This window comes from Cetorhinus maximus, chromosome 5, assembly GCF_964194155.1.
Source record: "Cetorhinus maximus chromosome 5, sCetMax3.hap1.1, whole genome shotgun sequence".
In the NCBI taxonomy this organism is placed as follows: Eukaryota; Metazoa; Chordata; class Chondrichthyes; order Lamniformes; family Cetorhinidae; genus Cetorhinus; species Cetorhinus maximus.
The window spans coordinates 174,228,119-175,289,989 of NC_135883.1; the positions used below are offsets into that span (position 1 = coordinate 174,228,119).

The window sequence follows — 1,061,871 nt, forward strand, 5'->3', positions numbered from 1 at the left end:
AGTGTTTGTGTGTGAGTGTGTGGGAGAGAGAGTGTGAGAGAGTGTGTGTGTTTGAGAGTGCGTGTTCGTCTATGTGTGAGAGTGTGTGAAAGAGAAAGTGTGTGAGAGAAAGCATGTGTGAGAGTGTGTGGGAGAGAGTGCATGTGTGAGAGAATGTGTGTGTGAGAGGGAGTGTGTATGTGAGAGTGTGTGTGAGAGAGCATGTGCATGTGAGAGAGAGTGTGTCTGTGTGTGTGTGTGTATGAGAGTGTGTGAGTGTGTCTGTTCGAGGGAGCGTGTGTGTGTATGTGTGAGAGCGTGTGTGAGAGAGTGTGTGAGAGAGAGAGAGTGTGTGTGAGAGAATGTGTGTGTAAGAGAAAGCGTGTGCGTGTGAGAGAGAGTCTGTATGTGTGTGAGAGTGTGTGTGAGTGTGTGTGTGAAAAAGAGTGTGTGTGTGAGAGAGAGTGTGTGTGTGTGAGAGAGAGTGTGTGTGTGTGAGATAGAGTGTGTGAGATAGAGTGTGTGAGATAGAGTGTGTGAGATAGAGTGTGTGTGAGATAGAGTGTGTGTGAGATAGAGTGTGTGTGAGATAGAGTGTGTGTGAGATAGAGAGTGTGTGAGATAGAGAGTGTGTGAGATAGAGAGTGTGTGAGATAGAGAGTGTGTGAGATAGAGAGTGTGTGAGATAGAGAGTGTGTGAGATAGAGAGTGTGTGAGATAGAGAGTGTGTGAGATAGAGAGTGTGTGAGATAGAGAGTGTGTGAGATAGAGAGTGTGTGTGATAGAGAGTGTGTGTGATAGAGAGTGTGTGTGATAGAGAGTGTGTGTGATAGAGAGTGTGTGTGATAGAGAGTGTGTGTGATAGAGAGTGTGTGTGAGAAGGAGAATGTGTGAGAAGGAGAATGTGTGTGTGTGTGAGAGAGAGAGAGTGTGTGTGTGTGTGTGTGTGAGAGAGTGTGTGTGTGTGAGAGAGAGTGTGTGTGTGAGAGAGAGTGTGTGTGTGAGAGTGTGTGTGTATGTGTGAGTGTGTGTGAAAAAGAGAGTGTGTGTTTGAGAGAGTGTGTGAGAGTGTGTGTGTGTGTGTTTGAGAGAGTGTACGGAGTGTGTGAGTGTGTGAGAGAATGTGAGAGAGTGTGTGTGAGAGAGAGAGAGAGAGACAGAGTGTGTGTGAGAGAGTGTGTGAGAGTGTGTGAGAGAGAGAGTGTGCGAACTAGAGTCTACAAGAGAGAGTGTGAGAGAGTGTATGTGTGTGTGTGAGAGAGAGTGCGTTTGTGCGTTTGAGGGAAAGAAAGCAGGCCTACAGACAATTGAAGGCTGAGGACCAACAAAAAACCTGTTACCTTAAGAACAGATGGTGGGTCGAAAGAGCACAGGAAATGCAGCAACTCGCCAACAGCCACAACCTGTATAGATTTTTCAGTGTAGTCAAGGCCATTAATGGCTCAAGCACCCAAGGACTTACTCCATTGAGAGATAAGAATGGCATGGTGCTCATCAAGGACAGGGAGGCAGTTAGCGGTCATAGGAAGGAGCACTTTGAGGATCTCCTCAACCGAGACTCAGTCCTTACAATGACTCCTCAACCACATTCCACAGTATGCTACCCGCCACTAACTCAGCACAATCCCAGCCCTACATGAGGTTGAAATGGCCATCCGACAGCTAAGGATCAATAAGGCTGCTGGTGCAGATGGAATTCCCAGTGAAATACTAAAATATGGCGGAGAAGAACTCCTGGCATGATTATATGACCTCATCTCCCTCACCTCGAAGGAGGAGAGCACGCCAGGAGGTTCTCCAAGATGCCGTAATTATAACCATCTTCAAAAAAATGAGACAAGACCAACTGTGGTAACTACAGTGGGGTACCTCTGTTGTCCTCCACAGGGAAGGGCATTGCAAGAGTCCTTCTCAATCGCCTTCTCCCCATGGTTGAAGAGCTTCTACCGGATTCTCAATGCGGCTTCCATCCATCAAGAGGCACAGTGGACATGATCTTCACAACAAGACAAGTCCAAGAAAAATGCAGAGAGCAGCAGCAACCTCTATTCATGGCCTTCTTTCACCTCACAAAAGCCTTCGACTCTAGCAACCAGAAGGAATTGTGAAGCATCCTCCTCAAAATTTGGCTGCTCGCAGAAATTCGTCACCATCATCCACCTGCTGCACGATGACATGCAAGCTGTAATCCTTACTAACACATCTGCCACAGACCCAATATGTGTGCGAACTGGGGTCAAGCAAGGCTGCGCCATTGTACCATCTCTTTTCCATCTTCCTCACCACAACACTCCACCCTATCTCCATGAAGCTCCCTGTCGGAGTGGAGCTACTCTATGGGACAGGGAGGGAGCTTTTCAACCTACGTTGCCTCCAGTCCAGAACCAAGATCACTCCAACCTCTGTCATTGAGCTGCAGTATGCTGATGATGCTTGCATATGTTCACGCTCAGAGGCTGAGCTCCAAACTATAGTTGACGCATTCACATAGAAACATAGAAACTAGGAGCAGGAGTAGGCCATTTGGCCCTTTGAACCTGCTCCACCATTCATTATGATCACGGCTTATCATCCAACTCAATAGCCTTCATGGAGGCGTACAAAAGAATGGGCCTTAGGCTAAACATCTGGAAGACAAAGATCCACTACCAGCCTGCTCCCAATGCGCAACACTGCCCCCTGACTATCAAGATCCATGGCGAATCATTGGACAATGTAGATCATTTCTTTTAACTTGGGAGACTCCTCTCAGCGAGGGCAGACATTGCTGATGAAATTCAACATCGCCTCCAGTGTGCCAGCACAGCCTTTGGCCATCTGAGGAAAAGAGTGTTTGATAACAAAGACCTCAAACCTGGCACCAAGCTCATCTACAAAGCTACAGTGCTGCCTGTCTATTTGTATACATAGACATAGACGGCACACAGCAGACATCTTAAATCCCTGGAGAAATATCACCAGTGATGCCTCCACAAAATCCTGCAAATTCAATGGCAGGATAGGTGCTCTAAAACCAGTGTTCTGTCTCAGAGCAGCATCCCCAGTATCAAGGCACTAGTTATGGTTAATCAGCTATGCTGGGTAGGGCACATCGCTTGCATGCCTGACACAAGACTCCCAAAACAAGCTGTCTACTCCAAGCTTCATCACAACAAGTGGCTACCAGGAGGGCAGAGGAAGTGTTTCAGGGATGTCCTCAAAGTCTCCCTGAGAAATTGCAACATCCCACCAATCTGTGGGAATCTCTTGCTTGAGACCGTCCAAACTGGAGAAGAAGCATCCACGAAGGTGCCAACCATTTTGGGCGTCTTCGACAGGCCCAGGTGGAGGCCAAATGCAAACGGCGGAAGGAGTGTACCAAATTCCGAGCATCCCAGCCACCTGCTTCACCTGCAAAGGCTATGGGCCCTGACAATATTCCAGCAACAGGACTGAAGACTTGTGCTCCAGAACTTGCCGCGCCCCTAGCCAAGCTGTTCCAGTTCATCTACAACACTGGCATCTACCCGGCTATGTGGAAAATTGCCCAGGTACCTCCTGTACACAAAAAGCAGGACAAATCCAACCCAGCCATTTACCACCCCAGCAGTCTACTCTCGATCATCAGTAAAGTAATGGAAGGTGTCATCAACAGTGCTATCAAGGAGCACTTGCTTAACATAACCTGCTCACTGATGGCCAGTTTGGGTTCCGTCAGGGCCACTCAGCTCCTGACCTCATTTCAGCCTTGGTTCAAACATGGATAAAAGAGCTGAACTCCCGAGGAGAGTTGAGGGTGACTGCCCTTGGAATCAAGACTGCATTTAACTGAGTGTGGCATCAAGAGGCGCGAGCAAAACTGGAGTCAATGAGAATCAGGGGGAAAACTCTCTGCTGGTTGGAGTCATACCTAGCACACAGGAAGATGATTGTGGTTGTTGGAGTCTCAGCTCCAGGAGATCACTGCAGGAGTTCCTCAGGGTAGTGTCCTCAGCCCAACCATCTTCAGCTGCTTCATCAATGACCTTCCTTCCATCATAAGGTAAGAAGTTGGGATGGTCGCTGATGATTGTACAATGTTCAGTGCCATTCGCGACTCTTCAGATACTGGAGCAGTCCATACCCAAAGGTAACAAGACCTGGACAATATCCAGGCTTGGGCTGACAAGTGGCAAGAAACATTCGCACCACACAAGTGTCAGGCAATGACCATCTCAACAAGAGAGAATCCAACCATCACCCTGTAATGTTCAATGGCATTACCATCACTGAATCCCCCACTATCAACATCCTGGGGGTTACCATTGACCAGAAACTGAACTGGACTAGCCATATAAATACTGTGGCTACAAGGGCAGGTCAGAGGCTAGGAATCCTGCGAAGAGTAACTCACCTCCTGACTCCCCAAAGCCTGTCTACCATCTACAAGGCACAAGTCAGGAGTGTGATGGAATATTTACCAATTGCCTGGATGAGGGAAGCTCCCACAACACTCAAGAAGCTTGACACTGTCCAGGACAAAGCAGCCTACTTGATTGGCACCACATCGACAAACATTCACTCCCTCCACCACCGACGCACAGTAGTAGCAGTGTGTACCATCTACAAGATGCACTGCAGGAATTCATCAACAGTCCTTCAACAGCACCTTCCAAACCCACCACCACTACCATCTAGAAGAACAAGGGCAGCAGATAAATAGGAATACCACCACCTGGAAGTTTCCCTCCAAGTCACTCACTGTTCTGACTTGGAAATATATCGCCATTCCTTAACTGTCGCTGGGTCAAAATCCTGGAACTCCATCCCTGACAGCACTGTGGGTGTACCTACACCACATGGAATGCAGCAGTTTAAGAAGGCAGCTCACCACCACCTTCTCAAGGGCAACTAGGGATGGGCAATAAATGCTGGCCCAGCCAAAAAAGCCCACATCCCATAAATGTATGAAAAAGACACTACCTGCCCCACCTATGGCAGAGTGTGTGAATTCAGTATTGGACATTTAGGTCACCTCAGGATCCAGAATCTGGAGTGGAAGAAAGTCATCCCTGGTCCCGAGGGACTGACTAAGAAGAGGAAGAAGAAGGTTGCCAATATATTAATTCACACAAATATTGTTTATTCTCAAGAGCCAATTAAGATTTGGAATACATTTCAACACGTGCAAGTCCCCATTGAAATGATCATTTATGTAATTCCTACAATTTTCTGTAAAAAAAAATGAAAAAAGAACAATGAAGTGGATTGTCATTAAGCGAGCATGTCCAATCGTGAGAAGAGACATTATAAAATAAAGGTTCGGTGGGGGGGGGAGCAGGAGTGGGGAGTGTGGAGACTGGGGATGAAAGTTAACTGATAATGTTAAAATGTATAATAGATGACGAATTAATGCCCCTGTGCATATGTGAAAATTTGCCCAAATTTGGTTAATGCGCTGTTCCTCCAGATCCTCTCACTCCCACTGTAATAATCACTATAGTGACCCTATTTACACAATCTAGACACTGCATGCATACACTGCATCAGCTGGGATTTCAAAAAATCTAATGTCTGAAATTTAGTCAATTTAGCCTTTCTCACGAGCAAGTTCCTTGATTGCTTTCAATGTCAGCTGAATGCCTAATGAGCACTTATATAATGCTAAATGATTGCAAATGATGTTTTAGCTTTGTATGAATTAATTTCATGTTAGTTGATCTCCAGTGACGTCATTTGATGCCAAATGATGACGAAGTGATTGCTTTTGAATGCAGATGGTTGCAAATGAACACAGAATAATGTTAAGATTTTCTGCTAGGGACCTTTTGTTGTAATTATAACATCAGGCATGTTCAGTAAGATTGTCCTCACACTATAGATTCATACTCAAGTGCTTTGATTCCTTCCTTGAAGACACCCTGGAATTGCAAGCTTAAAACTTCAGCTTTTTCCTTGTCACATAGTAAAAACCCATCCCTTAGGTACAGAATTGGTATTCCAGTATTAGCCTTTCTTTTTGATTTAATATGCCTCCAAAGTTTCCTGGGGTTTTCTATCCTGGCCAAATCCATTTTGTATTTATGCATGACACGTCAAATCTCCTTCTTGACTACAGTATGGTACTATTCAAACTTAATCCAGAATTCCTCTTTCTTTGAAGGATCATTGTTCCAATAAGAATGTTTAGCATGGGCATATAGTTTCTTCTTCTTGCAGACTTTCTTTTTGAGATAACTTGTAACCATGATGTACTCTTTCCAGAGTAGATTTTGTGAGGAAGGTGTAGTTTTCCAAGATGATTTACACATTCAGTAAACACCTTCCAGTTTTTGTCCACTGAGTTGGTGTCAAGGAAGTTGTTGAAAAACTGGTTTGTCACCTGTGCAGAAGGATATCCTCCCACTGTGGCCCTTTCCTTGGTTGATTATGGTGCAGTGGTGCCTTGATGCAATGCTCACCAAAAACTGCTGAGTGGTTACTTATTCCAGAATGGGGCCTGAGAGCTCTCATCAAATCAGAATGTGTCATGAGAAGAGGATCCAATATCTTCTTAGTTTCATTGGTGTGCCTCCTAGTGATAAAGTTGACAATCTGCATTAACAAGTGGACATTTACTTTATATATTAACTTTTCCTGAAGTGGGTTTATTGCACATTGTGGTGTGTCATGATAGCAAGGAAGATCAGGGACGTTAATATCCCTGATGGAGGATGATGATGTTGTATTATAAAGTGTTGTTGGGCTAGCAGCTAGGTTATTTAGTGAATCATGAGAAATAAGACATCCTTGGCGTTGCTGGGTTTCTGATGGCAAGCTCCAACAAAAACATCTCAAAAATATCTCCGCCCCACCGACCCCATGGTGTATCAATTGGCAACACACTAACTCTGCATCAGTTGAGGACAAACTGTGTCTTGCAAAACTGGGAATTGAGTTCATTATTGGAACCAAGACTCCTCCAACTTTAATAGATCTCTCCTTTTGATATACTGTGAAACCTTCTGGAAATCTGGTACACGAATGTCCTTTAGGGAAGGAAATCTGCCATTCTTACCCAGTCTGGCTGACATGTGGCTCCAGATCCATAGCAATGCGGTTGACTCTTAACTGCCCTCTGGAATGGCCTAGCAAGCCATTCAGTTGTATCATACGGCTATAAAGTCAAAAAGGAATAAAACCGGACGGACCACCCAGCATCTAGGCACCGGAAACGACAACAGCAAATTCAGCACTGTCGACCCTGCAAAGTCCTCCTTATTAACAAATGGGGGCTTATGCCAAAATTGGGAGAGCTGTCTCACAGACTAGTCAAGCAACAGCCTGACATAGTCATACTCACGGAGTCATATCTGACAGATCATGTCCCAGATAGCACCATCACCATCCTTGGGGATGCCCTGTCCCACTGGCAGGAGAGACCCAGCAGAGGTGGCAGCACAGTGGTATACAGTCAGGAGGGAGTTCCCCCCCGGGAGCACTCAGCATTGACTCTGGACCCCATAAAGTCTTATGGCATCAGGTCAAACATGGGCAAGGAAATCTCCTGCTGATTACCATGTACCAGTGTTTCTGGCAGAGGAAGTGACACTTAAAAGTTTGAACTTCTGTTTTGGTAACAATAGGACTGTTGTTTGAAGGCTGAACTAGTTGTTGTTGATGTTGAAAGTGCTATTACTTCATCACAGAATCACAGAATCACACAGTGCAGAAGAGGCCCTTTGGCCCATCGAGAATGCACCGACACGTGAGAAACACCTGACCTACCTACCTAGTCCCATTTACCAACACTTGGCCCATAGCCTTGAATGTTATGACATGCCAGGTTCTCATCTAGGTACTTTTTAAAGGATGTGAGGCAACCCGCCTCCACCACCCTCCCAGGCAGCGCATTCCAGACCGTCATCACCCTCTGGGTAAAAATGTTTTTCCACACATTCCCCCTAAACCTCCTGCCCCTCACCTTGAACTTGTATCCCTTCGTGACTGACCCTTCAACTAAGGGGAACAGCTGCTCCCTATCCACCCTGTTCATGCCCCTCATAATCTTGTACACCTTGATCAGCTGTGGCTCAGTTCATAGCACCCTCGCCTTTGAATCAGAAGGTTGTGGGTTCATGTCCCACTCCCGGAAAACCAAGAACTGTGATTGTACTTGAAAGAGTTGCAATCTGTGACTGTTGATAACTCGAAAGAGTTTGATCAGGTCCCCCCTCAGTCTTCTCTGTTCCAACGAAAACAACCCAAGTCTATCCAACCTCTCTTTATAACTTAAATGTTTCATCCCAGGCAACATCCTGGTGAATCTCCTCTGCACCCCCTCCAGTGCAATCACATATTTCCTAAAATGTGGCGGCCAGAACTGCACACAGTACTCCAGCTGTGGCCTCACCAAGGTTCTATACAACTCCAACAAGACCTCCCTACTTTTGTAATCTATGCCTCGATTGATAAAGGCAAGTGGCCCAAATGCCTTTTTCACCACCCCACTAATGTGCTCCTCCGCCTTCAGAGATCTATGGACACACGCACCAAGGTCCCTTTGTTCCTCAGAACTTCCTAGTGTCATGCCATTCATTGAATACTTCCTTGCCAAATTACCCCTTCCAAAGTGTATCACCTCACACTTTTCAGGGTTAAATTCCAACTGCCACTTCTCTGCCCATTTAACCATCCCATCTATACCTTGCTGTAGTCCAAGACACTCAACCTCACTGTTAACCACCCGGCCAATCTTTGTGTCATCCGCAAACTTACTAATCCTACCCCCCTCATAGTCATCTATGTTGTTTATATAAATGACGAATAATAGGGGACCCAGCACAGATCCTTGTAGTATGCCACTGGACACTGGCTTCCAGTCACTAAAGCAGCCTTTTGGTATCACACTCTGTCTCCTACAACTAAGCCAATTTTGAATCCACCTTATCAAATTACCCTGTACCCCATGTGCATTTGTCTTCCTTATAAGTCTCCCATGTGGGACCTTGTCAAAGGCTTTGCTGAAATCCATACAGACAACATCAACTGCACTACCCCCATCTACATACCTGGTCACCTCCTCAAAAAATTCAATCAAATTTGTTAGGCATGACCTCCCTCTGACAAAGCCATGCTGACTATCCCTGATCAAACCTTGCCTCTCCAAATGGAGATAGATTCTCTCCTTCAGGATTTTCTTCAATAGTTTCCCTACCACTGATATGAGCCTCACTGGCCTGCAGTTCCCTGGCTTATCTCTACAACCCTTCTTAAATAGCGGAACCACATTAGCTGTTTTCCAGTCCTCTGGCACCTCCCTGTGGCCAGAGAGGAATTAAAAATTTGGGTCAGTGCCCCTGCGATCTCCTCCCTTGCCTCCCTCAGCTGCCTGGGACACAAATCATCCTGACCTGGAGATTTGTCCACTTTTAAGCCTGCCAACACCTCCAATACCTTGTCACTCCCTATATCAATTTGCTCAAGAACCTCGCAGTCTCTCTCCCCGAGTTTGATACCTTCATCCTCATTCTCTTGGGTGAAGACGGATGTGAAGTATTCGTTCAACACTCTACCGATGTCCTCTGGCTGCACCCATAGATTGCGCCTTTGGTCCCTAATGGGCCCTACTCTTTCCCTGGTTATCCTCTTCCCATTGATATACTTATAGAATATCTTGGGATTTTCCCTACTTTTACCAGCCAGAGCTTTCTCATATCCCCTCTTTGCTCTCCTAATTGCTTTCTTAAGTTCCACCCTGCACTTTCTGTACTCCGCTAATGCCTCCACTGATTTGCTTCCCTTGTACCTGCTAAAAGCTTCTCTTTTCCTTCTCATCGTATCCTGAATATCTCTGGTCATCCATGGTTCTCTGGGCTTGTTACTCCTTCCTATCACCCTAGAGGGAACATGTTGACCCTGTACCCTTCCCATTTCCTTTCTGAACACCCCCCACTGCTCTTCTGTAGATTTCCCCATAAGTAGCTGTTCCCAGTCTACCTTGGCCAGATCCTGCCTTATTTTACTAAAATCCACTCTCCTCCAATCCAAAACATTTTTTTGTAACTTGTCTAATTCTTTGTCCAGAACAAGCTTAAATTGTACCATGTTGTGTTCGCTATAAATAAACTTCTCCCCCACCACCGCCTCAGCCACCTGGCCGGCTTCATTCCCCAGTATTAGGTCCAGCACTGCGCTGTCCCTTGTTGGACCCTTTACGTATTAACCTAAAAAGTTCTCCTGCACACATTTCAAGAAGTCCACTCCATCCAAGCCCTTAACACTATGTCTATCCCAAATTATGTTGGGAAAGTTGAAATCACCTAATATAATTACCCTATTGTTATTGTTTCTACACACCTCCGCAAGTTGTGCACATATTTGCTCCTCAATTTCTCGCTGACTATCTGGGGGTCTATAATAAACACCTAACAATTTGGCTGCTCCTTTTTTATTCCTAAGCTCTACCCACAAAGCTTCATTTGATGCCCCCTCCAAGATATCATCCCTCCTTACTGCAGTAACTGACTCCTTAACTAATAATGCAATGCCTCCCCCTCTTTTACCGCCTCCCCTGTCTCGCCTGAAGATTCTATATCCCGGAATGTTGAGCTGCCAATCCTACCCCTCCCTCAACCACGTCTCAGTGATGGCTACTATACCACAATTCCACGTGTCAATCCTCACCCTTAACTCATCCGTTTTATCTGTCATACTCCTGGCATTAAAGTAGAGGCCATCCAGACTTGCCTTACTCCCCTGAAACTTAATGCAGCTGTACTCCCTCCGACTTGATTGTTTTACTGTATTATGATGTGTCCCTATTCTGCTAACACTCTGTGTCCCCTCCCCTGCTGAATTAGTTTTAACTTCTCCCAACAGCACTAGCAAACCCACCCGGAAGGATGTTAGTCCCGCTCTGGTTCAGATGTAGACCGTCCCGCTCGTACAGGTCCCACTTTCCCCAGAAACAGTCGCAGTGACCAAGGAATCTAAAACCCTCGTTCCGGCACCAACTCTTAAGACACGTATTCATCTGCGCTATTCTCCTATTTCTGTGCTCACTATCACGTGGCACTGGGAGTAATCCAGAGATTACAACCCGAGAGGTCCTGCTTTTCAGTCTACTGCCTAACTCCCTGAAGTCTTGATGCAAGACCTCATCCCTCTTTCTACCTATGTCATTGGTACCAACATGTACCATGACCTCTGCCTTATCATCCTCCCCCTTCAGGATGCCCTGCAGCCGTTCAGTGACATCCCGGACCCTGGCACCAGGGAGGCAACACACCATCCTGGAGTCACGTTGATGGCCACAGTAGCGCCTATCTGTTCCCCTGACTGTAGAATCCCCTATTACTATTGCTCTTCCTCTCTTCCTCCCCTTCTGTATAGACAGGCTGCTTGTGGTGCCAGAAGCTTGGCTGTGTCTGCACTCCCTGGAGGAACCAGCGCCCTCATCAGCCTCCAAAATGGAATACCGATTTGCGAGCGGGACCCCGGGGCTCTCCTGAACCATTTGCCTGTTTCTCTTGGACTGCCTGGTGGTCACCCATTCCCTTCCTTCCTCAAGTCCCTTCAGTTGCGGTGTGACCACCTATAAAACCGTGCTATCCACGATGCTCTCAGACTTGCGGATGCTCCGCAAGATCACCAGCCGCAGTTGCAGCTCTGAAACCCGAGTTTCCAGGAGCTGCAGGTGGACACAGTTCCTGCACACATGCTGGTCCCGGGCACTGGAAATGTTCCCGGCTTCCCACATGGAGCATGAGGAGCACACCACGGCTTTGAGTTCTCCTGCCACGACTTATCCCTTTAAATTAAACCTTTTAAATCAATTACTCCATGGCCCTTCTTTCCTGATCCTCGTTACTACAGAATATACAAACTATAAACCACAAAAAGGCCTTAAAATATAAGCGATAAAAGTAGTAAATACTTACCCGATCTTACTCACTACTTACCAGTCATTTCTCTCCCTTGTAGCCTCTACTGTTGCAGCAGGGCAAGACCACTCTCTGAAGATTTAAGAAGTTGGATAGCAAAGAAAAAATGCAAAGAACACCTCTTCCCCTCTGCATCGAATTCCCACTGTGCACCAAATTGCCAATACCCACACTCACTCTGGCTGTGTCTCACTCAGGATGAGGTCTCTCCCCTGCTCGTGTTAAGAGAGGGACTTGAGTTGATTAGAGATATTCAGAAGGGGGAAATCACAGGCAAAGTGAGAGTGAGTCAAGACAAGACAACAACACAGTACTCCTGAACATTCAACTCATGCTCCCTTTACAAGCATCTCCATGTTGGGAGAATGAGTTCACCAAATTTACCCTTTGGTGTTTTGGTGATACAAGATATGAAGTTATGAATATATGAACAAAGAGCAGGAGTAGGCCATTCAGCCCCTCGAGCCTGCTCCGCCATTTAATAAGATCTTGGCTGAGCTGATAGTAACCTCAAATCCGCATCCCACCTACCGCCGATAACTTATCACCCTATTGCTTACGAAAAATATATCCACCTCTGCCTTAAAAATATTCAAAGACTCTGCTTCCACCACCTTTTCAGGAAGAGAGTTCCAAAGACTCATGACCCTTTGAGTGAAAAAATTTTGCCTCATCTCTGTTTTAAATGGGCAACCCCTTATTTTTAAACAGTGACCCCTGATTCTGGATTTTTCCACAAGAGGAAACATCCTCTCCACATCCACCCTGTCAAGACCCCTCAGGATCTTAGGTGTTTCATTTTAGTCACCTCTTACTCTTCTAAACTGCAGAGGATACAAGTCTGTCCAACCTTTCCTCATAAGACATCCCGTCCATTCCAGGTATTAATCTGGCAAGTCTCTTCTGAACTGCTTCCAATGCATTTACATCTTGCCTTAAATAAAGTGATCAATACTGCACACAGTACTCCAAATGTGGTCTCACTAGTGCCCTGTACAACTGAAGCATAACCTCCCTTCTTTTGTATTCAATTCCCCTCGTAATAAATGATTACATTCTATTCATTTTCCTAACGACTTGTTGAACTTACATTCTAGCCTTTTCTGATTCATGCACTGAATCAATGCTTGAATCAGAAATCAGATCTCTCAGCACCTCAGAGCTCTGGGATACTTAAGAGTGGGTCTTGGAGTTTTGGTGATAAGGAGCTGGTATCTGAGAGTGGATCTTGCTGTTTTGGTGATGAGGAGCTGGTATTTGAGAGTTGGATGCGTGTTATGGTGATGAGGAGCTGGTATTTGAGAATTGGATGTGTGTTTTGGTGATGAGGAACTGGTATTTGAGAATTGACCTTGGTGTTTTGGTGATGAGGAGCTGGCATTTGAGAGTGGGCCTTGGTGTTTTGGTGATGAGGAGCTGGTATTTGAGAGTTGGTCTTGGTGTTTTGGTGATGAGGAGCTGGTATTTGAGAGCTGGATGTGTGTTTTGGCGATGAGCTGGTATTTGAGAGTTGGATGTGTGTTTTGGCGATGAGGAGCTGGTATTTGAGAGTAAGTCCTGGATTTAATGGGGCACTATGGTTTCACCCAGCACCCCCTCAGGCCCCCGGGAGAGCCTGCCTGCCCATGCTCCCGACAACTGCCCCCTTGAGATTTAATGGTCAATTTTCTGTTAATTATCTTGAGGGGGTCTTCTGCCCCTCAGGAATAGGAAGTACCATCTCAGAGAGCTGCTAATCAGAGGCCAGTTGCTCTCCAGTACCGACAGACCCAACAGTATCGATTGCCGCTGCTGGTGCTGCAGTGAGGGCTACAGGAATGCGTGCTGGGTCGGAGCCTGGACTGGAGCTAAGTCTGGGGGTCTCACTGGGGCCAGGCTGACAGACCTGGTGAGCTGGTATTTGAAAGTGGGTCTTAGTATTTTGGTGATGACGGGCTGGTATTTGAGAGTGGGCCTTGGTGTTGTGGTGATGAGGAGCTGGTATTTGAGAGTTGGATGTGTGTTTTGGTGTTGAGGAGCTGGTATTTGAGAGTGGGTCTTGGTGTTTTGGTGATGAGGGGCTGGTATTTGAGATTGGGTCTTGGTGTTTTGGTGATGAGGGGCTGGTATTTGAGAGTTGGTTTTGGTGTTTTGGTGATGAGGGGCTGGTATTTGAGAGTGGGTTTTGGTGTTTTGGTGATGAGGGGCTGGTATTTGAGAGTGGGTCTAGGTGTTTTGGTGAACAGGATCTGGTATTTGAGAGTGGGTTTTGGTGTTTTGGTGATGAGGGGCTGGTATTTGAGAGTGGGTTTTGGTGTTTTGGTGATGAGGGGCTGGTATTTGAGAGTGGGTCTAGGTGTTTTGGTGAACAGGAGCTGGTATTTGAGAGTGGGTCTAGGTGTTTTGGTGAACAGGATCTGGTATTTGGGAGTGTTCCCTACAAATGATTGTTGCTCATGCAAGCACAGTATAATCCTATTTATGTTCAGTCAGAAAGCTTCCTTTTAGAATGATATTATCATACAGCACAGAACGCAGCCATTTAGTCCAGTGTGTCTGTATCAGCTTTTTGGTAGAGCTATTCACTTCATTTAGCTCACTGATTAAAAGAAGTTCTCATCACCCCCCCTCTGGTTCCGATGTGCGTTTTGCTGGCAATGCTAGCATTGTTGCCAATCTCTAATTGCCCTTGAGAAGGTGGTGGTGAGTTGTCATGAACTAGTGCAGTCTATTTGGTGCAGGTACAACCATAGTACTGTTTAATTCCTTTCCTTTTGAATGTGGAATAATTAGGGTCTTTGGCTGGCTTAAGAAGTTCAACACTCTTTTCTGTTCAAATATCACAGCCATCTTAACAATTATGCTGTCATACAATTTACCCAATTTAGAATCAGTTATTGAAGCAACGTTCCCTTTTAAAGGTCAACTGAGAAGGTGTTTGCTTTTCCTGGTCATTTGTTGCCCATTTCTTATGTATTTATAATGTTTCTACAAATTCCACTAAATTATGTGATTAACTGCTTAACAGCTGATCCCTTGGTTTTATTTCAGTGAGGGTGGTACAGCCGAATGTTCTGCGAGCTACAAATAAATACAATTGTAACATCATTCTGATGCTTTACCCTGCTTCTATTCATCTTTGAGCATACATTTGTTCAGGAATGGGTATTGATGACGTCCACCAGAAAAATCCTTCAAGAGTACCTCCCAAACCTCCCAACTCTACATAGAAACATAGAAAATAGGAGAGTAGGTCATTCAGCCCTTTGAGCCTGCTCTGCCATTCAATATGATCATGACTGATCCTCTATCTCAACACCATTATCCCGCACTCTCCCCATACCCCTTAGCGCTTTTAGAGTCTAGAAATCTATCTTTTTCCTTCTTAAATATTTTTGGTGACTTGGCCTCCACAGCCTTCTGTAGTAGAGAATTCCACAGGCTCACCACCCTCTGAGTGGGGAAGTTTCTCCTCATCTCAGTCTTAAATGGCCTACCCCATATCCTTAGACTGTGACCCCTTGTTCTAGACCCTCCAGCCAGAGGAAACAACATCTCTACGTCTAGCCTGCCCAGCCCTGTCAGAATTTTATACATTTAAATGAGAGTCCCTCTCATTCTCATAAACTCCAGTGAATACATGCCTAGTCGACCCAATCTCTACTCATGCAACAATCCTGCCACCCCAGGAATCAGCCTGGTGAACCTTCGTTACACTCCCTCCATAGCAAGTATATCCTTTCTTAGGTAGGGAGACCAAAACTGCACTCCAGGTGTGGTCTCACCAAGGCCCTGTACAGCTGCAGTAAGACATCCTTGCTCCTGTACTCAAATCCTCTCGCAATGAAGGCCAACATACTATTTGCTTCCTAACTGCTTGCTTTTCACTGCATGTTTGCTTTCAGTGACTCGTGTACACGGGTCAACATTTCCCAATCCATCGTCATTTAAATAATGCTCTGCCATTCTGTTTTTCTGACCGAAGTGGATAACTTCACACTTATCCATGTTATATTGCATCTGCCATGTATTTACCTGCTCACTCAAATTGTGTAAATCGCCTTGAAGCCTCTTAATATCCTCCTCACCATTCCCATTCCCGCCTAGTTTTATGTCATCAGAAAACTAGGATATATTATATTTGGTTCCCTCATCCAAATCATTGATATCTATTGTGAATAGCTGGGGCCCAAGCACTGATCCCTGCAGTAACGCACTCGTCACTGCCTCCGAAAAAGACCCATTTATTCCCACTCTATGTTTCCTGTCTGTTAATCAATTCTCAATCTATGCCAAAATATTACCCCCAATCCCATGTGCTTTAATTTTACACACTAACTTCTTATGTGGGACTTTATCAAAAGCTTTATGAAAATCCAAATACACCTTATCCACCGTTCTGCCTTATCTATTCTGCTAGTTACGTCCTCAAAGAACTCCAGTAGGTTTGTCAGACATGATTTCCCTTTCATAAATTCATGTTGACTTTGTCAAATCCCATTGATATTTTCTAAGTGTCCTGTTATCACATCCTTTATAATAGACTCCAGTATTTTCCTTACAACTGATGTTAGGCTAACTGGCCTGTAATTCTCTGTTTCCTCCCTCCTTCCATTTTAAATAGTGGGGTTACATTTGCCACCCTCCATTCTGCTGGTACTGTTCCAGAATCTACAGAATTTTGGAAGATGACAACCAAAGCATCCACTACTTTACTGGCCACTTCCTTTAGTGCGCTGGGATGTAGATTATCAGGCCCTGGGGATTTATTGGCTTTCAGTCCCAATAATTTCTCCAGCGCTATTTTTTTACTAATACTACCTTCCTTTAATTCCTCCTGCTCACTAGACCCTTGGTTCCTTAGTATTTCTGGGAAGTTATTTGTGTCTTTCTCCATGAGACAGAGTAAAGTAGTTGTTTAATTGCCATTTCCTTGTTCTCCCGTTATAAATTCTCCCGTTTCAGACTGTAAGGGACCTACATTTGTTTTCACTAATCTTTTTCTTTTTACATACCTATAGAAGCTTTTCATCACCTAGAAGAATCTTATCACCTAGAAGAATAAGTGCAACATATGCACAGGATGGGACAATCACCACCATCTTTGAGTTATCATCCAAGTCACACACCATCCAGTTTAGGGCTTTATCGTTCCCTCACTGTTGCTGGGTCAAAAACCTGGAACTCACCACCTAACAACACTGTGGGTGTACTTACACCACATAGACTGCAGCAGTTTATGAAAGGGTTCACAACCACCTTCTCAAGGACAATTAGGGATGGGCAATAAATGCTGGCCTTCCATTTTCCAAGAGTTTTTTTTAACTTGATTCAGTGGAGAAGACTGCTTCTAGTATTGTTCTGAACTTGCTTGGTGTAAATAGCAGGCTGGATTTGGAACAGCAGTGGCACCCATGGAAGAATTTGGATATTTGAAAGTTACAGATTTTAACATCACCAAATGTACAGCACTGAATGACTTTAGCCCCTCCCTCAAGCACAGTCAGATCTGGGGAGGCAATGGCTTAGTGTCGCTGGACTAGTAACCCAGAGACCCAGGGTAATGCTCTGGGGACCTGGGTTTGAATCCTGCTATTTGAGATGGTGGAGTTTGAATTTGAATAAAAAATCTGGAATTAAAAAGTCTAATGATAACCATTGTTGATTGTTGTAAAAACCCATCTGGTTCACTAATCCCCTTTAGGGAAGGAAACCCTGCCGTCCTTACCTAGTCTGACTCTTAAATGCCCCTCTGAGCAAGGGCAATTAGGAATGGGTAATAAATGCTGGCTTAGCCAGTGACGCCCACATCCAATGAATATAAAATAAACAGCAGGTCCTTTTACATATTGAATTGCCTAAGGCTTCAGGAGGAGACAATTTTTTCTTTATTATTTCATGGGCATCACTGGCAAGGGCAGCATTTGATGCCCATCCCTAAATGCCCTTGAATTGACCTTTCTAAGTCATTTCAGAGGGCAGTTAAGAGTCAACCACATTGCTATGGGTCTGGAGTCACATATAGGATGACAGATTTCCTTCTTTAAAGGGCATTAGTGAACCGGATGGGTTTTTATGACGATTGATGATAGTTTCATGGCCACAGTTACTGAGACTCGGTTTATTTTCCAGATTAATTAATTGAATTTAAATTCCACCAGCTTCCATGGTGGGAATTGAACCCATGTCAACAGAGCATTAGTCTGGGTATCTGGATTATTCGTCCAGCGACATTACCACTATGCCAGTGTCACTCCTGGAGGTTGGCAAATGTACAATGTGTCTTGTGTCCAGTGTTGCCTAGGTATGGGTTGTAAAAGATCCAACAAGTTGCTGTAGATATCGGATGGCACCCAAGCTGAGCTGAGGAGAATGGCAGTAGCACTACAGTAAAAGGGTTCTCTGGTGTCATTTACTTATTGGGCAGGGCAGGCACTGATGCGGTTGCCAGTGCTGGGAGGCAGCAAGGTCTTTGTAATCAATTCTGCTTTTCGTCAATAAATTCACATGTCCTGTGCTACTAAGGCCAGTCTGTCTCTGAACAATCTTCCATTTTTCTCTATTCAGTTGAAATCTAGGCTCACGGCCCCATCTACTTCATTGGTCCCCTCTGCCTCTCTTCACCCTGCTCCCAAATCCCACTAAGATAAAAGCAAAATACTGTGGATGCCGGAAATCTGAAACAATAACAGAAAATGCCAGAAAATCTCAGCAGGCCTAACAACATCTGTGGAGAGAATAATGGAGTTTCGAGTCCGTTTCGAGTCAGAGTTCTGAAGAAGAGTCATACAGATTTGAAATGTTAACTCGTTTTCTCTCCACAGATGCTGTTATACCTGCTGAGTTTTTCCAGCATTTTCTGTTTTTGTCCAAAATCCCACTAGCCTGCAGACAGCTGTAGTACTGCAGACTTATGTTTCAGAACTAAAGAGAAATAGAAATATGATGGATTTTATACTGTTTAAGAAGGGGCGGAGCAAGTGGAACAAGAAAGAAGGTCATGGGTAGGTGACAGCTAAGGAGAGATTGACAAAGGTGTCATGGACATAAGACAAAGGGACTGTCAATCACAGAATCACACAGTGCAGAAGAGGCCTTTCGGCCCATCGAGTCTGCACCGACACGTGAGAAACACCTGACCTACCTACCTAATCCCATTTACCAGCATTTGGCCCATAGCCTTGAATGTTATGATGTGCCAAGTGCTCATCCAGGTACTTGTTAAAGAATGTGAGGCAACCCGCCTCCACCACCCTCCCAGGCAGTGCATTCCAGACCGTCACCACTCTCTGGGTAAAAATGTTTTTCCACACATTCCCCCTCAACCTCCTGCCCCTCACCTTGAACTTATGTCCCCTCGTGGCTGTCCCTTCAACTAAGGGGAACAGCTGCTCCCTATCCACCCTGTCCATGCCCCTCATAATCTTGTACACCTTGATCAGGTTGCCCCTCAGTCTTCCCTGCTCCAATGAAAACAACCCAATTCTATCCAACCTCTCTTCATAACTTAAATGTTTCATCCCAGGCAACATCCTGGTAACTCTCCTATGCACCCCCTCCAGTGCAATCACATCCTTCCTATAATGTGGCGACCAGAACTGCACACAGTACTCCAGCTGTGGCCTCACCAAACTTCTATACAACCCCAACATGATCTCCCTAGTTTTGTAATCTATGTCCTGATTGAGAAAGACAAGTGTACCATATGCCTTTTTCACCACCCCACTAACATGCCCCTCTGCCTTCAGAGACCTATGGACACACACACCAAGGTCCCTTTGTTCCTCAGAACTTCCTAGTGTCATGCCGTTCATTGAATACTTCCTTGTCAAATTACTCCCCACAAAGTGTATCACCTAACACCTTTCAGGGTTAAATTCCATCTGCCACTTATCTGCCCATTTGACCATCCTGTAGCCCAAGACACTCAACCTCATTGTTAACCACCTGGCCAATCTTCGTGTCATCTGCAAACTTACTAATTCTACCCCCAACATAGTCATCTATGTCATTTATATATAAATGACAAATAATAGGGGACCCAGCACAGATCCCTGTGGTACGCCACTGGATACTGGCTTCCAGTCACTAAAGCATCCTTCTGTCATCACCCTCTGCCTCCTACAACTAAGCCAATTTTGAATCCACCTTACCAAATTACCCTGTATCCCATGTGCATTTGCCTTCTTTATAAGTCTCCCATGTGGGACCTTGTCAAAGGCTTTGCTGAAATCCATATAAACTACATCAACTGCACCTTCTCTGAACTGCTTCTAACGCACTTACACGTTTCTTTAAATAAGGAGACCAGTACTGTACACAATACTTCAGATGTGGTCTCACCAATGCCCTGCACAACTAAAGCATAACCTCCCTAATTTTGTAATCAATTCCCCTCACAATAAATGATAACATTCGATTAGCTTTCCTAATTACCTATTGTGTGATAATTATCTATTATGTGAAAGGAAGGAGCAACAAACCCAGAGAACCGTGGATGACCAGAGACATTCAGGTTACGATGAGAAGGAAAAGAGAGGCTTTTAGCAGGTACAAGGGAAGCAAATCAGCGGAGGCATTAGTAGAGTACAGAAAGTACTGGGTGGAGCTTAAGAAAGCAATTAGGAGAGCAAAAAGGGGATATGAGAAAGCCCTGGCTGGTAAAAGTAGGGAAAATCCCAAGATATTCTATATGTATATCAATGAAAAGAGGATAACCAGGGAAAGAGTAGTGCCCATTAGGGACCAAGGGGGAAATCTATGGGTGGAGCTAGATGACATCACTAGAGTGTTGAATGAGTACTTCACTCCCATCTTCACCCAAGAGGATGAGGATGAAGGTATGGAATTCGGGGAGAGAGAGACTGCGAGGTTCTTAAGAAAATTGATATAGGGAGTGACAAGGTATTGGAGGTGTTGGCAGTCTTAAAAGTGGACAAATCTCCAGGTCCAGATGATTTGTGTCCTAGACTGCTGAGGGAGGCAAGGGAGGAGATCGCAGGGGCACTGACCCAAATTTTTAATTCCTTACTGGCCATGGGGGAGGTGCCAGAGGACTGGAGAACAGCTAATGTGATTCCGCTATTTAAGAAGAGTTGTAGAGATAAGCCAGGGAATTACAGGCCAGTGAGTCTCACATCAGTGGTGGGGAAACTATTGGAGAAAATTCTGAAGGAGAGAATTTATCTCCACTTGGAGAGGCAAGGTTTGATCAGCATGGCTTTGTCAGAGGGAGGTCATGCCTAACAAATTTGAATGAATTTTCTGAGGAGGTGACCAGGTGTGTAGATGAGGGTAGTGTAGTTGATGTAGTTTATATGGATTTCAGCAAAGCCTTTGACAAGGTCCCACATGGGAGACTTATAAAGAAGGCAAATGCACATGGGATACAGGGTAATTTGATAAGGTGGATTCAAAATTGGCTTAGTTGTAGGAGACAGAGGGTGATGACAGAAGGATGCTTTAGTGACTGGAAGCCAGTGTCCAGTGGCGTGCTGCAGGGATCTGTGCTGGGTCCCCTATTATTCGTCATTTATACAAACGACATAGATGACTATGTGGGGGGTAGGATTAGTAAGTTTACGGATAACACAAAGATTGGCCGGGTGGTTAACAATGAGTTTGAGTGTCTTGGGCTACAAGAAGATATAGATGGGATGGTCAAATGGGCAGATAAGTGGCAGATGGAATTTAACCCTGAAAAGTGTGAGGTGATACACTTTGGAAGGAGTAATTTGACAAGGAAATAGTCAATGAACAGCATGACACTAGGAAGTTCTGAGGAACAAAGGGACCTTGGTGTGTGAGTCCATACATCTCTGAAGGTGGAGGGGCATGTTAGTGGGGTGGTGAAAAAGGCATATGGTACACTTGTCTTTATCAATCAGGACGTAGATTACAAAACTAGGGAGATCATGTTGGGGTTGTATAGAACCTTGGTGAGGCCACAGCTGGAGTACTGTGTGCAGTCCTGGTTGCCACATTACAGAACAGATGCGATTGCACTGGAGGGGGTGCAGAGGAGAGTCACCAGGATGTTGCCTGGGATGAAACATTTAAGTTATGAAGAGAGGTTGGATAGACTTGGGGTTGTTTTCATTGGAGCAGGGAAGACTGAGGGGCGATCTGATCGAGGTGTACAAGATTATGAGTGGCATTGACAGGGTGGATAGGGAGCAGCTGTTCCCCTTAGTTGAAGGGTCAGCCACGAGGGGACGTAAGTTCAAGGTGAGGGGCAGGAGGTTGTTGGGGGATGTGTGGAAAAACATTTTTACCCAGAGAATGGTGACAGTCTGGAATACGCTGCCTGGGAGGGTGGTGGAGGCGGGTTGCCTCACATCCTTTAAAAAGTACCTGGGTGAGCACTTGGCACATCATAACATTCAAGGCTATGGGCCAAGTGCTGGTAAATGGGATCAGGTAGGTGTTTCTCACGTGTCGGTGCAGACTCGATGGGCTGAAGAGCCTCTTCTGCACTGTGTGATTCTGTGATTCTGTGATTGTATCTGCAAACTAACCTTTTGTGGTTCCTGCACTAGGACATCCGGATCCCTCTGAATCTCAGAGCTCTGCAATCTCTCACCATTTAGATAATAAGCTTCTTTTTTATTCTTCCTGCCAAAATGAACAATTTCACATTTGCCCACATTAAACTCCGTTTGCCAGATCTTTGTCCACTCACTTAGTCTATCTATGCCACTTTGTCGCCTCCTTACATCCTCTTCACAATTTACTTTCCTACCAATCTTTGTGTCGTCAGCAAATTTAGCCACACCATTGCTTCCGGCCCTTCATCCAAGTCTTTTATATAAATTGTAAAAAGTTGAGGCCCCAGCACTGATCCCTGTGGCACGGTACTCATCACACCCTGCCAATCAGAAAAAGACCCACTTCTGCCAACTCTCTGCTTCCTGTTAGTTAGCCAATCTTCTATCCATGCCAATATGTTACCCCCTACACCATGAGCTGTTATTTTCAGCAATAACCTTTGATGTGGCACTTTATCAAACACCTGGAAATCTAAGTATAGTACATCTACTGGCTCCCCTTTATCCACAGTGTGATGCAGATTTTTTTCCCATACTTGAACATTGTTCTATGGCTAAATGGAAATTTTCATTATCGTTATTTCTTATAAACCCCAGAATTTCACAGAAGAAAGCCAGGTGCTCTATTATTATTGAACTTTTTCTGTTATTTGTATTTCTAGCAGAATAAAACCACAGCATTTTTCTTATGCTATTTTTACTCTATTATTCTATGCAATCGATATTGGTGTACCAAAGCTGTAAGACCAAATGTTAACCTTACCAGCAATGCCATATCCTACGAATAGATAAAAAAAAGCATTCAAAATTGTGGAACTCTCTGATATGTTCCTACCTTCTTCTCTTCCTTCTGCCTACATCATATTCTAAATTCAGATTTACCAGCAGTGAGATGAGGAGAATTCTTTTTATGCTGCCAGTTGTTATGATCTGGAATGTACTACCTGAAAGGTTGTTGTAGCAGATTCAATGACTCTTTTGAAAGGAAATTGGATAAATACCCAAAGGGGAAAGAATTTCAGTGCTTTGGGAAAAGCACAGGGGAGTGTAACTAAATTGATAGTTCATTTAAGGAACTGGTACAGGAGGCTGAATAGCCTCCTTCTGTGTTGTATGATTTCTATAATAACCCTAAGTACCAATCCTGATCACTACTTTCTCGCTTACCTTGTCTTTTCTTTCACTCTTTCCAACCTTGAGTGGGTTGTGCCTTGACTCGTTATGTGGGTTTCACAATAAATTGTGCAGCACTGCAATTGTGCTTCTTCCATGGGCACTGTTATTTTTCTATGGATAAGTCTAGTTTGCTGTATGATCCTGATGCCAAACTGTTTCCGTCAGAACCAGAAGATGATTATGATGATGGTGCTCTGCGCCATATCATGAGGATGTGGAATGCACTTCACTGGCATACAGAGTTACCAAGCTACGGACCAAGATCAAAGAAATCTACAGATCAAAACATTAAGATAAGCCAAATTCAGGTACATCCCATGAGATTTTATTTATATCTCTGTTATGGAATTCCTCGTTTGTAATACAAACTAAAACCAAGTTCAGATAGCTCAAGATATCTTTTGTTCATGAGATCCGATAGTCCATCGAACATGAGCTTTAAAGTTGAGTTAGACATGGGGCAGGATTTTTACCTTGTCGGGCAGGCGTGGCGGGCGGGCCCGGAAGTGGAGCTGCCCGCAACCGGTCCCTGACCTCGATTTCACACTGGCTGGCTAATTAATGGCCAGTCAGCGTGAATCGTGTGCTCCAATGCTGAGCGCTGTCTGGGGGGCGGGTGAGAGGAGGGCGAGCGTGGAAGTTTGCGCATGTGAGCAGGTGCATGCACTGAAAGCTCCCTTAAGGCATAGAGCTGTCTCAGGGAGCTGAAGATTTTTAAAAACACAACTAAAGGTTTTAAAAATGTTAAAAACATGTCCCCTCACGTGACTCTGTCACATGAGCAGCGACATGTCATAAATGAGATTCAAACATTTTTATTTTATTTTTTATCCCTGTTGGAAACCTCATCCCGCCCGTGGATGAGGTTTCATAAAAAATTCAAAGGCCGCCTGGCCGATTCGCCTGCCCGCCAGCTATAAGGTTGGACGGGCAGCAAAACTTTCCATTTAATTATTACTTTAATGGCCTTAATAGTACTGTTAATTGTGCGCGTCTGCCAACCAAAATGTCGTGCGAGTGCGTGATGACAGGACGCTCGCCCGATGTCATCTCGCTTCATTTTACTCTCAAGCAAGTTGGGTGCGCGCCTGTCCGCTCAGCTAAAAATTCTAATAAGATCTGATATTCAGTTCAACATGAGATCTGATGTTGAGTTGGACATGAGATCTAATGTTGAGTTAGACATGAGATCTGATGTTGAGCTGGGCATGAGATCTGATGGTTGTATATGAGACCTGATAGTCAGTTGGACATGAGATCTGATGGTCAGTTGGGGCATTGGTGAGACCACACCTACAGTACTGTGTAGTTTTGGTATACTTACTTAAGGAAGGATAAGACCATAAGACGTAGGAGCAGAAGTAGGCCATTCGGCCCATCGAGTCTCCTCTGCCATTCAATGAGATCATGGCTGACCTGATAATCCTCAACTCCACTTTCCTGTCCATTCCCTATAACCCTTGATATACTTGCATTGGAAGCAGTTCAGAGCAAGTTCACAAGGCTGATTCGTGGGATGAAGAGGTTGTCTAATGAGGAAAGGTTGAACTGTACTCATGAGTTTAGAAGAATGAGAGGTGATCCTATTGAAACATAAGGTTCTAAGGGGGATTGACAGGGTAGATGCTGAAAGGATGTTTCCTCTTGTGGGGGAATCTAGAACTAGGGACACAGTTTAAAAATAAGGGGTCTCCCATTTAAGTTGGAGGTAAGGAGGAATTTCTTCTCTCACAGGGTGGTTGACCTTTGAAATTCCCTACTCCAGAGAGCAATAGAGGCTGGGTCATTGAATATATTCAAGGCTGAGCTAGACAGATTTTTGATCAACAAGGGATTCAAGGGCTATGGGGGTCAGGCAGGAAAGTGCAGTTAAATGGCAGCTTTCGGTAAGACGATGGTTTGCATCTTGGTGGTCAACTCTGTGGCTCAGCCCCACTCTGGCATGGCAGCTTCTTCTGCATTTGCTGCAGAGGAGACAGTGGGCTGAGAAGGTGCACAATTCGTTGGACTCTGTTTTCTCTGGGCCCTCTTCTCGGCCAGCTGAACCTTTCATTTCTGCTTGCCTCTTGCAATGCCTTTCCGAACAGTCAGCCTCTAGAGGTCAAGGCTTTCAGTGACTCAGTGACCCAGCTGTCAGTGTCAATGTCCACCACCTTTCATATCTTGCTTGCAGGTGTCCTTGTAGCAGAGGTAAGGACGCCCAGGAGGTTGTGACCCAATTTCCAGTTCACCGTATGAAAGGCTGTCATCCATCCAAGGAATGTGGCCAAGCCAGTGCAGATGTTGTTGGCTTAGCAATGAGTCTATGCTGATGGAAATAGGATGCTCAGGATCTCTGAGTGGGTGACTTTGTCCTGTCAAGAGCTGCCGAGGATATGTCTGAGATGGCAAAGCTGGAAACTTCAGCTGTTTCTCCTGTCTTGCATTCATTCAGGTCTCATCTCCCCTTTCTAAAAAACTTTCTAAAAGTGGCAACATTGTGCCTGGGGAACAGTGTCCCTGAGTGTTAAGTCAATCTCCCTGATTTTTCTATACAACTGTATGTTCTTTGCTCCGCCTCTAGTGTAACCTCTATTGTATACATAACACACTGACTGAACCCATAGTGACAGCAAATTGCCAAGGTTTGGAGTGCAAAAGGTGAAAGTCAGTGAACAGGTCTTAACAGAAAATAAAAAAAGAACAAGGTATTTGTACTGGAGCTCTTTGAACACTAGCCTTTGGATATCAAATGACGGGTTAAAAAAAGTAGACAATATAAAAATCTGTTTATACATATATAAAAAATAAGTAATGAGCTCTACTCTGTGTCCACTTTTTAAAACAGGCTGTATATAAATGTACAGACATTGGCTTATAATCTTTGACTGGATTGTGTTGAAGTGCTGAACTTTGTACACTGGGATAGGCCACTAGGCCACTATCAATATTCCGGGGGTTGCCATTAACCAAAAAGTGAACTGGACTAGCCAGATAAATACTGTGGCTACAAGAGCAGGCCTGAGGCTAGGAGTCCTGCAGTGAGTAACTCACCTCCTGACTCCCCAAAGCCTGTTCACCATCTACAAGGCACAAGTCAGGAGTGAGATGGAATACTCTACACTTGCTGGATAAGTGCAGCTCCCACAACACTCAAGAAGCTTGACACCATCCAGGACAAAGCAGCCCGCTTGATTGGCACCTCTTCCACAAACATTCACTCTCTCCATCACCAATGCACAATGGCAGCAGTGTGTAACATCTACAAGATGCACTGCAGGAATTCACCAAGACTCCTTAGGCAGCACATTCCAAACCCACGACCACTACCATCTAGAAGGGCAGCAGACACATGGGAACACCACCACCTGGAAGTTCCCATCCTAACAGCACTGTGGGTGTACCCACACCACATGGATTGCAGTGGTTCAAGAAGGCAGCTCACCACCACCTTCTCAAGGGCAACTAAGAATGGGTAATAAATTCTGGCCTAGCCAGTGACACCCAGATCCCTTAAATGGATAAAAAAAAGAGGAGTGCACTGAGGATGAAGGCCTGGTACACTTGCAGTTTGGTGTTCTATCAAGTTGCTGTTGCTCTGCACCTCTTACTCAGCTTGGACATAACAGCAATGTGCAATGCAGGTGTTGATTTCAGCATCAAGTGACAGATTGCTGGGCAACAATAAAATCAGTTATGATCTTGTTGAATGGGGGAGCAGACTTGATGTGCTGAATGGTTGGTCCTGCTCCTATTTCTTATGACCTTATCATCTGAAGATTAGTTGGACATGAGATTTGATGGTTAGTGGGACACAAGGTCTGATGATAGTTAGTCAGACATGAGATCTGCTGGTTAGCTGCACATGAGATCTGATGTTCAGTCAGTTATGAGATCTGTTGATGGTCAGATGAATATGAGATCTGATTTCAGTCGGATATGAGATCTGATGTTTAGTTTGAAATTAAATCTGATGGTCCATGTCTGCTGTTCTGGTGTATCTAATTCTCAAAAGTCTCTGCTGTTTTGTTGGGGAAAATATATTAACTTAACAAGACAATTTTATGCATCATTACCAGAACAATATTACCATGGCAACTGATCTTTAAGAAATACAGTTCACTTTGTTTACACAAAAAGGGTGGGTGCGGAGGAGGTTGATGAAAGCTACAGTATTGTTCCTGAAATGGCATAACCAAAAAACTGCACTGAAATTCACACTGATCTCCCTGTTAGTGAGTTGTGGCAAAAGGTTTTGAGAATCTCAATAGCTTGAATGTAAAAACTGGTGTAAAAATCTGGAAATCAATGTAAAGATTGAAAGCCTGAGGAATGTAATGATGAATTATGATGCGTACTTCTTCACCTCCTGCTTTATGCATGAAAATTAACATTTCAAATGTTACCATCCAAATCATACCATCTTTCATGTACGTTTGGCACAGCGGGGTAGAAATTGACATAAACTGGGCATAATAAGGTTCAATTTTGTGGACCAGCATCTGCACCCTAAGGAAGACTGAAAACGGCCAAACCAAAATTGGGTTGGCGCCTAAAGTGAGCATTATCAGCCTCTTTCATTTGCTAATGTCATCACAACATCTCAAGTCACCGATTCCCACTGCAGGTTTATCCCTGTTATATCCATTAAAAACTAAGATAAATATTAAAAAGTCTACAGGACATTACAAATATTTGTGCCTGATCTGAGATAATGGCCTTGATATTAACGGGAGGCTGAAACCAACCAAAGAACCAGGGACATGAAGGCCCTGTTGATGTTATCAACAGGGCATCATTGTCATGTAGTAAAGCCACTAGGCCTACCCCAGCAGATAGGCCACCTGGGGGAGATGGAACATCAACAGCCAGGGACCCAGGGGACCTGTTATTCAGGGGAGGGGCTGGAAATTGGGGAAGGGGCCGAGATTATGGGTGAGGCTTGATACAAAGAACTCGTTAAGCCTTGCCCTGCTCCTTTTAAGCATATATCATCCTCTTTGTCTCTAATAGGACCCACCCTGCCTCTTACTATCACTTTACTGTTTACATGTTGGTAGAAGATTTTTAGATTCCCTTTTATGTTAATTGCCATCCTAATCTCATGTTCTCTCTTTGCCAGAGTTATTTTCCTCCACTTCCCCTCTAAACTTCTTGCATTTGGCCTGTTCTCACTTGAAGAATTCACCTGTCATTTATCATATTCCCTCGTATTTTTATTTCAGCATACTCTCTATCTCCCTTGCCATCCAAGGAGCCCTGGGTTTGCTTCCCTGACCTTTCACCCTTGTTGGAATGTAGCAGCTTGTACTTGAAACATCTTCTCATTAAAGATCACCCATTGTTCTGTTACAGTTTTTCCTGTCAGTCTTTCATTTCATTTTACCCTGGTTAGATCCCTTCTCATCCCATTGAAGTTAGCCCTCTGTCAATTTAGAAATTCTACCTTAGACTGATCCTTGCTCTTCTCCATTACTGATTGAAACCTTATGAAACTCTTACCCAAGTGTTTCCCCTCAGGCACTTGGTCCAATTTGCTAACCTCATTCTGTAATATCATACCCAGCAATGCCTGCTTCCTATTTGGGCAAAAATATACTGGTGCAGGAAACTTACCTGAACACATTTCAGAAAGTCCCCCCTCCTCACCCTTTACTCAAGCATTATCCTAATTGATATTTGGGTAATTAAAATCCTCCAATATGAACTCTCTATAGTTATTTCACCTCTCTGTGATTTCCCTACAGATTTACTCCTCTTTCTCTCACTATTTGATGGCCTATACAGTACCCGCAGTAACCTGCTCATACCCTTTGTGCTTCTGAACTCTATCCAAGTGGATTCTGCCTTTGCCCCTGCAAGGATATCTAATCTTTCCCCAATCAGTACTGCTACTCCACCACCCCTTTTACCATTTCGTATCTTTTCTGTACACTTTGGGTGGAATTTTCCTTTTTTGAAACTAGGTGCCGTGGTGGGCGGGTTCTGTGGTGCGTTTCCTGCTGGTCGGAATGGTGGGAAGTTATGTCCAATTTTGTGCTCAGAAGCTAATTAATTATGCATAGACAAGTAGCCCTCTGAATCACATGGTGGGTCGGGAACTGATCCACCCAACCCCCCCACCCCCCCACCTCGTTACCTAATGGGGACGAAGGTCTGGGCGCTGTATTTAAATGCCACCTGAGCACATACATTTCACTGTCTTCAGCCCAGCTGTCTTTCAGGAGACCCGCAGAGATTTCTGCGCACCTGAAGAAGAAGAAGGTTGACCTGAGGTTTAGCCATGATTCCCTTGAGGCATTGATAAGACACTGGGATATGCTGTACCCAAGGGATGGCTCCAGGAAGCACACCAGCCTCACCTCTCCAGCTTAGGAGTCAATAGCAAGTCAGGTCAGCCCAGCTGGCAATCACCCCTGCAACGTCACCTTGAACAGGAAGAGAATGAATAATCTCACCGCTTACACCAGGGTAAATTACCCTTCAGCTCACTCCAATCTCACATTCTCATCATGGCATTATGCACTCAAAGGGCTACACACTTCAGGGATTGCACACAACATTAGCAGGGGACACACATCACTACTGAATCAGTTACTTTCACATCACCACCTTCTCATCTATCATGCTACACAAACTCCATCCTCAGCTCTTTCTGAGGAGGGATCACCACACACAGATGGCTTGCATGTTCCCCAACCTCTGCTCCATCTTTTCTCATCATATTCCTTCCTTTTGTCTTCAAGCAGTCCAAGCTTGCCCACAACAGAAGGGAGAGATCCCAAACGGGAGGAGGGATGGCCAACTTTAGAGAGCTATCCAAGATTGAGGAGGATGCTGAAGAGGAGAGGAATTGCTTCTGGTGGGAAGGCAAGATTGACTTCTCTCAGCAACCTAGAATGGATGAGGCCTCAATGTGTTGATCACCTCCTGACGTTCACAGTGAGTGACATCCAATGCATTTTGCCTGCTCATGAACTAAATCTGTCTTCTCTCTCTTACAGCCACCAGCAAGTCCAGGCAGAGGAGGTGGGGCCAACATAAGCCCCAGTCCCCAGCCACTTCAGAGGATGAAGCTGAGCAGCCATCAGAGGAAGATTCATCACTGCATTCACTTGCGTCCTCCACCAGCGCAGAGACACACACCTCGGCGGGTCATGGTTCTAGATTAGGCTCAGGGTCACTTTCTGGAGAATACCTCACTGACACATCTCCACAGCAGTTGGAGGCAGTGACAGACCTGGTCTCTGGAACTTGGAGGCCTGCTGGAGATCAGGTGTCTGCTGAGCCCAAGTCAGATGTTGAGCCTCTATGACCGGCCACGGACACAATGCTGGGGATGCAACGACAGACAGCGGAAAATCTGGCAGAGACTCACTCAGCAGACTAGAGAGAAGGATGGAGGAGTCCATCCACGTTCTGTCTGATGCCGTGGCTCCGATATGCGAGCGCCTTGGGGTTTCAATGGGAAGGGTGGTGACTGCCTTGGAGACCTTGGTCCAGCAGGTTTTGCCAGATTTGTCCTCAGATCTGCATCCCATGGCTATAGGTGTTGGTGGGATCCATCAGAGACTAGGGGAAGGAGGGGCCTTGACCTCCCTCCAGGTGCCCCTTCTCCCCAAGGAATCAAGGAGGGGCTCTTGAGCACTCATGGAGGATGATCATTAGCCAGCCATCCTCCACACAGGACACTCCAAGGGTGCCCAGTTGTTCAGAATCCCTTCTGCCTGTAACCCCCATCTACTCTAGCTGGTCAGACCGAGATTTGTGCATCTGCCTCTGAACAGCGAACCCTTATCAGGCCAATGGTCTCAAGGCCTTGGGCCACCAGAGGACGTCTGCCAACATCATCACAGACAACAGGGTATAGCAGTTAGCAGGCTGCCTCCACCTCTGCTGCGAATGTCAGGGCTGCACCCAGGCGTAGCGTTAGGGTGAGGAAAATTAAGAAATATTAAGATAAAAGCAAAAAACTGTGGATGCTGGAAATCCAAAACATAAACAAAAATACCTGGAAAAACTCAGCAGGTCTGGCAGCATCTGCGGAGAGGAGCACAGTTAACGTTTCGAGACCGCATGACTCTTCAACAGAACTAAGGAAAAATAGAAAAGGGGTGAAATATAAGCTGGTTTAAAGGGGGGGTGGTTGGGACAAGAAGAGCTGGATAGAGGGCCAGTGATAGGTGGTGTTAACCAAAAGATGTCACAGACAAAAGGACAAAGCGGTGTTGAAGGTGGTGATATTATCTAAAGAAATGTGCTAATTAAGGGTAGAAAGCAGGACGAGCAAGGTACAGATAGCCCTAGTGGGGGTGGGGTGGGGTGAAGGAATTGAAAAAGGCTAAAAGGTAGAGATAAAACAATGGATGGAAATACATTTAAAAATAATGGAAATAGGTGGGAAAAGAAAAATCTATATAAATTATTGGAAAAAACAAAAAGGAGGGCGAAAATCGGAAAGGGGGTGGGGATGGAGGAGAGAGTTCATGATCTAAAATTGTTGAACTCAATATTCAGTCCGGAAGGCTGCAAAGTGCCTAGTCGGAAGATGAGGTGCTGTTCCTCCAGTTTGCGTTGAGCTTCACTGGAACAATGCAGCAAGCCAAGGATGGACATGTGGGCATGAGAGCAGGGTGGAGTGTTGAAATGGCAAGTGACAGGGAGGTCTGGGTAATGCTTGCGGACAGACCGAAGGTGTTCTGCAAAGCGGTCACCCAGTCTGTGTTTGGTCTCTCCAATGTAAAGGAAACCGCATTGGGAGCAATGAATGCAGTAGACTAAGTTGAGGCAAGTGCAAGTGAAATGCTGCTTCACTTGAAAGGAGTGTTTGGGCCCTTGGACGGTGAGGAGAGGGGAAGTAAAGGGGCAGGTGTTGCACCTTTTGCGGTTGCATGGGAAGGTGCCATGGGAGGGGGTTGAGGTGTAGGGGGTGATGGAGGAGTGGACCAGGATGTCACGGAGGAAACAATCCCTACGGAATGCCGCCAGAGGGGGTGAAGGGAAGATGTGTTTGGTTGTGGCATCATGCTGGAGTTGGGGGAAAAGGAATGCCTACCCTGAAGAATATTCTCCCTCCACCTGGACCCCTCCCTCTGGATTCTTACCTTCTCTTGATCTTTTCATTGAGAACTGTCGGCATGACATTAGTCCTCTCAATTTCTCTGCTCCTCTCACCCATTCTAACCTGTCACTCTCTGAACTTGCTGCACTCCGTTCTCTCAGGTCCAACCCTGACATTGTCATCAAACCCGCTGACAAGGGTGGTGCTGTTGTTGTCTGGCGCACTGACCTCTACCTCGCCGAGGCCGAGCGTCAACTCGAAGATACTTCCTCCTAATTCTCCCAGGACCATGACCCCACCACTGAACATCAAGCCATTGTTTCCAGGACTGTTACTGACCTCATCTCCTCTGGAGATCTTCCTTCCACAGCTTCCAACCTGATAGTCTCCCAACCTCGGACGGCCGCTTCTACCTCCAACCCAAAATCCACAAACAGGACTGTCCCGGCAGACCAATCGTGTCAGCCTGTTCCTGCTATCTTGACTCCATTGTCTCTCCCCTTGTCCAGTCCCTTCCCACCTACATCTGTGATTCCTCTGACACCTTACATCATATCAACAATTTCCAGTTCCCTGGCCCCAACCGCCTCCTCTTCACCATGGACATCCAATCCCTCTATACCTCCATCCCCCACCGGGATGGTCTGATGGCTCTCCGCTTCTTCCTCGAACAGAGGCCCGAACAATCCCCATCCACGACTACTCTCCTCCGTCTGGCTGAACTTGTTCTCACACTGAACAATTTCTCCTTAAACTCCTCTCACTTCCTCCAAATAAAATGTGTGGCTATGGGTACCCACATGGGCCCCAGCTATGCCTGTCTCTTTATGGGGAATGTGGACCATTCCTTGTTCCAGTCCTACTCCGGCCCATTCCCACAACTCTTTCTCCGGTACATCGATGATTACTTCAGTGCTGCTTCATGCTCTCGTCTGGACCTGGAAAAATTTTATTAATTTTGCTTCCAATTTCCACCCCTGCATCATTTTCACATGGCCCATCTCTGACACTTCCCTTCCCTTCCTTGACCTCTCTGTCTCAATTTCTGGTGATAGACTGTCCACCAATATCCATTACAAGCCTACCGACTCCCACAGCTACCTCGACTACAGCTCCTCACACCCCGCTTCCTGTAAGGACTCCATCCCATTCTCTCAGTTCCTTTGCCTCCGTCGCATCTGTTCTGATGATGCCACTTTCAAAAACAGTTCCTCTGACATGTCCTCCTTCTTCCTTAACCGAGGTTTTCCACCCACGGTGGTTGACAGGGCCCTCAACCGTGTCCGGCCCATCTCCCGCGCATCCGCCCGCACACCTTCTTCTCCCTCCCAGAAACATGATAGGGTCCCCCTTGTCCTCACTTATCACCCCACCAGCCTTTGCATTCAAAGGATCATCCTCCGCCATTTCCGCCAACTCCAGCATGATGCCACCACCAAACACATCTTCCCTTCACCCCCTCTGGCGGCATTCCGCAGGGATCGTTCCCTCCGGGACACCCTGGTCCACTCCTCCATCATCCCCTACACCTCAACCCCCTCCCACGGCACCTTCCCATGCAACCGCAGAAGATGCAACACCTGCCCTTTCACTTCCCTTCTCCTCACCGTCCAAGGGCCCAAACACTCCTTTCAAGTGAAGCAGCATTTCACTTGCACTTTCCTCAATTTAGTTACTGCATTCGTTACTCCCAATGCGATTTCCTCTACATTGGAGAGACCAAACGCAGACTGGGTGACCGCTTTGCAGAACACCTTTGGTCTGTCCGCAAGCATTACCCAGACCTCCCTGTCGCTTGCCATTTCAACACTCTACCCTGCTCTCATGCCCACATGTCCATCCTTGGCTTGCTGCATTGTTCCAGTGAAGCTCAATGCAAACTGGAGGAAAAGCACCTCATCTTCCGACGAGGCACTTTGCAGCCTTCCGGACTGAATATTGAGTTCAACAATTTTAGATCATGAACTCTCTCCTTCATCCCCACCCCCTTTCCAATTTTCCCCCTCCTTTTTGTTTTTTCCAATAATTTATATAGATTCTTCTTTTCCCACCTATTTCCATTATTTTTAAATGTATTTCCATCCATTGTTTTATCTCTACCTTTTAGCCTTTTTCGATTCCTTCCCCCCACCCCACCCCCACTAGGGCTATCTGTACCTTGCTCGTCCTGCTTTCTACCCTTAATTAGCACATTCCTTTAGATAATATCACCACCTTCAACACCTCTTTGGCCTTTTGTCTGTGACATCTTTTGGTTATCTCCACCTATCACTGGCCCTCTATCTCTTCTTGTCCCAAGCTCCCCCCCTTAAACCAGCTTATATTTCACCCCTTTTCTATTTTTCCTTAGTTCTGTTGAAGAGTCATGCGGACTCAAAACGTTAACTGTGCTCCTCTCCGCACATGCTGCCAGACCTGCTGAGTTTTTGTTTTGGATTTCCAGCATCCACAGTTTTTTGCTTTTATCTTAGCTAGAAAGTGGGATTCAACTGGATAATTCTTTCTTGGCCAGCAGAGACACAATGGGCAGAAATGGGGGGACAGCTTTGGAGTCAGGGTGGGGATACTAGGAAATTTAGAGAAAAAGTTGTTAGGATGGCTTCCTGACATGTTCCTACGTCCTCATGAGTTTTCCAGAGGCGGCTTCAGGGAGATGACAGCTAACCACCCAGCAGCAGCGGGAAGCCAATGAACGTAACAATTGAGCAAATAGACAGCCATTTCAAAGAAGAGGTTTGAATTGTACGGGATCCTCACTTTGTTTGCAGTTTGCCTACTCATGGGAGGCGAGAGCAAAGTGGGTGATTGGAGTGCCATGAGATGCACATGCAGTGTTCACTTTGAAGGACCAAGTAGGTAGGCTTCAGACCATCCGCTTGCAGAAGCTTGCAAATCTATGGGCGGAATCGTCCCAGGTTTGCATTAAGTGCAGTAGCAGGAGGGAAAAGGACATTTTACTCGCTGGCCGCAATGGTGGGTTTTTGAGCCGTGTCATCCCATTCCCGCCTCATTAATTATGCATTCCCGGGAAACACGCCAGATCGCTGGTGGGGCATCCTCTGATTCACCCGCCCTGCCGTCACCTCAGGCTTTCAGTAAACTGGGGGCCATATTTAAGAGCTGGCACTCTTCAAGGGAAAGGAAGCTGCTGGGAACTGATGGCTGCCAAAGGGAGGAAACATGCTGCCCTCAGATTTAGCGACTCCTCCTTGAAGCGCCTACTGGATGGAGTGGAGGCCCGCCATGATGTCCTCTATTCCCTGCTCTTGGCGAAGGCCAACAGGCAACGTCACCAATCCAGCATTGGAGGCAGTGGCAACTGTGGTCAAGCCAACACTCTGCAAAAGAGGATGGGTGATCTCATCCATTGCACCAGGGTAAGTCACTTTTCTCCTCACTCTCAACTTACGCACTCACAAACCCATCACACATCCATGGGGATCTCACACCTCAAGGGACAACACAACTAACTCTCACACACACCCTCACATCTCAATCAGGCTCATATCCTCTGCAGCTTGCGCCCTCATCCTGTCCATGGCTCTGCTCACCACACAAGCATTCTGTGCTGTCCTGCGTCCTGCTCACTTTCTCAATCTGTTTTCATGGATGAGAAGCTGGCTCACAACAGCAGGGAGAGGTCCCAGACTAGGGGTGGAGTGGCCCATAGAAGATCCCCCACTCACTTTGAGGAGCATGTCATCGCACTGACTGGTAAGGACGTGGACTGTGCCTGCAGTGACGGTGAAGTTAGCGGCGAACACTCTCATAAGGATCCTGCACCATATCATCCCTCTCTCAACGCAACTGTGAGTGCTTTCTTGTTTTTGACTCTGCTGCCATGCACTAAGCATCTCTACTTGGATTAACAGGGAGCTCTGCCAAGCGACTGACACCCTCAGCCAGCCGATCCCTCAGCTCCATCCAAGTCGTCACCTCCAGTCAAGGGGACACCTCCTCCATTGAAGAGCTGGAAATAAGCAGCTTGGAAGACCCATCACAGCGCTTACCCTTACCCTCCACCACTGCAGAGACACACACCTCGGTGGGACCTAGACCTAGAGCAGGCTTAGGTTCACAATCTGGTGGCCACCGCTCAGACACGTGTCCGCAGCAGGAGGAAGCAGGTTCAGCCAAGTTCCCTGGTATTCGGAGTACTGCTGAGGAATAAGCATCCATGAGGCCCGAGTCAGATGACGAGCCTCTGGATTCAGCCTTTCAACTCATCGCGAGAGTCAGCAGAAGGCAGGGGAACGTCATGCAGTGTTGCTGGAAGCCTTCAACAGAGTGGCACATGAGACGGAGGAGTGCATCTGCCAGCCCTCTGATGAAGTGGTGCCCACGTGTGCGCATATGGAGGTCTCCATGAGAAGGATGGTGGACGCCATGGAACACGAAGATATGCGCAGACCTGCGGTGAGGGTGCAGTGAGGGTGAGTTCCTGCAGTGGCAACGCGAGAGGAAAACGGGTCACCTCGACGGCCCTCCAGGTTTTCCTTCCCTTCAAGGAGTCAGGCACCCGAAGGGAAAAGGAGCAGCAGCAAGACACCCCGGGTCATCCACTCAGGAGTTTCTGAGGCTGCCTGCTCCCTCCGAATCCCCTTTGCCTGTGATTCCCTCAACCTCTTCTTCTGTCACTGCAGAGGGTGCAGCTGGCCCACAGATGGACAGTCAAAGCAAGCCGGGGCCTTCAAGGCCACAGCTCTCCATAGGACACGCCAAAGTCATCAGAGGCAACAGGGTCAATCATTGCACAGGCTGTCTCCAATCCTGCTGCAGATGTCAGGCCAGCACCTAAAAGAAGTGGTAGGCCTAGAAAAGTTAAGAACTACTGATCACAAGTGGCTGCACGGGTGAACACATTTTGTTACTTTATAATCTGAAAATATATTCACTTTCACTGAAAAATGTGTAATGTTGTCTTTCAGCTTTATTTACAGACTTTGTGAGTCCTCCCCCTGTATTGCCCCCCTACCAACTAGCAGTACAGCTGCACACAGCTGGCCCACGAGTGATTCTGAAGAAGTGTGTTTGTGACAGGGCCTTTAGGAACCTTGTGCAAGCATTCTCCCGTGCACTCTCCCTTCCTCCATCACACTCATCTCACTGTCCCGAGCCTGCTGGGGTTCTCTTTCAGTTGTCCAGCTGAGTTGAACTGCATTTCTGCCCACCCACTGATCACACTCCCATGCAGCACCTGTACCTGCCCAACACGAGGCTCCTGTCACTTTCGATTTTAGACGCATGGTGGTATGTCTTCAGCTCCCCCGTTCTTTCCATCTTCCCCAGTCACCCATATCCTTTCCCCCATCACTGTGGACCCCCCCGGCATCACCTTCCACCTCCTATCTGCTCCTTTCTGGGATGTCCAGGTGAACGTGCACACTCCCTATCTTCCCAAGAACCCCACCCCCATCCACATTGTCCTCCCCAACCTTGTCCTTCCCAGCGCCAGGGTCTGTGTCTGCCTCCAAGGCCCCACCAACCACCCTCGCCGTCCCTTCTACTGCTACTGTCGCACCCTCACCCTCTCACCCTACCGGCTCAGTCTGCCCTCTCTCGTTCCCAGCATTTCCTCCTACCATGCCCACCTTCACTTTTCTCTCCAGGGGACAGTCTTCGACTCCCAGACCCCTGCATGTTCACCTGTACATCCCTCCCTTTACTCCTTCCTCCACCCTTACTCCTTACTTCACAGCTAACTCCTTCCTCCCTCTGGACTCCTTCGCCCTCCGAAATCCTTCCTCCCCTGGACTCCATCCCCTCCCTCCCCCCATGAACTCCTTCCCACCTCTGAACTCCTTCCTTTCCCTGGAATCTTTCTCCCTTCTAGGCTCCTTCCTCCCCTCAAAGTCCTGTTCCTCCCGCCTCACCACATGGACTGCAGCGGTTCAAGAAGGCAGCTCACCACCACCTTCTCAAGGGCAACTAGGGATGGGCAATAAATGCTGGCCCAGCCAGCCAAGCCCACATCCCGTGAATGAATAAAAAAAAGGAACTCCTTCCTCCCCCGAAGTCCTTCCCCCTTCCGAACTCCTTCCCTTACACCTTCCTCCCGCCTTACACCTACCTCCTCAATTTCCACATTGTCCCCCCGTTACACCCTCCTGTCCCCGTACTCCCTCCCCTTTTCCAACCTCATCCACCCGACACCATTGTTTCACCGCCCCCCGCAAACTTCAACCCTCCCGACACCATTGATCCCCCCTCCCAACCTCACCACCCCGGTACACCTTCCTACCCCAGTGGAACCTACACCTTCCTCTCCCATCCTCCCCCGCCAGACCCCCGGAACATCTTCCTCTCGCACTCACAGCTGGACCATCCTCTCCAACCTCTCGATGATCATCTGTAGCAGGAATCAAGGAGCCCTAGCAAAAACTAGAAATGGGAATCAGGGGAAAACTCTCCACTAGTTGCAGTCATACCTAGCACAAAGGAAGACAGTTGTGGTTGTTAGAGGTCAGTCATCTCAGTTCCAGGACATCGCTGCAGGAGTTCCACAGGGTAATGTCCTAGGCCCAACCATCTTCAGCTACTTCATCAATGACCTTCCTTCCATCATAAGGTCAGAAGTGGGAATGTTCGCTGATGATTGCACAATGTTCAGTACCTTTCGCGACTCCTCAGATGCTGAATCAGTCCATCTCCAAATGCAGCAAGACACAGAAAATATCCAGGCTTGGGCTGACAAGTGGCAAGTAACATTCACAGAATCACAGAATCACACAGTGCAGAAGAGGCCCTTCGGCCCATCGAGACTGCACCGACATGTAAGAAACACCTGACCTACCTACCTAATCCCATTTCCCAGCACTTGGCCCATAGCCTTGAATGTTATGACGTGCCAAGTGCTCATCCCGGTACTTTTTAAAGGATGTGAGGCAACCCGCCTACACCACCCTCCCAGGCAGTGCATTCCAGACCGTCACCACTCTCTGGGTAAAAATGTTTTTCCTCACATCCCCCCTAAACCTCCTGCCCCTCAACTTGAAATTATGTCCCCTTACGACTGACCCTTCAACTAAGGAGAACAGCTGCTCCCTATCCACCCTGTCTATGCCCTTCATAACCTCAATCAGGTCCCCCCTCAGCCTTCTCTGCTCCAACGAAAACAACCCAAGTCTATCCAACCTCTCTTCATAACTTAAATGTTTCATCCCAGGCAACATCCTGGTAACTCTCCTCTGCACCCCTTCCAGTGCAATCACATCCTTCCTATAATGTGGCGACCAGAACTGCACACAGTACTCCAGCTGTGGCCTCATCAAGGTTCTATACAACTCCAACATGACCTCCCTACTTTTGTAATCTATGCCTCAATTAATAAAGACAAGTGTACCATATGCCTTTTTCACCACCCCACTAACATGCCCCTCTGCCTTCAGAGATCTATGGACACACACGCCAAGGTCCCTTTCTTCCTCAGAATTTCCTAGTGTCATTGAATACTTCCTTGTCAAATTACTCCTTCCAAAGTGTATCACCTCACACTTTTCAGGGTTAAATTCCATCTGCCACTTATCTGCCCATTTGACCATCCCGTCCATATCTTCCTGTAGCCCAAGACACTCAACCTCATTGTTAACCACACAGCCAATCTTTGTGTCATCCGCAAACTTACTAATCCTACCACCCCACATAGTCATCTATGTCGTTTATATAAATGACAAATAATAGGGGACCCAGCACAGATCCCTGTGGTACGCCACTGGACACTGGCTTCCAGTCACTAAAGCATCCTTCTGTCATCACCCTCTGTCTTCTACAACTAAGCCAACTTTGAACCCACCTTATCAAATTACCCTGTACCCCATGTGCATTTGCCTTCTTTATAAGTCTCCCATGTGGGACCTTGTCAAAGGCTTTGCTGAAATCCATATAAACTACATCAACTACACTACCCTCATCTACACACCTGGTCACCTCCTCAAAAAATTCAATCAAATTTGTTAGGCATGACCTCCCTCTGACAAAGCCATGCTGACTATCCCTGATCAAACCTTGCCTCTCCAAATGGAGATAGATTCCCTCCTTCAGAATTTTCTCCAATAGTTTCCCTAACACTGATGTGAGACTCATTGGCCTGTAATTCCCTCACTTATCTCTACAATCTTTCTTAAATGGCGGAACCACATTAGCTGTTCTCCAGCCCTCAGGCACCTCCTCCGTGACCAGGGAGGAATTAAAAATTTGGGTCAGAGCCCCTGCGATCTCCTCCCTTGCCTCCCTCAGCAGTCTGGGACACAAATCATCTGGAACTGGATATTTGTCCACTTTTAAGCCTGCCAACACCTCCAATACCTTGTCACTCCCTATATCAATTTGCTTAAGAACCTCGCAGTCCCTCTCCCTGAGTTCCATACCTTCATCCTCATTCTCTTGGGTGAAGATGGATGTGAATTATTCGTTCAACACTCTAGCGATGTCCTCTGGCTGCACCCATAGATTGCCCCCTTGGTCCCTAAAGGGCCCTATTCTTTTCCCGGTTATCCTCTTCCCATTGATATACTTATAGAATATCTTGGGATTTTCCCTACTTTTACCAGCCAGAGATTTCTCATATCCCCTCTTTGCTCTCCTAATTGCTTTCTTAAGCTCCACCCTGCACTTTCTGTACTCCACTAATACCTCCGCTGATTTGCTTCCCTTGTACCTGCTAAAAGCCTCTCTTTTCCTTCTCATCGTATCCTGAATATCTCTGGCCATCCACGTTTCTCTGGGCTTGTTACTCCTTCCTATCACCCTAGAGGGAACATGTTGAGCCTGCACCCTCCCCATTTCCTTTCTGAACACCCCCATTGCCCTTCTGTAGATTTCCCCACAAGTAGCTGTTCCCAGTCTACCTTGGCCAGATCCTGCCTTATTTTGCTAAAATCCACTCTTCCCCCAATCCAAAACATTTTTTTGCAACTTGTCTTTTTCTTTGTCCAGAACAAGCTTAAACTGTACCATATTGTGATCGCTATCACTAAAATGCTCGCCCACCACCACCTCAGCCACCTGTCCGGCATCATTCCCCAGAATTAGGTCCAGCACTGCTCCGTCCCTTGTTGGACTCTCTACATATCGACCTAAAAAGTTCTCCTGGGGCAGAATTTTATGACAGCGGGATTTTAAGTTCCCGCTGTCGTCAACGGCATTTATGAAGGCCCGCCGCATTTTACGGTCCCGTCCCCGCCGAAACGGGGCTGTAAAACTTTGCCCCTGTACATATTTCAAGAAATCCACTCCATCCATGCCCTTAACACTACGTCTATCCCAATTATTTCGCGCCACATCAGTGCCAGGCCATCTCCAACAAGACAGAATCTAACCATCGCCCCTTGACATTCAATGGCAATACTATCGCTGAATCCCTCACTATGAACATCCTGGGGGTTACCATTGACCAGAAACTGAACTGGACTAGTCATATAAATACTGTGGCTACAAGAGCAAGCCAGAGGCTAGGAATCCTGCGATGAGTAACTCACCCCCTGACTCCCCAAAGCCTCTCCACCAACTACAATGCACAGGTCAGGAGTGTGATGGAATACAGTCTACTTGCCTGGATGAGTGCAGCTCCCACAACACTCAGAAGCTTGACACCTTCCAGGACAAAGCAGCTCGGTTGATTGGCACCACATCCACAAACATTCACTCCCTCCACCACCGATGCTCAGTCACAGCAGTGTGTACCATTTACAAGATGCACTGTAGGAATTCATCAAGGCTCCATCAATAGCGCCTTCCAAGCCCACCATCTAGGAGGACAAGAGCAGCAGATAGATGGGAACACCACCACCTGGAAGTTCCCCTCCAAGTCACTCACCATCCTGACTTGGAAATATATCGCCGTTCCTTCACTGTCACTGGGTCAAAATCCTGAAACTTCCTAACAGCACTGTGGGTGTACCTACACCACATGGACTACAGTGGTTCAAGAAAGTAGCCCACCACTACCTTCTCATGGGCAATAAATCCTGGCCCAGCTAGTGAAGCCCACATCCTGTGAATGAATTAAAAAATAGTCAAGGCATTGATGTCCCGAAGCAGACCCCAGACATCAATGGTCACCTTCCACCTTCCGTGAGCTGCTTTGCTGCAGAGCCATGTCCATTTAAATCCACCCAGCATGCGATGCACGTGTTCCTCCAATGGTCCCGTAGCTATTGGGCTCCAGCACCTTCTGCTCCTTGGGTGTTCACGATGTGAGCAAAGCCTTAAAAGTCCTGACTTCCGCACGTCACATTTGTCAAAATATGTTCTGGCCGGCATGTTTTCCCACCGACTTGGGCGGTAAATTCAGGACGTGGAGGGTGATTATGGCGAGCAAGTCTTACAATGATATGCAGAAGTATAAAAACGACTTTCCTGATGTCCAGAGGCAGGAAACGCGACCTGCCATTGTTGGGCAGAGCAGACGATCACAAACTGGTTTCACAAAGGCCTTCCTGCCATATTGTCCCACCGTAAGCAACGCCCTCCAGGACGTCCAATGCCAAGCGGGACAGAAAATTCTGGCCAATGTTTTTCATCTGCAGACAGATCTAGTGTAAGGGAATAGCTGCCCATTCCACCTTCCGTTTTGCGCTTCCATCTTGTGGTGTCCTCTTCTGCTTCGTGCAGCTTAGCATCATGCAGCTTTCCTAGTGGGCCTGCTGGCTGCCCCTGACTCATGGGCTTCAATTGGCTGTCCTGCTTCATTGGATGGCAAATGCAGAGACAACCTGCTTATTGACCACCTCCCATAAAATTAAGCCAACGGGCAGGCTGGGGCAGTGAGCGGGGTCAGAACTTGGAAGTGGTTCTGCCTCCCAAATGTTATCAAAATTAGGAAAATACAGATGGTTCAAATGTCCTACTCCTGTGCTGTAAACGTTTTTCTGTTTCTACTGTAGTCTGAGGCTAGACGCCTGTGTTAACATGCCCTGTTCCTTTCAGCTCTGCCATTTCATTTGCACAAAAGTCTGCATAATACAGTGATGTTTGCCTTTCTACTGCAGGATGCTACAACTCTGAAGGAGGACATGGGAGATTTTCTGTACTGTCTCGCAAGAACTCGGGATGACCCAAGAGCTCGCTACAATCCTTACGATCTGCAAATTGTTTCTGCAAGCAAAGCCAAATCCTACCAAGAGTACTGGACAATCAGTGCATCCTATGTTTCCAAGGTAACAGAAACTACTCGTTCCTTTCACTGCAGCGTTTGATCTGTCAATAGTCACACAGCTTATTTAGTAAATCTATACTTTACTGTTTGGACACTTTCCTCCTTTTGCACAAAACTGTTCTGTCTAGGAAGGAACAGGAATTTGCGGGAATAATTACAAGATATTAGAGAATTTTAAAAAATTCCACAAATGGCAGAAATTCAAAAATGTGCAAGAATGCAAGTTAAAAGCAGGGGAGTGGAACTAACTGGACAGTTCTTTGAAAGCATCAGCACAGTGTTACAATCCCCAGCAGGAACCCGTAAACCAAAATACCAAAATTTTCTGAATGACCCCTAAATGTAGAAATTACCAACAAGGTTCCAGTTTTGTAGCTTTTACTTTAACATGAATCAGAACCAAATGATACTTCAAATAAAAAGATAAATTTAACTTTAAATTGTCGATACAACAAAGATAGGTCTTATGCAACCACAAGCACCCACATCACTCCCTGCGGACATGTGGTGACCCCTGCAGTTCTAAAATTCTCTAACTTGGCCACGGTACGTCCACTGTCTCGCTTACCCACTCAATTGATTTAGCCCTTGAGTCATGTTCACTGGCAACCATATTCCATAGGAGGTTTCCAGAGCCGGTCATCACCCAAATGGCACACCCCTGCAGTACCTCCTCAGCAAGGTTCATGGCAGTCTTGATGGCCCAGATTCCCCAAAGACTCCTTTATCCCTTTAATAAATCTCATTAAATGGTTTGGTTGGCTCTGGTAAAGCTGAAGCAGCAGCAATAAAATTGTCCAATTCACAATCCATGCTCTAACCCTGTTTTCAGCATTCTGTTCTGTTTACCTGTTTTACATACACCCAACTCCTTGTATATGTGCCTTCTATGCTCTCCCCTCTGCTGCCACTTTCCTTTTTTCTTTACAGAAGTAGCTTCTTTGTGTGTTTGGCCACATGGCTTTTTGGTGTTAACTTCCTTTCTATTGCCACTGCTTCCATGTTAAGGTTTCCAAGTCACATGGACCAGTATTTCTTATTGTACAAGAAAATTATAATTGATCCCTTTACAATTGATACAGGTACTTAAAAGTTCTTTTCAGTCTTATAAACAATTACAGATTCCATAGGCAGTTGAATGAAGTTACAAATTTTCCCTACTGTACTTGCTTCTGGGTCAAAGGTCACAAAGGACACAATGGACCACGTGGCCTTCTACAGGGCTGTATCATTCTATGATTTTATAAAAGCAGAAAATGCCATCGGCCTCTGAAATGGAACAGGTAAGTCAATATTTGGGTTGGGCTTCTCTGTCACAACACTGTCACCAGAAAGCCTCTCATCAACCTTCCTGCCCAGTGAACCCACTGGGGGCTAACCTTGCCAACCTTCTTTCTGTCCAATCTTTCCTGGCACTGCTGACCCCGTGGACTTTGCCAGTGGATCACCTCTCACCACCCCTCTATGCATCTCCTTCCAGAAAACCCATTCACTTACAAACAAGGCCCTCGCCCTTCTTGAGCTTATTGTGGATGATGGAAACCTGGCTGAAGCGAACATGCCACATACCCCATCAACACCATTGCAGTGGAGGTGTGGCACTTATCATCAGAACACAAATTAGCCTGACCCCTTACTCTTCTGGCACTTTATTCTACTTCGAGCATCTCACCTTGTTCCATCCTTCTCACCTCTCAGTCAAACTCATCGTTTTCAACCATCCTCCCAAGTACGATATAAGTTTATCACTGAGATATCTTCACTGCTTTCCTCCCTCAGCGCCTGCACTGATGACTTCTATCCTCAATGATTTGAACCTCAATCTCAACTCATCATCTTTTCTCTCCTCTGCGTTCACTGCTCTTTTATCTTCCCTGAATCTCACCCTGCATGTAAACTACCCAACTCACATTCACAGCCACCCCCTTGAACTTGCCACCTCACATGGTTTTGCAAGTCCCTTTGTATCAATTTCAGATAAGGCCATCTCCAATCACCTCTTTGTATCATTCTCCACCCACATCCCACTTCCTTGCCCCAACACTTCTGTATCCATTCTCGGATTAAAATTATCCACCGATTCAGTTCCTTCACTGTCGCTGGGTAAAAATCCTGGAACTCCCTTCCTAACAGCACTGTGGGTGTAACTACACCACATGGACTGTAGTGGTTCAAGAAGGCAGCTCACCACCACCTTCTCAAGGGCAATTAGGAATGGGCAATAAATGCTGGTCTAGCAAGCGAAGCTCACATCCCTTGAATGAATAAAAAGTTCCAACTGCACTTTCAAAATCCGTTTGCTCTCTGTTAGCTGCAACATTTCTGCAGTTACTCATTTACCCAACCTCCATTTCCATCTTTGATGTCTTAGTCCCCAGCAAAACAATTACTGACTCTCACCCTGGCCGTTCTTCCTGGTATGGCCCTCATCTCTGCTTCTTTAAGTTTAAGTTACGCAGACTTGAAAGGATATGGTGGACAATTGGTTTAGCCACCCACTGCAAGATCTACCTGGACCACTTAAAATATTAGCGGGTTCTGATCTCATCTGGTCAAACTGCTCACCATTCCAGGATCATTCTGGTTTCTTCTCCCTACTGCAAACTGTCTTCTTAAACTCCTCTCCCCTGTCCCCTCCATCCTCATCTCCAACAGTAGGTGCAAGGAGCTCATGGACTTCTTTGCCACGAAGATTGAGACCATTCGATTGGCTGCCTCTGTCAAGTCCCTCTCTTCCACCAACCCACCTGGCCAAACTTCCTTTAATGCTCCCTCACCTTAGCCCTGAACTTGTTTTCTTCACTGGTTTATGTCCTATCTCTCCTTACGCCGTGTCTGAGCTCATCTTGTCCATGAGACCCACCTCCTGTACTCTCAATTCTCTTTCCTCTAAACTGCTGATCAGCAAACTTCCCCTCCTTACCTCCAAGTTATCTGATATTGTAACTGGTTCCCTCTGCTGTTATCACCCCTCTTCACAAAAAGCCAACCCTAGACCCCACCATCCTTGCAATCTACTGTCTCATGACCAACTTCCCATTGGTCTCCAATGTCCTTGAACTTGTTGTTGCCTGTCAAATCCATTCCCATCTTTCCCGGAACTTCATGTTTGAATCCCTCCAATTGAGTTCTGTCCTTGCCATAGTACTGAAACGGCTCTTATCAAAGTAACAAATGACACCTTATGCGATTGTGACAAAGGTAGGCTTTCCCTCCTCATCCTTCCTGACCTGCCTGCAGCCTTTGACACAGTTGGCCACATTATCATCCTTCAATGCCCCTCTGTTGTTGTCCAGCTGGGTGGGACTGCTCTCACCTTGTTCCATTCTTAAATTTCTAATCATAGCCAGAGAATCACTTGCAATGGTTTCTCTTGCTCTCTTGCACCGTTACCTCTGGTGTCCTCCAAGGGTCATTCCTTGGCCCACTTCTGCTTTTCATCTACATGCTGCCTCTTGGCGACATCATCTGAAGACACAGCATTGGTTTTCACATGTACACTGATGACACCCAAGTCTACCTCACCATCAACTCCCTAGACTCCTCCATTGTTGCTAAACTATCAGACTGCTTATCTGACATCTAATACTGGATGGGCAAAAATTTCCTCCAGTTAAATTTTGAGAATACTGAAGCCATTGTTTTTGATTCCCACTCCCAACTCTGTTCCCTGGCTACCAACTCCATCCCTCTCATTGGCAACAGCCTGAGATTAAGCCAATTTGTCCACAACCTTGGTGACACGTTTGATCGCAAGGTGAGCTTCCGACCTCATCTTCATTCCATCACTATGACCATCTGTTTCCACATCTGCAACACCACCGAACTTAGCCCCTGCCTCAGCTCAGCTGCTGATGAAATGATAAAGGAATGAAACTGGATGGACCATCTGGCATCGACCTAGGCACAGAAATGACAACGGCAATTGCAGCCCTGTCGACCCTGCAAAGTCCTCCTTACTAACATCTGGGGCCTAGTACCAAAATCATGAGAGCTATCTCACAGACTAGTCAAGCAACGGCCTGACATAGTCATCCTCACGGAATCATACCTTACAGATAATGTCCCAGACTCCACTAGCACCATCCCTGGGTATGGCCTGTCCCACCCGTAGGACAGACCCAGCGGAGGTGGCGGCACAGTGGCATACGATCAGGAGGGAGTTGCCTTGGGAGTCCTCAACATCGACTCCAAAGCCCATGAAGTCTCATGGCATCAGGTCAAACATGGGCAAGGAAACCTCCTGCTGATTACCACGTACCGCTCTCCCTCAGCCAATGAATCAGTGCCCCTCCATGTTGAACACCACTTGGAGGAAGCACCGAGGATGGCAAGGGCACAGAATGCACTCTGGGTGAGGGCTTCAATGTCCATCACCAAGAGTGGCTCAATAGCACCACCACTGACCGAATTGGAAGAGTCCTAAAGGACATAGTTGCTAGACTGGGTCTGCTGCAAGTGGTGAGGGAACCGACAAGAGGGAAAAACAGACTTGACTTCATCCTCACCAACCTGCGTGCCGCAAAAGCATCTGTCCATGACAATATCGGTAGGAGTGACCACCTCACAGTTGTTGTGGAGACGAAGTCCTGCCTTCACATTGAGGATACCCTCCATCATGTTGTGTGGCACTACCACCATGTGAAATGGGATAGATTTCGAACAGATCTAGCCAGTCAAGACTGGGCATCCATGAGGAGCTGTGAGCCATCAGCAGCAGCAGAATTGTACTCGAACACAATCTGTAACCTCATGGCCTGAAAGTTCCCCTGCTCCACGATTACCATCACGCCAGGAGATCAACTCTGGTTCAATGAAGAGTGCAGGAGGGCATGCCAGGAGCAGCGCTAGGCATACCTAAAAATGAGGTGTCAACCTGGTGAAGCTACAACACAGGACTGCTTGCATGCCAAACAGCAGAAGCAGCAAGTAATAGACGGAGCTAAGCGATCCCACAACCAACGGATCAGATCTAAGCTCTATAGTCCTGCCACATCCAGTTGTGGATGGTGGTGGACAATTAAACAACTCACTGGAGGAGGAGGCTCCACAAATATCTCCATCCACAATGATGGAGGATCCCAGCACATCAGTGCAAAAGATAAGGCAGAAGCATTTGCAGCAATTTTCAGCCAGATGTACCGAGTGGATGATCCATCTGGGCCTCCTCCAGAGGTCCCCAGCATCATAGATGCCAGTCTTGAGCCAATTCGATTCACTCCACGTGATATCAAGAAATGGCTTAAGGCCCTGAATACTGCAAAGGTTATGGGCCCTGACAATACTCCAGCAATGGTACTGAAGACTTGTGCTCCAGAACTTGCTGCGCCCCTAGCCAAGCTGTTCCAGTACAGCTACAACACTGGCATCTACCCGACTATGTGGGAAATTGCCCAGGTACGTCCTGTACACAAAATGCAAGACAAATCCAACCTGGCCAATTATGCCCCATCAGTCTGTTCTTCATCATCAGTAAAGTAATGGAAGGGGTTATCAACGGTGCTATCAAGCGGCACTTGCTTAACAATAATCTGCTCACTGATGCCCAGTTTGGGTTCCACCAGGGCCACTCAGCTTCTGACCTCGTTACAGCCTTTGTTCAAACATGGACAAAAGAGCTGAACTCCACAGGTGAGGTGACTGCCTTTGACATCAAGGCAACATTTGACCGAGTGTGGCATCAAGGAGCCCGAGCAAAACTGGAGTCAGTGGGGATCAGGGGGAAAACTCTCCATTGGTTGGAGTCATACCTAGCACAAAGGAAGATGTTTGTGGTTGTCAGAGGTCAGTCATCTCAGTTCCGGGACATCACTGCAGGAATTCCTTAGGGTAGTGTCCTTGGCCCAACCATCTTCAGCTGCTTCATCAATGACGTTCCTTCCATCATAAGGTCAGAAGTAGGGATGTTCACTGATGATTGCACAATGTTCAGCACCATTCGTGACTCCTCAGATGCTGCAGCTGTCCATGTCCAAATACAGCAAGACCTGGACAATATCCAGGCTTGAGCTGACAAGTGGCAAGTAACATTCTTGCCACACAAGTGTCAGGCTATGACCATCTCCAACAAGAGAGAATCCAAACATCGCCCTTGATATTTAATGGCATTACCATCACTGAATCCTCCACTATCAACATTCTGGGGGTTACCATTGACCAGAAACTGAACTGGACTAGCCATATAAATAAAAGCAGGTTAGAGACGAGGAAGCCACCTCCTGACTCCCCAAAACTTGTCCACCATCTACAAGGCACAAGTCAGGAATGTGATGGAATATTCCCCACTTGCCTGGATGAGTGCAGCTCCCACAACACTCAAGAAGCTTGACACCATCCAGGGCAAAGCAGCCCGCTTGATTGGCACCACATCCACTACTGACGCACTGCAGCAGCAGTGTGCACCATCAACAAAATGCACTGCAGGAATTCACCAAGGCTCCTTCGACAGCACCTTCCAAACCCACGATCACTACCATCTAGAAGGACAAGGGCAGCAGATAGGTGGGAATACCACCACCTGGAAGTTCCCCTCCAAGTCACTCACCATCCTGACTTGGAAATATATCACCGTTCCTTCGCTGTCACTGGGCCAAAATCCTAGAACTCCCTCGCAACAGCAGTATGGGTGTACCTACACCACATGGACTGCAGCGGTTCAAGAAGGCAGCTCAGCACCACCTTCTCAAGGGCAACTAGGGATGGGCAATAAATGCTGGCCCAGCCAGTGAAGCCCACATCCTGTGATTGAATTAAAAAAAAGAACCCTCAATCATGCCTTTGCTACCTATAGACTTGACTATTCCAATGCACTTCTGACTGATCTCTCACATTCTAGACTCTAAACTTGAGGTCATCCAAAACTCTGCTGTCCATATGTTAGGTCGCAGCAAGCCTGTTTCCCCTATGACCCTGTGGTCGCTGACCTACATTGGCTTCTGGCCAAGTAACATCCTTTTTCAAAATTTCCATCCTTGTTTTTAACTCCCTCCATGGCCTCATCCCTTCCTATCTGTGTAATCTCATACACCCCCACAATCTGCTGAGATAGCTGTGCTCCTTTAATTCATCAACTGATCTCAATCGCTCCAAAATTAGTGGCCGTGCCTTCAATTGCTTGGGCCCTAAGCTCTGGGATTCATTCGCTACACCTCTCTCTGCCTTTATAGCTCACTTTCCTCCTGTAAGCTGCTCATTGAAACCAACCTCCATTACCAAGCTCACCTAATATCTCTTTATGTGTCTCAGTATTATTCTTTGTTTTATGATGCCTCTATGAAGTGCCAAGGGAGATTTCATTATATTATAGCCATTATATAAATATAAGTTGTTGTTGTTGTTGAAACATTAGACAGTATTTTCCTTGGAGGTTTTGCCAGAAATTTCCTTCCCCAACCAACACCTGTAACATCAGCACAATAGTGGTGGAAAATACAGGCACATTGAAGTTATAGTGGACGGTCAGGAGGAAATTCCCAGTGGCTGTCCCTAATATTTTCTGCACTGAAGGGATCAGGTTAATTCATAAGGAATGGGAGCAAAGTGCAAGAGGCTTGTGTTCTCTGAAAGCTGAAATGTGCTTCTCGCCTTTCTCTTAGTGCTGTGTCTCCATTACTGTGAACCACGAAGCACCCAGAAAAATTGGTGACTATGTAGGTAGGATGGAGGTCGGGCTCTAATGATGAGTACAAATAGAGATGATGGAGTGCTGTGAGGAAGAAGATGATCATGAACTGCTGGTGTAATGTCATGCCAATAAAGATGGCAATGCCAAGACCATGTACCACTCTCCCTCAGCTGCTGAATCAATGCTCCCATATTGAACACCACTTGGAGGCAGCACTGAGGGCGCTGAAGCCCACATCCCGTGAATGAATAAAATAAATTTATCCCTGTATCAACATCAGCAACACCATCCAAAAAGTTAGCAATATTTGTGAAGTATATAAGATCCTGAACAGTCTTGACAAGGTAGACATGGAAAAAATGTTTCCTTTTTTGGCTGAGACCAGAACTAGGAGGCACTGTTTTCAAATTAGGTGTTACCCTTTTAGGACAGAAATGAGGCGAAATGTTTTCTCTCAGAGGGTTGTGCGACTTTGGAATTCTCTGCCTCAGAAGGCGGTGGAGGCAGGGCCATCAAATATTTTTAAGGCAGAGGAATAACTCACGAGTAACTCACATCCTGACTCCCCAAAGCCTGTCCACCATCTACAAGGCACAAGTCAGGAGTGTGAAGGAACACTCCCCACTTGCCTGGATGAGTGCAGCTCCCACAACACTCAAGAAGCTGGACACCATTCAAGACAAAGCAATCTGCTTCATTGGCACCGCATCAACAAACATTCAACCCCTCCACCACTGACGCACAGTAGCCGCAGTGTGTACCATCTACAAGATGCACTGCAGGAATTCACCAAGGCTCCTTAGACAGCACCTTCCAAACCCACAACCACTACCACCTAGAAGGACAAGGGCAGCAGATAGATGGGAACACCACCACCTGAAATTTCCCCTCCAAGTCACTCACCTTCCTGACTTCGAAATATATCGCCGTTCCTTCACTGTCACTGGGTCAAAATCCTGGAACTCCCTCCCTAACAGCACTGTGGGTGTACCTACACCACATGGACTGCAGCGGTTTAAGAAGGCAGCTCAGCATCACCTTCTCAAGGGCAACTAGGGATGGACAATAAATGCTGGCCCAGCCAGCCAAGCCCACATCCCGTGAATGAATAAAAAAAAGGTAGATAGATTCCTGTTTGGCAAGGGTAGCTGGGAATGTGGAATTCGAAACACAATGTGATCAGCTCTGATCTTATTGAGTGGTGGAGCAGGATCGAGGGGCCGAATGGCCTACTCCTGCTCTTATTTCTTATGCTCCTTTCTACTTATGTAACTTTAAATCCAGACTCGAATATATAATGCACAAAGAGCTGTGGGTCATCACTTAAGCTGCACATAATAACATCCCATCACCCAAGGCTCAAACAAATGGCTGAAATACACAATAGCTCAGTTTTGTGACAAAGGCAGTACTAAAGCTGGGAAATTTATTTTGACATGACATTTTGTATTTGTGACATTTTCTAGCATTTTGGAGTCTGCTGTAATCCTACTCTCAAAGCATAATTAATTCCCTGATGAAGCAACAGATGTTGTCAGTACGTAGAGTTCAATGTTTCCACAGACTTCAATGGAACTTGCTATCACAAACAGTAATTGAGACTAATGGCATAGATGCATTTATCATAGAATCATAGAATGGTTACAGCACCAAAGAGGCCATTCAACCAGTCAAGTCATGCTGGATTGCTGCAAGAGCAACATTGCTAGTCCTACTCCCCTTGCCCTTTCCCTATAGCTCTGAAAATATTCTTGCTTCAGGTACATATCCTTTTGAAAACCATGTCTGAATCTGCCTCCACCACAATCTCAGACAGTGCATTCCAGATCCTAAACATTCACTGCCTAAAAAAGCTTTTCCTCATGCAGGAATGAGAGTGGCTGACGAAGACTAAAAAGGTCTGAAAATTAGTGGCCGAAGACAAAAAAGGTCTGAAAGTTTTTTGTGACAAGGGATCATGTAATTGTAGCACATTTCATGATCTGTAGTGAAATATAAATACTTCTAGGCCATTTCAGATGGGTGGAATTATTAGACTTGAACTGGGTAGAAACTGCAGTTTTGCCTTTGTTTACCTTCTATTACTGTCAAGACTGTGGACCAGTGCATTTGTATTAAATCACCAAAGTGACCTCAGCGTTTATGTGTTAAATGCAGTTAGTGCATGTAATACAGAATGAATCCATCCTAACAACAGAACATGACCTTGCTGGGTTATGTACATGTGAAGCAAAGCAAAGGACTATGGCGGTGCTTCACAAACTATTTTCCAATGTGACCCCATTTTAACTCATCACCAAGGATGGGCAGCAAAGGCTCATATCCCAAGAATGAATATATATGACCCCAGATGCCAGCAAAAGATGTCAAATGATATGAAAAATTTCCGGTAGGGCCTCCACTCAGTCCCCCACTCACTCCCTCATGTCTACCATCCCACTCAGACCTGCACCCACTTATTCATAGCTCCCATCCTACAGCCTCCACTCACTCATGCCCTCCTTTCCCGCTCAGTCCCCCCACTCATTCACTCACTCATGCCCTCCTTTTTAAGATTTCTTGCATAGGTTTCAGATAAAGGTACAGCATATGTCCTGTTGCAGAATAATAAATATTTAACTTGTCATCAGGTATGATGAAGGGAAAGAATCATTTTAAAGTATGAATATTTTTGATTGCCATCTTAGTTTAACGTGAGTTTAGCTTAATCTGGTCTCATCAACCAAGTGCAAATAAACGCCGACTAATGGATTATTTTAGCAGATCTGCATTGTATTAATGGACTCTATGTGTAGATCCATGCCTTGAATTGTTTCACACACAGCCTGGTGAGGTCAGTGAAAGGTTGGTTGTTTCTTTTTAGATAATGTCTACATTGAAAATTCAACATGACGCTCCTATGATTAATATTCAGTGCTTTTCTCCTGCATAAGACCATTATTACCACCCCCTTGTGTGTGGTAAAGGTCGTGCTCTAAATTATCCAGTAGCGTTTGAAAATTATCTGGTGGCTGACTGCTTCTGTTTGGAACTCAGCTTTCAAAAAACTGCCTAATTAAATTCTATTAGTTTGGAGAAAGGTTATAGCATGAAGAGTGCTTTGCAGGAACCTGCAGTTATTGCTGATTTCAGCCAGTATGGAGAGTACACCGGGATAGTGTTATGCAACCTGTTCGGCTAGTAGTAGCTCCAGTATGTTCCATAATTGGTAGCTAACTATTGCATCTTTTTATTGGGTCTACAGGAAGCCTCCTCACCCTAGTGCCTGTTTGTCCATCAGTAACTGGATAGAATACAGGAACATGTTTGCCGCCTCATTGGTGATCCATGTTTCCTCTCGAGCTACCAACATCTACCTCTTTTCCTTGCAATCTTACTTGTTTCTATTTTGTCAACAGTACAATGCTCTGATCTCTCCTCACTCATTGCTCTTAAACTCCAAGTTCTTGGTCCCATGTGCTTTTCCTCCTTCCTTCAGCCTCACTGTGCTGAAAAGATTCAGTGCACTGTCTCCAGTTCCATTCTTTCCAAGGACCTCAAAACTGGATTTCTTTATTACCCGCAGTCTTTCTTTTCTCCCACAGTCTGTAGCTTTTAAAGCCTATTGGATTGTGCGACTTCACTGAGATTTTTCAATTTGAAAACAGCATAAATTGGTTAGACATTTTGAGGAGGTGTCTGCTACTGGATGTGAGGAACTCAGACATGTTTCAGTGTTTGACAAGCAGTCCCATTTTTGCAAAGATTCAATTACTGGTAGTTCTGATCACTAACCTTACCACGGTCTCGCTCTGTGTCCTTTTCAGTTACCATTACACGCTGATTATGTTAAACTATTAACCTTTTTTCCCCCTAAGTTCCAGTTTAATTCTAACAACAGAATTTGTCTAAATGCTTTCTTTTTCAGATTACCTCTGTATATGAAAAAGGTGGAATAGAAACCATCTCTGTAAGGGATTGGCTGGTCGAGCGACGCTATTTCTACAGGATCTATCGGCTGCCTGTCTTTGTAAAGTTCAGGTTGGATGCCACAGATTTCTCCTAAAACTGGGATTTATCTACTGAAACAAAGATTATTTCCAGGATGTTAAGAGTTTTACTATGCATCCCACCCTGCACCCACCACCACCACCCCATCCCCACCACCCCACCACTCCACCACCACCACACATGCTCTTTCAACCAAAATAATCTCTTGTCTTTATTTTCATAGAGGTTTGAGACACGGAAGGAGGCCATTCATTCCATTGGGGTAATTCATACCTTCGCTGCCTGGGCAGTAAACTGGCAGATTGAATCACATTCCCATTATAGAGCCAAACAATGTTTATTCTGTTGCTGTCTATGAATGACAATTGGACATGTTCTTGAAAGAATGTGTAATTGGTTCTGCCCAGGCAGAGATGTTGAGAATTACCTTTGTTGTGTCTGGGCTGGTTTTTGCTAGGACAATCGTAAAGCTAATTTCAACACCTTGTTTTCACCCCATTTGAAGTGCTTCTTCTGTTTCTAATATTTATTCAATTTTTCATTAATAGACCTAATAGTCTGCCTCAACTACTGCCTGCGGCAAAGTATTCCATGTTCCAACAACCCTCTGTGTAAAGAAACTTCTCCTAACATCACTTCTCAGTTTCAAAATGATGACCTTCCCTGCCAGAGGAAACAGTCACACATCCTTCTCGTACACCTAGTTTTCCAGTGTTATCGGTAGAAATGCAAACATTCTTTTTTGTTCATTCACGGGATGTGGGCTTGGCTGGTTGGGCCAGCATTTGTTGCCCATCCTATTTGCCCTTGAGAAGGTGGTGGTGAGCTGCCTTCTTGAATCACTGCAGTCCATTCGATGTAGGTACACCCACAGTGCTGTTAGGAAGGGAGTTCCAGGATTTTGACCCAGCGACAGTGAAGGAACGGTGATATATTTCCAAGTCAAGACAGTGAGTGATTTGGAGGGGAACCTCCAGGTGGTGGTGTTCCCATCTATCTGCTGCCCTTGTCTTTCTAGGTGGTAGTGGCTGTGGGTTTGCAAGGTGCTGTCTAAGGAGCCTTGGTGAATTCCTGCAGTGCATCTTGTAGATGGTACGCACTGCTGCTACTGTGTATCGGTGGTGGAGGGAGTGAATGTTTGTTGATGTAGTGCCAATGAAGCGGACTGCTTTGTCCTGGACAGTGTCTAGATTTTCAATGCTGCAGGAGCTGCACTCATCCAGGCAAGTGGAGAGTATTCCATCACATTCCTGACTTGTGCCTTGTAGATAGTGAACAGGCTTTGGGGAGTCAGGAGGCGAGTTACTCGTCGCACGATTCCTAGCCTCTGACCTGCTCTTGGAGTCACAGTATTTATTTGGCTAGTCCAGTTCATTTCTGGTCAATGGTAACCCCCAGGATGTTGATAGTGGGGGATTCAGTGATGGTAATGCCAATGAACATCAAGGGGCGATGGTTGGATTCTCTCTTGTTGGAGATGGTCATTGCCTGACACTTGTGTGGCACGAATGTTACTTGCCTGGATATTGTCCAGGTCTTGCTGCATTTGGACATGGACTGCTTCAGTATCTGAGGAGTCACGAATGGTGCTGAACGTTGTGCAATCATTAGTGAACATCCCCACTTCTGACCTTGTGATGGAGGGAAGGCCATTGATGAAGCAGCTGAGGATGGTTGGGTCGAGGACACTCCTGAGGAGCTCCTGCAGTGATGTCCTGGAGCTGAGATGATTGACCTACAACAACCACAACCATCTTTCTTTGTGCTAGGTATGACTCCAACCAGTGGAGTGTTTTCCCCCCGATTCCCATTGACTCCAGTTTTGCTAGGGCTCCTTGATGCCAAATGCTGCGTTGATGTCAAAGGCAGTCACTCTCACCTCACCTCTGGAGTTCAGCCCTTTTGTCCATGTTTGAACTAAGGCTGTAACGAGGTCAGGAGCTGAGTGGCCCTGGCCGAACCCAAACTGGGCATCAGTGAGCAGGTTATTGCTAAGCAAGTGCTGCTTGATAGCACTGTTGATGACCCCTTCCATTACTTTACCGATGATGGACAGTAGATTGATGGTGCACATGGAATTGGAATTGGAATGGGATTGGAACGGGGGCCGGGGAGTTCAACCTGATTCTCTGGTCAATATTTATCACTCCATCAATGTCACTAAAACAGATTATTTATTCATTGTGTCAACGTAGATTGTGGGGTGTTTCTGTGTGCAACTTGGCTCAATGGTACTTTAATGGTACTTCATTGTCTTCATTCATTGGTACATCACTCATCTGAGAGAAAGGCACTATATAAATGCAAATTCATTATTTTATTTATACTCCACTGTTTTCTCACAGGTTATTTAATGAAGTACAAATTGGTCATTGCTGGTCCCTATTGCCTTAATGAGGTCAAAAATCAATGCCTCGGGCTACACCCTGAACTCCCAATATCCATCCAAACTTCCAAACCATCTTGGACCAATTTTCAGTCACTTCAAACAAATGTTAGGCCCCTTGCTGTTGCAAATGAGGGGCCCAATGCCCACTTTAGGTTCCCTCTCGTGAGGAATTGGGCTGCCCTGAATGGGGCAAGCACTGGGCCATCACTCATGTGTCCCAGGCTTAGATATGGATTAACAAGCGGCTGCCACCAAAAGAGGTCAGTTGTTAGGTTTAGTTTACAGGCTAGGCTTTTCCTTTGCCCCACTTTTGCCTTTACTAATATACTGCTTGTAAATATTTTTTTCCAGATGCTGGAAGGCTTTCAATGTTTGGAAAGCCAATGTCCGCAACTTAAAAACCAGCAACAGCAGGTAAGTAGGAATACTAATAGTTTGAAGTGACTTTGAGAGAATCTATTACATTTCTAAAAGATGTGTGATGACCTTTGACCTGGAAGCAGTATAGTAAGGAATATTTGTAATTTCATTAAAAGATCACTTGAATCTCTATTTGTTCTTAGGAAAATTTGAAAAGGACTTCCACGAATGTTATGACTCAGCTGATGGTAAATGCTGAATTGTTCAAATCCCAGAGGGAAACTTGAGACAACTGCCACAACTACTTTTGCAATTTGTATGCTTCGAGATGCGGGCTTTGAATTCAGTAGTAATAAGACCACCAAGCCTTATAGGTTTTTACAAAACTAGATTAAACATTTATGAATAAGAGAAATGATTTTAAGCACATGCAGATGTCCACAAATTACTACTATAATAAGTTCTAAATCCCTTAATTAATCTGACTGCCAGTTACACCTCCGTTAAGGGAACAGTAAAACACATAGATTTTAAAAGACCCAGGCAAAGAAACATAACACCTTGAAAAATCCAATTCAAAGTGAGTTTCCTTAATTTCAGTTTGTTGTAGACAGCAGCTTGAGGCATAGATGCTGGAGGCTTTTCACACTTGTTATATCTTAAAATGCCTGCCTTTACACACAGCCTTCTCTCCTTTATACACATTTTCCGCTTTGAATGTAAATTCCCATTGTTTCACGATGTCTTTGGACTTCACCTTCTTGATCATAAAAATTTATCATAGTACTAATTTTACCAGTAATTTTTGGGGAAAATAAACACACTGGCCAGAATTTTGCCCTTGACGGGCGAGCAGGCCCGACCGACTCGGCGGCAGGCGGGCAGCCGATTGCCGCCGCTGAAATGGGCCGCACCGCTATTTTCTGTGGGTGGGCCAATTAAGGCCCACCCGGTGGGTTAGCGACTCCCGTGGAGAAGGGGAAAATAGTCGTGGGGGCAAGTGGCTTCAGACCGCCAGTTCCAATTGGGAACCAGCAGTCTGTATAAAGAGTGGCCAGGCAGCCTCCTTGAGGCAGTGCACCATGGCCACTCGGGGAGAGAGAGAGGCAGCTGTCACAGGACAGGAGCATGAGCAGGAGGAGGGGGGCAGGCTGCAGGAGAGGCCAGTGTGCCCCTCGCTTCTCCAATGCATGCCTTGCTGTCCTCCTCCAAGAGGTGTCCAGCCGTTGGGATATATTATATCCAGATGATAGGAGGAGGAGACCCCCATGTCACCAGGCAGGCATGGGAGGAGGTTGGTGACACTGTAAGTGCCCATGATGATGTGCGGCGCACAGGCACGCAGTGCCGCAAGAGATGCAATGATCTGTTGTGCTCTGGAAGGGTGGGTACCATGTTGGCCTTGGCCATTTGACCCAGCAGGTAGCCTTAGCCTTTGAGCCTCCCCTCCCCACCCCCGCACGTCTTGCTGTCATTACTGCATTGGGCATTTGGTGCACGCTGGGTGGGCAAACGGGTACTGACCATGCTTACACCAGCTTGAGTGGTTGAGGAGAAGATGGGTTCTCCCCGCAGCATATGTTGGTGTTTGTTGCATTTGAGTAGTCTGGGGGCAACCTGAAGGGGAGGCAGCTAGACACATACTCAGAACTCCAACACATGTCTTATTGATGGTGATGAGATGGTGGAAGGGGAGCCTCAAGGTGTCGTGGCCAAGAGCCATCTGCTGGCCTTGGCGCTGCACCTAGTTGCGCCTCCTTGCCATGGGCACTAAGACCCGTGTGTTATTCAAAGTGATGGACGCCGAATGTGTCCAAGGTGTTCGTTGGGGGAGGGGGTTGGGACCAGCAGTTCTATCTTCTGGGGACTGGTCGCCAGTAGTGTGGACAGGAGCCGCTGGAGGCCTCAGATGGGCCACTGTGGTTGGGGTGCGGTGTGCGGGTGCAGAGTACATGAGCGATCAGCCCCAATAAATCCTCTTCTCTGTTCAGCAGGCAAAATCAGAGCACAATCTGAGGGAGCGCCAGTGGGCTGGTGGTGAGCGCGCCCTGCTCCAGCGCCTCACCACCTACGAGGAGCAGGCCATGGAACTGGGGAGGAGGCAGGGGGCCAGGGCGGCAGGTGTCGGTGAGGCTGGGGTGCAGCAGCCAGGTATTTGAGGTCCACAGTCCCATCCACTCTGTCTCCCCACCATCCAAAGCACTGATGGTTGCTGCAATCGTTAATGCTGCAACACTGCTCATTCACAGACTGAGACACTCTGACGTGTGGGTATTAAACAAAGGTGCCTCGTTCCCTTGAGGAATCGCGTCTCCACCACCTTCCAAAGTCACCTTATCGCATTTGTGACCACTATCCCCATGGCTTAACATGCCATGGCATCGCTGCTGCACAGCCAAAGATGTTTTGCATTTTAGGGGGGTTGGAACCTCCACCACCCTTTCAGCCAGTGCGTCCCACATTACTCTGTCCAAAAGGTCCTCAGCAACTCAGCTGTGAACCTCATGGCACTCAACTTAAATAAATGCCACCATGTTACTCATCCCTGCGCCAAGGGGAAATGTTGCCTTCTGCCCACCTGGTCTATGCCCCTCCTAACGGTATGAAGGTCAATAATGTGACCTGTCAATCTCCTGTGATCCATGGCAAATATTGCAAGTATTTGCAATGTTTCCTCAGCACCGCAACTATCCAGGCCAGCCTGCATCCAGGTCTGCACTCTCCCCACTCCAATGGAACATAACATGCCATGTGGCATTCCTGAGGCCATCTGACCATCCTGTCTGTATGCGCGTCTAATGTTTGGGCCTCCTCTTGACTCTTTTCCACCCCACCAATGTTCGTCTCCTTAGGGTCTTGAAGGGTGAGCAACTTATGAGGCTGGGGGGAAAGGGATGAAAGGTTTAACTGACTCTACGCTAACTGGTGCACTGTCCTTGTTGTTAATTTCAGCATCACCACCACATGGCCGCGCCCAAAGACACTGCAGGCCCCCCTCCACACCTGAGGCCCAAGACGTGCAACTTGCGGCACATCATTTCAGCCAGCCAGGCACCAGCGCAGACACAAACACCTTGGTGGGAAATTTACTGTCGGCTAGTGTCCCAGGGCACAGTGGAGAGGGCACTTCACAATCGCTGTAGGAGATGGTAGGGACAGAGAGTGCCGATGGTGCCAGCAGCCGGAGGGCTGCAGGGGACCAGGCACATGCTGAGTCCGGCACTGATGACGTGCCTCTGGAGTTGTCACCAATGTAGCAGCTGCAGGACCAGCGGCAGGAATCGCGTTTGCATCTGGCAGGGTTGCATGAGGGTATGCTTCAGTTGGTCTCTGCGATGGAGGAGTCCAGGCAGAGTGCACGTGGAGGCATGAACCTCAGGGCAGAGCTTCACGCTTCCTCCACTGAGAGATTGGCGACTCTCATGGAGAGGGGTTTCGATCGGATGGAGAACCTTCTGATTGGGTTACGCTTTGACCTGCAAGCCCTCACAGTGGTAATGGCCACGGGTGGTCATTCCCAATGTGGGAGATGTTGTGGGCACCAAGCGTTGGCGCTCGGTGCCCATGCATCTGCGGTGAGCAGGGAGGTAGATTTAGGCCTCATGTCAGCGCAGCAGCTGTCTGTCGTCACTGTGAGCTCCTCTCAGGGCGCTCCAGATGAGGGCAGCAGCTCCTCCGCCCCTCTGCCAGTCAATGTTGCTTCCGTTGAGGCTGCGACAACTGGGGAGGTGCCAGTTCTGGAACTGGCCACTCCCTCCCAGGCAGGGCCATCACAGGCTCCATGGGCCAGAGGAGGCCCACCAAGGTTATCGACGCCAACAGGACAGCAGAGTCAGCAGGCTGTCTCACAAGACACTCCGACCGATGGGGCGACACCTAGACGTAGCACCCACAAACGAAAGCATAAGGCACGTTAGGCACTCAACGGGTATGTCACTGGTGATTTTGTGTTGGCCTTAGAATAGGGAAAAATATATTTATGTTTGCAATAGAGACGTTTCTGTTATATATTGGACATAATAAAGTCCACTTTTCTGACCATGGCTGAGCGTGTTTCCTTTGTGCTGCATTTGGCTTTTTCACAGACATCTCATGAGTGTTTGAGTGGACGTTGATGTTCCTGTACTAAGCCCTTAGTTGCAGCTGATAAGGTTGAAGATGTAGCACCTAAGTGCCACGTGTGCAAGCGCCAGACAATGCTGCTCCTGCTGATCCATGTGTATGGAGCTAGCTGAAGGTTCGTTGGATTAAATTGTCGCGGGTGTCCCTGCCTCCTTGGTGTAATAGCGGGTCGGCATGCTGCCCCTCATCATTGCCCTGTGCTTCCTCATCCTCTGAGCTACTGCTGGATTCATCATGTGCAGCCTCATCCAGTGCATCAAGGTTTTCATCGCCAACTGCATCCCCCCTTTCCAGCGCAAGATTGTGCAGAGCGCAGCATGCTACCACTATCAGAGAGACGCGAACTGGGGGGTACTGGAGTGCGACCCCTGAGCGATCCAGGCAATGGAAGCGCATCTTGAGAAGACCGATGGCTCTCTCCACCACAGCCCTTGTGGTGCCGTGGCTCCTATTGTACCGATGCTCAGCTTCTGTTCTTGGATGGCGGAGTGGTGTCATGAGCCACCTTCTGAGGGGATAGCCCTTGTCACCCACCAGCCAACCATCCAGCCGAGCCGGAGCACTGAAGAGCCCCGGCACCTGGGAGTGTCTGAGGATGTAGGCGTCGTGGGAGCTACCTGGGTACCTTGCACAGACTTGTAGAATCTGCATCCTGTGATCACACACAATCTGCACATTCATGGATTGGAAGCCCTTCCTGCTGACGAAGGCACCAGGCTCTCCTGCTGGCGCCTTGATGGCCACATGTGTACAGTCTATAGCACCCTGGATGCAGGGGAAGCCAGCAATGGCTGTGAAGCCTCTGGCTCGCTGTGCCTGACTTGCCTGGTCGCAGTGGAAGAGGATGAAGGTGGATACCTGTCTGAACAGAGCGTCTGTAACCTGCTTGACACAAGTGTGAACAGCTGATTGGGAGACACCACAAAGATCACCCACCGAGCCCTGGAAGGAGCCAGAGGCATAGAAGTGGAGGGCAACTGTGAGCTTCAGAGCTGCTGGCATGGGGTGTCCACCCACACAGCTAGGAGAGATCTCAGGGCCAATCATCTGACAGATATAGTCCACTGTCTCCCTTGAGAGTCGGAGCCTCCTTCGGCACTGCACCTCAGTCATATTGAGGTCGCTGCTTCACCACCTGTATATCCTGGCAGCAGGATAGTGGCGTCTTCTGCGGCCCCTTCCACCTTGGACTACCTCTTGGCCCTGCGCCCCTTGTGCCTGCGCCTGTACTCCCAAAGATGGCTCCCCTGGAGGCTGATTGTCCACTCCTGGCCTCCTCCTTATTCTATCCCTCCCTTCGTCCTCAGAGGAGCTGCCTCCAGTGGAGATGTCAGAACCCATACCCCCTGGCTAAATGGAGGCCTCCGGAAAGCTGCAGGCCCGAGAAAGATTACTGTCTGCAGACTGGTTTCAAAGTACACAAAAAGCTCTTGGAAATCGATGTGAACTGCTAACAATCACACAGGCAACTTTAAAACATTTTCTGCAATTAAAACTTCATGGAAAACATGAACAACCGCTCTGAGTCCACATATCCCGCCAGTGCATGAGTTTTATTAAAAAATCTCCTACCCGCCTGCCTGTTGGGCCCGTGCGCCAACCCGAAGTTCGCACGGGCCCCTCAAAATCCTCAACAATTGGCAAGTTAAGGGCCTTAACGAGGCCTTTAATTAATGGCGGGCGAGCATCCTGCTGCTGTGCGCGCCCGCTGACTGAAATATCGTGATGCCACGCGCTGACGTCAGGACACTTGCGCAACGTCAGCGCACGACATTTTAAACGCTGACATGCGGGCTCCGCCACCCACACGTCAGCCAGAAAATTCTGCCCACTGTTTCTGAACTTCACATGGCTAGGTGACAAATTTCACCCCTCCTTTAAAAACAATCGAGCTTGGTTTATTTAAAAATGCAAATGTACTCTTACACCTTACATTCTAAACTTCCCCATGTTTATGTTTGTGGATGTGGTGCCAATCAAGCGAGCTGCTTTGTCCTGGATGGTGTCAAGCTTCTTGAGTGTTGTGGGATTCAAGGAGGTTTTCGATAGCATCCGAATGGCAGTTACTCTGGTACATCGCAAGACAATATAGCATCCCGGAGTGGTATATTAACATCTTCAAAGCCTTTTACTGACTTATACCTACAGCTGCTGCATCAAGACCAGCACAGACACCATGGACTCCTTCAATATCAACACAGGAGGATGGCAAGGCTGCATGCTCTCCTCATTCCTTTTCCCCTTGGTTATTGATTTCATCACAAGGAAGGTGATGGTGGGTGCAGACTTTGGCATCCTGTGGCAGCACCACTGGTTGATGGACCTGAATTTTGCAGATGACAGTGCCTTGTTGGCCGAAGAATCATGCACATGTTCCAAGGCATGACACCAAGGTCAGTCTATGTATTAGCCATGTGAAGGCCATGACAATGTCAGCTGGACAGCAACAGGCCCTCCCATCACCGTCAGACAAAAGAACATCGAGGACATCTACCACCCCCCATATCTAGAAGCAACGTCTCCAGGGAGGGTAATGTGGAGATCAGCCTGCACATAAGAATAGGCAAAGGAACATTAGTCTTCCAGCAATTCCACATGGCCTGGGCATTCAACACCATCAGCATGGTCTGGGGGAGGTGGTGACGGTGGCGTAGTGGTATTGTCACTGGGCTAGTAATCCAGAGACCCAAGGTAAAACTCTGAGGACTTGGGTTTAAATCCCACCATGGCAGAAGGCAAATTTGAATTCAATAAAAATCTGGAATTAAAAGTCTAATGATAACCATGAAATGATTGCTGTAAAAACCAATCTGTTTCACTGATGCCCTTTAAGGAAGGAAATCTGCTGTCCTTACCTGGTCTGGCCTACATGTGACTCCAGACCCACAGCAATGTGGCTGACTCTTAAATGGTCTAGCAAGCCACTCAGCTGTATCAAGCTTATGTGGCTGGTAGGCACAAAAGGAGGGCTGCGGACACAATGGACAGCTACCAGCAGAGGAGCTGGAGGGTGAAGGCATTCAGTTGTATCAAGGTTATGCTGCTGGTAGTGAAACTGAAACTGGATAGACTACCCAGCATCGACCAACGCACCAGAAACAACAACGACAAACTCAGCCCCGTCAACCCTGCAAAATTCTCCTTACTAACATCTGGGGTTTAGTGCCAAAATTGAGACAATTGTCTCACAAACTAGTCAAGCAACAGCGTAATGTCATACACACAGAATCATATCTTACAGATAATGTCCCAGACACCACCATCACGCTACAAAAATAATAAAAGGACAAAACTAAAGGCTTTGTATCTAAATGCATGTAGCATTCGAAACAAAACAGATGAACTGATGGCACAAATAGAAATAAATCAGTCCGATCTGACAGCCATTACAGGGAACTGGCTACAGGATGACATAGATTGGAAACTGAATATTGAAGGGCATGTGACACTTAGGAAGGTCAGGAAATTAGGAAAAGATGGAGGGGTGGCTCTGTTAATTACTGTTGGTATTAGAGAGAAGGATGACCTAAGTTCAGGAAACCAGCATGTAGAAGCAGTTTGGGTTGAGATGAGGAATGATAAAGGCAAGGGTTACAGGCCCCCTAATTGTAAATACACAGTAGGACAGAGTATAAAGAAGAGATAATGGGAGACTTCCAGAAAGGTACAGCAATAATCATGGAGTCTACATATAGACTGGAAAAATCAGATGGGAAAGGGTAGCATAGATGAGGGGTTCATAAAATGTTTTCAGGATAATTTCTTAGAACAGCACGTTCTGGAAGCAACCAGAGAGCAGTCTATACTAGACCTGGTATTGTGCGACAAGATAGAATTAGTTGATAATATCCTAGTGAAGACACCCTTAGGTAGTAGCAATCATAATATGATTGAATTTTACATTCATTTTGAGAGAGAAATGAGTACATCCAAGACTAGTATTTTAAGTTAAAAAGGGGCAATTATTAGGGCATGAAAGCAGAGCTAGCTGAAGTGAACTGGCAAATGAGATTAAGATCAATAGAAGTTCAGTGGCTGACATTCAAAGGGATATTTCAGAATACACAGAATATATACATGAGAAAGAAAAATTCCATGGGAGGGCCCACCATCCGTGGTTAACTAAAAAAGTTAAAGACATAAAACTTGAAGGAAAAGCATATAATTATGCAAAGATGGGTGGCAGGTCAGAAGCTTGGAAAGAATATTAAAAACAGCAAAGAATGGCAAAAAGATTAATAAGGAGGGAAAAATTAGATTACGAGAGAAAGATAGCTAGTAACGTAAGGACGGATAGTAAGAGTTTCTATAGGTATTTAAATAAGAAAAGAGTTAACAAAGTGAGCATTGGTCCTATATAAAGTGCATCTGCGGAATTGATAATGGAAAGTAAGGAAATGGCGGATGAATGAAACAGGTAATTTGCTTCGGTTTTCACTATAGAAGACATAAGTAACATCCCAAAAATAGCTGTAAATCAGGAATTGGAAGGGAAGGAGGGACTCGGGAAAATTACAATCACCAGGTATTGAGCAAGTTGTTGGGGCTGCGGGCTGACAAATCCCCAGGTCCTGAAAGAAGTGGCTAGTGAGATAGTTGATGGACTGGTTTTAAATTTCCAAAATTCTCTAGATTCAGAAAAGGCTCCATTATATTGGAAAATAACACATATATTCTTTATTCAAAAAGGAAGGGAGACAGGAAGCAGGAAACTATAGGCCAGTTAGCCTAACGCCTCTCATTGGGAAAAGTTAGAAGCTATTATTAAAGATGTTATAGCAGGGCACTTAGAAAAATTCAAGGTAACCAGGCAGAGTCAACATGGTTTTGTAAAAGGAAAATCATGTTTAACCAATTTATTGGAGTTCTTTGAAGGATCACATGTGCTATGGATAAAGGGGAACCAATAGATATGCTGAGATTTCCAGGAGGCATTTGATAAAGTATCACATCAAAGGCTATTGCAGAAAATACAAGCTCATGGTGTAGTGGGTAACATGTTAGTATGGATAGAAGATTGGTTAGCTAACAGGAAACAGAGAGTTGGCATAAATGTGTCTTTTTCTGGTTGACAGGATGTGACAAGTAGCGAGCCACAGGGATCAGTGCTGGGGCTTTAGCTTTTTACTATTTATGTAATTGACTTGGATGAAGGGGCTGAAAGAATGGTGGCTAAATTTGCCGATGACACAAAGATAGGTAGGAAAATAAATTGTGAAGAGGACATAAGGAGCCTACAAAGTGACATAGATAAGCTAAGTAAGTGGGCAAAGATCTGGCAAATGGAGTATAATGTGGGCAAATGTGAAATTGTTCATTTTGGCAGGAAGAATAAAAAAGAAGCTTACTATCTAAATGGTGAATGATTGCAAAGCTCTGAGATTCAGAGGGATCTGGGTATCCTAGTGCATGAATCATAGAAGTTTAATGTGCAGTTACAGCAGGCAATTAGGGAAGCTAATCGAATGTTATCATTTATTCTGAGGGGAATTGATTACAAAAGTAGGGAGATAAAAGCAAAATACTGCGGATGCTGGAAATCTGAAACAAAAACAGAAAATGCTGGAAAAACTCAGCAGGTCTAACAACATCTGTGGAGAAAGAAAAAAACCTCTCCAGAGATGCTGCAAGACCTGCTGAGTTTTTCCAGCATTTTCTGTTTTTGTTGTAAAAGTAGGGAGCTTATGCTTCAGTTGTACAGGGCATTGGTGAGACAACATCTGGAGTATTGTGTACAGTTTTGGTCTCAATATTTAAAGAAAGGTGTAAATGCATTAGAAGCAGTTCAGAGAAGGTTTACTAGACTAATACCAGGAATGGATGGGTTGTCTTATGAAGAAACGCTGCACAGGTTAGGCTTGTATCCACTGGAATTTAGAAGAATAAGAGGCGACTTAACTAAAACCTTGAATATCCTGAGAGGTCTTGACAGGGTGGATGTGGAGAGGATATTTCCTCTTGTGGTAGAATCTGGAACTAGAGGTCATGGTTTAAAAATAAGGGATCGCTCATTTAAGACAGGGATGAGGAGAATTTTTCTCTCTCAGAGGATTGTGTGTCTTTGGAACTCTCTTCCTCAAAAGGTGGTGGAAGCAGAATATTTTTAAGGCAGAACTAGATAGATTTTTGATTAAAAAGAGGGTGAAAGGTTATCAGGATAGGCAGGAATGTGGGATTGAGGTTACATTCAGATCAGCCATGATCTTATTGAATGGTGGAGCAGGTTCGAGGGGCTGAGCGGCCAACTTCTACTCCTAATTTGTATGTATCACTATCCCTGGGTATGTCCTCTCCCACCAACAGGACAGACTCAGCAGGGGTGGTGGTGAGGTGAGAGTGACTGTCCTTGACATCAAGGCAGCATTTGACCGAGTATGGCATCAAGGAGCCCTAGCAAAACTGGAATCAATGGGAATTGGGGGAAAACTCTCCGCTGGTCGGAGTCATACCTAGCACAAAGGAAGGTGGTTGTGGTTGTTGCAGGTCAACAATCGTCTCAGTTCCAAGACATCATTTCAGGAGTTCCTCAGGGTCAGATAGGGTAAGATTCCTTCCATCATAAGGTCAGAAGTGGGAATGTTTGCTAATGTTTGCACAATGTTCAGCACCATTAATGATTGCTCAGATACTGAAGCAGTCCATGTCGAAATGCAGCAAAACCTGGACAATATCCAGGCTTGGGCTGACAAGTAGCAAGTAACATTCATGCCACACAAGTGCCAGGCAATGACTATCTCGAACAAGAGAGAATCTAACCATCGCCCATTGTCATTCATTGGCATTACCATTGCTGAATCCCCCACTGTCGACATCCTGGGTATTACCATTGACCAGAAACTGAACTGGACTAGCCATATAAATACTGTGGCTACAAGAGCAGGTCAGGGGCTAGGAATCCTGAGCTGAGTAACTCATCTCCTGACTCCCCAAAGCCTGTCCACCATTACAAGGCACAAGTCAGGAGTATGATGGAATATTCCCCACATGCCTGGATGAGTGCAGCTCCAACACACTCAGGCAGCTGGACACCATCTAGGAAAAAGCAGCTTGCTTCTTTGGAACCCCATCCACAAACATTCATTCCCTCCACCACCAACACACAGTGGCAGTCGTGTGTGCCATCTACAAGATACGCTGCAGGAACTCACCAAGGCTCCTTAGACGGCACCTTCCAATCCCACGACCACTACCATCTAGAAGGACAAGGGCAGCAGACACATGGGAACACCACTTCCTGCAAGTTCCCTTCCAAGCCACACACCACCCTGACTTGGAAATATATTGCCGTTCCTTCACTGTCGCTGGGTCAAACTCCTGGAACATCCTCCCTAACAGCACTTGTGGGTGTACCTACACCAAATGAACTTCAGGGGTTCAAGAAGACAGCTCACCACCAGCTTGTCAAGGGGCAATTAGGCATGGGCAATAAATGCTGGCCTAGCCAGTGACACTCACATCACATGGAACGTTAAAAAAATTATGCTAGCTACGGTTTAACATTTTCAGCATATCCACCCTGCTCTTATATTCTATGCCTTTCAGAATCCTACAATTGATTGTGTATTCCTTTGCCTTGTTTGCCCTCACCAAATGCATTACCTCACACTTCCATTTGCCAACTTTCTGACACTTGACCAGTCCATTGGTATCTCCCTGCAGCCTGAGATTTCCGCTTCACTATAAACCACACATTTAGCTGAAATCATAAAGCATGAAAAGAAGGAAGCTAGGAGGCCCAGGAGAATGCCGCTGAAAATAACCTTCCAAACACAACACTGTGCGTGTGGGTGGTGTGTGTGTGTGTGCAGGTGGGTGTACGGGTTGATGTTTAAGTGTCTGTGGGTGGTGGGTGTGTGCAGATGCGTGTGTGATGTGTGATTTGTGTGGTGTGTGTGCATTGGTACATATGGGTGCGTCAATCTTAGAATCACACAAAGCTTACAGCACAATGGAGATAAAGTCATGTCATTTTGCAAGGACAACTAAGCTAATGTCCTCCCCAGCGCTTTACATAGGAGCATATGATAGGAGCAAGAGTCGGCCATTCAGCCCCCTCAAACCTGCTCCACCATGCAATAAGATCATGGCAGTTCTAACTGTTATATTAACTCCACTTTCCTGCCTGCCCCCATAACTCTTGACTCCCTTGTAGGACAAAAATCTGTCTAACTAAGCCTTGAATGTATTCAATGACCCAGCCTCCACTGATCATTGGGGTAGGGAATTCCAAAGATTCCCTCTGAGATAAGAAATTTGTCCTCATTTCCATCTTAAATGGAAGACCCTTTTTTTTAACTGTGTCCCCAGTTCTAGGTTTCCCCATGAGACCTTTTGGTCACCTGACCTCATAACTCCTTAAGTGGATTGGTGTCATGTTTCATTTTCTAATGCTCCTGTAAAGTGTCTTGGGACATTTCATTACTTTAAAGATGCTATATAAATTTAGGATGTTGATGAGGAGATAGAGATGGGATTGTAGGGAGGGAATACCAGATGAAAACCGGGGATGGGCAAGAAACCACAGAAATACAGTAAGGCTGAGACCATGGAGGGATTGGGATACAAGGATGACAATTTTAGATTATAAGAAGAGCTCTCCTCACGGGTGAGATTGAAAGAAAAGCTTCCATTTTCTCTCAGCCCTGTCCTCTGAAAAGTCTTCTCTCTCTGAGCATTTTTCTCTGTTCTTTACTTTCCTACCCTCTTTCATGGATTCTGTTTTTGATTGCCAGGATGATTATGCTGAAGCAGCTGTTTTTTGCTGATGAGATCTTTCAAGGTTGTCTATATCATATCCGTGCTTTGTGTGAAGCTGCCAGCTCGAGCAATGGAGGGCTGGGAACTGGAGAGAATGTCATTGTTTTGGTGAAGGTACGTCTGCTAATTTTATATCACTCTTGCCTCTGAATTAAAAGGTCATGGGTTCAAGCCCCACTTCCAGACACTTAGGCACAAAATCCAGGCTGACACTCCGATCCCAGTGCAGCACTGAGAGTACTGCAGTGGCAGAGGTGCTGCCTTTCAGATGAGATGTTAAACTGAGGGCCTGTCTGCCCCCTCAGGTGGGCAAAAAAAGTCTTGCGGCACCATTTTGAAGATGAGCAGGGGAGTTAACCCCAGTGTCCTGGTCAATATTTATTTCTGAACCAACATCACTAAAACAGATTATCCGGTAATTATCATATTGCTGTTTGTGGGATCTTGCAATGCACAAATTGGCTGCATATTTCCTACATTATCACATTGACTGCATTTCAAAAGTGCTTAATTGGCTGTAAACTGCGTTGGTATGTCCTGAGGTCATGAAAGGTCATGGACTTGTTAAGAGGGTAGCTAATTGGGCCATGTTTCTTTCTGAGCTATGTCAGATTCACCCTAGGATTGCATTCTGGCATTGCTTGAAAGAGAGAGCTGCTGTTGTCTTGTCTGATTTGATGACTTGCCCTGCATTGGTCGTTTTCTGGACTGATGTTTAATTGCTTTCCCTCATCTCGCACCCATCATTTGTTGCTCTTCTGACATTGCCCCTCCTTCTCCTGCCCCCGAACTTCCTGAATTAAAGGAATTTGGATCCTTTTAAGGGTGAGTGGCGACACGCAGAGACCAGTACATTGGCTGTATGGGCCAAAACCACTACCTGGGGGCACAAAGCAATTTGTGAGTAAGCGATTCAGTGGCACAGCACCTAAACTTCTGCGAAAGGGAAGTTGCAGTTTGTGTTGTCCGGTTGGTGTTGTTGAAGGCAAGGAGGGTGAGGGTCAGGTCGCACAAAGCCACCATTCCCAGACAGGGTTAATGATGGCCTGAAATATAAACAAAAGATAGAAACTGTTGGGATACTGTAAAATGGGATGGAATCACAGTTCTGCCAGGATCACTCTCCATTGTTGCCCCATAAAGGCTCTCCCCTCAGGGTGGAGAGAGGCATGGAAAAATCTTCTCATGTTTCTCCCACCACCCTCAAGTCAAGGGAACGTGTTTGTTCTCAAAACTGCCCCAGGAATTACATCTAGTGTACACTTCACAGCCCTCAGCTAAACACTTGCCAGGAAAGTCCAGGGCCAGGATTTTCCCTTTGTTGGGTGGACGCGGTGGGCGAGCCCGGGAGTTCTGGGAAATGGACCGCAGCCCACGATCGGACCCTGACCGCAATTTCACGCTGACTGGCCAATTAACGGCAGCCAGTGTGAAACGCGCGCCGAGAACCTCAGTGCTGCTGGAATGGGGCGGGAGGAGTGTGAGCGCAGAAGTCTGTGCACGTGCGGGGAAGTGCTCACGAAGGCAGGGAGTTACCTCAGGGAGCTTAAGATTTGTAGAAACAAAAATGAAGATTTTAAAATCCCAGAAAAAATGTCCACACCTAGGACTCGCTCATCTGCACATATACATAATAAAAATTCTGCCTAAACATTTTACTTTATTCAAAATTAATCTTGGAACCCTCCCGCCCATGGATGAGGTTTCCTAAAAAATCCAAAGGCCACTTGACCGATTCGCCTGCCCGCCAACTGTAAGGCTGGATGGGCAGTGAAAAATACTGCTTAATTAATTGATTAATGGGCTTAATAACCCTCTTAATTGTCGGTGAGCGTGTTGCTGACTCTTGCGCATGCCCGCCGACTGAAATATTGCATGAGTGCGCGATGACATCAGGACACTTGCCTGGCGTCATCACACACTATTTTACACTGATTGGGTCGGGTGTGTGCCTGTAAAATCCCACCCTATTGTAGCAACAGGCAATGGACTCCAGAGGGGCTTGGTCAATGTGTGAATGATTCCAAAGGAGCTGCATTGAAGGAGCAAATTGGAGTTGAAACCTCTAATTGAACCCAATCTGGTAGGCCAGCAGCTCTCTACTTCCAGCACTGCCACTGGGAGTGGTGGTCGCTGCTGGGACTGGGTCCAGTCCCACAGAACAAAGAACTGGGAGTACTGGATGCAAGTAAGTCTGGGGTCTCATGACGGTGCCTGGAGTGGAGGCCCCAAGGGAATAGATGTGGCCAAGTGGGTTGGGGGCCATGTTGCAAAGGCCAGTGGGGGAAGGGTGTGGAGGGCTCACCCTGGTGGGGGGCAGACCTTGAGAGGGTCCTCCCAATCAGGAAAGAGAGCACGTGATGGAGATACACGATCTCCCTTCCTGCCCAAGGCCCAAGCAGGCTAACCTGCCGGGCTAAACTCCTGTCCCTGACCTCCTCCCAATTTCCGAAAAATTGCGGCCGGCGGGAAGAAGTGCTTAGTTAAGGGCTTAAATTGTTGTGTGGGTTGGCGAGTCAACCTAGGCCTTGCCCACACCCTGTAATATCAGTGCCAGGTTGGGGACTGGTGCGTAGGTGGTGGGAAGGACATCTGCAGAATTTTATGGGCCCTCCTGCCTGCAAAGCTGCTGGTGGGAATCCTAAAATTCTGCCTATAAAATCATTACAGAAACATCAAATCATACAGCTGGATGGATTTCATTTTGCTCATAATACCAGCTTTGAAGAAGCTGCCCAATTAGTCCCATTGTCCTGCTCTTTCCCCACAGCCCCTGCAAATTTTCCCCTTCAAGTATTTAACCAATTTCCTTTTGAAAGTTATATTGGATCTGCTTCCACCACTCACTTAATCATCAGTGAGTTCAGCTCATAACAACTCACTGCATGACGGTTATTTACTGACGCACAGGTTGAGCTCCAAACTGGTCTCAAGTCACTCTGCTCCCAAGGACTACTTCAGAAAATCGTAGTGAGGGGAGAATGAAAATTATGAAAATGCTTATAATCAAAGGAATTGCCATGGGTTTAAAATTCAGTGTGTACTCAAAATGATACACCAGAACAGCAGATTTCTGAATGACTGGTCTGGAGTATTCCTCCACCTCCATTTACAAACTGCCAGCAGTAGCACTAAGAGCAGGTTGGTGGCACACATGCCATTATGCCCCCTCCCCTCCCCAAATCTCTACTGCTTCCTGCACAGTCTGCCTGGAGCTGGAGATCCCAAATCTATGACTGTGACCTTGGCATCCTGTTTGATTCTGAGCTGAGCTTCTGACCTCATAGTCGGTAGTTAGGAAGGCAAATGCAATGTTGGCATTTATTTCGAGAGGACTAGAATATAAAAGCAGGGATGTGCTGCTGAGGCTTTATAAGGCTCTCGTCAGACCACATTTAGAATATTGTGAGCAATTCTGGGCCCCATATCTCAGGAAGGATGTTCTGGCCCTGGAGAGGGTCCAGAGGAGGTTCACGAGAACAATCCCAGGAATGAAAGGCTTAACATATGAGGAACGTTTGAGGACTCTGGGTCTATACTCGATAGAGTTTAGAAGGATGAGGGGGGATGTGATTGAAACTTACAGAATACTGAAAGGCCTGGATAGAGTGGATGTAGGGAAGATGTTTCCATTAGTAGGAGAGATTTGGACCCGAGGGCACAGCCTCAGAGTAAAGGGAAGACCTTTCAGAACAGAGATGAGGAGAAACTTTTTTAGCCAGAGAGTGGTGAATCTATGGAATTCATTGCCACAGAAGGCTGTGGAGGCCAGGTCATTGAGTGTATTTAAGACGGAGATAGATAGGTTCTTGATTGGTAAGGGGATCAAAGGTTATGGGGAGAAGGCGGGAGAATGGGGTTGAGAAACTTATCAGCCATGATTGAATGGCGGAGCAGACTCGATGGGCCGAATGGCCTAATTTCTGCTCCTATGTCTTATATCCTCACCATCACCATTATTGCCTACTTGTATCTCTGTAATATTGCCTATCTCCATTCTTATTCGACCCATCTGCTTTTGAAATGCTTAACCGTGCTCTTACCTCCAGACTTGACCATTCCAATATTCTCCCGGCCAGCCTCCCATTCTCCACCCTCTACAAACTTGGAGCTCGTCCAAAACTTTGCTGCCCATATCCTAAAGTCCTGTTCACCCATCACCCCTCTGCATACTGGCCTATACTGACTCAGTGTGAGTTAAGACCCGGGCAACAGAGTTTTGGATGGTGTAAGGAACTAGATATAGTTTCAGTAAGTTATATGTGTATTTGTGTGTTAGGAATAAGGTATATCTTTAAGGTTAAGTTTAATTTGTATTTCTGTAATTTGTGTGTTAAGAAAGGGGGGAACTTGAGTTTTGGTTTCACTTTAAAAGATGCCTGCATTCTAATGAGGTTTTATGATTCTTGAAGGGAAGTTAGAACAAACACAAGGTAGGAAAAAACAGTGCTGTTGCCTAGCAACAGGGGTACAGAGAAAGGGACCCACAGAGACAGAGAAAAACAAAGAAATAGTTTCAGTTCATTTGGAAGCAGGTGCCAGGAGAAACTGGACATGGGAGAGGGAACTGCAGGAAACAGATTCCAAAGAATGAAAACCAAAACCAGGGGGTGGAACAGGAGAAAAGTCCTGCGCAGACAATGAAGTCAAGGGAGAAGAACAAGAATCTAAACAAGAACCTGTTCAGTGGAAGTGAAATTAAGGAGCAGAGAGGGAAGGCTCCAAGCTTAAGGTTCAGAGAGAGAAAGCTGCAGGATGCAGACTTAAAGCAAAATAGGCTTGTGAGAAGCCATAAGATCCAAGGAGGCAGCCAAAGATTGGAAGCTCCTGACTATGTTCTGTTGGTACGGATGAATATTTGAGAGAGAGTGCATGGAAGAAAGCTTGAATGAATGTGGCAATCCAGGGGAGGGGAACATCAGAAAGAGAGATTGAAACTCTGGAGGTGGACCCTTGTGGAAGGAGTCCGAGAGGAAGTGTCATATGGGAGAAGATTCCAAAGTAGTTACTTTGAAAGTGGAGATTAGAAACCCTTGTGTGAAAGATGGAGTTCAATGAGACCATTTGGCTTACAGTGTGACAAGCGTCTGTGGGGAGTTGTTGAGAGATCCATAGCCTCTTTCTGGGGTGGCATCTGTCACTTAGCTTCAGAGTGTGGTGCCTGACTGCAGATTGCCTATTGGTTTACATGGACTGTGTACTCATGTGAACTTTAGAGCATAAGATAGCTTTTGTAACATGAGTTATCCTTATGATTCTCTATATATCTATAAAGATATAGTTGTGGGTGAAGGAGTATTTTAATATAGTTAATCTTTTCTTGTTTATTAAATGTTTTATTCTTTTGTTATAACTTCATCAGCTGACTCCTATGACTCTGTTCAGTAGTCACCCTCCACATTTCTAAACAAAAAATAAAAGTTAGGATCTAACAAGCCAGGTTCCGTGCTGGGATCTGACTTCTCCAGTAGTAACATCAGCTGGGATCATAACAAAGTTTTTGGAGAGTTTCCGGAGGATTTATGGGATAGTCAAGTCTGGTAGCAAAGCCATGAATGAGGGTTTCAGCAGAAGAGGAGCTGAGTCAGGGACATGTTACGGAAGAGGAAATAGGTGGTCAATGACAGCGTGGGTATGTGGTTGAAAGCTGATCTCAGGTTCAAATATGACACCAAGGTTGCAAACAGTCTGGCTCAGCCTCAGTCAGTTGCCAGGGGGAGGGATAGAGTCAGTACCTGGGAAGTGGGGTTTATGGTGGTAAACAAAAGCAATGGCTTCAGTCTTCCCTGAGACGTGGTTGAGGGAAGGGCAGGATTGGCAGCTCAACATTCCGGGATATAGAATCTTCAGGCGAGACAGGGGAGGGGGTAAAAGAGGAGGAGGCATTGCATTATTAGTTAAGGAGTCAGTTACTGCAGTAAGGAGAGATGATATTGTGGAGGGAGCATCGAATGAAGCTTTGTGGGTAGAACTTAGGAATAAAAAAGGGGCAACCACATTGTTAGGTGTTTATTATAGACCCCCAGATAGTCAGCGGGAAATTGAGGAGCAAATATGTGCACAATTTGTGGAGGTGTGTAAAAACAATAACAATAGGGTAATTATATTATATTAGGTGATTTCAACTTTCCCAACATTAATTTGAATAGACATAGTGTTAAGGGCTTGGATGGAGTGGATTTCTTGAAATGTGTAGAGGAGAACTTTTTAGGTCAATATGTAGAGGGTCCAACAAGGGACGGTGCAGTGCTGGACCGAATTCTTGGGAATGAAGCCGGACAAGTGGCTGAGGTGGTGGTGGGTGAGCATTTTAGTGATAGCGACCATAACATGGTACAGTTTAAACCAAAAACAAAAATACCTGGAAAAACTCAGCAGGTCTGGCAGCATCTGCGGAAAGGAGCACAGTTAACGTTTCGAGTCCGAATGACCCTTCAACAGAACTAAGTAAAAATAGAAGAGAGGTGAAATATAAGCTGGTTTGAGGGGGGTGGGGCAAGTAGAGCTGGATAGAGGGCCAGTGATAGGTGGAGATAACCAAAAGATGTCACAGACAAAAGGTCAAAGAGGTGTTGAAGGTGGTGATATTATCTAAGGAATGTGCTAATTAAGGGTATAAAGCAGGACAAGCAAGGTACAGATAGCCCTAGTGGGGGTGGGGTGGGGGGAAGGAATCGAAAAAGGCTAAAAGTTAGAGATAAAACAATGGACGGAAATACATTTAAAAAGAATGGAAATAGGTGGGAAAAGAAAAATCTATATAAATTATTGTAAAAAAAGGGGGGATCGGAAAGGGGGTGGGGTTGGAGGAGAGAGCTCATGATCTAAAATTGTTGAACTCAATATTCAGTCCGGAAGGCTGTAAAGTGCCTAGTCGGAAGATGAGGTGCTGTTCCTCCAGTTTGCGTTGAGCTTCACTGGAACAATGCAGCAGGCCAAGGACGGACATGTGGGCATGAGAGCAGGGTGGAGTGTTGAAATGGCGAGCAACAGAAAGGTCTGGGTAATGCTTGCGGACAGACCGAAGGTGTTCTGCAAAGCGGTCACCCAGTCTGCGTTTGGTCTCTCCAATGTAGAGGAAACCACATTGGGAGCAACGAATGCAGTAGACTAAATTGAAGGGAGTGCAAGTGAAATGCTGCTTCACTTGAAAGGAGTGTTTGGGCCCTTGGACGGTGAGGAGAGGGGAAGTAAAGGGGCAGGTGCTGCACCTTCTGTGGTTGCATGGGAAAGTGCCGTGGGAGGGGGGTGATGGAGGAGTGGACCAGGGTGTCCCGGAGGGAACGATCCCTGCGGAATGCCGCCGGGGGGGGTGAAGGGAAGATGTGTTTGGTGGTGGCATCATGCTGGAGTTGGCGGAAATGGCGGAGGATGATCCTTTGAATACGGAGGCTGGTGGGGTGATAAGTGAGGACAAGGGGGACCCTATCTTGTTTCTGGGAGGGAGAGTAAGGTGTGAGGGCGGATGCGCGGGAGATGGGCCGGACACGGTTGAGGGCCCTTCAACCACCGTGGGTGGAAAACCTCGGTTAAGGAAGAAGGAGGACATGTCAGAGGAACTGTTTTTGAAAGTGGCATCATCAGAACAGATGCGACGGAGGCGAAGGATCTAAGAGAATGGGATGGAGTCCTTACAGGAAGCGGGGTGTGAGGAACTGTAGTTGAAGTAGCTGTGGGAGTCGGTAGGCTTGTAATGGATATTGGTGGACAGCCTATCACCAGAAATTGAGACAGAGAGGTCAAGGAAGGGAAGGGAAGTGTCAGAGATGGACCATGTGAAAATGATGGAGGGGTGGAAATTGGAAGTAAAATTAATAAATTTTTCCAGGTCCAGATGAGAGCATGAAGCAGCACCGAAGTAATCATCGATGTACCGGAGAAAGAGTTGTGGGAGGAGGCCGGAGTAGGACTTGAACAAGGAATGTTCCACATACCCCATAAAGAGACAGGCATAGCTGGGGCCCATGCGGGTACCCATAGCCACACCATTTATTTGGAGGAAGTGGGAGGAGTTTAATGAGAAATTGCTCAGTGTGAGAACAAGTTCAGCCAGACGGAGGAGAGTATTGGTGGATGGGGATTGTTCGGGCCTCTGTTCGAGGAAGAAGCGGAGAGCCATCAGACCATCCCGGTGTGGGATGGAAGTGTAGAGGGATTAGGTGTTCATGGTGAAGAGGAGGTGGTTGGGGCCAGGGAACTGGAAATTGTTGATATGATGTAGGGTGTCAGAGGAATCGTGGATGTAGGTGGGAAGGGACTGGACAAGGGGAGAGAGAATGGAGTCAAGATAGCAAGAAATGAGTTCCATGGGCAGGAACAGGCTGACACGATCAGTCTGCCAGGACAGTCCTGTTTGTGGATTTTGGGTAGGAGTTTAAATATAAGGTATAGTTTAAGTTTGTTATGGACAAAGAATTCGACAAGTTGCAAAAAATGTTTTGGATTGGGGGAGAGTGGATTTTAGTAAAATAAGGCAGGATCTGGCCAAGGTAGGCTGGGAACAGTTACTTGTGGGGAGATCTACAGAGGAACAGTGGGGGGTGTGCAAAAAGGAAATGGGGAGGGTACAGGCTCAACATGTTCCCTCTAGGGCGATAGGAAGGAGTAACAAGCCCAGAGAACCATGGATGACCAGGAGTATTCAGGCTACGATGAGAAGGAAAAGAGAGGCTTTTAGCAGGTACAAGGGAAGCAAATCAGCAGAGGCATTAGTGGAGTACAGACAGTGCAGGGTGGAGCTTAAGAAAGCAATTAGGAGAGCAAAGAGGGGATATGAGAAAGCTCTGGCTGGTAAAAGTCGGGAAAATCCCAAGATATTCTATAAGTATATCAATGGGAAGAGGATAACCAGCGAAAGAGTAGGGCCCATAAGGGACCAAGGGGGCAATCTATGGGTGGAGTCAGAGGACATTACTAGAGTGTTGAATGAATACTTCATGTCCGTCTTCACCCAAGAGAATGAGGATGAAGGTATCGAACTCGGGGAAAGAGACTACGAGGTTCTTAAGCAAATTGATATAGGGAGTGACAAGGTATTGGAGGTGTTGGCAGGCTTAAAAGTGGACAAATCTCCAGGTCAGGATGGTTTGCGTCCCAGACTGCTGAGGGAGGCAAGGGAGGAGATCGCAGGGGTTCTGACCCAAATTTTTAATTCCTCCCTGGCCATGGGGGAGGTGCCAGAGGACTGGAGAACAGCTAATGTGGTTCCACTATTTAAGATGGGGTGTAGAGATAAGTGAGGGAATTACAGGCCAGTGAGTCTCACGTCAGTGGTGGGGAAACTATTGGAGAAAATTCTGAAGGAGAGAATCTATTTCCACTTGGAGAGGCAAGGTTTGACCAGGGATAGTCAGCATGGCTTTGCAGAGGGAGGTCATGCCTAACAAATTTGATTGAATTTTTTGAGGAGGTGATCAGGTGTGTAGATGAGGGTAGTGTAGTTGATGTAGTTTATATGGATTTCAGCAAAGCCTTTGACAAGGTCCCACATGGGAAACTTATAAAGAAGGCAAATGCACATGGGATACAGGGTAATTTGATAAGGTGGATTCAAAATTGGCTTAGTTGTAGGAGGCAGAGGGTGATGACAGAAGAATGCTTTAATGACTGGAAGCCAGTGTCCAGTGATGTACCACAGGGATCTGTGCTGGGTCCCCTATTATTTGTCATTTATATAAACGACATAGATGACTATGTGGGAGGTAGGATTAGTAAGTTTGCGGATGACAGAAATATTGGCTGGGTGGCTAACAGTGAGGTTGAGTGTCTTGGGCTACAGGAAGATATAGATGGGATGGTCAAATGGGCAGATAAGTGGCAGATGGAATTTAACCCTGAAAAGTGTGAGGTGATACACTTTGGAAGGTGCAATTAGACAAGGAAGTATTCAATGAACGGCATGACACTAGGAAGTTCTGCGGAACAAAGGGACCTTGGTGTGTGTGTCCATAGATCTCTGAAGGCGGAGGGGCATATTAGTGGGGTGGTGAAAAAGGCATATGGGACTCTTGCCTTTATCAATTGAGGCATAGATTACAAAAGTAGGGAGGTCATGTTGGAGTTGTATAGAACCTTGGTGAGGCCACAACTGGAGTACTGTGTGCAGTTCTGGTCGCCACATTATAGGAAGGATGTGATTGCACTGGAGGGGGTGCAGAGGAGATTCACCAGGATTTTGCCTGGGATGAAACATCTAAGTTATGAAGAGAGGTTGGATAGACTTGGGTTGTTTTCATTGGAGCAGAGAAGACTGAGGGGCAACCTGATCGAGGTGTACAAGATTATGAGAGGCATGGACAGGGTGGATAGGGAGCAGCTGTTCCCCTTAGTTGAAGGGTCAGTCACAAGGGGACACAATTTCAAGGTGAGGGTCAGGAGGTTTAGGGGGGGTGTGAGGAAAAGCTTTTTTACCCAGTGGGTCATGGCGGTCTGGAATGTACTGCCTGGGAGGGTGATGGAGGCGGGTTGCCTCACATCCTTTAAAAAGTACCTGGATGAGCACTTGGCACGTCATAACATTCAAGGCTATGGGCCAAGCACTGATAAATGGGATTAGGTAGGTAGGTCAGGTGTTTCTCATGTGTCGGTGCAGACTCGATGGGCCAAAGGGCTTCTTCTGCACTGTAATTCTGTGATTCCCCATATTTAATTGGAGGAAGTTTCAGTTCATGCTGTACTGGATGTAGTATTAACAGTCTGACAATTTAGAGACCATAGAGGGGTCCAGAGAGGTGGTGGTGAGTTAGAGCTGGGTGTCATCAGTGAAAAGTAACGCTGGGTCTTTGAATGATGTTGCCGAGGGGCAGCATGCAGATGTGAAATGAGAGGGGCCAAGGATAGACCCTTGAGGAACACCAGAGGTAATGGTGTGGGAACAGGAAGGATGGTGATACTCTGGCTGTGATTATGTTATTTTTGTATTCATTCATGGGATGTGGGCGTTACTGGCCAGGCCAGCATTTATTGTTGCCCATCCCTAGTTGCCCTAGTTCAGAGGGCACTTAAGAGTCAAACACATTTCTGTAGGTCTGGAGCCACACGTAGGCCAGACCAGGTAAGGACAGCAGATTTCCTTCCCTAAAGGACATTAGTGAACCAGATGGGTTTTTACAACAGTGAATGATGGTTCCATGGTCATCATTAGACTTTTAATTCCAGGTTTTTATTGAATTCAAATTCCACCATCTGCTTTCACAGGATTTGAACCCAGGTCCCCAGCCCATTACCCTGAGTCACTGGATTACTAGTCCAGCAACAATACCACTAAGCCATTGCCATCACCTCCTTGGATGGATCCAGGTAGTGTAGTGCCACGCACCTGGTGGAGCGGTGTTTGGAGGATGATGTGATGAACTGGGTCAAAGGCTGCAGACTGGTCAAAAAGGATGATGTTACATAGTATGTCATTTGTAACTTTGCTAAGAGCCGATTCAATACTATGACAGGGGTGAAAACCTGAATGGAGGGATTCGAACATTAAATTCTGGAAAAGATGGACACAAATTTGGGAGGCGACAGAAGATTTTAGGACTTTGGAGAGGAAAGGGAGGTTGGAGATGGGACAGTAGGTTGCAAGGATGATGGGGATAAGAGTTGGTTTTTTGAGCGGGAGTGACGATGGCAGATTTGCAGGAGAGAGGGACAGAACCTGGAGAGAACCATTAACAATGTCAGCTAATATAGGAGCCAGGAAGAAAGTCGGGTGGTCGGTAGTTTAGTGGGATTAGGGTCGAGAGAACACGTTCTGGGTCTCATGGAGAAGCTTTGTGAGGGCATGAGGTGAGATAGGAAAAAAACTAGAAAAGGAAACAAGTTCAGGGCTAGGGCAGGGGTAACTGGTGGGTAGGGGAAGGGAGGGAAGTGACAGAGGCAGCTGATTGGACGCTCTCAATCTTGATGACAAAGAAATCATGAATTCCTCTCATTTATTGTTGGAAGTGATAGTGGAGGAGAAAAGGGTTTAAGAAGGTGGCTTGCATTGGAGAAAAGATGTCGAAGGCTCCTTTGCATTCCAGGATAATCCTGGAATAATGACCAGTTTTCACAAATGAGAGCAGGATCCGCTGGAGCTTCAGGTGGTCCAGTCACATGTGGCGATGAATGGCTCGAACCAGTGGCTGCCATTTCCATTCATGTGTGGGGTCCCTTCAACTCTAGGGAGTGGAGATAGGGGGTGTACTGGGACAATTACCAGGCTGGGTGAGAGTAATTGTTTTGATGGGGAGTTGTTTGTCGAAGGTGGAGGCGAGGTGTGGTTGAGCAAGTCAGCAGTTAGAGAAATGTTGGGGTGAACAGAGGGCTGAAAGCCAGAAAATTGAGAATTTGAGAGTGCAGCTCTAAGTGAATTGAGGAAGATTTTTTTTCTAGGAACATGTCCAGATGATAGTAGGGCGAGATGAAGGAGGGTGAGATTACGCTGCTCTCCAGGCTGCACCTGTACCCTGATAGAGTGAACTCTACCTGAGGTGCTTCTGTGTAATTTTTATCATCAATTTTATCTTTTTCACTTTCAGTTGGACAGAATGAATTCCTATTCATGTGAGCAGTTTGCTGAAATCCAGTCTGAACAGCGTGAATATGCACTGAAGCAGCTTTGTGATCTCAGATACAAAATAATACAGTCTGTCAAAGAGTCCTGTCTCGAGGTAAATTCACACCACTAATCACCATCCAGCTCTGGCTTCATCTTGTAAACTGCAAATGGCTGAAAGGCCCTTTGGGAAATCTGTTGCAGTAGAAGTGTATAATGTCAGAGCTAGCTGTTAGACAGTAAATAGCTCCAGAGGCCCAGGATGGAACTTGCAATTGATAGTGACTTTGGCAGCTTTGTCAGAGCTAGTTAGTCTCAATAAAGAATATAGGAAAAGGCCACCTAGCCCCTACAGCCTGTTCTACCACTCATTCAGATCATACTGAGCTCTATTTGCTTCACTTTGCCGCATGCCCCTTACCCAACAGAAAGGATGAGTCCAAAACCAGAGACCATTAATAAACTCAACAAGGAATTTAGGAGAAAATTCTTTACCCAAAGAACGTGCAAGTCATGACTGCATGAAGTAATTGATGTGAATAGCATAGATGAATTTAAGGGGAAACGAGATAAGTACATGAGGGAGAAAAGAATACTAGTATATGGCAGGTGAAATAAAGGAAAATCCAAAGTTACTTTACAAGCACAATAAGAGTAAGAGGATAACTAGGGAAAGAGTAGGGCCCATTAAGGACCAGAATGGTAATTTGTGTGTGGAGCTAGAAGACGTAGGTAGGGTTCTAAATGCATACTTTGTGTCAGTGTTCACAAGTGAGAGGGAGGACATGGGTATGTAAATCAGGCAGAAGGACTGTGATATAATTCAAGAAATTAGCATAGAAAGGGAGGAGGTTCTAAGCGGTCTGGCAGGCTTAAAAGTAGATAAATCTCCAGGCCCGGAAAAAATATATCCCAGGCTGTTGATTGAGGCAAGGGAGGAGATAGCAGGGGTGCTGCCAATAATTTTTAATACCTCTCTGGCCACAGGAAAGGTGCCAGGGGACTGGAGGACAGCCAATGTGGTACCGTTATTCAAGAAGGGAGGAAGGAATAAACCAGGGAACTACAGGCCAGTCAGTCTAACCTCAGTGGTGAGGAAACTATTGGAAGCAATTCTGAGGGACAGAATTAATCTACACTTGGAGAGGCAGGGATTAATCAAGGACAGTCATTTTGGTTTTGTTAAGGGGAGGTCATGTCTGACCAATTTGACTGAATTTTTCGAAGAGGTGACCAGGTGTGTAGATGAGGGCAATGCATTTGGCGTAATCTACTTGGACTTCACCAAGGCTTTTGATAAGGTCCCGCATGGGGAACTGATAACGAAGGTAAGAGCCCATGGGATCTAAGGCAATTTTGCAAATTTGATCCAGAATTGGCTGAGTGACAGGAAGCAGAGGGTGATGGTCGAGAGGTGTTTTTGTGACTGGATGCCTGTGTCCAGTGAGGTTCCACAGGGATCGGCGTTGGGTCCCTTGCTGTTTGTGGCATATATAAATGATTTAGACTTAAATGTAGGAGGGTCGACCAGTAAATTCATGGAAGACACGAAAATTGGTGGGGCGGCATATGGGATACTTGCCTGTATTAGCCGAGGTATAGAATATAAAAGCAGGGAGGTTATGCTGGAACTGTATAAAATGCTGGTTAGGCCACAGCTAGAGTATTGTGTGCAGTTCTGGAATCCGCAGTATAGGAAGAATGTGATTGCACTCGAGAGAGTGCAGAGGGGATTTACCAAGATGTTGCCTGGGCTGGAGAGTTTTAGTTATGAGGAGAGATTGGATAGGCTGGGGTTATTTTCCCTGGAGCAGAGGCGATTGAGGACATGATTGAGGTGTATAAAATTATGAGGGACATAGATAGGGTAGACAGGAAGGAACCTTTCCCCTTGGTGGAGGGATCAATAACCAGGGGGCATAGATTTAAAGTAAGGGGCAGGAGGTTTAGAGGGGATGTGAGGAAGAATTTTGTCACTCTAAGGGTGGTGGGAATCTGGAACTCACTGCCTGAAAGGGTGGTAGAGGCACAAACCCTCATAACATTTAAGAAGTATTTGGATGTGCACTTGTGATGCCATGGCATACAAGGCTATGGGCCTAGTGCTAGAAAATGGGATTAGAATAGTTAGTTACTTGTTTGACCGGCGCAGACTTGATGGGCCGAAGGGCCTTTTTCTATGCTGTAGACCTGTATGAGTCTATTGATGGAGTGAGGTGAAGAGAGGTCGGAGGAAGCTCACATGAAGCGTCAACACTGGCATAGACCAATTGGGCCAGATCACCTGTTTTGGTGCTGTAAAATTCCACATAAAAAATTATCAAACTCTGTCTTGAAAATTTCAATTTCGACAAGGAGCCAAGAACTGGAAATGCTAAAAACCAGCAAAGAAACTTAGTGTGGCCAACAGTATCTGAGAGGGAAAAGACAATTGACCCTTATCAAAACCAAGCTCTGAAGAAGGGCCCCAGCTGTTCTGTACCTATTCCATGCTGTACCTGCTCAGGGAGTGTTTGATGGGACAGAGGGAGCTTTACTCTGTATCTAATCCCATGGTATAATGGCCGTAGTAGTGTTTGATGAGCTAGTGTAGATGGAGCTTTACTCTATCTAAACCCATTCTGTACCTGCCCAGGGGGTACTTGATGGGCACAGTCTAGAGACAAACACGTATCTATTTCACTAACCACATTAAAATAGATAATTCCTTAAAATCCTCTTAAAACTGTCACTGAAAATGTGAACACAGCCCCCTGCTGCAACAAGTGTTTCTGGACCTTTTGAAACTCAGCCAAGCATTCACAATGGGCTCAGCTAACAATGGACATAATTGAAACTGCAAAACCAGATGGCCTTTGTTTTTCTAAGCTACATCAGATGTCCTGTCAATCAAAGCAATCCAAGAGTAGGTGGGGGCTTTTTTTTCCCAAATGAGAGCTGCTAAAGTTTTTTTTGTCATTTTAAAAGTACTTATTTGAACCATTTAAGATTATTACACTAGCAATCCCAAGCAGTTTTTTCTTCAGTTTTGAATGCATAAGAACACTTTTCCCAAAAAATGATAGAAATGAAATTTTGGTTTATTCATGCTATTTCTTGCTGACTAACACTGCAGAAAGCCAAGGTGGAAGGATTTGGGAAGGTATTCACAGCAGAACCTGGCAAATCGAGTGAGAGGCCAGAACTTACTGAGATTGTGGAGTCGAGACCACTCTTTGCACGGTTTATCAAATTCCTGAAACTAGTGGACTACCTCTTCCAAGAACTGATTTGTCGCCTGGTTAAAACGGCGGTCCGACTATTACTGGATGCCTTCACTACCTCATATATGGTGACCTCAACAGAGGACAAAAGGAATGAAGAATTGCTGAGGTGAGGAATGAGACCTTGGATCTACTGGTCCAGACCATTGACCTTGTAAGTTAGTGGAACACAGGGAGTGGGATAATGGCTTTGTATGCAAATTGGAAGGAAGTGACTCCCACAGGAAGCTGAACTGGAGCTTCAGATATTCACTATTTTTCTTAACAATTAAGGGGGTGCTAACAGATTAGCTTAGTTGGCTAGATGACTAGAGAGTGATGCAGAATGAGATCAACAGTGTGGGTTCAATCCCCATAGTGGCTGCTGTTGTTTGTGGAGGCCTGCCTTATTGCCTTGCCCAATGTCTGATGTAGTGTGGATAATACAGTAGCGAGCTTTATATCCAATAATACAAAAGGAAGCTACTGAGAATAATGGAAATCTGAAATAAAAACCAAAAACTCTTGAAATACTCAGCATGTCAGGCAGCATCCATGGGGACAAAAACAGAGTTAATGGTCCAGATTTTTGTCTTTGAGGCAGGGATTGGGAGTTGGGAATTTTCTACAATCCTGCCTTGTTCCTGACATTGCCTTCCTGACTTATTTTTTTCCCAAGGAAGCAGGTGCAGACTAGAGACGGGCCCCTTCTGCCCAAAACAGGCCCGAGGCACGGGAGTGAGCAAATGTTGTGGTGGAAAGGCTAGAAGTCCATCTTCCAGGACATTGGTCCACTTTTCAACATGACTTTGGCCCTCTTAACCCTCGCCCTCTCACCCCACACACACACATCAACTCCTCTCCATAATCCCCATGCATCTTCCATACCACCTATGCTCATTCCATCCAACCCCTGCCCATGCTATTGACTCCATGTCCCCTTCATACTACCCATTTCCCATCTAGACCCTCCATATGCAGTTTTTCAGTATACACTCAGTACAGAACCAATGAGCCCTAAATTAAAACTGGCAAGTCTTTGAAATGTTAATAAAACAATCAAACGTCTATTCAAAAAACACTTCAAAGAAATATAATTCCCTCAGCAGCCCATAAAACTGTCAATCAAACAGATCAATTCATGCTCCCAGTAAAAGAAGCGTTAATCCTCTTAACCCTTAACTCCTAATCTTGTCCAAATACGCACACAGACATTGAAAAATGACTTCAAAGAAAGATAAAGTTATTACAAGCTCACAAAACTGCAAATCAAACATAGCTAAAAGTCAGTTCTGCCGAAGGGTCATGAAGACTCGAAACGTTAACTGATTTCTTCTCCACCGATGCTGCCAGACCTGCTGAGTTTTTCCAGGTAATTCTGTTTTTGTTTTGGATTTCCAGCATCCGCAGTAGCTTTTAGCTTTTTGTTTTTATAGTTAAAAGTCCTCTTCACAGCTGTGTAAACAACCCTCGCTGAGCTGAATCCATTATTAGCTTTGGAGCTCAGCCAAGCATTCATAGTAGGATTCCACTACACAGCAAAGACTCTAAAACTGAATGCATTGAAATCTTTTAAACAGGCTGAACAGATGGCTATCTGGCTTAAAAGATGGCTGCCTTCTTTGATTGACAGGTTGGTCATCTGTTCAGCCTGCTTTAAATGTTTCAATGCATTTGAACACTTTGACAATGATGGTCAATTTAATTATCACTTTCCTTTTTAGAACAAAATCCTATTTTTAGAACAAACTATCATCAATAATTGCAATGAAAAATGCTTAAATTATCATACAGAATTCATGTGAGGTTGACAATACCTTTTAAACTTACCTGTCAAAAGATTCCCAACTCCAGACTAGGCATCCCTGATGGTTCACAACTCCTCTGAGGAACTATGAGCCACGTCTCCTGCAAAAGCTTGCTCGACTCCATCAAAATTGTGGGGCGTCTTAAATGCCCACTCCTGCAATGGAGTAGGCAAGGGCGGGATTGCTGAGTATGGGCTCGCTACCTGCACCCTTATCCCAGGGCCATAAAAATCCCACAAGACAGAAATGGGGGCAGGAATCGAGTCCCAACTGCCGTTTTTAAAATCCCCCTCCTCCTTTCTCGATATTTCAAGTCTGTAACCTTCCATCAGAACTTACCAGCATTATATTCAAGTTTGCTGATGACACAAAGATTGGGTAGCATAAGTTGTTTAGATAGGAATATAAAATTACAAAGAGAAATTGGTAAATTCAGTGAGCGAGCTAAACAGTGGCAGATGGAATTTTTAACACAGGTAAGTATGTATGGCTACGCATTCTGGACTAAAAATGGATAGATCTGAGTAATTTTAAGAGGTGAAAAGCTAGGAACATTGGAGGTTCAAAGATATTCAGGTCCATATACATGGATCAATAAAATGTAGGAGTCAAGTACAAAAAGTAATCCAAAGGCCTGATGGCAAACCCGCCTTTATAACTAGAGGACTGGAATATATGTGGAGGAAGTTTTGCTACAGTTTCACAAAGCCTGGAATTAATGGCACAATTAAATCAGCCATGAACTTGCTGATTGGTGGAGCACGCTATAACCTTTGTTTGGCAGGGGCCAAATGGCCCACTCCTGCTGCTATTTCAGTAATAGGATTGCTGCTTTTCTTAAAATATGTCAATGAACTAGACTTGGGTGCACAGAACACAGTTTCAAAATTTGTGGATGACACAAAACTTGGAAGCTTAGTGGTAAACTTCAGCAGGATATAGACAGGCAGGTGGAATGGATGAACAAGCGGCAGATGAAATTTAAAGCAGAGAAGTGGGAAGTGATTTATTTTAGTAGGAAGAATGAGGAGAGGCAATATAAAATATAAAATAAAGGGTACAATTCTCAAGGGGGTGCAGGAGCAGGTTGAGAAAATAGTTAATAAAGCATACGGGATCCTGGGTTTTATAAATAGGGACATGGAGTACAAAAACAGAGAATTTTTTTTCATGGGATGTGGGCATCACTGGCTGGGCCAGCATTTATTGCCCATCTCTAATTGCCTTTGCTCCAAGGGCATTTTTTAAGAGTCAGCCACATTACTATGGGTCAGGAGTCACATGTAGGCCAGACCAGGTAAAGACAGAAGATTTCCAACAATCAGCATTAGACTTTTAATTCCAGATTTTTATTGAATTCAAATTTCACCATCTGCTGTGGTGAGATTCAAACCCAGGTCTGCAGAGCATTATCCTGGGTCACTGGAATACTGGTCCAGTGACAATACCACTATACCACTACCTCCCTGGTTCTGCCTCAACTGGACTGTTATGTCTAGTTCTGGGCAACACAGTTTACGAGGGTTTTAGAGAGAGTGCAGAAAAGAGTCATGAGAACGGTTCCAGGGATGAGGAAATACAGTTCCATAGATAGATTTGAAGAGCTGGGTTTGTTCTCCTTAGAGGATATTTGATTGAGGTATTCAAAATCATTTGAGATCTGGTCTCCCTCTGGGGAGTGTAGCCATGCTCATGACACTGTAAGTGGCTCAGCTGCACAGGGGGGGGAGGAAAAAGAGGGGAAGAGCAATAGTGGGAGGAGACTTGATAGTAAGAAACAGGTGTTTCTGCAGCTGTAGACGTGACAGCAGGATGGTATGTTGCCTCCCAGGTGCCAGGATCAAGGATGTCACTGAATGGCTGCAGGGCATTCTAAAGGGGGAGGGCAAACAGATAGAGATCTTGGTACTTATTGGTACCAACGACATAGGTAGAAAGAGGGATGAGGCCCTGCAAGCAGAATTTAGGGAGCTAGGAAACAGATTAAAAAACAGGACCTCAAAGGTAGTAATCTCTGGATTACTTTCGGTGCCATTCGCTAGTGAGTATAAAAATAGGAGGTTAGCCCAGATGAATGCGTGGCTGGAGAGATGGTGCAGGAGGGAGGGCTTTAGATCTCTGGGACATTGGGACCGTTCCTGGGAGCGGTGGGCCCTGTACAACCTGAACCGGAATGGGACCAACATCCTTGTGGGGAGGTTTGCTGGTGCTGTTGGGGAGGGTTTAAATGAACTTGGCAGGGGGATGGGATCCTGAGAGGAGGTTCAGCAGGGGGAAATGCACAGCCACAATTAGAAGAGAGAGCAAGTGAGCCTGTAAAGCATAGAAATTATAGGCCAGTTAAAGCACAAGGGAGCTTGGCAATGTTGGATGGTGTTTATTTTAATGCAAGGAGCCTGATGAATAAGGCAGATGAGTTGAGGGCACAAATTAACACATGGAAGTATGACATCATTGCTGTCACAGAGACATGGTTGAGAGAGGGGCAGGATTGGCAGCTCAATATTCCAGGATATAGGGTCTTCAGGCGAGACAGGGAAAGAGATAAAAGAGGAGGGGGTATTGCAAAATTGATCAAAGAATCAGTTACAGCAGTAAGGAGGGATGAGATCTTAGAAGGCTCCTCAAATGAAGCCATATGGGTAGACCTGAAAAACAAAAAAGGAGCAATCACATTGCTGGGAGTGTACTATAGGCCCCCAAACAGTCAGAGAGAAACAGAAGAGCAGATATGTAGGCAAATTTCAGAGAAGTGTAAAAAAAATAGGGTAGTAGTAGTGGGGGATTTCAACTTCCCCAACATTAACTTGGTTAGTCATAGTGTGACAGGTTTAGAGGGAGCAGAATTCTTAAAATGTATCCAGGAGAGCTTTTTAAGCCAGTACGTAGAAGGTCCTACAAGAGAGGAGGCGGTCCTGGACTTAATTTTAGGGAATGAAGCCAGGCAAGTGGTAGAGGTATCAGTGGGGGAGCATTTTGCAGATAGTGATCATAACTTCATAAGATGCAATGTTGTTATGGAAAAGGACAAGGATGGGCCAGAAATCAGAGTTCTAAATTGGGGTAAGGCTGATTTTAATAAGATCAGATATGATTTGGCCAGAGTGGACTGGGAGCAGCTACTTTTAGGTAAAGCTGCATCAGAGCAGTGGGACTCATTCAAGAAGGAAATAGGGAGAGTACCTTCCAGTAAAGACAAAGGGTGGGACCAATAAATCCAGGGAACCCTAGATGTCGAGAGATATACAGGATTGGTTAAAGAGAAAAGGGGAAACTTATGGCAGATACCGAAGGCTCAAAACATCGGAAGCCCTGGAGGAGTATAGAATGTATAGGGGGGAACTTAAAAAGGAAATTAGGAGAGCAAAAAGGGGGCATGAAAAATCCTTGGCAGGTAAAATAAAATATCGGGCCTGCAGCTTTCCGGAGGCCTCCATTTAGCCTGGATACGGGTTATGACATCTCCACTGGAGGCAGCTCCTCTGAGGAGGAAGGGAGGGATAGAATAAGGAGGAGGCCAGGAGTGGACAATCAGCCTCCAGGGGAGCCACCTTTGGGAGGCCAGGCGCAGGCACAAGGGGCGCAGGGCCAAGAGGTTGTCCAAGGTGGAAGGGGCCGCAGAAGACACCACTATCCTGCTGCCAGGATATACAGGCGGCGAAGCAGCTACCTCAATATGACTGAGGTGCAGTGCCGAAGGAGACTCTGTCTGTCAAGGGAAACAGTCAACTATATCTGTCAGATGATTGGCCCTGAGATCTCTCCTAGCTGTGTGGGTGGACACCCCATGCCAGTGGCTCTGACGTTCACAGTTGCCCTCCACTTCTATGCCTCTGGCTCCTTCCAGGGCTCGGTGGATGATCTTTGCAGTGTCTCCCAATCAGCTGTTCACACTTGTGTCAAGCAGGTTACAGATGCTCTGTTCAGACGGGCATTGACCTTCATCCATTTCCGTTACGACCAGACAAGCCAGGCACAGCGAGCCAGAGGCTTCGTGGCCATTGCTGGCTTCCCCCGTGTCCAGGGTGCTATAGACTGTACACATGTGGCCATCAAGGCACCAGCAGGAGAGCCTGGTGCCTTCGTCAGCAGGAAGGGATTCCACTCCATGAATGTGCAGATAGTGTGTGATCACAGAATGCTGATTCTACAAGTTTGTGCAAGGTACCCAGGCAGCTCCCACGACGCCTACATCCTCAGACACTCCCAGGTGCCGGGGCTCTTCAGTGCTCCAGCCCGGCTGGATGGTTGGCTGGTGGGTGACAAGGGTTATCCCCTCAGAAGGTGGCTCATGACACCACTCCGCCATCCAAGAACAGAAGCTGAGCATCGGTACAATAGGAGCCATGGCACCACAAGGGCTGTGGTGGAGAGAGCCATCGGTCTTCTCAAGATGCGCTTCCATTGCCTGGACCGCTCAGGGGGCGCACTCCAGTACCCCCCAGATCGCGTCTCTCTGATAGTGGTAGCATGCTGCACTCTGCACAATCATGTGCTGGAAAGGGGGGATGCAGTTGGCGATGAAAATCTTGATGCACTGGATTAGACTGTAGGAAAAGGGAGGTCATGTTGCAAGTGCAGAAAATGCTGTCGAGGCCACATCTACACTTCTGTGTCCAGTTGTGACCTGCGCTTCATGGGAGGGATGGCATTGGAGTGGGGAGAGTGCAGAGGTTCCTGACCTGGATGCATGCTGGCCTGGAGAGTTGTAGTGATGAGGAAACATTGCAGACAATTGCGACATTTGCCGTGGAGCACAGGAGATTGACAGGTCACATTATTGACCTTCATACCGTTAGATGGGGCATAGAACGGGTAGACAGAAGGCAACATTTCCCCTTGGCGCAGGGATGACTAACGTGGTGGCATTTATTTAAGTTGAGTGCCATGAGGTTGACAGCTGAGGTGCTGAGGACCTTTTGGACAGAGTAATGTGGGACGCACTGGCTGAAAGGGTGGTGGAGGGACAAACCCTCCTAAGATGCAAAATGGATGTGCAGCAGCGATGCCATGGCATGTTAGATCATGGGGATAGTGGTCACAAATGGGTTAAGGCGACTTTTGAAGGTGCTAGAGACGCGCATCCTCAAGGGGCTGAGGGATCTTTGTTTATGACCCACAAGTCAGAGTGTCTCAGTCTGTGAATGAGCAGTGTTGCAGCATTAACGATTGCAGCAACCATCAGTGCTTTGGATGGTGGGGAGACAGAGTGGATGGGACTGTGGATCTCAAATACCTGGCTGCTGCACCCCAGCCTCGCCGAGACCTGCCGCCCTGGCCGCCTGCCTCCTCCCCAGCTCCATGGCCTGCTCCTCGTAGTTAGTGAGGCGCTGGAGCAGGGCGCGCTCACCACCAGCCCACTGGCGCTCCCTCAGATTGTGCTCTGATTTTGCCTGTTGAACAGAGAAGAGGATTTATTGGGGCTGATTGCTCATGTACTCTGCATGCGCACACCGTACCCCAACCACAGTGGCCCATCTGAGGCCTCCAGCGGCTCCTGTCCACATTACTGGCGACCAGTCCCCAGAAGATAGTATGGCTGGTCCCAACCCCCTCCCCCAACGGACACCTTGGACACATTCGGCATCCATCACTTTGAATAACACACGGGTCTTAGCACCCATGGCAAGGAGGTGCAACTAGGTGCGGCGCTGAGGCCAGCAGATGGCTCTTGGCCACGACACCTTGAGGCTCCCCTTCCACCATCTCATCACCATCAATAAGACATGTGTTGGAGTTCTGAGTGTGTGTCTAGCAGCCTCCCCTGCAGGTTGCCCCCAGACTACTCAAATGCGACAAACACCAACATATGCTGCGGGGAGAACCCATCTTCTCCTCAACTACTCAGGCTGGTGTAAGCATGGTCAGTACCCGTTTGCCCACCCAGCGTGCGCCAGATGCCCAATGCAGTAACGACAGCAAGATTTGGGGGAGGGAGGCTCAAAGGCTAAGGCTACCTGCTGGGTCAAATAGCCAAGGCCGACGCGGTACCCACCCTTCCAGAGCGCAACAAATCATTGAATCTCTTGCGGCATTGCATCCCGGTGTGCCGCACATCGTCATGGGCACTTATAACCACTGCCACCTCCTGCCATGCCTGCCTGGTAACGTGGGGGGCCCTCCTCCTCCCATCATCCGGATACACCTCTTGGAGGAGGACAGCAAGGCAGGCATCTGAGAACCGAGGGGCACAGTGGCCCCCTGCTGGCCTATCCTGCAGCCTGCCCCCCTCCTCCTCCTCTGCCCTCAAACCAGCATGTCCTTCTCTATGAGTGGCCATGGTGCACTGCCTCAAGGAGGCTGCCTGGCCACTCTTCATATAGACTGCCGGTTCCCCATTGGAACCGTCGGTCTGTACACGCCTGCCGCCAATTCGATTTTCCCGTTGTACACGGGAGTCGCAAACCTGCTGGGTGGGCTTTAATTGGCCCGCCCGCGCAAAATGGTGGCACGGCCCGTTTCGGTGGCGGGGATTGGCTGCCCGCCTGCCACCGAGTTGGTAGGGCTCGCCCGCCCGTCCAAGGCAAAATTCTGCCCTATAACTCTGAAGTAGATCCATGAGAAGTCTGGAAAGAGTAGATTGGAGAAACTGTTTTTGTTGGCAGAAGGATCGAGAACCAGAGGATCCCAAGATGATCGGCTAAAGAAGCAAAGGCGATAGAAAGAAAAACCTTTTACGTAGCAACTGCACTGCCTGAGAGTAAGCTGGAGACAGATTCAATCAAGGCCATCAAAGGAGAATTGGATAATTATCCGATGAGAAAAAAAATGCAGAGCTACCGGGAAAATGCAGTGGAGTGGGGCTAGGTTAGTTGCTTATACAGAGAACTGGCATGGACATGATAGGCTGAATGACTTCCTTCAGTGCTGTAGCCATTTTATAATTCAAGAGTAAAGGGAAAGGAAGGGAAGGAATTTCTGAAATGTGTTTAGGAGAATTTCTTTGACCAGCATGTTTGCAATCTATCTAGGAAAGAGGCAATGCTGGATCTGGTGCCAGGGAATGAGGTGGGCCAAGTGGACCACTTGCCTGTGGGGGATCAATGGGGTGAGAGTGATCAACGTATCATAAGGTTTAGATTAGAAATAGAGAAGAGCAAAGAACAATCTGAACATAGGAACAAGAGTAGGCCATTTAGCCCGTTGAGCCTGCTCTGCCATTCAGTAAGATCATGGTTGATCATCTACTTCAACGCCATTTTCCTGTGCTACCTCTATATCTCTTGGTGTCATTGGTCTCCAAAAATCTACCAATTTTTGTTTTGAACATGCTCAATGATTGAGTTTCCACAGCTTTCTTGGGCAGAGAATTCCAAAGATTCACAACTCACTGAGTGAAGAAATTCCTCCTCTTCTCAGTTTAAATGGCTTACTGCTTACCCTGAGATTATGTCCTCTGGTTTTAGACTCACCAGCCAGGGGAAATATCTTATCTGCGTCCACTCTGTCACGCCCTGTAAGAATTTTATAAGTTTTAATGAGGCCATCCTTCAATCTTCAAAACTCTAGGGAATGCAGATCCAGTCTTCTTAATCTCTCCTCATAAAACAACCCTCCATCCCAGGGATTAATTTGATGAACCTCCATTGCACTCCCTCTATGGCAAGTATATCCCTTCTTAGGTAAGGGGACCAAAACTGTACACAATACTGCAGGTGAGATCTCACGAAGGCTCTATACAACTGCAGCAAAAAGTCTTTACTCCCTCGTGATGAAGGCCAACATACCATTTGCCTTCCTAATTGCATGCTGCATCTGCATGCTAACTTTTAGTGACTCATGAGCAAGAACATCCAGGCCCCTTTGGATACCCACACTCCCCAACCTCCCACTTTCTGCTTTTTTCTACCAAAGTGAATAATTTCACACTTATACATATTATATTCCATCTGCCATGTTCTAGCGCATTCACTTAGCCTGTCCAAGTCCTATAAAGCCTCTTTGCATCCACCTCACAACTTATGTTCCCACTCAGTTTGGTGTCATCAGCAAATTTGGAAATATTACAATTGGCCCCATTTTCCAAATAATTTATATAGATTGTGAACGGCTGTAGATTAGCACTGATCCTTGCAGTACCCCACTACTAACAACCTGCCCTCTTCAGAATGACCCGTTTATTCCTACTCTCTGTTTTCTGTCTGTTAACCAATTCTCAATCCATACTAATATATTTCCCCTAGTCCCAGGCGCTCTAATTTTATTTACTAACCTCCAGTGTGGGACCTTATCAAAAGCCTTCTGAAAATCCAAATACACCACATCCATTGGTTCTCTTTTATCTATACTACAAGCAATATCCTCATAAAACTCCAACAAGTTTGTCAAACATGATTTCCCTTTCATAAATACATGTTGACTCTGCCGAATTTTACCATTCTTTTCTAAATGTCCAGTTATCACATCCTTTATAATAGATTCTAACATTTTCTCTATTACTGAAGTCAGGCTAACAGGTCTGTGGTTCTCTATTCTCCATCTTCCTCCCTTCTTAAATAGTAGGATTACATTTGTTACTTTCTAGTCAGCAGGAACCTTTCTAGAATCTATAGAATTTTGAAAGATAACCAACAATACATCCACTATCTCCCTAGCCAGCTCCTTCAACACTCTGGGATGAAGCTTATCTGATCCAGGGGATTTATCAACCTTCAATCCAGTTCACTTTTCAAATATTACCTCTTTACTAATACTAATACTAGTATTTTTGGGAGATTTTCTGTACCTTCTTTCTGAAGACAGATGCAAAGTAACTGTTTAGTTTCTCTGCCATTTCCCCATTCCCCACTATAAATTCTCCTGTCCCCACATGTAATGGACCCACATTTGTCCTAGCTAATCTTTTCCTTTTCACATACCAAAATAAGCTTTTACAGTCCACCTTTATGTTCCTCACTAGTTTGCATTCATCTTTTCTTTTCCCATTCTTAGTCAGTTTCTTGGTCCTCCTTTGGTGGGTTCTAAATTGCACCTAATCCTCAGGCATACCACTTTTCCTGGTATCCTTATAAGCCACTTCCTTTGATCTAATGCAATTTTTAACTTCTTTTGTTAACCACGATTGATGTACCTTTCCCTTTGATGTTTGTCACTTAGAGGAATGTATATCTGTTGTAGACCACATAGTATTTCTTTAAATGCTAGCCATTGCCTGTCTCCTGTCAAATCTTTTAGTGCATTTTCCCAATCCACCAGTCAATCTGTTCTTCATATCTTCATAATTTCCATTTTTCAGATCTAAGACCCTCGTTTCAGAATGAACTATATCACATTCAAACTTAATGCAAAATTCTCTCTTAGTACGATCACTATTTCCCAAAGGCTACTTTACAGCAAGGATATTAATTAGCCCTTTCTCATTACACAACACTAAATCCAAAATAGCCCGATCCCTTGTTGGCTCCATAAACATACTGCTCCAGAAACCCATCACTCCAGGAATTCCTCTTCCAGAGCATTAATGCTGATTTGGTTCATCCAGTCTATGTGTAAATGGAAGTTGGCCATTACTGCAGTACCACCCACATTACATGCATCTCTAATTTCCTGATTTATACTGTGCCTAACATTACCACTACAGTTTGGTGGCCTATAAATAACTCCTACCAATGTTTCTGCCCCTTGCTGTTTCTTAGTTCCACCCAAACTGATTCTACATCTCGATCCTTCGATCTAAGACCCTCTTTTACTAATGTACTGATCTCATCCCTTATTAAGAGTGCTATCCCACCTCCTTTTCATTTTTGCTTATCCCTCCTAAATGCCGAATGTCATTGGATATTCAGTTCCCAATTTTGGTCACCCTGTAGCCACATCTTCGTATTGGCAATTAAATCATACCTATTTACCTCAATTGTGCATTTAAATCATCAACCATTTTGCAAATGCTATGTGCAATCAGATAGAGTGCTTTTAATTCTGCTTTTTAAAAATTATTCACTATTCTGATCCCATTTAATGCTTGCCTATGCTTCGTCTGTCTTCTACTTTTGCTTTTTACTTTTCTACTTCCCTCAAATCTAATCTCCCTCTCAGGTTCCCGCCAATCTAGTTAAACCCCTCCCAAACAGCACTAGTGAATCTCCCTGCAAGGATATTAGTCCCCGTTCTGCTAAAATGCAGCCTGTCTATCCTTTACAGGTCCCGCCTGCTCCAGAACCAGTTGCAATGCTTCAGAAATCTGATGCCTTCCCTCCTACACCAGTTCTCCAGCCATGTGATCAATTGCTCATTTCTCCTATTTGTATGCTCACTAGTACTTGGGACTGGGAGTAATCCTAGGGTTACTGCATTAGAGGTCCTGCTTTTCAATCTCCTTCCTAGCTCCCTGAAATCAGCTTTCAGGACCTCATCCCTCTTCTTACCCATGTCATTAATACCAACCTGGACCATGACCTCTGACTATTCACCCTCCCCAAGAAGGATGTCCTGCAGCTACTCCATGACATCCTTGACCCTGGCACCAGGGAGGCAACATACTATCCTGGAGTCATGCCTAGGGCTACAGAAATGCTTGCCTGTTCCTCTAACTAACGCTATCACTACAGCTCTTCCCCTCTTCTTCCTCCCCTCCTGTACAGCGGAGCCACTTGTGGTGCCACTAGCTTGGCTCTGGTTGCATTCCTTTGAGGAACCAACATTCTCACCAGTATCCAAAATGGAAAACTGATTAGTGAGTGGGACCGCAGGGGATCCTGTACTACCTGCCTGGGTCTTCTGGACTGCCTGGTGGTCACCCGTTCCTTTTCTGCCTCCGTGCTTCTAACCTGTGGTGTGACCATTTCTTTGATTACGCTATCCATATAGCTCTCAGCCTCTGCTAGTGCCACAGTGACTCCAGCCACTGGTCATGCTCCAAAACCTGGAGCTCAAATTCTGCAGCTGGTGACACTTCTTGGACATGTGTTCATCTAGGTCATGGCTACAGGGTGACCAAGATTAGGAACTAAATATCCAAGGACATTCGGCATTTAGGAGGGATAGGCAAAAACTAAAAGGAGGTGGGGTAGCACTCTTAATAAGGGACAAGATCAGTGTCTCCAACTTCCCACATTCTGCAGGACACGCATTCCACATGACCAAGCTGTCTTGCCATGTCTTCACTTCAGTTATGTTAACTTTATTTTACTTTGGTTTACTTATATTAATTTTTCTTGCCTTAACTTAATAAATCTTACAATTATTGATAAACCTTACTAGTATTGATGAATCCAACTAATACTTAACACACTTTACGAGTTGCAATAAGCCTTAGTTAAAACACCCCTTTCCACCGTGCACTAATTTCCCTCTAGCTATAGCTGGTGTCCCTGCCTCTGTTTCTCCTCCCACTCATCCTGCTCCTGTTGCTGCTCATGCTTCTCCTTCTGCTCCTCCTGCTGCTCTTCCTGCTGCTCCTCGTGCCCCTGCTGCTTCTTCTGCTCCTGCTTATCTTCTTGCTTCTGCTGCTGGTGCTGGTGCTCCTGCTGTAGCTGGTGTTCCTACTGCTGCTGTTCTTCCTGCTCCTCCTACTCCTGCTCCTCCTGCTTCTCCTCCTGCTGCTCCTACTCCTGCTCCTCCTGCTGCTCCTACTCCTGCTGCTCCTACTCCTGCTGCTCCTGCTGTTCCTCATGATGCTCCTCCTGCTCCTCCTACTGCTCCTGCTCCTTCTGCTCCTGCTCCTTTTGCTTCAGCTCCTCCTGCTGCTTCGCCATCTCCTGCTGCTGCTTCACCTGCTCCTGCTCTTCTGGCTTCAGCTCATCCTACTGACTCCTTCTGCCTGTCCTGCTGCTGCTTCCACTCCTCCTGCTCCTGGTGCTTCTCCTGATACTGCTTCTGCTGCTCTTTCCTGCTCCTCCTGCTGCTGCTCCTCCCACTCCTCCTGCTCCTGCTCCGGTTCTTCCTGCTGTTCCTGCTCTTCCTGCTGCTCCTGCTCCTGCTTCTACTCCTCCTGCTCCTGTCCCAATTGCCCCTGCTGCTCCTGTCCCTGTTCCCCCTGCTGCTCCTGCTCCTGCTTCAGCTCCTCCTGCTGCTCCTCCTGCCTCTCCTGCTCCTGCTTCAGCTCCACCTGCTGCTCCTTCTGCCTCTCCTGCTCCTGCTTCAGCTCCTCCTGCTGCTCCTCCTGCCTCTCCTGCTCCTGCTTCAGCTCCTCCTGCTGCTCCTCCTGCCTCTCCTGCTCCTGCTTCAGCTCCTCCTGCCTCTCCTGCTGCTGCTTCAGCTCTTCCTGCTGCTCCTTCTGCTTCAGCTCCTCCTGCTGCTCCTCCTGCTTCAGCTCCTCCTGCTGCTCCTCCTGCTGCTGCTCCTCCTGCTTCAGCTCCTCCTGCTGCTCCTCCTGCTTCAGCTCCTCCTGCTGCTCCTCCTGCTTCAGCTCCTCCTGCTGCTCCTCCTGCTTCAGCTCCTCTTGCTGCTCCTCCTGCCTCTCCTGCTGCTGCTTCAGCTCTTCCTGCTGCTCCTTCTGCTTCAGCTCCTCCTGCTTCAGCTCCTCCTGCTGCTCCTCCTGCTTCAGCTCCTCCTGCTGCTCCTCCTGCTTCAGCTCCTCCTGCTGCTCCTCCTGCTTCAGCTCCTCTTGCTGCTCCTCCTGCTGCTCCTGCTCCTTCTGCTGCTCCTCCTGCCTCTCCTGCTGCTGCTTCAGCTCTTCCTGCTGCTCCTTCTGCTTCAGCTCCTCCTGCTTCTCCTCCTGCTTCAGCTCCTCCTGCTGCTCCTCCTGCTTCAGCTCCTCCTGCTGCTCCTCCTGCCTCCTGCTGCTGCTTCAGCTCTTCCTGCTGCTCCTTCTGCTTCAGCTCCTCCTGCTGTTCCTCCTGCTTCAGCTCCTCCTGCTGCTCCTCCTGCTTCAGCTCCTCCTGCTGCTCCTCCTGCTTCAGCTCCTCCTGCTGCTTCTCCTGCTTCAGCTCCTCCTGCTGCTCCTCCTGCTTCAGCTCCTCCTGCTGCTCCTCCTGTTTCAGCTCCTCCTGCTGCTCCTTCTGCTTCAGCTCCTCCTGCTGCTCCTCCTGCTGCTCCTGCTACTTCTGCTGCTCCTCCTGCTTCAGCTCCTCCTGCTGCTCCTCCTGCCTCTCCTGCTGCTGCTTCAGCTCTTCCTGCTGCTCCTTCTGCTTCAGCTCCTCCTGCTGCTCCTTCTGCTTCAGCTCCTCCTGCTGCTCCTCCTGCTTCAGCTCCTCCTGCTGCTCCTCCTGCTTCAGCTCCTCCTGCTGCTCCTCCTGCTTCAGCTCCTCCTGCTGCTCCTCCTGCTTCAGCTCCTCCTGCTGCTCCTCCTGCTTCAGCTCCTCCTGCTGCTCCTCCTGCTTCAGCTCCTCCTGCTGCTCCTCCTGCCTCTCCTGCTGCTGCTTCAGCTCTTCCTGCTGCTCCTTCTGCTTCAGCTCCTCCTGCTGCTCCTCCTGCCTCTCCTGCTCCTGCTTCAGCTCCTCCTGCTGCTCCTCCTGCCTCTCCTGCTCCTGCTTCAGCTCCTCCTGCTGCTCCTCCTGCTTCAGCTCCTCCTGCTGCTCCTCCTGCCTCTCCTGCTGCTGCTTCCACTCCTCCTGCTCCTGGTGCTGCTCTTTCCTGCTCCTCCTGCTGCTCCTCCTGCCTCTCCTGCTCCTGCTTCAGCTCCTCCTGCTGCTCCTCCTGCTTCAGCTCCTCCTGCAGCTCCTCCTGCTTCAGCTCCTCCTGCTGCTCCTTCTGCCTCTCCTGCTGCTGCTTCCACTCCTCCTGCTGCTCCTCCTGCCTCTCCTGCTCCTGCTTCAGCTCCTCCTGCTGCTCCTCCTGCTTCAGCTCCTCCTGCTGCTCCTCCTGCCTCTCCTGCTCCTGCTTCAGCTCCTCCTGCTGCTCCTCCTGCCTCTCCTGCTCCTGCTTCAGCTCTTCCTGCTGCTCCTCCTGCTTCAGCTCCTCCTGCTGCTGCTCCCACTCCTCCCGCTGCCCCTGCTACTGCTCTTTCTGCTGCTGCTGTTCCTCTTACTGCTGCTGCTGCTCCCATTCCTTCTGCTCCCCCAGTTCCTAGTCCTCCTACTGCTCCTGCTCCTGCTGCTCCTCATCCTGCTGCTGCTCTTCCTGCTCCTGCTCCTCCTGCTGCTCATCCAGTTCCTCCAGCTGCTCCTCCTCCTGCACTTTCTCCTCCTGCTGCTCCTACTACTCCTGCTCCTCCTGCTGTTCCTGTTGCTTCTCCCTCTTGTTCTGCCTGGCCTGCAGCTCCAGGTCCTCTTGCTAGTTCTGCTCCTGCTGTTGCTTCTGCTCTTGCTTCTTCTGCTGCTCCTCCTGCTGCTCCTGTTCCTTCTGCTGCTCCTCCTGCTGCTCCTGCTGCTCCTCTAGTTGTTTCTGTTCCTCCTGCTGCTGCTCCTCCTCCTGCTGCCTCTGCTGCTCCTCCTGCTGCTCCTCCTGCTGCTCCTGCTCCTTCTGCTGCTCCTCCTGCTGCTCCTCCTGCTGCTCCTGCTCCTCCTGCTCCTCCTCCTGCTGCTCCTGCTCCTCCTGCTGCTCCTCCTGCTGCTCCTGCTCCTCCTGCTGCTCCTCCTGCTGCTCCTGCTCCTTCTGCTGCTCCTCCTGCTGCTCCTGCTCCTCCTGCTGCTCCTCCTGCTGCTCCTGCTCCTTCTGCTGCTCCTCCTGCTGCTCCTGCTCCTTCTGCTGCTCCTCCTGCTGCTCCTGCTCCTCCTGTTGCTACTCCTGCTGCTCCTGCTACTTCTGCTGCTCCTCCTGCTCCTCCTCCTGCTGCTCCTGCTGCTCCTCTAGTTGTTTCTGTTCCTCCTGCTGCTGCTCCTCCTCCTGCTGCCCCTGCTGCTCCTCCTGCTCCTCGACCTGCTCCTCCTGCTTCTCCAGCTCCTCCCGCTGCTCTCTGCTCCTCCCCTGACTGCTCCACACCTGGTCCTCCTGCTGCTCCTGCTCTTGCTGCTCCTGCTGCTGCTTCTGCTCTTGTTGCTCCTGCTGCTCCTCCTGCTGTTCCAGCACCTGCTGTCCTGCTTCTGCTGCTGCTTCTTATGCTCCTCCTGCTCCTGCTTCTGCACCTACTGCTCCTGTTCCTGCTGCTCCTGTTCCTGTTGCTCCTGCTCCTGCACATGCTCCTGCACCTCCCCCTGCTCCTGCACATGCTCCTGCACCTCTTCCTACTCCTGATGCGACTCCTGCTCCTGCACCTCCTGCTGAAGCTCCTGGTCCTCCTGCTGCTGCAGGTGCTGTAGTTCCTGCACCTTCTCCTGTTCCTGCTGCTCCTGCAACTCCAGCTCCTGCTGCTGCTCCTTCTCATGTTCCTGCTCCTGCTGCTTCTCCAGCTCCTCCTGAACCTGATCCTCCTGCTGCTCCTCTCCCTGTTGCTCCTGAACCTGCTCCTGCTCGTCCTGCTGCTCCTCTGCTCCTCCCCCTGCTGCTCCTGAACCTGCCCCTGCTCCTCCTGCTTCTCCTGTTCCTGCTGCTCCTCCTGCAGTTCCAGCACCTGCTGTCCTGCTTCTTCTGCTGCTTCTGTTGCTCCTCCTGCTCCTGTACCTGCTGCTCCTGCTCCTCCTGCTGGTGCTCCTGCACCTCCTGCTGCTCCTGCAGATGCTCCCACTCCTCCTGCTACTGCTGGTGCTGCTGCACCTGCACCTTCTCCTGTCCCTGCTGCTCCTGCACCTCCAGCACCTGCTCCTGCTCTTTCTCCTGCTCCTACTGCTGCTCCTAATGCTGCTCCTGCTCCTGCTGCTGATCCTGGTCCTGCTCCTGCTTCTCCTGCCCCTGCTCCTGCTCCTGCTGCTGCTCCTGCTCCTGCTGTTGATCCTGGTTCTGCTCCTGCTGTTGATCCTGCTCCTGTTCCTGGTTCTCCTGCCCCTGCTCCTGCTTCAGCTCCAGCTCCTGCTCCTGGTCCTGCTCCTGCTGCTGCTCCTGCTCCTGCTGTTGATCCTGGTTCTGCTCCTGCTGTTGATCCTGCTCCTGTTCCTGGTTCTCCTGCCCCTGCTCCTACTTCAGCTCCAGCTCCTGCTCCTGGTCCTGCTCCTGCTGCTGCTCCCGCTGCTCCTGGTCTTCCTTCTGCTCCTGGTCCTCCTGCTCCTGCATCTGCTCCTGCTCCTGTTACTGCTGCTCCTGCACCTCCAGCTGCTTCTGTTGCTGCTCCATCTGCCCCTAGTCACCATTGTCCTTATCCAAGGTCCAAACTTGCAACCATGCAGATCTTAGCGGTCAGAGCTCCAATGTGCAGATCAGATATACAGCCTCCTAATTTAACGCTATAACATCCAATATGGATTCACTGGATTTATACTTGAAATCTTGTTCCTGGCAGTGCTGAGCCATTTTTAAAAAAATCATTGCTCCCATTCTCCTTTCAGCATGCTCCCGCACCACACAAGGGTCTACCTGGACAAACGCCTGCGTATCATGCAGCTTGATTCAGAGGCTGCTACTGAAGACCTTAGCAGGCTCCAGAGCTCAGACACCAATGAAAGCCAGCCTAAGAAGCCCACCAATGATACTGGAATAGGTGTAGACCAGGTAAGGAAAATGCATGAGGGGAGAGAAACCTGCTTAAGAGTGTGGTTCTTTGACCGTACGAGTTGTCTTCTCAGGATACAGTTCATTATTTGAAGCAGGTTCTGACTAGGACAGAGCAGACTAGAACAAGTGAAACAGATTTTACTTTATGTTCTCAGAGAATAGCAGAGGTTATAAAGTACTTTCTTTCATATTTTTGATAAATGCGATCTCCCAATGTGAGTTATTGCTTCCCTTGGGGGATCCTCCCTAGGGTGCAATTCATTGCAGATAAATTATGATTGGAACTGTCATGTCTTATTGTGTTTGGCCATTACAGGAGACTAGAGACACCCATCGCAAAAAGGACATTGTTCCCACAGTTCCAACCGTGTGATATTACCCAGGCCTCCACTAGAAATCTTTCTATTTTTACCTTGATTTTCATGGAGTTGTACAAAGACAAAATGGATTTCCCTTGCATTCTCTGAGTTGGATTGTGTCTGATATTACCAGCCTGAATTCCTGTCACTGGAAGTGGGTTGTTGTGTATTGCACTAAGACTAACACATGCCTAACTACTGTTATGATCACAGCTGATGTTACTACTGGACAATCCAAATCCTGGGGCGGAACCCGGCTTGATAGATCCTAACTTGTAATTTGGTTTAGATACATGAGGAGTGGCTACTGAACAGAGTCACAGAAGTAAGCTGATGAACTTTTAACAAAAGAATAAAACATTTATTAAACAAGGAAAGATTAACTGTATTACTTCTTTACCCACAACTGTACCTTTACAGATATAGACAGATTCGTAAGGGTTACAAAAGCTATCTTATACTCTAATGTTCACAGCAAGTACACAGTCCATGTAAACCAATAGGCAACTTGTGATCAGGCACACCACACTCTGAAACCAAGTGACAGATTCCACCCCAAACAGACGCTATGGATCTCTCCTCAACTCCCCCCAGACGATGTGTGAGTCAACCAGTCTCACTAAACTCCGTCTTTCCAATCTTCACTCTTGAAGAACTTGCTTTAGAATCTTCTCCCAAATGATGCTTTCTCTCAGATGCCTTCCACAATGGTCCACCTCCAGGGTTTTGAACACTCCTTCCGATGTTCCTCTTCCTTGGATCGCCAAGTGCATTCAAACTTCCTTCCACGCACTGTCTCTCAAATGCTCAGCCGTGTCAACAGAACACCACTGCTTCGCATGCTCATAGTAAAGAGCTACGGACCTTCAGTTGTCCCCTTGGACCTTCATCTCTGCTCCTTACTTTCACTTCCACAGAACAGGACCTTTCTCAGATTCCTGTCCTTGTCCTTTGACTAGACTGTCCTCTTGGGACCTTTCCTGTTCCACTCCCCTGGATTTGGGAACTTTATCCTGTAGTTTCTGGAACCTGTTTCTGCATTTCCTTCTCCTGTCCACCTTCCCCTGGCAGCTGGCTTCAACTTCAGTTTGGGACTTGCTATCAGTCCCTCTGCTGTCCAGCCTCTCTAGAATCCTGGCTTCAACACCAGTTTTAGGTTGGGACTTGCTATCTGTCCCTCCTATACTGCAACTGCTTTCAACTGAACTGAAACTACCCTTCTATCTCTGTGGGGCCTCCTGTTGCTAGGCAACAGCAGTTTTTTTCTAATCTTGTTTTAACTTTCCTGAACCTTTCTGACTTAGAAATATATCACCGTTCCTTCACTGTCGCTGGGTCAAAATCCTGGGACTCCCTTCCTAACAGTACTGTGGGTGTACCTACACCACATGGACTGCAGCGGTTCAAGAAGGCAGCTCACCACCACCTTCTCAAGGGCAACTAGGGATGGACAATATATGCTGGCCCAGCTAGCGAAGCCCACATCCCATGAATGAATATAAAAAAACCTCACTAAACCCTACCCTTAAAAACACAGCTCTTCACTTCAAGGGTCATAAAACCCATTAGAAATGCAGGTATACAAACAGAACTTTAGACCTGCTGCCTCCACCCAAAAATGAAACGAGATCCCAGGTTTCACCTTTTTAACCAACAAATAGAAAACTATACATTAAACTTAAGCTTAAAGATATACCTTATTCCTGATACTCATTTAACTTACTTAAATTATCTCTATTTCCTAACACCTTTGCCTTGAAAGAAAGAAAGCTATACAACAGTGAAGGTTTGTTTACAATGGCCTTACTTCCACCTCACACAAACTTACATCATCAACTTCTAACAATAGCCTATTACCGACCAAACAGAAAACACTTTCACCTTGTTTCACAACGACACATTTTATATCGTATAATTACAAAAATGTACTTTAGCAAAGTCAATAAATGTAACAGGATTAGTAGAATTTGTACATCATAGCATTATCATAACTCAACTCTTAGGTTTCTTTTCCTCTTATTCCCAATCTTTAACTCAACAAAGAATCTTTCATTTAAGTCTACAGCCCAATTACCCTTTTAATTAACTGTAGGCGTAATTCCATCCTCAAGCTCCTTTTTCCAAACTGGAATGTGGTAAATTCTCATTTCGATTTAGCAAAGTCAAAACGGCATTTTTGTGAGTTACCATCTCATTTATTCTCTGGTCAAAATCTCTTTTTGCCATTTCAAGGATGTTATTGAGATTTTTTTATGTTCACACTAAAGGGCTTTGTATTGCTGCTTGGTTTGATCTTTGAATTTTTTATGATCTTTTTGTTTCTCCCAATCCCATTTTAAACGGATCTGTTCCACTTCTCTTTGAGCAGCATCAGTTATTTTCTCCCTGTGGAGTTTCAAAGTTTGTTCCAACTGTTCAACTCTTTTGCATAATCCACAAACTATATCATGCCTCTCCTCTATAGGTTTTGATTGGTCTTTTGCAAACTGTCCATTTGCCTGGATTCCAACTGCTCTATCTTGTGTATGAGCACCGGTAATCACTTGTAAATCAGTATCTCTGGTCATTGACCTAGAAAGGTCAAGAAAAAATACATTTTAATCCCACCTTCCAGCACCTAGTCCGCAGCCTTGCAGGTTACAGCACTTTAGGTGCAGATCCATGTGCCTTTTAAATGAGTTGAGGGTTTCTGCCTCCACCACCAAACCATATAGTGAATTCCAAACACCCACCACCCTCTGGGTGACAAAGTTTTTCCTCATGTCCTCTCTAATCTCCTACCAATCAGCTTAAATCTGTGCCCCCTGGTAATTGGCCTCTGCTGGTGGAAACAGGATATCCCTGTCTAGTCTATCTAATTCCCTCATAATCTTGTACTCCTCAATCAGGTCACCCTTCGGCCTCCTCAGATCCAAGGAAAACAACCCCAGCGTTTCCAATCTTTCTTCATAGCTTCAATTTTCGAGCCCTGGCAACATTCTTGTAAAACTCCTCTCTGCACTCTCCATCACAATTATATCCTTCCTGTAATATGGCGATCAGAACTATACACAAATTTCCAGCTGTGACTTAACCAGCATTTTATACAGTTCCATCATTACACCCCTGCTTTTGTATTCTATACCTCGTCCAGTGAAGCATTCCATATGCATTTTTTGCCACCTTACCCACCTGTCCTGACACCTTCAGGGACCTGTGGACATGTACAACAAGGTTTCTCACTTCCTCTACCCCTCCCAATATCATCCCATTTATTATGTATTTCTGAACTTTGTTTGCCCTCCCTAAATGCATTACCTCACACTTCTCTGGATTGAATTCCATCTACCACCTTACCGCCCACTCAACCAAGTCATTGATATCATTTTGGAGACAACAGCTATCCTTTTCACTATTAACTACACGGCCAATTTTTGTGTCATCTGCAAATTTCCCAATCATGCCACCCACATTTAAGTCCAAATCATTAGTATAATTAATCACAGACTGCTTCAGTATCTGAATGGCGCTGAACATTGTGCAATCATCAGCGAACATCCATACTTGTGATTTTATGATGGAGGGAAGGTCATTGATGAAGCAGCTGAAGATGGTTGGGCCTAGGACATTACCCTGAGGAACTCCTGCAGTGATGTCCTGTAATTGAGATGATTGACCTCCAGCAACCATAATCATCTTCCTTTGTGCTAGGTATGACTCCAACTAGTGGAGAGTTTTCCCCCTGATTCCTATTGATCCCAGTTTTGCTGGGGCTCCTTGATGCCACACTTGGTCAAATACTGCCTTGATGTCAAGGGCAGTCACTCTCCCTTTACCTGTTAAGTTCAGCTCTTTTGACCCTGTTTGAACTAAGGCTGTAATGAGGCCAGGAGCTGAGTGGCCCTAGTGGAACCCAAATTGAGTGTCAGTGAGCAAGTTATTGCTAAGCAAGTGCTTCTTGGTAGTACTGTTGACGATCCCTTCCATTACTTTGCTGGTGATTGAGAGTAGACTGATCAGGTGGTAATTTGGATTGGATTTGTCCTGCTCTTTCTGGACATGACATAGTGGGCAATTTTCCACATTGCCAAGTAGATGCCAGTGTTGTAGCTGCACTGGAACAGCATGGCTAAGGGTGTAGCTATTTCTGGAGCATAAGTCTTGAATACTATTGTTGGAATATTGTTAGGGCCAATAGCCTTTGCAGAATCCAGTGTCTTCAGCCGTTTCTTGATATCATGTGGAATGAATTGAATTGGCTGAAGAGTGGCATCTATGATTTTATAAAAATCATGAATGGGATGTGGGCATCGCTGGCCAGGCCAGCATTTATTGCCCATCCTCAATTGCCCTTGAGAAGATAGTGATCAGCTACCTTCTTGAACCGCTGCAGTCCATGTGGTGTAGTTAAACCCACAGTGCTATTGGGGAGGGAGTTCCAGGATTTTGACCCAGCGACAGTGAAGGAACGGTAATAGATTTCCAAGTCAGGATTGTGTATGGCTTGGAGGGGAACTTCCAGGTGGTGTATTCCCATGCATCTGATGCCCTTGTCCTTCTCAATGGTAGCGGTCATTTGTTTGGAAGGTGCGGTCTAATTGTTTATGAGCAAGACAGTCATTTCCCTGGCAAGACGTATTGCGAGACAGGGAGTGTTGCACTATTGGAGGTGCTGTCTTTCAGATAAGAGATTAAACCAAAGGACCTGTCTGCCCTCTCAGGTGGGCGTAAAAGATCCCGTGGCAATTATCCAAAGAAGAGCAGGGGAGTTCTACTACCTTAAATTCGCCCAGCGGTCAGGGACAGGAGGGTGTGACTATGAGTGAGGCAGGTAGAGGGATCCAGGAAGTAGCAATGCAGGAGCCTCAGCCCTTGCCCTTATCCAACAGGTTCGAGATTCTTGCTCCCTGTGTGGACAAGAGCGGGGGCTGTAGGGAGGACGAGCAAACTGACCATAGTACCGTGGTATAGGGAGCCATTCAAGTGGGGGGGAGAAAAGAGAAATGTAGTTATAATCGGGGATAGTATAGTTAGGGGAATAGATACTGTTCTCTGTAGCCAGGATCGAGAGTCCCGAAGGCTGTGTTGCCTACCTGGTGCCAAGGTTAAGGATATCTCATCTGGGCTGCAGAGGAACTTGGAGTGGGAAGGGAAAGATCCAGTTGTCGTGGTCCACATAGGTACCAACGATATAGGTAGAATGAGGAAAGAGGTTCTGCTGAGGGAATATGAGCAGCTAGGGGCTAAATTAAAAAGCAGAATCAAAAAGGTAATAATCTCCAGATTACTACCTGAGCCACGAGCTAATTGGCACAGGGTCAATAAGACTAAAGAGGTAAATGCGTGGCTCAAAGATTGGTGTGGGAGAAGTGGGTTCAAAATAATGGGATATTAGCTCCAGTACTAGGGAAAGAGGGAGCTATTCCGTTCGGACGGGCTCCACTTGAATCATGCTGGGACCAGTGTCCTGGAGAATCGCATAACTAGGGTTGTAGATAGGGCTTTAAACTAAATTTCGGGGGGGAGGGTTCAGTTGCATGGAAATATAGAAAATCAAAGTTTAAGGAGAGGGTAAGAGTGCAGATTAGTGACGAGGCTGATTGTTACCAAAAAGTGAAAAGAAGGGACAGTGTGTGAACACCATATTGCACCAAAGAATCATATAAGAGTAGGAAAAATCGAAAATAGGGAAACTTAAAGGCTTTGTATCTGAATGCGCGTAGCATTCAGAATAAAACTATTGAATTAGCAGCGCAAATAGAGATAAATAGGTATGATTTGGTAGCGATTACTGAGATGTGGTTACAGGGAGAACAGGTTTAGGAGTTAAATATCCAAGGTTACACAGTGTTTCAGAAGGATAGGCAGGAAGGAAAAGGAGGTGATGTAGCTTTGTTAGGAAAGAAAGAGATCAGTGGTATAGTGAGGAATGATATAGGCAATGGAGAGCAAGACGTAGAGTCAGTCTGGGTAGAAATAAGAAGTAGCAAGGGAAAGAAGTCCCTGGTGGGAGTAATCTATAGGTCCCCAAACAGTAGTTCAGCAGTAGGACACAGTATAAACCAGGAAATACTGGGAGCATGTAAGAAAGGCACGGAAATAATCATGGGTGATTTTAATAAGCATATAGACTGGACTAATCAAATTGGAAAGGGTAGCCTCGAGGCAGAGTTCATAGAATGTATTAGAGATTGTTTCTTGGAGCAAAATGTTGTGGAACCAACCAGGGAGCAGGCTATTCTGGATTTGGTTTTGTGTAATGAGGGATTAATTAATGATCTCATAGTAAAGGATCCTCTAGGGAAGAGTGATCATAACACGATAGAATTTCAAGTTCAGTTTGAGAGCGAGAAACTTGAGTCCCGCACTAGTGTTCTGGAGTTAAACAAAGGTAACTACATAGGCAAGAGGGCAGATTTGGCCCTAGTGGACTGGGCAGGAAGACTACAAGGTAGGACAGTTGATGAACAGTGGCAGATATTTAAGGAGATATTCAATTCCTCCCAAATAAAACATATTCCAAAGAGGAAGAAAGATGGTAAGAGGGGGGAAAAACATCCATGGCTAAGCAAGGAAGTTAAAGATAACATAGAGGCAAAAACTAAGGCATACCAAATTGCAAAGGTCAGTGGCAGGCTGGAAGGTTGGGAAACTTTTAAAGATCAACAAAGGGTTACTAAAAAAATAATAAAAAGAGCAAAGGTAAATTATGAAAGAAAACTAGTGCAAAATGTAAAAACTGATAGCAAAAGCTTCAACAAGTATATAAAAGGAAAGAGAGTAGCTAAAGTGAATGTTGGTCCCTTGGAGGATGAGACTGGGGAGTTAATAGTGGAGAACGCAGAAATGGCAGAGACGCTTAATCAATATTTTGCCTCAGTTTTCACGGTGGAGGGCACTAGTACCACCCCAGTAGTAACAGGGAGTGCAGAGGGAATAGAGAAGAAGGAACTTAGAACAATCACCATCACTAGAGAAAAGGTACTGAGCAAACTATTGGGATTAAAGGGTGACAAGTCCCCAGGTCCTGATGGCCTACATCCCAGGGTCTTAAAGGAAGTGGCAGCGGAGATAGTGGATGCATTGGCTATAATATTCCAAAATTCCCTGGATTCTGGAAAGGTTCCAGTGGATTGGAAAAATGCTAATATTTAAAAAGGGTGGGGGAGGCAGAAAGTAGGAAACTATAGACCAGTTAGTTTAACGTATGTTGTTGGGAAATTGTTGGAATCCATTATTAAAGAAATAGTAATGGGGCATTTGGAAAGTCAAAATGCAATCCATCAGAGTCAGCATAGTTTTATGAAGAGTAAATTGTGTTTGACTAATTTGCTAGAGTTCTTTGAAGATGTGACAAGCAAAGTGGATAATGGGGATCCTGTAGATGTAGTATATCTGGACTTCCAGAAGGCCTTTGATAAGGTGCCGCACAAAAGATTAATACACAAGATAAGATCACACGGAGTTAGGAGTAATATATTAGCTTGGATAGAGGATTGGCTAACCAACAGAAAGCAGAGAGTCGGGATAAATGGGTCTTTTTCTGGATGGCAAGCTGTAACTAGTGGGGTGCCACAGAGTTCTGTCCTTGGGCCCCAACTATTTACAATCTATATTAATGACTCGGATTCAGGGATAGAAGGTACTATAGCTAAATTTGCAGGTGACACAAAAATAGGGTGAATGAAGAAATAAGAAATTTACAAATGGATATGGACAGGTTAGGTGAATGGGCCAAAATTTGGCAGATGGAGTTTAACGTGGATAAGTGTGAGGTTATCCATTTTGGTCGGAAGAATAAAATGGCTACTTATTATTTAAATGGAGAGAAACTTCAGAATGCTTCAGTGCTGAGAGATCTGGGTGTCCTCGTGTAGGAATAGCTGAAAGCTAGTAAGCAGGTACAGTAGGTAGTAAGGAAGACAACTGGAATTTTGGCATTTATTGCTAAAGGAATAGAATATAAAAATAGGGAAGTGTTGTTGCAACTGTACAAGGCATTGGTGAGACCGCACCTGGAGTACTGAGTTTTGGTCCCCTTACTTGAGGAAGGATGTAGTTGCACTGGAGGCAGTTCACAGGAGGTTCACTAGATTGATTCCAGAGATGCGGGGCTTGTCTTATGAGGAGAGATTGAGCAGTTTAGGCCTATACTCGCTAGAGTTTAGAAGGATGAGAGGAGATCTAATTGAGGTATATAAGATGCTAAAGGGGACAGACAAAGTAGACGTGGAGTGGATGTTTCCCCTTGTGGGGAATTCTAGAATGATAGGCCATAGTTTTAGGCTAAGGGGTGGTAGATTTAAATCAGGGATGAGGAGGAATTACTTTTCTCAAAGGGTTGTGAATCTGTGGAATTCACTACCTCAGAGTGCAGTGGATGCCGGGACACTGAATAACTTTAAGGAGGGATAGACAGATTTTTAATTAGTAATGGGTTGAAAGGTTATGGGGAGAGGGTGTGAAATTGGAGTTGAGACCGAAATGACATCAGCCATGATCGTATTGAATGGCAGGCAGGCCCGAGGGGCTGAATTGCCTACTCCTGCTCCTAGTTCTTATGTTCTTATGTCTAAGGAGTCTTGGTGAGTTGCAGCAGTGCATCTTGTAGATGGTACACACTGCTGTCACTGTGTGTCGGTGGTGGAGGGAGTGAATATTTGTGGAAGAGGTGCTAATCAAGCGGGCTGCTTTGTCCTAGATAGTGTCAAGCTTTTTGATTGTTGTTGGAGCTGCACTCATCCAAGCAAGTGGAGAGTGTTGCATCACACTCCTGACCTGTGCTTTGTAGATGGTGGACAGGCTTTGGAGAGTTCAAAATTGATAAGGAGGAAGTGTTGGATAGACTGTCTGCACTTAAAGTTGACAAGGCACTCGGACCGGATGCGATACATTCAAGGATATTGAAGGAAGTGAGAGTAGAAATTGCAGGGGCGGTGGCCATAACCTTTCAGTCTTCCCTAGACTCAGGGGAGGTGCCAGAGGACTGTAGAATTGCAAACATTACACCCTCATTCAAAAAAGGTTGTAAGGATAAGCCCAGCAATTACAGACCAGTCAGTTTAACTTCAGTGATAAAAACAAACAGCTAAAAGCTACTGCGGATGCTGGAAATCCAAAACAAAAACAGAATTACCTGGAAAAACTCAGCAGGGTCATGAGGACTCGAAACGTTAACTGATTTCTTCTCCACCGATGCTGCCAGACCTGCTGAGTTTTTCCAGGTAATTCTGTTTTAGTTTAACTTCAGTGTTGGGCAAGATTCTAGAAACAATTAATCGGGATAGAATTAGTAGTCACATGGAAAAACATGGGTTGATAAGGAAGAGCCAGCATGGATTTCTAAAGGGGAAATCGTGTTTAACTAACTTGCTGGAATTTTTTGAAGAGGAACAGAAAAGGTCAATGAGTGTAATGCTGTTGATATGGTGTACATGGACTTTGAAAAGGCTTTTGACACTGTACCACACAACCGATTTGTGAGAAAAGCTATTGCTCATGGAATAAAAGGGATAGCAACTTGGATACAAAATTGGCTGAAAAATAGGGAGCAGGGAGGAGTGGCCAATGGATATTTTTCATGCTGGAGGAAGGTTTGTAGTGGAGCTCCCCCAGGGGTCGGTATTGGGACCCTTGCTGTTCCTGATGTATATTAATGATCTATGTCTTGGTGTGCGGGGACAATTCCAAAGTTTGCAGATGATACGAAGCTTGGGAGTGTTGTGAACTGTGAGGAAGAAGGTGTGGAACTTCAAGAGGACATAGACAAGGGCAGATAGATGGCAGATGAAGCTCAATGTGGAGAAGTGTGAGGTGATGCATTTTGGTAGGAAGAACATGGACAGACAATATAAAATAAGGGGTGAAATTTTGAAGGGGGTGAAGAAGCAGAAAGACCTGGGTGTATATGTGCATAGATCATTGAAGGTGGCAGGACAGGTGGAGAGAGCAATTAATAAAGCATATAGTATCCTGGGCTTTATTAATAGGGGTGTAGAATACAGGAGCAGGGAGGTTATGCTGAATTTGTTTAAGATGCTCGTTAGACCTCAGCTGGAATATTGTGTACAGTTCTGGGCACCACATTATAGGAAGGATGTGAACACATTGAAGAGAGTGCAGAAGAGGTTTACCAGAATGGTTCCAGGGATGAGAAACTTCAGCTATGAGGATAGATTGGAGAGGTTGGGACTCTTTACCTTGGAGAGAAGGAGGCTGAGAGGAGATTTGATAGAGATGTTCAAAATCATGAGGGGGCTGGACAGAGTAGATAGCTGTTCCCACTCGTAAAGAGGATCAAGAATGAGACGGCACAGATTTAAAGCGATTTGCAAAAGAAAGCACGTGTGCGTGAGAAAAATCTTTTTCACACAACGAGTAGTTCGGGTGTGGAATGCACTCTCTGGAAGTTTGGTGGCTGCAGGTTCAATCGAGGCATTGAAGAGGACTTTAGATAATTATTTGAATAGAAACAATGGACAGAATTTTGCCCTTGATGGGCAGGCGGGTGGGCCAGACCGACTTGGCGGCGGGTGGGCAGCCGATCACTGCCGCTGAAACGGGCCCCGCTGCCATGTTAAGTGGGGGGGCCAATTAAGGCCAGCCCAGCGTGTCGCCCGACAGGAAGAGCTATGCGCTTCCTGTGTAGGTGAGTGGGGGGGTGGAATTCCCCAACTGCATGCACGAGAAAGAGCGCACATCCCCCTGAGGCAAAGTGCTGCCTCAGGGAGATCGCTGAAAGTCTGTGAAACTCTAAAAATAGAAAAATAAAAAAATCATTAACATGTCCCCCTCATGTGAAAATGTCGCATGAGATGGGACATGTTAATGAAGTACACAAACACTTTATTAAACTTTTTTAATTCCGACATCAATCCTCATCCCGCCACTGGATGAGGTTTGTAAAAAAATCACTTACCCACCTGCCCATTGGGCCCATGCACTGAGCCGAAGTTCACACGGGCCCCTCAAAATCCTGGTCGATTGGTGAGTTAATGGCCTTAATAAGGCCTTTAATTAATGGCGGGCGCACATCCTGCTGCATAGCGCGCCTGCCGACTGAAACATCGCGATGCCGCGTGCTGACGTTGGGACACTCGCGCGATATTTTAAGCGATGGCGTGCGGGCTCCGCCACCCGCACACCAGCCAGAAGATTCAGCCTAATGTGCAAGGGTACGGGGAAAAGGCAGGGCAATGGCACTAGGTCATAATGTTCATTTGGAGAGTTGGTACAGACATGATGGGCCAATTGACCTCCTTCCGTGCTGTTAAGATTCTGTGATTATGTGAGTCAGGAGATGAATTACTCGCCGTAGGATTCCTAGCCTCTGAGTTGCTCTTGTAGAGATGGATAAATTCCCTCTTGTTGGAGATTGTCATTGCCTGGCACTTGGCATGAATGTTTTTTGCCACTTGTCAGCTCAAGCCTGGATATTGCCCAGCTCTTGCTGCATTTGGACATGGACTACTTCACTATCTGAGGAGTCACAAATGGTGCTGAACATTGTGCAATCATCAGCGAACATCCCCACTTCTGACCTTATAATGGAAGGAAGTTCATTGATAAAGCAGCTGAAGGGCCTAGGAAACTACCCTGAGGAACTCCTGCAGTGCTGTCCTAGAACTGAGATAATTGACTTCCAACAAACACAACCATCTTCCTTTGTGCAAGGTATGACTCCAACCAGCAGAGTTTTCCCCCTGATTTCCATTAACTCCAGATTTGCTTGGGCTCCTTGATGCTATACTTGCTCAAATGCTGCCTTGATGTCAAGGGCAGTCACGCTCACCTCACTGGGAACCTCAGGAGGAGGCCAAAATGGATCATTCACTAGGCACTCCTGGTTGAAGGTGTTTGCAAATGCTTCAGCCTTATCTTTTGCACTGATGTGCTGGACTCCCCAATCTTTGAGGATGGGGATATTTGTGGATCATCCTCTTTAACTGGCTGTTTAATTGTCCACCACCATTTACGAATGGATGTGACAGGACTGCAGAGCTTAAGTCTGATCCATTGGTTGTGGAATCGTATAGCTCTGTCTATCACATGCTGCTTCCGCTGTTTAGCTTGCAAATAGTCCTGTGTTGTCGCTTTACCTTGTTGAAGCCTCATTTTTAGGTATGCCTGGCACTGGTCCTGGCATACCCTCCTGCACTCTTCATTGAACCAGTGTTGATCACCTGGTTTGATGGTAATGGGTAGAATGGGGGATATAACTGGCCATGAGGTTACAGATTGTGATGAGGTTACAATTTCTGCTGCAGCCGATATCCCAAAGTGCCTCATGGATGCCCATTTTTGAGTTGCTAGATTGGTTCAAAACTTATTCCATTTAGCACGGTGGTAGTGCCACACAACACAACGGAGGGTATCCTCAATTTGAATGCGGGACTTCATCTCCACAAGGACTGTACGGCTTGTCACTCCTACCGATACTGTCATGGACAGATGCATCTGCAATAGGTACATTGTGAGGATGAGGTCAAGTAGGTTTTTCCCTCTTATTGGTTCTATCACCACCTGCTGCAGACCCAGTCTAGCAGTTATGTCCTGTAGGACTCGGCCAGCTCGGTCAGTAGTGGTGCTACCAAGCCACTCCTGGTAACGGACATTGAAGACCCAACCCAGAGTAAATTCTACAATCTTGCCGCCCTCAGTGCTTCCCCTGAGTAGTTTTCAACACGGAGGAACACTGAATCATCAGCTGAGGGAGGGTGGTAGGAGTTAATCAGCAGGAGGTTTCCTTGCCCATATTTGACCTGATGCCATGAGACTTCATGGGGTCCAGAGTCTATGTTGAGGATGCCCAGGGCAATTCCCTCCTCACTGTATACCACTGTGCTGCCACACCTGCTGGGTCTGTCCTGCCGGTGGGACAGGACATACCCATGGATTGTGCTGGTGGTGTCTGGGACATTATCTGCAAGGTATGATTCCGCATGTATAACAATGGCATGCTGTTACTTGATTAGTCTGTGAGACAGCTTTCTCAATTTTGGCACCAGCCCTCAGATGTTAGTATCATGGGCTTCACATGGTCCACATATTTGAGTTTGCTGTTGTCACTTCCGGTGCCGAGGTTGATCCCAGGTGATCCATCCGGCTTCATTGCTTTTTGTAGTCTTTGTAGCGATTTGGTACATCTGAGTGGCTTGCTCGGCCATTTCAGAGGGCAGTTAACAGTCAAGCACATTGTTGTGGTCTAGAGTCACATGTAGGCCCGTCATCAAATATCCTTCCCTGAAGGGCATTCATGAACCAGATGGGCTTTTATGACAATCAGCAATAGTTTCATGATCACTATTACCAATACTAGCTTTTAAATTCCAGATTCATTAACAATTTACATTTCATTAGCTACCATGGTGGGATTCGAACCTGAGTCCCCAGAGCATTAACCTGGGCCTCTGGGTTACTCGTTTAGTGACATTACCACTACACCACCACCACCTCCCTGCATTCTTTCCTATCAGCTACAATAGCTGTTTGTTGACATTTGCCCAAGGACTATCATTATGTCATTATTAATGTTAAGTTGCTTTCCACAACCTACAATTATCTCAGCAGGGAGGTTCTATGGTCACAGTTTGCTTGACAACTCAAAGAGTTTATTAAAAGACTAGCTGTTTTTGATTTGGGGTTATGAATATAAATCTGTTTGCTTTTATATGGGATTAAGTACTTGAGGGGATTTAGAAGTTTGAATCGGCTTTCATGAATGGGAGTTTTTTAATGTAGTCAAGGCTGTAATACATATTTAGACCTTTATTTTATTAATTCTCAACTGTTTGGAAATAGAGATAGTTTAAGTAAGTTACATTTGAATTTGGGTGTGTTAGGAATAAGGTATATCTTTAAGTTCAATTTGTATTTCTGTATTTGTGTGTTAAGAAATGGAGAAGTTGAGTTTCAGTTTCACTTTAAAAGGTGCTTTCATTTTAATGAAGACATTATGACTCTTGAAGGGGAATTAAAACAAAAAAGGAAGAAAGAACACTGTCTGTTGCCTAACAACAGGAAGCCCACAGAGACAGAAAAGTAGCTTCAGTTCAGTTGAAAGCAGTTTGAGTTCAGTTGGAAGCAGCATATCACAGGTACAGATAGCAAGTCCCAAACTGGAGTTGAAGCCAGGGTTCCAGAGAGACTGGACAGGAGAGGAAATTGTTGGAGCAGGTTCCAGAAACTAAAAAAGAAAGCCCCAAAATCTAGGGGAATGGAACAGATTCACAGAATCACAGAATCACACAGTGCAGAAGAGGCCCTTAAACCCATCGAGTCTGCACAAACAAGTGAGAAACACCTGACCTACCTACCTAATCCCATTTACCAGCACTTGGCCCGTAGCCTTGAATATTATGGCATGCCAAGTGCTCATCCAGGTACTTTTTAAAGGATGTGAGGCAACCCGCCTCCACCACCCTCCCAGGCAGCGCATTCCAGATCATTACCACCCTCTGGGTAAAAAAGTTTTACCTCACATCCCCCCTAAACCTCCTGTCCCCTCGTGACTGACCCTTCAACTAAGGGGAACAGCTGGTCCCTGTCCACCATGTCCATGCCCCTCATAATCTTGTACACCTTGATCAGATCTCCCCTCAGTCTTCTCTGCTCCAATGAAAACAACCCAAGTCTATCCAACCTCTCTTCATAACTTAAATGTTTCATCCCAGGCAACATCCTGGTGAATCTCCTCTGCACCCCCTCCAGTGCAAACACATCCTTCCTATACAGGAAAAGTTCCAAGAGGATAGCCTAGTCAGAGGACAAAGACAGGAATCTGGAAAAGTTCTTGTTTTGTGGAAGTGAAAGTAAGAAGCAAAGAGGAAGGCTCCAGGCTTAAAGGGAGAAAGCTGCAGGATGCAGACTTAAAGCCATAGGCTTGGGAGAAGCCGGATGATCCAAGGGAGGGGACAGCTGAAGGTCTGTAACTTTTTACTATGGGCCTGTGAAGCAGTGGTGTACTGTTGGCATGGTTGAGCATTTGTGAGAGAGTGCATGGAACGAAGTTTGAATGCACATGGCGATCCAGGGGAGAGGAACATTGGAACAAGAGTTTGAAACCCTGGAGGTGGACCCTTGTGGAAGACATCTTGTTTGGGAGAAGATTCCAGAGCGAGTTCTTCGAGAGTGATTATTGGAAAACCATTCATTTTAACAGGAAGAATAAAAAGAAAGCTTATTATCTAGATGGTGAGAGAATGCAGAGCTCTGAGGTTTAGAGGGATCTGGGTGCACTAGTACATGAAACACAAAAGGTTAGTATGCAGGTACAGCAGGTAATTAGGAAAGCTAATAGAATTTTATAGCTTATAGTGAGGGGAATTGATTACAACGGTTATGCTTCAGTTGTACAGGGCATTGGTGAGACCACATCTGGAGTATTGTTTACAGTACTGGCCTTATTTAAAGAAAGATGTAAATGTGTTAGAAGCAGTTCAGAGAAGGTTTACTAGACTAATACCAGGAATGGGTGGGTTGTCCTATGAGGAAACGCTGCACAGGTTAGGCTTGTATTCACTGGAATTTAGAAGAATAAGAGGCAACTTAATTAAAACCTTTAAGATCCTGAGGGATCTTGACAGTGTGGATGTGGAGAGAATGTTTCCTCTTGTACTAGGGTCACTGTTTAAAAATAAGGGGTTGCTCATTTAAGACAGGGATGAGGAGAAATTTTTTCTCTCAGAGGGTTGTGAGTCTTTGGAACTCTCTTCCTCAAAAGGCGGTGGAAGCAGTCTTCAAATTTTTTAAGGCAGAGTTAGATAGATTCTTGATTAACAAGAGGGTGAAAGGCTATTGGGGGTAGACAGGAATATGGGGTTGCGGTTACATTCAGATTAACCATGATCTTATTGAATGGCGGAGCAGGCTCAAGGGGCCGAGTGGCCTACTCCTGCTCCTAATTTGTATGTTCGTATGTTCATAAGAAACCCTCATGTAAAAGACAGAGCTCAGTGAGACCAATTGGCTCATGGTGTGACAAGAATCTGGGGGGGAGTTGATGAGGGATCCATAGCATCTGTTTGGGGTGGCATCCGTCACTTGGTTTCAGAGTGTGGTGCTCCGGACCACAGGTTGCCTATTGGTTTACATGGACTCTGTATTTACTGTGAACATTAGAGTATCAGGTAGCTGTTGTACCTTGTGTTATCCTTACAAATCTGCATATATCTGTGAAGGTATAGTTGTGGGTGAAGGAGTATTGTAATATAGTTAATCTTTTTTTGTTGAATAAATGTTTTATTCTTTCGTTAAAAGTTCATCAGCTGACTCTTGTGACACTGTTCAGTAGCCACTCTCCACGTTTCTAAACAAAAAGTAAAAGTTAGGATCTGTCAAGCTGGGTTCCACCTGGGATCTACTTGTCTAGTAATAACAGCAGTTGGGATCATAACACAACATAGCTCCTTAGGTCTGCCAAAGGTAGATACAGGGTGAGTTGGCATGGAGGGTGTAAGGGCAAAGAGTAATAATGGGTTGGAGGCATTGGGTGGCATGAGTTGGCAATAAGTTTGCCTGGGGGCCATGGAGGTGGATTGGTGGGCATAGGTTGGTATGATGTGTCATAGATGCATGGAAGTGGAATGGGGACTAGGTGGGGGGGTGATGGGGTGTGAGGGGTCAGGGATATAGGGCCTAAAATTTAAGGAAATAACAGGGATGAAGACCCAGAGAATCAAGGTGGGCCCCCTAAACAGCTTGCCTCGGCACTTGGCAACTCCTGTGGCTGCCTTCAATCTGCGTTTGGGCACTGCAGGCTGGACTCCATCTCAGAGCCATCAACTCTGCTCCCCCCACCCAAGCTCCCAAGCAGCAATCGGGTCTGACAGGACACTTTCTCCCAGGGTGGGTGGGCAAGCCGGGAAAATTCCCGACTCCTGCTACCCTCCTTGGGAGCAAAAATCCGGCCCTTTATATCTCTTTTTACACCATTTAAAAAAAATCTTTTCATTGTTCTTGCTGGTTTTAACATGATTAGGTATTTTATGACCGTAAGTTCACTGCACAGATTGCTGAACATACACCCCATCTGAGCCAATATCCTGGTAAATTGCCATGTCACCAACCTTCGCTGTTCCCAAGCTCTAGCTTCTGTTCTGGGGGGTCATTGCGATCCAAACACAAGATTGCTAGTACGTGCTGCATCATGTTATGTGGCACTTATCTGCTAAATGATATGTTATACATGTTCTGCAGAAAATCAAAGACATTGAAGAACAGACGCAGAAAATGGCACCATTGTTCATCGTAAATGTAATCCTTGACATTCCATCTAAACGTGAAATCCCTTATCGAGAGAGCAAAATGTCTCACTGCCGAGCCTTCAATCAAATGTGCACGTCTGATAAAAGTGGTATGACCTTACAGCAGTCACATATTTCTGGTGAATCGAGAGAAATGGATTCTGCATTTCCGGTCACTACAGGTACAATGGCTGACCTTTCTACAAAATCCTGTCGCTCCTTTCAAGAATAAGGGACTCACAGTTCAGTCTGAAGTTTGACAGCCAGGGGAGTGTGTGCTGTCGTCTCACAGTGACTGATTTACTCGGTCACACAATAAGTTAAAGAAGGAACAAGGAATGGTCATATTGCCTGATTGTCAGTAATTAACTGCAATTACCAGATAGCAGTCAGATATTTAACTGTGAGTGTATTATATCTGTCTCTGCCTGCCTGTTCAAGGTAAATTAACAACATGAGACTCTGGGTGGTGCAGTGTGATGTAAGGTTAGACTTTAGCTCCTGTGGGGAATTGGCATCAAAACATAGGGCAATCAATCTACAAACACCCACCAGCAGTGTGAGGCCTGTGAGATATTAACTCCTTATATGCTTATGGGAGGAGTTTAAACTAATTCGGCAGGGGGAGGGGACACAATGTTAACAGAATAGGGACACATCATAATACAGTAAAACAATCAAGTCAGAGGGAGTACAGCTGCATTAAGTTTCAAGGGAATAAGGCAAGGCTGGATGGCCTCTACTTTAATGCCAGGAGTATTGCAGGTAAAACAGATGAGTTAAGGGTGAGGATTGACACGTGGAATTGTGATATAGTAGCCATCACAGAGACATGGTTGAGGGAGGGGCAGGATTGGCAGCTCAACATTCCAGGATATAGAATCTTCAGGCAAGACAGGGGAGGGGGTAAAAGAGGAGGAGGCATTGCATTATTAGTTAAGGAGTCAGTTACTGCAGTAAGGAGAGATGATATCTTGGAGGGGGCATCGAATGAAGCTTTGTGGGTAGAGTTTAGGAATAAAAAAGGGGAAACCACATTATTAGGTGTTGATTATAGACCCCCAGATAGTCAGTGGGAAATTGAGGTGTGGGGGGAGTGGAGTTGGCGGTTCTGAGATGGAGTCCAGCTCGCAGTGCCCAAACGCAGGTTGAAGGCAGCCACAGGAGTTGCCGAGTGCCGAGGCAAGCTGTTTAGGGGGCCCACCTTGATTCTCTGGGTCTTCGTCCAAGTTATTTCCTTAAATTTTAGGCCCTATATCCCTGACCCCTCACACCCTATCACCCCCCCACCCATTCCACTCCCACTATATATGCACAATTTGCAGAGGTGTGTAAAAACAATAATAATAGAGTAATTATATTAGGTGATTACAACTTTCCCAACATTAATTGGGGTAGACATAGTGTTAAGGGCTTGGATGGAGTGGATTTCTTGAAATGTGTGCAGGAGAACTTTTTAGGTCAATACGTAGAGGGTCCAACAAGGGAAGGCGCAGTGTTGGATTTAATTCTGGGGAATGAAGCCGGCCAGGTGGCTGAGCTGGTGGTGGGGGAGCATTTTAGTAGTAGCGACCACAACATGGTACAATTTAAGCTTGTTATGGACAAAGAAATAGACAAGTTGCAAAAAAATATTTTAGATTGGGGGAGAGTGGATTTTAGTAAAATAAGGCAGGATCTGGCAAGGTAAACTGTGAACAGCTACTTGTGGGGAAATCTACAGAAGAGCAGTGGGGGGTGTTCAAAAAGGAAATGGGGAGGGTACAGGCTCAACATGTTCCCTCTAGGGTGATAGGAAGGAGTAACAAGCCCAGACAACCATGGATGACCAGAGATATTCAGAATATGATGAGAAGGAAGAGCAGGTAGAAGGGGAGGAAATCAGTGTAGGCATTCGTGGAGTACAGAAAGTGCAGGGTGGAGCTTAAGAAAGCAATTAGGAGAGCAAAGAGGGGATATGAGAAAGCTCTGGCTGGTAAAAGTAGGGAAAATCCCAAGATATTCTATAAGTATATCAATGGGAAGAAGATAACCAGGGAAAGAGTAGGGCCCATAAGGGACCAAGGGGGCAACCTATGGATGGATCCAGAGGACATCGGTAGAGTGTTGAACGAATACTTCACATCCGTCTTCACCCAAGAGAATGAGGATGAAGGTATAGAACTCGGGGAGAGAGACTGCGAGATTCTTGAGCAAATTGATAGAGGGAGTGACAAGGTATTGGAGGTGTTGGCAGTTGATGTAGTTTATATGGATTTCAGCAAAGCCTTTGACAAGGTCCCACATGGGAGACTTTTAAAGAAGCCAAATGCACATGGGATACAGGGTAATTTGATAAGGTGGATTCAAAATTATCTTAGATGTTGGAGACAGAGGGTGATGACAGAAGGCTGCTTTAGTGACTGGAAGCCAGTGTCCAGCGGCATACCACAGGGATCTGTGCTCGGTCCCCTATTATTCACCATTTATATAAACGACATATGCGGGGGGCAGGATTAGTAAGTTTGCGGATGGCACAAAGATTGGCCAGGTGTTTAACAGTGAGGTTGTGTGTCTTAGGAGACTGGAAGATATAGACGGGATGGTCAAATGTGCAAATAAGTGGCCGATGGAATTTAACCCTGAAAATTGTGAGGCGATACACTTTGGAAGGAGTAATTTGACAAGCAAGTATTCAATGAACGGCATGACACTTGGAAGCTCTGAGGAACAAAGGGACCTTGGCGTGTGTATCCATAGATCTCTGAAGGCAGAAGGACATGTTAGTGGGGTGGTGAAAAAGGCATATGGGACACTTGCCTTTATCAATTGAGGCATAAATTACAAAAGTAGGGAGGTCATGTTGGAGTTGTATAGAACCTTGATGAGGCCACAGCTGGAGTACTGTGTGCAGTTCTGGTCGCCACATTATAGGAAGGATGTGCTTGCACTGGAGAGGGTGCAGAGGAGATTCACCAGGATGTTGCCTGGGATGAAACATTTAAGTTATGAAGAGAGGTTGGAGAGACTTGGGTTGTTTTCGTTGGAGCAGAGAAGACTGAGGGGCGACCTGATCGAGGCGTACAAGATTATGAGGGGCATGGACAGGGTGGATAGGGAGCAGCTGTTCCCCTTAGTTGAAGTCACAAGGGGACATAAGTTCAAGGTGAGGGGCAGGAGGTTTAGGGGGGATGTGAGGAAAAGCTTTTTTACCCAGAGGGTGGTGACGGTCTGGAATGTGCTGCCTGGGAGGGTGGTGGAGGCGGATTGCCTCACATCCTTTAAAAAGTACCTGGATGAGCACTTGGCACGTCATAACATTCAAGGCTATGGGCCAAGTGCTGGTAAATGGGATTAGGTAGGTAGGTTAGGTGTTTCTCACGTGTCAGTGCAGACACGATGAGCCGAAGGGCCTCTTCTGCACTGTGTGATTCTGTGATTCTTTGCTGGCCCGCATGTTTCCCATCTGAACATGAGGTGCCCAGCAGATAGTCTTGGACTTCAGGTGACCAGAGGTTCACAATAGTCATTTCAGATATTAATTTGGGGCATGTGGGGAGTAGGAAGGGCCTTCTTAGAGGGGTGGGGATGGCGAAGAGGACATGATTTCCCTTCTTGGCCCACAGGGAAACAACGTTTTGATTTCATTGAAAAGAAAGCTGAGCAGGGGTAAAATGGATGGCATATTCCCTCTTGTCTGCTTTGTAAAATGACTCTGACTGTCATTGAGTTTGCAGAATAATTTCTGAAGACCAATTTCACCCGAAAGAAATTTCTGAAGATTAGTTTACATTATTGGAACCATATGTACAGAATGGCAATAAAAAACACTTCTGAAATCTTCTGTGATTCACCCACCCATTGCTCTGTGTGTTTGTATGGGTAGATGTACTTGTGTGGGTGTATGTGTGTGTGGATATGCGTGTGCGTATATGCGTGTGTGTAAATATATAGGTGTCTGTGTATATGTGTGGATGCGTGTATATATGTTTGTGTGTGTGGATGTGCGTGTGTGTATGTATTTTTATATGTGAGTGTATCTGTATGTGGGTATGTGTGTCTGTATGTGTATGTGTACATGTCTATGTGTGATCGTATGTGTGTCTGTATGTGTGCGTGTGTGTGTGTGTGTGTGTCTGTGTCTGTGTTAGGACTGCTAACCTTCCCGGGTAGGCCAGGAGACTCCTGGAATCGTCCCCAACCTCCCGAAAGCTATTAAAAGCAGTCCTGGAGATTTTAAAATAATAAAATTCCCCATTATTCAATTGGCCCCTGTCCCGACAGCTACAGAGTCCATTTCACTGAATGGCATTTCACAGGAAGACTAGGCAGAACTCCAGTGCAGGTGCAGCCAACATGATGGCATGGCACATTACATTGTGGCTGTGCACGTATACTGGTGTCATCGCTGCTTGCTGCCCTGCTTTTTTTCCCCCTTGGTGCTGAGGTGAGTGCGATGTGAACTGGCAGGGGAATCAGTGTTTCTGCAGGAAGCAGGCACAGGGCGTGAGGCCATGGACCCGAATTGGTGCACTTGAGTCTGTTAATGTAACCATCAGGACACCGGGTGTGAGCCCATCGTCCCGGGATTTGTGGAGGAAGCAGGCTGGAGAGCTGAACCCGATCCAGTTGTTTGTCAGCGCTCGGTGTCTAATGTCTAATGTTGGACTTTGGCCCTCCTCCCCGAATGGGCTCACTGGCTCATCCCACACTCTCAGGATTCTGTGATATCACTTCTGCTGATGTCTCCTGGAATATGCCCAGCTGGAGTTGGCAACCATTGTCTGTGTGTGCGGATGTCTCTGTGTATGTGTATGCAAGTGTAAGTGCATGTGAGTTGATGTGTTAGTGTGGGTGTGTATGTGAATGTTTTTAGTCCGTATGTGGCTGTGTTTGTTTATATGAATGGGTGTGAGTGTTTGGGGGGTGCATTTTATGGAGGAGACGGGGGTATTGGCTGCCGGCTGGCGACCTGGCAAGAGACTTGCTTTGCTTGGAGTAGGTCTGTCAAATTATGAGCCAATCAGGCTATTCACAGGCCATCAGCCGGCCTTCCACGGGATCAGGACCCCAAAGGTGGGAAGTCCCGCCCGCTGGTCGGCAGTTCTTTTGTTCTTTTGTTCAGCAGCACCACCAGGGAGGCAGTGGCTGCTGAAGGAAATACACCTACCTGAGGCCCAGGACCGTGGAGCCACACAGGCCAGAGGTAAGTGATGGCGGGAGGGTTTTCATGGGGTAGGAGTTGCTGGGAAGAAGGTTTCAGTGGGGTCACAGCAAGCGTGGGCTCTCATTCAGGCCTTTGAATGAGCAATTCATCAGTACTGTTCTCCCACCTTCTGCCTGTAATCCTATACATTCTTCCTTTCTAGATTTCTGTCTATTTCCCTATTGAATGCTTCAATTGAACCTGCCTTCACTAAACTCTCAGGCAGTGCATTCCAGAACTTAACCACTCACTGTGTGAAAAAGTTTTCCCTCATGTCGCTTTTGCTTCTTTTACCAATTGCTTTAAATCTGTGCCCTCTCACTTTCGAGGGTGATATTATACTTGTGTGTATGTGTGGCTCTTTGAGTGTTAATGTCTGATGGTGTGGGGATGTGGGAGATGTGTTTTTGTGGGTGTGTGGGCTTAAGGGCGCTCTTAACGCTTCACTTGGAGTTTCGACATCGACTTCGAGGCCTGGGAGAAACTCCCCCAGTATCGTTGCACCTAGTGCAACCAAATGATAAACAGTGCGGCCTCCTTTGAAAGCAAGTGTATATCAGAGGCAGAGAGAAAACAAGAAGAGGAAATACTGAGCCAGCAATTTGTCCAAAACTCAAGTGTCTGTGGAATCCTGCTCTATTTGCAGCAGAACCTATACTAAACACAATTCAGCCTTAGCAGTCACCTATGTACCCACCGGAACCTTACCAAATACCCTAGATGATGGACATGGTTATCTTCACCTCAAAAGACAAACAAGAAGAAAGGATGTTAATGTGTGTTGTTGTGGGTGTGTGTGTGTTGGTGTGAGTGGGTGGGTGTTACTGTGTGTGTTTGTGCTTGTGTGTTGGGTGTGTATTAGGGTGTGTGTAAGTTGGTGTGTTAGTGTTTAGTTGTTTGTGTGTGTGTCTTAGTTTGTATGTGGGTGGGTGGCTGGCTGAGATGCTGCTGCTGAGTCCAGCAGGTTATTTAGATTATGCTGTGTTTAGTGCAGTTGCCTCTACAGATCTTAAAAAATGTTGTTATTGTAATTTGTGTTTATTTTTATAGAAAGTGAAATTGAAATTGAAGGACATATGGATGACAGGTAAGTGACAAAAGCAACAACTTACATTTGTTCAATACCTTTATTGTAATCAACCATCTAAAAGCACTTCCCATGGATTAAGTGAAGGATTAGAATGCAATGTTGTTTGCAGGAATGTCAAGGAGCCTTTTACAGGTGAGGAGGAGGTAACAAGTCTGTAAAGGGATGTAGGCAGATTAAGTGAGTGGGCAAAAATTTAGCAGATGGAGTATAATGTGGGAAAATGTGAACTTGCTCACTTTGGCAGGATGAATGGAAAAGCAGTGTACAGTTTAAATGGAGAGTGTTATGACCACAGCCGATGTTAATTGCTGCGCAAACCAAATCCCAGAGGGAAACTTGGTTTATGGGCCATATCCCTTTTTCGTATTCTGAAAACAAGAAGGGAAAGTACTGATCTCAGCAGTAAGAAGTGCAGTAACACTTTTAGCATTTTAAGAATTAAACGTATTATTAACAAGAATAAAAGAAAACTTAAGCGCTCAAGATTACGAATACACAGTTAAACTTAGCCTTACAAAATTTCCCCCAAAAAGACTGTCTGCTTGGTCAGACCCACAAGTAAACACCTTCTAGGCTACACTCCCTTATAGATGTTTAACTTTAAAATAATCCAGTAATATTACCTAATGCAAACTGCTGTAGCATGAATAAAGGCATACCACATGACCTTTAACTCTCTTCCACTCTGCTGTGAAAATACAACCTTCAGAATAAAGCTGCTTTTTACAGCCCTTTCTGGCTTGCCTGGATGGTTGATTCAAACTACATCCTCTCAGCAACAGCTCTAGTTGCTACATCTCACACCTTCAGTTCAACAGCCCAACAGCTCAAGCAACTACAGCCCCCCTAAACTCTCCACAGCAACTCTAAAATACATTTTTTTCCCCTTTCATCTCAGGTTCCATTGTGCTCACACCTCTTTGAAACTCAAATCCTTCCAAACATAAGATCTTTCATGTTTCCACCTTGTCTTTGCTTTTGGGTCAATAAAATATAATATCTGCACTTTTATTCACCAATAGAACTCCTGTAAGATGCCAACATGTTTCTTGTTACCTCTGACTCCCCTTTGATATTCAAACAAACTCTCAACTTATGTAAAAATGCCATTGTTCAATCTAAGCTGTTCATTTGTATCTCAAACCCAACACCTCCAACCTATTCATGTTTAAAGCCCCCCCAGACAACCTGTCTCCTATTAATCTCTGTCCAGCTGAATTAAATCACACACACACACACACACACACACACACACCCAGCCTTTTCACAGAATAACATAATATTCCCCAAACATATTTTTTAAAATTCATTTGTCACAAGAGAGATTGTAGAACTTGGCGGTACAGAGGGATCTAGGTATCACAAAATGTTAGTATGCAGGTACAGCAGCTGATTAAGAAGGCAAATGGATTGTTGGCGTTTATTGTAAGGGGAACGGAATATAAAAGTAAGGACATTTTACTGCAGCTGTACAGGGCATTGGTGACACCACATCTGGAATACTGTATGGCGTTCTGGTTTCTTTATTTGAAAAGGATATAAATGCATTAGAAGTCTTTACCCATTGGAGTTCAGAAGAATGAGAGGTGATCTTATTGAAACATATAAGATCTTCTCAAGGGCAGTTAGGGATGGGCCATAAATGCTGGCCCAGCCAGCAATGGCCACAGCCTGTGAAAGAGTCAATAAAAAATAAGGTCCTGAGAAGACTTGATAAGGTAGATAGCCATGAAGATGCTTCCTTTTGTGGGGGAGACTAGAACTAGGGGACACTGTTTTAAAATAAGAGGTATCCCTTTTAAGACTGAGAAGAGGAGAATTTTTTTCTCTCAGAGGGTTGTCAGTGTGTGAAATTCTCTTCCCCAGAAGGTGGAGGCTGGGTCATTGAATTTATTCAAGGCAGAGTTAGATAGATTTTTTGATAGACAAGAGAGTCAAGGGTTATGGGGGGGCTGAAAGGAAAGTGGAGCTGAGACCACAACCAGATCAGCCATGATCTTATCGAATGGCAGAGCAGGCTCAAAGGGTCGAATGGTCCTGCTCCTAAGTCCTACGTTCCAATGGTCCTATGAGGAGAGAAATCAGGCAGAATAATGTAGGCAGGGAAATGCAGAAGGCTGAAAGACCTAGAACTGCTTCTGGGGTCCTTGAAGCAGATTTGTGTAGAAGGTCAAAGTGAGAATAACACAAGGCAAAGACTGGGATATAGGGCTTGAGAAGGGAAGGTAAGCCCATTAAAAAACAAGACCAAAAGGAGGGGGCTGTTTTAACCCTACCTACCCTGTGGAAGCTGGATGGATGAGCCAAAAGGACTCCTCAGGTTATTTATGCTCCTGAAGCTGCCAGGAGCTGACTGTTCCCCATTACAACCTGTTCTATTGAACAAGCGGTTTGGACAGCGGTGTCCATTACTACACATCCATGGTGGCTCCCAATGATGTCACCAGGACAGATTTAACTCGGTCGACTGAGTGGGGAAGTCATGATGACTTTCCCACCAAGAATAAATGGTGGAACAGCGGCATAGGAGACCCAAACGGGCAGCTGTTCATTAACTTTCCTTTTGAGGCAAGGAAGAGCAGGAGACCCACAAGAAACACTTTGACGTCCCCCTCTTTTAGACTCACAAGCCCACACACCCCCAGCATTGCCATCCCAATTGCAAGAGCTGGCCAGGCAGCCTTACCAGCTGATCCTGCTGTGTACCTCCTGGCAATAGGTGGCCTCCGGTCCAGGCATATTTTTCTTTTTCTTTCATGGGAAATTGTCTAGGCCAGCACTTATTGCCCATCCCTAATTGTCCTTGAGAAGGTGGTGTGAACCACCTTTTTGAATCACTCCAGTACATGTGGTGTAGGTACACCCACAGTGCTGTTAGGGAGGGTATTCCAGGATTTTGATGCAGCGACAGTTAAGGAATGGTGATATATTTCCAAGTCAGGATGGTGTGTGGCTTGGAGGGGAACTTGCATGTCCTGCCTTTGTCCTTCTAGGTGGTAGAGGTTACGGGTTGGAAGATGCTGTCGAAGGACCCTTGGTGAGGTGTTGCAGTGCATGTTATAGATTTGCACACTGCTACCACTGTGTGTTGGCAGTGGAGGGAATGAATGTTGGAGGTGGTGGATGGGGCGCCAATCAAATGAGCTGCTTTTCCCTAAATCATGTCGACCTTCATGAATGTTGTTAGAGCTGCATTCATCCTGGCAAATAGAGAGTGTTCCATCACACTCCTGACTTGTGCCTTGTACATGGTGGACAGGCTTTAGGGAGTCAGGAGGTGAGTTACTTGCCACAGAATTCCTAGCCTCTGACCTGCTCTTGTAGCCACAGTATTTATATGGTTAGTCCAGTTCAGTTTCTGGTCAATGGTAATCCCCAGGATGTTGTTAATGGGGGATTCAGCGATGGTTATGCCATTGAATGTCAAGGGGAGTTGGCTGAATTTTCTCTCCTTGGAGATGATTATTGCCTGGCACTTGTGTGGAGTGTGGTGTGAATGTAACTTAGCACTTGTCAGCCTGAGCTTGAATATTGTCCAGGTCTTGCTGCATTTGGGCATGGACTTCTTCAGTATCTGAGGAGTTGCGAATGGTGCTGAACATTGTGCAATCATCAGCGAACATCCCCACTCCTGACTTTATGATGGAGGGAAGATCATTGATGAAGCAGCGGAATATGGTTGGGCCTAGGACACTACCCTTGTAGTGATGTCCCGGGACTGAGGTGACTGACCTCCACAACCATCTTCCTTTGTGCTAGGTATCACTCCAACCAGTGGAGAGTTTTCCCGCTGATTCCTATTGACTCCAGTTTTGCTAGGGCACCTTGATGCCACACTTGGCCAAATGCAGTCTTGATGCCAAGGGCAGTTACTCTAGAGTTCAGCTCTTTTTACTATGTTTGGACTAAGGCCATATTGTAGTCAGGAGCTGAGTGGCCCTGGCGGAACTCAAACTGAGCGTCAGTGAGCAGGCTATTGCTAAACAAGTGCTGCTTGATAGTACTGTCTATGACCCCTTCTATCACTTTGTGGTTGATCAAGAGTAGACAATATCTGAGCTTGGGCTGACAAGTGGCAAGTAACATTCCCCTCAAAGTCATTCACCATCCTGACTTGGAAATATATCACCGTCCCTTCACTGTTGCTGGGTCAAAATCCTGAAATTCCCTCCCTAACAGCACTGTGGGTGTACCTACGCATGGACTGCAGTGGTTCAGGGAGGCAGCTCACCACCACCTTCTCAAGGGCAATTAAGGATGGGCAATAAATGCTGGCCCAGCCAGTGAAGCCCACATCCCACGAAAGAATGAAAAAAAAGACTGATGGGGCTGTAATTGGCTGGGTTGGATTTGTCCTGCCTTTTGTGGACAGGGCATGCCTGGGCAATTTTCCACATTGCTGGGTAGATGCCAGTGCCGTAGCTGTACTGGAACATCTTGGCTAATGTCACAGCAAGTTCTGTAGCACAAGTCTTCAGTACTATTGCTCAAATGTTGTCAAGTCCCATAGCATTTGAAGTATCGGGTGTCTCCAGCCATTTCTTGATATTACATGGGGTGAATCAAATTGCCTGAAGACTGACACCTATGGTGCTGGGGACCTCAAGCAGAGCCTGAGATGGATTATCCCACTTGGCACTTCTGGCTGAAGATTGTTGCGAATGCTTCAGCCTTATCTTTTGCACTGATATGCTGGGCTCCCTCATCATTGAGGATGGGGATATTTGTGGAGCCCCCTCCTCCTGTGAGTTGTTTAATTGTTCACCACCATTCACAACTGGATGTAACAGGACTGCAGAGCTTAGATCTGATCCGTTAGTTGTGGGCTTACTTAGCCATGTCTATCGCTTGCTGCCTTTGCTGTTTGGCACGCAAGTAGTCGTGTCTTGTAGACTCATCAGGTTGACACCTCATTTTTAGGTATGCCTGGTGCTGCTCCTGGCATGCCCTCCTGCACTCTTCATTGTACCAAAGTTGATCTCCACGCTTGATGGTAATAGTAGAGTGGGGATATGTCGGGCCATGAAGTTACAGATTGTGCTTGTATACAATTCTGCTGCTGCTGATGTTCCATAAAGCCTCATGGATGCCCAGTTTTGAGTTGCTGTATCTTTTTGAAATTTACTCCATTTAGCGCAGTGGTAGTGCCACACGACTCAATGGAGTTACCCTCAATGTGAAGACAGGACTTCATCTCCACAAGTTGCTGTGATGGTCACTCCTCCCGATACTGTCATGGACAGATGCATCTGTGACATGTAGTATTGGGGATTATTAGTGTTTTGGGGATTATAATTGCCCAGTCTAACTCACACAGTTACCCACCCACCAAAAACCCACCCAGGGTTAGAATAAACACTTAGGATTTTGAATTTGCAACTTCAAGCAATGGAGATTGGGGAAGGAAGGAAGCAAAGGGGTCCAGAGGGAGGAGGGGGAAATGGGGATAGGCTAAACTAAGCTAAACAAGCTTGGTGAGACATTTGCCAGAGTGGTGGGTGGTGAGCCTGTTGCCATTTCTGGCTGACAGAGAGAGCTATTGTAATGAAATTCCTAGATCAGAGAGGAGCTTCCACCATCTGGCTGAAAAGTGGGACAGGGTCCAAAACTGGAAGCAATTACTGAGAGGGAACTAATTCCATCTAATTTTAAAGCCGACAACAACTTATCTACAACAGTTTCCAGGCACAGATGGGACGTGATGGACCTCAATGTATCAACTTACCAAGTGGAGCAACTTTGTTTCAATCCGGAAAGGGTATCAGAGGCATCTCTCTGCAGGGTGTGATGGAACACAGGACTTAACCTGATGAGCTATCAGCTTGTCTGATTGTCCAGTTGAACTTGTGAGGGCTCCATTAAAGATAGTCACTGGATTTTTCCAAGTTCTGGTGAGACATCAGGAATGGCTTCAGTTTTATCGACGTAATGTGCCTGTCCATTTTTCACATTTTTTCAGGAAACCTGTACAACCTATCTTGTCCCCCACCTCAGAAGATTTGTTGACGCACGTACAAAACGTCACTGGAGTACTGGAAAATACTGTTGGTAAGGAGCAAATAATTGGCAAATATAGGGCTTCACATGTTAAATTCATTCACAGAATACACACACACACACACATATATCTATATATGCACACACATCACACATGCACATATATATATATAAATATATATATATATACACTCACAAATCCTTATGGTGACAGGGCAAGTTAAAAAGTCAGTTTTGGAATACTTAGCTTTGTAAGGAGGGCATTGAATACAAAAACAAGGAAGTTATGATAAAGCTTTATAAAGTTACGATAAACCTTTATGAATGACTGGCTAAGCTTCAGTTAGAAAATACAGTGGTGTTGTGATAATGTCATTGGGCTAGCGATCCCGAGGCCCAAGCTAATGTTATGCCCTTGTGGGTTCAAATCCTACTACTGCAGCTGGTGAAATTTAATTAATAAATCTGGAATTGAAAGCTGGCTTCAGTAATGGTGACCATGACAACTATCATTGATTGCTGCAAAAGCCCATCTGTTTCACTAATGTTCTTTAGGCCATCATTACCTAGTCTGGCCTGCATTGACTCCAGACCCACAGCAATGTGGTTGACTCTTAACTACCTCCTGAAATGTTCAGCTCAAGGGCAATTAGGGATGGGTAACAAATGCTAACCTTGCCAGTGATGCCCACATCCCATGAAAGAGTGAAAAACAAGATAATGAGATACAATTCTGAGCACCAGACTTTTGTCAAGATCCCAAGGCCTTGGAAAAGGGACAGGTACAGAGAAGTTTAATCAGTGACGAGAGACTTCAGTTGTGTGGAGAGATTGTAGAAGCTGGAACTTTTTACTTAGAGCAGAGAAGGTTAAGGGAAGACCTAAAAGCGGTTTTTGAAATTATTAGGGAGTTTTGATAGAGCAAGAAGGGAGAAAATGTTTCCTTTGGCAAGTAAGTCAGTAACTAGAAGTCATGAATTTATACTGAATTAGAGGGGAAATTAGGATTTTTTTCCCACAGTGTTGTTATGATCTGAAATGCACTCACTGAAAGGGTGATGGAATTAGTTTCGACAGGAATTTTAAAAAGGCAGTTAGAGTTTGCAATGACTCTTACTGGGAAGAGAGTGCATGTGAATGTTGGAGCAGTCTGCCAGTGATCACTGTCAGAGTTTGCATCTGAGGATTGACAACGTTGGTGAGAATACTGGGGGCTACCCAAACCTGTGGAAACACAACTCAGCAGGAAACTTCTAAAGGGAAGACTGAACAAATCAAAATCAACATTTATCCTTGTTATATATAAAGTATTGTGATTTTGACAAGACTGAGTTGAATATTTGTGATGAGAGAGTATTTAATCAAGGGATCATTTTGTTTGACAGTGTAATAACTCATTCTTTATAAAACCCAACTGTTCCCCTATCTATTTAGCCAAACTGGTTGCCTTTGTCGATGAGCCTCGCTTGTCCATGTTTAACTCCCGGCCTGTGTATGAACTGAAGCTCTCCGATGAACGAGAATGGGAAGCAAAGAGGTCAAAGAAGAAAAAACTGTTGCTCAACCGCGACATACTGTTTGGTCAAGATCCACTCTATCAGAACCAAGTAGGTTGGGCCTTTCTTCATCTCTGGAAACTTTCTGAGTGATTTTAGTTATTTGATTTTGTGGTATTTGTGTTTAATGAATAGCTTTTAAAAATTGGCTGATCTTTCACATAGGGTAGAATTTTCCCATTGGCGTGCGGGGATGGGCCCCGCATGCACGCGCGTAAAACGACGCGCGGTGATGTGGGCCGAGCGTCCCGACATCACCGCGCGCCATCGCGATATTTCACTGGGTGGGCGCACGATGATCTCCGATGCGTGCCTGCCATTAATTAACGGGCCACTTAAGGCCTTGAGGTGCCAATCGACCATGATTTTTCAGCGCCCGTGCAATCTTCAGTTCGGTGCACGGGCGCAACGGGCAGGCAGGTAGGACACATTTATATAAACCTCATCCACGGGCGGGATAAGAGGGCTCACTGGGGTCGCGAGTGTGCTCTGTCAAATAGTGAGGTTTCAGTGTTACTGATATTTGCCTGTGTGAGCTGCAATACTTCAAAATGCACACCAGCTGCTTGGTCTGGACTCACAACCTTCAGGTCAGCACTCTGCAGTGAGGAATCTTTTTTGGACCTGCAGATTTCAGGAAGCCTTAGCCTGGGAATGGGAGTTAAACTGTCCACTGGAGGCACCTCCTCTGAAGAGAGAGAGAGGGCTAGAAGGGGGAGGAGGCCAGGAATGCACATTCAGCTTCCGGGGGAACCACCTTTGGGATGACAGGCGCAGGCACAAGGCGTGCAGGGCCAAGAGGTTGTCCAAGGTGGAAGGGGCCGCAGAAGATGCCACTATCCTGCTGCCAGGGTATACAGGCGGTGAAGCAGCTACCTCGATATGTCTGAGGTGCAGTGCCGAAGGAGGATCTGTTTCTAAAGGGAGACGGTCAACGATATCTGTCAGATGATTGGCCCTGAGATCTCCCCTAACTGTGTGGGTGGACATCCCATGCCAGTGGCTCTAAAGGTCACAGTTGCCCTCCACTTCTATGCCTCTGGCTCCTTCCAGGACTCGGTGGGTGATCTTTGTGGTGTCTCCCAATCAGCTGTTCACACTTATGTCAAGCAGGTTACAGACGCTCTGTTCAGACGGGTATCCACTTTCATCCTCTTCCACTGTGACCAGGCAAGCCAGGCACAGCGAGCCAGAGGCTTCGCGGCCATTGCTGGCTTCCCCCATGTCCAGGGTGCAATAGACTGTACACGTATGGCCATCAAGGCGCCAGCAGGTGAGCCTGGTGCCTTCGTCAACAGGAAGGGCTTCCACTCCATGAACGTGCAGATAGTGTGTGATCACAGGATGCTGATTCTACAAGTCTGTGCAAGGTACCCAGGCAGCTCCCATGACGTTTACATCCTCAGACACTCCCAGGTGCCGGAGCTCTTCAGTGCTCTGGCTTGGCTGGATGGATGGCTGCTGGGTGACAAGGGCTATCCCCTCAGAAGGTGGCCCATGATGCCTCTCCGCCATCCAAGAACAGAAGCTGAGAAGCGCTCACCCACAAGAGGAAACATCCTTTCCACGTCCACCTTGTCAAGGCCGTTCAGGATCTTGTATACTTAATCAAAACACCCCTCACTCTTCTAAACTCCAGTGGAAACAAACCCAATCTGTCCAACCTTTCCTCATAAGACAGCCCACTCATTCCAGGTAGTAAACCTCTTTTGAACCGCCTCCAATGCATTTACACCAGGGGTAGGTGGTGGTGGCGGCATCGTGGTATTGTCACACGAACATTCTTGAGACTCAGGGTAATGCTCTGGGGAACTGGGTTCAAATCCCATCATAGCAGATGGTGAAATTTGAATTCAATAAAAATCTGGAATTAAAAGTCTGATGATGACCATGGAACCATTGCTGATTGCCATAAAAACCCATCTGTTTCACTCATGTCCTTTAGGGAAGGAAATCTGCTGCCCTTACCTGGTCTGGCCTTCATGTGACTCCAGACCCACAGCAATGTGGTTGACTCTTAAATACCCTATGAACATGGGCAATAAATGCTGGCCTAGCCAGTGACACCCACACCCCATGAACAAAAAAAAAAGCCCTTCCTTAAATAAGGAGACCAAAACAACACACAGTATTCGAGGTGAGGTCTCACCAATGCCCTGTATAACTGAAGCATAACATCCTTATTTTATGTTCAATCCCTCTCGTAATAAAGGATAGCATTCTATTAGCCGCCTTAATTACTTGCTGTAACTTTTTCACTAACTTTTTGTGACTGATATACTAGAACACCTGGACCCCTCTGCACCTCAGAAATATGCAGCCGTTCTCCATTTAATTAGTATTCTGCTTTTTCGTTCTTCCTGCCAAAGTGTCATAGAGGTCTACAAGCACAGAAAAAGGTCCTTTGGCCCATCGAGTCTGTGCCGGTCAAACAAGTGCCTAATTATTCTAATCCCATTTTCCAGCACTAGGCCCATAGCCTTGTATGCCATGGCATCGCAGGTGCACATCCAAATACTTCTTAAATGTTATAAGGGTTTCTGCCTCTACCACCCTTTCAGGCAGTGAGCTCCAGGTTCCCACCACACTCTGGATGAAAAAATTCTTCCTCACATCCCCTCTAAACCTCTTGCCCCTTACCTTAAATCTGTGCCCCCTGGTTATTGATCCCTCCACCAAGGGGAAAAGTTCCTTACTGTCTACCCTATATATGCCCCTCGTAATTTTATACACCTCAATCTCCTCTGCTCCAGAGAAAATAACCCCAGTCTATCCAATCTCTCCTCATAACTAAAACTCTCCAGCCCAGGCAACATCTTGGTAAATCCCCTCTGCACTCTCTCTAGTACAATCACATCCTTCCTATAATGCGGATTCCAGAACTGCACGCAATACGCTAGCTGTGGCCTAACCAGCATTTTATACAGTTCCAGCATAACCTCCCTTCTCTTATTCTAGGCCTCGGTTAATAAAGGCAAGTATCTCATATGCCTTCTTAACCACCTTATCTACCTGTCCCGCTACCTTAAGGGACCGGTGGACATGCACATTAAGGTCCCTCTGATCATCGGTATTTCCCAAGGTCCTACCATTCATCGTGTATTCCCATGTCTTGTTGGTCTCGCCCAAGTGCATCACCTCACACTTATCCGGATTAAATTCCATTTGCCACTGATCAGCCCATCTGACTCGCCCGTCTATATCCTCCTGTAATCTAAGGCCATCCTCCTCATTATTTACCAAAGTGAACAACTTCACATTTTCTTCACAACGCCCCAACAATCTCCTCCCTTGCCTCCCTCAGTACTCTGGGGTAGATCCCATCTGGCCCTGGGGACTTATCCACCTTAATATTCTTCAAGACGCCTAACACCTCCTCTTTTTTGATCTCAACACGATGCAGGCTGTCTACACACTCTTCCCTAGACAAATCGACCGCTAAGTCCTTCTCTTTGGTGAATACTGATGAGAAGTATTAATTTAGTATCTCTCCCATTTCTTCTGGCTCCACACACAGATTCCCACCTCTGTCCCTGAGTGGGCCTACCCTTTCCCTGGCTACCCTCTTGCTTTTTACATATGTAGAAAAGGCCTTGGGATTTTCCTTAATCCTGGTTGCCAGTAACTTTTCATGACCCCTTTTAGCCCTCCTGACTCCTTGCTTAAGTTTCTTCCTACTTTCTTTATATTCTCCACGGGCTTCATCTGTTCTCAGCCTTCTAGCCCTTACGAATGCTTCCCTTTTCTTTTTGACTAATCTCACAATATCCTTCGTTATTTGGCCATGAAATTAGTCTATATTTACCTGACTAGAGAATATACTCTCTATCTCTGTCTCTTTGTCTGCCTTTCTTTTCACCATGGATGTCCAGTTCCTCTATAACTCAGACTCTATGCTTTTTCCTTTAACAGAGGTCCAATCTGTCCCTAGACTTCATCACCCTACTCTGCTTGGATGAACTTGTTCTCACATTGCACAACTATTCCTTTAACTCCAATCACACCCTCCAAATAAATGGTGTTGCTTTGAGAACTTGCATGGGTCCTAGCTATGTCTGCCTTTTTTGTGGAAAATGTGAACATTCCTTGTTCCAGTTCTACTCAGGGTCTCTCCCTGATATCTTTTTCTAATACATTGATGACTGTTGTCCTGAACTAAAAATTTGCTTCAACTTAACTCCCGATTTCCACTCTTTCCTTACCTTCACATGGCCTGTCTCCCACCCTCCCTTCCCTTCCTCAACTTCTCTGTCTCCATTTCTGGCAATAGGTTATCCACAAATATTTGCTATAAGCCTACTGATTTCCAGTTACCTTTACTACCCTACCTCACATTTTTCTTCACCCCACTCCATTCGCCCAGTTTCTCCGGCTCCACCATTCCTGTTCTGATGATGAAACTTTCAGACTAGAGCTTCCGATATATCCTCCTTTCTGCTCAACTGAGGATACCCCTGATCAGGGTTGACAGCATCCTTGACTGTGTCCGTTCCATTTCCTACACTTCTGCTCTTTCCGATTCCCCTCAATCCCAGAACCTTGATAGAATTCCTCTTGTCCTCATCTTCCACCCCACCAGCCTCTGTGTTCAATAGATCATCTTCCACATTTCTGCCATTTCCAGTATGATGTCACTGCCAAACACATGTTCTCCTCCCTTCTCCTTTCAGCATTACAAAGGGACCATTCCCTGGTGCCCTTGTCCACTCCTGTGTCATCCCCAATACTCCCCCTCTTCTTTCCATGCAAGCGCAGAAGATGCCCTTTCACCTCCTTCCTTCTCATCGTCCAAGGTTCCAAATACTCCTACCAGATGAAACAGTGATTTACTTCTTTCAAGTTAGTATACTGCATTCACTGCTCATGATGCAGCCTCCTCTACACTGGGGAGACCAAACACAGATTGGGTGACAGCTTTGCACAATGCCTCAAATAGTCCGCAAGCATGATCCCAAATTTCCAGTTGCCCATTATTTTAATTCTCCAATTCTGATCTCCCTGTCCTCAGCCTCCATTGATTCCAATGAGGCTTAATGTAGCTTGAGGAAACCAACACATCTTTCAATACAGCAATTTACAGCCTTTTGGACTCAACATTGAATTCAACCGTTTTAGTTCAAAACTTCTGTCTCTATTTTGTTTCCTTTTTCTTTGCTGGATTTGTTTTTCTCTCTGTCTTTCTCTTCTTTTTGCTTTTGGATGACAACTGTTCATGATTCTGCCATTCACACCTCCTCTAGACACATCTTTTGCTTTCTTACTTGTCCTAATACCCTTCGGCCTTGCACCATCAGCTCTTCTTGTCAGTTAATCTTTCCTGCCTTCCACCCTATCATAGACCTTTCCTTTTGTTCTTTTTCTCACCTTCCCTCCTTTCTCTTGCTTAATACTTATTACACTCCCAACTTCTCCCAGTCCTGATGATAGGTCATCGACCTGAAATATTTCTCTCTTCATTGATGCTGCCTGACCTGCCTATCTCTCGCTGGGGTAAATTGAATGCCCTCCCCTCTGGTAGGCTTGGAGGCGGTGGGGGTGGGGGAGGAGACATTTGATTGGGTGGGAGGGTCTGCCCTAAGCCCTTAAGCCTTCTGTCCTATTCTTGGGTGGGCTTCCTGCCACAATACAATTGAGGCCCTTACGTGGGCAATTGATGCTGTTGGTTGGCAGTTCTTGGAGAGATACTGGAGCCCTTGTTCCCAGGGAAGATCTGCCACTGTCCACTTAATTGCCTAATCAGAACTTAGTATGGCAGGCCTCCCTGAAAGGAAGCGACGTGAGGCTTTTGCCGACTTTCCAGATGCTTAGTGAGACTCTCCGTTGCCTGCATTAAATACTGCCCATCTGTGTCTATGTCTCGCTCTCTCTCTCTATCTCTCTCTCTCTCTCCACTTGTCTCTGTCTCTCTTTCCTTCTCTTGCTTCTGTCTTTGTCTTGCTCTCTGTTTGTCTCTCCATCTCTCATTCTCTCTTGCTCTCTCACACACACCATCTGTTGTTTATTGCTGTAACTTATTTGTCCATGACCTCTAGCTTGCTGAGTTGCAGAACTTGATAAAGCTGTCCATGGTGCATGTAAGACAATACAGTCGAACATTCGAGCGTTTCTGTGCCATGGTGGACCAAGCCATGAAAGTGGACCTTGAGACATCTATGAAACAGCATGAGTGGACCCCACGGGAATTCAGGGCCATGTTGGAAGTGTACCGTGAGCACATAATGGACATGAGAAACATGACCGCGGAGAGACGTGTACGCATGATAAAGGTGCTAAGCCGACAGTTCCAGATGGACTGCTTGCCCTACTCGGAAGCAGTAGTCAATGCAATACATACCCATATGATAAGGGTTGCTCACAAGAAGAATCTTGGGCTGATGGCTGTGAGTATCTGCTTATTTCTCCCTCGTACTATTTATTTATGTTCCCACTGTTGCTGATTCTCGGTGGAATATGGTTTGATGATTCCCCAACTGCTCTCCCGAACCTCTAAAGCATTCTTTCCACGTGAGTTTAGGATGGAATTTAATGCTCACCTTGGGAGTCGGCTGGGAGGTGGAATTGCATGTGGGAAAACTGTTAGGTGAACCCTAGCGGGCATACCCATGGCCTGGCGTGGGTTTCCCCCTTAACAGGCATTCTCTGCCCAATGGAGGGAGCCGACAATGGTAAGGGATGAAGCTGGCAGGGGGAAGAAACCCCCTGCCCTCATAGGGATCTCCCTGGCTGGCTCTGACGATGCTTCCACACTCACCTGCACTTGGGGGCTTCAGCAATGACTTTCATCCTTGGACCTCCTGCAGTTCCAGCAGTGGCCACCACTCCTGGTGGTGTTGTCAGCACTGGAGAGCTGTTTGCCTCTGATTGTGGGGCAGGCTGGGGGGTGGCAACAGGAAAGGTAGTGAAGAGGTAGGACTAATGTAGTCAGCAGATATGAAGGAAATAAGAAGTAACAGGGAGGTGAGGAAGAGAATGAGATCCCTGTTGGAACTAGAGATAACATTGCAAAGGCTGGGTGAGAAGCCATTGATGGCGATGCCTATACTATGATTGGGTGGACAAAAGTGGAACTAAATGAAGGCAGTCCTGCCAAGGTGGGAAACAGAGCAAATATGCTAGAAAAAACTGCAGGGGGGTCAAGGAGGACATGGAGGGTTTGTGCATCAGAGTTGGAGAGGAGGTAATTTATAACCTTGATTAAAGCTGTGGCATGGACAGAAATCGGATTGAATCCAAATAATTAATTATGGGACAGATGGAATTGGGAGGTGATCACAGGGTGGTTGTTTGCAAGAACAGTGCAGTTAAGGGTGGGTGTTTTGAGTGGAGGATGATGGTTTGAAAGGGAGGGGACAGTGCTGTGAAGAGGGGACCATTTATAATGTCAGCTAACACGGGGACCAGGGAGAGTAGGTTGCTCAGCAATTTAATAGGAATTCCTGAAAAAAAGAGACATATTGTCAAAACTTTTCAGCTTGCACTCATTAGGATCTATTATCCTCACTCTTTTATTTAATTCAAAAAAGGTGCAATGCCCAGGCATGTTCCTTTTACCTGCAGGTCTCTACATATGAATATATGTAGCTTGTAGCAAGCATAAATGAGCCATATTACAAGGCCGACTGATAATCTTAAATTGGTTGCTAATGTCTTTTTTAGCACATTCGGGATTGTTCAGCAAATGCTGTCCAATTGCCAAACATTAAACACTATGTCCTGAATCTATAAGATTGGTCTTATTGGCACTCTCATAAATAGGGCCCCAGCCATTTGCTCACTGTGCAAGCTTGACCCAAAATAGGCCACATTGAAGCGGAATAATGACTACCATGATCAGATCATTGCTCACTGTGTATCGTGCATACTGCAAATAAGCCACCAGTTTCGGACTGAAATATGTCCAGTCTACTTCAAATTACTCTGGAAGGGTAACATATCTCAAAACTTTGAACAACAGGTGAAGCTAGCTGTTTTATGCTGCTAGTATGCAATAGCAACATGAGTGGTACTGTCCACTAACAGGATGCTGCCTTCAAGCCAAAAGACATACTGCCTACTGCACAAATGAGAAATGTGGTATATGAATTTCAGTGCCAGTACAATGCCAGGTATGTAGGCTGTACGTCCCAATGACTGGTGGATCATGTTAAACGGCACGTCCCTTTGGTTGTTCGCAATAGGCAGAGTACTGACCGTACTCAACCAACCCGTGCTTGTAAAACTCAGAACATAATGTCTAACATTAGATGTGATTCTGTGTTTGGTCAGCATTTGATGAACAACCCTTAGCGTGATAAGGATTACATTGACAACCAACTTAAGATTATCAGTCTGGCTCACAATGTGACTCACTTACGCTTGTTAGAAGCTACATATATTCATACACAGGGACCTGTCCTCTGCAGGCAAAAGGAACATGTACCGGCATTGTACTTTTTTGAATTAAGCAAAAGCTCCCGAGTGCATTCTCAGCTGACTTGGCAACCAGTCAGCACCCTTTTCTCAAGTATTATAGATTGCTGCTCCCTTTTAAATGGGCAAGGATACCTCCTGCTGATTACCATGTACCACCCTCCCTCAGCTGATGAACCAGTGCTCCTCCATGTTGAAATGACTTGGAGGAAGCACTGAGGGTAGCAAGGACGCAGACCTTACTCTGTGTGGGGGATTTCAATGCCCATCACCAAGAGTGGCTCAGTAGCACCACTACTGGCCGAGCTGACCGAGTCCTAAATGACATAGCTGCTACACTGGGTCTGCGGCAGATGGCGAGGGAACCAACAAGGGGAAAAAACATACTTGATCTCATCCTCACCAACCTGCCTGCCACAGATGCATCTGTCCATGACAGTATCAGTCGGAGTTACCACCGCATAGTCATCGTGGAGACAAAGTCCCGCCTTCACATTGAGGATAACCTCCATCATGTTGTGTGGCACTACCGCTGTGCTAAATGGGATAGATTTCGAACAGATCTAGCAACTCAAGACTGGGCATCCATGAAGTGCCGTGGGCCATCAACAGCAGCAGAATTGTACTTGAACACAATCTGTAATCTCATGGACTGGCATATCCCCCACTCTACCATTACCACCAAGCCAGGGGATCAACCCTGGTTCAATGAAGAGTGCAGGAAGTCATGCCAAGAACAGCACCAGGCATACCTAAAAATGAGGTGTCAACCTGGAGTTGTGTGCCAACCAGCATAAGCAGCAAGTGATAGACAGAGCTAAGCGATCCCACAACCAACGGATCAGAACTAAGCTCTGCAGTCCTGCCACATCCAGTCGTGACTGGTGGTGGACAATTAAACAGCTCATTGGAGGAGGAGGTTCCACAAATATCCCCATCCTCAATGTTGGAGGAGTCCAGAACATCACTGCAAAAGATAAGGCGCAAGCATTTGCTGCAATTTTCAACCAGAAGTGCCTAGTGGATGATCGACCTCGGCCTCCTCTGGTGGTCCCCAGCATCACAGATGCCAGTCTTCAGTCAATTCAATTCACTGCACGTGATATCAAGAAATGGCTGAAGGCACTGGATACTGCAAAGGCTATGAGGCCTGACAATATTCTGGCAATAGTACTGAAGACTTGTGCTCCAGAACTTGCCACGCCCCTCGACAAGCTGTTCCAGTACAACTGCAACACTGGCATCTACCCAGCTATGTGGAAAATTGCTCAGGTATGTCCCGTACACAAAAAGCAGGACAAATCCAACCTGGCCAATTACCGCCCTATCAGTCTACTCTCCATCATCAGTAAAGTAATGGAAAAGGGGCATCAACAGTGCTATCAAGTGGCACTTGCTTAGCAATAACCTGCTCACTGAAGCCCAGTTTGGGTTCCGCCAGGGCCACTCAGCTCCTGAGCTCACTATAGCCCTGGTTCAAACATAGACAAAAGAGCTGAACTTCCGAGGTCAGTTGAGGTGAGAGTGACTGCTCTTGACGTCAATGCCGCATTTGACCGAGTGTGGCACCAAGGAGCCCAAGCAAAACTGGAATCAATGGGAATCAGGAAGAGGTGAGGTGATGCACTTGGTTAGGACAAACAAGGAACAGGAATACACGATGAATGGTAGGACCCTGGGAAATACCGAGGATCAGGGGGACCTTGGTGTTTATGTCTACCGGTCCCTTGAAGGAGCGGGACAGGTAGTTAAGGTGGTTAAGAAGGCATATGGGATACTTGCCTTTATTAACCGAGGCATAGAATATAAGAGAAGGGAGGTTATGCTGGAACTGTATAAAACGCTGGTTAGGCCACAGCTAGAGTATTGCGTACAGTTCTGGAATCTGCATTATAAGAAGGATGTGATTGCAGTAGAGAGGAGATTTACCAGGATGTTGCCTGGGTTGGAGAGTTTTAGTTATGAGGAGAGATTGGATAGACTGGGGTTATTTTCCCTAGAGCAGAGGAGATTGAGGGGGGACATGATTGAGGTGTGTAAAATTATGAGGGACATAGATAGGGTAGACAGGAAGGAACTTTTCCCCTTGGTGGGGGGGATCAGTAACCAGGGGGCATAGATTTAAGGTAAGGGGCAGGAAGTTTAGAGGGGATGTGAGAAAGAATTTTTTCACCTAGAGGGTGGTGGGAATCTGGAACTCACTGCCTGAAAAAGTGGTAGAGGCAGAAACCCTCATAACATTTAAGAGGTATTTGGATGTGCACTTGCGATGCCAAGGCATACAAGGCTATGGGCCTAGTGCTGGAAAATGGGATTAGAATAGTTAGGTACTTGTTTGACTGGCGCAGACTCGATGGGCTGAAGTATCTTTTTCTGTGCTGTAGACCTCTATGAGTCTATGACTAAAACTCTCCACTGGCTGGAGTCATGGCTAGCACAAAAGAAGATGGTTGTGGTTGTTTGAGGTCAGTCATCTCAGCTCCAGGACATCACTGCAGGAGTTCCTCAGGGTAGTGTCCTCGGCCCAGCCATCTTCAGCTGCTTCATCAATGACCTTCCTTCCAACATAAGGTCAGAGGTGGGGATGTTCGTTGATGACTGCACAATGTTCAGCACCATTCGTGACTCCTCAGACAATGAAGCAGCCCATGTCCAAATGCAGCAAGACCTGGACAATATCCAGGCTTGGACTGACAAGTGGCAAGTAACATTTGCGCCACACAAGTGCCAGGCAATGACCCATCTCCAACAAGAGAGAATCTAACCATTGCCCTTTGAGGTTCAATGGCATTACCATCACTGAATCCCCCACAATCAACATCCTGGGGGTTATCGTTGACCAGAAACTGAACTGGACTAGCCATATAAATACGGTGGCTACAAGAGCAGGTCAGAGGCTAGGAATCCTGCGACGAGTAACCCACCTCCTGACTCCCCAAAGCCTGTCCACCATCTACAAGGCACAAGTCAAGAGTGAGATGGAATACTCCCCACTTGCCTGGATGAGTGCAGCTCCCACAACACTCGAGAAGCTTGACACCATCCAGGACAAAGCAGCCCACTTGATTGGCACCACATCCACAAACATTCACTCCCTCCCCCACCGACGCACAGTAGCAGCAGCGTGTACCATCTATAAGATACACTACAGGGATTCATCAAAGCTCCTTAGACAGCACTTTCCAAACCCATGACCACTACCATCTAGAAGGACAAGGGTAGCAGATACATGGGAACACCACCACCTGGAAGTTCCCTTCCAAGTCACTCACCATCCTGACTTGGAAATATATCGCCATTCCTTCACTGTCGCTGGGTTAAAATCCTGGAACTCCCTCCCTAACAGCACTGTGGATGTACCTACACCACATGACTGCAGTGGTTCAAGAAGGCAGCTCACCACCACCTTCTCAAGGGCAACAAAGGATGGGCAATAAATGCTGGCCCAGCCAGCGATTCCATGAATGGATAATTTTTTTAAAATTGGAAGAAGGTTTCCTTTATAGTTAAATGTGCTGTGCTGAGAATGCCTGACCCTGGCCCTGAAAAATATTGCATTTCCCCAAACTGACACTTTGTTCAGCACAATAAATTCACACAGAAGTCATAAAAAGAAAACATTTTGAGACAAGGGATCAAAATTGGGAATATGTGTTAAATGAAAGAGCAGGGGCAAGGCAAAAGAAAAAGGCATTATTACGGGAAATGAAAAATAGACCGTTACAGTAAGGGATAGAGGGTACAAATTTAACAGTAAATCAATAGGTGAAACTAGAGGTTATAAAAATGATAAAAGTATAAAACTAAAAGCTCCGTATCTGTATGCATGTAGCATTCGGAACAAAACAGGTGAACAGAGAGCGCACATAGAAATAAGTAATTATGATTTGATAGCAATTACGGAGACATGGCTGCAGGAGGACATTGATTGGGAAGTGAATATTGAAGGGTACAGGATATTTAGGAAGGACAGGAAGTGAGGAAAAGGTGGAGGGGTGGCTGTGGTAGTTGATGGTGATATTAGCACAATAGAGAGGGATAACCTAAGTTCAGGAAACCAGGATGTGGAAACAGTTTGGTTGGAGATGAGAAATGGTAAAAACAAGAAGTCACTTGTGGGAGTTGTTTGCAGGCCCCCTAACAGTAATCACATGATAGGATGGACACAAAGGAAGAAATAATTGGAGCTTGTCAGAAAGGCATGGTGATAATCATGGGTGATTTTAATTTACATGTAGACTGGAAAAGTCAGATGGGTAAAGATAGCCTAGATGAGGAGTACATTGAATGTTTTCAGGATGGTTTTCTTAAAACAGCATGCTCTGGTGGTATTGTACAATGAGGTGGGATTAATTGATGATCTCATAGTGAAGGTGCCCCTAGGTAGCAGCGACCACGATATGATTGAGATTTACATTCAGTTTGAGGAAGAGAGGAGTGAGTCCGAGGCTATGTTTTTAAACTTAAATAAGGGCAATTATGAGGGCATAAAAGCTGAGTTGGCTAAAATGAATTGGAAAATTGGGTTAAGGGATAGGTCAATGGAGATGCTATGGCCAATATTTAAGGGGATATTTCAGAAAACATGGATACATTCCAAAGAGTAAGAAAAAGTCCCAGGGATGGACACACCATCCAAGATTAACTAGAAAGGTTAAAGATAATATGAATCTTAAAGAAAAAGCTTATAATAGTGCAAAGACAGGTAGCAGGTCAGAAGATTGGACAGAATATAAGGTACAGCAAAGAATGACTAAAAGACTAATATGTAGGGAAAAATTAGAGTATGAAAGAAAGCTACCCAGAAATATAAAAACAGGTAGTAGGAGTTTTTATAAATATTTAAAAATAAATGAGTTAACAAAGTGGGTGTTGGTCCTATAGAAAGTGAGTCTGGAGAATTGATAATGGAAAACAAGGAGATGACAGATGAATTGAGCAGGTATTTTGCATCACTTTTCACTATAGAGGATACAATTAACGTCCCAGAAGCAGCTATAAACCAGGAAATGGAAGTGGGGGAGGAAGTCAGGAAAATTACAATCACCAGCGAAGTGATACTGAGTAAATTGTTGGAGCTGCGGGCTGACAAGAGGTCCTGATGGTCTTCATCCTAGGGTCTTAAAAAAAGTGTCTGGTGAGATAGTTGATGCATTAGTTTTAATTTTAAATTTAAAAAAAACTCTCTTGATTTGGGGAAGGTCCCATTGGATTGGAAGATAGCAAATGTAACTCCATTATTCGGGAACGGAGGGAGATACGAAGCAGGAAACTACAGGCCGTTAGCTTAATATCTGTTGTAGGGAAAATGTTCAAAGCTATTATTAAAGAAGTTATAGCAGGGCACTTGGATAAGCTCATGATCATCAGGCAGGGTCAACATGGTTTGGTGAAAGGGAAATTGCGTTTAATCAATTTATTGGAATTCTTTGAGGAAATAACATGTGCTTGGATAAAGGGGAACCGGTGGATGTACTGTACTTAGCTTTCCAGAAGGCATTTGATAAAATGCCACATCAAAGGTTATTGCAGAAAATAAAAGTTCATGGTATAGGGGGTAACATATTTGCATGGAAAGAAGATTGGCTGGCTAACAGGAAGCAGAGACTAGGCATAAATGGTCTTTTTCAGGTTGGCAAGATGTAACAAGTGGTGTGCCACAGGGATCAGTGCTGGGACCTCAACAGTTTACAATTTATATAAATGACTTGGATGAAGGGATGGATGGATGTTTGCCAAATTTGCTGATGACACAAATATAGGGAGGAAAGTAAGTTTTGAAGAGGACATAAGGAGGCTACAAAAAGATATAGATAGGTTGGTTAAGCAAGTGGGTAAAGACCTGACAAATGAAGTATAGTGTGAGAAAATGTGATATTGCCTATCTTGGCAGGAAGAATAAAAGAGAAGCATATTATCTAAATGGTGAATGATTGCAGAGCTCTGAGGTGCAGAGGAATCTGGGTGGCCTAGCGCATGAATCACAGAAGGCTTGTATGCAGAAACAGCATGTAATTAGGAAATCTAGTAGAATGTTATCATTTATTACGAGGGGAGTTGAATACAAAAGTAAGGAGGTTATGCTTCAGTTATACAGGGCACTAGTAAGACCACATTTGGAGTACTGTGTACAGTATTAGTCACCATATTTAAGGAAGGCAGTAAATGCATTGGCAGCAGTTCAGAGAAGGTTTACCAGGATAATACCTGGAATGGGTGGGTTGTCTTATGAGGAAAGGTTAGACAGACTAGGCCTATATCTGCTGGAGTTTAGAAGAGTAAGAGGCGACATGATTCAAAGATATAAGATCCTGAGGGATCTTAACAGGATGGATGTGGGAGGATGTTTCCTCTTGTTGGAGAATCTAGAACTCAGGGCCACTGTTTAAAAATAAGGGGTTGCCCATTTAAAACAGAGATGAGGTGAAATTTTTTTCACTTGGGGCCGTGAGTCTTTGGAACTCTCTTCTTGAAAAGGTGGTGGAAGCAAACTCTTTGAATATTTTTAAGGCAGAGGTGGATACATTCTTGGTAAGCAAGTGGGTGATAGGTCATTGGCAGTAGGTGGGATGTAGATTTCAAGTTACTCGAATGGCCTACTCCTGCTCCTTGTTCTTATGTTTGTATGTTTCTATTCCAGTAATGAGGGATTGGAGTATGATGCTGCCTTGCTGGTTATGAGCTAGAAGGCGACTCTAATGCCATTGTTCAAATACATGCCTTATTTTTAGTTGATTACAGAAGCTCTCCAGAGTCTCGAAAAGGAACCAGAAACTATCGACTTATTTGGGGAGCACCTAATATTCTTGTCTCGAATTAGTGCAGACATGCCCAGGTTGGAGACAGAGTTTGCAACTGTGACTCAGTTGTATGCCATTGCCAACGAGTATAGTGTTCTTGTCCCACCTGAAGACCTGGCTCTCTACCAAATCCTAGTACCCAGCTTCCAGAGCCTGAATTCCAGTATCCTCTACTCCGAGGCCATGAAAGACAGGAACGTCATCAAGTTCAGGGCTAACCTGGAGGATGATATCAATAATCTTTACTATGAACTACTGCAAGTTAAATATAAGGTAATTCAACAGGGAACTGTGTGTGCCGGGGGTGGGTGGTGGTGGGGGGCTGGTGGTGGGGGTGGGGGGGGGGCGGGGGGGTGGCGGTGTGTGCAGGGGGTGACGGAATGGAGGGAGTGGGGGAGGTTGGACAATCTTTAAGGGTTTAATTTGAAAAACTATTTTTGAGGGAAATGGAAGCTAAAACTAGTAAAAGCTAATAAAGAGATTCAGAGCTGCTGGCACTCTGGGATGGCCAGGAACAAATTAAAACCCCAAGACATGAATGCAAAAGAGAGTGCAGTGAGAAACAGACTTGTAACTTGAGTTGTATGTAGTGTAGTAGCTCAGTGGGTAGCAGGTTGTGGTTCAAGTTGCTATCCATGGACCTGAGCCCGGATCTAGGTTGACGCATCAGTGCAATACTAAGGAAGTGCAGCCCCATCAGAAGTATCATCCTTCAGATGTCCTCTCAGGTGGACGTAAAAGATCCCATGAAAGCATTTCAAGAAGTGTAGGGCAGTTCCTCCCAGACCCTGGCCAATATTTATCTGTCAATCAACATCAGAAAAACAGATTATCTGGTCATTATCACATTGCTGTTTGTGGGAGCTTGCTGTGTGATATAAAGACACTATATGGTATAATGAAATCACAGAGTGGTTATAGCACAGGAGGCCTTTTGACCCCTCCTGTCTATGCTCGCATTCTGCAAAAGCAACTCACCTAGTCCCACTCCTCTGTCATTTGCCCACAGCCCTGAACATTTCTCCTTTTCAGAAAATGATCCAATTTCCTCTTGAATGCCTTAATCGACCCTGCCTCCATCACACTCTCAGGCAGTGTATACCTAACCTAGTTAGGACATACAGTGTATATCCTAACCACTCGCCATGTAAAATATATTTTTCTCCTGTCACCTTTCTCCTATCACCTCTGATTCTTTTGCCAATCACCTTACTTCAGTGTCCTCTGGACCTCGATCCTTCTACCTATGGGAATAGTTTCTCCCTATCTACTCTGGATGGATGGATGTGGGGCTGGGGTAGTTTGGTGGAGGGGACGGTGTGCCGATCTCCGAGTCAAGAGCTAAACCTGGAAGTAACAAAGGACTCAGGTTGTGGCCTGCTTTAACAGAGGAGAACGGGGACCACAGACCCTGAATCAAGCACATACCTGGAAATAGTAGAGACCTTGGGACCCGGCAGGGAGGGGAATGATGTCCATGACCCCCAAATGGAACACCATACCTGGAAACAGAGAGTTCTGGGCCAGGCCTGGGGGCTTAAGGCCCAAGCCTGCTCTGCCATAACCCTTCACTCCCTTATAGATCAAAAATCTGTTTAACTCAGCCTTGAATATATTCAATGACCCAGCCTCCACTGCTTCCAAAGATTAACCACCCTCTGAAAGAAGAAATTCCTCATCTGGTGTCTCTCTGAATCATATGTTTCAATAAGGTCACCTCTCATTCTTCTAAACTCCAAAGAGCATAGATCCAGCCTGCTCAACCTTTCCTCAGAAGAAAACTCCTTCATCCCAGGAATCAACCAAGTGAACCTTCTCTGAACTGCCTCCAATTCAAGCATCTTCATTCTGAATCCTCTGCATGAAGGAAGGTCTTGGTGACTATTTGCCAAACCATGGCTATAATGGCTATATAACTGCCATGATTTTTACTTTGGATAGGACAAGGAGGCAGTCGCCGAGTCTACCTTAGCTGGAATGGGCCTCGAACCCTGTGCTGTTGGTGTTAATCTAAACCACACGTTAACCATCTGGCCAACAGAGTTAACCAGACCCCAGTACAAGTATATCCCTCCTTAAATAAGGAGACCAGAACTGTATGCAATTTAAATATAGTCTCAGCAATGCAATAGTTGTTGTGAGACTTCCATCCCCCTTGCAATAAAATACAACATTCCATTTACCTACCTAATTACTTGCTGAGCACAAGCTAACTTTTTGTGATTCATGTACAAGGATGCCCAGATCCCTCTGTACCACAGCATTCTGCCGTCCCTCTCCATTAAATAATATTCTGCTTTTCCATTCTTCCCAATAAAGTGAACAATCTCACATTTTCCCACACTATACTCTTATGTGCAAAATTTTTGCTTACTCACTTAACCTATCTATGTCCCTTTGCAGAGTCTTTGTATCCTCTCCACAACTTGCATTCCTACCTATCTTTGTACTATCATGTCAATAAGACATGAAAAGAAATCAAAACTGTGTGTATCAAAACTTTATTCTTTTTTGCTATTTTAAACTGAACCACAAGATGGTTGCTACAGGTCACATGACTCACAAGATTGGCCATCTATTCTGGAAGCTTCCAGCAGAGACCACATGAACAAAGGAGTTCTACTCCTATCCTTGTGGAATTTCACAATTCATCGTAAGACCACATTACAATCATGAAACTAGATGGCTAGCAGGTGAATTCCCCCCCGCCCCCCCCCCCCCCCACCCAGCAGGGACGATAGCAAAGACAGAGACATCAAAACTCATTATACCAAAAGAAATGTTAACAACCACCATTTCTCTCCTAAGGGAAACAATGGATTTTGGCCAGAAGCACAGAAACTGCTTGTGAGGCTGCAATTAACTCATTAATGGAACACATCACATGACCCCCATGCTTCTAGCCTTTTGGACCATATTAATATTACATTTCGAGCCTCACAACTCAGTCTGCTGATTTAACACCAACCGAAAGAACTCTAACAGATCTCCTGGCTGACCAAGCAGCTAGCCTCCATCTTTCAACTCCTCAGGCGGAATCGTCCCAGATTTGTACAAAGTACGGTAGTGGGCAGGATAAAGGACGTTTTACCTACCGGCTGCAATGGCGGCTTTTTGCGCTGTATCATCCCATTTCTGGCCTCAAGAATAAATCATTCCTGGGAAACACACCGGATCGCTGGTGGGGTGGTCTTTGATTCACCCGGCCCCCATCACCTCAAGCCTTCAGTAATTTGGACACCATAGTTAGAGGGCGCCCCTGCATAGAGTTAGCTCTCTCTAAGGCATCAGAAGCTGCTGAAAACTCATGGCTGCAAAAGGGAAGATGGATGCTGCCCCCAAATTTAGCGGGCAGCTGTGGAGGCCCACCATGAAGTCCTCTACACCCGCATGGGAGCCGGTGGCAGTAGTGGTCAGCGCCAATGCCCTGCAAAAGAGGACAGCCAACCAGTGCCGAAAGAGGATGAATGATCTCTGTTCCATCAAGGTAAGTCAGTCATCTTATCACTCTCGACTCACAAACTCACAAGCCCCTCACACATCCACAGGGATCTCACTCACTGCCAGTTCACCATTCACTCTCTCACACACACCTTCATCTCCCCTGCAGATCATGTCCTCATCCTGTCCATGGCACACATGGACACCCACACATGCCAGGCATCCTTATCATCTGGCCTGGCAGGCGTCCTGCTTACATGTATTGTAATACATCTCTCATGTATTCATGCAGAACAAGCTGGCACACAGAAAAAGGGAACAGTCACAGACTGGTGGAGGAATTCCTGACATCAAAATCCTCACAGACTTTGAAAATAGAGTCATCCAGCTGGCTGGCAATGCTCCTGTGTTGGCAGTGAGATCAGTGGTGCTCTACCAAGGGAGGATCCAGCAGTGCAGCATCCATCAGACCATGCTGTGAGTGAGTTCCCTTGTTCCACAATCCCCGGCCATGTACTAATTATCTCTCCTTGCTTTTGCAGACACATCTGGGAAGCAGCCGAGGGGGTCCATGACCCAGGTCCTCAACTCAAGCCCCGAAGACACCTCGGAAGAAGAATCTGATGACATCCTAATTGAAAACCTGTCACAGTGCTCACCCATACCCCCCACCAGCACAGAGACACATACCTCGGTGGGATCTAGTTCTAGGGTAGTCTTGGAGACACAATTTGGTGAACATATCACACTGTCTGAACAACAGCAGGTGGCGGCAGGGACTTCCCAGGTTTCCGGCACTAGGAGGACACCTGGAGGCCAGAAATCTGCTGAGTCCGAGTCAGATGAGGAGCCTCTGGACTCGTTCATACCTCAGCTGCTGGAGCTGCAAAGGCAAGCTCGGGAGTATCAGGGTCCGCTGCACTCCTCAGATTGCAAGGCACAATGGAGGAGTCTGTGCACCTTCAGTCTGAGGTGCTGGTGCTATCATGCCAATGCACTGAGGTCAACACTGGTAGGATGGTGACCACCATGGAGACCAGGTTCAGGACATCGGTCCTGCACTGCTGCACGGGCTGAACTCAATTGCTGATGGCACAGAAGGCCTCCAACAGCGTCAACGCGAGAGGGGTGCAGACAGCTCGTTCTCATTTCTGTTTTCCCTTCTTTTCAAGGAGTCAGCCAGGGGCCCCCGGGCACCCATAGGGAGGAGGATCAGCAGGTGCATGCTCCGGATCCATCCAGCCAGGTGACTCTGGGAGTGTCTGGCCCATCCGAATTCCCTCTTCCTGTGACCCCAGTAAATCCAGCTCCAAAGGCCGAGGAGGGTGCCACTGACACACACCAGGACCCTGAAAGCAGGCCAGGGCCCTCCAGGTCTCGGCCCTCCAGAGGACACCTGTCAAGGTCGTCACAGACAGGGTGTAACAGTCACACTCACTGGACACATAAGTGATGCCTGCACCTTGATTGTGCTTGTCATTGCTGCCAGGCTGCCAGGTGTCACAGAGTTCTGTCATTCTTTCTGTGTGCTTTCAGCATCTTTGAGTTGGAGCTGGCCGCCCATCTTTTCAGCATCTGTGACTGGTGACGCTGTGCTCTGGAAGGCGTCAGGTGATGAAGGCCAACAAATGATCAGGTGCATTTAAAGTTTCACGGCTACGTCTCCATGATCACAAGTAGAAGCGAGCTTCCCTCAGCTAAACAGGAGTAAGACATTCATAGAAGCAATGTGAAGATATGTGGAGTGTCCTCATTGCATGTCATCATCATCCTCCTGCAATCGGGCGACTATTAGGGCCTCCACTGAGCCTCCATGACATGACCCTGAGCACTGAGGGTATGTGCGTTGCCATCAGCCATACAGGAGTGAAACGTTCACAGATGCAAGGTGAGGATGTCAGGACTGTCCTCACTGCATCTCCTCACCATCCTCCATGAATCTTTTGGCTATGAGGGCTTCCTGAGTGCATCTGCCTTGTCCTAACGGCATGAAAGCCTCATCGCCGACATCCTCACCTTCAAGGACCTCATCACCATCATTCCCTTCGAAATCCTCATTACTGGAGGATACGTGCAGCTCCTCCACCTACTCCTCAGCCAGATCCTTCCGCCATTTCAGCTTCAGGTTGTGGAGTGCGCAGCAAGCAACGATAATGCAAGACACCCTCTGCGACTGTATTGCAGGCTCTACTGCACATGTCGAGGCACCGGAATGTAATTTTCGAAATACCTATGGTTTGTGCCACCAAAGTCTGGGTCGTGGCATGAACCTTGTTGTACTGTTGCTCTGCTGCAGTCTGAGGCCACCGCACAGGCATCATCAGCCACATCCTCTTTGGGTAGCCCTTGTCACTGACGAGCCAACCCTGCAGCTCTCTGGATCCTGGAAGATGTCAGGGATCTGAGAACTGCTAAGTATGTAGGAGTCCTGGATTCTCCCTGGGAATTGTGCGTAGAGCTGCAGGATGTATTTGTGGTGGTCGCACATCAGCTGAACATTCAGTGAGTGGAAGCCCTTGCATTTGATGTGGTTGACTGCTTGTTGCCACAGAGATCTAAGTGCCACGTGAGTACAGTTGATGGCATCCTGCACCTGTGGAAAACCTAAGATCTGCGCAAATCCCAGCATTCTTACATCCTGGCTTTCCTGATTCTGGGTGAAATGCACAAAGTTCTGTGGCTTTACGAAGGTGACGTCCGTGGCCTCCTGGATACACTCGTGCGTGGAGGCTTGCGAAATCCCACACAGGCCACCTGTGGAGCCCTGGAGGGAGCCACTGGCGTAAAAATTGAGTGCAGCAGTCACTTTCACAACCATTGGCAGTGGATGCCCTCTATGTCCCCATAGCTCCAAATACTGCAGCAAGTGGCATATGTGACGAACCAGTTCTCTAGATATGTACAGTCTTTGGCAACACTGCTTGTCAGTCATATGCAGGATTGACAGGCGCCGTCTATAGACCGTGGGTCTATCAAGGCACCTACAAGCGATGGCTTTCTGTGGATTTCCAGCTGTGTGCGCAGCAGCCCTTCTGCCCCTTCATCTTTAGCGAGATGCTGCTCCCTTTGCCACACCAGGCACCTCTGCCATGCTCTTCTTCTACTTCTCTGATCTCTGTTAGCCATGAGGCATACCGCTAAATCACCAGGCTCCATGATCCTGATGTTCTCCTCCTGCAGGATCAAAGAGAGAGACGTGTGGGTTAGCATATGTGTCCTAAGAACCTCTCTTGGTTAAGTCTGAATTCCCCTTCATGCGTGCAAGAAAGTGCTGGCCACCACTTGGATGGCCAGTGTGTAGTGTGCTCATTGGCTGTCCGAAACCCCACCCATCTCTGCCCCACTCCAGCTGACTGATTGGCAGCAGCTTTGCCCACTGGACTGCATGCTGTGCTCTCAGCTCAGGCACAGGCACTCTCCTAACCTGCACTGCAAGGTTGCGCTGTTAACTTGAACCATAATGGATACTAGTCCACACCCTAATAGATGCTGTGAATGCCTCCACCCGTGACTGTGCCATGGCCACCTTTCGCAAGGGGATTGTACTACTTGCCGAGTCAGCCAATTGACCTGCTGCTCCCTAAAACGCACATTAATTTTCAGTCTGCGCCCGAGGGGTGTAAAATTCTGGAGCATTTGGTGGCACTTTCATGCTTTTATGTAGCTTGAGTGGGAAGAAAAGCTTCAGAGGCACGACTCCAAGCATGTCAATGGAGCTGTTGCTGAACGGCCTCAGATGCAGAAGAGTGCTCACTTTTGACAAGCTATTCCAAGTGCGTGGCTGCTTCCCCCACCACCCCTGGCATGTGCTTGAGTCTTTCCTTCAGTCTGTCTTTGTTGCCTTGCCTCCCGACACCCCCCAACTCTCGGTCTGACCTGCACTGGAGCCCTTGCCCCGGCACCACACTGAAAGCCAGCTGGGAAAAAGCCTGTGCTACTCGTGAATGCGCAGAAAATTTAACAACAATGCACTCGGTCCTTTCATCATTAATATAGATGGTAAATATGTGAGGCTCCATCACTGTTCCCTGTGGCACGAGTTACAGTTTGCCAACCTGAAAATGACCCTTGATAATACACTCGGTCAAAGGCTGTCTCGTTGTGAGGGAAGTCACTCTCAGATCCCCTCTGGAATTTGGCTCTTCTGTCCATCTTTGCACATTTTACTATGTTAAAGACACTATATAAATGTGGAAAATGCAGGAAAAACTCAGCAGGTCTGACAACACCTGTGGAGAGAGAAACAGAGTTGACATTTCGAGTTTGTATGACTCTTTTTCAGAGCTACAGAGAAGTGGAAATGTGATGAAGTTTATATTGTTTAAGGGGGGATGGAGCATAAAAACATAGTAATCAGGAGCAGGAGTAGACCTTTCGGCCCTTCGATCAATATGATCATGGATGATCCTCAATCTCAATGCCAAATTCTCGCTTTCTCTCCATACCCCTTGATGCCCCTAATATCCAAAAAATTATCAATTTCTTTCTTGAATATACTCAGTCATCTGGCCGCCACAGCCTTCTGTGGTAGAGAGTTCCACAGGTTCACCACCCTCAGGGTGAAGAAGTTTTTCCTCATCTCAATCCTAAATGGCCTGCCCCATATCTTGAGACTGAAGCCCCTGGTTCTAGACTCCCCAGCCAGGGGAAACATCCTCCCTGCATGTAGTCTGCCTAGACCTGTTAGAATTTTATACGTTTCAATCAGATAACCTCTCATACTTCTAAACTCTAGTGAATACAGGCCCAGGTGAAGCTGGATAGAAGGCCAGCGATAGGTGAGGGAAAAGGAGAGATAGATAAAGATGTCATGAACAAAAGGACAACGGGGTCTTAATGGTAGTGGTAAGGGCTAAAAAAGGTGCTGATAGTGGCATTAAGGTAAGAAAGCAGAATAGCAGGACAAGGGTGAGTGCTCTGAAAAGAACAACATGAACAAATGATATATGGCCCTTGTGGGCATGGGGTAGGGGGAGGGGACAGCGGTGGGGAAAAAAGATCGAAAATGGGATAAAAGTTGGGAATTAAACAATGAATAAATGAATAAAACTGAAACTCCAGCATGATGCTACCACCAAACACATCTTCCCCTCACCACCCCTGTCAGCATTCTGTAGGGACTGTTCCATCTGGGACACCCTGGTCTACTCCTCCATTACCCCCAACACCTTATCCCCCTCCCACAACACCTTCCCATGCAATCGCACAAGGTGCACCACCTGCCCCTTTACCTCCTCCGTCCTCATCATACAAGGGCCCAAACACTCCTTTCAGGTGAAGCAGCGCTTCACTTACACCTCCTTCAGTTTGGTCCACTGTATTTGCTGCTCCCAATGCGGTTTCCTCTATAATGGAGAGACCAAATGCAGACTGGGTGACTGCTTTATGGAACACCATCGGCCTGTCCGCATGCATGACCCAGACCGCCCTGTCACTTGCCATTTCAACACCCCATCCCGCTCTCATGCCCACATGTCCGTCCTTGGCCTGCTGCAATGTTCCAGTGAAGCTCAACGCAAACTGGAGGAACAGCATCTCATCTTCCGACTAGGCACGTTACAGCCTTCTGGACTTAGCATTGAGTTCAACACCTTCAGACCATGAACTCTCTCCTCTATCCTCACCACTTTTTAATCATTTTTTTCGATATTCATTCTTATTTTTCCATTTTTATTTTTTATCCGCTTATTTTTATTTTTATTTTTATTTATTTTCATTTTTATTCATTTATTCATTGTTTTATCCCCACCTTTTATCCTATTTTCGACCTTTTTCCCCACCACCATCCCTTCCTCTCACCCCACCCCCATAAGGGCCACCTGTCACTTGTTCATGTTGTTCTTTCCAGAGTGCTTACCCTGGTCCTGCTATTATCACATTTTGCTTTCTTACCTTAATGCCACTATCAGCACCTCCTTTAGCCCTTACCACTACCATTAACACCCCCTTTGCCCTCTTGTTCATGACATCTTTGTCAATCTCTCCTTAGCCCCCACCTATCGCTGGCCTTCTACCCAGTTTCACCTGCTCCACCCCCCTTAAACGGTATATATTTCATCATATTTTTACTTCTCTTTAGCTCTGAAGAAGAGCCATACGGACTCTCCACAGTTGCTGTCAGACCTGCCGAGTTTTCCCAGCATTTTCTGTTTTTGTTTCAGATTTCCAACATCCGCAATATTTTGCTTTTATATTATATATATGTAATCTGTTTTATGAGGTGAGACTTGAAGATGAATTATGAAATATGTTGTGTTTTTTTCAGGTGATAAATCCTACACTTCTCCAGTCAGAGACAGCCCCACAAGAAGCTCTGGCCTACATTAATGCCCTGATGGTTGAAATCTCAACAATAGCCAACAAGGCGCGAAGCTACAGCAACTATCAAGATCGTTTCTGCGGCTCGGACGGCACAGGGAGCTCCAGTGCCAGCAATATTCAGCCGATACAGAAGTGCGGAGAGATGAGCACTCAGGCACTGAATACATTACTGTCCGAGACCGAATATGATTTGATGTTGAGGAAACTGCTTTGGGAGTCACAGGGCGAATGGGCGAAGTTGTACTCACATTGGACTGACACCTTGTTTGATGAACTGAATGTGGACGCAATCCAAAAGGACGTCAACAGATTCACACAGACGGTATACATGTTGGAAAAAGGTATGTGGTTCATGATTGTGCTCCTCATTCAGATGCTTTATTCTGGTTTTTGCTTCCACGGTTGGTTAATAAATACCAGTGGGAAGGAATAATGGCATCTCAATATTCTGATCCACATCACCACTCTGTTATTGGTACATGGCTCCATCGCGACCACTATCTCACCCATGTGGTCATTCTTCACTTTTTTTATTCGTTCATGGGATGTGGGCGTCGCTGACTAGGCCAGCATTTATTGCCCATCCCTAATTGCCCTTGAGAAGGTGGTGGTGAGCTGCCTCCTGTCCATGTAGAAACACCCACAGCGCTGTTAGGAAGGGGCAGTGACCCAATGACAGTGAAGGAACGGTGATGTAATTCCAAGTCAGGGTGGTGTGTGACTTGGAGGGTGTTCCCATGCATCCGTTGCCTTTGGCCTTCTAGGTGGTAGAGGTTATGGGTTTGGAATCCTACACTGAACGTGGCCAGGCTGTTTTACCATGGAGGCCACTACAACAGAGCTGGACTCAATATCCATCCACACTCGTGCACTTTTCAGCAGGGGTCACTGGAGCTCAGTCTCCTGGATGTTTTAATTTCCTAAGCCAACTCCAGCAGCTGTCATGTTCGTACCGTCAACTTTGCTGAGATTGGTTAACATGGCATAGACCAGCAGTCAGGCTGTGGGCACCCTGCTCTGTACACCTTGGTACTGACTGTACTACAGGAAAGTTTATAACTTGTATCCTTATGGTACTTATACACCCAGGGATGCCATATTAATTATGCTGGATTAAGTGGAAAGATGCATTTTTTACCATTAATTAAAGCATAACAGATGGTGAATCACCAGAGGACACAGATTGGCAATTGGCAAAAGGACCAGAGTGGAGATAAGGAGAATTCTGTTTACACAGCGAATTGTTATAATCTGGAATGTGCCCCTGAAGGAGTGGAGGAAGCAGATTCAATAGTGACTTTCGAAAGGGAATTGGATACATAGTTGAAGGGGAGAAAATGTGCAGGGCTATGGAGAAAGAGCAAAGGAGTGGGAATGATTGGAAAGCGCTATCAAAGAGCCGAAACATAAATGATGTGCGAATGGCTTTCTTCTGTGCTGTAAGATTCTATAATTTTGTACCAGAATTTGTGCACACAGTGTGCACTTTCTAAATGTAACGTTTGCAATGTTCCTGTATTGACAAGAATGCAGTGGCAATAGTGCTGGAAATATAAAGCAGATCCATTACTGTCTGAAGAAGACAGGCTCAGCTGCTAGGGACTGACCAATGATCAGAACTCAACTAACTAACTGGTTTATTATTGCACCTGTACTTGCTGTTGTGCTTCTTGTTTTGATGTAGTCCCCTTTCTTGTACTTTATATCAACTGCATTCTCATCATGTGCTGGGACTTTGGCCCGTGCTGATCACTGGTAGCTAGCTGTCCTTATCCAGCAAACATTGGCAACATTACCCAGCATCACAGGAGTCAATTACAAAGTGTCTAATATCGTAAGTTTGCTAGCTACTTGTGGATCCAACAGTGGTCTTGTGATATTGCAGGGTTGAATAAAATGTACCTGCTAATGAGCTTCATGGCCATTAGTCCAATTTAGTCTCTCAGACTTTTTGTAGCCACTTTCAGTTTTGATCTCTTTACAGCTAACAGCTCTAACTTTCAGACATATTGGCCCCAATTCTAATTCTGCAGCTTGCCGGGTGAGGGGAGGCATCTGACAGTGCGCGGGAAATCTGAAAGCAAAGGCAGTGTCCGTGTTATTTTTTAACCAGCTGCCGCTTAACCCGTTATTTCCAGGTTTCCCAGCCAATTTGCATAAGTGGGTGTGACATGATTATGAAATTGGCTGAGTGATAGGAAACAGAGAGTAGTGGTTAATGAATGTTTTTCAAACTAGAGGAAGGTTTGTGGTGGTGTAGTAACTGTAGCTTTAAGGAATGTAGTAACTTTAAGACTTATTGTACTGTGTAGTATGTTACGAAGTAGAGACAGTTTGGGTGGAATTATCCCAGATTTACACTAAGTGGTAGTGGGTGGGTAAAACGATGTTTTACCTGCCAACCGCGATGGTGGGTTTTCACACCGTATTGTCCCAAACCCACCGCATTACTTAGGCGTTCCTGGGAAATATGCCGTTTCCATGGTGGGTGGGCTCTCATTCGCCCTGCCATGCCATCACCTCGCCACTTCATCACGCCAGGCACCACATTTAAAATACAGTCACGCTCAGTGCTTCCAGCCCGGGATTGCAGCAAAGAAGACATGGCCTTGAAAGGCAAGAAGACTGCAGCCCTCGAGTGCCTTTTGGATGCTGTGGAGGCCCGCTGTGATGTCCTCTACCCCCGCTCTGGCTGCAAGAGAGGCAGCTACACTACCACTCTGGCTTGGTCGGCAATGGCAGCGGTGGTCAGTGCCAAAGCTGCACAGAAGAGGTTGGCCATCCAATACAGATAGAGAATGAATGATCTCATCTGTGCAGCCAGGGTATGGCAACCATCTCATCACTCTAAACATACACTCAAGCCCATCATGATCATACAAACATACGAACAAGGAGCAGGAGTAGGCCATTCAGCCCCTCGAGCCTGTTCCACCATTTAATAATATCATGGCTGATCTGATAGTAACCTGAAATCTGCATCCCACCTATCCCCGATAACCTATCACCCCCTTGATTACCAAGAATCCATCCATCCCTGCTTTAAAAATATTCAAAGACTCTGCTTCCACCACTTTTTCAGGAAGAGAGTTCCAAAGACTCACGACTCACTGTTTTAGATGGGTCACCCCTTATTTTTAAACAGTGACCCCTAGTTCTAGATTTTTCCACAAGAGGAAACATCCTCTCCATATTCACCCTGTCAAGACCCCTCAGGATCTTATATGTTTCAATCAAGTTGCCTCTTACTCTTCTGAACTCCAGTGGTATTCACTAGTTTGTGAAACCTTTCCTCATAAGACAACCCACCCATTCCAGGTATTAGTCTGGTAAACCTTCTCTGAACTCCTTCCTTAAATAAGGTGACCAATACTGTACTCAATACTCCAAATGTGGTCTCACTAGTGCCCTGTATAACTGAAGCATAACCTCCCTACTTTTGTATTGAATTCCCCTCACAATAAATGACAATTTTCTATTAGCTTTCCCAATTACCTGCTGTACCTGCTTACAAACCTTTTGTGATTCATGCACTAGGACACCCAGATTCCTCTGCACCTCAGAGCTCTGCAATCATTCACCATTTAGATAATATGCTTCTCTTTTATTCTTCCTGCCAAAATGGACAATTTCACATTTTCCCACATTATACTCCATTTAATAGATCTTTGCCCACTCACTTAACCTATCTATATCTTTTTGTAGACTCCTTATGTCCTCTTCACAACTTGCTTTCCTACCTGTCTTTGTGTCATCAGCAAATTTGGCAACCATCCCTTCAATCCCTTAATCCAAGTCATTTATATAAATTGTAAACAGTTGAGGCCCCAGCACTGATCCCTGTGGCACACCACTCATTACATCTTGCCAACCTGAAAAAGGCCCATTTATGCCTACTCTCTGCTTCCTGTTAGCCAGCCAATCTTCTATCCATGCAAATATGTTACCCCCTGTATGATGAGCTCTTATTTTCTGCAATAACTTTTGATGTGGCACTTTATCAAATGCCTTCTGGAAATCTAAGTACAGTATATCCACTGGTTCCGCTTTATCTCCTGCTTGGGTACCTCCTTGTTACCTCCTCAAAGAATTCCAATAAATTGGTTAAACACAATTTCCCTTTCACAAAACCATGTTGACTCTGCCTGATGACCGTAAACTTATCCTAGTGCCCTGCTATAACTTCTTTAATAATAGCTTCTAACACATTCACTGGTATCTCACTCACTGCCAGCTCAAGGGACATCACCACTCATTCTCACACACATATCCTCACATGTCCATCTGGCCTTATCTCTCTGGAGACTGCCTCCTCAGCCCTCACCATCTTGAGGCCACTTGCACAGATCAACATGTGCCCCCGAACACACGCTGGGATACCTTCCTTCCCCAGCACAGCTCTTGTCCTGCAGCCTTGCCTGAGGCCACTTCTCCCCCTTACCCAAGCAGGACCCTGCCCTGCAGCCATTGAAAAGCCACCCGCATATGGCTGATCTGGTAGGTAGAGACCTGCCTATGAGCCCCCCTAAATTGATGTGGTGCTGTCTGTGAAGCCCGGCACTGATGACTGTGAGTGCTGACCGAAGCAAGGTAGGCAAACAAAAGTTAAAGTCCTGAGTGGAGTGCAGCCCGCCAGGTGTACGTTTCTTCTGTGCTGATGTGAAACACGTCGTCGTATTTTCACGCCAACGTGGGTGGATGAACCAGCAGAAGGGGATGGGTCCGGCGGGCTGACCTTATAATGTTATGCTGATGTATTACAATGAGATTCCCAACATTCGATGCCAGGAAACACGGCCCACTATCGGTTGGCCGAGCGGACGATCGCGACAGATTGTCTGCTCATGCCACTGAACATGCCGGACGCTGGTGGGCACGGAAAATCCTGGCCTTTAAGTAAGTTTTATTTGTATTTGTGGGTGTTAGGAATGAGCTTTAGCTTTAAAGTTTAAGTTTGATTTGTGTATCTGTGTGTTAAGAAATGGTCAAGTTGAGTTTTAGCTTCACTTTAAAAGGTGCCTGCATTTCTAATGAGTTTCACAACTATGAGAGAAGTTAAGCAAACACAAGAATAGAGAAAAAAACAAAAAACTACTGCGGATGCTGGAAATCCAAAACAAAAACAGAATTACCTGGAAAATTACAGCCTTCCGGACTGAATATTGAGTTCAACAACTTTAGATCTTGAACTCCCTCCTCCATCCCCACCCCCTTCCGTTCCTTCCCCCTCCCTTTTGTTTTTTCCAATAATTTATATAGATTTTTCTTTTCCCACCTATTTCTATTATTTTTAAATCTATACCTTTAATGCCCTGTCAGTCTTTCCACCCCACCCCCACTAGAGCTGTACCTTGAGTGTCCTGCCATCCATTCTTAATTAGCACATTCGTTTAGATAACATCACCACCTTCAACACCTTTGTTCCTTTGTCTGTGACATCTTTTGATTATCTGCTCCTATCGCTGCTTGCATGTGCCTACAACCACCCCCACCACCCCCCGCAACTTCTCTCCCCCCCCCACCTTAAACCAGCTTATATTTCACCCCTCTCCTAATATTACTCAGTTCTGTTGAAGGGTCATGAGGACTTGAAACGTCAACTCTTTTCTTCTCCGCCGATGCTGCCAGACCTGCTGAGTTTTTCCAGGTAATTCTGTTTTTTTTTGACAAGAGTAGAGAAACCGGGCTGTTGCCTAGCAACAGGGGTCCAGAGAGGCAGGCCCCTCCCACAGACACACACAGAAGAAACAAGAAACAGCAGCTTAATTTGAAAACTGTTTGAGTTCAGTTGGTTTTGAAGACAGCTGCCAGGAGAGACTGGAGCAAAAGGGACAGATACCCAGTCCCAAGCTAAAGGGGAGTGGAATAGGAGAAAGTCCCAAGAAGACGTTCTTGTCAAAGGGAAGGACAGGAACCTGGAAAACATGCTATGGGCATGTGAAGCAATGGAGTACTGTTGATGGCTGAGTCGGTGAGAGAGAGTGTATGGAAGACAGCTTGAATGCATATGGTGACCTAGGGAAAAGGAACATTGGAAGGAGAGTTTGAAACCCTGGAGGTGAACACTTGCGGAAGGTATCTGAGAGAAAGTGTTGGTTTGCGAGAGGATTCCAAAACGAGTTCTTGGAGAGTGGAGATTGGAAACTCTCGTGTGAAAGACAGAGTTCAGTGAGACTGATTGGCTCATAGCGTGGCAAGTGTCGGGGAGAGTCAAGGAGAGATCCTTAGCATCTGGTTGAGGCGGCAATTATCACTTGGTTTCAGTATGTGGTGTGTCTGACTACAGGTTGCCAATTGGTTTACAAGGATTGTACTTACTGTAAACATTAGAGTATAAGATAGCTTTTGTAACTTGTGTTATCCTTACAAATCTGTATATATCTGTAAATGTATAGTTGGGGGGGTGAAGGAGCATTGTAATGTAGTTCATATTTTCTTGTTTAATAAATGTTTTGTGCTTTTGTTAAAAGTTCATTAGTTGATTCCGGTGACTCTGTGCAGTGGCCCCTCTCCACACATCTAAACAAACAAATAAATTTAGGATCTATCAAGCTGAGTTCCACCCTGGGATCAGGCTTGTCCAGTGGTAACCTCAGCTGGGGATCAAAACAAGTATCACGTGAGAGTGTGAACGAAAATCAAGTCTATAACAACTGGCGACGATGTTAAATTGGTTCCGGTGTTGCCCCTTACCCAGTGAATGTGAGTATCTTGTTTAAACAGAAGAAAGGGAAAATATACTCACCAGGTATACCGCTTTTTGGCAGGATTGACCCCTTCGACTCACCCATGGAGGATTGGAGTCAATATATAGAACGTTTCAGTTTCTTTTTCCAAGCAAACAAAATAATGGTGTAGGAAAAAAGGAAAGTAATTCTCCTAAGTGTCCGTGGGAATAAAACTTATAATTGAATCCGTCATTTGATGGCCCCAAACCCTCCCAATTCGAAGACCTTCAGCGAATTGGTAAACCTCGTAAAGGGTCATTTTCAACCCAAACCCTCCATAATCGTGCAGACGTTCAAATTTAATCTGAGAGTAGGAGCCCCGGGGGAGACCATAGCAACTTAGGCAATGAAGTTGAAACAGCTAACTGCACATTGTGACTTTGGGGAGACACTAAACAATATGTTAAGGGATCGTTTGGTCTGTGGTGTGCATGATGATGCCATTCAATGACAGTTATTAGCTGAAGTAAATATCGATTTTAAAAGAGCATTGGAAATAGTGCTTGCGATGGAAAGCGCCGAGCAGGATTCGCAGACCTTACAGGGTGTATAAAATGGTGCTGTTTTCCAGTGGGGACAGGAACAAACCACTGGGCGTGGTGTGAAAACCAGGGAGTCAGCTGCGAAGCGGGAGACAGTCCCTGCTACACGAAAATTTAAAAAATATACAGGAGACAGCTCAGCAGCAAATCTGAAAATAAATTGTTACCAATGTGGAAGTAACCATATCCCTGAAACTTGCCGTTTTAAGGAAGTGGAGTGCCATTATTGTCATTAAAAAGGGCACATAGTGAAGCAATGGAAAGCAAGATTGAGACAGACTCCCAGGCAGTAAGCTAAACTGATTGAAGTACATAATGTGGAAGGACTAGAAACCACCAATTCCAATGTTTATTCTCTATTTAATGTGAAAGTAGGGAAAACAGAGCCAATCTCTGTTACTCTGCAGGTTAATGGAAAACTTTTGGTTATGGTAGTGGATAGCGGTACGTCAACCACTGTAGTGGGGGAGCACACGTTCAAATATTTAAACAAGGGTACTCAACTGCATCAAACTCCTGGAACTCCCTTCCTAACAGCACTGTGGGTGTACCTACACCATATGGACTGCAGCAGTTCAAGAAGGCAGCTCACCACCACCTTCTCAAGGGCAACTAGGGATGGGCAATAAATGCTGGCCCAGCCAGTGAAGCCCACATCCCATGAATGAATAAAAAACAATTGAATATGGAGCAGGCTTCAGCCAAATTGAAAACGTATACTGATGAAGTTATACAAGTAAGAGGTATTACCATTGTACCTGTTTATTACAAGTGCCAGGCAGCACAGCTCCCTGTGATTGTAGTGGAAGGTGAAGGACCAAGCCTTCTAAGTCATGATTGGTTGAGGGAAATTAACCTTGATTGGCCAGTGAGATTTCAAAGGAATCTGGAAGAGTTCCTGAGTTGGAAAAGGGACAAGGCAAGGTTATTTTTTATTCATTCATGGGACGTGGGCTTCGTTGGCTGGGCCAGCATTTGTTGCCCATCCCTAGTTGCCCTTGAGAAGGTGGTGGTGAGCTGCCTTCTTGAACCGTTGCAGTCCATGTGGTGTAGATACACCTACAGTGCTGTTGGGGAGGGAGTTCCAGGATTTTGACTCAGCGACATTGAAGGAATGGCAATATATTTCCAAGTCAGGATAGTGAGTGACTTGGAGGGGAACTTCCAGGTGGTGGTGTCCCCACCTATCTGCTGCCTTTGTCCCTCTAGGTGATAGAGGTCGTGGGTTTGGAAGGTGCTGTCTAAGGAGCCTTGGTGAATTCCTGCAGTGCATCTTGTAGATGGTACACACTGCTGTTACAGTGTGTCAGTGGTGGAAGGAGTGAATGTTTGTGGATGTGGTGCCAATCAAGTGGGCTGTGTTGTCTTGATGGTGTCAAGCTTCTTCAGTGTTGCAGGAGCTGCACTCATCCAAGCAGGTGGGGAGTATTCCATCACACTCCTGACTTGTGCCTTGTAGATGGTGTGCTGGCTTTGGGGAGTCAGGAGGTGAGTTACTCGTTGCATGATTTCTAGCCTCTTACCTGCTCTTGTAGGTGTTATCCATTCCGACAGAGACATCTGGTATGTTTATCCTTGGTTGATCAATCACAACCAGGGACCACAGGTTCTACAATGGTTACAGGTTTTACATCAGGTTGTTGGGGTATCTCCCTTCTCAAATGATCCATGTGTTTTCGGGTGATCTGACCCTCCACTTCTACGTGGTATGACAACGGTCCGGTCACAGAAGCTATTACACCAGGTAACCAACTCAATCCACCACTAAAGTTTCGTACAAATACTGTTTCACCGACAGTAAATTCTCACTCTTGGCTATGCAAATCATAAGTCATTTTTTGATTCCCTTGACTGTTCTGTACTTTCCGCTCCAAATTGGGAAGTACCAGGCTTAATCTTGTATGATGGCAGCGCTTCATAAGTAATAAGTAATAAGAACCTGTACTAGTGTGGGGCGTCATTCATTGTCTTTTCTGAACCATCTACCATCTTGTCTTCTTCTGTCTACCACAGAGTTTAGTCTCGTCCTTCATTTTGACTTCACAGTTAGCCAGACTTCTCTCAGATGAAATCTCAACTTGGTTCAGTTCGGGGGTTGAGCTACCCATGGCTTTATCACCCACTTGCATTTTGGAAAGTTCCACCGCTTTTCTTTCTAATGCCTCTTTTGTTTCACTCAGCTGATTCTTCAGCTCTTGTGTTGTTTCCTTGTATTGTTTGGCTTCCTCCTGGAACCATGAACATTGTTGTGTCTTCTCTGCCAGCTGGTTCTTCAGTTTGTTCAGAGTGATGTTAAATTCATTTTACTTCTCTTCGTAATTTTCCAGAGGTACAAACTTTGACCTGAGTGATCCTTGTTGTGTGTGAAGGTCTTTCAACAGGTTTTCTTTTGTTTGCAAAGCTCACTTGCGTCATCTTGAATTCTGTAATTCAGCAGAGTTTCCTTGAGTTTCTTCTGCTGTTCTTTCATGCTGCTGTTTAAGACGGTCTTCATTTCCTCAGGTTGCTGAATGGCTACACACTCCATTTGCACTCTGTTAAGGTCCTTTGGCTCTCCAGGCTCATTGTCAAGTACCTTATCCTTTAGGGAAGGAAATCTGTTGCCCTTACCTGGTCTGGCCTACATGTGACTCATGACCCACAGCAATGTGGTTGACTCTTCAATGCCCTCTGAAATGTCTAGCAAGCCATTCGGTTGTATCAAACTGCTACAAAGTCACAAAAAAGAAATGAAATCGGACGGACCACCCGGCATCAACCTAGGCACCGGAAGCGACAACGGTAATCTCAGGCCTGTCGACCCTGCAAAGTCCTCCTTACTAACACCTGGGGGCTAGTGCCAAAATTGGGAGAGCTATCCCACAGACTAGTCAAGCAACAGTCTGAAACAAAAACAGAATTACCTGGAAAAACTCAGCAGGTCTGGCAGCATCGGTGGAGAAGAAAAGAGTTGACGTTTCGAGTCCTCACGACCCTTCAACAGAACTGAGTATAGTTAGGAGAGGGATGAAATATAAGCTGGTTTAAGGTGGGGGGGGTGGAGAGAGAAGTTGAGGGGGGGGGGGGGGGGGTGGTGGTTGTAGGGACAAGCAAGCAGTGATAGGAGCAGATAATCAAAAGATGTCACAGACAAAAGGATCAAAGAGGTGTTGAAGGTGGTGATATTATCTAAGAAAATGTACTAATTAAGAATGGATGGCAGGACACTCAAGGTACAGGTCTAGTGGGGGTGGGGTGGAAAGACTGACAAGGTATTAGTTGTAGATTTTAAAATAATGAAAATAGGTGGGAAAAGAAAAATCTATATAAATTATTGAAAAAAACAAAAGGGAAGGGGAAGAAACGGGGTGGGGATGGGGGGAGGGAGTTTAAGATCTAAAGTTGTTGAATTCAATATTCAGCCTGGAAGGCTGTAAAGTGCCTAGTCGGAAGATGAAGCAACAGTCTGACATAGTCGTACTCACGGAAGTCATACCTTACAGATAATGTCCGAGACACCACCATCACCAACCTTGGGTATGTCCTGTCCCACCGGAAGGACTGGCCAAACAGAGGTGGCGGCACAGTGGCATACAGTTAGGAGGGAGTTGCCCTGGGGTCCTCAACATTGACTCCGGACCCCATGATGTCTCAGGGCATCAAGTCGAACATGGGCAAGGAAACCTCCTGCTGATTACCACATTCTGCCCTCCCTCAGCTGATGAACCAGTGCTCCTCCAGGTTGAACATTGCTTTGAGGAAGCACTGAGGGTGGCAAGGGCACAGAATGTACCCTGATTGGGGGACTTCAATGTCCATCACCAAGAGTGGCTCAGTAGCACCACTACTGACTGAGCTGGCCAAGTCCTAAATGACATAGCTGCTAGACTGGGCTATGCGGCAGGTGGTGAGGGAACCAACAAGAGGGAAAAACATAGTTGACCTCATCCTCACCAACCTGCCTGCCGCAGATGCATCTGTCCATGACAGTATTGGTAGGAGTGACCACTGCACAGTCATTATGGAGACGAAGTCCCGCCTTCACATTGAGGATACCCTCCATCGTGTTGTGTGGCACGACCATCATACTTAATGGGATAGATTTTGAACAAATCTAGCAACTCAACACTGGGCATCCATGAGGCACAGTCGGCCATCAGCAGCAGCAGAATTGTACTTGAAACAATCTGTAATCTCCTGGACCAGCATATCCCCCACTCTATTATTACCATCAAGCCAATGGCCCAACTCTGGTTCAATGAAGAGTCCATGCCAGGAGCAGCACCAGACACACCTAAAAATGAGGTGTCAACCTTGTGGAGCCATAACACAGGATTACTTGCATGCCAAACAGCATACGCAGCAAGTGACAGACCGATCTAAGCTACTAACGGATAAGGTCTAAGTTCTTTAGTCCTGCCACATCCAGTCATGAATGGTGGTGGACAATTAAACAACTCAGTGGAAGAGGAGGTTCTACAAAGACCCCCATCCTCAACGATGGGGGAGCCCAGCACCTCAGTGCAAAAGATAAGGCTGAAGCATTTGCTATAATCTTCAGCCAGATGTACTGAGTGGATGATCCACCTTGGTCTCCTCTGGAGGTTCCCAGCATCACAGATGCCAGTCTTCAGCCAATTTGATTCACTCCACGTGATATCAAGAAATGGCTTAAAGCACTGGATACTGCAAACGCTATGGGCCCTGATAATATTCCGACAATAGTACCGAAGACTTGTGCTCCAGAACTTGCCGTGCCCCTAGCCATGCTGTTCCAGTACAGCTACAACACTGGCATCTACCCGGCAATGTGGAAAATTGCCCAGGTGTGTCCTGTACACAAAAATCAGGACAAATCCAACCCGGCCAATTACTGCCCCATCAGTCTACTCTGGATCAGTAAAGTAATGGTAGGGGTCATCAACAGTGCTATAAAGCGGCACTTGCTTAGTAATAACCTGCTCACTGAGGCCCAGTTTGGGTTCCGCCAGGGCCACTCAGCTCCTGACCTCATTACAGCCTTGGTTTAAACATGGACAAAAGAGCTGAACTCCTGAGGTGAGGTGAGAGTGACTGCCCTTGACATCAGGGCAGCATTTGACTGAGTGTGGCATCAAGGATCCCCAGCAAAACTGGAGTCAATGGGAATCAAGGGGAAAACTCTCTGCTGGTTGGAGTCATACCTAGCACAAAGAAAGATGGTTATGGTTGATGGAGGTCAGATTCTTCGGACATTGGAACTGACTCTGGGGGAGATGGGACCTGTACAGGCACAATGGATTACATCTGAATAGAGCCAGGACTGAGTTCCTTGTGGGACGTTTTGCTAGTGTTGTTGGGGAGGGTTTAAACTAGCTTGGCAGGGCGACAGGGACCTGAGGATAGATTCAGTTGGGAGAAAATCAGAAAGGAAAATGGAAGGCAGAACAGTGTTCAAGGGTATATACTTCAATGCAGGAAGTATATAGCAAATAAGCCGATAAGCTGAGGGCACAGATCGAAACGTGGTAGTATGATATCATAGTTGTTATAAAAACATGGCTTAAGGAATGGAAGTTCAACGGTTCCTGTTTACAGGGTTTTCAGATGAGATAGAGAAGGGGAGTGTACTATAAATCCCCAAGCAGTCAGAGGGAGATATAAGAGCAAATATAGAAGCAAACCTCTGAGAAGTGCAAAAACAATAGGGGATTTTATTTACCCCAATATTAACTGGGATAGTTTTAGTGTGAAAGGAATTGAGGGAGCAGAATCCTTAAGGTGCATTCAGGAGAACATTATTGGGCAGCGTGTAGCAAGTCCAACAAGAGAGGGTGCTGATCTGGACTTAGCCTTAGGAAATGAAGCTGGGCAGGTGGAAGGGGTGGCAGTAGGAAAGCATTTTTGTGGTACTGATCATAATTCAGTTAGTTTTAACATAATTATGGAAAAAGACAAAGATAGAATAGGAGTTAAAGTTCTAAATCAGGGCAAGGCCAATTTTACTAAGCTGAGGAGTAATTTAGCAAAGTGGACTGGAAACAGCTACTTGAAGATAAATCAGTGTCAGACCAGTCATAGGCATTCAAAGGGGAGATTCAAGGGGTTCAGAGTAAACATGTTCCCACAAACAAAAAGGGTGAGACGGCCAAATCTAGAGCCCCCTGGATGTCAAGGAGCTTACAAGGTAAGATAAGGCAAAAAAGGAAAGCTTATGTCCGACATCACAAACTCAATACTGCAGAAAGCTGAGAGGAGTATAGAAAGAGGAGGAATAAAATCAAAAAGGAAATTAGGAAAGCAGAGAGTGTGCATGAAACAATATTGGTAAGCAAAATCAAGGAGAACCCAAAGATGTTTTATCAATACATTAAAAGTAAAAGGATAACTTAAGAAAGAGTAGGGCCCATAAAAGACCAAAATGGTACCCTATGAGTAGAGACAGAAGATGTTGTTTTGATTCTTAATGAATACTTTCTGTCTTCATAAAAAATGAAAATATTCTAGTTAAGAAGGAGGACTGTGAAGTATCGGATGTGAGAAACATAGGGAGAGAGGAAGTATTAATGTGGTTAGCATCCTTGAAGTTGGATAAATCACCACGGCCAGATGAAATGTAGTCCAGGCTGTTAAAAGAAGCCAGGGAGGAAATAACAGAAGGCCTGACCATCATTTTCCAATCCTCACTGGATGCAAGTGTGGTGCCGGAGGATAGGAGGTCTGCTAATGTTGTACCTTTGTTTAAAATGCGAGCCGGGGGAGACCGAATAATTACAGGCCATTCAGTCCAATCTCAGCCTGGATGGATTTGTCCTTTTTGTGGACAGGACATACCTGAGCAATTTTCCACATTGCTGATTAGATGTTAGTGTTGTAGTTGTACTGGAACAGCTTGGCTAGGGGCGTGGCTAGTTCTGGAGCACAAGTCTTCAGCGCTGTTGCTGGATTTCTCTCAGGGCCTTCAGCTATTTCTTGATATTGTGTGGAGTGAATTGAATTGGCTGAAGACTGGCATCTGTATGCCAGGGACCACAGGAGGAGGCTGAGATCGATCATCCAACTGGCAATCTTGGTTGAAGATGCTTGCAAATGCTTCAGCCTTGTCTTTTGTACTGACGTGCTGGGCTTACCCACCATTGAGGATGGTGATTTTTGTGGAGCCTCCTCCTCTGGCTAGTTATTTAGTTGTCCACCACCATTCACGACCGAATGTGGCTGGGCTGCAGAGTTTTGATCCATTAGTTACAGGATTGCTAAGCTTCTCTCTTTCACAACCTCAGGAATCCCAAAGAACTTTATAGTCAATTAAATACCATGTGAAGTGTAGCTCCTGCGGTAATGTACAATCGGTACATTTTTTTAATTCATTCATGGGATGTGGGCATTGCTGGCTAGGCCAGTATTTATTTCCCACCCCTAATTGCCTTTGAGAAGGTGGTGCTGAGCTGCCTTCTTGAATCATAAAGTCATAGAGATCCACAGCACAGAAAAAGGCCTTCGGCACGTCGAGTCCGCACCGGCCAAACAAGCACCCAACCACTCCAGTCCCACTCTCCAGCACCAGGCCCACAGCCCTGCATGCCACAGCATCACAAGTGCACATCCAAACAATTCCTAAATGTTATGAGGGTTTCTGCCTCTACCACCCTTTCAGGCAGAGAGTTCCAGATTCCCACCGCCCTCTGGGTGAAAAAATTCTTCCTCACATCCCCTCTAAAACTCCTGCCCCTTACCTTAAATCTATGCCCCCTGGTTATTGATCCCTCCACCAAGGAGAAAAGTTCCTTCCTGTCTACCCTATCTATGCCCCTCATAATTTTATACACACTGAAGTCCATGTAGTGTACGTACACCCACAGTGCTGTTAGGGAGGGTGTTCCAGGATTTTGACCCAGCGACAGTGAAGGAACAGAGATATATTTCCAAGTCAGGAAGGCGAGTGGCTTGAGGGGGGCAGCTTCCAGGTGGTGGTGTTGGGTTCCATGAGAAACGTGTCTTCGATGAATTGACGCCTAACCTCCTACCCCTTGCATATTTCCGATATGTGGATGATACGTTTGCTTCATTTAAATCTGCAGCTGCATGTAATAATTCACTTACATGTCTTAATGGATTCCACCCTGTGCTCAAATTCGCCTTTGGAATGGAGCAGTCAAATGAACTCCTCTTCCTTGATGTACTGGTTGAGAAATCTGCCAAGGTGTTCTCTACCATAGCCTATCCCAAGCCTACCTTCACTGATCAATGTGCACGTTGGGATTCTTACACTTCCACATGCCATAAGATTGGTCTTATCAGCAACCTGGTAAACAGGGCTCGAGCCATTTGCTCACCGTACAAGCTTGATACTGAAATAGGGCACATCAAAGGCATCCTGCAGAACAATGGCTACCCTGATCAGATCATATACATTTTCAATTTGGCTGAAGACTGCTCCATATTCAATTGTTTTTTATTCATTCATGGGATGTAGGTTTCTTTGGCTGGACCAGCATTTATTGCTCATCCCTGGTTGCCCTTGAGAAGGTGGTGGTGACCTACCTTCTTGAACCATTGCAATCCATGTATTCAGCTGGTCAGCCATTTCTCTGTTCCCCATTATAAATTCCCCTGTTTCTGACTAAGGGACCTACACTTGTCTTCACCAATCTTTTTCTCATCACATACCTATAGAAACTTTTACAGTCAGTTTTTATGTTCCCCGCAAGTTTACTCTTGTACTCTATTTTCCCCTTCTTAATCAATCCCTTGGCCCTCCTTTGCTCCCAATCCTCAGGTCTGTTGTTTTTTCTGGCCAATTTGTTTGCCTCTTCCTTGGATCTAATACTATCTCTAATTTCCCTTGTAAGCCATGGTTTGGCCACTTTTCCTGTTTTACTTTTGCACTAGACAGGAATAAACAATTGTTCTTTGAATGTTTGCCATTGCCTATCCACCTTCATCCCTTTAATTAACGTTTCCCATTCCATCATAGCCAACTCACGCCTCATACCATCGTAGTTTCCTTTGTTAAGATTCACGACCCTAGTCTCAGAATCAACTACGTCACTCTCCACCTTGATGAAGAATTCTGTCATAGTATGGTCGCTCATCCCCAAGGGGCCTCGCATAACTAGATTGCCAATTATTCCTTTCTCATTACACAATACCCAGTCTAGGATGGCCTGTTCTCTAGTTGGTTCCTCAACATATTGGTCCAGAAAACCATCCCATATACACTCCAGGAATTCCTCCTCTACGGTATTGTTACTAATTTGATTTGCCCAATCTATATGCAGATTAAAGTCACCCATAATTAGATGTTCCTTTATTGCATGCATCTCTAATTTCCTTGTTTAATGTCATTCCCAACATCACCACTACAGTTTGGGGGTCTATACACAACCCCCACTAACGTTTTTTGCCCCTTAGTGTTTCTCGGCTCTACCCATACAGATTCCACATCGTGGGAGCTAATATCTTTCCTCACTATTGCGTTAATTTCCTCTTTAACCAGCAATGCAGCTCCAACATCTTTTCCTTTTTGTCTGTCCTTCCTAAATACTGAATACCCCTGGATGTTCAGTTCGCATCCCTGGTCACCCTGCAGCCATGTCTCCGTAATCCCGACTATATCATACCTGTTCATATCTATTTGCACGGTTAATTCATCCATTTTATTGTGAATGCTCCTCGCGTTAAGGCACAAAGCCTTAAGGCTTGACTTTTTAACATTACTTGTCCCGTTCCCACTATTTTTCACTGAGGCCCTGTTTGATTCTTGTCCTTGATCTCTCTGCCTATCACTTTTCTTGTTCCCCTTTCTGTCTTTTGTTCTTGTCTTCGATTCCTCTTCCTCTGACTCCTTGCATAGGTTCCCATCCCCCTGCCATTTTAGTTTAAACCCTCCCCAACCACTCTCGCAACTATTCCCTCTAGGACATCAGTCCCGGTCCTGCCCAGGTGTAACCCGTCCAGTTTGTACTGGTCCCACCTCCCCCAGAACTGGTCCCAATGTCCCAGGAATCTGAAACCCTCCCCCTCACACCATCTCTTCAGCCACATATTCATCCAATATATCCTGCTATTTCTACTCTGACTAGCACATGGCACTGGTAGTAATCCTGCGATCACTACCTTTGAGGTCCTACTTTTCAACTTACTTCCTAACTCCTTATATTCTGCTTTTAGGACCTCATCCCTTTTTTCACCTATGTCGTTTGTACCAATGTGTAACATGACCACTGGCTGTTCACCCCCTCCCTCCTTCAGAATTTCCTGTAGCCACTCTGAGACCTCCTTGACCCGAGCACCAGGGAGGCAACATACTGTCCAGGAGTCTCCTTTGCGGCCACAGAAACGCCTATCTATTCCCCTTACAATTGAATCCCCTATAACTATTGCATTCCCACACTTTTTACTCCTCCCCTGTGCAGCAGAGCCAACTGCAGTGCAACAAATTCGGCTGTTACTGCTTTCCCCTGAGAGGCCATTCCCCTCAACAGTGTCCAAAGCAGTCCATCTGTTTTGCAGGGGCATAGCCACTGGAGATTCCTGCATTGCCTGCCTAGTCCTCTTGCTCTGCCTGGTGGTCACACATTCCTTTCCTGCCTGTGGACTTTTAGCCTGCGGTGTGACCACCTCTCCATACGTGCTATCCACAATACTCTCCACCTCGCGGATGCTCCACAGTGTCCCCAGCCGCCGCTCCTGCTCCGAAACCCGGACTTCCAGGAGCTGCAGCTGGAGACACTTCCTGCACACATGCTGATGGACAGGCTTTAGGAAGTCAGGAGGTGAGTTGCTTGTCACAGGCTCCCTAGCCCCTGACCTGCTCTTGTAGCCACAGTATTTATATGGCTAGTCAAGTTCAGTTTCTGGTCAATGGTAACTCACAGGATGCTGATAGTGGGGGATTCAGTGATGGGAATGCCATTGAATGTCAAGGGGCGATGGTTAGATTCTCTCTTGTTGGATATGGTCATTGCCTGGCACTTGTCTGGCGCGAATGTTACTTAACACTTATCAGCCCAAACGTGAATATTGTCCAGGTTTTGCTGCATTTGGACACGGACTGCTTCAGTATCTGAGGAGTCGTGAATGGTGCTGAACATTGTGCAATCATCAGCGAACATCCCCACTTCTGACCTTATGATGGAAGGAAGGTCATTGATGAAGCAGCTGATGATGGTTGGTCCGAGGACACTACCCTGAGGAACTCCTGCAGTGATGTCCTGGAGCTGAGATGACTGACCTCTAACAACCACAACCATCTTCCTTTGTGCGGTATGACTCCAACCGGCCGAGAGTTTTCCCTCTGATTCCCATTGACTCCAGCTTTGCTAGGGCTCCTTGATGTCACATGCGGCCTTGATATCAAGGGCAGTCACTCTCACCTCACTCGGGAGGTCAGCTTTTTTGTCCATGTTTGAACCAAGGCTGTAATGAGGTCAGGAGCTGAGTGGCCCTGACGGAACCCAACTGCGTATCAGTGAATAGGTAATTGCTAAGCAAGTACTGCTAGACAGCACTGTTGATGACCCCTTCCAGTACTTTACTGATGATCGAGAGTAGATTGATGGGGTGGTAATTGGCCGGGTTGGATTTGTCCTGCTTTTTGTGTACAGGACATATCTGGGCAATTTTCCACACAGCCGGGTAGATGCCAGTGCTGTAGCTTTACTGGAACAGCTTGGCTAGGGGCACGGCAGGTTCTGGAGCACAGGTCTTCAGTACTACTCCTGGAATATTGTCAGGTCCAATAGTCTTTGCAGTATCCAGTGCCTTCAGCCGTTTCTTGATGTCACGTTCAGTGAATTGAATTGACTAAAGACTGGCATCTCTGATGCTGGGGACCTCTGGAGGAGTGTGAGGTGGATCATCCACTTGGCACGTCTGGCTGAAGATTGTTGCAAATGCTTCAGCCTTACCTTTTGCACTGATGTACTGGGCTCCCCCATCATTGAGGAGGGGGATATTTGTGTAGTCTCTCCTCCAGTGAGTTGTTTAATTATCCACCATCATTCACGACTGAATGTAGCAGGACTGCAGAGCTTAGATCTGATCCATTGATCGTCGGATCGCTTAGATCTGTCTATTACTTGCTGTTTATGCTGTTTGGCATGCAAGTAGTCCTGTGTTATAGCTTCACTGGGTTGACACCTCATTTTTAGGTATGCCTGGTGCTGTTCCTGGCATGCCCTCCTGCACACTTAATTGTACCATGGATGATCCCCTAGCTTGATGGTAACGTTGGAGTGGGGGATATGCCGGGCCATGAAGTTACAGACTGTGTTCGAGTACAATTCTGTTGCTGCTGATGGCCCACAGTGCCTCATGGATGCCCAGTCTTGAGTTGCTTGATCTGTTTGAAATCTATCCCATTTCGCATGGTGGTAGTGCTTCTGGCTGAAGATTGTTGCAAACGCTTCAGCTTTATCTTTTTCACTGATGTGCTGGCCTCCTCCATCATTGAGATTGGGGATATTTATGCAGCAAATTTGTCCATGACTCCTACATTCTCAGTAGGCCTCAGATCCCTGATGTCTTCCATGGTCTACAGAGGCTGCAGGGCTGGCTCCTCGGGGACAAGGGCTACCGGCAGGGGATGTGGCTGATGACGCCTGTGTGACAGTCTCAGACTGCAGCATGAGAAGTTACAACGAGGCTCATGCTGCAACTCGCACTCTGGTGGAGCAAACCATTGGGATGTTAAAAATGAGGTTCTGGCGCCTGGACTGGTCTGGTGGAGTCCTGCAATACAGTGCACAGAGGGTGTCACGCATTATCATCGCCTGCTGCGTGCTTCACAACCTGCTGCTGGCTGAGGATGAGATGGAGGAGCTGCACCCCTCCTCCAATTAGGAGGTTGTCGATCGGGGTGAGGGTGAGGAGGTCCTTGAAGGCGAGGATGATGGCGATGAAGCCCTCGCACTGGCCAAATGAGGCAGGCTGTCTCGATAGGCCCTCATAGCTGCTAGATTCATGGAGGATGATGACGACACGCAGTGAGGAGACACCACAGATCTTCACATTGCATCTGTGAATGTTTGACTCCTGTCAGGCTGATGGGAATGCACATACCCTCTGTGATAAGGCTTCTGCCATGGAGATGCAGCGGATACCCATATCCCTTACATTCCAGGAGGATGATGATGACATGCAGTGGGGACACTCCATTGATCCTCACATAGCTTATGTGAATGCCTGACTCCTGCCTGCCTGATGACACCTCGCTTGCACTCTGTGAGCAAGGACATATCATGGAGATAGAGTGGGGAAATTTTAACTTCTCCTAAATCTATGGCATCCTTAGTGAGATGAACCTTCAGGACCACACTGTCACCAGACTGGGAAGGCGCCCCGGCCTGTTTTCAGGCTCCTGCAGTGTGGCAATGGCATTCTCCTCAGCCCATGGAGCTGGATTTGGTGGGATCACAGGAAGAAGGGATTCGGATGGGCTAGATACTCCCAGAGTCACCTGGGTGGATGGCCCCAGGGTATGCACCTGCTGATCCTCCTCCATGTGGGTGTCCGAGGACCCCTGGCTGACACCTTGAGGAGAAGGGAAAGCTGGATTGAGATCGAGCTGCCCTGCACCCCTCTCGTGTTGACACTGCTGGAGGCCAACTATAGCATCAGTGATGGAGTTCAGCCCGCACAACCGTGCAGGTCAGATGTCCTGGACCAAGGTCTCCATGGCAGCCGCCATCCCGCCAACGTTGACTTCGGTGTGTTGGCCTGACGGCACGATCACCTCGGACTGACATCGTGCCTTGCAATCTGAGGAGTGCAGCGTTCATCCCTTCCTGCTCCTCCGTGATTGTCACTGCAACTCCAACAACTGATTGAGGATCGAGTCCAGAGCCTCATCATCTGATTCAGACTCAGCAGACCCCTTGCCTCCAGCAGTTCTCCGAGTGCCTGCGACCTTGGGGTCCCTGCCTCCGCCTACTCTGGAACAGTTTGTGTTCTGTACTCACCAGATAGTGACCTGAGCCTACTGCACAAGTTGGTCCCACTGAGGTGTGTATTGCTGCACTTGTGGAGGGTGTGAATGAGTGCTCTGATGGGTCTTCGAGGGTGCTATCCTCAGGGTCCTCATCCGAGGTTCTGTTGGCGTTAGAGTCGGGGCCAAGGTTGCCTGAGGTTGACGTGGCTGATGTGCCTGTGAGAGAAAGTGGATAATATTAGTGCATGGCTGCTGCGGTACATAGAACAGTGGACTCACAGTTGAGTTCCCAGAGGGATGATCTGATGCATGATCCTCACTTGGATGCACCAGACCTCACCTTCGCAGCAGGAATGGTCCATGCCTTCCCCGGCCAGCTCTAACGAGCGGTCTTCAAAGGGAGTGAGGACCTTGATGTGTGGCACTCCAACCCCAGTCTGGGACCTCTCCCTTTTATTGTGCGTGATCTTGTCCTGCATAAAGACAGATGGACAGAGTGTGAGGAAGGCGCATGCCCGGCCAAATGAGAAAGATGCCAGGTATGTGTGTGTGTTCTGAGTGGAGTCATGCATGGGATGAGGAGGCGCTCTCCAGGGGAGATGAGGCCAGATGGAGATGTGAGCGTGTGTGTGAGAGATTGAGTGATGGAGTCGCTTGAGCTGGCAGTGAGTGAGATGCCAGTGAATGTGCAATGAGCTTGTGAGTGTATGAAACTGACGAGGTGGTTAACTTACCCTGGCAGCACGGATGAGATCATTCATCCTCTTTCTGCACTGGATGGCCGACCTCTTGTGGGCAGCGTTGGCACTGATCACCGCTGCCACTGCCTCCCAAGGTAGATTGGTGATGTTGATGCCCCTCCTGCAGCCAGAACGGGGGCAGAGGCCATGGTGTCCAAAAGACATTCCAATGATGCATCACAGAATCGGGGGGCTGTATTCTTCTTGCCTTTTGGGGCCAGGTCTTCTGTGCAGCATTCCTGGGCTGGAAGCACTGAGAGGCATGTGTGTGGCTGCATTTTAAATGTGGCGCCTGATGTGAGGAAGTGGCTAGGTGACGACATGGTGGGCGAATCGGAGGCTGCCCACCAGTGAAACGCCATGTTTCCTGTGAATGCATAATTAATGAGGCGGGAGTGGGATGATATGGCTCGAAAACCCGCCATTGCGGCCAGCGGGTAAAACATCCTTTTTCCCGCCCGCCATTGTACTTCATGCAAACCTGGGATGATTCCACCCTAGAGTTGTATTAGGTGGAATTTAGTAAGATAAGCGATGATTTATCAAAATTTTCAAAAGAAATTAAGGGGAACAAATATGATAGAGAAAAACTATTTCTGCTGATTGGGGAATCTAGGACTAGGGAACAAAGCCTAAAAAATTCCAACCAGACCTCTCAGGAATGAATTAATAAAACATTTCTATATGCAAAGGATGGTAGAAGATTGGAACCCTCTTCCAAAAATGGCAATTGATGCTAGGTTTAACTCAGATTGATAAACTTTTTAAGCAGATGTGTTAAGGGATATGGGGCAAAGGGATATGGAGCTATGTCACAAATCAGCCATGATCTCCTTGAATGGCACAACAGGCTTGAGAGACTAAATGGCTTCCTCCTGCTCTTATGTTCCAGTAGTACCACAAGCCAATGCACCATGGCTGGGAGGGTAAGAAGGGCACAGGTTTCAGATAATTGGCAAAAGAATGAGAGGCCATGTTAACCCTAACCCTATTGCTTTACAAGTTAGGCTACAGCCAATCACCAAATGATCCTGATTTGAAAACTAATCTGAGGGCTTGGAAAGTAAGTTTATAGCACTGCTCATTGATGAATAACCCTTTCCTGCCATGATATTGTCCTGTTAATGGTAGCCAGTTTCTCTGTTGCCAGTGCTGCCTGAAGCAGTTTGTTGCACAGTGACTACTCATCTTTTTATTGCTCAGATCCCTTTTTATTATTGAGAAGGTTTTCTTTGTTCTTTTAGGATTGCCAGCGAATGATATCGTTCCTCTTCAGAAACAGGCTGTCTTTGACTTTAAAGAGACGCTGCCCATAATTGTGGCCTTGAGGAACCCCTGGCTGGAATCCCAGCACTGGGATACCATTGAGTACACCATTGGTCGATCAATCAGGGTTAAAAGCTTCACACTTGAAAGCCTCACCAAGCTGAGGGTAAGACATGCCCCACAAGGGCTGACAGATCTAATGGGTTCAGGAGATATGAGCATAAACATCTCTTGTAAATGTTTACTGTGTTCTGAGCAGAGTTTGAAAAACCAACACAGCATTCTCATTGCTCCTTGCTTCCTTTACAATATGTGTGCACTCCTTATAAACCATGGAGTGAATCCTTGTTTTCGTTATTTTGGTCTAATCCCTTATCCCTCCATCTTTACAGAGGTTCTGTCTTCGCCCTTCGATATCTCAAACAAGTAGACATTTTTTATGTGTGACTCTTGGTACACAACACGCACTCATCCCAGAAGTTCACACTCAAACACAACAACAACTTGTATTTATATAACAACTTAAATGTAAGGAAATATCCAAAGACACTTTGCAGGAGACAAAACAAAATTTGACATGGAGTCACATAGTGCAAAAATGGGGCAGATGATATATATATACAGCCAAACACACACACAAACACTGAATCACTGAATATATTCTCCTGAATGAGGCTTCAACCCACAATCTCCTTTTTCCAGGGAAGAGTTCAGTCCATGTAATCCCTTGTGTAAAAGGTTCAGTCCAAACAGCTTCCTGTGTAAAATGTTCATTCTACAACTCCCTGTGTAAGATGTTCAGTCTACAACTCAGTGTGTAATATGTTTAATCTACAACTCCCTATGTAATATGTTTATTCTACATCTTCCTGTGTAATATTCAGTCTACAACTTCCTGTGTAATATGTTCAGTTTGCACCTCCATATATTGATCCTATTTTGACTACCAGAGTCTTTACAAGTGCTTTACAATAGGAAAGCATTGAATTCAGGTAGTGAGTACCTGAATGAGTTTGAAAATTTGTTATTTCCAAACCTTCTTCCAGGTATTTCAACACAAGGAAGCGATTATTAACATCTCTGCCTTGGCCACCAGTGAAGCCACTCTGAAAAACATGCTGGGAAAGGTCACCAGCCTATGGAATCAAACTAGCTTCAAGCTGGTGGCTCATCAGGTAGATACCTACACTGTATTGATCATCGGGTCCACAGAAGAGATCATCGCTCAACTGGAAGATAGTTTAACCACCATTTCCACTATCAAGGGATCCCGTTATGTGGAACCCATCAAGGTATTGGTTTTATTTGAATGAGAGAATGTTAGCAATATACGTAAATGAGAGGCCATTTTTTAAAATGGCACTTCTTATTGTTCACAGCACATCCCAAGGAACACACTACTGATCCCCCAGTGTGGCCTAATGCCTAACCAGGGCAGTCAGTGTACTAATGGCTAGGGCGTTCTCTGGCTTGTCAAACAGTGGAAGCAGCTCTAGTCAATGGCATGATTTTAGCTGATTCACTGCTAGGAGTACTGCTTGGTCATCTCCAATTCTTGGCACTTGCCACTGCACATCGAATCTATCTGGGTAACCTGGGGAGAGAGTGCACTCTTCATATACTGGAAAGGTTGTAGGTGGGTGCAGATTGTTTTGTTGCAGGGCTCAGAGGTGTTTTCCTGTTCTTCCAAGCCCTACAAGGATAGTGAAAAACGACTTGTCTTTATTGTGTCTCTTGTGCGCCAACTCCTCTTGCTGTTGGGTGAAGCTGACAGTAAGGTCACAACCACTTCATCGCTCTCACTGTTAAAATGGTAATTCAGCCTCAAGGAAATCATCAGAACCTGATTTATACATTAGAAAGGATCCCACTCTCATACTCAGGTTAAACAGTAACTCGAGGGACGTGTGCAATGTTGGTAGGGGAGTCCCACTGCTGGTTTTAACTGTTCATTCATCTAGTCTTTGCCTGGTGGGCAGGATTACAATCACCTCTTATGTTTACACATAATGGTATGCACATATATATAAAACACATATTCTACTCACAACACACAGGTGTAGGTACGTACATGCAACCTGCTCACACATAATGAAACCTACAAACATACATGCAAGTTGTCTCCCGAGACCTGCCTGATTGCCTTCAAAGAGCGGAGAGGGAGTTTTGAGAGGTTCCTCAATTGTCTCAATGAGTCTGTGTTTCTATTTTGCCTCTCCTATGAGGTGGGGGAACAAAGAGTGCAGAGATATGGGCATGACTCCACTCCGAAGTGGGATGGGCAGGTATGGGCTTGATGGTCTGAGTGCACATGTGTACATTGTATGCCTATGTCAGAAAGGTATTTTAGTAATAAATGCAGGCTAGCCTGAGTTTAAAAAAAATCCCTTTTGTGCAGAAAGAGGTGATTGAGTGGGACCGTAAACTAAACCTTATGGCACAAACAATAGAAGAATGGATGATCTGTCAGCGGAACTGGCTCTACCTGAATCCCATTTTCCAAGCTCCTGACATTCAAAGGTAAGAATCAATCCCATCTCCTCTGCCAGACTTTTCATTTCTTTAAAACTTATTGTCATCCTCCGCCACTGTTTCTAACATTGTTGAGGTATCCACTTTGTGTCAATGTGTTTCCTGAATATAATTCAGGTCTTCATACACTATAGATTCTATAGAATGCATTATATACAAACCTGTCATGCTGCTTCTAGTTGCCAAGAAAAGGCAAAGTTGCCATCAACAATCTTAGCAGAGAATGTACAAACATGAAAAATCGGGAACAAATTCTGATTCAGTTCCATTCATATTTGGCAGTTGACCTGAATATTTCTGGTTTCTGATGAATCATACTTTTGCTTTGGGGCTGAAACTGAAAATCCAAGTTAGATTTTGATTGGGACAGATCTGTCTTTGCCTGATGAGCCCATATAGTGACTAAGAAAGACCTAAGACTATGCTGCATTGCTGGCCTGACTGTTTGTCCTTGACATGATGCTGTGTCATTTCATAATGCAGGCAACTTGCGACAGAAACCAAACTGTTTGCCCAGATTGACGCTACATGGAATGAGTTGATAATGAGAGTTCAAAACAACACGAATATTCTGAAGGCAACCACCGCATTGGGGGTCCTTGAGCTGCTACAGACCACCAATGCCACCCTGGAAAAGATACTGAAAAGTCTTGAGGTACATGAAAACATATGAACGAGGAGCGGGAGCAGGCCATTTGGCCCTTCAAGCTTACTACACTATTCAGTAAGATCATGGCAGATCTGATTGTGGCCTCAACACCACTACCCTGCCTACTCCCAAATCCTTTTGATTCCCTTGTTAGTCAAGAATCTGTCTATCTCCACCCTAAAAATATTCAATGACCTGCCTCCGTGGCTCTCTGGTAAAGAGAGGTCCAAAGACTCATGACTCTATCAGAGAAAAAAATTCTCATCATTACTATCTTAATCCACCTTATTTTTAAGCTGTGTCCCCTAGTTCTTCTCTCCCGCAGGGGAAACATCCTCTCAGCATCCAGCCTGTCAATTCCCCTCAGGATCTTATATGTTTCAATAAAATCACCTCTCATTCTTCTAAACTATGATGTATTCAGGCCCAACCTGTTCAATCGTTCCACATAATATAACCCCCTCATCCCAGGAATCAGTCGAGTGAACATTCTCTGAAGTGCTTCTAATGCAATTATGTCCTTTCTTAAATAAGGAGACCAAAACTGCACACAGTACTCCAGAAGGCCCCGTACAACTGTAGCAAAACATCCCTACTTTTATATCCCATTCCACATGCAATAAACAGCAACACACCATTTGCATTCCTAATCACTTGCTGTACCTGGATAGTAACTTTATGTGATTCATGTACCAGGACATCCAGTAAGATTCAATAAGATCACCTCTCATTCTTTGAAACTCTGGAGAATAAAGGCCCAGTTTCCTCAATCTCTCCTCATAAAACAATCCTGCCATTCCAGGGATTAGTCTGATGAACCTCCATTGTACTCTCTCTGTGGCAAGTTTGTCTCTCCTTAGATAAGGAGACTAAAACTGTACACAATACTCCGAGTACGGTCTCCCCAAGCCTCTATATAACTGCAACAACACTTGTTTACTCCTGTACTCAAATCTTCTTGTGATGAAAGCCAACATACCAATTGCCTTCCTAATTGCTTGCTGCACCTGTCTGCTAGCTTTTAGTGACTCATGAACCAGGATACCCAAGTCCCTTTGGACACCCACACTTCCCAATCTCTTACCATTTAAGAAATGCTCTGCCTTTCTGTTTCTTCTACCAAACTCACCTGGCGAACCTCTGTTGCACTCCCTCTATGACAAGTATATCTCTCCTTAGATAAGGAGACCAGAACTGTACATAATACTCCAGGTGCGGTCTCACCAAGGCACTATACAATTCTAGCAAGATATCTTTAATCCTGTACTCAAATCTTCTTGTGATGAAGGCTAACATACCATTTGCCTTCCTAAATTTTTGCTGCACCTGTATGCTAGCTTTTAGTGACTCATGAACAAAGACACCCAGGTCTCTTTGGACATCAATATTTCTTAAACTTTCACCATTTAAGAAATATTCTGCCTTTCTGTTTTTTCTATCAAGGTGGATAACTTCATACTTATTAACATTATATTCCATTTGCCATGGTCTTGCCTGTTCACTTAGCCTGTCCAAATCCCTTTGAAGCATCATTGCATCCTCCTCACAACTTACATTCCCACCTAGTTTTGTTTCATCAGCAAATTTGGAAATATTACATTTGGTCCCTACATCACAATCATTTATATAGATTGTGAACAGTTGTGGCCCCAGCACTGATCCTTGTGGCACCCCACTAGTAACAGTCTGCCATCCTGAGAATGATCCATTTATTCCTGCTCTCTGTTTTCTGTCTGTTAACCAATTCTCAATCCATACTAGTGTATTACCCGCAATCCCATGTGCTCTAACTTTATTTGCTAACCTCCTTGTGGGACCTGAGCAAAAGCCTTCTGAAAATCCAAGTACATCACATCCAATGGTTCTCCTTTATCTATGCTACAAGTAACATCTTCAAAATACTCCAACAGGTTTGTCAAACATGATTTCTCTTTCATAAATACATGTTGACTCTGTCCAACCATATAATTATTTTCTGTGTCCAATTATCACATCCTTTACAATAGATTCTAAAATTTTTCCTATGGCTGATGTCAAGGTAACAGGTTTGTAGTTCTCCATTTTCTCCCTCCTTCCCTTCTGAAATTGTGGGGTTACATTTGCTACTTGCAGTCTGCTGGAACCTTTGTCGAATCTACAGAATTTTGAAAGATAACCACCAATGCATCCATTTCTCTATAGCCGCCACCTTTAACACTTTGGGATGTAGCTCATCTGGCCTAGGGGATTTATCAACCCTCAATCCAAATCATTTTAAGTACCACCTCTTTAAAAATACTAATTGCCTTCAGCTCTGCATTTTCATAAGTCCCTTGGTTCCTTGGTATTTCTGGGAGATTTTCTGTATCTTCCCCTGAGGTCAGACACAAAGTAATTGTTTAGTTTCTCCTCCATTTCCCAATTCTCAATTATGAATTCTATTATTCGTTTGGCAGTATGGAACTTGACAATTGCTGAAAAAAGACACATGCTGTCGAAGTTGTTGGTCTTGCACTCATTGGACAATTTGCAAGAACAGGGAATAACAATTTATACTTCATGAGAGCGCTGATTGGTTGACAAATGGTCTCTGATTGGCAGAGGCATTGCCATACAGAATTCACCAGTTAACTGATGACTGACATTAGCTGCCAAGCTTTGTTTAAATTCAAACCAGGCGGGTTGGCTCTGATTATTCAAGGCATTGCACTGGGGAGTGAACCAGAGAATGGCTGTCACCCATTTTGTTTAGTTGAAACAGGTACAATGTGTGTACATGTTCTTTCTGCCTGCAAAGAACAGGGCCCAGTGTATTAATAAATGTAGCTTCTAGCATGTGTAAGGGAGCCACAGTGCGAGCCTCACTGACAATCTTAAATTGGTTTTCAGCATAATTCTTACCACACTCAGGATTGTTTAGCAAATGCTGCCCAATCACACCCAATGTTGGATGCTGTATTTTGAGTTTTGCAAGCATGGGCAGGTTGGGTATGGTCAGTTGCCTGTTGTGAACAGCTGAAGGAATAAGCTGTTTGATATGATCCGCCAATCTTTGGAAAGTATGGCTTACATACCTAGTATCACACTGGCATTGAAATTCACATACACATTACTTATTTGTGTGATAGGCAGAACGTCTCTTTGGTTTGATGGCAGCATCCTGTTAGTGGCGAACACCACTTGTGTTACTATTGCATAGTAGCAACGTGAAACGCTAGCTTCAGCTGTTGCTTCCAGGGTAATCTGAGGTAGATTGGGCACTTTTCAGGACAGAAAGTGGTGGCCTTCAGTCCATTCACTGGTTTGTGTGATATACAGCAAACTATGATCTGATCTGGGTAGACATTACCTCACAGGATGGCTTTGATGTGCCCTATTTCAGCATCAAGATTGCACAGTGAGCAAATGGAGGAGGCGGTTGCATAGTGGTATTATTACTTGACTGGTAATCCACTGGTAATGTTCTGGGTCAAATTCCACCACGGCCGATGGTGGAATTTGAATTCAATAAAAATTTGGAACTAATAGCCAAATGACGACCATAAAAACCATTGTCAATTGTCGGAAAAACCCATCTGGTTCATTAGTGCCCTGCAGGGGAAAAAAAAACCTGCTGTCCTTACCCTGTCTGGCCTACATGTGACTCCAGACCCAGAACAATGTGGTTGATTCTTAAAAGCCCTCTGAAATGGCCTAGCAAGCCACTCAGTTTTATCAAACTGCTAAAAAGTCAAAAGAAGTTAAACCGGACGGAACACCTGGCATTGACCTAGGCACCGGAAATGACAATGGAAAATTCAGCCCTGTTGACCCTGCAAAGTTGTCTTTACGAACATGTGGGGGTTTATGACCCCACAGACTAGTCAAGCAACAGCCTGACATAGTCATACTCATGGAATCATACCTTACAGATAATGTTCCAGCCACCACCATCACCATCCATGGGTATGGCCAGTCCCACCGGCATGACAGACCCTGCAGAGGTGGCGGCACTGTGGTATACAGTTGGGAGGGAGTTGCCCTAGGAGTCCTCAACATTCACTCTGGAGCACATGAAGTCTCAAGGCATCAGGTCAAACATGGGCAAGGAATACTGCTGATTACCATGTACCATCCCCCCTCAGCTGATGAATCAGTGCTGCTCCATGTTAGACACCTCAGGAAGCACTGAGGGTGGCAAAGGCGCAGAATGTACTCTAGGTGGGGGACTTCAATGTCCATCGCCAAGAGTAGCTCGGTAGCTCCATCTCAGACCGAGCTGGCTGAGTCCTAAAGGATATAACTGCTAAACTGGGTCTGCGGCAGGTGGTGAGGGAACCAATAAGAGGGAAAAACATATTTGACCTCATTCTCACCATTCTACCTGTCACAGATACTCTGCCCATGACTGTATTGGTAGAAGTGACTACCACAAAGTCCTTGTGGAGATGAAATCCTATCTTCAGATTGAGGATACCCTCAATTGAGTCCGCATGAAGAAGGGCCACATGGATTCGAAACGTTAACTCTGTCTTTCTCTCCACAGATGCTGTCAGACCTGCTGAGTTTTCCGGCATTTTTTGTTTTTGTTTTAGATTTCAAACAGATGCACCAACTCAAGACTGGGCAATCATGAAGCGCTGCAGGCCATCAACAGCAACAGAATTGTACTCGAACACAACCTGTAACCCCATGGCCCAGCATATTCCCCACTCTACCATTACCACCAAGCTAGGGGGTCAACCCTGGTTCAACGAAGAGTGCAGGAGGGCACGCCAGGAGCAGCACCAAGCATACCTAAAAATGAGGTGTCAACCTGGTGAAGCTACAACACAGGACTAAATGTGTGCCAAACGGCATAAACTGCAAGCGATAGAGCTAAGTGATCCCACAAACGATGGATCAGATCTAAGCTCTGTATTCCTGCCACATACTGTCATGCATGGTGGTGGACAATTAAACAACTTACAGAAGGAGGAGGTTCCACAAATATCCACATCCTCAACGATGGGGGAGCCCAGCACATCAGTGGAAAAGATAAGGCTGAAGCATTTGCAAAAATCTTCAGCCAAAAGTGCCGAATGGATGACCCATCTTGGCCTCCTCTGGAGGTCCCCAGCATCACAGATGCCAGTCTTCAGTCAATTCAATTCACTCTACATGATATCAAGAAACGGATGAAGGCACTGGATACTGCAAAGGCTGTGGGCCCTGACAATATTCTGTCAATAGTACTGAAGACTTGTGCCCCAGAACTTGCCACGCCCCTAGCCAAGCTGTTCCAGTACAGCTACAACACTGGCATCTACCCGGCTATGTGGAAAATTGCCCAGACACGTCCTGCACACAAAAAACGGGACAAATCCAACACGGCCAATTACCTCCCCATTCGTCTACTCTCCACGATCAGTAAAGTAATGGAAAGGGTCATCAACGGTGCTATCAAGTAGCACTTGCTTAGCAATAACCTGCTCATTGACACTCAGTCTGGGTTTCGTCAGGGTCACTCAGCTCCTGACCTCATTACAGCCTTGGTTCAAACATAGACAAGTTGAACACCCGAGGTGAAGTGAGAGTGGCTGCCCTTGAAATCAAGGCCGCATTTGACCAACTGTGGCATCAAGAATCCCTAGAAAAATTGAGGTCAATGGGAAACATGGGGAAAATTCTCAGCTCTTTGGAGTCATATCTAGCTGTGGTTGTTGGACGTTAATCATCTTAATTCCAGGACATCACTGCAGGAGTTCCTCAGGGTAGTGTCCTAGGCCCAACAATCTTCAGCTGCTTCATCGATGACCTTCCTTCCATCATATGGCCAGAAGTGGGTCGCTGATGATTGGACAATGTTCAGCACTATTCATGACTCCTCAGATACAGAAGCAGTCCATCTCCAAATGCAGCAAGACCTGGACAATATCCAGGCTTGGATTAACAAGTGGCAAGCAACATTTGCACCACACAAGTGCCAGGCAATGATCATCACCCCATGACATTTAAAGGCATTACCATCGCTGAATCTCCCACTATCAACATCTTTGGGGTTAACATTGACCAGAAATTGAACAGGACCACACATATAAATACTGTGGCTACAATAGCAGGTCACATGCTATGAATCCTGCAGTGAGTAACTCACCCCCTGACTCCCCAAAACCTGTTGACAAGCCACAAGTCAGGAGTGTGATGGAATACTCCCCACTTGCCTGGATGAGTGCAGCTCCCACAACATTCAAGAAGTTTGACACCATCCAGGACAAAGCAGCCGCTTGATTGGCACCACATCCACAAACATTCACTTCCTCCACCACCGACGCACAGTAGCAGCAGTGTGTACCATCTACAAGATGCACTGCAGGAACTCACTAAGCCTCCTGAGGCAGCACCTTCTAAACCCATGACCATGACCATCTAGAAAGACAAGGGCAGCAGACAGATGGGAACACCACCACCTGGAAGTTCCCCTCCAAGCCACTCACCATCCAGACTTGGAAATATATCATCATTCCTTCATTGTCACTGGGTCAAAATCCTGGAACTCCCTCCCTATCAGCACTGTGGTCATACCTACACCACATGGGCTGCAGCGGTTCAAGAAGGCAACTCACCACCACCTTCTCAAGGGCAACTAGGGATGTTCTACATCCTATGAATGAATGAAAAAAAGGCTTGCATCCTATTTACACAGTTGCTGATAAGGCCAATCCTACAGCGCTTGGAACTCTAGGAATCCCAACACATATATTGACCAGTGATGGTTGGCTTGCGGTAGACGTTAATAGAGAACCCGCTGGAAGATTTCTCAACTGTTAGGCCAAAGGAAGGGAGTTCATTTGACTGCTCCATTTCAAAGGTGAATTGAAGCGCAGGATGGAGCCCATTATGGTGTGTAAGGAAAGCATTACATGCAGCTGCGGATTTAAAAATAGCAACTGTATCATCTACATATTGGAAATATGCAAGGAATAGGAGGTTAGGTGTCATTCCATTCATTTCTCATGGAATCCAACAAAGATGTTTGCGAGAGCTGGGCCTAGAGGGGATCCCATGGCAATACCATCTATTTGGGCATACATAATATCGTTAAAACTGAACTCAACTGCTTGAGTTGCTGAGTTCATAAGTTCAATGAATACTGATTCACATAATGTCGTTGGGTATCGATTTCAAATGTCTAAGTCTTCCTTGGGAGGTATATTGGTGAATAGGCTAGCAATGCCAAACTAGCACATGGACAAGGCATTGCTATTGATATGCAAGTCCTGTATGGTCTTTGCAAATGTGAAGGAATACTTCACCGTATATGTGGAAAACTTGCCCAAAACTGGTTGTAGCTACTCGCCCCACCATGTGGCCAATCCATGTTTTGCAGAAGCAGTCATAGATAATATAGGGCGTAAAGGCACGTCACTTTTGTGTGTCTTGGACAGCCCATACATACGAGGACGCACCGAGCCGTGAAGTCGAATCCTATCGTTTATATCATCTGGCAGCTCGTTACTCTTACACAAGTCCAACAAGCGGTTTTTTTTAGCTTTCTTTCAAGCGAGACTGTCAGGTCATGTTGAGCAGCAGGTCCAATGGATACGAATTTGGACCTGTCATTAAGAATGGAGTGCATTTTGTTGATATAGTCACACTTGTTAAGGATGACTATTCAACTCCCTTTGTCAGGTTTACAGATATATATGTCTGGGTCTTGAGGCCACACAATGCTACTAGATATTCACGTTGCAAGTGAAAATCGGCCAAGTTGTTTGGAATCCCACAATATCTGTGCAATAGATCAGCCAGATGTGCTTTCAGGGATTCAGCATCTTCAGTAGATGTTGGTTTGTGGCAGTGAAAGGGAGTTCAAGCACCCTCCGATCCCACAGCGACCACACGAGACTCAAGCTTCTTGCACTGGTTTTATTCAAGCATGCAGGGGAGACTGTATCCATACAAGATGGATACATGCTCCCCGAATGGTTACATTTCCTTGCAGTTGTACTTTTCCTTTACCTTATCCTATTTGCATGCACCGATGATCAATGTCTACATCTCATTTACACACACAATTAGTTTTGTCTATCCTGTTCATTCACACACATAACTAGTTTTGTCTATCCTATTATCTTTGATGTATACATGTTTTAACCTCGTTGCAGGACCCAAGCATTTTCACACATATTTAGTTTGGTCTACGCTATTATCTTCGAGACAGTCGTACATGATCACATTATCCACTCCTATTCAACGTATACACACAGTCCTTGATTCTTATCTAGTCCAGACTATGACTTGTGGTTTATCAAAAGCCATCTCTTTGTCCATTGTATTTGGTTTTTTAGCCCTTTCACCACCCCCCACCCCCCTTCAGTGGGATAGTTGGGCATGGAGGAATTTGTACTCAGCAAATTCCTCTTCCTGTTTGATGTGAGACAAAGGCGTGCCAAAATTGAAACTGTGCACAAGAACAAACTCCTCGCTTTCAAAGAGTACGTGGTCAGAAAGATTTACTACATGTTTGGTAGCGTTGTTAATTGCATTGCCAAACTGCTTCCTCTTAAGTGAGTTTACAGTGCAGGCGTGTTTCAGACGGGTATTGTTTATATTGTGGTCAGCTATTGAGGCAATATAGTGGTTTAAACGGATCAAATCATAATTAAAGAAATTTGCACATCTCAGACCAAGTACAGTGTAGAGCATGGCGTAAAGTAGTAACCCGATTAGCAATCAGTTCAATCTCATCATGCATAAATGCTCACTGAATCATGGAACTGTGTCTCACTTTAGCAATATCAGTATGCTTGGAAATGAAAACTGGCACAACCTTGGGTTTAATACAATCTCGGAGATTTCAATAGATTGCTTAGCTCTTCTTAATTTACCTGTGAGTCGAACTATCTTGTTGATATCCCAATCTCTGTCAGGTGTACAAATAGTTGTTTGGTAGTACAGAACTTGAGTATTGATGAAAAAAGACACATGATTTCGAAGCTGTGATTCTGTGATTGGACAACATTTGCTAAACAATCCTGAGTGTGCTTAGAATTACGCTGATCAGTTTAAGATTATCAGTCAAGCTCGCAGTGTCGTGCACTTACTCAGGTTAGAAGCTACGTATATTAATACACAGGGCTACATATATTAATACACAGTTCTTTGCAGACAAAAAGAACATTTACACATTGAGCCTGTTTCAACTAAACAAAATAGGTGACAGCCATTCTCTGGTTCATTCCTCAGGGCAATGCCGTGACCAATCAGAGTCACCCAGCCTGGTTTGAATTTAAACAAAGCTTGGCAGTTAACTGTCTGTCACCAATTAACCTGGTGCATTCTCCATGGCAACATCTCTATCATAGTAACATAGGAGCAAGATTAGGCTATTGAACCCGTCGAGTCTGGTCCACCATTCAATTAGATCATCCCACTTCATTGCCTTTTTCCCACACTATCCCCATATCCCTTTACGTCATTGGTATTTAGAAATCTGTCACTCTCGGCTTTAAACATACTCAATGACTGAGCTTCCACAGTCCTCTGCGGTAGAGAATTCCAAAGATTCACAACCCTCTGAGTAAAGAAATTCTCCTCATCTCGGCCTAAGTGGCTTTCCCCTTATTTTGAAACCATGTCTCCTGGTTTTAGACACCCCAACCAGGGAAACACCTTAGCTGCATCTACCCTGCATATCCCTTTAAGTATTTGTAGGTTTCAATGAGATCACCTCTCATTCTTCAAAGCTCTAGAGAAAACAGGCCTAGTTTTCCCAGTCTCTCCTAATAGGATAGTCCCACCATCCCGGGAACAAGGCTGGCGAACCTTCGTTGCACTCCCTCTATGGCAATAATATCCTTTCTCAGGTAAGGGGACCAAAATTGCACACAGTACTCCAGTTGTGGTCTAACCAAAGTTCTGTACAGTTGAATCAACACTTTCCTACTTGTGACAAAGACTAACAGACCATTGGCCTTTCTAATTGCTTGCTGCACCTGCATGTTAGCTTTCATTGACTTATTGATGAGTACACTCAGGTACATTTGCATATATATATTTACTAAACTCTTACCATTTAAGGAATACCTGTTCCTCCTACCAAAGTGGATAACCTCACATTTTTCCACGTTATATTCCATCTACCATGTTCTTGCCCACTCACTAAGCCTGTCTAAATCCTCATGAAGCTGCTTTGCATCTTAATCACAACACACATTCCCAACTAGCTTTGTGTCATCTGTGAACTTAGAAATACTATAGAAACATAGAAACTAGGAGCAGGAATAGGCAATTCGACCATTCGAGCCTGCTCCACCATTCATTATGATCATGGCTGATCATCCAACTCAATAGCCTGCTCCTGCTTTCTCCCCATACCCCTTGATCCCTTTTGCCCCAAGAGCTACGTCTAACTCCTTCTTGAAAAACATACAATATTTTGGTCTCAACTACTTTCTGTGGTAATGAATTCCACAGGCTCACCACTCCCTAGGTGAAGAAATTTCTCCTCATCTCAGTCCTAAATGGTCTACCCCATACCTTCAGACTGTGACCCCTGGTTCTGGACTCCCCCACCATTGGGAACATCCTTCCTGCATCTACCCTGTCTAGTCCTGTTAGAATTTTATAGGTTTCTATGAGATCCCCCCTAATTCTTCTGAACTCCAGCGAATATAATCTGAATCGACTCAAACTCTCCTCTTATGTCAGTCCCGCCATCCCAGAAATCAGTCGGATGAACCTTCGCTGCATTCCCTCTATAGCAAGTACATCCTTCCTCAGATAAGGAGACAAAAACTGCACACAATATGCCAGGTGTGGTCTCACCAAGGCCCTGTACAATTGCAACAAGACATCACTGTTCCTGTACTCGAATCCTCTGGCTATGAAGGCCAACATGCCATTTGCCTTCTTTACCACCTGCTGCACCTGCGTGCTTACCTTCAGCGACTGGTGTGCAATGACACCCAGGTCTCGTTGTACATTCCCCTTTCTCAATTTATAACCATTCAGATAATAATCTGCCTTCCTGTTTTTGCTACCAAAATGGATAACCTCACATTTATCCACGTTATACTGCATCTGCCATGCATTTGCCCAGTCACTCAGCTTGTCCAAATCACACTGAAGCATCTCTGCATCCTCCTCACAGCTCACCCTCCCACCCAGCTTTGTGTCACCAGCAAATTTGGAGATATTACATTTAATTCTCTCATCTAAATCATTAATATATATTGTGAATAACTGGGGTCCCAGCACTGATCCCTGCAGTACCCCACTAGTCACTGCCTGCCATTCGGAAAAAGACACGTTTACTCCTACTCTTTGTTTCCTGTCTGCCAACCAGTTTTCTATCCATCTCAATACACTACCCCCAATCCCATGCGCTTTCATTTTACATGCCAATCTCTTATGTGGGACTTTGTCGAAAGCCTTCTGAAATTCCAAATAAACCACATCCACTGGCTCCCCCTCATCAACTCTACTAGTTACATCCTCAAAAAATTCCAGCAGATTTGTCAAGCATGATTTCCCTTTGAAAATCCATGCTGACTCTGTCCGATTCTGCCACTGTTTTCCATGTGCTCAGCTATTAAATCTTTTATATTGGACTCTAGAATTTTCCCCACTACCGACGTCAGGCTGACTGGTCTATAATTCCCTGTTTTCTCCCTGCCTCCCTTTTTAAATAGTGGGATTACATTAGCTACCCTCCAATGTGTAAGAACTATTCCAGAGCCTATAGAATCTCGGAAGATGACTACCAATGCATCCACTATTTCTAGGCCCACTTCCTTAAGTGCTCTGGGATGTAGACTATCAGGCCCTGGGGATTAATCGGCCTTCAATCCCATCAATTTCCCCAACACCATTTCCCTACTAATACTGATTTCTTTCAATTCCTCCCTCTCACTAAACCCTGTGTTCCCCAACATTTCTGGTATGTTATTTGTGTCCTCCTTTGTGAAGGCAGAACCAAAGTATGTATTTAGTTGGTCAGCCATTCCTTTGTTCCCCATTATAAATTCCCCTGTTTCTGACTGTAAGGGACCTACATTTGTCTTCAACAATCTTTTTCTCTTCACATACTGATAGAAACTTTTACAGTCAGTTTTTATGTTCCCTGCAAGCTTACTCTCGTACTCTATTTTCCCCTTCTTAATTAATCCCTTGGTCCTCCTTTGCTGAATTCTAAAGTGCTCCCAATCCTCAGGTCTGTTGTTTTTTCTGGCCAATTTGTATGCCTCTTCCTTGCATCTAATACTATCTCTAATTTCCCTTGTAAGCCATGGTTTGGCCACCTTTCCTGTTTTACTTTTGCGCCAGACAGGAATAAACAATTGTTGCAGTTCACCCATGCGCTTTTTGAATGTTTGCAATTGCCTATCCACCGTCATCCCTTTAAGTAACATTTCCCAATCCATTATCGCCAACTCACGCCTCATACCATCGTAGTTTCCTTTATGAAGATTCAGGACCCAAGTCTCAGAATCAACTATGTCACTCTCCATCTTGATGAAGAATTCTATCTTATTATGGTCGCTCACCCCCAAGGGGCCTCGCAAAACTAGATTGCCAATTATTCCTTTCTCATTACACAATACCCAGTCGAGGATGGCCTGTTCTCTTGTTGGTTCCTCAATGTATTGGCCCAGAAAAACATCCCATATACACTCCAGGAATACAGTATTGTTACTGATTTGATTTGCCCAATCTATAAGCATATTAAAGTCACCCACAATTACAGATGTTCCTTTATTACATGTGTCTCTAATTTCCTGTTTAATGCCATTCCCAACATCACCACTACAGTTTGGGGGTTTATTTACAACCCCCACTAACGTTTTGTGCCCCTTAGTGTTTCTCAGCTCTACCCATACAGATTCCACATTGTGGAAGCTAATATCTTTCCTCACTATTGCGTTAATTTCCTCTTTAACCAGCAATGCAACTCCACTGCCTTTTCCTTTTTGTCTGTCCTCCTAAATACTGAATACCCCTGGATGTCCCATCCCTGGTCACCCTGCAGCCATGTCTCCGTAATCCCGACTATATCATACCTGTTTACATCTATTTGCGCGGTTAATTCATCCACTTTATTGTGAATGCTCCTCGTGTTAAGGCACAAAGCCTTAAGGCTTGTATTTTTAACATTACTTGTCCCATTCCCACTATTTTTCTCTGAGGCCCTGTTTGATTCTTGTCCTTGATCTCTCTGCCTATCACTTTTCTTGTTCCCCTTTCTGTCTTTTGTTCTTGTCTTTGATTCCCCTTCCTCTGACTCCTTGCATAGGTTCCCATCCCCCTGCCATTTTAGTTTAAACCCTCCCCAACCACTCTCGCAAATATTCCCCCTAGGACATCAGTCCTGGTCCTGCCCTGGTGTAACCTGTCCAGTTTGTACTGGTCCCACTTCCCCCAGAACCGGTCCCAATGCCCCAGGAATCTGAAACCCTCCCCCTCACACCATCTCTTCAGCCACATATTCATCTGATATATCCTGCTATTTCTACTCTGACTAGCACATGGCACTGGTAGTAATCCTGCAATCACTACCTTTGAGGTCCTACTTTTCAACTTACTTCCAACTCCCTATATTCTACTTTTAGGCCTCACCCCTTTTTTTTAACCTATGTCGTTTGTGTACATCTATTTACACCAATGTGTACCATGACCACTGGCTGTTCACCCTCCCCCTTCAGAATGTCCTCTAGCCACTCTGAGACATCCTTGACCCTAGCACCAGGGAGGCAACGTACCATCCTGGAGTCTCCTTTGCGGCCACAGAAACGCCTATCTATTCCCCTTACAATTGAATCCCCTATAACTATTGCATTCCCACACTTTTTACTCCTCCCCTGTGCAGCAGAGCCAACTGCAGTGCAACAAATTCGGCTGTTACTGCTTTCCCCTGAGAGGCCATTCCCCTCAACAGTATCCAAAGCGGCATATTTGTTTTGCAGGGGAATAGCCACAGGAGATTCCTGCATTGCCTGCCTAGTCCTCTTTCTTTGCCTGGTGGTCACCCATTCCCTTTCTGCCTGTGGACTCTTAGCCTGCGGTGTGACCACCTCTCTATACGTGCCATCCACGATACTCTCCACATCGTGGATGCGCCACAGTGCCTCCAGCCGCTGCTCCAGCTCCAAAACCCAGGCGTCCAGGAGCTGCAACTGGAGACACTTCATGCACACATGCTGGCCCCAGGCACTGGAAATGTGCCCGGCTTCCCATGTAGAGCAGGAGGAGCACACTACGGCTTTGAGCTTTCCTGCCATGACTTACCCCTTTAAATTAAATTAAACCTTTTGGAAGACACTTAATATCAATTGCTCTCAGACCCTTCTTCCCTGTTCCTCGTTGTTAATGAATATAGCCCCTACAAACGATGAACCACATAATAAGATCTTAAAAACTATAAGCAATGAAAGTAGTAAATGCTTACCTGGCCGTACTCACGGTACTCAAAGGATCACCTCATTCCCTCCTCACCGAACTCCCTCAGTCACCCCCGCTCTCCCAGTTTCTCGTCAACTCCCGGCTCCTCTCGCGCTCCTCTTCTACTCCCGACTCCTCTCGTGCTCCTCTTCAACTCCCGACTCCTCTCGCGTTCCTCTTCTACTCCCGACTCCTCTTGCGCTCCTCTTCTACTCCCGACTCCTCTCACGCTTCTCTTCAACTCCTGACTCCTCTCACACTCCTTTTCAACTCCCGGCTCCTTTCGTGCTCCTTTTCAACTCCCGACTCCTCTAGGTACTCCTGACTGCCTGTCCCAGAGTCCTTCTCTCACTCTCTCCTCTAGGTGTTGCTGACTGCCTGTCCCAGAGTCCTTCTCTTGCACTCTCCTATATTTGGTCCCCGCATCTAAATCATTAATATATATTGTAAATAGCTGGGGCACAAGTACTTATCTTTGTGGTACCCGACTAGTCACAGTCTGCCAATGCAAGAATGACCCATTTAATCCTACTCTCTGTTTTTTTCCCGTTAGCCGATCCTTAAAGCATGTCAGTATAATACTTCCTAACCCATGTGCTTTAATTTTGCAACCAACCTCCTGTGGGGGAATTTATAAAAAGCCTTCAAGTACACTATGTCCACCAACTCCCCTTTATCAACTATGTTAGTAACATGCTCAAAAAACTCCAACAGGTTCGTCAAACATGATTTCCCATTCATAAATCCATGTTGACTATGTCCAATCAGATCATTATTATCCAAGAGTCCCTTTACCACATCCTTTTTTAATATATTCTAGCATTTTCCCTACTACTGGTGTAAGACTAACAGGTCTGTAGTTCCCTGTGTTTTCTCTCTCCCTCCTTTCTTGAATAGTGGGATGACATTTGCTACCTTCCAGTCTGTTGGAACTGTTCCAGAATCTATAGAATTTTGGAAGATGACTACCAATGAATCCACTATCTCCATAGTTACCTATTTCAACACTCTGGGATGCAGAATTTCAGGTACTGGGCATTCATCGACCTTCAGTCCCATTAACTTTTCCAATACAACCATCTTACCAAAAATAATTTCCTTCAATCCCTCATTCTCCCTAGCTCCTTGGATCTCTAATTCTGGGAGATTGATTGTATCTTCCTCAGTGAAGACAGATACAAAGTAATAATTTAGCTTCTCTGCCATTTCTCTATTCTGCATTATAAATTCTCCTGACTCTGCTTGTAATGGACCCACATTTGTCTTTTTACGTACCGATAGAAGCTTTTACAGTTCGTTGTTATGTTTTTTTGCTAGTTTACATTCATATTTGATTCTATGTAATAATTCTTTAAACACTATCCATTGCCTGTCATATCTTTTGATGTATTTTCCCAATCCACCTCAGCTAATTTGCCCTTCATTCTTCATAATTTCCTTTGTTCAAATTTCACATGCTGGCTTCAGAATGAACTACCTCACTTTAAAACACAATGTAAAATTCTATCATATTATAGTCACTCGTCCCTAAAGTCCCTTTTACAACAAGTCTATTGACTATCCCTTTTTTGTTAGATAGGGCGGAATTTCCCATGCCCGTTGGCATTGGGTGTCCTGGCGGGTGTGAGTGAACAATATGGCGAGAAGGCCAAAAATTGGTTTCATGTCATGAAACCAGTTTGCAATTGCCGCTCTGCCCATCAATGGCAGGCTGCTTTTCCTGCTGCCGGACATTGGGAACTTTATTGTAATACATCTGCATATCATTTTAAGCCCAGCTTGGCCGGAATCATCCCCCCAAGCTGGATCATCTGAGCGAAGGTGTGTTTTACTACAGCATTTATAAGGAGTGCACTTCGCGAGCTGCACTTTGAGGGGAATTCAGAGGTGAGTGCACAGTAATGTTGCGCAGTGCTCGTGAGGGTTGCCTGTTGCGCATCAAGATTGAGGTGCCACGCATTCAGGTGAGGGCACAGGCAAGTCACATTTTCCTGGCTGGCTGACAGTGCGTTGCTGGGGCAAGTGCTGCACTGCGGTTGGGGTGAGTTGGGAGGGGGATAAGTGCTGCACTGCGGTTGGGGTGAGTTGGGAGGGGGATAAGTGCTGCACTGCGGTTGGGGTGAGTTGGGAGGGGGATAAGTGCTGCACTGCGGTTGGGGTGAATTGGGAGGGGGATAAGTGCTGCACTGCGGTTGGGGTGAATTGGGAGGGGGATGAGTGCTGCACTGCGGTTGGGGTGAGTTGGGAGGAGGACAAGGGATGCACTGCGGTTGAGGCGAGTTGGGGGGTACAAGGGATGCACTGCAGTTGATGGTAGTGTGCAAGCCTGTGCGGGGGTAGGAGGGGGGAGGGAAGCAGCCATGCATAAGGGAAACCTTGTATAAAGGGACCGTTCCTCCACAGCTGAGATAGTTCAGGTGCAGACACATAGACATGTTTGGAGTCGGGCCTCTAGCTTATCTGCCCACTCAAGCAATGCAGAGGCCTGAAAGTGCCACCAAATGCTCCAGAGCTTTTCACCCCTTGGGTGCAGACTGCAAACGAATGAGCTTTTTTAGTGGACTGCGGAGCAATTGGATGACTGGGCACATTGTACAATCTCCTTGCGAAAGCTGGCCATGGAGCAATCTATGGTGGAGGCACTTACAGCAGTGTCATCATTCAGGTTTGGACCAGTCTCCCTATGGTTCAAGCTAACAGTGCAGCCTTGCACTGCAGGTTAGGAAAATGCCTACGCCTGAGCTGAGAGCACAGCATGCAGTCCAGTGGACGAAGCTGCTGCCAACCAGTCAGGTGGAGTGAGGCAGAGGAAGGTGGGGTTTCGGGCAGCCAGCTGCGCACTAAACTCTGACCATCCAAGTGGTGGTCAGCACTCTCTGGAATGTGTTAGGGGGCCTTCAGACTTAACCAAGGGAGGTTCTTAGTACACCCAAGCTAATCCACGTGTCTCTCTCTTTCATCCTGCGGGAAGAGTAAATCAGAGACATACAACTATGGTGACCTAGCTGTATGCCTCATGGTTTACAGAGAGCAGAGACAAAGGAGAAGAGAGCAATAGAGGCACCTGGCTTGGCAGAGGAAGCAGCAGAGCTCTCAGGAAGAAGGGGTGGCTGGGGCTCCCGCGCACACTGTTGAAGAGCCATGGCAAGGCATTGCTAATCGGTGCCTAGGGTCCTGGGTCTATAGATCCAGGGTTTATAGACGGCGCTTGTCATTCCTGCAGATGTCCAAGAACTAGTGTCACCAAAGACTGTGCATGTCCAGCGAACTGGTTGGCTGCATCTGCCACCTGCTTCAGGATTTGGCGTCACTGGGACATGGAGGGCACCCACTGCCAGTGGCCGTGAAAGTGACAGTGGTGCTCAATTTTTACGCAAGTAGCTCCTTTCAGGGCTCCACAGGTGACCTCTGTGGGATATCGCAAGCCTCCATGTACAAGCTCATCTATGAGGACACTATAGAAAGCACACAACTTTGTGTATTTTGCCCGGGATCAATAAAGCCAGGATGCAAGAGCCATGGGATTTGCCCAGATCTCAGGTTTCCCACAGGCGCAGGGTGCCAACGACTGGTCTTAGACCTCCGTGGCAACAAGCCGTCAACTGCATCAACCAGAAGGGCTTCCACTTGCTGAATGTTCAGCTGGTGTACGACCACCACAAACGCATCCTGCAGGTCTGTGCACAGTTCCCAGGGAGTGTCCACAACTCCTAAATTCTCAGTTGATGTCAGATCCCTGATGCCTTCCAGGGTCCACAGATACTGCAGGGTTGGATGCTCAGGGACAAGAGCTATTCATAGAGGACGTGGCTAATGAAGCCTGTGCGACAGCCTCAGAGTGCAGCAGAGAGAAGGTACAATGAGGCTCATGCTGTAACTCGCTCTTTGGTGGAGCAAACCATTGGAATATTGAAAATGAGGTTTTGGGTGCCTGGATCAGTCTGGTGGGGCCCTGCAATACAGTCCACAGAGGGTGTCACACATCGTTGTCACCTGCTGCACCCTTCACAACCTGGGAGAGGAGAGAACCTTGCAATGGGGAGAGAAGCTGGCTGAGGAGGAGATGAAGGAGCTGCACGTCTCCTCTGATGAGGAGGATGTCGAAGGAGATGATGGAGATGAGGCCATTGCACTGGTCAGACGAGGCAGGCGTGCTCGGGAGGCCCTCATAGCTGCTAGGTTTGTGGAGGATGATGACGACATGCAGCGGCGACACTCTATAGATCCTCACATAGTTTATGTGAATGTCTGCCTCCTGTCTGGCTGATGGTGCTTCACATGTGCTCTGTGAACAGGTCATCATGGAGATGCAGTGGGGAAACTTTAACTTCTCCTGATCCTATGGCATCATTCATCAACTGAACCCTTCAGGACCACACTGTCACCGGACACAGATGCTGATGAGAAGGGGGGCCAGCCACACCTCAAAGGTGCTGAGAACACACAGAGAGAATGACAGAACTCTGTGCCACCAGCCCAGGACATTCAGGCAGCGATGATAAGCCCCATTGAGGTGGAGGCATGACTGATGTGACCAGTGACAGTGAAGGCACAACATCAGTGTGTTGGGAAGGTTGTACAAAGCACAGATTGAGACACCTGTCTATATCTTGTACAGGGACCAAGGTTTCACATCTGAGCAACACAAACACTGCTCATCAGAATAAGGAGCTATAGGCAGGGAAACATTCTTGGGAGTTTATTAACAATAGTGGACATTTAGTACAAGTGATTAATACCCATGCTGTGCAATTACATCTTCTTCATCTTCCTAACCCTGCCGCTACATGTTGGTGCTTCCCCGACATCCACAGTGGAGGTGGAGGCAGCTTGCTGACTGTTATGCCCTATCTGTAATGACCTTGATGGGAGACCTCTGGAGGGCCGAGACATGGGTGGCCCAGGCCTGCTTTCATGGTCCTGCTGTGTGGCAGTGGCACCCTTCTCGGTCTGTGGAGCTGGAGCTGTTGGGGTCACAGGAAGAGGGCAATCAGGTGGGCTGGATGCTCCTGGGGTCACCTGGATGGATGGCCTGAGGTGTGCACCTGCTGATATTCCTCTCTATGGATGCCAGAGGGCCACAGGCTGGCTCCTTGAAGAGAAGGGGAAGCTGGAGTGAGATCGAGCTGCCCTACACCCCTTGCGCTGACATTGTTGGAGTTCAGCTGCGCAGCAGTGCAGGACCGATGTCCTGGACCAAGATCTCCATGGTGGCTGCCATCCTACCAGTGTTGACTCAGCAGTTTTCTGGTCTCCAGCAGTTCTCCGAGTGCTGGAAACCTAGGAAGTCCCTGCCTCCGCCTGCTGCAGATCAGACAGTGTGATGTGCTCACCAGATTGTGACCCTGAAGCTACCCTAAAGCTTGGTCCTATGGAGGTGTGTGTCTCTGCAATGGTGGAGGGTGTGGGTGAGCGCTGTGATAGGTCTTCAATGAGGTTTTCAGCAGATACCTCTTCTGAGGTATCTTCAGGGCTTGAGTTGAGGACTTGGGTCATGGACTCCCTCAGCTGTTTCCCATATGTGCCTCCAAAAGCAAGGAGAGATAATTACTGCATGGCAGTGGCCTGTGAAACAGGACACATCATTCACAGGATGGTTGTCTGATGGATGTTGCACTGTTGGGCCTTCACTTGGTTGAGCAGCGCTGACCTCACCGTCAGCACAGGAATGGCCCAGATCTTCACTGGTCAGATGGTTGACTCTATTTTCGAAGTCCGTGATGACCTTGATGACCTGGGATTCCTTCACCAGTCTGCGACCTCTCCCTTTTGTTGTGTGCCAGCTTGTCCTGCACAAAGACGGATGGAGAGAGTTGCCTGACAGGCTAGATGATAAGTATGCCTGGCATGTGTGAGTGGTGAATGGTGCCATGGACGGGATGTGGGCAATTAAGGTGTGTGCGAAAGAGTGAATGGTGATCCCTTGAACTGGCAGTGACTGAGGGCCCTGTGGATGTGTGATGGGTTTGTGAGTGTGTGAGTTGAGAGTGATGAGAAGACTGACTTACCCTGGCGGAACGGAGGAGATCATTCATCCCCTTGTGATACTGGGTGGCTGCCCTCTTTTGCAGGGTGTTGGCACTGGCTACCACTGTCACTGCCCCCCAAGCTGGATTGGTGATGTTGCTGCCCATCCTGCGGCCAGAGCGGGGATAGAGTACATTACAGCAGGTCTCCACGGCATCCAAGAGGCTTTCCAGGGACACATCACTGACTTGGGGGGGCTGCAGTCTTCTTGCCTTTCGGGACCATGTCTCCTGTGCAGCAGTCTGAGAGGTGTGCGCACGGTTGCACTTTAAATATGGCGCCCGGTGTGAGGGAGCAGCGAGGTGACGGCGTGGTGGGCAATTCGGAGTCTGCCTACTGGCGTGTTTCCCTGGAATCCATGATTAATGAGCTGGGATTGGGACGGTACGGTGTGAAAAGTCGCCATTGAGACCAACGGGTAAAATGTTCTTTATCCCGCCCGCTGCACTGAGATGGTTCCGCCCAGAATACTAGATCTACAATAGTCTGTTTTTTAGTCAGTTCCTGAACATACTGCTCTAGAAAACCATCCCTAACACACTCCAGAAACCCGTCCTCTACAGCATCAGTGCTCATTAGCTTTACCCAGTCTATATGTAAATTGAAGTTACCCATGATTACTGTATTTCCCATGTTACATGCTTCTCTCATTTCCTGATTAATACCATGCCCCACACTACCACTACTGTCTGGTGGCCCATAAACAATGTTTGCTGCCCCTTGCTGTTTCTTTGCTCCAACCAAATAAATTCCATGTTTTGTTCTTACAATCTGAGATCCTCCCTTGCTAATGTACTGATCCCACCCCTTATTATCAGCACAACACCATCTCCTTTTCCATTTGCCTGTCCATCCTAAATGTCAAATATCCTTGAATATTCAGTTTCCAGTCTAGGTTGCCCTGCAGTCATGTTTCCTTAATGGCAATGAGATCATACCCATTTATCTCTATTGGTGCCTTTAAATCATCTACCTTGTTGAGAATGCTGCATGCTTTCAAGTAGAGTGCTTATAACTCTGTCTTTTGACATTATTCCACATTCTTAGCTTAGTTGATGCTCGGCTTTGTTTCACCTGCCTTCTAATTTCATGTGTTACTTTTCTACCTCCTGTTACCAATTTTACTTCAAAAAAAAAGCAAAAAACTGCAGATGCTGGAAATCCAAAACAAAAACAAAAATACCTGGAAAAACTCAGCAGGTCTGGCAGCATCTGCGGAGAGGAGCACAGTTAACATTTCGAGTCTGAATGACCCTTCAACAAAACTAAGTAAAAATAGAAGAGAGGTGAAATATAAGGTGGTTTAAGGGGGGGTGGGACAAGTAGAGCTGGCTAGAGGGCCAGTGATAGGTGGAGATAACCAAAAGATGTCACAGACAAAAGGCCAAAGAGGTGTTGAAGGTGGTGATATTATCTAAGGAATGTGCTAATTAAGGGTAGAAAGCAGGACAAGCAAGGTACAGATAGCCCTAGTGGGGGTGGGGTGGAGTGAAAGAATCAAAAAAGGCTAAAAGGTAGAGATAAAACAATGGATGGAAATACATTTAAAAATAATGGATGTAGGTGGGAAAAGAAAAATTTATATAAATTATTGTAAAAAAAGGGGGGGATCGGAAAGGGGGTGGGGATGGAGGAGAGAGTTCATGATCTAAAATTGTTGAACTCAATATTCAGTCCGGAAGGCTGTAAAGTGCCTAGTCGGAAGATGAGGTGCTGTTCCTCCAGTTTGCGTTGAGCTTCACTGGAACAATGCAACAAGCCAAGGACGGACATGTGGGCATGAGAGCAGGGTGGAGTGTTGAAATGGCAAGCGACAGGGAGGTCTGGGTAATGCTTGTGGACAGACCGAAGGTGTTCTGCAAAGCGGTCACCCAGTCTGCGTTTGGTCTCTCCAATGTAGAGGAAACTACATTGGGAGCAGCGAATGCAGAAGACTAAATTGAGGGAAGTGCAAGTGAAATGCTGCTTCACTTGAAAGGAGTGTTTGGGCCCTTGGACGGTGAGGAGAGAGGAAGTAAAGGGACAGGTGTTGCACCTTCTGCGGTTGCATGGGAAGGTGCCGTGGGAGGGGGTTGAGGTGTAGGGGGTGATGGAGGAGTGGACCAGGGTGTCCCGGAGGGAACGATCCCTGCAAAATGCCACCCGGGGGGGGGTGAAGGGAAGATGTGTTTGGTGGTGGCATCATGCTGGAGTTGGTGGAAATGGCGGAGGATGATCCTTTGAATGCGGAGGCTGATGGGGTGATACGTGAGGACAAGGGGGACCCTATCATGTTTCTGGGAGGGAGAAGGTGGTGTGAGGGCGGATGCGCGGGAGATGGGCCGGACAGGGTTGAGGGCCCTGTCAACCAGCGTGGGTGGAAAACCTCGGTTAAGGAAGAAGGAGGACATGTCAGAGGAACTGTTTTTGAAAGTGGCATCATCGGAACAGATGTGACAGAGGAAGGGAAGGGAAGTGTCAGAGATGGACCATGTGAAAATGATGGAGGGGTGGAAAATGGAAGCAAAATTAATAAATTTTTCCAGGTCCCGACGAGAGCATGAAGCAGCACCGAAGCAATCATCGATGTACCGGAGAAAGAGTTGTGGGAGGGGGCCTGAGTAGGACTGGAACAAGGAATGTTCCACATACCCCATAAAGAGACAGGCATAGCTGGGGCCCATGCGGGTACCCATAGCCACACCTTTTATTTGGAGGAAGTGAGAGGAGTTAAAGGAGAAATTGTTCAGTGTGAGAACAAGTTCAGCCAGACGGAGGAGAGTAGTGGTGGATGGGATTGCTCGGGCCTCTGTTCGAGGAAGAAGCGGAGAGCCATCAGACCATCCTGGTGGGGGATGGAGGTGTAGAGGATTGGATGTCCATGGTGAAGAGGAGGCGGTTGGGGCCAGGGAACTGGAAATTGTTGATATGATGTAGGGCGTCAGAGGAATCACGGATGTAGGTGGGAAGGGACTGGACAAGGGGAGAGAGAATGGAGTCAAGATAGCAAGAAATGAGTTCCGTGGGGCAGGAACAGGTTGACACGATCGGTCTGCCGGGGCAGTCCTGTTTGTGGATTTTGGGTAGGAGGTAGAAGTGGGCCGTCCGAGGTTGGGAGACTATCAGGTTGGAAGCTGTGGAAGGAAGATCTCCAGAGGAGATGAGGTCAGTAACAGTCCTGGAAACAATGGCTTGATGTTCAGTGGTGGGGTCATGGTCCGGGGGAGGTAGGAGGAAGTGTCTGCGAGTTGATGCTCAGCCTCTGCGAGGTAGAGGTCAGTGCGCCAGACAACAACAGCACCGCCCTTGTCAGCAGGTTTGATGACAAAGTCAGGGTTGGACCTGAGAGAATGGAGTGCAGCAAGTTCAGAGAGAGACAGGTTAGAGTGGGTGAGAGGAGCAGAGAAATTGAGACGACTAATGTCACGCCGACAGTTCTCAATGAAAAGATCAAGAGAAGGTAAGAATCCAGAGGGAGGGGTCCTGGTGGAGGGAGAATATTGGAGGTGGGTAAAAGGATCCGTTGAACGGGGAGTGGACTCCTGCCCAAAGAAGTGAGTAGGGAGACGAAGGCGGCGGAAGAAGAGTTCAACATCGTGCTGAGCCTGAAATTCATTGAGATGAGGGCATAAGGGTATGAAACTAAGTCCTTTGCTGAGCTTATATTTCACCTCTCTTCTATTTTTACTTAGTTCTGTTGAAGGGTCATTCGGACTCGAAACGTTAACTATGCTCCTCTCCACAGATGCTGCCAGACCTGCTGAGTTTTTCCAGGTATTTTTGTTTTTGTTACCAATTTTACTTCCTTCCATTTGAGCTACCCTTCAGGTTCTCATCCCCCTGACAAGCTAGTTTAAACCCTCCACAACAGCGTTAGCAAATCTCCTTGCAAGAAATTAGTCCCGGTGCTGTATAAGGTGTAACCCGTCCATTCACTGAAAGCAAGCAAGCAGTTAAGAAGGCAAATGGTATGTTGTCTTCATTGAGAGAGGACTTGAGTACAGGAGCAAGGATGTCTTACTGCAGCTATTCAGGGCCTTGGTAAGACCACATCTGGAGTATTGTGTGCAGTTTTGGTCTCCTTACCTAAGAAAGGATATACATGCCCTAGAGGGAGTATAGAGAAGGTTCACCAGGCTGATTCCTGGGATGGCATGATTGTCGTATGAGGAGAGATTGGGTTGACTAGGCCTGTATTCACTGGAGTTTAGAAGAATGAGAGGGGATCTCATTGAAACATATAAAACTCTGACAGGGATGGACAGACTGGATGCAGGGATGATATTTCCTCTGGCTGGGGGACCTAGAACAAGGGGTCACAGACTCAGGATACAGGATAGACCATTTAGTACTGAGATGAGGAGAAACGTCTTCACTCAGAGGGTGGTGAACCGTGAACCTGTGGCATTCTCTACCACAGAAGGCTGTGGAGGCCAAGTCACTGAATATACTTAAGAAGGAAGTAGATTTCTAACTCTAAAGGAGTCGAGGGATATGGGGAGAGAGCGGGAGTATGGCGTTGAGATAGAGGATCAGCCATGATCATATTGAATGGCAGAGCAGGCTTGAAGGGCTGAATGACCTACTCCTGCTCCTATTTTCTATGTTTCGGCCCCACCTGCCCCAGAATCGGTCCCAATGCCTCTAAAATCTAATGCCCTCCCTCCTACACCAATACTCCAGCCAGGGGTTCAATCCTCCTATTCCTATGCTCACTAGCATATGGCACTGGGAGTAATCCTGAGATTATTGTTCTTGATGCCCTGCTTTTTAATTTCCTTCCTAACTCTCTAAAATCTGCCTTCAGGACCTCTTCCCTCTTCCTACCTATGTCATTTGTATCAATATGGACCATGACCTCTGACCGTTCATCCTCCCACAGAAGGTTGCCCTGCAGATGCTCCGTAACATCCTTGGTACCAGGGAGGCAACACACTATCCTGGAGTCATGTTTACCGCTGCAGAAATGCCTGCCCATTCCCCTGACTATGGAATCCCCATCACCATTGCACTTCCACACTTCTTCCTCTCCTCCTGTGCAGCTGAGTCACCCGTGGTGCCACGGAATTGGTTTCGCCTTCACCCCTCTGAGAAACCACCACGCTCACTAGTATCCAAAATGGAAAACCGATTAGCAAACAAGATTGACTCAGGGGACCCCTGCACTACTTGCCTGGTTCTCTTAGACTGCTTGGCAGTCACCCAGTCCCTCTCTGCCTGTGCACTCCTAACCTGTGATGTGATCAGCTCCCTAAATGTGCTCTCCATGTAATTCTCTGCCTCGTGATTCCACCTCCCCTTCGAACTCTGGAACCCATGGTTCAAGCTTGTGTAGCTGGTGATGCTTCCTGCAGATGTGGTTGTCTAGGACACATGGTGTGTCCATGACTTCCCACATACCTCAGGATGTTCATTCCACTGGGCCGAGCTGACCTGCCATACTGTAACTTTAAAAACTATTTGTTACAGTTGGAATAAGTAGAATATCTTACCAGTTACTCACCAATCAGCGTATTCCCCTGAACCAAAGTAAGAGCCAGCTGCTGGAGGCTGTAAAAAAGGAAAAAAAAAAAGAGGCATCTCTTTCTCCTCTTCACTGAACCCCTCACTCGCCAAACTCCCACTCTCCACTCTATGCACCCAGAGTCGCACTCCACTGCAGTACCAATCAGAGTACAGTTGCCATCCAATCAACATTCTCTTCTCATGAAGTATAATTGTTGTTCCCTTTACATTTGGTATTCTTGTGAATTATCCTGATGGGTGCAAGACAGAAAGTTTTGACAACAAATAATTTTTTTCAGCAATACTCAAAATATGAATTCTTCTGTCTCCATCTGTAATGGATCCCCATTTGTCCTTGCTAATCTTTCATTCGTATTCTCTTTTCCCTTTCATCAGTTTCTTGGTCCTCCTTTGCTGGATTCTAAATTGCCCCTAATCCCCAGGTTTACAACTTCTTTTTGGCATCCTTATAAGCCACTTCCTTTGATCTAATGTAATCTTTAACTTCTTTTGTTAACCATGGTTGATTCACCTCGCCGTTTAGGTTTTTGGTCACTGTTTCCTAAAGGCTCCTTTGCAGCAAGGTTGTTAATTAGTCTTTTCTCATTACATAATACTAAATCTAAAATAGCCCGATTGCTAGTTGGTTCTTAGACATATTGCTTCAGAAACCTATCTTGTACACGCTCCAGGAATTCAGCCTCCACAGCATTAGTGCTAGTTGGGGTTATCCAGTCTATATGTAAATTAAAGTCACCCATTATTACTGTTTGCCTCTGTTACATGCATCCTGATTTATACCATGCCCAACATTACTGCTACAGTTTGATGGCCTATAAACAACTCTCGCCAATGTTTGCTGCCCCTTGCTGTCTTTTAGCTCCGCCCAAACTGATTCTAGTTGATCCTTCAATTGAAGATCCTCCCTCAATGTATTGATCTTTTTGCCCATCCTTCCTAAATGGTGAATATCCTTGGATACTCAGTTCCCAGTTTTGGTCACCCTGTAACCATGTTTCTATAATGGCAATTTACCTCTATTTGTGCCTTCAGATCATCTACCTTGTAGTGAATGCTGCATGCATCCAGATAGAGTGCTCTTAAATTTGTCTTTTTAACATTATTTCACATTATGATCCTATTTGATGCCTGCCTTCACTTCGTCTGCCTTCTAATTTTGCTTACTACTTTTCTGCTTCCTGTCACCAGTTTTGCTTCCCTCCAGTCTGAGGTCCCTCTCAGGTTCCCAACCTCCTGCTAATCTAGTTTAAACTCTCCCCAACAGCACTAGCAACTCTCCCTGCCAGGCTGTTAGTCCCTGTCCTGCTAAGGTGTCTATCTTGTACAGGTCCCACCTGCCTCAGAACCAGTCCAAATGGCTCAGAAATGTGATGCCCTCCCTCCAAACCATGTGTTCAATCGCTCAGTTCTTCTATTCCTATGCACACTAGCAAATGGCACTGGGAGTAATCCTGAGATTACTGCTTTTGAAGTCCTACTTTTTAATTTTCCCCCCAATTTCCTAAAATCTGCTCTCAGAATCACAGAATCACAGAATTGTTATGATGCAGAAGGAGGCCTTTTGGCCCATCGTTTCTGCACTGGCGCTCCAAATAAGCATTATGACTTAGTGCCATTCTCCTGTCTTTTCCACGTAACCCTGTGCATTGTTTCTACTTAAATAATCATCTAATGCCCTCTTGAATGTCTCGATTGAACCTGCCTCCACCACACTTCCAGGCAATGCATTCCAGACCCAAACCACTTGCTGCATGAAAAAGGCTTCCTCACACCATATTTGCTTCTTTTGAAAATCACTTTAAATCCGTGCCCTCTCGTTCTCAATCCTTTTACGAGCGGAAACACTTTCTCTCTATCGACTCTATCCGGCCCCCTCATGATTCTGAACACCTCTATCAAATTTCCTCTTAGCTTGCTCCTCTCCAAGGAGAACAGTCCCAACCTCTCCAATCTATCTTTGGAACTCAAGTTTCTCATCCCTGGAACCCTTCTTGTAAACCTGTCCTGCACTCTCTCCAATGCGTTCACATCCTTCCTATAGTGTGGTGCCCAGAACTGTACATAATACTCCAGCTGAGGCCTAACTAGTGTCTTATATGAGCTCATCATAACCTTGTTCTTGCACTCTATGCCCCTATTAATAAAGCCCAGGATATTATATGCTTTAATAACTGCTCTCTCCACCTGTCCTGCTACCTTCAATGATCGATGCACATGTGGTTCCGCTATTTAAGAAGGGTTGTAGAGAGAAGCCACGGAACTACAGGCCAGTGAGTCTCATGTCAGTGGTCAGGAAACTATTGGAGAAAATTCTGAAGGAGAGAATCTATCTCTACTTGGAGAGGCAAGGTTTGATCAGGGATAGTCAGCATGGCTTTGTCAGAGGGAGGTCATGCCTAGCAAAGTTGATTGAATTTTTTGAGGAGGTGACCAGGTGTGTAGATGAGAGTAATGCAGTTGGTGTAGTTTATATGGATTTCAGCAAAGCCTTTGACAAGGTCCCACATGGGAGACTTATAAAGAAGGCAAATGCACATGGGATACAGGGCAATTTGATAAGATGGATTCAAAACTGGCTTAGTTGTAGGAGACAGAGGGTGATGACAGAAGGATGCTTTGGTGACTGGAAGCCAGTGTCCAGTGGCATACCACAGGGATCTGTGCTGGGTCCCCTGTTATTTGTTATTTATATAAACGACATAGATGACTATGTGGGGGATAGGATTAGTAAGTTTGCGGATGACACAAAGATTGGCCAGGTGGTTAATAGTGAAGTTGAGTGTCTTGAGCTACAGGAAGATATAGACGGGATGGTCAAATGGGCAGATAAGTGGCAGATGGAATTTAACTCTGAAAAGTGTGAGGTGATACACTTTGGAAGGAGTAATTTGACAAGGAAATATTCAATGAATGGCATGACACTAGGAAGTTCTGAGGAACAAAGGGGCCTTGGTGTCTGTGTCCATAGATCTCTGAAGGCGGAGGGGCATGTTATTGGGGCGGTGAAAAAGGCATATGGGACTCTTGCCTTTATCAATCGAGGCATAGATTACAAAAGTGGGGAGGTCATGTTGGAGTTGTATAGAACCTTGGTGAGGCCACAGCTGGAGTACTGTGTGCGGTTCTGGTCGCCACATTATAGGAAGGATGTGATTGCACTGGAGGGGTGCAGAGGAGATTCACCAGGATGTTGCCTGGGATGAAACATTTTAAGTTATGAAGAGAGGTTGGATAGACTTGGGTTGTTTTCGTTGGAGCAGAGAAGACTGAGGGGCGACCTGATCGAGGTGTACAAGAATATGAGGGGCATGGACAGGGTGGATAGGGAGCAGCTGTTCCCCTTAGTTGAAGGGTCAGTCACAAGGGGACATAAGTTCAAGGTGAGGGGCAGGAGGTTTAGGGGGGAATGTGAGGAAAAACTTTTTTACCCAGATGGTGGTGACGGTCTGGAATGCACTGCCTGGGAGGGTGGTGGAGGCAGGCTGCTTCACATCCTTTAAAAAATACCAGGATGAGCACTTGGCACGTTATTAACATTCAAGGCTATGGGCCAAGTGCTGGTAAATCGGATTAGGTAGGTAGGTCGGGTGCTTCTCACGTGTCAGTGCAGACTTGATGGGCCGAAGGTCCTCTTCTGCACTGTGTGATTCTGTGATTCACATATACACCCAGGTCCCTCTGCTCCTGCACACCATTAAGAGTTGTATCCCTTACTTTATATTTATATGCTTTATATATATCTCCATGTTCTTCCTACAAAAATGCGTCAGCCCTCGCCCTACCTATGTTGTTTGTAGTCATGGTGTGTCCATGACTTCCCACATTAAACAGGATGCACTTCCCACTTGGCTGAGCTGCCCTGTCATACCTTAACTTTGAAAAGCTATTTATTATAAGTAGAATAGCTTACTGCTTACTCACTAGTCAGCTTCTTCCCTGCGCTGAAGTTAGAACTAAATACTGTAGGCTGAAAAATGTAGATCTCGGTGCTATTGACTACCTCAGGGTCCTCTGTTCACCCACGCCATTTAAGGCTCAACCATATTGGAGTGGGTCTAGAGTTACATGTAGGCCATACTCAGGAAGGATGGCAGATTTCCTCCATTAGTCCTCACGGACTTTGAAAACAGCCAACCAGCTGGCCGGCGAGGACATTGCACTTTCTGATCCACAGCAGGTGGCAGCAGGGATTTTCCAGGTCCCAGGCACTCAGAGGATTGCTGGACGCCAGACATTTGCTGAATCAGATGACGAGCCTCTGGACTCGGTCATGTCACCGTTGCTGGAGCTGCAAAGGCAAGCTAGGGAACAACAGGAAGGCATGTCTGCTGCACTCCTCAGATTACAAGACATGACGGAGGATTCCGTCCACCTTCAGGCTGAGGTAATAGCACCGGCATGCCAATGCACTGAGGTCAACACTGGTGGCCGTCACTCCTGCACTGCTGCTTGAGCTGAAGTCCATCGCCAACGCCATAATTGGCCTCCAACAGTGTGTATGCGAGAGGGTTGCTGGGCAGCTCAATCTCACTCCAGCTACCCCTTGACTTCAAGGATTCAGCCAGGGGCCCTCGGGTGCCCATAGGGAGCAGGATCTGCAGTCTAGCCCTCGGGGCCATCCACCCAGGTGACTCCAAGAGTGTCCAGTCCATCCGAAACCCCTCTTCCTGTGACCTCAGCAACTCCAGCTCCAGAGGCTGAGGAGGGTGCCACCACCACACAGCAGGACCCCGAAAGTAGGCCGGTGCCCTCCAGGTCTCAGCCCTCCAGAGGGCTCATCACAGAAAGGGCATAGAAGTCAGCAGGCTGCCTCCACCTCCGCTGTGGACGTCCGACAGAAGTAGTGGCAGGGTTAGGAAGGTTAAGAAGATGTAGTTGCACAACCTGGACACAGGAATTAATCACTTCTACAGCATGTTCACTATTCTAAATAAACTCCCAAGAATGTCTCCCTGCCTATAGCTCCTTGTTCTGATGAGCAGTGTTTGTGTCGCTCAGATGTGAAACTTTTCTGCACAAGATAAAGGCAGGTACTCAACCCAGGGCGTCTTCCCTGTGCTTTTTGCAGCCTTTGTGCCAGAATGTCATAAGCAGGCAGGCGTCACCGAGTTCCATCATTCCCTCTGTGTGCTCTTAGCACCTTGAAGGTGGAGCTGGCCACCAACTCTTCAGCATCTGTGACCAGTGACGCTGTTCTCCTGAAGGCGGACAAAGGATCAGGTGCTTTTAAAGTTTCATGGCTGCATCTCCATGATATAATCTTGATCACAGAGCGCAAGTGCACTGCCATAAGCCAGACTGGAGTCAAATGTTCATAGATGCAACGTGAGGATCTATGGTGCCTCCTCACTGCTTGTCGTTATCATCCTCCTCAAATCTAGTAGCTTTGAGGGCCTCCCAAGCATACCTGCCTCATCTGGGCAGTGCGAGGGTCTCATCCCCGTCATCATCGCCTCCGTGGACCTCATCACCCTCATCACCATCAACGTCCTACTTATTGGAGGAGACCTCCAGCTCCCGCATCTCCTCATCAGCCAATTCTTAGAACCATAATTGAACCCCATATAGGAACTTATTGCAGTGCCAGGTTGTAAAGGGCACAGCAGGTGATGACAATGCGTAACACCCTTTGTGAACTATATTGCAGGGCTCCACCAGACTGGTCCTGGCACCGGAACCTCATTTTCAGCATCCCAATGGTTTGCTCCACCAAGTTACAAGTTGCAGCATAAGCTTCGGTATACCTTCACTCTGCTGCAGTCTGAGGCTGCTGCACAGGTGTCATTAGCCATGTCCTCTGCAGGTAGTCCTAGTACCCTAGGAGCCAACCCTGCTGCCTCTGTGGACCCTGAAAGATATCAGGGATCTGTGACCGATTGAGAATGTAGGGATCGTGGACACTGCCTGGAAACCGTGCGCAGACCTTCAGGATGCATTTCTGGTGTTCGCACACCAGCTGCACATTCAGCAAATGGAAGCTCTTGTGGTGGACATGGTTGACCCCTTGTTGTGACAGAGATCTGAGCACCATGTGATTGCAGTCGATAGCACCCTGCACCTGTGAGAAACCCAAGATCTGGGCAAATCCAATCGCTCTTGCATCCTGGTTCTCTTGGTCCCGGTGAAGTGCCCTCGTGAAGATGGCATCAGTGGCCTCATGGATGTATTTGTTGGTGGGGGCTTGTGATTCCCCACAGAGGTCACCAGTGGGGCCTTGAATGGAGCCAGTGGAGTAAAAATTGAGTATCATGGTCACTTTCATGGCCACTGGCAGTGGATGCCCTCCATGACCCTGTGGTATGAAATCCTGCAGTAGCTGGCAGATGTTATGGAACAATTCCCTAGACATGCAACACTGGTTGTCGGCCATCTGCCGAAATGAAAGAAGGTGTCTATAGACCCTGGGTCTAGGTAGACGTTGACCAATGACAGCTCAATGTGGCTCTTCAGTGGTGTGTGCGGGAGCCCCAGCCGCCCCTTCTTCCTGAGGGTGCTGCTCCTCCCTCTGCACAGCCAGGTGCCTCCATCACTCTCTTCTCCATCGTCTCTGCTCTCTGCACGCCATGAGGCATATAGCTGGTTCACCAGGCTCCATGTTCCTGATGTATTCTTCCTGTAGGATGAAAGAGGAAGACATGTGGTTAGCTTGGGTACACTAAGAACCTCTCTTGGTTATGTCTGAGGGGCACTTTCACGCACCCCATAGAGTGCTGGCCACCACTTGGATGGCCAGAGTTTACTGTGCTGCTGGCTGCTCTAAACCCCACCCACCTCTGCCCCACTCTACCTGACAGGAGCTGCAGCCTTGCCCACTGGACTGCATGCTGTGCTCTCAGCTCAGGCACTGGCATTCTCCTAACCTGCACTGCAAGGCTGGTCTGTTAGCTTGAGCCATTGGGGAGAATGGTCCAGACTGGGATGATGACATTGCAAGGGGATGTGAGCGCCTCCACCAGTGACTGCTCCACAGCCAGCTTTAGCAAGGAGACTGTACAATGTGCCCAGTTGTCCAACTATCCTGCAGTCCACTAAAATGCTCATTAGTTTGCAGTCTGTGCCCAAGAGGTGAAACACTGTGGAGCACTTGGCGGTACTTTCGTGCTTGCTTGAGTAGGCGGATAAGCTAGAGGCCCGATTCCACACATGTCAATGTGGCTGCACCTGAACTATCTCAGCAGTGGAGGAATGGTCCCTTTATACAAGGCTTCCATAATGTGTGGCCCCTTCCCTCCCCCGACCCTGCATCTGCTTGTGCACTACCTTCAACCGCAGGGCAGCTGTTATTCCACCCCCAAGTCACCTCAACCGCAGGGCAGCCCTTGCCCCACCCCTAAGTCACTTCAACCGCAGGGCAGCCCTTGCCCCAGCCCCCAATGTGCCCCAACCTTGAAGTCCAACAGGCAACCCAGGCGAGTACTGCGCAACGTTACTGTGCACTCACCTCCAAGTTCCCTTCAGAGTGGTGAGTGGACGATCCAGCAGGGGGGGGATGATTCTGACAGGCTGGCCTTATAATGATATGGAGATGTACTACAATGAGGCCTGCCATTGACTGGCTGAGCAGACGATCGCAAACTGGTTTCACAACATCTTGAAACCAATTTCTGGCCTATTCACCATGTTGTCTGCTCACGCCATGAGCACACCCGATGCCAGCAGGCACCAAAAATTCCACCCAGGGTCAACAGTAACTTTCAAAAGAGAATTGAATAAATGTTTGGCAGGGCTATGGGGAAAGAGCAGTGGGAGTGGGATTAATTAATGAGCTCTTTCAAAGAGCCGGCCCAGGCATAATGAGCAAAAAGGCCTCCTAGTATGCTGTATCATTCTATGATTCTGTCGGGTTCATTGCTGTGAATGTTCATGTTTAAATAAACTAAATGAAACTGTTACAGATTGTGAACAAAACTGATCTGCTGTTGTTGCCCTGCAGGATTACTTGGAAGCCAAGCGGATCGCCTTCCCACGTTTTTATTTCCTCAGCAACAATGAGCTGCTGGATATCCTGGCTCAAAGCAAAAACCCTGGTGCTATACGGGTGAGAAGAACCAAACCTGAGGCTATAAGGCTTCAATTATGAAGGACTGATTGCACTTCTGTTCCTTTGTGAACAGAAGATTAAGGGTTAACTAATCGGGTGTTAAAGATGATTGAAAGAGTTAATAGGTAGATAGAAACTATTTCCTCTGGTTTGGAATCCAGAGCAAAGAGGTATAATCTTAAAATTAGAGCGAGACTGGTCAGAGGTAACATCAGGAAACACAAAGAGACAATTGAAAAATTTAAAAGCTCAGAACAATAGATTTTTGTTAGTTTTGTTATTTAAGGGTTATGGAGCCAAGGCAGGTAAATGGACTTAAGATACAGATTAGCCATAATTTAATTGAATGACAGAGCAGGCACGTGAGGATGAATGGCTTCCTCCTGTTCCTATTACTCCCTGGATATTCATTGCATCAAAAAATCCAGTTATCATGTACGAACATACGAAGAAGGAGCAGGAGTAGGCCATTTGGCCCCTCGAGCTTGCTCCGCCATTTAATATATCATGGCTGACCTGATAGTAACCTCAAATCTGCATCCCGCCTACCCCTGATAGCCTATCACTCCTTTGCTTACCAAGAATCTATCTACCTCTGCTATCTCATATACAAAGGGTCCGCTTCCACTGCCTTTTCAGGAAGAGAATGTCAAAATAATCACAGCCCCTTGGGAGAAAGAATTTCGCCTCATCTCCGTTTTAAATGGGCGACCCCTTATTTTTAATTAGTGACCTCATGTTCTCGATTCTCCCACAAAAGGAAACATCCTCTCCACATCCACCCTCTCAAGACCCCTCAGGACTTTAAAGGCCTTAATCAAGTCGCTGCTTACTCTTCTAAACTCCAGTGGATACAAGCCTAGTTTGTCCAACCTTTCCTCATAAGACAACCTGTCCATTCCAGGTATTAGTTTGGTAAACCTTCTCTGCACTACTTCTAATGCATTTACATCCTTCCTTAAATAAGGTGACCAATACTGTACACAGTATTCCAGATGTGATCTCACTAATGCTCTGTATAACTGCAGTATAGACTTCCTACTTTTGTATTCAATTCCCCTCGTAATAAAAGATAACATCCTATTAGCTTTCCTACTTACTTGCTGTACCTGCATACTACCCTTTTGCGATTCATGCACTAGGACACCCAGATCCCTCTGAATCCCAGGGCTGCTCTGGTTCTTTTGTCAGTTATCATAAATAAAGCTGGTATATATGAAGGACCAATAACTGTTTCAGAATATAGATTTTATAAGTACTGTCCAACCATTCAGCTAATTGAATTCAAAAGCATCTGGGAAATAAATATAACTTGCCAGAAACCAGGTTGGTGAGACTACGGGTGGAATTTTCTCAGAATTGCACTAAGTGCGGTAGTGGGTGGGTAAAATGGAGTCCTACCCGGCAATGAAAATGGCGGGTTTTCACCCCGTATTTTCCCGAGCCCGCCTCATTATACATTCACTCCCGTGAAACACACCATTTCCGTGGTGGGCGGGCTCTCATTTGCCCGCTCGCCATCACCCGTGTTGCATCACACCAGCCGCCATCTTTAAAAGGCAGCCACCAGCAAAGCGCTCATCACCACCAGCTCACCGCCGCTGCCTGGGAGACATGGCCAGCAAAGGCAAAAAGACTGCAGGTCCCCCTGCTTCAACGACAGGTTCCTCGAGCGACTGCTGGAGGCCCACCAGGATGTGCACTACCCCCGCTCTGGCTGCAGGATGGGTAGCAATGTCACCAACCCGGCTCGGGAGGAGGTGGCAGCGGTGGTCAGTGCGAACACCCTGCAGAGGAGGACAGCCACCCAGTGCCGCAAAAGGATAAATGGTCTCCTCCGTTCCACCAGGGTAAGTCACTCTTTTCATCACTCCCAACTCACACACTCTCAAACCCATCAGAGACCCACAGTGCCCTCACTCACTGCCAGTGCAAGGGACATCACCATTCACTCTTTCACACACACCGTCATTGACCTCATCCCATCCATGGGACCACTCACCACCCAGACAGGCCAGGCATACTTATCATCTGTCCTGGCAGGAGTCCTGATACACTCTCCCCATCTCTATCCATGCAGGACAAACTGGCTCACAACAGGAGGGAAAGGTCACAGACAGGTGGAGGATGCTGGGATTTAAAGTTCTCACAGAATTCGAAAACAGCCACCCGGCTGGCCAGCGATGATCTGAATCGGTCCTGAGCTGATGGTGAGGTTGGCGCTGCTCTACCAAGTGAGGATCAGCAGTGCAACATCCATCAGACAACCATGCCTTGAGTGTTGTGTCCTATTTCACAGGCCACTGCCATGCACTAATTATCTCTCCTTGCTTTCACAGACACATCTGGGAAGTAGCTGACTGAGTCCACGACCCAGAGCTTCCAAGCAATCTGAAGGCACCCTCCCTGAAGTCCCGTCACAGCGCTCACCCACACCCTCCACCAGTGCAAAGGCGCACACCTCGGTGGGACCTAGTTTTAGAATAGCCTCGGGATCTCAATCTGGTGAGCACATCGCACTTTCTGACCCACAGCAGGCGGAGGCAGAGACTTCCCAGGTCCCCGGCGCTATGAGGACTGCTGGAGGCCAGAACGTTGCTGAGTCCGAGTCAGATGATGAGCCTCTGGACTCGGTCATGTCACAGTTGCTGGAGCTGCAAAGGCAAGCTAGGGAGCAACAGGAAGAGATGTCCGCTGCACTCCTCAGATTGCAAGGCATGATGGGGGATTCCGTCTGTCTTCAGTCTGAGGTGATAGCGCTGGCATGTTAATGCACCGAGGTCAACATTGGAAGGATGGCGGCCGCCATGGAGACCTTGGTCCAGGACATCATTCCTGCATTGCTGCACGGGCTTAACTCCATCGTTGATGCCATAGTTGGCCTCCAGCAGTCTGTACGTGAGAGGGATGCTGGGCAGCTTGATCTCACTCCAGCTACCCCTTGTCCTCAAGGAGTCAGCCAAGGGCCCTTGGGTACCCATAGGAGGGAGGATCAGCAGGTGCAAGCTCTGGGGCCATCCACCCAGGTGATTCTGGGAGTGACCGGCCCATCTGACTCCCCTCTTCCTGTGACCTCTGCAGATCCAGCTTCACAGGCTGGGGAGGGTGCCACTGCCACACAGCAGGACCCTGAAAGCAGGTCGGGGCTCTCCAAGTCTCGGCCCTCCAAAGAACACCCGCCACAGTCATCACAACCAGGGCGTCACAGTCAGCAGACTGCCTCCACCTCCGCTGTGGATGAGTGGGAATCACCAAGATGTAATGGCAGGGTTAGTACAGTTAAGGAGAATTAGCTGCACAGCCTGGGCACGGGTGTTAATCATTTGTACATAATGTTCACTATTGTCAATAAACTCCCAAAAACGTCTCCCTGCCTATGGCTCCTTGTTCTGATGAGCAGTGTTCTTGTCACTCTGATGTGAAACCTTTCTGCACAAGATAAATGGCAGGTGTCTCAATCCAGGGCCTCTTCCCTGTGCTCTGTGCAGCCATCAGACCACAGTGATGGTCCAGCCTCACACTCCCTGGAAACATTAATGATGCCTGCACCTCGGCAGTGCTGGTCATTGCTGCCAGAATGTAGTGGGCAGGCACCACAGAGTTCTCTTATTCTCTCTGTGTACTCTCAGCACCTTTAAGGTGGGGCTGGCCCCCATCACACCAGCATCTGTGACCAGTGATGCTGTGCACCAGCTCCTGAAGGATTGAGGTGCTGAAGGCGGACACAGCATCAGATGCGTCTAAAGTTTCATGGCTGCGTCTCTGAGATGGCCCTGATCATGGAGCGTAAGCGAGCTGCCCTCAGCCAGACAGGAGTCAGACATTCTCAGAGGCAATGTGAAGATCTTTGGAGTGTCCTCACTGCATGTTGTCATCATCCTCCTGCGATTAAGTGACCATTAGGGCCTCCACTGCATCTCCATGACAGGAGCATTCTCACAGAGGGTATTGAAGCTGAGATAAGCCAGACTGGAGTCAAGTGTTCACATCTGTGATGTGAGGATCTATGGGGACACCTCACTGCATGTCGTCATCATCCTGCACAAATCTGGCAGCTATGAGGGCCTCCCAAGTGCACCTGCCTCATCTAGACAGTGTGAGAGCCTCATCCCCATCGCCGTAACCACTGAGGACTACCTCACCCTCATCCCCGTCAGCATCCTCATCGGAGGAGTCGTGCAGCTCCTCCATCTCCCCGTTGCAGCGCCAGGCTGTAAAGGGTGCAGCAGACGACGACGATGCATGACACCCTCTGTAGACTGTATTGCAGGGCTCCACCAGACCGATCTGGCACCTTCAGCATCCTGATCGCCTGCTCCACCAAGTTGCAAGCTGCTGCATGAGCCTCATTATAGCATCAATCTGCTGCAGTCTGAGGCTGCTGCACAGGTGTCATCAGCCACAGCCTCTACGGGTAGCCCTTGTCCCCAGGAACCAACCCTGCAGCCTGTGTGGCCTCTGGAAGACTGCAGGGATCTGTGAGTGACTCAGGATGTAGGCGTCTTGCACAGTCCTTGGAAACTGTGCGCATACCTGCAGGATGCGTTTCTGATGGTCATAGACCAGCTGCATATTCAGTGAGTGGAAGCCCTTGCAGTTGATGAAGTCCACTGAGTGTAGTGATGGAGACCTGAGCACCACGTGAGTGCAGTCAATCGCACCCTGCACCTGTGGGAATCCCAAGATCAGGGCGAATCCAATGGGACCCTTGTATCCTGGCTGCTCCGGTCCTGGGCGAAATGCACCAAGTTGTGTGCCATGGAGAAAATGGCATCCGTGACCTCATGGATGCATTTGTGGGTGGTGGATTGTGAAATCCCACAGAGGTCACTTGTGGAGCCCTGAAAGGAGCCACTGGTATAGAAATTGAGCAACACGGTCACTTTCAGAGCCACTGGCATTGGATGCCCTCCATGTCCTCTTGGTGCAAAGTCCTGCAGTAAGTGGCAGATGTGAGCCACCAGTTCCCTAGTCATGCGCAGTCATCGGCGACACTGGTCCTCAGTCATCTGCTGGAATGGGAGGTGGCGCCTATAGACCCTGTCGCTAGGCACCGACCAGCCACGGCTCGCTGTCGCTCTTGGACAGCATGTGCGGGGGCCCCTGCTGCCCCTTCTTCATGAGGTTGCTGCTCCTGCCTCTGCGCGACCAGGTGCCTCAGTTGCTCTCTCCTCCATCTTCTCTGGTCTCTGTAGGCCATCAGGCATACAGCTAGGACACCAGGATCCATGAACATGACATGGTCCTCCTGCAGCATGAGAGAGAGAGACACATGGTTATCATGGCTGTACTTAGCACCTTTCCTGGCCGTGTGTGACCACCCCTTAATGCTTCCCGGAGAGTGCTGGGCACCCCCTCGGATGGCCAGAGATGAGTGCGCTGCATGGCTGCCCTGTCAACCTGCGACATGGGGGGACACTGGTCCAAACCAGGATGCTGAGATTGCAAGGGGCTGAATGGGCCTCCAGCAGTGACTGCTACATGGCCAACGTTGACCAGGAGATTGTACAACGTGTGCAGCCCAACTGCTCCGCGGTTCAATAAAGTGGTGGCGGACTCGAAGTCTGTGCCAGGGGTGGGTGTGGGGGGTGGGGTAAGGTATGGAGCGCTTGGTGGCCCTTTGGTGCCTCTGTGTTGATTGCATAGGTGGGCAGGCTAGGAGCCTGACCCCAATCATATCATTGTGGTTGCACTTAATCTGTCTTAGTTGCAGAGGCATGGTTAGTTTATATAGGTGTCCCTAATGCGTGGCCACTTCCCTCGCTTACCATGCCCCCTACCTCAATTGCCTGTGCATTAATTGCAGCGCCAGGGCAGCACTTGACCACCCCCCCACCCCGCCCCCGTTAGTCGCCTCTGAGGTTGGCCAGCACTTGCCATAAGACCATAAGACCATAAGACATAGGAGCAGAAATTAGGCCATTCGGCCCATCGAGTCTGCTCCGTCATTTAATCATGGCTGATAAGTTTCTCAACCCCATTCTCCCGCCTTCTCCCTGTAACCTTTGATCCCCTTACCAATCAAGAACCTATCTATCTCGATCTTAAATACACTCAATGACCTGACCTCCAAAGCCTTCTGTGGCAATGAATTCCATTGATTCACCACTCTCTGGCTAGAGAAGTTTCTCCTCATTTCTGTTCTAAAAGGTCTTCCCTTTACTCTGAGGCTATGCCCTCGGGTCCTAGTCTCTCCTACTAGTGGAAACATCTTCCCCACATCCACTATATCCAGGCCTTTCAGTATTCTGTAAGTTTCAATCAGATCCCCCTCATCCTTCTAAACTCCATTGAGTATAGACCCAGAGTCCTCAAACGTTCCTCATATGTTAAGCCTTTCATTCCTGGGATCGTTCTCGTGAATCTCCTCTGGACCCTCTCCAGGGCCAGAACATCCTTCCTGAGATGCGGGGCCCAAAATTGCTCACAATATTCTAATTGTGATCTGACCAGAGCCTTATAAAGCCTCAGCAGCACATCCCTGCTTTTATATTCTAGTCCTCTCGAAATAAATGCCAACATTGCATTTGCCTTCCTAACTACCGACTCAACCTGCAAGTTAACCTTAAGAGAATCCTGGACTAGGACTTCCAAATCCCTTTGCACTCCAGATTTCTGAATTCTCTCCCCATTTAGAAAATAGTCTATGCCTCTATTCTTCCTACCAAAGTGCATGACCTCACTTGCCCACGTTGTATTCCATCTGCCACTTCTTTGCCCATTCTCCTAACCTGTCCAAATCCTTCTGCAGCCTCCCCGCCTCCTCAATACTACCTGTCCCTCCACCTATCTTTGTATCATCTGCAAACTTAGCCAGGATGCCCTCAGTTCCTTCATCTAGATCATTAATGTATAAAGTGAAAAGTTGTGGTCCCAACACTGACCCCTGCGGAACTCCACTAGTCACCGGCCACCATCCTGAGAAGGACCCCCTTATCACCACTCTCTGCCTCCTGCCAGACAGCCAATCTTCTATCCATGCTAGTACCTTGCCTCTAACACCATGGGCTGTTATCTTACTGAGCAGCCTCCTGTGCGGCACCTTGTCAAAGGCCTTCTGGAAGTCCAAGTAGATAACATCCATTGGCTCTCCTTTGTCTAACCTACTTGTTACCTCCTCAAAGAATTCTAACAGATTTGTCAGGCATGACCTCCCCTTGATGAAACCATGCTGACTTTGCCCTATTTTTCCATGCACTTCCAAGTATTCTGAAATCTCATCCTTAATAATGGACTCTAAAATCTTAACAACGACCGAGGTCAGGCTAATCGGCCTGTAATTTCCCGTCTTTTGCCTCACTCCCTTCTTAAACAGCGGGGTTACATTAGCGATTTTCCAGTCCTCTGGGACCCTCCCTGACTCTAGTGCCCTCAGACAAGCCCACCCCCCAACAGTCGCCTGCAGGGCCAAGCATCAGTTTACCACCCCCCATGGCACCCTTGAGGCCTGTAAACAACAAGTGAGCTGTGGAGAACACTGCTGCTCATTCACTTCAGTTCCCCCAAAGTGCAGGCCGCCAAGTGCACATCGCCTGTGTGCTGTTGTGAAACATGTCAGCGTGCTTTCCTGCTGCCGTGGACAGTTGATACAGCGGGGTTCCAAGAGCCTGGCAGGGTGGCCTTTTAGTTATACACTAATGCATTACAATTAGCTCCCTGCCGACCGATGGCGGGAAACGCGGCCCGCTGTTGGCGGGCTGAGCAGAAGATCGCGACCTGCCTTCACGCCATCGTGAAGTTGTTCCCACCATATTTCCCGCACATGCCACACATCACACCTATTACCAGCGGGCTCGGAAAATTCTGCCCTACATCTGGAGAACTGTGTACAGTATTGGTCACCTTATTTAAATAAATACATTGGAAGCAGTTCAGAGAAGGTTTACTCGGCTAATACCTGGAATGGACGGGCTGTCTTATGAGGAAAGGTTGGGACAGTCTAGGCTTGTATCCACTGAAGTTTAGAAAAGTAAGAGGCAACTTAACTGAAACATATAAGATCCTGAGGGGTCTTGACAGGGTGGAGGTGAAAAGGATGTTTCCTCTTGTGGGAGAATCTAGAACTAGGGGTCACTGTTTAAAAATAAGGGGTCGCCCATTTAAGACAGAGATGAGGAGAAATTTTTTCTCTCAGGGGGTTGTGAGTCTTTGGAATTCTCTTCCTGAAAAGTCGGTGGAAGCAGAGCCTTTGAATATTTTTAAGGCAAAGGTAGATTGATTCTTGATAAGCAAGGGAGTGAAAGGTTATCTTGATCAATCAGATCAGCCATGAAAGTTGATAAGTACTCGAAGGGTTGAAATCCTTGAAAGTCGATAATTCGCCAGGGCCAGATAGATTGTTTCTGAGGCTGCTGAAGGAGGTCAGGAAGGAGATAACAGATGCTCTGAGGATGATTTTCCAATCTTCACCAGATACAGGGGAGGCACTGGAGGACTGGAGAAATGCAAACGTAGTTCCATTGTTTAAAAAGGGATCAAAGGAAATGCCAAACAATTATAGGCCTGTTGGTCTTACATTGGTGGTGAGCAAATTAGTAGAATCAATCCTGAGGGATAGGATTAACTGTAATGTGGACCATGTGGAAAGGCATGGACTAGTCAAGGATGGTCAGCATGGATTTGTTAAAGGAAGGTCTTGCCTCACAAATTTGATTGATTTCTTTGAGGAAGTGACAAGAAGGGTTGATGAAGGTAGTGCAGTGAATGTTGTGTACATGGATTTTAGCAAGGCATTTGACAAGGTCCCACATGGCAGATTGGTCCGGAAAGTAAAAGCCCATGGGATTCAGGGTAATGTGGCAAACTGGATAAAAGGAAACAGGAAACTGCTTTGTAACAGGAAACAAAGGGTAATGGTCGATGCATGCCCTTGCAAATGGAAAGTTGTCTCAAGTGGTGTTCCACAGGGCTCGGTGTTGGGACCCTTGCTGTTTGTGTTATATATTAACGATTTGGACATGAACATGGGGGGCACGATTGGGAAATTTGCAGATGACACAAAGATTGGCCGAGTAGTGGATAGTGTAGAGGATAGCCATAATATCCAAAACGATATAGATGGGTTGGTGGAGTGGGCGGTAAAGTGGCAGGTGGATTTTAAAGTAGAGAAGTGTGAGGTCATACATTTAGGGAGGTCAAACAGTTACAGGGATTACACAATAAATGGGAATATACTAAGAGGGGTAGATGAAGTGAGAGGTCTTGGCGTACAAGTACACAGGTCCCTGAAGGCAGCAGTTCAAGTGGACAAGGTTGCAAAGAAGGCATATGGAATGCTCTCCTTCATTGGCAGAGGTATAGAATATAAAAGTAAGGATATAATGTTGGAATTGTATAAAACACTAATGAGGCCACAACTGGAGTATTGTGTGCAGTTCTGGTCACCACATTACAGGAAGGACGTAATAGCTCTGGAGAGAGTGCAGAGGAGGTTTACAAGAATGTTGCCAGGGTTAGAAGGAGAGATTGGATAGGTTGGGGTTATTTTCCCTGGAACAAAGAAGGCTGAGAGGTGACTTGATTGAGGTGTACAAAATTATGAGGGGAATAGATAGAGTGGACAGGATAAAATTGTTTCCCTTGATAGAGAATTCTAGAACCAGGGGACATAGATTCAAGATAAGTGGCAGAAGGTGTAGGGGGGACATGAGGAAGAACTTTTTTACGCAGAGGGTAGTTGGTGTCTGGAATTCACTGCCCAAGTTGGTGGTATGGGCAGAAACTTTAAACTCTTTTAAAAAGTACCTGGATCTGCACCTAAAGTGCTGTAAGCTGCAGGGCTATGGGCCGGGTGCAGGAAGGTGGGATTAGAAAGGGCGCCTGGGTGTCCTCGGGCTGGCATGGACAAGATGGGCCGAATTGCCTCCTCCTGCCCTGTAACTTTTCTATGGTTCTATCTTATTGAATGGTGGAGCAGGCTCGAGAGACTGAGTAGCTTCCTCCTGCTTCTAATTCGTATGTGTGTATATTTGTAATAGCAGGGGAATGGGACTAATTGGATAGCTCTTTCAAAGAGCTGGCATGGACACAATACTCCAAATGATCTCATGTGGTGTATTATTCTATGATTTCCTTAATAGAAAGTTGGAAAATGTCATTACCATAGGAGCTACTAATTAGCGGGTTTGGCTGTATTGATTGTGGTATTGATTTGTTCATTGTTTCTGTAGCCTCATTTGGCCAAGTGCTTTGAGAACATTAGATCTCTGGAAATCTTCAAGCAAGCTACCAGACCTCCCATTGTGGTGATGATCAAGTCAGCAGAAAATGAGAATCTTCCCCTGCCAAGGTACCAGCTATGTTAACTAATACATTTATTTCTATTTGCATGAATTGCTTGATCTTTTCACCCCTTCCCCTCTATTTTGGGCTCGAATGGTCAAGAATTAAAGAATCAGAAAACGTTACAGCACAGAAAGAAGCTCCTTGGCTCATCACATCTGTGCAGAATCTGAAACAGACACCCATTTTAGGGCAAAAAAGGCACCTGACCCATGTTTGGGTGTATACTTCGAGATGGTCACTCCCAGCCAGTGAGTTTCATTAACAACAAATAATCTGGCCATTTATTTCCGTTTATTGAACCTTGCTGCACACAAATTAGCTGCTATGTTTCCTACACTATCTTACAATCCCTGTAGAGACCAAGAACTTTGAAAAAGAACTCAAGAATTAGGCGCAGGAGCAGGCCAATGGCCCCTCAAGCATGCTCTGTCGGTCAATAAAACCATGGCTGATATGATTGTGGCCTCAACTCTACTTTCCTTTTCCCTATAACTCTTAACTCGTTGATCAATAATCTATGTAACTCAGTCTTGAATATATTGTTATGACCCTAGATAACGTTTTGTTTAAAGTAGACAAAGTTTGAGCCTTAAGACATTAGAATAAAGCCACAAGATTCCACGTGTTTTGAACAAAAAATTTAAACTTTACTATACAAAATCAGAAAGATGAAACAATTTACAATATCCATCTTAAACTCTAACAATCAGGGTTAATATGAGATACATGTGAATTATCAGGCTGACTGTGGTCGAACACACCACACTGCACACTAAATATCAAATGCAACCAAGACAGAGTCCATGGATTACTCAACAATCCACTGTGACTCAACCAACCTTACTGAAACTCTGTCTCTTTCACGAAGGATTCCAGGCTTCACCTTCAAAGATCTTATCTTGGAATTCTCTCCAAAAGTCGCTCCAACTCAGGTGGCATCAACGACGGCCCACCTCACAGGGTTTCAATCTCATCTCCCAATGTTCCGCTGCACTGGAGTGTCGAGATTGCACTCAAGCACCACTCACAAGCACAGTTTCAGTTCCTTGGCTGTGCCAAGCAGAATGCTACTGCTTTAAAGAGATACCTTTGCCCCAATGGCATGCAGCATAGATTCACCAACCTGCTGCATAGAAACATTGAAAATAGGAGCAGGAGTAGGTCATTCAGCACTTCAAGCCTGCTCTGCCAATCAATATGATCATGGCTGATCCTCTATCTCAACGTCATACTCCTGTGCTCTCCCCATACTCCTTGATGCCTTTAGAGTCCAGAAATCCATCTATTTCCTACTTAAATATATTCAGTGACTTGGTCTCCGCAGCCTTCTGTGGTAGAGAATTGCACAGGTTCACCACCCTCTAAGCGAAGAAGTTTCTCCTCATTTCAGTCCTACATGGCCTACCCCGTATCCTGAGACTGTGACCCCTTGCTCTAGACCCCCCCGTCCAGAGGAAACAACATCTCTGCATCCCGTCTGTCCAGCCCTGTCAGAATTTTAAATGTTTCAATGAGATCCTCTCTCATTCTTCTAAACTCCAGTGTATACCAGGCCTAGTCAGCCTAATCTCTCCTCATACAACAATCAGCCTGGTGAACCTTCGCTGCACTCCCTCTATGGCAAGTATATCCTTTCTAAAGCAAGGAGACCAAAACTGCGCACAATATTCCAGGTGTAGTCTTACCAAGGCCTGTGTCAGTGTGCTTGCACACGAGCAGGGGAGAGACCTCATCCTGAGTGAGACACAGCCAGAGTGAGTGTGGGTATTGGCAATTTGGTGCACAATGGGAATTTGGTGCAGAGGAGAAGAGGTGCTCTTTGCATTTTTTCTTTGCTATCCAGCTTCTTAAATCTTCAGAGAGTGGTCTTCCTCTTCTGCAGCAGTAGAGACTACAAGAGAGAGGAATGACTGGTAAGTAGTGAGTAAAGTCGGGTAAGTATTTACTACTTGTATTGCTTATAGTTTAAGGTCTTTTTGTAGGTTATAGTTTATATATTCTGTTGTAATGAGGATCAGGAAAGAAGGGCCATGGAGTAATTGATTTAAAAGGTTTAATTTAAAGGGATAGGTCATGGCAGGAGAGCTCAAAGCCATGGTGTGCTCCTCGTGCTCCATGTGGGAATCCGGGAACATTTTCAGTGCCCGGGACCAGTATGTGTGCAGGAAGTGTGTCCAGCTGCAGCTCCTGGAAGCTCGGGTTTCAGAGCTGGAACGGCGGCTGGGACACTGGAGCATCCGCGAGTCTGAGGGCATTGTGGATAGCACGTTTAGAGAGGTGGTCACACTGCAGTTGAAGGGACTTGTGGAAGGAAGGGAATGGATGACCACCAGGCAGTCCAAAAGAAACAGGCAGGTAGTCGAGGAGTCCCCTGGGGTCCTGCTCGCAAATCGGTATTCCATTTTGGAGGTTGATGAGGGCGCTGGTTCCTCCAGGGAGTGCAGACGGAGCCAAGCTTCTGGTACCATAAGCAGCCTGTCTGTACAGGAGGGGAGGAAGAGAGGAAGAGCAATAGTAATGGGGGATTCCATAATCAGGGGAACAGATAGGCGCTACTGTGGCCATCAACATCGCTCCAGGATGGTGTGTTGCCTCCCTGGTGCCAGGGCCCGGGATGTCACTGAACGGCTGCAGGGCATCCTGAAGGGGGAGGGTGATAAGGCAGAGGTCATGGTACATGTTGATACCAATGACATTGGTAGAAAGAGGGATAAGACTTGCATCAAGAATTCAGGGAGTTAGGCAGTAGACTAAAAAGCAGGACCTCTCGGGTTGTAATCGCTAGATTACTCCCAGTGCCACATGCTCGCGAGCTCAGAAATAGGAGAATAGCACAGATGAATACGTGGCTTTAAGAGTTTGCACTAGCCCCCAGATGTTAGTAAGGAGTGTTTTACAGGCTTGACAGGGCTGAGATTGCCGTTGTCGTTTCCGGTGCCCAGATCGATGGCAGACTGTCCGTCTGTTTTCATTCCTTTTTTGTGACTCTGTAGCGGTTTGTTACAACTGAGTGGCTTGCTAGGCCATTTCAGAGGGCACTTAAGAGTCAACCACATTGCTGTGGGCCTGGAGTCACATGTAGGCCAGACCTGGTAAGGACGACAGATTTGTTGTGTGGCACTACCACCTTGCTAAATGGGATAGATTTCGAACAGTAGCTGAGCAACCATGAGGCGCTGTGTGCCATCAGCAGCACGATAATTGCACTCAACCACAATCTGTAACCTCATGGCCCGGCACAGCCCCCACTCTACCATTACCACCAAGCCAGGGGATCAACTCTGGTTCAAAGAAGAGTGCAAAGGGGCATGCCAGGAGCAGCATCAGGCATATCTAAAAAATGAGGTGTCAACCTGGTGAAGTTATAACACAGGACTATTTGCATGGAAAATAGCATAAGCAGCAAGTGATAGACAGAATTAAATGATTTCACAACCAATGGATCAGATTTAAGCTCTGCAGTCCTGCCACATCCAGTCGTGAATGTTGCTGGACAATTAAACAACTCACTGGAGGAGGAGGCTCCACAAATATCCCCATCCCCAATGATGAAGGAGCCCAGCATATTAGTGCAAAATACAAGGCTGAGGCATTCGCAACAATCTTCAGCCAGAAGTGCCAAATGGATGATCCATCTTGGCCTCCTCCAGAGGTCCCCAGCATCACAGATGCCAGTATTCAGCCAATTCGATTCACTCCATGTGAAATCAAGGAACGGCTGAAGGCACTGGACACTGCAAAGGCCCTGACAATATTCCGAGAATAGCACTCAAGAATTGTGCTCCAGAACTTGCCATGCTCCTAGCCAAGCTGTTCCAGCACAGCTACAACACTGACATCTACCCAGCTATGTGGAAAATTGCCCAGGTATGTCCTGTATACAAAAAGTAGGACAAATCCAAACTGGTCAATTACCGCCCCATCAGTCTACTCTCGATCATCAGTAAAGTGATGGAAGAAATCATCAGCAGTGCTATCAAGCAGCACTTGCTTAGCAATAACCTGCTCACTGACGCTCAGTTTAGGTTCCGGTAGGGTTACTCAGCTCCTGACCTCATTACAGCCTTGGTTCAAATATGGACAAAGGAGCTGAACTCCAGAGATTAGGTGAGAGTGACTGCCCTTGAAATCAAGGTAGCATTTGACTGAGTGTGGCATCAAGGAGCCCCAGCAAAACTGGAGACAATGGGAATCAGTGGGAAAACTTTCCACTGGTTGGGGTCATACCTAGCATAATGAAAGATTGTTGTGGTTGTTGGAGGTCAATCATCTCTGTTCCACGACATCACTGCAGGAGGTGTTCAGGGTAATGTCCTTGGCCCAACAATCTTCAGCTACTTTGTCAATGACATTCCTTCCATCTTAAGATCAGAAGTGGGGATGTTTTCTGATGATTGCACAATGTTTGGTAGCATTCACAACTCCTCAGATACTGATGCAGTCTATGTCCAAATGCAGCAAGACCTGGACAATATCCAGGCTTGGGCTAACAAGTGTCTAGTAACATTCGCGCCACACAAGTGTCAGACAATGATCATCTCCAACAAGAGAGAATCTTACCATCGACCTTTGACATCCAATGGCATTACCATCACACAATCCTTCACTATCAACATCTTGGGGGGCAACCATTGACCAGAAACTGAACTAGACTAGCCATATAAATACTGAGGTTATAAGAGCAGCTCAGAGGCTAGGCTTCCTGTGGCGAGTAATTCACCTCCTGACCTCCCAAAGCCTGTGCACCATCTACAAGGCACAAATCAGGAGTGTGATGGAATACTCTCTGCTGGATGAGTGCAGCTCCAACAACACTGAAAAAGCTTGACATCATCCAGGACAAAGCAGCCCGCTTGATTGGCATCCCCTCCACAAACATTCACTCCCTCCACCACTGATGAACCGTGGCAGCAGTGTGTACCATCTACAAGATGCACTGCAGAAACTCACTAAAGCTCCTTAGGCAGCACCTTCCAAACCCATGGTCGCTACCACCTAGAAGGACAAGGGCAGCAGATACATGAAAGCACCACCACCTGGAAGTTTCCCTCCAAGCCGCACACCATCCTGACTTGGAAATATGTCATAGTTCCTTCACTGTCGCTTAGTCGAATTCCTGGAACTCACTCCCTAATAGCACTGTGGGTGTACCTACGCCACATGGACTGCAATTGTTCAAGAAGGCTTCTTCACCAACTTCTCAAGGGCAATTAGGGATGCGTAATAAATGCTGGCCTAGCTAGCAATGTCCACATCCCGTTAAATTAATATATAAGAAAGTAATGAGATCAGGAGTGGAGTGGATCTGGCATAACCCAAATTGAGCATCAGTGGGCAGGTTATTGCTGAACAAGTGCCACTTGATAGCATTGTTGATGACCCCTTCCATCACTTTATGATTATCAAGAATATACTGATGGGCGATAATTGGCTGGGTTATATTTTTCTTGGTTTTTGCAGACAGGACATATCTGTGTAATTTTGCACATTGCCGGGGATATTCCAATGTTGTACTAGAATAGCTTGGCTAAGGGCACAGCTAGTTCTGGAGCACAAATCATACAAACATACGAATTAGAAGCAGGAGTCGGCCACCTGGCCCCTCGAGCCTGCGCCAGCATTCAACAAGACCATGGCACATCTGATTGTAACCTCAACTCCACATTCCTGCCTACTCCTGATAACCTTTCAGCCCCGTACTTATCAAGAATCTACCTCTGCCTTTAAAATATTGAAAGACTCTGCTTTTGAGGAAGAGAGTTCCAAAGACTTACAACTCTCTGAGAAAAAATAATTCTCCTCATCTCTGTCCTAAATGGGCAACCCCTTATTTTAAACAGTGGCCCCTCATACTGGATTCTACTAAAAGTGGAAAGATTCTCTCCACATCAACCGTGTCAAGACCCCTCAGGATCTTATATGTCTCAATCAGTCTTCAGTACTATTGCCAGAATGTTGTCATAGCCCATATCCTTTGGAGTATCCAATGCCTTCAGCCGTTTGTTGATATCATGCAAAGTGAATCGAATTGGCTGGAGACTGGCATCTGTGATGCTGGGGACCTCTGGAGGAGGGCGAGATGGATCATCCACTTGGCACTTCTGGCTGAAGATTGTAGCAAACGCTTCAGCCTTGTCGTTTGCACTGATGTGCTGGGCGCCCCATCAGCAAGGATGGGTGTGATTTTGGAGCCTCCTCCTTCAGCGAGTTCTTTAATTGACCACCACCATTCATGACTGTGTGTGGCAGGACTACAGAGTTTCAATCTGATCCATTGCTGTCAGATTGCTTAGCTCTATCACATGCTGGTTTTGCTGTTTGAAATGCACATGCCTGGATGAGTGCAGCTCCAACAATACTCAAGAAGCTTGACACCATCCAAGACAAATCAGCCCACTTGATTGGCACCCCATCCACAAACATTCACTCCCTCCACCACCGATGCACAGTAGCAGCAGTGTGCAGCATCCAAAGAAGCACCGCAGAAACTCACCATGACCCCTTAGGCAGCACCTTCCAAACCCACGACCGCTACCATCTAGAAAGACAAGGGCAGCAGATAGATGAGAACATGACCATCTGGAAATTACCCTCCAAACCACTCACCATCCTGGTCAAGAAATATATCACTGTTCCTTCACTGTTTCTGGGTCAAAATTCTAGAAACACCCTCCCTAACAATACTGTAGGTGTACCTACATTACAGGGACTGCAGCGGTTCAAGAAGACAGCTCACCACCACCTTTTCAAAGGCAATTAGGTATCGACAACAGAAGCTGACCGAGCCAGCAATGCCCACATCCCATAAATCAATAAAAAATAACATAGTCCTCTGTTGGATCTTCACCAGGTTGACACTTCATTTTCAGGTCTACCTGGTGCTGCTCCTGGCATGTCCTCCTGTACTCTTCATTGAACCAGAGTTGATCCCCAGTTTGATGATAATGGCAGAGTGGGGGAATATGCCAGGCTTTGAGATTACAGTTTGTGATTGTATACAATTCTGCTGCTGCTGCTTGGATGGAGTGGATTTCTTGAAATGTGTTCAGGAGAACTTATGAGGTCAATATGATAAAAGTAGGGAAAATCCCAAGCTATTCTATAAGTATATCAATGGGAAGAGGATAACCAGGGAAAGAGTAGGGCCCATAAGGGACCAAGGGGGCAATCTATGGGTGGAGCCAGATGACATTGCTAGAGTGTTGAATGAATACTTCACATCCATCTTCACCCAAGAGAATGAGGATGAAGGTATCAAATTCGGGGAGAGAGACTGCAAGGTTCTTAAGCAAATTGATAAAGGGAGTGACAAGGTATTGGAGGTGTTGGCAGGCTTAAAATTGGACAAATCTCCAGGTCCGGATGATTTGTGTTCTAGACTGCTGACGGAGGCAAGGGAGGAGATCGCAGGGGCTCTGACCCAAATTTTTAATTCCTCTCTGGCCACGGGGGAGGTGCCAGAGGACTGGAGAACAGCTAGTGTGGTTCCGCTATTTAAGAAGGGTTGTAGAGATAAGCCAGGGAACTACAGGCCAGTGAGTCTCATGTCAGTGGTAGGGAAACTATTGGAGAAAATTTTGAAGGAGAAAATCTATCTCCGCTTGGAGAGGCAAGCTTTGATCAGGGATAGTCAGCATGGCTTTGTCAGAGGGAGGTCATGCCTAACAAATTTGATTGAATTTTTTGAGGAGGTGACCAGGTGTGTAGATGAGGGTAGTGTAGTTGATGTAGTTTATATGGGTTTCAGCAAAGCCTTTGACAAGGTTCTACATGGGAGACTTATAAAGAAGGCAAATGCACATAGAATACAGGGTAATTTGATAAGGTGGATTCAAAATTGGCTTAGTTGTAGGAGACAGAGGGTGATGACAGAAGGCTGCTTTAATGACTGGAAGCCAGTGTCCAGTGGTGTACCTCAGGGATCTGTGCTGGGTCCCCTATTATTCATCATTTATATGAACGACACACATGACTATATGGGGGGAGGATTAGTAAGTTTGCGGATGACACAAAGATTGGCCGGGTGGTTTACAGTGAGGTTGAGTGTCTTGGGCTACAGGAAGATATAGACGGGATGGTCAAATGGGTAGTTAAGTGGCAGATGGAATTTAACCCTGAAAAGTGTGAGGTGATACACTTTGGAAGGAGTAATTTGACAAGGAAGTTGAAGTTCAATGAACGGCGTGACACTAGGAAGTTCTGAGGAACAAAGGGACCTTGGCGTGTGTGTCCATAGATCTCTGAAGGCGGAGGGGCATGTTATTGGGGTGGTGAAAAAGGCATATGGGATACTTACGAGGCATAGATTACAAAAGTAGGGAGGTCATGTTGGAGTTGTATAGAACCTTGGTGAGGCCACAGCTGGAGTAGTGTGTGCAGTTCTGGTCGCCACATTATAGGAAGGATGTGATTGCACTGGAGGGGGTGCAGAGGGGATTCACCAGGATGTTGTCTGGGATGAAACATTTAAGTTATGAAGAGAGGTTGGATAGACTTGGATTGTTTTCATTGGATCAGAGAAGACTGAGGGGCGACCTGATCGAGGTGTACAAGATTATGAGGGGCATGGACAGGGTGGATAGGGAGCAGCTGTTCCCCTTAGTTGAAGGGTCAGTCACAAGGGGGCATAAGTTCAAGGTGTGGGGCAGGAGGTTTAGGGGGGATGTGATGAAAAACCTTTTTACCCACATGTCGGTGCAGACTCAATGGGTCGAAGGGCCTCTTCTGCACTGTGTGATTCTGTGATTCTGCTGATAGTCCATAGCTCCTCATGAATGCCCAATTTTGAGTTGCTAGATCTTTTTGAAATCAATCCCATTTAGCATCCTCAAGATAAAGTTGGGACTTTGTCTCCACAAGGACTATGTGGTGGTCACTCCTACCAATAATACTGTCATGGACAGATACATCTGATTTTTGAGGATGAGGTCAAGCATATTTTTTCCTCTTATTTGTTCCTCACCACCTGCCATAGACCCAGTCTAGCAGCTATGTTCTTTAGGATTCGGCCAGCTTGGTCAGTAATGGTGCTACCGATCCACTCTTGGTGATGGACATTGAAGTGCTTCACACAGAGTACATTCTGTGCCCTTGCCACCCTCAGTTCTTCTTCCAAGTGTTTTTCAACATGGAGGAGCACTGATTCATCAGCAATGGGGGGTTGGGGGTGGGGGGCGTTGCAGTATGTGGTAGCCAGCAGGAAATTTCCTTGCCCTTGTTTGACCTGATGCCTGGAGGCTTCATGGGGTCCAGAGCCAATATTGAGAACTCCCAGGGCAACTCCTTCCCTGCTTCATCTGTTGGTGCAACCTTGCACCACGGTGCCATAGTCAATTTGCTCATCCATCCTGCAGCCCCCTTTCTTGTCCATGCAAGCTGCTAGAATTTTGAACATGTAGAACAATTGCAAGGGCTGAGACTCCTCCACATCTACCTTCTGGATCCCCACACCTACCTCAATTGCAGTCACACTCACCTGTCCCTGTTCATGAACCAATCAGAAGACCTAGCCTAAGGGGTGGTGATTGCCTTCAGGATTAAAGTGTCTAGGTAACTTTCCCCCTCCCTGATACACCACAATGTCTGAATCTCAGACTCCAGTTCATCAATTCTGAGCCAAATTTCCACAAGCTCCAGACACTTACTGCAGATATGTTTGCTGTGGATCACGCAGGTGTCCACCAGTACCCACATGCTACAGCTGCAACACACCACCTGCTCTGCCATCTTTATTCTGTTTAATTTAACAAATTAAGTTTAGAAATAACATTCAATGATTATCTGTAATTATAACAAGTGGTTTAACTAATTAAGTTGTCGATTTAACTCAATATTTATATCTTCCAGCACCAGTTTAGAGAGTTTGCCTCATATTTAGAGAGAAAAAAGAAACTTAAAACTCACCAATTACTCACCAATTACTTCCGGGCTTCAGCTCTCGAGTCCCATTGCTGGTCTCTGGCTCCCTCTCTTGGCCCAGTTCTTTTGTGTAAAAGGCTGGAACAGCACCTGCTCCCGCATTGTGCTGAATTCCCAAGTTCACATTCTGTGTCTAGCTATACTCAGTGATGAGCTGCTCTCTTTGTGCTTGCTTACTTTGTGCGCTTAGTAAGACCACCTGTTTCAAGTAGCTGAAATTCTACAGAGATGAGTCAGCACTGCTGGCTAGAGAAACCTGTTCAAACTAACTGCCTAATTAAATAACTGTGGCTGCCTCTCCAGTCAGGAGCTTGTTTATCCCTAAGACTGAAAGAAACTTAGCTTTAACAGTAAATTGTGGTTAAATGCCAAATGCAAACAGCACTAGATCTTAGAAAGAGATGAACACTTAAAATTGAGCTGTGCAATTCCCCCATTCTCCAAATTCTCAAGCTCACGCTGTACGTCTAGCTGCACTCAGTGACAAGCTGCTTTCTTCGTGCTTTGTTACTTTAAAAGGAAAAAATCCCCATGATGCCAACAGAAAGAAACTGGTGGACAAGATTTCTCTTTTAACACCTCTACTGTAACAAACTAACTAGAATCAACGCAGATAAACATTAATTAACAGGCAACTGATAATTCAATCTAAAGAAAAATTAACTAATTAACACCATCAAATATACCTTACAGAAGGCTTTTACCCCATGCCACACATCTAGCACCAAAGGAACAGTCTGAAAGTCGCTTTCAGCTCTCCAGCAGAGGTTCACCTCCTTCTGTCATGCTAGGTCAAAACTTCCAGTGTTCTTCGACATTTGTTCCACTTTGCCTGAGTTTTCCAGATCTAATTATCACCTGCAAGGCAGACCTCAACAGCTGCAAATGTTCTGTTCCCTTTCTTTTGGAATGAAGCCGAACCCTTAAAAACATCCTGTCCTGCTTGGTCTTTAACACAAGCAGCTTTTCCTTCTTCTCCACAGCAGCAGCTTTTGCCCCAGTGACTCAATTGTAGCTTTTCTTCTATTCTGGGAGCTCCTGTGAAAGGTGCTAAAAACTGCCACTCAACGCCTCAATGGCTTTCTATTTGAGATTTTCTCCCCCTGGTAACCTGAGATCACATGGACACATCTTAGAACTGAGGTGTTGTTCAGGAATTCATCATCCATTGTTTATGAACTTCCTGTTTTACTTTAAATTAAAGGGGACATTTTAAAACATGATTGTCTCGTTAAACTCAATGTTCATGACAATTACGATAGCATCTCACTTCAAGAATATTTCATCGACAAAGCAATATACTTTGGTACATCCCAAGATCATGAAAGGTGCTTTATAAATACAAGTGACCTGAAGAAAGAAAATAACTTGTACTTATAATGATAATATAAGCACTTGATGAAGTGCCTATAATGTTCTAACCCATATTGTTAACAGAGCCTTGAGATCTCCAGTTTGATTCCTCTGACTCCTGGGCATTTTTGTTGAATTTGTAGGGCTCCCTTATCCATGTCCTTCAGCCCGATGTGTTCTTAGTGTTTTCGTACATTGTATCCCTATTGTGCACCACTGTTAGTTTTTTTAAATTCATTCATCAGATGTAGGCATGACTGTCAAGGCCAGGATATATTGCCTATCCTAATTGTCCCTGTGAAGATGGTGGTGAGCCATCTTGAACCACTGCAGCTATGTGGTGTAGGGACACATATAAACATAGAAAATAGTAGCAGGAGTAGGCCATTCTGCCCTTCGAGCCTGCTCCGCCATTCATTATGATCATGGCTGATCATCCAACTCAATAGCTTGCTCCCGCTTTCTCCCCATATCCTTTGATCCCTTTCACCCCAAGAATCACAGAATCATAGAGTGCAGAAGAGGCCCTTCGGCCCATCGAGTCTGCACCGACATGACCTGACCTACCTACCTAATCACATTTACCAGCACTTGGCCCATAGCCTTGACTATTATGACATGCCAAGTGCTCATCCTGATACTTTTTAAAGGATGTGAGGCAACCCGCCTCCACCACCCTCCCAGGCAGCATATTCTAGACTGTCACCACCCTCTGGGTAAAAAAGTTTTTCCTCACATTCCCCCTAAACCTCCTGCCCCTCACCTTGAACTTGTGTCCCTTCGTGACTGACCCTTCAACTAAGGGAAACAGCTGCTCCCTAGCCACCCTGTCCATGCCCCTCATAACCTTGTACACCTCAATCAGGTCGCCCCTCAGTCTTCTCTGTTCCAACGAAAACAACCCAAGTCTATCCAACCTCTCTTCATAACTCAAATGTTTTGTCCCAGGCAACATCCTGGTGAAACAAAAACAAAAATACCTGGAAAAACTCAGCAGGTCTGACAGCATCTGCGGAGAGGAACACAGTTAACGTAGAGTCGAAACGTTAATTGTATTCCTCTCCACAGATGCTGTCAGACCTGCTGAGTTTTTCCAGGTATTTTTGTTTTTGTTTCAGATTTCAGGCATCCACAGTATTTTGCTTTTAACATCCTGGTGAATCTCCTCTGCACCCCCTCCAGTGCAATCACATCCTTCCTATAATGTGGCGATCAGAACTGCACACACCACTCCAGCTGTGGCCTCACCAAGGTTCTATACAACTCCAACATGACCTCCCTACTTTTGTAATCTGTGCCTCGATTGATAAAGGCAAGTGTCCCATGTGCCTTTTTCACCACCCCACTAACATGCCCCTCCACCTTCAGAGATCGATGGACACACACGCCAAGGTCCCTTTGTTCCTTATTGAACACTTCCTTGTCAAATTACTCCTTCTAAAGTGTATCACCTCACACTTTTCAGGGTTAAATTCCATCTGCCACTAACCGCCCATTTGACCATCCCGTCTATATCTTCCTGTAGCCCAAGACACTCAACCTCACAGTTAACCATCTGGCCATCCCTTGAGCTATATCTAACTCCTCCTTGAAAACATACAATGTTTTGCCCTCAACTACTTTCTGTGATAGCGAATTCCACTGGCTCAGCACTGTTTGGGTGAAGAAATTTCTCCTCATCTCAGCCCTAAATGGTCTACCCCATATCCTCAGACTGTGACCCCTGGTTCTGGACTCCCCCACCATCAGGAACATCCTTTCTGCATCTACCCTGTCTACTCCTGTTCGAATTTTATAGGTTTCTATGAGATCCCCCCTCATTCTTCTGAACTCCAGCGAATATAATCCTAAATGACTCAATCTCTCCTCATATGTCAGTCCCGCCATCCCAAGAATCAGTCTGGTAAACCTTTGCTGCACTCCCTCTATAGCAAGTACATCCTTCCTCAGATAAGGAGACCAAAACTGCACACAATATTCCAGGTGTGGTCTCACCAAGGCCCTGTATAATTGCAGCAAGACATTCCTGCCCCTGTACTCGAATCCTCTGGCTATGAAGGCCAACATACCATTTGCCTTCTTTACCACCTGCTGCACCTGCATGCTTACCTTCAGCGACTGGTGTACAAGGACACCCAGGTCTCGTTGCACATTCCTCTCTCTCAATTTATAGCCATTCAGATGATAATTCAGACTCTACATGTTACATTCTCGAAAAATTCCAGGAGATTTGTCAAGCATGATTTCCCTTTCGTAAATCCATGCTGACTGTCCGATTCTGCCACTGTTTTCAACGTGCTCAGCTATTAAATCTTTTATAATGGACTCTAGAATTTTCCCCACTACCGACGTCAGGCTGACTGGTCTATAATTCCCTGTTTTCTCCCTACGTCCCTTTTTAAATGGTGGGGTTACATTAGCTACCCTCCAATCTGTAGGAACTGTTCCAGAGTCTAAAGAATCTCGGAAGATGACCACCAATGCATCCACTATTTCTAGGGCCACTTCCTTAAGTACTCTGGGATGTAGATTATCAGTCCCTGGGGATTAATCGGCCTTCAATGCCATCAATTTCTCCAGCACCATTTCCCTGCTAATACTGATTTCTTTCAGTTCCTCCCTCTCACTAAATCCTGTGTTCCCCAACATTTCTGGTATGTTATTTGTGTCCTCCTTTGTGAAGACAGAGCCAAAGTATGTATTTAGTTGGTCAGCCATTCATTTGTTCCCCATTATAAATTCCCCTGTTTCTGCCTGTAAGGGACCTACATTTGTCTTCACCAATCTTTTTCTCATCACATTCGGATAGAAACTTTTAGTCAGTTTTTACGTTCCCTGCAAGCTTACTCTCATACTCTATTTTCCCCTTTGTAACCAATCCCTTGGCCCTCCTTTGCTGAATTCTAAACTGCTCCCAATCCTCAGGTCTGTTGTTTTTCCTGGCCAATTTGTATGCCTCTTCCTTGGATTTAATACTATCTCTAATTTCCCTTGTAAGGCATGGTTTGGCCACCTTTCCTGCTTTACTGTTGCTCCACACAGGAATAAACAATTGTTGCAGTTCACCCATGTGCTTTTTGCACGATTGCCATTGCCTATCTACCGTCATCCCTTTAAGTAACGTTTCCCAATCCATCATAGCCAACTTGCTTCATACCATCGTAGTTTCCTTTTTTTAGACTCAGGACCCTAGTATCAGAGTCAACTACTTCACTCTCCATTTTGATAAAGAATTCCATCATATTATGGTTGTTCATCCGCAAGGGGCCTCACACAACTAGACTGCCAATTATTCCTTTCTCATTACACAATACCCAGTCCAGGATGGCCTGTTCTCTAGTTGGTTCCTCAATGTATTGGTCCAGGAAACCATCCCACATACACTCCTGGAATTCCTCCTCTAAGGTATTGTTACTAATTTGATTTTCCCAATCTATATGCAGATTGAAGTCACCCATAATTACAGATGTTCCTTTATTGCATGTGTCTCTAATGTCCTGTTTAATTACACCACACCCACCTGCCACTTGTGTGAACACTAAAAAAAATTGAGGTGTAGACCATATGATCCCTTGAGCCTGCTGTACCATTCAACACGATCATCTGCCTCAATTCTACTTTCCCACCCACTCCCCACATTCCTTGATTCCTGGAAACATCAAAAATTTATTCATCCCAGCCTGGAATATATTCAGTGATGGAGCATCCACAACCCTCTGGAATAGAGAATTCCAAGGATTTTCAGCCCTCTGAGTGAAAAGATTTCTCTTCATCAGCAAACTTTCACAATATCCTTCCTTAGATATGGAGGCCACAAGTGCGCTCAGCACTCCAGGGGTGGTCTCACCAAAGTCCTGTACAATTGTAGCAAGACTTCTTTGCGCCTGTACTCCAGTCCCTTTGCAATAAAGGCCAACATGCCATTTGCCTTCCTAATTACTTACTGTACATGCATACTAACTTTCTGTGTTCCTTGTATGAATATGTACGAATGTGGCACAAACGTTACTTATCATTTATCAATCCAAGCTAAATTTTGTCCAGGTCTTTTGTCCTTCATGCAGGCACAAAATGCTTCATTATCTTACAAGTTATGAATGGGACTGAACACTGCAATCTTCAGCAAACGTCCCCACTTATAGTGGATGGAAGGTATTGATGAAGTAGCTGAGATGGTTGGGCCTCGTAGAGAACTTCTGCAGTGAAGCCCTGGACTGAGATGATTGACCTTCAGCAACCACAACCATCTTCCTTTGTGCTAAGTGCGACTCCAACCAGTGGAGAGCTTCCCCCAATTCCCTTTGACTTCAATTTTATTGGTGCTCCTTGATGCCACACTTGGTCAAATGTTGCCTTGATGTCAAGGGCAGTCACGCCCACCTCACCTCTGTAATTTAGCTCTTTTGTCCATGTTTGGATCAAGGCTATACTGAGGTCTGGAGCAGAGTCGCCCTGGCTTGATACCACTGTCGATGACATATTTCATCAGCTGGTTGAGAGTAGATTTATGGGTGCTAATCCAGATGTGGACAAGGCAAAACTGGAAAATTTTCCACATTGTTGAGCAGATGTCAATGTTATAGCTATACTGAAACAGCTTAACTAGAGGTATGACCAGTTCTGGAGCACTACAGGCAGGATGGTATCAGAATCCATAGTTTTTGCTGTACCTAATGCACTCAGCCACGTAATATCACGTGGAGTGAATCGAATTGGTTGGAGTCTGGCAGTCATGTGAAGTGATGGTGAGGACCTTAGGAGGAGGCTGAGAAGGATCATCCACTTGACACTGCTAGCAAAAGATGTTTGCAAAAGCCTCAGCCTTGCCTTTTGCACTGATGTGCAAAGGGAAATAACAACCAATTTGGTAGGGACAATTCATTTTAGATTTTACATTCAGTTTCAACATTCCCAAAGAAAAATCCCCAAAGTGCCAGATCCCAGCTAACGTACTTTGGTTGTTGTGCCTGCCATCATTAGGATGGGAATTTTCATGGCACCCCCTCCAGTTTGTTGTTTAATTGTCTACTACCATTGACAACTGAATGTGGCAAGCCTGCGGAACTATGATCCGACCCATTGGTTGTGGAATCGCTTAGCTCTGCCTGTAGCATGCTGCTTCTGTTGTTTAGCATGCTGGTAGTCCTGTGTTGTAGCTTTAACAGGTTAGATACCTCATTTTAGTTTTGCCTGATGCTGCTCCTGGCATAATCTCTTGCACTCCTCATTGAACCAGGACTGGCCCCTTGGCTTGATTGTAATGGTTGCATGAGGGGTATGCTGGGCCATATGGTCACAGATCATGACAGAGTAAAATTCCACTGCTGCTGATGTCCTACTGCACCTCACAGTCCTGTCACTTTGCATACACTTGTGCTGCCTTCCATCATGCCTTTGACTGTGCTGAGGATGCTGTGCCTCACATCCCTCTATCCCTCTCCTCCTTTAAGGCCTTCCTTGAAACCAATCTCTTTGGACCAAGGTTTCCATCACTTCTTATTTCCTCCTTTGGTTCAGCATCCATATTTGAAATTACACCTCAATGAAGTAACGAGGGATGTTTCTCTACAGTAAAAGCACAGTATAATACAGTATTCTAGAATAGTAAATAATTTAATGGCCCCTCCACCTTCCCATTATCCTAGTTTAAGTACACCTACACTGTCCTAATTGCCCTCTCAGCCAAGTTAGCTAAAGCCCAGCCTCCTTTCACAGGCCTAAGAAATTCAGGCGTCCCCATCTTACGCTATTTTTCAAGCTCTGTATTACATAGAGCATAAGAACATAAAAACTAGGAGCAGGAGTAGGCAATTCAGCCCCTCGAGCTTGCCCCGCCATTTATTACAATCATGGCTGATCTCATTTCAGCCACAACTCCAATTTCCCGCCCTCTCCCCATAACCTTTCAACCCATTACTAATTAAAAATCTGTCTATCTCCTCCTTAAATTTATTCAGTGTCCCGACATCCACTGCACTCTGAGGTAGTGAATTCCACAGATTCACGACCCTTTGAGAAAACTAATTCCTCCTCATCTCTGATTTAAATCTACCACCCCTTAGCCTAAAACTATGGCCTCTCGTTCTAGAATGCCCCACAAGGAAAAACATCCCCTCCACGTCTACTTTGCCTATCCCCTTTAGCATCTTATATACCTCAATTGGATCTCCTCTCATCCTTCTAAACTCTAGCGAGTATAGGCCTAAACTGCTCAATCTCTCCTCATAAAACAAGCCCCGCATCTCTGGAATCAATCTAGTGAACCTCCTCTGAACCGCCTCCAATGCAACTACATCCTTCCTCAAGTAAGGGGACCAAAACTTTGCACAGTACTCCAGGTGCCTTGGTTTGTTTTTTCTCCATCTGGAACTCTGCATGGCACTGGTAGCAATACTCAGATTATAATCCACCTTTATTCACCCCTTGGCTTCTGAAATTAACCTTGAAGGACCTCACCCATACATACTATTCCTATCTCATGTCAGCTGGTCACTTCTTCCAAGAGCCTCTCCAGCCACTGCGTTATGTCCTGTACACTTTCACCTGAAAGCTTACACGTCACATGGTCATGACTCCAAAAAGATTACCTAATCCTGAATTATCAAGACCCCTTTAACCAGTGCCTTCCTAGATCCCTCTCAGACAACCTTTTACTTTATGATGCCAGGAAATACTGTCAGAGGATACAACGTTTATGATTAAGTGTTTCCTTGATTCATCATAATCAGTAAGTTTCTTAAAACATTATGGTCCAGCACACTTTTTCTATTATCTTACATTTCTTTCCTGCAACATTTAATTGCCATTTAACCATGTGAACCTGTTGCTGAAGAAACTCTTCTTTGATTCTGTAGGGCCAATTCAATTTAGATTTTAAATTCAGTTTCAACATTCCCAGAGAAAAAGCCCCAAATTGCCAAAGCCCAGCTAATGTATTGTGTGGATGTTGTGTCCTTATGACACTGATTCTTGTTAAACTTGTTTTGTGCAGGAATATTCGGATCCGGGGTCCTATTGAGCAATGGCTGGGAAATGTGGAAACTGCCATGTTTGAGTCTGTGAAAAAGTAAGTGTTAGAAATTGGATCATAACCGAAACTGCAGCATGCGGCAAGGGCGTAGGTGAGCAGTTAGTATTCAGTGCAGACAGAATATAATATCCATAGTACCTTCTGATTGCAATACTGTGTTCTTACAGCCAGCACTATTCATTGGCTGGAAACCTATTTAGAGCTCAGCACAACACTTAAAGGTACCTAGCATCTTTTAAATGGGCAATGCATTCTGGCTACAAAGAATATGTAACAACTTGATTAAGGAATGGTCAGAGGGTTGAAGGAGGGTGTGACTGCGAATGAGGCAGGTAAGGGGACCGAGAAGTGAAGGATCCTCAGCTCTTGTAATTGTCCAACAGGTTCGAGGTTCTTGCAGTTTGTATAGACGAAAGTGGGACTTGCAAGGTGGATGAGTGGACTGACCATGGCATCATGGTACAAGAAGCCATTCAAGTGGGGGCAGTTCATAGGAATGTAATGGCAGTAGGAGACAGTATAGTCAGGGGCATAGGCACAGTTCTCTGCAGCCCAGAGCATGAGTCCACAAGGCTGTGTTGCCTGAGAGGAACTTATATTGGGAGGGGAAGGATCCAGTTGCCGTGGTCAACAAGGGTACCAATGACAGATACAACGAGGAAAGAGGTCCTGCTCAAGGATTATGAGCAGCTAGGGGTTAAATTAAAAAGCAGAAACTCAAAGATAATATACCTGAACCACGGGAAAATTAGCACACTGTAAATAAGATTAGAGAAATGAATGCGTGGCTCAAAGATTGGTGTGGGAGAAATGTGTTTTGATTTGTGGGCACTGGCAGTAGCACTGGGGAAAATGGGAGCTGTACCACTGGGGTGGTCTTCACCTGAACCGTGCTGGGACCAGTGATCTGGTGAGTTGAATAACTAACGTGGTAGAGAGGGCTTGAAACTGAATAGGGGAGGCAAGAGCATAATGGTACTGTCACCAGACTAGTAATCCAGAGGACCAGGCTAATTCTCTGGGAACACGAGTTCAATCCCAGCACAGCAGCTGGTGGAATTTAAATTCAGTTACTAAATCTGGAATTAAAAAGCTAGTCCTGGTAATACTGACCATGAAACCATTGTCGATTGTCATAAAAACTCATCTGATTCACTCGTGTCCTTTAAGGAAGGAAATCTGCCGTCCTTACCTGATCTGGCCTACATGTGACTCCAGACCCACAGCAATGTGGTTGAATCTCAAATACTCTCTGAAATGGCCAAGCAAGACATTCAGTTATATCAATCCACTATGAAGTCTACAAAAAGGAATGAAACCGAACGGACCACTCAGCATCGACCTAGGCACCAGAAACAACAACGGCAGTCTCAGGCCTGTCGACCCTGCAAAGTCCTCCTTACTAACACCTAGGGGCTAGTACCAAAATTGGGAGAGCTGTTGCACAGACTAGTCAAGCAACAGCCTGACATAGTCATCCTCACAGAATCATACCTTACAGACAATGTCCCAGACACCACCATCACCACCCCTGGGTATGTCCTGTCCTGTCCCCCTGACAGGACAGACCCACAAGAGGTGACGGCACAGTTGTATATAGTCAGTTGGGAGTTGTCAACATTGACTCTGGACCACATGGAGTCTCGAGGTATCAGGTCAAACATGGGCAAGTAAACCTCCTGCTGATGACTACCTACTATCCCCCCTCACCTGATGAATTAGTACTTCTTCATGTTGAACACCATTTGGAGGAGGCACTGAGGATGACAAGGGCACACTATATACTTTGGGTGGGGGACTTTTAATTCCAGATTTCCATTGAATTCAAATTTCTTCATCTGCCATGGTGGGATTCAAACCCAGATCTCCAGAACATTATCCTGGGTCTCTGGAATTCTAGTCCAGTGACAATACCAATATGCCACCACCTTCCACTTGTTCTCACCAATTTACCTATCGCATCTGCACCTAACAATGTTGGTAGGAGTGGCCACCTCACAGTCATTGTGGAGATGAAGTCCCATCTTCACATTGAGGATACCCGCCAGCGTGTTGTGTGGCACTACCACCGTGCTAAATGGCATAGATTTCAAACAGATCTAGCAATTCAAAACTGGGCATCCATGAGGTGCTGTGGGCCATCAGCAATATCAGAATTGATACAACCACAGTTTGTAACCTCATGGCCTAGCATATCCCCCCACCGTTACCATCAAGCCAGAAGATCAACCCTGATTCAATGAAGAGTGCAGGAGGGCATGCCAGGAGCAGCGCCAGGCATACTAAAAATGAGGTGTCAACCTCTTGAAGCTACAACACAGGACTACTTGCATGCCAAACAGCATAAGCAGCAAATGACAGACAGAGCTAAGCAATTCTACAACCAATGGATCAAATCTAAGCTCTGCAATACTGCCACATCCAGTTGTGAATGGTGGTGGACAATTAAACAACTCACTGGAGGAGGAGGCTCCACAAATATCCCCATCCTCAATGATGGAGGAGCCCAGCACATCAGTGCAAAAGACAAGGCTGAAGCGTTTGCAACAATCTGCAGCCAGAAGTGCCGAGTGCATAATCCATCACCTTCAGCATCTACCCCCATCACCACTGACGCACAGTGGCAGTGGTGTGTACCATCTACAAGATGCACTGCAGCAACTCACCAAGGCTCCTTCGACAGCACCTTCCAAAACCCATGACCTCTGCCACTTAGAAGGACAAGGGCAGCAGATAGATGGGAACACCAGACCTGCAATTTCTCCTCCAAGCCACACACCATCCTGACTTGGAAATATATTGCTGCTCTTTCACTGCTGTAGGGTCAAAATCCTGGAACTCCCTCCCTAACAGCACTGTGGGTGTACCTACACCACATGGCATGCAGCAGTTCAAATAGTCAGCTCACCACCACCTTCTCAAGGGCAATTAGGGATGGACAATAAAAATTCTGGCCCAGCCAGCGGTGCCCACATCTGGTGAAAGAATGAAACAAATAATGGGTGGAAGGGATCATGCAAGAGGAGATCTAGTAAATCAAAGGGAAATAATGAGGTAACAGAGCAGGGTAGTGATTTGGATAATGATAACCAAAGTATGGTAGGAAGGTACAGAGAGTACAAATTTAAGGCCAGAAATTGCAAAAAGACGGCACCTGGAATATTGTGTACAGTTTTGGTCTTCTTATCTGAGGAAGGATGTACTTGCCATAGAGGTAGTACAACGGAGGTTCACCAGGCTGATCCCTGCGATGGCAGGATTGCCTTATGAGGAGAGATTGAGGAGACTGGGCCTATATTCTCTAGAGTTTTGAAGGATGAGAGGTGATCTTATTGAAACTTACAAAATTCTTACATGGTGTGACAGGGTAGATATAGATAGGATGTTTGCCCTGGCTGTTGAGTCTGGACCCAGGGAGCATGGTATCAGAATAAGGGGTAGGCCATTTAAAACTGAGACGAGGAGGAATTTCTTCACTCGCAGGGTGGTGAATCGTTGGAATTCTCTACCCCAGAGGGCTGAGGAAGCTCAATCGTTGACCATGTTCAATACAGAAATTGATAGATTCTTGGAGACTGATGATATCAAGGGATTTGGGATAGTGTGGGATAGTGTCGCTGAGGTAGGTGATCAGCTATCGAATGGTGGAGCAGGCTTGACGGGCCAAATGGCCAACTTCTGTTCCTATGTTCCTTTGTTCCTAAAATGGTATAACATATGAGGAACGTTTGAGGACTCTGGGTCTATACTCGATGGAGTTTAGAAGGATGAGGATGGATGTGATTGAAACTTACAGAATACTGAAAGGCCTGGATAGAGTGGACGTGGGGAAGATGTTTCCATTAGTAGGAGAGACTAGGGCACAGCCTCAGAGTAAAGGGAAGACCTTTTAGAACAGAGATGAGAAGAAACTTCTTTAGCCAGAGACTGGTGAATCTATGGAATTCATTGCCACAGAAGGCTGTGGAGGCCAGGTCATTGAGTGAATTTAAGACCAAGATAGATAGGTTCGTGATTGGTATGGGGATCAAAGGTTACGGGGAGAAGGCGGGAGAATGGGGTTGAGAAACTTATCAGCCATGACTGAATGGCAGAGCAGACTCGATGGGCCGAATGGCCTAATTTCTGCTCCTATGTCTTATGGTCTTATGGTCTTATGGTATAAAAACAGAGTTCAAGGCTCTGTACCTGATTATGCACAGCATTTGTAACAAAATGGATGAATTGTTAGTACAGATAGAAATAAGTAAGAATGACATGATAGCCATCACAAAGACATGGTTGCAGGGCAACTAAGGCTAGGACCTGAATTTTTAAAGATATTTAACATTTCCAAAAGATAGGGAGCTAGGAAAGATGATGAGGTATCTCTGTTAAGGATGTAATTAGTACAGTAAAAACGACGTTCGCTCAGAAGAGCATGTTGTAGAATCAGTTTGGGTAGAGATAAGAAAGAGGAAAGGTAAGATGTCACTTATGGGAGTAGTTTGTAGTCCCCCTCTCAGTAGTTACATGGTAGGATGGAGTATTCAGGAAGAAATAAATGGGGGCGTAAGATAGGTACCACAATAATGATGGGCGACTTTAATCTACATGTAGATTGGGCGAATCAAATTGTCAAAGGCAGCCTGGAACATGAGATCATAGAGTGTATTTGGGACAATTTCTTAGGGCAGTATGTTCTAGTGCTAACCAGGGAGCAGGCTACTCTGGACCTGGCAGTGAGCAGTCAGACAAGATTAATTAATAACTTCATGATAAAGGAGCCTCTTGGTGATAGTGATCATAGCATGATAGAATTTCAAGTCCAGTTTGAAGGGGAGATATAGGTGTCAAAGACTAGTCTTTTTTTAAATTCATTCACGGGATGTGGGCTTTGCTGGCTCGGCCAGCATTTATTGCCTATCCATAGTTACACATGAGAAGGTGGTGGTGAGCTGCCTTCTTGAACCGCTGCAGTCCATGTGCTGTAGGTACACTCGCAGTGCTGTTAGGAAGGGAATTCCAAGATTTTGACCCAGTGACAGTGAAGGAACGGTGATATATTTCCAAGTCAGGATGGTGAGTGACTTGGAAGGGAACTTCCAGGTGGTGGTGTTCCCATTTTTCTGCTGCCCTTGTCCTTCTAGGTGGTAGTGGTCGTGGGTTTGGAAGATGCTATCCAAGGAGCCTTGGTGAATTCCCGCAGTACATCTTGTAGATGGTACGCACTGCTGCTACAGTGGAGGGAGTGAATGTTTGTGGATGAGCTGCCAATGAAACGGACTGCTTTGTCCTGGATGGTGCCCAGCTTCTTCAGTGTTGTAGGAGCTGCACTCATCCAGGCAGGTGGGGAATATTCCATCAGACTCCTGACTTGTGCCTTGTAGATGGTGGGCAGGCTTTGAGGAGTCAGGAAGTGAGTTACTCATCGCACTATTCCAAGCCTCTGACTGGCTCTTGTAGCCACAGTATTTATATTGACCAGTTCAGTTTCTGGTCAATGGTAACTCCCAGGATGTTGATAGTGGGGGATTCAGTGATGATAATGCCATTGAACATCAAGGGGCGATGGTTGGATTCTCTCTTGTTGGAGATGGTCATTTCCTGACACTTCTGTGGTGCGAATGTTACTTGCCACTTCTCAGCTCAAGCCTGGACATTGTTCAGGTCCTGCTGCATTTGGACATGGACTGCTTCAGTACCTGAGGAGTCGCGAATGGTGCTGAACATTGTGCAATCATCAGCGAACATCCCCACTTCTGACCTTATGATGGAAGGAAGGTCATTGATGAAGCAGCTGAAGATGGTTGGGCCGAGGACACTACCCTGAGGAACTCCTGCAGTGATGTCCTGGAGCTGAGATGACTGACCTCCAACAACCACAACCATCTTCCTGTGTGCTAGGTATGACTCCAACCGGTGAAGAGTTTTCCCCCTGATTCCCATTGACTCCAGTTTTGCTAGAGCTCCTTGATGCCACACTCGGTCGAATGCTGCCTTGATGTCAAGGGCAGTCACTGTCACCTCACCTTGGGAATTCAGCTCTTTTGTCCATGTTCAAACCAAGGCTGTAATGAGGTCAGGAGCTGAGTGGCCTTGGCGGACCCAAACCAGGCAACAGTGAGCAGGTTATTGCTAAGCAAGTGCCACTTGATAGCACTGTTGATGACCACTCCCATTACTTTACTGATGATGAGAGTAGACTGATGGGGTGGTAATTAGCTGGGTTGGATTTGTCCTGCTTTTTGTGTACAGGACATATCTGGGTAATTTTCCACATAACCGAATGGATGCCAGTGTTGTAGCTGTACTGGAACAGCTTAGCTAGGGCTGCGGCAAGTTCTGGAGCACAAGTCTTCAGTACTATTGCTGGAATATTGTCAGGGCCCACAGCCTTTGCAGTATCCAGTGCCTTCAGCCGTTTCTTGATATCACGTGGAGTGAATCAAATTGGCTGAAGACTGGCATCTGTGATGCTGGAGACCTCCAGAGGAGGCCAAGATGGGGCATCCACTCAGCAATTCTGGTGAAGATTGTTGCGAATGTTTCAGCCTTATCTTTTGCACTGCTGTACTGGGCTCCTCCATCATTGAGGATGGGGATATTTGTGGAGCCTCCTCCTCCAGTGAACTGTTTAATTGTCCACTACCATTCACGACTGGATGTGGCAGGACTGTAGAGCTTAAATCTGATCCGTTGGTGGTGGGATCGCTTTGATCTGTCTATCACTTGCTGCTTATGCTGTTTGGCACACACGTAGTCCTGTGTTATAGCTTCACCAGGTTGACACCTCATTTTTATGTATGCCTAGTTCTGCTCCTGGCATATCCTCCTGCACTCTTCATTGAACCAGGGTTGATCCCCTGGCTTGATGTAATGTTAGAGTGGGGGATATGCCGGGCCATGAGGTTACAGATTGTGTTCAAGTACAATTCTGCTGCTGCTGATGGCCCACAGTGCCTCATGGGTGCCCAGTCTTGATTTGCTAAATCTGTTTGAAATCTATCCCATTTAGCATGGTGGTAGTGCCACACAACACCAATGGAGGGTATCTTCAATGTGAAGGGGACTTCGTCTCCACAACAACTGTGCGGTGGTCACTCCTATCGAAACTGTCATGGACAGATGCATCTGCGGCAGGCAGCTTGGTGAGGATGAGATCAAGTATGTTTTTCCCTCTTGTTGGTTCCCTCACCACCTGCCGCAGACCCAGTCTAGCAGCTATATAATTTAGGACTCAGCCAGCTTGGTCAGTAATGGTGCTACCCAGCCACTCTTGGTGATCGACATGGAAGTACCCCACCCAGAGTACATTCTGTGCCCTTGCCACCCTCAGTGCTTCCGCCAAGTGGTGTTCAACATGGAGGAGCACTGATTCATCAGCTGAGGGAGGGCGGTACGTGGTAATCAGCAGGAGGTTTCCTTGCCCTTGTTTGACCTGATGCCATGAGACTTCATGGGATCCGGAGTCAATGTTGAGGACTCCCAGGGCAACTCCCTCCCGACTGTATACCACTGTGCCGTGGCCACCTCTACTGGGTCTGTCCTGCCAGTGGGACGGGACATACCTAGGGATGGTGATAGTGGAGTCTGGGACATTATCTGTAAGGTATGATTCTATGAGGATGACTATGTCAGGCTGTTGCTTGACTAGTCTGTCAGACAGCACTAGCCCCCAGATGTTAGTAAGGAGGACTTTGCAGGGTCAACAGGGCTGCGATTGTCATTTCCGGTGCCTAGGTCGATGTCGGATGGTCCGTCCAGTTTCATTCCTTTTTTGTGTCTTTAAAGCGGTTTGTTACAACTGAGTGGCTTGCTAGGCCATTTCAGAGGGCATTTCAGAATCAACCACATTGCTGTGGGTCTGGAGTCACATGTAGGCCAGACCAGATAAGGACGGCAGATTTCCTTCCCTAAAGGACATTAAATAAAGGTAATTATAAGGGTATGAAGGCAGAACTAGGAAAGTAGGTTAAAAGGTAGAGGAATAGAGATGCAGTAGCACCTCTATTTAAGGAGATTTTTAATAACTCTCAGCAAAGATTTATCCCAGTGAGAAAGAACGACTGTTTGAGAAGGATGTATCATCCATGGCTAAATAAGGAAGTTAAGGATTACATCAAATTGAAAGTAACACTATACAATTCTTAAAAATTACTGGGACGTCAGAAGATTGGTCAGACTTTAGCAACCAGCAAAGAATGACAAAAAAAAGAGGGAGAAAAGAGTATGAGAGAAAGCTAGCTAGTAATATAAAAGTAGATAGTAAGAGTTTCTACAAGCATTTAATTAGGAAAAAAAGTAATTCAAGCTAGTGTTGGTCCTCTAGAGCGTGAGTCTGTGGAATTGATAATGGAAAACAAGGAAATAGCAGAGGTGTTGAACAGGTACTTTGTGTCTGCCTTCACTGTGGAGGAACTTCCCAAATATACTTGAAACTCAAGAGGTGAAAGCAAGGAACTTAAAACAATCACCATCACTAGGGAAAGGGCGCTGGCAAAGCTATTAGACCAGGACCAGATGACCTGTATCTGAGGGTCTTAAAAGAAGATTTTTTTTTATTCATGCTCGGGATGTGGGCATAGCTAGCATTTCTTGCCCCTTCCTAATTGCCTATGTTCAGAGAGCATCTAACAGTCAACCACATTGCTATGGGTCTGGAGTTACATGTAGGCCAGGACATTAGTGAATCGGATGGGTTTTTACAACAATCAACAATGGTTTCTTGGTCATCATCAGACTTTTAATTCCAGATTTTTGTTGAATTCAAATTTCAGCATCTGGCAGGATTCGAACCCAGGTCCCCAGAGCATTACCCTGGGTCTCTGGATTACTAGTCCAGTGACAATACCACTTCGCCTCCCCAGTGGCTGCAGGGATGGTAGATGCATCGGTCATAATCTGCCAAAATCCCTTAGATTCTGGAGAGGTCACAGCCAATTAGAAAATAGCTAATGTAACACCTTTATTCAAGAGAGGAGGGAGGCGAAAAGTAGGAAACTACAGGCAGTTAGCCTAACACCTGTCATATAGGAATTGTGAGAATCCGTTATTAAGGAGGTTAACTTAGAAAATCATAATTTGATCAGGCAGAGTCAACATAGTTTATGAAAGAGAAACTGTATTAAACTAATTTATTAGAGTTTTTTTGAAGAAGTAACAAGCAAGATGGATAAAGGGAAACCTGTAGATGTGGTATACTTGGATTTCCAGAAGACATTTCATAAGGCCTGCCATGTGGGCAAAGCTTAGTGCTCTCTCATTCTGCTCAACTCCATCCGTGGGGAAGGAGATGCCGGAATTTCCCAGGTGTGAAGCTCACGGTATTGGGGGTAATATATTAGCATGGATTGAGGATTGGTTAACACAAAGAAGACAGAGAGTCAAGATTAATGGGTCTTTTTCAGGTTGGAAAGACGTAACTAGTGGAGCGCCACAAGGATCAGTCCTAGGGCCTCAATTATTTACCATCTATATCAATGACTTGGAGGAAGGGGCAGAGTGTAATGTATCCAAATTTGCTGATGATACAAAAATAAGTGGGAGTGCATGTTGTGATGAGGATAAGAGGAATCTGCAAGGGGATATAGATAGGTTGAGTAAGTGGGCAAAAACTTGGCAGATGGAGTTTAATGTAGGAAAGTGTGAAGTCATGCACTTTGGCAGGAAGAATCAAAAGGCAGACTATTAATTATATAGAGAGAGACTCCAAAAAAGTGCAGCACAGAGGGATCTGGGTGTTCTTGTGCATGAAACACAAAATGTTAGCATGCAGGTGCAACAAGTAATTCAGAAGGCAAATGGTATTTTGGCCTGTATTGCCAGGGGGTTGGAGTTTAAAAATAGGGAAGCCTTGTTACAACTGTACAGGGTGTTGGTGAGGCCGCACCCAGAGTACTGTGTACAGTTTTGGTCCCCGTATTTAAGAAAGGATATACTGGCATTGGAGGCAGTTCAAAAGAGATTCACTAGGCTGATTCCTGGGGTTGACTTATCAAGAATGGCTAAACAGGTTAGGCCTTTATTCATGAGAGTTTAGAAGAATGAGGGGTGATCTTATTGAAATGTACAAGATTCTGAGGGGACTTGACAGGATAGATGTTGAGAAGATGTTTCCACTAGTGGGGGAATCTCGAACTAGGGAACATAGTTACAGAACAAGGGGATACTCATTTAAAACTGAGATGCGATGGAATTTCTTCTCTCAGAGGGTAGTGAATGTCTGGAATTCTCTACCCCAAAGAGTTGTGGAGGCTAGATCACTGAAAATATTTAAAGAGGAGGTAAATAGATTTTTGAAATATCGGGGAATTGAGGGCTATGAGGAACTGGCATGAAAGAGGAGTTGAGGCCTGGGGCAGATCAGCCATGATCTTACTGAATGGCAGGGCAGGCTTGAGGGGCCGAATGGCCTCCTCCTGCTCCTATTTCTTATGTTCTTATCTTGATGCAGCGACGGAATGAACTAAAAGATATTGCTGATGTCACCTGTTAATGGCCTAATATCCGAGGACACTGAGGCAGCATTTTCAGGAGTAAAGTAATATTTTTTCTTTATTCGTTCATGGAATGTGGGCGCCATTGGCAAGGCCAGCATTTGTTGCCCATCCATGATGGCACTTGAACTGAGTGGCTTACTAGGCCATTTCTGAGGGGGGCTAAGAGTCCCCTACATTGCTGTGGATCTGGAGTCACATGTAGGCCAGACTGGGTAAGGATGGCAGATTCCCTTCCCAAAAGGGCAATCAATGATAGTTTCATGTTCACCATTACTGAGACTAACTTTATTTTCCAGATTCTGTAAACTGAATTCAAATTTCACCAGCTGCCATGGTGGGATTTGAACCCATGTCCCCAGAGCATTAGCCCGGGCCTCTGGATTACTAGTTCAGTGGCCACCATTTCACCTTCCCTTTGAATATTAATCCAGGCATCTCGGGATGGGAATAGTTAACTGGGAATCAGCATAATCCAGCTTCTCTCAACATAATTGAAGTCCCACAGGAGTCAGGTGGCCGTGGGCAGGAATGGGAACCCTTATAAAAGTTTTGCATAGCTTCCTGGCTATTGTACGCTACGCCTTTATTTATAAAGCCAAGGATCCTTTATGGCTTTTAAACAGCTATCTCAACCTGTCCTGCCATTTTCAGAAACGTTTGTATATAACTCCCAGGCCTCTGTTTCTGCATACCCCCCACACCTCAAAATTGTACAATTTTGTTTACATTGACTCTCCTCATTCCTTCCACCATTACAGTTCTTCAGTATCCATTCTTAGTAAACCATTCTCTGTGAAGGACAAAACACAGATTTTCCACTGAATTGGTTAATCGATTCATCTTCATCTCAGTCAAATCTCTCAGGGCAATTCACACAGCAGTAGTCCTGGTATTATACAATTAGTCTGTACTGTGACAGCATCCATGGTGAGCCCTGTCCATAAGACCATAAGACATAGGAGCAGAAATTAGGCCATTCGGCCCATCGAGGCTGCTCCGCCATTCAATCATGGCTGATAAGTTTCTCAACCCCATTCTCCCGCCTTCTCCCCGTAACCTTTGGTCCCCTTACCAATCAAGAACCTATCTATCTCGGTCTTAAATACACTCAATGACCTGGCCTCCACAGCCTTCTGTGGCAATAAATTCCATAGATTCACCACTTTCTGGCTAAAGAAGTTTCTCCTCATCTCTGTGGCTCCTGGGTCTGAGATATTGATATTTCTCTTTGAATGTTAATCTAGGCATCTCCAGATGGGAATAACCACCTGGAAATCAACACAATTCAAAGAGTGGGTGCTGAATCATCCAGGGCAGGTGGTCCTCACTGTGGTAAGCAGAGTCTTTATCTATTTTTTAAATTCATTTCTTTCCTGAACTACTGTCTTAGCCCTACACCCACCCTATGGGTCAGGTGGGGAGTGCACAGGCTCACATGTAACTGAGGCATACAGATTAAGAAAACTCTGAGTTCAATGTCATATTAGCTGCACTCAACCACTACAGGAGATGGAGAATGGCTGTAAACCTGAGCACCCTGGAGAAGCGATATTGGAGAATCCTGCTCCTTACCACTACCCAAATCACTTCTGCTAGAATGAGTACCTTTGAACTTACAGGTTCAGCCTTCAGTTATGCAGGGCTTTAATAGAGGGCTAAAACAGAGCAATACAAAGAACAAAGAACAAAGAAAAGTACAGCACAGGAACAGGCCCTTTGGCCCTCCGAGCCTGCGCCGATCATATTGCCTGTCAACTAAAACATTTTGCACTTCCGGGGTCCGTATCCCTCTATTCCCATCCTATTCATGTATTTGTCAAGCTGCCTCTTAAACACCACTATCGTACCTGCTTCCACCACCTCCTCTGGCAGCGCATTCCAGACACTTGGATACTTCTAATAATTGACAGGCAACAGCCATGGCTCAGTGTCAAAACTCTTTGCTTTTCATTGACCCTGGTAGAGTGCCCTGTGCTTCACTCATGCCATGTGTTGATTAATTCAATCAGGCTCATTCAACCTTTCCACTCGGCAGGGCCACATTCCCATTTCCATCTTACTCAAGACCGATGTGCAAATTTCAGAAAAATAAGGTTTGGCACAACATTAAATGTGAATTTCAAAATAAAGTTGTGGCATGAACAAAAGAAGCAACTTGCTGAGCAAAAATAAAGCAATGTCAAAACAATAAATTGATAATTAAAGAGCGATTAATAAAGATCGTCATTAGAGTGTGAGATGGACATAGTCTGTTTGTGTGGCTCACTCCCAATCTCTTGATGCTCAGTTACCCTCATTCACTGTGTGAGTGTGTATGAATGTGTGTTGGTGTGTGGAGTTGAGGGTGAGTGAGGATCCTGTGACTGCGAGTGAGCCATGGACACACACTCACCCCCAAACACAGACACACACTCTCCACCAAACACACACACACTCACTCTTCCCCAAACACAAACACACACTCACTCACCTCCAAATACAGACACACACTCTCCACCAAACACACACACACTCTTCCCCAAACACAAACTCACTCACCCCCAAACACACACACACACACACACACACACACACTCACCCCCAAACACACAGACGCACACACACAGACACACACACACACTCACGCACACACACACACACTCTTCCCCAAACACAAACACATACTCACTCTCCTCCAAAACACAGACTCATTCTCCCCAAAACACACACAGTCACTCACTCTCCCCCCAAACACATACACATATTCACTCACCCCCAAACATACAGACACACACACAGACACACAGACACACACACACACACACACACTCTTCCCCAAACACAAACACATACTCACTCTCCCCCAAACACACACACACTCACTCACCCCCAAAACACAGACTCATTCTCCCCAAAACACACGCTCACTCATTCTCCCCCCAAACACACATACTCACACACTCTCCCCCCAAACACACACACACAAAAACACGCAGACACACTCTCCCCCCAAAACACAAATACTCACTCTCTCCAGACACACACACACGCAAATTCACTCTCCCCCAAACACACTCACTCACTCTCCCCAAAACATACACACACTCACTCTCCCCCCAAACACAAACTCACTCATTCCCTCTCCCCCAAACACACACACACTCACTCTCCTCCAAACACACAGATACACACACACACAACCATCACTCTCCACCAAATGCACACACTCACTCTTCTCCAATTACGCATAAACACACTCTCACTCACTCTCCCCGAAAAACACACACACACACTCACTCATTCTCCGCCAAACAAACACACTCCACGTTCGCGCACGCATGCGCTCTCTCCCCCTGCTCACACTCTCTGCCCACCACGCACGCGCGCTCTCCCCCATGCATGCTCTCTCTCCCTTCCTGCATGCATGTGCTCTCTCTCATCCCTGGAACAATGCTCCTAAACCTCTTCTGCATCCCCTCCAATGTGTTCACATCCTTCCTACAGTGTGGCTCCCAGAACTGTACCCAATATTCCGGCTGAGGTCTAATCAATGTCTCATATAATTTTATCGTAACCTCCCTGCTCTTGTACTCTATGCCCCTATTAATGAAACATAGAAGCATAGAACAGAGAAACTAGGAGCAGGAGTAGGCCATTCGGCCCTTCAAGCCTGCTCTGCCATTCATTATGATCATGGCTGATCATCCAACTCAATAGCCTGCTCCCGCTTTCTCCCCATATCCTTTGATTCCTTTTACCCCCAAGAACTATATCTAACTCCTTGAAAACATAGAGTGTTTTGGCCTCAACTACTTTCTGTGGTAACGAATTCCACAGGCTCACCACTCTCTGGGTGAAGAAATTTCTCCTGAACTCAGTCCTAAATGGTCTACCCCATATCCTCAGACTGTGACCCCTGGTTCTAGAATCCCCCACCATCGAGAATTTCCTTTCTATATCTACCCTATCTAGTCTTGTTAGAATTATATAGGTTTCTATGAGATCCCCCCTCATTCTTCTGAACACCAGCAAATATAATCCTAACTGACTCAATCTCCTTGAGCGAGTCTCTCCATCCCCCAAACAGCCCGGCCCTGAGCGAGTGTCTCCCTCCCTCACCCAGTCCGGCCCTGAGCGGATCTCTCCCTCCCTCACCCAACCCGGCCCTGAGCGAGTCTCTCACTCCCCCACCCAGCCCGGCCCAGACCGAGTCTCTCCCTCCCCCACCAAAATCGGGTCTGAGCGAGTCCCTCCCTCCCTCACCCAACACTGCCCTGAGCAAGACTCTCCCTCCCTCCCCCACCCTGAGCGAGTCTCTCCCTCCCCCACCCAGTCCGGCTCTGAGCGAGTATCTCCCTCCCCCACCCAGTCCGGCCCTGAGCGAGTCTCTCCCTCCCACACCCAACCCGGCCCTGAGCAAGTCTCTCCCTGCCCCACCCTGAGCGAGTCTCTCGCTCCCCCACCCAACACGGCCCTGAGCGAGACTATCCCTCCCCCACCCTGAGCGAGTCTCTCCCTCCCCCACCCAACCCGGCCCTGAGCGAGTCTCTCCCTCCCCCACCCTGAGCGAGTCTCTCCCTCCGCCACCCAACACGACCCTGAGCGAGTCTCTCCCTCCTCCACCCAGCCCGGCTCTGAGCGAGTCTCTCCCTCCCCGACCCAGCCCGGCGCTGAGCGAGTCTCTCCATCCGCCACCCAGCCCGGCCCTGAGTGAGTCTCTCCCTCCACAACCCTGAGCGAATCTCTCCTTCCCCCACCCTGAGCGAATATCTCGCTCCCCCACCCTGAGCGAGTCTCTCCCTCCCCCACCCAGCCCGGCCTTGAGCGAGTCTCTCCCTCCCCCACCCAACCCGACCCTGAGAGAGTCTCTGCCTCCCTCACCCAGCCCGGCTCAGAGCGAGTCTCTCCCTCCCTCACCCAGCCCGGCACTGAGCGAGTCTCTCCCTCCCCCACCCAACCCGGCTCAGAGCGAATCTCTCCCTGCCCCACCCTGAGCGAATCTATCCCTCTTCCACCCTGAGCGAGTCTCGCCCTCCCTCACCCAACCGAGCCCTCAGCGAGACTCTCCCTCCCCCACGCAGCCCGGCCCTGAGTGGGTCTCTCCCACCCTAACCCAACCCGGCCCTGAGCAAGTCTCTCCCTCACCCTCCCAGTCCGGCCCTGAGCGAGTCTCTCCCTCCCCCACCCAACCCGGCCCTGAGGGAGCCTCTCCCCCACCCAACCCGGCCCTGAGAGAGTCTCTCCCTCCCCCACCCAACCCGTCTCTGAGCGAGTCTCTCCCTCACCCACACCAGCCTGGCCTTAAGCGAGTCTCTCCCTCACCCACCCAACCCGGCCCTGAGCGAGACTCTCCCTCCCCCACCCAACCCGGCTCAGAGCGAGTCTCTCCCTCCCTCACCCAGTCCTACCCTGAGCGAATCTCTCCCTCCCCCTCCCAGCCCGGCCCTGAGCGAGTTTCTCCCTCCCCCACCCTGCCTGGCCCTGAGCGAGTCTCTCCCTTCCCCACCCAGTCCGGCTCTGAGTGAGTCTCTCCCTCCCTCACCCAACCCGGCCCTGAGCGAGTCTCTCCCTCCCCCACCCTGAGCGAGTCTCTCCCTCCCCCAGCCAACCCGGCCCTGAGCGAGTCTCTCCCTCTCCCACACAGCCCGGCCCTGAGCGAGTCTATCCCTCACCCACACAGCCCGGCCCTGAGCGAGTCTCTCCCTCCCCCACCCAACCCATCCCTGAGCGAGACTCTCCCTCCCCCACCCAACCCGGCTCAGAGCCAGTCTCTCCCTCCCCCACCCAACCTGGCCCTGAGCGAGTCTCTCCCTCACCAACCCAACCCGGCCCTGAGTGAGACTCTCCCTCCCCCACCCAACCTGGCTCAGAGCGAGTCTCTCCCTTCCTCACCCAGTCCTACCCTGAGCGAATCACTCCCTCCACCATCCAGCCCGGCTTTGAGCGGGTTTCTCCCTCTCCCACCCAGCCCGGCCCTGAGCGAGTCTCTCCCTTCCCCACCCAGTCCGGCCCTTAGCGAGTCTCTCCCTCCCTCACCCAACCCGGCCCTGAGCGAGTCTCTCCCTCCCCCACCCTGAGCTAGTCTGTCCCTCCCCCACCCAGTCCGGCCCTGAGCGAGTCTCTCCCTCCCTCACCCAACCCGACCCTGAGCGAGTCTCTCCCACCCTCACCCAACCCAGCCCTGAGCGAGACTCTCCCTCCCCCACCCAACCCGGCCCTGAGGGAATCTCTCCCTACCTGACCCAACCCGGTCCTGAGCGAGTCTCTCCCTCCCTGACCCAGTCCGCCCCTGAACGAGTCTCTCCCTCCGCCACCCGGACCAGAGCGAGTCTTTCCCTCCCCCACAGAACCCGGCCCTGAGCGAGTCTCTCCCTCCCCCACCTAACCCGGCCCTGAGTGAGTCTCTCCCTCCCACTCCCGGACCGGCCCTGAGCGAGTCTCTCCCTCCCCCACCCTGAGCGAGTCTCTACCTCCCTCACCCAACCGAGCCCTCAGCGAGACTCTCCCTCCCCCACCCAGCCCGGCCTTGAGCGACTCTCTCCCTCCCGTACCCATCCCGGCCCTGAGAGAGTCTCTCCCACCCCCACCCAACCTGGCTCAGAGCGAGTTTCTCCCTTCCTCACCCAGTCCTACCCTGAGCGAATCACTCCCTCCACCATCCAGCCCGGCTCTGAGCGGGTTTCTCCCTCCACCATTCAGCCCGGCTCTGAGCGGGTTTCTCCCTCCCCCACCCAGCCCGGCCCTGAGCGAGTCTCTCCCTTCCCCACCCAGTCCGGCCCTTAGCGAGTCTCTCCCTCCCTCACCCAACCCGGCCCTGAGCGAGTCTCTCCCTCCCCCACCCTGAGCTAGTCTGTCCCTCCCCCACCCAGTCCGGCCCTGAGCGAGTCTCTCCCTCCCTCACCCAACCCGACCCTGAGCGAGTCTCTCCCACCCTCACCCAACGCAGCCCTGAGAGAGAATCTCCCTCCCCCACCCAACCCGGCCCTGAGAGAGTCTCTACCTCCCCCAGCAAACCTGGCCCTGAGCGCGTCTCTCCCTCACCCACGCCTCCGGCACTGAGCGAGTCTCTCCCTACCTCACCCAACCCGGCCCTGAGCGAGTCTCTCCCTCCCCCACCCAACCCGGCCCTGAGCGAGTCTCTCCCTCTCCCACACAGCCCAGCCTTAAGCGAGTCTCTTCCTCACCCACCCAACCCGGCCCTGAGCGAGTCTCTCCCTCTCTCACCCAGTCCTACCCTGAGCGAATCTCTCCCTCCCTCACCCAGCCCGGCCCTGAGCCAGTTTCTCACTCCCCCACCCAACCCGGCCCTGAGCGAGAATCTTCCTCCCCCACCCAACCCGGTCCTGAGCGAGTCTCTCCCTCCCTGACCCAGTCCGGCCCTGAGCGAGTCACTCCCTCCCCCACCCAACCCGGCCCTGAGAGAGTCTCTCCCTCCCCCACCCAATCCGGCCCTGAGAGAGTCTCTCCCTCCCCCACCCAACCCGGCCCTGAGAGAGTCTCTCCCTCAACCACCCAATCCGGCCCTGAGAGAGCCTCTCCCTCCCCCACCCAACCCGGCCCTGAGAGAGTCTCTCCCTCCCCCACCCAAACCGGGCCTGAGAGAGCCTCTCCCTCCCCCACCCAAACCGGGCCTGAGCGAGTCTCTCCCTCACCCACAGAGCCCGGCCTTAAGCGAGTCTCTCCCTCACCCACCCAAACCGGCCCAGACCGAGTCTCTCCCTCCCCAACCCAACCCGGCTCTGAGCGAGTCTCTCCCTCTCCCACACATCCCGGCCCTGAGTGAGTCTCTCCGTCCCACTCCCGGACCGGCCCTGAGCGAATCTCTCCCTCCCCCACCCTGAGCGAATCTCTCCCTCACCCACCCTGAGCGAGTCTCTCCCTCCCTCACCCAACCAAGCCCTCAGCGAGACTCACCCTCCTCCACCCAGCCCGGCCATGAGCCAGTCTCTCCCTCCCCCACCCGACCCGGCCCTGAGAGAGTCTCTCCCTCCCCAACCCAACCCGCCTCTGAGCGAGTCTCTCCCTCCCCAACCCAACCTGGCTCTGAGCGAGTCTCTCCCTCTCCCGCACATCCCGGCCCTGAGCGAGTCTCTCCCACCCCCAGCCAACCCGGCCCTGAGCGAGTCTCTCCCTCCCCAACCCAACCCGGCCCTGAGCGAGTCTCTCCCTCCCCCATCCAACCCGGCTCTGAGCAAGTCTCTCCCTCCCCAACCCAACCTGGCTCTGAGCGAGTCTCTCCCTCCACCACCCTAAGCGAGTCTCTCCCTCCCCCACCCAGTCCGGCCCTGAGCGAGTCACTCCCTCCCTCACCCAACCCGACCCTGAGCGAGTCTCTCCCACCCTCACCCAACCCAGCCCTGAGCGAGAATCTTCCTCCCCCACCCAACCCGACCCTGAGGGAATCTCTCCCTACCTGACCCAACCTGGTCCTGAGCGAGTCTCTCCCTCCCTGACCCAGTCCGGCCCTGAGCGAGTCTCTCCCTCCGCCACCCAGACCAGAGTGAGTCTTTCGCTCCCCCACCGAACCCGGCCCTGAGCGAGTCTCTCCCTCACCCACACAGCCCGGCCTCAAGCTATTCTCTGCCTCACCCACCCAACGTGGCCCTGAGCGAGTCTCTCCCTCGCCAACCCAACCCGGCCCTGAGTGAGTCTCTCCCTCCCCCACCCTGAGCGAGTCTCTCCCTCCCCCACCCAGTCCGGCCCTGAGCAAGTCTCTCCCTCCCTCACCCAACCCGGCCCTGAGCGAGTCTCTCCCTCCCCCAGCCAACCCGGCCCTGAGCGAGTCTCTCCTTCCCCCACCCAACCCCTCCCTGAGCTAGTCTCTCCCTCCCTCACCCAACCCGGCCCTGAGAGAGTCTCTCCATCCCCCATCCAACCCGGCCCTGAGCGAGTCTCTCCCTCACGCACACAGCCCGGCCTCAAGCTATTCTCTGCCTCACCCACCCAACGCGGCCCTGAGCGAGACTCTTCCTCCCCCACCCTGAGCGATTCTCTCCCTCCCCCAGCCTGAGCGAGTCTCTCCCTCCCCCACCCAGTCCGGCCCTGAGCTAGTCTCTCCCTCCCTCACCCAACCCGGCCCTGAGCGAGTCTCTCCCTCACCCACCCAACCCGGCACTGAGTGAGACTCTCCCTCCCCCACCCAAACCTGCTCAGAGCGAGTCTCTCCCTTCCCCACCCAACCCGGCCCTGAGCGAGTCTCTCCCTTCCCCACCCAACCCGGCCCTGAGCGAGTCTGTCCCTCCCCAACCCAGTCCGGCCCTGAGCGAGTCTCTCCCTCCCTCAACCAACCCGACCCTGAGCGAGTCTCTCCCACCCTCACCCAACCCGGCCCTGAGCGAGTCTCTCCCTCCCCCAACCTGAGCGAGTGTCGCCCTCCACCACCCTGAGCGAGTCTCTCCCTCCGCCAGCCAACCCGGCCCTGAGCGAGTCTCTCCCTCCCCAACCCAACCCGGCCCTGAGTGAGTCTCTCCCTCCCCCACCCTGAGCGAGTCTCTTCCTCCCCCACCCAACCTGGCCCTGACAGAGTCTCTCCCTCCCCCACCTAGTCCGGCCCTGAGCGAGTCTCTCCCTCCCTCACCCAACCTGGCCCTGAGCGAGTTTCTCCCTCCCCCACCGAACCCGGCCCTGAGCAAGTCTCTCCCTCCCCCACCCAACCCGGCCCTGAGCGAGTCTCTCCTTCCCCCACCCAACCCGGCCCTGAGAGAGTCTCTCCCTCCTCCACCCAACCCGGCCCTGAGAGAGTCTCTCCCTTCCCCACCCAACCCGGCCCTAAGCGAGTCTCTCCCTCACCCACACAGCTCGGCCTTACGCGAGTCTCTCCCTCACCCACCCAACCCGGCCCAGACCGAGTCTCTCCCTCCCCCACCCAGCCCGGCTCTGAGCGTGTTTCTCCCTCCCCCACCTAGCCCGGCCCTGACCGAGTCTCTCCCTTACCCACCAAGTCCGGCCCTGAGCGAGTCTCTCCCTCCCCAACCCAACCCGGCTCTGAGCGAGTCTCTCCCTCTCCCACACATCCCGGCCCTGAGCGAGTCTCTCCCACCCCCAGCTAACCCGGCCCTGAGCGAGTCTCTCCCTCCCCAACCCAACCCGGCCCTGAGCGAGTCTCTCCCTCCCCCATCCAACCCGGCTCTGGGCAAGTTTCTCCCTCCCCAACCCAACCCGGCTCTGAGCGAGTCTCTCCCTCCACCACCCTGAGCGAGTCTCTCCCTCCCCCACCCAGTCCGGCCCTGAGCGAGTCTCTCCCTCCCTCACCCAACCCGACCCTGAGGGAGTCTCTCCCACCCTCACCCAACCCGGCCTGAGCGAGAATCTTCCTCCCCCACCCAACCCGGCCCTGAGGGAATCTCTCCCTACCTGACCCAACCTGGTCCTGAGCGAGTCTCTCCCTCCCTGACCCAGTCCGGCCCTGAGCGAATCTCTCCCTCCGCCACCCAGACCAGAGTGAGTCTTTCGCTCCCCCACCGAACCCGGCCCTGAGCGAATCTCTCCCTCCCCACCCTGAGCGAATCTCTCCCTCCCTCACCCAACCAAGCCCTCAGCGAGACTCACCCTCCTCCACCCAGCCCGGCCTTGAGCGAGTCTCTCCCTCCCCAACCCAACCCGTCCGTGAGAGTGTCTCTCCCTCCCCCACCCAACCCGGCCCTGAGCGAGACTGTCCCTCACCCACCCAGTCCGGCCTTGAGCGAGTCTCTCCCTCCCTCACCCAACCCGGCCCTGAGAGAGTCTCTGCCTCCCTCACCCAACCCGGCCCTGAGCGAGTCTCTCCCTCCCCCACCCAACCCGCCCTGAGAGAGTCTCTCCCTACCCCACCCAACCCGGCCCTGAGCGAGTCTCTCCCTCACCCACCCAACCCGCCCCTGAGCGAGACTCTCCCTCTCCCACCCAGTCCGGCCCTGAGCGAGTCTCTCCATCCCCCACCCTGAGCGAGTGTCGCCCTCCCCCACCCTTAGCGAGTCTCTCCCTCCGCCAGCCAACCCGGCCCTGAGCGAGTCTCACCCTCTCCCACCCAACCCAGCCCTGAGCGAGTCTCTCCCTCACCCACACAGCCCGGCCTCAAGCTATTCTCTGCCTCACCCACCCAACCCGGCCCTGAGTGAGTCTCTCCCTCCCCCACCCTGAGCGGGTCTCTCCCTCCCCCACCCAGTCCGGCCCTGAGCTAGTCTCTCCCTCCCTCACCCAACCCGGCCCTGAGCGAGTCTCTCCCTCCCCCAGCCAACCCGGCCCTGAGCGAGTCTCTCCCTCCCCCACCCAACCCCTCCCTGAGCTAGTCTCTCCCTCCCTCACCCAACGCGGCCCTGAGCGAGACTCTCCCTCCCCCACCCTGAGCGATTCTCTCCCTCCCCCACCCTGAGCGAGTCTCGCCCTCCCCCACCCAACCGAGCCCTCAGCGAGACTCTCCCTCCCCCACGCAGCCCGGCCTTGAGTGAGTCTCTCCCTCCCCACCCAACCCGGCCCTGAGCGAGTCTCTCCCTTCCCCACCCAGTCTGGCCCTGAGTGAGTCTCTCCCTCCCCAACCCAACCCGGCCCTGAGCGAGTGTCTCCCTCTCCCACCCTGAGCGAGTCTGTCCCTCCCCAACCCAGTCCGGCCCTGAGCGAGTCTCTCCCTCCCTCACCCAACCCGACCCTGACCGAGTCTCTCCCACCCTCACCCAACCCAGCGCTGAGCGAGAATCTTCCTCCCGCACCCAACCCGGCCCTGAGGGAATCTCTCCCTACCTGACCCAACCCGGTCCTGAGCGAGTCTCTCCCTCCCTGACCCAACCCGGCCCTGAGGGAATCTCTCCCTACCTGACCCAACCCGGTCCTGAGCGAGTCTCTCCCTCCCTGACCCAATCCGGCCCTGAGTGAGTCTCTCCCTCCGCCACCCGGACCAGAGCGAGTCTTTCGCTCCCCACCGAACCCAGCCCTGAGCGAGTCTCTCCCTCCTCCACCCAACCCGGCCCTGAGCGAGTCTCTCCCTCCTCCACCCAACCCGGCCCTGAGCGAGTCTCTCCCTCCCACTCCCGGACCGGCCATGAGCGAATCTCTCTCTCCCCCACCCTGTTCGAATCTCTCCCTCCCCCACCCTGAGCGAGTCTCTCCCTCCCTCACCCAACCAAGCCCTCAGCGAGACTCACCCTCCTCCACCCAGCCTGGCCTTGAGCGTGTCTCTCCCTCCCCCACCCAACCCGTCCCTGAGAGAGTCTCTCCCTCCCCCCACCCAACCCGGCCCTGAGCGAGTCTCTCCCTCACCCACCCAACCCAGCCCTGAGCGAGTTCTCCCTCCCCCACCGAACCCGGCCCTGAGCGAGTCTCTCCCTCACCCACCCACCCGGCTCAGAGCGAATCTCTCCCTCCCCCACCCAGCCCGGCCCTGAGCAAGTTTCTCCCTCTCCCACCCAACCCGGCCCTGAGCGAGTCTCTCCCACCCCCACCCAACCCGGGCCTGAGCGAGTCTCCCCCTCCCCCACCCAACCCGGCCCTGAGAGAGTCTCTCCCTCCTCCACCCAACCCGGCCCTAAGCGAGTCTCTCCCTCACCCACACAGCTCGGCCCTGAGCGAGTCTCTCCCTCACCCACCCAACCCGGCCCTGACCGAGTCTCTCCCTCCCCCACCCAGCCCGGCTCTGAGCGTGTTTCTCCCTCCCCCACCTAGCCCGGCCCTGACCGAGTCTCTCCCTCCCCCACCTAGCCCGGCCCTGACCGAGTCTCTCCCTTACCCACCAAGTCCGGCCCTGAGCGAGTCTCTCCCTCCCCAACCCAACCCGGCTCTGAGCGAGTCTCTCCCTCTCCCACACATCCCGGCCCTGAGCGAGTCTCTCCCACCCCCACAGAACCCGGCCCTGAGCGAGTCTCTCCCTCCCCCACCCAACCCATCCCTGAGCCAGTCTCTCCCTCCCCCACCCAACCTGGCCCTGAGCGAGTCTCTCCCTCACCAACCCAACCCGGCCCTGAGTGAGACTCTCCCTCCCCCACCCAACCTGGCTCAGAGCGAGTCTCTCCCTTCCTCACCCAGTCCTACCCTGAGCGAATCACTCCCTCCACCATCCAGCCCGGCTTTGAGCGGGTTTCTCCCTCTCCCACCCAGCCCGGCCCTGAGCGAGTCTCTCCCTTCCCCACCCAGTCCGGCCCTTAGCGAGTCTCTCCCTCCCTCACCCAACCCGGCCCTGAGCGAGTCTCTCCCTCCCCCACCCTGAGCTAGTCTGTCCCTCCCCCACCCAGTCCGGCCCTGAGCGAGTCTCTCCCTCCCTCACCCAACCCGACCCTGAGCGAGTCTCTCCCACCCTCACCCAACCCAGCCCTGAGCGAGACTCTCCCTCCCCCACCCAACCCGGCCCTGAGGGAATCTCTCCCTACCTGACCCAACCCGGTCCTGAGCGAGTCTCTCCCTCCCTGACCCAGTCCGCCCCTGAACGAGTCTCTCCCTCCGCCACCCGGACCAGAGCGAGTCTTTCCCTCCCCCACAGAACCCGGCCCTGAGCGAGTCTCTCCCTCCCCCACCTAACCCGGCCCTGAGTGAGTCTCTCCCTCCCACTCCCGGACCGGCCCTGAGCGAGTCTCTCCCTCCCCCACCCTGAGCGAGTCTCTACCTCCCTCACCCAACCGAGCCCTCAGCGAGACTCTCCCTTCCCCACCCAGCCCGGCCTTGAGCGACTCTCTCCCTCCCGCACCCATCCCGGTCCTGAGAGAGTCTCTCCCACCCCCACCCAACCTGGCTCAGAGCGAGTCTCTCCCTTCCTCACCCAGTCCTACCCTGAGCGAATCACTCCCTCCACCATCCAGCCCGGCTCTGAGCGGGTTTCTCCCTTCCCCACCCAGCCCGGCCTTGAGCGACTCTCTCCCTCCCGCACCCATCCCGGCCCTGAGAGAGTCTCTCCCTCCCCCACCCAACCCGGCCCTGAGTGAGTCTCTCCCTCCCACTCCCGGACCGTTCATGAGCGAATCTCTCCCTCCACCACCCTGAGCGAATCTCTCCCTCACCCACCCTGAGCGAGTCTCTCCCTCCGTCACCCAACCAAGCCCTCAGCGAGACTCACCCTCCTCCACCCAGCCCGGCCTTGAGCGAGTCTCTCCCTCCCCCACCCAACCCGGCCCTGAGAGAGTCTCTCCCTCCCCCACCCAACCCGGCCCTGAGCGAGTCTCTCCCTCACCCATCCAGTCCGGCTCTGAGCGAGTCTCTCCCTCCCTCACCCAACCCGGCCCTGAGCGAGTCTCTCCCTCACCCACACAGCCCGGCCTTAAGCGCGTCTCTCCCTCACCCACCCAACCCGGCCCTGAGCAAGTCTCCCCCTCCCAAACCCTGAGCGAGTCTCTCCCTCCCCCACCCAGTCCGGCCCTGAGCGAGTCTCTCCCTCCCTCACCCAACCCGACCCTGAGGGAGTCTCTCCCACCCTCACCCAACCCAGCCCTGAGCGAGAATCTTCCTCCCCCACTCAGTCCGGCCCTGAGCGAGTCTCTCCCACCCCCAGCCAACCCGGCCCTGAGCGAGTCTCTCACTCCCCCTCCCAGCCCAGCCCTGAGCGAGTCTCTCACTCCCCCTCCCAGCCCGGCCCTGAGCGAGTCTCTCCCTCCCCCACCCAACCCGGCCCTGAGCGAGTCTCTCCCTCCCCCACCCAGCCCGGCCCTGAGCGAGTCTCTCACTCCCCCTCCGAGCCCGGCCCTGAGCGAGTCTCTCCCTCCCCCACCCAACCCAGCCCCGAGCGAGTCCCTCCTCCCCCACCCTGAGCGAGTCTCCCTCCCCCACCCTGAGCGAGTCTCTCCCTCCCCCACCCTGAGCGAGTCTCTCCCTCCCCCACCCTGAGCCAGTCTCTCCCTCCCCCGATCCAGAGCGAGTCTCTTCCTCCCCCACCCAGTGCTCCCCTGATCGAGTCTCTCCCTCTCCCAACCTGAGCGAGTCTCTCCCTCTCCCAACCTGAGCGAGTCTCCCCAACCCAACCCGGCCCTGAGCGAGTCTCCCCCTCTCCCACCCTGAGCGAGTCTCTCCCTCTCCCACCCAACCCGGCCCTGAGCGAGTCTCACCCTCCCCCACCCTGAGCGAGTCTCACCCTCCCCCACCCTGAGCGAGTCTCTCCCTCCCCCACCCAGCCCGGCCCTGAGCGAGTCTCTCCCTCCCCGACCCAACCCGTCCCTGAGCGAGTATCTCACTCCACAACCCAACCCGTTCCTGAGCAAGTCTCTCTGTCCCCCACCCTGTCCGGCCCTGAGCAAGTCTCTCCCTCTCCCACCCAACCCGGTCCTGAGTGAGTCTCTCCCTCCCCCACCCAGCCCGGCCCTGATGGAGTCTCTCCCACCCCCACCCTCAGCGAGTCTCTCCCTCCCCCATCCTGAGCGAGTCTCTTACTCCCCCACCCTGAGCGAGTCTCTTACTCCCCCACCCAGTGTTCCCCTGAGCGAGTCTGTCACTCCCCCACCCAGTGCTCCCCTGAGCGAGTCTCTCCCTCCCCCACCCTGACCGAGTCTCTCCCTCCCCCACGCTGAGCTAGTCTCTCCCTCTCCCTCCCACACCCTGCCTATTTTCCCAAAATAGGCAATGCGATGTAGGGTATTTATTGCAGTCACAAATGCACTAAATACCTCACAATGAAACCCAGCCCGGCCCTGATCGAGTCTCTCCCTTCCCCACCCAGCCCGGCCCTGAGCGAGTCTCTCCCTCCCTCACCCAACCCGGCCCTGAGCAAGTCTCTCCCTCCCCCACCCAGTCCGGGTCTGAGCGTGTCTCTCCGTCCCCCACCCAGCCCGGCCCTGAGCGAGTCTCTCCCTCCCCCACCCAACCCGGCCCTGAGTGAGTCTCTCCCTCTCCCAACCTGAGTGAGTCTCTCCCTCCCCCACCCTCAGCGCGTCTCCCCCTCCCCAACCCAGCCCGGCACTGAGCGAGTCTCTCTCTCCCCCACCCACCCCGGCCTTGAGCGAGTCTCTCCCTCCCCCACCCAGTCCGGCCCTGAGCGAGTCTCCCCCTCTCCCACCCTGAGCGAGTCTCTCCCTCTCCCACCCAACCCGGCCCTGAGCGAGTCTCACCCTCCCCCACCCTGAGCGAGTCTCTCCCTCCCCCACCCAGTCCGGCTCTGAGCGAGTCTCTCCCTCTCTCACCCAACCCGGCTCTGAGCGATTCTCTCCCTCCCCAACCCTGAGCGAGTCTCTCCCTCCCCCACCCAACCCGTCCCTGAGCGAGTCTCTCCCTCCCCCACCCAACCCGTCCCTGAGCGAGTCTCTTCCTCCCCCACCCAGCCCGGCCCTGAGCGAGTCTCTCCCTCCCCCACCCATGCCCGGCCCTGAGCGAGTCTCTCCCTCCCCCACCCAACCCGGCCAAGCGAGTCTCTACTTCCCCCACCCAACCCGTCCCTGAGCGAGTCTCTTCCTCCCCCACCCAGCCCGGCCCTGAGCGAGTCTCTCCCTCCCCCACCCATGCCCGGCCCTGAGCGAGTCTCTCCCTCCCCCACCCAACCCGGCCCTGAGCGAGTCTCTCCCTCCCCCACCCAACCCGGCCAAGCGAGTCTCTACTTCCCCCACCCAACCCAGCCCCGAGCGAGTCTCTCCCTCCCCCACCCTAAGCGAGTCTCCCTCCCCCACCCTGAGCGAGTCTCTCCCTCCCCCACCCTGAGCGAGTCTCTCCCTCCCCCGATTCAGAGCGAGTCTCTCCCTCCCCCACCCAGTGCTCCCCTGAGCGAGTCTATCCCTCCCCCACCCAACCCGGCCCTGAGCGAGTCTCTCCCTCCCCCACCCAGTCCGGCCCTGAGTGAGTTTCTCCCTCCCCCACCCAGTCCGGCCCTGAGTGAGTCTCTCCCTCTCCCAACCTGAGTGAGTCTCTCCCTCCCCCACCCTCAGCGCGTCTCCCCCTCCCCAACCCAGCCTGGCACTGAGCGAGTCTCTCTCTCCCCCACCCACCCCGGCTCTGAGCGAGTCTCTCCCTCCCCTACCCGCCCCGGCACTGAGCGAGTCTCTCTCTCACCCACCCACCCCGGCTCTGAGCGAGTCTCTCTCTCCCCCACCCAGCCCGGCCCTGAGCGAGTCTTTCCCTCCCCCACCCAGTCCGGCTCTGAGTGAGTCTCTCCCTCCCCCACCCAGTCAGGCCTTGAGTGAATCTATCCCTCCCCCATCCTGAGCGAGTCTCTCCCTCCCCCCACCCAGAGCGAGTCTCTTCCTCCCCCACCCAGTGCGCCCCTGAACGAGTCTCTCCCTCCCCCACCCAGCCCGACCCTGAGCGAGTCTCTCCCTCCCTCACCCAGTCCGGCCCTGAGCGAGTCTCTCCCTCCCCCACCCTGACCGAGTCTCTCCCTCCCCCACGCTGAGCTAGTCTCTCCCTCTCCCTCCCACACCCTGCCTATTTTCCCAAAATAGGCAATGCGATGTAGGGTATTTATTGCAGTCACAAATGCACTAAATACCTCACAATGAAACTGAGTAATGTTGATTTTTTTCCAAAATAGGCAATGCGATGTAGGGTATTTACAACATGGAAACAGATCCTACAGACAGGGGGTCAGCTTCCAATGTTTGACAAGCTACAATTTCCTCAAGTTAAGCATTGTGATGACCTCTCCAAACCTATTTTTAGTTCTGGGCCATTTTGATTAATTGATGTGTCGGTGATTGTATTTGTAAACAAATCCTATGAGATTTGCCAATTATCTTCGCCAGCATATTCTTTTGGTGTCATGATTATGGTTATTCGACAGAGGCAGGTGAAATTGTGCATTGATATTGTGCAGCTCCACCTGCCTGCCAACCTCTGTAGGCCCTCTTCTCATTGCAAGCAGTCAAATGTGACTTTGCCATTGGCACCAAAAGTGGCATTGGGGAAGAAAATAATCACAAAGCATTGACATGAATTGCCACTGTCACGGACAGGATATATTTGCTTTCTTACTGCCCATAATCAGTATGTTTTGTATTTTTTTATTCATTTACGGCATGTGAGCACCGCTGGCTGGGTCAGCATTTATTGCCCATCCCTAATTTCCCTTGAAAAGGTGGTGGTGAGCTGCCTTCTTGAACCACTGCAGTCCATGTGGTGTAGGTACACCCACGGTGCTGTTAGGGAGGGATTTTGACTCAGCGACAGTGAAGGAACGGTGATATATTTCCAAGTCAGGATGGTGAGCGGCTTGGAGTGTGTATTCAGCAGCAAGCTTCTGTGTGTTTAAAACAAATGCTATTTATTCTCACACACTTACCCAAAATTAACACAACATCACACACTCGGTTTCATGCAATGCACAGACACACATACACACACAAAGGTTGGATACAGATAAAGATAGTGTATTTTGATAGATTACAGTTAACTCAGTCTCTGATTTACAATTTCTGGTCTCCCACATTGCAGGCCTGTGGTTTCTTGAATGGATTTGATTTTTAAAGTTGAGGTGAGGGTCTTGTAAAGTGAAGGATTGACAGTAGGTTGCAAGGTTTCTTGTAGTCGAATATCTAGGAGATTGGATCTCAGGTGAACTTTGAAACTGGAACAGGTTAAATACTTTGGCTACTTGCAGCTAGCTTCCGAATCTGGTTCTCAGACTGGCTGACGACTAATGGTTCCTGAAACCAGCTTCAATTGGATGAAAGCTGGTTTAACACTTCTGAGGTCCACCCAGTCCAGTGTGGATGGGGGAACGGAAGATTGGAGAAACTTGGGATCTCTAGCCTTGAAAGGAGGTAACTGAGTGGGACCCTGATAGTGCTGAGTAATATGGTAAATGGGGCAAAAGGGATCAAAGGGTATGGGGAGAAAGCAGGAGCAGGCTATTGAGTTGGATGATCAGCCATGATCATAATGAATGGCGGAGCAGGCTCAAAGGGCCGAATGGCTTACTCCTGCTCCTATTTTCTATGTTTCTATGTGTCAGCTGTGGCTCAGTTGGAAGCATTCTTATCTCTGAGTAAGAATGTTTCAGATTCAACTCCCACTCCTGGACTGAGCACAAAAATCAAGGCTAACATTCCAGTGCAGTAGAGGGAATGTTGCATTACCAGAGGTGCTGTCTTTTAGATGAGATGTTAAACTGTGGCCCTCATTCCTCCTTCCATAAAAATCCCACAGCGCTATTTCAAAGAGCAGGGAAGTTATGCGCAAATAGGCCCTCACATTTTCTACATTACACCAGTGACTGCACTTCAAAAATACTTAATTGGCTGTACACAATGGGCCAAATGGCCTCCTTCTGCGCTGTAACAATTCTTTGATTTTGTAAAGCACTTTGAGTTGTCCACCACCTTCATTATCCAATCCCCCCACCACCGATGCACAGTAGCAGCAGTGTGTACCATCTACAAGATGTACTGCAGCAATCCACCAAAGCTTCTTCGACAGCACTTTCCAAACCCACGATCTCTACCACCTAGAAGGACAACAGCAGCAGATACATGGGAACACCACCGCCTACAAGTTCCCCTCCAAGCTATACACCATCCTAACTAAGAGCTATATTGCTGTTCCTTCAGTGTCGCTGGGTGAGAATCCTGGAACTCCCTCCCTAACAGCACTGTGGGTGTACCTACACCACACTGATTGCAGCAGTTCAAGAAGGTGGTTCTCCATCAACTCCTCAAGGGAAATTAGGGATGGGCAATAAAAATGCTGGCCTAGCCAGTGACACCCATATCCCATTAAAGAATGAAAAAAACAACCCCACTGCAGTAATGCTGGAATGGGCTATTTGGCCCCATCATGCCTGTTCTGGCTCTTTGGGAGAACTATGTAATTAGTCCCACTCCTCTGCTCTTTCTCTATAGTCCTGCAAAATTTTTTTCCCTTTTAGTGTTTAACCAATTCTCCTTTGAAATTCACGATGGAATCTGCTTACACTCTTTCAGACAATGCATTCCAAATGTTAAGAACTCACTGCATAAAGAAATTTGCCAATTATCTTCTATTTTATATCCTCTGGTGACTGCTACTGGAAACAGTTTCTAAAGGCTTCTTAGCGTCGACCAGTACCAAATGTTGTAGAACAACAGCTTCTGTTTCTGTTCCATTAAGTGGTGTAGAAAAAATAACACCAAAGGTCATTTCATGCAGTATTCTTTTCTGGCATCCATCTTCACCTTTCTCAACCTATTTGAGATGGATTCCGGAGGAGAAAGGATAGCTTTCTGATACTATCTAACCCATTTTCAATTGAAAAATCAATCTCATCCATGCTGCCAGGGTAAGGCAATCATCTCAGCACTCTAAACTCACACACTCACAAGCCCATTACACATTCACTGGCATCTCACTCACTGCCAGCTCAAGGGACATCACCACTCTCTCTCATGCACACCTTTGCATCTCCATCTGGCCTCATCTCCTCTGGAGACTGCCTCTGATGGATCTTGAGGCCACTTGCACAGATCAACATGTGCCCCCACACACACCCTGGGATACCCACCTTCCCAAGTACAGTCCTCACCCTGCAGCCTCTTCCCTTGCCTGAGGCCACTTCTCCCCCTTCCCCAAGCAAGCCCTTGCTCTGCAACTGTTGAAAGCCACCCCGACCTTACGGATGGCCTGGCCTTACGGTTAGCCTAGAGACCTGCCCATTACCCCCCCAAAAAGTGATGCGGTCCTGCCTGTGAAGCCTGGTGCTGACGACTGCGAGTGCTGCCCTAAGCAAGGTAGGCAAACAAATCTCGACCTTCTTCTGAGCGCAGTGCAGCTCGCCAGGTTCATGTCGCTTATGTACAGCTGTGAATCACGCCGACATGCTGGATGATCCAACGTGGGGGGATGATTCCGGTGAACAGGGCTTATAATACTATACAGATATACTAAAATTAAGTTGCCGATGTCCGATGGCGGGAAAGGCGGCCCGCCATTGACAGGCCAAGCAGATGATCTCAAACTGGTTTCACAATGTGGCCTTCCCACCATATTCTCTGCTCACGTCCGCCATGTTGCCCGATGCCAAGGGGCACGGAAAATTCCGCCCCGAGAAAAATATTTCAGTGATTGCTTAACTATCCTCAACAACCCAGAGAGCAAAAGAATTCCCACCAGGTTATGTGGAGCTCATTAAAGCTGCTTGGCAAATATAAATGATTTAAGCTGCTTTCTGGATTCTGGAGTTATCTGCTTCTGTAAAGGAAATCTTCAAAGTAAAATACATGTATTTCATGTGTGTATTATTGATACAGAGCAGATGGAAACAACATTACTGAAAAGTAGTCCACTGAATTACTCTAAACGTTCCAGGATTTTTGTTTTCCTGTATTCTTGCTGCACATTGGTGAGATTGTAGATTTTTAAGACCCCTTGCCAGTGGGAACGCTGTGGGTGGGGCTGACAGGGGTTAAGATGATAGGGTGGAGTCAGGCATTATTCCCAAAACATTTCCATTCCCCACCGTCGTAACACCAGATTTTCAAAGCACTCATGATCTCTTCAATTCTGCATACAAGAAACTCAGCCTGTCCTTGAATGTTGCCAAAAAAAGCCTCATATGTCAACCAAAACTCTAGAATATGCTGAGCACTTCTTATACCTTGGCAGCCTTCTCTCAAAAAGCCGCCATTGATGAGGAGATCCAACACTGAATGAGCTGTGCCAGCTTAGTCTTCTACAAACTACCACAGCAACTGACAACAAAGACCTCCACACATCAACAAAAGTCCTAGTGTACAGAGCAGTTGTTATCACCACACTCCTGTACTGCAGTGAGACCTGGACTGTGTATCAGTGACATGTAACGGTACCAGAGAAATTCTCCCAGAAATATCTCCGCCGCATCCTCCAGATTCAATGGGAGAACTGTCAAACAAACGCTTGTCTCTTAAAACCAACACCACAAGCATTCAGGCAAAATTCTTACAAAATCAACTTTGGTGTACTGGACACTATGGGTGGAATCGTCCCAGATTTGCACTAAGTGCGGTAGTGGGTGGGCAAAAGGACATTTTACCTGCTGGCTGCAATGGTAGCTTTTCACGCCATATTGCCCCAATCCCACCTCAATAATTGTGCATTCCCGGGAAACATGCCGGCTCGCTGGGGGGGACCATAACACCATAAGACGTCGGAGCAGAAATAGGCCATTTGGCCCATCGAGTCTGGGGTGCCCTCTCATTCGCCCGCCACACCGTCACATCAGGCCTTCAAGGGATAGGAAGCTGCTGCGACCTGATGGCTGCCAAAGGGAGGAAACATGCTGCCCCCAGATTTAGCGACGCCTCCCTCGATCACCTACTGGATGCAGAGGAGGCCTGCCGCAAAGTCCTCTACTCCCCGCTCTGAGCAAAGGCCAGCAAGCAAGGTAGTCAATCCAGCATGGGAGGCTGTGGCAGCGGTGGTCAGCGCCAATGCCCTGCAAAAGAGGACAGCCACCCAGTTCCGAAAGAGGATGGATGGTCTCCTCTGTTCCACCAGGGTAGTTCACACTTCTCATCACCCTCAACTCACACACTCACAAACCCATCACACATCCAAAGAGATCTCACACCTCAAGTGACAACACCACTAACTCACACACACACCCTCACATCTCCATCAGGCTCATACCCTCTGGAGCTTGTGTCCACATCCTGCCCATGGCTCCGCTCACCTCTTAAACATTCCATGCAATGCCATGTGTCCTGCTCACATTGTCTCCATCTTTATTCATGCAGGAGAAGCTGGATCACAGCAGCAGGGAGAGGTCCCAGACCAGGGGTGTAATGGCCAATATTAGGCCCCTCTCTCAATTTGAAGAGCGTGCCATTGCACTGACTGGTGAGGACGTGGGCCTTGCCTGCAGCAACAGTGAGGCTGGTGGCCAACACTCACGTGAGGATCCTGCACCACATCATCCCACTCTCAACACAACTGTGAGGGCTCGCTCTCCTGCTTTTGACTCTACTGCCATGCACTAATTATCTCTACTCTGGTTCACAGGGAGCTCTGCCAAGTGACTGACACCCTCAGCCAGCCAGTCCCTCAGCTCCATCCAGTTCCTTACCCCCAGCCAAGAGGACACCTCCTCCATTAAAAAGCTGGAAATAAGCAGCCTGGAAAATCCGTCACACCGCTTACCCACACCCTCCACCACCGCAGAGACACACGCCTAGATCTAGAGCATGCTCAAGTTCACAATCTGGAGGTCAGCGCAGTGACACGTGTCCACAGCAGGAGGAGGCAGGTTCAGCCAAGCTCCCCAGCACTTGGAGGACTGCTGGGGAAGAGGCATCTGTGAGGCCTGAGTTAATGATGAGCCTCTGGATTCAGCCTTCAAACTCATTGTGGAGATTCAGCAGAAGGTGGGAGAACATCACACGAGTTGGAGGAGTGCTTGCTCTCTGATGAAGTCATGCCCTATGGAGGTCTCCATGGGAAGGATGGCGAACGCCATGGAGACCCTGATCCAGCAGAACATGGAGATGTGCGCAGTTCTGCACTCCGTCGCCATAGCCATGGGTGAGTTCCTACAGTGGCAACGCGAGGTGGAAACGGGGCACCTCGGTGTCCCTCCAGGCACTACTTCCCCTCAAGGACTCAGGCTGGGACCCTCGGGCACCCGAAGGGAGGAATAGCAGCAGCTGGGTACCCCTGGGTCATCCACTCAGGAACCTCAGAGACTGTCCTCTCCCTCTGAGTCCCCTTTGCCTGTGACACCCTCAACCTCGTCCTCTGCCAGCACTGAAGGAGCAGCTGGCTCACAGGAGGGCAGCCAAAGCAAGATGGGGCCCTCAAAGCCTCAGCTCTCCAGTGGATGCAAACCAAAGTCATCAGAGGCAATAGGGCCAACCATTCCACAGGCTGTCTCCACCCCTGCTGTGTCAGGGCAGCACCTAGAAGTGTTAGGCCTAGAACAGTTACGAATTTTTGATCACCAGTGGTTGCACAGGTGAACACATTTGGTCACTTTATAATCTGAAAATATATTCACTTTCATTGAATAATGTGTAATGCTGTCTTTTAGCTTCATTGACAGGCTTCGCGAGTCCTCCCACTGTAGTCACCGTCCCCCACCATCCCCAGCAGCAGTTCAGCTGCATGCAGCTGGCCCATGAGTAATTCCGGAGGGAGAAATGTGTGCGTGTGGCAGGGCTTTTGGGAGCCTCATGCAAGCACTCTCCCACGCAAGCGGCCCCTTCCTCCATCACATTCATCTCAATGTTCTGAGCATTTTCAATGCTGCGGTTCTCTTTCAGTTGGCCATCTGAGCTGTCCTGCATCTCCGTCCACCCACAGATCACACTCCCATGCAGCACCTGTTCCCGCCCAACATGAGGCATTTTCACTTTCGATTTTAGAAGCATGGTACTGGTAACATTTGTCTTCAGTTACCCTGTCCTTTCCCCTCCCCCAGTCACCCATGTCCTTTGCCCCATCACTGTCGACCCCACTGGCATTGCTTTCCACCTCCCCACTGTCATCTACCAGCCAGAACCCTTTACTTTCCGGGATGCCCAGGTGGACGTGCACATTCCTTGACTTCCCAAGAATCCCACCCCTATCCACATTGACCTCCCTGACCTCCTTCCTACCCCCAGGGTCCGTGACCACCTCCGAGTCCCCACCAGCTACCCTTACTATCCCTTCCTCCGCTACCATTGCACCCTCACCTTCCCACCCTACCAACTCACTCTGGCCTCTCTCACTCTTACCATTCCCCCCTACCATGCTCACCTTTTTGGTCCCCAGGAGATAGCCATCAACTCTACAGACCCCTCCCTTGCATATTCACCTGGACACCTCCTCACCTTACTCCGTCCTTCACCCTTACTCCTTCCCCCACCCTCACTCCTTCCTCCTCCTAGACTCCTTCCTCCCCCGCACTCCTTCCCCCCTCTGGACTCCTTCCTCCCCCTGGACTCTTTCCACGCTCCAAACTCTTTCCTTCCCCCCTTACACCTACCTCCCCAGTTGCCGTATTCTCCCCAGTTACACCCTCCTTCCTCTGTATTCCCTCCCCCGCTTACACCACCGCCCCTGTCCCCGTGACCTCCCGAAGCAGACCCTCAATGGTGACCTTCCACCTTCCATGAGCAGCTTCACGGCGGAGCCATGTCCATGAGAACCCATCCAACATGCGATGCAAGCTCCTCCAGGGTCCGGTAGCTGTAGGGCTCCAGCATCTTCTGCTCCTGGGATGTCAGCGATGTGAACAAGGCCCTGATGTAAGCCCCGACTTCTGTACATCACACTTGTCAAGACGTGTTCTGCACTGGCATGCTTTCCCACTGACGTGTGCAGTAAATTTGATTTGGGGGGAGCAGGGTTTATAATGATATGCAGGTGTTTTAAAATGAAGTTCCTGGTGTGCAGCAGCGGGAAACGTGGCCCACCATTGACGGGTAGAGCGAACGATTTCAAACTGGTTTTCACAATGGCATGAAACTGATTTTTGGCCTCCCCACCATATTGTCCGCTCACGCCCACCCTGACGCCCGACGCCAACAGGCACAGAAAACTCCAGTCTATGGGTGGGAGTTTACACCCCTACTCCCAACCACTGGGACCGTCTGGCCTTTTGTCTGGCCTGTCACAATCCCGCAGTGGGTCCCACCACAGCAGAGCTGGAAAATCCTGGCCTATCTCTCGATGGCCAAAACTGTTACCGCCACCCGGTGCTGTTCTCAACTCTCAAATGGCCAACGCTGCAGGGAGGACAAAGAAAAACGCTACAAAGACACTCTGAAGCTCTCCTTGGAACGTGGCAGCATTGACCTTAATGACTGGGGGGTAGCTTGCTATCAGTTATTTTAGAATGGCGACATGTCCACTGAGCGGCATCACTCTTTTAAGTCACAGCATCTTAATGATGAGGCAGAGCAGTGACAGAGAAGGAAAGAAAAGGAAGCAAATCCTGCACCCTGGATCCCACTACCTCACGGGATGTCTTTCCCCGAGTACACAAAGATCTGCAATTCGAGAATTGGCCTGTTCAGCCACGTGGCACAAACCTTGAGTAGATGTCTTCCGGGAATCAAGGGACAGCTGACCATGATAAACTTAAAAGAAAAAACGAGTTGCATTTCTACAGCACTTTTCATGACCATACAATGTCACAAATTGCTTTCCAGCAAATGAAGCTACTGAAGTACTTTTGAAGTGTAATCACATGTAGCAAACATGACAGCTGATTTGCACGTAAGAAACTCCCGTAATAAAGTACCAGATCATTTGATTTACTTGTTGTTGGAGGGATAAATATTGGGGATAACTCCCCATCTCTTCTTCCATAGCGCTATGGAAACTTTCATGTCCATCTGAGAGGGCAGGCTCAGTTTATTGCCTCACCTGAAGGACGGCACCTATGACAGTGCAGCACTCCCTTAGTACTGCATTGGACTGTTGAAACTGAATTAATTGATCAAGTCTCTAGAGGCGACATGAATTCATGACCTTGTTGCAAGGGTAGAATAAGCCTGACAGTGTTTCCACACTTTACTTTGGGAAATCTGTGACCTGGGATGTCGTTTGAGCTTCTGGATTCAAGAAGCTTGCCTGAAGCCAATGCTGAGAACTGAACAACAGTAGAGTTGCCCAAAAGCTGGAGGCTAAGTTGAATTTAAAGATGTTCCTTTTCTGTGGAGTGTTGCCTTGGGACTCGGCATCCGAATTCGACCTTTGCTCCCACCCATTTGCCCTGACATCAATTCAAGTAGGAGACTGCCCTGTTTCATTAAATGAAGTCTGAGAGCTTGTTTCCCCAGAGCCCTATTGTCTAACACTGATGTGGTAAGTGAACCTCTTCATCCAATCCTGCTAGCACCTAAATTCTTGAAGGAATACTGATAAGTGTTCAAGTGAGATGAGGCTAACTGAAAACTAACAAGCGGATTTAATTTATACACGATGGCCAGGATTTTCCGGCCCTGTCACGGGCGGACCCTGCCGTGGGTGAGGCGATGCCCCAGCCAGAAGCCCATTGACCTGCCGTGGGTGAGGCGGTGCCCCAGCCAGAAGCCCATTGACCTGCCGTGGGTGAGGCGGTGCCCCAGCCAGAAGCCCATTGACCTGCCCTGGGTGAGGCGGTGCCCCTGCCAGAAGCCCATTGACCTGCCGTGGGTGAGGCGGTGCCCCAGCCAGAAGCCCATTGACCTGCCCTGGGTGAGGCGGTGCCCCAGCCAGAAGCCCATTGACCTGCCGTGGGCGAGGCGGTGCCCCAGCCAGAAGCCCATTGACCTGCCGTGGGCGAGGCGGTGCCCCAGCCAGAAGCCCATTGACCTGCCGTGGGCGAGGCGGTGCCCCAGCCAGAAGCCCATTGACCTGCCGTGGGCGAGGCGGTGCCCCAGCCAGAAGCCCATTGACCTGCCGTGGGCGAGGCGGTGCTCCAGCCAGAAGCCCATTGACCTGCCGTGGGCGAGGCAGTGCCCCAGCCAGAAGCCCTATGACCTGCCGTGGGCGAGGCGGTGCCCCAGCCAGAAGCCCATTGACCTGCCGTGGGCGAGGCGGTGCCCCAGCCAGAAGCCCATTGACCTGCCGTGGGCGAGGCGGTGCCCCAGCCAGAAGCCCATTGACCTGCCGTGGGCGAGGCGGTGCCCCAGCCAGAAGCCCATTGACCTGCCGTGGGTGAGGCGATGCCCCAGCCAGAAGCCCATTGACCTGCTGTGGGCGAGGCAGTGCCCCAGCCAGAAGCCCATTGACCTGCTGTGGGCGAGGCAGTGCCCCAGCCAGAAGCCCATTGACCTGCTGTGGGCGAGGCGGTGCCCCAGCCAGAAGCCCTATGACCTGCCGTGGGTGAGGCGATGCCCCAGCCAGAAGCCTATTGACCTGCTGTGGGCGAGGCAGTGTCCCTGCGGCAGGAGTGGATGATCCCAGCGGTGGGCGGGTGTGGAAAATCCTGCACATATTAACCTACAGAATAGCCTACAGCAAAATCTAATCTATATCGCTTTGCTCCTTATAACATCAAAAATAGTAAAATATGCCAGGGTATCCCCTGTTAACAGGTTAAAATTAACAATACACATGAAGAAGCTCCTAAAACTATTAGCTCCACTTTGAATGAGAATTCTGTCCCTACACACCAGGCTGTAGATCAGCACACACAGGGGAGTAGGACTTGGTGTGGGATATAGTGGATGTACTGAGGTCAGAGGACAGGATGCTGGCTGGGAGAGCTTTATAATAGTTGGATCTGGATGTGACAAGGGTATCAGCAGTAGATGGGTTGGGTAGGACAAAAACAGGTGACGTTACAAAGATGAATGTAGGATGGAGAGGATAGTGGTTTGAAAGCACAGCTCAGGGTTAAACAGTGACTGTAATGCTTTGAATGAGCTCTGTTGGATAAGGCACCATGTCAATGCAAATTCTTATTAGCACCTAAATTCGCTCAAACACAGGTCCAGAACTGATGTTCAAACCTGCTGACGAGGATGGTGCTGTTGTTGTCTGGTGCACTGACCGCTACCTCACAGAGGCTGAGCGCCAACTCTCAGACACTTCTTCCTACCTCCCCCAGACCATGACCCCACCACTGAACATCAAGCCAGGACTGTCACTGACCTCATCTCCCCTGGAGATCTTCCCTCCACAGCTTCCAACCTCATAGTCTCCCAACCCCTGACAGCCCGCTTCTACCTCCTTCTCCAAATCCACAAACAGGACTGTCCCGGTAGATCGATTGTGTCAGCCTGTTCCTGCTCCATGGAACTCATTTCTTCCAAACTTGACTCCATTCTCTCTCCCCTTGTCCAATCTCTTCCCACCTACATCCACGATTCCTCTGATTCCCTACGTCATATCAACAATTTCCAGTTCCCTGGCCCTAACCAACTCTTCTTCACCATGGACCTCCGATCCCTCTATACCTCCATCCCCCACCAGAATGGTCTGAGGGCTCTCTGCTTCTTCCTTGAACAGGGGCCCAAACAATCAACATCCACCACCACTCTCCTCTGTCTGGCTGAACTTGTTCTCTCGCTGAACAATTTCTTCTTAAACTTGTCTCACTTCCTCCAAATAAAAGGTGTGGCTATGGGTCCCCAGTTATGCCTGTCTCTTCATGCGGTATGTGGAATATTCCTTGTTCCAGTTCTAATCAGGCCCCCTCCCACAACTCTTTCTCTAGTACATCAATGACTGTTTCGGTGCCACTTCATGCTTTCGTTTGGACCTGGAAAAATTTTATCAATTTTGCATCCAATTTCCACCCCTCCATCACCTTCACATGGTCCATCGCCGACACTTCCCTTCCCTTCCTTGACCTCTCTGTCTCCATTTCTGGTGATAGACTTTCCACCAATATTCATTACAAGCCCACCGACTCCCACAGCTACCTTGACTACAGCTCCTCACACCCCGCTTCCTGTAAGGACTCCATCCCATTCTCTCAGTTCCTTCGCCTCCGTCGCATCTGTTCCGATGATGCCATTTTCCAAAATGGCGCTTCTGACATATCTTCCTTCTTCCTTAACCAAGGTTCCCCCCCCACTGAGGTTGACAGGGACCTCAGCCATGTCTGACCCATCTCCTGCCCCTCTGCCCTCACGCCTTCCCCTCCCTCCCAGAAACATGATAGGGTCCCCCTTGTCCTCACTTTTCACCTCACCAGCCTCCGCATTCAAAGGATCATCCTCCGCCATTTCCGCCAACCCCAGCATGATGCCACCACCAAACACATCTTCCCCTCACCCCACCGTCAGCATCATGTAGGGACCATTCCCTCTGGGACACCCTGGTCCACTCCTCCATCACCCCCAACACCTCATCCCCTTCCCACGGCACCTTCCCATGCAACCGCAGAAGGTGCAACACCTGCCCTTTTTCTCATCCCTCCTCACCATCCAAGGGCGCAAACACTTCTTTCAAGTGAAGCAGCACTTCACTTGCACTTCCCTCAATTCAGTCTGCTGCATCCGCTGCTCCCAATGTGGTCTCATCTACACTGGGGAGACCAAACGCAGACTGAGTGACCGCTTTGCAGAACACCTTCGGTCTGTCTGCAAGCATTACCCAGACCTCCCTGTCGCTTGCCATTTCAACACTCCACCCTGCTCTCTTGCCCACATGTCCGTCCTTAGCCTGCTGCAATGTTTTAGTGAAGCCCAACGCAAACTGGAGGAACAGCGCCTCATCTTCTGATTAGGCTCTTTACAGCCTTCCGGACTTAACATTGAGTTCAACAGCTTCAGACGATGAACTCTCTCCTCCATCCTCACCCCACTTTTTTTAATCCCCTTTTTTCTACATTCATTTTTATTTTTTTATCCATTTTAATTTTTATCGTTAGTCATTTATCTGTGGTTTTATCCCCCCTGCTATCCCATTTTCTATGCTTTTTTTCCCCCACCACCGTCCCCTCCCCCCACCCCATCCCCTACAGGACCATCTGTTACTTGCTCATGTTGTTCTTTCACACAGTGCTACCCTCGTTCTGCTATTATCACATTCTGCTTTCTTACCTTTATGCCACTATCAGCTCCTTTTTTTTTTAGCACTAACCACTACCATTAACACTCCCATTGTCCTTTAGTCCATGACATCTTTGTCAATCCCTCATTTGTTCCCACCTATCGCTGGCCTTCTATCCAGCTCCACCTGCCCCACCCCACTTTAACAGTATAAATTTCATCACATTTCCCCTTCTCTTCAGCTTTGAAGAAGGGTCATATGGACTCAAAATGTTAACTCTGTTTCTCTCTCCGCAGATGCTGCTGGGCCTGTTGAGTTTTTCCAGCATTTTCTGTTTTTGTTCCAGAATTGATAGATTGAGTTGAAATAGGCTACATCACTCATACTGCCACGTTTTGGGTGCTGAAAGATGCTTCACTGTCACCAATAACATGTCAAAGTGGTGCTGAAGGCTCACTGTCACTGCCCTCTGTAAAGATGGAGGCGCTCAGATTGTGCCCCTTAACAAGCACCCTGACAAAACCTAAAGGCTGCTACAGTATTTTTTTAAGCAGACCAGTAGATCAGTAATATTTGTATGACTTATTGGCTGTCAATTTCAAACAATGGGAAAACTTTAATATACACAATGATTAATGAGCCTCATACTTTGATTCAGACTTTACTGCTCTTCCGTGCATTGTGTAGAGTTTAAAAAACAATTTTGAAATAATTTTATTTCCATGTTTGATTCATTGTCATTCATATGACTTGGGTCTGCTGTTCTCTGCAGAGCCACACCTGTCAATCCTTGGTTCAGGAGGGTGGACTGGTCTCGATAGGACACCTTCTCAATGTGACTTACACCACACTGGGCCCTTTAAGAAGATGTGTTCAACTCTGTGAACTAGTGTCCCGATTTTTCATGTAGTTCATTTAGATCTTCCACCTGCCCTCAAATTGATTAATTCGATGGTAAAGGATCATAGAACCATACAGCATAGAAGGAGGTCATTCAGCCCATTGTATCTGTGAAAGAACTATCCTATGAGACCTATTCTCCTCCTCCTTCCCTATAACCCTGCAAAGTTTTCATCTTTGAATATTCACCAGGTTCCTTTTGAAAGTCATATTAAATCTGCTTCCACTGCCCTTCCAGAGTATAACAGGATAGCATCAGTAATAGAGTCCACGGAGTCATTAGGTTACTTTGGGGTTGGAATTTTTGTTTAACACAAGATAAAACAAGACCTTCCTGCTCTGACTGTATTTGTTCTTTGTGTTTCTTGATACAGAGTCAGATAATGTTCAGTTGGGACTGTGAGAAGTGTTTCAATGGATCCAGGCCGCGCAGCCAGTTGCAAGATGTCCGTATGGTGCTGATGAGTAGGCTTGGTGCATTGGCAGAGCTCATGTCCACGCCCCTGAGGGCTTTCCAGGAAACAGTGCTGGAGACTCTACTGACTATCAACGTGCACTGTCGTGATGTACTGACTGATCTAATTACCAAAAATATCTTCAAAGCGGATGACTTTGAATGGACCAGGTAACAACTAGCCTCAGATGATACCTGAAAGGTATTGTTCCAGGCAAATTCATTGGTGGCCAAGAATCTTTGACCCTGTTACCAGAGAGCCAGCCAGACATCTCAGATTCTATCTGGCATTCTGGTGAGATTCATATAGTTGCAAAAGTAGCTGGTGGGCTCCTGTGGCACATTAGGTGGATCTTGTGCACCTGGGGTGTAGGAGGGAGCAGGCAAAAGGCATTGACTGTTTAGTATTGTCAGCCAAGGAACTTTAACAAGATGCTATTCATGGAGCTTGGGGAGGGTGGATCAATGTCTGGTACCAACCTAGGGTTGCCAACTTAGGTAGGACTTATTCCTGGAGGTTTTAGCATATGACTTACACTTCCAATCGCCCATCCTCCAATCTCCTGTCAGTGGTCATCCAATATGTCCATCCTCAAAATGGACCAACCTTCCCCGCCTCCACCCTGCCTTGCTGTCACAGGAAGAACATAGGAACATAGGAGCAGGATTAGGACATTTGGCCCTTCGAGCCCGCTCCACCACCCAATAAGATCATGACTGATCTGGCTGTCTTCTCAGCTCCACTTTCCTGTCTGCCTCTCATAACCCTCGAATCCCTTGCCTACCAAAAATCTGTTGAACTCTGCCTTAAATAAATTCAAAGACCCAGCCTCCCGCACTTTCTGTGGAAGAGAATTCCACACATCAGCAACCCTTTGGGAGAAAAAGTTTCCACTCATCTTTGTCTTAAAAGGGAGACCTCTTATTTTTAAACTACGTCCCCTAGTTTTAGTCTCCCTCACAAAGGAAACATCGTCTGGGTATCCACCCTATCAAGTTCCCTTAGGATCTTAATGTTTCAATAAGATCACCTCTCGTTTTTCTAAACTCCACTGGATATAGGCCTAACCTCTTCAACCATTCTTCATAAGATAACACCTTCATCCCAGGACTGATTCTAGTGAACCTTCTTTGAACTGCTTCTACAGCAGCCATATCTTTCTTTTAACTTAGCAGACCAAAACTGTTGTTTAAAACTTCTTTATTTTTATATTCCATCCCTCTTGCAATAAACACCAACATTCCATTTGCCTTCCTAATCACTGCTGTACCTACATACTACCTCCATATGATTCATGTACCAGGACAGCTCGATCCCTCTGTACCAGCAAGTTATGCAATATTTCTCCACCTAAATAGTACACTGCTTTTTTATTCTTCTTGCCACATTTGCCCACATTACATTCTAGCTGTCAAATTTTTGCCCACTCACTCAACCTGTCTATATCACTTTGTAGACCCTCTACCTCCTCTTGACAACTTGCTTTCAGACGTATCTTGGTGTCATCAGCAAATTTAGCTACCATATGTTCGGTCCCTTCATCCAAGTCATTCACACAGATTGTACGTAGTTGAGGACCCAGCACTGATCCCTGTGGCACTCCTAGTTACAGCTTGCGAATCCAAAAAAGACCCATTTATGCCTACTCTCTGCTTCCTGTTAGTCAACCAATCCTTTGTCCATGTTACCACCTACATCATGTGTTTTTATCTTGTGTAGTTACCTTTGATATGGTACCTTATCAAATGCCTTTTGGAAACCCAAATGCACCACATATATCAGTTCCCCTTTATCCAGCTTGAATGTCACTTCATCAAAAATCTCTAATGGATTAGTTAAACATGATTTCCCTTTCACAAAGCCATGTTGGCTCTGCCTGATCAAATCATGATTAACTAAGTATCCTGTGATAAACTCTTAATCATGGATTCTGGCACTTTTCCTATGACAGATGTTAGACTAACTGGGCTATAGTTTCCAGCTTTCTTCCCCCCTCCTTTATTGAATAAAGATGTTACATTAGTTTTTTTCCAATCCAATGGAATCTTCCCAGAATCTAAGGAATTTTGGAAAATTATAATCAATGCATCTGTTATCTGTGGAGCCACTTCTTTTAAGATCCTAGGATGCAGGCCATCCAGTCCTAGGGATTTGTCAGCGTTTAGGTTTAATAGTTTTCCTAGTACCCCTTCCCTGGTGATGGTGATTGTATTAAGTTCATTCCTCCATATCACCTCTTGATTTTCAAGAATCTTTGGGAAGTTTTCTAACTCTTCTACTGCGAAGACATTCACAAAATACTTGTTCAATGCCTCTGCCATTTCTTTGTTTTCCATGATCAATTCCCCAGACTCTCTCTCTAACGGACAACACTAGCTTTAGTTACTCTTTACCTTTTCAAATACTTGTTGAAACTTTACTATCTGTTTTTATATTACTAGCTAGCTTTCTCTCATACTCTGCTTTCTGCCTCTTTATTATCTTTTTAGTCATTCTTTGCTGATTCTTAAAACCTGCCCAATCCTCTGACCTACCACTAATCTTTGCAGATTTGTACAGTGCTTCTTTCAATTTATACTCTCCTTAACTTCTTTTTTTAGCCATGGATGATGCATCCTTCTCAAAGAGCCTTTCTTTCTCACTGGGATAAATTCTTTCTGAGCATTATTAAGTATCTCCTTAAAAATCTGCCACTGCAACTCTACTGTGCTACATTTTAACCTAGTTTTCTAGTTCACCTTAGCCAACTCTACCTTCATGCTCTCATAGTTACCTTTATTTAGGTTTAAAACACAAGTCATGGACCCAGATTTCTCCATTTCAAACTGAACATTAAATTCTATACCAAAATAAAAACAGAATTACCTGGAAAAACTCAGCAAGTCTGGCAGCATCGGCGGAGAAGAAATCAGTCAACGTTTCGAGCCCTCATGGCTCTTCGGCAGAACTGAAGCATAGTTTCAACAAGGGAGAAATACATGAGGGCTCGAAACGTTGACTGATTTCTTCTCCGCCGATGCTGCCAGACTTGCTGAGTTTTTCCAGGTAATTCTGTTTTTATTTTGTTTTGGATTTCCAGCATCCGCAGTAGCTTTTAGCTTTTTGTTTTTATCTTTGCATTAAATTCTATTTTGTTCTGATCGCTGTCACCTAGAGGCTCCTTTGCCATGAGGTTATTGATTGTTCCTGTCTAATTGCAAATTACCAGGTCTGGGATAGCCTACTCTGTGGTTGGCTCTAGAACACACTGCTCTAAGAAATTGGCCCGAAAATACTCTATGGACTCATTTTACAGGCAACCTTTGCCAATCTGATTTTCTCAATCTACATGGGGAGGTGATGGCGTAGTGCTATTGTCGCTGGACTCATAATCCAGAGATGCAGGGTAATGCTCTGGGGACCTGTCGAATCCTGCCATGACAGATGATGGAACTTGAATTCAACGAAAATATGGAATTAAAAGTAATGACGACCATTGTTGTAAAAACCCATCTGGTTCACTAACGCCCTTTAGGGAAAGAAATTTGCTGTCCTTGTGGCTCCAGACCCAAAGCAATGTGGTTGACTCTTAAATGCCCTCTGGAATAGCTAGCAAGCCACTCAGTTGTACCAAACCACTACAAAGTCTCAAAAAAGGAATTAAACTTGATGGACCACAAGGCATCGACGTAGGCACTGGAAATGACAACAGCCAACTCAGTCCTGTTGATCCTGTAAAGTCCTCCTTACTAATGTCTGGGGACTAGTGCCAAAATTGGGAGAGCTGTCTCACAGATTAGTCAAGCAACAGCCTGACATAGTCATCCTCACGGGATTATATTTTACAGATAATGTCGCACTGACAGGACAGACCCAGCACAGTGGTATACAAAGGGAGCTGCCCTGGGAGTCCTCGGCATCAACTCCGGACCTCATGAAGTCTCACAGCATCAGGTCAAACATGGGCAAGGAAACCTCCTGCTGCTTCCCATGTACCGCCCTCCCTCAGCCCATGAATCAGTGCTCCTCCATGTTGAACACCACTTGGAAGAAGCACTGAGGGTGGCAAGAGTGCAGAATGTACTGTGGGTGGGGGACTTCAATGTCCATCACCGAGTGGCTCGATGGCACCACCACTGGCCAAGTCCTAAAGGACATAGCTGCTAGACTGGGTCTGTGGCAGGTGGTGAGGGAACCAACCAGAGGGAAAAACATACTTGACCTCATCCTCACCAACCTGCCTGCCGCAGATGCATCTGTCCATGACAGTATCAGTAGGAGTGACCACTGCACAATCATTGTGGAGATGAAGTCCCGTCTTCACATTGAGGATATCCTCCATTGTGTTGTGTGGCACTACCACAGTGCTAAATGGGATAGATTTTGAACAGATCTAGCAACTCAAGACTGGGCATCCATGAGGCGCTGTGGACCAGCAGCAGCAGAATTATACTCGAACACAATCTGTAACCTCATGGCCGGGCATATCCCCCGCTCTACCATTACCGTCAACCCTGGTTCAATGTAGAGTGCAGGAGGGTATTCCAGGAGCAGCACCAGGCATACCTAAAAATGAGGTGTCAACCTGGCGAAGCTATAACACAGGACTACCTGTGTGCCAAATAGAATAAGCAGCAAGTGATAGACAGATCTAAGTGATTCCACAACCAACGGATCAGACCTAAGCCCTGCAGTCCTGCCACATCCAGTCATGAATGGTGGTAGACAATTAAACAACTCACTGGAGGAGGAGGCTCCACAAATATCCCCATCCTCAATGATGAGGGAGCCCAGCTCATCAGTGCAAAAGATAAAGCTGAAGAATTTGCTATAATCTTCGGCCAGAGTTGCCAAGTGGATGATCCATCTCGGCCTCCTCTGGAGGTCCCCACCATCACAGATGCCAGTCTTCAGCCAATTTTATTCACCCACATGATATCAAGAAATTGCTGAAGGCACTGGATACTACAAAGGCAACGGACCCTGACAATATTCCGGCAATAGTACTGAAGACTTGTGCTCCAGAACTTGCCACACCCCTCGCCAAGCTGTTCCAGTACAGCTACAACACTGGCATCTACCCGGCTATGTGGAAAATTGCCCAGGTATGTCCAGTACACAAAAAGCAGGACAAATCCAACCCGGCCAATTACCACCCCATTAGTCTACTCTCGATCATCAGTAAAATAATGGTAGGGGTCATCAACAGTGCTATCAAGCAGCACTTGCTTAGCAATAACCTGCTCACTGACGCCCAGTTTGAGTTCTGCCAGGGCCACTCAGCTCCTGGCCTCATTACAGCTTTGGTTCAAACATGGACAAAAGAGCTAACTCCCGAATGAGGTGAGAGTGACTGACCTTGACATCAATGTAGTATTTGACCGAGTGTGGCATCAAGGAGCCTGAGCAAAACTGGAGTCAATAAGAATCAGGGGGAAAACTCTCTGCTGGTTGGGGTCATACCTAGCACAAAGGAAGATGGTTGTGGTTGTTGGAGGTCAGTCATCTCAGCTCCAGGACAACATTGCAGGAGTTCCGCAGGGTAGTGTCCTTGGCCCAACCATCTTCCACTGCTTCATCAATGACCTTCTTTCCATCATAAGGTCAGAAGTGGGGATGTTCGTTGATGATTGTACAATGTTCAGCATCATTCGCGACTCCTCAGATGCTGAAGCAGTCCATGTCCAAATGCAGCAAGACCTGGACAATATCCAGGCTTGGGCTGACAAGTGGCAAATAACATTTGTGCCGCACAAGCGCCAGGCAATGACCATCTCCAACAAGAGAGAATCTAACGATTGCCTCTTGATGTCAATGTGAGCCTCAGTAATGCTGTTGAAACCAGCTAGAAGGAGTCTAAGCCAGCATCCACATTGCTTGGTGGTGGGGCGGTCAAAATTCCCCAGAGTGGATCTTCTGCCCACTTCTGGCAAAGGAATGTCACTGGAGTGAGATTTCCCATCTATAATCACCAGTTGGGTTTGGGATACTGGAAACATCAAATTTCCCACGATGACAAGTGATTCAATGGATCTAGACCCACCACCATTGCGTGAATCAGTATTCATTTAACTTATGAACTCGGCAACTCGCTCAGTTGAATTCAGTTTTAATGACACCATGTATGCCCAAATAGATGGTGTAGCCATGGAATCCCCTCTAAATCCAGCTCTAGCAAACATCTTTGTTGGGTTCCATGAGAAACGTGTCTTCAATGGAATGACACCTAACTTCCTACCCCTCATATATTTCCAGTATGTGGATGATAAGTTTGCTATATTTAAATCAAGTAACAATTCCCTTACATATCTTAATGGATTCTATCCTGTGCTCAAATTTACCTTCAAAATGGACCAGTCAAATGAACTACCCTTCCTTGACATACTAGCTGAGAAACCTGCCTGGGGTTTCTCTACCACAGTCTACAGCAAGCCTACCTTCACAGGTCAAAAAAATGCATTGGGATTCTTACAGTTCCACATGCTATAAGATTGGTCTTGTAAATAGGTCCCAATCCATTTGCTCACCGTGCAAGCTTGATACTGAAATAGGGCACATCAAAGGCATCCTACAGGATAATGGCTACCCTGATCAGATCATTTCATGCTGTATATCACGCAAACTCATGAATAGGCCTAAGGCATCACTTTTGGCCCTGAAAAATGCCGTCTCTCTCAGATTCCCCTGGAAGGGCAAGGTATCTCAAAAATTTGAGCAACAGGTATAGTCAGCTGTTTCACGCTGCAGCTATGCAGAAGCAAGATGAGTGGTATTCGCCACTAACAGGATGCTGCCATCAAGCCAAAAAGAAGTTCTGCCTATCACACAAATGAGTAATGTGGTATATGAATTTCAGTGCCACTGTGATGCTAGGTATGTAGACTGTATGTCCCAAAGACTGGTGGATCATATCAAACAACACGTCCCAGCCACTATTCGCAATGGGCAAGATACCCAACAAGCTCGTGTTTGCAAAACTCAAAACACAATGTCCAACATTGGATGTGATTCTGTGACTGGAAGGCATTTGCTAAATAATCCTCAACCAATTTAAGATTGTCAGTTGGGCTCGCAGCGTGGTACGTTTGCATGTACTGGAAGCTACATATATTCATGCACAGGGCCCTGTTCTTTGCAGACAGAAAAAACATGTACACACATTGTGCCTGTTTTAATTAAAGAAAATAAGCGGCAGCCATTCACTGACTCATTCTTCAGGGCAACATCTTGACCAATCAGAGTCAAGTTGCCTGGTTTAAACTTCAAACAATGCTTAGCAGTTAACTGTCAGTCACCATCACTGGTGCATTCTCTATGACAACGCCTCTACCAAACAGAGTCCACTTTCAAAGCAATCAGCACTCTCCCCTCATACTGTATAAATTATTGTTTTCCCCTTATACTGGTATTCTTGCAAAGTGTCCTGATGAGTGCAAGACCAAAAGCTTTGACATGTCTCTTTTTTGAGCAATACTGAAGTCCTGTGCTACCAAATGACTATTCAATAGATGCAGTTTCTCTTGTGTATTTCTGGGTATTCGGGGGATCAGATTCTAACCCTTTATAAATTATGTTCCCTGGTCTACAATGAATTATTTAGTTGTATTTTTTATTACTGGGATCTTTTCTTAACATTTTATGGCAATTTCCCTTATGTTTTGGAGCTCATCTTCCATAATTCTGTTCCTTTTATTGGGAAAGTTGCATATTATGATGCTATTCATATTTTCGGTAGTGAATGTTGGCATTTAGAGTAATTTTAAATTGAAGCAGTGATGACACTGCCCTGCACAATGTTTTTTTTATTTTTTCAGGGGATGTGGGCGTCGCTGGCAAGGCCAGCATTTTATTGCCCATCCCTAAATGCTCTCGTGCAGAGTATTCGGCAGGATGTGATATTATTACTGCTAGAGAGAGAGAGAGAGAAAAAAAATCAAGCACAATGTGTTTATGCAAGTATAGATATATCTGTTATGTTTCTTTATTTGTATATGTGAATGGATGACATACAAAGGTAATCTGTCAGGCTGTAAACAGTATTATGAAGTAAAATTGAGCAGGGTTTGGTATCCATGCAAAACAGTACCAGACAGGGGTGAGGGGTATAGACAGAGTAAATGCGAGTAGGCTCTTTCCACTTAGATTAGGAGAAATAAACACGAGAGGACATGGCTTTAGGGTGAAAGGGGAAAGGTTTAGGGGGAACATTAGGGGGAACTTCTTCACTCAGAGAGTGGTGAGAGTGTGGAACGAGCTACCATCTGACGTGGTGAATGCGGGCTCACTCTTAAGTTTTAAGAATAAATTAGATAGATACATGGATGGGAGAGGTCTGGAGGGTTATGGACTAGGTGCAGATCAATGGGACTAGCGGAATAATATTTCGGCACAGACTAGAAGGGCCGAATGGCCTGTTTTCTGTGCTGTAGTGCTCTGTGGTTCTATGGTTCTACAGTCTAATGATGCACCAGACACACTTCTAAGATGAGTTGCAACTGCACATTGGTCTTGGGGTCAATGTCATCCTATCAAAATGTTTGTGCTTGAAACCCATGAAGGAGCGCTGACAGAAAATCTGTATTTCAGACAGTTGCGTTATAAGTGGAACATGCAGAACAACACTTGCTATGTGGTCCAGGCCAAAAGCTCCTTCACCTATGGCTATGAGTATCTTGGCTGCTCACCCCGATTAGTAATCACGCCACTCACTGACCGCTGCTGGCTGACTCTGACTGGAGCCCTGCACCTAAACCTCGGAGGATCACCAGCAGGACCAACAGGAACCGGCAAAACAGCAACAGTAAAAGACCTTGCAAAAGTAAGTGTCCAGTATGATACAGTGATTAGAATGTTATCTTTCCCAAAGTCCTGACTCCTTTGTCAATGCCTCGATCTTTAGTACCAATTCCATTGTCTGCTATTTTAGTGGAGGCTTTAACAAATTGAAACGAAACAGACCATAGTAAAAATAGAAAAACTGCATTATGCCCAATTAATCAGCTTATTTTCCAGAGATTAACCGCCTCTAGCTACTTCATCCAGGCTCGACTATTCCATTAGTCTCCTGGCCAGCCTCCCACCTTCCAACCTCCGTGAACGTGAGCTCATTCTAAACTCTGCTGCCTGTATCCTACGTCACACAAAGACTAGTTAGTCCAGGACCCCTGCACTCACTGATTTACATTGAGTCCTGGGTCAGTAATGCTTCGATTTTAAATTCTCATCCCTTATGTTCAAATCTCTCCTTGGGTTCAACCCTCCCTATCTCTGTAACCTCTTACAACTCTTCAACCCTCTGAGATATCTATTTTCCTCATTTCTGGCCTCTTTCATATCCCCGATTTTAACCATTCTACCATCGGTGACCGTACTCTGGAATTTCCTCCCTAAGCTTCTCCAACTCTTTACCTCTCTCTCTTGATTAAAGATGCTCCTGAGAACCTCCCTTTTTTTCCAAGCTTTAATATCTTCTTATGTGGCTCGGTGTCAAATTATATTTGATAATGCTCTGGTGAAGTGCCTTGGGATACTTACTACATTAAAGGTGCTATAAAAATACAAATCATTGTTGTTATCACCACCTCAATCTTTTCTTTCTACAGAAGTGCATCTAATTATCCCTTGTTCCTATTTATTCTGCCCATTCAATACACTTCCCTGATTGTCATCCACTACCTTAAACATTCACTCCCTCCACCACCAACGCACAGTGGCTGCAGTAGTAGTATTGTCATTGGACTAGTAATCCAGTGACCCAGGCTAATGGTCTGGGGACCCGGATTGATATTCCACCATGGCAAGGTGGTGAAATTTGAATTCAACAAAAAAATCTGGAATTAAAATGGGGGTTGGGATTAGTAAATTTGCGGATGACACAAAGATTGGATGGGTGGTTAACAGTGAGGTTGAGTGTCTTGGGCTGCAGGAAGATATAGACAGGATGGTCAAATGGGCAGATAAGTGGCAGATGGAATTTAACCCTGAAAAGTGTGAGGTGATACACTTTGGAAGGAGTAATTTGACAAGGAAGTATTCAATGAATGGCATGACACTAGGAAGTTTTGAGGAACAAAGGGACCTTGGCGTGTGTGTCCATAGATCTCTGAAGGCGGAGGGGCATGTTAGTGGGCTGGTGAAAAAGGCATATGGGACACTTGCCTTTATCAATCGAGGCATAGATTACAAAAGTAGGGAGGTCATGTTGGAGTTGTATGGAACCATGGTGAGGCCACAGCTGGAGTACTGTGTGCAGTTCTGGTCGCCACATTATAGGAAGGATGTGATTGCACTGGAGGGGGTGCAGAGGAGATTCACCAGGATGTTGCCTGGGATGAAACATTTAAGTTATGAAGAGAAATTGGATAGACTTGGGTTGTTTTCGTTGGAGCAGAGAAGGCTGAGGGGCGACCTGATCGAGGTGTAGAAGATTATGAGGGGCATGGACAGGGTGGATAGGGAGTAGCTGTTCCCCTTATTTGAAGGGTCAGTCACGAGGGGAAATAAGTCAAGGTGAGGGGCAGGAGGTTTAGGGGGGATGTGAGAAAAAACTTTTTTTACCCAGCGGGTGGTGACGGTCTGGAATGCGCTGCCTGGGTGGGTGGTAGAGGCGGGTTGCCTCACATCCTTTAAAAGGTGCCTGGATGAGCACTTGGCATGTCATAACATTCAAGGCTATAGGCCAAGTGCTGGTAAATGGGATTAGGTAGATAGGTCAGGTGTTTCTCACGTGTCGGTGCAGACTCGATGGGCTGAAGGTCCTCCTCTGCACTCTATGATTCTGTGATTCTGTAAATGCCTAATAATGAGCATGAAACCATTGTTGGATTGTAATAAAACCCCATCTGGTTCACTAATGCCATTTAGGGAAGGAAAACTGCTATTCTTACCTTGTCTGGCCTACATGTGACTGCAGACCCACAGCAATGTGGTTGACTCTTAAATGCCCTCTGAAATGGCCTAGCAAGCCATTCAGTTCTCATGGGCATTAAATGCTGACCTAGCCAGTGATGGCCCCATCCCATGAACAAATAAAAAAAACTACAGCATTTCACTAAGGCTCCTTCAACGGCACCTTCCAAACCTGTGACCTTTACCACCTAGAAGGACAATACCACCGGTAAGTTTCCCTCCGTCACATACATTATGACCTAGAAATATATCTCCATTACTTCACTGTCAATGGGTCAACATCCTGGAACTCCCTCCCAAACAGCACTGTAGGTGTCCCTACACCACATGGACCATGTTATAGAGTTGATTTTCCAGGCAACTTTTCTTGGTGGAAACATTGAACTTTATTTACAAGTCGGCAGCAGCAGCTACATGTGTGCATCAAACTCTATAATGAAAGAAGAACTCTCTCCTAGAAGTTCCTCGTGCTGCTAACTCATTGGTTTACCCAGATCATGTGACCTTACAACACAGGATTATTCCTAAAGCTACAGTCCTACGTTTATCAAAACTAGAATTATTCAGTGTGTACCGACTACAAGATGCACTGCAGGAATTCACCAAGGCTCCTTCATCAGCTACTATCTAGAAGGATAAGGGGAGCAGATAGATGGGAACACTACCACCTGGAAGTTACCCTCCAAGCCACTCACCATCCTGACTTGGAAACATATCGCCAGTCCTTCACTGTCGCTGGGTCAAAATCCTGGAACTCCCTTCCTAACAGCACTGTGGGTGTACCTGCACTACATGCACTGCAGCGGTTTAAGAAGGCAGCTCACCACCACCTTCTCAATTTAAAAAAAAATTCCTCCTCCTTTAATTATTCTGTACATTTTGCATTTACAAGGATATTTACCTCACGACATTACAATATTTACAAAGTTCATGAAATTACAAGTTCAGTCTTTCGGGTGGTTTCCTGATCCATGTGGAACATTGTAGCTGCACAACTTCTGATTCTTTTGCAGGAACCACATTCTCTGGAACCACATTAACATCTGGTACCCCATGAGGCACAGGCTGTTTAGTGTCCGCTCTGACAGAGACATCAGGCATGTCTATCCTTGGTTGAGCAACTTCAACAGGAACCGCAGGTTCAGCAATGGTTACAGGTGGAACATCGTTTTGATAGGTTATCTCCCTTCTTCTTAAATGATCTACATGCTTACGGGTGATCCGGCCCTGCACTTCCACGTGGTGCAACAATGGTCCGGTCACAGAGCTTACTTTACCAGGTAACCACTTCGGTCCTCCACTGAAATTCCTTACATATACTGCTTCTCCAACAGTAAAATGATGCTCACGACTATGCAAAACATGAGTCGCTTTTTGGCTCTCTTGACATTTCTCCACCTTCCCCTACAAATTGGGAAGTATTAGGCTTAGTCTTGTTCGAAGATGGCGCCTCATCAGTAATTCTGCAGGTGTTGCTCCTGTCATAGTGTGGGGGGGTTGTTCTGTAGTGAAATAGAAAATGAGCAAGTCTAGCTTCCAAGGATTCACCTGTTAACTTTTTCATTCCCACCTCAAAAGTTTGTACTGCTCTTTCCGCCAGTCCATTAGATGATGGATGGTATGGAGCAGTCTTCACATGGCTGATACCATTTAGGCTGACAAATCTTTGAAATTCAACCCTAGTAAACACAGTACCATTATCTGAGACGATTACTTCTGGCAATCCATGGATAGAAAAGCTTTGGCATAGTTTTTCTATAGTAGCGCCTGATGTTGGCGACTTAACCTCATCAACGTCTAACCCCTTGGAATGAGCATCTATAATCAGTAGAAACATGGTTCCAAGAAAAGGACCAAAGTAATCTATGTGCAATCTCACCCAGGGTCTACCAGGCTACTCCCATGGATGTAATGGGGCTGCCACCAGCAACCTTTGTAGCTGTTTGTATTGCACAGTGTTTAACCACCTTCTCAATATCATCTTCCATCCTTGGCCACCAAAGATAACTTTGCTCTATCGTCTTAATTCTTGAGATTCCCGGATGGGTACTGTGTAACCCTACTAAGAGTGGTTCCCTTCCTTGTGAGAGAACTACTCCTCATGCACCCCATAATATAATACCATCTTGACTGCTCATTTTGTGTCTTCAGTTGAAAAATGGTTCAATTCATCAGAGACTGGTTCCTGGGACCATCCATGTAACACTTGGTCTGTCACTTAAGACAAGACCGTTCTGTTGAAGGGTCATGTGGACTCGAAACATCGACTCTTTTCTTCTCCACCGATGCTGCCAGACCTGCTGAGTTTTTCCAGGTAATTCTGTTTTTGTTCTGGATCATGATTCATCCAGTTTCTTATCTGCCTGGCATAGACTGGTGAGGAATCCAGGAAATTCATCAGTAATGCGACCTCTTGGGGAATTGGCACTTGGTCATTGTCCTCTTGCAAAGGAAGGTGACTTAGGGCATCAGCATTGGTTGTATGAATCCCTGGTCAATGCACAAAAGTGTATTCATATGCCGCTAAAATTAGGGCCCATCTTTGAATTCATGCAGACGCTATGGGAGGGATAGCCTTTTTCTCGCTAAACAGACCCAAAAGTGTTTTGTGGTCTGATACTATCATGAAATGTCACCCATGCATGTATTGGTGGAATTTTATTACACCAAAAATAATCGACAGACCTTCCTTTTCAACCTGAGAATATCCTTTTTCAGCTGTGGCAAGTGTCCTAGATACATAGCCTATCGGCCCCTCTGCACTGTCGTCCATCTTGTGAGATAGTACCACTCCCACTCCATAGGCAGATGCATTGCAGTTTAGCACCAATTCCTTTGTCAGGTCGTGGTGCACCGACAAATTTGAAAAGTGCAAGAGCTGTTTTACTTTCATGAAGGCTCGTCTGGGGGTGACTTCCAAACCCAACACTGGTTTTTCTTTAGCAGTGAATGCAGAGGGGCGAGAACCGTTGATAAATTTGAAATTGGCCATAATGATTTACCATCCCTAAAAATGATTCAGAGACGTTCTTGGGTGCAGGTGCTTCTCTGATTGCTTTAACCTTCTCTTCAACAGGGTGTAATGCTTGGGCATCTACCCTGTGGCCCAGATAAATGACTTCATTTGCCTGAAAAGTGCATTTTCCCTTCTTTAGGCATACCCCTGCTTCTAAAAATTGCTTCAGGACTTCCTCAAGATTAGCCAAGTGTTCCGTTTCCATGAATCCAGTTATTGGTACGTCGTCCAGGTAGACCACAACTTGTAGCAAGCTCCCCATCGCCTTCTGAAAAATGGCACAGGCCAAAGAAACACCGAAGGGCAGGATAAGTATTGATATAACCCTTTGTGGGTGTTTATGGTCACAAATTCTTGGGAGGCATCATTCAGTTCCACTGCTGATATGCATGACTCATGTTAAGCTTTGTATACATTGTCCCTCCTGCTAGTTTGGCATAGAGGTTTTCAATCTTGGGAGTAGGATATACGTCCAGTTTGGCTGCTTTGTTGACCATTAGTTTATAGTCTCCACAGACCCGGATGGTCTGATCTGGTTTTAGGACAGGGACTATGGGTACTGCCCACTCTGAGAAGTGAACCGCTTGTATGACACCCAGCCTCTCTAGCCGGTTCCACTCAGCATCAACCTTCTCTCTCAGGGTGTATTGTACTGGTCCGTGCTTTCAAGAAACGAGGAGTTGCTTCTGGGTCTACGTAAATCCTGGCCTGCAGGCCTTGGATTTTTCCCAGTTCATCCTTGAAGATGGTGTCATATTTTTTTAGCAGCTCTGGTAGTCCTCCTGCTCGTAACTGGAAGATTTCGGACCAGTTTAATTTAATCTTTTTCATCCAATCACGCCCGAGAAGGCTTGGTCCTTCACCTTCAACCACAATCACCGGTAGCTGTGCTGTTTGATGTCTTTAATAAACAGGTACTCTGGTGATACCTTTTACCTTGATTTCTTCGTCTGTGTATGTTTTCAACTTGGCAGAAGTTTGTTCCAGATTTAATTGTTGAGGACATTTATTTAAATATCTGAAAGTGTTTTCTCCTACTATAGTGGTAGAAGCACCAGCATCTACTTCAATTTTTAAGGGTTTACCATTCACTTGCACTGTGACAGTCATTGGTCCTCTCTTCCCAGCTTTCATGTTGAATAAGGAATAAATGTCAGAATTGGTTGTCTCTGGCTCTTCCACACAATATACTTCATTGGACTTCGTTTGTGGCCTGGAAGAATTAATCTCGCTTTGCAACGTTTCAATATGTGCCCACCTTTGTGACAAAAATAACACTCCACCTTTTTAAATTGCCAATCGTTAGGAGTATTATTGTTTCCACGTTGATAAAAATTAGTTTTTGAATTTGCTGTTTCCTCTAATTTTTCGGTTAGCGGGGGCTGTTTCCTGCTCTGTGGCGGAGTCCCGGCATTTTGCACCACTGTTGGCTGACAGTTCCCACCAAACTAGGAGAACGGCACAATTTTGTGCACCTTGAATTGCTTTTGAATCCCTTACAGCACTTTCCATTGCAAGTGCTATTTCTAATGCTTTCATAAAATCAAGATCCACTTCAGCCAGCAATATTCGCTGAATAGCATCCACTTGCTCGCCACAGACCAAACAACCCCTGAGCACATCATTCAGGGTTTCACTGAAATCACCATATTCCATTAGTTGTTTTAATTTCGCCACGTAGGTAGCAATGGTCTCCTCCAGGGCTCTATCCTGTGAATTGAACCTGAACCTCTGCATTGTGACTGAGGGCTTGGGTTGAAAATGTTGCTTAATGAGGTTTACCAATTCACTGAAGGGCTTTGAATCAGGGGCACTGGGGGCCGTCAAGCTTCGAATTAAATTGTAGATCTCGCTCCCACAAATACTCAGAAGAATCGCTCTCCTCTTTTCCTCTCCCGTTATTTCGTTGGTTTGAAAGTGGAACTCAAGACATTCTATATATTGAGATGAGTCATCTGTGGCTGGTTCAAAGTGATTGATCCTGCCAAACTGTGGCATCTCGGATAAGTATATCTTCCTTTCTTTTTAATTATCCTAGACACTCACAATCACTGGGCAAGGGACAGCACTGGATCTAGTCTATCCTTGTCACCAGCTTGTTATAGAGTTGATTTTCCAGGCAACTTTTCTTGGTGGAAACATTGAACTTTATTTACAAGATAGCAGCAGCAGCTACATGTGTGCATCAAACTCAATAACTAAAGAAGAACTCCCTCCTAGAGGTTCCCCGTGCTGCTAACTAATTGGTTTATACAGTTCATGTGATCTTACAACACAGGATTATTCTTAAAGCTATGGTCCTATGTTTATCAAAACTGCAATTACTACAGACTGCAACAACTGCTGACCTAGCCAATGTAGCCCACATCCTGTGAAAGAATACACAAAAACAAACTCCTGGGTGTAAGTCTTCCCCCCCAGCTTCTCCCCTCTATCCTCACTCTGTTATTTTCTGTTGCCATCTCTCCACAGTAAAGGTGTGTTTGCATTCCCTCAACCGCTCCCCATCACTGTCTTGAAAATTTACATGAAATCACATTACTTTATGTCCAAAGCTGGTGACAATAATATTGTCATTAATTGCAGCATCATTTAAGTAGTTTGACAAGACTGTGACTGGCCTTCCTTATTAATTAGCAGTATGTATTCACTTAGTGAACAAATGGGTTGGGTGGATGGATGAGTACCTCTGGCAGAAGCCGAGAGACAATGGTGCTGCCTCAGCCTGTTGTAGAACTAATGACATGAGATGGAAACAGTGATGCTGACACTGTGGTTCATACATTAGACTGCTAATGCCATTAGCCTTTGCATGGAATGTGACAAGGCTGGAACAGACAGCTGCTGCCACCTCTAGCCACCAACTTCTCGAACCACACATTGTGCTTTTCCTGGGGCTGATTATTGTGTTGGGTATGCACTGATTCTGAACCTCTAACACTACTGGAAGCAGATGGATGGATATGTGGAAGGTGTGCAGGGAAAGAAGATGCTCCCCCTCTCAGCCTCTCAGTCGCCAAATCCCACTGGCCCATCCAAGAAGTCAGGTGGGAAGGAGGCATGGTGAAGTTCTTAAGATGGGAGGGCCTCTAAAATGCCTGTAGCTTGTCATGCATTATCCAAATAACTCAAACCCAGTACCATTCTAATAAATCTCCCCAGCAATTCCCCAGGCCTTCTAAAGCGTGGAACCCAGAATTGATCATCGTACTCCAGCCGAGGCCTAACCAGTGATTTATTTATAAAGGTTATAACAATTTGACACTCAGATGTGATTCTGTTTTTCAGGCTCTGGGAAAGCACTGTGTTGTCTTCAATTGCTCTGAAGCTCTGGATTATAAGGTAAAAATACTCGACTACATTTACTGTAACAAATAGCATAGGTTTTATCAGTGAATTAAACAACCTCATCTGAACAACTCAGTTGACCTTAACTTATCTCAGTCAGTAATCTGACTCAAGGGCATCTTAGTAGACTAAATCAAGTTGACACGTGACCTGGTGCACTGCCTGTCATCTCGAAAGCCAGGATTTGTTTGCAGCTCATAATGTTGGGATGAAAATTGCCTTTCTCAATCTGTCTCCCCTTCTCTCAGCTGGTTGTTATGATGGCTGGCATTGAAAGTGAATGGTGTGATGAGGGTTGTACCAAGGGAAGATTGGACAGCCTGGGCTTGTTTCCATTGGCGTTTAGATGAGTGAGGGGTGATTTCGTTGAAGTATACAAGATCCTGAATGGCCTTGACAAGGTGGATGTGGAAAGGGTGGGTGAGTCCAGAACTAGGGGGCATTGTTTTAAAATTAGGGGCCGCCCTTTTAGGACAGAGATGAGGATAATTTTTTTCTCTCAGAGGGTTGTGCGACTTTGGAACTCTTTGCCTCAGAAGACGGTGGAGGCGGGGTCACTGAACATTTTTCAGGCAGAGATGGATCCTTTCTCGGCAAGGGAATCAAATGTTATTGGGGTTAGATTGGAATGTGGAATTCAAATCAAAAACAGATCAGCCATGATCTTATTGAATGGTGGAGCAGGCTCGAAGGGCTGAATGGTCTACTCCTGTTCCTATTTGTTATGTTCTTATGTACCTGTCCTGGGAGTGTTTGATAGGGACAGTGTAGAGGGAGCTTTCCTCTGTATCTAACCCCGTGCTGTACCTGTCCTGGGAGTGTTTGATGGGGACAGTGTAGAGGGAGCTTTCCTCTGTATCTAACCCCGTGCTGTACCTGTCCTGGGAGCATTTGATGGGGACAGTGTAGAGGGAGCTTTACTCTGTATCTAATCCCGTGCTGTACCTGTCCTGGGAGTGTTTGATGGGGACAGTGTAGAGGGAGCTTTCCTCTGTATCTAACCCCGTGCTGTACCTGTCCTGGGAGTGTTTGATGGGGACGGTGTAGAGGGAGCTTTCCTCTGTATCTAACCCCGTGCTGTACCTGTCCTGGGAGTGTTTGATGGGGACAGTGTAGAGGGAGCTTTACTCGGTATCTAACTCATGCTGTACTTGCCCTAATGTGACTTTGCTTACCATGATGAATATGAGAGCTAGAGAAAATGAAAAATATGTGTGAGAGATGGTGCAGCCGAAAGCACCCAACGTATTTACAGCAACAGGATAAATTGTCAGATTGCACATAAAGGATTGAATTTTGTGCCAGCAGCAGTGACCCCGATGAAGGGCTGGAAAGCTGAGAGTAATCTACCCCAGCCATTTCCAGGAGCCCCAACACAATTCTATGCCCATCAGTCAGACCTAGGCAAGTGGAGTCGGGTTCATTGGGGCCAATCAGGCAGGTGCCGTTGAGGGTGGTTGGGGAGGGGAATCATTGGTGGGGGGAGGGGGGGTTGCTGTTTTAATGGGGGGTGGGTGCCTCCATGAACCACAGAGGACCAGGAGGACCCCCCCACCCCCACCACGTGAAGAGCTTGCGGGAAGGCCACCATATTTTATGGAACATTAGAATTACCAGCAGCGTTGGTATTATTATATCGCTTTAAGAGAGGTATGCTAATGAGAAGTAGTCAGCATGTAAACCAAGTGACCAGCAGACATTGTGCTGAGGAGTTTCAGTTTAACTAGCAGCATGTGGTGTGAAGTACTTGCAGCTACACTTTCCTATTAACAATAGCTGTTGAATCTTTATAGTAAGTCTGTCTGCTGAGCAATCCTGTACTACATCTTGGAATTGTATAAAACACTAGTTAGGCCACAGCTGGAGTACTGAGTGCAGTTCTAGTCACCACGCTATAGGAAGGATGTCATTGCAATGGAGAGGGTGCAGAGGAGATTCACCAGGATGTCGCCTGGGCTGGAGCATTTCAGCTATGAAGAGAGACTGGATAGACTAGGGTTGTTTCCCTTAGAGCAGAGAAGGGCTACAGGGGGACCTGATAGAGGTATACAAAATTGTGAGAGACATAGACAGGGTAGATAGAAACATAGAAAACATAGAAAATAGGAGCAGGAGTAGGCCATTCGGCCCTTCGAGCCTGGTCTGCCATTCATTATGATCATGGCTGATCATCCAACTCAATAGCCTGCTCCCGCTTTCTCCCCATATCCTTTGATTCCTTTTGCCCCAAGAGCTATATCTAACTCCTTCTTGAAAACATACAATGTTTTGGCCTCAACTACTTTCTGTGGTAGCAAATTCCACAGGCTCACCACTCTCTGGTTAGAGAAATTTCTCCTCATCTCAGTCCTAAATGGCCTACCCTGTATCCTCAGACTATGACCCCTGGTTCTGGACTCCCCCACCATCGGGAAATCCTTCCTGCATCTACCCTGTCTAGTCCTGTTAGAATTTTATAGGTTTCTATGAGACCCCACCTCATTCTCCTGAACTCCAGTGAATATAATCCTAATCGACTCAATCTCTCCTCATATGTCAGTCCCGCCATCCCAGGAATCAGTCTGGTAAACCTTCGCTGCACTCCCTCGATAGCAAGAACAATAGAGGAAGATACTTTTCCCCTTAGCGGAGGTGTCAATAACTAGGGGGCATAGATTTAAGGTAAGGGGCAGGAGGTTTAGAGAGGATTTGAGGAAAGATTTCTTCACCCAGAGGGTGGTTGGAATCTGGAACACACTGCCTGAGGGGGTGGTAGATGCAGGAACCCTCACAACGTTTAAGGAGTATTTAGATGAGCACTTGAAAAGCCATAGCATACAGGGCTATGGGCCAAGTGCTGGAAAATGGGATTAGAATAGATAGGTGCTGATGGCCGGCATGGACACAATGGGCCAAAGGCCCTGTTTCTGTGCTGTATAACTCTATGACTCTATGACTCTATATTCAAATAAACCGAATCTACATTTAGTGATCCAGCCCTGTGTGAGATTGGTAAACTTGTGTTAAGCAAACATAGAAATACCACAACGGGTCAGTCAAGTCCCTTAAGTGACCTTTTATTGTCCACTTAAGGGCCTCAGTTGGCCTCTGGGCAAAAAACAATCCTCGACCTTCCCACCCTTGATTGAATTGGACTTAGGAAGGGGACAGGCATTCCCACTTCCCTCCACCTTCCCTCATGATTCTATGCTCTTCCCCCTCCCCCAGCCCTTGCTACCTGTTCCCAAGGGCCGGATTAAATGCCCCCCAAATTATTTTTGTTTTCTGAATATGTGGGAATTATCTTGTGACAAATCAGGAATTCACTGGAGCATGCGATTCAATAATAACTAATTATTAATATTTGGCTGCTTTTCACAGTGTCAGTGAAGCGAGGCCATGACCTCTGGTCTTTTTAAAGATCCGCATTGAGGTGCTGCTGTTTGGGTAGGAGGTTTGAAAACATTACCTCAAACTGTTTGGATTTCTTAATAAATCTAGGTGAACAAAGATCATGTTTATCACTGTTCTGTGTTCTCAGCAAGAGGTGGGTGGGTGGATTCTCCCTCACATCTGCCAGAACTTCAATGGGACAACTGCAGAAACCTTAGCAAAGCTTCTGTTTCAATGGCCCTTCCAGCGCATATGTTGGAGAATTCACCCTGAGTATCGTCACCTCGATTCGGCCTGTCAGGGGCTTTTATATGGTGGTGCATGATGCACCTTGTTTGGGTAGATTGGAGGCAGCTTTGTTCAGCATCAAACTCATGTTGTACTTGCCTCCACACATTGACGTCTGGGAGTCCCATGCTGCTGACGCTGGCTAAAGCCATGAAAAATTAATCCATTCATGAAGTATTAGCTTCCCTAACCATGATTTGTCAAAACATTAATCTCATAGAGTCATAGAGGTCTACAGCACAGGAAAAGGCCCTTCGGCCCATTGAGTCTGTGCCAGTCAAACAAGTACCTAACTATTCTAATCCCGTTTTCCAGCACTAGGCCCATAGCCTTGTATGCCATCTCCACCACCTCCCCACAGCATCCATCCCTCCATCTAGGAAAAAAGAAGTGATGAACCAACCTAAAACATTGCTTAAGATGCTGAAATTGCAGTATCTTGCACAGCTGTTTCTGCTTACGTTCAGGTGCATCAAAGAGACTGAAATGCTGATGTTGTAAATGTTAAAAAAAGGAATTCCTGTCCCACTTTCATTGTTTTACTTTGCTTACTGTTGACACACTCTCTCCAAGTGCCTGACTGTTTCTCAAGCTCATATTTCTCAATCTGTGCTGCAATGAAAAATTTAATTGGAGTCATGATTTGGAATAAAGTGTGATTCCTGCAGGGTTGAGAGTCTGTCCCTGATACTGCTGCCTTTTCTCATAGTAGTTTTAAAATTTACATATGAGCATAAGAATTATGAGCAGGAATAGGCCACTCAGCCCTTTGAGCCAGCTCCGTCATTCAATAGGATCATGGATGATCTGATTGTAACCTCCTGTCTAACCCCGATAACCTTTCACCCCCTTGTTAATCAAGAATCTCGCTAGCTCTGCCTTAAAGATATTCAAAGACTCTACTTCCACAGTATTTTGAGGAAGAGAGGCAGTGGCATAGTGGTATTATCACTAAAGTATAGAGTACAATTATACTAGGATAATGCGCTGGAGTCCTGGGTTCAAATCCCACCTTTGAATTTAGTAAAAATCTGGAATTACAAGTCTACTGATGATATGAAACCATTGTTGATTGTTGTAAAAACCCATCTGGTCCACTAATACCCTTTAGAGAAAGAGATCCGATGATGACCTTACCTGGTCTGGCCCACACCTGACTCCATATCCACAGCAATGGAGTTGACTCTTAAAAATCTTGCTCAGTTGTATCAAACTGCTAAAAGGATTGAAACCAGACAGACCACCTGACATTGACTGAGGCAGCAGAAATGACAATGGCCGGCTCACAGACAAGTCTCATAGCCATGCATGTGGAATTATACATTATCTCTCATGTCCCAGACGCCACCATCATCATCCCTGGACATGTCCTGGCCCACCACCAAGACAAACCAAGCAAGAGATGGCATAGCGCACTGGTGTACAGTTGGGAGGGAGTTGCCCTGGGAGTGCTCAACATCGACGTGGGACCTCATGAAGTCTCAGCATCAGGTCAACCATGGGCAAAGGAACCTCCTACTGATTACCACGTACCGTCCTCCCTCAGCTGATGAATCAGTGCTCCTCCATGCTGAACATCACTTGGATGAAGCACTGAGGGTGGCACCGAATGTACTTTGTCCATCACGAACAGTGGCTCGATAGCACCACTACAGACCGAGCTACCTGAGTCCTAAAGGACATAGCTGCTAGACTGGGTCTGCAGCAGGTGGTGAGGGAACTAACAAGTGGAATAAACATACTTGACCTCATCGTCAACAACCTGCCGGTTACAGATGTGCCTGTCCATGACAGTTTCAGTAGGAGCGACCACTGCACGGTCCTTGTGAAAATGAAGCCCTGTCTTCACATTGAGGATACCATGTTGTGTGCCACTACCACCTTGTTAAGTGGGATTGATTTCAAACAGATCTAGCAACTCAAGACTGGGCAACCATGAGGTGCTGTGGGCCATCAGCAGCAGCAGAATTGTACTCGAACACAATCTGTAACCTCATGGCCTGTCATATCCCCCATTCTACCATTGCCACCAAGCCAGGGGATCAACCCTGGTTCAATGACTGAGTGTGGCATCAATCAGCCCTAGCAAAACTGGAATCAATGAGAGTCAAGGGGAAAACTCTCCCCTGGTTGGAGTCTTACCTAGCATGAGGGAAGATGGTGATGGTTTTGGAGGTCAATCACCTCAGCTCCAGGACATCACTGCAGGAGTTCCTCAGGGTAGTGTCCTAGGCCCAACTATCTTCAGCTGCTTGATCAATGACCTCCCTTCCATCATAAGCTCAGAAGTGGGGATGTTCGCTGATGATTGCACAGTATTCAGCACCATTCATGACTCCTCAGATGCTGAAGCAGTCCATGTCCAAATGCAGCAAGAGCTGGACAATATCCAGGCTTGGGCTAATAAGTGGCAAGTAACATTCACACCAGAAAAGTGCCAGGCAATGACCATCTCCAACAAGAAAGAATCTAACCATTTCCCCTTGACATTCAATGGCATTGCCATCACTGAATCCCCCATTATCAGCATCCTGGGATTTAATATTCACCAGAAACTGAACTGGACAAGCCATATAAATGCTGTGGCTACAAGAGCAGGTCAGAAGCTAGGGTTCCTGTGGCGAGTAACCCAAAATCTGCCCATCATCTATAAGGCAGAAGTCAGGAGTGTGATTGAAAACTCTCCACTTGCCTGGATGAGTGCAGCTCCAACAGCACTCAAGAAGGTTGACACTATCCAGGACAAGCAGCCCGCTTGGTTGCCCCATCAACAAACATTCACTCCCTCCACCAATGATGCACGTGTGTACCATCTAAAAGATGCAATACGGGAACGCACCAAGGCTCCTGAAAAAGCACCTTCCAAGCCTACGACAACTACCATCTAGAAGGACAAAGGCAGCAGATGCATGGAAACGCCACGGCCCACAAGTTCCCCTCTAAGTCATACACCATCCTTACTTGGAAATATATCGCTGTTCCTTCACTGTCGCTGCATCAAAATCCTGGAACTCCCTCCCTAACAGCACTGTGGGTATACCTACACCACATGGACTGCAGCAGTTCAAAAAGACAGCTCACCACAACCTTCTCAAGGGCAACTAGGGATGGGCAATAAATGCTAGCCCAGGCAGTGACACCCACATCCCATGAATAAATAAAAATGAGTTCCAAAGACTCACGACCCTCTGAAAGAAAAAAGTTCTCCTCATCTCTGCCTTAAATGAGCCACCCCTTATTTTTAAACAGTGACCCCTAGTTCCAGATTGTCCAACAAGAGGAGACATCCTCTCCACGTTCACCCTATCAAGTTTAGAAGAGTAAACTCCAGTGGATGCAAGCCTAACCCGTCCAACCTTTCCTCATATGACAAGCCGCCAAATCTTTGTACACATCTTTGCAGACTCATTTAACCTATCTATACCTTTTGTAGCTTTCTTATGCCCTCTTTACAACTTACTTTCCTACCTATCTTTGTGTCATCAGCAAATTTAGCAACCACACCTTTGGTCCCTTCACCCAAGTCAGTTCTATAAATTGTAAGAACTTAAGGCAACATCACTGATCTCTGTCGCACACCACTCGTCACATCTTGCCAACCTGAAAAAGACCCATTATTGCCATCTCCCCGTTTCCTGTTAGATAGGAAATCTTCTATCCATGCCAATATCTTACCCCCTACACCACGAGCTTTTATTTTCCGCAATGACCTTCGATGTGGCGCCTTATCAAATGCCTTCTGGAAATCTAAGTACAGAACATCCACCAGTTCCCCTTCATCCACAGCACACATGACTCCCTCAAAGAACTCTAATAAATTGGTTAAACATGATTTTCCTTTCACAAAACCATGTTGACTCTGCCTGATTGCCTTGAATTTTTCTCAGTGCCCAGCTATAATATCTTTAATAATAGCTTCTAACGTTTCCCCTATGACAGATGTTAAGTTGACTTGTCTGTAGTTTCCTGCTTTCTGTCTCCCTCCCTTTTTGAATAAAGGAATTACATTTGCTATTTTCCAATCTAATGGAGCCTTCCCAAATCTAGGGAATTTTGGAAAATTAAAACCAGCACATCAACTATCTCACTAGCCACTTCTTTGAAAACACTAGGATGAGGTCTATCAGGACCCAAGGACTTATCAGCCCGCAGCTTCAACAATTCACTCAATACCACTTCCCTGGTAATTATAATTTTCCTGAGTTCCTCCCTTCTTTCCATTTCCTGATTTGCAGCTATTCCTGGGGTGTTACTTGTGTCCTCTATAATGAAGACTGATGCAAAATAACTTGAATTAATTTGTCATCTCCTTACTTTCCACTATTAATTCTCCAGACTCACTTTCTATAGGACTGACGCTCACTTTGTTAATGCTTGTTTTTGCCACATCTCCCGGGTTCCACTGTTTGCTTGCTGGTCTGCTTGTGTTTTGTCAGTCCCTCTCCAAATCCAATGAACTTCATTTCCTTTTCCTTTTGTTTCTCTCCCCACTTTATCTGTACCTGCTCATTTTCCTCTTCCCAAAATGTCCCACCAAATTGAGATGTGCTCCAAATAATTGACAGCAGTCCCAGCCAGAATTCTGGACCTTTGGTCTGTAGTTCCTGGCATTGGAGGAATGCAGTTCATAGAATCTTGAATAGTCCAGCATGGAAAAAGGTCATTCCTTCCATTGGGTCTACGCTGTAACTTACGAAAAGCAATCCAGTTAGTTTCACTTCCTGCCCTTTCTCCATATCCCTGGCAATTTTTATTCCATTTTCTTTTGAAAGCGACTATTCAATCTGTATTTTCCACTTTATCAGGCAGTGTATTCCAGATACTAGCCACCCATGTGTAAAAAAAGTTTTCCTTATGTCTCCTCTGGGTTTTTTTCCAATCACCTTAAATCTGTCCCCTCTCGTTATCAACCAAAAAAAGTTTCCCTTTACTTATGAAAATAAGAGCAAAATACTGTGGATGCTGGCAATCTGAAACTGAGGATTTTGCCCACTGTAGTTGGCAGAGCCCTCAACCATGTACACCCCATTTCCTGTACTTCTTCCCTCACCCCCTCCCCGCTCTCCCAGAACTACAGTAAGGTTCCCCTTGTCCACTGGCCTCCACATTCGGTGGATCATCCTCCAGCATTTCCGCCACGTCCAGCATGATGCCACCACCAAACACGTCTTCCCCTCCCCGCCCCTCTGTCGCATTCCGAAAGGACAGTTCCTTCCGTGATATCCTGATCCAACTTTCAATTACCCCCAAAATCTCATCTTCTTCCCACAGCACCTTCCCATCCTATCACAGGACGTGTGACTGTTGTCCTATTACCTCCTCTCTCCCCACCATCCAAGACCCCTGACACTCCTTCCAGATGAAGCAGTGATTTATTGGTACTTCTCTCAATCTAGTATACTGTATTCGCTGCTCACAATGCAGTCTCCTATACATGCAGAAGATCAAACGCAGACTGGCTGACTGCTTTGCAGAACACCTCCATTCAGTCCACAAGCATAACCCAAGTTTCCGGTTATTTGCCATTTTAAATCACCACCTTACTCTCATGCTCATGTTTCTGTTCTTGGCCTGCTGCAGTGTTCCAGTGAAGCTCAACGCAAGCTTGAGGAACATCATCTCAGCAACTAATTAGGCACTTTACAACCTTCTGGACTCAACATTTTTTAAAAATTAATTCACAGGATGTGGGCTTCGCTGGCTGGGCCAGCATTTATTGCCCATCCCTAGTTGCCCTTGAGAAGGTGGTGAGCTAACAATTTCTGTAAGTCCTTGAGTTAACAATTTCAGACCATGAACTCTGTCCTCCATTTTGATTCTGTTTTTTGCCATGTGCTGGTCTTAATCTTGTTTTTCATATTTTTGCTTTCGGACAAAACTGTTCATTATTCTGGCATTTACACTCACTCTGGAAAAATGCTTTGTTTCTTTACTGCAACCATACCACCCCCTTTAGTTTTGTTCTATGGCATCTTCCTCATTTAATCTCTCCCGCCCTCTACCCTATCCCGGAACTTTCCTTTTGTTCTTCCTCTCCTATCCCCCCCTATCGATGGCATAAAACCCATCACATTTGTACCTTCCTGAAGAAGAGTCATATTGGACTCAAAATGTTAACTCTGTTTCTCTCTCCATAGAATCTGCCAGGCCTACTGAGTATTTACAATACTTTCTGTTTTTATTTCTCTTTGTTTACTCTGTCTAAACCCTTCATGGTTCTAAACACTTCCATGAGCTCTCCTCTTAGTCTTCTCTGCTCAAAGAAGAGCAACCACAGTTCCTCAAGCCTACCCATGCACTCACTTATTCCTGGAACCATTCGAGGAAATCTCTTCTATACGCTCTCCAAAACCTTCACATTCCTCCTAGTGTTGTGCCTAGTATTGAATACAATTCTCCAGATGAGGCTAAACTAGTGTTTTATAAAGGTTTAGCATAGTTTCTTGCTTTTGTACTCCATGCCTTTATTTATAAAGCCTAGAATCCCATGTGCTTTATTAAGTGCTTTGTGCACCTTCAAAGGTTTGTGCACAATCACCCACTGGTCTCTCTGTTCTTGCACTTCCTTTAGTTGTAAGAACGTTGGGAGTCTGCATATTAGATCCACCAAATGGAACAGGCTCAAGAAGCTAAATGATCCTCATCCCTTCCCAATGTCTACCCTATGTTGGCACATTCCTGAGACCACCAAACACATTTCATATAGACCATTTTGAGGTAGCAGTGAGAGAGGAGACTGTGGGGTAAATTCTGTGCTTCTAATGGGAAGAGCGTGGTCAGCAACAGAACTGTAAGAACGTTGAGCTTATTCTATGTGTCACTTTTCCTTTGAGCATGGATTATCAAATCGCTGAATCTTGGGCTTCTTGATCTTTCCACCAGCCTGAACTGGAGTCAAACTCAGGTGAAGGGATTAATCCTGCCAGAGACATCTAGATCAAGGGAAAAGGAACTGCAGCCCCTGAAAGTACCTTCAGCTGTTCGGCCATTATTGTTATTACTCTTATTTAATTCTGCTTAAGTTTTGGCCTCAATCCATTCCCTGCTGGGCTAGCTACTGATGAAAGGAATTACATTATTTAGTAATAGCTATGGAGACCAGAAGGTTCCAGGTTTAATCTCTGGTCGGTGATGAGCCAGCTGTTATCAACAAGCTGGAATGATATAATTGGTCTCAACATCCCAAACCTCAGAAGGGTTTAAGCAACCAGGACCTTAGATCCACCGGTCAGTCCTACTGGAAGCTTCGAATGTGGGCAGTGAGTTAGTCTGATTTTGAGCTTCAATAGTCCAGGAACCCACTGACACTCACCATCTAGGCTCAGTCATGATGCCTGGGTGAGGTATTGAAAGGTAATCAATGCCCCTGGGACTAAAACTAAACCCCAAGATTCAGTATATTCTGATTCCTCCTGATTAACTATCCTCACCAGGTCTTGTTTTCTGACCACCCTTGTTAGATTTGATTGTTCCAATTCCCAGTTTGTCAGCATATTACATCACTTAGGACATAAGCCCCAGCAGTACCCAGCACCCACCCCCCAACCTCACCTGCCTCCAGGTAAAAGCGAATTTACACAGCATAATGGAGCAAATTAGTTATTGGCACACACTAATACATTTCTTACATTTGAAAGCAGCAAAGCTGTCACTTTGATCATCCACAGCTGTGATGTACAGCCGGGCACTGCCATCTAGTTAATTAAAACCTCATTCCAGTAAAGGTAAGCAGATATTACCACACAGATGCTCCCCTCAATAGGCAGCTCTGGTAATGAAGACTGTCATTAACTTTGGCCTTTTCTTTATATTTCCCCTCCCCCACTGCCCACCTCCCCTCCCTTTAGATGATGGGGAAATTGTTCTCTGGAATAGCTCAGTCTGGAGCGTGGTTCTGCTTTGATGAGTTTAATCGGATTGACGTGGAGGTCTTGTCTGTAACTGCCTCACAGATCCTCACCATTAAGGCAGCCAAGGACAGTGAGGCTCTGAGGTGAGTGTTTTCACACTGAGCTGAGCATCATTCTGTCTATTTCTGGAAGTGGCTTAAATACATTCAGCAAAATGACAATAAAAACAATGTCCATTTTTATAGCATCTTTAACATTGTAAAACATCCCAAGGCACTTTACAAGAACGTTATCAAACAAAATGTGACATCAAACTGCATAAGGAGATATTAGGATAGGCTGCAGGATGCCATAGATTGGATCTGAATATTGAAAGGTATGTGGCTTTTGGGAAGGGTGGGAAGTTAGGAAAAGGTGGAGGGCTGGCTCTGTTAATTAAAAACGACATTAACAAAATAGAGAGGGATGGACTAAGTTCAGGAAAACAGGCTATAGAAGTAGTTTGGGTAGAGCTAAGGAATGATAAAGGCAAGAAGGCTCTTGTGGAAGTCGTGTACAGGCCCTCGAACAGTAATCACATGGTATGACAGGGTATCAAAGAAAAAATAATTGGAGCTTGTCAGAAAGGTACAGTGATTATCATGAGCGATTTTAATCTACATATATACTGGAACAATCAGATAGGCAAAGGTAGCGTAGATGACGAATTTATAGAGTGTTTTTGGGTTAATTTCTTAGATCAACATGTCCTACAGCCAACCAAGGAGTAGGCTATGCTAGACGTGGTATTGTGCAATGAGAAAGGATTAGTTAACCGCCTCATAGTGAAGGCGCCACTGGGGGCTGAATCTTCTGGTCTGCATGCGGGGGCGGGCGTGACATGCCGACGCATAAAATGACACGTGATGATATTGGGCGTGCGTCCCGATGTCATCGCGCATCATTTCAATATTTCGTTCGGCGGGCGTGCGCCGCAGGTGGCTGAACTGTCAACAGCCTATTAAGGACGTTAAAAAAGTAATTAAACTTGTTAAGAACCCTGCCCATCCAACCTTAAGGTTGGTGGGCAGGCAAAGAGCCCAAGCGGCCTTCGCATTTTTTAGGAAACTTCATCCACGGGCAGGATGAGGTTTCCTGAAGCTTTTATAAAATAAATAAATAAATGTTCCTAACTTCACAAACATGCCCCAGCTCCTGTGACACTGTCACATGCACGAAAGAACGCAGGCTCTGACTCTCCCTCCTCCCACTGCCCACGCAGGTAGCACTGAGTGCTACTGGCCACACGTTACACTGGGCGGGCCGTAATTAGCCCTCTGGTGTAAAATGGTGGTGCGCAGCCGATTGCAGGCAGCGATCAGATTCACGCCCACCCCCGCCCACCCCGCCTGCCATAGGAAAAATTCTATCCTAGGTATCAGCGATCATAATATGATTGAATTTTACATTCAGTTTGAGGGAGAGAAGAGTGGGTCTAAGACTAGTATGTTAAATTTAAATAAAGGCAATTATGAGGGCATGAAAATCAGAGCTAGCACAAGTGAAGTAGCAATTTACATTAAGGGGTAGGTCAATAGAGATGCAGTGGCAGACATTTCAGAGGATATTTCATAACACACGAAATAGATACATTCCAATGAGAAATAAAAATTCCAAGGGAAAGACCCACCATCTGTGGTTAACTAAAAAAGTTAAAGACATTATCAACTTTAAAGAAAAAGCATGTAATTGCGCAGGGATGGATGGTAGGTCGGACGATTGGACAGAATATAGAAAACAGCAAAGAATGACTAAAGATTGATAATGAAGAAAAAATGAGAGTACGAGAGAAAGTTAGCTGGAAATATAAAAACATATAGTAGGAGTTTCTTTGGATATTTAAAAAAGGAAAGAGTTAACAAAGTGAGCATTGATCCTATAGAAAGTGAGCCTGGGGAATTAATAATGGAAAATAAGGAGTTGGAAGATAAATCAAACAGGTATTTTGCATTCGTCTTCACTATAGAGCATACAAGAAACATCCCAGAAATAGCTGTAAATCAGGAATTGAAAGAGAGGGAGCAGCTCAAGAAAATTACAATCACCAGGGAAGTGGTACTGAGCAAATTGTTGGAACTCTAGGTTGACAAGTGCCCAGGTCCTGATGGATCTTATTCTAAGGTCTTAAAAGGAGTGGTGAGTGAGATGGTTGATGCGTTGGTATTGATTTTCCAAAATTCCCTGGATTCAGGGAAAGTTCCACTGGACTGGAAAATAGCAAATGTAACCCCTTTATTCAAAAAGGGAGGGAGACAGAAAGCAGGAAACTATAGGCCTGTTAGCTTAGCATCTGTCATAGGGAAAATGTTAGAAGCTATTATTAAAGAGATTATAACAGTGCACTTAGATAAATTCAAGGTAATTAGGCAGCGTCAACATGGTTTTGCGAGAGGGAAATCATGTTTAACCAATTTATTGGAGTTTTTTTGAAGCAGTAACAGGTGCTGTGGATAATGGGGAACCAGTGGATATAATGTACTTAGGTTTTGAGAAAGAATTTGATAAGGTGCCTCATAAAAGGTTATTGTGGAAAATAAAAGCTCATGGTGTAGGTGGTAACACATTAGCATGGATAGAAGATTGACTAGCTAACAGGAAACAGAGAGTAGGGTCATTTTCTGGTTGGCAGGATGTGACAAGTGGTGTGCCACAGGGATCAGTGCTGGGGCATCAACTCTTTGCAATTTATATAAATAATTTGGATGGAGGGACCAATGGTATGGTTGGTAAATTTGCTGATGACACAAAGATAGGTAGGAAAGTAAGTTGTGAAGAGGACATAAGGAGGTGACAAAGGGATATAGATAGGTTAGGTGAGCGGGAAAAGAAATGGCATATGGAATATAATGCGAGAAATGTGAGGTTGTCCATTTTGGCAGGACGAATGAAAAAGAGGCAGATTATCTAAATGGTGAGAGATTGCAGAGCTCTGAGATGCAGCGGGATATGGGTGTCTTAGTGCAAGAATCGCAAAAGTTTAGCGGTGGAGGAAGTGAATGTTTGTGTGCCAATCAATGGGGCACCAATCAAGCAGACTGCTTTGTCCTGAATTGTTTCAATCTTCTTGAGTGTTACACTCATCCAGGCAAGTGGAGAATATTCCATCATACTGACTTGTGCAACAAAAACAAAAATAGCTGGAAAAACTCAGCAGGTCTGACAGCATCTATGCAGAGGAAGACAGAGTTAATGTTTCGAGTCTGTATGACTCTTCATCAGAACATGACTTGTGCCCTGTGTCCATGTGCTCATTCGACATTGTAAGCCTATTCACTAATATACCATTCAAGGAAGTCATAGACATTGGAACCATGTCACTATATCATGATGATCTAGGCACACAACCATTGTCATTGTATTCATTGTATTCATTGAACTTATGAACTCAGCAACTCATGCAGTTGAATTTGGTTTTAACAACACTGTGTATGCTCAAGTAGATGGTGTTGTCATGGGATCCCCTCTGGGCCCAGTTCTTGCAAACATCTTTGTCAGTTTCCACGAGAAACACACTTTGATGGAATGACACCTGACCACCTACCCCTTGCATAATTGTGACACGTAGATGATACAGTTGCTATATTTGGATCTGCAGCTGCAGGTAAGGACTTCCTTACACACCTTATTGAGCTCCATCCTGGTTACCTTAGAAATGGAGCAATAAAATGAGGTCCCTTTCCTTGACATGCTAGCAATGGATTTTCTGTTACTGTCTACATCCACTTGTCAATATACATCTTGGGATTCCACAGTTGCAAGCACTATAAGATTGGCCATATCAGCAAACTCGTAAATAGGGCCCGAGCCATTTGCTTACCATGCAAGCTTGATGCTAAAATAGCGCGCATCAAAGCCATCCCTTTTTTAAAATTAATTCATGGGATGTGGGCTTCACTGGCAGGGCCATCATTTATTGCCCATCTCTAGTTACCCTTGAGAAGGTGGTGGTGAGCTGCCTTCTTGAACCGCTGCAGTCCATGTGGTATAGGTACACCCACAGTGCTGTTAGGAAGGGAGTTCCAGGATTTTGACCAAGCAACAGTGAAGGAATGTTGATATATTTCCAGGTCAGGATGGTGAGTGACTTGAAGGGGAACTTCCAGGTGGTGATGTTTCCATCAGTCTGCTGCCCTTGTGCTTCTAGATGGTAGTGGTCATGGGTTTGGAAGGTGGTGTCGAAGGAGCCTTGGTGAATTCCTGCAGTGCGCCTTGTAGATGGTACACACTGCTGTTACTGTGCGTCAGTGATGGAGGGAGTGAATGTTTGTGGATGTGATGCCAATCAAGTGGGCTGCTTTGTCCTGGACGGTGTCAAGCTTCTTGAGTGTTGTGGGAGCTGCACTCATCCAGACAAGTGGAGAGTATTCCATTACCCCCCTGACTTGTGCCTTGTAGATGGTGGACAAGCCTTGGGGAGTCAGGAGATGAGTTACTCATCGCAGGATTCCCAGCTTCTGACCTGCTGTTGTAACCACAGTATTTATATGGCTAGTCCAGTTCAGTTTCTGGTCAGTGGTAGCCCTGCAGGATAATGGCTATGCTAATCAGATTACTGCTCACTGTATATTAAGCAAACTCATGAATGGGCCTAAGGCCCCAACAGTTGTTCCTGAAAAGTGCCCAGTCTACCTCTAATTGCCTTGGAAGGGTAAGGTGTCTCAAAAATTTGAGCAAAACTGCAGGTCTGGCAGCATCTGCCGAGAGGAACACAGTTAACGTTTCGAATCCGTATGACTCTTCAACAGAACTAAGTAAAAATAGAAGAGAGGTGAAATATAAGCTGGTTTAAGGGGGGGTGGGACAAGAAGAGCTGGATAGAGGGCCAGTGATAGGTGGAGATAACCAAAAGATGTTACAGACAAAAGGTCAAAAAGGTGTTGAAGGTGGTGATATTATCTACAGGAATGTGCTAATTAAGGGTAGAAAGCAGGACGAGCAAGGTACAGATAGCCCCAGTGGGTGTGGGGTGGGGGGAAGGGATCGAAATAGGCTAAAAGGTAGGGATAAAACAATGGATGGAAATACATTTAAAAATAATGGAAATAGGTGGGAAAAGAAAAATCTATATAAATTATTGGAAAAAAGGGGGATCAGAAAGGGTAAAAGCAAAAAAAACTGCGGATGCTGGAAATCCAAAACAAAAATAAAATTACCTGGAAAAACTCAGCAGGTCTGGCAGCATCTGCAGAGAGGAACACAGTTAACGTTTCGAGTCCATATGACTCTTCAGCAGAAGGGATGGGAAAGGGATGGAGGAGAGAGTTCATGATCTAAAGTTGTTGAACTCGATATTCAGTCCGGAAGGCTGTAAAGTGCCTAGTCGGAAGATGAGGTGCTGTTCCTCCAGTTTGCGTTGAGCTTCACTGGAACATTGCAGCAGGCCAAGGACGGACATGTGGGCATGAGAGCAGGGTGGAGTGTTGAAATGGCAAGCAACAGAAAGGTCTGGGTAATGCTTGTGGATAGACTGAAGGTGTTCTGCAAAGTGGTCATCCAGTCTGTGTTTGGTCTCTCCAATGTAGAGGAAACCGCATTGGGAGCAGCGAATGCAGTAGACTAAATTGAGGGAGGTGCAAGTGAAATGCTGCTTCACTTGAAAGGAGTGTTTGGGCCCTTGGGCGGTGAGGAGAGGGGAGGTAAAGGGGCAGGTGTTGCACCTTCTGCGGTTGCATGGGAAGGTGCCGTGGGAGGGGTTTGAGGTGTAGGGGGTGATGGAGGAGTGGACCAGGGTGTCCTGGAGGGAACAATCCCTGCGGAATGCCGCCAGGGGCGGTGAAGGGAAGATGTGTTTGGTGGTGGCATCATGCTGAAATTGGCGGAAATGGCAGAGGATGATCCTTTGAATGCGGAGGCTGGTGGGGTATTAAGTGAGGACAAGGGGGACCCTATCATGGTTCTGGGAGGGAGAGGAAGGTGTGAGGCCGGATGCGTGGGAGATGGGCCGGACACGGTTGAGGGCCCTGTCAACCATTGTGGGTGGAAAACCTTGGTTAAGAAAGAAGGAAGACATGTCGGAGGAACTGTTTTTGAAAGTGGCATCATCAGAACAGATGCGACGGAGGCGAAGGAACTGAAAGAATGGGATGGAGTCCTTACAGGAAGCGGGGTGTGAGGAGCTGTAGTCAAGGTAGCTGTGGGAGTCGGTAGGCTTGTAATGAATATTGGTGGACAGTCTATCACCAGAGATTGAGACAGAGAGGTCAAGGAAGGGAAGGGAAGTGTCAGAGATGGACCATGTGTAAATGATGGAGGGGTGGAAATTGGAAGCAAATTTAATAAATTTTTCCAGGTCCAGACGAGAGCATGAAGCAGCACTGAAGCAATCATCGATGTACCGGGGAAAGAGTTGTGGGAAGGGACTGGAGTAGGAGTGGAACAAGGAATGTTCCACATACCCCATAAAGGGACAGGCATAACTGGGGCCCATGTGGGTACCCATAGCCACACCTTTTATTTGGAGGAAGTGAGAGGAGTTTAAGGAGAAATTGTTCAGAGAGAGAACAAGTTCAGCCAAACGGAGGAGAGTAGTGGTGGATGGGGATTGTTCGGGCCTCTGTTCGAGGAAGAAGCGGAGAGCCCTCATACCATCCCGGTGGGGGACGGAGGTATAGAGGGATTGGATGTCCATGGTGAAGAGGAGGCGGTTGGGGCCAGGGAACTGGAAATTGTTGATATGATGTAGGGTGTCAGAGGAATCGCGGATGGGAAGGGACTGGACAAGGGGAGAGAGAATGGAGTCAAGATAGCAAGAAATGAGTTCCGTGGGGCAGGAACAGGCTGACACGATCGGTTTGCTGGGACAGTCCTGTTTGTGGATTTTGGGTAAGAGGTAGAAGCAGGCTGTCCGAAGTTGGGAGACTATGAGGTTGGAAGCTGTGGAAGGAAGATCCCCAGAGGAGATGAGGTCAGTAACAGTCCTGGAAACAATGGCTTGATGTTCAGTGGTGGGGTCATGGTCCAGGGGGAGGTAGGAGGAAGCTCAGCCTCCGCGAGGTAGAGGTCAGTGCGCCAGACAAGAACAGTACCACCCTTGTCAGCAGGTTTTATGACAATATCAGGGTTGGACCTGAGAGAATGGAGTGCAGCAAGTTCAGAGAGAGACAGGTTAGAGTGGGTGAGAGGAGCAGAGAAATTGAGACGACTAATGTCACGCCGACAGTTCTCAATGAAAAGATCAAGAGAAGGTAAGAATCCAGAGGGAGGGGTCCTGGTGGAGGGAGAATATTGGAGGTGGGTAAAAGGATCCGTTGAACGGGGAGAGGATTCCTGCCCAAAGAAGTGAGCACGGAGACGAAGGTGGCGGAAGAAGAGTTCAGCATCGTGCCGAGTCCGAAATTCATTGAGATGAGGGCATAAGGGTATGAAACTGAGTCCTTTGCTGAGCATTGAACGTTCAGTATCAGAGAGGGGAAGGTCAGGGGGTATGGTGAATACACGGCCAGGGCTGAGATTGGAAGACGGGATGGGGACAGAGGGACGGGCAGTGGTGGTGGGTCCTGGATGGGCGTTGATGTCGGTGAGTTGTTGGAGCTTGCGTTCCTTTGCACCTGAAAGAAAGAGACAAAGTTTCTTGTTGAGGCGTTGGATGAGGCGAAGAATAAAATGAAACTGGGGGCACAGGCAGCTTAGAAATAGGGTGCGTCGGTGCCGCTGGAGGGAGAGGTCGAGTGTGTTCATATGGCGGTGCATGGCACTGAGTGTGGATCTCAGGATGCGATGAGAACAGCAGTCCGAGGAGCATTGTATGTCCCGGAGATACCTGTAATCCTGGGTGGGTTGGAAACATGAGGGATGGAATTTCAGTTGAAATCCACGTGGGGTAAGTCGGAGACGGAGACAGTCATTAAGGAAGGAAATATAGCTGTGAAAGCGAGTTTTAGTAAACACCTTGTCAAACACCAGGAGAGAAATGGAAAGCAATGAAGGTGAAGAAGGCAAAAGAGAGAGGCGGAAATCCTGTCGGAGAGAAGAGCAATACTTCTTCAAGGTAGGCATTCCTTGAAGAGAAGTGACAGTCAATTAAACACTAAGATAAAAGCAAAAAAACTGTGGATGCTGGAAATCCAAAACAAAAATTAAAATACCTGGAAAAACTCAGCAGGTCTGACATCATCTGCGGAGAGGAATGCAGTTAACGCTTCAAGTCCGTATGACTCTTCAGCAGAACTAAGGAATAAATCACCGACATTTCTTCTGTAAATGAAGCATATACCTCATGTGCTTTACCTAACAACTTATACTGTAATAATAATGTCCAGTTTTCCTGTGGCCATTTAATCTGTTTGGCTAGCTTCTCAATTGAAATAAAGAATACTTCAATATCTGTTTCCTCAAACTTTGGAAGAGCTTGTACAAATTTAAATACATCCCCACTGGGTTCTACTCTAGAGATAAATCCTCCCTGACATCTCTTTCCTAACTGCCAACATTTGCAGTTGGAATTCTCTCTCTCTTTCTTTTTCTCTTTCCTTCTTCTCTATCTTCACAATTTCTAATTCCCTTTTAAAAGCAATTTCTCTATCCTTTGCTTCAAATTCAAACCTTTTCAGTTCCTTTGCTTATTTAAACTCTAGCATCTTCATTTGTAACTGAAGTCTCACTACCTCCAGCTGTGACTCACTAGTGTCAGGTTTCACTTCCAACTGTAGATGGTGTGCTATACTTTTAACTATATCTGATTTCCTAGCTCCCGCAGGTAACCCCAATTTTAACTTATCCATCAACCCTGTTAACTTACTTTTAGTTATTCTCTCCAAACCAATCAGAGTTATCTCTTCTACTCCCAGACAAGTCTTAGCAATTACCAAAGCCATGTTCTAAAATACCTCATCAACTCCTGAATTCAAAGTGTCTCTTGTACTTGTAAGCTTAAGATTCACTAATTCCTAACCTGTCGAGGAAGTGGAGATATAATTAATTCCCGGCACAGCCTCCAATTATTATGACCGATGCAGTTGGTAAGACGAAGTTATTTAAAAATCCCAGAGGGAAATTTTAAAGAACTGTCATAACCTAAAATTTTAAGTGTTATTTTTGAGATGCGACTCTAAACTCAGGAATCAAATCACTAGTTCTCGAGGTTTTACATTAAACTAAATGAAACATTTTATTAATTTACACATTTTTAAAAAAGTACACATGGCTACAAATTACTACTATCATAACTTTTAACAAATTCCAAAATTAATCTCCATTAGGGCAACAGCAACCCATAGACTTAACCAAAACATCATGTAAAGCATTTTCACCTCACAAATTCAAAATGAGGTTCTTTTCACTGTGGAGCCAGATGGAGTCTTGCAGCTGCCTTTTGATCTTACATTGCCTCTCTCTGCACACCCGAACACTACTGAAGTTATACCTACCAGCCCATTGAATGTTAATTCTCATTGTATCAACAACCTCTTTGAACTTCACCTTTTAACAATGAAGCACCTTTCATAGTACCAATTTTATTAGTAATATAAACATATTGCTTGGTAGCTGCTAGAAAGGCATCAATTTTCACCCCACATCTTGAATGCTCTATTCAAAAAATGCAAATGCACGCTATCTCTCTGTTTACATCTCAAACTAGCACATCAAAGCACCCAGACTAGCTGGCTTTAATCAAATTAAGACATACTCACAGACTAAATCTCTATTTTAAAAGAAAAATATTTTCCAAAATATTATATACATTAATAGCTTCATGACACTTTACAAATTCAGAATGAGGCTCTTTTCACTGTGGAGCCAGTTGGAGGCTTGCAGCTGCCTTTTAACATCACATTGCCTCTGCTCTGCATATCTGAAAACTGCTGAAGTTATACCAACCACCACTGATTGAATTCAAATTCTCATTGTCTCACCAGCCTCTTTGAACTGTACCTTTTAACAATGAAACCCCTTTCATAGTACCAATTTTATTAGTAATATAAACATATGGCTTGGCATCTGCTAGATAGGCATCAAGTTTTCACCCCACTTCTTGAATGCTTTATTCAAAAAATGTAAATGCACGCTATCTCCCTTACATAGCAAAACTAGTACACATCAAAGCACCCAGACTCGCTGACTTTAATTAAATTAAGACATATCTGCAGACTAAACCTCTATTTTCCAAAATATTATATACATTAATAGCCTCATGACACTATATAGTCAAGCCCAGTGCTTATTTAACCATCTATTTACAATCAAGCCCAATGTCTGTCTAACCATCTATAAATAGTCAATGCCAATGTATGCTTGGCCATCTATATACAGTCAAGCCCAATGCCTATTTCACCATCTGTATACAGTCAAGCCCAATGCCTATTTCACCATCTATATACAGTCAAGCCCAATGCCTATTTCACCATCTGTATCCAGTCAAGCCCAATGCCTGTTTCACCATCTGTATACAGTCAAGCCCAATGTCTGTTTTACCAGACAATTATATTATATGCATTAATAGCTTCATGATAATATATAGTCAAGTCCAATGATTGTTTAACTATCTATTTACAATCAAGCCCAATGATTGTTTGCCCATTTATATACAGTCAAGACAATGTCTGTTTGGCCATCTATACACAGTTAAGCCCAATGCCTGTTTCACCATCAATATACATCCAAGCACAATGTCTGGAGGCAATGGCATAGTGGTATTGTCACTGGACTAGTAATCCAGAGACCCAGGGTAATGCTCTGGGGACCGAGGATCAAATCCTGCTACGGCAGATGGTGGAATTTGAATTCAATAAAAATCTGGAATTAAAACTGTAATGGTGACCATGAAACCACTGTCGATTGTTGTAAAAACCCATCAGGTTCACTATGCCTTTTAGGGAAGGAAATCTGTTGTCCTTACCTGGCCTTCATATGACTTCAGACCCACAGCAGTGTGGTTGACTCTGAAATGCTCTAGCAAGATACTCAGTTGTAACAAACTGCTACAAAGACACAAAAAAGGAATGAAGCCCGATGGACCACCTGGCATCGACCTAGGCACCGGAAATGACAATGGCAATCTCAGGCCTGTTGATCCTGCAAAGTCCTCCTTACTAACTGCTGGGGGCTAGTGCCAAAATTGGGAGAGCTTTCTCACAGACTAGTCAAGCAACAGCTTGACATAGTCATCTTAATGGAACCATACCTTACAGATAATGTCCCAGACCCCACCATCACCATCCCTGGGCATGTCCTGTCCCACCGCACAGAGGTGGCGGCACAGTGCTATACAGGTGGGAGGGAGTTGCCCTGGGAGTCCTCAACATTGACCTGGGGTCTCATGGCATTCAGGTCAAATGTGGGCACGGAAACCTCCTGCTGATTACCACGTCCTGCCCTTCCTTAGCTGATGAATCAGTGCTATTCCATGTTGAACATCACTTGGTGGAAACACTAAGGGTGCAGAATGGGTGGGGGACTTCAATGTCCATCACCAAGAAGTGGCTCGGTAGCACCACTACGGAGTGAGCAGGCCATGTTGTAAATGACATAGCTGCTAGACTGGATCTGTGGCAGGTGGTGAGGGAACCAACAAGAGGGAAAAACATATTTGACCTCATCCTCACCAACCTGCCTGCAGCAGATGCATCTGTCCATGGCAGTATTGGAAGGAGTGACCACTGCACAGTCATTGTGGAGATGAAGTCCTGCCCTCACATTGAGGATACCCTCCATCGTGTTGTGTGGCACTGCCACTGTGCTAAATGGGATAGATTTCAAACAGGTCTAGCAACTCAAGACTGGGCATCCATGAGGTGCTGTGGACCATCAGCAGCCAGCAGAATTGTTCTTGAACACAATCTGTAATCTCATGGCCCGGCATATCCTCCACTCTACCACTACTATCAAGTCAGGGGATCAACCCTGGTACAATGAAGAGTTCAGGAAGGCATGCCAGGAGCAGCACCAGGCATACCTAAACATGAGGTCTTAACCTGGTGAAGCTATAACACGGGACTATTTGCGTGCCAAACAGCATAAGCAGCAAGTGATAGACAGAGCTAAGCAATCCCACAGCCAACAGATCAGATCTAAGCTCTGCAGTCCTGCCACATCCAGTCATGAATGGTGGTGGACAATTAAACAGTTCACTGGAGGAGGAGGCTCCACAAGTATCCCCATCATCAATGATGGAGGAGCCCAGCACAGCAGTGCAAAAGACAAGGCTGAAGCATTTGCTACAATCTTCAGCCAGAGGTGCCGAGTGGATGATCCATCTCAGCCTCATCCAGAGGTCCCCAGCACACAGATGCCAGTCTTCAGCCAATTCGATTCACTCCATGCAATATCAAGAAACGGCTGAAGGCACTGGATACTGCAAAGGCTATGGGCCCTGTCAACATTCCGTCAATAATACTGAAGACTTGTGCTCCAAAACTTGCCGGCCCCTAGACAAGCTGTTCCAGTACAGCTACAACACTGGCATCTATCTGGCTATGTGGAAAATTGACCAGGTATGTCCTGTATACAAAAAGCAGGATTAATCCAACCCGGCCAATTACCGCACCATCAGTCTACTCTCCATCATCAGTAAAGTAATGGAAGGGGTCATCAACAGTGCTATCAAGCGGCACTTGCTTAGCAATAACCTGCTCACTGACGCCCAGTTTGGGTTCCGCCTAGGCCACTCAGCTCCTGGCCTCATTACAGCCTTGGTTCAAACATGGATGAAAAGAGCTGAACTCCTGAGGTGAGGTGAGAGTGACTGCCTTTGACATCAAGGCAATATTTGACCAAGTATAGCATCAAGGAGCCCGAGCAAAACTGGAGTCAATAGGAATCAGGGGGAAAACTCTCTGCTGGTCGGAGTCATACCTAGCACAAAGGAAGATGGTTGAGGTTGTTGGAGGTCAGTCATCTCAGCTCCAGGACATCACTGCAGGGCCTCCTCAGTGTAGTGTCCTAGGCACAACCATCTTCAGCTGCTTCATCAATGAACTTCCTTCCATCATAAGGTCAGATGTGGGGACGTTCGTTGATGATTGTACAATGTTCAGCATCATTCGCGACTCCTCAGATACTGAAGCAGTCCATGCCCAAGTGTACAAGACCTGGACAATATCCAGGCTTGGGCTGACAAGTGGCAAGTAACATTCGCGGTACACAAGTGTCAGGCAATGACCATCTCCAACAAGAGAGAATCGAACCATCGCCCCTTGATTTTCAATGGCATTACCATCACTGAATCCCCCACTGTCAACATCCTGGGGGTTACCATTGACCAGAATCTGACCTGAACTAGCGATGTAAACACTGTGGCTACAAGAGCAGGTCAGAGGCTAGGAATCGCGCGACGTGCAACTCACCTCCTGACTCCCCAAAGCCTGTCCACCATCTACAAGGCACAGGTCAGGACTGTGATGGAATACTCTCCACTTACCTGGATGAGTGCAGCTCCTACAACACTGAAGAAGCTGGACACTGTCCAGGACAAAGCAGTCCACTTGATTGGCACCACATTCACAAACATTCAATCCCTCCACCACCGATGCACAGTAGCAGCAGTGTGTACCATCTACAAGATGCACTGCAAGAATTCACCAAGGCTCCTTAGACAGCACCTTCCAAACCCATGACCACTACCACCAGAAGGACAAGGGCAGCAGATAGATGGGAACACCATCACTGGAAGTTCCCCTCCAAGTCACTCACCATCCTGACTTGGAAATATATCGCCGTTCCTTCACTGTCGCTGGGTCAAAATCCTGGAACTCCCTTCCTAACAGCACTGTGGATGTACCTACACCACATAGACTGCAGCACCTCAAGAATGCAGCCCACCACCACCTTCTCAAGGGCAACGAAGGATGGGCAATAAATGTTGGCCCAGCCAGTGAAGCCCACACACCGTGTATGAATAAAAAAAAAATACAGTCAAGTCCAATGTTTGTTTGGCCATCTGTAGACAGTCAAGGTCAATGCTTGTTTAGCAATCCAGATACATTCAAGGCCAATGTTTGTTTAATCATTTATCTATAGTCAAGCCCAATGCCTGTTTCACCATTTATATACTATCAAGACAATGTGTGTTTAACCACCTATAAACAGTCAAGCCCAATGTTTGTTTAACCAGATATAAATACAGTCAAGCCCAATGTTTTTTTAGTCATCTAAATACAGTCAAGCCCGATGTTTGTTTGGCCATCTATATACAGTCAAGCCCAGTGTCTGTTTCACCATCTGTATGCAGTCAAGCCTAATGTTTGTTTGGGAATCTATATACAGTCAAGACAATGTCTGTTTAACCATCTATCTATAGTCAAACCCAATGCTTGTTTGGCTATCAATAGGCAGTCAAGCCCAATGTCTGTTTAACCATCTATACACAGTCAAGCCCAGTGTTTGTTTGGCCAACTATATACAGTCAAGACAATGTCAGTTTAACTCTCTATGTACAGTCAAGCCCAATGCCTGGTTAACCATTCCCATAAATTCAAGCCCAATGTTTGTTTGGCCATCTATATACAATCAAGATAATGTCTGTTTAACCATCTCTATACTGTCAAGCCCAATGCTCGTTTTACCATCTTTGCACTGTCAAGTCAAATGTAACACCTTCATTCTTGAAAGGAGGGAAACTATAGGCCAGTTATTCTGTGGCCTTTCACAATGATTGACTGTACCACCCTCCTCCAACACCTCTCCACTGTCATCCAGCTGGGAGGGACTGTTCTCACATGATTCCATTATCTAATGGTAGTCAGAGAATCATTTGCAGGGCATGCACTGTCTGACTCTAGTTCCACTACTTCATGGGTCACAACATTTATTTAAATGATTTCTCCAGCTAGGTATACGATCAAATATGCACTTTACCTATGAATCTCAGAATGACCACTCAATGCCCTGGTTTCTTCAATAAACAACAATATTACTAATTTATTAGAAAACCAGGCTTGTCAACCAAAAGGCAAAGATTATTAGCACACAGCATGGAATATGAAAGTATAATAATTACTCTTCCTAAATACCCTAACTCACACACACGGATAAAACAATAAAGTAAAATAGATGAATCCTGCCAAAAGGTCTAAAGCCAGTGGTTTAAGCTTCTTTAAAACTGCTTAATTGCCTTTTCTTGTAAAATGCTATCTTTTCCAGGAACAGCAGGCAAATGCGATAGGAGGACCCTGGGGCAGGCAGTCAGCAGCACCTAGAGGATCTAGTCTATCTAGAGGATCCAACATCTAGCCTATACTCAAGATTGGAGGACTGCTACCTTTGTCCCATTAAAAAAAAGGGAGGAAGGGATAGACCAGGAAATTACAAGCCAAGTCGGTCTAACCTTGCTGGTGGGGAAGTTAATAGAAAGAATTCTGAGGGGCAGAATATTGGAGAGACATGCATTAATCAGGGATAATCAGCATGGATTTGTTAAGGGAAGATCGTGTTTGACAAATCTGACTGAATGTTTTGAGGAGGTAACCAGGAGTGTTGATGAGGGTAATACATTTGATGTGGTCTACATAGACTTTAGCAAGGCTTTTGATTAGGTCCCTCATGGCAGACTGGCCAAGAAAGTAAGAGCCCATGGGATCCAAGACAAAGAGTGGCACATTGGATCCAAAATTAGCTGAGAGGCAGGGAGCAGAGGGTGATGGTAGAGGGATGTTTCTGTGACTGGAAGTCTGTTTCCAGTGGGGTTCTGCAGGGCTCGGTGTTGGGGCCCTTGCTGTTTGTGGTACACATAAATGATTTGGACTTAAATGTAGGGGGTATGATCAAGAAGTTCGCGGATGACACTAAAATTGGTAGGGTGGTAAATGATGAGGAGGATAGCCGTAAACTGCAGAAGGATATCAATGGACTGGTCAAGTGGGCAGAGCAGTGGCAAATGGAATTCAACCTGGAAAAATCTGAGATAATGCACTTGGGGAGGGCTATCAAGGCAAGATATTACACTATGAATGGTAGGACCCTGGAAAGTACTGAATATCAGATACTGCAAAGGCCCTGACAATATTCCGGCAATAGTACTGAAGACTTGTGCTCCATATCTTGCTGTGCCCCTAGCCAAGCTGTTCCAGTACTGCTACACCACTGGCATCTACCCGGCTATGTGGAAAACTGCCCAGGTTTGTCCTGTACACAAAAAGCAGGACAAATCCAACCCGACCAATGACTGCCCCATCATAATCAGTAAAGTAAAATCAGCTCCAGGACATCACTACCTCAGGGTAGTGTCCAAGGCCCAACCATCTTCAGCTGCTTCATCCCATTATACCTTCCTTCCATGAAACGATCAGAAATGGGGATGTTCGCTGATGATTGCACAATGTTCAGCACTATTCGTGACTCCTCAGATACTGAAGCAGTCCAAGTCCAAATGCAGCAAGACCTGGACAATATCCAGGCCTGGGCTGACAAGTGGCAAGTGCACAAGTGTCAGGCAATGACCATCTCCAACAGAAAGAATCCAACCATCTTCCCTTGATGTTCAAAGGCATTACCATCACTGAATCTCCCACTATCAACATCCTGTGGGTTACCTTTGACCAGAAACTGAACTGGACCAGTCATATAAATACTGTGGCTACAGGGAGAAGAAAGGGATAAACCAGGGAACTGCAGGACAGTCAGTCTAACCTCAGTGGTGGGGAAACTATTGGAAACAATTCTGAGGGATAGAATTAATCTACACTTGGAGAGGCAGGGATTAATCAAGGACAGTCAGCATGGTTTTGTTAAGGGGAGGTCATGTCTGACCAATTTGATTGAACTTTTCGAAAAGGTGACCAGGTATGTAGATGAGGACAATGCATTTGACATAGTCTACTTGGACTTCAGCAAGGCTTTTGATAAGGTCCCGCATGGGAGACTGATACCGAAGGTAAAAGTCCATGGGATCCAAGGCAATTTGGCAAATTGGATCCAGAATTGGCTGAGTGGCAGGAAGCAGAGGGTGATGGTTGAGGGGTGTTTTTGTGACTGGATGCCTGTGTCCAGTGGGGTTCCACAGGGATTAGTGTTGGATCCCTTGCTGTTTGTGGTATATATAAACGATTTAGACTTGAATGTAGGAGGGTTGATCAGTAAGTTCGCGGATGGCACGAAAATTGGTGGGGTGGTAAATAGTGAGGAGGATAGCCTTAGGTTACAGGAGGATATAGACAGTCTGGTCAGATGGGTTGATCAGTGGCAAATGGAATTTAATCTGGATAAGTGTGAGGTGATACACTTGGGCAGGACAAACAAGGCACAGGAATACACGATGAATGGTCGGACCCTGGGAAGTACCGAGGATCAGAGGGAGCTTGGTGTACATGTCCACCGGTTCCTTAAGGTAGCAGGACAGGTAGACAAGGTGGTTAAGAAGGCATATGAGATACTTGCCTTTATTAGCCGAGGCATAGAATATAAGAGCAGGGAGCTTATGCTGGATCTGTATAAAATGCTGGTTAGGCCACAGCTAGCATGCAATTCTGGAATCCGCATTATAGGAAGGATGTGATTGCACTAGAGAAAGTGCAGAGGAGATTTACCAGGATGTTGCCTGGGCTGGAGAGTTTTAGTTATGAGGAGAGATTGGATAGACTGGGGTTATTTTCCTGGAGCAGAGGAGATTGAGGGGGGACATGATTGAGGTGTATAAAATTATGAGGGGCATAGATAGGGTAGACAGGAAGGAACTTTTCCCCTTGGTGGAGGGATGAATAACAAGGGGGCATAGGTTTAAGGTAAGGGGCAGTAGGTTTAGAGGGGATGTGAGGAAGAATTTTTTCACCCAAAGGGTGGTAGGAATCTGGAACTCAGTCTGAACGGGTGGTAGAGGCAGAAACCCTCATAACATTTAAGAAGTATTTGGATGCGCACTTGCGGTGCCCATGGCATACAAGGCTATGGGCCTAGTGCTGGAAAATGGGATTAGAGTAGTTAGGTACTTGTTTGACCAGTGCAGACTCGGTGGGCCAAAGGGACTTTTTCTGTGCTGTAGACCTCTATGACTATGATTCTATGACAAGAGCAGGTCAGAGGCTAGCAATCGTGCGACGAGTAACTCACCTCCTGACTCCCCAAAGCCTGTCCACCATCGACAAGGCACAAGTCAGGAGTGTGATGGAATACTCCCCACTTGCCTGGATGAGTGCAGCTCCCACAACACTCAAGAAACTGCCTAGTGTCCAGGACAAAGCAGTTTGCTTGATTGGCACCACATCCACAAACATTCACTCCCTCCACTGCCTACGAACAGTAGCAGCAGTGTGTACCATCTACAATATGCACTGCAGGAATTCACCAAGGCTCTTTAGGCAGCACCTTCAAATCCCATGACCACTACCGCCTAGAAGGACAAAGGCAGCAGATAGATGGGAACACTACCACTGGGAGGTTCCCCACCAAGTCACTCACCATCCTGACTTGGAAATATATTGCGTTCCTTTACGGTCGCTGGGTCAGAATCACAGAATCACACAGTGCAGAAGAGGCCTCTCGGCCCATTGAGTCTGCACCAACACATGAGAAACACCTGACCTACCTACCTAATCCCATTGATCAGCACTTGGCCCATACCCTTGAATGTTATGACATGCCAAGTGCTCATCCAAGTACTTTTTAAAGGATGTGAGGCAACCCGCCTCCACCGCCCTCCCAGGCAGCGCATTCCAGACCATCACCACCCTCTGGGTAAAAAGGTTTATCCTCACATTCCCCCCTAAACCTCCTGCCCCTCACCTTGAACTTGTGTCCCCTCGTGACTGACCCTTCAACTATGGGGAACAGCTGCTCCCTAACCACCCTGTCCATGCCCCTCATAATCTTGTACACCTCGATCAGGTCACCCCTCAGTCTTCTCTGCTCCAACGAAAACAACCCAAGTCTATCCAACATCTCTTCATAACTTAAATGTTTCACCCCAGGAAACATCCTGGTGAATCTCCTCTGCACCCCCTCCAGTGCAATCACATCCATCCTATAATGTGGCGACCAGAACTGCACACAGTACTCCAGCTGTGGCCTCACCAAGATTCAATACAACTCCAACATGACCTCCCTACTTTTGTAATCTATGCCTCAATTGATAAAGGCAAGTGTCCCGTATGCCTTTTTCACCACCCCACTAACATGCCCCTCCACCTTCAAAGATCTATGGACACACACGCCAAGGTCCCTTTGTTCCTCAGAACTTCCTAGTGTCATGCCATTCATTGAACACTTCCTTGTCAAATTACTCCTTCCAAAGTGTATCACCTCACATATTTCAGGGTTAAATTCCATCTGCCAACACCTCCAATACCTTGTCACTCCCTATATCAATTTGCTCAAGAACCTCACAGTCTCTCTCCCCGAGTTCCATACTTTCACCCTCATTCTCTTGGGTGAAGATGGATGTGAAGTATTCATTCAACACTCTACCGATGTCCTCTGGCTTCACCCATAGATTGCCCCCTTGGTCCCTAATGGGCCCTACTCTGTCCCTGGTTATCCTCTTCCCAAAGATAAACTTGTAGAATACCTTGGGATTTTCCCTACTCTTATCAACCAGAGCTTTCTCATATCCCCTCTTTGCTCTCCTAATTGCTTTCTTAAGCTCCACCCTGTACTTTCTGTACTCCACTAATGCCTCCGCTGATTTGCTCCCCTTGTACCTGCTAAAAGCCTCTCTTTTCCTTCTCATCGTATCCTGAATATTCCTGGTTATCCATGGTTCTCTGGGCTTGTTAATCCTTCCTATCACCCTAGAAGGAACATGTTGAGCCTGTACCCTCCCCATTTCCTTTTTGAATGCCCCCCACTGCTTCTCTGTAGATTTCCCCACAAGTAGCTGTTCCCAGTCTACCTTGGCCAGATCCTGCCTTATTTTACTAAAATCCACTCTCCCCCGATCCAAAACATTTTTTTGCAACTTTTCTATTTCCTTGTCCATAACACATCCTGGGACTCCCTTCCTAACAGCCCTATGGGTGTACCTACACCACATGGACTGCAGCGGTTCAAGAAGGCAGCTCACCACCACCTTCTCAAGGGCAATTAGGGATGGGCAATAAATGCTGGCCCAGCCAGTGAAGCCCACATCCCATGAATTAATTAAAAAAAACACAAATTCCTCCAGAAAGTTCTTAGGCCTTGAAAATGAACCATTTTCTGTGATTAAAATGTTTATGACAACAGTCTGCAATTAAGCCAGTCTGGTTTGCAATCTTAGTATTATATTGATTATGAGATAAGCTGCTGGTCTCATATTTGTACCATCATTAAGACGGGCTATTTCCACCTCCGTAACATTGCTCGACTTCACCCATGTTTCAGCTCACCTGTTGCTAAAACACTCATTCCTTACCTTCGTTACCTCTGCAGTTGGCTATTCCAATGCATTCCCACATTCTACCCTCCGTGCCTGAGATCATCGAAAACTCTGCTGCCCGTTTCTTAACTCACAGCAAGCCCCCTCTTCTCCTATCACCCCTGTAGTCACTGACCTAGGCTCTCGGTCAAGTAATGTCTTGATTTTAAAATTGATCCTTATTTTCCAATCCCTCCATTGCTTTGTCCCTCCCTATAACTGTAATCTCCTCCAACCCCATAACCCTCTGAGCTATTTGCACCCCTCTAATTCTCACCTTTTGAGCATTCACAATCATAATTGCCCCACTATTGGTGACTGTGCCTTCATTTGCTTAGGCTCCAAGCCCTGAAATTCCCTCCCTAGACCTCTGCATCTCTCTGGTTCACTTTCTTTCTTTTCTGTACATTTTTGACCTCGTGTCTTCCTATGTGGCTCGGTGTCAAACTTTGTTTTATACTGCTCTTTTGAAGCACCTCGGGATGTTTCATTATGTTAAAAGTGCTATATAAATATAAGTTGTTGTTGTTTAAAGAGTTTACTGAGATAGGGAGGGGTGAGGTGATAGAGGGATTTGAAAACAAGGGTGAGAATTTTAAAATGAAGACATTGCAAAACCGGGGCCAATGTAGGTCAGCACGCACAGGGTGACAGGTCAACGGGACTTATTGTGGAACAAAGTGCTTGCAGCCATCCAAACAGCTGCCTCAAAATGACACTCGCTGGATTATTTAACAATGGTGATAAATAATTGAATGTTGGCTACATTCATGCTCTATGAAATGTTGTACATTATGTCATTATCAATCGATTAGCAGTTTGCTTCTTTTCTTCCAGATTTGTGTTTGAAGGCAGAGAAATCCGACTGAATATGTCCTGTGGCTTCTTTGCAACGATGAACCCTGGGTAAGCAGTAATTTAATGAGAAATATTTATGTTCCTGCCATATGTTGATCTAAAGCTGAGTCTGTATTTTAAAACATTCAGATTGCATTCTTTTTTTGGAAAATTTATATTTTCAGAATTTTTGTAATTGCAATGATTAGAAATTACATTTCTTGAGAGTAGAACACTTTCCACATTAACCGCCCTGGCTTGGTAGTACTGGTAGAGTGGGGCATGTGCCGGGCCATGAAGTTACAGGTTGTGTTCGAGTACAATTCTGCTGCTGCTGATGGCCCACAGCCCTCCTGGATGCCCAGTCTTGAGTTGCACAATCTGTTTGAAATCTATCCCATTTAGCAGGGTGGTAGTGCCACACAACACAATGGAGGGTATCCTCAATGTGAAGATGGGACTTTGTCTCCACAAGGACTGTGCAGTGGCCACTCCTACCGATACTTTCATGGACAGATGAATTTGCAGCAGGCAGGTTGGTGAGGATGAGGCCAATTATGTTTTTCCCTCTTGTTGGTTGCCTCACCATCTGCCACAGGCTCAGTCTAGCAGCTCAGTCTGTGATGGTGCTACCAAGCCACTCTTGGTGATAGACATTGAAGCACTCCCACTCAGAGAACATTCTGCGCCCTTGCCACCCTCAGTGCCTCCTCCAAGTGGTGTTCAACATGGAGAAGAACTAATTCATCAGCTGGGGGGTGATCATGGGGCGCAGTACGTGGTAAGCAGCAGGAAATTTCCTTGCCCATGTTTGACCTGATGCCATGAGACTTCATGGGGGTCAGAGTCAACGTTGAAGACTCCCAGGGCAACTCCTTCCTGACTGTAAACTACTGTGCTGCCACCTCTGCTTGGTCCGACCTGAAAGTCGAACAGGACATACCTAGGGATGGCGTTGGTGGTGTCTGGGACAAGATCTGTAAGATATGATTCCGTGAGTATGACTACGTCAGGCTGTTGCTTGACTAGTCTGTGAGACAGCTGTCCCAATTTTGGCACAAGTCTTCAGATGTTAGTAAGGAGGACTTTACAGGGTCGACAGGGCTGGGATTGCTGTTGTCGTTTCCGATACCTAGGTGGATTCCGGGTGGTCCGTCCGGTTTCATTCCTTTTTATTGGCTTTTTAGCAGTTTGATCCAACTGAGTGGTTGCTAGGCCATTTCAGAGGGCATTTTCAGAGTCAACAACAGTACTGCAGATCTGGAGTCATATGTAGGCCAGACCAGGTGAGGATAGCAGATTTCCTTCTCTAAAGGACATTAGTGAACCAGACTGATTTTTACAACAATCAATGGTTTCACGGTCATTATTAGACTTTTAATTCCAGATTTAATTCAAATTGCACCATCAAACTCCACCATTTTCACAGCTCTGAAGAAGAGTCATATGGACTCGAAACGTTAACTCTTTCTCCAGAGATGCTGGCAGACCTGCTGAGTTTTTTCAGCATTTTCTGTTTTTATTTAGGACTGGAAACCTGATTGGAGGGATTCCAGCATGGAACCCTGGGAAAGATGGGCACAGATTTGGGAGGCAACAGCACATGCTCAAGGACTTAGAGGAGGAAAGGGAGGTTAGAGATACGGCAATAGTTTACAGGAAGGATAGGGGTCAAAGGTTTATTTTTTAGGGAAGGGGTGATGACGGATGATTAGAAGAAGAGGAAAGACACTGAAGAGAGAAAACTGTTAATAATATCGGCTAACATGGGGGACAGGAGGAGAAACAGGGTGGTCAGTACTTTAGTGGGAACAGAGTCAAGGGACCAAAAATTGGTGCTATGGATAGGAGGTGGTTTAATTTAAACAGCCTTGATTTCTCCTCTCACCACCCGTCCGTAAACAGAAAGGTATTTTGATTTTGATTTACCCCTTTTTATGTGGTGGCATATTTTCCAACCCATTAGTTTTGGTGTAATTTAATTTCTATTGATTACCCCGCAGCAAACTCAAGATAGGGTAAACTCAGAGGGATAGTTTATTTGCGCACACTCCAACACGAGAGGAGGGGCGCAACATAGCCTCCTCTTTCATTCATAGAATAAAAGAGGGAGGATAAAGAAAGAAAGGCTTACAGGGCAAAGACCACAGAACAAAGAATTATTTTGTCAGGTGAGTCCAGAGTCCAGAATCAAACGTCCAATGGTGAATTCCTTCACAGAAATCAACTGACGCTGGCTAATTCACTTTTCCAGTAGATTTGGCTTCCACGATGAGATAGGCACAAAGAGATCAATTAGTCTTGTAGGCGCTGGGACTGAAGTTCCAGAATAAAGAGTGTAGTTGGGGACCAGGCATTTACCTTGTCCTGAGCGATTGTTTGCTTGATGGAAGAAGGAAGATTGATTGGCAGTACAACAAGGTAGGGTAACTGGTTTTCCCAGCTAGGGTGGTCAGGTGGCATGACTCCCACTTCTCCACTTTGGCTTTCATAAAGGATGTATATTCCTTTGTCTGGATTCTTAAGACTGTTAATGTTCAATCATTTAGAATTTGGAAGGAAAGGTGCTGGGTCCTTTGTCCTAGCAGACTGGTAGTCTCCGCTGGCCTGGCCTGGCTTTTGGCCTTTGTATAATTCCTTTTGAGTTTGGTGTCTGTCATTCGCTGGGTCGCTTACGTCTCTTTAGAGATAAGGAGGCACAAATTTCTTCGACACTGCGAGATTGGCTCCTATTGTTCGAAGGTCACAGCATAAAATTCCTTTTGTTCAGGGTTACAGGCAGACATAGCTTCAGCCTTTTTAAAGCCCTTGTCCAGTTTTTAAAATTTTAGGAAGTAGCCATGTTGATATATTTATTTATATTTGATAAAATATAGTGTGAGATATTAGAGAGGCCACTAGCGGTGATTGGAGAGAATCTAGAGAAAAATTCAGGGCTGGGTCAGGAGGGGGATTAGAGGAAGAGGTGGGCTAGTGGAAGGGAAGGACGAAACAGAGGAAGCTAATCAAAGAATCTCAATCTTATTGAGAAAGAGGTCAATGAGCTCCATACACATTTTGTTGGAAGGGATGATAGAGGGGAAGTGGTAAGGGGTTATGAAGAGGGCTTGCATTAGAGAAATGAAGACAGTGGTTACCTTTGCATTCTAAGATGATCCTGGAATAGTGAGTTTTTCTAAATGAGACAAGAACGCAATAGTACTATGTGTGGTCCAGCCAAATAAGTACTCACCATGTGATCCAACATCAGACCAGTACTCCCCAATGCAATTCATTCCCAGACTGGTACTGCCCGTGCGATACAGCACCAACTCAGTCCTCCCCGTGTGATTCAATACCACACCAGCACTCCCGTGTGATACAATCCCAGACCAAAACTGCCCGTGCTATACAAAGTCAGTCCAGTAATCCTTGTGTGATCCAATACGAGACCAGTTCTCCCAGTGTGATCCAATATCAGACCAATATACCCCATGTGATCCAGTAGCAAACCAGTAGAAACTGTGTGATCCAGTATGAGACCAGCACTGTCTGTGTAACCCAGTACCAGACCAGTACTCCCTGTATGATCCAGTACCAGACCAGTACTCCCCGTGTGATCCAATACCAGACCAGCATTCCCTGTGTGATCCACTACAAGAATAGTACTCCCCGTGTGATCCAGTACCAGACCAGTACTCACTTTTTGATCCAATACCAGACCAGTAATCTCTGTGTGATCCAATACCAGACCGATACTCCCCTGTCATCCATTACTAGACCAGTATTTCCTGTGTGATCCAACACTTGACCAATACTCCCCCTGTGATTCAATACCAGACTAGTTATCCCCTTATGATCCAGTGCCAGAACTAGTGCTCCCTGTGTGATCCAGAACCATACCAGTACTCCCCGTGTGATCCAGTACCAGACCAGCACTCCCCGTGTGATCCAGTACCAAACCAGCACTCCCCATATGATCCAGTACCAGACCAGTATTCTCTGTGTGATCCAATACCAAACCAGTTATCTCCGTACGATGCAGGGCCCAGACTAGCAGACCCCATGTGATCCAATATGAGGCCAGTGATCTCCAGATCCAGAACAACGCTCCCTGTGTGATCCAATAATAGACCAGTAGTCCCCTTGTAATTCAGTCATCCGCAAACTTACTAATCCTAACCCCCAACATAGTCATTTGCGTTGTTTAAAAAATGACGAACAATAGGGGACCCAGCACAGATCCCACTGGTACGCCACTGGACACTGGCTTCCAGTCATCCTTCTGTCATCACCCTCTGTCTCCTACAACTAAGCCAATTTTGAATCCACCTTATCAAATTACCCTGTATCCCATGTGCATTTGCCTTCTTTATAAGTCTCCCATGTGGGACCTTGTCAAAGGCTTTGCTGAAATCCATATAAACTACATCAACTGCACTACCCTCATCTACACAACTGGTCACCTCCTCAAAAAATTTGATCAATTTTGTTAGGCATGGCCTCCCTCTGACAAAGCCATGCTGACTATCCCTGATCAAACCTTGCCTCTCCAAGTGGAGATAGATTCTCTCCTTCGGAATTTTCTCTAATAGTTTCCCTACCACTGACATGAGACTCACTGGCCTGTAGTTCCCTGGCTGATCTCTACCACGCGTCTTAAATAACGGAACCACATTAGCTGTTCTCCAGTCCTCTGGCACCTCCCCCGTGGCCAGAGAGGAATTAAAAAATTGGGTCAGAGCCCCTGCGATCTCCTCCCTTGCTTCCCTCAGTAGCCTGGGACACAAATCATCCGGACCTGGAGATTTGTCCACTTTTAAGCCTGCCAACACCTCCAATACCTTGTCACTCCCTATATAAATTTGCTCAAGAGCCTTACAGTCTCTCTCCCCGAGTTCCATACCTTCATCCTCATTCTCTTGGGTGAAGACGAATGTGAAGTATTCATTCAACACTCTACCGATGTCCTCTGGCATCGCCCATAGATTGCCCCCTTGGTCCCTAATGGGCCCTACTCTTTCCCTGGTTATCCTCTTCCCATTGATATACTTATAGAATATCTTGGGATATTCCCTACTTTTACCAAGTTTAATAATCCATCACCATTCACGACTGGATGTGGCAGGACTGCAGAGCTTAGATCTGATCCGTTGGTTGTGGGATCACTGAACTCTGTCTATCACTTGCTGCTTATGCTGTTTGGCACGCAAGTTGTCCTTTGTTATAGCTTTACATCTCATTTTTAGGTATGCCTGGTGCTGCTCCTGGCATGTCCTCCTGCACTCTTCATTGAACCAGGGTTGATCCCCTGGCTTGATGATAGTGGTAGAGTGGGGGACATGCTGGGCCATGAGGTTACAGATTGTGTTCAAGTACAATTCTGCTGCTGCTGATGGCCCACAGCCCTCCTGGATGCCCAGTCTTGAGTTGCACGATCTGTTCAAAATCTATCCCATTTAGCAAGGTGGTAGTACCATACAACATGATGGAAGGTATCCACAATATGAAGGCAGGACTTTGTCCCCACAATGACTGTGCGGTGGTCACTCCTGCTGATACAGTCATGGACAGATGCATCTGCGTCAGGCAGGTTGGTGAGGATGAGGTCAAGTATGTTTTTCCCACTTGTTGGTTCCATCACCAGCTGCCGCAGACCCATCCTAGCAGCTATGTCATTTAGGACTCGGTCAGTCATGAGCCACCCTTGGCGATGGACAGAGTACATGCTGTGCCCTTGCCACTCTCAGTGCTTCCTCCCAGTGATTCTCAACATGGAGGAGAACTGATTCATCAGCTGAGGGAGGGCGATACGTGGTAATCAGCAGGAGGTTTCCTTGCCCATGTTTGACCTGATGCCATGAGACTTCAAGGGGCCTGGAGTCGATGTTGAGGACTACTGTTCCGCCACCTCTGCTGGACATACTGAGGGATGGCAATGGTGGTGTCTGGGACATTTTCTGTATGGATGGCTATGTCAGGCTGTTGCTTCATTTGTCTCTCCCAATTTCGGCACTAAGAAATACTTTGCAGGGTCGACAGGGCTGTGATTGCTGTTGTTGTTTCTGGTGCCTAGGTTGATGCTGGGTGGTCCGTCCGGTTCGTCCGGTTTCATTCCTTTTTTGTGACTTTGTAGTAGTTTGTTACAACTGAGTATCTTGCTAGGCCATTTCAAAGTCAACCACGTTGCTGTGGGTCTGGACTCACATGAAGGCCAGACCAGGTAAGCTTCTTACTGTGCAATACCAGTACCAGGTAAGGGCAACAGATTTCCTTCGCTAAAGGGCATTAGTGAACCGGATGGATTTTTACAACAATCGACAATGGTTTCATGGTCATCATTAGACTTTTAATTCCAGATTTTTATTGAATTCAAATTCCACCATCTGCAGTGGCAGGATTTGAACAGTGCTCCCCGTGGTCCTGTACCAGACCAGTAATCTCCGTGTGATCCAATACCAGAACAGTACTCCCCGTCCAATCTAATACCAGACCAGAACTCTCTCTGTGATCCAATATGAGATGACTACTCCCTATGTGATCCAGTACCCAACCAGTAGCCTCTGTGTGATCCAATACCAGACCAGTTCTCCCCGTGTGATCTGATACCAGGCAAGCACCCCTGTGTGAACCACAACCAGACCTGTACTCTCCATATGATCCAGTACCAGACCAATGCTCCCCATGTGATCCAATACCAGACCAGTGCTTCATGTATGATCCAGTACTAGACCAGTACTCCTGTGTGATCCAACACCAGAGCAGAACTCCCTGTGTGATCAAGTACGATACCATTACCCCCATATGATCCAATACCAGACCAATACTTCCTGTTTGATCCAGCACCTGACCAATACACCCCCTGTGATTCAGTGCTGGACCAGTACTCCCCATGTGATTAAACACCAGACCAACACTCCCCGTGTGATCCAGTGCCAGGCCAGTGCTCCGCTTGTGATCCAATACCAGACCTGTACTCCCTTTGTGACCCAGTACCAGACTAGAGGTCCCTATTTGTTCTAATACCAATGTTATGACACAGCAGTTGGTGAAGCTGAGTTATTTAAAAATCCCAGAGGGAAACTCTGTCATAACCTATATTTTAAGTGGTATGTTTGAGATGCAGCTCTAAAGTCAGGAATCAGACCACCAGTTCTTGAGAGGTTTTTATATCAAAATACATAAGACATTTATTAATTTATACAAGTTAAATATATACATATGGCTACAAATTACTACTATGATAACTTTTAACAAATTCCCAAACTAATCTCCGCTAAAGCAACAGCAACTCATAGACTTTCAGCAGACACCAGGCAAAGCATTTTCACCTTACAAATTCAAAAGGAGGTTCCTTTCACTTTAGTTCCTGTGGAGACAGATGTAGGCTTACAGCTGCTTTGAATTTACATTGCCTCTGCCCTGCACACACAAAACTGCCCTCTGATATATCTAGCATATATCATTGAATGTAAATTCTCATTGTATCTCCAACCCCTTTGAACTCCATCTCTTCAAACAATGAGACCCCTTTTATAGTACCAATTTTATTAGTAATACAAACATTGCTTGGTCTCTGCTAGCTAGGTGCCAGAATTCACCCCCTTTCTTGAATGCCCTATTCAAAAAAATGCAAATGTACTCTCCCTCTCTTAAATCTCAAAACTAGTACACATCAAAGCGCACAGACTAGCTGGCTTTAAACCAATTACAACGCACCCACAGATTAAACCTCTATTTTAAAATAAAAATATTTTCCAATAATATTATATAGATTAATAGCTTCATGACATCCCCCTCCCTAATGTAAAATGAATTGTCATAATTCGAAAAGACGGCTTCATTTTTTTTAATTACCCATCTCACACTATCTCCTATACTTATTACACTATTACCTTATCAAGCGCATGCATTAACATTATATATATATATATACACACACAAGTTTTTGGTACCAACAGAAATCAGTCTAGTTCAGTGTTTAGGGTTTTAAAAATGTCCAATTTTTCTTTAAGCTTCAAACTCTTGATAATACATCCACGAATAGATTTTCTCTTCCAGCAATATGTATAAATGGTTGTAATAATAGACTCCATCTGAAAAGCTTTGCACTTTTGTCTCGAAATTTGTCCAAAAACTTCAAAGGATTATGGTCTGTATAAACAATTTTTTCTGATGAATTGTTTGCAACATAAACTTCAAAATGCTGCAATGCTAACACCAAACCCAAAGTCTCTTTTTCAATCATTGAATATCTTCTCTGTTGTACATTCAGCTTCTGTGAAAAATACCCTATTAGTTTTTCAATTCCAGTGTCATCTTCTTGTAACAGTACAGCCTCAATGCCTATATCGCTTGCATCAATGGCCAACTTGAATTACTTGGCATAATTGGGTACTGCCAACACTGGTGTCGTAGTTAATACAGTTTTCAAACTATTGAATGACTTCTGACACTCCAGTGTCCATTGAAACCTCTTGTTTTTTAATAGTTCAGTCAGTGGAACAACCACTCGGCTAAAATTGGGTACAAATTTCCGGTAAAACCCACTCATGGCCAGGAATCTCAAAACTTCTCATTTTGTTGTATTCACTGGGAAATCCACAATAGCCTTGACTTTTGCAACTCTCAGAGCCTCCTTACCATATTCAATGGTATGGCCTAGGTACATAATTTGCGCTTTTGCAAATTCACTTTTAGCCAGGTTCATTACCAAATTAGCTTCTTGTAGTAGTGTAAATAATTCCTCCAGATGTTGTAAACATTCCTCCCACCTCTGACTGAAAACGATTAGACCCGCAATTACTTTTTTTGTCAGTCTTTGAAATATCGCAGGTGCATTCTTCATACCAAATGGCATGACTTTAAACTGATATAGTCCACTTGGCATTACAAAAGCTGATATCTTCTTTGCTGTCTCCGGCAGCGGTAATTGCTAATATCCTTTTAGCAAGTCAATCTTTGTGATAAATTTTGATTGTCCCACTTTCTCAATGCAATCCTCCAACTGTGGTATGGGATATGAATCCGCTTTTGTCACCATATTCACCTTTCGATAGCCCACCCACAGCCTTTGTGTTCCATCTGGTTTTGGCATCAGTACAACAGGTGAACTCCAGTTACTGCAACTAGACTCAATGATATTATTTTAAAGCATGAAATCAATTTCTTTTTCTACTTGTGATAACTTTGCGGGATTTAATCTATAAGTTGTTGCCTCACTGAAGATGATATTTCTATACATACATCATGTGTCTGTATAAACATACATGCTCTGTTCATTCTTTCCCTGAAATTTGATACGTAATCCAGGAGAGTAGTTTCTGAATTTTGACCCACCAATTTCTCATGAATCAATTTCAGTGGTCCCCATGAGGTACATGGCCATAAACTAGTTCAAATGTGTCTTTCCCAACTTATTTCCACAAATAGGTTTGTGTGACTGCAATAGCTTTTCCAAATCACTTTGACACTTGCTTGAAAGGTAACTTGAAAGGTAATATTTCATTTAAATTTTCAAGCACCCCCTCATTATCCAATTTGATTAGAGGAAAATCAATTTCAGAATCCTGCACTTCTACCTCTTTCTTATCATCCACCATCACTAATACCTCTTTTCGTTCCTCTTCCCTGTCAAAGTGCTTTTTAAGCATATATACACGACATACCCGCTGCTTCTTTCTTCTATCTGGAGCATTTATTAAATAATTCACTTCACTCAATGTCTTTTCAGTCTTGTAAGGCCCACTAAATCTTGCATTTAAAGAATCCTCTAGTACTAGTAACAAAACTAGTACTTTCTCTCCAGGAACAAAACTGCGAATTTTAGCCTTCTTATCTGCCTTCACTTTCATCACTTGCTGTGATATCTTTAAATGTTCCCTAGCCAACTCACATGCTCTGTTCATTCTTGCCCTGAAATATGATATGTAATCCAGGAGAGTAGTTTCTGAATTTTGACACACCAATTTCTCATGAATCAATTTCAGTGGTCCCCTTACCTCATGGCCATAAACTAGTTCAAAAGGGCTAAAACCAGTCGATGCATTAGGATTGTCTCTAACAGCAAATAGTAAAAATCGAATTCCTGTATCCCAATCCTGTGCATATTTCTGACAGTATGTTCTTATCATAGTTTTTAAAGTTTGATGCTACCTTTCCAAAGCTCCTTGTGACTCCGGATGATAAGCTGTTGACTTAAACTATTTTATCCCCAAACTGTTCATTACTTCCTTAAACAGCTGTAACATGAAATTTGACCCCTGATCTGATTGTATTTCTTTAGGTAAACCATATCTTGAAAAAACTTTAATTAACTCCTCCACAATCTTCTTAGTTGTAATATTTCTTAAAGGTATCGCTTGAATAAACCTGGTAGATATGCCCATTATGTCATTAAATACTGATTTCCATTTTTAGTCTTAGGGAGGGGTCCTACACAATCAAAAATGACCCTGGTAAAAGGTTCTTCAAATGCTGGTATTGGGATTAAAGGCGCAGGCTTAATTGCTGCTTGTGGTTTTCCTGTTATTTGATATGTATAACAGCTTCTATGGAATTTGACTACATCCCTATGTAATCCTAGCCAAAAAAATGCCTCTGTATCTTTCCCTGCGTTTTCCCAACCCCATACATGTCCCCCCATTAGAATTTAATGAGCAATCCTCAGAATCTCATTTCTAAATCCTAATGGGATAACAACCTGATGCACCTCCTTTCAGCTTTAATTTGCTGAGACATGATCCGACTGCCACTTTCTCATCAAAATATCTCCTTGAAGATATTAAGATATTGGAGTACATTTTGCTTCTGTTTCTGAATAAGCTTTCTGAAATAACTGTTTGAATTGCAAATCATTTTTCTGTTACTCCACTGCCCTCTTTGAGTTAAACACACCAGCTGAACTTCCTGTATTCCTTCCTCCTGAACAATGTTATCACAGTGCCAGCTAATTGGATTTCGACACCTTCTTCTTGCCTTTGAACTGCCTGCTTATCTTGCTTTTCTTGTTCTTCCCCGGGAGCCTTTGATCTCGTTACAACACAGTCAGGAAGCAATCCAGGATGTTCTTTCTGGAATGCCTCTGTTGAAAACACTTCTAAAGGCTGCTGAACTACCACAGGCATCACCCACATTTGCAATCCAGCTATATCATTACCAAGAATAAATTGAACCCCTGCAATGGGCAATTTTTCCACCACTCCATCTATAACTTCACCCATCTTCCATTTATTCTTTAAATTTACCTTCCATAATGGAATAGATTTAGCGTTTCCATGAACCCCACTTATTAGTACTTGCTCCTGCAATACTCCCTTTGAACAGCAAATATCACTATCCCACAACATTAAAGATTGACTAGTCCTGGTGTCTCTTAATATTTTAACATTATTATCTACTCCACCCTGTACACATGGAAAGACTTTCCCTTCACACGCAAAACCTTTAAACATTTCTACAATCTGCTCCTCAGAATCCTCTTGAGTAAACTGTGAACGCATTCCCACTTCTTCACCTATCACTGATTCTCCCTGTTTCACCTGTACACAAACCACTGGCTTCTCCTGTGCCTGAACCTCAAAACCCACAGTACTTTTACTTCCAAAGCTTTTCTGTACCCCAACAATTCCTACAGATTTTCCCTGCAATCTCCAGCACACAGATTTTGTATGTCCCACTTTATTACAATGAAAGCATCTCAATTTTTGAATGTCACTTCTACCTTCAGTACCTTCCATTGTATTCTGAGAAAACACTTCCTGGGAACTTCCAGCTACTCCTTCTCTTCCTTGACTACCTACTTTCCTTACACCTTCCCACCTTTTAATTCTTTTCCAATTTGAAAGGGTGATGAAAGAAAGGCTTAGCTGTATGAACTAACTCATAATCATCAGCTATCTCCATTGCTTGTCTTACAGAATCAATCCTCTGTTCCTCCTCATGAGTTCTCAGTACCAAATTGATTGAATCTTTAAATTCTTCCAAAATAATTACTCCCCTAAGAGCTGCATAGGTTGGCTCTACTTTTAACACCCATATCCAACAGTCAAAATTGCTTTTTTTACTCTTTCAAACTGAATATAAGCTTGCCCAGGCTGTTTTCTCATATTCCTAAATTACTGCCTGTATTCTTCAGGAACCAACTCATATGTACTCAAAATAGCCTTTATCACCACATCATAATTCATCGACATTTCTTCTGATAGTGAAGCAAGTACCTCAGATCCCTGCCTAACAACTTAGACTGCAATAATAATGTCCAGTTTTCCTGTGGCTATTTCATTTGTTTAGATAGCTTCTCAAATGAAATAACAAATGCTTCAATATCTTTTTCCTCAAACATTGGAAGAGCTTGTACAAATTTAAATACCTCCCCACTGGGTTCTACACTGGAGATAAGTCCTTCCTGATCTACCGGCATCTCTTTTTTAACAGCCAACATTTTCAGTTGGAATTCTCCCTCTCTTTTTCTCTTTCCTCCTTCTCTATCTTTACAACTTCTAATTCCCTGTTAAAGGCTATTTCTCTGTCCTTTGCTTCTAATTGAAGTTTCTTCAGTTCCTTTGCTTGTTCAAATTAATTTGTAACTGAAGTCTCACTACCTCCAGCTGTGACTCACTTGTGTCAGGTTTCACCTCCAACTGTAGATGCTGTGCTATGCTCTTCATTATATCTGATTCCCTAGCACCCTCAGGTAACCCCAATTTTAACTTATCTGCCAACTCTGTTAACTTACTTTTGGTTATTTTTCCCAACCCAATCAGAGCTATCTCTTCTACTCCCAGACAAGTCTTAGCAATTGCCAAAGCCATCTTGCAGTGCCACCACTTCTAAACCACCTCACCAACTCCTGAATTCGAAGTGTTTCTCGTACTCACAACCTTAAGACTCACCAATTCCAAACCAATCAAGGAATTAGAAATATATTTATCCTGCCAGAGCCACCAATTGTTATGACACAGCAGTTGGTAAAGCTGAGTTATTTAAAAATTCCAAGGGGAAACTTTAAACAACTGTCATAACCTATATTTTAAGTGGTTTGTTTGAGATTCAGGAATCAGACCTACAGTTCTCAAGAGGTTTTTACATCAACTTACATGAGGAATTTATTATTTAATACAAGTTAAACATATACAGATGGCTACAAATTACTACTATCATAACTTTTAACAAATTCCCAAACTAACCTCCACCAAGGCAACAGCAACCCATAGACTTTAAGCAGATACCAGGCAAAATATTTTCACCTTACAAGTTCACTTTGATTCCTTTGCAGATACAGTGATAGGCTTACAGGCTTTGATGTTACATGCCTCTGCCCTGCACACATAAAACCGCTATCAGTTATACCCAGCACATCTCATTGAATGTAAATTCTCATTGTATCATAAGCCCCTTTGAACTCCACCTCTTCTAACAATAAACCCCTTTCATAGTACCAATTTGTATTAGTCATATAAACATTGTTTGGTCTCTGCTAGCTAGGTGCCAGATTTTACTCCCCTTCTTGAATGCTCTATTTAACAAAATGCAAATGTACCTCTACTTCCCTGTTTGCATTTCAAAATAAGTACACATCAAAGCACCCAGACTAGTTGGCTTTTACCCAATTAAAACATACCCACAGACTAAACCTCTATTTAAAAAAATAATTTCCAATAACATTATATACATTAATAGCTTCATGACAGACCAATACTCCTTATGTGATCCAATACCAGACCAATACTCCCACTGTGATCCAATACCAGACCAGTAATCCCCCTGTGATCCAATACCAGGCCAATACTCCCCCTGTGATCCAATATCAGACCAATACTGCCTGTGTGATCCAATTACCAGATCAGTACTCCCATTGAGGCCCAGTACCAGACCATGGCTCCCCATTTGTTCTAATACCAGACCAGTACCTGCCATGTGATCCAGTACCAGGCCAGTACTCTCTGTGTAATCGAATACAAGATCAGTACTCCCTGTGTGATCCAATACCAGGCCGGTGCTCACCGTGTGATTGAGTATCAGACCAGTGCATACCTTGTGATCCAGTACCAGACTTCTACTCCCCATGTGAACCAGTACCAGACTAGTACTCCCCGTGTGATCCAATACGAGACCAGCACTCCCCCGTGATCCAACACCAGACCAGTAATCACTGTGTGACCCAATACCAGACCACTACTCTCCAAGTGATCCAGTACCAGACCGGTCATCTCCGTGTGATCCAATACCAGAACAGTAATCCCTTTGTGATCCAGTACCAGACCAGAACTCCCCAAGTGATCCAATACCAGACCAGTACTCCCCCTGTACTCCAGTGTCAGAACAGTGCCCTCATGTGATCTAATACCAGATCAGAACTCCCCGTATGATCCAGTACTAGACACAGGGGGAGTACTCCCTGTGTCATCCAATACCTGACCAATACTCCCTGTGCGATCCAATACCATGTCGGTACAGACTCAATGAGCCGAAGGGCCTCTTCTGCACTATGATTCTGTGATTCATAACAATGCTCCCCATGTGATCCAGTAACAGACTCCCTGTGTGATCTAATCAGATCAATTCTGCTCCTGTGAGTTGCCAAGCAGAGTTTAAGTGAGAATGGTTATTCTGGACATGAAGAAGCATTAGTAGATCTGTATTTGATCAGAGACTGATATAGCAGCAGGTTGTAAGGAGGACACAATGAGTACGCAAAGTGATATTGATAGGTTAAATGAGTGGGAAATAAATTTGCAGGGGGAGTATAATGTGTGGAAATGTCATGTTGTTCACATGGGCAGGATGAATAGAAAAGCAGAATATTTTTAAAATGGAGAATGACTGCAGAATGCTGAAGAATTTGGGTGTCCTTTTACTTGTATCATATAAAGTTAGTATACAGGTACAGCAAGTAATTAGGAAGTGTCCCGCTGAGATGGCACAAAGAAGAAAAAAATCTAAAAGAAAGTTGTTTCTCTTCCATATTTTCTTGCTTATTTTTTTTTAAATGGACAGATGGCTGGACTGATAAAATGGCCACCATGGCCAACATGATGGTAATTCTGGAAGTTCCTGAGCAGTTTAAAAATGGACAAAGGCTCACATATCAAACCCCTGGAATGTAATACTTCTTGTATTGTATAAACATCCCAGCCAAGCCAACACAAAGGGCTAGTAGACAAGGTGTCTGCATTAGCCAGTACTGGACAAAGACTATTTATGTCTCCTCATCTCCAATGTTGTGCTAATGGTTCTGCAGCTACCTGCTCAATTTGAGTTTTAACAAGGGGGCCTCATTAGCTGAACAGCTCTACCCAAAACTACCTGTCATATGACAGAGATTTAAGCTTTTTGAGTTGCTTTAATTATACAGCTTTTGGGTTTTATCGTCAGTCACTGTTTAACCTCAGAAGAGAAACAAGACTCCAGGCTCTTTCTGCCATTTACCACCTAACAGAGCAGCAATGGAACCAAGGCTCTGCCCAGCTTTAAATTGCCTGGCCCTTGTCTACACTGTGTCCTACTGGAACATCTGAACTTTTGTATCTGTGCCTAGAAGACTAATTCAACCCTATATGCCTTCTTTCATCATGGAAGTCATCGCTTCTGGAAAAGCGAATCTGCAACAGCTTTAGCCTGCTAACCTCTGAAGGAATGCACTATTGAACTTTTTGATTCTGGACAATGGACTCATGTGAAACCATAACTCTAATTTTTATCACGGTCTTTGCCTTGTACCCCTTTCTTTCCCTTATCCCTCTTTTATTGTATGAATGCAAAAAGGGGCAGATGTTGCAAAACCCCTTTCGCATTTTGAGTGTGTGTGAAGTAAACTAATCCTCTGATTTTACCCGATCTCGAGTTTGCTGTAGGATTATTAATAGAGGATTGGATCACTCCAACATTGAAGGGTTGGGGAAAGTATGCCACCATTTATAAAGGGGGAAATCAAAAATCAAAACCACCTTTCTGTTTACCGATGGGTGTTGATGGAGAAATCAGGGCTGATCTAAATTAAACGCCCTTCCTGAAGGCAAATAGAATGTTGGCATTTATTGCAAGGGGGGTGGCATATAAAAGTAGGGAAGCCTTGCTACACTTGTACAGGGCATTTGTTAGACCACAACTGGAGTACTGGGTACAGTTTTGGTCTATTTATTTAAGGAAGAACAAACTTCCATTGACAACAGTTCGGAGAATGTTCACTAGGTTGATTCTTGTGATGAGGAGTTTGTCTTATGAGGAAAGGTTGTACAACTCACCAAGGCTCCTTCGACAGCACCTTCTAAACCTTCTAAAGGACAAGGGCTGCAGATGCATGGGAACATCATCACCTTCAGGTTCCCCTCCAAGCCACACACCACCCTAACTTGGAACTGTACCACCGTTCCTTCACTGTTGCTGGGTCAAAATCCTGGAACTCGCTCCCTAACAGCACTGTGGGCGTACCTACAAGACATGGACTGTAGCAGTTCAAGAAGGCAGCTAACTACCACCTTCTCAAGGGGAATTAGGGATGGGCAATAAATTCTGGTCGGGTCTGCGAGGCCCACATCCCAGGAGCGAATAAGTAAAAAATGGTTTGGGCCCGTATCCATTGAATTTAGGAGAATGAGAGGTGATTTTATTGAAACATATAAGATTCTGAGGGGGTTTGACAGGGTCGATGCTAATGTTAATAGGATCCATACCATTTGGTGAAGTCAAAACTAAGACACAGAGCCTTTCATTGTTGAGAGAGTTTATTGACTTTGTTCAATGTCAACACTCCTCACACACACCCAGTGTCCCAGCTATCCCCTATTTATATGTGTTCAAATACCCATCACCTGTTCCCCTTATCAATGTAATTGATATGAACAAACCTTAACAATATAATTGATCAGCCATTGACAGCTGAGAGGATGTTTCCTCTTGTGGGAGAATCTAGAACTCGGCACAGTTTAAAATAAGGGGTCTCCCATTTATGATGGAGATGAGGAAGAATTTGTTCTCTCAGAGGGCCATTAGTCTTTGGAATTCTGTTCCCCAGTGGAGGCTGGTTCATTGAATATGTTCAAGGCTGACCTGGATAAATTTTTGATAAACAAAGGATTAAAGCATTATGGGGACAGGCAGGACGGTGAAGTTAAGGCCACAATCAGATCAGCCATGATCTTATCGAGTGGCTAAGCAGGCTCGATGGGCTGAATGTCCTACGTCTGATCCTATTTCTTATGTTCTTATCTAGAAGTTCATTTTGTTCTTCATTCCTGTGTTGTTTCAAAGAGCTTCCTGGTTAATTCCACTTCCCTACTCTTTCTTCAAACTTTTCACCTCCAAGTATTTATCCAATTCCCTTCTTGAAGTTTCTGTTGAATCTGCTCCCACCAACCTATTAGACAGTGCATTCCAGGTCACAATATCTTGCTGCTTCCCTCATACCGACCCTAGTTCGTTTGTGTTTTTTTATTCAATTGCAGGATGTGGGCATCACTGGCAAGGCAATTTGTTGCCCATCCTTAATTGCCCATGAAATGAGTAACTTGCCAGGCCATTTTAAAGGGCAGTTAAGTGTCAACCATACTACTGAATCGCATGCAGGCCAGACTAGGTTAAGGATGACAGATTTCCTTCCCTAAAGGACATTAGTGAACCAGATGGGTTTTTCCAACAATTGATGATAGTTTCATGGTCATTTCAGGGGAGGTGGTGGCATAGTGGTGTTCATTTGTATTCCAGAGACCCAGGGTAATGCACTGGGGACCAGGGTTTGAATCCCATCACAGCAGATGGTGGAATTTGAATTCAATAGAAATCTGGAATTCAAAATCTGATGACGACCATGAGACCATTGCCGATTGTTATAAACACCCACCCCTGGCTCACTAATGTCCTTTAGGGAAGGAAATCTGTAATCCTTTCCAGTCTGGCCTATATGTGACTCCAGATCCACAGCAATATGGTTCACCCTTAAATGCCCTCTGAACAAGGGCAATTAGGGATGGGCAATGAATGCTGGCCTAGCCAGCAACACCCACATCCCATGAACGAATATTAAAAAAAACCATTACCGAGACTAGCTTCACATTTCAGATGTATTTTACTTAATTGAAGTTAAATTCCACCAGCTGCCATGGTGGAATTTGAACCCATGTCCCCAGAGCATTAGGCTGGGTCTCTGGATCAGGTGACATTACCACTACCATCTTCCCGCTAATATGTGATCTGTTTTCTGACATTCTGCCAGCGGAAACAGCTTTTCCTAGTTCCTCAATCAAAATACAAAAACACCAGCATACGAGTAAGGAGCAGGAGTAGGCCACTCGGCCCCTCAAACCTGCTCCGCCATATAATAAGATCATGGCTGATCTAATTGTAACCTCAACCCCACATTCCCACCTACCCTCTAACCTTTCACCCCTCGATTATCAAGAATCTATCTCTGCCTTAAAACTATTCAAAGACACTGCTGCTGCCACCTTTTGAGGAAGAGAATTCCAAAGACTCATGGCCCTCTGAGAGAAAAAAAATTCTCCTCATCTCTGTCTAAGTGGGCAACCCCTTATTTTTAAACAGTGACCCTGAGTTCTAGGCTCTCTGACAAGGGGAAACATCCTCTCCACATCCACCCTGTCAAGACCCCTCAGGATCTTAAAGGCATTAATCAAGTCACCTCTTACACTTCTAAACTCCAATGGATACCACCCTAGTCTGTCTAACCTTTCCTAGCCTAGTAAACCTTCTCTGAACTGCTTCCAATGCATTTACTACCTTCCTTAAATAAGGAGACCAGTAATCTGCACAGTAATCCAGATGTGGTCTCGCCAATCTCCACTTCTGACCTTATGATGGAAGGAAGGCCATTGTTGAAGCAGCTGAAGATGGCTGGGCCTAGGACACTACCCTGAGGGACTCATACACTGATGTCCTGAAACTGAGATCATTGACCGCTAACAACCACAACCATCTCCTTTGTGCTGAGTATGACTTCCAACCAGCAGAGAGTTTACTCCCCCGATTCCATTGACTCCAGTTTTGCTAGGGGTCCTTGATGACACGCTCGGTCAAATGCGGCGTTGATGTCAAGAGCAGTCACTCTCACCTCACCTCTGGAATTCAGCTCTTTGTCCATGTTTGAACCAAGGTTGTAATGAGGTCAGGAGCTGAGTGACCCTGGTAAAACCCAAACTGAGCATCAGTTAGCAGGTTATTGCTAAGCAAGTGCCACTTGACATCACTGTTGATGACCCCTTCCATTACTTTACTAATGATGGAGAGTAGACTGACGGGGTGGTAATTGGCCATGTTGGATTTGTCCTGCTTTTTGTGTATGGGCAATATGTGGGCAATTTTCCACAAAACCGGGTAGATGCCTGTGTTGTAGCTGTACTGGAACAGCTTGGCTAGGGGCACAAGCCGTCAGCACTATTGCCAGAATACTGTCAGGGCCAATAGCCTTTGCAATATCGAATGCCTTCAGCAATTTCTTGATATCAGGTGGAGTGAATTGAATTGGCTGAAGACTGGCATCTGTGATGCTGGGGACTTCTGGATGAGGCCGAGATGGATCATCCACTCGGCACTTCTGGCTGAAGATTGTTGCAAATGCTTCAGCCTTATCTTTTGCACTGATGTGCTGGGCTCTCCCATCATTGAGGATGGGGATATTTGTGTAGCCGACTCCTCAAGGAGTTGTTTAATTGTCCATCTTCATCCATGACTGGATGTGGCAGGACTACAGAGCTTAGACTTGATCCATTAGTTGTGGAATCTTTTAGCTCTATTCTATCACTTGCTGTTTGGCATACAAGTAGTCCTGTGTTGTAGTTTCACCAGGTTGACACCGCATTTTTAGGTAGCCGGGTGGTGCTTCTGACATGCCCTCATGCAGTCTTATTGAACCAGGATTGATCCCCTGGCTTGGTGGTAATGATAGAGTGGGGGGATATGCCGGATCATGAGGTTACAGATTGTGGTTGTATACAATTCTGCTGCTACTGATGGCCCACAGTGCCTCACGGATGCCCAGTCTTGAGTTTTTATATCTGTTTGAAATCTATCCCATTTAGCACAGTGGTGGTGCCACACAACATATTAGAGGGTATCCTCAATGTGAAGATGGGGCTTTGTCTCCACAAGGACTGCATGGTGGTCACTCCTACTGAGATTGCATGGGATGATGCACCTTGCTGCAATTATAGGGCCTTGGTGAGACCACACCTGGAATATTGTTTTTGTCTCTTTATCTGAGGAAGGATGTTCTTGCTATAGAGGGAGTGCAGCGAAGCTTTACCAGACTGATTCCTGGGATGGCAGGACTGACATATGAGGAGAGATTGAGTCAGTTGGATTATATTTGCTGGAGTTCAGAAGAATGCGGGGGGATCTCATAGAAACCTATAAAATTCTAACAGGACTAGACAGGGTAGATGCAGGAAGGATGTTCCAGATGGTGGGGGAGTCCAGAACCAGGGGTCACAGTCTGAGGATATGGGGTAGACCATTTAGGACTGAGATGAGAAATTTCTTCACCCAGAGAGTGGTGAGCCTGTGGAATTTGCTACCACAGAAAGTAGTTGAGGCCAAAACATTGTATGTTTTCAAGAAGAAGTTAGATATAGCTCTTGGGATGAAAGGGATCAAAGGATATGGGAAGAAAGCAGGAGCAGGCTATTGAGTTGAATGATCAGCCATGATCATAATGAATGGCGGAGCAGGCTCGAAGGGCCGAATGGCCTACTCCTGCTCCTAGTTTCTATGTTTCTATCTGCGGCAGGAAGTTGGTCAAGTAGTGGCACAGTACATGGCAATCAGCAGGATATTACCTTGCCCCTGTTTGCCATGAGACTTCATGAGGTCCAAAGTTGATGTTGAGGACTCCCAGGGCAATTCCCTCCTGACTGTATGTACTGTGCCACTACCTCTGCCGGTGGGTCAGGACATACCCAGGGATGGTGCTGGTGGTGTCTGGGACATTATCTGTGTGGTATGATTATGCCTGGAGGACTGCTCTCCCAATTTTGGCACAAGCCCCTTAATGTTAATAAGACCATGGACCATAAGATGTAGGAGCAGATGTAGCCACTCGGCGCCTCGAGTCTGCTCCGCCATTCAATGAGATCACGGTTGATCTGATAACCCTCAACTCCACTTTCACAGAATCACAGAAGCACACAGTGCAGAAGAGGCCCTTCGGCCCATCGAGTCTGCACTGACACGTGAGAAACACCTGCCTAATCCCAGTTCCCAGCACTTGGCCCAGAGCCTTGAATGTTATGACGTGCCAAGTGCTCATCCAGGTACTTTTTAAAGGATGTGAGGCAACCCGCCTCCACCACCCTCCCAGGCAGTGCATTCCAGACTGTCACCACCCACTGGGTAAAAAAGTTTCCCCTCACATCCCCCCTAAACCTCCTGCCTCTCACCTTGAACTTGTGTCCCCTTGTGACTGACCCTTCAACTAAGGGGAACAGCTGCTCCTTATCCACGCTGTCCATGCCCCTCATAATCTTGTACACCTCGATCAGGTCACCCCTCAGTCTTCTCTGCTCCAACGAAAACAACCCAAGTCTATCCAACCTCTCTTCATAACTTAAATGTTTCATCCCAGGCAACATCCTGGTGAATCTCCTCTGCACCCCCTCCAGTGCAATCACATCCATCCTATAATGTGGCAACCAGAACTGCGCACAGTACTCCAGCTGTGGTCTCACCAACATTCTCTACAACTCCAACATGACCTCCCTACTTTTGTAATCTATGCCTCGATTGATAAAGGCAAGTGTCCCACATGCCTTTTTCACCACCCCAGTAACATGCCCCTCCGCCTTCAGAGATCTATGGACACACACGCCAAGGTCCCTTTGTTCCTCAGAACTTCCTAGTGTCTTGCCGTTCATTGAATACTTCCTTGTCAAATTACTCCTTCCAAAGTGTATCGCCTCACACTTTTCAGGGTTAAATTCCATCTGCCACTTATCTGCCCATTTGACCATCCCGTCTATATCTTCCTGTAGCCCCAGACACTCAACCTCACTGTTAACCACCCGGCCAAATTTTGTGTCATCCACAAACTTACTAATCCTAACCCCCAAAATAGTCATCTATGTCGTTTACATAAATGACGAATAATAGGGGACCCAGCACAGATCCCTGTGGTACGCCACTGGACACGGGCTTCCAGTCACTAAAGCATCCTTCTATCATCACCCTCTGTCTCCTACAACTAAGGCAATTTTGAATCCAGCTTATCAAATTGTCCTGGATCCCATGTGCATTTGCATTCTTTATAAGTCTCCCATGTGGGACCTTGTCAAAGGCTTTGCTGAAATCCATATAAACTACATCAACTGCACTACCCTCATCTACACACCTGGTCACCTCCTCAAAAAATTCAATCAAATTTGTTAGGTATGACCTCCCTCTGTCAAAGCCATGCTGACTATCCCTGATCAAACCTTGCCTCTCCAAGTGGAGATAGATTCTCTCCTACATAATTTTCTCCAATAGTTTCCCTACCACTGACGTGATACTCACTGGCCTGTAATTCCCTGGCTTAGCTCTACAACCCTTCTTAAATAGTCGAACCACATTAGCTGTTCTCCAGTCCTCTGGCACCTCCCCTGTGGCCAGAGAGGAATTAAAAATTTGGGTCAGAGCCCCTGCGATCTCCTCCCTTGCCTCCCTCAGCAGTCTGGGACACAAATCATCCGGACCTGGAGATTTGTCCACTTTTAAGCCTGCCAACACCTCCAATACCTTGTCACTCCCTATATCAATTTTCTCAAGAACCTCGCAGTCCCTCTCCCCGAGATCGATACCTTCATCCTCATTCTCTTGGGTGAAGACGGATGTGAAGTATTCGTTCAACACTCTACCGATTTCCTCTGGCTCCACCCATAGATTGGCCCCTTGGTCCCTTATGGGCCCCACTCTTTCTCTGGTTATCCTCTTCCCATTGATATACTTATAGAATATCTTGGGATTTTCCCTACTTTTACCAGCCAGAGCTTTCTCATATCCCCTCTTTGCTCTCCTAATTGCTTTCTTAAGCTCCACCCTGCACTTTCTGTACTCCACAAATGCCTCCGCTGATTTGCTTCCATTGTACCTGCTAAAAGCCTCTCTTTTCCTTCTCATCGTAACCTGAATCTCTCTGGTCATCCATGGTTTTCTGGGCTGGTTACTCCTTCCTATCACCCTAGAGGGAACATGTTGAGCCTGTACCCTCCCCATTTCCTTTTTGAATGCCCCCCCACTGCTCCTCTGTAGATTTCCCTACAAGTAGCTGTTCCCAGTCTCCCTTGGCCAGATCCTGCCTTATTTTACTAAAATCCACTCTCCCCCGATCCAAAACATTTTTTTTGCAACTTGCCTATTTCTATGTCCTTAACAAGCTTAAATTGTACCACGTTGTGGTCCCTATCACTAAAATGCTCCCCCACCACTACTTCAGCCACCTGTCCAGCTTCATTCCCCAGAATTAGGTCCAGCACTGCGCCGTCCCTTGTTGGACCCTCTACATATTGACCTAAAAAGTTCTCCTGTACACATTTCAAGAAATCCACTCCATCCAAGCCCTTAACACTATGTCTATCCCAATTAATGTTGGGAAAGTTGAAATCACCTAATATAATTACCCTATTATTGTTTTTACACACCTCTGCAAATTGTGCACATATTTGCTCCTCAATTTCCCGCTGACTATCTGGGGGCCTATAATAAACACCTAACAATGTGGCTGCCCCTTTTTTATTCCTAAGCTCTACCCACAAAGTTTCATTCGATGCCCCCTCCAATATATCATTTCTCCTTACTGCAGTAACTGACTCCTTAACTAATAATGCAATGCCTCCTCCTCTTTTACCCCCTCCCCTGTCTCGCCTGAAGATTCTGTGTCCCGGAATGTTGAGCTGCCAATCCTGCCCCTCCCTCAACCACGTCTCTGTGATGGCTACTATATCAGAATTCTATGTGTCAATCCTCACCCTTAACTCATCCATTTTACCTGTAATACTCCTGGCATTAAAGTAGAGGCCATCCAGCTTGCCTTTCTTCCTTGAAACTTAATGCAGCTGTACTCCCTCAGACTTAATTGTTTTACTGTATTATGATGTGCCCCTATTCTGCTAACATTCTGTGTCCCCTCCCCCTGCCAAATTAGTTTAAACTCCTCCCAACAACACTAGCAAACACGCCCGCAAGGATGTTAGTCCCGCTCTGGTTCAGATGTAGACCGTCCTGCTTGTACAGGTCGCACCTTCCCCAAAAACAGTCCCAGTGATCCAGGAATCTAAAACCCTCCCTCTTGTACCAACTCTTAAGCCATGTATTCAACTGCGCTATTCTCCTACTTCAGTGCTCGCTCGCACGTGGCTCTGGGAGTAATTCAGAGATTACAACCTGAGAGGTCTTGCTTTTTAGTCTACTGCCTAACTCCCTGAATTCTTGATGCAAGACCTCATCCCTCTTTCTACCTATGTCATTGGTGCTAACATGTACCATGACCTCTGCCTTATCACCCTCCCCCTTCAGGATGCCCTGCAGCCGTTCAGTGACATCCCGGGCCCTGGCACCAGGGAGGCAACACACTATCCTGGGGTCATGTTGACGACCACAGTAGCCCCTGACTATAGAATCCCCGATTACTTTGCTCTTTCTCTCTTCCTCCCCTCCTGTACAGACAGGCCGCTTGTGGTGCCAGAAGCTTGGCTCTGTCTGCACTCCCTGGAGGAAACAGTGCCCTCATCAGCCTCCAAAACGGAGTACTGATTTGTGTGCGGGACCCCAGGGGACTCCTGAACTACCTGCCTGTTTCTCTTGGACTGCCTGGTGGTCACCCATTTCCTTCCTTCCACAAGTCCCTTCAGCTGTGCTGTGGCCACCTCTCTAAACGTGCTATCCACGATGCTGTCAGACTCACAGATGTTCCACAGTGTCCCCAGCCGCTGTACCAGCTCTGAAACCCGAGCTTCCATGAGCTGCAGCTGGACACACTTCCTGCACACATGCCGGTCCCGGGTACTGGAAATGTTCCCGGCTTCCCACATGGAGCACGAGGAGCACACCATGGCTTTGAGCTCTCCTGCCATGACTTATCCCTTTAAATTAAACCTTTTAAATCAATTACTCTAGGGCCCTTCTTTTCTGATTCTCGTTACTACAGAATATACAAACTATAAACCACAAAAAGACCTTAAACTATAAGCGATAAAAGTAGTAACTACTTACCCGACCTTACCCACTACTTACCATTTATTCCTTTCCCTTGTAGCCTCTACTGCTGCAGCAGGGAAAGACCACTCTGTAATGGTTTAAGAAGTTGGATAACAAAGAAAAAATGCAAAGAGCACCTCTTCCCCTATGCACCGAATTCCCACTGTGCACCAAATTGCCAATACCCACACTCACTCTGGCTGTGTCTCACTCAGGATGAGGTCTCTCCCCTGTTCGTGTGCATGCACACTTCCCTGCCTTTTCCCCATAACCCTTGGTTCCCTTACTGATTAAAAATCTGTCTATCTCAGCCTTGAATAATAAGGACGATTTTGTAGGGTCGATAGGGCTGATTGTGCCATTGCTGTTTCTGGTGCCTAATTCAATGCCGGGTGGTCCAGCCGGTTTCATTTCTTTTAGGCTTTCTATCGATTGTGATACTGAATGGCTTACAAGCCCATTCCAGAGAGCAGTTCAGAGTTAACTGCATGGCTGTGGGTCTGGACCCACACATAGGCCAGACCAGACCAGGTAAGGACAGAGGATTTCCCTTCCTTTGTTGAGATTTGAACCTGGGTCTTCAGAGTTTTACCCTGTGCCTCTGGATTACTAGTTCAGTGACAATATCATTACACCACCACCTCCCCTCTGTTGACTCCCTTTTAGATTTGTACTCTCTGTCCCTTCCTGGCACGATCTGTTTATCATTTCCCACATTAATACCTTCCTCTGTTGTCTTGTCTGTACTCTTTGATTTCGCACATCTTCCCAAATTTGATCCCTTCCCCCATTATTTAGTTTCAAGCCCCCTCTACTTCCTTAGTTATGCGGCTTGCTCGAACACTGGTCGAGGCACGGTTCAGCTCTAGGCCATCTCACTTTCCCCAGTATTGGTGCCAGAACCAGAACTCACTTCGACCACGCCAATCTTTGAGCCATGCATTCATCTCTCTAACTTTATTTACCCTATGGCAATTTGCACGTGGCTCAGGTAATAATCCAGGGATTATTGCCTTTGAGGTTCTGCTTTTTAATTTAGTGCTTAGCTCCTCATACTGGCTATGTAGAACCTCTTTCCTAGTTCTACCTTTGTCTTGGTACCCACATAGATCATGATAACTAGATCCTCCCCCTCCTACTGCAAGTTCTTTTCCAGCCCTGAGCAGGTGACCTGAACTCTGGCATCGGGCAGGCAACACAGCCGCCTGGGCTCTTGTTCTTTGCTGTAGAGAACAGTGTCAATCCCCCTCACTATACTCTCCCCTACTACCACTACATTCCTTTTTGCTCCCTCCACTTGAATGGCTTCCTGTACCACGGTCCCATAGTCAGTCAGCTCATCCACCCTCCAGCCCCCACTCTCATCCAAACAAGCTGAGAGAACCTCAAACCTGTTGAAAGGCTGAGACTCCTGCACTCCTTCCCCTCTGGCTCCCCTTACCTGCCTCACTCGCAGTCACACCTACCTGTCCCTGACCACAGACCAAATCAGGAGACCCTATCCTCTGGGGTGTGACTGCCTCCTGGCATAAAGCGTTCAGATAACTTTTCCCCCTCCCTGATGTGTTGCAGTGTCTGTAGTTCAGCCTCTAGCTCAGTGACCCTGTGCTGAAGCTCCTCAAGCCATAAACACTTACCTGCAGATGTGTTTGACCTGGATCACACCAGCATCCGGGAGCCCCCACATGCAGCAGCAGTGCCATATCACATGCCCTGCCATCCTTAACGAGTTTTAATTAACTACTTAATTATATTATTCAATTATTTATTTAACTTTTTTAATATATTCTATTCAACTTCCACCAGTTTTTGTACTATTTTAAGCCTTAGGAATGGAATAGACCTTAACCACACACCAGATCCTCACCAGACAGCTAGCTCCTTTCCCTATAGTAGAGTAAGAACCAATTCATACAGGGTGAAAAAGTTAGAAAAGAAGAGCAGAACTCAACTCCCAGTAGAGTGAGTTTTACCTGCCTAAGACTGGCAGAAACTTTACTCTACCTTACTTACTTACACAGTACTTACCAGTTCCTGCTAATTACAGACAAGACTAGAATTTTCAAGAACAAGGTTAACACTTTAAACTCCCCCACTCACCAAACTCCCACGTAGACACTCAGATCCAAACTGCACTAGTTTGCCTTCAAAATTCTTCATGATTTTGAACAGCTCCATCAAACCTCTCATATTCTCCTCCACTGTAAGGAGAACAATTTCAGCTTCGCGAGCCTCACCATGTCACTGAAATCCCTCATCACTGGCACCACTCTGGTAAATCTGTTTTCTACAAGGTATTGACATCCTTTCTAAAGTGTGGCAACCAGAATTGACCAAAATACTCCAGCTGGGGCCTAACCAGTGAATTTAACCAGTAACAATTCCATAAGAGTCAGATGGAAAATTCTTCAGGAGCTCGAATCATACCTAGCACAAAGGAAGATGATTGTGGTTGTTGGATGCCAATCATCTCAGCCCCAGGACATCGCTTGAAGAGTTCCTCAGGGCAGTGTTGTATGTTCAACTATTTTCAGCTGCTTCTATTTCACCATCCATCATAGGGTCAGTAGTGGAGATGTTCGCTCATAATTTCAGTGTTCAGCCTCATTTGCAATTCCTTGGTTAATGAAGCAGTCTGTGCTCATGTCTAACAAGACCTGAGCAACATTCAGGCTTGAGCTGATAAGTGTCAAGTAACATTTGTGCCATACAAGTGCCAGGCAAAGACCATCTCCAACAAGGGAGAATCTAACAATCTCCCATTGACATTCAATGGCATCACAATTGTCAAATGCCCCATCATCGTGGTGGTTACTATTGTCCAGAAATTTAATCGAAATAGCCTGATAAGTACACATCAATGTGGCACCAACTAAACAAAATAAAAATAGTAATTTGGTGATGTTTGGTACTGTATGACTGTGTAAAACTCTGCTTCAGAACATAATGTGGGAAAGCTGCCATTTCACCTGCCTCTGTAATGGACAACCCATTTGTGTCAATTTGTGCCTGTGTTTGTGTGCTCTACACAGCACGTCTGATTTTTGGGAATATTTCAGTGAGACTAGAGTCAGTACGTTGATGACACAAGTTATGCTTCAATTGGATACACCTATTGAAAGAAAAGATTTGACTCAAGACCTTTGTAAAGAGCCACTGAAGATCTGCCATCATTTTCATGGATACATTGATCTATTCTGTTCTCAAGCACAAAAATATTTTTCTTTTTGAGGTGTTGACTGACTTTCTTCCACCTTTTGGGATTTTTATTTCTTATTTCCTTCATTTTTGACATAATGGCAGTGCCTCTTTAAGGTCAGACTATCCAGCTCCAAAATCCTGGGTCAACGCCCAATCGCTAAACCAGTTCTTAATCTGTAGGTCAACTCCCAAACCATGAATATGCTCCCACTCCCTGGGTCAACTTTTAATCCCTTAGGTCCCAAAACTGTGGTCTAATTCCCAATCCCTGGGCCAGTTCCCAATCCCTGGGCCAGTTCCCAATCCCTGGGCCAGTTCCCAATCCCTGGGTCAGTTCCCAATCCCTGGGCCAGTTCCCAATCCCTGGGTCAGTTCCCAATCCCTGGGCCAGTTCCCAATCCCTGGGCCAGTTCCCAATCCCTGGGTCAGTCCCCAATCCCTGGGCCAGTTCCCAATCCCTGGGCCAGTTCCCAATCCCTGAGCCAGTTCCCAATCCCTGGGCCAGTTCCCAATCCCTGAGCCAGTTCCCAATCCCTGGGCCAGTTCCCAATCCCTGAGCCAGTTCCCAATCCCTGGGCCAGTTCCCAATCCCTGGGCCAGTTCCCAATCCCTGGATCAGTTCCCAATCCCTGAGCCAGTTCCCAATCCCTGGGCCAGTTCCCAATCCCTGAGCCAGTTCCCAATCCCTGGATCAGTTCCCACACCCTGGGCCAGTTCCCAATCCCTGGGCCAGTTCCCAATCCCTGGGTCAGTTCCCAATCCCTGGACCAGTTCCCAATCCCTGGATCAGTTCCCACACCCTGGGCCAGTTCCCAATCCCTGGGCCAGTTCCCAATCCCTGGGTCAGTTCCCAATCCCTGGGTCAGTTCCCAATCCCTGGACCAGTTCTCAATCCCTGGGTCATTTCCCAATCCCTGGGCCTGTTCCCAATCCCTGGGCCAGTTTCCAATCCCTGGATCAGTTCCCAATCCCTGGGCCAGTTCCCAATCCCTGGATCAGTTCCCAATCCCTGGGCCAGTTCCCAATCCCTGAGCCAGTTCCCAATCCCTGAGCCAGTTCCCAATCCCTGGGTCAGTTCCCAATCCCTGGGTCAGTTCCCAATCCCTGGGTCAGTTTCCAATCCCGAGGTCAGTTCCCAATCCCTGGGCCAGTTCCCAATCCCTGGGCCAGTTCCCAATCCCTGGGTCAGTTCCCAATCCCTGGGCCAGTTCCCAATCCCTGGGTCAGTTCCCAATCACTGGATCAGTTCCCAATCCCTGGGCCAGTTCCCAATCCCTGGGTCAGTTTCCAATCCCTGGGCTAGGTCCCAATCCCTGGATCAGTTCCCAATCCCTGGGCCAGTTCCCAATCCCTGGGTCAGTTCCCAATCTCTGGATCAGTTCCCACACCCTGGGCCAGTTCCCACACCCTGGGCCAGTTCCCAATCCCTGAGCCAGTTCCCAATCCCTGAACCAGTTCCCAATCCCTGGGTCAGTTCCCAATCCCTGGACCAGTTCCCAATCCCTGAGTCAGTTCCCAATCCCTGGGCCAGTTCCGAATCCCTGGGTCAGTTTCCAATCCCTGAACCAGTTCCCAATCCCTGGGCCAGTTCCGAATCCCTGGGTCAGTTTCCAATCCCTGAACCAGTTCCCAATCCCTGGGTCAGTTCCCAATCCCTGGACCAGTTCCCAATCCCTGGGTCAGTTCCCAATCCCTGGGTCAGTTCCCAATCCCTGGACCAGTTCCCAATCCCTGGGTCAGTTCCCAATCCCTGGGCCAGTTCTGAATCCCTGGGCCAGTTCCCAATCCCTGGGTCAGTTTCCAATCCCTGGACCAGTTCCCAATCCCTGGGCCAGTTCCCAATCCCTGGGCCAGTTCCCAATCCCTGGGCCAGTTCCCAATCCCTGGGCCAGTTCCCAATCCCTGGGCCACTTCTGAATTCCTGGGCCAGTTCCCAATCCCTGGGTCAGTTTCCAATCCCTGGGCCAGTTCCCAATCCCTGGGCCAGTTCCCAATCCCTGGGTCAGTTCCCAATCCCTGGGTCAGTTCCCAATCCCTGGGCCAGTTCCCAATCCCTGGGCTAGTTCCCAATCCCTGGGCCAGTTCCCAATCCCTGGGTCAGTTCCCAATCCCTGGGCCAGTTCCCAATCCCTGGGCCAGTTCCCAATCCCTGGGCCAGTTCCCAATCCCTGGACCAGTTCCCAATCCCTGGGCCAGTTCTGAATTCCTGGGCCAGTTCCCAATCCCTGGGCCAGTTCCCAATCCCTGGGCCAGTTCCCAATCCCTGGGCCAGTTCTGAATTCCTGGGCCGGTTCCCAACAATTGAGCTAGTTCCCAATCCCTGGACCAGTTTACAAGCTGGCTTGGTCCTGAACAAAAATGACTTGAACACTCGATCCTAAATAAATAAAACTGCTCTGAAAACAGAGGTGAACAAGGGTGAAAATAGTGAATATGTGGGGGAAACAGAGGAAAAGGGGAAGAGAGATACAGAAGGAAGAGAGAGAGAAACATAAATGGAGGAGGGAAGAGAAACAAGATGAAGGGAGAGAAAAACAAATGGAAGATGACAGAAACAAGTGAAAGAGGAGGAATCAGGAAAGAAACAGAAATGTAGCAAACAGGAATATGAGGGTTGGGAGAGAGAAATGCAAAAGGGGGTGAAAAGGGTAATAGTGAAGGAGGCAAGAGAGAGAACGAGAAACAGAAATGAAAGAGCAGAGAAACGGACTGCAGTAAAGGAGGTGAAAATGGTGATGTTCAAAGACTCCAAGAAACACAGGTAGATGGAATGTGGTGATAAATGATGATTCTGCTCAACTGAAAAGTGATTTCATGAGACATGACCCTTTGTTCTAAAAGGTTCAATATACCTGTTCAGTTTAAAGTATCAGGGCACTGATAAATCCCAGTGGCATATCCTGTCTGTCCTCTGTGGAGATCAGTCATCTTTGGGTCTCATACCAGCCTCTAGAAAAACACTATTTGCTCATCTCTCCATATATAAAGATCACACACTTTGTTTGAAGAAAGCCATGTGGCACTGTAAACGGGTCAGCTCACTCTCAGCTCTGCTTTGAAGAGCTGCAGAAATGCCACAAAATGCCAATGTTGTCAGTCTCGCTCCTCCTTCAGCCTCTTGGGTCAGCTGTGTGACTGACATTAAACTTTAATCCTCAAGTGCTGCTGAAGTAGGACGCCTTTGATGTTCCAGCCACACGTGTTAGTGCCTTTTAGTTTGAATCTGCCAGGATTAGTGTATTTATTCCTCACCCACTTTCCTTAAGCTTCAACATTTTTCTTCTCCTCAGCTGATGAATTCCAGGATTGATGTCAACTCCTGTCCTGGTAATAACCCCCTGCCATTTCTGCTCAGCTTACACCAAAGATCATCTCTTCATAGTGCATTTTTTCTAATTCCATCCTGATACTGTAAGGGTACAGCAGACAGTTTATTTATCCCACAATGTGACTTGTGCTAGATTAGAATTTAATGTACTATTAGTTGAAAGGTCCATGAGGTGATTTGTGTTACTAGGTAACGTCACTCAGAAATAAATGAAGCAAATCTTCCAGCAGCTGGATCATTGGAGGCTGGACATGTGGCTGAAGATGCAGGCAAGGACACTATGGAAATCCTGACATGCAGACCTACATTCCCCCCCTGGGAATTGCCTGGGAAGTTTAAACATCTGATGGGTAATTCCCCTGCTCCCCGGGACCCTCTGTGAATGTCTCTGTATCTGAGCTAGTTTCAGGGCGCTTACCCGAATCGTTACCCAGGGACAGGATTATCAGCTTGGAGCGCAGGCGCATGCCCGACACGCCCAAGCGTGAAATAGCTCGCGATGACGTCGGGCGAGTGTCCTGATGTCATCATTTACTTGTGTGATATTTCGTTCAGCGGGCATGCACGAGCATTGGCAGCACACCCGCCAACACTTAGACCTATTAAGGCTCCTTAGCTGGTAATTAAGTTGAATTTTTCACTGCCCGACCAACCTTATGATTGGCGGTGGGCGAATAGGCCAGGCAGCCTTTGCATTTTTAGCGAAACCTTATCCATGGGAGGGATGAGGTTTCTATAATTAAATTGTAAAAAATAAAAATGTTTGGGCAGAATTTTAATAATCACCATGGAAAGGTGCATGAGTCCGCTCTGTGGACATTTTTTCCAGATTTTTAACATCTCTGATTTGGTTTTTAAAAGCCTTCAGCTCTCTGAGGCAGCTCTGTGCCTTCTGGGAGCTTTCAGTGAACGCACCCCCACATATGCGCAAACTTCAGCGTTTGTGCTCCTCCCGCCCCATCCCCCGGCAGTGCTGAGGCTCTCAGCGCAGTTTCACGCTGGCTGGACATTAACTGACCAGCCAGAGTGAAATCGCAGTCGAGGCCCGATCGCAGGTGGTGGACCGTTTTGCAGCCGCTCCCGGGCCCACCCGATGAGGGGAAAATCCTTCCCTTGGAAATGTTAGACAGATTAAAACCTAGCCTTACACCTGGGTAACTACACAACTGAACCCCTCCAATCAACTACCCCGACAGCCCGACTACTCCTTCAACCAGACCTAACTACTCTACCTCTCACTCTGCCGACCTGACAACCACCCCACTCACTGAATTGACCAAACACCCCGCCACCCCCAAACTGCCCTAGCTGACCTTCAACGACTCGATTACCCCCCAACCTGACTATCCCTCCCCATTGGCCTGACCAACTACCCCCTGCCAACCCGACCTGACTACAACTTTCAACCACTCCACTACCCCTTGCCTTGACTACCCCCTCTGACCACCTGACTGCCTCCTAGACCACCAGACTAAACTCCCAGCCATACCTGACTACCCTTCTCAACCTGACCCACCTACCCACCCTACCCGCTTATCCATCCTACCCACTTATTCATCTACACTCCCACTTACTTCCCCCAACCAACCTGCCTACATGCCTACCCACTTACCCATCTATCAACCCTGTTCACCTACCCACTTACCCACCTGCCTGCCCAACTCACTTACCCACCTCGCTCACTACCCATCTCACCCAACCTACCCACCCTACCCAACTACCCACTCACCCATTCACTCATCTATTCACTAACATTTTAAAACTGGATCCTTAAACTTGCCAAACGGCAGCTAGTGCTGCAAAAAGGAGGCATACCCTGTCTTCCCCTGGCTGCACTCTGCTCCGACGGAGTTCCCTGAGGGACGCTGTGCTGTGCATTTCTGTGAAAGCCAGGATCGGAATGTCCTGGATGAAATCCACAGCAGCGTCAAGTCTGGGGAATTTACAAGCACAGCGGCAATCTAAGTATTGACCAGAAACTGAACTGGACCAGCCATACAAATATTGTGCCTACAAGAGCAGGTCAGAGGCTAGGAATCCTGTGACACCACCTTCTCAAGGGCAATTAGGGATAGGCAATAAGTGCTGGCACAGCCAGTGGCACCCATATCCCATGAATGAATTTTAAAAATTGCTGCTGCCGGGAAGTTCTGGGCCTCCCTGATGCCTTGGTTCAACTCTATTGGCAATGAAACTTCTAATTTTGTATGGAAAGTAAAGGATCAATGTACTACATGAGGAAGGGACAAGCTCTGTATCAATTTTTTTCATGAGAACTTAGGAGTGCAGCACATAGGGAGGCCATTTTGCCCATTGTACTTGTGCTGGCTCTTTGAAAGATGTTTCTAATTGTAGTAACTGAAGGTATAGCCCCTCCTGCTGTCTATCAGGCATCACGTGATGTTCTGGGAGGCTCCGACCAATCAGCCCTATGTGCGGGCAATCCGGGGAGTGGGGTTTCCTGGTGAGAGTCCTCATTGAGCATTGAGTACCTGAAAAGCTTTCTGTATTAACGTTTATCTGTTTCCTGTTGAAACCTGTCCGGTCCATCGAGTCATTACACTAATTAGCTCCACAATCCATAGCCTGTCAAATTCTCCCTTTTTAATTACAAATCCAATTGCATTTTAAAACTTATCACAGGGATTTGCTTCAACCATTCTTTCAGGCAACGCATTACAGATTAAAATATGCTAAATTAAAACAAAATCTGGCCATCTCCCCTCTGGTTCTTTTGCACAAACCTAGACATTTCCTTATGTTTTTTATGAAGTAGTTCCAACCATTTAAAAAGAACATTGCTCTCAGTAATTCAGCCAAAGTCACATTCAATGCCCATCCTAATTACCCTTGAGATAGTGGTGGTGCGCTTTCTACTTGTACTACTTTTGTCCATCAGGAACCCAATATAAGGACCATAGAGTGGTCCCTAGCCTGCACTTGGCACAAGGCCAGCCCAGCAATTGGCCATCTTGGCACTTGTTGTCCTATTAAGGGAAGGCTCCCAATTCTCCCAATTGGGATCCCAGCCTACTCATAGGACCAGCAACTCTGGAGCCTTGGCAGCTACACTGGGAGACATGGGGGCTACTGAGGAGGTCAAGGATGCCACAAAATGGAGGCACCCTCGGAGGTATGGATAGAAATGAAAAACTGTGAGGGCCAAAGCTGGTAGGCCCATTGTGTGTGTGTCTGTCTGCCATGTGTGGGTGCCTGTCTGCTGTGTGAGGGTGTCTTTCTGCCGTGTAAGGGCGTCTGTCTGCCGTGTGAGGTTTCCCGTCTACCGTGTGAGGGTGTCTGTCTGTGTGTGAGGGTGAGGGTCTGCCATGTGAAGGAGTCTGCCATGTGAGCCTGTCTGTCGGCCGTTTGAGGGTGTCTGTCTACCATGTGAGTGTTGGTCTGCTGTGTGAGGGTGTCTCTCTACCGTGTGAGGATATCTGCCATGTGAGGGTGCCTGTCGGCTGTTTGCGGGTGTCTGTCTACTGTTTGAAAAAGTCCGCCTGTCCATGTGAGGCTGCCTGTCTGCCATGTGAGGGTGTGTGTCCACCTTGTGAGGATGTCTGTCATGTGTCTGTCTACCATGTCTCTGACTACCATGTTGATGGAGTGTACAAGGACTTTCAGAAGGCATTTGATACAGTGCCACATTACAGACTTGTGAGAAAAGTTATTGCTCATGGAATAAAAGGGACAGTAGCAATGTGGATACAAAATTGGCTGAAAAATAAGAAGCAGAGAGTAATGGTCAATGGACATTTTTCAGGCTGGAGGAAGGTTTGTAGTGGAGTTCCCCAGGGGTCAGTATTGGGACCCTTACTTTTCCTGATATATATTAATGATCTAGATCTTGGTGTGCAGGGGACAATTTCAAAGTTTGTGGATGATACAAAGCTTGTGAGTGTTGTAAACTGTGAAGAGGATGGTGTAGAACTTCAAAAGGACATAGACAAGTTGGTGGAGTGGGCAGATAGGTGGCTGATGAAGTTCAATGCGGAGAAGTGTGAGGTGCTGCATTTTGCTAGGAAGAACATGGAGAGACAAGATAAAATAAGGGGCGAAAGTTTGAAAGGGGTGCAGGAACAGAAACACCTGGGTGTATATGTGCATAGATCATTGAAGGTGGCAGGAAAGGTGGAGAGAGCAGTTAATAAAGCGGACAGTATCCTGGGCTTTATTAATAGGGGCATAGAGTACAAAAGCGGGGAAGTTATGTTGAATTTATATAAGGCACTTGTCAGACCTCAGCTGGAGTATTCTGCACAGTTCTGGGCGCCACATTACAGGAATGATGTGAACACAATGGAGAGAGTGTAAAAGAGGTTTACAAGAATGGTTCCAGGGATAAGAAACCTCATATATGAGGATAGATTGGAGAGGTTGGGACTGTTCTCCTTGGAGAGAAGAAGGCTAAGAGAAGATTTGATAGAGTTGTTCAAAATCATGAGGGGGCTGTACAGAGTAGATAGGGAGAAGCTGTTCCTGCTTGTAAAAGGATCAAGAACAAGAGGGCACAGATTTAAAGTGGTTTGCAAAAGAAGCAAATGTAATGTGAGAAAAAGGTTTTTCACACAATGAGTGGTTCGGGTCTGGAACGCACTGACTGGAAGCGTGGGTGGAGGCAGGTTCAATCAAGGCATTCCAGAGGGGTTTAGATGATTATTTGAATAGAAACAGTGTGCAGGGGTTTGGGGGAAAGGCAGGGCAATGGCACTAGGTCATAATGCTCATTTGGAGAGCCAGTGCAGACACGATGGGCTGAATGGCCTCCTTTTGTGCTGTTAAAATTCTGTGATTCTGTGAGGGTGTCGATCTGCTGTGTGAGGGTGTCTGGCTGCTGTGTGAGAGTGTTGATCTGCTGTACGAGTGTCAGCCTGTGGTGTGAGTGTGTCAGTCTGCGGTGTGTGTGTCATTCTGCCGTGTGAGTGTGTCAGTCTGCGTTGTGTGTGTCAGTCTGCCATGTGAGTGTGTCAGTCTGCCATGTGAGTGTGTCAGTCTGCGATGTGTGTGTCAGTCTGCCATGTGTGTCAGTCTGCGTTGTGTGTGTCAGTCTGCCATGTGAGTGTGTCAGTCTGCGGTGTGTGTGTCACTGCCATGTGAGTGTGTCAGTCTGCAGTACGAGTGTCAGCCTGTGGTGTGAGTGTGTCAGTCTTCGGTGTGTGTGTCATTCTGCCATGTGAGAGTGTCAGTCTGCGGTGTGTGTGTCACTGCCATGTGAGTGTGTCAGTCTGCAGTACGAGTGTCAGCCTGTGGTGTGAGTGTGTCAGTCTTCGGTGTGTGTGTCATTCTGCCATGTGAGTGTGTCAGTCTGCTTTGTGTGTGTCAGTCTGCCATGTGAGTGTGTCAGTCTGCAGTGTGAGTCTATCTATCTATAGTGCAAATGTGTCAGTCTGCACTGTGTGAGCAGAATTTTGCCCTTGGTGTGCAGAATCAGCGGGGGCATTCGGGAAGCTGACCTCCGCCCGTGATCGGCAGCGCACTGTGATTTTACGCGGGCGGGCCAATTAAGGCTTGAACAGTGAGAGACGCGGCCTGTCAATGAGCATAAAGAGACGGGTGGGGGCGGGGGCTTAATGTCCGCCCGGTCCATTGCGTCCTCGGCAGCCCCTGGAAGGCTGCCACCGAAGGACGCAGAAGCCCTGTGAATGGAGACTGTAACGGGTCAATGCAGCAGGCGGGAGGGCAGGTCAGTGGGGCAGTCGGCCCCCCGAGTTTCTTAGATGAGTGCCTCGCTGCCCTCCTGGAATAGGTGGCAGTGAGGAGAGAAACACTTGACCCCAGGGGCGGGAGGAAGAGGACCCCCACCTCACCAAAAAGGCCTGTGAGGAGGTGATATCCAGGGTCAGCAGCCACGATGTGGTGAGCCGCACATGGGTGCAGTGTCGGAAGCGCTTTAACAATCTCCTGCGATCGGGAAAGGTGAGTACCATGTTGGCATGGGTCACTTTGCAGAACCGGTAAGAGCTGCCCACCCCCCCTGTGGGCCTCAGAGGTGTTACAGTGCGAGTGGCAAATGTCAATGAGACAGGATCTGGCCAAGGGGGTGAGCCCTGGCTACTTGGAATGAGTGCCTTGCAGCTCCAGGGTCATGAATCGGCTGAGCCCTGCCAGATGTTCCTCAGGTGGGGTTGGCCAGGCTGCAATGGCACTGCAGATAGAGGGTACACTAATCAATGCTCCTCTCTCCTTTCAGGGGAAAACATCCCATAACAATGCTGAGAGGTCGCGGACTGGCAGAGGACCCCACACCTCCTAATCCTCAGTCAATATAAGCAGGAGGCCTTGGAACTGGAGAAGCACCATGCAGCTCGGTCAAGCAGCCACAGTGAGGTTGGGAAGCCAGAGGGAGGTAAGAGTGCAGTGCACTGAGGTGAGAATGTGGGCTTTTGCAACCATTCCAGCATCATCTCTATATTGATGTGAGCCTTGAACTTGGAATCCCCTTTGATCATGGAAAGATGAGGGCACCATGATGCTTATCTCTGTCTCATCAGGGTGCCAGGCATAGACACTGACAGTCTAATGACTTGACTTTCTTCTCCCTTTTAGGCTCATCAGCAGCCCTTCATTATGAGGAGCCTGTAGGCCGACCTCTGATCCCTGAGGACCACCACGCTCAGCACACACCTCCGTCACACCCTCTCTGTCAAACAGGCACCAGCGCAGATACCAGCACCTCGGTGGGCATAAGATTGCTAGCTATTATCATGGTACACATTGGTGAGGGCACTTTACACTTGCTTGAGGTGCAGGCGGAGGTAGAGAGTGCCCAAGGCTCCAGCAGTCGTAGGACTGCTGGGGACCGGACAATGCGCAGTTGATGGAGGCAGAAAGTAGGAAACTATAGACCAGTTAGTTTAACATCTGTCATTGGGAAATTGTTGGAATCCATTATGAAGGAAGTAGTAATGGGGCATTTGGAAAGTCAAAATGCAGTCCATCAGAGTCAGCATAGTTTTATGAAGAGTAAATTGTGTTTGACTAATTTGCTAGAGTTCTTTGAAGATGTGACAAGCAAAGTGGATAATGGGGATCCTGTAGATGTAGTATATCTGGACTTTCAGAAGGCCTTTGATAAGGTGCCGCACAAAAGATTAAAACACAAGATAAGATCACATGGAGTTAAGGGTAATATATTAGCTTGGATAGAGGATTGGCTAACCAACAGAAAGCAGAGAGTTGGGATAAATGGGTCTTTTTCTGGATGGCAAGCTGTAACTAGTGGGGTGCCACAGGGTTCGGTCCTTGGGCCCCAACTATTTACAATCTATATTAATGACTTGGATTCAGGGATAGAAGGTACTATAGCTAAATTTGCAGGTGACACAAAAATAGGTGGAAAGGTAAGTTGCAATGAAGAAATAAGAAATTTACAAATGGATATGGACTGGTTAGGTGAATGGACCAAAATTTGGCAGATGGAGTTTAACGTGGATAAATGTGAGGTTATCCATTTTGGTCGGAAGAATAAAAAGGCGACTTATTATTTAAATGGAGAGAAACTTCAGAATGCTTCAGTGCAGAGGGATCTGGGTGTCCTCGTGCATGAATCACTGAAAGCTAGTATGCAGGTACAGCAGGTAATAAGGAAGGCAAATGGAATTTTGGCATTTATTGCTGAAGGAATAGAGTATAAAAATAAGGAAGTGTTGTTGCAACTGTACAAGGCATTGGTGAGACCGCACCTGGAGTACTGTGCACAGTTTTGGTCCCCTTACTTAAGGAAGGATGTTGTTGCACCGGAGGCGGTTCAGGGGAGGTTCACTAGATTGATTCCAGAGATGCAGGGCTTGTCTTATGAGGAGAGATTGAGCAGGTTAGGCCTATACTCGCTCGAGTTTAGAAGGATGAGAGATCTAATTGAAGTATATAAGATGCTAAAGGGGATAGACAAAGTAGACTAGGAGCGGATGTTTCTCCTTGTGGGGCATTCTAGAATGAGAGGGCATAGTTTTAGGCTAAGGGGTGGTAGATTTAAATCAGAGATGAGGAGGAATTACTTTTCTCAAAGGGACGTGAATCTGTGGAATTCACTACCTCAGAGTGCAGTGGATGCCGGGACGCTGAATAAATTTAAGGAGGAGATAGACAGATTTTTAATTAGTAATGGGTTGAAAGGTTATGGGGAGAGGGTGGGAAATTGGAGTTGAGGCCAAAATGAGATCAGTCATGATCGTATTGAATGGCGGGGCAGGCTCAAGGGGCTGAATTGCCTACTCCTGCTCCTAGTTCTTATGTTCTTATGTTATGATGGGCCTCTGTAGTTGTCCATGAAGCAGCAGATGCTAGATGTCCCGCAGGGTGTGCGGGAGGATCTGGCGGGGATACATGAGGGAATGCATGCCATAGTGTCCGTTGTGGAGGAGTTCCTGCAGAGCATAAGCACCCCATTGACCCTCATGGCTGAGCGCAATGCCTCCTCCATGGAGAGAGTGATAACTTGCATGGAGAGGCTCCTCAAGGGACTCAATCAGGGCTTCCTGGGGATGCGCTTGGACCTGCAAACCCTCACACTGGCAATGATCTCAGCTGCTCAGTGACAGTGTGGGAGATGGATTGGGCACCCAGTATCCCAGCTAGGTGCCCGTCCATCAATGGTGAGCAGGGAGGTCCAAAACGGCCTCATGTTGGTGCAAGAGCTGCCTATCGTCTCTGCGGGCTCCTCACAGGGCGTTCTGGATGATGGCAGCAGCTCCTCCGCCCATGACCGTGGCATCTGATGGGGCTGTGATGATGGGGAGATGCCAGTCATGGCACTGGCCGCTCTCTCCCAGACGGGGCCAGCACAAGCTCCATGGGCCAGAGGATGCCCGCCAAGGTCATCAAGGCCAACAAGACAGCTGAGTGAGCAGGCTGTCTCTAATGCCGGTGCCAGCGATGGGGGAGCACCTAGACATAGCGCCCACAAGCGAAAACGTAAAGCACCTTAAACACAGCACGGCCTGATCACGGGTGATATTTGTTTCCCCTGTTTTTCTCTTTTTTTAATGGTGTGATGTAAAACACCAGTCCTCAATGTTAATTTCTGCAATGTTTTTCAGTCACCAGTTAATGCAACTGGCCTCTGGATGCTTCATTTGTTCTGTAGGTGCAGGGTAAGCCATGATGTTATGATGGACGTGTGACTCCTTAAAACTTTATTGCAGTGGCACATAGTGTATGTTGTTGACCAAGGAACTGGTCCTGCCAGGGATCGAGTAGCAGCCCTGGCATGTGGTGGCGGTTCTTATTTGGTAGGCTAGCTGAATGAGCGTTGGATCAAAGCATCCCGGGTGTCCCTGCCTCCCTAGAGGTTACCCAGGTCAGCGTCTATGTCCTCAGCATTCTCCTGACCATGCTCGTCCTCAGACTAACTACTGAACTCATCGTCTGTTGCCTGTGCAGCTGTGTCAAGATCTTCTTCCTCCACTGCGTCCCCCCCTTTCCAGTGCCAGACTGTAGTGAGCACAGCATGCAACCCCTATCAGTGACACATGATCTGGGGAGTATTGCAGTGCACCCCCTGTCCAGGCATCGGAAGCGCACCTTGAGACGACTGATGGTTCTCTCCACCACCGCCCTTGTGGAGGCATGGCTCCTGTTGTGCCACTGCTTGGCGTCTGTTCTTGGGTGGTGGAGAGGCATTATGAAGCCCCCTTTTGAGCGGATAGACTTGTCACCCAGCAATCATCCACCCAGCTGAACTGCAGCCTCGGGACCTGGGAGTGTCTCAGGATGTAAGCGTCATGGGAGCGGCCAAGGCACCTTGCACAGACTTCCAGAATATACGTCTTGTGTTCACACACTATCTTCACGTTCGTGGAGTGGAATCCCTTTCTGTTGACAAAGGCACCCAGCTGACCCACTGCCGCCTTGATGGACACATATGTGCAGTCGGTTGCACCCTGGATGTGGGGGAACCCAGCAATCACTGCAAACCCTCTGGCTCGCTCAGCCTGGCTGGACTCATCCATACGGAAATGAATAAATGTCATGACTCGTCTGAACAGAGCTTCTGTCACCAGTTTGACGCAACTGTGGATAGCTGATTGGGAGATTCCACACAAATCCCCCACTGACCCTTGGAAAGAGCCGGAGGCATAGAATCTGAGGGCCACTGTGACCTTCAGAGCAACTGGCATGGGGTGTGCACCCACACAGTCGGAGGTGATCTTGGGCCCAATCATATGACAAATGGAGGTCACAGTCTCCTTGGAGAGGCGGAACCTCCTTTGGCATTCCACCTCGGGCATGTTGAGGTAGCTGCATTGCTGCCTGTAAACCCTGGCAGCAGGATAGTGACATCTTCTGCAGCCCCTTCCACCTTGGACTGCCTGCTGGCCCTGTGATCCTTGTGCCTGTGCCTCTCCTCCCATAGGTCACTCCTATGGAAACTGCATAGGGATACCTGACCTCCTCTCCCTTCTGCCCCCCTTTTCCTCCTCAGTGGAGGTGCCTCCAGCAGAGAGCACAACCCCCATTCCCAGGATTACAGAAGGCTGTCTGACACCTAGAAAGGTCCACGTGGTCAAAATCCTCCAGGGGCCTTGAAGACAACAATGAGTCATAAAAACATAAGAACATAAGAAATAGGAACAGTAGACCATTCGGCTCCTTGAGCCTGCTCCGACATTCAATAAGATCATGGCTGATCTTCTTGTATTTCGATTTCCACATTTCCATCTAACCCCGATAACCTTTGATTCCCTTGCCTAACAAGAATCTATCTAACCTCTGCCTTAAAAATATTCAATAACACGCCTCTATCACCTTCTGAGGCAGAGAATTCCAAAGTCGCACAACCCTCTGAGAGAAAACATTTCTTCTCATCTCTGTCCTAAAAGAGCGACCCCTAATTTTAAACAGTGCCCCCTAGTTCTGGACTCACCCACAAGAGGAAACATCCTTTCGACATCCAGCTTGTCAAGGCTGTTCAGGATCTTGTATAATTCAATCAAATCACCTCTCACTCTTCTGAACTCCAGTGGAAACAAGCCCAGTCTGTTCAACCTTTCCTCATAGACAACCCACTCATTCCAGGTATCAATCTAGTAAACCTCCTTTGAACCGCCTCCAATGCATTTACATCCTTCCTTAAATAAAGAGACCAAAACTACACACAGTATTTGAGGTGTGGTCTCACCAATGCCCTGTATAACTGAAGCATAACATCCTTACTTTATGTTCAATCCCTCCCATAATAAAGGTTAGCATTCCATTAGCCTTCTTAATTTTTTGCTGCACCTGCATACGAACTTTTTGTGACTCATGTACTAGAACACCTAGATCCCTCTGCACTTCAGAATTTAGCAGCCATTCTCCATTTAAGTAATACTCTGCTTTTTTGTTATTCCTGCCAAAGCGAACAACTTCACATTTTCCCACATTAAACTCCATTTGCCAGATCTTTGTGCACACTCAACCTATCTATATCCATCTGCAACCTCCTCATGTCCTCTTCACAACATACTTACCTACCTAACTTTGTGTCATCTGCAAATTTAGCTACCATGTCTTCACTCCTCTCATCTAAGTCATTGTTGTAAATTATAAAAAGTTGACGTCCCAGCACAGACCCCTGTGGGACTCCACTCGTCACATCCTGCCAATCAGATAAAGTCCCATTTATGCATACTCTATGCTTTCTGCCAGCCAGCCAATCTTCTATCAATGCTAATGTGTTACCCACTACACCATACGCTTTTATTTTCCGTAATAATCTTTGATGTGGCACCTTATCAAATGCCTTCTGGAAATCCAAGTACAGTCCATCGACAGGCTCCCCTTTCTCCACTGCGCATGTTACTCCTTCAAAAAGCTCCAATAAATTGGTTAAACATGATTTTCTTTTCACAAAACCATGCTGACTCTTCCCAATTGTCTTGAGCTCTTCTAAGTGCCCAGTTATAACCTCCTTAACGATCAATTCTAATAACTTCCCCACGACAGACATCAAGCTAACTGGCCTAAAGTTTCCTGTTTTCTGCCTCTCTCCCTTCTTGAATAGAGGGGTTATATTTGCTACTTTCCAGTCTGATGGAACCTTTCCAGAATCTGGAGAATTTTGGAAAATTAAAACCAGTGCACCAGCTACCTCATTAGCCACCTCTTTTAAGACCCTAGGATGTAGTCGATTGGGACCCGGAGACTTGCCAGCCTGCAGCTCCATCAATTTGCTCAGTACCATTTCCCTGGTGATTTCAATTTCACCAAGTTCCTTTCTCCCATTCACCTCCTGATTTGCAGCTATTACTGGAATGTTTTTTGTATCCACCATAGTGAACACAGAAGCAAAATACTTTTTCATCTCTTCTGCCATTTCCTTATTATCTACTATTAACTCCCCACTGTCGCTCCCTAGAGGACCAACACTCACTTTACTTACTCTTTTCCTTTTTAAATACATGTAGAACTCTTGCTATCCGCTTTACATTTCTCACTAGCTTCCTCTCATATTCTAATATCTTTCTCCTGATTAACCTTTTAGTCATTCACTGCCATTCTTTATATTCTGTCCAATCATCTGTCCTGCCACTCATCTTTGTGGAGTTGTATGCTTTTTCCTTAAGTTTAATGCTTTCCTTAACATCTCTAGTTAACCACAGATGATGGGTCCTCCCCTTCGAATTTTTCTTTATAGCGTAATGTACTTGTTCTGAATACTCTGAAATATCCCTTTAAATGTCTGCCACTGCTTCTCAATTGATCTATCCTCTAGCCTAGTTTCCCAGTTCACTTCAGCTAGCTCAGCTTTCATCTCCACATAGTTGCCCTTATTTAAGTTTAAGATACTAATCTTAGAGCCACTCTTCTCCCTTTTAAACTGGATGTAAAATTCAATCATATTAGGTTTACTAGGATGTTGCCGGGTCTTAAGGAGTTGAGTTACAGGGAAAGATTAAACAGGTTAGGACTTTATTCCTTGGAGCGTAGAAGAATGAGGGGAGATTTGATAGAAGTTTACAAAATTGTGAGGGGTATAGACAGAGTAAATGCGAGTAGGCTCTTTCCACTTAGATTAGGAGAAATAAACATGAGAGGACATGGCTTTCGGGTGAAAGGGGAAAGGTTTAGGGGGAACATTAGGGGGAACTTCTTCACTCAGAGAGTGGTGAGAGTGTGGAACGAGCTACCATCTGACGTGGTAAATGCGGGCTCACTCTTAAGTTTTAAGAATAAATTAGATAGATACATGGATGGGAGAAGTCTGGAGGGTTATGGACTAGGTGCAGGTCAATGGGACTAGCGGAATAATATTTCGGCACAGACTAGAAGGGCCGAATGGCCTGTTTTCTGTGCTGTAGTGTTCTATGGTTCTATGGTTCTATATGGTTGCTGCTACCTAGGGGTGCCTTTACTCTGAGGTCATTAATTAATCCTATCATGTTACACAATACCAAATCTAATATAATCTGTTCTCTGGTTGCTTCCAGAACAATGCTGCTCTAAGAAATTATCTCGAAAGCATTCTAAGAACTGCTCATCCAGGCTACTACTGCCAATCTGATTTTTCCTATGTTTATGTGTAGATTAAAATCAGCCATGATTATTGCCGTGCCTTCATCATAAGCACATAATATTTTCTCTTGAATACTTTGCTCTACACTGTGGCTAATGTTAGGGGGCCTGTAGACCACTCCCACTAAGTCCTAGGGGACTTTCTTCCCCTACTATTCCTCATCTCCACCCAAAGCGATTCTACATCCTGATCTCCCGAACCAAGGTCACCTCTAACTATTGCACCAATGCCCTCTTTGATTAACAGTGCTACCCCTCTACCTTTACCCAGCTTCCTATTCTTCTTCAATGTCATGTACCCTTCAATATTAAGGACCCAAACTTTGTCATCCTGCAGCCACATCTCCATTATTGCTATCAGATCATATTTATTACTTCAGTTAATTTACTTTGTTATGAATGCTACGTGCATTCAGATAGAGAGCCTCCAGTTTTGTCTTTTTGTTCCCTTTGTAACATCTAGCCTTGACTGTTGATGTATTCTTTGTTTTTTTTCCTCTCTGTCCCTTCCTGCTATTCTCTGACCCTCATTTCTCATATTACTATTTTGCTCTCCTGTCTTGACTCTACACCTTGAATTGCTACCTCTACTCAAGCTTGATCCCTCACCCCTCTTGTTTAGTTTAAAGCCCTCTCTACTTCCCTAGTTATGCTTTTTGTGAAGACACTCGTCCCAGCACGGTTCAGGTGTAAACTGTCCCAAGGGTACAGCCCCCATTTTCCCCAGTACTGATGCCAGTTCCCAAAAAACTGGATTATTACCTTTGAGGTTCTGTTTCTTAATTTGGTACCTAACTCCTCATACTGACTTTGCAGAACCTCTTTCCTAGTTCTATCTATGTCATTGCTACCCACATGGACCATGACAACTGGATCCAGCTCCTCCCAATGCAAGTTCCTCTCCAGCCCTGAGCAGATGTCCCAAACCCTGGCATCAGGCAGGCAACATAGCCACCTGGACTCTTGCTCTTTGCTGCAGGTAACAGTGTCAATCCCCCTCACTATACTATCCCCTACTACCACTACATTCCTTTTTGCTCCCCCCACTTGAATGGCTTCCTGTACCACAGTGCCATGACCAGCCAGCTCATCCACTTTGCAGACTTTGCTTTCATCCACACAGGTTGTGAGCACCTCAAACCTGTTTGACAATTGCAAAGCCTGAGGCTCCTTCCTTACTGTCTGCTCGGTCCCATTACCTGCCTCACTGACAGTCACATCCTCCTGTCCCTCATTGCTGACCAAAACAGATGACCCTCTTCTAATAGGTGTAACTGTCTTCTGGAACAAAGTATCCAGGTATTTCTCCTCCTCCTTTGTGTTGTGCAGTGTCTGCATTTCGGCTTCCAGACCAATAATCCTGATCTGGAATTCCTCAAGCTGCTTACACTTCCTGCAGACGTGTTTGTCATGGATCACCTTGGCATCCAAAAGCTCCCACATCTCACAGCTGCAACATAACACCTGTCCCGCCATTCTGACTTATGTTATTTAGTTAATTTACTTTAATTACTTTCTTCCTATGTATGCTACAATTTACTGTGTGTATTGAATGCTAGTACCACTGACAACTAAAGGTTATATGCTTCTTAACTACAAGGTATGTGTTTTAGATGTTTGTTTAAATTACTTTATTTTATGGCTTTTTTTTTACCTTTATCATTTGATTTTAATTCTAAAGTTTTCAAATTTTGTATTTTTTATTTTAAAGTTTTGGTTCTTTTTGTAGATTTACTTGAACTTGCCTGTCCCGAGCTGGTTTCTCACACAATGCCCCTTAGACTGAGCACTTACCGGCCAATCAACTTACTAGCTTCCTGTGATGTTACAGTTGCTTTTTAGCTTTTTTCCCGACCGTGGCCTTTTTAAACTGAAGTCCCCGCCACTCTCCACACCCTTTTCAAACTGAGGTCTCTGCTGCACTCCCTGCCCTTTTCAAACTGAGGTCTCTGCTGCTCTCCACGCCCTTTTCAAACTGAAGTCCCCGCCACTCTCCGCGTCCTTTTTAGACAGACTGAAAGACACACCGCAGACTAGAGTCCTCACATGCGGCCTGGAAATGCTGACAATGAAGCCCCGAACAGAGTATGAAGCTGCCACGTACCAATAAGCAACCAGCAGTAAACTATCTCTAAAACTCCTCACTATTCACAATGGTAATGATGCAGACACTTTTTATCCCACCCTTGGATGAGGTTTGGCAAAATGTTGGCTCCCGCCTGCTCGTTTTGCCCGTGCGATGAACGCGGAATTGCATGGGCAGCGTGAAATCTTGGTCACTTGCCTTTTCAATAGCCTTTTAATTGATGGCGGGTGTGGCTCCAAAACTCACTGACTGAAATGTTGCGCGAGTGCGGGATGACGTTGGGACGCTCGCCCGACGTCATCTTGCGCAATTTCAAGCCCAATCGGCTCGGTTGCATGCTCGCCCAATCAGCATAAAATTCAGCCCATGACAACCAAAGCATCCACTGTTTCAATGCCACCTTCTTTAGTATCCTGGGATGTAGATTATCATGCCCTGGGGATTTATCAGCTTTCAATTTATTAATTTCTTCAGCAATATTGTTCTATTGTTTTAATAATACTAATTTCTCCAATTTCTCCTTCTCATTGGACCCTTGGTTCCCTAGTATTTCTGGGAAGTTATTTGTGTCTTCGTCTGTGCAGACAGAACCAAAGTAGTTATTTAATTGCTCTGCCAGTTCCTTGTTCTCTATTGTAAATTCTCCTGTTTCGGACTGTAAGGGACCTACATTGGTCTTCACTAATCTTTTTCTTTATACATACTTATAGAAGCTATTAGAGTCCTCTTTTATGTTCCTTGAAGTTTCCTCTCATGCTCTATTTTTCCCCTCTGTCTGCAGTGTGAATGTGTCAGCCTGCGTGTGAGTGTGTCAGTCTGTGGTGTGGGTGTGTCAGTTTGCGGTGTGAGTCTGTCAGTCTGCGGTGTGTGTGTGTCAGTCAGTGGTGTGAATGTGTCTGTCTGTGGTATGTGACAGTCTGCAATGTGAATATATAAGTCTGCAGTGTGTGTGTCTGTTTTCAGTGCGAGTGTGTCAGCCTGTGGTGTGTGTGTCAACCTGCAGTATGAATGTGTCAATCTGTGTTGTTTGTGTCATTCTGCGGTGTGAGTGTGTCATTCTGCGGTGTGAGTGTGTCAGTCTGCGATGTGAGTGTGTCATTCTGCCGTGTGAGAGTGTCAGGTGCAGTGTGTGTGTGTTTGTGGTGTGAGTGTGTCATTCTGCGATGTTAATGTGTCAGCCTGCAGTATGAGTGTGTTAGTCTGCGGTGTGAGTCTGTCAGTATCCGGCGTGTGCGTCAGTCTACAGGGCAAGTGTGTCAGTCTGTGGTGTGAGTGGCTCAGCGTGTGGTGTGTGTTTCAATCTGCAGTGTAAGTGTGTCAGTCTGCAGTATGAGTTTCAGTCTACAGTATGAGTGTCAGTCTGCAGTTCGAGCATATCAGTCTGCGGTGTGTATGTCTGTTCGCAGCGTGAATGTCAGTCTACAGTGTAGTGCAGCGGTTCAAGAAGGCAGCTCACCACCACCTTCTCAAGGACAATTAGGGATGGACAATAAATGTTGGCCTAACCAGGGATGCCCACGTCCCCTAAATTAAATTGAAAAATGTGTTGTCCTGTGACTGATGGGTCTCCAACAACCATGACCACCTTTGTGTGTGTGACATGAGCATTGGGACCCCAATACTGGGAACAAGTAATGGTCCCGAGCCACACTTGCCAATAACGAGACCGGCTCAGCAATCTTCTGGGAGGTGGCCTCCTAATTGGCTGCCTCTGCATTGATTTTCCTTTTAAGGACAGCGGTATGGCTCCTGATGCTGCCAGCCCAACCTCTCTCAGATGCTGACTCATCTCCCAGCAGTTCCTGTTCCTAATGTCAAATTTGCATTTGTTTTCATTGCTTCAGGTATGAAGGACGAGTTGAACTCCCAGACAACCTGAAATCCTTGTTCCGACCAGTGGCAATGATGGAGCCTGATTCTGAGCTTATCGCAGAAATCATGCTGTTCTCTGAGGGCTTTAAATCAGCCAAGTCCCTCTCTGGAAAGATTGTTAATGTATATCAGCTGGCCAGCAAGCAGTTATCCCAACAGGTAAGAGCCCAATCTTCACCTCCAACTTCTGAAAGTAATCTCCAGAAAGATTATTGAAGCTGTTTCAGTTTAGGACTTGCCTGAACACAGACAAGACATATGTAATTGTGAAATTACAGAATTGACAACACATACGTATAGTCATTTGGTAGTGTAGAACTTGAGCATTGCTGAAATAAGAGACATTTATTTGTCAAAGCTTTTCGTCTTGCACTCAATTTGCAAGAATACCAAATGTAAAGGGAACAACTATTTATACTGTATGATAAGATAATGCTGATTGGTTGGCAAGTGGACTCTGATTGGTAGAGGCGCTGTCATGGAGAATGCTGCAGTTGACAGTGATAGACAATTAACTGTCAAGCATTGTTTGAATTTAAATTCCACATGCTATAAGATAGGCCTTATCGGCAATCTCATAAATAGCGCCCAAGCCATTTGCTTACCATGCAAGCTTGATGCTGAAACAGGTCACATCAAAGGCATCCTGCATACTAGGGCGGGATAGGGTGATATAGTGATAATGTCGCTGGAATAATAATCTAGAGACCCAGGCTAATAACCTGGGAACATGGGTTTAAATCCCATCATGACAGCTGGTAGAATTGTATTCAGTTAATAAATCTGGAATATAAAGCTAGTCTCAGTAATGGTCTATCATTGATTGTCATAAAAACCCATCTAGTTCACTCATGTCCTTTAGGGAAGGAAAATAGCCATCCTTACCTGATCTGGCCTACATGTGACTCCAGGCCCACAGTGGTCAATTCAAGGGCAGTTAAGGATGGGCAACAACAGTGATGTCCACATCCCATGAAAGAAAAAAAATAATGGCTACCCTGATCAGATCATTTTGTGCTGTATGTCACACATTCATGAATGGGCCTAAGGCCATCACTTTTGGCCCTGAAAAGTCTACCAGTCTACCTCAGATTACCCTGGAAGGGCAAGGTGAAGCTAACTGCTTCATTGTTACTATGCAGTAGCAACACGAGTGTATTTGTCACTAACAGGATGCAGCCATCAAACCACAAATGAGTAATGTGGTGTATGAATTTCAGTGCCAGTGTAATGCTATGTAGGCCGTACATCTCAAAGACTGGTGGAACGTATCAAACAGCCTGTCCCAGCCACTGTTCACAACAGGCAAGGTACAGACTGTACCCAGCCAGCCCATGCTTGCAAAACTCAAAACACAGTGTCCAACGTTAGATGTGATTCTGCGATTGGACGATATTAGCTAAGTAATCCTTAGTATGTTAAGAATTATGCTAGCAACCAATTTAAGATTGTCAGTTGGGCTTGCAGTGTGGCACATTTGCGTGTACTGAAGCTACATATATTAATACACAGGGCCCTGTTCTCTGCGGACAGAAGAAGCAAGTACACACATTGCGCCCATTTCAATTAAATAAAATACGTGAAAGCCATTTGCTGGTTCATCCCTCAGGGCAATGCCTTGACCAATCAGTGTCAAGCTGCCTGGTTTAAATCTCAAACAATGCTTAGCAGTTAACTGTCAGTCACCATCACTAGTGCATTCCCCGTGTCAACGCCTCTGCCAATCAGAGTCCACTTGTCAACCAATCAGCATCCTCTTCTCATACAGTATAAATTGTTTTTTTACAGGATGTGGGGGTCGCTGGCCGACTAGCATTTATTGCCCATCCCTAATTGTCCTCGAGAAGGTGGCGGTGAGCTGCCTTCTTGAACCGCTGCAGTCCACGTGGTGTTGTTCCCTTTACATTTGATATTCCTGCAAATTGTCCTGATGAGTGCAAGATGAAAAGCTTTGACAAAAACATCTCTTTTCTCAGCAATAACACAAACGCTGTTGATTAAATATTTTAGGTAACCCTGGCTTCTTCCCTTTATTGTAAACCATCTTCTAAAACACCTCTCCCATGTCTCCTCCACCCTCACCTCCAATAAGTGTGAGGAACTCTTTGTCACCAAGATTGATCAGCTGCATCTATCGCTTCCCTCCCTTCCACTAGCCCACACGGTCAAACTTCCTCTAAGATTCTCCCTGGTCCTATTCCTGAAAACCAATTGATGAAGATTAGAAATGGAGCACTCTTTAAACACTTTTATATTAATTTACAAAGTTTCACATTTCAAGCAAACGTTTGCTAACATAACAACCACAGTTTTAGTCTGTGTCTAAATGAGACCCAAATGAATCCCCAGTTAATGCCCCCCACCTGCAAACAATTAAATACATTTAGCATACCGTAACACCTAGCCCTGAGCAAATTTGTTTCCTTCTTTAATTTCTCTCCTATCTCTCCTCATGCCCTCTCTGAGCTCATCTTGTCCATGAGACCTTGCTCTTGCTCTCTCTACTTTATTCCTATTCAAAAACTGACCACCCAACTTTCTTCCTGGCTTCCATTTTAGCTGACATTGTTAATGGTTCGCTTTCTTCAGGCTCTGCTTCTCCATCCGATATCACCCCTCTCCTGCAAAAACCAACCCTTGACCCCTCCACCCCCTCTCCAATCGCCCTTTCCTCTCCAAGGTCCATAAACATGTTGCCACCTCCCAAATTCATGAGCATCTTTCCTGGAACTCCATGTTCTTGGCCTCTTCTGCCACAGTACTGATCAATTCTTCTCAAACTCATAAATAACATCCTATGTGCTCTCCTCACTGACCTATGATGTCTCCCAGTTAACACCACAATATTAAAATTCTCATCCTTGTTTTCAAATCCCTCCATGGGCTTGTACCTCTCTATCTCTGTAATCTCCTCCAGCCCTACAAGCCCCCCAGGATATCTGTACTTATCTAATTTTGTCCTCTTGAGCATCCCCAATTTTAATTTCTCCACCATTTGTGGCCCTGCCTTCAGCTGCCTAGGCCCTACACTCTGAAATACCCTCCCTAAACCTCTATGCCTTTCTACCTTGCTTTCCTCCTTTAAGACTGTCATTAAAACCTACTTCTCTGAACAAGGTATTGATATTCTGCCCTCATTTATCCTTATGTGGTTCAGTATTATATTCTGTTTTATAATCCAAGACAAAAAAGCCTACATGATCTGCACCCCGGCCACTACATTAAACATTTACTCCCCCACCACAAATGCACAGAGACGGCAGTGTGTGCCATTTACAAGATGTACTGCAGCAATTCAACAAGACTCCTTCAACAGCAATTTCCAAACCCGTGACCTCTACCACCTCGAAGGACAAGGGTAGCAGAAGTATTGTAACGGCATCATCTTCAAGTTCCTCTCCAAGCCACTCACCATCCTGAATTGGAAATACATCGCCGTCCCATCACTGTCGCTGAGTTAAAATCCTTGAAATCCTTCCCAAACAGCACTGTGGGCATACCTATACCACATGGACTCCAGCAGTTCAAGAAGCTCAAGGTCATTAGGCAAGTCAACATGGCTTTGTGAAAGGGAAATCATGTTTAACCAGCTTATTGGAGTTCTTTGAGGAAGTAATGTATGCTGTGGATAAAGGGGAACCGGAGGATGTACTGTACTTAGATTTCAAGAAGGCCTTTGCTAAAGTGCCACATCAAAGGTTATTGCGGAAAATAAAAGCTCATGGTGTAGGGGATAACATATTGGCATGGATAGAAGATTGGCTAGCTAACAGGAAACAGAGAGTAGCCATAATTGAGCCTTTTTCAGTTTAGCAAGATGGAACGAGTGGTGTGCCACAGGGATCAGTGCTGGGACCTCAACAGTTTACAATTTATATAAATGACTTGGATGAAGGGATTAAAGGGATGGTTGCCAAATTTGCTAATGACGCAAAGATAGGTAGGAAAGTAAGTTGTGAAGAGGACATAAGGATACTACAAACAGATATAGAAAGGTTAAGTGAGTGGGCAAAGATCTGGTAGATGGAGTATAATGTGGGAAAATGTGAAATTGTCCATTTTGGCAGAAAGAATAAAAGAGAAGCATATTATCTAAATGGTGAGAGATTGCAGAGCTCTGAGGTGCAGAGAGATCTGGGTGTCCTAGTGCATGAATCACAAAAGGTTAGTATGCAAGTACAGCAGGTAATTAAGAAAGCTAATAGAATGTTATCATTTTTTGAGGGGGATTGATTACAAGAGTAGGGAGGTTATGCTTCAGTTGTACAGGGCACTAGTGAGTCCACATCTGGAGTACTGTGTACAGTATTGATCACCTTATTTAAGGAAGGATATAAATGTATTGGAAGCAGTTCAGAGAAGGTTTACCAGACTAATAGCTGGAATGGATGGATTGCCTTATGAGGAAAGGCTGGACAGACTAGGTTTGTATCTGCTGGAGTTTAGAAGAGTAAGACGCAACCTGATCGAAACATATAAGATCCTGAGGGGGCTTGATAGGGTAGATGTGGAGAGGATGTTTCCTCTTGTGGGAGAATCTAGAACTAGGGGTCACTGTTTAAAAATTGCCATTTAAGGGCAACTGGGGATGGGCAATAAATGCTGGCCCAGCCAACGACACCCACATCCTGTGATGGAATAAAAAAATTCTTCTGTGAAGCCTCGTGGGATGTTTTATTACTTTAAAGGTGCTAAATATCTACAAGTTATTGTTGTTACTGAAGTGTCTATCTCTGAATTCTCAATCCGCTCTCCTTTCCTGTCTCCTTAGGACCATTATGACTTTGGAATGAGGTCCATAAAGTCTGTGCTAGTGATGGCAGGACAGAAGAAGAGAGCAGTGGAGATTGAGTAAGTGCACTAATGGGGAGCTGTTCAGTTTCTCCCTGATAGATGCCAAATGTACCGAGGGGATGGGCTGATCATGGGTCTATCAGAGATTTCCCCATGATGGAAGGTTCCAATCTCAACCGGAACCTTGAGGGTGAAGCAGTTAACAAGGGAGATAGATGAGAGGGACAGTCTGAGTTGCATTGCCCTGCTCACAGGCTCCCTTCCTGAGCCACAGACGGAGGTCGATATCTCTCTCCTGTTTGGAGCTGGGTGTCTGACTCAGTGAAGCCAATTCTTGAGATAATGCTGCTAAATATCTCAACAATGCTGATAACAGTAGTATCATTCCAATTATAAGTTTAGTTTAATTAGACTTTATGCTTCGAATTTGGCCCATTATGTCTGTGCCCCCTATTTGTAAATCCCTCCACCCTGCTCCTTCATAGACCTCCACCCTTCAAGAATTTATCAAATTCCCTTTTAAAAGTTGCCATTGAATCTGCTTCTACCTGGTTAATTGGGCTCTATAAATGGATGTTGTTGTTGTTGATGCACTCTAATAGGTTTATCTCTGACAGCTGAAAAACATCCTGCGGAAGCCAGGAACTTTGGTTCTGGAGCCCCTGTTTGTTTCTGCTCTCTGTTGATTGTTCAGCATCTCATGCCTGCTTGGAAGTGACCTGGGACCCTGCTGTCATGTCCCATGATAGCAGGTCTGTCAGTACCCTCAGCAGCATGAATGAGGCTTGGGCATTGCACTTCCTCGTGGGAGTGCTGCCAGCCTGAGAGACATATCAGTTATTATCTAATCCACAAGATTTAATCAACAGAACTCAGCCAGGGACTGTAAGTAACACAGCTAATTGTAACTGAGGAGGCTAATTTGCACCATAGTTCTGAGTGGTGGAGTGATGAAAGGTCGATGAATTATGTATCTGGGTGCTTTAATGAACACCGTCTGCTAAACATGCTTGTTTATCATCCTCAGTAACTGAAGCTGTGATGCGGTAAATGTAACGTTTTTACCAAGCATTCTGACAACCTAGGATCAGTTCTAGTTCCTGAGACACAGCAGCAGCAGAAGTTCTATGTACTATATCTCCTTGAGAGATATTTAACCAGAGTTTCCAGAGCTGCTAGCAGTGAAAAGCATCTGGGGTGTTAATGAAAATAAGCGGATCTGCATTTTTCTTAATATTCCTTTAACCGAGGATCCTTTTGTCCATTACCTTTCTCCTTCTCTTCTCCTGCAACCTCGTGATCAAAACCTTGTTTGAAAGTCCAAACTTGGTATGGAACAACCAAAACTTGTAATCATCTTATCTCATCCACTCTGCCAGTGACCTTAATGTGATACTGTACCCAGTAGATACTGTACACTCACTGTGAGACTGTACACCTCAGATACTGTACAGTGACCTTCCCGGGATAGTGTACTCAGCAAATACTGTACACTGACCTTCCCTTGGGACTGTATCTAGCAGATACTGTACACTGACCATCCTGTGATACTGTACCCAGCAGGTACTGTACAGCGACCTTCATGTGATGCTGTAATCAGTACACTGGGCTTCTTGTGGGACTGTACATTAACCTTCTTGTGAGAATGCACCCAGCAGATACTGTACACAGACCACCCTGTGAGACTGTACCCAGAAGATACAGTACAGTGAGCTTCATGTGACACTGTACCCAGCAGATACGGTACACTGACCATCCGGTGAGACTGTACCCAGCAGATGCTGTACAGTGAACTTCATGTGAGACGGTACCTAGCAGATACAGTACACTGACCTTCCTGTGACACTGTAACCAGCAGATACTGTACAGTGCCGTTTGTGTGGCACTTGTAACCAATACACTGAGCTTCCTGTGGGTCTGTACACTGACCTTGTTAGACAGCACCCAGACCATCCTATGAGACTGTACGCAGCAGATACTGAACACTGACATTTCTGTGATGAATACCATCAGATACTGTACCCTGACCTTCCTGTGATACTGTACTCAGCAGAAATTGCACACTGGCCTTCGTGTGAGTCTGCACATTGCAGATACTGAACAATGACCTTCCTGTGTGACTGTGCCCAGCAGATACTGTACATTGACCTTTGTGTGATACTGTACCCAGCAGATACTATACACTGACCTTCCTGTGAGACTGTACCCAGCAGATACTGTATACTGACCTTTCTGTGAAACTGCCCCCAACAGATACTGTACACTGACCTTCCTGTGGGATTGTAACCAGCACATATAGGGGGAGGTGACGGAATAGTGGTATTGTCGCTGGACTAGTAACCCAGAGACCCAGGGTAATGCTCTGGGGACCAGGGTTTGAATCCCACCACGGCAGATGGTGAAATTTGAATTGAATAAAAATCTGGAATTAAAAGTCTAATGATGAAACCATTGTTGTTAAAAACCTGTCTGGTTCACTAATGCCCTTTAGGGAAGGAAACCTGCTGGTCTGGCCTACATGTGACTTCAGAGGTTGACTCTTCACTGCCCTCTGAACAAGGTCAGGTACGGATGGGTAATAAATACTGGCCTAGCCAGTAGTGCCCACATCCCATGCATGAATTTAAAGAAGTATTGTACACTGACTTCCCTGTGAGACTGTTTCACGCAATGACTCCCTGTTAGACTGGTCTTTGTATCCGACAGCAACCACTGCCTTTCTATGATGAGTGGAACAGTATTGAAAGGATTAATATGGTGATCATGCATTTTAATGTTTTCCTGTCTGTCCTGTGAAATTCATCTCATTGTCACTTTCAGGGCTGCAATCGCAGCAACAACACAACTTCAATGCTCAGATTAACTTTTTTTCTAACACCATGTTTAAAAATACTTTCTCTGCAGACATCCCAAGATGCTCATGAGCCAGACTGATGAATCACACATTCTCATCCATGCACTAAAGGATGCAAATCTCCCCAAATTCCTGGCTGAAGATGTCCCCTTGTTTGAAAACATTCTGGAAGATCTCTTTCCAGGACTGACTTCGCCCAAAGAAGAAACTCTCCTGCTGCAGGTGATGTGGCGACAGTAATCCTTCCAGCCCTGACGTCTCACTGTTATCAAACTGCCTGAGAACTTCCCTAAAAACTCCATTTCACATACACTTAGAACAAAGCTGTTACCCGGCCTCAGTGTTTCCTCTTCTCTCCTCTCCTAAAGTTAATGACTCCCACCCTGGTTTCACCAGCAACCATCCAGTATTTAGGGCAATTGGTCACTCTTCATGTATTAGGATTGTTATTGTCAGTGAGTCCTTTACAATGGTGAACATCACCAACAATTCACTGCTGCCCTCATGTCACACTTCCAGCAAGATCACGGTATAGTGTTCAGGAGTAATGACCCTGCCTTCCCCTCCACTCCTCACACCTCCCCTCATTTCCCCTAGCCTACCCTTAATCATAATACCTGTCACAGAATCATAGAATTGTTACAGCACAGAAGGAGGCCATTCGACCCATCATGTCTGCACCAGCTCTCCAAATGAGCAATTCACCTAGTGTCATTCCCTCACCTTCTTCCTGTAATCCTGCACATTCTTCCTTTACAGATAACAGGCTAAATTCTTTTGAATGCTTCAGTTGAACCTGTCTCTACCACACACAGGCAATGCATTCCAGGCCTTAACCACTCACTGCATGAAAAAGCTTTTCTTACGTCATTTTTGCTTCTTTTGCCAATTACTTTAAGGCCTGAATTTTCAGCTCAGCAGACAGGCGTGATTGGCAGGCCCAGGATCGGCTGGGAAACGGATCATAAGACCATAAGACATAGGAGCAGAAATTAGGCCATTCAGCCCATCGAGTCTGCTCCGCCATTCAATCATGGCTGATAAGCTTCTCAACCCCATTCTCCTGCCTTCTCCCCGTAACCTTTGATCCCCTTACCAATCAAGAACCTATCTATCTCGGTCTTAAATACACTCAATGACCTGGCCTCCACGGCCTTCTGTGGCAATGAATTCCATAGATTCACCACTCTCTGGCTAAAGAAGTTTCTCCTCATCTCTGTTCTAAAAGGTCTTCCCTTTACCCAGAGGCTGTGCCGGCTGCGATCTGCCCCCGGCTGCAATTTTATGCTGGCTGGTCAATTAACGGCCAGCCAGTGTGAAATGTGCACTGCAAAGTTCAGCGCTGCTGGGATGGGAGCAGGAGGAGGGTGGGCGATAACGTCAACATGGGCGTGGGCCAGTGCTGACGGAAAGCTCCCGGAAGGCAGAGAGCTTCCTCAGGGCGCAGCTGCCTTCAGGGGGCTGAAGACCTGAAAAAGCAAAAGTAAAGGCTTCAAAAGCTGAAAAAAAGTGTCCATGCATCATAATCAATCACTGGAAAACTTAGCTAATGAAAATGCTGCCCACAGAAGTTTATTTATATTTTATTTCATCACGGAAATCTCATCCCGCCCGTGGATGAGGTTTGATGAAAAATGCAAAGGCCACCTGGCCAATTCGCCCGTCCGCCAACCATAAAGCTAGACGGGCAACGAAAAATCGAAGTGAATTGCACCGTTAATGGGCTGAATTGTCCTCTTAATTGTCGGCGGGCACGCTTCTGACTTTTGTGTGCACTCACTGACCAAAATATCGCGTGAGCGCAGGATCACACTGGGACGCTGCTCTCCCGACGTCATTTTGTGCTATTTTACGCATGATTAGGCCGGGCGCACGCCCGCCCACGAGATGTAAAATCGAGCCCTAAATCTGTGTCCTCTTGTTCTCAATCCTTTCATGAGTGGGAACAGTTTCTCCCTATCTACCCTGTCCAGATACCTCATTGTTTTGAATACCTCTATCAAAACTCCTCTCAGTCTTCTCTTCTCAAAGGGAAACAGTCATAACTTTTCCAATCTATCTTCATAACTGAAGTTCCTCATCCCTAGGACCACTCTCATGAATCTTTTCTGCACTCTCTCCAGTACCTTCACATCTTTCCTAAAGTGTGGCACCCAGAACTGGAGGCAGTACTCCAGCTGAGGCCGAACTAGCATCTTATACAAGTTCAACATGACCGCCTTGCTCTTGTACTCTGTACCTCTATCAATAAAGCCTAGAATACTGTATGCTTTATTAACCACTCTCTCAACCTGTCCTGCCACCTTCAATGATTTAAGACCATAAGACCAGGAGACATAGGAGCAGAAGTAGGCCATTTGGCCCATCAAGTCTGCTCCGCCATTCAATGAGATCATGGTTGATCTGATATTCCTCAACTCCACTTTCCTGCCTTTTCCCCATAACCCTTGATTCCCTTACTGATTAAAAATCTGTCCATCTCAGCCTTGAATATACTTAACGACCCAGCCTCTACAGTCCTCTGCGGTAAAGAATTCCACAGATTGACTACCCCCTGAGAGAAGAAATTCATCCTCATCTCTGTCTTAAATGGGTGACCCCTCACTCTCAGATTATGCCCTTTGGTCCTAGATTCTCCCACAATGGGAAGCAATCTCTCAGCACCTATGCTGTCAAGTCCCCTAAGAACCTTATATTAATCAATAAAGTCCCCTCTCATTCTTCTAAACCCCAATGAGTTCAGACCCAACCTTCTCAACCTCTCCTCATAAGAAAATCCCTCCATACCCAGGATCAACCTAGTGAACCTTCTCTGGACTGCCTCCAATGCCAGTATATCTTTCCTTAGATAAGGGGACCAAAACTGTTCACAGTATTCTAGGTGTGGCCTAACTAGCGCCTTATTTGGTTTTAGCAAGACTTACCTATATTTATACTCTATTCCCTTTGAAATAAAGGCCAACATTCCATATTACCTGTTGAACCTGTATGCTAGCTTTTTGGGATTCATGCATGAGGACCCTCAAATCCCTCTGTGCTGCAGCTTTCTCCAGTCTTTCTCCATTTAAATAATATTCAGCTCCTCTATTCTTCCTGCCAAAGTGCATAACCTCACATTTTCCCACATTATATTCCATCTGCCAAGTTTTTTGCCCACTCACTTAACCTGTCTACATCCCTCTGTAGACTCCTTGTGTCATCCTCACCACTTGCCTTCCCACCTATTTTTGTGTCATCCGCAAACTTGGCGATAGTACATTCATTTCCCTCATCCAAGTCATTAATATATATTGTAAATAATTGTGGCCCCAGTACTGGTCCCTGTGGCACTCCACTATTTACAGGTTGCCATCCTGAAAATGCCCCCCTTATCCCAGCTCTCTGTCCTCTATTAGTTAGCCAATCCTCTATCCATGCTAATATACTACCCACAACCCCATCGGCTCTTATATTATTAAGTAGCCTCATGTGCGGTACCTAATCGAACGCCTTTTGGAAATCCAAATATATTACATCTACTGGTTCCCCTTTATCCTTTATGCTTTATACTTTATGCTTGTTACCTACTCAAAGAATTCTAATAAATTTATTAGGCATGATTTCCCCTTCATGAAGCCATGTTGACTCTGCTTGATTATGCTATGCATTTCTAAATGCTTTGCTATTATATCCTTTATAATAGACTGTAACATTTTCCCAATGACGAATGTTAAGCTAACTGGCCTAAAGTTACCTGTTTCTTGTCTTCCTTTTTGAATAAGGGTGTTACATTGGCAGTTTTCCAATCCTCTGGGACTTTTCCAGAATCTAAGGATTCTTGGAAGATTACTACCAGTGCAACCACTATCCCTGTAGCTACTTCCTTTAATATCCTAGGATGTAACCCATCAGGTCCAGGGGACTTATTGGCCTTTAGGCCCATTAGTTTCCCTAGTACTTTGTCTCTAGTAATAATTATTGTATTTATTTCCTCCCCTCACCCCACCTTGCCCCTTGATTATTTAGTATTTTTGGAATGCTATTAGTGTCTTCTACCATGAAGACTGATGTAAAGTATTTATTCAACTTCTTTTTGCGCATATACACCCAGGTCCTTCTGCTCTTGCACCCCCTATACGATCGTACCCTTTATTTCATATTGTCTCTCCATGTTCTTCCTACCAAATGAATCACTTCACTCTTCTCTGCATTGAACTTCATCTGCCACCTGTCCGCCCATTACACCAACTTGTTTATGTCCTTTTGAAGTTCTACACCATCCTCTTCACAGTTCACAATGCTCCCAAGTTTCATATTATCCACAAATTTTGAAATTGTGTTCTGTCTGTGTTATTAATACATATCAGGAAGAGCAAGGATCCCAACACTGACCCCTGAGGAACTCCACTATAAACCTTCCTCCAACCTGAAAAACATCCATTAACCACTACTCTTGTTTCCTGTCACTCAGCCAATTCTGTATCCATGTTGCAATTGTCCTTTTCATTCCATGAGCTATAACCTTTCTCGCAAGTCTGCTGCGTGGGACTGTATCAAACGCCTTTTGGAAGTCCATGTACACCACATCAACTACATCGCCCTTATCAACCCTCTCAGTTGCCTCTTCAAAAAGCTCCAGCAAGTTAGTTAAACACCATTTTGCCCTAACAAATTTGTGCTGGCTTTCCTTAATTAACCTGCATTTGTCCACCATGTAAAAGGCACAAATCAGGAGTGTGATGGAATACTCTCCACTTGCCTGTATGAGTGCAGTTCCAACAACTGTCAAGAAGCTTGGCACCAACCAACACAAAGCATCCCGCATGATTGGCACCCGATCCACCAACTTAAACATTCACTTCCTCCACCACCGACGTACAGTTGCAGCAGTGTGTGCCATCTACAAGATGCACTGCAGCAACTCACCAAGCCTCCTTAGACAACACCTTCCAAAACTATGACCTGTACTATCTCGAAGGACAGAGGCAGCAGATGCATGTTTGTACACCACCTGCAAGTTCCCCTCCAACCACACACCATTCTGACTTAAAACTATATTGCTGTTCCTTCACTGTCACTGGGTCAAAATCCTGGAATGCCCTCCCTAACAGCACTGCGGGTGCTTCTACACCACATGGACTGCGTGGAGTTCAAGAAGGCAGCTCACCACCATCTTCTCAATGGCAATTAGGGATGGGCAATATTTTTTTTAAATTCATTCACAGGATATGGGCTTCGCTGGCTGGGCCAGCATTTATGCTGACTTAGCCAGTGATGCCCACATCCCATGAACAAATGAAATTAAAAAAACTCCCCACACCTTTGCTCCTTCCCCTTCCCTTCACTCCCCTCCCTTCACCCCTACTCCTCTCCCTTCTATTCCCCACACCTCCCCTCCACTCTACACTGCTCACCTCTCCTCTACTTCAGTCCAGTCACTCCGCTCCCTTCCACTGAATTCACCACCTCTTCCCTCCCCTTTCTGCACCTTCCCTCAGTCCTTTCATCTCAACTCCACCCAATTCCCCTCCCCTTCCCTCTGCTCCTCTCTCCTCCCCTCCCCACAATTCTCTTCCATTCCATTCACCTCCCCCACCTCCTTTCCACTCCACATAATTGCCCTCCACACATCTCTCCTCTACTGTCCTTGAATCCACTCCCTTCCCCTCCTCTTTCTACACCTCCTCTCCAATCACTCCCCTCCCCTCTCCACCATCTCCCTTCCTCTTGCCACCCTTCCTAGTGCTCCACTCTGCTACACCCTTCCCCTCCATTTCACATAACTCCACCACTTTACACTCCCCTACCCTCCATTTCCGTCTCCTTCTCTCCCATTTATTCGACTCCTCTCCAATGCCCTCTACTCTATTCCTCTCCAACTACACTCCAATCCCCTCTGTTCACTTCCTCTCTCCTGTCTTCCCTTTCTCTTTACTCACCTCTCCTTCACTCCCCTACATTTGTCTCACCTCTCCTTCCTGCACTCCCCTCTCCTATCCTTCTCTCGACATATGTATTGTTGCTAAGTTTGCCAATGATGCCAAGATAGGTAGGAAATTAAGTTGTCAAGAGGAGGTAGAGAGTCTGCAAAGGGTTATAGATAAGTTAAGTGACTGGGCAAAAATTTGACAGATGGAGCATAACGTACTCCTTGATAAGACCACATCTGAAATACTGTGTACAGATTTGGTATCCTTATTTGAAAAAGGATATAAATGTGTTAGAAGCAGTTCAGAGAAAGTTCACTTGATGTATTGCTGGGATGCAGGGATTATCTTATTCAGGAAGATTGAACAGGTTGCACCTATACCCATTGGCGTTTAGAAGAATGAGAAATGGTTGTATTGAAACATATCGGGTGGAATTTTACGACAGTGGGATTTTATATTCTGCCGAAGCCAATGAAGTTTTCGGAATGGTTTGCCACATTTTACGGCCACGATGGGGCCATAAAATTCCGGCCATAAGATCCTGAGAAAAGAGGAGCAGGAGGAGGTCATTTGGCCCTTCGAGCCTGCTCCAGCATTCAATATGATCATGGCTGATCCTCTATCTCACCGCCGTACTCCCACTCTCTCCCCTTACCCCTTGATGTCTTTAGCATCTAGAAATCTATCATTTCCTTCTTAAATATATTCATTGACTTGGTCTTCACAGCTTCTGTGGCAGAGAATTCTGTAGGTTCACCACCCTCTAAGTGAAGGAATTTCTCCTCATCTCAGTCCTAAATGGTCAACCCCATATCTTGAGACTGTGACCCCTTATTCTATACCCCTCCAGCCAGGGGAAACATCATCCCTGCATCCAGTCTGTCCATCCGTGTCAGAGTTTTATCTGTTTCAATTAGATCCCTTCTCATTCTTCTAAACTCCAGTGAGTACGGGGAGGATGCTTCCTCTTGTCGGGGGAGACTAGGACTAGGGGAAAAAGTTCAAAAATAAGAACTAGGGGATATCGTTTAAAAATAGGAGGTCTACCTTTTAAGACATAGTTGAGGAGAAATGTTTTCTCTCAGAGGTTTGTTAGTCTGTGGGATTCTCTTCCCCAGAGAGCAGTGGAGGCTGGGTCATTGAATTTATTTAAGGCAGAGTTAAATAGATTTTTGATAGACAAGGGAGTCAAGGTTTGTGGGGGACAGACAGAAAAATGGAGTTGAGTCCGCAATCAGATCAGCCATGATCTTATCAAATGGTGGAGAAGGCTGAAAGGGCCAAAAGGCCTACTCCTGCTCCTAAGTCCTATGTTCCTATGTTCTTGTCCACTCTCCCAACTTCCTTCTATTGTTCTCTGATGCCTTCCCTAGGTGGCCATTGGCACTGAGGCCAAGAGAGCTTGCCATTGCCTTGTATGAGCTCTGCTAACTTAGCATAGCTGTGGGCCACACTGCTCTGCATGTCACAGTAGTACAAAGAGGCACGTAATGTACCCATGGAGCTGAGAGCAACCACTGCCGATAGTCAGTGCTACAATTCACCCAGGCAACTGTTTAAACAGTCCTTCATTTGCACTGCCAGGGCTACCATTTCATTGAATTCTCTACCACAGAAGGCTGTGGAGTCCAAGCCACATGAATATATTTAAGAAGGCAATAGATAAATTTCTAGACACTAGTGGCATCAAGGGGTGTGGGGAGAGTGCGGGACTACGGCGTTGAGATAGAGGATCAGCCATGATCATATTGAATGGCAGAGTTGGCTCAAGGGGCTGAATAGCCTACTCCTGCTCCTCTTTTCTATGTTTCTATCATACATGCTGAGCTGAAACAATTGGCTAGGCCCAGCATTTATTGCCCATCCCTAATTGCCCTTGAGAAGATGGTGTTGAGCTGCCTTCTTCAGCCGCTGGAGATGCTGTGGTAAAAATGTATAGCCCCATTTTGCTGCCAAAGCCTGTCAGGATCAGAGATGAGATTGACAGCTTGGTATATAAAATAAAGGCTGTCACTGAGATGCTGTTTCGACACATTTACAGGGCCAGCAGATTGCAGAATAATTTTGATTCCTAATTCAGAAAAGTGGAAACTCACTTGTCACACTCAGTATCTTACTAAAAAAGGAACTCCAGGTTTTTTCAAACACACATGAGTCATTCACTAAATGATACATTCCGTTTTACTGCTTATAAATTAGAAACATTCCCCATTCTTATGACATCCAGAAACATTCCCCAGTGCTACCAAACCAGAATCATCCCCGGTTCTACCAACATCCAGAGCCATTCCCCAGTGTTACCAACATCTAGAACCCATTCCCCAGTGTTACTAACACCCAGAACCATTCCCAGTGTTACTAACACCCAGAACTATTCCCCGATGTTAGCAACATCTAGAACCATTCCCCAATGTTACTAACATCCAGAACCATTCCCAGTATTACTAACATCCAGAACCAGTCCCCAGTGTTACTAACACCCAGAACTATTCCACAATGTTAGCAACATCTGGAAAGTATCCCCAATATTACCAACATCCAGAACCATCACCCAGTGTTACTAACACCCAGAACGATTCCCCAGTGTTACCAACATCCAGAACCATCCCCCAGTGTTACTAACATCCAGAAACATTCCCCAGTGTTACCAACATCCAGAAACATTCCCCAGTGTTAGCAACATCCAGAAACATTCCCCAATGTTACCAACATCCAGAAACATTCCCCAGTGTTACCAACATCCAGAATCATTCCCCAGTGTTACCAACATCCAGAATCATTCCCCAGTGTTACCAACATCCAGAAACATTCCCCAGTGTTACTAACACCCAGAACGATTCCACAGTGTTACCAACATCCAGAATCATTTCCCAGTGTTACTAACACCGAGAACAATTCCACAGTGTTACCAACATCCAGAATCATTCCCCAGTGTTACTAACACCCAGAACGATTCCCCAGTGTTAGCAACATCCAGAACCATTCCCCAGTGTTACCAACATCCAGAAACATTCCCCAGTGTTACTAACACCCAGAACCATTCCCCAGTGTTACCAACATCTAGAACCATTTCCCAGTGTTACCAACATCCAGAACATTTCCCCAGTGTTACTAACATCCAGAACATTTCCCCACTGTTGCCAACATCCTGAAACATTCCCCAGTGTTAGCAACATCCAGAAACATTCCCCAGTGTTAGCAACATCCAGAAACATTCCCCAGTGTTAGCAATGTCCAGAAACATTCCCCAGTGTTAGCAACATCCAGAAACATTCCCCAGTGTTACTAACATCCAGAAACATTCCCTAGTGTTACCAACATCCAGAAACATTCCCCAGTGTTACCAACATCCAGAAACATTCCCCAGTGTTACCAACATCCAGAAACATTCCCCAGTGTTAGCAACATCCAGAAACATTCCCCAGTGTTAGCAACATCCAGAAACATTCCCCAGTGTTAGCAACATCCAGAACCATTCCCCAGTGTTACCAACATCCAGAACCATTCCCCAGTGTTAGCAACATCCAGAACCATTCCCCAGTGTTAGCAACATCCAGAACCATTCCCCAGTGTTACCAATGTCCAGAAGCAGTCCCCAGTGTTAGCAACATCCAGAATCATCCCCCGGTGTTATCAACATCCAGAACCATTCCACAGCGTTACCAAGATCCAGAACCATTGACCAGTGTTACCAACATCAGAAAACAGTCTCCAGTGTTTCCAACATCCAGAATATTTCCCCAGTGTTGCCAACATCCAGGACCATTCCTCAGAGTTGCCAACATCCAGAACCATTGCCCAGTTCTACCAAGATCCAGACCCATTTCCTAGTGTTAGCAACATACAGAGCCTTCACCCAGTGTTACCAACATCATGAACCATTCCCCAGTGTTGCCAAATCAGAATCATCCCAGTTGTACCAACATCCAGAACTATTCCCCAGTGTTCCTAACATCCCACCATTCCATAGTGTTAGCAACATCCAGAACTATTGCCCAGTTTTAACAACGCCAAAACCTTTCCCCAGTGTGACCAATATCCAGAACCATCCCCCAGGGTTATCAACATCTAAAACAATTCCCCAGTGTTAGCAATATCCAGAACTATTCCCCAGTGTTACCAAGATCCAGAGCATTTACCCAGTGTTGCCAACATCCAGGACCATTCCCCAGTTCAACCAACATCCAGACCCATTCCCCAGTGTAAGCAACATACAGAGCCTTGGCCCAGTGTTACCAACATCAAGAACCATCCCCCGGTGTTACCAACATCCAGAAACATTCCCCAGTGTTACCAACATCCAGAATCATTCCCCAGTGTTACCAACATCCAGAAACATTCCCCAGTGTTACTAACACCCAGAACGATTCCACAGTGTTACCAACATCCAGAATCATTTCCCAGTGTTACTAACACCGAGAACAATTCCACAGTGTTACCAACATCCAGAATCATTCCCCAGTGTTACTAACACCCAGAACGATTCCCCAGTGTTAGCAACATCCAGAACCATTCCCCAGTGTTACCAACATCCAGAAACATTCCCTAGTGTTACCAACATCCAGAACCATTCCCCAGTGTTACCAACATCCAGAAACATTCCCCAGTGTTACCAACATCCAGAAACATTCCCCAGTGTTAGCAACATCCAGAAACATTCCCCAGTGTTAGCAACATCCAGAAACATTCCCCAGTGTTAGCAACATCCAGAACCATTCCCCAGTGTTACCAACATCCAGAACCATTCCCCAGTGTTAGCAACATCCAGAACCATTCCCCAGTGTTAGCAACATCCAGAACCATTCCCCAGTGTTACCAATGTCCAGAAGCAGTCCCCAGTGTTAGCAACATCCAGAATCATCCCCCGGTGTTATCAACATCCAGAACCATTCCACAGCGTTACCAAGATCCAGAACCATTGACCAGTGTTACCAACATCAGAAAACAGTCTCCAGTGTTTCCAACATCCAGAATATTTCCCCAGTGTTGCCAACATCCAGGACCATTCCTCAGAGTTGCCAACATCCAGAACCATTGCCCAGTTCTACCAAGATCCAGACCCATTTCCTAGTGTTAGCAACATACAGAGCCTTCACCCAGTGTTACCAACATCATGAACCATTCCCCAGTGTTGCCAAATCAGAATCATCCCAGTTGTACCAACATCCAGAACTATTCCCCAGTGTTCCTAACATCCCACCATTCCATAGTGTTAGCAACATCCAGAACTATTGCCCAGTTTTAACAACGCCAAAACCTTTCCCCAGTGTGACCAATATCCAGAACCATCCCCCAGGGTTACCAACATCTAAAACAATTCCCCAGTGTTAGCAATATCCAGAACTATTCCCCAGTGTTACCAAGATCCAGAGCATTTACCCAGTGTTGCCAACATCCAGGACCATTCCCCAGTTCAACCAACATCCAGACCCATTCCCCAGTGTAAGCAACATACAGAGCCTTGGCCCAGTGTTACCAACATCAAGAACCATCCCCCGGTGTTACCAACATCCAGAAACATTCCCCAGTGTTACCAACATCCAGAATCATTCCCCAGTGTTACCAACATCCAGAAACATTCCCCAGTGTTACTAACACCCAGAACGATTCCACAGTGTTACCAACATCCAGAATCATTTCCCAGTGTTACTAACACCGAGAACAATTCCACAGTGTTACCAACATCCAGAATCATTCCCCAGTGTTACTAACACCCAGAACGATTCCCCAGTGTTAGCAACATCCAGAACCATTCCCCAGTGTTACCAACATCCAGAAACATTCCCCAGTGTTACTAACACCCAGAACCATTCCCCAGTGTTACCAACATCTAGAACCATTTCCCAGTGTTACCAACATCCAGAACATTTCCCCAGTGTTACTAACATCCAGAACATTTCCCAGTGTTACTAACATCCAGAACATTTCCCCACTGTTGCCAACATCCTGAAACATTCCCCAGTGTTAGCAACATCCAGAAACATTCCCCAGTGTTAGCAACATCCAGAAACATTCCCCAGTGTTAGCAATGTCCAGAAACATTCCCCAGTGTTAGCAACATCCAGAAACATTCCCCAGTGTTACTAACATCCAGAAACATTCCCTAGTGTTACCAACATCCAGAACCATTCCCCAGTGTTACCAACATCCAGAAACATTCCCCAGTGTTACCAACATCCAGAAACATTCCCCAGTGTTAGCAACATCCAGAAACATTCCCCAGTGTTAGCAACATCCAGAAACATTCCCCAGTGTTAGCAACATCCAGAACCATTCCCCAGTGTTACCAACATCCAGAACCATTCCCCAGTGTTAGCAACATCCAGAACCATTCCCCAGTGTTAGCAACATCCAGAACCATTCCCCAGTGTTAGCAACATCCAGAACCATTCCCCAGTGTTACCAATGTCCAGAAGCAGTCCCCAGTGTTAGCAACATCCAGAATCATCCCCCGGTGTTATCAACATCCAGAACCATTCCACAGCGTTACCAAGATCCAGAACCATTGACCAGTGTTACCAACATCAGAAAACAGTCTCCAGTGTTTCCAACATCCAGAATATTTCCCCAGTGTTGCCAACATCCAGGACCATTCCTCAGAGTTGCCAACATCCAGAACCATTGCCCAGTTCTACCAAGATCCAGACCCATTTCCTAGTGTTAGCAACATACAGAGCCTTCACCCAGTGTTACCAACATCATGAACCATTCCCCAGTGTTGCCAAATCAGAATCATCCCAGTTGTACCAACATCCAGAACTATTCCCCAGTGTTCCTAACATCCCACCATTCCATAGTGTTAGCAACATCCAGAACTATTGCCCAGTTTTAACAACGCCAAAACCTTTCCCCAGTGTGACCAATATCCAGAACCATCCCCCAGGGTTACCAACATCTAAAACAATTCCCCAGTGTTAGCAATATCCAGAACTATTCCCCAGTGTTACCAAGATCCAGAGCATTTACCCAGTGTTGCCAACATCCAGGACCATTCCCCAGTTCAACCAACATCCAGACCCATTCCCCAGTGTAAGCAACATACAGAGCCTTGGCCCAGTGTTACCAACATCAAGAACCATCCCCCGGTGTTACCAACATCCAGAAACATTTCCCAGTGTGGCCAACATTCAGAACCGTTCCCCAGTGTTATCAACATCCAGAACCATTGTCCAGTTCTATCAACATCTAAAACAATTCCCCAGTGTTACCAATATCCAGAACTATTCCCCAGTGTTACCAACATCCAGAGCTTTTACCCAGTGTTACGAAAATCCAGAACCATTCCACAGTGTTACCAACATCTAGAAACCTTCCCCAATGTTACCAACATCCAGAGCCATCCCCCAGTGTTACCAATATCTTGGTCAATTACCAGTGAACATAGATTTAAGGTGATTGGTAGAAGGATTGGAGGAGACATGAGGAAACATTTTTTCACCTAGAGGGCGGTGTGTGTCTGGAATTCACTGCCTAAATTGGTGGTTGAGGCTGATACACTCATCTGAAAGGTACCTGGATCTGCATCTGAAGTGCTGTAACCTGCAAGGCTACGGACCAGGGGCTGGAAAGTGGAATTAAAATGAGCGGCTAGTTTCTTTTTTCTCTTTTTGGCTGGCGCAGACATGATGGGCTGAATGGCCTCTTTCTGCACTGTAACTTTTCTATGGTTCTCTGGCTTCCAGTTGCTGTGTATTGCATACCATCTGGATGTGTATTTCATCTTTAAAAATGATAAAAATTAATTACATAGATAAAGAAATACAAGGGCACTCATTTACAAATTTAACAGAACACGGGACAGAGTTTTAGAATTTAATCCCCAAATCAGTACTAAGATACTAGAAATACAATTTAGTATTTGTGCGAATAATCAGTGAAACTGATGTGGTTCCCTGCATGACTGAAGCATTCACATTGCTAGGAAGAAAGAGAACTTGCATTTAAATGAATACTTCTGATTTTTAGTCACTGTTGTAATGTAGGAAATGCAGCAGCCAATTTGTGCATAGCTAGGTCCCACAAATAACAATGAGATAATGACCAAGTAATCTGTTTTAGTGATGTTTAACCCATTTTAGTGATGTTTAACCTTTTTAAATGATGTTTAACCTGTGTCAATGATGTTTAAACTGTTTTAGTGATATTGAATGAATATAACTATTGGCCAGGACACTGTGGAGAACTAATCTGCTCTTTGTGTCATGCATCTTTTATATCCATCTGAGAGGGCAGACAGAGCCCTTGTTTAATGTTTCATCTGAAGGATAGTACCTCCAACAGTGTAACTCTCCCCCAGTACCTCACTGGAGTGTGAGCCTGGATTATGGGCTTCAGTGCCCGAGGGGACCAGTATATAGTCAGACTCAGCTTGAGCAATGCCACAGGACACCTGCTGGTCAGCATGTGCCTGGAGATGTAGACCGCAGCACAGAGCAGGTGTTTTGACCGATTTCATTTTACTGTTGTATTTGATTGGTGCAAAGCATTTGTGTTGCCAAACAGACTTGGATGATCTGCTTCTCATGCCTTTTGAGATTTACATCAAATCGCAGAAAGCAAGTGACCTCCCAGTGCAGTGAAGTATTGAAGACATTGCCATGGGTTTGTGGAGTAACATTTACACTTCTATAACAAAAACAAAAATACCTGGAAAAACTCAGCAGGTCAGGCAGCATCTGCGGAGAGGAGCACAGTTAACGTTTCGAGTCCGCATGACTCTTCAACAGAACTAAGGAAAAATAGAAAAGGGGTGAAATATAAGCTGGTTTAAAGGGGTGGTGGGACAAGAAGAGCTGGATAGAGGGCCAGTGTTAGGTGGAGATAACCAAAAGATGTCACAAAAGATCTTTTGGTTATCTCCACCTATCACTGGCCCTCTATCCAGCTCTTCTTGTCCCACTACCCCCCCCCCTCCCCCCTTAAACCAGCTTATATTTCACCCTTTTCTGTTTTTCCTTAGTTCTGTTGAAGAGTCATGCGGACTCGAAACGTTAACTGTGTTCCTCTCCGCAGATGCTGCCAGACCTGCTGAGTTTTTCCAGGTATTTTTGTTTTTGTTTTGGATTTCCAGCATCCGCAGTTTTTTGCTTTTATTTACACTTCTGTGTTCTTCCTGAGTCAGCATTGTGTGTGCTACACACCAGGATCCTAATGGTGAGAGTGAGAAAAGCAGCTTGGACTCAAGAACTCCTGAGCAGCTTGTTCAGTGCTGTATATCTCAACATCCACTATGATTGCATTTAATGCTTCTGTTTTTGTCTGTTCACTCAGAAAGCAATAGCCATGGCAACATCAGAACTGGGGTTCCAGCACTGGCCAAGCCAAGAGGAGAAGATAATCCAGTTGTACAGCCAGATTTTGGTATGTTCCAATGAGGGTAAAGTAATTGATATTATTATTCATATATTTCAACAACCTTATTTCACTGAAATATATTTATATATTTCCTCTGAATGTTGTGAAAGAAAGAAAGACAGACAGACAGACGAACTGACTGAGGTACAGGTGTAGACCATTCAGCCCTTAGAGGCTGTTCTGACATTCAGTGAGATCACAGCTGATCCTTTTCCTGACTCCATCCACCTGGCTTGGCTCCATATCCTTAATACCTTTGACAAGCAAATATCCATTAATCTCAGATTTAAAATAATGAATTGAGCGAGCATCTACTGCTTTTTTGTTGAACAGAGTTGCACATTCCTACCATCCTTTGCATGAAGAGGTCATTCCGAACTTCTCTCTTCAGTGGCTTGGTCCTAATTTTAAGTTATGTCCCCTTCTCCTAGACTTCTACACCAGCAGAAAAAGTCGCTTTGTATCTCGCCTATTAATTCCTTTCAATGTCCTAAAAAATCAAGCAAATCGATCCTGAGCCTGCCACATTCCAGGACCATGCACAAACTCTAGCTGTGGCCTAACCAAGACTTAGTATAGCTGCAGAAAAACATCCTCCTCTTTATGTTCTAACCATCTAGTTATGAATACTAACATTTCATTAGCTTTTTAATTATCTTTTGTACCCGACTACTACATTTTAGTGATCTCTGCACATGGACCCCCTGAACAAGGGCAACAATGCTGGCCTAGCCAGCGACGCTCACATCCCATGAACGAACATAAAAAAATCTCTTTGAACCTTCATTGATCCTAGCTTTTCACCATTCATCACTCGACTCTATCCTTTCAGACATGAATCACAGAATTGTTATGGTGCAGAAGGAGGCCATTCTGCCCATCGTGTCTGCACTGGCTCTCTGAGCATTTTAACTTAGTGCCAATCTCTTGCCTTTTCCCCGTAACCCCGCACATTGTTTCTATTTAAATAATCATCAAATGCCCTCTTAAATGCCTCTATCAAACCTGCCTCCACCACACTTCCAGGCAGTGCATTCCAAAACCTAACTACTTGCTGTGCAAAGAAACTTTTTCTCACCTCATATTTGCTCCTTTTGCAAAACACTTTAAAACTGTGCCCTCTGGTTCATGCACTTATATAGCTCCTCCCTCAGCCTCAGGATGTCCCAAAAGGCTTTATGATATATTAAGTACATTTCAAGTATAGTGACTTTATAAATTTAGGAAACATGGGAACCAACTCCTCCATGTGATATCAAGAAATGGCTGAAGGCACTGGACACTGCAAAGGCTATGGGTCCTGAGAACATTCCAGCAACAGTACTGAAGATTTGTGCTCCAGAATTTGTCGCACCCCTAGACAAACTGTTCCAGTACAGCTGCATCACTGGTATCTGCCCGTCAATGTGGGAAAATTGCCCAGGTATGTCCTGTACACAAAAAGAAGGACAAATCCACCCCGGCCAATTACCGGCCCATCAGTCTACTCTTGATCATCAGTAAAGTGATGGAGGGGGTCATCAACAGTGCTATCAAGCGGCACTTGCTTAGCAATAAACTGCTCACTGACGCTCAGTTTGGGTTCCACCAGGGCCCCTCAGCTCCTGACCTCATTACAGCCTTGGTCCAAACATGGATACAAGAGCTCAACTCAAGAGGTGAGATGAGAGTGACTGCCCTTGACATCAAAGCCACATCTGACCAAATGTGGCATCAAGGAGTCCTAGCAAAATTGGAGTCAATGAGAATCAGGGGGGATAAATCATTGGAGTCATACCTTGCACAAAAGAGCATGGTTGTGGTTGTTGGAGATCAATCATCTCAGCTCCAGACATCACCGCAGGAGTTCCTCAGGGCAGTGCCATCGGCCCAATCATCTTCAGCTGCTTCATCAATGACCTTCCCACCGCTACAAGGTCAGAAGTGGGGATGTTCGCTGATGATTGTACTATGTTCAACACTATTCGCGACTCCTCAGCTGCTGAAGCAGTCTGTGCCCATATGCAGCAAGACCTGGACGATATCCAGGCTCGGGCTGATAAAAAGCAAGTAACATTCACGCCACACAAATGCCAGGCAATGACCATCTCTAACAAGAGAGAATCTAACTATCTCCTCTTGACATTCAATGGCATTACCATCACTGAATCCCCCACTAACAACATCCTGGGAGTTACCATTGACCAGAAACTGAACTGGATTAGCCATATAAATACGGTGGCTACAAGAGTAGGTCAGAGGCTAGGAATCGTGGGATGAGTAACTCACCTCATGACCCCCCAAAAGCCTGTCCACCATCTGTAAGGCACAAGTCAGGAATATAATGGAATACCCTCCATTTGCCTGGATGAGTGCAGCTCCCACAACACTCAAGCTTGACACCGTCCAGGAAAAAGTAGCCCACTTGATTGGCACCCCAGCCACCACCTCCAACATCGATCCCCTCCCTCCACCACCAGCGCACAGTAGCAGCAGTGTGTACCATCTACAAGATGCACTGCAGCAGCTCACCAATTCCCCTTAGACAGCACTTTCCAACCCGTAACCACTACCATCTAGAAGGACAAGGGCAGCAGATGCATGCGAACACCATCACCTGGAAGCTCCCCTCTAAGTCACTGATCATCCTGACTTGGAAATATATCGCCGTTCCTTCACCGTCGCTAGGTCAAAATTCTGGAACTCCCTTCCTAACAGCACTGTGGATGTACCTACATCACATGGACTGCAGCGGTTCAAGAAGGCAGCCCACCACCACCTTCTCAAGGGCAACTAGGGATGGGCAATAATAATGCTGCCCTAGCCAGCGACATCAACGTCCCATTAAAGAACTTGTTAAAAAAGCTCAGCAAGGTCCCAAACACCTTTTTGATAATGAGCAGATAATCTGTTTTACTGATGCTGATTGAGAGATAAATACTTGGCAAAATATCAGGGAGAGCCTCTCTGCTCTTTGAATATTGCCAAAGGATCATTAATGGCCCGAGTTTAACATTTCATTTGGAAGGCAGTTTTATCGGTTTGTTGATTATGTGGTTAAAGATACATAGGTGATGGACATTGTTTGATATAGGACTGGGATCATACATAAAGAGAGTCAGCTGGGACACTTGAGTAGTAGTTATGGGACAAATATTTTGTAAGGCTGCATCCTGTGAATAAGACGACTATCAAAGAAAATAATTATTGAGCTTTGTACTTCAACATCTGCCTTGGATCCATTTAATAATCAGCATCTCCAACATTACAGCACTTCCTTATCCAAAAATTATGTGTTCAGGTCTCTGAAGTTGTGCTTCAGTGAACGAAGACGAGTGTGCAACCCCAAGCCAAGGCAGAACCAATTCCCTCAAACATGAGGTAATTAAAGAGTTAAAATCAGAAGCTCTTTTTAAAAGAAAAGTTCTCTATTCAAGTATTGAAATAATACATTGAGAGAAGGAGATGTTTTTTACCCTATTTAACTTTGTGAGATGTGACATAAGTGAAAAGTGATTCAGTTGGAATAAATTCTCAGATTTATTTAATGCAGATTGGAGGAAAAAGATGTAGACTGCATTATGTACAGTGTTCAGTATGAGGCTCTGATCACTGTGAGCTCAGGGTTACTGTACAGTGTTCAGTATGAGGCTCTGATCACTGTGAGCTCAGGGTTACTGTACAGTGTTCAGTATGAGGCTCTGATCACTGTGAGCTCAGGGTTACTGTACAGTGTTCAGTATGAGGCTCTGATCACTGTGAGCTCAGGGTTACTGTACAGTGTTCAGTATGAGGCTCTGATCACTGTGAGCTCAGGGTTACTGTACAGTGTTCAGTATGAGGCCCTAATCACTCATTATGAGGCCCTGATCATTCACTTCAGTCCTCTCACTCTGACTTCCTTTGCATACCACCCCACTGCCCCTGCCTCTTTCCACTTACATTGCTTCAATTACTCCTTAGCTTCTCCTCCTCTCTGAAACACCTTAGGCTATTTCCTGCACTAAAGGTAAGATACCGTCTCTTGAGTTTGGTAGTGCCGACTGAGATTATCTTTAATTGAGACATTCACATGAACGGCCTAGATAGAGGACACAGCACCATCGAGGGTTGTACACCACCCGTGGGGTTTAATGGGCGATTTTCATCTGTTTGCAGGTCCATCCTGGAGTGATGCTGGTGGGTCCCTCCTGTGGGGGTAAGACAACGGCCAGAACTATCCTGCACAAAGCCCTGATCATTTTGCCAAGCCTTGCTGCAGAGGCTACAATTGATAGCAAATCATCCTTGGTTAGTAAGTGGTTTATTATAACAAGTTAACAGAAAATGCTGATGAAAATAAACCAAAACCTTTATTATTCTCCATAATTTATTTCCCAATATAGTAAGGCACAAAGTGGACTTTATGTGCAGTATTTCTCTTGGAGAAAGAGATGCAACAATGTCTGCTATAGACTCAGGACATCTCAAGTTGCTTTACAGCCAATGAAGCACTTTTGAGGTGTATGTCGCTGCAGTAATTAAGGTTGCAGCTAATTTGAATACAGCAAGCTCCCACAAAAATTAATGACATAATAATTAGATAATCTGTTGGTTATGCAATATTCATAACTCCAGGTATAACTCCCCTGCTCTTCAAATGATACCGTGGGATCTTTTGCATGCAACCTAGGATTTAGTTCAATATCTCATCAGAAAAACAGCCCCTCTGACAATATGGCACTCCCTGAGTACGACACTGACAGCTTCAGCCTAGTTTTTATGTTCAAATGTCTGGAGTGGGACTTGAACCACTAACATTCTGACTCAGACAAGAATGCTACTCACTGAATGTCATGAGAGATATTAATATATATATTAATATATATAATGTTATTGGAATTTTTTTTAAATAGAGCTTTAGCCTGGGTGTGTGTTAATTGGATTAAAGCCAACTAGTCAGGGCGCTTTGATGTATAGTAGTTTTGAGATATAAACAATGGGTAGAGGGTACATTTGGATCTTGTTAAATAGAGCATTCAAGAGTGGGAGTGAAATTTTGCGCCGAGCTAGGAGACAGTAAGCAATGTTACTAATAAATATATTACTAATAAAATTGGTACTATGGAAGGGGTTTTATTGTTAGAAAAGGTGGAGTTCAAAGGGCCTGGTGATACAATAAGAATTTGCATTCAAAGGAAAGGCTAGGAATAACCTGAGGGGAGTTTGTGTGTGCAGGTCAGAGGCATGTAAGATCTAAGCAGCTGTAAGTCTACAACTGTCTGCAAAGGAAACAAACTGAAAGGAACCTCATTTTGAACTGGTAAGGTGAAAATGCTTTGCCTGGGGTCTGTTTAAGTCCATTGGTTGTTGTTTGCTTTAGTGGAGGTTAATTTGGGAATTTGTTAAAATGTTATGATCGTAGTAATTGGTAGCCATGTGTATGTGTTTAATACCTTGTTGTAAATTAATAAATGTCTCACTTAGTTTGATATAAAAACCTCTCGAGGACTGGTGGTCTTATTCCAGAATTTAGAGCTGCAACTCAAAGCATATCAATTGAAAATATAGGTTATGACAATTGTTTAAGATTTCCCTCTGGGATAGTGAATAACTCAGCCTTTATCAACTGCTGTGTCATAACACTGAGCCTTGATTTGTCCCAGAGGCTGGGTAATCTGTGATGGGTGACTTTTCACATAACTGCTCAAAGACTGTCCACAATTGACACAAGGAGTATGATGCAGTACTCATTTATCTTTTCCTAGTTTGAACCTGCATTCCCTTAGATTGAATTTTTTCTGAATTTAGCGTGCTGTAATATTCTGGATTGCCATTTCCAGTCTAAAATCCTTCAGTGAAAAGTCTCCTTCTCAAGCTGAAGAACCCAGGTTTCTCCAGTCGTTCCCCCACTGCTAAGGGAGTGCTGCTGTATCAGCGGGGAAGTGCTGAGGGAGTGTTGAACTGTCGGAGTACCAGGGCTGAGGGAGTGCTTCACTGTAGAAGGGACAGAAGTCTGGGAGTGCAGCACTGTAGAAGGTGCAGGACTGAGGGAGTGCTGCACTGCAAGAGGGTCAGTACTGAGGGAGTGCTGCACTGTCAGAGGGTCAGTACTGAGGGAGCGCTGCACTGCAAGAGGGGCAGCACTGAGGGAGTGCTGCACTGTCAGACTGTCAGTACTGAGGGAGTGTTGCACTATAGGAAGGGCAGTGCTGAAGGAGTGCTGCACTGTAGGAGGGGCAGAACTGAGGGAGTGCTGCACTGTTACAGGTGCAGTACTGAGGGAGTGCTGCAATGTTGGAGGATCAGTAATGAGGGTGTGCTACACTGTAGGATGGGCAATAGTGAGAGAGTGCTGCACTGTTGGAGTGCCAGTACTGAGGGAGTGCTGCACTACAGGAGGGGCAGTCTGAGGGAGTGCTGCACTGTTGGAGTGTCAGTACTGAGGGAGTGCTGCACTGTTGGAGTGTCAGTACTGAGGGAGTGCTGCACTACAGGAGGGGCAGTCTGAGGGAGTGCTGCACAGTTGGAGGGGAAGAATGGAGGGAGTGCTGCACTATTGGAATGTCAGTACTGCGGGAGCGCTGCACTGTTGGAGGATCAGTAATGAGGGAGTGCTGTGACTTTGAGGGAACCGTAGTGAGGGAGAGCTACTCTCTCTGAGGGGCAGTACTTAGAGGAGTGTAGCACTGTGGAAAGGGATTTACTGAGGGACTGCTACGGTGTCAGAGGAGCAGTATTGAGGGAGTGCTGCACTGTGGGAGGGTCAGTATTGAGGGAGTGCTGCACTGTGGGAGGGTCAGTACTGAGGGAGTACTACGCGGTAGAAGGATCAGTACTGAGGGAGTGCTGCACTGTAGGGGGGGCAGAGCTGAGGGTGTGCTGCACTGTTGAGGTGCAGTACTGAGGGAGTACTACGCGGTAGAAGGATCAGGACTGAGGGTGTGCTGCACTGTTGGAGCGTCAGTATTGAGGCAGTGCTACACTGTAGGAGGGGCAATAATGAAGGAGTGCTTCACTTTAGGAGCGGCAGTATTGAGGCAGTGCTGCACAATAGGAGGGGCAGTGCTGAAGGGGTGCTGCACTCTAGGGGGGCAGAACTGAGGGAGTGCTGCACTATTAAGGTGCAGTACTAAAGGGAGTGCTGCACTGTTGGAGTGCCAGTACTGAGGGAGAGCTGTGGTTCTGAACCAGCAATAGTGAGGGAGTGCTACTCTATCTGAGGCGCAGTAAAGGGATTAACTGAGGGAGTGTTACAGTATCAAAGGAACAGTACTGAAGCAGTGCTGCAGTGTCAAAGGAGCTGTACTGAGGAAGTGCAGTACTGCCGGAGTACTGCACTGTCGGAGGGTGAGTACTGAGGGTGTGCTGCACTGTCAGAGGGTCAGTACTGAGGGAGTACTGCACTGTCGGAGGGTGAGTACTGAGGGTGTGCTGCACTGTCAGAGGGTCAGTACTGAGGGAGTGCTGCACTGTCAGAGAGTCAGTACTGAGGGAGTGCTGCACTGTCAGAGAGTCAGTACTGAGGGAGTGCTGCACTGTCTCAGGGTCAGTACTGAGGGAGTGCTGCACTGTCAGAGGGTCAGTACTGAGGGAGTGCTGCACTGTCAGAGGGTCAGTACTGAGGGAGTGCTGCACTGTCAGAGGGTCAGTACTGAGGGAGTGCTGCACTGTCAGAGGGTCAGTACTGAGGGAGTGCCGCACTGTCAGAGGGTCAGTACTGAGGGAGTGCCGCACTGTCAGAGGGTCAGTACTGAGGGAGTGCTGCACTGTCAGAGGGTCAGTACTGAGGGAGTGCTGCACTGTCAGAGGGTCAGTACTGAGGGAGTGCTGCACTGTCAGAGGGTCAGTACTGAGGGAGTGCTGCACTGTCAGAGGGTCAATACTGAGGGAGCGCTGCACTGTCCGAATGTAAGTACTGAGGGAGTGCTGCAGTGTCAAAGGAGTAGTACTGAGGAAGTGCTACACTGTCAAAGGAGCAGTACTGAGGGAGTGCTGCAGTGTCAAAGGAGTAGTACTGAGGGAGTGCTGCACTGTCGGACGGCCATACTGAGGGAGTGCTGCACTGTTGGAGGGTCAGTACTGAAGGAGTGCTGCACTTTAGGTGCAGCAGTACTGAGGGAGTGCTGCACTGCCAGAGAGTCAGTACTGAGGGAGTGCTGCATTGTCACAGAGTCAATACTGAGGGAGTGCTGCACTATCAGACGGTCCGTACTGTGGAGTTGCTGCACTGTCAGAGAGTGAGTACTCGGGGAGTGCTGTACTATCAGAGGCATTGTCATTTGTCTGAGACATTAAACTGAAGCATATGCTGGGAGAGACACAGCCTGATTCTACAGAGCGTCTCTCTCTGATACCAAGGCTGCATAACATATTTATAGGTTTTTGTTCCAATCTTCATTTGCATACATCACAAAACCTAATGATTGCTTAGGCTGCAGGTGTTCTCTGTACTCTCACTGAGAGGCTGTTAATGTCTGGATCTAATATTCCCCTGTCTGTGCTTTTATTGCCCTAACATTTGTTTACCCATCCAGTGAAAACCATTACGTTTTATGCCTAGGTTCCCACAGTACTAGCTACATATCCCATTATGCCCCTAGTATTGGCTTATTTTCCCATCATTCCTAGAAAAAATTCTCATGAAGTTTTGTCCATTCTAAAGCTGTTACTGTGTCTATTCTAAAACCTATAAATGCATATTTTAGTATCAACAAATATGAAATAATTTTGGTTATCCCACTCCACTAGCCAAGGCCAAGAAGAAATATAGAGCTAAAGTGAGTGAATGGAGTTTTTTTTTAGTCTTTCATGGGATTTGGGTGTTGCTGGCAAGGCCAAGATTTATTTGCCTGTCCTGAATTGCCCTTCAGAGGTAACCGCCTTCCTGAATAGAACTGAATGGTTTGCCGACCCTTTTCAGAATAAACAATCTACCACAATGCCTTGGGTCTGGAGTCACATGTAGACCAGATTGGGTGAGAACAGCAAATTTTAATCCCTAAAGATGATTCTTTTATGACAATCTGGTAGCTTCATGGTCCCCATTACTGACATTAGCTTTTTATTCGAGATTTATTTAATTAATTGAAGTTAAGTCCCCTAACGTTCATGGTGGACTTACGTCCCTGGATTACTAATCCAGTAACATATCTATTGTTACCATTAAGGATACAGGTCAGTACAATCTCAATGAATAGGCTAGAGGGGCTCAATGGCCAGATCATGTTCCAATCTTCCTAAATCTAGCTTCTCCATTCTCTCCACATAACTGAGGGAGTGCTGCATTGTAGGAGGGGCAATACTGAGGGAGTGCTTCACTGTAGGAGGGTCACTACTGAGGGAGTGCTGCACAGTAGGAGGGGCAGTGCTGCACCGTCAGAGTGTCAATACTGAGGAAGTGCTGCACTGTAGGACGGGCAGTACTAAGGGAGTGCTGCACTGTCGGACTGTTAGTACTGAGGGAGTGCTGCACTGTAGGAGAGGCAGTACTAAGGGAGTGCTGCACTGTCGGACTGTTAGTACTGAGGGAGTGCTGCACTGTAGGAGAGGCAGTATTGAGGGATTGCTGCACTGTTAGAGGTGCAATACTGATTGAGTGCTGCTCTGCCGGAATTCAGTACTAAGGGCGTGCTCCACTGTTGGAAGGTTGGTAATGAGGGAGTGCTGCATTGTAGGATGGGCAGTACTGAGGGAATGCTACACTGTCGGAGGATCAGTTCTTAGGGAGTGCTGCACTGTCAGATGGTCAGTACTGAGGGAGTGTTGCACTGACAGAGGTTCAGTACTGAGGGAGTGCTGCACTGTCAGACGGTCAGTACTGAGGGAGTGCTTACTGTCAGAGGATCAGTTCTTAGGGACTGCTGCACTGTCAGATGGTCAGTACTGAGGGAGTGTTGCAGTGCCAGAGGTTCAGTACTGAGGGCATGCTGCACTGTCAGAGGGTCGGTACTGAGCTGCACTGTCGGAGAGTTAGTACTCAGGGAGTGCTGTACTAGCAGAGGTGCTGACATTTGCATGAGACATTAAGCCGAAGCCCTGTCTTCAGTTTCAGATAGAGGTAAAGGATGCTATGGGACTATTTCGAAGAAGAGCAGAGGTGTTCTCCCTGGTGTCCTGGCCCATATTTATGCCTCAACTGCCAATAAAACGAATAATCTGGTCATAATCTCATTGTTGTTTGTGGGATCTTCCAGTCTGCAAATTGACACACCAGTGACTTCACTTCAGAAACACTTTGTTTGTTGTGAAGTGTTTTAGGACACCTTGAGTTTGCCAAAGGCACCATATAAATGCAAATCTTTCTTTTAACAAGGCAGCAAGTGAGCTCAACAGTGAATCAGAAACCAGGGTGTGGGGTTCAGAATTGTAGCTCTGACCTGTACTCCCTTCATGCTTGGCTTCCCCAGGATTGCAGATTTTACCCTGCCATTCCTGCACCCAGCAAACCTGACTCCTGGCTCCATTGTGGAGATAGGCATGTCCTGCTCCTCCACAATTTTCATAGAGTTGGTCCAGGTTTTTAAAGAATCATGGCCCATGGCCTCTCAGAGGAGTCATGAACCCTAGTCTGCACAAGGGGACTTTTTGATGGATAAGTTCATAAAGTCCTCCTCATGTCCCCAGTGCCAACTATGTTACCCCCCCCTACCCCACCCCCCCGCCACAATGGCCTCTCATGCCTTCTATGCCAAGTTCTGCCCTTCCACCCTGCTCTGTGGCCCCTCATGCCCCCGATGTCAAGCTGTGCTCTCCTGCCCACTCCTTATGGCCCCTCATGTTCTCTATGCCAAGCTCTGCCCTTCCACCCTGCTCTGTGGCTCCTTCATGCCCCCATGTCAAGCTGTGCTCTTCTGCCCACTCCCTATGGCTCCTCATGCCCCCATGCCAAGCTATGTCCTTCCACCCAGCCCTACGGCCCCTCATACCTCCAATGCCAAGTTATGCTCTTCCTCCGCCCCCATTGTCCCTCATGCCACAAATGCCAAAATATGGTACTTCCATGCCCATTGCCTCTGTATAGATCCAATGAACCCTAAGTGGCAGTAGGATATGTAAAAAAAACTTTAAAATAATAATTCATTCATACATTTCTACTATGTTAAAAAAAGAATTCACATAGAAGGCAACAAAAGTATCAATCATCCAGACTCTTTAAAGTGGCAATAATAAAAACTACGAGTCCTTGAAACCACTTAACCTTGTGTAAATAAATATTGTGAAATTGACTGCTGAGATTGGAGAGCCTGAGCTGTACAATATTTTCCCTGGGCTTCAGGTGTTTCAACAAGAGGAATTTGTTGTCTAGGATCTCAGCAAAGCCCTTGGCTGATAAAGAGGTTTCAAGGATTTATGGTTTTTGTGTTGATATTTTAAAGGGTCTGGATGGTTAACATATTTTTTGCCTTCTAAGTGAGATGACCTTTTAAGAAAATAGTAGAAAGTTATGAATGAGTTGCTTTTTTTACACATCCTACTGTCAGAATAGGGTTCATTGGTTCTATAAAGTGTATAGTAGGTCATTGGGCATGGAAGTGCCATAGCTTGGCATTGGGGTATGAGGGGCCATAGAGGGTGGGTGTAAGGACATAATTTAGCATAGGGATGATGATGGACCACAAGGGGGTGCTGGGTGGGGGCATGAGCTGGCATGGATAAGGGGTTGGAAGTGCTTGGAGGTTGAGGAGGTGTGTGGGGTGAGGGCTGGAAGGCCTTTGTGTTTTTATTTTAACTAGGATGAAGTGGGCAAATACATGGCAGATGCAATATAATGTGGATAAATGTGAGGTTATCCATTTTGGTAGCAAAAACAGGAAGGCAGATTATTATCTGAATGGCTATAAATTGAGAGAGGGGAATGTGCAACGAGACCTGGGTGTCCTTGTACACCAGTCGCTGAAGGTAAGCATGCAGGTGCAGCAGGCGGTAAAGAAGGCAAATGGTATGTTGGCCTTCATAGCCAGAGGATTCGAGTACAGGAACAGGGATGCCTTGCTGCAATTATACAGGGCCTTGGTGAGACCACACCTGGAATATTGTGTGCAGTTTTGGTCTCCTTATCTTAGGAAGGATGTACTTGCTGTAGAGGGAGAGCAGCGAAAATTTACCTGACTGATTCCTGGGATGGCGAGACTGACATATCAGGAGAGATTGATTCGGTTAGGATTATATTGGCTGGAGTTCAGACGAATGAAGGGGGATCTCATACAAACCCTTAAAATTCTAACAGGACTAGACAGGGTACATGCAGGAAGGATGTTCCCGATGGTGGGGGGGTCCAGAATCAGGGGTCACAGTCTGAGGATGTGGGATAGACCATTTAGGACTGAGGTGAGGAGAAATTTCTTCACCCAGAGAGTGGTGAGCCTGTGGAATTCGCTACCACAGAAAGTAGTTGAGACCAAAACATTGTATATTTTCAAGAAGGAGTTAGATATAGCTCTTGGGGTGAAAGGGATCAAAGGGTATGGGGAGAAAGCGGGAGCAGGCTATTGAGTTGGATGATCAGCCATGATCATAATGAATGGCGGAGCAGGCTCGAAGGGCCGAATGGCCTACTCCTGCTCCTAGTTTCTATGTTTCTATGTAAGTCTCACAGCACCGAAGTAGTCCTTTTAAACAGCCTGCCTTGGCACCCAGCAGCCCGTGTGCTGCCTCCAAACTTTTTCTGGGGTCTGCTGGCCTGACTCCAACCTGCACCTGCCTGCTGGCAATGAAGATCTGCCTTTGGGGGCACTTTCTTCCGAGGCAAATGGGCCGAGCTGGGAATTTTCCCGCCTCCTGCTACCTGCCTTGAGGATGAAAATTCAGGCCTATATTTCTTTACACCTTTCAGGACCTCAAGACATTCAAATTTACTTTGCAGCCAAGCAAGTGCTTTTGAAATGTAGTCACTGTTGTCACATGGGGCTTGCAGAACACTTGTGTTTTACTGGAGGATAATGACAGCTTCCTGATATTATATTGGTTTGAAATTTTCCCTGTTGATGTAAGTCTTGAAAATTAGAAAGGAAGGGTTGAGCTTTAATCCTAAAACATTCTGGCAGCAAATTCAAGAACAAAGACTGTTGAAATGGCTTTAGGGTAGTCTTAATTCAATCACTAATTAGCATATAGGTGTATCATAAAACTGGCCTGAATTCAGTGGAGGCTGGGTCATATTCAAGGCTGAGTTAGGCAGATTCTTGGTTGACAAGGGAGTCAAAGGGTATACGGGGTAGACAGGATAGTAGAGGTCACCATCAGACCAGCCATGGTCTTATCAAATGGCAGAGCAGGCTCAAAGGGCCAAATGGCCCACTCCTGCTCCTAATCCTTATCATTGCATCAATACCCTCGGGTGGCATTCTTAGATCACACTTACTTCACTTACATGGGATTGTGACCTATTGGGGTGGGTGGGAGAGTGATACTCAGAAATTCCCAGGGGAATGCAAAATGGGAAAAACAGCGGGAAATCAGCTCTCTAATATCCTTTAAACTGTTCTGCACCTGATGCAAACACTGAGAACATCTGAATGGGAAGATTTCCATTGTCCAGAATCAATATTCTCACACTGCGCATGTGAAAGGCTGTCTGGTGGACTGTGATGATGAGCAGGAGTGGAGGGCAAGGTTAAGTAGCAAATACATGATCGGTTCCTCATGTCTGAACTGCTCTCACCCACTGTGTTATTTTACTCCTAAACATCAGCTCGGAAACTTTAACCTAGGAGGCATCAGATAGCATAAGTGAGGATGTGGCAGCAGGTGATTCAGAGCCCCAGGGTGCCAGACAGGTGGGAGTGGATGAGAAAGTGATGAGGTTGCTGAGAAGGCTCCAATAACTTTGGAGCTGAGGGGCCCAGATCTCATGGGTATTCACCAGAGGAGAAGGATGTTCAGGAAACAGTACATCTCCCTGCAGCTTCTGAGTCTGACTCTCAGCACCCTTTAACCCACTTCCAATAGTTTTAGAACCAATGAAAAAATGAAAAATAAAAACACTGATGTTTTTACTGCTTCTGTGATTTTTCTCACTGCAGCATCTGAGATTAGTCTTTAATCCCTGGAGACTCCAGGACAGTCCTGTGAGGATTGGCAGCCCTAATTTAGGCTAAGAATCAGGATAATGGAGAGTGGGAGGCTTCGCCCCCAAGTGCCAGAAGCGGAGGGATACCTTTTAACCTATAGTTCACCCAGCTGCTCAAACCTTTCTTCCAAATGTTTTCAGTTCACTCTACAGAATCCTGCATCTAAGAGAGGCAAGATAGAAACCCTTACCATCAATCCCAAGTGCATCACTCTCGGGGAGCTCTATGGGTATGTGAACCAGAACACAATGGACTGGTCCGATGGCCTGTTGGCTCAAGCAATGCGGAAGTTCGCAAAGGATCTACAGAAAGAATATGACTACACTCCAGATATAAAGATACTTTCTTCCACTTTTGTTACTGTTGAGAGAAATTGGATTGATTTCCAAGATAATGAGAACCTGGAAATTGAAGGTGAGTGCGTGTGAGCAATGAGACTTTATTGCAGCTGTTTCCATGGTTTAAAGAGATTGACTGGATACTCTTTGTTCAACAGGTGTTAGAGAAGATGAATTGGGTGTCAGGGAGGTCATCAAACTCAATGAGATGGGCTAACACATATCTGGACATCCAAATATTTTGATTGCCTCTCATTATTCTAAATTCCAGAGAGTATAAACCCAATTTATTCAGCCTCTCATCATAGGACAACCTCCTCATCCCAGGGACCTATTTGGTGAACCTTCACTGTACCGTCTCCAATGCAAATATATCCTTTCTTAAATGTGGAGACCAAAACTGCACACAGTATTCCAGATGTGATCTAGCCAAAACACTGTACAATTGTAGCAAGGCTTCTTTATTCTTGTACTCCAATCCCTTTGCAATAGAGGCCTTCCTAATTGCTTGCTGCACCTGCATGCTAACTTTCTGCGTTTCTTATACGAGCACACCCAAGCCTCTTTGAACATCAACACCTACAAGTTTCACCTTATTTAAAAAGTATTCTTCTTTTCTATTCTTATGACCAAAGTGAATAACTTCACACTTCCCTACATTATACTCCATCTGCCATCTTGTCCACTCACTTAGCCTGTCTATGCTTCTTGGCAGTCTCTCTGTGTCCTCTGGACAGCTTACCACCCCACCTAGCTTGATATCATCAGAAACTGTAGATACATTACTCTCTGTCTCTTCATCTAATTCATTAATATAGATTGTAAATAGCTGAGGCCACAGCACTGATCCACTATTCATTACCTGCCAACGTGAAAAAAAAACATTTTTGCCCAGTTTCTGCTTCTAATTGCTAACAAATCCTCTACCCATGCTAATATATTACCCCCATCTCCAACTCCTTTGTCTTGCCTATTAACGTCTTGTGTGGCACCTTTTTTAATTTATTCATTCATGAGATGTGGGCGTCGCTGGCTAGGCCATCATTTATTGCCCATCCCTAATTTAAGAGTCAATTTAAGAGTTAACCACATTGCCGTGGGCCTGGAGTCACATGTAGGCTAGACCAGACCAGGTAAGGATGCCAGATTTCCTTCCTTAAAGGGCATTAGTGAGTCAGGTGGGTTTATACAACAATCGGCAATGGTTTCATGGTCATCATCAGACTTTAATTGGAGATGATTATCGAATTCAAATGTCACCATCTGCCATGGCGGGATTTGAACCTGGGTCCTCTGCGTTACCCTGGGAAACAATACAGGGTGGATGTGGAGAGGATGTTTCCTCTTGTGGGAGAATCTAGAACTAGGGGTCACTGGATTTCTGGAATACTAGTTCAGTGACAATACCACCGTGCCACCACCTCCTCCTTATCAAATGCCATTTGGAAGCCCAGATATACTACATCTACTTGTTCCTCTTTTTAAAAATTCTTTCACGGGATGTGGACATCACTGGCTAGGCCAGAATTTATTGACCATCGTTAAGGTGAGGAGGAGGCTCCACAAATATCCCCTTCCTCAATGATGGAGGAGCCCAGCAGATCAGTGCAAAAGTTAAGGCTGAAGCATTTGCTACAATCTTCAGCCAGAAGTGCCGAATCAAAGATCCACCTCAGGTTCCTCCAGAGGTCCCCAGCATCACAGATGTCAGTCTTGAGCCAATTCAATTCACTCCATGTGATATCAAGAAATGGCTGAAGGCACTGGATACTGCAAAGGCTATGGGCCCTGACAATATTCCAGCAATAGTACTGAAGACTTGCGCTCCAGAACTTGCCGCGCCCCTAGCCAAGCTGTTCTAGTACAGCTACAACACTGGCATCTACCCAGCTACTTGGAAAATTGCCCAGGTATGTCCTGCAGGACGAATCCAACCCAGCCAACTACTGCCACATCAGTCTACTCTTGATCATCAGTAAAGTAATGGAAGGGGTCATCAACAGTGCTATCAAACGGCACTTGCTTAACAATAACCTGCTCACTGATGCAGTTTGGGTTCTGCCAGAGCCACTCAGCTCCTGACCTCATTAAAGCCTTGGTTCAGACATAGACAAAAGAGCTGAACTCCCGTGGTGAGGTGAGAGTGACTGCCCTTGACATCAAGGCAGCATTTGACCGAGTGTGACATCAAGGAGCCCTAGTAAACCTGGAGTCAATGGGAATCGGAGGTAAACTCTCTGCTAGTTGGAGTCATAGCTAGCACAAAGGAAGATGTCAGCAGGTCTGGCAGCATCTGCGGAGAGGAGCACAGTTAACATTTCGAGTCGGTATGACTCTTCAACAGAACTAAGTAAAAATAGAAGAGAGGTGATATATAAGCTGGTTTAAGGGGGGTGGGACAAATAGAGCTGGATAGAGGGCCAGTGATAGGTGGAGATAGCCAAAAGATGTCATAGACAAAAGGACAAAGAGGTGTTGAAGGTGGTGATATTATCTAAGGAGTGTGCTAATTAAGGGTAGAAAGCAGGACAAGCAAGGTACAGGTAGCCCTAGTGGGGGTGGGGTGGGGGGGGAAGGAATCGAAATAGGCTAAAAGGTAGAGATAAAACAATGGATGGAAATACATTTAAAAATAATGGAAATAGGTGGGAAAAGAAAAATCTATATAAATTATTGGAAAAAAAAGGGGGGGATCGGAAAGGGGGTGGGGATGGAGGAGAGAGTTCCTGATCTAAAATTGTTGAACTCAATATTCAGTCTGGAAGGCTGTAAAGTGCCTAGTCGGAAGATGAGGTGCTGTTCCTCCAGTTTGCGTTGAGCTTCACTGGAACAATGCAGCAGGCCAAGGACGGACTTGTGGGCATGAGAGCAGGGTGGAGTGTTGCAATGGCAAGCGACAGGGAGGTCTGGGTCATGCTTGCGGACAGACTGAAGGTGATCTGCAAAGCGGTCACCCAGTCTGCGTTTGGTCTCTCCAATGTAGAGGAAACCGCATTGGGAGCAACGAATGCAGTAGACTAAATTGAGGGAAGTGCAAGTGAAATGCTGCTTCACTTGAAAGGAGTGTTTGGGCCCTTGGACGGTGAGGAGAGAGGAAGTAAAGGGGCAGGTGTTGCACCTTCTACTGTTGCATGGGAAGGTGCCGTGGGAGGGGGTTGAGGTGTAGGGGGTGATGGAGGAGTGGACCAGGGTGTCACGGAGGGAACGATCCCTGTGGAATGCCTCCAGTGGGGGTGAAGGGAAGACTTGTTTGGTGGAGGCATCATGCTGGAGTTGGCGGAAATGGTGGAGGATGATCCTTTGAATGTGGAGGCAGGTGGGGTGATAAGTGAGGACAAGAGGGACCCTATCATGTTTCTGGGAGGGAGAGGAAGGTGTGAGGGCGGATGCGTGGGAGATAGGCCAGACACGGTTGAGGGCCCTGTCAACCACCTCGGTTACGGTAGAAGGAAGACATGTCAGAGGAACTGTTTTTGAAAGTGGCATCATCAGAACAGATGCGACGGAGGTGAAGGAACTGAGAGAATGGGATGGAGTCCTTACAGGAAGCGGGGTGTGAGGAGCTGTAGTCGAGGTAGCTGTGGGGGTCGGTAGGCTTGTAATGGATATTGGTGGACAGTGGGCAGTTGACGATGAAGACCTTGACGCAGTGGATGAAGCTGCACATGATGAATCCAGCAGTGGCTCAGAGGATGAGGAAGCACAGGGCGATGATGAGGGGCAGCACTACGACCCATTACTACAGCAAGGACGCAGGGACATCCGGCACTCTCTGTCCGTGCCTTCTCCTCCAGCGATTGTGAAGTGTCCTCTCCACTGTGCCCCGGGACACTGGCCGACGTCATAATCCCCACCGATGTGGTAGTCGCTGCGCCGGTGCCTGGCTCACTGAAATGATGTGATGCAAATTACAAGTGATGCCCCTGAGGTGTGGAGGGGGTGCTCTGGACTTGTTCCTGGCGGCCATGCAGTGGTGATGCTGAAATTAACAACAAGGACAGTACATCAGTTAGCGTTCAGTCAGTAACATCATTCATCCCTTTTCCCCCCAGGATCATAATGTGCTCAACCTTCAAGAAACTAAGGAGACGAACATTGATGGGGTGGTAAATAGTCAAGAGGAGACCCAAACATTACACGCGTATACAGACAGGCTGGTCAGATGGCCTAAGGAATGCCACATGGAATGTTATGTGGATAAGTGTTTGGTTAAGCACTTGGGCAAGACAAACAAGGTACAGGAATACATGAGTAATGGTAGGACCGTGGAAAGTCACAATGATTACAGGGACCTTGCTGGGCAGACCCGTTAAAGTAGCAGAACAGGAACATAAGGCGTTTAAGAAGGTCAAAGCCAGACTTGCCTTTGTTAGCCGAGGAACAGAATGTAGGAAAATGGAGGTCATGTTGCAAGTGCAGAAAACGCTGTCGAGGCCACATCTCCACTTCTGTGTCCAGTTGTGACCTGTGTTTCAGGGGAGGAATGGAATTGGAGTGGGGAGAGTGCAGAGGTACCTGACCTGGATGCAGGCTGGCCTGGAGAGTTGTAGTGATGAGGAAACATTGCAAACACTTGCGACATTTGCCGTGGAGCACAGGAGATTGACAGGTCACATTATTGACCTTCATACCGTTAGGAGGGGCATAGAATGGGTAGACAGAAGGCAATATTTCCCCTTGGCGCAGGGATGACTAACGTGGTGGCATTTATTTAAGTTGAGTGCCATGAGGTTGACAGGTGAGGAGCTGAGGACATTTTGGACAGAGACACACTGGCTGAAAGGGTGGTGGAGGTACAAACCCGCCTAAGATGCAATAAGTCTTTGGATGTGCAGCAGCGATGCCATGGCATGTTAGGCCATGGGGATAGTGGTCACAAATGGGTTAAGGCGACTTTGGAAGGTGCTAGAGACACACATCCTCAAGGGAACGAGGCACCTTTGTTTATGACCCACACGTCTGAATGTATCAGTCTGCGAATGAGCAGTGTTGCAGCATTAACGATTGCAGCAACCATCAGTGCTTTGGATGGTGGGGAGACAGAGTGGATGGGACTGTGGACCTCAAATACCTGGCTGCTGCACCCCAGCCTCACCGACACCTGCCGCCCTGGCCGCCCTGGCTGCCTGCCTCCTCCCCAGCTCCATGGCCTGCTCCTCATAGATGGTGAGGTGCTGGAGCACGGTGTGCCCACCACCAGTCCGCAAACACTCCCAGCTATTGTGCTCTGTTTTTGTCTGCAGAACAGAGAAGAGGATTTATTGGGGCTGATCGCTCATGTACTCTGCATGCGCACACCGCACCCCAACCACAGTGGCCCATCTGAGGCCTCCAGCAGCTCCTGTCCACACTACTGGAGACCAGTCCCCAGAAGATAGTATGGCTGTTCCCAACCCCTCCCCCAACAGCCACCTTGGACTCATTCGGCATCCATCACTTTGAATAACACACGGGTCTTAGTGCCCATGGCAAGGAGGCGCAATTAGGTGCGGCGCCGAGGCCAGCAGATGGCTCTTGGCCACGACACCTTGAGGCTCCCCTTCCACCATCTCATCACCATCAATAAGACATGTGTTGGAGCTCTGAGTGTGTGTCTAGCGGCCTCCCCTGCAGGTTGCCCCCAGACTACTCAAATGCGACAAACACCAACATATGCTCCGGGGAGAATCCATCTTCTCCTCAACCACTCAGGCTGGTGTAAGCATGGTCAGTACCCGTTTGCCCACCCAGCATGCGCCAAATGTCCAATGCAGTAACGACAGCAAGATTTGGGGGGGGGAGGCTCAAAAGCTAAGGCTACCTGCTGGGTCAAATGGCCAAAGCTGACACGGTACCCACCCTTCCAGAGCGCAACAGATCATTGAAGCGTTTGTGGCACTGGGCTCCTGTGCGCCGCACAGGATCGTGAGAGCTTATAGCCTCCGCCACCTCCTGCCACGCCTGCCTGGTCATGTGGGGGGTCCTCCTCCTTCCATCCTCAGGAAACAACACCTCCCGACGATTTGACACCACTTCGAGGAGGGCAGCAAGGCAGGCATCGGAGAACCGAGGGGCACATTGGCCCCCCGCTGGCCTACCCTGCAGCCTGCCCCCCTCCTCCTCCTCTGCCCTGAACTCCTCTGGAGCCCAGTCGCTGGCCATTGTGAACAGCCTAAAGGAGGCTGCCTGGCCTTTCTTTATACAGACTGCCGGTTCCCCATTTGACTGAGTGTGGCATCAAACAGCCTGGGCAAAATACAAGTCAATGGGAATCTGGGGGAAAACTCTCCATTGCTTTGAGTCAAACCTATCGCAAAGGAAAATGGTTGAGGTTGTTGGAGGTCAATCATCTCGGCTCCAGGACATCACTGCAGGAGCTCCTCAGGGTAGTGTCCTAGGCCCAACCATCTTCAGCTGCTTAGCAATGATCTTCCTTCCATCATAAGGTCAGAAGTGGGAATGTTTGCTGATGACTGTACAACGTTCAGCACCATTCGTGACTCCTTAGATACTGAAGCAGTCCATTTCAAAAGCAGCAAGACCTGGACAATATCCAGGCTTGGGCTGACAAGTGGCAAGTAACATTCGTGCCACACAAGTGTTAGGCAATGACCATCTCCAACATGACAGAATCTAACCATCATCCCTTGACATTTAAAGGCATTCCATCACAGAATCTCCCACTGTCAACATCCTGGGGGTTACCAGAAACTGAACTGCATTAGCCATATAAATACCGTGGCTACAAGGGCAGGTCAGAGGTTAGGAATTCTGCAGTGAATAATTAACCTCCTGACTCCCCAAATCCTGTCCACCATCTACAAGTCACATGTCCAACAGTGTGGCCTAAATACGTAGCTTGTACTTTTGTGAATCCACTTTTAGCCAAATTTACAACCAAAATTGGCTTCCTGCAGTTGATAAAATAGTTCCTCTAAATGTTGTAAATGTTCCTCCCACATTTGACTGAGTACTATTAAGTCAACAATATACACGGCACAATTGCTCAGTCCCTCAGTCACTTTGTCTGTTGGACTCTGAAATGTTGCTCACACCAAAGGGCATTACTTTGCATTGATATAGACCATCTGGCATCACAAAAGCTGATACTTCTTTTGCCCTTTCCAACAAGGGTACTTGTCAATATTCTCATAGCAAGTTAATTTTTATGATAAAAGTTGACTGTCCCATTCTCTTGATACAATCTTCCAATCGTGGAATAGGATATGAAGCTGCCTTTGTTACTGCATTCACTTTTCGGTGATCAGCACATAGTCTTTGTGATCCATCTGGTTTCAGCACCATTACAATGGGTGAACTTCAATTACTGGGACTGAGCTCTATGATGTCATTTTGAAGCATAAATTCAATTTCTTTCTGCACCTGAGCTAATTTTATTGGATTTAATCTATATGGGTGTTGCCATATTGACTCTGAATTCCTCACATCAACATCATGTACAGGTAAATATGATTTCCCCAATTTATTTCCACAAATTGCTTTGCATGACTGCAATAGCTCTTTTAAATCACTCCGATACTTTTCTGGAAGGTAATCCAACATTACAATAAGATAAAAGCAAAATACTATGGATGCTGGAAATCTGAAATAAAAACAGAAAATGCTGGACAAACTCAGCAGGTCTGACAGCATCTGTGGAGGGAGAAACAGTTAATGCTTAGAGTCCGTATGACTCTTCTTCAGAGCGCTGAAAAAAAATCATACGGACTCGAAACGTTAACTATGTTTTTCCCTCCACAGATGCTATCAGGCCTGCTGAGATTTTCCAATGTTTTCTGTTTTTAATCCAACATTATATCTAGATTCTTAGGCACTTCCTCATTGTCCAATTTAATCAGAGGAAGATCAATTTCAGAATCCTTGAATTCTACCCCCGTTTCCTTACTTACAACTACCAGTACCTCCTCCTGTTTATTCTCTCTGTCAAAGTATTTTTGAGCATATTTAGATGACACACTCGCTGACTCTTCCTTTTATCTGGGGTATTTACTACGTATTTTGCCTCACTCATTCTCTTTTCAGTCTGGTAAGGCCCACTAAACCTCGCCTTCAATGGTTCACCTGACACTGGCATAATACTAACACTCTTTCCCCAGCCACAAAACTATCAGCCTTTGCCCTTTTATCTGCATTTGCCTTCATCACTTGTTGAGATATCTTTAAATGTTTTCTAGCTAGTTCACATGCCTTACTGAATCTCTCTCTGAATTTTGTCACATAATCCAGGAGAGCTGTTTCAGAACTTTGACTTTAATTTCTCATGAATCAGTTTGAGTGGTCCCCTTATTTCATAATCATAGATTAATTTGAAAAGACTGAACCCTGTTGACTCATTCAATCACTGTCTTTAAAGCCTGATGCGACCTTTCTAACACACCTTGTGATTCAAGGTGATAGACTGATGACCTAAATTGCTTTATTCCTAGGCTGTTCATTATTTCTTTAATTAGCTGTGACATGAAATTCGATCCCTGGTCTGACTGTATTTCTTTTAGTAATCCGTATCTTGTAAATATTTTGGTTAACTCCTCCATAATCACCTTTGCTGTAATTTTCCTTAAAGGTATTACTTCTGGGAATCTTGTGGACACATCCATGATTGTCAGTATGTACTGATTTCCACTTTTAGACTTAGTGAGGGATCCTACACAATCAATCAGGATCCTGTTAAAAGGTTCCTCAAATACTGGAATCTGAATTAAAGGCACAGGCTTAATCACTGCCTGAGGTTTTCCTATCACCTGACACATGTGACATGTTTGACAGAATTTAACTAAATATTTATGTAGTCCAGGCGAATAGAAATACTTTTGGATCTTTGCTTGTGTTTTCCTAATTCTCAAATGTCCAGCCATTGGGATTTTATGAGACACTCTCAAAATTTCATTCCCATACCCAGATGGTATCACTACTCGGTGCACTATCAGCCACCTCTCATCTAACGGAACATGAGGCGGTCTCCATTTCCTCGTTAACACATTGTTCATAATGTAATAACACTCTGGAATATATTCTGCTTCTGTTTTGGAATAAGCTGTCTGATATAATTGCTTCATGCATGAATCCTTTTGCTGCAAATCCACTAACTTCACTGAACTAAACACCTCAACCTCAACCTTTTTAATCTTCTTCTCCTAAGTAATTGATCCAGCCAACTGAATTTCAGTATCCTCCCCCAGGCTTTTTGATTCCTCCTCTTCCTGTTAAAACTTGTGCATTTGTGATCTTGTCACCACACAATCTGAAAACAATCCAGGATGTTCTTTCTGTAAAAGCTCTGTTGATTGTGGCTCAACAGGCTGTTGTACTACAGTAGGCATAGTCAATATCTGTGATCCAACTATCCCATTCCCTAAAATAAACTGAACCCCTGCAATGGGCAATTTCTCTACTACCCCAACAGTCACCTCTCCTGATTTCAAATAACTTTAAACTTACCTGACACATCAAAGTAGGTTCGATTTTGCCATGAATACCTTAATTAATATTTGTCTTGCAATAGCTCTTCTGGATAAAAGATAGCACTATCCCATAGCATTAAGGGCTGGCTAGCCCCAGTATCCCTTAAAATTTGACATTCTTTCCTGCTCTTCCCTGTACACAAGGATATATTTTCCCATTACATATAAAATCTTTAAACATCTCTGTAACCTGCCCTTCAGAGCTCCCTTGGGTATGTTGTGAACACATTCCCACTTCTCTAGCTGTCATTGATTCTTCCTGCTCCACCTGTACCCAAAATCAGTGGTTTATCTTGCCTTTGGATCTCAGAGTCCACAGTACTCTTACTTACAGAACTTTTCTGAGTTCCAATTACCGCAATCAATTTCCCATTTAACCTCCAACAACTTGATCTTGTATGTCCAGCCTTATTACAATGGTAACATATCAGTCTCCTCTCTTCAATTCTACTTCCTTCTTCCCATCTTTAATGAAGGACTGCCGCCCTTCAGCTTGATCCTTATTACTAACATTTTTACCATATCTATATCTCCACCTTCCCTGCTGATTTCCATATGATCCTTTTCCTACACTCAACTGTACGAAATATCATACGTATTAGCTAAAACAGCAGCTTTCCTGATCTTTTTGTTTTGTTTCTCATCTAATTATGTCTTAATGTTTACTGGAATGCTATTTGTAAATTCTTCCATAATCATAATCTCTCCTACATTTTCAAAAGTCTTATCTAATTTTAATGCCCTGAGCCATTGATCCAGATAATTTCTTTTTCTGTTGCAAACCCCACATAAGCCTCATGGAGTCTTTTCCTCAGAGTTCTAAACTTCAACTGATAAGCTCCAGGGACAAGTTCATAAGCATTTAATATTAACTTCTTTACTACCTCATAATCTGCAGACTGTTCCTCTAATAAGCTTGTACACACATTCATTGCTGTACCTGAAAAAACACTGCCCTGGTGGGATCTGAACCCATCTCACCAGAGAATTAGCCTGGGCCTCTGGATTATTAGGCCAGTGACATTACCACCACATCATCATTTCCACCACATATCATGTTTGCCTTTTTTTGCCAATTACTTTAAATCTGTGCCCTCTGGTTGTCAATCCCTTCACGAGTGGGAACAGTTTCTCCCTATCTACTCTGTCCAGACCTCTCATGGTGTTTGAACACCTCTATCAAATCTCCTCTCAGCCTTCTTAACCCCAAGGAGAACTAACCCAACTTCTCTAAACTATCTTCTTAACTGAAGTTCCTCATCTCTGGAATAATTCTCTTGAATCTTTTCCACACATTCTCCAATGCCTCACATCTTTCCTAAAGTGCAGTGCCCAGAATTGGATGCAATATGAAGACAGTCTTTAGAACTCTCTTCCTCAAAAGACAATGGAAATAGAGTCTTATCTAATGTTTTAAAGGCAGAGACAGATAGATTCCTGATTAACAAGGGGCTGAAAGGTTATTGGGGGTAGGCAGGAATGTGGGGCTGAGGCTACAGTCAGATCAGCCATGATCTTATTGAATGACGGAGCAGGCTCAAGGGGTCAAGTGGCCTCCTCCTGCTCCTAATTCGTGTGCTGATATACTCCAGCTGAGGCCAAACTACCGTCTTATACAATTTCAACATAACCTCCTAGCTCTTGTGCTCTATGCACCAATTAATAAAACCTAGAGTACTGTACACCGCTCTCTCAACCTATCCTGCCACCTTTAATGATTTATGGACATATACGCTCAGGTCCCTCTGTTCCTGCACCCCCTTTAGAGTTGTACCCTTTATTTTATATTGTATCTCCACGCTCTTCCAAAATGAATCACTTCACATTTCTCCGCTTTGAACTTCATCTGCCACTTATCCACCCATTCCAGAAACTTGTCTATGTCCTTTTGAAGTTCTATGTGACTATCCTCCTCACAGTTCACAATGCTCTCAAGTTTTGCATCATCCAAAAATTTTGAAATTGTGTTCTGTACACTAAAGTCTCGGTCATTAATACATATCAGGAAGTCCAAACACTGACCCCTGGGGAATTCCACTATAAACCTTCCTTCAGCCAAAAAATGATTCATTAACCGCTACTCTCTGTTTCCTGTCATTCAGGCAATTTCGTATCCAAATTGCTACTGTCTCTTTTATTCCATGAGCAATAATGCACCCTCTTTTTGTTCCTACAGATAGGACAGTAATCTCCAACTGGCGATGGATAATCATGGATGGTCCAGTAGATACAGTTTGGGTGGAAAACCTCAACACAGCACTGGATGACACCAGGACGCTCTGCTTGTCCAATGGGGAACGCATCAGTTTATCAGCAGGAATGAGACTCCTCTTTGAGGTGGACAGCCTTTCCCATGCTAGCCCTGCCACAATCAGCAGGTGTGCCATGGTTTACATGGTAAGATATCATCCCATACCAAAACAGGATCTGCCTAGACCTGGACAGGGCTCAGTTATTGAGAAGAGTACATGCAGAGTGTATGCATTTGTTGCCATTTAAGAAACTTCAACTCTTTATTGTACTTAGCGGATCCTTGAAAATGTTCTTTCTGAGTGATCTGTTTTCAATCACATAAAGTTTTAATGTACATATTGTGGAAAAGAGAGCCATGTTGCTGAACCTTTTCATCTTGCATTCATCAGGAAAAATGCGAGAATGCCAAGTGTCAAGTGATTATACAATTTATACAAATGAGAAAATGTGCTGATTGGTTGGCAAGTCAAATCTGATTGGCCAAGGCATTGTCACGGAGTAAGCAATGGGGCTCCTACAAGGAGGCTCCCCAAATTTCTCGAGTAATTCAGAAAAGGCAGACGGCTTTAACGCGTTCCTTTTGTTTGCAGACAATGGTTCCCAGCATGTTGTGGTCACTTTGACAAACGGACCACAGGAGTCTCAGGTACAGGTCACGATCGTTTATTCGAGCAATTGAAAAGAGAGAACCATCCCAATGCAGCTTGAGAAAGCACTCTGCTAAATTACAAGCGTTCAGTATATTTATACATTATTGGTCACGTACAGGAACAGTTTCCAGATTCCGATCTCATCAACATATAAGTTTACATTAAACAGACATCTCTGGTAACAAGTACATGCACCGGATGTCCCTATTTTTTCCACCCAGCCAGAGACCTTCCCTCCTACCTAAACTAGGACCATCTGTTCTTCCCCTATCTGTTGAAGAGCATACTTAATCTTAGTTGTTATTGCCATCCTCTGACTCCAGTCCAGCTCCCAAAGCCTTTCTGTTGTTTGCAGGCCCTAAGGCTGTGCAAGGTTCATCTGGTAGCCTTTGACTGTAAATGTGCTTGATAGCACTGGCTGCCTGGAAATTTTAAGTAATTCATTCCCTTTCAATAAATTCTTACTGTGCCCCTATATTCCCCCCACCTCCAACACAGCATATGAATGTATGTAGCTTCTAGAAAGTGTAAATGAGCCACGCTATAAGCTCAAGCGATTATCTTAAATTGTTTGTTAGTGTAGCTGTTAGCACACACAGGATTGTTCAGCAAGTGCTGCCCAATGATGGAACCACACCTAACAGTGGACGTTTGGTTTGGAACTTTTGAGTAACGGGAATCACAGATACAAACCTGTATCACATCATTGCGGGAATCTCAAATACAATCCAACAGCCCATCACTGTGGAGGAATCACAGATACAGACCTGTGTCAAATCACTGTGGGGGAATCACATATACAGACCCACATCCCATCACTGTGAGGGAATCACAGATACAGACCCACATCCCATCACTGTGAGGAATCACAGATACAGACTCAGATCCCAACTCTGTGGGGAATCACAGATACAGACCCACATCCCATCACTGTATGGGAATCACAGATACAGACCCACATCCCATCACTGTGAGGAGTCACAGATACAGGCCCACATCCCATCACTGTGAGGGAATCACAGATACAGACCCACATCCCATCAAAATGAGGGAATGGGTGATGGCGTAGTGGTATTGTCACTGGGCTAGTAATCCAGAGACCCAGGGTAATGCTCTGGAGACCTGGGTTTGAATCCCGCCAAGGCAGATGGTGGAATTAAAAGTCTAATGATGACCATGGAACCATTGCTGTAAAAACCCATCTGGTTCACTACTGCCCTTTAGGGAAGGAAATCTGTTGCCCTTACCTGGTCTGATGTGACTCCAGACCCACAGGAATGTGGTTGACTCTGAAGTCGTCTAGCAAGCCACTCAGTTGTGGCTGTTGCTATAAAGTGACAAAAAAAGGAATGAAACTGTTTGTACCACATGGCATCGACCGAGGCACTGGAAACGACAACAGCAATCTCAGCCCGGTCGACCCTGCAAAGCCCTTCGTAAAGTCTGGGGGCCAGTAACAAAACTGGGAGAGCTGACACAGACGAGTCAAGCAACAGCCTGAAATAGTCAGCCTCATGTAAGGTCCCAGACACCAACATCACCATCCCCGGGTATGTCCTGTCCCATGGCAGGACAGACCCTGCAGAGGTGGTAGCACAGTGGTGTACAGTTGGGAGGGAGTTGCCCTGGGAAGCCTCATGGCATCAGGTCAAACATAGGCAGGGGAACCTCCTGCTGATTACCATGTACCGCCCTCCCTTAGCTGATGAATCGGTGCTCCTCCATGTTGAACACCACTTGAAGGAAGCACTGAGGGTGGCAAGGGTGCAGAATGTACTCTGGGTGGGGGACTTCAATGCCCATCACCAAGAGTGGCCTGGTAGCACCACTACTGACTGAGCTGGCCAAGTCCTAAAGGACATAGCTGCATAGTCTGCGGCAGGTGGTGAGGGAACCAGCAAGAGGGAAAAACATACTTGACCTCATCCTCACCAACTTGTCTGCCGCAGATGCATCTGTCCATGACAGTATCAGTAGGAGTGACCACCGCACGGTCGTTGTGGAGACGAAGTCCTGCCTTCACATTGAGGATACCCTCCATCGTATTGTGTGGTACTACCATGGTGCTAAATAAGATAGATTTTGAACAGATCTAGCAACTCAAGACTGGGCAAACATGAGGCGCTGTGGGCCATCAGTAGCAGAATTGTACTCTCACACAATCTGTAGCCTCATTGCCCAGCATATCCCCACTCCACCATTACCACCAAGCCAGGGGATCAACCCTGGTCCCTGGTTCAAGGTAGATTGCAGGAGAGCATGTCAGGAGCAACACCAGGCACACCTAAAAATGAAGTGTTAATCTGGTGAAGCTGTAACACAGGACTACTTGTGTGCCAAACAGCATAAGCAGCAAGTGATAGACAGAGCTAATCAATCCCACAATCAACGGATCAGATTGAAGCTCTGCAGTCCTGCCACATCCAATCGTGAATGATGGTGGACAACAAATATCCCCATTCTCAATGATGGAAGAGGCCAGCACATCAGTAGAAAAGAAAAGGCTGAAGCATTTGCTACAATCTTCAGCCAGAAGTGCCGAGTGGATGATCCATCTCGGCCTTCTCTGGAGGACCTCATCATCACAGATGCCCAGGTACGTCCTGTCCACAAAAAGCAGGACAAATCCAACCCGGCCAATTACCACCCCATCAGTCTACTCTCAATCATCAGTAAAGTAATGGAAGGGATCATCAGCAGTGCTGTCAAATGGTACTTGCTTACCAATAACCTGCTCACTGACACCCAGTTTGTGTTCCGCCAGGGCCACTCAGCTCCTGACCTCATTATAGCCTTGGTTCAAGCATGGACTAAAGAGCTGAAATCCCAAGGTGAGGTGAGAATGACTGCCCTTGACATCAAGGCAGCATTTGACAGAGTGTGGCATCAAGGAGCCCTAGAAAACGAGTCAATGGGAATCAGGAGAGAAAACTCTGCTGGTTGGAGTCATACCTAGCACAAAGGAAGATGGTTGTGGTTGTTGGTGGTCAGTCATCTCAGCTCTAGGACATCACTGCAGGAGTTCCTCAGGATAGTGTCCTCGGCCCAACCATCTTCAGCTGCTTCATCAATGACCTTCCTTCCATCATAAGGTCAGAAGTGGGGATGTTCGCTGATGATTGCATAATGTTCAGCACCATTCGCGATTCCTCAGGTACTGAAGCAGTCCATGTCCAAATGCAGCAAGACCTGGACAATATCCAGGCTTGGGCTGACAAGTGACAAGTAACATTCACACCACAGAAGTGTCAGGCAATGACCATCTCCAACAAGAGAGAATCCAACCATCGCCCCTTGATGTTCAATGGCATTACCATCATTGAATCCCACACTATCAACATCCTTGGGGTTAACATTGACATGAAACTGAACTGGACTAGCCATATAAATACTGTGGCTACAAGAGCAGGTCAGAGACTAGAAATCGTGCAATGAGTAACTCACCTCCTGACTCCCCAAAGACTGTCCACCATCTACGAGGAACAAATCAGGAGTGTGATGGAATACTCCCCATTTGCCTGGATGAGTGCAGCTCCCACAACACTCAAGAAGCTCAACATCACCCAGGACAAAGCAGCTCACTTGAATAGCACCACATCTACAAACATTCACTCCCTTTACTGCCGACGCACAGTAGCAGCAGTGTGTACCATCTACAAGATGCACTGCAGGAATTCACCAAGACTTCTTAGATAGCACCCTCCTAACCCATGACCACTACCATCTGGAAGGGAAAGGGCACCAGATAGATGGGAAAACCACCCCCTAGAAGTTCTCCTTCAAGTCACTCACCATCCTGACTTGGAAATATATCGCTGTTCCTTCACTGTCATTGGGTCAAAATCCTGGAACTCCCTTCCTAACAGCACTGTGGGTGTACCTACACCACATAGACTGCAGCAGTTGAAGAAGGCAGCTCACCACCAACACCTTCTCAAGGGCAACTGGGACTGGGCAATAAATGCTAGCCCAGCCAGTGAAGTCCGCATCCCATGAATGAATTTTTAAAAATAATGGATACAGATCCACACCCCATCACTGCAGGTGAATCACAGATACAGACACACAGCCCATCACTGCAGGCGAATCACAGATACAGATCCACACCCCATCACTGCAGGTGAATCACAGATACAGACACACAGCCCATCACTGCAGGTGAATCACAGATACAGACACATAGCCCATCACTGCAGGTGAATCACAGATACAGATCCATACCCCATCACTGCAGGTGAATCACAGATACAGACACACAGCCCATCACTGCAGGTGAATCACAGATACAGACACACAGCCCATCACTGCAGGTGAATCACAGATACAGACACACAGCCCATCACTGCAGGTGAATCACAGATACAGACACGCAGCCCATCACTGCAGGTGAATCACAGATACAGACACACAGCCCATCACTGCAGGTGAATCACAGATACAGACACACAGCCCATCACTGCAGGTGAATCACAGATACAGACACACAGCCCATCACTGCAGGTGAATCACAGATACAGACACACAGCCCATCACTGTGAGAGAATTTTTTTTTTATTCATTCATGGGATGGGGGTGCCACTGGCTAGGCCAGCATTTGTTACCCATCCCTAATTCCCCTTGATCCATAGAACCATAGAACACTACAGCACAGAAAACAGGCCATTCGGCCCTTCTAGTCTGTGCCAAAATATTATTCCGCTAGTCCCATTGACCTGCACCTAGTCCATAACCCTCCAGACCTCAACCATCCAATTATCTATCTAATTTATTCTTAAAACTTAAGAGTGAGCCCGCATTTACCACGTCAGATGGTAGCTCGTTCCACACTCTCACCACTCTCTGAGTAAAGAAGTTCCCCCTAATGTTCCCCCTAAACCTTTCCCCTTTCACCCTATAGCCATGTCCTCTCGTGTTTATTTCTTCTAATCTAAGTGGAAAGAGCCTACTCGCATTTACTCTGTCTATACCCCTCACAATTTTGTAAACTTCTGTCAAATCTCCCCTCATTCTTCTACGCTCCAAGGAATAAAGGCCTAACCTGTTTAATCTTTCCCTGTAACCCCTGTAACTCAACTCCTTAAGACCCGGCAACATCCTAGTAAATCTTCTCTGCACTCTCTCAATCTTACTGATATCCTTCCTGTAGTTAGGCGACCAGAACTGCATGCAGTACTTCAAAGTTGGCCTCACCAATGTCTTATACAAACTCACCATAACATCCCAACTCCTATACTCAATACTTTGATTTATGAAGGCCAGTATGCCAAAAGCTTTCTTTACAACCTTGTCTACCCGTGACGCCACTTTCAGGGAATTATGTATCTGAACTCCCAGATCCCTTTGTTCCTCCGCACTCCTCAGTGCCCTACCATTTACTGTGTATGTCCTACCTTGGTTTGACCTTACAAAATGTAACACCTCACACTTTTCCGCATTAAATTCCATCTGCCATTTTCTGGCTCATTTTTCCAGTTGGTCCAGATCTCTCTGCAAGCTTTGAAAGCCTTCCTCGCTGTCCACAATGCCTCCAATCTTAGTGTCATCAGCAAACTTGCTGATCCAATTCACCACATTATCATCCAAATCATTGATATAGACAACAAACAACAATGGTCCCAGTACAGATCCCTGAGGCACACCACTAGTCACAGACCTCCAGTCTGAGAAGCAATCATCCACTACCACTCTCTGTCTTCTCCCACACAGCCAATTTCGAATCCAGTTTACAACCTCTCCATGGATACCAAGTGTCTGAACCTTCAGAACTAACCTCCCATGTGGGACCTTGTCAAAGGCCTTACTAAAGTCCATGTAGACAACATCCACAGCCTTTCCTTCATCTACTTTCTTGGTAACCTCCTCGAAAAACTCTACAAGGTTCGTTAAACACAACCTACCACGCACAAAGCCATGCTGACTATCCTTAATCAGCCCTTGGCTGTCCAAATAATTATATATCCGATCTCTCAGAACACCTTCCAATAATTTACCTACTACTGACGTCAGGCTCACTGGCTGGTAATTACCTGGTTTACTTTTGGAGCCTTTTTTAAATAACGGAACAACATGAGCTACCCTCCAATCGTCCGGCACCTCACACGTGGCTAAGGACATTTTAAATATTTCTGCCAGGGCCCCTGCAATTTCTACACTAAATTAGAGGGCATTTAAGTGCCAACCACATTGCTGTGGATCTCGAGTCACATATAGGCCAGACCAGACAAGGATGGCAGATTTCCTTCCCTAAAAGACATTCGTGAACCAGATGGGTTTTTCTGACGATTGGCAATGGTTTTGTGGACAGCATCAGACTTTTCATTCTACATTATTATTGAATTCAAATTTTGCCATGTGCCATGGTGGAATTCGAAGCCAGGTCTGCAGAGCATTACCCTGGGTCTCAAGAATACCAGTCCAGTTACATATCCAGACCCACTTCCCATCACTGTGAGGGAATCACAGATACAGACCCACATTACATCACTGTGAGGGAATCACAGATACAGACCCACATCCCATCACTGTGAGGAAATCACAGATACAGACCCACATCCCATCACTGTGAGGGAATCACAGATACAGACCCACTTCCCATCACTGTGAGGAATCACAGATACAGACACACATCCCAAAACTGTGAGGAATGACAGGTACAGACCCACATCACATCATGTGAGGGAATCACAGATACAGACCCACATCCCATCACTGTGAGGGAATCACAGACACAGACCCACATCCCATCACTGTGAGGGAATCACAGATAAAGGCCCACATCCCATCACTGTGAGGGAATCACAGATACAGACACACATCCCAACACTGTGAGGGAATCAGAGATACAGACCCACATCCCATCACTGTGAGGGAATCACAGATACAGACACACATCCCAACACTGTGAGGGAATCACAGATACAGACCCACATCCCATCACTGAGAGGGAATCACAGATACAGACACACATCCCAACACTGTGAGGAAATCACAGATACAGACACACATCCCATCACTGTGTGTGAATCACAGATACAGATCCACATCTCATCACTGTGAGGGAATCACAGATACAGACCCACATTACATCACATCACTGTGAGGAATCACAGATACAGACACATATCCCATCACTGCGAGGAATCACAGATACAGACCCACATCCCATCACTGAGGGAATCACAGATACAGACCCACATCCCATCACTGTGAGGGAATCACAGATACAGACCCACATCCCATCACTGTGAGGGAATCACAGATACAGACCCATATCCCATCACTGTGAGGAAGCACAGATCCAGACCCACATCCCATCACTGTGAGGGAATCACAGATACAGACCCACATCCCATCACTGTGAGGGAATCACAGATACAGGCCCACATCCCATCACTGTGAGTGAATCACAGATACAGACCCACATCACATCACTGTGTGGGAATCACAGATACAGACCCATATCCCATCACTGTGAGGGAATCACAGATACAGACCCACATCCCATCACTGTGAGGAAATCGCAGATACAGATCCATATCCCATCACTGTGAGGAAATCGCAGATACAGACCCATATCCCATCACTGTGAGGAATCACAGATACAGACCCACATTACATCACATCACTGTGAGGAATCACAGATACAGACCCATATCCCATCACTGTGAGGGAATGACAGATACAGACACACATCCCAACACTGTGAGGGAATGACATATACAGACCCACATCCCATCACTGTGAGGGAATCACAGATACAGACCCACATCCCATCACTGTGAGGGAATCACAAATACAGACCCACATCCCATCACTGTGAGGAATCGCAGATACAGACCCACATCCCATCACTGTGAGGAATCACAGATACAGACACACATCCCATCACTGTGAGGAATCACAGATACAGACCCACATTACATCCCATCACTGTGAGGGAATCACAGATACAGACCCATATCCCATCACTGTGAGGGAATCACAGATACAGACCCACATCCCATCACTGTGAGGAAATCGCAGATACAGACCCATATCCCATCACTGTGAGGAAATCGCAGATACAGACCCATATCCCATCACTGTGAGGAATCACAGATACAGGCCCACATTACATCACATCACTGTGAGGAATCACAGATACAGACCCATATCCCATCACTGTGAGGGAATCACAGATACAGACACACATCCCAACACTGCGAGGGAATCACATATACAGACCCACATCCCATCACTGTGAGGGAATCACAGATACAGACCCACATCCCATCACTGTAAGGGAATCACAGATACAGACCCACATCCCATCACTGTGAGGAATCACAGATACAGACACACATCCCATCACTGTGAGGAATCACAGATACAGACCCACATCCCATCACTGTGAGGGAATCACAGATACAGACCCACATCACATCATGTGAGGGAATCACAGATACAGACCCACATCCCATCACTGTGAGGGAATCACAGATACAGGTCCACATCCCATCACTGTGAGGGAATCACAGATACAGACACACATCCCATCACTGTGAGGGAATCACAGATACAGACACACATCCCAACACTGTGAGGAAATCGCAGATACAGACCCACACCCCATCACTGTGTGTGAATCACAGATACAGACCCACATCCCATCACTGTGAGGAATCACAGATACAGACCCATATCCCATCACTGCGAGGAATCACAGATACAGACCCACATCCCATCACTGAGGGAATCACAGATACAGACCCACATCCCATCACTGTGAGGGAATCACAGATACAGACCCACATCGCATCACTGTGAACGAATCACAGATACAGACCCATATCCCATCACTGTGAGGGAATCACAGATACAGACCCACATTACATCACATCACTGTGAGGAATCACAGATACAGACCCATATCCCATCACTGTGAGGGAATGACAGATACAGACACACATCCCAACACTGTGAGGGAATCACATATACAGACCCACATCCCATCACGGTGAGGGAATCACAGATACAGACCCACATCCCATCACTGTGAGGGAATAACAGATACAGACCCACAACCCATCACTGTGAGGGAATCACAGATACAGACACACATCCCAACACTGTGAGGGAATCACATATACAGACCCACATCCCATCACGGTGAGGGAATCACAGATACAGACCCACATCCCATCACTGTGAGGGAATCACAGATACAGACGCACATCCCATCACTGTGAGGAATCGCAGATACAGACCCACATCCCATCACTGTGCGAATCACAGATACAGACCCACATCCCGTCACTGTGGAGGAATCACAGATACAGGCCCACATCCCATCACTGTTAGTGAATCACAGATACAGACCCACACCCCATAACACTGTGGGAATCACAGATACAGACCCACATCCCATTACTGTGTGTGAATTCCAGATGCAGACCCACATCCCATCACTGTGAGGGAATCCCAGATACAGACACACATCCCATCACTGTGAGGGAATCACAGATACAGACACACATCCCAACACTGTGAGGAAATCGCAGATACAGACCCACACCCCATCACTGTGTGTGAATCACAGATACAGACACACATCCCATCACTGTGAGGAATCACAGATACAGACCCATATCCCATCACTGCGAGGAATCACAGATACAGACCCACATCCCATCACTGAGGGAATCACAGATACAGACCCACATCCCATCACTGTGAGGGAATCACAGATACAGACCCACATCGCATCACTGTGAGCGAATCACAGATACAGACCCATATCCCATCACTGTGAGGGAATCACAGATACAGACCCACATTACATCACATCACTGTGAGGAATCACAGATACAGACCCATATCCCATCACTGTGAGGGAATGACAGATACAGACACACATCCCAACACTGTGAGGGAATCACATATACAGACCCACATCCCATCACGGTGAGGGAATCACAAATACAGACCCACATCCCATCACTGTGAGGGAATAACAGATACAGACCCACATCCCATCACTGTGAGGGAATCACAGATACAGACACACATCCCAACACTGTGAGGGAATCACATATACAGACCCACATCCCATCACGGTGAGGGAATCACAGATACAGACCCACATCCCATCACTGTGAGGGAATCACTGATACAGACCCACATCCCATCACTGTGAGGAATCGCAGATACAGACCCACATCCCATCACTGTGCGAATCACAGATACAGACCCACATCCCGTCACTGTGGGGGAATCACAGATACAGGCCCACATCCCATCACTGTTAGTGAATCACAGATACAGACCCACACCCCATCACACTGTGGGAATCACAGATACAGACCCACATCCCATCACTGTGTGTGAATTCCAGATGCAGACCCACATCCCATCACTGTGAGGGAATCCCAGATGCAGACCCACATCCCATCATTGTGAGGGAATCACAGATACAGACCCCCATCCCATCACTGTGAGGGAATCACAGATACAGACCCACATCCCATCACTGTATGTGAAACCCAGATGCAGACCCACATCCCATCACTGTGAGGGAATCACAGATACAGACACACATCCCACCACTGTGAGAAAATCGCAGATACAGACCCATATCCCATCACTGTGAGGAAATCGCAGATACAGACCCATATCCCATCACTGTGAGGAATCACAGATACAGGCCCAAATTATATCACATCACTGTGAGGAATCACAGATACAGACCCATATCCCATCACTGTGAGGGAATCACAGATACAGACACACATCCCAACACTGTGAGGGAATCACATATACAGACCCACATCCCATCACTGTGAGGGAATCGCAGATACAGACCCACATCCCATCACTGTAAGGGAATCACAGATAAAGACCCACATCCCATCACTGTGAAGAATCGCAGATACAGACCCACATCACATCACTGTGAGGGAATCACAGATACAGACCCACATCCCATCACTGTGAGGAATCACAGATACAGACACACATCCCATCACTGTGAGGAATCACAGATACAGACCCACATCCAATCAATGTGAGGGAATCACAGATACAGACCCACATCCCATCACTGTGAGGGAATCACAGATACAAACCCACATCACATCATGTGAGGGAATCACAGATACAGACCCACATCCCATCACTGTGAGGGAATCACAGATACAGGCCCACATCCCATCACTGTGAGGGAATCAGAGATACAGGCCCATGTCCCATCACTGTGAGGGTATCACAGATACAGACACACATCCCATCACTGTGAGGGAATCACAAATACAGACACACATCCCAACACTTTGAGGAAATCGCAGATACAGACCCACACCCCATCACTGTGTGTGAGTCACAGATACAGACCCACATCCCATCACTGTGAGGAATCACAGATACAGACCCATATCCCATCACTGCGACGAATCACAGATACAGACCCACATCCCATCAATGAGGGAATCACAGATACAGACCCACATCCCATCACTGTGAGGGAATCACAGATACAGACCCACATCCCATCACTGTGAGCGAATCACAGATACAGACCCATATCCCATCACTGTGAGGGAATCACAGATACAGACCCACATTACATCACATCACTGTGAGGAATCACAGATACAGACCCATATCCCATCACTGTGAGGGAATGACAGATACAGACACACATTCCAACACTGTGAGGGAATCACATATACAGACCCACATCCCATCACGGTGAGGGAATCACAGATACAGATCCACACCCCATCACTGTGAGGGAATCACAGATACAGACCCATATCCCATCACTGTGAGGGCATCACAGATACAGACACACATCCCAACACTGTGAGGGAATCACATATACAGACCCACATCCCATCACTGTGAGAGAATCACAGATACAGACCCACATCCCATCACTGTGAGGGAATCACAGATACAGACCCACATCCCATCACTGTGAGGAATCGCAGATACAGACCCACATCCCATCACTGTGGGAATCACAGATACAGACCCACATCCCATCACTGTGGGGGAATCACAGATACAGGCCCACATCCCATCACTGTGAGTGAATCACAGATACAGACCCACACCCCATCACACTGTGGGAATCACAGATACAGACCAACATCCCATCACTGTGTGTGAATTCCAGATGCAGACCCACATCACATCACTGTGAGGGAATCCCAGATGCAGACCCACATCCCATCACTGTGAGGGAATCACAGATACAGACCCCCATCCCATCACTGTGAGGGAATCACAGATACAGACCCACATCCCATCACTGTATGTGAATCCCAGATGCAGACCCACATCCCATCACTGTGAGGGAATCACAGATACAGACACACATCCCATCACTGTGAGGAAATCACAGATACAGACCCACATCCCATCACCGTGAGGGAATCAGAGATACAGACCCACATCCCATCACTGTGAGGGAATCACAGATACAGACCCACATCCCATCACTGAGGGAATCACAGATACAGACCCACTTCCCATCCCTGTGAGGAATCACAGATACAGACCCACATTATATCACTCTGAGGATTCACAGATATAGACCCACATCCCATCACTGTGAGGAATCACAGATACAGACCCACATCACATCATGTGAGGTAATCACAGATACAGACACACATCGCATCACTGTGAGGCATCACAGATACAGACCCACATCACATCATGTGTGGAAATCACAGATACAGACCCACATCCCATCACTGTGATGAATCACAGATACAGACCAACATCACATCATGTGAGGGAATCACAGATACAGACCCACATCCCATCACTGTGAGGAATCACAGATACAGACCCACATCACATCATGTGAGGGAAGCACAGATACAGACCCACATCAAATCACTGTGAGGGAATCACAGATACAGGCCCACATCCCGTCACCTTGAGGGAATCACAGATACAGACACACATCCCAACACTGTGAGGGAATCACAGATACAGGCCCACATCCCATCACTGTGAGGGAATCACAGATACAGACACGCATCCCATCACTGTGTGTGAATCACAGATACAGACCCAAATCTCATCACTGTGAGGGAATCACAGATACAGACCCACATTACATCACATCACTGTGAGGGAATCACAGATACAGACCCACATCCCATCACTGTGAGGGAATCACAGATACAGACCCACATCCCATCACTGTGAGGGAATCACAGATACAGACCCATATCCCATCACTGTGAGGAATCACAGGTGCAGACCCACATCCCATCTCTGTGAGGAAATCGCAGATACAGACCCATATGCCATCACTGTGAGGAATCACAGATACAGACCCATATCCCATCACTGTGAGGAAATCACAGATAGAGACACACATCCCAACACTGTGAGGGAATCACAGATACAGACCCACATCCCATCACTGTGAGGGAATCACAGATACAGACCCACATCCCATCACTGTGAGGGAATCACAGATACAGACCCACATCCCATCACTGTGAGGAATCGCAGATACAGACCCACATCCCATCACTGTGAGGGAATCACAGATACAGACCCACATCCAATCACTGTGAGGAATCACAGATACAGACACACATCCCATCACTGTGAGGAATCACAGATACAGACCCACATCCCATCACTGTGAGGGAATCACAGATACCGACCCACATCCCATCACTGTGAGGGAATCACAGATACAGACCCACATCACATCACTGTGAGGAATCACAGATACAGACACACATCCCATCACTGTGAGGGAATCACAGATACAGGCCAACATTCCATCACTGTGAGGGAATCACAGATACAGGCCCACATCCCATCACTGTGAGGGAATCACTGATACAGACCCACATCCCATCACTGTGAGGGAATCACAGATACAGACCCACATCTCATCACTGTGAGGGAATCACAGATACAGACCCACATTACATCACATCACTGTGAGGAATCACATATACAGACCCATATCCCATCACTGCGAGGAATCACAGATACAGACCAACATCCCATCACTGAGGGAATAACAGAAACAGACCCACATACCATCACTGTGATGGAATCACAGATACAGACCCACATCCCATCACTGTGAGGGAATCACAGATACAGACCCATATCCCATCACTGTGAGGAAGCACAGATACAGACCCACATCCCATCACTGTGATGGAATCAGAGATACAGGCCCACATCCCATCACTGTGAGGAAATCGCAGATACAGACCCATATACCATCACTGTGAGGGAAAAACAGATACAGACCCACATTATATCACATCACTGTGAGGAATCACAGATACAGACCCATATCCCATCACTGTGAGGGAATCACAGATACAGACACACATCCCAACACTTTGAGGGAATCACAGATACAGACCCACATCCCATCACTGTGTGTGAATTCCAGATGCAGACCCACATCCCGTCCCTATGGGGGAATAACAGATACAGACCCACATCCCATCACTGTGAGTGAATCACAGATACAGACCCACATCACATCATGTGAGGGAATCACAGATACAGACCCACATTCCAGCACTGTGAGGAATCACAGATACAGACCCACATCACATCATGAGAGGGAATCACAGATAAAGACCCACATCCCATCACTGTGAGGGAATCACAGATACAGACACACATCCCAACACTGTGAGGAAATCGCAGATAGAGACCCACATCCCATCACTGTGTGTGTATCACAGATACAGACCCACATCTCATCACTGTGAGGGAATCACAGATACAGACCCACATTACATCACATCACTGTGAGGAATCACAGATACAGACCCATATCCCATCACTGAGGGAATCACAGATACAGACCCACATTACATCACATCACTGTGAGGAATCACAGATACAGACCCATATCCCATCACTGAGGGAATCACAGATACAGACCCACATCCCATCACTGTGAGGGAATCACAGATACAGACCCACATCCCATCACTGTGCGGAATCACAGATACAGACCCACATTACATCACATCACTCTGAGGAATCACAGATACAGACCCATATCCCATTACTGCGAGGAATCACAGATACAGACCCACATCCCATCACTGAGGGAATAACAGATACAGACCCACATCCCATCACTGTGAGGGAATCACAGATACAGACCCACATCCCATCACTGTGAGGGAATCACAGATACAGACCCATATCCCATCACTGTGAGGAAGCACAGATACAGACCCACATCCCATCACTGTGATGGTATCACAGATACAGACCCACATCCCATCACTGTGAGGGAATCACAGATACAGGCCCACATCCCATCACTGTGAGGAAATCGCAGATACAGACCCATATCCCATCACTGTGAGGAATCACAGATACAGACCCACATTATATCACATAACTGTGAGGAATCACAGATACAGACCCATATCCCATCACTGTGAGGGAATCACAGATACAGACACACATCCCAACACTGTGAGGGACTCACAGATACAGACCCATATCCCATCACTGTGAGGGCATCACAGATAAAGACACACATCCCAACAATGTGAGGGAATCACATATACAGACCCACATCCCATCACTGTGAGGGAATCACAGATACAGACCCACATCCCATCACTGTGAGGGAATCACAGATACAGACCCACATCCCAACACTGTGAGGAATCGCAGATACAGACCCACATCGCATCACTGTGGGAATCACAGATACAGACCCACATCCCATCACTGTGGGGCAATCACAGATACAGGCCCACATCCCATCACTGTGAGTGAATCACAGGTACAGACCCACACCCCATCACACTGTGGGAATCACAGATACAGACCAACATCCCATCACTGTGTGTGAATTCCAGATGCAGACCCACATCTCATCACTGTGAAGGAATCCCAGATGCAGACCCACATCCCATCACTGTGAGGGAATCACAGATACAGACCCCCATCCCATCACTGTGAGGGAATCACAGAGACAGACCCACATCCCATCACTGTATGTGAATCCCAGATGCAGACCCACATCCCATCACTGTGAGGGAATCACAGATACAGACACACATCACATCACTGTGAGGAAATCACAGATACAGACCCACATCCCATCACCGTGAGGGAATCACAGATACAGGCCCACATCCCATCACTGTGAGGGAATCACAGATACAGACCCACTTCCCATCACTGTGAGGAATCACAGATACAGACCCACATTATATCACTCTGAGGATTCACAGATATAGACCCACATCCCATCACTGTGAGGAATCACAGATACAGACCCACATCACATCATGTGAGGTAATCACAGATACAGACACACATCCCATCACTGTGAGGCATCACAGATACAGACCCACATCACATCATGTGTGGAAATCACAGATACAGACCCACATCCCATCACTGTGAGGAATCACAGAGACAGTCCAACATCAGATCATGTGAGGGAATCACAGATACAGACCCACATCCCATCACTGTGAGGAATCACAGATACAGACCCACATCACATCATGTGAGGGAAGCACAGATACAGACCCACATCAAATCACTGTGAGGGAATCACAGATACAGGCCCACATCCCGTCACCTTGAGGGAATCACAGATACAGACACACATCCCAACACTGTGAGGGAATCACAGATACAGGCCCACATCCCATCACTGTGAGGGAATCACAGATACAGACACACATCCCATCACTGTGTGTGAATCACAGATACAGACCCACATCTCATCACTGTGAGGGAATCACAGATACAGACCCACATTACATCACATCACTGTGAGGGAATCAGAGATACAGACCCACATCCCATCACTGTGAGGGAATCACAGATACAGACCCACATCCCATCACTGTGAGGGAATCACAGATACAGACCCATATCCCATCACTGTGAGGAATCACAGGTGCAGACCGACATCCCATCTCTGTGAGGAAATCGCAGATACAGACCCATATGCCATCACTGTGAGGAATCACAGATACAGACCCATATCCCATCACTGTGAGGAAATCACAGATACAGACACACATCCCAACACTGTGAGGGAATCACAGATACAGACCCACATCCCATCACTGTGAGGGAATCACAGATACAGACCCACATCCCATCACTGTGAGGGAATCACAGATACAGACCCACATCCCATCACTGTGAGGAATCGCAGATACAGACCCACATCCCATCACTGTGAGGGAATCACAGATACAGACCCACATCCAATCACTGTGAGGAATCACAGATACAGACACACATCCCATCACTGTGAGGAATCACAGATACAGACCCACATCCCATCACTGTGAGGGAATCACAGATACCGACCCACATCCCATCACTGTGAGGGAATCACAGATACAGACCCACATCACATCACTGTGAGGAATCACAGATACAGACACACATCCCATCACTGTGAGGGAATCACAGATACAGACCAACATTCCATCACTGTGAGGGAATCACAGATACAGGCCCACATCCCATCACTGTGAGGGAATCACAGATACAGACCCACATCCCATCACTGTGAGGGAATCACAGATACAGACCCACATCTCATCACTGTGAGGGAATCACAGATACAGACACACATTACATCCCATCACTGTGAGTGAATCACATATACAGACCCATATCCCATCACTGCGAGGAATCACAGATACAGACCAACATCCCATCACTGAGGGAATAACAGGTACAGACCCACATACCATCACTGTGAGGGAATCACAGATACAGACCCACATCCCATCAGTGTGAGGGAATCACAGATACAGACCCATATCCCATCACTGTGAGGAAGCACAGATACAGACCCACATCCCATCACTGTGATGGAATCAGAGATACAGACCCACATCCCATCACTGTGAGGGAATCACAGATACAGGCCCACATCCCATCACTGTGAGGGAATCGCAGATACAGACCCATATACCATCACTGTGAGGGAAACACAGATACAGACCCACATTATATCACATCACTGTGAGGAATCACAGATACAGACCCATATCCCATCACTGTGAGGGAATCACAGATACAGACACACATCCCAACACTTTGAGGGAATCACAGATACAGACCCACATCCCATCACTGTGTGTGAATTCCAGATGCAGACCCACATCCCGTCACTATGGGGGAATCACAGATACAGACCCACATCCCATCACTGTGAGTGAATCACAGATACAGACCCACATCACATCATGTGAGGGAATCACAGATACAGACCCACATTCCAGCACTGTGAGGAATCACAGATACAGACCCACATCACATCATGAGAGGGAATCACAGATACAGACCCACATCCCATCACTGTGAGGGAATCACAGATACAGACACACATCCCAACACTGTGAGGAAATCGCAGATAGAGACCCACATCCCATCACTGTGTGTGTATCACAGATACAGACCCACATCTCATCACTGTGAGGGAATCACAGATAGAGACCCACATCCCATCACTGTGAGGGAATCACAGATATAGGCCCATATCCCATCACTGTGAGGGAATCACAGATACAGACCCACATCCCATCACTGTGAGGGAATCACAGATATAGGCCCATATCCCATCACTGTCAGGAATCACAGATACAGACCCATATCCCATCACTGAGGGAATCACAGATACAGACCCACATCCCATCACTGTGAGGGAATCACAGATACAGACCCATATCCCATTACTGCGAGGAATCACAGATACAGACCCACATCCCATCACTGAGGGAATCACAGATACAGACCCACATCCCATCACTGTGAGGGAATCACAGATACAGACCACATCCCATCACTGTGAGGGAATCACAGATACAGACCCATATCCCATCACTGTGAGGAAGCACAGATACAGACCCACATCCCATCACTGTGATGGTATCACAGATACAGACCCACATCCCATCACTGTGAGGGAATCACAGATACAGGCCCACATCCCATCACTGTGAGGAAATCGCAGATACAGAACCATATCCCATCACTGTGAGGAATCACAGATACAGACCCACATTATATCACATAACTGTGAGGAATCACAGATACAGACCCATATCCCATCACTGTGAGGGAATCACAGATACAGACACACATCCCAACACTGTGAGGGAATCACAGATACAGACCCACACCCCATCACACTGTGGGAATCACAGATACAGACACACATCCCATCACTGTGTGTGAATTCCAGATGCAGACCCACATCCCGTCACTGTGAGGGAATCACAGATACAGACCCACATCCCATCACTGTGAGTGAATCACAAATACAGACCCACATCACATCATGTGAGGTAATCGCAGATACAGACCCACATCCCATCACTGTGAGGAATCACAGATACAGACCCACATCACATCATGTGAGGGAATCACAGATACAGACCCACATTCCATCACTGTGAGGGAATCACAGATACAGACACACATCCCAACACTGTGACGAAATTGCAGATAGAGACCCACATCCCATCACTGTGTGTGTATCACAGACACAGATCCACATCTCATCACTGTGAGGGAATCACAGATAGAGACCCACATCCCATCACTGTGAGGGAATCACAGATACAGACCCACATTACATCACATCACTGTGAGGAATCACAGATACAGGCCCATATCCCATCACTGAGGGAATCACAGATACAGACCCACATCCCATCACTGTGAGGGAATTACAGATAGAGACCCACATCCCATCACTGTGAGGGAATCACAGATACAGACTCACATCCCATCACTGTGTGGGAAACACAGGTACAGACACACATCCCATCACTGTGAGGAATCGCAGATACAGACCCACATCCCATCACTGTGAGGGAATCACAGATACAGACCCTCATCCCATCACTGTGAGGGAATCACAGATACAGACACACATCCCAACACTGTGAGGGAATCACAGATACAGACACACATCCCAACACTGTGAGGAAATCGCAGATAGAGACCCACATCCCATCACTGTGTGTGTATCACAGATACAGACCCACATCTCATCACTGTGAGGGAATCACAGATAGAGACCCACATCCCATCACTGTGAGGGAATCACAGATATAGGCCCATATCCCATCACTGTGAGGGAATCACAGATACAGACCCACATCCCATCACTGTGAGGGAATCACAGATATAGGCCCATATCCCATCACTGTCAGGAATCACAGATACAGACCCATATCCCATCACTGAGGGAATCACAGATACAGACCCACATCCCATCACTGTGAGGGAATCACAGATACAGACCCACATCCCATCACTGTGCGGAATCACAGATACAGACCCACATCCCATCACTGTGAGGGAATCACAGATACAGACCCACATCCCATCACTGTGAGGGAAAACCAGATACAGACCCACATCACATCACTGTGAGGAATCACAGATATAGACACACATCCCATCACTGTGAGGGAATCACAGATACAGACCAACATTCCATCACTGTGAGGGAATCACAGATATAGGCCCATATCCCATCACTGTGAGGGAATCACAGATACAGACCCACATCCCATCACTGTGAGGGAATCACAGATACAGACCCACATCCCATCACTGTGAGGGAATCACAGATACAGACCCACATTACATCACATCACTCTGAGGAATCACAGATACAGACCCATATCCCATTACTGCGAGGAATCACAGATACAGACCCACATCCCATCACTGAGGGAATCACAGATACAGACCCACATCCCATCACTGTGAGGGAATCACAGATACAGACCCACATCCCATCACTGTGAGGGAATCACAGATACAGACCCATATCCCATCACTGTGAGGAAGCACAGATACAGACCCACATCCCATCACTGTGATGGTATCACAGATACAGACCCACATCCCATCACTGTGAGGGAATCACAGATACAGGCCCACATCCCATCACTGTGAGGAAATCGCAGATACAGACTCATATCCCATCACTGTGAGGAATCACAGATACAGACCCACATTATATCACATAACTGTGAGGAATCACAGATACAGACCCATATCCCATCACTGTGAGGGAATCACAGATACAGACACACATCCCAACACTGTGAGGGAATCACAGATACAGACCCACACCCCATCACACTGTGGGAATCACAGATACAGACACACATCCCATCACTGTGTGTGAATTCCAGATGCAGACCCACATCCCGTCACTGTGAGGGAATCACAGATACAGACCCACATCCCATCACTGTGAGTGAATCACAAATACAGACCCACATCACATCATGTGAGGTAATCGCAGATACAGACCCACATCCCATCACTGTGAGGAATCACAGATACAGACCCACATCACATCATGTGAGGGAATCACAGATACAGACCCACATTCCATCACTGTGAGGGAATCACAGATACAGACACACATCCCAACACTGTGACGAAATTGCAGATAGAGACCCACATCCCATCACTGTGTGTGTATCACAGACACAGATCCACATCTCATCACTGTGAGGGAATCACAGATAGAGACCCACATCCCATCACTGTGAGGGAATCACAGATACAGACCCACATTACATCACATCACTGTGAGGAATCACAGATACAGGCCCATATCCCATCACTGAGGGAATCACAGATACAGACCCACATCCCATCACTGTGAGGGAATTACAGATAGAGACCCACATCCCATCACTGTGAGGGAATCACAGATACAGACCCACATCCCATCACTGTGTGGGAAACACAGGTACAGACACACATCCCATCACTGTGAGGAATCGCAGATACAGACCCACATCCCATCACTGTGAGGGAATCACAGATACAGACCCTCATCCCATCACTGTGAGGGAATCACAGATACAGGCCCACATCCCATCACTGTGAGGAAATCGCAGATAGAGACCCTTATCCCATCACTGTGAGGAATCACAGATACAGACCCTTATCCCAACACTGTGAGGAAGCAGAGAAACAGACACACATCCCATCACTGTGAGGGAATCACAGATACAGACCCACATCCCACCACTGTGAGGGAATCACAGATACAGACCCACATCCCATCACTGTGATGGAATCAGAGATACAGACACACATCCCAACACTGTGACGAAATTGCAGATAGAGACCCACATCCCATCACTGTGTGTGTATATCACAGACACAGATCCACATCTCATCACTGTGAGGGAATCACAGATAGAGACCCACATCCCATCACTGTGAGGGAATCACAGATACAGACCCACATTACATCACATCACTGTGAGGAATCACAGATACAGGCCCATATCCCATCACTGAGGGAATCACAGATACAGACCCACATCCCATCACTGTGAGGGAATTACAGATAGAGACCCACATCCCATCACTGTGAGGGAATCACAGATACAGACCCACATCCCATCACTGTGTGGGAAACACAGGTACAGACACACATCCCATCACTGTGAGGAATCGCAGATACAGACCCACATCCCATCACTGTGAGGGAATCACAGATACAGACCCTCATCCCATCACTGTGAGGGAATCACAGATACAGACACACATCCCAACACTGTGAGGGAATCACAGATACAGACACACATCCCAACACTGTGAGGAAATCGCAGATAGAGACCCACATCCCATCACTGTGTGTGTATCACAGATACAGACCCACATCTCATCACTGTGAGGGAATCACAGATAGAGACCCACATCCCATCACTGTGAGGGAATCACAGATATAGGCCCATATCCCATCACTGTGAGGGAATCACAGATACAGACCCACATCCCATCACTGTGAGGGAATCACAGATATAGGCCCATATCCCATCACTGTCAGGAATCACAGATACAGACCCATATCCCATCACTGAGGGAATCACAGATACAGACCCACATCCCATCACTGTGAGGGAATCACAGATACAGACCCACATCCCATCACTGTGCGGAATCACAGATACAGACCCACATCCCATCACTGTGAGGGAATCACAGATACAGACCCACATCCCATCACTGTGAGGGAAAACCAGATACAGACCCACATCACATCACTGTGAGGAATCACAGATATAGACACACATCCCATCACTGTGAGGGAATCACAGATACAGACCAACATTCCATCACTGTGAGGGAATCACAGATATAGGCCCATATCCCATCACTGTGAGGGAATCACAGATACAGACCCACATCCCATCACTGTGAGGGAATCACAGATACAGACCCACATCCCATCACTGTGAGGGAATCACAGATACAGACCCACATTACATCACATCACTCTGAGGAATCACAGATACAGACCCATATCCCATTACTGCGAGGAATCACAGATACAGACCCACATCCCATCACTGAGGGAATCACAGATACAGACCCACATCCCATCACTGTGAGGGAATCACTGATACAGACCCACATCCCATCACTGTGAGGGAATCACAGATACAGACCCATATCCCATCACTGTGAGGAAGCACAGATACAGACCCACATCCCATCACTGTGATGGTATCACAGATACAGGCCCACATCCCATCACTGTGAGGGAATCACAGATACAGGCCCACATCCCATCACTGTGAGGAAATCGCAGATACAGACCCATATCCCATCACTGTGAGGAATCACAGATACAGACCCACATTATATCACATAACTGTGAGGAATCACAGATACAGACCCATATCCCATCACTGTGAGGGAATCACAGATACAGACACACATCCCAACACTGTGAGGGAATCACAGATACAGACCCACACCCCATCACACTGTGGGAATCACAGATACAGACACACATCCCATCACTGTGTGTGAATTCCAGATGCAGACCCACATCCCGTCACTGTGAGGGAATCACAGATACAGACCCACATCCCATCACTGTGAGTGAATCACAAATACAGACCCACATCACATCATGTGAGGTAATCGCAGATACAGACCCACATCCCATCACTGTGAGGAATCAAAGATACAGACCCACATCACATCATGTGAGGGAATCACAGATACAGACCCACATTCCATCACTGTGAGGGAATCACAGATACAGACACACATCCCAACACTGTGACGAAATTGCAGATAGAGACCCACATCCCATCACTGTGTGTGTATCACAGACACAGATCCACATCTCATCACTGTGAGGGAATCACAGATAGAGACCCACATCCCATCACTGTGAGGGAATCACAGATACAGACCCACATTACATCACATCACTGTGAGGAATCACAGATACAGGCCCATATCCCATCACTGAGGGAATCACAGATACAGACCCACATCCCATCACTGTGAGGGAATTACAGATAGAGACCCACATCCCATCACTGTGAGGGAATCACAGATACAGACCCACATCCCATCACTGTGTGGGAAACACAGGTACAGACACACATCCCATCACTGTGAGGAATCGCAGATACAGACCCACATCCCATCACTGTGAGGGAATCACAGATACAGACCCTCATCCCATCACTGTGAGGGAATCACAGATACAGGCCCACATCCCATCACTGTGAGGAAATCGCAGATAGAGACCCTTATCCCATCACTGTGAGGAATCACAGATACAGACCCTTATCCCAACACTGTGAGGAAGCAGAGAAACAGACACACATCCCATCACTGTGAGGGAATCACAGATACAGACCCACATCCCACCACTGTGAGGGAATCACAGATACAGACCCACATCCCATCACTGTGATGGAATCAGAGATACAGACCCACATCCCATCACTGTGAGGGAATCACAGATACAGGCCCACATCCCATCACTGTGAGGAAATCGCAGATACAGACCCATATACCATCACTGTGAGGGAAACACAGATACAGACCCACATTATATCACATCACTGTGAGGAATCACAGATACAGACCCATATCCCATCACTGTGAGGGAATCACAGATACAGACACACATCCCAACACTTTGAGGGAATCACAGATACAGACCCACATCCCATCACTGTGAGGGAATCACAGATACAGACCCACATCCCATCACTGTGCGGAATCACAGATACAGACCGACATCCCATCACTGTGAGGGAATCACAGATACAGACCCACATCCCATCACTGTGAGGGAATCACAGATACAGACAAACATTCCATCACTGTGAGGGAATCACAGATACAGACCCACATTACATCACATCACTCTGAGGAATCACAGATACAGACCCATATCCCATTACTGCGAGGAATCACAGATACAGACCCACATCCCATCACTGAGGGAATAACAGATACAGACCCACATCCCATCACTGTGAGGGAATCACAGATACAGACCCACATCCCATCACTGTGAGGGAATCACAGATACAGACCCATATCCCATCACTGTGAGGAAGCACAGATACAGACCCACATCCCATCACTGTGATGGTATCACAGATACAGACCCACATCCCATCACTGTGAGGGAATCACAGATACAGGCCCACATCCCATCACTGTGAGGAAATCGCAGATACAGACCCATATCCCATCACTGTGAGGAATCACAGATACAGACCCACATTATATCACATAACTGTGAGGAATCACAGATACAGACCCATATCCCATCACTGTGAGGGAATCACAGATACAGGCACACATCCCAACACTGTGAGGGAATCACAGATACAGACCCACACCCCATCACACTGTGGGAATCACAGATACAGACACACATCCCATCACTGTGTGTGAATTCCGGATGCAGACCCACATCCCGTCACTGTGAGGGAATCACAGATACAGACCCACATCCCATCACTGTGAGGCATCACAGATTCAGACCCACATCACATCATGTGTGGAAATCACAGATACAGACCCACATCCCATCACTGTGAGGAATCACAGATACAGACCAACATCACATCATGTGAGGGAATCACAGATACAGACCCACATCCCATCACTGTGAGGAATCACAGATACAGACCCACATCACATCATGTGAGGGAAGCACAGATATAGACCCACATCAAATCACTGTGAGGGAATCACAGATACAGACCCACATCCCATCACTGTGAGGGAATCACAGATACAGACCCACATCCCATCACTGTGAGGGAATCACAGATACAGACCCACATCCCATCACTGTGAGGAATCGCAGATACAGACCCACATCCCATCACTGTGAGGGAATCACAGATACAGACCCACATCCAATCACTGTGAGGAATCACAGATACAGACACACATCCCATCACTGTGAGGAATCACAGATACAGACCCACATCCCATCACTGTGAGGGAATCACAGATACCGAACCACATCCCATCACTGTGAGGGAATCACAGATACAGGCCCACATCCCATCACTGTGAGGGAATCACAGATACAGACCCACATCCCATCACTGTGAGGGAATCACAGATACAGACCCACATCTCATCACTGTGAGGGAATCACAGATACAGACCCACATTACATCCCATCACTGTGAGTGAATCACATATACAGACCCATATCCCATCACTGCGAGGAATCACAGATACAGACCAACATCCCATCACTGAGGGAATAACAGGTACAGACCCACATACCATCACTGTGAGGGAATCACAGATACAGACCCACATCCCATCAGTGTGAGGGAATCACAGATACAGACCCATATCCCATCACTGTGAGGAAGCACAGATACAGACCCACATCCCATCACTGTGATGGAATCAGAGATACAGACCCACATCCCATCACTGTGAGGGAATCACAGATACAGGCCCACATCCCATCACTGTGAGGGAATCGCAGATACAGACCCATATACCATCACTGTGAGGGAAACACAGATACAGACCCACATTATATCACATCACTGTGAGGAATCACAGATACAGACCCATATCCCATCACTGTGAGGGAATCACAGATACAGACACACATCCCAACACTTTGAGGGAATCACAGATACAGACCCACATCCCATCACTGTGTGTGAATTCCAGATGCAGACCCACATCCCGTCACTATGGGGGAATCACAGATACAGACCCACATCCCATCACTGTGAGTGAATCACAGATACAGACCCACATCACATCATGTGAGGGAATCACAGATACAGACCCACATTCCAGCACTGTGAGGAATCACAGATACAGACCCACATCACATCATGAGAGGGAATCACAGATACAGACCCACATCCCATCACTGTGAGGGAATCACAGATACAGACACACATCCCAACACTGTGACGAAATTGCAGATAGAGACCCACATCCCATCACTGTGAGGGAATCACAGATATAGGCCCATATCCCATCACTGTGAGGGAATCACAGATACAGACCCACATCCCATCACTGTGAGGGAATCACAGATATAGGCCCATATCCCATCACTGTCAGGAATCACAGATACAGACCCATATCCCATCACTGAGGGAATCACAGTTACAGACCCACATCCCATCACTGTGTGTGTATCACAGATACAGACACACATCCCAACACTGTGACGAAATTGCAGATAGAGACCCACATCCCATCACTGTGAGGGAATCACAGATATAGGCCCATATCCCATCACTGTGAGGGAATCACAGATACAGACCCACATCCCATCACTGTGAGGGAATCACAGATATAGGCCCATATCCCATCACTGTCAGGAATCACAGATACAGACCCATATCCCATCACTGAGGGAATCACAGTTACAGACCCACATCCCATCACTGTGAGGGAATCACAGATACAGACCCACATCCCATCACTGTGCGGAATCACAGATACAGACCCACATCCCATCACTGTGAGGGAATCACAGATACAGACCCACATCCCATCACTGTGAGGGAAAACCAGATACAGACCCACATCACATCACTGTGAGGAATCACAGATATAGACACACATCCCATCACTGTGAGGGAATCACAGATACAGACCAACATTCCATCACTGTGAGGGAATCACAGATATAGGCCCATATCCCATCACTGTGAGGGAATCACAGATACAGACCCACATCCCATCACTGTGAGGGAATCACAGATACAGACCCACATCCCATCACTGTGAGGGAATCACAGATACAGACCCACATTACATCACATCACTCTGAGGAATCACAGATACAGACCCATATCCCATTACTGCGAGGAATCACAGATACAGACCCACATCCCATCACTGAGGGAATCACAGATACAGACCCACATCCCATCACTGTGAGGGAATCACAGATACAGACCCACATCCCATCACTGTGAGGGAATCACAGATACAGACCCATATCCCATCACTGTGAGGAAGCACAGATACAGACCCACATCCCATCACAGTGATGGTATCACAGATACAGACCCACATCCCATCACACTGTGGGAATCACAGATACAGACACACATCCCATCACTGTGTGTGAATTCCAGATGCAGACCCACATCCCGTCACTGTGAGGGAATCACAGATACAGACCCACATCCCATCACTGTGAGTGAATCACAAATACAGACCCACATCACATCATGTGAGGTAATCGCAGATACAGACCCACATCCCATCACTGTGAGGAATCACAGATACAGACCCACATCACATCATGTGAGGGAATCACAGATACAGACCCACATTCCATCACTGTGAGGGAATCACAGATACAGACACACATCCCAACACTGTGACGAAATTGCAGATAGAGACCCACATCCCATCACTGTGTGTGTATCACAGACACAGATCCACATCTCATCACTGTGAGGGAATCACAGATAGAGACCCACATCCCATCACTGTGAGGGAATCACAGATACAGACCCACATTACATCACATCACTGTGAGGAATCACAGATACAGGCCCATATCCCATCACTGAGGGAATCACAGATACAGACCCACATCCCATCACTGTGAGGGAATTACAGATAGAGACCCACATCCCATCACTGTGAGGGAATCACAGATACAGACCCACATCCCATCACTGTGTGGGAAACACAGGTACAGACACACATCCCATCACTGTGAGGAATCGCAGATACAGACCCACATCCCATCACTGTGAGGGAATCACAGATACAGACCCTCATTCCATCACTGTGAGGGAATCACAGATACAGGCCCACATCCCATCACTGTGAGGAAATCGCAGATAGAGACCCTTATCCCATCACTGTGAGGAATCACAGATACAGACCCTTATCCCAACACTGTGAGGAAGCAGAGAAACAGACACACATCCCATCACTGTGAGGGAATCACAGATACAGACCCACATCCCACCACTGTGAGGGAATCACAGATACAGACCCACATCCCATCACTGTGATGGAATCAGAGATACAGACCCACATCCCATCACTGTGAGGGAATCACAGATACAGGCCCACATCCCATCACTGTGAGGAAATCGCAGATACAGACCCATATACCATCACTGTGAGGGAAACACAGATACAGACCCACATTATATCACATCACTGTGAGGAATCACAGATACAGACCCATATCCCATCACTGTGAGGGAATCACAGATACAGACACACATCCCAACACTTTGAGGGAATCACAGATACAGACCCACATCCCATCACTGTGAGGGAATCACAGATACAGACCCACATCCCATCACTGTGCGGAATCACAGATACAGACCCACATCCCATCACTGTGAGGGAATCACAGATACAGACCCACATCCCATCACTGTGAGGGAATCACAGATACAGACAAACATTCCATCACTGTGAGGGAATCACAGATATAGGCCCATATCCCATCACTGTGAGGGAATCACAGATACAGACCCACATCCCATCACTGTGAGGGAATCACAGATACAGACCCACATCCCATCACTGTGAGGGAATCACAGATACAGACCCACATTACATCACATCACTCTGAGGAATCACAGATACAGACCCATATCCCATTACTGCGAGGAATCACAGATACAGACCCACATCCCATCACTGAGGGAATAACAGATACAGACCCACATCCCATCACTGTGAGGGAATCACAGATACAGACCCACATCCCATCACTGTGAGGGAATCACAGATACAGACCCATATCCCATCACTGTGAGGAAGCACAGATACAGACCCACATCCCATCACTGTGATGGTATCACAGATACAGACCCACATCCCATCACTGTGAGGGAATCACAGATACAGGCCCACATCCCATCACTGTGAGGAAATCGCAGATACAGACCCATATCCCATCACTGTGAGGAATCACAGATACAGACCCACATTATATCACATAACTGTGAGGAATCACAGATACAGACCCATATCCCATCACTGTGAGGGAATCACAGATACAGGCACACATCCCAACACTGTGAGGGAATCACAGATACAGACCCACACCCCATCACACTGTGGGAATCACAGATACAGACACACATCCCATCACTGTGTGTGAATTCCAGATGCAGACCCACATCCCGTCACTGTGAGGGAATCACAGATACAGACCCACATCCCATCACTGTGAGGCATCACAGATTCAGACCCACATCACATCATGTGTGGAAATCACAGATACAGACCCACATCCCATCACTGTGAGGAATCACAGATACAGACCAACATCACATCATGTGAGGGAATCACAGATACAGACCCACATCCCATCACTGTGAGGAATCACAGATACAGACCCACATCACATCATGTGAGGGAAGCACAGATATAGACCCACATCAAATCACTGTGAGGGAATCACAGATACAGACCCACATCCCATCACTGTGAGGGAATCACAGATACAGACCCACATCCCATCACTGTGAGGGAATCACAGATACAGACCCACATCCCATCACTGTGAGGAATCGCAGATACAGACCCACATCCCATCACTGTGAGGGAATCACAGATACAGACCCACATCCAATCACTGTGAGGAATCACAGATACAGACACACATCCCATCACTGTGAGGAATCACAGATACAGACCCACATCCCATCACTGTGAGGGAATCACAGATACCGAACCACATCCCATCACTGTGAGGGAATCACAGATACAGGCCCACATCCCATCACTGTGAGGGAATCACAGATACAGACCCACATCCCATCACTGTGAGGGAATCACAGATACAGACCCACATCCCATCACTGTGAGGGAATCACAGATACAGACCCACATCCCATCACTGTGAGGGAATCACAGATACAGACCCACATCCCATCACTGTGCGGAATCACAGATACAGACCCACATCCCATCACTGTGAGGGAATCACAGATACAGACCCACATCCCATCACTGTGAGGGAAAACCAGATACAGACCCACATCACATCACTGTGAGGAATCACAGATATAGACACACATCCCATCACTGTGAGGGAATCACAGATACAGACCAACATTCCATCACTGTGAGGGAATCACAGATATAGGCCCATATCCCATCACTGTGAGGGAATCACAGATACAGACCCACATCCCATCACTGTGAGGGAATCACAGATACAGACCCACATCCCATCACTGTGAGGGAATCACAGATACAGACCCACATTACATCACATCACTCTGAGGAATCACAGATACAGACCCATATCCCATTACTGCGAGGAATCACAGATACAGACCCACATCCCATCACTGAGGGAATCACAGATACAGACCCACATCCCATCACTGTGAGGGAATCACAGATACAGACCCACATCCCATCACTGTGAGGGAATCACAGATACAGACCCATATCCCATCACTGTGAGGAAGCACAGATACAGACCCACATCCCATCACTGTGATGGTATCACAGATACAGACCCACATCCCATCACTGTGAGGGAATCACAGATACAGGCCCACATCCCATCACTGTGAGGAAATCGCAGATACAGACCCATATCCCATCACTGTGAGGAATCACAGATACAGACCCACATTATATCACATAACTGTGAGGAATCACAGATACAGACCCATATCCCATCACTGTGAGGGAATCACAGATACAGACACACATCCCAACACTGTGAGGGAATCACAGATACAGACCCACACCCCATCACACTGTGGGAATCACAGATACAGACACACATCCCATCACTGTGTGTGAATTCCAGATGCAGACCCACATCCCGTCACTGTGAGGGAATCACAGATACAGACCCACATCCCATCACTGTGAGTGAATCACAAATACAGACCCACATCACATCATGTGAGGTAATCGCAGATACAGACCCACATCCCATCACTGTGAGGAATCACAGATACAGACCCACATCACATCATGTGAGGGAATCACAGATACAGACCCACATTCCATCACTGTGAGGGAATCACAGATACAGACACACATCCCAACACTGTGACGAAATTGCAGATAGAGACCCACATCCCATCACTGTGTGTGTATCACAGACACAGATCCACATCTCATCACTGTGAGGGAATCACAGATAGAGACCCACATCCCATCACTGTGAGGGAATCACAGATACAGACCCACATTACATCACATCACTGTGAGGAATCACAGATACAGGCCCATATCCCATCACTGAGGGAATCACAGATACAGACCCACATCCCATCACTGTGAGGGAATTACAGATAGAGACCCACATCCCATCACTGTGAGGGAATCACAGATACAGACCCACATCCCATCACTGTGTGGGAAACACAGGTACAGACACACATCCCATCACTGTGAGGAATCGCAGATACAGACCCACATCCCATCACTGTGAGGGAATCACAGATACAGACCCTCATTCCATCACTGTGAGGGAATCACAGATACAGGCCCACATCCCATCACTGTGAGGAAATCGCAGATAGAGACCCTTATCCCATCACTGTGAGGAATCACAGATACAGACCCTTATCCCAACACTGTGAGGAAGCAGAGAAACAGACACACATCCCATCACTGTGAGGGAATCACAGATACAGACCCACATCCCACCACTGTGAGGGAATCACAGATACAGACCCACATCCCATCACTGTGATGGAATCAGAGATACAGACCCACATCCCATCACTGTGAGGGAATCACAGATACAGGCCCACATTCCATCACTGTGAGGAAATCGCAGATACAGACCCATATACCATCACTGTGAGGGAAACACAGATACAGACCCACATTATATCACATCACTGTGAGGAATCACAGATACAGACCCATATCCCATCACTGTGAGGGAATCACAGATACAGACACACATCCCAACACTTTGAGGGAATCACAGATACAGACCCACATCCCATCACTGTGAGGGAATCACAGATACAGACCCACATCCCATCACTGTGCGGAATCACAGATACAGACCCACATCCCATCACTGTGAGGGAATCACAGATACAGACCCACATCCCATCACTGTGAGGGAATCACAGATACAGACAAACATTCCATCACTGTGAGGGAATCACAGATATAGGCCCATATCCCATCACTGTGAGGGAATCACAGATACAGACCCACATCCCATCACTGTGAGGGAATCACAGATACAGACCCACATCCCATCACTGTGAGGGAATCACAGATACAGACCCACATTACATCACATCACTCTGAGGAATCACAGATACAGACCCATATCCCATTACTGCGAGGAATCACAGATACAGACCCACATCCCATCACTGAGGGAATAACAGATACAGACCCACATCCCATCACTGTGAGGGAATCACAGATACAGACCCACATCCCATCACTGTGAGGGAATCACAGATACAGACCCATATCCCATCACTGTGAGGAAGCACAGATACAGACCCACATCCCATCACTGTGTGGGAAACACAGGTACAGACACACATCCCATCACTGTGAGGAATCGCAGATACAGACCCACATCCCATCACTGTGAGGGAATCACAGATACAGACCCTCATTCCATCACTGTGAGGGAATCACAGATACAGGCCCACATCCCATCACTGTGAGGAAATCGCAGATAGAGACCCTTATCCCATCACTGTGAGGAATCACAGATACAGACCCTTATCCCAACACTGTGAGGAAGCAGAGAAACAGACACACATCCCATCACTGTGAGGGAATCACAGATACAGACCCACATCCCACCACTGTGAGGGAATCACAGATACAGACCCACATCCCATCACTGTGATGGAATCAGAGATACAGACCCACATCCCATCACTGTGAGGGAATCACAGATACAGGCCCACATCCCATCACTGTGAGGAAATCGCAGATACAGACCCATATACCATCACTGTGAGGGAAACACAGATACAGACCCACATTATATCACATCACTGTGAGGAATCACAGATACAGACCCATATCCCATCACTGTGAGGGAATCACAGATACAGACACACATCCCAACACTTTGAGGGAATCACAGATACAGACCCACATCCCATCACTGTGAGGGAATCACAGATACAGACCCACATCCCATCACTGTGCGGAATCACAGATACAGACCCACATCCCATCACTGTGAGGGAATCACAGATACAGACCCACATCCCATCACTGTGAGGGAATCACAGATACAGACAAACATTCCATCACTGTGAGGGAATCACAGATATAGGCCCATATCCCATCACTGTGAGGGAATCACAGATACAGACCCACATCCCATCACTGTGAGGGAATCACAGATACAGACCCACATCCCATCACTGTGAGGGAATCACAGATACAGACCCACATTACATCACATCACTCTGAGGAATCACAGATACAGACCCATATCCCATTACTGCGAGGAATCACAGATACAGACCCACATCCCATCACTGAGGGAATAACAGATACAGACCCACATCCCATCACTGTGAGGGAATCACAGATACAGACCCACATCCCATCACTGTGAGGGAATCACAGATACAGACCCATATCCCATCACTGTGAGGAAGCACAGATACAGACCCACATCCCATCACTGTGATGGTATCACAGATACAGACCCACATCCCATCACTGTGAGGGAATCACAGATACAGGCCCACATCCCATCACTGTGAGGAAATCGCAGATACAGACCCATATCCCATCACTGTGAGGAATCACAGATACAGACCCACATTATATCACATAACTGTGAGGAATCACAGATACAGACCCATATCCCATCACTGTGAGGGAATCACAGATACAGGCACACATCCCAACACTGTGAGGGAATCACAGATACAGACCCACACCCCATCACACTGTGGGAATCACAGATACAGACACACATCCCATCACTGTGTGTGAATTCCAGATGCAGACCCACATCCCGTCACTGTGAGGGAATCACAGATACAGACCCACATCCCATCACTGTGAGGCATCACAGATTCAGACCCACATCACATCATGTGTGGAAATCACAGATACAGACCCACATCCCATCACTGTGAGGAATCACAGATACAGACCAACATCACATCATGTGAGGGAATCACAGATACAGACCCACATCCCATCACTGTGAGGAATCACAGATACAGACCCACATCACATCATGTGAGGGAAGCACAGATATAGACCCACATCAAATCACTGTGAGGGAATCACAGATACAGACCCACATCCCATCACTGTGAGGGAATCACAGATACAGACCCACATCCCATCACTGTGAGGGAATCACAGATACAGACCCACATCCCATCACTGTGAGGAATCGCAGATACAGACCCACATCCCATCACTGTGAGGGAATCACAGATACAGACCCACATCCAATCACTGTGAGGAATCACAGATACAGACACACATCCCATCACTGTGAGGAATCACAGATACAGACCCACATCCCATCACTGTGAGGGAATCACAGATACCGAACCACATCCCATCACTGTGAGGGAATCACAGATACAGGCCCACATCCCATCACTGTGAGGGAATCACAGATACAGACCCACATCCCATCACTGTGAGGGAATCACAGATACAGACCCACATCCCATCACTGTGAGGGAATCACAGATACAGACCCACATCCCATCACTGTGAGGGAATCACAGATACAGACCCACATCCCATCACTGTGCGGAATCACAGATACAGACCCACATCCCATCACTGTGAGGGAATCACAGATACAGACCCACATCCCATCACTGTGAGGGAAAACCAGATACAGACCCACATCACATCACTGTGAGGAATCACAGATATAGACACACATCCCATCACTGTGAGGGAATCACAGATACAGACCAACATTCCATCACTGTGAGGGAATCACAGATATAGGCCCATATCCCATCACTGTGAGGGAATCACAGATACAGACCCACATCCCATCACTGTGAGGGAATCACAGATACAGACCCACATCCCATCACTGTGAGGGAATCACAGATACAGACCCACATTACATCACATCACTCTGAGGAATCACAGATACAGACCCATATCCCATTACTGCGAGGAATCACAGATACAGACCCACATCCCATCACTGAGGGAATCACAGATACAGACCCACATCCCATCACTGTGAGGGAATCACAGATACAGACCCACATCCCATCACTGTGAGGGAATCACAGATACAGACCCATATCCCATCACTGTGAGGAAGCACAGATACAGACCCACATCCCATCACTGTGATGGTATCACAGATACAGACCCACATCCCATCACTGTGAGGGAATCACAGATACAGGCCCACATCCCATCACTGTGAGGAAATCGCAGATACAGACCCATATCCCATCACTGTGAGGAATCACAGATACAGACCCACATTATATCACATAACTGTGAGGAATCACAGATACAGACCCATATCCCATCACTGTGAGGGAATCACAGATACAGACACACATCCCAACACTGTGAGGGAATCACAGATACAGACCCACACCCCATCACACTGTGGGAATCACAGATACAGACACACATCCCATCACTGTGTGTGAATTCCAGATGCAGACCCACATCCCGTCACTGTGAGGGAATCACAGATACAGACCCACATCCCATCACTGTGAGTGAATCACAAATACAGACCCACATCACATCATGTGAGGTAATCGCAGATACAGACCCACATCCCATCACTGTGAGGAATCACAGATACAGACCCACATCACATCATGTGAGGGAATCACAGATACAGACCCACATTCCATCACTGTGAGGGAATCACAGATACAGACACACATCCCAACACTGTGACGAAATTGCAGATAGAGACCCACATCCCATCACTGTGTGTGTATCACAGACACAGATCCACATCTCATCACTGTGAGGGAATCACAGATAGAGACCCACATCCCATCACTGTGAGGGAATCACAGATACAGACCCACATTACATCACATCACTGTGAGGAATCACAGATACAGGCCCATATCCCATCACTGAGGGAATCACAGATACAGACCCACATCCCATCACTGTGAGGGAATTACAGATAGAGACCCACATCCCATCACTGTGAGGGAATCACAGATACAGACCCACATCCCATCACTGTGTGGGAAACACAGGTACAGACACACATCCCATCACTGTGAGGAATCGCAGATACAGACCCACATCCCATCACTGTGAGGGAATCACAGATACAGACCCTCATTCCATCACTGTGAGGGAATCACAGATACAGGCCCACATCCCATCACTGTGAGGAAATCGCAGATAGAGACCCTTATCCCATCACTGTGAGGAATCACAGATACAGACCCTTATCCCAACACTGTGAGGAAGCAGAGAAACAGACACACATCCCATCACTGTGAGGGAATCACAGATACAGACCCACATCCCACCACTGTGAGGGAATCACAGATACAGACCCACATCCCATCACTGTGATGGAATCAGAGATACAGACCCACATCCCATCACTGTGAGGGAATCACAGATACAGGCCCACATTCCATCACTGTGAGGAAATCGCAGATACAGACCCATATACCATCACTGTGAGGGAAACACAGATACAGACCCACATTATATCACATCACTGTGAGGAATCACAGATACAGACCCATATCCCATCACTGTGAGGGAATCACAGATACAGACACACATCCCAACACTTTGAGGGAATCACAGATACAGACCCACATCCCATCACTGTGAGGGAATCACAGATACAGACCCACATCCCATCACTGTGCGGAATCACAGATACAGACCCACATCCCATCACTGTGAGGGAATCACAGATACAGACCCACATCCCATCACTGTGAGGGAATCACAGATACAGACAAACATTCCATCACTGTGAGGGAATCACAGATATAGGCCCATATCCCATCACTGTGAGGGAATCACAGATACAGACCCACATCCCATCACTGTGAGGGAATCACAGATACAGACCCACATCCCATCACTGTGAGGGAATCACAGATACAGACCCACATTACATCACATCACTCTGAGGAATCACAGATACAGACCCATATCCCATTACTGCGAGGAATCACAGATACAGACCCACATCCCATCACTGAGGGAATAACAGATACAGACCCACATCCCATCACTGTGAGGGAATCACAGATACAGACCCACATCCCATCACTGTGAGGGAATCACAGATACAGACCCATATCCCATCACTGTGAGGAAGCACAGATACAGACCCACATCCCATCACTGTGATGGTATCACAGATACAGACCCACATCCCATCACTGTGAGGGAATCACAGATACAGGCCCACATCCCATCACTGTGAGGAAATCGCAGATACAGACCCATATCCCATCACTGTGAGGAATCACAGATACAGACCCACATTATATCACATAACTGTGAGGAATCACAGATACAGACCCATATCCCATCACTGTGAGGGAATCACAGATACAGGCACACATCCCAACACTGTGAGGGAATCACAGATACAGACCCACACCCCATCACACTGTGGGAATCACAGATACAGACACACATCCCATCACTGTGTGTGAATTCCAGATGCAGACCCACATCCCGTCACTGTGAGGGAATCACAGATACAGACCCACATCCCATCACTGTGAGGCATCACAGATTCAGACCCACATCACATCATGTGTGGAAATCACAGATACAGACCCACATCCCATCACTGTGAGGAATCACAGATACAGACCAACATCACATCATGTGAGGGAATCACAGATACAGACCCACATCCCATCACTGTGAGGAATCACAGATACAGACCCACATCACATCATGTGAGGGAAGCACAGATATAGACCCACATCAAATCACTGTGAGGGAATCACAGATACAGACCCACATCCCATCACTGTGAGGGAATCACAGATACAGACCCACATCCCATCACTGTGAGGGAATCACAGATACAGACCCACATCCCATCACTGTGAGGAATCGCAGATACAGACCCACATCCCATCACTGTGAGGGAATCACAGATACAGACCCACATCCAATCACTGTGAGGAATCACAGATACAGACACACATCCCATCACTGTGAGGAATCACAGATACAGACCCACATCCCATCACTGTGAGGGAATCACAGATACCGAACCACATCCCATCACTGTGAGGGAATCACAGATACAGGCCCACATCCCATCACTGTGAGGGAATCACAGATACAGACCCACATCCCATCACTGTGAGGGAATCACAGATACAGACCCACATCCCATCACTGTGAGGGAATCACAGATACAGACCCACATCCCATCACTGTGAGGGAATCACAGATACAGACCCACATCCCATCACTGTGCGGAATCACAGATACAGACCCACATCCCATCACTGTGAGGGAATCACAGATACAGACCCACATCCCATCACTGTGAGGGAAAACCAGATACAGACCCACATCACATCACTGTGAGGAATCACAGATATAGACACACATCCCATCACTGTGAGGGAATCACAGATACAGACCAACATTCCATCACTGTGAGGGAATCACAGATATAGGCCCATATCCCATCACTGTGAGGGAATCACAGATACAGACCCACATCCCATCACTGTGAGGGAATCACAGATACAGACCCACATCCCATCACTGTGAGGGAATCACAGATACAGACCCACATTACATCACATCACTCTGAGGAATCACAGATACAGACCCATATCCCATTACTGCGAGGAATCACAGATACAGACCCACATCCCATCACTGAGGGAATCACAGATACAGACCCACATCCCATCACTGTGAGGGAATCACAGATACAGACCCACATCCCATCACTGTGAGGGAATCACAGATACAGACCCATATCCCATCACTGTGAGGAAGCACAGATACAGACCCACATCCCATCACTGTGATGGTATCACAGATACAGACCCACATCCCATCACTGTGAGGGAATCACAGATACAGGCCCACATCCCATCACTGTGAGGAAATCGCAGATACAGACCCATATCCCATCACTGTGAGGAATCACAGATACAGACCCACATTATATCACATAACTGTGAGGAATCACAGATACAGACCCATATCCCATCACTGTGAGGGAATCACAGATACAGACACACATCCCAACACTGTGAGGGAATCACAGATACAGACCCACACCCCATCACACTGTGGGAATCACAGATACAGACACACATCCCATCACTGTGTGTGAATTCCAGATGCAGACCCACATCCCGTCACTGTGAGGGAATCACAGATACAGACCCACATCCCATCACTGTGAGTGAATCACAAATACAGACCCACATCACATCATGTGAGGTAATCGCAGATACAGACCCACATCCCATCACTGTGAGGAATCACAGATACAGACCCACATCACATCATGTGAGGGAATCACAGATACAGACCCACATTCCATCACTGTGAGGGAATCACAGATACAGACACACATCCCAACACTGTGACGAAATTGCAGATAGAGACCCACATCCCATCACTGTGTGTGTATCACAGACACAGATCCACATCTCATCACTGTGAGGGAATCACAGATAGAGACCCACATCCCATCACTGTGAGGGAATCACAGATACAGACCCACATTACATCACATCACTGTGAGGAATCACAGATACAGGCCCATATCCCATCACTGAGGGAATCACAGATACAGACCCACATCCCATCACTGTGAGGGAATTACAGATAGAGACCCACATCCCATCACTGTGAGGGAATCACAGATACAGACCCACATCCCATCACTGTGTGGGAAACACAGGTACAGACACACATCCCATCACTGTGAGGAATCGCAGATACAGACCCACATCCCATCACTGTGAGGGAATCACAGATACAGACCCTCATCCCATCACTGTGAGGGAATCACAGATACAGGCCCACATCCCATCACTGTGAGGAAATCGCAGATAGAGACCCTTATCCCATCACTGTGAGGAATCACAGATACAGACCCTTATCCCAACACTGTGAGGAAGCAGAGAAACAGACACACATCCCATCACTGTGAGGGAATCACAGATACAGACCCACATCCCACCACTGTGAGGGAATCACAGATACAGACCCACATCCCATCACTGTGATGGAATCAGAGATACAGACCCACATCCCATCACTGTGAGGGAATCACAGATACAGGCCCACATCCCATCACTGTGAGGAAATCGCAGATACAGACCCATATACCATCACTGTGAGGGAAACACAGATACAGACCCACATTATATCACATCACTGTGAGGAATCACAGATACAGACCCATATCCCATCACTGTGAGGGAATCACAGATACAGACACACATCCCAACACTTTGAGGGAATCACAGATACAGACCCACATCCCATCACTGTGAGGGAATCACAGATACAGACCCACATCCCATCACTGTGCGGAATCACAGATACAGACCCACATCCCATCACTGTGAGGGAATCACAGATACAGACCCACATCCCATCACTGTGAGGGAATCACAGATACAGACAAACATTCCATCACTGTGAGGGAATCACAGATATAGGCCCATATCCCATCACTGTGAGGGAATCACAGATACAGACCCACATCCCATCACTGTGAGGGAATCACAGATACAGACCCACATCCCATCACTGTGAGGGAATCACAGATACAGACCCACATTACATCACATCACTCTGAGGAATCACAGATACAGACCCATATCCCATTACTGCGAGGAATCACAGATACAGACCCACATCCCATCACTGAGGGAATAACAGATACAGACCCACATCCCATCACTGTGAGGGAATCACAGATACAGACCCACATCCCATCACTGTGAGGGAATCACAGATACAGACCCATATCCCATCACTGTGAGGAAGCACAGATACAGACCCACATCCCATCACTGTGATGGTATCACAGATACAGACCCACATCCCATCACTGTGAGGGAATCACAGATACAGGCCCACATCCCATCACTGTGAGGAAATCGCAGATACAGACCCATATCCCATCACTGTGAGGAATCACAGATACAGACCCACATTATATCACATAACTGTGAGGAATCACAGATACAGACCCATATCCCATCACTGTGAGGGAATCACAGATACAGGCACACATCCCAACACTGTGAGGGAATCACAGATACAGACCCACACCCCATCACACTGTGGGAATCACAGATACAGACACACATCCCATCACTGTGTGTGAATTCCAGATGCAGACCCACATCCCGTCACTGTGAGGGAATCACAGATACAGACCCACATCCCATCACTGTGAGGCATCACAGATTCAGACCCACATCACATCATGTGTGGAAATCACAGATACAGACCCACATCCCATCACTGTGAGGAATCACAGATACAGACCAACATCACATCATGTGAGGGAATCACAGATACAGACCCACATCCCATCACTGTGAGGAATCACAGATACAGACCCACATCACATCATGTGAGGGAAGCACAGATATAGACCCACATCAAATCACTGTGAGGGAATCACAGATACAGACCCACATCCCATCACTGTGAGGGAATCACAGATACAGACCCACATCCCATCACTGTGAGGGAATCACAGATACAGACCCACATCCCATCACTGTGAGGAATCGCAGATACAGACCCACATCCCATCACTGTGAGGGAATCACAGATACAGACCCACATCCAATCACTGTGAGGAATCACAGATACAGACACACATCCCATCACTGTGAGGAATCACAGATACAGACCCACATCCCATCACTGTGAGGGAATCACAGATACCGAACCACATCCCATCACTGTGAGGGAATCACAGATACAGGCCCACATCCCATCACTGTGAGGGAATCACAGATACAGACCCACATCCCATCACTGTGAGGGAATCACAGATACAGACCCACATCTCATCACTGTGAGGGAATCACAGATACAGACCCACATTACATCCCATCACTGTGAGTGAATCACATATACAGACCCATATCCCATCACTGCGAGGAATCACAGATACAGACCAACATCCCATCACTGAGGGAATAACAGGTACAGACCCACATACCATCACTGTGAGGGAATCACAGATACAGACCCACATCCCATCAGTGTGAGGGAATCACAGATACAGACCCATATCCCATCACTGTGAGGAAGCACAGATACAGACCCACATCCCATCACTGTGATGGAATCAGAGATACAGACCCACATCCCATCACTGTGAGGGAATCACAGATACAGGCCCACATCCCATCACTGTGAGGGATTCGCAGATACAGACCCATATACCATCACTGTGAGGGAAACACAGATACAGACCCACATTATATCACATCACTGTGAGGAATCACAGATACAGACCCATATCCCATCACTGTGAGGGAATCACAGATACAGACACACATCCCAACACTTTGAGGGAATCACAGATACAGACCCACATCCCATCACTGTGTGTGAATTCCAGATGCAGACCCACATCCCGTCACTATGGGGGAATCACAGATACAGACCCACATCCCATCACTGTGAGTGAATCACAGATACAGACCCACATCACATCACTGTGAGGAATCACAGATACAGACCCACATCACATCATGAGAGGGAATCACAGATACAGACCCACATCCCATCACTGTGAGGGAATCACAGATACAGACACACATCCCAACACTGTGAGGAAATCGCAGATAGAGACCCACATCCCATCACTGTGTGTGTATCACAGATACAGACCCACATCTCATCACTGTGAGGGAATCACAGATAGAGACCCACATCCCATCACTGTGAGGGAATCACAGATATAGGCCCATATCCCATCACTGTGAGGGAATCACAGATACAGACCCACATCCCATCACTGTGAGGGAATCACAGATATAGGCCCATATCCCATCACTGTGAGGAATCACAGATACAGACCCATATCCCATCACTGAGGGAATCACAGATACAGACCCACATCCCATCACTGTGAGGGAATCACAGATACAGACCCACATCCCATCACTGTGCGGAATCACAGATACAGACCCACATCCCATCACTGTGAGGGAATCACAGATACAGACCCACATCCCATCACTGTGAGGGAAAACCAGATACAGACCCACATCACATCACTGTGAGGAATCACAGATATAGACCCTTATCCCAACACTGTGAGGAAGCAGAGAAACAGACACACATCCCATCACTGTGAGGGAATCACAGATACAGACCCACATCCCACCACTGTGAGGGAATCACAGATACAGACCCACATCCCATCACTGTGATGGAATCAGAGATACAGACCCACATCCCATCACTGTGAGGGAATCACAGATACAGGCCCACATCCCATCACTGTGAGGAAATCGCAGATACAGACCCATATACCATCACTGTGAGGGAAACACAGATACAGACCCACATTATATCACATCACTGTGAGGAATCACAGATACAGACCCATATCCCATCACTGTGAGGGAATCACAGATACAGACACACATCCCAACACTTTGAGGGAATCACAGATACAGACCCACATCCCATCACTGTGAGGGAATCACAGATACAGACCCACATCCCATCACTGTGCGGAATCACAGATACAGACCCACATCCCATCACTGTGAGGGAATCACAGATACAGACCCACATCCCATCACTGTGAGGGAATCACAGATACAGACAAACATTCCATCACTGTGAGGGAATCACAGATATAGGCCCATATCCCATCACTGTGAGGGAATCACAGATACAGACCCACATCCCATCACTGTGAGGGAATCACAGATACAGACCCACATCCCATCACTGTGAGGGAATCACAGATACAGACCCACATTACATCACATCACTCTGAGGAATCACAGATACAGACCCATATCCCATTACTGCGAGGAATCACAGATACAGACCCACATCCCATCACTGAGGGAATAACAGATACAGACCCACATCCCATCACTGTGAGGGAATCACAGATACAGACCCACATCCCATCACTGTGAGGGAATCACAGATACAGACCCATATCCCATCACTGTGAGGAAGCACAGATACAGACCCACATCCCATCACTGTGATGGTATCACAGATACAGACCCACATCCCATCACTGTGAGGGAATCACAGATACAGGCCCACATCCCATCACTGTGAGGAAATCGCAGATACAGACCCATATCCCATCACTGTGAGGAATCACAGATACAGACCCACATTATATCACATAACTGTGAGGAATCACAGATACAGACCCATATCCCATCACTGTGAGGGAATCACAGATACAGGCACACATCCCAACACTGTGAGGGAATCACAGATACAGACCCACACCCCATCACACTGTGGGAATCACAGATACAGACACACATCCCATCACTGTGTGTGAATTCCAGATGCAGACCCACATCCCGTCACTGTGAGGGAATCACAGATACAGACCCACATCCCATCACTGTGAGGCATCACAGATTCAGACCCACATCACATCATGTGTGGAAATCACAGATACAGACCCACATCCCATCACTGTGAGGAATCACAGATACAGACCAACATCACATCATGTGAGGGAATCACAGATACAGACCCACATCCCATCACTGTGAGGAATCACAGATACAGACCCACATCACATCATGTGAGGGAAGCACAGATATAGACCCACATCAAATCACTGTGAGGGAATCACAGATACAGACCCACATCCCATCACTGTGAGGGAATCACAGATACAGACCCACATCCCATCACTGTGAGGGAATCACAGATACAGACCCACATCCCATCACTGTGAGGAATCGCAGATACAGACCCACATCCCATCACTGTGAGGGAATCACAGATACAGACCCACATCCAATCACTGTGAGGAATCACAGATACAGACACACATCCCATCACTGTGAGGAATCACAGATACAGACCCACATCCCATCACTGTGAGGGAATCACAGATACCGAACCACATCCCATCACTGTGAGGGAATCACAGATACAGGCCCACATCCCATCACTGTGAGGGAATCACAGATACAGACCCACATCCCATCACTGTGAGGGAATCACAGATACAGACCTTCATCTCATCACTGTGAGGGAATCACAGATACAGACCCACATTACATCCCATCACTGTGAGTGAATCACATATACAGACCCATATCCCATCACTGCGAGGAATCACAGATACAGACCAACATCCCATCACTGAGGGAATAACAGGTACAGACCCACATACCATCACTGTGAGGGAATCACAGATACAGACCCACATCCCATCAGTGTGAGGGAATCACAGATACAGACCCATATCCCATCACTGTGAGGAAGCACAGATACAGACCCACATCCCATCACTGTGATGGAATCAGAGATACAGACCCACATCCCATCACTGTGAGGGAATCACAGATACAGGCCCACATCCCATCACTGTGAGGGATTCGCAGATACAGACCCATATACCATCACTGTGAGGGAAACACAGATACAGACCCACATTATATCACATCACTGTGAGGAATCACAGATACAGACCCATATCCCATCACTGTGAGGGAATCACAGATACAGACACACATCCCAACACTTTGAGGGAATCACAGATACAGACCCACATCCCATCACTGTGTGTGAATTCCAGATGCAGACCCACATCCCGTCACTATGGGGGAATCACAGATACAGACCCACATCCCATCACTGTGAGTGAATCACAGATACAGACCCACATCACATCACTGTGAGGAATCACAGATACAGACCCACATCACATCATGAGAGGGAATCACAGATACAGACCCACATCCCATCACTGTGAGGGAATCACAGATACAGACACACATCCCAACACTGTGAGGAAATCGCAGATAGAGACCCACATCCCATCACTGTGTGTGTATCACAGATACAGACCCACATCTCATCACTGTGAGGGAATCACAGATAGAGACCCACATCCCATCACTGTGAGGGAATCACAGATATAGGCCCATATCCCATCACTGTGAGGGAATCACAGATACAGACCCACATCCCATCACTGTGAGGGAATCACAGATATAGGCCCATATCCCATCACTGTGAGGAATCACAGATACAGACCCATATCCCATCACTGAGGGAATCACAGATACAGACCCACATCCCATCACTGTGAGGGAATCACAGATACAGACCCACATCCCATCACTGTGCGGAATCACAGATACAGACCCACATCCCATCACTGTGAGGGAATCACAGATACAGACCCACATCCCATCACTGTGAGGGAAAACCAGATACAGACCCACATCACATCACTGTGAGGAATCACAGATATAGACACACATCCCATCACTGTGAGGGAATCACAGATACAGACCAACATTCCATCACTGTGAGGGAATCACAGATATAGGCCCATATCCCATCACTGTGAGGGAATCACAGATACAGACCCACATCCCATCACTGTGAGGGAATCACAGATACAGACCCACATCCCATCACTGTGAGGGAATCACAGATACAGACCCACATTACATCACATCACTCTGAGGAATCACAGATACAGACCCATATCCCATTACTGCGAGGAATCACCGATACAGACCCACATCCCATCACTGAGGGAATCACAGATACAGACCCACATCCCATCACTGTGAGGGAATCACAGATACAGACCCACATCCCATCACTGTGAGGGAATCACAGATACAGACCCATATCCCATCACAGTGAGGAAGCACAGATACAGACCCACATCCCATCACTGTGATGGTATCACAGATACCGACCCACATCCCATCACTGTGAGGGAATCACAGATACAGGCCCACATTCCATCACTGTGAGGAAATCGCAGATACAGACCCATATCCCATCACTGTGAGGAATCACAGATACAGACCCACATTATATCACATAACTGTGAGGAATCACAGATACAGACCCATATCCCATCACTGTGAGGGAATCACAGATACAGACACATATCCCAACACTGTGAGGGAATCACAGATACAGACCCACACCCCATCACATTGTGGTAATCACAGATACAGACACACATCCCATCACTGTGTGTGAATTCCAGATGCAGACCCACATCCCGTCACTGTGAGGGAATCACAGATACAGACCCACATCCCATCACTGTGAGTGAATCACAAATACAGACCCACATCACTTCATGTGAGGGAATCGCAGATACAGACCCACATCCCATCACTGTGAGGAATCACAGATACAGACCCACATCACATCATGAGAGGGAATGACAGGTACAGACCCACATCCCATCACTGTGAGGGAATCACAGATACAGACACACATCCCATCACTGTGACGTAATTGCAGATAGAGACCCACATCCCATCACTGTGTGTGTATCACAGACGCAGATCCACATCTCATCACTGTGAGGGAATCACAGATACAGACCCACATCCCATCACTGTGAGGGAATCACAGATACAGACCCACATTACATCACATCACTGTGAGGAATCACAGATACAGGCCCATATCCCATCACTGAGGGAATCACAGATACAGACCCACATCCCATCACTGTGAGGGAATCACAGATACAGACCCACATCCCATCACTGTGAGGGAATCACAGATACAGACCCACATCCCATCACTGTGTGGGAAACACAGGTACAGACACACATCCCATCACTGTGAGGAATCGCAGATACAGACTCACATCCCATCACTGTGAGGAAGCACAGATACAGACCCACATCCCATCACTGTGAGGGAATCACAGATACAGACCCTCATCCCATCACTGTGAGGGAATCACAGATACAGGCCCACATCCCATCACTGTGAGGAAATCGCAGATAGAGACCCTTATCCCACCACTGTGAGGAATCACAGATACAGACCCATAACCCATCACTGTGAGGGAATCACAGATACAGACACACATCCCAACACTCTGAGGGACTCATATATACAGACCCACATCCCATCACTGTGAGGGAATCACAGATACAGACCCCAGACCCACATTACATCACATCACTTTGAGGAATCGCAGATACAGACCCATATCCCATCACTGAGGGAATCACAGATACAGACACACATCCCATCACTGTGAGTGAATCACAGATACAGACCCCCATCACATCATGTGAGGGAATCACAGATACAGACCCACATCCCATCACTGTGAGGAATCACAGATACAGACCCACATCACATCATTTGAGGGAATCACAGATACAGACCCACATCCCATCACTGTGAGGGAATCACAGATACTGACACACATCACAACACTGTGAGGAAATCGCAGATAGAGACCCACATCCCATCACTGTGTGTGAATCACAGATACAGACCCACATCTCATCACTGTGAGGGAATCACAGATACAGACCCACATCCCATCACTGTGAGGGAATCACAGATACAGACCCACATTACATCACATCACTGTGAGGAATCACAGATACAGACCCATATCCCATCACTGAGGGAATCACAGATACAGACCCACATCCCATCACTGTGAGGGAATCACAGATACAGACCTACATGCCATCACTGTGAGGGAATCACAGATACAGACCCACATCCCATCACTGTGAGGGAATCACAGATACAGACCCACATCCCATCACTGTGAGGAATCGCAGATACAGACCCATATCCCATCACTGTGAGGAAGCACAGATACAGACCCACATCCCATCACTGTGAGGGAATCACAGATACAGACACACAGCCCATCACTGTGTGTGAATCACAGATACAGACCCACATCCCATCACTGTGAGGAATCACAGATACATACCCACATCACATCATGTGAGGGAATCACAGATACAGACCCACATCCCATCACTGTGAGGGAATCACAGATACTGACACACATCACAACACTGTGAGGAAATCGCAGAAATAGACCCACATCCCATCACTGTGTGTGAATCACAGATACAGACCCACATCTCATCACTGTGAGGGAATCACAGATACAGACCCACATCCCATCACTGTGAGGGAATCACAGATACAGACCCACATTACATCACTGTGAGGGAATCACAGATACAGGCCCACATCCCATCACTGTGAGGGAATCACAGATACAGGCCCACATCCCATCACTGTGAGGAAATCGCAGATACAGACACACAGCCCATCACTGTGTGTGAATCACAGATACAGACCCACATCTCATCACTGTGAGGGAATCACAGATACAGACCCACATCCCATCACTGTGAGGGAATCACAGATACAGACCCATATCCCATCACTGTGAGGGAATCACAGATACAGACCCACATCACATCACTGTGAGGAATCACAGATACAGACCCACATCCCATCACTGTGAGGGAATCACAGATACAGACCCATATCCCATCACTGTGAGGGAATCACAGATACAGACCCACATCACATCACTGTGAGGAATCACAGATACAGACCCACATCCCATCACTGTGAGGAATCACAGATGCAGACCCACATCCCATCTCTGTGAGGAAATCGCAGATACAGACCCATATCCCATCACTGTGAGGAATCACAGATACAGACCCATATCCCATCACTGTGAGGAAATCACAGATACAGACACACATCCCAACACTGTGAGGGAATCACAGATACAGACCCACATCCCATCACTTTGAGGGATTCACAGAAACAGACCAACATCCCATCACTGTGAGGGAATCACAGATACAGACCCACATCCCATCACTGTGAGGAATCGCAGATACAGACCCACATCCCATCACTGTGAGGGAATCACAGATACAGACCCACATCCCATCACTGTATGTGAATCCCAGATGCAGACCCACATCCCATCACTGTGAGGGAATCACAGATACAGACACACATCCCATCACTGTGAGGAAATCACAGATACAGACCCACATCCCATCACCGTGAGGGAATCACAGATACAGACCCACATCCCATCACTTTGAGGGAATCACAGATACAGACGCACATCCCATCACTGAGGGAATCACAGATACAGACCCACTTCCCATCACTGTGAGGAATCACAGATACAGACCCACATTATATCACTCTGATGATTCACAGATATAGACCCACATCCCATCACTGTGAGGAATCACAGATACAGACCCACATCACATCATGTGAGGTAATCACAGATACAGACACACATCCCATCACTGTGAGGCATCACAGATTCAGACCCACATCACATCATGTGTGGAAATCACAGATACAGACCCACATCCCATCACTGTGAGGAATCACAGATACAGACCAACATCACATCATGTGAGGGAATCACAGATACAGACCCACATCCCATCACTCTGAGGAATCACAGATACAGACCCACATCACATCATGTGAGGGAAGCACAGATACAGACCCACATCAAATCACTGTGAGGGAATCAAAGATACAGACCCACATCCCATCACTGTGAGGGAATCACAGATACAAACCCACATCCCATCACTGTGAGGGAATCACAGATACAGACCCACATCCCATCACTGTGAGGAATCGCAGATACAGACCCACATCCCATCACTGTGAGGGAATCACAGATACAGACCCACATCCAATCACTGTGAGGAATCACAGATACAGACACACATCCCATCACTGTGAGGAATCACAGATACAGACCCACATCCCATCACTGTGAGGGAATCACAGATACCGACCCACATCCCATCACTGTGAGGGAATCACAGATACAGACCCACATCACATCACTGTGAGGAATCACAGATACAGACACACATCCCATCACTGTGAGGGAATCACAGATACAGACCAACATTCCATCACTGTGAGGGAATCACAGATACAGGCCCACATCCCATCACTGTGAGGGAATCACAGATACAGACCCACATCCCATCACTGTGAGGGAATCACAGATACAGACCCACATCTCATCACTGTGAGGGAATCGCAGATACAGACCCACATTACATCACATCACTGTGAGGAATCACATTTACAGACCCATATCCCATCACTGCGAGGAATCACAGATACAGACCAAAATCCCATCACTGAGGGAATAACAGGTACAGACCCACATACCATCACTGTGAGGGAATCACAGATACAGACCCACATCCCATCACTGTGAGGGAATCACAGATACAGACCCATATCCCATCACTGTGAGGAAGCACAGATACAGACCCACATCACATCACTGTGATGGAATCAGAGATACAGACCCACATCCCATCACTGTGAGGGAATCACAGATACAGGACCACATCCCATCACTGTGAGGAAATCGCAGATACAGACCCATATACCATCACTTTGAGGGAAACACAGATACAGACCCACATTATATCACATCACTGTGAGGAATCACAGATACAGACCTATATCCCATCACTGTGAGGGAATCACAGATACAGACACACATCCCAACACTTTGAGGGAATCACAGATACAGACCCACATCCCATCACTGTGTGTGAATTCCAGATGCAGACCCACATCCCGTCACTATGGGGGAATCACAGATACAGACCCACATCCCATCACTGTGAGTGAATCACAGATACAGACCCACATCACATCATGTGAGGGAATCACAGATACAGACCCACATTCCAGCACTGTGAGGAATCACAGATACAGACCCACATCACATCATGAGAGGGAATCACAGATACAGACCCACATCCCATCACTGTGAGGGAATCACAGATACAGAAACACATCCCAACACTGTGAGGAAATCGCAGATAGAGACCCACATCCCATCACTGTATGTGTATCACAGATACAGACCCACATCTCATCACTGTGAGGGAATCACAGATAGAGACCCACATCCCATCACTGTGAGGGAATCACAGATACAGACCCACATTACATCACATCACTGTGAGGAATCACAGATACAGACCCATATCCCATCACTGAGGGAATCACAGATACAGACCCACATCCCATCACTGTGAGGGAATCACAGATACAGACCCACATCCCATCACTGTGCGGAATCACAGATACAGACCCACATCCCAACACTGTGAGGGAATCACAGATACAGACCCACATCCCATCACTGTGAGGGAAAACCAGATACAGACCCACATCACATCACTGTGAGGAATCACAGATATAGACACACATCCCATCACTGTGAGGGAATCACAGATACAGACCAACATTCCATCACTGTGAGGGAATCACAGATATAGGCCCATATCCCATCACTGTGAGGGAATCACAGATACAGACCCACATCCCATCACTGTGAGGGAATCACAGATACAGACCCACATCCCATCACTGTGTGTGAATCACAGATACAGACCCACATCCCATCACTGTGAGGAATCACAGATACAGACCCATATCCCATCACTGCGAGGAATCACAGATACAGACCCACATCCCATCACTGAGGGAATCACAGATACAGACAAACATTCCATCACTGTGAGGGAATCACAGATATAGGCCCATATCCCATCACTGTGAGGGAATCACAGATACAGACCCACATCCCATCACTGTGAGGGAATCACAGATACAGACCCACATCCCATCACTGTGAGGGAATCACAGATACAGACCCACATTACATCACATCACTCTGAGGAATCACAGATACAGACCCATATCCCATTACTGCGAGGAATCACAGATACAGACCCACATCCCATCACTGAGGGAATAACAGATACAGACCCACATCCCATCACTGTGAGGGAATCACAGATACAGACCCACATCCCATCACTGTGAGGGAATCACAGATACAGACCCATATCCCATCACTGTGAGGATTCACAGATACAGACCCACATCCCATCACTGTGAGGGAATCACAGATACAGACCCACATCCCATCACTCTGAGGATTCACAGATATAGACCCACATCCCATCACTGTGAGGAATCACAGATACAGACCCACATCACATCATGTGAGCTAATCACAGATACAGACACACATCGCATCACTGTGAGGCATCACAGATACAGACCCACATCACATCATGTGTGGAAATCACAGATACAGACCCACATCCCATCACTGTGATGAATCACAGATACAGACCAACATCACATCATGTGAGGGAATCACAGATACAGACCCACATCCCATCACTGTGAGGAATCACAGATACAGACCCACATCACATCATGTGAGGGAAGCACAGATACAGACCCACATCAAATCACTGTGAGGGAATCACAGATACAGGCCCACATCCCGTCACCTTGAGGGAATCACAGATACAGACACACATCCCAACACTGTGAGGGAATCACAGATACAGGCCCACATCCCATCACTGTGAGGGAATCACAGATACAGACACGCATCCCATCACTGTGTGTGAATCACAGATACAGACCCAAATCTCATCACTGTGAGGGAATCACAGATACAGACCCACATTACATCACATCACTGTGAGGGAATCACAGATACAGACCCACATCCCATCACTGTGAGGGAATCACAGATACAGACCCACATCCCATCACTGTGAGGGAATCACAGATACAGACCCATATCCCATCACTGTGAGGAATCACAGGTGCAGACCCACATCCCATCTCTGTGAGGAAATCGCAGATACAGACCCATATGCCATCACTGTGAGGAATCACAGATACAGACCCATATCCCATCACTGTGAGGAAATCACAGATAGAGACACACATCCCAACACTGTGAGGGAATCACAGATACAGACCCACATCCCATCACTGTGAGGGAATCACAGATACAGACCCACATCCCATCACTGTGAGGGAATCACAGATACAGACCCACATCCCATCACTGTGAGGAATCGCAGATACAGACCCACATCCCATCACTGTGAGGGAATCACAGATACAGACCCACATCCAATCACTGTGAGGAATCACAGATACAGACACACATCCCATCACTGTGAGGAATCACAGATACAGACCCACATCCCATCACTGTGAGGGAATCACAGATACCGACCCACATCCCATCACTGTGAGGGAATCACAGATACAGACCCACATCACATCACTGTGAGGAATCACAGATACAGACACACATCCCATCACTGTGAGGGAATCACAGATACAGGCCAACATTCCATCACTGTGAGGGAATCACAGATACAGGCCCACATCCCATCACTGTGAGGGAATCACTGATACAGACCCACATCCCATCACTGTGAGGGAATCACAGATACAGACCCACATCTCATCACTGTGAGGGAATCACAGATACAGACCCACATTACATCACATCACTGTGAGGAATCACATATACAGACCCATATCCCATCACTGCGAGGAATCACAGATACAGACCAACATCCCATCACTGAGGGAATAACAGAAACAGACCCACATACCATCACTGTGATGGAATCACAGATACAGACCCACATCCCATCACTGTGAGGGAATCACAGATACAGACCCATATCCCATCACTGTGAGGAAGCACAGATACAGACCCACATCCCATCACTGTGATGGAATCAGAGATATAGACCCACATCCCATCACTGTGAGGGAATCACAGATACAGGCCCACATCCCATCACTGTGAGGAAATCGCAGATACAGACCCATATACCATCACTGTGAGGGAAACACAGATACAGACCCACATTATATCACATCACTGTGAGGAATCACAGATACAGACCCATATCCCATCACTGTGAGGGAATCACAGATACAGACACACATCCCAACACTTTGAGGGAATCACAGATACAGACCCACATCCCATCACTGTGTGTGAATTCCAGATGCAGACCCACATCCCGTCCCTATGGGGGAATAACAGATACAGACCCACATCCCATCACTGTGAGTGAATCACAGATACAGACCCACATCACATCATGTGAGGGAATCACAGATACAGACCCACATTCCAGCACTGTGAGGAATCACAGATACAGACCCACATCACATCATGAGAGGGAATCACAGATACAGACCCACATCCCATCACTGTGAGGGAATCACAGATACAGACACACATCCCAACACTGTGAGGAAATCGCAGATAGAGACCCACATCCCATCACTGTGTGTGTATCACAGATACAGACCCACATCTCATCACTGTGAGGGAATCACAGATACAGACCCACATTACATCACATCACTGTGAGGAATCACAGATACAGACCCATATCCCATCACTGAGGGAATCACAGATACAGACCCACATTACATCACATCACTGTGAGGAATCACAGATACAGACCCATATCCCATCACTGAGGGAATCACAGATACAGACCCACATCCCATCACTGTGAGGGAATCACAGATACAGACCCACATCCCATCACTGTGCGGAATCACAGATACAGACCCACATTACATCACATCACTCTGAGGAATCACAGATACAGACCCATATCCCATTACTGCGAGGAATCACAGATACAGACCCACATCCCATCACTGAGGGAATAACAGATACAGACCCACATCCCATCACTGTGAGGGAATCACAGATACAGACCCACATCCCATCACTGTGAGGGAATCACAGATACAGACCCATATCCCATCACTGTGAGGAAGCACAGATACAGACCCACATCCCATCACTGTGATGATATCACAGATACAGACCCACATCCCATCACTGTGAGGGAATCACAGATACAGGCCCACATCCCATCACTGTGAGGAAATCGCAGATACAGACCCATATCCCATCACTGTGAGGAATCACAGATACAGACCCACATTATATCACATAACTGTGAGGAATCACAGATACAGACCCATATCCCATCACTGTGAGGGAATCACAGATACAGACACACATCCCAACACTGTGAGGGACTCACAGATACAGACCCATATCCCATCACTGTGAGGGCATCACAGATAAAGACACACATCCCAACAATGTGAGGGAATCACATATACAGACCCACATCCCATCACTGTGAGGGAATCACAGATACAGACCCACATCCCATCACTGTGAGGGAATCACAGATACAGACCCACATCCCAACACTGTGAGGAATCGCAGATACAGACCCACATCGCATCACTGTGGGAATCACAGATACAGACCCACATCCCATCACTGTGGGGCAATCACAGATACAGGCCCACATCCCATCACTGTGAGTGAATCACAGGTACAGACCCACACCCCATCACACTGTGGGAATCACAGATACAGACCAACATCCCATCACTGTGTGTGAATTCCAGATGCAGACCCACATCTCATCACTGTGAAGGAATCCCAGATGCAGACCCACATCCCATCACTGTGAGGGAATCACAGATACAGACCCCCATCCCATCACTGTGAGGGAATCACAGAGACAGACCCACATCCCATCACTGTATGTGAATCCCAGATGCAGACCCACATCCCATCACTGTGAGGGAATCACAGATACAGACACACATCACATCACTGTGAGGAAATCACAGATACAGACCCACATCCCATCACCGTGAGGGAATCACAGATACAGGCCCACATCCCATCACTGTGAGGGAATCACAGATACAGACCCACATCCCATCACTGAGGGAATCACAGATACAGACCCACTTCCCATCACTGTGAGGAATCACAGATACAGACCCACATTATATCACTCTGAGGATTCACAGATATAGACCCACATCCCATCACTGTGAGGAATCACAGATACAGACCCACATCACATCATGTGAGGTAATCACAGATACAGACACACATCCCATCACTGTGAGGCATCACAGATACAGACCCACATCACATCATGTGTGGAAATCACAGATACAGACCCACATCCCATCACTGTGAGGAATCACAGAGACAGTCCAACATCAGATCATGTGAGGGACTCACAGATACAGACCCACATCCCATCACTGTGAGGAATCACAGATACAGACCCACATCACATCATGTGAGGGAAGCACAGATACAGACCCACATCAAATCACTGTGAGGGAATCACAGATACAGGCCCACATCCCGTCACCTTGAGGGAATCACAGATACAGACACACATCCCAACACTGTGAGGGAATCACAGATACAGGCCCACATCCCATCACTGTGAGGGAATCACAGATACAGACACACATCCCATCACTGTGTGTGAATCACAGATACAGACCCACATCTCATCACTGTGAGGGAATCACAGATACAGACCCACATTACATCACATCACTGTGAGGGAATCAGAGATACAGACCCACATCCCATCACTGTGAGGGAATCACAGATACAGACCCACATCCCATCACTGTGAGGGAATCACAGATACAGACCCATATCCCATCACTGTGAGGAATCACAGGTGCAGACCGACATCCCATCTCTGTGAGGAAATCGCAGATACAGACCCATATGCCATCACTGTGAGGAATCACAGATACAGACCCATATCCCATCACTGTGAGGAAATCACAGATACAGACACACATCCCAACACTGTGAGGGAATCACAGATACAGACCCACATCCCATCACTGTGAGGGAATCACAGATACAGACCCACATCCCATCACTGTGAGGGAATCACAGATACAGACCCACATCCCATCACTGTGAGGAATCGCAGATACAGACCCACATCCCATCACTGTGAGGGAATCACAGATACAGACCCACATCCAATCACTGTGAGGAATCACAGATACAGACACACATCCCATCACTGTGAGGAATCACAGATACAGACCCACATCCCATCACTGTGAGGGAATCACAGATACCGACCCACATCCCATCACTGTGAGGGAATCACAGATACAGACCCACATCACATCACTGTGAGGAATCACAGATACAGACACACATCCCATCACTGTGAGGGAATCACAGATACAGACCAACATTCCATCACTGTGAGGGAATCACAGATACAGGCCCACATCCCATCACTGTGAGGGAATCACAGATACAGACCCACATCCCATCACTGTGAGGGAATCACAGATACAGACCCACATCTCATCACTGTGAGGGAATCACAGATACAGACCCACATTACATCCCATCACTGTGAGTGAATCACATATACAGACCCATATCCCATCACTGCGAGGAATCACAGATACAGACCAACATCCCATCACTGAGGGAATAACAGGTACAGACCCACATACCATCACTGTGAGGGAATCACAGATACAGACCCACATCCCATCAGTGTGAGGGAATCACAGATACAGACCCATATCCCATCACTGTGAGGAAGCACAGATACAGACCCACATCCCATCACTGTGATGGAATCAGAGATACAGACCCACATCCCATCACTGTGAGGGAATCACAGATACAGGCCCACATCCCATCACTGTGAGGGAATCGCAGATACAGACCCATATACCATCACTGTGAGGGAAACACAGATACAGACCCACATTATATCACATCACTGTGAGGAATCACAGATACAGACCCATATCCCATCACTGTGAGGGAATCACAGATACAGACACACATCCCAACACTTTGAGGGAATCACAGATACAGACCCACATCCCATCACTGTGTGTGAATTCCAGATGCAGACCCACATCCCGTCACTATGGGGGAATCACAGATACAGACCCACATCCCATCACTGTGAGTGAATCACAGATACAGACCCACATCACATCATGTGAGGGAATCACAGATACAGACCCACATTCCAGCACTGTGAGGAATCACAGATACAGACCCACATCACATCATGAGAGGGAATCACAGATACAGACCCACATCCCATCACTGTGAGGGAATCACAGATACAGACACACATCCCAACACTGTGAGGAAATCGCAGATAGAGACCCACATCCCATCACTGTGTGTGTATCACAGATACAGACCCACATCTCATCACTGTGAGGGAATCACAGATAGAGACCCACATCCCATCACTGTGAGGGAATCACAGATATAGGCCCATATCCCATCACTGTGAGGGAATCACAGATACAGACCCACATCCCATCACTGTGAGGGAATCACAGATATAGGCCCATATCCCATCACTGTCAGGAATCACAGATACAGACCCATATCCCATCACTGAGGGAATCACAGATACAGACCCACATCCCATCACTGTGAGGGAATCACAGATACAGACCCACATCCCATCACTGTGCGGAATCACAGATACAGACCCACATCCCATCACTGTGAGGGAATCACAGATACAGACCCACATCCCATCACTGTGAGGGAAAACCAGATACAGACCCACATCACATCACTGTGAGGAATCACAGATATAGACACACATCCCATCACTGTGAGGGAATCACAGATACAGACCAACATTCCATCACTGTGAGGGAATCACAGATATAGGCCCATATCCCATCACTGTGAGGGAATCACAGATACAGACCCACATCCCATCACTGTGAGGGAATCACAGATACAGACCCACATCCCATCACTGTGAGGGAATCACAGATACAGACCCACATTACATCACATCACTCTGAGGAATCACAGATACAGACCCATATCCCATTACTGCGAGGAATCACAGATACAGACCCACATCCCATCACTGAGGGAATCACAGATACAGACCCACATCCCATCACTGTGAGGGAATCACAGATACAGACCCACATCCCATCACTGTGAGGGAATCACAGATACAGACCCATATCCCATCACTGTGAGGAAGCACAGATACAGACCCACATCCCATCACTGTGATGGTATCACAGATACAGACCCACATCCCATCACTGTGAGGGAATCACAGATACAGGCCCACATCCCATCACTGTGAGGAAATCGCAGATACAGACCCATATCCCATCACTGTGAGGAATCACAGATACAGACCCACATTATATCACATAACTGTGAGGAATCACAGATACAGACCCATATCCCATCACTGTGAGGGAATCACAGATACAGACACACATCCCAACACTGTGAGGGAATCACAGATACAGACCCACACCCCATCACACTGTGGGAATCACAGATACAGACACACATCCCATCACTGTGTGTGAATTCCAGATGCAGACCCACATCCCGTCACTGTGAGGGAATCACAGATACAGACCCACATCCCATCACTGTGAGTGAATCACAAATACAGACCCACATCACATCATGTGAGGTAATCGCAGATACAGACCCACATCCCATCACTGTGAGGAATCACAGATACAGACCCACATCACATCATGTGAGGGAATCACAGATACAGACCCACATTCCATCACTGTGAGGGAATCACAGATACAGACACACATCCCAACACTGTGACGAAATTGCAGATAGAGACCCACATCCCATCACTGTGTGTGTATCACAGACACAGATCCACATCTCATCACTGTGAGGGAATCACAGATAGAGACCCACATCCCATCACTGTGAGGGAATCACAGATACAGACCCACATTACATCACATCACTGTGAGGAATCACAGATACAGGCCCATATCCCATCACTGAGGGAATCACAGATACAGACCCACATCCCATCACTGTGAGGGAATTACAGATAGAGACCCAAATCCCATCACTGTGAGGGAATCACAGATACAGACCCACATCCCATCACTGTGAGGGAATCACAGATACAGGCCCACATCCCGTCACCTTGAGGGAATCACAGATACAGACACACATCCCAACACTGTGAGGGAATCACAGATACAGGCCCACATCCCATCACTGTGAGGGAATCACAGATACAGACACGCATCCCATCACTGTGTGTGAATCACAGATACAGACCCAAATCTCATCACTGTGAGGGAATCACAGATACAGACCCACATTACATCACATCACTGTGAGGGAATCACAGATACAGACCCACATCCCATCACTGTGAGGGAATCACAGATACAGACCCACATCCCATCACTGTGAGGGAATCACAGATACAGACCCATATCCCATCACTGTGAGGAATCACAGGTGCAGACCCACATCCCATCTCTGTGAGGAAATCGCAGATACAGACCCATATGCCATCACTGTGAGGAATCACAGATACAGACCCATATCCCATCACTGTGAGGAAATCACAGATAGAGACACACATCCCAACACTGTGAGGGAATCACAGATACAGACCCACATCCCATCACTGTGAGGGAATCACAGATACAGACCCACATCCCATCACTGTGAGGGAATCACAGATACAGACCCACATCCCATCACTGTGAGGAATCGCAGATACAGACCCACATCCCATCACTGTGAGGGAATCACAGATACAGACCCACATCCAATCACTGTGAGGAATCACAGATACAGACACACATCCCATCACTGTGAGGAATCACAGATACAGACCCACATCCCATCACTGTGAGGGAATCACAGATACCGACCCACATCCCATCACTGTGAGGGAATCACAGATACAGACCCACATCACATCACTGTGAGGAATCACAGATACAGACACACATCCCATCACTGTGAGGGAATCACAGATACAGGCCAACATTCCATCACTGTGAGGGAATCACAGATACAGGCCCACATCCCATCACTGTGAGGGAATCACTGATACAGACCCACATCCCATCACTGTGAGGGAATCACAGATACAGACCCACATCTCATCACTGTGAGGGAATCACAGATACAGACCCACATTACATCACATCACTGTGAGGAATCACATATACAGACCCATATCCCATCACTGCGAGGAATCACAGATACAGACCAACATCCCATCACTGAGGGAATAACAGAAACAGACCCACATACCATCACTGTGATGGAATCACAGATACAGACCCACATCCCATCACTGTGAGGGAATCACAGATACAGACCCATATCCCATCACTGTGAGGAAGCACAGATACAGACCCACATCCCATCACTGTGATGGAATCAGAGATATAGACCCACATCCCATCACTGTGAGGGAATCACAGATACAGGCCCACATCCCATCACTGTGAGGAAATCGCAGATACAGACCCATATACCATCACTGTGAGGGAAACACAGATACAGACCCACATTATATCACATCACTGTGAGGAATCACAGATACAGACCCATATCCCATCACTGTGAGGGAATCACAGATACAGACACACATCCCAACACTTTGAGGGAATCACAGATACAGACCCACATCCCATCACTGTGTGTGAATTCCAGATGCAGACCCACATCCCGTCCCTATGGGGGAATAACAGATACAGACCCACATCCCATCACTGTGAGTGAATCACAGATACAGACCCACATCACATCATGTGAGGGAATCACAGATACAGACCCACATTCCAGCACTGTGAGGAATCACAGATACAGACCCACATCACATCATGAGAGGGAATCACAGATACAGACCCACATCCCATCACTGTGAGGGAATCACAGATACAGACACACATCCCAACACTGTGAGGAAATCGCAGATAGAGACCCACATCCCATCACTGTGTGTGTATCACAGATACAGACCCACATCTCATCACTGTGAGGGAATCACAGATACAGACCCACATTACATCACATCACTGTGAGGAATCACAGATACAGACCCATATCCCATCACTGAGGGAATCACAGATACAGACCCACATTACATCACATCACTGTGAGGAATCACAGATACAGACCCATATCCCATCACTGAGGGAATCACAGATACAGACCCACATCCCATCACTGTGAGGGAATCACAGATACAGACCCACATCCCATCACTGTGCGGAATCACAGATACAGACCCACATTACATCACATCACTCTGAGGAATCACAGATACAGACCCATATCCCATTACTGCGAGGAATCACAGATACAGACCCACATCCCATCACTGAGGGAATAACAGATACAGACCCACATCCCATCACTGTGAGGGAATCACAGATACAGACCCACATCCCATCACTGTGAGGGAATCACAGATACAGACCCATATCCCATCACTGTGAGGAAGCACAGATACAGACCCACATCCCATCACTGTGATGATATCACAGATACAGACCCACATCCCATCACTGTGAGGGAATCACAGATACAGGCCCACATCCCATCACTGTGAGGAAATCGCAGATACAGACCCATATCCCATCACTGTGAGGAATCACAGATACAGACCCACATTATATCACATAACTGTGAGGAATCACAGATACAGACCCATATCCCATCACTGTGAGGGAATCACAGATACAGACACACATCCCAACACTGTGAGGGACTCACAGATACAGACCCATATCCCATCACTGTGAGGGCATCACAGATAAAGACACACATCCCAACAATGTGAGGGAATCACATATACAGACCCACATCCCATCACTGTGAGGGAATCACAGATACAGACCCACATCCCATCACTGTGAGGGAATCACAGATACAGACCCACATCCCAACACTGTGAGGAATCGCAGATACAGACCCACATCGCATCACTGTGGGAATCACAGATACAGACCCACATCCCATCACTGTGGGGCAATCACAGATACAGGCCCACATCCCATCACTGTGAGTGAATCACAGGTACAGACCCACACCCCATCACACTGTGGGAATCACAGATACAGACCAACATCCCATCACTGTGTGTGAATTCCAGATGCAGACCCACATCTCATCACTGTGAAGGAATCCCAGATGCAGACCCACATCCCATCACTGTGAGGGAATCACAGATACAGACCCCCATCCCATCACTGTGAGGGAATCACAGAGACAGACCCACATCCCATCACTGTATGTGAATCCCAGATGCAGACCCACATCCCATCACTGTGAGGGAATCACAGATACAGACACACATCACATCACTGTGAGGAAATCACAGATACAGACCCACATCCCATCACCGTGAGGGAATCACAGATACAGGCCCACATCCCATCACTGTGAGGGAATCACAGATACAGACCCACATCCCATCACTGAGGGAATCACAGATACAGACCCACTTCCCATCACTGTGAGGAATCACAGATACAGACCCACATTATATCACTCTGAGGATTCACAGATATAGACCCACATCCCATCACTGTGAGGAATCACAGATACAGACCCACATCACATCATGTGAGGTAATCACAGATACAGACACACATCCCATCACTGTGAGGCATCACAGATACAGACCCACATCACATCATGTGTGGAAATCACAGATACAGACCCACATCCCATCACTGTGAGGAATCACAGAGACAGTCCAACATCAGATCATGTGAGGGACTCACAGATACAGACCCACATCCCATCACTGTGAGGAATCACAGATACAGACCCACATCACATCATGTGAGGGAAGCACAGATACAGACCCACATCAAATCACTGTGAGGGAATCACAGATACAGGCCCACATCCCGTCACCTTGAGGGAATCACAGATACAGACACACATCCCAACACTGTGAGGGAATCACAGATACAGGCCCACATCCCATCACTGTGAGGGAATCACAGATACAGACACACATCCCATCACTGTGTGTGAATCACAGATACAGACCCACATCTCATCACTGTGAGGGAATCACAGATACAGACCCACATTACATCACATCACTGTGAGGGAATCAGAGATACAGACCCACATCCCATCACTGTGAGGGAATCACAGATACAGACCCACATCCCATCACTGTGAGGGAATCACAGATACAGACCCATATCCCATCACTGTGAGGAATCACAGGTGCAGACCGACATCCCATCTCTGTGAGGAAATCGCAGATACAGACCCATATGCCATCACTGTGAGGAATCACAGATACAGACCCATATCCCATCACTGTGAGGAAATCACAGATACAGACACACATCCCAACACTGTGAGGGAATCACAGATACAGACCCACATCCCATCACTGTGAGGGAATCACAGATACAGACCCACATCCCATCACTGTGAGGGAATCACAGATACAGACCCACATCCCATCACTGTGAGGAATCGCAGATACAGACCCACATCCCATCACTGTGAGGGAATCACAGATACAGACCCACATCCAATCACTGTGAGGAATCACAGATACAGACACACATCCCATCACTGTGAGGAATCACAGATACAGACCCACATCCCATCACTGTGAGGGAATCACAGATACCGACCCACATCCCATCACTGTGAGGGAATCACAGATACAGACCCACATCACATCACTGTGAGGAATCACAGATACAGACACACATCCCATCACTGTGAGGGAATCACAGATACAGACCAACATTCCATCACTGTGAGGGAATCACAGATACAGGCCCACATCCCATCACTGTGAGGGAATCACAGATACAGACCCACATCCCATCACTGTGAGGGAATCACAGATACAGACCCACATCTCATCACTGTGAGGGAATCACAGATACAGACCCACATTACATCCCATCACTGTGAGTGAATCACATATACAGACCCATATCCCATCACTGCGAGGAATCACAGATACAGACCAACATCCCATCACTGAGGGAATAACAGGTACAGACCCACATACCATCACTGTGAGGGAATCACAGATACAGACCCACATCCCATCAGTGTGAGGGAATCACAGATACAGACCCATATCCCATCACTGTGAGGAAGCACAGATACAGACCCACATCCCATCACTGTGATGGAATCAGAGATACAGACCCACATCCCATCACTGTGAGGGAATCACAGATACAGGCCCACATCCCATCACTGTGAGGGAATCGCAGATACAGACCCATATACCATCACTGTGAGGGAAACACAGATACAGACCCACATTATATCACATCACTGTGAGGAATCACAGATACAGACCCATATCCCATCACTGTGAGGGAATCACAGATACAGACACACATCCCAACACTTTGAGGGAATCACAGATACAGACCCACATCCCATCACTGTGTGTGAATTCCAGATGCAGACCCACATCCCGTCACTATGGGGGAATCACAGATACAGACCCACATCCCATCACTGTGAGTGAATCACAGATACAGACCCACATCACATCATGTGAGGGAATCACAGATACAGACCCACATTCCAGCACTGTGAGGAATCACAGATACAGACCCACATCACATCATGAGAGGGAATCACAGATACAGACCCACATCCCATCACTGTGAGGGAATCACAGATACAGACACACATCCCAACACTGTGAGGAAATCGCAGATAGAGACCCACATCCCATCACTGTGTGTGTATCACAGATACAGACCCACATCTCATCACTGTGAGGGAATCACAGATAGAGACCCACATCCCATCACTGTGAGGGAATCACAGATATAGGCCCATATCCCATCACTGTGAGGGAATCACAGATACAGACCCACATCCCATCACTGTGAGGGAATCACAGATATAGGCCCATATCCCATCACTGTCAGGAATCACAGATACAGACCCATATCCCATCACTGAGGGAATCACAGATACAGACCCACATCCCATCACTGTGAGGGAATCACAGATACAGACCCACATCCCATCACTGTGCGGAATCACAGATACAGACCCACATCCCATCACTGTGAGGGAATCACAGATACAGACCCACATCCCATCACTGTGAGGGAAAACCAGATACAGACCCACATCACATCACTGTGAGGAATCACAGATATAGACACACATCCCATCACTGTGAGGGAATCACAGATACAGACCAACATTCCATCACTGTGAGGGAATCACAGATATAGGCCCATATCCCATCACTGTGAGGGAATCACAGATACAGACCCACATCCCATCACTGTGAGGGAATCACAGATACAGACCCACATCCCATCACTGTGAGGGAATCACAGATACAGACCCACATTACATCACATCACTCTGAGGAATCACAGATACAGACCCATATCCCATTACTGCGAGGAATCACAGATACAGACCCACATCCCATCACTGAGGGAATCACAGATACAGACCCACATCCCATCACTGTGAGGGAATCACAGATACAGACCCACATCCCATCACTGTGAGGGAATCACAGATACAGACCCATATCCCATCACTGTGAGGAAGCACAGATACAGACCCACATCCCATCACTGTGAGGGAAAACCAGATACAGACCCACATCACATCACTGTGAGGAATCACAGATATAGACACACATCCCATCACTGTGAGGGAATCACAGATACAGACCAACATTCCATCACTGTGAGGGAATCACAGATATAGGCCCATATCCCATCACTGTGAGGGAATCACAGATACAGACCCACATCCCATCACTGTGAGGGAATCACAGATACAGACCCACATCCCATCACTGTGAGGGAATCACAGATACAGACCCACATTACATCACATCACTCTGAGGAATCACAGATACAGACCCATATCCCATTACTGCGAGGAATCACAGATACAGACCCACATCCCATCACTGAGGGAATCACAGATACAGACCCACATCCCATCACTGTGAGGGAATCACAGATACAGACCCACATCCCATCACTGTGAGGGAATCACAGATACAGACCCATATCCCATCACTGTGAGGAAGCACAGATACAGACCCACATCCCATCACTGTGATGGTATCACAGATACAGACCCACATCCCATCACTGTGAGGGAATCACAGATACAGGCCCACATCCCATCACTGTGAGGAAATCGCAGATACAGACCCATATCCCATCACTGTGAGGAATCACAGATACAGACCCACATTATATCACATAACTGTGAGGAATCACAGATACAGACCCATATCCCATCACTGTGAGGGAATCACAGATACAGACACACATCCCAACACTGTGAGGGAATCACAGATACAGACCCACACCCCATCACACTGTGGGAATCACAGATACAGACACACATCCCATCACTGTGTGTGAATTCCAGATGCAGACCCACATCCCGTCACTGTGAGGGAATCACAGATACAGACCCACATCCCATCACTGTGAGTGAATCACAAATACAGACCCACATCACATCATGTGAGGTAATCGCAGATACAGACCCACATCCCATCACTGTGAGGAATCACAGATACAGACCCACATCACATCATGTGAGGGAATCACAGATACAGACCCACATTCCATCACTGTGAGGGAATCACAGATACAGACACACATCCCAACACTGTGACGAAATTGCAGATAGAGACCCACATCCCATCACTGTGTGTGTATCACAGACACAGATCCACATCTCATCACTGTGAGGGAATCACAGATAGAGACCCACATCCCATCACTGTGAGGGAATCACAGATACAGACCCACATTACATCACATCACTGTGAGGAATCACAGATACAGGCCCATATCCCATCACTGAGGGAATCACAGATACAGACCCACATCCCATCACTGTGAGGGAATTACAGATAGAGACCCAAATCCCATCACTGTGAGGGAATCACAGATACAGACCCACATCCCATCACTGTGTGGGAAACACAGGTACAGACACACATCCCATCACTGTGAGGAATCGCAGATACAGACCCACATCCCATCACTGTGAGGGAATCACAGATACAGACCCTCATCCCATCACTGTGAGGGAATCACAAATACAGGCCCACATCCCATCACTGTGAGGAAATCGCAGATAGAGACCCTTATCCCATCACTGTGAGGAATCACAGATACAGACCCTTATCCCAACACTGTGAGGAAGCAGAGAAACAGACACACATCCCATCACTGTGAGGGAATCACAGATACAGACCCACATCCCACCACTGTGAGGGAATCACAGATACAGACCCACATCCCATCACTGTGATGGAATCAGAGATACAGACCCACATCCCATCACTGTGAGGGAATCACAGATACAGGCCCACATCCCATCACTGTGAGGAAATCGCAGATACAGACCCATATACCATCACTGTGAGGGAAACACAGATACAGACCCACATTATATCACATCACTGTGAGGAATCACAGATACAGACCCATATCCCATCACTGTGAGGGAATCACAGATACAGACACACATCCCAACACTTTGAGGGAATCACAGATACAGACCCACATCCCATCACTGTGAGGGAATCACAGATACAGACCCACATCCCATCACTGTGCGGAATCACAGATACAGACCCACATCCCATCACTGTGAGGGAATCACAGATACAGACCCACATCCCATCACTGTGAGGGAATCACAGATACAGACAAACATTCCATCACTGTGAGGGAATCACAGATATAGGCCCATATCCCATCACTGTGAGGGAATCACAGATACAGACCCACATCCCATCACTGTGAGGGAATCACAGATACAGACCCACATCCCATCACTGTGAGGGAATCACAGATACAGACCCACATTACATCACATCACTCTGAGGAATCACAGATACAGACCCATATCCCATTACTGCGAGGAATCACAGATACAGACCCACATCCCATCACTGAGGGAATAACAGATACAGACCCACATCCCATCACTGTGAGGGAATCACAGATACAGACCCACATCCCATCACTGTGAGGGAATCACAGATACAGACCCATATCCCATCACTGTGAGGAAGCACAGATACAGACCCACATCCCATCACTGTGATGGTATCACAGATACAGACCCACATCCCATCACTGTGAGGGAATCACAGATACAGGCCCACATCCCATCACTGTGAGGAAATCGCAGATACAGACCCATATCCCATCACTGTGAGGAATCACAGATACAGACCCACATTATATCACATAACTGTGAGGAATCACAGATACAGACCCATATCCCATCACTGTGAGGGAATCACAGATACAGGCACACATCCCAACACTGTGAGGGAATCACAGATACAGACCCACACCCCATCACACTGTGGGAATCACAGATACAGACACACATCCCATCACTGTGTGTGAATTCCAGATGCAGACCCACATCCCGTCACTGTGAGGGAATCACAGATACAGACCCACATCCCATCACTGTGAGGCATCACAGATTCAGACCCACATCACATCATGTGTGGAAATCACAGATACAGACCCACATCCCATCACTGTGAGGAATCACAGATACAGACCAACATCACATCATGTGAGGGAATCACAGATACAGACCCACATCCCATCACTGTGAAGAATCACAGATACAGACCCACATCACATCATGTGAGGGAAGCACAGATATAGACCCACATCAAATCACTGTGAGGGAATCACAGATACAGACCCACATCCCATCACTGTGAGGGAATCACAGATACAGACCCACATCCCATCACTGTGAGGGAATGACAGATACAGACCCACATCCCATCACTGTGAGGAATCGCAGATACAGACCCACATCCCATCACTGTGAGGGAATCACAGATACAGACCCACATCCAATCACTGTGAGGAATCACAGATACAGACACACATCCCATCACTGTGAGGAATCACAGATACAGACCCACATCCCATCACTGTGAGGGAATCACAGATACCGAACCACATCCCATCACTGTGAGGGAATCACAGATACAGGCCCACATCCCATCACTGTGAGGGAATCACAGATACAGACCCACATCCCATCACTGTGAGGGAATCACAGATACAGACCCACATCTCATCACTGTGAGGGAATCACAGATACAGACCCACATTACATCCCATCACTGTGAGTGAATCACATATACAGACCCATATCCCATCACTGCGAGGAATCACAGATACAGACCAACATCCCATCACTGAGGGAATAACAGGTACAGACCCACATACCATCACTGTGAGGGAATCACAGATACAGACCCACATCCCATCAGTGTGAGGGAATCACAGATACAGACCCATATCCCATCACTGTGAGGAAGCACAGATACAGACCCACATCCCATCACTGTGATGGAATCAGAGATACAGACCCACATCCCATCACTGTGAGGGAATCACAGATACAGGCCCACATCCCATCACTGTGAGGGAATCGCAGATACAGACCCATATACCATCACTGTGAGGGAAACACAGATACAGACCCACATTATATCACATCACTGTGAGGAATCACAGATACAGACCCATATCCCATCACTGTGAGGGAATCACAGATACAGACACACATCCCAACACTTTGAGGGAATCACAGATACAGACCCACATCCCATCACTGTGTGTGAATTCCAGATGCAGACCCACATCCCGTCACTATGGGGGAATCACAGATACAGACCCACATCCCATCACTGTGAGTGAATCACAGATACAGACCCACATCACATCATGTGAGGGAATCACAGATACAGACCCACATTCCAGCACTGTGAGGAATCACAGATACAGACCCACATCACATCATGAGAGGGAATCACAGATACAGACCCACATCCCATCACTGTGAGGGAATCACAGATACAGACACACATCCCAACACTGTGAGGAAATCGCAGATAGAGACCCACATCCCATCACTGTGTGTGTATCACAGATACAGACACACATCCCAACACTGTGACGAAATTGCAGATAGAGACCCACATCCCATCACTGTGAGGGAATCACAGATATAGGCCCATATCCCATCACTGTGAGGGAATCACAGATACAGACCCACATCCCATCACTGTGAGGGAATCACAGATATAGGCCCATATCCCATCACTGTCAGGAATCACAGATACAGACCCATATCCCATCACTGAGGGAATCACAGATACAGACCCACATCCCATCACTGTGAGGGAATCACAGATACAGACCCACATCCCATCACTGTGCGGAATCACAGATACAGACCCACATCCCATCACTGTGAGGGAATCACAGATACAGACCCACATCCCATCACTGTGAGGGAAAACCAGATACAGACCCACATCACATCACTGTGAGGAATCACAGATATAGACACACATCCCATCACTGTGAGGGAATCACAGATACAGACCAACATTCCATCACTGTGAGGGAATCACAGATATAGGCCCATATCCCATCACTGTGAGGGAATCACAGATACAGACCCACATCCCATCACTGTGAGGGAATCACAGATACAGACCCACATCCCATCACTGTGAGGGAATCACAGATACAGACCCACATTACATCACATCACTCTGAGGAATCACAGATACAGACCCATATCCCATTACTGCGAGGAATCACAGATACAGACCCACATCCCATCACTGAGGGAATCACAGATACAGACCCACATCCCATCACTGTGAGGGAATCACAGATACAGACCCACATCCCATCACTGTGAGGGAATCACAGATACAGACCCATATCCCATCACTGTGAGGAAGCACAGATACAGACCCACATCCCATCACTGTGATGGTATCACAGATACAGACCCACATCCCATCACTGTGAGGGAATCACAGATACAGGCCCACATCCCATCACTGTGAGGAAATCGCAGATACAGACCCATATCCCATCACTGTGAGGAATCACAGATACAGACCCACATTATATCACATAACTGTGAGGAATCACAGATACAGACCCATATCCCATCACTGTGAGGGAATCACAGATACAGACACACATCCCAACACTGTGAGGGAATCACAGATACAGACCCACACCCCATCACACTGTGGGAATCACAGATACAGACACACATCCCATCACTGTGTGTGAATTCCAGATGCAGACCCACATCCCGTCACTGTGAGGGAATCACAGATACAGACCCACATCCCATCACTGTGAGTGAATCACAAATACAGACCCACATCACATCATGTGAGGTAATCGCAGATACAGACCCACATCCCATCACTGTGAGGAATCACAGATACAGACCCACATCACATCATGTGAGGGAATCACAGATACAGACCCACATTCCATCACTGTGAGGGAATCACAGATACAGACACACATCCCAACACTGTGACGAAATTGCAGATAGAGACCCACATCCCATCACTGTGTGTGTATCACAGACACAGATCCACATCTCATCACTGTGAGGGAATCACAGATAGAGACCCACATCCCATCACTGTGAGGGAATCACAGATACAGACCCACATTACATCACATCACTGTGAGGAATCACAGATACAGGCCCATATCCCATCACTGAGGGAATCACAGATACAGACCCACATCCCATCACTGTGAGGGAATTACAGATAGAGACCCACATCCCATCACTGTGAGGGAATCACAGATACAGACCCACATCCCATCACTGTGTGGGAAACACAGGTACAGACACACATCCCATCACTGTGAGGAATCGCAGATACAGACCCACATCCCATCACTGTGAGGGAATCACAGATACAGACCCTCATCCCATCACTGTGAGGGAATCACAGATACAGGCCCACATCCCATCACTGTGAGGAAATCGCAGATAGAGACCCTTATCCCATCACTGTGAGGAATCACAGATACAGACCCTTATCCCAACACTGTGAGGAAGCAGAGAAACAGACACACATCCCATCACTGTGAGGGAATCACAGATACAGACCCACATCCCACCACTGTGAGGGAATCACAGATACAGACCCACATCCCATCACTGTGATGGAATCAGAGATACAGACCCACATCCCATCACTGTGAGGGAATCACAGATACAGGCCCACATCCCATCACTGTGAGGAAATCGCAGATACAGACCCATATACCATCACTGTGAGGGAAACACAGATACAGACCCACATTATATCACATCACTGTGAGGAATCACAGATACAGACCCATATCCCATCACTGTGAGGGAATCACAGATACAGACACACATCCCAACACTTTGAGGGAATCACAGATACAGACCCACATCCCATCACTCTGAGGGAATCACAGATACAGACCCACATCCCATCACTGTGCGGAATCACAGATACAGACCCACATCCCATCACTGTGAGGGAATCACAGATACAGACCCACATCCCATCACTGTGAGGGAATCACAGATACAGACAAACATTCCATCACTGTGAGGGAATCACAGATATAGGCCCATATCCCATCACTGTGAGGGAATCACAGATACAGACCCACATCCCATCACTGTGAGGGAATCACAGATACAGACCCACATCCCATCACTGTGAGGGAATCACAGATACAGACCCACATTACATCACATCACTCTGAGGAATCACAGATACAGACCCATATCCCATTACTGCGAGGAATCACAGATACAGACCCACATCCCATCACTGAGGGAATAACAGATACAGACCCACATCCCATCACTGTGAGGGAATCACAGATACAGACCCACATCCCATCACTGTGAGGGAATCACAGATACAGACCCATATCCCATCACTGTGAGGAAGCACAGATACAGACCCACATCCCATCACTGTGATGGTATCACAGATACAGACCCACATCCCATCACTGTGAGGGAATCACAGATACAGGCCCACATCCCATCACTGTGAGGAAATCGCAGATACAGACCCATATCCCATCACTGTGAGGAATCACAGATACAGACCCACATTATATCACATAACTGTGAGGAATCACAGATACAGACCCATATCCCATCACTGTGAGGGAATCACAGATACAGGCACACATCCCAACACTGTGAGGGAATCACAGATACAGACCCACACCCCATCACACTGTGGGAATCACAGATACAGACACACATCCCATCACTGTGTGTGAATTCCAGATGCAGACCCACATCCCGTCACTGTGAGGGAATCACAGATACAGACCCACATCCCATCACTGTGAGGGAATCACAGATATAGGCCCATATCCCATCACTGTGAGGGAATCACAGATACAGACCCACATCCCATCACTGTGAGGGAATCACAGATATAGGCCCATATCCCATCACTGTCAGGAATCACAGATACAGACCCGTATCCCATCACTGAGGGAATCACAGATACAGACCCACATCCCATCACTGTGAGGGAATCACAGATACAGACCCACATCCCATCACTGTGCGGAATCACAGATACAGACCCACATCCCATCACTGTGAGGGAATCACAGATACAGACCCACATCCCATCACTGTGAGGGAAAACCAGATACAGACCCACATCACATCACTGTGAGGAATCACAGATATAGACACACATCCCATCACTGTGAGGGAATCACAGATACAGACCAACATTCCATCACTGTGAGGGAATCACAGATATAGGCCCATATCCCATCACTGTGAGGGAATCACAGATACAGACCCACATCCCATCACTGTGAGGGAATCACAGATACAGACCCACATCCCATCACTGTGAGGGAATCACAGATACAGACCCACATTACATCACATCACTCTGAGGAATCACAGATACAGACCCATATCCCATTACTGCGAGGAATCACAGATACAGACCCACATCCCATCACTGAGGGAATCACAGATACAGACCCACATCCCATCACTGTGAGGGAATCACAGATACAGACCCACATCCCATCACTGTGAGGGAATCACAGATACAGACCCATATCCCATCACTGTGAGGAAGCACAGATACAGACCCACATCCCATCACTGTGATGGTATCACAGATACAGACCCACATCCCATCACTGTGAGGGAATCACAGATACAGGCCCACATCCCATCACTGTGAGGAAATCGCAGATACAGACCCATATCCCATCACTGTGAGGAATCACAGATACAGACCCACATTATATCACATAACTGTGAGGAATCACAGATACAGACCCATATCCCATCACTGTGAGGGAATCACAGATACAGACACACATCCCAACACTGTGAGGGAATCACAGATACAGACCCACACCCCATCACACTGTGGGAATCACAGATACAGACACACATCCCATCACTGTGTGTGAATTCCAGATGCAGACCCACATCCCGTCACTGTGAGGAAATCACAGATACAGACCCACATCCCATCACTGTGAGTGAATCACAAATACAGACCCACATCACATCATGTGAGGTAATCGCAGATACAGACCCACATCCCATCACTGTGAGGAATCACAGATACAGACCCACATCACATCATGTGAGGGAATCACAGATACAGACCCACATTCCATCACTGTGAGGGAATCACAGATACAGACACACATCCCAACACTGTGACGAAATTGCAGATAGAGACCCACATCCCATCACTGTGTGTGTATCACAGACACAGATCCACATCTCATCACTGTGAGGGAATCACAGATAGAGACCCACATCCCATCACTGTGAGGGAATCACAGATACAGACCCACATTACATCACATCACTGTGAGGAATCACAGATACAGGCCCATATCCCATCACTGAGGGAATCACAGATACAGACCCACATCCCATCACTGTGAGGGAATTACAGATAGAGACCCAAATCCCATCACTGTGAGGGAATCACAGATACAGACCCACATCCCATCACTGTGTGGGAAACACAGGTACAGACACACATCCCATCACTGTGAGGAATCGCAGATACAGACCCACATCCCATCACTGTGAGGGAATCACAGATACAGACCCTCATCCCATCACTGTGAGGGAATCACAAATACAGGCCCACATCCCATCACTGTGAGGAAATCGCAGATAGAGACCCTTATCCCATCACTGTGAGGAATCACAGATACAGACCCTTATCCCAACACTGTGAGGAAGCAGAGAAACAGACACACATCCCATCACTGTGAGGGAATCACAGATACAGACCCACATCCCACCACTGTGAGGGAATCACAGATACAGACCCACATCCCATCACTGTGATGGAATCAGAGATACAGACCCACATCCCATCACTGTGAGGGAATCACAGATACAGGCCCACATCCCATCACTGTGAGGAAATCGCAGATACAGACCCATATACCATCACTGTGAGGGAAACACAGATACAGACCCACATTATATCACATCACTGTGAGGAATCACAGATACAGACCCATATCCCATCACTGTGAGGGAATCACAGATACAGACACACATCCCAACACTTTGAGGGAATCACAGATACAGACCCACATCCCATCACTGTGAGGGAATCACAGATACAGACCCACATCCCATCACTGTGCGGAATCACAGATACAGACCCACATCCCATCACTGTGAGGGAATCACAGATACAGACCCACATCCCATCACTGTGAGGGAATCACAGATACAGACAAACATTCCATCACTGTGAGGGAATCACAGATATAGGCCCATATCCCATCACTGTGAGGGAATCACAGATACAGACCCACATCCCATCACTGTGAGGGAATCACAGATACAGACCCACATCCCATCACTGTGAGGGAATCACAGATACAGACCCACATTACATCACATCACTCTGAGGAATCACAGATACAGACCCATATCCCATTACTGCGAGGAATCACAGATACAGACCCACATCCCATCACTGAGGGAATAACAGATACAGACCCACATCCCATCACTGTGAGGGAATCACAGATACAGACCCACATCCCATCACTGTGAGGGAATCACAGATACAGACCCATATCCCATCACTGTGAGGAAGCACAGATACAGACCCACATCCCATCACTGTGATGGTATCACAGATACAGACCCACATCCCATCACTGTGAGGGAATCACAGATACAGGCCCACATCCCATCACTGTGAGGAAATCGCAGATACAGACCCATATCCCATCACTGTGAGGAATCACAGATACAGACCCACATTATATCACATAACTGTGAGGAATCACAGATACAGACCCATATCCCATCACTGTGAGGGAATCACAGATACAGGCACACATCCCAACACTGTGAGGGAATCACAGATACAGACCCACACCCCATCACACTGTGGGAATCACAGATACAGACACACATCCCATCACTGTGTGTGAATTCCAGATGCAGACCCACATCCCGTCACTGTGAGGGAATCACAGATACAGACCCACATCCCATCACTGTGAGGCATCACAGATTCAGACCCACATCACATCATGTGTGGAAATCACAGATACAGACCCACATCCCATCACTGTGAGGAATCACAGATACAGACCAACATCACATCATGTGAGGGAATCACAGATACAGACCCACATCCCATCACTGTGAGGAATCACAGATACAGACCCACATCACATCATGTGAGGGAAGCACAGATATAGACCCACATCAAATCACTGTGAGGGAATCACAGATACAGACCCACATCCCATCACTGTGAGGGAATCACAGATACAGACCCACATCCCATCACTGTGAGGGAATGACAGATACAGACCCACATCCCATCACTGTGAGGAATCGCAGATACAGACCCACATCCCATCACTGTGAGGGAATCACAGATACAGACCCACATCCAATCACTGTGAGGAATCACAGATACAGACACACATCCCATCACTGTGAGGAATCACAGATACAGACCCACATCCCATCACTGTGAGGGAATCACAGATACCGAACCACATCCCATCACTGTGAGGGAATCACAGATACAGGCCCACATCCCATCACTGTGAGGGAATCACAGATACAGACCCACATCCCATCACTGTGAGGGAATCACAGATACAGACCCACATCTCATCACTGTGAGGGAATCACAGATACAGACCCACATTACATCCCATCACTGTGAGTGAATCACATATACAGACCCATATCCCATCACTGCGAGGAATCACAGATACAGACCAACATCCCATCACTGAGGGAATAACAGGTACAGACCCACATACCATCACTGTGAGGGAATCACAGATACAGACCCACATCCCATCAGTGTGAGGGAATCACAGATACAGACCCATATCCCATCACTGTGAGGAAGCACAGATACAGACCCACATCCCATCACTGTGATGGAATCAGAGATACAGACCCACATCCCATCACTGTGAGGGAATCACAGATACAGGCCCACATCCCATCACTGTGAGGGAATCGCAGATACAGACCCATATACCATCACTGTGAGGGAAACACAGATACAGACCCACATTATATCACATCACTGTGAGGAATCACAGATACAGACCCATATCCCATCACTGTGAGGGAATCACAGATACAGACACACATCCCAACACTTTGAGGGAATCACAGATACAGACCCACATCCCATCACTGTGTGTGAATTCCAGATGCAGACCCACATCCCGTCACTATGGGGGAATCACAGATACAGACCCACATCCCATCACTGTGAGTGAATCACAGATACAGACCCACATCACATCATGTGAGGGAATCACAGATACAGACCCACATTCCAGCACTGTGAGGAATCACAGATACAGACCCACATCACATCATGAGAGGGAATCACAGATACAGACCCACATCCCATCACTGTGAGGGAATCACAGATACAGACACACATCCCAACACTGTGAGGAAATCGCAGATAGAGACCCACATCCCATCACTGTGTGTGTATCACAGATACAGACACACATCCCAACACTGTGACGAAATTGCAGATAGAGACCCACATCCCATCACTGTGAGGGAATCACAGATATAGGCCCATATCCCATCACTGTGAGGGAATCACAGATACAGACCCACATCCCATCACTGTGAGGGAATCACAGATATAGGCCCATATCCCATCACTGTCAGGAATCACAGATACAGACCCATATCCCATCACTGAGGGAATCACAGATACAGACCCACATCCCATCACTGTGAGGGAATCACAGATACAGACCCACATCCCATCACTGTGCGGAATCACAGATACAGACCCACATCCCATCACTGTGAGGGAATCACAGATACAGACCCACATCCCATCACTGTGAGGGAAAACCAGATACAGACCCACATCACATCACTGTGAGGAATCACAGATATAGACACACATCCCATCACTGTGAGGGAATCACAGATACAGACCAACATTCCATCACTGTGAGGGAATCACAGATATAGGCCCATATCCCATCACTGTGAGGGAATCACAGATACAGACCCACATCCCATCACTGTGAGGGAATCACAGATACAGACCCACATCCCATCACTGTGAGGGAATCACAGATACAGACCCACATTACATCACATCACTCTGAGGAATCACAGATACAGACCCATATCCCATTACTGCGAGGAATCACAGATACAGACCCACATCCCATCACTGAGGGAATCACAGATACAGACCCACATCCCATCACTGTGAGGGAATCACAGATACAGACCCACATCCCATCACTGTGAGGGAATCACAGATACAGACCCATATCCCATCACTGTGAGGAAGCACAGATACAGACCCACATCCCATCACTGTGATGGTATCACAGATACAGACCCACATCCCATCACTGTGAGGGAATCACAGATACAGGCCCACATCCCATCACTGTGAGGAAATCGCAGATACAGACCCATATCCCATCACTGTGAGGAATCACAGATACAGACCCACATTATATCACATAACTGTGAGGAATCACAGATACAGACCCATATCCCATCACTGTGAGGGAATCACAGATACAGACACACATCCCAACACTGTGAGGGAATCACAGATACAGACCCACACCCCATCACACTGTGGGAATCACAGATACAGACACACATCCCATCACTGTGTGTGAATTCCAGATGCAGACCCACATCCCGTCACTGTGAGGGAATCACAGATACAGACCCACATCCCATCACTGTGAGTGAATCACAAATACAGACCCACATCACATCATGTGAGGTAATCGCAGATACAGACCCACATCCCATCACTGTGAGGAATCACAGATACAGACCCACATCACATCATGTGAGGGAATCACAGATACAGACCCACATTCCATCACTGTGAGGGAATCACAGATACAGACACACATCCCAACACTGTGACGAAATTGCAGATAGAGACCCACATCCCATCACTGTGTGTGTATCACAGACACAGATCCACATCTCATCACTGTGAGGGAATCACAGATAGAGACCCACATCCCATCACTGTGAGGGAATCACAGATACAGACCCACATTACATCACATCACTGTGAGGAATCACAGATACAGGCCCATATCCCATCACTGAGGGAATCACAGATACAGACCCACATCCCATCACTGTGAGGGAATTACAGATAGAGACCCACATCCCATCGCTGTGAGGGAATCACAGATACAGACCCACATCCCATCACTGTGTGGGAAACACAGGTACAGACACACATCCCATCACTGTGAGGAATCGCAGATACAGACCCACATCCCATCACTGTGAGGGAATCACAGATACAGACCCTCATCCCATCACTGTGAGGGAATCACAGATACAGGCCCACATCCCATCACTGTGAGGAAATCGCAGATAGAGACCCTTATCCCATCACTGTGAGGAATCACAGATACAGACCCTTATCCCAACACTGTGAGGAAGCAGAGAAACAGACACACATCCCATCACTGTGAGGGAATCACAGATACAGACCCACATCCCACCACTGTGAGGGAATCACAGATACAGACCCACATCCCATCACTGTGATGGAATCAGAGATACAGACCCACATCCCATCACTGTGAGGGAATCACAGATACAGGCCCACATCCCATCACTGTGAGGAAATCGCAGATACAGACCCATATACCATCACTGTGAGGGAAACACAGATACAGACCCACATTATATCACATCACTGTGAGGAATCACAGATACAGACCCATATCCCATCACTGTGAGGGAATCACAGATACAGACACACATCCCAACACTTTGAGGGAATCACAGATACAGACCCACATCCCATCACTGTGAGGGAATCACAGATACAGACCCACATCCCATCACTGTGCGGAATCACAGATACAGACCCACATCCCATCACTGTGAGGGAATCACAGATACAGACCCACATCCCATCACTGTGAGGGAATCACAGATACAGACAAACATTCCATCACTGTGAGGGAATCACAGATATAGGCCCATATCCCATCACTGTGAGGGAATCACAGATACAGACCCACATCCCATCACTGTGAGGGAATCACAGATACAGACCCACATCCCATCACTGTGAGGGAATCACAGATACAGACCCACATTACATCACATCACTCTGAGGAATCACAGATACAGACCCATATCCCATTACTGCGAGGAATCACAGATACAGACCCACATCCCATCACTGAGGGAATAACAGATACAGACCCACATCCCATCACTGTGAGGGAATCACAGATACAGACCCACATCCCATCACTGTGAGGGAATCACAGATACAGACCCATATCCCATCACTGTGAGGAAGCACAGATACAGACCCACATCCCATCACTGTGATGGTATCACAGATACAGACCCACATCCCATCACTGTGAGGGAATCACAGATACAGGCCCACATCCCATCACTGTGAGGAAATCGCAGATACAGACCCATATCCCATCACTGTGAGGAATCACAGATACAGACCCACATTATATCACATAACTGTGAGGAATCACAGATACAGACCCATATCCCATCACTGTGAGGGAATCACAGATACAGGCACACATCCCAACACTGTGAGGGAATCACAGATACAGACCCACACCCCATCACACTGTGGGAATCACAGATACAGACACACATCCCATCACTGTGTGTGAATTCCAGATGCAGACCCACATCCCGTCACTGTGAGGGAATCACAGATACAGACCCACATCCCATCACTGTGAGGCATCACAGATTCAGACCCACATCACATCATGTGTGGAAATCACAGATACAGACCCACATCCCATCACTGTGTGTGAATTCCAGATGCAGACCCACATCCCGTCACTATGGGGGAATCACAGATACAGACCCACATCCCATCACTGTGAGTGAATCACAGATACAGACCCACATCACATCATGTGAGGGAATCACAGATACAGACCCACATTCCAGCACTGTGAGGAATCACAGATACAGACCCACATCACATCATGAGAGGGAATCACAGATACAGACCCACATCCCATCACTGTGAGGGAATCACAGATACAGACACACATCCCAACACTGTGAGGAAATCGCAGATAGAGACCCACATCCCATCACTGTGTGTGTATCACAGATACAGACCCACATCTCATCACTGTGAGGGAATCACAGATAGAGACCCACATCCCATCACTGTGAGGGAATCACAGATATAGGCCCATATCCCATCACTGTGAGGGAATCACAGATACAAACCCACATCCCATCACTGTGAGGGAATCACAGATATAGGCCCATATCCCATCACTGTGAGGAATCACAGATACAGACCCATATCCCATCACTGAGGGAATCACAGATACAGACCCACATCCCATCACTGTGAGGGAATCACAGATACAGACCCACATCCCATCACTGTGCGGAATCACAGATACAGACCCACATCCCATCACTGTGAGGGAATCACAGATACAGACCCACATCCCATCACTGTGAGGGAAAACCAGATACAGACCCACATCACATCACTGTGAGGAATCACAGATATAGACACACATCCCATCACTGTGAGGGAATCACAGATACAGACCAACATTCCATCACTGTGAGGGAATCACAGATATAGGCCCATATCCCATCACTGTGAGGGAATCACAGATACAGACCCACATCCCATCACTGTGAGGGAATCACAGATACAGACCCACATCCCATCACTGTGAGGGAATCACAGATACAGACCCACATTACATCACATCACTCTGAGGAATCACAGATACAGACCCATATTCCATTACTGCGAGGAATCACAGATACAGACCCACATCCCATCACTGAGGGAATCACAGATACAGACCCACATCCCATCACTGTGAGGGAATCACAGATACAGACCCACATCCCATCACTGTGAGGGAATCACAGATACAGACCCATATCCCATCACAGTGAGGAAGCACAGATACAGACCCACATCCCATCACTGTGATGGTATCACAGATACCGACCCACATCCCATCACTGTGAGGGAATCACAGATACAGGCCCACATTCCATCACTGTGAGGAAATCGCAGATACAGACCCATATCCCATCACTGTGAGGAATCACAGATACAGACCCACATTATATCACATAACTGTAAGGAATCACAGATACAGACCCATATCCCATCACTGTGAGGGAATCACAGATACAGACACATATCCCAACACTGTGAGGGAATCACAGATACAGACCCACACCCCATCACATTGTGGTAATCACAGATACAGACACACATCCCATCACTGTGTGTGAATTCCAGATGCAGACCCACATCCCGTCACTGTGAGGGAATCACAGATACAGACCCACATCCCATCACTGTGAGTGAATCACAAATACAGACCCACATCACTTCATGTGAGGGAATCGCAGATACAGACCCACATCCCATCACTGTGAGGAATCACAGATACAGACCCACATCACATCATGAGAGGGAATGACAGGTACAGACCCACATCCCATCACTGTGAGGGAATCACAGATACAGACACACATCCCATCACTGTGACGTAATTGCAGATAGAGACCCACATCCCATCACTGTGTGTGTATCACAGACGCAGATCCACATCTCATCACTGTGAGGGAATCACAGATACAGACCCACATCCCATCACTGTGAGGGAATCACAGATACAGACCCACATTACATCACATCACTGTGAGGAATCACAGATACAGGCCCATATCCCATCACTGAGGGATTCACAGATACAGACCCACATCCCATCACTGTGAGGGAATCACAGATACAGACCCACATCCCATCACTGTGAGGGAATCACAGATACAGACCCACATCCCATCACTGTGTGGGAAACACAGGTACAGACACACATCCCATCACTGTGAGGAATCGCAGATACAGGCTCACATCCCATCACTGTGAGGAAGCACAGATACAGACCCACATCCCATCACTGTGAGGGAATCACAGATACAGACCCTCATCCCATCACTGTGAGGGAATCACAGATACAGGCCCACATCCCATCACTGTGAGGAAATCGCAGATAGAGACCCTTATCCCACCACTGTGAGGAATCACAGATACAGACCCATAACCCATCACTGTGAGGGAATCACAGATACAGACACACATCCCAACACTCTGAGGGACTCACATATACAGACCCACATCCCATCACTGTGAGGGAATCACAGATACAGACCCCAGACCCACATTACATCACATCACTGTGAGGAATCGCAGATACAGACCCATATCCCATCACTGAGGGAATCACAGATACAGACCCACATCCCATCACTGTGAGTGAATCACAGATACAGACCCCCATCACATCATGTGAGGGAATCACAGATACAGACCCACATCCCATCACTGTGAGGAATCACAGATACAGACCCACATCACATCATGTGAGGGAATCACAGATACAGACCCACATCCCATCACTGTGAGGGAATCACAGATACTGACACACATCACAACACTGTGAGGAAATCGCAGATAGAGACCCACATCCCATCACTGTGTGTGAATCACAGATACAGACCCACATCTCATCACTGTGAGGGAATCACAGATACAGACCCACATCCCATCACTGTGAGGGAATCACAGATACAGACCCACATTACATCACATCACTGTGAGGAATCACAGATACAGACCCATATCCCATCACTGAGGGAATCACAGATACAGACCCACATCCCATCACTGTGAGGGAATCACAGATACAGACCTACATGCCATCACTGTGAGGGAATCACAGATACAGACCCACATCCCATCACTGTGAGGGAATCACAGATACAGACCCACATCCCATCACTGTGAGGAATCGCAGATACAGACCCATATCCCATCACTGTGAGGAAGCACAGATACAGACCCACATCCCATCACTGTGAGGGAATCAGAGATACAGACCCACATCCCATCACTGTGAGGGAATCACAGATACAGGCCCACATCCCATCACTGTGAGGAAATCGCAGATACAGACACACAGCCCATCACTGTGTGTGAATCACAGATACAGACCCACATCCCATCACTGTGAGGAATCACAGATACAGACCCACATCACATCATGTGAGGGAATCACAGATACAGACCCACATCCCATCACTGTGAGGGAATCACAGATACTGACACACATCACAACACTGTGAGGAAATCGCAGAAATAGACCCACATCCCATCACTGTGTGTGAATCACAGATACAGACCCACATCTCATCACTGTGAGGGAATCACAGATACAGACCCACATCCCATCACTGTGAGGGAATCACAGATACAGACCCACATTACATCACATCACTGTGAGGAATCACAGATACAGACCCACATCCCATCACTGAGGGAATCACAGATACAGACCCACATCCCATCATTGTGAGGGAATCACAGATACAGACCCACATCCCATCACTGTGAGGGAATCACAGATACAGACACATATCCCAACACTGTGAGGGAATCACAGATACAGACCCACACCCCATCACATTGTGGTAATCACAGATACAGACACACATCCCATCACTGCGAGGAATCACAGATACAGACCCAGATGCCATCACTGAGGGAATCACAGATACAGACCCACATCCCATCACTGTGAGGGAATCACAGATACAGACCCATATCCCATCACTGTGAGGAATCACAGATGCAGACCCACATCCCATCTCTGTGAGGAAATCGCAGATACAGACCCATATCCCATCACTGTGAGGAATCACAGATACAGACCCATATCCCATCACTGTGAGGAAATCACAGATACAGACACACATCCCAACACTGTGAGGGAATCACAGATACAGACCCACATCCCATCACTTTGAGGGAATCACAGATACAGACCAACATCCCATCACTGTGAGGGAATCACAGATACAGACCCACATCCCATCACTGTGAGGAATCGCAGATACAGACCCACATCCCATCACTGTGAGGGAATCACAGATACAGACCCACATCCCATCACTGTATGTGAATCCCAGATGCAGACCCACATCCCATCACTGTGAGGGAATCACAGATACAGACACACATCCCATCACTGTGAGGAAATCACAGATACAGACCCACATCCCATCACCGTGAGGGAATCACAGATACAGACCCACATCCCATCACTTTGAGGGAATCACAGATACAGACCCACATCCCATCACTGAGGGAATCACAGATACAGACCCACTTCCCATCACTGTGAGGAATCACAGATACAGACCCACATTATATCACTCTGAGGATTCACAGATATAGACCCACATCCCATCACTGTGAGGAATCACAGATACAGACCCACATCACATCATGTGAGGTAATCACAGATACAGACACACATCCCATCACTGTGAGGCATCACAGATTCAGACCCACATCACATCATGTGTGGAAATCACAGATACAGACCCACATCCCATCACTGTGAGGAATCACAGATACAGACCAACATCACATCATGTGAGGGAATCACAGATACAGACCCACATCCCATCACTCTGAGGAATCACAGATACAGACCCACATCACATCATGTGAGGGAAGCACAGATACAGACCCACATCAAATCACTGTGAGGGAATCACAGATACAGACCCACATCCCATCACTGTGAGGGAATCACAGATACAAACCCACATCCCATCACTGTGAGGGAATCACAGATACAGACCCACATCCCATCACTGTGAGGAATCGCAGATACAGACCCACATCCCATCACTGTGAGGGAATCACAGATACAGACCCACATCCAATCACTGTGAGGAATCACAGATACAGACACACATCCCATCACTGTGAGGAATCACAGATACAGACCCACATCCCATCACTGTGAGGGAATCACAGATACCGACCCACATCCCATCACTGTGAGGGAATCACAGATACAGACCCACATCACATCACTGTGAGGAATCACAGATACAGACACACATCCCATCACTGTGAGGGAATCACAGATACAGACCAACATTCCATCACTGTGAGGGAATCACAGATACAGGCCCACATCCCATCACTGTGAGGGAATCACAGATACAGACCCACATCCCATCACTGTGAGGGAATCACAGATACAGACCCACATCTCATCACTGTGAGGGAATCACAGATACAGACCCACATTACATCACATCACTGTGAGGAATCACATATACAGACCCATATCCCATCACTGCGAGGAATCACAGATACAGACCAAAATCCCATCACTGAGGGAATAACAGGTACAGACCCACATACCATCACTGTGAGGGAATCACAGATACAGACCCACATCCCATCACTGTGAGGGAATCACAGATACAGACCCATATCCCATCACTGTGAGGAAGCACAGATACAGACCCACATCCCATCACTGTGATGGAATCAGAGATACAGACCCACATCCCATCACTGTGAGGGAATCACAGATACAGGACCACATCCCATCACTGTGAGGAAATCGCAGATACAGACCCATATACCATCACTTTGAGGGAAACACAGATACAGACCCACATTATATCACATCACTGTGAGGAATCACAGATACAGACCCATATCCCATCACTGTGAGGGAATCACAGATACAGACACACATCCCAACACTTTGAGGGAATCACAGATACAGACCCACATCCCATCACTGTGTGTGAATTCCAGATGCAGACCCACATCCCGTCACTATGGGGGAATCACAGATACAGACCCACATCCCATCACTGTGAGTGAATCACAGATACAGACCCACATCACATCATGTGAGGGAATCACAGATACAGACCCACATTCCAGCACTGTGAGGAATCACAGATACAGACCCACATCACATCATGAGAGGGAATCACAGATACAGACCCACATCCCATCACTGTGAGGGAATCACAGATACAGAAACACATCCCAACACTGTGAGGAAATCGCAGATAGAGACCCACATCCCATCACTGTATGTGTATCACAGATACAGACCCACATCTCATCACTGTGAGGGAATCACAGATAGAGACCCACATCCCATCACTGTGAGGGAATCACAGATACAGACCCACATTACATCACATCACTGTGAGGAATCACAGATACAGACCCATATCCCATCACTGAGGGAATCACAGATACAGACCCACATCCCATCACTGTGAGGGAATCACATATACAGACCCACATCCCATCACTGTGCGGAATCACAGATACAGACCCACATCCCATCACTGTGAGGGAATCACAGATACAGACCCACATCCCATCACTGTGAGGGAAAACCAGATACAGACCCACATCACATCACTGTGAGGAATCACAGATATAGACACACATCCCATCACTGTGAGGGAATCACAGATACAGACCAACATTCCATCACTGTGAGGGAATCACAGATATAGGCCCATATCTCATCACTGTGAGGGAATCACAGATACAGACCCACATCCCATCACTGTGAGGGAATCACAGATACAGACCCACATCCCATCACTGTGAGGGAATCACAGATACAGACCCACATTACATCACATCACTCTGAGGAATCACAGATACAGACCCATATCCCATTACTGCGAGGAATCACAGATACAGACCCACATCCCATCACTGAGGGAATCACAGATACAGACCCACATCCCATCACTGTGAGGGAATCACAGATACAGACCCACATCCCATCACTGTGAGGGAATCACAGATACAGACCCATATCCCATCACTGTGAGGAAGCACAGATACAGACCCACATCCCATCACTGTGATGGTATCACAGATACAGACCCACATCCCATCACTGTGAGGGAATCACAGATACAGGCCCACATCCCATCACTGTGAGGAAATCGCAGATACAGACCCATATCCCATCACTGTGAGGAATCACAGATACAGACCCACATTATATCACATAACTGTGAGGAATCACAGATACAGACCCATATCCCATCACTGTGAGGGAATCACAGATACAGACACACATCCCAACACTGTGAGGGAATCACAGATACAGACCCACACCCCATCACACTGTGGGAATCACAGATACAGACACACATCCCATCACTGTGTGTGAATTCCAGATGCAGACCCACATCCCGTCACTGTGAGGGAATCACAGATACAGACCCACATCCCATCACTGTGAGTGAATCACAAATACAGACCCACATCACATCATGTGAGGTAATCGCAGATACAGACCCACATCCCATCACTGTGAGGAATCACAGATACAGACCCACATCACATCATGTGAGGGAATCACAGATACAGACCCACATTCCATCACTGTGAGGGAATCACAGATACAGACACACATCCCAACACTGTGACGAAATTGCAGATAGAGACCCACATCCCATCACTGTGTGTGTATCACAGACACAGATCCACATCTCATCACTGTGAGGGAATCACAGATAGAGACCCACATCCCATCACTGTGAGGGAATCACAGATACAGACCCACATTACATCACATCACTGTGAGGAATCACAGATACAGGCCCATATCCCAACACTGAGGGAATCACAGATACAGACCCACATCCCATCACTGTGAGGGAATCACAGATAGAGACCCACATCCCATCACTGTGAGGGAATCACAGATACAGACCCACATCCCATCACTGTGTGGGAAACACAGGTACAGACACACATCCCATCACTGTGAGGAATCGCAGATACAGACCCACATCCCATCACTGTGAGGGAATCACAGATACAGACCCTCATCCCATCACTGTGAGGGAATCACAGATACAGGCCCACATCCCATCACTGTGAGGAAATCGCAGATAGAGACCCTTATCCCATCACTGTGAGGAATCACAGATACAGACCCTTATCCCAACACTGTGAGGAAGCAGAGAAACAGACACACATCCCATCACTGTGAGGGAATCACAGATACAGACCCACATCCCATCACTGTGATGGAATCAGAGATACAGACCCACATCCCATCACTGTGAGGTAATCACAGATACAGGCCCACATCCCATCACTGTGAGGAAATCGCAGATACAGACCCATATACCATCACTGTGAGGGAAACACAGATACAGACCCACATTATATCACATCACTGTGAGGGAATCACAGATACAGACACACATCCCAACACTTTGAGGGAATCACAGATACAGACCCACATCCCATCACTGTGAGGGAATCACAGATACAGACCCACATCCCATCACTGTGAGGGAATCACAGATACAGACCCATATCCCATCACTGTGAGGAAGCACAGATACAGACCCACATCCCATCACTGTGATGGTATCACAGATACAGACCCACATCCCATCACTGTGAGGGAATCACAGATACAGGCCCACATCCCATCACTGTGAGGAAATCGCAGATACAGACCCATATCCCATCACTGTGAGGAATCACAGATACAGACCCACATTATATCACATAACTGTGAGGAATCACAGATACAGACCCATATCCCATCACTGTGAGGGAATCACAGATACAGGCACACATCCCAACACTGTGAGGGAATCACAGATACAGACCCACACCCCATCACACTGTGGGAATCACAGATACAGACACACATCCCATCACTGTGTGTGAATTCCAGATGCAGACCCACATCCCGTCACTGTGAGGGAATCACAGATACAGACCCACATCCCATCACTGTGAGGCATCACAGATTCAGACCCACATCACATCATGTGTGGAAATCACAGATACAGACCCACATCCCATCACTGTGAGGAATCACAGATACAGACCAACATCACATCATGTGAGGGAATCACAGATACAGACCCACATCCCATCACTGTGAGGAATCACAGATACAGACCCACATCACATCATGTGAGGGAAGCACAGATATAGACCCACATCAAATCACTGTGAGGGAATCACAGATACAGACCCACATCCCATCAATGTGAGGGAATCACAGATACAGACCCACATTCCATCACTGTGAGGGAATCACAGATACAGACCCACATCCCATCACTGTGAGGAATCGCAGATACAGACCCACATCCCATCACTGTGAGGGAATCACAGATACAGACCCACATCCAATCACTGTGAGGAATCACAGATACAGACACACATCCCATCACTGTGAGGAATCACAGATACAGACCCACATCCCATCACTGTGAGGGAATCACAGATACCGACCCACATCCCATCACTGTGAGGGAATCACAGATACAGACCCACAGCACATCACTGTGAGGAATCACAGATACAGACACACATCCCATCACTGTGAGGGAATCACAGATACAGACCAACATTCCATCACTGTGAGGGAATCACAGATACAGGCCCACATCCCATCACTGTGAGGGAATCACAGATACAGACCCACATCCCATCACTGTGAGGGAATCACAGATACAGACCCACATCTCATCACTGTGAGGGAATCACAGATACAGACCCACATTACATCACATCACTGTGAGGAATCACATATACAGACCCATATCCCATCACTGCGAGGAATCACAGATACAGACCAACATCCCATCACTGAGGGAATAACAGGTACAGACCCACATACCATCACTGTGAGGGAATCACAGATACAGACCCACATCCCATCACTGTGAGGGAATCACAGATACAGACCCATATCCCATCACTGTGAGGAAGCACAGATACAGACCCACATCCCATCACTGTGATGGAATCAGAGATACAGACCCACATCCCATCACTGTGAGGGAATCACAGATACAGGACCACATCCCATCACTGTGAGGAAATCGCAGATACAGACCCATATACCATCACTTTGAGGGAAACACAGATACAGACCCACATTATATAACATCACTGTGAGGAATCACAGATACAGACCCATATCCCATCACTGTGAGGGAATCACAGATACAGACACACATCCCAACACTTTGAGGGAATCACAGATACAGACCCATATCCCATCACTGTGTGTGAATTCCAGATGCAGACCCACATCCCGTCACTATGGGGGAATCACAGATACAGACCCACATCCCATCACTGTGAGTGAATCACAGATACAGACCCACATCACATCATGTGAGGGAATCACAGATACAGACCCACATTCCAGCACTGTGAGGAATCACAGATACAGACCCACATCACATCATGAGAGGGAATCACAGATACAGACTCACATCCCATCACTGTGAGGGAATCACAGATACAGACACACATCCCAACACTGTGAGGAAATCGCAGATAGAGACCCACATCCCATCACTGTATGTGTATCAGAGATACAGACCCACATCTCATCACTGTGAGGGAATCACAGATAGAGACCCACATCCCATCACTGTGAGGAAATCACAGATACAGACCCACATTACATCACATCACTGTGAGGAATCACAGATACAGACCCATATCCCATCACTGAGGGAATCACAGATACAGACCCACATCCCATCACTGTGAGGGAATCACAGATACAGACCCACATCCCATCAATGTGCGGATTCACAGATACAGACCCACATCCCATCACTGTGAGGGAATCACAGATACAGACCCACATCCCATCACTGTGAGGGAATCACAGATACAGACCAACATTCCATCACTGTGAGGGAATCACAGATATAGGCCCATATCCCATCACTGTGAGGGAATCACAGATACAGACCCACATCCCATCACTGTGAGGGAATCACAGATACAGACCCACATCCCATCACTGTGAGGGAATCACAGATACAGACCCACATTACATCACATCACTCTGAGGAATCACAGATACAGACCCATATCCCATTACTGCGAGGAATCACAGATACAGACCCACATCCCATCACTGAGGGAATCACAGATACAGACCCACATCCCATCACTGTGAGGGAATCACAGATACAGACCCACATCCCATCACTGTGAGGGAATCACAGATACAGACCCATATCCCATCACTGTGAGGAAGCACAGATACAGACCCACATCCCATCACTGTGATGGTATCACAGATACAGACCCACAACCCATCACTGTGAGGGAATCACAGATACAGGCCCACATCCCATCACTGTGAGGAAATCGCAGATACAGACCCATATCCCATCACTGTGAGGAATCACAGATACAGACCCACATTATATCACATAACTGTGAGGAATCACAGATACAGACCCATATCCCATCACTGTGAGGGAATCACAGATACAGACACACATCCCAACACTGTGAGGGAATCACAGATACAGACCCACACCCCATCACACTGTGGGAATCACAGATACAGACACACATCCCATCACTGTGTGTGAATTCCAGATGCAGACACACATCCCGTCACTGTGAGGGAATCACAGATACAGAACCACATCCCATCACTGTGAGTGAATCACAAATACAGACCCACATCACATCATGTGAGGTAATCGCAGATACAGACCCACATCCCATCACTGTGAGGAATCACAGATACAGACCCACATCACATCATGCGAGGGAATCACAGATACAGACCCACATCCCATCACTGTGAGGGAATCACAGATACAGACACACATCCCAACACTGTGACGAAATTGCAGATAGAGACCCACATCCCATCACTGTGTGTGTATCACAGACACAGATCCACATCTCATCACTGTGAGGGAATCACAGATAGAGACCCACATCCCATCACTGTGAGGGAATCACAGATACAGACCCACATTACATCACATCACTGTGAGGAATCACAGATACAGGCCCATATCCCATCACTGAGGGAATCACAGATACAGACCCACATCCCATCACTGTGAGGGAATCACAGATACGGACCCACATCCCATCACTGTGAGGGAATCACAGATACAGACCCACATCCCATCACTGTGTGGGAAACACAGGTACAGACACACATCCCATCACTGTGAGGAATCGCAGATACAGACCCACATCCCATCACTGTGAGGGAATCACAGATACAGACCCTCATCCCATCACTGTGAGGGAATCACAGATACAGGCCCACATCCCATCACTGTGAGGAAATCGCAGATAGAGACCCTTATCCCATCACTGTGAGGAATCGCAGATACAGACCCTTATCCCAACACTGTGAGGAAGCACAGAAACAGACACACATCCCATCACTGTGAGGGAATCACAGATACAGACCCACATCCCACCACTGTGAGGGAATCACAGATACAGACCCACATCCCATCACTGTGATGGAATCAGAGATACAGACCCACATCCCATCACTGTGAGGGAATCACAGATACAGGCCCACATCCCATCACTGTGAGGAAATCGCAGATACAGACCCATATACCATCACTGTGAGGGAAACACAGATACAGACCCACATTATATCACATCACTGTGAGGAATCACAGATACAGACCCATATCCCATCACTGTGAGGGAATCACAGATACAGACACACATCCCAACACTTTGAGGGAATCACAGATAAAGACCCACATCCCATCACTGTGAGGGAATCACAGATACAGACCCACATCCCATCACTGTGCGGAATCACAGATACAGACCCACATCCCATCACTGTGAGGGAATCACAGATACAGACCCACATCCCATCACTGTGAGGGAAAACCAGATACAGACCCACATCACATCACTGTGAGGAATCACAGATATAGACACACATCCCATCACTGTGAGGGAATCACAGATACAGACAAACATTCCATCACTGTGAGGGAATCACAGATATAGGCCCATATCCCATCACTGTGAGGGAATCACAGATACAGACCCACATCCCATCACTGTGAGGGAATCACAGATACAGACCCACATCCCATCACTGTGAGGGAATCACAGATACAGACCCACATTACATCACATCACTCTGAGGAATCACAGATACAGACCCATATCCCATTACTGCGAGGAATCACAGATACAGACCCACATCCCATCACTGAGGGAATAACAGATACAGACCCACATCCCATCACTGTGAGGGAATCACAGATACAGACCCACATCCCATCACTGTGAGGGAATCACAGATACAGACCCATATCCCATCACTGTGAGGAAGCACAGATACAGACCCACATCCCATCACTGTGATGGTATCACAGATACAGACCCACATCCCATCACTGTGAGGGAATCACAGATACAGGCCCACATCCCATCACTGTGAGGAAATCGCAGATACAGACCCATATCCCATCACTGTGAGGAATCACAGATACAGACCCACATTATATCACATAACTGTGAGGAATCACAGATACAGACCCATATCCCATCACTGTGAGGGAATCACAGATACAGGCACACATCCCAACACTGTGAGGGAATCACAGATACAGACCCACACCCCATCACACTGTGGGAATCACAGATACAGACACACATCCCATCACTGTGTGTGAATTCCAGATGCAGACCCACATCCCGTCACTGTGAGGGAATCACAGATACAGACCCACATCCCATCACTGTGAGTGAATCACAAATACAGACCCACATCACATCATGTGAGGGAATCGCAGATACAGACCCACATCCCATCACTGTGAGGAATCACAGATACGGACCCACATCACATCATGTGAGGGAATCACAGATACAGACCCACATCCCATCACTGTGAGGGAATCACAGATACAGACACACATCCCGACACTGTGACGAACTTGCAGATAGAGACCCACATCCCATCACTGTGTGTGTATCACAGACACAGATCCACATCTCATCACTGTGAGGGAATCACAGATAGAGACCCACATCCCATCACTGTGAGGGAATCACAGATACAGACCCACATTACATCACATCACTGTGAGGAATCACAGATACAGGCCCATATCCCATCACTGAGGGAATCACAGATACAGACCCACATCCCATCACTGTGAGGGAATCACAGATACGGACCCACATCCCATCACTGTGAGGGAATCACAGATACAGACCCACATCCCATCACTGTGTGGGAAACACAGGTACAGACACACATCCCATCACTGTGAGGAATCGCAGATACAGACCCACATCCCATCACTATGAGGAAGCACAGATACAGACCCACATCCCATCACTGTGAGGGAATCACAGATACAGACCCTCATCCCATCACTGTGAGGGAATCACAGATACAGGCCCACATCCCATCACTGTGAGGAAATCGCAGATAGAGACACTTATCCCATCACTGTGAGGAATCACAGATACACACCCTTATCCCATCACTGTGAGGAAGCACAGAAACAGACACACATCCCATCACTGTGAGGGAATCACAGATACAGACCCACATCCCATCACTGTGAGGGAATCACAGATACAGACCCACATCCCATCACTGTGAGGGAATCACAGATACAGACCCATATCCCATCACTGTGAGGAAGCACAGATACAGACCCACATCCCATCACTGTGATGGTATCACAGATACAGACCCACATCCCATCACTGTGAGGGAATCACAGATACAGGCCCACATCCCATCACTGTGAGGAAATCGCAGATACAGACCCATATCCCATCACTGTGAGGAATCACAGATACAGACCCACATTATATCACATCACTGTGAGGAATCACAGATACAGACCCATATCCGATCACTGTGAGGGAATCACAGACACAGACACACATCCCAACACTGTGAGGGAATCACAGATACAGACCCACATCCCATCACTGTGAGGGAATCACAGATACAGGCCCACATCCCATCACTGTGAGGAAATCGCAGATACAGACCCATATCCCATCACTGTGAGGAATCACAGATACAGACCCACATTATATCACATAACTGTGAGGAATCACAGATACAGACCCATATCCCATCACTGTGAGGGAATCACAGATACAGACACACATCCCAACACTGTGAGGGAATCACAGATACAGACCCACACCCCATCACACTGTGGGAATCACAGATACAGACACACATCCCATCACTGTGTGTGAATTCCAGATGCAGACCCACATCCCGTCACTGTGAGGGAATCACAGATACAGACACACATCCCATCACTGTGAGTGAATCACAAATACAGACCCACATCACATCATGTGAGGTAATCGCAGATACAGACCCACATCCCATCACTGTGTGGAATCACAGATACAGACCCACATCACATCATGTGAGGGAATCACAGATACAGACCCACATCCCATCACTGTGAGGGAATCACAGATACAGACACACATCCCAACACTGTGACGAAATTGCAGATAGAGACCCACATCCCATCACTGTGTGTGTATCACAGACACAGATCCACATCTCATCACTGTGAGGGAATCACAGATAGAGACCCACATCCCATCACTGTGAGGGAATCACAGATACAGACCCACATTACATCACATCACTGTGAGGAATCACAGATACAGGCCCATATCCCATCACTGAGGGAATCACAGATACAGACCCACATCCCATCACTGTGAGGGAATCACAGATAGAGACCCACATCCCATCACTGTGAGGGAATCACAGATACAGACCCACATCCCATCACTGTGTGGGAAACACAGGTACAGACACACATCCCATCACTGTGAGGAATCGCAGATACAGACCCACATCCCATCACTGTGAGGGAATCACAGATACAGACCCTCATCCCATCACTGTGAGGGAATCACAGATACAGGCCCACATCCCATCACTGTGAGGAAATCGCAGATAGAGACCCTTATCCCATCACTGTGAGGAATCACAGATACAGACCCTTATCCCAACACTGTGAGGAAGCACAGAAACAGACACACATCCCATCACTGTGAGGGAATCACAGATACAGACCCACATCCCACCACTGTGAGGGAATCACAGATACAGACCCACATCCCATCACTGTGATGGAATCAGAGATACAGACCCACATCCCATCACTGTGAGGGAATCACAGATACAGGCCCACATCCCATCATGTGAGGAAATCGCAGATACAGACCCATATACCATCACTGTGAGGGAAACACAGATACAGACCCACATTATATCACATCACTGTGAGGAATCACAGATACAGACCCATATCCCATCACTGTGAGGGAATCACAGATACAGACACACATCCCAACACTTTGAGGGAATCACAGATACAGACCCACATCCCATCACTGTGAGGGAATCACAGATACAGACCCACATCCCATCACTGTGCGGAATCACAGATACAGACCCACATCCCATCACTGTGAGGGAATCACAGATACAGACCCACATCCCATCACTGTGAGGGAAAACCAGATACAGACCCACATCACATCACTGTGAGGAATCACAGATATAGACACACATCCCATCACTGTGAGGGAATCACAGATACAGACAAACATTCCATCACTGTGAGGGAATCACAGATATAGGCCCATATCCCATCACTGTGAGGGAATCACAGATACAGACCCACATCCCATCACTGTGAGGGAATCACAGATACAGACCCACATCCCATCACTGTGAGGGAATCACAGATACAGACCCACATTACATCACATCACTCTGAGGAATCACAGATACAGACCCATATCCCATTACTGCGAGGAATCACAGATACAGACCCACATCCCATCACTGAGGGAATTACAGATACAGACCCACATCCCATCACTGTGAGGGAATCACAGATACAGACCCACATCCCATCACTGTGAGGGAATCACAGATACAGACCCATATCCCATCACTGTGAGGAAGCACAGATACAGACCCACATCCCATCACTGTGATGGTATCACAGATACAGACCCACATCCCATCACTGTGAGGGAATCACAGATACAGGCCCACATCCCATCACTGTGAGGAAATCGCAGATACAGACCCATATCCCATCACTGTGAGGAATCACAGATACAGACCCACATTATATCACATAACTGTGAGGAATCACAGATACAGACCCATATCCCATCACTGTGAGGGAATCACAGATACAGGCACACATCCCAACACTGTGAGGGAATCACAGATACAGACCCACACCCCATCACACTGTGGGAATCACAGATACAGACACACATCCCATCACTGTGTATGAATTCCAGATGCAGACCCACATCCCGTCACTGTGAGGGAATCACAGATACAGACCCACATCCCATCACTGTGAGTGAATCACAAATACAGACCCACATCACATCATGTGAGGGAATCGCAGATACAGACCCACATCCCATCACTGTGAGGAATCACAGATACAGACCCACATCACATCATGTGAGGGAATCACAGATACAGACCCACATCCCATCACTGTGAGGGAATCACAGATACAGACACACATCCCGACACTGTGACGAACTTGCAGATAGAGACCCACATCCCATCACTGTGTGTGTATCACAGACACAGATCCACATCTCATCACTGTGAGGGAATCACAGATAGAGACCCACATCCCATCACTGTGAGGGAATCACAGATACAGACCCACATTACATCACATCACTGTGAGGAATCACAGATACAGGCCCATATCCCATCACTGAGGGAATCACAGATACAGACCCACATCCCATCACTGTGAGGGAATCACAGATACAGACCCACATCCCATCACTGTGAGGGAATCACAGATACAGACCCACATCCCATCACTGTGTGGGAAACACAGGTACAGACACACATCCCATCACTGTGAGGAATCGCAGATACAGACCCACATCCCATCACTATGAGGAAGCACAGATACAGACCCACATCCCATCACTGTGAGGGAATCACAGATACAGACCCTCATCCCATCACTGTGAGGGAATCACAGATACAGGCCCACATCCCATCACTGTGAGGAAATCGCAGATAGAGACACTTATCCCATCACTGTGAGGAATCACAGATACAGACCCTTATCCCATCACTGTGAGGAAGCACAGAAACAGACACACATCCCATCACTGTGAGGGAATCACAGATACAGACCCACATCCCACCACTGTGAGGGAATCACAGATAAAGACCCACATCCCATCACTGTGTGAATCGCAGATACAGACCCACATCCCATCACTGTGTGTGAATCACAGATACAGACCCACATCTCATCACTGTGAGGAATCACAGATACAGACCCATAACCGATCACTGTGAGGGAATCACAGATACAGATACACATCCCAACACTCTGAGGGACTCACATATACAGACCCACATCCCATCACTGTGAGGGAATCACAGATACAGACCCCAGACCCACATTACATCACATCACTGTGAGGAATCGCAGATACAGACCCATATCCCATCACTGAGGGAATCACAGATACAGACCCACATCCCATCGCTCTGAGTGAATCACAGATACAGACCCCCATCACATCATGTGAGGGAATCACAGATACAGACCCACATCCCATCACTGTGAGGAATCACAGATACAGACCCACATCACATCATGTGAGGGAATCACAGATACGGACCCACATCCCATCACTGTGAGGGAATCACAGATACTGACACACATCACAACACTGTGAGGAAATCGCAGATAGAGACCCACATCCCATCACTGTGTGTGAATCACAGATACAGACCCACATCTCATCACTGTGAGGGAATCACAGATACAGACCCACATCCCATCACTGTGAGGGAATCACAGATACAGACCCACATCCCATCACTGTGAGGGAATCACAGATACAGACCTACATGCCATCTCTGTGAGGGAATCACAGATACAGACCCACATCCCATCACTGTGAGGGAATCACAGATACAGACCCACATCCCATCACTGTGAGGAATCGCAGATACAGACCCACATCACATCACTGTGAGGAATCACAGATACAGACCCACATCCCATCACTCTGAGGGAATCACAGATACAGACCCACATCCCATCACTGTGAGGGAATCACAGATACAGGCCCACATCCCATCACTGTGAGGAAATCACAGATACAGACACACATCCCATCACTGTGTGTGAATCACAGATACAGACCCACATCTCATCACTGTGAGGGAATCACAGATACAGACCAATATCCCATCACTGCGAGGAATCACAGATACAGACCCACATCCCATCTCTGTGAGGAAATCGCAGATACAGACCCATATCCCATCACTGTGAGGAAATCACAGATACAGACACACATCCCAACACTGTGAGGGAATCACAGATACAGACCCACATCCCATCACTTTGAGGGAATCACAGATACAGACCCACATCCCATCACTGTGAGGGAATCACAGATACAGACCCACATCCCATCACTGTGAGGAATCGCAGATACAGACCCACATCCCATCACTGTGAGGGAATCACAGATACAGACCCACATCCCATCACTGTTAGGAATCACAGATACAGTCACACATCCCATCACTGTGAGGAATCACAGATACAGACCCACATCCCATCACTGTGAGGGAATCACAGATACCGACCCACATCCCATCACTGTGAGGGAATCACAGATACAGACCCTCATCACATCACTGTGAGGAATCACAGATACAGACACACATCCCATCACTGTGAGGGAATCACAGATACAGACCAACATTCCATCACTGTGAGGGAATCACAGATACAGGCCCACATCCCATCACTGTGAGGGAATCACAGATACAGACCCACATCCCATCACTGTGAGGGAATCACAGATACAGACCCACATCTCATCACTGTGAGGGAATCACAGATACAGAACCACATTACATCACATCAATGTGAGGAATCACAGATACAGACCCATATCCCATCACTGCGAGGAATCACAGATACAGACACACATCCCATCACTGTGAGGTAATCACAGATACAGACCAACATTCTATCACTGTGAGGGAATCACAGATACAGTCCCACATCCCATCACTGTGAGGAAATCGCAGATACAGACCCATATCCTATCACTGTGAGGAATCACAGATACTGACCCACATTATATCACATCACTGTGAGGAATCACAGATACAGACCCATATCCTATCACTGTGAGGGAATCACAGATACAGACACACATCCCAACACTGTGAGGGAATCACAGATACAGACCCACACCCCATCACACTGTTGGAATCACAGATACAGACCCACATCCCATCACTGTGTGTGAATTCCAGATGCAGACCCACATCGCGTCACTGTGGGGGAACCACAGATACCGACCCACATCCCATCACTGTGAGTGAATCACAGACACAGACCCACATCACATCATGTGAGGGAATCACAGATACAGACCCACATCCCATCACTGTGAGGAATCACAGATACAGACCCACATCACATCATGTGAGGGAATCACAGATACAGACCCACATCCCATCACTGTGAGGGAATCACAGATACAGACCCACATGCCATCACTGTGAGGGAATCACAGATACAGACCCACACCCCATCAATGTGAGGAAATCACAGATACAGACCCACATCCCATCACTGTGAGGGAATCACAGATATAGACACACATCCCATCACTGTGAGGGAATCACAGATACAGACACACATCCCATCACTGTGCATGAATCACAGATACAGACCCCCATCCTTTCACTGTGAGGGAATCACAGATACAGACCCACATCCCATCACTGTGAGTGAATCACAGATAAAGACCCACATCCCATCACTGTGAGGATTTACAGATACAGACCCACATCCCATCACCGTTAGGGAATCACAGATACAGACCCACATCCCATCACTATGAGGGAATCACAGATACAGACCCACATCCCATCACTGTGAGGGAATCACAGATACAGACCCACATCCCATCACTGTGAGGGAATCACAGATACAGACCCACATCCCATCACTGTGTGTGAATCACAGATACAGACCCACATCCCGTCACTGTGAGGGAATCACAGATTCAGATACACATCCCATCACTGTGTGTGAATCCCAGATGCAGACCCTCATCCCATGACCTTGAGGGAATCACAGATATAGACCCACATCCCCTCACACTGTGGGAATCACAGATACAGACCCACACCCCATCACTGTGAGGGAAACACAGATACAGACCCAAATCCCATCACTGTGAGGGAATCACAGATACAGACCCACATCCCATCACTGTGAGGGAATCACAGATACAGACCCACATCACATCATGTGAGGGAATCACAGATACAGACCCACATCCCATCACTGTGAGGAATCACAGATACAGACACACATCCCATCACTGTGAGGGAATCACAGATACAGACCCACATCCCATCACTGTGAGGGAATCACAGATACAGACCCACATCACATCATGTGAGGGAATCACAGATACAGACCCACATCCCATCACTGTGAGGGAATCACAGATACAGACCCACATCCCATCACTTTGAGGTAATCACAGATACAGACCCACATCACATCATGTGAGGGAATCACAGATACAGACCCAAATCCCATCACTGTGAGGGAATCACAGATACAGACCCACATCCCATCACTGTGAGGGAATCACAGATACAGACCCACATCACATCATGTGAGGGAATCACAGATACAGACCCACATCCCATCACTGTGAGGGAATCACAGATACAGGCCCACATCCCATCACTGTGAGGGAATCACAGATACAGACACACATCCCATCACTGTGTGTGAACCACAGATACAGACCCACATCTCATCACTGTGAGGGAATCACAGATAAAGACCCACATTACATCACATCACTGTGAGGGAATCACAGATACAGACCCACATCCCATCACTGAGGGAATCACAAATACAGACCCACATCCCATCACTGTGAGGGAATCACAGATACAGACCCGCATCCCATCACTGTGAGGAATCACTGATACAGACCCACATCCCATCACTGAGGGAATCACAGATACAGACCCACATCCCGTCACTGTGAGGGTATCACAGATACAGACCCACATCCCATCACTGTGAGAGAATCACAGATACAGACACACATCCCATCACTGTGAGGGAATCACAGATAGAGACCCACGTCCCATCACTGTGGGAATCACAGATACAGACCCACATCGCTTCACTGTGAGGGAATCACAGATACAGACCCACATCATATCAATGTGAGGAATCACAGACACAGACTCACATCCCATCACTGTGAGTGAATCACAGATACAGACCCACATCCCATCACCGTGAGGGAATCACAGATACAGACCCACATCCCATCAATGTGAGGGAATCACAGATATAGACCCACATCCCATCACTGTGAGGAATCGCAGATACAGACCCACATCCCATCACTGTGGGAATCACAGATACAGACCCACATCCCGTCACTGTGGGGGAATCACAGATACAGACCCACATACCATCACTCTGAGTGAATCACAGATACAGACCCACACCCCATCACACTGTGGGAATCACAGATACAGACCCACATCCCATCACTGTGTGTGAATTCCAGATGCAGACCCACATCCCATCACTGTGAGGGAATCCCAGATGCAGACCCACATCCCATCACTGTGAGGGAATCACAGATACCGACCCCCATCCCATCACTGTGAGGGAATCACAGATACAGACCCACATCGCATCACTGTATGTGAATCCCTGATGCAGAACCACATCCCAATCACTGTGAGGGAATCACAGATACAGACACACATCCCATCACTGTGAGGGAACCACAGATAGAGACCCACATCCCATCACTGTGGGAATCACAGATACAGACCCACAACCCTTCACTGTGAGGGAATCACAGATAGAGACCCACAGCCCATCACTGTGGGAATCACAGATACAGATTCACATCCCATCACTGTGAGGGAATCACAGATACAGACCCATATCCTATCACTGTGAGGAATCACAGATACAGACCCACATCCCATTACTGTGAGGGAATCACAGATACAGACCCACATCCCATCACTGTGTGTGAATCCCAGATGCAGACCCACATCCCATCACTCTCAGGGAATCACAGATACAGACACACATCCCATCACTGTGAGGGAATCACAGATACAGACCCACATCCCATCACTGTGTGTGAATCCCAGATGCAGACCCACATCCCATCACTGTGAGGGAATCACAGATACAGACCCACATCCCATCACTGGGAGGGAATCACAGATAGAGACCCACATCCCATCACTCTGTGAATCACAGATACAGACCCACATCCCTTCACTGTGAGGGAATCACAGATACAGACCCACATCTTACACTGTGAGGAATCACAGATACAGACCCACATCCCATCACTGTGAGGGAATCAAAGATACAGACCCACATCCCATGACTGTGTGTGAATCCCAGATGCAGACCCACATCCCATCACTGTGAGGGAATCACAGATACAGACACACATCCCATCACTGTGCGTGAATCACAGATACAGAGCCACAGCCCATCACTGTGAGGAATCACAGATACAGACCCACATCCCATCATGCGAGGAATAACAGATACAAACCCACCTCCCATCACAGTGTGTGAATCACAGATATAGACCCACATACCATCACTGTGAGGGAATCACAGATACAGACCCACATCCCATCACTGTGAGGGAATCACAGGTACAGACCCACATCCCATCACTGTGAGGGAATCACAGATACAGACCCACATCCCATCACTGTGAGTGAATCACGGATACAGATCCACATCCCATCACACTGTGGGGATCACACATACAGACCCACATCCCATCACAGTGAGGGAATCACAGATGCAGACCCACATCCCATCACTGTGTGTGAATCCCAGATGCTGACCCACATCCCATCACTGTGAGGGAATCACAGATACAGACACACATCCCATCACTGTGAGGAAATCACAGATACATACCCACATCCCATCACTGTGAGGGAATCATAGATACAGGCCCACATCCCATCACTGTGAGGAATCACAGATACAGACCCACATCCCATCACTGTGAGGAATCACAAATACAGACCCACATCCCATCATTGTGAGGGAATCACACATACAGACCCACATCCCATCACTATGAGGGAATCACAGATACAGACCCACATCCCATCACACTGAGGGAATCACAGATATAGACACACATCCCATCACACTGAGGGAATCACCGATACAGACCCACATTCCATCACTGTGAGGGAATCACAGATACAGATACACATCCCATCACTGTGTGTGAATCCCAGATGCAGACCCACATCCCATCACTGTGAGGGAATCACAGATACAGACCCACACCCCATCAATGTGAGAAAATCACAGATACAGACCCACATCCCATCACTGTGAGGGAATCACAGATACAGACACACATCCCATCACTGTGAGGGAATCACAGATACAGACACACATCCCATCACTGTGCATGAATCACAGATACAGACCCCCATCCTTTCACTGTGAGGGAATCACAGATACAGACCCACATCCCATCACTGTGAGTGAATCACAGATATAGACCCACATCCCATCACTGTGAGGATTTACAGATACAGACCCACATCCCATCACCGTTAGGGAATCACAGGTACAGACCCACATCCCATCACTATGAGGGAATCACAGATACAGACCCACATCCCATCACTGTGAGGGAATCACAGATACAGACCCACATCCCATCACTGTGAGGGAATCACAGATACAGACCCACATCCCATCACTGTGTGTGAATCACAGATACAGACCCACATCCCGTCACTGTGAGGGAATCACAGATTCAGATACACATCCCATCACTGTGTGTGAATCCCAGATGCAGACCCTCATCCCATGACCGTGACGGAATCACAGATACAGACCCACATCCCCTCACACTGTGGGAATCACAGATACAGATCCACACCCCATCACTGTGAGGGAAACACAGATACAGACCCAAATCCCATCACTGTGAGGGAATCACAGATACAGACCCACATCCCATCACTGTGAGGGAATCACAGATACAGACCCACATCACATCATGTGAGGGAATCACAGATACAGACCCACATCCCATCACTGTGAGGGAATCACAGATACAGTCACACATCCCATCACTGTGTGTGAACCACAGATACAGACCCACATCTCATCGCTGTGAGGGAATCGCAGATACAGACCCACATTACATCACATCACTGTGAGGGAATCACAGATACAGACCCACATCCCATCACTGTGAGGGAATCACAGATACAGACCCGCATCCCATCACTGTGAGGAATCACTGATACAGACCCACATCCCATCACTGAGGGAATCACAGATACAGACCCACATCCCATCACTGTGAGGGTATCACAGATACAGACCCACATCCCATCACTGTGAGGGAATCACAGATACAGACACACATCCCATCACTGTGAGGGAATCACAGATAGAGACCCACGTCCCATCACTGTGGGAATCACAGATACAGACCCACATCGCTTCACTGTGAGGGAATCACAGATACAGACCCACATCATATCAATGTGAGGAATCACAGACACAGACTCACATCCCATCACTGTGAGTGAATCACAGATACAGACCCACATCCCATCACCGTGAGGGAATCACAGATACAGACCCACATCCCATCAATGTGAGGGAATCACAGATATAGACCCACATCCCATCACTGTGAGGAATCGCAGATACAGACCCACATCCCATCACTGTGGGAATCACAGATACAGACCCACATCCCGTCACTGTGGGGGAATCACAGATAAAGACCCACATACCATCACTCTGAGTGAATCACAGATACAGACCCACACCCCATCACACTGTGGGAATCACAGATACAGACCCACATCCCATCACTGTGTGTGAATTCCAGATGCAGACCCACATCCCATCACTGTGAGGGAATCCCAGATGCAGACCCACATCCCATCACTGTGAGGGAATCACAGATACCGACCCCCATCCCATCACTGTGAGGGAATCACAGATACAGACCCACATCCCATCACTGTGAGGGAATCACAGATAGAGACCCACGTCCCATCACTGTGGGAATCACAGATACAGACCCACATCGCTTCACTGTGAGGGAATCACAGATACAGACCCACATCATATCAATGTGAGGAATCACAGACACAGACTCACATCCCATCACTGTGAGTGAATCACAGATACAGACCCACATCCCATCACCGTGAGGGAATCACAGATACAGACCCACATCCCATCACCGTTAGGGAATGACAGATACAGACCCACATCCCATCACTGTGAGGGAATCACAGATACAGACCCACATCCCATCACTGTGAGGAAATCACAGATACAGACCCACATCCCATCACTGTGTGTGAATCACAGATACAGACCCACATCCCGTCACTGTGAGGGAATCACAGATTCAGATACACATCCCATCACTGTGTGTGAATCCCAGATGCAGACCCTCATCCCATGACCGTGACGGAATCACAGATACAGACCCACATCCCCTCACACTGTGGGAATCACAGATACAGATCCACACCCCATCACTGTGAGGGAAACACAGATACAGACCCAAATCCCATCACTGTGAGGGAATCACAGATACAGACCCACATCCCATCACTGTGAGGGAATCACAGATACAGACCCACATCACATCATGTGATGGAATCACAGATACAGACCCACATCCCATCACTGTGAGGGAATCACAGATACAGACACACATCCCATCACCGTGAGGGAATCACAGATACAGACCCACATCTCATCGCTGTGAGGGAATCGCAGATACAGACCCACATTACATCACATCACTGTGAGGGAATCACAGATACAGACCCACATCCCATCACTGAGGGAATCACAAATACAGACCCACATCCCATCACTGTGAGGGAATCACAGATACAGACCCGCATCCCATCACTGTGAGGAATCACTGATACAGACCCACATCCCATCACTGAGGGAATCACAGATACAGACCCACATCCCATCACTGTGAGGGTATCACAGATACAGACCCACATCCCATCACTGTGAGGGAATCACAGATACAGACACACATCCCATCACTGTGAGGGAATCACAGATAGAGACCCACGTCCCATCACTGTGGGAATCACAGATACAGACCCACATCGCTTCACTGTGAGGGAATCACAGATACAGACCCACATCATATCAATGTGAGGAATCACAGACACAGACTCACATCCCATCACTGTGAGTGAATCACAGATACAGACCCACATCCCATCACCGTGAGGGAATCACAGATACAGACCCACATCCCATCAATGTGAGGGAATCACAGATATAGACCCACATCCCATCACTGTGAGGAATCGCAGATACAGACCCACATCCCATCACTGTGGGAATCACAGATACAGACCCACATCCCGTCACTGTGGGGGAATCACAGATACAGACCCACATACCATCACTCTGAGTGAATCACAGATACAGACCCACACCCCATCACACTGTGGGAATCACAGATACAGACCCACATCCCATCACTGTGTGTGAATTCCAGATGCAGACCCACATCCCATCACTGTGAGGGAATCCCAGATGCAGACCCACATCCCATCACTGTGAGGGAATCACAGATACCGACCCCCATCCCATCACTGTGAGGGAATCACAGATACAGACCCACATCCCATCACTGTATGTGAATCCCTGATGCAGAACCACATCCCAATCACTGTGAGGGAATCACAGATACAGACACACATCCCATCACTGTGAGGGAACCACAGATAGAGACCCACATCCCATCACTGTGGGAATCACAGATACAGACCCACAACCCTTCACTGTGAGGGAATCACAGATAGAGACCCACAGCCCATCACTGTGGGAATCACAGATACAGTTTCACATCCCATCACTGTGAGGGAATCACAGATACAGACCCATATCCTATCACTGTGAGGAATCACAGATACAGACCCACATCCCATCACTGTGAGGGAATCACAGATACAGACCCACATCCCATCACTGTGTGTGAATCCCAGATGCAGACCCACATCCCATCACTCTCAGGGAATCACAGATACAGACACACAACCCATCACTGTGAGGGAATCACAGATACAGACCCACATCCCATCACTGTGTGTGAATCCCAGATGCAGACCCACATCCCATCACTGTGATGGAATCACAGATACAGACCCACATCCCATCACTGGGAGGGAATCACAGATAGAGACCCACATCCCATCACTCTGTGAATCACAGATACAGACCCACATCCCTTCACTGTGAGGGAATCACAGATACAGACCCACATCTTACACTGTGAGGAATCACAGATACAGACCCACATCCCATCACTGTGAGGGAATCAAAGATACAGTCCCACATCCCATGACTGTGTGTGAATCCCAGATGCAGACCCACATCCCATCACTGTGAGGGAATCACAGATACAGACACACATCCCATCACTGTGCGTGAATCACAGATACAGAGCCACATCCCATCACTGTGAGGAATCACAGATACAGACCCACATCCCATCATGCGAGGAATAACAGATACAAACCCACATCCCATCACAGTGTGTGAATCACAGATATAGACCCACATACCATCACTGTGAGGGAATCACAGATACAGACCCACATCCCATCACTGTGAGGGAATCACAGGTACAGACCCACATCCCATCACTGTGAGGGAATCACAGATACAGACCCACATCCCATCACTGTGAGTGAATCACGGATACAGACCCACATCCCATCACACTGTGGGGATCATACATACAGACCCACATCCCATCACAGTGAGGGAATCACAGATGCAGACCCACATCCCATCACTGTGTGTGAATCCCAGATGCTGACCCACATCCCATCACTGTGAGGGAATCACAGATACAGACACACATCCCATCACTGTGAGGAAATCACAGATACATACCCACATCCCATCACTGTGAGGGAATCATAGATACAGGCCCACATCCCATCACTGTGATGAATCACAGATACAGACCCACATCCCATCACTGTGAGGAATCACAAATACAGACCCACATCCCATCATTGTGAGGGAATCACACATACAGACCCACATCCCATCACTATGAGGGAATCACAGATACAGACCCACATCCCATCACACTGAGGGAATCACAGATATAGACACACATCCCATCACACTGAGGGAATCACCGATACAGACCCACATCCCATCACTGTGAGGGAATCACAGATACAGATACACATCCCATCACTGTGTGTGAATCCCAGATGCAGACCCACATCCCATCACTGTGAGGGAATCACAGATACAGACCCACATCCCATCACTGTGAGGGTATCACAGATACAGACCCACATCCCATCACTGTGAGGGAATCACAGATACAGACACACATCCCATCACTGTGAGGGAATCACAGATACAGACACACATCCCATCACTGTGCATGAATCACAGATACAGACCCCCATCCTTTCACTGTGAGGGAATCACAGATACAGACCCACATCCCATCACTGTGAGTGAATCACAGATACAGACCCACATCCCATCACTGTGAGGATTTACAGATACAGACCCACATCCCATCACCGTTAGGGAATCACAGATACAGACCCACATCCCATCACTATGAGGGAATCACAGATACAGACCCACATCCCATCACTGTGAGGGAATCACAGATACAGACCCACATCCCATCACTGTGAGGGAATCACAGATACAGACCCACATCCCATCACTGTGTGTGAATCACAGATACAGACCCACATCCCGTCACTGTGAGGGAATCACAGGTTCAGATACACATCCCATCAGTGTGTGTGAATCCCAGATGCAGACCCTCATCCCATGACCATGAGGGAATCACAGATACAGACCCACATCCCCTCACACTGTGGGAATCACAGATACAGATCCACACCCCATCACTGTGAGGGAAACACAGATACAGACCCAAATCCCATCACTGTGAGGGAATCACAGATACAGACCCACATCCCATCACTGTGAGGGAATCACAGATACAGACCCACATCACATCATGTGAGGGAATCACAGATACAGACCCACATCCCATCACTGTGAGGAATCACAGATACAGACCCACATCACATCATGTGAGGAAATCACAGATACAGACTCACATCCCATCACTGTGAGGGAATCACAGATACAGGCCCACATCCCATCACTGTGAGGGAATCACAGATACAGACACACATCCCATCACTGTGTGTGAACCACAGATACAGACCCACATCTCATCACTGTGAGGGAATCACAGATACAGACCCACATTACATCACATCACTGTGAGGGAATCACAGATACAGACCCACATCCCATCACTGAGGGAATCACAAATACATACCCACATCCCATCACTGTGAGGGAATCACAGACACAGACCCGCATCCCATCACTGTGAGGAATCACTGATACAGACCCACATCCCATCACTGAGGGAATCACAGATACAGACCCACATCCCATCACTGTGAGGTTATCACAGATACAGACCCACATCCCATCACTGTGAGAGAATCACAGATACAGACACACATCCCATCACTGTGAGGGAATCACAGATAGAGACCCACGTCCCATCACTGTGGGAATCACAGATACAGACCCACATCGCTTCACTGTGAGGGAATCACAGATACAGACCCACATCATATCAATGTGAGGAATCACAGACACAGACTCACATCCCATCACTGTGAGTGAATCACAGATACAGACCCACATCCCATCACCGTGAGGGAATCACAGATACAGACCCACATCCCATCACTGTATTTGAATCCCAGATGCAGACCCACATCCCATCACTGTGAGGGAATCACAGATACAGACACACATCCCATCACTGTGAGGGAATCACAGATAGAGACCCACGTCCCATCACTGTGGGAATCACAGATACAGACCCACATCGCTTCACTGTGAGGGAATCACAGATACAGACCCACATCATATCAATGTGAGGAATCACAGACACAGACTCACATCCCATCACTGTGAGTGAATCACAGATACAGACCCACATCCCATCACCGTGAGGGAATCACAGATACAGACCAACATCCCATCACTGTGGGAATCACAGATACAGACACACATCCCATCACTGTGAGGGAATCACACATACATACCCACACCGCATCACTGTGAGGGAATCACAGATACAGACCCACATCCCATCTCTGTGAGTGAATCACGGATACAGACCCACATCGCATCACACTGAGGGAATGACAGATACCGACGCACATCGCACCACTGTGTGTGAATCCCAGATGCAGACCCACATCCCATCACTGTGAGGGAATCCCAGATACAGTCACACATCCCATCACTGTGAGGAAATCACAGATACAGACCCACATCCCATCACCGTGAGGGAATCACAGATACAGACCCACATCCCATCACTGGGAGGGAATCACAGATAGAGACCTACATCCCATCACTTAGGGAATCACAGATACAGACCCACATCCCTTCACTGTGGGGGAATCACTGATACAAACCCACATCCCATCACTCTGAGTGAATCACAGATAATGAGCCACACCCCATCACACTGTGGGAATCACAGATACAGACACACATCCCATCACTGTGTGTGAATTCCAGATGCAGACCCACATCCCATCACTGTAAGGGAATCCCAGATGCAGACCCACATCCCATCACTGTGAGGGAATCACAGATATAGACCCCCATCCCATCACTGTGAGGGAATCACAGATACAGACCCACATCCCATCACTGTATGTGAATCCCAGATGCAGACCCACATCCCATCACTGTGGGAATCACAGATACAGACCCACATCGCTTCACTGTGAGGGAATCACAGATACAGACCCACATCATATCAATGTGAGGAATCACAGACACAGACTCACATCCCATCACTGTGAGTGAATCACAGATACAGACCCACATCCCATCACCGTGAGGGAATCACAGATACAGACCCACATCCCATCAATGTGAGGGAATCACAGATATAGACCCACATCCCATCACTGTGAGGAATCGCAGATACAGACCCACATCCCATCACTGTGGGAATCACAGATACAGACCCACATCCCGTCACTGTGGGGGAATCACAGATACAGACCCACATACCATCACTCTGAGTGAATCACAGATACAGACCCACACCCCATCACACTGTGGGAATCACAGATACAGACCCACATCCCATCACTGTGTGTGAATTCCAGATGCAGACCCACATCCCATCACTGTGAGGGAATCCCAGATGCAGACCCACATCCCATCACTGTGAGGGAATCACAGATACCGACCCCCATCCCATCACTGTGAGGGAATCACAGATACAGACCCACATCCCATCACTGTATGTGAATCCCTGATGCAGAACCACATCCCAATCACTGTGAGGGAATCACAGATACAGACACACATCCCATCACTGTGAGGGAACCACAGATAGAGACCCACATCCCATCACTGTGGGAATCACAGATACAGACCCACAACCCTTCACTGTGAGGGAATCACAGATAGAGACCCACAGCCCATCACTGTGGGAATCACAGATACAGTTTCACATCCCATCACTGTGAGGGAATCACAGATACAGACCCATATCCTATCACTGTGAGGAATCACAGATACAGACCCACATCCCATCACTGTGAGGGAATCACAGATACAGACCCACATCCCATCACTGTGTGTGAATCCCAGATGCAGACCCACATCCCATCACTCTCAGGGAATCACAGATACAGACACACAACCCATCACTGTGAGGGAATCACAGATACAGACCCACATCCCATCACTGTGTGTGAATCCCAGATGCAGACCCACATCCCATCACTGTGATGGAATCACAGATACAGACCCACATCCCCTCACTGGGAGGGAATCACAGATAGAGACCCACATCCCATCACTCTGTGAATCACAGATACAGACCCACATCCCTTCACTGTGAGGGAATCACAGATACAGACCCACATCTTACACTGTGAGGAATCACAGATACAGACCCACATCCCATCACTGTGAGGGAATCAAAGATACAGACCCACATCCCATGACTGTGTGTGAATCCCAGATGCAGACCCACATCCCATCACTGTGAGGGAATCACAGATACAGACACACATCCCATCACTGTGCGTGAATCACAGATACAGAGCCACAGCCCATCACTGTGAGGAATCACAGATACAGACCCACATCCCATCATGCGAGGAATAACAGATACAAACCCACATCCCATCACAGTGTGTGAATCACAGATATAGACCCACATACCATCACTGTGAGGGAATCACAGATACAGACCCACATCCCATCACTGTGAGGGAATCACAGGTACAGACCCACATCCCATCACTGTGAGGGAATCACAGATACAGACCCACATCCCATCACTGTGAGTGAATCACGGATACAGACCCACATCCCATCACACTGTGGGGATCATACATACAGACCCACATCCCATCACAGTGAGGGAATCACAGATGCAGACCCACATCCCATCACTGTGTGTGAATCCCAGATGCTGACCCACATCCCATCACTGTGAGGGAATCACAGATACAGACACACATCCCATCACTGTGAGGAAATCACAGATACATACCCACATCCCATCACTGTGAGGGAATCATAGATACAGGCCCACATCCCATCACTGTGAGGAATCACAGATACAGACCCACATCCCATCACTGTGAGGAATCACAAATACAGACCCACATCCCATCATTGTGAGGGAATCACACATACAGACCCACATCCCATCACTATGAGGGAATCACAGATACAGACCCACATCCCATCACACTGAGGGAATCACAGATATAGACACACATCCCATCACACTGAGGGAATCACCGATACAGACCCACATCCCATCACTGTGAGGGAATCACAGATACAGATACACATCCCATCACTGTGTGTGAATCCCAGATGCAGACCCACATCCCATCACTGTGAGGGAATCACAGATACAGACCCACATCCCATCACTGTGAGGGTATCACAGATACAGACCCACATCCCATCACTGTGAGGGAATCACAGATACAGACACACATCCCATCACTGTGAGGGAATCACAGATACAGACACACATCCCATCACTGTGCATGAATCACAGATACAGACTCCCATCCTTTCACTGTGAGGGAATCACAGATACAGACCCACATCCCATCACTGTGAGTGAATCACAGATACAGACCCACATCCCATCACTGTGAGGATTTACAGATACAGACCCACATCCCATCACCGTTAGGGAATCACAGATACAGACCCACATCCCATCACTATGAGGGAATCACAGATACAGACCCACATCCCATCACTGTGAGGGAATCACAGATACAGACCCACATCCCATCACTGTGAGGGAATCACAGATACAGACCCACATCCCATCACTGTGTGTGAATCACAGATACAGACCCACATCCCGTCACTGTGAGGGAATCACAGGTTCAGATACACATCCCATCAGTGTGTGTGAATCCCAGATGCAGACCCTCATCCCATGACCATGAGGGAATCACAGATACAGACCCACATCCCCTCACACTGTGGGAATCACAGATACAGATCCACACCCCATCACTGTGAGGGAAACACAGATACAGACCCAAATCCCATCACTGTGAGGGAATCACAGATACAGACCCACATCCCATCACTGTGAGGGAATCACAGATACAGACCCACATCACATCATGTGAGGGAATCACAGATACAGACCCACATCCCATCACTGTGAGGAATCACAGATACAGACCCACATCACATCATGTGAGGAAATCACAGATACAGACTCACATCCCATCACTGTGAGGGAATCACAGATACAGGCCCACATCCCATCACTGTGAGGGAATCACAGATACAGACACACATCCCATCACTGTGTGTGAACCACAGATACAGACCCACATCTCATCACTGTGAGGGAATCACAGATACAGACCCACATTACATCACATCACTGTGAGGGAATCACAGATACAGACCCACATCCCATCACTGAGGGAATCACAAATACAGACCCACATCCCATCACTGTGAGGGAATCACAGGCACAGACCCGCATCCCATCACTGTGAGGAATCACTGATACAGACCCACATCCCATCACTGTGAGGTATCGCAGATACAGACCCACATCCCATCACTGTGGGAATCACAGATACAGACCCACATCCCGTCACTGTGGGGGAATCACAGATACAGACCCACATACCATCACTCTGAGTGAATCACAGATACAGACCCACACCCCATCACACTGTGGGAATCACACATACAGACCCACATCCCATCACTGTGTGTGAATTCCAGATGCAGACCCACATCCCATCACTGTGAGGGAATCCCAGATGCAGACCCACATCCCATCACTGTGAGGGAATCACAGATACAGACCCCCATCCCATCACTGTGAGGGAATCACAGATACAGACCCACATCCCATCACTGTATGTGAATCCCTGATGCAGAACCACATCCCAATCACTGTGAGGGAATCACAGATATAGACACACATCCCATCACTGTGAGGGAATCACAGATAGAGACCCACATCCCATCACTGTGGGAATCACAGATACAGACCCACAACCCTTCACTGTGAGGGAATCACAGATACAGACCCACATCCCATCACTGTGGGAATCACAGATACAGATTCACATCCCATCACTGTGAGGGAATCACAGATACAGACCCACATCCTATCACTGTGAGGAATCACAGATACAGACCCACTTCCCATCACTGTGAGGGAATCAGAGATACAGACCCACATCCCATCACTGTGTGTGAATCCCAGATGCAGACCCACATCCCATCACTCTGAGGGAATCACAGATACAGACACACATCCCATCACTGTGAGGGAATCACAGATACAGACCCACATCCCATCACTGTGTGTGAATCCCAGATGCAGACCCACATCCCATCACTGTGAGGGAATCACAGATACAGACCCACATCCCATCACTGGGAGGGAATCACAGATAGAAACCCACATCCCATCACTCTGTGAATCACAGATACAGACCCACATCCCTTCACTGTGAGGGAATCACAGATACAGACCCACATCCTAGCACTGTGAGGAATCACAGATACAGACCCACATCCCATCACTGTGAAGGAATCTCAGATACAGACCCACACCCCATCAATGTGAGGAAATCACAGATACAGACCCACATCCCATCACTGTGAGGGAATCACAGATACAGGCCCACATCCCATCACTGTGACGGAATCCCAGAGACTGACACACATCCCATCACTGTGAGTGAATCACAGATACAGACCCCCATCCCATCACTGTGAGGGATTCACATATACAGACCCACATCCCATCACTGTGAGTGAATCACAGATACAGACCCACATCCCATCACTGTGTGTGAATTCCAGATGCAGACCCACATCCCATCACTGTGAGGGAATCCCAGATGCAGACCCACATCCCATCACTGTGAGGGAATCACAGATACAGACCCCCATCCCATCACTGTGAGGGAATCATAGATACAGACCCACATCCCATCACTGTATGTGAATCCCTGATGCGGAACCACATCCCAATCACTGTGAGGGAATCACAGATACAGACACACATCCCATCACTGTGAGGGAATCACAGACAGAGACCCACATCCCATCACTGTGGGAATCACAGATACAGACCCACAACCCTTCACTGTGAGGGAATCACAGATAGAGACCCACATCCCATCACTGTGGGAATCACAGATACAGATTCACATCCCATCACTGTGAGGGAATCACAGATACAGACCCACATCCTATCACTGTGAGGAATCACAGATACAGACCCACATCCCATCACTGTGAGGGAATCACAGATACAGACCCACATCCCATCACTGTGTGTGAATCCCAGATGCAGACCCACATCCCATCACTCTGAGGGAATCACAGATACAGACACACATCCCATCACTGTGAGGGAATCACAGATACAGACCCACATCCCATCACTGTATTTGAATCCCAGATGCAGACCCACATCCCATCACTGTGAGGGAATCACAGATACAGACACACATCCCATCACTGTGAGGGAATCACAGATAGAGACCCACGTCCCATCACTGTGGGAATCACAGATACAGACCCACATCGCTTCACTGTGAGGGAATCACAGATACAGACCCACATCATATCAATGTGAGGAATCACAGACACAGACTCACATCCCATCACTGTGAGTGAATCACAGATACAGACCCACATCCCATCACCGTGAGGGAATCACAGATACAGACCAACGTCCCATCACTGTGGGAATCACAGATACAGACACACATCCCATCACTGTGAGGGAATCACACATACATACCCACACCACATCACTGTGAGGGAATCACAGATACAGACCCACATCCCATCTCTGTGAGTGAATCACGGATACAGACCCACATCGCATCACACTGAGGGAATGACAGATACCGACGCACATCGCACCACTGTGTGTGAATCCCAGATGCAGACCCACATCCCATCACTGTGAGGGAATCCCAGATACAGTCACACATCCCATCACTGTGAGGAAATCACAGATACAGACCCACATCCCATCACCGTGAGGGAATCACAGATACAGACCCACATCCCATCACTGGGAGGGAATCACAGATAGAGACCTACATCCCATCACTTAGGGAATCACAGATACAGACCCACATCCCTTCACTGTGGGGGAATCACTGATACAAACCCACATCCCATCACTCTGAGTGAATCACAGATAATGAGCCACACCCCATCACACTGTGGGAATCACAGATACAGACACACATCCCATCACTGTGTGTGAATTCCAGATGCAGACCCACATCCCATCACTGTAAGGGAATCCCAGATGCAGACCCACATCCCATCACTGTGAGGGAATCACAGATATAGACCCCCATCCCATCACTGTGAGGGAATCCCAGATGCAGACCCACATCCCATCACTGTGAGGGAATCACTGATACAGACACACATCCCATCAATGTGAGGGAATCAGAGATAGAGACCAAAATGCCATCACTGTGGGAATCACAGATGCAGACCCACATCCCTTCACTGTGAGGGAATCACAGATACAGACCCACATCATATCACAGTGAGGAATCACAGACATAGACTCACATCCCTTCACTGTGAGTGAATCACAGATACAGACCCACATCCCATCACAGTGAGGGAATCACAGATACAGACCCACATCCCATCACTGTGGGAATCACAGATACAGACACACATCCCATCACTGTGAGGGAATCACAGGTACAGATCCACTCCCCATCACTGTGAGGGAATCACAGATACAGACCCACATTCCATCACTGTGAGTGAATCACAGATACAGACCCACATCGCATCACACTGAGGGAATCACAGATACAGACCCACATCGCAACACTGTGTGTGAATCCCAGATGCAGACCCAAATCCCATCACTGTGAGGGAATCCCAGATACAGACACACATCCCATCACTGTGAGGAAATCACAGATACAGACCCACATCCCATCACTGTGAGGGAATCACAGATACAGACCCACACCCCATCACTGGGAGGGAATCACAGATAGAGACCCACATCCCATCACTGTGGGAATCACAGATACAGGCCCACATCCCTTCACTGTGAGGGAATCACAGATACAGGCCCACATCCTATCACTGTGTGGAATCACAGATAGAGACCCCCATCCCATCACTGTGAGTGAATCACAGATACAGACCCACATCCCATCACACTGAGGGAATCACAGATACAGACCCACATCGCATCACTGTGTGTGAATCCCAGATGCAGACCCACATCCTATCACTGTGAGGGAATCCCAGATACAGACACACATCCCATCACTGTGAGGAAATCACAGATACAGACCCACATCCCATCACCGTGAGGGAATCACAGATACAGACCCACATCCCATCACTGGGAGGGAATCACAGATAGCGACCCACATCCCATCACTGTGTGAATCACAGATACAGACCCACATCCCTTCACTGTGAGGGAATCTCAGATACAGACCCACATCCTATCACTGTGAGAAATCACAGATACAGACCCACATCCCATCACTGCGAGGGAATCACAGATACAGACCCACATCCCATCACTGTGCGTGAATCACAGATACAGACCCACATCCCATCACTGTGAGGAATCACAGATACAGACCCACATCCCATCATGCGAGGAATCACAGATACAAACCCACATCCCATCACAGTGTGTGAATCACAGATATAGACCCACATCCCATCACTGTGAGGGAATCACAGATACAGACCCACATCCCATCACTGTGAGGGAATCACAGGTACAGACCCACATCCCATCACTGTGAGGGAATCAGCGATACAGGCCCACATCACATCATGTGAGGGAATCACAGATACAGACCCACATCCCATCACTGTGAGGGAATCACAGATACAGACACACATCCCATCACTGTGAGGGAATCACAGATACAGACACACATCCCATCACTGTGAGGGAATCGCAGATACAGACCCACATCCCATCACTGTGAGGGAATCACAGATACAGACACACATCCCATCACTGTGAGGGAATCACAGATACAGACCCACATTACATCACATCACTGTGAGGGAATCACAGATACAGATACACATCCTAACACTGTGAGGGAATCACATATACAGACCCACATCCCATCACTGTGAGGGAATCACAGTTACAGACCCACATCCCATCACTGTGAGGGAATCACAGATACAGACCCATATCCCATCACTGAGAGGAAGTGCAGATACAGACCCACATCCCATCACTGTGAGGGAATCACAGATACAGACCCACATCCCATCACTGTGAGGGAATCACAGATACAGGCCCACATCCCAGCACTGTGAGGAAATCGCAGATACAGACCCATATCCCATCACTGTGAGGAATCACAGATACAGACCCTTATCCCATCACTGTGAGGAAGCATAGAAATAGACACACATCCCATCACTGTGAGGGAATCACAGATACAGACCCACATCCCATCACTGTGATGGAATCACAAATACAGACCCCCATCCCATCACTGTGAGGAATCACAGATACAGACCCTTATCCCATCACTGTGAGGAAGCACAGAAACAGACACACATCCCATCACTGTGAGGGAATCACAGATACAGACCCATAACCCATCACTCTGAGGGAATCACAGATACAGACACACATCCCAACACTCTGACGGAATCACATATACAGACCCACATCCCATCACTGTGAGGGAATCACAGATACAGACCCACATCCCATCACTGTGAGGGAATCACAGATATAGACCCACATCCCATCACTGTGAGGTATCGCAGATACAGACCCACATCCCATCACTGTGGGAATCACAGATACAGACCCACATCCCGTCACTGTGGGGGAATCACAGATACAGACCCACATACCATCACTCTGAGTGAATCACAGATACAGACCCACACCCCATCACACTGTGGGAATCACACATACAGACCCACATCCCATCACTGTGTGTGAATTCCAGATGCAGACCCACATCCCATCACTGTGAGGGAATCCCAGATGCAGACCCACATCCCATCACTGTGAGGGAATCACAGATACAGACCCCCATCCCATCACTGTGAGGGAATCACAGATACAGACCCACATCCCATCACTGTATGTGAATCCCTGATGCAGAACCACATCCCAATCACTGTGAGGGAATCACAGATATAGACACACATCCCATCACTGTGAGGGAATCACAGATAGAGACCCACATCCCATCACTGTGGGAATCACAGATACAGACCCACAACCCTTCACTGTGAGGGAATCACAGATACAGACCCACATCCCATCACTGTGGGAATCACAGATACAGATTCACATCCCATCACTGTGAGGGAATCACAGATACAGACCCACATCCTATCACTGTGAGGAATCACAGATACAGACCCACTTCCCATCACTGTGAGGGAATCACAGATACAGACCCACATCCCATCACTGTGTGTGAATCCCAGATGCAGACCCACATCCCATCACTCTGAGGGAATCACAGATACAGACACACATCCCATCACTGTGAGGGAATCACAGATACAGACCCACATCCCATCACTGTGTGTGAATCCCAGATGCAGACCCACATCCCATCACTGTGAGGGAATCACAGATACAGACCCACATCCCATCACTGGGAGGGAATCACAGATAGAAACCCACATCCCATCACTCTGTGAATCACAGATACAGACCCACATCCCTTCACTGTGAGGGAATCACAGATACAGACCCACATCCTAGCACTGTGAGGAATCACAGATACAGACCCACATCCCATCACTGTGAAGGAATCTCAGATACAGACCCACACCCCATCAATGTGAGGAAATCACAGATACAGACCCACATCCCATCACTGTGAGGGAATCACAGATACAGGCCCACATCCCATCACTGTGACGGAATCCCAGAGACTGACACACATCCCATCACTGTGAGTGAATCACAGATACAGACCCCCATCCCATCACTGTGAGGGATTCACATATACAGACCCACATCCCATCACTGTGAGTGAATCACAGATACAGACCCACATCCCATCACTGTGTGTGAATTCCAGATGCAGACCCACATCCCATCACTGTGAGGGAATCCCAGATGCAGACCCACATCCCATCACTGTGAGGGAATCACAGATACAGACCCCCATCCCATCACTGTGAGGGAATCATAGATACAGACCCACATCCCATCACTGTATGTGAATCCCTGATGCGGAACCACATCCCAATCACTGTGAGGGAATCACAGATACAGACACACATCCCATCACTGTGAGGGAATCACAGACAGAGACCCACATCCCATCACTGTGGGAATCACAGATACAGACCCACAACCCTTCACTGTGAGGGAATCACAGATAGAGACCCACATCCCATCACTGTGGGAATCACAGATACAGATTCACATCCCATCACTGTGAGGGAATCACAGATACAGACCCACATCCTATCACTGTGAGGAATCACAGATACAGACCCACATCCCATCACTGTGAGGGAATCACAGATACAGACCCACATCCCATCACTGTGTGTGAATCCCAGATGCAGACCCACATCCCATCACTCTGAGGGAATCACAGATACAGACACACATCCCATCACTGTGAGGGAATCACAGATACAGACCCACATCCCATCACTGTGTGTGAATCCCAGATGCAGACCCACATCCCATCACTGTGAGGGAATCACAGATACAGACCCACATCCCATCACTGGGAGGGAATCACAGATAGAGACCCACATCCCATCACTCTGTGAATCACAGATACAGACCCACATCCCTTCACTGTGAGGGAATCACTGATACAGACCCACATCCTATCACTGTGAGGAATCACAAATACAGACCCACATCCCATCACTGTGAAGGAATCTCAGATACAGACCCACACCCCATCAATGTGAGAAAATCACAGATACAGACCCACATCCCATCACTGTGAGGGAATCACAGATACAGACCCACATCCCATCACTGTGACGGAATCACAGAGACTGACACACATCCCATCACTGCGAGTGAATCACAGATACAGACCCCCATCCCATCACTGTGAGGGATTCACATATACAGACCCACATCCCATCACTGTGAGTGAATCACAGATACAGACCCACATCCCATCACTGTGTGTGAATTCCAGATGCAGACCCACATCCCATCACAGTGAGGGAATCCCAGATGCAGACCCACATCCCATCACTGTGAGGGAATCACAGATACAGACCCCCATCCCATCACTGTGAGGGAATCACAGATACAGACCCACATCCCATCACTGTATGTGAATCCCTGATGCAGAACCACATCCCAATCACTGTGAGGGAATCACAGATACAGACACACATCCCATCACTGTGAGGGAATCACAGATAGAGACCCACATCCCATCACTGTGGGAATCACAGATACAGACCCACAACCCTTCACTGTGAGGGAATCACAGATAGAGACCCACATCCCATCACTGTGGGAATCACAGATACAGATTCACATCCCATCACTGTGAGGGAATCACAGATACAGACCCACATCCTATCACTGTGAGGAATCACAGATACAGACCCACATCCCATCACTGTGAGGGAATCACAGATACAGACCCACATCCCATCACTGTGTGTGAATCCCAGATGCAGACCCACATCCCATCACTCTGAGGGAATCACAGATACAGACACACATCCCATCACTGTGAGGGAATCACAGATACAGACCCACATCCCATCACTGTGAGGGAATCACAGATACAGACCCACATCCCATCACTGGGAGGGAATCACAGATAGAGACCCACATCCCATCACTCTGTGAATCACAGATACAGACCCACATCCCTTCACTGTGAGGGAATCACAGATACAGACCCACATCCTAGCACTGTGAGGAATCACAGATACAGACCCACATCCCATCACTGTGAAGGAATCTCAGATACAGACCCACACCCCATCCATGTGAGGAAATCACAGATACAGACCCACATCCCATCACTGTGAGGGAATCACAGATACAGACCCACATCCCATCACTGTGACGGAATCACAGAGACTGACACACATCCCATCACTGTGAGTGAATCACAGATACAGACCCCCATCCCATCACTGTGAGGGATTCACATATACAGACCCACATCCCATCACTGTGAGTGAATCACAGATACAGACCCACATCCCATCACTGTGTGTGAATTCCAGATGCAGACCCACATCCCATCACTGTGAGGGAATCCCAGATGCAGACCCACATCCCATCTCTGTGAGGGAATCACAGATACAGACCCCCATCCCATCACTGTGAGGGAATCACAGATACAGACCCACATCCCATCACTGTATGTGAATCCCTGATGCAGAACCACATCCCAATCACTGTGAGGGAATCACAGATACAGACACACATCCCATCACTGTGAGGGAATCACAGATACAGACCCACATCCCATCACTGGGAGGGAATCACAGATAGAGACCCACATCCCATCACTCTGTGAATCACAGATACAGACCCACATCCCTTCACTGTGAGGGAATCACAGATACAGACCCACATCCTATCACTGTGAGGAATCACAGATACAGACCCACATCCCATCACTGTGAAGGAATCTCAGATACAGACCCACACCCCATCAATGTGAGGAAATCACAGATACAGACCCACATCCCATCACTGTGAGGGAATCACAGATACAGACCCACATCCCATCACTGTGACGGAATCACAGAGACTGACACACATCCCATCACTGTGAGTGAATCACAGATACAGACCCCCATCCCATCACTGTGAGGGATTCACATATATAGACCCACATCCCATCACTGTGTGTGAATTCCAGATGCAGACCCACATCCCATCACTGTGAGGGAATCCCAGATGCAGACCCACATCCCATCACTGTGAGGGAATCACAGATACAGACCCCCATCCCATCACTGTGAGGGAATCACAGATACAGACCCACATCCCATCACTGTATGTGAATCCCTGATGCAGAACCACATCCCAATCACTGTGAGGGAATCACAGATACAGACACACATCCCTTCACTGTGAGGGAATCACAGATAGAGACCCACATCCCATCACTGTGGGAATCACAGATACCGACCCACAACCCTTCACTGTGAGGGAATCACAGATAGAGACCCACATCCCATCTCTGTGGGAATCACAGATACAGATTCACATCCCATCACTGTGAGGGAATCACAGATACAGACCCACATCCTATCACTGTGAGGAATCACAGATACAGACCCACATCCCATCACTGTGAGGGAATCACAGATACAGACCCACATCCCATCACTGTGTGTGAATCCCAGATGCAGACCCACATCCCATCACTCTGAGGGAATCACAGATACAGACACACATCCCATCACTGTGAGGGAATCACAGATACAGACCCACATCCCATCACTGTGTGTGAATCCCAGATGCAGACCCACATCCCATCACTGTGATGGAATCACAGATACAGACCCACATCCCATCACTGGGAGGGAATCACAGATAGAGACCCACATCCCATCACTGTGAGGAAATCACAGATTGAGCCGGATTTCTCTCTTCGATGTTGGTCGTGTTGGGCATTCCTTATCTGCACAACTTGATTTTTCTTTTAAAATTTGGAAGGACATTGCAATATTTGGACCTTTGGATGCTGACCTGAAGTTTCTTAAAAATGATCATAGTTCACCTTGGAAGTGTTCAGAAGCATGCCTTTTTCCAAGAATCAACTGATCAGCATGGTCCTTGAGGGGGGAAGAGCTATGTGCTTGTTTGCATTGCAAAAAGCTCGTGAGTTACTGGAACTTACATGACAGGCATGACCTTTAAGTTTTGGACTTGTCCATTTGAGTTCAGTTGGGACTGAACTGAGAAAGTAAAAGCTGCCCAGCACGCCGTCTTGCCTTGCCTGAAATAAAGTTGTTGTCAGAATCACAGAATCACACAGTGCAGAAGAGGCCCTTCGGCCCAGCGAGTCTGCACTGACACGTGAGAAACACCTGACCTACCTCCCTAATCCCATTTACCAGCACTTGGCCCATTGCTTTGAATGTTATGATGTGCCAAGTGCTCACCGAGATACTTTTTAAAGGATGTGAGTTAACCTGCCTCCACCACCCTCCCAGGCAGCGCATTCCAGACCGTCACCACCCCCTGGGTAAAAATGTTTCTCCTCACATCCCCCCTAAACCTCCTGCCCCTTACCTTGAACTTGTGTCCCCTCGTGACTGACCCTTCAACTAAAGGGAACAGCTGCTCCCTATCCACCCTGTCCATGCCCCTCATAATCTTGTACACCTCGATCAGGTCACCCCTCAGTCTTCTCTGCTCCACCGAAAACAACCCAAGTCTATCCAACCTCTCTTCATAACTTAAATGTTTCATCCCAGGCAACTTCCTGGTGAATCTCCTCTGCACCCCCTCCAGTGCAATCACATCCTTCCTATAATGTGGCAACCAGAACTGCACACAGTACTCCAGCTGTGGCCTCACCAAGGTTCTATACCACTCCAACTTGACCACTTTTATAACCTATGCTTCATTTGATAAAGGCCATATGCCTTTGTCACCACCCCACTAACATGCCCCTCCGCCTTCCGAGATCTATGGACACACAGGCCAGAGTCCCTTTTTTCTTCAGAACTTCGTAGTGTCATGCCGTTCATTGAATACTTCCTTGTCAAATTACTCCTTCCCAAGTGTATCACCTCACACTTTTAGGGTTAAATTCCATCTGCCACTTATCTGCCCATTTGACCATCCTGTCTATATCTTCCTGTAGCCCAAGCTAAGTATCCAGCTAAGAATCTTCAGCTCAGTGAAGATTGTCCATTTTTTTTTTAAACTGAGACTCTGAGACAACAGGGATTGACCCAGTTATATTCTCTGCCTTGTCGAAGCTCCTTTGGTGAGAGCCTCCAGACTTCTGTCGGGACCCTCACAAGAGGGAGCTCAATATTGGTAGCGTCAAGACCCTGTGAAGTTTATCCTTTACTTAATAACGCCTATTCTCTAAAGACCCCCCCCATCTCTGTAGAGAGACCCTAGCTGTTTGTCCTTTTTTTGTGTGCTTGTGTATGTGTGTATGTTGGGGTATTTTTAAAAGGGATAGATAGTTATACTTCCAGAGTACAATTATTGTTGACCAGTCCTTGCAACTTGTTTTTTAATAAAATAAATTTTGTTTTATAATAAAACAATCATTCTGAATTTATTGAAAGATGCCTGGTTGAAGTCTCTTTTAATCTGGGTCTAACAGAAGTGAAGGTATATAATTGACCATTTTGTGAGTCAAGTAAATTTTTAAAGCAATAGTGCGACCCGCAGAGTAGTGGGGCTAGAGAAACTGTCCACTCCTCCCATCCCAGTCGTAACAGTAGCAGGAGTTCAAAAATTTCATGGCTCATCATGCCTGCCTCAGGAGAAAATGTCAGCAAAGATGGGATTTTTACACCAGGATTGGCAGGTGCAAATGGGAGTCAGGCCCGCTGCCCCTTGAAAGAGTTTGGAGGCAGCCCCAGGGGCTTTTGTGTACCAAGGTGGGCAGTTTAAAATGCACATTTTGGTGCTGTGGGACTCTGTACCAGTTGCAATAAAAACTCTAAGTCCCTCTACCCAAACTCTCAATAAACCCTCATACCCTCCACACATAATAGGTCTTAGCTGAGAGCCCAGACACCCAAAGGAGAGTGCAAACAGCTGCACCCCAGGGAAAACATTACAGCTGTAGATCTTGGGTCTATTCTGTCAATTGCACAATGTTTATTTGCACAAGATAAAGAGTTTTCAAGTACTTGCAGTTTCTGCTATTGATACTTTAAAGGGTCTGGATGATTGACAATTTTATTGGCCTATACAGATTCTATACAGTGCGTGTAATGTGCGATTGAGCATGAAAGTGCTATAGCTTGGCATGGAGTATAAGAGGGGCCATGGGTGGTGGAGCAGCATAGCTTTTCATGGAGGGTATGAGGGGCCATTGGGGGTGGGTGGGGAGCATAGGTTGGCATGGGGTGTATAGGCAAGACTTTTTGAACTTATCTTTCAAAGAGTCCCTCATCCAGACTATGCTTCCCGACACCTCTGAGGTGCCTTTAAAAACTGGCCCAATTTCATGAAACTTGTGGAGGACTAGGACATGCCTATCATCGCTATGGAGCCGGCCAGGTCAGGAATGCAGGATGTGTGTTCCTAACCTGCAGCAGTCTGCAGCCTTAACCCACACTGGAAAGCCCGGGAATGCGGTCGGGAATCCTGAAATTGGTTCCCGGCCACCATTTTCACACCTCCATGGAGCCTCCCTGACTATGTGAAAATCCAGCCCATAGACTCACTCCCATCACTGTAAGGAATCACAGATAAAGACCAACCCCATGTTAAAATGTTGGTTACAGCCACAGGAGCACTGACAAATGTCGACCAATGATGATGAAGATGCTGATATCATTTCATGATGTTGTCCAATGATCAGGCAGTTTGAAATGATTTCACTAACAATACTTCTTTGAATCACACAACAGGACCCAATTGATCTGGGATGGAAGCCTTATGTTAGTACCTGGCTAGAAAGACTCCCAGTGGAGCTGCCTCGGAAAGCAAGAGGATACTTACAGACGCTTTTTGACAAAAGCATTTCAGCAGGCCTGAACTTTGTGAGGAGTCACCAAAAATTACAGCAAGTTGCCGTCACAGATTTGGGGATAGTGATGACTCTTTGCCACCTGTTACAAGCTTTTCTGGGCTTCATGAGCAAGAATGGTGGTTTCGGAGTCGGTAAGTAGATCGGTGATTGTAATCCTCATTGTGACTTTTGAAATTAAACACACAAGAAAGCAGGAACAGAGAGACAATAACAAAAAGCTAAAAGCTACTGCAGATGCTGGAAATCCAAAACAAAAACAGAATTACCTGGAAAAACTCAGCAGGTCTGGCAGCATCGGTGGAGAAGAAATCAGTTAACGTTTCGAGTCCTCATGACCCTTCGGCAGAACTGAGTATAGTTAGGAGAACGGTGAAATATAAGCTGGTCTAAGGTTGGGGGGCGGGGGGAGAGAGAAGTTGAGGGTGGGGTGATTGTGGAGATAAGCAAGCAGTGATAGGAGCAGATAATCAAAAGATGTCACAGACAAAAGGATCAAAGAGGTGTTGAAGGTGGTGATATTATCTAAGAAAAGTGCTAATTAAGAATGGAAGGCAGGATACTCAAGGTACAGCTCTAGTGGGGGTGGGGTGGAAAGACTAACAAAGTTTTAGTTTTAGATTTAAAAATAATGGAAATAGGTGGGAAAAGAAGAATCTATATAAATTATTGAAAAAAAAGGGAGGGGGGGAGAAACGGGGTGGGGAAGAGGGGAGGGGGACTTTAAGATCTAAAGTTGTTGAATTCAATATTCAGCCCGGAAGGCTGTAAAGTGCCTAGTCGGAAGATGAGGTGCTGTTCCTCCAGTTTGCGTTGGGCTTCACTGGAACAATGCAGCAAGCCAAGGACAGACATGTGGGCAAGAGAACAGGGTGGAGTGTTAAAATGGCAAGCGACAGGGAGGTTTGGGTCTTTCTTGTGGACAGACCGCAGGTGTTCTGCAAAGCGGTCGCCCAGTTTGCGTTTGGTCTCTCCAATGTAGAGGAGACCGCACTGGGAGCAACGAATGCAGTAGACTAAGTTAGGGGAAATGCAAGTGAAATGCTGCTTCACTTGAAAGGAGTGTTTGGGCCCTTGGACGGTGAGGAGAGAGGAAGTGAAGGGGCAGGTGTTGCATCTTCTGCGTGGGCATGGGGAGGTGCCATAGGTGGGGGTTGAGGAGTAGGGGGTGATGGAGGAGTGGACCAGGGTGTCCCGGAGGGAACGATCCCTACGGAATGCCGCCAGGGGGGGTGAAGGGAAGATGTGTTTGGTGGTGGCATCATGCTGGAGTTGGCGGAAATGGCGGAGGATGATCCTTTGAATGCGGAGGCTGGTGGGGTGATAAGTGAGGACAAGGGGGACCCTATCATGTTTCTGGGAGGGAGGAGAAGGCATGAGGGCGGATGCGCGGGAGATGGGCCGGACACGGTTGAGGGCCCTGTCAACGACCGTGGGTGGAAAACCTCGGTTAAAGAAGAAGGAGGACATGTCAGAGGAACTGTTTTTGAAGGTAGCGTCATCAGAACAGATGCGACGGAGGCGAAGGAACTGAGAGAATGGGATGGAGTCCTTACAGGAAGCGGGGTGTGAGGAGCTGTAGTCGAGGTAGCTGTGGGAGTCGGTAGGCTTGTAATGGATATTGGTGGACAGTCTATCAACAGAAATTGAGACAGAGAGGTCAAGGAAGGGAAGAGAAGTGTCAGAGATGGACCATGTGAAAATGATGGAGGGGTGGAGATTGGAAGCAAAATTAATAAATTTTTCCAGGTCCCGACGAGAGCATGAAGCAGCACCAAAGTAATCATCGATGTACCGGAGAAAGAGTTGTGGGAGGGGGCCGGAGTAGGACTGGAACAAGGAATGTTCCACATACCCCATAAAGAGACAGGCATAGCTGGGGCCCATGCGAGTACCCATAGCCACACCTTTTATTTGGAGGAAGTGAGAGGAGTTAAAGGAGAAATTGTTCAGTGTGAGAACAAGTTCAGCCAGACGGAGGAGAGTAGTGGTGGATGGGGATTGTTCAGGCCTCTGTTCAAGGAAGAAGCTAAGGGCCCTCAGACCATCCTGGTGGGGGATGGAGGTGTAGAGGGATTGGACATCCATGGTGAAGAGGAAGCGGTTGGAGCCAGGGAACTGGAAATTGTTAATGTGACGTAAGGTGTCAGAGGAATCACAGATGTAGGTGGGAAGGGATGTAGGTCGTTGACAGGGCCCTCAACCGTGTCCGGCCCATATCCCGCGCATCCGCCCTCACGCCTTCTCCTCCCTCCCAGAAACATGATAGGGTCCCCCTTGTCCTCACTTATCACCCCACCAGCCTCCGCATTCAAAGGATCATCCTCCGCCATTTCCGCCAACTCCAGCATGATGCCACCACCAAACACATCTTCCCTTCACCCCCCCGGCGGCATTCCATAGGGATCGTTCCCTCCGGAACACTCTGGTCCACTCCTCCATCACCCCCTACTCCTCAACCCCCACCTATGGCACCTCCCCATGCCCACGCAGAAGATGCAACACCTGCCCCTTCACTTCCTCTCTCCTCACCGTCCAAGGGCCCAAACACTCCTTTCAAGTGAAGCAACATTTCACTTGCATTTCCCCTAACTTAGTCTACTGCATTCGTTGCTCCCAGTGCGGTCTCCTCTACATTGGAGAGACCAAACGCAAACTGGGCGACCGCTTTGCAGAACACCTGCGGTCTGTCCACAAGAAAGACCCAAACCCCCCTGTCGCTTGCCATTTTAACACTCCACCCTGTTCTCTTGCCCACATGTCTGTCCTTGGCTTGCTGCATTGTTCCAGTGAAGCCCAACGCAAACTGGAGGAACAGTACCTCATCTTCCGACTAGGCACTTTGCAGCCTTCCGGGCTGAATATTGAATTCAACAACTTTAGATCTTAAAGTCCCCCTCCCCCCATCCCCACCCCGTTTCTCCCCCCCTCCCTTTTCTTTCAATAATTTATATGGATTCTTCTTTTCCCACCTATTTCCATTATTTTTAAATCTAAAACTAAAACTTTGTTAGTCTTTCCACCCCACCCTCACTAGAGCTGTACCTTGAGTATCCTGCCTTCCATTCTTAATTAGCACTTTTCTTAGATAATATCACCACCTTCAACACCTCTTTGATCCTTTTGTCTGTGACATCTTTTGATTATCTGCTCCTATCACTGCTTGCTTATCTCCACAATCACCCCACCCTCAACTTCTCTCTCCCCCCGCCCCCCAACCTTAGACCAGCTTATATTTCACCTTTCTCCTAACTATACTCAGTTCTGCGGAAGGGTCATGAGGACTCGAAACGTTAACTGATTTCTTCTCCACCGATGCTGCCAGACCTGCTGAGTTTTTCCAGGTAATTCTGTTTTTGTTTTGTAACAGAGAGACAATGGTGTGTATGCACAAAACTCTTTGAAGTTGAAAAGACAATGGATAAAGAGAAATTGGGTGTTTTCAGTGTAGAGGGAGCTTTACTCTGTATCTAACCCTGTGCTGTACCTGTCCTGGGAGTGTCTGATGGGGACAGTGGAAAGTGTTCCATTTCCTAGCACTATTGCCTTAATGAAAAGCCTGAACCAATCGTGACTGACACCGAAAGGAGGTGAGAAAGATCTTACTTCACTGTGAAGAACACCTCGATTTACTGTGCGAAAGATCAACGCGCCTTTTATTTTTAACAGTTGACTCATTTTACTTACTGCTCTATAAATCTCCTAACTCTCCAGCGGGCATGTGTTTCTTCAGATTGACAGTCGAATCTTGCTGGGAATGGTAAGAACATCATGTTCTGCAGCAGTACAAGTGTTGCAGGCAGAAAAAGAGACAGTTTAATTGCTAATGTAGTGATTATTCTCCAAGGAAAATACTGACTTACTTTCCCACACAGGTCACTCAGTGAATAATCTAAATCCTCAGATCCCATGAGAGCTTTGCTGGTGTGTATTTACTGTTCCCCAGCAGCAGCGTCATTTAAATATATACACACATATAAATATTATATATTTATATACACATACATATAAATATTTTATTTGCAGTCTTTAGAATACATTGTACTGCATGCTTTCAGTTGCTGTTCTGTAAACTGCACAATAGGATGAATTACAGGTAACTCACAGTGACCTATATTGCAGAGCAGAAACTGGTGGAGGGACATATTGAAAAAATAGCAGATATTTAGGCATTTCATAAAGGAGGAAAGGTGCAGGAATGGGTGGATTTTCCATTCCGGGACTAAGTCCCGTAGCTGAGGAGGATACGGGGAATGTTTCCCACTGCGGAGGCTGCTGGGAATTCGCACCATATTGCGTGACACCAGCCTGATTAATTTTGTAATCGGGGGTTTCCTGAAGTATCGCGTGGTGGGGCGGACTGGATGGCGCGCGTCCTGCCGACATATCAGGGCGCCATATTTAAAAAGCACCCAGACAGTTAAGGGGGGAGATGACCCGAAGAGGATAGGGACCTCAGGCGTCCAAATTCAGCGAATCCTCCCTTGACGAAGTAGAGGACAGGAGGAACGTCCTCTATTGAGGATGGGAGGAGGAGGTCAAGCAGGGAGACGAACCTGGCATAGGAGGAGGTGCCCAAGGTGAGCACTGGAGGACTGCCCTGCAATGCAGGAAGTGGATGAATGGCCTCATCCGCTCCGCCAAGGTAAGCGAACCCTCAACTACTCACACTCACCTCACTGAGGGAACATGGGCCTCAGTGGAAATGTGATAAGGTGATGCCCCAGAGCCCCACTGCAATCCATCTAGTCTGTAGGAGGAGAGGCCACTGTTCTAGTCTGTAGGAGGAGAGGCCACTGTGGGTCCTTGACCCTTCCACAAAGAGAACTCACATGCTGTCTGGGAGCCGTTGTGGGTGGTGGTGGTGGGTGTTATGACGTAGCAGGTGATGCATGCCAGGTGGACCAAATCCAGGAGGGAAACCTGGTCACGCTATCACAACCGTTCTGCAATTTGTATTGATTTCGAGATGCGTGCACTGAATTCAGAAGTAATAAGTCCACCAAGACTTTTAGCGATTTTTAAAAAATTAAATATTTCTGAACAAAATAAAAGATGTCAAGCACATACACAAGACTACAATTACTACTATAATAATTCCTTATTAATCTACCCGGATATGTGGAAAATTGCCCAGGTATGTCCTGTACACAAAAAGCAGGACAAATCCAACTCGGCCAATTACCGCCCCATTCTACTCTCCATCAGTAAAGTAATGGAAGGGGTCATCAACAGTGCTATCAAGTGGCACTTGCTTAACAATAACCTGCTCACTGATGCCCAGTTTGGGTTCTGCCAGGGCCACTCAGCTCCTGACCTCATTACAGCCTTAGTTCAAACATGGACAAAAGAGCTGAACCCCCGAGGTGAGGTGAGAGTGATTGCCCTTGACATCAAGACCACATTTGACCAAGTGTGGCATCAAGGAGCCCTAGCAAAATTGGAGTCAATGGGAATCAGGGGGAAAACTCTCCACTGGTTGGAGTCATACCTAGCACAAAGGAAGATGGTTGTCGTTGTTGGAGGTCAGTCATCTCAGCCCCAGGACATCACTGCAGGTGTTCCTCAGGGTAGTGTCCTAGGCACAACCGTCTTCAGTTGCTTCATCAATGACTTTCCTTCCACCATAAAGTCAGAAGTGGGGATGTTCACTGATGATTGCACAATGTTCAGCACCATTCGCGACTCCTCAGATACTGAAGCAGTCCCTGTCTAAAAGCAGCAAGACCTGGACAACATCCAGGCTTGGGCTGACAAGTGGTAACATTGACGCCACACAAGTGTCAGGCAATGACCATCTCCAATAAGAGAGAATCTAACCATCGCCCCTTGATGTTCAATGGCATTACCATCACTGAATCCCCCACTATCAACACCCTCGGGGTTATCACTGACCAGAAACTGAACTGGACTAGCCATACAAATACTGTGGCTACAAGAGCAGGTCAAAGGTTAGGAATCATGTGACGAGAAACTCACCTCCTGACTCCCCAAAGCCTCTCCACCATCTATAAGGCACAAATCAGGAGTGTGATGGAATACTCCCCACTTGCCTGGATGAGTGCAGCTCCCACAACACTGAAGAAGCTGGACGCCATCCAGGACAAAGAAGTGCACTTGATTGGCACCACATCCACAAATATTCATTCCCTGCACCACCGACGCACGGTAGCAGCAGTGTGTACCATCTACATGATGCACTGCAGGAATTCGCCAAGGCTTCTTAGACAGCAGCTTCAAAACCCATGACCACTACCATCTAGAAGGACAAGGGCAGCAGATAGATGGGGACACCACCGCCTGGAAGTTCTGCTCCGAGCCACTTACCATTCCACTGTCACTGGATCAAAATCCTGGAACTCCCTTCCTAACAGCACTGTGGGTGTCCTGGACGGTGTCCAGCTTCTTCAATGTTGTAGGAGCTGCACTCATCCAGGCAATGGAGAGTATTCCATCACACTCCTGAAATTGCAGCAGTTCAAGAAGGCAGCTCAGCACCACCTTCTCAAGGGCAACTAGGGATGGGCAATAAATGCTGGCCCAGCCAACAAAGCCCACATCCCCTGAATGAAAAAAAAACCTGACTCCCAGTTACACCCCCTTTAAGGAATGATCCAAAAAAAGATTTTAGGATTTAAACAGATCCAGCAAATTAACACAATAACCTGGACAGATGAATTCCAAATGACTTTTCCCCAGCTTCAGTTTCGGTAGACAGCAGACTTAAATACAAATACTGGAGGCTTCATTCAGGCTATTTCACACACTTCTGTTCGATCTCACATGGCCTCCTCCTGACACATAGCCTCATTCTCCTTTATATATTTTACTCTCTTTTAATATGTAAATTCTATTGTCTCACATGTCTTTGAAACGGTATCTTCTTCACAATATTAAAATGTACATGTTGCCACTATTTATTGTCAGTAACCTTTGGGGAAAATAAACACACTCCTTAGCCTTGCTTATTTGGCTAGTTATAAACAGACTAAAATCCTTTTGAAATCCAAATCTTCCTTCATCTATCTAATAATGCAAATTCCCTTCACACCTTACATGCTAAGCCAGCATCCATGTTTGCTCCTTTTGATGGGTTAAAGCTTGGAATCTACTTGACTCCAAATGTAATTAAATCACACACAGATACACCCAACTATTCTTACCCCCACAAACCTACTTCACAATAATCCAGAAAAATATTTTGAAAATTATTATACTTTCATGACAGTGGGGGAAAGGGATTAGGTGTTGAGGGCATGAACAAGCATTGCTAATGACATGCCTCTGTGAGCCTTATCCTTTTACCTGCATGTTTAAACCTCTCTGGAAGGTGTTGCCCCAGAACCCTTGTGGACAACATGCACATGGCACACAATCCAGTAGATTATTTTTAAGACTGAAAACATGAGAAAGATACATGAAGCCCAATTGCTCTCAACCCCATCTTCTCTCTTTGTGCAGGATAAGTTAAGCTATAATAAGAGAGAGAGGGAGAAGACGGGAGGGGGCCAGCCACACTTCAGAGACCTCACTGAGTTCGAGGGGCGGGCAGCCTAGCTGGCAGGGGTGGAACGGGCCAAACCCTGCAGGGATGGAGCGTTAGCGGGTGGCCTCCATCCAGTAAAGATCTATGCATGTCACATTGAAACTTAAGGGTCATGCCTCCCTCCATGTTGGAGGCAGATCATGCAGTCACTCACTCAATCCTCTCTCACTTACAGATGCCAGCAGGAAGAGGGCAAGGCCTGAAATAGACAAAGGTCTGCTCACTAAGATAAGCCCGGAGAGGGCCGAGGACATTGCAGAAGAAGCAAGTACCTGTAGTGCTGTCACAGCAGACAGCTCCACCAGCCCACCTCTGTGGGTATTAGATCTAGCTTAGGCAGGTTCTCACATTCTGGTGATCACTGCACTGACACGTGTCTGCAGCAGGAGGCAGGGTCAGCTAAGCTCACCGGCACTCACAGGATTGTTGGGGAAGAGGCTTCTGCAACCTCTGAGTCGGATGAGCAGCCTCTGGAATCAGTCACCCACTAGCTGCTGGTGAACAGCAAGAGGCAGTGCAGGCCATGAAGCAGAGGTAGCGGAGGCCCTCAACAGAGTGGCACGCAAGGCAAAGGAGTCCATCTGCCTGCTCTCTGATGAAGTGGTGCTGACTTGTGCATGCATGGAGGTCTCCGTGGGGAGAGTGATGGACTCCATGGAGAATTTGGTCCAGCAGATTCTGCTGGAGATGCACACAGACCTATACTTCATCGCTGTAGCCACGGCTGTGCTTTTGCAGTGGCTATGCAAGAGGGGGTGGGGCACCTCAAACTCCCTCCAAGTGCCCCTTCCTCTCAAGAGTCAGGCAGGTGCCCTTGGGCACTCAAAGGGAGGAGCAGCGGTAGTTGCACACCCCTGGGACCTCCACTCAGTACTCTCTGAGTGTGACTGGCCCTTCTAAATCCACCTTTAGCCTCATCCTCTCTGGCCGTTGAGGGAACAGCTGCCCCACAGCAGGACAGCCAAAGTAAGATGGGGCCCTCCAAGCCTTGGGCCTCCAGAGAACGGCTGCCAAGGTCATCCAGGCAACAGGGCAACCTGGTCAGCAGGCTGATTCAGATGTCAGAGGAGCACTTAGAAGAAGTGGTAGGGAAAGAAACATTAAGAAATGTTGATTTCACACGTGGTTGCACGAGTGCACTGTGATTGTTAAACTTATAGACTCTTGGTAGTACAAAACTCGAGTACTTCTGAAAAAGAGAGGCATTTTTGTCAAAGCTTTTTGTCCTGCATTCATCCAGGAAATTCACAAGAATGCCAATATAAGGGAAACAGCAAATTTATACTGTATGAGAAGAGAGTGCTGATTGGTTGGCAAGTGGACTCTGATTGGTCGAGGCGTTGCCCTGGAGAATGCATTAGTGCCAGTGTGATGTTAGGTATGTAGGCCTTATACCCCAGGGACTGCTGGATCATATCAAATGACATGTCCTTTCCACTGTTCACAATGGGCAAGGTACACTTCGTACCCAACCAGCCTGTGCTTGCAAAACTCAAAACAAAGTATCCAACATTAGATGTGATTCCACAATTGGACAACATTTGCTAAATAATCCTGTGTGTTCAGAATTAGGCTGACAACTAATTAAAGATTGTCAGTCAGGCTGACGTGTAATGTGGTGCATTTGCATGTACTGGAAGCTACATATGTTAATATACAGGACCCTGCAGACAGAAAGAGCATGTACGCATATTGCGCCTGTTTCAACTAAACAAAATAAGTGACAGCCATTCTCTGGTTCATTCCTCAGAGCAACGCCTTGACCAATCAGAGTCAAGCTGCCTGGTTTAAATGTCAAACAATGATTGGCAGTGAACTGTCAGTCATCATCAACTGGTGCATTCTCCATGGCAATGCCTCTACCAATTAGAGTCCACTTGCCAACCAATCTCTTCTCATACAGTATAAATATGTTGTTTCCCTTACATTGGTATTCTTGTGAATCGCCCTAAGACAAAAAGCTATGACAAAAAAATCTCTTTTTTCACCTATGTTAAACTTATCACACTTTTGTGAATATAGTTCACTTGCACTTGAACCATGTCTGACTATTCTCCCCACCCCCAACCATCTTCCGAGGGACACCCCATGTCCCCCAGAATCATGCATATGCAGGGAGCAAAGGTCTTTGCCAGGGCCCTTGCGAGCCATGTGCAAGAATTCTCCCACGCACACTGAGCCTTCCCACTTCACAGTCTCATCTGTCCTGAGGCCCTAGCATTGTAAGCACTACATTCAGTTCCCCTTCAATCAGCTGAGCTGACTTGCATATCTCTCTCCACCCCCGATGACTTAACTCCCATGCAGCATCTCAAGACCTCCACCGTGAGGCTCTGCCTAGTTATGAGCAGCCAAGTTGAGCCATCTACCTTGTCCCCTCCCACCGTATGCGCTGCCCGCCAAAGGCGCTGCCGTGCTTCCCGCTGTCGGACGTCTGGAGCCTCATTTTAATAATCATTATAAATCCAACCTGCCGGAATCATCTCCCCAATGCTGGATTATCCGGGCATGTCGGATTGACTTCACATTGTCGTATTTCACAGCAGCACATATAAGGTGTGCACTTGCCAAGCTGCACTTTGAGGGGAACTTGGATGTGCGTGCACAGTAAGGTTGCGCAGTGCTCATCAAAGTCGCCTGTAGGACCTCAAAGTTGAGACTAGTTGGGGGGTGGTGGGGGGGTTGGTGGTGGCAAGAGCTGCACGAGCAAGTGTGGGGTTGAAGGGAGGGAAACAGCCGGCCACCTCGTTGGGCAGGCCCGGCAGGTGAGCCTGGGAGCAGCCGCAAAATTGACCAATTAAAGGCCAGCCAGCATGAATCGAGCGCTGAAACACTCGGTGCTGCCTAGGTAGTGGGGTTGGGGGGGGCGGGCGGGGGGGTGTGAGCATGGAGGAGGGTGAGCATGGAAGTCAGTGCATGCGTGTAACTCACTCCCAGGTATCTGTCATTCTAAATGTAAACCACCCCGAACCCCTCCATTAGATTTTAGTCTGCATCTCACTCCGGGTATCCGTTATTCCATATATAAAACCACCACCGAACCCGTCGATTAGATTCCAGTCTGTAACTCACTCCCAGGTATCTGTTATTCTATATATAAACTACCTGAGCACTTTGATTAGATTCCAGTCTGTAACTCATTCCCGGGTGTCTGTTATTCTATATATAAACTACCTGAGCACTTTGATTAGATTCCAGTCTGTAACTCATTCCCGGGTGTCTGTTATTCTATATATAAACCACCTGAACGCCTCGATTAGATTCCAGTCTGTAACTCATTCCTGGGTATCTGTTTTGCTATACATAAACACCCTGAACCCCTCAATTAGATTCCAGTCTGTAACTCATTCCTGGGTATCTGTTATGCTATACATAAACACCCTGAACCCCTCAATTAGATTCCAGTGTGTAACTCATTCCCGGGTGTCTGTTATCCTATATATAAACCACCCGGAACCCCTCGATTAGATTCCAGTCTGTAACTCATTCCCGGATATCTGTTATCCTATATATAAACACCCTGAACCCCTCAATTAGATTCCAGTCTGTAACTCATTCCCGGGTGTCTGTTATCCTATATATAAAGCTCCCGGAACCCCTCGATTAGGTTCCAGTCTGTAACTCATTCCCGGGTATCTGTTATCCTATATATAAACACCCTGAACCCCTCAATTAGATTCCAGTCTGTAACTCATTCCCGGGTATCTGTTATCCTATATATAAATCACCCGGAACCCCTTGATTAGATTCCAGTCTGTAACTCACTCCTGGGTATCTGTTATTCTATATATAAACCACCCGGAACCCCTCAGTTAGATTCCAGTCTGTAACTCATTCCTAGGTATCTGTTATTCTATATATAAATCACCCGAACTCCACGATTAGTTTCCAGCCTGTAACTCATTCCCGGGTATCTGTTATTCTATATATAAACCACCTGGAACCCCTCGATTAGATTCCAGTCTGTAACTCATTCCCGGTATCTGTTATCCTATACATAAGCCACAAGAACCCCGCAATTAGATTCCGGATTGCAACACAATCCTGAGAATCTGCTATTCCATATTTAAACCTCTTAATTAGATTCCGGCCTGTAACTCGCTGCCTGGTATCTGTTAGTGTGTATGGAAACCAGCCAAGCGCCTTCATTATAAATCAGGACAGATTTTCCTATTAATGCGCTGAGATGTAAAGGATCAAGTGAATGGAGTGCAGCAAGAAAAATTAGTGAAAGAGGATGCCCATAAGACCCATAATGGAATTCTCTGGATTCACATCTGTGCTTTGTCAACCACTCCACCCTGTGTTTACAAAAGACAAACTGTCCTTTATTCACTGCACTGAGATATATAGACACAGTTACCAGATTATCTGAGTACTGATCTTTTGCACCATTCTCTTGAAAGGTGATCCCATCGAACCTAATGAAGAAACCAAGATAACAGATGGGCTTCATAAACCCAAAGCAGTTTTCTCACCTGTCAGCTCCCTCAGTGAAGGCACAGGAGCACAGGATGGGGACGGCAGCTCTGGAACCAGGTGAGGTTTAACACAGGGGCAGTCACACGGCTTCAAACTGTTAACTCTGTTTGTCTTTCCACAGATGCTGTTAGACCTGCTGAGATTTTCCAGCATTTTCTGGTTTTGATTGAGGTTTAACACAGTCACGGCAGGTTTCCCATGTGATTGGTGTTTTGTGCAACTTGGAGCTGCATGTAAATCCCTCTCACAGCATCATTTATTGTCAGTCTAACTCTCATTCCACTGCCTTTGGTCCTGATCACGCTGTCTGATCTTGGCTAAAATTCACATACGATAAACATGTATCTGTCTACATGTGCAGCTCACATCAGCTTTACCAATTTCTGTTTTGTTTTTAATTGATTTTTGGGACATCGGCACCACTGGCAAGGCCAGCATTGTTTGCCCATTCCAAGTTTGATCCCAACTGAGCTAATTCACTGGGCAGTTAGGAGTCAGCTGTGAAGGATGGTATCACAGGCAGGCCCAGAGCAGGAAATGGCAGCAGGTTTCCTTCTCTCAAGGATATTAGCTGAATCCATTGGGTTTTTAATGACAATCTGACAACTTCATCGTCATTGTGTTGTGTGACCACAGTAGTAACGATTTTTTAAAAATCACCTCCCCAGGGTCATTACCAGAGTACGAACTAATTTAAATTAAAATCTTTCAGTTCAGTAACTGTCCGCCTACAGGGTCTGAGCGTTTAAACAGATCGAGGTGGCACAGACCGTCACTCGATCAGTGAGGCTTTACAAAGGCGTTATATAAACATTCTGGTCATTTATCTCATTGCTGTTTTTGGGAATTTGCCACACAGAGATTCCCTACATTCTCGCAAGTCAAATGTGATTGTTTAACTGTAAAGCGCTTTCGGATGTATTGAGGGTATGAAAGATATGAGGTCAATGTAAGTTCCGTCTTGATATGGATGGTAGCCGTGGGTAGTAGATGCTGGAGGCAGATGGCTGAGATCAGTAATGGTATACAATCCTGGATGGGAAATCAGGAGCATGCCAAAGGAGACAGCATGGAATCCAGCATGAGGGAAGATGATCGTCCTATCCGAGATATTGACAGATCAGCACGACATAGTTTGAGGTACAGCTGCCCCTCTGTTTCTCCTCCCGATCACTGTAACTGTCAAATCTCCAAGATATCTGCTCTCCTAGCCACTCCCTCCAGCCGCATGAACATCTCCTCTTTTAATTAATCCACCATTGGCATCATGCCTTCATCTAATGAGGCCCTAAATTCTTGAATTCCCTCCCTAAACCTCTCCACCTTTCTACCTCTCCATTATCCTTGAAGGCACTCTTTATAACTGACCTCCTTGGCCTGGTTGAGTATTGCTGTTGGCTTGGTATCAAATTTTTGTCTGACAATGCTCTTGTGAAGTGCCTTGGGATGTTATATTATGTTAAAGGTGCTGTACAAATGTTGATTGTTGCTAAAAGCAAAATACTGCGGATACTGGAAATATGAAATAAAAACAGAAAATGCTGGAAAGCCTCAGCAGGTCTGATAGTATCTGTGGAGAGAGAAACAGAGTTAACGTTTTGAGTCAGCACGACTCTTCTTTAGAGTCATACGGAGTCGGAACATTAACTCTGTTTCTCTCTCCACAGGTGCTGTCAGGCCTGCTGCGTTTTTCAGGCATTTTCTGTTTTTATGTTGATTGTTGCTGTCGTATTACATTAAGGAGGCTTGATGTGTTGTGTAACTGCAGGTCTGAAAAGTGGTTATTAGAGAAGCAGCCGGACAAGCTTCCTACACTTCTGGCAAAGCTCTACATGTTCTCCTTCACCTGGGCAGTGGGTGGCTGCTTGATACGCGAGGACGATTACGAGGAAGAAGCCCTGATAGGACTCAGTGACAGAAGCAAAGAGGAAGCAGTCATCAAGGTCACCATGGATTTCAACACTTTGGTTCTCAGCTTGTTCGAGGGAGAAACACCGCTTTGTGAGTCAGTAACTTTACTGGCATTCTGTCTGCCAACGTCTCCTCTCCAGGATAGGTGGCGACTTCTTCACCACTGAATATTGTTTCTCGTTTAACAATGAACCCCATGCCTTTAAACAGTTCCCTGTTTCAACCTAAAGGCATCTACTGATCAATGGGACTGTGACCAGCTACCCTCTTGCTCTCTCAACCAGCCCACCATCCTCTCCTATTTAGCGAAAAGTCAATCACAAAATGGGTCTTAATGTGACCCCACTGAGACAGGATTAAATGGGGCTTAATCTAACCCCGTTGAAACAGGATTAAATGGGGTTTAATTCGTCTACACTGAGACAGGATTAAATGGGGTTTAATCTGTCAACACTGAGACAGAATTAAATGGGGTTTAATCTGTCCAAACTGAGAGAGGATTAAATGGGGTTTAATCTGTCCACACTGAGACAGGATTAAATGGGGTTTAATCTGTCCAAACTGAGAGAGGATTAAATGGGGTTTAATCTGTCCACACTGAGACAGGATTAAATGGGGTTTAATCTGTCCACACTGAGACAGGATTAAATGGGGTTTAATCTGTCCACACTGAGACAGGATTAAATGGGGTTTAATCTGTCCAAATTGAGAGAGGATTAAATGGGGTTTAATCTGTCCACACTGAGACAGGATTAAATGGGGTTTAATCTGTCCACACTGAGTCAGGATTAAATGCGGTTTAATCTGTCCACACTGAGACAGGATTAAATGAGGCTTAATCTGTCTACACTGAGACAGGATTAAATCGGGTTTAATCTGTCCACACTGAGACAGGATTAAATGGGGTTTAATCTGTCCACACTGAGACAGGATTAAATGAGGCTTAATCTGTCCACATTGAGACAGGATTAAATGGGGTTTAATCTGTCCACACTGAGACAGGATTAAATGGGTTTTAATCTTTCCAGACTGAGAGGGTATTAAATGGGTTTTAATCTTTCCAGACTGAGAGGGTATTAAATGGGTTATAAACTGTTCACACTGCGACAGTATTAAATGGGGTTTAATCTGTCCTCACTGAGAGAGGATTAAATCGGGTTTAATCTGTCCACACTAAAACAGGATTAAATGGGGTTTAACCTGTCCACACTGAGACAGGATTAAATAGGATTTAATCTGCCTACACTGAGGCAGTATTAAATGGGGTTTAATCTGTTGCACACTGAAACAGTATTAAATGGGGTTTAATCTATCCACACTGAGACACAATTAAATGGGGTTTAATTTGTCCACACTGAGACAGGATTAAAAGGTGTTTAATCTGTCCACACTGAGAGAGGCCCTGTACAATTGCAGCAAGACATCCTCGTTCCTGTACTTGAATCCTCTGGCTATGAAGGCCAACATACCATTTGCCTTCTTTACCACCTGCTGCACCTGCGTTCTTACCTTCAGCGACTGGTGTACGAGGACACCCAGGTCTCATTGCACATTCCCCTCTCTCAATTTATGGCCATTCAGATAATAATCTGCCTTGCTGTTTTTGCTACCAAAGTGGATAACATCACATTAATCCACATTATACTGCATCTGCCTTGCATTTGCCCACTCACTTAGCTTGTCCAAATCACACTAAAGCATCTCTGCATCCCCCTCATAGCTCACCCTCCCACCCAGCTTTGTGTCATCTGCCAATCTGGAGGTATTACATTTAATTCCCTCATCTAAATCATTAATATATATTGTGAATAACTGGGGTCCCAGCACCGATCCCTGCGGTGCCCCACTAGTCACTGCCTGCCATTCGGAAAAAGACCTGTTTATTCCTCCTCTTTGTTCCCTGTCTGCCAACCAGTTTTCTATCCATCTCAATACACCACCCCCAATCCCATGCACTTTAATTTTACACGCAAATCTCTTATGTGGGACTTTGTCAAAAGCCTTCTGAAAGTCTAAATAAACCACATCCACTGGCTCCCCCTCATCAACTCTACTCGTTACATCCTCAAAAAATTCCAGCAGATTTGTCAAGCATGATTTCCCTTTCATAAATCCATGCTAACTCTGTCTGATTCTGCCACTGTTTTCCACGTGCTTAGCTATTCAATCTTTTATAATGGACTCTAGAATTTTCCCCACTACCGACGTCAGGCTGACTGGTCTATAATTCCCTGTTTTCTCTCTGCCTCCCTTTTTAAATGGTGGGGCTACATTAGCTACCCTCCAATCTGTAGGAACTGTTCCAGAGTCTATAGAATCTCGGAAGATGACCACCAATGTATCCACTATTTCTAGGGCCACTGAAGGTGTACTGAGTAATGGCATCAAACATCCGAAATGATGTGATTTCTGATCTTATCTTCCCAAGAAATTTAGATTTTATTAGGTTGAGTAACCCTTTGATTGCTTACGATGAAAGCAACTCAAAAAAGATAAGGTAAAAGATATAAGATAAAACATAAAAAATATAAGATATTCCTTGAATTATGTTTCTTGGGGTTTTGCAGATTTACTCCCTTGGAGTTCTATTCAACAATGTCAGGGGACATAAATATACTGGTCCCAGGCTCGGTGATAATAATCTGGCCTCGCAGTCAAAAGGACATGGATTCCAGCCCCACCCCAGAAATTTTAGCCCATAAATCAGTACTGAGAGAGTGCTGCTCTGTCAGAGGGTCAGTACTAAGGGAGTGCTGAACTGTCAGAGGGTCAGCACTGAGGGAGTGCTGCACTGTCAGAGGGTCAGTACTGAGGGAGTGCTGAACTGTCAGAGGGTCAGTACTGAAAGAGTGCTGATCTGTCAGAGGGTCAGTGCTGTGAGAGTGCTGCTCTGTCAGAGGGTCAATACTGAGGGAGTGCTGCACTGTCGGAGGGTCAGTACTGAGGGAGTGCTGCACTGTCGAAGGGTCAGTACTGAAGGAGTGCTGCACTGTTGGAGGGTCAGTATTGAGGGAGCACTGCAATCTCAGAGGGCCAGTACTGAGAGAGTGCTGCACTGTCAAAGGGTCAGTACTGAGGGAGTGCTGCACTGTCAGGGTGTCAGTACTGAGGGAGCGCTGCACTGTCAGAGGGGAAGTACTGAGGGAGTGCTGCACTGTCAGAGTGTCAGTACTGAGGGAGCACTGCACTGTTAGAGTGTCAGTACTGAGGGAGCACTGCACTGTCAGAGGGGAAGTACTGAGGGAGTGCTGCACTGTCAGAGGGTCAGTACTGAGGGAGTGCTGCACTGTCAGAGGGTCAGTACTGAGGGAGCGCTGCACTGTCAGAGGGTCAGTACTGAGGGAGTGCTGCACTGTCAGAGGGTCAGTACTGAGGGAGTGCTGCACTGTCAGAGTGTCAGTACTGAGGGAGCGCTGCACTGTCAGAGTGTCAGTACTGAGGGAGCACTGCACTGTCAGAGGGGAAGTACTGAGGGAGTGCTGCACTGTCAGAGGGTCAGTACTGAGGGAGTGCTGCACTGTCAGAGGGTCAGTACTGAGGGAGTGCTGCACTGTCAGAGTGTCAGTACTGAGGGAGCACTGCACTGTCAGAGTGTCAGTACTGAGGGAGCACTGCACTGTCAGAGGGGAAGTACTGAGGGAGCGCTGCACTGTCAGAGTGTCAGTACTGAGGGAGCACTGCACTGTCAGAGGGGAAGTACTGAGGGAGTGCTGCACTCTCAGAGGGGCAGCACTACAAACACACAAACAAGAAGTAGGAGTATGCTATTCAGCCCCTCGAGCCTGCTCTGCCCTTTAATAAGATCATGGCTGACCTAATCATAACCTCAAACCTGTATCCCGACTACCCCTGATAGCTTATAACCCCCTTGCTTACCCAAGAATCTAAACACCTCTGCCTTAAAAATATTCAAAGACTCTTCTTCCACCATCTTTTCAGGAAGAGAATTCCAAAGACTCACGACCCTCTGAGAGATCGAATTTTGCCTCATCTCTGTTTTAAATGGGCAACCCCTTATTTTTAAACAGTGATTCCTCGTTCTAGATTCTCCCACAAGTGGAAATATCCTCCCCACATCCACCCTGTCAAGACCTCTCAGGATTTTATATGTTTCAATCAAATCGTCTCTCACTCTTCTAAGCTCCAGTGGATACAAACCTAGCTGTCCAACCTTTCCTCATAAGACAACCCGCCCATTCCAGAAATTTGTCTGCTAAACCTTCCCTGAACTGCTTCCAATGCATTTACACCCTTCCTTAAATAAGGTGACACAGTACTCCAGATGTGCCTTACTAGTGCTCTATAAAACTGAAACATAACCTCCCTACTTTTGTGTTCAATTCCCCTTGCAATAAATGATCACATTCTATTAGTTTTCCTAATTACTTGCTGTAGCTGCATACTAGCCTGTTGTGATTCATGCACTAAGACACCCAGATCCCTCGGCATCTCAGAGCTCTGCAATCTCTCACCATTTAGATAATATGCTTCTCTTTTATTCTTCCTACCAAAATGGACAATTTCACATTTTTCCACGCTACACTCCATTTGCCAAATCCTTGCCCACTGACTTAACCTATCTATATCTTTTTGTAGCCTCCTTATGTCCTCTTCACAACTTACTTTCCTACTTATCTTTGTGTCATCAGCAAATTTGGCAACCATCCCATCCATCCCTTTATCTAAGTCATTTATACAAATTGTAAACAGTTGAGGTCCTAGCACTGATCCCTGTGGCAGACCACTTGTTACATCTTGCCAACCTGAAAAAGACCAATTTATGCCTACTCTCTACTTCCTGTTAGCCGACCAATCTTCTATCCATGCTAATATATATATTTTTTATTCATTCACGGGATGTGGGCTTCGCTGGCTAGGCCAACATTTGTTGCCCATCCCTAGTTGCCCTTGAGAAGGTGGTGGTGAGCTGCCTCCTTGAACTGTTGCAGTCCATGTGGTGTAGGTACACCCACAGTGCTATTAGGAAGGGAGTTCCAGGATTTTGACCCAGCGATAGGGAAGGAACGGCGATATACTTCTAAGTCAGGTTGATGTTGATGAGTGACTTGGAGGGGAGTTTCCAGGTGGTGGTGTTCCCATCTATCTGCTGCCCTTACCCTTCTAGATGGTAGCGATCGTGGGTTTGGAAGGTGCTGTCTAAGGAGCCTTGGTGAATTCCTGCAATGCATCTTGTAGATGGTACACACTGCTGCTACTGTGCATCAGTGGTTGAGGGAATGAATGTTTGTGGATATGGTGCCAAGGAAGCGGCTGCTATGTTACCCCCTATACCATGAGCTTTAATTTTCCACAATAACGTTTGATGTGGCACCTTATTTAATTAATGCCTTCTGGAACTCCAATAAGTTGTTTAAACATAATTTTCCTTGTAAACTCTGCCTGATGACCTTGAACTTATCCAAGTGACCTGCTATACCTTCTTTAATAATAGTTTCAAACATTTTCCCTATAACAGATGATAGGCTAACTGGCCAATAATTTTGTGCTTTCTGTCTCCTTCCATTTCTGAATAATGGAGTTATATTTGCTATCTTCCAATCTAATGGGACCTTCCCTGAATCTAGGAAGTTTTGGAAAATTAAAACCAATGCATCAACTATCTCACTAGCCATTTCTTTTAAGATCCTAGGGTGAAGTCCATCAGGACCCTGGCACTTGTCAGCCCGCAGCTCCAACAATTTACTCAGTACCCCTTCTCTGGTGATTGTAATTTTCCTGAGTTCCTCCCTACCTACCATTTCCCGATTTATAGCTGCTTCTGGGATGTTACATGTACCTTCTATCGTGAAAACTGATACAAAATACCTGTTCAATTCATCTGCCATTTGCTTGTTTTCCATTATCAATTCTCTAGACTCATTTCTATAGGACCAACACCCACTTTGTTAATTCTTTTCCTTTTTAAATATTTATGCTAACTCATACTGCCTGTTTTTTATATTTCTGGCTAGCTTTCTGTGTATTCTGAAATATCCTCTAAATATTAGCCACTGCATCTCTTTTGACTTATCCCTGAACCTAACTTGCCAACTCACTTTAGATAGCTCTACTTTCATGCCCTTATTTAAGTTTAAAAACAGCCTCGTACCCACTCCTCTCTCCCTCAAACTGAATGTAAAATTCAATTATATTATGGTTACTGCTACCTAGGGGCTCCTTCACTATGAGGTCATTAATTAATCCCATCTCGTTGCACAGTACCAGGTCTAGTATAACCTGCTCTCTGGTTGGCTCCAGAACATGCTGTTCTAAGAAACTATCCCGGACACATTCTACGAACTTCTCATCTAGGCTACCTTTGCCCATCTGACTTTTCCAGCCTATATATAGATTAAAACCTTCCATGATTAACGCCGTGCCTTTCTGACAGTCTGCAGCCATGTCTCTATAATGGCTGTATTGAGAGAGATTGATGCACTGTCAGAGGGTCAGTACTGAGGGAGTGCTGCACTCTCAGAGGGTCAGTGCTGAGGGAGTGTAGCACTGTCAGAGGGTCAGTACTGAGGGAATGCTGCACTGTAGGAACTTCAGTACTGAGGGAGCGCTGCACCATCAGAGGGTCACTAATGAGAGAGCACTGCCATGTCAGAGGATCAGTACTGAGGGAGTGCTGCACTGTCAGAGGATCAGTACTGAGGGAGTGCTGCAGTGTCAGAAGGTTGGTACTGAGGAAGTGCTGCACTGTCAGAGGAACAGTACTGAGGGAGTGCTGTATTGTCAGAGAGGCAGGACTGGGGGAGCACTGCACTGTCAGAGAGTCCGTATAAAGGGAGCATTGCAGTGTTGAGTGTCAGTACTGAGGAATGGCACACGCGGAGGGTCAGAACCTAGGGAGCGCTGTAATATCAGAAGGTCAGTACTGAAGGAGTGCCGCACTGTTGGAGGATCAGGACTGAGGGAGTGCTGCACTGTCATGGGTCAGTACTGAGGGAGCGCTGCACTGTCGAAGGGTCAGTACCTGGGGAGCGATGCACTGTTGGAGGGTCAGTACCTGGGGCATGATGCACTAAGAGAGGGGAGGTACTGAGGGAGGCCGCAGTGCCAAAGGTGCTGTATTTCAGACGAGATATTGAACCATGCCCCTGTCTGCCTATCCAAAATATTCAATTCTCTGGAGTACAGTAGGTTGGGTGGGATGAGGGGGCCTCAGGACATTCTGTTGTTGCATCAAGGAGTATGACCACCGCAGATTCAGCTCTATGAAATATTAGTATCCTTGAGCGATCGTATTGTTTTTAACTTTTTCAGCGGTTCAGTTTCCTTCTGGAAGTATGACTGTCTTTGGATATTTTGTGGACATGCAAACCGGGAATCTTGTATCCTGGGACAAATTGGTTCCATCAACTCAAAACCTTATTTCAAAAGGTAACATGGAATCCAGGTTTGCCAGTATATACATGTGTGTGTGTGTGTGTGTGTGTGTGTGTGGGTCTGTACCTATCTGTGTGGCTGTGCATGTGTTTCTATATGTGCGTCTGTGTGTGTAATAGTTGAGGACAACAGAGTATGTTTTTCGTTGCATTATTCATCATAACTTCACTGTAAGTGTGGAATTATCACTAAAATTCTCATACCATTTGATCATTTTTAACTTTGGTTTTTATGTAACTTTATAAAGCACTGAACCTCCCTCTTCTGATTTATCACTAACCTAATTTCTTTATTGTGTTATGGGTGCATAATTTCTTCATTTGCTCCTGTCTCACCCTGATTCTTCCTTCATTATGGCTACAAAGCTTTTGATCACTTTCCTTGTAGTTATTGAATGACAATCATCTTATTACTCAAAAGCTCATTAAACAATACCTGGATTTAACAAATGGTAATTATCACATTAATATGATTTGTCAAGACATAGGGGTTGTAGTAATCATAGTTCTGATAAACATAGGACTGTAGCTTTAAGAATAATCCTGTGTTGTAAGATCACATGATCTGTGTAAACCAATCAGTTTGTAGCGTGGGGCACCTCTCGGAGGGGAGTTCTCCTTTAGTTATAGAGTTAGAAGCTTACATGTAGTTGCTACTGCTGTCTTGTAAATAAAGTTCCGTGTTTCCACCAAGAAAAGGGGTCATTAAGGTCATGCTACAGCCACCCTATTAAATGCATAGACAATGATGCAGGGAGTTGGAGACTTTGGGATCTTGCTTCAAACTCAGCCTGGGCTACATCTGTTCTATCCTCTGGCTAGAATGGTCTTATGTTAAATGAGTTTGGCAGTCTCAACTCAGTTCTTAGTAGAACTGGGCCACCAGTGGAGAACTCTCTCTAATTTTGGCATTAATTGATATTAAGTCAGCTATCTCACTCTGTGATGCTATAGGGTGGAAGGTGTGGGAAATAGATAAAATGGTGTCATAGGCCGGGCTCTTCGAATGTCACCCATGTGCTAACTAAGCCACATTAGTTAGTACCTACATGGTCTTGCTCATCTCTAGCTCTGTAACCTCTTCCAGACTTTCTACCTTCTGAAATCTGTGTGCTCCTTTAATTCTGATCTCTTGCATATCCTCAGTTTTAATTGCTCCACATTGGCTGCCATGCCTTTAACTGCCTGGGCCCTAACCTCTGGAATTCCCTCCCTAAAACCCTCTGCCTCCCTTCCTTTAAGACACTCCTTAAAACTTGCCTCTTTGATCAAGCTAGTCATAAGTCACTCATGGTGTCAAATTATGTCTTAAAGTACTTTATGTTAAAGGTGCTATATAAATGCAAGTAGTTTTGTTGTAGTTACCAGGGTAGTGTAGAGGGAGCTTTACTCTGCACCTAACCAGCAGACTTTTGAAGCTGGCAGTAGGGGAGCGATGGGTTTGATATGCAGGTAGTGAGATGGCAGCTGTTCTGCTTTTCCCCTTCTTGCCAGCAAAGGGTACAGGGTTTCTAAGAATAAATCCTACCGCTTAATCTGTATATTCCTCTGCCTGCTCCCCACCACCCCCAAATCCTTAAGGGCACCTCTAAGCTGGGAGACCCACCAGCCAGGATTACATCTCTTGGCAATATTGGGCAGAATTTTGCCCTCGGATGGAGGGCGGGCCCCACCGGCTTGGTGGCGGGCGGGCAGCCAACCCCCGCCACTGAAACGGGGCTCGCCGCCATTTTGAGTGGGCAGACCAATTAAGGCCCACCCAGCGGCCTGCCCGACGGGAAGCGCTATGCCAGGGAGGGGGAGAGGGATTCCCCATCTGTCAAAGTGCGCTCTTTCACACATGCGCACGAAAGAACACACTGCTCCCTGAGGCAAAGTCCTGTCTCAGGGAGATTGGTAAGAGGTGAGTAAAGTCTAAAAATAGATAAATATTAAAATTATTAACATGTCCCCGTCATGTGACAATATCACACGAGATGGGACATGTTAATAATAAACACACAAAAGTTATTAAATTTTTAAAAAACAGACATGAAACTTCGTCCCGCCAGTGGATGAGGTTACATGAATAATCTGGAGCCCGCTGGGGCTCCTGGCCTGCCCAGCAGCCTAAAGCTTGGACAGGCAGGTCTTTAATTATCTTAACGAGCCTGTCAATAGCCTCAATTGGCCATTGACAGGTCAGCGGGCGGACAGCTGATTTCGCTGTCCGCCCGCCTTCCTAAAAATTTAAAGGGACCAGGATGACGTCGGGGTTTCCTCCCAACATCATCCCGTGTCATTTTCCCCACCCCCAAATCGCCGAGGGGAAAATCCTGGCCATTGACACTGGGCCTGAACCCTGTACATGTGCAGGCCAGTAATGCTGCCTCCCTCATCTCTCACCCCACCGTTAGTGCACCTTTTGTGAAGCACCTTGGGACATTTTACTACATTAAATACACTGCACTGCAAACTGTTACTGCTGTTGTTGTTGGGAAGAAAATTGACAAAAAAATGATCAGGTTAGTTAAGAGTTGGTTCTCCCTTCATAGACTGACTCTATCTTGTTGCTGTTTGTAGGGGCACAGTTATTGAGTTTCGCTGAAGCAGTAACGCCTGGAGCTCCCAAATCAAGACGAACCAACCAGGAAAATCTTGTCTGTACAGTAGACAGTGTGCGATATTCTTTTATAACCAGTCTGCTGCTTCTCAACAAATGCCCTGTGCTGCTTACAGGTAACAACATATTGGAAAAATGAATGTACCACATTACCTTCTCTCCTCTAGAGGAGAACAATCGCAACTTCTCCAATCTCTTCTCATAACTACTGCTACTTCCATATGGCAGGAAAATTTGATTGTGGGATGTTCAATTTGCCTATAAATTCAATGGCCTCCTAAGATGTGGAGTGGAGAAATGAGCTGCCTCCTGCAACAGATCTTAGTGGGCGGGTTGATGTGATGTGTTCCATGAAACTCACAGCCGCAATCGCATCTTAGCTCATCCCTCATCTTCCACTAATGGAACAAGTGGTCAAATTGTCCATGCCCTGTGTGGATTTGGTTGAGCATTGTCCACTGTCTTTGAGGGATGTCAGAATCAGGGACATCTGCTTTTTGAGGCAGTTATGATGTATTGGGTTTTTATGCTGCATGTGTCCCTCGATTCTGCCCATTGAGATCCACATAACTGTAGTCCTTTATCCTGGGTATGATAGATCTACATTAAACAGGCTATATAAATGCAAGTTGTTGTTGTTGATGAGGAAGAAAACTGACATCCCACACTGCTGGTTCTTCTTGGTCTGGATGGGTGTGCGTGTTGGCGCTTAGGGAGTAGGTGTTGGGATGGGGTAGGGGTCAGCGTCGGGGTGCCAGTGCTTTTCTGTTGATTTTAGATCCACTCTTCCATTGTGGTATTTCCTGGGAGTCACTTGTGGCCATTTCTCTTGGCAGGCTGCCATTCTTGGCCTTCCATGCTATGGCTATTAACTAAGCTGAATTTCAGTGCTATTCCATGTCCTTTCTTCACTCCAACAAAAGCCAAGGGAAATTTCTTCAGAGGCGGGGTTATCCCAGCCTCTTTACCACAACAGCAAAGGCCTTAACAAAAGAGAATTATTTAACCCAACTATTCGTACTGAACACTTCAATTTGTTCCCCTCTCTTCCTGCTGGAGAGTGCCTGACATTCTGCTTGGCATTTACCCACAGAGAAAACATTTCTGCTTGTGGGGGCATGCAAAACAAAGAAAGCATTGATAAATCCAATAGGGAACCTAAGAGAAACTTTGAGTGGTAAGAGTGTGAAACATGCTCCCACATGGAATGGCTGAAGTGAATTACATAGTTGCATTTAACAGGAACCTGGATAAGTACACAAGAGAGAAAGAAATAGAAGAATCTGCAGATAGGGTTTGATGAGGTAGGGTGGGCGGAAGCTCATGTGAGACACAAACTCTGGCATAGACGGATTGGGCCTAATAGCCTGTGCCTTTACTGTAAATGGCATACACCCCAGAGAGTGGTTCTTGAAGAACACTTTGACTGGGATTGTGAACAATAGTGCACATAACTGATCAGGCAGAGCAGCAACTGATTAAATCCATCACATCAGAGGGCTGAGTTTATGAATGAACCTTGTCCCATTATCTTCTTTTAGTTCAGAAGCCCTTGTTCTGTATGATCCAGATGCTGTAACCTTTCTGCCTTTACCTTGTTACATAACCCTAGTCTCTGTTTATTTACAGCATAAATACAGCAACCCAGCCCCTGTTTATTTACAGCATTCACTTCAGAAATGGCAAACTTGTGAACCAGTGTTTTGGGTTATAACAATTAAAACGTATTAGTTTATTTTACAAGAAACATTGAAAACATTTCCAAGTACTATAAATAGTTAATTACTCTTTTTAAAATCTTCAGAAATTCTTACTTTCTTTGAACAACAATTGTTAATAATGCACAATAATAGCAATCTCCTTTCTCTCCACTGTACAGATTCTGTGGTGAAATACCTCCAAATCACTGAATCTTTACAGTGCAGAAGGTGGCCATTTAGCCCATCGAGTCTGCACTGGCTCCCTGATCATTGACTTGAACATATTTGCAGTCTCCTGTTTTTAAACAAAATTTGCATGATAATGTTTCTATTCCCTGCTTTTGACTAGTGAGTTCATTTGAAGTTGTGTGATCACCAAAAAAAACGCATGTGATGACATCTCACAATATAATTAGCAGCACTCATACAGCAGTAACAAAATAAATACATATGTAAACAGGGTCAAGATGATTCAGTCAGCATATCATACAAACTGATCTGCAGCACTGACTCACTACCTTTCCCATCACTCACTCAAGCAATCGTGGAAATTATGTATTCTGAAGTTTACAACTAATCGACCTTTTGCTTCTGCAACCAAAAATTACTATCTGCATTTTTAATTGAGTAATTCACAAAGTATTTGTGATTCACAAATCTGATTGGAACTTACCAATGAGGTAACTCAGTTAATTTGAGGGCAATGCAATGGTTTGATTTATTTGATATTTCAGAAAACTTTTGATAAATTTCACATAAGGCTTTTCAAGAAGATTGAGGCTTAGGGATGGTTGCACCAGCAACAACAATTTATACTTACAGAGTAACTTTAATGTAGGGAAATGTCCCAAGGCGCTTCACAGGAGCATTATCAAGCAAAAGTTGATACTGAGCTATATGGGATATTAGGTCAAATGGCAAAAAGCTTGATCAAAGAGAGAGGTTCTGCAATATCTCAAAGGAGCAGAGAAATAAAGGGAGGTGGTGAGGTTTAGGGAAAGATATCCAGAGCTTAGATGGGAAACTCTGCAACCTATCAAGAATGAAAACCAGGACATGCTGCATTTTTGTCTTGATCAAAGTTTTGTATGCTGATGGTGTCGCACCAGTTGCCCAGGCAGAAGACCAGTTCCAAAGGCTCATGGATCGTCTGTCCCATGCTGTGTCATGTTCTCCCTCACCACCAGTGTCAAGAAAACAGTAACTATCGGACAGGGTGTTGTGCCTCTGCCTGTGATCAGACTCAACAATGCACCACTGGAAGCAGATCCAGCTACCTTGGATCTACAGTGACAGAAAACGTGTCTCTTTATGTACTGGAAAGGCAGCCACCAACTTTGGCCAACTAACAAAACAGGCGTGAAAAAAACAACAAACTGACTGACCAGGACTGAGAAGCTTATCTACAAGGTCTATATCCCCAGCTCATTGCTGTATGGCAGTCAAATCTGGACAATCAATTTCCGGGTCAAAATCCTGGAACTCCCTTCCTAACGTCACTGTGGGTGTACCTACACCACGTGGACTGTAGCAGTTCAAGAAGACAGCTCACCACCACCTTCTCAAGGGCAATTAGAGATGGGCAATAAATGCTGGTCTAGCCAACGACACCCACATCCCATGAACAAATACATTTTTAAAAAGCCACACTTACCAAGAAAAAAGGCTCGGTAACTTCCATCTCCAGTATCTACGATGCACGTTCGGTATCCTGTGGAAAGACTAATTCACCAATGTAGCAATCCTTTCCAGGGCAAACATGCCAAGCATATTAGAGCTAATCAAGCAAAGATGGCTTCTCTGGCTTGGGAATGGGCGCAGGATGGAAGATGACCACATCCCCAAGGATAAACTACATGGGGACATAGCCCAGAGACCACCAGGAAAGCTCCGATTTCAGGAGGCTGTCAAAAGAGACACCAGAGCTCGCAACATCAATCACGTCAAATGGGAAACTCTAACTGACAACTGATGCAAATGGCGACACCAGCTGAGGGCAGGAATTCGCTACCATGAAGACGTGGTTTCAGAAGCTCCAAAGCAGACATGAGTCCTGCAAACAAGGCATCAGCAGAGATCACCTCGCACCACTGGCAAGGGATAACCTCATGTGTAACATTTATGACAGATTTTGCCTTTCCAGAATTGGCTTGTTCAGCCATCAAAAGAAGTGCAGCAGATAATCTCATCTGACCTCACCAACACTCTGAGGCTACTTTCCCATCTTCTCTCTTAGATGTCAATGGCAGCTAAAGGCACAGCCACCAGTGGTGGACCAATTAAAATCCGAGATTCTCAAGAGACCAGAATTAGAGGACAGCAGATATCTCAGAGGGCTGTAGGGCTGCAGGAGATGACAGTGATGTCGGAAGTGAGACCACGGAGGGATTTGAAAGCAAGGGTGAGAACTTTAAAATTGAGACATTCCTTAACTGGGCCCCAATGTAGTGACGGAACTTGGTGTGAGTTAGGACACAAGCAGCAGAGTTTTGGATGACTTCAAGTTTGCAGCTGGTAGAATGTGGGAGGCCATTCAGAAGTGTGTTACAACAGTCAAGTTGAGGAAACAAAGGCATGGGTGAGGGTTTCAGCGGCAGATCAGCTGAGACAGGGTGAGGTCAGGTGATATAACAGACCTGAAAATAGATGACCGTAATGATCACAGAATCTCACCGTGCAGAAGAGGCCCTTTGGCCCATCGAGTCTGCACCGACATGTGAGAAACACCTGACCTACCTAGCTAATCCCATTTACCAGCAATTGGCCCATAGCCTTAAATGTTATGATGTGCCAAGTGCTCATCCAGGTACTTTTTAAAGGATGTGAGGCAACCCGCCTCCACCACCCTCCCAGGCAGCGCATTCCAGACCATCACCACCCTCTGAGTAAAAAAGTTTTTCCTCACATCCCCCCTAAACCTCCTGCCCCTCACCTTGAACTTGTGTCCCCTTGAAACTGATCCTTCAACTAAGGGGAACAGCTGCTCCCTATGCACCCTGTCCATGCCCCTCATAATCTTGTACACCTCGATCAGGTCGCCCCTCAGTCTTCTCTGCTCCAACGAAAGCAACCTAAGTCTATCCAACCTCTCTTCATAACTTAAATGTTTCATCCCAGGAAACATCCTGATGAATCTCCTCTGCACCCGCTCCAGTGCAATCACATCCTTCCTATAATGTGGCGACCAGAACTGCACACAGTACTCCAGCTGTGGCCTCACCAAGGTTCGATACAACTCCAACATGACCTCCCTACTTTTGTAATCTATGCCTCGATTGAGTAAGTCAGGTGTCCCATATGCCTTTTTCACCACCCCACTAACATGCCCCCTGCCTTCAGAGAGCTATGGACACATACGCCAAGGTCCCTTTGTTCCTCAGAACTTCCTAGTGTCATGCCGTTCATTGAATACTTCCTTGTCAAATTACTCCTTCCAAAGTGTATCACCTCACACTTTTCAGGGTTAAATTCCATCTGCCACTTATCTGCCCATTTGACCATCCTGTCTATATCGCCCTGTAGCCCAAGACACTCAACCTCACTGTTAACCACCCGGCCAATCATCCGCAAACTTACTAATCCTAACCCCCACATAGTCATCTATGTCGTTTATATAAATAACGAAAAATAGGAGACCCAGCACAGAACCCTGTGGTACGCCACTGGACACTGGCTTCCAGTCACTAAAGCATCCTTCTGTCATCACCCTCTGTCTCCTACAAATGAGCCAATTTTGAATCCACCTTATCAAATTACCCTGTATCCCACGTGCATTTGCATTCTTTATACGTCTCCCATGTGGGACTTGTCAAAGGCTTTGCTGAAACCCATATAAACTACGTCAACTGCACTACCCTCATCTACACACCTGGTCACCTCCTCAAAAAATTCAATCAAATTTGTTAGGCATGACCTCCCTCTGACAAAGCCATGCTGACTATCCTTGATCAAACTTTGCCTCTCCAAGTGGAGATAGATTCTCTCCTTCAGAATTTTCTCCAATAGTTTCCCTACCACTGACGTGAGACTCACTGGCCTATAGTTCCCTGGCTTATCTCTACGACTCTTCTTAAATAGCAGAACCACATTAGCTATTCTCCAGTCCTCTGGCACCTCCCCCGTGGCCAGAGAGGAATTAAAAATTTGGATCAGTACCCCTGCGATCTCCCCCCTTGCTTCCCTCAGCAGTCTGGGACACAAATCATCCAGACCTGGAGATTTGTCCACTTTCAAGCCTGCCAACACCTCCAAAACCTTGTCACTCCCTATATCAATTTTCTTAAGAACCTCGCAGTCTCTCTCCCCGAGTTCGATACCTTCATCATCATTCTCTTGGGTGAAGACGGATTTGAAGTATTTGCCCAACACTCTAGTGATGTCCTCTGGCTCCACCCATAGATTGCCCCCTTGGTCCCTTATGGGCCCTTCTCTTTCATTGGTTATCCTCTTCCCATTGATATACTTACAGAATATCTTGGGATTTTCCCTACTTTTACCAGCCAGAGCTTTCTCATATCCCCTCTTTGCTCTCCTAATTGCTTTCTTAAGTTCCACCCTGCACTTTCTGTACTCCACTAATGCCTCCGCTGATTTGCTTCCCATGTACCTGCTAAAAGCCTCTCTTTTCCTTCTCATCGTATCCTGAATATCTCTGGCCATCCATGGCTCTCTGGGCTTGTTGCTCCTTCCTATCACCCTAGAGGGAACATGTTGAGCCTGTACCCTCCCCATTTCCTCCTTGAACGCCCCCCACTGCTCTTCTGTAGATTTCCCCCAAAAGTAGCTGTTCCCAGTCTGCCTTGGCCAGATCCTGCCTTATTTTACTAAAATCCACTCTCCTCCAATCCAAAACATTTTTTTGCAACTTGTCTATTTCTTTGTCCATAACAAGCTTAAATTGTACCACTTTGTGGTCGCTATCACTAAAATGCTCCCCCACCACCACCTCAGCCACATGTCCAGCTTCATTCCCCAGAATTAGGTCTAGCACTGCGCTGTCCCCTGTTGGACCCTCTACATATTGACCTAAAAAGTTCTCCTGTGCACATTTCAAGAAATCCACTCCATCCAAACCCTTAACATTATGTCTATCCCAATTAATGTTGGGAAAGTTGAAATCACCTAATATAATTACCCTATTGTTATTGTTTTTACACACCTCCGCAAATTGTGCACATGTTTGCTCCTCAATATCCCGCTGACTATCTGGGGGTCTATAATAAACACCTAACAATGTGGCTGTCCCTTTTTTATTCCTAAGCTCTACCCACAAAGTTTCATTCGATGCCCCCTCCAAGATATCATCTCTCCTTACTGCAGTAACTGACTCCTTAACAGATAATCCAATGCCTCCTCCTCTTTTACCCCCTCCCCTGTCTCGCCTGAAGATTCTATATCCCGGAATGTTGAGCTGCCAATCCTGCCCCTCCCTCAACCACGTCTCAGTGATGGCTACTATATCACAACTCCATGTGAACTCATCCGTTTTACCTGTAATACTCCTGGCATTAAAGTAGAGGCCATCCAGCCTTGCCTTACTCCCTTGAAACTTAATGCAGCTGTACTCTGATTGTTTTACTGTATTATGATGTGTCCCTGTTCTGCTAACATTCTGTACCCCCTCCCCCTGCCAAATTTATTTAAACTCCTCCCAACAGCACTGACAAACCCACCTGCAAGGATGTTAGTCCCACTCTGGTTCAGATGTAGAACGTCTCACTTGTACAGGTCCTACCTTCCCCAGAAATGGTCCCAGTGATCCAGGAATCTAAAACCCTCCCTCATGCACCAACTCTTAAGCCACATATTCATCTACGCTATTCTCCTATTTCTGTGCTCGCTAGCACATGGCACCGCTGACAAGGGTGGTGCTGTTGTTGTCTGGCGCACTGACCTCTACCTCGCGGAGGCTGAGCGTCAACTCGCAGACACTTCCTCCTACTTCTCCCTGGATCATGACACCACCACGGAACATCAAGCCATTGTTTCCAGGACTGTCACTGACCTCATCTCCTCTGGAGATCTTCCTCCCACAGCTTCCAACCTGATAGTCGCCCAACCTCGGATGGCCCGCTTCTACCTCCTACCCAAAATCCACAAACAGAACTTTCCTGGCAGACCGATCGTGTCAGCCTGTTCCTGCCCCACGGAACTCATTTCTCGTTATCTTGACTCCCTTCTCTCTCCCCTTGTCCAGTCCCTTCCCACCTACATCCGTGATTCCTCTGACACCTTACGTCACATCAACAATTTCCAGTTCCCTGGCTCCAACCGCTTCCTCTTCACTATGGATGTCCAATCCCTCTACACCTCCATCCCCCACCAGGATGGTCTGAGGGCCCTTAGCTTCTTCCTTGAACAGAGGCCCGAACAATCCCCATCCACCACTACTCTCCTCCGTCTGGCTGAACTTGTTCTCACACTGAACAATTTCTCCTTTAACTCCTCTCACTTCCTCCAAATAAAAGGTGTGGCTATGGGTACCCGCATGGGCCCCAGCTATGCCTGTCTCTTTATGGGGTATGTGGAACATTCCTTGTTCCAGTCCTACTCCGGCCCCCTCCCACAACTCTTTCTCCGGTACATCGATGATTACTTCAGTGCTGCTTCATGCTCTCGTCGGGACCTAGAAAAGTTTATTAATTTTGCTTCCAATCTCCACCCCTCCATCATTTTCACATGGTCCATCTCTGACACTTCTCTTCCCTTCCTTGACCTCTCTGTCTCAATTTCTGTTGATAGACTGTCCACCAATATCCATTACAAGCCTACCGACTCCCACAGCTACCTCGACTACAGCTCCTCACACCCCGCTTCCTGTAAGGACTCCATCCCATTCTCTCAGTTCCTTCGCCTCCGTCGCATCTGTTCTGATGACGCTGCCTTCAAAAACAGTTCCTCTGACATGTCCTCCTCCTTCTTTAACCGAGGTTTTCCACCCACGGTCGTTGACAGGGCCCTCAACCGTGTCCGGCCCATATCCCGCGCATCCGCCCTCACGCCTTCTCCTCCCTCCCAGAAACATGATAGGGTCCCCCTTGTCCTCACTTATCACCCCACCAGCCTCCGCATTCAAAGGATCATCCTCCGCCATTTCCGCCAACTCCAGCATGATGCCACCACCAAACACATCTTCCCTTCACCCCCCCGGCGGCATTCCGTAGGGATCGTTCCCTCCGGGACACCCTGGTCCACTCCTCCATCACCCCCTACTCCTCAACCCCCACCTATGGCACCTCCCCATGCCCACGCAGAAGATGCAACACCTGCCCCTTCACTTCCTCTCTCCTCACCGTCCAAGGGCCCAAACACTCCTTTCAAGTGAAGCAGCATTTCACTTGCATTTCCCCTAACTTAGTCTACTGCATTCGTTGCTCCCAATGCAGTTTCCTCTACATTGGAGAGACCAAACGCAAACTGGGCGACCGCTTTGCAGAACACCTGCGGTCTGTCCGCAAGAAAGACCCAAACCTCCTTGTCGCTTGCCATTTTAACACTCCACCCTGTTCTCTTGCCCACATGTCTGTCCTTGGCTTGCTGCATTGTTCCAGTGAAGCCCAACGCAAACTGGAGGAACAGCACCTCGTCTTCTGACTAGGCACTTTACAGCCTTCCGGGCTGAATATTGAATTCAACAACTTTAGATCTTAAACTCCCTCCCCCCATCCCCACCCCGTTTCTTCCCCCTCCCTTTTGTTTTTTTCAATAATTTATATAGATTTTTCTTTTCCCACCTATTTCCATTATTTTTAAATCTACAACTAATACCTTGTCAATCTTTCCACCCCACCCCCACTAGAGCTGTACCTTGAGTATCCTGCCATCCATTCTTAATTAGCACATTCTCTTAGATAATATCATCACCTTCAACACCTCTTTGATCCTTTTATCTGTGACATCCTTTGATTATCTGCTCCTATCACTGCTTGCTTGTCCCTACAACCACCCCACCCTCAACTTCTCTCCCCCCACCCCACCCCCCACCTTAAACCAGCTTATATTTCACCCCTCTCCTAACTACACTCAGTTCTGTTGAAGGGTCATTGAACTCGAAACGTCAACTCTTTTCTTCTCCACCGATGCTGCCAGACCTGCTGAGTTTTTCCAGGTAATTCTGTTTTTGTTTTTGTTTTGGATTTCCAGCATCCGCAGTAGTTTTTTGTTTTTATTATTATTGCTTTTTAGTCTACTGCCTAACTCCCTGAATTCTTGCTGCAAGACCTCATCCTTCTTTCTACCTATGTCATTGGTACCAACATGTACCATGACCTCTGCCTTATCACCTTCCCCCTTCAGGATGCCCTGCAGCCGTTCAGTGACATCCCGGATCCTGACACTAGGGAGGCAACACACCATCCTGGAATCACACTGACGGCCACAGTAGCGCCTATCTGTTCCCTTGACGAGAGAATCCCCTATTACTATTGCTCTTCCTCTCTTCCTCCCCTCCCGTACAGACAGTCTGCTTGTGGTGCCAGAAGCTTGGCTCTGTCTGCACTCCCTGGAGGATTCAGTGCCCTCATCAGCCTCCAAAATGGAATACCAATTTGCGAGCAGGACCCCAGGGGACTCCTGAACTACCTGCCTGTTTCTCTTGAACTGCCTGGTGGTCACCCATTCCCTTCCTTCCTCAAGTCAGTTCAGCTGTGGTGTGACTACCTCTCTAAACGTGCTATCCACGATGCTCTGACTCGTGGATGCTCCACAGTGTGCCCAGCCGTCGTTCCAGCTCTGAAACCTGAGCTTCCAGGAGCTGCAGCTGGACACAGTTCCTGCACACATGCTGGTCCCGGGCACTGGAAATGTTCCCGGCTTCCCACATGGAGCACGAGGAGCACACCACGGGTTTAAGCTCTCCTGCCACGACTTATCCCTTTAAATTAAACTTTTTAAATCAATTACTCTAGGGCCCTTCTTTCCTGATCCTCGTTACCACAGAATATACAAACTATAAACCACAAAATTTATACTATAAGCGATAAAAGTAGTAAATACTTACCTGACCTTATCCACTACTTACCAGTTATTCATTTCCCTTGTAGCCTCTACTGTTGCAGTGGGGAAAGACCACTCTCTGAAGATTTGAGAAGTTGGATAACAAAGAAAAAATGCGAAGAGCACCTCTTCCCGTATGCACCGAATTCCCACTGTGCACCAAATTGCCAATACCCACACTCACTCTGGCTGTGTCTCACTCAGGATGAGGTCTCTGCCCTGTTCGTGTGCATGCACACTTCCCTGCCTTTTCCCCATAACTCTTGCTTCCCTTACTGATTAAAAATCTGTCTATCTCAGCCTTGAATAGTAAGGAGGATTTTGTAGGGTCGACAGGGCTGATTGTGCCATTGCTGTTTCTGGTGCCTAATTCGATGCCGGGTGGTCCAGCCGGTTTCATTTCTTTTAGGCTTTCTATCGATTGTGATACTGAATGGCTTACAAGCCCATTCCAGAGAGCAGCTAAGAGTCACTCTGGCTGTGTCTCACTCAGGATGAGGTCTCTCCTCTGTTCATGTGCAAGATGATGATGTAGATTTGTAGTTGGAAGTTCATCCCCAGGTCAAACATGACGTTAATGTAACAAAAAGTCTAGTTCAGCCATGGACAGTTGCCAAGGAGAGAGATGGAGGTGGTTACTGGAAAACATAGTTTGTGGCAGGGGCTGAAGACAATGGGTTCAATTTTCCCAATATTTAGTTGGAGGGAATTTGTGCTTATCCAGCACTGGATGTTGATGGAGGGGTCCAGAGAAGTTGTGGTGAGGAAGAGCTGAGTGCGGCTGCGTGAAATCTGAAATAAAAACAGAAACTGCTGAAAACACTCAGCAGGTCAGGCAGCATCTATGGGTAGAGGACAGAATTAAAGTTAAAGGACAATGACATTTTCTCAGAGTTAATGGTTAAGCAGTTTTCTCAATTGAAAATGACTTGGCCATAGATCATGTAAATACGGTAGTATAATCGAATAGCAACTCAGGGACTCTGGGGATGTTATTGGAAGACAGCCATCTGAAGGTGACAGCAAGTGTAATGCAGTTTGGCTTGGAAATCCATACAGACTGCAGTCGCAGACAGGTACTGCCGTCAAACCAAAATTCAACCTTCAACTGTCCTGAGAAGCTGGGTCCATTCATGAAACAGCAAAAACCAGGTATTCCTAAGGGGCAGGTCTAATATTAAGAGGCTCCAGCACAAATCTCTTGCTGGTCCATTCCCCATCTCCATGGTCCATTCGTCTCTTGTCGATCTATTGTTCCTCTCGCTGACCCATTCCCAGGGGAGGTGATGGTATAGTGGTGATGTCACTGAACTAGTAATTCAGAGACCCAGGGCAATGCTCTGGGGACCTGGGTTCAAATCCCAGCACAGCAGATGGTGAAATTTGAATTCAATAAAAATCTGGAATTAAATAAAAGTCTAATCAGCATGATTTTAGCTATGAGGAGAGGTTGGAGAAACTCGGATTGTTCTCACTAGAGCGATGGAGATTGAGGGGCGACTTGATAGAAGTTTACAAAATTATGAGTGGCATGGACAGAGTGGCTAGTCAGAAGCTTTTTCCCAGGGTGGAAGAGTCAATTACTAGGGGACATAGATTTAAGGTGAGAGGAGAAAACTATAGAGGAGATGTGCGGGGCAAGTTTTTTACGCAGAGGGTAGTGAGTGTCTGGAATTCGCTGCCAGAGGAGGTGGTGGAAGCAGGTACGATAGTAGTGTTTAAGAGGCAGCTTGACAAATACATGAATAGGATGGGAATAGAGGGATACGGACTCCGGAAGTGCAAAATGTTTTAGTTGACGGGCAATATGATCGACGCAGACTTGGAGGGCTGAAGGGCCTGTTCCTGTGCTGTACTTTTCTTTGTTCTTTGTTCTTTGAAACCATTGTAACGATTGTCGTAAAAACCCACCTGGTTCAATAATGCCCTTTAGGGAAGGAAATCTGCTGTGCTCACCTGGTCTGGCCTATGTGTGTTGACTCTTAAATGACCTACCAAGCCACCCAGTTGTATCAAACCACTAAAAAGCCTAAAAGGAATGAAACCAGACAGACCACTCAGCATCAACCTAGGCACTGGAAACAAAAATGGCCAACTCGGCCCTATCAACCCTGCAAAGTCCTCTTTACGAATATCTCGGGGCTTGTGCCAAAATTGGGAGAGCTGCCTCACACACCAGTCAAGCAACAGCCCAACATAGTCATCCTCACGGAATCGTATTTGACAGATAATATCCCAGACATCACCATCACCATCCTTGGGCATGTCCTGTCCCACAGGCAGGACAGAGGTGGTGAGACAGTGATATACAGTCAGGAGGGAGTTGACCTGGGAGTTCATAACATTCACTCCAGACCTATGAAGTGTCATGGAATCAGGTCAAACATGGGCAATGAAACCTCCTGCTGATTACCATGTGCCGTTGCCCTCCACTGCCCTCAGCTGATGAATCAGTGCTCCTACATGTTGAACACCACTTGGAGGAATCACTGAGGGTGGCAAGGGTGCAGAATGTACTCTGGCAGTCTTCAATGTCCATCACCAAGAATGGCCTGGTGGCACCACTACATACCAAGCTGGCTGAATCCTAAAGGACATAGCTGCTAGACTGGGTGTGTGGCAGGTGGTGAGGGAAAAACATACTTGATCTTATCCTCAACAACCTGCCTGCCGCAGATGCATCTGTCCATGACAGTATAGATAGGAGTGACCACCGCACAATCGTTAGGGAGACGAAGACCCTCCTTCACATTGAGGATGCCTTTTATCATGTTGTGTGGCACCACCACCATGCTAAATGGGATGGATTTCAAACAGATCTAGCCACTCAAGACTGGACAACCATGAGGTGCTATAGGCCATCAGCAGCAGCAGAATTGTACTCCACCGCAATCTGTAACCTCAAAGCCCGGCATATCCCACCTCTACCATTACCATCAAGCCAGGGGATGAAGAGTGCAGAAGGGCAAGCCTAAAAATGAGGTGTCAACCTGGTGAAGCTATAACACAGGATTGCTTGCATGCCAAATAGCATAAGCAGGAAGTGATAGACAGAGCTAAGCGATCCCACAACCAATGGATCAAGTCTAAGCTTTGCAGACCTGCCACACCCAGTCATGAATTGTGGTGGACAATTAAACAACACACAGGAGGAGGAGACTCCACAAAGATTCCCATTCTCAAGATGGGGAACCCAGCACATCAGTGCAAAATATAAGGCTGAAAGCATTTGCCACACTTTTTAGCTAGAAACGCTGAGTGGGTGATCCATCTCAGCCTCCTCCGGAGGTCCCCAGCATCACAGATACTAATCTTCAGCCCAATCGATTCACTCCACATGGTATCAAGAAATGGCTTAAGGCACTGAATACTGAAAAGGCTATGGGCCCTGACAATATTCCAGCAATAGTACTGAAGACTTGTGCTCCAGAACTTGCCGCGCCCCTAGCCTAGCTGTTCCAGTACAACTGCAACACTGGCATCCACCTGGCTATGTGGAAAATTGCCCAGGTATGTCCTGTACAGAAAAAGCAGGACAAATCCAACCCGGCCAATTACCCACCCATCAGTCTACTCTCCATCATCAGTAAAGTAATGGAAGGGGTATGACTAATGGGAAACAAAGCAGCAGGTTAGCGTGTGGGGGGCAGGGGTGGATTCAACTTCATGGAAAATTATGAAAAAACTGAAAAGAAAGGAGAGCCCAGGAGAGGCTATTAAAGTCTCCAGAACACAAAATAGGACAGAGTGTTTGGAAAGGGCTAGGAATCTAACTTCAAGCACATCAGATAAAGGGATGACAATGAGAAAGGGGACGGGAAATACAGGACTGAAGGTGTTGTATCTGAATGCATGCAGTATACGAAATAAGGTAAATGAGCTTGTGGCGCAGATTGAAATTGGCAGGTATGATGTGGTGGGCATTACGGAGACATGGCTGCAAGGGGATCAGGACTGGGAGCTAAATATCCAAGGATATACATCCTATCGAAAAGTTAGGCAGGTTGGCAGAGGGGGTGGGGTTGCTTTGTTAGTAAGAAATGAAATTAAATCGCTAGCAAGAAATGATGTAGGGTCAGATGATGTAGAATCTGTGTGGGTAGAGTTGAGGAACCGCAAAGGTAAAAAAACCATAATGGGAGTTATGTACAGGCCTCCGAACAGTAGTCAGGATGTGGGGCACAAGATACACCAGGAGAAAGAAAAGGTGTGTAAGAAAGGCAAGGTTACAGTGATCATGGGGGATTTCAATATGCAGGTAGACTGGGAAAATCAGGTTGGTAGTGGATCCCAAGAAAAGGAATTTGTGGAATGTCTACGAGGTGGCTTTTTGGAGCAGCTTGTGGTGGAGCCCACTAGGGAACAGGCAATTCTAGATTTAGTGATGTGTAATGAGGCAGATTTGATAAGGGAGCTTAAGGTGAAGGAACCCTTAGGAGGAAGTGACCATAATATGATAGAATTTACCCTGCAATTTGAGAGGAAAAAGCTGGAATCAGATGTAACGGTATTACAGTTAAATAAAGGCAACTACAGAGGCATGAGGGAGGAGCTGGCCAGAATTGACTGGGAGCTGAGCCTAGCAAGAAAGACAGTGGAACAGCAATGGCAGGAGTTTCTGGGAGTAATTTGGGAGACACAGCAAAAATTCATCCCTAGGAAGAAGAAGCATACTAAAGGGAGGACGAGGCAACCATGGCTGACAAGGGAAGTCAGGGACAGCATAAAAGCTAAAGAGAAAGCATACAATGCGGCGAAGAGCAGTGGGAAACCAAGGGATTGGGAAGCCTACAAAGACCAACAGAGGACAACTAAAAAAGAAATAAGGAGGGAGAAGATTAAATATGAGGGTAAACTAGCCAGTAATATAAAAGAAGATTACAAGAGTTTTTTTAGATATATAAAAGGTAAGAGAGGCAAAATTGGACATTGGGCCGCTGGAAAATGACGCTGGAGAAGTAGTAGTTGGGAACAAAGAAATGGCGGAGGAACTGAATAGGTACTTTGCATCAGTCTTCACAGTGGAAGACACGAGTGACATCCCCAAAGTTCAAGAGAGTCGGGGGGCAGAGGTGAGTATGGTGGCCATCACCAAGGAGAAGGTGCTAGGAAAACTGAAAGGTCTGAAGGTGGATAAATCACCTGGACCAGATGGATTACACCCCAGAGTTCTGAAGGAGATAGCTAAAGAGATAGTGGAGGCGTTAGTGGTGAAATCACTGGAGTCAGGGAGGGTCCCAGAGGACTGGAAAATCGCTAATGTAACCCCCCTGTTTAAGAAGGGAGTGAGGCAAAAGACGGGAAATTACAGGCCAATTAGCCTGACCTCGGTCGTTGGTAAGATTTTAGAGTCCATTATTAAGGATGAGATTTCAGAATACTTGGAAGTGCATGGTGAAATAGGGCAAAGTCAGCATGGTTTCATCAAGGGGCGGTCATGCCTGACAAATCTGTTAGAATTCTTTGAGGAGGTAACAAGTAGGTTAGACAAAGGAGAGCCAATGGATGTTATCTACTTGGACTTCCAGAAGGCCTTTGACAAGGTGCCGCACAGGAGGCTGCTCAGTAAGATAAGAGCCTATGGTGTTAGAGGCAAGGTATTAGCATGGATAGAAGATTGGCTGTCTGGCAGGAGGCAGAGAGTGGGGACTAAGGGGGTCCTTCTCAGGATGGCAGCCGGTGACTAGTGGAGTTCCGCAGGGGTCAGTGTTGGGACCACAACTTTTCATTTTATACATTAATGATCTAGATGAAGGAACTGAGGGCATCCTGGCTAAGTTTGCAGATGATACAAAGATAGGTGGAGGGGACAGTGTGGAACGAGCTACCATCTGACGTGGTAAATGCGGGCTCACTCTTAAGTTTTAAGAATAAATTGGATAGATACATGGATGGGAGAGGTCTGGAGGGTAATGGACTAGGTGCAGGTCAATGGGACTAGCGGAATAATATTTCGGCACAGACTAGAAGGGCCGAATGGCCTGTTTACTGTGCTGTAGTGTTCTATGGTTCTATGGTTCTAAGGACAGGTAGTATTGAGGAGGCGGGGAGACTGCAGAAGGATTTGGACAGGTTAGGAGAATGGGCAAAGAAGTGGCAGATGGAATACAACGTGGGCAAGTGTGAGGTCATGCACTTTGGTAGGAAGAATAGAGGCATGGACTATTTTCTAAATGGGGAGAGAATTCAGAAATCTGGAGTGCAAAGGGACTTGGGAGTCCTAGTCCAGGATTCTCTTAAGGTTAGCTTGCAGGTTGTGTCGGTAGTTAGGAAGGCAAATGCAATGTTGGAATTTATTTCGAGAGGACTAGAATATAAAAGCAGGGCTGTGCTGCTGAGGCTTTATAAGGCTCTTGTCAGACCACATTTAGAATATTGTGAGCAATTTTGGGCCCCGTATCTCAGGAAGGATGTGCTGGCCCTGGAGAGGGTCCAGAGGAGGTTCACGAGAATGATCCCAGGAATGAAAGGCTTAACATATAAGGAACGTATGAGGTCTCTGGGTCTATACTCGATGGAGTTTAGAAGGATGAGGGGTGATCTGATTGAAACTTACAGAATACTGAAAGGCCTGGATAGAATGGATGTGGGGAAGATGTTTCCATTAGTAGGAGAGACCAGGACCCGAGGGCACAGCCTCAGAGTAAAGGGAAGACCTTTTACAACAGAGATGAGGAGAAACTTCTTTAGCCAGAGAGTGGTGAATCTATGGAATTCATTGCCACAGAAGGCTGTGGAGGCCAGGTCATTGAGTGTATTTAAGACCGAGATAGATAGGGTCTTGATTGGTAAGGGGATCAAAGGTTACGGGGAGAAGGCGGGAGAATGGGGTTGAGAAACTTATCAGCAATGATTGAATGGCGGAGCAGACTCGATGGGCCGATTGGCCTAATTTCTGTTCCTATGTCTTATGGTCTTATGGTCATCAAAAGTGCTATCAAGCGGCACTTGCTCAGCAATAATCTGTTCACTGATGCCCAGTTTGGGTTCCATCAGGGCCAGTGAGCTGCTGACCTCATTACAGGCTTGGTGCAAACATGGACAATAGAGCTGAACTCAAGAGGTGACGTGAGAGTGACTGCCCTTGACCAAGTGTGGCATCAAGGTGCCCTAGCAAAACTGGAATTAATGGGAATCTGGGGAAAACATTCCACTGCTTGGAGTCATACCTAGCACAAAGGAAGACGGTTGTGGTTGTTGGAGGTCAGTCATCTCAGCTCCAGGACATCACTGCAGGAGTTCCTCAGGATAGTGTCCTCGGCCCAACCATCTTCAGCTGCTTCATCAATGACCTTCCTTCAATCATAAGGTCAGAAGTGAGCATGTTCGCTGATGATTGCACAATGTTCAGCACCATTCACGACTTCTCAGATACTGAAGCAGTCCATTCCAAATGCAGCAAGACCTGAACAATATCCAGCCTTGGGCTGATAAATGGCAAGTAACATTCACACCACACAAGTGCCAGGCAATGACCATCTCCAACAAGAGAGAATCGAACCATCGCCCCTTGATGTTCAATGGCATTACCATTGCTGAATCCCCCACTATTAACATCCTGGGGGTTACCACTGACCAGAAACTGAATTGAATGAGCCAGTTAAATACTGTGGCTACAAGAGCAGCTCAGAGGAATCCTGCAGCCAGTAATGTACCTTATCATTCCCAAAAGCCTGTCCACCATCTACAAGGCACATGTCTGGAGTGTGATGGAATACTCCCCACTTGCCTGGATGAGTGCAGCACCAACAACACTCAAGAAGCTTGAAACCATCCAGGAGAAAGTAGATCGCTTGATTGGCACCACATCCACAAACATTCACTTCCTCCACCACCGACACACAGTAGCAGCAGTCTGTACCATCTACAAGATGCACTGCAGGAATTTACCAAGGCTCCTTAGGAAGCACCTTCCAAACACACGACCATCTAGAAGGACAAGTGGAGCAGATATATGGGAGCACCACCACCTGCAAGTTTCCCTCCAAACTGCTCACCATCCTGACTTGGAAATATATTGCCATTCCTTCACAGTCGCTGGGTAAAAATCCTGGAACTCCCTCCCTAACAGCCCTGTGGGTGTACCCACACCACATGGACTGCAGCGGTTGAAGAAAGCAGCTCACCACCACCTTCTCAAGGGCAATTAGGGATGCGCAATATATGCCGAATGAGGAAGCCCACATTCCATGGATGAGTGTAAAAAAAATTCCCCAGTCGCTGATTGATTGTTTCTCTCGCTGATCCATCCCCATCTCATTGACCCAATACACACTCACTGATCCAATCCCCACCTCATTGATCCAATCACCATCTCATTGATCCATCCCCATCTTGCTGATCCATTCCCCTCTCACTGATCCAATCCCCTCACACTGATCCAATCCCCTCTCACTGATCCAATCCCCTCTCGCTGATCCATTCCCCTCTCGCTGATCCATTCACCTTTCACTGATCCAGTTCCATCTCACTGATTCAATCCCCTCTCACTTATCCATTTCCCTGTCACTGATCCATTCCCCCTCGCTGATCCATTCCCCTCTCACTGATCCATTCCCCTCTCACTGATCCATTCCCCCTCGCTGATCCATTCCCCTCTCACTGATCCATTCCCCTCTCACTGATCCATTTCCCTCTCACTGATCCATTCCCCTCTCACTGATCCATTCCCCTCTCACTGATTCGTTCCCCTCTCACTGATTCGTTCCCCTCTCACTGATTCGTTCCCCTCTCACTGATCCGTTCCCCTCTCACTGATCCGTTCCCCTCTCACTGATCCATTCCCCTCTCACTGATCCATTCACCTCTCACTGATCCATTCCCCTCTCACTGATCCATTCCCCTCTCACTGATCCATTCCCCTCTCACTGATCCATTCCCCTCTCACTGATCCATTCCCCTCTCACTGATCCATTCCCCTCTCACTGATCCATTCCCCTCTCACTGATCCATTTCCCTCTCACTGATCAATTCACCTCTCACTGATTCATTCCCCTCTCACTGATCCATTCCCCTCTCACTGGTTCAATCCCCTCTCACTGATTCATTCCCCCCTCGCTGATCCATTCACCTTTCACTGATTCATTCCCCTCTCGCTGATCCATTCACCTCTCACTGATGCATTCCCCTCTCACTGATTCGTTCCCCTCTCACTGACCCATTGTTCCTCTCACTTATCCATTCCCCTCTCGCTGATCCTTGTTGCTCTCACTGATCCATTCCCCTCTCGCTGATCCATTCCCCTCTCACTAATTCATTCCGCTCTCACTGATCCATTCCCCTCTCACTGATCCATTCCCCTCTCACTGATCCATTCCCCTCTCAATGATCCATTCCCCTCTCACTGATCCATTCCCCTCTCACTGATCCATTCCCCTCTTGCTGATCCATTCCCCTCTCGCTGATCCATTCCCCTCTCGCTGATCCATTCCCCTCTCACTGATCCATTCCCCTCTCACTGATCCATTCCCCTCTCACTGATCCATTCCCCTCTCACTGATCCATTCCCCTCTCACTGATCCATTCCCCTCTCACTGATCCATTCCCCTCTCACTGATCCATTCCCCTCTCACTGATCCATTCCCCTCTCTCTGATCCATTCCCCTCTCTCTGATCCATTCCCCTCTCTCTGATCCATTGTTTCTCTCACTTATCCATTCCCCTCTCTCTGATCCATTCCCCTCTCTCTGATCCATTCCCCTCTCTCTGATCCATTTCCCTCTCTCTGATCCATTCCCCTCTCTCTGATCCATTCCCCTCTCTCTGATCCATTCCCCTCTCTCTGATCCATTCCCCTCTCTCTGATCCATTCCCCTCTCTCTGATCCATTTCCCTCTCTCTGATCCATTCCCCTCTCTCTGATCCATTCCCCTCTCGCTGATCCATTGTTTCTCTCACTTATCCATTCCCCTCTCACTTATTCATTCGCATCTCTCTGATCCATTCCCCTCTCACTGATCCTTTCCCCTCTCACTGATTCTTCCCATTTCGCTGATCCATTCCCCTCTCACTGATCCATTCCCCTCTCACTGATCCATTGCTCCTTTCACTGATCCACTCCCCTCTTGCTGATCCATTCCCCTCTCGCTGGTCCATTCCTCTCTCGCTGATCCATTCCCCACTCGCTAATGCATTCACCTTTCACTGATAAATTTCCCTCTCACTGATTCATTCCTATTTTGCTGATCCTTTCCCCTCTCACTGATCCATTCCCCTCTCGCTGATCCATTGTTCCTCTCACTTATCCATCCCCCTCTCACTGATCCAAACCCATCTCACTGATCCTTTCCCCTCTTGCTGATCCATTGTTCCTCTCACTTATCCATTCCCCTCTCACTGATCCATTCCCCTCTCACTGATCCATTCCCCTCTCGCTGATTCATTCCCCTCTCGGTGATCCATTGTTCCTCTCACTTATCCATTCCTCTCTCGCTGATCCTTTCCGCTCTCACTGATCCATTCCCCTTTCAATGATCCATTCCCCTCTCACTGATCCATTCCCCTCTCACTGATCCATTCCCCTCTCACTGATCCATTCCCCTCTCACTGATCCATTCCCCTCTCGCTGAACCATTCCCCTCTCGCTGATCCATTCCCCTCTCACTGATCCATTCCCCTCTCGCTGATCCATTCCCCTCTCACTGATCCATTCCCCTCTCACTGATCCATTCCCCTCTCGCTGATCCATTCCCCTCTCACTGATCCATTCCCCTCTCACTGATTCAATCCCCTCTCATTGTTCCATTCCCCTCTCACTGATCCATTCCCCTCTCACTGATCCATTCCCCTCTCACTGATTCAATCCCCTCTCACTGATTCAATCCCCTCTCACTGATTCATTCCCCTCTCACTGATCCATTCCCCTCTCACTGATCCATTCCCCTCTCACTGATCCATTCCCCTCTCACTGATCCATTCCCCTCTCACTGATCTATTCCCCTCTCACTGATTCAATCCCCTCTCACTGAATCAATCCCCTCTCACTGATTCATTCCCCTCTCGCTGATCCATTCCCCCTCGCTGATCCATTCACCTCTCACTGATTCATTCCCCTCTCACTGATTCATTCCCCTCTCACTGATCCATTCCCCTCTCACTGATCCATTCCCCTCTCACTGATCCATTGCCCTCTCACTGATCCATTCCCCTCTCGCTGATCCATTGCCCTCTCACTGATCCATTCCCCTCTCACTGATCCATTCCCCTCTCACTGATCCATTGCCCTCTCACTGATCCATTCCCCTCTCACTGATCCATTCCCCTCTCACTGATCCATTCCCCTCTCACTGATCGATTCTCCTCTCGCTGATCCATTCCCCTCTCACTGATTCAATCCCCTCTCACTGATTCAATCCCCTCTCACTGATTCAATCCCCTCTCACTGATTCATTCCCCTCTCACTGATTCAATCCCCTCTCACTGATTCAATCCCCTCTCACTGATCCATTCCCCCTCGCTGATCCATTCCCCTCTCAGTGATTCAATCCCCTCTCACTGATCCATTCCCCTCTCACTGATCCATTCCCCCTCGCTGATCCATTCACCTTTCACTGATCCATTTCCCTCTCACTGATTCATTCCCCTCTCACTGATCCATTCCCCTCTCGCTGATCCATTCCCCTCTCACTGATCGATTCCCCTCTCGCTGATCCATTCCCCTCTCAATGATTCATTCCCCTCTCACTGATCCATTCCCCTCTCACTGATCCATTCCCCTCTCGCTGATCCATTCCCCTCTCACTGATTCGTTCCCCTCTCACTGACCCATTGTTCCTCTCACTTATCCATTCCTCTCTTGCTGTTCCTTGTTGCTCTCACTGATTCATTCCCCTCTCGCTGATGCATTCCCCTCTCACTGATCCATTCCCCTCTCACTGATCCATTCCCCTCTCACTGATCCATTCCCCTCTCACTGATCCATTCCCCTCTCACTGATCCATTCCCCTCTCACTGATCCATTCCCCTCTCACTGATTCATTCCCCTATCGCTGATCCATTCCCTCTCGCTGATCAATTCACATTTCACTGATTCATTCCCCTCTCGCTGATCCATTCTCCTCACTGATTCATTCCGCTCTCACTGATCCATTCCCCTCTCACTGATCCTTTCCCCTCTCACTGATTCTTCCCATTTCGCTGATCCATTCCCCTCTCACTGATCCATTCCCCTCTCACTGATCCATTGCTCCTTTCACTGATGCACTCCCCTCTTGCTGATCCATTCCCCTCTCGCTGGTCCATTCCTCTCTCGCTGATCCATTCCCCACTCGCTAATGCATTCACCTTTCACTGATAAATTTCCCTCTCACTGATTCATTCCTATTTTGCTGATCCTTTCCCCTCTCACTGATCCATTCCCCTCTCGCTGATCCATTGTTCCTCTCACTTATCCATCCCCCTCTCACTGATCCAAACCCATCTCACTGATCCTACCCCTCTTGCTGATCCATTGTTCCTCTCACTTATCCATTCCCCTCTCGCTGATCCATTCCCCTCTCACTGATCCATTCCCCTCTCGCTGATTCATTCCCCTCTCGGTGATCCATTGTTGCTCTCACTTATCCATTCCTCTCTCGCTGATCCTTTCCGCTCTCACTGATCCATTCCCCTTTCAATGATCCATTCCCCTCTCACTGATCCATTCCCCTCTCACTGATCCATTCCCCTCTCGCTGATCCATTCCCCTCTCACTGATCCATTCCCCTCTCACTGATCCATTCCCCTCTCATTGATCCATTCCCCTCTCACTGATCCATTCCCCTCTCACTGATCCATTCCCCTCTCACTGATCCATTCCCCTCTCGCTGATCCATTCCCCTCTAACTGATCCATTCCCCTCTCACTGATTCAATCCCCTCTCACTGATTCATTCCCCTCTAACTGATTCATTCCGCTCTCACTGATCCATTCCCCTCTAACTGATCCATTCCCCTCTCACTGATTCAATCCCCTCTCACTGATCCATTCCCCCTCGCTGATCCATTCCCCTCTCACTGATTCAATCCCCTCTCACTGATTCATTCCCCTCTCGCTGATCCATTCCCCTCTCACTGATCCATTCCCCTCTCACTGATCCATTCCCCTCTCACTGATTCATTCCCCTCTCACTGATCCATTCCCCCTCGCTGATCCATTCCCCTCTCACTGATTCATTCCCCTCTCACTGATCCATTCCCCTCTCACTGATCCATTCCCCTCTCACTGATCGATTCTCCTCTCACTGATCGATTCTCCTCTCGCTGATCCATTCCCCTCTCACTGATTCAATCCCCTCTCACTGATCCATTCCCCCTCGCTGATCCATTCACCTTTCACTGATCCATTTCCCTCTCACTGATTCAATCCCCTCTCGCTGATCCATTCCCCCTCGCTGATCCATTCACCTTTCACTGATCCATTTCCCTCTCACTGATTCATTCCCCTCTCACTGATCCATTCCCCTCTCGCTGATCCATTCCCCTCTCACTGATCGATTCCCCTCTCGCTGATCCATTCCCCTCTCAATGATTCATTCCCCTCTCACTGATCCATTCCCCTCTCACTGATCCATTCCCCTCTCACTGATCCATTTCCCTCTCACTGATCAATTCACCTCTCACTGATTCATTCCCCTCTCACTGATCCATTCCCCTCTCACTGGTTCAATCCCCTCTCACTGATTCATTCCCCCCTCGCTGATCCATTCACCTTTCACTGATTCATTCCCCTCTCGCTGATCCATTCACCTCTCACTGATGCATTCCCCTCTCGCTGATTCATTCCCCTCTCGTTGATCCATTCCCCTCTCACTGATTCGTTCCCCTCTCACTGACCCATTGTTCCTCTCACTTATCCATTCCTCTCTTGCTGATCCTTGTTGCTCTCACTGATCCATTCCCCTCTCGCTGATCCATTCCCCTCTCACTAATTCATTCCGCTCTCACTGATCCATTCCCCTCTCACTGATCCATTCCCCTCTCACTGATCCATTCCCCTCTCAATGATCCATTCCCCTCTCACTGATCCATTCCCCTCTCACTGATCCATTCCCCTCTTGCTGATCCATTCCCCTCTCGCTGATCCATTCCCCTCTCGCTGATCCATTCCCCTCTCGCTGATCCATTCCCCTCTCACTGATCCATTCCCCTCTCACTGATCCATTCCCCTCTCACTGATCCATTCCCCTCTCACTGATCCATTCCCCTCTCACTGATCCATTCCCCTCTCACTGATCCATTCCCCTCTCACTGATCCATTCCCCTCTCTCTGATCCATTCCCCTCTCTCTGATCCATTCCCCTCTCTCTGATCCATTGTTTCTCTCACTTATCCATTCCCCTCTCTCTGATCCATTCCCCTCTCTCTGATCCATTCCCCTCTCTCTGATCCATTTCCCTCTCTCTGATCCATTCCCCTCTCTCTGATCCATTCCCCTCTCTCTGATCCATTCCCCTCTCTCTGATCCATTCCCCTCTCTCTGATCCATTCCCCTCTCTCTGATCCATTTCCCTCTCTCTGATCCATTCCCCTCTCTCTGATCCATTCCCCTCTCGCTGATCCATTGTTTCTCTCACTTATCCATTCCCCTCTCACTTATTCATTCGCATCTCTCTGATCCATTCCCCTCTAACTGATCCTTTCCCCTCTCACTGATTCTTCCCATTTCGCTGATCCATTCCCCTCTCACTGATCCATTCCCCTCTCACTGATCCATTGCTCCTTTCACTGATCCACTCCCCTCTTGCTGATCCATTCCCCTCTCGCTGGTCCATTCCTCTCTCGCTGATCCATTCCCCACTCGCTAATGCATTCACCTTTCACTGATAAATTTCCCTCTCACTGATTCATTCCTATTTTGCTGATCCTTTCCCCTCTCACTGATCCATTCCCCTCTCGCTGATCCATTCCCCTCTCGCTGATCCATTGTTCCTCTCACTTATCCATTCCCCTCTCACTGATCCATTCCCCTCTCACTGATCCATTCCCCTCTCGCTGATTCATTCCCCTCTCGGTGATCCATTGTTCCTCTCACTTATCCATTCCTCTCTCGCTGATCCTTTCCGCTCTCACTGATCCATTCCCCTTTCAATGATCCATTCCCCTCTCACTGATCCATTCCCCTCTCACTGATCCATTCCCCTCTCACTGATCCATTCCCCTCTCACTGATCCATTCCCCTCTCGCTGAACCATTCCCCTCTCGCTGATCCATTCCCCTCTCACTGATCCATTCCCCTCTCGCTGATCCATTCCCCTCTCACTGATCCATTCCCCTCTCACTGATCCATTCCCCTCTCGCTGATCCATTCCCCTCTCACTGATCCATTCCCCTCTCACTGATTCAATCCCCTCTCATTGTTCCATTCCCCTCTCACTGATCCATTCCCCTCTCACTGATCCATTCCCCTCTCACTGATTCAATCCCCTCTCACTGATTCAATCCCCTCTCACTGATTCATTCCCCTCTCACTGATCCATTCCCCTCTCACTGATCCATTCCCCTCTCACTGATCCATTCCCCTCTCACTGATCCATTCCCCTCTCACTGATCTATTCCCCTCTCACTGATTCAATCCCCTCTCACTGAATCAATCCCCTCTCACTGATCCATTCCCCTCTCACTGATTCATTCCCCTCTCGCTGATCCATTCCCCCTCGCTGATCCATTCACCTCTCACTGATTCATTCCCCTCTCACTGATTCATTCCCCTCTCACTGATCCATTCCCCTCTCACTGATCCATTCCCCTCTCACTGATCCATTGCCCTCTCACTGATCCATTCCCCTCTCACTGATCCATTCCCCTCTCACTGATCCATTCCCCTCTCACTGATCGATTCTCCTCTCGCTGATCCATTCCCCTCTCACTGATTCAATCCCCTCTCACTGATTCAATCCCCTCTCACTGATTCAATCCCCTCTCACTGATTCATTCCCCTATCACTGATCCATTCCCCCTCGCTGATCCATTCCCCTCTCAGTGATTCAATCCCCTCTCACTGATCCATTCCCCTCTCACTGATCCATTCCCCCTCGCTGATCCATTCACCTTTCACTGATCCATTTCCCTCTCACTGATTCATTCCCCTCTCACTGATCCATTCCCCTCTCGCTGATCCATTCCCCTCTCACTGATCGATTCCCCTCTCGCTGATCCATTCCCCTCTCAATGATTCATTCCCCTCTCACTGATCCATTCCCCTCTCACTGATCCATTCACCTCTCACTAATCCATTCCCCTCTCACTGATTCGTTCCCCTCTCACTGACCCATTGTTCCTCTCACTTATCCATTCCTCTCTTGCTGTTCCTTGTTGCTCTCACTGATTCATTCCCCTCTCGCTGATGCATTCCCCTCTCACTGATCCATTCCCCTCTCACTGATCCATTCCCCTCTCACTGATCCATTCCCCTCTCACTGATCCATTCCCCTCTCACTGATCCATTCCCCTCTCACTGATCCATTCCCCTCTCACTGATTCATTCCCCTATCGCTGATCCATTCCCTCTCGCTGATCAATTCACATTTCACTGATTCATTCCCCTCTCGCTGATCCATTCTCCTCACTGATTCATTCCGCTCTCACTGATCCATTCCCCTCTCACTGATCCTTTCCCCTCTCACTGATTCTTCCCATTTCGCTGATCCATTCCCCTCTCACTGATCCATTCCCCTCTCACTGATCCATTGCTCCTTTCACTGATGCACTCCCCTCTTGCTGATCCATTCCCCTCTCGCTGGTCCATTCCTCTCTCGCTGATCCATTCCCCACTCGCTAATGCATTCACCTTTCACTGATAAATTTCCCTCTCACTGATTCATTCCTATTTTGCTGATCCTTTCCCCTCTCACTGATCCATTCCCCTCTCGCTGATCCATTGTTCCTCTCACTTATCCATCCCCCTCTCACTGATCCAAACCCATCTCACTGATCCTACCCCTCTTGCTGATCCATTGTTCCTCTCACTTATCCATTCCCCTCTCGCTGATCCATTCCCCTCTCACTGATCCATTCCCCTCTCGCTGATTCATTCCCCTCTCGGTGATCCATTGTTGCTCTCACTTATCCATTCCTCTCTCGCTGATCCTTTCCGCTCTCACTGATCCATTCCCCTTTCAATGATCCATTCCCCTCTCACTGATCCATTCCCCTCTCACTGATCCATTCCCCTCTCGCTGATCCATTCCCCTCTCGCTGATCCATTCCCCTCTCACTGATCCATTCCCCTCTCACTGATCCATTCCCCTCTCATTGATCCATTCCCCTCTAACTGATCCATTCCCCTCTCACTGATCCATTCCCCTCTCACTGATCCATTCCCCTCTCACTGATTCATTCCCCTCTCACTGATCCATTCCCCCTCGCTGATCCATTCCCCTCTCACTGATTCATTCCCCTCTCGCTGATCCATTCCCCTCTCACTGATCCATTCCCCCTCGCTGATCCATTCCCCTCTCACTGATTCAATCCCCTCTCACTGATTCATTCCCCTCTCGCTGATCCATTCCCCTCTCACTGATCCATTCCCCTCTCACTGATCCATTCCCCTCTCACTGATTCATTCCCCTCTCACTGATCCATTCCCCCTCGCTGATCCATTCCCCTCTCACTGATTCATTCCCCTCTCACTGATCCATTCCCCTCTCACTGATCCATTCCCCTCTCACTGATCGATTCTCCTCTCACTGATCGATTCTCCTCTCGCTGATCCATTCCCCTCTCACTGATTCAATCCCCTCTCACTGATCCATTCCCCCTCGCTGATCCATTCACCTTTCACTGATCCATTTCCCTCTCACTGATTCAATCCCCTCTCGCTGATCCATTCCCCCTCGCTGATCCATTCACCTTTCACTGATCCATTTCCCTCTCACTGATTCATTCCCCTCTCACTGATCCATTCCCCTCTCGCTGATCCATTCCCCTCTCACTGATCGATTCCCCTCTCGCTGATCCATTCCCCTCTCAATGATTCATTCCCCTCTCACTGATCCATTCCCCTCTCACTTATCCATTCCCCTCTCGTGCTGATTCATTCCCCTCTCGCTGATCCATCCCCCTCTCACTGCTCCTTTCCCCTCTCGGTGATCCATTGTTCCTCTCACTTATCCATTCCTGTCTCGCTGATCCTTTCCGCTCTTACTGATCTTTTCCCATCTCGCTGATCCATTCCCCTCTCGCTGATCGATTCCCATCTCGCTGATCCATTCCCCTCTCGCTGATCCATTCCCCTCTCGCTGATCCATTCCCCTCTCGCTGATCCATTCCCCTCTCGCTGATCCATTCCCCTCTCGCTGATCCATTCCCCTCTCGCTGATCCATTCCCCTCTCGCTTATCCATTCCTCTCTCGCTGAACCATTCCCCTCTCGCTGATCCATTCCCCTCTCGCTGATCCATTCCTCTCTCGCTGATCCATTCCCCTCTCGCTGATCCATTCCCCTCTCGCTGATCCATTCCCCTCTCGCTGATCCATTCCCCTCTCGCTGATCCATTCCCCTCTCGCTGATCCATTTCCCTCTCGCTGATCCATTCCCCTCTCGCTGATCCATTCAGCTTTCCCTGATCCATTCCCCTCTCACTGATTCAATCCCCTCTCACTGATTCAATCCCCTCTCACTGATTCATTCCCCTCTCACTGATTCATTCCCCTCTCACTGATTCAATCCCCTCTCACTGATTCATTCCCCTCTCACTGATCCAATCCCCTCTCGCTGATCCATTCCCCTCTCACTGATCCATTCTCCTCTCACTGATCCATTCCCCTCTCACTGATTCGTTCCCCTCTCACTGACCCATTGTTCCTCTCACTTATCCATTCCTCTCTTGCTGTTCCTTGTTGCTCTCACTGATTCATTCCCCTCTCGCTGATCCATTCCCCTCTCACTGATTCATTCCCCTCTCGCAGATGCATTCCCCTCTCACTGATCCATTCCCCTCTCGCTGATCCATTCCCCTCTCACTGATCCATTCCCCTCTCACTGATCCATTCCCCTCTCACTGATCCATTCCCCTCTCACTGATTCAATCCCCTCTCACTGATTCATTCCCTTATCGCTGATCCATTCCCCTCTCGCTGATCCATTCCCCTCTCACTGATTCGTTCCCCTCTCACTGACCCATTGTTCCTCTCACTTATCCATTCCTCTCTTGCTGTTCCTTGTTGCTCTCACTGATTCATTCCCCTCTCGCTGATGCATTCCCCTCTCACTGATCCATTCCCCTCTCACTGATCCATTCCCCTCTCACTGATCCATTCCCCTCTCACTGATTCGTTCCCCTCTCACTGACCCATTGTTCCTCTCACTTATCCATTCCTCTCTTGCTGTTCCTTGTTGCTCTCACTGATTCATTCCCCTCTCGCTGATGCATTCCCCTCTCACTGATCCATTCCCCTCTCACTGATCCATTCCCCTCTCACTGATCCATTCCCCTCTCACTGATCCATTCCCCTCTCACTGATCCATTCCCCTCTCACTGATCCATTCTCCTCTCACTGATTCATTCCCCTATCGCTGATCCATTCCCTCTCGCTGATCAATTCACCTTTCACAGATTCAATCCCCTCTCACTGATTCATTCCCCTCTCGCTGATCCATTCTCCTCACTGATTCATTCCGCTCTCACTGATCCATTCCCCTCTCACTGATCCTTTCCCCTCTTGCTGATCCATTGTTCCTCTCACTTATCCATTCCCCTCTCGCTGATTCATTCCCCTCTCGCTGATCCATCCCCCTCTCACTGCTCCTTTCCCCTCTCGGTGATCCATTGTTCCTCTCACTTATCCATTCCTGTCTCGCTGATCCTTTCCGCTCTTACTGATCTTTTCCCATCTCGCTGATCCATTCCCCTCTCGCTGATCCATTCCCCTCTCGCTGATCCATTCCCCTCTCGCTGATCCATTCCCCTCTCGCTGATCCATTCCCCTCTCGCTGATCCATTCCCCTCTCGCTGATCCATTCCCCTCTCGCTGATCCATTCCCCTCTCGCTGATCCATTCCCCTCTCGCTGATCCATTGTTCCTCTCACTTATCCATCCCCCTCTCACTGATCCAAACCCATCTCACTGATCCTTTCCCCTCTTGCTGATCCATTGTTCCTCTCACTTATCCATTCCCCTCTCGCTGATTCATTCCCCTCTCGGTGATCCATTGTTCCTCTCACTTATCCATTCCTCTCTCGCTGATCATTTCCGCTCTCACTGATCCATTCCCCTTTCAATGATCCATTCCCCTCTCACTGATCCATTCCCCTCTCACTGATCCATTCCCCTCTCACTGATTCAATCCCCTCTCACTGATTCATTCCCCTCTCACTGATTCATTCCCCTCTTACTGATCCATTCCCCTCTCGCTGATCCATTCCCCTCTCACTGATCCATTCCCCTCTCACTGATCCATTCCCCTCTCACTGATCCATTCCCCTCTCACTGATCCATTCCCCTCTCACTGATCCTTTCCCCTCTCACTGATTCTTCCCATTTCGCTGATCCATTCCCCTCTCACTGATCCATTCCCCTCTCACTGATCCATTGCTCCTTTCACTGATCCACTCCCCTCTTGCTGATCCATTCCCCTCTCGCTGGTCCATTCCTCTCTCGCTGATCCATTCCCCACTCGCTAATGCATTCACCTTTCACTGATAAATTTCCCTCTCACTGATTCATTCCTATTTTGCTGATCCTTTCCCCTCTCACTGATCCATTCCCCTCTCGCTGATCCATTGTTCCTCTCACTTATCCATCCCCCTCTCACTGATCCATTCCCCTCTCACTGATCCATTTCCCTCTCACTGATTCTATCCCCTCTCACTGATCCATTCCCCTCTCGCTGATCCATTCCCCTCTCACTGATCCATTCCCCTCTGATCCTTTCCCCTCTCGCTGATTCATTCCCCTCTCGGTGATCCATTCCCCTCTCTCTGATCCATTCCCCTCTCGCTGATCCATTGTTTCTCTCACTTATCCATTCCCCTCTCACTTATTATTTCGCATCTCTCTGATCCATTCCCCTCTAACTGATCCTTTCCCCTCTCACTGATTCTTCCCATTTCGCTGATCCATTCCCCTCTCACTGAACCATTCCCCTCTCACTGATCCATTGCTCCTTTCACTGATGCACTCCCCTCTTGCTGATCCATTCCCCTCTCGCTGGTCCATTCCTCTCTCGCTGATCCATTCCCCACTCGCTAATGCATTCACCTTTCACTGATAAATTTCCCTCTCACTGATTCATTCCTATTTTGCTGATCCTTTCCCCTCTCACTGATCCATTCCCCTCTCGCTGATCCATTGTTCCTCTCACTTATCCATCCCCCTCTCACTGATCCAAACCCATCTCACTGATCCTTTCCCCTCTTGCTGATCCATTGTTCCTCTCACTTATCCATTCCCCTCTCACTGATCCATTCCCCTCTCGCTGATTCATTCCCCTCTCGGTGATCCATTGTTGCTCTCACTTATCCATTCCTCTCTCGCTGATCCTTTCCGCTCTCACTGATCCATTCCCCTTTCAATGATCCATTCCCCTCTCACTGATCCATTCCCCTCTCACTGATCCATTCCCCTCTCGCTGATCCATTCCCCTCTCACTGATCCATTCCCCTCTCACTGATCCATTCCCCTCTCACTAATTCAATCCCCTCTCACTGATTCAATCCCCTCTCACTGATTCATTCCCCTCTCACTGATCCATTGCTCCTTTCACTGATCCACTCCCCTCTTGCTGATCCATTCCCCTCTCGCTGGTCCATTCCTCTCTCGCTGATCCATTCCCCACTCGCTAATGCATTCACCTTTCACTGATAAATTTCCCTCTCACTGATTCATTCCTATTTTGCTGATCCTTTCCCCTCTCACTGATCCATTCCCCTCTCGCTGATCCATTGTTCCTCTCACTTATCCATCCCCCTCTCACTGATCCAAACCCATCTCACTGATCCTTTCCCCTCTTGCTGATCCATTGTTCCTCTCACTTATCCATTCCCCTCTCACTGATCCATTCCCCTCTCACTGATCCATTCCCCTCTCGCTGATTCATTCCCCTCTCGGTGATCCATTGTTCCTCTCACTTATCCATTCCTCTCTCGCTGATCCTTTCCGCTCTCACTGATCCATTCCCCTTTCAATGATCCATTCCCCTCTCACTGATCCATTCCCCTCTCACTGATCCATTCCCCTCTCACTGATCCATTCCCCTCTCACTGATCCATTCCCCTCTCGCTGAACCATTCCCCTCTCGCTGATCCATTCCCCTCTCACTGATCCATTCCCCTCTCGCTGATCCATTCCCCTCTCACTGATCCATTCCCCACTCGCTAATGCATTCACCTTTCACTGATAAATTTCCCTCTCGCTGATCCATTCCCCTCTCGCTGATCCATTCAGCTTTCCCTGATCCATTCCCCTCTCACTGATTCAATCCCCTCTCACTGATTCAATCCCCTCTCACTGATTCATTCCCCTCTCACTGATTCATTCCCCTCTCACTGATTCAATCCCCTCTCACTGATTCATTCCCCTCTCACTGATCCAATCCCCTCTCGCTGATCCATTCCCCTCTCACTGATCCATTCTCCTCTCACTGATCCATTCCCCTCTCACTGATTCGTTCCCCTCTCACTGACCCATTGTTCCTCTCACTTATCCATTCCTCTCTTGCTGTTCCTTGTTGCTCTCACTGATTCATTCCCCTCTCGCTGATCCATTCCCCTCTCACTGATTCATTCCCCTCTCGCAGATGCATTCCCCTCTCACTGATCCATTCCCCTCTCGCTGATCCATTCCCCTCTCACTGATCCATTCCCCTCTCACTGATCCATTCCCCTCTCACTGATCCATTCCCCTCTCACTGATTCAATCCCCTCTCACTGATTCATTCCCTTATCGCTGATCCATTCCCCTCTCGCTGATCCATTCCCCTCTCACTGATTCGTTCCCCTCTCACTGACCCATTGTTCCTCTCACTTATCCATTCCTCTCTTGCTGTTCCTTGTTGCTCTCACTGATTCATTCCCCTCTCGCTGATGCATTCCCCTCTCACTGATCCATTCCCCTCTCACTGATCCATTCCCCTCTCACTGATCCATTCCCCTCTCACTGATTCGTTCCCCTCTCACTGACCCATTGTTCCTCTCACTTATCCATTCCTCTCTTGCTGTTCCTTGTTGCTCTCACTGATTCATTCCCCTCTCGCTGATGCATTCCCCTCTCACTGATCCATTCCCCTCTCACTGATCCATTCCCCTCTCACTGATCCATTCCCCTCTCACTGATCCATTCCCCTCTCACTGATCCATTCCCCTCTCACTGATCCATTCTCCTCTCACTGATTCATTCCCCTATCGCTGATCCATTCCCTCTCGCTGATCAATTCACCTTTCACAGATTCAATCCCCTCTCACTGATTCATTCCCCTCTCGCTGATCCATTCTCCTCACTGATTCATTCCGCTCTCACTGATCCATTCCCCTCTCACTGATCCTTTCCCCTCTTGCTGATCCATTGTTCCTCTCACTTATCCATTCCCCTCTCGCTGATTCATTCCCCTCTCGCTGATCCATCCCCCTCTCACTGCTCCTTTCCCCTCTCGGTGATCCATTGTTCCTCTCACTTATCCATTCCTGTCTCGCTGATCCTTTCCGCTCTTACTGATCTTTTCCCATCTCGCTGATCCATTCCCCTCTCGCTGATCCATTCCCCTCTCGCTGATCCATTCCCCTCTCGCTGATCCATTCCCCTCTCGCTGATCCATTCCCCTCTCGCTGATCCATTCCCCTCTCGCTGATCCATTCCCCTCTCGCTGATCCATTCCCCTCTCGCTGATCCATTCCCCTCTCGCTGATCCATTGTTCCTCTCACTTATCCATCCCCCTCTCACTGATCCAAACCCATCTCACTGATCCTTTCCCCTCTTGCTGATCCATTGTTCCTCTCACTTATCCATTCCCCTCTCGCTGATTCATTCCCCTCTCGGTGATCCATTGTTCCTCTCACTTATCCATTCCTCTCTCGCTGATCATTTCCGCTCTCACTGATCCATTCCCCTTTCAATGATCCATTCCCCTCTCACTGATCCATTCCCCTCTCACTGATCCATTCCCCTCTCACTGATTCAATCCCCTCTCACTGATTCATTCCCCTCTCACTGATTCATTCCCCTCTTACTGATCCATTCCCCTCTCGCTGATCCATTCCCCACTCGCTAATGCATTCACCTTTCACTGATAAATTTCCCTCTCACTGATTCATTCCTATTTTGCTGATCCTTTCCCCTCTCACTGATCCATTCCCCTCTCGCTGATCCATTGTTCCTCTCACTTATCCATCCCCCTCTCACTGATCCATTCCCCTCTCACTGATCCATTTCCCTCTCACTGATTCTATCCCCTCTCACTGATCCATTCCCCTCTCGCTGATCCATTCCCCTCTCACTGATCCATTCCCCTCTGATCCTTTCCCCTCTCGCTGATTCATTCCCCTCTCGGTGATCCATTCCCCTCTCTCTGATCCATTCCCCTCTCGCTGATCCATTGTTTCTCTCACTTATCCATTCCCCTCTCACTTATTATTTCGCATCTCTCTGATCCATTCCCCTCTAACTGATCCTTTCCCCTCTCACTGATTCTTCCCATTTCGCTGATCCATTCCCCTCTCACTGAACCATTCCCCTCTCACTGATCCATTGCTCCTTTCACTGATGCACTCCCCTCTTGCTGATCCATTCCCCTCTCGCTGGTCCATTCCTCTCTCGCTGATCCATTCCCCACTCGCTAATGCATTCACCTTTCACTGATAAATTTCCCTCTCACTGATTCATTCCTATTTTGCTGATCCTTTCCCCTCTCACTGATCCATTCCCCTCTCGCTGATCCATTGTTCCTCTCACTTATCCATCCCCCTCTCACTGATCCAAACCCATCTCACTGATCCTTTCCCCTCTTGCTGATCCATTGTTCCTCTCACTTATCCATTCCCCTCTCACTGATCCATTCCCCTCTCGCTGATTCATTCCCCTCTCGGTGATCCATTGTTGCTCTCACTTATCCATTCCTCTCTCGCTGATCCTTTCCGCTCTCACTGATCCATTCCCCTTTCAATGATCCATTCCCCTCTCACTGATCCATTCCCCTCTCACTGATCCATTCCCCTCTCGCTGATCCATTCCCCTCTCACTGATCCATTCCCCTCTCACTGATCCATTCCCCTCTCACTAATTCAATCCCCTCTCACTGATTCAATCCCCTCTCACTGATTCATTCCCCTCTCACTGATCCATTCCCCCCTCACTGATTCAATCCCCTCTCACTGATTCATTCCCCTCTCACTGATCCATTCCCCTCTCACTGATCCATTCCCCTCTCACTGATCGATTCTCCTCTCGCTGATCCATTCCCCTCTCACTGATTCAATCCCCTCTCACTGATTCAATCCCCTCTCACTGATCCATTCCCCCCTCACTGATTCAATCCCCTCTCACTGATTCAATCCCCTCTCACTGATCCATTCCCCTCTCACTGATTCAATCCCCTCTCACTGATTCAATCCCCTCTCACTGATCCATTCCCCCCTCGCTGATCCATTCACCTTTCACTGATCCATTTCCCTCTCACTGATTCAATCCCCCCTCGCTGATCCATTCCCCCTCGCTGATCCATTCACCTTTCACTGATCCATTTCCCTCTCACTGATTCATTCCCCTCTCACTGATCCATTCCCCTCTCGCTGATCCATTCCCCTCTCACTGATCGATTCCCCTCTCGCTGATCCATTCCCCTCTCAATGATTCATTCCCCTGTCACTGATCCATTCCCCTCTCACTGATCCATTCCCCTCTCACTGATTCGTTCCCCTCTCACTGACCCATTGTTCCTCTCACTTATCCATTCCTCTCTTGCTGTTTCTTGTTGCTCTCACTGATTCATTCCCCTCTCGCTGATGCATTCCCCTCTCACTGATCCATTCCCTTCTCACTGATCCATTCCCCTCTCACTGATCCATTCCCCTCTCACTGATCCATTCCCCTCTCACTGATTCATTCCCCTATCGCTGATCCATTCCCTCTCGCTGATCAATTCACCTTTCACTGATTCAATCCCCTCTCACTGATCCATTCCCCTCTCGCTGATCCATTCTCCTCACTGATTCATTCCGCTCTCACTGATCCATTCCCCTCTCACTGATCTCATTCCCCTCTCGCTGATCCATCCCCCTCTCACTGCTCCTTTCCCCTCTCGGTGATCCATTGTTCCTCTCACTTATCCATTCCCCTCTCGCTGATCCATTCCCCTCTCGCTGATCCATTCCCCTCTCGCTGATCCATTCCCCTCTCGCTGATCCATTGCCCTCTCGCTGATCCATTCCCCTCTCGCTGATCCATTTCCCTCTCGCTGATCCATTTCCCTCTCGCTGATTCATTCCCCTCTCGCTGATCCATTCCCCTCTCACTGATCCATTCACCTTTCACTGATCCATTCCCCTCTCACTGATTCAATCCCCTCTCACTGATTCAATCCCCTCTCACTGATTCATTCCCCTCTCACTGATTCATTCCCCTCTCACTGATTCATTCCCCTCTCACTGATTCAATCCCCTCTCACTGATTCATTCCCCTCTCACTGATCCAATCCCCTCTCGCTGATCCATTCCCCTCTCACTGATCCATTCCCCTCTCACTGATCCATTCCCCTCTCACTGATCCATTCCCCTCTCACTGATCCATTCCCCTCTCGTTGATCCATTCCCCTCTCACTGATTCGTTCCCCTCTCACTGACCCATTGTTCCTCTCACTTATCCATTCCTCTCTGGCTGTTCCTTGTTGCTCTCACTGATTCATTCCCCTCTCGCTGATGCATTCCCCTCTCACTGATCCATTCCCCTCTCGCTGATCCATTCCCCTCTCACTGATCCATTCCCCTCTCGCTGATTCATTCCCCTCTCACTGATCCATTCCCCTCTCGCTGATTCATTCCCCTCTCGGTGATCCATTGTTGCTCTCACTTATCCATTCCTCTCTCGCTGATCCTTTCCGCTCTCACTGATCCATTCCCCTTTCAATGATCCATTCCCCTCTCACTGATCCATTCCCCTCTCACTGATCCATTCCCCTCTCGCTGATCCATTCCCCTCTCGCTGATCCATTCCCCTCTCACTGATCCATTCCCCTCTCACTGATCCATTCCCCTCTCATTGATCCATTCCCCTCTAACTGATCCATTCCCCTCTCACTGATTCAATCCCCTCTCACTGATTCAATCCCCTCTAACTGATTCATTCCGCTCTCACTGATCCATTCCCCTCTCACTGATCCATTCCCCTCTCACTGATCCATTCCCCTCTCACTGATCCATTCCCCTCTCACTGATCCATTCCCCTCTCACTGATTCATTCCCCTCTCACTGATCCATTCCCCCTCGCTGATCCATTCCCCTCTCACTGATTCATTCCCCTCTCGCTGATCCATTCCCCTCTCACTGATCCATTCCCCCTCGCTGATCCATTCCCCTCTCACTGATTCAATCCCCTCTCACTGATTCATTCCCCTCTCGCTGATCCATTCCCCTCTCACTGATCCATTCCCCTCTCACTGATCCATTCCCCTCTCACTGATTCATTCCCCTCTCACTGATCCATTCCCCCTCGCTGATCCATTCCCCTCTCACTGATTCATTCCCCTCTCACTGATCCATTCCCCTCTCACTGATCCATTCCCCTCTCACTGATCGATTCTCCTCTCACTGATCGATTCTCCTCTCGCTGATCCATTCCCCTCTCACTGATTCAATCCCCTCTCACTGATCCATTCCCCCTCGCTGATCCATTCACCTTTCACTGATCCATTTCCCTCTCACTGATTCAATCCCCTCTCGCTGATCCATTCCCCCTCGCTGATCCATTCACCTTTCACTGATCCATTTCCCTCTCACTGATTCATTCCCCTCTCACTGATCCATTCCCCTCTCGCTGATCCATTCCCCTCTCACTGATCGATTCCCCTCTCGCTGATCCATTCCCCTCTCAATGATTCATTCCCCTCTCACTGATCCATTCCCCTCTCACTGATCCATTCCCCTCTCACTGATTCGTTCCCCTCTCACTGACCCATTGTTCCTCTCACTTATCCATTCCTCTCTTGCTGTTCCTTGTTGCTCTCACTGATTCATTCCCCTCTCGCTGATGCATTCCCCTCTCACTGATCCATTCCCCTCTCACTGATCCATTCCCCTCTCACTGATCCATTCCCCTCTCACTGATCCATTCCCCTCTCACTGATTCATTCCCCTATCGCTGATCCATTCCCTCTCGCTGATCAATTCACCTTTCACTGATTCAATCCCCTCTCACTGATTCATTCCCCTCTCGCTGATCCATTCTCCTCACTGATTCATTCCGCTCTCACTGATCCATTCCCCTCTCACTGATCCTTTCCCCTCTTGCTGATCCATTGTCCCTCTCACTTATCCATTCCCCTCTCGTGCTGATTCATTCCCCTCTCACTGATCTCATTCCCCTCTCGCTGATCCATCCCCCTCTCACTGCTCCTTTCCCCTCTCGGTGATCCATTGTTCCTCTCACTTATCCATTCCTGTCTCGCTGATCCTTTCCGCTCTTACTGATCTTTTCCCATCTCGCTGATCCATTCCCCTCTCGCTGATCGATTCCCATCTCGCTGATCCATTCCCCTCTCGCTGATCCATTCCCCTCTCGCTGATCCATTCCCCTCTCGCTGATCCATTCCCCTCTCGCTGATCCATTCCCCTCTCGCTGATCCATTCCCCTCTCGCTGATCCATTCCCCTCTCGCTTATCCATTCCTCTCTCGCTGAACCATTCCCCTCTCGCTGATCCATTCCCCTCTCGCTGATCCATTCCCCTCTCGCTGATCCATTCCCCTCTCGCTGATCCATTCCCCTCTCGCTGATCCATTTCCCTCTCGCTGATCCATTCCCCTCTCGCTGATCCATTCAGCTTTCCCTGATCCATTCCCCTCTCACTGATTCAATCCCCTCTCACTGATTCAATCCCCTCTCACTGATTCATTCCCCTCTCACTGATTCATTCCCCTCTCACTGATCCATTCCCCTCTCACTGATTCAATCCCCTCTCACTGATTCATTCCCCTCTCACTGATCCAATCCCCTCTCGCTGATCCATTCCCCTCTCACTGATCCATTCTCCTCTCACTGATCCATTCCCCTCTCACTGATTCGTTCCCCTCTCACTGACCCATTGTTCCTCTCACTTATCCATTCCTCTCTTGCTGTTCCTTGTTGCTCTCACTGATTCATTCCCCTCTCGCTGATCCATTCCCCTCTCACTGATTCATTCCCCTCTCGCAGATGCATTCCCCTCTCACTGATCCATTCCCCTCTCGCTGATCCATTCCCCTCTCACTGATCCATTCCCCTCTCACTGATCCATTCCCCTCTCACTGATCCATTCCCCTCTCACTGATTCAATCCCCTCTCACTGATTCATTCCCTTATCGCTGATCCATTCCCCTCTCGCTGATCCATTCCCCTCTCACTGATTCGTTCCCCTCTCACTGACCCATTGTTCCTCTCACTTATCCATTCCTCTCTTGCTGTTCCTTGTTGCTCTCACTGATTCATTCCCCTCTCGCTGATGCATTCCCCTCTCACTGATTCGTTCCCCTCTCACTGACCCATTGTTCCTCTCACTTATCCATTCCTCTCTTGCTGTTCCTTGTTGCTCTCACTGATTCATTCCCCTCTCGCTGATGCATTCCCCTCTCACTGATCCATTCCCCTCTCACTGATCCATTCCCCTCTCACTGATCCATTCCCCTCTCACTGATTCGTTCCCCTCTCACTGACCCATTGTTCCTCTCACTTATCCATTCCTCTCTTGCTGTTCCTTGTTGCTCTCACTGATTCATTCCCCTCTCGCTGATGCATTCCCCTCTCACTGATCCATTCCCCTCTCGCTGATCCATTCCCCTCTCACTGATCCATTCCCCTCTCACTGATCCATTCCCCTCTCACTGATCCATTCTCCTCTCACTGATTCATTCCCCTATCGCTGATCCATTCCCTCTCGCTGATCAATTCACCTTTCACAGATTCAATCCCCTCTCACTGATTCATTCCCCTCTCGCTGATCCATTCTCCTCACTGATTCATTCCGCTCTCACTGATCCATTCCCCTCTCACTGATCCTTTCCCCTCTTGCTGATCCATTGTTCCTCTCACTTATCCATTCCCCTCTCGCTGATTCATTCCCCTCTCGCTGATCCATCCCCCTCTCACTGCTCCTTTCCCCTCTCGGTGATCCATTGTTCCTCTCACTTATCCATTCCTGTCTCGCTGATCCTTTCCGCTCTTACTGATCTTTTCCCATCTCGCTGATCCATTCCCCTCTCGCTGATCCATTCCCCTCTCGCTGATCCATTCCCCTCTCGCTGATCCATTCCCCTCTCGCTGATCCATTCCCCTCTCGCTGATCCATTCCCCTCTCGCTGATCCATTCCCCTCTCGCTGATCCATTCCCCTCTCGCTGATCCATTGTTCCTCTCACTTATCCATCCCCCTCTCACTGATCCAAACCCATCTCACTGATCCTTTCCCCTCTTGCTGATCCATTGTTCCTCTCACTTATCCATTCCCCTCTCGCTGATTCATTCCCCTCTCGGTGATCCATTGTTCCTCTCACTTATCCATTCCTCTCTCGCTGATCATTTCCGCTCTCACTGATCCATTCCCCTTTCAATGATCCATTCCCCTCTCACTGATCCATTCCCCTCTCACTGATCCATTCCCCTCTCACTGATTCAATCCCCTCTCACTGATTCATTCCCCTCTCACTGATTCATTCCCCTCTTACTGATCCATTCCCCTCTCGCTGATCCATTCCCCACTCGCTAATGCATTCACCTTTCACTGATAAATTTCCCTCTCACTGATTCATTCCTATTTTGCTGATCCTTTCCCCTCTCACTGATCCATTCCCCTCTCGCTGATCCATTGTTCCTCTCACTTATCCATCCCCCTCTCACTGATCCATTCCCCTCTCACTGATCCATTTCCCTCTCACTGATTCTATCCCCTCTCACTGATCCATTCCCCTCTCGCTGATCCATTCCCCTCTCACTGATCCATTCCCCTCTGATCCTTTCCCCTCTCGCTGATTCATTCCCCTCTCGGTGATCCATTCCCCTCTCTCTGATCCATTCCCCTCTCGCTGATCCATTGTTTCTCTCACTTATCCATTCCCCTCTCACTTATTATTTCGCATCTCTCTGATCCATTCCCCTCTAACTGATCCTTTCCCCTCTCACTGATTCTTCCCATTTCGCTGATCCATTCCCCTCTCACTGATCCATTCCCCTCTCACTGATCCATTGCTCCTTTCACTGATGCACTCCCCTCTTGCTGATCCATTCCCCTCTCGCTGGTCCATTCCTCTCTCGCTGATCCATTCCCCACTCGCTAATGCATTCACCTTTCACTGATAAATTTCCCTCTCACTGATTCATTCCTATTTTGCTGATCCTTTCCCCTCTCACTGATCCATTCCCCTCTCGCTGATCCATTGTTCCTCTCACTTATCCATCCCCCTCTCACTGATCCAAACCCATCTCACTGATCCTTTCCCCTCTTGCTGATCCATTGTTCCTCTCACTTATCCATTCCCCTCTCACTGATCCATTCCCCTCTCACTGATTCATTCCCCTCTCGGTGATCCATTGTTGCTCTCACTTATCCATTCCTCTCTCGCTGATCCTTTCCGCTCTCACTGATCCATTCCCCTTTCAATGATCCATTCCCCTCTCACTGATCCATTCCCCTCTCACTGATCCATTCCCCTCTCGCTGATCCATTCCCCTCTCACTGATCCATTCCCCTCTCACTGATCCATTCCCCTCTCACTAATTCAATCCCCTCTCACTGATTCAATCCCCTCTCACTGATTCATTCCCCTCTCACTGATCCATTCCCCCCTCACTGATTCAATCCCCTCTCACTGATTCATTCCCCTCTCACTGATCCATTCCCCTCTCACTGATCCATTCCCCTCTCACTGATCGATTCTCCTCTCGCTGATCCATTCCCCTCTCACTGATTCAATCCCCTCTCACTGATTCAATCCCCTCTCACTGATCCATTCCCCCCTCACTGATTCAATCCCCTCTCACTGATTCAATCCCCTCTCACTGATCCATTCCCCTCTCACTGATTCAATCCCCTCTCACTGATTCAATCCCCTCTCACTGATCCATTCCCCCCTCGCTGATCCATTCACCTTTCACTGATCCATTTCCCTCTCACTGATTCAATCCCCCCTCGCTGATCCATTCCCCCTCGCTGATCCATTCACCTTTCACTGATCCATTTCCCTCTCACTGATTCATTCCCCTCTCACTGATCCATTCCCCTCTCGCTGATCCATTCCCCTCTCACTGATCGATTCCCCTCTCGCTGATCCATTCCCCTCTCAATGATTCATTCCCCTGTCACTGATCCATTCCCCTCTCACTGATCCATTCCCCTCTCACTGATTCGTTCCCCTCTCACTGACCCATTGTTCCTCTCACTTATCCATTCCTCTCTTGCTGTTTCTTGTTGCTCTCACTGATTCATTCCCCTCTCGCTGATGCATTCCCCTCTCACTGATCCATTCCCTTCTCACTGATCCATTCCCCTCTCACTGATCCATTCCCCTCTCACTGATCCATTCCCCTCTCACTGATTCATTCCCCTCTCACTGATCCATTCCCCTCTCGCTGATCCATCCCCCTCTCACTGCTCCTTTCCCCTCTCGGTGATCCATTGTTCCTCTCACTGATCCATTCCCCTCTCACTGATTCAATCCCCTCTCACTGATTCATTCCCTTATCGCTGATCCATTCCCCTCTCGCTGATCCATTCCCCTCTCACTGATTCGTTCCCCTCTCACTGACCCATTGTTCCTCTCACTTATCCATTCCTCTCTTGCTGTTCCTTGTTGCTCTCACTGATTCATTCCCCTCTCGCTGATGCATTCCCCTCTCACTGATCCATTCCCATCTCACTGATCCATTCCCCTCTCACTGATCCATTCCCCTCTCACTGATTCGTTCCCCTCTCACTGACCCATTGTTCCTCTCACTTATCCATTCCTCTCTTGCTGTTCCTTGTTGCTCTCACTGATTCATTCCCCTCTCGCTGATGCATTCCCCTCTCACTGATCCATTCCCCTCTCACTGATCCATTCCCCTCTCACTGATCCATTCCCCTCTCACTGATCCATTCCCCTCTCACTGATCCATTCCCCTCTCACTGATCCATTCCCCTCTCACTGATCCATTCCCCTCTCGCTGAACCATTCCCCTCTCGCTGATCCATTCCCCTCTCACTGATCCATTCCCCTCTCGCTGATCCATTCCCCTCTCACTGATCCATTCCCCTCTCACTGATCCATTCCCCTCTCGCTGATCCATTCCCCTCTCACTGATCCATTCCCCTCTCACTGATTCAATCCCCTCTCATTGTTCCATTCCCCTCTCACTGATCCATTCCCCTCTCACTGATCCATTCCCCTCTCACTGATTCAATCCCCTCTCACTGATTCAATCCCCTCTCACTGATTCATTCCCCTCTCACTGATCCATTCCCCTCTCACTGATCCATTCCCCTCTCACTGATCCATTCCCCTCTCACTGATCCATTCCCCTCTCACTGATCTATTCCCCTCTCACTGATTCAATCCCCTCTCACTGAATCAATCCCCTCTCACTGATTCATTCCCCTCTCGCTGATCCATTCCCCCTCGCTGATCCATTCACCTCTCACTGATTCATTCCCCTCTCACTGATTCATTCCCCTCTCACTGATCCATTCCCCTCTCACTGATCCATTCCCCTCTCACTGATCCATTGCCCTCTCACTGATCCATTCCCCTCTCGCTGATCCATTGCCCTCTCACTGATCCATTCCCCTCTCACTGATCCATTCCCCTCTCACTGATCCATTGCCCTCTCACTGATCCATTCCCCTCTCACTGATCCATTCCCCTCTCACTGATCCATTCCCCTCTCACTGATCGATTCTCCTCTCGCTGATCCATTCCCCTCTCACTGATTCAATCCCCTCTCACTGATTCAATCCCCTCTCACTGATTCAATCCCCTCTCACTGATTCATTCCCCTATCACTGATCCATTCCCCCTCGCTGATCCATTCCCCTCTCAGTGATTCAATCCCCTCTCACTGATCCATTCCCCTCTCACTGATCCATTCCCCCTCGCTGATCCATTCACCTTTCACTGATCCATTTCCCTCTCACTGATTCATTCCCCTCTCACTGATCCATTCCCCTCTCGCTGATCCATTCCCCTCTCACTGATCGATTCCCCTCTCGCTGATCCATTCCCCTCTCAATGATTCATTCCCCTCTCACTGATCCATTCCCCTCTCACTGATCCATTCACCTCTCACTAATCCATTCCCCTCTCACTGATTCGTTCCCCTCTCACTGACCCATTGTTCCTCTCACTTATCCATTCCTCTCTTGCTGTTCCTTGTTGCTCTCACTGATTCATTCCCCTCTCGCTGATGCATTCCCCTCTCACTGATCCATTCCCCTCTCACTGATCCATTCCCCTCTCACTGATCCATTCCCCTCTCACTGATCCATTCCCCTCTCACTGATCCATTCCCCTCTCACTGATCCATTCCCCTCTCACTGATTCATTCCCCTATCGCTGATCCATTCCCTCTCGCTGATCAATTCACATTTCACTGATTCATTCCCCTCTCGCTGATCCATTCTCCTCACTGATTCATTCCGCTCTCACTGATCCATTCCCCTCTCACTGATCCTTTCCCCTCTCACTGATTCTTCCCATTTCGCTGATCCATTCCCCTCTCACTGATCCATTCCCCTCTCACTGATCCATTGCTCCTTTCACTGATGCACTCCCCTCTTGCTGATCCATTCCCCTCTCGCTGGTCCATTCCTCTCTCGCTGATCCATTCCCCACTCGCTAATGCATTCACCTTTCACTGATAAATTTCCCTCTCACTGATTCATTCCTATTTTGCTGATCCTTTCCCCTCTCACTGATCCATTCCCCTCTCGCTGATCCATTGTTCCTCTCACTTATCCATCCCCCTCTCACTGATCCAAACCCATCTCACTGATCCTACCCCTCTTGCTGATCCATTGTTCCTCTCACTTATCCATTCCCCTCTCACTGATCCATTCCCCTCTCACTGATCCATTCCCCTCTCGCTGATTCATTCCCCTCTCGGTGATCCATTGTTGCTCTCACTTATCCATTCCTCTCTCGCTGATCCTTTCCGCTCTCACTGATCCATTCCCCTTTCAATGATCCATTCCCCTCTCACTGATCCATTCCCCTCTCACTGATCCATTCCCCTCTCGCTGATCCATTCCCCTCTCACTGATCCATTCCCCTCTCACTGATCCATTCCCCTCTCATTGATCCATTCCCCTCTCACTGATCCATTCCCCTCTCGCTGATCCATTCCCCTCTAACTGATCCATTCCCCTCTCACTGATTCAATCCCCTCTCGCTGATCCATTCCCCTCTAACTGATCCATTCCCCTCTCACTGATTCATTCCCCTCTAACTGATTCATTCCGCTCTCACTGATCCATTCCCCTCTCACTGATCCATTCCCCTCTCACTGATCCATTCCCCTCTCACTGATCCATTCCCCTCTCACTGATCCATTCCCCTCTCACTGATTCATTCCGCTCTCACTGATCCATTCCCCTCTAACTGATCCATTCCCCTCTCACTGATTCAATCCCCTCTCACTGATTCATTCCCCTCTAACTGATTCATTCCGCTCTCACTGATCCATTCCCCTCTCACTGATCCATTCCCCTCTCACTGATCCATTCCCCTCTCACTGATCCATTCCCCTCTCACTGATCCATTCCCCTCTCACTGATTCATTCCCCTCTCGCTGATCCATTCCCCTCTCACTGATCCATTCCCCCTCGCTGATCCATTCCCCTCTCACTGATTCAATCCCCTCTCACTGATTCATTCCCCTCTCGCTGATCCATTCCCCTCTCACTGATCCATTCCCCTCTCACTGATCCATTCCCCTCTCACTGATTCATTCCCCTCTCACTGATCCATTCCCCCTCGCTGATCCATTCCCCTCTCACTGATTCATTCCCCTCTCACTGATCCATTCCCCTCTCACTGATCCATTCCCCTCTCACTGATCGATTCTCCTCTCACTGATCGATTCTCCTCTCGCTGATCCATTCCCCTCTCACTGATTCAATCCCCTCTCACTGATCCATTCCCCCTCGCTGATCCATTCACCTTTCACTGATCCATTTCCCTCTCACTGATTCAATCCCCTCTCGCTGATCCATTCCCCCTCGCTGATCCATTCACCTTTCACTGATCCATTTCCCTCTCACTGATTCATTCCCCTCTCACTGATCCATTCCCCTCTCGCTGATCCATTCCCCTCTCACTGATCGATTCCCCTCTCGCTGATCCATTCCCCTCTCAATGATTCATTCCCCTCTCACTGATCCATTCCCCTCTCACTGATCCATTCCCCTCTCACTGATCCATTTCCCTCTCACTGATCAATTCACCTCTCACTGATTCATTCCCCTCTCACTGATCCATTCCCCTCTCACTGGTTCAATCCCCTCTCACTGATTCATTCCCCCCTCGCTGATCCATTCACCTTTCACTGATTCATTCCCCTCTCGCTGATCCATTCACCTCTCACTGATGCATTCCCCTCTCGCTGATTCATTCCCCTCTCGTTGATCCATTCCCCTCTCACTGATTCGTTCCCCTCTCACTGACCCATTGTTCCTCTCACTTATCCATTCCTCTCTTGCTGATCCTTGTTGCTCTCACTGATCCATTCCCCTCTCGCTGATCCATTCCCCTCTCACTAATTCATTCCGCTCTCACTGATCCATTCCCCTCTCACTGATCCATTCCCCTCTCACTGATCCATTCCCCTCTCAATGATCCATTCCCCTCTCACTGATCCATTCCCCTCTCACTGATCCATTCCCCTCTTGCTGATCCATTCCCCTCTCGCTGATCCATTCCCCTCTCGCTGATCCATTCCCCTCTCGCTGATCCATTCCCCTCTCACTGATCCATTCCCCTCTCACTGATCCATTCCCCTCTCACTGATCCATTCCCCTCTCACTGATCCATTCCCCTCTCACTGATCCATTCCCCTCTCACTGATCCATTCCCCTCTCACTGATCCATTCCCCTCTCACTGATCCATTCCCCTCTCTCTGATCCATTCCCCTCTCTCTGATCCATTCCCCTCTCTCTGATCCATTGTTTCTCTCACTTATCCATTCCCCTCTCTCTGATCCATTCCCCTCTCTCTGATCCATTCCCCTCTCTCTGATCCATTTCCCTCTCTCTGATCCATTCCCCTCTCTCTGATCCATTCCCCTCTCTCTGATCCATTCCCCTCTCTCTGATCCATTCCCCTCTCTCTGATCCATTCCCCTCTCTCTGATCCATTTCCCTCTCTCTGATCCATTCCCCTCTCTCTGATCCATTCCCCTCTCGCTGATCCATTGTTTCTCTCACTTATCCATTCCCCTCTCACTTATTCATTCGCATCTCTCTGATCCATTCCCCTCTAACTGATCCTTTCCCCTCTCACTGATTCTTCCCATTTCGCTGATCCATTCCCCTCTCACTGATCCATTCCCCTCTCACTGATCCATTGCTCCTTTCACTGATCCACTCCCCTCTTGCTGATCCATTCCCCTCTCGCTGGTCCATTCCTCTCTCGCTGATCCATTCCCCACTCGCTAATGCATTCACCTTTCACTGATAAATTTCCCTCTCACTGATTCATTCCTATTTTGCTGATCCTTTCCCCTCTCACTGATCCATTCCCCTCTCGCTGATCCATTCCCCTCTCGCTGATCCATTGTTCCTCTCACTTATCCATCCCCCTCTCACTGATCCAAACCCATCTCACTGATCCTTTCCCCTCTTGCTGATCCATTGTTCCTCTCACTTATCCATTCCCCTCTCACTGATCCATTCCCCTCTCACTGATCCATTCCCCTCTCGCTGATTCATTCCCCTCTCGGTGATCCATTGTTCCTCTCACTTATCCATTCCTCTCTCGCTGATCCTTTCCGCTCTCACTGATCCATTCCCCTTTCAATGATCCATTCCCCTCTCACTGATCCATTCCCCTCTCACTGATCCATTCCCCTCTCACTGATCCATTCCCCTCTCACTGATCCATTCCCCTCTCGCTGAACCATTCCCCTCTCGCTGATCCATTCCCCTCTCACTGATCCATTCCCCTCTCGCTGATCCATTCCCCTCTCACTGATCCATTCCCCTCTCACTGATCCATTCCCCTCTCGCTGATCCATTCCCCTCTCACTGATCCATTCCCCTCTCACTGATTCAATCCCCTCTCATTGTTCCATTCCCCTCTCACTGATCCATTCCCCTCTCACTGATCCATTCCCCTCTCACTGATTCAATCCCCTCTCACTGATTCAATCCCCTCTCACTGATTCATTCCCCTCTCACTGATCCATTCCCCTCTCACTGATCCATTCCCCTCTCACTGATCCATTCCCCTCTCACTGATCCATTCCCCTCTCACTGATCTATTCCCCTCTCACTGATTCAATCCCCTCTCACTGAATCAATCCCCTCTCACTGATTCATTCCCCTCTCGCTGATCCATTCCCCCTCGCTGATCCATTCACCTCTCACTGATTCATTCCCCTCTCACTGATTCATTCCCCTCTCACTGATCCATTCCCCTCTCACTGATCCATTCCCCTCTCACTGATCCATTGCCCTCTCACTGATCCATTCCCCTCTCACTGATCCATTCCCCTCTCACTGATCCATTCCCCTCTCACTGATCGATTCTCCTCTCGCTGATCCATTCCCCTCTCACTGATTCAATCCCCTCTCACTGATTCAATCCCCTCTCACTGATTCAATCCCCTCTCACTGATTCATTCCCCTATCACTGATCCATTCCCCCTCGCTGATCCATTCCCCTCTCAGTGATTCAATCCCCTCTCACTGATCCATTCCCCTCTCACTGATCCATTCCCCCTCGCTGATCCATTCACCTTTCACTGATCCATTTCCCTCTCACTGATTCATTCCCCTCTCACTGATCCATTCCCCTCTCGCTGATCCATTCCCCTCTCACTGATCGATTCCCCTCTCGCTGATCCATTCCCCTCTCAATGATTCATTCCCCTCTCACTGATCCATTCCCCTCTCACTGATCCATTCACCTCTCACTAATCCATTCCCCTCTCACTGATTCGTTCCCCTCTCACTGACCCATTGTTCCTCTCACTTATCCATTCCTCTCTTGCTGTTCCTTGTTGCTCTCACTGATTCATTCCCCTCTCGCTGATGCATTCCCCTCTCACTGATCCATTCCCTTCTCACTGATCCATTCCCCTCTCACTGATCCATTCCCCTCTCACTGATTCATTCCCCTCTCACTGATCCATTCCCCTCTCACTGATCCATTCCCCTCTCACTGATCCATTCCCCTCTCACTGATCCATTCCCCTCTCACTGATCCATTCCCCTCTCACTGATTCATTCCCCTATCGCTGATCCATTCCCTCTCGCTGATCAATTCACATTTCACTGATTCATTCCCCTCTCGCTGATCCATTCTCCTCACTGATTCATTCCGCTCTCACTGATCCATTCCCCTCTCACTGATCCTTTCCCCTCTCACTGATTCTTCCCATTTCGCTGATCCATTCCCCTCTCACTGATCCATTCCCCTCTCACTGATCCATTGCTCCTTTCACTGATGCACTCCCCTCTTGCTGATCCATTCCCCTCTCGCTGGTCCATTCCTCTCTCGCTGATCCATTCCCCACTCGCTAATGCATTCACCTTTCACTGATAAATTTCCCTCTCACTGATTCATTCCTATTTTGCTGATCCTTTCCCCTCTCACTGATCCATTCCCCTCTCGCTGATCCATTGTTCCTCTCACTTATCCATCCCCCTCTCACTGATCCAAACCCATCTCACTGATCCTACCCCTCTTGCTGATCCATTGTTCCTCTCACTTATCCATTCCCCTCTCGCTGATCCATTCCCCTCTCACTGATCCATTCCCCTCTCGCTGATTCATTCCCCTCTCGGTGATCCATTGTTGCTCTCACTTATCCATTCCTCTCTCGCTGATCCTTTCCGCTCTCACTGATCCATTCCCCTTTCAATGATCCATTCCCCTCTCACTGATCCATTCCCCTCTCACTGATCCATTCCCCTCTCGCTGATCCATTCCCCTCTCGCTGATCCATTCCCCTCTCACTGATCCATTCCCCTCTCACTGATCCATTCCCCTCTCATTGATCCATTCCCCTCTAACTGATCCATTCCCCTCTCACTGATCCATTCCCCTCTCACTGATCCATTCCCCTCTCACTGATTCATTCCCCTCTCACTGATCCATTCCCCCTCGCTGATCCATTCCCCTCTCACTGATTCATTCCCCTCTCGCTGATCCATTCCCCTCTCACTGATCCATTCCCCCTCGCTGATCCATTCCCCTCTCACTGATTCAATCCCCTCTCACTGATTCATTCCCCTCTCGCTGATCCATTCCCCTCTCACTGATCCATTCCCCTCTCACTGATCCATTCCCCTCTCACTGATTCATTCCCCTCTCACTGATCCATTCCCCCTCGCTGATCCATTCCCCTCTCACTGATTCATTCCCCTCTCACTGATCCATTCCCCTCTCACTGATCCATTCCCCTCTCACTGATCGATTCTCCTCTCACTGATCGATTCTCCTCTCGCTGATCCATTCCCCTCTCACTGATTCAATCCCCTCTCACTGATCCATTCCCCCTCGCTGATCCATTCACCTTTCACTGATCCATTTCCCTCTCACTGATTCAATCCCCTCTCGCTGATCCATTCCCCCTCGCTGATCCATTCACCTTTCACTGATCCATTTCCCTCTCACTGATTCATTCCCCTCTCACTGATCCATTCCCCTCTCGCTGATCCATTCCCCTCTCACTGATCGATTCCCCTCTCGCTGATCCATTCCCCTCTCAATGATTCATTCCCCTCTCACTGATCCATTCCCCTCTCACTTATCCATTCCCCTCTCGTGCTGATTCATTCCCCTCTCGCTGATCCATCCCCCTCTCACTGCTCCTTTCCCCTCTCGGTGATCCATTGTTCCTCTCACTTATCCATTCCTGTCTCGCTGATCCTTTCCGCTCTTACTGATCTTTTCCCATCTCGCTGATCCATTCCCCTCTCGCTGATCGATTCCCATCTCGCTGATCCATTCCCCTCTCGCTGATCCATTCCCCTCTCGCTGATCCATTCCCCTCTCGCTGATCCATTCCCCTCTCGCTGATCCATTCCCCTCTCGCTGATCCATTCCCCTCTCGCTGATCCATTCCCCTCTCGCTTATCCATTCCTCTCTCGCTGAACCATTCCCCTCTCGCTGATCCATTCCCCTCTCGCTGATCCATTCCTCTCTCGCTGATCCATTCCCCTCTCGCTGATCCATTCCCCTCTCGCTGATCCATTCCCCTCTCGCTGATCCATTCCCCTCTCGCTGATCCATTCCCCTCTCGCTGATCCATTTCCCTCTCGCTGATCCATTCCCCTCTCGCTGATCCATTCAGCTTTCCCTGATCCATTCCCCTCTCACTGATTCAATCCCCTCTCACTGATTCAATCCCCTCTCACTGATTCATTCCCCTCTCACTGATTCATTCCCCTCTCACTGATTCAATCCCCTCTCACTGATTCATTCCCCTCTCACTGATCCAATCCCCTCTCGCTGATCCATTCCCCTCTCACTGATCCATTCTCCTCTCACTGATCCATTCCCCTCTCACTGATTCGTTCCCCTCTCACTGACCCATTGTTCCTCTCACTTATCCATTCCTCTCTTGCTGTTCCTTGTTGCTCTCACTGATTCATTCCCCTCTCGCTGATCCATTCCCCTCTCACTGATTCATTCCCCTCTCGCAGATGCATTCCCCTCTCACTGATCCATTCCCCTCTCGCTGATCCATTCCCCTCTCACTGATCCATTCCCCTCTCACTGATCCATTCCCCTCTCACTGATCCATTCCCCTCTCACTGATTCAATCCCCTCTCACTGATTCATTCCCTTATCGCTGATCCATTCCCCTCTCGCTGATCCATTCCCCTCTCACTGATTCGTTCCCCTCTCACTGACCCATTGTTCCTCTCACTTATCCATTCCTCTCTTGCTGTTCCTTGTTGCTCTCACTGATTCATTCCCCTCTCGCTGATGCATTCCCCTCTCACTGATCCATTCCCCTCTCACTGATCCATTCCCCTCTCACTGATCCATTCCCCTCTCACTGATTCGTTCCCCTCTCACTGACCCATTGTTCCTCTCACTTATCCATTCCTCTCTTGCTGTTCCTTGTTGCTCTCACTGATTCATTCCCCTCTCGCTGATGCATTCCCCTCTCACTGATCCATTCCCCTCTCACTGATCCATTCCCCTCTCACTGATCCATTCCCCTCTCACTGATCCATTCCCCTCTCACTGATCCATTCCCCTCTCACTGATCCATTCTCCTCTCACTGATTCATTCCCCTATCGCTGATCCATTCCCTCTCGCTGATCAATTCACCTTTCACAGATTCAATCCCCTCTCACTGATTCATTCCCCTCTCGCTGATCCATTCTCCTCACTGATTCATTCCGCTCTCACTGATCCATTCCCCTCTCACTGATCCTTTCCCCTCTTGCTGATCCATTGTTCCTCTCACTTATCCATTCCCCTCTCGCTGATTCATTCCCCTCTCGCTGATCCATCCCCCTCTCACTGCTCCTTTCCCCTCTCGGTGATCCATTGTTCCTCTCACTTATCCATTCCTGTCTCGCTGATCCTTTCCGCTCTTACTGATCTTTTCCCATCTCGCTGATCCATTCCCCTCTCGCTGATCCATTCCCCTCTCGCTGATCCATTCCCCTCTCGCTGATCCATTCCCCTCTCGCTGATCCATTCCCCTCTCGCTGATCCATTCCCCTCTCGCTGATCCATTCCCCTCTCGCTGATCCATTCCCCTCTCGCTGATCCATTCCCCTCTCGCTGATCCATTGTTCCTCTCACTTATCCATCCCCCTCTCACTGATCCAAACCCATCTCACTGATCCTTTCCCCTCTTGCTGATCCATTGTTCCTCTCACTTATCCATTCCCCTCTCGCTGATTCATTCCCCTCTCGGTGATCCATTGTTCCTCTCACTTATCCATTCCTCTCTCGCTGATCATTTCCGCTCTCACTGATCCATTCCCCTTTCAATGATCCATTCCCCTCTCACTGATCCATTCCCCTCTCACTGATCCATTCCCCTCTCACTGATTCAATCCCCTCTCACTGATTCATTCCCCTCTCACTGATTCATTCCCCTCTTACTGATCCATTCCCCTCTCGCTGATCCATTCCCCACTCGCTAATGCATTCACCTTTCACTGATAAATTTCCCTCTCACTGATTCATTCCTATTTTGCTGATCCTTTCCCCTCTCACTGATCCATTCCCCTCTCGCTGATCCATTGTTCCTCTCACTTATCCATCCCCCTCTCACTGATCCATTCCCCTCTCACTGATCCATTTCCCTCTCACTGATTCTATCCCCTCTCACTGATCCATTCCCCTCTCGCTGATCCATTCCCCTCTCACTGATCCATTCCCCTCTGATCCTTTCCCCTCTCGCTGATTCATTCCCCTCTCGGTGATCCATTCCCCTCTCTCTGATCCATTCCCCTCTCGCTGATCCATTGTTTCTCTCACTTATCCATTCCCCTCTCACTTATTATTTCGCATCTCTCTGATCCATTCCCCTCTAACTGATCCTTTCCCCTCTCACTGATTCTTCCCATTTCGCTGATCCATTCCCCTCTCACTGAACCATTCCCCTCTCACTGATCCATTGCTCCTTTCACTGATGCACTCCCCTCTTGCTGATCCATTCCCCTCTCGCTGGTCCATTCCTCTCTCGCTGATCCATTCCCCACTCGCTAATGCATTCACCTTTCACTGATAAATTTCCCTCTCACTGATTCATTCCTATTTTGCTGATCCTTTCCCCTCTCACTGATCCATTCCCCTCTCGCTGATCCATTGTTCCTCTCACTTATCCATCCCCCTCTCACTGATCCAAACCCATCTCACTGATCCTTTCCCCTCTTGCTGATCCATTGTTCCTCTCACTTATCCATTCCCCTCTCACTGATCCATTCCCCTCTCGCTGATTCATTCCCCTCTCGGTGATCCATTGTTGCTCTCACTTATCCATTCCTCTCTCGCTGATCCTTTCCGCTCTCACTGATCCATTCCCCTTTCAATGATCCATTCCCCTCTCACTGATCCATTCCCCTCTCACTGATCCATTCCCCTCTCGCTGATCCATTCCCCTCTCACTGATCCATTCCCCTCTCACTGATCCATTCCCCTCTCACTAATTCAATCCCCTCTCACTGATTCAATCCCCTCTCACTGATTCATTCCCCTCTCACTGATCCATTCCCCCCTCACTGATTCAATCCCCTCTCACTGATTCATTCCCCTCTCACTGATCCATTCCCCTCTCACTGATCCATTCCCCTCTCACTGATCGATTCTCCTCTCGCTGATCCATTCCCCTCTCACTGATTCAATCCCCTCTCACTGATTCAATCCCCTCTCACTGATCCATTCCCCCCTCACTGATTCAATCCCCTCTCACTGATTCAATCCCCTCTCACTGATCCATTCCCCTCTCACTGATTCAATCCCCTCTCACTGATTCAATCCCCTCTCACTGATCCATTCCCCCCTCGCTGATCCATTCACCTTTCACTGATCCATTTCCCTCTCACTGATTCAATCCCCCCTCGCTGATCCATTCCCCCTCGCTGATCCATTCACCTTTCACTGATCCATTTCCCTCTCACTGATTCATTCCCCTCTCACTGATCCATTCCCCTCTCGCTGATCCATTCCCCTCTCACTGATCGATTCCCCTCTCGCTGATCCATTCCCCTCTCAATGATTCATTCCCCTGTCACTGATCCATTCCCCTCTCACTGATCCATTCCCCTCTCACTGATTCGTTCCCCTCTCACTGACCCATTGTTCCTCTCACTTATCCATTCCTCTCTTGCTGTTTCTTGTTGCTCTCACTGATTCATTCCCCTCTCGCTGATGCATTCCCCTCTCACTGATCCATTCCCTTCTCACTGATCCATTCCCCTCTCACTGATCCATTCCCCTCTCACTGATCCATTCCCCTCTCACTGATTCATTCCCCTATCGCTGATCCATTCCCTCTCGCTGATCAATTCACCTTTCACTGATTCAATCCCCTCTCACTGATCCATTCCCCTCTCGCTGATCCATTCTCCTCACTGATTCATTCCGCTCTCACTGATCCATTCCCCTCTCACTGATCTCATTCCCCTCTCGCTGATCCATCCCCCTCTCACTGCTCCTTTCCCCTCTCGGTGATCCATTGTTCCTCTCACTTATCCATTCCCCTCTCGCTGATCCATTCCCCTCTCGCTGATCCATTCCCCTCTCGCTGATCCATTCCCCTCTCGCTGATCCATTGCCCTCTCGCTGATCCATTCCCCTCTCGCTGATCCATTTCCCTCTCGCTGATCCATTTCCCTCTCGCTGATTCATTCCCCTCTCGCTGATCCATTCCCCTCTCACTGATCCATTCACCTTTCACTGATCCATTCCCCTCTCACTGATTCAATCCCCTCTCACTGATTCAATCCCCTCTCACTGATTCATTCCCCTCTCACTGATTCATTCCCCTCTCACTGATTCATTCCCCTCTCACTGATTCAATCCCCTCTCACTGATTCATTCCCCTCTCACTGATCCAATCCCCTCTCGCTGATCCATTCCCCTCTCACTGATCCATTCCCCTCTCACTGATCCATTCCCCTCTCACTGATCCATTCCCCTCTCACTGATCCATTCCCCTCTCGTTGATCCATTCCCCTCTCACTGATTCGTTCCCCTCTCACTGACCCATTGTTCCTCTCACTTATCCATTCCTCTCTGGCTGTTCCTTGTTGCTCTCACTGATTCATTCCCCTCTCGCTGATGCATTCCCCTCTCACTGATCCATTCCCCTCTCGCTGATCCATTCCCCTCTCACTGATCCATTCCCCTCTCGCTGATTCATTCCCCTCTCACTGATCCATTCCCCTCTCGCTGATTCATTCCCCTCTCGGTGATCCATTGTTGCTCTCACTTATCCATTCCTCTCTCGCTGATCCTTTCCGCTCTCACTGATCCATTCCCCTTTCAATGATCCATTCCCCTCTCACTGATCCATTCCCCTCTCACTGATCCATTCCCCTCTCGCTGATCCATTCCCCTCTCGCTGATCCATTCCCCTCTCACTGATCCATTCCCCTCTCACTGATCCATTCCCCTCTCATTGATCCATTCCCCTCTAACTGATCCATTCCCCTCTCACTGATTCAATCCCCTCTCACTGATTCAATCCCCTCTAACTGATTCATTCCGCTCTCACTGATCCATTCCCCTCTCACTGATCCATTCCCCTCTCACTGATCCATTCCCCTCTCACTGATCCATTCCCCTCTCACTGATCCATTCCCCTCTCACTGATCCATTCCCCTCTCACTGATCCATTCCCCTCTCACTGATTCATTCCCCTCTCACTGATCCATTCCCCCTCGCTGATCCATTCCCCTCTCACTGATTCATTCCCCTCTCGCTGATCCATTCCCCTCTCACTGATCCATTCCCCCTCGCTGATCCATTCCCCTCTCACTGATTCAATCCCCTCTCACTGATTCATTCCCCTCTCGCTGATCCATTCCCCTCTCACTGATCCATTCCCCTCTCACTGATCCATTCCCCTCTCACTGATTCATTCCCCTCTCACTGATCCATTCCCCCTCGCTGATCCATTCCCCTCTCACTGATTCATTCCCCTCTCACTGATCCATTCCCCTCTCACTGATCCATTCCCCTCTCACTGATCGATTCTCCTCTCACTGATCGATTCTCCTCTCGCTGATCCATTCCCCTCTCACTGATTCAATCCCCTCTCACTGATCCATTCCCCCTCGCTGATCCATTCACCTTTCACTGATCCATTTCCCTCTCACTGATTCAATCCCCTCTCGCTGATCCATTCCCCCTCGCTGATCCATTCACCTTTCACTGATCCATTTCCCTCTCACTGATTCATTCCCCTCTCACTGATCCATTCCCCTCTCGCTGATCCATTCCCCTCTCACTGATCGATTCCCCTCTCGCTGATCCATTCCCCTCTCAATGATTCATTCCCCTCTCACTGATCCATTCCCCTCTCACTGATCCATTCCCCTCTCACTGATTCGTTCCCCTCTCACTGACCCATTGTTCCTCTCACTTATCCATTCCTCTCTTGCTGTTCCTTGTTGCTCTCACTGATTCATTCCCCTCTCGCTGATGCATTCCCCTCTCACTGATCCATTCCCCTCTCACTGATCCATTCCCCTCTCACTGATCCATTCCCCTCTCACTGATCCATTCCCCTCTCACTGATTCATTCCCCTATCGCTGATCCATTCCCTCTCGCTGATCAATTCACCTTTCACTGATTCAATCCCCTCTCACTGATTCATTCCCCTCTCGCTGATCCATTCTCCTCACTGATTCATTCCGCTCTCACTGATCCATTCCCCTCTCACTGATCCTTTCCCCTCTTGCTGATCCATTGTCCCTCTCACTTATCCATTCCCCTCTCGTGCTGATTCATTCCCCTCTCACTGATCTCATTCCCCTCTCGCTGATCCATCCCCCTCTCACTGCTCCTTTCCCCTCTCGGTGATCCATTGTTCCTCTCACTTATCCATTCCTGTCTCGCTGATCCTTTCCGCTCTTACTGATCTTTTCCCATCTCGCTGATCCATTCCCCTCTCGCTGATCGATTCCCATCTCGCTGATCCATTCCCCTCTCGCTGATCCATTCCCCTCTCGCTGATCCATTCCCCTCTCGCTGATCCATTCCCCTCTCGCTGATCCATTCCCCTCTCGCTGATCCATTCCCCTCTCACTGATCGATTCCCCTCTCGCTGATCCATTCCCCTCTCAATGATTCATTCCCCTGTCACTGATCCATTCCCCTCTCACTGATCCATTCCCCTCTCACTGATTCGTTCCCCTCTCACTGACCCATTGTTCCTCTCACTTATCCATTCCTCTCTTGCTGTTTCTTGTTGCTCTCACTGATTCATTCCCCTCTCGCTGATGCATTCCCCTCTCACTGATCCATTCCCTTCTCACTGATCCATTCCCCTCTCACTGATCCATTCCCCTCTCACTGATCCATTCCCCTCTCACTGATTCATTCCCCTATCGCTGATCCATTCCCTCTCGCTGATCAATTCACCTTTCACTGATTCAATCCCCTCTCACTGATCCATTCCCCTCTCGCTGATCCATTCTCCTCACTGATTCATTCCGCTCTCACTGATCCATTCCCCTCTCACTGATCTCATTCCCCTCTCGCTGATCCATCCCCCTCTCACTGCTCCTTTCCCCTCTCGGTGATCCATTGTTCCTCTCACTTATCCATTCCCCTCTCGCTGATCCATTCCCCTCTCGCTGATCCATTCCCCTCTCGCTGATCCATTCCCCTCTCGCTGATCCATTGCCCTCTCGCTGATCCATTCCCCTCTCGCTGATCCATTTCCCTCTCGCTGATCCATTTCCCTCTCGCTGATTCATTCCCCTCTCGCTGATCCATTCCCCTCTCACTGATCCATTCACCTTTCACTGATCCATTCCCCTCTCACTGATTCAATCCCCTCTCACTGATTCAATCCCCTCTCACTGATTCATTCCCCTCTCACTGATTCATTCCCCTCTCACTGATTCATTCCCCTCTCACTGATTCAATCCCCTCTCACTGATTCATTCCCCTCTCACTGATCCAATCCCCTCTCGCTGATCCATTCCCCTCTCACTGATCCATTCCCCTCTCACTGATCCATTCCCCTCTCACTGATCCATTCCCCTCTCACTGATCCATTCCCCTCTCGTTGATCCATTCCCCTCTCACTGATTCGTTCCCCTCTCACTGACCCATTGTTCCTCTCACTTATCCATTCCTCTCTGGCTGTTCCTTGTTGCTCTCACTGATTCATTCCCCTCTCGCTGATGCATTCCCCTCTCACTGATCCATTCCCCTCTCGCTGATCCATTCCCCTCTCACTGATCCATTCCCCTCTCGCTGATTCATTCCCCTCTCACTGATCCATTCCCCTCTCGCTGATTCATTCCCCTCTCGGTGATCCATTGTTGCTCTCACTTATCCATTCCTCTCTCGCTGATCCTTTCCGCTCTCACTGATCCATTCCCCTTTCAATGATCCATTCCCCTCTCACTGATCCATTCCCCTCTCACTGATCCATTCCCCTCTCGCTGATCCATTCCCCTCTCGCTGATCCATTCCCCTCTCACTGATCCATTCCCCTCTCACTGATCCATTCCCCTCTCATTGATCCATTCCCCTCTAACTGATCCATTCCCCTCTCACTGATTCAATCCCCTCTCACTGATTCAATCCCCTCTAACTGATTCATTCCGCTCTCACTGATCCATTCCCCTCTCACTGATCCATTCCCCTCTCACTGATCCATTCCCCTCTCACTGATCCATTCCCCTCTCACTGATCCATTCCCCTCTCACTGATCCATTCCCCTCTCACTGATCCATTCCCCTCTCACTGATTCATTCCCCTCTCACTGATCCATTCCCCCTCGCTGATCCATTCCCCTCTCACTGATTCATTCCCCTCTCGCTGATCCATTCCCCTCTCACTGATCCATTCCCCCTCGCTGATCCATTCCCCTCTCACTGATTCAATCCCCTCTCACTGATTCATTCCCCTCTCGCTGATCCATTCCCCTCTCACTGATCCATTCCCCTCTCACTGATCCATTCCCCTCTCACTGATTCATTCCCCTCTCACTGATCCATTCCCCCTCGCTGATCCATTCCCCTCTCACTGATTCATTCCCCTCTCACTGATCCATTCCCCTCTCACTGATCCATTCCCCTCTCACTGATCGATTCTCCTCTCACTGATCGATTCTCCTCTCGCTGATCCATTCCCCTCTCACTGATTCAATCCCCTCTCACTGATCCATTCCCCCTCGCTGATCCATTCACCTTTCACTGATCCATTTCCCTCTCACTGATTCAATCCCCTCTCGCTGATCCATTCCCCCTCGCTGATCCATTCACCTTTCACTGATCCATTTCCCTCTCACTGATTCATTCCCCTCTCACTGATCCATTCCCCTCTCGCTGATCCATTCCCCTCTCACTGATCGATTCCCCTCTCGCTGATCCATTCCCCTCTCAATGATTCATTCCCCTCTCACTGATCCATTCCCCTCTCACTGATCCATTCCCCTCTCACTGATTCGTTCCCCTCTCACTGACCCATTGTTCCTCTCACTTATCCATTCCTCTCTTGCTGTTCCTTGTTGCTCTCACTGATTCATTCCCCTCTCGCTGATGCATTCCCCTCTCACTGATCCATTCCCCTCTCACTGATCCATTCCCCTCTCACTGATCCATTCCCCTCTCACTGATCCATTCCCCTCTCACTGATTCATTCCCCTATCGCTGATCCATTCCCTCTCGCTGATCAATTCACCTTTCACTGATTCAATCCCCTCTCACTGATTCATTCCCCTCTCGCTGATCCATTCTCCTCACTGATTCATTCCGCTCTCACTGATCCATTCCCCTCTCACTGATCCTTTCCCCTCTTGCTGATCCATTGTCCCTCTCACTTATCCATTCCCCTCTCGTGCTGATTCATTCCCCTCTCACTGATCTCATTCCCCTCTCGCTGATCCATCCCCCTCTCACTGCTCCTTTCCCCTCTCGGTGATCCATTGTTCCTCTCACTTATCCATTCCTGTCTCGCTGATCCTTTCCGCTCTTACTGATCTTTTCCCATCTCGCTGATCCATTCCCCTCTCGCTGATCGATTCCCATCTCGCTGATCCATTCCCCTCTCGCTGATCCATTCCCCTCTCGCTGATCCATTCCCCTCTCGCTGATCCATTCCCCTCTCGCTGATCCATTCCCCTCTCGCTGATCCATTCCCCTCTCGCTGATCCATTCCCCTCTCGCTTATCCATTCCTCTCTCGCTGAACCATTCCCCTCTCGCTGATCCATTCCCCTCTCGCTGATCCATTCCCCTCTCGCTGATCCATTCCCCTCTCGCTGATCCATTCCCCTCTCGCTGATCCATTTCCCTCTCGCTGATCCATTCCCCTCTCGCTGATCCATTCAGCTTTCCCTGATCCATTCCCCTCTCACTGATTCAATCCCCTCTCACTGATTCAATCCCCTCTCACTGATTCATTCCCCTCTCACTGATTCATTCCCCTCTCACTGATTCAATCCCCTCTCACTGATTCATTCCCCTCTCACTGATCCAATCCCCTCTCGCTGATCCATTCCCCTCTCACTGATCCATTCTCCTCTCACTGATCCATTCCCCTCTCACTGATTCGTTCCCCTCTCACTGACCCATTGTTCCTCTCACTTATCCATTCCTCTCTTGCTGTTCCTTGTTGCTCTCACTGATTCATTCCCCTCTCGCTGATCCATTCCCCTCTCACTGATTCATTCCCCTCTCGCAGATGCATTCCCCTCTCACTGATCCATTCCCCTCTCGCTGATCCATTCCCCTCTCACTGATCCATTCCCCTCTCACTGATCCATTCCCCTCTCACTGATCCATTCCCCTCTCACTGATTCAATCCCCTCTCACTGATTCATTCCCTTATCGCTGATCCATTCCCCTCTCGCTGATCCATTCCCCTCTCACTGATTCGTTCCCCTCTCACTGACCCATTGTTCCTCTCACTTATCCATTCCTCTCTTGCTGTTCCTTGTTGCTCTCACTGATTCATTCCCCTCTCGCTGATGCATTCCCCTCTCACTGATCCATTCCCCTCTCACTGATCCATTCCCCTCTCACTGATCCATTCCCCTCTCACTGATCCATTCCCCTCTCACTGATTCGTTCCCCTCTCACTGACCCATTGTTCCTCTCACTTATCCATTCCTCTCTTGCTGTTCCTTGTTGCTCTCACTGATTCATTCCCCTCTCGCTGATGCATTCCCCTCTCACTGATCCATTCCCCTCTCACTGATCCATTCCCCTCTCACTGATCCATTCCCCTCTCACTGATTCGTTCCCCTCTCACTGACCCATTGTTCCTCTCACTTATCCATTCCTCTCTTGCTGTTCCTTGTTGCTCTCACTGATTCATTCCCCTCTCGCTGATGCATTCCCCTCTCACTGATCCATTCCCCTCTCGCTGATCCATTCCCCTCTCACTGATCCATTCCCCTCTCACTGATCCATTCCCCTCTCACTGATCCATTCTCCTCTCACTGATTCATTCCCCTATCGCTGATCCATTCCCTCTCGCTGATCAATTCACCTTTCACAGATTCAATCCCCTCTCACTGATTCATTCCCCTCTCGCTGATCCATTCTCCTCACTGATTCATTCCGCTCTCACTGATCCATTCCCCTCTCACTGATCCTTTCCCCTCTTGCTGATCCATTGTTCCTCTCACTTATCCATTCCCCTCTCGCTGATTCATTCCCCTCTCGCTGATCCATCCCCCTCTCACTGCTCCTTTCCCCTCTCGGTGATCCATTGTTCCTCTCACTTATCCATTCCTGTCTCGCTGATCCTTTCCGCTCTTACTGATCTTTTCCCATCTCGCTGATCCATTCCCCTCTCGCTGATCCATTCCCCTCTCGCTGATCCATTCCCCTCTCGCTGATCCATTCCCCTCTCACTGATCCATTCCCCTCTCGCTGATCCATTCCCCTCTCGCTGATCCATTCCCCTCTCGCTGATCCATTCCCCTCTCGCTGATCCATTCCCCTCTCGCTGATCCATTCCCCTCTCGCTGATCCATTCCCCTCTCGCTGATCCATTCCCCTCTCGCTGATCCATTCCCCTCTCGCTGATCCATTGTTCCTCTCACTTATCCATCCCCCTCTCACTGATCCAAACCCATCTCACTGATCCTTTCCCCTCTTGCTGATCCATTGTTCCTCTCACTTATCCATTCCCCTCTCGCTGATTCATTCCCCTCTCGGTGATCCATTGTTCCTCTCACTTATCCATTCCTCTCTCGCTGATCATTTCCGCTCTCACTGATCCATTCCCCTTTCAATGATCCATTCCCCTCTCACTGATCCATTCCCCTCTCACTGATCCATTCCCCTCTCACTGATTCAATCCCCTCTCACTGATTCATTCCCCTCTCACTGATTCATTCCCCTCTTACTGATCCATTCCCCTCTCGCTGATCCATTCCCCACTCGCTAATGCATTCACCTTTCACTGATAAATTTCCCTCTCACTGATTCATTCCTATTTTGCTGATCCTTTCCCCTCTCACTGATCCATTCCCCTCTCGCTGATCCATTGTTCCTCTCACTTATCCATCCCCCTCTCACTGATCCATTCCCCTCTCACTGATCCATTTCCCTCTCACTGATTCTATCCCCTCTCACTGATCCATTCCCCTCTCGCTGATCCATTCCCCTCTCACTGATCCATTCCCCTCTGATCCTTTCCCCTCTCGCTGATTCATTCCCCTCTCGGTGATCCATTCCCCTCTCTCTGATCCATTCCCCTCTCGCTGATCCATTGTTTCTCTCACTTATCCATTCCCCTCTCACTTATTATTTCGCATCTCTCTGATCCATTCCCCTCTAACTGATCCTTTCCCCTCTCACTGATTCTTCCCATTTCGCTGATCCATTCCCCTCTCACTGAACCATTCCCCTCTCACTGATCCATTGCTCCTTTCACTGATGCACTCCCCTCTTGCTGATCCATTCCCCTCTCGCTGGTCCATTCCTCTCTCGCTGATCCATTCCCCACTCGCTAATGCATTCACCTTTCACTGATAAATTTCCCTCTCACTGATTCATTCCTATTTTGCTGATCCTTTCCCCTCTCACTGATCCATTCCCCTCTCGCTGATCCATTGTTCCTCTCACTTATCCATCCCCCTCTCACTGATCCAAACCCATCTCACTGATCCTTTCCCCTCTTGCTGATCCATTGTTCCTCTCACTTATCCATTCCCCTCTCACTGATCCATTCCCCTCTCGCTGATTCATTCCCCTCTCGGTGATCCATTGTTGCTCTCACTTATCCATTCCTCTCTCGCTGATCCTTTCCGCTCTCACTGATCCATTCCCCTTTCAATGATCCATTCCCCTCTCACTGATCCATTCCCCTCTCACTGATCCATTCCCCTCTCGCTGATCCATTCCCCTCTCACTGATCCATTCCCCTCTCACTGATCCATTCCCCTCTCACTAATTCAATCCCCTCTCACTGATTCAATCCCCTCTCACTGATTCATTCCCCTCTCACTGATCCATTCCCCCCTCACTGATTCAATCCCCTCTCACTGATTCATTCCCCTCTCACTGATCCATTCCCCTCTCACTGATCCATTCCCCTCTCACTGATCGATTCTCCTCTCGCTGATCCATTCCCCTCTCACTGATTCAATCCCCTCTCACTGATTCAATCCCCTCTCACTGATCCATTCCCCCCTCACTGATTCAATCCCCTCTCACTGATTCAATCCCCTCTCACTGATCCATTCCCCTCTCACTGATTCAATCCCCTCTCACTGATTCAATCCCCTCTCACTGATCCATTCCCCCCTCGCTGATCCATTCACCTTTCACTGATCCATTTCCCTCTCACTGATTCAATCCCCCCTCGCTGATCCATTCCCCCTCGCTGATCCATTCACCTTTCACTGATCCATTTCCCTCTCACTGATTCATTCCCCTCTCACTGATCCATTCCCCTCTCGCTGATCCATTCCCCTCTCACTGATCGATTCCCCTCTCGCTGATCCATTCCCCTCTCAATGATTCATTCCCCTGTCACTGATCCATTCCCCTCTCACTGATCCATTCCCCTCTCACTGATTCGTTCCCCTCTCACTGACCCATTGTTCCTCTCACTTATCCATTCCTCTCTTGCTGTTTCTTGTTGCTCTCACTGATTCATTCCCCTCTCGCTGATGCATTCCCCTCTCACTGATCCATTCCCTTCTCACTGATCCATTCCCCTCTCACTGATCCATTCCCCTCTCACTGATCCATTCCCCTCTCACTGATTCATTCCCCTCTCACTGATCCATTCCCCTCTCGCTGATCCATCCCCCTCTCACTGCTCCTTTCCCCTCTCGGTGATCCATTGTTCCTCTCACTGATCCATTCCCCTCTCACTGATTCAATCCCCTCTCACTGATTCATTCCCTTATCGCTGATCCATTCCCCTCTCGCTGATCCATTCCCCTCTCACTGATTCGTTCCCCTCTCACTGACCCATTGTTCCTCTCACTTATCCATTCCTCTCTTGCTGTTCCTTGTTGCTCTCACTGATTCATTCCCCTCTCGCTGATGCATTCCCCTCTCACTGATCCATTCCCCTCTCACTGATCCATTCCCCTCTCACTGATCCATTCCCCTCTCACTGATTCGTTCCCCTCTCACTGACCCATTGTTCCTCTCACTTATCCATTCCTCTCTTGCTGTTCCTTGTTGCTCTCACTGATTCATTCCCCTCTCGCTGATGCATTCCCCTCTCACTGATCCATTCCCCTCTCACTGATCCATTCCCCTCTCACTGATCCATTCCCCTCTCACTGATCCATTCCCCTCTCACTGATCCATTCCCCTCTCACTGATCCATTCTCCTCTCACTGATTCATTCCCCTATCGCTGATCCATTCCCTCTCGCTGATCAATTCACCTTTCACAGATTCAATCCCCTCTCACTGATTCATTCCCCTCTCGCTGATCCATTCTCCTCACTGATTCATTCCGCTCTCACTGATCCATTCCCCTCTCACTGATCCTTTCCCCTCTTGCTGATCCATTGTTCCTCTCACTTATCCATTCCCCTCTCGCTGATTCATTCCCCTCTCGCTGATCCATCCCCCTCTCACTGCTCCTTTCCCCTCTCGGTGATCCATTGTTCCTCTCACTTATCCATTCCTGTCTCGCTGATCCTTTCCGCTCTTACTGATCTTTTCCCATCTCGCTGATCCATTCCCCTCTCGCTGATCCATTCCCCTCTCGCTGATCCATTCCCCTCTCGCTGATCCATTCCCCTCTCGCTGATCCATTCCCCTCTCGCTGATCCATTCCCCTCTCGCTGATCCATTCCCCTCTCGCTGATCCATTCCCCTCTCGCTGATCCATTCCCCTCTCGCTGATCCATTGTTCCTCTCACTTATCCATCCCCCTCTCACTGATCCAAACCCATCTCACTGATCCTTTCCCCTCTTGCTGATCCATTGTTCCTCTCACTTATCCATTCCCCTCTCGCTGATTCATTCCCCTCTCGGTGATCCATTGTTCCTCTCACTTATCCATTCCTCTCTCGCTGATCATTTCCGCTCTCACTGATCCATTCCCCTTTCAATGATCCATTCCCCTCTCACTGATCCATTCCCCTCTCACTGATCCATTCCCCTCTCACTGATTCAATCCCCTCTCACTGATTCATTCCCCTCTCACTGATTCATTCCCCTCTTACTGATCCATTCCCCTCTCGCTGATCCATTCCCCACTCGCTAATGCATTCACCTTTCACTGATAAATTTCCCTCTCACTGATTCATTCCTATTTTGCTGATCCTTTCCCCTCTCACTGATCCATTCCCCTCTCGCTGATCCATTGTTCCTCTCACTTATCCATCCCCCTCTCACTGATCCATTCCCCTCTCACTGATCCATTTCCCTCTCACTGATTCTATCCCCTCTCACTGATCCATTCCCCTCTCGCTGATCCATTCCCCTCTCACTGATCCATTCCCCTCTGATCCTTTCCCCTCTCGCTGATTCATTCCCCTCTCGGTGATCCATTCCCCTCTCTCTGATCCATTCCCCTCTCGCTGATCCATTGTTTCTCTCACTTATCCATTCCCCTCTCACTTATTATTTCGCATCTCTCTGATCCATTCCCCTCTAACTGATCCTTTCCCCTCTCACTGATTCTTCCCATTTCGCTGATCCATTCCCCTCTCACTGAACCATTCCCCTCTCACTGATCCATTGCTCCTTTCACTGATGCACTCCCCTCTTGCTGATCCATTCCCCTCTCGCTGGTCCATTCCTCTCTCGCTGATCCATTCCCCACTCGCTAATGCATTCACCTTTCACTGATAAATTTCCCTCTCACTGATTCATTCCTATTTTGCTGATCCTTTCCCCTCTCACTGATCCATTCCCCTCTCGCTGATCCATTGTTCCTCTCACTTATCCATCCCCCTCTCACTGATCCAAACCCATCTCACTGATCCTTTCCCCTCTTGCTGATCCATTGTTCCTCTCACTTATCCATTCCCCTCTCACTGATCCATTCCCCTCTCGCTGATTCATTCCCCTCTCGGTGATCCATTGTTGCTCTCACTTATCCATTCCTCTCTCGCTGATCCTTTCCGCTCTCACTGATCCATTCCCCTTTCAATGATCCATTCCCCTCTCACTGATCCATTCCCCTCTCACTGATCCATTCCCCTCTCGCTGATCCATTCCCCTCTCACTGATCCATTCCCCTCTCACTGATCCATTCCCCTCTCACTAATTCAATCCCCTCTCACTGATTCAATCCCCTCTCACTGATTCATTCCCCTCTCACTGATCCATTCCCCCCTCACTGATTCAATCCCCTCTCACTGATTCATTCCCCTCTCACTGATCCATTCCCCTCTCACTGATCCATTCCCCTCTCACTGATCGATTCTCCTCTCGCTGATCCATTCCCCTCTCACTGATTCAATCCCCTCTCACTGATTCAATCCCCTCTCACTGATCCATTCCCCCCTCACTGATTCAATCCCCTCTCACTGATTCAATCCCCTCTCACTGATCCATTCCCCTCTCACTGATTCAATCCCCTCTCACTGATTCAATCCCCTCTCACTGATCCATTCCCCCCTCGCTGATCCATTCACCTTTCACTGATCCATTTCCCTCTCACTGATTCAATCCCCCCTCGCTGATCCATTCCCCCTCGCTGATCCATTCACCTTTCACTGATCCATTTCCCTCTCACTGATTCATTCCCCTCTCACTGATCCATTCCCCTCTCGCTGATCCATTCCCCTCTCACTGATCGATTCCCCTCTCGCTGATCCATTCCCCTCTCAATGATTCATTCCCCTGTCACTGATCCATTCCCCTCTCACTGATCCATTCCCCTCTCACTGATTCGTTCCCCTCTCACTGACCCATTGTTCCTCTCACTTATCCATTCCTCTCTTGCTGTTTCTTGTTGCTCTCACTGATTCATTCCCCTCTCGCTGATGCATTCCCCTCTCACTGATCCATTCCCTTCTCACTGATCCATTCCCCTCTCACTGATCCATTCCCCTCTCACTGATCCATTCCCCTCTCACTGATTCATTCCCCTATCGCTGATCCATTCCCTCTCGCTGATCAATTCACCTTTCACTGATTCAATCCCCTCTCACTGATCCATTCCCCTCTCGCTGATCCATTCTCCTCACTGATTCATTCCGCTCTCACTGATCCATTCCCCTCTCACTGATCTCATTCCCCTCTCGCTGATCCATCCCCCTCTCACTGCTCCTTTCCCCTCTCGGTGATCCATTGTTCCTCTCACTTATCCATTCCTGTCTCGCTGATCCTTTCCGCTCTTACTGATCTTTTCCCATCTCGCTGATCCATTCCCCTCTCGCTGATCCATTCCCCTCTCGCTGATCCATTCCCCTCTCGCTGATCCATTCCCCTCTCGCTGATCCATTGCCCTCTCGCTGATCCATTCCCCTCTCGCTGATCCATTTCCCTCTCGCTGATCCATTTCCCTCTCGCTGATTCATTCCCCTCTCGCTGATCCATTCCCCTCTCACTGATCCATTCACCTTTCACTGATCCATTCCCCTCTCACTGATTCAATCCCCTCTCACTGATTCAATCCCCTCTCACTGATTCATTCCCCTCTCACTGATTCATTCCCCTCTCACTGATTCATTCCCCTCTCACTGATTCAATCCCCTCTCACTGATTCATTCCCCTCTCACTGATCCAATCCCCTCTCGCTGATCCATTCCCCTCTCACTGATCCATTCCCCTCTCACTGATCCATTCCCCTCTCACTGATCGATTCCCCTCTCACTGATTCGTTCCCCTCTCACTGACCCATTGTTCCTCTCACTTATCCATTCCTCTCTGGCTGTTCCTTGTTGCTCTCACTGATTCATTCCCCTCTCGCTGATGCATTCCCCTCTCACTGATCCATTCCCCTCTCGCTGATCCATTCCCCTCTCACTGATCCATTCCCCTCTCACTGATCCATTCCCCTCTCACTGATCCATTCCCCTCTCACTGATTCAATCCCCTCTCACTGATTCATTCCCCTATCGCTGATCCATTCCACTCTTGCTGATCTATTCCCATTTCGCTGATGTATTCCCACATAGCTGATCCATTCCCCTCTCGCTGATCCATTCCCCTCTCGCTGATCCATTGTTCCTCTCACTTATCCATCCCCCTCTCACTGATCCAAACCCATCTCACTGATCCTTTCCCCTCTTGCTGATCCATTGTTCCTCTCACTTATCCATTCCCCTCTCACTGATCCATTCCCCTCTCGCTGATTCATTCCCCTCTCGGTGATCCATTGTTCCTCTCACTTATCCATTCCTCTCTCGCTGATCATTTCCGCTCTCACTGATCCATTCCCCTTTCAATGATCCATTCCCCTCTCACTGATCCATTCCCCTCTCACTGATCCATTCCCCTCTCACTGATCCATTCCCCTCTCACTGATTCAATCCCCTCTCACTGATTCATTCCCCTCTCACTGATTCATTCCCCTCTTACTGATCCATTCCCCTCTCGCTGATCCATTCCCCACTCGCTAATGCATTCACCTTTCACTGATAAATTTCCCTCTCACTGATTCATTCCTATTTTGCTGATCCTTTCCCCTCTCACTGATCCATTCCCCTCTCGCTGATCCATTGTTCCTCTCACTTATCCATCCCCCTCTCACTGATCCATTCCCCTCTCACTGATCCATTTCCCTCTCACTGATTCTATCCCCTCTCACTGATCCATTCCCCTCTCGCTGATCCATTCCCCTCTCACTGATCCATTCCCCTCTGATCCTTTCCCCTCTCTCTGATTCATTCCCCTCTCGGTGATCCATTCCCCTCTCTCTGATTCATTCCCCTCTTGCTGATCCATTCCCCTCTCGCTGGTCCATTCCTCTCTCGCTGATCCATTCCCCACTCGCTAATGCATTCACCTTTCACTGATAAATTTCCCTCTCACTGATTCATTCCTATTTTGCTGATCCTTTCCCCTCTCACTGATCCATTCCCCTCTCGCTGATCCATTGTTCCTCTCACTTATCCATCCCCCTCTCACTGATCCAAACCCATCTCACTGATCCTTTCCCCTCTTGCTGATCCATTGTTCCTCTCACTTATCCATTCCCCTCTCACTGATCCATTCCCCTCTCGCTGATTCATTCCCCTCTCGGTGATCCATTGTTGCTCTCACTTATCCATTCCTCTCTCGCTGATCCTTTCCGCTCTCACTGATCCATTCCCCTTTCAATGATCCATTCCCCTCTCACTGATCCATTCCCCTCTCACTGATCCATTCCCCTCTCGCTGATCCATTCCCCTCTCGCTGATCCATTCCCCTCTCACTGATCCATTCCCCTCTCACTGATCCATTCCCCTCTCACTAATTCAATCCCCTCTCACTGATTCAATCCCGTCTCACTGATTCATTCCCCTCTCACTGATCCATTCCCCCCTCACTGATTCAATCCCCTCTCACTGATTCATTCCCCTCTCACTGATCCATTCCCCTCTCACTGATCCATTCCCCTCTCACTGATCCATTCCCCTCTCACTGATCCATTCCCCTCTCACTGATCGATTCTCCTCTCGCTGATCCATTCCCCTCTCACTGATTCAATCCCCTCTCACTGATTCAATCCCCTCTCACTGATCCATTCCCCCTCGCTGATCCATTCACCTTTCACTGATCCATTCCCCTCTCGCTGATCCATTCCCCTCTCGCTGATCCATTCCCCTCTCACTGATTCAATCCCCTCTCACTGATTCAATCCCCTCTCACTGATTCATTCCCCTCTCACTGATCCATTCCCCCTCACTGATCCATTCCCCTCTCACTGATTCAATCCCCTCTCACTGATTCATTCCCCTCTCACTGATCCATTCCCCTCTCACTGATCCATTCCCCTCTCACTGATCCATTCCCCTCTCACTGATCCATTCCCCTCTCACTGATCGATTCTCCTCTCGCTGATCCATTCCCCTCTCACTGATTCAATCCCCTCTCACTGATTCAATCCCCTCTCACTGATCCATTCCCCCTCGCTGATCCATTCACCTTTCACTGATCCATTTCCCTCTCACTGATTCAATCCCCCCTCGCTGATCCATTCCCCCTCGCTGATCCATTCACCTTTCACTGATCCATTTCCCTCTCACTGATTCATTCCCCTCTCACTGATCCATTCCCCTCTCACTGATCGATTCCCCTCTCGCTGATCCATTCCCCTCTCAATGATTCATTCCCCTGTCACTGATCCATTCCCCTCTCACTGATTCGTTCCCCTCTCACTGACCCATTGTTCCTCTCACTTATCCATTCCTCTCTTGCTGTTTCTTGTTGCTCTCACTGATTCATTCCCCTCTCGCTGATGCATTCCCCTCTCACTGATCCATTCCCTTCTCACTGATCCATTCCCCTCTCACTGATCCATTCCCCTCTCACTGATCCATTCCCCTCTCACTGATTCATTCCCCTATCGCTGATCCATTCCCTCTCGCTGATCAATTCACCTTTCACTGATTCAATCCCCTCTCACTGATTCATTCCCCTCTCGCTGATCCATTCTCCTCACTGATTCATTCCGCTCTCACTGATCCATTCCCCTCTCACTGATCTCATTCCCCTCTCGCTGATCCATCCCCCTCTCACTGCTCCTTTCCCCTCTCGTGATCCATTGTTCCTCTCACTTATCCATTCCTGTCTCGCTGATCCTTTCCGCTCTTACTGATCTTTTCCCATCTCGCTGATCCATTCCCCTCTCGCTGATCCATTCCCCTCTCGCTGATCCATTCCCCTCTCGCTGATCCATTCCCCTCTCGCTGATCCATTGCCCTCTCGCTGATCCATTCCCCTCTCGCTGATCCATTTCCCTCTCGCTGATCCATTTCCCTCTCGCTGATTCATTCCCCTCTCGCTGATCCATTCCCCTCTCACTGATCCATTCCCCTCTCACTGATTCAATCCCCTCTCACTGATTCAATCCCCTCTCACTGATTCATTCCCCTCTCACTGATTCATTCCCCTCTCGCTGATCCATTCCCCTCTCAGTGATTCAATCCCCTCTCACTGATTCAATCCCCTCTCACTGATCCATTCCCCCTCGCTGATCCATTCACCTTTCACTGATCCATTTCCCTCTCACTGATTCATTCCCCTCTCACTGATCCATTCCCCTCTCGCTGATCCATTCCCCTCTCACTGATCGATTCCCCTCTCGCTGATCCATTCCCCTCTCAATGATTCATTCCCCTCTCACTGATCCATTCCCCTCTCACTGATCCATTCACCTCTCACTAATCCATTCCCCTCTCACTGATTCGTTCCCCTCTCACTGACCCATTGTTCCTCTCACTTATCCATTCCTCTCTTGCTGTTCCTTGTTGCTCTCGCTGATCCATTCCCCTCTCACTGATCCATTTTCCTCTCGCTGATCCATTCCCCTCTCGCTGATGCATTTCCCTCTCACTGATCCATTCCCCTCTCACTGATCCATTCCCCTCTCACTGATCCATTCCCCTCTCACTGATCCATTCCCCTCTCACTGATTCATTCCCCTATCGCTGATCCATTCCCTCTCGCTGATCAATTCACATTTCACTGATTCAATCCCCTCTCACTGATTCATTCCCCTCTCGCTGATCCATTCTCCTCACTGATTCATTCCGCTCTCACTGATCCATTCCCCTCTCACTGATCCTTTCCCCTCTCACTGATTCTTCCCATTTCGCTGATCCATTCCCCTCTCACTGATCCATTCCCCTCTCACTGATCCATTGCTCCTTTCACTGATGCACTCCCCTCTTGCTGATCCATTCCCCTCTCGCTGGTCCATTCCTCTCTCGCTGATCCATTCCCCACTCGCTAATGCATTCACCTTTCACTGATAAATTTCCCTCTCACTGATTCATTCCTATTTTGCTGATCCTTTCTCCTCTCACTGATCCATTCCCCTCTCGCTGATCCATTGTTCCTCTCACTTATCCATCCCCCTCTCACTGATCCAAACCCATCTCACTGATCCTTTCCCCTCTTGCTGATCCATTGTTCCTCTCACTTATCCATTCCCCTCTCGCTGATCCATTCCCCTCTCGCTGATCCATTCCCCTCTCGCTGATCCATTCCCCTCTCACTGATCCATTCCCCTCTCGCTGATTCATTCCCCTCTCGGTGATCCATTGTTGCTCTCACTTATCCATTCCTCTCTCGCTGATCCTTTCCGCTCTCACTGATCCATTCCCCTTTCAATGATCCATTCCCCTCTCACTGATCCATTCCCCTCTCACTGATCCATTCCCCTCTCACTGATCCATTCCCCTCTCACTGATCCATTCCCCTCTCACTGATCCATTCCCCTCTCACTGATCGATTCCCCTCTCATTGATCCATTCCCCTCTAACTGATCCATTCCCCTCTCACTGATTCATTCCCCTCTCACTGATCCATTCCCCCTCGCTGATCCATTCCCCTCTCACTGATTCAATCCCCTCTCACTGATTCATTCCCCTCTCGCTGATCCATTCCCCTCTCACTGATCCATTCCCCTCTCACTGATCCATTCCCCTCTCACTGATTCATTCCCCTCTCACTGATCCATTCCCCCTCGCTGATCCATTCCCCTCTCGCTGATCCATTCCCCTCTCACTGATCCATTCCCCTCTCACTGATCCATTCCCCTCTCACTGATTCAATCCCCTCTCACTGATTCAATCCCCTCTAACTGATTCATTCCCCTCTCACTGATCCATTCCCCTCTCACTGATCCATTCCCCTCTCGCTGATCCATTCCCCTCTCACTGATTCAATCCCCTCTCACTGATTCAATCCCCTCTCACTGATTCATTCCCCTCTCACTGATCCATTCCCCCTCGCTGATCCATTCCCCTCTCACTGATTCAATCCCCTCTCACTGATTCATTCCCCTCTCACTGATCCATTCCCCTCTCACTGATCCATTCCCCTCTCACTGATCCATTCCCCTCTCACTGATCCATTCCCCTCTCGCTGATCCATTCCCCTCTCGCTGATCCATTCCCCTCTCACTGATTCAATCCCCTCTCACTGATCCATTCCCCTCTCACTGATCGATTCTCCTCTCGCTGATCCATTCCCCTCTCACTGATTCAATCCCCTCTCACTGATTCATTCCCCTATCACTGATCCATTCCCCCTCGCTGATCCATTCCCCTCTCACTGATTCAATCCCCTCTCACTGATTCAATCCCCTCTCACTGATCCATTCCCCCTCGCTGATCCATTCACCTTTCACTGATCCATTTCCCTCTCACTGATTCATTCCCCTCTCACTGATCCATTCCCCTCTCGCTGATCCATTCCCCTCTCGCTGATCCATTCCCCTCTCACTGATCCATTCCCCTCTCACTGATCCATTCCCCTCTCACTGATCCATTCCCCTCTCACTGATTCAATCCCCTCTCACTGATTCATTCCCCTCTCACTGATCCATTCCCCTCTCGCTGATCCATTCCCCTCTCACTGATCCATTCCCCTCTCACTGATCGATTCCCCTCTCGCTGATCCATTCCCCTCTCAATGATTCATTCCCCTCTCACTGATCCATTCCCCTCTCACTGATCCATTCACCTCTCACTAATCCATTCCCCTCTCACTGATTCGTTCCCCTCTCACTGACCCATTGTTCCTCTCACTTATCCATTCCTCTCTTGCTGTTCCTTGTTGCTCTCACTGATTCATTCCCCTCTCGCTGATGCATTCCCCTCTCACTGATCCATTCCCCTCTCACTGATTCATTCCCCTCTCACTGATCCATTCCCCTCTCACTGATCCATTCCCCTCTCGCTGATCCATTCTCCTCACTGATCCATTCCCCTCTCACTGATCCATTCCCCTCTCACTGATCCATTCCCCTCTCGCTGATCCATTCCCCTCTCACTGATTCATTCCCCTCTCACTGATCAATTCACCTTTCACTGATTCAATCCCCTCTCACTGATCCATTCCCCTCTCGCTGATCCATTCTCCTCACTGATTCATTCCGCTCTCACTGATCCATTCCCCTCTCGCTGATTCATTCCCCTCTCGCTGATCCATCCCCCTCTCACTGCTCCTTTCCCCTTTCGGTGATCCATTGTTCCTCTCACTTATCCATTCCTGTCTCGCTGATCCTTTCCGCTCTTACTGATCTTTTCCCATCTCGCTGATCCATTCCCCTCTCGCTGATCCATTCCCCTCTCGCTGATCCATTCCCCTCTCGCTGATCCATTCCCCTCTCGCTGATCCATTCCCCTCTCGCTGATCCATTCCCCTCTCGCTGATTCAATCCCCTCTGTCTGATCCATTCCCCTCTCGCTGATCCATTCCCCTCTCGCTGATCCATTCCCCTCTCGCTGATCCATTCCCCTCTCGCTGATCCATTCCCCTCTCGCTGATTCAATCCCCTCTGTCTGATCCATTCCCCTCTCGCTGATCCATTCCCCTCTCACTGATCCATTCCCCTCTCACTGATCCATTTCCCTCTCACTGATCCATTCCCCTCTCACTGATCCATTCCCCTCTCACTGATCCATTCCCCTCTCACTGATCCATTCCCCTCTCACTGATCCTTTCCGCTCTCACTGATCCATTCCCCTCTCACTGATCCATTCCCCTCTCACTGATCCATTCCCCTCTCACTGATCCATTCCCCTCTCACTGATCCATTTCCCTGTCGCTGATCCATTCCCCTCTCACTGATTCGATCCCCTCTCACTGATTCATTCCCCTCTCACTGATTCGTTCCCCTCTCACTGATCCATTCACCTCTCACTGATCCATTCACCTCTCACTGATCCATTTCCCTCTCACTGATCCATTCCCCTCTCGCTGAGCCATTCCCCTCTCACTGATTCGTTCCCCTCTCACTGATTCGTTCCCCTCTCACTGATTCGTTCCCCTCTCACTGATTCGTTCCCCTCTCACTGATCCATTCCCCTCTCACTGATCCATTCCCCTCTCACTGATCCATTCCCCTCTCACTGATCCATTCCCCTCTCGCTGATCCATTCCCCTCTCACTGATTCAATCCCCTCTCACTGATCCATTTCCCTCTCACTGGTCAATTCACCTTTCACTGATTCATTCCCCTCTCGCTGATCCATTCACCTCTCACTGATTCGTTCCCCTCTCACTGACCCATTGTTACTCTCACTGATCCATTCCCCTCTCGCTGATCCATTCCCCTCTCACTAATTCATTCCGCTCTCACTGATCCATTCCCCTCTTGCTGATCCATTCCCCTCTCGCTGATCCATTCCCCTCTCACTGATCCATTCCCCTCTCACTGATCCATTCCCCTCTCACTGATCCATTCCCCTCTCACTGATCCATTCCCCTCTCACTGATCCATTCCCCTCTCACTGATCCATTCACCTTTCACTGATCCATTCCCCTCTCACTGATCCATTCCCCTCTCACTGATCCATTCCCCTCTCACTGATCCATTCCCCTCTCGCTGATCCATTCCCCTCTCGCTGATCCATTCCCATCTCACTAATCCATTCCGCTCTCGCTGATCCATTCCCATCTCACTGATCCATTCCCATCTCGCTGATCCATTCCCATCTCGCTGATCCATTCCCCTCTCGCTGATCCATTCCCCTCTCGCTGATCCATTCCCCTCTCGCTGATCCATTCCACTCTCGCTGATCCATTCCCCTTTCGCTGATCCATTCCCCTCTCACTGATCCATTCCCCTCTCGCTGATCCATTCCCATCTCGCTGATCCATTCCCCTCTCGCTGATCCATTCCCCTCTCTCTGATCCATTCCCCTCTCTCTGATCCATTCCCCTCTCGCTGATCCATTGTTTCTCTCACTTATCCATTCCCCTCTCTCTGATCCATTCCCCTCTCTCTGATCCATTCCCCTCTCTCTGATCCATTCCCCTCTCTCTGATCCATTCCCCTCTCTCTGATCCATTCCCCTCTCGCTGATCCATTGTTTCTCTCACTTATCCATTCCCCTCTCACTTATTCATTCGCATCTCTCTGATCCATTCCCCTCTAACTGATCCTTTCCCCTCTCACTGATTCTTCCCATTTCGCTGATCCATTCCCCTCTCACTGATCCATTCCCCTCTCACTGATCCATTCCCCTCTCGCTGGTCCATTCCTCTCTCGCTGATCCATTCCCCACTCGCTAATGCATTCACCTTTCACTGATAAATTTCCCTCTCACTGATTCATTCCTATTTTGCTGATCCTTTCCCCTCTCACTGATCCATTCCCCTCTCGCTGATCCATTGTTCCTATCACTTATCCATCCCCCTCTCACTGATCCAAACCCATGTCACTGATCCTTTCCCCTCTCGCTGATCCATTGTTCCTCTCACTGATCCATTGTTCCTCTCACTTATCCATTCCCCTCTCGCTGATTCATTCCCCTCTCGGTGATCCATTGTTCCTCTCACTTATCCATTCATCTCTCGCTGATCCTTTCCGCTCTCACTGATCCATTCCCCTTTCAATGATCCATTCCCCTCTCACTGATCCATTCCCCTCTCACTGATCCATTCCCCTCTCGCTGAACCATTCCCCTCTCGCTGATCCATTCCCCTCTCACTGATCCATTCCCCTCTCACTGATCCATTCCCCTCTCATTGTTCCATTCCCCTCTCACTGATCCATTCCCCTCTCACTGATCCATTCCCCTCTCACTGATTCAATCCCCTCTCACTGATTCAATCCCCTCTAACTGATTCATTCCCCTCTCACTGATCCATTCCCCTCTCACTGATCCATTCCCCTCTCGCTGATCCATTCCCCTCTCACTGATTCAATCCCCTCTCACTGATTCAATCCCCTCTCACTGATTCATTCCCCTCTCACTGATCCATTCCCCCTCGCTGATCCATTCCCCTCTCACTGATTCAATCCCCTCTCACTGATTCATTCCCCTCTCACTGATCCATTCCCCTCTCACTGATCCATTCCCCTCTCACTGATCCATTCCCCTCTCACTGATCCATTCCCCTCTCGCTGATCCATTCCCCTCTCGCTGATCCATTCCCCTCTCACTGATTCAATCCCCTCTCACTGATCCATTCCCCTCTCACTGATCGATTCTCCTCTCGCTGATCCATTCCCCTCTCACTGATTCAATCCCCTCTCACTGATTCAATCCCCTCTCACTGATTCATTCCCCTATCACTGATCCATTCCCCCTCGCTGATCCATTCCCCTCTCACTGATTCAATCCCCTCTCACTGATTCAATCCCCTCTCACTGATCCATTCCCCCTCGCTGATCCATTCACCTTTCACTGATCCATTTCCCTCTCACTGATTCATTCCCCTCTCACTGATCCATTCCCCTCTCGCTGATCCATTCCCCTCTCACTGATCCATTCCCCTCTCACTGATTCAATCCCCTCTCACTGATCCATTCCCCCTCGCTGATCCATTCACCTTACACTGATCCATTTCCCTCTCACTGATTCATTCCCCTCTCACTGATCCATTCCCCTCTCGCTGATCCATTCCCCTCTCGCTGATCCATTCCCCTCTCACTGATCCATTCCCCTCTCACTGATCCATTCCCCTCTCACTGATCGATTCCCCTCTCGCTGATCCATTCCCCTCTCAATGATTCATTCCCCTCTCACTGATCCATTCCCCTCTCACTAATCCATTCCCCTCTCACTGATTCGTTCCCCTCTCACTGATCCATTCCCCTCTCACTGATCCATTCCCCTCTCACTGATCGATTCCCCTCTCGCTGATCCATTCCCCTCTCAATGATTCATTCCCCTCTCACTGATCCATTCACCTCTCACTGATCCATTCCCCTCTCACTGATCCATTCCCCTCTCACTGATCCATTCCCCTCTCACTGATCGATTCCCCTCTCATTGATCCATTCCCCTCTCACTGATTCGTTCCCCTCTCACTGACCCATTGTTCCTCTCACTTATCCATTCCTCTCTTGCTGTTCCTTGTTGCTCTCACTGATTCATTCCCCTCTCGCTGATGCATTCCCCTCTCACTGATCCATTCCCCTCTCACTGATTCATTCCCCTCTCACTGATCCATTCCCCTCTCACTGATCCATTCCCCTCTCGCTGATCCATTCTCCTCACTGATCCATTCCCCTCTCACTGATTCATTCCCCTCTCACTGATCAATTCACCTTTCACTGATTCAATCCCCTCTCACTGATCCATTCCCCTCTCGCTGATCCATTCTCCTCACTGATTCATTCCGCTCTCACTGATCCATTCCCCTCCCACTGATCCTTTCCCCTCTTGCTGATCCATTGTTCCTCTCACTTATCCATTCCCCTCTCGCTGATTCATTCCCCTCTCGCTGATCCATCCCCCTCTCACTGCTCCTTTCCCCTTTCGGTGATCCATTGTTCCTCTCACTTATCCATTCCTGTCTCGCTGATCCTTTCCGCTCTTACTGATCTTTTCCCATCTCGCTGATCCATTCCCCTCTCGCTGATCCATTCCCCTCTCGCTGATCCATTCCCCTCTCGCTGATCCATTCCCCTCTCGCTGATCCATTCCCCTCTCGCTGATCCATTCCCCTCTCGCTGATCCATTCCCCTCTCGCTGATCCATTCCCCTCTCGCTGATCCATTCCCCTCTCGCTGATCCATTCCCCTCTCGCTGATCCATTCCCCTCTCGCTGATCCATTTCCCTCTCGCTGATTCAATCCCCTCTGTCTGATCCATTCCCCTCTCGCTGATCCATTCCCCTCTCGCTGATCCATTCCCCTCTCATTGATCCATTTCCCTCTCACTGATTCATTCCCCTCTCACTGATCCATTCCCCTCTCACTGATTCATTCCCCTCTCACTGATCCATTCCCCTCTCACTGATCCATTCCCCTCTCACTGATCCATTCCCCTCTCACTGATCCATTCCCCTCTCGCTGATCCATTTCCCTCTCGCTGATTCAATCCCCTCTGTCTGATCCATTCCCCTCTCGCTGATCCATTCCCCTCTCTCTGATCCATTCCCCTCTCACTGATTCTTTCCCCTCTCACTGATTCTTTCCCATTTCGCTGATCCGTTCCCCTCTCACTGATCCATTCCCCTCTGATCCTTTCCCCTCTCACTGATCCATTCCCCTCTCGCTGATCCATTGTTCCTCTCACTTATCCATCCCCCTCTCACTGATCCAAACCCATCTCACTGATCCTTTGCCCTCTTGCTGATCCATTCCCCTCTCACTGATCCATTCCCCTCTGATCCTTTCCCCTCTCGCTGATTCATTCCCCTCTCGGTGATCCATTGTTCCTCTCACTTATCCATTCCCCTCTCGCTGATTCATTCCCCTCTCGCTGATTCATTCCCCTCTCGGTGATCCATTCCCCTCTCACTGATTTATTCCCCTCTCACTGATCCATTTCCCTCTCACTGATTCAATCCCCTCTCACTGATTCATTCCCCTCTCACTGATCCATTCACCTTTCACTGATCCATTCCCCTCTCACTGATTCAATCCCCTCTCACTGATTCAATCCCCTCTCACTGATTCATTGCCCTCTCACTGATTCAATCCCCTCTCGCTGATCCATTCCCCTCTCGCTGATCCATTCCCCTCTCGCTGATCCATTCCCATCTCGCTGATCCATTCCCCTCTCGCTGATCCATTCCCCTCTCTCTGATCCATTCCCCTCTCTCTGATCCATTCCCCTCTCGCTGATCCATTGTTTCTCTCACTTATCCATTCCCCTCTCTCTGATCCATTCCCCTCTCTCTGATCCATTCCCCTCTCTCTGATCCATTCCCCTCTCTCTGATCCATTCCCCTCTCTCTGATCCATTCCCCTCTCACTGATCCATTCCCCTCTCACTGATCCATTCCCCTCTCACTGATTCAATCCCCTCTCACTGATTCAATCCCCTCTCACTGATTCATTCCCCTCTCACTGATCCATTCCCCTCTCACTGATTCAATCCCCTCTCACTGATTCATTCCCCCCTCGCTGATCCATTCACCTTTCACTGATTCATTCCCCTCTCGCTGATCCATTCACCTCTCACTGATGCATTCCCCTCTCGCTGATTCATTCCCCTCTCGTTGATCCATTCACCTCTCACTGATTCGTTCCCCTCTCACTGACCCATTGTTACTCTCACTTATCCATTCCTCTCTTGCTGATCCTTGTTGCTCTCACTGATCCAATCCCCTCTCGCTGATCCATTCCCCTCTCACTAATTCATTCCGCTCTCACTGATCCATTCCCCTCTTGCTGATCCATTCCCCTCTCGCTGATCCATTCCCCTCTCACTGATCCATTCCCCTCTCACTGATCCATTCCCCTCTCACTGATCCATTCCCCTCTCACTGATCCATTCCCCTCTCACTGATCCATTCCCCTCTCACTGATCCATTCCCCTCTCACTGATCCATTCCCCTCTCACTGATCCATTCACCTTTCACTGATCCATTCCCCTCTCACTGATCCATTCCCCTCTCACTGATCCATTCCCCTCTCACTGATCCATTCCCCTCTCGCTGATCCATTCCCCTCTCGCTGATCCATTCCCATCTCACTAATCCATTCCGCTCTCGCTGATCCATTCCCATCTCACTGATCCATTCCCATCTCGCTGATCCATTCCCATCTCGCTGATCCATTCCCCTCTCGCTGATCCATTCCCCTCTCGCTGATCCATTCCCCTCTCGCTGATCCATTCCACTCTCGCTGATCCATTCCCCTTTCGCTGATCCATTCCCATCTCGCTGATCCATTCCCATCTCGCTGATCCATTCCCCTCTCGCTGATCCATTCCCCTCTCTCTGATCCATTCCCCTCTCTCTGATCCATTCCCCTCTCTCTGATCCATTCCCCTCTCTCTGATCGATTCTCCTCTCGCTGATCCATTCCCCTCTCACTGATTCAATCCCCTCTCACTGATTCAATCCCCTCTCACTGATTCATTCCCCTATCACTGATCCATTCCCCCTCGCTGATCCATTCCCCTCTCACTGATTCAATCCCCTCTCACTGATTCAATCCCCTCTCACTGATCCATTCCCCCTCGCTGATCCATTCACCTTTCACTGATCCATTTCCCTCTCACTGATTCATTCCCCTCTCACTGATCCATTCCCCTCTCGCTGATCCATTCCCCTCTCAATGATTCATTCCCCTCTCACTGATCCATTCCCCTCTCACTGATCCATTCACCTCTCACTAATCCATTCCCCTCTCACTGATTCGTTCCCCTCTCACTGACCCATTGTTCCTCTCACTTATCCATTCCTCTCTTGCTGTTCCTTGTTGCTCTCACTGATTCATTCCCCTCTCGCTGATGCATTCCCCTCTCACTGATCCATTCCCCTCTCACTGATTCATTCCCCTCTCACTGATCCATTCCCCTCTCACTGATCCATTCCCCTCTCGCTGATCCATTCTCCTCACTGATCCATTCCCCTCTCACTGATTCATTCCCCTATCGCTGATCCATTCCCCTCTCACTGATTCATTCCCCTCTCACTGATCAATTCACCTTTCACTGATTCAATCCCCTCTCACTGATCCATTCCCCTCTCGCTGATCCATTCTCCTCACTGATTCATTCCGCTCTCACTGATCCATTCCCCTCCCACTGATCCTTTCCCCTCTTGCTGATCCATTGTTCCTCTCACTTATCCATTCCCCTCTCGCTGATTCATTCCCCTCTCGCTGATCCATCCCCCTCTCACTGCTCCTTTCCCCTCTCGGTGATCCATTGTTCCTCTCACTTATCCATTCCTGTCTCGCTGATCCTTTCCGCTCTTACTGATCTTTTCCCATCTCGCTGATCCATTCCCCTCTCGCTGATCCATTCCCCTCTCGCTGATCCATTCCCCTCTCGCTGATCCATTCCCCTCTCGCTGATCCATTCCCCTCTCGCTGATCCATTCCCCTCTCGCTGATCCATTCCCCTCTCGCTGATCCATTCCCCTCTCGCTGATCCATTCCCCTCTCGCTGATCCATTCCCCTCTCGCTGATCCATTTCCCTCTCGCTGATTCAATCCCCTCTGTCTGATCCATTCCCCTCTCGCTGATCCATTCCCCTCTCGCTGATCCATTCCCCTCTCACTGATCCATTCCCCTCTCGCTGATCCATTCCCCTCTCACTGATCCATTCCCCTCTCACTGATCCATTCCCCTCTCATTGATCCATTTCCCTCTCACTGATTCATTCCCCTCTCACTGATCCATTCCCCTCTCTCTGATCCATTCCCCTCTCGCTGATCCATTTCCCTCTCGCTGATTCAATCCCCTCTGTCTGATCCATTCCCCTCTCGCTGATCCATTCCCCTCTCTCTGATCCATTCCCCTCTCACTTATTCATTCGCATCTCTCTGATCCATTCCCCTCTCACTGATTCTTTCCCCTCTCACTGATTCTTTCCCATTTCGCTGATCCGTTCCCCTCTCACTGATCCATTCCCCTCTGATCCTTTCCCCTCTCACTGATCCATTCCCCTCTCGCTGATCCATTGTTCCTCTCACTTATCCATCCCCCTCTCACTGATCCAAACCCATCTCACTGATCCTTTGCCCTCTTGCTGATCCATTCCCCTCTCACTGATCCATTCCCCTCTGATCCTTTCCCCTCTCGCTGATTCATTCCCCTCTCGGTGATCCATTGTTCCTCTCACTTATCCATTCCCCTCTCGCTGATTCATTCCCCTCTCGCTGATTCATTCCCCTCTCGGTGATCCATTCCCCTCTCACTTATCCATTCCCCTCTCACTGATCCATTCCCCTCTCACTGATTTATTCCCCTCTCACTGATCCATTTCCCTCTCACTGATTCAATCCCCTCTCACTGATTCATTCCCCTCTCACTGATCCATTCACCTTTCACTGATCCATTCCCCTCTCACTGATTCAATCCCCTCTCACTGATTCAATCCCCTCTCACTGATTCATTGCCCTCTCACTGATTCAATCCCCTCTCGCTGATCCATTCCCCTCTCGCTGATCCATTCCCCTCTCGCTGATCCATTCCCATCTCGCTGATCCATTCCCCTCTCACTGATCCATTCCCCTCTCGCTGATCCATTCCCCTCTCGCTGATCCATTCCCCTCTCGCTGATCCATTCCCCTCTCGCTGATCCATTCCCCTCTCGCTGATCCATTCCCCTCTGTCTGATCCATTCCCCTCTCTCTGATCCATTCCCCTCTCACTTATTCATTCGCATCTCTCTGATCCATTCCCCTCTCACTGATCCTTTCCCCTCTCACTGATTCTTTCCCATTTCGCTGATCCGTTCCCCTCTCACTGATCCATTCCCCTCTGATCCTTTCCCCTCTCACTGATCCATTCCCCTCTCGCTGATCCATTGTTCCTCTCACTTATCCATCCCCCTCTCACTGATCCAAACCCATCTCACTGATCCTTTCCCCTCTTGCTGATCCATTGTTCCTCTCACTTATCCATTCCTCTCTCGCTGATCCTTTCCCCTCTCGGTGATCCATTGTTCCTCTCACTTATCCATTCCTCTCTCGCTGATCCTTTCCGCTCTCACTGATCCATTCCCCTTTCAATGATCCATTCCCCTCTCACTGATCCATTCCCCTCTCACTGATCCATTCCCCTCTCACTGATCCATTCCCCTCTCGCTGATCCATTGTTCCTCTCACTTATCCATCCCCCTCTCACTGATCCAAACCCATCTCACTGATCCTTTCCCCTCTTGCTGATCCATTGTTCCTCTCACTTATCCATTCCTCTCTCGCTGATCCTTTCCCCTCTCGGTGATCCATTGTTCCTCTCACTTATCCATTCCTCTCTCGCTGATCCTTTCCGTTCTCACTGATCCATTCCCCTTTCAATGATCCATTCCCCTCTCACTGATCCATTCCCCTCTCACTGATCCATTCCCCTCTCGCTGATTCAATCCCCTATGTCTGATCCATTTCCCTCTCACTGATTCATTCCCCTCTCGCTGATCCATTCCCCTCTCACTGATCCATTCCCCTCTCACTGATTCAATCCCCTCTCACTGATTCAATCCCCTCTCACTGTATTCATTCCCCTCTCACTGATTCATTCCCCTCTCACTGATTCAATCCCCTCTCACTGATTCATTCCCCTCTCACTGATCCAATCCCCTCTCGCTGATCCATTCCCCTCTCACTGATCCATTCCCCTCTCACTGATCCATTCACCTCTCACTGATCCATTCCCCTCTCACTGATTCGTTCCCCTCTCACTGATTCGTTCCCCTCTCACTGACCCATTGTTCCTCTCACTTATCCATTCCTCTCTTGCTGTTCCTTGTTGCTCTCACTGATTCATTCCCCTCTCGCTGATGCATTCCCCTCTCACTGATCCATTCCCCTCTCACTGATTCATTCCCCTCTCACTGATCCATCCCCCTCTCACTGATCCAAACCCATCTCACTGATCCTTTCCCCTCTTGCTGATCCATTGTTCCTCTCACTTATCCATTCCCCTCTCGCTGATTCATTCCCCTCTCGGTGATCCATTTTTCCTCTCACTTATCCATTCCTCTCTCGCTGATCATTTCCGTTCTCACTGATCCATTCCCCTTTCAATGATCCATTCCCCTCTCACTGATCCATTCCCCTCTCACTGATCCATTCCCCTCTCACTGATCCATTCCCCTCTCACTGATCCATTTCCCTCTCACTGATTCAATCCCCTCTCACTGATCCATTCCCCTCTCGCTGATCCATTCCCCTCTCACTGATCCATTCCCCTCTGATCCTTTCCCCTCTCGCTGATTCATTCCCCTCTCGGTGATCCATTGTTCCTCTCACTTATCCATTCCCCTCTCGCTGATCCATTCCCCTCTCGCTGATCCATTTCCCTCTTACTGATCCATTTCCCTCTTACTGATCCATTTCCCTCTCACTGATTCAATCCCCTCTCACTGATTCATTCCCCTCTCGCTGATCCATTCCCCTCTCGCTGATCCATTCCCCTCTCGCTGATCCATTTCCCTCTTACTGATCCATTTCCCTCTTACTGATCCATTTCCCTCTCACTGATTCAATCCCCTCTCACTGATTCATTCCCCTCTCGCTGATCCATTCCCCTCTTACTGATCCATTTCCCTCTTACTGATCCATTTCCCTCTCACTGATTCAATCCCATCTCGCTGATCCATTCCCATCTCGCTGATCCATTCCCCTCTCGCTGATCCATTCCCCTCTCTCTGATCCATTCCCCTCTCTCTGATCCATTCCCCTCTCGCTGATCCATTGTTTCTCTCACTTATCCATTCCCCTCTCTCTGATCCATTCCCCTCTCTCTGATCCATTCCCCTCTCTCTGATCCATTCCCCTCTCTCTGATCCATTCCCCTCTCTCTGATCCATTCCCCTCTCTCTGATCCATTCCCCTCTCTCTGATCCATTCCCCTCTCTCTGATCCATTCCCCTCTCGCTGATCCATTGTTTCTCTCACTTATCCATTCCCCTCTCACTTACTCATTCGCATCTCTCTGATCCATTCCCCTCTAACTGATCCTTTCCCCTCTCACTGATTCTTCCCATTTCGCTGATCCATTCCCCTCTCACTGATCCATTCCCCTCTCACTGATCCATTGCTCCTTTCACTGATCCACTCCCCTCTTGCTGATCCATTCCCCTCTCGCTGGTCCATTCCTCTCTCGCTGACCCATTCCCCACTCGCTAATGCATTCACCTTTCACTGATAAATTTCCCTCTCACTGATTCATTCCTATTTTGCTGATCCTTTCCCCTCTCACTGATCCATTCCCCTCTCGCTGATCCATTGTTCCTCTCACTTATCCATTCCTCTCTCGCTGATCCTTTCCGCTCTCACTGATCCATTCCCCTTTCAATGATCCATTCCCCTCTCACTGATCCATTCCCCTCTCACTGATCCATTCCCCTCTCGCTGATCCATTCCCCTCTCACTGATCCATTCCCCTCTCACTGATCCATTCCCCTCTCGCTGATCCATTCCCCTCTCACTGATCCATTCCCCTCTCACTGATCCATTCCCCTCTCGCTGATCCATTCCCCTCTCACTGATCGATTCCCCTCTCGCTGATCCATTCCCCTCTCAATGATTCATTCCCCTCTCACTGATCCATTCCCCTCTCACTGATCCATTCACCTCTCACTAATCCATTCCCCTCTCACTGATTCGTTCCCCTCTCACTGACCCATTGTTCCTCTCACTTATCCATTCCTCTCTTGCTGTTCCTTGTTGCTCTCGCTGATCCATTCCCCTCTCACTGATCCATTTTCCTCTCGCTGATCCATTCCCCTCTCGCTGATGCATTTCCCTCTCACTGATCCATTCCCCTCTCACTGATCCATTCCCCTCTCACTGATCCATTCCCCTCTCACTGATCCATTCCCCTCTCACTGATTCATTCCCCTATCGCTGATCCATTCCCTCTCGCTGATCAATTCACATTTCACTGATTCAATCCCCTCTCACTGATTCATTCCCCTCTCGCTGATCCATTCTCCTCACTGATTCATTCCGCTCTCACTGATCCATTCCCCTCTCACTGATCCTTTCCCCTCTCACTGATTCTTCCCATTTCGCTGATCCATTCCCCTCTCACTGATCCATTCCCCTCTCACTGATCCATTGCTCCTTTCACTGATGCACTCCCCTCTTGCTGATCCATTCCCCTCTCGCTGGTCCATTCCTCTCTCGCTGATCCATTCCCCACTCGCTAATGCATTCACCTTTCACTGATAAATTTCCCTCTCACTGATTCATTCCTATTTTGCTGATCCTTTCTCCTCTCACTGATCCATTCCCCTCTCGCTGATCCATTGTTCCTCTCACTTATCCATCCCCCTCTCACTGATCCAAACCCATCTCACTGATCCTTTCCCCTCTTGCTGATCCATTGTTCCTCTCACTTATCCATTCCCCTCTCGCTGATCCATTCCCCTCTCGCTGATCCATTCCCCTCTCGCTGATCCATTCCCCTCTCACTGATCCATTCCCCTCTCGCTGATTCATTCCCCTCTCGGTGATCCATTGTTGCTCTCACTTATCCATTCCTCTCTCGCTGATCCTTTCCGCTCTCACTGATCCATTCCCCTTTCAATGATCCATTCCCCTCTCACTGATCCATTCCCCTCTCACTGATCCATTCCCCTCTCACTGATCCATTCCCCTCTCACTGATCCATTCCCCTCTCACTGATCCATTCCCCTCTCACTGATCGATTCCCCTCTCATTGATCCATTCCCCTCTAACTGATCCATTCCCCTCTCACTGATTCATTCCCCTCTCACTGATCCATTCCCCCTCGCTGATCCATTCCCCTCTCACTGATTCAATCCCCTCTCACTGATTCATTCCCCTCTCGCTGATCCATTCCCCTCTCACTGATCCATTCCCCTCTCACTGATCCATTCCCCTCTCACTGATTCATTCCCCTCTCACTGATCCATTCCCCCTCGCTGATCCATTCCCCTCTCGCTGATCCATTCCCCTCTCACTGATCCATTCCCCTCTCACTGATCCATTCCCCTCTCACTGATCCATTCCCCCTCGCTGATCCATTCCCCTCTCGCTGATCCATTCCCCTCTCACTGATCCATTCCCCTCTCACTGATCCATTCCCCTCTCACTGATTCAATCCCCTCTCACTGATTCATTCCCCTCTCACTGATCCATTCCCCCTCGCTGATCCATTCCCCTCTCACTGATTCAATCCCCTCTCACTGATTCATTCCCCTCTCACTGATCCATTCCCCTCTCACTGATCCATTCCCCTCTCACTGATCCATTCCCCTCTCACTGATCCATTCCCCTCTCGCTGATCCATTCCCCTCTCGCTGATCCATTCCCCTCTCACTGATTCAATCCCCTCTCACTGATCCATTCCCCTCTCACTGATCGATTCTCCTCTCGCTGATCCATTCCCCTCTCACTGATTCAATCCCCTCTCACTGATTCATTCCCCTATCACTGATCCATTCCCCCTCGCTGATCCATTCCCCTCTCACTGATTCAATCCCCTCTCACTGATTCAATCCCCTCTCACTGATCCATTCCCCCTCGCTGATCCATTCACCTTTCACTGATCCATTTCCCTCTCACTGATTCATTCCCCTCTCACTGATCCATTCCCCTCTCGCTGATCCATTCCCCTCTCGCTGATCCATTCCCCTCTCACTGATCCATTCCCCTCTCACTGATCCATTCCCCTCTCACTGATCCATTCCCCTCTCACTGATCGATTCCCCTCTCGCTGATCCATTCCCCTCTCAATGATTCATTCCCCTCTCACTGATCCATTCCCCTCTCACTGATCCATTCACCTCTCACTAATCCATTCCCCTCTCACTGATTCGTTCCCCTCTCACTGATCCATTCCCCTCTCGCTGATCCATTCCCCTCTCACTGATCCATTCCCCTCTCACTGATCGATTCCCCTCTCACTGATCCATTCCCCTCTCACTGATCCATTCCCCTCTCACTGATCCATTCACCTCTCACTAATCCATTCCCCTCTCACTGATTCGTTCCCCTCTCACTGACCCATTGTTCCTCTCACTTATCCATTCCTCTCTTGCTGTTCCTTGTTGCTCTCACTGATTCATTCCCCTCTCGCTGATGCATTCCCCTCTCACTGATCCATTCCCCTCTCACTGATTCATTCCCCTCTCACTGATCCATTCCCCTCTCACTGATCCATTCCCCTCTCGCTGATCCATTCCCCTCTCACTGATTCATTCCCCTCTCACTGATCAATTCACCTTTCACTGATTCAATCCCCTCTCACTGATCCATTCCCCTCTCGCTGATCCATTCTCCTCACTGATTCATTCCGCTCTCACTGATCCATTCCCCTCTCGCTGATTCATTCCCCTCTCGCTGATCCATCCCCCTCTCACTGCTCCTTTCCCCTTTCGGTGATCCATTGTTCCTCTCACTTATCCATTCCTGTCTCGCTGATCCTTTCCGCTCTTACTGATCTTTTCCCATCTCGCTGATCCATTCCCCTCTCGCTGATCCATTCCCCTCTCGCTGATCCATTCCCCTCTCGCTGATCCATTCCCCTCTCGCTGATTCAATCCCCTCTGTCTGATCCATTCCCCTCTCGCTGATCCATTCCCCTCTCGCTGATCCATTCCCCTCTGTCTGATCCATTCCCCTCTCGCTGATCCATTCCCCTCTCACTGATCCATTCCCCTCTCACTGATCCATTTCCCTCTCACTGATCCATTCCCCTCTCACTGATCCATTCCCCTCTCACTGATCCATTCCCCTCTCACTGATCCATTCCCCTCTCACTGATCCTTTCCGCTCTCACTGATCCATTCCCCTCTCACTGATCCATTCCCCTCTCACTGATCCATTCCCCTCTCACTGATCCATTCCCCTCTCACTGATCCATTTCCCTGTCGCTGATCCATTCCCCTCTCACTGATTCGATCCCCTCTCACTGATTCATTCCCCTCTCACTGATTCGTTCCCCTCTCACTGATCCATTCACCTCTCACTGATCCATTCACCTCTCACTGATCCATTTCCCTCTCACTGATCCATTTCCCTCTCACTGAGCCATTCCCCTCTCACTGATTCGTTCCCCTCTCACTGATTCGTTCCCCTCTCACTGATTCGTTCCCCTCTCACTGATTCGTTCCCCTCTCACTGATCCATTCCCCTCTCACTGATCCATTCCCCTCTCACTGATCCATTCCCCTCTCACTGATCCATTCCCCTCTCGCTGATCCATTCCCCTCTCACTGATTCAATCCCCTCTCACTGATCCATTTCCCTCTCACTGGTCAATTCACCTTTCACTGATTCATTCCCCTCTCACTGACCCATTCCCCTCTCACTGATCCATTCCCCTCTCACTGATCCATTCCCCTCTCACTGATTCAATCCCCTCTCACTGATTCATTCCCCCCTCGCTGATCCATTCACCTTTCACTGATTCATTCCCCTCTCACTGATCAATTCACCTTTCACTGATCCATTCCCCTCTCGCTGATCCATTCTCCTCACTGATTCATTCCGCTCTCACTGATCCATTCCCCTCTCGCTGATTCATTCCCCTCTCGCTGATCCATCCCCCTCTCACTGCTCCTTTCCCCTTTCGGTGATCCATTGTTCCTCTCACTTATCCATTCCTGTCTCGCTGATCCTTTCCGCTCTTACTGATCTTTTCCCATCTCGCTGATCCATTCCCCTCTCGCTGATCCATTCCCCTCTCGCTGATCCATTCCCCTCTCGCTGATCCATTCCCCTCTCGCTGATTCAATCCCCTCTGTCTGATCCATTCCCCTCTCGCTGATCCATTCCCCTCTCGCTGATCCATTCCCCTCTGTCTGATCCATTCCCCTCTCGCTGATCCATTCCCCTCTCACTGATCCATTCCCCTCTCACTGATCCATTTCCCTCTCACTGATCCATTCCCCTCTCACTGATCCATTCCCCTCTCACTGATCCATTCCCCTCTCACTGATCCATTCCCCTCTCACTGATCCATTCCCCTCTCACTGATCCATTTCCCTGTCGCTGATCCATTCCCCTCTCACTGATTCGATCCCCTCTCACTGATTCATTCCCCTCTCACTGATTCGTTCCCCTCTCACTGATCCATTCACCTCTCACTGATCCATTCACCTCTCACTGATCCATTTCCCTCTCACTGATCCATTTCCCTCTCACTGAGCCATTCCCCTCTCACTGATTCGTTCCCCTCTCACTGATTCGTTCCCCTCTCACTGATTCGTTCCCCTCTCACTGATTCGTTCCCCTCTCACTGATCCATTCCCCTCTCACTGATCCATTCCCCTCTCACTGATCCATTCCCCTCTCACTGATCCATTCCCCTCTCACTGATTCAATCCCCTCTCACTGATCCATTTCCCTCTCACTGATCCATTCCCCTCTCACTGATCCATTCCCCTCTCACTGATCCATTCCCCTCTCACTGATCCATTCCCCTCTCACTGATCCATTCCCCTCTCACTGATTCGTTCCCCTCTCACTGATCCATTCCCCTCTCACTGATCCATTCCCCTCTCACTGATCCATTCCCCTCTCACTGATCCATTCCCCTCTCACTGATTCAATCCCCTCTCACTGATCCATTCCCCTCTCACTGATTCATTCCCCTCTCGCTGATCCATTCCCCTCTCACTGATTCAATCCCCTCTCACTGATCCATTTCCCTCTCACTGGTCAATTCACCTTTCACTGATTCATTCCCCTCTCACTGACCCATTCCCCTCTCACTGATCCATTCCCCTCTCACTGATCCATTCCCCTCTCACTGATTCAATCCCCTCTCACTGATTCATTCCCCCCTCGCTGATCCATTCACCTTTCACTGATTCATTCCCCTCTCGCTGATCCATTCACCTCTCACTGATTCGTTCCCCTCTCACTGACCCATTGTTACTCTCACTGATCCATTCCCCTCTCGCTGATCCATTCCCCTCTCACTAATTCATTCCGCTCTCACTGATCCATTCCCCTCTTGCTGATCCATTCCCCTCTCGCTGATCCATTCCCCTCTCACTGATCCATTCCCCTCTCACTGATCCATTCCCCTCTCACTGATCCATTCCCCTCTCACTGATCCATTCCCCTCTCACTGATCCATTCCCCTCTCACTGATCCATTCACCTTTCACTGATCCATTCCCCTCTCACTGATCCATTCCCCTCTCACTGATCCATTCCCCTCTCACTGATCCATTCCCCTCTCGCTGATCCATTCCCCTCTCGCTGATCCATTCCCATCTCACTGATCCATTCCCCTCTCGCTGATCCATTCCCCTCTCGCTGATCCATTCCCCTCTCGCTGATCCATTCCCATCTCGCTGATCCATTCCCCTCTCGCTGATCCATTCCCCTCTCGCTGATCCATTCCCCTCTCGCTGATCCATTCCACTCTCGCTGATCCATTCCCCTTTCGCTGATCCATTCCCCTCTCACTGATCCATTCCCCTCTCGCTGATCCATTCCCATCTCGCTGATCCATTCCCCTCTCGCTGATCCATTCCCCTCTCTCTGATCCATTCCCCTCTCTCTGATCCATTCCCCTCTCGCTGATCCATTGTTTCTCTCACTTATCCATTCCCCTCTCTCTGATCCATTCCCCTCTCTCTGATCCATTCCCCTCTCTCTGATCCATTCCCCTCTCTCTGATCCATTCCCCTCTCTCTGATCCATTCCCCTCTCGCTGATCCATTGTTTCTCTCACTTATCCATTCCCCTCTCACTTATTCATTCGCATCTCTCTGATCCATTCCCCTCTAACTGATCCTTTCCCCTCTCACTGATTCTTCCCATTTCGCTGATCCATTCCCCTCTCACTGATCCATTCCCCTCTCACTGATCCATTCCCCTCTCGCTGGTCCATTCCTCTCTCGCTGATCCATTCCCCACTCGCTAATGCATTCACCTTTCACTGATAAATTTCCCTCTCACTGATTCATTCCTATTTTGCTGATCCTTTCCCCTCTCACTGATCCATTCCCCTCTCGCTGATCCATTGTTCCTATCACTTATCCATCCCCCTCTCACTGATCCAAACCCATGTCACTGATCCTTTCCCCTCTCGCTGATCCATTGTTCCTCTCACTGATCCATTGTTCCTCTCACTTATCCATTCCCCTCTCGCTGATTCATTCCCCTCTCGGTGATCCATTGTTCCTCTCACTTATCCATTCATCTCTCGCTGATCCTTTCCGCTCTCACTGATCCATTCCCCTTTCAATGATCCATTCCCCTCTCACTGATCCATTCCCCTCTCACTGATCCATTCCCCTCTCGCTGAACCATTCCCCTCTCGCTGATCCATTCCCCTCTCACTGATCCATTCCCCTCTCACTGATCCATTCCCCTCTCATTGTTCCATTCCCCTCTCACTGATCCATTCCCCTCTCACTGATCCATTCCCCTCTCACTGATTCAATCCCCTCTCACTGATTCAATCCCCTCTAACTGATTCATTCCCCTCTCACTGATCCATTCCCCTCTCACTGATCCATTCCCCTCTCGCTGATCCATTCCCCTCTCACTGATTCAATCCCCTCTCACTGATTCAATCCCCTCTCACTGATTCATTCCCCTCTCACTGATCCATTCCCCCTCGCTGATCCATTCCCCTCTCACTGATTCAATCCCCTCTCACTGATTCATTCCCCTCTCACTGATCCATTCCCCTCTCACTGATCCATTCCCCTCTCACTGATCCATTCCCCTCTCACTGATCCATTCCCCTCTCGCTGATCCATTCCCCTCTCGCTGATCCATTCCCCTCTCACTGATTCAATCCCCTCTCACTGATCCATTCCCCTCTCACTGATCGATTCTCCTCTCGCTGATCCATTCCCCTCTCACTGATTCAATCCCCTCTCACTGATTCAATCCCCTCTCACTGATTCATTCCCCTATCACTGATCCATTCCCCCTCGCTGATCCATTCCCCTCTCACTGATTCAATCCCCTCTCACTGATTCAATCCCCTCTCACTGATCCATTCCCCCTCGCTGATCCATTCACCTTTCACTGATCCATTTCCCTCTCACTGATTCATTCCCCTCTCACTGATCCATTCCCCTCTCGCTGATCCATTCCCCTCTCACTGATCCATTCCCCTCTCACTGATTCAATCCCCTCTCACTGATCCATTCCCCCTCGCTGATCCATTCACCTTACACTGATCCATTTCCCTCTCACTGATTCATTCCCCTCTCACTGATCCATTCCCCTCTCGCTGATCCATTCCCCTCTCGCTGATCCATTCCCCTCTCACTGATCCATTCCCCTCTCACTGATCCATTCCCCTCTCACTGATCGATTCCCCTCTCGCTGATCCATTCCCCTCTCAATGATTCATTCCCCTCTCACTGATCCATTCCCCTCTCACTAATCCATTCCCCTCTCACTGATTCGTTCCCCTCTCACTGATCCATTCCCCTCTCACTGATCCATTCCCCTCTCACTGATCGATTCCCCTCTCGCTGATCCATTCCCCTCTCAATGATTCATTCCCCTCTCACTGATCCATTCACCTCTCACTGATCCATTCCCCTCTCACTGATCCATTCCCCTCTCACTGATCCATTCCCCTCTCACTGATCGATTCCCCTCTCATTGATCCATTCCCCTCTCACTGATTCGTTCCCCTCTCACTGACCCATTGTTCCTCTCACTTATCCATTCCTCTCTTGCTGTTCCTTGTTGCTCTCACTGATTCATTCCCCTCTCGCTGATGCATTCCCCTCTCACTGATCCATTCCCCTCTCACTGATTCATTCCCCTCTCACTGATCCATTCCCCTCTCACTGATCCATTCCCCTCTCGCTGATCCATTCTCCTCACTGATCCATTCCCCTCTCACTGATTCATTCCCCTCTCACTGATCAATTCACCTTTCACTGATTCAATCCCCTCTCACTGATCCATTCCCCTCTCGCTGATCCATTCTCCTCACTGATTCATTCCGCTCTCACTGATCCATTCCCCTCCCACTGATCCTTTCCCCTCTTGCTGATCCATTGTTCCTCTCACTTATCCATTCCCCTCTCGCTGATTCATTCCCCTCTCGCTGATCCATCCCCCTCTCACTGCTCCTTTCCCCTTTCGGTGATCCATTGTTCCTCTCACTTATCCATTCCTGTCTCGCTGATCCTTTCCGCTCTTACTGATCTTTTCCCATCTCGCTGATCCATTCCCCTCTCGCTGATCCATTCCCCTCTCGCTGATCCATTCCCCTCTCGCTGATCCATTCCCCTCTCGCTGATCCATTCCCCTCTCGCTGATCCATTCCCCTCTCGCTGATCCATTCCCCTCTCGCTGATCCATTCCCCTCTCGCTGATCCATTCCCCTCTCGCTGATCCATTCCCCTCTCGCTGATCCATTCCCCTCTCGCTGATCCATTTCCCTCTCGCTGATTCAATCCCCTCTGTCTGATCCATTCCCCTCTCGCTGATCCATTCCCCTCTCGCTGATCCATTCCCCTCTCATTGATCCATTTCCCTCTCACTGATTCATTCCCCTCTCACTGATCCATTCCCCTCTCACTGATTCATTCCCCTCTCACTGATCCATTCCCCTCTCACTGATCCATTCCCCTCTCACTGATCCATTCCCCTCTCACTGATCCATTCCCCTCTCGCTGATCCATTTCCCTCTCGCTGATTCAATCCCCTCTGTCTGATCCATTCCCCTCTCGCTGATCCATTCCCCTCTCTCTGATCCATTCCCCTCTCACTGATTCTTTCCCCTCTCACTGATTCTTTCCCATTTCGCTGATCCGTTCCCCTCTCACTGATCCATTCCCCTCTGATCCTTTCCCCTCTCACTGATCCATTCCCCTCTCGCTGATCCATTGTTCCTCTCACTTATCCATCCCCCTCTCACTGATCCAAACCCATCTCACTGATCCTTTGCCCTCTTGCTGATCCATTCCCCTCTCACTGATCCATTCCCCTCTGATCCTTTCCCCTCTCGCTGATTCATTCCCCTCTCGGTGATCCATTGTTCCTCTCACTTATCCATTCCCCTCTCGCTGATTCATTCCCCTCTCGCTGATTCATTCCCCTCTCGGTGATCCATTCCCCTCTCACTGATTTATTCCCCTCTCACTGATCCATTTCCCTCTCACTGATTCAATCCCCTCTCACTGATTCATTCCCCTCTCACTGATCCATTCACCTTTCACTGATCCATTCCCCTCTCACTGATTCAATCCCCTCTCACTGATTCAATCCCCTCTCACTGATTCATTGCCCTCTCACTGATTCAATCCCCTCTCGCTGATCCATTCCCCTCTCGCTGATCCATTCCCCTCTCGCTGATCCATTCCCATCTCGCTGATCCATTCCCCTCTCGCTGATCCATTCCCCTCTCTCTGATCCATTCCCCTCTCTCTGATCCATTCCCCTCTCGCTGATCCATTGTTTCTCTCACTTATCCATTCCCCTCTCTCTGATCCATTCCCCTCTCTCTGATCCATTCCCCTCTCTCTGATCCATTCCCCTCTCTCTGATCCATTCCCCTCTCTCTGATCCATTCCCCTCTCACTGATCCATTCCCCTCTCACTGATCCATTCCCCTCTCACTGATTCAATCCCCTCTCACTGATTCAATCCCCTCTCACTGATTCATTCCCCTCTCACTGATCCATTCCCCTCTCACTGATTCAATCCCCTCTCACTGATTCATTCCCCCCTCGCTGATCCATTCACCTTTCACTGATTCATTCCCCTCTCGCTGATCCATTCACCTCTCACTGATGCATTCCCCTCTCGCTGATTCATTCCCCTCTCGTTGATCCATTCACCTCTCACTGATTCGTTCCCCTCTCACTGACCCATTGTTACTCTCACTTATCCATTCCTCTCTTGCTGATCCTTGTTGCTCTCACTGATCCAATCCCCTCTCGCTGATCCATTCCCCTCTCACTAATTCATTCCGCTCTCACTGATCCATTCCCCTCTTGCTGATCCATTCCCCTCTCGCTGATCCATTCCCCTCTCACTGATCCATTCCCCTCTCACTGATCCATTCCCCTCTCACTGATCCATTCCCCTCTCACTGATCCATTCCCCTCTCACTGATCCATTCCCCTCTCACTGATCCATTCCCCTCTCACTGATCCATTCCCCTCTCACTGATCCATTCACCTTTCACTGATCCATTCCCCTCTCACTGATCCATTCCCCTCTCACTGATCCATTCCCCTCTCACTGATCCATTCCCCTCTCGCTGATCCATTCCCCTCTCGCTGATCCATTCCCATCTCACTAATCCATTCCGCTCTCGCTGATCCATTCCCATCTCACTGATCCATTCCCATCTCGCTGATCCATTCCCATCTCGCTGATCCATTCCCCTCTCGCTGATCCATTCCCCTCTCGCTGATCCATTCCCCTCTCGCTGATCCATTCCACTCTCGCTGATCCATTCCCCTTTCGCTGATCCATTCCCATCTCGCTGATCCATTCCCATCTCGCTGATCCATTCCCCTCTCGCTGATCCATTCCCCTCTCTCTGATCCATTCCCCTCTCTCTGATCCATTCCCCTCTCTCTGATCCATTCCCCTCTCTCTGATCGATTCTCCTCTCGCTGATCCATTCCCCTCTCACTGATTCAATCCCCTCTCACTGATTCAATCCCCTCTCACTGATTCATTCCCCTATCACTGATCCATTCCCCCTCGCTGATCCATTCCCCTCTCACTGATTCAATCCCCTCTCACTGATTCAATCCCCTCTCACTGATCCATTCCCCCTCGCTGATCCATTCACCTTTCACTGATCCATTTCCCTCTCACTGATTCATTCCCCTCTCACTGATCCATTCCCCTCTCGCTGATCCATTCCCCTCTCAATGATTCATTCCCCTCTCACTGATCCATTCCCCTCTCACTGATCCATTCACCTCTCACTAATCCATTCCCCTCTCACTGATTCGTTCCCCTCTCACTGACCCATTGTTCCTCTCACTTATCCATTCCTCTCTTGCTGTTCCTTGTTGCTCTCACTGATTCATTCCCCTCTCGCTGATGCATTCCCCTCTCACTGATCCATTCCCCTCTCACTGATTCATTCCCCTCTCACTGATCCATTCCCCTCTCACTGATCCATTCCCCTCTCGCTGATCCATTCTCCTCACTGATCCATTCCCCTCTCACTGATTCATTCCCCTATCGCTGATCCATTCCCCTCTCACTGATTCATTCCCCTCTCACTGATCAATTCACCTTTCACTGATTCAATCCCCTCTCACTGATCCATTCCCCTCTCGCTGATCCATTCTCCTCACTGATTCATTCCGCTCTCACTGATCCATTCCCCTCCCACTGATCCTTTCCCCTCTTGCTGATCCATTGTTCCTCTCACTTATCCATTCCCCTCTCGCTGATTCATTCCCCTCTCGCTGATCCATCCCCCTCTCACTGCTCCTTTCCCCTCTCGGTGATCCATTGTTCCTCTCACTTATCCATTCCTGTCTCGCTGATCCTTTCCGCTCTTACTGATCTTTTCCCATCTCGCTGATCCATTCCCCTCTCGCTGATCCATTCCCCTCTCGCTGATCCATTCCCCTCTCGCTGATCCATTCCCCTCTCGCTGATCCATTCCCCTCTCGCTGATCCATTCCCCTCTCGCTGATCCATTCCCCTCTCGCTGATCCATTCCCCTCTCGCTGATCCATTCCCCTCTCGCTGATCCATTCCCCTCTCGCTGATCCATTTCCCTCTCGCTGATTCAATCCCCTCTGTCTGATCCATTCCCCTCTCGCTGATCCATTCCCCTCTCGCTGATCCATTCCCCTCTCACTGATCCATTCCCCTCTCGCTGATCCATTCCCCTCTCACTGATCCATTCCCCTCTCACTGATCCATTCCCCTCTCATTGATCCATTTCCCTCTCACTGATTCATTCCCCTCTCACTGATCCATTCCCCTCTCTCTGATCCATTCCCCTCTCGCTGATCCATTTCCCTCTCGCTGATTCAATCCCCTCTGTCTGATCCATTCCCCTCTCGCTGATCCATTCCCCTCTCTCTGATCCATTCCCCTCTCACTTATTCATTCGCATCTCTCTGATCCATTCCCCTCTCACTGATTCTTTCCCCTCTCACTGATTCTTTCCCATTTCGCTGATCCGTTCCCCTCTCACTGATCCATTCCCCTCTGATCCTTTCCCCTCTCACTGATCCATTCCCCTCTCGCTGATCCATTGTTCCTCTCACTTATCCATCCCCCTCTCACTGATCCAAACCCATCTCACTGATCCTTTGCCCTCTTGCTGATCCATTCCCCTCTCACTGATCCATTCCCCTCTGATCCTTTCCCCTCTCGCTGATTCATTCCCCTCTCGGTGATCCATTGTTCCTCTCACTTATCCATTCCCCTCTCGCTGATTCATTCCCCTCTCGCTGATTCATTCCCCTCTCGGTGATCCATTCCCCTCTCACTTATCCATTCCCCTCTCACTGATCCATTCCCCTCTCACTGATTTATTCCCCTCTCACTGATCCATTTCCCTCTCACTGATTCAATCCCCTCTCACTGATTCATTCCCCTCTCACTGATCCATTCACCTTTCACTGATCCATTCCCCTCTCACTGATTCAATCCCCTCTCACTGATTCAATCCCCTCTCACTGATTCATTGCCCTCTCACTGATTCAATCCCCTCTCGCTGATCCATTCCCCTCTCGCTGATCCATTCCCCTCTCGCTGATCCATTCCCATCTCGCTGATCCATTCCCCTCTCACTGATCCATTCCCCTCTCGCTGATCCATTCCCCTCTCGCTGATCCATTCCCCTCTCGCTGATCCATTCCCCTCTCGCTGATCCATTCCCCTCTCGCTGATCCATTCCCCTCTGTCTGATCCATTCCCCTCTCTCTGATCCATTCCCCTCTCACTTATTCATTCGCATCTCTCTGATCCATTCCCCTCTCACTGATCCTTTCCCCTCTCACTGATTCTTTCCCATTTCGCTGATCCGTTCCCCTCTCACTGATCCATTCCCCTCTGATCCTTTCCCCTCTCACTGATCCATTCCCCTCTCGCTGATCCATTGTTCCTCTCACTTATCCATCCCCCTCTCACTGATCCAAACCCATCTCACTGATCCTTTCCCCTCTTGCTGATCCATTGTTCCTCTCACTTATCCATTCCTCTCTCGCTGATCCTTTCCCCTCTCGGTGATCCATTGTTCCTCTCACTTATCCATTCCTCTCTCGCTGATCCTTTCCGCTCTCACTGATCCATTCCCCTTTCAATGATCCATTCCCCTCTCACTGATCCATTCCCCTCTCACTGATCCATTCCCCTCTCACTGATCCATTCCCCTCTCGCTGATCCATTGTTCCTCTCACTTATCCATCCCCCTCTCACTGATCCAAACCCATCTCACTGATCCTTTCCCCTCTTGCTGATCCATTGTTCCTCTCACTTATCCATTCCTCTCTCGCTGATCCTTTCCCCTCTCGGTGATCCATTGTTCCTCTCACTTATCCATTCCTCTCTCGCTGATCCTTTCCGTTCTCACTGATCCATTCCCCTTTCAATGATCCATTCCCCTCTCACTGATCCATTCCCCTCTCACTGATCCATTCCCCTCTCGCTGATTCAATCCCCTATGTCTGATCCATTTCCCTCTCACTGATTCATTCCCCTCTCGCTGATCCATTCCCCTCTCACTGATCCATTCCCCTCTCACTGATTCAATCCCCTCTCACTGATTCAATCCCCTCTCACTGTATTCATTCCCCTCTCACTGATTCATTCCCCTCTCACTGATTCAATCCCCTCTCACTGATTCATTCCCCTCTCACTGATCCAATCCCCTCTCGCTGATCCATTCCCCTCTCACTGATCCATTCCCCTCTCACTGATCCATTCACCTCTCACTGATCCATTCCCCTCTCACTGATTCGTTCCCCTCTCACTGATTCGTTCCCCTCTCACTGACCCATTGTTCCTCTCACTTATCCATTCCTCTCTTGCTGTTCCTTGTTGCTCTCACTGATTCATTCCCCTCTCGCTGATGCATTCCCCTCTCACTGATCCATTCCCCTCTCACTGATTCATTCCCCTCTCACTGATCCATCCCCCTCTCACTGATCCAAACCCATCTCACTGATCCTTTCCCCTCTTGCTGATCCATTGTTCCTCTCACTTATCCATTCCCCTCTCGCTGATTCATTCCCCTCTCGGTGATCCATTTTTCCTCTCACTTATCCATTCCTCTCTCGCTGATCATTTCCGTTCTCACTGATCCATTCCCCTTTCAATGATCCATTCCCCTCTCACTGATCCATTCCCCTCTCACTGATCCATTCCCCTCTCACTGATCCATTCCCCTCTCACTGATCCATTTCCCTCTCACTGATTCAATCCCCTCTCACTGATCCATTCCCCTCTCGCTGATCCATTCCCCTCTCACTGATCCATTCCCCTCTGATCCTTTCCCCTCTCGCTGATTCATTCCCCTCTCGGTGATCCATTGTTCCTCTCACTTATCCATTCCCCTCTCGCTGATCCATTCCCCTCTCGCTGATCCATTTCCCTCTTACTGATCCATTTCCCTCTTACTGATCCATTTCCCTCTCACTGATTCAATCCCCTCTCACTGATTCATTCCCCTCTCGCTGATCCATTCCCCTCTCGCTGATCCATTCCCCTCTCGCTGATCCATTTCCCTCTTACTGATCCATTTCCCTCTTACTGATCCATTTCCCTCTCACTGATTCAATCCCCTCTCACTGATTCATTCCCCTCTCGCTGATCCATTCCCCTCTTACTGATCCATTTCCCTCTTACTGATCCATTTCCCTCTCACTGATTCAATCCCATCTCGCTGATCCATTCCCATCTCGCTGATCCATTCCCCTCTCGCTGATCCATTCCCCTCTCTCTGATCCATTCCCCTCTCTCTGATCCATTCCCCTCTCGCTGATCCATTGTTTCTCTCACTTATCCATTCCCCTCTCTCTGATCCATTCCCCTCTCTCTGATCCATTCCCCTCTCTCTGATCCATTCCCCTCTCTCTGATCCATTCCCCTCTCTCTGATCCATTCCCCTCTCTCTGATCCATTCCCCTCTCTCTGATCCATTCCCCTCTCTCTGATCCATTCCCCTCTCGCTGATCCATTGTTTCTCTCACTTATCCATTCCCCTCTCACTTACTCATTCGCATCTCTCTGATCCATTCCCCTCTAACTGATCCTTTCCCCTCTCACTGATTCTTCCCATTTCGCTGATCCATTCCCCTCTCACTGATCCATTCCCCTCTCACTGATCCATTGCTCCTTTCACTGATCCACTCCCCTCTTGCTGATCCATTCCCCTCTCGCTGGTCCATTCCTCTCTCGCTGACCCATTCCCCACTCGCTAATGCATTCACCTTTCACTGATAAATTTCCCTCTCACTGATTCATTCCTATTTTGCTGATCCTTTCCCCTCTCACTGATCCATTCCCCTCTCGCTGATCCATTGTTCCTCTCACTTATCCATTCCTCTCTCGCTGATCCTTTCCGCTCTCACTGATCCATTCCCCTTTCAATGATCCATTCCCCTCTCACTGATCCATTCCCCTCTCACTGATCCATTCCCCTCTCGCTGATCCATTCCCCTCTCACTGATCCATTCCCCTCTCACTGATCCATTCCCCTCTCACTGATCCATTCCCCTCTCACTGATCCATTCCCCTCTCACCGATTCAATCCCCTCTCACTGATTCAATCCCCTCTAACTGATTCATTCCCCTCTCACTGATCCATTCCCCTCTCGCTGATCCATTCCCCTCTCGCTGATCCATTCCCCTCTCACTGATTCTTTCCCCTCTCACTGATTCTTTCCCCTCTCACTGATTCTTTCCCATTTCGCTGATCCGTTCCCCTCTCACTGATCCATTCCCCTCTGATCCTTTCCCATCTCACTGATCCATTCCCCTCTCGCTGATCCATTGTTCCTCTCACTTATCCATCCCCCTCTCACTGATCCAAACCCATCTCACTGATCCTTTCCCCTCTTGCTGATCCATTGTTCCTCTCACTTATCCATTCCCCTCTCGCTGATTCATTCCCCTCTCGGTGATCCATTGTTCCTCTCACTTATCCATTCCCCTCTCACTGATCCATTCCCCTCTCACTGATTTATTCCCCTCTCACTGATCCATTTCCCTCTCACTGATTCAATCCCCTCTCACTGATTCATTCCCCTCTCACTGATCCATTCACCTTTCACTGATCCATTCCCCTCTCACTGATTCAATCCCCTCTCACTGATTCAATCCCCTCTCACTGATTCATTGCCCTCTCACTGATTCAATCCCCTCTCGCTGATCCATTCCCCTCTCGCTGATCCATTCCCCTCTCGCTGATCCATTCCCATCTCGCTGATCCATTCCCCTCTCGCTGATCCATTCCCCTCTCGCTGATCCATTCCCCTCTCTCTGATCCATTCCCCTCTCTCTGATCCATTCCCCTCTCTCTGATCCATTCCCCTCTCGCTGATCCATTGTTTCTCTCACTTATCCATTCCCCTCTCTCTGATCCATTCCCGTCTCTCTGATCCATTCCCCTCTCTCTGATCCATTCCCCTCTCTCTGATCCATTCCCCTCTCTCTGATCCATTCCCCTCTCACTGATCCATTCCCCTCTCACTGATCCATTCCCCTCTCTCTGATCCATTCCCCTCTCACTGATCCATTCCCCTCTCTCTGATCCATTCCCCTCTGTCTGATCCATTCCCCTCTCGCTGATCCATTCCCCTCTCGCTGATCCATTCCCCTCTCGCTGATCCATTCCCCTCTCGCTGATCCATTCCCCTCTCGCTGATCCATTCCCCTCTCTCTGATCCATTCCCCTCTCACTTATTCATTCGCATCTCTCTGATCCATTCCCCTCTCACTGATCCTTTCCCCTCTCACTGATTCTTTCCCATTTCGCTGATCCGTTCCCCTCTCACTGATCCATTCCCCTCTGATCCTTTCCCCTCTCACTGATCCATTCCCCTCTCGCTGATCCATTGTTCCTCTCACTTATCCATCCCCCTCTCACTGATCCAAACCCATCTCACTGATCCTTTCCCCTCTTGCTGATCCATTGTTCCTCTCACTTATCCATTCCTCTCTCGCTGATCCTTTCCCCTTTCAATGATCCATTCCCCTCTCACTGATCCATTCCCCTCTCACTGATTCAATCCCCTCTCACTGATTCATTCCCCTCTCGCTGATCCATTCCCCTCTCACTGATCCATTCCCCTCTCACTGATCCATTCCCCTCTCACTGATCCATTCCCCTCTCACTGATCCAATCCCCTCTCACTGATCCATTCCCCTCTCACTGATCCATTCCCCTCTCACTGATCCTTTCCCCTCTCACTGATCCAATCCCCTCTCACTGATCCATTCCCCTCTCACTGATCCATTCCCCTCTCACTGATCCATTCCCCTCTCACTGATCCATTCCCCTCTCACTGATCCATTCCCCTCTCACTGATCCTTTCCCCTCTCGCTGATCCATTGTTCCTCTCACTTATCCATTCCCCTCTCGCTGATTCATTCCCCTCTCGCTGATCCATCCCCCTCTCACTGCTCCTTTCCCCTCTCGGTGATCCATTGTTCCTCTCACTTATCCATTCCTGTCTCGCTGATCCTTTCCGCTCTCACTGATCCATTCCCCTTTCAATGATCCATTCCCCTCTCGCTGATCCATTCCCCTCTCGCTGATCCATTCCCCTCTCGCTGATCCATTCCCCTCTCGCTGATCCATTCCCCTCTCGCTGATCCATTCCCCTCTCGCTGATCCATTCCCCTCTCATTGATCCATTTCCCTCTCACTGATTCATTCCCCTCTCACTGATCCATTCCCCTCTCTCTGATCCATTCCCCTCTCGCTGATCCATTTCCCTCTCGCTGATTCAATCCCCTCTGTCTGATCCATTCCCCTCTCGCTGATCCATTCCCCTCTCTCTGATCCATTCCCCTCTCACTTATTCATTCGCATCTCTCTGATCCATTCCCCTCTCACTGATTCTTTCCCCTCTCACTGATTCTTTCCCATTTCGCTGATCCGTTCCCCTCTCACTGATCCATTGTTCCTCTCACTTATCCATCCCCCTCTCACTGATCCAAACCCATCTCACTGATCCTTTGCCCTCTTGCTGATCCATTCCCCTCTCACTGATCCATTCCCCTCTGATCCTTTCCCCTCTCGCTGATTCATTCCCCTCTCGGTGATCCATTGTTCCTCTCACTTATCCATTCCCCTCTCGCTGATTCATTCCCCTCACACTGATCCATTCCCCTCTCTCTGATCCATTCCCCTCTCACTGATTCAATCCCCTCTCTCTGATCCATTCCCCTCTCACTGATTCTTTCCCCTCTCACTGATTCTTTCCCATTTCGCTGATCCGTTCCCCTCTCACTGATCCATTCCCCTCTGATCCTTTCCCATCTCACTGATCCATTCCCCTCTCGCTGATCCATTGTTCCTCTCACTTATCCATCCCCCTCTCACTGATCCAAACCCATCTCACTGATCCTTTCCCCTCTTGCTGATCCATTGTTCCTCTCACTTATCCATTCCCCTCTCGCTGATTCATTCCCCTCTCACTGATCCATTCCCCTCTGATCCTTTCCCCTCTCGCTGATTCATTCCCCTCTCGGTGATCCATTGTTCCTCTCACTTATCCATTCCCCTCTCACTGATCCATTCCCCTCTCACTGATTTATTCCCCTCTCACTGATCCATTTCCCTCTCACTGATTCAATCCCCTCTCACTGATTCATTCCCCTCTCACTGATCCATTCACCTTTCACTGATCCATTCCCCTCTCACTGATTCAATCCCCTCTCACTGATTCAATCCCCTCTCACTGATTCATTGCCCTCTCACTGATTCAATCCCCTCTCGCTGATCCATTCCCCTCTCGCTGATCCATTCCCCTCTCGCTGATCCATTCCCATCTCGCTGATCCATTCCCCTCTCGCTGATCCATTCCCCTCTCGCTGATCCATTCCCCTCTCTCTGATCCATTCCCCTCTCTCTGATCCATTCCCCTCTCTCTGATCCATTCCCCTCTCGCTGATCCATTGTTTCTCTCACTTATCCATTCCCCTCTCTCTGATCCATTCCCCTCTCTCTGATCCATTCCCCTCTCTCTGATCCATTCCCCTCTCTCTGATCCATTCCCCTCTCTCTGATCCATTCCCCTCTCACTGATCCATTCCCCTCTCGCTGATCCATTCCCCTCTGTCTGATTCATTCCCCTCTCGCTGATCCATTCCCCTCTCGCTGATCCATTCCCCTCTCGCTGATCCATTCCCCTCTCGCTTATCCATTTCCCTCTCGCTGAATCAATCCCCTCTGTCTGATCCATTCCCCTCTCTCTGATCCATTCCCCTCTCACTTATTCATTCGCATCTCTCTGATCCATTCCCCTCTCACTGATCCTTTCCCCTCTCACTGATTCTTTCCCATTTCGCTGATCCGTTCCCCTCTCACTGATCCATTCCCCTCTGATCCTTTCCCCTCTCACTGATCCATTCCCCTCTCGCTGATCCATTGTTCCTCTCACTTATCCATCCCCTTCTCACTGATCCAAACCCATCTCACTGATCCTTTCCCCTCTTGCTGATCCATTGTTCCTCTCACTTATCCATTCCTCTCTCGCTGATCCTTTCCCCTTTCAATGATCCATTCCCCTCTCACTGATCCATTCCCCTCTCACTGATCCATTCCCCTCTCACTGATCCATTCCCCTCTCACTGATCCATTCCCCTCTCGCTGATTCAATCCCCTATGTCTGATCCATTTCCCTCTCACTGATCCATTCCCCTCTCACTGATCCATTCCCCTCTCACTGATTCAATCCCCTCTCACTGATTCAATCCCCTCTCACTGTATTCATTCCCCTCTCACTGATTCATTCCCCTCTCACTGATTCAATCCCCTCTCACTGATTCATTCCCCTATCACTGATCCAATCCCCTCTCGCTGATCCATTCCCCTCTCACTGATCCATTCCCCTTTCACTGATCCATTCACCTCTCACTGATCCATTCACCTCTCACTGATCCATTCCCCTCTCACTGATTCGTTCCCCTCTCACTGATTCGTTCCCCTCTCACTGACCCATTGTTCCTCTCACTTATCCATTCCTCTCTTGCTGTTCCTTGTTGCTCTCACTGATTCATTCCCCTCTCGCTGATGCATTCCCCTCTCACTGATCCATTCCCCTCTCACTGATCCATTCCCCTCTCACTGATCCATTCCCCTCTCACTGATCCATTTCCCTCTCACTGATTCAATCCCCTCTCACTGATCCATTCCCCTCTCGCTGATCCATTCCCCTCTCACTGATCCATTCCCCTCTGATCCTTTCCCCTCTCGCTGATTCATTCCCCTCTCGGTGATCCATTGTTCCTCTCACTTATCCATTCCCCTCTCGCTGATCCATTCCCCTCTCACTGATCCATTTCCCTCTTACTGATCCATTTCCCTCTCACTGATTCAATCCCCTCTCACTGATTCATTCCCCTCTCGCTGATCCATTCCCCTCTCACTGATCCATTCCCCTCTCACTGATCCATTCCCCTCTCACTGATCCAATCCCCTCTCACTGATCCATTCCCCTCTCACTGATCCATTCACCTTTCACTGATTCAATCCCCTCTCACTGATTCATTCCCCTCTCATTGATTCATTCCCCTCTCACTGATTCAATCCCCTCTCGCTGATCCATTCCCCTCTCGCTGATCCATTCCCATCTCGCTGATCCATTCCCATCTCGCTGATCCATTCCCCTCTCGCTGATCCATTCCCCTCTCTCTGATCCATTCCCCTCTCACTGATCCATTCCCCTCTCACTTATTCATTCGCATCTCTCTGATCCATTCCCCTCTAACTGATCCTTTCCCCTCTCACTGATTCTTCCCATTTCGCTGATCCATTCCCCTCTCACTGATCCATTCCCCTCTCACTGATCCATTGCTCCTTTCACTGATCCACTCCCCTCTTGCTGATCCATTCCCCTCTCGCTGGTCCATTCCTCTCTCGCTGACCCATTCCCCACTCGCTAATGCATTCACCTTTCACTGATAAATTTCCCTCTCACTGATTCATTCCTATTTTGCTGATCCTTTCCCCTCTCACTGATCCATTCCCCTCTCGCTGATCCATTGTTCCTCTCACTTATCCATCCCCCTCTCACTGATCCAAACCCATCTCACTGATCCTTTCCCCTCTCGGTGATCCATTGTTCCTCTCACTTATCCATTCCTCTCTCGCTGATCCTTTCCGCTCTCACTGATCCATTCCCCTTTCAATGATCCATTCCCCTCTCACTGATCCATTCCCCTCTCACTGATCCATTCCCCTCTCGCTGATCCATTCCCCTCTCGCTGATCCATTCCCCTCTCGCTGATCCATTCCCCTCTCACTGATCCATCCCCCTCTCACTGATCCAAACCCATCTCACTGATCCATTCCCCTCTCACTGATCCATTCCCCTCTCACCGATTCAATCCCCTCTCACTGATTCAATCCCCTCTAACTGATTCATTCCCCTCTCACTGATCCATTCCCCTCTCGCTGATCCATTCCCCTCTCGCTGATCCATTCCCCTCTCACTGATCCATTCCCCTCTCACTGATCCATTCCCCTCTCACTGATCCATTCCCCTCTCACTGATCCATTCCCCTCTCACTGATCCATTCCCCTCTCACTGATTCAATTCCCTCTCACTGATTCAATCCCCTCTAACTGATCCATTCCCCTCTCGCTGATCCATTCCCCTCTCACTGATTCAATCCCCTCTCACTGATTCATTCCCCTCTCACTGATCCATTCCCCTCTCACTGATCCATTCCCCTCTCACTGATCGATTCTCCTCTCGCTGATCGATTCTCCTCTCGCTGATCCATTCCCCTCTCACTGATCCATTCCCCTCTCACTGATTCATTCCCCTCTCACTGATCCATTCCCCTCTCGCTGATCCATTCCCCTCTCGCTGATCCATTCCCCTCTCGCTGATCCATTCCCCTCTCAATGATTCATTCCCCTCTCACTGATCCATTCCCCTCTCACTGATCCATTCACCTCTCACTGATCCATTCCCCTCTCACTGATTCGTTCCCCTCTCACTGACCCATTGTTCCTCTCACTTATCCATTCCTCTCTTGCTGTTCCTTGTTGCTCTCACTGATTCATTCCCCTCTCGCTGATGCATTCCCCTCTCACTGATCCATTCCCCTCTCACTGATCCATTCCCCTCTCACTGATCCATTCCCCTCTCACTGATCCATTTCCCTCTCACTGATTCATTCCCCTATCGCTGATCCGTTCCCTCTCGCTGATCAATTCACCTTTCACTGATTCAATCCCCTCTCACTGATTCATTCCCCTCTCGCTGATCCATTCTCCTCACTGATTCATTCCGCTCTCACTGATCCATTCCCCTCTCACTGATCCATTCCCCTCTCGCTGATCCATTGTTCCTCTCACTTATCCATTCCCCTCTCGCTGATTCATTCCCCTCTCGCTGATCCATCCCCCTCTCACTGCTCCTTTCCCCTCTCGGTGATCCATTGTTCCTCTCACTTATCCATTCCTGTCTCGCTGATCCTTTCCGCTCTTACTGATCTTTTCCCATCTCGCTGATCCATTCCCCTCTCGCTGATCCATTCCCCTCTCGCTGTTCCATTCCCCTCTCGCTGATCCATTCCCCTCTCGCTGATCCATTCCCCTCTCGCTGATCCATTCCCCTCTCGCTGATCCATTCCCCTCTCGCTGATCCATTCCCCTCTCGCTGATCCATTCCCCTCTCGCTGATCCATTCCCCTCTCGCTGATCCATTCCCCTCTCGCTGATCCATTCCCCTCTCGCTGATCCATTCCCCTCTCGCTGATCCATTCCCCTCTCGCTGATCCATTCCCCTCTCGCTGATCCATTCCCCTCTCACTGATCCTTTCCCCACTCACTTATTCATTCGCATCTCTCTGATCCATTCCCCTCTCACTGATCCTTTCCCCTCTCACTGATTCTTTCCCATTTTGCTGATCCGTTCCCCTCTCACTGATCCATTCCCCTCTGATCCTTTCCCCTCTCACTGATCCATTCCCCTCTCGCTGATCCATTGTTCCTCTCACTTATCCATTCCCCTCTCACTGATTCATTCCCCTCTCACTGATCCATTCCCCTCTCACTGATCCATTCCCCTCTCACTGATCCATTCCCCTCTCACTGATTCAATCCCCTCTCACTGATTCATTCCCCTCTCACTGATTCATTCCCCTCTCACTGATTCAATCCCCTCTCGCTGATCCATTCCCCTCTCGCTGATCCATTCCCCTCTCACTGATCCATTCCCCTCTGATCCTTTCCCCTCTCGCTGATTCATTCCCCTCTCGGTGATCCATTCCCCTCTCTCTGATCCATTCCCCTCTCGCTGATCCATTGTTTCTCTCACTTATCCATTCCCCTCTCACTTATTCATTCGCATCTCTCTGATCCATTCCCCTCTAACTGATCCTTTCCCCTCTCACTGATTCTTCCCATTTCGCTGATCCATTCCCCTCTCACTCATCCATTGCTCCTTTCACTGATCCACTCCCCTCTTGCTGATCCATTCCCCTCTCGCTAATGCATTCACCTTTCACTGATAAATTTCCCTCTCACTGATTCATTCCTATTTTGCTGATCCTTTCCCCTCTCACTGATCCATTCCCCTCTCGCTGATCCATTGTTCCTCTCACTTATCCATCCCCCTCTCGCTGATCCAAACCCATCTCACTGATCCTTTCCCCTCTTGCTGATCCATTGTTCCTCTCACTTATCCATTCCCCTCTCACTGATCCACTCCCCTCTCGCTGATTCATTCCCCTCTCGGTGATCCATTGTTCCTCTCACTTATCCATTCCTCTCTCGCTGATCCTTTCCGCTCTCACTGATCCATTCCCCTTTCAATGATCCATTCCCCTCTCACTGATCCATTCCCCTCTCGCTGATCCATTCCCCTCTCGCTGATCCATTCCCCTCTCGCTGATGCATTCCCCTCTCGCTGATCCATTCCCCTCTCGCTGATCCATTCCCCTCTCGCTGATCCATTCCCCTCTCGCTGATCCATTCCCCTCTCGCTGATCCATTTCCCTCTCGCTGATCCATTTCCCTCTCGCTGATTCATTCCCCTCTCGCTGATCCATTCCCCTCTCACTGATCCATTCACCTTTCACTGATCCATTCCCCTCTCACTGATTCAATCCCCTCTCACTGATTCAATCCCCTCTCACTGATTCAATCCCCTCTCACTGATTCATTCCCCTCTCACTGATTCATTCCCCTTTCACTGATTCAATCCCCTTCACTGATTCATTCCCCTCTCACTGATCCAATCCCCTCTCGCTGATCCATTCCCCTCTCACTGATCCATTCCCCTCTCACTGATCCATTCACCTCTCACTGATCCATTCCCCTCTCACTGATTCGTTCCCCTCTCACTGACCCATTGTTCCTCTCACTTATCCATTCCTCTCTTGCTGTTCCTTGTTGCTCTCACTGATTCATTCCCCTCTCGCTGATGCATTCCCCTCTCACTGATCCATTCCCCTCTCGCTGATCCATTCCCCTCTCACTGATCCATTCCCCTCTCACTGATCCATTCCCCTCTCACTGATCCATTCCCCTCTCACTGATTCAATCCCCTCTCACTGATTCATTCCCCTCTCACTGATTCATTCCCCTCTCACTGATTCAATCCCCTCTCACTGATTCATTCCCCTATCACTGATCCATTCCCCCTCGCTGATCCATTCCCCTCTCAGTGATTCAATCCCCTCTCACTGATTCAATCCCCTCTCACTGATCCATTCCCCCTCGCTGATCCATTCACCTTTCACTGATCCATTTCCCTCTCACTGATTCATTCCCCTCTCACTGATCCATTCCCCTCTCGCTGATCCATTCCCCTCTCACTGATCGATTCCCCTCTCGCTGATCCATTCCCCTCTCAATGATTCATTCCCCTCTCACTGATCCATTCCCCTCTCACTGATCCATTCACCTCTCACTAATCCATTCCCCTCTCACTGATTCGTTCCCCTCTCACTGACCCATTGTTCCTCTCACTTATCCATTCCTCTCTTGCTGTTCCTTGTTGCTCTCGCTGATCCATTCCCCTCTCACTGATCCATTTTCCTCTCGCTGATCCATTCCCCTCTCGCTGATGCATTTCCCTCTCACTGATCCATTCCCCTCTCACTGATCCATTTCCCTCTCACTGATTCAATCCCCTCTCACTGATCCATTCCCCTCTCACTGATCCATTCCCCTCTCACTGATCCATTCCCCTCTCACTGATTCATTCCCCTATCGCTGATCCATTCCCTCTCGCTGATCAATTCACATTTCACTGATTCAATCCCCTCTCACTGATTCATTCCCCTCTCGCTGATCCATTCTCCTCACTGATTCATTCCGCTCTCACTGATCCATTCCCCTCTCACTGATCCTTTCCCCTCTCACTGATTCTTCCCATTTCGCTGATCCATTCCCCTCTCACTGACCCATTCCCCTCTCACTGATCCATTGCTCCTTTCACTGATGCACTCCCCTCTTGCTGATCCATTCCCCTCTCGCTGGTCCATTCCTCTCTCGCTGATCCATTCCCCACTCGCTAATGCATTCACCTTTCACTGATAAATTTCCCTCTCACTGATTCATTCCTATTTTGCTGATCCTTTCTCCTCTCACTGATCCATTCCCCTCTCGCTGATCCATTGTTCCTCTCACTTATCCATCCCCCTCTCACTGATCCAAACCCATCTCACTGATCCTTTCCCCTCTTGCTGATCCATTGTTCCTCTCACTTATCCATTCCCCTCTCGCTGATCCATTCCCCTCTCGCTGATCCATTCCCCTCTCGCTGATCCATTCCCCTCTCACTGATCCATTCCCCTCTCGCTGATTCATTCCCCTCTCGGTGATCCATTGTTGCTCTCACTTATCCATTCCTCTCTCGCTGATCCTTTCCGCTCTCACTGATCCATTCCCCTTTCAATGATCCATTCCCCTCTCACTGATCCATTCCCCTCTCACTGATCCATTCCCCTCTCACTGATCCATTCCCCTCTCACTGATCCATTCCCCTCTCACTGATCCATTCCCCTCTCACTGATCGATTCCCCTCTCATTGATCCATTCCCCTCTAACTGATCCATTCCCCTCTCACTGATTCATTCCCCTCTCACTGATCCATTCCCCCTCGCTGATCCATTCCCCTCTCACTGATTCAATCCCCTCTCACTGATTCATTCCCCTCTCGCTGATCCATTCCCCTCTCACTGATCCATTCCCCTCTCACTGATCCATTCCCCTCTCACTGATTCATTCCCCTCTCACTGATCCATTCCCCCTCGCTGATCCATTCCCCTCTCGCTGATCCATTCCCCTCTCACTGATCCATTCCCCTCTCACTGATCCATTCCCCTCTCACTGATTCAATCCCCTCTCACTGATTCAATCCCCTCTAACTGATTCATTCCCCTCTCACTGATCCATTCCCCTCTCACTGATCCATTCCCCTCTCGCTGATCCATTCCCCTCTCACTGATTCAATCCCCTCTCACTGATTCAATCCCCTCTCACTGATTCATTCCCCTCTCACTGATCCATTCCCCTCTCACTGATCCATTCCCCTCTCACTGATCCATTCCCCTCTCACTGATCCATTCCCCTCTCACTGATCCATTCCCCTCTCGCTGATCCATTCCCCTCTCGCTGATCCATTCCCCTCTCACTGATTCAATCCCCTCTCACTGATCCATTCCCCTCTCACTGATCGATTCTCCTCTCGCTGATCCATTCCCCTCTCACTGATTCAATCCCCTCTCACTGATTCATTCCCCTATCACTGATCCATTCCCCCTCGCTGATCCATTCCCCTCTCACTGATTCAATCCCCTCTCACTGATTCAATCCCCTCTCACTGATCCATTCCCCCTCGCTGATCCATTCACCTTTCACTGATCCATTTCCCTCTCACTGATTCATTCCCCTCTCACTGATCCATTCCCCTCTCGCTGATCCATTCCCCTCTCGCTGATCCATTCCCCTCTCACTGATCCATTCCCCTCTCACTGATCCATTCCCCTCTCACTGATCCATTCCCCTCTCACTGATTCAATCCCCTCTCACTGATTCATTCCCCTCTCACTGATCCATTCCCCTCTCACTGATCCATTCCCCTCTCACTGATCGATTCCCCTCTCGCTGATCCATTCCCCTCTCAATGATTCATTCCCCTCTCACTGATCCATTCCCCTCTCACTGATCCATTCACCTCTCACTAATCCATTCCCCTCTCACTGATTCGTTCCCCTCTCACTGATCCATTCCCCTCTCGCTGATCCATTCCCCTCTCACTGATCCATTCCCCTCTCACTGATCGATTCCCCTCTCGCTGATCCATTCCCCTCTCAATGATTCATTCCCCTCTCACTGATCCATTCCCCTCTCACTGATCCATTCACCTCTCACTAATCCATTCCCCTCTCACTGATTCGTTCCCCTCTCACTGACCCATTGTTCCTCTCACTTATCCATTCCTCTCTTGCTGTTCCTTGTTGCTCTCACTGATTCATTCCCCTCTCGCTGATGCATTCCCCTCTCACTGATCCATTCCCCTCTCACTGATTCATTCCCCTCTCACTGATCCATTCCCCTCTCACTGATCCATTCCCCTCTCGCTGATCCATTCTCCTCACTGATCCATTCCCCTCTCACTGATCCATTCCCCTCTCACTGATCCATTCCCCTCTCGCTGATCCATTCCCCTCTCACTGATTCATTCCCCTCTCACTGATCAATTCACCTTTCACTGATTCAATCCCCTCTCACTGATCCATTCCCCTCTCGCTGATCCATTCTCCTCACTGATTCATTCCGCTCTCACTGATCCATTCCCCTCTCGCTGATTCATTCCCCTCTCGCTGATCCATCCCCCTCTCACTGCTCCTTTCCCCTTTCGGTGATCCATTGTTCCTCTCACTTATCCATTCCTGTCTCGCTGATCCTTTCCGCTCTTACTGATCTTTTCCCATCTCGCTGATCCATTCCCCTCTCGCTGATCCATTCCCCTCTCGCTGATCCATTCCCCTCTCGCTGATCCATTCCCCTCTCGCTGATCCATTCCCCTCTCGCTGATCCATTCCCCTCTCGCTGATTCAATCCCCTCTGTCTGATCCATTCCCCTCTCGCTGATCCATTCCCCTCTCGCTGATCCATTCCCCTCTCGCTGATCCATTCCCCTCTCGCTGATCCATTCCCCTCTCGCTGATTCAATCCCCTCTGTCTGATCCATTCCCCTCTCGCTGATCCATTCCCCTCTCACTGATCCATTCCCCTCTCACTGATCCATTTCCCTCTCACTGATCCATTCCCCTCTCACTGATCCATTCCCCTCTCACTGATCCATTCCCCTCTCACTGATCCATTCCCCTCTCACTGATCCTTTCCGCTCTCACTGATCCATTCCCCTCTCACTGATCCATTCCCCTCTCACTGATCCATTCCCCTCTCACTGATCCATTCCCCTCTCACTGATCCATTTCCCTGTCGCTGATCCATTCCCCTCTCACTGATTCGATCCCCTCTCACTGATTCATTCCCCTCTCACTGATTCGTTCCCCTCTCACTGATCCATTCACCTCTCACTGATCCATTCACCTCTCACTGATCCATTTCCCTCTCACTGATCCATTCCCCTCTCGCTGAGCCATTCCCCTCTCACTGATTCGTTCCCCTCTCACTGATTCGTTCCCCTCTCACTGATTCGTTCCCCTCTCACTGATTCGTTCCCCTCTCACTGATCCATTCCCCTCTCACTGATCCATTCCCCTCTCACTGATCCATTCCCCTCTCACTGATCCATTCCCCTCTCGCTGATCCATTCCCCTCTCACTGATTCAATCCCCTCTCACTGATCCATTTCCCTCTCACTGGTCAATTCACCTTTCACTGATTCATTCCCCTCTCACTGACCCATTCCCCTCTCACTGATCCATTCCCCTCTCACTGATCCATTCCCCTCTCACTGATTCAATCCCCTCTCACTGATTCATTCCCCCCTCGCTGATCCATTCACCTTTCACTGATTCATTCCCCTCTCGCTGATCCATTCACCTCTCACTGATTCGTTCCCCTCTCACTGACCCATTGTTACTCTCACTGATCCATTCCCCTCTCGCTGATCCATTCCCCTCTCACTAATTCATTCCGCTCTCACTGATCCATTCCCCTCTTGCTGATCCATTCCCCTCTCGCTGATCCATTCCCCTCTCACTGATCCATTCCCCTCTCACTGATCCATTCCCCTCTCACTGATCCATTCCCCTCTCACTGATCCATTCCCCTCTCACTGATCCATTCCCCTCTCACTGATCCATTCACCTTTCACTGATCCATTCCCCTCTCACTGATCCATTCCCCTCTCACTGATCCATTCCCCTCTCACTGATCCATTCCCCTCTCGCTGATCCATTCCCCTCTCGCTGATCCATTCCCATCTCACTAATCCATTCCGCTCTCGCTGATCCATTCCCATCTCACTGATCCATTCCCATCTCGCTGATCCATTCCCATCTCGCTGATCCATTCCCCTCTCGCTGATCCATTCCCCTCTCGCTGATCCATTCCCCTCTCGCTGATCCATTCCACTCTCGCTGATCCATTCCCCTTTCGCTGATCCATTCCCCTCTCACTGATCCATTCCCCTCTCGCTGATCCATTCCCATCTCGCTGATCCATTCCCCTCTCGCTGATCCATTCCCCTCTCTCTGATCCATTCCCCTCTCTCTGATCCATTCCCCTCTCGCTGATCCATTGTTTCTCTCACTTATCCATTCCCCTCTCTCTGATCCATTCCCCTCTCTCTGATCCATTCCCCTCTCTCTGATCCATTCCCCTCTCTCTGATCCATTCCCCTCTCTCTGATCCATTCCCCTCTCGCTGATCCATTGTTTCTCTCACTTATCCATTCCCCTCTCACTTATTCATTCGCATCTCTCTGATCCATTCCCCTCTAACTGATCCTTTCCCCTCTCACTGATTCTTCCCATTTCGCTGATCCATTCCCCTCTCACTGATCCATTCCCCTCTCACTGATCCATTCCCCTCTCGCTGGTCCATTCCTCTCTCGCTGATCCATTCCCCACTCGCTAATGCATTCACCTTTCACTGATAAATTTCCCTCTCACTGATTCATTCCTATTTTGCTGATCCTTTCCCCTCTCACTGATCCATTCCCCTCTCGCTGATCCATTGTTCCTATCACTTATCCATCCCCCTCTCACTGATCCAAACCCATGTCACTGATCCTTTCCCCTCTCGCTGATCCATTGTTCCTCTCACTGATCCATTGTTCCTCTCACTTATCCATTCCCCTCTCGCTGATTCATTCCCCTCTCGGTGATCCATTGTTCCTCTCACTTATCCATTCATCTCTCGCTGATCCTTTCCGCTCTCACTGATCCATTCCCCTTTCAATGATCCATTCCCCTCTCACTGATCCATTCCCCTCTCACTGATCCATTCCCCTCTCGCTGAACCATTCCCCTCTCGCTGATCCATTCCCCTCTCACTGATCCATTCCCCTCTCACTGATCCATTCCCCTCTCATTGTTCCATTCCCCTCTCACTGATCCATTCCCCTCTCACTGATCCATTCCCCTCTCACTGATTCAATCCCCTCTCACTGATTCAATCCCCTCTAACTGATTCATTCCCCTCTCACTGATCCATTCCCCTCTCACTGATCCATTCCCCTCTCGCTGATCCATTCCCCTCTCACTGATTCAATCCCCTCTCACTGATTCAATCCCCTCTCACTGATTCATTCCCCTCTCACTGATCCATTCCCCCTCGCTGATCCATTCCCCTCTCACTGATTCAATCCCCTCTCACTGATTCATTCCCCTCTCACTGATCCATTCCCCTCTCACTGATCCATTCCCCTCTCACTGATCCATTCCCCTCTCACTGATCCATTCCCCTCTCGCTGATCCATTCCCCTCTCGCTGATCCATTCCCCTCTCACTGATTCAATCCCCTCTCACTGATCCATTCCCCTCTCACTGATCGATTCTCCTCTCGCTGATCCATTCCCCTCTCACTGATTCAATCCCCTCTCACTGATTCAATCCCCTCTCACTGATTCATTCCCCTATCACTGATCCATTCCCCCTCGCTGATCCATTCCCCTCTCACTGATTCAATCCCCTCTCACTGATTCAATCCCCTCTCACTGATCCATTCCCCCTCGCTGATCCATTCACCTTTCACTGATCCATTTCCCTCTCACTGATTCATTCCCCTCTCACTGATCCATTCCCCTCTCGCTGATCCATTCCCCTCTCACTGATCCATTCCCCTCTCACTGATTCAATCCCCTCTCACTGATCCATTCCCCCTCGCTGATCCATTCACCTTACACTGATCCATTTCCCTCTCACTGATTCATTCCCCTCTCACTGATCCATTCCCCTCTCGCTGATCCATTCCCCTCTCGCTGATCCATTCCCCTCTCACTGATCCATTCCCCTCTCACTGATCCATTCCCCTCTCACTGATCGATTCCCCTCTCGCTGATCCATTCCCCTCTCAATGATTCATTCCCCTCTCACTGATCCATTCCCCTCTCACTAATCCATTCCCCTCTCACTGATTCGTTCCCCTCTCACTGATCCATTCCCCTCTCACTGATCCATTCCCCTCTCACTGATCGATTCCCCTCTCGCTGATCCATTCCCCTCTCAATGATTCATTCCCCTCTCACTGATCCATTCACCTCTCACTGATCCATTCCCCTCTCACTGATCCATTCCCCTCTCACTGATCCATTCCCCTCTCACTGATCGATTCCCCTCTCATTGATCCATTCCCCTCTCACTGATTCGTTCCCCTCTCACTGACCCATTGTTCCTCTCACTTATCCATTCCTCTCTTGCTGTTCCTTGTTGCTCTCACTGATTCATTCCCCTCTCGCTGATGCATTCCCCTCTCACTGATCCATTCCCCTCTCACTGATTCATTCCCCTCTCACTGATCCATTCCCCTCTCACTGATCCATTCCCCTCTCGCTGATCCATTCTCCTCACTGATCCATTCCCCTCTCACTGATTCATTCCCCTCTCACTGATCAATTCACCTTTCACTGATTCAATCCCCTCTCACTGATCCATTCCCCTCTCGCTGATCCATTCTCCTCACTGATTCATTCCGCTCTCACTGATCCATTCCCCTCCCACTGATCCTTTCCCCTCTTGCTGATCCATTGTTCCTCTCACTTATCCATTCCCCTCTCGCTGATTCATTCCCCTCTCGCTGATTCATTCCCCTCTCGCTGATCCATCCCCCTCTCACTGCTCCTTTCCCCTTTCGGTGATCCATTGTTCCTCTCACTTATCCATTCCTGTCTCGCTGATCCTTTCCGCTCTTACTGATCTTTTCCCATCTCGCTGATCCATTCCCCTCTCGCTGATCCATTCCCCTCTCGCTGATCCATTCCCCTCTCGCTGATCCATTCCCCTCTCGCTGATCCATTCCCCTCTCGCTGATCCATTCCCCTCTCGCTGATCCATTCCCCTCTCGCTGATCCATTCCCCTCTCGCTGATCCATTCCCCTCTCGCTGATCCATTCCCCTCTCGCTGATCCATTCCCCTCTCGCTGATCCATTTCCCTCTCGCTGATTCAATCCCCTCTGTCTGATCCATTCCCCTCTCGCTGATCCATTCCCCTCTCGCTGATCCATTCCCCTCTCATTGATCCATTTCCCTCTCACTGATTCATTCCCCTCTCACTGATCCATTCCCCTCTCACTGATTCATTCCCCTCTCACTGATCCATTCCCCTCTCACTGATCCATTCCCCTCTCACTGATCCATTCCCCTCTCACTGATCCATTCCCCTCTCGCTGATCCATTTCCCTCTCGCTGATTCAATCCCCTCTGTCTGATCCATTCCCCTCTCGCTGATCCATTCCCCTCTCTCTGATCCATTCCCCTCTCACTGATTCTTTCCCCTCTCACTGATTCTTTCCCATTTCGCTGATCCGTTCCCCTCTCACTGATCCATTCCCCTCTGATCCATTCCCCTCTCACTGATCCATTCCCCTCTCGCTGATCCATTGTTCCTCTCACTTATCCATCCCCCTCTCACTGATCCAAACCCATCTCACTGATCCTTTGCCCTCTTGCTGATCCATTCCCCTCTCACTGATCCATTCCCCTCTGATCCTTTCCCCTCTCGCTGATTCATTCCCCTCTCGGTGATCCATTGTTCCTCTCACTTATCCATTCCCCTCTCGCTGATTCATTCCCCTCTCGCTGATTCATTCCCCTCTCGGTGATCCATTCCCCTCTCACTGATTTATTCCCCTCTCACTGATCCATTTCCCTCTCACTGATTCAATCCCCTCTCACTGATTCATTCCCCTCTCACTGATCCATTCACCTTTCACTGATCCATTCCCCTCTCACTGATTCAATCCCCTCTCACTGATTCAATCCCCTCTCACTGATTCATTGCCCTCTCACTGATTCAATCCCCTCTCGCTGATCCATTCCCCTCTCGCTGATCCATTCCCCTCTCGCTGATCCATTCCCATCTCGCTGATCCATTCCCCTCTCGCTGATCCATTCCCCTCTCTCTGATCCATTCCCCTCTCTCTGATCCATTCCCCTCTCGCTGATCCATTGTTTCTCTCACTTATCCATTCCCCTCTCTCTGATCCATTCCCCTCTCTCTGATCCATTCCCCTCTCTCTGATCCATTCCCCTCTCTCTGATCCATTCCCCTCTCTCTGATCCATTCCCCTCTCACTGATCCATTCCCCTCTCACTGATCCATTCCCCTCTCACTGACCCATTCCCCTCTCACTGATCCATTCCCCTCTCACTGATTCAATCCCCTCTCACTGATTCAATCCCCTCTCACTGATTCATTCCCCTCTCACTGATCCATTCCCCTCTCACTGATTCAATCCCCTCTCACTGATTCATTCCCCCCTCGCTGATCCATTCACCTTTCACTGATTCATTCCCCTCTCGCTGATCCATTCACCTCTCACTGATGCATTCCCCTCTCGCTGATTCATTCCCCTCTCGTTGATCCATTCACCTCTCACTGATTCGTTCCCCTCTCACTGACCCATTGTTACTCTCACTTATCCATTCCTCTCTTGCTGATCCTTGTTGCTCTCACTGATCCAATCCCCTCTCGCTGATCCATTCCCCTCTCACTAATTCATTCCGCTCTCACTGATCCATTCCCCTCTTGCTGATCCATTCCCCTCTCGCTGATCCATTCCCCTCTCACTGATCCATTCCCCTCTCACTGATCCATTCCCCTCTCACTGATCCATTCCCCTCTCACTGATCCATTCCCCTCTCACTGATCCATTCCCCTCTCACTGATCCATTCCCCTCTCACTGATCCATTCCCCTCTCACTGATCCATTCCCCTCTCACTGATCCATTCCCCTCTCACTGATCCATTCCCCTCTCACTGATCCATTCACCTTTCACTGATCCATTCCCCTCTCACTGATCCATTCCCCTCTCACTGATCCATTCCCCTCTCACTGATCCATTCCCCTCTCGCTGATCCATTCCCCTCTCGCTGATCCATTCCCATCTCACTAATCCATTCCGCTCTCGCTGATCCATTCCCATCTCACTGATCCATTCCCATCTCGCTGATCCATTCCCATCTCGCTGATCCATTCCCCTCTCGCTGATCCATTCCCCTCTCGCTGATCCATTCCCCTCTCGCTGATCCATTCCACTCTCGCTGATCCATTCCCCTTTCGCTGATCCATTCCCATCTCGCTGATCCATTCCCATCTCGCTGATCCATTCCCCTCTCGCTGATCCATTCCCCTCTCTCTGATCCATTCCCCTCTCTCTGATCCATTCCCCTCTCTCTGATCCATTCCCCTCTCTCTGATCCATTCCCCTCTCTCTGATCCATTCCCCTCTCACTGATCCATTCCCCCTCGCTGATCCATTCCCCTCTCACTGATTCAATCCCCTCTCACTGATCCATTCCCCTCTCACTGATCCATTCCCCTCTCACTGATCCATTCCCCTCTCACTGATCCATTCCCCTCTCACTGATCCATTCCCCTCTCACTGATCGATTCTCCTCTCGCTGATCCATTCCCCTCTCACTGATTCAATCCCCTCTCACTGATTCAATCCCCTCTCACTGATTCATTCCCCTATCACTGATCCATTCCCCCTCGCTGATCCATTCCCCTCTCACTGATTCAATCCCCTCTCACTGATTCAATCCCCTCTCACTGATCCATTCCCCCTCGCTGATCCATTCACCTTTCACTGATCCATTTCCCTCTCACTGATTCATTCCCCTCTCACTGATCCATTCCCCTCTCGCTGATCCATTCCCCTCTCAATGATTCATTCCCCTCTCACTGATCCATTCCCCTCTCACTGATCCATTCACCTCTCACTAATCCATTCCCCTCTCACTGATTCGTTCCCCTCTCACTGACCCATTGTTCCTCTCACTTATCCATTCCTCTCTTGCTGTTCCTTGTTGCTCTCACTGATTCATTCCCCTCTCGCTGATGCATTCCCCTCTCACTGATCCATTCCCCTCTCACTGATTCATTCCCCTCTCACTGATCCATTCCCCTCTCACTGATCCATTCCCCTCTCGCTGATCCATTCTCCTCACTGATCCATTCCCCTCTCACTGATTCATTCCCCTATCGCTGATCCATTCCCCTCTCACTGATTCATTCCCCTCTCACTGATCAATTCACCTTTCACTGATTCAATCCCCTCTCACTGATCCATTCCCCTCTCGCTGATCCATTCTCCTCACTGATTCATTCCGCTCTCACTGATCCATTCCCCTCCCACTGATCCTTTCCCCTCTTGCTGATCCATTGTTCCTCTCACTTATCCATTCCCCTCTCGCTGATTCATTCCCCTCTCGCTGATCCATCCCCCTCTCACTGCTCCTTTCCCCTCTCGGTGATCCATTGTTCCTCTCACTTATCCATTCCTGTCTCGCTGATCCTTTCCGCTCTTACTGATCTTTTCCCATCTCGCTGATCCATTCCCCTCTCGCTGATCCATTCCCCTCTCGCTGATCCATTCCCCTCTCGCTGATCCATTCCCCTCTCGCTGATCCATTCCCCTCTCGCTGATCCATTCCCCTCTCGCTGATCCATTCCCCTCTCGCTGATCCATTCCCCTCTCGCTGATCCATTCCCCTCTCGCTGATCCATTCCCCTCTCGCTGATCCATTTCCCTCTCGCTGATTCAATCCCCTCTGTCTGATCCATTCCCCTCTCGCTGATCCATTCCCCTCTCGCTGATCCATTCCCCTCTCACTGATCCATTCCCCTCTCGCTGATCCATTCCCCTCTCACTGATCCATTCCCCTCTCACTGATCCATTCCCCTCTCATTGATCCATTTCCCTCTCACTGATTCATTCCCCTCTCACTGATCCATTCCCCTCTCTCTGATCCATTCCCCTCTCGCTGATCCATTTCCCTCTCGCTGATTCAATCCCCTCTGTCTGATCCATTCCCCTCTCGCTGATCCATTCCCCTCTCTCTGATCCATTCCCCTCTCACTTATTCATTCGCATCTCTCTGATCCATTCCCCTCTCACTGATTCTTTCCCCTCTCACTGATTCTTTCCCATTTCGCTGATCCGTTCCCCTCTCACTGATCCATTCCCCTCTGATCCTTTCCCCTCTCACTGATCCATTCCCCTCTCGCTGATCCATTGTTCCTCTCACTTATCCATCCCCCTCTCACTGATCCAAACCCATCTCACTGATCCTTTGCCCTCTTGCTGATCCATTCCCCTCTCACTGATCCATTCCCCTCTGATCCTTTCCCCTCTCGCTGATTCATTCCCCTCTCGGTGATCCATTGTTCCTCTCACTTATCCATTCCCCTCTCGCTGATTCATTCCCCTCTCGCTGATTCATTCCCCTCTCGGTGATCCATTGTTCCTCTCACTTATCCATTCCCCTCTCACTGATCCATTCCCCTCTCACTGATTTATTCCCCTCTCACTGATCCATTTCCCTCTCACTGATTCAATCCCCTCTCACTGATTCATTCCCCTCTCACTGATCCATTCACCTTTCACTGATCCATTCCCCTCTCACTGATTCAATCCCCTCTCACTGATTCAATCCCCTCTCACTGATTCATTGCCCTCTCACTGATTCAATCCCCTCTCGCTGATCCATTCCCCTCTCGCTGATCCATTCCCCTCTCGCTGATCCATTCCCATCTCGCTGATCCATTCCCCTCTCGCTGATCCATTCCCCTCTCTCTGATCCATTCCCCTCTCTCTGATCCATTCCCCTCTCTCTGATCCATTCCCCTCTCACTGATCCATTCCCCTCTCGCTGATCCATTCCCCTCTCGCTGATCCATTCCCCTCTCGCTGATCCATTCCCCTCTGTCTGATCCATTCCCCTCTCTCTGATCCATTCCCCTCTCACTTATTCATTCGCATCTCTCTGATCCATTCCCCTCTCACTGATCCTTTCCCCTCTCACTGATTCTTTCCCATTTCGCTGATCCGTTCCCCTCTCACTGATCCATTCCCCTCTGATCCTTTCCCCTCTCACTGATCCATTCCCCTCTCGCTGATCCATTGTTCCTCTCACTTATCCATCCCCCTCTCACTGATCCAAACCCATCTCACTGATCCTTTCCCCTCTTGCTGATCCATTGTTCCTCTCACTTATCCATTCCTCTCTCGCTGATCCTTTCCCCTCTCGGTGATCCATTGTTCCTCTCACTTATCCATTCCTCTCTCGCTGATCCTTTCCGCTCTCACTGATCCATTCCCCTTTCAATGATCCATTCCCCTCTCACTGATCCATTCCCCTCTCACTGATCCATTCCCCTCTCACTGATCCATTCCCCTCTCGCTGATCCATTGTTCCTCTCACTTATCCATCCCCCTCTCACTGATCCAAACCCATCTCACTGATCCTTTCCCCTCTTGCTGATCCATTGTTCCTCTCACTTATCCATTCCTCTCTCGCTGATCCTTTCCCCTCTCGGTGATCCATTGTTCCTCTCACTTATCCATTCCTCTCTCGCTGATCCTTTCCGCTCTCACTGATCCATTCCCCTTTCAATGATCCATTCCCCTCTCACTGATCCATTCCCCTCTCACTGATCCATTCCCCTCTCGCTGATTCAATCCCCTATGTCTGATCCATTTCCCTCTCACTGATTCATTCCCCTCTCGCTGATCCATTCCCCTCTCACTGATCCATTCCCCTCTCACTGATTCAATCCCCTCTCACTGATTCAATCCCCTCTCACTGTATTCATTCCCCTCTCACTGATTCATTCCCCTCTCACTGATTCAATCCCCTCTCACTGATTCATTCCCCTCTCACTGATCCAATCCCCTCTCGCTGATCCATTCCCCTCTCACTGATCCATTCCCCTCTCACTGATCCATTCACCTCTCACTGATCCATTCCCCTCTCACTGATTCGTTCCCCTCTCACTGATTCGTTCCCCTCTCACTGACCCATTGTTCCTCTCACTTATCCATTCCTCTCTTGCTGTTCCTTGTTGCTCTCACTGATTCATTCCCCTCTCGCTGATGCATTCCCCTCTCACTGATCCATTCCCCTCTCACTGATTCATTCCCCTCTCACTGATCCATCCCCCTCTCACTGATCCAAACCCATCTCACTGATCCTTTCCCCTCTTGCTGATCCATTGTTCCTCTCACTTATCCATTCCCCTCTCGCTGATTCATTCCCCTCTCGGTGATCCATTTTTCCTCTCACTTATCCATTCCTCTCTCGCTGATCATTTCCGTTCTCACTGATCCATTCCCCTTTCAATGATCCATTCCCCTCTCACTGATCCATTCCCCTCTCACTGATCCATTCCCCTCTCACTGATCCATTTCCCTCTTACTGATCCATTTCCCTCTCACTGATTCAATCCCCTCTCACTGATTCATTCCCCTCTCGCTGATCCATTCCCCTCTCGCTGATCCATTCCCCTCTCGCTGATCCATTTCCCTCTTACTGATCCATTTCCCTCTTACTGATCCATTTCCCTCTCACTGATTCAATCCCCTCTCACTGATTCATTCCCCTCTCGCTGATCCATTCCCCTCTTACTGATCCATTTCCCTCTTACTGATCCATTTCCCTCTCACTGATTCAATCCCATCTCGCTGATCCATTCCCATCTCGCTGATCCATTCCCCTCTCGCTGATCCATTCCCCTCTCTCTGATCCATTCCCCTCTCTCTGATCCATTCCCCTCTCGCTGATCCATTGTTTCTCTCACTTATCCATTCCCCTCTCTCTGATCCATTCCCCTCTCTCTGATCCATTCCCCTCTCTCTGATCCATTCCCCTCTCTCTGATCCATTCCCCTCTCTCTGATCCATTCCCCTCTCTCTGATCCATTCCCCTCTCTCTGATCCATTCCCCTCTCTCTGATCCATTCCCCTCTCGCTGATCCATTGTTTCTCTCACTTATCCATTCCCCTCTCACTTACTCATTCGCATCTCTCTGATCCATTCCCCTCTAACTGATCCTTTCCCCTCTCACTGATTCTTCCCATTTCGCTGATCCATTCCCCTCTCACTGATCCATTCCCCTCTCACTGATCCATTGCTCCTTTCACTGATCCACTCCCCTCTTGCTGATCCATTCCCCTCTCGCTGGTCCATTCCTCTCTCGCTGACCCATTCCCCACTCGCTAATGCATTCACCTTTCACTGATAAATTTCCCTCTCACTGATTCATTCCTATTTTGCTGATCCTTTCCCCTCTCACTGATCCATTCCCCTCTCGCTGATCCATTGTTCCTCTCACTTATCCATTCCTCTCTCGCTGATCCTTTCCGCTCTCACTGATCCATTCCCCTTTCAATGATCCATTCCCCTCTCACTGATCCATTCCCCTCTCACTGATCCATTCCCCTCTCGCTGATCCATTCCCCTCTCACTGATCCATTCCCCTCTCACTGATCCATTCCCCTCTCACTGATCCATTCCCCTCTCACTGATCCATTCCCCTCTCACCGATTCAATCCCCTCTCACTGATTCAATCCCCTCTAACTGATTCATTCCCCTCTCACTGATCCATTCCCCTCTCGCTGATCCATTCCCCTCTCGCTGATCCATTCCCCTCTCACTGATTCTTTCCCCTCTCACTGATTCTTTCCCCTCTCACTGATTCTTTCCCATTTCGCTGATCCGTTCCCCTCTCACTGATCCATTCCCCTCTGATCCTTTCCCATCTCACTGATCCATTCCCCTCTCGCTGATCCATTGTTCCTCTCACTTATCCATCCCCCTCTCACTGATCCAAACCCATCTCACTGATCCTTTCCCCTCTTGCTGATCCATTGTTCCTCTCACTTATCCATTCCCCTCTCGCTGATTCATTCCCCTCTCGGTGATCCATTGTTCCTCTCACTTATCCATTCCCCTCTCACTGATCCATTCCCCTCTCACTGATTTATTCCCCTCTCACTGATCCATTTCCCTCTCACTGATTCAATCCCCTCTCACTGATTCATTCCCCTCTCACTGATCCATTCACCTTTCACTGATCCATTCCCCTCTCACTGATTCAATCCCCTCTCACTGATTCAATCCCCTCTCACTGATTCATTGCCCTCTCACTGATTCAATCCCCTCTCGCTGATCCATTCCCCTCTCGCTGATCCATTCCCCTCTCGCTGATCCATTCCCATCTCGCTGATCCATTCCCCTCTCGCTGATCCATTCCCCTCTCGCTGATCCATTCCCCTCTCTCTGATCCATTCCCCTCTCTCTGATCCATTCCCCTCTCTCTGATCCATTCCCCTCTCGCTGATCCATTGTTTCTCTCACTTATCCATTCCCCTCTCTCTGATCCATTCCCGTCTCTCTGATCCATTCCCCTCTCTCTGATCCATTCCCCTCTCTCTGATCCATTCCCCTCTCTCTGATCCATTCCCCTCTCACTGATCCATTCCCCTCTCACTGATCCATTCCCCTCTCTCTGATCCATTCCCCTCTCACTGATCCATTCCCCTCTCGCTGATCCATTCCCCTCTCGCTGATCCATTCCCCTCTCGCTGATCCATTCCCCTCTGTCTGATCCATTCCCCTCTCGCTGATCCATTCCCCTCTCGCTGATCCATTCCCCTCTCGCTGATCCATTCCCCTCTCGCTGATCCATTCCCCTCTCGCTGATCCATTCCCCTCTCTCTGATCCATTCCCCTCTCACTTATTCATTCGCATCTCTCTGATCCATTCCCCTCTCACTGATCCTTTCCCCTCTCACTGATTCTTTCCCATTTCGCTGATCCGTTCCCCTCTCACTGATCCATTCCCCTCTGATCCTTTCCCCTCTCACTGATCCATTCCCCTCTCGCTGATCCATTGTTCCTCTCACTTATCCATCCCCCTCTCACTGATCCAAACCCATCTCACTGATCCTTTCCCCTCTTGCTGATCCATTGTTCCTCTCACTTATCCATTCCTCTCTCGCTGATCCTTTCCCCTTTCAATGATCCATTCCCCTCTCACTGATCCATTCCCCTCTCACTGATTCAATCCCCTCTCACTGATTCATTCCCCTCTCGCTGATCCATTCCCCTCTCACTGATCCATTCCCCTCTCACTGATCCATTCCCCTCTCACTGATCCATTCCCCTCTCACTGATCCAATCCCCTCTCACTGATCCATTCCCCTCTCACTGATCCATTCCCCTCTCACTGATCCTTTCCCCTCTTGCTGATCCATTGTTCCTCTCACTTATCCATTCCCCTCTCGCTGATTCATTCCCCTCTCGCTGATCCATCCCCCTCTCACTGCTCCTTTCCCCTCTCGGTGATCCATTGTTCCTCTCACTTATCCATTCCTGTCTCGCTGATCCTTCCCGCTCTCACTGATCCATTCCCCTTTCAATGATCCATTCCCCTCTCGCTGATCCATTCCCCTCTCGCTGATCCATTCCCCTCTCGCTGATCCATTCCCCTCTCGCTGATCCATTCCCCTCTCGCTGATCCATTCCCCTCTCGCTGATCCATTCCCCTCTCATTGATCCATTTCCCTCTCACTGATTCATTCCCCTCTCACTGATCCATTCCCCTCTCTCTGATCCATTCCCCTCTCGCTGATCCATTTCCCTCTCGCTGATTCAATCCCCTCTGTCTGATCCATTCCCCTCTCGCTGATCCATTCCCCTCTCTCTGATCCATTCCCCTCTCACTTATTCATTCGCATCTCTCTGATCCATTCCCCTCTCACTGATTCTTTCCCCTCTCACTGATTCTTTCCCATTTCGCTGATCCGTTCCCCTCTCACTGATCCATTGTTCCTCTCACTTATCCATCCCCCTCTCACTGATCCAAACCCATCTCACTGATCCTTTGCCCTCTTGCTGATCCATTCCCCTCTCACTGATCCATTCCCCTCTGATCCTTTCCCCTCTCGCTGATTCATTCCCCTCTCGGTGATCCATTGTTCCTCTCACTTATCCATTCCCCTCTCGCTGATTCATTCCCCTCACACTGATCCATTCCCCTCTCTCTGATCCATTCCCCTCTCACTGATTCAATCCCCTCTCTCTGATCCATTCCCCTCTCACTGATTCTTTCCCCTCTCACTGATTCTTTCCCATTTCGCTGATCCGTTCCCCTCTCACTGATCCATTCCCCTCTGATCCTTTCCCATCTCACTGATCCATTCCCCTCTCGCTGATCCATTGTTCCTCTCACTTATCCATCCCCCTCTCACTGATCCAAACCCATCTCACTGATCCTTTCCCCTCTTGCTGATCCATTGTTCCTCTCACTTATCCATTCCCCTCTCGCTGATTCATTCCCCTCTCACTGATCCATTCCCCTCTGATCCTTTCCCCTCTCGCTGATTCATTCCCCTCTCGGTGATCCATTGTTCCTCTCACTTATCCATTCCCCTCTCACTGATCCATTCCCCTCTCACTGATTTATTCCCCTCTCACTGATCCATTTCCCTCTCACTGATTCAATCCCCTCTCACTGATTCATTCCCCTCTCACTGATCCATTCACCTTTCACTGATCCATTCCCCTCTCACTGATTCAATCCCCTCTCACTGATTCAATCCCCTCTCACTGATTCATTGCCCTCTCACTGATTCAATCCCCTCTCGCTGATCCATTCCCCTCTCGCTGATCCATTCCCCTCTCGCTGATCCATTCCCATCTCGCTGATCCATTCCCCTCTCGCTGATCCATTCCCCTCTCGCTGATCCATTCCCCTCTCTCTGATCCATTCCCCTCTCTCTGATCCATTCCCCTCTCTCTGATCCATTCCCCTCTCGCTGATCCATTGTTTCTCTCACTTATCCATTCCCCTCTCTCTGATCCATTCCCCTCTCTCTGATCCATTCCCCTCTCTCTGATCCATTCCCCTCTCTCTGATCCATTCCCCTCTCTCTGATCCATTCCCCTCTCACTGATCCATTCCCCTCTCGCTGATCCATTCCCCTCTGTCTGATTCATTCCCCTCTCGCTGATCCATTCCCCTCTCGCTGATCCATTCCCCTCTCGCTGATCCATTCCCCTCTCGCTTATCCATTTCCCTCTCGCTGAATCAATCCCCTCTGTCTGATCCATTCCCCTCTCTCTGATCCATTCCCCTCTCACTTATTCATTCGCATCTCTCTGATCCATTCCCCTCTCACTGATCCTTTCCCCTCTCACTGATTCTTTCCCATTTCGCTGATCCGTTCCCCTCTCACTGATCCATTCCCCTCTGATCCTTTCCCCTCTCACTGATCCATTCCCCTCTCGCTGATCCATTGTTCCTCTCACTTATCCATCCCCTTCTCACTGATCCAAACCCATCTCACTGATCCTTTCCCCTCTTGCTGATCCATTGTTCCTCTCACTTATCCATTCCTCTCTCGCTGATCCTTTCCCCTTTCAATGATCCATTCCCCTCTCACTGATCCATTCCCCTCTCACTGATCCATTCCCCTCTCACTGATCCATTCCCCTCTCACTGATCCATTCCCCTCTCGCTGATTCAATCCCCTATGTCTGATCCATTTCCCTCTCACTGATCCATTCCCCTCTCACTGATCCATTCCCCTCTCACTGATTCAATCCCCTCTCACTGATTCAATCCCCTCTCACTGTATTCATTCCCCTCTCACTGATTCATTCCCCTCTCACTGATTCAATCCCCTCTCACTGATCCATTCCCCTCTCACTGATCCATTCCCCTATCACTGATCCAATCCCCTCTCGCTGATCCATTCCCCTCTCACTGATCCATTCCCCTTTCACTGATCCATTCACCTCTCACTGATCCATTCACCTCTCACTGATCCATTCACCTCTCACTGATTCGTTCCCCTCTCACTGATTCGTTCCCCTCTCACTGACCCATTGTTCCTCTCACTTATCCATTCCTCTCTTGCTGTTCCTTGTTGCTCTCACTGATTCATTCCCCTCTCGCTGATGCATTCCCCTCTCACTGATCCATTCCCCTCTCACTGATCCATTCCCCTCTCACTGATCCATTCCCCTCTCACTGATCCATTTCCCTCTCACTGATTCAATCCCCTCTCACTGATCCATTCCCCTCTCGCTGATCCATTCCCCTCTCACTGATCCATTCCCCTCTGATCCTTTCCCCTCTCGCTGATTCATTCCCCTCTCGGTGATCCATTGTTCCTCTCACTTATCCATTCCCCTCTCGCTGATCCATTCCCCTCTCACTGATCCATTTCCCTCTTACTGATCCATTTCCCTCTCACTGATTCAATCCCCTCTCACTGATTCATTCCCCTCTCGCTGATCCATTCCCCTCTCACTGATCCATTCCCCTCTCACTGATCCATTCCCCTCTCACTGATCCAATCCCCTCTCACTGATCCATTCCCCTCTCACTGATCCATTCACCTTTCACTGATTCAATCCCCTCTCACTGATTCATTCCCCTCTCATTGATTCATTCCCCTCTCACTGATTCAATCCCCTCTCGCTGATCCATTCCCCTCTCGCTGATCCATTCCCATCTCGCTGATCCATTCCCATCTCGCTGATCCATTCCCCTCTCGCTGATCCATTCCCCTCTCTCTGATCCATTCCCCTCTCACTGATCCATTCCCCTCTCACTTATTCATTCGCATCTCTCTGATCCATTCCCCTCTAACTGATCCTTTCCCCTCTCACTGATTCTTCCCATTTCGCTGATCCATTCCCCTCTCACTGATCCATTCCCCTCTCACTGATCCATTGCTCCTTTCACTGATCCACTCCCCTCTTGCTGATCCATTCCCCTCTCGCTGGTCCATTCCTCTCTCGCTGACCCATTCCCCACTCGCTAATGCATTCACCTTTCACTGATAAATTTCCCTCTCACTGATTCATTCCTATTTTGCTGATCCTTTCCCCTCTCACTGATCCATTCCCCTCTCGCTGATCCATTGTTCCTCTCACTTATCCATCCCCCTCTCACTGATCCAAACCCATCTCACTGATCCTTTCCCCTCTCGGTGATCCATTGTTCCTCTCACTTATCCATTCCTCTCTCGCTGATCCTTTCCGCTCTCACTGATCCATTCCCCTTTCAATGATCCATTCCCCTCTCACTGATCCATTCCCCTCTCACTGATCCATTCCCCTCTCGCTGATCCATTCCCCTCTCGCTGATCCATTCCCCTCTCGCTGATCCATTCCCCTCTCACTGATCCATCCCCCTCTCACTGATCCAAACCCATCTCACTGATCCATTCCCCTCTCACTGATCCATTCCCCTCTCACTGATCCATTCCCCTCTCACTGATTTATTCCCCTCTCACTGATTCATCCCCCTCTCACTGATCCAAACCCATCTCACTGATCCTTTCCCCTCTTGCTGATCCATTGTTCCTCTCACTTATCCATTCCCCTCTCACTGATCCATTCCCCTCTCGCTGATTCATTCCCCTCTCGGTGATCCATTGTTGCTCTCACTTATCCATTCCTCTCTCGCTGATCCTTTCCGCTCTCACTGATCCATTCCCCTTTCAATGATCCATTCCCCTCTCACTGATCCATTCCCCTCTCACTGATCCATTCCCCTCTCGCTGATCCATTCCCCTCTCACTGATCCATTCCCCTCTCACTGATCCATTCCCCTCTCACTAATTCAATCCCCTCTCACTGATTCAATCCCCTCTCACTGATTCATTCCCCTCTCACTGATCCATTCCCCCCTCACTGATTCAATCCCCTCTCACTGATTCATTCCCCTCTCACTGATCCATTCCCCTCTCACTGATCCATTCCCCTCTCACTGATCGATTCTCCTCTCGCTGATCCATTCCCCTCTCACTGATTCAATCCCCTCTCACTGATTCAATCCCCTCTCACTGATCCATTCCCCCCTCACTGATTCAATCCCCTCTCACTGATTCAATCCCCTCTCACTGATCCATTCCCCTCTCACTGATTCAATCCCCTCTCACTGATTCAATCCCCTCTCACTGATCCATTCCCCCCTCGCTGATCCATTCACCTTTCACTGATCCATTTCCCTCTCACTGATTCAATCCCCCCTCGCTGATCCATTCCCCCTCGCTGATCCATTCACCTTTCACTGATCCATTTCCCTCTCACTGATTCATTCCCCTCTCACTGATCCATTCCCCTCTCGCTGATCCATTCCCCTCTCACTGATCGATTCCCCTCTCGCTGATCCATTCCCCTCTCAATGATTCATTCCCCTGTCACTGATCCATTCCCCTCTCACTGATCCATTCCCCTCTCACTGATTCGTTCCCCTCTCACTGACCCATTGTTCCTCTCACTTATCCATTCCTCTCTTGCTGTTTCTTGTTGCTCTCACTGATTCATTCCCCTCTCGCTGATGCATTCCCCTCTCACTGATCCATTCCCTTCTCACTGATCCATTCCCCTCTCACTGATCCATTCCCCTCTCACTGATCCATTCCCCTCTCACTGATTCATTCCCCTATCGCTGATCCATTCCCTCTCGCTGATCAATTCACCTTTCACTGATTCAATCCCCTCTCACTGATCCATTCCCCTCTCGCTGATCCATTCTCCTCACTGATTCATTCCGCTCTCACTGATCCATTCCCCTCTCACTGATCTCATTCCCCTCTCGCTGATCCATCCCCCTCTCACTGCTCCTTTCCCCTCTCGGTGATCCATTGTTCCTCTCACTTATCCATTCCTGTCTCGCTGATCCTTTCCGCTCTTACTGATCTTTTCCCATCTCGCTGATCCATTCCCCTCTCGCTGATCCATTCCCCTCTCGCTGATCCATTCCCCTCTCGCTGATCCATTCCCCTCTCGCTGATCCATTGCCCTCTCGCTGATCCATTCCCCTCTCGCTGATCCATTTCCCTCTCGCTGATCCATTTCCCTCTCGCTGATTCATTCCCCTCTCGCTGATCCATTCCCCTCTCACTGATCCATTCACCTTTCACTGATCCATTCCCCTCTCACTGATTCAATCCCCTCTCACTGATTCAATCCCCTCTCACTGATTCATTCCCCTCTCACTGATTCATTCCCCTCTCACTGATTCATTCCCCTCTCACTGATTCAATCCCCTCTCACTGATTCATTCCCCTCTCACTGATCCAATCCCCTCTCGCTGATCCATTCCCCTCTCACTGATCCATTCCCCTCTCACTGATCCATTCCCCTCTCACTGATCGATTCCCCTCTCACTGATTCGTTCCCCTCTCACTGACCCATTGTTCCTCTCACTTATCCATTCCTCTCTGGCTGTTCCTTGTTGCTCTCACTGATTCATTCCCCTCTCGCTGATGCATTCCCCTCTCACTGATCCATTCCCCTCTCGCTGATCCATTCCCCTCTCACTGATCCATTCCCCTCTCACTGATCCATTCCCCTCTCACTGATCCATTCCCCTCTCACTGATTCAATCCCCTCTCACTGATTCATTCCCCTATCGCTGATCCATTCCACTCTTGCTGATCTATTCCCATTTCGCTGATGTATTCCCACATAGCTGATCCATTCCCCTCTCGCTGATCCATTCCCCTCTCGCTGATCCATTGTTCCTCTCACTTATCCATCCCCCTCTCACTGATCCAAACCCATCTCACTGATCCTTTCCCCTCTTGCTGATCCATTGTTCCTCTCACTTATCCATTCCCCTCTCACTGATCCATTCCCCTCTCGCTGATTCATTCCCCTCTCGGTGATCCATTGTTCCTCTCACTTATCCATTCCTCTCTCGCTGATCATTTCCGCTCTCACTGATCCATTCCCCTTTCAATGATCCATTCCCCTCTCACTGATCCATTCCCCTCTCACTGATCCATTCCCCTCTCACTGATCCATTCCCCTCTCACTGATTCAATCCCCTCTCACTGATTCATTCCCCTCTCACTGATTCATTCCCCTCTTACTGATCCATTCCCCTCTCGCTGATCCATTCCCCACTCGCTAATGCATTCACCTTTCACTGATAAATTTCCCTCTCACTGATTCATTCCTATTTTGCTGATCCTTTCCCCTCTCACTGATCCATTCCCCTCTCGCTGATCCATTGTTCCTCTCACTTATCCATCCCCCTCTCACTGATCCATTCCCCTCTCACTGATCCATTTCCCTCTCACTGATTCTATCCCCTCTCACTGATCCATTCCCCTCTCGCTGATCCATTCCCCTCTCACTGATCCATTCCCCTCTGATCCTTTCCCCTCTCTCTGATTCATTCCCCTCTCGGTGATCCATTCCCCTCTCTCTGATTCATTCCCCTCTTGCTGATCCATTCCCCTCTCGCTGGTCCATTCCTCTCTCGCTGATCCATTCCCCACTCGCTAATGCATTCACCTTTCACTGATAAATTTCCCTCTCACTGATTCATTCCTATTTTGCTGATCCTTTCCCCTCTCACTGATCCATTCCCCTCTCGCTGATCCATTGTTCCTCTCACTTATCCATCCCCCTCTCACTGATCCAAACCCATCTCACTGATCCTTTCCCCTCTTGCTGATCCATTGTTCCTCTCACTTATCCATTCCCCTCTCACTGATCCATTCCCCTCTCGCTGATTCATTCCCCTCTCGGTGATCCATTGTTGCTCTCACTTATCCATTCCTCTCTCGCTGATCCTTTCCGCTCTCACTGATCCATTCCCCTTTCAATGATCCATTCCCCTCTCACTGATCCATTCCCCTCTCACTGATCCATTCCCCTCTCGCTGATCCATTCCCCTCTCGCTGATCCATTCCCCTCTCACTGATCCATTCCCCTCTCACTGATCCATTCCCCTCTCACTAATTCAATCCCCTCTCACTGATTCAATCCCGTCTCACTGATTCATTCCCCTCTCACTGATCCATTCCCCCCTCACTGATTCAATCCCCTCTCACTGATTCATTCCCCTCTCACTGATCCATTCCCCTCTCACTGATCCATTCCCCTCTCACTGATCCATTCCCCTCTCACTGATCCATTCCCCTCTCACTGATCGATTCTCCTCTCGCTGATCCATTCCCCTCTCACTGATTCAATCCCCTCTCACTGATTCAATCCCCTCTCACTGATCCATTCCCCCTCGCTGATCCATTCACCTTTCACTGATCCATTCCCCTCTCGCTGATCCATTCCCCTCTCGCTGATCCATTCCCCTCTCACTGATTCAATCCCCTCTCACTGATTCAATCCCCTCTCACTGATTCATTCCCCTCTCACTGATCCATTCCCCCTCACTGATCCATTCCCCTCTCACTGATTCAATCCCCTCTCACTGATTCATTCCCCTCTCACTGATCCATTCCCCTCTCACTGATCCATTCCCCTCTCACTGATCCATTCCCCTCTCACTGATCCATTCCCCTCTCACTGATCGATTCTCCTCTCGCTGATCCATTCCCCTCTCACTGATTCAATCCCCTCTCACTGATTCAATCCCCTCTCACTGATCCATTCCCCCTCGCTGATCCATTCACCTTTCACTGATCCATTTCCCTCTCACTGATTCAATCCCCCCTCGCTGATCCATTCCCCCTCGCTGATCCATTCACCTTTCACTGATCCATTTCCCTCTCACTGATTCATTCCCCTCTCACTGATCCATTCCCCTCTCACTGATCGATTCCCCTCTCGCTGATCCATTCCCCTCTCAATGATTCATTCCCCTGTCACTGATCCATTCCCCTCTCACTGATTCGTTCCCCTCTCACTGACCCATTGTTCCTCTCACTTATCCATTCCTCTCTTGCTGTTTCTTGTTGCTCTCACTGATTCATTCCCCTCTCGCTGATGCATTCCCCTCTCACTGATCCATTCCCTTCTCACTGATCCATTCCCCTCTCACTGATCCATTCCCCTCTCACTGATCCATTCCCCTCTCACTGATTCATTCCCCTATCGCTGATCCATTCCCTCTCGCTGATCAATTCACCTTTCACTGATTCAATCCCCTCTCACTGATTCATTCCCCTCTCGCTGATCCATTCTCCTCACTGATTCATTCCGCTCTCACTGATCCATTCCCCTCTCACTGATCTCATTCCCCTCTCGCTGATCCATCCCCCTCTCACTGCTCCTTTCCCCTCTCGTGATCCATTGTTCCTCTCACTTATCCATTCCTGTCTCGCTGATCCTTTCCGCTCTTACTGATCTTTTCCCATCTCGCTGATCCATTCCCCTCTCGCTGATCCATTCCCCTCTCGCTGATCCATTCCCCTCTCGCTGATCCATTCCCCTCTCGCTGATCCATTGCCCTCTCGCTGATCCATTCCCCTCTCGCTGATCCATTTCCCTCTCGCTGATCCATTTCCCTCTCGCTGATTCATTCCCCTCTCGCTGATCCATTCCCCTCTCACTGATCCATTCCCCTCTCACTGATTCAATCCCCTCTCACTGATTCAATCCCCTCTCACTGATTCATTCCCCTCTCACTGATTCATTCCCCTCTCGCTGATCCATTCCCCTCTCAGTGATTCAATCCCCTCTCACTGATTCAATCCCCTCTCACTGATCCATTCCCCCTCGCTGATCCATTCACCTTTCACTGATCCATTTCCCTCTCACTGATTCATTCCCCTCTCACTGATCCATTCCCCTCTCGCTGATCCATTCCCCTCTCACTGATCGATTCCCCTCTCGCTGATCCATTCCCCTCTCAATGATTCATTCCCCTCTCACTGATCCATTCCCCTCTCACTGATCCATTCACCTCTCACTAATCCATTCCCCTCTCACTGATTCGTTCCCCTCTCACTGACCCATTGTTCCTCTCACTTATCCATTCCTCTCTTGCTGTTCCTTGTTGCTCTCGCTGATCCATTCCCCTCTCACTGATCCATTTTCCTCTCGCTGATCCATTCCCCTCTCGCTGATGCATTTCCCTCTCACTGATCCATTCCCCTCTCACTGATCCATTCCCCTCTCACTGATCCATTCCCCTCTCACTGATCCATTCCCCTCTCACTGATTCATTCCCCTATCGCTGATCCATTCCCTCTCGCTGATCAATTCACATTTCACTGATTCAATCCCCTCTCACTGATTCATTCCCCTCTCGCTGATCCATTCTCCTCACTGATTCATTCCGCTCTCACTGATCCATTCCCCTCTCACTGATCCTTTCCCCTCTCACTGATTCTTCCCATTTCGCTGATCCATTCCCCTCTCACTGATCCATTCCCCTCTCACTGATCCATTGCTCCTTTCACTGATGCACTCCCCTCTTGCTGATCCATTCCCCTCTCGCTGGTCCATTCCTCTCTCGCTGATCCATTCCCCACTCGCTAATGCATTCACCTTTCACTGATAAATTTCCCTCTCACTGATTCATTCCTATTTTGCTGATCCTTTCTCCTCTCACTGATCCATTCCCCTCTCGCTGATCCATTGTTCCTCTCACTTATCCATCCCCCTCTCACTGATCCAAACCCATCTCACTGATCCTTTCCCCTCTTGCTGATCCATTGTTCCTCTCACTTATCCATTCCCCTCTCGCTGATCCATTCCCCTCTCGCTGATCCATTCCCCTCTCGCTGATCCATTCCCCTCTCACTGATCCATTCCCCTCTCGCTGATTCATTCCCCTCTCGGTGATCCATTGTTGCTCTCACTTATCCATTCCTCTCTCGCTGATCCTTTCCGCTCTCACTGATCCATTCCCCTTTCAATGATCCATTCCCCTCTCACTGATCCATTCCCCTCTCACTGATCCATTCCCCTCTCACTGATCCATTCCCCTCTCACTGATCCATTCCCCTCTCACTGATCCATTCCCCTCTCACTGATCGATTCCCCTCTCATTGATCCATTCCCCTCTAACTGATCCATTCCCCTCTCACTGATTCATTCCCCTCTCACTGATCCATTCCCCCTCGCTGATCCATTCCCCTCTCACTGATTCAATCCCCTCTCACTGATTCATTCCCCTCTCGCTGATCCATTCCCCTCTCACTGATCCATTCCCCTCTCACTGATCCATTCCCCTCTCACTGATTCATTCCCCTCTCACTGATCCATTCCCCCTCGCTGATCCATTCCCCTCTCGCTGATCCATTCCCCTCTCACTGATCCATTCCCCTCTCACTGATCCATTCCCCTCTCACTGATTCAATCCCCTCTCACTGATTCAATCCCCTCTAACTGATTCATTCCCCTCTCACTGATCCATTCCCCTCTCACTGATCCATTCCCCTCTCGCTGATCCATTCCCCTCTCACTGATTCAATCCCCTCTCACTGATTCAATCCCCTCTCACTGATTCATTCCCCTCTCACTGATCCATTCCCCCTCGCTGATCCATTCCCCTCTCACTGATTCAATCCCCTCTCACTGATTCATTCCCCTCTCACTGATCCATTCCCCTCTCACTGATCCATTCCCCTCTCACTGATCCATTCCCCTCTCACTGATCCATTCCCCTCTCGCTGATCCATTCCCCTCTCGCTGATCCATTCCCCTCTCACTGATTCAATCCCCTCTCACTGATCCATTCCCCTCTCACTGATCGATTCTCCTCTCGCTGATCCATTCCCCTCTCACTGATTCAATCCCCTCTCACTGATTCATTCCCCTATCACTGATCCATTCCCCCTCGCTGATCCATTCCCCTCTCACTGATTCAATCCCCTCTCACTGATTCAATCCCCTCTCACTGATCCATTCCCCCTCGCTGATCCATTCACCTTTCACTGATCCATTTCCCTCTCACTGATTCATTCCCCTCTCACTGATCCATTCCCCTCTCGCTGATCCATTCCCCTCTCGCTGATCCATTCCCCTCTCACTGATCCATTCCCCTCTCACTGATCCATTCCCCTCTCACTGATCCATTCCCCTCTCACTGATTCAATCCCCTCTCACTGATTCATTCCCCTCTCACTGATCCATTCCCCTCTCGCTGATCCATTCCCCTCTCACTGATCCATTCCCCTCTCACTGATCGATTCCCCTCTCGCTGATCCATTCCCCTCTCAATGATTCATTCCCCTCTCACTGATCCATTCCCCTCTCACTGATCCATTCACCTCTCACTAATCCATTCCCCTCTCACTGATTCGTTCCCCTCTCACTGACCCATTGTTCCTCTCACTTATCCATTCCTCTCTTGCTGTTCCTTGTTGCTCTCACTGATTCATTCCCCTCTCGCTGATGCATTCCCCTCTCACTGATCCATTCCCCTCTCACTGATTCATTCCCCTCTCACTGATCCATTCCCCTCTCACTGATCCATTCCCCTCTCGCTGATCCATTCTCCTCACTGATCCATTCCCCTCTCACTGATCCATTCCCCTCTCACTGATCCATTCCCCTCTCGCTGATCCATTCCCCTCTCACTGATTCATTCCCCTCTCACTGATCAATTCACCTTTCACTGATTCAATCCCCTCTCACTGATCCATTCCCCTCTCGCTGATCCATTCTCCTCACTGATTCATTCCGCTCTCACTGATCCATTCCCCTCTCGCTGATTCATTCCCCTCTCGCTGATCCATCCCCCTCTCACTGCTCCTTTCCCCTTTCGGTGATCCATTGTTCCTCTCACTTATCCATTCCTGTCTCGCTGATCCTTTCCGCTCTTACTGATCTTTTCCCATCTCGCTGATCCATTCCCCTCTCGCTGATCCATTCCCCTCTCGCTGATCCATTCCCCTCTCGCTGATCCATTCCCCTCTCGCTGATCCATTCCCCTCTCGCTGATCCATTCCCCTCTCGCTGATTCAATCCCCTCTGTCTGATCCATTCCCCTCTCGCTGATCCATTCCCCTCTCGCTGATCCATTCCCCTCTCGCTGATCCATTCCCCTCTCGCTGATCCATTCCCCTCTCGCTGATTCAATCCCCTCTGTCTGATCCATTCCCCTCTCGCTGATCCATTCCCCTCTCACTGATCCATTCCCCTCTCACTGATCCATTTCCCTCTCACTGATCCATTCCCCTCTCACTGATCCATTCCCCTCTCACTGATCCATTCCCCTCTCACTGATCCATTCCCCTCTCACTGATCCTTTCCGCTCTCACTGATCCATTCCCCTCTCACTGATCCATTCCCCTCTCACTGATCCATTCCCCTCTCACTGATCCATTCCCCTCTCACTGATCCATTTCCCTGTCGCTGATCCATTCCCCTCTCACTGATTCGATCCCCTCTCACTGATTCATTCCCCTCTCACTGATTCGTTCCCCTCTCACTGATCCATTCACCTCTCACTGATCCATTCACCTCTCACTGATCCATTTCCCTCTCACTGATCCATTCCCCTCTCGCTGAGCCATTCCCCTCTCACTGATTCGTTCCCCTCTCACTGATTCGTTCCCCTCTCACTGATTCGTTCCCCTCTCACTGATTCGTTCCCCTCTCACTGATCCATTCCCCTCTCACTGATCCATTCCCCTCTCACTGATCCATTCCCCTCTCACTGATCCATTCCCCTCTCGCTGATCCATTCCCCTCTCACTGATTCAATCCCCTCTCACTGATCCATTTCCCTCTCACTGGTCAATTCACCTTTCACTGATTCATTCCCCTCTCGCTGATCCATTCACCTCTCACTGATTCGTTCCCCTCTCACTGACCCATTGTTACTCTCACTGATCCATTCCCCTCTCGCTGATCCATTCCCCTCTCACTAATTCATTCCGCTCTCACTGATCCATTCCCCTCTTGCTGATCCATTCCCCTCTCGCTGATCCATTCCCCTCTCACTGATCCATTCCCCTCTCACTGATCCATTCCCCTCTCACTGATCCATTCCCCTCTCACTGATCCATTCCCCTCTCACTGATCCATTCCCCTCTCACTGATCCATTCACCTTTCACTGATCCATTCCCCTCTCACTGATCCATTCCCCTCTCACTGATCCATTCCCCTCTCACTGATCCATTCCCCTCTCGCTGATCCATTCCCCTCTCGCTGATCCATTCCCATCTCACTAATCCATTCCGCTCTCGCTGATCCATTCCCATCTCACTGATCCATTCCCATCTCGCTGATCCATTCCCATCTCGCTGATCCATTCCCCTCTCGCTGATCCATTCCCCTCTCGCTGATCCATTCCCCTCTCGCTGATCCATTCCACTCTCGCTGATCCATTCCCCTTTCGCTGATCCATTCCCCTCTCACTGATCCATTCCCCTCTCGCTGATCCATTCCCATCTCGCTGATCCATTCCCCTCTCGCTGATCCATTCCCCTCTCTCTGATCCATTCCCCTCTCTCTGATCCATTCCCCTCTCGCTGATCCATTGTTTCTCTCACTTATCCATTCCCCTCTCTCTGATCCATTCCCCTCTCTCTGATCCATTCCCCTCTCTCTGATCCATTCCCCTCTCTCTGATCCATTCCCCTCTCTCTGATCCATTCCCCTCTCGCTGATCCATTGTTTCTCTCACTTATCCATTCCCCTCTCACTTATTCATTCGCATCTCTCTGATCCATTCCCCTCTAACTGATCCTTTCCCCTCTCACTGATTCTTCCCATTTCGCTGATCCATTCCCCTCTCACTGATCCATTCCCCTCTCACTGATCCATTCCCCTCTCGCTGGTCCATTCCTCTCTCGCTGATCCATTCCCCACTCGCTAATGCATTCACCTTTCACTGATAAATTTCCCTCTCACTGATTCATTCCTATTTTGCTGATCCTTTCCCCTCTCACTGATCCATTCCCCTCTCGCTGATCCATTGTTCCTATCACTTATCCATCCCCCTCTCACTGATCCAAACCCATGTCACTGATCCTTTCCCCTCTCGCTGATCCATTGTTCCTCTCACTGATCCATTGTTCCTCTCACTTATCCATTCCCCTCTCGCTGATTCATTCCCCTCTCGGTGATCCATTGTTCCTCTCACTTATCCATTCATCTCTCGCTGATCCTTTCCGCTCTCACTGATCCATTCCCCTTTCAATGATCCATTCCCCTCTCACTGATCCATTCCCCTCTCACTGATCCATTCCCCTCTCGCTGAACCATTCCCCTCTCGCTGATCCATTCCCCTCTCACTGATCCATTCCCCTCTCACTGATCCATTCCCCTCTCATTGTTCCATTCCCCTCTCACTGATCCATTCCCCTCTCACTGATCCATTCCCCTCTCACTGATTCAATCCCCTCTCACTGATTCAATCCCCTCTAACTGATTCATTCCCCTCTCACTGATCCATTCCCCTCTCACTGATCCATTCCCCTCTCGCTGATCCATTCCCCTCTCACTGATTCAATCCCCTCTCACTGATTCAATCCCCTCTCACTGATTCATTCCCCTCTCACTGATCCATTCCCCCTCGCTGATCCATTCCCCTCTCACTGATTCAATCCCCTCTCACTGATTCATTCCCCTCTCACTGATCCATTCCCCTCTCACTGATCCATTCCCCTCTCACTGATCCATTCCCCTCTCACTGATCCATTCCCCTCTCGCTGATCCATTCCCCTCTCGCTGATCCATTCCCCTCTCACTGATTCAATCCCCTCTCACTGATCCATTCCCCTCTCACTGATCGATTCTCCTCTCGCTGATCCATTCCCCTCTCACTGATTCAATCCCCTCTCACTGATTCAATCCCCTCTCACTGATTCATTCCCCTATCACTGATCCATTCCCCCTCGCTGATCCATTCCCCTCTCACTGATTCAATCCCCTCTCACTGATTCAATCCCCTCTCACTGATCCATTCCCCCTCGCTGATCCATTCACCTTTCACTGATCCATTTCCCTCTCACTGATTCATTCCCCTCTCACTGATCCATTCCCCTCTCGCTGATCCATTCCCCTCTCACTGATCCATTCCCCTCTCACTGATTCAATCCCCTCTCACTGATCCATTCCCCCTCGCTGATCCATTCACCTTACACTGATCCATTTCCCTCTCACTGATTCATTCCCCTCTCACTGATCCATTCCCCTCTCGCTGATCCATTCCCCTCTCGCTGATCCATTCCCCTCTCACTGATCCATTCCCCTCTCACTGATCCATTCCCCTCTCACTGATCGATTCCCCTCTCGCTGATCCATTCCCCTCTCAATGATTCATTCCCCTCTCACTGATCCATTCCCCTCTCACTAATCCATTCCCCTCTCACTGATTCGTTCCCCTCTCACTGATCCATTCCCCTCTCACTGATCCATTCCCCTCTCACTGATCGATTCCCCTCTCGCTGATCCATTCCCCTCTCAATGATTCATTCCCCTCTCACTGATCCATTCACCTCTCACTGATCCATTCCCCTCTCACTGATCCATTCCCCTCTCACTGATCCATTCCCCTCTCACTGATCGATTCCCCTCTCATTGATCCATTCCCCTCTCACTGATTCGTTCCCCTCTCACTGACCCATTGTTCCTCTCACTTATCCATTCCTCTCTTGCTGTTCCTTGTTGCTCTCACTGATTCATTCCCCTCTCGCTGATGCATTCCCCTCTCACTGATCCATTCCCCTCTCACTGATTCATTCCCCTCTCACTGATCCATTCCCCTCTCACTGATCCATTCCCCTCTCGCTGATCCATTCTCCTCACTGATCCATTCCCCTCTCACTGATTCATTCCCCTCTCACTGATCAATTCACCTTTCACTGATTCAATCCCCTCTCACTGATCCATTCCCCTCTCGCTGATCCATTCTCCTCACTGATTCATTCCGCTCTCACTGATCCATTCCCCTCCCACTGATCCTTTCCCCTCTTGCTGATCCATTGTTCCTCTCACTTATCCATTCCCCTCTCGCTGATTCATTCCCCTCTCGCTGATCCATCCCCCTCTCACTGCTCCTTTCCCCTTTCGGTGATCCATTGTTCCTCTCACTTATCCATTCCTGTCTCGCTGATCCTTTCCGCTCTTACTGATCTTTTCCCATCTCGCTGATCCATTCCCCTCTCGCTGATCCATTCCCCTCTCGCTGATCCATTCCCCTCTCGCTGATCCATTCCCCTCTCGCTGATCCATTCCCCTCTCGCTGATCCATTCCCCTCTCGCTGATCCATTCCCCTCTCGCTGATCCATTCCCCTCTCGCTGATCCATTCCCCTCTCGCTGATCCATTCCCCTCTCGCTGATCCATTCCCCTCTCGCTGATCCATTTCCCTCTCGCTGATTCAATCCCCTCTGTCTGATCCATTCCCCTCTCGCTGATCCATTCCCCTCTCGCTGATCCATTCCCCTCTCATTGATCCATTTCCCTCTCACTGATTCATTCCCCTCTCACTGATCCATTCCCCTCTCACTGATTCATTCCCCTCTCACTGATCCATTCCCCTCTCACTGATCCATTCCCCTCTCACTGATCCATTCCCCTCTCACTGATCCATTCCCCTCTCGCTGATCCATTTCCCTCTCGCTGATTCAATCCCCTCTGTCTGATCCATTCCCCTCTCGCTGATCCATTCCCCTCTCTCTGATCCATTCCCCTCTCACTGATTCTTTCCCCTCTCACTGATTCTTTCCCATTTCGCTGATCCGTTCCCCTCTCACTGATCCATTCCCCTCTGATCCTTTCCCCTCTCACTGATCCATTCCCCTCTCGCTGATCCATTGTTCCTCTCACTTATCCATCCCCCTCTCACTGATCCAAACCCATCTCACTGATCCTTTGCCCTCTTGCTGATCCATTCCCCTCTCACTGATCCATTCCCCTCTGATCCTTTCCCCTCTCGCTGATTCATTCCCCTCTCGGTGATCCATTGTTCCTCTCACTTATCCATTCCCCTCTCGCTGATTCATTCCCCTCTCGCTGATTCATTCCCCTCTCGGTGATCCATTCCCCTCTCACTGATTTATTCCCCTCTCACTGATCCATTTCCCTCTCACTGATTCAATCCCCTCTCACTGATTCATTCCCCTCTCACTGATCCATTCACCTTTCACTGATCCATTCCCCTCTCACTGATTCAATCCCCTCTCACTGATTCAATCCCCTCTCACTGATTCATTGCCCTCTCACTGATTCAATCCCCTCTCGCTGATCCATTCCCCTCTCGCTGATCCATTCCCCTCTCGCTGATCCATTCCCATCTCGCTGATCCATTCCCCTCTCGCTGATCCATTCCCCTCTCTCTGATCCATTCCCCTCTCTCTGATCCATTCCCCTCTCGCTGATCCATTGTTTCTCTCACTTATCCATTCCCCTCTCTCTGATCCATTCCCCTCTCTCTGATCCATTCCCCTCTCTCTGATCCATTCCCCTCTCTCTGATCCATTCCCCTCTCTCTGATCCATTCCCCTCTCACTGATCCATTCCCCTCTCACTGATCCATTCCCCTCTCACTGATTCAATCCCCTCTCACTGATTCAATCCCCTCTCACTGATTCATTCCCCTCTCACTGATCCATTCCCCTCTCACTGATTCAATCCCCTCTCACTGATTCATTCCCCCCTCGCTGATCCATTCACCTTTCACTGATTCATTCCCCTCTCGCTGATCCATTCACCTCTCACTGATGCATTCCCCTCTCGCTGATTCATTCCCCTCTCGTTGATCCATTCACCTCTCACTGATTCGTTCCCCTCTCACTGACCCATTGTTACTCTCACTTATCCATTCCTCTCTTGCTGATCCTTGTTGCTCTCACTGATCCAATCCCCTCTCGCTGATCCATTCCCCTCTCACTAATTCATTCCGCTCTCACTGATCCATTCCCCTCTTGCTGATCCATTCCCCTCTCGCTGATCCATTCCCCTCTCACTGATCCATTCCCCTCTCACTGATCCATTCCCCTCTCACTGATCCATTCCCCTCTCACTGATCCATTCCCCTCTCACTGATCCATTCCCCTCTCACTGATCCATTCCCCTCTCACTGATCCATTCCCCTCTCACTGATCCATTCACCTTTCACTGATCCATTCCCCTCTCACTGATCCATTCCCCTCTCACTGATCCATTCCCCTCTCACTGATCCATTCCCCTCTCGCTGATCCATTCCCCTCTCGCTGATCCATTCCCATCTCACTAATCCATTCCGCTCTCGCTGATCCATTCCCATCTCACTGATCCATTCCCATCTCGCTGATCCATTCCCATCTCGCTGATCCATTCCCCTCTCGCTGATCCATTCCCCTCTCGCTGATCCATTCCCCTCTCGCTGATCCATTCCACTCTCGCTGATCCATTCCCCTTTCGCTGATCCATTCCCATCTCGCTGATCCATTCCCATCTCGCTGATCCATTCCCCTCTCGCTGATCCATTCCCCTCTCTCTGATCCATTCCCCTCTCTCTGATCCATTCCCCTCTCTCTGATCCATTCCCCTCTCTCTGATCGATTCTCCTCTCGCTGATCCATTCCCCTCTCACTGATTCAATCCCCTCTCACTGATTCAATCCCCTCTCACTGATTCATTCCCCTATCACTGATCCATTCCCCCTCGCTGATCCATTCCCCTCTCACTGATTCAATCCCCTCTCACTGATTCAATCCCCTCTCACTGATCCATTCCCCCTCGCTGATCCATTCACCTTTCACTGATCCATTTCCCTCTCACTGATTCATTCCCCTCTCACTGATCCATTCCCCTCTCGCTGATCCATTCCCCTCTCAATGATTCATTCCCCTCTCACTGATCCATTCCCCTCTCACTGATCCATTCACCTCTCACTAATCCATTCCCCTCTCACTGATTCGTTCCCCTCTCACTGACCCATTGTTCCTCTCACTTATCCATTCCTCTCTTGCTGTTCCTTGTTGCTCTCACTGATTCATTCCCCTCTCGCTGATGCATTCCCCTCTCACTGATCCATTCCCCTCTCACTGATTCATTCCCCTCTCACTGATCCATTCCCCTCTCACTGATCCATTCCCCTCTCGCTGATCCATTCTCCTCACTGATCCATTCCCCTCTCACTGATTCATTCCCCTATCGCTGATCCATTCCCCTCTCACTGATTCATTCCCCTCTCACTGATCAATTCACCTTTCACTGATTCAATCCCCTCTCACTGATCCATTCCCCTCTCGCTGATCCATTCTCCTCACTGATTCATTCCGCTCTCACTGATCCATTCCCCTCCCACTGATCCTTTCCCCTCTTGCTGATCCATTGTTCCTCTCACTTATCCATTCCCCTCTCGCTGATTCATTCCCCTCTCGCTGATCCATCCCCCTCTCACTGCTCCTTTCCCCTCTCGGTGATCCATTGTTCCTCTCACTTATCCATTCCTGTCTCGCTGATCCTTTCCGCTCTTACTGATCTTTTCCCATCTCGCTGATCCATTCCCCTCTCGCTGATCCATTCCCCTCTCGCTGATCCATTCCCCTCTCGCTGATCCATTCCCCTCTCGCTGATCCATTCCCCTCTCGCTGATCCATTCCCCTCTCGCTGATCCATTCCCCTCTCGCTGATCCATTCCCCTCTCGCTGATCCATTCCCCTCTCGCTGATCCATTCCCCTCTCGCTGATCCATTTCCCTCTCGCTGATTCAATCCCCTCTGTCTGATCCATTCCCCTCTCGCTGATCCATTCCCCTCTCGCTGATCCATTCCCCTCTCACTGATCCATTCCCCTCTCGCTGATCCATTCCCCTCTCACTGATCCATTCCCCTCTCACTGATCCATTCCCCTCTCATTGATCCATTTCCCTCTCACTGATTCATTCCCCTCTCACTGATCCATTCCCCTCTCTCTGATCCATTCCCCTCTCGCTGATCCATTTCCCTCTCGCTGATTCAATCCCCTCTGTCTGATCCATTCCCCTCTCGCTGATCCATTCCCCTCTCTCTGATCCATTCCCCTCTCACTTATTCATTCGCATCTCTCTGATCCATTCCCCTCTCACTGATTCTTTCCCCTCTCACTGATTCTTTCCCATTTCGCTGATCCGTTCCCCTCTCACTGATCCATTCCCCTCTGATCCTTTCCCCTCTCACTGATCCATTCCCCTCTCGCTGATCCATTGTTCCTCTCACTTATCCATCCCCCTCTCACTGATCCAAACCCATCTCACTGATCCTTTGCCCTCTTGCTGATCCATTCCCCTCTCACTGATCCATTCCCCTCTGATCCTTTCCCCTCTCGCTGATTCATTCCCCTCTCGGTGATCCATTGTTCCTCTCACTTATCCATTCCCCTCTCGCTGATTCATTCCCCTCTCGCTGATTCATTCCCCTCTCGGTGATCCATTCCCCTCTCACTTATCCATTCCCCTCTCACTGATCCATTCCCCTCTCACTGATTTATTCCCCTCTCACTGATCCATTTCCCTCTCACTGATTCAATCCCCTCTCACTGATTCATTCCCCTCTCACTGATCCATTCACCTTTCACTGATCCATTCCCCTCTCACTGATTCAATCCCCTCTCACTGATTCAATCCCCTCTCACTGATTCATTGCCCTCTCACTGATTCAATCCCCTCTCGCTGATCCATTCCCCTCTCGCTGATCCATTCCCCTCTCGCTGATCCATTCCCATCTCGCTGATCCATTCCCCTCTCACTGATCCATTCCCCTCTCGCTGATCCATTCCCCTCTCGCTGATCCATTCCCCTCTCGCTGATCCATTCCCCTCTCGCTGATCCATTCCCCTCTCGCTGATCCATTCCCCTCTGTCTGATCCATTCCCCTCTCTCTGATCCATTCCCCTCTCACTTATTCATTCGCATCTCTCTGATCCATTCCCCTCTCACTGATCCTTTCCCCTCTCACTGATTCTTTCCCATTTCGCTGATCCGTTCCCCTCTCACTGATCCATTCCCCTCTGATCCTTTCCCCTCTCACTGATCCATTCCCCTCTCGCTGATCCATTGTTCCTCTCACTTATCCATCCCCCTCTCACTGATCCAAACCCATCTCACTGATCCTTTCCCCTCTTGCTGATCCATTGTTCCTCTCACTTATCCATTCCTCTCTCGCTGATCCTTTCCCCTCTCGGTGATCCATTGTTCCTCTCACTTATCCATTCCTCTCTCGCTGATCCTTTCCGCTCTCACTGATCCATTCCCCTTTCAATGATCCATTCCCCTCTCACTGATCCATTCCCCTCTCACTGATCCATTCCCCTCTCACTGATCCATTCCCCTCTCGCTGATCCATTGTTCCTCTCACTTATCCATCCCCCTCTCACTGATCCAAACCCATCTCACTGATCCTTTCCCCTCTTGCTGATCCATTGTTCCTCTCACTTATCCATTCCTCTCTCGCTGATCCTTTCCCCTCTCGGTGATCCATTGTTCCTCTCACTTATCCATTCCTCTCTCGCTGATCCTTTCCGTTCTCACTGATCCATTCCCCTTTCAATGATCCATTCCCCTCTCACTGATCCATTCCCCTCTCACTGATCCATTCCCCTCTCGCTGATTCAATCCCCTATGTCTGATCCATTTCCCTCTCACTGATTCATTCCCCTCTCGCTGATCCATTCCCCTCTCACTGATCCATTCCCCTCTCACTGATTCAATCCCCTCTCACTGATTCAATCCCCTCTCACTGTATTCATTCCCCTCTCACTGATTCATTCCCCTCTCACTGATTCAATCCCCTCTCACTGATTCATTCCCCTCTCACTGATCCAATCCCCTCTCGCTGATCCATTCCCCTCTCACTGATCCATTCCCCTCTCACTGATCCATTCACCTCTCACTGATCCATTCCCCTCTCACTGATTCGTTCCCCTCTCACTGATTCGTTCCCCTCTCACTGACCCATTGTTCCTCTCACTTATCCATTCCTCTCTTGCTGTTCCTTGTTGCTCTCACTGATTCATTCCCCTCTCGCTGATGCATTCCCCTCTCACTGATCCATTCCCCTCTCACTGATTCATTCCCCTCTCACTGATCCATCCCCCTCTCACTGATCCAAACCCATCTCACTGATCCTTTCCCCTCTTGCTGATCCATTGTTCCTCTCACTTATCCATTCCCCTCTCGCTGATTCATTCCCCTCTCGGTGATCCATTTTTCCTCTCACTTATCCATTCCTCTCTCGCTGATCATTTCCGTTCTCACTGATCCATTCCCCTTTCAATGATCCATTCCCCTCTCACTGATCCATTCCCCTCTCACTGATCCATTCCCCTCTCACTGATCCATTCCCCTCTCACTGATCCATTTCCCTCTCACTGATTCAATCCCCTCTCACTGATCCATTCCCCTCTCGCTGATCCATTCCCCTCTCACTGATCCATTCCCCTCTGATCCTTTCCCCTCTCGCTGATTCATTCCCCTCTCGGTGATCCATTGTTCCTCTCACTTATCCATTCCCCTCTCGCTGATCCATTCCCCTCTCGCTGATCCATTTCCCTCTTACTGATCCATTTCCCTCTTACTGATCCATTTCCCTCTCACTGATTCAATCCCCTCTCACTGATTCATTCCCCTCTCGCTGATCCATTCCCCTCTCGCTGATCCATTCCCCTCTCGCTGATCCATTTCCCTCTTACTGATCCATTTCCCTCTTACTGATCCATTTCCCTCTCACTGATTCAATCCCCTCTCACTGATTCATTCCCCTCTCGCTGATCCATTCCCCTCTTACTGATCCATTTCCCTCTTACTGATCCATTTCCCTCTCACTGATTCAATCCCATCTCGCTGATCCATTCCCATCTCGCTGATCCATTCCCCTCTCGCTGATCCATTCCCCTCTCTCTGATCCATTCCCCTCTCTCTGATCCATTCCCCTCTCGCTGATCCATTGTTTCTCTCACTTATCCATTCCCCTCTCTCTGATCCATTCCCCTCTCTCTGATCCATTCCCCTCTCTCTGATCCATTCCCCTCTCTCTGATCCATTCCCCTCTCTCTGATCCATTCCCCTCTCTCTGATCCATTCCCCTCTCTCTGATCCATTCCCCTCTCTCTGATCCATTCCCCTCTCGCTGATCCATTGTTTCTCTCACTTATCCATTCCCCTCTCACTTACTCATTCGCATCTCTCTGATCCATTCCCCTCTAACTGATCCTTTCCCCTCTCACTGATTCTTCCCATTTCGCTGATCCATTCCCCTCTCACTGATCCATTCCCCTCTCACTGATCCATTGCTCCTTTCACTGATCCACTCCCCTCTTGCTGATCCATTCCCCTCTCGCTGGTCCATTCCTCTCTCGCTGACCCATTCCCCACTCGCTAATGCATTCACCTTTCACTGATAAATTTCCCTCTCACTGATTCATTCCTATTTTGCTGATCCTTTCCCCTCTCACTGATCCATTCCCCTCTCGCTGATCCATTGTTCCTCTCACTTATCCATTCCTCTCTCGCTGATCCTTTCCGCTCTCACTGATCCATTCCCCTTTCAATGATCCATTCCCCTCTCACTGATCCATTCCCCTCTCACTGATCCATTCCCCTCTCGCTGATCCATTCCCCTCTCACTGATCCATTCCCCTCTCACTGATCCATTCCCCTCTCGCTGATCCATTCCCCTCTCACTGATCCATTCCCCTCTCACTGATCCATTCCCCTCTCGCTGATCCATTCCCCTCTCACTGATCGATTCCCCTCTCGCTGATCCATTCCCCTCTCAATGATTCATTCCCCTCTCACTGATCCATTCCCCTCTCACTGATCCATTCACCTCTCACTAATCCATTCCCCTCTCACTGATTCGTTCCCCTCTCACTGACCCATTGTTCCTCTCACTTATCCATTCCTCTCTTGCTGTTCCTTGTTGCTCTCGCTGATCCATTCCCCTCTCACTGATCCATTTTCCTCTCGCTGATCCATTCCCCTCTCGCTGATGCATTTCCCTCTCACTGATCCATTCCCCTCTCACTGATCCATTCCCCTCTCACTGATCCATTCCCCTCTCACTGATCCATTCCCCTCTCACTGATTCATTCCCCTATCGCTGATCCATTCCCTCTCGCTGATCAATTCACATTTCACTGATTCAATCCCCTCTCACTGATTCATTCCCCTCTCGCTGATCCATTCTCCTCACTGATTCATTCCGCTCTCACTGATCCATTCCCCTCTCACTGATCCTTTCCCCTCTCACTGATTCTTCCCATTTCGCTGATCCATTCCCCTCTCACTGATCCATTCCCCTCTCACTGATCCATTGCTCCTTTCACTGATGCACTCCCCTCTTGCTGATCCATTCCCCTCTCGCTGGTCCATTCCTCTCTCGCTGATCCATTCCCCACTCGCTAATGCATTCACCTTTCACTGATAAATTTCCCTCTCACTGATTCATTCCTATTTTGCTGATCCTTTCTCCTCTCACTGATCCATTCCCCTCTCGCTGATCCATTGTTCCTCTCACTTATCCATCCCCCTCTCACTGATCCAAACCCATCTCACTGATCCTTTCCCCTCTTGCTGATCCATTGTTCCTCTCACTTATCCATTCCCCTCTCGCTGATCCATTCCCCTCTCGCTGATCCATTCCCCTCTCGCTGATCCATTCCCCTCTCACTGATCCATTCCCCTCTCGCTGATTCATTCCCCTCTCGGTGATCCATTGTTGCTCTCACTTATCCATTCCTCTCTCGCTGATCCTTTCCGCTCTCACTGATCCATTCCCCTTTCAATGATCCATTCCCCTCTCACTGATCCATTCCCCTCTCACTGATCCATTCCCCTCTCACTGATCCATTCCCCTCTCACTGATCCATTCCCCTCTCACTGATCCATTCCCCTCTCACTGATCGATTCCCCTCTCATTGATCCATTCCCCTCTAACTGATCCATTCCCCTCTCACTGATTCATTCCCCTCTCACTGATCCATTCCCCCTCGCTGATCCATTCCCCTCTCACTGATTCAATCCCCTCTCACTGATTCATTCCCCTCTCGCTGATCCATTCCCCTCTCACTGATCCATTCCCCTCTCACTGATCCATTCCCCTCTCACTGATTCATTCCCCTCTCACTGATCCATTCCCCCTCGCTGATCCATTCCCCTCTCGCTGATCCATTCCCCTCTCACTGATCCATTCCCCTCTCACTGATCCATTCCCCTCTCACTGATCCATTCCCCCTCGCTGATCCATTCCCCTCTCGCTGATCCATTCCCCTCTCACTGATCCATTCCCCTCTCACTGATCCATTCCCCTCTCACTGATTCAATCCCCTCTCACTGATTCATTCCCCTCTCACTGATCCATTCCCCCTCGCTGATCCATTCCCCTCTCACTGATTCAATCCCCTCTCACTGATTCATTCCCCTCTCACTGATCCATTCCCCTCTCACTGATCCATTCCCCTCTCACTGATCCATTCCCCTCTCACTGATCCATTCCCCTCTCGCTGATCCATTCCCCTCTCGCTGATCCATTCCCCTCTCACTGATTCAATCCCCTCTCACTGATCCATTCCCCTCTCACTGATCGATTCTCCTCTCGCTGATCCATTCCCCTCTCACTGATTCAATCCCCTCTCACTGATTCATTCCCCTATCACTGATCCATTCCCCCTCGCTGATCCATTCCCCTCTCACTGATTCAATCCCCTCTCACTGATTCAATCCCCTCTCACTGATCCATTCCCCCTCGCTGATCCATTCACCTTTCACTGATCCATTTCCCTCTCACTGATTCATTCCCCTCTCACTGATCCATTCCCCTCTCGCTGATCCATTCCCCTCTCGCTGATCCATTCCCCTCTCACTGATCCATTCCCCTCTCACTGATCCATTCCCCTCTCACTGATCCATTCCCCTCTCACTGATCGATTCCCCTCTCGCTGATCCATTCCCCTCTCAATGATTCATTCCCCTCTCACTGATCCATTCCCCTCTCACTGATCCATTCACCTCTCACTAATCCATTCCCCTCTCACTGATTCGTTCCCCTCTCACTGATCCATTCCCCTCTCGCTGATCCATTCCCCTCTCACTGATCCATTCCCCTCTCACTGATCGATTCCCCTCTCACTGATCCATTCCCCTCTCACTGATCCATTCCCCTCTCACTGATCCATTCACCTCTCACTAATCCATTCCCCTCTCACTGATTCGTTCCCCTCTCACTGACCCATTGTTCCTCTCACTTATCCATTCCTCTCTTGCTGTTCCTTGTTGCTCTCACTGATTCATTCCCCTCTCGCTGATGCATTCCCCTCTCACTGATCCATTCCCCTCTCACTGATTCATTCCCCTCTCACTGATCCATTCCCCTCTCACTGATCCATTCCCCTCTCGCTGATCCATTCCCCTCTCACTGATTCATTCCCCTCTCACTGATCAATTCACCTTTCACTGATTCAATCCCCTCTCACTGATCCATTCCCCTCTCGCTGATCCATTCTCCTCACTGATTCATTCCGCTCTCACTGATCCATTCCCCTCTCGCTGATTCATTCCCCTCTCGCTGATCCATCCCCCTCTCACTGCTCCTTTCCCCTTTCGGTGATCCATTGTTCCTCTCACTTATCCATTCCTGTCTCGCTGATCCTTTCCGCTCTTACTGATCTTTTCCCATCTCGCTGATCCATTCCCCTCTCGCTGATCCATTCCCCTCTCGCTGATCCATTCCCCTCTCGCTGATCCATTCCCCTCTCGCTGATTCAATCCCCTCTGTCTGATCCATTCCCCTCTCGCTGATCCATTCCCCTCTCGCTGATCCATTCCCCTCTGTCTGATCCATTCCCCTCTCGCTGATCCATTCCCCTCTCACTGATCCATTCCCCTCTCACTGATCCATTTCCCTCTCACTGATCCATTCCCCTCTCACTGATCCATTCCCCTCTCACTGATCCATTCCCCTCTCACTGATCCATTCCCCTCTCACTGATCCTTTCCGCTCTCACTGATCCATTCCCCTCTCACTGATCCATTCCCCTCTCACTGATCCATTCCCCTCTCACTGATCCATTCCCCTCTCACTGATCCATTTCCCTGTCGCTGATCCATTCCCCTCTCACTGATTCGATCCCCTCTCACTGATTCATTCCCCTCTCACTGATTCGTTCCCCTCTCACTGATCCATTCACCTCTCACTGATCCATTCACCTCTCACTGATCCATTTCCCTCTCACTGATCCATTTCCCTCTCACTGAGCCATTCCCCTCTCACTGATTCGTTCCCCTCTCACTGATTCGTTCCCCTCTCACTGATTCGTTCCCCTCTCACTGATTCGTTCCCCTCTCACTGATCCATTCCCCTCTCACTGATCCATTCCCCTCTCACTGATCCATTCCCCTCTCACTGATCCATTCCCCTCTCGCTGATCCATTCCCCTCTCACTGATTCAATCCCCTCTCACTGATCCATTTCCCTCTCACTGGTCAATTCACCTTTCACTGATTCATTCCCCTCTCACTGACCCATTCCCCTCTCACTGATCCATTCCCCTCTCACTGATCCATTCCCCTCTCACTGATTCAATCCCCTCTCACTGATTCATTCCCCCCTCGCTGATCCATTCACCTTTCACTGATTCATTCCCCTCTCACTGATCAATTCACCTTTCACTGATCCATTCCCCTCTCGCTGATCCATTCTCCTCACTGATTCATTCCGCTCTCACTGATCCATTCCCCTCTCGCTGATTCATTCCCCTCTCGCTGATCCATCCCCCTCTCACTGCTCCTTTCCCCTTTCGGTGATCCATTGTTCCTCTCACTTATCCATTCCTGTCTCGCTGATCCTTTCCGCTCTTACTGATCTTTTCCCATCTCGCTGATCCATTCCCCTCTCGCTGATCCATTCCCCTCTCGCTGATCCATTCCCCTCTCGCTGATCCATTCCCCTCTCGCTGATTCAATCCCCTCTGTCTGATCCATTCCCCTCTCGCTGATCCATTCCCCTCTCGCTGATCCATTCCCCTCTGTCTGATCCATTCCCCTCTCGCTGATCCATTCCCCTCTCACTGATCCATTCCCCTCTCACTGATCCATTTCCCTCTCACTGATCCATTCCCCTCTCACTGATCCATTCCCCTCTCACTGATCCATTCCCCTCTCACTGATCCATTCCCCTCTCACTGATCCATTCCCCTCTCACTGATCCATTTCCCTGTCGCTGATCCATTCCCCTCTCACTGATTCGATCCCCTCTCACTGATTCATTCCCCTCTCACTGATTCGTTCCCCTCTCACTGATCCATTCACCTCTCACTGATCCATTCACCTCTCACTGATCCATTTCCCTCTCACTGATCCATTTCCCTCTCACTGAGCCATTCCCCTCTCACTGATTCGTTCCCCTCTCACTGATTCGTTCCCCTCTCACTGATTCGTTCCCCTCTCACTGATTCGTTCCCCTCTCACTGATCCATTCCCCTCTCACTGATCCATTCCCCTCTCACTGATCCATTCCCCTCTCACTGATCCATTCCCCTCTCACTGATTCAATCCCCTCTCACTGATCCATTTCCCTCTCACTGATCCATTCCCCTCTCACTGATCCATTCCCCTCTCACTGATCCATTCCCCTCTCACTGATCCATTCCCCTCTCACTGATCCATTCCCCTCTCACTGATTCGTTCCCCTCTCACTGATCCATTCCCCTCTCACTGATCCATTCCCCTCTCACTGATCCATTCCCCTCTCACTGATCCATTCCCCTCTCACTGATTCAATCCCCTCTCACTGATCCATTCCCCTCTCACTGATTCATTCCCCTCTCGCTGATCCATTCCCCTCTCACTGATTCAATCCCCTCTCACTGATCCATTTCCCTCTCACTGGTCAATTCACCTTTCACTGATTCATTCCCCTCTCACTGACCCATTCCCCTCTCACTGATCCATTCCCCTCTCACTGATCCATTCCCCTCTCACTGATTCAATCCCCTCTCACTGATTCATTCCCCCCTCGCTGATCCATTCACCTTTCACTGATTCATTCCCCTCTCGCTGATCCATTCACCTCTCACTGATTCGTTCCCCTCTCACTGACCCATTGTTACTCTCACTGATCCATTCCCCTCTCGCTGATCCATTCCCCTCTCACTAATTCATTCCGCTCTCACTGATCCATTCCCCTCTTGCTGATCCATTCCCCTCTCGCTGATCCATTCCCCTCTCACTGATCCATTCCCCTCTCACTGATCCATTCCCCTCTCACTGATCCATTCCCCTCTCACTGATCCATTCCCCTCTCACTGATCCATTCCCCTCTCACTGATCCATTCACCTTTCACTGATCCATTCCCCTCTCACTGATCCATTCCCCTCTCACTGATCCATTCCCCTCTCACTGATCCATTCCCCTCTCGCTGATCCATTCCCCTCTCGCTGATCCATTCCCATCTCACTGATCCATTCCCCTCTCGCTGATCCATTCCCCTCTCGCTGATCCATTCCCCTCTCGCTGATCCATTCCCATCTCGCTGATCCATTCCCCTCTCGCTGATCCATTCCCCTCTCGCTGATCCATTCCCCTCTCGCTGATCCATTCCACTCTCGCTGATCCATTCCCCTTTCGCTGATCCATTCCCCTCTCACTGATCCATTCCCCTCTCGCTGATCCATTCCCATCTCGCTGATCCATTCCCCTCTCGCTGATCCATTCCCCTCTCTCTGATCCATTCCCCTCTCTCTGATCCATTCCCCTCTCGCTGATCCATTGTTTCTCTCACTTATCCATTCCCCTCTCTCTGATCCATTCCCCTCTCTCTGATCCATTCCCCTCTCTCTGATCCATTCCCCTCTCTCTGATCCATTCCCCTCTCTCTGATCCATTCCCCTCTCGCTGATCCATTGTTTCTCTCACTTATCCATTCCCCTCTCACTTATTCATTCGCATCTCTCTGATCCATTCCCCTCTAACTGATCCTTTCCCCTCTCACTGATTCTTCCCATTTCGCTGATCCATTCCCCTCTCACTGATCCATTCCCCTCTCACTGATCCATTCCCCTCTCGCTGGTCCATTCCTCTCTCGCTGATCCATTCCCCACTCGCTAATGCATTCACCTTTCACTGATAAATTTCCCTCTCACTGATTCATTCCTATTTTGCTGATCCTTTCCCCTCTCACTGATCCATTCCCCTCTCGCTGATCCATTGTTCCTATCACTTATCCATCCCCCTCTCACTGATCCAAACCCATGTCACTGATCCTTTCCCCTCTCGCTGATCCATTGTTCCTCTCACTGATCCATTGTTCCTCTCACTTATCCATTCCCCTCTCGCTGATTCATTCCCCTCTCGGTGATCCATTGTTCCTCTCACTTATCCATTCATCTCTCGCTGATCCTTTCCGCTCTCACTGATCCATTCCCCTTTCAATGATCCATTCCCCTCTCACTGATCCATTCCCCTCTCACTGATCCATTCCCCTCTCGCTGAACCATTCCCCTCTCGCTGATCCATTCCCCTCTCACTGATCCATTCCCCTCTCACTGATCCATTCCCCTCTCATTGTTCCATTCCCCTCTCACTGATCCATTCCCCTCTCACTGATCCATTCCCCTCTCACTGATTCAATCCCCTCTCACTGATTCAATCCCCTCTAACTGATTCATTCCCCTCTCACTGATCCATTCCCCTCTCACTGATCCATTCCCCTCTCGCTGATCCATTCCCCTCTCACTGATTCAATCCCCTCTCACTGATTCAATCCCCTCTCACTGATTCATTCCCCTCTCACTGATCCATTCCCCCTCGCTGATCCATTCCCCTCTCACTGATTCAATCCCCTCTCACTGATTCATTCCCCTCTCACTGATCCATTCCCCTCTCACTGATCCATTCCCCTCTCACTGATCCATTCCCCTCTCACTGATCCATTCCCCTCTCGCTGATCCATTCCCCTCTCGCTGATCCATTCCCCTCTCACTGATTCAATCCCCTCTCACTGATCCATTCCCCTCTCACTGATCGATTCTCCTCTCGCTGATCCATTCCCCTCTCACTGATTCAATCCCCTCTCACTGATTCAATCCCCTCTCACTGATTCATTCCCCTATCACTGATCCATTCCCCCTCGCTGATCCATTCCCCTCTCACTGATTCAATCCCCTCTCACTGATTCAATCCCCTCTCACTGATCCATTCCCCCTCGCTGATCCATTCACCTTTCACTGATCCATTTCCCTCTCACTGATTCATTCCCCTCTCACTGATCCATTCCCCTCTCGCTGATCCATTCCCCTCTCACTGATCCATTCCCCTCTCACTGATTCAATCCCCTCTCACTGATCCATTCCCCCTCGCTGATCCATTCACCTTACACTGATCCATTTCCCTCTCACTGATTCATTCCCCTCTCACTGATCCATTCCCCTCTCGCTGATCCATTCCCCTCTCGCTGATCCATTCCCCTCTCACTGATCCATTCCCCTCTCACTGATCCATTCCCCTCTCACTGATCGATTCCCCTCTCGCTGATCCATTCCCCTCTCAATGATTCATTCCCCTCTCACTGATCCATTCCCCTCTCACTAATCCATTCCCCTCTCACTGATTCGTTCCCCTCTCACTGATCCATTCCCCTCTCACTGATCCATTCCCCTCTCACTGATCGATTCCCCTCTCGCTGATCCATTCCCCTCTCAATGATTCATTCCCCTCTCACTGATCCATTCACCTCTCACTGATCCATTCCCCTCTCACTGATCCATTCCCCTCTCACTGATCCATTCCCCTCTCACTGATCGATTCCCCTCTCATTGATCCATTCCCCTCTCACTGATTCGTTCCCCTCTCACTGACCCATTGTTCCTCTCACTTATCCATTCCTCTCTTGCTGTTCCTTGTTGCTCTCACTGATTCATTCCCCTCTCGCTGATGCATTCCCCTCTCACTGATCCATTCCCCTCTCACTGATTCATTCCCCTCTCACTGATCCATTCCCCTCTCACTGATCCATTCCCCTCTCGCTGATCCATTCTCCTCACTGATCCATTCCCCTCTCACTGATTCATTCCCCTCTCACTGATCAATTCACCTTTCACTGATTCAATCCCCTCTCACTGATCCATTCCCCTCTCGCTGATCCATTCTCCTCACTGATTCATTCCGCTCTCACTGATCCATTCCCCTCCCACTGATCCTTTCCCCTCTTGCTGATCCATTGTTCCTCTCACTTATCCATTCCCCTCTCGCTGATTCATTCCCCTCTCGCTGATCCATCCCCCTCTCACTGCTCCTTTCCCCTTTCGGTGATCCATTGTTCCTCTCACTTATCCATTCCTGTCTCGCTGATCCTTTCCGCTCTTACTGATCTTTTCCCATCTCGCTGATCCATTCCCCTCTCGCTGATCCATTCCCCTCTCGCTGATCCATTCCCCTCTCGCTGATCCATTCCCCTCTCGCTGATCCATTCCCCTCTCGCTGATCCATTCCCCTCTCGCTGATCCATTCCCCTCTCGCTGATCCATTCCCCTCTCGCTGATCCATTCCCCTCTCGCTGATCCATTCCCCTCTCGCTGATCCATTCCCCTCTCGCTGATCCATTTCCCTCTCGCTGATTCAATCCCCTCTGTCTGATCCATTCCCCTCTCGCTGATCCATTCCCCTCTCGCTGATCCATTCCCCTCTCATTGATCCATTTCCCTCTCACTGATTCATTCCCCTCTCACTGATCCATTCCCCTCTCACTGATTCATTCCCCTCTCACTGATCCATTCCCCTCTCACTGATCCATTCCCCTCTCACTGATCCATTCCCCTCTCACTGATCCATTCCCCTCTCGCTGATCCATTTCCCTCTCGCTGATTCAATCCCCTCTGTCTGATCCATTCCCCTCTCGCTGATCCATTCCCCTCTCTCTGATCCATTCCCCTCTCACTGATTCTTTCCCCTCTCACTGATTCTTTCCCATTTCGCTGATCCGTTCCCCTCTCACTGATCCATTCCCCTCTGATCCTTTCCCCTCTCACTGATCCATTCCCCTCTCGCTGATCCATTGTTCCTCTCACTTATCCATCCCCCTCTCACTGATCCAAACCCATCTCACTGATCCTTTGCCCTCTTGCTGATCCATTCCCCTCTCACTGATCCATTCCCCTCTGATCCTTTCCCCTCTCGCTGATTCATTCCCCTCTCGGTGATCCATTGTTCCTCTCACTTATCCATTCCCCTCTCGCTGATTCATTCCCCTCTCGCTGATTCATTCCCCTCTCGGTGATCCATTCCCCTCTCACTGATTTATTCCCCTCTCACTGATCCATTTCCCTCTCACTGATTCAATCCCCTCTCACTGATTCATTCCCCTCTCACTGATCCATTCACCTTTCACTGATCCATTCCCCTCTCACTGATTCAATCCCCTCTCACTGATTCAATCCCCTCTCACTGATTCATTGCCCTCTCACTGATTCAATCCCCTCTCGCTGATCCATTCCCCTCTCGCTGATCCATTCCCCTCTCGCTGATCCATTCCCATCTCGCTGATCCATTCCCCTCTCGCTGATCCATTCCCCTCTCTCTGATCCATTCCCCTCTCTCTGATCCATTCCCCTCTCGCTGATCCATTGTTTCTCTCACTTATCCATTCCCCTCTCTCTGATCCATTCCCCTCTCTCTGATCCATTCCCCTCTCTCTGATCCATTCCCCTCTCTCTGATCCATTCCCCTCTCTCTGATCCATTCCCCTCTCACTGATCCATTCCCCTCTCACTGATCCATTCCCCTCTCACTGATTCAATCCCCTCTCACTGATTCAATCCCCTCTCACTGATTCATTCCCCTCTCACTGATCCATTCCCCTCTCACTGATTCAATCCCCTCTCACTGATTCATTCCCCCCTCGCTGATCCATTCACCTTTCACTGATTCATTCCCCTCTCGCTGATCCATTCACCTCTCACTGATGCATTCCCCTCTCGCTGATTCATTCCCCTCTCGTTGATCCATTCACCTCTCACTGATTCGTTCCCCTCTCACTGACCCATTGTTACTCTCACTTATCCATTCCTCTCTTGCTGATCCTTGTTGCTCTCACTGATCCAATCCCCTCTCGCTGATCCATTCCCCTCTCACTAATTCATTCCGCTCTCACTGATCCATTCCCCTCTTGCTGATCCATTCCCCTCTCGCTGATCCATTCCCCTCTCACTGATCCATTCCCCTCTCACTGATCCATTCCCCTCTCACTGATCCATTCCCCTCTCACTGATCCATTCCCCTCTCACTGATCCATTCCCCTCTCACTGATCCATTCCCCTCTCACTGATCCATTCCCCTCTCACTGATCCATTCACCTTTCACTGATCCATTCCCCTCTCACTGATCCATTCCCCTCTCACTGATCCATTCCCCTCTCACTGATCCATTCCCCTCTCGCTGATCCATTCCCCTCTCGCTGATCCATTCCCATCTCACTAATCCATTCCGCTCTCGCTGATCCATTCCCATCTCACTGATCCATTCCCATCTCGCTGATCCATTCCCATCTCGCTGATCCATTCCCCTCTCGCTGATCCATTCCCCTCTCGCTGATCCATTCCCCTCTCGCTGATCCATTCCACTCTCGCTGATCCATTCCCCTTTCGCTGATCCATTCCCATCTCGCTGATCCATTCCCATCTCGCTGATCCATTCCCCTCTCGCTGATCCATTCCCCTCTCTCTGATCCATTCCCCTCTCTCTGATCCATTCCCCTCTCTCTGATCCATTCCCCTCTCTCTGATCCATTCCCCTCTCTCTGATCCATTCCCCTCTCACTGATCCATTCCCCCTCGCTGATCCATTCCCCTCTCACTGATTCAATCCCCTCTCACTGATCCATTCCCCTCTCACTGATCCATTCCCCTCTCACTGATCCATTCCCCTCTCACTGATCCATTCCCCTCTCACTGATCCATTCCCCTCTCACTGATCCATTCCCCTCTCACTGATCGATTCTCCTCTCGCTGATCCATTCCCCTCTCACTGATTCAATCCCCTCTCACTGATTCAATCCCCTCTCACTGATTCATTCCCCTATCACTGATCCATTCCCCCTCGCTGATCCATTCCCCTCTCACTGATTCAATCCCCTCTCACTGATTCAATCCCCTCTCACTGATCCATTCCCCCTCGCTGATCCATTCACCTTTCACTGATCCATTTCCCTCTCACTGATTCATTCCCCTCTCACTGATCCATTCCCCTCTCGCTGATCCATTCCCCTCTCAATGATTCATTCCCCTCTCACTGATCCATTCCCCTCTCACTGATCCATTCACCTCTCACTAATCCATTCCCCTCTCACTGATTCGTTCCCCTCTCACTGACCCATTGTTCCTCTCACTTATCCATTCCTCTCTTGCTGTTCCTTGTTGCTCTCACTGATTCATTCCCCTCTCGCTGATGCATTCCCCTCTCACTGATCCATTCCCCTCTCACTGATTCATTCCCCTCTCACTGATCCATTCCCCTCTCACTGATCCATTCCCCTCTCGCTGATCCATTCTCCTCACTGATCCATTCCCCTCTCACTGATTCATTCCCCTATCGCTGATCCATTCCCCTCTCACTGATTCATTCCCCTCTCACTGATCAATTCACCTTTCACTGATTCAATCCCCTCTCACTGATCCATTCCCCTCTCGCTGATCCATTCTCCTCACTGATTCATTCCGCTCTCACTGATCCATTCCCCTCCCACTGATCCTTTCCCCTCTTGCTGATCCATTGTTCCTCTCACTTATCCATTCCCCTCTCGCTGATTCATTCCCCTCTCGCTGATCCATCCCCCTCTCACTGCTCCTTTCCCCTCTCGGTGATCCATTGTTCCTCTCACTTATCCATTCCTGTCTCGCTGATCCTTTCCGCTCTTACTGATCTTTTCCCATCTCGCTGATCCATTCCCCTCTCGCTGATCCATTCCCCTCTCGCTGATCCATTCCCCTCTCGCTGATCCATTCCCCTCTCGCTGATCCATTCCCCTCTCGCTGATCCATTCCCCTCTCGCTGATCCATTCCCCTCTCGCTGATCCATTCCCCTCTCGCTGATCCATTCCCCTCTCGCTGATCCATTCCCCTCTCGCTGATCCATTTCCCTCTCGCTGATTCAATCCCCTCTGTCTGATCCATTCCCCTCTCGCTGATCCATTCCCCTCTCGCTGATCCATTCCCCTCTCACTGATCCATTCCCCTCTCGCTGATCCATTCCCCTCTCACTGATCCATTCCCCTCTCACTGATCCATTCCCCTCTCATTGATCCATTTCCCTCTCACTGATTCATTCCCCTCTCACTGATCCATTCCCCTCTCTCTGATCCATTCCCCTCTCGCTGATCCATTTCCCTCTCGCTGATTCAATCCCCTCTGTCTGATCCATTCCCCTCTCGCTGATCCATTCCCCTCTCTCTGATCCATTCCCCTCTCACTTATTCATTCGCATCTCTCTGATCCATTCCCCTCTCACTGATTCTTTCCCCTCTCACTGATTCTTTCCCATTTCGCTGATCCGTTCCCCTCTCACTGATCCATTCCCCTCTGATCCTTTCCCCTCTCACTGATCCATTCCCCTCTCGCTGATCCATTGTTCCTCTCACTTATCCATCCCCCTCTCACTGATCCAAACCCATCTCACTGATCCTTTGCCCTCTTGCTGATCCATTCCCCTCTCACTGATCCATTCCCCTCTGATCCTTTCCCCTCTCGCTGATTCATTCCCCTCTCGGTGATCCATTGTTCCTCTCACTTATCCATTCCCCTCTCGCTGATTCATTCCCCTCTCGCTGATTCATTCCCCTCTCGGTGATCCATTCCCCTCTCACTTATCCATTCCCCTCTCACTGATCCATTCCCCTCTCACTGATTTATTCCCCTCTCACTGATCCATTTCCCTCTCACTGATTCAATCCCCTCTCACTGATTCATTCCCCTCTCACTGATCCATTCACCTTTCACTGATCCATTCCCCTCTCACTGATTCAATCCCCTCTCACTGATTCAATCCCCTCTCACTGATTCATTGCCCTCTCACTGATTCAATCCCCTCTCGCTGATCCATTCCCCTCTCGCTGATCCATTCCCCTCTCGCTGATCCATTCCCATCTCGCTGATCCATTCCCCTCTCACTGATCCATTCCCCTCTCGCTGATCCATTCCCCTCTCGCTGATCCATTCCCCTCTCGCTGATCCATTCCCCTCTCGCTGATCCATTCCCCTCTCGCTGATCCATTCCCCTCTGTCTGATCCATTCCCCTCTCTCTGATCCATTCCCCTCTCACTTATTCATTCGCATCTCTCTGATCCATTCCCCTCTCACTGATCCTTTCCCCTCTCACTGATTCTTTCCCATTTCGCTGATCCGTTCCCCTCTCACTGATCCATTCCCCTCTGATCCTTTCCCCTCTCACTGATCCATTCCCCTCTCACTGATCCATTCCCCTCTCGCTGATCCATTGTTCCTCTCACTTATCCATCCCCCTCTCACTGATCCAAACCCATCTCACTGATCCTTTCCCCTCTTGCTGATCCATTGTTCCTCTCACTTATCCATTCCTCTCTCGCTGATCCTTTCCCCTCTCGGTGATCCATTGTTCCTCTCACTTATCCATTCCTCTCTCGCTGATCCTTTCCGCTCTCACTGATCCATTCCCCTTTCAATGATCCATTCCCCTCTCACTGATCCATTCCCCTCTCACTGATCCATTCCCCTCTCACTGATCCATTCCCCTCTCGCTGATCCATTGTTCCTCTCACTTATCCATCCCCCTCTCACTGATCCAAACCCATCTCACTGATCCTTTCCCCTCTTGCTGATCCATTGTTCCTCTCACTTATCCATTCCTCTCTCGCTGATCCTTTCCCCTCTCGGTGATCCATTGTTCCTCTCACTTATCCATTCCTCTCTCGCTGATCCTTTCCGTTCTCACTGATCCATTCCCCTTTCAATGATCCATTCCCCTCTCACTGATCCATTCCCCTCTCACTGATCCATTCCCCTCTCGCTGATTCAATCCCCTATGTCTGATCCATTTCCCTCTCACTGATTCATTCCCCTCTCGCTGATCCATTCCCCTCTCACTGATCCATTCCCCTCTCACTGATTCAATCCCCTCTCACTGATTCAATCCCCTCTCACTGTATTCATTCCCCTCTCACTGATCCATTCCCCTCTCACTGATTCAATCCCCTCTCACTGATTCAATCCCCTCTCACTGTATTCATTCCCCTCTCACTGATTCAATCCCCTCTCACTGATTCATTCCCCTCTCACTGATCCAATCCCCTCTCGCTGATCCATTCCCCTCTCACTGATCCATTCCCCTCTCACTGATCCATTCACCTCTCACTGATCCATTCCCCTCTCACTGATTCGTTCCCCTCTCACTGATTCGTTCCCCTCTCACTGACCCATTGTTCCTCTCACTTATCCATTCCTCTCTTGCTGTTCCTTGTTGCTCTCACTGATTCATTCCCCTCTCGCTGATGCATTCCCCTCTCACTGATCCATTCCCCTCTCACTGATTCATTCCCCTCTCACTGATCCATCCCCCTCTCACTGATCCAAACCCATCTCACTGATCCTTTCCCCTCTTGCTGATCCATTGTTCCTCTCACTTATCCATTCCCCTCTCGCTGATTCATTCCCCTCTCGGTGATCCATTTTTCCTCTCACTTATCCATTCCTCTCTCGCTGATCATTTCCGTTCTCACTGATCCATTCCCCTTTCAATGATCCATTCCCCTCTCACTGATCCATTCCCCTCTCACTGATCCATTCCCCTCTCACTGATCCATTCCCCTCTCACTGATCCATTTCCCTCTCACTGATTCAATCCCCTCTCACTGATCCATTCCCCTCTCGCTGATCCATTCCCCTCTCACTGATCCATTCCCCTCTGATCCTTTCCCCTCTCGCTGATTCATTCCCCTCTCGGTGATCCATTGTTCCTCTCACTTATCCATTCCCCTCTCGCTGATCCATTCCCCTCTCGCTGATCCATTTCCCTCTTACTGATCCATTTCCCTCTTACTGATCCATTTCCCTCTCACTGATTCAATCCCCTCTCACTGATTCATTCCCCTCTCGCTGATCCATTCCCCTCTCGCTGATCCATTCCCCTCTCGCTGATCCATTTCCCTCTTACTGATCCATTTCCCTCTTACTGATCCATTTCCCTCTCACTGATTCAATCCCCTCTCACTGATTCATTCCCCTCTCGCTGATCCATTCCCCTCTTACTGATCCATTTCCCTCTTACTGATCCATTTCCCTCTCACTGATTCAATCCCATCTCGCTGATCCATTCCCATCTCGCTGATCCATTCCCCTCTCGCTGATCCATTCCCCTCTCTCTGATCCATTCCCCTCTCTCTGATCCATTCCCCTCTCGCTGATCCATTGTTTCTCTCACTTATCCATTCCCCTCTCTCTGATCCATTCCCCTCTCTCTGATCCATTCCCCTCTCTCTGATCCATTCCCCTCTCTCTGATCCATTCCCCTCTCTCTGATCCATTCCCCTCTCTCTGATCCATTCCCCTCTCTCTGATCCATTCCCCTCTCTCTGATCCATTCCCCTCTCGCTGATCCATTGTTTCTCTCACTTATCCATTCCCCTCTCACTTACTCATTCGCATCTCTCTGATCCATTCCCCTCTAACTGATCCTTTCCCCTCTCACTGATTCTTCCCATTTCGCTGATCCATTCCCCTCTCACTGATCCATTCCCCTCTCACTGATCCATTGCTCCTTTCACTGATCCACTCCCCTCTTGCTGATCCATTCCCCTCTCGCTGGTCCATTCCTCTCTCGCTGACCCATTCCCCACTCGCTAATGCATTCACCTTTCACTGATAAATTTCCCTCTCACTGATTCATTCCTATTTTGCTGATCCTTTCCCCTCTCACTGATCCATTCCCCTCTCGCTGATCCATTGTTCCTCTCACTTATCCATTCCTCTCTCGCTGATCCTTTCCGCTCTCACTGATCCATTCCCCTTTCAATGATCCATTCCCCTCTCACTGATCCATTCCCCTCTCACTGATCCATTCCCCTCTCGCTGATCCATTCCCCTCTCACTGATCCATTCCCCTCTCACTGATCCATTCCCCTCTCACTGATCCATTCCCCTCTCACTGATCCATTCCCCTCTCACCGATTCAATCCCCTCTCACTGATTCAATCCCCTCTAACTGATTCATTCCCCTCTCACTGATCCATTCCCCTCTCGCTGATCCATTCCCCTCTCGCTGATCCATTCCCCTCTCACTGATTCTTTCCCCTCTCACTGATTCTTTCCCCTCTCACTGATTCTTTCCCATTTCGCTGATCCGTTCCCCTCTCACTGATCCATTCCCCTCTGATCCTTTCCCATCTCACTGATCCATTCCCCTCTCGCTGATCCATTGTTCCTCTCACTTATCCATCCCCCTCTCACTGATCCAAACCCATCTCACTGATCCTTTCCCCTCTTGCTGATCCATTGTTCCTCTCACTTATCCATTCCCCTCTCGCTGATTCATTCCCCTCTCGGTGATCCATTGTTCCTCTCACTTATCCATTCCCCTCTCACTGATCCATTCCCCTCTCACTGATTTATTCCCCTCTCACTGATCCATTTCCCTCTCACTGATTCAATCCCCTCTCACTGATTCATTCCCCTCTCACTGATCCATTCACCTTTCACTGATCCATTCCCCTCTCACTGATTCAATCCCCTCTCACTGATTCAATCCCCTCTCACTGATTCATTGCCCTCTCACTGATTCAATCCCCTCTCGCTGATCCATTCCCCTCTCGCTGATCCATTCCCCTCTCGCTGATCCATTCCCATCTCGCTGATCCATTCCCCTCTCGCTGATCCATTCCCCTCTCGCTGATCCATTCCCCTCTCTCTGATCCATTCCCCTCTCTCTGATCCATTCCCCTCTCTCTGATCCATTCCCCTCTCGCTGATCCATTGTTTCTCTCACTTATCCATTCCCCTCTCTCTGATCCATTCCCGTCTCTCTGATCCATTCCCCTCTCTCTGATCCATTCCCCTCTCTCTGATCCATTCCCCTCTCTCTGATCCATTCCCCTCTCACTGATCCATTCCCCTCTCACTGATCCATTCCCCTCTCTCTGATCCATTCCCCTCTCACTGATCCATTCCCCTCTCTCTGATCCATTCCCCTCTGTCTGATCCATTCCCCTCTCGCTGATCCATTCCCCTCTCGCTGATCCATTCCCCTCTCGCTGATCCATTCCCCTCTCGCTGATCCATTCCCCTCTCGCTGATCCATTCCCCTCTCTCTGATCCATTCCCCTCTCACTTATTCATTCGCATCTCTCTGATCCATTCCCCTCTCACTGATCCTTTCCCCTCTCACTGATTCTTTCCCATTTCGCTGATCCGTTCCCCTCTCACTGATCCATTCCCCTCTGATCCTTTCCCCTCTCACTGATCCATTCCCCTCTCGCTGATCCATTGTTCCTCTCACTTATCCATCCCCCTCTCACTGATCCAAACCCATCTCACTGATCCTTTCCCCTCTTGCTGATCCATTGTTCCTCTCACTTATCCATTCCTCTCTCGCTGATCCTTTCCCCTTTCAATGATCCATTCCCCTCTCACTGATCCATTCCCCTCTCACTGATTCAATCCCCTCTCACTGATTCATTCCCCTCTCGCTGATCCATTCCCCTCTCACTGATCCATTCCCCTCTCACTGATCCATTCCCCTCTCACTGATCCATTCCCCTCTCACTGATCCAATCCCCTCTCACTGATCCATTCCCCTCTCACTGATCCATTCCCCTCTCACTGATCCTTTCCCCTCTCACTGATCCAATCCCCTCTCACTGATCCATTCCCCTCTCACTGATCCATTCCCCTCTCACTGATCCATTCCCCTCTCACTGATCCATTCCCCTCTCACTGATCCATTCCCCTCTCACTGATCCTTTCCCCTCTCGCTGATCCATTGTTCCTCTCACTTATCCATTCCCCTCTCGCTGATTCATTCCCCTCTCGCTGATCCATCCCCCTCTCACTGCTCCTTTCCCCTCTCGGTGATCCATTGTTCCTCTCACTTATCCATTCCTGTCTCGCTGATCCTTTCCGCTCTCACTGATCCATTCCCCTTTCAATGATCCATTCCCCTCTCGCTGATCCATTCCCCTCTCGCTGATCCATTCCCCTCTCGCTGATCCATTCCCCTCTCGCTGATCCATTCCCCTCTCGCTGATCCATTCCCCTCTCGCTGATCCATTCCCCTCTCATTGATCCATTTCCCTCTCACTGATCCATTCCCCTCTCACTGATCCATTCCCCTCTCTCTGATCCATTCCCCTCTCGCTGATCCATTTCCCTCTCGCTGATTCAATCCCCTCTGTCTGATCCATTCCCCTCTCGCTGATCCATTCCCCTCTCTCTGATCCATTCCCCTCTCACTTATTCATTCGCATCTCTCTGATCCATTCCCCTCTCACTGATTCTTTCCCCTCTCACTGATTCTTTCCCATTTCGCTGATCCGTTCCCCTCTCACTGATCCATTGTTCCTCTCACTTATCCATCCCCCTCTCACTGATCCAAACCCATCTCACTGATCCTTTGCCCTCTTGCTGATCCATTCCCCTCTCACTGATCCATTCCCCTCTGATCCTTTCCCCTCTCGCTGATTCATTCCCCTCTCGGTGATCCATTGTTCCTCTCACTTATCCATTCCCCTCTCGCTGATTCATTCCCCTCACACTGATCCATTCCCCTCTCTCTGATCCATTCCCCTCTCACTGATTCAATCCCCTCTCTCTGATCCATTCCCCTCTCACTGATTCTTTCCCCTCTCACTGATTCTTTCCCATTTCGCTGATCCGTTCCCCTCTCACTGATCCATTCCCCTCTGATCCTTTCCCATCTCACTGATCCATTCCCCTCTCGCTGATCCATTGTTCCTCTCACTTATCCATCCCCCTCTCACTGATCCAAACCCATCTCACTGATCCTTTCCCCTCTTGCTGATCCATTGTTCCTCTCACTTATCCATTCCCCTCTCGCTGATTCATTCCCCTCTCACTGATCCATTCCCCTCTGATCCTTTCCCCTCTCGCTGATTCATTCCCCTCTCGGTGATCCATTGTTCCTCTCACTTATCCATTCCCCTCTCACTGATCCATTCCCCTCTCACTGATTTATTCCCCTCTCACTGATCCATTTCCCTCTCACTGATTCAATCCCCTCTCACTGATTCATTCCCCTCTCACTGATCCATTCACCTTTCACTGATCCATTCCCCTCTCACTGATTCAATCCCCTCTCACTGATTCAATCCCCTCTCACTGATTCATTGCCCTCTCACTGATTCAATCCCCTCTCGCTGATCCATTCCCCTCTCGCTGATCCATTCCCCTCTCGCTGATCCATTCCCATCTCGCTGATCCATTCCCCTCTCGCTGATCCATTCCCCTCTCGCTGATCCATTCCCCTCTCTCTGATCCATTCCCCTCTCTCTGATCCATTCCCCTCTCTCTGATCCATTCCCCTCTCGCTGATCCATTGTTTCTCTCACTTATCCATTCCCCTCTCTCTGATCCATTCCCCTCTCTCTGATCCATTCCCCTCTCTCTGATCCATTCCCCTCTCTCTGATCCATTCCCCTCTCTCTGATCCATTCCCCTCTCACTGATCCATTCCCCTCTCGCTGATCCATTCCCCTCTGTCTGATTCATTCCCCTCTCGCTGATCCATTCCCCTCTCGCTGATCCATTCCCCTCTCGCTGATCCATTCCCCTCTCGCTTATCCATTTCCCTCTCGCTGAATCAATCCCCTCTGTCTGATCCATTCCCCTCTCTCTGATCCATTCCCCTCTCACTTATTCATTCGCATCTCTCTGATCCATTCCCCTCTCACTGATCCTTTCCCCTCTCACTGATTCTTTCCCATTTCGCTGATCCGTTCCCCTCTCACTGATCCATTCCCCTCTGATCCTTTCCCCTCTCACTGATCCATTCCCCTCTCGCTGATCCATTGTTCCTCTCACTTATCCATCCCCTTCTCACTGATCCAAACCCATCTCACTGATCCTTTCCCCTCTTGCTGATCCATTGTTCCTCTCACTTATCCATTCCTCTCTCGCTGATCCTTTCCCCTTTCAATGATCCATTCCCCTCTCACTGATCCATTCCCCTCTCACTGATCCATTCCCCTCTCACTGATCCATTCCCCTCTCACTGATCCATTCCCCTCTCGCTGATTCAATCCCCTATGTCTGATCCATTTCCCTCTCACTGATCCATTCCCCTCTCACTGATCCATTCCCCTCTCACTGATTCAATCCCCTCTCACTGATTCAATCCCCTCTCACTGTATTCATTCCCCTCTCACTGATTCATTCCCCTCTCACTGATTCAATCCCCTCTCACTGATTCAATCCCCTCTCACTGATTCATTCCCCTCTCACTGATTCATTCCCCTCTCACTGATTCAATCCCCTCTCACTGATTCATTCCCCTATCACTGATCCAATCCCCTCTCGCTGATCCATTCCCCTCTCACTGATCCATTCCCCTTTCACTGATCCATTCACCTCTCACTGATCCATTCACCTCTCACTGATCCATTCCCCTCTCACTGATTCGTTCCCCTCTCACTGATTCGTTCCCCTCTCACTGACCCATTGTTCCTCTCACTTATCCATTCCTCTCTTGCTGTTCCTTGTTGCTCTCACTGATTCATTCCCCTCTCGCTGATGCATTCCCCTCTCACTGATCCATTCCCCTCTCACTGATCCATTCCCCTCTCACTGATCCATTCCCCTCTCACTGATCCATTTCCCTCTCACTGATTCAATCCCCTCTCACTGATCCATTCCCCTCTCGCTGATCCATTCCCCTCTCACTGATCCATTCCCCTCTGATCCTTTCCCCTCTCGCTGATTCATTCCCCTCTCGGTGATCCATTGTTCCTCTCACTTATCCATTCCCCTCTCGCTGATCCATTCCCCTCTCACTGATCCATTTCCCTCTTACTGATCCATTTCCCTCTCACTGATTCAATCCCCTCTCACTGATTCATTCCCCTCTCGCTGATCCATTCCCCTCTCACTGATCCATTCCCCTCTCACTGATCCATTCCCCTCTCACTGATCCAATCCCCTCTCACTGATCCATTCCCCTCTCACTGATCCATTCACCTTTCACTGATTCAATCCCCTCTCACTGATTCATTCCCCTCTCATTGATTCATTCCCCTCTCACTGATTCAATCCCCTCTCGCTGATCCATTCCCCTCTCGCTGATCCATTCCCATCTCGCTGATCCATTCCCATCTCGCTGATCCATTCCCCTCTCGCTGATCCATTCCCCTCTCTCTGATCCATTCCCCTCTCACTGATCCATTCCCCTCTCACTTATTCATTCGCATCTCTCTGATCCATTCCCCTCTAACTGATCCTTTCCCCTCTCACTGATTCTTCCCATTTCGCTGATCCATTCCCCTCTCACTGATCCATTCCCCTCTCACTGATCCATTGCTCCTTTCACTGATCCACTCCCCTCTTGCTGATCCATTCCCCTCTCGCTGGTCCATTCCTCTCTCGCTGACCCATTCCCCACTCGCTAATGCATTCACCTTTCACTGATAAATTTCCCTCTCACTGATTCATTCCTATTTTGCTGATCCTTTCCCCTCTCACTGATCCATTCCCCTCTCGCTGATCCATTGTTCCTCTCACTTATCCATCCCCCTCTCACTGATCCAAACCCATCTCACTGATCCTTTCCCCTCTCGGTGATCCATTGTTCCTCTCACTTATCCATTCCTCTCTCGCTGATCCTTTCCGCTCTCACTGATCCATTCCCCTTTCAATGATCCATTCCCCTCTCACTGATCCATTCCCCTCTCACTGATCCATTCCCCTCTCGCTGATCCATTCCCCTCTCGCTGATCCATTCCCCTCTCGCTGATCCATTCCCCTCTCACTGATCCATCCCCCTCTCACTGATCCAAACCCATCTCACTGATCCATTCCCCTCTCACTGATCCATTCCCCTCTCACCGATTCAATCCCCTCTCACTGATTCAATCCCCTCTAACTGATTCATTCCCCTCTCACTGATCCATTCCCCTCTCGCTGATCCATTCCCCTCTCGCTGATCCATTCCCCTCTCACTGATCCATTCCCCTCTCACTGATCCATTCCCCTCTCACTGATCCATTCCCCTCTCACTGATCCATTCCCCTCTCACTGATCCATTCCCCTCTCACTGATTCAATTCCCTCTCACTGATTCAATCCCCTCTAACTGATCCATTCCCCTCTCGCTGATCCATTCCCCTCTCACTGATTCAATCCCCTCTCACTGATTCATTCCCCTCTCACTGATCCATTCCCCTCTCACTGATCCATTCCCCTCTCACTGATCGATTCTCCTCTCGCTGATCGATTCTCCTCTCGCTGATCCATTCCCCTCTCACTGATCCATTCCCCTCTCACTGATTCATTCCCCTCTCACTGATCCATTCCCCTCTCGCTGATCCATTCCCCTCTCGCTGATCCATTCCCCTCTCGCTGATCCATTCCCCTCTCAATGATTCATTCCCCTCTCACTGATCCATTCCCCTCTCACTGATCCATTCACCTCTCACTGATCCATTCCCCTCTCACTGATTCGTTCCCCTCTCACTGACCCATTGTTCCTCTCACTTATCCATTCCTCTCTTGCTGTTCCTTGTTGCTCTCACTGATTCATTCCCCTCTCGCTGATGCATTCCCCTCTCACTGATCCATTCCCCTCTCACTGATCCATTCCCCTCTCACTGATCCATTCCCCTCTCACTGATCCATTTCCCTCTCACTGATTCATTCCCCTATCGCTGATCCGTTCCCTCTCGCTGATCAATTCACCTTTCACTGATTCAATCCCCTCTCACTGATTCATTCCCCTCTCGCTGATCCATTCTCCTCACTGATTCATTCCGCTCTCACTGATCCATTCCCCTCTCACTGATCCATTCCCCTCTCGCTGATCCATTGTTCCTCTCACTTATCCATTCCCCTCTCGCTGATTCATTCCCCTCTCGCTGATCCATCCCCCTCTCACTGCTCCTTTCCCCTCTCGGTGATCCATTGTTCCTCTCACTTATCCATTCCTGTCTCGCTGATCCTTTCCGCTCTTACTGATCTTTTCCCATCTCGCTGATCCATTCCCCTCTCGCTGATCCATTCCCCTCTCGCTGTTCCATTCCCCTCTCGCTGATCCATTCCCCTCTCGCTGATCCATTCCCCTCTCGCTGATCCATTCCCCTCTCGCTGATCCATTCCCCTCTCGCTGATCCATTCCCCTCTCGCTGATCCATTCCCCTCTCGCTGATCCATTCCCCTCTCGCTGATCCATTCCCCTCTCGCTGATCCATTCCCCTCTCGCTGATCCATTCCCCTCTCGCTGATCCATTCCCCTCTCGCTGATCCATTCCCCTCTCGCTGATCCATTCCCCTCTCACTGATCCTTTCCCCACTCACTTATTCATTCGCATCTCTCTGATCCATTCCCCTCTCACTGATCCTTTCCCCTCTCACTGATTCTTTCCCATTTTGCTGATCCGTTCCCCTCTCACTGATCCATTCCCCTCTGATCCTTTCCCCTCTCACTGATCCATTCCCCTCTCGCTGATCCATTGTTCCTCTCACTTATCCATTCCCCTCTCACTGATTCATTCCCCTCTCACTGATCCATTCCCCTCTCACTGATCCATTCCCCTCTCACTGATCCATTCCCCTCTCACTGATTCAATCCCCTCTCACTGATTCATTCCCCTCTCACTGATTCATTCCCCTCTCACTGATTCAATCCCCTCTCGCTGATCCATTCCCCTCTCGCTGATCCATTCCCCTCTCACTGATCCATTCCCCTCTGATCCTTTCCCCTCTCGCTGATTCATTCCCCTCTCGGTGATCCATTCCCCTCTCTCTGATCCATTCCCCTCTCGCTGATCCATTGTTTCTCTCACTTATCCATTCCCCTCTCACTTATTCATTCGCATCTCTCTGATCCATTCCCCTCTAACTGATCCTTTCCCCTCTCACTGATTCTTCCCATTTCGCTGATCCATTCCCCTCTCACTCATCCATTGCTCCTTTCACTGATCCACTCCCCTCTTGCTGATCCATTCCCCTCTCGCTAATGCATTCACCTTTCACTGATAAATTTCCCTCTCACTGATTCATTCCTATTTTGCTGATCCTTTCCCCTCTCACTGATCCATTCCCCTCTCGCTGATCCATTGTTCCTCTCACTTATCCATCCCCCTCTCGCTGATCCAAACCCATCTCACTGATCCTTTCCCCTCTTGCTGATCCATTGTTCCTCTCACTTATCCATTCCCCTCTCACTGATCCACTCCCCTCTCGCTGATTCATTCCCCTCTCGGTGATCCATTGTTCCTCTCACTTATCCATTCCTCTCTCGCTGATCCTTTCCGCTCTCACTGATCCATTCCCCTTTCAATGATCCATTCCCCTCTCACTGATCCATTCCCCTCTCGCTGATCCATTCCCCTCTCGCTGATCCATTCCCCTCTCGCTGATGCATTCCCCTCTCGCTGATCCATTCCCCTCTCGCTGATCCATTCCCCTCTCGCTGATCCATTCCCCTCTCGCTGATCCATTCCCCTCTCGCTGATCCATTTCCCTCTCGCTGATCCATTTCCCTCTCGCTGATTCATTCCCCTCTCGCTGATCCATTCCCCTCTCACTGATCCATTCACCTTTCACTGATCCATTCCCCTCTCACTGATTCAATCCCCTCTCACTGATTCAATCCCCTCTCACTGATTCAATCCCCTCTCACTGATTCATTCCCCTCTCACTGATTCATTCCCCTTTCACTGATTCAATCCCCTTCACTGATTCATTCCCCTCTCACTGATCCAATCCCCTCTCGCTGATCCATTCCCCTCTCACTGATCCATTCCCCTCTCACTGATCCATTCACCTCTCACTGATCCATTCCCCTCTCACTGATTCGTTCCCCTCTCACTGACCCATTGTTCCTCTCACTTATCCATTCCTCTCTTGCTGTTCCTTGTTGCTCTCACTGATTCATTCCCCTCTCGCTGATGCATTCCCCTCTCACTGATCCATTCCCCTCTCGCTGATCCATTCCCCTCTCACTGATCCATTCCCCTCTCACTGATCCATTCCCCTCTCACTGATCCATTCCCCTCTCACTGATTCAATCCCCTCTCACTGATTCATTCCCCTCTCACTGATTCATTCCCCTCTCACTGATTCAATCCCCTCTCACTGATTCATTCCCCTATCACTGATCCATTCCCCCTCGCTGATCCATTCCCCTCTCAGTGATTCAATCCCCTCTCACTGATTCAATCCCCTCTCACTGATCCATTCCCCCTCGCTGATCCATTCACCTTTCACTGATCCATTTCCCTCTCACTGATTCATTCCCCTCTCACTGATCCATTCCCCTCTCGCTGATCCATTCCCCTCTCACTGATCGATTCCCCTCTCGCTGATCCATTCCCCTCTCAATGATTCATTCCCCTCTCACTGATCCATTCCCCTCTCACTGATCCATTCACCTCTCACTAATCCATTCCCCTCTCACTGATTCGTTCCCCTCTCACTGACCCATTGTTCCTCTCACTTATCCATTCCTCTCTTGCTGTTCCTTGTTGCTCTCGCTGATCCATTCCCCTCTCACTGATCCATTTTCCTCTCGCTGATCCATTCCCCTCTCGCTGATGCATTTCCCTCTCACTGATCCATTCCCCTCTCACTGATCCATTCCCCTCTCACTGATCCATTCCCCTCTCACTGATCCATTCCCCTCTCACTGATTCATTCCCCTATCGCTGATCCATTCCCTCTCGCTGATCAATTCACATTTCACTGATTCAATCCCCTCTCACTGATTCATTCCCCTCTCGCTGATCCATTCTCCTCACTGATTCATTCCGCTCTCACTGATCCATTCCCCTCTCACTGATCCTTTCCCCTCTCACTGATTCTTCCCATTTCGCTGATCCATTCCCCTCTCACTGATCCATTCCCCTCTCACTGATCCATTGCTCCTTTCACTGATGCACTCCCCTCTTGCTGATCCATTCCCCTCTCGCTGGTCCATTCCTCTCTCGCTGATCCATTCCCCACTCGCTAATGCATTCACCTTTCACTGATAAATTTCCCTCTCACTGATTCATTCCTATTTTGCTGATCCTTTCTCCTCTCACTGATCCATTCCCCTCTCGCTGATCCATTGTTCCTCTCACTTATCCATCCCCCTCTCACTGATCCAAACCCATCTCACTGATCCTTTCCCCTCTTGCTGATCCATTGTTCCTCTCACTTATCCATTCCCCTCTCGCTGATCCATTCCCCTCTCGCTGATCCATTCCCCTCTCGCTGATCCATTCCCCTCTCACTGATCCATTCCCCTCTCGCTGATTCATTCCCCTCTCGGTGATCCATTGTTGCTCTCACTTATCCATTCCTCTCTCGCTGATCCTTTCCGCTCTCACTGATCCATTCCCCTTTCAATGATCCATTCCCCTCTCACTGATCCATTCCCCTCTCACTGATCCATTCCCCTCTCACTGATCCATTCCCCTCTCACTGATCCATTCCCCTCTCACTGATCCATTCCCCTCTCACTGATCGATTCCCCTCTCATTGATCCATTCCCCTCTAACTGATCCATTCCCCTCTCACTGATTCATTCCCCTCTCACTGATCCATTCCCCCTCGCTGATCCATTCCCCTCTCACTGATTCAATCCCCTCTCACTGATTCATTCCCCTCTCGCTGATCCATTCCCCTCTCACTGATCCATTCCCCTCTCACTGATCCATTCCCCTCTCACTGATTCATTCCCCTCTCACTGATCCATTCCCCCTCGCTGATCCATTCCCCTCTCGCTGATCCATTCCCCTCTCACTGATCCATTCCCCTCTCACTGATCCATTCCCCTCTCACTGATTCAATCCCCTCTCACTGATTCAATCCCCTCTAACTGATTCATTCCCCTCTCACTGATCCATTCCCCTCTCACTGATCCATTCCCCTCTCGCTGATCCATTCCCCTCTCACTGATTCAATCCCCTCTCACTGATTCAATCCCCTCTCACTGATTCATTCCCCTCTCACTGATCCATTCCCCTCTCACTGATCCATTCCCCTCTCACTGATCCATTCCCCTCTCACTGATCCATTCCCCTCTCACTGATCCATTCCCCTCTCGCTGATCCATTCCCCTCTCGCTGATCCATTCCCCTCTCACTGATTCAATCCCCTCTCACTGATCCATTCCCCTCTCACTGATCGATTCTCCTCTCGCTGATCCATTCCCCTCTCACTGATTCAATCCCCTCTCACTGATTCATTCCCCTATCACTGATCCATTCCCCCTCGCTGATCCATTCCCCTCTCACTGATTCAATCCCCTCTCACTGATTCAATCCCCTCTCACTGATCCATTCCCCCTCGCTGATCCATTCACCTTTCACTGATCCATTTCCCTCTCACTGATTCATTCCCCTCTCACTGATCCATTCCCCTCTCGCTGATCCATTCCCCTCTCGCTGATCCATTCCCCTCTCACTGATCCATTCCCCTCTCACTGATCCATTCCCCTCTCACTGATCCATTCCCCTCTCACTGATTCAATCCCCTCTCACTGATTCATTCCCCTCTCACTGATCCATTCCCCTCTCACTGATCCATTCCCCTCTCACTGATCGATTCCCCTCTCGCTGATCCATTCCCCTCTCAATGATTCATTCCCCTCTCACTGATCCATTCCCCTCTCACTGATCCATTCACCTCTCACTAATCCATTCCCCTCTCACTGATTCGTTCCCCTCTCACTGATCCATTCCCCTCTCGCTGATCCATTCCCCTCTCACTGATCCATTCCCCTCTCACTGATCGATTCCCCTCTCGCTGATCCATTCCCCTCTCAATGATTCATTCCCCTCTCACTGATCCATTCCCCTCTCACTGATCCATTCACCTCTCACTAATCCATTCCCCTCTCACTGATTCGTTCCCCTCTCACTGACCCATTGTTCCTCTCACTTATCCATTCCTCTCTTGCTGTTCCTTGTTGCTCTCACTGATTCATTCCCCTCTCGCTGATGCATTCCCCTCTCACTGATCCATTCCCCTCTCACTGATTCATTCCCCTCTCACTGATCCATTCCCCTCTCACTGATCCATTCCCCTCTCGCTGATCCATTCTCCTCACTGATCCATTCCCCTCTCACTGATCCATTCCCCTCTCACTGATCCATTCCCCTCTCGCTGATCCATTCCCCTCTCACTGATTCATTCCCCTCTCACTGATCAATTCACCTTTCACTGATTCAATCCCCTCTCACTGATCCATTCCCCTCTCGCTGATCCATTCTCCTCACTGATTCATTCCGCTCTCACTGATCCATTCCCCTCTCGCTGATTCATTCCCCTCTCGCTGATCCATCCCCCTCTCACTGCTCCTTTCCCCTTTCGGTGATCCATTGTTCCTCTCACTTATCCATTCCTGTCTCGCTGATCCTTTCCGCTCTTACTGATCTTTTCCCATCTCGCTGATCCATTCCCCTCTCGCTGATCCATTCCCCTCTCGCTGATCCATTCCCCTCTCGCTGATCCATTCCCCTCTCGCTGATCCATTCCCCTCTCGCTGATCCATTCCCCTCTCGCTGATTCAATCCCCTCTGTCTGATCCATTCCCCTCTCGCTGATCCATTCCCCTCTCGCTGATCCATTCCCCTCTCGCTGATCCATTCCCCTCTCGCTGATCCATTCCCCTCTCGCTGATTCAATCCCCTCTGTCTGATCCATTCCCCTCTCGCTGATCCATTCCCCTCTCACTGATCCATTCCCCTCTCACTGATCCATTTCCCTCTCACTGATCCATTCCCCTCTCACTGATCCATTCCCCTCTCACTGATCCATTCCCCTCTCACTGATCCATTCCCCTCTCACTGATCCTTTCCGCTCTCACTGATCCATTCCCCTCTCACTGATCCATTCCCCTCTCACTGATCCATTCCCCTCTCACTGATCCATTCCCCTCTCACTGATCCATTTCCCTGTCGCTGATCCATTCCCCTCTCACTGATTCGATCCCCTCTCACTGATTCATTCCCCTCTCACTGATTCGTTCCCCTCTCACTGATCCATTCACCTCTCACTGATCCATTCACCTCTCACTGATCCATTTCCCTCTCACTGATCCATTCCCCTCTCGCTGAGCCATTCCCCTCTCACTGATTCGTTCCCCTCTCACTGATTCGTTCCCCTCTCACTGATTCGTTCCCCTCTCACTGATTCGTTCCCCTCTCACTGATCCATTCCCCTCTCACTGATCCATTCCCCTCTCACTGATCCATTCCCCTCTCACTGATCCATTCCCCTCTCGCTGATCCATTCCCCTCTCACTGATTCAATCCCCTCTCACTGATCCATTTCCCTCTCACTGGTCAATTCACCTTTCACTGATTCATTCCCCTCTCACTGACCCATTCCCCTCTCACTGATCCATTCCCCTCTCACTGATCCATTCCCCTCTCACTGATTCAATCCCCTCTCACTGATTCATTCCCCCCTCGCTGATCCATTCACCTTTCACTGATTCATTCCCCTCTCGCTGATCCATTCACCTCTCACTGATTCGTTCCCCTCTCACTGACCCATTGTTACTCTCACTGATCCATTCCCCTCTCGCTGATCCATTCCCCTCTCACTAATTCATTCCGCTCTCACTGATCCATTCCCCTCTTGCTGATCCATTCCCCTCTCGCTGATCCATTCCCCTCTCACTGATCCATTCCCCTCTCACTGATCCATTCCCCTCTCACTGATCCATTCCCCTCTCACTGATCCATTCCCCTCTCACTGATCCATTCCCCTCTCACTGATCCATTCACCTTTCACTGATCCATTCCCCTCTCACTGATCCATTCCCCTCTCACTGATCCATTCCCCTCTCACTGATCCATTCCCCTCTCGCTGATCCATTCCCCTCTCGCTGATCCATTCCCATCTCACTAATCCATTCCGCTCTCGCTGATCCATTCCCATCTCACTGATCCATTCCCATCTCGCTGATCCATTCCCATCTCGCTGATCCATTCCCCTCTCGCTGATCCATTCCCCTCTCGCTGATCCATTCCCCTCTCGCTGATCCATTCCACTCTCGCTGATCCATTCCCCTTTCGCTGATCCATTCCCCTCTCACTGATCCATTCCCCTCTCGCTGATCCATTCCCATCTCGCTGATCCATTCCCCTCTCACTGATCCATTCCCCTCTCTCTGATCCATTCCCCTCTCTCTGATCCATTCCCCTCTCTCTGATCCATTCCCCTCTCTCTGATCCATTCCCCTCTCTCTGATCCATTCCCCTCTCGCTGATCCATTGTTTCTCTCACTTATCCATTCCCCTCTCACTTATTCATTCGCATCTCTCTGATCCATTCCCCTCTAACTGATCCTTTCCCCTCTCACTGATTCTTCCCATTTCGCTGATCCATTCCCCTCTCACTGATCCATTCCCCTCTCACTGATCCATTCCCCTCTCGCTGGTCCATTCCTCTCTCGCTGATCCATTCCCCACTCGCTAATGCATTCACCTTTCACTGATAAATTTCCCTCTCACTGATTCATTCCTATTTTGCTGATCCTTTCCCCTCTCACTGATCCATTCCCCTCTCGCTGATCCATTGTTCCTATCACTTATCCATCCCCCTCTCACTGATCCAAACCCATGTCACTGATCCTTTCCCCTCTCGCTGATCCATTGTTCCTCTCACTGATCCATTGTTCCTCTCACTTATCCATTCCCCTCTCGCTGATTCATTCCCCTCTCGGTGATCCATTGTTCCTCTCACTTATCCATTCATCTCTCGCTGATCCTTTCCGCTCTCACTGATCCATTCCCCTTTCAATGATCCATTCCCCTCTCACTGATCCATTCCCCTCTCACTGATCCATTCCCCTCTCGCTGAACCATTCCCCTCTCGCTGATCCATTCCCCTCTCACTGATCCATTCCCCTCTCACTGATCCATTCCCCTCTCATTGTTCCATTCCCCTCTCACTGATCCATTCCCCTCTCACTGATCCATTCCCCTCTCACTGATTCAATCCCCTCTCACTGATTCAATCCCCTCTAACTGATTCATTCCCCTCTCACTGATCCATTCCCCTCTCACTGATCCATTCCCCTCTCGCTGATCCATTCCCCTCTCACTGATTCAATCCCCTCTCACTGATTCAATCCCCTCTCACTGATTCATTCCCCTCTCACTGATCCATTCCCCCTCGCTGATCCATTCCCCTCTCACTGATTCAATCCCCTCTCACTGATTCATTCCCCTCTCACTGATCCATTCCCCTCTCACTGATCCATTCCCCTCTCACTGATCCATTCCCCTCTCACTGATCCATTCCCCTCTCGCTGATCCATTCCCCTCTCGCTGATCCATTCCCCTCTCACTGATTCAATCCCCTCTCACTGATCCATTCCCCTCTCACTGATCGATTCTCCTCTCGCTGATCCATTCCCCTCTCACTGATTCAATCCCCTCTCACTGATTCAATCCCCTCTCACTGATTCATTCCCCTATCACTGATCCATTCCCCCTCGCTGATCCATTCCCCTCTCACTGATTCAATCCCCTCTCACTGATTCAATCCCCTCTCACTGATCCATTCCCCCTCGCTGATCCATTCACCTTTCACTGATCCATTTCCCTCTCACTGATTCATTCCCCTCTCACTGATCCATTCCCCTCTCGCTGATCCATTCCCCTCTCACTGATCCATTCCCCTCTCACTGATTCAATCCCCTCTCACTGATCCATTCCCCCTCGCTGATCCATTCACCTTACACTGATCCATTTCCCTCTCACTGATTCATTCCCCTCTCACTGATCCATTCCCCTCTCGCTGATCCATTCCCCTCTCGCTGATCCATTCCCCTCTCACTGATCCATTCCCCTCTCACTGATCCATTCCCCTCTCACTGATCGATTCCCCTCTCGCTGATCCATTCCCCTCTCAATGATTCATTCCCCTCTCACTGATCCATTCCCCTCTCACTAATCCATTCCCCTCTCACTGATTCGTTCCCCTCTCACTGATCCATTCCCCTCTCACTGATCCATTCCCCTCTCACTGATCGATTCCCCTCTCGCTGATCCATTCCCCTCTCAATGATTCATTCCCCTCTCACTGATCCATTCACCTCTCACTGATCCATTCCCCTCTCACTGATCCATTCCCCTCTCACTGATCCATTCCCCTCTCACTGATCGATTCCCCTCTCATTGATCCATTCCCCTCTCACTGATTCGTTCCCCTCTCACTGACCCATTGTTCCTCTCACTTATCCATTCCTCTCTTGCTGTTCCTTGTTGCTCTCACTGATTCATTCCCCTCTCGCTGATGCATTCCCCTCTCACTGATCCATTCCCCTCTCACTGATTCATTCCCCTCTCACTGATCCATTCCCCTCTCACTGATCCATTCCCCTCTCGCTGATCCATTCTCCTCACTGATCCATTCCCCTCTCACTGATTCATTCCCCTCTCACTGATCAATTCACCTTTCACTGATTCAATCCCCTCTCACTGATCCATTCCCCTCTCGCTGATCCATTCTCCTCACTGATTCATTCCGCTCTCACTGATCCATTCCCCTCCCACTGATCCTTTCCCCTCTTGCTGATCCATTGTTCCTCTCACTTATCCATTCCCCTCTCGCTGATTCATTCCCCTCTCGCTGATCCATCCCCCTCTCACTGCTCCTTTCCCCTTTCGGTGATCCATTGTTCCTCTCACTTATCCATTCCTGTCTCGCTGATCCTTTCCGCTCTTACTGATCTTTTCCCATCTCGCTGATCCATTCCCCTCTCGCTGATCCATTCCCCTCTCGCTGATCCATTCCCCTCTCGCTGATCCATTCCCCTCTCGCTGATCCATTCCCCTCTCGCTGATCCATTCCCCTCTCGCTGATCCATTCCCCTCTCGCTGATCCATTCCCCTCTCGCTGATCCATTCCCCTCTCGCTGATCCATTCCCCTCTCGCTGATCCATTCCCCTCTCGCTGATCCATTTCCCTCTCGCTGATTCAATCCCCTCTGTCTGATCCATTCCCCTCTCGCTGATCCATTCCCCTCTCGCTGATCCATTCCCCTCTCATTGATCCATTTCCCTCTCACTGATTCATTCCCCTCTCACTGATCCATTCCCCTCTCACTGATTCATTCCCCTCTCACTGATCCATTCCCCTCTCACTGATCCATTCCCCTCTCACTGATCCATTCCCCTCTCACTGATCCATTCCCCTCTCGCTGATCCATTCCCCTCTCTCTGATCCATTCCCCTCTCACTGATTCTTTCCCCTCTCACTGATTCTTTCCCATTTCGCTGATCCGTTCCCCTCTCACTGATCCATTCCCCTCTGATCCATTCCCCTCTCACTGATCCATTCCCCTCTCGCTGATCCATTGTTCCTCTCACTTATCCATCCCCCTCTCACTGATCCAAACCCATCTCACTGATCCTTTGCCCTCTTGCTGATCCATTCCCCTCTCACTGATCCATTCCCCTCTGATCCTTTCCCCTCTCGCTGATTCATTCCCCTCTCGGTGATCCATTGTTCCTCTCACTTATCCATTCCCCTCTCGCTGATTCATTCCCCTCTCGCTGATTCATTCCCCTCTCGGTGATCCATTCCCCTCTCACTGATTTATTCCCCTCTCACTGATCCATTTCCCTCTCACTGATTCAATCCCCTCTCACTGATTCATTCCCCTCTCACTGATCCATTCACCTTTCACTGATCCATTCCCCTCTCACTGATTCAATCCCCTCTCACTGATTCAATCCCCTCTCACTGATTCATTGCCCTCTCACTGATTCAATCCCCTCTCGCTGATCCATTCCCCTCTCGCTGATCCATTCCCCTCTCGCTGATCCATTCCCATCTCGCTGATCCATTCCCCTCTCGCTGATCCATTCCCCTCTCTCTGATCCATTCCCCTCTCTCTGATCCATTCCCCTCTCGCTGATCCATTGTTTCTCTCACTTATCCATTCCCCTCTCTCTGATCCATTCCCCTCTCTCTGATCCATTCCCCTCTCTCTGATCCATTCCCCTCTCTCTGATCCATTCCCCTCTCTCTGATCCATTCCCCTCTCACTGATCCATTCCCCTCTCACTGATCCATTCCCCTCTCACTGACCCATTCCCCTCTCACTGATCCATTCCCCTCTCACTGATTCAATCCCCTCTCACTGATTCAATCCCCTCTCACTGATTCATTCCCCTCTCACTGATCCATTCCCCTCTCACTGATTCAATCCCCTCTCACTGATTCATTCCCCCCTCGCTGATCCATTCACCTTTCACTGATTCATTCCCCTCTCGCTGATCCATTCACCTCTCACTGATGCATTCCCCTCTCGCTGATTCATTCCCCTCTCGTTGATCCATTCACCTCTCACTGATTCGTTCCCCTCTCACTGACCCATTGTTACTCTCACTTATCCATTCCTCTCTTGCTGATCCTTGTTGCTCTCACTGATCCAATCCCCTCTCGCTGATCCATTCCCCTCTCACTAATTCATTCCGCTCTCACTGATCCATTCCCCTCTTGCTGATCCATTCCCCTCTCGCTGATCCATTCCCCTCTCGCTGATCCATTCCCCTCTCACTGATCCATTCCCCTCTCACTGATCCATTCCCCTCTCACTGATCCATTCCCCTCTCACTGATCCATTCCCCTCTCACTGATCCATTCCCCTCTCACTGATCCATTCCCCTCTCACTGATCCATTCCCCTCTCACTGATCCATTCCCCTCTCACTGATCCATTCCCCTCTCACTGATCCATTCACCTTTCACTGATCCATTCCCCTCTCACTGATCCATTCCCCTCTCACTGATCCATTCCCCTCTCACTGATCCATTCCCCTCTCGCTGATCCATTCCCCTCTCGCTGATCCATTCCCATCTCACTAATCCATTCCGCTCTCGCTGATCCATTCCCATCTCACTGATCCATTCCCATCTCGCTGATCCATTCCCATCTCGCTGATCCATTCCCCTCTCGCTGATCCATTCCCCTCTCGCTGATCCATTCCCCTCTCGCTGATCCATTCCACTCTCGCTGATCCATTCCCCTTTCGCTGATCCATTCCCATCTCGCTGATCCATTCCCATCTCGCTGATCCATTCCCCTCTCGCTGATCCATTCCCCTCTCTCTGATCCATTCCCCTCTCTCTGATCCATTCCCCTCTCTCTGATCCATTCCCCTCTCTCTGATCCATTCCCCTCTCTCTGATCCATTCCCCTCTCACTGATCCATTCCCCCTCGCTGATCCATTCCCCTCTCACTGATTCAATCCCCTCTCACTGATTCATTCCCCTCTCACTGATCCATTCCCCTCTCACTGATCCATTCCCCTCTCACTGATCCATTCCCCTCTCACTGATCCATTCCCCTCTCACTGATCCATTCCCCTCTCACTGATCCATTCCCCTCTCACTGATCGATTCTCCTCTCGCTGATCCATTCCCCTCTCACTGATTCAATCCCCTCTCACTGATTCAATCCCCTCTCACTGATTCATTCCCCTATCACTGATCCATTCCCCCTCGCTGATCCATTCCCCTCTCACTGATTCAATCCCCTCTCACTGATTCAATCCCCTCTCACTGATCCATTCCCCCTCGCTGATCCATTCACCTTTCACTGATCCATTTCCCTCTCACTGATTCATTCCCCTCTCACTGATCCATTCCCCTCTCGCTGATCCATTCCCCTCTCAATGATTCATTCCCCTCTCACTGATCCATTCCCCTCTCACTGATCCATTCACCTCTCACTAATCCATTCCCCTCTCACTGATTCGTTCCCCTCTCACTGACCCATTGTTCCTCTCACTTATCCATTCCTCTCTTGCTGTTCCTTGTTGCTCTCACTGATTCATTCCCCTCTCGCTGATGCATTCCCCTCTCACTGATCCATTCCCCTCTCACTGATTCATTCCCCTCTCACTGATCCATTCCCCTCTCACTGATCCATTCCCCTCTCGCTGATCCATTCTCCTCACTGATCCATTCCCCTCTCACTGATTCATTCCCCTATCGCTGATCCATTCCCCTCTCACTGATTCATTCCCCTCTCACTGATCAATTCACCTTTCACTGATTCAATCCCCTCTCACTGATCCATTCCCCTCTCGCTGATCCATTCTCCTCACTGATTCATTCCGCTCTCACTGATCCATTCCCCTCCCACTGATCCTTTCCCCTCTTGCTGATCCATTGTTCCTCTCACTTATCCATTCCCCTCTCGCTGATTCATTCCCCTCTCGCTGATCCATCCCCCTCTCACTGCTCCTTTCCCCTCTCGGTGATCCATTGTTCCTCTCACTTATCCATTCCTGTCTCGCTGATCCTTTCCGCTCTTACTGATCTTTTCCCATCTCGCTGATCCATTCCCCTCTCGCTGATCCATTCCCCTCTCGCTGATCCATTCCCCTCTCGCTGATCCATTCCCCTCTCGCTGATCCATTCCCCTCTCGCTGATCCATTCCCCTCTCGCTGATCCATTCCCCTCTCGCTGATCCATTCCCCTCTCGCTGATCCATTCCCCTCTCGCTGATCCATTCCCCTCTCGCTGATCCATTTCCCTCTCGCTGATTCAATCCCCTCTGTCTGATCCATTCCCCTCTCGCTGATCCATTCCCCTCTCGCTGATCCATTCCCCTCTCACTGATCCATTCCCCTCTCGCTGATCCATTCCCCTCTCACTGATCCATTCCCCTCTCACTGATCCATTCCCCTCTCATTGATCCATTTCCCTCTCACTGATTCATTCCCCTCTCACTGATCCATTCCCCTCTCTCTGATCCATTCCCCTCTCGCTGATCCATTTCCCTCTCGCTGATTCAATCCCCTCTGTCTGATCCATTCCCCTCTCGCTGATCCATTCCCCTCTCTCTGATCCATTCCCCTCTCACTTATTCATTCGCATCTCTCTGATCCATTCCCCTCTCACTGATTCTTTCCCCTCTCACTGATTCTTTCCCATTTCGCTGATCCGTTCCCCTCTCACTGATCCATTCCCCTCTGATCCTTTCCCCTCTCACTGATCCATTCCCCTCTCGCTGATCCATTGTTCCTCTCACTTATCCATCCCCCTCTCACTGATCCAAACCCATCTCACTGATCCTTTGCCCTCTTGCTGATCCATTCCCCTCTCACTGATCCATTCCCCTCTGATCCTTTCCCCTCTCGCTGATTCATTCCCCTCTCGGTGATCCATTGTTCCTCTCACTTATCCATTCCCCTCTCGCTGATTCATTCCCCTCTCGCTGATTCATTCCCCTCTCGGTGATCCATTGTTCCTCTCACTTATCCATTCCCCTCTCACTGATCCATTCCCCTCTCACTGATTTATTCCCCTCTCACTGATCCATTTCCCTCTCACTGATTCAATCCCCTCTCACTGATTCATTCCCCTCTCACTGATCCATTCACCTTTCACTGATCCATTCCCCTCTCACTGATTCAATCCCCTCTCACTGATTCAATCCCCTCTCACTGATTCATTGCCCTCTCACTGATTCAATCCCCTCTCGCTGATCCATTCCCCTCTCGCTGATCCATTCCCCTCTCGCTGATCCATTCCCATCTCGCTGATCCATTCCCCTCTCGCTGATCCATTCCCCTCTCTCTGATCCATTCCCCTCTCTCTGATCCATTCCCCTCTCTCTGATCCATTCCCCTCTCACTGATCCATTCCCCTCTCGCTGATCCATTCCCCTCTCGCTGATCCATTCCCCTCTCGCTGATCCATTCCCCTCTGTCTGATCCATTCCCCTCTCTCTGATCCATTCCCCTCTCACTTATTCATTCGCATCTCTCTGATCCATTCCCCTCTCACTGATCCTTTCCCCTCTCACTGATTCTTTCCCATTTCGCTGATCCGTTCCCCTCTCACTGATCCATTCCCCTCTGATCCTTTCCCCTCTCACTGATCCATTCCCCTCTCGCTGATCCATTGTTCCTCTCACTTATCCATCCCCCTCTCACTGATCCAAACCCATCTCACTGATCCTTTCCCCTCTTGCTGATCCATTGTTCCTCTCACTTATCCATTCCTCTCTCGCTGATCCTTTCCCCTCTCGGTGATCCATTGTTCCTCTCACTTATCCATTCCTCTCTCGCTGATCCTTTCCGCTCTCACTGATCCATTCCCCTTTCAATGATCCATTCCCCTCTCACTGATCCATTCCCCTCTCACTGATCCATTCCCCTCTCACTGATCCATTCCCCTCTCGCTGATCCATTGTTCCTCTCACTTATCCATCCCCCTCTCACTGATCCAAACCCATCTCACTGATCCTTTCCCCTCTTGCTGATCCATTGTTCCTCTCACTTATCCATTCCTCTCTCGCTGATCCTTTCCCCTCTCGGTGATCCATTGTTCCTCTCACTTATCCATTCCTCTCTCGCTGATCCTTTCCGCTCTCACTGATCCATTCCCCTTTCAATGATCCATTCCCCTCTCACTGATCCATTCCCCTCTCACTGATCCATTCCCCTCTCGCTGATTCAATCCCCTATGTCTGATCCATTTCCCTCTCACTGATTCATTCCCCTCTCGCTGATCCATTCCCCTCTCACTGATCCATTCCCCTCTCACTGATTCAATCCCCTCTCACTGATTCAATCCCCTCTCACTGTATTCATTCCCCTCTCACTGATTCATTCCCCTCTCACTGATTCAATCCCCTCTCACTGATTCATTCCCCTCTCACTGATCCAATCCCCTCTCGCTGATCCATTCCCCTCTCACTGATCCATTCCCCTCTCACTGATCCATTCACCTCTCACTGATCCATTCCCCTCTCACTGATTCGTTCCCCTCTCACTGATTCGTTCCCCTCTCACTGACCCATTGTTCCTCTCACTTATCCATTCCTCTCTTGCTGTTCCTTGTTGCTCTCACTGATTCATTCCCCTCTCGCTGATGCATTCCCCTCTCACTGATCCATTCCCCTCTCACTGATTCATTCCCCTCTCACTGATCCATCCCCCTCTCACTGATCCAAACCCATCTCACTGATCCTTTCCCCTCTTGCTGATCCATTGTTCCTCTCACTTATCCATTCCCCTCTCGCTGATTCATTCCCCTCTCGGTGATCCATTTTTCCTCTCACTTATCCATTCCTCTCTCGCTGATCATTTCCGTTCTCACTGATCCATTCCCCTTTCAATGATCCATTCCCCTCTCACTGATCCATTCCCCTCTCACTGATCCATTCCCCTCTCACTGATCCATTCCCCTCTCACTGATCCATTTCCCTCTCACTGATTCAATCCCCTCTCACTGATCCATTCCCCTCTCGCTGATCCATTCCCCTCTCACTGATCCATTCCCCTCTGATCCTTTCCCCTCTCGCTGATTCATTCCCCTCTCGGTGATCCATTGTTCCTCTCACTTATCCATTCCCCTCTCGCTGATCCATTCCCCTCTCGCTGATCCATTTCCCTCTTACTGATCCATTTCCCTCTTACTGATCCATTTCCCTCTCACTGATTCAATCCCCTCTCACTGATTCATTCCCCTCTCGCTGATCCATTCCCCTCTCGCTGATCCATTCCCCTCTCGCTGATCCATTTCCCTCTTACTGATCCATTTCCCTCTTACTGATCCATTTCCCTCTCACTGATTCAATCCCCTCTCACTGATTCATTCCCCTCTCGCTGATCCATTCCCCTCTTACTGATCCATTTCCCTCTTACTGATCCATTTCCCTCTCACTGATTCAATCCCATCTCGCTGATCCATTCCCATCTCGCTGATCCATTCCCCTCTCGCTGATCCATTCCCCTCTCTCTGATCCATTCCCCTCTCTCTGATCCATTCCCCTCTCGCTGATCCATTGTTTCTCTCACTTATCCATTCCCCTCTCTCTGATCCATTCCCCTCTCTCTGATCCATTCCCCTCTCTCTGATCCATTCCCCTCTCTCTGATCCATTCCCCTCTCTCTGATCCATTCCCCTCTCTCTGATCCATTCCCCTCTCTCTGATCCATTCCCCTCTCTCTGATCCATTCCCCTCTCTCTGATCCATTCCCCTCTCGCTGATCCATTGTTTCTCTCACTTATCCATTCCCCTCTCACTTACTCATTCGCATCTCTCTGATCCATTCCCCTCTAACTGATCCTTTCCCCTCTCACTGATTCTTCCCATTTCGCTGATCCATTCCCCTCTCACTGATCCATTCCCCTCTCACTGATCCATTGCTCCTTTCACTGATCCACTCCCCTCTTGCTGATCCATTCCCCTCTCGCTGGTCCATTCCTCTCTCGCTGACCCATTCCCCACTCGCTAATGCATTCACCTTTCACTGATAAATTTCCCTCTCACTGATTCATTCCTATTTTGCTGATCCTTTCCCCTCTCACTGATCCATTCCCCTCTCGCTGATCCATTGTTCCTCTCACTTATCCATTCCTCTCTCGCTGATCCTTTCCGCTCTCACTGATCCATTCCCCTTTCAATGATCCATTCCCCTCTCACTGATCCATTCCCCTCTCACTGATCCATTCCCCTCTCGCTGATCCATTCCCCTCTCACTGATCCATTCCCCTCTCACTGATCCATTCCCCTCTCACTGATCCATTCCCCTCTCACTGATCCATTCCCCTCTCACCGATTCAATCCCCTCTCACTGATTCAATCCCCTCTAACTGATTCATTCCCCTCTCACTGATCCATTCCCCTCTCGCTGATCCATTCCCCTCTCGCTGATCCATTCCCCTCTCACTGATTCTTTCCCCTCTCACTGATTCTTTCCCCTCTCACTGATTCTTTCCCATTTCGCTGATCCGTTCCCCTCTCACTGATCCATTCCCCTCTGATCCTTTCCCATCTCACTGATCCATTCCCCTCTCGCTGATCCATTGTTCCTCTCACTTATCCATCCCCCTCTCACTGATCCAAACCCATCTCACTGATCCTTTCCCCTCTTGCTGATCCATTGTTCCTCTCACTTATCCATTCCCCTCTCGCTGATTCATTCCCCTCTCGGTGATCCATTGTTCCTCTCACTTATCCATTCCCCTCTCACTGATCCATTCCCCTCTCACTGATTTATTCCCCTCTCACTGATCCATTTCCCTCTCACTGATTCAATCCCCTCTCACTGATTCATTCCCCTCTCACTGATCCATTCACCTTTCACTGATCCATTCCCCTCTCACTGATTCAATCCCCTCTCACTGATTCAATCCCCTCTCACTGATTCATTGCCCTCTCACTGATTCAATCCCCTCTCGCTGATCCATTCCCCTCTCGCTGATCCATTCCCCTCTCGCTGATCCATTCCCATCTCGCTGATCCATTCCCCTCTCGCTGATCCATTCCCCTCTCGCTGATCCATTCCCCTCTCTCTGATCCATTCCCCTCTCTCTGATCCATTCCCCTCTCTCTGATCCATTCCCCTCTCGCTGATCCATTGTTTCTCTCACTTATCCATTCCCCTCTCTCTGATCCATTCCCGTCTCTCTGATCCATTCCCCTCTCTCTGATCCATTCCCCTCTCTCTGATCCATTCCCCTCTCTCTGATCCATTCCCCTCTCACTGATCCATTCCCCTCTCACTGATCCATTCCCCTCTCTCTGATCCATTCCCCTCTCACTGATCCATTCCCCTCTCGCTGATCCATTCCCCTCTCGCTGATCCATTCCCCTCTCGCTGATCCATTCCCCTCTCGCTGATCCATTCCCCTCTCGCTGATCCATTCCCCTCTCGCTGATCCATTCCCCTCTCGCTGATCCATTCCCCTCTCGCTGATCCATTCCCCTCTCTCTGATCCATTCCCCTCTCACTTATTCATTCGCATCTCTCTGATCCATTCCCCTCTCACTGATCCTTTCCCCTCTCACTGATTCTTTCCCATTTCGCTGATCCGTTCCCCTCTCACTGATCCATTCCCCTCTGATCCTTTCCCCTCTCACTGATCCATTCCCCTCTCGCTGATCCATTGTTCCTCTCACTTATCCATCCCCCTCTCACTGATCCAAACCCATCTCACTGATCCTTTCCCCTCTTGCTGATCCATTGTTCCTCTCACTTATCCATTCCTCTCTCGCTGATCCTTTCCCCTTTCAATGATCCATTCCCCTCTCACTGATCCATTCCCCTCTCACTGATTCAATCCCCTCTCACTGATTCATTCCCCTCTCGCTGATCCATTCCCCTCTCACTGATCCATTCCCCTCTCACTGATCCATTCCCCTCTCACTGATCCATTCCCCTCTCACTGATCCAATCCCCTCTCACTGATCCATTCCCCTCTCACTGATCCATTCCCCTCTCACTGATCCTTTCCCCTCTTGCTGATCCATTGTTCCTCTCACTTATCCATTCCCCTCTCGCTGATTCATTCCCCTCTCGCTGATCCATCCCCCTCTCACTGCTCCTTTCCCCTCTCGGTGATCCATTGTTCCTCTCACTTATCCATTCCTGTCTCGCTGATCCTTCCCGCTCTCACTGATCCATTCCCCTTTCAATGATCCATTCCCCTCTCGCTGATCCATTCCCCTCTCGCTGATCCATTCCCCTCTCGCTGATCCATTCCCCTCTCGCTGATCCATTCCCCTCTCGCTGATCCATTCCCCTCTCGCTGATCCATTCCCCTCTCATTGATCCATTTCCCTCTCACTGATTCATTCCCCTCTCACTGATCCATTCCCCTCTCTCTGATCCATTCCCCTCTCGCTGATCCATTTCCCTCTCGCTGATTCAATCCCCTCTGTCTGATCCATTCCCCTCTCGCTGATCCATTCCCCTCTCTCTGATCCATTCCCCTCTCACTTATTCATTCGCATCTCTCTGATCCATTCCCCTCTCACTGATTCTTTCCCCTCTCACTGATTCTTTCCCATTTCGCTGATCCGTTCCCCTCTCACTGATCCATTGTTCCTCTCACTTATCCATCCCCCTCTCACTGATCCAAACCCATCTCACTGATCCTTTGCCCTCTTGCTGATCCATTCCCCTCTCACTGATCCATTCCCCTCTGATCCTTTCCCCTCTCGCTGATTCATTCCCCTCTCGGTGATCCATTGTTCCTCTCACTTATCCATTCCCCTCTCGCTGATTCATTCCCCTCACACTGATCCATTCCCCTCTCTCTGATCCATTCCCCTCTCACTGATTCAATCCCCTCTCTCTGATCCATTCCCCTCTCACTGATTCTTTCCCCTCTCACTGATTCTTTCCCATTTCGCTGATCCGTTCCCCTCTCACTGATCCATTCCCCTCTGATCCTTTCCCATCTCACTGATCCATTCCCCTCTCGCTGATCCATTGTTCCTCTCACTTATCCATCCCCCTCTCACTGATCCAAACCCATCTCACTGATCCTTTCCCCTCTTGCTGATCCATTGTTCCTCTCACTTATCCATTCCCCTCTCGCTGATTCATTCCCCTCTCACTGATCCATTCCCCTCTGATCCTTTCCCCTCTCGCTGATTCATTCCCCTCTCGGTGATCCATTGTTCCTCTCACTTATCCATTCCCCTCTCACTGATCCATTCCCCTCTCACTGATTTATTCCCCTCTCACTGATCCATTTCCCTCTCACTGATTCAATCCCCTCTCACTGATTCATTCCCCTCTCACTGATCCATTCACCTTTCACTGATCCATTCCCCTCTCACTGATTCAATCCCCTCTCACTGATTCAATCCCCTCTCACTGATTCATTGCCCTCTCACTGATTCAATCCCCTCTCGCTGATCCATTCCCCTCTCGCTGATCCATTCCCCTCTCGCTGATCCATTCCCATCTCGCTGATCCATTCCCCTCTCGCTGATCCATTCCCCTCTCGCTGATCCATTCCCCTCTCTCTGATCCATTCCCCTCTCTCTGATCCATTCCCCTCTCTCTGATCCATTCCCCTCTCGCTGATCCATTGTTTCTCTCACTTATCCATTCCCCTCTCTCTGATCCATTCCCCTCTCTCTGATCCATTCCCCTCTCTCTGATCCATTCCCCTCTCTCTGATCCATTCCCCTCTCTCTGATCCATTCCCCTCTCACTGATCCATTCCCCTCTCGCTGATCCATTCCCCTCTGTCTGATTCATTCCCCTCTCGCTGATCCATTCCCCTCTCGCTGATCCATTCCCCTCTCGCTGATCCATTCCCCTCTCGCTTATCCATTTCCCTCTCGCTGAATCAATCCCCTCTGTCTGATCCATTCCCCTCTCTCTGATCCATTCCCCTCTCACTTATTCATTCGCATCTCTCTGATCCATTCCCCTCTCACTGATCCTTTCCCCTCTCACTGATTCTTTCCCATTTCGCTGATCCGTTCCCCTCTCACTGATCCATTCCCCTCTGATCCTTTCCCCTCTCACTGATCCATTCCCCTCTCGCTGATCCATTGTTCCTCTCACTTATCCATCCCCTTCTCACTGATCCAAACCCATCTCACTGATCCTTTCCCCTCTTGCTGATCCATTGTTCCTCTCACTTATCCATTCCTCTCTCGCTGATCCTTTCCCCTTTCAATGATCCATTCCCCTCTCACTGATCCATTCCCCTCTCACTGATCCATTCCCCTCTCACTGATCCATTCCCCTCTCACTGATCCATTCCCCTCTCGCTGATTCAATCCCCTATGTCTGATCCATTTCCCTCTCACTGATCCATTCCCCTCTCACTGATCCATTCCCCTCTCACTGATTCAATCCCCTCTCACTGATTCAATCCCCTCTCACTGTATTCATTCCCCTCTCACTGATTCATTCCCCTCTCACTGATTCAATCCCCTCTCACTGATTCATTCCCCTATCACTGATCCAATCCCCTCTCGCTGATCCATTCCCCTCTCACTGATCCATTCCCCTTTCACTGATCCATTCACCTCTCACTGATCCATTCACCTCTCACTGATCCATTCACCTCTCACTGATTCGTTCCCCTCTCACTGATTCGTTCCCCTCTCACTGACCCATTGTTCCTCTCACTTATCCATTCCTCTCTTGCTGTTCCTTGTTGCTCTCACTGATTCATTCCCCTCTCGCTGATGCATTCCCCTCTCACTGATCCATTCCCCTCTCACTGATCCATTCCCCTCTCACTGATCCATTCCCCTCTCACTGATCCATTTCCCTCTCACTGATTCAATCCCCTCTCACTGATCCATTCCCCTCTCGCTGATCCATTCCCCTCTCACTGATCCATTCCCCTCTGATCCTTTCCCCTCTCGCTGATTCATTCCCCTCTCGGTGATCCATTGTTCCTCTCACTTATCCATTCCCCTCTCGCTGATCCATTCCCCTCTCACTGATCCATTTCCCTCTTACTGATCCATTTCCCTCTCACTGATTCAATCCCCTCTCACTGATTCATTCCCCTCTCGCTGATCCATTCCCCTCTCACTGATCCATTCCCCTCTCACTGATCCATTCCCCTCTCACTGATCCAATCCCCTCTCACTGATCCATTCCCCTCTCACTGATCCATTCACCTTTCACTGATTCAATCCCCTCTCACTGATTCATTCCCCTCTCATTGATTCATTCCCCTCTCACTGATTCAATCCCCTCTCGCTGATCCATTCCCCTCTCGCTGATCCATTCCCATCTCGCTGATCCATTCCCATCTCGCTGATCCATTCCCCTCTCGCTGATCCATTCCCCTCTCTCTGATCCATTCCCCTCTCACTGATCCATTCCCCTCTCACTTATTCATTCGCATCTCTCTGATCCATTCCCCTCTAACTGATCCTTTCCCCTCTCACTGATTCTTCCCATTTCGCTGATCCATTCCCCTCTCACTGATCCATTCCCCTCTCACTGATCCATTGCTCCTTTCACTGATCCACTCCCCTCTTGCTGATCCATTCCCCTCTCGCTGGTCCATTCCTCTCTCGCTGACCCATTCCCCACTCGCTAATGCATTCACCTTTCACTGATAAATTTCCCTCTCACTGATTCATTCCTATTTTGCTGATCCTTTCCCCTCTCACTGATCCATTCCCCTCTCGCTGATCCATTGTTCCTCTCACTTATCCATCCCCCTCTCACTGATCCAAACCCATCTCACTGATCCTTTCCCCTCTCGGTGATCCATTGTTCCTCTCACTTATCCATTCCTCTCTCGCTGATCCTTTCCGCTCTCACTGATCCATTCCCCTTTCAATGATCCATTCCCCTCTCACTGATCCATTCCCCTCTCACTGATCCATTCCCCTCTCGCTGATCCATTCCCCTCTCGCTGATCCATTCCCCTCTCGCTGATCCATTCCCCTCTCACTGATCCATCCCCCTCTCACTGATCCAAACCCATCTCACTGATCCATTCCCCTCTCACTGATCCATTCCCCTCTCACCGATTCAATCCCCTCTCACTGATTCAATCCCCTCTAACTGATTCATTCCCCTCTCACTGATCCATTCCCCTCTCGCTGATCCATTCCCCTCTCGCTGATCCATTCCCCTCTCACTGATCCATTCCCCTCTCACTGATCCATTCCCCTCTCACTGATCCATTCCCCTCTCACTGATCCATTCCCCTCTCACTGATCCATTCCCCTCTCACTGATTCAATTCCCTCTCACTGATTCAATCCCCTCTAACTGATCCATTCCCCTCTCGCTGATCCATTCCCCTCTCACTGATTCAATCCCCTCTCACTGATTCATTCCCCTCTCACTGATCCATTCCCCTCTCACTGATCCATTCCCCTCTCACTGATCGATTCTCCTCTCGCTGATCGATTCTCCTCTCGCTGATCCATTCCCCTCTCACTGATCCATTCCCCTCTCGCTGATCCATTCCCCTCTCGCTGATCCATTCCCCTCTCGCTGATCCATTCCCCTCTCAATGATTCATTCCCCTCTCACTGATCCATTCCCCTCTCACTGATCCATTCACCTCTCACTGACCCATTGTTCCTCTCACTTATCCATTCCTCTCTTGCTGTTCCTTGTTGCTCTCACTGATTCATTCCCCTCTCGCTGATGCATTCCCCTCTCACTGATCCATTCCCCTCTCACTGATCCATTCCCCTCTCACTGATCCATTCCCCTCTCACTGATCCATTTCCCTCTCACTGATTCATTCCCCTATCGCTGATCCGTTCCCTCTCGCTGATCAATTCACCTTTCACTGATTCAATCCCCTCTCACTGATTCATTCCCCTCTCGCTGATCCATTCTCCTCACTGATTCATTCCGCTCTCACTGATCCATTCCCCTCTCACTGATCCATTCCCCTCTCGCTGATCCATTGTTCCTCTCACTTATCCATTCCCCTCTCGCTGATTCATTCCCCTCTCGCTGATCCATCCCCCTCTCACTGCTCCTTTCCCCTCTCGGTGATCCATTGTTCCTCTCACTTATCCATTCCTGTCTCGCTGATCCTTTCCGCTCTTACTGATCTTTTCCCATCTCGCTGATCCATTCCCCTCTCGCTGATCCATTCCCCTCTCGCTGTTCCATTCCCCTCTCGCTGATCCATTCCCCTCTCGCTGATCCATTCCCCTCTCGCTGATCCATTCCCCTCTCGCTGATCCATTCCCCTCTCGCTGATCCATTCCCCTCTCGCTGATCCATTCCCCTCTCGCTGATCCATTCCCCTCTCGCTGATCCATTCCCCTCTCGCTGATCCATTCCCCTCTCGCTGATCCATTCCCCTCTCGCTGATCCATTCCCCTCTCGCTGATCCATTCCCCTCTCGCTGATCCATTCCCCTCTCACTGATCCTTTCCCCACTCACTTATTCATTCGCATCTCTCTGATCCATTCCCCTCTCACTGATCCTTTCCCCTCTCACTGATTCTTTCCCATTTTGCTGATCCGTTCCCCTCTCACTGATCCATTCCCCTCTGATCCTTTCCCCTCTCACTGATCCATTCCCCTCTCGCTGATCCATTGTTCCTCTCACTTATCCATTCCCCTCTCACTGATTCATTCCCCTCTCACTGATCCATTCCCCTCTCACTGATCCATTCCCCTCTCACTGATCCATTCCCCTCTCACTGATTCAATCCCCTCTCACTGATTCATTCCCCTCTCACTGATTCATTCCCCTCTCACTGATTCAATCCCCTCTCGCTGATCCATTCCCCTCTCGCTGATCCATTCCCCTCTCACTGATCCATTCCCCTCTGATCCTTTCCCCTCTCGCTGATTCATTCCCCTCTCGGTGATCCATTCCCCTCTCTCTGATCCATTCCCCTCTCGCTGATCCATTGTTTCTCTCACTTATCCATTCCCCTCTCACTTATTCATTCGCATCTCTCTGATCCATTCCCCTCTAACTGATCCTTTCCCCTCTCACTGATTCTTCCCATTTCGCTGATCCATTCCCCTCTCACTCATCCATTGCTCCTTTCACTGATCCACTCCCCTCTTGCTGATCCATTCCCCTCTCGCTAATGCATTCACCTTTCACTGATAAATTTCCCTCTCACTGATTCATTCCTATTTTGCTGATCCTTTCCCCTCTCACTGATCCATTCCCCTCTCGCTGATCCATTGTTCCTCTCACTTATCCATCCCCCTCTCGCTGATCCAAACCCATCTCACTGATCCTTTCCCCTCTTGCTGATCCATTGTTCCTCTCACTTATCCATTCCCCTCTCACTGATCCACTCCCCTCTCGCTGATTCATTCCCCTCTCGGTGATCCATTGTTCCTCTCACTTATCCATTCCTCTCTCGCTGATCCTTTCCGCTCTCACTGATCCATTCCCCTTTCAATGATCCATTCCCCTCTCACTGATCCATTCCCCTCTCGCTGATCCATTCCCCTCTCGCTGATCCATTCCCCTCTCGCTGATGCATTCCCCTCTCGCTGATCCATTCCCCTCTCGCTGATCCATTCCCCTCTCGCTGATCCATTCCCCTCTCGCTGATCCATTCCCCTCTCGCTGATCCATTTCCCTCTCGCTGATCCATTTCCCTCTCGCTGATTCATTCCCCTCTCGCTGATCCATTCCCCTCTCACTGATCCATTCACCTTTCACTGATCCATTCCCCTCTCACTGATTCAATCCCCTCTCACTGATTCAATCCCCTCTCACTGATTCAATCCCCTCTCACTGATTCATTCCCCTCTCACTGATTCATTCCCCTTTCACTGATTCAATCCCCTTCACTGATTCATTCCCCTCTCACTGATCCAATCCCCTCTCGCTGATCCATTCCCCTCTCACTGATCCATTCCCCTCTCACTGATCCATTCACCTCTCACTGATCCATTCCCCTCTCACTGATTCGTTCCCCTCTCACTGACCCATTGTTCCTCTCACTTATCCATTCCTCTCTTGCTGTTCCTTGTTGCTCTCACTGATTCATTCCCCTCTCGCTGATGCATTCCCCTCTCACTGATCCATTCCCCTCTCGCTGATCCATTCCCCTCTCACTGATCCATTCCCCTCTCACTGATCCATTCCCCTCTCACTGATCCATTCCCCTCTCACTGATTCAATCCCCTCTCACTGATTCATTCCCCTATCGCTGATCCATTCCACTCTTGCTGATCTATTCCCATTTCGCTGATGTATTCCCACATAGCTGATCCATTCCCCTCTCGCTGATCCATTCCCCTCTCACTGATTCGTTCCCCTCTCACTGACCCATTGTTCCTCTCACTTATCCATTCCTCTCTTGCTGTTCCTTGTTGCTCTCACTGATTCATTCCCCTCTCGCTGATGCATTCCCCTCTCACTGATCCATTCCCCTCTCACTGATTCATTCCCCTCTCACTGATCCATCCCCCTCTCACTGATCCATTCCCCTCTCACTGATGCATTCCCCTCTCACTGATCCATTCCCCTCTCACTGATTCATTCCCCTCTCACTGATCCATTCCCCTCTCGCTGATCCATTCCCCTCTCACTGATCCAATACCCTCTCACTGATCCATTCCCCTCTCACTGATCCATTCCCCTCTCACTGATTCAATCCCCTCTCACTGATTCATTCCCCTATCGCTGATCCATTCCACTCTTGCTGATCTATTCCCATCTCGCTGATGTATTCCCACATAGCTGATCCATTCCCCTCTCACTGACCCATTCCCATCTCACTGACCCATTCCCCTCTAGCTGATCCATTCCCCTCCCGCTGATCTATTCCCCTCTCATTGATCCACTGTTCCTCTCACTGATTCAGTCCCCTCTCCTTGATCCATTCCCTTCTCATTGATCCATTATTCCTCTCCATGATCTATTCTCCTCTCCCTAATCATTCCCCTCTCACTGATCCTTTCCCATCTCATTAATCCATTCCCATCTCACTGATCCATTCCCATCTCGCTGATCCATTCACATCTTACTGATCTATTATTCCTCTCCCTGATCCATTTCACTCTCCCTGATCCATTTCACTCTCCCTGATCCATTTCACTCTCCCTGATCCATTCCCATCTCCCTGATCCATTCTCCTATCACTCATTTTACTAACGGGACGTGGTGGTGTAATTGTATTTTCACTAGATTAGTAATACAGGGACCCAGGGTAATGTTCTTCTGTGAAATATCTCCCTTATAGCAACATGGCAGATGGTAGAATTTGAAATCAAGAAAAATCTGGAATTAAAATCATTGTCGATTTTTGTAAAACCATCTGGTACACTAATGCCCTTTAGGGAAAGAAATCTAATGTCTTTACATGGTCTGCCTACATGTGACTCCAGACCCACACCAATGTGGTTGGCTCTTAAATGTCCTCAAGGGCAATGGGATGGGCAGTAAATGCTGGGCTAGCCAGCGATGCCCACATCCCAAGAATGAATAAATAAAGAAAATCTATTCCCCTCTTGCTGATCCATTCTCCTCTCACTGATCCATTATATCTCTTACTGATCCATGTTCCACTCATTAATATTTTGCATTTTGCATGCTACTTTCTCTGCTAAATTATATTTAAATCTCTTGAAGCAGAAAGTAGCTGCACTGATTTCATGTTGTCTGGGACAAGGAATTTCTTCTCCTTGTGCTCTGCTGTTTGCAATGTTGTTGACTCAATGCTTTCTCTCAAAATAGAACCTCCAATTACCCACCCGATTGAGATGGGGTGAATTTGAAACCAAGGCAGGTGTCACTTTTTGACAAGCACTAAAAGCCACTTATCTCACACAATCCATGCTCAGCAGCTCACGGTATGCATTAGCATAATGATCAATGACCTGTCCTGTTTTTAAAATAGACACAGTACAATGGGTGGTGGAAGCTTCATGCCACTGTAGTCAGGGTCCACTGCCTGATGAACAGTTCCCTCTTACAAAATGCAGTGATGTCAGAAATCACTGTGTCTGTGTGTGTGTTGTATGTGGATTCAACAAAAAAGACTTGTATCTATGCAGCACTTTTCATAGCCATAGGATGTCTCAAATCGCTTTACAGCCAATTAAGTACTTTTGAACTGTTGTGGAAAATGTAGCAACCAGTTTGCATCCCAAACAGCAATGTGATAATGACCCGATAATCTAACCTACATGCAAACATATGAATTAGGAGCAGGATTAGGCCACTTGGCCCCTCAAACCTGCTCCGCCATTCAATAAGATCATGGTTGATCTGTTTGTAACCTCAACTCCACATTCTTGCCTACTCCTGATAACCTTTCGCCCCCATGCTTATCAAGAATCTATCTACCTCCGCCATAAAAGTACTCATTGACCCCGCATCCATCACCTTTTGAGGAAGAGAGTTCCAAAGACTCACAACCCTCTGAAAGAAAAATGTTCTCTTCATCTCTGTCTTAAATGGCCAACCCCTGATTTTTAAACCATGACCCCTAGTTCTTGATTCTCCCATAAGAGGAAATATCCTCTCTACATCCACTCTGTCAAGACCCCTCAGGATCTTAAAGGTTTCAGTCAAGTCACTTCTTATTCTTCTAAACCCCAGTGGATACAAGCCTAACCTGTTCAATCTTTGTTCATAAGACAACCCTCCCATTCCATGTTTTAGTCTAATAAACCTTTTCAGAACTGCTTACACAGCATTTACATTCTTCCTTAAATACGGAGACCAGTACACAATACTCCAGATGTGGTCTCACCAATGCCCTGTATAACCAAAGCACATCCTCCCTACTTTTGTATTTGTAAAGGGAATATCATTTTTAATATTACTGTGGGATATTGAAGCAGGCTTGTGGGGATTTTAGGCATGAGTGGATTTTATCAGAAGTGGTACCAAATTTTAGCACTGTGGTTCCTCCATTGACTAAACTACTGAAAAAGAACAAGAAATTTCAATGGGCACAGGAGTGTCAGAATGCATTTGACAGTTTTAAAACTGTGCTGACGACTACACCAGTTTTGGGAGCATCTAATTTTGCCAAGCAGTTTAAGTTGGCAATTGACGCAAATAATTCGGGTATTGTTACAAGAAGGTGAAACAAGAATTGAAAAGCCAGTAAGATTTTTTTCACAGAAGCTGAGTGTACATCAGCAACAATACTCATTCATCGAAAAAGAGACTCTAGGTCAGGTGTAGGTGTTGCAACATTTTGAGGTTTACGTTGCAAGCAATTCTTCAGAACCAATTGTTTATACAGACCACAATCCTTTAAAATTTCTGGAAGAATTTCGAGACCGGAGTGCCAGACTGTTCAGATGGACTTTATTCCGGCAGCCATTTCATTGACAGATTATATATATGGCAGGACGAGAAAATTTAATTGTAGATGTGTTGTCAAGAGTTTGAAGTTCAAAAGAAATTGAACATTTGAAACATGGACAATAGACTGAAATGATCTCTGTTGATACAAAGGCCTTGTGTATATTGTCATATTAATGTATGCACCTGGCAGTGTAATAGTTTTGGGTATAGGGATGAGGATAGTAAGTAATGCGAAATACATTAAGAAAATGAAACCATCTTATAAAATGACGATGGTTCGTTTTTCTATAAGGATGAAGATATAAAGGGAATATAATTTTTCTTAGTATTACTGTGGGATATTGAAGGAGGCTTGTGGGGACTGTGTTTGTGTGCTGTGCGTGTGTGTGACTAATTTAACTAAACTGAAGACAGTCAGAATGCAAGGTTTAAATCATCAGAGGGGTAAGGTGTAAAAGCAGGCATTTTGAAATGGAGATGGGCAAGCAAAGATGAAATCCCAGTGGATATAGTATGGATGGGAACTTGCATTAGGTGATAAGTGAGGAGGGAAGTTTAGCTGTTTGAATTTCAAAGAGACATGACCGCAAGTTTTACAAGTGGCAAAATCATAAATAAATAAGGCAAAGTTATTAAGTTTATTTTTCCCAAAAGTGCTGTCCTTAATGACAACATGAAAGATTTTTATATTCTGGGAAAGGTAGTTTCCAAAGAAAGTTTGAAACAATTGGTTTTAAAGATCAAAAGTGAGAAAATATATTTAAGGAAAGATTAAAAGCTGTATGGTGAGTGGTCAAGTGAGATCTTGAAAGGTGGGCTGTGCGAAAACAGACTTGTGAAAAGCAGCCTCTAGCCACCCCAGAGAAGTGCTTGCTTGTTCCAGGAAGCAAGGTATTGTGAAAAGCCTTGGAATTTCTATTGTCAAGTGAGAGGAAGAGAGAAGCTGTGAAATATCTCCCTTATAGCAACAGTGGGTGCCTCATGGTAATATTACTGGAAGTTTTATAGATTAAGAATCTATTGGACTGTTACCTGGAAAAGGTTGTTTAGTTGTGGGTTTAGCTAAGTAGAAGTCTTTTGGGAAATGTTATAAGACTAAATATAACTGTGTAACTATAATTTTGTATGTTTAAGTTTTCTTAATAAATGTTTTAATTTAATATTTAAAATCTCCAAAAGTGGTAGTAGAATCTTTCCTTATGACTTCACATACATTCTCAAAATAAAAATACAAATTGCAAATCGTTGTGATAGAAACATAGAAAAATAGAAGCAGGAGTAGATCATCTAGCCCTTCAAGCCTGCTCCACCATTCAGTATGATCATGGCTGATCCTCTACCTCAACACCATACTCCCGCTCTCTCCCCACACTCCTTGACGTGTTTAGAATCTAGAAATTGATTCCCTTCTTAAATATATTCAGTGACTTGGCCTCCACAGCCATCTGTGGCAGAGAATTCTACCACAAAAGTGAATCCAACCATTTCCACCTGATGTTCAATGACATTATCATCACTGAATCCCCCACTATCAACATACCATTGACCAGAAACAGAACTGGGCTAGCCATATAAATGCTGTGGTTACAAGAGCTGGTCAGAGGCTAGGAATCGTGCGACGAGTAACTCACCTCCTGACTCCCCAAAGCCTGTCCACCATCTACAAGGCACAAGTCAAGAGTGTGATGGAATACTCCCTGCTTGCCTGGATGAGTGCAGCTCCCACAACACTTAAGAAGCTTGACATTGTCCAGGACAAAGCAATCAGCTTGATTGGCAACGCTCCCTCCACCACCGACACACAGTGGCAGCAGTGTGTATACCATGTACAAGATGCACTGGAGAAATTCACCAAGGCTCCTTAGACAGCACTTTCCAAACCCACGAACACCATCACCTAGAAGGACAAGGGCAGCATATAGATGGGAACACCACCACCTGCAAGTTCCCCTCCAAGTCACTCACCATCCTGACTTGGAAATATATCACCGTTCCTTCACTGTCACTGGGTCAAAATCCTGGATCTTCCTTCCTAACAGCACATGTACCTACACCACATGGACTGCAGCAGTTCAAGGGGGTAGCTCACCACCAACTTCTCAAGGGCAACTAGGGATGGGCAATAAATGCCGGCCCATTGAATGAATAAAAAAAAATGTTCACCACCCTCTGGCGATAAATTTCTCCTCATCTCAGTCCTAAATGGCCCACCCCGTCATTCTGGTATCCAGTCTGTCCATCCTTGCCAGAATTTTATACGTTTCAATGAGATCCCCTCTCATTCTTCTAAACTCCAGTGAATACAGGCCTAGTTGGTCCAATCTCTCCTGATATGACAATCCTGCCATCCCAGGAATCGGTCTGGTGAACCTTCGCTGCACTCCCTCTATGGCAAGTATATTCTCTCTGAGGTAAGGAGACCAAAACTCCACACAATACTCCAGGTGTGGTCTCACCAAGGCCCTGTACAGCTGCAGTAAAACATCCTTGCTCCTGTACTCAAGTCCTCTCACAATGAAGACCAACATACCAATTGCCTTTTTAACTGCTTGCTGCACCTGCATGCTTGCTTTCAGTGATTGGTGTACAAGGACACTCAGTGTTAGGTAAGGAAACAGCTAAAGAAGATCAGTTGCTGATTATTAGGTTGTTTAACTAAGTATCCATTTGGTTCTGTAAAAGCGATAACAGCTGAGACTAGCTCTGTCTGTGGAGAGTTTTATGACAAGCGATAAAACTCTTGTCTTCTTTCAATCTTCATTTCTAAACAACTATTGGAACTCAACACCCAGGCCCCTTTTTACATCAACATTTCCCAATCTATCACTAGTTAATTAATACTCTGCCATTCTGTTTTTCCTATCAAAGTGGATAACTTCACACTTATCCATGTTATACTGCATCTGCCATGTATTTGCCCACTCACGCAACTTGTCTAAATCGTCTTGAAGCCTCTTAACACCCTCCTCATCGCTCACATTCCCACCTAGTTTTATGCCGTCAGCAAACTTTTGGCTCCCTCATCCAAATCATTGATATACATTGTGAATAGCTGAGGCCCAAGCAGTGATCCCTGTGGTACCCCACTAGTCACAAACTGCCATTCCGAAAAAGACCCATTTATTCCCACTCTCTGTTTCCTGTCTGCAAAATTCATTCTCAATCCATGCCAATATATTACCCCCAATCTCATGTGCTTTAATTTTACACACTAACTTCTTATGTGGGACTTTATCAAAAGCTTTCTGAAAATCCAAACACACCACATCCACTGGTTCTCCCTTATCAATTTTGCTAGTTGAGTCCTCAAAAAAACTCTAGTAGGTTTATCAAACATGATTTCCCTTTCATAAATCCATGTTGACTTTGTCTAATCCCATTGATATTTTCTAAGTGTCCTGTTATCACATCCTTTATAATAGACTCTAGCATTTTCCCTATCACTGATGTTAGGTTAACTGGACTGTAATTCCTAGTTTTAGAACCATAGACCCATAGAAAAGTTACAGCACAGAAGGAGGCCATTCGGCCCATCTTGTCCATGCCAGCCCGAGGACACCCAGGTGCCCTTTCTAATCCCACCTTCCTGCACCCGGCCCATAGCCCTGCAGTTTACAGCACTTAAGGTGCAGATCCAGGTACTTTTTAAAAGAGTTTAGATTTTCTACCTCTACCACCAACTTGGGCAGTGAATTCCAGACACCCACTACCCTCTGCGTAAAAAAGTCCTTCCTCATGTCCCCCCTACACCTTCTGCCACTTATCTTGAATCTATGTCTCCTGGTTCTAGAATTCTCCACCAAGGGAATTAATTTTATCCTGTCCACTCTATCTATTCCCCTCATAATTTTGTACGCCTCAATCAAATCACCTTTCAGCCTTCTTTGCTTGAAGGAAAATAACCCCAACCTATCCAATCTCTCCTCATAGCTATACTTTTCTAACCCTGGCAACATTCTTGTAAACCTCCTCTGCACTCTCTCCAGAGCTATTACATCCTTTCTGTAATGTGGTGACTAGAACTATACACAATACTCCAGTTGTGGCCTCACCAGTGTTTTATACAATTCCAACATTATATCCTTACTTTTATATTCTATACCTCTGCCAATGAAGGAGAGCATTCCATATGCCTTCTTTACAACCTTGTCTACTTGAACTGCTGCCTTCAGGGACCTATGTACTTCTACGCCATGATCTCTCACTTCATCTACCCCTCTTAGTATATTCCCATTTATTGTGTGATCCCTGTTTGACCTCCCTAAATGTATGACCTCACACTTCTCTATGTGCCACTTTACTGCCTACTCCACCAACCCATCTACATTGTTTTGGAGATTATGGCTATCCTCTACACTATCCACTACTCGGCCAATCTTTGTGTCATCTGTAAATTTCCCAATCGTGCCCCCCGTGTTCATGTCCAAATCATTAATATATAACACAAACAGCAAGGGTCCCAACACCAAGCCCTGTGGAACGCCACTTGAGACAACTTTCCATTCGCAAGGGCATGCATCGACCATTACCCTTTGTTTCCTGTTACAAAGCCAACCTTTTATCCAGTTTGCCACATTACCCTGAATCCCATGGGCTTTTACTTTCCTGACCAATCTGCCATGTGGGACCTTGTCAAATGCCTTGCTAGAATCCATGTATACAACATCCACTGCACTACCTTCATCAACCCTTCTTGTCACTTCCTCAAAGAATTCAATCAAATTTGTGAGGCAAGACCTTCCTTTAACAAATCCAAGCTGACCATCCCTGACTAGTCCATGCCTTTCCACATTTCAGTTAATCCTATCTCTCAGGATTGATTCTACTAATTTGCTCACCACCGCCCTTGATCCTTATCCCTTGAATCTTTTAACAAATAAAAATCTAGCAATCTCAGGTCTGAGAATTTCAATTCACCCAGCACCCAGAGTCTTTTTGGGGGCAGAACGCCATATATCCAATATCCTTTGTGTGAAAAGGTTCTTCCTAATTCACTCCTAAATGGCAGAATTGGAACTCTAAAACATGTATTAAACATGCATTTCAAATCATAATTCAATCATTAATATATCATTTCAGCCATTAGACAAAATGTAAAATACAAGCTAATGATGTATGTTACTGATAGGTCAATCTAATGTTTTCTGATTATGTTTTGGGATGTGGGCATTTATTATCTATCTATACACCTGCTTTGTTGGTATTTAGAGTCAACAATGTAATGTGGGACTTTTTTCACAACAATCCATTATTTTTTTCTGGTGCTAATCCATAAATTACATCATGTATTGAATTCAATCCTGTAATCTACCATGGTTGAAACTGAATTACAACTGTTGTGTTGCTAATCCTGTCCTATAAGCATTACACAACACGAGCCCAATTTTGCTGATACACGTATCATCATTTCATCCTGAGCATAATACGCTAATCTCATCAATTCATTTTCTGTTTCTAGGTTTTAATTTATTGGGCAATGTGTAGACTTATTGGAACCACAATCTGACCATAACTCAAATCACTCTGGATAATCTAATTGGACATTTTGATTTTGGTTCTTATCTTATGGGTCAGAAAATTACAGTTGGTACAGCAGGATACTTTCCTGTTGTGAACAGTAAATTTGTGGATAAGTGGGAAAAAGGTTGTTATAATAAATAATCAGTTTACTAGATCATCTTACTAGAATTATAATAACAGGGGAGTCATCAGTTGTCCACTCCTCCATCACCCCCTACTCCTCAACCCCCACTTATGGCACCTCCCCATGCCCACGCAGAAGATGCAACACCTGCCCCTTCACTTCCTCTCTCCTCACCGTCCAAGGGCCCAAACACTCCTTTCAAGTGAAGCAGCATTTCACTTGCATTTCCCCTAACTTAGTCTACTGCATTCGTTGCTCCCAATGCGGTCTCCTCTACATTGGGGAGACCAAACGCAAACTGGGCGACCGTTTTGCGGAACACCTGCGGTCTGTCCGCAAGAAAGACCCAAACCTCCCTGTCGCTTGCCATTTTAACACTCCACCCTGCTCTCTTGCCCACATGTCTGTCCTTGGCTTGCTGCATTGTTCCAGTGAAGCCCAACGCAAACTGGAGGAACAGCACCTCATCTTCCGACTAGGCACTTTACAGCCTTCCGGGCTGAATATTGAATTCAACAACTTTAGATCTTAAACTCCCCCTCCCCCCATCCCCACCCCGTTTCTACCCCCCCCCTTTTTTTTTCAATAATTTATATAGATTCTTCTTTCCCTACCTATTTCCATTATTTTTAAATCTAAAACTAAAACCTTGTTAGTCTTTCCACCCCACCCCCACTAGAGCTGTACTTTGAATATCCTGTCTTCCATTCTTAATTAGCACTTTTCTTAGACAAATATCACCACCTTCAACACCTCTTTGACCCTTTTGTCTGTGACATCTTTTGATTATCTGCTCCTATCACTGCTTATCTCCACAATCACCCCACCCTCAACTTCTCTCTCCAACCCCCCTGCGCCCCCCCCCCACCCACCTTGAACCAGTTTATATTTCTCCCTTCTCCTAACTATGCTTCAGTTCTGCCAAAGGGCCATGAAGGCTCGAAACGTCAACTGATTTCTTCTCCGCCGATGCTGCCGGACCTGCTGAGTTTTTCCAGGTAATTCTGTTTTTGTTTTGGATTTCCAGCATCCGCAGTAGCTTTTAGCTTTTTGTTTTTAAGTCATCAGTTGTGCTTGTTCATCTCAATGCTGCTCTAGTTATTATGAAGCACTTCATGATCTTTTATTCCCTCCTTCCTTTTTTTAAACAATGGGGTTACATTTGCCACCCTCCAATCTGACAGGACTGTTCCAGAATCTACAGAATTTTGGAAGATGACAACCAACACATCCACTATTTCCACGGCCACCTCCTTTAGTACCCTGGGATGTAGATTATCAGGCCCTGGGGATTTATCAGCTTTCAGTCCCACTAATTTCTCCAGCACTCTTTTTTTAGTGATACTAATTTCCTTCAATTCTTCCTTCTCACTAAACCTTTGGTTCCCTGGTGTTTCTGGGAAATTACTTGTGTCTTCCTCCATGAAGACAGAACTAAAACATTTGTTTAACTGTTCTGCCATATCCTTGTTCTCTATTATAAATTCTCCTGTTTTGGACTGTAAGGGACCTACATTTGTCTTCACTAATTTTTTTCTTCTTATGTACTTTCAGAGGCTTTTACAGGCCTCTTTTATATTCTTTGTAAGTTTACTCTCATAGTCTATTTTTCCACTTTTAATCAATCTCTTGGTCCTCCTTTGCTGAATTCTAAACTGCTCCCAATCCTCAGGCTTACTACTTTTTCTAGCAACTTTATATGACTCCTCTTTGGATCTAATCCTATCCATAAGCTCTTTTGTTAGCCATGGCTGGGCCACTTTTGCTGTTGTGTTTTTGCACCAGAAAGGAACTGTTGCAGTGCATGCATTTGTTCCTTAAATATTAGTCATTGCCTATCCACCGTCATGCCTTTTAATGGAGTTCCCCACACCCCTCTGGAGCCCCCCTCCACAGGAACGCCTCTCACTACCTGACTAACCCCCCCACCTTCCCCTGAGTACCTCCCCACACCCCCAACCCTGGACTACACCCACCTCCCTGACTGCCCTGCACACCCCACTGTGTGCCCTCCCCACCACCTGATTATCCCCCCCACCGACCACCCATGGAAACCCCCGACCCTCCCCGACTACACTCCATTCCCCCCAACTGCTGTACCCACTCCCTTGATTACACCCTGACCCCCCGCCCCTGACTGTGCTCTCCACCCACCGACCACACCCCCAGCCTCCCCAGCTGCCCTCCCCACCCTCTGACTATATCTCCAGCACCCCAACCCCGCTCCTGACTGCGATCTGCACCCCCTGACTGCACCCCCTGACTACACCCCACCACCCAACTGCCCTCCCTGCCCCCCAGACTTCCCCTTCCCCCAACTGTGCTGTCCACCCCTTGACACCTACCCCAACCCTGACTGCCCTCCACAAATCCCGACCTCACCTCCACTGACCACCTGATCAGCTCTCCCACTGACCATCCCCCCCCACTGTCGTCCATCTCCTCCCGACCACCCAAACCCCACCCCACCCCAACCCATCCAACTCATCCCACCCCTCAAATCCTGCCCCCCCTACCTAATAAATATACCTTCTCCTTGGCTTCTCAGTGGCTGGACCTTTAGCTGCATAAAGCAGGTAAGTTTAGTGCTGTGAATAAAAGGGACATGTCCTCTCTCACTCCGATGCTGCAGCTGGACAGGAGTCCGTGGGAACCTGCTGCGCGACACAGATCTTGCCCGGCCTGAGCTGGAAGGTCGGGTGAGATTGGAGCAGCTGGATTTCCAAGTTAAGTAACTGCGAGTGGAGTGGCAATCCGGTTCAATTGCCACTGCACCAGAAGTTGCAGCCCATCATTTCTAATCCCATTGTCCAGTGTCTTGTCCACCAGATCTGTCTCCCTAGTAAACACTGAAGCAAAATAGTTATTTAACATTCTGCCATTTCGCTAATACCACCTGTGATTTTATCCTATCCTTCTCACTCAAGCCTTTCCTTGTTTATTTATGTGCTTGTAGAATATTTTATGTTATCCTATAAATTAATTTCATAGTTCCTCTTTGTCTTTTTAATTTTTTTTTTCCATTTCTCCCTTAATCACTTCATATTATCCCTTGTCATGCTGACCCCTACTGTCCAATTATTGTCAGTCTAACCTCAGTGGTGGGGAAACTATTGGAAGCAATTCTGAGGGACAGAATTAATCTACACTTGGAGAGCAGGGATTAATCAAGGACAGTCAGCATGGCTTTGTTAAGGGGAGGTCATGTCTGACCAATTTGAATTTTTTGAAGAGGTGACCAGGTGTGTAGATGAGGGCAATGCATTTGGCGTAATCTACTTGGATTTCAGCAAGGGTTTTGATAAGGTCCCGCATGGGAGACTGATAACGAAGGTAAGAGCCCATAGGATCCAAGGCAATTTGGCAAATTGGATCCAGAATTGGCTGAGTGGCAGGAAGCAGAGGATGATGGTCGAGGGGTGTTTTTGTGACTGGATGTCTGTGTCCAGTGGGGTTCCACAGGGATCGGTGTTGGGTCCCTTGCTGTTTGTGGTATATATAAACTTGAACGTAGGAGGGTTAATCAGTAAGTTCGCGGATAACATGAAAGTTAGTAGGGTCGTAAATAGTGAGGAGGATAGCCTTAGATTACAGGAGGATATAGACGGGCTGGTCGGATGGGCTGATCAGTGGTAAATGGAATTTAATCCGGATAAATGTGACGTGATGCACTTGAGCAGGACAAACAAGGCACAGGAATACACGATGAATGGTGGGACCCTGGGAAGTACTGAAGATCAGGGGGACCTTGGTGTGCATGTCCACCGGTCCCTTAAGGTAGTGGGACAGGTAGATAAGGAGGTTAAGAAGGCATATGGGATACTTTCCTTTATTAACCGAGGCATAGAATATAAGAGCAGGGAGGTTATGCTGGAACTGTATAAAACACTGGTTAGGCCACAGCTAGAGTATTGCGTGCAGTTCAGGAATCCACATTATAGGAAGGATGTGATTGCACTGGAGAGAGTGCAGAGGAGATTTACCTGGGCTGGAGAGTTTTAGTTATGAGGAGAGATTGGATAGACTGGGGTTATTTTCCCTGGAGCAGAGGAGATTGAGGGGGGACATGATTGAGGTGTATAAAATTATGAGGGGCATAGATAGGGTAGACAGGAAGGAACTTTTCCCCTTGGTGGAGGGATCAATAACCAGGGCATATAGATTTAAGGTAAGGGGCAGGAGGTTTAGAGAAGATGTGTGGAAGAATTTTTTCACCCGGAGTGTGGTGGGAATCTGGAACTCACTGCCTGAAAGGGTGGTAGAGGCAGAAACCCTCATAACATTTAAGTATTTGGATGTGCATTTGCAATGCCATGGCATACAAGGCTATGGGCCCAGTGCTGGAAAATGGGATTAGAATAGTTAGGTACTTGTTTGACCTGTGCAGACTCGATGGGCTGAAGGGCCTTTTTCTGTGCTGTAGACTTCTATGACTCAATGACTCTATTTAGTGTCTGCCTCTCTCCTTAACCTCAATTTTCCCTCGTCTTTATTCATTCACTGTGTCTCATTAATGTTTAGGTTATGTGTAGTTTCTTGGCAGAATATATTTTTCCTGGACTTAAACACCATTTTCAATGTTTCATATTGCTGTTCTACATCATTGTTTGCTAATATCATTGTCAATTTTATTTCACCACATTCTATTCTCAGGCCCTCAGCTTTTCTCCAATCTATTACCCTGTGTTTTGTCATGCTTTTTTTAAAGGGATGCGAATGTCGCTGGCTAGGCCAGTATTTATTTGTTCACCTCTAATTGCCCTTGCGAAGGTGATGGTGAACTGCCTTCTTGAAGTGCTGCAGACCTAGTGATGTAGGTTTACCCATGGTGCTCTTAGGGAGGGAGTTCTGTCATCTACTGCATGAGGACCTGCAGGCACTGCCATCTCCCCTCATTGCTTTCTCTGTGGCTACGAAGGTAATAACTGCACTCAACTTTAATGGCACAACATTTCAGGGGACCTCTGTAGAGTGGACATGCATTCATCAGGCCACTGCAGATTTAGCACATTTGGCATCTGAGCAAGACAGATGTCTAGTTTTACTGGGGTAAGTCCAGAATGTATTGGAAATATTCAACAGCTCTGCAGTATACTCTGTTAACTCCGTCTCTCTCTCTCTCTCTCTCTCCCGAGTTGCTGCTGGAGCTGCTGAGTATTTCCAGCATTTTTATTTCAGATTACCAGCATCCGCAGAATTTTCCTCCTGTTTTACTGGGGTGCTGGGTTCCCCGAGGTCCAGGGTAAAACAATGGCACCCACATTGCTTACATGCTCCTACAGAAAATCCCAACACCTATCTCACCAACAAGGCCTTGTGTGTCTTGCATAGCTGCAGCCTGCTGTGCCCTTAACAGTTCTGCCATGCCTAAAGACCTGGACTGGAACATTGTTGGGGTGGCTCAAACTATTTTAAGGATTATAGTATAATGACTTCCACTTAAAGGATTCCTCGTGGACTGCTGCAAAGGGGCATCAAAGCATGTTTCATCACTTAACTCTACCTTTCACATCTGTACCTTATCTTCTCTCACACCTTCAAGTTTGGGAATAATCTTTCCACAACCATTTTAGAATGTATCACATCTTCCCACTTCACCCCCAACCTGACCAGGATGATAATCACCATCTGACTGACTAATTTCAGTTCCGAATCCAAAGGCCCTAATGCTGATTTAAGACCAGAGTTCCTGATGCCTTTATTCGTCTACACCAATATGGCAGTCAGCACACTCTGGCTTGAATGTGCATACACTGCACATATTGGAGACTCAGGTGCCTTTTACATGCCTGAAACATGGATGCTTAAATTCCCTTGGAATCCTAGGCCTGAATTTTGATTTTGTTTACTTTCTGTAGGTGAATCTGGTGTTGGAAAGTCTGCTCTCATTCAAGAAATGCTTTCAAAGCTTCAGAAACCCAAAGGTTCATTGATCCAACCAAAGACCATCCTTGGGAACATCTTCTTTTACAACGAGATGAAACATGAAAGGTGAGCTTGCATGGGCCTATAGTACTGAAAGTCAGCAATGTACGAGTGTAGTGATCTTTAGTTTCCCTTTCTTGATTGATTCATAGGAATCATGTAGCCCTTGATAGAATCAGCCATGTGGCTACCTCAGGCCAATTTCTGTGCTCCTCCTCCCTGGGGCCCAACTGGCCCCAATCCAAGCCTTGGCTCATTTCTTGTTTGAGTCACAGTGCTTAATCACCTTGATTTGTAGCTTAATTCCATTTACCTGTCTTTGTTCCATATCCCTTGATACCATTACCCTATAAAAATCTATCAATCTCAGTCTTGAAAGCTCCAATTGACCACCAGCTTTCACAGGCATTTGGGGGAGTGAGATTGAGATTGCCACTACCCTTTGTGTGAAGACATGCTCCCTGATTTCCTTCCTAACGGCCTTTAATTTTAAGATTGTACCACCTTGTTTTGGATTTCTCCATTAGAGGAAATATGGTGCAGATATGGTTTGGATCAGTCATGAGGTAATTGAATGGTTGAAACATTTAAGGCATTTAATGGCCTACTCCAGTTCTTGTGTTCCTATAAGCGAATGCACCAATTATTCAATACACAACACAATGAGAACTCACTGCTCTTCTATGAATAGGGTTAAGTAGCTAATCAGGCAGCAGGCTTAAAATATCTCATCTGAATGATGTAATCTCTAAAGGTGCATCATTCTCCTGGTGTTGTACTCACATCCCAGCCTAGGGAAGCATGAAATTCTGCTGTAGGATTTATATGCACAATCTTCCAAATCAGAGGCAACTGGGCAACTGACTTAGTCAAGCTGACACTACGCCTGAACTAGGGGAGGTGCGGGGAGCAGGGCTTACGCAAAGGATGGGGAGAGCCCGTGAAAGGAGAACTTTGGGGGAGGTAAAACTCAGTCAATGAAAAGTCTGGAATTTAAAGTCTAATGATGACCATGAAATCACTGTTGATTATTGTAAAAACCCATCTGGTTCACTTCAGGGAAGGAAATCTGCCATCCTTTTCTGGCCTGGCCAACATGTGACTCCAGGTCCACAGTGATGTGGTTGACCCTCTCTGAATGCCCTCTGAAATAGCCTAGCAAGCCGCTCAGTTGTATCAAACTGGATGGACCACCTGGCATTGAGCTAGGCACAGGAAGTAACAACAGCAAACTAAGCCCTGTCGACCTTGCAAAGTCCCCCTTACAAACATCTGGGGGCTAGTGCCAAAACTGGGAGAGCTGTCTCACAGAATAGCCAAACGACAGCCTGACATAGTCATCCTCATGGAATCATACCTTACAGATAGTGTCCCAGACACCGCCATCCCTCGGTATGTCCTGTCCCACCGAAGGTGGCAAAGATGCACCACAGTGGTATACAGTCAGGAGGATGTTCCTTGGGAGTCCTCAACATCGACCTCGGCCCCCATGAAGTCTCATTACATCAGGTCAAACATGGGCAAGGAAACCTCCTGCTGATTACCACTGCTGATGGGGGAGCCAGCACAAAACATAAGGCTGAAGTATTCCCAACAATCATCAGCCAGAAGTACCGAGTGGATGATCCACCTCGGCCTCCTCTGGAGGTCCCCAGCATCAAAAATGCCAATCTTCAGCCAATTCGATTCACTCCACGTGACATCAAGAAATGGCTGAAGACACTGGATACGGCAAAGGCTATGGCCCTGACAACTTTCTGCCAATAGTACTGAAGACTTGTGCTCCAGAACTTGCCACACCCCTAGCCAAGCTGTTACAGTACAGCTACAACACTGGCATCTACCCAGCAATATGGAAAATTGCCCAGGTATGCCCTGTACACAAAGCAGGACAAATCCAACCCAGCTAACTACCACCCCGTCAATCTACTCTTGATCATCACTAAAGTGATGGAAGGGGTCATCATGAGTGCTATCATAGAAACACAGAAAATAGGATCAGGAGTGGGTCATTCAATATGATCATGGCTGATCCTCTATCTCAATGCCATACTCCCATGCTCTCCCCATACCTCTTGACGCCTTTAGAATCTAGAAATCTATTTATTTCCTTCTTAAATATTTTCAGCGACTTGGGCTCCACAGCCTTCTGGTGGTAGAGAATTCCATAGGTCCACCAGCCTCTGAGTGAAGGCGTTTCTCCTCATCTCAATGCTACCCTGTATCCTAAGACTGTGACTCCTTGTTCTAGACCCCACCCCCGCCAGAGGAAATATCATCCCTGCATCCAGTCTGTCCATCCTTGCCAGAATTTTATACCTTTCAATGAGATCCCCTCTCATTCTTCTAAACTCCAGTGAATACAGGCCTAGTCGGCCCGATCTCTCCTCATATGACAATCCTGCCAAACCAGGAATCCGTCTAGTGAACCTTCGCTGCACTTCCTCTATGGCAAACATATCCTTTCTTAGGTAAGGGGACCAAAACTGCACAAGCTTTGTAGGCCACCGGGCCATTCAAGCCTGCTCTGCCATTCAGTGAGGTCTAATTTTAACCTCAACTTCACATTCCTGCCTACTTCCCGATAATCTTTCACCCCCTTCTTTATCAAGAATCCATCAAGCTGTTCAAAGCCTCTGCTTCCACTGCCTTTTAAGGAAAGAGTTCCAAAGACTCACAACCCTCAGAGAGAAAACATTTCTCCTCACCTCTGCTTTAAATGGGTGGCCAACAGTTACCCCTAGTTCTAAATTCACCCACAAGAAGAAACGTCCTTTCCACATCTACCCTGTCAAGACCCCTCAGGATCTTATGGCCAGGATTTTTAGCTCGTTGGGCAGGCGCGTGTCTGACCTAACCAAGTTTAAAATGATGTACGATGATGTCTAGCGAGCGTCCCGATGTCAATGCACACTCGTACGATATTACATTCAGCGGGCATGTGACAGAGTCAGCAGCACGCCCACTGACAATGAAAAGGCCAATAAATCCATTAATATTATAATTGAAATTCATTTCTCGCTGCCCGTCCAATCTTACGATAGGCGGTCAGGCGAAAAGGCCAAGCGGCCTTTGCATTTTTTAGGAAACTTCATCCACGGGCGGGATGAGGTTTCCAACAGCAAATAAAAATTAAAACCTTTCATTAGGAACATGTCCCTGCTGATGTGACAGTCACATGAAGGAATATGTTTTATAATACTTTAAAAACCTTTCTTTTTAATATGTTAAACATCCTCCTGAGGCGGCACTGTACCTCAGGGAGCTTTTTCAGCACGCGCCTGCATGCATGTGCAAACTTGACCTCTTGTCCTCCTCCCCCAACACCCCACCCCCACCACCCAGGCAGTGCTGCCACTCGCAACTCACGCTAAGGCCCGCCAACGAGAAATCGCGGTCCGGCTCCGATCGCGGGTAGCGGTCATCTTCCCGGCTGCCCCCGCTGAGCGCACCAGACAAGGGCAAAATCCTCCCCGAAAAGTTTCAATCAAGTCACCTCTCACTCTTCTAAACTCCAGTGCACACAAACCTAACTTGTCCAACCTTTCCTCATAAGACAACCCTCCAATTCCTGGTATCAGTCTGGTAAATCATCTCTGAACTGCATCCAACATGCTTACATCATTCCTCAAATAAGTACTGAGGGAGTGCTGCACTGTCAGAGGGTCAGTACTGAGGGAATGCTGCACTGTCAGAGGGTCAGTACTGAGGGAGTGCTGCACAGTCAGAGGGTCAGTACTGAGGGAGTGCTGCACTGTCAGAGGGTCAGTACTGAGGGAGTGCTGCACTGTCAGAGGGTCAGTACTGAGGGAGTGCTGCACTGTCAGAGGGTCAGTATTGAGGGAGTGCTGCTCCGTCGGAGAGTCAATACTATGGGAGTGCTGCACTGTCAGAGGGTCAGTACTGAGGTATTGCTGCACTGTCAGAGGGTCAGTACTGAGGGAGTGCTGCACTGTCAGAGGGTCAGTACTGAGGGAGTGTTGCACTGTCAGAAGGTCAGAACTGAGGGAGCGCTGCACTGTCAGAGGGTCAGTACTGAGGGAGTGTTGCACTGTCAGAGGGTCAGTACTGAGGGAGTGCTGCACTGTCAGAGGGTCTGTACTGAGGGAGTGCTGCACTGTCAGAGGGTCAGTACTGAGGGAGTGTTGCATGTCCGAAGCTCAGTACTGAGGGGGTGCTGCGCTGTCACAGGGTCAGTAATTAGGGAACATTGCACTGTCACAGGGTCAGTACTGAGGGAGTGTTGCACTGTCAGAGGGTCAGTACTGAGGGAGTGCTGCACTGTCAGAGGGTCAGTATTGAGGGAGTGTTGCATTTCCGAAGCTCAGTACTGAGGGAGTGCTGCACTGTCACAGGGTCAGCACTGAGGGAGAGCTGCACTATCAGAGGGTCAGTACTGAGGTAGTGCTGCACTGTTGGAGGGTCAGTACTGAGAGACTGCTGCACAGTCAGAGGGTCAGTACTGAGGGAGTGCTGCACAGTCAGAGGGTCAGTACTGATGGAGTGCTGCTCTGTCGGAGGGTCAGTACTGATGGAGTGCTGCACTGTCAGAGGGGAAGGACTGAGAGCGTGCTGCACAGACAGAGGGTCAGTACTGAGGGAGAGCTGCACTGTCTGAGTGTCAGTACTGAGGGAGTGCTGCACTGTTGGAGGGTCAGTACTGAGGGAGTGCTGCACTGTCAGAGGGTCAGTACTGAGGGAGCACTGCACTGTCCGAATGTAAGTACTGAGGGAGTGCCGCACTGTCAGAGGGTCAGTACTGAGGGAGTGCTGCACTGTCAGAAGGTCAGTGCTGAGGGAGTGTTGCACTGTCCGAAGGTCAGTACTGAGGGAGTGCTGCTCTGTCGGAGAGTCCGTACTGAGGGAGTGCTGCAAAGTCAGAGGATCATTACTGAGGGAGTGCTGCACTGTCAGAGGGTCAGTGCTGAGGGAGTGCTGCTATGTCAGAGTTTCCGTACTGAGGGAGTGCTGCAAAGTCAGAGGATCATTACTGAAGGAGTGCTGCACTGTCAGAGGGTCAGTACTGAGGTAGAGCTGCACTGTCAGAGGGTCAGTACTGAGGGAGTGCTGCACTGTCAGAGGGTCAGTACTGAGGTAGAGCTGCACTGTCAGAGGGTCAGTATTGAGGGAGTGCTGCTATGTCAGAGGGTCAGTACTGTGGGAGTGCTGCACTGTCAGAGGGTCAGTGCTGAGGGAGTGCTGCACTGTCAGAGGGTCAGTACTGAGGGAGTGCTGCACTGTCAGAGGGTCAGTGCTGAGGGAGTGCTGCACTGTCAGAGGCTCAGTACTGAGGGAGTGCTGCACTGTCAGAGGGTCAGTGCTGTGGGAGTGCTGCACTGTCAGAGGCTCAGCACTCAGGTAGAGCTGCATCGCTGGGATGACGATATTGAGTTGCCGTCTTTCGAATGCGACATTAATCCAAGATCCCTGCTTTCTCTGGTGGGTGTAAAAGATCCCATGCCCCTCTTTAAATAAGAGCAGGGGAGGTCTCTGTGCTGCCAATATCATTAAACCTCTGGCGCCCGATTTCAACTCCATGCAAGTGAATGGGTTTTGAGTGAATTAAAATCTCACTCCGTTCACTTACCACTTTGCTGCTTCTTGCTGTGCATAAATTAGCTGTCACATTTCCTACATTGAGACAGTTACTACACTTCAAAAGTATTTTGCTAACTGTAAAGTGCCTTAGGACTATCTGAAGTTGTGAAAGGCAGTGTATAAATGCAAGTTGCTTCTTTTTTATTCTCAGAGAGGAGGAAAAAATGTTGTTTTCTTTGTGCCCTGTATATAGCAGCTTGATGGCAGGAATCAGCCATCTGACAGAAGGTTTCAACTGGATGATGGACCCTGGATTGCCCTGCATCGATGGAGGTATGACATATCACCATGGCGACCACAGTGAGAATGATGATGGGTGTGAAAGGCAGAAAGCCTCTCTCAGGAATACATGATTATGATGATTGTGGCTGTTGTTATTTTCAGAATGTTATCCATCAGCTTCACTGATTCATCCCCTTCCACCCCCGTTATTAACAAGCCCTCTGATAGTGAGCTGAAATGAATTGTTTCGCATCTCTTGACCTTGTCAAGTGCTTTGTTTTCTATAATCACACAAGGGCTTGTCAACAGCCTGTGAATGTCACCTAAAGGAACCATCTGCAATCCTATTCCAGAAGCAGAGAGTGCATCACTCTCAGAATACCTGATTCACTACTAAAAGTATGAATCCACTTAAATTTTAATCACTGCTTCTTATTTGCATTGTAAAGTGGTGACAGTGCAGGCACGGAGCTGCAAGAGGTTTTGCTCGATCATTTTGAATGGATTTATTACATTGTTTATTTCCAAAGCAGTTTTCCACATGCAAATAGGGAGAACAAAGAAGTGAGGCAGCTGAGAAGATTTATTAGAATGGTTCGGTGTGGGAGAGACTGGAAAAGCTGGGCTTATTCTGCTTCGAGCAGAGAAAGTCATGGGGGAGTTGTGGGGGTGGTGGGGGAAGGAGCGCTCGGCCTGTAGCCCTCTAGGCTACGACACCTCAAGTGTCTATCCAAGTGTTTTTTAAATGTGGTGAGGGTTTCTACTCTCCATCCTCTCAACTCCCCTCAAACCCATTAAACCTTTGCTCCCTGGTTATTGACTTCTATGCTAAGGAACACAATCCTCCCTATTAACTCTTTCTTGACCCTTCATAATGTTATACCCTTCAATTAAATTTCCCCTCAGCTTCCTCAGTTCCAGAGAAAACAACCCCAGCCTATCCAATCTTTCCTCATAGATAAAATTCTTCATCCCTGGCAACATCTTTATAAATCTCCTCTGGACCCTCTCTGATGTGAATACATCCTTCCTCTAATGTAGTGACCAGAACTGTACTCTAGCTGGAGCCTAACTAGTGTTTTATACAGTCCTAGCATAGCTTTCCTGCTTTTATATTTTATACCTTGGTTCTGACCTGCTCTTGTAGCCACAGTATTTATATGGCTGGGGTCCGGTTCAACTTCTGGTCAATGCTAACCCTCAGGATGTTGATAGTGGGGGATTCAGTGATGGTAATGCCATTGAATGTCAAGGGGAGATGATTAGATTGTCTCTTGCTGGTCGTTGCCTGGAAATTATGTGTAGCTCTGGATATTTTCTTGAAATTGACTTCAAATTCCTGGATTTGTTTGGACTTCTCTGGTCATCGAGATTACAGTGGAGTACACTGTAAGATTACACTGTGTCTCCAATATAAGATATTCTGTTCCCCATATTTTGAAGCACCTTGATCAGATTCAGCCTTCAGCCCCCTCATAAGCCAATGATTGGAGTGGTTGTACCTGTTTATCAGCTTCAGCTGCAGTCTGGTTGCTGGCCGCAGTTCCACTCACCCCCACTTCTGGACCTTATGGTAACCACCAACTCTGCCATCTTCTTTCCACCCTGCAACTGATTCAGCACGCCCTCCGAATCCTCATTCCAATGAAATTACTCCCATCAGTTCATCCTCCGATACTTTACGCTTCAAATGAAACCTGGGATTGTTCTCCTTAAAGCAGAGAACATTAAGGGGAGATTTAATGGAATGGTATGAAAGAAAAATACAATGCTTGCTGGAAATCTGAATTAAAACCAGAAAATGCTGGAAATATTCAGCAGGTCAGGCAGCATCTGTGGAGAGAAAAACAGACTTAACATTTCAGGTCAATGACCTTTCATCATGAGAGGCACCCATTGCGCCTGCCTGGCTCTTTGAAAAGCTTATCCAATTAGTCCCACTCCCTTACTCTTTCCCCAAAGCTCTGCAAATTAGTTGTCTTCAAATACATGTCCAATTTCCCTTTGATAGCTCACAGAAACATGAAAACATAGAAAATAGGAGCAGGAGTAGATCATTCAGCCCTTCGAGCCTGCTCCACCATTCAATATGATCGTGGCTGATCCTCGATCTCAACGCCATACTCCCACTCTCCCCATACTCCTTGATGCCTTTAGAGTCCAGAAATATATCTATTTCCTTCTTAAATATATTCAGTGACTTGGCCTCCACAGTCTTCTGTGGTAGAGAATTCCACAGGTTCACCACCCTCTGAGTGAAGAAATTTTTCCTCATCTTAGTACTAAATGGTTTACCCTCTATCCTGAGATTGTGACTCCTTGTTCTGGACCCCCCCAGCCAGAGGAAACATCATCCCTGCATCCAGTCTGTCCAGCCCTGTCAGAATTTTATACGTTTCAATGAGATCTCCTCTCATTCTTCTAAACTCCAGTGAATACCGGCCTAGTCGGCCCAATCTCTCCTCATACAACAATCCTGCCATCCCAGGAATCAGTCTGGTGAACCTTCGCTGCACTTCCTCTTTGGCAAGTATATCCTTTCTTAGGTAAGGAGACCAAAACCCCACACAATACTCCAGGTGTGGTCTCACCAATACCCTGTACAGCTGCAGTAAGACATCCTTGCTCCTGTGCTCATGTCCTCTCGCAATGAAGGCCAACATACCAATTGCCTTCTTAACTGCTTGCTGCACCTGCATGTTTGCTTTCAGTGATTGGTGTACAAGGACACCCAGGTTAATTGTACATCAATATTTCCCAATTCATCACTATTGAAATAATTCACTGCCATTCGGTTTTTCCTACCGAAGTGGATAACTTCACACTTACCCACAGTTATACTGCATCTGCTATGCATTTTCCCACTCACTCAACCTGTCTAAACTCGCCTTGAAGCCTCTTAACACCCTCTTCACCGTTCACATTCCCACCAAGTTTCGTATCGTCAGCAAACTTGGAAATATTACATTTGATTTCCTCACCCAAATCATTGATATATATTGTGAATAGCTGGGGCCCAAGCACTAATCCCTGCGGTACCCTACTAGTCACCACCTGCCTTTTGAAAAAGACCCGTTTACTTCTACTCTGTTTCCTGTCTTCTAACCAATTCTCAATCCATGCCAAAATATTACCCCCAATCCCATGTACTTTAACTTACACACTAACTTCTTATATGGATCTTTATCCAAAGCTTTCTGGAAATCCAAATACACCACATCTACTGGTTCTCCCTTATCAAGGAGATAAGTAGATTTCCCTTTTTGGATTTCCCTTTCATAAATCCATGTTGACTTTGTCTAACCCCATTGATATTTTCTAAGTGTCCTGTGATCACCCCCCTTATAATAGATGCTAGCATTTTCCCTACTACTGATGTTAGGCTAATTGGTCTGTAATTGTCGTTTTCTCCCTCTCTTGTTTTTTAAATATTGGGTTTACATTCACCCCTCTCCAATCTGCTAGGGCTGTTGTTTTTGAATCTGCTTCCTCCATCCTTTCAGGCAGCATGTAAATTGTAAATTGGGGAGGCAGTGGTGTAGTGGCATTGTCCCTGGACTGGTAATCCAGAGACCTAGGGCACCTGGGTTCAAATCCCAACACAGCAGATGGTGAAATTTGAATTCAATAAAAATCTTGAATTAAAAGCCTGATGATGACTATGAAACTACTGCCAATTGTTGTAAAAACCCATCTGGCTCACTAATGTCCTTACCTGATCTGGCCTTTATGTGACCAAAGCAATATGGTTGACCTGAGTGAGGACAATTATGGGGTGGGTAATAAATGCTGGCCTAGCCATCAATGCCCACATCCATGAATGACTAAAAAAAGCCTGTATGATGATTTCCTCTCTGCCTCTTACTTTAAATCTATGACCTATAGTTACCCACCCACTTGCCAAAGGAAATAGCTCCTCCCTACTTGTTGTATTTTAAAAACCTCATAAATTTGAATTTTTGGTTGTATGAGTCCAAGAAGAACAAAGGGAAGCAAATCTGCCCCATGCTCAATCCCACTCGAATTATCCCTCTAGTTCTGTGCACAGTAACAACAGGTGCAGGCATGAAAGGGTTACAGTCACCTTTCCCAGCAGATCAGAAAACATATGAGGAAACATTATCATGCTGCTTTAAACATTTTAGTAGCATATGAAAATATACAGCTTGCACTTGCAAGAGAAGCTCATGAATTAAAAATCTTCTCCCCTTGATCTTGAGTGAAGTGCGGAGGTGGAGAGATCGCAGAAAAAAGAAAATGAAAGGTCAGTCAGGAGTGAAGGATTCATTATCAAAATCCATAACATTCAGAAAAGCAACATAGTTTAAGTAAAAAATGAGGACCTGGCCTTTGGCATTGTGTCTGGAAAAGTATTTACATTGCATAGAATTTACAGCAATACAACAGGTATCAGCCCAACAGGTCTGTGCCATGCTTATGCCCCACTCAAACCTCCTCCTGCCTTACTTCATCTAACCCTCTATGAAGCAGTATCACAGTAGCTTTACAGTGTAAAAGGTGGCAATTCGGCCCATCGAGTCTGCACTGGCTCTCTGGAAGAGTATTCCGCCTAGTCCCACTCCCCTACCTTATCCCCGTAACCTTGTGTTATGGCACAGCCGATGGTAAATGCTGAGCTGTTCAAATCCCAAAGGGAAACTTGAAACAACTGCCACAACTTGTTTTGCAGTTTGTATAAATTTCAAGATGTGTGCCTTGAATTCAGTATTAATAAGACCACCAAGTTTTATAGGTTTTGCAAAACTAGATTAGCATTTATTAATAAGAGAATGATTTTTAAATACATTCATAGATCCACCAATTACTATTATGATAACTTCTGAATCCTCTAATTAATCTAACTCCCAGTTACACTTTCATTAAGGCAACAGTAAGACACACAGATTTTAAACGACCCAGGCAAAGAAACATGATACCCTGAACAAGCCCAATTCCACATGCTCTTGCTTTTCATCTTCCCCCATGTGCTTACCCAGCTTCCCCTAGAAACAAAGAAATGTAGAAACTAGGAGCAGGAGTAGGCCATTCAGCCCTTCAAGCCTGCTCCGCCATTCAATATGATCATGGCCGATCCCCTATCTCAACGCTATATTCCCGCTTTCTCTCCATACCCCTTGATGCCCCTAATATTCAAAAATGTATAAATTTCTTTCTTGGATATACTCAGTGACCCGGCCTCCACAGCTTCTATGGTAGAGAATTCTACAGGTTGACCACCTTCTGAGTGAAGAACTGTTTCCTCATCTCAGTCCTTAATGGCCTGCCCCATATCCTGAGACTGTGACCCCTGGTTCTAGACTCCCCAACCAGGGGAAACATCCTCCCTGCCACCAGTCTATCTAGCCCTGTTAGAATTTTATACATTTCAATCAGATCCCCTCTCATTCTTCTAAACTCTAGTGAATACAGGCCCAGTCGAACCAATCTCTCCTCATACAACAGTCCTACCATCCCCAGTATCAGCCTAGTGAATCTTCGCTGCACTCCCTCTATGGCAAGTATATCCTTTCCTAGGTAGGGAGACCAAACCTGCACACAATACTCCAGGTGTGGTCTCACCAAGGCTCTGTATAACTGTAGTGAGACATCCCTTCAGAACTCAAATCCTCTTGCAATGAAGGCCAACATACCATTTGCCTTCCTAATTGCTTGCTGCACCTGCCTGTTTACTTACATTGACTGGTGTACAGGGACATTCAGATTCCTTTGTATATCCACATTTCCAAATATATCACCATTTAAATAATGCTCTGCCTTTCTATTTTTCACACTGAAGCTTATAACTTCACATTTATCCACGTTATACTATATCTGCCATGTGTTTGCCCACACACACAACTTGCCTAAATCGCCCTGAAGCCTCCTTGCATCCTCCTCACAACTCACAACCCTGCCCAGTTTTGTGTCATCAGCAAACCTGGAAATATTGCATTTGGTTTCCTCATCCAAGTCATTTAAATATATTGTGAATAGCTGGGGCCCAAGCACTGATCCCTGCGGTACACCACTAGTCACCACCTGCCATCTGGAAAAAGACCCTTTTATTCCCACTGTCTATTTCTAGTCTGTCAACCAATTCTCAATCAATGCCAGTATATTACCCCCTGATCCCATGTGTTTTAATTTTGCCCACTAGCCCCTTTTGTGGGACCATATCAAAAGCCTTCTTGAAATCCAAATACACCACATCCACTGGTTCCCCCTTACCTATTCTACTAGTTACATCCTCAAAAAACTCCTGTAGATTAGTTAAGCATGATTTCCCTTTCATAAACCCATGCTGACTTTGTCTAATCCTGATAATGCTTTCCAAGTGTTCTGTTACCACGTCTTTTATACTAGACTCCAGCATTTTCCCTACTACTGATGTTAGGCTAACTGGTCTATAATTCTCTGTGTTTTCTCTCCCTCCTTTTTTAAATAGTGGGGTTACATTTGCCACCCTCCAATCTGTAGGAAATGCTCCAGAGTCTATAGAATTTTGGAAGATGGCCACCAATGCATCCAATATTTCCAGGGCCACTTCCTTTAGTATTCTGGGATGTAGATTATCAGGCCCTGGGGATTTTACAGCCTTTAACCCCATTAATTTCTCTAGCACCATTTTTTTTACTAATACTGATTTTATTCAATTCTTTCCTCTCACTCACCCCTTGGTTCCCTAACATTTCCGGGAAATTATTTGTACCCTCTTTCGTGAAGACAGGATCAAAATATGAGTTCAATTCTTCTGCCATTTCTTTGTTCCCCCAGTAGTGTAGTTTATAATTTCCCCCATTCCTGACTGTAAGGGACCTACATTTGTCTTCGCTAATCTTTTTCTCTTCACATATTTATAGAAGCTTTTACAGTCAGTTTTTATGTCCCCTGCAAGTTTACTCTCATACTCCATTTTCCCCTTCTTGATCAATCACTAAAATATATCTATCCTATTCCCTGTGATGGGGAGTTCCATATTCTCACCATTCTCTAATTAAAGAATTTTCTCCTAAATTCCCTATTGGATTTACTAGTAACTATCTTATATTTATGGTCCCTCATTTTAGACTGTGCCACAATTGGAAACATCTTCTCCACATCTACCCTGGCAATGGCTTAATAATTTTAATGATCCCTATCAAGGAAGGGAGGCAGAAAGCAGGAAATTTTCAGCCAGTTTAGTTTGACATCAGTTGCGGGGAAGGTGGCAGAGGCAATCATTAAAGAGGTTATAGCTGAGCACTCAGAAAAGCTCAGGGTAATCGGGAGAGTCAGCATGGTTTTATGAAAGGTAAATCATGTTTAACCAATTTATTAGAGTTCATTGAAGGAGTAATGTGCAGTGGATAGAGGGGAGCCTGTAAGGTATTTGGATTTCCAGAAAGCATTTGATAAGCTGCCACATCAAAGGTTATTGCGGAAAATAAAAGTGTAGGGGATAACATGTTAGCCTGGATAGAAGATTGTCTGGCTGGCAGAAAGCAGAGAGCACACATAAATGGGCCTTTGTCTAACTGACAGGATGTGATGAGTGAAGTCCCTCAGGGGTCTGTGCTGGGACCTCAACTTTTTACAATTTACATCAGTCACTTAGTTGAGGGAGTGAAGAGATGGAAGGTAAATTTGCAGATGTCACAAAGATAGGAAGAAAGTATATTGTGAAGAAGACATAGGCCTGCATTTTTCGCTGGTCAGCTGCATGCGATCGGTGGGCCCTGAGGCAGATGGGAAACGGGCCTCCAACCGCGATCGGCCCCCGACTGCGATTTCACGCTGGCTGCCCAATTAACGGAAAAGCTGAAAAGCTCAGCGCTGCTGGGATCGGGAAGAGGGCCGGTGACGACGTCACCGTGGGTGTGGGTAAGCACTTCCACTGAGCTCTCTGAAGGCAGACAGCTATCTCAGGGAGCTGCAGACCTCCAAGTAATAAAATAAAGCACAGAAATGGTGCAAAAAATGCCCATGCAGCACAATCAAGCACCTGAAAGCATACCTGATAAAAATGCTGTCCCCACATGTTACTTTTTATTTTATTTCCTAACGGAGATTTCATCCCACCCTTGGATGAGGCTTCATCTAAAGTGTAAAAGCCGCCTGGTCGATTGGCCCGTCCGTCAGCTGTAAGATTGGGTGGCCATGAAAAGTCACTGACAATTGCACTGTTAATGGGCTTAGTTGTCCACCTAATTGTCGGCGGGTGCTCTTCTGACTGCTGCACCCGCCTGCCGAGCGAAATATCACATGATGACGTCAGGACGCTCAACTGACATCTTCTCGAGCGAGTTTACACCCACTCAGGTCGGGCGCGTGCCCGCCTGCACAGCATAAAACTCTGCCCATAAGTTGTTGGCAGATAAGTTGAGTGAGTGGGCAAAAACCTGGCAACTGCAGTAGAATGGGAGGGGGGTGGTGGGGGGGGGTGAAATATGAAGTTGTTCACTTTGGCAGGAAGAATAAAACAACAGAGTATTAAACGGAGTGTGACTGCAGAGTTCCGAGGTGCAGAGGGATCGAAACGTTCTGGTGCTTGAGTTAGTATGCAGGTACAGCAAGTAATCGAGAAGGCTAATGGAATGCTATCCTTTATTATGAGAAGAATTGAACATAAAAGTAAAGATGTTATTGTCACAAAACTATCATATTTTTCATAATATTATTGTGGGGTATTGTAAAGTAGACTTATGTTTGTGCATGTGTGGATGGTTCTGTCTGTGTGGCCAATTTAATTAAATTAGACAAATAGACTGCAAAGTTGAAATTATCAAAAGGGTTAGAAACATAGAAACTAGGAGCAGGAGTAGGCCTTTCGGCCTTTCGAGCCTGCTCCACCATTCAATATGATCATGGCTGATCCTCTATCTCAACGCCATATTCCCACTTTCACTCCATACCTCTTGATGCCCCTAATCACTAAATATTTATCAATTTTTTTCTTGACTATACTCACTGACCCAGCCTCCACAGCCTTCTGTGGTAGAAAATTCCACAGGTTGACCACCCTCTGAATGAAAAATTTTTTCCTCATCTCAGTCCTTAAAGGCCTGCCCCATATCCTGACACTGTGGCCCCTGGTTCTAGACTCCCCAACCAGGGAAAACAGCCTCCCTGCATCCAGTCTGTCTAGTCCTGTTAGAATTTTATACATTTCAATCAGATCCCCTCTCATTCTTCTAAACTCTAGTGAATACAGGCCCAGTCGAACCAACCTCTCCTCATACGACAGTCCTGCCATCCCCAGTATCAGCCCAGTGAACCTTCGCTGCACTCCCTCTATGGCAAGTATATCCTTTCCTAGGTAAGGAGACCAAATCTGCACACAATACTCCAGGTGTGGTCTCACCAAGGCCCTGTATAACTGCAGTAAGACATCCCTACTTCTGAACTCAAATCCTCTCGCAATGAAGGCCAACATACCATTTGCCTTCCTAATTGCTTGCTGCACCTGCCTGTTTATTTTCATTGACTGGTGTACAAGGACACCCAGATCCCTTTGTACATCCACATTTCCCAATATATCACCATTTAAATAATGCTCTGCCTTTCTCTTTTTCACACCGAAGTGTATAACTTCACATTTATCCACGTTACACTGCATCTGCCGTGTGTTTGCCCACACACACAACTTATCTAAATCACCCTGAAGCCTCCTTGCATCCTCCTCACAACTCACAACCCCGCCCAGCTTTTGTCGTCAGCAAACTTGGAAATATTGCATTTGGTTCCCTCATCTAAGTCATTTATATATATTGTGAATAGCTGGGGCCCAGCACTGATCCCTGCGGTACACCACTAGTCACCACCTGCCACCCAGAAAAAGACCCATTTATTCCCACTCTCTGGTTCCGGTCTGTCAACCAATTCTCAATCCATGCCAGAGGCCGTGTAAAATCTGAAAAGGACACTGTGTGAAACAGACTTGGGGAAAAGCCTGTAGCCAGTTTGCAGGTGTAAGAGGGCATGTGAAATGCTAATGAGTGAAATTGGGTAAAGTCTTAGCAGATAGGGTGGGAATGAAATTTGAATTTTAGGGTAAGTGGAGAGGTGTTTGGTTTTCAATGAGACACAGTGGGATGGGGTGTTTACAACTAACAAGATAAATAAGGCAGGTTATTACATTGATTTTTCCCAAAAGTGCTGACCATAATGACAACACAAAGGATTGTTATTTTATGGGAAAAGTAAAATCCAAAGAACAATGAGATTTACATATTGAAGAGGAAGAAATATATTTAAAGAAGGGTTGGAAGGCTATGTGTGGGTGGCTGTGTAATATTTGAAAGGTACACTGTGTGCAACTGACTTGGGGAAAAGCCTGTAGGTACTTTGTAGAAGTCTGCTGTTCCAGTAATCAAAGTTGTGTTAAAAGCCTTTGGAATTCCACTGTCGAGTGGGTGCTTGTGGTAACCTTGCTGGATTGTGTATATAACTTTAAAATCTATTTTGGACTGTTGTCTTAAAGGGGGAACGTACTTGTGAGTCTGGTTAACTAGGAATTTTGGGAATTATTATAGTATTAAGTAGCCGTGTAATTGTAACCTTGTGTATATGTTTTATTCCTTTTTTTGTTAATAACTGTTTTAATTTATTTTATTTTAAATCTCTAAAGATGTTAGTGGACTCCTTACTTCTCAACTCAGTGCACAAATCTTCTCAGAATAAACAGAAATTGCAGACTGTTGTGATAGAGTGGCCAAGTTTCCCTTGTGGATTTGGTCAGCCTGGAAAATACCACCTGCCATATCATAACATAATGCTTTAGTTATACAGAGCATTGGTGAGACTGCATCTCCAATCCTGTTTTGGTCCCCTTATTTAAGGAAAGATGTAAATGCATTGCAGGTGGTTCAGAGGAGATTTGCTAGATTGATACCTGGAATGAGTGGGTTGTCTTATGAGGAAAGGTTGAGCAGACTGGGCTTGTTTCCACTGGAGTTTGGAAGAGTGAGGGGTGATTTGATTGAAGTATACAAGATCCTGAACGGTCTTGGCAAGGTGGATGTGGAAAGGATGTTTCCTCTTGTGGGTGAGTCCAGAACTAGGGGGCACTGTTTTAAAATTAGGGGTCGCCATTTTAGGACAGAGATGAGGGGAAATCTTTTTCTCTCTGAGGGTTTTGGGACTTTGGAATTCTCTGCCTCAGAAGGCGGTGGAAGCAGAGTCACTGAATATTTTTAAGTAGAGATAGATAGATTCTTGTTAGGCAAGGGAATCAAAGGTTATTGGGGATAGATGGGAATGTGAAACTCGAAACACAAACAGATCAGCCATGACCTTGTTGAATGGCGGAGCAGGCTCAAGGAGCCGAATGGTCTACTTCTGCTATTTCGTATGTTCGTATGTAAGTCACCCCTTTATCCTGGGGGGAAAAAACCTCAGCCTGTTCGATTTTTCCTGAATAGCTAGGATTAACTGAGCATGTGACTATAACTGAGCGATGATGGTACAAATTGAAACAAATGAAAAGATCGCTTCCCAGTTTGAAACCAGTTTGAGTTTTTAATGTACAATTATTTCACCACAGTTTTTCCTTCATCTGCTGGTTGATGTTAGCTTTTGATTTTCCCAATGCTGGCAGTCCTCTTCTACCTCACCTCTTCATGTGTGAGCCCAGATACCATGTGTTGGCAGACATGGTGCTTGATGTTGCAATCAGCACTTACACATGAACATCTTCCAGCTATCAATGAGAGTCAGGGAACCTGGGTGAGATGAACACCTCCTAAGATCAGATGGGGATTGGGGAGCTTAGCTGAGTTTTCCTTTAGGGCACTGAGGCTAATTTTAATAGCCCACCATCACCTGCAATTGAATCAACAGATATTGGTAACTAGTATGATTCAGGACCACTGCCATTCTATCAAAATTACATTTTCAAAGTGCTTTTAAGTTGCCTGTTAAGAATATTGAGTCATCATGAAATTATTTTCAAGATGGTTTATATCCACCAGCTGGCACCTAACAGAACTATGGGCAGCTACAAAAATCACCCTGGAGTCTGCAAGGTTAACATTTACTCCTTTATTGCTCTGATTTCTCACATCAATCCAGAACACTGTCCTTAACTTCAAATCAGAGTGTACCCATCTCTATTTTGGGCACTGCTACTGTTCGGTGGTAAATGGAATGAAAGTGGAAGAAAGCTGGGAGTTATTTAACCTTCAGGATGAGGTACTCCAGGCTGAATTCAGGTTACCCTCCAAGTACCATGCTCCTGTCCTCCTTCCTGCTGCTCCAATTTGGAGAACTTCAAAATGATGCACAACAATAATATCCGACAATCATTCTTTATTATATTCTGTTCCATTCTAGTGATTTTTCTATTAGTGTTCCATTCCATCTGGAGATGAGAATAAATACAAAGGATTCTGGGGGGGAGGGTAGAGAGAACAGCATGGTGCTTACAATTATCCACCTTTGAAAAGACGGTATACAAAAGGACTCATTTTATTTTCACGTCCATGCACTCAGGAAAACTCTTTGTCGCTCATTTTCTCAGCATTATACACTAAGGCGCTCTAATCACCTGTCAGAAACACATGCAGGCTTGAACCCATCTGGAATCACAGTGCTCAGTAATAATACAGCACACAAGACAGCATGTAAAGGTGAAAGATGTACATGAGACACAAACTCCAATTAAGTGATGCAATTAGGCAATGAATTCATACTCAAAGACTTCAGGCTAGTGAAGATTTCGCTTGTTATGCTGTGTTTACAGGAATTAAAAGATCCCCAAACCTAACTGACATCTGAAACGTAAGCTGTGAAGAGAATTGAAGGGCCTTTAGTCTGTTCTCATTGAGACTCTTAAGATACACAAACCAGAAGGACCAGTGGGTGGAGCCATAGGCATCCTTTTTGTTGAGCCAGAGAGGACAAAGGAACATCATTAAAAGCTCAGGAAGCCTTTGTACAAGGCCTGTGAGAGGGAGCAGTCTTTCATGAGACAAATTACTACTTTTTGCATGCTCCGTGTTCTTATGAAAGGAACAAGACACAAGGTGTAGCAGCTTCACACGTTCTATGTTTAACCAGTGGACTAGACTGCCACCTAGAGCACTGAATGCAGATACTGATAAAGCATTCAGGGTGTCTCTAAGGAGCTCACACTGAACTTTAATACTGCACAAATACATAACATAACTGTATAAAAATCCTTCGTTCACAGTTTAAAACCAACTTTCACTTGGATTAAAGTGGTGGATGGAGGATTTTTATACAAAGATAAGCATTGATGCACTAATATCGCACATCGTGATTAGATCTAACATAGTCCTGATTCTGCTGGCACCAAGGTGAGACTAAAGATAATAATGGCCTTAGGTTGGCCCTATACATAAACCAGAATGGAGTGAGGTATTCTGGGACTGCACCAAGTATACATGCTCAATATGAGCCTGCTTTATACCTCTTAATCTCCCTCTCTACCTCTCACCCCCATCTCCACCTCTCACTCCATGCCTTAAAGAAAGAAAGAATTACACTTATGTAGCACTGTCCTTAACCTCAGGATATCCCAAAGCGCTTTACAACCAGTGACCTTTTTTGAAGTGTAGTTACTGCTGTAATGGAGGAAACACAGCAGCCAATTTGCACACTGCAAGCTCCCGCAAACAATAATGTGATAAACAACATCCATATGGTCTTTTTCTGGATGGCAAGTTGTAACTAGTGGGGTGCCACAGGGTTTGGGCCTTGGGCCCCAACTTTTACAATCTATATTAATGACTTGAATTCAGGGGTAGAAGGCACTATAGCTAAATTTGCAGGTGACACCAAAATAGGTGGGAAAGTAAGTTGCAATGAAGAAATAAGAAACTTACTAATATGGACAGACCATAAGACCATAAGACATAGGAGCAGAAATTAGGCCATTCGGCCCATCGAGTCTGCTCCGCCATTCAATCATGGCTGATAAGTTTCTCAACCCCATTCTTCCACCTTCTCCCCGTAACCTTTGATCACCTTACCAATCAAGAACCTATCTATCTCGGTCTTAAATACACTCAATGACCTGGCCTCCACAGCCTTCTGTGGCAATGAATTCCTTAGATTCACCACTCTCTGGCTAAAGAAGTTTCTCCTCATCTCTGTTGTAAAAGGTCTTCCATTTACTCTGAGGCTGTGCCCTCGGGTCCTAGTCTCTCCTACTAATGGAAACATCCTCCCCACGTCCACTCTATCCAGGCCTTTCAGTATTCTGTAAGTTTCAATCAGATCCCCCCTCATCCTTCTAAACTCCATCGAGTATAGACCCAGAGTCCTCAAACATTCCTCATATGTTAAATGGTAGGTTAGGTAAATGACAGGTTAGGTAAATGGGCCAAAATTTGGCAGATGGAGTTTAACGTGGATAAGTGTGAGGTTATCCATTTTGGTCTGAAGAATAAAAAGGCGACTTATTATTTAAATGGAGAGAAACTTCAGAATGCATCAGTGCAGAGGGATCTGGGTGTCCTCATGCATGAATTGCTGAAAGCTAGTATGCGGGTACAGCAGGTAATAAGGAAGGCAAATGGAATTTTGGCATTTATTGCTAAAGGAATAGAGTATAAAGATAGGAAAGTTTTGTTGCAACTGTACAAGGCATTGGTGAGACTGCACCTGGAGTACTGTGCACAGTTTTGGTCCCCATACTTGAGGCCAGACCAGGTAAGGGTGCAGATTTCCTTCATTGAGGGCATTAGTGAACAAGATGGATTTTTAATGACAATTGATGATAGTTTCATGGTCACTTTTACTGAGACTATCTTTATATTCCAGGTTTTATTAATTGAATTAAAATTTCACCAGCTGCTGTGGTGGGACTTGACCCCAGAGCATTAGCCTGTACTACTACACCACCATATCCCCTGAGTGATGTTGATTAAGCTCTGGGTTTAAGACCTAGGCCAGGACTTGCTGGCAATGGAAGGAGAGTTCATGACGTGGTTCAATGGACTGATGATCAGCAAGGGAATCCCTCCATCATCTCCCCACTATTCCCCAAAGGGGATTCGAGTCACTCCACGTGATATCAAGAAATGTCTGAAGGCACTGGATACTGCAAAGGCTATGGGCCTTGACAATATTCCAACAATAGTACTGAAGACTTATGCTCCAGAACTTGCTGAGCCCCTAGCCAAGCTGTTCCGGTACAGCTACAACACTGGCATCTACCGGCTATGTGGAAAATTGCCCAGGTATGTCCTGTACACAAAAAGCAGGACAAATCTAACCCAACCAATTACTGCCCCATCAGTCTACTCTCCATCATCAGTAAAGTAATGGAAGGGGTCATCCGCAGTGCTATCAAACGGCACTTGCTTAGCAATAACCTGCTCACTGACGCCCAGTTTGGGTTCTGCCAGGGCCACTCAACTCCTGACCTCATTTCAGCCTTGGTTCAAACATGGACAAAAGAGCTGAACTCACGAGGTGAGAGTGACTGCCCTTGACATCAAGGCAGCATTTGACAGAGTGTGGCATCAAGAAGCCCTAGCAAAACTGGAGTCAATGAGAATCAGGGGGAAAACTCTCTGCTGGTTGGGGTCATACCTAACACAAAGGAAGATGGCTGTGGTTGTTGGAGGTCAGTCATCTCAGCTCCAGGACATCACTGCAGCAGTTCCTCAGGGTAGTGTCCTCGGACCAACCATCTTCGGCTGCTTCACCAAGGACCTTCCTTCCATCATAAGGTCAGGAGTGGGGATGTTCGCTGATGATTTGCACAATGTTCAGCACCATTCATGACTCCTCAGATACTGAAACAGTCCATGTCCAAATGCAGCAAGACCTGGACAATATCGAGGCTTGAGCTAACAATTGACAAGTAACATTCGTGCCACACACGTGTCCAGGCAATGACCATCTTCAGCAAGAGAGAATCCAACCATCGCTCCTTGATGTTCGATGGCACTACCATCACAGAATCCCCGACTGTCAACATGCTTGGGGTTACCATTGACCAGAAACTGAACTGGACTAGCCATTTAAATACTGTGGCTACAAGAGCAAGTCAGAGGCTAGGAATCATGCGACGGGTAACTCACCTCCTGACTCCCCAAAGCCTGTCCAGCCTGTACAAGGTACAAGTCAGAGTGTGATGGAATACTCCCAATTTGTCTGGATGAGTACAGCTCCCACAACACTCAAGAAGCTTGATATTATCCAGGACAAAGCAGCCTGTTTGATTGGCACCACATCCACAAACATTCACTCCACCCACCACCAATGCACAGTAGCAGCAGTGTGTACCATCTACAAGAGGCACTGTAGGAATTCACCAAGGCTCCTTCTACAGCACCTTCCAAACCCATGACCACTGCCATTGAGAAGGACAAGGGCAGCAGATAGATGGGAACACCACCACCTGGAAGTTCCCCTCCAAGCCACTCACCATCCTGACTTGGAAATATATCACCGTTACCTTCACTGTCGCTGGGTCAAAATCCTGAAGCCCCCTTCCTATCAGCACTGTGGGTGTACCTACACCACGTGGACTGCAGCGGTTCAAGAAGGCAGCTCATCACCACCTTCTCTAGGACAACTAAGGATGGGCAATAAATGCTGGCCCAGCCAGCGAAGCCCACATCCCATGAATGAATAAAAAATAAGTGTATAAAAAGAATTATCAAGGACACCAGGGAGAACTCTCCTGCTCTACTTCTGTAGAACTCCATGTTTCAATCCCTCCAAAAAGGTTTCCGTCCATGCCACAGCATTACATTGGCTCCTGTCAAAGTTGCAAATAACACCCAATGTGACTGTCACAAGCTAAACTCTCCCTCCTCATCCTTCTCAATTTGCCTACAGCCTTTGTCACTGTTGATCATACCGTCTACCTCAAATGTATCTGCTCTCACCTATACCATTCTTCTTGATGCAGCCACGACCAGAGAATCACCTTTGCTCCCCACTTCCGCATTATTACCTCTGGTGTTCTCCAAGGATCGATCCTTGGTTCCCCTCCTATTTCTCATCTACATGCTGCCCTTCTGCAACAGCACCTGAGAGCAAAGTATTAGTTTTGATATGTACACTTATGACACCCAACTGTATCTTACCATCACCTGTCTTGACTTCTTCACTGTCTCCAAATTTTCAAGACTGCTTTTCCAGGACTAGATGAGCAGAAGTTTTCCCCAATTAAATTATTGGCAAAACTGAAACCATTGTCTTCACTTATAAGAGGGAAGAGATGTGGATTGGCAGAAATGCTTTAGGGACGAAGTCCAGAGCTTAGGCCTTTGGCAACTGAAGGTGTGGCCGCCAGTGAATGCCTTCTTTATCTTCTTTCAGCTTCTCCCATTTCACTTGGGGTCATCACAAAGCTGATTGATTACCCTTCTCCGTCTCCCCCTGTCAGTCACCCATTCCTCTTCCAATCCTGTTGTGTTTAAGTCTTTCACCACCACATCTTTGCATCTGGTCTTCAGCTTTCCTATTCTCCTTCTTCCTGGCAGTCCCCTCACTGCCCTCAGTACATTCCTTCATTTTCTCTGCAACAGATGACCATACGACTTCACTCTCTTCTCAGCTCCTTTCTTTGATGCTCCCTCCCTCTTCACTGATTCCCTGATGTGCTGGTTCCTGATCTTGTCCTTTCTCATTACTCCACACATCCATCTCAGCATCCACATCTCATTAGTATCCAGTTGTTGTTCCTCCCTTCTTGATATTACCCAAAGTTTTTGCACTGTAGAACAAGGTCAACTTGCAACCTTGTCATGTAGACTCCCCCTTTCAGTTTCAGCAATCCTTTTCTATAAGAGCACAGCCGCCAGTGGGTGACTAAAATTGGGGTTGCTCAGGAGGCCAAAGTTGGAGGAGCACAGAGATCTCGGAGGGCTATAGGGTTGTTGGAGGTTACAGAAATAGAGTTGAGGCCAAGGCGAAATTTGAACACAAGGATGAGAATTCATTTTTTTTTAAACTGATTTCACTTTAATACCCTAGGACTGGTTGTATTTGCATGGGGGAGAAGATTGTTGATAGGGTGGGCCATACTTAGTCATGGAGTTTAAAACCATTCTAAGCTCTGGAATTCATTCCCTAAATCTCTCTCCTCCTTTAAGACGTTCCTTAAAACCTACTTTTTTTGATCAAACTTTCTGTCCTAATATTCCCATATGTGACTCGGTGTCATATTTTGATAGCACTCCTCTAAAAGTGCATTCTACTACATTAAACTTGGTGTTACAACAACAACTTATACACCATGGGATCTTCCACTTGCACCTCAGAAGGCTTTGGTTCAGTGTCTTAACCAAATACACCAGCTCCACCAGTGTAACACTCTCTCAGTACTGCAATACAGTGTTAGTTTGGATTATGTGCTCAAATTTCTGGGTGAACCTGACTCAGAGGCAAGAGTGCTACCACTGAGCCATGGCAGACACCTTTGTCTTAATATATTGGTATCTCTCTCTACCTTTCACAGCCCCCAAAACTTATTCCCTCACTTGCTTTATCTGAATGCATGAAACATCTACAATAAGATAGATGAACTGGTGGTACAAATAGAGGTAAATGGATTTAGATCTAATCATCTTTACAGAAACATGGTTACAAGCTGATCAATGGTGGGAAATAAATGTCCAGGTGACACAATATTTTGGCAAGACAGACAGAATGACAAAGTAGGAGGGGTAGCCCTGATAGTAAAAGATGACATAAGGACATTAGTGGGAAAAAAATCTGGTCTCAGAGGATCATGAAGTAGATTAGTAATAGCGAGAACCAGAAAACACTGGTGGGAGAAGTTATAACATTGGACAGAGCATTAAACAAGAAATTATTGGAGCTTGTAACAAAAATGATGTAATAATTGTGGGGGACTTTAATCTTGATATTAACTGGGACAAAAAAATTGGCAAGCCTGGCACAGAAGATGAGTTTGTAGAATGTTTTCGTGACAGTTTCTTGGAGCAATGCGTTGTGGAACTGACTAGGGTGACACAATGTTAGACCAGGTATTGTGTAATGAAGCAGAGTTAATTAGTAATGTCATAGTAAAAGATCCACTGGAAAATAGTGATCATAATCCCATTGAATTCTATGTTAAGTTTGAAAGTGACATACTCCAATCAGAAACAAGAATCTTGACTTTAACAAAGCCAATTACATAGGAATGAGGGGAGAACTGGCTAAGACTAATTGGGTAGGTAGACTAAAAGGCATGTTGTAAATGAATAGTGGGAGACATTTAAGGAAACAATTCAAAACGTTCAACAGAAATAAATTTCATTGAAAAACAAAAACTGAGCAAGAAAGACCCATCCGTGGCTCACTCAGGAAATTAAGGATTATATTAGATTGAAAGAAGAGGCTTACAATCTTGCAAAAAAAAATGGTAGCAAGTCTAAGGATTGGGAGTGTTTTAGAAGCCAGCAAAGGGTCACCAAAAAGCTGATGAAAAGGGAAAAAATAGTGAACCACTGGTCAGTTAGCCTAACATCAGTTGTTAAGAAAAAGCTTTAAACTATTATTAAAGAAATCTTAGAAAAGCATAGTATGACTATGTTATGACCACAGCCGATGTTAATTTCTGTGCAAACCAAATCCCAGAAGGAAACTTGGGCTTATGGGCCACAACCGTTTTTTTTTCTACTTTGATAATGAGAAGAAGATCTCAACAGTAGGAGGCCCAGTAACGTTTTTGGGTTTTTAAAAATTAAAAGTAAAAGTTTTATTAACAAGAAAGAAAAGAAAACTTAAGCACACAAGATTACAGTGACACAATTAAGGTTAATCTTACTAAACATTCCCCCAAAACTCTGCTTGGTCGAACCCACAAGTAAACGCTTTCCAGGCAACACTCTGTTATAGATATTTAAATATTAAATCCAGTAATATTACACAAGGCAAACTACTGTAGCTTCAATATAGGTGTACCACATGTCTTTTACCCTCTTTCACTTTCGGTGGAATTCACTTCAGGATAAAACTGCTTGCTGCAGCCCAAGACTTCTCAACAGCTCAATTTGTGTCTTGAACATGCTCAATGATTAAGCTTCCATGGCCCTCTGGGGTAGAGAATTCCAAAGATTCACCACCCTCTGAGTGAGGAACTTCCTCCTCATCTCAGTCTTAAATGGCCTACCCCTTAAACTGAGTTTATGTGCCCTGGTTGTAGACTCACCAGCCCGGGGAAGCATCTTATCTACATCCACCCTGTCACGCCCTGTAAGAATTTTGTAATGGTTCAATGAGGTCACCCCTCATTCTTCGAAACTCTAGGGAATACAACCCCAAACTCCCAATCTCCCCTCATAAGACAATCCCACCATCTCAGGGATTAACCTGGTGAACTTCTATTGCACTCCCCCTATGGCAAGTATACTTTTTCTTAGATAAGGAGACCAAAACTTTACACAATATTCCTTGTGCGGTCTCACCAGGGCTGTATATAACTGCAGCAAGACATCTTTACTCCTGTACTCAAATCCCTTCGTGATGAAGGCCAACATCCCATTTGCCTTCGTAATTGCTTGCTGCACCTGTCTGCTAACTTTTAGTGACCATGAACAAGGACATCCAGGTCTCTTTGGACAGTCACACTTCTCAACCTCTCACCATTTAAAAATATTCTGCCTTTCTGTTTTTTCTACAAAAGTGAATAACTTCACACTTATTCACATTGTATTCCATCTGCCATGTTCTAGCTCATTCACTTAGCCTGTCCAAATCCTCTTGAAGCCTCCTTGCATCCACCTCACAACTCATGTTCCCACCCAGTTTGGTGTCATCAGCAAATTTGAAAATACTACAATTGGTCCCCACATCCAAATCATTTGTATAGATTGTGAACAGCTGTGGATCCAGCACTGATCCTTGCAGTACCCCAATAGTAACAGTCTTCCATCTTGAGAATGACCCATTTATTCCTACTCTCTGTTTTCTGCCTGCTAACTAATTCTCAATCCATAGTAATTTATTACCCCCAATCCCATGCGCTCTAATTTTACTTACTACCTCCTGTGTAGGACCTTATCAAAAGCCTTCTGAAAACCCAAATACACCATATCCACTGGTTCTCCTTTATCTATGTTACAGGTAACGTCCTCAAAAAAACTCAGTTTGTCAAACGTGATTTTCCTTTCATAAATCCATGTTAATTCTGCCCAATTTTACCATTCTTTTCTAGATGTCCAGTTATCACATCCTTCATAATATATTCTAACATTTTCCCTTCTACTGACGTCAGACTAACAGGTCTGTAGTTTTCCATTCTCCCCCTTCCTCCCTTTTTTAAATAGTGAGGTTACATTTGCGGCTTTCCAGTCTACAGGAAGCTTTCCAAAATCTACTGAATGTTGAAAGATAACTACCGATACATCCATTATCTCCCTATCCACCTCCTTCAACCCTCTGGGATGAAGCTCAACTGGTTCAGGGGATTTATCAACCTTCAATCCAGTTAACCTTTCAAGTACTTCCTATTCACTAAGATAAATTTCTTTCAGTGTCTCAATTAACCATGGTTGATTGACCTTTCTCTTTGAGCATTTGTGCCTTAGAGGAATGTATATCTGTTGTAGACCTTGTAGTATTTCCTTAAATACTAGACATTACTTGTCTACCGTCAAATCTTTTAGTGTACTTTCCCAATCCACTATGGTCAAATTGTCCCTCATACTTTCATAATATCACATTCAAACTTAATGCGAAATTCTATCATATTATAGTCACTATTTCCCAAAGGATCCTTCAAGGCAAGGTTAGCCCTTTCTCATTTCACAACACTAAATCCAAAATAGCCTAATCCCTAGTTGGTTCTTCAACATACTGCTCCAGAAACCCATCTTGCACACACTCCAGGAATTCATCCTCCACAGCATTAGTGCTGATTTGGTTCACCCAGCCTGTGTGTAAGTTGAAGTCGTCCACTATTACTGAATTACCCACGTTATATGCTTCTCTAATTTCCTGATTTATACCAGGCCCAACATTACCACTACAGTTTGGTGGCCTATAACAACTCCCACCAATGTTTGCTGACCCTTGCTGTTTCTTAGCTCCATCCAAACTGATCTACACCTTGATCCTTCAATCTAAGATCCTCTCATACCAATGTACTGATTTCGACCCTTATGGTGAGAGGCCGAGTAAATTGGGCTTATATTCTCTGGAGTTTAGAAGAATGAGATGCAATCTCATTGCAACCTACAAAATTCTGAATGGGTTTGATAGGGTGGATGTGAGAGATTGTTTCCACTGGTTGGGGAATCTGAAACATTGGGGCACAGTCTCAGGATAAGGGGCCAATCATTTAGCACTGAGATAAGGAGAAATCACTTCACTCAAAGGGTTGTGAATCTTTGAATTCTCTACCCAAGAGGATTGTGGCTGTTCCATGGTTGAATGCATTTAAGGCTGGGATAGACAGATTTTTGGTCTCAGGGGATTAAGGGATATGGGGAGTGGTTGGAAAAGTGGAGTTGAAGCTCAAGATCAGCCATGATCGTAACAAATGGCAGAGCAGGCTCGTTTGGCCATGCGGTCTACTCCTGCTCCTATTTCTTGTGTTTTTGTGTATCTCTATTACCTTTCTCACTCCATCCCTATTGTCTGTGAGAATGGATTTAAAAATATATATATTTGGGGAATATTGTGTTATTCTGTAAAGAAGGCTGGATGTCTGCGTGTGATTTAATTAAGCTGGGCATGAGACTGATAGGAGTCAGGTTCTCTGGGTGGTTTAAAACATGAAAAGGATAAAGGTGTTAAGTTTGAGGTACAAGTAAAATGGTTAGATCTAACATTTGCATTTTTAGATAAGTTGAGAGGTTGTTTGAATTTCAAAGGGGGATCAAAGGAAAATTTGTACATCTTGCAGGAGTTCCATAGGTAAGTAGTAGTGGGGACATTATATTTTATTGACCTGAAAGCAAAGACAAGATAGAGACATAAAAGATTTTATATTTGGAAGGATGTGGTTCGGAGACACTTGGTTCTGCAGATTGGCTGAAGAAACTGTCCTAATTCCTTTATGATTGTGGCTTTACTGACTTGCCTCCAGCAACAGAGAGAGATAGAGAGATAACCTTTTGTCTGCAATTTACAGGGATGCCTAATTGATCTTCTTCTGCTGTGACTCTCACAGTACTCACTAGCACACACAGATCAGGTTGGCAGCTAGCTTTTTAACCCATTTTCTTGTGTATTCCTGAAAGGGAAAACACAAACATGCCTTTTGCCCAGAGTCAGTTTTCTTTCAACTCAAATAATTTCCACATTCTAAGAAATAACTCAACAGGAGTTGGTTTTGGATGTTTTGCTGAAATGTGGCAAACAGTCTTCATTGTCTCCGCAACCACAGGAGATTAAAGTTCAACCTTTTGCCTTTCATCTCTTCCTTTCATGTGTCTCTGTCTGAAGTAGGCCTTGACACCTTTTTATGTGCGACCTTTCATCTTCTCTCTGGACTAGTTAGTTAAGTATAATCCACATAGGAATTTTCCAGAAAGTGGTTACTTTACATTCTCAGCCAGCTTTTGCTCAGTGTCTTTATTTTTTTTAAAAAACACAAGTCTTCCTTAAAAAGTTCAATATGCCCGCAAGTAATCTGGGGCTGTGATCCACTGTTGTGGCACTCTTCCCCACCAGTTTTTCCACCTGCCCCTTTATCTGTCTAAATTCAAAAGCCTTTTGCATGTGTCTCTTCAGCTGGCCCTTTGGTGACTTTGTCATTCTTACGTCAATGTTGGACATCTAATTCTGTCACCATTTGTATTATGCTTTGGATTTGTTTTCTGTATTTAAGGTACTATATAAATTACATTGTAGTAAACTCACTCTACTGAGGCCCAGTAATCTAAATTAATCCCAGTTTTGAAAGAGTGGTTCCATCTACACCAATACAAATCTTTCTATTTCTCACACTGACTACTCCTCTGGACTCTCTGAGTGAGGTCATCAATAGATTCCAATTCACAGAGAAGATTCCTGCTCTAGATCCATGATTGTAATCAGTCAAGTACTGGGAGCTGGTTTTACTGCCCCAAACCCATGGTTGGTGTGGCAAAATGGATTTTTGTTTATGTTGAAGTTTTCATTTTCTTTTGCTATCGTGTTAGAGTCAGCATCACCCACATCTTTTGGACAATCATCCTAATCCCTTTTGTTTGCGCTGAAGTTATGGTAAAGTTATGGTGAAGTTATGGCTGCAGAGTGAGAAAAACCTTGAGGTGGCTGGTAGGGCTAGCTTCCCAGCAGTACCTCCTGTCCTCATTGTCTTAAAATTGGCCTTTAATTAGTTTCGGCGGTTTGCAAAGATCCTGATTATGGACCTTTATTCTTAGCAAATATATAAACAAGGAGCCAGATAACTGTTGGGAGAAACGAGTGAGTGAGGGTGAACTGAGTTAATGGAGAGAGATGGCCCCACCAGGTCACTCCATACACTGCCATTGTCTTTATTTAAATATGATTGCTGATCTTTCTTCTGGAATTGATAAGCACTTTAGCCCCAACAAGCCAGGGTACCAGATCCAACAAACTGGCGACGAGAGTAAAAAGCAAGAAAAGACACGAAAGGACGAGGTAAAAAGCAAGAAAGAACGAAGAAAATCAGAAGAACTGAAATTGGACCGTACCTCGCACGGTAGTTGTAAGTAAAGAAAATATTTCCTTCTTGATCGCCGAAGCAATCCCCTTAAAGCATGCTGCCATTTGGCATAGTGGAGCCTTTTGATCCAATCTCGGATGAATGGTCTCACTATGTTGAGCACCTCACATTCTTCTTCCAGGTGAATGACATTGTGGGGGAGGAGAAGAAGCATGTGATCCTCTTATCCACGTGAGGAAGTATGACATATAGATTAATTCAAAATTTGTTGGCACCCAGTGCTCCAGATTCAAAAAGTTTTGATGACTTAGTGAACCTTGTAAAGAAACATTACCAGCCCAAGACGATGCAATGGCTCAAATTTAACTCAAGGAATGGAGCCTCGGGAGGGACAGTTGCTTGCCATGTGGCAAGTCTGAAACAATTAACTGAATATTGTGAGTTTGGTACATCTATCAATGATATGCTTAGAGATCGTTTGGTGTGTGATATAAATGAAGATGAGATTTAGAAGAGATTACTGTCTGAAACAAATTTAGATTTTCAGAAGGCATTGAAAATCGCTCTGGCAATGGAAGGTGCAGTGCAAGACTCGAAAGCCATAGAGAGTGTGCAAAATGGCGCTGTCTGCCACGTTGAGTGGGAAGCCTCAGCCAAAAAGAGCGCGAAAGTGCAAAGCTTTACTCAGAAGCAGGAAGCAGCCACCGCTAGCAAACAAATTAAAAGAGATAACTTAGCAGCAAAAACATGGCATAGTGGTAACAGAGGTGGAAGCACTCAACCTTGTAACGAATCCCAGTTTAAAAAGATTGAATGTTTTTTTCTGTCATCGAAATGGACACCTCATGAGACATTGTAAAGTTAGAATCAGGCAGACTTTCAGACAAAAGCAAAAACCCAGTAAGATTAACAGTGTTGAAAAGCCTGAAGAACTTGACTTGTGTGTCTCCTCCCATGTAAGTTTTCAATTTGACATTAGTTTCTTCCAAATTTAGCTTACATTACCCATGATTCAGGTATTTATAAGTATGCTCGCCTATCAACATAATGGCTGCTCCAGCATCCACCTCCATTATGATAGGCCTCTCATTCACTCTCATGGTTGCATAGATAGGCTCTGTTCTTCCTACCTTTAAATTATATAAGGAGGAGACACACAAGTCAAGGGCATTTGTAAAATCACAGTACACGACGGAGGTCAAACAGTGAGATTATCCTTGATGATAGTAGCAGGTGAGGGACCTAGTCTCCTCAGATGAAACTGGCTGAAAGAAACTAAATTGGAATGGATGGAAATCTTCCAACTGAGAACTAATGGACTTTCAGAGCTACTACAAAGATATGCCTGAGCTTTCCAGGATGAACTTGGAAAAATTGAGGGGCTACAAGCAAAAATTCATGTAGATCCAGAGGCAACATCAAGATTCATGAAGGCAAGACCAGTACCTTATGCAATGCGGGAAAAGGTAGACACCGAACTGGACAGATGAAAAAAACTGGGAGTGCTACAATCAGGACAGTTTTCAGAGTGGGCAGCATCAATTGTACCTGTTCTCAAACCTGACCGAAGCATTCAAATTTGTGGGGACTACAAATTAACAGTCAATAAAGTGGCTAAATTGGGCAAACGCCCCATACCAAAAATTGAAGATTTATGCGCTAAACTGGCAGGTGGAACTGCCTACACGAAGCTTGATAAGAGTCATGCCTATCAACAATTGGAATTAGAGAAGTTTGTCATCACTAATACACACAAGAGAATGTACCAATACACCCTTTTACCTTTTGGCATAGCTTCAGCTTGCGCCATATTCCAAAGAGCCATGGAAAGTTTACTACAGGGACTGCCCCACGTTGTAGTTTATCTGGATGATGTTCTCATGACTGGACTCACTGTAAAGGAACATTTGATGAACTTGGAAGAAGTTTTGAAACGTTTTCCGCAGGTTGGAGTGAGGTTGAAAAAAGAAAAGTGCACATTCCAGGCGAAAGAGGTAATTTACCTCAGTCACAAGGTAGATTCACAAGACTTCAATCCAGCTGAAGAAAAAGCGAAAGCTATTAGAGAAGCACCAGTGCCAAAGAATACATCTGACTGAAGTCATTCTTGAGGATGATCAATTACTAAGCATGCTTCTTATCTAATTTGTCGACAGAGCTGGCACCCCCTGTATTACTTGCTCAAGAAAAAAACAGTGATGGCCTTGGCAAACACTACAGGAAAAAGCTTTCACAGAAGTGAAACAGTTGTTACAATCATTAACGTTTCTAGTACACTTTGACCCAAAAAAAAGAGTTGGCATGAACATGTGACGCATCTCCCTATGGAGTGGGAGCAGTGCTTCCCCATCGAATGGATGATAGATCAGAATGACCTATAGGATATGTATCGAGAACACTCAATACTGCAGAGAAAGCGTACTCTCAAATAGTAAAAGAAGGCCTGTCAATCATTTTCGCTGTTAAGAAGTTTCATCAATATGTACAGGGTCGGCATTTTACTATCATATTGAACCACAAGCCATTATTAGGATTATTCAGTGAAGACTAGGCTATACCCACTATAACCTCAGCAAGAGTACAAGGATGAGCATAGACCTTGGCAGTGTATGAGTATACTTTTATTCATAGACCTGGAAGTCTAATTGCAAATGCAGATGCACTCAGTCGTTTGCGCATGCAAGCAAAAGATGAGGATGTTCCAATTCCTCAAGAATTCATTTTGTTATTGAACTTCCGAGACGTGCTAGACAGATTAAAGATTGGACAAATCGAAACCCAGTCTTATCCAAAGTGTGAGATCAAGTTCTTCATGGTTGGTCACAAGAACAAGAATCTAATGAAATGAACCCATATTTCCAGAGAGGATATGAAGTAACCAGCCAGGAAGGTATCTTTTTGTGAGGAGCACGAGTGATTGTTCCTTCAAAAGGATGAAAGCCATTATTATCTGAACTTCACAGTGCACATCCCAGGATTTCCTAAATGAAGGCAATAGCACACAGCTATTTATTGTGGCCTGGGATGGATAGAGAAATAGAGAGGTTGTATGCAGTGTCAGCAAGTACAAAAATGACCTGCAGAGACTTCGTTACACCCCTGGGAGTGGCCAGTGAGCACACACAGTGAGTATTCATGTGAAAACTTCACCATACCGCCCTTTTTCAAATGGACTGGCCGAGAGAACAGTTCAGACATTCAAATCTGGTAGAAGAAATTCTCTGGAGACTCTATAGTGACTAAATTAGCATATTTTCTTTTCCATTATAGAACCACGCCTCATACGACAACAGGTGTCACATCTGTGGAATTGTTTCTGAAGTGCCGTCTCCGATCGAGATTGAGACTAATTATGTCAAACTCGGGGGGTGGTGGGGAAGGTGGAAAGAAGTCAGGGAAGTCAGAAAATTGGACATGACTGTCACAGTTGTGACAGGATGTCCAATGTAGGAGAGAAAGTATTTGTGAAGAATTTTAGAGAAGGACCAGCACGGTTGTTTGGCGAAATAAGCGCAGTTACCAGGTAAAAGTGGACAATCGAGTCATAAGGAGACATCTGGATCATATAAGAAGAGGAGAAACAAAGCACCCAGAAATGATTCCACCAGTGTTCATGACTGAATCAACAACTCATGTTGAAAGAACTCAACCGAGTATAGATGTGTCTGAAGGGCCGACTTTACCTGAAAGAGTCGAAGAAGCAGATTTGCAGGTACCCACTGAAGAACCAGATGCTCAGATGACTATACAGTGAGGGAGGTTCCAGATCAAACATCAGAAGCTGCAGAGTTAAGATGTTCTACATGCATAAGGAAACCCCCAGAGAGACTAATTTTGTAAATTATTTTTCTGTGTGAATAATTTGATATTCTGAGAAAAATTGTAAAATGTATGTCTGAGTAAATGGGGAGGGATGTAGTAATCTGATGCTTAATGTACCTTTAAAACAAATGCTGTATATGTAAGATCACATGATCTTGATACCCGATGGCAGAGTAGCTCGGGCTACCTCTATAGTCAGTAGCCTTGAGTTAGAGTCTGGAGAGTAAAGACAGAGTTTGAGTTGTAAGCACAGAAGTGTACCTGCTAAGTTAAGTTCCTTTTGTAAATAAACAGAATGTGTTTATTTTAAGAACGGTCCATTGATCTTCTCTGTCTTGGTACCAACTCAGTCACCCCAAAACAAGCGTGCAACCTGGATCCTTTAGCCCCAACAAACCAGGTCACTGGATCCAACAGAGTGCTACACTGGGAGGTAGTTTTATTTATCCCTGGGATATGGACATCGCTGGCTAGGCCAGCATTTATTACCCATCCCTAGTTGCTCTTGAGAAGGTGGTGGTGAGCTACCTCCTTGAACACCTACAGGTACACCTACAGCGCTGTTAGTGAGGGAGTTCCAGGATTTTGACAGTCAGTGAAGGAATGCCGGTATGTTTCCAGGTCAGGATGGTCTGTGGCTTGGAGGGAAACTTCCAGGTGGTGGTGTTCCCATCTATCAGCTGCCCTTGTCCTTCTGGATGGCAGCGGTCGTGGGTTTGGAAAGCACTGCCTAAGGAGGCTTGGTGAGTTCCTGCAGTGTATCTTGTAGATGGTACACACTGCTGCTACAGGGTCGGTGGTGGAGGGAGTGAATGTTTGTGGATGTGGTGCCAATCAAGTGGTTGTTTTGTGCTGGGTGGTATCAAGCTTCTTGAGTGTTGTGGGAGATGCACTCATCCAGGCAAGTGGGGAGTATTCCATCACACTCCTGACTTGTATCTTGTAGATGGTGGACAGACTTTGGGGAGTCAGGACATGGGTCACTCGTCGCATGATTCCTAGTCTCCGACCTGCTCTTGTAGCCACGGTATTTATATGGATAGTCCAGTTTAGTTTCTGGGCAATGGTAAGCCCCAAGATGTTGACAGTGGGGGATTCAGTGATGGTAATGCCATTGAATGTCAAGGGGCAATGGTTGGATTCTCTCTTGTTGGAGATGGTCTTTGCCTGGCTCTTGTGTGGCGTGAATGTTACTTGCCACTTGCCGATCCAAGCCTGGATATTGTCCAGGTCTTGCTGCATTGCGACATGGACCTTTGCACTGTTGGAGTTGTCTTAAGAGTGAGACATTAAGTGGAGATCCATCACCTTTCTCAGGTGGATGAAAACTACCCCTTGACACTATGTCCGGTCCAATATAATATTTATCCCTCAACCAATACCATTACAACTGATTTTCTGTTCATTATCTCACTGCTCTTTGTGGGAGTTTGCTGTGCATATTTTCATTGCTGCTTCTCCCTACAGTATAACTTTCTTGGTTGTAAAGTGCTATATAAATGCAAGTCTTTCTTTCACTGCAAAAATGATGCAATAATATCACTTGATGTTGAAGGCAACACAAGATTTGTCACGCCGCGAATGCTGTTAAGTGACAATTAGCCACATTTCACTTTAGTTTCCATTTTCGCTGCAATTAATTATCACTTCCCTGGGCTGTGAAATCATCAATAACACCCCACAGAATGAATGTGTGATTGAATGACCGCATTTGCAGTACGAAAAGAAACTGGCTGGGCTGGTGACACAGAAAGCAAAGCCTGCCAGTGTTAACCCAATATTGGCACAATCTATTCCATATACACAGTACGGTTTATCTTCACAGGAAGACTATTGATGCACTTTTCACAAGAGAAGCTAAAGTTCTGCTTTGCACTAATGTAGCAGCCCTGCACACAATGCATGAGCAGTACAGAATGTGGGGAGCGGGTCATTCTCAAACTCCACATTTAAACACGCCCCATTACAGCTACAATTGCTTCTGTCGTTTTTTTTTTATTCATTCACGGGATGTGGGCTTCGCTGGCTGGGCCAGCATTTATTGCCCATCCTTAATTGCCCTTGAGAAGGTGGTGGTGAGCTGCCTTCTTGAACCGCTGCAGTCCCTGTGGTGTAGGTACACCCACAGTGCTGTTAGGAAGGGGGATCCAGGATTTTGACCCAGTGACAGTGAAGAAACAGTGATATATTTCCAAGTCAGGATGGTGAGTGACTTGGAAGAGAACTTTCAGGTGGTGGTGTTCCCATCTATCTGCTGCCCTTGTCCTTCTAGATGGTAGTGGTCATGGGTTTGGAAAGTGCTGTCTAAGGAGCCTTAGTGAATTCCTGCAGTGCATCTTGTAGATGGTACTCACTGCTGTTACTGTGCATCGGTGGTGGAGGGAGTGAATGTTTGTGGATGTGGTGCCAATCAAGTGGGCTGCTTTGTCCTGGATGGTGTCCAGCTTCTTCAGCGTTGAGGGAGTTGCATTCATCCAGGCAAGTAGAAAGCATTTCATCACACTCCTGACTTGTACCTTGTAGATGGTGGGCAGGCTTTGGGGAGCCTGGAGGTGAGTTATTCGTCGCACGATTCCAAACCTCTGACCTGCTTTTGTAGCCACAGTATTTATATGGCTAGTCCAGTTCAGTTTCTGGTCAATGGTAACCCCCAAGATGTTGATAATGGGGGATTCAGTGATGGTAATGCCATTGAATGTCAAGGGCGATGGTTGGATTCTCCCTTGTTGGAGATGGCCATTGCCTGGCACTTATGTTACTTGCCACTTGTCAACCCAAGCCTGGATATTGCCCAGATCTTGCTGTATTTGTACATGGACTGCTTCAGTACCTGAAGAGTTGCGAATGGTGCTGAACATTGTGTAATCATCAGCGAAAAGCCCCCGCTTCTGGCCTTATGATGGAAGGAAAATCATTGATGAAGCAGCTGAAGATGGTTGGGCCGAGGACACTACCCTGAGGAACTCCTGCAGTGACGTCCTGAAGCTGAGATGACTGACATCCAACAATCACAACCATCTTCCTTTGTGCTAGATATGACTCCAAACAGCGGAGAGTTTTCCCCCGATTCTCATTGACTCCAGTTTTGCTAGGGCTCCTTGATGCCACACTCGGTCATTATCTATAAGGTATGATTCTGTGAGGATAATGTCCCAGACACCACCATCACCATCCCTGGTTATGTCCTGCCACGCCGATAGGACACACCCGGCAGAAGTGGCGGCACAGTGGTACACAGTCGGGAAAGAGTTGCCATGGGCATCCTCAACATTGAGTCTGGGCCCATGAATTTTCATGGCATCAGGTGAAACATGGGCAAGGAAACCTCCGGCTGATTACCACGTACCGCCCTCCCTCAGCTGATGAATCAGTGCTCCTCCATGTTGAACACAACTTGGAGGAAGCACTGAGGGTGGCAAGGGTGCAGAATGTACTCTGGGTGGGAGACTTCAAGTCCATCACCAAGGGTGGCTCGGTAGCACTACTGCTGACCAAGCTGGTTGAATTCTTAAGGACATAGCTGTTAGACTGAGTGTGCGGCAGGTGGTGAGGGAACCAACAAGAGTGAAAAACATACTTGACCTAGTCCTCACCAATATATCTGTCGTAGATGTATCTGTCCATTACAGTGTTGGTAGGAGTGACCATTGTAGAGTCCTTGTGGAGACAAAGTCCCATCTTCACATTGAGTGTACCCTCCATCGCATTGTGTGGCACTACAATCGTGGTAAAAGGGATGAATTTTGAACCGATCTGGGAACTCAAATCTGGGCATCGATGAGGCGCTGTGGGCCATCAGGAGCAGCAGAATTGTATTCAACCACAATCTGTAACCTCATGGCCCAGCATATTCCCCACTCTACCATTACCACCAAGCCAGGGGATCAACCCTGGTTCAGTGAAGAGTGCAGGAGGGCACGCCAGGAGCAGCACCAGGCATATCTAAGAATGAGGCATCAACCTGCTGAAGCTACAACACAGGACTACTTGTGTGTCAAGCAGCATAAGCAGCAAGTGATGGACAGAGCTAAGTTATTCTACCACTAACAGGTCAGATCTAAGCTCTATAGTCCTCTATATCCAGTCATGAATGGTGGTGGACAATTAAACAACTCACTGGAGGTGGAGGCTCCACAAAAATCCTCATCATCAATGATGGGGGAGCCCAGCTCATCAGTGCAAAAGATAAGGTTGAAGCATTTGCAACAATCTTCAGCTAGAAGTGCTGAGTGGATGATCCATCTCGACCTCCTGCGGAGGACCCAGCTTCACAATTCAATTCACTCCACATGATATCAAGACATGGCTGAAGGCACTGGATTCTGCAAAGGCTATGGGCCCTGACAATATTCCAGCAATAAAGCTGAAGACTTGTGATCCAGAACATGCCGTGCCCCTAGCCAAGCTGTTCCAGTACAGCTACAACACTGGCATCTACCTGGCTATGTGGAAACTTGCCCACCCAGGTCCTGTACAGAAAAAGCAGGACAAATCTAACCTGGCCAATTACTGCCCATCAGTCTACTCTCAATCATCAGTAAAGTAATGGAAAGGGTCATCAACAGTGCTATCAAGTAGCACTTGCTTCGCAATAATCTGCTCTCTGAAGCTCAGTTTGGGTTACTCCAGGGCCACATTACAGCCTTGGTTCAAGTATGGACAAAAGAGCTGAATTCCTGAGGTGACATCAAGGCAGCATTTGACCGAGTGTGGTATCAAGGAGCCCGAGTAAAACTGGAGTCAATGGGAATCGTGGGAAAACTCTCCACTGGTTGGAGTCGTTCCTAGCACAAAGGAAGATAGTTGTGGTTGTTGGAGGTCAGTCATCTCAGCTCCAGGTCATCACTGCAGGAGTTCCTCAGGGTAGTGTCCTAGACCCAACCATCTTCAGCTGCTTCATCAATGATCCTTCCATCATAAGGTCAGAAGTGGGGATGTTCGCTGATGATTGCACAATGTTCAGCACCATTCACGACTCCTCGGATACTGAAGCAGTCCATGTTCAAATGCAGCAAGACCTGGACAATATCCGGGCTTGGGCTGACAAGTGGTAAGTAACATTCGCGCCTCACAAGTGTCAGGCAATGACCATCTCCAACAAGAGAGAATCCAACCATCACCCCTTGATGTTCAATGGCATTATCATCACTGAATCACCCACTATCAACATCCTCGAGCTTACCATTAACCAGAAACTGAACTGCACTAGTCAGGTAAATACTGTGGCTACAAGAGCAGGTCAGAGGAATCCCATGACGAGTAGCACACCTTATGATTCCCCAACGCCTGTGCAGCATCCAGAAGGCAAAAGCCAGTGTGATGGAATACTCTTCACCTGCTTGGATGAGTGCAGCTCCAACAACACTCAAGAAATTCGACACCATGCAGTACAAAGCAACCCACTTGATCGCACCCCATCCATCACCTTAAACATCCACTCCCTCCACTACCGACGCACAGTGGCAGCATGTCTACCATCTACAAGGTGCACTGCGGCAACTCACCAAGGCTCCTTCAACAGCACTTTCCAAACCCATGACCACTATCACTCAGAAGGACAAGGGCAGCAGATACATGGGAACACCACCACCTATAAATTCCCCTCCAAGACACTCACCATCCTGACTTGGAAACATATCACCGTTCGTTCACATTCGCTGGGTCAAAATCCTGGACCTCCCCCGAGCAGCACTGTGGGTGTACCTACACCACATGGATTGCCCGGCCCAAGAAGGCAGCTCACCACCACCTTCTCAAGGGCAATTAGGGATGGGCAATAAATGCTGGCCCAGCCAGTGAAGCCCACATCCCGTGAACAAATAAATACAAAACCGCGTGTCCAGCTGTCTGGGCCCTAAGCTCTGGAATTCTCCACACCTTTCCACCTCTCTACCTTGCATTCCTATAAGACTTTCCCTGAAACCTCCCTCTTCGATAAAACTTTTGGCTATTTGCTGTAATATCTCTTTAAGTGGCTCAGTGTCAAAATTTTGACTTATAACAAGAATTGTTATATTATAAGGGGGAAATATTGCTGGGCTTTGGTGAAAGAACCTGGGAATGTGACTAATTGGATAGCCCTTTCAGAGGGTGGATTTTTCCGTGCCCCGCCCCGGTGTCGAGCATCATGGTGGGCGTGAGCGGACAATATGGTGGGAAGCCAAAACAACGTTGCGAATCCAGTTTGCAACCTTCTGCTCTGCCCGTCAATGGCGGTCAATGTTTCCCACCGCTGCACATCGGGAAATTCATTGCATTAGATCTGCACATTAGAAGCCCAGCTCACTGGAACTACCTGCGCACACCAGATCATCCGAGCAATCGCACCAATGTGTTTCACAACTGGACACGTGCGACGTGCACCTGGCGGTCTGCACTTCGTTCGGGATTTTGAGGCTTGATTGCCGACCATGCTTTGGGCAACACTCGCAGTCATCGGCGCCAGGCTTTGCAGGCAGCACCACATCCCTTTTTAGGGGGGCTCACGGGCAGGCCTTTACTTATGAGACCAGCCATAAGGTGGGGGCGGCTTTTCAATGGCCGTAGGGCTATGGCTTGTTTGGGGAAAGGGGGAGAAGTGGCCTCAGGCAAGGGAAGAGACTGCAGGGTGAGAGCAGTACTGGAGAAGGGGCTATCCCAGGGCGTGTGTGGGGCATATGCTGATCTTTGTAAGTGGCCTTGAGAGGGTGAGGGCTGAGGAGGCAGTCTCCGCCAGAGATGAAGCCAGATGTGAGGGGGTGTGTGAGAGAGTGAGTGGTGATGCCCCTTGAGCTGGCAGTGAGATGCAAGTGAATGCTTGGTGGCCTTGTGAGTGTGTGAGTTTAGAGTGATGAGATGGTTGTCTTACACTGGCAGCATGGATGAGATCATTCATCCTCTTTCTGCACTAGATGACGAACCTCTTCTGTGCAGCGTTGGCACTGACTACCACAGCCATTCCCTCTGAAGCTGGAGTGATGACACTGATGGGCCTCCTGCAGCCAGAGTGGGGGTAGAGGACATCGTGGTGGGCTCCAACGGTGTCCAGAAGGGGTCCCAGGGATGGTCACTGAATCAGGGAGCTGCAGTCTTCTTGCCTTTCAGGGCTGTATCTTCTGTGCGGCAGTCCTGTGCTGGAAGCACTGAGAGGTGTGCGCACGGCTGCACTTTAAATATGGGGCCCGGCATCAAGGAGCAGCGAGGTGATGGCGTGGCTGGTGTATCTGAGACTGCCTGTCAATGAAATAGCGTGTTTCCTGAGAATGCACGATTAATGAGGGGGCAATACAGCCCGAAAACTAGTCATTGCAGTCAGCGGGTAGAACTTTTTTCCCGCCCGCTACTGCACTTAGTGCAAATCTGGGGCAATTCTGCCCATAGAGTCAGGATTTGCATGGTGAGCTGAATGGTCTCCTTCTGTGCTGCACAATTCTCTGATTCTAATGCATCTGTGAAGCACCATATAAATGTCAGTTGCTTTTGTTGAGAAATTATAGCGCAAAACAAAATAATGCTAGGAGCAGGTGTGCTTGAAGGTAGCACTGCTATTAACTGAATTTATCCATTTCCATCAGTGTGGGATTTTAGGCATTATTTCAAAGTAACTCTCTGTACCACTGAGCTCAGATGTTGCAATAATATCTCAAAGCATTTTAACATTCGGCTCAAGCAACTGCAGAGATGTAAATGTATCAACATTGGATTGCATTCGAGGAGATGGCACTAGCTGTTTTCTTGAACATAACTGAGTACCAGGCCGTTTCAGAAGGCAGTAAAGAGTCAACCACTTTGCTGTGGGTCTGGGATCACATGTGGGACAGACCAGGTAAGGGCAGCAGATTTCCCTCCCTAAAGGACATTACTGAACCAGATGAGTTTTTACAAGAATTTAGTAGCTACCTGGCCATTATTATTTCAGGTTAATAAAAACAGAAAGTGCTGGACAACAAAGATATATCCCAATGAGAAAGAAGGATTCTAGGAAAAGGATAAACCAACCATGGTCAACCAAGGAAGTTAGGGATAGTATCAAATTGAAAGAAAAGACATACAATGTGGCACAAATTAGTGGTAAGCCAGAGAATTAGGAAAGTTTTAAAACCAACAATAGATGACCAAAAAAATAATAAAGGGAGAAGATAAACTTTGAGGGTAAACTAGCGAGTAATATAAAAATGGACAGTAAGAGCATCTTTAAATATATAAAAAGGAAGAGTGAGGCCAAAGTGAACATAGACCTCTTAGAGGATGAGGCTAGGGAAATAATAATGGGGAACCAGAGGAGGAGTTGAATAAATACTTTGCATCAGTCTTTACAGTAGAAGATACTAATAGTATTCCAAAAATACTAAATAATCAAGGGGCTAATGGGAGGGGCAGGAAATAAATACAACACCTATCACTAAAGAAAAAGTACTAGGGAAACTAATGGGGCTAAAGGCTGATAAGTTCCCTGGATCTGATGGGTTGCATCCTAGGCTATTAATGGAAGTAGCTACACAAATAGTGGATGCGCTAGTAGTAATCTTCCAAGAATCCTTTGATTCTTAAGAAGTTCCAGAAGATTGGAAAATTGCCCTTATTCAAAAAGGGAGGGAGACAAAAACAGTTAACTATAGGCCAGTTAGCTTAACATCCATCACTGGGAAAATGCTAGAGTCTATTATAAAGGATATAATAGCAGAGCATTTAGAAATGCATAAAATTACCAAGCAGAGTCAGCATGGCTTCATGAAGGGGAAATCATGCCTGACAAACTTATTGGAATTCTTTGAGGAGGTAACAAGCAGGACAGATAAAGGGGAACCAGTAGATGTAATATATTTGGATTTCCAAAAGGCATTTGATAAGGTACTGCACATAAGGCTATTTAATAAGTTAAGAGCCCATGGTATTGAGGGTAGTATATTAGCTTGGATAGAGGATTGGCTAACTAATAGAAGACAGAGAGATGGGGTAAGGGGGGCATTTTCAGGATGGCAACCTGTAACTAGTGGAGTGCCACAGCGATCAGTGCTGGGGCCACAATTATTTACAATATATATTAATGACTTAGATGAGGGAAATGACTGTACTATCGCCAAGTTTGAGAATAACACAAAAATAGGAGGGAAGGCAAGTGATGAGGATGGCACAAAGAGTCTATAGAGGGATTTGGATAGGCTAAGTACATGGGCAAAAACTAGGCAGATGGAATATGATCTGGGAAAATATGAGGTTAGGCATTTTGGCAGAAAGAATAGAGGAGCTGAATATTATGGAGAAAGAATGCAGAAAGCTAAAGCACAGAGGGATTTGGGAGTCCTCGTGCATGTATCTCAAAAAGCTAACATACAAGTTCAGCAGGTTATAGGGAAGGCAAATGGAATGTTGGCCTTTATTTTAAAGGGAATGGAGTATAAAAATAGGGAAGTCTTGCTAAAACTATACATGACACTAGTTAGGCCACACCTAGAATACTGTGAACAATTTTAGTCCCTTTATCGAAGGAAAGATGTACTGGCATTGGAGGCAGTCCAGAGAAGGTTCACTAGGTTGATCCCGGGTATGGAGGGATTTTCTTATGAGGAGAGGTTGAGTAGGTTGGGCCTTAGAAGAATGAGAGGCGACCTTATTGAAACATATAAGATTCTTAGGGGGCTTGACAGGATAGATGCTGAGAGGTTATTTCCCCTTGTGGGAGAGTCTAGGACCAGAGGGCATAATCTCAGAGTAAGGGGTTGCCCATTTAAAACAGAGATGAGGAGAAATTTCTTCTCTCAGAGGGTAGTCAATTTGTGGAATTCTTTACCACAGAGGATTATAGAGGCTGGGTTGTTAAGCATATTCAAGCATGAGACAGACATATTTTTAATCAGTAAGGGCATCAAAGGTTATGGGGAAAAGGCAGGAAAGTGGAGTTGACGATTGTCAGATCAGCCATGATCTCATTGAATGGTGGAGCAGATTTGATGGGCCAAATGGCCTACTTCTGCTCCTATGGTCTTATGGTCTTATGGAAAAACTGGATAAGGAGGTGCTGATAGTGGCATAAAGGTAAGAAAGCAGAATGTGTTAATAGCAGAACTAGGATAAGCACTCCATGCAGGAACAACATGGAATAAGTGACAGATGGCCCTTTTGGGGGTGGGGTGGGGGAGGAGGCAGTGGTTAGGGAAATAGGATAGAAAAAGAGATAAAAATGGGATAAAAAGGGATAAAACAATGAATAAAAATGAAAATAAGTGGATTAAAAAAATTAAATTTATTTTTAAAGGGGATTAAAAAAGGGTGGGGATGGAAGAGAGAGTTCATGGTCTGAAGTTGTTGAACTCAATGTTAAGTCCGGAAGACTGTAAAGTGCCTAATCGGAAGATGAGGTGTTGTTCCTCCAGTTTGCTTTGAGCTTCACTGGAACAATGCAGCAGGCCAAGGACAGACATGTGGGTATGAGAGCAGGGTGGAGTGTTGAAATGGCAAGTGACAGGAAGGTCTAGGTCTTGTTTACGGACAGACCAAATGTGTTCCGCAAAGCGGTCAACCAGTCTGTGTTTGGTCTCCCCTTTCAGGCTTGTTTAATTGATTGAATTTAAATTCCCCAGCTGCTTTGATGGATTAGAACTCATGTCTCTGGATCATTAGTTCAGGCCTCTGGATGAGTAGTCCATTAAGATAATCACTATGCTACCGTTTCTGTAAACTCACCCTAATGACCGTTTAATATTACCCTGCCATCTCCCATCACTGATCATCACTGATGATGTGTTGGCAGAATTTGCATTGTTTTATTAATCAGAAACAAATTCTTGTTGTGTTTTGAGATGTCTACCTAAGGCATTCCCTTGAATCAGGACCATTAAGAAAGAATGAAATATTTACATATATAGGTGGTTCTAAAAGACATGATATAAATGCAAGTCATTCTTTCTTTTGGCGCTTATTACACTGTCTGGGCATCCCAAATATGTTACAGCCACTGAAGTACTTTTGAAATGTAATCAACTGTTTTAATGTAGGAAACAGAGCAGTCAATTTCCACACAGTAAGATCTCAACAATGGCAGCTTTTGTTCACATGGTGCCCTGGAACCTTTTATGTCCACCAGAGAGGGCAGACTGTTTTTGGGTTTAATGCTTCTCATCGGAATGATGGCACATGCAACAATATGTCACTCCTTCAGTACTCTGCTAGAGTGTAAGCATCAATAATTAACTCAAACTTCTTGAGTGAGACCTGAACTCATAAGTTGTTGCGGAGAGTTTCTACCAGTGATTGCTTAGATTACATGACCATAAGGCATAGGAGCAGAAATAGGCCATTTGGCCCATCGTGTCTGCTCTGCCATTCAATGAGATCATGGCTGATCTGATAATCCTCAACTCCACATTCCTGTCTTTTCCCTATAACCCTTGATTCCCTTACTGATTAAAAATATGTCTACCTCAGCCTTGAATATACTTAATGACCCAGTCTCTACAGCCCTCTGAGGTAAAGAATTCCACAGATTGACTACCCTCAGAGAAGAAATTTCTCCTCATCTCTGTATTAAATGGGCGACCCCTTACTCTGAGATTATGCCCTCTGGTCCTAGACTCTCCCACAAGGGGAAACAACCTCTCAGCATCTACCCTGTCAAGCCCCCTAAGAATCTTACATGTTTCAATAAGGTCGCCTCTCATTCTTCTAAACTCCAATGAGTACAGGCCCAACCTATTCAACCTCTCCTCATAAGAAATTTCCTCCATATCCAGGACCAACCTAGTGAACCTTCTCTGGACTGCCTCCAATGCCAGCATGTCTTTCCTTAGGTAAGGAGACCAAAACTGTTCACAGTGTTCTAGGTGTGGTCTAACTAGTGCCATGTGTAGTTTTAGCAAGAGTTCCCTATATTTATATACCATTCCCTTTGAAATAAAGGCCAACATTCCATTTGCCGCACCTATTTCCTGCTGAACTTGTATGCTAGCTTTTTGGGATTCATGCACGAGGACCCCCAAATCCCTCTGTACTGCAGCTTTCTTCAGTCTTTCCCCATTTGAGTAATATTCAGCTCCTCTATTCTTCCTGCCAAAGTGCATAACCTCACATTTTCCCACATTATATTCCATCTGCCAAGTTTTTGCCCATTCACTTAACGTGTCTATATCCCTCTGTATCAGCAACAGAGAACCAATATATATTAATGAGGATTGCTTTTTTGCTTTGACTGGTCCAGTTTGCAGTGGTCAGCGAATGGAATTCCCGGGGAAGTATGGTGTGCCCACTGACACTAAGTCCAGCCGTGACAGCAAGCAGCTACAGGTAACCACAATGTTGTTCAGCACGCAGACTACATCAGCCCAAACCCAGGCACAGGTCCTGGAAAAACTGGTGAAGAGAAGCAGAAATCGGCGCAACCTAGCAAAGGACAAAAAGGTCAGCAATACTTCATCACGTGTCACAAATATTATCTGAACATTGAGAGATACTAACGGCAGTGAGAGTGATCTGTAATCACAGTGTGTATGGTTAGGAACATAGAAACATAGGAGCAGGGCTAGGCCAATCGGACCTTCAAGCCTGCTCCGTCATTCAATTAATCATGGCTGATCTTTCACTTTAATGCTATTTTCCTGCACCATCCCCGTAACCCTTGATATCTTTAATATCCAGAAATATAGCAATCCCTGCCTTGAAGGAGGATGTGTTGAATAGACTGTTGGTACTTAAAGTTGACAAGGCACTGGGATTGGACGAGATGCATCCAAGGATATTGAAGGACGTTAGAGTAGAAATTGCAGGGGCAATGGCCATAATTTTTCAGTCTTCCCTAGAATTAGGGGAGGCGCCAGAGGACTGGAGAATTGCAAACGTTATGCCCTTGTTCAAAAAAGGTTGTAAGGATGAGCCCAGCTATTACAGATCAGTCAGTTTAACTTGAGTGGTGGGCAAGATTCTAGAAACAATTATTCGGGATAGAATTCGTAGTCAGGTGGAAAGATATGGCTTGATAAGGAAGAGCCAGCATGGATTTCTAAAGGGGAAATCATGTTTAACTAACTTGCTGGAGTTTTTTGAAGAGGTAACAGTAAAGGTTGATGAGGGTAATGCTGTTGATGTGGTGTACGTGGACTTCCAAAAGGCATTTGATACAGTGCCACACAACCGACCTGTGAGAAAAGTTATTGCTCATGGAATAAAAGGGACAGTAGCAACACGGATATAAAATTGGTTGAAAAATAGGAAGTAGAGAGTAATGGTCAATGGATGTTTTTCGGGCTGGAGGAAGGTTTGTAGTGGAGTTCCCCAGGGGTCGGTATTGGGACCTTTGCTTTTCCTGATATATATTAATGATCTAGATCTTGGTGTGCAGGAGATCATTTCAAAGTTTGCAGATTATACGAAGCTTGGGAGTGTCGTAAACTGCGAGGAGGATGGTGTAGAACTTCAAAAGGACACAGACAAGTTGGTGGAGTGGGCAGATAGGTGACAGATGAAGTTCAATGCGGAGAAGTGTGAGGTAATGCAGTTTGGTAGGAAGAACGTGAACAGACAATATAAAATAAGGGGTTAAATTTTGAAGGGGGTGCAGGAGCAGAAAGACCTGGATGTATATGTGCATAGATCATTGAGGGTGGCAGGACAGGTGGTGAGGGCAGTTAATAAAGCATATAGCACCCTGGGCTTTATTAATAGGGGCATAGAGTACAAGAGCAAAGAGCTAATGTTGAATTTATATAAGGCATTCGTTAGACCTCAGCTGGAGTATTGTGTACAGTCTGGGTGCCACATTATAGGAAGGATGTGAACACATTGGAGAGAATGCAGAAGAGGTTTACAAGAATGGTTCCAGGGATGAGAAACTTCAAGTTATGAAGAAAGATTGGAGAGATTGGGACTGTTCTCCTTGGAGAGAGAAAGGCTAAGAGGAGTTTTGATAGAGGTGTTCAAAATCATGAGGGGGCTGGACAGAGTAGATGGGGAGAAGCTGTTCCCATTCATAAAAGGGTCAAGAACGAAAGGGCACAGATTTAAATGATTTGCAAAAGAAGCAAATGTGACATGAGAAAATTTTTTTCACACAATGAGTGGCTCGGGTCTTGAATGCACTGCCTGGAAGTGTGGAGGAGGCAGGTTCAATCGAGGCATTCAAGAGGACGATTATTTGAATAGAAACAATATGCAAGGGTACGGGGAAAAGGCAGGGCAATGGCACTGGGTCATAATGCTCATTTGGAGAGCCGGTGCAGACACAATTGGCCAGATGACCTCCTTCTGTGCCATTAAGATTCTGTGATTCTGTGATTCTGATTCAGTAAATGTGTGTATTCACTTGTTCCCAGTGACTCGGTGTGTATTCACTGTGTTCCCAGTGACTTTGTGTGTGCATTTACTGTGTTCCCAGTCACTGTGTGTGTATTCACTGTGTGTGTATTCACTGTGTTCCCAGTCACTGTGCTTATTCACTGTGTTCCCAGTCGCTGAGTGTATTTACTGTGTTCCCAGTCACTCTGTGTGTATTTACTGTGTTCCAAGTCACTGTGTGTATTCACTGTGTTCTCAGTAAACACGTGGCTAAAGGAGTGGTGCGGGAAAGAGGGGTTCCATTTCGTGGGGCACTGGCATCAGTATTGGAACAGGAGGGATCTGTACCGTTGGGACGGTCTCCACCTGAACCGATCTGGGACCAATGTTCTAGCGAAAAGGGTAAATAGGGTGGTCAACAGGACTTTAAACTAGAAAGTGGGGGGGGGAGGGAAGGGTAAAACTCCAAGAAGTATGACTAATGGGAAACAAAGCGGCAGGTTAGCGTGTGGGGGGCGGGGGTGGATTCAACTTCATGGAAAATTATGAAAAAACTGAAAAGAAAGGAGAGCCCAGGAGAGGCTATTAAAGTCTCCAGAACACAAAATAGGACAGAGTGTTTGGAAAGGGCTTGGAATCTAACTTCAAGCACATCAGATAAAGCGATGACAATGAGAAAGGGGACGGGAAATACAGGACTGAAGGTGTTGTATCTGAATACACGCAGTATACGAAATAAGGTAAATGAGCTTGTGGCGCAGATTGAAATTGGCAGGTATGATGTGGTGGGCATCACGGAGACATGGCTGCAAGGGGATCAGGACTGGGAGCTAAATATCCAAGGACATACATCCTATCGAAAAGATAGACAGGTTGGCAGAGGGGGTGGGGTTGCTTTGTTAGTAAGAAATGAAATTAAATCGCTAGCAAGAAATGATGTAGGGTCAGATGATGTAGAATCTGTGTGGGTAGAGTTGAGGAACCGCAAAGGTAAAAAAAACCATAATGGGAGTTATGTACAGGCCTCCGAACTGTAGTCAGGATGTGGGGCACAAGATACACCAGGAGATAGAAAAGGTGTGTAAGAAAGGCAAGGTTACAGTGATCATGGGGGATTTCAATATGCAGGAAGATGGGGAAAATCAGGTTGGTAGTGGATCCCAAGAAAGGGAATTTGTGGAATATCTACGAGATGGTTTTTTGGAGCAGCTTGTGGTGGAGCCCACTAGGGAAAAGGCAATTCTAGATTTAGTGATGTGTAATGATTTGATAAGGGAGCTTAAAGTGAAGGAACCCTTAGGAGGAAGTGACCATAATATGATAGAATTTACCCTGCAATTTGAGAGGAAAAAGCTGGAATCAGATGTAACGGTATTACAGTTGAATAAAGGCAACTACAGAGGCATGAGGGAGGAGCTGGCCAGAATTGACTGGGAGATGAGCCTAGCAGGAAAGACAGTGGAACAGCAATGGAGTTTCTGGGAGTAATTTGGGATACACAGCAAAAATTCATCCCTAGGAAGAAGAAGCATACTAAAGGGAGGATGAGGCAACCATGGCTGACAAGGGAAGTCAGGGACAGCATAAAAGCTAAAGAGAGAACATACAATGCGGCGAAGAGCAGTGGGAAACCAGGGGACTGGGAAGCCTACAAAGACCAACAGAGGACAACTAAAAAAGAAATAAGGAGGGAGAAGATTAAATATGAGGGTAAACTAGCCAGTAATATAAAAGAAGAGTGTAAGAGGTTTTTTTAGATATATAAAGGGTAAGAGAGAGGCAAAAGTGGACATTGGGCCGCTGGAAAATGACGCTGGAGAAGTAGTAGTTGGGAACAAAGAAATGGCGGAGGAACTGAATAGGTACTTTGCGTCAGTCTTCACAGTGGAAGACATGAGTAACATCCCCAAAGTTCAAGAGAGTCGGGGGGCAGAGGTAAGTATGGTGGCCATTACCAAGGAGAAGGTGCTAGGAAAACTGAAAGGTCTGAAGGTGGATAAATCACCTGGACCAGATGGATTACACCCCAGAGTTCTGAAGGAGATAGCTGAAGAGATAGTGGAGGCGTTAGTGGTGATCTTTCAGGAATCACTGGAGTCAGGGAGGGTCCCAGAGGACTGGAAAATCGCTAATGTAACCCCACTGTTTAAGAAGGGAGTGAGGCAAAAGACGGGAAATTACAGGCCGATTAGCCTGACCTCGGTCGTTGGTTAGATTTTAGAGTCCATTATTAAGGATGAGATTTCAGAATACTTGGAAGTGCATGGTGAAATAGGGCAAAGTCAGCATGGTTGCATCAAGGGGAGGTCATGCCTGACAAATCTGTTAGAATTCTTTGAGGAGGTAACGAGTAGGTTAGACAAAGGAGAGCCAATGGATGTTATCTACTTGGACTTCCGGAAGGCTTTTGACAAGGTGCCGCACAGGAGACTGCTCAGTAAGATAAGAGCCCATGGTGTTAGAGGCAAGGCACTGGCATGGACAGAAGATTGGCTGTCTGGCAGGAGGTAGAGAATGGGGATAAGGGGGTCCTTCTCAGGATGGCGGCCGGTGACTAGTGGAGTTCTGCAGGGGTCAGTGTTGGGACCACAACTTTTCACTTTATACATTAATGATCTAGATGAAGGAACTGAGGGCATTCTGGCTAAGTTTGCAGATGATACAAAGATAGGTGGAGGGACAGGTAGTATTGAGGAGGTGGGGAGGCTGCAGAAGGATTTGGACAGGTTAGGAGAATGGGCAAAGAAGTGGCAGATGGAATACAACGTGGGGAAGTGTTAGGTCATGCACTTTGGTAGGAAGAATAGAGGCATAGATAATTTTCTAAATGGGGAGAGAATTCAGAAATCTGGAGTGCAAAGGGACTTGGCAGTCCTAGTCCAGGATTCTCTTAAGGTTAACTTGCAGGTTGAGTCGGTAGTTAGGAAGGCAAATGCAATGTTGGCATTTATTTCGAGAGGACTAGAATATAAAAGCAGGGATGTGCTGCTGAGGCTTTATAAGGCTCTGGTCAGACCACATTTAGAATATTGTGAGCAATTTTGGGCCCCGTATCTCAGGAAGGATGTTCTGGCCCTGAAGAGGGTCCAGAGGAGGTTCACGAGAACGATCCCAGGAATAGGCTTAACATATGAGGAACGTTTGATGACTCTAGGTCTATTCTTGATGGAGTTTAGAAGGTTGAGGGAGGACCTGAATGAAACTTACAGAATACTGAAAGGCCTGGATAGAGTGGACGTGGGGAAGATGTTTCCATTAGTCGGAGAGACTAGGACCCGAGGGCACAGCCTCAGAGTAAAGGGAAGACCTTTTAGAACAGAGATGAGGAGAAACATTTTTAGCCAGAGAGTGGTGAATCTATGGAATTCATTGCCACAGAAGGCTGTGGAGGCCAGGTCATTAAGTGTATTTAAAACCGAGATAGATAAGTTCTTGATTGGTAAGGGGATCAAAGGTTACGGGAAAAGGCAGGAGAATGGAGTTGAGAAATTTATCAGCCGTGATTGAATGGCGGAGCAGACTCGATGGGCTGAATGGCCTAATTTCTGCTCCTATGTCTTACGGTCTTATTCACTCCCTCCACCACCGGCGCACATTAGCTGCAGTGTGTACCATCTATAAGATGCACTGCAGGAATTTACTAAGGCTTCTTCAACAGCATGTTCCAAACCCATGACCACTACCACCTAGAAGGACAAGGGCAGTAGATAGATGGGAAAACCACCACCTGCAAGTTCTCCTCCAAGTCACTCACCATCCTGACTTGGAAATCTACCGCCGTTCCTTCTGCTGGATCAAATTCCTGGACTCCCTTCCTAACAGCACTGTGGGTGTACCTGCACGACATGGACTGCAGCGGTTCAAGAAGGCAGCTCACCGCCACCTTCTCAAGGGCAACTATGGATAGGCAATAAATGCTTGCCCAGACAGTGAAGCCCACATCCTGTGAATAAATAAAAAAACTCAGCTGCTAATTTAAATATAAAACAAAGTTAAAAGTGTGTCTGTATTCACTGTGTTCCCAGTCACTGTGTGTGTATTCACTCTGTTCCAATCACTGTGTGTGTATTCACCGTGCTCCCAGCCACTCTGTGTGTATTCACTCTGTTCCCAGTCGCTGTTTGTGTATTCACTGTGTTCCCAGTCACTGTGTGTGTATTCACTGTGTTCCCAGTCACTGTGTGTGTATCCACTGTGTTCCCAGTCAGTGTGTGTGTATTCACTGTGTTCCCAGTCAGTGTGTGTGTATTCACTGTGTTTCCAGTCAGTGTTTGTATTCACTGTGTTCCCAGTCAGTGTGTGTATTCACTGTGTTCCCAGTCAGTGTGTGTGTATTCACTGTGTTCCCAGTCAGTGTTTGTATTCACTGTGTTCCCAGTCAGTGTGTGTGTATTCACTGTGTTCCCAGTCAGTGTGTGTATTCACTGTGTTCCCAGTCAGTGTGTGTGTATTCACTGTGTTCTCAGTCAGTGTTTGTATTCACTGTGTTCCCAGTCACGCTGTGTGTTGTCACTGTGTTCCCGGTCACTGTTTATCTTCACTGTGTTCCCAGTCAGTGTGTGTGTATTCATGTGTTCCCAGTCAGTGTTTGTATTCACTGTGTTCCCAGTCACTGTGTGTGTATTCACTGTGTTCCCAGTCAGTGTGTGTGTATTCACTGTGTTCCCAGTCAGTGTTTGTATTCACTGTTTTCCCAGTCACTGTGTGTGTATTCACTGTGTTCCCAGTCACTGTGTGTGTATTCACTGTGTTCTCAGTCACTCTGTGTGTTGTGACTGTGTTCCCGGTCACTGTTTATCTTCACTGTGTTCCCAGTCAGTGTGTGTGTATTCATGTGTACCCAGTCAGTGTTTGTATTCACTGTGTTCCCAGTCACTGTGTGTGTATTCACTGTGTTCCCAGTCAGTGTGTGTGTATTCACTGTGTTCCCAGTCAGTGTTTGTATTCACTGTGTTCCCAGTCAGTGTGTGTGTATTCACTGTGTTCTCAGTCAGTGTGTGTATTCACTGTGTTCTCAGTCAGTGTTTGTATTCACTGTGTTCCCAGTCAGTGTGTGTATTCACTGTGTTCCCAGTCAGTGTGTGTATTCACTGTGTTCCCAGTCAGTGTTTGTATTCACTGTGTTCCCAGTCAGTGTGTGTATTCACTGTGTTCCCAGTCAGTGTGTGTATTCACTGTGTTCCCAGTCAGTGTTTGTATTCACTGTGTTCTCAGTCAGTGTTTGCATTCACTGTATTCCCAGTCAGTGTTTGTATTCACTGTGTTCTCAGTCAGTGTGTGTAGTCACTGTGTTCCCAGTCAGTGTTTGTATTCACTGTGTTCCCAGTCAGTGTTTGCATTCACTGTGTTCTCAGTCAGTGTGTGTGTATTCACTGTGTTCTCAGTCAGTGTGTGTATTCACTGTGTTCCCAGTCAGTGTTTGCATTCACTGTGTTCCCAGTCAGTGTGTGTAGTCACTATGTTCCCAGTCAGTGTGTGTGTATTCACTGTGTTCCCAGTCAGTGTTTGCATTCACTGTGTTCCCAGTCAGTGTGTGTATTCACTGTGTTCCCAGTCAGTGTTTGTATTCACTGTGTTCCCAGTCAGTGTTTGCATTCACTGTGTTCCCAGTCAGTGTGTGTAGTCACTGTGTTCCCAGTCAGTGTTTGCATTCACTGTTTTCCCAGTCAGTGTGTGTGTATTCACTGTGTTCTCAGTCAGTGTTTGTATTCACTGTGTTCTCAATCAGTGTGTGTATTCACTGTGTTCCCAGTCAGTGTTTGCATTCACTGTGTTCTCAGTCAGTGTGTGTAGTCACTGTGTTCCCAGTCACTGTTTGTATTCACTGTGTTCCCAGTCAGTGTTTGTATTCACTGTGTTCTCAGTCAGTGTGTGTAGTCACTGTGTTCCCAGTCACTGTTTGTATTCACTGTGTTCTCAGTCAGTGTTTGTATTCACTGTGTTCCCAGTCAGTGTTTGTATTCACTGTGTTCTCAGTCAGTGTTTGTATTCACTGTGTTCTCTGTCAGTGTGTGTATTCACTGTGTTCCCAGTCAGTGTTTGCATTCACTGTGTTCTCAGTCAGTGTGTGTAGTCACTGTGTTCCCAGTCAGTGTGTGTGTATTCACTGTGTTCCCAGTCAGTGTTTGTATTCACTGTGTTCTCAGTCAGTGTTTGTATTCACTGTGTTCCCAGTCAGTGTTTGTATTCACTGTGTTCTCAGTCAGTGTTTGTATTCACTGTGTTCTCAGTCAGTGTTTGTATTCACTGTGTTCCCAGTCAGTGTGTGTATTCACTGTGTTTCCAGTCAGTGTTTGCATTCACTGTGTTCACGGTCAGTGTTTGTATTCACTGTGTTCTCAGTCAGTGTTTGTATTCACTGGGTTCCCAGTCAGTGTTTGTATTCACTGTGTTCCCAGTCACTGTGTGTGTATTCACTGTGTTCTCAGTCAGTGTGTGTAGTCACTGTGTTCCCAGCCTCCCTGTGTGTATTCACTGTGTTCTCAGTCAGTGTTTGTATTCACTGTGTTCTCAGTCAGTGTTTGCATTCACTGTGTTCCCAGTCAGTGTTTGTATTCACTGTGTTCCCAGTCACTGTGTGTGTATTCACTGTGTTCTCAGTCAGTGTGTGTAGTCACTGTGTTCCCAGCCTCCCTGTGTGTATTCACTGTGTTTCCAGTCAGTGTGTGTGTATTCACTGTGTTCCCAGTCACTGTGTGTGTATTCACTCTGTTCCCAGCCTCCCTGTGCATATTCACTGTGTTTCCAGTCACTGTGTGTGCATTCACTGTGTTCCCAGTCACTGTGTGTGTATTCACTCTGTTCTCAATCACTGTGTGTGTATTCACCATGTTCCCAGTCACTGTGTGTGTATTCACTGTGTTCCCAGTCACTGTGTGTGTATTCACTGTGTTCCCAGTCACTGTGTGTGTATTCACTCTGTTCTCAATCACTGTGTGTGTATTCACTCTGCTCTCAATCACTGTGTGTGTATTCAACATGTTCCCAGTCACTGTGTGTGTATTCACTGTGTTCCCAGTCACTGTGTGTGTATTCACTGTGTTCCCAGTCACTGTGTGTGTATTCACTCTGTTCCCAGTCACTGTTTGTGTATTCACTGTGTTCCCAGTCACTGTGTGTGTATTCACTGTGTTCCCAGTCAATGTGTGTGTATTCCCTGTGTTCCCAGTCACTGTGTGTGTATTCACTGTGTTCCCAGTCACTGTGTGTGTATTCACTGTGTTCCCAGTCAGTGTTTGTATTCACTGTGTTCCCAGTCAGTGTGTGTATTCACTGTGTTCCCAGTCAGTGTGTGTGTATTCACTGTGTTTCCCGTCAGTGTTTGTAGTCACTGTGTTCCCAGTCAATGTGTGTATTCACTGTGTTCCCAGTCACTGTGTGTGCATTCGCTGTGTTCCCAGTCACTGTGTGTGTATTCACCATGTTCCCAGTCACTGTGTGTGTATTCACTCTGTTCTCAATCACTGTGTGTGTATTCACCATGTTCCCAGTCACTGTGTGTGCATTCACTGTGTTCCCAGTCAGTGTGTGTATTCACTCTGTTCTCAATCACTGTGTGTATATTCACCATGTTCCCAGTCACTGTGTGTGTATTCACTGTGTTCCCAGTCACTGTTTATCTTCACTGTGTTCTCAGTCAGTGTTTGCATTCACTGTGTTCTCAGTCAGTGTTTGTATTCACTGTGTTCTCAGTCAGTGTTTGTATTCACTGTGTTCTCAGTCAGTGTTTGTATTCACTATGTTCCCAGTCAGTGTGTGTGTATTCACTGTGTTCTCAGTCAGTGTTTGTATTCACTGTGTTCCCAGTCAGTGTGTGTGTATTCACTGTGTTCCCAGTCAGTGTTTGTATTCACTGTGTTCTCAGTCAGTGTTTGCATTCACTCTGTTCCCAGTCAGTGTGTGTATTCACTGTGTTCCCAGTCAGTGTGTGTATTCACTGTGTTCTCAGTCAGTGTTTGTATTCACTGTGTTCTCAGTCAGTGTGTGTATTCACTGTGTTCTCAGTCAGTGTTTGTATTCACTGTGTTCTCAGTCAGTGTTTGTATTCACTGTGTTCTCAGTCAGTGTGTGTGTATTCACTGTGTTCTCAGTCTGTGTTTGCATTCACTGTGTTCCCAGTCAGTGTGTGTGTATTCACTGTGTTCTCAGTCAGTGTTTGTATTCACTGTGTTCCCAGTCAGTGTGTGTATTCACTGTGTTCCCAGTCAGTGTTTGTGTATTCACTGTGTTCCCAGCCTCCCTGTGTTTATTCACTGTGTTTCCAGTCAGTGTGTGTGTATTCACTGTGTTTCCAGTCAGTGTGTGTGTATTCACTCTGTTCTCAATCACTGTGTGTGTATTCACCATGTTCCCAGTCACTGTGTGTGTATTCACTCTGTTCCAAGCCACCGTGTGTATATTCACTGTGCTCCCAGCCACTCTGTGTGTATTCACTGTTTTCCCAGTCACTGTGTGTGTATTCAGTTTTCCCAGTCACTGTGGGTGTATTCACTGTTTTCCCAGTCACTGTGTGTGTATTCACTGTTTTCCCAGTCAGTGTGTGTGTATTCACTCTGTTCTCAATCACTGTGTGTGTATTCACTGTTTTCCCAGTCAGTGTGTGTATTCACTGTGTTCCCAGTCAGTGTGTGTGTATTCACTGTGTTCCCAGCCTCCCTGTGTGTATTCACTGTTTTCCCAGTCACTGTGTGTGTATTCACTCTGTTCTCAATCACTGTGTGTGTATTCACCATGTTCCCAGTCACTGTGTGTGTAGTCACTGTGTTCCCAGTCACTGTTTATCTTCACTGTGTTCTCAGTCAGTGTTTGTATTCACTGTGTTCTCAGTCAGTGTTTGTATTCACTGTGTTCTCAGTCAGTGTGTGTATTCACTGTGTTCCCAGTCAGTGTTTGTATTCACTGTGTTCTCAGTCAGTGTTTGTATTCACTGTGTTCTCAGTCAGTGTTTGCATTTACTGTGTTCCCAGTCAGTGTTTGTATTCACTGTGTTCCCAGTCAGTGTGTGTGTATTCACTGTGTTCTCAGTCAGTGTTTGTATTCACTGTGTTCCCAGTCAGTGTGTGTATTCACTGTGTTCCCAGTCAGTGTGTGTGTATTCACTGTGTTCCCAGCCTCCATGTGTGTATTCACTGTGTTTCCAGTCACTGTGTGTGTATTCACTCTGTTCCCAGCCTCCCTGTGCATATTCACTGTGTTTTCAGTCACTGTGTGTGCATGCACTGTGTTCCCAGTCAGTGTGTATATTCACTGTGTTTTCAGTCACTGTGTGTGTATTCACTCTGTTCCCAGCCACCGTGTGTATATTCACTGTGTTCCCAGCCACCGTGTGTATTCACTGTTTTCCCAGTCACTGTGTGTGTATTCACTGTTTTCCCAGTCACTGTGTGTGTATTCACTGTTTTCCCACTGTGTGCGTATTCACTGTGTTTTCAGTCACTGTGTGTGTATTCACTGTTTTCCCTGTCACTGTGTGTGTATTCACTGTGTTCCCAGTCAGTGTTTGTATTCACTGTGTTCTCAGTCAGTGTTTGTATTCACTGTGTTCTCAGTCAGTGTTTGTATTCACTGTGTTCCCAGTCAGTGTTTGTATTCACTGTGTTCTCAGTCAGTGTTTGTATTCACTGTGTTCCCAGTCAGTGTTTGTATTCACTGTGTTCTCAGTCATTGTTTGTATTCACTGTATTCTCAGTCACTTTTTGTATTCACTGTGTTCTCAGTCACTGTTTGTATTCACTGTGTTCTCAGTCAGTGTTTGTATTCACTGTGTTCTCAGTCAGTGTTTGTATTCACTGTGTTCTCAGTCAGTGTTTGTATTCACTGTGTTCCCAGCCTCCCTGTGTGCATTCACTGTGTTCCCAGTCAGTGTGTGCATTCACTGTGTTCCCAGTCAGTCTGGGCATTTACTGTGTTCCCAGTCAGTGTTTGTATTCACTGTGTTCTAAGTCAGTGTTTGTATTCACTGTGTTCCCAGTCAGTGTTTGTATTCACTGTGTTCCCAGTCAGTGTGTGTGTATTCACTGTGTTCCCAGTCAGTGTGTGCATTCACTGTGTTCCCAGTCAGTGTATGTAGTCACTGTGTTCTCAGTCAGTGTGTGTATTCACTGTGTTATCAGTCAGTGTGTGTGTATTTACTGTGTTCCCAGTCACTGTTTGTATTCACTGTGTTCTCAGTCAGTGTTTGTACTCACTGTGTTCCCAGTCACTGTTTGTATTCACTGTGTTCCCAGTCAGTGTGTGTGTATTCACTGTGTTCCCAGTCAGTGTTTGTATTCACTGTGTTCTCAGTCAGTGTTTGTATTCACTGTGTTCTCAGTCAGTGTGTGTATTCACTGTGTTCTCAGGCAGTGTTTGTCTTCACTGTGTTCTGAGTCACTGTTTATAATCACTGTGTTCTCAGTCACTGTTTGTATTCACTGTGTTCCCAGTCAGTGTTTGTATTCACTGTGTTCTCAGTCAGTGTGTGTATTCACTGTGTTCTCAGTCAGTGTTTGCATTCACTGTGTTCCCCGTCAGTGTGTACATTCACTGTGTTCTCAGTCACTGTTTGTATTCACTGTGTTCTCAGTCACTGTTTGTATTCACTGTGTTCTCAGTCACTGTTTGTATTCACTGTGTTCCCAGTCAGTGTTTGTATTCACTGTGTTCTCAGTCAGTGTTTGCATTCACTGTGTTCCCAGTCAGTGTGTGTATTCACTGTGTTCCCAGTCACTGTGTGTGTATTCACTGTGTTCTCAGTCAGTGTTTGTATTCACTGTGTTCCCAGTCAGTGTGTGTGTATTCACTGTGTTCCCAGTCAGTGTTTGCATTCACTGTGTTCCCAGTCAGTGTTTGTATTCACTGTGTTCCCAGTCACTGTGTGTGTATTCACTGTGTTCCCAGTCACTGTGTGTGTATTCACTGTGTTCCCAGTCAGTGTTTGTATTCACTGTGTTCCCAGTCAGTGTGTGTATTCACTGTGTTCCCAGTCAGTGTTTGCATTCACTGTGTACCCAGTCAGTGTTTGTATTCACTGTGTTCCCAGTCACTGTGTGTGTATTCACTGTGTTCCCAGTCAGTGTGTGTATTCACTGTGTTCCCAGTCAGTGTTTGTATTCACTGTGTTCTCAGTCAGTGTTTGTATTCACTGTGTTCCCAGTCAGTGTGTGTTCACTGTGTTCCCAGTCAGTGTTTGTATTCACTGTGTTCTCAGTCAGTGTGTATTCACTGTGTTCTCAGTCAGTGTTTGTATTCACTGTGTTCTCAGTAAGTGTGTATTCACTGTGTTCTCAGTCAGTGTGTATTCACTGTGTTCTCAGTCAGTGTTTGTATTCACTGTGTTCTCAGTCAGTGTGTATTCACTGTGTTCTCAGTCAGTGTTTGTATTCACTGTGTTCTCAGTCAGTGTTTGCATTCACTATGTTCTCAGTCAGTGTTTGTATTCACTGTGTTCTCAGTCAGTGTGTGTGTATTCACTGTGTTCTCAGTCAGTGTGTGTATTCACTGTGTTCCCAGTCAGTGTGTGTATTCACTGTGTTCCCAGTCAGTGTGTGTGTATCCACTGTGTTCTCAGTCAGTGTTTGTATTCACTGTGTTCCCAGTCACTGTTTGCATTCACTGTGTTCCCAGTCAGTGTTTGCATTTACTGTGTTCCCAGTCAGTGTTTGTATTCACTGTGTTCCCAGTCAGTGTGTGTGTATTCACTGTGTTCTCAGTCAGTGTTTGTATTCACTGTGTTCCCAGTCAGTGTGTGTATTCACTGTGTTCCCAGTCAATGTGTGTGTATTCACTGTGTTCCCAGCCTCCATGTGTGTATTCACTGTGTTTCCAGTCACTGTGTGTGTATTCACTCTGTTCCCAGCCTCCCTGTGCATATTCACTGTGTTCCCAGTCAGTGTGTGTATTCACTGTGTTCTCAGTCAGTGTTTGCATTCACTGTATTCCCAGTCAGTGTTTGTATTCACTGTGTTCTCAGTCAGTGTTTGTATTCACTGTGTTCTCAGTCAGTGTTTGTATTCACTGTGTTCCCAGTCAGTGTGTGTATTCACTGTGTTCTCAGTCAGTGTTTGCATTCACTGTGTTCCCAGTCAGTGTTTGTATTCACTGTGTTCTCAGTCAGTGTTTGTATTCACTGGGTTCCCAGTCAGGGTTTGTATTCACTGTGTTCCCAGTCACTGTGTGTGTATTCACTGTGTTCTCAGTCAGTGTGTGTAGTCACTGTGTTCCCAGCCTCCCTGTGTGTATTCACTGTGTTCTCAGTCAGTGTTTGTATTCACTGTGTTCTCAGTCAGTGTTTGCATTCACTGTGTTCCCAGTCAGTGTTTGTATTCACTGTGTTCCCAGTCACTGTGTGTGTATTCACTGTGTTCTCAGTCAGTGTGTGTAGTCACTGTGTTCCCAGCCTCCCTGTGTGTATTCACTGTGTTTCCAGTCAGTGTGTGTGTATTCACTGTGTTCCCAGTCACTGTGTGTGTATTCACTCTGTTCCCAGCCTCCCTGTGCATATTCACTGTGTTTCCAGTCACTGTGTGTGCATTCACTGTGTTCCCAGTCACTGTGTGTGTATTCACTCTGTTCTCAATCACTGTGTGTGTATTCACCATGTTCCCAGTCACTGTGTGTGTATTCACTGTGTTCCCAGTCACTGTGTGTGTATTCACTGTGTTCCCAGTCAGTGTGTGTGTATTCACTGTGTTCCCAGCCTCCATGTGTGTATTCACTGTGTTTCCAGTCACTGTGTGTGTATTCACTCTGTTCCCAGCCTCCCTGTGCATATTCACTGTGTTTTCAGTCACTGTGTGTGCATGCACTGTGTTCCCAGTCAGTGTGTGTATTCACTGTGTTTTCAGTCACTGTGTGTGTATTCACTCTGTTCCCAGCCACCGTGTGTATATTCACTGTGTTCCCAGCCACCGTGTGTATTCACTGTTTTCCCAGTCACTGTGTGTGTATTCACTGTTTTCCCAGTCACTGTGTGTGTATTCACTGTTTTCCCACTGTGTGCGTATTCACTGTGTTTTCAGTCACTGTGTGTGTATTCACTGTTTTCCCTGTCACTGTGTGTGTATTCACTGTGTTCCCAGTCAGTGTTTGTATTCACTGTGTTCTCAGTCAGTGTTTGTATTCACTGTGTTCTCAGTCAGTGTTTGTATTCACTGTGTTCCCAGTCAGTGTTTGTATTCACTGTGTTCTCAGTCAGTGTTTGTATTCACTGTGTTCCCAGTCAGTGTTTGTATTCACTGTGTTCTCAGTCATTGTTTGTATTCACTGTATTCTCAGTCACTTTTTGTATTCACTGTGTTCTCAGTCACTGTTTGTATTCACTGTGTTCTCAGTCAGTGTTTGTATTCACTGTGTTCTCAGTCAGTGTTTGTATTCACTGTGTTCTCAGTCAGTGTTTGTATTCACTGTGTTCCCAGCCTCCCTGTGTGCATTCACTGTGTTCCCAGTCAGTGTGTGCATTCACTGTGTTCCCAGTCAGTCTGGGCATTTACTGTGTTCCCAGTCAGTGTTTGTATTCACTGTGTTCTAAGTCAGTGTTTGTATTCACTGTGTTCCCAGTCAGTGTTTGTATTCACTGTGTTCCCAGTCAGTGTGTGTGTATTCACTGTGTTCCCAGTCAGTGTGTGCATTCACTGTGTTCCCAGTCAGTGTATGTAGTCACTGTGTTCTCAGTCAGTGTGTGTATTCACTGTGTTATCAGTCAGTGTGTGTGTATTTACTGTGTTCCCAGTCACTGTTTGTATTCACTGTGTTCTCAGTCAGTGTTTGTATTCACTGTGTTCCCAGTCAGTGTGTGTGTATTCACTGTGTTCCCAGTCAGTGTTTGTATTCACTGTGTTCTCAGTCAGTGTTTGTATTCACTGTGTTCTCAGTCAGTGTGTGTATTCACTGTGTTCTCAGGCAGTGTTTGTCTTCACTGTGTTCTGAGTCACTGTTTATAATCACTGTGTTCTCAGTCACTGTTTGTATTCACTGTGTTCCCAGTCAGTGTTTGTATTCACTGTGTTCTCAGTCAGTGTGTGTATTCACTGTGTTCTCAGTCAGTGTTTGCATTCACTGTGTTCCCCGTCAGTGTGTACATTCACTGTGTTCTCAGTCACTGTTTGTATTCACTGTGTTCTCAGTCACTGTTTGTATTCACTGTGTTCTCAGTCACTGTTTGTATTCACTGTGTTCCCAGTCAGTGTTTGTATTCACTGTGTTCTCAGTCAGTGTTTGCATTCACTGTGTTCCCAGTCAGTGTGTGTATTCACTGTGTTCCCAGTCACTGTGTGTGTACTCACTGTGTTCTCAGTCAGTGTTTGTATTCACTGTGTTCCCAGTCAGTGTGTGTGTATTCACTGTGTTCCCAGTCAGTGTTTGCATTCACTGTGTTCCCAGTCAGTGTTTGTATTCACTGTGTTCCCAGTCACTGTGTGTGTATTCACTGTGTTCCCAGTCACTGTGTGTGTATTCACTGTGTTCCCAGTCAGTGTTTGTATTCACTGTGTTCCCAGTCAGTGTGTGTATTCACTGTGTTCCCAGTCAGTGTTTGCATTCACTGTGTACCCAGTCAGTGTTTGTATTCACTGTGTTCCCAGTCACTGTGTGTGTATTCACTGTGTTCCCAGTCAGTGTGTGTATTCACTGTGTTCCCAGTCAGTGTTTGTATTCACTGTGTTCTCAGTCAGTGTTTGTATTCACTGTGTTCCCAGTCAGTGTGTGTTCACTGTGTTCCCAGTCAGTGTTTGTATTCACTGTGTTCTCAGTCAGTGTGTATTCACTGTGTTCTCAGTCAGTGTTTGTATTCACTGTGTTCTCAGTAAGTGTGTATTCACTGTGTTCTCAGTCAGTGTGTATTCACTGTGTTCTCAGTCAGTGTTTGTATTCACTGTGTTCTCAGTCAGTGTTTGCATTCACTATGTTCTCAGTCAGTGTTTGTATTCACTGTGTTCTCAGTCAGTGTGTGTGTATTCACTGTGTTCTCAGTCAGTGTGTATATTCACTGTGTTCCCAGTCAGTGTGTGTATTCACTGTGTTCCCAGTCAGTGTGTGTGTATCCACTGTGTTCTCAGTCAGTGTTTGTATTCACTGTGTTCCCAGTCACTGTTTGCATTCACTGTGTTCCCAGTCAGTGTTTGCATTTACTGTGTTCCCAGTCAGTGTTTGTATTCACTGTGTTCCCAGTCAGTGTGTGTGTATTCACTGTGTTCTCAGTCAGTGTTTGTATTCACTGTGTTCCCAGTCAGTGTGTGTATTCACTGTGTTCCCAGTCAGTGTGTGTGTATTCACTGTGTTCCCAGCCTCCATGTGTGTATTCACTGTGTTTCCAGTCACTGTGTGTGTATTCACTCTGTTCCCAGCCTCCCTGTGCATATTCACTGTGTTCCCAGTCAGTGTGTGTATTCACTGTGTTCTCAGTCAGTGTTTGCATTCACTGTATTCCCAGTCAGTGTTTGTATTCACTGTGTTCTCAGTCAGTGTTTGTATTCACTGTGTTCTCAGTCAGTGTTTGTATTCACTGTGTTCCCAGTCAGTGTGTGTATTCACTGTGTTCTCAGTCAGTGTTTGCATTCACTGTGTTCCCAGTCAGTGTTTGTATTCACTGTGTTCTCAGTCAGTGTTTGTATTCACTGGGTTCCCAGTCAGGGTTTGTATTCACTGTGTTCCCAGTCACTGTGTGTGTATTCACTGTGTTCTCAGTCAGTGTGTGTAGTCACTGTGTTCCCAGCCTCCCTGTGTGTATTCACTGTGTTCTCAGTCAGTGTTTGTATTCACTGTGTTCTCAGTCAGTGTTTGCATTCACTGTGTTCCCAGTCAGTGTTTGTATTCACTGTGTTCCCAGTCACTGTGTGTGTATTCACTGTGTTCTCAGTCAGTGTGTGTAGTCACTGTGTTCCCAGCCTCCCTGTGTGTATTCACTGTGTTTCCAGTCAGTGTGTGTGTATTCACTGTGTTCCCAGTCACTGTGTGTGTATTCACTCTGTTCCCAGCCTCCCTGTGCATATTCACTGTGTTTCCAGTCACTGTGTGTGCATTCACTGTGTTCCCAGTCACTGTGTGTGTATTCACTCTGTTCTCAATCACTGTGTGTGTATTCACCATGTTCCCAGTCACTGTGTGTGTATTCACTGTGTTCCCAGTCACTGTGTGTGTATTCACTGTGTTCCCAGTCAGTGTGTGTGTATTTACTCTGTTCTCAATCACTGTGTGTGTATTCATCGTGTTCCCAGCCACTCTGTGTGTATTCACTCTGTTCCCAGTCGCTGTTTGTGTATTCACTGTGTTCTCAGTCAGTGTGTGTATTCACTGTGTTCTCAGTCAGTGTTTGTATTCACTGTGTTCTCAGTCAGTGTTTGTATTCACTGTGTTCTCAGTCAGTGTTTGTATTCACTGTGTTCCCAGTCAGTGTTTGTATTCACTGTGTTCCCAGTCAGTGTTTGTATTCACTGTGTTCCCAGTCAGTGTGTGTGTATTCACTGTGTTCTCAGTCAGTGTTTGTATTCACTGTGTTCCCAGTCAGTGTGTGTGTATTCACTGTGTTCTCAGTCAGTGTTTGTATTCACTGTGTTCCCAGTCAGTGTGTGTATTCACTGTGTTCCCAGTCAGTGTTTGTGTATTCACTGTGTTCCCAGCCTCCCTGTGTGTATTCATTGTGTTTCCAGTCAGTGTGCGTGTATTCACTGTGTTTCCAGTCAGTGTGTGTGTATTCACTCTGTTCTCAATCACTGTGTGTGTATTCACCATGTTCCCAGTCACTGTGTGTGTATTCACTCTGTTCCCAGCCACCGTGTGTATATTCACTGTGCTCCCAGCCACTCTGTGTGTATTCACTGTTTTCCCAGTCACTGTGTGTGTATTCACTGTTTTCCCAGTCACTGTGTGTGTATTCACTGTTTTCCCAGTCAGTGTGTGTATTCACTGTGTTCCCAGTCAGTGTGTGTGTATTCACTGTGTTCCCAGCCTCCCTGTGTGTATTCACTGTTTTCCCAGTCACTGTGTGTGTATTCACTCTGTTCTCAATCACTGTGTGTGTATTCACCATGTTCCCAGTCACTGTGTGTGTAGTCACTGTGTTCCCAGTCACTGTTTATCTTCACTGTGTTCTCAGTCAGTGTTTGCATTCACTGTGTTCTCAGTCAGTGTTTGTATTCACTGTGTTCTCAGTCAGTGTTTGTATTCACTGTGTTCTCAGTCAGTGTTTGTATTCACTGTGTTCCCAGTCAGTGTGTGTGTATTCACTGTGTTCTCAGTCAGTGTTTGTATTCACTGTGTTCCCAGTCAGTGTGTGTGTATTCACTGTGTTCCCAGTCAGTGTTTGTATTCACTGTGTTCTCAGTCAGTGTTTGCATTCACTCTGTTCCCAGTCAGTGTGTGTATTCACTGTGTTCCCAGTCAGTGTGTGTATTCACTGTGTTCTCAGTCAGTGTTTGTATTCACTGTGTTCTCAGTCAGTGTGTGTATTCACTGTGTTCTCAGTCAGTGTTTGTATTCACTGTGTTCTCAGTCAGTGTTTGTATTCACTGTGTTCTCAGTCAGTGTTTGTATTCACTGTGTTCCCAGTCAGTGTTTGTATTCACTGTGTTCCCAGTCAGTGTTTGTATTCACTGTGTTCCCAGTCAGTGTGTGTGTATTCACTGTGTTCTCAGTCAGTGTTTGCATTCACTGTGTTCCCAGTCAGTGTGTGTGTATTCACTGTGTTCTCAGTCAGTGTTTGTATTCACTGTGTTCCCAGTCAGTGTGTGTATTCACTGTGTTCCCAGTCAGTGTTTGTGTATTCACTGTGTTCCCAGCCTCCCTGTGTGTATTCACTGTGTTTCCAGTCAGTGTGTGTGTATTCACTGTGTTTCCAGTCAGTGTGTGTGTATTCACTCTGTTCTCAATCACTGTGTGTGTATTCACCATGTTCCCAGTCACTGTGTGTGTATTCACTCTGTTCCCAGCCACCGTGTGTATATTCACTGTGCTCCCAGCCACTCTGTGTGTATTCACTGTTTTCCCAGTCACTGTGTGTGTATTCACTGTTTTCCCAGTCACTGTGTGTGTATTCACTGTTTTCCCAGTCAGTGTGTGTATTCACTGTGTTCCCAGTCAGTGTGTGTGTATTCACTGTGTTCCCAGCCTCCCTGTGTGTATTCACTGTTTTCCCAGTCACTGTGTGTGTATTCACTCTGTTCTCAATCACTGTGTGTGTATTCACCATGTTCCCAGTCACTGTGTGTGTAGTCACTGTGTTCCCAGTCACTGTTTATCTTCACTGTGTTCTCAGTCAGTGTTTGCATTCACTGTGTTCTCAGTCAGTGTTTGTATTCACTGTGTTCTCAGTCAGTGTTTGTATTCACTGTGTTCTCAGTCAGTGTTTGTATTCACTGTGTTCCCAGTCAGTGTGTGTGTATTCACTGTGTTCTCAGTCAGTGTTTGTATTCACTGTGTTCCCAGTCAGTGTGTGTGTATTCACTGTGTTCCCAGTCAGTGTTTGTATTCACTGTGTTCTCAGTCAGTGTTTGCATTCACTCTGTTCCCAGTCAGTGTGTGTATTCACTGTGTTCCCAGTCAGTGTGTGTATTCACTGTGTTCTCAGTCAGTGTTTGTATTCACTGTGTTCTCAGTCAGTGTGTGTATTCACTGTGTTCTCAGTCAGTGTTTGTATTCACTGTGTTCTCAGTCAGTGTTTGTATTCACTGTGTTCTCAGTCAGTGTTTGTATTCACTGTGTTCCCAGTCAGTGTTTGTATTCACTGTGTTCCCAGTCAGTGTTTGTATTCACTGTGTTCCCAGTCAGTGTGTGTGTATTCACTGTGTTCTCAGTCAGTGTTTGCATTCACTGTGTTCCCAGTCAGTGTGTGTGTATTCACTGTGTTCTCAGTCAGTGTTTGTATTCACTGTATTCCCAGTCAGTGTGTGTATTCACTGTGTTCCCAGTCAGTGTTTGTGTATTCACTGTGTTCCCAGCCTCCCTGTGTGTATTCACTGTGTTTCCAGTCAGTGTGTGTGTATTCACTGTGCTCCCAGCCACTCTGTGTGTATTCACTGTTTTCCCAGTCACTGTGTGTGTATTCACTGTTTTCCCAGTCACTGTGGGTGTATTCACTGTTTTCCCAGTCACTGTGTGTGTATTCAGTTTTCCCAGTCACTGTGGGTGTATTCACTGTTTTCCCAGTCACTGTGTGTGTATTCACTATTTTCCCAGTCATTGTGTGTGTATTCACTCTGTTCTCAATCACTGTGTGTGTATTCACTGTTTTCCCAGTCAGTGTGTGTATTCACTGTGTTCCCAGTCAGTGTGTGTGTATTCACTGTGTTCCCAGCCTCCCTGTGTGTATTCACTGTTTTCCCAGTCACTGTGTGTGTATTCACTCTGTTCTCAATCACTGTGTGTGTATTCACCATGTTCCCAGTCACTGTGTGTGTAGTCACTGTGTTCCCGGTCACTGTTTATCTTCAGTGTTCCCAGTCAGTGTGTGTGTATTCACTGTGTTCCCAGTCACTGTTTATCTTCACTGTGTTCTCAGTCAGTGTTTGTATTCACTGTGTTCTCAGTCAGTGTTTGTATTCACTGTGTTCTCAGTCAGTGTGTGTATTCACTGTGTTCCCAGTCAGTGTTTGTATTCACTGTGTTCTCAGTCAGTGTTTGTATTCACTGTGTTCTCAGTCAGTGTTTGCATTCACTGTGTTCCCAGTCAGTGTTTGTATTCACTGTGTTCCCAGTCAGTGTGTGTGTATTCACTGTGTTCTCAGTCAGTGTTTGTATTCACTGTGTTCCCAGTCAGTGTGTGTATTCACTGTGTTCCCAGTCAGTGTGTGTGTATTCACAGTGTTCCCAGCCTCCATGTGTGTATTCACTGTGTTTCCAGTCACTGTGTGTGTATTCACTCTGTTCCCAGCCTCCCTGTGCATATTCACTGTGTTTTCAGTCACTGTGTGTGCATTCACTGTGTTCCCAGTCAGTGTGTGTATTCACTGTGTTTTCAGTCACTGTGTGTGTATTCACTCTGTTCCCAGCCACCGTGTGTATATTCACTGTGTTCCCAGCCACCGTGTGTATTCACTGTTTTCCCAGTCACTGTGTGTGTATTCACTGTTTTCCCAGTCACTGTGTGTGTATTCACTGTTTTCCCAGTCAGTGTGTGTGTATTCACTGTGTTTTCAGTCACTGTGTGTGTATTCACTGTTTTCCCTGTCACTGTGTGTGTATTCACTGTTTTCCCAGTCACTGTGTGTGTATTCACTGTTTTCCCAGTCACTGTGTGTGTATTCAGTTTTCCCAGTCACTGTGTGTGTATTCACTGTGTTCCCAGTCACTGTGTGTGTATTTAGTTTTCCCAGTCACTGTGTGTGTATTCACTGTGTTCCCAGTCACTGTGTGTGTATTCACTCTGTTCCCAGCCACCATGTGTATATTCACTGTGTTCCCAGCCACCGTGTGTATTCACTGTTTTCCCAGTCACTGTGTGTGTATTCAGTTTTCCCAGTCACTGTGTGTGTATTCACTGTGTTCCCAGTCACTGTGTGTGTATTCACTGTGTTCCCAGTGACTGTGTGTGTATTCAGTTTTCCCAGTCACTGTGTGTGTATTCACTGTTTTCCCAGTCACTGTGTGTGTATTCAGTTTTCCCAGTCACTGTGTGTGTATTCACTATTTTCCCAGTCACTGTGTGTATTCAGTTTTCCCAGTCACTGTGTGTGTATTCAGTTTTCCCAGTCACTGTGTGTGTATTCACTGTGTTCCCAGTCACTGTGTGTGTATTCACCATGTTTCCAGTCACTGTGTGTGTATTCACTGTGTTCCCAGTCACTGTGTGTGTATTCACTCTGTTCCCAGCCACCGTGTGTATATTCACTGTGTTCCCAGCCACCGTGTGTATTCACTGTTTTCCCAGTCACTGTGTGTGTATTCACTGTTTTCCCAGTCACTGTGTGTGTATTCAGTTTTCCCAGTCACTGTGTGTGTATTCACTGTTTTCCCAGTCACTGTGTGTGTATTCAGTTTTCCCACTCACTGTGTGTGTTTTCAGTTTTCCCAGTCACTGTGTGTGTATTCACTGTTTTCCCAGTCACTGTGTGTGTATTCAGTTTTCCCAGTCACTGTGTGTATTCACTGTTTTCCCAGTCACTGTGTGTGTATTCAGTTTTCCCAGTCACTGTGTGTGTATTCACTGTTTTCCCAGTCACTGTGTGTATTCACTGTTTTCCCAGCCACTCTGTGTGTATTCACTGTTTTCCCAGTCACTGTGTGTGTATTCAGTTTTCCCAGTCACTGTGTGTGTATTCACTGTTTTCCCAGTCACTGTGTGTGTATTCAGTTTTCCCAGTCACTGTGTGTGTATTCAGTTTTCCCAGTCACTGTGTGTGTATTCACTGTTTTCCCAGTCACTGTGTGTGTATTCACTATTTTCCCAGTCACTGTGTGTATTCAGTTTTCCCAGTCACTGTGTGTGTATTCAGTTTTCCCAGTCACTGTGTGTGTATTCACTGTTTTCCCAGTCACTGTGTGTGTATTCAGTTTTCCCAGTCACTGTGTGTGTATTCAGTTTTCCCAGTCACTGTGTGTGTATTCACTGTGTTCCCAGTCACTGTGTGTGTATTCACTGTTTTCCCAGTCACTGTGTGTGTATTCAGTTTTCCCAGTCACTGTGTGTGTATTCACTGTTTTCCCAGTCACTGTGTGTGTATTCACTGTTTTCCCAGTCACTGCGTCTGTATTCACTGTTTTCCCAGTCACTGCGTCTGTATTCACTGTTTTCCCAGTCACTGTGTGTGTATTCAGTTTTCCCAGTCACTGTGGGTGTATTCACTGTTTTCCCAGTCACTGTGTGTGTATTCACTGTTTTCCCAGTCACTTCGTCTGTATTCACTGTTTTCCCAGTCACTGTGTGTGTATTCAGTTTTCCCAGTCACTGTGGGTGTATTCACTGTTTTCCCAGTCACTGTGTGTATTCACTGTTTTCCCAGTCACTGTGTGTGTATTCACTGTTTTCCCAGTCACTGTGGGTGTATTCACTGTTTTCCCAGTCACTGCGTCTGTATTCACTGTTTTCCCAGTCACTGTGTGTGTATTCAGTTTTCCCAGTCACTGTGGGTGTATTCACTGTTTTCCCAGTCACTGTGTGTGTATTCACTGTTTTCCCAGTCACTTCGTCTGTATTCACTGTTTTCCCAGTCACTGTGTGTGTATTCAGTTTTCCCAGTCACTGTGGGTGTATTCACTGTTTTCCCAGTCACTGTGTGTGTATTCACTGTTTTCCCAGTCACTGTGTGTGTATTCACTGTTTTCCCAGTCACTGTGTGTGTATTCACTGTTTTCCCAGTCACTGCGTCTGTATTCACTGTTTTCCCAGTCACTGTGTGTGTATTCATTGTTTTCCCAGTCACTGCGTCTGTATTCACTGTTTTCCCAGTCACTGTGTGTGTATTCACTGTTTTCCCAGTCACTGTGGGTGTATTCACTGTTTTCCCAGTCACTGCGTCTGTATTCACTGTTTTCCCAGTCACTGTGTGTGTATTCAGTTTTCCCAGTCACTGTGGGTGTATTCACTGTTTTCCCAGTCACTGTGTGTGTATTCACTGTTTTCCCAGTCACTTCGTCTGTATTCACTGTTTTCCCAGTCACTGTGTGTGTATTCAGTTTTCCCAGTCACTGTGGGTGTATTCACTGTTTTCCCAGTCACTGTGTGTGTATTCACTGTTTTCCCAGTCACTGTGTGTGTATTCACTGTTTTCCCAGTCACTGTGTGTGTATTCACTGTTTTCCCAGTCACTGCGTCTGTATTCACTGTTTTCCCAGTCACTGTGTGTGTATTCGGTTTTCCCAGTCACTGTGTGTGTATTCACTGTTTTCCCAGTCACTGTATGTGTATTCACTGTTTTCCCAGTCACTGTGTGTGTATTCATGTTTTCCCAGTCATTGCGTCTGTATTCACCGTGTTCCCAGTCACTGCGTCTGTATTCGCCATGTTCCCAGTCAGTGTGTGTATATGCCATGTTCCTAGCCAGTGTTTGTGTATCCACTGTTCCTGTTATTTTCTGTTTGTTTCTGAAAGGTGATTGTATTTTTGGATGACCTCAATATGCCAGCAGTTGAACAGTACGGTGCACAGCCCCCACTTGAGCTCATTCGACAGTTTCTGGACCTAGGAGGTTTTTTCGATACTCAGAAGCTCAAATGGTTGGTATGTTTGTTTTTTCATAATTTTTTAAATAAAGCTCTTCTGCAATGTGGATATTAATAGAATGAGACAGTAATGAATGGGGCCATTGAACTCTCCAGTCCTGTTCTAGTTCTTTAGCAGACCAGTTTGTTGAACTTCCTCTTCTCTTTCCCTATTGTCTTGCAAGTTTTTTTGCCTTTCAAGTGTTTGTCAAATTGCTTTTGTTAAGTCAATACTGACTCTGCTTCCACCACCCTCTCAGGCAGGGAATTCCAGATCACTTCACACTCAAGACAAAAATTCTCATCTCCTCTTCCTTTGTTTCACCAATCACCTTAAATCCGTGTCCTCTGTTTATCGATCCTCCTGCCAGTGCAAACTCTTCCGATTATTTAGTCCTTCAAACCTAATTTTTATTTTCTTTGCTCTAAGGAGAATAACTCCAGTCTCTCCATATTCAAAAAAGAATCTTTCAGCTTCAGTCCCACCCTACCATTGGTCCTCAGATCTTGAGTCTCAGTCCTCGGGCCTCAAACCTCAGAACATCTGTCTTGGGCATTGGATGTCAGGCCTTGTCTCTGCCTTGGCTCTCCGGTCCCAGTCTCAGGTCTTGGATCTTGCCCTCGGATCTCAATCCTCACACTTGGGTCTTGGGTGTCTCTCGGGTCTTGCTCACGGGTCTTACTCTCTGCTCTCTTACTATTTTTTCATGGGATGTGGGCATTTCTGGCTAGGCCAGCCTTCATTGCCATCCCTAAATGCCCTTGTTCAGGGGGCATTTAAGAGTCAACCACATTGCTGTGGGTCTGGAGTCACATGTAGGCCAGACCAGGTGAGGATGGAAGATTTCTTTCCTTAAATGGCATTAGTGAACCAGGTGGAGTTTTACAACAATCAGCAATGGTTTCATTGTCATAATCAGACTTTTAATTCCAGATTTTTATTAAACTCAAATTTCACCATCTGCCATGATGGGATTCAAACAAGGGTCCACAGAGCATTACCCTGGGTCTTCTGGAATACTAGTCCGGTGATAAGACCACTATGCCACTGCCACTCAGCTCTGGGATCTTGGCTCTTGCTCTTGGGCCTCAATTCTCGGGTCCAGGGTCTCGCCCTCAGGTCTTGGGCCCAGGGTCTCGGGTCCAGGGTCTCGGGTCCAGGGTCTCGGGTCCAAGGTCTCGGGTCCAGGGTCTCGGGTCCAGGGTCTCGGGTCCAGGGTCTCGGGTCCAGGGTCTCGGGTCCAGGGTCTCGGGTCCAGGGTCTCGGGTCTCGGGTCTAGGGTCTCGGGTCTCCTCTTGGGTTTCGGTATCAGTTGTCGAACCTCAGTATGAGGTCTCGCTCTCGGCTCCCAGCCCCTCTCGGGTGTCAGTTTCGGTCTCAGTCTCGCCCTCAGGTCTCGGTATCAGTTGTCGAACCTCGGTCTCAGGTCTCAGATCTTGGGACTCGAGTCTCTACTTTAGTGTTGCCTGTGAGCCTGTATTTAAATCGATAGCATTAGGTGCTCCTGGTGTGTTACTGTGTCTCACAGTGTTTCTCCTGTTCTTTCCACTCCCCCGATGATCAGCAAGTGCAGGATGTGACCTTCGTCGCAGCGTGCGCTCCCCCGAGTGGCGCTCGGACTGAACTCAGCCAACGGCTCCTCAAACACTTCTGCATCTTCACCCTGCCTCAGCCTTCCACAGGATCACTGCAGCACATTTTCCAGGTAATAGGTCAGCTCAGTACCAACTACCAGGCAGAGCAAGGGTCAGACAGGGGATAAAGCTCCCTCTACACTGTCCCATCAAACACTCCCAGGGCTGGTACAGCACGGGGTTAGATACAGAGTAAAGCTCCCTCTACACTGTCCCCATCAAACACTCCCAGGACAGGTACAGCACGGGGTTAGATACAGAGTAAATCTCCCTCTACACTGTCCCCATCAAACACTCCCAGGACAGGTACAGCATGGGGTTAGATACAGAGTAAAGCTCCCTCTACACTGTCCCCATCAAACAGTCCCAGGACAGGTACAGCATGGGGTTAGATACAGAGTAAAGCTCCCTCTACACTGTCCCCATCAAACACTCCCAGGGCTGGTACAGCACGGGGTTAGATACAGAGTAAAGCTCCGTCTACACTGTCCCATCAAACACTCCCAGGGCTGGTACTGCACGGGGTTAGATACAGAGTAAAGCTCCCTCTACACTGCCCCATCAAACACTCCCAGGACAGGTACAGCACGGGGTTAGATACAGAGTAAAGCTCCAGCTACACTGGGGTTAGATACAGAGTAAAGCTCCCTCTACACTGTCCCCATCAAACACTCCCAGGGCTGGTACAGCACGGGGTTAGATACAGAGTAAAGCTCCGTCTACACTGTCCCATCAAACACTCCCAGGGCTGGTACTGCACGGGGTTAGATACAGAGTAAAGCTCCCTCTACACTGCCCCATCAAACACTCCCAGGACAGGTACAGCACGGGGTTAGATACAGAGTAAAGCTCCAGCTACACTGGGGTTAGATACAGAGTAAAGCTCCCTCTACACTGTCCCCATCAAACACTCCCAGGGCTGGTACAGCACGGGGTTAGATACAGAGTAAAGCTCCCTCTACACTGCCCCATCATACACTCCCAGCATGGGTACAGCACTGGGTCAAAATCCTGGAACTCCCTCCCTTACCCCGCTACACCACAGGGACAGCAGCGGCTCAAGAAGGCAGCTCATCACCGCCTTCTCAAGGGCAAATAGGGATGGATAATAAATGCTGGCCTAGCCATCGATTCCCAAATCCCACAAAAGAATAAAATAAAAAGAAATCTGCCTCCTCACTGTCCCCATCAGACACTCCCAGGACAAGTACAGCATGACATTAGAGACAGAGTAAATCTCCCTCTACACTGCCCCCATCAAACACTCCCAGGACAGGTACAGCACGGGGTTAGATAGAGAGTAAAGTTTCCTCTACACTGTCCCCATCAAACACTCCCAGGACAGGTACAGCACGGGGTTAGATACAGAGTAAAGCTCCCTCTACACTGTCCCCATCAAACACTCCCAGGACAGGTACAGCACGGGGTTAGATAGAGAGTAAAGTTTCCTCTACACTGTCCCCATCAAACACTCCCAGAGCAGGTACAGCACGGGGTTAGATACAGAGTAAAGCTCCCTCTATGCTCTCCCCATCAAACGCTCCCAGGGTAGGTACAGCATAGGGTGAGACAGGCCTGTTCAGCACGGGGTTAGATTAAACCAAAATGCTGTGGATGCTGGAAATCTGAAATAAAAACAAAATGCTGGCAATACTCGGCAGGGCTGGCAGCATCTGTGGTGAAAGGAATAGAGATTATGTCTGTTCTTCAGAGTAAAGGTGCCTCTACACTGTCCCTATCAAACACTGTCAGAACAGCACCTGTACTGAAGTCAGGCTTAGCATGTGGCATTCCATTAGTGCTAGTTTTTAGTTGAATTGGGCCAGCTAATAGGTGGTGTTTTTCTAGCAGTCTTTCAGAAATCTTGTTTCCTCAGGTACAAGTCGGCTGTCACCTGGAGAGCCGAAACTTCATGCCCGTTGTACGGAAGTGCCGGGACCTGTTGGTGACTGCTGCAATTACCATTTACTACAAGATGTGTCGTCAAATGTTGCCCACTCCAGTCAAACCACACTATACATTCAACATGTGGGACCTAGTGAAGGTAAGTAGTTGAGCTTACAATATCATTACATCATTCTGATACTGGTCAATACTCCAACTGACTGTATCATCATATTGATACTTGTTAATACCTAACTGACTGTATCAGCACACTGATACTGGTTAATACTCCAGCTTACTGTCTCATCGCATTGATACAGATTAATACTCCAGCTTACTGTCTCATCACACTGATACATATTAATACTCCAGTTTACTGTATCATCACACTGATACTGGTTAATACTCCAGCTTACTGTCTCATCATACTGATACTGATTAATACTCCAGCTTACTGTCTGGGGAAATAATGGGAAACCAGGAATTGGCAGAGGAGTTGAAAAAATACTTTGCTTCAGTCTTCACGGTAGAAGATACTAATAGCATTCCAAAAATACTAAATAATCAAGGGGCAAAAGCTGGGAAAGAAATAAATACAATAACTATCACAAGAGAAAAAGTACTAGGGAAACTAATGGGTCTAAATGCCAATAAGTCCCCTGGACCTGATGGGTTGCATTCTAGGATATTAAAGGAAATAGCTAGAGAAAGTGGATGCACTGATAATAAACTTCCAAGAATCCTTAGATTCTGGAAAAGTCCCAGAGGGTTAGAGAACGGCCAATGTAACACCCTTATTCAAAAAGGGAGGGAGACAAAAAACAGTTAACAATAGGCCAGTTAGCTTAACATCTGTCATTGGGAAAATGTTAGAGTCTATTATAAAGGATGTAATAGCAGAACATTTAGAAATACATAATCTAATCAAGCAGAGTCAGCATGGCTTCATGAAGGGGAAATCATGCCTAACAAATTTATTAGAATTCTTTGAGGAGGTAACAAGCAGGATAGATAAAGGGGAACCAGTAGATGTAATATATTTGGATTTCCAAAAGCCATTCAATAAGGTACCGCACATAAGGCTACTTAGAAAGATAAAAAATCCATGGTGTTGTGGGTTGTATATTAGCATGGATAGAGGATTGGCTAACTAATAGAAGACAGAGAGTTGGGATAAGGGGAGCATTTTTGGGATGGCAACCTGTAACTAGTGGAGTGCCACAGGGATCAGTGCTGGGACCTAAATTATTTACAATATATATTAATGACTTAGATGAGGGAAGTGAATGCATTATCGCCAAGTTTGCTTATGACACAAAAATAGGTGGGAAGGCAAGTAGTGAGGATGACATAAGGAGTCTACAGGTTGATGTAGACAGGTTAAGTGAGTGGGCAAAAATTTGGTAGATGGAATATAATGTGGGAAAATGTGAGGTTCTGCACTTTGGCAGGAAGAATAGAGGAGCTGAATATTATTTAAATGGAGAAAGCTGCAGCACAGAGGGTTTTGGGAGTCCTTCTGGATGAAACCCAAAAAGCTAGCATACAAGTTCAGCAGGTAATAGGGAAGGAAAATGGAAGGTTGGTCTTTATTTCAAAGGGAATGGAGTTTAAAAATAGGTAAGTCTTGCTAAAACTATACAAGGCACTAGTTAGACCACACCTAGAACACTGTGAACAGTTTTGGTCCCCTTATCTAAGGAAAGATATACTGGCATTGGAGGCAGTCCAGAGAAGGTTCACTGGATTGATCCCGGGTATGGAGGGATTTTCTTATGAGGAGAGGTTGAGTAGGTTGGGCCTGTACTCATTGGAGTTTAGAAAAATGAGAGGCGACCTTATTGAAACATATAAGATTCTTAGGGGGCTTGACAGGGTAGATGCTGAGAGGTTGTTTCCCCTTGTGGGAGAGTCTAGGACCAGAGGGCATAATCCCAGCTAAGGGGTCACCCATTTAAAACAGAGATGAGGAGGAATTTCTTCTCTCAGAGGGTAGTGATTCTATGGAATTCTTTACCTCAGAGGGCTGTAGAGGTTGGGTCATTAAGTATATTCAAGGCTGAGATAGACAGATTTTTAATCAGTAAGGGAATCAAGGGTTATGGAGAAAAGGCAGGAAAGTGGAGTTGAGGATTATCAGATCAGCCATGATCTCATTCAATGGTGAAGCAGACTCAATGGACCAAATGGCCTACTTCTGCTCCTACATCTTATGGTTAGCCTTATGGTCTCATCACACTGATACTGGTTAATACTCCAACTTACTGTCTCATTACACTGATACTGATTAATGTCCCAGCTGAGTGAATCATCACACTGATACTGGTTAACACTCCAGCTTACTGTATCATCGTACTGATGCTGGTTAATACTCCGGCTTACTGTCTCATCACACTGATACTGGCTAGTACTCCGGCTTACTGTCTGATCACACTGACACTGATTAATACTCCAGCTTACTGTATCATCACACTGATACTAGCTAATACTCCAGCTTACTGTATCATCACGCTGATACTAGTTAATACTCCAGCTTACTGTATCATCACACTGATACTGGTTAATACTCCAGCTTACTGTATCATCACACTGGTACTAGTTAATACTCCAGCTTACTGTATCATCACACTCACACTAGTTAATACTCCATCTTACTGTCTCATCACACTGATACTGGTTAGTACTCCGGCTTATTGTCTCATCACACTGACACTGATTAATACTCCAGCTTACTGTATCATCACACTGATACTAGCTAATACTCCAGCTTACTGTATCATCACACTGATACTAGTTAATACTCCAGCTTACTGTATCATCACACTGATACTAGTTAATACTCCAGCTTACTGTATCATCACACTCACACTAGTTAATACTCCAGCTTACTGTATCATCACACTGATACAGTAGGCTGGAGAATTAACCAGTATCATGTGGAGATAATGGCGTAGTGGTATTGTTGCTGGACGAGTAATCAGAGACCCAGGTAATGCTCTGGGACCTGGATTTGATTCCACCACAGCAGATGGTAGAATTTGAATTCAATAAAAGTCTGGAACTAAAAGTCTAATGATGACCATGAAACCATTGTCAGAAAAAGCAATCTGGTTCACTCATGTCCTTTGGGAAAGAAAATCTGTTTCCTTACCTGGCCTGGCCTACATGTGACTCCAGACCCACAGCAATGTGTTTGACTCTTAAAATGCCCGATGAAGTGGCCTAGGAAGCCACTCAGTTGTATCGAACCGCTACAAAGTCACGAGAAAGAATGGACCACACGGCATCGTCCTAGGCACTGGAAATGATAACGGCAATCTCAGCCCTGTCGACACTGCAAAGCCCTTTTTACTGACATTTGGGGCTAGTGCCAAAATTGGGAGAGCTATCTCAGAGACTAGTCAATCAGCAACCTGACATAGTCATATTCACGGATTCATACTTTACAGACAATGTCCCAGACACCACCATCACCATCTCTGGGTATGTCCTGTCCCACCGGCAGGACAGACCCAGCAGAGGTGGCGTCACAGTGGTATACAGTAAGGAGGGAGTTGCCCTGGGAGTCCTCAACATTGACTCCGGACCCCATGAAGTCTCATGGCATCAGGTCAAACATGGGAAAGGAAACCTCCCGCTGATTACCACATACCGCCCTCCCTCAGCTGATGAATCAGTGCCCCTCCATGTTGAACATCACTTGGACAAAGCGCTGAGGGTGGCAAAGGCGCAGAATGTACTCTGGGTGGGGGACTTCAATGTCCATCACCAAGAGTGGCTCGGTAGCACCACCACAGACTGAGCTGGCTGAGTCCTAAAGGACATAACTGCTAGACTGGGTGTCTGCGGCAGGTGGTGAGGGAACCAACAAGAGGGAAAAACATCCTCACCAACCTGCCTGGCGCAGATGCATCTGACAATGACAGTATCGGTAGGACCACCGCACAGTCCTTGTGGCGACAAAGTCCCGCCTTCACATTGAGGATATCCTCCATCGTGTTGTGTGGCACTCCCACCATGCTAAATGGGACAGATTTCGAACAGATCGAGCAACTCAAGACTGGGCACCCATGAGGTGCTGTTGGCCATCAGCAGCAGCAGAATTGTACTCGAACACAATCTGTAACCTCATGGCCCAGCATATGCCCCACTCTACCATTACCATCAAGCCAGGGGATCAACCCTAGTTCAATGAAGAGTGCAGGAGGGCATGCCAGGAGCAGCACCAGGTATACCTAAAAATGAGGTGTCAACCTGGTGAAGCTATAACACAGGATTACTTGCGTGCCAAACAGCATAAGCAGCAAGTGATAGACAGAGGTAAGTGATCCCACAACCAACGGATCAAATTTGAACTCTGCAGTCCTGCCACATCCAGTCATGACTGATGGTGGACAATTAAACAACTCACTGGAGGAGGAGGCTCCACAAATATCCCCATCCTTAATGAGGGGGGATCCCAGCACATCAGTGCAAAAGATAAGGCTGAAGCATTTGCTACAATCTTCAGCCAGCAGCATCGATCAGATGATCCATATCGGCCTCCTCTGGAGGTCCCCAGCATCACAGATGCCAGTCTTCAGCCAATTTGATTCACTCCATGTGATATCAAGAAACAGCTGAAGGCATTGGATACTGCAAAGGCTATGGGCCCTGACAATATTCCGGCAATAGGACTGAAGACTTGTGCTCCAGGACTTGCCACGCCCCCTAGCCAAGCTGTTCCAGTACAGTTACAGCACTGCATCTATCTACCTGGTTATGTGGAAAATTGCCCAGGTATTTCCTGTACACAAAAAGCAGGGCAAATTCAACCCGGCCAATTACCGCCCCATCAGTCTACTCTCGATCATCAGTAAAGTAATGGAAGGGGTCATCAACAGTGCTCTCAAGCGGCACTTGCTCAGCAATAACCTGCTCACTGACGCCCAGTTTGGGTTCTGCCAGGGCCACTCAGCTCCTGACCTCATTACAGCCTTGGTTCAAACATGGACAAAAGAGCTGCACTCCCGAGGTGAGGTGCGAGTGACTGCCCTTGACATCAAGGCAGCATTTGATCAAATGTGGCATCAAGGAGCCCTAGCAAAACTGGAGTGAAAGGGAATCAGGGGAAAACTGCTTAGAGTCATATCAAGCACAAGAGAAGATTGTTGTGGTTATTGGAGGTCAGTCATCTTCACTCTGGGACATCACTGCAGGAGTTCCCCAGGGTAGTATCCTCAGCCCAACCATCTTCAACTGCTTCATCAATGACCTACCTTCCATCATAAGGTCTGAGGTGAGGATGTTCGCTGATGATTGCACAATGTTCAACACCATTCGCGACTTTTCAGATACTGAAGCAGTCCATGTCCAAATGCAGCAAGATCTGGACAATATCCAGGCTTGGGCTGACAAGTGGCAAATAACGTCTGCGCCACACAAATGCCAGGTAATAACCATCTCCAACAAGAGAGAATCCAAGCATCGCCCCTTGATGTTCAATGGCATTACCATCACTGAATCCCCCACTATCAACATCCTGGGGGTTACCATTGACCAGAAACTGAACTGCACAAGCCACAAAAATACTGTGACTAGAAGAGCAGGTCAGAGGCTTGGAATCCTGTGATGATTAATTCACTGCCTGCCTCCCCAAAGTTTGTACACTATCTACAAGGCACAAGTCAGGAGTGTGATGGAATACTCCCCTTTTTCCTGGATGAGTGCAGCTCCCACAACACTCAAGAAGTTTGACACCATCCAGGACAAAGCAGCCCACTTGATTGGCACCCCATCCACAAACATTCACTCCCTCCACCACCGATGCACAGTAGCAGCAGTGAGTGTACCATCTACAAGATGCACTGCAGGAATTCACCAAAGCTCCATTGACAGCCCCTTCCAAACCCATGACCACTACCATCTAGAAGGATAAGGGCAGCAGATAGATGGGAACACCACCACCTGGAAGTTCCCCTCCAAGTCACTCACCATCCTGACTTGGAAATCTATCACCATTCTTTCACTGTCACTGGGTCAAAACCCTGGAGCTCCCTCCCTAACAGCACTGTGGTTGTACCTACACTACATGGACTGCAGCGGTTCAAGAAGGCAGCTCACTACCACCTTCTCAAGGGCAGCTGGGATGGGAAATAAATACTACATCACCACACTGATGCCGGTTAATACTCCAGCTTACTGAAACATCACACTGACACTAGTTAATACTCCAGCCTACTGCATCGTCACACTAATACTGGTTAATACTCCAGCTTACTGAATCATCACACTGATACTGGTTTATTACCCCAGCCTACTGTATCATCATATTGATACTGGTTAATGCTCCATCTTACTGTATCATCACACTGATACTGGTTTATTACCCCAGCCTACTGTATCATCATACTGATACTGGTTAATGCTCCATCTTACTGTATCATCACACTGATACTGGTTTATTACCCCAGCCTACTGTATCATCACACTGATACTGGTTAATACTCCAGTTTACTGAATCATCAGGCTGACACTGATTAATACTCAAGCTTACTCTATCATCACATTGAAACTGGTTAATACTCTAGCTTACAGAATCATAACTAAATACTCCAGTTTATTGTACAATCACACTGTGACTAATCCAGTACGCCGCACCAACACATTGACACTGGTTAATTCTCTAGCTTGCTGAATCATCACACTCATACTGGTTAATACTCCATCTTACTGTATCATCACACTATACCAGTTCATACAAGCATGAATGTCTCTGGACCTATTTGTATGAATGGGTGTATTTACATGTATGAATTTCTGCCTATGCATGTATGGAAATGTGTGTATATTTGTGTAAACATATGTATACATTTATGAATGTATATTTGTACTTCTGTGTACAGAAGTGAATGTACATGTACACACATGTGAATGTGTGTGTGTAGACATGCCATTATATCCTTACACACATGTAAATGTGTGCATTCACCTGTATATGCATGTGTTTATCACCTGTGAGTGTGGGTACGCACTTGTGAATGTGTGTGTGTGTATGTATACCTATATGAAAATGTGTGCACACGCATGAACATGTGTGTCTTTAGGAAGAATGTAAGAGCATTAGAGAGGGTGTTGAAAAGATTCATGATAATGTTTCCAGGAATGAGACACTTTAGTTTTGTCGATAGATTGTAGAGGTTGGGACTGGTCTTTTTGGAGAAGAGAAAGTTGAGAGGAAATTTGACAGAGGTATTCCCTATCACGTGTTAGGACTCCCTCACCCTGTTTCCATTGGTGGAAGGATTGAGAACCAGAGGGCACAGATTTAAGGTAATTGGCAAAAGAAGTAATGGTTACATGATGAAAAAGTTTTTCACATAGTGAGTGGTTAGAATGATTTTTAAAATGTATTCCTTCATGGGATGTGGGCATCATTGGCAAGGCCAGCTTTTGTTGCCCTTAAATTGAGCCAAGCCATTTCAGAGGGCAGTTAAAAGTCAATCTCATTGCTGTGGGTCTGGAGTCACATGTAGTCCAAGTAAGGATTGCAGATTTCCTTCCCTAACGGACTTCAGTGAACCCAGATGAGTTTTTGCAACAATGAATGATTGCTTTATGACACCATTACCAAGGCTAGCTTTCAATTAATTGAATTTAAATTCTACCAGCTGCCATCAGGGGATTATGAACCCATGTCCTCAGCCTGGATTTTCTTGATTACTAATTCAGTGACATTACCACTACACTGCCATCCCCCCACTAAATATACTGCCTGACATTGTGGTGGAAGCAGGATTAATGGAGACATTCAAAAGAGAATTGGATTATAATCTGAAAAGAAAGAATTTGTGGGGAGAAGGCAGGGAGCGGCAGTAGGTGATTTGCTCCTTTGGAGGGCCAGCACAAACATGATGGGCCAAATAGTCTCCTGTGCTGTAGCCATTCTATGGTTCGATGAAGGTGTGCGAATACACTTGTGAATGTATGTGTATATATATGTGAACGTGTACGTTCACTTGTGAATGTGTTTATCATCTGTGAACATATGTATACGTGTGTGAATGTGTATGTATTTACACTTGTTTGTGTATATGTGTGTGCCTGTATTTCTGTGGAAACATGCAAGTGTGACTGTATAATTGTGTGTTTTTTCTCACTCATGGGATGTAGACGTTGCTGGCTAGACCATCCTTAATTGCCCTTGAGAAGGTGGTGGTCAGCTGCCTTCTTGAACCGCTACAGTCCCTGTGGTATAGGCACTGTAAGGAAAATATAATAATTTCCCTGATATTATTGGAATTTATTATAAAGTAGAGCAATAGTAGGGTCGGTATCTATATGTGTGTGTGGGGAGGGGGTGGGGGGTGAGGGGGGGGTGGGGGGCGGGAGGGGCTGATGTAAGAAGATAAGTTAGGTTTAAAATGTTAACTATGTAAACATGGTTGAAGTTTTAGAATGTGAGGTGTAAAGGGAACATTTGCATTTTTAAATAAACCAGGTAAGCTTGAACTCAAGAGGGCAGTGAAGAGTTTCAGCAGAAGTTAAGAAACAGCGAGGTTAAAAGGCAGGGAAAAGGTGTTGAAATTCAATTAGCTGACATTGTCTTTGATAAGATTGTTCAGGAAGAAAGAATGGAGGATAATGCATCTGAGGTATTTAGCTCAAGGCAGTTGGTAGTTACAGAAAAAAGATCAACAAATAAAACAGTTTAAGTCAACAGCTTACCACCCTGAATCACAAGGGTCTTTGGAAAGATGGCATCAAACTATAAAAGCTATGACGAGGGCATACAGCCAGGACTATCCACAGGATTGGGATGGGGGAATCCCATTCTTGTTATTTGCTATTAGGGATGTTCCTAACGCATCGATTGGATTCAGTCCTTTTGAATTAGTCTATGGTCATGAGGTAAGGGGACCACTGAACTTGATTCATGAAAAATTGGTGGGTCAAAATTCGGAAACTACTCTCCTGGATTATGTATCAAACTTCAGAGAAAGATTGGACAGACCATGTGAGCTAGGTAGGGAACATTTAAAGATATAGCAGCAAGTGATAGAAGTGAAGGCAGACAGAAAAGCTACAGCTCATTGTTTCGTTGCTTGGGCAAAAGTGTTAGTTCTGTTACCAGTACTGGGTGGCTTGTTAAAGGCAAGGTTTAGTGGGCCTTACAGAATTGAAAAGAAACTGAGTGAAGTAAATTATTTAATAAATATCCCAGATAGAAGAATGAAGCAGAGGGCATTTCATGCTTAAAAAGTACTTTGACGGGGAAGAGGACCAAAAGGAGGTATTAGTGGTGGTAGATAGTGAGAAAGAGGTAGAAATGCAGGATTCTGAAATTGATTTTCCTCTAATTAAATTGGATAATGAGGGCATACTTAAAAAATTTAATGTAATATTGAGCTACCTTCCAGACATGTGTCAAAGTGATTTGGGGAAGCTATTGCAGTCACACAAAGCTACTTCTGGGAATAAGCTGGGGAGGACAAATTTAGCTATACATGATGTATGTGTAGGAATTTCATCTTCGATAAGGCAACATCCTTATAAATTAAATCCGGCAAAGTTATCACAAGTACAGTAAGAAATCGAATTCATGCTTCAAAATGATATTGAGTCTAGTTGCAGTAACTGGAGTTCACCTATTGTGCTGGTACAAGAAGATGACACTGGAATTGAAAACTTTTTCATGAAAGTTGAATGCACAACAGAGAAGATATTCAACGATTGAAAAGGAAACTTTTCATTGCAGCATTTTGAAATTTATGTTGCAAACAATTCATCAGAAACAATTGTTTATACAAACCACAATCCTTTAAAGTTCCTGGACAAATTTTGTGACAGTAGTGCAAGGCTCTTACACCTATCCAGAGAAGCTAAGCCAAGCAGTGTGTTTATTTTTCCCAAAGGTTACAGATAATATTAACACGATAAAAAGATTTATATTATGAGAAAGGTAAAGTTCTAAAGACATATAGGAACAATGGGATTTACATTAAAAGGGAGAAACATGTATAAAGGAGAATTAGTGGTGTGTCAGCGAAGGCATTGTAAGATCTACCAGAGGTGTGAAAAGCCTCCAGTATTTGTGCATTAAGTCTGCTGTCTACAGAAACTGAAACTGGGAAAAGTCACTTTGAATTCTACTGTCCAGGGTATTGTGTTAACTTGCCTGGACCTGTTTAAATCTATTTGTTTTTTACTGTTGCCTTAGCAGGGATGTAACTGGAAGCCAGGTTACTAAGGGGTTTTAGGAGTTATTGTCGTAGTTATTTGTAGACCTATGTATGTGCTTGAAATCTTTTCTTTTGTTAATAAATGTTTAATTTAGTTTTCTAAGAAATCTCTACAGTCTTGGTGGACTTATTATTATGGAATTCAGGGCATGCATCTCAAAATAAATACAAGTTGCAAAACTGTTGTGACCACATGATCAAATTTCCCTTATGGATTTGAACTGCCTGGTACACATCACCTGCCACGTCATAACACCACACTCAGCACTCAGCCAAATGCTGCCTTGATGTCAAGGGCAGTTACTTTCATCTCACCTCTGGAATTCAGATTTTGTCCATGTTTGGATGAAGGCTGTAATGAAGTGAGGAGCCTATGTTAATGGCATGTTAATTGTATTATCAAGGTTAAAGATACACAGGTGAAGGGCATTGATTGATTAAGTACCTTGAACACATACAAAGAAAGACTTCCGCAATCGGTGAGCACTGTGGGGCTGGAGTGCGTCATCATCCTCGAAAATGACATTTTGATTTGATTTTGTAAGTTTCCTTTTACCTTTTTGCTTTAGTTACAGTGCCCCACCACCAGGGACTGTCACCCCCCACCCCCCTCACCTTTGATTTTTTAGCTTAATTTATTGGTCTTATTTTTCAAAAAGAGCCTATAAAGAAAGACTGCTGGGGCCCTGGGTGTTGGTGAGGGGAAGTGGTAGATATATTTAATGTTGCATTCTGTAAATAAATCTAGAATTAAGAAAAGTCAAAGATTGGTGCCTGGTTTCTTACTTCACCACCTGGGTTCAGAAAAAATTAACAGCCAAGTGACCCTGGCGGATCCCAAACTGAGTGTCAGTAAGCAGATTATTGCTGAGTAAATAAATACCACTTGTTAGTACCGTCGATGATACCTTCCATCACTTTGCTGCTGATCGACAGTATACTAATGGGGTGATAATTGGCCGGTTGGGTTTATCCTGCTTTTTGTGGAGAGGACATACCTGGGTAATTTTCCACTTTATTGGGTAGATTCCAGTGTTGTAGCTGTACCAGAACAGTACAGCTTTGCGAGGGGTGTGTCTGGTTCTGGAGCACAAGTTTTCAATACTACTGCCGGGATGTTTTCAGCTGTAGCTAGTGTTTTCAGTCATTTCTTGATATCACATAGAATGAATCGAATTGGCTGAAGACTGGTATCTAAGGTGTTGGGGACCTCAGGAGGAGGCCAAGAGAGGTCATCCATTCGGCACTTCTGGCTGAAGGTGGTTGTAAATGCATCAGCCTCGTCTCTTGCATTGATGTGCTGGGCTCTGCCATCATTGAGGATAGGGATATTTATGGAGCCTCCTCCTTCTGTTTGTTATCTAATTGTTCACCAGCATTTAGGACTGGATGTGGAAGGACTACAAGTGTTTTGATCTGACCTGATGGTTGTGGGATTGCTTAGCTCTGTCTATCACTTGTGCTTCCACTGCCTAGCATTCAAGTAGTCCTGTGTTGTGGCTTCACCACATTGGCACCTCATTTTTAGGTATGTCTGGTGCTGCTCCTGCCATGCTTTCCTGCACTCTTCATTGAACCAATGTTGTTCCCATGCCTTGATGGTAATTTGTAGAGTGAGAGATATGCCCACAGCGCCTCATGGAAACCTAGTTTTGAGCTGTTCTTGATGGAAGACATTGAAGTCCCTCATCCAGAGTACATTGGGTGCCCTTGGTACCCTCAATGCGTCCTCCTAGTGGTGTTCAACATGGACAAGTACCAATTCATCAGCTGAGGGAAGGCTGTAGATGATAATCAGTTGGAGATTTCTTTGTCCATGTTTGACTTGATGTCATGAGTTTTCCTAGGGTTTGGAGTCATTGCTGAGGACTCCCAGGGCAACTCCCTCCTGACTGTATACCACTGTGCCACCATCTCTGCTGGGCCTGTCCTGCCGGTGGGACAGGACATACCCAGGGATGGCGATAGTGGTGTCTGGGACATTATCTATAAGGTATGATTCCATGAGGATGACTATGTCAGGCTGTTGCTTGATGGATCTGTGGGACAGCTCTCTCAATTTTCGCACGAACGCCCAGATGTTAGTGAGAACTTTGCAGGGTTGCCTGAGCAGCGTGTGCCTTTGTAATTTCTGGTGCCTAAGTCGACGCTGGGTGGTCTGTTCAGTTTTATTCGTCTTTGACTTTTCTTTAGCCGTTTGATCCAACTCAGTGACTTGCTAGGCCATTTCAGAGGTCAGCTGAGATTCAACCACATCGCTGTGGATCTGGAGTTGCCTGTCGGCCAGGCCAGCCTGTGTCTGTATCTATACGTGTGTTATTGAGTGTCTGGGGAGGGTGGATAAGGGCTGTGCATTTTTCAGATGGCTCTGCCTTGTTTTTGCAGGTGATACAGGGCCTGCTGCAGGCTCATGAAACCGATATTGTCTCCAGAGACAAGGCAATAATTCTGTTTGCGCACGAGGTTACCAGAGTTTTCCATGATCGGCTCAGTGGTGAGAGAGACAGGCAGATGTTTTATACTTTCCTCTCCGATGATCTCCACAACTACTTCAAGGTAAGCAGGGTCATGGCCTTTTTGTTCAGGGCTCTTCCTGTGGAAACAATTTCAGGGGCGGGAGTAGGGTGTGGGCTTAAAGTAGAGAGTGAAATCGGGGAGACCAGGGGGTTGCCAGGATTTAATGGCAGGATTTTATTTTGAGAAATGTTCTCCAAATCCAGCCCAATCCCAAGCCTGATCACAATACATGGCCGCTAAGCTGTAGTGGGAATTGGGCAACAGGACGTCACAGGCAGAAACCCGTGGCTGTCAGTGGTGGCAGAGAGGAGAGGATGTTCTGAAGGTGATCAGAGAAGAGGTTCCAGGTTGAGGTGTATTGAGGAGGGGGAGCCCGGGACAAGGGAGGCTTAAGGCTTCTCATGGGACATGGCTGCTCACCTTCAGACCTCTCAGTGTTTTGATTTCACATTCACAAGAACACAGGAAGTAGGAACAGGAATGCTTTGTCCAGTTAGTTTATTCTTCCATATTCCCTATATCCCTGCATTTTTTTTCTCCTTGAAGTGTTTATCAAATTTTCTTTTGAAGGCTGCTGTTGAATCTGTATCCACCACTCTATCAGATAGAATGTTCCAAATCCTAACCACTTCTTTTGAAAAATGTTTTTCCCTATGTTGCCTCTGGTTCTTTTGTTGAGTACCTTAAATCTGTGGGGGAGTTAAAGAAATGTGCATTGAGAATTGGTTAATAGATAGAAAACAAGAGTAGGAATAAATCAAGGCAAAATACTTCAGGTGCTGGAAATCTGAAATAAAAACAGAAAATGCTTGAAATACTCAGCAGGTGGCAGCATCTGTGGAGAGAAACAGATGAACATTTCAGGAGTAAACTGGATATTTTTGTTTTGGAAGACTGTGACTAGTGAGGCACCACAAAGGTCAATACTTGTGCCTCAGATATTTACAATCTATACTAATGACTTAGATGGGGCAATGGTAGATGGATATAATGTGGCGACATGTGAAGTTATCCACTTTAGCAAATAAAATTTTAAAATAAGAAAATTTTTTGATTTGTGAATAATTAGGAAATGTTTGCAATCAGGGGGATCTGGGTGTCCTTGTATGTGAATCATGGAAAGTTAACATGTGAGTACTGTTGTGATATGTGCCTGCATGCCACTGTAATGTAAAGGTGCTGGACAGAGCAAGGGTTAATGTGGGACTGAAGAATAGCACCACCCACGGTATGACGTATAGAGTCATATGGTAATAGACTGAGAGAATAGTCTGGAGAGAACACTCTGGAACTAGCCTGCATGGAGGTAACAGCACCATGCATGACAGTAACTGGGATCTGTAAATAGTTAAAGGTTAACAATAAAGTGTTCATGTTTAAATATACAAGTCTCAATATCTCATCATTGAGACACTACCATGCACCATATTACGACATGATTGGCAGTGGTGGCAGCTCCTAAAAGATATCAGCGCTATCAGCAGTGTACAATACGACAGTAGTGGTCACTTCAACAAGATGTCGTCACAGATAGTACCATATTCTGACACGGTGATCCACGTGATATGAAAGGTGGCATCTCAAGTATAGAACAGCATCCCAAGATATGGACCACTACAAGCAACTGAAACCTCATTAAAGCGATGCGCAGCTAAGACGAAAACTTGAAGAAAAAGTTGAAGAAGCTTCACTACAGACTTGGAAGTGAAGGATCCTTTCCAGGTTGAGTGGAAGTCCATTACAGAAAATTGCAAGAACCTGGGTGACACAGTTCACAAGACGGTGAGCAAAAATACAAAAAAAGTAGCAGTACTTACATTTTAGAATAGGTGGTTGTCCCAAGGGTTCAGCATCCAGAGGGCAACTGAAAAAGCTGAATGTAAAAAACAAATGCTTAAAAAAAGACAAACCTGACAAAAAGCTCACAGAGTTAAATAGAGAACCCTGCAGAGGACAATAAGAAAAAAAAGCCTACAGAGGGAACCCTTTTCAGTCAGGCCCCTGTCTTCTGGCACAGAGCAAAATACTGAAATCTTAGTTTTAAAAACACTCTAAGCATGGAAGGAAATAGCTTCAAACACTCTCATTTTAATGTAACTGGACTAGCCATATAAATACTGTGGCTACAAGAGCAGGTCAGAGGCTAGGAATCCTGCAGTGAGTAACTCACCTCCTGACTCCCCAAAGCCTGTCCACCATCTCAAGGCACAAATCAGGAGTGTGATGGAATACTCTCCACTTGCCTGGATGAGTGCAGCTCCCACAACACTCAAGAAGCTTGATACTGTCCAGGACAAAGCAGCCCGCTTATTTGGCACCACATCCACAAACATTCACTCCCTCCACCACTGACGCACAGTAGCAGCAGTGTGTACCATCTACAAGATGCATTGCAGGAATTCACCAAGGCTCCTTAGACAGCACCTTCCAATCCCAAAACTACTATATTCTAAAAGGACAAGGGCAGCAGATAGATGGGAACACCACCACCTGGAAGTTCCCCTCCAAGCCACTCACCATCCTGACTTGGAAATATATCGCTGTTCCTTCACTGCCACTGGGTCAAAATCCTGGAACTCCCTAACAGCACTGTGGGTGTACCTACATCACATGGACTGCAGCGATTCACGAAGGCAGCTCACCACCACCTTCTCAAGGGCAACTAGGGATGGCCAATAAATGCTTGCCAGCGAAGCCCACATCCTGTGAATGAATAAAAAAAGAATACTGATGCCTGCACCTTGATGATGCTTGTCATTGCTGCCAGAATGTCGTGGTCAGGCACCACAGCGCAAGCCAGCTGCCTTCGGCCAGACAGGAGGCAAACATTCACAGAGGCTATGGAGCGTCTCCACTGCATGTCATCATCATCCTCCTGGAATAGAGCGACTATTAGGACCTCAACTACGACTCCATGACAGGAGCCTTATCACAGAGGGTATGTGCGCTGCCATCAGCCAGACTGGAGTCAAACATTCACAGATGCAATGTGAAGATCTGTGGTGTCTCCTCACTGCATGCCGTCATCATTCTCCACGAATCTAGCAGCTATGAGGGCCTCCCGAGTGCATCTGCCTGGTCTGGCCAGTGCGATGGTGTCGTCACCATCATCGTCATCTTCAAGGACCTCCTCACCCTCATCCCCATCGGCATCCTCCTCATCGGAGGAGAACTCCAGCTCCTGCACCTCCTCCTCAGCCAGCTCCTCTCCCTGCTGCAGTGCCAGGTTGTAAAGGGTGCAGCAGGCGACAACAATGTGTGACACCGTCTGTGCACTATATTGCAGGGCTCCACCAAGTCACTGGGACCTCATCTTCAACATCCTGATGGTTTGCTCCACCAAGGTGCGAGTTGTAGCATGAGCCTCATTATACCTTCACTCTGCTGCAGTCTGAGGCCACCGCACGGGCATCATGAGCCACGTCCTCTGGGTAGTCCTTATGCCCAAGGAGCCAACCCTGCAGCCTCTGTAGGCCCTGGAAGATGTCAGAGGTCTGAGACCGACTGAGAATGTAGGAGTCATGGACACTCCCTGGGAATTGTGTACAGACCTGCAGGATGTATTTTTGGTGGTCGCACACCAGCTGAATATTCAGCCAATGGAAGCCCTCACGGTTGACATAGTTGACCGCTTGTTGCCATGGAGACCTGAGTACCACATGATTGCAAACGATGGCATCCATTGCACCTGTGGGAACCCCAAGACCTGAGCAAATCCCAGCACTCTTACATCCTGGCTTTCCTGGTCGCGGGAAAAGTGCACAAAGTTGTGTGCCTTCACGAAGATGGCATCCGTGACCACATGGATGCATTTGTGGGTGGAGGCTTGTGCTATCCCACAGACGTCACCTGTGGAGTCCTGAAAGGAGCCACTGGTGTAAAAACTGAGCACCACGGTCACTTTCATGGCCACTGGCAGTGGATGTCCACCATGTCCTCGTGGTGCCAAATCCTGCAGCAGCTCACAGATGTGATCGACCAGTTCCCTAGACATGCACAGTCTTCAGCGACACTGGTTTAGTCATCTGCAGGAATGAAAGGCAGTGTCTATAGGCCCTGGGTCTAGCTAGGCGCTGACCAGCGATGGCTCACTGTGGCTCTTCAGTGGTGTGTGCGAGAACCTCAGCTGCCCCTTCTTCCTGAAGGTGCCGCTCCTTCCTTTGCCCAGCCAGGCACCTCTGTCGCTGCCGTCTCCATCATCTCCGCTCTCTGTACGCCACAAGGCACACAGCTAGGTCATCGGGTTCCATGCTCCCGATGCACTCCTCCTGCAAAATGAAAGAGTGAGATGCGTGGGTTTGCTTGGGTGTACTAAGAACCTCTCTTGGTTAAGTCTGAAGACCCCTTAATGCATCCCAGAGAGTGCTGGCCACCACTTGGATGGTCAGAGTTTAGTGCGCTACATGGCTGCCCGAAAGCCCACCCACCTCCGCCCCACTGCCTGACTGGCGGCAGCATTGCCCACTGGACTGCAGGCTGTGCTCTCAACCTACCCTGCGCTGCAAGGCTGCACTGTTAGCTTGAACCACAGCCAGCTTTAGCAAGGAGATTGTATAATGTTGTCCAACTGTTCTGCAGTCCACTAAAATGCTCATTAGTTTGCAGTCTGTGCCTGAAGGGTGAAAAGCTCTACAGCATTTGGTGGCCCTTTCAGGCCTCTGTGTTGCTTGAGTGGGCAGATAAGCTAGAGGTCCAATTCCAAGCATGTTAATGTAGCTGCGCCTGAACTGCCTTAGTTGCAGAGGAATGGTCACTTTATACAAGGCTTCCCTAATGCATGGCTGCTTCCCTCCCCCAACCCCATTCGTGCTTGTGCAATACCATCAACCACAGGGCAGCCCTTGACCCCCCACCAAGTCACCTCAACCACAAGGTAGCCCTCCCCCCCCCCCCCCCCCCCCCCACACCCCCCCACCAAGTCACCTCAACCACAGGGAAGCCCTAGCCCCTCACCAAGTCACCTCAACCACAGGGCAGCTCTTGCCCCTCACCAAGTCACCTCAACCACAGGGAAGCCCTAGCCCCTCACCAAGTCACCTCAACCACAGGGAAGCCCTAGCCCCTCACCAAGTCACCTCAACCACAGGGAAGCCCTAGCCCCTCACCAAGTCACCTCAACCACAGGACAGACCTTGCCTCCCCCACCAAGTCACCTCAGCCACAGGGCAGCCCTTGCCCCCCCACCAAGTCACCTCAACCACAGGGCAGCCCTTGCCCCCCCCCCCCCCCCCCCCACCAAGTCACCTCAGCCACAGGGCAGCCCTTGCCCCCCCCCCCCCCCCCCCCCCCCCACCAAGTCACCTCAGCCACAGGGCAGCCCTTGCCCCCCCCCCCCCCCCCACCAAGTCACCTCAGCCACAGGGCAGCCCTTGCCCCCCCCCCCCCCCCCCCACCAAGTCACCTCAGCCACAGGGCAGCCCTTGCCCCCCCCCCCCCCCCCCCCCCCACCAAGTCACCTCAGCCACAGGGCAGCCCTTGCCCCCCCCCCCCCCCCCACCAAGTCACCTCAGCCACAGGGCAGCCCTTGCCCCCCCCCCCCCCCCACCAAGTCACCTCAGCCACAGGGCAGCCCTTGCCCCCCCACCAAGTCACCTCAGCCACAGGGCAGCCCTTGCCCCCCCCCCCCCCCCCCCACCAAGTCACCTCAGCCACAGGGCAGCCCTTGCCCCCCCACCAAGTCACCTCAGCCACAGGGCAGCCCTTGCCCCCCCCCCCCCCCCCCCACCAAGTCACCTCAGCCACAGGGCAGCCCTTGCCCCCCCCCCCCCCCCCCCCCCCCCCCCACCAAGTCACCTCAGCCACAGGGCAGCCCTTGCCCCCCCCCCCCCCCCCCCCCCCCCCCACCAAGTCACCTCAGCCACAGGGCAGCCCTTGCCCCCCCCCCCCCCCCACCAAGTCACCTCAGCCACAGGGCAGCCCTTGCCCCCCCACCAAGTCACCTCAGCCACAGGGCAGCCCTTGCCCCCCCCCCCCCCCCCCCCACCAAGTCACCTCAGCCACAGGGCAGCCCTTGCCCCCCCCCCCCCCCCCCCCCACCAAGTCACCTCAGCCACAGGGCAGCCCTTGCCCCCCCCCCCCCCCCCCCCCCCCACCAAGTCACCTCAGCCACAGGGCAGCCCTTGCCCCCCCCCCCCCCCCCCCCCCCCCACCAAGTCACCTCAGCCACAGGGCAGCCCTTGCCCCCCCCCCCCCCCCCCCCCCCCCCACCAAGTCACCTCAGCCACAGGGCAGCCCTTGCCCCCCCCCCCCCCCCACCAAGTCACCTCAGCCACAGGGCAGCCCTTGCCCCCCCACCAAGTCACCTCAGCCACAGGGCAGCCCTTGCCCCCCCCCCCCCCCCCCACCAAGTCACCTCAGCCACAGGGCAGCCCTTGCCCCCCCACCAAGTCACCTCAGCCACAGGGCAGCCCTTGCCCCCCCCCCCCCCCCCCCCACCAAGTCACCTCAGCCACAGGGCAGCCCTTGCCCCCCCCCCCCCCCCCCCCCCCCACCAAGTCACCTCAGCCACAGGGCAGCCCTTGCCCCCCCCCCCCCCCCCCCCCACCAAGTCACCTCAGCCACAGGGCAGCCCTTGCCCCCCCACCAAGTCACCTCAGCCACAGGGCAGCCCTTGCCCCCCCACCAAGTCACCTCAGCCACAGGGCAGCCCTTGCCCCCCCCCCCCCCCCCCCCCCACCAAGTCACCTCAGCCACAGGGCAGCCCTTGCCCCCCCACCAAGTCACCTCAGCCACAGGGCAGCCCTTGCCCCCCCCCACCAAGTCACCTCAGCCACAGGGCAGCCCTTGCCCCCCTCACCAAGTCACCTCAACCACAGGGCAGCCCTTGCCCCCCGCGCCAAGTCACCTCAGCCACAAGGCAGCCCTTGCCCCGGCACCGCACTGTCAGCCTGGGAAAATGCAACTTGCCTGTGCCCTCACCTGAATGCGTGGAGCCACAACCTTGAAGCCCAACAGGCGACCCGGGTGAGCACTGCGCAATGTTACTGTGCGCTCACCCCCAAGTTCCCCTCACAGTGCAGCCTGCCAGGTGTACACCTTATATATCCTGTTGCGAAATTACACTCCAACATGCTTGGATGACCCAGCATCAAGCTAACTGGCCTATAGTTCCCTGTTTTCTGCCTCCCTTCTTGAATAGAGGGGTTATATTTGCTACTTAATCTGATGGAACCTTTCCAGAATCTAACAAGTGCATCATCTGCCTCATTTGCCACCTATTTTAAGACCCTAGGATGTAGTCCATCGTGACCCGGAGACTTGCCAGCCTGCAGCTCCATCAATTTGCTCAGTACCATTTCCATAGTGATTTCAATTTCACCAAGTTCCTTTCTCCTGTTCACCCCCTGATTTGCAGCTATTAGTGGAATGTTTTTGTATCCTCTATAGTGAACACAGAAGCAAAATATTTGCTCATTTCTTCTGCCATTTCCTAATTATCTACTATTAACTCCACACTGTCACTCTCTAGAGGACCAACACTCACTTTACTTACTCTTTTCCTTTTTAAATACCTGTAGAAACTCTTGCTATCTGTTTTTACATTTCTAACTAGCTTCCTCTCATACTCTAATTTCTTTCTCCTGATTGACCTTTTAATCATCCTCTGCCGTTCTTTATATACTGTCCAATCATCTGTCCTGCCACTCATCTTTGCAGAGTTTGTATGCCTTCTACTTAAGTTTGATGTTTTCCTTAACATCTTTAGTTAACCACGGATGATGGGTCCTCCCCTTAGAATTTTTCTTTATAGTAGGAATGTACTTATTCTGAATACTCTGAAATATCGCCTTAAATGTCTGCCATTGCTTCTCTATTGATTTATACTCTAGCCTAGTTTTCCACTTAACTTCAGCTAGCTCAGCTTTCATCCCCAAATAGTTGCCCTTATTTAAGTTTAAGATACTAGTCTTAGACCCACTGTCCTCCCTTTCAAACTGGATGTATAATTCAATCATACTGTGGTCGCTACTACCTATAGGTGCCTATACTCTGAGGTCATTAATTAATCACGTGACCTTACACAATACCAAGTCTAGTCTAACCTGCTCTCGGATTGGTTCCAGAACAATGCTGCTCTAAGAAACTATCTCAAAAGCATTCTAAGAACTCCTCATCCAGGCTACTACTGCCAATCTGATTTTTCCAGCTTATGTGTAGATTAAAATCACCCATGATTATTGCCATCCCTTTATCACAAGTACACAATATTTTCTCTTGAATACGTTGTCCAACACTGTGGCTACTGTTAGGGGGCCTGTAGACCACTCCCACTAATGACTTTTTCCCCCTAATACTCCTCATCTCCACCCAAACCAATTCTACATCCTGATCTCCTGAACCAAGGTCAGCTTTAACTATTGCACCAATGCCCTCTTTGATTACCAATGCTACCCCTCCACCTTTACCTAGCTTCCTATTCTTCTTCAATGTCATGTACCCTTCACTATTATGGACCCAATCTTTGTCATCCTGCAGCCACATCTCCGTAATTGCTATCAGATCATATTTATTTACTTCAATGTGGACCATCAATTAATTTACTTTATTATGAATGCTACATGCATTCAAATAGAGAGCCTTCAGTTTTGTCTTTTTGTTAGCTTTTTAACATCTAGTCTTAACTGTTGATGTATTCTTAGGGTTTTCTCTCTGTCTCTTCCTGCCATTCTCTGACCCTCATTTCTCATATTACTATTTTGCTCTTGACTCTATACCTTGAATTGCTACCTCTACCCAAGCTTGATCCCTCACCCCTCTTGTTTAGTTTAAAGCCCTCTCTACTTCCCTGGTTATGTGATTTGCAAGGACACTCATCCCAGCACGGTTCAGGTGTAATCAGTTTCAATGGTACAGCCCCCACTTTCCCCAGTACTGATGCCAGTTCCCCACAAACCAGAACCCACTTCTCCCACACCAGGCTCTGAGCCACACATTTGCCTCTCTAATCTTATATTTTGCCTATGCCAATCTGCACGTAGCTCAGGTAATAATCCAGAGATTATTACCTTTGAGATTCTGCTTAATTTGGTACCTAGCTCCTTATACTGACTTTGCAGAACCTTTCCTAGTTCTACCTATGTCATTGGCACCTACATGGACCACGACAACTGGATCCTCCCCCTCCCACTGCAACAGAATCACATCACAGCATCACAGAATCACAGAACTGTTATAGTGTAGAAGGAGGCTGTCTGAGCATTTTAACTTAGTGCCAATCTCCTGTCTTTTCCCTGTAACCCCACACGTTGTCTCCATGACAATAATCATCTAATGCCCTCTTCAATGCCTCAGTTGAACCTGCCTACACCACAGTTCAAGACAGTGCATTCCAAACACTAACTACTCGCTGTGTGAAAAAGTTTTTTCTCACCTCGTATTTGCTTCTTTTGCAAAACATTTTAAAACCCTAAGAAGCAGGACATATCCAATCTGGCCAATTACTGCCCATCTACTCTCGATCATCAGCAAAGTGATGTAAGGTGCCGTCTGGCGTTATCAAGTGACACTTACTCAGCAATAACCTGCTCATTGACACTCCGCTTGGGTTCCACCAGGAACCCAATTCTCATTGTGGCCTTGGTTCCTGGTTTCATTACTAGGACATCCCAGCTTTAATTTAAGGTTATGCCGTATGTTCTGAATCCACCCTCCAGAGGAAATGGTTTCCCTCTATCTACTCTATCAGTTCCTAGAATCATCTGAAACATCTGAATCATCTGAAAGGGGATCACCCCTTACTGTTCTGAATTCGAGGGAAGGCAAGCCCAGTCTATGCAAACTGGCCTCATAATTTAACTCTTTCAGTCCTCGTATCAATCTGGTGAATGTGCACTGCACCCCCTACAAGGCCAGTATATCCTTCCTGTCACTTCCAGGTGGGATCTAACCAGAGATTCTATCTACCTCTTTGTTTCCACCCTCTTGGTGTAAAGGTCAATATTCCATCAGCCTTTTTTTGTTCATTAGCTGTTAGTGATTTGTCAATCTGGATCTCTGAAACTCTCTGATCCACAGCTTCTAGTCTTTCACCATTAAAAATATATTCAGATTGTTCATTCTCTGATGCAGAATGGGTGACCTCACACTCCTCCACATTGAACTCTATCTACCACAGTGCTAGGCGAGCTGATAGTCACCTGCCCTAATGTCCCCTTATGTGGCTCAGTGTGCACGTGTGTCAAACAACACTATGTTAACTTGCATTTAAAGATCACCTTTATGTTGCTATCCACTCCTTTAGTTTATCTGTGTCCCTCTGTTACCTCGTGCTCAAATCTAGATGATTGTTATCCCTCCACTCTTACTGTCATATGCAACCTGAATAGATCTGGCTCAAACAGACTTGGAAGGGGGCAGGGTCAGAGGAGTGAGCAATTAATAAATCATACAGTATCACAGGCTTTATTAATAGGGGCATGGAGTACAAGAGCAAGGAAGTTATGTTGAACACTAAGATAAAAGCAAAATACTGCAGAAGTTGGAAATCTGAAATGATCTGAAGAAGGGTCATACAGCTCAAAACGTTAACTTTCTTTTTCTCTCACCACAGATACTGTCAGAGCTGCTGAGTTTTTCCAGCATTTTTTTTTCTTCCTGTAGCGCAGAGGGGTTTAACAGTATTCCCATTATTAGAGATGGGTTCAACACAGTTTCCTATATTGGTGAGGGGTTTAACACAATATCCTGCATTGGAGAGGGGTTTAACACAATGTCCTGTATTGGTGAGGGGTTTAACACAATATCCTGCATTGGAGAGGGGTTTAACACAATGCCCTGTATTGGAGAGGGGTTTAGCACAATGTCCTCTATTGGAGAGGAGTTTAAGAGTATTCCCATTATTGGAGAGGGGTTTAACACAATATCCTGTGTTGGAGAGGTGATTAACAGTATTGCCATTATTGGAGAGGGGTTTAACACAATGTCCTATGTTGGAGAGGGTTTTAGCACAATGTCCTGTATTGGAGAGGTGTTTAACAGAATCCCATTATTGGAGAGGGGTATAACACCATATCCAGAATTGGTGAGGCGATTAACACAATATCCTGTATTGGAGAGGGGTTTAACACAATGTCCTGTATTGGAGAGTGGTTTAACACAATGTCCTGTATTGGAGAGGGGTTTAATACAATGTCCTGTATTGGAGAGGGGTTTAACATTATTTCCATTATTGGAGAGGGGTATAACACAATGTCCTGTATTGGAGAGGGGTTTAACAGTATTCCCATTATTGGAGAGTGGTTTAACACAATGTCCTGTATTGGAGAGGGGTTTAATACAATGTCCTGTATTGGAGAGGGTTTAACAGTATTCCCACTATTGGAGAGGGGTATAACACAATTTCCTGTATTGGAGAGGTGTTTAACACAATTTCCTGTATTGGAGAGGTGTTTAACACAATTTCCTGTATTGGAGAGGGGTTTAACACAATGTCCTGTATTGGAGAGGGGTTTAACACAATGTCCTGTATTGGAGAGGGGTTTAACACAATGTCCTGTATTGGAGAGGGGTTTAACACAATGTCCTGTATTGGAGAGGGGTTTAACGTTATTCCCATTACTGGAGCGGAGTTTAACACAATGTCCTGTATTAGAGTGGGGTTTAACACAATGCACTGTATTGGAACGTTGTTTAACATAATGTCCTGTATTGGAGAGGGGTTTAACACAATGTCCTGTATTGGAACGTTGTTTAACACAATGTCCTGTATTGGAGAGGAGTTTAACATTATTCCCATTATTGGTGAGGGGTTTAACACAATGTCCTGTATTGGAGAGGGATTTAATACAATGTCCTGTATTGGAGAGGGGTTTAACATAATGTCCTGTATTGGAGAGGAGTTTAACACAATTTCCTGTATTGGAGCGTTGTTTAACATAATGTCCTGTATTGGAGAGGGGTTTAACACGATGTTCTGTATTGAAGAGTGGTTTAACACAATGTCCTGTATTGGAGCGTTGTTTAACACAATGTCCTGTATTGGAGAGGGGTTTAACACAATGCACTGTATTGGAGCGTTGTTTAACATAATGTCCTGTATTGGAGAGGGGTTTAACACAATGTCCTGTATTGGAGCGTTGTTTAACATAATGTCCTGTATTGGAGAGGGGTTTAACACTATGTTCTGTATTGAAGAGTGGTTTAACACAATGCACTGTATTGGAGAGGGGTTTAACACAATGTCCTGTATTGGAGAGGGGTTTAACACAATGTCCTGTATTGGAGAGGGGTTTAACATTATTCCCATTATTGGAGAGGGGATTAACACAATGTCCTGTATTGGAGAGGGGTTTAACACAATTTCCTGTATTGGAGCGTTGTTAACATAATGTCCTGTATTGGAGAGGGGTTTAACACAATTTCCTGTATTGGAGCGTTGTTTAACATAATGTCCTGTATTGGAGAGGGGTTTAACACGATGTTCTGTATTGAAGAGTGGTTTAACGCAATGTCCTGTATTGGAGCGTTGTTTAACACAATGTCCTGTATTGGAGAGGGGTTTAACACAATGCACTGTATTGGAGCGTTGTTTAACATAATGTCCTGTATTGGAGAGGGGTTTAACACAATGTCCTGTATTGGAGCGTTGTTTAACATAATGTCCTGTATTGGAGAGGGGTTTAACACTATGTTCTGTATTGAAGAGTGGTTTAACACAATGCACTGTATTGGAGAGGGGTTTAACACAATGTCCTGTATTGGAGAGGGGTTTAACACAATGTCCTGTATTGGAGCGTTGTTCAACATAATGTCCTGTATTGGAGAAGGCTTTAACACAATGCCCTGTATTGGAGAGGAGTTTAACATTATTCCCATTATTGGAGAGTGGCTTAACACAATGTCCTGTATTGGAGAGGAGTTTAACATTATTCCCATTATTGGAGAGTGGCTTAACACAATGTCCTGTATTGGAGATGGGTTTAAAACAATGTCCTGTATTTTGAGAAGGGTTTAACACAAAGCCCTTTATTGGAGAGGGGTTTAACAGTATTCCCATTATTGGAGAGGTGTTTAACACAATGTCCTGTATTGGAGAGGGATTTAATACCATGTCCTGTATTGGAAATGGATTTAACACAAGTTCCTGTATTGGAGAGGGTTTATCAGTATTCCCATTATTGGAGAGGAGTTTAACATTATTCCCATTATTAGAGCAAGCTTTATCAATGGTGTAACATTGAAGAAGTCTATTCTTGTTTATACATTGACTGAGTTCCCGGTTTTTTAAACTAACAGGTGAAGTGGAGCCCTTCCAAGTTGCGAGCGGATTGTTTTTTATTCGGAGACTTCATGGACATGTATATCCCAAGCAGCAACAGAATCTACAGACAGATTTTAGACAGGAAGAAACTGGAAAACGTTTTGGTGAATTACCACTTCAGACACAGCTCTTCAAACATGAAAGTAAGATGGGGTAAAGATAGCAGAGTTAAGGCCCCGCTCCCTGCCACTGACAGTGACAGACACCCTTCACACTGTCAGTGACTGATAACCCCCCCATCCCCACTGACAGTAACTGATACCCCCCCATCCCCACTGACAGTAACTGATACCCCCACCCCATCCCCACTGTCAGTAACTGATAACCCCCCACCCCACTGACAGTAACTGATACCCCCCCATCCCCACTGACAGTAACTGATACCCCCCCATCCCCACTGACAGTAACTGATACCCCCCCATCCCCACTGACAGTAACTGATACCCCCCCATTCCCACTGACAGTAACAGATACCGCCCCCATCCCCACTGCCAATAACTGATACCCCCCCATCCCCACTGACAGTAACTGATACCCCCCCATCCCCACTGACAGTAATTGATACCCCCCCATCCCCACTGACAGTAACTGATACCCCCCCATCCCCACTGACAGTAACTGATACCCCCCCATCCCCACTGACAGTAACTGATACCCCCCCATCCCCACTGACAGTAACTGATACCCCCCCATCCCCACTGACAGTAACTGATACCCCCCCATCCCCACTGACAGTAGCTGATACCCCCCCATCCCCACTGACAGTAACTGATACCCCCCCATCCCCACTGACAGTAACTGATATTGATGGTGATGTGGATGATGATGGTGATGTGTATAATGATGGTGATGTGTATAGTGATGGTGATGTGGATGGTGATGGTGATGTGGATGGTGATGGTGATGTGTATAGTGATGGTGATGTGGATGGTGATGGTGATGTGGATGGTGATGGTGATGTGGATGATGATGGTGATGTGGATGGTGATGGTGATGGTGATGTGGATGCTGATGGTGATGTGGACTGTGACGTGATGATGGTGACGTGAATAATGATGGTGATGTGGATGATGATGGTGATGTGGATGATGATGGTGATGTGGACGGTGATGTTGATGTGGATTGTTACAGTGATGTGGACTGTGACGTGATGATGCTGATGTGAATGATGAAGGTGATATCGATGTTGATGGTGATGTGGATGGTGACGGTTATGTGGATGGTGACGGTGATGTGGACGGTGATGTTGATGTGGATTGTTACGGTGATGTGGATGATGATTGTGATGTTGATCGTGATGGTGATGTGTATTGTGATGGTGATGTGGACTGTGACATGATGATGATGAATTGGATGATGATTGTGATGTTGATCGTGATGGTGATGTGTATTGTGATGGTGATGTGGACTGTGACGTGATGATGGTGACGTGAATAATGATGGTGATGTGGATGGTGATGCTGATGTGGATGATGATGGTGATGTAGATGGTGACGGTGATGTGGATGGTGACGGTGATGTGGACGGTGATGTTGATGTGGATTGTTACGGTGATGTGGACTGTGACGTGATGATGCTGATGTGAATGATGAAGGTGATGTGGATGTTGATGGTGATGTGGATGGTGACGGTGATGTGGATGGTGACGGTGATGTGGACGGTGATGTTGATATGGATGGTTACGGTGATGTGGACTGTGACGTGATGATGCTGATGTGAATGATGAAGGTGATGTGGATGATGATGGTGATGTGGATGATGATGGTGATGTTGATGGTGATGTGGACTGTGACGTGATGCTGTTGACGTGGATGTTGATGGTGATGTGGATGTTGATGGTGATGTGGACTGTGACGTGATGTGGATGTTGATGGTGATGTGGATGCTGATGGTGATGTGGATGGTGATGGTGATGTGGACTGTGACGTGATGATGGTGATGTGGATGTTGATGGTGATGTGGATGTTGATGGTGATGTGGATGGTGATGGTGATGTGGACTGTGACGTGATGATGGTGATGTGGATGGTGATGGTGATGTGGACTGTGACGTGATGATGGTGATGTGGATGTTGATGGTGATGTGGACTGTGACGTGATGATGGTGATGTGGATGACGATGGTGATGTGGATGACGATGGTGATGTGGATGCTGATGGTGATGTGGATGCTGATGGTGATGTGGATGCTGATGGTGATGTGGATGCTGATGGTGATGTGGATGCTGATGGTGATGTGGACTGTGACGTGATGATGGTGATGTGGATGGTGATAGTGATGTGGATGCTGATGGTGATGTGGATGCTGATGGTGATGTGGATGCTGTTGGTGATGTGGACTGTGACGTGATGATGGTGATGTGGATGCTGATGGTGATGTGGATGCTGATGGTGATGTGGATGCTGATGGTGATGTGGATGCTGATGGTGATGTGGATGCTGATGGTGATGTGGACTGTGACGTGATGATGGTGATGTGGATGGTGATAGTGATGTGGATGCTGATGGTGATGTGGATGACGATGGTGATGTGGATGCTGATGGTGATGTGGACTGTGACGTGATGATGGTGATGTGGATGACGATGGTGATGTGGATGGTGATGTTGATGTGGATGTTGATGGTGATGTGGACTGTGGACGTGATGATGGTGATGTGGATGACGATGGTGATGTGGATGTTGATGGTGATGTGGATGCTGATGGTGATGTGGATGGTGATGGTGATGTGGATGTTGATGGTGATGACGATGCTGATGGTGATGTGGACTGTGACGTGATGATGGTGATGTGGATGACGATGGTGATGTGGATGTTGATGGTGATGTGGATGACGATGGTGATGTGGATGCTGATGGTGATGTGGATGACGATGGTGATGTGGATGCTGATGGTGATGTGGATGGTGATGGTGATGTGGACTGTGACGTGATGATGGTGATGTGGATGTTGATGGAGATGTGGATGACGATGGTGATGTGGATGCTGATGGTGATGTGGACTGTGACGTGATGATGGTGATGTGGATGGTGATGGTGATGTGGACTGTGACGTGATGATGGTGATGTGGATGTTGATGGTGATGTGGATGTTGATGGTGATGTGGATGACGATGGTGATGTGGATGTTGATGGTGATGTGGACTGTGACATGATGATGGTGATGTGGATGGTGATGGTGATGTGGATGTTGATGGTGATGTGGACTGTGACGTGATGATGGTGATGTGGATGACGATGGTGATGTGGATGTTGATGGTGATGTGGATGCTGATGGTGATGTGGACTGTGACGTGATGATGGTGATGTGGATGCTGATGGTGATGTGGACTGTGACGTGATGATGGTGATGTGGATGGTGATGGTGATGTGGACTGTGACGTGATGATGGTGATGTGGATGCTGATGGTGATGTGGACTGTGACGTGATGATGGTGATGTGGACTGTGACATGATGCTGGTGATGTGGATGACGATGGTGATATGGATGCTGATGGTGATGTGGATGTTGATGGTGATGTGGATGCTGATGGTGATGTGGACTGTGACGTGATGATGGTGATGTGGATGTTGATGGTGATGTGGACTGTGACGTGATGATGGTGATGTGGATGACGATGGTGATGTGGATGTTGATGGTGATGTGGATGCTGATGGTGATGTGGATGACGATGGTGATGTGGATGCTGATGGTGATGTGGATGACGATGGTGATGTGGATGCTGATGGTGATGTGGATGTTGATGGTGATGTGGACTGTGACGTGATGATGGTGATGTGGATGACGATGGTGATGTGGATGTTGATGGTGATGTGGACTGTGACGTGATGATGGTGATGTGGATGCTGATGGTGATGTGGACTGTGACGTGATGATGGTGATGTGGATGACGATGGTGATGTGGATGCTGATGGTGATGTGGATGGTGACGAGGATGGTGGCAATGATGAGGATGGTGATGTGATGATGATGACGATGACCTGGATAGTAATGGTTACGATGATGTGGACGGTGATGATGACGATGATGGTGTTGTGGACGGTGATGGTGATGGTGATGATGATGGTGTTGTGGACGGTGATGACCATAATAATGTTGACGGTTAAGTTGATGTTGATAGCAATGTTGACTGGGTCTGTGTTATCATTTCTAGGTCACTCACCCTGTCTTCTTCAAAGAAGCGATGGAGCATATCGTCAGATCTGCCAGAGTCTTCAGCCAACCTGGGGGACACCTAATGATGGTACACAGCGCTCTCTCTCTGTCCCTGTTTCTCTCTGCCTGGCTCTGTCACTCCCCTCTCTCTCTTTTGAACTGTCTCTGTCTTCTCTTTCTGTTGTTTGTCAGCTGTGGCTCAGTTGGTAGCACTCTCATCTCTGTTATTGCAAGGTTCTGGGTTCACGTCCCACTTCAGGGTTTGAACACAAAAATGGAGACTGAAACTCTCGTGCAGTACTGAGGAGTGCTGCACTGTTGAAGGTGGTGTCTTTTAAATGAGATGTTAAACTGTCTGCTCTCTCAGGCGGATGTAAAAGATTCCACAACACTTTTTTCAGAGAAGAGCAAGGGAGTTATCCCCAGTATCAATATTTATCTCTCAGTCAACATCACAAAAACTGATTGTCCACTCATTATCATATTACTGTTTACGGGAGCTTGCTGTGCATAAATTAGCTGTGGCACTAGATACTGAAAAGGGTATGGACCCTGACAACATCCTGGCAATAGTGCCAAAGACTTCTGCTCCAGAATGAGCCACACCCCTATGAATGAGCTGTTCCAGTACAGCTACAACACTGGCATCTAGCCAACAATGTGGAAAATTGCCCAGGTATGTCCTGTATACAAAGAACAAATACAACTCGACCAATTACCGTTCGATCGTGGGCAAATTAATGGAAGGTGTCATCGACAGCTATCAAGTGGCACTGACTCAGCAATAACCTGCTCAGTTTGGACTCCTGATCTCATTATAGCCTTGGTCCAAACATGGACAAAAGAGTTGAATTGAATAGGTGAGGTGAGAGTGACTGCCCTTGACATCAAGGCAGCATTTGACCGAGTGTGGCATCAAGGAGCCCCAGCAACATGCAAGTCAATGGGAATCGGGGAAAACTTTCCACTAGTTGGAGTCATACCTAGCACAAAGACAGATGGCTATGGTTGTTGAAGGTCAATCATCTCAGTTCCAGGACATCACTACAGGAGTTCCTCAGCTTAGTGTCCTCAGCCCAACCATTTCAGCTGCTTCATCACAGACCTTCCTTCCATCATAAGGTCAGAAGTGGGGATGTTTGTTGATGATTGCACAATGTTCAACACCATTCACAACTCCTCAGATACTGAAGCAGTTCATGTCCATATGCAGCAAGACATGGACTATATCCAGGCTTGGGCTGACAAGTGTAAAGTAGCATTCACACCACACAAGTGCCAGGCAATGACCATCTCCAACAGGAGAGAATCTAACCACCTGCCTTGACATTCAATGGCATTACCATCACTGAATCCCCACTATCAACACCCTGGGGGTTACCATTGACTAGAAACTGAAGTGGACTAGCCATATAAACACTGTGGCTACAAGAACAGATCAGAGGCTAGGAATCCTGACTCCTCAAGGCCTGTCCACCATCTACAAGGCACAAGTCAGAAGTGTGATGGAATACTCTCCACTTGCCTGGATGAGTACAGCAGCCACAACACTCAAGAAGCTTCACTCCATCCAGGACAAAGCAGCCCGCTTGATTGGCACGACATCCACAAACATTCACTCCCTCCACCAACGCACAGTAGTAGCAGCGTGTACCATCTACAAGATGCACTGTAAGAATTCTCCAAGGCTCCTTAGACTTCACCTTCCAAACCCACAACCACTACCATCTAGAAGGACAAGGGCAGCAGATAGATGGGAACACCACCACCTGCAAGTTCCCCTTCAAGTCACTCACCATCCTGACTTGGAAATATATCGCTGTTCCTTCACTGTCGCTGGGTCAAAATATGGAACTCCCTTCCTAACAGCACTGTAGGTGTACCTACACCTCATGGACTGCAGCGGTTCAAGAAGGCAGCTCACCACCACCTTCTCAAGGGCAGCAAGGGATGGGCAATAAATGCTGGCCCAGCTAGTGAAGCCCACACCCCGTGAATGAATTTTTAAAAATAATGAGGTACCTGATGTTAATTCAGTTCCAGAGAATGTTTCCTACAACAGAATCTGAAATCGTGGAGCTGCGATTCAGGAAACCACCTGAAAAACTAAACTTGTAATTTTGTGACCTGTGTAAATATTGTAAATGTCATGTGATAAATACCCTTGTAGATACAAAATGTACAGAAAAGTTAAAGGGAGGGGAATGTAGTAATTATAGGGCAGAATTTTCCCAGAATTGCACTAAGTGCGGTAGTGGGCGGGTTAAATGGAACCCTACCAGCCAATGAAAATGGCGAGTTTTCACGCCATATCTTCCCAAGCCCGCCTCATTATTTATTCACTCCCGGGAAACACTCCGTTTCCATAGTGGGCAGGCTCTCAGTAGCCCACTCGCCATCACCCCACTGTTGCATCATGCCGGCTGCCATCTTTAAAAGGCAGCCGCCAGCAAAGCGCTCATCACCACCAGCTCACTGCCACTGCCTGGGAGACATGGCCAGCAAAGGCAAAAAGACTGCAGCCCCTCCTGCTTCAACGACAGGTCCCTCGAGCGACTGCTGGATACTGTAGAGGCCCGAGGGGATTTCCTCTACCTCCGCTCTGGCTGCAGGATAGGTAGCAATGTCACCAACCCGGCTTGGGAGGAGGTGGCAGCGGTGGTCAGTGTGAACGCCCTGCAGAGGACAGCCACCCAGTGCCACAAAAGGATGAATAATCTCCTCCGTTCTGCCAGGGTAAGTCACTCTTTTCATCACTCCCAACTCTCACACTCACAAACCCATCACACATCGACAGGGCCCTCACTCACTGCCCGTGCAAGGGACATCACCATTCACTCTCTCACACACACCGTCATTGTCCTCATCCCATCCATGGGACCACTCATCACCCAGACAGGCCAGGCATACTTATCATCTGGCCTGGCAGGAGTCCTGATACACTCTCCCCATCTCTATCCATGCAGGACAAACTGGCTGACCACAGGGGGGAAGGGTTGCAGACAGGTGGAGGGATGTTGGAGATCAAAGTTCTGACAGAATTTGAAAGCAGACCCATCCAGCTGGCTGTCGATGACCAGGACCGGTCCTGTGCTGATAGTGAGGTCGGCGCTGCTGTACCAAGTGAGGATCCAGCAGTGTAACATCCATCAGATAACCATACTGAGTGATGTGTCCTCTTTCTCAGGCCACTGCCATGCAATAATGATCTCCCCTTGCTTTCACAGCCACATCCACCAAACAGCCGACAGAGTCCATGACCTAGAGCCTCCAATCAAGCTCCGAAGAAACCTCTGACGAAGAATCTGAAGGCACCTTCCCTGAAGTCCTGTCACAGCGCTCACCCACACCCCCCACCAGCGCAGAGACGCACACCTCGGTGGGACCTACCTTTAGAATAGCCTCGGGATCTCAATCTGGTGAGCACATTGCACTTTCTGATCCACAGCAGGCGGAGGCAGGGACTTCCCAGGTCCCCGGCGCTATGAGGGCTGCTGGAGGCCAGAACGTTGTTGAGTCCGAGTCAGATGATGAGCCTCTGGACTCGGTCATGTCACAGTTGCTGGAGCTGCAAAGGCAAGCTAGGGAGCAACAGGAAGGGATGTCCGCTACACTCCTCAGATTGCAAGGCATGATGGGGGAGTCCGTCTGTCTTCAGGCTGAGGTGATAGCGCTGGCATGTTAATGCACCGAGGTCAACACTGGCAGGATGGTGGCCGCCATGGAGACCTTGGTCCAGGACATCACTCCTGGACTGCTGCACGGGCTCAACTCCATCACTGATGCTATATTTGGCCTCCAACAGCGTGTAAGCGAGAGGGGTGATGGGCAGCTCAATCTCACTCCAGCTACCCCTTCCGCTCACGGAGTCAGCCAGGGGCCCTCGGGCAACACATAGGGAGGAGGATCAGCAGCTGCACGCTCTGGGCCATCCACCCAGGTGACTCTGGGAGTGACCGGCCCATCCAAATCTTATCTTCATGACCAGATCCAGCTTCACAGGCCGAGGAGGAGGCCACTGCCACACAGCAGAACCCCGAAAGCAGGCCGGGGCTCTCCAAGTCTCGGCCCTCCAGAGGACGCCCACCAAAGCCATCACAGACAGGGCGTCACAGTCAGCAGGCTGCCTCCACCTCCGCTGTGGATGTCCGGGGAGCACCAAGACAGGGTTAGGAAAGTTAGGTAAAAGTAATTGCACAGCCTGGTCAAGGGTGTTGATCACTTGTACATAATGTTCACTATTGTCAATAAACTCCTAAGAATGTCACTCTGCCTGTGGCTCCTTGTTCTGATGAGCAGTGTTCTTGTCACTCAGATGTGAATCCTTTCTGCACAAGATAAAAGGCAGGTGCCTCAATCGCCCTCTCCTCCATCTTCCATGGTCTCTGTAGGCCATCAGGCATACAGTTAGGACACCAGGATCCATGACCTTGACATGGTTCTCCTGCAGCATGAAAGAGAGAGAGAGACGTGGTTACCACGGTTGCACTTAGCACCTTTCCTGGCCCTGTGTGACTGCTCTTTAAATCTTTCTGGACAGTGCTGGTCACCCCTCGGATGGCCAGAGATGAGTGCGCTGCATGGCTGCCCTGTCAACCTGCAATATGGGGAACACTGGTCCAAACCAGGATGCTGAGATTGCAAGGGGCTGAGTGCACCTCCAGCAGTGACTGCTACATGGCCAGTGTTGGCGAGGAGATTGTACAACGTGTGCAGTCCACCTGCTGTGCGGTCCAATAAAGTGGTGGCAGACTCGAACTCTGTGCCTTGGGGGGGGTTGGGGGGGTAAGGTATGGAGCGCTTGGTGGCCCTTTGGTGCCTCCACATTGATTGCATGGGTGGGCAGGCTAATCGCCTGACCCCAATCATATCACTGTGGCTACGCTTGATCTGTCTTAGTTGCAGAGGCATGATCAGTCTATACAGGTGTCCCTAACGTATGGCCATTTCCCTCGCTTACCCTGCCTCCCACCTCGATTGCCTGTGTGCGGGATACAGCGCCAGGGCAGCACTTGACACCCCCCCTCAGCAGTCACCTCCAAGGCTGGCCAACACTTGTCCTCAGGCAGCATCACCCCCCTCAGCAGTCACCTCTGGGGCCAGGCACCAGTTGCCCCCATCCCCCGGCGCCCCTGAGGCCTGTAAACAATGGGTGAGCTGTGGAGAACTCTGCTGCCCACTCACCTCAGTTCCCCCAAAGTGAAGGCTGCCAAGTGCATGTGGCCTGTGTGCTGTTGTAAACAGGTCAGTGTGCTTTCCCACCGATGTGGACGGACGATACGGCGGGTTCCAAGAGCCTGGCGGGATGGCCTTTTAATTATATGTTAATGTATTACAATTAGCTCCCCGCTGCCCGATGGTGGGAAACGCGGCCCACCTCCGGCAGGCTGAGCGGTAGATTATGAATTGCCTTCATGACGTTGTGAAGCCGGTCCCATCATATTTCCCACGCACGCCACCTATTGACTGGCCAGCGGTCTCAGGAAATTCCACTCATAGTTTTGTTAGACGTAGGAATGTAGCTTTAAGAATAATCCTGTGTTGTAAGAGCACATGATCTGTGTAAACCCATGTGTTAGCCGTGCGGGGAACCTCTGCAGAGAGTTCTTCTTTAGTTAAGGAGTTTGATGCACAATGCAGTCGCTGCTGCTGTCTTGTCAATAAAGTTAAATGTGTCCACCAAGAAAGGTTGTCTAAAGGTCAGCTCTATAACGGGAGTGAAACTGACGTTCGCCTTTTAGGGATAAATGAGCTTGCTGCCTATTGGCTGGGTGTTGTATGGAAAGCTGTAACATCCCTGCAGTCCCAAAATCTCTTTCCATGAAATATAGGATGGCAGAAGGGCAATTGCCTCCAGGGAGTAGGAAAATTGTGCAGGTGACAGATTTGGGAGAAAGCTCAAGAGAAGCCAAAGGCCTGTTTGGAGAAGATGATATTCCTGAGAAATGGGAGAAATACAAAAGGAGCAGATTTGCCTGTTTGCATGTCGAAGACCATCGGATTGCCCGGGGGGACAGTGATTGTATTAAACTTAGGTCACTCACTCAGACAGTAATAGATGGATCATCGGGAATGGTCACTCACTCAGACAGTAATAGGTGGATCATCGGGAATGGTCACTCGCTCGGACAGTAATAGATGGATCATTGGGAATGGTCACTCGCTCGGACAGTAATACATGGATCATCGGGAATGGTCACTCGGACAGTAATAGATGGATCATCGGGAATGGTGACTCGCTCGGACAGTAATAGATGGATTATTGAGAATGGTCACTCACTCAGACAGTAATAGATGGATCATTAGGAATGGTCACTCACTCAGACAGTAATAGATGGATCATTGGGAATGGTCACTCACTCAGACAGTAATAGATGGATCATCGGGAATGGTCACTCACCCGGACAGTAATAGATGGATCATTGGGAATGGTCACTCACTCAGACAGTAATAGATGAATCATTAGGAATGGTCACTCACTAAGATAGTAATAGATGGATCATCGGGAATGGTCACTCACTCAGACAGTAATAGATGGATCATCGGGAATGGTCACTCACTCAAACAGTAATAGATGGATCATTGGGAATGGTCACTCGCTCGGAGAGTAATAGATGGATCATTGGGAACACTCGCTCGGACAGTGATAGATGGATAATCGGGAATGGTCACCCGGACAGTAATAGATGGATCATCGGGAATGGTCACTCGCTCGGACAGTAATAGATGGATCATTGGGAATGGTCACTCGCTCGGACAGTAATACATGGATCATCGGGAATGGTCACTCGGACAGTAATAGATGGATCATCGGGAATGGTGACTCGCTCGGACAGTAATAGATGGATTATTGAGAATGGTCACTCACTCAGACAGTAATAGATGGATCATTAGGAATGGTCACTCACTCAGACAGTAATAGATGGATCATTGGGAATGGTCACTCACTCAGACAGTAATAGATGGATCATCGGGAATGGTCACTCACCCGGACAGTAATAGATGGATCATTGGGAATGGTCACTCACTCAGACAGTAATAGATGAATCATTAGGAATGGTCACTCACTAAGATAGTAATAGATGGATCATCGGGAATGGTCACTCACTCAGACAGTAATAGATGGATCATCGGGAATGGTCACTCACTCAAACAGTAATAGATGGATCATTGGGAATGGTCACTCGCTCGGAGAGTAATAGATGGATCATTGGGAACACTCGCTCGGACAGTGATAGATGGATAATCGGGAATGGTCACTCGCTCGGACAGTGATAGATGGATCATTGGGAATGGTCATTCGCTCGGACATTGATAGATGGATCATCGGGAATGGTCACCCGGACAGTAATAGATGGATCATCGGGAATGGTCACTCGCTCGGACAGTAATAGATGGATCATTGGGAATGGTCACTCGCTCGGACAGTAATACATGGATCATCGGGAATGGTCACTCGGACAGTAATAGATGGATCATCGGGAATGGTGACTCGCTCGGACAGTAATAGATGGATTATTGAGAATGGTCACTCACTCAGACAGTAATAGATGGATCATTAGGAATGGTCACTCACTCAGACAGTAATAGATGGATCATTGGGAATGGTCACTCACTCAGACAGTAATAGATGGATCATCGGGAATGGTCACTCACCCGGACAGTAATAGATGGATCATTGGGAATGGTCACTCACTCAGACAGTAATAGATGAATCATTAGGAATGGTCACTCACTAAGATAGTAATAGATGGATCATCGGGAATGGTCACTCACTCAGACAGTAATAGATGGATCATCGGGAATGGTCACTCACTCAAACAGTAATAGATGGATCATTGGGAATGGTCACTCGCTCGGAGAGTAATAGATGGATCATTGGGAACACTCGCTCGGACAGTGATAGATGGATAATCGGGAATGGTCACTCGCTCGGACAGTGATAGATGGATCATTGGGAATGGTCATTCGCTCGGACATTGATAGATGGATCATCGGGAATGGTCACCCGGACAGTAATAGATGGATCATCGGGAATGGTCACTCGCTCGGACAGTAATAGATGGATCATCGGGAATGGTCACTCGCTCGGACAGTGATAGATGGATCATCGAGAATAGTCACTCACTCAGACAGTAATAGATGTATCATGGGGAATGGTCACTCACTCGGACAGTAATAGATGGATCATCGGGAAAGGTCATTCACTCAGACAGTAATAGATGGATCATCGGGAATGGTCACTCGCTCGGACAGTAATAGATGGATCATCGGGAATGGTCATTCACTCAGACAGTAATAGATGGATCATCGGGAATGGTCATTCACTCAGACAGTAATAGATGGATCATTGGGAATGGTCACTCGCTCGGACAGTAATAGATGGATCATTGGGAATGGTCACTCGGACAGTAATAGATGGATCATCGGGAATGGTCACTCGCTCGGACAGTGATAGATGGATCATCGGGAATGGTCACTCGCTCGGACAGTAATAGATGGATCATCGGGAATGGTCACTCGCTCGGACAGTAATAGATGGATCATCGGGAATGGTCAATCGCTCGGACAGTAATAGATGGATCATCGGGAATGGTGACTCGCTCGGACAGTAATAGATGGATCATCGGGAATGGTCACTCACTCAGACAGTAATAGATGGATCATCGGGAATGGTCACTCGCTCAGACAGTAATAGATGGATCATTGGGAATGGTCACTCGGACAGTAATAGATGGATCATTGGGAATGGTCACTCGCTCGGACAGTAATAGATGGATCATTGGGAATGGTCACTCGCTCGGACAGTGATAGATGGATCATCGGGAATGGTCACTCGCTCGGACAGTAATAGATGGATCATCGGGAATGGTCACTCGCTCGGACAATAATAGATGGATAATCGGGAATGGTCACTCACTCGGACAGTAATAGATGGATCATCGGGAATGGTCACTCGCTCGGACAGTAATAGATGGATCATCGGGAATGGTCACTCGCTCGGACAGTAATAGATGGATCATCGGGAATGGTCACTCATTCAGACAGTAATAGATGGATCATCGGGAATGGTCATTCACTCAGACAGTAATAGATGGATCATCGGGAATGGTCACTCGCTCGGACAGTAATAGATGGATCATTGGGAATTGTCACTCACTCAGACAGTAATAGATGGATCATCGGCAATGGTCACTCGCTAGGACAGTAATAGATGGATCATCGGGAATGGTCACTCGCTCGGACAGTAATAGCTGAATCATCGGGAATGGTCACTCGCTCAGACAGTAATAGATGGATCATCGGGAATGGTCACTCACTCAGACAGTAATAAATGGATCATTGGGAATGGTCACTCGGACAGTAATAGTTGGATCATCGGGAATGGTCACTCGCTCGGACAGTAATAGATGGATCATTGGGAATGATCACTCGGACAGTAATAAATGGATCATCGGGAATGGTCACTCGCTCGGACAGTAATAGATGGATCATTGGGAATGGTCACTCGGACAGTAATAGATGGATCATCGGGAATGGTCACTCGCTCGGACAGTGATAGATGGATAATCGGGAATGGTCACTCGCTCGGACAGTGATAGATGGATCATTGGGAATGGTCATTCGCTCGGACATTGATAGATGGATCATCGGGAATGGTCACTCGGACAGTAATAGATGGATCATCGGGAATGGTGACTCGCTCGGACAGTAATAGATGGATCATCGGGAATGGTCACTCGCTCGGACAGTGATAGATGGATCATCGAGAATAGTCACTCACTCAGACAGTAATAGATGTATCATGGGGAATGGTCACTCACTCGGACAGTAATAGATGGATCATCGGGAAAGGTCATTCACTCAGACAGTAATAGATGGATCATCGGGAATGGTCATTCACTCAGACAGTAATAGATGGATCATCGGGAATGGTCACTCGCTCGGACAGTAATAGATGGATCATCGGCAATGGTCACTCGCTCGGACAGTAATAGACGGATCATCGGGAATGGTCACTCGCTCGGACAGTAATAGATGGATCATCGGGAATGGTCACTCGCTCGGACAGTAATAGATGGATCATCGGGAATGGTCACTCGCTCGGACAGTAATAGATGGATTATCGGGAATGGTCACTCATTCGGACAGTAATAGATGGATCATCGGGAATGGTCACTCAGTCAGACAGTAATAGATGGATCATCGGGAATGGTCACTCACTCGGACAGTAATAGATGGATCATCGGGATTGGTCACTCACTTGGACAGTAATAGATGGAAATAATAAATGTTTCCACGAAGAATAGTTGTCTGAAGATCAACTCTAGAACACAAGTGTTCCTTTTCTGTGAATCCATTATCAGTACATCATCCAGGTAGATCACAAGTTTTTTTGATTCATTCACGGGCTATGTGCTTCGCTGGCTGGGCCAGCATTTATTGCCCATCCCTAGTTGCCCCTTAGAAGGTGGTGGAGAGCTGCCTTCTTGAACCGCTGCAGTCCATGTGGTGTAGGTACACCCACAGTGCTGTTAGGGAGGGAGTTCCAGGATTTTGACCCAGCGACAGTGAAGGAACGGCTGATATATTTCCAAGTCAGGATGGTGAGTGCCTTGGAAGGGAACTTCCAGGTGGTGGTGTTCCCATCTATCTGCTGCCCTTGTATTCCTCGGTGGTAGTGGTCGTGGGTTTAGAAGGTGCTGTCTAAGGAGCCTTGGTGAAGTTGAGGTGGCCCCTGTAAAATCAATTCTATGACATTGTCCTCTGAAGAATGGCACATGCTGAGGAAACACTGAAGGGCAGGCATGTGTATTGATATAACCCTTTGTGGGTGTTTATGGTCACAAATCCCCAGGAGGCATCATTCAGTTCCAGTTGCTGATAAGCGTGACTCATGTCAAGCTTTGTATACATTGTCCCTCCTGCTAATTTGGCATAGAAGTTTTCAATCTTGGGAATAGGGGACCTGTCCAGTTTGGCTGCTTTGTTGACCATTAGTTTATAGTCTCCACAGACCCGGATGGTCTGATCTGGTTTTAGGACAGGGACTATGGGTACTGCCCACTCTGAGAACTGAACCGCTTGTATGACACCCAGCCTCTCTAGCCGGTTCCACTCAGCATCAACCTTCTCTCTCAGGGTGTATTGTACTGGTCTTGCTTTCAAGAAACGAGGAGTTGCTTCTGGGTCCACGTAAATCCTGGCCTGTAGGCCTTTGATTTTTCCCAGTTCATCCTTGAAGACGGTGTCATATTTTTTAAGCAGCTCTGGTAGTCCTCCTGCTCGTAACTGGAAGATTTCGGACCAGTTTAAATTAATCTTTTTCATCCAATCGCCCTAGAAGGCTTGGTCCTTCACCTTCAACCACCATCACCGGTAGCTGTGCTGATTTGAATGAACAGTCACTCTGTTGATACCTTTTACTGGGATTTCTTCGCCTGTGTATGTTTTCAGCTTGGCAGGTGTTTGTTCCAAATCTAATTGTTGATCACCTTTATTTAAATATGTAAAAGTGTGTTCTCCTATTACAGTGGTTGAAGCACCCGTGCCTACTTCCATTTTTAAGGGTTTACCATTAATTTGCACTGTAACAAATATTGGCTCCGTCTTCCCAACTTTCATGTTGAATAATAAATAATTGTCAGAATGGGTTATTTCTGGCTTTTCCACACTATACACTTCATTGGACTTCGATTGTTTCTTTGTTTAAATGTCGCTTTGAACTGTTTCGTTATGTGTCCACAAAAATAACACTCTATTTTTTTAAATTGCCAATTTCTAGAAGAATGATTGTTTGCACGTCGATAAAAATTCATTTTCGATTTTGTTGCTAAGCTGTTTCCTCTCATTTTTCGGTTAGCGGGGGCTGCTTCCCGCTTTGCAGTGGAGTCCCGGCTTTTTGTGCCACTTTCAGCTGACTCTTTCCGTCCAACGAGGAGCACGGCGCCACTTTGCACCACTTGAATTGCTTGTGAATCCCTTACAGCGCTTTCCATCGCCAGCGCTATTTCTAATGCTTTCTTAAAATCAAGATCCACTTCAGCCAGCAATCTTTGCTGAATAGCATCCTCCTGCAAGCCACAAATTAAGCGATCCCTGAGCATGTCATTCAGGGTGTATTCTGTTAGTTGTTTTAATTTTGCCATGTGGGTAGCAATGGTCTCCCCTGGGGCTCTATTCCATGAATTGAACCTGAACCTCTATATTGTGACTGAGGGCTTGTGCTGAAAATGCCCCTTAACGAGGCCTATTAATTCACTGAAAGTCTTCCAACCTGGGGCACTGGGGGCTGTCAAGCTTTGAATTAAACTGTAGTCTTGCTCCCACAAATACTCAGGAGAATCGCTCTCTTTTCCTCCCCTGTGATTTTGTTGGCTTGAAAGTAGAATGCAAGACATTCTGTATATTGAGACCAATCAGCTTTGGCTGAATCAAAGGGATCGATTCTGCCAAAATGTGGCATTCCGGCTGAGTATATCTTCTTTTCTTTTTAATGAACTTACTTACCCACAATTGTTGGGTGAGGTACAGCAACGGACCTGATTTATCCTCGTCACCAGTTTGTTTTAGAGTTGATTTTCCAGGCAACTTTTCTTGGTGGACACATTTAACTTTATTTACAAGGCAGTAGCAGCAACTACACATATGCAGCAAACTCCATAACTAATGAACTCTCTACTAGAGGTTCCCCACACTGCTAACACATTGGTGTACACAGATCATGTGATCTTACAACACAGGACAATTCTTAAAGCTAAGGTCCTATGTTTATCCAAACTATAATTACTACAACTACATAAATGCGAGTCTGTCTTTCCTCTCTCTTGTGATGTCTTTCTCTTTTCCCTTCATGCTCTCTCTCTCTTCCTTTCTCTCGCATGCTGCCTCCCTCTTGCTCTGCCCCTCTCATGAAAAGCATAAAGAGCCGCTTTCTGAGTTGAACTAATCAATTCCTGATCAGGCAGTTCCAGCATCATTGCCTGGCCACTTTCCAACAAATATGTTGGCTAACTGAAGTTAATATTATTTATTGTTTCCCACTCCCAGGACCCCAAGACATCTGAACTCTTTTATGAGAAAAGGCCATCGACCTGAAACTCTCTCTCTCTCTTTTCCCCTCCATGGATACTGCCTGACCTGCTGAGGTTTTCCAGCATTTTCTCTTTTTATTTCAGATTTCCAGTATCTGCAATATATTCAGTTGTTTTAGGCCTGCTCAATAAATTCTGTTATTATTTTGTTAACCAGGTTGGTGTGGACAGCACGGGAAAGATAACCAACTCGACCCTGGCCTGTTACATTGCAAACTGTGAGCTGGCCATTCTCTCTCTTGGACAGCACTACAACCATAGTGACTTCAGAGAGGAACTGAAGAAATTCTTTAAACAGACAGGGGTATACGGTGTAAAGACAGTCTTGCTGCTGACCGATAAGGACCTCATCAAGGTAAGAAGAAAAAGAGATGCATTTCTGTAGCATCTTTCACAATGTCAGGATGTATCAAAACTCTTTATACCAATGTAAAACTGTAGTGACTATTATAATGAAGAAAGCATAAGAGCTGATGATCAAGGAGAAGATATTTGGAAAGACACTGTGGAGAAAATGCCCTGCTGTTCCTTGAATACTGCCATGACACCTTATACATCTACACGAAAGGGCAAACAGGACCTCAGGTTAATATTTCATCGGAAAGATTGCCCCTCCCACAATGCAGCACTCCCTCAGTATTGACCCTCTGACAGTGCAGCACTCCCTCAGTACTGACCCTCTGACAGTACAGCACTCCCTCAGTACTGACCCTCTGACTGTGCAGCACGCCCTCAGTACTGACCCTCTGACAGTGCAGCACTCCCTCAGTACTGACCCTCTGACAGTACAGCACTCCCTCAGTACTGACCCTCTGACAGTGCAGTGCTCCCTCAGTACTGACCTTCTGACAGTGCAGCACTCCTTTAGTACTGGCCCTCTGACAGTGCAGCACTCCCTCAGCACTGACCTTCTGACAGTGCAGTGCTCCCTCAGTACTGACCTTCTGATAGTGCAGCACTCCTTCAGTACTGGCCCTCTGACAGTGCAGCACTCCCTCAGTACTGACCCTCTGACAGTGCAGCACTCCCTCAGTACTGACCCTCTGACAGTGCAGCACTCCCTCAGTACTGACCCTCTGACAGTGCAGCACTCCCTCAGTACTGACCCTCTGACAGTGCAGCACTCCCTCAGTACTGACCCTCTGACAGTGCAGCACTCCCTCAGTACTGACCCTCTGACAGTGCAGCACTCCCTCAGTACTGACCCTCTGACAGTGCAGCACTCCCTCAGTACTGTCCCTCTGACAGTGTAGCACTCCTTCAGTATTGGCCCTCTGACAGTGCAGCACTCCCTCAGTACTGTGTCTTCAACATTCTAGCGCACCCTTGGTACTGTCCATCTGATAATACAGCACTCTGTACTGGAGTGTCACCCTGGATTATGAGCTCATGGCCTGAAATTGGACTAGAACTCAGATTGTGGGCTGGATTTTAATTTTGGAGGTGGGAATCAGGTGTCGAGCCATTTCCTGACTTGGTGATCCTGCCTGGCAGTGCCCGCCCGCATTATCTTCATGGTGGGGTGACGGGATGGGCTGTAGTTGGGGCTGTGCCTCTGGAAGCAAGCCCAAGGTGGAGGCAGATAGGGACCCACCTTTTTTAATTCAATCATGGGATGTGGGCATCACTGGCTAGGCCAGCATTTATTGCCCATCTCTAATTGCCCTTGAGAAGGTGGTGGTGAGCTGCCTTCTTGAACCACTACAGCCCATGTAGTAAAGGTACATCCACAGTGTTGTTAGGAAGGGAGTTCCAGAATTTTGACCCAGCGACAGTGAAGGAACTGCGATATATTTCCAAGTCAGGATGGTGAGTGGCTTGGAGGAGAACCTTCAGGTGGTGGTGTTCCCTTGTGTCTTGCTGTCCTTGTCCTTCTAGATGGTAGTGGTCGTGGGTTTGTAAGGCATTGTCTAAGGAGCCTTGGTGAGTCCTTGCAGTGCATCTTGCTGCTACTGTGCGTCAGTGGTGGAGGGAGTGAATGTTTGTGAATGGGGTGCCAATCAATGTTTTGTCCTGGACGGCGTCAAGCTTCTTGAGTGTTGTTGGAACTGCACTCATCCAGGCAAGTGGAGAGTATTCCATCACACTCCTGACTTGTGCCTTGTAGTTGTTAGGCAGGCTTTGGGAGTCAGGAGGTGAGATACTCACTGCAGGATTCCTATCCTTTGACCTGCTCTTGTAGCCACAGTATTTATATGGCTCGTCCAGTTTAGTTTCTGGTCAAGTGTAACCCTCAGGATGTTGATAGTGGGGGATTCAGTGATGGTAATGCCATTGAATGTAAAGGGGAGATGGAGATGGTCATTGCCTGGCACTTGTGTGGCGCGAATATTACTTGCCATTTGTCAGTCCAGATTGGATATTGTCCAGGTCTTGCTGCATTTGGACATGGACTATTTTGAGGTGGGCAGGTTAAAGGACGATTCACTGAAACATCAGCCCTGTTCTGGAGATGAAGGTGAGGCTTCCTAACCCTCAACCCCTCCCTTCAAACCTATAAACCCCTCTCAATCCTCCCATATCCCTCCTTTCACCCCCATACATCCCTCACCTGCTATTGTCCCTCCATACCACCCTCAGCCACTCCATCCTCCCTCAACCCCACACTGGGATCCCTTTAAGGTATTTGGGTGTCCTGGTATATGAATCTTAAAGATTTAGTATGCAAGGGCAGCAAGTGATTAAGAAGACAAATGGAAAATTTGCAAGGGGAATGGAATATAAAAGTGGGGATGTTTTGCTTCAGTTGTACAGGACATTGGTGAGACTGCAGCCAGGAGAGGGGACACAGCCGACCCGAACTCATGTAAAATCGCACAAAAGAAACGCCGGGTGTGTGTCCTGATATCATCACGCCGTTGTGCCATATTACACTCAGCAGGTGCATGCAGGAGTCGGAAGCACCTGCCGACAATTAAATAGGCAATTAAGCCCATTAAAAAGGCAATGGCATGAAATGTTACCTGGCCTATGTGAATTAGAATTCAGTGCACTGGCCACATGGCCAGGCAGCCATCCCGTTTTTAACTGAAACTCAATGCAGGCCAGGATAAAAGGTGACCAGAGCCGTGGCTATGTGAGTAGGTAGGAGTTTAGGTGAGAGTTTGTTGCAGGCGATTGTCTGACAGTTCATTGCATTCCCTGTGTTTCCTGGAGGGCTCCTTGGCCTGCAAGCTTTCTTAGAGGCTTTCTGCTGAGTGCACCCTTCAGGGCACTGTCCTGTGCCATCTATACTCCAGCAAATGGGGATTGCCTACTCTGCTGGAAGGACCTCTTCCTCTGAGGAGGTAAGGGCCAGAGGGAGAGGAGGCCTGGTATCTGCAGGCAGCATCCCAGAGAGCAACCTGTGGAAAGAGAGGCACAGCCAGAGTGAGTACAGGGCCAGCAGGAAGTGCAAGGCAGAAGGGTCTGCAGAAGATGCCATTATCCTGCAGCAAGAGTATATATGCAGCAATCCAGCTACCGGGATATGTCTGAGCTCCAATGCTGAAGGAGGGTCCGCCTCTCTAGGGAGATGGTGATCGCCATTTGCCAGATGATTGGCCCAGAGATCGCCTCAAACTGTGTAGTGGCCACTCTATGCCAGTGGCGCCTAAGGTTACAGTGGCCCTGAACTTTTTCGCCTCTGTTTCTTTCCAAGGGTCAGTGGGAGATCCATGTGGTGTTTCCCAATCTGCTGCCCACAGCTGGTCACTGACACTCTGCTCAGATAAACTTCATTCATTTCCAGACCAATGAAGCCAGCCAGGCTGAGCGAGTGTAATAATCTGACGTGTAATTTACCTTTAAGACAAGTGTTGTAATGCAAGGTCACATGATCTCGATACCCAATAGCAGAGTAGCGCGGGCTACCTCTGTAGAGAAGTCTTGAGTTAGAGTCTGAAGAGAGAAGACAGAGTTTTGAGTTGTAAGCACTCAAGTGTAGCTGCTGAGTTCCTTTTGTAAATAAACAGAATGTGTTTCTTTTAAGAACGGTCTACAGATCTTCTCTGTCTTGGTACCAACTCGGTCACCCCGAAACAAGCGTGCAATCTGGGTCCCTTAGCCCCAACAAGCCAAGGGCACTGGATCCAACAGCGAGCCAGAGGCTTCGCTGAAATTGCTGTGTTCCCCCGCATCCAGGGTGCCACAGATAGCATGCATGTGGCCATAAAGGGGCCAGTGGTTGAGCTGGTTGCCTTCGTTAACAGAAAGGGCTTCCACTCCATGAATGTCCAGATTGTTTGCGACCACAAGACACAGATTTTGCCAGCCTCCGCCAGCTTGGCAGCTGCCATGATGCGTACATCCCATGACATTCCCAGGTGCCAAGGCTCTTCATCACTCCAGCTCAGTTAGATGGTTGGCTCCTGGGTGACAAAGGCTATCCCTTGAAAAGGTGGCTCATGACTCCACTCCGACACCCAAGGACAGAAGCAGAGAGGAGGTACAATGGAAGTCATGGCTCTACAAGGGCAGTAATTAAGAGGAGTATTGGACTGCTCAAGATGAGGTTCCACTGCCTGGACCAATATGGGGGAGCACTGCAATATCCTCCAGAGCACGTCTCGCTTATTGTCGTTGTCTGCAGTGCTCTGCACCATCTGGCCCTGAGGGACACATTGGAGGATGAAGACAGCAAGGTTGTTCCCCAGGCCAAAGAGAATGACTCAACTGATGGGTCTGATGAGGAGCCATAGGAGCCCCAGGGTGAGGAGGTGACTGCAGAAGTGAGGAACCTTGTGGGAGGCCTCAATTCTCTGTTCTTTCAGCTAGGCATCCAAGGCATGGCTTGAAAATGAGGGCAAGGATGACACTTCCTTACTGAAAGTTCCTGATCAGGCCATCCTGTGACCCTTATGGCAAGTAATGACCTCGGAAATAACATTTGAACCATAGAACCATAGAAAAGGTAAGGTGCAGAAAGAGGCCATTCAGCCCATCGTCTCTGCACCAAAATGAGAAAAAAGAAACTAGCTGCTCATTTTAATTCCACTTTCCAGGCCCTGGTCCATAGCCTTGCAGGTTACAGTGCTTCAGATGCAGGTCCAGGTACCTTTTAAATGAGTTGAGCGTGTCAGCCCCAACAACCACTTAGGCAGTGAATTCCTGAACCCACCAGCCTCTGGGTGAAAAAGTTTTTCCTCATGTCCCCTCTAATCCTTCAACCAAGCACCTTAAATCTATGCCCGGTGGTAATTGACCCCTCAGTTTGGGGAAACAAGTCTTTCCTGTCTACCCTATCTAGACCCCTCATAATTTCGTACATCTCAATTAGGCCACCCCTTAGCCTCCTCTGTTCTAAGGAACACAACCTCAGCCTATCCAACTTCTCCTTATAGCTGCAATTTTCAAGCCCTGGCAACATTCTTGTAAATCTCCTCCATGTTCTCTCCAGAGTAATTATGTCCTTCCTGTAATGTGGTGACCAGAACTGTACACAAAATTCCAGCTGTGGCCTAACCAGCATTTTATACAGTTCCATCATTAAATCCCTGCTTTTGTGTTTAATACCTCACCCAATAAAGGGAAGCATTCCGTATGCTTTCTTCACCACCTTGTTCACCTGTCCTGTCACCTTCAAGGACCTGTGGACATGCAGCCCAAGGTCTTTCACTCCCTTAACCCCTCTCAATAGCATTCCATTTATTGAGTACCCCCTTGCTTTGTTTTACCTCGCTAAATGCATTACCTCACACTTTTCCAGATTGAATTCCATTTGCCACCTCTCCGCCCACTCAACCAAACCATTGATATCATCCTGGAGTCGACAGCTATCCTCTTCGCTATCAACTACACGGCCAATTTTTGTGTCACCTACAAACTGCCCAAACATGCCTCCCACATTTAAGTCTAAATCGTTAATATATACAACAAACAGTAAGGGCCCCAACACTGAGCCCTGTGGAACACCACTGGAAACCGTTTTCTATTTGCAAAAACATCCATCAACCATTACCCTTTGTTTCCTGGAAAAACTCAGCAGGTCTGGCAGCATCGGTGGAGAAGAAATCAGTTAACGTTTTGAGTCCTCACGACCCTTCGGCAGAACTGAGTATAGTTAGGAGGGAGGTGAAATATAAGCTGGTCTAAGGTGGGGGGGGCGGGGGGAGAGAGAAGTTGAGGATGGGGTGATTGTGGGGATAAGCAAGCAGTGATAGGAGCAGATAATCAAAAGATGTCACAGACAAAAGGATCAAAGAGGTGTTGAAGGTGGTGATATTATCTAAGAAAAGTGCTAATTAAGAATGGAAGGCAGGATACTCAAGGTACAGCTCTAGTGGGGGTGGGGTGGAAAGACTAACAAAGTTTTAGTTTTAGATTTAAAAATTAGATTCTTCTTTTCTCACCTATTTCCATTATTTTTAAATCTAAAACTAAAACTTTGTTAGTCTTTCCACCCCACCCCCACTAGAGCTGTACCTTGAGTATCCTGCCTTCCATTCTTAATTAGCACTTTTCTTAGATAATATCACCACCTTCAACACCTCTTTGATCCTTTTGTCTGTGACATCTTTTGATTATCTGCTCCTATCACTGCTTGCTTATCCCCACAATCACCCCATCCTCAACTTCTCTCTCCCCCCGCCACCCCCCCACCTTAGACCAGCTTATATTTCACCTCTCTCCTAACTATACTCAGTTCTGCCGAAGGGTCGTGAGGACTCGAAACGTTAACTGATTTCTTCTCCACCGATGCTGCCAGACCTGCTGAATTTTTCCAGGTAATTCTGTTTTTGTTTTTATTTTGGATTTCCAGCATCCGCAGTAGCTTTTAGCTTTTTGTTTTTAACCCTTTGTTTCCTGTCGCTGAGCCAATTTTGGATCCAACTCGCCACCTTCCCCTCTATCCCATGAGATTTCACTTTTCTGACTTGTGGGACCTTGCCAAATGCCCTACTGAAATCCACGTAGACAACACCCACTGCACTACTCTCATCAATTCTCCTTGTTACTCCCTCAAAAAATTTTATTAAGCTAGTAAGACACGATCTTCCCCGAATAAAACCATACTGACTATCCCTGACCAATCCGAGCCTTTCTAAATGACAGTTTATCCTGTCTCTCAGAATTGTTTCCAATAATTTGCCCACCACTGAAGTCAGACTGACCGGCCTATAATTTTCTGGCCTATCCCTCGCACCCTTTTTAAATAACGGTACAATGTTCGCAGACCTCCAATCTTCTGGGTCCTCGCCTGTAACTAGTGAGGACTGGAAAATGATCCTCAGAGCTATTTCTGCTATATCTGCTATTTCCTCCCTGGCTCCCTTTAACAACCTGGGATACAATCCATCTGGCCCTGGGGATTTATCCATCTTCAAGGATGTCAGTCCCTCCAGTATTTCCTCTCTCGCTATGCTTATTGTATCTAATATTTCACACTCCTCCCCTTTAACTCGAATGTCTGCATCATCCCTCTCCTTAGTGAAGACAGAGACAAAGTGCTCATTGAGAACCCTGCCCACATCTCTGCATCAGCCCACAAGTTACCATGTGCGTCTCTGACAGGCCCTACCTTTTCCTTAACCATTCCCTTGCTTTTAATGGTGAAACATCTTAGGATTTTCTTTGATTTTACCTGTCAATATTTTTTCATATCCTCTCTTTGCTTTCCTAATTTCAGTTTTTACTTCACCACTGTACTTTCTACACTTGTCTCCGCTTTCTACAGTATGAAGTGTTTTGTGACTGTCATAAACTTTCTTTTTCTGCTTTACCTTGGTCTGTCTGCTTCTGGATAACCAGGGGCCTCTAGATTTGGCAGTACCACCCTTTTCCTTTGTGGGACCATGTCTGCACTGTGCCCATAGCATCTCACCTTTGAATTTCTCCCATTGATTTGACACAGTTTTTCGTTCCAATGGCTGTAATCAGTCTACTCTCGCCAGCTTTGTAAAATTTGTCTTCCCCCAATTTAGAACTTTTACCTGTGTTCTATCTTTGCCCTTTTCCATAATGAAGCTAAATCTTATGGTCTCTATCTCCAAAATGGTCCCCCAGTGCTACTTCATCCACTTGTCCAGCTTCATTTCCTAGGACTAAATCTACTCCCCCTTCCACTATTTGGGGGTTTATAGAACACTCCTAGTAGTGTGGCTGCCCTTTTTTAAATTCCTGAGCTCAACCCATATGGCCTCATTTGATGCTTCATTTAGTATATCATTCCCCCTCACAGCTGTAATTGCTTCTTTAACCAATAATGTGACACCCCCACCTTTTTACCCCCCCTCCCTACCTGCCTGAAACCCAGACACAGAGACATTACACCCTTCTCCAGGACTGTTTAAATGAGATCCCAACCCATTCCTTCAGACTGAGAGGTGACAATGCTTCCACTGAGCTAGTGCTCATTGTGTCCAGAGTCAGGTATTCCCATTGAACATTGAGCAGTCTTTAGCGACGTATTCTAATTCTAGTCTCCATTTACCCTTTAACTTTTTACCTTCTGACTTAGAGATTGGACTACAATCGCAGATCAAAAGGCTCCCTCCAGTTAATGTTGTAATGAGCTGGGAAAGAGCGGGGTTTGCATTGTTCACTGATACATGATGGCGGTGGGGGAGTGAGGTGACCACCACAGGCAATGGACAGTAGCAGCGTTGGAGGAGACATTCTGTGAAGCTCATCTAGGTACAGCCCAGTTAATCAGACTCATACCTTTCTTCTCCCTTGTACAGGAGACGTTTTTGGAAGATTTGAACTGCCTAGTACACTCAGGCCAAGTGCCAGGCCTGTTTGACAATGAAGAGTTGGACAACATCATTGTGGAATTGAAGAACCGGGAGAGTGAAGGCAATCTGCCCGACAACAGGGAGGCAGTGCACCAGTTTTTTCTCCAGGTAAGGCCCACACAGCTAGCCCAGGCCAGTCTTTCCAAACCACACCGTTGCCACTGACTTGCAGCTCTACCCTGCACCCAACACTTTGCAAGCAATGCAAAGCCACGATGATTTTCCTCACAGCCTCCAAAATCTTCATTAAAGAACTGGCATTAATTGTTAAAACATGGAGCTCATTACCACCTTAGGCAGCTTGAGAAGGTAGAGAAGATGTTTCCACTTCTTGGGGAGACCAGAATCAGGGGCCATAAATATCAATGAGTCCAATAGGAAATTCAGGAAAAACCACACACAAAGGTAAAGGTGAAAAGCAGAGTGGTAATTAGGGGAAACAAGATAAACACACAAAAACAATTTTTATTTCTCAAGGCACTTTAACATAATAAACTATCCCAAGGCACTTCACAGGACTGTTATAAAATGAAATATGGTACCAAACCAAACAAGGAGACATAGGTACTGGACCCCGTATCCGGGATGCTTGGGAATGGACGCGTTTCAGATTTGGGGATTTTATGGATTTTGGGTCCTGCACTTATGTAACGTGAGAAGAGTATGAGAAATAAAGACTAAATGGCTTTTATTTACATTTATTGTGTTATTATTTTATTGTTTTACATTTTTTATTTTTGGAAATTGCATCTCAACCGAAGAAGAGTCAGCGTCAGAAGGAACGTCTGTGGTGGTAGCTGCTGGATAGACACAGGCTGGGGAAGTTGAAGGTTGAGGCTCCATTGTACTTCTTTTAAACATGTCCTGCAGCTTCAGTTGTTTCAAATATGTGGGCCTTTCTTTCAGGAACACCTCTTGTATTTTGTCGACCCACAAACCATGCTGCTCTGGAATGAAGATCTTCTACTCTATCCCATGAATCAATCCCTCCAAAGTACTTATATACCTGTCAATAGACACTTGCTCCTGTTCATCCAATTCACCATTTTCATTGTCATATTTATCACCCTCATTCTCTTTATTCTTATTTGCCACAGAAGGCTGTGGAGGCCAGGTCATTGAGTGTATTTAAGACCGAGATAGATAGGTTCTTGATTGGTAAGGGGATCAAAGGTTACGGGGAGAAGGCGGGAGAATGGGGTTGAGAAACTTATCAGCCATCATTGAATGGCGGAGCAGACTCGATGGGCCGATCAGCCTAATTTCTGCTCCTATGTCTTATGGTCTTATGGACCATGTCCGATATTTCACTGTCTGTGAGTTGGAGGTGAACCAGAGCATCATTGTCAATATTCAGACAATCCCCAACAGCTTCTTCATCCAATGACTTGGCTTCAGCACATGACAAACCTTTCACATGTGCCAATAAATCTTCAACGTCTTTTTTCTCCTCAGACACATGTAAACCACTAAAATCAGGCTCAATTCCATCTTTGCTATTTAGGAACCTGGTAAATGGCCACAAGCTGTGCCATCCATTTATCAGAATATTTTAGGGTACATTGGCCCTGGCCTTTGCAGCACTCCAGAGTGCATCTTTTACATTGAATTCTTTTTTGCAATTCCTTAAGTCCCAGGCCTCCGTTGCATGCAGTGAGCATTTTGTGCATGAATTCAGCCTTACCTGATCTTGAATGCCCGCAGAAGGCCTTGGTCCATGCATTGGATGAGGGACATATAATTGAGGAGGGGCATCCTTGATGCTTCTGCATTGTTCTGCATTGGGTTGTGCAGCACAATTATCAAGGAGTAACATAATTTTGCAGCCCCCAAAAAGAGCCACAGACCAACATCCATCCATAGTCATCCATGTGTGCTTATTGGCCTTATAAATAACAGGAAAAACTCTGATCCCTTTGACAGACCTAGGATTTTGACTTTCACCAATAACAAGCAATTTACACCTATGGGTCCCTGCTGCTTTTGAACATCCGAGCACAGTAAGCTGTTCCTTCAAATCTTTGAATCCCATTGGTGCTGTCTCAGCCATAGTTATATAGGTTTTCCTGAGAACATACCTCCAAAATAATGAGGTCTCATCAGCATTGTACACTTACTCTGCTGTTAGACCTTGCTCCGATATAGGATATTATCCAAGGCATATTCTTCACTTAATCTTTTCACTGAGGCGCCCTCCTGTAGGTGTATTAGTAACTCCACTTTCTGCTTAATACTCATGACAAATGTTTCCTCTTGGTTCTCCTGCCAGCCAAATGACTTCCTGCCGTCCTCTTCAACATGAAACCAGTGGTAAGAAAGACTAGAATTACAGAGAAAGACACTTGTTCGAACGGTGTTTGAACAGTGTTTTCAAGTAATCGATGCAGGAATTGGTGGTGCCACTAAATAAAGCGAGAGCTTGAGGAGGCGGTTACACCCCTCAGATTAGATCATTCAAATTTAGTCTGTGATCAGGGACAGGAGGGTGTGACTGCAGGTGAAGCAGGTTTGGGGACCCAGGGGGAGCCTCGACCCCTGCAATTGTCCAACAGTTACACAGTTCTTGCAAGCTGTGTGGACGAGAGTGGGGACTGCAGGGAGGATAAGCAAACTTACCACAGCACCGTGGTACATGGAGTCATTCAAGTGAGGGGAGGAAATAGGAACGTAGTAGTGGTAGGGGCAGTATAATTAGGGGGATAGATGTTGTTCTCTGCAGCCATGAGCGTGATTCCCGAAGGTTGTGTTGCCTGCCCAGTGCCAGGGTTAAGGACATCACATCAGGGCTGGGGAGGAACTTGGAATAGGAGGGGAGGGATCCAGTTGTCATCGTCCACTTTGGTACCAACAACATTGATAGGACTAGAAAGGAGGTTCTGCTGAAAGAATTTGAGCTGTTAGAAGCTAAATTGAAAAGCAGAACCTCTAAGGTAATAATCTCAGGATTACTACCTGAGCCACAGGCAAACTGGCACATGGTAAATAAAATCAAAGAGTTAAATGCATGGCTCAAAGATTGGTGTGGGAGGAATGGGTTTCAGTTCATGGGGCACTGGCATCAGTATTGGGGTAGAAGGGAGCTGTTCCGGTGGGATGGGCTTCACTTGAACCGTGCGGGGACCAGTGTCCTAGCGAATCAAATAACTAGGGCTGTAGAGAGGGCTTTAAACTAAATAGAGTTGGGGGGGTTGGTTCTGGAAAGGGGATACGTAGGTTTACAAAGCAAATGGATATGGCAGCCTTGCAGGGCAGCTATTTAGGTAAAGATACGCAGAGTGTGACAGGAAGGGACAGAGTGTATAAACATAAAAAACAGCAGCAAATAGGGTCAAAGGGGGAAAAAATGGTAAATAAGCAAAATTAATGGCTCTTTACTTAAATGCACGTAGTATTCAGAACAAAATAAATGAATTAATGGAACAAATAGAGGTTAATGGGTATGATCTTATAGCCATTACGGAGACATGGTTACAAGGAGATCAAAGCTGGAACTAAATATTCAGGGGTATGTGACTTTTCAAAAGGACAGGCAGGAATGAAAGGGTGGTGTGGGTAGCTTTGTTAGTACAAGATGGAATAAATACAATAGCAAGAAAGGATCTTGGATCGGAAGATGTAGAATCCAAATGGGTGGAGGTAAGAAGTAACAAGGGGAAGACGACACTGGTGGGAGTGGTCTATAGGCCCCCGAACAATAGGCATACTGTAGGACAGAGAATAAATCAGGAGATAATGAGGACATGTAAAAAAGGCAGCACATTAATCATGGGTGACTTTAATCTTCATGTAGATTGGGAAAATCAAATTGGCCGAAGTAGCCATGAGCAAGAATTCATAGAGTATATTCGGGACAGTTTCCTAGAACAATATGTTGTAGATCCAACCAGGGATCAGGCTATTTTGGATCTGGTAATGTATAATGAGGCAGATTTAATAAATGATCTGAGTAAAAGATACCCTAGGAAACAGTGACCATAATATGGCAGAATCTAGTTAGAAACCTGAGTCGGAAACAACTGTGCTAAACTTAAATAAGGGTAATTACAAAGGAATGAGGGCAGAGTTGACTGGAGTGGACTGGGGAAGGAGTTTAGCAGAAAAAACGGTTGATGAACAATGCCAGACATTTGAGAAAATAGTTCATGACCCACAACAAAGATATACCCTAGTGAGGAAGAAGGATTCAAGGAAGGGGATAAACCAACCATGGTTAAACAAGGAAGTTAAGGATAGTATCAAATTAAAAGAAACGCCGCACAATGCAGCAAAGATTAGTGGTAAGCCGGAGGATTGGGAAAGTTTTAAAAACCAACAAAAGATGACGAAAAAAATAATGAAGAGGGAGAAAAACTTTGGGTTAACTAGCAAGTAATATAAAAACAGACAGTAAGAGCTTCTTTAAATATATAAAAAGGAAGCGAGGGATCAAAGTGAACATAGGCCGTTTACAGAATGAGGCAGGGGAAATAATAATGGGGAACCAGGAGTTGAATAAGTACTTCACATTAGCCTTCATGGTAGAAGTCACTAATAGCATTCCAATACTAAATAATTCAGTGGCAGAAGAGGGGGAGGAAATAAATACAATAGCTATCACCAGAGAAAAAGTACTAGGGAAACTAATGGGGCTAAAGGCCAATACGTCCCTGGGCCTTATTGGTTACATCCTAGGTTATTAAAGGAAGTAGCTACAGAGATAGTGGATGCACTGCATCTTCCAAGAATCCTTAGATTCTGGAAAAGTCCCAGGGGATTGGAAAACTGCCAATGTAACACCCTTATTCAGAAAGGGAGGGAGACAAAAAACTGGTAACTTTCAGCCAGTTAGCTTAACATTCGTCATTGGGAAAATGTTAGAGTCTATTATAAAGGATGTAATAGCAGAACATTTAGAAATACATAATCTAATCAAGCAGAGTCAGCATGGCTTCATGAAGGGGAAATCATGCCTGACAAATTTATTGGAATTCTTTGAGGAGGTAACAAGCAGGATAGATAAAGGGGAATCAGTAGATGTAATATATTTGGATTTCCAAAAGGCTCGATAAGGTACCACACATAAGGCTACTTAATAAGATAAGAACCCATGGTGTTGGGGGTAGTATATTAGCTTGGATAGAGGATTGGCTAACTAATAGAGGACAGAGAGTTGGAATAAGGGAGGCATTTTCAGGATGGCAACCTGTAACTAGTGGAGTGCCACAGGGATCAGTGCTGGGGCCACAATTATTTACAATATATATTAATGACTTAGATGAGGGAAGTGAATGTACTATCACCAAATTTGTGGATGATACAAAAATAGGTAGGAAGGCAAGTGGTGAGGATGACACACGGAGTCTACAGAGGGATATAGACAGGTTAAGTGAGTGGGCAAAAAAGTGGCAGATGGAATATAATGTGGGAAAATGTGAGGATATGCACTTTGGCAGGAAGAATAGAGGAGCTGAATATTATTTAAATGGAGAAAGACTGCAGAAGGCTGCAGCACAGAGGGATTTGGGAGTCCTTGTGCATGAATCTCAAAAAGCTAACGTACAAGCAGGTATTATGGAAGGCAAATAGAATATTGGCTTTTATTACAAAGGAAATGGAGTATAAAAATAGGTAAGTCTTGCTAAAACTATATAAGGTACTAGTTAGACCACACCTAGAATACTGTTTTGGCCCCCTTACCTAAGGGAAGATATACTGACACTGGAGGCAGTCCAGAGAAGGTTCACTGGGTTGATTCTACGTATTGAGGGATTTTCTTATGAGGAGAGGTTGAGTAGGTTGGGCCTGTACTCATTGGAGTTTAGAAGAATGAGAGGCGACCTTATTGAAACATAAGATTCTTAGGGGTAGATGCTGAGAGGTTGTTTCCCCTTGTGGGAGAGTCTAGGACCAGAGGGCATAATCTCAGAGTAAGGGGACACCGTTTTAAAACAGAGATGAGGAGGAATTTCTTCTTTTAGAGGGCAGTTAATCTGTGGAATTCTTTACCGCAGAGGGTTGTAGAAGCTGGGTCGTTAAGTATATTTAGGGCAGGGATAGATTTTTAATCAGTAAAGGAATCAAGGGTTATGGGGAAAAGCAGGGAAGTGGAGTTGAGGATTATCAGATCAGCCATCATCTCATTGAATGGAGGAGCAGACTCGATGGGCCAAATGGCCTACTTCTGCTCCTACATCTTATGGTCTTATGGTAAATCCAGAGCTAAGAGCCTAAACTAGTGATGGTACCACTCTCCATGGTGCAATTAAAATCAGAGTTTAAACAGAAGCCAGAATTGGAAAGCCACAGATATCTCAGACTCATAGACTCACAGACGTTTGCAGCACAGAAGGTGGCTATTTGGCCCATCATGTCTGTGCCAGTCAACAAAGATCTGACTATACTAATCCCATTTTCCAGTGGAGGCTATGGCAATGCAAGTGACTATCTAAATACTTCTTAAATGTTACGAGAGATTCTGACTCAACCACCCTTTCAGGCAGTGAGTTCCAGACTCCCACCACCCCTTGGGTGAAAAAGTTTCTCCTCAACTCCCCTCTTAGCCTGCTACCTCTTACCTGAATCTATGCCCCTGGCTATTGACCCCTCTACTAATGGAAAAAGTGCCTCTCTATCCACCCTAACTATGTCCCTCATAATCTTATACACCTCCATCAGGTCCCCTCTCAACCTTCGCTGCTCCCAGGAAAACAACCCCAGCCTATCCAATCTTTCCTCGTGGCTCAGACCCTTCAGCTCAGGCAGCACCCTGGTAAATTTGCTCTGCACTCTCTCCAGTGCAATCACATCCTTCCTCTAATGTGGTGACCAGAACTGTAAAGTGCACTCCAGTTGTGGCCTGGCCAGCGTTTTATACAGTTTGAAACATAACCTCCCTACTTTTGTATTCTATGCCTCGGCTAATAAAGGCAAGTATATAATATGCCTTCTTAACCACCTTATATACCTGCCCTGCTACCTTCAGGGATCTGTGGATATCCACATGAAAGCCCCTCTGATATTCAATACTTTCCAGGGTCCTGCCATTCATAGCGTAATCTCTTGCCTTGTTAGCCCTCCCCAAGTACATTACTTCAAACTTTTCCGGGTTGAATTCGATTTTTCACTGCTCTGCCCACCTGACCATTGATATCCTCCTGCAGTTTATGCCTATCCTCCGCAGTATTTACCACCCACCAATTTTCATGTCATCTGCGAACTTCTTGATCATACCCCCTACATTTAAGTCCAAATCATTTATGTACACCACAAACAGCAAGGGCCCCAGCACCGAGCCCTGCGGAACCCCACTGGAAACAGACTTCCAGTCACAGAAACATCCCTCTACCATCACCCTCTGCTCCCTGCCTCTCAGCCAATTTTGGATCCAATGTGCCACTGTGCCTTGGATCCCAAGGGCCCTTACTTTCTTGACCAGTCTGCCATGAGGGACCTTATCAAAAGCCTTGCTAAAGTCCATGTAGAACACATCAACTCTCCTGGTTACCTCCTCAAAAAATTTGATCAAATTTGTCAAACACGACCTTCCCTTAACAAATCCATGCTGACTATCCCTGATTAATCCGTGTCTCTCCAAGTGCAGATATATTCTGTCCCTCAGAATTCTTTCTAGTAACTTCCCCACCACTGAGGTTAGACTGAGTGGCCTGTAATTTCCTGGTCTATCCCTTCCTCCCTTTTTTAATAATGGGACAACGGTAGCAGTCCTCCAGTCCTCCAGGCACCTCACCTGTGGCTACAGAGGATTTGAAAATTCCTGCCAGGGCCCCTAATATCTCTTCCCTTGCCACCTTCAACAGCCTGGGATACATCTCATCTGGGCCTGCAGATTTATCCACTTTTAAGGCTGCTAAACCCGCTAGTACCTCCTCTCTCTATGTTAATTTCCTCTAATATTTCACAGTCCTCCATCCTGATGTCTATACCTGCGTCATCCTTTTCCATTGTGAAGATTGACACAAAGTATTGATTGAGGACTGTACCCACATCCTCTAGATCCACACACAGATTACCTCTATGTCCCTAATTGGCCCTATTCTTTCCATAGTTATTTTCTTGCACCTTATATATTTAAAAAAGCCCTTTGGGTTTTCCTTTATTCTACCCACCAATGCTTTCTCATATCTCAGATCTCAGAGAGTTGTGAGCCTGGAGGAGATTACAGAGATAGGGAAGCATGAGGACATGGAGGGATTTGAAGACAGGGATGAGAATTTTAAAATTAAGGCATTGCAAGGCAGAAGCCAGTATTGGTCAATAAGCACAGGGGTGATGAATGAACAGGACTTGGTGCAAGTAGAGACACAGGCAGCAGAGTTGTGATTGATTTCTCAGGTTTATGAAGGGCAGAACATAGGCAGGACAAGATGGGGAAAGCAACAGAAAGGTATGTTGTTAGGGTTAAATGGAGTATGTGGAAAGAGGCTAATGTGAACAGCAGCATTGACCAGTTCGGCTAAATGACCTGTTTTTGTCCTGTACATACTCTGTAATTCTACACATTACAGCTCCTTTCAAGACGTGAGAAAGCACTTCATGGGCAATGAATTACTTTGGCAGTGTGGCTGCATGTTTTCTAGGCAAGCCTGGAAGTAAATTTGTCAGATCTCACAGACAGCAATGAGATGGATGGTCCAGTAATCTGTATTTGGAGGTGATAATCATAGGATGAATATTGGACAGTGGAGAGCCTTCCCTGCCCTGATTCAATAATGCACTGAGATTTGTTACATCCTTCAGAGAGGGAAAATGTGTAGTTTGACCCCTCATCCAAAAGACTGCAACTTTGACAGTGGAGTAAACACCAGCCTTAATTCTGTGGAGTGGGGTTTAAACCTATAATCCTCTGGTTCAGACAAGGGTGTTGATATCTGGAATATCTGGCTTTCTACTGGATTTTTCTGCACTCACCTGAATGACAATGCTAAGAGATGGCACCACTCACACAGCATGGGTGTTACATGAAAACAGCTAAAGATTTTACCATAAGTTCTAACCTACATTTTGTGCCAGTCTATATGTTGCAGCCCATTACAATCACCATGCAAGAAGCAAGATGTTGGTTTATAAATTGCACCCTAATATTTTAGAGAACATAGAAAATTGGAAAAGATGTAAATCACATGGGAACTTTTCAATACTTTAAAGCAGTCTTTGTGTAAATTCACCATCAAATGGGCATAAGTTTGGAGAAGCAATGGCTCCATGCACCAGTTTGTGCCAACCCATGGCCCAAGTCCGAACCTGGTTTTAGACCATGTTTCAATTCCATCCCTGAGCTGTGGGTCCTGAACAAGTGCCCTGCCATGGTTAGCCAGTCAGGGAGGATAGGAGCAATCGCCCGATTCCCAACCTGTGCAGGTTGGCAGTTTGGTTGGGGTGCTGGTAGGAGGGAGCAAGGATGCAGCGGCCATGACAGGAGGGTTCCTTTGCCCTTGAGTTTCCCATAAATAGATGATTTAAGGAGCCTCCTCGTTGAAGACAAAGAGTTGGCCGAAGCAATATGGCATCCCAGTGTAGTCTAGGCGCAGCTGATCACAGCACAAATCTCAAGTCTAACCCTGACTCTAGATTGGAAAAATGGGTGACTGTGAGTTACAACAACAACAACAACTTGTATTGCACTGTCCCATTCATGACTGTGTTAATGAGTTCTGCTGCTGAGTTCCCACCTGCCCACCATCCCTCATTTCCGCAGATCTACAAAACGGGACAGCAAGAGTACCAACATATTTGCTTGTGTAGAACATAAATGATGGGTGTTGGTAGTGAATCCCAGAAAAGGTGACTGTGGGGCCATCAGTTCATACAGACCAGGAGAGTCCCAGCTTTAGTCTCCATCTGTGCTCAGTGACCTTGTGCCAAAACTTGCTCCCTTGGGTGAGAGAGGTAAAAATCAGTATAGTACATATTGTCCGTCATCAGAGTGAGGTCCCTACATCCCCACTGTCTGATTCATGGTAATCACAGGGTATGGTATCATAGTGGTTTTGTTACTGGACTAGTAGTCCCGAGGTTTGTATTATTAATTCATAGACATGAGTTCAAATCCCAACAGAGCAGTTGGGGAATTGAAATTCAGTGAATTAAGTAAGTCTGGAATTAAAGCTATCTCAGTAATGGTGACCATGAAACTACTGGATTGTCATAAAAACTCATCTGGTTCACTAATGTCCTTTGGGGAAGGCAATCTGGCATCTTTACCTGGCCTGGCCTATACGTGATTCCAGACCCACAGCAGTGTGGTTGTCTCTTTACCATGTTCTGAAATGGCCTAGCAAGCCACACAATTATATATAAAAAAACATGCTACGAAAACCTATTATCCACATGGGCTGCAGCTGTTCAGGGCCACCACCAACTCCTCAAAGGCAATTAGGGATGGGCAATAAATTCTGAACTTGCCAGTGACACCTACATCCTGTGATGTGACCTTAAGTCCTCAAGATGAATGTGTTTGACCCACCAGGATCCCCATCAGAGAAAGGTGGTCCTCATCCCACCTGTTTGAGGCAGGATCTGAGCCCCTGGTTTGTGAGGGTGTCTGACCTACTGCCACTTCTAGACCCAGTTTTACTGCTTTAAGAAACAAAAAACTGGACAGCTCAGAGTGATCCATCGTTCAGTGTGAGGTTGAGGTCAGGGTGACAGTGGAAATCCTACTCTGATCCCCTGGTGGGAGTGGGAGAAAGAAGCCTATGCTGCCAGCCTAGTGTCAATGTACAAATGGAAATTGCTGTCTGCGATCCAAGGTGGCTGTGGAACTGCATGTCTGTGTTGTGCTCTTGGTAAAAGTACAAAAAGCCTGGTGTGCGGCACTGGCTATTCCAGTCACTGAGCTTATTTCTTTCCTTTCTAGCGTGTGCAGGACAGGCTGCACATTGCCCTGGCTTTAAGCCCGGCTGGAGCAATGTTCCGCCTGCGATGTCGGATGAACCCCTCGCTGGTTAGCTGTTCCACCATGGATTGGTACGACGAGTGGCCCAAGGAGGCCCTGCTCAGAGTCGCAAACACCTACTTGACTCAGGTGGATTTTGAAGAGGTATGTGTTATTATTGTCTGTACTGGGGGAGACTCAGTCAAATTAGTATCTTTCTCGAAACAGTGCTTCCTCAAACACAGGGTTTCTGGTTACTTTTTCACCAAAGACTTTAGCAGAATTAAAGCTTCTTGTTCTGTAGAAATCTACATAAAACTGTCCACATATAAAAACAGGCCTAGGAATATAGATAAAAATGTTGTGAAGAGACTGGCCTTGTGACTTGATCGTCATAAAACATGAAAGTCTAACTGGGAACTGTTTTCTCCTTTGTTGAAAAGGCAGGTTTCCCTCTGATGGGCTCAATATTATTCAGAGTAAACACTCTATTTCCTTGAAATCTGCCTCTTATAATTTCAGCATCTATCACCAAAGAAAACAGCTTCCTACCTACCAATCTTGTTCTGTAATGAAGGGCAGAATTGTCCTAGATTTGCACTAAGTGCGGTAGCAGGCGGGTAAAAGACGTTTTACCACCCGGCCGCGATGGCAGGTTTTTACCATGTACCATCCCAAACCCGCCACATTATTTATGCGTTCCCGGGAAACACGGCGTTTCGATGGCGGGTGGGCTGTCATTCGTCCACCCACCATCACCCCGCCGGTTCATCACGCTGGGCGCCAGATTTAAAGTCCAGCCGCAAGTGCAGTGCTTCCAGACCACAACTGCTGCACGGAAGACAGGATGGCCCCGAAAGGCAAAAAGACTGCAGCCCCTCCGCTTCAGTGATGCATCTCTGGAATGCCTTTTGGACGCAGTGGAGTCCTGCCGGGATGTCCTATGTCTCCCCTCTGGACACGGGCTGGGCAGCAGCCTCACCAACCAGGCTTGGGAGGTGGTGGCAGCGGTGGTCAGTGCCAACACCCTGCAAGAGGTTAGCCACCCAGTGCCAGAAGAGGATGAATGATCTCCTTCATTCCGCCAGGTTAAGTCACTCTTCTCATCGCCCACACACTCACAAATCCATCACATCACTCACTCACTGCCACTTCAAGGGGCATCACCATTCACTCTGCCACACACACTTTCATTGTCCTCATCCCATCCATGTGACCACTCACCACGCACAAATGCCAGGCATACTTATCATCTGGCCTGGCTGATGTCCTGCCTACGCTCTCTCCATCTCTATTCATGCAGGACAAGCTGGCACACAACAACAGGGAGAGGTTGCAGACTGGTGGAGGAATGCCTGACATCAAGGTCCTCACTGACTTTGAAAACAGAGCCATCCAGCTGGCCGGCGAGGATCTGGACCGGTCCTGTGCTGACAGTGAGGTCGGCGCTGCTCTACCAAGTGAGGATCCAGCAGTGCAACATCCATCAGACAGCCATGTCAGTGATGTGACCTCTTCCACAGGCCACTGCCATGCAATAATTATCTCTCCTTGCTTCCGCAGGTACATCTGGGAAACAGCCAATGGAGCCCATGACCCAGGGCCTCCAATTAAGCCTTGAAGACACCTCGGAAGAGGAATCTGAAGGCATCCTCCTTGAATTCCCGCCACAGCGCTCACCCACACCCTCCACCAGTGCAGAAACACACACATCGGTGGGACCTAGCTTTAGAGTAGCCTCGGCATCACATTGCAGCACATTGCACTGTTTGATCCACAGCAGCCGGTGACAGGGACTTCCCAGGTGTCTGGCACTCGGAGAACTGCTGGAGACCAGAAATTTGCTGAGTTCAAGTCAGATCATGAACCTCCACACGTGGCCATGTCACAGTTGCTGGGGCTGCAAAGGCAAGCTCGGGAACATCAGGCAGGGATGTCCGCTACACTTTTCAGGCTGCAAGGCTGTCTGCCTTCACACTGAGGTGATAGTGCCAGCATGGCAACACTGGTAGGATGACGGCTGCAATGGTGACCTTGGTCCAAGATGTTGCTCCTATATTGCTGTGCAGGCTCAAATCCATCACTGATGTCATAGTTGGCCTCCAACAGTGTGTCTGCGAGAGGGGTACCAGGCAGCTTGATCTCACTCCAGCTAACCCTGCTCCTCAAGGAGTCAGCCTGGGGCCCTCAGGCACCCATAGGGAGGAGGATCAGTAGGTGCACACTCCGGGGCCATCCACCCAGGTGATTCCGAGAGTGTCCGGCCCATCCAAATCCTATCTTCCTGTGACCTCCGCAGACCCAGCTTCACAGGCTGAGGAGGGGGCCACTGCCACACAGCAGGACCCCGAAAGCAGGCCGGGGCTCTCCACGTCTCGGCCCTCCAGAGACCACCCGCCAAAGTCATCACAGACAGGGCATCGCAGTCACCAGGCTGGCTCCACCTCCACTATGGATGTCAGGGGAGCACCAAAATGTAGTGGCTGGGTTAGGAAAGTTAAGAAGAATTAGTTGCACAGCCTGAGCACGGGTGTTAATCACTTGTACATACCGTTCACTTTGTCAATAAACTCCCAAAAACGTCTCCCTGCCTGTGGCTCCTTGTTCTGATGAGCCGTGCTCTTGTCACTCAGATGTGAAACCTTTCTGCACAAGATAAAGGCAGGTGTCTCAGTCCAGGGCTCCTTCCCTGTGCTTTGTGCATACTCCGGTCCACAGTGATGGTCCAGCCTCACACTCTCTGCTGCCTGCACCTCGGCAGTGCTGATCATTGCTGCCAGAATGTCATGGGCAGGCGCCACAGAGTTCTCTCATCCTCCCTGTGTGCTCTCAGTACCTTTAAGGTGGGGCTGGCCCACAAAACTTCAGCATCTGTGACCACTGATGCAGTGCTCCTGAAGGGCTCAGGTGCTGACTGTGGACAAAGGATCAGATGCTTCTAAAATTTCATGGCTGCGTCTCTATGATATGACCCTGATCACAAAGCTAAGCGAGCTGCCCTCAGCCAGACAGGAGTCAGACATTCTCATAGGCTGTGTGAAGATATATGGAGTGTCGTCACTGCATGTTGTCATCATCCTCCTGCGGCCGAGTGACTATTAGGGCCTGCACTGCATCTCCATGACAGGAGCATTCTCACAGAGGGTATTCGCACTGCCATAATTGGAGTCAAACGTTCACAGATGCAATGTGAGGATCTATGGGTCTCCTCACTGCCTGTTGTCATCATCCTCCACAAATCTAGCAGCTATGAGGGCCTCCCGAGCACACCTGCCTCGTCTGACCAGTGCGAGGACCTCATCCCCATCATCGTTGCCTCCGAGGACCCTCATCCCCGTCAGCGTCCTCCACATCTCCCCATTGGAGCGCCAGGTTGTAAAGGGCGCAGCAGACGATGACGATGTGTGACACCTTCTGTGGACTATAGTGCAAGGCCCCACCAGACCGCTCAGGCACCAGAACCTCACCTTCAGCATCCTGATGGTCTGCTCCATCAAGATGCGAGCTGCTGCATGAGCCTCAATATAGCGCTGCTCTGCTGCAGCCTGAGGCTGCTGCATGGGTGTCATCAGTCACGGCCTCTGTGGGTAGCCAAGGAGCCATCCCTGCAATGTTTGTGGACCCTGGAAGACCCCAGGGATCTGTGACTGACTAAGGATGTAGGCGTTGTGCACACTCCCTGGAAACCATGCGCACACCTGCACCTGCTTGTGGTGGTCGCATACCAGCTGCACATTCAGCGAATGGAAGCACTTGTGGTTAGTGTAGTCCACCATGTGTTGCGACGGAGATCTGAGTGCCATATGAGTGCAGTCAATCGCACCCTGAGCTTGTGGGAAACCCGAGATTTGGGTGAACCCAATCGCTCTTGCATCCTGGCTGTCCCGGTCCCGAGCGAAATGTGCAAAGTTGTGTGCCATGGAGAAGATGGCATCCTCATGGAAGCATTTGTGGGTGGAGGCTTGTGAGATCCCACAGAGGTCATCTGTGGAGCCCTGAAAGGAGCCACTGGCAAAGAAATTGGGCGCCACAATCACTTTCACGGCCACTGGCAGTGGATGCCTTCCAAGTCCCTGTGGCGCCAAATCCTGCAGTAGCTCGCAGATGTGACCAACCAGTTCCCTAGACATGCGCAATCTTCGGTAACACTGGTTCTCGGTCACCTGCAGGAATGAAAGGTGGCGTCTATAGACCCTGGGTGTCGCTCGCCGCCAGCCTGCGATGGCACACTGTGGCTCTTGGGCGGCAATGTGGGAGCCCCAGCCGCCCCTTCTTCCTGAGATTGCTGCTCCTGCCTCTGTGCAGCCAGGAGCCTCTGTCGCTCTCTCCTCCATCGTCTTTGTGCTCTGTAGGTCACCTGGCATACAGCTAGTTCATCAGGCTCCATGACCCTGATGTCCTCCTCCTGCAGGATGAAAGAGAGAGACATGTGGTTAGCATGGGAGTACTAAGAACCTGTCCTGGTTAAGTGTGATGGCCCCTTAATGCTCCCGGAGAGTACTGGCCACCACTTGGATGGCCAGAGATTAGTGCGCTGCCCGGCTGCCCTGTTAGCTTGAACCATGGGGAGACTGGTCCAAACTGGGATGAAGAAATTGCAAGGGGCTGTGAGCGCCACCAGCAGTGACTGCTACATGGCCAGCTTTAGCAAGGAGATTGTACAACATGTGCAGTTGTCCAATAGTTCTGCAGCCCACTAAAATGCTCATGAATTTGCAGTCTGTGCCAGTGGGGGGTTGGGGGAGGTGGGGTGAAAACCTTTTCAGCACTTGGTTGCACTTTGATGCCTCTGCGTTGCTTGAGTGGGCAGATAAGCTAGGAGCCCGACCCCAATCATATCAATGTGAACTGTCTCAGTTACAGAGGAATGGTCACTTCCTACAGGTTTCCCTAATGCATGGCCACTTCCCTCGCCCACCCTACACTCCCCCCCCCGAATGCTTGTGTGCGACATTCGACGGAAGGGCTGCCCTTGCCCCCCCCCGCCCCACCTCCATGCCACCAGTTGCCTCAATGGCAGGGCTGCTCTTAACCCCGACCCCCCAACGCCCCTGAAGCTTGAAGTCCAAGAGGCGACCTTGGCGAGCACTGCACAACGTTGTGGTGTACTCACCTCCAGGTTCCCCACAAAATGATAGCTGCCAAGTGCACGCCTTGTATGTGCTGTTGTGAAACACATCGGCGTGCTTTCCCACCGACGTGGACGGGTGATCCAGCTGTGGGGGGTGGGGGTCGATTCTGGCGGGCTGGCCTGATAATGATATGCTGATGTCTGACAATGAGGTTCCCGACATCTGATGGCAGGAAACGCAGCCCGCCAAGCAGATAATTGCAAACTGGTTTCCCGCCGTCGTAAAACTGATCGCGATTTTCCCCTCACGCCACCAATCACGCCCAATGCCAGCAGGCACAGAAAATTCCGCTGGAAGCCACCACAGGCTCTGCCTCTTGAGAAGGTGCGTGCTCTCTTCTTCTGCAAGTTGAGAACACAGGGAGGTGTGAGTGCTTGTACTGGCTAATGTGGAGAGGAGAGTCACTGCAGGGTATGGGTGCAAGAGGACAGTGTGAGTGTTCACTATCTGGGTGTGAATGTGAGGTGCCTGTGGTGAGAGGAATGAGTGAAGCTGCAAGATGTCTTGTCCTGACGAGTGCTGGGCAAGTCAGAATGTGGAGCTTGACCCCTGAAAATGTTATGCTACTCACCTGTCACGCCCTCCTGATGTCCTGGATCCTTCTGGTGCACTGTCTTCAGGTTGGAGCAACCCACTGTTGCTGCTGATGTCCTTGATCACTTCCATCCACTCTGCTTGGTGGGATGTGCTGTCATCTTCCTCCCGTTCTCGGGAGAACTCACCTCATTGCAGCCCCTCAGATCCTGTTGCAGGTCCTCCAGGTAAGAATGAGCGGTGCAGGGAACAGGATTGTTAGAACCATATCTACAAGAACTGTATTTTCTTTTCAAATTTGGAGGGATATTGTATTATTTGAGAGCTGACCTGGACTTTTTTTGAAAAAGGTCATAAGTTCACCTTGGATTGGAGCAAACATGCCTTTTCCAAGAAATCATATGACAGCAGCTAAGTGGCCAGCATGGCAATTGTGGAAGAGAGCTATTTGTTTACTTGAACTGCAATCACTTTAATGAATGGTTAAAAAAATTGGTTTAAAGGCAAAGGCCTGATGATTTACTAGAAATCACCTGACAGAGGAGTTTTATGTTTTGAACTTGTTGTTTTGAACACAGTTGGGAATGAACTGAGAAGGGGAAAATCTGCCCAGCTCACACTCTCCCTGCCCTGATTGAAATACAGTGTGGTTATCAGTATCCAGCTAGGAATCCTCATCTCAGGGGAACCTGTCTGTATTTGGAAACCCGAGAGGCTGAGATGAGAAGGACTGATCCAGCTCTATTCTCCTCCCTTGATGAGAACCTCCAGAAATTTACTGGGACTAGCAACCTGTCCTCGCACAAAGGAGCTCCAGATCAACAGTGTTGAAACCTGTGTACTTTATCCTTTTTACAAAGGTTTATCCTTCAACCATCAATCTCCGCAGAGATGCTATTTGTTTGTACTTTGTTTGTGTGTGTGTTTGCTGAGGAATTTTAAAAGGGATAGATAGTTACACTTCCACATTACCAATTGTGTGTTAACCAGCTCTTGCAACTTGTTTTAGAAAAGAAGTTTCATTTTATAATAAATCAATCATTCTGAGTTTATTGAAAGAAGCCTGGTTAAAGCCTTTTTTATTTTGGGTTTAACAGTGGTGAAGATAAATAATTGGCCATTTTGGTAAGTGAATTAAACATTTACACTAATGGTACGACCTATGGAGTAGTGGGACTAGATAAACTGCGCACTGTTCCCATCCCAGTGGTAACAGAATGGAGGGGAGACTCTCCATTCCTGTAGTTGCTGTAGCCTCAAAAATCCAAGTGCTTGTGAGCCCTTGTAACCCATGTTATGGTCAGTTTCTTTCACTTAAATCCCTCCTTTGGCAGTTTTGTTGCGTCATCCCCCTCTCTCATTGTTCGGGAGATCTGGAAGCGAGATCCTCAGCAAAGCTCGTTCCAGCAGCATTCAGGTTCCTGTTCCACCACAGGTTCTGTTGTTTTGCTAAGGTCCAAGGCTTGAAAATTCTGCCTGTTAACTCTGTTTCTCTCCCCAGATGCTGCCTGACCTGCTTAGTATTTCCAGCATTTATTTCAGATTTCCAGCATCCGCTGTATTTTGTTTCATTAACGTCCCACTGCTTGTTGTTTCAGTCATTGAAGGAGAGTGTGGCCATGGCTTGTGTTGACATTCACAACAGTGTGTCAGCAGCAGCAGGGCAGTTCTGGCAGCAAATGAGGAGGTATTATTATGTCACGCCCAGCACGTACTTGGAGCTGATTCAAGGATTCTCCAAACTGCTCAAGCAAAAGAGGATAGAGATTATGAACTCAAGGTAAAGCTGCGCTCTGACATAGTATCATTAATAGGTAGAGGCATTGATACTGAGTGACTTGACTTGAGCAGTTGTTGGAAGCGCCGGGTGGAGTCACCCCAGATTTACACTGAGCAGGGTAGCGGACAGGAACAAAGATGTTTTACCCACTGGCCGCAATGGCAGCTATCCACAACATATCGTCCCAATCTCACCTCATTCATCATTCATTCCTGGGAGACACGCCGTTTCGATGGCGGGCAGGTTCTCCTTTGCCGGCCACGCTGTCAGCTCGCTGCTTCCTCATGCCAGATGCCATATTTAAAGTGCAGCCGCACACACATCTCTTAGCGCTTCCAGCCCAAGACTGTTGCACAGGAGACATAGCCCCGAAAGGCAAGAAGACTGCAGCCACCTGATTCCGTGACATGTCCCTGGAACATGGATTTTGGATGCCATGGAGACCCGCCGTAAGTCCCGAGCGAATTGCAGCTCGCCAGGTACTTACTTACAGTTGTGAAACATGTCGGTGTGGTGCTCGGATGATCCAGTGTAGGGGGATGATTCCACCAAGTTGGGCTAATAATGATATGCAGATGTATTACAATGAAATTCCCGACATCCGACAGTGGGAAACGTGGCCCCCCCCCCCCATTGACAGGCAGAGCGGACGATTGCAAACTAATTTCATGGCATCGTGAAACGATTTTTGGCCTTCCTGCCATATTGTCCGCTCACTCCGCCAAACACGCCCACCGCCAACAGGCACCAAAAATTCTGCCTACGGAGTAAACCTGAGTAACAACACTATCAGAAAAGATTTGTTCCTTTAATTGCGCCTCACCAGAGGTAAAATCACCAGAGTCTCTGGTAAAGAACAATATCTTGCCATCTTGCATTGTTGAAATCTTTTGATATATTTTGAAGTTATAAAGTTATTAGTTATAATAACTGATAACCCAGTGCTAATAACTAAAGTTATTAGTACTGGGTAATGGTGCTCTTCTAAATGACAGGCATCATCCTCAGCTCTCCCACTCTTCTGTTGTTTTTCTAGAAATCGCTTTACTAATGGCCTGCTGAAACTCTCAGATTCCAGCTCCTTGGTTGGAGTGATGCAGAAAGAATTGGTGCCACTGGGACCACAGATAGAGCAAAAAACCAAGGTACCATCAAGTGGTGTTTAAGAGGGATGTGACCTCTGTTACTCCTACTGTAAGCTTACAGTCTGCACACAGGCCACAGCGAGAGTTATTAGAAAACTTCAGTCACATGGAGAGAGTGGAGAAGCTGGGACTGTCCTTAAAGCAGAGAAGGAGAAATTTAAGAGAGGCGTTCAAAATCTTGTAAGCTTTTCATTGGGTAAATCAGAACAAACTGTTTCTAGAGGCAGAGGGGCAGCAACCAGAAGGCACACGTTGAAGGTAATTGGCAGAAGAAGCATAGGTAACATGAGGAAACATTTTTAGGCAGTGAGTTCTTGTGATTTGAAATACACTACCTGGAAGGTTGGTGGAAGCAGGTTCAATAATAACTTGCAAAAAGGAATTGGATAAATACTTTAAGAGGAAAAACAAGTGAATTGTTATATAGGTAAAGGCCAGGGGAGTGGGATGAATGACCATTGAACATGCTATGTAATCCCAAGACTCTGAAAGAAGATGGGTCCATTTTGGAATTTTCAGGAAACTGTGTCAAAAATGAAATAGTTTCTTAAAGTTTTAGCTTGGTGGGCCTTCCTTTACAAGGCTTTTGTTGACAGGAGTGAGCTAACATCAAAGTCTTATATCAGAATTACCTTGCTGAATGGAGGGATTTGTCAATTGGGTTGGGAGCGAGGGTTACACAACAGGGGTTGTAGTAATTATAGTTTGGATAAACGTAGGGCTGTAGCTTTAAGAATAATCCTGTGTCGTAAGATCACATGATCTGTGTAAACCAATGTGTTAATAGCATGAGGAATGTCTACAATAGAGTTCTTTAGTTATGGAGTTTGGTGCACACATGTAGTTGCTGCAGCTGCTTGAAAATAAAGTTAAATGTTTCCACTAAAAAAGTTGTCTGAAGATCAACTCTATAACAAACTGGTGATGAGGATAAATCAGATTCAGTGCTGAACCTTGCCCAGTGATTGTATCTAAGTTCGGTAAAAATAAAAGAAGATATATTCATCCGAAATGCCACAGTTTGGCAGAATCGATCCCTCTGAGCCAGCTACAGATGATTGGTCTCAATATATAGAACACCTTGCGTTCTCCTTTCAAGTAAACAAAATCATGGTGGGGGGAAGAGGAGAGTAATTCTCCTGAGTATTTGTGGGAGCAAGATCTACAGTTTAATACAAAGCCAGTGCCCCAGATTTGAAGCCTTTCAGTGAATTAGTAAACCTCATTAAGGGACATTTTCAACCCAAGCCCTCAGTTACAATGCAGAGGTTCAGGTGCAATTCACGGAATAGAGCCCTGGGGGGAGACAATTGCTATCTACGTGGTGAAACCGAAACAACTAATAGAATATTATGATTTCGGTGAAGCCCTGAATGACATGCTCAGAGATCATTTAATATGTGGAGTGCAGGAAGACACTATTCAGCAAAGATTGCTGGCTGAAGTGAATCTTGACTTTAAGGAAGTGTTAGAAATAGCGCTGGCGATGGAAAGCGCTGTAAGGGATTCACAAGCAATTCAGGGGGCGCAAAATGGCGGCATTCTCGTAGTCAGACGGGAATAGTCAGCTGAAAGTGGCAGGGAAAGCCAGGACTCTGCTGCAAAGCAGGAAGCAGCCCCCACTAACCGAAAAATGAGAGGAAACAGCTTAGCACCTAAATTGAAAAATAACAGGCATACGAATGTACGAATTAGGAGCAGGAGTAGGCCACTCAGCCCCTCGAGCCTGCTCCGCCATTCAATAAGTTCACCACTGATCTGATTGTAACCTCAACCCCACATTCCCGCCTACCCCGATAACCTTTCACCTCCTTGCTTATCAAGAACCTATTTATCTCTGCCTGAAATATATTCAAGGGCTCTGCTTCCACCGCCTTTCGAGGAAGAGAGTTCCAAAGAATCACAACCCTTCGACAGAAAAATTATTTCCTCATCCCTGACTTAAATGGGCGATCCCTTATTTTTAATCAGTGACCCCTAGTTCTAGATTTCCCCACAAGAGAAAACATCCTCTCCACATCCACCCTGTCAAGACCCCTCAGGATTTTATATTTTATCAATCAAGTTGCCTCTTACTCTTTTAAACTCCAGCACAGATAAGCCTACCTAGCCTATCCAATCTTTCCTGATAAGACAACCTGCCCCTTCCAGTATTAGTCTAGTAAACCTTCTCTGAACTGCTCCCAATGCATTTATATAGTTCCTTAAATAAGGAGACCACTGATGTGGTCTCACCAATGTCCTTTACAACTAAAGCATAACCTCCCTACATTTATATTCATTTCCCCTTGCAATAAATAATAACATTCTATTAGCTTTCCTAATTACTTGCTGTACCTGCATACTAGCCTTTTGTGGTTCATGCACTAGGACACCCAGATCCCTCTGAATCTCAGAGCTCTGAAATCTCTCACCATTTAGATAATATGCTTCTTTTTTTTAATTTTCCTGCCAAAATGGACAATTTCACATTTTCCCACATTATATTCCATTTGCCAGATCTTTGCATATTCACTTAATATACCTTTGTCGCTCCTTATGTCCTCCTCACAACTTACTTTCCTACCCATCTCCATGTCATCAGCAAATTTAACAACCATACCTTTGGTCCTTTCTTCCAAATGATTTATATAAATTGCAAAAAGTTGAGGTCCCAGCACCGATCCCTGTGGCACACCACTCGTTACATCTTGCCAACCAGAAAAATAACCATTTATGCCTGTGCTCTGTTCCCAGTCAGCGAGCCAGTCCTCTATCCATGCCAATATATTACCCCCTATACCATGAGCTTTTGTTTTCCACAATAACCTTTGATGTGGCACCTTACCAAATGCCTTCTGGAAATCCATGTATAGTACACCCACTGGTTCCCCTTTATCCAAGCACATGTTACTTCTACAAATAACTCCAATAAATTGGTTAAACATAATTTCTCTTTCACAAAACCATATTGACTCTGCCTGATTACTTTGAATATTTCCAAGTGCCCTGCTGTAATGTCTTTAATAATAGCTTTTTTCTTATGACAAATGTTAAGCTAACTGGCCTGTAGATTCCTGCTTTCTGTCTCCCTTCCTTTTTGAATAAAGGAGTTGCATTCACTATTTTCCAACCCAGTGGAACCTTCCCCCAATCTAGGAAGTTGGAAAATTAAAACCAACACATCAACTATCTCACTAGCCACTTATTTTACGACTCCAGGATCGAGTTCATCAGGACCCGAGGATTTGTCAGCCAGCAGCTCCAACAATTTGCTCAGTGCCACTTCTCTGATGATTGTAATTTTCCTGAGTTCCTCCCTCCCTTCCATTTCCTGATTTACAGCTATTTCTGGGATGTTACTTGTGTCCTTTATAGGAATGCAAAATACCTGTTCAATTCACTTGCCACCTCCTTATTTTCCATTATTAATTCTCCAGACTCACTTTCTGTAGGACCAGTGCTCACTTTGTTATTTTTTCCTTATTTAAATATCTGTTAAAACTTTTGCTATCTGTTTCCATATTTTTAGCTAGCTTTCTCTCATACTCTATTTTCCCTCCTTATTAATCTTTTAATCATCCTTTGATTTTTTAAAAATATTCTATCCAATCTTCTGATCTGACACACATCGTTGTGCAATTATATCCTTTTTCTTTAAGCTTAATACTATCTAACTTTTTTAGTTAACCACAATGGTGGGCCATCCCCTTGGAATTTTTCTTTCTCATCAGAATGTATCTATCCTGTCTATTCTGAAATACTCCCTTAAATGGCTTCCACTTCATGTCTGTTGACCCTGTGTCATGTCAAATCTGCAAGGTGGATGAGCTGGCTGGCCATGGCACTATGGTACAGGAAGCCGTTCAAGCAGGGGGAACAAAAAGGAATGTAGTGGTAGTAGGGGATAGTATCGTGAGGGGGTTGACACTGTTCTCTGCAGCAAAGACTGAGAATCCAGACGGCTATGTTGCCTGCACGGTGCCAGGGTTTGGAACATCTACACAGGGCTGGAGACGAACTTGTAGTGGGAGGGGGTGGATCCAGTTGTCGTGGTCCATGGAAGTAGCAATGATATAGGTAGAACTATGAAAGAGGTTCTGCAAAGTCAGTATGAGGAGCTAGGTACCAAATTAAGAAGCAGAACCTCAAAGGTAATAATCTCTAGACTATTACCTGAGCCAGTTGCAAATTGGCATAGGGCAAATAAGTTTAGAGAGACGAATGCGTGGCTCAAAGGCTGGTGTAGGAGAAATAGATTCTGGTTTGTGGGGCACTGGCATCAGTGCTGGGGAAAATGGGGGCTGTACCATTGGGACAGTTTACACCTGAACCGTGCTGGGACAAGTGTCCTCGCAAATTGCATAACTAGGGAAGTATAGAGGGCTTTAAACTAAACAAGAGGAGTGAGGAATCAAGCTTGAGTAGAGGTAGCAATCCAAGGTGTAGAGTCAAGACAGGAGAGCAAAATAGTAATATGAGAAATGAGGGTCAGAGAATAGCAGGAAGGGACAGAGAGGAAAAACCTAAGAATACATCAACAGTCAAGGCTAGATGCTACAAAGGGAACAAAAAGAGAAAACTGAAGGCTCTCTATTTGAATGCATGTAGCATTCATAACAAATGAATTGATGGCCCACATTGAAGTAAATAAATTTGATCTGATAGCAATTACGCAGACATGGCTGCAGGATGACAAAGATTGGGTCCTTAATAGTGAAGGGTACATGACATTGAAGAAGAATAGGAAGCTAGGTAAAGGTGGAGGGGTAGCACTGGTAATCAAAGAGGGCATTGGTGCAATAGTTAGAGCTGACCTTGGTTCAGGAGATCAGTATGTAGAATTGGTTTGGGTGGAGATGAGGAGTATTAGGGGGAAAAAGTCATTAGTGGGAGTGGTCTACAGGCCCCCTAACAATAGCCACAGTGCAGGACAAAGTATGCAAGAGAAAATATTGAGTGCTTGTGATAAAGGGACGGCAATACTCATGGGTGATTTTAATCTACACATAAGCTGGAAAAATCAGATTGGCAGTAGTAGCCTGGACGAAGAGTTCTTAGAATGCTTTTGAGATAGTTTCTTAGAGCAGCATGTTCGGGAATCAACCAGACAGCAGGTTAGACTAGACTTGATATTGTGTAACGTGACAGAATTAATTAATGACCTCAAAGTAAAGCACCCCTAGGCAAGAGCGACAACAGTATGATTGAATTTTACATCCAGTTTGAAAGGGAGGAGAGTGGGTCTAAGACTAGTATTTTAAATATGAATAAGGGCAATTATGTGGTGATGAAAGCTGAGCTAACTGAAGTGAACTGGAAAACTAGGCTGGAGGACAGATCAATAGATATGCAGTGGCAGACATTTAAGGGGATATTTCAGAGTATTCAGAATAAATACATTCCTACTATAAAGAAAAATTCTAAGGTGAGGACCCACCATCCGTGGTTAACTAGGGATGTTAAGGAAAACATCAATCTTAAGGAAAAAGCATGCAACTCCGCAAAGATGAGTGGCAGGACAGATGATTGGACAGAATATAAAGAACGGCAGAGAATGACTAAAAAGTTAATCAGGAGAAAGAAATTAGAGTATGAGAGGAAGCTAGCTAGAAATATAAAAATAGGTAGCAAGAGTTTCTACAGGTATTTAAAAAGGAAAAGAGTAAGTAAAGTGAGTGTTGGTCCTCGAGAGTGACAGTGGGGAGATATTAGTAGACAATAAGGAAATGGCAGAAGAAATGAACAAATATTTTGCTTCTGTGTTCACTACAGAAGATACAAAAAACATCCCAGTAATAGCTGCAAATCAGGAGGTGAATGGGAGAAAGGAACTTGGTGAAATTGAAATCACCAGGGAAATGGTACTGAGCAAATTGATGGAGCTGCAGGCTGGCAAGTCTCCGGGTCCCGATGTACTACAACCTAGGGTCTTAAAATAGCTGGCTAATGAGGTAGTTGATGTGCTGGTGTTAATTTTCCAAAATTCGCTGGATTCTGGAAAGGTTCCATCAGATTGGAAAGTAGCAAATATAACCCCGCTATTCAAGAAGGGAGGGGGGCAGAAAACAGGAAACTATAGGCCAGTTAGTTTGACGTCTATCGTGGGGGAGGGGTTATTAGAATTGATCATTAAGGAGGTTATAGCCAGGCACTTAGAAGAGCTCAAGGCAATTATGAAGAGTCAACATGGTTTTGTGAAAGGAAAATCATGTTTAACCAATTTATTGGAGTTTTTTGAAGGAGTAGCATATGCAGTGGATAAAGGGGAGCCTGTAGACGTACTGTACTTGGATTTCCAGAAGGCATTTTATAAGGTGCCACATCAAAGATTATTACGAAAAATAAACATGCATATTGCAGTGGGTAACATATTAGCATGGATAGAAGATTGGCTGGCTGGCAGAAAGCAGAGAGTATGTATAAATGGGACTTTATCTGATTGGCAGGATGTTACGAGTGGAGTCCCACAGGGGTCTGTGCTGGGGTCTCAACTTTTTATGATTTACAACAATGACTTAGATGAGGGGAGTGAAGACATGGTAGCTAAATTTGCAGATGACACAAAGATAGCTGGGAAAGTATGTTGTGAAGAGGACATGAGGAGGTTGCAGATGGATATAGATAGGTTGAATGGGCAAAGATCTGGCAAATGGAGTTTAATGTGGGAAAATGTGAAGTTGTTCACTTTGGCAGAAAGAACAAAAAAGCAGAGTATTACTTAAATGGAGAACGGCTGCATAATTCTGAGGTGCAGAGGGATCTAAGTGTTATAGTGCATGAGTCACAAAAAGTTAGTATGCAGGTACAGCAAATAATTAAGAAGGCGAATGGAATGCTATTCTTTATTACGAGAGGGATTGAACATAAAAGTAAGGATGTTATGCTTCAGTTATACAGGACATTGGTGAGACTTCACCTCAAATACTGAGTGCAGTTTTGGTCTCCTTATTAAGGAAAGATGTAAATGCATTGGAGGCGGTTTAAACGAGGCTTACTAGATTGATTCCTGGAATGAGTGGGTTGTCTTATGAGGAAAGGTTGGACAGACTGGGCTTGTTTCCACTGGAGTTCAGAAGAGTGAGGAGTGATTTGATTGAAGTATACAAGATCCTGAACACCCTTGACAAGGTGGACGCCGAAAGGATGTTTCCTTTTGTGGGTGAGTCCAGAACTAGGGGGCACTGTTTTAAAATTGTGTGTCACTCTTTAAGGACAGAGATGAGGAGAATTTTTTTCTCTCAGAGGGTTGTGCGTCTTTGGAATTCTCTGCCTTAGAAGGTGGTGGAGGCGGGTCATTGAATGTTTTTAGGACAGAGGTAGATAGATTCTTATTAGGCAAAGGAATCAAAGGTTATTGGGTTTGATGGGAATGTGGAAATCGAAACACAAGAAGATCAGCCATAATTTTATTGAATGGCGGAGCAGGCTCGAGGGGCTGAATTTTCTACTCCTGTTCCTATTTCTTATGTTCTTACGTTCCTATGACTCATCCCTGAACCTAATTTGTCAGTTCCCTTTGGTTAACTGTGCTTTCGTGCCCTCATAATTTGAGTTTAAAATACTTGTCTTGGACCTACTCTTCTCTCCATCAAACTGAATGTAAAATTCAATCATATTATGGATACCTATGGGTGCCTTCACCATGAGGTCATAAATTAATCCTGTCTCTTTGCACAATACCAGGTCTAGCATAGCCTGCTCTCTGGTTGGTCCCTAGAACGTGCTGTTCCAAGAAACAATCCCCAAAATATTCTATTCACTCCTCACCTAGACTACTTTTGTCCATCTGATTTTTCCAGCCTATATGTAAATTAAAATCCCCCATGATTGTCACTGTACCTTTCTGACAATGTCCCATTATTTCTTGCTTTATACTCCGTCCTACTGTGTATCTACTGTTAGAGGGCCTGTACACCACTCCCACAAGTGCACTTGCCTTTATCATTTCTCATCCCTACCCAAACCACTTCTACATCCTGGTTTCCTGAATTTGGGTCATCCCTCTCTATTGTGCTAATACCATTAATTAACAGAGCCACCCCTCCACCTTTTCCTAACTTCCTGTCCTTCCTAAATGTCATGTACCCTTCAATATTATTCTGTGAAAAAGACTGCATGTGCACGTGTGTGTGTGTGTGTGTGATTTAACTAAACTAGGCAGAGATTAATAGGAGACAGGTTGTCTGGGGGGTTTAAAATATGAAAAGGATAGAGGTGTTAGGTTTGAGGTACAAGTGTACAAACTTTTTAGATAAGTTTAGAGTCTGTTTGAATATCAAAGGGAAGTCAGAGGTGACAAAAACCACGTTTGCATCTTGCAGGGGTTCCATAGGTAAAGGAAGAATATAAAAGATTAAGGGGAAAGGGCAGGGAAATGAATTAGTACTGGTATTGGGTGGAATGACAGGTTTTAAAAGTCTGTAGATTGTAGCAGGAAAGGTGATAGGGGAGATGAGGAGAGCTTTTTGTAAACAGCGAGTTGTTATGCTCTGGAATGCACTGTCCAAACAGGCGATGGAAACAGATCTGTTATTAACTTCCAAAAGGGAATTGGAGAATATTTGAAAGGAAAAATATTTCAGGACTGTGTAGAATGAGCAGACGAGCGTAACTAAGAGCCAAATGGCCTCCTCCTCTTCCCATGTACCTAGGGTTTCATTGATGGATGTTTTTCTGATGACAATAATCAAGACAACGTGCAATGTAAAGGAGCAAGGTGTTGCGTATATATTGCAGAGCTGTGTGCAGAGGGAACTAACCAGACCTTTCTTTCTGCAGGAGATTGAACAGTTAATGCAGAAACTTCAAGATGACACTGAGGCAGTGGAGGAGGTTCAAGCCATTGTGAAACAGGAAGAGGAGATCATGGCTGAAGAGACACGGATTGTGCAGGAATATGCTGAGGTAATGTTTGAATCAGTGCTCCTCCCATGTTGAACACAGCTTGGAAGAAGCACTGAGGGTAGCAAGGGTGCAGAATGTACTCTGGGTGGGGGACTTCAATGTCCATCACCAAGAGTGGCTCGGTAGCACCACTACTGACCGAGCTGGCCAAGTCTAAAGGGCATAGCTGCTAGACTGGGTCTGCGGCAGGTGGTGAGGGAACCAACAAGAGGGAAAAACATACTTGACCTCGTCCTCACCAACCTGCCTGCCGCAGATGCATCTGTCCATGACAGTATCTGTAGGAGTGACAACCGCACAGTCATTGTGGAGACAAAGTCCTATCTTCACACTGAGGATACCCTCCATTGTGTTGTGTGGCACTATCACCGTGCTAAATGGGATAGATTTCGAACAGATCTAGCAACTCAAGGCTGGGCATCCATGAGACGCTGTGGGCCATCAGCAGCAGCAACAGAACACAATCTGCAACCTGATGGCCAGGCGTATCCCCCACTCTACCATTACCATCAAGCCCGGGGAACAACTCTGGTTGGATGAAGAGTGCAGGAGGGCATGCCAGGAGCAGCACCAGGCGCACCTAAAAATGAGGTGTCAACCTGGTGAAGGTATAACACAGAACTACCTGCATGCCAAACAGCATAAGCAGCAAGTGATAGACAGAGATAAGCCATCCCACAACCAACGGATCAGATCTAAGCTCTGCAGTCCTGCCACATCCAGTCGTGAATGGTGGTGGACAATTAAACAACTCACTGGAGGAGGAGATTCCACAAATATCCCCATTCTCAATGATGGGATCAGAGGATTAGAGGTGAGCTGGCAAGATGGATACAGAATTGGCTTGGTCTTAGAAGACAGAGGGTAGCAGTGGAAGGGTGCTTTTCTGGATGGAGAGCTGTGACTAGTGGAGTTCCACAGGGATCAGTGCTGGGACCTTTGCTGTTTGTAGTATACATAAATGATTTGGAGGAAAATGTAACTGGGCTAATTAGTAAGTTTGCAGACGACACTAAGGTTGGAGGAGTTGCAGATAGTGAAGAGGATTGTCAAAGGATACAACGGGATATAGATTGGTTGGAGACTTGGGCGGAGAAATGGCAGATGGAATTTAATCCGGACAAATGCGAGGTAATGCATTTTGGAAGGTCTAATACAGGCAGGAATTATACAGTAAATGGCAGAACCCTTAAGTGCATTGACGGGCAGAGGGATCTGGGTGTACAGGTCCACAGGTCACTGAAAGTGGCAACGCAGGTGGATAAGGTAGTCAGGAAGGCATATGGCATGCTTGCCTTCATTGGCAGGGCTATTGAGTATAAAAACTGGGAAGTCATGCTGCAGCTGTATAGAACATTGGTTAGGCCACACTTGGAATATTGCGTGCAATTCTGGTCGCCACATTACCAGAAGGATATGGAGGCGTTGGAGAGGGTGCAGAGGAGGTTTACCAGGATGCTGCCTGGTCTGGAGGTTATTAGCTATGAGGAGAGGTTGGAGAAACTCGGATTGTTCTCACTAGAGCGATGGAAATTGAGGGGCGACTTGATAGAAGTTCACAAAATTATGAGTGGCATGGACAGAGTAGATAGTCAGAAGCTTTTTCCCAGGGTGGAAGACTCAATTACTAGGGGACATAGATTTAAGGTGAGAGGAGAAAACTATAGAGGAGATGTGCGGAGCAAGTTTTTTACACAGAGGGTAGTGAGTGTCTGGAATTCGCTGCCAGAGGAGGTGGTGGAAGCAGGTACAATAGTGGTGTTTAAGAGGCAGCTTGACAAATACATGAATAGGATGGGAATAGAGGGATACCGACCCTGGAAGTGCAAAATGTTTTAGTTGACGGGCAATATGATCGGCGCAGGCTTGGAGGGCTGAAAGGCCTGTTCCTGTGTTGTACTTTTCTTTGTTCTTATTCTTTGATGGAGGAGCCGAGCGCAACAGTGCAAACGATAAGGCTGAAGCATTTGCTACAATTTTCAGCATGAAGTGACAAATGTATGATCTATGTCGGCCTCTCCCGAAGGTCCCAAGTATCACAGATGTCAGTCCTGAGCCAATTCAGTTCACTCCACGTGATATCAAAAACTGCTGAAGACACTGGATATTGCAAGGGCTATAAGCCCTGACAATATTCCGGCAATAGTACTGATGACGTGCTCCAGCACTTGCCGCACCCCTAGCCAAGCTGTTCCAGTACAGCTACAACACTGGCATCTATGCGGCTATGTGGAAAATTGCCCAGACATGTCCTGTACACAAAAAGCTGGACAAATCCAACCTGGCCAATTACCACCCCAACAGTCTACTCTCCATCATCAGTAAATTAATGGGAGGGGTCATCAACAGCGCTCTCAAGCGGCACTTGCTTAGCAATAACCTGCTCACTGACGCCCAGTTTGAGTTCCACCAGGTCCACTCAGCTCCTAACCTCATTACAGCCTTGCTTCAAACATGGACAAAAGAGCTGAACTCCCGAAGTGAGGTGAGAGTGACTGCCCTTGACATCAAGGCCGCATTTGTCCGAGTGTGGCATCAAGGAGCCCTAGCAAAACTGGAGTCAATGGGAATCAGGGGGAAAACTCTCTGCTGGTTGGAGTCATACCTAGCACAAAGGAAGGTGGTTGTGGTTGTTGGAGGTCAGTCATATCAGCTCCAGGACATCACTGCAGGAGTTCCTCAGGGTAGTGTCCTCGGCCCAACCAATTTTAGCTGCTTCACCAATGACCTTCCTTCCATCATAAGGTCAGAAGTGAGGATGTTCGCTGATGATTGCACAATGTTCAGCACCATTCGTGACTCCTCAGACACTGAAGCAGTCCATGTCCAAATGCAGCAAGACCTGGACAATATCCAGGCTTGGGCTGACAAGTGACAAGTAACATTCAGGCCACATAAATGCCAGGCAATGACCATCTCCAATAAGAGAGATTCTAACCATCGCCCCTTGATGTTCAATGGCATTACCATCACTGAATCCCCCACTATCGACATCCTGGGGGGTTACCATTGACCAGAAATTGAACTGGACTAGCCATATAAATACTATATCTGCAAGAGCAGGTCAGAGGCTGGGAATCCTGCGACGAGTAACTCACCTCCTGACTGCCCAAAGCCTGTCCACCATCTACAAGGCACAAGTCAGGAGTGTGATGGAATACTCCCCACTTCCCTGGCCGAATGCAGCTCCTACAACACTCAAGAAGCTTCACACCATCCAGGACAAAGCAGCCGCTTGATTGGCACCCCATTCACGAACATTCACTCCCTCCACCACCAACGCACAGTAGCAGCAGTGTGTACCATCTACAAGATGCACTGCAGGAATTCACCAAGCCTCCTTAGACAGCACCTTCCAAACCCACGACCATTACCATCTAGAAGGACAAGGGCAGCAGATAGGTGGGAACACCACCACCTGAAATTTCCCCTCCAAGTCACTCACCATCCCGACTTGGAAATATATCACCGTTCCTTCACTGTCGCTGGGTCAAAATCCTGGAACTTCCTTCCTAACAGCACTATAGGTGTACCTACACCACATGGACTGCAGCGGTTCAAGAAGGCAGCTCACCACCACCTTCTCAAAGGCAACTAGGGATGGGCTATAAATGCTGGCCCAGCCAGCAAAGCCCACATCCCATGAATGATTTTTTTTTTAAAAAATCACACCAACCAATTCTTAGTGTGCTACCCCATCCCACATTTACCTGGTCACCACACAAGCCCTGAAAGTTGCACCTATCTCCTTGCTCAAGATGGGTTGTCAACCCCGGTTTGACAATTCCTGAGGATTTGAGTACTGGTTATTACACTACATGGCACTGCTCATGTAATGACATTTGATTAATATATCTGTCCATGGTTTGAGTGTCTCAGTATTACCTGAGTAAAATATTTGTTTTTTTTTGTTTTATAGTTAAGCGAATAGCATCGTTTATAAATCAAATAAAGTACACAGGAAAACAGAAACAAATAGTAATTATTAAATGAAACGGTGTTGTTTCTGTCATGTTCACCACAATGAGAAATACCAAGTAAATCCCACTAATTCAACAAAAGCACTGGAAAGAGTCACTGTGCTAACTCAAGTTTCCCAGCTTTCACAAGTTACAAAAGCAGTGGGTAAAACCAAAAGAAATTGTAATTCAGTTCACTGGCTCCCACACCTCACTGCAGAAGCTCAGCTCCAGATCTCAGAGAGAAGCACCAAATCTGCCTGACTCCTGGAACAAAACATTGTACAATAGCACACACCACAGTCCGAGACAAACTCTCCCTCTTTCCCGTTTGTGTTTTTCTCTCTTAATCTCCCTCCCCAAGTTTGTGCTTTTATCTCTCTCTCCCTCCCCCAGATTGTGTTTCTCTCTCTCTCCCTACCTCCCAGTTTGAGTTTCTCTCTCTCTCATAGATAATAGAAGCAGGAGTAGGTCGTTTAGCCATTCAGCTCCGCTATTCAATATGTTCAGAGGGATCTGGGTGTCCTCGTGCATGAATCGTTGAAAGCTAGTATGCAGGTACAGCAGGGAATAAGGAAGGCAAATGGAATCTTGGCATTTATTGCTAAAGGAATAGAGTATGAAAATAGGGAAATATTGTTGCAACTGTATAAGGCATTGGTGAGACCGCACCTGGAGTACTGTACACAGTTTTGGTCCCCTTACTTGAGGAAGGATGTAGTTGCATTGGAGGCGGTTCAGGGGAGGTTCACTAGATTGATTCCAGAGATGCGGGGCTTGTCTTATGAGGAGAGATTGAGCAGTTTAGGCTCGAGTTTAGAAGGATGAGAGGAGATCTAATTGAGATATATAAGATTCTAAAGGGGATAGACAAAGTAGATGTGGAGCGGATGTTTCCCCTTCTGGGGCATTCTAGAACGAGAGGCCATAGTTTTAGGATAAGAGGCGGTAGATTTAAATCAGAGATGAGGAGGAATTACTTTTCTCAAAGGGTGGTGAATCTGTGGAATTCACTACCTCAGAGTGCAGGGGGTGCAGGACGCTGAATAAATTTAAGGAGGAGATAAACAGATTTTTAATTAGTAATGGGTTGAAAGGTTATGGGGAGAGGGCAGGAAATTGGAGTTGAGGCCAAAATGAGATCAGCCATGATCGTAATGAATGGCGGGGCAGGCTTGAGGGGCTGAATTGCCTACTCCTGCTCCTAGTTCTTATGTTCTTATGTTCTTATTCCCACCAAGTTTCGTGTCATCAGCAAACTTGGAAATATTACACTTGGTTCCCTCTTCCAAATCATTAATATATATATTGTGAGTAGCTGGGGCCCAAGCACTGATCCCTTTACCACATTAGTCACCGCCTATTTATTTAAGACCCATTTATTCCTACACTCTGTTTCCTGTCTGCTAACCAATTTTCAATCCATGCCAATACATTACCCCCAATCCCATGTGCATTCATTTTACACACTAATGTCTTATGTGGGACTTTATCAAAACCTTTCTGAAAATCCAAATACACCACATCTACTGGTTCTCCCTTATCTATTCTGCTAGTTACATCCTCAAAAAACTCCAGTAGGTTTGTCAAACATGATTTCCCTTTCATAAATCCAAGTTTACTTTGTCTAATCCCGCTGATCTTTTTCTAAGTGTCCTGCTATCACATCCTTTATAACAGACTCTCGCATTTTCCCTACTACTAATGTTTTGCTAACCAGTCTGTAATTTGCTGTTTTCTTCCTTCCTCCTATTTTAAATAGTGGGGTTACATTTGCCACCCTACAATCTGCTGGGACTGTTCCAGAATCTACAGAATTTTGGAAGATGACAACCAACGCATCCACTATTTCCATAGCCACCTCCTTTAGTACCCTGGGATGTAGATTATCAGGCCCTGGGGGATTTATCGGCTTTCAGCCCCATTAATTTCTCCAGCATTATTTTTTTAATAATACTAATTTCCTTCGATTCCTCTTTCTCATCAGACCCTTGGTTCCCTTGCATCTCTGGGAAGTTATTTGTGTCTTCCTCCATGAAGACAGAACTGAAGTAGTTGTTTAATTGCTCTGCCATTTCCTTGTTCTCTATTATAAATTCTCCCATTTCAGACTGTAAGACATTTGGCTTCACTATTCTTTTTTCTTTACATATAGAAGCTTTTACAGTCCACTTTTATGTTCCTTGCAGGTTTACTCTCATACTCTATTTTTCATCTCTTAATCAATCTCTTGGTCCTCCTTTGCTGAATTCTAAACTGTCCCTAATCCTCGGGCTTGCTGCTTTTTCTAGCAACTTTATATGACTCCTCTTTGGATCTAATACTACCCTTCATTTATTTTGTTAGCCATTGTTGGGCCACTTTTCCTGTTGTGTTTTTGCGCCAGAAGGAAATGTGTAACTGTTGCAATGCATGCATTCATTCCTTAAATATTAGCCATTGCCTATCCACCATCATACCTTTTAATGAAGTTCCCCAATCTATCTTAGTAACTCACCCCTCATACCGTTGTAGTTTCCTTTGTTTAGACGTAGGACTTAGTTTCAGATTGGATGACTTCATTTTCTATCCTAATGAAAAACTTTATCATATTATGGTCACTATTCCCTAAAGAACCCCGCAAAACAAGATTATTAATTAACCCCTTTTTCATTGCACAGTACCAAATCTAGGAGAGCCTGTTCCCTAGTTGGTTCCTCGACATACTGGTCTAAAAAAACCATCTCATACACACTCCAGGAATTCATCTGCCACAGAATTATTGCTAATTTGGTTTGCCCAGTCTATATGTAGATTAAAGTCACCCATGATTATTGTAGCACCCTTTTTACATGCATCTCTAATTTCCTGCTTAATGCCATCCCCTAGCTAATCACTGCTGTTTGGAGGCCTATAGACAACTCCCACTAATGTTTTCTGTCCCTTGTTGCTTCTTAGCTCCACCCAGGCTGATTCTACATCTAGATTTTCTGAGCCAATATCCTTTCTTACTATTGCACTGATTTCATCCTTAACTAACAATCTCACGCCACCTCCTTTTCCTTTTTGCCTGTCCATCCTAAATATCGAATACCCTTGGATATTCAGTTCCCAGCCTTGGTCACTCTGCAGCCATGTCTCCATAATTGCAATCATATCATACCCACTTACATCTATTTGCCTTGTTAATTCATCTACCTTATTGCGAATGCTCCATGCATTCAGATACACTGCCTTTAGACTTGTCGTTTTAACATTTTTACACACCTTTTTTGTACTATGGCCCTATTTGCTGTCAGCCCTTGTTTCCTCTGCCTTCCACACTTAATTTCTACTTTTCTGCCTTTCATTCCTATCTTTGTTTCCCTCTCTTGTGTCCCTCCACTCAGGTTCCCATCCACCTGCCATGCTAGTTTAAACCTTCCCCACAGTACTAGGAGGATTTTGGGGTGCAACCCGTCCAGCTTGTACAGGTTCTATCTTCCCCAGAATCAGTCGCCAATACCTCAGGAATCTAAATCTCTCCCTCCTACGCCATCCCTGCAGCCATGCATTCATCTGCTCTATTCTCCTATTCCTGATCTTGCGAGCACCTTTGAGGTCCTGCTTTTTAATTTCTTTCCTAGCTCCCTATATTCTGCTTTCAGCACTTTATTTCTCCTTTTACCTATGTCTTGGTGCCAATATAGACCACAACCTCTGGCCATTCACCCTCCCCCTTCAGAATGTCCTGCAGCCACTCAGTGACATCCTTGACCCTGGCATCAGGGAGGCAACATACTATCCTGGTGTCATGAATGTGGCTGCAGAAATGTCTATCTCCTTCTGATAGAATCCCCTATCACTATTGCTCTCCCACTCTTTTTTTCCTCCCCCACTGTGCAGCTGAGCCACTCACGATGCTACAGACTTGGCTCTTGCTGCATTCCCCTGAGAAACCATCTCCACAGCAGTATCCAAAATAGAAAATCTGTTTGCGAGGGAGATGGACCCAGGGGTCTCCTGCACTACCTGCCTAGTACCTTTACTCTGCCTCGCAGTCACCCATTCCCTTTCTGCCTGTGCACTCTTTACCTGCGGTGTGACCACCTCACCGTATCCACAAAGATCTCATGCTTGTGGATGCTCCATAGTGACTCCAGCCACACCTCCAGCTCTGAAATGCAGATTTTGAGTAGTTTCAGCTGGAGACACTTCCTGCACATGTGGTCGCCCTGAGCACTGGATGTGTCCCTGACTTCCCACATTGCACAGGAAGAGCATTCCACATGGCTGATCGGCCCTGCCATGACTTACCCTTAAATTACTCGCTTTACTTTTACTTCCTCTAGTTTAGAGAATATTAAGGACAGGAGAAATACTCACCAGGTCCCACTTATCAAGGCCACTGCTCTTCTTACTGAGGAAAGGTAGAAAATGAAAGGATCCTTCTTCCCACTTCACTGAACTCCCTTTCTCACCAAACTCTAACTTAAGCACTCTAATGCAGCCCAAAGCAGCACCCCAGGGCAGACAAAAGCAGCACTGTAATGGCTTGCTTTATGCTGTCTGAATCTAGCTTCTGAAAACTGTTTAAGCTAGTTAACTAATTAACTAGCTGCAGCTGCAAGCAGAGCCTAAATAAACACTTGTTTTAAAGCTAAACTAAAACTCACCTTCTCCCAACCGAAGGGCAACTTTTAGTTAGTTGCTATATTAAAGAAAGATTAGACTTCAGATAGAAATTAACCCTTAAAAGTCCCTCTCTCACCAAACTCCAAGTGAAGCGCTCAAATACAGCCCAACGCAGTCCCTCCCACTTTGTGTTTTTCTCTGTCTCTCTGCCTCCTTCTGCAGTTTTTGTTTCTCTCTCACTCTCTCTCCCTCCCTCATTTGTGTTTTTTCTCCCTCTCTACCCCCAGTTTCTGTTTTTCTCCCTCTCTCTCCTCAGTTTGTGTTTTTCTCCCTCTCTCTCCTCAGTTTGTGTTTTTCTCCCTCTCTCTCCTCAGTTTGTGTTTTTCTCCCTCTCTCTCCTCAGTTTGTGTTTTTCTTCCTCTCTCCCCTCAGTTTGTATTTTTCTCCCTCTCTCCCCCCAGTTTCTGTTTTTCTCCCTCTCTCCCCCCAGTTTGCGTTTTTCTCCCTCTCTCTCCTCAGTTTTTGTTTTTTCTCCCTCTACTCCCCCAGTTTGTGTTTTTCTGCCTCTCTCCCCCCAGTTTCTGTTTTTCTCCCTCTCTCCCCCAGTTTGCGTTTTTCTCCCTCTCTCTCCTCAGTTTGTGTTTTTCTGCCTCTCTCCCCCCAGCTTCTGTTTTTCTCCCTCTCCCCCCAGTTTCTGTTTTTCTCCCTCTCTCTCCTCAGTTTGTGTTTTTTCTCCCTCTCTCCCCCCAGTTTGTGTTTTTCTCCCTCTCTCCCCCCAGTTTGCGTTTTTCTCCTTCTCTCCCCTCAGTTTGTGTTTTTCTCCCTCTCTCTCCTCAGTTTGTGTTTTTTCTCCCTCTACTCCCCCAGTTTGTGTTTTTCTGCCTCTCTCCCCCCAGTTTCTGTTTTTCTCCCTCTCTCCCCCAGTTTGCGTTTTTCTCCCTCTCTCTCCTCAGTTTGTGTTTTTCTCCCTCTCTCCCTCCAGTTTCTGTTTTTCTCCCTCTCTCCCCTCAGTTTCTGTTTTTCTCCCTCTCTCCCCCCAGTTTGTGTTTTTCTCCCTCTCCTCAGTTTGTGTTTTTCTCCCTCTCTCCCCTCAGTTTGTGTTTTTCTCCCTCTCTCCCCCCAGTTTGTGTTTTTCTCTGTCTCTCTGCCTCCCTCCCTCGTTTTTGATTCTCTGTCTCTCTCTCCCTTGCTGCCCAGTTTGTATTTTTCTCTCTCCCTCCCCAGTTTGTATGTTTTCTCCCTATCTCTCCCCAGTTTCTGTTTCTCCCTGCAGGAGCAGACTTTGCAGCAAAGTTGTGAATCAACGTTATTGAGACAAAGTCAGGACAACTTAATTAAGTTCTCAGATAAACTGTGCCAGTGAACTCAGGTTGTGCTTTACAGTTTAACACAGATTATACAGCCCATCTGAAGATCTGGATGGTCAGGCCAATGACTGGTTTCCTCAAAGCTTTGGTCTTTTGGTCCTCAAGCCTCTGCCTCTCTCTGTTTCCCTTGTACCTTGTCTTGTTTGCTCTGTCTCTGGATGGTCTCTCTCTCTGCCAGGCAAAGAGAAAGTGAGGACATCTTTTATCCTGGCTGTTACCCAATTAACTCCTCCCACATCCCAATCACCTTCAGCCCTGTGTGTGAGGATAATTTCCCTGACCAACCAGGCATCTTTCAAGTGAGCATCACACCATTATATAATGTTTTTCATAACCACATATGTCTCTTTTCTCAATTTTTTTTTTCTTTATTCTTTCATGGGATGTGGGTGCTGCTGGCAAAGGCCAGTCCATGCCTAAAAGCTCTTGAACTGAGTGGCTTGCTAGGCCATTTCAGAGAGCACTTAAGAGTCAACCACATTGCTGTGGGTCTGGAGTCACATGTGGGCCAGACCAGGCGAGGATGGCAGATTTCCTTCCCTAAAGGTCATTAGTGAACCAGATGGGTTTTTATGACAATCGATGATAGTTTCATTGTCATCGTTACTGAGGCTAGTTTTATATCCCAGATTTATTAATTGAATTTAAATTCCGCCAACTGCCATGGCAAATGTAGTTCAATTCAGAGATCTGTGAGGTGATTCACTTTGGTAAGAAGAACATGGAAAGACAATATAACATGAAAGGTACATTCTAAAGGGTGTGCAGGAGCAGAGGGGCCCGGGTTTTTGTGTGCATAAGTCATTGAAGGTGGCAATGTACATCAAATCTTAAGAAAAAATAAAAGAATACTCACCCGTCAAGCCACTCTTCAGCAGAATCAATCCTTACAATGAGACTATGGAAGACTGGAGCTAGTATGTAAAGCGCCTTGGTTTTATTTCATACAAACAAAATTACTGCAGAGGAGAAGCAGAAAGCAATTCTTCTGAGTGTTTGTGGTAGCAAGACATACAATCTCGTCCGCAGTCTGATGGCCCAAACATGTCCAATTCTAAATCCTTTAATGAATTAATGGACCTAGTGAAAGCGCATTTCCAGCTGAAGCCATCTGTAATACAGATGTTTAAGTTTAATTACAGAGTTAGAGCCCTGGGAGAATCCATTGCAACCTAGGTAGTGAAGTTGAAGCAGTTGACTGAGCACTGTGACTTCAGAGACACATGAAATGATATGTTGCAGGACTAATTAGCTTGTGGAGTTCACACCGACACCATTGAGTGCCATTTACTCACAGAGGTCGATATCGACTTGAAGCACACCATGGAAACAGCAGGAGCCATGGAAAATGCTGTGAGAAACTCGCAGGCTTTACAACACATTCAACATGGCGCCGTTCTTCATGTGGGGCAAGAACCTACTGCTGGGCGTGATGTGAAATCCAGAGACACAGCATCAAAGCAAGAGGCAATGTCTGAAACATGAAAAGGCCCATTAGAAACATTTCACTAGCAACTCCAAGATTTATTTGTTATAGATGTGAGGGTGACCACGTACCGGACACCTGCAGATTCAAGGAGGCAGAATGCCATTACTGCCACAAGAAAGGGTCACATAATAAAGCAATGCAGGGCAAAATCCAAACAGCCCATAAAGCAACAAACCAATGTGATTGAATTGAATAATATGACAGAGCCTGAAGCTGCCGATATTGATACCTATTCCCTGTACAATGTCACAAACCTATTACTGTCACAATCCAAGTGAATGGGAGCCACTAATAATGGAGGTAGATACAGGAGCCTCAACCACTTTGGTGGGACAGCACACACTTAAGTACCTAAATGAAGGTACCCAGCAACTGAATCTGGAGCGGACAACTGCCCAATTGAAAATATACAGTGGAGAATCTATTCAGGTAAGGGGCATTGTCACAGTACCAGTATCTTATAGGCAACAGACAGCCCAACTTCGAGTGATCATATTGACAGGTGAAGGACCTAGTCTTCTGGGCAGAAATTGGTCACAGAAAATCAAGCTTGACTGGTCTGGGATATTTCACTTGAGAACAGGAGGAGTTCCTGAACTGCTAAAGAAATACGACAGTGCATTTTGTGATGAATTAGGGAAGTTAAAAGGCTTGTAAGCAAAACTATATGTGGATTCTCAGGTGACACCTCGTTGCTTTAAGGCCAGACCTGTGCCTTATGCCTTAAAGGAGAAGGTGAATGCAGAACTGTGCCAGTTAGGAAAGCTAGGCATCATCCAGCCAGTCCAATTTTCAGAATGGGCAGCGCTCATAGTCCCAGTGGTGAAGTCTGACCAATCTATATGCATTTGTGGGGATTATAAATTGACCGTGAACAAGGCAACCAAACTAGATAAATATCCTATCCCGAGGATAGACGACTTATATGCAAAGCTAGCTAGAGGACAATCCTACACAAGACTGGACATGAACCATGCTCACCAACAATTAGAGCTGGATAGCAGGCCTAGAGGATATGTGACTATCAATATATACAAGGGTCTTTATCGATATACGCGTTTACCCTTTGGAGTATCGTCTGCATGTGCAATCTTCCGATGGACAATGGAGAGTCTTTCGCAAGGACTTCCCCGAGTAGTAGTATATGTAGATGATGTTCTGATCACAGGGTCAACTAGAACCAAACACTTGGCCAACCTGGAAGAGGTGCTAAGAAGATTCTTGGAAGCTGGTGTACGATTAAAGAAAGAGAAACGTACATTCCAAGCTTCAGAAGTTACTTACTTGGGTCACAGAGTGGATGCCATGGGTTTGCATTCGGTAGAAGAGAAAGTTAGGGCAATTAAAGATGCACCCTCTCCGTCCAGTGTAACTGAACTCAAATCTTTCCCGGGTATGATCAACTATTATAGCCGCTTCTTGCCAAACTTGTCAACAGCGTTAGTACCATTTCACTTGTTGTAAAAAAGAATCATTGTCGGTCATGGAATTCACAACAGGAAGAAGCCTTTTTGAAAGTTAAGAAGCTATTACATTCATCATGTTTATTGGTATGCCATGATCCATTGAAAGAATTGGTATTAACATGTGATGTGTCTCCTTATGGTGTGGAAGCTGTGTTATCACACAGGATCAGAAAGGCCCACTGGCTATGTCTTCAGAACCCTCTCCACAGCCGTGGAGGGTTATTCCCAACTGGAAAAGGAAGGTTTAACAGTGATATTCAGAGTGGAGTAATTCCACCAGTATCTGCACGGACGACACTTCACCATTGTGTCGGACCATAAACCATTAATGGGTTTATTCAGTGAGGATAAGGCCAATAGCATCAGCAAGAATTCAATGTTGGGCTTTGACATTATCTGCGAATGAGTACACCTTCATGCACCATCCTGGTGGGCATATTGCAAATGTGGATGCACTCAATCATCTCCCATTACCAGATAGCATTGTACATGCTCCAGTGCCACAAGAAGTTGTGCTAGTACTGAATCTCTCGGATTCTTCACATGTGTGTGTGAAGCAAATTAGAAATTGGATGAACAGAGATCCAAGAACTTCTCCGAGTGATAGTATATCTAGATAATGCTCTGATCACAGGGTCAACCAAAACCGAACACATGTCGAAAGTCAGAAACCTGGTATTGTAAGAGCGGTCAAATTCACCAGTGCCTGAAGAGATGAGACCATTACGTGCCCGAAAAACAGAGTTAAGTTTGTCAAGGTGGAATTTTGTTGTGGGGAGCAAGAGTTGTCATCCCTTCACAAGGAATAGAACAACTCTTGACAGAGCTTCACAGTGCGCATCCAGGCATATCGAACATGAAAATGATTGCACGTAGCTAGCCTGAGGCCAGGCATTGACAGTGACTTTGAAAGCATGGTCAAGCACTGTCTCCAATGTCAGCAACAACAGAAGTTACCTGTTTCAGCTCCACTGCATCTGTGGGAGTGGCCTGGTTAACCCTGGGTTAGACCATGTTTTTCTTGAATGTAGGTGCGCATTCTGAATGGATGGATGTGTATGAAGTCAGATCATTGACATCGAGTACAGCTATCGAAAAGCTGCGTCATAGTTTTAGTATACATGGCCTACTGGAAGTCTTTGTTTCTGATAATGGTACAGTTTTTACCAGTACAGAGTTTCAGAGATTCATTAGTTGAAATGGAATTAGACATATTGAAACAGCACCATACCATTCCCCATCAAATGGTTTAGCTGAAGGAGCTGTGCAAACTTTCAAATCTGGAATGAAGAGGTTTTCAGAAACTCGACTTTCCTGCTTTCTTTTCAATTATAGTACAACGTCACATTTGACTACGGGTTCAACACTGTCTGAATTATTGATGAAATGCTGCATATGTACAAGGTTAAGTCCGGTGTTTCCATACTTAACGGGGTAGGTAGAGAGGAATCAGAGTAATCAAAAAATGACTTTTTTAAAAATTCATTCACGGGATGTGGGCATCACTGGCTGGGCCAGCATTTATTGCCCATCCCTAGTTGCCCTTGAGAAGGTGGTGGTGAGCTGCCTTCTTCAACCGCTGCAGTCCATGTGGTGTAGGTACGCTCACAGGTACATCCACAAGGGAGTTTCAGGATTTTGACCCAGCAACAGTGAAGGAACGGCAATATATTTCCAAATCAGGATGGAGAGTGACTTGGAGGGGAACTTCCCATCTATCTGCTGCCCTTGTCCTTCTAGATGGTAGTAGTCGTGGGTTTGGAAGGTGCTGTCTAAGGAGGCTTGGTGAATTCCTGCAGTGCATCTTGTAGATGGTACACACTACTGCTACTATGTGTCGGTGGTGGAGGGAGTGAATGTTTGTGGATGTGGTGCCAATCAAGGATGTGGCTGCTTTGTCCTGGATGGTGTCCAGCTTCTTGAGTGTTGTGGGAGCTGCACTCATCCAGGCATGTGGGGCGTATTCCATCACACTCCTGACTTGTGCCTTGTAGATGGCTTTGGGGAGTCAGGAGGTGAGTTACTCATCGCACAATTCCTAGCCTCTGACCTGCTCTTCTGGCCACAGTATTTATATGGCAAATTCAGTTCAGTTTCTGGTCAATGGTATCCCCCAGGATGTTGATAGTGGGGGATTCAGTGATGGTAATGCCATTGAATGTCAAGGGGCGATGGTTAGATTCTCTCTTGTTGGAGATGGTCATTGCCTGACACTTGTGTGGCGTGAATGTTACTTGCCACTTCTCAGCCGAAGCCTGGAAAGTGCCCAGGTCTTGCAACATTTATGATATTGATAGCAAAGCTCGCAGATTCACTGTAGGAGACACAGTTTTTGTGCGGAATGTTAGAAGTGGACCTGGTTGTGTTCCTGGTACAATTGTCTCAGAAACTGGTCCCTTGTCCTTCCAGTTGGAAGTGGAAGGCCGAATTGTTTGAAAACATGTGGACCAATTTAGGAATAGAGAGACATTCCAACAACCAGCTATTCTGCCTGTGATTAACGTCGAACCATTAATCTCTAATGTGCCAGATCAACCTAGAATAGACATGCCCGATGTCTCTGTAGAATTGCCAAACCCTGAACGGCCACTTTCTAATGATGTATCTGGTGCTGCATATCTTGATCATGTCAAACCTGCAGAAGAACCTCAAGTGGTAGAGCTACGCCACTGTAACTGAATAAGAGACTTAATCTTTAATCCCCTGAGTTATATATATGTACATGTTGTTGGATATTCAAATGTTCTCTGTAAATAGAAACTGTAAAAAACTAACAGGGGAGGAAATGTAGTAACTGAAGGTATAGCCTCTCCTACTGTCTATCAGGGGTCTCGTGATTGTTCTTGGAGGCTCCGACCAATAAGCCCTAAGCGCAGGTAATCCGGAATGGCGGGGCTTCTTGTCGAGGACCTGGTTCGAGTATGTAGCATCTGAAAAGCTCTCTGTAATAAAGTTAACTGTTTCTTGTTGACTGCTACGTCAAGTCACTACAACCCACCTCCATGCTTCCTCATACAACCTGCCACCTCCGTGCCAACTCATGGCCCCCTCATGCCCTCCATGCCACATCCATAGCCACTCATTCAGTATCCACCATGGGCTGACCTCAGGAAGCATGCTGGGATGAAAATAAACTTCTAACAATCTAATAAAGCTCTCAGTCTACACACCTAATAGTGAAAAACTCCCATTCAAAACTTTTAAATCTCCTCATGCAGTTAATCTCTTATAAAAACAAACTTCTATTCAGACCCCACATCACAGACAGCTAATACTTTGATAGCCTTTTTAAATTGTCAATCGAACTGTGAACTTAGAACCCCTACTTAGATAATTGTAACTTTTGAAACTCAGCCAATATTCATAATGACATAATAATAGCTCTTAGGGAAATGTCAACAAAGAACTCTATTGAAAATGCATGAGCAGAAAGTCATTTTCTTCTACCTGACACCAGATTTGCCTATCAATCAAAGCAGTACAGCTGAGGTGTTTATTAACTCTCGCTGACAGGTTCGGTGTGTATTTTTCATGATTAAAGTGTTATGACCCAGCAGCTGGGTCCCAGAGGGAAACATTAAACAACTGTCATAACCTATATTTTTAAGTGGTACGTTTGAGATGCAGCTCTGAATTCAGGAATCAGACCATCAGTTCTTGAGAGGTTTCATGTTAAACTAAATGAAGCATTAAGTTACAACACATTAAACACATTCACATGGCTACAGATTACTACTATCATAGCTTTTAACAAATTCCCAGACTAATCTCCATTAAGGCAACAGCAACCCATAGACTTTGAGCAGACACCAGGCAAAGCATTTTCACCTTACAAATTCAAAATGAGCTTCCGTTCACTTTGGTTCCTGTGGAGACAGATTGTAGGCTTACAGCTGCTTTGATCTTACATTGCCTCTGTCCTGCACACACAAAACTGCCCTCTGATATATCTAGCGTATATCATTGAATGTAAATTCTCATTATATCCCCAGCCCTTTTGAACTCCACCTCTTCTAACAATAAAACCCCTTTCATAGTACCAATTTTATTAGTAATATAATCATTGCTTGGTCTCTGGAAATCTGAAACAAAAACAAAAATTGCTGGAAAAACTCAGCAGATCTGACAACATCTGTGGAGAGAAAGACAGAGTTACCATTTCGAGTCTGTATGGCTCTTCTTCAGAATTGCTTGGTCTCTGCTAGCTAGGTGCCAGAATTCACTGTCCTCCTTGAATGGTCTATTCAACAAAATGCAAACGCACTATACCTCTCTTACATCTCAAAACTAGTACACATCAAAGTATTCAACTAAACTGCACAGGTTAAACCTCTATTTTTAAAAGAGAAATCATTTCCCATAATGTATACATTAATAGTTTCATGACATCATGGCACTTGAACAGACCGCATCTGCCTTTCAAGAGTGGTCATGTCTACTGCATAAATCCATAGCTCCCACACTGCAGGCTAAGGCCCTTGGACCAGACAAATGGGGTCTGTTTGAATTCAGCACTAAGTTCAAACTGCTGAGTTTGGTTTTCCCACCTGTATGAGTCACACCTTGCCCTCTTCCCCCCTACCAGAAAAAATTGGATCTGTTGGAAATGGAGAACTGGGACTTCCACATCCAGGTCCAATGCACAGTCTCAGTTCTGGGGCTGGATTTAATGCAGTTCCAGGCTGGGGTGATGGAAGAGAAACGTTGTGTTGGTGCAGTTAATAATTGAGCCAGCAGAGAGAGCCATGTGATAACCCCCACCTCACCCACCCCCCCAACCGCCCCCGTTCTCATTTCTGACTGCCCATGATGTTGATGAGCTTCATTCACCGATTTGAAGGGACTTTTGTGTTGACTTGCAGCAAGCGACCACTGAGCTGAATGACGTGCTTCCGATACTGGAAGAGGCAACAATTGCACTTCAAGCCCTGGATAAGAGTGACATTTCAGAGATCAGGTATGATGTGCTAACCTTCAATCCGTCTGTGTATCTCTGTGTGTGTGCACATGTGTGTGCACTTGTGTGTGTACGTGTGTGTGCATGTTTGTGCACGCGTGTATGCCTGTGACAGATGTCACCACAGTACTTCAATATAACTGGAGAGTCTTGCTATATATTGCACTGTACTCACATCTTCCGAGTCCACACACAGATTACTTCTATGTCCCTAATTGGCCCTACTCTTTCCCTAGTTATTCTCTTGCTCTTTATATATTTAAACAACCCCTTCGGGTTTTCCTTTATTCTACCCACCAATGCTTTCTCATGCACTTTCTTAGATTTCCTAATTTCCTTTTTAAGTTCCCCCCTGTACTTTTTATACTCCTCCAGGGACTCTGCCATATTGAGCCCTCAGTACCTGCCATAAGCTCCTATTTTTTTCTTAATCCTAACCTTTATGTCACTTGACATGCAGGATTCTCCAGACTTGGTCCCGCCCTTTGTCTTTACAGGAACATATTTGCCCTGTACTCTCACTATTTCCTCCTTGAATGCCTCCCACTGCTCTGTCACAGTTTAACTCAAGTAGTTACTCCCAGTCCACTTGGGCTAAATCGTATCTCATCTTTAGTAAAATTAGCCTTTCCCCAGTTTAGAACTTTTATCCCCAGCCCAACCTTATTCTTTTCTAAAACTATCCTACATCTAACTGAGTTAGGTCACCATCTCCAAAATGCTCCGTTACTGATACACCTTCCATCTACCCTGGCTCATTTCCGAATATTAGTTCCAGAATTGCCCCCTCCCTTGTTGGGCTTTCTACATACTGGCTAAAAAGGTTCTCCTGGATGCAACTTAAGAATTTTGCTCCCTCCCTACCTTGCACACTAAAACTATCCCAGTTAATATTTGGGTAGTTAAAATCCCCTAATATTACTGCTTATTATTCTTACATTTCTCTGAAATTTGATTATATATTTGAACCTCTATCTCTCCCTGACTGTTTGGGGGGTCTATAGTACACACCCAACAGCGTGTTTGCCCCTTTTGTGTTTTTTACTTCCACCCATGTGGCCTCATTTGATGATCCTTCCAAGATATCATCCCTTCTCATTGCTAGAATTGATTCATTGATCAATATTGCAACCCCCCTCCTCCCCGCCTCTTCTCCCCCTCTTCTGTCCCCCTCTCTATCTCGTCTGAATACCCTATAACCAGGAATGTTGAGCTGCCAATCCTGCCCTTTTTTCAGCCAAGTCTTGGTCATTGTTATGATATCACACTCCCACGTGCCTATCTGTGTCCTTAGCTCATCTGTCTTATTCCTCAGGCTCCTTGCATTAAAACATATTCCATTTAGCCTTACTAAACTCACTTCTTTCTTATCTAGCCTATGTTTCCTCTGCCTTCCAGACTCATTTCCTAGTGTTTTAACTTCTAATTTCATCTCAGCTTCTCTCCCCTCTGAACTACTTTTCAGGATCCCATCCCCCTGCCAATTTAGTTTAAATCTGTCCCAACAACATTAGTAAACTTCCCCGTGAGGCTGTTGGTCCCGTTCCCGACCAGATGTAACCCTTCCAACTTGTACAGGTCCCACCTCCCCCAGAAATAGCCTCAATGCCCCAGGAATCTAAAACCCTCACTCCTGCACCATCTCTCCAACCACGCATTCATCCGCTCTATCCTTCTGTTCCTATACTCACTACTGCGTGGCACCGGGAATAATCCAGAGATTACTACCTTTAAAATCCTGCTTTTCGATTTCCTACCTAACTCCCTAAAGTCTGCTTGCAGGACCTCATTTCTCTTTCTTCCTATGTTATTGGTCCCAACATGGACCACAACCTCTGACTGTTCACCTTCCCCCTTCAGAATTCCCTGCAGCCGTTCCGTGACATCCTTGACACTGGCTTCCGGGAGGCAACATACCATCCTGGAGTCATGTCTACGGCCGCAGAAGCGCCTGTCTACACTGCTCACTAATGAATCCCCTACCACTGTTGCCCTTCCACACTTTCCCCCTGCCATGAGCAGCTGGACCACCCACAGGTCCATGGCCTTGGCTCTGGTTTGGCCTCCACAGAGGGACCATCACTCTCACCATTTTCCAAGGTCACAAAATGGTTTGTGAATGAGATGCACTTGGGGGATTCCCTCAGTACCTGCCTGGTCCCCTTCTTCTATCTGGCGGGTCACCAATTCCCTCCCTGCTTGCACTTCCTGAAACTGCGGGTGACCACATGTTGAAACGTGCTATCCACGAACTTCTCAGCCTCGTGATGCACCATAGTGACCCCAGCTGCTGCTCAAGCTCCAAACCCGGAGCTCAAGTTGCTCCTGTCGGGGTTACCTCCTGCACACATGGTCATCCAGAACGCCAGGAGTGTCTAGGATTTCCCACATAGCTCAGCATGTGCAAATCACAGGACTGAGCTCCCCAGACATATCTTAACTAAATAGAATATGGACACTTGTTTTTATTTTACCCTTACTCCTACTTGAGGGTAGACTAGATGCTAGGTCCTCTAGAGAGACTAGATCCTCTAGGTGCTACTGACTGCCTGTCCCAGGGTCCTCCTCTCGCAGTCTCCTCTAGGTGCTGCTGACTGCCTGTCCCAGGGTCCTCCTCTCGCTCTCTCCTCTAGGTGCTGCTGACTGCCTGTCCCAGGGTCCTCCTCTCACACTCTCCTCTAGGTGCTGCTGACTGCCTGTCCCAGGGTCCTCCTCTCGCACTCTCCTCTAGGTGCTGCTGACTGCCTGCCCCAGGGTCCTCCTCTTGCTGTCTCCTCTAGGTGCTGCTGACTGCCTGACCCAGGGTCCCCCTCTCACACTCTCCTCTAGGCACTGCTGACTGCCTGTCCCAGGGTCCTCCTCTCGCTCTCTCCTCTAGGTGCTGCTGACTGCCTGTCCCAGGGTCCTCCTCTCACACTCTCCTCTGGGTGCTGCTGACTGCCTGTCCCAGGGTCCTCCTCTCACACTCTCCTCTAGGTGCTGCTGACTGCCTGACCCAGGGTCCTCCTCTCGCTCTCTCCTCTAGGTGCTGCTGACTGCCTGCCCCAGGGTCCTCCTCTCGCACTCTCCTCTAGGTGCTGCTGACTGCCTGTCCCAGGGTCCTCCTCTCACACTCTCCTCTAGGTGCTGCTGACCGTCTGTCCCAGGATCCTCCTCTCGCACTCTCCTCTAGGTGCTGCTGACTGCCTGTCCCAGGGTCCTCCTCTCGCTCTCTCCTCTAGGTGCTGCTGACTGCCTGTCCCAGGGTCCTCCTCTCACACTCTCCTCTGGGTGCTGCTGACTGCCTGTCCCAGGGTCCTCCTCTCACACTCTCCTCTAGGTGCTGCTGACTGCCTGTCCCAGGGTCCTCCTCTCGCACTCTCCTCTAGGTGCTGCTGACTGCCTGCCCCAGGGTCCTCCTCTCACACTCTCCTCTAGGTGCTGCTGACTGCCTGTCCCAGGGTCCTCCTCTCACACTCTCCTCTGGGTGCTGCTGACTGCCTGTCCCAGGGTCCTCCTCTCACACTCTCCTCTAGGTGCTGCTGACTGCCTGTCCTAGGTCCTCCTCTCGCTCTCTCCTCTAGGTGCTGCTGACTGCCTGCCCCAGGGTCCTCCTCTCACACTCTCCTCTAGGTGCTGCTGACCATCTGTCCCAGGATCCTCCTCTCGCACTCTCCTCTAGGTGCTGCTGACTGCCTGTCCCAGGGTCCTCCTCTCGCTCTCTCCTCTAGGTGCTGCTGACTGCCTGTCCCAGGGTCCTCCTCTCACACTCTCCTCTGGGTGCTGCTGACTGCCTGTCCCAGGGTCCTCCTCTCACACTCTCCTCTAGGTGCTGCTGACTGCCTGTCCTAGGTCCTCCTCTCGCTCTCTCCTCTAGGTGCTGCTGACTGCCTGCCCCAGGGTCCTCCTCTCGCACTCTCCTCTAGGTGCTGCTGACTGCCTGCCCCACGGTCCTCCTCTCACACTCTCCTCTAGGTGCTGCTGACTGCCTGTCCCAGGGTCCTCCTCTCACACTCTCCTCGAGGTGCTGCTGACTGCCTGTCCCAGGATCCTCCTCTCACACTCTCCTCTAGGTGCTGCTGACTGCCTGTCCCAGGGTCCTCCTCTCGCTCTCTCCTCTAGGTGCTGCTGACTGCCTGCCCCAGGGTCCTCCTCTCACATTCTCCTCTAGGTGCTGCTGACTGCCTATCCCAGGGTGCTCCTCTCACACTCTACTCCAATGCCAAATGTAAAGGGAACAATAACTTGTACTTCATGAGAAGAGAGTGCTAATTGGTTGGCAAGTGCACTCTGATCAGTAGAGGCACTGTCATGCATGATGACTGACAGATAACTGCCACACTGCAAGCCTGAGTATGCAAAGAATTATGCTGACAACCAATTTAAGATTATAAGTCGGCTCGCAGTGTGACGCATTTATATGTGTTAGAAGCTACGTATATCAATACACAGGGTCCGCTTCTTTGTAGACAGAAAGAACATGTACACACATTGTACCTGTTTGAACTGAGCAAAATTGGTGACAGCCATTCTCTGAGGCAATGCCTTGACCAACCACAGTCAACCTCCCAGGCTTGAATTTAAACAAAGCTTGGCAGTTAACTGTCAGTCATCAGTTAACTGGTGCATTCGCCATTGTCCCCTATCAATCAGAACTCATTTGCCCAACCAATCAGCACTCTCTTCTCATGAAGTATAAATTGTTGTTCTCTTTACATTTGGTATTCTTGCGAATGTCCTGATGAGTGCAAGACAAAAAGCTTCAATGTGTCTTTTTTCAGCGATCAGCTCTCATTGTTCTAAACTCCAGTGGGAAAGGCTCAATCTGTTCAACCTTTCCTCATTAGATGTGCCCTTCATTCCAAAGAATGTGTCGAGTGAACTTTCTCTGAAGTGATTCTAATGCAAGTATTTTTTAAAAAAATAAGGCTAAAACTGTACACAGTTCTCCAGATGTGGTCTCACAAAGGCCCTGTACAGCTGCAGTAAAACTTCCCTACTTTTACACTACATTTCCCTTGTAATAATTGCCAATATTCCATTTGCCTTCCTTATCACTTGCTGTACCTGCATGCTAACTTTTTGTGATTCATGTACCAGGACACCCAGATTGCACCCCTCTCTACTGTCGAGTTTTTCAATCTCTCTCCATTTAATATACTGCTTTTCAACGCCTCCTACAAAAGTGGACAAATTCACATGTTCCCACATTATACTCCATTTGCCAAATTTACACCCACTCACTTAACCTATCTGTATCCCTTTGTAGACTCTTTACCTCATCTTGACAACTTACTTATCTTTGTGTCATTGGCAAAGTTACCTCCCATACATTCGGTCCCTTCATCCAAGTCAATGGTGCTGATTACAAATAGTTGAGGCCCCAGCACTGACCTCTGCAATGTGCTATTAAGTTACAGCTTGACAACCCAAGAATGACCTATTTATCCCAACTCTCAGCTTCCCGTTAGCGAACCAATCCTTTGTCCATGCTAATATGTTACCCCCTACCCCATGTGCTCCTATTTGGTGTATTGTTTATAAATCAATGGTTTAGCCTCAGCAGGAGGTTCAGTGCCAGTTTTGGGCACTACACTTTAGGAAGGATGTGAGGGCCTTAGAGAGTGTGCAGAAGAGATTTACTGAAACGATATCAGGGAAGAGGAACTTCACTTATATAGAAAAACTGGAGAAGCTGATGTTGTCCTCCTGTGAACAGAGAAGGTTAAGAGGTGATTTAATAGATTTGTTTAAAATTAGGAAGGATTATGATAGAGTAAATAAAGAGAAACTGTTTCAAGTGGCAGAATTCGACTCAAAACATTAACTCTGTTTCCCTCTCTATACTTGCTGCCAGACTGTGTGGGTCCTTCCAGGCCTCAGACAGCCTTCCATAACCCTCCTAATGGGGATTGTGGTTTCCGCTGGAGGCACCACCTCCTCCTCCTCAGAGGAGGAGAGAGGTAGAAGGCAGAGGAGGCCAGCTGTCCTTATGCAGCTTTCTGGGGGGCGACCTGTGGGAGGGGAGGTGCAGGCACAAGGTGGGCAGGGCCAGCTGGCAGTCCAAGGCAGAAGGGGCCACAGATGTCGGCACTATCCTGCTGCCAGGGTTTACAGGCGGCGATGCAGCTACCTCAATATGTCCGAGGTGCAATGGCGAAGGAGGCTCCATCTCTCAAGAAAGACCTTAATCTTCATTTGTCAGAGGATCGGGCCTGAGCAGCTGCGACTGTGTGGGTGGACACCCCATGCCAGTGGTTCTGAAGGTCACAGTGGCCCTCAGCTTCTATGCTTCCAGCTCTTTCCAGGGGTGAGTGAGGGACCTGTGTGGAGTCTCCCAATCAGCGGTCTACAGTTGTGTCAAGCTGGTGACAGACGCTCTGTTCAGGCGTGCATTGACTTTCATACATCACCGTATGGACAAGGCCAGCCAGACACAGCGAGCCAGAGGCTTCGCGGCCATTGCTGGCTTCCCCCGTGTCCAGGGTGCTATAGACTGTTCACATGTGACCATCAAGGCACCAGCAGGTGAGCCCGGTGCCTTTGTCAGCAGGAAGGGCTTCCACTCCATGAATGTGCAGACAGTGTGTGATCACAGGATGCTGATTCTACAAGTCTGTGCAAAGTACCCAGGCAGCTCCCACGACGCCTACATCCTCAGACACTCCCAGGTGCTGAGACTCTTCAGTGCTCCAGCCCGGCTGGATGGATGGCTGCTGGGTGACAAGGGCTATCCCCTCAAAAGGTAGCTCATGACACCTCTCCACCACCCAAGAACAGAGGTGGAGCAGCGGTACAATAGGAGCCATGCCTCCACAAGGGCAGTGGTAGAGGAGACCATAGGTCTTCTCAAGATGCTCTTCCGATGCCTGGACCATTCGGGGGTGCACTACAATACCTCCCAGAGCGTGTGTGACTGATAGTGGTTACATGCTGCACTCTCCACAATCTGGCACTGGCAAAATGGGGGACCCAGTGGAGGGAGAGGATCTTGATGCAGCTACACAGGCCACAGATGATGAACCCAGTATTGAGTCCGAGGACGAGCACGGTCAGAAGAACGCTGAAGGCATGGACGCTGACCTGGGTAACCTCCAGGGAGACTCCTTCAGCTAGCCTGCCAAATAAGAACCACCACCACATGTGAGGGCTGCAGGCTCTATTCTCCACCCCAGAGAGGGCCATTTCCTTGGATGCCAACATACACTCTGTGCCTGTGCAATAAAGTTTCAGGAGACACACATCCATCATTACATTCTGGCTTACCCCGCACCTTCAGAACAAATGAAGCATGCAAAGTCCAATAGCACAAAATCAAATCTCATTTAATTCTGCATGTGAAACATAGCTGAAATAAACACCATTAAAAAAGTTAAAACAAAATGGGGGAACAAAATATCACCTGTGATAAGGCTACCTTGTGCTTAAGGTGCTTTACATTTACGTTTGCAGGTGCTACATCTAGGTGCTCCCCGCTCGCTGGCACCGGCATTGGAGACAGCCCGCTGACTCTGCTCTCATGTTGACAGGCGTCCTCTGGCCCATGGAGCCTGTGAAGGCCCTACCTGGGATCTATGGAATTCATTGCCACAGAAGGCTGTGGAGGCCAGGTCATTGAGTGTATTTAAGACCGAGATAGATAGGTTCTTGATTGGTAAGGGGATCAAAGGTTAAGGGGAGAAGGCGGGAGAATGGGGTTGAGAAACTTATCAGCCATGATTGAATGGCGGAGCAGATTCGATGGGCCGAATGGCCTAATTTCTGCTCCTATGTCTTATGGTCTTATGGGAGGGAGTGGCCAGTGGCACAGCTGGCATCTCCCCAGTCGCCGCAGCCTCATCAGGTCACTGGCAGAGGGGCAGAGGAGCTGCTGCCGTCATCCAGAGCGCCCTGGGAGGAGCTCGCAGAGTTGACAGGCAGCTCATACACCAAAGTGTGGTTGCTTTGGACCTCCCTGCTTACCATTGATGGACAGGCACCTAGCTGGGATACTGGGTGCCTCATCCATCTCCCACACTGTCACTGACCAGCTGAGGTCAATGCCTGTGTGAGGGTTTGCAGGTCCGAGCGCACCCCCAGGAAGCCCTGATTCAGCTCCTGGAGGAGCCTCTCCATGAGAGTCGCCACTCTCTCCATGGAGGAGGCAGTGCACTCGGCCATGAGGGTCAACGTAGTGGTCATGCTCCGCATGGACTCCTCCATAACGGAGACCATGGCGCACATTCCCTCATGTATCTCTACCAGATTCTCCCGCACACCCTGCTGCACATCCAGCATCTGCTGTCTAATGGACAACTCCAGAGGCCCGTCATCAGCCATCGACTGAGCATTGTACTGGTCCTCAGCAGTCCTCTGACTGCTGGCACCCTGGGCATACTCTGCCTCCACCTGCACCTCAAGTGAGTGTGAAGTGTCCTCACCAATGTGCACCGAGATATGAGACGGCGAACTTATGCCCGCCGAGGTGCGAGTATCTGCGCCAGTGCCTGCCTGACAGAGAGGGTGTGACGCAGATTTATGCTGAGCGTGGTGGTCCTCCGGGATCAGGGGTGGGCCTTCAGGATCCTTATTGTGAGCTCCTGCTGGTAAGCCTAAAAGGGAGAAGAAGGACACGTCATTCGTTTAAGTCATGACACTGTCACTGTGCATGCCAGGCACCCTGGTGAGACAACAGATACCTGCATCTTGGTGTCCTTCTCTTTCGATTATCAATGGGGTCTCCAGTTTTGAGGCTCATACGAACGTAGAGACAACGCTACAATGGCTGCAATAGCTGACATTCTCACTTCAGTGCACTGAACTCTTACCTTCGTCTGGCACCTCAACCTCACCGTGGCCAGTTGACTGAGGTGCATGCTGCCTCTTGAGCTCCTGTGCCTCCTGCTCATAGTGCGTCAGGATTAGGAGCTGTGGGGGACACTGCCAGTCCGCAACCTCTCAATAATGTTATGGGGCGTCTTCTCCTGAAGGGATAGAGGAGCATTGATTAGCCCACTCTGTAACTGCAGCGCCATTGCAGCCTGGCCAACCCCAGCTGAGGAACATCTGGCAAGGCTCAGCCAATTCATGGCCCTTGAGCCACAAGGCACTCAGTCCAAGCAGCCAGGGCTCACCCTCTTGGCTAGCTCCGGCGTCATTGATAGTTGTCACTCACCTCTCAGGTCCACGGTGGGGGGATGGTCAGCCCTTAACGGTTCTGCTCATTGACCCATGCCAATGCGGTAATCACCCTTCCCCATCGCAGGAGATCATTAATGCGCTCCTGGCACTGCGCCCATGTCCGCCTCACCAGGTGGTGGCTGCTCACCCTGGATGCCACCTCCTCACAGGCCTTTTTGGTGAGGTGGGTGGTCCTCTTCCTCCTGCCCCTGGGGACAAGGGTTTCCCTCCTGGCTGCCACCTGCTCCAGGAGGGCAGCGAGGCCCTCGTCTGAGAAACGCAGGGCCGACTGCCCTGCCGACCTGCCCTCCCGTCTGCCGTGACCAACGGCACAGGAATCCATCGAGACTTCAGCGTCCTTCTGTGGCAGCCTCCCAGGGGCTGCCTGGGCTGCCATTGGACCCAGCGGACATCGTGGCCCTTCTCAGAGCTTCCCCAGCCGCCTTTCAGGCCTTGAGTGACCCGCCCAGTGTGAAATGGCAGTGCCATGCCAATCTCGGGGTGGCAATCGGCTTTCCGACCACCCCTGCCCGACCCCGCTGAGCCTGCCCCGCCAAGGGCAAACTCCTGCCCGCTGAGTATTCCCAGCACTTTCTGTTTTTATTCCAGTAGCTGACAGGTCATTAACCAGAGGACACAGATTTACAGCGATTGACAAAAGGACCAAATGTAAGCTGTCTGAAGGGGTGTTGAAAGCAGATTCAATAGTAACTCTCAAAGGGGAATTGAATGAGGAGCCCTGGCATGGCTGTGGGAAAGAGCAGCAAGTGGCAATAATTGGAAAGCAAGACCAAAGAGCTGGCACTGGCACAATGTGTTCAATGGCATCCGAATGTGCTGTGTTATTATGTGATTCTATCATTGCACCTGATTGTTAAAGTATCGACCCGAACAAAACGCTGCATAGGTTCAGGACCAAAGCACTGGATTCTGAATTCCATGGGCCTTCTGAGATGCCTGCATGCCTTCTCAGTAACTCTCTATCCAGTTCCCGGTGTAGTTCTATAATATAACAGCTCCCTCACACTCTCACTCAGTAACCCCTCTCCCCCCAGCGCCCTGTGTTACTGACTGGATCTCTACTGATGTTAATCCAGCTCCCTCACACTCTCACTCAGTAACACCTCTCCCCCCAGCGCCCTGTGTTACTGACTGTATCTCTACTGATGTTAATCCAGCTCCCTCACACTCTCACTCAGTAACCCCTCTCCCCCCAGCGCCCTGTGTTACTGACTGTTTCTCTACTGATGTTAATCCAGCTCCCTCACACTGTCACTCAGTAACCCCTCTCCCCCCAGCGCCCTGTGTTACTGACTGTATCTCTACTGATGTTAATCCAGTTCCCTCACACTGTCACTCAGTAACCCCTCTCCCCCCAGCGCCCTGTGTTACTGACTGTATCTCTACTGATGTTAATCCAGCACCCTCACACTCTCACTCAGTAACCCCTCTCCCGCAGCACCCTGTGTTACTGACTGTATCTCTACTGGTGTTAACCCAGCTCCCTCACACTCTCACTCAGTAACCCCTCTCCCCTAGCGACCTGCGTTACTGACTGTATCTCTACTGGTGTTAATCCAACTCCCTCACACTGTCACTCAGTAACCCCTCTCCCCCAGCGCCATGCGTTACAGACTGTATCCCTATTGATGTTAATCCAGCTCCCTCACACTCTCACTCAGTAACCTCACTCCCCCAGAGCCCTGCGTTACTGACTGTATCTCTACTGATGTTAATCCAGCTCCCTCACACTGTCACTCAGTAACCCCTCTCCCCACAGCGCCGTGTGTTACTGACTGTAACTCTACTGATGTTAATCCAGCTCCCTCACACTGTCACTCAGTAACCCCTCTCCCCCCAGCGCCCTGTGTTACTGACTGTATCTCTTCTGGTGTTAATCCATCTCCGTCACACTGTCACTCAGTAACACCTCTCACCCAGCGCCCTATGTTACTGACTGTATCTCTACTGATGTTAATCCAGCTCCCTCACACTGTCACTCAGTAACCCCTCTCCGCCCAGCGCCCTGTGTTACTGACTGTATCTCTACTGATGTTCATCCAGCTCGCTCACACTGTCACTCAGTAACCCCTCTCCCCCCAGTGCCCAGTGTTACTGACTGTATCTCTACTGATGTTAATCCAGCTCCCTCACACTCTCATTTAGTAACCCCTCTCCCCCAGCACCCTGTGTTACTGACTGTATCTCTACTGATGTTAATCCAGCTCCCTCACACTCTCACTCAGTAACCCCTCTCCCCCCAGCACCCTGTGTTACTGACTGTATCTCTACTGATGTTAATCCAGCTCCCTTACACTCTCACTCAGTAACCCCTATCCCCCCAGCACCCTGTGTTACTGACTGTATCTCTACTGATGTTAATCCAACTCCCTCACAGTCTCACTCAGTAACCCCTCTTCCCCAGCACCCTGTGTAACTGACTGTATCTCTACTGGTGTTAATCCAGCTCCCTCACACTGTCACTCAGTAACCCCTCTCCCCCCACAGCTCCCTGTGTTACTGACTGTATCTCTACTGATGTTAATCCAGCTCCCTCACACTCTCACTCAGTAACCCCTCTCCCTCCAGCACCCTGTGTTACTGACTGTATCTATACTGATGTTAATCCAGCTCCCTCACACTGTAACTCAGTAACGCCTCTCCCCCCAGCACCCTGTGTTACTGACTGTATCTCTACTGATGTTAATCCAGCTCCCTCACACTGTGACTCAGTAACCCCTCTGCCCCCAGTGCCCAGTGTTACTGACTGTATCTCTACTGGTGTTAATCCAGCTCCCTCACACTCTCACTCAGTAACCCCTCTCACCCAGCGCCCTGTGTTACTGACTGTATCTCTACTGGTGTTAATCCAGCTCCCTCACACTGTCACTCAGTAACCCCTCTCCCCTAGCGACCTGTGTTACTGACTGTATCTCATTGATGTGATAATGTAAGGGAGCTGGATTAACATCTGTGTTAGTAACTATCTCTATTGATGTTAATCCAGCTCCCTCACACTCTCACTCAGTAACCCCTCTCCCCTAGCGACCTGCGTTACTGACTGTATCTCAACTGCTGTTCATCCAGCTCCCTCGCACTGTCACTCAGTAACCCCTCTCCCCCCAGCGCCCTGTGTTACTGACTGTATCTCTACTGATGTTAATCCAGCTCCCTCACACTCACTCAGTAACCGCTCTGCCCACATCTCCCTGCGTTACTGACAGTATCTCTGCTGGTGTTAATCCAGCTCCCTCACACTGTCACTCAGTAACCCCTCTCCCCCCAGCGCCCTGTGTTACTGACTGTATCTCTACTGATGTTAATCCAGCTCCCTCACACTCACACTCAGTAACGCCTCTCCCCACAGCACCCTGTGTTACTGACTGTATCTCTACTGATGTTAATCCAGCTCCCTCACACTCTCACTCAGTAACCCCTGTCCCCACAGCGCCCTGTGTTACTGACTGTATCTCTACTGATGTTAATCCAGCTCCCTCACACTCTCACTCAGTAACGCCTCTCCCCCCAGCACCCTGTGTTACTGACTGTATCTCTGTTGATGTAAATCCAGCTCCCTCACACTGACACTCAGTAACCCCTCTCCCCCCAGCTCCCTGTGTTACTGACTGTATCTCGACTGATGTTAATCCAGCTCCCTCACACTCTCACTCAGTAACCCCTCTCCCCCCAGCACCCTGTGTTACTGACTGTATCTCTACTGATGTTAATCCAGCTCCCTCACACTCTCACTCAGTGACCCCTCTCCCCCCAGCGCCCTGTGTTACTGACTGTATCTCTACTGATGGTAATCCAGCTCCCTTACACTGTCACTCAGTAACCCCTCTCCCCCCACAGCTCCCTGTGTTACTGACTGTATCTCTACTGATGTTAATCCAGCTCCCTCACACTGTCACTCAGTAACCCCTCTCACCCCAGCGCCCTGTGTTACTGACTGTATCTCTACTGGTGTTAATCCATCTCCGTCACACTGTCACTGAGTAACCCCTCTCCCCCAGCGCCCTATGTTACTGACTGTATCTCTACTGATGTTAATCCAGCTCCCTCACACTGTCACTCAGTAACCCCTCTCCGCCGAGCGCCCTGTGTTACTGACTGTATCTCTACTGATGTTCATCCAGCTCGCTCACACTGTCACTCAGTAACCCCTCTCCCCCCAGTGCCCAGTGTTACTGACTGTATCTCTACTGATGTTAATCCAGCTCCCTCACACTCTCATTTAGTAACCCCTCTCCCCCAGCACCCTGTGTTACTGACTGTATCTCTACTGGTGTTAATCCAACTCCCTCACACTGTCACTCAGTAACCCCTCTCCGCCGAGCGCCCTGTGTTACTGACTGTATCTCTACTGATGGTAATCCAGCTCCCTTACACTCTCACTCAGTAACTCCTCTCCCCCCAGCAACCTGTGTTACTGACTGTATCTCTAATGATATTAATCCAACTCCCTCGCACTCTCACTCAATAACCCCTCTCCCCCAGCACCCTGTGTAACTGACTGTATCTCTACTGGTGTTAATCAAGCTCGCTCACACTGTCACTCAGTAACCCCTCTCCCCCCACAGCTCCCGGTGTTACTGACTGTATCTCTACTGATGTTAATCCAGCTCCCTGGCACTCTCACTTAGTAACCCCTCTCCTCCAGCGCCATGCGTTACAGACTGTATCTCTACTGATGTTAATCCAGCTCCCTCACACTGTCACTCAGTAACCCCTCTCCCCCCAGCGCCCTGTGTTACTGACTGTATCTCTACTGATGTTAATCCAGCTCCCTCACACTCTCATTCAGTAACACTTCTCCCCCCAGCGCCCTGTGTTACTGACTGTATCTCTACTGATGTTAATCCAGGTCCCTCACACTCTAACTCAGTAACCCCTCTCCCCCCAGCGCCCTGTGTTACTGACTGTATCTCTACTGATGTTAATCCAGCTCCCTCACACTGTCACTCAGTAACCCCTCTCCCCCCAGCGCCCTGTGTTACTGACTGTATCTCTACTGATGTTAATCCAGGTCCCTCACACTCTAACTCAGTAACCCCTCTCCCCCCAGCGTCCTGTGTTACTGACTGTATCTCTACTGATGTTAATCCAGCTCCCTCACACTGTCACTCAGTAACCCCTCTCCCCCCAGCGCCCTGTGTTACTGACTGTATCTCTACTGATGTTAATCCAGCTCCCTCACACTGTCACTCAGTAACCCCTCTCCCCCAGCACAATGTTACTGACTGTATCTCTACTGATGTTAATCCAGCTCCCTGGCACTCTCACTTAGTAACCCCTCTCCTCCAGCGCCATGCGTTACAGACTGTATCTCTACTGATGTTAATCCAGCTCCCTCACACTGTCACTCAGTAACCCCTCTCCCCCCAGCGCCCTGTGTTACTGACTGTATCTCTACTGATGTTAATCCAGCTCCCTCACACTCTCACTCAGTAACACTTCTCCCCCCAGCGCCCTGTGTTACTGACTGTATCTCTACTGATGTTAATCCAGGTCCCTCACACTCTAACTCAGTAACCCCTCTCCCCCCAGCGCCCTGTGTTACTGACTGTATCTCTACTGATGTTAATCCAGCTCCCTCACACTGTCACTCAGTAACCCCTCTCCCCCCAGCGCCCTGTGTTACTGACTGTATCTCTACTGATGTTAATCCAGGTCCCTCACACTCTAACTCAGTAACCCCTCTCCCCCCAGCGTCCTGTGTTACTGACTGTATCTCTACTGATGTTAATCCAGCTCCCTCACACTGTCACTCAGTAACCCCTCTCCCCCCAGCGCCCTGTGTTACTGACTGTATCTCTACTGATGTTAATCCAGCTCCCTCACACTGTCACTCAGTAACCCCTCTCCCCCAGCACAATGTTACTGACTGTATCTCTACTGATGTTAATCCAGCTCCCTGGCACTCTCACTTAGTAACCCCTCTCCTCCAGCGCCATGCGTTACAGACTGTATCTCTACTGATGTTAATCCAGCTCCCTCACACTGTCACTCAGTAACCCCTCTCCCCCCAGCGCCCTGTGTTACTGACTGTCTCTCTACTGATGTTAATCCAGCTCCCTCACACTGTCACTCAGTAACCCCTCTCCCCCCAGCGCCCTGTGTTACTGACTGTATCTCTACTGATGTTAATCCAGCTCCCTCAGACTCTCACTCAGTAACACTTCTCCCCCCAGCGCCCTGTGTTACTGACTGTATCTCTACTGATGTTAATCCAGCTCCCTCACACTCTAACTCAGTAACCCCTCTCCCCCCAGCGCCCTGTGTTACTGACTGTATCTCTACTGATGTTAATCCAGCTCCCTCACACTGTCACTCAGTAACCCCTCTCCCCCCAGTGCCCAGTGTTAGTGACTATATCTCTACTGATGTTAATCCAGCTCCCTCAGACTCTCACTCAGTAACCCCTCTCCCCCCAGCACCCTGTGTTACTGACTGTATCTCTACTGATGTTAATCCAGCTCCCTCAGACTCTCACTCAGTAACACTTCTCCCCCCAGCGCCCTGTGTTACTGACTGTATCTCTACTGATGTTAATCCAGCTCCCTCACACTGTCACTCAGTAACCCCTCTCCCCCCAGCGCCCTGTGTTACTGACTGTATCTCTACTGATGTTAATCCAGCTCCCTCACACTGTCACTCAGTAACCCCTCTCCCCCCAGTGCCCAGTGTTAGTGACTATATCTCTACTGATGTTAATCCAGCTCCCTCACCCTCTCACTTATTAACGCATCTCACCCAGCACCCTGTGTTAATAACTGTATCTCTACTGATGTTTATCCAGCACCCTCACATTCTCACTCAGTAACCCCTCTCCCGCAGCACCCTGTGTTACTGACTGTATCTCTACTGGTGTTAACCCAGCTCCCTCACACTCTCACTCAGTAACCCCTCTCCCCTAGCGACCTGCGTTACTGACTGTATCTCTACTGGTGTTAATCCAACTCCCTCACACTGTCACTCAGTAACCCCTCTCCCCCAGCGCCATGCGTTACAGACTGTATCTCTATTGATGTTAATCCAGCTCCCTCACACTGTCACTCAGTAACGCCTCTCCCCCCAGCACCCTGTGTTACTGACTGTATCTCTACTGGTATTAATCCAGCTCCCTCACACTCTCACTCAGTAACCCCTCTCCCCCCAGCGCCCTGTGTTACTGACTGTATCTCTACTGATGTTAATCCAGCTCCCTCACACTCACTCAGTAACCGCTCTGCCCACATCTCCCTGCGTTACTGACAGTATCTCTGCTGGTGTTAATCCAGCTCCCTCACACTGTCACTCAGTAACCCCTCTCCCCCAGCACAATGTTACTGACTGTATCTCTACTGATGTTAATCCAGCTCCCTGGCACTCTCACTTAGTAACCCCTCTCCTCCAGCGCCATGCGTTACAGACTGTATCTCTTCTGATGTTAATCCAGCTCCCTCACACTGTCACTCAGTAACCCCTCTCCCCCCAGCGCCCTGTGTTACTGACTGTATCTCTACTGATGTTAATCCAGCTCCCTCACACTCTCACTCAGTAACACTTCTCCCCCCAGCACCCTGTGTTACTGACTGTATCTCTACTGGTGTTAATCCAGCTCCCTCACACTCTCACTCAGTAGCGCCTCTCCCCACAGCACCCTGTGTCACTGACAGTATCTCTGCTGGTGTTAATCCAGCTCCCTCACACTGTCACTCAGTAACCCCTCTCCCCCCAGCACCCTGTGTTACTGACTGTATCTCTACTGATGTTAATCCAGCTCCCTCACACTCTCACTCAGTAACCCCTCTCCCCCCAGCGCCCTGTGTTACTGACTGTATCTCTACTGATGTTAATCCAGCTGCCTTACACTCTCACTCAGTAACTCCTCTCCCCCCATCAACCTGTGTTACTGACTGTATCTCTAATGATATTAATCCAACTCCCTCGCACTCTCACTCAGTAACCCCTCTCCCCCACACCCTTTGTAACTGACTGTATCTCTACTGGTGTTAATCAAGCTCCCTCACACTGTCACTCAGTAACCCCTCTCCCCCCACAGCTCCCGGTGTTACTGACTGTATCTCTACTGATGTTAATCCAGCTCCCTCACACTGTCACTCAGTAACCCCTCTCCCCCCAGCGCCCTGTGTTACTGACTGTATCTCTACTGATGTTAATCCAGCTCCCTCACACTCTCACTCAGTAACACTTCTCCCCCCAGCGCCCTGTGTTACTGACTGTATCTCTACTGATGTTAATCCAGCTCCCTCACACTCTAACTCAGTAACCCCTCTCCCCCCAGCGCCCTGTGTTACTGACTGTATCTCTACTGATGTTAATCCAGCTCCCTCACACTGTCACTCAGTAACCCCTCTCCCCCCAGCACCCTGTGTTACTGACTGTATCTCTACTGATGTTAATCCAGCTCCCTCACACTGTCACTCAGTAACCCCTCTCCCCCAGCACAATGTTACTGACTGTATCTCTACTGATGTTAATCCAGCTCCCTCACACTGTCACTCAGTAACCCCTCTCCCCCCAGCGCCCTGTGTTACTGACTGTATCTCTACTGATGTTAATCCAGCTCCCTCACACTCTCACTCAGTAACACTTCTCCCCCCAGCGCCCTGTGTTACTGACTGTATCTCTACTGATGTTAATCCAGGTCCCTCACACTCTAACTCAGTAACCCCTCTCCCCCCAGCGCCCTGTGTTACTGACTGTATCTCTACTGATGTTAATCCAGCTCCCTCACACTGTCACTCAGTAACCCCTCTCCCCCCAGCGCCCTGTGTTACTGACTGTATCTCTACTGATGTTAATCCAGCTGCCTTACACTCTCACTCAGTAACTCCTCTCCCCCCATCAACCTGTGTTACTGACTGTATCTCTAATGATATTAATCCAACTCCCTCGCACTCTCACTCAGTAACCCCTCTCCCCCACACCCTTTGTAACTGACTGTATCTCTACTGGTGTTAATCAAGCTCCCTCACACTGTCACTCAGTAACCCCTCTCCCCCCACAGCTCCCGGTGTTACTGACTGTATCTCTACTGATGTTAATCCAGCTCCCTCACACTGTCACTCAGTAACCCCTCTCCCCCCAGCGCCCTGTGTTACTGACTGTATCTCTACTGATGTTAATCCAGCTCCCTCACACTCTCACTCAGTAACACTTCTCCCCCCAGCGCCCTGTGTTACTGACTGTATCTCTACTGATGTTAATCCAGCTCCCTCACACTCTAACTCAGTAACCCCTCTCCCCCCAGCGCCCTGTGTTACTGACTGTATCTCTACTGATGTTAATCCAGCTCCCTCACACTGTCACTCAGTAACCCCTCTCCCCCCAGCACCCTGTGTTACTGACTGTATCTCTACTGATGTTAATCCAGCTCCCTCACACTGTCACTCAGTAACCCCTCTCCCCCAGCACAATGTTACTGACTGTATCTCTACTGATGTTAATCCAGCTCCCTCACACTGTCACTCAGTAACCCCTCTCCCCCCAGCGCCCTGTGTTACTGACTGTATCTCTACTGATGTTAATCCAGCTCCCTCACACTCTCACTCAGTAACCCCTCTCCTCCAGCGCCATGCGTTACAGACTGTATCTCTACTGATGTTAATCCAGCTCCCTCACACTGTCACTCAGTAACCCCTCTCCCCCCAGCGCCCTGTGTTACTGACTGTATCTCTACTGATGTTAATCCAGCTCCTTCACACTCTAACTCAGTAACCCCTCTCCCCCCAGCGCCCTGTGTTACTGACTGTATCTCTACTGATGTTAATCCAGCTCCCTCACACTCTCACTCAGTAACCCCTCTCCCCCCAGCACCCTGTGTTACTGACTGTATCTCTACTGATGTTAATCCAGCTCCCTTACACTCTCACTCAGTAACCCCTATCCCCCCAGCACCCTGTGTTACTGAATGTATCTCTACTGATGTTAATCCAGCTCCCTCACACTGTCACTCAGTAACCCCTCTCCCCCCAGCGCCCTGTGTTACTGACTGTATCTCTACTGATGTTAATCCAACTCCCTCACACTCTCACTCAGTAACCCCTCTTCCCCAGCACCCTGTGTAACTGACTGTATCTCTACTGATGTTAATCCAGCTCCCTCACACTGTCACTCAGTAACCCCTCTCCCCCCACAGCTCCCTGTGTTACTGACTGTATCTCTACTGATGTTAATCCAGCTCCCTCACACTCTCACTCAGTAACCCCTCTCCCTCCAGCACCCTGTGTTACTGACTGTATCTATACTGATGTTAATCCAGCTCCCTCACACTGTAACTCAGTAACGCCTCTCCCCCCAGCACCCTGTGTTACTGACTGTATCTCTACTGATGTTAATCCAGCTCCCTCACACTGTGACTCAGTAACCCCTCTGCCCCCAGTGCCCAGTGTTACTGACTGTATCTCTACTGGTGTTAATCCAGCTCCCTCACACTCTCACTCAGTAACCCCTCTCACCCAGCGCCCTGTGTTACTGACTGTATCTCTACTGGTGTTAATCCAGCTCCCTCACACTGTCACTCAGTAACCCCTCTCCCCTAGCGACCTGTGTTACTGACTGTATCTCATTGATGTGATAATGTAAGGGAGCTGGATTAACATCTGTGTTAGTAACTATCTCTATTGATGTTAATCCAGCTCCCTCACACTCTCACTCAGTAACCCCTCTCCCCTAGCGACCTGCGTTACTGACTGTATCTCAACTGCTGTTCATCCAGCTCCCTCGCACTGTCACTCAGTAACCCCTCTCCCCCCAGCGCCCTGTGTTACTGACTGTATCTCTACTGATGTTAATCCAGCTCCCTCACACTCACTCAGTAACCGCTCTGCCCACATCTCCCTGCGTTACTGACAGTATCTCTGCTGGTGTTAATCCAGCTCCCTCACACTGTCACTCAGTAACCCCTCTCCCCCCAGCGCCCTGTGTTACTGACTGTATCTCTACTGATGTTAATCCAGCTCCCTCACACTCACACTCAGTAACGCCTCTCCCCACAGCACCCTGTGTTACTGACTGTATCTCTACTGATGTTAATCCAGCTCCCTCACACTCTCACTCAGTAACACTTCTCCCCCCAGCGCCCTGTGTTACTGACTGTATCTCTACTGATGTTAATCCAGCTCCCTCACACTCTAACTCAGTAACCCCTCTCCCCCCAGCGCCCTGTGTTACTGACTGTATCTCTACTGATGTTAATCCAGCTCCCTCACACTGTCACTCAGTAACCCCTCTCCCCCCAGCACCCTGTGTTACTGACTGTATCTCTACTGATGTTAATCCAGCTCCCTCACACTGTCACTCAGTAACCCCTCTCCCCCAGCACAATGTTACTGACTGTATCTCTACTGATGTTAATCCAGCTCCCTCACACTGTCACTCAGTAACCCCTCTCCCCCCAGCGCCCTGTGTTACTGACTGTATCTCTACTGATGTTAATCCAGCTCCCTGGCACTCTCACTTAGTAACCCCTCTCCTCCAGCGCCATGCGTTACAGACTGTATCTCTACTGATGTTAATCCAGCTCCCTCACACTGTCACTCAGTAACCCCTCTCCCCCCAGCGCCCTGTGTTACTGACTGTATCTCTACTGATGTTAATCCAGCTCCTTCACACTCTAACTCAGTAACCCCTCTCCCCCCAGCGCCCTGTGTTACTGACTGTATCTCTACTGATGTTAATCCAGCTCCCTCACACTCTCACTCAGTAACCCCTCTCCCCCCAGCGCCCTGTGTTACTGACTGTATCTCTACTGATGTTAATCCAGCTCCCTCACACTGTCACTCAGTAACCCCTCTCCCCCCACAGCTCCCTGTGTTACTGACTGTATCTCTACTGATGTTAATCCAGCTCCCTCACACTCTCACTCAGTAACCCCTCTCCCTCCAGCACCCTGTGTTACTGACTGTATCTATACTGATGTTAATCCAGCTCCCTCACACTGTAACTCAGTAACGCCTCTCCCCCCAGCACCCTGTGTTACTGACTGTATCTCTACTGATGTTAATCCAGCTCCCTCACACTGTGACTCAGTAACCCCTCTGCCCCCAGTGCCCAGTGTTACTGACTGTATCTCTACTGGTGTTAATCCAGCTCCCTCACACTCTCACTCAGTAACCCCTCTCACCCAGCGCCCTGTGTTACTGACTGTATCTCTACTGGTGTTAATCCAGCTCCCTCACACTGTCACTCAGTAACCCCTCTCCCCTAGCGACCTGTGTTACTGACTGTATCTCATTGATGTGATAATGTAAGGGAGCTGGATTAACATCTGTGTTAGTAACTATCTCTATTGATGTTAATCCAGCTCCCTCACACTGTCACTCAGTAACCCCTCTCCCCTAGCGACCTGTGTTACTGACTGTATCTCATTGATGTGATAATGTAAGGGAGCTGGATTAACATCTGTGTTAGTAACTATCTCTATTGATGTTAATCCAGCTCCCTCACACTCACTCAGTAACCGCTCTGCCCACATCTCCCTGCGTTACTGACAGTATCTCTGCTGGTGTTAATCCAGCTCCCTCACACTGTCACTCAGTAACCCCTCTCCCCCCAGCGCCCTGTGTTACTGACTGTATCTCTACTGATGTTAATCCAGCTCCCTCACACTCACACTCAGTAACGCCTCTCCCCACAGCACCCTGTGTTACTGACTGTATCTCTACTGATGTTAATCCAGCTCCCTCACACTCTCACTCAGTAACCCCTGTCCCCACAGCGCCCTGTGTTACTGACTGTATCTCTACTGATATTAATCCAGCTCCCTCACACTGTCACTCAGTAACGCCTCTCCCCCCAGCACCCTGTGTTACTGACTGTATCTCTGTTGATGTAAATCCAGCTCCCTCACACTGACACTCAGTAACCCCTCTCCCCCCAGCTCCCTGTGTTACTGACTGTATCTCGACTGATGTTAATCCAGCTCCCTCACACTCTCACTCAGTAACCCCTCTCCCCCCAGCACCCTGTGTTACTGACTGTATCTCTACTGATGTTAATCCAGCTCCCTCACACTCTCACTCAGTGACCCCTCTCCCCCCAGCGCCCTGTGTTACTGAGTGTATCTCTACTGATGGTAATCCAGCTCCCTTACACTGTCACTCAGTAACCCCTCTCCCCCCACAGCTCCCTGTGTTACTGACTGTATCTCTACTGATGTTAATCCAGCACCCTCACACTCTCACTCAGTAACCCCTCTGCCCCCAGTGCCCTGTGTTACTGACTGTATCTCTACTGATGTTAATCCAGCTCCCTCACACTGTCACTCAGTAACCCCTCTCCGCCGAGCGCCCTGTGTTACTGACTGTATCTCTACTGATGTTCATCCAGCTCGCTCACACTGTCACTCAGTAACCCCTCTCCCCCCAGTGCCCAGTGTTACTGACTGTATCTCTACTGATGTTAATCCAGCTCCCTGGCACTCTCACTTAGTAACCCCTCTCCTCCAGCGCCATGCGTTACAGACTGTATCTCTACTGATGTTAATCCAGCTCCCTCACACTGTCACTCAGTAACCCCTCTCCCCCCAGCGCCCTGTGTTACTGACTGTATCTCTACTGATGTTAATCCAGCTCCCTCACACTGTCACTCAGTAACCCCTCTCCCCCCAGCGCCCTGTGTTACTGACTGTATCTCTACTGATGTTAATCCAGCTCCCTCACACTGTCACTCAGTAACCCCTCTCCCCCCAGCGCCCTGTGTTACTGACTGTATCTCTACTGATGTTAATCCAGCTCCCTCACACTGTCACTCAGTAACCCCTCTCCCCCCAGTGCCCAGTGTTAGTGACTATATCTCTACTGATGTTAATCCAGCTCCCTCACCCTCTCACTTATTAACGCATCTCACCCAGCACCCTGTGTTAATAACTGTATCTCTACTGATGTTTATCCAGCACCCTCACATTCTCACTCAGTAACCCCTCTCCCGCAGCACCCTGTGTTACTGACTGTATCTCTACTGGTGTTAACCCAGCTCCCTCACACTCTCACTCAGTAACCCCTCTCCCCTAGCGACCTGCGTTACTGACTGTATCTCTACTGGTGTTAATCCAACTCCCTCACACTGTCACTCAGTAACCCCTCTCCCCCAGCGCCATGCGTTACAGACTGTATCTCTATTGATGTTAATCCAGCTCCCTCACACTGTCACTCAGTAACCGCTCTGCCCACATCTCCCTGCGTTACTGACAGTATCTCTGCTGGTGTTAATCCAGCTCCCTCACACTGTCACTCAGTAACCCCTCTCCCCCAGCACAATGTTACTGACTGTATCTCTACTGATGTTAATCCAGCTCCCTGGCACTCTCACTTAGTAACCCCTCTCCTCCAGCGCCATGCGTTACAGACTGTATCTCTACTGATGTTAATCCAGCTCCCTCACACTGTCACTCAGTAACCCCTCTCCCCCCAGCGCCCTGTGTTACTGACTGTATCTCTACTGATGTTAATCCAGCTCCCTCACACTCTCACTCAGTAACACTTCTCCCCCCAGCACCCTGTGTTACTGACTGTATCTCTACTGGTGTTAATCCAGCTCCCTCACACTCTCACTCAGTAACCCCACTCCCCCCAGCACCCTGTGTTACTGACTGTATCTCTACTGATGTTAATCCAGCTCCCTCACACTCTCACTCAGTAACCCCTCTCCCCCCAGCGCCCTGTGTTACTGACTGTATCTCTACTGATGTTAATCCAGCTGCCTTACACTCTCACTCAGTAACTCCTCTCCCCCCATCAACCTGTGTTACTGACTGTATCTCTAATGATATTAATCCAACTCCCTCGCACTCTCACTCAGTAACCCCTCTCCCCCACACCCTTTGTAACTGACTGTATCTCTACTGGTGTTAATCAAGCTCCCTCACACTGTCACTCAGTAACCCCTCTCCCCCCACAGCTCCCGGTGTTACTGACTGTATCTCTACTGATGTTAATCCAGCTCCCTCACACTGTCACTCAGTAACCCCTCTCCCCCCAGCGCCCTGTGTTACTGACTGTATCTCTACTGATGTTAATCCAGCTCCCTCGCACTCTCACTCAGTAACACTTCTCCCCCCAGCGCCCTGTGTTACTGACTGTATCTCTACTGATGTTAATCCAGCTCCCTCACACTCTAACTCAGTAACCCCTCTCCCCCCAGCGCCCTGTGTTACTGACTGTACCTCTACTGATGTTAATCCAGCTCCCTCACACTGTCACTCAGTAACCCCTCTCCCCCCAGCACCCTGTGTTACTGACTGTATCTCTACTGATGTTAATCCAGCTCCCTCACACTGTCACTCAGTAACCCCTCTCCCCCAGCACAATGTTACTGACTGTATCGCTACTGATGTTAATCCAGCTCCCTCACACTGTCACTCAGTAACCCCTCTCCCCCCAACGCCCTGTGTTACTGACTGTATCTCTACTGATGTTAATCCAGCTCCCTCACACTCTAACTCAGTAACCCCTCTCCCCCCAGCGCCCTGTGTTACTGACTGTATCTCTACTGATGTTAATCCAGCTCCCTCACACTGTCACTCAGTAACCCCTCTCCCCCCAGCGCCCTGTGTTACTGACTGTATCTCTACTGATGTTAATCCAGCTCCCTCACACTGTCACTCAGTAACCCCTCTCCCCCCAGTGCCCAGTGTTAGTGACTATATCTCTACTGATGTTAATCCAGCTCCCTCACCCTCTCACTTATTAACGCATCTCACCCAGCACCCTGTGTTAATAACTGTATCTCTACTGATGTTAATCCAGCACCCTCACATTCTCACTCAGTAACGCCTCTCGCCCCAGCACCCTGTATTACTGACTGTATCTCTGTTGATGTAAATCCAGCTCCCTCACACTGACACTCAGTAACCCCTCTCCCCCCAGCGCCCTGTGTTACTGACTGTATCTCGACTGATGTTAATCCAGCTCCCTCACACTCTCACTCAGTAACCCCTCTCCCCCCAGCACCCTGTGTTTATGACTGTATCTCAACTGATGTTAATCCAGCTCCCTTACACTCACACTCAGTGACCCCTCTCCCCCCAGCGCCCTGTGTTACTGACTGTATCTCTTCTGATGGTAATCCAGCTCCCTTTAACTCTCACTCAGTAACCCCTCTCCCCCCAGCACCCTGTGTTACTGACTGTATCTCTACTGATGTTAATCCAACTCCCTCACACTCTCACTCCGTAACCCCTCTCCCCCTGCACCCAGTGTAACTGACTGTATCTCTACTGGTGTTAATCCAGCTCCCTCACACTGTCACTCAGTAACCCCTCTCCCCCCAGAGCTCCCTGTGTTACTGACTGTATCTCTACTGATGTTAATCCAGCTCCCTCACACTCTCACTCAGTAACCCCTCTCCCCCCAGTGCCCTGTGTTACTGACTGTATCTCTACTGATGTTAATCCAGCTCCCTCACACTCTCACTCAGTAACCCCTCTGCCCCCAGTGCCCTGTGTTACTGACTGTATCTCTACTGATGTTAATCCAGCTCCCTCACACTGTCACTCAGAAACCCCTCTCACCCCAGCGCCCTGTGTTACTGACTGTATCTCTACTGGTGTTAATCCATCTCCGTCACACTGTCACTGAGTAACCTCTCTCCCCCAGCGCCCTATGTTACTGACTGTATCTCTACTGATGTTAATCCAGCTCCCTCACACTGTCACTCAGTAACCCCTCTCCGCCGAGCGCCCTGTGTTACTGACTGTATCTCTACTGATGTTCATCCAGCTCGCTCACACTGTCACTCAGTATCCCCTCTCCCCCCAGTGCCCAGTGTTACTGACTGTATCTCTACTGATGTTAATCCAGCTCCCTCACACTCTCATTTAGTAACCCCTCTCCCCCAGCACCCTCTGTTAATGACTGTATCTCTACTGATGTTAATCCAGCACCCTCACACTCTCACTCAGTAACCCCTCTCCCGCAGAACCCTGTGTTACTGACTGTATCTCTACTGGTGTTAACCCAGCTCCCTCACACTCTCACTCAGTAACTCCTCTTCACTAGCGACCTGCGTTACTGACTGTATCTCTACTGGTGTTAATCCAACTCCCTCACACTCTCACTCAGTAACCCCTCTCCCCCAGCGCCATGCGTTACAGACTGTATCTCTATTGATGTTAATCCAGCTCCCTCACACTGTCACTCAGTAACGCCTCTCCCCCCAGCACCCTGTGTTACTGACTGTATCTCTACTGGTGTTAATCCAGCTCCATCGCACTGTCACTCAGTAACCCCTCTCCCCCCAGCGCCCTGTGTTACTGACTGTATCTCATTGATGTGATAATGTAAGGGTGCTGGATTAACATCTGTGTTAGTAACTATCTCTATTGGTATTAATCCAGCTCCCTCACACTCTCTCTCAGTAACCCCTCTCCCCTAGCGACCTGCGTTACTGACTGTATCTCTACTGGTGTTAATCCAGCTCCCTCACAGTCTCACTCAGTAACACCTCTCCCCCCAGCACCCTGTGTTACTGACTGTATCTCTACTGATGTTAATCCAGCTCCCTCACACTCTCACTCAGTAACCCTTCTCACCCAGCGCCCTGTGTTACTGACTGTATCTCTACTGGTGTTAATCCAGCTCCCTCACACTGTCACTCAGTAATCCCTCTCCCCTAGCGACCTGTGTTACTGACTGTATCTCATTGATGTGATAATGTAAGGTAGCTGGATCAACATCTGTGTTAGTAACTATCTCGATTGATGTTAATCCAGCTCCCACACACTCTCACTCAGTAACGCCTCTCCCCCCCAGCGTCCTGTGTTACTGACTATATCTCTACTGATGTTAATCCAGCTCCCTCACACTGTCACTCAGTAACCCCTCTCCCCCCAGCGCCCTGTGTTACTGACTGTATCTCTATTGATGTTAATCCAGCTCCCTCACACTCTCACTCAGTAACCCCTCTCCCCCAGAGCCCTGCGTTACTGACTGTATCTCTACTGATGTTAATCCAGCTCCCTCACCCTCTCACTCAGTAACCCCTCTCCCGCAGCACCCTGTGTTACTGACTGTATCTCTGCTGGTGTTAACCCAGCTCCCTCACACTCTCACTCAGTAACCCCTCTTCACTAGCGACCTGCGTTACTGACTGTATCTCTACTGGTGTTAATCCAACTCCCTCACACTCTCACTCAGTAACCCCTCTCCCCACAGCACCCTGTGTAACTGACTGTATCTCTACTGGTGTTAATCCAGCTCCCTTACACTCTCACTCAGTAACCCCTCTCCCCCCAGAACCCTGTGTTACTGACTGTATCTCTGCTGATGTTAATCCCGCTCCCTCACACTCTCACTCAGTAACCCCTCTCCCCCCAGCGCCCTGTGTTACTGACTGTATTTCTACTGATGATAATCCAGCTCCCTTACACTCTCACTCAGTAACCCCTCTCCCCCCAGAACCCTGTGTTACTGACTTTATATCTACTGATGTTAATCCAGCTCCCTCACACTCTCACTCAGTAACCCCTCTCCCCCCAGCACCCTGTGTTACTGACTGTATCTCTACTGATGGTTATCCAGCTCCCTTACACTCTCACTCAGTAACCCCTCTCCCCCCAGCAACCTGTGTTACTGACTGTATCTCTACTGATGTTAATCCAACTCCCTCACACTCTCACTCAGTAACCCCTCTCCCCCTGCACCCTGTGTTACTGACTGTATCTCTACTGGTGTTAATCCAGCTACCTCACACTGTCACTCAGTAACCCCTCTCCCCCCACAGCTCCCTGTGTTACTGACTGTATGTCTACTGATGTTAATCCAGCTCCATCACACTCTCACTCAGTAACCCCTCTGCCCCCAGTGCGCTGTGTTACTGACTGTATATCTACTGGTGTTAATCCAGCTCCCTCACACTGTCACTCAGTAACCCCTCTCCCCCCACGCCCTATGTTACTGACTGTATCTCTACTGATGTTAATCCAGCTCCCTCACACTCACTCAGTAACCGCTCTCCCCACATCTCCCTGCGTTACTGACAGTATCTCTGTTGGTGTTAATCCTGCTCCCTCACACTGTCACTCAGTAACCCCTCTCCCCCAGCACAATGTTACTGACTGAATCTCTACTGATGTTAATCCAGCTCCCTCGCACTCTCATTTAGTAACCCCTCTCCCCCAGCGCCATGCGTTACAGACTGTATCTCTATTGATGTTAATCCAGCTCCCTCACACTGTCACTCAGTAACCCCTCTCCACCCAGCGCCCTGTGTTAATGACTGTATCTCTACTGATGTTAATCCAGCTCCCCCACACTCTCACTCAGTAACCCCTCTCCCCCCAGTGCCCTGTGTTACTGACTGTATCTCTATTGATGTTAATCCAGCTACCTCACACTGTCACTCAGTAACCCCTCTCCCCTAGCGACCTATGTTACTGACTGTATCTCATTGATGTGATAATGTAAGGGAGCAGGATCAACATCTGTGATAGTAACTATCTCTATTGATGTTAATCCAGCTCCCTCACACTGTCACTCAGTAACCCCTTTCCCCTAGCGACTTGCGTTACTGGCTGTATCTCTACTGATGTTAATCCAGCTCCCTCACACTGTCACTCAGTAACCCCTCTCCCCCCATCGCCCTGTGTTACTGACTGTATCTCTACTGATGTTAATCCAGCTCCCTCACACTGTCACTCAGTAACCCCTCTCCCCGCAGCGCCCTGTGTTGCTGACTGTATCTCTACTGGTGTTAATCCAGCTCCCTCACACTGTCACTCAGTAACCCCTCTCCCCCAGAGCTCTGCGTTACTGACTGTATCTCTACTGATGTTAATCCAGCTCCCTCACACTGTCACTCAGTAACCCCTCTCCCCCCAGCGCCCTGTGTTACTGACTGTATCTCTACTGATGTTAATCCAGCTCCCTCACACTGTCACTCAGTAACCCCTCTCCCCCCAGTGCCCTGTGTTACTGACTGTATCTCTACTGTTGTTAATCCAGCTCCCTCACACTGTCAATCAGTAACCCCTCTCCCCCCAGTGCCCAGTGTTAGTGACTATATCTCAACTGATGTTAATCCTGCTCCTTCACCCTCTCACTTAGTCACGCATCTCCCCCAGCACCCTCTGTTAATGACTGTATCTCTACTGATGTTAATCCTGCACCCTCACACTCTCACTCAGTAACCCCTCTCCCGCAGCACCCTGTGTTACTGACTGTATCTCTACTGGTGTTAACCCAGCTCCCTCACACTCTCACTCAGTAACCCCTCTCCACTAGCGACCTGCGTTACTGACTGTATCTCTACTGGTGTTAATCCAACTCCCTCACACTCTCACTCAGTAACCCCTCTCCCCCAGCGCCATGCGTTACAGACTGTATCTCTATTGATGTTAATCCAGCTCCCTCACACTGTCACTCAGTAACGCCTCTCCCCCCAGCACCCTGTGTTACTGACTGTATCTCTACTGGTGTTAATTCAGCTCCATCGCACTGTCACTCAGTAACCCCTCTCCCCCCAGCGCCCTGTGTTACTGACTGTATCTCTCCTGATGTTAATCCAACTCCCTCACACTCTCACTCAGTAACCCCTCACCCACAGCACGCTATGTTACTGACTGTATCTCTACTGATGTTAATCCAGCTCCCTCACACTGTCACTCAGTAACCCCTCTCCCCCCATTGCCCTGTGTTACTGACTGTATCTCTACTGATGTTAATCCTGCTCCCTAACACTCTCACTCATTAACCCCTCTCTCCCAGCGCCCTGTGTTACTGACTGTATCTCTACTGGTGTTAATCCAGCACCCTCACACTTCACTCAGTAAACCCTCTCCCCTAGCGACCTCAGTTACTGACTGTATCTCATTGATGTGATAATGTAAGGGAGCTGGATTAACATCTGTGTTAGTAACTATCTCTATTGATGTTAATCCAGCTCCCTCACACTCTCACTCAGTAACCCCTCTCCCCTAGCGACCTGCGTTACTGACTGTATCTCTACTGGTGTTCATCCAGCTCCCTCGCACTGTCACTCAGTAACCCCTCTCCCCCCAGCGCCCTGTGTTACTGACTGTATCTCTACTGGTGTTAATCCAGCTCCCTCACACTCTCACTCAGTAACCCCTCTCCCCCTGCACCCTGTGTTACTGACTGTATCTCTACTGATGTTAATCCAGCTCCCTCACACTCACTCAGTAACCGCTCTGACCAAATCTCCATGCGTTACTGACAGTATCTCTGCTGGTGTTAATCCAGCTCCCTCACAATGTCACTCAGTAACCCCTCTCCCCCAGCACAATGTTACTGACTGTATCTCTACTGATGTTAATCCAGCTCCCTGGCACTCTCACTTATTAACACCTCTCCCCCAGCGCCATGCGTTACAGACTGTATCTCTACTGATGTTAATCCAGCTCCCTCACACTGTCACTCAGTAACCCCTCTCCGCCCAGCGACCTGTGTCACTGACTGTATCTCTACTGATGTTAATCCAACTCCCTCAATCTCTCACTCAGTAACCCCTCACCCACAGCACCCTATGTTACTGACTGTATCTCTACTGATGTTAATCCAGCTCCCTCACACAGTCACTCAATAACCCCTCTCCCCCCAGTGCCCTGTGTTACTGACTGTATCTCTACTGATGTTAATCCAGCTCCCTCACACTCTCATTCAGTAAACCCTCTCACCCAGCGCCCTGTGTTACTGAATTTATCTCTACTGATGTTAATCCAGCTCCCTCACACTGTCACTCAGTAATCCCTCTCCCCTAGCGACCTGTGTTACTGACTGTATCTCATTGATGTGATAATGTAAGGTAGCTGGATCAACATCTGTGTTAGTAACTATCTCTATTGATGTTAATCCAGCTCCCTCACACTGTCACTCAGTAACCCCTCTCCCCCCAGCGCCCTGTGTTACTGACTGTATCTCTACTGATGTTAATCCAGCTCCCTCACACTGTCACTCAGTAACCCCTCTCCCCCCATCGCCCTGTGTTACTGACTGTATCTCTACTGATGTTAATCCAGCTCGCTCACACTGTCACTCAGTAAGACCTCTCCCCCCAGCGCCCTGTGTTACTGACTGTAACTTTACTGATGTTAATCCAGCTCCCTCACACTCTCACTCAGTAACCCCTCTCCCCCCAGCGCCCTGTGTTACTGACTGTATCTCTACTGATGTTAATCCAGCTCCCTCACACTGTCACTCAGTAACCGCTCTCCCCCCAGTGCCCAGTGTTAGTGACTATATCTCTACTGAAGTTAATCCAGCTCCCTCACCCTCTCACTTAGTAACGCATCTCCCCCAGCACCCTGTGTTACTGACTGTATCTCTACTGATGTTAATCCAGCACCCTCACACTCTAACTCAGTAACCCCTCTCCTGCAGCACCCTGTGTTACTGACTGAATCTCTACTTGTGTTAACCCAGCTCCCTCACACTCTCACTCAGTAACCCCTCTCCCCTAGCGACCTGCGTTACTGACTGTATCTCTACTGGTGTTAATCCAACTCCCTCACACTGTCACTCAGTAACCCCTCTCCCCCAGCGCCATGCGTTACAGACTGTATCTCTATTGATGTTAATCCAGCTCCTTCACACTGTCACTCAGTAACTCCTCTCCCCACAGCACCCTGTGTTACTGACTGTATCTCTACTGATGTTAATCCAGCTCCCTCACACTCTCACTCAGTAAACCCTCTCCCCACAGCACCCTGTGTTACTGACTGTATCTCTACTGATGTTAATACAGCTCCCTCACACTCTCACTCAGTAACGCCTCTCCCCCCAGCACCCTGTGTTACTGACTGTATCTCTGTTGATGTTAATCCAGCTCCCTCACACTGACACTCAGTAACCCCTCTCCCCCCAGCACCCTGTGTTACTGACTGTATCTCGACTGATGTTAATCCAGCTCCCTCACACTCTCACTCAGTAACCTCTCTCCCCCAGCGCCCTGCGTTACTGACTGTATGTCTACTGATGTTAATCCAGCTCCCTCACACTGTCACTCAGTAACCCCTCTCGCCCCAGCGCCGTGTGTTACTGACTGTATCTCTACTGATGTTAATCCAGCTCCCTCACACTGTCACTCAGTAACCCCTCTCCCCCCATCGCCCTGTGTTACTGACTGTATCTCTACTGATGTTAATCCAGCTCCCTCACACTCTCACTCAGTAACCCCTCTCCCCCCAGCGCCCTGTGTTACTGACTGTATTTCTACTGATGATAATCCAGCTCCCTTACACTCTCACTCAGTAACCCCTCTCCCCCCAGAACCCTGTGTTACTGACTTTATATCTACTGATGTTAATCCAGCTCCCTCACACTCTCACTCAGTAACCCCTCTCCCCCCAGCACCCTGTGTTACTGACTGTATCTCTACTGATGGTTATCCAGCTCCCTTACACTCTCACTCAGTAACCCCTCTCCCCCCAGCAACCTGTGTTACTGACTGTATCTCTACTGATGTTAATCCAACTCCCTCACACTCTCACTCAGTAAGCCCTCTCCCCCTGCACCCTGTGTTACTGACTGTATCTCTACTGGTGTTAATCCAGCTACCTCACACTGTCACTCAGTAACCCCTCTCCCCCCACAGCTCCCTGTGTTACTGACTGTATGTCTACTGATGTTAATCCAGCTCCATCACACTCTCACTCGGTAACCCCTCTGCCCCCAGTGCGCTGTGTTACTGACTGTAACTCTACTGATGTTAATCCAGCTCCCTCACACTGTCACTCAGTAACCCCTCTCCCCCCACGCCCTATGTTACTGACTGTATCTCTACTGATGTTAATCCAGCTCCCTCACACTCACTCAGTAACCGCTCTCCCCACATCTCCCTGCGTTACTGACAGTATCTCTGTTGGTGTTAATCCTGCTCCCTCACACTGTCACTCAGTAACCCCTCTCCCCCAGCACAATGTTACTGACTGAATCTCTACTGATGTTAATCCAGCTCCCTCGCACTCTCATTTAGTAACCCCTCTCCCCCAGCGCCATGCGTTACAGACTGTATCTCTACCGGTGTTAATCCATCTCCGTCACACTGTCACTGAGTATCCCCTCTCCCCCAGCGCCCAATGATACTGACTGTATCTCTACTGATGTTAATCCAGCTCCCTCAAAGTCTCACTCAGTAACCCCTCTCCGCCGAGCGCCCTGTGTTACTGACTGTATCTCTACTGATGCTCATCCAGCTCGCTCACACAGTCACTCAGTAACCCCTCTCCCTCTAGTGCCCGGTGTTACTGACTGTATCTCTACTGATGTTAAACCAACTCCCTCACACTCTCACTCAGTTACCCCTCTCCCCCTGCACCCTGTGTAACTGACTGTATCTCTACTGGTGTTAATCCAGCTCCCTTACACTCTCACTCAGTAGCCCCTCTCCCCCCAGAGCCCTGTGTTACTGACTGTATCTCTACTGATGTTAATCCCGCTCCCTCACACTCTCACTCAGTAACCCCTCTCCCCCCAGCGCCCTGTGTTACTGACTGTATTTCTACTGATGATAATCCAGCTCCCTTACACTCTCACTCAGTAACCCCTCTCCCCCCAGCGCCCTGTGTTACTGACTGTATCTCTACTGATGTTAATCCAGCTCCCTCACACTGTCACTCAGTAACCCCTCTCCCCCCAGCGCCCTGTGTTACTGACTGTATCTGTACTGATGTTAATCCAGCTCCCTCACACTCACTCAGTAACGGCTCTCCCCACATCTCCCTGCGTTACTGACAGTATCTCTGTTGGTGATAATCCTGCTCCCTCACACTGTCACTCAGTAACCCCTCTCCCCCAGCACAATGTTACTGACTGTAACTCTACTGATGTTAATCCAGCTCCCTCGCACTCTCATTTTGTATCCCCTCTCCCCCAGCGCCCTGTGTTACTGACTGTATCTCTACTGATGTTAATCCAGCTCCCTCACACTGTCACTCAGTAACCCCTCTCCCCCCAGTGCCCTGTGTTACTGACTGTATCTCTATTGATGTTAATCCAGCTCCCTCACACTCTCACTAAGTAACCCCTCTCCCTCCAGGGCCCTGTGTTACTGACTGTATCTCTACTGATATTAATCCAACTCCCTCACACTCTCACTCAGTAACCCCTCTCCACCCAGCGCCCTATGTTACTGACTGTATCTCTACTGATGTTAATCCAGCTCCCTCACACTCTCACTCAGTAACCCCTCTCCCCCCAGTGCCCTGTGTTACTGACTGTATCTCTACTGGTGTTAATCCAGCTCCCTCACATTGTCACTTTGTAACCCCTCTCCCCTAGCGACCTATGTTACTGACTGTATCTCATTGATGTGATAATGTAAGGGAGCTGGATTAACATCTGTGTTAGTAACTATCTCTATTGATATTAATCCAGCTCCCTCACACTCTCACTCAGTAACCCCTCTCCCCTAGCGACCTGCGTTACTGACTATATCTCTACTGGTGTTAATCCAGCTCCCTCACAGTCTCACTCAGTAACACCTCTCCCCCCAGCACCCTGTGTTACTGACTGTATCTCTACTGATGTTAATCCAGCTCCCTCACACTCTCACTCAGTAACCCCACTCACCCAGCGCCCTGTGTTACTGACTGTATCTCTACTGGTGTTAATCCAGCTCCCTCACACTGTCACTCAGTAATCCCTCTCCCCTAGCGACCTGTGTTACTGACTGTATCTCTACTGATGTTAATCCAGCTCCCTCACACTCTCACTCAGTAACCCCTCTCCCCCCAGCGCCCTGTGTTACTGACTGTATCTCTACTGATGTTAATCCAGCTCCCTCACACTGTCACTCAATAACCCCTCTCCCCCCAGTGCCCTGTGTTACTGACTGTATCTCTACTGATGTTAATCCAGCTCCCTCACACTGTCACTCAGTAACCCCTCTCCCCCCAGTACCCAGTGTTAGTGACTATATCTCTACTGATGTTAATCCAGCTCCTTCACCCTCTCACTTAGTCACGCATCTCCCCCAGCACCCTCTGTTAATGACTGTATCTCTACTGATATTAATCCAGCACCCTCACACTCTCACTCAGTAACCCCTCTCCCGCAGCACCCTGTGTTACTGACTGTATCTCTACTGGTGTTAACCCAGCTCCCTCACACTCTCACTCAGTAACCCCTCTTCACTAGCGACCTGCGTTACTGACTGTATCTCTACTGGTGTTAATCCAACTCCCTCACACTCTCACTCAGTAACCCCTCTCCCCCAGCGCCATGCGTTACAGACTGTATCTCTATTGATGTTAATCCAACTCCCTCACACTGTCACTCAGTAACGCCTCTCCCCCCAGCACGCTGTGTTACTGACTGTATCTCTACTGGTGTTAATCCAGCTCCATCGCACTGTCACTCAGTAACCCCTCTCCTTCCAGCGCCCTGTGTTACTGACTGTATCTCTACTGATGTTAATCCAGCCCCCTCACAGTGTCACTCAGTAACCCCTCTCCCCCCAGCGCCCTGTGTTACTGACTGCATCTCTACTGATGTTAATCCAGCTCCCTCACACTGTCACTCAGTAACCGCTCTCCCCCCAGTGCCCAGTGTTAGTGACTATATCTCTACTGAAGTTAATCCAGCTCCCTCACCCTCTCACTTAGTAACGCATCTCCCCCAGCACCCTGTGTTAATGACTGTATCTCTATTGATGTTAATCCAGCACCCTCACACTCTAACTCAGTAACCCCTCTCCTGCAGCACCCTGTGTTACTGACTGAATCTCTACTTGTGTTAACCCAGCTCCCTCACACTCTCACTCAGTAACCCCTCTCCCCTAGCGACCTGCGTTACTGACTGTATCTCTACTGGTGTTAATCCAACTCCCTCACACTGTCACTCAGTAACCCCTCTCCCCCAGCGCCATGCGTTACAGACTGTATCTCTATTGATGTTAATCCAGCTCCTTCACACTGTCACTCAGTAACTCCTCTCCCCCCAGCACCCTGTGTTAGTGACTGTATCTCTACTGGTGTTAATCCAGCTCCCTCACACTGTCACTCAGTAACCCCTCTCCCCCCAGCGCCCTGTGTTAATGACTGTATCTCTACTGATGTTAATCCAGCTCCCTCACACTCTCACTCAGTAACCCCTCTCCCCACAGCACCCTGTGTTGCTGACTGTATCTCTACTGATATTAATCCAGCTCCCTCACACTGTCACTCAGTAACGCCTCTCCCCCCAGCACCCTGTGTTACTGACTGTATCTCTGTTGATGTTAATCCAGCTCCCTCACACTGACACTCAGTAACCCCTCTCCCCCCAGCACCCTGTGTTACTGACTGTATCTCGACTGATGTTAATCCAGCTCCCTCACACTCTCACTCAGTAACCTCTCTCCCCCCAGCACCCTGTGTTACTGACTGTATCTCTACTGATGTTAATCCAGCTCCCTCACACTCTCACTCAGTAACTTCTCTCCCCCAGCGCCCTGCGTTACTGACTGTATGTCTACTGATGTTAATCCAGCTCCCTCACACTGTCACTCAGTAACCCCTCTCGCCCCAGCGCCGTGTGTTACTGACTGTATCTCTACTGATGTTAATCCAGCTCCCTCACACTGTCGCTCAGTAACCCCTCTCACCCCAGCGCCCTGTGTTACTGACTGTATCTCTACCGGTGTTAATCCATCTCCGTCACACTGTCACTGAGTATCCCCTCTCCCCCAGCGCCCTATGTTACTGACTGTATCTCTACTGATGTTAATCCAGCTCCCTCACACTGTCACTCAGTAACCCCTCTCCGCCGAGCGCCCTGTGTTACTGACTGTATCTCTACTGATGCTCATCCAGCTCGCTCACACAGTCACTCAGTAACCCCTCTCCCCCTAGTGCCCGGTGTTACTGACTGTATCTCTACTGATGTTAATCCAGCTCCCTCACACTCTCATTTAGTAACCCCTCTCCCCCAGCACCCTGTGTTACTGACTGTATCTCTACTGATGTTAAACCAACTCCCTCACACTCTCACTCAGTTACCCCTCTCCCCCTGCACCCTGTGTAACTGACTGTATCTCTACTGGTGTTAATCCAGCTCCCTTACACTCTCACTCAGTAGCCCCTCTCCCCCCAGAACCCTGTGTTACTGACTGTATCTCTGCTGATGTTTATCTCGCTCCCTCACACTCTCACTCAGTAACCCCTCTCCCCCCAGCGCCCTGTGTTACTGACTGTATTTCTACTGATGATAATCCAGCTCCCTTACACTCTCACTCAGTAACCCCTCTCCCCCCATCGCCCTGTGTTACTGATTTTATCTCTACTGATGTTAATCCAGCTCCCTCACACTGTCACTCAGTAACACCTCTCCCCCCAGCGCCCTGTGTTACTGACTGTATCTCTACTGATGTTAATCCATCTCCATCACACTCTCACTCAGTAACCCCTCTCCCCCCAGCGCCCTGTGTTACTGACTGTATCTCTACTGATGTTAATCCAGCTCCCTCACACTGTCACTCAGTAACCCCTCTCCCCCCAGCGCCCTGTGTTACTGACTGTATGTCTACTGATGTTAATCCAGCTCCCTCACACTGTCACTCAGTAAACCCTCTCCCCCCAGCGCCCTGTGTTACTGACTGTATCTGTACTGATGTTAATCCAGCTCCCTCACACTCACTCAGTAACGGCTCTCCCCACATCTCCCTGCGTTACTGACAGTATCTCTGTTGGTGATAATCCTGCTCCCTCACACTGTCACTCAGTAACCCCTCTCCCCCAGCACAATGTTACTGACTGTAACTCTACTGATGTTAATCCAGCTCCCTCGCACTCTCACTTAGTAACCCCTCTACACCCCAGCGCCCTGTGTTACTGACTGTATCTCTACTGATGTTAATCCAGCTCCCTTACACTCTCATTTTGTATCCCCTCTCCCCCAGCGCCATGCGTTACAGACTGTATCTCTACTGATGTTAATCTAGCTCCCTCACACTGTCACTCAGTAACCCCTCTCCCTCCAGGGCCCTGTGTTACTGACTGTATCTCTACTGATATTAATCCAACTCCCTCACACTCTCACTCAGTAACCCCTCACCCACAGCACCCTATGTTACTGACTGTATCTCTACTGATGTTAATCCAGCTCCCTCACACTGTCACTCAGTAACCCCTCTCCCCCCAGTGCCCTGTGTTACTGACTGTATCTCTACTGATGTTAATCCAGCTCCCTCACACTCTCACTCAGTAACCCCTCTCACCCAGCGCCCTGTGTTACTGACTGTATCTCTACTGATGTTAATCCAGCTCCCTCACACTGTCACTCAGTAACCCCTCTCCCCCCAGTGCCCTGTGTTACTGACTGTATCTCTACTGATGTTAATCCAGCTCCCTCACACTGTCACTCAGTAACCCCTCTCCCCTAGCGACCTGTGTTACTGACTGTATCTCATTGATGTGATAATGTAAGGGTGCTGGATTAACATCTGTGTTAGTAACTATCTCTATTGATTTTAATCCAGCTCCCTCACACTCTCTCTCAGTAACCCCTCTCCCCTAGCGACCTGCGTTACTGACTGTATCTCCACTGGTGTTAATCCAGCTCTCTCACAGTCTCACTCAGTAACACCTCTCCCCCCAGCACCCTGTGTTACTGACTGTATCTCTACTGATGTTAATCCAGCTCCCTCACACTCTCACTCAGTAACCCCTCTCCCCCCATCGCCCTGTGTTACTGACTGTATCTCTACTGATGTTAATCCAGCTCCCACACACTCTCACTCAGTAACGCCTCTCCCCCCCCAGCGCCCTGTGTTACTGACTATATCTCTACTGATGTTAATCCAGCTCCCTCACACTGTCACTCAGTAACCCCTCTCCCCCCAGCGCCCTGTGTTACTGACTGTATCTCTACTGATGTTAATCCAGCTCCCTCACACTCTCACTCAGTAACGCCTCTCCCCACAGCGCCCTGTGTTACTGACTGTATCTCTACTGATGTTAATCCAGCTCCCTCACACTGTCACTCAGTAACCCCTCTCCCCCCAGCGCCCTGTGTTACTGACTGTATCTCTACTGATGTTAATCCAGCTCCCTCACACTCTCACTCAGTATCCCCTTTCCCCCCAGCGCCCTGTGTTACTGACTGTATCTCTACTGATGTTAATCCAGCTCCCTCACACTGTCACTCAATAACCCCTCTCCCCCCAGTGCCCTGTGTTACTGACTGTATCTCTACTGATGTTAATCCAGCTCCCTCACACTGTCACTCAGTAACCCCTCTCCCCCCAGTACCCAGTGTTAGTGACTATATCTCTACTGATGTTAATCCAGCTCCTTCACCCTCTCACTTAGTCACGCATCTACCCCAGCACCCTCTGTTAATGACTGTATCTCTACTGATGTTAATCCAGCACCCTCACACTCTCACTCAGTAACCCCTCTCCCGCAGCACCCTGTGTTACTGACTGTATCTCTACTGGTGTTAACCCAGCTCCCTCACACTCTCACTCAGTAACCCCTCTTCACTAGCGACCTGCGTTACTGACTGTATCTCTACTGGTGTTAATCCAACTCCCTCACACTGTCACTCAGTAACCCCTCTCCCCCAGCGCCATGCGTTACAGACTGTATCTCTATTGATGTTAATCCAACTCCCTCACACTGTCACTCAGTAACGCCTCTCCCCCCAGCACCCTGTGTTACTGACTGTATCTCTACTGGTGTTAATCCAGCTCCATCGCACTGTCACTCAGTAACCCCTCTCCCCCCAGCGCCCTGTTTTACTGACTGTATCTCTACTGATGTTAATCCAGCCCCCTCACACTGTCACTCAGTAACCCCTCTCCCCCCAGCGCCCTGTGTTACTGACTGTATCTCTACTGGTGTTAATCCAGCTCCCTCACACTGTCACTCAGTAACCCCTCTCCCCCCAGCGCCCTGTGTTAATGACTGTATCTCTACTGATGTTAATACAGCTCCCTCACACTCTCACTCAGTAACCCCTCTCCCCACAGCACCCTGTGTAACTGACTGTATCTCTACTGGTGTTAATCCAGCTCCCTTACACTCTCACTCAGTAACACCTCTCCCCCCAGAACCCTGTGTTACTGACTGTATCTCTGCTGATGTTAATCCCGCTCCCTCACACTCTCACTCAGTAACCCCTCTCCCCCCAGCGCCCTGTGTTACTGACTGTATTTCTACTGATGATAATCCAGCACCCTTACACTCTCACTCAGTAACACCTCTCCCCCCAGAACCCTGTGTTACTGACTTTATCTCTACTGATGTTAATCCAGCTCCCTCACACTCTCACTCAGTAACCCCTCTCCCCCTGCCCCCTGTGTTACTCACTGTATCTCTACTGGTGTTAATCCAGCTACCTCACACTCTCACTCAGTAACCCCTCTGCCCCCAGTGCGCTGTGTTACTGACTGTATATCTACTGGTGTTAATCCAGCTCCCTCACACTGTCACTCAGTAACCCCTCTCCCCCCACGCCCTATGTTACTGACTGTATCTCTACTGATGTTAATCCAGCTCCCTCACACTCACTCAGTAACCGCTCTCCCCACATCTCCCTGCGTTACTGACAGTATCTCTGTTGGTGTTAATCCTGCTCCCTCACACTGTCACTCAGTAACCCCTCTCCCCCAGCACAATGTTACTGACTGAATCTCTACTGATGTTAATCCAGCTCCCTCGCACTCTCATTTAGTAACCCCTCTCCCCCAGCGCCATGCGTTACAGACTGTATCTCTACTGATGTTAATCCAGCTCCCTCACACTGTCACTCAGTAACCCCTCTCCCCCAGCGCCCTGTGTTACTGACTGTATCTCTATTGATGTTAATCCAGCTCCCTCACACTGTCACTCAGTAACCCCTCTCCACCCAGCGCCCTGTGTTACTGACTGTATCTCTATTGATGTTAATCCAGCTACCTCACACTGTCACTCAGTTACCCCTCTCCCCTAGCGACCTATGTTACTGACTGTATCTCATTGATGTGATAATGTAAGGGAGCAGGTTCAACATCTGTGATAGTAACTATCTCTACTGATGTTAATCCAGCTCCCTCACACTGTCACTCAGTAACCCCTCTCCCCCAGAGCTCTGCGTTACTGACTGTATCTCTACTGATGTTAATCCAGCTCCCTCACACTGTCACTCAGTAACCCCTCTCCCCCCAGCGCCCTGTGTTACTGACTGTATCTCTACTGATGTTAATCCAGCTCCCTCACACTGTCACTCAGTAACCCCTCTCCCCCCAGTGCCCTGTGTTACTGACTGTATCTCTACTGTTGTTAATCCAGCTCCCTCACACTGTCACTCAGTAACCCCTCTCCCCCCAGTGCCCAGTGTTAGTGACTATATCTCTACTGATGTTAATCCTGCTCCTTCACCCTCTCACTTAGTCACGCATCTCCCCCAGCACCCTCTGTTAATGACTGTATCTCTACTGATGTTAATCCTGCACCCTCACACTCTCACTCAGTAACCCCTCTCCCGCAGCACCCTGTGTTACTGACTGTATCTCTACTGATGTTAACCCAGCTCCCTCACACTCTCACTCAGTAACCCCTCTCCACTAGCGACCTGCGTTACTGACTGTATCTCTACTGGTTTTAATCCAACTCCCTCACACTCTCACTCAGTAACCCCTCACCCCCAGCGCCATGCGTTACAGACTGTATCTCTATTGATGTTAATCCAGCTCCCTCACACTGTCACTCCGTAACGCCTCTCCCCCCAGCACCCTGTTTTACTGACTGTATCTCTACTGGTGTTAATTCAGCTCCATCGCACTGTCACTCAGTAACCCCTCTCCCCCCAGCGCCCTGTGTTACTGACTGTATCTCTACTGATGTTAATCCAACTCCCTCACACTCTCACTCAGTAACCCCTCACCTACAGCACCCTATGTTACTGACTGTATCTCTACTGATGTTAATCCAGCTCCCTCACACTGTCACTCAGTAACCCCTCTCCCCCCATTGCCCTGTGTTACTGACTGTATCTCTACTGATGTTAATCCAGCTCCCTCACACTCTCATTCAGTAAACCCTCTCACCCAGCGCCCTGTGTTACTGACTGTATCTCTACTGGTGTTAATCCAGCTCCCTCACACTGTCACTCAGTAATCCCTCTCCCCTAGCGACCTGTGTTACTGACTGTATCTCATTGATGTGATAATGTAAGGGAGCTGGATCAACATCTGTGTTAGTAACTATCTCTATTGATGTTAATCCAGCTCCCTCACACTGTCACTCAGTAACCCCTCTCCCCCCAGCGCCCTGTGTTACTGACTGTATCTCTACTGATGTTAATCCAGCTCCCTCACACTCTCATTCAGTAACACCTCTCCCCCCATCGCCCTGTGTTACTGACTGTATCTCTACTGATGTTAATCCAGCTCGCTCACACTGTCACTCAGTAACACCTCTCCCCCCAGCGCCCTGTGTTACTGACTGTAACTCTACTGATGTTAATCCAGCTCCCTCACACTCTCACTCAGTAACCCCTCTCCCCCCAGCGCCCTGTGTTACTGACTGTATCTCTACTGATGTTAATCCAGCTCCCTCACACTGTCACTCAGTAACCCCTCTCCCCCCAGCGCCCTGTGTTACTGACTGTATCTCTACTGATGTTAATCCAGCACCCTCACACTGTCACTCAGTAACCGCTCTCCCCCCAGTGCCCAGTGTTAGTGACTATATCTCTACTGAAGTTAATCCAGCTCCCTCACCCTCTCACTTAGTAACGCATCTCCCCCAGCACCCTGTGTTAATGACTGTATCTCTACTGATGTTAATCCAGCACCCTCACACTCTAACTCAGTAACCCCTCTCCTGCAGCACCCTGTGTTACTGACTGAATCTCTACTTGTGTTAACCCAGCTCCCTCACACTCTGACTCAGTAACCCCTCTCCCCTAGCGACCTGCGTTACTGACTGTATCTCTACTGGTGTTAATCCAACTCCCTCACACTGTCACTCAGTAACCCCTCTCCCCCAGCGCCATGCGTTACAGACTGTATCTCTATTGATGTTAATCCAGCTCCTTCACACTGTCACTCAGTAACTCCTCTCCCCCCAGCACCCTGTGTTAGTGACTGTATCTCTACTGGTGTTAATCCAGCTCCCTCACACTGTCACTCTGTAACCCCTCTCCCCCCAGCGCCCTGTGTTAATGACTGTATCTCTACTGATGTTAATACAGCTCCCTCACACTCTCACTCAGTAACCCCTCTCCCCACAGCACCCTGTGTTACTGACTGTATCTCTACTGATGTTAATCCAGCTCCCTCACACTCTCACTCAGTAACCCCTCTCCCCACAGCACCCTGTGTTGATGACTGTATCTCTACTGATATTAACCCAGCTCCCTCACACTGTCACTCAGTAACGCCTCTCCCCCCAGCACCCTGTGTTACTGACTGTATCTCTGTTGATGTTAATCCAGCTCCCTCACACTGACACTCAGTAACCCCTCTCCCCCCAGCACCCTGTGTTACTGACTGTATCTCGACTGATGTTAATCCAGCTCCCTCACACTCTCACTCAGTAACCTCTCTCCCCCCAGCACCCTGTGTTACTGACTGTATCTCTACTGATGTTAATCCAGCTCCCTCACACTCTCACTCAGTAACCTCTCTCCCCCAGCGCCCTGCGTTACTGACTGTATGTCTACTGATGTTAATCCAGCTCCCTCACACTGTCACTCAGTAAACCCTCTCGCCCCAGCGCCGTGTGTTACTGACTGTATCTCTACTGATGTTAGTCCAGCTCTCTCACACTGTCGCTCAGTAACCCCTCTCACCCCAGCGCCCTGTGTTACTGACTGTATCTCTACCGGTGTTAATCCATCTCCGTCACACTGTCACTGAGTATCCCCTCTCCCCCAGCGCCGTATGTTACAGACTGTATCTCTACTGATTTTAATCCAGCTCCCTCACACTCTCACTCAGTAACCCCTCTCCGCCGAGCGCCCTGTGTTACTGACTGTATCTCTACTGGTGTTCATCCAGCTCGCTCACACAGTCACTCAGTAACCCCTCTCCCCCTAGTGCCCGGTGTTACTGACTGTATCTCTACTGATGTTAATCCAGCTCCCTCACACTCTCATTTAGTAACCCCTCTCCCCCAGCACCCTGTGTTACTGACTGTATCTCTACTGATGTTAAACCAACTCCCTCACACTCTCACTCAGTTACCCCTCTCCCCCTGCACCCTGTGTAACTGACTGTATCTCTACTGGTGTTAATCCAGCTCCCTTACACTCTCACTCAGTAGCCCCTCTCCCCCCAGAACCCTGTGTTACTGACTGTATCTCTGCTGATGTTAATCCCGCTCCCTCACACTCTCACTCAGTAACCCCTCTCCCCCCAGCGCCCTGTGTTACTGACTGTATTTCTACTGATGATAATCCAGCTCCCTTACACTCTCACTCAGTAACCCCTCTCCCCCCAGAACCCTGTGTTACTGATTTTATCTCTACTGATGTTAATCCAGCTCCCTCACAGTCTCACTCAGTAACCCCTCTCCCCCCAGCGCACTGTGTTACTGACTGTATCTCTACTGATGGTTATCCAGCTCCCTTACACTCTCACTCAGTAACCCCTCTCCCCCCAGCAACCTGTGTTACTGACTGTATCTCTACTGATGTTAATCCAACTCCCTCACACTCTCACTCAGTAACCCCTCTCCCCCTGCACCCTGTGTTACTGACTGTATCTCTACTGGTGTTAATCCAGCTACCTCACACTGTCACTCAGTAACCTCTCTCCCCCCACAGCTCCCTGTGTTACTGACTGTATGTCTACTGATGTTAATCCAGCTCCATCACACTCTCACTCAGTAACCCCTCTGCCCCCAGTGCGCTGTGTTACTGACTGTATATCTACTGGTGTTAATCCAGCTCCCTCACACTGTCACTCAGTAACCCCTCTCCCCCCACGCCCTATGTTACTGACTGTATCTCTACTGATGTTAATCCAGCTCCCTCACACTCACTCAGTATCCGCTCTCCCCACATCTCCCTGCGTTACTGACTATCTTTGTTGGTGTTAATCCTGCTCCCTCACACTGTCACTCAGTAACCCCTCTCCCCCAGCACAATGTTACTGACTGTATCTCTACTGATGTTAATCCAGCTCCCTCGCACTCTCATTTAGTAACCCCTCTCCCCCAGCGCCATGCGTTACAGACTGTATCTCTATTGATGTTAATCCAGCTCCCTCACACTGTCACTCAGTAACCCCTCTCCACCCAGCGCCCTGTGTTAATGACTGTATCTTTACAGATGTTAATCCAGCTCCCTCACACTCTCACTCAATAACCCCTCTCCCCCCAGTGCCCTGTGTTACTGACTGTATCTCTATTGATGTTAATCCAGCTACCTCACACTGTCACTCAGTTACCCCTCTCCCCTAGCGACCTATGTTACTGACTGTATCTCATTGATGTGATAATGTAAGGGAGCAGGATCAACATCTGTGATAGTAACTATCTCTATTGATGTTAATCCACCTCCCTCACACTGTCACTCAGTAACCCCTCTCCCCTAGCGACCTGCGTTACTGGCTGTATCTCTACTGATGTTAATCCAGCTCCCTCACACTGTCACTCAGTAACCCCTCTCCCCCCATCGCCCTGTGTTACTGAATGTATCTCTACTGATGTTAATCCAGCTCCCTCACACTGTCACTCAGTAACCCCTCTCCCCGCAGCGCCCTGTGTTGCTGACTGTATCTCTACTGGTGTTAATCCAGCTCCCTCACACTTTCACTCAGTAACCCCTCTCCCCCAGAGCCCTGCGTTACTGACTGTATCTCTACTGATGTTAATCCAGCTCCCTCACACTGTCACTCAGTAAATTCTCTCCCCCCAGCGCCCTGTGTTACTGACTGTATCTCTACTGATGTTAATCCAGCTCCCTCACACTGTCACTCAGTAACCCCTCTCCCCCCAGTGCCCAGTGTTAGTGACTATATCTCTACTGATGTTAATCCAGCTCCCTCACCCTCTCACTTAGTAACGCATCTCCCCCAGCACCCTGTGTTACTGACTGTATCTCTACTGATGTTAATCCTGCACCCTCACACTCTCACTCAGTAACCCCTCTCCCGCAGCACCCTGTGTTACTGACTGTATCTCTACTGGTGTTAACCCATTTCCCTCAAACTCTCACTCAGTAACCCCTCTCCCCTAGCGCCATGCGTTAAAGACTGTATCTCTACATATGTAAATCCAGTTCCCTCACACTGTCACTCAGTAACCACTCTTCCCCCAGCGCCCTGTGTTACTGACTGTATCTCTACTGATGTTAATCCAGCTCCCTCACACTGTCACTCAGTAACCTCTCTCCGCCCAGCGCCCTGTGTTACTGACTGTATCTCTACTGATGTTAATCGAACTCCCTCACACTCTCACTCAGTAACCCCTCACCCACAGCACCCTATGTTACTGACTGTATCTCTACTGATGTTGATCCAGCTCCCTCACACTGTCACTCAGTAATCCCTCTCCCCTAGCGACCTGTGTTACTGACTGTATCTCATTGATGTGATAATGTAAGGTAGCTGGATCAACATCTGTGTTAGTAACTATCTCTATTGATGTTAATCCAGCTCCCACACACTCTCACTCAGTAACGCCTCTCCCCCCCAGCGCCCTGTGTTACTGACTGTATCTCTACTGATGTTAATCCCGCTCCCTCACACTGTCACTCAGTAACCCCTCCCCCCCCAGCGCCCTGTGTTACTGACTGTATCTCTACTGATGTTAATCCAGCTCCCTCACACTCTCACTCAGTAACCCCTCTCCCCCCAGCGCCCTGTGTTACTGACTGTATCTCTACTGATGTTAATCCAGCTCCCTCACACTCTCACTCAGTAACCCCTCTCCCCCCAGCACCCTGTGTTACTGACTGTATCTCTACTGATGTTAATCCAGCTCCCTCACACTCTCACTCAGTAACCCCTCTCGCCCCAGCGCCGTGTGTTACTGACTGTATCTCTACTGATGTTAATCCAGCTCTCTCACACTGTCACTCAGTAACCCCTCTCCCCCCATCACCCTGTGTTACTGACTGTATCTCTACTGATGTTAATCCAGCTCCCTCACACTGTCACTCAGTAACCCCTCTCCCCGCAGCGCCCTGTGTTGCTGACTGTATCTCTACTGATGTTAATCCAGCTCCCTCACACTGTCGCTCAGTACCCCCTCTCACCCCAGCGCCCTGTGTTACTGACTGTATCTCTACCGGTGTTAATCCATCTCCGTCACACTGTCACTCAGTAACCCCTCTCCGCCGAGCGCCCTGTGTTACTGACTGTATCTCTACTGATGTTCATCCAGCTCGCTCACACAGTCACTCAGTAACCCCTCTCCCCCCAGTGCCCGGTGTTACTGACTGTATCTCTACTGATGTTAATCCAGCTCCCTCACACTCTCATTTAGTAACCCCTCTCCCCCAGCACCCTGTGTTACTGACTGTATCTCTACTGATGTTAAACCAACTCCCTCACACTCTCACTCAGTTACCCCTCTCCCCCTGCACCCTCTGTAACTGACTGTATCTCTAATGGTGTTAATCCAGCTCCCTTACACTCTCACTCAGTAACCCCTCTCCCCCCAGAACCCTGTGTTACTGACTGTTTCTCTGCTGATGTTAATCCCGCTCCCTCACACTCTCACTCAGTAACCCCTCTCCCCCCAGCGCCCTGTGTTACTGACTGTATTTCTACTGATGATAATCCAGCTCCCTTACACTCTCACTCAGTAACCCCTCTCCCCCCAGAACCCTGTGTTACTGACTTTATCTCTACTGATGTTAATCCAGCTCCCTCACACTCTCACTCAGTAACCCCTCTCCCCCCAGCACCCTGTGTTACTGACTGTATCTCTACTGATGGTTATCCAGCTCCCTTACACTCTCACTCAGTAACCGCTCTCCCCCCAGCAACCTGTGTTACTGACTGTATCTCTACTGATGTTAATCCAACTCCCTCACACTCTCACTCAGTAACCCCTCTCCCCCTGCACCCTGTGTTACTGACTGTATCTCTACTGGTGTTAATCCAGCTACCCCACACTGTCACTCAGTAACCCCTCTCCCCCCACAGCTCCCTGTGTTACTGACTGTATGTCTACTGATGTTAATCCAGCTCCATCACACTCTCAGTCAGTAACCCCTCTGCCCCCAGTGCGCTGTGTTACTGACTGTATCTCTACTGATGTTAATCCAGCTCCCTCACACTCACTCAGTAACCGCTCACCCCACATCTCCCTGCGTTACTGACAGTATCTTTGTTGGTGTTAATCCTGCTCCCTCACACTGTCACTCAGTAACCCCTCTCCCCCAGCACAATGTTACTGACTGTATCTCTACTGATGTTAATCCAGCTCCCTCGCACTCTCATTTAGTAACCCCTCTCCCCCAGCGCCATGCGTTACAGACTGTATCTCAACTGATGTAAATCCAGTTCCATCACACTGTCACTCAGTAACCCCTCTCCCCCCACAGCTCCCTGTGTTACTGACTGTATCTCTACTGATGTTAATCCAGCTCCCTCACACTCTCACTCAGTAAACCCTCTGCCCCCAGTGCCCTGTGTTACTGACTGTATCTCTACTGGTGTTTATCCAGCTCCCTCACACTGTCACTCAGTAACCCCTCTCCCCCCAGCGCACTCTGTTACTGACTGTATCTCTACTGATGTTAATCCAGCTCCCTCACACTGTCACTCAGTAACCCCTCTCCCCCCAGCACCCTGTGTTACTGACTGTATCTCTACTGATGTTAATCCAGCTCCCTCACACTCTCACTCAGTAACCCCTCTCCCCCCAGTGCCCAGTGTTAGTGACTATATCTCTACTGAAGTTAATCCAGCTCCCTCGCCCTCTCACTTAGTAACTCATCTCCCCCAGCACCCTGTGTTACTGACTGTATCTCTACTGATGTTAATCCAGCACCCTCACACTTTCACTCAGTAACCCCTCTCCCGCAGCACCCTGTGTTACTGACTGTATCTCTACTGGTGTTAACCCAGCTCCCTCACACTCTCACTCAGTAACCCCTCTCCCCGAGCGACCTGCTTTACTGACTGTATCTCTACTGATGTTAATCCAGCTCCCTCACACTCTCACTCAGTAACCCCTCTCCCCCAGCGCCATGCGTTACAGACTGTATCTCTACTGGTGTTAATCCAGTTCCCTCACACTCTCACTCAGTAAGCCCTCTCCCCACAGCACCCTGTGTTTCTGACTGTATCTCTACTGATGTTAATCCAGCTCCCTCATACACTCACTCAGTAACCCCTATCCCCCCAGCGCCCTGTGTTACTGACTGTATCTCTACTGATGTTAATCCAGCTCCCTCACACTGTCACTCAGTATCCCCTCTCCCCCAGAGCCCTGCGTTACTGACTGTATCTCTACTGATGTTAATCCAGCTCCCTCACACTGTCATTCAGTAACCTCTCTCCCCCCAGCGCCCTGTGTTACTGACTGTATCTCTACTGATGTTAATCCAGCTCCCTCACACTGTCACTCAGTAACCCCTCTCCCCCCAGTGCCCAGTGTTATTGACTATATCTCTACTGGTGTTAATCCAGCTCCCTCACCCTCTCACTTAGTATCGCATCTCCCCCTGCACCCTGTGTTACTGACTGTATCTCTACTGATGTTAATCCTGCACGCTCACACTTTCATTCAGTAACGCCTCTCCCCACAGCACCCTGTGTTACTGACTGTATCTCTACTGATGTTAATCCTGCACCCTCACACTCTCACTCAGTAACCCCTCTCCCGCAGCACCCTGTGTTACTGACTGTATCTCTACTGGTGTTAACCCAGCTCCCTCACACTCTCACTCAGTAACCCCTCTCCCCTAGCGACCTGCGTTACTGACTGTATCTCTAGTGGTGTTAATCCAACTCCCTCACACTGTCACTCAGTAACCCCTCTCCCCCAGCGCCATGCGTTACAGACTGTATCTCTACTGGTGTTAATCCAACTCCCTCACACTGTCACTCAGCAACCCCTCTCCCCCAGCGCCATGCGTTACAGACTGTATCTCTACTGATGTTAATCCAGATCCTTCACACTGTCACTCAGTAACCCGTCTCCCCCCAGCGCCCTGTGTTACTGACTGTATCTCTACTGATGTTAATCCAGCTCCCTCACACTGTCACTCAGTAACCCCTCTCCCCACAGTGCCCAGTGTTTGTGACAATATCTCTTCTGATGTTAATCCAGCTCCCTATTCCTCACACTTAGAAACGCATCTCCCCCAGCACCCTGTGTTACTGACTGTATCTCTACTGATGTTAATCCTGCACCCTCACACTCTCACTCAGTAACCCCTCTCCCGCAGCACCCTGTGTTACTGACTGTATCTCTACTGGTGTTAACCCAGCTCCCTCACACTCTCACTCAGTAACCCCTCTCCCCTTGCGACCTGCGTTACTGACTGTATCTATGCTGGTGTTAATCCAACTCCCTCACACTGTCACTCAGTAACCCCTCTCCCCCAGCGACATGCGTTAAAGACTGTATCTCTATTGATGTTAATCCAGCTCCCTCACACTGTCACTCAGTAACGCCTCTCCCCCCAGCACCCTGTGTTACTGACTGTATCTCTACTGGTGTTAATCCAGCTCCCTCACACTGTCACTCAGTAACCCCTCTCCCCCCAGCACCCTGTGTTACTGACTGTATCTCTAATGATGTTAATCCAGCTCCCTCACACTCTCACTCAGTAACCTCTCTCCCCCAGCGCCCTGCGTTACTGACTGTATGCCTACTGATGTTAATCCAGCTACCTCACACTGTCACTCAGTAACCCCTCTCCCCCCAGCGCCCTGTGTTACTGACTGTATCTCTACTGATGTTAATCCAACTCCCTCACACTCTCACCCAGTAACCCCTCACCCACAGCACCCTATGTTACTGACTGTATCTCTACTGATGTTAATCCAGCTCCCTCACACTGTCACTCAGTAACCCCTCTCCCCCCAGTGGCCAGTGTTACTGACTGTATCTCTACTGATGTTAATCCAGCACCCTCACACTCTCACTCAGTAACACCTCTCCCCGCAGCGCCCTGTGTTACTGACTGTATCTCTACTGATGTTAATCCAGCCCCCTCACACTGTCACTCAGTAACCCCTCTCCCCTAGCGACCTGTGTTACTGACTGTATCTCATTGATGTTATTCCTGCTCCCTCACACTGTCACTCAGTAACGCCTCTCCCCCCTGCACCCTGTGTTACTGACTGTATCTCTACTGGTGTTCATCCAGCTCCCTCACACTGTCACTCAGTAACCCCTCTCGCCCCCAACGCCCTGTGTTACTGACTGTATCTCTACTGGTGTTATTCCAGCTCCCTCACACTGTCACTCAGTAACCCTTCTCCCCCCAGCGCCCTGTGTTACTGACTGTATCTCTACTGATGTTAATCCAGCTCCCTCACACTGTCACTCAGTAACCGCTCTCCCCCCAGTGCCCAGTGTTAATGACTATATCTCTACTGATGTTAATCCAGCTCCCCCACACTGTCACTCAGTAACCCCTCTACCCCAGCACCCTGTGTTACTGACTGTATCTCGACTGATGTTAATCCAGCTCCCTCGCCCTCTCACTTAGTAACGCATCTCCCCCAGCACCCTGTGTTACTGACGGTATCTCTACTGATGTTAATCCAGCACCCTCACCCTTTCACTCAGTAACCCCTCTCCCGAAGCACCCTGTGTTACTCACTGTATCTCTACTGATGTTAATCCAGCACCCTCACACTCTCACTCAGTAACCCCTCTCCCCTAGCGACCTGCGTTACTGACTGTATCTCTACTGATGTTAATCCAGCTCCCTCACACTCTCACTCAGTAACCCCTCTCCCCTAGCGACCTGCGTTAATGACTGTATCTCTACTGGTGTTAATCCAACTCCCTCGCACTCTCACTCAGTAACCCCTCTCTCCCAGCGCCATGCGTTACAGACTGTATCTCTATTGATGTTAATCCAGCTCCCTCACACTGTCACTCAGTAACGCCTCTCCCCCCAGCACCCTGTTTTACTGACCGTATCTCTACTGGTGTTAATCCAGCTCCCTCAAACCGTCACTCGGTAACCCCTCTCCCCCCAGCGCCCTGTGTTACTCACTGTATCTCTACTGATGTTAATCCAGCTCTCTCACACTCTCACTCAGTAACCCCTCTCCCCACAGCACCCTGTGTTACTGACTGTATCTCTACTGGTGTTAATCCAGCTCCCTCACACTGTCTCTCAGTAACCCCTCTCCCCCAGCACCCTGTGTTACTGACTGTATCTCTACTGGTGTTAATCCAGCTCCCTCACACTGTCACTCAGTAACCCCTCTGCCCCCAGCGCCCTGTTTTACTGACTGTATCTCTACTGATGTTAATCCAGCTCTCTCACACTGTCACTCAGTAACCCCTCTCCCCCCATCTCCCTGTGTTACTGACTGTATCTCTACTGATGTTAATCCAGCTCCCTCAATCTGTCACTCAGTAACCCCTTTCCCCCCAGCTCCCTGTGTTACTGACTGTATCTCTACTGATGTTAATCCAGCTCCCTCACACTGTCACTCAGTAACCCCTCTCCCCTAGCGACCTGTGTTACTGACTGTATCTCTACTGATGTTAATCCAGCTCCCTCGCACTCTCATTTAGTAACCCCTCTCCCCCAGCGCCATGCGTTACAGACTGTATCTCAACTGATGTAAATCCAGTTCCATCACACTGTCACTCAGTAACCCCTCTCCCCCCACAGCTCCCTGTGTTACTGACTGTATCTCTACTGATGTTAATCCAGCTCCCTCACACTCTCACTCAGTAACCCCTCTGCCCCCAGTGCCCTGTGTTACTGACTGTATCTCTACTGGTGTTTATCCAGCTCCCTCACACTGTCACTCAGTAACCCCTCTCCCCCCAGCGCACTCTGTTACTGACTGTATCTCTACTGATGTTAATCCAGCTCCCTCACACTCTCACTCAGTAACCCCTCTCCCCCCAGTGCCCAGTGTTACTGACTGTATCTCTACTGGTGTTAATCCAGCTCACTCACACTCACTCAGTAACCTCTCTCCCCCCAGTGCCCAGTGTTAGTGACTATATCTCTACTGAAGTTAATCCAGCTCCCTCGCCCTCTCACTTAGTAACTCATCTCCCCCAGCACCCTGTGTTACTGACTGTATCTCTACTGATGTTAATCCAGCACCCTCACACTTTCACTCAGTAACCCCTCTCCCGCAGCACCCTGTGTTACTGACTGTATCTCTACTGGTGTTAACCCAGCTCCCTCACACTCTCACTCAGTAACCCCTCTCCCCGAGCGACCTGCTTTACTGACTGTATCTCTACTGGTGTTAATCCAACTCCATCACACTCTCACTCAGTATCCCCTCTCCCCCAGCGCCATGCGTTACAGACTGTATCTCTACTGGTGTTAATCCAGCTCCCTCACACTCTCACTCAGTAAGCCCTCTCCCCACAGCACCCTGTGTTTCTGACTGTATCTCTACTGATGTTAATCCAGCTCCCTCATACACTCACTCAGTAACCCCTCTCCCCCCAGCGCCCTGTGTTACTGACTGTATCTCTACTGATGTTAATCCAGCTCCCTCACACTGTCACTCTGTATCCCCTCTCCCCCAGAGCCCTGCGTTACTGACTGTATCTCTACTGATGTTAATCCAGCTCCCTCACACTGTCATTCAGTAACCTCTCTCCCCCCAGCGCCCTGTGTTACTGACTGTATCTCTACTGATGTTAATCCAGGTCCCTCACACTGTCACTCAGTAACCCCTCTCCCCCCAGTGCCCAGTGTTATTGACTATATCTCTACTGGTGTTAATCCAGCTCCCTCACCCTCTCACTTAGTATCGCATCTCCCCCTGCACCCTGTGTTACTGACTGTATCTCTACTGATGTTAATCCTGCACGCTCACACTTTCATTCAGTAACGCCTCTCCCCACAGCACCCTGTGTTACTGACGGTATCTCTACTGATGTTAGTCCTGCACCCTCACACTCTCACTCAGTAACCCCTCTCCCGCAGCACCCTGTGTTACTGACTGTATCTCTACTGGTGTTAACCCAGCTCCCTCACACTCTCACTCAGTAACCCCTCTCCCCTAGCGACCTGCGTTACTGACTGTATCTCTAGTGGTGTTAATCCAACTCCCTCACACTGTCACTCAGTAACCCCTCTCCCCCAGCGCCATGCGTTACAGACTGTATCTCTACTGGTGTTAATCCAACTCCCTCACACTGTCACTCAGCAACCCCTCTCCCCCAGCGCCATGCGTTACAGACTGTATCTCTACTGATGTTAATCCAGATCCTTCACACTGTCACTCAGTAACCCGTCTCCACCCAGCGCCCTGTGTTACTGACTGTATCTCTACTGATGTTAATCCAGCTCCCTCACACTGTCACTCAGGAACCCCTCTCCCCACAGTGCCCAGTGTTTGTGACAATATCTCTTCTGATGTTAATCCAGCTCCCTATTCCTCACACTTAGAAACGCATCTCCCCCAGCAACCTGTGTTACTGACTGTATCTCTACTGATGTTAATCCTGCACCCTCACACTCTCACTCAGTAACCCCTCTCCCGCAGCACCCTGTGTTACTGACTGTATCTCTACTGGTGTTAACCCAGCTCCCTCACACTCTCACTCAGTAACCCCTCTCCCCTTGCGACCTGCGTTACTGACTGTATCTATGCTGGTGTTAATCCAACTCCCTCACACTGTCACTCAGTAACCCCTCTCCCCCAGCGACATGCGTTACAGACTGTATCTCTATTGATGTTAATCCAGCTCCCTCACACTGTCACTCAGTAACGCCTCTCCCCCCAGCACCCTGTGTTACTGACTGTATCTCTACTGGTGTTAATCCAGCTCCCTCACACTGTCACTCAGTAACCCCTCTCCCCCCAGCACCCTGTGTTACTGACTGTATCTCTAATGATGTTAATCCAGCTCCCTCACACTCTCACTCAGTAACCTCTCTCCCCCAGCGCCCTGCGTTACTGACTGTATGCCTACTGATGTTAATCCAGCTACCTCACACTGTCACTCAGTAACCCCTCTCCCCCCAGCGCCCTGTGTTACTGACTGTATCTCTACTGATGTTAATCCAACTCCCTCACACTCTCACCCAGTAACCCCTCACCCACAGCACCCTATGTTACTGACTGTATCTCTACTGATGTTAATCCAGCTCCCTCACACTGTCACTCAGTAACCCCTCTCCCCCCAGTGGCCTGTGTTACTGACTGTATCTCTACTGATGTTAATCCAGCACCCTCACACTCTCACTCAGTAACACCTCTCCCCGCAGCGCCCTGTGTTACTGACTGTATCTCTACTGATGTTAATCCAGCCCCCTCACACTGTCACTCAGTAACCCCTCTCCCCTAGCGACCTGTGTTACTGACTGTATCTCATTGATGTTATTCCTGCTCCCTCACACTGTCACTCAGTAACGCCTCTCCCCCCTGCACCCTGTGTTACTGACTGTATCTCTACTGGTGTTCATCCAGCTCCCTCACACTGTCACTCAGTAACCCCTCTCGCCCCCAACGCCCTGTGTTACTGACTGTATCTCTACTGGTGTTATTCCAGCTCCCTCACACTGTCACTCAGTAACCCTTCTCCCCCCAGCGCCCTGTGTTACTGACTGTATCTCTACTGATGTTAATCCAGCTCCCTCACACTGTCACTCAGTAACCGCTCTCCCCCCAGTGCCCAGTGTTAGTGACTATATCTCTACTGATGTTAATCCAGCTCCCCCACACTGTCACTCAGTAACCCCTCTACCCCAGCACCCTGTGTTACTGACTGTATCTCGACTGATGTTAATCCAGCTCCCTCGCCCTCTCACTTAGTAATGCATCTCCCCCAGCACCCTGTGTTACTGACGGTATCTCTACTGATGTTAATCCAGCACCCTCACCCTTTCACTCAGTAACCCCTCTCCCGAAGCACCCTGTGTTACTCACTGTATCTCTACTGATGTTAATCCAGCACCCTCACACTTTCACTCAGTAACCCCTCTCCCGCATCACCCTGTGTTACTGACTGTATCTCTACTGATGTTAATCCAGCTCCCTCACACTCTCACTCAGTAACCCCTCTCCCCTAGCGACCTGCGTTAGTGACTGTATCTCTACTGATGTTAATCCAGCTCCCTCACACTCTCACTCAGTAACCCCTCTCCCCTAGCGACCTGCGTTAATGACTGTATCTCTACTGGTGTTAATCCAACTCCCTCGCACTCTCACTCAGTAACCCCTCTCTCCCAGCGCCATGCGTTACAGACTGTATCTCTATTGATGTTAATCCAGCTCCCTCACACTGTCACTCAGTAACGCCTCTCCCCCCAGCACCCTGTTTTACTGACCGTATCTCTACTGGTGTTAATCCAGCTCCCTCAAACCGTCACTCGGTAACCCCTCTCCCCCCAGCGCCCTGTGTTACTGACTGTATCTCTACTGATGTTAATCCAGCTCCCTCACACTGTCACTCAGTATCCCCTCTCCCCCAGAGCCCTGCGTTACTGACTGTATCTCTACTGATGTTAATCCAGCTCCCTCAAACCGTCACTCGGTAACCCCTCTCCCCACAGCACCCTGTGTTACTGACTGTATCTCTACTGATGTTAATCCAGCTCCCTCAATCTGTCACTCAGTAACCCCTCTCCCCCCAGCTCCCTGTGTTACTGACTGTATCTCTACTGATGTTAATCCAGCTCCCTCACACTGTCACTCAGTAACCCCTCTCCCCCCAGTGCCCAGTGTTAGTGATTATATCTCTACTGATGTTAATCCAGCTCCCTCAATCTGTCACTCAGTAACCCCTCTCCCCCCAGCTCCCTGTGTTACTGACTGTATCTCTACTGATGTTAATCCAGCACCCTCACATTTTCACTCAGTAACCCCTCTCCCGCAGCACCCTGTGTTACTGACTGTATCTCTACTGATGTTAATCCAGCTCCCTCACACTCTTACTCAGTAACCCCTCTCCCCCCAGCGACCTGTGTTACTGACTGTATCTCTACTGATGTTAATCCAGCTCCCTCACACTCTCACTCAGTAAGCCCTCTCCCCACAGCACCCTGTGTTACTGACTGTATCTCTACTGATGTTAATCCAGCTCCCTCACACTCTTACTCAGTAACCCCTCTCCCCACAGCACCCTGTGTTACTGACTGTATCTCTACTGCTGTTATTCCAGCTCCCTCACACTGTCACTCAGTAACTCCTCTCCCCCCAGAACACTGTGTTACTGACTGTATCTCTGTTGATGTTAATCCAGCTCCCTCACACTCTCACTCAGTAACCCCTCTCCCCCCAGCGCCCTGTGTTACTGACTGTATCTCTACTGATGTTAATCCAGCTCCCTCACACTGTCACTCAGTAACGCCTCTCCCCCCAGCACACTGTGTTACTGACTGGATCTCTGTTGATGTTAATCCAGCTCCCTCACACTGACACTCAGTAACCCCTCTCCCCCCAGCGCCCTGTGTTACTGACTGTACCTCTACTGATGTTAATCCAGCTCCCTCACACTCTCACTCAGTAACCTCTCTCCCCCAGCGCCCTGCGTTACTGACTGTATCTCTACTGATGTTAATCCAGCTCCCTCACACTGTCACTCAGTAACCCCTCTCCCCCCAGTGGCCTGTGTTACTGACTGTATCTCTACTGATGTTAATCCAGCTCCCTCACACTCTCACTCAGTAACACCTCTCCCCGCAGCGCCCTGTGTTACTGACTGTATCTCTACTGATGTTAATCCAGCCCCCTCACACTGTCACTCAGTAACCCCTCTCCCCTAGCGACCTGTGTTACTGACTGTATCTCATTGATGTTATTCCTGCTCCCTCACACTGTCACTCAGTAACGCCTCTCCCCCCTGCACCCTGTGTTACTGACTGTATCTCTACTGGTGTTCATCCAGCTCCCTCACACTGTCACTCAGTAACCCCTCTCGCCCCCAACGCCCTGTGTTACTGACTGTATCTCTACTGGTGTTATTCCAGCTCCCTCACACTGTCACTCAGTAACCCCTCTCCCCCCAGCGCCCTGTGTTACTGACTGTATCTCTACTGATGTTAATCCAGCTCCCTCACACTGTCACTCAGTAACCGCTCTCCCCCCAGTGCCCAGTGTTAGTGACAATACCTCTACTGATGTTAATCCAGCTCCCTCGCCCTCTCACTTAGTAACACATCTCCCCCAGCACCCTGTGTTACTGACTGTATCTCTACTGATGTTAATCCAGCACCCTCACACTTTCACTCAGTAACCCCTCTCCCGACGCACCCTGTGTTACTCACTGTATCTCTACTGATGTTAATCCAGCACCCTCACACTTTCACTCAGTAACCCCTCTCCCGCAGCACCCTGTCTTACTGACTGTATCTCTACTGATGTTAATCCAGCTCCCTCACACTCTCACTCAGTAACCCCTCTCCCCTAGCGACCTGCGTTACTGACTGTATCTCTACTGGTGTTAATCCAACTCCCTCGCACTGTCACTCAGTAACCCCTCTCTCCCAGCGCCATGCGTTACAGACTGTATCTCTATTGATGTTAATCCAGCTCCCTCACACTCTCACTCAGTAACCCCTCTCCTCCCAGCGCCCTGTGTTACTGACTGTATCTCTACTGATGTTAATCCAGCTCCCTCACACTCTCACTCAGTAACCCCTCTCCCCCCAGCGCCCTGTGTTACTGACTGTATCTCTACTGATGTTAATCCAGCTCCCTCACACTGTCACTCAGTAACCCCTCTCCCCCCTTTGCCCTGTTTTACTGACTGTATCTCTACTGATGTTAATCCAACTCCCTCACACTGTAACTCAGTAACCCCAATCACCCAGCGCCCTGTGTTATTGACTGTATCTCTACTGGTGTTAATCCAGCTCCCTCACACTGTCACTCAGTAACCCCTCTCCCCCCCAGCGCCCTGTGTTACTGACTGTATCTCTACTGATGTTAATCCAGCTCCCTCACACTGTCACTCAGTAACCCCTCTCCCCCCATCACCCTGTGTTACTGACTGTATGTCTACTGATGTTAATCCAGCTCCCTCACTCTGTCACTCAGTAACCCCTCTCCCCCCAGCTCCCTGTGTTACTGACTGTATCTCTACTGATGTTAATCCAGCTCCCTCACACTGTCACTCAGTAACCCCTCTCCCCCCTGGGCCCTGTGTTACTGACTGTATCTCTACTGATGTTAATCCATCTCCGACACACTGTCACTCAGTAACCCCTCTTCCCCAGCACCCTATGTTACTGACTGTATCTCTACTGATGTTAATCCAGCTCCCTCACACTGTCACTCAGTAACGCCTCTCCCCCCTGCACCCTGTGTTACTGACTGTATCTCTACTGATGTTAATCCATCTCCATCACAGTGTCACTCAGTTACACCTCTCCCCTCCAGCGCCCTGTGTTACTGACTCTATCTCTACTGATGTTAATCCAGCTCCCTCACACTGTCACTCAGTAACCCCTCTCCGCCCAGCGCCCTGTGTTACTGACTGTATCTCTACTGATGTTCATCCAGCTACCTCACACTGTCACTCAGTAACCCCTCTCCCCCCATCGCCCTGTGTTACTGACTGTATCTCTACTGATGTTAATCCAGCTCGCTCACACTGTCACTCAGTAACCCCTCTCCCCCCAGTCCCCAGTGTTACTGACTGTATCTCTACTGATGTTAATCCAGCTCCCTCACACTCTCATTTAGTAACCCCTCTCACCCAGCCCCCTGTGTTACTGACTGTATCTCTACTGGTTTTAATCCAACTCCCGCACACTGTCAGTCAGTAACCCCTCTCCCCCCAGCGCCCTTTGTTACTGACTGTATCTCTACTGATGTTAATCCAGCTCCCTCACACTGTCACTCAGTAACCCCTCTCCCCCCTTTGCCCTGTTTTACTGACTGTATCTCTACTGATGTTAATCCAACTCCCTCACACTCTCACTCAGTAACCCCAATCACCCAGCGCCCTGTGTTATTGACTGTATCTCTACTGGTGTTAATCCAGCTCCCTCACACTGTCACTCAGTAACCCCTCTCCCCCCCAGCGCCCTGTGTTACTGACTGTATCTCTACTGATGTTAATCCAGCTCCCTCACACTGTCACTCAGTAACCCCTCTCCCCCCATCACCCTGTGTTACTGACTGTATGTCTGCTGATGTTAATCCAGCTCCCTCACTCTGTCACTCAGTAACCCCTCTCCCCCCAGCTCCCTGTGTTACTGACTGTATCTCTACTGATGTTAATCCAGCTCCCTCACACTGTCACTCAGTAACCCCTCTCGCCCCAGTGCCCAGTGTTAGTGATTATATCTCTACTGATGTTAATGCAGCTCCCTCGCCCTCTCACTTAGTAACTCATCTCCCCCAGCACCCTCTGTTACTAACTGTATCTCTACCGATGTTAATCCAGCTCCCTCACACTGTCACTCAGTAACGCCTCTCCCCCCAGAACACTGTGTTACTGACTGTATCTCTGTTGATGTTAATCCAGCTCCCTCACACTGACACTCAGTAACCCCTCTCCCCCCAGCGCCCTGTGTTACTGACTGTATCTCTACTGGTGTTAATCCAGCTCCCTCGCACTCTCATTTTGTAACCCCTCTCCTCCAGCGCCATGCGTTACAGACTGTATCTCTTCTGATGTTAATCCAACTCCCTCACACTCTCACTCAGTAACCCCTCACCCACAGCACCCTATGTTACTGACTGTATCTCTACTGATGTTAATCCAACTCCCTCACACTGTCACTCAGTAACCCCTCTCCCCCCAGTGCCCTGTGTTACTGACTGTATCTCTACTGATGTTAATCCAGCTCCCTCACACTCTCACTCAGTAACCCCTCTCACCCAGCGCCCTGTGTTACTGACTGTATCTCTACTGGTGTTAATCCAGCTCCCTCACATTGTCACTCCGTAACCCCTCTCCCCTACCGACCTATGTTACTGACTGTATCTCATTGATGTGATAATGTAAGGGAGCTGGATTAACATCTGTGTTAGTAACTATCTCTATTGATGTTAATCCAGCTCCCTCACACTCTCACTCAGTAACCCCTCTCCCCTAGCGACCTGCGTTACTGACTGTATCTCTACTGATGTTAATCCAGCTCCCTCAAACTGTCACTCAGTAACCCCTCTCCCCCCACAGCTCCCTATGTTACTGACTGTATTTCTACTGATGTTAATCCAGCTCCCTCACACTCTCACTCAGTAACCCCTCTCCCCCCAGTGCCCTGTGTTACTGACTGTATCTCTTCTGATGTTAATCCTGCTCCCTCACACTGTCACTCAGTAACCCCTCTCACCCCAGCGCCCTGTGTTACTGACTGTATCTCTACTGGTGTTAATCCATCTCCGTCACACTGTCACTGAGTAACCCCTCTGCCCCCAGTGCCCTGTGTTACTGACTGTATCTCTACTGGTGTTAATCCAGCTCCCTCACACTGTTACTCAGTAACCCCTCTCCCCCCACAGCTCCCTGTGTTACTGACTGTATCTCTACTGATGTTAATCCAGCTCCCTCACACTCTCACTCAGTTACGCCTCTCCCCCCAGCACCCTGTGTCACTGACTGTATCTCTACTGGTGTTAATCCAGCTCCCTCACACTGTTACTCAGTAACCCCTCTCCCCCCAGCGCCCTGTGTTTCTGACTGTATCTCTACTGATGTTAATCCAGCTCCCTCACACCGTCACTCAGTAACCCCTCTCCCCCCAGCGCCCTGTGTTACTGACTGTATCTCTACTGATGTTAATCCAGCTCCCTCACACTCTCACTCAGTAACCCCTCTCCCCCCTGGGCCCTGTGTTACTGACTGTATCTCTACTGATGTTAATCCATCTCCGACACACTGTCACTCAGTAACCCCTCTTCCCCAGCACCCTATGTTACTGACTGTATCTCTACTGATGTTAATCCAGCTCCCTCACACTGTCACTCAGTAACGCCTCTCCCCCCTGCACCCTGTGTTACTGACTGTATCTCTACTGATGTTAATCCATCTCCCTCACAGTGTCACTCAGTAACACCTCTCCCCTCCAGCGCCCTGTGTTACTGACTCTATCTCTACTGATGTTAATCCAGCTCCCTCACACTGTCACTCAGTAACGCCTCTCCCCCCAGCGCCCTGTGTTACTGACTGTATCTCTACTGATGTTAATCCAGCTCCCTCACACTCTCACTCAGTAACCCCTCTCCGCCCAGCGCCCTGTGTTACTGACTGTATCTCTACTGATGTTCATCCAGCTCGCTCACACTGTCACTCAGTAACCCCTCTCCCCCCAGTCCCCAGTGTTACTGACTGTATCTCTACTGATGTTAATCCAGCTCCCTCACACTCTCATTTAGTAACCCCTCTCACCCAGCCCCCTGTGTTACTGACTGTATCTCTACTGGTTTTAATCCAACTCCCTCACACTGTCAGTCAGTAACCCCTCTCCCCCCAGCGCCCTTTGTTACTGACTGTATCTCTACTGATGTTAATCCAGCTCCCTCACACTGTCACTCAGTAACCCCTCTCCCCCCTTTGCCCTGTTTTACTGACTGTATCTCTACTGATGTTAATCCAACTCCCTCACACTCTCACTCAGTAACCCCAATCACCCATCGCCCTGTGTTATTGACTGTATCTCTACTGGTGTTAATCCAGCTCCCTCACACTGTCACTCAGTAACCCCTCTCCCCCCATCACCCTGTGTTACTGACTGTATGTCTACTGATGTTAATCCAGCTCCCTCACTCTGTCACTCAGTAACCCCTCTCCCCCCAGCTCCCTGTGTTACTGACTGTATCTCTACTGATGTTAATCCAGCTCCCTCACACTGTCACTCAGTAACCCCTCTCGCCCCAGTACCCAGTGTTAGTGATTATATCTCTACTGATGTTAATGCAGCTCCCTCGCCCTCTCACTTAGTAACTCATCTCCCCCAGCACCCTCTGTTACTAACTGTATCTCTACTGATGTTAATCCAGCACCATCACATTTTCACTCAGTAACCCCTCTCCCGCAGCACCCTGTGTTACTGACTGTATCTCTACTGGTGTTAACCCAGCTCCCTCACACTCTCACTCAGTAACCACTCTCCCCTAGCGACCTGCGTTACTGACTGTATCTCTACTGGTGTTAATCCAACTCCCTCACACTCTCACTCAGTAACCCCTCTCCCCCAGCGCCATGCGTTACAGACTGTATCTCTACTGATGTTAATCCAGCTCCCTCACACTGTCACTCAGTAACGCCTCTCCCCCCCGCAGCCTGTGTTACTGACTGTATCTCTACTGGTGCTAATCCAGCTCCCTACACCGTCACTCAGTAACCCCTCTCCCCCCAGCGCCCTGTGTTTCTGACTGTATCTCTACTGATGTTAATCCAGCTCCCTCACACTCTCACTCAGTAAGCCCTCTCCCCACAGCACCCTGTGTTTCTGACTGTATCTCTACTGATGTTAATCCAGCTCCATCGCACTCTCACTCAGTAACCCCTCTCCCCACAGCACCCTGTGTTACAGACTGTATCTCTACCGATGTTAATCCAGCTCCCTCACACTGTCACTCAGTAACGCCTCTCCCCCCAGAACACTGTGTTACTGAGTGTATCTCTGTTGATGTTAATCCAGCTCCCTCACACTGACACTCAGTAACCCCTCTCCCCCCAGCGCCCTGTGTTACTGACTGTATCTCTACTGGTGTTAATCCAGCTCCCTCACACTCTCACTCAGTAACGTCTCTCCCCCAGCGCCCTGCGTTACTGACTGTATCTCTACTGATGTTAATCCAGCTCCCTCACACTGTCACTCAGTAACCCCTCTCCCCCCATCGCCCTGTGTTACTGACTGTATCTCTACTGATGTTAATCCAGCTCCCTCACAGTGTCACTCAGTAACCCCTCTCACCCCTGGGCCCTGTGTTACTGACTGTATCTCTACTGATGTTAATCCATCTCCATCACAGTGTCACTCAGTAACACCTCTCCGCCCAGCGCCCTGTGTTACTGACTGTATCTCTACTGATGTTCATCCAGCTCGCTCACACTGTCACTCAGTAACCCCTCTCCCCCCAGTCCCCAGTGTTACTGACTGTATCTCTACTGATGTTAATCCAGCTCCCTCACACTCTCATTTAGTAACCCCTCTCACCCAGCCCCCTGTGTTACTGACTGTATCTCTACTGGTTTTAATCCAACTCCCTCACACTGTCAGTCAGTAACCCCTCTCCCCCCAGCGCCCTTTGTTACTGACTGTATCTCTACTGATGTTAATCCAGCTCCCTTACAATCTCACTCACGATCCCCTCTCCCCCCAGCGCCCTGTGTTACTGACTGTATCTCTACTGATGTTAATCCAGCTCCCTCACACTCTCACTCAGTAAACCCTCTCCCCACAGCACCCTGTGTTTCTGACTGTATCTCTACTGATGTTAATCCAGCTCCCTCGCACTCTCACTCGGTAACCCCTCTCCCCCCAGCACCCTGTGTTACTGACTGTATCTCGACTGATGTTAATCCAGCTCGCTCACACTCTCACTCAGTAACCCCTCTCCCCCCAGCACCCTGTGTTACTGACTGTACCTCTACTGATGTTAATCCAGCTCCCTCACACTCTCACTCAGTAACCTCTCTCCTCCAGCGCCCTGCGTTACTGACTGTATGTCTACTGATGTTAATCCAGCTCCCTCACACTGTCACTCAGTAACCCCTCTCCCCCCATCGCCCTGTGTTACTGACTGTATCTCTAATGATGTTAATCCAGCTCCCTCAAACTGTCACTCAGTAACCCCTCTCCCCCCTGCGCCCTGTGTTACTGACTGTATCTCTACTGGTGTTAATCCATCTCCGTCACACTGTCACTCAGTAACCCCTCTCCCCCAGCGCCCTATGTTACTGACTGTATCTCTACTGATGTTAATCCAGCTCCCTCACACTGTCACTCAGTAACGCCTCTCCCCCCTGCACCCTGTGTTACTGACTGTATCTCTACTGATGTTAATCCATCTCCCTCACAGTGTCACTCAGTAACACCTCTCCCCTCCAGCGCCCTGTGTTACTGACTCTATCTCTACTGATGTTAATCCAGCTCCCTCACACTGTCACTCAGTAACCCCTATCCGCCCAGCGCCCTGTGTTACTGACTGTATCTCTACTGATGTTCATCCAGCTCGCTCACACTGTCACTCAGTAACCCCTCTCCCCCCAGTCCCCAGTGTTACTGACTGTATCTCTACTGATGTTAATCCACCTCCCTCACACTCTCATTTAGTAACCCCTCTCACCCAGCCCCCTGTGTTACTGACTGTATCTCTACTGGTTTTAATCCAACTCCCTCACACTGTCAGTCAGTAACCCCTCTCCCCCCAGCGCCCTTTGTTACTGACTGTATCTCTACTGATGTTAATCCAGCTCCCTTACAATCTCACTCAGTAACCCCTCTCCCCCCAGCACCCTGTGTTACTGACTGTATCTCTCCTGATATTAATCCAGCTCCCTCACACTCTCACTCAGTAACCCCTTTCCCCCCAGCGCCCTGTGTTACTGACTGTATCTCTACTGATGTAATCCAGCTCCCTCACACTCTCACTCAGTAACCCCTCTCCCCCCAGCACCCTGTGTTACTGACTGTATCTCTACTGATGTTAATCCAGCTCCCTCACACTCTCACTCAGTAAGCCCTCTCCCCACAGCAACCTGTGTTACTGACTGTATCTCTACTGGTGTTAATCCAGCTCCCTCACACTGTCGCTCAGTAACCTCTCTCCCCCCACAGCTCCCTGTGTTACTGACTGTATCTCTACTGATGTTAATCCAACTCCATCACACTCTCACTCAGTAACGCCTCTCCCCCCAGCACCCTGTGTTACTGACTGTATCTCTACTGATGTTAATCCAGCTCCCTCACACTGTCACTCAGTAACGCCCTTCCCCCCAGCACCCTGTGTTACTGACTCTATCTCTACTGAAGTTAATCCAGCTCCCTCACACTGTCACTCCGTAACCCCTCTGCCCCCAGTGCCCTGTGTTACTGACTGTATCTCTACTGATGTTAATCCAGCTCCCTCACACTCTCATTCAGTAACCCCTCTCCCCTAGCGACCTGTGTTACTGACTGTATCTCTATTTATGTTAATCCAGCTCCCTCACACTCACTCAGTAACCCCTCTCCCCCCAGCGCCCTGTGTTTTTGACTGTATCTCTATTTATGTTAATCCAGCTCCCTCACACTCACTCAGTAACCGCTCTCTCCACATCTCCCTGCATTACTGACAGTATCTCTGTTGGTGTTAATCCAGCTCCCTCACACTGTCACTCAGTAACCCCTCTCCCCCCATTGCCCTGTGTTACTGACTGTATCTCTTCTGATGTTAATCCAGCTCCCTCACACTGTCACTCAGTAACCCCTCTACCCCCATTGCCCTGTGTTACTGACTGTATCTCTTCTGATGTTAATCCAGCTCCCTCACACTCTCACTCAGTAACTCCTCTCACCCAGCGCCCTGTGTTACTGACTGTATCTCTACTGGTGTTAATCCAGCTCCCTCACACTCTCATTCAGTAACCCCTCTCCCCTAGCGACCTGTGTTACTGACTGTATCTCATTGATGTGATAATGTAAGTGAGCTGGATTAACATCTGTGTTAGTAACTATCTTTATTGATGTTAATCCAGCTCCCTCACACTCTCACTCAGTAACCCCTCTCCCCTAGCGACCTGCGTTACTGACTGTATCTCTACTGGTGTTAATCCAGCTCCCTCGCACTGTCACTCAGTAACCCCTCTCCCCCCAGCGCCCTGTGTTACTGACTGTATCTCTACTGATGTTAATCCAGCTCCCTCGCACTGTCACTCAGTAACCCCTCTCCCCCCAGCGCCCTGTGTTACGGACTGTATCTCTACTGATGTTAATCCAACTCCCTCACACTCACTCAGTAACCGCTGTCCCCACATCTCCCTGCGTTACTGACAGTATCTCTGTTGGTGTTAATCCAGCTCCCTCACACTGTCACTCAGTAACCCCTCTCCCCCAGCGCCCTGTGTTACTGACTGTATCTCTACTGATGTTAATCCAGCTCCCTCACACTGTCACTCAGTAACCCCTCTCCCCCCAGCGCCCTGTGTTACTGACTGTATCTCTACTGATGTTAATCCAACTCCCTCACACTGTCACTCAGTAACCCCTCTCCCCCCAGTGCCCTGTGTTACTGACTGTATCTCTACTGGTGTTAATCCAGCTCCCTCACACTCTCACTCAGTAACCCCTCTCACCCAGCGCCCTGTGTTACTGACTGTATCTCTACTGGTGTTAATCCAGCTCCCTCACATTGTCACTCCGTAACCCCTCTCCCCTACCGACCTATGTTACTGACTGTATCTCATTGATGTGATAATGTAAGGGAGCTGGATTAACATCTGTGTTAGTAACTATCTCTATTGATGTTAATCCAGCTCCCTCACACTCTCACTCAGTAACCCCTCTCCCCTAGCGACCTGCGTTACTGACTGTATCTCTACTGATGTTAATCCAGCTCCCTCAAACTGTCACTCAGTAACCCCTCTCCCCCCACAGCTCCCTGTGTTACTGACTGTATTTCTACTGATGTTAATCCTGCTCCCTCACACTGTCACTCAGTAACCCCTCTCACCCCAGCGCCCTGTGTTACTGACTGTATCTCTACTGGTGTTAATCCATCTCCGTCACACTGTCACTGAGTAACCCCTCTGCCCCCAGTGCCCTGTGTTACTGACTGTATCTCTACTGATGTTAATCCAGCTCCCTCACACTCTCACTCAGTTACGCCTCTCCCCCCAGCACCCTGTGTCACTGACTGTATCTCTACTGGTGTTAATCCAGCTCCCTCACACTGTTACTCAGTAACCCCTCTCCCCCCAGCGCCCTGTGTTACTGACTGTATCTCTACTTATGTTAATCCAGCTCCCTCACACTCACTCAGTAACCGCTCTCTCCACATCTCCCTGCGTTACTGACAGTATCTCTGTTGGTGTTAATCCAGCTCCCTCACACTGTCACTCAGCAACCCCTCTACCCCCATTGCCCTGTGTTACTGACTGTATCTCTACTGATGTTAATCCAGCTCCCTCACACTCTCACTCAGTAACTCCTCTCACCCAGCGCCCTGTGTTACTGACTGTATCTCTACTGGTGTTAATCCAGCTCCCTCACACTGTCACTCAGTAACCCCTCTCCCCTAGCGACCTCTGTTACTGACTGCATCTCATTGATGTGATAATGTAAGTGAGCTGGATTAACATCTGTGTTAGTAACTATCTCTATTGATGTTAATCCAGCTCCCTCACACTCTCACACAGTAACCCCTCTCCCCTAGCGACCTGCGTTACTGACTGTATCTCTACTGGTGTTAATCCAGCTCCCTCGCACTGTCACTCAGTAACCCCTCTCCCCCCAGCGCCCTGTGTTACTGACTGTATCTCTACTGATGTTAATCCAGCTCCCTCACACTCACTCAGTAACCGCTGTCCCCACATCTCCCTGCGTTACTGACAGTATCTCTGTTGGTGTTAATCCTGATCCCTCACACTGTCACTCAGTAACCCCTCTCCCCCAGCACAATGTTACTGACTGTATCTCTACTGATGTTAATCCAGCTCCCTCGCACTCTCATTTTGTAACCCCTCTCCCCCAGCGCCATGCGTTACAGACTGTATCTCTACTGATGTTAACCCAGCTCCCCCACACTGTCACTCAGTAACCCCTCTCCCCCCAGCGCCCTGTGTTACTGACTGTATCTCTACTGATGTTAATCCAGCTCCCTCACACTGTCACTCAGTAACCCCTCTCCCCCCAGCGCCCTGTGTTACTGTCTGTATCTCTATTGATATTAATCCAAGTCCCTCACACTCTCACTCAGTAACCCCTCACCCACAGCACCCTATGTTACTGACTGTATCTCTACTGATGTTAATCCAGCTCCCTCACACTGTCACTTAGTAACCCCTCTCCCCCCAGTGCCCTGTGTTCCTGACTGTATCTCTACTGATGTTAATCCAGCTCCCTCACACTGTCACTCAGTAACCCCTCTCCCCCCAGTGCCCTGTGTTACTGACTGTATCTCTACTGGTGTTAATCCAGCTCCCTCAATTTGTCACTCCGTAACCCCTCTCCCCTAGCGACCTATGTTACTGACTGTATCTCATTGATGTGATAATGTAAGGGAGCTGGATTAACATCTGTGTTAGTAACTATCTCTATTGATGTTAATCCAGCTCCCTCACACTCTCACTCAGTAACGCCTCTCCCCTAGCGAGCTGCGTTACTGACTGTATCTCTACTGATGTTAATCCAGCTCCCTCACACTGTCACTCAGTAACCCCTCTCCCCCCACAGCTCCCTGTGTTACTGACTGTATTTCTACTGATGTTAATCCAGCTCCCTCACACTCTCACTCAGTAACCCCTCTCCCCCCAGTGCCCTGTGTTACTGACTGTATCTCTTCTGATGTTAATCCAGCTCCCTCACACTTTCATTCAGTAACCCCTCTCACCCCAGCGCCCTGTGTTACTGACTGTATCTCTACTGGTGTTAATCCATCTCCGTCACACTGTCACTGAGTAACCCCTCTCCCCCAGCGCCCTATGTTACTGACTGTATCTCTACTGATGTTAATCCAGCTCCCTCACACTGTCACTCAGTAACCCCTCTCCGCCGAGCGCCCTGTGTTACTGACTGTATCTCTGCTGATGTTCATCCAGCTCGCTCACACTGTCACTCAGTAACCCCTCTCCCCCCAGTGCCCAGTGTTACTGACTGTATCTCTACTGATGTTAATCCAGCTCGCTCACACTCTCATTTAGTAAGCCTCTCCCCCAGCACCCTGCGTTACTGGTTGTATCTCTACTGATGTTAATCCAGCTCCCTCACACTCTCACTCAGTAACCCCTCTCCCCCAGAGCCCTGCGTTACTGACTGTATCTCTACTGATGTTAATCCAGCTCCCTCACACTCTCACTCAGTAACCCCTCTCCCGCAGCACCCTGTGTTACTGACTGTATCTCTACTGGTGTTAACCCAGCTCCCTCACACTCTCACTCAGTAACCCCTCTCCCCTAGCGACCTGCGTTACTGACTGTATCTCTACTGGTGTTAATCCAACTCCCTCACACTGTCACTCAGTAACCCCTCTTCCCCAGCGCCATGCGTTACAGACTGTATCTCTACTGGTGTTAATCCAACTCCCTCACACTGTCACTCAGTAACCCCTCTCCCCCAGCGCCATGCGTTACAGACAGTATCTCTACTGATGTTAATCCAGTTCCCTCACACCGTCACTCAGTAACCCCTCTCCCCCCAGCGCCCTGTGTTACTGACTGTATCTCTACTGATTTTAATCCAGCTCCCTCACACTGTCACTCAGTAACCCCTCTCCCCCCACTGCCCAGTGTTAGTGACTATATCTCTTCTGATGTTAATCCAGCTCCCTGACCCTCTCACTTAGTAACGCATTTCCCCCAGCACCCTGTGTTACTGACTGTATCTCTACTGATGTTAATCCTGCACCCTCACACTCTCACTCAGTAACGCCTCTCCCCACAGCACCCTGTGTTACTGACTTATCTCTACTGATGTTAATCCAGCTCCCTCACACTGTCACTCAGTAACCCCTCTCCCCCCAGCGCCCTGTGTTACTGACTGTATCTCTATTGGTGTTAATCCATCTCCGTCACACTGTCACTCAGTAACTCCTCTCCCCCAGCGCCCTATGTTACTGACTGTATCTCTACTGATGTTAATCCAGCTCCCTTACACTCTCACTCAGTAACCTCTCTCCCCCCAGCTCCCTGTGTTACTGACTGTATCTCTACTGATGTTAATCCAGCTCCCTCACACTCTCACTCAGTAACCCCTCTCCCCCCAGCGCCCTGTGTTACTGACTGTATCTCTGCTGATGTTAATCCAGATCCTTTACACTCTCACTCAGTAACCCCTCTCCCCCCAGCGCCCTGTGTTACTGACTGTATCTCTACTGTTGTTAATCCAACTCCCTCACACTCTCACTCAGTAACCCCTCTCCCCCTGCACCCTGTGTTACTGACTGTATCTCTACTGTTGTTAATCCAACTCCCTCACACTCTCACTCAGTAACCCCTCTCCCCCTGCACCCTGTGTAACTGACTGTATCTCTGCTGATGTTAATCCAGCTCCCTCACACTGTCACTCAGTAACCCCTGTACCCCCACAGCTCCCTGTGTTACTGACTGTATCTCTACTGATGTTAATCCAGCTCCCTCACACTCTCACTCAGTAACCCCTCTGCCCCCAGTGCCCTGTGTTACTGACTGTATCTCTACTGGTGTTTATCCAGCTCCCTCACACTGTCACTCAGTAACCCCTCTCCCCCCAGCGCCCTGTGTTACTGACTGTATCTCTACTGATGTTAATCCAGCTCCCTCACACTCACTCAGTAACCGCTCTCCCCACATCTCCCTGCTTAACTGACAGTTTCTCTGTTGGTGTTAATCCTGCTCCCTCAAACTGTCAATCAGTAACCCCTCTCACCCAGCGCCCTGTGTTACTGACTGTATCTCTACTGGTGTTAATCCAGCTCCCTCACATTGTCACTCAGTAACCCCTCTCCCCTAGCGACCTGTGTTACTGACTGTATCTCATTGATGTGATAATGTAAGGGAGCTGGATTAACATCTGTGTTAGTAACTATCTCTATTGATGTTAATCCACCTCCCTCACACTCTCACTCAGTAACCCCTCTCCCCCCAGCGCCCTGTGTTACTGACTGTATCTCTACTGATGTTAATCCAACTCCCTCACACTCTCACTCAGTAAACCCTCTCCCCAAGCGACCTGCGTTACTGACTGTATCTCTACTGGTGTTAATCCAGCTCCCTCGCACTGTCACTCAGTAACCCCTCTCCCCCAGCGCCCTGAGTCACTGACTGTATCTCTACTGATGTTAATCCAGCTCCCTCACACTCACTCAGTAACCGCTCTGCCCTCAACTCCCTGCATTGCTGACAGTATCTCTGCTGGTGTTAATCCAGCTCCCTCACACTGTCACTAAGTAAC

The 1,061,871-nt window shown here is 47.6% G+C and overlaps 1 protein-coding gene across 1 annotated transcript; it reads left to right on the forward strand.

The window, feature by feature from the left end:
- Nucleotides 1–36,977: 36,977 nt before the first annotated feature.
- On the forward strand, nt 36,978–971,873 carry LOC144681154 (dynein axonemal heavy chain 6-like; the record flags this gene model as incomplete). The annotated part of the gene is made up of 56 exons (XM_078542881.1): nt 36,978–37,019; nt 43,592–43,759; nt 51,354–51,407; nt 55,290–55,402; nt 58,113–58,175; nt 70,976–71,114; nt 83,513–83,644; nt 86,645–86,901; nt 104,815–104,977; nt 122,515–122,743; nt 128,797–128,833; nt 134,796–134,884; nt 136,268–136,440; nt 142,422–142,769; nt 151,530–151,871; nt 161,305–161,701; nt 184,503–184,690; nt 185,571–185,822; nt 186,929–187,044; nt 187,540–187,711; nt 221,550–221,654; nt 231,827–231,945; nt 250,204–250,278; nt 261,968–262,055; nt 292,208–292,458; nt 300,854–301,085; nt 309,480–309,533; nt 321,047–321,192; nt 342,183–342,251; nt 391,294–391,480; nt 396,093–396,172; nt 399,020–399,191; nt 414,149–414,238; nt 418,370–418,501; nt 428,403–428,676; nt 440,238–440,458; nt 573,383–573,635; nt 585,454–585,586; nt 587,298–587,530; nt 597,394–597,549; nt 816,444–816,576; nt 862,963–863,074; nt 887,940–888,068; nt 889,170–889,355; nt 891,561–891,728; nt 904,174–904,344; nt 917,539–917,716; nt 918,738–918,943; nt 921,714–921,803; nt 934,967–935,164; nt 938,932–939,091; nt 943,423–943,631; nt 954,379–954,561; nt 961,661–961,842; nt 962,879–962,987; nt 971,748–971,873. Coding segments are annotated over exons 1-56 (9,084 nt in total), but the record flags the coding sequence as incomplete, so codon positions are not given.
- Between the last annotated feature and the right edge of the window lie 89,998 nt (nt 971,874–1,061,871).